This window comes from Bufo gargarizans, chromosome 2 (genome assembly GCF_014858855.1).
Source record: "Bufo gargarizans isolate SCDJY-AF-19 chromosome 2, ASM1485885v1, whole genome shotgun sequence".
In the NCBI taxonomy this organism is placed as follows: domain Eukaryota; kingdom Metazoa; phylum Chordata; class Amphibia; order Anura; family Bufonidae; genus Bufo; species Bufo gargarizans.
This window is the reverse complement of record NC_058081.1, coordinates 242,242,848-243,396,280: the sequence shown is the minus strand read 5'-3', so window position 1 is coordinate 243,396,280 and position 1,153,433 is coordinate 242,242,848. Positions and strand designations below refer to the sequence as shown.

Here is a 1,153,433-nt window from a genome sequence, read left to right as displayed (position 1 = left end):
CAGAAGGTCACAGCGGGTGACTACTCGCTCGATTTCAAGGGATCGCTCCATGACCTAGTTGTGGGAATGGATTCCGGTCCAGGTTTTCCTGTTTTGGTTTACTATCCTTTTTGTCCTATCTAGGTATCGTCAGTTTTCCCTTCAGCTGTTCTGGGTCTGCTACTCCCAGCCACTATTTAATCTCTCTTCCTACTTCCCTTGTTGCCAAATATAGAGCTTCCTTTCAGGTTATCTATTCTGACCTCAGGTGGTGTTGCTGTGGAGTTACTGGAGCAATTGGAACTAGTGCGGTGGGATTTCCGGTCCTCTTCAGTTTGTTGTATACTGTTTGTCTCCCTTCGGGGTTATATGTGAGTTTGTCCACTCCCTGTTGTTACCTCTCCCACTCCATTCACTACCTAGGGCTTCTTCCAGGGTAAGTCAGGGACGAGGCACGTGATCGGCGTACGGTTGAGCAACCCATCTAGGGACATCAGGGTAACCAAGTGCCAGTGCTAAGTGAGTAAGCGGTTACCACTCCTCCCTTTTGTTAGGGCACCCGGTTTCCCTTCCCTCTGCGCCGCACGTTTGATACCTGCCATATCAGACGTGATAGTAACATAGTACATAAGGCCGAAAAAAGACATTTGTCCATCCAGTTCGGCCTGTCATCCTGCAAGTTGATCCAGAGGAAGGCAAAAAAAAAACTGTGAGGTAGAAGCCAATTTTCCTCACTTTAGGGGAATAAAAATTCCTTCCCGACTCCAATCAGGCAATCAGAATAACTCCCTGGATTAACGATCTCTCTCTAGTAGCTATAGCCTGTTATTGTCACGAGGGTGTCAAGAGCCACGTCTGACTCTGTTATACCCGGGGTCAGGAAGTCGCAGCGGGTGGCTGCGCGCTCTATGTCTAAAGATCACGGTGTTTCTTAGTGTTTGTTTTCTGTGTTTGCCTTGCTATCCTTTTTGTCTCACTCAGGGATCCGTAGCTTCTCCTCCTCAGCTGTTTCTTGTCTGCCACTCCCAAACTCCTTATATTCTCCTCTCACACTTCTCTTGTTGCCAGTTATAGAGCTTCCTGCCTGGACATCTATACTGACCCACTGGAGCTGAGAATCTGGTTGTTGTTCCAGAGTGCTACCCTCCGGATCCCTGTTGGGCTTTTGTTGTCTCCTGTTGTTGCCCACCTGGGATTATATGTTTAGTTTGTATTGTCTGTCCTCCCCTTGGTGTTTTCCTCTAGAGCTAGTGGTGCGGACTAGTGTTCCCACCGCCCTGTTCACTATCTAGGGCTCATCCTAGGGAAAGCCAGGGTTTTAGGCACGTGATCGGCGTACGGGTGAGGAACCCGTCTAGGGACGACAGGGCAGCCAGGTGCCAGACGCAAGGTGAGTCAGGGGTCACCACCTTCCCTCTCACTAGGGCAGGGCCTCCCTCTGTTCCTCCCTCCGTGTCACGTATGTGACAGTTACGCCGATCGTGATAGTTATATTATTACGCTCCAGAAATACATCCAGGCCCCTCTTGAATTCCTTTATTGTACTCACCATCACCACCTCCTCAGGCAGAGAGTTCCATAGTCTCGCTGCTCTTACCGTAAAGAATCCTCTTCTATGTTTGTGTACAAACCTTCTTTCCTCCAGACGCAGAGGATGTCCCCTCGTCACAGTCACCGTCCTGGGAATGAATAGATGATGGGATAGATCTCTGTACTGACCCCTGATATATTTATACATATTAATTAGATCCCCTCTCAGTCGTCTTTTTTCTAAAGTGAATAACCCTAATTTTGATAATCTTTCAGGGTACTGTAGTTGCCCCATTCCAGTTATTACTTTAGTTGCCCTCCTCTGGACCCTCTCCAGCTCTGCTATGTCGGCTTTGTTCACTGGAGCCCAGAACTGTACACAGTACTCCATGTGTGGTCTGACTAATGATTTAAAAAGTGGTAGGACTATGTTCTCATCACGGGCATCTATGCCCCTTTTGATGCAACCCATTATCTTATTGGCCTTGGCAGCAGCTGCCTGACACTGTTTTTTGCAGCTTAGTTTGCTGTTTATTAAAATTCCTAGATCTTTTTCCATGTCAGTGTTACCGAGTGTTTTGCCATTTAATAAGTACGGGTGACTTGCATTATTCCTTCCCATGTGCATAACTTTACATTTGTCAGTGTTAAACCTCATCTGCCACTTATCTGCCCAAGCCTCCAATCTATCCAGATCGCTCTGTAGTAGTATACTGTCCTCATCAGTATTAATTACTTTACGCAGTTTAGTGTCATCTGCGAAAATTGATATTTTACTATGCAAGCCTTCTACAAGATCATTAATAAATATATTGAAGAGAATAGGGCCCAATACTGACCCCTGAGGTACTCCACTAGTGACAGTGACCCAATCTGAGTATTTACCATTAATAACCACCCTCAAGCATTCTCATTTTATATACTAACCTTTTATGTGGTACAGTGTCAAATGCTTTGGAGAAGTCCAGATACACGCCATCCATTGATTCGCCGCGGTCAAGTCTAGAACTTACCTTCTCATAGAAACTGATTAAATTAGTTTGACATGACCGATCCCTATAGTAATATAGTAACAGTTAAAGAATGTTGTAAACTTTATATTCAGGCATCCTGTTCCAGGCAGTGGGTGTGGAACCACTGTGTTAACCAACTGCTTAGCCTTTGGTCTAAACCTAAGGGCATTATCCTGAGAGTCCCTGGTATCACTCTTTAACCCCTATACAGTGATCTGGACTTTGCTGCAGGGGAGCCACTAGTCTGCTACCTCCAGGAGTAGTCAAGGTGTGGTTGACAGGTGACGAACAGGGGTCAGACACTCCACTGCACCAATGAAAAAGGCAAACTCATAGTCAGTAACAGACCAAGGTCAGGGCAAGCAGAGTTTGTGCAAATCCATGAAACAGTCCAAAGGTCAGGGCAGGTAGCACAGGGTCAGAATCCGGGAATCAAGCAGAAGTCAGTATATGGGCAGACTATAGCACCTTTGCAGGATAAAGCAATATAGTAAACCTATTGCTCAAGTAGAGAATGAGAAAAACAGCATGCCATATATAGCAGAAACGGGTTATCACATTAAAAAAACTTCCTAGCAGCTGCACACAGAGCCAAATGAGGGTTTCATCATTGCATTAGAGCAGAATGAGGTGAGAGTCAATAAACAATATCTTCAATAGAGACACAGGACACTAGCACCTAGGTCAGCTGTCTTAGTGCTGGATCTGCAACAGACACAGAGTGAGTGGCATGACAACTGTTCCTGACCAAAGTAGCAGGGCAGCGACACGCACAAGCACCAACGTAACACATCCCTTCATCCATGGTTCCATGTCCCAATGTCAACAGCAATATTAGGTTCTGTTTACATCAAGTCTAGTGGTTACATTGGGGGTATATCCATAATAATCCATTGACCTGACATACATTTAGGGGGTAAGCCTGCCTGCATAACTTTTTTCTATTGTACTGAAAAGTATAGGCTTCTGAGCATTTTAATACAGAGACATCCAGCAAATAAATGTATACATTTCTTTTACATGGGAGCATGTCCCATACAGTTGGAAATGTTGGAAATTTACATTTGGCTTCCATCTTAGAAGATTTTCAGGCATATACTCCTGAACAAAACCCAATAGTGTTATGTGGACAGAGCCATATTCTGTAATAGGCACAATCCAACACTGATGGCAATAGCAGGTTAACCTTAGAATCAATACATTCCAACAATGTCACATTTGTTTTCTGAATGATAATACTAACACAGCATATTTCTACCATGTAAACCTGTGATGCTGTAAAAAAAAACAAAAAAAAAAAAACATAGTTACAATGTTTTTGGTGGCTTTAAATATTTATACACTAGATGGCAGCATTGGTTAAATTTTGATAATTCAATCTGCATTATAAAGTGCAATGTGGTAAATATTATTATAATATTATTATATTATTATTTGAATTAGTAGTCCAAAGAAACTCCATTACTATTTGCAGATGATTGTTATAGCTCTAGTACTAAATAAAGTATAAGTGACAGATGAGCTGTATAATGGAGATAATGAATAGAGGCACCATATGGCTGAACTCTGTCTGCTGCTATACATGGATCATGCACTGGTGTACATTTATAGGTGATATACTATATATGGTATTTATAGGTGAAACATATGCACAAGGCATCACTGTTGTATGAACCCTAAAACAAAAGAAGAGAATGGAAATAAAACTGCGGTTATAGAACAGGAGCTGCGGCTGTTTCTGAACTGAAGCTCAGACAGAGAAAATATTTAGGCTATATTCACATGACTAGAAAAAATGTCTATGAAACATGGTTCACTGCCAGGTTTTAACTATTTTTGCAACCATTTGCTGGCTGTCCGTTTTTAATGGCCATTTTGCATCCATTTTAAACATTTATTTATTTTTTATTCTAACCCCTGCAGTGCTCACTGTATATGTAATGTCCCATACAGTGCCCCTGGACATCAAATCCTCCCCATAATGCCAACAGTATTATTACCCCCTCAGTATTATTAATGCCCCCATTAGTACCCCCTAGTATTATTAACGCCCCCATTAGTGCCCCCTAGTATTATTAATGCCACCTTAGTGGTTCCCAGTATTATCAATTCTGCCATTAGTGACCCCTATATTATGAGTGACTCCAGCCAATGACTGGCTTCAGCATGTTCTGCTTTTAGTCACATTACTGCTGAAGCCAGTCATTGGCAGGAGCTGTGCAAGTGACTATGCCCATCTAAATGTAAACAGTACGGGGACCAGAACATAGAGAAAGTGGAAGCAGCAAGGAGGACCGGAGAGGTGTGGATCGGGTAACTATGAATCATCTATTTTAGGGAACAGGCTGCGTATCATAGTAGATCTTAGGAAGGCAATAAGTAAGAAAGTGTTTATGGAATACAGGTACAAACCCACCCTGAGAGTACACACCTGAGCGCACACCAGCCAGTGTGAGGACTACATATCAGCAGATTGGGTGAGTGCTCAGTGAGCAATCGATTATCCGCATGTTACCAGTATAGTGCGGTAACATAAGCATTTGTACCTCTCTTTGGATGCGATTGTGGTGGATGCAACGTTATATCCAAACACAAAGGTTGCTACCATTAAAAGCAATAATTCATTTGAAAACATATTTGAATGTACACTAGCTAGTGTGAAGATCCCTTACTTATAGGTCAGGCGGGTGTGCAGTAGCAACTACTTATTTGCTATACCAACCAAATATAGTACTATTGCTGCTTGCGGTTCATTAGATTTTTTTCGCGAATCCTTTCGCGATTTTTTGGGATGTAACATTACACTAAAGGATACAGGTGCCGGCCATTCAACATTGATATCAGTTGAAAAGGACATTATCTGTTGGAACGTGAATATAATCTGCACCTTATTTCTATGTGTATTTTAGTTTTAGTCTAAGTTTTATATTATTTTAGAATTTTAGAGTGTGTTTTAATCCAATTGTATTGTACCTATACCTTATATTAAATATTGTGCCTGCTCCATGGTGGTTGAGTGCTTACCAATCCATTGAAATAAGAATAGGACATGCTATTTTTTTTTTTTGCGGAGCCTCGGAACGGAGCAACGGATCTTTTGCGGCCCTGTTGAAGTGAATGGGTCCGCAAAAACTGCGGCTCGGATGCGGACCATAACTACGGTCATGTGCATGAGGCCTTATATACATCTTTCTTTTTTTTCATCCAAGAACAAGGGAAATATTCCCTAAGGTAGTAGTTCTAACCTGCTGTGTGAATTGCTATATAAAACCCTGAGTTATGATCACATGCACTTCCTACAATATGTTATCCACAGACATATCATACCCAAAACAATGCCAGTTTGGGAGCTACAAAAAAACCAAATAGTTGGAATGTTGTGTAAAATGTAAATAAAAACAGAATGTAATGATGTCCACATCTCATAGACCCATATTTTATTCACAATAGATCATGGAACACAGATATTGAAAGTGAGCTATTTTACCATTTCATGACTTGATGGCAGCAACACATCTCAAAAAAATTGGGACAGAGCCATGTCTACCGTTGTGTAGCACCCCCTCTTCAATATCGGATGCTCATAGACATCTAGAAATGAATTATCAGTGCTGATCAGTACATATAGGTTTTAGAACAAGATATGCTCCCATTCAGACAATGTCTCTTTCGGGGAAGGCCTTGCATATTTCAGACAATGTTAAACTACACATCCATTACAACATGGCTTCACAGAAGAAGAGTCAAGGTGATGAACTAGCCTGCCTGTAGTTCAGATCTTTAAAAGTGTGGCAAAGCAGACCCTAGACTGTTGAACAACTAGAATCTTACATCAGACAAGAATGGAACAACATTCCTTTTTGAAGAAGCAGAGATGCTACACAATGGTAGACATGGCCCTATTTTTTTAAATGTGTTGCTGCCATCAAGTTCTAAATTTGCTTTTGTTTTCTTAAATGAAATAGTAAAATGTCTCACCTTTATCATATGATGTGTGATCTCCGATCTATTTTATATAGCTTTTTGGAATTTGGGTTGTATAGTATCAGTGTCAATTTCTTTATTTTATTATTTATTTTTGAAATTTTATTAAGAATTAAACAATAATTTCCATACATATTCAAATCAAAATCATTATTATTTTTCTTCCTTCCCCCCCACCCACCCATAATACTCTCCCTACCCACCCTCCCCTTTACGATGCGTTTGTCACGGTCCCTCAGATAACTGATGTCAAGAAATCAAGGAGATTGGCTGAACGTGGAGGAATCTAACAGCCTCCTTGATTTCTCTTGATTCAGTGTTGACAGGGTTAATGACCACTTCCTTTTTCTCAGCTGTTGCTCAGTGGTCATCACTTCTACCCTTTAAAGTCTGACCCCCAACCTTCTGACTATACGGTAGATAGCTTCATTTGGGTTTGGCTGAGCTGGTGTGAATTTGTCTCTGGTGTTCCTGCTCGTCTATCTCTACAGAAGTTAAGTGTCGCGTTTGTTTGTGTTTGTATATCACCTGTTGTTTTTATCTGGGCCTGAGACAGAGACTTCCATTCGTCCATCTGGGGAGGAATGGGTTGTCTTTGGTCCTAACCTTTTCAAGGGCATTATAGGGATATAAAGGCCTTGGTATCCTGAATATGAATATTCCTACCTTCAAGGTCTATTCATATTGATAGATAGTTAGGGCCCAGATTGTCTAAGAGGCGACCTGTTTCTTCCTTAGTTTCCAGGCCCAATTCCTCTTCCCTCCTGTGTTCAGTGTGGAGTTTCCCCACACACTGATTGTGACAGCGTCTCTCTAAAGGAGGAGTCAAGACAAAGAAGACTAAGATTTCCAAGCCCCTTATATCCTAATCCATTTATCCTCTATATTTCTTTGTTTATGAAGAACCTTCTCATATCTCTTGATTTTATTAACCAAATTTAACCATGCAGCCAAATTTGGTATATTTCGTGAAAACCAAACCCGGTTAATCAATATCAGTGTCAATTTTTAAATAAAGATATTAGAAATGTTTCACATTTATTTATTTTATGTTTCCCTCATTTTAATGTGTCAATATTTTTGACTTGTGTTTTCCAACCATTGCTCAAAGTTGTATATTGCAGCTCTCTCTTTTCTAAGGAAACATATTGTCATTGTAATTTTACTAGGTCTGCATATTGTTACATCCTACCCATAACCTGCTCAAAACCCTCCTGTTAATACCATGTGTTTCCTGTCAGTGCTCCGCATTAAGAATACAGTTTTCTTTGTTTACCTTCAAATTCAATAAATAATAGAACAGATAGGAACAGCACCATTGAGCTTGTATTTATTTCAAGTAATTAACTGGGGAAGTTGTAGCTGAGACGTTTTGAAAGAAAATAAGCAATGGCTTTGTAAGCATGCAGCGCTAATTAGAACCATCACACTGAGTTTACTTAAGAAAATAATTATGCAATTAAATTAAAATTCATATCTTCTGTGAACTTTGTTGCAGATGTGCCTTCTGCTACAAAAATACAACTAGGTCTTTACAGCAATAAGCCTTGCCAACAAAATACTTATGTCTGCTCACCATCAATAACAGAGATATAAATTACAATAAATCTACTTAATGAAGTTATCTGTAATATACTGTAGTGACAGAACTCATACAATTAAATAAAAAGTTGGTACAAATCTGTGATGTGATATAGATTTGCTCCATTATGCCATGCAGTTTAGTGCTAATGAATTCTTAAAGAGGTTCATTTTACAAAAATCTGATTCAGCAATAAAGAAAAATTTAAACAAAGTGGGGGGATTTATCATAGGCTGGCATTTTAATCTGGTGTATGATACACCCTGCATTCCCGGAGGATGCACCTAAGTTATGATGAGGCGCATGCCTCGTTATAACTTAGGCACATCGTCCGGCAGTCCGTGCTCCCAGCCTGAAATCTATGGCAGCTATGGGCAACTGTAGAGTTCAGTCTACTTTTATGCCAGAAAAATGGCATAAAAGAAAAAAAATTTGCTACGCCCACTGGCTCCACCCCATTTTCAGGAAAGTGCCTATGATGCCTAGATTTACATGAAGTTTGAGACGATTTTTTATGCATAAGTTCTTCCAGGCTTCCTTGGCTCTTCCCTGCTCTCAACTGGGAGAGGGACCTCCAACCAATCCTTAGAATAAAGTGGCCAAAATGCTTATTTTTTTCCTGCACAGTGTTTTACTGGCAGGTGACCCACATAGTCCATTTCACTTGACTAGAACTGTTCTAAAGTTTCCTGCACAGTGGGTGGCTGGTAGTGTAGCAGTGCAGCAAAAGGATAGACCCTCACCAATCAAAGTTATGGCACATCCTAGCAAAATGCTCCAATAATTAAATTGTCTAGAATAAGACAAAACACTGTCCAAATGTACATGCAAGTTCACAACTAATTATTGACTTTACGTGATTTACTTCAATGTTACTCGGTTCCAGACTCATGTTCTGGATATTGTCTATGGTCAGGACATTTATTCCCAATATGGCGTCCTGGTGAGAGTCCGTAACCAAGCTATACATCAGCACTGGGCTGCTAGGGCAACTGGCACCTGAAAATGATACCAGGCCTAGCAGCCTATATAAAGGGTAATAATCCTACCAGGCATTGCCTGGTAATTGAAATACATTCCTTTCATGGCTCTTAGTCCTATGCATTGCTATTGTTTCTGTAATTATCTGGATAAGAGATGAGTGAATCGACTCTAATAAATCAATTTGTCACATCAGCAGGGCAATCTGCGCAGGCGCTGCTCTGAAGCTAAAGAAGAGCCTTTGCCCTTGCTCTGCTAATTGGAGCAGTGCGCAGGCAGGAAATTGTCAGGACCGGGCTAATCTTGCGGATCCATTCATTTCTATGGGGCCACACTATGTGCTGTCCGGATCCGCATTTCCGGATCCACACTTCCGGGTCCGCAATTCCTTTCCCGAAAAAAATAGAACATGTCCTATTCTTGTCCGCAATTGCGGACAAGATTAGGCATTTTCTATTATAGTGCCTGCGATGTGCGGTCTGCAAAATGCAAGGCGAGACGTCAGCAGGCGCTAGGGACAAAGATAGAAAAGACTTTAAAACTTTTATTTTGCTGTATAGAAGTTCAGGGAAAGGATAGGGAGTAGAATTGAGTGGACACCTGGATGTTCGGGTTCGGCAGGTTCGGCCGAACTTGAAAAAAAAGTTTGGGTTTGGGACCCGAACTTGACCCCGAACCCCATTGAATTCAATGGGGACCCAAAGTTTGGCCACTAAAATGGCTCTAAATTAGCCCTGGAAAGATCTAGAGGGCAAAATGTGCCAAAGGCAGCAAAATGTGCTTAAGAGCGTGGCAAATGCTCTGCAAACAAATGTGGATAGGGAAATGAATTGAAAAAACATAAAAGACCTTAAAAAAATAAAAATTAGGAATGATGTAGGAGGAAGAGGTTGAGGAGGCGGTGAATGGGTGGATGTGGCCGTGTAGGCTCATGTGGCGGTCTAGGTGGAAGCGTGGCGAAGGAGGAATAGGTAGCCAACACAGATGCATTTTTACATAGGGTTATCCCCCAAAATATTGGGACATATAAAAAAAAAAAAGGAATAAGTGCACTTGAGTACAAGGATGGATGGTTGAGGCTGCTAGAACTGTCTATTCTGCACAAGGTACAGGCAAGTCTTATGGGACCCAGGCCTGGTTCATTTTAATGAACGTGAGCTTGTCCACGTTGGCTGTGGACAGACGACTGCATCTGTCTGTAATGACGCCTCCTGCCGTGCTAAATACACGTTCAGAGATTACACTGGCTGCAGGGCATGCCAGCACCTCCAAGGCATACAGGGCAAGCTCTGGCCATGTGGACAATTTGGAGACCCAGAAGTTGAATGGGGCAGAACCATCAGTCAGTACGTGCAGGCGTGTGCACAGGTACTGTTCCACCATGTTGTTCAAATGCTGCCTCCTGCTAACACGCTCCATATCAGCAGTTGGGGCCGGTTGTTGCGGCAAGGTGACAAAGCTTTTCCACATGTCGGCCATGCTAACCCTGCCTTCTGAGGTGCTGGCGCTGACACAGCTGCGTTGGCGACCTCTTCCTCTTCCCCTGCCTTCGCCTTGTGCTTCCACTTGTCCCCCGGCGTCAGTCGGGAATGCTCTCAGGAGCACGTCTACCAGCGTGCGCCTGTAGTCGGGCATATTCCGATCACGCTCCAGTGAGGGAATTAAGGACGGCACATTGTCTTTGTAACGGGGATCCAGCAGGGTGGCCACCCAGTAGTCAGCACACGTTAAAATGTGGGCAACTCTGCCGTTGTTGCGCAGGCACTGCAGCATGTAGTCGCTGATGTGTGCCAGGCTGCCCAGAGGTAAGGAGAAGCTGTCCTCTGTGGGAGGCGTATCGTCTGCCTCCTCCGTATGCCCCCAGCCACGCACCAGTGATGGGCCTGAGCTGCATTGGGTGCCACCCCATTGTGAACATGCTTCATCCCCATCCTCCTGCTCCTCCTCATCCTCCAGTAGTGGGCCCTGGCTGGCCAAATTTGGACCTGGCCTCTGCTGTTGCAAAAAAACTCCCTCTGAGCCACTTCTAAAAGACTGGCCTGAAAGTCTTAGAGATGACCCCTCTTCCTCCTCCTCTTCCTGGGCCACATCCTCTTCCATCATCGCCCTATGTGTTTTATCAAGGCTGATAACGCTGTCATCGCCACTGGCCATGTTGGTGGAGTACTAGAAACAGTGCAACAGGGCACACAGGTCTCGCATGGAGGCCCAGTCATTGGTGGTGAAGTGGTGCTGTTCTGCAGTGCTACTCACCTGTGCGTGCTCCAGCTGAAAACTCCACTATGGCCTGCTGCTGCTCGCACAGTCTCTCCAGCATGTGCAAGGTGGAGTTCCACCTGGTGGGCACGTCGCATATGAGTTGGTGAGCGGGAAGGCTGAAGTTAAGCTGTAGAGCAGACAGCTGAGCGGCTGCAGGATGAGAACGCCAGAAGCGCGCACAGACGGCCTGCACTTTATGCAGCAGCTCTGACATGTCAGGGTAGTTGTGAATGAATTTCTGCACCACCAAAATCAGCACATGCGCCAAGCAAGGGATGTGCGTCAAACCGGCAAGTCCCAGAGCTGCAACGAGATTTTGCCAATTATCGCACACCACTAGGCCAGGCTTGAGGCTCACTGGCAGCAACCACTTGTCGGTCTGTTGTTCTATACCCCGCCACAACTCCTGCGCGGTGTGGGGCCTGTCCCCCAAACACATCAGTTTCAGAGCGGCCTGCTGACGTTTACCCCTGGCTATGCTGAAGTTGGTGGTGAATGTCTGTCGCTGACAGGATGAGGAGGTGGTAGAAGAGGAGGCAACAGGAGGCAAAGAATGATGCCCTGCGATCCTTGTCGGCGGAAGGATGTGCGCCAAACAACTCTCCGTCTGGGGCCCAGCCACCACTACATTTACCCAGTGTGCAGTTAGGGAGATATAGCGTCCCTGGCCGTGCTTACTGGTCCACGTATCTGTGGTTAGGTGGACCTTGCCACAGATGGCGTTGCGCAGTGCACACTTGATTTTATCCGGCACGGCTCTCCTGGAGAAGTAGTGGCGGCTGGGAACGACGTACTGTGGGACAGCAAGCGACATGAGCTGTTTGAAGCTGTCCGTCTCCACCAGCCCGAATGACAGCATTTCAAAGGCCAGTAGTTTAGAAATGCTGGCATTCAGGGCCAGGGATCGAGGGTGGCTAGGTGGGAATTTACGCTTTCTCTCAAAGGTTTGTGAGATGGAGAGCTGAACGCTTCCGTGTGACATGGTGGAGATGCTTGGTGACGGAGGTGGTGTTGGTGGCTCATCCTCTGTTTGCTGGGCGGCAGGTGCCAATGTTCCTCCAGAGGTGGAGGAAGAGGCCGAGGCAGCAGCAGAAGAGGGAGCAGGAGGGGCCTGAGTCCTTTCTTGGTTTTGAAGGTGCTTACTCCACTGCAGCCCGTGTCTCGCATGTAGATGCCTGGTCATGCAGGTTGTGTTAAGGTTCAGAACGTTAATGCCTCGCTTCAGGCTCTGATGGCACAGCGTGCAAACCACTTGGGTCTTGTCGTCAGCACATTGTGTGAAGAAGTGCCATGCCAGTAAACTCCTTGAAGCTGCCTTTGGTGTGCTCGGTTCCCTGGTGACGGTGGCCAGTAGCTTTTGCACCCTGCTCCCTCTTTTGCTACGCTGTTGGCTCAGTCTCACCACTGCCTCTTCCTCTGAACTCTGAAAGTCAGTGGCATGACCTTCATTCCATGTAGGGGTCTAGGACCTCATTGTCCCCTGCATTGTCTTCCACCCAGTCTTCCTCCCTGGCACCTGTGTTTCATCATCATCAGAGACGTGCTGAGGTGGTATTCCCATGTCCTCATCAGGAAACATAAGTGGTTGTGCGTCAGTGCATTCTATGTCTTCCACCCCTGGGGAAGGGCTAGGTGGATGCCCTTGGGAAACCCTGCCAGCAGAGTCTTCAAACAGCATAAGAGACTGCTGCATGACTTGAGGCTCAGACAGGTTCCCCGATATGCACAGGGGTGATGTGAAAGACTGATGGGCATGGGTTTCAGGCGCCACCTGTGCGCTTTCTGCAGAAGACTGGGTGGGAGATAATGTGAACCTGCTGGATCCACTGTCGGCCATCCAATCGACTAGCGCCTGTACTTGCTCAGGCATTACCATCCTTAGAACGGCATTAGGCCCAACCAAATATTGCTGTAGATTCTGGCGGCTACTGGGACCTAAGGTAGTAGGTTCAGTAGGACGTGTAGCTGTGGCAGAATGGCCACGTCCTCTCCCTGCACCAGAGGCTCCACCAACACCACCACCACGACCATAACCGCATCCCTTTAGATGTTTGCCTCATAGTTAGCGTTCACCAAGCAAAGTAAAAAGTAGTTAAGTCTGTTAAAAATAATTAACCGCCAATAAAAACCCTGATGTAGGGTACTGCACTCAAATTATTATTTTTTTACGCTATATGACAGCGGTATTTGTGGCCTAAATTTCACAGTAACTTATGCACGTCTAATCCCAGATGTGCAGTATATCAGAGGGTTTTTTAACCCCAGTAAGCAAAAAGACATATTTGTGGCCTAAATTTCACAGTAATTTATGCACGTCTAATCCCAGATGTGCAGTATATCAGAGGGTTTTTTAACCCCAGTAAGCAAAAAGCCGTATTTGTGCAGCACGCCAGACCTGCAGGGTATAGCGAGAGTGAGGTGACTGTTATGGGCAATTGAGGGTTACTTACTTTTTAGAGGGGAACCCTGGGCAGGCATGTGACAGTGAAGGAGAGGTAGACACTAGTTCCTCTGGGGCACACTCGGGATGTAGGGACCAGGCCTGATGGTGTGTGAGGTGCCCTGGATGTTGCAGGTATTTTGAGTGCCTTAGGTAAGGTCCCTTTAAGAATCGTGACGCCAGTGCCTGTAACGGTGGCACACCGGTTTGCAGGAGGATTAATGGAGTACACAGTTGGTAAACCAAACGTTGCTTTACTTCAGGAAACAGTCCAACTTTATACAAGCAATTACACTGGTGTATAATGCAGTCCTTTATAGTACAAATGCACAGCAGGTTTACTTCACAGCACAGCAGGTTTCAATCTTGCAAGATACTTGGAGGGTATACAGTTAACGCTTTGCAGTACAATGCTGCTCTATCCCCTCAGCTTTTCTAGCTGGCTGGATCCCAAGGCCCGGATGCCTAATTGCTGGCTTGAATCATTGGTATATAAAATCCTTCCTCCAGTATTGGCACTTGCTTTAAATATTACAGTACCTTTGTATCCTAGCTGGCTTCTCTGCTGGATTGGAAAGGTGGCTGCAGGTTTCTCCCAGGAGGTCCTCTCCTACTACTGGGGTGTCTCATCTGTGTTGGCTGGATTACTGGTCTCCAGGCAGGCTGTACTCCTTCTAGCCTCCTGTGCAACTAGGAACCAGGACTATCTAGCTGCATGTCAGGAGGAGGCCCTCAGCATATCTTGGGCTGGTGCCTTCTCACTTCTGTCTCCACAGACTCCTGACTATGACCTAACCCCTCCCTGTCTGGGCCTGGATATTTATACTAGGGGCTCTCTATCTCCCTCTAGTGTCTGGGATGTCTAATTACACCCAACTAGGCCTGCTGAGAATTAACAGGGGAAACATACCAATGCAAAAACACACAGGAAATACATTACAATGCATGGATAAATACAATATCACTGTCACTTGTAAGCGGAAGTAACACGTTACCCAATTGACCCTTGTGCAGTGCCCACTCCTACCTAGTGGGACACTACATTTGTGGCCAAAATTTCACAGTACTTTTTGCACTTATAATCCTAGATGTGCACTATATGAAACAGATGTTTTTTTTTCTCCCCAGTAAGCAAAAAGCCATATTTGTGGCCTAAATTTCAGTCACTTATGCATGTCTAATCCCAGATGTGCAGTATATCAGAGGGTTTTTTAACCCCAGTAAGCAAAAAGCCGTATTTGTGGCCTAAATGTGACACTCACTTATAATCCTAGATGTGCACTATATGAAACAGATGTTTTTTTTTCCACCCCAGTATGAGAAAGCCGTATTTGTGGCCTAAATTTCACTGTCACTTATGCACGTCTAATCCCAGATGTGCAGTATATCAGAGGGTTTTTAACCCCAGTAAGCAAAAAGCCGTATTTGGGGCCTAAATGTGACACTCACTTATGCACCTATAATCCTAGATGTGCACTATATGAAACAGATGTTTTTTTTTACCCCAGTATGCCTTAGTATGAGAAAACCGTATTTGTGGCCTAAATTTCACAGTAGGTTCAGTAGGACGTGTAGCTGTGGCAGAACCGCCAATAAATTTCACAGTCACTTATGCACGTCTAATCCCAGATGTGCAGTATATCAGAGGTTTTTTTTAACCCCAGTAAGCAAAAAGCCGTATTTGGGGCCTAAATGTGACACTCACTTATGCACCTATAATCCTAGATGTGCACTATATGAAACAGATGTTTTTTTTTACCCCAGTATGCCCCAGTATGAGAAAACCATATTTGTGGCCTAAATTTCACTGTCACTTATGCACGTCTAATCCCAGATGTGCAGTATATCAGAGGGGTTTTGAACCCCAGTAAGCAAAAAGCCGTGTTTGTGGCCTAAATTTCACAGTAATTTATGCATGTCTAATCCCAGATGTAAAATATATCAGAGGTTTTTTAAAGCAAAAAGCTGTATTTGTGGCCTAAATTTCACAGTCACTTACGCATGCCTAATCCCAGATGCGCAGTATATCAGAGGGTTTTTTAACCCCAGTAAGCAAAAATCCGTATTTGTGGCCTAAATGTGACACTCACTTATGCACCTATAATCCCAGATGTACAGTATATCAGAGGGTTTTTTAACCCCAGTAAGCAAAAAGCCGTATTTGTGGCCTAAATTTCACAGTCACTTATGCATGTCTAATCCCAGATGTGCAGTATATCAGAGGGTTTTTTAACCCCAGTAAGAAAAATGCCAGATTTGTGGCCTAAATGTGACACTCACTTATGCACCTATAATCCTAGATGTGCACTATATGAAACAGATGTTTTTTTTTCACCCCAGTATGCCCCAGTATGAGAAAACCGTATTTGTGGCCTAAATTTCACAGTTACATATGCATGTCTAATCCCAGATGTGCAGTATATCAGAGGGTTTTTTAACCCCAGTAAGCAAAAAACTGTATTTCTGGCCTAATTTTGACGCTTACTTATGCATTTATAATCCCAGATGTGCACTATATGAAACAGATGTTTTTTTTTTCACCCCAGTATGCCCCAGTATGAGAAAGTCGTATTTGTGGCCTAAATTTCACAGTCACTTATGCACGACTAATCCCAGATGTGCAGTATATCAGAGGGTTTTTAACCCCAGTAAGCAAAAATCTGTATTTCTGGCCTAAATGTGACACTCACTTATGCATGTCTAATCCCAGATGTGCAGTATATCAGAGGTTTTTTTTAACCCCAGTAAGCAAAAAGTCGTATTTGTGGCCTAAATTTCACAGTCACTTATGCATGTCTAATCCCATATATGCAGTGTGTCAGAGTTTTTTTTAACCCCAGTAAGCAAAAAGCTGTATTTCTGGCCTAAATGTGACACTCACTTATGCACCCATAATCCTAGATGTGCACTATATGAAACAGATGGGTTTTTTTTCACCCCAGTATGCCCCAGTATGAGAAAGTCATATTTGTGACCTAAATTTCACAGTCACTTATGCACGTCTAATCCCAGATGTGCAGTATATCAGAGTTTTTTTTTAACCCCAGTAAAGGCTACTTTCACACTAGCGTTCGGGTGTCCGCTTGTGAGTTCCGTTTGAAGGGGCTCACAAGCGGTCCCGAACGCATCCGTCCAGCCCTAATGCATTCTGAGTGGACGCGGATCCGCTCAGAATGCATCAGTCTGGCAGCGTTCAGCCTCCGCTCCCCTCAGCAGGCGGACACCTGAACGCTGCTTGCAGCGTTCGGGTGTCCGCCTGGCCGTGCGGAGGCAAGCGGATCCGTCCAGACTTACAATGTAAGTCAATGGGGACGGATCCGTTTGAAGATGACACAATATGGCTCAATCTTCAAACGGATCCGTCCCCCATTGACTTTCAATGTAAAAGTCTGGACGGATCCGTTCAGGCTACTTTCACACTTAGAATTTTTTTTACAATATAATGCAGACGGATCCGTTCTGAACGGAGCCACCGTCTGCATTATATGAGCTGATCCGTCTCAGACGGATCCGCTCTGAACGCAAGTGTGAAAGTAGCCTAAGCAAAAAGCCGTATTTGTGGCCTAAATGTGACACTCACTTATGCATGTCTAATCCCAGATGTGCAGTATAACAGAGGTTTTTTTTAACCCAGTAAGCAAAAAGCCGTATTTGTGCCCAAAATGTGACACTCACTTATGCACCTATAATCCTAGATGTGCACTATATGAAACAGATGTGTTTTTTTCACCCCAGTATGCCCCAGTATGAGAAAGACGTAATTTCTGGCCTAAATTTCACAGTCACTTATGCAGTGATAATCCTAGATGTGCACTATACGAAAAAAATTGTTTTTTTTAACTCCAGTGTCTTAAAGCAGTATTTCTGGACTTGCAGACATGCAGATATCCTGTGCTGGTGCACTATCGTTGCATAAAATGGCTGCCGATTATGTATTGATATTGACTAACTGAAGGAAAAAAGGTTCATTTTTAGTAGTAGTTTGCTCAGAGCAGGCTTAAAACAATTGTGCACTGCACCCACAAAACACATTTGCTGTAGATCGCTGAGTAAAGAAGCAATTCTTTATAAGATTTCTCCCTGATCTCTCCCTCACAGCAGCTGCAGCCTATCGAGTGATGTGTGGCGCTACGTGACTCCAGCTTAAATAGAGGCTGGGTCACATGTTGCAGTTGGCCAATCACAGCTTTGCAGCCTTTCAAAAAGCTCCATAAAAATCGCCAACACCGAACCCGAACCTTTACGTAAATGTTCGGGTTGGGTTCCGGGTGCCGATAAAACTAAAGTTCGGTACGAACCCAAACTTTACAGTTCGGGTTCGCTCAACTCTAGTAGGGAGGAATCATTCCACAGTATTGAAGCAGAACAGGGTTTAGTAGGGGAGTTTAAAGCCTGGGTAATAGGAACAATCCTATTACACCTTGCTGCACTGACTGGGGATCCAAATTGCCATTATACAGCTCTGTAATCCCAGCAAACCATTCTTGTTATTGGGGTTCCAAATGCAAATAGCACACTTTAAATAAACTCTGGACCTTTTATCTGCTCATTGTAATTGGGATAATGAGGGAATAACACACACCTGGCCATGGAACAGCTGAGAAGCCAATTGTCCCATTACTTTTGGTCCCTTAAGTGGGAGGCACATATGCAAACTGTTGCAATTCCTACACCGTTCACCTGATTTGGACTTAAATGCCCTCCAATTAAAGCTGACGTTCTGCAGTTAAAGCACATCTTGTTTGTTTCATTTCAAATCCATTGTGGTGGTGTATAGAGCCAGAAATGTTAGAATTGTGTTGATGTCCCAATATTTATGGACCTGACTGTAAGGCCGAAAAAAAGACATTTGTCTATCCAGTTCGGCCTGTTATCCTGCAAGTTAATCCAACAGAAGGCAACAATACCCCTGTGAGGTAGAAGCCAATTTCCCCCACTTAAGGGGAAAAAATTCCTTCCCGACTCCTATCAGGCAATCAGACTAACTCCCTGGATCAATGACCCCTCTCTAGTAGCTATAGCCTGTAATATTATTACACTCCAGAAATACATTCAGGCCCCTCTTGAACTCTTTTTGTGAACTCACCATCACCACCTCCTCAGGCAGAGAGTTCCATAGTCTCACTGCTCTTACCGTAAAAAATCCTCTTCTATGTTTGTGTACAAACCTTCTTTCCTCCAGATGGAGAGGATGTCCCCTCGTCACAGTCACATTCCTGGGGATAAATAGATCATGGGATAGATCTCTGTACTGACCCCGGATATATTTATACATACTAATTAGATCTCCCCTCAGTCGTCTTTTTTCTAAAGTGAATAACCCTAATTTTGATAATCTTTCAGGGTACTGTAGTTGCCCCATTCCAGTTATTACTTTAGTTGCCCTCTTCTGGACCCTATCCAGCTCTGCCATGTCTGCCTTGTTCACAGGAGCCCAGAACTGTACACAGTACTCCATGTGTGGTCTGACTAGCGATTTGTAAAGTGGCAGGACTATGTTCTCATCACGGGCATCTATACCTCTTTTGATGCAATTCATTATCTTATTGGCCTTGGCAGCAGCTGCCTGACGCTGGTTTTTATAGCTTAGGCTACTTTCACACTTGCGTTTTGAATTCCGTTTGTGAGATCCGTTTCAGGGCTCTCACAAACAGTTCAAAATGGATCAGTTCAGCCCCAATGCATTCAGAATGGATAAGGATCCGTTCAGAATGCATAAGTTTGGCTCCGTTCCGCCTCCATTCAGCTCTGGATGTGGACACCAAAACGCTGCTTGTCTGCCTGGCGATGCGGAGCCAAACTGATCCGTCCTGACTTACAATGTAAGTCAATGGGGGCGGATCCGTTTTCACTGACACAATATGGTGCAATTGAAAACGGATCCGTCCCCCATTGACTTTCAATGTAAGTCAGGACGGATGTGTTTTGACTTTGTTCTTCATAATGCAAACGTATACAATCGTTTGCATTATAGGTGCGGATCCCTCTGTGCAGATACAAGATGGATCAGCACCTAACGCAGGTGTGAAAGTAGCCTTAGTTTGCTGTTCACTAAGATTCCTATGTCCTTTTCCATGTCAGTGTGAGGCCTCTTTCACACGACCGTTTATTTTTTCTGTTTACGGGCTGTTTTTTGCGTTCTGTATACGAAACCATTCATTTCAATGGTTCTGCAAAAAAAACTGAATGTATTCCATATGCATTCCTTTTCCATATTTCCGTTTCGTTGAAAGATAGAACATGTCCTATTATTGCCCGCAAATCACGTTCCGTGGCTCCATTAAAGTCAATGAGTCCGCCCAAAAAACGAAACACATACAGAAATGCATCCGTATGTCTTCTGTATCTGTTTCGTTTTTGAGGAACCATCTATTGAAAATGTTATGCCCAGCCAAAAATTTTCTATGTAATTACTGTATACTGTATGTATATATACTGTATGTATGTATAATTACTGTATATAATGTATATATACTGTATGTATAATTACTGTATTACTGTATGTACACAGATGTATACTGTGTATGCCATACGGAAAAACGGAATGGAAACGGAAACACAACGGCACTTCAACGGCGCAGAAGCTGAACGTGCTCCTGGCCAAGTTGCTGGTGCTGCAGTTTCTCCCTTTTCAAGTGGCGGACTCTGCACCTTTCTGAGATCTGATGGCTTGTGCCAAGCCGAGGGGTAAATCCCAAGCTGTCATTTCTTTGCCAAAAAGGCAATACCAGCCCTGCACACATATGTAGAATAGAAGGTGGGGCCAATCCTTGAGCCTGTCACTGGGTTAATATGGTTCCTACACAGCCACACCAGCAACTTGGCCAGGTCATGCCATATCTGCCTCCATGTTCTCACGCAGTTGGTCCTGCGACAATGTCCGCCACTGCCTCTTCATCCTCCACCGAGTCCTCAGCCTCCACTGCAGGGACAATTCAAATTGCCCCTCCAGCATACCACATGTGCAGGGCATGGCAGTGTCATGCTGTCTGCACCTGGTTTCCCTGCTCCTTGTCCATCATGAAATCGAATGCTGGCTTTCTCCGCGACAACTCAAAATCGGAACCATAGTGACCGACATCGGCAAGAGCATGGTGTCGGCGCTACGTCAAGGAGGGCTGAGCCATGCGCCCTGCATGGCACACGTGTTTAATCTGGTTGTCAAGCGGTTCCTGAAGTCTTCCACCCATCTGCAAGACATCCTAAAAATGGCCAGAAAACTTTGCATGCACTTCAGCCACTCGTACACCGCAAAGCACACTCTCCTTGAGAGGAGAGGAAGAGCAGGAGTAGCCAGAGGAGCTAGAAGGCGATCAGGAAGATGAGGCAGAGGACCCAAACACACCATGGCATTATGCAGTGAAGATGGAGGCAGGGAGTCCCTCTGAGTCACTTGCACAAATGGCCCGATGCATGCTTATTTGTTTGCGTAGTGACAGCCGAATTGTCAGCATTCGGCAGATGGATGATTTCTGTCTCTCCACCTTGTTGGACCCTCGCTACCGGTCCAAAATGGGGGCCTTTTTTACACCCGCTGAGAGGGAGGAAAAACATAACTACTATAGAGACATCCTATGTAGTCGCAGGTCTGACCGGGGAGGCCCTCTGCGCTCACGTTCCTCTGCCATGGCTGCTGTCGCAGGGTGGGGGGGGGGGGGGGGGTAGGAGCAGTTCCAGCTCCATCAGTAGCAACTTGAGTCTAGAGTCGCTGATGAGCTGCTTTCTGCAGCCGCCTAGTGAAGAAACTACTCACGAGCAGCAGCAGAAGCTAGACCTGGAGCAGGACCTGAACCAGCAATGTGGCAGGGTGCTGTCCAAGTATGTCACCACCTGAAGATCTGCTGGACTGCTGGGCAGCCTAACTAGATTTGTGGCCACAACTGACAGAGTTTGCCCTGGAATAGCTGTCCTGCCCAGCCAGTAGTGTGGCATCAGAGTGGGTGTTTAGTGTGGTGGGGGCCATAGTTACCCCTAGAAGAACTCGCCTGTCCAAAATGTGGAGAGTCTGACCTTTTTCAAGATTAATCAGGCGTGAATCAGCCAGGATTCCCACCCGCCAATGCCTGATCATCAATGTGCCACACCAACACTTTGACAAAAGAGACAGTTTTCTTCTGGCTACCTGCCTCAGATACTACTGCCTGATGCCACACATCTGATGCCAAGTGCTCCTTCTTTCACCCACCAATAGAAATGTAAAGAAAGCAATGAATGACAAAAATAAAGCATTTAAATCACTCAAACAGGAGAGTAGCTAAGAAGCACTGAAAAACTATAAGGAAAAAAATAAAATATGTAAAAAACTAATAAAAGCAGCCAAACTAGAGACCAAAAGATTAATTGCCAAAGAGAGTAAAACTAGCCCTAAAATGTTTTTCAATTATATAAATGGTAAAAAGTATAAATCTGAAGGTGTCGGCCACCTACAGTGTAATGAGGGGGGAGTTGCAGAGAGCGATGAGGAGAAAGCAAAGCTATTAAATATTTTTTTCTCCACTGTATTCACTAAGGAAAATAAACTGTCACATGAAATGCAGAATGTAAAAGTAAATTCCCCATTAAAAGTTCCCTGTCTGACCCAGAAAGAAGTACAGCGGCGTCTTAAAAAGATTAAAATAAACAAATCGCCAGGCATACACCCCCGTTTAAGAGAATTAAGTAATGTCATAGCCAGACCCTTATTTATTATGCTTGGGCAGAGAAAACACTGACGACTAAGTTTATGCACATGGGAAGGAATAATGCAAGTCACCCGTACATACTAAATGGTAAAACACTGGGTAACACTTACATGGAAAAGGACCTAGGAATTTTGGTGAACAGCAAACTAAGCTGTAGAGTCAGGCAGCTGCTGCCAAGGCCAATAAGATAATGGATTGCATCAAAAGGGACATAGATGTCCGTGATGAGAACATAGTCCTACCACTTTACAAATCATTAGTCAGACAACACAGAGTACTGTGTACAGTTCTGGGCTCCTATGAACAAGGCAGACATAGGAGAGCTGGAGAGGTTTCAGAGGAAGGCAACTAAAGTAATAACTGGAATGGATGGACTACAGTACCCAGAAATATTATCAAAATTGGGGTTATTCACTTTAGAAAAAAGACGACTGAGGGGAGCTCTAATAACTATGTATAAGTATATCAGGGGTCAGTACAAAAATCTCTCCCATCATCTATTTGTCCCCAGGACTGTGACTGTGACGAGGGGACATCCTCTGTTTCTGGAGGAAAGAAGGTTTGTACACAAACATAGGAGAGGATTCTTTACGGTAAGAGCAGTGAGACTATAGAACTCTCTGCCTGAGGAGGAGGTGATGGTGAGTTCACTAAAAGAGTTCAAGAGGGGCCTGGATGTATTTCTGGAGTGTAATAATATTACAGGCTATAGCTACTAGAGAGGGGTTGTTGATGCAGGGAGTTAGTCTGATTGCCTGATTGGAGTCGGGAAGGAATTTGTTTCCCCTTAAGTGGGGAAACGTGGCTTCTACATCACATGTTTTTTTTTTTTTGCCTTCCTCTGGATTAACTTGCAGGATAACAGGCTGAACTGGATGGACAGATTACTTTTTTAAGCCTTATAAACTATGTTACTATGTTACTATCTTCAGCTGGTACTGGTATTGCTACCAACCTCCCCACTCTATCAACGGGTCACCCTCTGCTGCCACATCCACACTGTCATTGTGCCACCCTGTGGCCTCCTCCTGATGCTGCTGCCGCCACCTCCACACTCTGTCATTGTGCCACTCTGTTGCCTCCTGATGCTGCTGCCTTTTCCACACTGTCATTGTGCCCCCCCTGTGGCCTCCTCCTGATGCTGCTGCCACCTCCACACTGTCATTGTGCTACCCTGTGGCCTCTTGCTGATGCTGCTGCCATCCCCACACTCTGTTATTGTGAAACTCTGTGGCCTCCTGATGCTGCTGCTGCCACCTCCATACTGTCATTGTGCCACTCTGTGGCCTCCTCCTGATGCTGCTGCCGCCACCTCCACATTGTCATTGTGCCATCCTGTGGCCTCCTCTTGATGCTGCTGCTCCCTCCACACTCTGTCATTATGCCAGTCTGTGGCCTCCTGATGCTGCTGCCACCTCCAGACTCTGTCATTGAGCCACTCTGTGGTCTCCTCATGCTGTTCCCACCATCCCAACTTCACGACTGGGCTACTATTTTGCCTTTCGGCCTGGCTGACATCATTTATTTGACCCTTCTTCTGATCTGTCAAAATGAGACGCACAACGGATCCTGTCTATGTAACAGATGTAAGGCCTGCATGACATGGTCCCTATTTTGCATCAGAATTGGCTTATGATTTGGTAGACAAAAGCAGGAGTGGGTACAAAACACAGAAGAAATGCAAATATTCCATTCACGTGTCATCTCTGTTTTGGATTCACTCCTGTTTTTTTTGGCTTTAGCAATACTGATTGATTACTGACCAAATGCTGACCAAGTGAAGGCGGATGCTCCACAGACAGGATCCGTATTTTGGGGGGTTATTGTTCTGACGGATCAGAGGAAGGGCAAAATAATCAGTGATGTCAACACAAACTTACTGCTGACACCCACTCCACTCTGTCAGGGGGCTCTACTTGTATAAGAGTTTAATAGAACAGGTTCTGTAGACATCTATGTGGAATCAGTGAATTGGTGTAAAATGAGTGCGCTCTTTCACGCTAAAGTAGGATCTTGGGCTTTGCACAGTTCTTTATACCTGGCGCTAACATTGACCAGTAAGGCTGAGTCCACTATTTGGTCAGTTTTGGCCCCGTAACTGCCCAAATAAGTGAAGCGTGCAGTGATTCTAAGAGCGACGACTATCATCTGCATGTCATACTGACTCGAAGTATTATTTCACTACCACAGCAGACTCCGTATGCGTGTTACTGCACAGTGTTCTACACCACTATAAAGGCTCTCTGCAGCCAGGAAATAGCTGTTTTTTAACATGATTTTTCCGAAAAATTTGGCGAAGCGGCCGAAACAATTTTTTTTGAAATTCTCTCATCTCTAGTTTCTAACCTCGCTCCGGTGGGTGGCAGCTGGGTGCTTTTCACCTGTGGGGACAGCCCCCACAGGTGAAAAAGCCCTTCTGATGAGAAAAATCAATTCTTTAGAATAAATTCATTCATCTCTAATCTGGATCCTGACCTCAGCTTTGTTTCTAACCTTGCTCCTGTCTTGTATTTATTAACTCTTCTTTTTCTTGATAAATAATTAAAACCTGCAGCAATATAACAAAAAATATGATGTAGTAAGGGACTACGTGTGTCAGGGCCAAACTAGCCCCTTCCTTAGTCCTAATTAGTTTGATGCACAAAAACATGCATTGATTGTAAGCATAGTGCATTTGTCAGTAAGCCATTCTAACTGGAGGTTCAGCTCCTGTGACAACACAGATAAAGGGAATTTGAAAGAACTGTTACTTTTATACTCACCATCAAATCCATGGTGACACTTCTGGCGATTGTGACCCCAGACTGTAGTGACTCCTAGGAATGGATAGTAACTAATACTATTATAGCTGTTGTACCTCAGCAAAAGGTGAGCACATAAACACTACAGTCACCTGTTGTATGCTGAATTAACAATCCTGCACACAGAGCTCTCCCCCTTTGTGTTTTTTTTTTGTCATAGACACATATCAAAGGTTTTGATCAGTGAAGTCTAAGCTCTGAGACCCACACTTGCATATTGTACTCTTTGTACTAGCAATTAGTGGGGTCTCAGCATTGAGACCCCCACCAATCAAAACTTTTGATATGTCCCTATGACATGAACTTTTCTGAAAACTCAGTGACCCTTATAACATATAAAATACAGGGATTTAAAATTGCATCAATATACTGTACCTAAATCTCAATTCCAAAGCAAAGCATTACACAAATAGTATAAAAATAATATATTGAGGTGTGCAAAGCTCATATATACAGTATAAGCTCATATTTTCTGCAATTTTGGCACATGTTGCATCTTTAGTCACGTCCCTTTATGATAAATCACATATCTTCCATGTTAAGCTAGGCCCATTGTCGAGCTTGGTAGAAATTGTACTTAAAACACTTAAAGCGGCTCTCTCACCAGGGTCAACCCTATTAAAGGGAGTCTGTCACCACATTTTAGCATGTTAGACCGTTAAAATAGGGTTATGTGATCCAGCCAGAACATAAAAACGGTACCTTTGTGGTAGAAAACTGACTTTTCAATTTGCAAAAAACGAACTTATAAGATTATCTTCTGAGCCCTCTCAAGTGCCCAGGGCGGTCTCTCAATCCTCGGAGCCCCAGGCAGGCACCTCCTAAACGGCTGATAACTCCGCCCTCCGTGCGCCTCTGCCCGCCCGTTTACTCCCCTCCCCTGTCCCTTTCCACTGCGACTGTGCGGTCCAAATCGTAGCAGCGCGCACATGCCGTCTCCCGTCTCTCTTTTTTTCCTGTGTGGAACTATTTTCGAGATTGAAATTTCGAGTAACAGATATCTGCAATCAGAGCAAAAATAGAGAAGGGAGATGGCACGTGCGCACTGCACGCATTGTCTCCTCATACAGCTGATCGTCGTGGTTGCCGACTGTTGGTCTCCCGCCAATCTGATCTTATGTACCTATCCTGTGGATAGGTCATAAATATCAAAAGGTTGGACAAACCGTCTTGCCTTTTTTTGGCCCTGAATAGTATAGTCATTTGCATATGTTTAGTTTTGTTCATATTTTTTGGAACATACATGCTAACTTTATTTAGGAGGTTTTAGGATTTGGTACTGTACTGTAATTGTCATTTGCATAGTTTTGATGTTGGCTTACAAACCACAACATGGATTCCTAAAAGTTCAACTATAAAATGACAATTACATACTCCTATTTATAATAGAGTATAATGATGCTCCAACTGCGTCCGGCCAGCAGATTTTTCACTACTACTACCACCATGGCCTTGTGATGCCTGGTCCATGTTGTTTTTCTGGAAATTATGTTCTTTTAGGTTTTCCTTACATAAGGAGGTTTGGATGGTAGAAGCAGACCAGATACAGACAATACGGACAGAATATCAGCACTCGTTTTGGTCCTTGAATGTGTATACCTCGTTTTGTGCTTGACAGCTCCAAACGCCAAACAATGTTTTACAAATAGTTTCCCATTTGGCATTTTAAAAAAACAAAAAAAAAACTAAGTAATGTTTATGGGTTGTATTTTGGAAAATTCACATTGAAGGTGATAATCCAACATTATTAAACAATATGTGATTTATGCAGGCTCACCGTATAGAGTACACACACAGCTGTTTTTATTTTGAAAACATTATGTACTTTTGAAATGTAGTAGTCAAATGATGTAATATATGTTTTCATGTCATTTTTCAATACAGTACTGTGGACAGTCTGGATGACCCAGAGGACTCTGAGACGGGCGAAAGTGACACTCCGGCAGTATTTTTCCCTGCAAGTAGTCCTGCCCCAATGCCGGCTGAGGAGCCTGACCAGCTATCACTGGCCAAGCCCACCCTATCACTGCAGAGCCCTGAAAGTTACTGTCAGCCACAGCCATGAGCACTACCGAAAAAATTGCTTATAATTGAAGAATTGTGACCCCAAGTGAGGAGGCTTCTTCACACGGATGTGCTTGCCATCCATTGCCCCGATGCAGTTGGGAAACTGCATGGAAAGATTGAATCCCTCACCGATCCAAACCCAATCGTCCGTCTTGGGCTGTGGCATCACCGTCTCTCGGAGTTGATGCCAGATGACATGGCAAGTGTGAAGCACAATCCGAGAAATTGTTGAGGTTCCCAAAAGAAACTCAAAATGCAGGGATGCAAAAGAGTTTCCACTTGCAAGGAATCTGTAGAAAAAAAAACATACCAGTAAGCAGCAAATAAAAGGGAACATCCGATACATGATTCGCCTATAATGTTGGATATGAGACATGTGTTTAAACAATCAATGTCTATTCATGAATAAAAAAAATAACTTATGTGAATTTGTGTGTATGAACCAAACACTAGAAGCAATTGGGGTGTGGGCAGTACTCCCACAACTAAGTTACAACAACTGCATTTACGCCATTTCCATGCATAATGTATGGGCGACTTAAGGATGATGGGAACACTCTGCATGATGATGACGTTAGCTAAGCACAAATTGGAAACCTGTTTAAAATAAACGATTACCTTTAGGCCTCTTTCACACGGGTGTCATGTTTTTTGCCCGGATAAGAGGCGGGTGCGTTGCGGGAAAATGCGCGATTTTTCCGCGCGAGTGCAAAACATTGTAATGCGTTTTGCACTCGCGTGAGAAAATCGCGCATGTTTGGTACCCAAACCCGAACTTCTTCACAGAAGTTCGGGCTTGGGATTGATGTTCTGAAGATTGTATTATTTTCCCTTATAACATGGTTATAAGGGAAAATGATAGCATTCTGACTACAGAATGCATAGTATAATAGTGCTGGAAGGGTTAAAAAAATAAAAAAAGTTAACTCACCGTATCCTCTTGTTCGCATAGTTCGTTCCCGGTCTGTTCTTTGCTAGCTGTGGGCTTGGGCTGAATGACCTGTGGTGACGTCAGATCACATGGTCCATCACCATGGTGATGGAGCATGTGATCTGACATCACCACAGGTCCTTTAGCCCAAGCCCACAGCTAGCAAAGAACAGACCGGGAACGAACTATGCGAACAAGAGGATAAGGTGAGTTAACTTTTTTTTATTTTTTTAACCCTTCCAGCACTATTATACTATGCATTCTGTAGTCAGAATGCTATTATTTTCCCTTATAACCATGTTATAAGGGAAAATAATACAGTGAATAGACTGTCACCTAGAACCCATGCGTGAAAATCGCACCGCATCCGCACTTGCTTGCGGATGCTTGCGATTTTCACGCAACCCCATTCACTTCTATGGGGCCTGCGTTGCGTGGATTATCGCACCGCAACGCACAATATAGAGCATGCTGCGATTTTCACGCAACGCATAAGTGATGCGTGAAAATCACCGCTCATGTGAACAGCCCCATATAAATGAATGGGTCAGGATTCAGTGCGGGTGCAATGCGTTCAACTCACGCATCGCACCCGCGCGGAATACTCGCTCGTGTGAAAGGGGCCTTAATCTTGCCATGTTATGTGTCAGGGATTTACAAAAAAAAAGAAAAAGAGATTACAATGTTCGAAAAACATTATGGACAAAGAAAGGTTACTTCAGCAAACATTAGCAGATGTCTAACACCAGCCATTTCCAGAAACATGTCCTGCAAGAAGCAGTGCACATTACTGTTTAAACTATAAGTAAGATATTGCTTACCTCAATGTGACGATGAGCCTTTCCTCTGGAGAAATGCTACACCTCATATTGGTGTCCATGAAGGTAAGGACAGTATGTAGAGATGACAGCAAGCAATCAAATGTAGACACTGACATCCGACAGAACGAAAAAACTTCTCTGGATGCTGCCGAAGATCTTGGTATAGGGTATGAAAGTGTCCTTTCCGGTAGCGTTGTGAAACAATCGGATGGACCCAAAATCACCGCCTTTCACTTGGTTCCTCGTCCAACAAAAGAGAGCGCTGTCCCCATCGCCGAGAAACAAGCTAGTGCAGTATGATCTCGTCCTCAGAGTCATCCGCCATGGTGAAACAGCAAAGACAAGCAACTAAACAAACCTATGTACCCTGTAAAGATTACAGAAAATGGCCACCAAACCAAACTCAGGTGACCAGCATATATGCCAGTATCCTGGGTGGAGATATTAAAATTACCCTTTTTTAACCTTCCTTTTTTTCTGGCGGTCCACCCCCAAAAAACGGAACACACACGGAAACAAAAACGGATCATGGAACAACAGAACCCAAAAAACAACTGTCGTGTGCATGAGGCCTTAAGAGGCAGATTGCTGTAGAGGCCACTGTTAAGGGGGCGGGGTGTTGTGGAGGTCATATTTTAAGGGAACGGAGTTCTGTGGAGGTCACTGTTAAGGTATCAGGTTATTGTGGAAATCCCTGTTAACGAAATGGGTTACTGTGGAGGTCACTAATGAAGAGGCGGCCGTGGTGGATGTCACTGTTAAAGGGAGATGTCACTGTTATAGTGGATACTGCCGATATCTTTTAATGACACCCAAAAACATTTAATGAAATAGATGAAATATATCCGTGCGAAGCCGGGTCCTTCTGCTAGTACTACAATAAATATATAATCATATAATAACAATAAAAGGCCTTACTATAACGAGAATAATGTTTTTTTTCTTAGAAACCTGAATACTATTACTGGCTTATTCTTAGGCACGATAAATGATTATAAAGAAACCAACAATATTTATTAGCTTTATAAGCCTAAAAACATTATTCTCAATATGATAAGGATATACAGGGAGTGCAGAATTATTAGGCAAGTTGTATTTTTGAGGATTAATTTTATTATTGAACAACAACCATGTTCTCAATGAACCCAAAAAACTCATTAATATCAAAGCTGAATATTTTTGGAAGTAGTTTTTAGTTTGTTTTTAGTTTTAGCTATTTTAGGGGGATATCTGTGTGTGCAGGTGACTATTACTATGCATAATTATTAGGCAACTTAACAATAAACAAATATATACCCATTTCAATTATTTATTTTTACCAGTGAAACCAATATAACATCTCAACATTCACAAATATACATTTCTGACATTCAAAAACAAAACAAAAACAAATCAGTGACCAATATAGCCACCTTTCTTTGCAAGGACACTCAGAAGCCTGCCATCCATGGATTCTGTCAGTGTTTTGATCTGTTCACCATCAACATTGCGTGCAGCAGCAACCACAGCCTCCCAGACACTGTTCAGAGAGGTGTACCGTTTTCCCTCCTTGTAAATCTCACATTTGATGATGGACCACAGGTTCTCAATGGGGTTCAGATCAGGTGAACAAGGAGGCCATGTCATTAGATTTTCTTCTTTTATACCCTTTCTTGCCAGCCACGCTGTGGAGTACTTCTTCCTGTACCACTGCTTAAAGAAGGTGTCTTCCAGAAACTGGCAGTAGGACTGGGAGTTCAGCTTGACTCCATCCTCAACCCGAAAAGGCCCCACAAGCTCATCTTTGATGATACAAGCCCAAACCAGTACTCCACCTTGCTGGCGTCTGAGTCGGACTGGAGCTCTCTGCCCTTTACCAATCCAGCCACGGGCCCATCCATCTGGCCCATCAAGACTCACTCTCATTTCATCAGTCCATAAAACCTTAGAAAAATCAGTCTTGAGATATTTCTTGGCCCAGTCTTGACGTTTCAGCTTGTGTGTCTTGTTCAGTGGTGGTCGTCTTTCAGCCTTTCTTACCTTGGCCATGTCTCTGAGTATTGCACACCTTGTGCTTTTGGGCACTCCAGTGATGTTGCAGCTCTGAAATATGGCCAAACTGGTGGCAAGTGGCATCTTGGCAGCTGCACGCTTGACTTTTCTCAGTTCATGGGCAGTTATTTTGCGGCTTGGTTTTTCCACACGCTTCTTGCAACCCTGTTGACTATTTTGAATGAAACGCTTGATTGTTCGATGATCACGCTTCAGAAGCTTTGCAATTTTAAGAGTGCTGCATCCCTCTGCAAGATATCTCACTATTTTTGACTTTTCTGAGCCTGTTAAGTCCTTCTTTTGACCCATTTTGCCAAAGGAAAGGAAGTTGCCTAATAATTATGCACACCTGATATAGGGTGTTGATGTCATTAGACCACACCCCTTCTCATTACAGAGATGCACATCACCTAATATGCTTAATTGGTAGTAGGCTTTCGAGCCTATACAGCTTGGAGTAAGACAACATGCATAAAGAGGATGATGTGGTCAAAATACTCATTTGCCTAATAATTCTGCACTCCCTGTAGTATTTCATTATGGGTTAAATGTAGAAAGAAAACCTGACAGTCTCCCCCAGGGTTCAAATCTGGGATCTTTACATGCAAAACCATGCATGTACAACCCAGCTATAGAATTACCACACAGATAGCTTCTAAGCCAAGAAAAAACATACCTAACACATATTACTGGTGTTTTTATAATCATACTAGCAGAAGGACCCGGCTTCTCACAGGTATATTTCATCTATTTCATTTAAAGTTTGTGTGTCGTTAAAAGATATCCCTCATAACAGTGATCTCTACAACACCCCGCCCCTTTAACAGTGAACTCCACAGTCCCCCACCCCTTAACACTGACCCCCCCCCCCCCCACAGTGCCCCGCCACTTTAAAATGGGACCTTCACAGCAGCCCATCCCCTTAACTTTGACCTTTACAGCAGCCCGCCCCTTTACCAGCGAGTTTCACAGCACCCCACTCCCTTGACAGTGACCTCCTCAGGGGCCCGCCCCGTTAACAGTGACCTCCACAGTACCCCGCTCTCTTAACAGTGACCTCCACAGCGCCCTTCCCCTTTAATGCTATGGCTACACAACGACATGTGTCGTGCAACATTTTGTCTCAACAATTTTTATAATGATGGCCTATGGTGTCGCACTGCGACATGTGACATGCTGCGACTGCGACACGACAGGATGGATTTTTCTGCGACTGTCGTGTCACAGTCGCAGCATGTCACATGTTGAAGTGCAACACCATAGACTATCATTATAAAATTTGTTGCGTGACATTGGTGCGACATCAATGTCGCGCGACACATGGAGCAGTGTAGTTGTGCCCTATATGTCGTGCGACTTATTGTCGTGTGAAACAAGTCGTCATGTAGCCCTAGCCTAAAGCTGACCTACAGCAGTGAAGAAAAATGGCTGGGTTGTTATGGAAATCTTGAGTAAAACTGTGTGTTTGTGGAGACTAAGGGCCTGCAAGCTTCTATTGGCTGATAGGGGACATGTGACCGTGTGTATGGCATTTGGGATATGAAGAGAAAGACTTGCAGGGTTGTATTGGCTAATGCAGGTAATTTTTTTGGAATATCTCAGGAACGGTATGTCCTAGAGAGCTGAGAGCCAGTCTAAAACCTTCCCGAACACCTGATGTACATGTAATTCTAATTTGGTGAAGATCTGTCCAGTCGTTTGGTTGTGCATAAAGAACAGATAGACAGACAGACGTTGGGACGGACAGAAACTTATTGTGTAGTTTAGTAGAAATTGATCGATTCGTTTTTGAGTTACAGAGCAATATGTGTGTAGCAAAAACAATTGGAGCATACAAACTCCATGCAGCTGCTGTGTAGGGGCGTATGACACCCACAAGATTTCTTTCCAGGTAGCAAAGGATGTGTATACCAAGTTTCATTGAAATCGATGGCTGCGTTTTTGATTGATCATGGAACATACATACATACACACACACACACACACATATATGTCCTTCTTTTTATATATAGATATTGTCCTTGTGAATAAAGCAATAATATGTATATTAGCTTTCTGAGCAGGACACTGCTCTTTCCTCAGCATGTCTAGCCCTGTCAATCAAGGGTAGGAAAAAGTGTGCAGTGCACAGGGGGTGTTACAAAACAGTGCTCAATTCAGCGCCATCTGTTGTTGATCCAACTTATTATTTGCATATGAATAAAAACACTGATTTCTCTGCAGCCGTTTAGCATAGAGACAAAAGAAAGGGATCAGACCCCCAAAAGTTGAAGTCCCACAGTAGAAAAAAAGAACAAAAAATGTAAAGAAAGTTTTACATAATAAAAAAGTTCCAAGCAAAAAGAAAAACATTTTTTCCCCCCCATAATCAAGTTATATGCAATTGGATAAAAAGAAAAGGAGACATATTAGGTATCAGCAGCTCTATAAAAATATCACATGATCCACCCCATCAGGTGAACGCCATAAAAATAAAATAGAAACAGTGCCAAAACAGAAATTTTTGGGTCACATTGCCTCACAAAAAGTGTATTACCAAGTGATCAAAAAGTTGCATATACCTGTGAACTGTTACTCCTTCCTGCGGGGTTGTTTTGGGCAGAAACAGGAACAATTGACACCTTCGTAGCTTGTGCGTCAGACTGTTGCTAGTTTATTTTGCAAGTTGTTAAAAATAACAAAACAAAACCAAAACAACAATAGCTGTCTGGCTCCTGCCTATGTCACTCAGCAGCCCTAGCTAAACTCATAACACAAACCACAAAGAGCATTTTCAAGGGGAAAACGGAGCAACTTACAGTTCAGTAGTTAGGTAGAGAAGCCAATCGCTCTGAGAGCTCCTAGGTTTGCAGCTTCTCAAACAGACTCCCAGAGAGAGAGCTCCTGGGTCAGGGCTGCTGACTTAATTAGTACATGTGTGAGCAGTCCCCCAGGTAGGTAAAACCCGGACTGGCCTTGGGTGGTCAGGGAACCCACCCAACTCTTCCCTGACCGGCTCCAGGACCCTAAACTGGCTTTATTTTTCCCAGGAAGATCTGGATACAAAGAAAACCAAACCTTCCTGGGGCCTTTTAACACATGAAGTGCCGGAAACTTGGTGCAATGTACACACCATCCAGCACTTTCTCTGCAAAACATTGTGACACCCTGTCACAATACCCAAAAATGGTCCAAATCAATCTGTCATCTTATCCAGAAAAAATGTGACCCTACATAAGACAATCGTTAAAAAAAGTCTCTCAAAAAATGGCAACACAAACATTTTTCATATAAAAAATGCTTTTACTGTGTAAAACATAAAAATAAAAAATAGACATGTTAGTTATTGCCTTGTCCATAACGACTCGCTCTATAAAAATATCATATGATCCACCCCATCAGGTGAACGCCAAAAAAAAACAAAAAAACAGGCATTTTTTGTCACCTTGCCTCAAATACTAAGTAATAGTAATACCAAGCGATCAAATAATCGTATGTACCCAAAAATGTTACCATTCTAACCATCACCTCACCCTGCAAAAAATGAGACCCAACATAAGATAATCGCCTGGAAAATAAAAAATTATAGCTCTTAGAAAATGGCAACACAAAAAAAGTTTTTATTCTTTTAAAAAATGCTTTTACTGTGTAAACCTTAACTAAAATAAAAAAAGTAGACATATTAGGTATTGTAGTTTCTAAAATGGGGTCATTTATGGGTGTTTTTTTAAATTATATAAGCCCATCAAAATGTATTTATAACTGAATTAGTGCTTAAAAAATGGGTTTGGGGAATGTTGATTGATAACTATTTTATGAGGTATTGCAATCTGTCTTAAAAGTAGATAAATTCAAATTTAGAAAATTGTGAATTTTTCTGTACATTTGGGATTTTTTTTTATTATAAATAAAGATGAAATACACTGCCTGTCCCCCAAAAAAGTCCCCACCTGGATTTAACTAAGCAAATAGTTATGAGTCTCCTATTGGATAATTACTGCATGGGTGATTATCTTTTAGCTGACAATAAGTTATTTAACCCCAACTGGTGCAATGAGTCGCTTCTCATTTCTTAAACAACCATGTCGAAAGACACATCTCGTGGTCGTGGAAAAGATGTTAGTCTGTTTGAGAAGAGTCAAATCATTGGCATGCATCAAGCAGAGAAAACATCTAAGGAGAATGCAGAAACTACGAAAATTGGGTTAAGAACTGTCCAACACATTTTTTTAAAACTGAAAGGATAGTGGGGACCCATCACATTTGAGGAATAAATGTGGCGGGAAAAAAATCCTGAATGATCATGATTGGCGATCACTTAAATGTTTGGTGAAATCAAATCGAAGAAAAACAACAGTGGAACTCAGGGCTATGTTTTATAGTGAAAGTAAGAGCATTTCCACATGCACAATGCAAAGGGAACTCAGCTGTGTAGCCGTAAGAAAACCACTAATTAGTGAGGCAAACCAGAAAAAAGGCTTCAATTTGCTAGGGAGCATAAAGATTGGACTCTGGAGCAATGAAGGGAGGTCATGTGGTATGATGAGTCAAGATTTACCCTGTTCCAGAGTGATGGGCGCATCAGGGTAAGAAGAGAGGCATCATGCCTAGTGCCTACTGTACAAGCCTGTGGGGGCAGTGCTATGATCTGGGGTTGCTGCAGTTGGTCAGGTCTAGGTTCAGCAATAGTATGTGCTCCAAGAATGAGGTCAGCTGACTACCTGAACATACTGAATGACCAGGTTATTCCATCAATGGATTTTTTCTTCCCTGATGGCACGGGCATATTTCAAGATGACAATGCCAGGATTCATCGGGCTCAAATTGTGAAAGAGTAGTTCAGGGAAAATGAGACATCATTTTCCCACATGGATTGGCCACCACAGAGTCCAAACCTCAACCCCATTGAGAATCTTTGGGATGTGCTGGAGAAGGCTTTGCGCAGCAGTCAGACTCTACAATCATCAATGCAAGATCTTGGTGAAAAATTAATGCAACACTGGATGGAAATAAATCTTGTGACATTGCAGAAGCTTATCGAAACAATGCCACAGCGAATGCGTGCCGTGATCAAAGCTAAAGGCGGTCCAATGAAATATTAGAGTGTGTGACCTTTTTTTTGGGTGGTGACTTTTTTTTGGGACAGGCAGTGTATATTGACTCAAATTTACTACTGTCATGAAGTACAACCTGTTACAAGAAAACAATCTCATAATGGCTTGGATAAGTAAAAGCGTTCCAAAGTTATTACCACATAAAGTGATACGTCAGATTTGCCAAAAATGGCCTGGGCAGGAAGGTGAAAACTGACCTGGGATAGAAAAGGGTTAAACACATTTATTGCAAACTTTGTCATTACTCTATCTAGCGAGTGGATCATTGACTGTGAATTCCAATTTTCTTCCTAGCAAAGATTGTTCACATCCATGAACAATGCATTCTGTGCAGCGCTGGCATTATGGTTATTATTCAAAATGATTGATAAATATATCTAAAAGAGAACAGCTTGGAAAAAAAACTATACAAGAAAGCTCAATATTTGACACTATTGTTGTTTGCTATGTTAACAGCATGTATTATAAAGTACTATAAAATTATGCTAGATATATCTATAGGATCTGTTCTTCTAAAAGCATGATCTGCCTGGCTAGTTACAATTTCAGATGTATTTCTGGAGGCGTTATTATCTTTTAATATATATTCCAAGCAAGCACAATCTTTGGGGATAGTATCTCATTATTCCTTGGTGCTGGTATTCTCTAGCCATTGCAGTTTGTCAAAGCGATGCTAGGTCAAATGGCATATAACATCTACATAAATGGGATATACATCTACATAGAAGTCCTTGGTTCTTCATCTCCACCATTGTTTATAAAAGCTAACCCTGGAACTGCAACTGGCAGTGTTGAGAATGGAGAGGTTTAAAGAAGAAATATTCATTTTCCCTTTTTATGAAATAGCTATTTCAGCTTTTTCCCTGCTTCATACTGTGAGCACAGATATGCAAGAGAGATATTTCTCAATTATGCATGTACCTGTGGACCATGAATTAGTAATATGAGCTTTCATTATGTGCACAATTTCTAAACTGAAATATAATGCTTGTCACAGGACTTGTCTTCACTGAGGTTATATCTCTAATCCTTTTGTGTTTATTACTTTGCCAGCTAACTGATCTTTATAAGACACTTAAAGGGGACCCTTCTATCAAATTTGTATCACTTATTAACAGCCTATATGTAAATATTTTATGTGATTATTTTTATAGATATAATTTTGGGGAAATTATGCCATGTATTCTGCATCCTGTTCTGGTCAACGCAGTTTTCATACTGTTATCCTAAATATTCATCTACTATTATACTTGAAGATAACATAATCACAGCAGCAGTAAACTGACAATGGACAACCTATGTATATAAACATTTTATTTTTCTGTGCTGACTGCTACAGAAGGACAGTAGTTTGCATTTAACTTTTAGTGGCACAGTACTGATAAAATTAAAAAGAAAAACAGCCACAAAAAATAAAAATTATGTTTTCTATGAACATTGAGTTTGAAAAAAAATATCCCTTTCTGACAAAAGTGTGCCTTTATAGTAGTGTGATGCCTTAGGTATTTTGCAGCTCTGTTCTAATGTCATTTGTAAAAATTATGAAAATTCTCTCCAAATTTTCATTAACTTTTTAATATCAATATAAAATTAACATCAATATGTAATGGTATTCATTTATTGAGCTATTGGTCAAACTAATGCTTTATATAAAAGCAATATCTGGATTTTTATTGCTGTTCATTTTTCAAGTATGACACAAGCGTGTCTTTATATTAACCTATAATTTCATATGCACATTCTGGTCTAGAGGGGATGAAGTATGAAGTATAAAATCAAGCCTTTAGATTAAAAAGCTTCTTCACAGAGCTTGTGTTTGGCAGACTTGCTAAGCAAGCATGATTGGGTTCAAATATAGCATGTCTTACTATTTGAGGTTAATTCTATTTGTTTGAAGCTTCTGGCAATTACTGAGCAAGTTGCAATTCGGCATAGCTGAGCAGCCAATGACAAATCACAGATCTGACCAAGCAGCACTCAGAGTACTCAAAAAATATAAGGCCTCTTTCACCCGTTGCCGTATTGCTGCCCGCAATATGCGGTCCGCAATGGACGAGCAAAGTCCGTGGGGCAGCTGCAGTGGATCGCGGACCCATTCACTTGACTGGGTCCGAGATCCAGCCGTTCCGCAAAAAGATAGGACATGTTCTATCTTTTTGAGGAACGGAAGTACGGGGCGAAACCCCATGAAAGCACTCCGTAGTGCTTCCGTAGGGTTTCGTTCCGTCGTTCCGTTCCGCACCATTCCTCATCTCCGGGATTGCGGACCCATTCAAGTGAATGGGTCCGCATCCGTGATGCGGAATGCCCACAGAACTGCACCCGTGTATTGCGGATCCGCAAATGCGGTCCGCAATACGGCAACGGGGTGCACGCGCCAGTATGAAAGAGGCCTAATGCAAATCTCACATTAATGCTAAAACTGCATATTGCATATTTAGATATGTTGGATGATAACCTGGATGTCATTAATTGGGGTTTGTTGTGTTGATGACCTGAGGAACAGTAGCTCTTTGACAGACATGGAAATGTTTTGGAACATTATGATTATGGTGATGCTCTTACTGACTCTTATACTTGTGACACAAATACCACAGTGATGTTATTTATTTATTTTTTTACCCTGCTAGCACCCGGGAATAATGTTTCACACACATATAACCCTTCAGATGTCATGGTCAAATGTGGTCAAAAACCAGGAGGGCTTGCTCCTGGCCGTGCATTGGCTCCCCTTAGCGAGGATCGGGGGAGCCAGATGGTGGGTGCCACAGCCTGAGTCCTCCTTAATGATCCGAAGCTGCCACACATAGGTTTTTAAGGAGCCCCTGCCTGTGGCAGGACACCACAGGAACACAGTGAAATTCTAATGCATTGGAGTCTAAGAGAGAAGCAATCTAATGATTGCTTGTTCAAGTTAACTAGGAGTACTATTAAAAAATGTAAAAAAAAAAGTTTAAAAAAAATATATTAAAAATATATATACAGGTCCTTCTAAAAAAAATTAGCATATTGTGATAAAGTTCATTATTTTCTGTAATGTACTGATAAACATTAGACTTTCATATATTTTAGATTCATTACACACAACTGAAGTAGTTCAAGCCTTTTTTTGTTTTAATATTGATGATTTTGGCATACAGCTCATGAAAACCCCAAATTCCTATCTAAAAAAAATTGTATATCATGAAAAGGTTCTCTAAACGAGCTATTAACCTAATCATCTGAATCAACTAATTAACTCTAAACACCTGCAAAAGATTCCTGAGGCTTTTAAAAACTCCCAGCCTGGTTCATTACTCAAAACCGCAATCATGGGTAAGACTTCCGACCTGACTGCTGTCCAGAAGGCCATCATTGACACCCTCAAGCAAGAGGGTAAGACACAGAAAGAAATTTCTGAACGAATAGGCTGTTCCCAGAGTGCTGTATCAAGGCACCTCAGTGGGAAGTCTGTGGGAAGGAAAAAGTGTGGCAGAAAACGCTGCACAACGAGAAGAGGTGACCGGACCCTGAGGAAGATTGTGGAGAAGGACCGATTCCAGACCTTGGGGGAACCTGCGGAAGCAGTGGACTGAGTCTGGAGTAGAAACATCCAGAGCCACCGTGTACAGGCGTGTGCAGGAAATGGGCTACAGGTGCCGCATTCCCCAGGTCAAGCCACTTTTGAACCAGAAACAGCGGCAGAAGCGCCTGACCTGGGCTACAGAGAAGCAGCACTGGACTGTTGCTCAGTGGTCCAAAGTACTTTTTTCGGATGAAAGCAAATTTTGCATGTCATTCGGAAATCAAGGTGCCAGAGTCTGGAGGAAGACTGGGGAGAGGGAAATGCCACAATGCCTGAAGTCCAGTGTCAAGTACCCACAGTCAGTGATGGTCTGGGATGCCATGTCAGCTGCTGGTGTTGGTCCACTGTGTTTTATCAAGGGCATGGTCAATGCAGCTAGCTATCAGGAGATTTTGGAGCACTTCATGCTTCCATCTGCTGAAAAGCTTTATGGAGATGAAGATTTCATTTTTCAGCACGACCTGGCACCTGCTCACAGTGCCAAAACCACTGGTAAATGGTTTACTGACCGTGGTATTACTGTGCTCAATTGGCCTGCCAACTCTCCTGACCTGAACCCCATAGAGAATCTGTGGGATATTGGGAAGAGAAAGTTGAGAGACGCAAGACCCAACACTCTGGATGAGCTTAAGGCCGCTATCGAAGCATCCTGGGCCTCCATAACACCTCAGCAGGGCCACAGGCTGATTGCCTCCATGCCACGCCGCATTGAAGTAGTCATTTCTGCAAAAGGATTCCCGACCAAGTATTGAGTGCAAAACTGAACATAATTATTTGAAGGTTGACTTTTTTTGTATTAAAAACACTTTTTTTATTGGTCGGATGAAATATGATAATTTTTTTAGATAGGAATTTTGGGTTTTCATGAGCTGTATGCCAAAATCATCAATATTAAAACAAAAAAAGGCTTGAACTACTTTAGTTGTGTGTAATGAATCTAAAATATATGAAAGTCTAATGTTTATCAGTACATTACAGAAAATAATGAACTTTATCACAGTATGCTAATTTTTTGAGAAGGACCTGTATATAAAAATTCAAATCACCCCCCTTCTCCAAAATAAAAATAAACAACAATTTACAAAATAAACATCATTGGCATTGCCGTGTGCGAAAACGCCTTTACAATTAAAATATATATTTTTTTTTTTATCCCATACCGGAAATGGTGAAATTGCCAATTCACTATTTTTTGGTCGCTTCACCTCCCATCAATGAAAAGTACACATCACCCCACAAAAAATAAGCCCTCACACAGCTTTGTACACATAAAAATAAAAAAGTTATGGGTTAGAATATGTCAATGCAAAGAAAACTTTTTTTCCCAAAGCTTCATGAGGGATCGGTCATGCCAAACTAATTTAATCAGTTTCTATGAGGAGATAAGTTCTAGACTTGACAGCAGCGAATCAATGGATGTTGTATATCTGGACTTCTCCAAAGCATTTGACACTGTACCGCATAAAAGGTTAGTATATAAAATGAGAATGCTCGGACTGGGAGAAAACGTCTGTATGTGGGTAAGTAACTGGCTCAATGATAGAAAACAGAGGGTGATTACTAACGGTACACACTCAGATTGGGTCACTGTCACTAGTGGGGTACCTCAGGGGTCAGTATTGGGTCCTATTCTCTTCAATATATTTATTAATGATCTTGTAGAAGGCTTGCATAGTAAAGTATCAATTTTTCGCAGATGACACTAAACTGTGTAAAGTAATTAACACAGAAGAGGACAGTATACTACTACAGAGGAATCTGGATAGATTGGAGGCTTGGGCAGATAAGTGGCGGATGAGGTTTAACACTGACAAATGTAAAGTTATGCACATGGGAAGGAATAATGCAAATCACCCGTACATACTAAATGGTAAAACACTCGGTAACACTGACATGGAAACTAAGCTTCAAAAACCAGTGTCAGGCAGCTGCTGCCAAGGCCAATAAGATAATGGGTTGCATCAAAAGGGGCATAGATGCCCGTGATAAGAACATAGTCCTACCACTTTACAAATCGCTATGTACAGTTCTGGGCTCCTGTAAACAAGGCAGACATAGCAGAGCTGGAGAGGTTCCAGAGGAGGGCAACTAAAGTAATAACTGGAATGGGGCAACTACAGTACCCTGAAAGATTATCAAAATTAGGGTTATTCACTTTAGAAAAAAAAGACGACTGAGGGGAGCTCTAATTAGTATGTATAAATATATCAGGGGTTAGTACAGAGATCTATCCCATCATCTATTTGTCTCCAGGACTGTGACTGTGACGAGGGGACATCCTCTGCCTCTGGAGGAAAGAAGGTTTGTACACAAACATAGAAGAGGATTCTTTACGGTAAGAGCAGTGAGACTATGGAACTCTCTGCCTGAGGAGGTGGTGATGGTGAGCACAATAAAGGAATTCAAGAGGGGCCTGGATGTATTTCTGGAGCGTAATAATATTACAGGCTATAGCTAGTAGAGAGGGGTCGTTGATCCAGGGAGTTATTCTGATTGCCTGATTGGAGTCGGGAAATCATTTTTTATTCCCCTAAAGTGCGTAAAATTGACTTCTACCACACAGTTTCTGTTTTTTTCCTTCCTCTGGATCAACTTGCAGGATGACAGGCCGAACTGGATGGACAAATGTCTTTTCTTGGCCTTATGTACTATGTTACTATGTTTTCATTTTTTTTCATTATTTAAATGCAAGAAAAACTATACATATGTGGTATTGTTGTAATTGCACTGACCCAGAGAATGAAAGTAAAAGGTTACTTTTACCACATAGGAAACACTGTAAAAACAAAACCCATAAAACTGTAGCAGAATTGTGTTTTTTTTTTTAACTCTACTCCATTAAGATTATTTTTTTCCAGCTTCCCACTACATTGTATGCAAACGTAAATGGTTTAAGAACTAGAAGAGAAGCTCAGTACCAATGCGTTAGAAAGAGAGTGGTCAAAAAAACAAGCTGAGTTCAAAACACAAGTAATCCAAAAATACGCAAACAGGCACAGAAACGCAACTAGTGAGTCATAGACTATCTCTAGCACTAGTATAAGTCCAATAAGGGATTTAAATAGAGCACTGAGTCTCTGGATCAGAACCTGATAGGTCATGACTCGGCACTCCATTAGTCAGAACGCTAGCACTCAGGAATAGATCAGCTGAGCAATCAGCCCACTGCTAGTCTCCTCCAGCACATGCATGCTGTGGGGAGAAAGAGCATTGCATCCTGTTGCTAAGGACCCTGTTGCATCACCAGCGGATGAGGCATAGCAGTGTATCTCTCCTGGCGCAGTCGCACCAAAGCTGGAGATCTCGTCTCTGGAACCTGGACAGGTAAGTTTGTGACAAAGCCTTCATACAGCCATGTAAATGAAAAAATTCTAAAGTTATGTCTTTGGGAAGGCTAGGAGTAAAAAATGAAAATTATTTGACTATAAATAGTTTTGTGCCCCTTGTCCCTATACACTGTGTAATGGAAATAACGGGAAGGCCTAGGAACTGACCAGGGTATTTCAGGCTAAAGTCCAGTGCAGAATCGTCCTTGTCCTGGTGGGCATCCAACTGCAAACGGGACTAGTAATGGAAAGAGTAAGATAAAGTCCCCAAAACTGAAAACAGTTGTTAAGTTTTAGCCTTAGTATCACTGTGTCATGTTCTTACATGGTGAGTTGGATCTGCTAAACCTCTTCTCCCGATGAGCAGTTCTAATGCATCACAAATAAGTGGCATTGGTGCAGCGGGCAGAGAAACAGATGCAGCAGAGTTGGAGGCTGATGCTGAACACTGATATAGCAGGTCTGGTGGTGTAGAACTGTAGATGCAGCAGAGTTGGTAGAATAGAGTTAACAAGGATGTAATAGAACTCCAGATGTAGCAGACCTAGTGACATAACAGAATAGGAGATCTACTAGAGCTCTTGTGTAGCAGAACTATGGATGTAGCAGAGCCAGTGATGAAGCAGAACTGGAAATGTAGTGTTGGTGGTGTAGCAAAGTTCAAACCTGACATTGTTGCAGAGTTGTTTGTGTCAGCAGCAGAGCTGAGTGGAGCTGGAGTGGGATTAGCAGAGTTCATGCAACGGAGTGGTCTAGCAGAGCTCATATACACTGAAAGCAGGGAAGGCACAGTCTTTAAATAATCAGGCAGTGCCCCAACACCTGAGCAGATTAAATGACCCAGTGGAGTGACATATCAGCGCGAGTTGGGTTGATGCAGCAACCCAACGCACTAGAGAAGAAGCTTGACTGGCTAAGGGTGAAGAGTGATGCAACATTTGAAGCTATTACTGGGACAACTGAGTAATTTACTGTAAACAACCAATGAGTAGCAATTGTTTTAGAGTTAATAATTTGTCTCTGTTCTCATCTTGACTTTGGCTTACACTTATAATAGATTATTTACAATTTTTGTGCTGTGTTGACTTTGATTAAAGTTTCCAAGGAAATGTATAAACATCCACCACTACCAGTGGAAGACAGAATAATTTTTTTCAAACATCTCACTCTACTCACACACTCTCTAACTTACCGCTGTTTACCATATCTTCCCTTCATGATGCTGATGAAGCCGTTGCTTTGTACAACACCACAATTAATACAGCTCTCCACTCAGTTGCCCCTCTCATATATACCAGAACCCATCAAATCAATAGACAACACTGGCACACCCTCCAGACAAAAACTGAGATAAGCTTGCAGAGTTCCTGAACGGCACTGGAAGAAAACTCACTCCAAGGAAGACATACAAACAAGCTGTTCTCAACTTCAAGTCTGCACTTGCCTCTTCTAAACAGGAATACTTAACTACTCTCACAACCCCAAACAACTCTTTAATACCTTTACCTCTCTACTCCATCCCCCAATGTCCCCTCCTACACCCTACATCTCCGCTGAAGATTTTGCCTCATATTTGAAATATCAAATTGAAAGTCAGAGAAAGCTTCAATCAACAATCCATGCGACCTCCCTACACAACTAGTTGTTGCTCTTTCCACTCAATTTACCACCATCAATGAGAAAACGCTTTCCACCTTACTCTCCAAATCATGCCTTACCACCTTACAGGGAAATTTCCCAGGGCCCAATGCTTAAGGGGGCCACCCAAGGCCTACTCATGATCGCCAGTCAGGTACATAAAGATCTGATGCTCTCAGCATTAATTAATGTAGGAGCATCAGGCATTTATGCACCTGGCCAGTGGCTGCAGGTTCCCCTGAATTCAACTGTATTGCCATCCTCAGGACGATGATACATTTCCATTCTGTGGTGCGGGCAGCAGTATTTTGTGCTGCATTGTGGTATTTAGTTCTGCTTGGGCAGTATTTTGTCCTGCACTATGGTATTAGTTTTTTTTGGGACAGTATTTTGTTCTGCACTACAGTACTGCTGGCCTCGCCACCCATGCATACACCACCTCCTCACCAAGCCCTCTCTCTGTTAGTGTTCCTCAAGACTCTGTCCTTGGTCCCCTATATTTCTTCATTTATACATTCAGCCTGGAACAGCTCATAGAGTCCATTGCTTTCAATACCACCTTTATGCTAATGACAATCAAATCTACCTCTCTGGCACAGATGTCACTTCCCTTCTATCTAGAATCCTGGTGTGTCTATAAGCTATATCTTAAATCTTCTCCTCCTACATCTTAAAACTCAAGATGGAGAAAACCGAATTCATCATCTTTTCTCCGTCACTCAGCCCCTCTACCAGACCGATACAGTCGTGACCAAAAGTTTTGAGAATTACATAAATATTGGAAATTGGAAAAGTTGTTGCTTAAGTTTTTATAATAGCAATTTGCATATACTCCAGAATGTTATGAAGAGTGATCAGATGAATTGCATAGTCCTTCTTTGCCATGAAAATTTACTTAATCCCCAAAAAACCTTTCCACTGCATTTCATTGCTGTCATTAAAGGACCTGCTGAGATCATTTCAGTAATCGTCTTGTTAACTCAGGTGAGAATATTGACGAGCACAAGGCTAGAGATCATTATGTCAGGCTGATTGGGTTAAAATGGCAGACTTGAACTGTTAAAAGGAGGGTGATGCTTGAAATCATTGTTCTTCAATTGTTAACCATGGTGACCTGCAAAGAAACGTGTGCAGCCATCATTGGGTGTCATAAAAATGGCTTTACAGGCAAGGATATTGTGGCTACTAAGATTGCACCTCAATCAACAATTTATAGGATCATCAAGAACTTCAAGGAAAGAGGTTCAATTCTTGTTAAGAAGGCTTTAGGGCGTCCAAGAAAGTCCAGCAAGTGCCAGGATAGTCTCCTAAAGAGGATTCAGCTGCGGGATCGGAGTGCCACCAGTGCAGAGCTTGCTCAAAAATGGCAGCAGGCAGGTGTGAGCGCATCTGCACGCACAGTGAGGCGAAGACTTTTGGAAGATGGCCTGGTGTCAAGAAGGGCAGCAAAGAAGCCACTTCTCTCCAAAACAAACATCAGGGACAGATTGAACTTCTGCAGAAAATATGGTGAATGGACTGCTGAGGACTGGGGCAAAGTCATATTCTCCGATGAAGCCTCTTTCCGATTGTTTGGGGCATCAGGAAAAAGGCTTGTCCGGAGAAGAAAAGGTGAGCGCTACCATCAGTCCTGAGTCATGCCAACAGTAAAGCATCCTAAGACCATTCATGTGTGGGGTTGCTTCTCATCCAAGTGAGTGGGCTCACTGACAATTTTACCCCAAAACACAACCATGAATAAAGAATGGTACCAAAACGCCCTCCAACGGCAACTTCTTCGAAAAATCCAACAACAGTTTGGTGAAGAACAATGCCTTTTCAAGCACAATGGAGCACCGTGACATAAGGCAAAAGTGATAACTAAGTGGCTTGGGGACCAAAACGTTGACATTTTGGGTCCATGGCCTGGAAACTTCCCAGATCTTAATCCCATTGAGAACTTGTGGTCAATCCTCAAGAGGCGGGTGGACAAACAAAAACCCACTAATTCTGACAAACTCCAAGACGTGATTATGAAAGAATGGGTTGCTATCAGTCAGGAATTGGCCCAGAAGTTGATTGAGAGCATGCCCAGTCGAATTGCAGAGGTCCTGAAAAAGAAGGGCCAACACTGCAAATGCTGACTCTTTGCATAAATGTCATGTAATTGTCGATAAAAGCCTTTGAAACGTATGAAGTGCGTGTAATTATATTTCACTACATCACAGAAACAACTGAAACAACTACTGTACAGGGATAACTTGAAAAATTAGAATATCGTGCAAAGTTCATTTATTTCGGTAATGCAACTTAAAAGGTGAAACTAATGTATGAGATAGACTCATTACAGGCAAAGTGAGATATTTCAAGCGTTTATTTGTTATAATTTGGATGATTATGGCTTAAAGCTTATGAAACCCCAAAGTCACAATCTCAGGTACCCTTTGCTCAGGGGATATGGATTAATTAGCTGACTAGAGTGTGACACTTTGAGCCTAGAACAGTGATCCTTTTCACAAAATTCCAATTTTAAGCTGCATTAATGCAATTCCTTTTAATTTGCATTACTGAAATACAGTAAATGGACTTTTGCACGATATTCTAATTTTTCGAGTTTCATCTGTACATATAAGGCTACTTTCACACTAGCGTTCGGGCGGATCCGTTCTGAACGGATCCGCCCATAATAATGCAGACGGAGGCTCCGTTCAGAACGGATCCGTCTGCATTATATTAGCTAAAAAAAGCTAAGTGTGAAAATAGCCTGGGACGGATCCGTCCAGACTTTCAATGTAAAGTCAATGGGGGACGGATCCGCTTGAAGATTGAGCCACATTGTGGCATCTTCAAACGGATCCGTCCCCATTGACTTACATTGTAAGTCTGGACGGATCCGCACGCCTCCGCACGGCCAGGCGGACACCCGAACGCTGCAAGCAGCGTTCAGCTGTCCGCCTGTCCGTGCGGAGGCGAGCGGAGCGGAGGCTGAACGCCGCCAGACTGATGCAGTCTGAGCGGATCCGCCTCCATTCAGACTGCATCAGGGCTGGACGGCTGCGTTCGGGTCCGCTCGTGAGCTCCTTCAAACGGAGCTCACGAACGGAAACCCGAACGCTAGTGTGAAAGCAGCCTTAGACTGGCAGCAATTTTACCATCCTTACATTTCTGCCCTGCTGTCCCAATACATCCCCACATGTAATCTCTGATCCTCACAACATTTCCTTCTTTGTTCCATGCTTATCTTATCCTTAAACAATTGCCTACAATATTTCTCAGGTGCATCCTGCATACTCTGGAAAGCGCTACCCCAGAACATCAGACTCTCCCCCAACATCCAAACCTTCAAAAGCAACCTGAAACCTCACCTCTTCAGGAAAGCTTACAACCTGCAAAAACATGCTGCCACTACACAGCCAGATACGAGGCTTTTACCCTCATCTACTGTGTCTTTCCCCTTTCCATGGAAGATTGTAAACTCTTACAGACATGTTCATTGTACTTGTAGTGTTTCATATTGTGTACTGTAAAAATATGTGTGGAAAAGTGCTGGAAGTGGTGTATTTTTCACCTAGAGTTATCAGCTGGGTAAGACAGAAAACTGTATTTCTTTCAGCAAAGTGTATTTTGCTGGAGCTGTTTTGTTCAGACTTTGTTGTGGGTTGGATTTTTTGGACTGGTGGGGAGGTTTGGCATTATTATTCTTAATACAGAAAGCATAATCATCCAGCTTTATTCTAGATTCAGTAGGTATAGGTAGCAATAAGCAGAGTTTATATCAGCTGAGTATTTCATATGTCTGAAATGAATATCTTAATACAGTCCTGATCAAAACTGTTGAACTGCATAAGCAGGGTCTCTCACAGTGCGCCATCGCTGCTGAGGTGGGACGCAGTAAGACAGTCATTTGGAATTTCTTAAATGATCCTGAGGGTTATGGAACAAAAAAGTCAAGTGGAAGACCCAAAAAATATTCATCAGCACTGATTCAGAGGATCCAATTGGCTGTCCGTCAAGACACTGGACGATTTCCGACCCAAATTAAGGCCCTTACTGGTGCTGACTGCAGCCCATAACCATCAGATGGCATCTGAGACTGAAGGGCTTCAAAAACAAAAAAGTCTTCAAAGACCTCATCTCCTTGAACGCCACAGAACTGCTCGTTTGGACTTTGTAAGAGAGCACCAAACATGGGACATTCAAAGGTGGAAGAAAGTTTTATTCTCTGATGAGAAAAAATTTAACCTTGATGGTCCTGATGGTTTCCAACGTTACTGGCATGACAAGCAGATCCCACCTGAGATGTTTTCTATGCGCCACAGTGGAGGAGGCGCCATAATGGTCTGGGGTGCTTTTTCCTTCAGTGGAACAATGAAGCTTCAGGAAGTGCAGGGGCATCAAACGGCCACTGGCTATGTCCAGATGTTGCAGAGAGCATTCCTCAGGACTGAGGGCCCTTGTCTGTGTGGTAACGACTGGGGTTTTTAACAGGACAACGCTACAGTACACAATGCCCGCAGGAGAATAACATCACTCTTTTGCCCCATCCTGCATGTTCCCCTGATCTAAATCCAATTGAGAACCTTTGGGGATGGATGGCAAGGGAAGTTTACAAAAATGGACAACAGTTCCAGACAGTAGATGGCCTTCGTGCAGCCGTCTTCACCACTTGGAGAAATGTTCCGACTCACCTCATGGAAACGCTTGCACCTAGCATGCCAATTTTTGAAGTGATAAACAATAACGCCGGAGCTACTAATTACTGAGTTCCTGTTTGGAAGTTTAGTTTTTTTTTGGAGGTGTGGTCCGAAACTTTTGTTCAGCTGAAAAACAGCCTTTCAGTTTCTGCGTTGTTTTCATTAAATTGAATGCTCAAAAAATGTTTTGTCTCACCCCCATTTCTTCTTGTTGCATTTTGAAGTTCTACTAGGAACCTGTTAAGATCCAACCATGATAAATATGATTTTTTGCCATTTTTCAAGTGGTCTTAAACTTATGATTAGGACTGTATAAGCTTAGTTTTTCTTTCTATGTATAATGTATAACAGCATTATAGTAATACGATCACATTTAATAAATCCAGCAGGTGTCACTGCATATTTATTGTAAGAGAGAATTGCTTGTATTATTTTAAACCTATAACTGATGTAAGGGATCGCCTCTTATTTGGGGGTCATTCGCACAGATATCTTCAGGACACCAAGTTTAAGATCCAAACACCGTGCTTTATTGCGGCACATCCGCTTAAACATAAACAATAATACAAAATAACAAACACTTGCCCGGCTAGGCTCTAACTAAACAAATAGATGCCTGACTCACCTAAGTCCCTGTTCACACCCTGTGAACACGTGCGGCTTTCTGAGCCAAAGTCTCACAGCCTCCTGGCTGTACAGAGCACAGTACGCCCACTGTCTCCAGTTCAGTATTTCTTGTGGGGGATTGGGGCTCAGTAGTCTGCCTGACTATGGCCCTGCGACCCTCCCAGGCGTCGCTGTGTCCCCCAACTCCAGGCTATCTCACAGCCTTGTGGTCCCTCAACATTGCCCAGCTGAGACCACACAGACAGAGCCTCCAGGCCTCTGTCCACAGGTACCACACTCCCCCCTTTTTGACACTCTGGGAGGTGCTTTGTGCTAGGCTGATTACCTCCAGCTTCTCTCACCTGTGGTGGAACAGGGGTGTGGACCGAACTATCCACCCCTTCCTTGCCTCTAACCTGAGTGAGACCTGTCACTGTCTCACATATCCCCCCCCTTTGTTCAAGCCCGTGAGGGTGAACACCTGCATAACCACGGGAGGCTGGTGAGAGAGCATCCACCTGGCCTGGACGTGGGGAACAGCCACCCACCCTGCTCTTTGGCTGCTCCCAATAAGAACCGGCCCAGATTGGCTTTACAGCCACACTAAGTAACCCAGTGTCAGCGAGCACTAGCTGCCGCTGACACAGAAAATTACCGGTTCTTATTTCACCGAGGCCAGGAACCTCGGTGACACGTACCTTCCCTTTGTTCTGCCAGACCCACGCCATCAGAGCTTGGTTTATCACCAAAACCAACATCTTGCCTAACCGAAAATGCCTAAAGGCCTCATGTGCCCATCTCATGGCCAGATACTCTTTTCTTACTCTTTCCCGAGTGATGATGCGCTGACGTATATTTTGATCTCTCTCTCTTTTTAGATCCTCTGGCTCCTGTACATGCGCCTCACGTCCTTTCTGGGACTGCTGCAGCTCTTGCCTGAACTGTTCCCAGTCATGGTCATATCCCGAGACTTTCTCCTTTGCTTTGCAGGGCTCCTTCAGCAGAGCATGCTTGCCCCTACTCGCTTCTTTTAAGTGCATCTGGGTCACTTCTTCCTTCTTTCCAACAGTAGTTACCCCAGCTACTATGGCAGTTTTAGAAACCTCTGCTTCTTTAGCGGCTTTTTCCACTTCGGCCGCGGCTCCCTTTGGCTTAACTTCGGCCTCTGTAGAACCTGGGGACTTCATGTCAACCAACATATCGGCCTTAACTTTTTCAGTCTTTGTCTTCTTGAAGTCTCCAGTCTCTTTGACCGCCTTCTCATCCTTCTCGGACATGGCACCATACACTTGCCCTGTTAACCCCTCCCCCTCTTTCTCATTGAGGCAGGAGGCACCAGGGTCTTCAGCAGACTCCTTGTCTTCTTTTATTTTCTCCAAAGGCTCACCCAGGACCCTGTTCTCATTTTGTGGAGGAGTCAGGAGATACAGGCCATTGTAATAGCCCAGATCCGAAAACTGATCGTTCACCTCCTTGTACTTCTTCCCCAGCAGCCTGCTGGCTATTTGGAAGGCCTTGTATGCAGAGGGGACATCTTCCAGGCCTAGGCTACACGCTACCACGGGTCTGTGGTCTTCGGCATCCACATCAGCCCCATCAACTGGTTTAGCAGAAGCATCTTCCATCTTCTCTGCCACAGCCAGCACCACAGTGCCACCCTCTCCAGTCCCATTTTTAACCGGCTCTGGCTTCTTGACGTCTTCCAGAGAACTCTCCTCTTCAGGTTTCTCACCTTCTACCTGCTGCTCAAGAGCACACTTAGATTTCTCCAACTCATCTTTTAAGCTCATGAGATTTTCAGTCTCTGCTCTGAGTTGCTTGTTCAGCCTCTCCAATTCAGCATGCTCCTCAAGCGCTTCTTCCAGGGCTTTAGCCAAGGAGAGGGCCTTGGTCTCCTTTTCCCAAGCATCAGTCTCTGTTTGGTCACTTTTTTCACCATATCGAGCAGAGACGCATTTCTCTTCAGCTAGGAGCCAGTCCCACTTCTCCTGTTTCTTTGCTGGATTAGACATAACTTGCTTCTGGTGGTCCAGGTCCACCATCAGATCATCCAATCCTCGCTGAAGTTTGTTCTTTGTTCTCCACCTTTTTGTAAGTCACACCCTGTTTCTCCAGGCGCTGAACCACCAACTCCATGTTTTTCAGCAGTTTCTTTTCAGCTTTTTGCACAAGCTTGTGGGAAGTGCCCCGCTTTTTGGCCTCCGGTTCCAGCTGCTCCTTGCTCGGCTCTGCTGCAGCAGATGTAGGAGTATCGCCATTCTCTTTCTTTGCCCTTTCTGAAATTTTCTTCAGTTGCTCTGTGAAGACAGCTAGTCCCGTCTCTAAGGTTTCTAGGGAGCGTGAGGAGAGAGAGAGATCATCCTCCTGTTTGCAGCTGTACTGTCGTGTCAGGTCACCTACAACTGCCTGGACATGGACCTCAGACCCTAGGCTGATGTCACCCGACTTAATTCTCATCTTGTCAGATATAACTGTCTGGTCGCTACTAGTAACCACCTTAGTTTCGCAGGACCTTGATATGGTAGCTTCACTCTCTGAGTTGCTATCGGTCACAGCACATACGTCACCTATATCGCTCGTGTCATTGTTAATTCTGACCTCTAGGGGCACCACTGAGCTAATCCCCACCTGGGACACTTCCTTAGTAACCGACCAACATTGTGGAGACTGCATTTCCACCTCTGGTCCGTGCGGTACACCCTCTAACCCTATCATATTTTCCTGCACCTTCAAACACTGAGCTGGAGCTGGGCTTTGCTCCACACTACTTATATGCACGTCTTCAAACCTTTTGATTACGTCATATCGCGCTTCATGAAACATAGCAGATGCAGAAAATAAAGTTTCATCATCATTTACATTTTTACCACCAGGGGGCGCTTCTCCCCTGACCACAACCTGCAACGGAAAAGTTATATCACTGTCACCACATATTTCATATGACATCATATTTTCCTTATGCATTTCCGCATTTTTGTCACCATCACCTTGCACTTGACCAGCACCATTGTTTCCAATGGTCAATATTCTTTCCCCATGCAGGTCAAAGTGCAGCTCCCTTAGATCCTCACTTAAAGGGACAGGTACAGGTTCTGCAGGAGTTTCGTCACCATCTGCAGAAGTGTCTACCTTACCCCACAGCAACAAACCGATATCACGGCCCAACACTCCCTCATGCATGAGCGTATCTGTAACATCAAGTTCATCAGTCTCTGTTCTCATTGGAGTCTCACGCTCAGTGAAAATCAGTGGATAGTCCTTATCCGCATGACTGTCCAGCTCCTTTATTATTTTACCAGTCCCAGGTTTCAATATTGTGCTACCTCTTACCCGGGCTAGCATGGGATCCCGGATCCTTGTCATCCCAAAACTAGCTTTGGTCATGGGCAACTGAGGAAACCCAGAAACCTTCTCCCCTGCGGGTTTCTGCGAGGGAGCCATCACAGCAGGCTTATCCGCCTGTCCAGACACAGTTGTCTCTCTGTGTGACTTATCACCTACCGGCCCAGCAGATATCCCGTGCCGCCGGCTCACTGTCACTGGGTCTGCCACATAGTTAATAACAGGAACAGTCTTACCCTTTGTAATCAACCAGTCTGGTAAAGCAGTGACATCCTCTCCCGCGGACTCATCAAGGTTGTGGTTGCTCCTAGCAACAGCTTTACCGCACCTCCTCACTAGGACTCAGGACACAGTCGCAGGGAAGATATGCACTCCTGAGAACCGCACCGCTCTCCACCTCTTTGTCTTCCCGACGGTTGCCCCTGGCAACGGCATATCTTTGCTGTTCATCGGACTCTCCAGGTACACAATTTGTAGCATTTTCTCCGCTCCACAGCTGCCAAAATAATGGGAAGTCTTTGCCAAGCACAAACTCCACTTCCAGGGTCTCACATTTTAAGAGCTCCCATTGCACAGGGCCATAGTCTGTTATAAAGGTCAGAGACACGGTGACATCTGTCTCTGGCCCTCTCTCCAGAAAGTCCAGCACTTCAGGCCTGAAGCGAGACACCTGCTGGCGGGCATCTAGAGTGACCCCCAGCGGGATTCCCCCAATCACCAACTCGCAAGATCTTTCTGTACAGGGTCCATACAGTGTTGAGAACCCATTTCTCAAGGCCAGCTGCAACTGTGCCTCCAAAGCCTCTCGCTCTGCATCAAATTTCGCCAATTCATTTTTAGTGTAGCCAATTGCTATGGCCATGTCTTCTGCATGCTGTATGCGCCAGCGCTGCCGGAAGTACTCTTCCCCGAGACCCATGGTAGCAGGAAAAGCTTTCAGCCACAAGTCCACTTTTGCTGGGCTACTGGCCCTTTAATTCACTGCAGTTTTACTTGCACCACAGCAAAATAGTTCACACTCTTTTGAGCAGCACCTGCTCCACTGGACAAAAAAAAAAGCTTCCGTTCCTTTAACGCCACACACGGCAAAAAACAGCTTTTAGCAGCACCTGCCGTCTCAGCGTTGCCCCTAGCAACCGACTGTTGCCCTTCTCTCATGGACAACTGCCCGCATCCGACACCAATTGTAAGGGATCGCCTCTTATTTGGGGGTCATTCGCACAGATATCTTCAGGACACCAAGTTTAAGATCCAAACACTGTGCTTTATTGCGGCACATCCGCTTAAACATAAACAATAATACAAAATAACAAACACTTGCCCGGCTAGGCTCTAACTAAACAAATAGATGCCTGACTCACCTAAGTCCCTGTTCACACCCTGTGAACATGTGCGGCTTTCTGAGCCAAAGTCTCACAGCCTCCTGGCTGTACAGAGCACAGTACGCCCACTGTCTCCAGTTCAGTATTTCTTGTGGGGGATTGGGGCTCAGTAGTCTGCCTGACTATGGCCCTGCGACCCTCCCAGGCGTCGATGTGTCCCCCAACTCCAGGCTATCTCACAGCCTTGTGGTCCCTCAACATTGCCCAGCTGAGACCACACAGACAGAGCCTCCAGGCCTCTGTCCACAGGTACCACACTCCCCCCTTTTTGACACTCTGGGAGGTGCTTTGTGCTAGGCTGATTACCTCCAGCTTCTCTCACCTGTGGTGGAACAGGGGTGTGGACCGAACTATCCACCCCTTCCTTGCCTCTAACCTGAGTGAGACCTGTCACTGTCTCACACTGAAAATTATAGAAAAATATTATGTTCTTTGGCTACATTGTTTTTGATTCCAGTTGGATGCTGTCATAAGAGAGAAAGTCATTGACTGATTGTTCCTCTCTTGTGCCCTGCACAGGCTTTGAAATTTACATAATTTGAACTTTACTAGAGGATGGTTACTCAACACAGATTTATACAGCAACTCAAAATAATAAAACATCTCCACCTATTGGATAGCAAGGGATTTGGGGCTCTATATTTCTGTATAAAAATGAAATTCCTACCTCTATGAGGATATATTAGAAATGCAATATCCACAGAATTGTTAACATATCCAGGTACACAAAATTAAACATCTGGTATACTTTAAAGTGTCTGCAGCAGAAGCTATTATTATGATACAATAATTATCCATTAAGAGCTTTTTAAAGTATAATCCCATGAAGCTTCGAGATAAAAATGGCTAAAAAGTCACTGAAAAAAAGATACAAAACATCCTGCACGATATAATAGTAAATATGTGGATGTGCATGGCTACATTTATAATGTCCCGGAAAATAATGCTCTAGAACAATAGATGCAAACATAATACACAGACTAAGCCCACCTACCGAGCGCAGATGTGTTTTGATCAAAATATATTGGCTAAAAGTCTCAGATTTTATCATTAGAGTGAGGGCTTAGTCCCTATATAATGTTTGCATATATTGTTCTAGTGCATTATTTTCCATGACTTTATAAATGTAGCCATGCACATCCGCATATTTACTATCATATCGTGCAAGATTTTTTGTATATTTTATTTTTATTTTTTTCAATTTATCTTGAAGGAGTGGTGTGAATGTTCTTCTATTCTGGGAGTAGCATTCATGTGCACTTTTGCCCCACCTATCCAATAGGTGAGCTTGATTAAGGTGGTGCCTATAGGTGTATGGGCTCCTCCTCTTATTGGTTGCTGACGCACACAGAGGTAACTAGGGGCAACACACTATATGTGCAGGGTCTGCTCTCCGGAACATAGATGCACAACTGGATAGGTAGGTGTAGAGTGGGACCTGCCTGACCTGAAACCCCCTTGGCCCTAGGTAGGTGGGCACAGATGTGTTTTGATCAAAATATATTGGCTAAGAGTCTCAGATTTTATCATTAGAGTGAGGGCTTAGTCCATGTATTATGTTTGCATCTATTGTTTTAGTGCATTATTTTCCGTGACTTCAAAAATTTGGTATCGTCAAATCTGTAACTGCTCTATAAAAATAACCTGATCTACGGTATCCTGTCAGGTGAACGCTGTAAAAAAACAAAAAACAGCTATTTTTTGCTACCTTGCCTCACAAAAAGTGTAATATCAAGCGATCAAAAATCAAATGTACCCCAAAATAGTACCAATAATACTATCACTTTATGCCATAGTATCCAAAATAGGGTCACTTTTCGGGAGTTTTTACTGTAGGGGTTCATTAGAGCATCTTTAAATGCGAGATGGCAACTTAAAATTATGCCAGTGAGGCATAGACGTCTAGCAAGATGACAGAATGAGGTGCGAGCTCCGCCGCATTGCTTCGCAAAAGGAGACTCATTAGCATCGGGAGCGCATCCCATGGGGAAAAATTTACCGCCCAAGAAATCTAAAGACGCTTTGGCGGCTGACCCGAGGACCCCGATGATCGACACGTACCTGAGACGTGAGTGCAGGACCCAGCCGGTTAGACGTGGCCGGCCATACTTGAAAACCTCCAGCACCACTGCTGGTGAGGGCTATTACGTGCCTCTTTAACCACGGGAATCCCCACAGAGCAATCCTTAACAGATGGTGCAGTCGCTCCTCTCACCGATCGCACGGGTGTTTGTTCCCGACCTTGGTGCGCCCGGCGCAGGCAGCAACACAGAGGTGGTGTCTTCACCTCGTGAGCACTCTCACAGGCCTATAAGCATGCCACCTAAAATGGCTCCAAAGCGCAATGGACCACAGGCTACACCATCGCAGCGCCGCCGTGACAGAAACAACCCCCTTGGGGAGGCCACGGATCCACCTCATTATGTGGACGGAAGTCAGGGAGAGACTGCCAACTGGGATCAGCTGTCAGATATGACAGAGGAAGCAGAAGAAGGGGCATTACAGTCTTCACAGGCATCCATTGTAATTCAAAGATCATTGCAGCATCTCCCTACAAAAGAAGATTTCAAGACACTAGTGACGGAGGTAAGAAGCACTTGTAAAGTGGATATATCGTCTTTGAGACAAGATCTCAGACATACAGTACAGACCAAAAGTATGGACACACCTTCTCATTCAAAAAGTTTTCTTTATTTTCATGACTATGAAAATTATAGATTCAGACTGAAGGCATCAAAACTATGAATTAACACATGTGGAATTATATACATAACAAAATAGTGTGAAACAATTGAAAATATGTCATATTCTAGGTTCTTCAAAGTAGCCACCTTTTGCTTTGATTACTGCTTTGCACACTCTTGGCATTCTCTTGATGAGCTTCAAGAGGTAGTCACCTGAAATGGTCTTCCAACAGTCTTGAAGGAGTTCCCAGAGATGCTTAGCACTTGTTGGCCCTTTTGCCTTCAGTCTGCGGCCCAGCTCACCCCAAACCATCTCAATTGGGTTCAGGTCCAGTGACTGAGGAGGCCAGGTCATCTGGTGCAGCACCCCATCACTCTCCTTCATGGTCAAATAGCCCTTACATAGCCTGGAGGTGTTTTTGGGGTCATTGTCCTGTTGAAAAATAAATGATGGTCCAACTAAACGCAAACCGGATGGAATAGCATGCCGCTGCAAGATGCTGTGGTAGCCATGCTGGTTCAGTATGCCTTCAATTTTGAATAAATTCCCAACAGTGTCACTAGCAAAGCACCCCCACACCATCACACCTCCTCCTCCATGCTTCACGGTGGGAACCAGGCATGTAGAGTCCATCCGTTCACCTTTTCTGCATCGCACAAACACACGGTGGTTGGAACCAAAGATCTAAAATTTTGACTCATCAGACCAAAGCACAGATTTCCACTGGTCTAATGTCCATTCCTTGTGTTCTTTAGCCCCAACAAGTCTCTTCTGCTTGTTGGCTGTCTTTAGCAGTGGTTTCCTAGCAGATATTCTACCATGAAGGCCTGATTCACACAGTCTCCTCTTAACAGTTGTTCTAGAGATGTGTCTGCTGCTAGAACTCTGTGTAGCATTGACCTGGTCTCTAATCTGAGCTGCTGTTAACCTGCGATTTCTGAGGCTGGTGACTCGGATGAACTTATCCTCCGCAGCAGAGGTGACTCTTGGTCTTCCTTTCCTGGGGCGGTCCGCATGTGAGCCAGTTTCTTTGTAGCGCTTGATGGTTTTTGTGATTGCACTTGGGGACACTTTTAAAGTTTTCCCAATTTTTGGGACTGACTGACCTTCATTTCTTAAAGTAATGATGGCCACTAGTTTTTCTTTACTTAGCTGCTTTTTACTTGCCATAATACAAATTCTAACAGACTATTCAGTAGGACTATCAGCTGTGTATCCACCTGACTTCTCCACAACGCAACTGATGGTCCCAACCCCATTTATAAGGCCCACTTATTAAAATCCCACTTATTAAACCTAACAGGGCACACCTGTGAAGTGAAAACCATTTCAGGTGACTACCTCTTGAAGCTCATCAAGAGAATGCCAAGAGTGTGCAAAGCAGTAATTAAAGCAAAAGGTGGCTACTTTGAAGAACCTAGAATATGACATATTTTCAGTTGTTTCACACTTTTTTGTTATGTATATAATTCCACATGTGTTAATTCATAGTTTTGATGCCTTCAGTGTGAATCTACAATTTTCATAGTCATGAAAATAAAGAAAACTCTTTGAATGAGAAGGTGTGTCCGAACTTTTGGTCTGTACTGTATGTCAGCGCGTGTTGACTCCATTGAGGCACAGCATGACGACACCTGCAAATATGTTACTCCCCTGCAGTCCATTATCTCATGTTATTCACAGAATATTAGAGAGAATACTCGTCATTTAGAGGATCTGGACAATAGAGGACGCATAAATAATATAAGAATCAGGGGCTTGCCTGAACCTGAAAAATAGGATAATCTGCATGATGTCCTCAGGGAATTATTTAACTCCATACTGGACTCTCAGCCGCCTCAAGTCATCAAAATGGATCGAGCTCACAGAGCTTTACGCCCTAAGAACTCTTCTGCACAATGTAATATGTTGTATACATGACTTCCAGCTCAAAGAAACTATTATGACCAAAGCTTGTGTGCAACGTACCATTGATTTTCATGGAGCGCGAGTACAACTCTAACAAGATCTCTCTTGGTTGACGCTTCAAAAATTAAAGTCGCTACAACCCCTTCTGACCTGCCTGAGAGATAAAAAAAATCTGCTGACTTATCACCATTTTGTTCTGCCTTGGACATTCCGGTCCCGCCACTGGAAGATTGGGAGATCCCTGGCCCTTTGCCTGCTCCTCCACCGATCTGGAACTTAGTGTGACATAAGAGACACCGTTCGCCACCTCAAGATGGGCTGCTGGAAAATGAGCTTCGGGATGCGCCTACCTGAACCATCGACATCTGAGAAGAGACTCAAAGATCGTCTCCTGATGAGACTCACTTGACTAGATGGCGTTTTTTTCTTTCTTTTGGAAGCTCTGGATACTGTTTCCTTACTAACCTAGTTGGCTACAGTTTCACTCTTTTCAGGCCCTCCATAATCTGGTCTAATGTTATTATGCTTCTTTGCATTTTTTTTCTTCTTATACATTTTTTCATCTACAATCTCTTGCATAGAGAGTCTAGTCATGTTCCTATCCCAAGGGTTACCTTGTTCACCCTCTTCCTCTCCCCTATTTCCCTTGAAAATTGGGAAGAGAGACAGGGCTCTAGTATAGATATGAGGTGTTATATGTTGACCCACTCCTGGGCAATTGTATTCCCTCTCTCCCATATGTTTTTCCCTCCCTCCCATCTCTTTTACAGAAGTTGTACTGGTAGCAGCAAGGTATTAGAGACACAAAGCGGGTCTCTTCGATCCCGGCTCTCCTGGAGGAATACTTCATACGCATCTGGCAACAAGTATGGTACTATTTCTAAACTACAAAAATGATTAAATGTATGTCATTAAATGTCAAGGGCCTTAACTCTAATGCTAAAAGGAGGCTAACCCTGACGGAATGTCGCTCACAGAGGGCGGAGGTGGTTTTCCTACAGGAGACTCACTTTGATCAAAGCGGTACTTTTAAATTTGCAGCCAGAGCATTCCCGCAAATCTATTCTGCCTCTTCTGACAGAAAGGTAGCAGGAGTGGCTATTCTTCTATCTGCTGATTGTCCCCTGCAGGTCAAATCTAGTATTTCTGACCCAAATGGCAGATATGTCATACTTCAGGCCATCTTTCAGGGCACCCCTCTTGTATTATGTAACCTATATGCTCCAAACTCTGTGCAAATTCCCTTTTTAAGAAAGGTTCTGTTAAAATTGACCCGTTATCTTCCAGCAGCGTTGATAATTGGAGGGAATTTTAACGTCTCTTTTTCTGAGAACCTGGATAGATTATCCTTGGCTGGAAAAATAGTCCCGCCTTCACAAGGTAGACTCTCACGTCGTTTTAGATGCTTGGCTAGGAAATCTGCATTGTGTTACCTATGGCGGATTAATTATCCTAACCTTTCAATTTCTATTCCCATCCCCATAGTACACACACTCGCATTGATTATTTCTTCGGCAATATACCTACCCTTAGAATGTTAACAGAGGCAGAAATAGGAAATATCACTTGGTCATACCATGCCCCGATCTCCATTCTTTTGAATCCCACTAGGAAATACACCAAAGTCTGCCAATGGCGCATTAACAATATCCTTCTCACTAGACCCATACCCAGACAGGAGCTTCAGGACACTCTATCTGAATATTCCTCTATCAACCAGTCTTCTGTCTCTTCTGTTTCTACTCTATTAGAGGCACACAAAGCTGTTTTTAGGGGTAACTGCATAGTAATTGGTTCTAAGCTGAAGAAAGACCATAATTTAAAATACGCCTCCATTCTTGATCAACTAAAAACACTAGAGGCCCAGTTGGATACATGTGGCTCACGGCATCTACTATGACACATTGTCATTCTCTGAGTTAGACTGAGAGATTTGGCACTTTGCTTCAATGCGTGGGGTAACAAACCACATACAATTTTAGCGTGTCAGCTCCGCGACTCCAATATTACAGGATCACCTACAGCTATAAGGCAACCAGATGGCAATATCACGTATAATCCTAATCTTATTTTGGACCTTTTTCAACAATACTATGCAGCCCTTTACACCCTCCCACAACAACTGCCCACTAATAATGCGGGATGACAAAAATAATTCTCCTCCTTCTTAAGCCAATGCAACTTACATAAGATTTCAAAAGAAGCTCTAGCTTCCCTGAATACTCAGAATACAGCAGACGAGATTCAAGAGGTGGTGAAACAACTCCCCAATAACAAATGCCCTGGACCGGATGGTTTGCCATATCTTTACTATAAGACGTTTACCTCTGTTCTTCTCCCGCACGTGATTACATTATTTTATTAATTCTTGCAAGGCTCACCAATACCAGCCTCAATGCTACAATCCTATATTACCCTTATTCCAAAGCCAGGTAGAAACCATATGGAGTTTTCCAATTATCGACCTATAGCTCTCCTTAACTCAGATTTAAAAACCTTTACTAAAATCCTTGCAAACCAACTTTCTTTGTGGCTTCCTCAATTAATCCATAAAGATCAAGAAGGATTTGTGTTGAATCGGCAGGGGGGCGACAACACTAGGAGAGCTATAGACCTGATTGACTTTGTTAATAAAACCTGTCAACAGGCTTTATTATTGAGCCTTGACGCGGAAAAAGTGTTTGACTGCATAAGCTGGCCTTTCATGTTCTCCACCTTACAGGGCTTTGGTATTGGGTGTCCTTTTGTTACTGTACTCCGTGCGTTATACACTCAACCCATAGCTATTATCAAAATGACCCATGCCAAATCCGGTAAGATACATATTTTTAATGGCACAAGGCAGGGCTGCCCACTCTCCCCTCTACTTTTTGTATTATGCATTGAGCCTTTAGCGGCTGCTGTTAGATCGCATCCATTCATGAAGTAATATCAATCATGTAGACTTCAAGCTATCTCTCTTTGCAGATGATGTCCTTCTTACTCTGATGGACCTCCATGTCACCCTTCCGAATTTATTTAAGTTACTAGAGGAATATGGTAAATTATCAGGATATAAAGTCAATACCACAAAAACAGAAGCCTTGTCGTTGAACATTCCACCTGACAGGTTGAACAATTTAAGAGATAACTTCCGCTTTAGATGGACCGAAGACACTTTAAAATGCTTAGGGGGTGCACTTAACCCAAACATATGCATCGCTATATACCTACAACTTTCCTCCTCTTTTTCAACAGCTAAGAACTCTTATGACTAAATGGAAGCCTCTTCCCCTTTCTTTATTTGGCCGAATAGCAGTAATAAAAATGTCCATATTGCCCAAGTTATTATACATGTTAGAGACCCTTCCAGTCCCCATACCCGGTAAGGAACTGAGGGCTCTTTAATCCCCAATCCTTAGATTCATATGGAATGGAAAGAGGCACAGGATTTCCTGTAGCACCCTTACAGACCTTAAATCACAAGGTAGTCTGGGGGTGCCGGGTATTACTAAATACTATTGGGCAACGCACTAAAGCGTATCCCTGCCTGGTCGAACCTCTTTGCATATTCCAGATGGATGGAATTAGAAAAATTTTGGATTGCTTCGATGCTTTAATATGGTCTCAGATACCAACTGCCCAAATACCAAAGCTGCTGGGACCTATGTCCCTCACGTATAATGTTTGGAAATCTTGTAGGCAGAGATTTTCCCTAGCATCTGACAACTCATCTATGATATCCTTCTTTTTTAATCCACTGTTTCCAGCAGGTATGGAGGTCTCTTTTTTTAAGCCTTGGTTTTCCAATAGGATATTCCGCTTCGCAGACATAGTGGATTGTAAACTGTACTTTAAAGATGATACCTTTTGACACACTTGCATCCACATATCACTTACCGGAGACCTCCAGATATCAACATTTACAAATACAGCACTTGTTTAGTAGTTTATTCAATACTACTCAGGTTTCTACACCAACGATGTTTGAAAAGTTGTGTAAACTTTCAGACTCTACCAAGGGACTTATTTCTGACATTGAGATAATATACATTTTACTTTCCTCTCTGGTTCCTTCCACACCACCTAGACACTCGTACATGTCTAAATGGGAAGCGCTTGTGGGGCGTAACATTTCTCCAGGTGAATGGAAACTAATATGGAGAAGGAAAGCTCTAATTTTTACTTGTGCCACACTCAAGGAAAACTCTTACAAAATTGTAATGTTCTGGTATCACCCCCCCCCCCCCCCCAACTGTTAAAACATTTTGATCCTAAATTATCAGATAGATGTTGGAGATGCAAAAAGGAGCTAGGATCATTGTTCCACATTTTCTGGGAGTGTCCCCTGATACATCCATTTTGGAAGGAGACACAAGGGATCCTTTTACAATTTAATAGATGTTGAGCTTCCCTTGAAACCTTATCTATATTTGTTGAATATGCCTTCTGCTGCCCTGGGAAAATACACCCTATTACTTGTATTGCACATATTAACAGTGGCTAGATGTCTCGTAGCCAGTTTTTGGAAACGACAAGACAGGCCTACTCGCTCCGATCTTAATGGAATACTTAACTGCCCTCATGACCAATCAAGTCGAACGATTTGACAAAGTTTGGAAGCTCTGGGACGACTATACTGATGCGCTTGCTTAATACCATACCGTTGCTTCTTCGGCATACCCTTCTCCCTCCTTCACTCTCGTGCCCTGTCTTGTCTATGTCTGTCTCTTCTCCTTGGGTGACATGTCTATGGTTGATGGCAATAATATGGTCAATATTTTGATATTAGTCATCCAATAGACATCAACATGTCTACTTAAGTACTGACCTACATTGTAAACTTGCATTGAAATCTCTATATGTTATTAAGATTCTATATGTTTGATACCTTGGAGACCACTTTTGAGCAGTGGCCCAATGCTTTTATTTATTTTTTCTCCTCTCGCTTAAGATATATGTGTTTATCATGTTGACTCTTACACAGATATGTCATAACTCATTGCTGTTTTTCATTTCAAAAGAAATCTTTAATAAAAAGACAATTATACAAAAAAATTATGCCAGTGAAATCTGCCCTCCAAAATCTATATGTTGCTCTTTCCCTTCTGCGCCCCGCCGTGTGCCCATACAGCAGTTTACAACCACGTATTAGCTGTTTTTGTAACTGCAAAATCAGGGTAATAAATATTGAGTTTTGCTTTGCTGCTAACCCTTGCTGCCTTACAGGAAAAAATGGATTAAAATGGAAAATCTACAAAAATCATATTCTAAAATCTAAAATCATATTTGAATAACTTGAGCAGTGTAGTTTCTAAAATGGAGTCATTTGTATTATGTAAGCCCCACAAAGTAAATTAATAACTTTAAAAAGCGGGTTTTGGAAATTATTATTATTATTTTTTTAAATATCATCTAAAATTCTAATCCATCTAACATCCCCAAAAAATAAAATGACATTTACAAAATGATGCCATATGGGGAATGTAAAGTAATAACTTTTTTATGAGGTATCTGTCTTAAAAGCAGAGAAATTGAAATTTCTGAATTTTTCCACATTTTCTGTAAAATTTTTATTTTTGAATAAGTAAAGGTGAAATACAGATTTAGCCAAGCTAAATTTGACTCTGATAACATATGTCACAAGATTATTTTTATGTTCTCTCGTGTCAAAACCCATTGAAATCCATCGAAAAATCAGTTAACATTTTCTTGCCATTCTTTGCTTAATGCGTTACCCATAATATTTAGTTCGGCTGCATTCATATATCGACTCAAATTTACCACTGTCATTAAGTACAATGTGTCACGAGAAAACAGTCTTAGAATGGCTTGGGTAAGTAAAAGTGTTCCAAATTTATTACCACATAAAGTGACACATGTGGGGGGTTCAGTCAGCACAACCCTATGCAGGTGCTCATTGCTATGGCGAAATACAGATACAAACGCAAAAACACAAATACAATCGCACTCTGCAACCAGCACTCTGCCCTGCCTCTATGCTGGATGTTGAATGAGGCATTGGTGTACATTTTGGCCAAAGCGTAATAAGCCACTCACCACGTCAAGGTCACCTCTATGAGTGGTCCCTAACACTAGTTCCTACCTGTTACGGGCCATGACAGCCACACAAATTCCAGGGAGCGCAGGTACAGCATGCACGCCAAGCACACTCTGCTTTTAACCCCGTCCGGTGCCATTACAGCTTTCATCGGATCCAGGGATGCAAGTACCAACATGCATGTTGAGCCACTATATACTTCTCCTGGAGCCAAATGGCTACTGGTAGGTGCTATATAAGCAGACTCAGTTTTATACTGACTTTAAAACCAGCCTCCAGGGCAGACTAACTGGTCAGGTGTGCATGACTGCATGGAGATCGCCACGCCTCCAATATATTCTACAAAGAAAAAAATGTGGGGGGTTCAGTCAGCACAACCCTATGCAGGTGCTTATTGCTATGGCGAAATACAGATACACACGCAAAAGCACAAATGCAATCGCACTCTGCAACCAGCACTCTGCCCTGCCTCTATGCTGGATGTTGAATGAGGCATTGGTGTACATTTTGGCCAAAGCGTAAGAAGCCACTCACCACGTCAAGGTCGCCTCTATGAGTGGTCCCTCTGTACCTGCGCTGTACCTGCGCTCCCTGGACTTTGTGTGGCTGTCATGGCCCATAACAGGTAGGAACTAGTGTTAGGGACCACTCATAGAGGTGACCTTGACGTGGTGAGTGGCTTATTACGCTTTGGCCAAAATGTACACCAATGCCTCATTCAACATCCAGCATAGAGGCAGAGCAGAGTGCTGGTTGCAGAGTGCTGGTTGCAGAGTGCGATTGCATTTGTGTTTTTGCGTTTATAAAGTGACACATGTCAGATTTCCAAAATTTGGCCTGGTCCTTAAGTGATTTTTTTTGTTTTTTGTTTTATACAGCTTTGCTTGGCATAAAGTATTACAAGCCTGGGGCATGCATACATAGCCGGGGGCGGACACAGACAGCAGAGGGCTCCTGTGCAAAGAATGTGTCTGGGCCCCCCCCCCCCCCTCCCCAAGCCAACTTCACAACCTTGGTGAATATTAGAATACCCCACTATCCGAGGATAAAAGTGCACTATAAAGAAAAAGGAATCAGGATTTTCTCTACTTCAGAAAGACCGCAAACACGTCACTAACCTGCGCCTGAAGCCACAAGTACGCAATTCTCATACTAAGTCAGCTGTTAGGAAGCAGCTGTGAAACACACGTGGGACGTAACGGACTCCATAGCCGGGACGCCGGCTTCCAGCCCGGAGTAAGAGTCGATTTATCAGTCCCAGCGAATCTGAGAACCAGACAAAGGTAAGCCCACACAGTGGGTAAAAACTTATGAGGCATCATACCAAACTAGCAAGACGGAGGAATTGATGAACTGCACCCAGATATTTGTTATGAACATTTTTCCAGCTATTGATTAAAACTGAATGATTCATAATTATACCTTGCTGATATCACAGAGACTGGATACTTTCTACAAAATGTACCTACTGAATAGGAGAAGTTATTTATGTATAGCACTACTTGTGTATTCAGAGCTGGATACACAGTATATTCACTAAGGACAATTAGCGGTATCTAACACTCATATGTGTTTTTTCAATTGGATATAGGATTGAATTGTACTGTTTAATGTATTTTTAGTGGATTGGTTATATCCACCTGTCTTTTTACAATTGATATGCTATAGAGGATACACAATCACTTTGGCAAAGGTGGCCCATACAATATATTCTCCCCCCCTCTCTATTGTATTGGGGAAGACCCTAGTGAGAATTTTGGATCGGCGACCTCTGTCCAAAGACCATTAATTTTTATATTATTTTAATGTTGTCTTGGATTATTACAATTTTTATTATATGTTATAATAAATTTGTCCTATATTTCCGTATATGAGTGCCCATCCATATTTTTATAATTCACAACCTAACCTATTCCATCCTAACATTACTTATAGCAATACAAAATATACAGGGTAAGACCGTGTCCCGCTGATTCTCTCCATTTTTGCCAGATTGTGGCCGGATCTTTGCCGTACCCCATTATAGTCAATGGGGCCGGCGGGCATTCTGTCTGCATCCATCAGTGCTGGATCCACTGAATTCCAACAGGCTGTTCTCTGCTGGAACAGCCTGCCAGAATAACTAATGCAGATGTGAAAGTAGCCTAATACAGGTCCACATACCTCTTCCATCCAGTGACGTCTCCTTCGATGTAGAGCCATCTGTTCTCTCTGCAGATGGCTCCCACCTTCTGAACACCCCATCCTGCCACCACCAATACAAGTTACACACAGATAGTTCCCCTTCAATAATTATTGGCGCACAGTGTCCTAAAAAATAACTGTGCCCCGGAAACAGTGTCCCTGACACTAATAGTGTAAACATAATGTTCCCCAAAAATAATTGTGCTAAGCTGATACTGTGCCAGGGTGCCCTCACAGTAATACTGCTTCCCAAAGTCCCACCAATAGAAATAATTATCTACCAGACAACACGTAGTAGTAATAGTGCCCCTACAGTAATAATGTCCCCACTGTGTCCCAGAAGTAATAATGCTCCCATAGTGCTCATACTAGTATTCATGTTCCTCATAGTCCCTCAACTGTAATAAAGCCCACCATAATGCCCACGGTAATAATAATTATCTTTATAATGTGTTACAGTAAAAATAAAAATGCCCTCTTGTGTGGCAGTATACCTCCTCTTAGTGTTCCCTGTAGAGCCAATGTACCCATAGTGCCCTCATAATGTGTGCCAATTCCCCCTACTGTGTGCCAAAAAACCCTCTTAGTGCCCCCAGTTGAAACAAGGTCCCCATAGTGCCCTATAATTTGCGCCAGTATAAAATACTCCTATATTGTGCCCCAATAGTGCGCCTCCCCATGGTGCCTGACAATGTGCCAGAATAAAATGCCCCTTGCTCAGAACCCCCCCCAATATCAGTTGTTAATTATTTATTCAGGCACCCCCATATGCTCATTCAGACCCCCAATATCGATGTGACAGACCCGATCAGACCTCAGATAAAAATAAATACATTTAAACTTACCTCTCCTGCTCCGCTGCTTTCCATGTCTGCTGGGGTGTCCTGATGTGAGTGCCTGCCCTGCTGGTCTCCAACAGCCCTCGCTGCAGTCACGTGACCTGACTGCGTACAGCGCCAGGTCATAGTGCGCGCTGTACGCAGTCAGGCTGGAGGAGACCAGGGAGGAAGCAAAGCCGGAAGGGTAAGTAAGCGCTTATTGCCACCGCCTCTGCCTCTCTCTTGCATACCAGAAGTGCTCACTAGTATGAATGGGCCCGCTCACACGCCGGGCCCCTGTGCAGCTGAACTGGCTGCACAGGCGATATGTCTGCCCATGCATAGCCCTGGACCTGTTATACAGATGTCTGCTGTCATCTTGTGAAAGCTTCAAGACAAAAGGTCTGCTGTACTGAGGCTGGTACTGTAATGAATTTTCAGCCTCAGGACCAAGGGACCCGCTGCTTGCCTGTGCCATTAGTCAAGAGACGAGGTCCCGTCTCCTCCAGCTCAGAAACAGTGCCCAGGGACCAGCAAGAAAAAGATCAAAGAGGGAAGTGAGACAAACCCTTTAATGTAACTGTATTTTGAAATTAATGTCATTCAGTTCTGCTGTGTGTTTTCCTTTTGCTGGAAGAAAATGCACCCTAAATACAGGAATGTTGTTGCAAAAACTGCATGTTTTTTTTTTTTTGCTACCACAAAAATCAGCACAGCCGCAATGTATAGCAACAACCTTCCATCCTAAGGATAGGTCATTAATATCTTGGAAAAAACCTTTAAAAATCAAGTGCCTTATCATTGACTGGCATATTTATTATTAGCCATTGACCAATCATGTTTGTTTGATTACTCACCTTTGATTGTTAACCAGGCTCAGAATATATTGATATTACCAGAACCTAAAACATCCTTAGGATTAGTTTTGCAAATTAATAAATTTCAGTCAGTTTATTTTATTTTTACATTGGGTGGCATTCAGTGTTGTCTGTGTTAGGTAGCAGATGTGGCTGTCTTCCATAGCTCACCTTTTTCCTCCCTCCCCTATATATCTCTTGTAAACACCCTTGTGGTTCGAGTTGGGTGTAACTGAGTCAGTTCTGGTTGGCTAAACAACACACAAGTCCTAATCGATGTCTTGAGATATAGCTTATAAAATAAATCAATTCAAGCATAAAACAGATAAGGATGAGTTCACATCTGCGTTCTGGATTCCGTTATGGCTTTCCGTTATAGCATGGTTATAACGGAAAATAATGGAATCCATAAGACGGAAGTCAAAACTGAAGCCTTTAACCCCTTAAGGACCCTCCCATATTTCACCTCCCATATTTCTTCAAAACTGACCGTTATAGAACACTAACACCATGATCTGCATTATAGTCCCCATATTGGAATGCTACTTACCGTATAGCTGTCCGTCGCTTATTTTCGCTAAGAAACACTTGTATTCAAAATGCTAATTAGGTTCACAAGATTTGCTGCACCTTGGCACTTCATTCCCCATTATGGGCAGAGGCACAAGAGCATTTAATGCACATGTGCCGTCCCGTACATCTAGCCGGCCTTGTGCCTCTGCCCATAATGGGGAATGAAGTGCGCATGCGCGGCAAATTTTGCGAACGGCACTGGCCCTGGATTTCTGAAAAACCTAGGGAGGGCCAGAGGGGTTAAAGGGGAGGGGTTTCATATGAAAAGTGACGAGAGGCCTGGGCACCAGCCACTTGGACACCGCACCATCAGAACCTAATTAACATATTGAATAAAAGAGTTTTTTAGCGAAAATAAGCGACGGACAGCAATACGGACTATAATGCAGATCATGGTGTTAGTGTTCAATAATGGTCAGTTTAGGTGAAAGACTCACTTTAAGGACCAGGCAATTTTTTGCAAATCTGACATGTGTCACTTTATGTGGTTATAACTTTAAAACGCTTTTACTTATCCAGGCCATTCTGAGATTGTTTTCTTGTCACATATTGTACTTCATCACAGTGGCAAAATTGAGTCCAACATTTTTCTTTTTATTTATAAAAAATACCAAATTTACAAAATTTTTGGAAAAATGCGCAAATTTCCAAATTTCAATTTTTCTACTTTTATAATAGATAGTAATAACTCCAATGATAGTTATTACTTTACATTTCCCATATGTCTACTACATGTTTGGATCATTTTGTGAATGCCATTTTATTATTTTGGGACGTTAGAAGGCTTAGAAGTTTAGAAGCAAATCTTGAAATTTTTCAGAAAATTCCCAAAACCCACTTTTTAAGGACCAGTTCAGGGCTAAAGTAACTTTGTGAGGCCTACATAATATAAACAACCAAAAAATCACCCCATTTTAGAAACTAGACCCCTCAAAGTATTTCAAAACTGATTTAACTAACTTTGTTAACCCTTTAGGTGTTCCACAAGAATAAATTAATAGAGATGACATTTCACTTTTTGGGCAGATTTTAATTTTTTTTTTGCCACTAACAAAGCAAGGGTTAACAGCCAAACAAAACTCAATATTTATTGCCCTGATTCTGTAGTTTACAGAAACACCCAATATGTGGTCATAAACTGCTGTACGGGCACACAACATTGCACAGAAGGAAAGGAATGCCATAAGGTTTTTGGAAGGCAGATTTTGCTGGACTGGTTTTTTTGACACCATGTCCCATTTGAAGCCCCCCTGATGCACCCCTAGAGTAGAAACTCCAAAAAAGTGACCCCATTTTAGAAACTATGGGATAGGGTGGCAGTATTGTTGGTACTAGTTTAGGGTACATATGATTTTTGGTTGCTCTATATTACACTTTTTGTGAGGCAAGGTAAAAAGAAATAACTGTTTTGGCACTGTTTTTATTTTTTGTTATTTACAACATTCATCTGACAGGTTAGATCATGTGGTATTTTTATAGAGCAGGTTGTTACGGATGCGACAATACCAAATGTGACAACTTTTTTTGGTTGTTTGTTTCAGTTTTACATAACAAAGCATTTTTGAAAAAAAATAGATTTTTTAGTGTCTCCACATTCTGAAAGCCGTAGTTTTATTACATTTTTGGGCGACTGTCTTGTGTAGGGGCAAATTTTTTTCAGAATTAGATGATGGTTTGATTAGCACTATTAGGGTGTGTATGACTTTTTGATCGTTTGCTATTGCACCTTTTGTGATGTAAGGTGACAAAAAATAGCTTTTTTAAACTGTTTTTATTTATTTATTTTTACAGTATTCACCTGAGGAGTTAGATCATGTGATATTTTTATATAGCAGGTTCTTACGGATGTGGTGATACCTTATATGTCTACTTTTTTATTTATGTAAGTTTTACACAATAATATTATTTTTGAAACAAGAAAATAATGTTTTAGTGTCTCCATATTCTGAGAGCTATAGTTTTTTCAGTTTTTGGGCGATTGTCTTAGGTAGGGTATGATTTTTGCGGGATGAGATGACGGTTTGATTGGCACTATTTTGGGGTGCATATGACTTTTTGATCGCTTGCTATTACACTTTTTGTGACGTAAATTGCTTTTTTGACACCGTTTTTATTTTTGTATTTTTACAGTGGTCACCTGAGGGATTAGGTCATGTGGTATTTTTATAGAGCAGGTTGTTACAGACGCGGCAATACACAATAACAGCATTTTTTAAACCAAAAAAACAACGTTTTATTGTCTCCATATTCTGAGCCATAGTTTTTTTTAATTTTTGGGCGATTGTCTTAGGTAGGGGCTCATTTTTTGCGGGATGAGGTGATGGTTAGATTAGTACTATTTTGGGAGATATATTCCTTTTTGATCGCTTGGTGTTGCACTTTTATTGATGTAAGGTGACCAAAAAATTGTTTATTTAGCACAGTTTTTATTTTTTTATGGTGTTCATCTGAGGGATTAGTTCATGTGATAGTTTTATAGAGCCAGTTGGTATGGACGCGGCGATACCTAATATGTGTAAATTTTTTGCCTATTTAAAAAAAAAATCCCTGTATTTTGGCAAAAGAATATTATTATTTTTTTACTTGAAACTTTTAATTTCTTTTTGGAAAACTACATTTTTTTTTCACAGTATTTTTTGTCCCACTCTGTGAATTCAACTTTTGGGGGTCTGATCCCCTTTACAATGCATGACAATACTTCTGTATTGTCATGCATTGGCTGTAACTGTATTACACACTGTAATACACTTACAGCCTTCCTACCTGTGAGACCCAGGGCGCTGGATCTCACAGGCTCTTCCGGATGGCAGCCACGATGCCTAAGGAAGGCATCGTGCTGCCTTCCATGCCATCGGGTCCCCGTCACAGCAGCACGGGTACTCGATGGCTTCTTTCTCCCTGCACGGACCACGCACGTGCTGCAGTCAGCCGGCGCCGGCTGCAGGGGTCCAGCTATTAGTGACTGCTGGACCCCTGCTGCTGATCAGGAAAGCGCAGCTCCTGCACCCGCCCGATCACCATGACGTACATGTACTTCGCTGGTCCTTAAGTCACGGGCAGAGATGACGTACATGTGCGTCATTGGTCCTTAAGGGGTTAAGAGGCATTCTGTTTTGATCCGTTTTCATAGAAGTCTATGGGAACCATAACGGATCCGTCTGGTTCCCATTATGCAAGATGGAAAACAAAGTCCAGTCAACAGGATATTTTTCTCCGTTCTGCATAACAGAAGCGGGACGGATCCGTTATGATTCCCATAGACTTCTATTAAGACGGAATGCCTTTTAACCCCCTAAGGACTTGACCCTATTTCACCTTAAGGACTTGGGCATTTTTTGCAAATCTGACCAGTGTCACTTTAAGTGCTGATAACTTTAAAACGCTTTGACTTATCCAGGCCATTCTGAGGTTGTTATTTCATCACATATTGTACTTCATGACACTGGTAAAATGAAGTAAAAAAATAAATAAATTTTCATTTATAAAAAAAAATATAAAATTTACCCAATTTTTTTTTAAAATTGCAAATTTCCAAGTTTACATTTCTCTACTTCTATAATACATAGTAATACCTCCAAAAATAGTTATTACTTTACATTCCCCATATGTCTACATGTTTGGATCATTTTGGGAATTATATTTTATTTTTTGGGGATGTTACAAGGTTTAGAAGTTTAGAAGCAAATCTTGAAATTTTTCAGAAATTTTCAAAATCCCACTTTTTAAGAACCAGTTCAGGTCTGAAGTCACTTTGTGAGGCTTGCATAATAGAAACCACCTCAAATGGGACATGGTGCTAACGGAAAATAGAGATACAATTTCAAAATTTTACTTTTTGGGCAGATTTTCCATTTTAATATTTTTTTTCCAGTTACAAAGCAAGGGTTAACAGCCAAACCAAACTCAATATTTATGGCCCTGATTCTTTAGTTTACAGAAACACCCCATATGTGGTCATAAACCGCTGTACGGGCACACAGCAGGGTGCAGAAGGAAAGGAATGCCATACGGTTTTTGGAAGGCAGATTTTGCTGGACTGGTTTTAATAACAAAAAAACTATTTATAAGTGCAGAGAAAAGATAGGGAGGAATCATTTCATAGCATCTTAGTGCAGGGAGAGACATCAGAAAGCGCTAGGAACAGTGCCATAAAAGCGATTTACAAGTGCAGGGAAAGGATAGGGAGGAATCATTTCACAGCATCTTAGTGCAGGGAGAAACGTCAGAAGGCGCTAGGGACAGTGCCAGAAAAGCAATTTACAAGTGCAGGGAAAGATAATTTTGGGATTTAAATAGCCATTATACAGCTCTGTCATTACAGCAATTTGTTCTTGTAGTGCAACTGCTATGTTGAAAAGCCTTTAGTGGCTTATACAGTGGTGTTCAAAATAATAGCAGTGTGTTTAAAAAAGTGAATAAAGCTCAAAATCCTTCTAATGACTTTTATTTCCATACACAGAAATGCATTGGGAACACTACACATTCTATTCCAAATCAAAACATGAAGAAAAATATATCAAATTTGTATTGTATTCTTCTTTACAAACGCAAACATTCACTATAAAAACAGATTTTTTTTTTGAAGATTTTGCTTTCCTTTGAATCACTTAACTAATATTTAGTTGTATAACCACCGTTTCTGAGAACTGCTGTACATCTGTGTTGCATGGAGTCAACCAAGTTCTGTCACCTGTGTATTCCAGCCCAGGATGATTGGACTACGTTCCACAGTTCTTCTCTATTTCTTGGTTTTGCCTCAGAAACTGCATTTTTGAGGTGAACCCACAAGTTTTCTATTGGATTAAGATCCAGGGATTGGGCTGGCCACTCCATAACGTCATTTACTGGTGTGTTTGGGGTCGTAGTCTTGTTGGAACACCCATTTCAAGGGCATTTCCTCTTCAGCATAAGGCAGCATGACCTCTTCAAGTATTCTGATGTATTCAAACTGATCCATGAACCCTGGTATGTGATAAATAGGCCCAACACTGTAGTATAAAAAACATCCCCATATCATGATGCTTGCGCCACCATGCTTCACCGTCTTCACACTGTACTGTGGGTTGAATTCAGTGTTTGGGGGTCGTCTGACAAATTGTCTCCGGCCACTAGACCCAAAAAGAACAATCTTACTTTCATCAGTCCACAAAATGTCTCTTTAGGCTAGTCAATGTGCTCTTTAGCAACTTGTAACCTCTTCAGCACATGTCTTTTTTTCAACAGTGGGATTTTGCGGGGGCTTCTTGCAGATAGCTTGGCTTCACATAGGCGTCTTCTAATTGTAACAGTACTTACAGGTAACTTTAGACCTTCTTTGATCTTCCTGGAGCTGATTGTTTGCTGAGTTCTTGCTATTTTGGCTATTCTTCTATTCATTCAAATGGTAGTTTTTCGTTTTCCTCCACGTCTTTCAGGTTTTGGTTGCCATTTTAAAGCATTTGTGATCATTTTAGCTGAGCAGCCTATCATTTTCTGCACTTCTTTAACTTTTTAATCAAGGTACATTGTTCTTCTGAACAATGTCTGGAACGACCCATTTTCCTCAGAATTTCAGAGAGAAATGCAACATAACCAGCATGTTCAACATTTACTGCCTTTCTTCCTTAAATAAGGGCAATAATTGCCACCAGTTTTTCAAAGAATAATTGACCTCACTCATTGAACTCCATACTGCTATTATTTTGAACATGCCCCTTTCAATAAGTGATTGAATTACAGAGAATCAGCAGCATGCATGTCATGACTGTTGGGTCTGAGGCTTGCTGTACTAAGTGGGCTTCTTATTAAGTGGAGTTTAAGACAAGGAGCAGGAAACTAAGGTTGAATATAATTTCTTTGTGTGTTGTTGGCTTAATTCTAGGTAGTCCTTCAACTACAGCAGAAAGGGTCTAATTCTAAATCATATTTACTGTTTTACTTTTTACTGTTGTAATCCCCATTTAGTATGTGTTGCACAATTGACAACGCAGTCCAGAGCACATCTTGCATGATGTATGCAGTCCTGGAACAACCGTTCTAGGGTGTGTATCTTTTTTCAAGATGTGAGCAAATTACCCCTTTGGAATCGCAAATTGAGTCTCTAAACGGGCAAGTTGCAACACTGAGAGGCATTGACAATTTGCAAAATATTTTGCTTCTCACCGAGAAAGCACTCTTTGGGGTAGATGAGGGGGAGGGTGACAGAGAGGAGGCTGAGGAAAGTGAGGTAGCTAGCTGGGTAACAGTTAGAAAGCGGGGTAGAGGGAAGAGTGCCAGGGAGGCTAGCCCTGATCTGACACACCCCAACAAGTTTGCCTGTTTGGCAGATGAGGGGGACACTTCCTCTGCCAGTCAGGGGAATGTCAGCTCCAGTAAGCAGGGAACCAGGAGAGCAGGGCAGGCCAGACAGGTGCTGGTAGTAGGCACTCCATTATTAGGGGAACAGATAGGGCAATCTGTCACAAAGGCCGTGATCGCCGAACAGTATTCTGTCTTCCTGGTGCTAGAGTTCGACACATTGCGGATCGGGTTGACAGATTACTGGGAGGGGCTAAAGAAGATCCAGCGGTCATGGTCTATATCGGAACAAATGACAAAGTTAGAGGTAGGTGGAGAGTCCTTAAAAATTATTTCAGGGATTTAGGTCAAAAGCTTAGGGCAAGGACCTCAAAGGTAGTATTTTCCAAAATACTGCCTGTACCACTGGCCACACAAGAAAGGCAGCGGGAGATTAGGGAGATTAACAAGTGGCTCAAAAACTGGTGTAGGAAGAAGGAGTTTGGCTTCCTGGAGAACTGGGCCGACTTTTCTATCGGCTACAGGCTCTATCGTAGGGACGGGCTGCACCTCGATGGGGAAGGGGCAGCTGTGTTGGGGAGAAAGATAGCTAGAAGGTTGGAGGAGTGTTTAAACTAGGGAATGGGGGAGGGAAATTACATTATAGGAGGGGAAGATAGTGCAGATAGAGACCTAGGGCAAGGTAGTGGGACTGGGGGAGGAATGGAAGGAGGGACTAGAACAGTTCAGAAGGAAAGGTGTAGGGTACAAAATATACATAAACCTCTTAAATGTATGTATACTAATGCCAGAAGCCTGACTAATAAAACTGGGGAGCTGGAATTAGTGATGTGTGAGGAGAACTATGACATAGTGGGAATAACTGAGACATGGCTGGATGATAGCTATGACTGGGCAGTTAATGTACAAGGTTACAGTCTGTTTAGAAAGGATCATCAAAACCAGAGAGGGGGGTTGCCTTTATGTAAAGTCTTGTCTAAAGCCCACACTCCGTGAAGATATGAGTGATGGACATGAACATGTGGAGTCACTGTGGGTAGAGATAGATGGAGCTAAAAACAATAATAAATTACTAATAGGAGTTTACTATAAACCACCTAATATACCAGAGTCCACAGAAAATCTACTACTAAACGAGATAGACAAGGCGGCAAATCATAATGAGGTGGTTATTCTGGGGGAGTTCAACTACCCAGATATAGACTGGGAAACTGAAACTTGTATATCTCATAAAGGAAACAGGTTCTTGGCAATAACCATAGACAATTACCTCTCCCAACTGGTTCAGGACCCGACTAGAGGGACGGCCATACTGGACTTAGTATTAACCAATAGGCCTGACAGAACAACATACGTTCAGGTTGGGGGACACCTGGGAAATAGTGACCATAAAGTAATAACCTTACAATTATCATTCAAAAGAGCATTTCTACAGGGAGGAACAAAAATACCAAATTTGAAAAAAGCTAAATTTAGCCAACTAAGAGAGGCCATAGGCCTAACTAACTGGGACAAAGTCCATAAAAATAAATGTACAGCCACAAAATGGGATATCTTTAAAAGCATCCTAAAATCTCATTGTGAGAGGTATATACCGTATGGGAATAAAAGGTTAAGGAACAAAAAGAAACCAATGTGGATAAATAGAACTGTAATGAAAGCAATAAATGACAAAAAGAAAGCAAATAAATCACTAAAACAGGAGGGTAGCACGGAAGCACTGAAAAACTATAAGGGAAAAAATAGAACACGTAAAAAAAAACAAATAAAAGCTCCAAACTAGAGACCGAGAGATTAATTGCCAAAGAGAGTAAAACGAACCCTAAAATGTTCTTCAATTATATAAATGTTGAAAAGTATAAATCTGAAGGTGTCGGCCCTTTAAAGAGTAATGAGGGGGGAGCCCAGAGAGCGACGAGGAGAAAGCAAAGCTGTTAAATATTTTTTTCTCCAATGTATTCACTGAGGAAAATAAACTGTCAGATGACATGCAGAATGTTAAAATAAATTCCCCATTAATAGTCTCCTGTCTGACCCAGGAAGAAGTACATCAGCGACTTAAAAATATTAAAATAGACAAATCGCCAGGACCGGATGGCATACACCCCTGTATCCTAAGGGAATGTCCCACAGGATTGGCGCATGGAAAATGTGTTGCCAATATTCAAAAAGGGTCCAAAAACAGAGCCTGGAAACTATAGGCCGGTAAGTTTAACATCTGTTGTGGGTAAACTGTTTAAAGGTTTTCTGAGAGATGCTATCTTAGAGCATCTCAACGGAAAAAAGCAAATAACGCCATATCAGCATGGCTTCATGAGAGATCGGTCATGCCAAATTAATTTAATCAGTTTCTATGAGGAGATAAGTTCTAGACTTAACAGCGGCAAATCAATGGATGTCGTATGTCTGGACTTCTTCAAAGCATTTGACACTGTACCACATAAAAGGTTAGTATATAAAATGAGAATGCTCGGACTGGGAGAAAACGTCTGTATGTGGGTAAGTAACTGGCTCAATGATAGAAAGCAGAGGGTGGTTATTAACGGTACACACTCAGATTGGGTCACTGTCACTAGTGGGGTACCTCAGGGGTCAGTATTGGGCCCTATTCTCTTCAATATATTTATTACTGATCTTGTAGAAGGCTTGCATAGTAAAGTATCAATTTTCGCAGATGGCACTGAACTGTGTAAAGTAATTAACACTGAAGAGGACAGTATACTACTAAGAGGGATTTGGATAGATTGGAGGCTTGGACACATAAGTGGCAGATGAGGTTTAACACTGACAAATGTAAAGTTATGCACATGGGAAGGAATAATGCAAGTCACCCGTACATACTAAATGGTAAAACACTCGGTAACACTGACATGGAAAAGGATCTAGGAATTTTAATAAACAGCAAACTAAGCTGCAAAAAACAGTGTCAGGCAGCTGCTGCCAAGGCCAATAAGATAATGGGTTGCATCAAAAGGGGCATAGATGCCCGTGATGAAAACATAGTCCTACCACTTTACAAAATCGCTAGTCAGACCAAACATGGAGTACTGTGTACAGTTCTGGGCTCCTGTAAACAAGGCAGACATAGCAGAGCTGGAGAGGGTCCAGAGGAGGGCAACTAAAGTAATAACTGGAATGGGGCAACTACAGTACCCTGAAAGATTATCAAAATTAGGGTTATTCACTTTAGAAAAATACGACTGAGGGGAGATCTAATTATTATGTATAAATATATCAGGGGTCAGTACAGAGATCTATCCCATCATCTATTTATCCCCAGGACTGTGACTGTGACGAGGGGACATCCTCTGCGTCTGGAGGAAAGAAGGTTTGTACACAAACATAGAAGAGGTTTCTTTACAGTAAGAGCAGTGAGACTATGGAACTCTCTGCCTGAGAAGGTGGTGATGGTGAGTACAATAAAGAAATTCAAGAGGGGCCTGGACGTATTTCTGGAGCTTAATAATATTATAGGCTATAGCTACTAGAGAGGGGTCGTTGATCCAGGGAGTTATTCTGATTGCCTTATTGGAGTCGGGAAATAATTTTGTATTCCCCTAAAGTGGGGAAAATTGGCTTCTACCTCACAGTTTTTTTTTTTTGCCTTCCTCTGGATGAACTTGCAGGATGACAGGCCGAACTGGATGGACAAATGTCTTTTTTCGGCCTTATGTACTATGTTACTACACCTGCTAGTAAATTATTTGCCATGTAGAAATATAATTTCTACCAAAAACAGTGATTGATCAGGTTAGTGATGTCTGACTGCTATTATTTTGAACATAACTGTGTCTTTTCAAACAAGAAAAATATATTCTCAGTTCACGTTGGCGGTTATATGTGTTGAAAGCGTACAGAAAGAAAAATATATACTCACTTCACTGGTGCACTTATTTGTGGCAAAAGCGTTTAATGTTCTATTTCATTATAGAAAGAAAAAATAGACGCACTTCACTGGTGCAGTTATTTGTAGCAAAAGTATTTAGTGGCCTATTTCAGTACAGAAAGAAAAATAGATACACACTTCACTGGTGCATTTATTTATGCTGAAAGCATTTACTGGCCTCTTTCAGTACAAAAAGAATAATATATTCTCAATTCATGTGTTGAAAGCATGGCTGGGAGTCAGCACGGTGGCAGAAGTGGGAGGTTGGGAGCCAAACGTGCCCGGGGTAGATCACCTGCTTCACAGCAGCCTACATGCCCAGGAAGTAGCGGTGCAGGAGTTCACGGAAGTAGCAGCGGTAGCAGTCAGTCAGTGCGGCATGTGTTATTTTGTATTTCAGTACAAAAATAAAAATATATTCTTAGTTCACTTTGGCGGTTATTTGTGTTGAAAGCGTTTAGTGGCCTATTTAAGTACAAAAAGAAAAACACATTATCGTTCACGTCGGCGGCGGTTATACGTCTTGAAAGTGTTTAGTGGCCTATTTCAGTTCAAATAGGAAAAATATATACACATTTCACTTCTGCAGTTATTATTTCAGTACAAAAACAAAGAAGTATCTTGATCGATCAAAACTCTGTGATTGTGCCATTCTGTGGCTTCCTCATGCTGCTGCCATCTCCAGAACTCTGTGATTGTGCCACTCTGTGGCCCACTCATGCTGCTGCCACCTCCAGACTCTGTCGTTGTGCCATTCTGCGGCTTCCACATGCTGCTGCCACCTACAGACCCTGCAATTGGTCCACTCTGTGGACTTCTCATGCTGTTCCCACCCTTCCCCACTTCATGACTTATCTACTATTTTAGCTTTCGGCCTGGCTGACATCATCATTTATTTGACACTTCTTCTGATCTGTCAGAAGGAAGGAAAAATGAGACGCACAACGGATCCTGTCTGTGTAGCAGCTGTAAGGCCTGTATGGTCCCATCAGAATTGGCTTATGATTTGGTAGCCAAAAGCAGGAGTGGGTAGAAAACACAGAAGACATGCAAATTTTCCGTTTACGTGTCATCTCTGTTTTAGATCCACTCCTATTTTTTCTGGCATTAGCAATACTGATGGATTGCTGACCGAGTGAAGGCAAATGCTCAAAAGACAGGATCCATTTTTTGAGGGGTTATTGTTGTGACAGATCAGAGGAAGGGCAAAAAAATCTGTGAAGTCACATACTTACTGCTGACACCCACTCCACTCTGTCAGGAGGCTCTTCTTTTATAAACGTTTAATAGAACAGGTTCTATGTGGTATCAGCTGACAAGGGTGTAAAAGGAGTGCGCTTCTTCTTGACACTAGCATCCTGTAAGGCTGAGTTAAAACTGTGACTGCCCAAATAAGTAAAGTATGCAGTGATTGTAAGAGCGAAACTTGTCATGTGCTTGTCATACTAATTCACAGTATTGTTTCACTACCACAGCAGACTCCCTATGCTTGTTTCTGCAAGACACAGTGTTCTACACCACTATGAAGGCTCTCTGCAGCCTGGAAATAGCCATTTTTTAACATGATTCGCCACAAATAAATTTGGATCGAAGCTAATTTTTCTGAAAAATTCGGTGAACCGACCAAATCGAATTTTGGAAAAATGTGCTCATCTCTAATTATGAGTGATTGATTGCATAGCTGTCAGTCACAGCGAAGATGGCCCCGGTGTAAAACTGAATTCAGAAAAAACTGAGGATTAAATGTATAAATGGCTTTACTGAAACTTTTCCCACAAAAGTATGTATCAGTCTGTTCAAGTCCTGCTCCTGCTCTACAACATGCTGCCTGTAGATTGCACAGCATTTTGTGGATATCCATTAAAGCAATAGAAATTATTCCTCTCAAACACTTAAATTCATTGAGCAGTTTAAACTGCACATGTTCCATTCATTCATCATTACAAAACACGTCACAAGCAAGTATATATTTTATATATACCCTACAGTATCTGCAGTTCCTTAAAAGGAAAAAAAAACCTGACAATTTATATTGTTAGTTAAAAATCTGACAGTCACTTGATTCTATATTAACACATTTCTTTCTATTTAACTTGTTACTTTTCAAATACACTAGCTAAAAAGACACATATGCATGTTTTCTCAATATCTCACATGAAATCAGAATAAACCTTTCCTGTTTTTGGTCAAGTAGGATTACCATATTTATTATTATTTGCCAAATGCCAGAATAATGAGAGAGAATGTTTAAGGCATTTTTATTACTTTCTGCCAAAAAGTTTACATACACTAAGATTACTATGCCTTTAAACAATTCTGGACTGCCCATATGATGATGTCATGTGTTTGGAAGATTCTGTTAGATTTGCTGGCAACATCTAAGTTAATTAGAGACACACCTGTGGATGTATTTAAATGCACACCTGAAACAGCATCACGGGAAAGTCTAAAGAAATTAGCCAAGATATCAGGAAGAGAATTGTGGACAAGTCTGGATCAACCTTGGTGCAATTTTAAGATACCTGAAGGTGCCTTGTTCATCTGTACAAACAATTATTCGCAAGTACAAACCAGATGGGAATGTCCAGCCATCATACCGCTCAGGAAGGAGATGGGATCTGTGTCCCAGAGATGAACGTGCTTTGTCCAACGTGTGCATATTAACCCGAGAACAAAAGCAAAAAAGATGATGGCAGAAGCTGGAAAGATTGTGTCAATATCCACAGTGAAACAAGTTCTGTATTACATGGGCTGAAAGGCCACTCTGCTAGGAAGAAGCCATTACTCCAAAAGAAACATAAAAAAGCCAGATTAATGTTTGCAAATGCACAGAGGAACAAAGACCTACATTTTGGGATTCATGTCCTGTGGTCTGATGAAACAAAAATTGAACTTTTTGGCCATAATGACCATCGTTATGTTTGGAGGAAAAAGGCAAAAGCTTTGAAACACTGGGGTGGCAGCACCATGTTGTGGGGTTGCTTTGCTGCAGAAGGGATTGGTGCACGTCACAAAATAGATGGCATCATGTGGAAAAAAGATTATGTGGAAACACTGAAGCAACATATCAAGACATCAGCCAGGAAGTTAAAGCTTGGGCGGAAATGGGTCTTCCAAATGGACAGTGACCTGAAGCATACTGCCAAAATGTTAACAAAGTGGCTCAAGGATAACAAAGTCAATGGGCCAGATTTATCATTAGCTCAAGTCAGAATAATGAGTGAAAAAGTCGCAAATTTTTGCGCAATCGCTTTAACTGCTCATACATTTGTGACTTTTATTGGCTCTGCACTATGCTCACCAGTTTTCTGAAAGTGGGCGTGTTTTCTTATGTAAATCAATCTATAGACAGATTTACTATTGCGACAATTTAAAAAGTCACAAAAAAGTTGAAAAAAAGGCCCAAAATCACTCCAGTGAGGACCATGCTTATCTTATGCGACTTTTTAAAAGAACATGCAACTTTTTCGTGAAGACGTGCGACTTTTGTAAAGCCGCTTACTGACGGATAAACTGCTACCGTCAAACCACATTTATTACAGTCTTAAAGGGCCGATCATAAATCTGACTTAGATAAAACTGACTTTAGCCATATGTGAAAGTGGAGTGAGCTGTCAGAGTAATGATAAATCTGGCCCAATGTTTTGGAGTGGCCATCACAAAGCCCTGATCTCAATCCTCTTGACAATTTCTGGGCAAAGCAGAAAAGGCAGATGCGAGCAAGGCGACCAACAAACATGGCTCAGTTACACCAGTATTGTCAGGGGGAATGGGCCCAAATTCCGACCAACTATTGTGAAAAGTTTGTGGAAGGATATCTAAAACGTTTGACAAAAGTCATACAGTTTAAGGGTAAAGGTACCAAATGTTAATGAAATGTATGTAAACTTTTGACTTTGCAGAAAGTAATGAAATGCCTTAAACATTCTCTCTCTCATTATTCTGGCATTTGGCAAATAATAATAATTATAGTAATCCTAATTGACCAAAAACAGAAAAAGTTTATTCTGATTTCATGTCAGATATTGATAAAAACATGCATACAGGTACTGTACAGTATGTGTATTTTTATATAGTGTATATAAGCTTCTGGTTTCAACTGTATTGAGTTGAGTATTGAGTACTTAACTCATTAATACAATTGAACATGCAAATTCTATTTTTCATTTTTTTGCATATTTATGTTTTTTGTGGTAAATTTTTTGCACCAGTGTTTTTTTTTCCTTTAAAAATGCCATATTCAGATGCTAACTGTAGATGTATGGGAAATATGAATAGTAGGACTCACAAGTGTTTATTTGCGAGTGCTGTTTTTGTTCATTAGGTGGCAATTTTTGTCTTTTTTGCTTCTTTTCAAAAATGCTACTTGTTATGTCTCTTGGTGTTTCTCCAGGTACGGTAATTTGACAATGTCTTCTCTATAGGGGAAAAGATCATGATGAAAATGCTATTTGTAAGACACTGTGCAAAAAATGCCATAAAAAACACAAAGACTGTGTGAATGGGGCTAAGCTGTGATACCAAGCATAACCACTATACAATGTACGGCACTGTGCTAAGGGAGCTGTGAGAAGGCAGCAGCACTCACATAAACGCCACTGCCTTCTCAAACAGCTGATTGCCAGTAGTCCCGGGTGTTGGACCCAGTGGCGTCGCCAAGGGGGGGCCAGAGGTGGCCATGCCCCCCTACATCAAGCTGTGCCCCCTAAACTGAAATGCCTGCATTTATTTTGGTGTGCACTGTGTAGGGCCGGAGTAGCGCATCCGGGGGGGCAACAGGGCAATTGCCGCCCCCCCCCTCAAGCTTCTCAGAGAGATGAGCGCTTCCAATGTGCTCATCCCCATAGTCATCTGTATCGCCGTCCTCAGGACAGCGATACAGATGCCTCTCCCTCCCCTGCCCCGCCGCACTAGCACAGGCGTGTCCCTTCCCCTTCCTCTGATAGGCTGCAGGTACTAGGCTGGCAGCCTATCAGAGGGCGGTGCGATGATGTCATCACACTGCTTGACCTGTACAGCGCGGGACACAGGCCGGAAGAGGCCTGCATCGTATCGCTGACATGGGGTAAGTATATATATTTTTTGGATATGTACAATGGATTTACAGGCACATTAGAGGGGCTCTTGTTACTGGCACAGGTGGGGGGGGGCTCTTGTTACTGGCACATGGGGGGGCTCTTGTTACTGGGCTGGCACATGATGGTGGGCTTATTACTGGCACATTGGTGTGGCTCTCGTTGCTGGCACATTGGGGGCTCTTGTTACTGGGCTGGCACATGATGGTGGGCTTATTACTGGCACGTGATGGGGCACTCTTACTGGCACATGGGGGATCTTGTACTGGCACATGATGGGGGGCTCTTATTACTGGCACGTGATGGGGGACTCTTATTACTGGCACATGATGTGGGGGCTCTTATTACTAGCACATGATGCGGGGGCTCTTTTTACTGGCACATGATGGGGGCTCTTATTACTGGCATGTGATGGGGGCTCTTATTACTGGCACATGATGGGGGCTCTTGTTACTGGCACATGACGGGGGCTCTTGTTACTAGCACGTGATGGGGCTCTTGTTACTGGCACATGATGGGGAATATTGTTACTAGCTCATGATGGGGGCTCTTGTTACTGGCACGTGATGGGGTGCTCTTGTCACTGGCACATGATGGGGGGCTCTTATTACTGACACATAATGGGGGCTCTTATTACTGGAACATGATTGGGGCACTTATTACTGGCACATGATTGGGGGCACTTATTACTGGCACATTATTGGTGGGCCTTATAGGGGCATCTACTTAGGCCACCAAGAAGGGGCATTTTATATGGGGGGCTCTGTACAATAGCATGTTATACTGGGACACATTATTGTGGGCACTATGGGGAAGGGGGGAAGAGGACTACTATGGGGTCATCTATGGGGGCATTAAGAAGGGGTATTTTATACTTGCAAATTATGGGGGACGCTGAGGGCATCTACTGGAGCACTATATATGTGGTATTTTATACTGGCACATTATGGGGACACTATGGGGACATTAGCTCAACTGGGGGCATTACGAGGGTGTCACATTATAAGGAGAATTATTTCTACTGGGGGGGCATTAAGGTGGGCTTTATTACTCCCCCATGGTATGAGCTCCTTAGTAGCAGCCTCTCCCTGCTCTGCAACCCCACTTCCCCTTTTCCAAATCCTTATTATGAAATCTTTCTCATTAGGATAAAACACATCATCAGCTCCACCGAGCCCCCTAGCCAAAGTGTTGTAGTGGTGTCCGAGATGCCCAAGGGCCAAGCCAAGTAATTGTAAGTTTTGATATACACAGATAGCATACACTGTGCCACACAATATACAGTATACCTCTACACTGTGTAGTCTGTTCTATAAGCACCATTGTTTTGTGGCGGCGGACAGAAAATAATCTGAAAGTGCTACAGCAGGATATGGATTACAGTTTAGAAATGTCAAATGTACACTCCTGTGAGCGGCGGGGAGGGGGATCTGTGGATGACACTGTTATAGGGAGGGGGATCTGTGGATGACACTGTCATGGGGTGGATCTGTGGATGATACATATGGCATGATGCTATATACGGTATGTGTCATCCACAGATCCCCCCCATAGCAGTGTCATCCACAGATCCCCCCCATAACAGTGTCATCCACAGATCCCCCCCATAGCAGTGTCATCCACAGATCCCCCTCCCTACAACAGTGTCATCCACAGGGAACTAGGACATATTGAAATCTGAGTGATTGTTTTTTTTTTTTTAAACCACAAACAGCAGGACTTTTCTTCCCTGTTGTGGATTTAGGTATTGGGTAAAGTATCGCAGTGTTTCTAAGCATACTTGTGTAAATGTATCATTGTTATAGCTGCCCTTCCCCTACTTTTGTCCTGGCCCCCAGTGTGCCCCCCAAAATTTGAAAGCTAGAGACGCCACTGGTTGGACCCCCACAATCAGAAAAAAATCGCAGAAAACCCTTCTAAGAGAGCTGTGCATAAACAAATGCCCAAAAACCTTAATGAACTAAAGCAACATTGTAAAGAAGAGAGGACTGAAATTTCTCCTGAACAATGTGACAGACTGGTAAAGTCATACAGAAAGCAATTACTTCTGCTAGATGTGGTTCTACAAGCTATTCATTCATGGGGTTTATTTAGTTTTCACACATGGGTTTTCCATTTTGGCTTCATTTTGTTGAATAAATGATGAAACGATGGAATCTGTTGTGTGATGTTCATCTGAGGTTGTATTTACGGTACCTAATTTTGAGATCTTCTAAGGACCAGATTTTTATTTATTTATACCCCGATATGCAGGACTATATAATTCATACAGGGTGTGCCTTGTTTTCTTCAAGACTGTATCTGCCATTTGATAACTTTGGTGCTACAATGCCATTTTCTACTGACGAGAAGTAAAAAACGTAGGGGGGCTGTAAGATCAATATTCTCCACATGTGATACCAGTAGAAACTGGTATTCTATCTACTTTAAATTAATTAGAATGCCTTTGGATGGAAAAATTGACTTTTCATTTTTTTGTATATTAACAAGAACCTGTTTTCTTTCCAGTTTGTGCTTAAGTCATCCACATTTTATACACTCTTCACTGCTTAACATCTATTAAATACTATTATATAGAAAAAAAAAGAAGTACAATTCGGGGCAGGTATCAAACTGTTTTAAAACGTATTAAACATCTCTCTATGAGCAAATGTTTAAGAGACCGATTCATGCTTCTTTTACAGCAGGAAACCAAGATGCAACCGGGGGAAAATAGGCTGTGAGACTTACTAACACTAGGTGGTACAAGAATACCTATTGTTTTACTAGCAAGAAATCTGCTAATCTAGGAGATTATACAATGCATCTGCTTTATCTGTAAAATAAGAAAAATTAATTAGAAACATTCTGGGCATATCTTAGCTGGATATATAACATTTGAGTTTCCCCAGTAGTTTTCAGTTAATTATGATTTGCAGCTGATTATTGTGCATGACTTTGTTTTACCTCTGTGCCCAGGACATATTTAGATACACTTGAAACTTGCAGTTTTCACATAATAAATTAACATCTGAGCTTTGTTAATTTTATTAAAATAACATTTGACCTAAATTTGATCAGACCATAGTAGCTAAAATGAACGCAGTTAGCAAAAAATCACAAATATATACAATAAGGTATAGATTTATCTAAACTGGTGTAAAGGAAAACTGGCTTAGTTACCCACAGCAACCAATCAGATTCCACCTTTCATTTTTCAGAGCTCCTTTGCAAAATAAAAGGTGGAATCTAATTGGTTGCAAGGGGAAACTAGTTTTGCTCTACACCAGTTTTGATAAATATCCCCCCTAAGGCCTATTGCACACGGCCGTTTTTTTTTCCCGTTTACTGGCCGTTTTTTGTGTTCCGTATACGGTCCGTATACGGAACCATTCATTTCAATGGTTCCGCAAAAAAAACGGAATGTACTCCGTATGCATTCCGTTTCCGTATTTCCGTTTTTCCGTTCCGTTTTAACATAGAACATGTCCTATTATTGTCCGCAAATCACAGTCCGTGGCTCCATTCAAGTCAATGGATCCGCAAAAAAAACGGAACACATACGGAAATGCATCCGTATGTCTTCCGTTTCCGTTCCGTTTTTTCTGAACCATCTATTGAAAATGTTATGCCCAGCCCAATTTTTTCTATGTAATTACTGTATACTGTATATGCCATACGGAAAAACGGAACGGAAAAACGGAACAGAAACGGAAACACAACGGAAACAAAAAACGGAACAACGGATCCATGAAAAACGGACCGCAAAACACTGAAAAAGCCATACGGTCGTGTGCAATAGGCCTAAGAGTATTTTTCAAATATTGGAAATGTATTGGAGATGTCTGCAGCTTCTTTACTTTCTCCTTGCTAGAGATAGATAGAAAAATCTTCTTTGATTGTTATGCAACACACTTTTAATAGCCTATGCAGTGAAGAACATTTGGTAATATACACTCACTACTAAAAGTTAGGGATATTTGGCTTTCGGGTTAAATTAATGGAAAACGTAAAAAAAAATGGAAAATGGAAAAAGTTGACGCTACTGGGAAACTATATCATGAAAGTAGAGCATTTAAAGGGTTTCTGTCACCCCAATTTTCGGTATTAAAAAGGCTTACATTATAGATGTGAAAATGTCACCTGAATTTAACTCTGCATTTCTTTTATTTAAGTATGCCCCGTTTTCATGTAATTTTAACTTTTATTATATGCATCTGAGCCTCTAGGAGCAGGGGGGAGGGCGTTGCACCTGCTCCTAGAGGCTCCGTTTGCCTATCTCATTTCCACCCCTTCTGTCTTGATTGGCTGCCCGCTTTCTCACTGCGCCTTAGCCGAATACTGAATGGGACGGTGCAGACATGAAATTTACACGGCAGACGGGGCCAGCAGGTGGACCAACGCTGGCTTGGCCCTGTCAATCAAGACAGTAGGGCGTGGAAATAAAGTGAGCGAACTGAGCCTCTAGGAGCAGGTGCAACGCCCCCCCCCCTTCCTGCTCCTAGAGGCTCATTTGCATATAATAAAAGTTAAAATTACACGAAAACAGGGACATACTTAAATAAAAGAAATGCAGAGTTAAATTCTGGTGACATTTTCACATCTATAATGTCAGCCTGTTTAATAGCAAAAATTGGGGTGACAGCAACCCTTTAAGTAGAAGCATGCAATACTGATTTCCTCATCTCAAACAATTTATTAAAACAAAAGCCAACAACAGTGGTAGGTATACCCCCACAAAATATGTAAATGTCTCAATAACTTGTCATGTGGCCTTGAGCATCATTTACAGCTTGATAACGACGTCTCATGCTGTTCACAAGTCAACTTATTGTCTGCTGAGGCATGGCATCTCACTCTTCTTGAAGGGCAGCCCGCAGGTCATTGAGGTTCTGCGGTACAGAGTGACGACCCTCTACACAGCGACTCGGCTGATCTCATAGGTTTTTAATGGGATTCAAGTCAGGAGAAAATGCAGGCCACTCCATCCGAGGTACCTCAGTCTCCAGCAGCCGTTCCCTAATGATGCAACCTCGATGAGCTGGCACATTGTCATCCAGGAAGAGGAAATTAGGCCTATGTTGTTCATGCATCAATTTTTTCAGGATCCACAATTCTGTTCCTGAAAAAAAAAAGAACATGTCCTATTCTTGTCCGCAATTGTGGACCAGAAAAAGCATTTTCTATTATAGTGTCTGTGATGTACGGTCCGCAAATTGCGGATCACACATTGCAGGTGTCCGTTTTTTGCGGATCCACTGATTAGTGTCGCCTTAGTTCGTATTAGTGTCACCTTAGTTCGCCCTCCACCCAAAACGCAGTGTTTGCCCGATCAGGCCTGATCGGTCGCCCACACGTGCGTTCACCCACGCCCGCCCCGCCGCAGTGACAAAAAATATATATATATATCACTGCACAATCACTTTACAAGCGCTGCGGCGATAAAAAAAATCTGTTTTGATATTTTTTATCAACCGCAGCGGCCTCGGTACTTCGCTAGCCTCCCATTTGTTAGACAGGCTTGCTTTTTTTCTTGGGTAGTCTCAGGGAATACCCCTAAATTTAGTAGCCCAAATGTCAAACAGGGGGTATTCTTCTGAAGAGGCCTACAGGCTTCTGACCCAGTCGGATGAGGAATGGGAACCCTTATCTGATGAATCTAGTGGGTCAGAATATGAACCTGTAGAAAGCAGTGGCAGTCTGACCCAAAGTTCGGACGAGGAGGTTGAGGTCCCTGATACCACCAGACGTACCCGGCCCCGTGTCGCTAGACCACAGGTTGCGCAGGATCCGCTTCAAGGGCAGCAGAGTGGGGCTGGCGCTGTCGGATTACGTGGTGAGGCATACACCAGCAGCGCAGCCCTCCCTGGACCTAGTACCAGCACTGCCGTACAACATGGTGAAGTGGCGAGCACCAGAAGGGCAGTTGAAGCTGGTACCGTGGCACGTGCAGTAGTTACCCCGTCGCAGCCACCGCACAGACAGGCTCGTAGACCCCCTAGAATCCCTGAGGTGCTGGCAAACCCTGATTGGCAGTCCCCAACTTCAGCCGCACCATTAGTTCCCCCTTTCACCGCCCAGTCTGGAGTTCGGGTTGAGACAGCTCAGATCGGTTCGGCCCTGGGATTTTTTGAGCTGTTCTTGACTGCGGAGCTCTTGGACTTAGTTGTGGCAGAAACAAACCGGTATGCCACTCAATTTATATCCGCCGACCCGGGAAGCTTTTATGCCCAGCCTTTCCGGTGGAAACCAGTCCAAGTTTCCGAATTTAAAATTTTTCTGGGCCTTCTCCTCAACATGGGTCTAACCAAAAAGCATGAATTGAGGTCATATTGGTCCACGAACCCAATTCATCACATGCCCATGTTCTCTGCTGCCATGTCCAGGGCACGATTTGAAACCATCCTGCGTTTCCTGCACTTTAGTGATAACACCACCTCCCGTCCCAGAGGCCACCCAGCTTTTGACCGGCTCCACAAAATTTGGCCCCTCATAGACCACTTCAACCAGAAATTTGCAGATTTATATACCCCTGAGCAAAACATCTGCGTAGACGAGTCCCTAATACATTTTACCGGGCGCCTTGGCTTCAAACAATACATCCCAAGCAAGTGCGCCCGGTATGGGGTCAAATTGTATAAGCTCTGTGAAAGGGCCACAGGCTATACCCACAAATTTCGGATCTATGAGGGAAAAGATCAGACCCTGGAGCCGGTCGGTTGGCCTGACTACCTGGGGAGCAGTGGGAAGACAGTCTGGGACTTCGCGCGGGCTTCCCCCAACGGCTCGTTACCACCCGTCTTGCAAGGGGGGAGAGGGCTGTCTTGTGTAACGAAGAACTGCTCGCGGTGAAATGTAGAGACAAGCATGACGTTTACATGCTCTCCTCCATTCACGCAGACACGACAATCCAAATTGAGCGAGCAACCAGAGTCATTGAAAAGCCCCTCTGTGTCCACGACTATAATTTGCTTATGGGAGGGGTGGACTTCAATGACCAGATGTTGTCTCCGTATTTAGTTTCCCGATGAACAAGACGCTGGTATAAGAAGGTGTCTGTATATTTAATTAAATTGGCTGCATATAATAGTTTTCTACAGTAAGGCTGGGAGAACAGGATCCTTCCTCAAAGATCAACGGGAACCTCCTGCATCCACCAGTGTAGTTAGCCGTCTACACGAGCGGCATTTCCCCAATGTCGTTGCTGGTACCTCAACCCAACCGTCACCCCGAAAAAGATGTTGTGTCTGTAGCAGGAGTGGAATAAGGCGTGACACCCGCTATTTCTGTCCTGACTGTCCTGACCACCCTGCCCTATGCTTTGGAGAGTGTTTCCGGAAGTACCACACACAGGTACACTTAGCATAGGGATTCCATCTCAGAGGACAGGCACACAGGGCTATTAGGGCCCATTCACACACAGCTGCTGCAAACCTCTCCTTTCACCTGGGACAAAGTGCATAACGCACTTCGCCACATCTTTGGGCGATTTGCGCTTTGCACATTGTCCCATGGGGAAAAAGAGGTTTGTCCTATAAAGGTAAAAAAAAAAAAAAAAACACCAGTAAGCAAAAAAGTTAACGTTCAGTTTCAAAAGTTAAATAAAGTTTATATGTTCTGTTCTAAAGTTATTATAAAGTTAATAAAATTTATTGCGTTGCGGCCTGTTTTTTTCTTTTTTTTTTTTTTTTTTTTACCTTCCAGGTGGACCAACCGAGCGACTAGCTGCAGCACTGATGTGCATTCTGACAGAAGCATTGCGCTGCTGTCAGATTACACACAAGTTGGTGTATGCGGTGCTGCAAGACGAGATTTCTCCTCTGCAGTAAAAGATACGTTTGCCGAGGCATATGAGCTGAGGAGGCGGCGGTGTTCATATGCTTTGGCAAACACTTTGTATATATACAGTATATAAAAAAATAAAATAAAAAATCCCGGCAATGATTTATTCATCCACATCGATTGATGTGAATGGAGAAATCGGGTTGGCCAGGGCATACGAGCTAAGTGGGTATGGATGTTGGGCGGAGCTCCTATGTCCTGGCAGACGCCTTTCCCCTACTTTTTTTTTTGGGCAGAGATTTTTTCATCCACATTGATCGATGTGAATGAAGAAATCTGTGCCGTTCATTTTTTCTTTCAGCCCAGAGGCTGAACGAAAAAAAAAAATCTCATTACCCGTATGCTCAATATAAGGAGAATAGCAGAAACTCCTAATGCTGGCCATACATGTAATGATTGCGGAGACCCTCAAATACCATTTTGGAAAGAAGACACCCCAAGGTATTCGCTGAGGGGCATATTGAGTCCATGAAAGATTGAAATTTTGGTCTCAAGTTAGCGGAAAGGGAGATTTCGTGAGAAAAAACTAAAAATAATCAATTTCCGCTTGTGCCCAAATTTTTTTTTTTCTATTAACTCGACATGCCCCTTATTGAATACCTTGGAGTGTCTTCTTTCCAAAATGGGGTCACATGTGGGGTAGTTATACTGCCCTGGCATTTTAGGGGCCCAAATGCATGCAAAGTAGTTTGAAATCAAAATCTGTAAAAAATGGCCTGTGAAATCAGAAAGGTGCTCTTTGGAATGTGGGCCCCTTTGCCCACCTAGGCTGCAAAAAAGTGTCACACATGTGGTATCGCCGTACTCAGGAGAAGTTGGGGAATGTGTTTTGGGGTGTCATTTTACATATACCCATGCTGGGTGAGAGAAATATCTCGGCAAAAGACAACTTTTCCCATTTTTTTATACAAAGTTGGCATTTGACCAAGATATTTATCTCACCCAGCATAGGTATATGTAAAATGACACCCCAAAACACATTCCCAAACTTTTCCTGAGTATGGCGATACCACATGTGTGACACATTTTGCAGCCTAGGTGGGCAAAGGGGCCCACATTCCAAAGAGCACCTTTCTGATTTCACAGGCCATTTTTTACAGATTTTGATTTCAAACTACTTCTCACGCATCTGGGCCCCTAAAATTCCAGGGCAGTATAACTACCCCACAAGTGACCCCATTTTGGAAATAAGACACCCCAAGGTATTCCGTGAGGGGCATGGCAAGTTCCTAGAATTTTTTATTTTTTGTCACAAGTTAGCGGAAAATGATGATTTTTTTTTCTTAAAAAGTCTCATATTCCACTAACTTGTGACAAAAAATAAAAACTTCCATGAACTCACTATGCCCATCATGAAATAGGAAGCAAACCTGTTCCTTATGGTGCCTGTTAAAATTTCAGTGTGTGCAAGTCCAATTACTCCCCCAGACTATGGCTGACAATCCTTGGGTACTTAAGGCACGTTCACCAGTGAGAGGGTGCCTGAGCTTTAGTTTGCCAAGTCTCTAGTAAAACGCAAAGGTGTTTTTGCTGTCTGACTACCTGTGTAACTTACTCCTGCCTGACTACCGACTTTGACTGCTAGCCACTTGCCCTGACCTTAGACTGTTTCTCGGATTGTCAGATTGCTCTATTGCCACATGTCCTGATCTCAGACTTGTATGATGGTTATGCCTTTTCACTGCCTATCCTGACCTTTGTCTATCTCCAGACAATGCATATAGCCAGAAACCTCAGTGCCTCGTACTTGTGTCCCCGCGGGTCAGCTGCCAACCATACCAAGACTATCTCAAGAACTAGTGTTCTGGTAGCTTCCCTGAAGCAAAATCCAGATCCTTGTATAAGGGTTAAATGGTGAATACCGGGGGACTCCCAGGAGTCAGCCCTAAACCAAACCAGTTCATTGGTATAATGGGTTCACACCAACTGTCTGTAAAAAGATGTATTTTTATTAGGGTGCATTCACATCACCGTCTTTCACACTGGCGTTTTGGCTTTCCGTTTGTGAGATCCATTTCAAGGCTCTCATAAGCGGTCCAAAACGGATCAGTTTTGCCCTAATGCATTCTGAATGGAAAAGGATCCACTCAGAATTCAACAGTTTGCCTCAGTTTGCCTCTGTTCCGTCTCCATACCACTTTGGAGGCTTGCAGCGTTTTGGTTTCCATCTGACGAAACTGAGCCAAACTGATTAGTTCTGACACACAATGTAAGTCAATGGGGAGGGATCCGTTTTCTATGACACACTATGGCACAATAGAAAACGGATCCGTCGTCTATTGACTTTCAATGGTGTTCAAGACGGATCCGTCTTGGCTATGTTAAAGATAATACAAACTGATCCACTCTCAACAGTTGCAGACGGTTGTATTATCTGAATGGCTCCGTCTGTGCAGATCCATGATGGATCTGCACCAAACGCGAGTGTGAAAGTAGCCTTAGCTTTCCGTTCTTCTTATCCGTCAAAAGAAGACAAAGAGAAAAAACAGGATCCAATGAAAAAACTGATCCTGTTGCATCAGTTGTCACCCATTTGAGCCATTTCTGTCTGAGATCCGTTTTTTAGACGGGAAAAAACTGCATGCATGTTTCCATCAAACGAATCTCAGACAGAAATGGCTCAAATGGGTGAGAAATGATGCAACAGGATCCGTTTTTTTACAGGATCCAGTTTTTTTTCTCTCTCTCTTCTTCTGAGGGATCAGAAGAATGGAAAGCTAAACGGTGATATAAATGCACCCTTAGGGTACTTTCACACTTGCGGCAGAGGATTCCAGCAGGCAGTTCCGTTGCCGGAACTGCCTGCCGGATCCGGAAATCTGGACGCAAATGGATGGCATTTGTCAGACGGATACAGATGCGGATCCACCTGACAAATGCATTGAAATACCGGATTCTTCTCTCCGGTATTTATTTTTTTCACAGATTTAAAGGTCTGCTCATGCGTGAACCAAAAGAATGAATCCGTCAATGCTCCAATTTTAATGCTGGATCTGGCACTAATACAATTCAATTAAATGGAAATGAATGCCGGATCCAGAACATGCTGCAGTATTTTCTCTGGCCTGGAAACGTGAGAGGGACTGAACTGATGCATCCTGATGCATACTGAACAGAATGCTCTCCATTCAGAATGCATTAGGATAAAACTGATCAGTTTTTCCCCGGTATTGAGCTCCTGTGATGGAACTCAATACCGGAAAAGAAAAACGCTAGTGTGAAAGTACCCTTAGGATGGGTTCACACTAGCGTTAGGGATTCCGTTATTGCTTTCCGTTATACCATGGCTATAATGGAAAATAACAGAATACCCAGACAGAATGCAAAACTGGAGCCTTTAAAGGGTATTCCGTTTGCTTTCCGTCCTAAGAAGTCTATGGGAAAGCATACCAGATCCGTCTGGGTCCCGTTATGCAGGACAGAAAACAAAGTCCTGTGGACAGGACTTTGTTTTCCGTCTTGCATGAATGACCCAGATGGATCCGTTTTGATTCCCATAGAATTCTATTAGGGCGGAAAGCAAACGGAATGCCTTTTAAAGGCTTTTGTTTTGCATTCCGTCATAATACAAGTCTATAGGCAGAAGAATGGATCCGTCCTTCCGTCTTATGCCTTCTGTTATTTTCTGTTATAACCATGTTAACGGAATCCCTAATGCTGCACAGGCGCAGTAAGTGAAGGATGCGCTTCTGGAGCGCGCCTTCACTCACTGCGCCTGCGCCAAATACTAAACAGGACAGCACAGGCACAGAATTTACTGGACGAAGAGGAGAACTCGCCAGTCAGTCAACTGGACCTGGGCATGCCAAAGGGTGCGTAGACCGAGCCTCTAGGTGCTGAAGCAATGGCCTCATAGCATCTAGAGGCTCATTAGCATATTTTTAAAGTGTTTATTTTAAGAGAACAGCGGCAGGAAGAGACTTATAAAGCATACTGTTATGTACTGCTGACATTAGCCCATCTCTGATGTCAGCTAGCTACATAATGTTATTTCTGATGACAGAAACCCTTTAAAGTTATTTCTATCAATTTTTGTTCCCAATCACATAAAGGTTTTAAAAGTTTAGTTAAGCTCTTTTAAAAATTAAATAAGACTCTGCCAATGAATATTTAATTATCATAATGCTTGAATATACCCATTAGCTTGAAATGTTCTATTATGCACAATGGATTCAAAGCATTATTATACAATTCTATTTTCTGCTAACCTTTATTTTAAACTTGTTATTCTATTTTAAATTGATCAATTTAGCAAAAGATCCTTTCTGAAAATGAAGATTTCACTATGCTAAATAATTGCTGGTGAGGAAAAGATACATTGTGTATCTTATTATAGTAAATGTTTTATTCTGCTCATCTTAGAGTATTCCTTAATAAAAGCAGAGTGTATGCTCTTATGTATAGGAGTTTGCACACGGTAGGAAAAACCACCAGTCTATGCACACTCCAGTGGTCCTGACCACCAGAGAGGCTAGAGCTTTTTTCTATAGTGTGCAAGCGCGGCCTCCGCTGCTGGATTACAGGAAGGTCGTAATCATGGAAACGATAAGTATATAATGCAATGAAAAAATTAATCAAGTCAGCAAAGAAAACAAAATAACAATACATTAGAAAGTGGCTTGTATTAACTTTGTATACATGATATATATGCCACTTCCTGAAGTGAGAAAATCCCTTTAAGTACTGCTTTTCAAATTTTACAGTGAAAGCATTTAATCAGCACAAGTTACTGTAAAAATTCACAGTCCTGGTGACTTGAATTCTCGGTCAGTGAGAAAGGTATGACAGGAATAATCATGACTCATTGGCCAGTGAAATTAAGACATCATATAATACTTAATCTTTTTATAACCGCTCTGTACCTGAAAAACATAAATTAATCCCTTGAGCAGGATCCTAGGGATATTAATATTGAAATACACAATGGTCGAATGACCAAAAAATCCCACTAGGGATCCACTCTAATATCAACTATTAAAACGTATCCTTTATTTTATTTATATATAAAAAAAAAAAAATATATATATATATATATATATATACAGTATTACAAAAAATTTCCAAAAGTGAAGAATTAAAATTATCACCTGACTGCCAAAGATGGACCTCTATCTCAGGCTCATACTGCTATATCCATGTCGGAAGGGTCTCTAGTGTGGCTGTGGAGTATGTCCCTAATGGACATGAATTGTGAGTTTTTCCCTTTTCATATAATGCTGTTTACTTTATTATAGCACTATAAACACCACGATAATTCTGTCCGCTTTGGTTGGCAACAGCCCACAAGTCAAAGGCTGCTTTGTGATCCATCGATTGCTGGATTCCCTGGTTAGAATCCTATATTAGATTATTCAACTGAGCCCTAATGGTTATATGCAGCACCACAATACTCCACGGTCTCTTGTAAGTTAGAGGCCGCTGGATACACTGTCTGCTAGTTTATAAATGTATCAGCTTGGCTCTTGCAACATTCTTAAGCCATCAGGCACACACTATCACTGCCTGTAGAGACTGTCCCTATTCCCACATTCATTCATAGGTTAGCATGTTTCTGGCTCCAATTTCTATATGTCCTGGTCTGTACAACTAAACTAAAAATGCACCCCTTCCTTTTTGACATGTTTTGCCGCTAGTGTGGCTTTGTCAGGGTATAAGGGGTTATGGCGCGTGCAAGCCAACATCACCCTGCTATATTAGCTCTTGCAGCCCACACCACTTCATAGTATCCAATCCATGCTTTGGCTTCTGAATGACAGCCATGCGCCTCGTTTTTTCCTTGAGTGACAGTCTGAGTCAGCAATCAGCTTGTCCCAGTGTCGCTTGTGTCATCCATGATACAGCCAAGGTTTCTTTGGCAATGTATCACTTCACAGCGAGTGATGTCACCTCATCTCAGCCACAACCTCCCTCAAAGTTTTATTATGACCTAACAGGGAAGGATTAGTATATCTAATTAGCTCTGTTCATCACATGGATTTAAAGATCTCCCATTTAATTTAATGAATTGCTCTGTTAGATTTTATTTCAAAATCTCAGGGGGTGTGTCCTTTTACAGGGAGTGTGTCCTTTCTGCTGCCGTTTTCTCCCTGTAGCTTTCACAGCTGGTGGCAGTTGAAAGATAGAACTGAGCATGTGTGTCCACCTCAGTCAGATTGACAGAGAAATAAAGAAAAGAACAAGCAGCAGGTACGCTATACAGATAGATTTTATTACATTTTAAATTACATGCAGTTACAAAAGTATTCAGATCCAGGTGCTGTTTTGAAAAATGTAGAATATTTTTATGGGACAACACTTTTAAATGGTAAGGTAAGAATACTGGCTCACCCAAGCAGCAGCGTTAGTCAGGAGCTATATGCAGATTTATTTAGTATGTATGTCTACAGTTGTTATTAATGCTCTCAAAAATATAAGATACCCATTATATAAGTCAATGGTGTCCATCAGGGTTCACTGGTATCTGTTCAAAAATGCATTTGTCAAGGCTGTCATGGCTCCATTTTAACCCCTTCCTGACATATGCCGTAGAATTTGGAAATGTCACTTTAGGCCCATTTTTTTCATTTTCACAAACGGTAACAAGAGAAAATGCACCCACAATCTCTTACCAATTTTGTCCTGAATACAGAAGTACCCCATATGTGGTTGTAAACTGTTGTGTGAGCACACAGTAAAGCTGTGCCATGTTTCATTTAAAGACACCCTTAGGTACCCCTACAGGGGAGGCCCTCAAAAAGTGACCCTATTTTAGAAACCCCCTAAGGAAATTTTTAAGTAGTGCAGTCACCTGGCTATTAAAATGAAAAATTGCATATTTTACAAGAAAATGTCGCTTTAGCTCCAAATTTTTCATTTTCACAAGGGGTAAAAGCAGTGGCATAGCTAGAAATGAGTGGGCCCCACAGCAAATTTTAGAATGGGGCCCCCTCCCCCAGTAATTTTTCACAACCCCTTCCTTCAATGCCGCCCCCATTCCTGTGGCTAGTAAAGATCGCTCTCTCAGACCAGGCCTGGCAGCTGTTCCATCCGTTTTCTACACTGTATATACTGTCACTGTATATAATTTCATTGTGTAATACTGTTGAGGGGGACCTGACAAAATTTTTTAGTTTGTCTCCTCCTGGATGGGCCCCTTTGGGGTCAGGACCCCAAAGTAGCTGCTTCCCCTATAGCTATGCCCCTGGGTAAAAGGATATAATGCACATTATAATTTGTTAACCATTTTCTCCAGAATACGGCAACACCCCATATGTGGTTGTAAAGTGCTGTATGGTCACACAGCAGGACTCAGAAGAGAAAGAGCACCAAGTGCATTTGTGGCCTAGATACTGTAGGTGATTTACACAGCATTGACCAAGAACTGCAGAGGTTCTGAGGGTTAATATAAAAAAAGACACCGCCAAGAAGTGACCACATGTTACAAACCACAGCCCTCAGAGAATATACCTAGGGGTATAAAGTACTGTATTTTGACCCCACAAGTGTTTTGCAAAATATCAATTCACCACAGATGGTGCAAAATTGCAATTTTTATACAGAGATGCCATTGCAGTGCCCAATATGGCCATTTTCTGCCAGTGTGAAAAGTGAGCCCTTTTATTATACCGCTTATTTGGAATTTGCATCACCTGGCCTTCCCTAACAATGATTGTGAACAAGCCTTAACCCTAACAGGCTATTTTGGATCTGAAACCTCGGTCAAAATTATTTGAGAGTTCAAATCTCCTTGGGTTCTCATACTTTCCTTTTTTCACTCTAAAAATGTACAAAACTAAAGTAATACACTGAGTTCCATCTTTAACTTTATGTCTTTTGGAGATGATTTCATCTTCAGCTTGTTTAAACTGTTTACAGTAACAGTAAATTTGACCAGGGGTGCCTAAACTTCATATATATATATATATATATATATATATATATACAGTGGAGGAAATAATTATTTGACCCCTCACTGATTTTGTAAGACACTTCTACTCAATTAGTCACCCTCATTAAGGACACCTGTCTTAACTAGTCACCTGTATAAAAGACACCTGTCCACAGAATCAATCAATCAAGCAGACTCCAAACTCTCCAACATGGGAAAGACCAAAGAGCTGTCCAAGGATGTCAGAGACAAAATTGTAGACCTGCACAAGGCTGGAATGGGCTACAAAACCATTAGCAAGAGGCTGGGAGAGAAGGTGACAACTGTTGGTGCGATTGTTCGAAAATGGAAGGAGCACAAAATGACCATCAATCGACCTCGCTCTGGGGCTCCACGCAAGATCTCACCTCGTGGGGTGTCAATGGTTCTGAGAAAGGTGAAAAAGCATCCTAGAACTACACGGGAGGAGTTAGTTAATGACCTCAAATTAGCAGGGACCACAGTCACCAAGAAAACCATTGGAAACACATTACACCGCAATGGATTAAAATCCTGCAGGGCTCGCAAGGTTCCCCTGCTCAGGAAGGCACATATGCAGGCCCGTCTGAAGTTTGCCAATGAACACCTGAATGATTCAGAGAGTGACTGGGAGAAGGTGCTGTGGTCTGATGAGACCAAAATAGAGCTCTTTGGCATTAACTCAACTCGCTGTGTTTGGAGGAAGAAAAATGCTGCCTATGACCCCCAAAACACCGTCCCCACCGTCAAGCATGGGGGTGGAAACATTTTGCTTTGGGGGTGTTTTTCTGCTAAGGGCACAGGACAACTTATTTGCATAAACGGGAAAATGGACGGAGCCATGTATCGTGAAATCCTGAGCGACAACCTCCTTTCCTCTGCCAGGAAACTGAAAATGGGTCGTGGATGGGTGTTCCAGCACGACAATGACCCAAAACATACAGCAAAGGCAACAAAGGAGTGGCTCAAGAAGAAGCACATTAAGGTCATGGAGTGGCCTAGTCAGTCTCCGGACCTTAATCCAATCGAAAACCTATGGAGGGAGCTCAAGCTCAGAGTTGCACAGAGACAGCCTCGAAACCTTAGGGATTTAGAGATGATCTGCAAAGAGGAGTGGACCAACATTCCTCCTAAAATGTGCGCAAACTTGGTCATCAATTACAAGAAACGTTTGACCTCTGTGCTTGCAAACAAGGGTTTTTCCACCAAGTATTAAGTCTTTTTTTGTTAGAGGGTTCAAATACTTATTTCACTCAATGAAATGCAAATCAGTTGCTATCTTTTATTTAAAGTTATTTTTTCGATTTTCCTTTTGATGTGCTATCTGCCACTGTTACAATAAACCTACCATTGAAATGATACTGTTCTGAGACTTTTCATTTCTTTGTCATTGGACAAACTTACAAAATCAGTGAGGGGTCAAATAATTATTTCCTCCACTGTATACACATTCATACAAACACACACACTCAAGTGGCAACAATTCAAGCTCAATTGATTAAACACAGGATTGTCTTTTTTGGGTTAAGAAAATTTTTAAAGCATAGCGTATTTTCAGTCATTTCTTTCCATGCGGATGTTTGACAGTGACTATGCCAAGATTCATTCGCTCTTTACATTATCTGGCTAGGCAGAGGAGTATTTTGGCTCCAGTGGCCTTGCTCAAACAGGTGCTGCCCCAGCATGGAATTTGATAAAAGAACTCTGATTGGGCTAGGTAAAAGACAGAGGACTATTTTCCAGAGGCCCTAGTGTATTTGGAAGCAATGTGTCAATTATAAACAGTGGGATCTGAATACAATCTGTTCTTCTCATAATGATGTTATCTTAGTTCTAAATTTGCCTACAACTCATCTACATGTGGCTCTATTTTACCCTTTGAGTTATTCTGTGTGCTTAGAGCATGGCAGCAGAGCTTGTTTGCATTTTTAGACCTCTCTGCAGGGATGCTTGCAGATGTCTGCCAAATCAGCTTTTCCTAAGGCTGGCCTTTTAAGAGATTGATACAGAAAATTATAATAACCTAAGTGCGTATTTAAATTCAAGCTGGTGCCTGCTTATTACTGAACATGAAATGTTTAAAGGAATATTAAATGTTTTGCTATGTTACATAAATGTGTAAGTATTCAGCAAAATATGCAAGAATTATGAAGTATATGTTTTGTAAAGTCATTGATAAATAGGTAAAATACTTTCATACTATTATGTCCACAAAAGCTGACCTATATTTATAGACAAAAAAGAACATCAATAAAACAACCATTGTTCAATTGTGCAATAAATTGGTGTGGACATTACTAAATGTCCGTGGGTCCGTGTTTTTAGCACGGATGCATGCTCTATTTTGTCCGTGTTCATGGATCCATCACGACCATTATAGTCTATGGGTCAGTGAAAACCATGTATGCCATCCGTGTTGCATCCATGTATCATGGAACAGTGGATGTGAACCCACTGTGCCACTGACTACACTGACTAGCAATACTCCAGAGGGGCGTGACTAAGCAACTTCCCGGATTTCACTAGAGCCTCAGATGGTGAGGATAGGCTTAACCGTCGGCAGTTGCCAGGGGCTACTCTGGAGAGTAAACCAGTCAGTGACAGCTGGTCCAGGCACACCAGAAGGTACATGCAAAGGTACCGACAGTACAGACGTAGTAAACCAGGCAGGGTCGTGACCAGGAGCAACAAGACAGGAACTGGAGGATGATGCAGAGACGTAGTCAGGACGAGCAAAGAGTCAAGGCAGGCAGCACAGTAGCAAGGTCAGACAATCCGGGTCGGCAACAGGTACTCTGGAGTGTAAACCAGTCAGTGACAGCTGGTCCAGGCAGACCAGGAGGTACCTGCGAAGGTACCGACAGTATAGACGTAGTAAACCAGGCAGGGTTGTGACCAGGAGCAACAAGTCACGAACCAGAGGATGATGCAGAGATGTAGTTAGGACGAGCTAAGGGTCAAGGCAGACAGCATAGGAGCAAGGTCAGACAATCGAGGTCAGCAACAGGCGATGCAAGCAGTCTGGGATAGGCCATAAACGAAGTCCAGGAACGAAGCATGAAGTCAGTAACACGAGTGGTAAAGCAAGCTCTTTAGCACAAGATTAGGACCTTGACATTGAGGCATCTGGCTTCTCCTTCAGTACCTGCAGGAGAGCCAGGATAGGTTAACAAGATCACCTGACACAACTCAGCCCCACCCAGGGAGTGATGCTTACTGCCACAACCAAAGCCGAGTTCAAGCAGTGTTCAGGTTATATGGAAGTTGTGGAGCAAAATCTTCAAAGGTAATACTAACCACACAGACAGAACCCAAAGCTGCAGCAGAGACAGAGAAGCACAGACCACTATCACAGATAAGCACGGTGCTTCGAACCGCGGTGGTAAGCAGAGAAACAGCGTCGCACAGAGGACGAGGTTACACTGTGTTTGACGGATCATTAAGGAAAGATTTTTTGAAAATTATTTTTCAGCTGTTTAGTGTCAGTGAAACACGGATGCAACATGGACAGCAAAAAACGGACACACGGACCCAACACGGATCCTTCACGGACAGCTTCACGAATGCATCACTGACCAACTGCTCAAAGATTTGAGCACGGACATGTGAATGAGGCTTAACAGAGTGCCTTTAGGATTAAAATATATGCATATAATAAGCCAAGCAAATTTCAGTAGAGGTTAAATTTTATCAAATGGGCAAAAACAGACGGCTACATATGTATCAGTGTGTGTAAGTTTTCATCGTTGTCATTTGCAGCTGAATACAGACAACCATCATGCTCATTAAAAACATAAATATAATTATTCAATAGTTGATATGTTGATGCATATGGAACAAATAGCAAACACAGACGTTCGGTTAATTTTAAAAATACATTTCATCCATCTGTTTCTGACAGTTGCACAAACACTGAAGTTATTTTTGACAAAATACATTAGTCCAAATTAGAAAAAGGCACTCAGCAGCTTGTTAGTATTGTATTCGAGTTTTAGGTTTGACAAGTGCTGCGAGGTAAAGATTTTTTGGCCATTATTTGCTTTACCCCCAGTTGATCTCCTATTGGGCATTGCAAACTTCATAATACAACTCAAATGTTGTATGTTTTTCAGAATTACAGTATATGGCTATTTACATTTTTATATTTAGAATGGTTTAAGAATTTTTTACCTCTTTTGGCATACATTTACAGCTAAACCCTGTGTTCCAATGTACATATACTTCCCTTCTGCACTAATGGCTGGGATGAGAGCAAACTGCAGTTGCGGCAGATTAATCCCCTAAAGCACAAATTGAGAAGGCTTCCTTTGTCATATCAACTGGAGACCACAATGTTGTGGCTGGGGCTACTTTCACACTTGCGTTAGGAGCGGATCCGTCTGGTGTCTGCAAACTCCTATAATGCAAACGCTTGCATCCATTCAGAACGGATCCGTTTGCATAACTGTTTATTTCAGATCTGATTTTTCACTTCGGAAAACTCAGATCCGACAGTATATTCTAAACACAGAAGCGTTCCCATGGTGATGGGGACGCTTCAAGTTAGAATATACTGAGAACTGTGTACATGACTGCCCCCTGCTGCCTGGCAGATGCTGCCAGGCAGCAGGGGGCAGACCCCCCTCCTCCTGTATTTAACTTATTGGTGGCCAGTGCGGCCCCCCCCCTCCCTCCCCAGTATTAATTGTAACCAGTGCGGCCCCCCTCCCTCTATATTCATCGGTGGCCAGTGCGGATTCCCAGTATTAAATATGACCAGTGCGGCCTCCCCCTCCCTCCCCAGTATTAAATATGACCAGTGCGGCCCCCCCCTCCCTCTATATTCATTGGTGGCCGGCCAGTGCGGATTCCAAGTATTGTGACCAGTGCGGCCTCCCCTCTCTCCCCCCCTAATTAAAATCACCCCCCCGTCATTGGTGGCAGCGGAGAGTACCGATCGGAGTCCCAGTTTAAATCGCTGGGGCTCCGATCGGTTACCATGGCAACCAAGATGCTATTGCAGTCTTGGCTGCCATGGTTACTTAGCAATAAATACAAGCATTATACTTACCTGAAGAGCTGCGATGTCTGTGTCCGGCCGGGAGCTCCTCCTACTGGTAAGTGAAAGGTCTGTGCGGCGCATTGCCTATAGCACAGACCTGTCACTTACCATTAGGAGGAGCGCCCGGCCGGTCAGACATCGCAGCTCTTCAGGTAAGTATAATGCTTGTATTTATTGCTAAGTAACCATGGCAGCCAAGACTGCAATAGCGTCTTGGTTGCCATGGTAACCGATCGGAGCCCCAGCGATTTAAACTGGGACTCCAGTCTGTACTCTCCGCTGCCACCAATGATGGGGGGGTTATTTTAATTAGGGGGGGGAGAGGGGAGGCCGCACTGGTCATAATACTTGGAATCCGCACTGGCCACCAATAAATATAGAGGGAGGGGGAGGCCGCACTGGTCATATTTAATACTGGGGAGGGAGGGAGGGAAGGAGGGGGAGGCCGCACTGGTCATATTTAATACTGGGAATCCGCACTGGCCACCGATGAATATAGAGGGAGGGGGGCCGCACTGGCTACAATTAATACTGGGGATGGAGGGGGGGCCGCACTGGCCACCAATAAGTTAATTACAGGAGGAGGAGGGGGTCTGCCCCCTGCTGCCTGGCAGCATCTGCCAGGCAGCAGGGGGCAGTCATGTACACAGTTCTCAGTATAGTCTAACATGAAGCGTCCCCATCACCATGGGAACGCCTCTGTGTTAGAATATACTGTCGGATCTGAGTTTTACGATGTAACTGAAATCCGATGGTATATTCTAACATAGAGGCGTTCCCATGGTGATGGGGACGCTTCAAGTTAAAATATACCATCGGATCGGAGAAAACTCTGATCTGATGGTATATTAATAGGGACTCCTGACTTTACATTGAAAGTCAATGGGGGACGGATCCATTTGAAATTGCACCATATTGTGTCAACGTCAAACGGATCCGTCCCCATTGACTTGCATTGTAAGTCTGGACGGATCCGTTTGGCTCCGCGCGGCCAGGCGGACACGAAAACGCTGCAAGCTGCGTTCGGGTGTCCGCCTGCTGAGTGGAGCGGAGGCCAAACGGTGCCAAACTGATGCATTCTGAGCGGATCCGCATCCACTCAGAATGCATTGGGGCTGTACAGATCAGTTCGGGGCCGCTTGTGAGAGCCTTCAAACGGAACTCACAAGCGGAGCCCCGAACGCTAGTGTGAAAGTAGCGATTCTGCTTGTTTAGGTTTTCCAAAACTGCCTATCTATTCATTTTTTTTGACTTTTCTTTATTTCTAAGTCATCCTCTAATATTTCAGTTATGTGCAGTCGTGTAGCCATATGAGATGCTGAGCAGGACTGCCCTTAAGTTGGGATATTGGCCTTTGTCACACAGCCCTCTCTAACATTTAATGTACCAAAGACATTACAAATAATGCTACCATACAATGTATAAATAACAATACCAGACAGTGCAGAACTCGCTACAGTAACTGTGTTATAGATTGGTATAAAACAGTGCCATATATTGCCCTAGTAACACTTCCATACAGGTGTTTAGCTAACAGTGCTATCAAATGCCCACCCTACCATACACAGGCCCTAGAATGCGTAAATATTACCAATCATTACTAAACTAATATAATACCTTAACAGTGAATTGAAAAGATTATATATTATCTAAACAGTATTCCGATAATTAATATTAAAATTATATTTGGTGTAAGGCCCCTAATGGTCACAAGATGTGATGGCACAGTACACTTATTATGTAATTGCTGTCATAAGTTTTCTTTATATTAGATACCTCTATTATAGTCTTTTCTAAGGTATCTTTTTGAGTCTGATTTCATGTGTTTACAGTCATTCTATGCACAGGGAAGACAAATGTTTTATCTCACAGAATACCTGTCAATAAAACATCACTATGAAATAATTATCATACAAGCAAGAAAAATTAGCACCAAAAGTGATCATGTTTTTCACTTACAAATTGTTTGCGCAAATAAATCCTAAATTCCAGAATAATTGTAGGAACTGGCAGTGAAATAAAAGTATGGTATCATTAAAAAAACGTCATGTTAATTTTAGGCGCTTGGAACCAAGGACCAACTAGGCATGCTTGTTCATAGACATTTATTTGGTGGATATGATATGTATGCTTGCTTTTTTATAATATGCTTGTAAATTAATAATTTCTAAGTGACTTCAATCTTCCAAATGTCACAAGCAGGTGATTTGCTTTACTTACATTACTTAAAATGAGCATGCTGACGGATTGTTGTTATAAACATTTGTAACATACAGGCCCTGCAGACTGCTCCATCATCTTACATACGTATCAGTTTACAGTTTTGTACCATGTAATGGAAGATATTTTGAAATAACTGAAAAAGAAAATGATAACCACAGAAAGTAGATCTTGGGAAAGTACATTTTATGTCACACCATGTTCTTGCAACTGTTGCAAGACAAAGTAAGGCCTCTTTCACAGAAACAATACGGATTGGCTCCGGATGCGTTCAGAGTGCGTTCAGTGAAACTCGCACCATTTTGCAAGCAAGTTCAGTCAGTTTTGTCTGCGATTGCATTCAGTTGTTCAGTTTTTTTTTTTACGTGGGTGATATCCATTTGAATGCGTTTTTCACGTGGAAAAAAAACTTAAGGTTTACAATCAGCATCTCCTAGCAACCATCAGTGAAAAACGCATTGCACTTAGACTGCAATGAGTTTTTCACTGAAGTCACATTCACTTCTATGAGGCCAGGGCTGCGGGAAAAACGCAGAATATAGAACATGCTGCGATTCTCATGCAATGCAGAACTGATCCGTGAAAAAAACTCTCATGTACACAGAACCATTCAAATGAATGGGTTCAGTATTCAGTGCGGGTGCTATGTGTTCACTTCACGCATTGCACCCGCACAGAAAACTCGCTTGTGTGAAAGGGGTCTAAGTGAACCCTTTCCTGGATTTCTGCATTGATTACTAATACAATGTGGTCTGATTGTTAACTAAGTCACAATTCTAGAGAATTTTGTCAAAGACCACCTGGATGTTTCACAATGCTACACACTATGCTCCAACGCTGGCACCTTATTTCACTTCACACTGCTAAGTTTGCTGCCAGACTGCTTAGCCTGACAGTATATCTCATGCAATTACTATCTATTGTAGAGCAGGAACTCTGCTCTGCAAAAGATAGTAACGATGCAAACCCATGTGAAAAAAAACCATTGTGAATAAGCAGCCTGACAGGAACAGGGAGCTGGATTGCGTTCCTCCTCTCTGTTCCTGTCAGGCTGCTCAACCATGATAGCATATTGCACACAGTTCCTGATCTACAATAGTTAGTAAGATACAGTATGCTGTCAGGCTGGGAAACCTATGTAAAAAAAAAATGTGGATAACCACAGCGCATCGTACAATTCTATTTGGTATGAATACTCCTAACTGACTACACCTTGTGTTTTGCTCACTACACTTTGGAACAGCTCTTGATGTTCTTTCTACAGGCTGGGAAGCCTGACAGAAAAGCAAAGCAATGTAAAGGGAATGCAGAAGCTGGTGCTGGAGGGTAGTGTGCAGCAACCCCCACCCCTCTCACGGCCCTGAGCAGCTCTAAGGCAATCTGTTCTCGATGCACTCCTGGATGGGTAACTGGAGGTCATTTTTAATTATTCCTGGAGATCAATATTGTGTCTTGTGGAAACCATCTTGCTCTGGTTTTAGCACTGATTTCCCTTCACCTCTGTTTCTGGTCTCCACCAGACCAGAAGTGTGACCTGCCACTATTGAGGCCACGGCAGATCAATAGCAAGTGAGTTTTAATTCTATAAAAATATATATGTATTAAAGTTGATTTAATGTATTTTTAAGTAGAATTTGATCTTGCATAAATGTATTTTTTGCTAGTGCTTTACATGGATAACTTAAGAAAATGATGAATTTATAAAGATGTCTTATGAAGTATATACAGTATGTATAAGGCCTTTAAAATAATGAGGACTGTGCCTTTAACAGGTGAGTTTTTCTTCTATAAAAATATATATACAGTACAGACCAAAAGTTCGGACACACCTTCTCATTCAAAGAGTTTTGTTTATTTTCATGACTATGAAAATTGTAGATTCACACTGAAGGCATCAAAACTATGAATTAACACACGCGGAATTATATACATGACAAAAAAGTTTAAAACAACTGAAAATATGTCATATTCTAGGTTCTTGAAAGTAGCCACCTTTTGCTTTGATTACTGCTTTGCACACTCTGGCATTCTCTTGATGAGCTTCAAGATGTAGTCACCTAAAATGGTCTTCCAACAGTCTTGAAGGCATTCCCAGAGATGCTTAGCACTTGTTGGCCCTTTTGCCTTCACTCTGCGGTCCAGCTCACCCCAAACTATCTTAATTGGGTTCAGGTCCAGTGACTGTGGAGGCCAGGTCATCTGGCACAGCACCCTATCACTCTCCTTCATGGTCAAATAGCCCTTACACCGCCTGGAGGTGTGTTTGGGGTCATTGTCCTGTTGAAAAATAAATGATGGTCCAACTAAACGCAAACTGGTGCCGCTGCAAGATACTGTGGTAGCCATGCTTTCAGTATGCTTTCAATTTTGAATAAATCCCCAACAGTGTCACCAGCAAAGCACCCCCACATCATCACACCTCCTCCTCCATGCTTCACAGTGGGAACCAGGCATGTAGAGTCCATCCGTTGACCTTTTCTGCGTCGCACAAAGACACGGTGGTTGGAACCAAAGATCTCAAATTTGGACTCATCAGACCAAAGCACAGATTTCCACTGGCCTAATGTCCATTCCTTGTGTTCATTAGCCCAAACAAGTCTCTTCTGCTTGTTGCCTGCCCTTAGCAGTGGTTTCCTAGCAGATATTCTACCATGAAGGCCTGATTCACACAGTCTCCTCTTAACAGTTGTTCTAGAGATGTGTCTGCTGCTAGAACTCTGTGTGGCATTGACCTGGTCTCTAATCTGAGCTGCTGTTAACCTGCGATTTCTGAGGCTGGTGACTCGGATGAACTTATCCTCCGCAGCAGAGGTGACTCTTGGTCTTCCTTTCCTGGGGCGGTCTGCATGTGAGACAGTTTCTTTGTAGCGCTTGATGGTTTTTGTGACTGCACTTGTGGACACTTTTCAAAGTTTTCCCAATTTTTTCGGACTGACTGACCTTCACTTCTTAAAGTAATGATGGCCACTCATTTTTCTTTACTTAGCTGCTTTTTTCTTGCCATAATACAAATTCTAACAGTCTATTCAGTAGGACTATCAGCTGTGTATGCAGCTGACTTCTCCACAACGCAACTGATGGTCCCAACCCCATTTATAAGGCAAGAAATCCCACATATTAAACCTGACAGGACACACCTGTGAAGTGAAAACCATTTCAGGTGACTACCTCTTGAAGCTCATCAAGAGAATGCCAAGAGTGTGCAAAGCAGTAATCAAAGCAAAAGGTGGCTACTTTGAAGAACCTAGAATATGACATATTTTCAGTTGTTTCACACTTTTTTGTTATGTATATAATTCCACATGTGTTAATTCATAGTTTTGATGCCTTCAGTGTGAATCTACAATTTTCATAGTCATGAAAATAAAGAAAACTCTTTGAATGAGAAGGTGTGTCCAAACTTTTGGTCTGTACTGTATATTAAAGTTGATGTATTTTTAAGTCAACTTTGGTCTTGCATATTTTTGGTTAGTGCTTTACATGGATAACTTAAGAAAATGATAAATTTTTAAAGATGTCTTATGAAGTATATACAGTATATATAAGGCCTTTAAAAAAAACGAGGACTATGCCTTAAAAAATACATTTCTCCCCAGTTTTATTTAGCTAGAGCAATAAAATGATGATTCTCTGAAGCTATGCCTGTTCATAGAGGCGGCCTTAGTATGCACACAATCCCACCAAAACTCATTAGGAATTCAGTGCACAGAGGGCTGCTTTCTATTACAACAAGGTTTTATTATATCAATAACTACACCGTCATAAGTAACCGAATACTATATGCCCTTGACAGTCAGATACTGAGGTAAGTCTTAACAGCCAATATAAATGCCTTTGTAGAGGGTTTTGATGCAATTTTTGGAGACAATGGAGGAGATTTATCAAAACTGGTGCAAAGGAAGGAGCTCTGAAAAATAAAAAGTTGAATCTGATTGGTTGCTGTGGGCAACTCAAATTTTCCTTTGCACCAGTTTTGATAAATCTTCCCTACTATGTAATTCTAGTAAATAGATTTTATTCAAATTGGTGTATTATTCAGGGATTTAGAATAATTTCCATTTACGGATTTAGTAGGTGTTTGTTTTAAATTTTTTGCAAAAGTAAACAAAGTTGTGAAATCTTGAGAAGAACATAAAAAAGGTAGTACATTACACTACTATACTCACTACTGTGACTGAAATTAAAACATTCCTGAGTAGTTTCCATTTCTTAACTCTGCTCACAGTCATCAGATCTTTATCGCATACAAGTACTGCTATGGTGAGGGGAGAGGGATGAGTCAGCAGGAACTAAGGGAGACTGCACAGGCACAGCTAAATAGAAAGTTTCTTCTCAGCCCAAGTGCTATATACGCATCCATACAGGTCAGTACTTCTCAGTAATGTCCTCCGTGACCCTGGGGCTGCTTCTGAGTGACTGTGAGACAGTTAGGATGCAACTACCCCTCTACATTATGTGCCGTAAATGGGAGCTAACTTCACCCACCAGATCTGGGAGAACTGCAAATTAGACATACACCCTGAACAGGGAAATCTTGTAAAAAAATACCAGATACAAGTCATATAATGGCCAAAAATAGCATTATTCCTCACGTATACACACTGTAGTATTGATTAATACAAAGTTTGTTGAAAGGTAAAGTACATTTTCCAGAAAGACAATTTAACATTAAAGCTCAGAATATTTGACTGGGGCAAGTAATGAAACATATTTCTGATTTCATTTCTTTTGCAGAAAATTGCTTTCATCTGTAGCTGTATGTAAATTCACAGCACACAGTCATTATTTTACAAAAGAATAATACAATCCTCAAAGCACAACAGGAAGTCTGAGAACCAACAATACAAACTGTATTTGAAGCAAAATACTTTGTAAAAGTAGGCCTTAGAAATCAGTTATCCTCCTCACTGAACATTTTAAAGAGGCCAGAATCTGATTTACATACTGTGACCTGCATGAAGAAAACATAAAAGGGGAATTTATTAGCGCTCTACAGCAAAGGTCACAACTATTAGCACTCTACTCTGTAGAAAGGTTACAAATTTTGATGTAAATTTGTGACTTTCACCCTTTTATGCCACGCTTGCTACTTTTCAAAAAAACAATTAGTTACACCAGAAAACTGATGTAGATTACACCAAAAATGTATGTCAGATACTAGCTGGTGTAGCTGTTTCTTGCACATAGATGGATCTGGCAAGATGCACCAAAATTTGTGACTTTCACCCTTTTATGCCACGCTTGCTACTTTTAAAAAAAAAACAATTAGTTACACCAGAAAATTGATGTAGATTACACCAAAAATGTATGTCAGATACTAGCTGGTGTAGCTGTTTCTGGCACATAGATGGATCTGGCGAGATGCACCAAAATTATTAAGAAGAGTGTGCATCTTCATAAATTTGTTACATTTTATGGCAGCATATTTTTTTATTAAGAGTGGTGTATGAAATTCCAGTCCTGTGGCTGTTCCGTCTTGCTAAGTTTCTGCACATTTATCTGCTATGTCTGTACTCGGTTCTGAAGTGTGTTCTGTGAATTTAGCATGTTCCCTTCCTGTTTGTCTACAGTCTCGTTCTGTCCGTGTTTTGCCTTGAACTTACTTGTGTTCAGCCTGTCAATCCTTGCCTGGTTTTGTCTATGATCTTGTCTTTGCTTCCAATGCCTTTCGCTGGTGTTTGTGACCCATTGTGTCAGCTGCCAACTACACAGGACTATACCAATAGGTAGTGGTCAGGTGACTCCCTGCAGTAAAGACCAAATCTCTGTATAGGGGTTAAAGGGTGAAACTAGGGGACCACAAAGACAACGCCCTCAGGTCTAGCCCTAAATCAAACCAGTTAGTTGGCACAATGGTTCCATGACCATGGAATAGAAATGAACCAATACTGAACTGACCCTATGTGAATTCAACTCAGCAATACAGCCAGGGCAGTACAACAGCACAGAAACAAACAAATCCCAAACATATCAAACACACTACGTTCTGTGAAATGATAGATTCCAAAATACACAGAAAACACACCAGACTCTGTGGAGCTACAAATTATAATTGGGAAGTGAACCCCCCCCCCCTCCCCCCATTCCCCATAACAAAATATGTTGCAGTTTCTGGGACAAAAAAGCAGCCAACTTGCAGCCAAAAAAATCTAACATAAGTATTGACTAAAATTTCTCACCAGCCCTTTGTTCTGGTGTAATAATTAGGTTGCAGTGGCAAGGAGTCATTTCATGTGGCAGCATCATACAATTGATATGCTGGTGACAGCTACAACAGTGGTCTTTTTTCCCTTGGGATGTGAGATCCCAAGTCAATTAACAATGCAGCCACATGGAATTACTATGGATCCATGGTGACTTTGGCCTGCATTCAATCTATTTCAATTTGTAAATAAATTAAAATAAATAAGTAAAGAAAATTTATAAAAAATACTAGTATTGTGGATTGTAAAGGGCCCATGACCTTTTTTGCCTGGGGACCCAGACAATTCTTTAGCTTGGATAAATATGTTCAATGCAAATAAATATATCAGTAGAGAGTAGCCTAGTGTTTTGATGTCAATCAATGACAAGATAATAATTAATTTGCAAGCAAACAGGACATTGAACTTTCCTTTTAGGAGAATTGCAATATTGATAAAGGTTTTGCAATCAGAAAGTCTGAATTTTACTAGGTAATCTGTTGTGTCATTTAACATGAAGCATTATGTTTATGGATGCTTTAAAGAATGCCAAAACCATGCATCATGGGGAATCAGTAAAGCAAAAGAACAATACTATACTATTTATTCTATATTCTATGTCTTATTTAAACAATTTGAACAACTTAAGGTATATTTTTGAGCCATAAGGTTGTATTACAGGAAACAACATTTCAAATCAAATTCAATCTCAACTATCAAATCAATAGCACATTTATATTTGTCATTAGAGATGAGCAAATGTCTAAAAAATTTGATTCGGCTGGTTCTCAAAGTGTTTAAAAAAATGCGGGTTTAATACGAATTAATTCACAGCGAATTGCGTTAAAAAACGTATATTTTCTGGCTGCAGAGAGCCTTTATAGTGGTGTAGAACACTGTGCCTTGCAGTAACACGCATAGGGAGTCTGCTGTGGTAGTGAAGCAATACTGTGAATCAGTATGACATGCAGATGACAGGCGTCGCTCTTAGAATCACTGCTCGCTTCACTTATTTGGGAAGTTACGGGGCAAAACTGACCAAATAACTCAAGTGTGAACTCAGCCTTTCAGGTCAATGTTAGCGTCAAGAAGAAGCGCACTCCCTTTACACCGTCGGCAGCTGATTCCACATAGATGTCTACAGAACCTGTTCTATTAAACACTTATACAAGTAGAGCGTCACTCATTATTTTGCCCTTCCTCTGATCCGTCAGAACAATAACCCCCAAAAAACGGATTCTGTCTGTGGAGCATTCTCCTTCACTCGGTCAGCATTTGATCAGTAATCCATCAGTATTGCTAAAGCCCAAAAAAACAGGAGTGGAGCCAAACCAGAGATGGCACGTGAATGGAATATTTGCATGTCTTCTGTGTTTTGTACCTTCTCCTGCTTTTGGCTATCAAATCATAAGCCAATTCTGATGCAAAATAGGGACCATGTCATGCATGCCTTACAGCTGTTACATAGACAGGATCCGTTGTGCATCTTATTTTTCCCTCCTTCTAAAAGATCAGAAGAAGAGTCAAATAAGTAAAGATGTCAGCCAGGCCGAAAGGCAAAATAGTGGCCCAGTCATGAAGTGGGGAGCGTTGGAACTGCATAAGAAATCCACAGAGTTGTTCTATGACATAGTGGTGAGGTGGAATCAGCATGAGGAGGCCACAGGGTGGCACAATGACACAGTGGAGGTGGCAGCATCATCAGGAGGCCACAGAGTGGCACAATGACAGAGTGTGGAGGTGGGGCAGCAGCATCAGGAGGAGGCAACAGGGTGGCACAATGACAGTGTGGAGGTAGCAGCAGCAGCATGAGGAGACCACAGATTGGCACAATGACAGAGTGTGGAGGTGGCAGCAGCAGCATCAGGAGGAGGCCACATGATGGTAAAATGACAGTGTGGAGGAGGCAGCAGCATAAGGAGGCCACAGAGTGGAGCAATGACAGAGTGTGAAGGTGGCAGGAGCATCAGGAGGCCACAGAGTGGCACAATGACAGAAAGTGGAGGTGGCAGCGGCAGCATCAGTAGGAGGCCACAGTGTGGCACAATGACAGAGTATGGAGGTGACAGCAGCAGCAGCAGAATTAGGAGACCACAGAGTGGCACAATGACAGAGTGTGGAGGTGGCAGCAGCAGACGCAGCATCAGGAGGCCACAGGTTGGCACAATGACAGAGTGTGGAGGTGGCAGCAGCATCATCAGGAGGACACAGAGTGGCAAGGTGACGGTGTTGAGGTAGCAACAGCATCAGGAGACCACAGAGTGGCAAGTTGAAATAGTGTGGAGGTGGCAGCAGCATCAGTAGACCACAGAGTGGTAAGGTAACATAGTGTGAAGGTGACAGCAGCATCAGGACACCACAGAGTGTCAAGGTAACATACTGTGGAGGTGGCAGCAGCATCAGGAGACCACAGAGTGGCAAGCTGAAATAGTGTAGAGGTGGCAGCAGCATCAGGAGACCACAGAGTGACACAGTGACAAAGTTGGGAGGTGGTTGGAAATACCAGTACCAGCTGAAGATGGTGGGTGAAAGAAGGAGCGCTTGGCATCAGATGTGTGGCATCAGGCGGGTGGCAGCTTCAGAATAGTAGGTAAGGCAGGTAGCCAGCAGAAACCAGTCTCTTTTGTCAAAGTGTTGGTGTGACACCATGGATTACCTAGTCTGATGCATCAGGCATTGGTTGGTGTAAATTCTGGCTGATCCACACCTGATTTATCTTGACAAAGGTCAGTCTCTCCACATTTTTGGTGGACAGGCGAGTTCTTCTTGGGGTAACTATGACCCCGACCAAACTAAAGACCCCATCCGATGCCACACTACTGGCTGGGCAGGACAGCTTTTCCAGGGTAAACTCTGCCAGTTGCGGCCACAAATCCAGTTTGGCTGCCCAGTAGTCCAGCGGATCTTCAATGTGGGGTGGCAGGGTGCTGTCCAAGTATGCCACCACCTGCTGGTTCAGGTCCTGCTCCAGGTCCTGCTGCTGGTGAGTAGCTTCTTCACTAGGCTGGTGAAGAAAGCTGCTCTTCAGCGACTCTAGACTCAAGTTGCTGCTGATGGAGCTGGAACTGCTCCTACCCCCCACCCTGCCACAGTAGCCACGGCAGAAGAACGTGAGCGCAGAGGGCCCTTTGGTCAGACCTGCGAGAGGATAGATGATGGCGCAGATAAGCAGCGGCCAACTGATTACATAGGATGTCTCTATAGTAGTTAAGTTTGTCCTCCCTCTCAGTGGGTGTAAAAAAGGCCCCTATTTTGGACCGGTACCGAGGGCCAACAAGGTGGAGAGCCAGAAGTTAACCCTCTACCGAATGCTGACAATGCAGCTGTCACTACGCAAGCAAGTGAGCATGCACCGGGCCATTTGTGCAAGTGACTCGGAGGGACTCCCTGCCTCCATCTCCACTGCATACTGCCACGGTGTGGGTCCTCTGCGTCATCTTCCTCATCGCCCTGTAGCTCCTCGGGCTGCTCCTACTCCTCCTCTCCTGTCACTTATGTAGAAAAACCACCCATTTCGCTACACAATGCTTGTGCTCCAATGTCCTCCTTCAGTTCACCACAGGGCTCATGTGGCCGTGAGATCTAGGCGCCACATCTCCAGTCCCCTGACCAGCCAGATTTACCAGCATCTGTTCCAGAACATGAAGCAGTGGAATGATGTTGTTCATCCCACAGTCCTGGCGACTTACAAATAACGCGGCCTCCTTAATGGGCCTGAGCGAACGGCAGGTGTCACACATAAACTGACACTGGCTGACACTGGTTACATAGGGGAGTAGTTCTGTCCACTTGGATCATCAAGAAATCTTTTGTATAGTCGGTCCAACATATGGAGGGTGGAATTCCAACAGGTGGAAATGTTGCATATCAGCCTATGTTGGGGGATGCTGTTCTGCCGCTGTAGCTCAAGGAGGGTCTGCTTTGCGGTGGACGAGTGGCTGAAGTGCATGCAAAGTTTCCTGGCCATTTTTAGGATATTTTGCAGATGGGTGGAAGACAACTGCTTGACAACCAGATTGAACAAGTGAGCAGGGAGCATGGCTCAGCCCTCCTTGGTGCAGCACCGACACCATCTTCTTCCTGTTGTCGGTCACCATGGTTCTGATTTTGTATTGTTGTGGAGAAAGCCGGGATTTGATTTCTTGATAAAGGACACGGATCGGTTCCTCCCCTGTGTGACTCCTTTTGCCCAGGCAAACGAGGTGCAGAGCAGCGTGACACCGTTGTGCCCTGCACATGTGGTATGCTGGAGGGGCACTGTGAATTGTCCCTGCAGTGGAGGCTGAGGGCACGGTGGAGGATGAGGAGACAGAGGTGGACATTGTTGCAGGACCAACAGCGTCAGACCATGCAGGTGGAAGCGGCGTCACCTGGCCAAGTTGCTGGTGTGGCTGTGCAGGAACCACATTCACCCAGTGGGCTGTAAAGGACATGTATTGTCCCTGACCATAGTTATAGCTCCACACGTCAGCCGTACACTTTGTCAGACACTGACAGGCTCAAGGACTGGCTCACCTTCTGTTCTACATGCGTGTGCAGGGCTGGTACTGCCTTTTTGGCAAATAAATGACGGCTTGGGACTCTCCACCTCAGCTCGGCACAAGCCATCAGGTCTTTGAAAGGTGCAGAGTCCACCACTTGGAAAGGAAGGGACTGCAGAACCAGTAACTTGGCCAGGAGCACATTCAGCTTCTGCGCCATACTGTTGTCTTTTGACAATCGCTTCGGTGATCGATTGTTGATGGAATGACTGATGAGGAGTAGGAGGAGTTGCAGGAGCATCAGTGCCAGCAGATGATGGGAAGGACAGACAGCTCTTTTCGGCTGAGGTGGTGGAGCCTTGACTGCCTGAAATCGGGTGCGCCCCACTGAGTGCTGCGGCAGGCTGGACCACCACATCGGAGCCATGGTTCTCCGAGGCCACTTTATGGTGACGCTGCATATGTTGACGCACGGCTGTGGTGCCAACATTGGCACCTTGGCCGCGCTTCACCTTCTGCCCACAGATTCTACAAATGGCCATGTTCACCTCCTCTGGCGGCTTAACAAAAAAACTGCCACACCGCCGAGTAGGTGATTTTACCCCCAACACTCTGCGCTGACTGACTGCTACTGCCACTGCCTTCGTGAACCCCTTCCCCCACTACTTTCCAGGCAGGTAGGATTCTGTGAAACGGATGGTCTACCCCGGGGACGTTTAGCTCCCGACCTCCCACTGCTGCCACCCTGCTGACTCACGGGCAAGCTGCCACCCTCTTCTCCCGATGATGATGAAGGCCCTAATTCACCCAGCTCCCCAGTGTGATCAGCTACATCATCATTAGAGATTAGATTAGAATTTCTTAAAAGTTTGATTCGACTGATTCGCCAAATTTCCCCCAAGAATTACTTTGCCACGAATTTCATTTTTTTGTAAGTAGCGGGTGCAATGACAGGGATCCGCCCCCCATCATTGTACCCCTCAGATGCCACATTCAAACATGATATCGACATCTGAGTGTAAAATTAACAATAAAAAAATTCTATAAAACTTACCGCCTCCATTTGCTCACGACGGGTCGGTCGCCGCCATCTTGCTTGAACATCTCAGTCGAAATCCTGTGCGGCGTGGGATTACATCATCACGCTGGCTGGCGTGATGATGTAATCTCACGCCGCATGTGATTTTGGCCAAGATCTTCAAACAAGATGGAGGCTGGCAGACGTGAGCTAATTCAGTATGTAAGTTTAATTTTATTTTGTTTTTTATATTCTCAGGTTAAATCGATTCGCTCACACGAAGCACAAGGAAATTCAGCTTCTAGGTGAATCAAATTTATCCTGAAATTCAGATTGAATTCCACTTCGTACGATTAGATTCGCTAATCTTTAATCATCATCGAGTATTGTCTGCATGTCACTGATGTCCTTCTCAATGGTCTCTGGGTCAGGAGCTGACCGCTCGCAACACCAGCTCCCACGCCACCCTCCTCATCACTACTTGCCCTCCTACCAGAGGAAGCAGCGGATGTCTCCTCCACATCTTGGCTGGCCAGTAGCTGCTGACTGTCCTCTAGTATCTCGTCCTCGCTGTATAGTGGAGCTGAGCCCACAGGATATAATACATCTCTGGCTGAGGGAACAGAAAAAGACAGAGGCAGGTTGAGGACAGGTGAGGGGACAGGGCCTGCTCCCGGTCCATGCCAACTAAGGGTTGTGTCTGACGAACCCACCGACTCTTGGCTGGGGGTGTCTGATGTCACTTGGGATGAAGTGGATGACTGAGTCAGTCATTCAAGAACCGCTGGGTTGCTGGTCAAGACACGACCGCTAGATGACACCGGGAGCTCAGGCCACACCCCCTTACTCTGCTGTGACCTGTGCTAGGAACATTTCGGCCTCTGCCACTACCCTGTGCTGCGCCTTCTCTGTCTGACATACTGTGAGATCAAATAAATAAATAAAATTGAAATTAAAACACCCCAAAAAGTCTGTAATTTTCTCACTTCACCACACAACGGCTAATAAGCCCTTTTTTTCCACTAATTCATATCAAAGAAGGCTTTAGAACATATGACTGCACTGCTGAACGGGAAATAGGTCCTTACTTTTTTCCACTTATAGACTCCACGAAAGGTTTTAGAACATATAAATGCACCGCTGAGCTGCAAATAATATATATGTTTTTTCCACTAATAAAAGCCAAAAAAGGGGTTTAGCACATATAACTGCACCACTGAACAGGAAATATATATATTTTTTGCCACTAATACATGCCAAAAAGGGATGTAATTTTCTCACTTCACCACACAATGGCAGATACTTTTTTTTGCGCCACTAATACACACTAACAAGGGCTTTAGAACATATAACTGCACTGCTGAATGGCAAATATATATATTTTTTGCCACTAATACAGGCCAAAAAGGGCTTTAGAACATATAACTGCACCGCTGAATGGCAAATATATATATTTTTTGCCACTAATACACGCCAAAAAGAGCTGTAATTGTCACGGCTGAGGATGGGGGAAACCCTCAGCCGTGCGATGGTCGAAGATGGTCGCTGCTTGACCAGGACAACAGGATTAGGGAGCAGGTCACCTCCTATCGCGTCCCTAACCTGACCCTAACTTCTAACTGCATGGGCCGACCTTTAAGGTAGGAGGACCCATGCTCAGGAACCTTGGAGCCCTAACTCACCCTCCGACCGGTCCCTGGACTAGGAGTCAGGGTAAGACAACCTGTTCCTTCTGGATACGGAGGAACAGGAGTCTCACTGGCCAAGCTGCAAGGAAGGGAGAACAAGTACAACCTATGGCAATGGCATGTACTTGCCACAAACATAACACTAACCTGCCACAGACACAAAGCCTGGAACCCATGTGGAAGTACTGACCACAGACAACAGGACTCAGCACACAACACACGGGAACCCAGGACCATAGGTGCAATAAACAAGCATAAAACCAAACACATCTTCAAGACACCAAACGAGATATTATTTTGCTATGACCAGAAGGATGGCCCCCACTGGCAGTTGGTCAGTAACCAGGAGGATGTCTCCAGCCAGCATGACTGAAGCACCCTCTCTGGCTACTGCCAACAATCAGACACACCCCGTGACTCACACACACAGAAAGGGAGTTAACCCTTCCAAAACCACAGAAGGGAAAACACAACTTAAAGGGGAAGTGTCCAAACAACAAACACACTGTGGCTGTTGCAGCAGGCAACGACATGGGTGGCAACCATGTCCTGGGAGTCAGCCCGAAGGCCGGGACACTGCCACCACATGTACACACAACCAAACGTTGCCACGGGCAACCACAGTGCAGGAAAGATGTCAGTGCACACCACACATAACACAGAGTGCACACAGACATACGAAAGTGCATACAAACGCGCACACAACTCCAAGGGAACCGCACACAAAGCTGTTGTCCGCGGCAACCGCACTTGAGACTAACAACAATATGCCTCCAGATGCGGTTGACACTACAACCCAAACCGCGGGCAACTGAATGCGGCTCCCAAGGAGTCACGGCCATAACATGGTCGTGACAGTAATTTTCTCACTTCACCACACAATGGCTAATAAGCCCTTTTTTTCCTACTAATACAAGCCAAAAAATGCTTTAGAACATATAACTGCACTGCACAAGGGCAAATAAGACATACAGATGTAGTAGAGTTAAGACACATGCTTTATAAGACATGTTATGTAATCTAAATACGTTAAGCAAACACTTTCAATTGCCGTATATTTTACCCTATAAGACGCACCTGCCCATAAGATGAACCTAGGTTTTTGAGGAGGAAAATAAGAAGAAAAAAAATGTCAACCAAAAGGTGTGATTTTGGTGGGTTTTGAACTAATGATCGTCTGTGGGTGACACTATTATGGGGGATCTGTGGATGACACTGTTATGGAGGGGATCTGTGGATGACACTGTTATGGGGGCATCTGTGGATGACACTGTTATGGGGGATCTATGGATGGCACTGTTATGGAGGGGGGATCTGTGGATGACACTGTTATGGAGGGGATCTGTGGATGGCACTGTTATATGGGGGATTTGTGGATGGAACTGTTATGGGGAATCTGTGGATGGCACTGTTATGGTGGATATGTGGATGGCACTGTTATGGGGAGGGGGATCTGTGGATGACACTGTTATGGGGAGGGGGATCTGTGGATGACACTGTTATGGGGAGAGGGATCTGTGGATGACACTGTTATGGGGGGGATCTGTAGATGATTATGCTATGGGGGGATCTGTGGATGACACTATATAGCATCTTATGCTGTATGTGTAATCCACAGATCCCCCCCATAACAGTGTCCCCCACTTATGGAGTGAAAAAAAGTATTTTCAATGGCTTTTGTTTCAAGATAACGCGATGAGTTAAGAAATTTGAGTTAAGAGTTTGTTTGTTAACCCTACTACACCTGTAGAAGCATTTCCTGTTAATGGCTGTATCAAACAGCACTTGCACCCTGATAACAAGAATGGTATGGCTGGAATTACAGGGCTGTATAATAGCAATTTGGTTCTGCAGTCAGTGCAGCAAGATGTAATAGGATTGTTCCTATTACCCAGGCTGTAAACTCCCCTACTGAACCCTGTTCTGCTTCAATACTGTGGAGTGAGTCCTCCAGATCCTTTCCCTGAACTTCTATATAGTAAAATAAAAGTTTTAAAGTCTTTTCTACCACTGTCCCTAGCGGCACTAAGTACGCTGGAAAACGGCTGAATCCAAGATGGCTGAGGCAATTTATAGGGCTATGACATCACAGGACTGTCTGGCTGCTGATTGGCTGCATGCATGGCATTGTGAGTGATTCCTCATTCCCAGAGTTCTTTGCTTCATGTCTTAACACATGCAGCAGACATTTCAAAATTCCATTCGTTACCAGGCAGCGTGAGGAAATTCGGATTCGGTGAGAATCGAGTTTTTCCTGAAATTTGGATCGAATTCCACTTCATCAACTTTTCGCTCATCTCTATTTGTCATAAATATTTGACTTGTCTCTCTTATGTGTTAGGTATGTATCAGATAATCCCTTGCTTACTGTATATCCTACATTAGTATTGTAAATATTTGTATTTCGCATAACTGGCTGCAGTATATAGAACAACTTCAACAATATTTCACAACTAATGACATTGCTGCTGAGAAGATGATACCAATGTTACTGATGTCATGGGGGAATGAATTATGTTGGCAACACCCATGGAGCCTGCTGAATCTAACTTTGTTGATCTTGTCACAATCATGCAGGAACACCTGCCACCTAAACCCTTAGTGATTGCAGAATCTCTCGGATATTATGAACGAAACAAAAATGAAGGCAAATCTGTCCGCGTCGAAGAAACAGTATGAATATTGCCAGTTTACAGATGTGTGGGAATATGAAAGTAAACATCCAGAAAATACTTTTGACAGAGCGCAGTTTAACATTAAAAAGGACCTTTCACCCCTCCTGACAATACGTAGCTGTATGCATTCCCCATGTAATAACAATTCTGGAACATCTATTCTTATGGCTCTATGTTGTGCCGTTCCTTTATTATTTCTACTAGAAGTTTAGAATGAATTGCTAGCAGTCTGCAGTAAGGGTACAGAGGAGTGGTAACCAGTTGGCAGTGTACCTGCACAGTTTCACTATATCCAGTCAGTGCTGCTATTGTCAGACTGTCAGAAGAGGTGACAGGTCCTCTTTAAGATGGCATTGGAAATTGCAAAATCAACACAAACAGCAGAAAGAGAGTTGCATATGAGTTACAGTCAGGAATGAAGGTAAGCATTAATAAGGCGACAAAAATAACTAAAGCAAATGTGAGAAGACAAAATAAACTGAAATTTAAAATTAGGAAAATTGGCTTCTACCTGATAAGGGTTTCTTTGCCTTCCTCTGGATCAACTTTGCAGGATAACAAGCAGAACTGGTTCGACATATGGTATGCCTTTTATCAGCCTTACAAACTATGGGGGTCATTTATTAAGACCAGTGTTTTAGAGGCCGGTCTTAACAACCCCTGTGCTAGTGGTGAATCCATCAAAGTTATGAAGAGGCACCGACCTCTACATAACTTCGCCGCATCCACCGCCGGTCTAAATATATGACATTTTCTACACCTAAAACAGGCGCGGGAAATGATAAATGAGACTGGCCTGCCAGGCACGTCCCCTTCCCTGCCTACACCACACACCCTTTTTTAGACCTAACATGAGCAAGTCAAAGTCGCAGATTGCAGCGCAAATAACCTTTACATCTTAATCTGAGACAGATATACGCTGGGGTATATCTGATATTAAATGACCCCCTATGTTATTATGTTATATTTGCCCAATGTAGTCTTGTAGGGTCCATATGCAGAAAATACAACAAAGCCAGGCATATACAGAAAATCTGTCACTCTAAGAAAAATACTCTGTTAAAAGTAAAGCAAAAAATGAAAATAAACAAGACAGATGGGTCAAAAATGTCTCAGTAGTGAACATAATGATCATGCCATAGATGAGCATGATAATGACTAGAGGTGAGCAAAGTTTTGAAAAATTCAAATTGGCAGCTTCACCGAAGTTTGATAAAAAAATTGATTTGTCACAAATTAATTCATCATGAATGTTAAAGCGAACCTTTCACCTGCATTTCACTTAATAAACTATCAAAAGTACCTTATAGATCATCCTCATTGTGTTATCATACAGTCTTGTCCCGCTTTTCTGCCATGTATATGCATGAAAAGATCGCCTTACAAAATACTCTTCTCCAGCTCCACAAGTCACGATAGAAGTCAAGGGGGTAGCCCTTCCCTCACTCCAGGCTGTAACTCCCCTGCCCTAACCCCGCCTCTTAGTAGTGTAACTGACACCCGGCTCAGTCGCCGGGATCGCGTTTGTACAGGCGGCGCATGCGCCGTCGGCCTCAGTAGTAGCGTGATCCCGTCTATCGCGTGGACTCAAGCGCGATCCTGTAATTCAGTGACTGCGGTAAAGCATATTTCAAAATGCTGTTAAAAGCAGCTCAAGAAATATGACTGTCCCCATAATCATATATTGAAAAGAGAAGAAAATAAACCAAAGTCAGAAATAAAAATAACTTAAAAAAGGGAATATTTCTCCATATATGGTTTTAATTAGTAAAAAATCTAGGTAATAGATTCCCATTAAGGCTACCTCTACATAGTGTGGATTACGCACAAGTTTTCTGTGCAGATTCTCATACAGAAAAAACGCAGCGTAATACAGTTCCAGCAAAGTGTTTGAGATTGGACAAATCTCATGTACTCTTTTCTTTCTTATTTCTGTGCAGAAATTGACCTGCTGTGCATATTTAGGAAGATTTCACTCTTTGCAATTATTAATATATTTTGTACTCGTCTCCAAGTCATTGTGTATTATTTAAGCAACTGGGCACAAAAACATAGACCCTCGTCCTGAATTCTGGTCACCATCTGGAGAATACTGACTGATAAGATATCCAATTAAAAGTGGTCTTCAATTAAACATTAGTCTGGTGCACAGAAAAAATGCTGTGCATTCCTGCTACATAAAAATAATGAATTGTTCGCAATTTTCACTTATTTCACCTAAATATATTGTCTGGGTCTCTCAAAATGGCATTTCCTCACATAATTACTTGAATAGGAGCACTTTCAATGTACCAAGGTCCTCTCATGACCTTGGACAATCATTTGCACTTCTACAAAAGATGTTTGCTATTCAGATACAAGCCAAATTCATAAAACATACACAGGGTCTTTTTTTTATATTTTTTACAGCAACTGCTTTTATGGAGGAAACAAACACTAACATATAATATGTATTTAATTAAGGTATTCACAAAATGTATTTATGGTGCAAAATATATCTTCTAATATATTAATATATTAACAGCACAGTATTTTATGAATAATAAGTTGTCCTCCTTCAAATGCCAGCTGCATATCACCATTCCCTGAACAGACATAATCGGGGGCTGGGATGGTTGTTATGAGCTGTTTTTGTGATAGATTTTAAGGTAGATCTATATATAGTTAATATATAGTATATAGTTAGTATATAGTAAAGCATTCTTGTCTTATTCTGCCTTCAAATGTATAGAAAAAAAATGTCAATTCAGTCTCTAACAGCTTCCAACAAATTCGCTGACCACCAATGGCATTTGTAACTGTTAGGTAAGGTAGGCAAGCAGGAGGAATGCAAAGGGTAATGACCTAGTGTGAGCAAAACCTGGCACATGACAATCTGTTATTTTAGATAAATGAAGATAATATCAGAGTGTACATTTTCTGCAAGGGATTAATAAAATGAATTATAAAATAAATTATATGGCAATTTTTTAAAACATTGGGGCCTTACTCTGCTATGCATATCACTTTTGTGGTGTCAAAAAGTCGTACATTTTGCTGCAACTTTCCCCCCTTCATGCGACTTTTTAGAAGTGGAGAGAAAAGGGGGCATGGTGAGGGCCCGGCACATTTATCTTTATTCGCATCAGTTTTCTGGAGTGAATAAAGGCATAAATCTACGGCAGCTAGATTTGCAAGTCCAAATGTATGAGAGACGTGCACCTCTGGCATAAATTTGTCACATATTCCGGTGGCACAGGGGGAATGAAAACGGTGAAGAAGACGCCTTTCTTGATAAATAACCTCCATGTTCAGATTTTCAGACAAATTTATAATCAGGGAAAACGGTAAACATACAAAATAACAAACCGAAAACTTGAGCTAACCTTCATTTTTAGACAGAAGCAGAATGCTAGAAATTCTATGTACTATATAATATTTGTATAAAGTTTTCCTTTTCACTACCAATAAATTAGCAAGTACTCTATCACCTAATACAAGAATAGTAGTTTGAAAAGTGTGGTACATTTCAGCTGATCTAGATAACAGTTTTAGCAGAAATGAATGGGACATGTATTTCTTCAAAACAGTCATGCAATTCCATTAGCCACTGTGAAAGAAATAACAAGTAACGATCTTTAATAAATGTGCACACTGTATCTGCAAACGTGTTGGTGCACATTTATGTTCTGATTGTTCTTCTTTTATATATAACATGTTATCATCAAAATATATACTGTACATACAAATTAAAGTGACATACTGTAAGAGGTAAAAGATAATTTAAAGGGGTGTCACGAGGCGCCAGCTTCAAGTTCTCACTCCTATGCAGCGTTTATAACATATAACTGCACCGCTGAACGGCAAATAATATATAAATTATATAAAATATATAAATAATATATATATAATTTGCCAAAAAGGGCTTTAGAACATATAAGGCCTCTTTCACACTTGCGTTGTCCGGATCCGGCGTGTACTCTACTTGCCAGAATTACATGCCGGATCCGGAAAAACGCAAGTGTACTGAAAGCATTTAAAGACGGATCCGTCTTCAAAATGCTTTAAGTGTTATTATGGCAGCCAGGATGCTATTAAAGTCCTGGTTGCCATAGTAGGAGCGGGGAGCGGGGGGAGCGGCATACTTACAGTCCGCGCGGCTCCCGGGGCGCTCCAGAGTGTCGTCAGAGCGCCCCATGCGCATGGATGACGTGCCATGCGATCACGTCATCCATGCGCCTGGGGCGCCCTGACGTCACTCTGGAGCGCCCCGGGAGCCGCACGGACGGTAAGTATGCTGCTCCCCCGCTCCCCGCTACACTTTACCATGGCTGCCAGGACTTTAGCGTCCCGGCAGCCATGGTAACCACTCTAAAAAAGCTAAACGTCGTATCCGGCAATGCGCCGAAACGACGTTTAGCTTAAGACCGGATCCGGATCAATGCCTTTCAATGGGCATTAATTCCGGATCCGGCCTTGTGGCAAGTCTTCAGGATTTTTGGCCGGAGCAAAAGCGCAGCATGCTGCGGTATTTTCTCCGGCCAAAAAACGTTCCGTTCCGGAACTGAAGACATCCTGATGCATCCTGAACGGAATTTACTCCATTCAGAATGCATTAGGAGAAAACTGATCAGGATTCTTCCGGCATAGAGCCCCGACGACGGAACTCTATGCCGGAAGACAATAACGCAGGTGTGAAAGAACCCTCACTGCACCGCTGAACGGCAAATAGGCCCTTATTTTTTTACACTTATACACGCCGCAAAAGGCTTTAGAACATGCAACTGCATCGCTGCACGGCAAATAATATACAATGAACAAAAATATAAACGCAACACTTTTGGTTTTGCTCCCATTTTTCATGAGCTGAACTAAAAAAATCTGAAACAGTTTCTACATACACAAAAGACCCATTGCTTTCAAATATTGTTTACAAATGCCAAACTAATTTAATCAGTTTCTATGAGGAGGTAAGTTCTAGACTTGACAGCGGCAAATCAATGGATGTCGGACTTCTCCAAAGCATTTGACATTGTACCACATAAAAGGTTAGTATATAAAATGAGAATGCTTGGACTGGGAGAAAATGTCTGTATGTAGGTAAATAACTGAGTGATAATAATCACCCTCTGTTTTCTAACGGTACACACTCAGATTGGGTCACTGTCACTAGTGGGGTACCTCAGGGGTCAGTATTGGGCCCTATTCTCTTCAATATATTTATTAATGATCTTGTAGAAGGCTTGCATAGTAAAATATCCATTTTCGCAGATGACACTAAACTGTGTAAAGTAATTAACACTGAAGAGGACAGTATACTACTACAGAGGGATCTGGATAGATTGGAGGCTTGGGCAGATACGTGGCAGATGAGGTTTAACACTGACAAATGTAAAGTTATGCACATGGGAAGGAATAATGCAAGTCACCCGTACATACTAAATGGTAAAACACTGGGTAACACTGACATGGAAAAGGATCTAGGAATTTTAATAAACAGCAAACTAAGCTGCAAAAAACTGTTTCAGGCAGCTGCTGCCAAAGGCCAATAAGATAATGGGTTGCATCAAAAGGGGCATAGATGCCCGAGATGAGAACATAGTCCTACCACTTTACAAATCGCTAGTCAGACCACACATGGAGTACTGTGTACAGTTCTTGGCTCCTGTGAACAAGGCAGAGATAGCAGAGCTGGAGAGGGTCCAGAGGAGGGCAACTAAAGTAATAACTGGAATGGGGCAACTACAGTACCCTGAAAGATTATCAAAATTAGGGTTATTCACTTTAGAAAAAAGACGACTGAGGGGAGATCTAATTACTATGTATAAATATATCAGGGGTCAGTACAGAGATCTATCCCATCATCTATTTATCCCCAGGACTGTGACTGTGATGAGGGGACATCCTCTGCGTCTGGAGGAAAGAAGGTTTGTAGACAAACATAAAACAGGATTATTTACGGTAAGAGCAGTGAGACTATGGAACTCTCTGTCTGAGGAGGTGGTGATGGTGAGTACAATAAAGGAATTAGAGAGGGGCCTGAATGTATTTCTGGAGCGTAATAATATTACAGGCTATACCTACTAGAGAGGGGTCGTTGATCCAGGGAGTTATTCTGATTGCCTGATTAGAGTCGGGAAGGAATTTTTTATTCCCCTAAAGTGGGGAAAATTGGCTTCTACCTCACAGTTTTTTTTTTTGCCTTCCTCTGGATCAACTTGCAGGATGACAGGCCGAATTGGATGGACAAATGTATTTTTCCAGCTTTATGTATTATGTTACTATGTTACTAAATCTGTCTAAATTTGTGTTAGTGAGCACTTCTCCTTTGCCAAGATAATCCATCCCACCTTACAGGTTTGGCATATCAAGGTGCTGATTAGACAGCATGAATATTGCACAGGTGTGCCTTAGACTGCACACAATAAAAGACCACTCTGAAATGTGCATAGTTTTGCCTTACAGGGTGCGGGGGGGGGGGGGGGGTCAGAAAACCAGTCAGTATCTGGCGTGGCCACCATTTGCCTCACGCAGAGCAACACATATCGTTGCATAGAGTTGATCAGGTTGTTGATTGTGGCCTGTGGAATGTTGGTCCTCTCCTCTTCAATAGCTGTGCAAAGTTGCAGAATATTGGCAGGAACTGGAACACGATGTCGTATACGCCGATCCAGAGCATCCCAAACATTCCCAATGGGTGACATGTCCGGTGAGTATGCTGGCCATGCAAGAACTGGGATGTTTTCAGCTTCTAAGAATTGTGTACAGATCCTTGCAATATGGGTCCGTGCATTATCATGCTGCAAAATGAGGTGATGGTCGTGGATAAATGGCACAACAATGGGCCTCAGGATCTTGTCATGGTATCTGTGCATTCAAAATGCCATCAATAAAAAGCACCTGTGTTTGTTGTCCATAGCATACGCCTGCCCATACCAAAGCCCCACCTCCACCATGGGCCACTCGATCCACAACATTGACATCAGCAAACCACTCACCCACACGACGCCACACACACTGTCTGCCATCTGCCCTGAACAGTGAAAACCGGGACTTTGTCCTGCAGTCAGGTCCAGACCCCGATGAGGACGACAAGCATGCAGATGAGCTTCACTGAGACGGTTTCTGACAGTTTGTGCAGAAATTCTCATCATGGAGGTGTACATGCTGGATGTGGAGGTCCTGGGCTAGTGTGGTTACAAGTGGTCTGCGGTTGTGAGGCCGGTTGGATGCACTGCAAAATTCTCTCAAAATCCTCTGGAGATGGCTTATGGTAAAGAAATGAACATTCATTGCACGGGCAACAGTTCTGGTAGACATTCCTGCTTTGAGCATGCTAATTGCACGCTCCCTCAAACGTTGCGACATCTGTGGCATTGTGCTGTGTGATTAAACTGCACTTTTCAGAGTAGGCTTTTATTGTGGGCAGTCTAAGGCACACCTGTGCAATATTCATGCCGTCTAATCAGCACCTTGATATGCAACACCTGTGAGGTGGGATGGATTATCTCGGCAAAGGAGAAGTGCTCACTAACACAGAGTTAGACAAATTTGTGAACAGTATTTGAGAGTAATGGGTCTTTTGTGTATGTAGAATGTTTCAGATCTTTGAGTTCAGCTCATGTAAAATGGGAGCAAAACCGAAAGATTTGCATTTATATTTTTGTTCAGTGTATATTTTTTTGTGCCACTAATAAACGCCAAAAAGAGCTTTAGAACATATAACTGCACCGCTGAATGGAAAATAATATATATTTTTTTGCCACTAATATACAGCAAAAAGGGCTTTAGAACATATAACTGCACCGCTGAAATGCAAATATATATTTTTTTGCTACTAATACACGCCAAAAAGGCTGTAATTTTCTCACTTCACCACACAATGGCTAATAAGCCCTTTTATCCCACTAGTACAAACAAAAAATGATTTAGAACATATAACTGCTCCGCACAAGGGAAAATAAGATGTAGAAATATTTCCTTGTAATAAACCCTGTTAATGGTTGTATCAAACAGCACTTGCACCCTGATAGCAAGTACGGTTTTCTGGAATTACAGAGCTGTATAATAGCAATTTGGATCCTAGTCCTGTAAACTCCCCTACTGAACCCTGTTCTGCTTCAATACTGTGAAATGATTCCTCCCTATCCTTTCCCTGAACTTCTATACAGCAAAATATAAGTTTTAAAGTATTTTCTACCACTGTCCCTAGCACTTGCTGACGTCTCTCCCTGCACTAAGTACACTGGAAAAATTGGCTAAATCCAAGATGGCTGAGGCTATTTATAGGGCTGAGACATCACATGGCTGGCTGGATGCTGATAGGCTGCATGGCATTGTGGGTGATCCCTTATTCCCATAGTTCCTTGCTCCATGTCCTAACACATGCAGCAGCCATTTTAGGAAAAAAAATGTGATTAGTTATCACGAAGCGTGAGGAAATTCGGATTCGGTGCAAATTTAATTTTTCCTGAAATTTGGATCGAATTCCACTTCAAATATCCACAAATATAACAACAAGGCACAATACAAGTGTGGAACCCTAACAGTACAATCCAATGAAATAAAAAAAAACACACATGTTAATATATAACAATTCTTTATTGACTCCAAAAAGGACAAATACCAACAAAAAAATGATAACCATAATACAAAGATAATGCAACAGTGATGAAGTATGGAAAGAACCCCCCAAAGTGGAAAATCTGATAATAAGGTATCAGAGGCTAATCCTGGTGTGTACAACAATACAAAAGACCGATATACCCCCAGTCCAATGACATGTAAAAAGTGATAGAAGGAAAGAAAACCCTACCAATTTAATAAGTAAATGCAAAATGCCGAGTGCCAGCTAAATAACAGCGGAACACCCAATCAAGGGGCATCAATCCAGTGCCACTAAAGTGCATGCATTGGTAATCCAGGAGTATAATAGATCGAGGGGTAAAGAGCCAAGTGCTGTCTAAATAAGAGGGTGGTCACCAAATGGATAGGGAAAATACCCAACCACCCCTTATATATACAAGTAAACACACCAGGGTAAAAAAAATACGACATACGTTTCGCCAATGCACTTCTTCAGGGGGCGTGTAAAACAATCCCTAACCCTTCCTATATATACCCCTCTAATAAATGATCGCACGTAAAACATCTGTTAGCGGGCGGTAAACAGGTCTCGCCATGCAGCCGTGACGCATGCAACAACCAAATCTAGGGCATGATCCCCTTCACAAACTAAGGCCACTAATTTGCACTACAAGACACATTTCTAAAATTCTATGCTCCGGATGGACGAATTCCTTGTTAATTTTAAGAGGCGACTGTCATTTAGATAGTATATGCCATCAAAGAGAGCCAGGTATGGTGAAAAATTATGCAAAGCTTGTGAGAGTAAAACTGGTTACAATATTTTGAGGGCAACGACTGTGACATATAGTTAATCCCCCAGGATGCCCAGAAAACCTTGGTGCTAACAGAAAAATTGTCTGTTACCTAGCGCAGTCATTTCTTCACAAGGGCTACAGCGTGGACAGATTTTATTGCAGTGTGGCACTTTTCAAAAAACTTTATGCTGCTAAAACAGGGGCTTGTGGGACTGTCCACAGAAACTGAAAAGCCATCTCTAAATGCACGTAGCAAATCATTTGCATTAGGTCTCATGCACACGAACGTATTTTCATTCCGTGTCCATTCCGTACTGGAAAGTACTCCGTGTGCATTCCGTTTCCGAATTTTCGTTCCACAAAAAATAGAACATGTCCTATTATTGTCCGCATTACGGACAAGAATAGTATTGCTCTATTAGGGGCCAGCTGTTCTGTTCCGCAAAATACAGAATGCACACGGACGTATCTGTATTTTATGCGGATCGTGTGCATGAGGCCTTAGAAAGTGATGAAATCCCAATGACTGCAAAGAGGTGTTAATGCTAAGTACTATACACAATGACATGGTTAACACAAGAGAGAGGAGCTACTGCGGACAGAAGACAATCTGTACTACATAGTACAATAGGTTCATGGGGGGTGTTGACTTTTCTGAACAGGATATCCAATCTTATTTGATAAAAATTAAAACTAGACCCTGGAACAAGAAAGTGGCAATAATACATGTACCTGATTCAGGTTGCCTGGTTTGCAGAAAACATGGCCCGTTATGCCCTTCAAAACCAGGACTGTGTAGTTACCAGTGGTTTGAAAACTATCATGCAGTAGTAAGTTATAGAAATAAAACCATATCTAGGGTGACCCAAAACGAGAGATATAAGAGATCTAGAGAATAAATTATAACTTTTCATACTTCCAATTTATGTGTGTCGGGGGTGTATCCTAATGTTGTATGAAGATTGCCACCGTCCTAACCGTGGCAGGATCCCTCATTACATTTACCTATGTTTTACTCTGTAACGCTGCCAGGCAAGAAAATAGGTACAGGGACAGTGTCTGTAGGATGGCTTCTTCCCACCTGTTGCAGATTGACTGACAGTTCTCTATCTGTTAAACAGGAAGAAACCTGTCTATACGGAACCAGGCATGGAGAAGCCAGAAGGGAGCCGTCTAGCAGACAATTCTCTTTTTGGTTAGCTGCCTTTCAGAGCAAAACCTAGATAATAGGAATGAGGGAGCCTGCTGGTATTTCATGCTGCCCGTGGTTAGGGTAGCATGAGTCTTCTGACAAGTTCCCTATTGTATATTTCAGGAAAATGGTTACTATATCTCTAATTGAATACCTTGCATTGTATATTATTATACCAAATCTCAACAGTAACATAGTGAGTTTGAAAATAGACATAAGTTCAAGTTCAACCTATAATACTATAATACATAATTACCCTATAGGGTCTTCTTTCCTAGATGGAGTCATTCTAGGGTTACTTTTTATGATTTGACACCTAAAAAAAAAACCTCTGCAAAGACAATTTGAAGCTTAAAAGCCATACTTCTCTTGAATAAACACCATATCAAACTCATTCGGGTACATAAAATCCCCACCCAGGTATAACGTGTTACAGTAAATGAAGGTACAGCAAAACTGTAACTGCTTTGGTCATTAATGCCCAGAATGCATACAGGGGAAAGGGTAAACGTGCTTTAACATACATATTACAGAGTGAGTGCTTTGGACCAGACTTTTTTTTATTAGTGGGTCACTTTAATTAGGTGACCACAGAGTGTCTGTACATTTTGAGCTCTGGAGCATTCTATACCGGCAGAATTTTGTTTTGTTTAGGCGGTGAAGTGGTTATCACTAGGGTTGAGAGAACCCGAACTGTAAAGTTTGGGTTCGTAGCGAACTTTAGGATTTTTGGACCCTGGACCCGAATCCGAACATTTCAGTAAAAGTTTGGGTTCTGTGTTCGTCGCTTTCTTGGTGCTTTTTGAAAGGCTGTCTGACCTTAGAAGCCATCCCAGCCATGCCTACTAATGGCAAGGCTGTGACTGGCCAGAGCAGCATGTGACCCAGGCTCTATATAAGATTGAGTCACATAGCGCTGCACGCAGGGGCGTAGCTAGAACTGACTGGGCCCCACAGCAAATTTTTGTACTGGGCCCCTCCCAAACTTAATGGACGCACTCATACACACACTCGCCACATACATGGACGCACTCATACACGCATTCACAACATACATGGACGCACTCACCACATACATGGACGCACTCATACACGCACTCACTACATACATGGACGCACTCATACACGCATTCACCACATACATGGATGCACTCATACACGTACTCACCATATACATGGACGCACTCATACAGGCACTCACCATATACATGGACGCACTCATACACGCATTCACCACATACATGGATGCACTCATACAGGCACTCACCATATACATGGACGCACTCATACACGCATTCACCACATACATGGACGCACTCATACAGGCTCTCCTCACATACATGGACGCACTCATACAGGCACTCACCACATACATGGACGCACTCATACAGGCACTCACCACATACATGGACGCACTCATAAAGGCACTCACAACATACATGGACTCACTCATACAGGCACTCACCACATACATGGATGCACTCATACACTCACCACATACATGGACGCACTCATACATGCACTCACCACATAAATGGACGCACTCATACAGGAACTCACTACATACATGGACACACGTATACAGGCACTCACCACATACATGGAGGCACTCATACACTCACCAGATACATGGACGCACTCATACAGGCACTCACTACATACATGGACTCACTCATACAGGCACTCACTACATACATGGACGCACTCATACAGGCACTCACCACATATATGGACGCACTCATAAAGGCACTCACTACATACATGGACGCACTCATACAGGCACTCACCACATATATGGACGCACTCATACAGGGACTCACTACATACATGGACGCACTCACCACATATATGGACGCACTCATACAGGCACTCACCACATATATGGACGCACTCATACAGGCACTCACCACATACATGGACAGACTCACATACGCACTCACCACATATATGGACATATATACTGTATATATAGATATATATATACACATATATACACACACACATTACATACACATGAACTTACAAGTAGTTATACACCTATTTCTACAGACAGACACTATTTCTACAGACAGACACTTACCTTTCCTGTAGACAGCTGATGTCTGGTCCTCACAGGCAGCCTGGAGAAGTAGGTGCCATCACCCCTCTGTGCCATCCAGTGACAGCAGTAGTAGTGACTAGTGAGTCACTGATTATGAGCCGGTTCCTCTCTGGCCCGCCGCCCTCAGACTAGTTCAGACTGGTTTTGGGCGGGACCAGTCTCCCTCCATAGTCCCACTCCCAGTCCCTCCTCCCCACAGCAGGACAGGTAACAACCCCCCCCACCGGCCTGGCCCCGCCCCCTCCACCGCCTGAGTCCGCCTCCTACTAACTAGAGGGACTGGGTGGGAGGACTCAGGAGGCGGACTCAGGCGGTGGAGGGGGCGGGGAAATTCATTCCTTTCCTGCACTGCGGTCTGCGGGCGGCGCTGGTGCCAGCCTGGCTCCGCCTCCGCTACGCCCCCGTTCCGGCCCCCTCCACCGCATCTGCCGGCCTACCTCATGTTCTCCAGATCAAGCCGCGGACCGCCCGTGCCCCGCCCACTACACTGGGCGGGCGGTCGGCCCTGGCTGCTGGCTGCCTGTGAGTGCTGTAATGTATTTAAAAAAAATAATAATTATGCGGTCCGGACGGGCGGGCCCCCAGTGGCGTAGGGCCCCATAGCCACTGCTATGGTTGCTATGGCGATCCCTACGCCACTGGCTGCACATCACTCTGCTGTTACAAATGTAGGGAGAGGATGCTGCTTGACTTGTGATTTCAGGGAGAGAATAGGAGAGAATCTAACTCAACGATCTACAGACAAATAGTTGTGTGGGTGCAGGGCACAATCGTTTTACCCTGCCCTGAGGCCACTGACCCAAAAAAACTAACTTAGAATTCTGTTAGCTAGGTGGGCGGCGGCGGCAGCCATTTTATGCAAGCTCAGTGCACCAGCAAATCACCATTTTTTTGGGCAAACTACAACATCTGGATTAGTAATTGTGCAATTTTAGGTAGAAATACACCCATAATTTTCTGGGGTTTTAAAAACACACTTTTTTGCCAAAAAACTGTATTTTCCTGATCTGCAAGTGTTAAATTCAAGTTTAATATATACAGCTTTCATATTCTGTTACCCAAAAAAAAACAAAAAACTTTTTGGGCAATCTACAACATCTGGATTAGTCAGTGTGCAATTTAAGCTAGAAATACACCCATCATTTTCTGGGGTTTTAAAAACACACTTTTTTGACAAAAAACACTATTTTCCTGATCTGCAAGTGTTAAATTCAAGTTAAATATATACAGCTTTCATATTCTTTTACCAAAAAAAACACTTTTTGGGCAATCTACAACATCTGGATTAGTCAGTGTGCAATTTAAGCTAGAAATACACCCATCATTTTCTGGGGTTTTAACCCCTTAAGGACACATCCTTATTTCACCTTAATAAGGACCAGGCCATTTTTTGCAAATCTGACCAGTGTCACTTTAAGTGCTGATAAATTTTAAAAGCTTTGACTTATCCAGGCCATTCTGAGATTGCTTTTTCGTCACATATTGTACTTCATGACACTGCTAAAATTGGGTCAAAAAAGTTAATTTTTTTGCATAAAAAATATCTAATTTACCAAAAATTTGGAAAAATTTGAAGTTTCAGTTTCTCTACTTCTGTAATACATAGTAATACCCCCCAAAATTGGGTGATCACTTTACATTCCCCATATGTCTACTTCATGTTTGAATTATTTTGAGAATGATATTTTATTTTTTGGGGATGTTACAAGGCTTAGAAGTTTAGAAGCAAATCCTGAAATTTTTCAGAAATGTACAAAAACCCAATTTTTAGGGACCACTACAGGTCTGAAGTCACTTTGCGAGGCTTACATAATAGAAACCACCCAAAAATTACCCCATTCTATAAACTACACCCCTCAAGGTATTCAAAACTGATTTTACAAACTTCGTTAACCCTGTAGGTGTTGCACAAGAGTTATTGACAAATGGGGATGAAATTTGAGAATTTCATTTTTTTGCCTAATTTTCCATTTTAACCCATTTTTTCTACTAACAAAGCAAGGGTTAGCAGCCAAACAAGACTGTATCTTTATTGCCCTGTTTACAGAAACACCCCATATATGGCCGTAAACTACTGTACGGCCACACAGTAGGGCGTAGAGTGAAAGATGCGCCGTTTAGTTTTTGGAAGGCAGATTTTGCTGGACTGTTTTTTTGACACCATGTCCCATTTGAAGCCCCCCTGATGCACCCCTAGAGTATAAACTCCATAAAAGTGACCCACCTAAGAAACTACACTCCTCAAGGTATTCAAAACTGATTTTTACTAACTTTGTTAACCCTTTAGGTGTTCCACAAGATTTAATGAAAAATAGAGATACAATTTCAAAATTTCACTTTTTTGGCAGATTTTCCATTTTAGTATTTTTTTTTTCCAGTTACAAAGCAAGGGCTAACAGCCAAACAAAACTCAATATTCATGGCTCTGAATCTGTAGTTTACAGAAACACCCATATGTGGTCATAAACCGCTGTACGAGCACCCGACAGGGTGCAGAAGGAAAGGAATGCCATATGGTTTTGGTAGGCAGATTTTGCTGGACCGTTTTATTTTTACACAATGTCCCATTTGAAGCCCCCCTGATGCACCCCTAGAGTAGAAACTCCCAAAAATTGACCCTTTTTGTGAGGCAAGATAACAAGAAATAGCGGTTTTGGCACCGTTTAAATTTTTTTTTATTTTCAACATTCATCTGACAGGTTAGATCATGTAATATTTTTATAAAGCAGGTTGTCACGGACGCGGCGATACCTAATATGTATGCAATTTTTTTTATTTATGTAAGTTTTACACAATGATTTCATTTTTGAAACAAAAAAATCATGTTTCAGTGTCTCCATAGTCTGAGAGCCATAGTTTTTTCAGTTTTTGGGCAAATATCTTGGGTAGGGTATGATTTTTGTGGGATGAGATGACGGTTTGATTGGCACTATATTGGGTGCGTATGACTTTTTGATCACTTGCTATTACACTTTTTGTGAAGTAAGGTGACAGAAAATGGCTTTCTTACACCGTTTTATTTTTTTTATTTTTTTACGGTATTCACCTGAGGTGTTAGGTCATGTGATATTTTTATAGAAAAGGTTATTACGGACGTGGCGATACCTAATATGTATACTTTTTTTTATTTATGTAAGTTTTACACAATTATTTCATTTTTTAAACAAAAAACTAAGTTTTAGTGTCTCCATACTCTGAGAGCCATAGTTTTTTCAGTTTTTGGGCGATTATCTTAGGTAGGGTCTTATTTTTTGTGGGATGAGGTGACGGTTTGATTGGTACTATTTTGGCGTACATACGACTTTTTTGATCACTTTGATTACCTTTTTGGGGAAGTAAAGTGGGTAAAAAATTTTTTATGGCGTTCACCGTTCGGGGAAAGTAACATGACCGTTTTATAGATCAGGTCGTTATGGATGCGGTGATATCAAATATGTGTAGGGAATTTTATTTTTTTCATTTTTAATCAGTGATAAATGTGTTTTTAGATTTTTACATTTTTTTCACTTTTCTTTGACCCAGACGCACTTGGTTCTTGAAGATCCAGTGGGTCTGATGTCTGTATAATACAGTACACTATATAGTGTTTTGTACTGTATTTTACTTACACTTTGTCTGAACAGATCTATGCCTTTAGCACAGATCTGTTCAGCACCATGGACAGCAGGATGCCTGAGAAGGCGTCCTGTTGCCATGGGAACCTTCCCCGTCTGCGAAGTGTAAGGAGGGGTAGGAGGGGAGCTGTCTGGGGCTGTTTGGGGGCTCTCTCCCTCTCCCATCGGGGGGCTGCAAAGGTACAGCTCCCTGACTGTTAACCTCTTCCATACAGCGGTCCGTACGGACCGCAGTATGTAAAGGGTTAAACGGCTGACATCGCATCACAGATGTCAGCCGTTTATACCAGGGTGTCAGCAATGTGCTGACACCCTGGTATACCCACTGGCCACCAACGATTATTCAAGGGGAGGCGGGTGGGGGATTGCGATGCCGCCTGCCGCACCGCCCGCCTCTCGCACCGCCCGCAACCCCCCCTGCACCTCCCACCGGGATAAAATCATTCAGGGGTGCAGGGGGGGGGGGAGATTAATATATATTTAGGAATACTAAAGTTTATGATCCCCGCAGTCAGGGAACGCGGGGATCAGAAACTGCAGAAAGCGCAGCAAACCGCAGGTCTGAATTGACCTGCGGTTTGCTGCGATCGCCAACATGGGGGGTCACAGGACCCCCCCGCGCATTTAGCCTAGGTGCCTGCTCAATGATTTGAGCAGGCACCGGGTTCCGATCACCGCCAGCCGGGCGGCAGTGATCAAAAATACCACAGGGCGTACAGGTACGCCCTGTGTCCTTAAGTACCAGGACATAAGGGCGTACCTGTACGCCCTGCGTCTGGAAGAGGTTAAAAACACACTTTTTTTTTTACAAAAACACTATTTTCAGGCCTTGCAGCATCAGCACGTGTGAAATTACAGACTTATATACTGCTGTCAAATTCAGATGTTAAACAAACACTTGTTTGGGCCAAAAAAATGTAGTTGGCAGCCTTTGATGCAGATGTCATTGTGAGATACACCCTTAATTCATTTGGGTTAGATTCAGAGATTTGAAATACCGCCATTTGGTGCACCAATATTGAATTCAGCCCTACACTGGGTCAGGCCCTGTGAGATACACCCTCTACATACAGGGGTTTGATTCAGGCATTTGAAATACAGCCTTGTTTGGCAAAGAAATATTTAATTCAGGCCTACACTGGTTCAGACCGTGTGAGATACACCCTCTACATGCACAGGTTTGATTCAGGCATTTGAAATACATTCATTTGAAATATAGCCATTTTGTGCAAAGAAATATTTCATTCAGGCCTTCACTGGTTCAGACCGTGTGAGATACACCCTCTACATACAGGGGTTTGGTTCAGGCATTTGAAATACAGCCATTTTAAATACAGCCTTGTTGGGCAAAGAAATATTTAATTCAGGCCTACACTGGTTCAGACCGTGTGAGATACACCCTCTACATGCAGGGGTTTGATTCAGGCATTTGAAATACAGCCATTTGAAATATAGCCATTTTGTGCAAAGAAATATTTAATTCAGGCCTACACTGGTTCAGACCGTGTGAGATACACCCTATACATACAGGGGTTTGATTCAGGCATTTGAAATACAGCCATTTTGTTCAAAGAAATATTTAATTCAGGCCTACACTGGTTCAGACCGTGTGAAATACACCCTCTACATACAGGGGTTTAATTCAGGCATTTGAAATACCACCATTTGGTGCACTAATATTGAATTCAGGCCTACACTGGTCCAGGCCGTGTGAAATACACCTTCTACATACAGGTCTTTGATTCAGGCATTTGAAATACAGCCATTTGAAATACAGCCATTTTGGGCAAAGAAATATTTAATTCAGGCCTACACTAGTTCAGACCGTGTGAGATACACCCTCTACATACAGGGGTTTGATTCAGGCATTTGAAATACAGCCATTTTGGGCAAATAAATATTTAATTTAGGCCTACACTGGTTCAGGCCGTGTGAGATACATCCTCTAGATACTGGGGTTTGATTCAGGCATTTGAAATACCGCCATTTGGCGCACCAATATTAAATTCAGGCCTACAGTGGGTCAGGCCGTGTGAGATACACCCTGTATATACAGGGCTTATATTCTGTCATTAAAAAATACACAATATTTCAGGGCTTGCAGCATAAACACGTTTGAAATTCTTGGGTTATATACTGCTGCCATATAGAGTTATTAAACAAACACCCATTTGGGCCAAAACAGGTTATTTGGCAGCCTTTGCTGCATATGTCATTGTCAGATACACCCTTTATACATTTGGGTTAGATTCAGAGATTTGAAATACCACTATTTGGTGCACCAATATTTAATTCAGGCATACAGTGGTTCAGGCCGTGTGAGATACACACTTTACATACAGGGGTTTGATTCAGGCATTTGAAATACAGCCATTTTGGGCAAACAAATCTTTAATTGAGGCCTAGTCTGGTTCAGGCCATGTGAGATACACCCTTTACATACTGTCGTTCTATTCTACTATTAATTAAACACCCATTTAGGGCAAGATCCTAAATTTGAGAAATATGAGGAGAGCGTCAACTAAGGGACGTGGCCTAGGTCGTGGTGCTGCTGGTGGAGCTCTTATTGCAGGGAGAGGACGTGGTCAATCTGTGCCAGCTACACGCACAAGTGATACCCCTTCCTCAGGTGCGAGTAGGTGACAAATCCTGCAGAGGTATTTGGTCGGGCCTAATGCTGCTCTACAAATGGTGAGGCCCGATAGTAGATTGGGTTGCTGACAGTGGATCCAGTTCCTTGACATTGTCTCCCACCCAGTCTCCTGCTGAAAGACCACAGTTGGCACCTTCAGCCAATGTCCATCAGTCTTTCACCTCACCCCCTTGCAAATCAGCCAAGCAGTCTGAGCCACAAGTCATGCAGCAGTCTCTTCTGCTTTTTGATGACTCTGTTAGCAGGGTTTCCCAGGGCCATCCACCTAGACCTGCCCCAGAAGTGGAAGAGATTGAGTGCACCGATGCCCAACCACTTATCTTTCAAGATGAGTACATGGGAGGACCATCGCAGCACATCTCGGATGATGACGAAACACAGGTGCCAACTGCTGGGGCTTTTGAAAGTGTGCAGACCGACAAGGAAGGCAGGGGTGAAGACTGGGTGGAAGATGATGTGGAGAACAATGAGGTCCTCGACCCCACATGGAATCAAGGTCATGCGAGTGACGTATGTAGTTTGGAGGAAGAGGCGGTGGTCGCACAGAGCCACCAGCACAGCAGAAGGGGGAGCAGGGTGAAAAAGCAGAGCGGCCGTCCTCTAGACAGTACGCCTGCTGCTGCCCACCACAGGAAGGGACCGAGCACACCAAAGCCAGCTCCAAGGAGTTCCCTGGCGTGGCAGTTCTTCAGACAATGTGCTGATGACAAGACACAAGTGGTTTGCACGCTGTGCAATCAGAGCCTGAAGCGAGGCATTAACATTCTGAACCTTAGCAGAACCTGCATGACCAGGAATTTAAGTGCAAAGCACGAGCTGCAGTGGAGTAGACACCTCAAAAACCAAGAAAGGTCTCTGGCTCCTCCTGCTTCCTCTTCTGCTGCAGTCTCAGCCTCTTCATCCACCTCTGGAGTGACAGTGCCACCTGCCACCCCACAAACAGAGGATCTTCCAGCAACACCACCACCTGGGTCACCAAGCATCTCCACAATGTCCCATGGAAGCGTTCAGCTCTCCATCTCCCAAACCTTGGCGAGAAAGCGTAGATTTCCACCTAGCCACCCTCAATCTCTGGCCCTGAATGCCAGCATTTCTAAACTACTGGCCTTTGAAATGCTGTCATTCAGGCTGGTGGAGACGGACAGCTTCAAACAGCTCATGTCGCTTGCTGTCCCACAGTACATCGTTCCCAGCTGCCACTACTTCTCCAGGAGAGCCGTGCCTTCCCTGCACAACCAAGTATCGGATAAAATCAAGTGTGCACTGCGCAACACCATCTGTGGCAAGGTCAACCTAACCACAGATACGTGGACCAGTAAGCACGGCCAGGGACGCTATATCTCCCTAACTGCAGACTGGGTAAATGTAGTGGCGGCTAGGCCCCAGGCGGAGAGCTGTTTGGGCACGCTGGAGAGACTGTGCGAGCAGCAGCAGGCCATAGTGGAGTTTCAGCTGCAGCACGCGCGGGTGAGTCGCACTGCGGAACAGCACCACTTCACCACCAATGACTGGGCCTCCATGCGAGACCTGTGTGCCCTGTTGCGCTGTTTTGAGTACTCCACCAACATGGCCAGTCTCCTTGAGAAAACACTTAGGGCGATGATGGAAGAGGATGTGGGCCAGGCAGAAGAGGAGGAGGAAGAGGGGTCATTTCTAAGACTTTCAGGCCAGTCTTTTAGAAGTGCCTCAGAGAGGGAGGTTTTTTGCAACAGCAGAGGCCAGGTACAAATTTGGCCAGCTAGGGCCCACTACTGCAGGACGAGGAGGAGGAGGATGAAGCATGTTCACAGCAGGGTGGCACCCAACACAGCTTGTGCCCTTCACTGGTGCGTGGCTGGGGGGATACGGTGGACGCAGATGATACATCTCCCACAGAGGACAGCTTGTCCTTACCTCTTGGCAGCCTGGCACACATGAGCGACTGCATGCCGCAGTGCCTGCGCAATGACTGCAGAGTTTCCCACATTTTAACGTATGCTGACTACTGGGTGGCCACCCTGCTGGATCTCCATTACAAAGACAATGTGCCATCCTTAATTCCCTCACTGGAGCATGATAGGAAGATGCGCAACTACAGGCGCACGCTGGCAGAGCCGCTCCTGAGAGCATTCCCGACTGATGCCGGGGGACAAGTGGAAGCACAAGGCGAAGGCAGGGGAGGAGGAAGAGGTCGCCAACGCAGCTGTGTCAGCGCCAGCACCTCAGAAGGCAGGGTTAGCATGGCCGACATGTGGAAAAGCTTTGTCACCCAACCGGCTCCAACTGCTGATATGGAGCATGTTAGCAGGAGGCAGCATTTGACCAACATGGTGGAACAGTACCTGTGCACACGACTACACGTACTGACTGATGGTTCTGCCCCATTCAACTTCTGGGTCTCCAAATTGTCCACATGGCCAGAGCTTGCCCTGTAAGCCTTGGAGGTGCTGGCCTACTCTATAAACGTGTATTTAGCACAGCAGGAGGCGTCATTACAGACAGACGCAGCCGCCTGTCCCCAGCTAACGTGGACAAGTTCACGTTCATTAAAATGAACCAGGCCTGGATCCCACAAGACTTGTCTGTACCTTGTGCAGAATAGACAGTTCTAACAGCCTCAACCATCTATCCTTGTACTCAAGTGCACTTATTCCTTTTTTATTTTTTATATGTCCCAATATTTTGGGGGATACCCCTATGTAAAAATGCAAAATAACACACATCTGTGTTGGCTACCTATTCCTTCATCGCCGCCGCTTCCACCAAGACCGCCACGTTAGCATCCACCGCCACATCCACCCATTCACCGCCTCCTCAACCTCTTCCTCCTAGATCATTCCTAATTTTTATTTTTTTAAAAGGTCTTTTATGTTATTTTAATTCATTTCCCTATCCACATTTGTTTGCAGAGCATTTGCCATGCTATTAAGCACATTTTGCTGCCTTTTGCAGCCCTCTAGCTCTTTCCAGGGCTCTTTTAGAGCCATTTTAGTGTCCAAAATTTCGGGTCCCCATTGACTTCAATGCGGTTCGGGGTCAAGTTCAGGTCCCGAACCCAAACTTTTTTTTAAAGTTCGGCCGAACCTGCCGAACCCGAACATGCAGGTGTCCGCTCAACTCTAGTTATCACTGGTGCCTTGCAGCTCTGTGGTCTGCAAATAGTCTTTATCTTCTCCTCTTGTTTGTGTGAGTTTCCTCTGGGTACTACAGTTTCCTCCTACATGCCAAAGACATACTGATAAAGAACTTAAATTGTGAGCCCCATTGGGGAGAGTAAGTGATGATAGTGTCTGTAAAGTGCTGCAGAATATGTCAGCGTATTAGGTCAGCGTTCTGTGCCTGCTATGCCACTCACCATGTTGCCTGGCCCCGTCCTCTGCAGGTTACCCTCTTCCAGTCTGCCAGTATCTGTGTGCTTAGGGCGTGCAAGCTCACATTTGGCCTCTTAATAGTCCAGCACATGCGCTTCCAAATTCTTTCCCAATTGTTGGGGGTTCCTGGGTATTTAAGGCACCTTTCCCAGTAACAGAGTGCCTGAGCTTAAGGTTATAGGTGACCAGCAGAGGTATAGAAGTCTAGTGCTTGTGTGGTTCTCATGCGTTTGTTCCTGTTTGTGGTCCAGCTATATACCTTCTCTACCTGTGTGCTCCAACACTGCAAGTCTCTCCTGAATCTAACCTCAACCATGCTAACTGTGCATTCTCTGGACTTCAAAAACAGCTTTCAAGCTTTAGTAACTGTTCAGACTAAACCTGCACTTTTCCTTTATTTCTGATGCATTTTCTATATCTTGAGTAGTGCTTGCTCTGGAGTCCCTGACCCCAGTGGGTCAGCTGCCAACTACACAAGACTATCCTAGGAAGTAGTGTTCTGGATGCTTCCCTGTAGCAAAAGCCACATCCTTGTACAGCAGTTAAAGGATGACTACCGAGGGAGCATCACAATAGCACCTTTAGGGTTAGCCCTACACCAAACCAGCTGGTTTGAACAATGGGTCCACGCTCATTGATCCATAACACAGCGCTATACGATGCAATACACTTTATTGATCCCCAGGGAAATTTCTGTATCACAGCAGCACAACATAGACATGGATCACAGTAGACAATTGACAGTATAATCCCATACATTACTATTCATGACAGGGCAGGAAAATACACCATTGGTACAACAATAATACAACATAGTCACTTTAAGGGTTTCACACTTAGGTAGTTGTTATACATTCCCATAGCAGTCGGCACAAACTATTTCCTGTATCTTTCTTTTTTACACTTTAGTAGGATTAGACTGTTACTGAAGCTGCTCCTCTGCCTCATAATGGGTGTGCATTATTGTTCTTAATCGCTATACACTGCTTTCGAATTCTTTCCTCCACTAGCTCCTCAAAAATGTCTAAATGGCAACCAACAACCAAGCTTGCCTTCCTTATTAGCGTCAGCCACCTGCACACTACTTCCCCAGCATATAAGTGCAAAAAAGATGGCACTTGCCATAACAGACTGTTAGAACATTTATAACATTTTGCTGCACACATTAAACAACCTTAGTTTCCGTAGGAAGTACAGTCTGCTCACCCTCTTTTTGTAAACCCTCTCAGTATTGCCCCTCCAGTCTAGTTTGCTGTCCAAGTGGACCCCCAAAGATTTGTAACTCTCTACCTGCTCCACTTCCTGACCCTCAATAGTGACAGGTAAATATTCGATCTTTCTCCTGCTATAACTCACCACCAACTCCTTAGTTTTCTTTGTGTTTAGTTGTAGATAGTTAGCCTGGGACCACTCTACAAAATCCGAGTCATCCAAGAATTTCTGCAGGTGGCAAAAATCAAATTTATACCAAAAATCTGCAGTATACAATGTGAAAAGAAAGCGCGATAGCACAGTTCCCTGAGGGGCACCTACAATGTTCAATAAACTGCCAGACACTGCTGCCCCCATCTGTACAAACTGCAGCATGTCTGACAGGTAGTCAATTATTCAATTCATCATCCTCATCAACCTTCTAATCAGTCATCTTCTTGCGTAATGAGGGTGGCTGTAAGGTATTAAACGCACTAGAGAAATCAAAGAACAATGCACACACAGTGGTTCCATCATTGTCCAAAAATGAATGTACTGTATGTAAGAAAAACATAACAGCATTGTCTACCCCCACTTTATGCTGATAAGCGAACTGTGGGGGGTCAGCAAAAGGCCTCACCTTTGGACTCAAGTAAGCAAGCACTAATCTTTCCAAGGACTTCATATCATGCGATGTTAAGGCCACAGGACGATAGTCACTAAGGGATGTTTGGAAAGTAGTCTTGGGGACTGGCACCAGGCAGGAAGTCAACACTGGTACTCTCTGTGATTGTAGGCTCGTTAAACAAGTAGTGAAAGACTGAACACAGATGGTTTGCAGACACTTTAAGGACACGTGGACTGAGTCCGTCTGGCCCTGCTGCTTTGCCTATCTTCAGTTTCCTAAATTGTCCTCTCACATTATTTTGAGAGACTCTGAAATCAGCTCGTTTATCACCCAATGTCAGTGTCGCTGATGTATCCCCAGCTTCATCCTCCCTCCCTGTTGGAGCTGCACATATATTGCTGAAACTGTTGAAGAACTTGTTAATTTCCTTAGCTCTGTCCAGTCCCCCTTCCTCGTGCTCCGGCCTTGTCTTAAAGCCAGTCATTACTTTCACACCAGACCACACCTCTCTGGAGTTATTGTGTGACATTTTATTTTCTATCTTTATTCTGAATGCCTCTTGAGCATCTTCTAACCTGCCCTTCAAATCTCGTTGTGGCATTTTCATTTTCTCTTTGTCCCTCATATTAAACACCATTTTTTTCATGTTCAGCAAAAGCTTCAGCTCATTTGTTATCCATGGTTTATTATTTGGAAAACGCCTAATCTCTTTTTCTGGCACCAGCATATCAGTGTGTAAAATAAATAAATACATGAGTAAGATGGAGAAAGAGAGTGATTCAAATGTTTTATTATTTTGTATTTTTTGTGTTTTATTTCTATTCTAAACTTTTGTTTACCTTTTTTAACCTTATTTTTAGTCCCTTAAGGGACTTGAACATGCAATTGTTAGATTGCCTGTACCATATATTTTAATGATTTACCACTGCAGTCTATGGTAAATTCTGAAATATGCCTAAATTTGGTGTATTTATGGCGACGCAATGGTTAGTTGTGCTGCAATCTGCAACTTTGCCACGCTCACACCAGGTCTAAAATTGTGGACGTGGCGTGGAAATCATCATTTTCTACACTTGTTTTAGGCATAGAAAATGGTCTAAATGTAAGACAGCTCAGAAGCTGTCTTTCATTTAGACTGGCGCTGGATTCAACAAAGTTATAGGGAGGCCAGCGCCTCTTCATAACTTTGGCAGATCCTTCATCAGCTATAGGTCTTTATTAAAACACTAGTCTTAATAAATGTGCCCCTATGTTCCCATTAAGTCCTGCTGCTGAACAGGAAGTTTGCTATGACAGACCTGGAAGTCTTCAGAAGGCTCTTGGCTACCATGGCAACTGAATGTCTCCCTCATTGCTGCGGGGACCATTTGGTCAACTGGAGCAGCCTGTCCCTAATAAATGATCCCACAAATGCAGCGGTCGCAACTGACAATGGTATCTAGGGGTTAACTGTGGTCTGTGGTTGGAGTTATCTCCAATCATAGACATTGCCAGCAGGTATCTGCTGTATAATTCAGCAGTCACTGACCTACTAAGGTGCCATGTTTGAAACATCATAAATGGGTTAAATGTATCCGATATATTAAGAGGTCGAAACATAATTCTTTTTCATGAAACAAAAAAAATAAATCTTGTCCCGGACAACTCTTTAATGGACAGAATATTCCTGTAACTAAGTGGTTAATAAATAAGAGTGAGCATATTTGCAAATGCAGTCAAAAGATGACCTTTAATGCTAGTCAGAGCAAGTAGCTCTCAAGTATTTGCCGTGGGTGAATAAACAAAAGATCTGATAGTGTTCTAAAAACAATGCTGAAAAGCCCACTCTCACTTATTTTGAAAGGGTATGATGCAATAAAATTAGACCAGGCCCACACATGGCAATATGGTGCAGGTGTTGATTCTTTCAAGCCTCAATTCCTAAAAAAAAATGTATAAAGAAAATATGTATAGATTATAATATAAATTAATATAAAAAGTTTTCCAAAAACTGCATTGTATGAAGTTGTGTGGTAGGAAACATTTCAGCCAATATAGTAATATAGTACATAAGGCCAAAAAAAGAACTGTGTCCATCCAGTTCGGCCTGTCATCCTGCAAGTTGATCCAGAGGAAGGAAAAAAAAACAAAAAAACCTGTGAGGTAGAAGCCAATTTTCCCCACTTTAGGGGAATACAAAATTACTTCCCGACTCCAATCAGGCAATCAGAATAACTCCCTGGATCAACAACCCCTCTCTAGTAGCTATAGCCTGTAATATTATTACGCTCCAGAAATACATCCAGGCCCCTCTTGAATTCCTTTATTGTACTCACCATCACCACCTCCTCAGGCAGAGAGTTCCATAGTCTCACTGCTCTTACCGTAAAGAATCCTCTTCTATGTTTGTGTACAAACCTTCTTTCCTCAAAACGCAGAGGATGTCCCCTTGTCACAGTCACAGTCCTGGGGATAAATAGATGATGGGATAGATCTCTGTACTGACCCCTGATATATTTATACATAGTAATTAGATCTCCCCTCAGTCATCTTTTTTCCAAAGCGAATAACCCTAATTTTTATATTCTTTCAGGGTACTGTTGTTGCCCCATTCTAGTTATTACTTTAGTTGCCCTCCTCTGGACCCTCTCCAGCTTTGCTATGTCTGCTTTGTTCACAGAAGCCCAGAACTGTACACAATACTCCATGTGTGGTCTGACTAGCGATTTGTAAAGTGGTAGGACTATGTTCTAATCACGGTCATCTATGCCCCTTTTGATGCAAGCCATTATCTTATTGGCCTTTGGCAGCAGCTGCCTGACACTGGTTTTTGCAGCTTAGTTTGCTGTTTATTAAAATTCCTAGATCCTTTTCCATGTCAGTGTTACCGAGTGTTTTATCATTTAGTATGTACGGGTGACTTGCATTATTCCTTCCCATGTGCATAACTTTATATTTGTCAGTGTTAAACCTCATCTGCCACTTATCTGCCCAAGCCTCCAATCTATCCAGATCCCTCTGTAGTAGTATACTTTCCTCTTCAGTGTTAATTACTTTACACAGTTTAGTGTCATCTGCGAAAATTTATATTTTACTATGCAAGCCTTCTACAAGATCATTAATAAATATATTAAAGAGAATAGGGCCCAATACTGACCCCTGAGGTACCCCACTAGTGACAGTGACCCAATCTGAGTATGTACCATTAATAACCACCCTCTGTTTTCTATCATTGTGCCAGTTACTTACCCAAATGCAGACATTTTGTCCCAGTCCGAGCTTTCTCATTTTATATACTAACCTTTTATGTGCTACTCAAATGCTTTGGAGAAGTCCAGATATACGACATCCATTGATTCGCCGCTGTCAAGTCTAGAACTTACCTCCTCATAGAAACTGACTAAATTAGTTTGACATGACCGATCCCTCATAAAGCCATGCTGATATGGCGTTATTTGCTTCTTTCCGTTGAGATGCTCTAACATAGCATCTCTCAGAAAACCTTCAAACAGTTTACCCACAACAGATGTTAAACTTACCGGCCTATAGTTTCCAGGCTCTGTTTTTGGACCCTTTTTGAATATTGGCACCACATTTGCCATGCACCAATCCTGTGGGACATTCCCTGTCAATATAGAATCTGCAAATATCAGAAATAAGGGTCTGTCTATGATATTACTTAATTCCTTTAGGATACGGGGGTGTATGCCATCCGGTCCTGGCGATTTGTCTATTTTTAATCTTAATATTGTAGCCAATACTTTTTCAAATATTTTTTTCCATCAATAAATTTATATTATATTTTTACAGAGCAGTAAGGCTTTCAGTGTTCAATAAAGATTATTGGTCCCTTAGCAACTTTTGACTATAATTGCACAATGCTTAAAAGTCTGGAACAATTTATTACCTTGTATAGAAATTCCATGAACTTCATGCATTTTTACAAGGGATTTTTTTGTGTAATTCTTTTATCCATACATTTATTTTATTTTTATATGAGCTATATGTGTTTCCCAATCCTATAGAAAAGACTATGGAAAAACACATGGAAAAATGCCATACTTAGAGAATGCTGTATTTAAAAAAATAAATACAATTTTTACCACAAGTGATACATAAAATCTCATCACAAATAGTATCCTTGTTTGTGGCTTCTCTATAGAACTGGAAAAAAATGGAAATGGCAACAAAGGCAAAAAAAAGCCATAACATTTTTGTAAATAGGAAACCTATTCCTACTTTTTGCCATTTAATATTAGCTATCCATTAATATAAAATTCTGATTTTCAAAACCATGCAAAAAATTGGGACGCTTCCATCAATATTTGTCTAAGGGCTCATGCACAGAAATGTATTTTTTATCTATGTCCACTTTTTTGCGGACCGTATGCGGAACCATTTATTTCAATGGGGTCACAAAAAAATGCTAATGACGCCGTGTGCATTCCGTGTCCGTAAGTGCGTTCCACCCAAAAAATAGAACATGTCCTAATCTTGACATCAGATCAGAAGAACGGAAAATGAAATGGAGATGTGAACTCTCCCTTACATATATGTACCCCCCGCAGATCCATTTAAAAACCAAACAAAAGAAGAGGCTTATTGAAGTATGACCAGTACCACCAATAAGAATATAAACTTGAGATAAAATCATGTTACAATGTCAATACACTGTAATGCCAAAAACTTTGAATCCGATATGGTCTCTCAGTAGCAATCTAACTGAAGCTAGAACACAAAGAAACTAGAGCAAAGAAGATCAAACTTTGAAGCAACATCCTCTTAGAGTCTATTCATTATGGACAAATGACTGCTCTGTTTCTAAAGTTTGCCTTTTAATGCTTTGTAGATAAATACAGCTGGGCACTAGTAGCTGCAGTCTGGCATAGATGCACTATATAGTGTGACACTGAGGGATTGTAATACTGAAAAGTACTTATTATGGAACAGGACACGGGAGAGATGAACACTGGATTCTTATACAAGATCTTGGTTCTGTCATACATGGATACTTTTTACGTGTTACCCTATGAACGTTGTATCACCATGAGGAATACAGTCTCTCAAATAAATATAGTAAACCAGTAATTATTCCTGATCATAGCGCCCCAAAAGACAAGTATAATTTTCTGCTTGATATGTTTGCCATATTTTTCTAAACACTGAAGTTTGCCTCAAATAGTCAATAAAGATGTGGTAATGTTTAAGGGGAAAACAAACAATAAGGGTAGGTCTACAGGGGATACCATGAATTTGACCTTCAACTGTTAAAGCTTTTGGGGATGAAATTGTGCAATGAAAATATGCAACAGTGCACAATGCACGTGAATAGACTTAAAGGGGTTTTCCAAGACTTTAATACTGATGACCTATCATTACAGTATGCTATTTTGACAGACGTGCAACATGATGGTTTAGCTTTGGCACATAATTTATCTAAGGAAGAGAGACAGGCACTACGTACCATATTAGATGATAAATCTGTTATTTTCAAGCCAGCAGATAAAGGGGGCTCATTGGTTATGTTAGACAGGGAATATTATATCTCAGAAATTTTGACACAACTTTCTGACAGGGACACTTATCACCCTTTAAACAAGGATCCTGTCTTTGACATTAAACGCAAACTTACTGCTATTGTTTATGCACATAAAGAAGCAGGTTTACTCAATGAAAAGTTGTGTCAATTTCTGATTAATAAGCACCCTGTGACCCCTGTCCTATACACGTTGCCGAAAATTCATTAATGCATGACAGCCCCCCCAGGACGGCCCATTGTCTGCACCAGCCATATAAATTGAGAAGGTACTCACTCCGTTAACAAAAAATACTCCATCATTTGTATTAGATACTAATCAATTCTTATCTGATATTAAAGATTTACATCTTGAGGCAGGTGATTTTTTTGTAACATGATGTATGCAGCCTGTATACATCGATTGAGCATACAAAGGGTCTCACTGCTGTTGAATGGATCCTGGAATCATCAAATTATACTATTCAAGAAAAAAAATAATTCTACAAATACTTGAATTAATTTTGAAGGAAAATTACTTTTTATTCCAGGATACCTTTTTTCAGCAGAAACGGGGTACCGCGATGGGCTAGCATGCCGCACCGCCATACGCAAATAGTTACATGTCCTGGTTCGAGGACAACTTCATATATAAAAATCCATTATACATACAATCATGTATTTTTTGGCGTCGCTTTATAGACAACATTTTCTGCATATATCGGGGCGGCAGCGAGTCCCTTGAGCAATTCACCCAGTATTTAAACAACATATGGCCTGAGTTATGCTTTACAGTACAGCTTGATTTACATAAGATTAATTTTTTAGACACCTGGGTAATAAAAGATCATGATAATGGTATACAGACTGATTTACATATTAAAAAAACAGATAGGAATAGCCTGTTACATTACTCCAGTAATCACTCACCTTCTGTGAAGAAGTCTTTACCTTCGTAACAATTTAAACGTATAAGAATTATTGGAATCTGAGATTAAGAAATGTGGCAGTCAAAATAAGATATTAAAACCCCATAGGGACAATAAATATCATTGTCAAATATCATCCATGGATGAATGAGTTTCGCCATGTTGTTAACAAACATTGAGGCATTATGCGTGCAGCTTACCCATATGTTGCTGAATTTCGTGACATACCTATGATCTGTTACAAGAGAACTAAAAACATTACCATCGTTAAAGCAGACATAGGTGGAGCCACGAATATTCCACGTCAACTTTTCCTCTCCACACCTAAAAAGGGCACCTTTCCCTGTTTACAGTGTGTACATTGTTCAGCGGTCATTAAAGGTGAATCCTTCTTTCATCCACACACAGGGAAAAAATTCCCGGTCAAAGTTTTTTTTTTACCTGTGACAGCAACTACGTTGTGTATTTGCTAAAGTGCCCTTGTGGCCTTTTGTACATTGGTGATGAGACATCTACCCGAATGAAGGATAGGTTCAGCAACCATAAGTCTACCATAAGAAAGAAAAATCTACTGTTGCCAATTCCTTTCCATTTTGATAGATGTTCTTACAATGTTGCACAATTTAGATTCCAGATCACTGAGCAGGTGCTGCCAGGGCCGGCCTTAGGTGTTCAGGCGCCCTGTGCGAGCTAACCTTGTGGCGCCCCCCCTCCCCTCAAAAAAAAAAAAAATATTGTGTGGCACAGTGTAGGCTATATGTGTATAACAAACATATTTTACATGAAAACTTACAGTTACTTGGCTTGGCCCTTGGGGATCTCGGACGCCACTTCCACACTTTGGCCGGGGGCTCGGTGGAGCTGATGAGGTGTTTTATCCTAATGAGAAAAGATTTCATAATAAGTATTTGGAGAAGGGGCAGAGGGATAGCAGAGCAGGGAGAGGCTGGTGCTGCTACTAGGGGGTCATACCATGGGGGAGTAATAAAGCCCACCATAATGCCCCCCCCCCCAGTAGTAATAATTCTCCTTATAATGTGACAGTGCAAAAAATACCCCCTTGTAATGCCCCTATTTCAGCTAATGTCCTCATAGTGCCCCTATAATGTGCCAGTATAAAATACCCCTATATAGTGCCCCTAGTAAATGACCCCAGAGTGCTCCACACCCTCCTTCCTCCTAGTGCCCCCCATAATGTACCAGTATAAAATGCTCCAGTAGATGCCCTCAGTGTCCCCCATAATTTGCAAGTATAAAATACCCCTTAGTGCCCCCCGTAGATGACTCCATAGTACTCCTCTCTCCCCTTCCCCATAGTACCCACCGTGTGTCCCAGTATAAAATTGTACTGTACAGAGAGCCCATATAAAATACCCCTTCTTTGTGGCCTCAGTAGATGCCCCTATAGTGCCCCCAATCATGTGCCAGTATTAACAGCCCCCCCGTGCCAGTAATAATAGCCCCCTATGCCAGTAATAGCAGCCCCCCTGTGCCAGTAATAGCAGCCCCCAGTAATAAGAGACCCCCTGTGCCAGTAATACCAGCCCCCAGTAATAAGAGCCCCTCTGTGCCAGTAATAACAGCCCCCAGTAATAAGAGCCCCTCTGTGCCAGTAATAACAGCCCCCAGTAATAAGAGCCCCTCTGTGCCAGTAATAACAGCCCCCAGTAATAAGAGCCCCTCTGTGTCAGTAATAACAGCCCCCAGTAATAACAGCCCCTCTGTGCCAGTAATAACAGCCCCTTTGTGCCAGTAATAACAGCCCCCAGTAATAAGAGCCCCTCTGTGTCAGTAATACCAGCCCCTCTGTGCCAGTAATAACAGCCCCCGCCAGTAATAACAGCCCCCCCCTTTGCCAGTAATAACAGCCCCCCCCTTTGCCAGTAATAACAGCCCCCCCCCTTGCCAGTAATAACAGCCCCCCCTTTGCCAGTAATAACAGCCCCCCCCTTTGCCAGTAATAACAGCCCCCCCCCCCTTTGCCAGTAATAGTATTGTACATAATTAAAAAAATAAAAAATAAACACATACTTACCTTCATGTCAGTTATGCGATGCAGGCCTCTTCTGGCCTGTGTCCCACGCTGTATGGCTCAGGCGGCGCGCTGTATGCCTGCAGCCTATCAGAGGAAGGGAAAGGGACACGCCTCTCCCTCCCCTACCGCAGCACAGGCAGGCATCTGTATCGGTGTCCTGAGGACGGCGATACAGATGACTGGAGATGAGCGCTTCCACAATGGAAGCGCTCATCTCCCTGTGCCCAGCCGCCGCCGCCAGCTCGCTCGCCTGCCGCAGCCCGCATATTACACTGCAAGCTGTCGGCCGCCGGCGCCCCAGTTGCTATGGCGCCCTGTGCGGCCGCACAGCCCGCCCACCCCAAAGGCCGGCCCTGGGTGCTGCCACCGCGTAGAGGTGGCAACAGATTGCTTATGCTTAAAAAACGTAAAAGTTTTTGGATTCACACCCTGCAAACCATTGAACCACGAGGTTTAAATCGTAAATACGAATTGAGTGCATTCTTGTAAGATAAATAAATGTTTTTTCTTTTTGTAATAAATGTCATCATATTTGAATATATATTTTTTGCATTTACTCAGTCACAGAAAAAATGACAAGATTTGATGTATGAAATTAACATCTTAGGGTAATTATTTTAATATTAATATATATGTGGTATTTTTGTATTACATGCTTTCCGCTGATTCTTTCTCTTTTTTCTCACAGCCCATTCTATCTAAGGCTACTTTCACACTTGCGTTCAGAGCGGATCCATCTGGGACGGATCCGCTCATATAATGCAGACGGTGGCTCCGTTCAGAACGGATCCGTCTGCATTATATTGTTAAAAAATTTCTAAGTGTGAAAGTAGCCTGAACGGATCCGTCCAGACTTCACATTGAAAGTCAATGGGGGACGGATCCGTTTGAAGATTGAGCCATATTGTGTCATCTTCAAACGGATCCGTCCCCATTGACTTACATTGTAAGTCTGGACGGATTCGCCTGCCTCCGCACGGCCAGGCGGACACCCGAACGCTGTAAGCAGCGTTCAGGTGTCCGCCTGCTGAGCGGAGCAGAGGCTGAACGCTGCCAGACTGATGCATTCTGAGCGGATCCCCGTCCACTCAGAATGCATTAGGGCTGGACGGATGCGTTCGGGGCCGCTTGTGAGCCCCTTCAAACGGAGCTCACAAGCGGACACCCGAACGCTAGTGTGAAAGTAGCCTTAAGCTACAAGATTCAATTCAAATGTCTATCAGAATTGTAACAATGTTGCAACAATGTTTGTAATTGTTGCACTTGATGTTTTTTGTTTCTATGGTGATGTGACGTCATCACGGTTGACGCCAGCATGGGCGCACTATTTAAGTGTGTTTTATGTAGTAATTTACCATGCTTGAAAAAGGCTCGCATTCGAGCCGAAACACGTGTCGCATCTGCGCTGTGTCTCCTCCTATGCTTGAATAAAGCAGAGTGATTTCTACAACAAGTGAAGTGCCAGTCTCTTTCTTATAGCTTCACAGTCATCAGTATCTGATCGGTTGGGGTCAGACACTCGGGACCCCCGGCGATCAGCTGTTTCAGAGGCACATGCGCTCCTGTAAGGGTCTCAGCTTTTCCTACTCCAGTGATGACACGTTTATCTGTAACGTGGCCTAGGCGCAACTCAGCTCCATAGGAGTGAATGGGGCAGAGCGCAATACCAAGCACAGCTGCTATAATTTGTACGGCGCTGTGCTTGGTAACCACAGAAAAGGCCTGTGAGAGTTGGTGCCTTCTCACACAGCTGATTGGCAGGGGTCTTGTGTTTCAGACCCCCACCGATCAGATACTAGGTCGTCAGTATAAAAATTTAGGAAAACCCTTTTAAAACAATTTTTTTCCCAACTTTTTAGCAGTCAGCCTGACAGACAACCAGGAGGGAGGATATTGGCTGGTCTATCAGGCTCTATGCCAGCTCTAAAGCACAGACTCCATTACGGGCTCAGCCACTGATGTAATAAAACAGCCACGCCTCTGACAGACATGAATTAGACACATAAGTAAGCCATTTTAGGGTCTTGCAGAGACAATGTAGGAATTGTGAAGAAGATATATTTAGTTTGGTAGATTCAATTACTAGTTAGAAAGTAACGCTTTATCATTATGGACAGATTTAAGGCAGTGTCACGACCGTAGGCAGGGAAACGCACTCACACAGTGAGCCCCTAACTTGCAGCCAACCCGCTGTCCCTGCCTACCTGCAAAGCAAGCCCTAAACAGCTAGTCCACAATTAGTCGGCCGTCCCTATACTAGTAAGTGCACGGAAACAAACCAAGCACCCACAGTAAAAAGTGAGAAGGGACGTACAGAAATTGGTCAAAAGCTGGTAGGTCAATACAGTAACAAATCACAGGACAGAGAGTGGTCAACAATATCCAAGCCAAGGATCAAACCAGACGGGAAACAGGGTACAAAATCGCACAGCAGAGAGAGAGGTCCAAGTCAAGCTGAATAGTAGCAATCCAATAATACATGATAGCAACTGCAGCACAGCAAGATAAAAAACTATAACTGGCAAGGGTGTATGGCCAACAGGTGCTTTAAATAGAGCACAGGATCCCTGGCCATACCAGAGCCGGACGCACAGTCCCTCACTACCAGTAGGGACAGCTTGAATGCAAATCATTGTGCTCAGTATTTGTACTTAATCGTCATGTCAGTCTGCGCAGCCCGGATCATCAGTAGGGGTTGCGCTTCGTGCTTTTTCAAGTGGCAAGCAATAATTACTAGCGGTGCCATCTCCCAGCAAACAGGGAGTACTGCGTGATTTTTCAGCATCTGAGACTTTGTGCATCCATTTTAACACAGTGTATCAGTCTGGCCAAGTGATTCTCAGGGTTGCTTTTCTGTGCCCCCTGATGATCTGGTGACTGCCAGTGAAACGCGTTGAGCGCTTTAGATGTTATAAGCGACCTTTACTCTTACATACTAAAGATGCACTTTGACTAACAATCATAGTGGATTGACATTGTGACTGCTCAGACTAGGTTCAGTCAGCAGTCATATGTACAGTACATCCAGACCCATATGTTGGCGAAACATTTGGGATCCAGGTATATGAATTAATAGCAGGAGTGATAAGAATTTCACATGACCAACAGACCAACCAGTCGAGCACCGAGTGATCAGCTCAGCGCTCAAGGCAGACCTAGGAGCAGGGAGCCTCCCAGCTAGCAAAGCCGCCCTGGGAACGAGGTCAAACACAGATCCTTGCTCCCGAAGCTAAGCAGAGGCCTTCGGCACCCTGTTACACCTATGTCTTTACCTTCCCTTGTATCTATGTTTGGTGTGGGTAATGTGCGGGGTCTGTTGTATGTCTAGTTGTCGTTACATGTCTGGCATGTGGTGTCTGTCTTCCAGCATGTTTGCTAGACATTTTCCCGTTAGTCACATAACCTCCGAAAGGTGTCAGGGTTCCCCAGAGGGGGAATCACAAGTAGGTGAGCAGCTCTGCCTGGGGCCGCCGTGCTTTCTGTCTGCATGGGGGTCCGGCTGTCATTGTGGCAGTGGCAGGTAAGTGCATGTTGTTTCTGGGCTCTTACCTGCCATTTCAGTGGCTGTTTACTGGCTGACCTTTTCCTTGCAGTTAGGCCGGTGGAGACTCCTGTTCATCCACGTCTGGGATGAACAGGTCGTCTCCTGCTCCTAAACTTATTTCAGGGATCCTCAGGGCTACTTAGTTTTCCTACTTTATATGGTGGGGAGTTTCCCTCCACTCCCCATCGTGACAGTCTTTCAATCTTCACTAAGATGAAAATAACTGTGGAAGCGCAGTCAGTGAGAAACGGCTGTTGCCTCATTACTGCATACTGCATCCTCATGCCAGTGTATTTGATGGATTTTGATAAACCAATAAAGAGGATATTTTAAATCGGTGAGTGTCACATTTTCATCTTAATGAAGATTGGACTCGTGGACGCTTATATGCTGAGCACCACATTGATAAACATTGTATCGCTCTTGAGTTGAAGCAGAATAGGAATAAAGTAGTGCCGACTTTTTTGCCTTCTTTGTGGAGTGTACGTCTTTCATGTGATATGAAATACTCATTGCCAGTTATCGCAAATGCTTGATTGCAGTTGTTGCCGCCAAGGGTGGCACAACCAGTTATTAGGTTTCAGGGGCAATTACTTTTTCATATAGGGCCAGGTTGGTTTGAATAGCTTTTTTCCTTAATAAATTAATCATCATTTAAACACTGCATTTTTGTATTTACTCAGGTTATCTTTGTCTGATACTCAAATTTGTTTGATCATTTTAAAAATTTAAGTGTGACAAATGTGCAAAACCAAAAGAAATCTGTAAGGGGGCAAATTACATTTTATAGCACTGTGGCAGGTCCATAGCATATGATATGGAGGTCATATGTTAAGGAACGTGCTGCTGTGCAAGTCAATGTTAAGGGGGCAGGCCGCTGAGCATGTCACTGTGGAGGGTCATTGTAAAGGGTGTGGGCCTCTGTGGAGGTCAGTGTTAAGGGGGCAGGGTAGTATGGAGGTCACTGAGAAGGTGCTGTAGAGGTCCCTATTAAGGGAGGGTGCTGTGCAGGTCACTGTCAAGGGGGCAGGTGCTGTAGAGGTTATTTTTAAGGAAACGGGACATTGTGAGGTGACTGTTAAAGGGGTGGGACACTGTGGAGGTCACTGTTAAGGGGCGGGCCACTGTGGAGGTAATTGTTAAGGGGTGGGATGCTGTGAAGGTCAAAGTTAAGGGGCAGGGTGCTGTGGAGAGTCAGTGTTAAGTGTGATAGACCGCTGTGGAGAACACTGGTTTGGGGGCAGAGGACTGTGAAAGTCACAGTTAACTGGGTGGGGCACTGTGGAGGTCACTGTTAAAGGGGAGGCTGCTGTGGAGGTCACAGTTAAGAGGTCGGGTGGTTATAAGGAAAAATAATAGCATTCTGAATACAGAATGCAGAGTATATAGTGCTGGAAGGGTTAAAAAAAAAAAAAAAAAAAAGTTAACTCACCTTCTCCTCTTGATCGCGTAGTTCCCGGTCTCTTTACTTCTTGAATGAGCTGTGGGCTAAATGACCTGTGGTGATGTCAGATCACATGCTCCAATCACATGGTCCATCACCGTGGTGATGGAGCATGTGATCTGACGTCACCACAGATCCTTTAGCTCGCAGCTCATTCAAGAAGTAAAGAGACCGGGAACTACGCTATCAAGAGGAGAAGGTGAGTTAACTTTTTTTTTTTTTTTTTTTTTTTTTAACCCCTCCAGCCCTATTATACTATGCATTCTGTATTCAGAATGCTATTATTTTCCCTTTTAACCATGTTATAAGGGGAAATAATACAGTGAATAGACTGTCACTGAAAATCGCACAATATAGAGCATGCTGCAATTTTCACTCAACGCACAAGTGATGCGTGAAAATCAACGCTCATGTGCACAGCCCCATAGAAATGAATAGGTCAGGATTCAGTGCGGGTGCAATACGTTCACCGCACGCATCGCACCCGCACGGAAAACTCGCCCGTGTGAAAGGGGCCTTAAGGGGGTGGGGCACTTTGGATGTCATTGTTATGGGGGACACAGTTAATTTGTTTTAACCACACATACAAACATTAAATGGAAGAGCTGAAATATACCCATGCAAAGCCGAGTCATTCTGCTATATATAGGAACAAAAAAAACATAATGTGCAAAAAAAGGCTGCACTCCAACACAGGATAAAATAAAATGCAAGAAAATGTATTCACCCATGGTGTAGCGACGTTTTTCGGCTCTACAATTGAGGCTTGAGAAAGGCACACTATATACATATATATATATATATATATACACACACACACATATAACTACTAGGCCCCCCCCACCACCCATTTAGGCAAGAGTGTAAAAAGATGCATAAAGGCTTGCAGATGCCTGCTGTGATTTTTTCAATAATTGACTTTTTTTCTACTTTCACTTCATTAACCTCTTGTCACTGAAACGCAAGTACGTACCATATCCCCAGTGGGAAACTGGACATATATCATTGAGGCATGTTTGATAAGATGCAAACCTCTGATCGAATGCAATATTCCAACAGGACATTAATAAGCCTTAATGGTTTATCCATACTTTTAAAGCTTGATTTTTTTTTTTGTTATTTATAATTTGATAACGTAAAAAAAGCCAAAGGCAGGAGATAGTGCTCAAACTATAAACTAGTGTAAGTAATGCATTTTGTGTTGCATTTAAAAACACCACCCACTAGGGTTGTCACAATACCAAAATTTGGATTCGATTTCGATACCATAAAAAAGTTTTGCGATACTCAAAAAAAATAAAACACCTAAAAAGCCGCAAGCATTCCGCATATTATGGAATGTCCAGCCCATAATAGAACAGTCCTATCCTATTTTTTGTGGGGACAAGGTGACAACATTTTTTCAAATTGCAGGTTTTTTATTTTTATTTTTTGTTACGGCATTCACCGCATAGGAAATATTTTTTATATTTTAATAGTTTGGACTTTTCAGACGTTGCAACAAATAATATTTATTAATTTATTGTGTGAATATTTAATATGTAAAATTGGGAAAGGGGGTGACTTAAACTTAATATTTTAGTGTTTGTTTGTTTTTTAAACAACTGCTAGTCCCCTTAGGGGCTAGAACCTGGGATCCTTTAATCCCTTGTCCTATTCACCCTAATAGAACTCTATTAGGGTGAATAGGACTTTACATTATTCCTGCTGTCCTGTGTTTTGTGCACACAGTAGCAGGGAGCCAACTATGGCAGCCAGGGCTTCAGTAGCATCTTGGCTGCCATGGTAACTGATCAGAGCCTCGCGATTACACTGCTGGGGCTCTGATCAGAACTGCCACCAATGAAAAGGGGAAGAGGGGACCCTGTGGCCACTGCCACCAATGACTTTAATACTGTGGTGGTGGTGGGGGGGGGGGCACACTGCACCACCAATGAAGATAACTAACGTTTAATACAAATATAGGAGGCAGGTGCCGGCAGCAGCAGAATCACAGATATTAAATATATATATATATATATATATATTCTGTATATATATACATTTTATACATATATGTTTTATATATATAATGTATATATATTATATATATGTATATATATATATATATATATATATATAATCATGTCTAAAGTGCTGTGGAATATGTCACCGATATATGAGTGAATTAAATATATTGTTAAAATTTAAAGAAGTGGGAAATTTATTACATTTCAAATAATTTGTGTCAATTTAAAATATGCGTAATATAAATGTTTATATTTATCGGTAAATGCAATATATGCAAAATATAATTTTATATATATATCTATGAGGAGCACTATTACTATCGGGGGCAGTAATGTTTCTTCAGGATAGTATTTGGGGGTATTGGGGGGGGCAGGGGCGTAACTAAAGGCTTATGGGCCCCGGTGCAAGAGTTCAGCTTGGGCCACCCTTCCCTCAGTGCTTTGTGTGTCCTCTTATGTGGCACAAGTGTGTCACGGCCACGGTTTGGCCGTGACTCCTTGGGAGCCGCATACAGTTGCCCGCGGTTTGGGTTGTTGTTTCAACCGCAGCTTGAGGCATGATGTTGTTTGCCTCAAGTGCGGTTGCCGCGGACAACAGGTATGTGTGCGGTTCCCTTGGAGTTTGTGTGCGTGTATGGATGCACCGATGTTTGTCTGTGTGCACTCTGTGTATTGTGCGGTGTGCACTGACACCTTTCCTGCACTGTGGTTGCCCGTGGCAACGTTTGGTGATGTGTACATGTGGTGGCAGTGTCCCGGCCTTTGGGCTGACTCCCAGGACACGGTTGCCACCCATGTCGTTGCCAGCGGTAACAACCACAGTGTGTTTGTTGTGTTTGGACATGGTTCCTTTAAGTTGGTGTTTTCCCTTTCCTGTGGTGCTGGAAGGGTTAACTCCCTTCCCAGTGTGTGTGTGATGTCACTGGGTGTGTCTGACCGGTGGGTGTGGCCACTTAGGCCTATATAGCTTCTGTCTTTGGCATGGCTCAGGAGGTTGCTTCAGTCATGCTTTGCTGTAGCAGCCTCCTGTGATTTCTATCTCCTTGTAAGGGCCACCCTTCTGGTCATACTATCACGGCTGAGGATTTCCCCCATCCTCAGCCGTGACAGTATGACCAGAAAGGCTCCTTGCTTGGAGGGTTCCCTTGAAAGAGGGTGAAGCATGTACCGCCATCTGCGGAATGGGTACATGCGCGCTCTTCGGAGGGAGAGCGTTCTGGGGGTTTCACCTCTGACGGCGCGGTGAGTGGCGTTCCCTGCCATCCCTTCACCGTTGCCTCGTCTGGCGTCCCTCTGATTTTATGGCACCAGTGTGTTTGTTTGGTGTGCGGGTGCACACCTTCGAAAGAGGGTGCAGCATGCAGTGCCATCCCCTTGTGGCCTGCATGCGCGTTCTCCGGAGGGAGAGCGTTCCGGGGGGATCACCGTTAACGGCACGGTTGGTGGCTTATTCCCCGCCACCTTACCTTCCGTGTCCGTGTTGGTGATCCCTCTTCCCTCTCCATGTTCCCATCTCTGGTCGTTTGCTGGCAGCACTCCGTAAGTGGTCCGGCTGCGTGCTGGTTAGGAGTGTCTGCTGGCAGCGACTGGAGTGGGGACGTGAGTGGAGAGTCCCCTTGTCCATCTCTCAGTAGTTCTCTCTCCTGTGTCGCTGGTGCGGGCTGCAGGCCTCGTCGGACTGGCTTAGTTGTGTGCTGGGAGAGGATGCAGCTGACAGCGACTTTTTGGGAACCGTGTCTGAGAGTGGACGTCCCCTTCTCCCATCCCCTTGTGTGAGTCCCTCACTTGTTTTTTTTTTGGTGGGGGGGGCTTTGAGGGGTGGGAGTGTCACGGCCACGGTTTGGCCGTGACTCCTTGGGAGCCGCATACAGTTGCCCGCGGTTTGGGTTGTTGTTTCAACCGCAGCTTGAGGCATGATGTTGTTTGCCTCAAGTGCGGTTGCCGCGGACAACAGGTATGTGTGCGGTTCCCTTGGAGTTTGTGTGCGTGTATGGATGCACCGATGTTTGTCTGTGTGCACTCTGTGTATTGTGTGGTGTGCACTGACCTTTCCTGCACTGTGGTTGCCCGTGGCAACGTTTGGTGATGTGTACATGTGGTGGCAGTGTCCCGGCCTTTGGGCTGACTCCCAGGACACGGTTGCCACCCATGTCGTTGCCAGCGGTAACAACCATGGTGTGTTTGTTGTGTTTGGACACGGTTCCTTTAAGTTGGTGTTTTCCCTTTCCTGTGGTGCTGGAAGGGTTAACTGTCTTTGGCATGGCTCAGGAGGTTGCTTCAGTCATGCTTTGCTGTAGCAGCCTCCTGTGATTTCTATCTCCTTGTAAGGGCCACCCTTCCAGTCATACTATCACGGCTGAGGATTTCCCCCATCCTCAGCCGTGACAAAGTGTCTTTGGGTCCCTTCAGGCTCCTGGGCCCGGTAGCGACTGCTACCAATGCACCCCCTATAGCTACACCCCTGGGGGGGCACAGCAAGCAGCAGGATAACACTGTGGGGACTCCAGTTGGGGGATAATGATAGAATGTGAGAAAGCTAAGATGTCTGTGTGTCACACTCTGCAGAGACGAGGCGGCTGAGAGAAGTTGTCCAGACCGAGTGGAGATGATGAGAGAGAAGATCTACAGAGAAGATGATGACAGAGAGGAGACGTCACCTGGAGGCCCTGGATGTGACAGGTAAGTGCTGCTGTATAGCAAGTACAGCAAAGTGCGGGGGGGGGGGGGGGCAACATATTTATTGGGGCTTGTGCCCCGGATCTTTTGACACCCTAGCAATGCACCTGGGTGAGACCATAAGAGCTTGATGCCCCCCTGCAGAAAAGAAGGGAAGACTGCAAAGGTTTGTATAAAACTGAAGATATTCCTTACACAGTAGTTATTTAGGAGTAATATTTGCACACAATTTTCCACCATTTCCTTTGTGCCTCTATTTTTGTTGCAGATATTGTCTTAACCCCTGTCACGGCCTATGGTGTACGCCGTGACACTGTTGCCATGCTTGCTGTAGCCGGTGGCAACATGTTGCTGTTTTGGCATGTTGTGGCAATGTCACAGGTTTTGCTGTGTGCGCCGTGACTTGCTGGCCACGCATGCTGTTGCCTGCGGCAACCTGTTGCCTTTTGCTTGTGTGTGCAATTCCCCTGTAAGTAGTCTTCCTGCTGTGTGGTGTGTATGGGGTTAATACACTGGCTGGAGCAAAGTGGTGAGTTGGGTGTGGTCTCAGGTCTCTTTATATACTTTGGCTTGGAGACTGAGATCAGTTTTGATTTGTCTGCCTTGCATGAGAGATGCTTGCTCTGTGCATGGATGAGATCTATGGGCCATCCAATTTTGATATCGAAGTTCTTAGCAATGTCATCTGCGATGTCATACTGTGTGTTTCTTCCTTGTCTTCCATCCCCTCCTGGTGTGTTGTTTATGGTGTGGATTTCAGTTGGAGGTTTGTTATACGTCTTGTTTGTTGTTGCATGTCTGGGATGTTGTTGGTGTTTGTCCCTTCATGTGTGCAAGACGTTTCCCTTTGTGTGTGTTACCTCCGAAAGGGAGCTGGTTTCCCGCAGGAGTAATGAATAAGCCTGAATGCAGCACTGCCTGGAGCTTGCGTGCATCTGCTGATCGCATGGAGGTCCGGGTAGAAGTTTTGTGTCGTCTCTCCATCTCTGCTGCGGCAGGTAAGTGTTGGTTGTTGCTAGTGTTCTGTTGTTACACTGTGTACTTACCTGCTGTGCAGTTGCTGCATTGTCTTTCTCCCTGTCAGCTACTGGGCCTCTGGAGACTCCTTTCATCCGTGGTGTTGGATGAACAGGAGGTCTCTGCCCTGTCACAATGTTGAGGGTGATGCAGGGATTCCTAGACTTCTAGGTTCGTGGGTATTAGCCCCCTTACCATTGAAGGTGACTCATACAGCCAGGAGACTAGGGCTGCTTGAGGGAAGCTTTAGGAGGTGACCAGCTACCTGATCTCGGCGTCCTGGCCTAGCTGCTTCCCCGTTACTTCTGACATTGTACGGTGGGGGGTTTTCCCCACTCCCCACCGTGACAACCCCTTAACGACCCATGATGTAAATACACATCATGAGGCCCTTAAGAGAGTATGGAGAAGGCTTGGGACTTGAGTCCGCTCCATACCCAGCGGCACCTGGCTGTTTTCAACAGCAGAGGGCTGTTGTTAATACCCGGAACAGAGCAATCTCCGCTGTTGGCTATTAACCATTTAGACGCTGCTGTCAATACTGACAGAGGCATTTAAACTGCCTTTTTTTCGTGTCATTGGTGGTGAAATGGTTGGGATCTACTGCCTACGATGCGATTTCAGGCAGCAGATCCGTTGTTATGGCAGTCAGAGGCCTTTGTTAGGCCTATATAGCTGCTGGGACTCTGTATTGATACAGCGCAGATCTCCTTGATCAGTACATATGTACTGTACTGATTTGTATGAGCAATCAAATGATTGCTCATGCAAGTTCCCTATGGGGACAATTTTTATTGTTTTAAATATATAAATAAACCCCTCCCAAAATTAAAATTTTAATCACTCCCCATTTTCCAAAAAAAACAAACATGTGGTATGACCGCATGCAGAATTGTTGGAACTATCCAAATATAACATTACTCATCCTGAAAGGTAAATAGTGTAAATTAAAAACAAAACACCAGAATGAGTCTCCTATAGGCATGGTACATGTTTGGTATTTAGAGTTATGTATATACATGATTTGTCCATTGTTGAAAGCATTTGTTTAGAATAAAATGAAGTAAATAAGTAGGCACAAAATTTATATATACTTGTGTGAGCTCACTCTGGTTAAGGGTCCCATAAGAACATGTTTTTATTTTATTTTTTCTTTAGTATTTAATAAGGCCAAGAAGGCTGAAGAGCAGCAACTACAAGAAAAAAGTCAGCCTGGTCCATCTTCTTTGTTTGAGGAATGTGAAGAGCTTGAGGATAAAGTTAAATATGAGTGCGACACTGCTGAAAAAATAGATGATGATGATGATGAAGAACCTTCATTCCAGATTGAAGAAGGAAGCACCTCCTCACAAAGCAATGTCCAGCACAGTGCTTATGAAGAGGTTTTCAGTGAAGCCAAACTGCCACAAAGTGAACTAACATCTGCTACCAGTGAAAAAACAAAGGTGCATGGACCAGATGATATCAGCCGGTGCACCACAGAAGCGCCAAGACAGCCTGTATTAAAAAAGTATCCCTCTAAAAAATGGGAGAGCACATTAGGTCATTCTGACCACAGTGGTTTAAATCATTTGAATGGCTGGAGTATTCTATTTCCCAGCCTGGGAAGAGAAGGGGACTTACCTCTGACACAGCCGATAGATGCTGGAATTAGAGTAATTCCAGCATGCCCAGGCAGCTAGGACATGTTGAAATCTGAGTGATAGGTTTTTAAACCACAGAGAGCAGGACTTTTCTTCCCTGTTGCGGTTTTAGGTATTGGGTAAAGTATCTCAGCATTTCTAAGCATACTTGTGTAAATGTATCGTTGTTATAGCTGCCCCCCCCCCCCCTACATTTGTCCTGGCCCCCAGTATGCCCCCCCCCCCCAAAAAAAAAAAATTGGAAAGCTAGAGACGCCACTGGTGCCTTGCAAAAGTATTTACCCCCTTGACTTTTTTTCGTATTTTGTTACATTACAGCCTTAAAATCAATGTTTTGGTAATCTCAATTTTATGTGATGGACCAGAACACAATGGTCTAATGTGGTGAAGTGAAATGAGAAAAATATATAAATAAAACTATTGTTTAGAAATGGAAAACAGAAAATTGGCATGTATTCACCCCCTTTGTTAGGAAGCCCATAAAATGCTCTTGTGCAACCAATTACATTCAGAAGTCACATAATTAGTGAAATGATGTCCACCTGTGTGCAATCTAAGTGTCACATGATCTGTCATTAGATATACACACCTTTTTCTAAAGGCCCCAGAGGCTTCAACACCTAAGCAAGAGGCATCAATAACCAAACACTGCCATAAAGACCAAGGAACTCTCCAAACAAGTAAGGGACAATGTTGTTGAGAAGTACAAGTCAGGGTTAGGTTATTAAAAAATATCCAAATCTTTGATGATCCCCAGGAGCACCATCAACTCTATCATACCCAAAGGGAAAGAACATGGCACAACAGCAAACCAGCCAAATGACGGCTGCCCACCAAAACTCATGGACCAGGCAAGGAGGGCATTAATTCGAGAGGCAGCACAGAGACCTAAGGTAACCCTGAAGGAGCTGCAGAGTTCCACAGCAGAAACTGGAGTATCTGTACATAGGACAACAATAAGCCATATGCTCCATAAAATTGGGCTTTATGGCAGAGTGGTCAGAAGAAAGACATTACTTTGAGCAAAAAACAAAAAGGCACGTTGTGAGTTTGTGCAAAGGCATGTGGGAGACCCAAAATATTTGGAGGAAAGTGCTCTGGTCTGATGAGACTAAAATTGAACTTTTCGGCCATCAAAGAAAACACTATGTCTGGCGCAAACCCAACACATCACATCACATCACCCAAAGAACACCATCTCCACAGTGAAACATGGTAGGTTTTCAGCAGCCGGGACTGGGAAACTGGTCTGAGTTGAGGGAAAGATGGATAGTGCTAAATAAAGGGATATTCTTGGGCAAAACCTGTACCACTCTGTGCCTGATTTGAGGCTAGGACGGAGGTTCACCTCCCAGCAGGACAATGACCCCAAACACATTGCTAAAGCAACACTTGAGTGGTTTAAAGGGAAACATGTAAATGTGTTGGAATGGCCTAGTCAAAGCCCAGATCTCAATCCAATAGAAAATCTATGGTCAGACTTAAAGATTGTTGTTCACAAGCTCAACCCATCCAACTTGAAGGAGCTGGAGCATTTTTGCAAGGAGGATTGGGCAAAAATCCCAGTGTTAAGATGTGGCAAGCTCATAGAAACTTATCCAAAGCGACCTGGAGCTATGATTGCCGCAAAAGTTGGCCCTACAAAGTATTGACTTTAGGGGGTAAATAGTTATGGACATTGACCTTTTCTGTTATTTTGTTGTATTTGTTGTTTGCTTCACAATAAAAAAATAAATAAAAAAAAACATCTTCAAAGTTGTCAGCATGTTCTGTAAATTAAATGATGCAAATCCTCAAACAATGCATGTTAATTCCAAGTTGTGAGGCACCAAAATACAAAAAAAAGTCAAGGGGGTGAATTATTTTGCAAGGCACTGCATCTACTGCTAGGAAGTTGTTTCATTTGTTACTTTTCAAAGGTTAGTGGTAATGATACTTGCTGCTCTCTGCATCTGATTTGTTCATGTCATTGTCTTCCTGGCAGGAAATGAAGAGTCAACTAGAGTTGTTGATGCAGAGCAAACAATACAAATACCACAGGGAGAATCGTAGAAGTCAGGTGCAAGGGAAGAGATCAGTCATCACAGATACAGAAAACATCACCCAGTGTCATATAAAGCCTACCTCTCTCATTATATTAAAGCTGTTCGCCGATAGTTTCATGCTTGTGTGTAAAGAAAAAGGACAACTAGGCCATAAAAAATTATGTTTAAATACTGCTGTTATTATATGGCTCTAACAGCAGTGCTAAGGACAAATATTTTCATATTTCATATTTTCCCATATCACCGCTTACTGTATATTCTATGCAACGGAACATTTTAGATACATATATCCTAGTTGCTCTATAGGGAATATCTGGATACAGGATCTGATGTAAGGATTGATGATACCATGCAAATATCAATATCTTGATGTCCTCGTTAAATATCGTAAAATAAACCATTTAAAAAATAGAAAAATAATCAAAACCTAGACAAAGGATACACATTTCTTCCAGCAAGTTATACCAAGCTGCCTTTCATAAAAACAAAAATAAAATCGATTCCATGTATTGAGATATCAAAATGTCATTCATTTATTGAAGTAAGCAACCGTATCCAGATATCTTAAGTATATAAATCCTGTGTCACTACACATTTTGGACTCAGATAAGATGCTTATGATCTCTTCATTTATCATTTTCATCATTAACCTTGTACTGTTGTAACAGGGATATCAATTTTCAACCAGATTTTAGTCATAGACATTTCTGCTGATAATTGAGTGCAAATCCCTGACATGATTGATTGAGTCAGTATCAAATCATAAAGCATTCCATCAGAGTCTTTATTTCATGATATAAGAGTAATCAAGAGTAATATAACCCATTAAAGGAGCGTACTTTTAGCATAGTCAATTATACTTTTCAACATACAGTAGCTGTGAACAAAAGAAAAATGGAATACTGATCAGTCTGTGAGTTTTAGGCAGATGCATACAGCCTAGTCATAGGTTTAGCCAGGACTATATTAAACAATCCCACCGAATGTATTACATTAATTCAGAGTAGATTTAGTTTGAAAAAAGCAAAACGCCTAAACAGTGTCAGATACAATCACATGACAACCTTATAGGCATCAATGTAATCTACATACTTTTTTATTTATTTCAAGACTTTTAACCATTGTAAGGCTAGTTTCACACTAGCGGCAGGGGAGTCTGGCAGGCTGTTCCGGCAGGTGATCAGCCTGTCGGATCCGTCCTGCCCCTAGTTCACGTTTGCCCCCGGACTGCTGCTCCGTCCCCATTGACTATAATCGGGGCGGGGGCGGAGTTCCGGCGGCAGCACGACAGCGCACAGCGAGAGGCAGCCAGACTAGAAGTACTGCATGTCGTACTTTTAGTCCGGCTGCCCCTCGCCGTGCCCTGCCGTGCTGCTGCCGCAACTCCGCCCCCGCCCCCATTATAGTCAATGTGGACAGAGCTGCAGTCCGGGGACACACGTGAACTAGCGGCAAGACGTATCCGACAGGCTGTTCACCAGCCGGAACAGCCTGCCCGACTCCTCTGCTGCTAATGTCAAAGTACCCTAAGATATATATATCTATATATTAGCAGAAGGACCCGGCTTCGCACGGGTACATTTCATCTTTTTCATTTAATGTTTGTGTGTGTCGTTAAACGATATCAATAGTATCCCCCATAACAGTGACCTCTACAGCACCCTGCCTCCTTAACAGTGAATTCCACAGCCCCCCACTCCTTAACACTGACCCCCCACAGTGCCCCACCTCCTTAAAATGGGATTTCCACAGAAGCCCATCCCCTTAACTTTGACCTTCACAGCAGTCTGCCCCTTTAACAGTGAGTTTCACAGCACCCCACTCCCTTGACAGTGACCTTCTCAGGGGTCCGCCCTCTTAACAGTGACCTATACAGCACCCAGCCCCTTAACACTGACATCAATTGGGGACCGTCCCCTTATCTGTGATCTCCACTGTTCCCTGTCCTCTTAACAGAGACCTCCACAGCACCCGTCCTTTTAACAGTAACTGCCATAGTACCCTGTTCCCTTAACAGTGACATCACAGTACCCTGTCCCCTTAACAGTGACCTCCGCAGTGCCCGCCCCTTTAACAGTGACCTCCACAGCGGCCTGCCCCCTTTACAGTAACATGCACAGTGAACGCCCCTTTAACAGTGACCTCCACAGCAGCTGTCCCTTTAATAGTGGCCCCTGCCCACTTAACAGTGACCTCCACAGCACCCTGCCCCTTTAAGGCTACATGACAAGATGTGTCGCGCGACATTTTGACGCACCAATGTCGCACAACGATTTTTATAATGATAGGCTATGGTGTAGCACTGCGACATGCTGCGACTGCGACACGACAGTCACAAAAAATCCATCCAAGTCGAAATACAATACCCTAGATTATCATTATAAAAATTGTCGTGCGACATCGATGTCACAGTGTAGTTGTGCCCTATGTGTCGTGAGACTTATTTTCACGCGACATATGTCGTTGTGTAGCCCTAGCCTAAAGCTGACCTACAGCAGTGAAGAAAAATGGCTGGGTTGTTATGGAAGCCTGGAGTAAAACTGTGTGTACATGTAGACATGGAGGGCCTTCGAACTTCTATTGGCTGATAAGGGACATGTAACCGTGTGTATGGCAGCTGGGTTATGAAGAGAAAGAATTGCAGGCTTCTATTGGCTAATGGAGATCATTTTTTGGTAATATCTCAGGAAAGGTACGTCCTAGAGAGCTGAGACTCAGTCTTAAACATTCCCGGACACCTGATGTACCTGTCACGACCATGGTCATGGCCGTGACTCCTGGAACCGCAGGCAGTTGCCTGCGGTCTGGTCTTGTTGTCAATCACAGGTGAGGGCTGAAGTATGTTGCCTCACCTGTGGTTGCCACTGGCAACATATTGTATTTGGCAGTATAGCAGCCTGATCTGTTGCTAGGCAGCTTGCTGTCAAGTGCATGCGGTTGCACATGGCAGCCTGTTTTGTGTGCATGTGTGTGTGCACTTTCCCTTTAAGTGGCTTCACTACCCTGTCTGGTGTTGGAAGGGTTAATTCCCTTTCCAGTGTGTGTCTGTGTGGGTGTGGCTACTTGGGCTATTTAGCCTCAGTTGAGACCTGAAGCTGGGGGGTACTCCAGCCTTGTGGTAAGCTGGAGTCATCCTCCTGGTCTTATACCATCTGCCAGTGAGGGCCACCCTTGTGGTCATAAAAGTTATGCGTGTTGTTTATTTTATGTTCTTGTGATATCTTATCTTACTGCAGCTATGGATCTGGGTTCCTGTGTGTTATGTGTGTGTGCTGTGTCCTTTATGTTTGGTGTGGACAACAGCATGTGAGCACGGGATCCAGTCAGTGTGTCTGTGGCAGGTAGGTGTGGAAGTGGTTTCACTCACCTGCCATATCCATAGGCTGTTTATGTTTCCCCTTCCTTGCAGTTTGGCCAGTTTGGACTCCTGTTCCTCCGTGTCTAGGAGGAACAGGTTGTCTTACCCAGCTCCTAGCTCAGGGATCTGCTGAGGGCAGTAGGGACCCGAGGTTCCTAAGTATGAGCCCTCCTACCATCAGGGTTGGCTCATACAGCTAGGAGTTAGGGTCAGATTTAGGGGTGCTCCCTATTCTGTTGTCCTGGCCGAGCAGCTTCCTATACATTTAACATCGCACGGCTCAGCCGTGACAGTACCTGTGTGCCTAATTTGGTTAAGATCGGTTCAGTCGTTTGGTCGTGCATAAAGAACAGACAGACAAACAGACATTCATACAGACAGAAACTCACATATATATATATACAGGGAGTGCAGAATTATTAGGCAAGTTGTATTTTTTAGGATTAATTTTATTATTGAACAACAACCATGTTCTCAATGAACCCATAAAACTCATTAATATCAAAGCTGAATATTTTTGGAAGTAGTTTTTAGTTTGTTTTTAGTTTTAGCTATTTTAGGGGGATATCTGTGTGTGCAGGTGACTATTACTGTACATAATTATTAGGCAACTTAACAAAAAACAAATATATACCCATTTCAATTATTTATTTTTACCAGTGAAACCAATATAACATCTCAACATTCACAAATATACATTTCTGACATTCAAAAACAAAACAAAAATAAATCAGTGACCAATATAGCCACCTTTCTTTGCAAGGACACTCAAAAGCCTGCCATCCATGGATTCTGTCAGTGTTTTGATCTGTTCACCATCAACATTGCGTGCAGCAGCAACCACAGCCTCCCAGACACTGTTCAGAGAGGTGTACTGTTTTCCCTCCTTGTAAATCTCACATTTGATGATGGACCACAGGTTCTCAATGGGGTTCAGATCAGGTGAACAAGGAGGCCATGTCATTAGATTTTCTTCTTTTATACCCTTTCTTGCCAGCCACGTTGTGGAGTACTTGGACGCGTGTGATGGAGCATTGTCCTGCATGAAAATCATGTTTTTCTTACCTTGCAGACTTCTTCCTGTACCACTGCTTGAAGAAGGTGTCTTCCAGAAACTGGCAGTAGGACTGGGAGTTGAGCTTGACTCCATCCTCAACCCAAAAAGGCCCCACAAGCTCATCTTTGATGATACCAGCCCAAACCAGTACTCCACCTCCACCTTGCTGGTGTCTGAGTCGGACTGGAGCTCTCTGCCCTTTACCAATCCAGCCATCTGGCCCATCAAGACTCACTCTCATTTCATCAGTCCATAAAACCTTAGAAAAATCAGTCTTGAGATATTTCTTGGCCCAGTCTTGACGTTTCAGCTTGTGTGTCTTGTTCAGTGGTGGTCGTCTTTCAGCCTTTCTTACCTTGGCCATGTCTCTGAGTATTGCACACCTTGTGCTTTTGGGCACTCCAGTGATGTTGCAGCTCTGAAATATGGCCAAACTGGTGGCAAGTGGCATCTTGGCAGCTGCACGCTTGACTTTTCTCAGTTCATGGGCAGTTATTTTGCGCCTTGGTTTTTCCACACGCTTCTTGCGTCCCTGTTGACTATTTTGAATGAAACGCTTGATTGTTCGATGATCACGCTTCAGAAGCTTTGCAATTTTAAGAGTGCTGCATCCCTCTGCAAGATATCTCACTATTTTTGACTTTTCTGAGCCTGTCAAGTCCTTCTTTTGACCCATTTTGCCAAAGGAATAATAATTATGCACACCTGATATAGGGTGTTAATGTCATTAGACCACACCCCTTCTCATTACAGAGATGCACATCACCTAATATGCTTAATTGGTAGTAGGCTTTCGAGCCTATACAGCTTGGAGTAAGACAACATGCATAAAGAGGATGATGTGGTCAAAATACTCATTTGCCTAATAATTCTGCACGTAGTGTATATATATATATATATATATATATATATATAAAAATTTGTGTGTGTATGTATATATTATAGAAAACATTCAGGCAATCGTTATATTTAAATTACTAGTTGCCCTTATACCAGTATGCCAGTGGGTACAAGGAGGCAAAAAGACAGAAGGTCATATTTACTATTGTGACTGAGCCTTAATTCTGATGTAATTTGTGTCAAAATTTGCTGCATTTTATGTGAAATGTACTGTATCTCTTTTTTTTTCATATTTATAAGCCAAAAAGAATAATCCACTGCACCTCATACACTGAGGAGGTATGGCCTCACGGGAAAAGGCAAGACCAGTTTGCGCCAAAATTTTGGCACAACATTCTTTCACAAAGTAAGCAAACAAATAATTGGCATAAAGTTAGACTTTACCATCCAGCATCAGCTACTGTGATAAATCTAGTGGATTTTTAGGCTGCTTTTCTGATTTTACAGTCTATTATACAGGATTAGTATTTCTGCCCACAAGAGTTCTATATGGTAAGCAAGAAAGATGTCATGGATGCATCAATGAGATAAAACTTGTCCAAACACCTGTGGAAATGTGTTACCCTGATTCGGTAATAAGTCATAGAAAATCATTTAGGAGACAAGTAGAGGAGAATGAGGCTGAAGACTGTACTGTCTTATGACATAGCTGATGGAATTTCAGTGCAAATGGCTTTCTGCAGGCTGCTATGAACTTCTATGGGAGTTCTGAAAATAGCTAAGCAAGTGTGCATGCTGCGAGTCGTAGTTTCACCACAGCTGGAGTGCTGAAGGTTGCTGATCCCTGTCCTAGATCCTAGATCCAAAGTCGCTTCAGTCAAAACTTTATTTGAATACTGTACAGAGATTCTTCTCCATACGGCATTCAAATGTATGGGCTCCGGCGAGTTAAAATGAGTTATCAGCAAAGTCTCATGAGACTTACGGGTTGCACCTTAATGGGGAGGGTGCAACTGCCCTGGGGGAAATAATGGTTAGACAGCTGGAGGAGCTTTTAACCTAAGATCTGGGGGGAGGGTGGGGGTCATACTAATAAGGGGGTAGATAGTGTAGATAGAGAGTGGGATATAGAAGGGGACAGTGGGGATTTAGTAGGGGCTGGGGTTTGCGAGGAAAGTAGGGGGAAGACTGGGCATAACTATACACTTATGAAAAATAGAACTGCTGGTAACAAGAACCTGTTACATACAAACATCAACCAAGGTAACCCCAAAAATCCAGGATATTCACTTTACAGGTAATAGTAATTTAAAATGTATTTTCACAAATGTCAGAAGTCTAGCTAGCAAAGTGGGGAGGCTATGGTACTAAAAGAACACATAGATATAGTTGGTGTGGCTGAGACATGGTTGGATTCTTCATATGACTGGGCTGTAAATATTAAGGGTTTTACACTATTTAGGAAAGATAGGGTCAATAGAAAAGGCGGTGGCTTGTGCCTGTACAGTATGTGAAGAGTGATCTGAAGACAAGTGTGAAAGAGGCAATTGTGGGCGAGAATGGTGAGGATATGGATACCTTATGGGTGGAAGTTCAAAGGGATAAAAACACTGAAAAAATAATACTTGGTGTAATCTATATACCCCCTAACATCACATAAAGATATAGACGCAACTGTATAACCAAATAGAGCGGGCTGCACAAGCTGATACAGTGGTCATAATGGGAGATTTTAGCTTCCCAGACATTGACTGGGGTCATGGTTCTGCCTCAACCGCAAAGGGGAGAAAATTCCTCAACTTGCTGCAGGACCACTTTATGGGCCAGTTTGTAGAAGCTCCCACTAGGGGCGATGCTCTGTTGGATCTGGTAATCTCTAATGATGCAGAGTTTGTTGGAAATGTTACTGTTTGAGAAACACTAGGTAATAGTGACCACAATATAATTATATTCCCCCTAAACTATTAGAAGCAAACTCTGTCAGGCAGAGCAAAAACAATACATTTTAAAAAGGCTAATTTCCCTGGGTTGAGGGCAGCATTTCAGGGCATAGACGGGGTGCAGCTACTGTCACATAATAATACTGAGGATAAATGGGAGAGCTTTAAATCCACATTGAGTAATTGCACTAAAACATTTATTCCTTTAGGTAACAAGTATAAACGGCTAAAATGTAACCCCCCCATGGCTTGCAGCTAATGTAAAAAGGGGCAATAAAAGACAACAAAAAAAGGGCATATAAAAAATACAAGTCGGAGGGGTCAGCTGTAGCGTTTGAAGATTACAAGGAGCTGATATCTGTGGTGATAGGGCTGTTAGTACATCCAGTAATATACTCACTTGGCTAACTGTAGAAATGGTCCAGGACAAGTTAAATAGGGTAAATGTGAACAAGACTCCGGGTCCAGATGGATTACACCAAAGAGTGCTTAAAGAGCTCAGTTCAGTCATTGCTGTGCCCCTGCTTATAATTTGTTTAAATTCTCTAGGTACTGGTACAGTGCGAAGTGTTTGGCGCAAGGCAAATGTGGTGCCCATATTCAAAAAAGGATCTAGGTCCTCCACAGGTCTGTTGTGGGAAAAATGTTTCATGGACTCTTAAGGGACTATACACAGGAGTATGTGACTATAAATAATATTATAAGTGATAACCAACATGGGTTTACCAAGGACAGAAGTTGTCAGACTAACCTGATTTGTTTTTATGAGGAGGTGAGTAGTAGCTTGGACAGAGGGGTGGCTATGGATGTAGTGTTTCTGGATTTTGAAAAGGCTTTTCATACTTTAATAGGTAAAGTAAGGTCTATAGGCTTGGAAAGTATAGTTTGTAATTGGACCGTGTCCAGAAAGTTGTGGTCATTGATTACTATTCAGAATGGTCCCGGGTTATAAGGGGTGTACCCCAAGGTTCAGTGCTGGGCCCCCTTATTATTTTATTTATTTATTAATTATATCGAGGACGGGATTAATAGTACCATTTCTATTTTTGCAGATGATACTAAGCTATGTAGAACTGTACAGTCTATGGGAGATGTCCACAAACTACAAGCTGACTTGAACACTGAGTGATTGGGCATCAACTTGGCAAATGAGGTTAAATGTGGATAAATGTAAAATTATGCATCTTGGTAGTAATAATCTCTGTGCTTCATATGTCCTAGGCAGGGCCTGTGCTATAATAAGGCAGACCAAGCGGCTGCCCTAGGGCGCAGAGACGGGGGGAAGGGGGGGGGGGGGCGGAAAAAATGAAAATTTTTTATTTAAATACCCTGTATTTTTTGCCCCTGGGTCTTATGGGGCGCATACTAATGAAGCGCTTCCATTTTGGAAGCACTTCATTAGTACCGGAGGACCGGGAAGCGGTGAAGAATCTGTACTCCATGCTTCCTGGTCCTCCACTCGGCTGTCCAGGGCTGTGCACCAGGTGACCTCACTTCACAGCTGAAAGCTGAGAACCAGGAAGAAGCTGAAAGCTGAGAACTAATGAAGCGCTTCCATTTTGGAAGCACTTCATTAGTACCAGAGGACCGGGAAGCGGTGAAAAATCTGTACTCCCTGCTTCCTGGTCCTCCACTCGGCTGTCTGCTGTCCAGGGCTGTGCACCAGGTGACCTCACTTCATAGCTGAAAGCTGAGAACCAGGAAGAAGAGAGAGCGGCAACCTGTTGCGGTTATGGCATGTAGGTGCCTCCTCCTTCCCTGTCTGGTGCCGGACGGGTTAATTATCTAACTGGTGGGGATTTAGGTGTGTCCTGAGTGTGGCCACGAGGTTTATATTACCTGTGGCTTCCAGGCTGGAGTTAGTTGTACTCCACCCTTGTTTGGTGATGGAGCTCTGCTCATTTCCTGTGTGAACCTGCCCAGTCCTTGAGGGCCAACGTCATGTGAACCCAGCCTAACACATCTTATCTGTAAAAGCGACATGGCCAATTACTGCATCAAACACAGCAGCAATCACAATAAAAACACACCTCAAAGTGTAAGGGCTGTTTCACACGAGCGAGTCCATTGCGGGAATCATGTGTGTGTGATCCTCTGCTCTGGACTTGCAGGAGCGCACGGCATTATCATGATTTATAATGCTATGTGCCTCTGCTTGACCTTATTTCTACAGAATCATACTGACAGCTTTATGTAACTATGATTCTGTGGAAAAAAGGCCATTCAGAGACACATAGCATTATAAATCAAGATAATGCCATGTGCTCCTGCAAGTCCAGAGCGGAGGATCACACTCACACACGGAGCGTGATTCCCGCAATGGACTCGCTCGTGTGAAACAGCCCTAACAGCTTTTTATACTCTGCACATTAAAGCCTCATGCACACGACCGTCTCCCTTTTGCAGATCACAAACCGCAGATTAGCAAGATATAGATACCGGCCGTGTGCATGCAGCATTTTTCTACAAGAACTGACTATTCTTTTCTGCAAAACTAACAAGAATAGGACCTGTTCTATAACTTGTGGAACAGCCACGCGGATTTAGACGGCACTTAGATGAAATCTGTGTGTTGTCTGCATTTTTTGCATGGTCTGCATCAGACGCAGACCAAAACTGGTCATGTGCATGAGGCCTAAACCTTTAGGTGAAGAATTGTAACAAACCCTGACTGCCAAGAACTATAACCCCTTTACCCAACCTTGCATCCCACCTGCCATAAAAAGACACCGACAATTTTTCTTTATTGGGAGAAGAAAGTCGGTCACAGCTTTATTCAAATCTTTCCAACCTTCAACATTATTTCAACATGAAAAACAGCATATCAAGGGGTTATAAAGTGGTATGCCAGACCACCAGACCCCTGGTGGGCAAGTCCACCTTCTGTTCCACTCCATTATGACCAACACCCACCACCAGCTGTGACTTGAAGAAATATGATCTCTACAAAATAGAGAAAACAGATGAAAACAACCACACAAAACACCAACATTGAGCAGGGAGGGAGGGTGGCGATGACTGATAACAACTCCCAATCTGGAGTGCACAAAGTGAGCAATTCTCGCATTGACTGATCTCCAAACTCTTTCCACCGCAGCAGAATCTCTGGCCCCTTGCCAAGTTGCCTGGGGATGATCTCGGACCAGACCAAGACCAACTCGGTGATAAAATGGGCATTCTCTCCAGGTCTGACCGAATGAGGGTGATTAGCTCAACTAGTTTAAGAAAACAGAGGTTGTTACCACCCATATATAATCAATATGACAGGGGAGCAATAAAGCCTGCTCAACTCAACGGCTTCCGGCAGTACCTGAGACCATCGAAAGGCTGTGTATCCCTCGCCAGTGGACCTCGATATTCGTGAAACCCAGGCTTCTACCTCCAGGTCTATATTCCACCCTTTGGGCTGCCCAGAAAACATAGGAATGACCCAGGACATGGATATCTGCGGGGGAAACACAACTAGGTTAACAAATCTGGGAGCACCTACGAAGTAAAACAGGAGGATTTCCACCAGTCAATCGTTGAACTTCTGCATCAGGTAGCCCGGAACGTGCTGCTTCCGTGGCGGACCCAATACGAAAAGAATGGGTACCAAATTCCGATGGGGATACTCCCGCCGCAATAAGACAATGCTTAATAACAGCTTGGAATTGAAAACGGGTGAGGGGGGGAACCAAAAAATAATTTACAGTCCAACACAGGGTCAGGTACTCAGACACCGCCTTTACTGGGCGAGCAGGGCAGGCTGTCGCTTGGAGCACTATCCACACACCTTGGCCAAATGTGTTCGTTTTCGACCACCATATGCAGAGGCAAAGGGCCCCTTTGGATGGGACTACATCAGGGCACAGTAGACCAGCCGGCCGGAGTTTCGATGGGGCCACTAATTCACTGATTCTAAGAGCGAAGAAAAAAACTAAACAAAAACTAGCCCGAAATAGCACTGCTTCAAAAGGGGTGGGACAAATCTCGTTAGTTACTCTGAGTAGACAGCACAGTTAAGAGTAGGATACTGGACGCCTGCATTTCTTTCTAACATACTCCTTACGCCAGCCTTTTAAGGCCTGCCGGACTAGAAAATGCCTGGTGACATCTATCCAGCCATTAAGATGAAAATGTAATCTGATGCCGGCAATGTGGTGCTGGGCCACCACTGCAGAAACCCTGCAGTCACGTAGCCAAAGTAGATAAGCTAGCGTGACCGATAAGCACTCCTCAGAACAAACAGGCACCTGTTTGTTGGCAACTAACACCTACCATTCTGCCCAAGCCTTACCATGACCTAGCCAGGTGGCTGGTGCAACCAAAACTTGGACCAAAGACATTAACCGCTGGTCATCATATCCCGCATACAGCAACAGGTCTCGAAACTTCTGCAACTGGAAGCAAGAGCCGTTTTGGTAGATAATCTTGGGAAAGGGCGGGGACATCAGACTGCAGCATGGACACCGCCACAGGACAAGCACTCATGCTTATATTTACAGTGGCCGTAGAATCTACAATGCCCTTCATTGAAGAGCCAGCATGCTCCTGGGCTGCGCACAGGCGCTGATCCGGGAGCATTAACGGAGGGACCATTGGCCACCGACTGAAATGTTTGGGTCTTCTACGCCAACGTTAGATGCAACCAGACGTCAGTCACTTTCACTCCCTACTCATTTCCGTCTGCAGTGCTAGGCGTCTACAAAATTCCTCATCGTATTTCCACCAAGCACTGTCGCTGGGGGACTTATCAGCACTGTACATGGAGTCCATATAAATGAAAAGCTCTGTGCAGCACTCTGGGTGTTTCTGGTCCGTTATACATCCTAAGGGCTCATGCACACGGCCGTTGTGCGGCCGTTCCGTGCATTGGGGACTGCAATTTGCACTCCCCAATGCACGGGCAACATCCATGTGGCGGCCGGGACGGATCGAGACCTATTCAATTTGAATGAGTCCGTGATCCGTCTGCACTGTAAAAAAATAAAACTTGTTCTATTTTTTTTGCGGTTTGGAGGCACGGACAGAAACACCACAGAAGCACTCCGTAGCACTCAAGTGAATGGGTCAGCATCCATGATGCGTGGTGCACACGGCCGGTGTGCCCTAACATTGTAAAAGCCAATTACAACCAATTACCCATTGTGCAGGTTACTTTAGACTTCCTGTCTGAAAATCTCTCTACATTGGGCCTGTGCTCCTTATCTACCGTATGTTGGTTCACCGATACTAAAGACCAAATGTCCACATACTGGTTGGACCAAATCCTCTACTTAGTGTCCTCATCCACATAAAAACCCAAAGGGCTAATTCTGCTTCCTTATGAACCCCTGCTCTGGGAAACTTTGTCAACAGGCGGTGGATACACAGTAATGGCCGCTGGTTCAAGCTGACGTAATAAAGCCTTTTATTTGAAATCCCAGAATCCCAGGCCCCCGTAAAATTAAACTCACAGCCCTCTGGCGTCGGAAGAGCCACAGGAACCATAGGCTGAACCTCTGGAAGAGTAGGTGCCACATAAACCGCGCTGTCCCGACTGACCACACGGGATGACCGACTGGCCAAAGGAACAGCCTCTTGCTGCAAAGATGAGATTCCGACCTGCCAGAGCTGGAGCTGCAGGAACTCAGATTGGACGTCGATGGCGAGCGCCAACGGGAAGACCTGGAATGGGTAGAACGCCTGCTGTGCTGGGAACATCTGGAACGGTAGCATCAGGGCGCTGCCTATGACGACTGGCACTTCTGGAGGAAGACAGAGATCGGGAATCCAGCCTGGCGCCAGCTCTGGGACAGGTAGCCATGGGCTACTGAAGTACAGAAGAAGCTTGCAATAGCATGGCAGGGAGAGGGAGGCCACCAGGAGGTGGCACTGTAATAGAGGGAATAACAGCAGGAGGAGCAGAACCTCTGGGACTGTCTGGAGGGGAGAAGAGACAGACAGCTCCTGGGGCTGATCATTAGGGGAGGTGACAGGCTCTTCAGGAGCTGAAGAAGAGGCATTATTATTGCCCATGTTGTTAGCAAGGCAGTGCTGTGGGGGTAAGGAGCAGGGTGCAGGGGTTATATTAGTAGCAGGCACAGAGCAGATGTCAGGGGCACAGAACATGGTTCCGGAAGTGCCCTCATGTTGTCGGCGACAACACAAGAAGGGGGAGGGGGGCTAGAGTCCACCTGTGCGAACGGCGCTCCCCCGCAGCAGATGCCAGAGAAAGACCAGGAGATACGAGGGGCACGGAGGGTGTCTGCAACCCATCCAATAGGTGGGACAGAAACCCTGCACCCGGGAACAGAGCACAGCCACCCGCTCCTCGCCAGCCATGCCTGCAGGATAAGCCCCAAGTTTGCTCCTCTTTCAGCACTTCACAGGGGAGGGGGTGGAGGAGACCAGGGGAGAAAACCATTCCTGCTTTATTTTGAAGCCACCAACCCCCCCTTCTGCCTGACGGCTACATCTGCTCAGGCAGGCTGCTCTATTAACCCTTTCCACACTGAAACTTAGGAAGTCTCTTGCAGTCAGAGACCTCCTCCTTATACAGTCCGGTGTCTATCAATCTGTGCCTGTCTTTAGGAACTGTCATTTGGGCTGTTCTGTCTTCTGGGAATTGTTTGTTCGGAGATTCCTGTCAGCCTCACTCATTAATACTCTGTCTTCCTCACTCATTAATACCCTGTCTTCAGTCACTTCTCTCCCTGAGGTAACATTTTATTGAAGCAAGTGTCGATTAGCAGCACTGTGTGCCGCAGAAATGATTATTAGACATATGCAGTATAGTTATAAGGTTTTCCTGACAGATATCCCGCCACCCTGAGGTACACGTTTGACCAGTTCCATGCTATTTCATTATAAAACCATATCTCCTAAAGTGATACTGGAGCAAATGGTGCGGAAAACAGAAGAAGAGCCGAGGTGGCTTCACACAAACGGCTGGGAGATATAACACCCAGTCATGCACTTCACACAGCGACACATTCGGCTCCTATTATTTATCATCTAATACCAGGACCATTCACCTTTCCAAGCCCCTCCTGGCAGATGGTGATGGACAGCTGGTGGTCCAATCAGATGCCGGGGGCGTGGCCCTGTGCGCAGATAACACGATGAGTAGATGAAGCGAGCAGCTCCTGTGTAGGGGACCCTCATCTAGTGCTCGGTCTCCTTTCTGCCACCTGTCTATTGGCTCTGGTGCTGCCTGTACAAGGTGCACGGAGTATGTAAACAGCTGCTTCCCATTTGTGCTTTCTTTTAGTTGCAGAGGAGACAGTCGCATTCACTTTTATCCCTGTAAACTTTTATTGCTATTTGTCGTGCCCGCTCTTCTCCCAGCCACTTATGCAGTATATAGAATAAGTACAAGCAGCCTCGGGGAGCCCAGCAATGGATCAGAGGAGCTCCTGGACTATGCTACTGCTTGGGATGCTGTGTGTGGCCATTGCAGGAGGAGCAGTCGGGTATTACCCCAGATTCTCCCCATTCTTTTTCCTCTGCACCCACCATGGTGAGCTGGAGGGAGATGGAGAGCAAGGAGAGGTGCTCATATCGCTGCACCTGGCGGGAAACCCCAGCTACTACATACCTGGACAGGAGTACCACGGTGAGTAGCCCCTACCAGAGCACCATGGCATTGTCTATGTTTTCAGGGCACATGACAGGCTTGAGGTGTGTAATGGAGCAGCTTCTGCTAGTCCAGTGCCTCCTGTCAGGATGTGGGACATGAGGGGGATTATAATGGCATACTGGGAGGACTTCATGCTTTTCATTTTAAGGAAAGAACACCCCTACCTCCTGGTAGAATTATACCCCTGGCCATGCCAGCGCTCTGTAGTTGGCATGACACATTTATTACCATATTGCCAAAACCGCCACATAGTTTTGAACAGATGTGTTGTGAGGAGAATGTTGTGTGACAGGCCTTCCTTGTCCGTTACGTACAGCGATTTATGTCACCACCGTAAAGGGTTAATACACCGATGACTATAGTGCGACTACTCTTTGTTTCCTAAGAAAGTGCCGAGGAAAACTAAAGCGGTGCAATAATAAATAGGGCACATGTATCAAACGCGATATTTCCTGATGTATTTGCGCCTTTTTCTGTGGTAAAAAGACAGACACAAGCCCCCGCTGGGTTGATTAAGTTGCTACCTGCAGTCATTCTTTGAAGTCACTGTTCATCTGCCTTTGCTGAAATTTCTATCTGCTTTTGTCTATCTAGGTTACTGGATTTATGAGTTGCTATACCAGAGCATAGCTAATTTTTAAAAAAATGTTTAATTTATTTTTATTTCCTGCATGAAATAAAAAGACCCTGGCACACTGACCTGTATTATGTCTGGTGAAATGTAAGTTGTAAGCTGGCCATATATGACAGGGCAACACAACAATCCTGAGGTGGTGGCATCGGTAATTGGCCTACAGTAAGATGAGAGCGTCAGGGATAAAAACGCCTGTAGTACAAAAATACGTTTGCTCTGAAATCTTCAGGGCAGAAATTGGATGATTTTTTTTCCAATAGATGGAGCAATTTTTCCAAAAGTAAGCATGAATTAGAAAATTCCTGTCACAGCTTTTGCACGATGATTGGATTTGCACACAAAGTAGTAATCTGTTCTCTGTGTGAATGGGCAGATTTACTCTTAATTCGTTAGCATTCCGCATTCAGGTTTTCAGCGTTAGGGTACGGCCACGCGGTCAGGTTTTCTTATGCAGTTTTGGAAGCTAAAACCGGAAGTGGATCATAACAGGAGAGGAAGTAAAAAAAATTACAGATAAGAGGTATCGAGGGAGATATATCAAGACTGGTGGATCCATCCATCAGTCTTGATCTCCCTGCACTCGCATGAGATGCACCTGATTTGTTATGAAGCAGAAGCCTCTTAAAAAATCAGGTGCCCCTCTGCCCTGCTGTGCGCCAGAAAGTGAAGTCTACGCCAGTTACAGGCTGGCGTAGATTTCAGGTATAACTTCCGCCACTTTCTGGCGAAAGTTATAGTAAATGCGGCAGATGTTGCAAAGCCACGCCCCTTCCGCTAAGACACGCCCCCTTTTGACAGCCCTTTGGGAAAGTGTCAAGAAGCTCAAAAAGTCGCACATTATGGTGCACAGATGCCGTGCCCTTGATGTGCGAAATCATAAATATCCCCTATTCTGTTTTTTCAGTTCACTCCTGTTTTTTGCTTCCAAAACTGCATCAGGAAACCGGACCATGAGGCCATACCGTGACACTAAAAAGTAATGCGATACAAAAATATGTGCGACTTGTCTGCAACTTGTTGTCGCATGACTATTTTAGAGCTGCGGTTTGGCTGTGAAAATGTAGCCAAGTCACATGTTGCTCACAACTTACATTAAAGCCTATGGAGTAAACGTCATGTGCAATTTCTGACTAAAAAGAATCCAGCATTGCAACACCATTGACTATCATTACATGAATTGTTGCGCGACTTTCTAGTCGCTCAACACATCGCCGTGTAGAAGTACCCTTAAAAGGGTTTTCCGAGTTTTTAAAGGGACACTGTCACCTGGATTTCACTTACTGAGCTATTAACATCACCACGTCAGTCTCCACGATTTACATTAAAATATACTAGTATTACTGCCCTGTGTCTTGTAATTCGTCTATAAAATCGCTTTTATTAATATGCTAATGACCTCAATAAGGAGCCCAAGGGGCTGTCCTTCCAGCCGTTGGAGCCCAGCCATGCCCATTATCTTGGAGCCCAGCACCGCCCCACTCCTAATTGTTTGTTGCGCCCGAAATCTCATGCATTTCCGGGTCAAGCGAAGCTGTCACATACGCACTTCGTTCTGTGAGGCCGATGCTAGGACATCGGTAAGTGAAATCCAGGTGACAGTGTCCCTTTAACACTGATGACCTATCCTCAGGATAGGTCACCAGTATCTGATCGGTGGGGGTCCGAGACCTGGGACTCCTGCTGATCAGCTGTTTGAGAAGGCAGCGGCGCTCCTGTGAGTGCCGCGGCCTTCTTCATGCTTACTAAGCACAGTGCAGCACATTGTATAGCGGCTGTGCTTGGTATGGCAGCTCAGCCCCATTTGCTTCTATGAAGCTGAGATGTGCCTAGGTCATGTGACTGATGAACGTGTTGTTACTTGACCTAGGGAAAGCAGCAAGAAGGTTGAGGCGCTACTGCGAGTGCCGCTGCCTTCTCAAATAGCTGATCTGTGGGGGTCCTGGCTGATGCCCCTACTGATGAGATACTGATGAGGATCCAGAGGATAGGTCATCAGTGTTAGAGTACTTTCACACTAGCGTTTTTGTTTTCCGGTATTGAGTTCCGTCACAGGAGCTCAATAACGGAAAAGAACTGATCAGTTTCATCCCCATGCATTCTGAATGGAGAGCAATCCGTGCATGAGGATGTCTTCAGTCACTGAACGGCGTTTTAGATGGAGGAAATACCCCAGCATGCTGCGGTATTATCTCCGTCCAAAATTACGGATCAGTTGCCGGGAATGCCGGATCCGGCATTAGTTTACATTGAAATGTATTAGTGCTGGATCCCGCATTAAAAATTCTGCAATGCCAGATCCGTCCTTTCGGTTATCGCATGTGCAGACCGGTAAAAATGTGAAAAAAAATTGAAACGGATCCGTTTGTCTGTATGACAAACGGAGAGACGGATCCGTTCTTGCAATGCATTTGTGAGACGGATCTACAAATGCTGTCCATTTGCATGCAGGTTGCCGGATCACTCTGCTGCAAAATGTGAAAATAGCCTTAAAATCTCTGAAAACTCCTTTAAAGTAAAAATGTATACATCTATCACCACCCAGAATGTATAATTTGAATGCTCACTATTGGAGGTGAAATATAAAGAGTTTTAGGAGAATTTGAAACTGAAACAAAAATGTCCTGTACACTGATTTCATAACATACAGTGGTCTCTGGTTATAATACTGTATTTTCAACATATGATGGTCTTTCCTGGACCATTGTAACTTAAAACCACATTAAATATGCAGTGCCATAGACAGGTATCACATGGTTTATAAGGATGCATTCACACGGGGGAGATTTTTTGGCGGAAAATGTTTGCAACTCAAAATAAATTTATATGTTCATCTTCATAAATTCATCAGTCATCTGAATGGGGTTGCTTTGGTGGTAAGCACATGGATTTCTTCAAGTCCCGTTTAGGTGAATTCAACTAATTTTTAGTTTCAGGAATTTTCTGCAACAGTCTGCAATGTGTGAAGGCACCCTAAATCTATCTATGGAACCTTAAAGGGGTTCTTTAAATAATTAATTAAAAAAGGGCCCAAGCAGCCTGTCCTGGAATGTGAGTAGGACTGGTTGCCTTCACTTGCAGAGCTGCCTAGAGGAGTGAGGGGGCAAGGCCTCACTACACACAACACATCTATAAAATAGATGGTAATAATGTGATCCTGCCCACAAAATTCTATGAGGGCTGCTAGCCTGACAGGAAAACTCACCAATATGCAGTAAATGCAAGAGCGAAGTGTGTAGTAAGTCCTTGCCCCCTAGACGGCTCTGCAAGTGGAGGCAACCAGTCCTGCTCACATTCTAGGACAGGTTTCCAGTGGTCTTTTTAATTCATTTTCAGAGAACCCCTTTAAATGAAAACTATTTCTCATTTCAGAACTAGGTAAAAATGTTAATAATTCTCAAGTATAAATGTGACTCATCTGTGCTCAGTTTTCCAGTCCACCTGCATTTTGATGTTTACACTTTTCTCAGTTCATTACATTTTGTAGAGTGTATGGATAAAAATCTTAATTTGCCGACAGGAAGTCATCAACAAGGAGGCTAACCGTCTGAGGTTTTTTGTCTGTGCCTCTAGTCCCTACTCATTATTTTTTTTTAATTTTTTTTTTTACTTTTAGTATTTATTATATTTTCTGAAAGTAGACACCTGGCATCAAATTTTTTTTTTTAAATAAAAGTTGGTATTAGTGGGCAACAGTGTGACCCAGGCAGAAAGTTATATGGATCACACTTCAATATGTTCAAAGGACATACCTAGCACGTAGGCCTAAATTTACATGCTAATATTTTAATAAAATCACCAGAATGGAAAGCCCAAAACTCTATTTTTAAGCTGACATTTAAAAAAGTGGTAAATTATACAGTACAGGGATTACAGTTCTTTTAAAATTAATTACAGCCCTAAAACCTATATACTGTAGTTCCTGAAAGCAGACAACCGGATGATTGCAGTTGTCTTGATGGAGTGTTGACAACCATGTCGACAGTCAGGTAAATTTGTCACAAACAGGAATTATCTTAGGCTACTTTCACATCTGCGTTTTTTGCTGGATCCGGCAGGGATCAGCAAAAACGCTTTCGTTATGATACTACAACCGGCTGCATCTGTTTTCCGGTTGTATTATCTCTAAAATGACCAAGTCGTAAGTCAATGGCTGCTGGATCCGTTTTCTTTTGTGTCCGAGAAAATGGATCCGGCCCATTGATTTGCATTGTATTTCATGCCGGATCCGTTTTGATCAGTATCCCATGACGCACACAAAAATACAGCTTGCAGCGTTTTAGCTTGCGTCATGGAAACACAATGAAACAAAACGGAATGCATTCTGGGGCACTTTGTTCCGTTCAGTTCAGTTTGGTCCCCATTGACAATGAATGGGAACAAAACGGAAGTGTTTTCCTCCGGTTTTGAGATCCTATGAAGTGCATCAAAACAACAACAAAAATGATTACATAAAAAAAGAAAACTGCGGTAATTGAAAACAATTATTTGTGGTGACAGTCAGTGAATGAAAATGTCTTTTCTGACTGAGGAAAACATTTCCATCTGCAAGAAATATATTAGATATTCCTCTCTAGTGATAATCGTTATCTCTATTATTGCAGAGTGTAACGGATATGGCTAGAGAGGCAGTCTGCATATTTTACTCTAGAAACTGGGTATGGACAGGATAGTGACAGTGTAAAATGGAAACTTTATTGATGTTGGGGGGGTGTTTGGTGCGACTTCTTTGGCGTTGTGATCTATACACTAGTAAACCTCTGGGTCATTAGGTCAATAAATGGCATAATTAGGCACAGGGGGGTGATTAGATGAACCGCCTCAGCTGTATCTCGGGAAGTATTTTGGCTTTTATCACAGTACCAGTCTTCTTTTGCAGCTTAGATTGTCGTCTTTAAAAAAAAATTAAACGTCCTTAGCTACTGAAGTGCCTTTCTGCAAGGATATGAGATACATTCTCAGCATGGAAAGTGTTAAAGGGCATCTGTCAGCAGATTTATACGTATGAAACAGGCTGACCTGTTACATGTGCACTTGGGAGTTGTGTTGGTCACATGTTCATATGTGCCTGCATGCTGAGAAACATTATGCTTTACTATGTGCAAATGAGCCTCTAGGTTCAATGGGGGCGTTGTCGTTACACGTAGAGGCTCCAGTTTCTCTTTGTCAAGGCCAGGCAATGTAAATGTCATCACACCTGCCCCTGTCAATTAAAGTGCAGAGGGAGCTGCAGTTGCAGAGAAAGCAGAGCTTCTAGGTGTACCGGCAACGCCCCCATTGCTCCTAGAGGCTCATTTACATATACTAAAACATAATTTTTCTCAGCAATGCGGGCACATATGAACATGGGACCAACACAGATGCCTTCAGCTGCAAGGCACACATGTAACAGGTCAGTCAGTTTCATAGGTGCAAATCTGCTAACAAATGCCCTTTAAATGGCTCGTTCACATGAACGTGTGAAGCCCGTGCCCGTGCTGTGGACCGCAAATTGTGGTCCGCAATGCATGGGCGCTGTCCATGGGGATTGCAGACCCATTCGCTGGAATGGGTCTGTGATCCTTCCGTTCCACTAAAAGATAGGGCAAGTTCTATCTTTTTGCGGTGCAGAAGCACGGAATGGAACCCAAGAAAGCACTCCGTAGTGCTTCCATAGTGTTCCGTTCCGTTCTTCTGTTCGGCATCTCTGGATTTGCGGACCCATTGAAATTAATGGGTCCGCGTCCGTAATGCAGAATGGCCACGGAATGGTGCCCGTGTACTGCGGATCCGCAAATGCGGTCCTCAATACGGCAACGGGCATCACACGTTTGTGTGAACGAGCCCTAAGGTGTATTCTGCTTTATAGGACTTGACTCCTACTTAAAGTCTGCGTTACAAAGAAAAAATCCTGAAAGTATAGTGATTAAATCTTTTCAGTATTTCCCACATAATCACTCACCACTTAGGGCTGTTTCACACGAGCGTACAGCAGAGACACGGAGCAGTAACATGACTGATAATGCTCCGTGCCTCTCTGTGACCTGTTTACTACAAAATCACAGTGAGATAAAGTTGTCACCGTGATTTTGTAGTAAAAATGGCTTGGCTGTCATTCACGCTTCGGATCCGCTCGTGTGAAACAGCCCATCCTGATCTAGATTGCAGTTTTAAAGCTCCTAGCCTAGGGTTATGACCGGTAGGTGGTTCAGCTTGCTGGTCGAGCATGCTCAGTCCCAGCACTAGGTATTATAGGAGGCTGTAACTGAGATCTAGTGTGGGAGACTCACCATTGAGGGACCACACTATGAGATGCATAAGAAGGGGGTGGGGGAGACTTGCTGCTCAGCAGCTACGGGAATACAGAGGAGACAGGAATAGATGTCAGCAGTACAAGATGGAAACTGTACTCTATCTATCCTACATGGGCTGCTGCACCAAGGAGGAGCATATAGGGAGCAACATTATGGGGAAAAAGTTATGCATGTTTTGGATGTAGTATTAGTATTATGTAGAATTAGTGTTACGCTATTGCTCTGTGTGTAATAGCCCTGCTCTCTTCCTTCAAGAGTCTTTTATGAACACCAGAATATGCTTTATGGTGTACTGCTGAAAGTGGTCTAATAGTAATAGTGCTTTAACAACACATTAACTCTGCTTTCACACAGCGTCATGATTTTGGCTGCATTTAAACATCTACATTACGAACACAATACCCATGTCTCCAATCCCAGGTCCTAAAGAGCTGAATTTAGATCACTATATAATCCTCTGGTGTGTCAGCTTTCAATGGAAAGTGTGTGGGATACGAACCTTAAAATGCGTCCATATTACAGCAAAATGAAACAGGCCTGACACCTTCCATTTGAGGGATTAAGGTGCTGAAGTCCACTTCTGTGGAAAAAAACCTATAAGATTTCATTCACATATATGCTAAATATTTCTATTGTTCTGCTCTCTTGGGGTATGTCCACATGACCCAGTCGTGACTTTAATACCGCGCGGCCATTAGCAATGAAGACCAACTAAACGGTGCAGTCTTTATTAGATAAATGAAAGGCAGCTGCGGTCTAGTTGACCACGCGGTTCTTGACCCCAGCACACCTGCAACTTAACCCGATCAAGGCCACGTCATGTGGTCGTACCCTTATAGAGGCAGTCCTTTGCATAATGGACACACATGACAAGATGGACCCTATTAACTATAATGGGGTCTGTACTATTTCTGTCACAGAGGATGGCATTTTACTGCTGTAGAATCTGTGATGCCCCTAATGATGCCCCTTATGTGTAAGAGCTGGACACTACAATAAACCATGTTTGTGTCCTACTTTCCTGTGACAAGATATAGTCCAGTCTACTCCCATATAATATACAACTCTCACATAGACCGTTCACTTGTGACTGGAGTGGCGAGTCCACTGACTTCCAAATGACAATGCTTCTCCATTTGGCGTGATGTTAGAATGACAGGGATATATCGGGAGTGATGTATGTTGAATGGGTGGAACAATAGGTGACAGGGTATAAAAGGTATAATGTGGTGGTAGGGCAGAGAATGACATATGGGCATAGGGGAAAACAGGGTGACAGATAATGGCAGAGGAAAGTGACGGGTCAGAATTAGCAGACAGAAATGCGGGCCCTGGGCACTGAACTGCTAACCTGCCATGTCTGGGCCCATTTTTTCGGTTGCTTCAAACAGCTTAGGATTGCTGCAGATTTTGTCTATGGATTTGCAGGCACTGTCTGATCATTTGTCTGTGGATTTGTCTTGGATATATTCACTTTGAATTATAGGGGATAAATGCGCTGTGAGTCTGCAGCAAAATGTGCATATCACGCGTGGATGTGCCGTGGATTTACCTTAGTGGGGTGTATTCAGTCTGAGTGCCTTTGGCAGCACAAACTGTAGGTACAGCCCTGTGCACTTTCCTAGAGATGCAGACCTGTATATGTGATATGCTATATGTGCCCCCTACACGTACAGAATTATATATGCCTGCTGTACATGTTCTGGTTTAGTTGACTAAATACATTTTGTCTTAGAAATAGTGGCATATTTCTGATGAGACCTTCAGTGAGGCAGCATCTTCATTGCAGGTGTGCAGTGGAACAAGCTGTAATTAACTGCTGAAATTTGATGACTAAAGTGTATATTAGGCTGTCATCACATCATGTTGTCAGTATGCATTTGAAAATAAAAAGAAGTATCCTGCTATAACCTGTATAGAATACATGGGCTACTATAGTCGAGCTGACATATGCCAAAATATCATCTTGGCATTTGCTGGCAAGTAAATTTCTGGATATTTTTCTGGTTACCTTTTATGTTCTTGAAAAGCATTTTCTTTAGAAATAGCACACATATTCAGAAAGATTTTGGCTGCTTTCACACAAGCAAGTTGTACACTCCGTAGCGTGAGTATAAGGCCTCTTTCATACGAACGTGTGCGCCCCGTGGCCGTGGTGCAGCCCGCAAATTGCAGGCCGCAATGCACGAACACCCACCGTGGGGCAGCCACAGTGGATCGCGGACCCATTCACTTTAACGGGTCCGCGATCCAGCCGTTTCACAACAAGATAGGACATGTTCTATCTTTTTGCTGAACGGAAGTACGGGACGAAACCCCACACAAGCACTATGTAGTGCTTCCGTAGGGTTCCGTTCCGTGCTTCCGTTCCACACCATTCCGCATCTCCGGATTTGCGGACCCATTGAAGTGAATGGGTCTGCATCCGTGATAGCAGAGCAGGAAGTCTGGTAGGGACTCGGTGACAATTCTTTTAACTAAAACTCTCAATTATCACAGTCTGCTCCACTGCAGCAGAGCTGTGTTTGCCACAAACCAGTCCCTCCTGACCTTCGGTTCACTTGAGAGCCGACTCAGCAAGTGAACCGAAGATTCGATGAGCTGAACATGCGCATTGATCTTCAGTTCACTTGCTTCTGCCGGCTCAGGAAGTGAACCGAAGATCCGATTCATTTGAAAGATCCGAACTTCCCATCACTAGCGAGCACCAGAAGGGCAGTTGAAGCTGGTACGGTGGCACGTGCAGTAGTGACCCCGTCGCAGCCACCGCAAAGACGTGCCCGTAGAGACCCTAGAATCCCAGAGGTGCTGGCAAACCCTGATTGGCAGTCCCCAACTTCAGCCGCACCTGTAGTTCCCCCTTTCACCGCCCAGTCTGGAGTTCGGGTTGAGACAGCTCAGATCGGTTCGGCCCTGGGATTTTTTGAGCTGTTCTTGACTGCGGAGCTCTTAGACTTAGTTGTGGCAGAGACAAACCGGTATGCCACACAATTTATAACCGCTAACCCGGGAAGCTTTTATGCCCAGCCTTTCCGGTGGAAACCAGTCCAAGTTTCCGAAATTAAAACTTTTCTGGGCCTCCTCCTCAACATGGGCCTGACAAAAAAGCATGAATTGCGGTCATATTGGTCCACGAACCCGATTCATCACATGCCCATGTTCTCTGCTGCTATGTCCAGGACACGATTTGAGACCATCCTGCGTTTCCTGCACTTTAGTGATAACAGCACCTCCCGTCCCAGAGGCCACCCTGCTTTTGACCGACTCCACAAAATTCGGCCCCTCATAGACCATTTCAACCTGAAATTTGCAGATATGTATACCCCAGAGCAAAACATCTGCGTAGACGAGTCCCTTATACATTTTACCGGGCGCCTTGGCTTCAAACAATACATCCCAAGCAAGCGCGCCCGGTATGGGGTCAAATTGTATAAGCTCTGTGAAAGGGCCACAGGCTATACACACAAATTTCGTGTCTATGAGGGAAAAGATCAGACCCTGGAGCTGGTCGGTTGCCCTGACTACCTGGGGAGCAGTGGGAAGATAGTCTGGGACTTGGTGTCACCCTTATTCGGCAAGGGGTACCATCTTTATGTGGACAATTTTTACAAAAGTGTGGCCCTCTTTAGGCATTTGTTTCTAGAACGGATTGGCGCCTGTGGTACCGCGCAAACTAGTCGCGCGGGCTTCCCCCAACGGCTCATTAGCACCCGTCTTGCAAGGGGGAAGAGGGCCGCACTGTGTAACGAAGAACTGCTCGCGGTGAAATGGAGAGACAAGCGTGACGTTTACATGCTCTCCTCCATTCACGCAGACACGACAATACAAATTGAGCGAGCAACCCGTGTCATTGAAAAGCCCCTCTCAGTCCACGACTATAACCTTCACATGGGAGGGGTGGACTTCAATGACCAGATGTTGTCTCCGTATTTAGTTTCCCGCAGAACCAGACGCTGGTATAAGAAGGTGTCTGTATATTTAATTCAATTGGCTCTGTACAATAGTTTTGTTCTCTACAGTAAGGCTGGGAGAACTGGATCCTTCCTCAAATTTCAGGAAGAGATCATCGAGAACCTCCTGTATCCAGGAGGTTCCGTGGCCCCATCCACCAGTGTAGTTAGCCGTCTACACGAGCGACATTTCCCCAATGTCGTTGCTGGTACCTCAACCCACCCGTCACCCCGAAAAAGATGTCGTGTCTGTAGCTGGAGTGGAATAAGGTGTGACACCCGCTATTTCTGTCCTGACTGTCCTGACCACCCTGCCCTATGCTTAGGGGAGTGTTTCCGAAAGTACCACACACAGGTACACCTAGCATAGGGATCATCTCACCAGGATAGGCACACAGGGCTATTAGGGCCCATTCACTCACAGCTGCTGCAAACGTCTCCTTTCACATGGGACAAAGTGCATAACGCACTTCGCCACATCTTTGGGCGATTTGCGCTTTGCACATTGACCCATGGGGAAGGAGAAGTTTGTTCTATAAAGGTAAAAAAACAAAAAAAAAAACACCAGTAAGCAAACACGTTAATGTTTAGTTCAAAAAGTTAAAGTTTACATGTTCTGTTCCAAAGTTAATAAAATTATTGCGTTGTGGCCTGGTTTTTTCTTTTTTTTCTTTTTCTTTTTTTACCTTCCAGGTGGACCAACCGATCTACTAGCTGCAGCACCGATGTGCATTCTGACAGAAGCATTGCGCTGCTGTCAGATTACACGCAAGTCGGTGTATGCGGCGCTGCAAGACAGGATTTTCTCCTCTGCAGTGACAGATACGTTTGCCAAGGCATACGAGCTGAGGAGGAGGCGGCGTTCCTATGCTTTGGCAAACACTTTGTATATATATAAAAAAAAAAAAAAAAAAATCCCGGCAATGATTTATTTATCCACATCGATTGATGCGAATGGAGAAATCTGGTTTGCCAGGGCATACGAGCTAAGTGGGTATGGATGTAGGGCGGAGCTCCTATGTCCTGGCAGACGCCTTTCCCCTCCATTTTTTTTTTTTTGGCAGAGATTTTTTCATCCACATTGATCGATGCGAATGAAGAAATCTGTGCCGTTCATTTTTTTCTTTCAGACAGAAAACAGAAAAAAAAATCTCATTACCTGTATGCTCAATATAAGGAGAATAGCAGAAACTCCTAATGCTGGCCATACATGTAATGATTGCGGAGACCCTCAAATGCCAGGGCAGTACAAACACCCCACAACTGACCCCATTTTGGAAAGAAGACACCCCAAGGTATTTGCTGAGGGGCATATTGAGTCCATGAAAGATTTAAATTTTTGTCCTAAGTTAGCGGAAAGTGAGACTTTGTGAGAAAAAACAAAAAAAAATCAATTTCCGCTAACTTATGCGAAAAAAAAAAGTTTCTATGAACTTGCCAGGCCCCTCATTGGATACCTTGGGGTGTCTTCTTTCCAAAGTGGGGTCACATGTGGGGTATTTATACTGCCCTGGCTTTTTAGGGGCCCTAAAGCGTGAGAAGAAGTCTGGGATCCAAATGTCTAAAAATGCCCTCCTAAAAGGAATTTGGGCACCTTTGCGCATCTAGGCTGCAAAAAAGTGTGACACATCTGGTATCGCCGTACTCAGGAGAAGTTGGGGAATGTGTTTTGGGGTGTCATTTTACATATACCCATGCTGGGTGAGATAAATATCTTGGTCAAATGCCAACTTTGTATAAAAAAATGGGAAAAGTTGTCTTTTGCCAACATATTTCTCTCACCCAGCATGGGTATATGTAAAATGACACCCCAAAACACATTCCCCAACTTCTCCTGAGTACGGCGATACCAGATGTGTGACACTTTTTTGATGCCAAGGTGGGCAAAGGGGCACATATTCCAAAGTGCACCTTTCGGATTTCACCGGTCATTTTTTACAGATTTTGATTGCAAAGTACTTCTCACACATATGGGCCCCTAAATTGCCAGGACAGTATAACTACGCCACAAGTGACCCCATTTTGGAAAGAAGACACCCCAAGGTATTCCGTGAGGGGCATGGCGAGTTCCTAGAATTTTTTATTTTTTGTCGCAAGCAGGGGGCAGTCATGTACACAGTTCTTTTAGTATATTCTAACCTGAAGCGTCCCCATCACCATGGGAACGCCCCTGTGTTAGAATATACTGACGGATCTGAGTTTTCACGAAGTGAAAACTCAGCTCTGAAAAAGCTTTTATGCAGACGGACGCGGATGCCAATCTTGTGTGCATCCGTGTTCTTTCACGGACCCATTGACTTGAATGGGTCTGTGAACCGTTGTCCGTCAAAAAAATAGGACAGGTCATATTTTTTTGACGGACAGGATACACGGATCACGGTTTCGGCTGCAAAACTGTGCATTTTCCGATTTTTCCACGGACATATTGAGAGTCAATGCGTCTGCGAAAAATAAACGGAAAACGGCACAACGGCCACGGATGCACACAACGGTCGTGTGCATGAGGCCTTACAGTTCTGGAATGTATTACATAATGCTGTCAGTGTTATCCAATACATTCCAGAACTGTAAGAGTTACATAGCATCATAAATCAATATAATGATATGCGACCCCTGCAGGGGCAGGGCTGGAAGTTCAGGACAGGAGCTCTGTTGTACACTCTGGACTCGGAGCATGAGTATAACTCGCTTGTGTCTTTATCAATAGTCATGTTGCAGATTTATCAAAACTAGTGCTTAAAAAAACTAGCAACCAATCAGATTGATCCTTTCATTTTTCAAAGGAGCTTTGAAAAATGAAAACTAGAGTCTGATTAGTTGCTATGGGTAACCAAGACAGTTTCTCTTTTCACCAGTTGTGATAAATCACCCAAAATTGCACAAATTGCATCAAATTTATCGAAATGCATGGGGCATGATAAATGGGATGCGATTTGTTTCCTTATGTCACCTTCTGGTTTACATGTTTAGCAAAGTCCCTTTATACTCCTATGTGTTTTCTAGACGTGTATGAACTGACTAGGTGTCGTAGGAGTAAAATCTAAGGCTTCATCTTAGAAGCATCCATTTTTGTTTCATAGGGCTTTCTATCACTTTTGAGAGGACAAATTGATAGCAATAATAACCATGAATGATTCTCTAAGTAAGAGAAACCTCAAGAGAGCCTGGGGGACCTTTTTATAATTCAGAGGGACTGTTAGTCATCATTTGGATTTGTTATACCACAGAATTTGTGACATTACCATGGCTTATAAATGAAAGCCATAGTGTAAACATACCTTAAAAGACATAATAAATGTTGCCAATATGCCTATGTATAGCAGTCACTGAGGTACCTTAGGGTAGGCTGCCGCCCTTTTATGCTAACCCAGTCTAAGAGCTGCACGGTTCTCCTGTGCAGAGGAGAGCGATGGCTCTGCTATTACATGAGAAATGGGCTCCTTCTCTAATTCCCTAGTTGCCACAATCAATAGCAACTGTGACATATAAATGGTTTAGAGAAAGCAGTGCTGATGTATTCACATGGCAGCTTAGGGCCTAATGAAGGTTCCACACCTGCCTGCAATATATCTGTATACGGGTGTCAGTATAGCACTGTCAGTATAATACACTGTACTGCATAAGCAGTACAGTGTATTATAGAAGCAATCATAAGATCGCATGTTGAAGTTTCCTTGTGGGAGTACTAAATGGTTAGAAAAAGTTTTAAAAGTTTTATTAAATAAAAAAAAATCCAAATGAAAAAAATTAATTTTTTTTCCCTTTTAATAAAAAAATTAAGTCCTCACACAGCTCAGTGGAACAAAATATAAAAAAGTTAGGGGCCTTAGGATGCAGCAACGCAAAAACTTTTTTTTTTTTTAGAAAAGGTTTTTATTGTGCAAAAGTAGTAAAACTTAAAAAATATATATATAAATTTGGTATCACTGTAATTATACTGACCCAGAGAATAAAGTTCTAATGTTATTTATGCCGAAACATGAATGCCACAACATTTAAAAAAAAAAAAAACATTTGTAAAAAAATAATAATAATTTGATTGAATAAATACTCATTAAGGCCTCTTGCACACAACCGTGGTTTTGTTCCTATGTGGTTCGGGTGTGGACCGTATCCATTGCTCCGTTCCGTGGCCCTGCCAAAATTATAGATCATGTCCTATTCTTGTCCGTTTTGCGGCCAAGAATAGGCATTTCTATAATGGGCTGTCTGTTCCGTTCCGCAAATTGTGGCGAGGCATACGGGCGGCATTTGTGTTTTGCGGATTTGCAATTTGCAGACCGCAAAACATGCCACGTTTGTGCGCAAGAAGCCTAAATAATATTTAATCAGTAAGCTATGTATACCCCGAAATGGTGTCATTAAAAACACAAGCCCTCATACGACTACATCGACAGAAAAATTAAAAGTTATATATTTGGGAATGCAACAATGAGAAATAGAAAAAAATTACTTGGTCACTAAGGCCCAAAACAGGCAGGTCACTAAGGGGTTAAAGCATAATGTTTTCATTAAAAATACGTGTTTGTGATAAAACTCTGACTGAAGAACAGCCTCACATGCCCAACACTTGCAGATTTTATACATATCGTCATATTCATACATATTCACTAGAACCTAATAGACAAAAAATCTCTGAGATACAGATGCCAGGAAAAGTTTGAGTCATGCGGACAAATGTCCTAATTCAGTGTAGGGAGTGATTAGATGTGCATCGCTTCTGATGCCAGCACGGTCGCCGCTGCATCTCGCCTTGCGGGTGACGCTAAGGAGGCTCGTTCCCATATCGGCCTGCTATTGGCTGACACCCCCCCCCCCCCCCCCATTGCACGTATGAAAACATCAGCCATGCCAGCATCAGAAGTGACCGACATGGGTGCCGGGGAGCAAGGTAAGTACAACCTCTGTGAGGGGCCCGGGCATATGGTTTGTCTCATCTTGGACAATGGGGCCATATCGCTAGGATATGCCCCCATTGTCTTATAGGTGCGGGTCCGCACAGTGGCAGATCCAGAGCCTGGTCTCGGGAGGGGCACTTCCAGATTATTTTCTGTCCACCGCCACAAAACAATGGTGCTTATAGAACAGTGTAGCGGTATACTGTATATTGTGTGGCACAGTGTAGGCTATATGTGTATAACATAAACATATTTCACATGAAAACTTACAATTACTTGGCTTGGCCCTTGGGGATCTCGGACACCACTTCAACACTTGGCTGGGGGGCTTGGTGGAGCTGATGTTGTGTTTTATCCTAATGAGAAAGATTTCATAATAAGGATTTGGAGAAGGGGCAGAGGGATAGCAGAGCAGATAGAGGCTGGTGCTGCTACTAGGGGGTCATACCATGGGGGAGTAATAAAGCCCACCATAATGCCCCCCCAGTAGAAATAATTCTCCTTATAATACCCCCTTGTAATGCCCTCAGTTGAGCTAATGTCCCCATAGTGCCCCCATAATGTGTCAGTATAAAATACCCCTATATAGTGACCCCAGTAAATGCCCCCATAGTTCTCCTCTCCCTCCTATTGCCCCCCATAATGTACTAGTATAAAATGCCCCATATATAGTGCCCCAGTAGATGCCCTCAGTGTCTCCCATAATTTGTAAGTATAAAATACCCCTTCTCAGTGCCCCGTAGATGACCCCATAGTAGTCCTCTACCCCCTTCCCCATAGTACCCACCATAATGTGTCCCAGTATAAAGTAACCGTTCTTTGTGGCCTCAGTAGATGCCCCTATAGTGCCCACCAATAATGTGCCAGTAATAAGTGCCCCTAATAATGTGCCAGTAAAATTTGCCCTCATAGATGCCCCCTAATCATGTGCCAGTAATAAGAGCCACCCCCACCATCATGTGTCAGTAGCCAGATGACCCCCCCCATCATGTGCCAGTAGCCAGAGCCCCCCATATCATGTGCCAGTAGCCAGAGCCCCCCTATATCATGTGCCAGTAGCCAGAGCCCCCCTATATCATGTGCCAGTAGCCAGAGGCCCCCCTATATCATGTGCCAGTAGCCAGAAGCCCCCTATATCATGTGCCAGTAGCCAGAGGCCCCCCTATATCATTTGCCAGTAGCCAGAGGCCCCCTATATCATGTGCCAGTAGCCAGAGGCCCCCCTATATCATGTGCCAGTAGCCATAGGCCCCCCTATATCATGTGCCAGTAGCCAGAGGCCCCCTATATCATGTGCCAGTAGCCAGAGGCCCCCTATATCATGTGCCAGTAGCCAGAGGCCCCCCTATATCATGTGCCAGTAGCCAGAGGCCCCCCTATATCATGTGCCAGTAGCCAGAGGCCCCCCTATATCATGTGCCAGTAGCCAGAGGCCCCCCTATATCATGTGCCAGTAGCCAGAGGCCCCCCTATATCATGTGCCAATAGCCAGAGGCCCCCCTATATCATGTGCCAGTAGCCAGAGGCCCCCCTATATCATGTGCCAGTAGCCAGAGGCCCCCCTATATCATGTGCCAGTAGCCAGAGGCCCCCTATATCATGTGCCAGTAGCCAGAGGCCCCCCTATATCATGTGCCAGTAGCCATAGGCCCCCCTATATCATGTGCCAGTAGCCATAGGCCCCCCTATATCATGTGCCAGTAGCCAGAGGCCCCCCTATATCATGTGCCAGTAGCCAGAGGCCCCCCCGATCATGTGCAGTAGCCTGAGCCCCCTATCAACCATGTGCCAGTAGCCATAGGGCCCCCACTATCATGTGTCAGTAGCCATAGGCCCCCCCGATCATGTGCTAGTAGCCTGAGCCCCCCATCAACATGTGCCAGTAGCCATAGGGCCCCCCTATCATGTGCCAGTAGCTAAGGGCCCCCCTATCATGTCCCAGTAGCCTGAGCCCCCCATTAACCATGTGCCAGTAGCCATAGGGCCCCCCTATCATGTGCCAGTAGCCATAGAGCCCCCCTAGCATGTCTCAGTAGCCATAGGCCCTCCGATCATGTGCCAGTAGCCTGAGCCCCCCCATCAACATGTGCCAGTAGCCATAGGGCCCCCCCCTATCATGTCCCAGTAGCCATAGCCCCCCCATCATATGCCAGTAGCCACTAGTGATGCAGGCCTCTTCTGGCCTGTGTCCAGTGCTCTACGGCTCAGGCAGTGCGATGACATCATCGCGCCGCCTGCGCCGGCCTCTGATAGGCTGCAGGCACTAGGCCGGCATCCTATCAGAGGAAGGGAAAGGGATACGCCTCTCCCTCCCCTGCCCTGCTGCACAGCCATCTGTATCGCTGTCCTGAGGACGGCGATACAGATGACTGGAGATGAGCACTTCCACAATGGAAGTGCTCATCTCTGTGTGACACTGACTGTGCTGCCTGCCTATAGTTAGTTGCGGGCCGGTGCGGGGGCCTTTATGGAATGAGAGCTCCCCATTATGTGCCAGTAGCCAGGGACCCCCATTATGTGCCAGTAGCCAGGGACCCCCATTATGTGCCAGTAGCCACCAGTATTGTACACAAAAAAAAATAAACACTTATACTTACCTCCTTGGCAGCGATGCGATGCAGGCCTCTTCTGGCCTGTGTCCCACGCTGTACGGCTCAGGCGGCGCGATTACGTCATCGCTCCGGCCTAGTGCCTGCAGCCTATCAGAGGAAGGGAAAGGGACACGCCTCTCCCTCCCCTACCTCAGCACAGGCAGGACGGCGATACCGATGACTATGGAGATTAACGCTTCCTGTGCCCCGCCGCTGCACCCCCCCCCCCCACATCTAAGAAGCTCGGGGGGTGGGCAATTGCCCCCCCCTGGATCCGCCAGTGGGTCCGCACCTATATCGAGACGGGAGCCCCGCAAGTGAAGGAGGGCGCACTGCGGATGCGCAGCTGCCCTCCATTAATTTTCTATGAGGCCAGCGAAAATAGCTGAGCGCTGGCTCGGCTATTTCCGTCGGCCCCATAGAAATTAAAGGGAGCGGGGGCCGCGCATGCGCGGTACGCTCCCATTCACTTCTATGGGGAGCCGGCTTGGTGGTTGCCGGACCCTAGTCCTCCAGCCACCACCTTGCGGGGCTCCGTTCTTTATATAGGTGCGGGTCCCACCTATAAAACATTGGGGGCATATCCTGGCGATATGCCCCCATTGTCTATGTTGAGACAACCCCTTTAAGTGAGACAACCCCTTTAATTTGAAAAAATACATTTGGTAGATAAGCAAGAAGTTGGGGACAGATGAATGGCAACATGACTGTAGGATGATACTATGTAGTTTTTTTTGTATGTTACTATGGAAACGTATAGTACTGTAGAGGAGCAATAGACACAAAGGGGGAATTTATAATTTGGGTTGGTTTTAATGTCAGTTTTAAATCTGTCTTTGCTTTGTGAGGTTGCGCCAAATTTATGAAATGGCTCACTGTAATTATATATATATATATAGTATGAAGAAAAGAAGGCAGCACTCCAATTGATAGTGAAAAGTGGACGATTTATTCACTCATCAGCTCAGCAATATATATATATATATATATATATATATATATATTTATATATATATATATATACATATATATATATATATATATACATACATAATGTATAGCAAGTAAAAAGTCGTACATCATAAATGAGACTTAAAGGTGTACTGATCTGAAATCCTGACTTACTTTTCATTTCAGTTCTAAAAGCGGTGAGGTTCACCAAATATCACAGTAATATGCATCAAATGTCGCATGTGGGCATCACTTGCAACATTTTTATGCCACAAAATGGGCATAGAATATTTGATAAATATCTCAGAATTTTAAGACCTATTTAATTAAGCCAATTTAGTCAAACAAGGTATAATATGATATTACTGCCAAGATGATACCATGCACATGAGTCATAAAGCAAGGGTCAATACCCGAGAGGTAAAAATCTTTTCCAATTTCCATTGATATGCATCAGCCCCCCGAGGAACCCATTTGTTTTGGGGGAAACGCGTCAGGGAAAATGTTTTTGTAAGTCCGATATTTTAGGGACACCCAGGTTCATTTAGGTATAAGTACGAGGACGGAGCAATCCCACCATCAGGGGCTGTCTCCGGGCAGAGGCTATAATAGGGCTGGCTCAGGGAAAGAGCAAGGGTTAATTGTTCTTTCTGTATTTGGGCCTACCTCTGCCATTTTTTACCTCTCGGGTATTGTCCCTTGCTTTATGATTTATGTGCACGGTATCATCTTGGCAGTAATATCATGATATTATGCCTTGTTTGAATAATTTGGCTTGTACTTAGCTTCATAGGTGACCAATAATCTTAAGGGGTTTCCTTTTTTAAGTATTGACCTATTCAAGTAATCGTTTTCAGGCATCCTTTTCGTTTTGAGTAATACATTTTGGACATGTTTTGTTGAATAAATTAGAGTATGGCAAATTTTTTCAGAGAAGGAGATACCAGGATTGATGTCTACTGTCTCCTGTAAATTGGCCTTTCAGGAATTGTATGTGGGCTTTAAGGACAACATTAAATCCTGGTGGGAGATCAGATCGCTTGAGAGTTACCTGGAGCATAAAATAGTTCACACGAGCGTGACAGATTAGGTCCGGATGCGTTCAGGGTGCGTTCAGTTAAACTCGCACCATTTTGCAAGCAAGTTCAGTCAGTTTTGTCTGCGATTGCGTTTAGTTGTTCAGTTTTTTCCGCGCGGGTGCAATGCGTTTTGACGCTTTTTTCACGCGCGTGATAAAAAACTGAAGGTTTACAAACAACATCTCCTAGCAACCATCAGTGAAAAACGCATTGCATCCGCACTTGCTTGCAGATGCAATGCGTTATTAACGCAGCCCCATTCACTTCTATGGAGCCAGGGCTGCGTGAAAAACGCAGAATATAGAACATGCTGCGATTTTAAAGCATTGCAGAAGTGATGCATGAAAAAAAATGCTCATGTGCACAGCCCCATTGAAATGAATGGGTCAGGATTCAGTGCAGGTGCAATGCGTTCACCTACTGCATTGCACCCGCGCGGAAATCTCGCCCGTGTGAACTCAGCCTAAAGGTCTCCGGATCCCTATTTTTCCAGCCACATGGATCTCATGTCCCAACCTGACCAAAAAGTGGGAGGAGGAACTTACTCGTAGTTCCCTGAGTCTTATGAGAATTCTATTAGACGAAGAAAGAGTCCTGTTTCAAAAAACATCTGACAAGCTGTGCACCCTGAAGGAGACAGTCCTCAAATTTGAGACTGATCCTGATTTCAGGAAATGTGAAACCTCTCTGCAAACATCTGTAGAAAGGTTTCAGAATCTAATAAAAAGCCCGAGAAGAAGGGAGCTATTCCAACTGCCTCTGACATTTCTTCTTCAGATATTGAATTATCTGATCTGGAATCTACTTCTGGCCGTGAAAAAAGTGGTTCTAGAAAGGGGGCACCAGCTTTTAAAAAACAAGGAAAGAAGTGACAGAGATGGGAAAGGAGAACCAGGCCACTCACAAGGGGTTGGTCAGCAGGGGGCATTGTCCTCCTCCTCCTCCTCTTCTGCACCATTATCCACGACCTCTCAGAATTTTTTAGCGTCAGGACAAACCAATACCAGTTACGCGACAGACACAAATAAACTTCATGACAGATATAGGTGACGATCTGCAGGTATTGAATCTTTAGTTTAGATAACACGTCTCAGAAAGCATGTGTGTTAACTCTACTACATCTGTATTCGCATATACTGCTGTAATCTGTGCTGCTGTAGCCAGCTGACATTGTGGTTGTGGCAGTGCACACTGCAGATAAATTCACAGCTCTGGAGTCAGGACTAGTGGCACAGGTCAGGTCTGGTCACAGTGTGTGCTCTGTGCCAGCAGATGAATTAAGTTGCGTGGCTCACTAAAGTTTCTCTGCTAGGCGCTAGGTTATTCTATCAGCAGCAGATTCTACTAGCACTCCTAATGCATATTGGCAAGCCTATTGCCCAGCAGAGAGACAGAGTGCTCGTTGGGACTGCGGCGGGGGTTGCTGTAGAGTCAGGGATGTACCGACTAAGGGGTGGCAATCCAGAGCACTGGGGTATTGGGGAGCCAAAAGGTGGGGCTTGAGTCTCTGGCATGGACTTGAGACGGGAGCAGAGGTATTACGTGTAATCAGATGGGCAAGGCCCCTCACCCCAACTTTCTTCTCAGTCTGCCTCAATTGGAGGTACACCATTGGCCACAGAAAAAACACCATAATGAACACTTTCCGTTTTATGGCTCTTTTCTTTAGCAGCAGAAATATTCCAGAACAAATGTATGTCATATGAGCCCTAAAGCCTTTTTGACACTTGCATCTATTAATGTATATTTTTTTCTGCCATATAAACATAGCTTTAGTTTTATATTGTGTTGGTGTAGCTCACAGTTGAAAAACATTTTAGCATTCATAGAGGGGACATTCATAGAGCATTAATATGTTTAAAATGTTTTCTCTTTTCAACTCTATATATAGTAAATCAGTAATTGGTATAAGAAATTAAACAACCTATAATCTATTAGACCTGATAGTAAGGCACACCAAAGACATATACATAAAATAAATGTTTATTTGAGTGTATCTTAATGAATTGAAATAAAGGATATATTTTTGTATATCTTCTGTTGATTTTCTGTTTTGGGTATTCACACCAGTAGTTTGTATAGGATTAGGTACAAGAGGTTAGTAGCCAAACAATGTACCATGGCACAGTTGATTGTTGACAGCAACATAACATAGGAGGAAAGGGTATTTGATGTGGCAATGGGGAAATATAATTAAAATTATAATAATGAGTTGAACTGACATACCATCTAGGCTGGAGGCTTGGTGTCCAAAGATTTGACATGACAAGGGCTGATCTTACGGCTCAAAAAAATGTAGCCCCAGGCATGTAGCTAATAGGGACTCTCATTTGGGAATGGTTGCTATCCCAAAGAGACTTTTTTATAAAGAGAATATTGTGACAAGGATACCAGAATTTTGGAATAGAATCCTTTTGATGGCATTAATCTTGAATGTGTTTTATACATGAACTTGGTTGTTTTTTTGCTATCTTCATATTGGTTAAAATTTATTCATATCGAATCACACTATGTGCATTGATTGATTTCAGTGTTCCAAGATTACAAGAATTTAGTATTTAGGATTGATGACATGTGATAATCATCTTTGCTGAAACGTTTTATTTTATCCTATATGTGCAGTATCTGCACACCAATGCTTTATTGTTTCTGTAGTCAAATTCAACTTTGTTTTTTTCCATGAATAATATTAGACAATAATTGTTTTTCTGACAAAAATATTATGTGTATGGTAAACCCGGAATGACTTTTGTAAAAACTTACCATTTTTTAAGGGTTTATAATTGCTATTCCTGGAAATTACCTATACAGACCTGTAGATTTTGAAATGACCTACTGTAGAGTCTGTTAATGTGTAGCAGTGTATACAGTTCATCCTGCTATTCCATGGTACACAGATTGGAATTTGTTCTTAATAGTACTATACTATGTGGAAGTGAGCCCATTCACAAAGGTCAAGTTGGTTCTATTTTTTGGACTTATATTGCTGTGCATAGTCAAATACCTCCTCCTATCTGACGCACGGTCTTTTGTGCCCATACTGATGTGGAGAAATGCATAACATATTATGTCAGATTAATAACATAAGAATAACCTACTGTTTAATACTGTGGGTGTATTATCTAAGATTCTTATGTGGTTGTGGCTGAAGAAAAAGAACACAATGTATAATTTGTTAAATAACTTTACTGTAGAATAACTCGAAGAATAAAATGTTTACTTATAAAGGTCTTTTCATGTCTCGTACATTACATTATGCCAAATGTCTGAATAGTAGGTTTCACTGTACTCAAGATAATGACTTTGGGTGTTTTGGTTAGGGTCCCAATTTGCTGTACTTTTATTGAAGTAAATTTAGGGTAACATATACATGTGACATTTCGGTCAGAGAGACATTTATCAAACACCAGTTGCCATTTGTGGTATAGAAGAAAGGTTTGTAGCGCAGTGGAAAGGTAAGAAAGGAAAGTGCTTTACTTTGGTGGTTATTCACCTTTCACCCTGCACTACAAACCTTTCCTATATTCTCCAAGTGGCAACTAGTGTTTGATAAATGTCTCTCTGCTCGAAACATCACACACATACATTGCCCTAAATTTACTTAAATAAGGCTAGTTTTGCAATAGCACCAAAATCTTCTGCATTGCCAGATACTACCTTTCCCTGCTGGAGCTCATTGATGATAATGACACCCAGCAGGAATCCAGCTTATTTTCAGCATTAGTGCGGACAAAAATATGTCTGGCCGAATCCCTGAAACAGGCTGGGTCCCATTATAGTCAATGGAGCCTGTCGATGCACTGAGCATTTCCGGCTATACTGAATGCAATTACCGTAACTCTGACAGGCTGCTTCTCTCTATGATCATCCTGCTGGAAGATTTTGGTGCTAGTGTAAAACTACCATCAAAGCACCACAATTATTAGGCTACATTTTGGAGTGCTGAAGTTTATGGGGGAGATTTATCAAAACTAGTGTAAAGGAAAACTGACTTTGTTAGCTCAAGCAGCCAATCAGATTCCACCTTTTATTTTTCAGTGCTCTCCCCTTAGGTCTTTGAAATTATGCCAAATATGGTTTTAAAAGCTAAAATTCTTCTAAAGTCTTTACCTTACATAGAAACATAGAATGTGTCGGCAGATAAGTACCATTTGGCCCATCTAGTCTGCCCATTATACTGACTACTATGAATAGCCCTTGGCCCTATCTTATATGAAGGATGGCCTCATGCCTATCCCATGCATGCTTAAACTCCTTCACTGTATTTGAAGCTACCACTTCTGCAGGAAGGCTGTTCCATGCATCCACTACTCTCTCAGTAAAGTAATACTTCCTGATATTACTTTTAAACCTTTGCCCCTCTAATTTAAAACTATGTCCTCTTGTAGAAGTTTTTCTTCTTTTAAATATTCTCTCCTCTTTTACCTTGTTGATTCCCTTTATGTATTTAAAAATACGGAGGGGGGGGGGGGGGGGGAAGAATTAAGGCCAGGTGAGTGAGTGGGGGTCTCTTGTATCAGCTCCTCCCACCAGTGTCAGAATACTATACCCTTGTCTAAATGTGGCCATGTCGCAATAGTTATTTTTTTATATCACTTGGCGATCTCACCCAAGAGCTTAGAAAACTCTGAGTAAAGGAACAGGTAGAGAAATCCCCATTTAGTATTGGACCTCTGTCCTTGAATATGAGAGTATGCAATCAGTTCTTCCATTCTAAATATATGTCAGAGCTCAACAGTCCATTCATAGAGAGAGGGTGCAGTCCTCGATTTCCAGTGTCTCGGTATTACCAATCGAGCTGCTGTGAGGAAAAATCTCAGGGTGCACTTCTTCATTTGGGCCAGAGTCCCCGGCATGAGAGATAGTAGAGTCACTTTGGCTAGATTGGACACTTTCTTCCCTGAAAATTTGTCATATACCTGGAGCACTTGGTCCCAAAATTTGTTTATGGTTGGGCAAGACCACCATATATGTAAGGCTACTTTCACACCTGCGCTAGGTGCGGATCCGTCTGGTATCTGCACAGACGGTTCTGCACCTATAAATGAAAACGATGGTATCCGTTCAGTGCGGATCCGTCTGCATAACAGCTTTTTCAGATCTGAGTTTTCACGATCGTGAAAACTCAGATCTGACAGTATATTCTAACACATGGTCATAGGGACACCTTAAGAAGTGTGTACATAACTGCTGCCTGGCAGCACCCGATCTCTTACAGGGGGCTGTGATCCGCACAATTAACCCCTCAGGTGCCGCATCTCAGCCCCGTGATCAGGTGCTGCCAAGCAGCAGGGGCCAGACCCCCCTCCCTCCCCAGTATTAAAAGCATTGGTGGCCAGTGCGGCCCCCCCTTCTTCCCTCCCCAGTATTAAAAGCATTGGTGGCCAGTGCGGCCCCCCCCTCCCTCCTTCTCCAGTATTAAAAGCATTGGAGGCAGTGGCCACAGGCTAACAAACCCTCCCCCCATCATTGGTTGCAGAGGAGCGGCATTTCCGATCGGAGTCCCAGTTTAATCACTGGGGCTCCGATCGGTTACCATGTCCGATGCCGGCCACAGACAGCGCATGTAAGTATAAGCTAAGTAACCATGGCAGCCAGGACTGAAGTAGCGTCCTGGCTGCCATGGTAACCGATCGGAGCCCCAGCGATTAAACTGGGACTCCGATCGGAAATGCCGCTCCTCTGCCACCAATGATGGGGGAAAGGGTTTGTTAGCCTGTGGCCACTGCCACCAATGCTTTTAATACTGGGGAGGGAGGGAGGGGGGGGGGGCCGCACTGGCCACCAATGCTTTTAATACTGGGGAGGGAGAGAGGGGGTCTGGCCCCTGCTGCCTGGCAGCACCTGATCAGGGGGCTGAGATGCGGCACCTGAGGGGTTAATTGTGCGGATCACAGCCCCCTGTAAGAGATCGGGTGCTGCCAGGCAGCAGGGGGCAGTTATGTACACAGTTCTTAGTATATTCTAACTTGAAGCGTCCCCATCACTATGGGAACGCCTCTGTGTTAGAATATACTGTCGGATCTGAGTTTTCATGATCCAACTGAAATCCGATGGTATATTCTAACATAGAGGCGTTCCCATGGTGATGGGGACACTTCAAGTTAAAATATACCATCGGATTGGAGAAAACTTAATGGGGGACGGATCCGTTTACAATTGCACCAATATTGTGTCAATGTAAACGGATCCGTCCCCATTGACTTACATTATAAGTCAGGACGGATCCGTTCGGCTCCGCACCGCCAGGCGGACAGCAAGCAGCGTTTTGGTGTCCGCTTCCAGAGCGGAGTGGAGGCGGAACGGAGCCAAACTGATGCATTTTTAATGGATCCGCATCCATTCAGAATGCATTGGGGCTAAACTGATCTGTTTGGGGCCTCTTGTGAGAGCCTTGAAATGGATCTCACAGGCGGACCCTGAAACGCCAGTGTGAAAGTAGCCTTAGACAGTTCTCTCCTCCTGTTCACATCTCCAACAAATGTTAGGTACATCAGGGAACATTCGATGTACAGTCGTGGCCAAAGGTTTTGAGAATGACGCAAATATTAGTTTTCACAAAGTTTGCTGCTAAACTGCTTTTAGATCTTTGTTTCAGTTGTTTCTGTGATGTAGTGAAATATAATTACACACACTACATACGTTTCAAAGGCTTTTATCGACAATTACATGACATTTATGCAAAGAGTCAGTATTTGCAGTGCTGGCCCTTCTTTTTCAGGACCTCCGCAATTCGACTGGGCATGCTCTCAATCAACTTCTGGGCCAAATCCTGACTGATAGCAACCCATTCTTTCATAATCACTTCTTGGAGTTTGTCAGAATTAGTGGGTTTTTGTTTGTCCACCCGCCTCTTGAGGATTGACCACAAGTTCTCAATGGGATTAAGATCTGGGGAGTTTCCAGGCCATGGACCCAAAATGTCAACGTTTTGGTCCCCAAGCCACTTAGTTATCACTTTTGCCTTATGTCACGGTGCTCCATTGTGCTGGAAAATGCATTGTTCTTCACCAAACTGTTGTTGGATTGTTGGAAGAAGTTGCTGTTGGAGGGTGTTTTGGTAGCATTCTTTATTCATGGCTGTGTTTTTGGGCAAAATTGTGAGTGAGCCCATTCCCTTGGATGAGAAGCAACCCCACACATGAATGGTCTCAGGATGCTTTACTGTTGGCATGACACAGGACTGATGGTAGCGCTCACTTTTTCTTCTCCAGAAAAGCCTTTTTCCTGATGCCCTAAACAATCGGAAAGAGGCTTCATCGGAGAATATGACTTTGCCCCAGTCCTCAGCAATCCATTCACCATATTTTCTGCAGAAGATCAATCTGTCCCTGATGTTTTTATTGGAGAGAAGTGGCTTCTTTGCTGCCCTTCTTGACACCAGGCCATCTTCCAAAAGTCTTTGCCTCACTGTGCGTGCAGATGCGCTCACACCTGCCTGCTGCCATTCCTGAGCAAGCTCTGCACTGGTGGCACTCTGATCCTGCAGCTGAATCCTCTTTAGGAGACGATCCTGGCGCTTTCTTGGACGCCCTGAAGCCTTCTTAACAAGAATTGAACCTCTATCCTTGAAGTTCTTAATGATCCTATAAATTGTTGATTGAGGTAAAATCTTAGTAGCCACAATATCCTTGCCTGTGAAGCCATTTTTATGCAACGCAATGATGGCTACACGCGTTTCTTTGCAGGTCACCATGGTTAACAATGGAAGAACAATGATTTCAAACATCACCCTCCTTTTAACAGGTCAAGTCTGCCATTTTAACCCAATCAGCCTGACATAATGATCTCCAGCCTTGTGCTCGTCAACATTCTCACCTGAGTTAACAAGACGATTGCTGAAATGATCTCAGCAGGTCCTTTAATGACAGCAATGAAATGCAATGGAAAGGTTTTTTTGGGATTAAGTAAATTTTCATGGCAAAGAAAGACTATGCAATTCATCTGATCACTCTTCATTACATTCTGGAGTATATGCAAATTGCTATTATAAAAACTTAAGAAGAACTTTTCCAATTTCCAATATTTATGTAATTCTAAAAACCTTTTGGCCACAACTGTAGAGTCGTTGGGCAGTAATACCACCTGGACAGAATCTTAAAGTTCTTTTCTTTTGCGTAAGCTGCTACGGATAATCCATGAGAGAATGTACACACCTTGGAGAATGTCCTCTGTTAAAAATGTGAGTTGTAGATCTGTTTCCCATTTTCTAAAATAGGGAGCTACATCTGGATTGCTTTGGTCTATTGAGATCCTATACATCTGGGACAATAATCTAAGGTGAGTATTAGGTTTTAGAAAAAGGTAGTCAAAGTCCGTCAGGTTGTGACCAAGCTTTTGGCTAAGTAATCTGTTTAGGTACGATCTCAGTTGAACATAATTGAGCCATTGAGAGCCTGAATCTTTGTGACCCAGCTATCCCATTGAGTAAGAGCATGGAGAACTAGAAAGAGCCATTCTTCCAATGGCGGTCTATCATCTGGAAGCAACCATGGAGCAATTATCAAGTTCATCAGGCATAGTTCCCGTTCCAGCTGAACTCAAAGTTCAGAGATGATCTATTTGACCAATTTAAGATCGCTGAAGTATGGTATGGTTGAGGTCTTGTAGTCCAACTGCCCCTCTACTTCTGGATTTGGTCAGTGTCTTAATGTTTATCCTGGGTCTGCTCGTACCCCAAACAAAATGTGTTATGGCTCTTTGGAGGGACAAGAAGAATCTACTTGGAACACAGATACTTATCATTTGAAAGAGATCACAAAATCTCAGTAAGATATCCATTTTAACTACAGTACAGACCAAAAGTTTGGACACACCTTCTCCACAACGCAACTGATGGTCCCAACCCCATTTATAAGGCAAGAAATCCCACTTATTAAACCTGACAGGGCACACCTGTGAAGTGAAAACCATTTCAGGTGACTACCTCTTGAAGCTCATCAAGAGAATGCCAAGAGTGTGCAAAGCAGTAATCAAAGCAAAAGGTGGCTACTTTGAAGAACCTAGAATATGACATATTTTCAGTTGTTTCACACTTTTTTGTTATGTATATAATTCCACATGTGTTAATTCATAGTTTTGATGCCTTCAGTGTGAATCTACAATTTTCATAGTCATGAAAATAAAGAAAACTCTTTGAAAGAGAAGGTGTGTCCAAACTTTTGGTCTGTACTGTATATTCATCCTGCCAAACCATGATAGAGATTTCAATGAATATTTCTGCAGGTCCTCTAAAGTCTTCCCCGTTACGTGGATATAGTAGGTGCAAGTGAGCCTAAATCTGTAACCTTAGGTAAGTGAGACTCTGAGTCTGCCAGAGAAATGAGAAGTTGTTTCGTACAACAAGCGCATCATTTATAGACAGTGATATGTTCAACATTTCACTTTTAGTGAGGTTAATTTTAAAATTGCTGAGGTGGCCAAACCGCTGAAATTCACTAAGGATAGATGAGAGAGAGGTATGGGTTGAGACATATAGGAGAAGATCATCCGCATATAGTGCCAGTTTGTGATGATACTCTCCTACCCATATTCCAGAGATGTCTGGATTTCTTCTCAGCGCAGTGGCTAGATGCTCCATTACCAAGACATATAATAGGGGCGATAGAGGGCATCCCTGCAGGGTCCCGTTCCTGATGTCAAAATAAGGAGCCAGTATACCATTAGCTCTGACTCTAGAAGTGGGGTTGGTGTAAATAGCACACACTTTATCTACAAAGCTAGGCCCTAGTCCTATTTGTTTCAGGGAGGCTATCATAAACCTCCAATTAACTCTATCGAATGCTTTTTCAGCATCTACTGATAGGAGACATAGCGGAACCTGATCACTATGCTCTCTGGAGATAAGGTTGATAGTTCGAATGGTGTTATCCCTGGATTCCCTGCCTGGCACAAAGCCTACTTGATCTCCGTGGATGACCCCCGGAAGAGCTATGCTGAGACAGTTTGCTAATAGTTTAGAATACATTTTGAGGTCACAGTTAATTAGTGAAATGGGGCAGTAGCTACTGCAGGTAGCCGCATCCTTATTTGGTTTTGGAATCACTGCTATATGTGCTTCTAAGGCTTGTTTAGGAAAAGGGCAAGAGGAGGAGATGCTAATAAATACTTTCAAGAGGAAGGGTATAAGCAGATCTCGAAATTTCTTGAATAATGGTGCAGTAAACCCATCTGGGCCTGGACTCTTCCCCCCTTTCAAAGAGGTCAAGACCTCTCTGATTTCCATCTCCGAGAATTCCTCCTCCATCCTATCACTCATCTCTTCAGAAATTTGAGGGCAGCGCCGTCTCTTCTACATAGGCTTTTATACAATGATCTAAGTCTGATGTCTGCATATCAGCCAGTTGCCCCCTGATGTTATATAAGGATTCGTAGTACGTTTTAAAGGCCTCAGCTATTTGGTGAGGATGATGGACTGATGTGCCCCTTGTATCTTTGACAGTGGGGATGTAGCTCCCTTGTTGGCGAGGGTGTATGAGTCTTGCTAGGGCCTTACCCGGTTTGTAGGCTTTTTCAAAGAGGTAACTGCCAAATATCTCTGTATTTCTACTGACCGATTCTGTGAGAGCCTTTTGGAGTTGATCTCTGACCAGGATAAGCTCAGTAAGGAACCCTGGGTCTAATGTCTGCGTGAACATTCCAAAGCATGAACTTGGGACAATAGCTGTTGTATTTTGGCATTTTTCTCGTACTTGAGTCTAGCCCCATTCTGAATAAACACCCCTCGTAGTACACATTTTAGTGCCTCCCACTGCAGAGGAAGAGCCATGGGATATGATGAGTGGTCCATTATGAAATGTTTAATGGCTGAATCTAAGTCCCCCAAACAAACACTATCGTGTAGGAGAGCCTCGTTGAGGCGCCAATCCATTCCCTAGCTTTCAGTCCTGGTAATTCCAAAGATAGAAATATTGGGGAGTGGTCAGACCAGATAGAAGTCCCTATACAGGGAGTGCAGAATTATTAGGCAAATTAGTATTTTGACCACATCATCCTCTTTATGCATGTTGTCTTACTCCCAAGCTGTATAGGCTCGAAAGCCTACTACCAATTAAGCATATTAGGTGATGTGCATCTCTGTAATGAGAAGGGGTGTGGTCTAATGACATCAACACCCTATATCAGGTGTGCATAATTATTAGGCAACTTCCTTTCCTTTGGCAAAATGGGTCAAAAGAAGGACTTGACAGGCTCAGAAAAGGCAAAAATAGTGAGATATCTTGCAGAGGGATGCAGCACTCTTAAAATTGCAAAGCTTCTGAAGCGTGATCATCGAACAATCAAGCGTTTCATTCAAAATAGTCAACAGGGTTGCAAGAAGCGTGTGGAAAAACCAAGGCGCAAAATAACTGCCCATGAACTGAGAAAAGTCAAGCGTGCAGCTGCCAAGATGCCACTTGCCACCAGTTTGGCCATATTTCAGAGCTGCAACATCACTGGAGTGCCCAAAAGCACAAGGTGTGCAATACTCAGAGACATGGCCAAGGTAAGAAAGGCTGAAAGATGACCACCACTGAACAAGACACACAAGCTGAAACGTCAAGACTGGGCCAAGAAATATCTCAAGACTGATTTTTCTAAGGTTTTATGGACTGATGAAATGAGAGTGAGTCTTGATGGGCCAGATGGATGGGCCCGTGGCTGGATTGGTAAAGGGCAGAGAGCTCCAGTCCGACTCAGACGCCAGCAAGGTGGAGGTGGAGTACTGGTTTGGGCTGGTATCATCAAAGATGAGCTTGTGGGGCCTTTTCGGGTTGAGGATGGAGTCAAGCTCAACTCCCAGTCCTACTGCCAGTTTCTGGAAGACACCTTCTTCAAGCAGTGGTAGAGGAAGAAGTCTGCATCCTTCAAGAAAAACATGATTTTCATGCAGGACAATGCTCCATCACACGTGTCCAAGTACTCCACAGCGTGGCTGGCAAGAAAGGGTATAAAAGAAGAAAATCTAATGACATGGCCTCCTTGTTCACCTGATCTGAACCCCATTGAGAACCTGTGGTCCATCATCAAATTTGAGATTTACAAGGAGGGAAAACAGTACACCTCTCTGAACAGTGTCTGGGAGGCTGTGGTTGCTGCTGCACGCAATGTTGATGGTGAACAGATCAAAACATTGACAGAATCCATGGATGGCAGGCTTTTGAGTGTCCTTACAAAGAAAGGTGGCTATATTGGTCACTGATTTGTTTTTGAATGTCAGAAATGTATATTTGTGAATGTTGAGATGTTATATTGGTTTCACTGGTAAAAATAAATAATTGAAATGGGTATATATTTGTTTTTTGTTAAGTTGCCTAATAATTATGCACAGTAATAGTCACCTGCACACACAGCTATCCCCCTAAAATAGCTAAAACTAAAAACAAACTAAAAACTACTTCCAAAAATATTCAGCTTTGATATTAATGAGTTTTTTGGGTTCATTGAGAACATGGTTGTTGTTCAATAATAAAATTAATCCTCAAAAATACAACTTGCCTAATAATTCTGCACTCCCTGTATGTGAGCTGGGTTGGAAGGTCAGAGCATAATGGGAGATCAAAAACATGTCCAGTCTACTGTAAGATTGGTGGGCTGGGGACCAATATATATAATCCCTGTCTTTGGTATACAGAGTGCGCCTAATATCTACCAATTGTCTAGAGTATAATGCTTGCTTTGCTCATGAGATTTCTGAGCTAGGAACCAATTGATTTGCCCGTGGAGGAGTCCATCAAGGGTTCCAAAGTCATATTAAAGTCAACTCCTAACAATACTATTCCTTCTGCAAAGGCGTCTAGTTTGGACAAAATACCTGTAAGAAGCCAGTTTACTGGCGAAGCGGCGTTGGGTCAGGAGGTGGCTGAGAGATCGACACACCATTCAGGGTATGCTCATTATCTTTTTTTAATCACCAAGTCTTTTTATCCTTATATTTGCCTCCGTTGTAGCACTGTTTGGGGCTTATTATTCTGAGGTGTCTTGGTGTTTACCATCTTGTATTCTTTTCCCTGCTTGTTGGTGTGCTGACCTCTCGGCCCCCCCTTGGGTCCTGTTCCACCTTTGTGCTGCCTTTTACCATCATGTATGTAATTGTTATGTGTTATCAATAAAGCTTATCGATTTTCACTTCGTGAAGAATATGGTTAAATTTTTGGGCGACATTTATGGCTCCTTGTGGGTCGGTATTTTTTCATTATTTATCTCTGTCCAGTAATAATTAGGTGGCTTTGTTATTAAGCGTTGTATGCCGCTTTGGTCCCCTGGAGTCCCTGCTCTGTGATTGCCAACAAGGGACCCTTTTCTTGTCCTCACCATTGGTGCCCCCAAGGACTCTGGAGCGGGCTGATGCTTAGAATCTCAGCCTCGTGGTGGGAGCTCCTGTGTGATGCGTGCTCACTCGGCCATAGTCAGGCCACGCCCCCCCTGTTAACGTTTTTTAGGTTATATTAGCTAAGTCGTGATGTCATTGGTAAGGGCATGTCCACATCTGCATTGGAGGCTCAGTTTGGGCCTCCATAGCAGATTACACAAAAAATGTGCAGCAGGACTTTTTTTTTATTTATTTTTTATCATTTAATCATTATAATCAGTGGAGTGTATCCGCCCCTCAACAATGGAAATAACTAGCGGATATGTAAACATGGTCTAAAGCAGTCCATTACTGAATATCAGTCTAAATGCTATATGTAGTGCCTATTTGCAAAATTTAACAATCTACAGGCTCTGAATCAGAACTTGAACTTGACCTGAAACATGGAAAATTTAGAGTCTGATTAGCAGCAATAGCTACTGTATGTTAGCTGCATTGAGAGTTCTAGTTCATTGGTGGTAAGAATTTAGACTGCTCACTGTCAATATATCTCCATTCAGATGGCGAGAGTGTAAAAACAGCAGTATAATAACAAGTAAAAATGTCGGAGCTGATTATGCAAAAAGTGGGCAAATTACATGTTTCCAGTGACCTTTATATAAACTGAAACAGCTCGGGCATGTAGAATTTAAGCATAAAAAAAGGGAAGGAAACACACTATATTGTGGGACTGCAAGTAGTACATGAACCTCATAAACTTTATACGGAAACAGCTGTCTGGAAAATCCTTCAGATGGCTTAGATTATTCCATATTTCCTTTAAAACAGTTATTGCTGAAAAAGAATTGATCACAAAAAGTATTTATTAGTTGCTATATATTTATAATCCTAATTTTTCATTTATTTATCAACATGTTTTTATTGAGTTTAATTTTCTTATTTTTATTTAGTCATGTATCAACTTGACAAACACCAAAACTGTGATGGGGATGGGGGTAGGTTGAGGGAAACAGTTAAGAGAAAGTCTCTTTTGTTCACTGTCAGGGTGGGCCCATCAGTAAGAAGGTGGCAGAGGGCATCATATGCTCGACTGGTCCAAACTGGAGTGTGGCAGGAAAAAAATATCTACAGGTTCCAAACAGCTGAGGTCATCATGTTGTGGGTGCAAATGAGGGGTCAGTCTTTCCCAAACTGTAGAGTCTATGAGCACCACAACATTGTAGAAGATAGTGGTTCACCTAAGAGTTATAAAGGAGAGGGATTAAGGAGAGAGAATAAAGGATGCACAGCCCTAAACCACCCCAAGGAGCTGAAGTAAAAAGAAAGAGTACATTTAAAGAATGAGGAAGCACTCACTCTAAGCAGTTGGAAATACCAGTCAACTAGACTGGGTTTATACCAAGCAAGAACTGCACCAAAAAGCAAACTGTACAGCGGAAGCATTCCCATATTCTGGATTTAACATAAGCAGGCGAGATTTAAATAATAGGGAGCCAGATCAAATTTTTTTTTTTTAACGTTGCCTCTTCACCCATTGTCTTCATCGATAGAAGGCCAGCTTCTCCAAAAACACCAGCAGCGCCAATATAAACTATTTGTGTATTTGGGGAATAGGTGTGTTGGTGTCTGGCAACTGATCAAAAAGAGCCCAGCCAGGCATAAGGGAAAAATGTTGAACAGTATGCATGTGTGTAAATATTAAAATCCTTCATTGTGGGCCCACAAAGAGTAGCTCTGTGAGTTTTGTCTGTTATGTTCTATCAGTGTACCCTGGTTCTCTGGTATTTCCTTGTTGTCAACACTGAAGTTTGTTTATTTGCCGAGTTTTTTTTCTTTTTCTTGGCTGTCTTGCTGGGTTGAATTTCAGAGCACTGCCATTTGTCCACTCTGGGTGCCATTACCATCTCCCATCTACTCCATTGCCGGACTTCCATGTCCTTCATCTGTGGCTATCATTCAGTTTCTGTCATACATCAGTTAGTTTATTTCATTACAATGTTTACCAGTGTTTATACATGCCTCATGTTTCTCTGTCTGTGTAATAACTGTACCTGTCCAAGCTCCAACTGCGCCATCCTCAGCCTCGGCATGGCCATGCCAGGAGAGACGCGCTTCTGAGCCACACATCCTGGTGACGCGCCCGCATGCTCTGTTCCTCCCCGCAGCTGGCATGTGCTGGAGGAGATTAGCAGGGGGCTGATTAGCTCATCTGCTCTATTACTGTGTACTAGTGTTTCTGATGAATGGAGCACCAAGTCAATCGACCTATCAGGTTCTGATACAGGGAATTGGCGCTCTATTTAAATCCCTTCCTGGCCATGCACGATTGCCACTGATAGTCTTGTTTATTGCAAACTGAGATGAACTAAAAATAGGCAGCACTCACCAATGGTTCATTTGCTTCTTTATTTCAAGCAGACAAGCGCTTCATGCGGCAAGGTAGCAGTTAGCCAGATTCACATACCAGTGGCGTTGGACGTTTTGCACACGAGTGATCGGGCCACTACAGGTGCACGCCCATACGTGCTGACCTCTTATACCCCGGCATCAGGTTGCCATCGTAACCCACAACAACCAGGCGCCATGCACACAAGAGATCATTGATAAACATGTTACAACAAAGAGATACAATATTACAAAAACGCATTTAAATCATTGCGGTCATTCAGACCAAGCTGACCTGTTGCTCCTGTACAAATGATCCACTTTGCTTCTTTTTTCAAAAGGGTGCGGTGTCTGTCTCCTCCCTGAACTGGGTATGGGACAGTCTCTATCCCAGCAAATTGCAGTGCTTTCACATTACCTCTATGTACTTTACTCACATTAGTCTGGTGCAACCTTTTCCCGTCTTTATAGAGTTAAAATGTTCCCTGATCCTCTCAAATAAACATCTGATGGTCTTTCCCACATAGAAGTGGCCACAATCACACATCAAAACATATACTACATAAGTACTACATGATCCTTTTTGTGATGGGACCTATTTTGACAATCTTTTTTTGGCAGTTATGTTCACATAGCGAACAACTGCCACATTAATAGTTACCAGCCGACAACCTCTCCTGCAACCAATTAGTCTTTTTTTTCTCCCCAAAATCTGCTTCTCACAATCCTTTCTTTTCTTGTGTGACTGCGTCTATACGTGACTAACGGTTTATCATCCACTATGCTTTTTAGACTCCCATTTTTTTTCAGGATATCCCAGTGCTTAAATATTGCTGTGCGTATAGAATTAGCCATTGGGCTAAATTTGAATGAAAATACACATCTCTTTTTGTTGTTATTTTTATTTTCCTGTTTCCCATTCCTACCATTCCCTCTTTTTCCTGCTAATAACTCATCTTGGGCCAATTTCTCAACCTCTTTTATGTTCTCATCCAATAAATGTTCAGGATAGCCTGTCTGCAATAACCGTTCTTTCAAATGCAATGCTTCTTTTATATATCCTTCATCTTTGCTATTTATGCGCCTCAACCTGATACATTGCCCATAAGGCACCGATTTTTTGATGGGATATGGATGGAAACTGTCGTGTAGCAGAGAGTTGGTCTCCGTGGGCTTGCGATAGCCCTCCGTGACCAACTCCCAGCCACAAACCGCGACAGACACATCCAAACATTCCAAACGTGGACCCCCGAAATTCATCGTGAATTTCATCGCCATACAATTCTCTTCATTGAGGTGCTGTACAAATTCCCTACACATGTTCTCTGTCCCAAACCAAACTATAAAAACATCGTCCACAAACCGTAGGAACAATTTAATGTACTGTAGGTAAGGATTGCTGGTATTGAAAATGCACTTATCTTCCAATCTAGGGAGGTACATATTCGCAAAAGTACAGGAGACAGGAGTCCCCATTGCAGTACCGATTTTTTTATTTTTTTTTGTCTATACCAGTCCATTCCAAACCTAAAGACATTGTTCTCTAGAATAAACAACAAAGCTTCCTGCACAAAGTCACGGTAAAGAGGGTTCTTTCCTGCTTGTTGTAGAACCTCAATCACTGCTGTAACCCCTTCAGTGTGTGGTATGCGTGTGTATAAACTCTCCACATCCAGGGACACTAGTTGATAAGCCTCCTGCCAATGAAATTGCTTCAAAGAGAGGAGGAAATCATTAGGGTCCCTTATGTAGGCTGGGGCACTACTTAATATTGGTCTTAATAACCAGTCAACATACTGGGACAATGGTTCTGTCACTGAGCCAATCCCGGCCACAATAGGACGACCCGGGGGATGGCTCAGTGACTTATGCACCTTGGGTATGAAATACCATGAGGGTTTCATAGGATAAGAAGGTATTAATTTCTCCAAGAACTTACTTGGGAGAAAACCCATGGCAACGTACTTGGATACCAACTGTTTTAACTCGCTCTGAATGCATGCAACTGGATCCTGTTTTAATCTTTCATAGGTGAGCTGATCACTTAGCTGTCTGATAGCCTCTGACACATAATAATCCCTGGTCATAAGGACCACGTTGCCCCCCTTGTCGGCTGGCTTCACAATAATATCATCATGTGATTTTAACCAATCGAGGGCTCTTTTCTCCCCATTTGTGATTTATTCCTGTACCTGGGGGTAAGCAATAGCCCTTATTTCTTGCAAAACATGCTGGTGAAAATTGTCAATAACACTGCCAGCCGGCATAGGGGGACAAAACATGGATCTAACACCTCCTTTAAAATGCCCTGGATCCGTCTCGACCGGGTTATCAAAATCAGTCCCAGTCAGAAACTCCAGGCATGATAGTTCATTCTCATCAAGGTGTGTATTAATGCTAAAGGCTAGTGGATCAGATTGCAATGGTATTTCACCTTATTTTTTCGGGACCTCTGATTTGTTTTTATCATGGAACATTTTTTGTAAATACAACTTCCTGATGGCTTTATACAGATCAAACTCAAACATAACAGGGTCAAACTGTTCAACAAGACTGTATCCCAGCCCTCTGTTTAGGACTGAGATACAGTCTGGAGACAGTTCATACCCTGTCAAATTAATAACCACATTATCAACAATAGTCAGGGGGCTAGCTCTACATGGAGGTACTAATGCCTCCATGAGACCTGTCTCCTCTGGCGTGAGGATTTTCTGGTGTCGTTTCTTCCTACGACTCCTGGTGTGTCGCCTAAAGGGTGTTCAGTTGGTTTATCACCCCCGGCAACCATTTGACCCATATAATCTGATACGCTCGAGTCAGAATCAGTAGTCCAACCCCCACTTCTTTTCTGGTGACTAAATCTTCTTCTGTTAGTTTTTTCGTTGTATGTTCCAATCAAAAACCCTCCCGAGATCACAGTCCTGCTTATCACACAGGAATTTATCCTTTTTTCGTTCTTTCACCTCCGCTTGTGTCACAATAAATTTTTTATTTAGTCTTTTATCAAAGCTTTGCAGTTGGGATTCCGTTAGTCTTGTTTTTAACTCTGATTTTGCTTTACTCAGATCCTCTTTCACTTTTTCATATTCAATCGTATCCTTTAAAACCAGTTCCATGATCTTGTATAGCTCACTAGGTAGGTTCCTTGTTCCCTGTTACTGATTCCCCTGTGCTTATAACCTCGGCTTGTCTTCTGACCATCCTCTGTCTCTCATTTGGTACTGAGTAGCCCATCTAGTTCTGACCCACTGCCGTATGACTCTGCTTTTGTGTTTGTTGTCTGTTGGTGTTTGTCTATCTCTGCACTTATTTAGAGTAGGGATGGTTGTCCAGCTGTGTTCCTGCCAAGTAGGTAGGGAAAACGGGCTGGGTTCTAGGTTAGGGCTCACTGTCCTTGTCTGTCCCTACTTACAGGCGTTATAGTCCAGTTGTTGTGTAATTTAGCCCTACTGTAAGTAATAGGGATAGCTGAGTGTCAAGAGACACTGTTAGTACTTGGGAAGGTTAGTTGCTAACATTATATAACCCATAAAGATTATTATTGGCTGTAGCACCAGTAATTCATTTATGTAATGGTACGGTAATATAAAATTAGGATTACTGCCACAACCCAGTATTTTAAAGGGGTAAAAACAGCCCTATTTTACTATAGAGCATATTAAGGGTAAAGGATCTAGCGATTGCCCCACAAGGAAGATCATCATTTTGTAAGGGCTGTGTAAAAATATGATTTCATCCTTTCATTATTTCTCTCTCTACCTACAAGCCCAATGCAGTCAACAGCTCCACCCTAGATTATCCAATCCATTAGAGACAACACATGTGGTCACAGGATGTCCTGCACATATCGCTAAGCAGTAAGTGTCCCTCATATCACTACTAGGGGTGACCAACATATGCAATGGCTCCCCAGATCATCACACCAGCAGTTGAAGCAGTCTAAGTTTCTCATTTACAACACCACTTTAAACGACTATGGGAGCTATTTGTGCTTGTCGGAAGATCAAACTACCTCTTTGGTGGTCTGTCTGGGCCATTTGGAGTCTGTTTTCTGTGTGTGTGTGCTCCCAACACTTTGTAACGACTAGGTCAGAATGCATAGATGGCGGGCAGTTCATCAAAATTCCTTTTCCACTTCTCTCAGTCCAGTGATGCACTCCTTCTCAAAGTCTGTTAACTGGGCAAAATGTTTTTGAGTGCATCGTAATGTTTAGCAAGTGAATGATCACTCACCAAAAGGTACACTACCCAAGCGTAGCCTCTGGGAGCCTTTTTATAGGGCAGCGGGAGAAGTGCTTTTACGCCCTCTTGTGGCAAGACCCAGTGTTAATCAGACCACACCTGTAATCATGTACATATCTGCCTGAGACATAACTGTATGCCAAGCTTTGCAGCAATCCGACATTTCCATCGGCGTGCTCTATTATTTTTGTCAATAAGTATATATTATAGAGGTTGTACAGTGAAGTAATATTGGGACAAGCAGTTGTAATAACACTGTACCTCCACTACAAAGGAGACGGTGCACAGGTACCGTATTTTTCGCCGTATAAGACGCACTCCCCCCCCCCCCCAAAAGTGGGGGGGAAATAGCAGTGCGTCTTATGGGGCGAATGCTGCTGATTTTGCCGAGTTTTCAATGATACACCCGCCGCGATGCCGCGCGGCGGTTGTATCAGCTGTGAGGGAGGGGGGGCTGGGGGCATCTGCTTTTATAATGACAGCGGGGCTGTATTCTACTACACCGTCTGCGCCGCCCACATTATGAATGAAGCAGGCGGCGTGGGCGCATGACGTATGACTCACGCTGCCAGCGCCTGTCCTCCTGGCCTGCCTCCTCCCTCCTCTCTGCTACCTACCGAGCAGTGAGCGCTTGTAGTTATAAGTAATTCACAGCACTCATTATGCAATTATATACATAACAATTAACTATTAGAGATACGATTATACAGTGAGCGGGGCCTGTGTAGTAGAATGCAGTCACTGCACGGGCCCCGCTGTCATTATAAAAACAGATGCCGGCCCCCAGCCCGTGTATTGAGGGTCATTCACTACAGGGACACTTATGGAGGGGATCTGTGGATGACACATAGTATAAGATGCTATATATGTGTCATCCACAGATCCCCCCCCCATAACTGTCATACACAGATCCTCATAACAGTGCCATCCAGAGAACCCAATATGTGTCACCCACAGATCCCCCATAAGTGTCACCCACAGATCCCCCATAAGTGTCACCCACAGATCCCCCATAAGTGTCACCCACAGATCCCCCATAAGTGTCACCCACAGATCCCCCATGTGCGTCACCCACAGATCCCCCATGTGCGTCACCCACAGATCCCCCATGTGCGTCACCCACAGATCCCCCATGTGCGTCACCCACAGATCCCCCATGTGCGTCACCCACAGATCCCCCATGTGCGCCACCCACAGATCCCCCATGTGCGCCACCCACAGATCCCCCATAACAGTGCGCCACCCACAGATCCCCCATAACAGTGCGCCACCCACAGATCCCCCATAACAGTGCCATCCACAGACCACAATTAGTTCAAAACCCACCAAAAGCACACCTTTTAGTTCAAAATATTTTTTTTCTTATTTTCCACCTCAAAAACCTAGGTGCGTCTTATGGGCCGGTGCGTCTTATAGGGCGAAAAATACGGGTACATTTTAAGGGGAACCAGCGCTCGGACAAGCACCCTGACCCCTTCAAACAGCTGATCAATAGGGATTAAGGTAGTTGGACCCCTGCCAATCTGATATTGATGACCTATCACAACCCCTTTAATTTGCCATTCCAGTGAAGCACAGTTCTGATTTTAATCAGAGTCATAAAACCAATATTAGCCCTGCACTTGACTGACACTGACTGATAGCTGGGCTACTGCTGTAACAACCAGGATAGGAGATAACTCTAATCCTGGCGGTTTAACCCCCTAGATGCCATTGTCTATAGAAACCATGGCATCTAAGCAGTTAGAATGGTGTGGCTCTCTCTGACCCCATTGGCCACTCGCTGTTGTAATTGAATGGTGCCAATGCGTTGCCATGACCGCCGGGGACCTAACAAAGTCCCCAGGCCTACCATGGTTTTATACTTATTAGGTTGTGACACAGACCAAGCCTATAAGATAGCCTGTCACTGTCTTCACTGTCTTACAGTAATAGGCTATAAAGCTTTGGTATACAAGCCATACAATGTCCCCTGCTTGGACTACATACAAATTAATAATTAAAGGTTAATACAGTTTATTAAAGTTTATTTTGTATGAGTGGTAAAAATAAAAAGCACCTACACATTTATGGTATGGTTGCATTTGTCAAAACCAATATATTCAAGATAACATCTTATTTAACCCCTTAAGGACCCTCGCCTTACATGTGCGGCGCTGGTAGACGTGACTTAAGGACCATCGCCGTAGCTGTATAGCGGGCTGTCACTGACAGCCGGGCCCCTGCTACATATGTGAAAACACTGATGCCTGTGTAGTAGAAAACACTGATGCCGGTGTAATAACCCCTTGTATGCAGTCGAAGCTGACCATGGCATGTAGAGGGTTTGCTGAGGGTACGGTGCCCTCCGTTTCCTCATCGGGTCCCCACCACTGCAGCACAGGGACCCAGTGGGGAAGCAGAGGGCACCCATACCAGAGAAGGCAAGCCCCCTTCCATAGGCATCGGGGCTTGCCTTCTACAGAAGCCTGTGAGATTCAGCCCTTATGCTGGGTCTCACAGGCAGGCTGTCAGCATAAATTCTTATTATAGTTTTTTATTTATTTTATGCACTTTTATATAGGGCTACTATATTCCGCAGCGCTTTACAGACATTAGCATCCAACTGTCCCCAATGGGGCTCACAATCTAAGGTCCCTATCAGTATGTCTTTGGAGTGTGGGCGGAAACTGGCGTACCCGGAGGAAACCCACACAGATGCAGGGAGAATATACAAACTCCATGCAGATGTTGTCCTTGGTCAGATTTGAACCTAGGACCCCAGCGCTGCAAGACACCAGTGCTAACCACTGAGCCACCATGCTGACAATGCAGGTTGTTTTGTAATGCATTACAAAGGGGATCAGACCCCAGAAGTTGAAGACCCAGCGTGGAACACAAATTAAAAGTTAAAAAAAAAAATTAAAGAAGTGTTTTTATTATAAAAAAATAAATGAAGTTTCAAGTAAAAAAAAAAAATCCCCCCCAAAAAACACATAAAATTGTAAAACAAATTGAAAAAAAAAGGAAAACCAGACATATTGGGTATTGCCGCATCCGTAGCAACCGGTTCTACAAAAATATTACATGATACACCCCCTTACCTTAATGCCGTAGAAAAAAATGAAATAAAAACAATCATTTTTTTGTCACCTTACATCACCAAAAATCATACACACCCCAAAATAGTACCCATTAAACCGTCATCGCAAAAAAATGAGATTCTACCTAAAACAGTCGCCCCCAAAAAAAAATGCTTTTATTGTGTTAAAAGTTAAAAAAATAGAAAAAGTAGACATATTAGCTATTGCCGTGTCCATAACCAACCAGGTCTATTAAAATATCACACGGCCTAACCCCTCAGTTGAACACCATAACATTTTTTTTAAATAAAAACGATCTTACAAGTGTAATATCAAGCGATCAAAAAGTCATATGCACCCTAAAATAGTACAAATCAAACCGTCATCTCATGCTGAAAAAAATTTGCCCCACATAAGACAGCCGCCCCAAAAAAATAAAATAAACTATGGCTTTCAGAATATGGAGACACAAAAAAAATTTCTTTCAAAAATGCTTTATTATGTAAAACTGAAACAAACAACAACAAAAAGGTAGTTATATTTGGTATTGTCGTGTCCGTAACAACCTGCTCTATAAAAATAACACATGATCTAACCTGTCAGATGAATGTTGTAAAAAAAAAAGTGCCCAAAATTTTTTTTGTTACCTTGCCTCACAAAAAGTGTAATATAGAGCAACCAAAAATCATATGTACAGTAAAATAGTACCAACAAAACTGCCACCTTATCCTGTAGCTTCCAAAATGGGGTTGCTTTTTGGGGGTTTCTACTCTAGGTGTGGATAGGGGGTCTTCAAATGTGACATGGCAACTTAAAATTATCCCAGTGAAATCTGCCTTCCAAAAACCATATGGCATTCCTTTCCTTCTGCGCCCTGCCGTGTGCCCATACAACGGTTTACGACCACAAATTGGTTGTTTTTGTGAACAACAGAATCAAGGTAATAAATATTAAGTTTTGTTTCGCTGTTAACCCTTGCTTTGTTACTGGAAAAAATTGATAAAAATTGAAAATCTAGCAAAAAAGTGAAATTCTGAAATTTCATCTACATTTTCTTTAAATTTTTGTGGAACACCTAAAGGGTTAACGCAGTTTTTAAAATCAGTTTTGAATACTTTGAGGGTGTAGTTTTGTTACTGATAAAAATGGAAAATCTGCCAAAAAAGTGAAATTCGGAAATTTCATCTACATTTTCCTTTAATTCTTGTGAAACACCTAAAGGGTTAAGAAAGTTTGTAAAATCAGTTTTGAATTCCTTGAGGGGTGTGGGTTCCAAAATGGGGTCACTTTTTTGCAGTTTCTACTCTAGGGGTGCATCAGGGGGTCTTCAAATGTGACATGGCAACTTAAAATTATCCCAGTGAACTCTACCTTCCAAAAAGCATATGGCACTCCTCTTCTTCTGTGCCCTGCCGTATGCCCATACAGCTGTTTACGACCACAAATTGGGTGTTTTTGTGAACAACAGAATCAGGGTAATAAATATTTAGTTTTGTTTGGCTGTTAACCCTTGCTTTGTTACTGGAAAAAATTGATAAAAATTGAAAATCTAGCAAAAAAGTGAAATTCTGAAATTTCATCTACATTTTCTTTTAATTTTTGTGGAACACCTAAAGGGTTAACGCAGTTTTTAAAATCAGTTTTGAATACTTTGAGGGTGTAGTTTTGTTACTGATAAAAATGGAAAATCTGCCAAAAAAGTGAAATTCGGAAATTTCATCTACATTTTCCTTTAATTCTTGTGAAACACCTAAAGGGTTAAGAAAGTTTGTAAAATCAGTTTTGAATTCCTTGAGGGGTGTGGGTTCCAAAATGGGGTCACTTTTTTGCAGTTTCTACTCTAGGGGTGCATCAGGGGGTCTTCAAATGTGACATGGCAACTTAAAATTATCCCAGTGAACTCTACCTTCCAAAAAGCATATGGCACTCCTCTTCTTCTGTGCCCTGCCGTATGCCCATACAGCTGTTTACGACCACAAATTGGGTGTTTTTGTGAACAACAGAATCAGGGTAATAAATATTTAGTTTTGTTTGGCTGTTAACCCTTGCTTTGTTACTGGAAAAAATTGATAAAAATTGAAAATCTAGCAAAAAAGTGAAATTCTGAAATTTCATCTACATTTTCTTTTAATTTTTGTGGAACACCTAAAGGGTTAACACAGTTTTTAAAATCAGTTTTGAATACTTTGAGGGTGTAGTTTCTAAAATGGTGCCAGTTTGGGTGGTTTCTATTATGTAAACCCTACAAAGTGACTTCAGACCTGAATTGGTCCTTAAAATTTGGGTTTTGGAAATTTTCTTGAAATTTCAAGATTTGCTTCTAAACTTCTAAGCCTTCTAATGTCCCCCCCCCCCCCAAAAAAAAATGTAATTTACAAAATTATCCAAACATGAAGTAGACATATGGGAAATGTAAAGTAATAACTACTTTATGAGGTATCACTGTTTTAGAAGCAGAGAAATAACAATTTGGAAAATTGCTAATTTTTCTAATTTTGGCTACGAAAATTGCATTAAAAACAGTGCTGTTGTTATTTTTTTTTTTTTTTTTTAAATGAGCTGTCTGTGTGTGAAACCACCCTAAGACTGGTTTCAGACAAGCATAATATATGGACATTTTTACGCTTGTATTACTACTGCAAATCCAAGCCCAACTGTAGCTCTAATGACCTGAACTAATAGCATAATTTTCTGAAACTAGCCTAACATTCACATTTAAAATTTTATGTCCTTGTGTTCTTAAAGGGACACTGACAGGGCCAATAAGCATATTGAGCTATATATATGGCAGTACAGGTCTTATAATGGGTATTACAATCATCTAAGTATCCCCCCTGTCCACATTATACATACAGTAAACTTAAGTTTTATAACCTGCTCCAACGGTCTTCAATCTGCCCAAAGGGGCGGCGTTTGACCTCTCTTCCGCCCAGCCAGCCTCCCCCAACTGCCGCTTTGAAGCGCCGCCCAGCTCATGAATATTCAGTTTGCTGGGCGGCTTCTGCGGTCCCCGCTCTAAAAGCACTGCGCTGAACAGTGCCCTGCGCATGCGCCGGATCTTGTGAAGTCGGGGACAGTAAGCGCCGCCCAGCGAAGTGAATATTGATGAGCTGGGCGGCGCTTACTGTACTGGACTTCACAAGATCCGGTGCATGCGCCGGGCATTGTTAAGCGCAGCGCTTCAGAGCGGGGACCGCAGAAGCCGCCCAGCAAACTGAATATTCATGAGCTGGGCGGCGCTTCAAAGCGGCAGTTGGGGGAGGCTGGCTGGGCGCAAGAGAGGTGAAACGCCACCCCTTGGGCAGATTGAAGACCGTTGGAGCAGGTTATAAAACTTAAGTTTACTGTATGTATAATGTGGACAGGGGGGATACTTAGATGATTGTAATACCCATTATAAGACCTGTACTGCCATATATATACCTCAATATGCTTATTGGCCCTGTCAGTGTCCCTTTAACGTGTGTGTGCTTTTCTTTTATTATCCTGTAGCTTTCCCAGCAATTTTTAAGAAAAAACTTTTTTAATCATTCTCACAATTGCTCCAAGGGACGGAAACAGGAATAATCAAGGTCATTTCTGTTTACCATTAGTTAACTATGACTAGATAATAATCTGTTCCCAGTCAAGTGCCTCTTCTTATGTAGTGCAAAATGTGTTTGAACTAGTTTAAAGGAAAGTAAGGAGGAAAAAAATATATAAATGCATCCGCAGCCTCTCCTATTTTGGCAGGTTTGTCATTCGTGGCACTACTTCACATCCATTCCCAGCACTTTAGACTTTAACTGTTACAAAACATCTTTTGAATAAGTATGTGAGTCCTCAGGCATCTTTCATCATGAATTGTCAGTTTTATGCAAAATTTTACTTCCCTCAATGGACTCCCCGAGTCCTTCGTTCATTCTTAGGCCTCTTTCACACGGGCTTCGCGGGTGAGGGCTGATGTGTTCAGGGTGCATTGCAGGAAACCTGCGCGAGTAGGCAAGCAATTGCAGTCAGTTTTATCTGCGATTGCGTTCCGATGTTCAGTATATTCCGCGCGAGTGCAATGTGTTTTGCACGCGCGTGTGAAAAAACTGAATGTGGTACCTAGACCCGAACCCGGACTTCTTCACTGAAGTTCGGGTTTGGGTTTGGTGTTCTGTAGATTTTATTATTTTCCATTATAACATGGGGGTAACATAAATCCTGAGTAATATGTAGTTACTAATGGTGCTTATAGATCATGCAGGATATATGCACACATCAATCCAATGTGAGCTATGATATGCGTTCCCTAACAAGAGACATCAGGCATTGGGTATGTAGCCCAGCATGCTACATTGCTGACGCACCACAAGTTCCTCTTATGGGCTTCAAATGATGTCTTTTGTTTCCACACTGCATAAAGTAGTCTCCATTGATGATTATCTTGTTCAGTCTGCTAACTCAGAATGGTATGTAAAATGCTACTTTATGAAAGTTATGCATCAAAACTTGCGTAATTTTAGGCAACTTTTCCTTTTCTTTTGTCAAATCTGAAGCATGATGGAAAAAGTGAGCGTGGTCTCTGGAGACAATGAAGAAGTTTTATTCTGTAAATGTAAATCTGTTGAGGCAGAAAGAGATCATCGCTATTTATGTAAAAATATTGCCTAATATCACATAGTACCTGATTTGCAGATGTACCTTTCTTTCTGCGATTCTTGTTTCCTATTTTCAGAAAATCCACTTTGTTCAGTATGCAAATCAGCAAATTATTTTCTCTTTAAGGAGCCCAGGGTGGACACGGTGCAGCAGGGGCATCATATCTGAGTAATGAGGAGGCGTGCATGGGCTCTGCGCAAGGGTGGGCTTGGGCACTAGATGGAGGCATGCCAAGATCTGTGAAGGGATGACCGTGGGACTGGGGGGAGGGCGAGCCCCCGACCTGGGGACTGCACAACACATAGAGACTATTCTGAACTCCGTGAGTACAGTATGCTTGACATCTATATGATGTATGTGGATTTCTAATTTAAGTACTCAAAGGATAATGTTTTTCATTGAATGGAATGCACATCCTTTCTTCTTTAGCATCGGTGTCTTTGACATTTTCTCTGAATGTTCTACTATGTTTTGTTTAAATACAGTACATTAATAAAATTTATAAAACCATAAAACCAACATAATCGTAATATATACCAGAAGTATGCACGTCAACAAGAGCTTGTACTCTTAAAAACCACTGGAACAGAGGCCATGCAATATATAGTTATCCACATATGTGTTAGAAATGTGTACTGTACACAGCAAACCGTTTCTGTGTTACCAAACCCTACATCTGAAGGCAAAAAAACATACATTTATTAAACTGGTGTAAAGTAGAACGGGCTTAGTTGCCCATAGCAGCCAATCAGATTCCACCTTTCATTTTTCACAGCTCATTTGGAAAATGAATGGTGGAATCTGATTGGTTGCTATGGGCAACTAAGCCAGATCTACTTTACACCAGGTTCATAAATGGCCCCAACTGTGTGTAAAATCTAATGTAATAAATAATTCGCAAAAATTGGACAGAAATTAAAATTTACGACAAACATGCATACCCCCATGAGAGTCCTTATGCAAATAAAATATAGTTGGCAACAATTTTAAGATTTTTGGAGTTCATGCATACCACACATAAAAATGCAGATTGTACACGAATGGTGTACGTATTTTGTGGATCACCAAATGTAGCTTAGGATAGACTATTCTGCTGAAATTAACAATACTATGGTGAGATAGATCAAGACTGGTGGATCCATCTGCCGAAGTCATGCCCCTCCACTAAGCCACGGCCTCCTTTTCATCTGCACTTAAGAAAAGTGCAGAGAAGCTCAAAAAGTTGCAAATTAGAGTGCACCATAATCTGCGACTATTTTACGCCACAATTGTGGTGTATAGGGCTTGATAAATGTCCCCGAATGACTGTAATGTAGGTTGTAAAATGATTGTAATCCTTTATATAAATGATATGTGAAGAGCTAACATTAGTTGCATATCATTATTCTAATCTAGTCATGATGCAATACATGTGATAACAAAAGATTACATATTACCCCTGTTAACGTGCAGTACCAGAGAAGAAGGCTGCTTTTTATTTGTAAAAGTGTATGATAATGCAGAATTCTTCGAGAGGATTGTAGAAGCAGAGACATTAAATATTAAACAATAAATGTGCAGTAGCTGATTAATTCAGAATATTTGTGAGCATCTCATGAAATTTTAATGCCCATATTTTGCTTATTGAATATCTTCTGCTTTATCCAGATGATTATCTCATATGTCCGTGTAATGTATTTCAGTTAACAGCATTGTTTACGTAAAACATAATAACAATAATTATAGTAAACCATGAGACAAGTTCCAGCCATAATTATATAGAGAGTGGGAGATGGTATAAATGGAGAGGGGGGTAATGGAAGCTTCATACTTTAAATGGTGTCTGGTCTCTGTATTTTTCTTTGGCCCCTGCAGTTATAGAAAATTATGGCATTGGAGTGAAACGAGGAGCAACGTACATGTCGCTGAGGTGTCTATAGAGCTTATTTTTTGCTTGTAAAGCAATGGCTTGTACAGCCTCTTTACTCTTATTGTTTAGTATTTGTATGTGCACATGTATGTCTTAATTAAGACAACCTCTATCCATATAATTTATATCCAGCTCATAGAGGGGCTTATAAGAGGGGGAATACTTTATGTGATGTACACATGCCCTAATAAATGATTATAATTTATTAGGGCATACAGTATGTACATCACATAAAGTGATCCTCCTCTTGTAAGCCTCTATATTAGCTGGAGTAGAAAGCTGCTGTAAAGAACGTCCTTTGCTCTGGAACTGCAACCATGTTTTACTCTATAATATTTAAAGGGGTTTTCCCCACAAATAATATTCTACAGCACCATGGTCTGAATACTTTTGTAATGGCATGAGTTATTCAATAAAATCTATCTGTATAGCACCACCTGCTGTTTGCTCTTTATCTGATTTCTCAATCCTGCTCACTCAGATGGAAGTACATGCTCAGTTCCATCCTTTAACTGACACTAGCTGCAGCAGACAGGACTAGGGCTGCAGCTAACGATTATTTGAATAATCGATTAGTTGCCGATTAATTTCTACGATTAATCGATTAATCGGGAAAAACGACAAAATTACAAAACAGAGGTTTATATGATCTTACTTGAAAAATTATGTTCAAAGGCCATATTAAAACAAATTGTGGACGACACTTATGGGGGATCTGTGGACGACACTTATGGGGGATCTGTGGACGACACTTATGGGGGATCTGTGGACGACACTTATGGGGGATCTGTGGACGACACTTATGGGGGATCTGTGGACGACACTTATGGGGGATCTGTGGACGACACTTATGGGGGATCTGTGGACGACACTTATGGGGGATCTGTGGACGACACTTATGGGGGATCTGTGGACGACACTTATGGGGGATCTGTGGACGACATTTATGGGGGGATCTGTGGACGACATTTATGGGGGGATCTGTGGACGACACTTATGGGGGGATCTGTGGACGACACTTATGGGGGGATCTGTGGACGACACTTATGGGGGGGATCTGTGGACGACACTTATGGGGGGGATCTGTGGACGACACTTATGGGGGGGGATCTGTGGACGACACTTATGGGGGGGGATCTGTGGACGACACTTATGGGGGGGGATCTGTGGACGACACTTATGGGGGGATCTGTGGACGACACTTATGGGGGGGATCTGTGGACGACACTTATGGGGGGATCTGTGGACGACACTTATGGGGGATCTGTGGACGACACTTATGGGGGATCTGTGGACGACACTTATGGGGGATCTGTGGACGACACTTATGGGGGATCTGTGGACGACACTTATGGGGGGATCTGTGGACGACACTTATGGGGGGATCTGTGGACGACACTTATGGGGGGATCTGTGGACGGCGTTTATGGGGGATCTGTGGACGACACTATTATGGGGGATCTGTGGACGGCGTTTATGGGGGATCTGTGGACGGCGTTTATGGGGGATCTGTGGACGGCGTTTATGGGGGATCTGTGGACGGCGTTTATGGGGGATCTGTGGACGGCGTTTATGGGGGATCTGTGGACGGCGTTTATGGGGGATCTGTGGACGACACTTATGGGGGATCTGTGGACGACACTATTATGGGGGATCTGTGGACGGCGTAGTTATGGAGAGGGGGATATGTGCACTGTTATGGGCATAACAGTGCACAGATCCCTTTCCTCATAACAGTGCACAGACCCCCCTTCCCATAGCAGTGCCATACACAGACCCCCCCTCCTCCCCATAGCAGTGCTATACACAGATCCTCCCCCCTCCCCATAGCAGTGCTATACACAGACCCCCCTTCCCCCTAACAGCCCCGGCGCTTGCATCTTTATTTTACCTTTTTACAATGACGCTCCCGCTCCTGTAACAGCCAGGCAGAGCGGACGGCGGCGTAACGTCACTCAATCACGTGACGCGCCTGCTCCGCCCACTTCATGAATGAAGGAGGCGGAGCAGGCGCGTCACGTGATTGAGTGACGTTACGCCGCCGTCCGCTCTGCCTGGCTGTTACAGGAGCGGGAGCGTCATTGTAAAAAGGTAAAATAAAGATGCAGCGCCCGCCCGCCCGCCCGCCCGAATAGCAACGAATCGGCGATTATTCGATAACTGGATTCGTCGACAACGAATCCAGTTATCGAATATAATCGATTACATCGATTAATCGTTGCAGCCCTAGACAGGACACACCCTCTGAGAAAAAACACCCCTCCCTAAGCTGACATCTTGGAATAAATGTAGCAGAGCAATTGGAGCAATGAATGGGGAGATCTCTGGGCCCATTTGAGAGACAGGGCTGGTTCTAGCTTTGTTAGAAAGAGGTTCTCATGTAGTAGATTATGTATGATTTTAATTTTTGACATTAATTATGGGATAACCTATTTTAATAGTGTGAATTCCGGTGGTCACATGCAGCTTTCGGATATCACCAGGGATTTTGGCAGCCAGTCAGTCATCTGATTGCAAGGTCGGCTGCATTCTGAAAAGGGTTTAAATAGCTCAGAAATTCACTTTAAAAAGTACCTGTCAGCAGGATCAGCCTATTAAGCCAGGCATACTGGCTGGTAGGTTTGATCCTGCTGACTAAGGCCTCATGCACACGACCGTATTTTCCGACTATGTCCAATCCAAATTTTTGGTTGATCAAACTTAGACCTAATCATTTCTATGGGGTAGCAAAAACTGCACCTGTGCTGCTGCTATTATTATTATTAATGCACATGAGAGCTTTAGTGCACTTAGGGTGGGCCTAGCTCCTCATTTGCATGAATAATAAAGGTCTTTCTTCTTGGTAATCCACAAGTGATTTTCACAAGTCAGTTATCATTTTAATAAGCAGGATTACCTTACTAAGCAGTATGCCTGGTTTAATATGGTTTGGGTTGATCCTGGAAACAGATTCTCTTTAAATTATATCTGTTGGGGTAATAAGCTTCCGTATGTAAGGGAAGCATATTACAACTAGAGGCCCTGCCCCTAGTAGCAAAAACTCCCAGCACTCCCATCATTGCCTCATCCCAGCAGTGCAAATCTTCATTAGTAGTCACAGTAAGACTTACCTTTCTCCAGTAGTTAAAGCAGGGCTTTTTGCCTTCATTCACTAGTCAGAACAGCACCTGCTTAGTGAACTATCTTTTAGCACTGCAAGAGTTAATCCTTTCCTAGTGTTCCCAACCCAGCTGCTGATTAAGGAACTGACCAACCTTTCCATTTAGCTGGTCTTTGGATCCCCCTTTTTGCCGGAGCGTTGAGGTTGTCTAGTCTCTGGTAACCAGATAAGGTGTGATCTGTCATCTGACTACCTGCGTATCATACTTTGCCTGACTGATTCTTCTCCTTGCTGCCTGCCCGGAACTAGGAATTGCTATCTGCATGACGCACATACTCAACTGTGGAATTGTTATCTGGAATACATATGTACTCAGCTTGCCCAGATTTTATTCTGATTACGTCTTCTGCCTCATTCCTTGGTGCCTCGCAACAGTGTCTCTGACCCCCATGGGTCAGCAGCCAACTACATCAGGACTACTCCAGGAGGTAGCTGCCTGGTTGGTTCCCTGCGATGAAGTCCAGATCCCTGTATAAGAGTAAAGAGTGAATATCAGTAAACCACCAGGACAAAGCCCTTAGCTTTAGCCCAAAGACAAACTGGTTAGTTGGCACAGTAGGCCCACACCTACTGTCTGTTATAACAGCGTTTCCTTTTTCTCCCATTGTAATCGGCCAAATCTCTAAAAAGGTTGACATAGTCAGACTTTTCAAAGAATCCTTTGGTCAGTAAAATCTAAGGGCTTCAACAGGTTTTGCAGGCCTCTCTAGTCTCTATAACTTCAGCTTATCTAGTGCTAGTCTAAGTGTAAGACAGCTTCCTAGCTGTCTTACATCTAGACCATTTTCTATGCCTACAACAGTCGTAGAAAATGATGAATGAGACGGGGCTGCCGAACCGTCCCCTTCCCCGCCCACACCAGGCCCACTTTTTTAGAACCGTTGCACCGCAATCTGAGCCAGAAACATGCATACTATAATCATATGTCTGGATAATAAATGAAGGTTATATATGAATTAATACCCATTTTGAGATGATAAATAAATCTGAGGTTCTTAGAAAATATATTTTGATCAAAACACATTTGCGCCCACCTCCCACAGCAAGGTGTCTTCCGTCCAGGCAGGAACCTACTCTATTTAATACCTATCTCTGTGCCAGTAGGCATCTACATTCAGAAGAGCAGAGCCTACACATATACGGTATAGCTACTTGTTACTGCTATCTGCATTTAAGCATCCAATAAGAGTAACAGCTAACTCAGTAATATGTATCTCCTAATTGAAAGCAGCCTGTGGGATAAAATGAGTACTTCTAGTACTTATATATGTATATGTCTGTATTGATATTGTTCTATTGGTCCCTAAACGATATGTATTTTGCTATATCCAATTTCAATGTGATTTTGCCATTCCTATTGATTCATTCCAGGCTTTCTAGTTGCCCTTTGTACATGCTTCCTGTAATGCCTGTGTATTTAAACACGTTACTTTCATTGTGTGCTATGATTTAGGGTGGTTTATCACTTGAAACACAAAAGCAAACATGTTTTAACCTTCTCTGTGTACCCCAAGACTTAAAAAGGTTTTCCAAGAGTTTACAACTGATGACCTATCCTCAGGGTAGGTCATCAGTATCTGATTGGTGGGGGTCCGACTCCCAGGATCCCTCTGATCAGCTGTTTGAGAAAGCACCACCACTCCTGTGAGTGCTGCAACCTTCTTCCACAGCACCATACATTATATAGCGGCTATATTTGGTAGTGCACTCAGCCCCATTCACTTCTATGGGGCTGAGCTACGCTTAGGCCACGTGACTGATGAACGTGTCATCACTGGCTTGGGGAAAGCTGAGAAAAGGCCGTGGCGCTGCTGCCATCTCAAACAGCTGATCTGCGTGTTGGACCCCCACCGATCAGATACTGATGATAGTATTAAAGTCTCGGAAAACCCCCTTTAATAAACATGAAAGTACATTAACTTTCCTTCTCAATATTAATAATTACAACTTGCCTCACAAGAAATAAGCCCTAATATGGTTATGTGGCACCAAAAAAGGAGTAAAAGAAAAGCAAAAAAACTGAAAATCCTATGGGGTTCAACCCCCAGAGGCTCCAGTGCTGCTGTTCCAGTGCTGTCCGCCAGTGTTTGTTTTCATGGCTGTAGCGGTGATGTGGCAGTCTACCCACGTGACTGCTGCAGCAAATCAGTAGCCTCAGCAGTCTTGAGCTGTACACTGCCGATGTCACATGGGTAGACAGGCACATCAGTGAGAACCTATACCAAAAAGCTAGAACTGTGGGGAATGTATCTGCTGAGTAAGTAATGGTTCATTTGTCATATTCTCTCAATTCTTCATATGATAACTTGCTTTAGGGGCCCTGTTCCCTGAAAATATGTACAGGTAATTATAATTTTTCTGGTAAGTGAAGAAGGAACCTTTAGTAATAATTTAGTCGTAATTCTGTCTTATTTGGCACAAACAGGTGCAAAGATATGCAGTATGTACAGTACAGACCAAAAGTTTGGACACACCTTCTCATTCAAAGAGTTTTCTTTATTTTCATGACTATGAAAATTGTAGATTCACACGGAAGGCATCAAAACTATGCATTAACACATGTGGAATTATAGACATAACAAAAAAGTGTGAAACAACTGAAAATATGTCTTATTTTAGGTTCTTCAAAGTAGCCACCTTTTGCTTTGATTACTGCTTTGCACACTCTTGGCATTCTCTTGTTGAGCTTTAAGAGGTAGTCACCTGAAATGGTCTTCCAACAGTCTTGAAGGAGTTCCCAGAGATGCTTAGCACTTGTTGGCCCTTTTGCCTTCACTCTGCGGTCCAGCTCACCCCAAACCATCTCGATTGGGTTCAGGTCCGGTGACTGTGGAGGCCAGGTCATCTGGCGCAGCACCCCATCACTCTCCTTCATGGTCAAATAGCCCTTACACAATCTGGAGGTGTGTTTGGGGTCATTGTCCTGTTGAAAAATAAATGATGGTCCAACTAAACGCAAACCGGATGGAATAGCATGCCGCTGCAAGATGCTGTGGTAGCCATGCTGGTTCAGTATGCCTTCAATTTTGAATAAATCCCCAACAGTGTCACCAGCAAAGAACCCCCACACCATCACACCTCCTCCTCCATGCTTCACGGTGGGAACCAGGCATGTAGAGTCCATCCGTTCACCTTTTCTGCGTTGCACAAAGACACGGTGGTTGGAACCAAAGATCTCAAATTTGGACTCATCAGACCAAAGCACAGATTTCCACTGGTCTAATGTCCATTCCTTGTGTTCTTTAGCCCAAACAAGTCTCTTCTGCTTGTTGCCTGTCCTTAGCAGTGGTTTCCTAGCAGATATTGTACCATGAAGGCCTGATTCACACAGTCTCCTCTTAACAGTTGTTCTAGAGATGTGTCTGCTGCTAGAACTCTGTGTGGCATTGACCTGGTCTTTAATCTGAGCTGCTGTTAACCTGCGATTTCTGAGGCTGGTGACTTGGATGAACTTATCCTCCGCAGCAGAGGTGACTCTTGGTCTTCCTTTCCTGGGGCGGTCTGCATGTGAGACAGTTTCTTTGTAGCACTTGATGGTTTTTGTGACTGCACTTGGGGACACTTTCAAGGTTTTCCCAATTTTTCGGACTGACTGACCTTCATTTCTTAAAGTAATGATGGCCACTCGTTTTTCTTTACTTAGCTGCTTTTTTCTTGCCATAATACAAATTCTAACAGTCTATTCAAGAAATCCCACTTATTAAACCTGACAGGGCACACCTGTGATGTGAAAACCATTTCAGGTGACTACCTCTTGAAGCTCATCAAGAGAATGCCAAGAGTGTGCAAAGCAGTAATCAAAGCAAAAGGTGGCTACTTTGAAGAACCTAGAATATGACATATTTTCAGTTGTTTCACACTTTTTTTGTCATGTATACAATTCCACATGTGTTAATTCATAGTTTTGATGCCTTCAGTGTGAATATACAATTTTTATAGTCATGCAAATAAAGAAAAATCTTTGAATGAGAAGGTGTGTCCAAACTTTTGGTCTGTACTGTACATCTACGGGAAAGAGAAAAATCCAGCTTTCGTTGTAAAAATAAAATAGCCTTTATTATTCCATCAGTATAAAATCCATGCAGTCACCAAGTCTACACGTTTCAGGTCTTGCATGGACCCTTACTCATGACATAATGGTAACAGATTTGACAGGTGTTTAAATACAACCACCCACCAATTATACAGGGAGTGCAGAATTATTAGGCAAGTTGTATTTTTGAGGATTAATTTTATTATTGAACAACAACCATGTTCTCAATGAACCCAAAAAACTCATTAATATCAAAGCTGAATATTTTTGGAAGTAGTTTTTAGTTTGTTTTTAGTTTTAGCTATTTTAGGGGGATATCTGTGTGTGCAGGTGACTATTACTGTGCATAATTATTAGGCAACTTAACAAAAAACAAATATATACCCATTTCAATTATTTATTTTTACCAGTGAAACCAATATAACATCTCAACATTCATAAATATACATTTCTGACATTCAAAAACAAAACAAAAACAAATCAGTGACCAATATAGCCACCTTTCTTTGCAAGGACACTCAAAAGCCTGCCATCCATGGATTCTGTCAGTGTTTTGATCTGTTCACCATCAACATTGCGTGCAGCAGCAATCACAGCCTCCCAGACACTGTTCAGAGAGGTGTACTGTTTTCCCTCCTTGTAAATCTCACATTTGATGATGGACCACAGGTTCCCAATGGGGTTCAGATCAGGTGAACAAGGAGGCCATGTCATTAGATTTTCTTCTTTTATACCCTTTCTTGCCAGCCACGCTGTGGAGTACTTGGACGTGTGTGATGGAGCATTGTCCTGCATGAAAATCATGTTTTTCTTGAAGGATGCAGACTTCTTCCTGTACCACTGCTTGAAGAAGGTGTCTTCCAGAAACTGGCAGTAGGACTGGGAGCTGAGCTTGACTCCATCCTCAACCCGAAAAGGCACCACAAGCTCATCTTTGATACCAGCCCAAACCAGTACTCCACCTCCACCTTGCTGGCGTCTGAGTCGGACTGGAGCTCTCTGCCCTTTACCAATCCAGCCACAGGCCCATCCATCTGGCCCATCAAGACTCACTCTCATTTCATCAGTCCATAAAACCTTTGAAAAATCAGTCTTGAGATATTTCTTGGCCCAGTCTTGACGTTTCAGCTTGTGTGTCTTGTTCAGTGGTGGTCGTCTTTCAGCCTTTCTTACCTTGGCCATGTCTGAGTATTGCACACCTTGTGCTTTTGGGCACTCCAGTGATGTTGCAGCTCTGAAATATGGCCAAACTGGTGGCAAGTGGCATCTTGGCAGCTGCACGCTTGACTTTTCTCAGTTCATGGGCAGTTATTTTGCGCCTTGGTTTTTCCACACGCTTCTTGCGACCCTGTTGACTATTTTGAATGAAATGCTTGATTGTTCGATGATCACGCTTCAGAAGCTTTGCAATTTTAAGAGTGCTGCATCCCTCTGCAAGATATCTCACTATTTTTGCCTTTTCTGAGCCTGTCAAGTCCTTCTTTTGACCCATTTTGCCAAAGGAAAGGAAGTTGCCTAATAATTATGCACACCTGATATAGGGTGTTGATGTCATTAGACCACACCCCTTCTCATTACAGAGATTACAGAGATGCACATCACCTAATATGCTTAATTGGTAGTAGGCTTTCGAGCCTATACAGCTTGGAGTAAGACAACATGCATAAAGAGGATGATGTGGTCAAAATACTCATTTGCCTAATAATTCTGCACTCCCTGTACATGGATGGGGTGTGAGTATATTTCAAGCTATGTATAACAATCAATTGTGATTTAAAGCAACATGCACATACAAAGAACAAAAATAATAAAAACACAACAACATGGGTAAAGAAAGAAGACCGTTAAATAAACACCTAACAATTTAACATTATGTCTTGTCTTTTATTCAACCCATTGGGTGTGCGAGTATCAAGCTGAAAAATCCAAAAGGATTCATGATTTAAAAGTTTGCGCCTGTGATCTCCTCCCCAGATCGGTAAGGACACACGTTCCACCCCCTGCACTGAGAAATGAGCGATATTGCCCTGATGGACTACCGTGAAGTGCACACTGGCCACAGAAACATGCCTGCTTTTATAGTGGGGTATGTCAGATAAATGTTTCCTGATTCTAACCCTCAACTCGTTGGTAGCACAACCAATGTATTGAAGGTTGCAGCCTGCAAATAGTATGGAAATAGTATAGTATTCCAAAAGAAAAAGTAGAATCCAGCTTCCCATAAAAAAAAGCTTTATTTCCTTGTATAAAAATATCCAGACATCATATGCAAAACTTTGTCTGTGTGTTTCAGACCTTAGAAATAGCGGTCCTTCATCATGACATACAAAAGTTAAAATAAGATCCCTCTCTTATAGTGATAGGCTGGGTTTCACCTAATCAAATCCCCCACCCCACCTGTACACCTACCAAGAGGAAAAGAAAAAAAAACTCCTTCTCCAAAACAGAAAAAGACCCCTTAGGCCAGTGATGGCTAACCTTGGCACTCCAGCTGTGGTGAAACTACGACTCCCAGCATGCTCCATTTATTTCTATAGAGTTCTGAGAGCAGCACTGCAAGTCATGAAATAAACAGCTAAATCTGTATTGCAATTCAAGTAATGTTGTATTGTATAGCTACCTCCATTAGCTGTGGAGGTGATTGATTGACAAGCATTTATAAAATTGCAGCATATGCATCTATTGCTGCCACATTTGTAACAACCCTTGTATGTTAACCACGTGGGTTTTTTAGTCGTCTTGCCTTGATCAAAAAATAAACTCGGGCTGACCCTCTGACCAATGGTAGGAGCTTTTCGTGCTACACATTTAATACTTGCCGATACTACATTTTCCCACTCTCTTCATAATTCAAAACCGGTAAATGTTGCTGTATGATATTGCTGATCTCCCCAAATTCCTCACTGAATCTTGTAACAAAGGTAATAGGACGTGTTTTTTGTTTCATAATACTGCACTGTTCACATTATCAAAATGTGTTTTCACTCTTCTATTGCTGATCTTATTTTTTGATCTTTGTTTAACTGTTAAGGGAAATACTAAAGAAACCCTCTCTTGTGTCAGTGCACACTGCTTTGCTCTCTCAATACTCTGCTCAGTATAATATCTTGCCTGCAATCTTGATGTAATCTTCTCTGCTTCCTGTGAAAACAGGGGGGCATTTGAGCAGTTACGTGTAGCCCTAGTGATCTCTCCCTTTGGGATATTTTTGATGACATGTGCAGGATGGCAAGAAGTTGCCAAAAGTATTGTGTTACCTGCTAACTCTTTCCTGTGTGTATATGTTAGAACACCGGCCATTTCACTATAGCCCTTTAAACACAGATCTAAGAAAACAAACAATGAAGGGTCACTCTGCATGATTAATGAAATTGATGCAACACATCCATTTAGATACTCCTCAAAAACAGGTATGTCGGATGCTATACCCTGCCACACCATCAAGAAGTCGTCAATATAACGACCATACAACTTAATACAGTGAGTGAAAGGATTTTTCTCAGAAAAATAATAATGTTTTTCCCATCACAACATAAATATATTTGCTACCGATGGTGAGAACTTGGCCCCCATAGGAACCCCAGACACATGGAGAAAAAAAAAATAGTATAGTGGAATTTTTATGTGTACAATATACAAACATACACACATTTTTTCCCTCTTTGCTTGCTTAAAAAATGTTTTAAATCTAGGTATTTGTTATAGCTATATTTAGTATAGCGGGGGAGGGGCCCTGGTTTGAAAACTGTAGAATATTTTTTCGTGGGACAACCCCTTTAAATGTTTCCACTTCTCTTGCATGCAATAGACTGTGGGTACTTGTATCTCCCCAATTATTTGATCCTCCAACAGGAAAGACATGTTTCGGAGTACCAGACTCCTTCCTCAGTGGCTATAAAATCAACCATCACAACAGTGTGGGGCAGAGGGTTTGCTGGCCTTCTTGTTCTTACAGTAAAAACAATAGTTGTAGTGGATGCAAACTTGTTATATTTATAGCCATAGGTTTAAAAAGATTATGTATATTGCTATCTATACTATATGTAATATGTTGTATGTACGGTAATAAATACATATAATTTCTTTACAGTGACTATTTCAACAAGTACCTACTTTGATGGCCTTTTAGTGACGGGGTTATACACATCTACTAGTGTACAAGCATCTCAAAGTATTGGAGGATCCAAGGCATTTGGATTTGGTGAGTCCAATATAACAGTTATAAATGGAATAGCTTATTAATTGATTTTAGAAACAGTTATGATACTTATGGGTTAAAGAGAAGGTAGAATATATATTTTTTTCTAACAAATGAGTTTTATAGGATATCCACATTAAGGTATGGAAGCTGACGAAAAAACTTATTATAACCAATGCATTTGTTCACTGTGGGGGGGTTTGTCTTAACTGAATAATATTCATCAATGATTAGGGCATTTAGATATCATTGTGAAGGGAGCCTGCTAAGAACCTTCTATTTTGGAGTTGAAAGCCCCTAGTTTGGCCTTTGTTGGATGAGCTAATCTCTGGTTGGCTGCATTTTGAAATATTTAATATAGTATAATACAATTTTAGCTCTGTATAAAGAAAGTCAAACTCATTATTAATGCCGTTATAAGGGATAATAAATACTCAATTGAGGATAAGCCCATGGTATTGGATTCCTCTGAAAGTTTTAGATATTTGGGATTTAAAATGTCAATGAATGTTATAGAATTTTTCTCTTTGAATATATCTCCTGTAATTGAAATCCTTGCACTGCTGCCTCATTTGACTTTAGGTGCTGGATGCTGGTAGGAGAAAGGACCTGTGATGACATCATCGCCATGTGACCAGTCACATATGGATGTTACTGGTTACATGGTGATGATGTCATCACAGGTCCTTTCTCCTACCAACATCCCAGAGGAGTCTTGCTGCAGAGAAGTTTGGTTTAGTTTCATGTGGAGATTACCTCAGGAGAAGGTGATAGATTGTGTTATATTGTATACTGCATACTGTGGGGTACTGTATACTGTGGGGTATTATATGATATGCTGTATACTGTGAGGTACTGTATAATGTGAGGCATTATACTATGTACTGCATATTGTCAGATACTGTATAGTGTGGGGTGTTATACTATATACTGTATATTGTGGGGTGTTATACTATGTACTGAATACTGTGGGGTGTTATATACCATATACTACATATTTTCTGGTGTTTTACTATATACTGCATACTGTGTTATATACTATATACTGTGGGATGTTATACTATGTAATGAATACTGTGGGGTGTTATATACTATATAATGCATACTGTGGGGTGTTATATACTGTATACTGTGGGGTACTATTTAATGTATACTGTGGGGTGTTATACTATATACAGCATACTTTGATGTGTTATATACTACTGTACATGCTGTGGGGTGTTATACTATATACCGTATACTGTGGGATCTTATATACTATATACTGTGTGGGGCTTGTCATATTATACTATATATGTGGTATAGTTTTCTTTAATATTCACCAGAAAAAATAACTATGGGGTAAAACAGGAAAAGGGGGAATGGTTGGGGGAAAACAGAGGCAGGAGGGTATCTGGAATGGTATTTTATGCTACAGTATACTGAATTTTTCTATGAGAGAGGGACTATGCCCAGGTTATATGTTGGTCCTCCATACTTTAAATCACAAAATAAATGGGTCAAGGATATTGCAGGCATAGCAATAGCTCACTGCGTTGGTATATATAACTAAAAGCCAATTTTATATTTGAAGCATAACCTTCAAATTACAAAATTCATGTTTGTGTATAGTAGAGATGAAAGAAACGATTCTACCAATTTGGAATTCGTCCCAAATTTCCCCCCAAAAAATATAGAGAGAACCATAGGTAATACGCCACTGGAAAAGTGACATGCAAGTCAGTTCTTTCAAAAGGACAACAGTATTAAATGTCCCCATATTATGCTTCTCTGAAGGAAATGAAAATTGAGTGTCTCAAGAGAAAATTGCCCCGGTCAGCTGAGTGGTCTTTGTCAAGGTCTTGGGGTGTTCTTTCTCATAATGGAGATCCCCCTAGTATACATGAGGAGTATTGTAGTCCAGCCAATGCTGTTCTGCTTTTCTGGGGAAAATATATGCAATTTAGCATATATTACTTCTATTGCCATCAGGTAGGCTTAGTGTTCTTTTCTTTTTGGAAGAAAAGCTAATTTTAATATCTTTCTCAGAAACCCAAAGGTATGCAAATTAGCTTTATTTTATGAAAGAGCACTGATTGAACAGTTCGAGGCTTCGACCAGGGTAAAATCTTTTTCTGAAAAAGCACTGATTGAACAATTTGAGGCTACCACCAGGGGAAAAAATGTAATATGGGGGCATTCTCTCTTTCTCTCTGCCTTTTAATAAAACTTTTGATTTTGGTAGAATTGAATAAAGAAATTCACTCATTTCTACTGCATACACTTTACTATTCAGTTTTTTTGTTCACACGATTGAAAAAAACAAGCCAATAGCTGTGCTAGATGTTTAGCTTCTAAAGTAAACTTATTCAGTCTCACTTGGAAACTGCCAAGCTCTCCAGGTTTTTGAAAGAAAGAAGAACATTTGTACATGAAGGTGTTTGAAGAACATACTTCAAGTAGAGGTTGTACTGAATCCTAGTCTTTGCCTTCTAGAGACACTTCTACTTTTATTACTATAAGTAAACATACCCCAAATATTTAGGGCTCTTTATTAAAGGGGTTGGTCACCCCGAAGGGGCTGAGTTCCGGCTCCTTTGCTCACCCGTCACCACCGCAGCTCTCTGGCCCCCTGCGTCAACCCCACGTGCCCACTGCATCCAATGACTAGCTGCAGCACTGATGCGTCTCTCATGCATCATGTTAGTAGGTCACTTGACACATGGTGCAGAGGTGGACACAGACAGCAGAGGGCCCTTGTGCAAAGAATGCGCCTAGGCACCCCCACCCTAATGCCAAATTCTCAACCTATTCCCTCCTAATTGATATGAAAGCACAATGAAATTCCAGCACTCACGATTTTGGTAGCTAAAATCTTCGTCTTTTATTCAGGCAGTAAACATATAAACAGGACATCCACCCACAAGTGCAGCAACCTTGACGCGTTTCGAACAGTAGTTCTTAGTCGTAATAATGAGCAGTGTCTCCTCTGGCACCTTTATACCAGTCTGTACTAAAATGTAATTGCTTTTAGTACAGACTGGTATAAAGGTGCCAGAGGAGACACTGCTCATTATTACGACTAAGAACTACTGTTCGAAACGCGTCAAGGTTGCTGCACTTGTGGGTGGATGTCCTGTTTATATGTTTACTGCCTGAATAAAAGACGAAGATTTTAGCTACCAAAATCGTGAGTGCTGGAATTTCATTGTGCTTTCATATCAAGAACATACGGGCTTGCCGGCCTTTTCCGTGCACGCAGGTGGTGGAATAATTGGGTGAGCTGGACTTTTCTTTGTGCTTATTCCCTCCTAACATTACATACAGCAATACAAAACATACAGGATAAGGATAATTTCACACCTGCGGCACTACAATCCGGCCACCTAATCCGGCAGAAAATACAAGGAATCGACTGGTCAGAAACTGCAGTGTGCAGGGGTTGTGTCCCACTGATTCTCAGCATTTTTGCCAAATTCTGGTCCGATCTCTGCCGAACCCCATTATAGTTAATGGGGCTGGCAAATGTGAAGGTAGCCTAATACAGCACCACATACCTCTTAAATCCAGTGACGTTTCCTTTGATGTGGATGTTCTCTTTCCTCATCTTCTTCATTCAGACCAGACCACCATGATGATTTCTTTCAGCCATCTCTCGTCTCTGCAGAGTTTGACAAACAGACATCTTAGTTTCCTACTCTTCCATCATCTTCCCACCTTCTCAACATCCCATCATGCACCCCCAATACGGTGCCCACTGTGCTCCCCAAAGCTATGCTACAGAAACAGATAAACCCCCTGAAAATACTAGTTACACACAGAGAGTGCCCCTGCAATAATTATTGGAACACAATGCCCTAAAAAATAATTGCATCCAGCAAATAGTGCCTCTGACACTAATAGTGTAAACATAATGTCCCCCAAAAAGAACTGTGCTAAGCTGATTCTGTGCCAGTGTGGCCCCACTGTAATAGTGCTCCCAAAGTCCCAACAATAGTAATAATTCTCGCCAGAGTGCACTTCATAGTAATACTGACCCTACAGGGACCCAAAAAGGACTAATGTCCCCACTGTGTCCCAGAAGTAATTAAGCTCCCATAGTGCCCATACTAGTATTCATGTCCCCCCTAGTCCCCCCAGTTTTAAGAAAGCCCACCATAATGTCCCTGGTAGTAATAATTCTCTTAATAACGTGTAACAGTAGAAAAAAAAACTTTTATAATGTGTGCCAGTACAAAAAGTACATTTTGAAGATTTCCTTTCTTATATAGGGTATATATTGGTAGAAATATTATTATTGTTGTGCCTCCAATCCATACATTGATCAATAGTTAAAAAACTGTAGAAGGGATCACAACACACCAGTAGTTGTGTAGTGATAAATGTTAGATGTAAAAACAATAAAAAAAACTAACCTCTTCTCAGATTCTAATAAGTAAGTTCACATACAGAACCCTAAATTTTGGTGGGAGCCATTTCAGTGTTTGCCTTGCATTTTTTTTTTTTTTTTTTTTTTTGTGATCTGTCAGTCAGGATAGTAAGATAGTCAGGGACCCACACTCATGCCTGTTCACTGTTGCAGAGTTAGCCCTGCTAACATGGCCCTTCTTTATAAGAAAAATATATTGGACATTTTTTGAGTGGCTAAAACAACAATTTGATATTTCCCTAAAAAGTAGAAATGTACTGAAGAACTTGGGAACACTGAAGGGCCTGGAAAAGCACAGAAGGCTACTAAAGTGGATGACTGCAGAATTACTTTTGGCCATGTAAAAAATAAAGAATACAAAACTATATAAAAAATGCTGTACTTGCTAAACTGATAATGCAATATTTTTTGTGAAACCGCTAAAATCAAAGTTTGCACTACTGTGGTATGGCTTTATGGTGCTCTTTAAAATTCACTGTGCTCGTGTACAAAAGCCAAATTATGAAAATTGTCACTGTCCAAAAACTTCTGGAACAACTATGTACTAAAGGGTTTTTTCTGGTAATGTACCACTTTTTTACTTATGCCCCATAGACTGCCCCACCTATTGAAAGAGTCATATTTAACTGTTTAAATATTATATTAACTGTTTGAGGGAGCTCACCAGCTGGTGTGGAGCCCAGTCTACCGTTCAACCCACGGTACCAAATGCTACAAATAATTCACTAATCTGACTGGCTCTTAACACATCTCCTGTATTTTATTAATTCATCTTATATATAAACATACATTAAAAATATAAAAAATATTAATTGGTGATCCAGGCTTATAATTTGCGTAGCTCACGCATAAAAATAAATTAAAATACAAAAATTGGCCGAACTGATATATCAAATCTGTGTTTTTTGGACGATGATTGAATGATATTAATGTCCATATGTTGTTATTTACATTAGTTTGCGATTTAACAAATCTCAATTCCCATATGTTGTTATTCACATTGATTAAGCTGCAATTGATCCCAAGTGAAAATTAGGCGTTTAAGTTGATGTTCAGATGCTGCATATATTCATGCGTTAATATGCCCATTCACATGGATAATAACCATATTGGACTTAGTGGCTGGCGATTTTACGGTAGGCTGCGATCCTCTCTGCGGGATTCTCCTCCACTTGTGTGTGTCCTCGCTGTGTGTTCCTTGTTCAGATCGTGTCACTCGTAGCTGGCTCAGAACAGCTTCGGTGGCTACGCTCACCGCCGCTTTAGAACACAAGCGCACAAACCTCAGTCCTGCTGTAACACCTTATGCCAGTCTGTGGATATTTCTCTTATCTATCTCATGGTCTGGAAGGCGAGGTAGGATACCAGTGGCTGTGACAATCCAGACGACTGGAGTTTGCAGAAACAAAGCTTAGCCAAATAATAGTCCAAATTTGGTAACAGATGAATGGTGTAGTTGTAGCTTGAAGCAGAGGAGTAGTCAAGTAACAATCCAAGTTCAGGGATGAATAGTAATAATTGTATCGTGAGGCAGAAGTGCAGTCAAATAAAAGTCCAAGTTCGATAACAGATAAGTACAACAGTTTGTAGGATCATATTTAACTGTTCCTGCTGTTTGGTTCTGCAGACTGGCTCCCTCTCATCAATCTTCCAATCTCTGGCTTGTTTTCTTACTGGTTGTGGACATGGTCACATGTGCCGTTGCAGCCAATGATATGGTCACCTGTGCCGCTTGGGTACATATTACCGCTGAAGAGAGCAGTTCATATGACCATTAGGTTCATGTGACCATTTGAAAAATACATTTTAAAAAATTAGAAACAAATATGTAAAGTGTCCCCCTAGCAACCCTCTAACTGTAATTACAAAGGATAACCAGTTTTCAGAATTCTACAGAATGCTGAAGACGCTGGATAACTGATGCAGCCAACCTCTTGTTTTCCTGTCTCAGCCCTTGCCTCCTTACTCCAGACCTGTCTCCCTAAACCTGTAAAAGAGCTTACTAAAAATAATGTGACATGCCCCTCAGTTATCTGCTGCCAGCACTGATGGCTGGCAGTAGAGCTTTCCACTAACTTCCCAGTGCATCTCTGGTTAGCACTTGGAAGATAGGGAGGGGGTCGGGCTGCAGTGTTAAGCACTGACAGTAAGAATATGGGAATATAGTGTACTTACTGTCAGTTCTGACTGCTGAACCCCCACTTCTCTACCTATCTTTCCAGAGCTAACCAGAGACATAGTGGAAAAATAGAGGGACAGCAGTGTTCAGCACTGACATTAAGCCCACCGTGTTCTTGCACTATGTACAGTACTTACTGTACTTACTTACTGTCATATCATTTTTAGTAAGCTCTATTATAAATTCAGGGAGGCAGTGTTGGGGTAAAGAGGAGAGGCCTGCCCCAGGGAGACTAGGGGCAGGCTGAGAAGCTTCTGCATCATACAATTATTTGTCGTCTTCTGCGTTCTACTGTTAGAGTGTTGGTAAGGAGAGAGATTTTACATATAGCGTTCTAATAAAAATTAACTTATTTCCCCTAATAAAGTACATTACAAAAACACACTCGCTGCTCCCCCCTACACATTTAAAAATGAAATAACATTTACACTTTAAGTATTTTCATATACTTCTGCAATGTGCTGCCTTTATAGACAAAGAATTTAAAGAATGTTGAATTACATCTAAAATGTACTCAATAAAATTGCCTCTTTGTTTAAGGGATTGAATATTAGATTCTGAGTCATGCGTGAGCATTTGCATGAATGTGAAGGAAAAAGAAACTAGAGTAATCCAGTAGTAAGCTCATCTTTCTTCTCAATGCCAAAAAGAGGACTGATAACCTTCATTATAAGGACTGCTACCAGTCTTATGAAAATTACTCTGTAAATCTCACTTAAGGATTTTAATCTTCTGCTACCTCTGCTTCCTTTCCCTCCATTATGTCAAGTAAGAACTGTAGCCAGTGTCAAAGCATTTGACAAATGAGGCACAAGCGAATGTGATTTACATTGCTCCCGTATGCCTGTCTCATTGCCATCGTTATATTTATGAGGTTTGGGGCCTTTACTTGCTGCAAGTCAGACAAGATGTGTAATCATTAAAGATTTAATTTTTTTTTCCTCTAAAGTCTTTCCTCTTGTAAATTGCCATACTGTCATAAACATGATTACTGCATGAGTGTAATTTAAACACTGTCTGCACAACTTCTGGAAGCATGCAATAATTCATCTTCTTGTTATTAATGACAGAACCAGAAGGATTATTTCCTAAATGCTCTCATTTATAATCATTCCCTCCTGACAAGAAGTCCAGTAGGCACAGAATCAAATCTCTAGGTAGTCCTAGTAGTGTGATTTGACAGGATTACTTGGGCGTGTGCATCAGGCTGTGGACATCAGAGACAGTAGATATGACCTAGAAGTGGCTCTACCTGTGGTCTAGCTGTTCTTGATGTCTGGAAGCCTATGAGAATCTTATATAGTCTGGAATTCTGTCGTCTGACAATTTGAATTACCACATTATACAAAATTAATTCATATGTGATGATTTTGGATTTAATACCACAAAATGTTTTTTTCTTTTTTCCTCTACATGCATTATTTTGCACATCTACATTGAAAGGCAAACATAATATATTGGGCCACTAGTTATATGCAAACAAATAATGTATTGATTATGTTCCATCTTTATAAGAGGACAGTGTTTCTTAGGCCCTGTCCTCACTTGTGCCATTTAATTATGCAAACTACCACCCATTGCTAGATCGGTTGTACAACTGGTATAAACAGTGATCTGAGGATATACTGACTTACAGTGGGGTACAACAGGTTCCATCAAGGTGCTGATCATTTTGATAGGAAACATAAATATGCCAGAACCTGTAACGGAATCTCAGATGTGAATGTAGGCTTAGTATGATGAGTTCATTGAAACAGTGAGTTTGTAGGCTCAGAGGCCTGCCAAAATGAAGTTCCCATAAGCAGGGCTTGATAGAATTTTAGGGGGTCATTTACTGTCAGATATACAACAGTTTTCTGGCATATATCTGTCTCATATTGCGGCTTAAAGGCTATTTGTGACACAATCTGCAACTTTTCCCCGCTTATGTAGATGCAAGATCTAAAAAGGGGGGAGTGGCGTGGACAGGGAAGGGGATCGGCTGGCCTGTCTCATTTACCATTTTCTACGCTTGTTTTAGGTGTAGAAAATTGTCTAAACTTAAGCCAGCAAGGAAATTTACTTACATTTATACCAGTGGTGGATGTGCTGAAGTTATTTAGAGGCTGCCAGCACATGGGTTAATAAATGACCCCTATAGTAATTCTCCCATAGACTGCAATGATTTTTCCATGAGTTCAAGTTCCTAGGGGGATTAAAATAAATGTAAAAAAATATATAAAAATTCAAATTGCCCACCTTTTACCATTTTAAAAAGAAACAAAAAATCATAAAGATCATTGTTGCAACTTAAAATGCCCATACTGTTAAAATATAAAAGTATTTATACGATATATGATGAATGGCACAACAGAAAAAAAAATCAAAACAGCCGATTTGTCATTTTTTGCTTGCTTCACTTCCCAAAAAATGTAATAAAAAGTCATACACAGCCCAAAATGGTTTCAATTCAAATTGCCCCACAAAAAATTAGACTTCCACAGCTTCATATACATAAATACAAAAAAGGTATGTAGGTCAGAATATGGCGATGCAAAGAAAGATTTTTTTTTTCAAAGTTATTATTGTTTTAAAAGTATTAAAACACAAGCCTGACCTGACTAGCCCACCAGAGTACCAGAGGATCATCCAGTGCACCCATGGTCTGATACTATACTGGGCTCCAAAAAGCCAGGAGGAAAAAAAACATTTGTCTGCCCATTGAAACCTATCACTTGCCACTAGGCTCTATTTCTTTGATTCAAAACCTATTATATTTTATTGATGATATAGGGTTTGGGCCTCAATAATAATTTCCTCTGATGGGCCCCAGGAACCCAGTCCGATCCTGAGCAAAACTATAAAAATTGTGTCTCTGGAATCAAACTGACCCACAGAATAAAGGTAACATGCTACTGCAAGGCATGTTTTTTGTACAAAAATGTTATGCAATGTATTGTAATTAAACATTGTAAATAATTATACCGGTATTTATTTTGCAGTTCTAATGTAGATTTTGATTTGACATAGATCACATCTGAACATATACGGATTTTAAGGCCGACTTTGCTATGACCTTCCAATGCCAAGAGTAAAATCTGAGATGATATCTGAAACAAGTTCATGTCACAAAGAGCATGCTATGGATTTTGAACACCAGAGCATACCCTAATGATAAATGAAATATACCTACAGTGTATGACTGTTCACAGTGGAAGAATATCAGAAAAAAACATTAATCATGTCTCCTGTTGACAACTGTCCGTTGGGCATTGTCAGGCCAGGGAGATGTCCTTGCTTATTGTCAGTAATCCGTCCCTGACCTCTCCCCTTTAATCTAGATCGTCGGGTCACGCATCACTTTACATTACATAATATCAGAAATCTGTTGTATTCTACTAATTGAATACTAGAGGCTGCTAGTATATTCTTTTACTTGCTCATAATCAAGATGAATAATGTTGTGGATAGGAACCACATTGTTTCCTGTTTGGACCTACTTCAATCCATGTGGGTTAGGATGCATTCACGTGACCGTTTGTCACAGCAAAATGTGGATCCACAAAAAAATATGGAAGATGTCCGTGTGACAACCTCAAAACGGACAAGAACAGAACATGTTCTATTGTGTTTGTGAGACTGTGTAACAGGCATATGGATGCAGACAGCACATGGTGTACTGTCCACATTTTTTTGTGGCCCCATTCAAATGAATAGGTCTGCATGCAGTCTGCAAAAAATGCGGATCGGATGTGGACCAAAAATATGATGATGTGAATGAGGCCTTGTACAAACATTGCCAGAGTATTGTGACTTGTTACAGTCTCCTGCCCAAAAGAACTATCTTTGCCAGAAAGTTCTTACTCCTTGTTGGACTTTACCTCATCTCTTCCTCTAGCAGATCTACTGAGGATATCCACCATCAGTTCTCCACTGTGCTCTGCTCATTTCTTCTGCCTTGGATTTCAACAGTATTCATGTAGATTGTAAGCCCTCACGGGCAGGGCCCTCTCTCCTTCTGTACCAGTTTGTAACTCATCTTCTTTATGATTAGAGCAATTGTCTGTATTATGTATGTGCACCCCTTATCATATGTACAGCGCTATGGAATGAATGGCGCTTTAATAATAAATAATAATAATATTCACCAGTATCATAACACATAATTTCTTACACTGAAATCCTGTCCATTAATTCTAGGGGAGGCCTAGGCACAGTTAGGGATGTCCATAAATCTGTCAACCTTACTGCAGAGGTGATCTGGATCTCATAAGACCCAGTCAGCTCCACAGATATCTGGCCCCTGGTGTTCATATGACCACTGGGCCCAGAGCAAGAGGTGGAAGTGGAGAAGGCAGGGACGGTGAAAAAACATCTCTGCCTTTTCTAAGGGGAGCCCTGCTATCACTGACAGCAACCTCACTGTTCCAGCAGCTGCACAATTGGTATGCAGCTGCTATGACATTATAGTCTGTGAGCAGTAGGGAAGTGGTTAATGGGGAAAATACAGTAGAGGACACAGACAACAGAGGGCCCGTGTGTAAATAATGTGCCTGCCCCCCCCCTTTCCTAAACCACACATACAGATACAAACATAGGCCATAGGCAAGGATTAATAACATTACATACAGTACTACAAAACATACAGAGTAATACAGCACCACATACTGTACCCCTTACATTAGTGACGTCTCCTCTTATGTAGAGTTTCCTCATCTTCTTCTTCCGGAGCAGACCACCATGATGATTTTTCAGCCATCTCTCGTGTCTGCAGAGGTTGACAAACAGACATCTTAGTTTCCTAACTTTCTATCATCCTCCCACCTTCTAAACACCCCATCCTGCCATCCCCAATACTGTGCCAACGGTGCTCCCCAATACTATACTACAGAAACAGCCCCCATGAAAATACTCGTATCACCTTCAATAATTATTTGCATCCAGTTTCAATGGAGTCCAGGAGAAATGGGACTACATAAAAGTGGCACTATTGAAGGCAACAGATAATTGCATTAGGCCTGTCATTAAAAGCAAAAAAAGGAAGAGACCACTGTGGTACTCATCAGAAGTGGCCAAAATCATTAAAAACAAAAAGAGAGCATTTAGTTATTATAAATTAAAAAAAAAGAACGAGGATGATAGGCAAATTTATAAGATTAGGCAGAGAGAAGCCAAGCAAGTTATAAGAGCTTCTAAAGCACAGGCAGAAGAGAAATTAGCTCAGTCAGTGAAAAAAGGCGATAAGACATAAATGAAAAAAGGAAACTAAAACAAGGAATTACCAAATTAAAAACAAAAGAAGGAAGGTATATGGAAGAAGATAAAGAACTAGCTGACTGCCTCAATGAATACTTCTGTTCAGTTTTTACAAAGGAAAATGAAGGAAAAGAACCTCAGTTAGGAAGGAAGACTAATGAATCTTTTGATGCATGTGTCTTTACAGAGGAAGAGGTTCTAAGTCAGCTGTCTTAAATTAATACAAATAAGTCACAGGGGCCTGATGGGATACACCCAAAGCTATTAAAAGAGCTTAGCGGTGAGCTAGCAAAACCATTAACAGATTTTTTTAACCAATCACTGGTAACAGGAGTCATCCCAAAAGATTGGAAATTAGCAAGTGTTGTGCCTATTCACAAGAAAGGTAGTAGGGAGGAATCAGGCAACTATAGGCCAGTAAGCCTGACATCAATAGTGGGGAATTTAATGGAAACCATAAGGAGATGATTGTGGAACATCTAAAATCCCATGGATTAAAAGATGAAAACAGTATGGGTTTACTTCAGGGAGATCATTTCAAAGGAAGGTGTCGCACTGCCTCACTTGGCTGTGATTCAAAGGGCTTGATCAGGATAGGATACGACAGCTTTTAGGTGATGCCAAACAACGAGGCACATAGTGAAGGTCCGCCAATGTTTCTAATGGTAATAGCTTTTATTATACTCACAAAGGTATAAGATCAATAGACATAAAACAGCACAAAATCTCCGTGGTAATATTCATGGTCGGACAATATTATTCATGGACAAGAATAAGCAGTTATAGTAAACTCTGTCCGTGCGTTCCGCAAATTGCGGAGCGCACACAGATGCCATCTGTGTTTTGCGGACCGCAAAACGCAGAACGGTCGTGTGCATGTAGCTTTATAATGTGACATATAATGTAGAAAAATGCCCCCTAATGTGTGGCAGTCCAAAAAATGGACTGTTCACTAATACAAAAAATGCCCTATTATAATGTGCTCTAATAGAAAAAATGACCCCTTATAATGTGCACTAGTACAAAAAATGCTGCCTTACAATGCCCCGTAATAATGTGTGCCACTGCAAAAGATGCCCCCTAATATTGTGCACTAGTACAAAAATGCCCCCTAATGTGTGGCAGTCCAAAAAATGGACTGTTCACTAGTACAAAAAATGCCCCCTTATAAAGTGCACTAGTGCCAAAAATGCCGCCTTACAATGGGTGGCAGTACAAAAAAGACCCCCTTATAATGTGTGCCACTGCAAAAAGTGCCCCGTAATAATGTGCACTAGTATAAAAATGCCCCGTTCTGTGTGCCAGTACAAAAAATACCCCCTGTTAGTGCCTCCAGTTGAGCTAATGTTCCATAATGTGTGCCAGTAAAAAATACTCCTATATTACGCCCCCGGTAGATGGCCCCATAGTGCTCTTCTTTCCCCCTTCCCCATAGTGCCCCCCATAATGTGTGCCAATATAAAATGCCCCTATATAGTGCCCCAAGTAGAGGCCCCCATAATGTGCAAGTATGAATGCCCCATCTTAGATTCCCCCATAGTGCTTCTGTCCTCCCTTTTCCCATAGTCCCCCCAAATGTGCCAGTAAAAATGCCCCAATATAGTGCCCCCAACACCATTGTGCCCAAAAAAATAAAAAATACACTAATACCTCCATGCTTATGGCAGCAATGCAGTGCAGGCCTCTTCCGGCCTGTCTCCCGTGCTGTATGCTACCCGGCTCAGGCCGGGCAACAATGATGATGTCATTGTGCCACCTGCACTGGCCTCTGATAGGCTGCAGGCACTAGGCCAGAAGCATATTAGATTAACAGGGAAGGGAGACGCCTCTCCCCTGTCTCACCACAGCAATCAAATGTATTGACCTGAGGATGAATGTAGAGAGATGAGTGCTTCCACAATGGAAGCGCTCATTTAACACGTTCCTACCGCTGCTGCGCAACTATGGCGGTTTAGAATGGGCCCGCTCCCACGCTGGGCCCTGGGAAGACATCTGAATAGGAATAGAAGATATACAGCTTCAGGGACATTCTGCAGACCATTTTCTTGTATGCTGTTAGAAGTTCATCTACAAACTGATGGAAATTTTCGACTAACATTTCCTATCAAACTAGTTGACCCAATTAAGCCTTCTGTGCTTCTGTTTTGCTGTCCTTCAACCAGTTCTCAAATTTTAATATTTTGTTTTTACTTGTTCCCTCTGTAAATTCCAAACAACAACCAGTCTCTCATTTCAATGTCATTTTCGTTTTCAGAGCCACAAAATTTTGAAAAATTACTTAATTATAACACAGTTAGGCCTCTTGCACATGACCATATTTTCAAAACTGATTTTACATACGTCGTTAACCCTTTAGGTGTTGCACAAGAGTTATTGGCAAATGGGGATGAAATTAGAAAATTTCATTTTTTTGTCTAATTTTCCATTTTAACCCATGTTTTCCACTAATAAATCAAGGGTTAACAGCCAAACAAGACTGTATCTTTATTGCCCTGACTCTGCCGTTTACAGAAACACCCAATATGTGGCCGTAAACTACTGTACGGCCACACAGCAGGGCGTAGAGTGAAAGGTGCGCCGTTTGGTTTTTGGAGGGGTGATTTTTATGGACCGGTTTATTTACACCGTGTCCTGTTTCAACCCCCCTGATGCACCCCTGGAGTAGAAACTCCCTAAAAGTGACCCCATCTAAGAAACTACACCCCTCAAGGTATTCAAAACTGATTTTACATACGTCGTTAACCCTTTAGGTGTTGCACAAGAGTTATTGTCAAATGGGGATGAAATTTGAAAATTTCATTTTTTTGCCTTATTTTCCAGTTTAACCCATGTTTTCCACTAATAAATCAAGGGTTAACAGCCAAACAAGACTGTATCTTTATTGCCCTGACTCTGCTGTTTACAGAAACACCCAATATGTGGCCGTAAACTACTGTACGGCCACACAGCAGGGCGTAGAGTGAAAGGTGCGCCGTTTGGTTTTTGGAGGGGTGATTTTTATGGACCGGTTTATTTACACCGTGTCCTGTTTCAACCCCCCTGATGCACCCCTGGAGTCGAAACTCCCTAAAAGTGACCCCATTTTGGAAACTACGGGATAAGGTGGCATTTTTTGGGGGAGTATTTTTAGGGTAAATATGATTTTTGGTTGCTCTATATTACATTTTTGTGAGGCAAGGTTACCAAAAATTGAAATTCTGAAATTTCATCTCCATTTGCCATTAACTGTTGAGGAACACCTAAAGGGTTAATAAAGTTTGTATAATCAGTTTTGAATACCTTGAGGGGTGTAGTTTCTTAGATGGGGTCACTTTTAGGGAGTTTTTACTCTAGGGGGGCATCAGGGGGGCTTCAAAAGGGGCATGGTGTCAATAAAAAAGGCCATCAAAATCGGCCTTCCAGAAACCATGTCGGTCCTTTCCTTTTGCGGCCTCCCTTTTACTGATACAGCAGTTTACGACCACAAATGTGGCATTTCTGTAAACTGCAGTATCAGGGTAATAAATATTAACTTTTGTTTGGTTGTTAACCCTTGTTTTGTTACCGGAAAAAACGGACTGAAATGGAAAAGTGCCAAAAATAGCGGTTTTGACACCGTTTTTTTTTGTTTGTTTTTTAACCGTGTTAATCTGGGTAGTTAGGTCATGGGATATTGTTATAGAGGAGATTCTTACGGATGCGGCAATCTCTAATAAGTCTACTTTTTTTTAACAATTATTTAGGTTTTTGACTATATTATCTTTTTTGATACAATTTTTTTTGGGGTATCTCTAAAGTCTAAGTGTCATTTTTTTTATTTCCTTTTATCCAATTATCTTATGTCGGGGCTCATTTTTTGCGGGATGAGCGGACGGTTTTATTGGCACTATTTTGGGGGCTATATGACTTTGTTATTGCTTGCTATAAAACTTTTTGTTATGTAAGGTGACCCAAAAATTTTTTTTTTGCACCTATTTTTATTTTTTTTTTTGACTGTGTTAATCTGGGGGGTTGGGTCATGGGGTATTTTTATAGTGGAGATTCTTACGGATGCGGCGATACCTAATAAATCTACTTTTTTACAATTATTTAGGTTTTAGACTATATTATCCTTTTTGATACCCTAAAAAAAAAATTGTATCTCTAAAGTCTAAGAGTCATTTTCTATTTTTTTATTTTATCCTATTATCTTATGTGGGGGCTCATTTTTTGCGGGATGAGACGGTGGTTTTATTGGCACTATTTTGGGGGCTATATGACTTTTTGATCGCTTGCTATTAAACTTTTTATTATGTAAGGTGACAAAAAAACACTTTTTTTGCACCTTTTTTTTTTTTCTGGACCGTGTTAATCTGGGGGGTTAGGTCATGGGGCATTTTTATAGAGGAGATTATTACCGACGCGGCAATACCTAATATGTCTACTTTTAATAAATTCTTTTAGTCTCAAGTCTGAGAACCAGTTTTTTTTTTTATCATATGTCAGTGCTAAATTGGGATATAAATTTAGTACTCCATGGAAGTGTGATACTCCCTGAAGCAACCGTCAATGCAGAGGCCTGAGTGATCGGGGCATGTGTCGCACTGAGTAGTGGTGTCCTTCCGTATCCCCCTCCTGCGACACACTCTGCACTTTTTTTGGGTTCGTCCCTTCTTTCCAGTATGGGGGACCACACCTGGAAAGTGTTGGCCAGGGACGATCCGGGCGCCTACAGTTCCCGAGGTACTCCAGCCTGCTCTTTCCCGGTCTGAAAAGATCAGGGCCTTGAGGACTGCCTCATAGAACTGGAGGAATGTCCCTGTGCTGCCAGCGCTTCGGGATAGTACAAAAGAGTTGTACATGGCAACCTGCACCAAGTAGACCGCAACTTTTTTGTACCATGCCCGGATTTTGCGCATGGCGTTATATGGCTTGAGGACTTGATCCGAGAGATCAACTCCTCCCATATACCGATTGTAGGCGACGATACAATCGGGCTTGAGGACCGTTGCCGCGGTACCTCGCACAGGGACAGGGGTGATGCCGTTACCATGAATTGTGGACAGCATAAGGACATCCCTCTTGTCCTTATACCTGACCAGCAACAGGTTTCCAGTGGTAAGGGCACGGGTCTCACCCCTGGGGATAGGTACCTGGAGGGGGTGGGCAGGGAGGCCGCGTTGATTTTTCCGCACGGTCCCACAAGCGGACGTGGATCTGGCGGCAAGGGACTGGAACAAGGGGATACTGGTATAAAAGTTATCCACGTACAGGTGGTAACCCTTATCCAGCAGTGGGTACATAAGGTCCCACACAAGTTTCCCGGTAACACCCAGAGTGGGGGGACATTCTGGGGGTTGAATCCGGGAATCTCGCCCCTCGTACACACAAAATTTGTAAGTGTACCCTGAGGTACTCTCACAAATTTTGTATAGCTTCACGCCATACCTCGCCCGCTTGGAAGGCACATACTGGCGGAAAATGAGTCTCCCCTTGAACGCAATGAGAGACTCATCAACCGCGACCTCCCTTCCAGGTACATAGGCCTCCATGAATTTGGCCCCAAAGTGATCGATGACCGGCCGTATCTTATACAGACTGTCATGGGCAGGATCACCTCGGGGGGGGACATGCTGCATTATCGGAATAATGCAGACATTTCCGGATGGCCTCAAACCGGGAGCGTGTCATGGCTGTACTGTAAAGTGGGGTCTGGTATAGGACGTCCCCACTCCAGTACAGCCTGGCACTGGGTTTCTTGACCAGGCCCATATGCAGCACGAGGCCCCAAAATGTCCTCATTTCGGCTGCACTGACCGGCGTCCAGCCACCGGGCCTGGCCAAAAAGGAGCCCGGGTGTTGAGCGACGAACTGTTGGGCGTACAGATTCGTCTGCTCCACCATCAGATTTACCAGTGGGTCACTGAAAAAATGACAAAAAAATGTCATATTCAGTGTAGCCCACTGTGGAAATCTGGATTCCTGATTGGCCTACAAAATCAGGAATCACGGGCTCGTATCGCTCTGGGCTACACCAGACTAGTTCACCGGCAGGGTGCTCCGGTGGATTTAACTGGTGGGCCGGGAAACCAGTACGAGCCCCAGAGCTGCTCGTACTAGTGTGGGCCACAGGGTCCCTAACATGGCGGTCCCCTTGCTCCGCCTGGCGGCGTCTCCGCCGCCTTGGGGGCTCATCATCGCTAGATGATGAGGAGGATGCGGATGACAACAGGAATGTGGGGTCATCCTCATCCTCACTGGGACTCTCAGAGTCGGAGGCAACGAGAACGTCCGGCGGGCCATAGGGGAGTGTGTGTCTGCGTGTGTATGTGCGTGTGTGTAAATCTTTATTTGGTGTGCGTGTGTGTGGGGGCACGGGTGTTCACGAACTCACCCTAAAACTAACAGAAACGAAAAAAAAGGGCAAAAAATTTGGGGAAAAAAATTCTAAACCGCTGATCAACCGTCCGAAGTTGATCAGCGGTGGAGTGTGCGATGCGCTAACAGTGGCCGGACGCTAAGTGCCGGCCACAGTCAGCGTACACAAAAATAAATAAAAAAAAAGCACCCCAAAAAAGGTGGGGGGGCAAGTGGCAGCACCCCTGGGGGTCTAGGGTCACACAGCTGTGCTGTGGACCCCAGACACCCTAACTGGGGTGATGCAATAAAAGTTCAAAAAACTACCTTTCCCTTTTTTTCCCTGCCTAACCCAAACTTTCCCTAGCTGTCCCTATGTACCTGATGGGGGGGTGCTGGTGGCAGAGATCGGGTCCTGGGGGCACAGATCGGGTGCAGGCAGCGGTGCAGCGGTGGCATCAGACATGTGCAGGCAGCTCCTCTCTCCTCCGGCTCCGGAACACAAAAGGAGGAGGAGAGGAGCGCCTGCCTCTTTTGAATCTGCCGCCGGACCGCCCACAGACCAATCAGAAAGCGATCCTGAGTGGTGATGTCACCATCACCACTCAGGATCGCTGGATGGTGATTGGTGGAGTGAAATCACACCACCATCACCATCCTGTTCCGGGTTATCGGGTCTTCAGAGACCCGAATAACCCGGAAACGCTGAAAACCGTCTGAATTGACCTGCGGTTTTCAGCGATCACATACATGGGGGGGTCACCGGACTTGATGATTTGAGCAGGCACGGGGTTCCGATCGCCGCCGGCCGCGCGGCGGTGATTGAAAATACACAGGGCGTACATGTACGCCCTGTGTCCTTAAGTACCAGGGCACAAGGGCGTACCTGTACGCCCTGTGTCCTTAAGGGGTTAAATGGACCAAAAGTAATTGGACAATTGACTCAAAGCCTGTTTCATAGGCAGATGTCTGTAATTCCTTCATTATTTCATTCTCAATTAAGCACATACAAGGCCTGGAGTTGATTTGAGGTGTGGTGCTTGCATTTTGAATATTTTGCTAAGAAATAAACATGCGGTCAAAGGAGCTCTCCATGCAGGTGAAACAAGCCATCCTTCATCTGTGAAAACAGAAAAAGACAATCTGAGAAATTGCTACACTATTATGAGTGGAATAAAATCTACAGTTTGGTACATCCTGAGAACGGAAGAAAGCACTGGTGACCTCAACAATGCAAAAAGACCTGGACTCCTACGGAAGACAACAGTGGTGGATGATCACTGAATAATTACCATGGTGAAGAGAATCCCCGTCACAACAGCCAACCACGTGAACAACACTCTCCAGGATAGGTGTATCAATATCCAAATCTACCATAAAGAGAAGACTGCATAAAAGTAAATACAGAGGGTTCACTGCACGGTGTAAGCCACTGATAAGCCTCAAGAATAAGAAGGCTTAACCTCTACCAGAATGATGGAAAGAAAAAAGTATGGTAAAGGCATGGTACAGCTCATGATCCAAAGCATACCACATCATCTGTAAAACACAGCGGAGGCAGTGTGATGGCTTGGACATGCATGGCTGCCAGTGACACCGGGTCCCTAGTGTTTATTGATGATGTGACACAGGACAGAAGCAGCCGGATGAATTCTGGGGTTTTCAGAGACATACTGTGTGCTCAAATCCAGCCAAATGCAGCCAAACTGATTGATTTCATAGAACAGATGGACAATGACCCAAAACATAAAGCCAAAGCAACCCAGGAGTTTCATAAAGCAAAGAAGTGGAATATTGTTGAATGGCCAAGTCAGTCACCTGATCTGAACCCAATAGAGCAAGCAATATGTGTAACTTGTATAGTAAGGAGCAGGCAACTTTTCTATTGGTTGCTAAGGATGTTGCTAAGCTGTGACAAAGCCTTCTCATTGGCTAGAAGAAGGGAGTGATGATCACCTGATGTGTGCTGTGTTAAAAACAAACAAAAAAACTGAATATATATATATATATATATATATATATATATATAGCACTATATTCTAAATATTCGTGAATTCTCGAAGTGCCGATATTCGCGATGAAAATTTGCTTTACACTAGCAGTCATTGCCAACAAAGGGTTTTCAACCAAGTATTAGAAATTAACATTTTATTTACAATTATTTAAGTTGTCCAATTACTTTTGAGCACCTGAAATGAACGGATTGAGTTAAAAAAATGCTTTAGTTCCACACATTTTTATGCAATCATTTTGTTCAACCCACTGAATTAAAACTGAAAGTCTGAACTTCAACTGCATCTGAATTGTTTTGTTCAAAATCCATTGTGGTAATGTACAGAACAAAAATTTGAAAAATGTTGTCTCTGTCCAAATATATATGGACCTAAGTATGTGTATATATATATATATATATTGTAGGGGATTAGCTCTTTTCCAGGGGTTGCAAACACACGCTTCTTCACAGACACCAGGATTTAGGGGCCAAACTGTACTTTATTGTGGCACACGGCATAAAGAAAAACACACAAAGCCAAAATAAAAATACCTTGCCCGTCAGGGCCCTATCTAAACACATAGGTTTCCCTGACTCACCTAAAGCGTAACACAGTTCACACGCGTGATGAGATGCGGCTTTCCCAGCCCAACCTCCAGCAGCCTCCAGGCTGCTCCCACAACAATGTCTCCTTGGGGATAGGGGTCTCTGAGCCCTCCTGGCTCAGACCACACAGAGCCACTCCAGCCTTCTGTGTGCCAGTCCCCACCCCCTCTCACTCTGAGGATTTCTTTATCCCCAGGTGATTACTGCACCTGGTCTTTCTTCAGACCTGGTGATTCTGGGGGAAGACACAGCAAATCCTGCCATCTATCTCCCCTAACAACCATGAGGCATGTCACTGCCTCACATACCTCCCCCCTTTGTTCAAGCCCGTAGGGGTGAACACTAGCATCAAATCCAGATGCTCGTGAACGGGCATTAACCTGGCCTACAGTCTTCCCCTTATTCTGCCAGACCCAGGACAACAGCGCTTGGTTTGTCACCCTCATGAGTTTATTACAGAGCTGACAAGGCCTCTGGGTATTTCTTGTCCATCTCATGAGCAGGTACTGTCTTTTTATATTTCCTGGCTTCTGCCCAGGCCCCTCACGTCCTTTCTTGGACTGCGGCAACTCTTGACTGAACTGGTCCCAGTCATGGTCATGTCCCAACCCTTTCTCTTTTGCCTTGCGGGGCTCCTTCAGCAGAGCAGGTTTCTTATGTCTCGCTCCTTTTCCACGCATCTGGAACCCTTTACCATTATTCTCAGCAGGTGTTTCTTCGGGTTTGGAGCCAGCTTCAGAGTCTTCTCCGTCTTCAGTGGCTTTTCCCACTTCAGCAGTCGCTCTTGTCTTCTGGCGTTTTCTCCAGAGGCTCACCCAGGACACTGGTCTCCTTTTGGGGAGGAGTCAGGAGAGACAGCCCATCGTAATAGCCCAGATCTGCATACTGGTCGTCCATCTCCTCATATTTCTTCTTCAGCAGGCAGCTGGCTACTTGGAAGGCCTTGTAGGCGGAGGGGACGTCTTTTGCGACCTGGTCCTGGTTACACACGGTCATGAGACTCTTGGCCTCTGCATCGACATCAGCCCCATCAACTGGTTCAGCCGATACCTTTTTCACCTTCTCTGCCTTGGCCAGTACCCTGGCACCACCATCTCCAGACCCACTCTTACCAGGCTCTGACTTCTTGGCACCTTCCAGAGGATCTTCCTCTTCCGGTTTCTCACTTTCTTCCACCTGCTGTGCAGGAGCACTCTTAGGCTTCTCCACCTCATAGATGGCATCTTTTGAGCTCATGAGAGCTTCCATCTCTGCTCTGAGTTGCTTGTTCAGCCTCTCTAATTCATTTCGCTCCTCAAGCACTTCTTCAAGGGCTCTAGCCAAGGAGAGGGTCTTGGACTCTTTCTCCCAAGCATCAGCCTCTGCTTGGTCACGTTCTTCGGCATATCGAGCCGATATGTATTTCTCTTCAACCAAGAGCTGGTCAAACTTCTTTTGTTTCTTCTCCAATCTAGATACAGTTTGTCTCTGGTGGTCCAGGTCCACCATGCGATCACATAACTCTTGATCAAGTTGAGCCATCCTGGCTTCCAAATGTCTTTTCTCCTCCAAGAGAGCAGATTTTTCTGAGGCGCTGTTTAGAACCTCATCAGCCAGCTCCTCTCTTTCCTGCTCTGCATGAAGTCTGGATCGCTCAGAAGCTGCAAGTTCCTCTTGAAGTTGGAGAATTTCCGCTTCTATTAGTGACTCCAGTTCCTTCAGTTCATTCATCTCTTTCTGTGACTCCTCTGGAGATTCCTGCAGTTGCTCTGCGAGAACCGCTAGCCCCATCTCTAGTGTATCTAGGGACTGTGCAGAGCGAGCGAAAACATCTTCAAGTTTGTAGCTGTACTGTCCTGTCAGATCATCTACAACTGTCAGGATATGAGCTTCAGACACTATGCTGTCACCCGACTGAACTCTCGTCTCGTCAGATATAACTGTCATCTGGTCGCTAGACTCGCTACTAGTAACCACTTTAGTTTTGCTGGGTCTTGACATGGTAGTTTCACTCTCGGAGTTGCTAACTGTCACGGCACATAGGCCACTTATACTGCTCGTCTCATTATTAACCCTGGCCTCTAGGGGCACCCCTGAGTCAATCCCCACCTGGGACATTTTATTAATCATAGAAACCTGTGGAGACTGCACATCCACCTCTGGTCCGTGTGGTACACCCTCTAGCCCCGCCACATTGTCTACAATGGGGTCTCCTAGCGGTGTTTCTTCAACATTTATCAACACTTTTATATCAGACACATGTTTACCAACAGGGGGAGCCTTTTCCCCAATCACAGCCTGCAAAGGAAAAGGCAAGTCATTATTATCACATATTTCATATGACATCACATTTTCCTTATGCATTTCCGCACTTTTGTCACCATCACTTTGTATTTGACCAACACCATTGTTTCCTATGGTCAATATTCTTTCCCCATGCAGGTCAAAGTGCAGCTCCCTTAGATCCTCACTTAAAGGGACAGGTACAGGTTCTGCAGGAGTTTTTGCACTCTCTGCAGAAGTGTCTCCATTACTCCACAACTTCCAGCATAAGGGAAGATTACACCCCAACACTCCCTCATGCATAAGCTTATCTGTAACATCAAGTTCATCAGTCTCTGTTCTCATTGGAGTCTCACGCTCAGTGAAAATCAGCGGATAGTCCTTATCCGCACGACTGTCCAGCACCTTTATTATTTTACCAGTCTCAGGTTTCAATATTGCGCTACCTCTTACCCGGGCTAGCATGGGATCCCGGATCCTTGTCATCCCAAAACTAGCTTTGGTCATGGGCAACTGAGGTAACACAGAAACCTTCTCCCCTGCAGGTTTCTGCGAGGGAGCAATCACAGCAGGCTTATCCGCCTGTTCAGACACTGCTTTTTCTCTGTGTGACTTATCACCTACCGGCCCAGCAGATATCCCCTGCCGCCGGCTCACTCTCACTGGCTCTGCCACATAGTTAATAACAGGAACAGTCTTACCCTTTGTAATCAACCATTCTGGTAAAGCAGTGACATTCTCTCCCGCAGACTCATCAAGGTTGTGGTTGCTCCTAGCAACAGCTTTACTGCACCTCCGCACTTCCTCTCTAGGACTCCGGGCACAGTCGCAGGGAAGATATGCACTCCTGAGAACCGCACCGCTCTCCACCTCTTTGTCTTCCCGATGGTTGCCCTTGGCAACGACATATCTTTGCCTTTTATCAGGAACTCCGCTCCACAACTGCCCAAACAATGGAAAGTCCTTGCCCAGTACAAATTCCACTTCCAGTGTCTCACATTTTAACAGCTCCCATTGCACAGAGCCATAGTCCGTCACAAAGGTCAGTGACACCGTAGTTTTTGTCTCTGGCCCCCTTGTTACAAAGTCCAGAATTACAGGCAGTACCCGAGACACTTGCTGGCGGGAGTCTAGAATGACCCCCAGCGGGATTCCCCCGATCACTAACTCGCAGGATTTCTCCCACGGGCTATACCATTTTGTAGCCATTTCCACTGATCAGTCTCTTGTACTGGGCTTCTGGCCCTTTAAATCCTGCACTGTTTGCACAGCAATTCCTTGGCAACATTCAGCAGCACCTGCTCTTTTCCGTCATGTCGTTGCCCTTAGCAACCACGTTGGCTTTTTACTTTTCAGCACGGACATGTGCCTGCATCCGACACCAATTGTAGGGGATTAGCTCTTTTCCAGGGGTTGCAAACACACGCTTCTTCACAGACACCAGGATTTAGGGGCCAAACTGTACTTTATTGTGGCACGCGGCATAAAGAAAAACACACAAAGCCAAAATAAAAATACCTTGCCCGTCAGGGCCCTATCTAAACACATAGGTTTCCCTGACTCACCTAAAGCGTAACACAGTTCACACGCGTGATGAGATGCGGCTTTCCCAGCCCAACCTCCAGCAGCCTCCAGGCTGCTCCCACAACAATGTCTCCTTGGGGATAGGGGTCTCTGAGCCCTCCTGGCTCAGACCACACAGAGCCACTCCAGCCTTCTGTGTGCCAGTCCCCACCCCCTCTCACTCTGAGGATTTCTTTATCCCCAGGTGATTACTGCACCTGGTCTTTCTTCAGACCTGGTGATTCTGGGGGAAGACACAGCAAATCCTGCCATATATCTCCCCTAACAACCATGAGGCATGTCACTGCCTCACAATATGTATACTTTCCAAAAAAAGAGGCAGCACTTCCATATTTTCATGAAAGGGTGAAGACCCCAGACTTTAATTCCCCAGCAACTTTTCGGCCTATTCAATGAGGCCTTTGTCAAGCCTCAAGGCACCCCAGTGTACACTGTCTGACTGTGCTGCTGCGGTATTTGCAAATATATATATATGTATGTATATATTATTTTTTTTTATTTTTTTCATGTAACTTTTGCACAAATAAAACCCTTTTTAAAAACAAAAACAGTTTTTGCGTCGCCACCTCCCAAGACCCATACTGTCGTTTATTTTAAATTTTTCTTCCTACAGAGCAGTGTGGGGCTTTATTTTTTCCGGATGACCTTTCATTGGGAGATACATAACAGTTTTTGATCACTTTTTAAAAAAAATTTCTGTTGAACAATAAAAAACGGCAATTCTGGCCATTTTTTTCTACGGCATTCACAAAATGGCATAATAATGGTATTGTGCGGGTTATTTTAGATGTGGCAATACCAATATATAAAGGGGATTTTATTTTTACAACTTTTTTGCATTGAAAATCTGTTGTCTATTGTACCTGTGGTCCATGTGGCTGCTGTAAAGCATATCTCTGTTAACAGAACAAAGCAGGAGTTCCGGCAAGAAGCCTTTCCCTTCCCCCATAATAACGTGCAGAATACAGTAAGCAGAATAGAAAAAAATAATACAATTATTTATTCAGTATCTGGGATAGGCGATATACTCCCTTTAAAGATTATAAAGTTATTATATTCTTACCTGTTTTCCCTGCACTGTTATCAGTGCAACTTTTTGAGCTCATTTGTGTAAAGAATGTTGTGACTTTTTGCATTTTTACACCACTCACTCAAGTTTTGACACATGGATGGGAAATTGGACATGGTTAGGTATGTTATTGAGTTTCACTCCATATTTATCATTGAAACTTTTTTTTAAACTGACAAAAAATAAGTTGCAATCTCAATCCATCAGGAAGATAAAGTAGGAAAACTGTAGTAGATTTTCTAGACAAAAGTGTTAGGTTTAAGGATAAAACAAATTGATCAAACAAAATTCGACATTTAATAAATGTGGCTTAAAGTACATCAACACACTCCACCAAAACTGACTTCAAATATTCTTCTCATAATAAATTCCTTTGTGTTCAGACCACTAAGTGACAATATTAGAGAAAAACAAGAAAATTCCGTAAAGATACTTGCAGTCTAAGCTCATATGATTTATATTGCACCTTTACTAAATATATTAACTTGACATTTGATGTGAAACTTTAATTTCATATTTCCTAATATAGAATTATGCTTGCAGCAAGGTTTGTTCATTGCTAGTACTGAGCTTGTGAAAGTTGAGGTCACAGTGATAATTACAGTGATGACTTTGAGTAGATTTTCTGCTTACCACTCGACAGATTCATTTAGAATATTTCAAAGTTATAAGGATCGATGGTAAGTTTCTTTTTTTTAGCTTATGAATTATAACAAAATTGGATTTCCATTTCAAATGAAAACCTAATTAAGCCATGTTTTAGTAGTACATGTAAGTTCTCTTGCATAACACTAAAGCTATATTCAGAATAGAGTTTTTCTTTACATTGTTCTGTCCTATTGTTCTTCAGAAAAATTGGTTTACATCAGTTAGCTTCTGTTATGTCATTAAATATTTATGAAAGGTCACAAGAATCCACTTTCCCTAACAGTTACAGCAGTGTCCTGTGATTAGAGATGAGTGAATTTCTCCAAAATTCGATTTGGCCGGTTCGCCGGATTTTCAGCGAAAATTCGGTGTGATACGAATTTATTTGCGGTGAATCGCGTTAATAAATGACTATTTTCCTGGCTGCTGAGAGCCTTTATAGTGGTGTAGAACACTGTGCCTTGCAGTAACACGCATAGGGAGTCTGCTGTGGTAGTGAAATAATACTGTGAGTCATTATAACATGCAGATGATAGGCATCGCTCTTAGAATCACTGCACACTTGAGTTATTTGGTCAGTTTCGGCCCCGTAACTGCCCAAATAAATGAAGTGTGAACTCAGCCTTACAGGTCAATGTTAGTGGCAGGTATAAAAAAACATGCAGACGCCCAAGATCCTGCGTGAAAAGCGCAATTCACTGATTCCACATAGATTTCTACAGAACCTGTTCTATTAAACGCTTATACAAATAGAGCACCCCCGACAGAGTGGAGTGGGTGTCAGCAGTAAGTTTGTGTTGATGTCACTGATTATTTTGCCCTTCCTCTGATCCGTCAGAACAATAACCCCAAAAAACGGCTCTTGTCTGTGGAGAATCCGCCTTTACTCGGTCAGCATTTGGTCAGTAATCCATCAGTATTGCTAAAGCCCCAAAAAACAGGAGTGGATCCAAAACAGAGATGACACGTGAATGGAATATTTGCATGTCTTCTGTGTTTTGTATGTACCCACTCCTGCTTTTGGCTACCAAATCATAAGCCAATTCTGATGCAAAATAGGGACCATGTCATGCAGGCCTTACAGCTGTTAAATAGACGGGATCCGTTGTGCATCTAATTTTTCCTTCATTCTGACAGATCAGAAGAAGGGTCAAATAAATGATGATGTCAGCCAGGCCGAAAGGCAAAATAGTGGCCCAGTCATGAAGTGGGAAGGTTGGGAACAGCATGAGAAGTCCACAGCGTGGACTTATGACATAATGGTGAGGTGGAAGCATCAGTAGGAGGCCACAGAGTGGCACAATGACAGTGTGTAGGTGGCAGCAGCAGCATCAGTAGGAGGCCACAGTGTGGCACAATGACAGAGTGTGGAGGTGGCAGCAGCATCAGTAGGAGGCCACAAAGTGGCACAATGACAGAGTGTGGAAGTGGAGGCGGCAACAGATTCAGGAGGAGGCCACAGGGTGGCACAATGACAGTGTGGAGGTGGCAGCAGCAGCATTGGGAGGCCACAGAGTGGCACAATGACAGTGTGGAGGTGGCGGTAGCAGCATCAGGAGGAGGCCACAGGGTGGCATAAAGACAGTGTGGAGGTGGCAGCAGCAGCATCTGGAGACCTGAGTAGTGAGGTGGCAGCAGCATCAGGACACCACAGAGTGACCCGTTGACAGAGTGGGGAGATGGGTGGCAATACCAGTACCAGCTGAAGATGGTGGGTGAGAGAAGAAGCACTGCTCCTACCCCCCCCCCCCCGCCACAGCAGCCATGGCAGAGGAACGTGAGTGCAGAGGGCACCCCCAGTCAGACTTGCGAGAGGATGGACGATGGAGCAGATAGGCAGTGGCCAACTGACTACATAGGATGTCTCTATAATAGTTCAGTTTGTCCTCCCTCTCAGCGGGTGTAAAACAGTCCCCCATTTTGGACCAGTGACGAGGGTCCAACAAAGTGGAGAGCCAGAAGTCATCCCTTTGCCGAATGGTGACATTTCGGCTGTCACTGCAAAAGCGAGTGTGCAGCGGGCCATTTGTGTAAGTGACTCGGAGGGACTCCCTGCCTCCATCTCCACTGCATACTGCCACGGTGTGTCTGAGTCATCTGCCTTGTCTTCCTCTTCGCCCTGTCATTCCTCTGGCTGCTCCTGCTCCTCCTATCCTGTCACATGTGTAGAAAAACCACCCATTTCGCTACACATTGCTTGTGCTCCAATGTCCTCCTCCTCTTCCAGTTCTGCCCCCACAGGGACAGATCTAGGCTCCAGTCCCATGACCAGCCTGATTTACCAGCATCTGTTCCAGGACATGAAGCAGTGGAATGACGTTGTTCATGTTCATTCATTGCTCTATGTCCTAACATATGCAGCAGCCATTTTAGGAAAACATGTGATTCGTTACCATGAAGCATGAGGAAATTCAAATTTTTGCAAATCAAATTTTTCCTGAAATTCGGATCGAATTCCACTTCGTCAACTTTGATTCGCTCATCTCCACCCGTGATCATAGAGGTCATAGAAGTGTCTCTCTCTGTTCTCTATTACTCATTTAAAGCCATTCCCTTCTTTCACTTGTACTCTGTGCATGACCTCTTCCTTTTCTTCAGGTACTTCCTGCTTCATTCGATGATGCACTCTCTGCTGTCAGGAAACTTCATGAGAACAGTTTTTTCCCAGCTGTTGGATAAAGTTCACACTGTATTATAGATTGTGCATGTCATATCATGACAACTGTGTGCCCTCTGCTAATAGGAATAGTGTGTATAGAGGTGAATGGAGAGCACATTGCATTTGCGGTCACCTGTCCATTCACCTCTATGGGAATATAAGAAATTTGTCTAGCCAGCGCTGAGCTATTTTCAAAACTCCTATAGAATTGAATAGAGGGTGGGTGTGCTTGTGCATTTTGCTCTCATTCACTTTGGGGGCCAGTTCCAGAGATTGGCGTGGGTCCCAGAGGATGGACCCACATCTATCTGACATTGGTGGCATATGATATTCCATCAGTTTCTTAGATGAGACAACCCCATTAGAGGTTTTCCAAGAACCCCAGAAATTTAGATAATAGCATGGATTATTGTAAAATAATAAAAGACGGGTTACTCACATTTCCGCTCCCACTCCCTTATAGCACTACCGACTCTGGTGCTCTCTTCCAGTTTGAACTTCTGGTGTTGCAGCAGTGATGTTCCTGACTACCCTATGTGATGTGCGGCCAATCAATGGCCTCAATGTTCATTTCGGGTAGTCCTTAACGTCATCATTGCAGAGAAACTGGTGCTACATCAGTTATAATGCTGACATCATTCATCTTCATCTGATTGCTGAGCCCTTTAATTGGCTCCAGCATTCACATGGGGTAGTCTGGGATAGACAGACAAAAAGTACCAAAGTGGTGGCACTGAATTAGAGGTGAACTCTTCTGTTGGCTGCAGTAGTTCCTCAGAATTATGATGATTTTACAGTTTATTACAAAAGACCTTTACAAATTTGGGGAAGATGATTTAGGACTGTGCTTGCATTTCCTCACAACTAAACAGACACCCATAGAAAGAAGAATGAAATAAAATATAGATTTGGAATTTGCTTTGAAAAACTATTTGTTATCTACAATTGTGTCACATTAGGTTTTATGCGCAGCATGTTGCTGCTTTCAGTGATTATTATTTATATTCAAATGATAAAACTCCTAATAATATATGCAGATCTTTTAATCTCTTAAGAGCTGCAATTTTATACAATACCTACAGTACAGCAAAAAGTTTAAGTTTGTTAACTATATTACAATTATTAAATTGTTATTCAATAAAACAAATTAATAAAAGTATATACAGTGTGTGTGTGTGTGTGTATATATATATATATATATATATATATATATATATATATATATATAAAAAATAAAGCAGCACAGCTGAAACTATGCCAGTAGTTATGCTATAATCTTACAGGGCAGATTATAGCTACAGACACACATAGGAATGAAATTTTGGGAAATACTATATTAAATGATAAAATTAATCATCCTATGTATACCCACAAAGCCATCCCTTTGGGGGAAACAATACGTACCAAGCAAATTGCAGTACAAATAAAGCTTTCCAACTAGAATTCCAGAATATTAACCAGCAATTAAGAATTTGTTAATAGATCCCCCGGGACTTTAGAATGTGGGCAAAATAAACAAATTATCCTAACACCAAATATTTATTTGAACTAACAAAAACAAAAACGGGAGCATTGCTCCGGTGATGGTGTTACAGTATGGTCCCCAATTTTTCCAACTACAAGATATTATTAACAAATATTTACCCATACGCTATTAGATAAAAAATTGGAGCACATATTGTCTCAAAGTTGCAGAATTGTATACAAAAAGCACCCACTTTTGGGCAAGCAGTTGCGCCTAGTCTACCCTGAAAAGTGTGTACCACCTCGTTACACTGCACAGTTTTTTTTTACAAATGTGACACACATCCATGTAGAATGTTTCATTTTGCTAAACTTACCAAAAATGTCTCAGATTCTGCCCATATTGTTGCCTATCCAATTTAAAATGATATAAATTGTAATACAGATGCAGTAATATATATATAATTACTTGTACATTGTGTGACAAAATATATGTAGGTAGTCAAATTAAAGTATGTGCTCTAGAGCAAATTAACGATATGACCAGTAATAGCCAGCACAACATGTCTGGATCGTGCAGACATTTTTGTGAATGCCATGCAGGGATACTAGCAGCGTTCCGGATAAGTGGCATTCAAAAGGTTAAATTATCTACCTCAGACTGTCTGACGATGGTCCAGGCAGACACACTAGGACCAAATAGGTATAGGAACCAGTGTACACGGATTCAGATGTATTGGATCAAAACTAGGAGATGACAACAGAGCCAGATCAGAAATCCAATCACAATATAATTGCAGCCGGGGGCATACACAAACGGTCAAATCCAGGTCCACTTTGTCACACAGAAGCAAATCCAAAAACCAAGCCAGGAGATATACAACAGCCAAATTGGAATCCAAGAATCAGGGTCAAAGGAGTAGCCAAGAACAGTAGTTAGAGGGTCCAGAGGAATTCAAAACGCAGAGCGCTGGTGAGGTGTAAAGAACCATTCACAGATAACCTGTGACCAGTAGGTTGCCTGTTTAAATACCCCGTGCTTCCTGGTCACATGACGTGCATGGCGTCACATGACCAGTGACATCAGCACTTCTGCCGTTGAAAGGGCCGGTCCTGATTAACCAATGCTCCTTCACAGGGAGAACCCACTGGGAGACCCAACCGTCTCCTTGGTAATCGGACGCCAGCAGCTCTGTGGAGGAGCGCGTCTGGCTGTGTAAAACCAGGTAAAAAAAGTTAAATTACATAGTATTAAGATAAGATAATCCTTTAATAGTCCCATCATGGGGAAATTCGCAGTGTTACAGCAGCACAGAGAATACAAAAACTCCAATATAAAGGCATTATAGTGACAGTAGATTACAGGTAAAAAAAAAAAAAAATAAGGGATATAGATATCACAGCTTCTAGAGTTCAGTCTTTGGATGGAATGATTATACACAGGAACCTGTAGACGATGAGTGCAGTCTATTTCTGCTTGGGTCGGTGTTGGTTGTACAGCCTAACAGCAGCAGGGAGGAATGACTTTCGATTACACTCCTTCTCACACCTGGGGGGAAGCAGTCACTGACGGTACTGCCCAATGCTATCACCGTCTCATGCATGGGATGGGAGTTATTCTCCAGCATGGAGCTCAGCTTGGATAGAATCCTTCTCTCGTCTACCACCTGCACTGGTTCTTGGGGGCTCCCCAGGATGGAGCTGGTCTTTCTAATCAGTTTTTCAAGTATCTTCCTCTCCCGGGTTGACATTCTGCTACCCCAGCAGGCCACTGACGAAGATGGCTGATGCCACCACAGAGTTGAAAAAGGCCCCAAGAAGCCCTCTGCACTCCAAAAGCTCTCAGCCTCCTTTCTGTATAGTGCATCCATGTTATCTGCCCAGTGCAGCTTATTATTGAGGAGTACACCCAGGTACTTAGAAGGGCTGTTTCACACGAGCGGATGCCGTGCATGTCTTCCGCTTGGTGAAAGACAGCCAAGCCCCGCACTGGATAGCAGAGACACGGAGCATTAACATGATTGATAATGCTCTGTGCCTCTCAGTAATAATTTTACTACAAAATCACAGTTTTATAAAGTTGTCACCGTGATTTTGTAGTAAAAAGATCACAGAGAGTCACATCTGAGGCTCCTGATGACCTGGTGCTAACCAGAGAAACGTGTTGAGCACCATAGATATAAGTGTTTAAGCGACAAAAACTACATACACATTCTGTTTTCATGCATTTAATTAATCACCCATATTGGATCTGCATCAGTGGACACCTGGCTATCTCAGTTAATTACAGCATTTACATACCAGACCTCTATGTGGCGTTTAATCACATCGATCTTATGGGCTAGTGATTACAAATATCAGGTTTTAATTCTCCTAGTGTACATACAATCACGTTACCAGTACAGTAATCTAGCCCCAACATTTATTTGTCTAGACCTCCAAATGTACAACAATGCATTAAGTGTATTGGTGTACACATCTCGTAACTCCCCTTACAGGGCCTCATTAGTTTGGAGGTTAGAATCTGTGATACAAGGGCAGCCGCCCTTCATACATTTTATTATTAGTATTTCATAATAAAGATTTTTTATTTTTGAATTTGAGTATCTATACAGGCAGTGAACTCTCTTATACATAAGGGATAACTCTTTATCTGGTTGCAGGTATCTATGATTCTCATTTGCACCTGAGCTGGTATATAGAGACTAGAAATCATCATGTCTGCCCATAGACTACACATGGAGACAACAGATTCTGCTTCCTAACTTTTACTCATAATCACCAGTTTAGATGTGCATAAAGCACTTGGGGCGAGATATAACACTTACTGTTAGCTGCAGTTATTATGGCTGTGTGTTTCACTGTTCTGCTCACTGCTCCTCCTCCCTCAATTCTCCATATACTTCTATGGGCGATGTAATCTGATCCTTCAGTGAGCTTTCAGCCCTTCTTGGTTTAAAGAATTTATCACACAATACAGACAGAATGTTTGTTAGTTTATGAAAGGGAGGAGGAAGATGTAAACAGCTGATAACTGGAGAGCAAGGCATTTTCTCTAATGCATATAAAAGCAGTCAGATCAGCTTACCCAGCGATCATAGGTCTCGGTGCATGAACAACAGGGCTCACTCCCAGAAGTGAATTCATAAAAGGGAACAATGTCCAGCAGGCCCTAAAATCTTGAACTTTGACACGTGTCCAAAAATCAAATAAAGTTCAAGACTGCAAGTGCTGTCCACGTACAATGTTCTCTAGTATGAATTTTCTCTAATGTATTATAAAGTGTCATATTCATTTACCTGTACTTTTCATTTAAGCACGATGCATGAAAGTACAGTGACATTTTATTCATATTAATATATGTTACGTTCTGTTTATAAAAAAACAAAAAAAAACAAGCCGCAACAGAAAGTCAGTTCTCTCCTCTCCAAGGCTGTTAGCTAAAATTAATCTGTGCTGTACATGCTCATTAGTGCTGTCTGCAGAACTGAAACATGCTGTATCAGTTCTGCAGAGTGCCATTCTCTGAGACATCTGTAGTAATAAGTCAAAGCAACTTTTTTTTCTTTGAAGACATTTTGCTGGTCGTCCAACTGGCTTTCTCAATTAGAATAACTTGTACAAGGAATCTTTGACATCAAATACTGTTGACTCAAGCTTCAGTCTGCCTAATCTGTTTATCATAATCAACACAAGGTCAAGGACCTCATAAAGGTAAGATGTTGATTACATATAAGGTGTGATTAAATTGCTTCAGGAGATTTGTTAGAACAACATTGTAAGTGGTTTTGTGTTTATGCTGTGAAAATGCCGGAGATTCTGTGTATAAGTTATTCTAATTGAGAAAGCCAGTCGGATGATTAGTGAAACTTCTTCAAGAAAAATACAACAAGCCCAGTTGCTTTGACTTATTACTACTGATATACCATGACCTGAATAAATGAGCCACCCTTCCTCTTTTCTCTGACCAGACATTTCTAGAAAGAAGTCTGTTGTAGAGGTTGCGCTACACACACTATGTAATGCTGTGCATTTTACACTCTTTGGCCTGCTTTATGCTAGGCCGGGTCCCCTTGACATTGACTGCTGTTCCTGTAGCATCCTCTAAGGCTGTGCCCTAGGATAACAAATATCTTGCACTGTAGGTAAGGCAATATACTAGAGTGTGTAACATGCACTACACAGAAAGCAAATACACTGATAAATGTAGACTTCTGTGTCTTGATGAGGTTGGAACAGGCTTAGAGTACTTTCACACTAGCGGCAAGGAACTCTGGCAGGCTGTTCCGGCAGATGAACGGCCTGTCAGATCCGTGCTGCCGCTAGTGCACGCGTGCCCCCGGACTACCGCTCCGGCCCCATTGACTATAATTGGAGCAGGCCGGAGTTCCGGCGGTACGACGGCAAACATGCCGAGAGGCGACTGGAGTAAATCTTCAACACCCACCAGAACAGCCTGCTGGAGATCCTTGCCGCTAGTGTTAAACTATCCTTAGCTGGTGAACAAAATGTAATTGTCTGCTGCAGTTATAACCCCCTTTTCTGCAAGAAACTATGGAGTTTTTGTTGGATACTTAGGTTGTCCCCTACCGATGACATTTTTTCATAATTCTTACATTCAGTACATAGATACTGAATAAGTTATATGAAAATTTCCCTAGTGCATGATGAAACGTATAATAAATTACTATTTACAGTAGATGTAGTATAATACACCCTACTAACTTTCTAGAATTGTGTGTTGAACATCCTCTACAAGGAGGAATCGTGTGCTCTTCTATATGCATTCTGGGAATTTCTTAACATTACTCCCTTGTGAAAGTCTATTTTCACTTTTATAACAAGAGTATGTTGAGACACTTTGTCAATGACAGTGGAACGGTTGTTCTTATAGTAAGAGAACATAACAGAACAAATACATCTGCCGTATAGGACCCTACTTTGTCATGTTCTGACTGCAACAATTTCCTTATCTAGGAGATGGAAAACTGCTGACCTTTTCACTTTGCAGTAAATCATTAGGTTTGTTAAGGCTACTTTCACATCTGAGTTTTTGCCTGATCCGGCAGGGATCAGCAGAAACGCTTTTGTTATGATAATACAACCGGCTGCATCTTTTATGAACAGATCCGGTTGTATCATGTCTAAAATAGTCATGACAGATCCGGCACTAAAACCATTGTAAGTCAATGGGCACCGAATCTGAAAAAACTGAACTACGTCAATTCTGTTCCGTTCAGTTCAGTTTTGTCCCCATTGACAGATCTCAATACTGGAAAGGAAAAAAATAAATGTGATCGTAGCCTAACAAAACCTACAAATACACCATAGTTCGTAATAAACACTATTCTGCTCACTGCTCCTCCTCCCTCAAAACATGGACAGGCTCAAGTTACTCTGACCTGCTGTTCTGGTGTGCTTACACTAATACTCGTTTACTCTACACAATTATGGCTGCTTTCACACTTGCGTTTGGGGTTCCGCTTGTGAGATCCGTTTGAAGGCTCTCACAAGCAGCCCCAAACGGATCCGTATATCCCCAATGCATTCTGAATAAATGCGGATCCATTCAGAATGCATCAGTTTGGCTCCGTTCCGCCTCCATTCCGCTCAGGAGCCGGACCCCGAAACGCTGCTTGCAGCGTTTGGTGTCCGCCTGGCTGTGTGGAGCCAAACAGATTCGTCCTGACTTACAATGCAAGTCAATGGGGACGGATCCGTTTGACGTTGACACAATATGGTGCAATTGCAAACGGATCCGTCCCCCATTGACTTTCAATGTAAAATCAGGAGTCCCTATTAATATACAATTGGATCGGCCACCAATGCTTATACTGGGGAGGGAGGGAGGGGGAGGGCCGCACTGGCCACCAATGCTAATACTGGAGAGGGAGGGAAGGGGGGCCGCACTGGCCGCCAATGCTAATACTGGGGAGAGAGGGGGGGCTGCACTGGCCACCAAGGCTAATACTGGGGAGGGAAGGGGGCCACGCTGGCCACCAATGCTTATAATAATGGGGAGGGAGGGGGGTCTGGCCCCTGCTGCCTGGTAGCACCCGATCTCTTACAGGGAGCTGAGATCTGCACAATTAACCCCTCAGGAGCGGCACCTGAGGGGTTAATTGTGCGGATCACAGCTCCCTGTAAGAGATCGGGTGGTGCCAGGCAGCAGGGGGCAGTTATGTACACAGTTCTTAGTATATTCTAACTTGAAGCGTCCCCATCACCATGGGAACACCTCTGTTAGAATATACTGTCGGATCTGAGTTTTCACAATCTTGAAAACTCAGATCTGAAAAAGCCGTTATGCAGACGGATCCGTTCTGAACGGATACCATTGTTTGCATTATAGGTGCGGATCCGTCTGTGCAAGTGTGAAACGCAAGTGTGAAAGTAGCCTATGTTTTGATTTATTTTTAGTTATACTTGTCCTGCTTGTGCGTAGTTCAGTTTTATACTGCACAAACTCAAGGTTTCTGATATGCATATACCAGTATTCCTATTTAACATTAGTATCACTGGATCATGTACTTTGCACTTTCTCTTTATGCTATATTGTTATTGCTGTGTGTTTTCAAAACTGATTCATTCTGTTGTAATCTCTATGTTGGGGCATATATGATTTAATTAAGCAATGCACCATGCCTTTTTCTTCTGTACTCACCTAAGAATGTATACTTTTCAAAAAATTCTAATTTAAACAATATAGAAGCAGTAACACACCTATATATAGTGCTTACCACAATCCACATGCTGTGAAAATATAAATACGTTGGATGCAGAATATTGAGGTATATTTGCTGTTCAGTTAGAATGTAGCAGGCTAATGTTTTTCTTTCCTTTGGTCTTTATACTCTAATTTGCTTAGTGGGAACCAAATTCATAATTACAGTTTTGCAACATTCCACAGAGAGCATGGCCATGCAAAAGAGAGTAGTGTTTGTTTTTTTACTTTGCTAAATTTGTTGCTTAAAAAGACCTATAGCGTTTTCCTGTCATTAACGATAAGGAGTATAGACTGTTTGTTATTAATGAAAAATCTGCTTTAGAAAGAAGTTTTACATATACAATAGTGCTTGAAAGTTTGTGAATCCCTCCGAATTTTCTATATTTCTGCATAAATTTCACCTAAAATTACATTGGATTTTCAATATTATCTACTTTTTAAGTTCTAAAAGTAGATAAAAATAACAAAATCAAAGAAATTAGTCAAAAATATTAGACTTGGTTGTTTAATTATTGAGGAACATGATCCAATATCACACCTATGAGTGGCAAAAGCAGGGGCGTTGCTCGGGTCTCAAAAGATGTTGCCATATAAATGTTGCCATGTCCCCAATAAATATGTTGCCCCCCCCCCCCCCCCCCGCACTTTGCTGTACTTGCTATACAGCAGCACTTACCTGTCACATCCAGGGCCTCAGGGTGACGTCTCCTCTCTGTCATCATCTTTTCTGTAGATCTTCTCCACTTGGCCCGGACACTTCTCTCAGTTGCCTCGTCTCTGCAGAGTGTGACACACAGACATCTTAGCTTCCTCACATTCTATCATTATCCCCCAACTGGAGTCCCCACAGTCTTATCCTGCTGCTTGCTGTGCCCCCTCCCCCCCAGGGGTGTAGCTATAGGGGGTGCAGAGCTAGCAGTCGCTACCGGGCCCAGGAGCCTGAAGGGGCCTAAAGACACTTGTGACACTTGTCTTAAGAAGACACACAAAGCACTGAGGGAATGGGGGCCCAAGCTGAACTCTTGCACCAGGGGCCCATGAGCCTTTAGTTACGCCCCTGCCCCCCACAATACCCCCAAATACTATCCTGAAGAAACATTACTGCCCCCCATAGAAATAGTGCTCCTCATAGTCTCACCAATAGTAATTCCCTTCTAGAATGCCCTCATTAGTAACACTGCCCCAACCGTGATAATGCTCCTCAACAATGCCTCCATTATTAGAAGAGCCCTCCCATATTAATAATACCCTCACAGAATCCCCAGTAGAAATAAGGCCCCCTCTGGAGGAGCATGGGAGCGTCTGACGTGTGAGGCTAGGCTCCGCTCCCCCTGCACGCCGGCTGTCCGGTCCGCTCGCTCGCCGCTATGCTGATTCACTCGCTAGGGATGCTGACGCCGATACCGGAGTACTGATACCTGTCACTGCCAGGAGGTGCTTGCCGGGGATGTACTGAATTTATGGAGAAATGGATAAGGGGGAACTGTAAGGAGGGTACTCTCTCCCCGTTGTTTGCTATTGAAAGAGCACATAGGGTCCCCACAAAAAAGAGGGTCCCAGGGGATTACCCCAGCCAGATATTGCTCAAATGTCTACTTGCAAAGGACCGCGATACAATAATATCTGATGCTAGGAACTCGGAAAAATATCAGATACAGGGCAAAAAGATAAGACTCTTTCCAGATTATTCTGCTTATACTAATGCCCATAGAAAAGAGTTTATCGCTGTTAAAAAGAGATTGAGGGAGGCAGGCCTAAAGTACAGTTTACTTTTTCCAGGCAAAATTAAGGGTGGAATACAAAGGCAGGACGTTTTTTTTTCAGACCCCGGAGGAGGTTAGCGAGTGGGCGCATGGGTAGGGCCCTTTGTGGTTGGGGTGGCGGAAGGGAAAGGAGTCATTATGCTAAGATATGGAGTCTCCCCGACTGCTGGTTAGCAGAGGGGGGGGGGGGACTATCTAGGGTGGGGGGTTATTTATGGGATGAGGGAGAGGGGACGTGTTTATTTTCATTTTTTTTTCTCCTTTAGTTTTTATTTTGTTTGTTTGTTCTACTCTTCCCTCTCTGCTAGATGGTTAGGATTCTTTCGTTGAATGTGAGAGGTTTACGAACGAGAGTAAAGAGATACGCTATCCTTGAGTGGATGAATGGGTTCTTGCCAGCCATCATCTGCCTCCAAGAGACACACCTGGATAAGGAATCTTTAAGGTGATTGGAGAAGAGATGGATAGTGGAAGGTACCACTCTGTATATACCACCTATTCTAGAGGGGTCTCAATTTTGATACACAACAAGATTAAATTTGAGTGTCTGGCATATGAGGCCGATGATTATGGCAGATACCTACGGACCGCGGTATGGAAAAGGTTAACTGTCAGGGTCAAGGGGCTCCCTCTCCCATCGGGGGGTTGCTGTGCCTTTGCAGCCCCCCGATGGACAGGGAGAGAGCCCCCCGCAGCCCTGTGCTTACCCTTCCTCGTCTGCGAAGTTGTGGCAGACGGGGAAGGTTCCCATGTCAACAGGACGCCTTCTCAGGCGTCCTGCTGTCCATGGTGCTGAACAGATCTATGCTAAAGGCATAGATCTGTTCACACAAAGTGTAAGTAAAATACAGTACAGTACAATATATATTGTACTGTACTGTATTATACAGACATCAGACCCACTGGATCTTCAAGAACCAAGTGGGTCTGGGTCAAAAAAATGTAAAACAAAAGTGAAAAAAGTAAAGATAAAAAAAAAACATTTATCACTGAATAAAAAATAAAATAAATAAAAATACACTACACATATTAGGTATCGCCGCGTCCGTAACGACCTGATCTATAAAACAGTCATGTTACTTTCCCCGCACAGTGAACGCCATAAAAAATAAAAACTATGAGAAAATTGAAATTTTGCCCACCTTACTTCCCAAAAAAGGCAATAAAAGTGATCAAAAAAGTCGCATGTATGCCAAAATAGTACCAATCAAACCTTCATCTCATCCCGCAAAAAATGAGACCCTACTCAAGATAATCGCCCAAAAACTGAAAAAACTATGGCTCTTAGACCATGGAAACACTAAAACATGATTTTTTTTTGTTTCAAAAATGAAATCATTGTGTAAAACTTACATAAATAAAAATAAAGTATACATATTAGGTATCGCAGCATCCGTATCGACCAGCTCTATAAAAATATCACATGACCTAACCCCTCAGGTGACCACCGTAAAAAAAAAAAAAAGTGTAAAAAAAGCCATTTTTTGTCATCTTACGTCACAAAAAGTGTAATAGCAAGCGATCAAAAAGTCATATGCACCCCAAAATAGTGCCAATCAAACCGTCATCTCATCCTGCAAAAAATGAGACCCTACTCAAGATAATCGCCCAAAAACTTAAAAAACAATGTCTCTTAGACTATGGAGACACTAAAACATTTTTTGGTTTTAAAAATGAAGTTATTGTATACAACTTACATAAATAAAAAAAATTGTATACATATTAGGTATCGCCGCGTCCGTGACAACCTGCTCTATAAAATTACCACATGATCTAACCTGTCAGATGAATGTTGTAAATAACAAAAAATAAAACGTGCCAAAAAAGCTATTTCTTGTTACCTTGCCGCACAAAAAGTGTAATATAGTACAACCAAAAATCATATGTACCCTAAACTAGTACCAACAATACTGCCACCCTATTCCGTACTTTCTAAAATGGGGTCACTTTTTTGGAGTTTCTACTCTAGGGGTGCAACAGGGGGGCTTCAAATGGGACATGGTGTCAAAAAAAACAGTCCAGCAAAATCTGCCTTCCAAAAACCTTATGGCATTTCTTTCCTTTTGCGCCCTGCCGTGTGCGCCCGTACAACAGTTTACGACCACATATGGGGTGTTTCTGTAAACTACAGAATCAGGGCCATAAATAATGAGTTTTGTTTGGCTGTTAACCCTTGCTTTGTAACTGGAAAAAAAATATTAAAATGGAAAATCTGCCAAAAAAGTGAAATTTTGAAATTGTATCTCTATTTTCCATAAAATCTTGTGTAACACCTAAAAAGTTAACAAAGTTTATAAAATCAGTTTTGAATACCTTGAGGGGTGTAGTTTCTTAGATGGGGTCACTTTTATGGAGTTTCTACTCTAGGGGTGCATCAGGGGACTTCAAATGGGACATGGTGTAAAAAAAAAACTGTCCAGCAAAATCTGGCTTCCAAAAACCATACGGCGCACCTTTCACTCTACACCCCGCTGTGTGGCCGTACAGTAGTTTACGGCCACATCTGGGTGTTTCTGTAAACGGCAGAGTCAGGGCAATAAAGATACAGTCTTGTTTGGCTGTTAACCCTTGCTTTGTTAGTGGAAAAAATTGGTTAAAATGGAAAATTAGGCAAAAAATATGAAATTCTCAAATTTCATCCCCATTTGCCAATAACTCTTGTGCAACACCTAAAGGGTTAACGAAGTTTGTAAAATCAGTTTTAAATACCTTGAGGGGTGTAGTTTATAGAATGGGGCGGTTTCTATTATGTAAGCCTCGCAAAGTGACTTCAGACCTGTAGTGGTACCTAAAAATTGGGTTTTTGTAAATTTCAGAAAAATTTCAAGATTTGCTTCTAAACTTCTAAGCCTTGTAACATCCCCAAAAAATAAAATATAATTCCCAAAATAATTCAAACATGAAGTAGACATATGGGGAATTTTTGGTAAATTAGGTATTTTATTATGCAAAAAAAAATCATTTTTCTTACTTCATTTTACCAGTGTCATGAAGTACAATATGTGACGAAAAAACAATCTCAGAATGGCCTGGATAAGTCAAAGTGTTTTAAAGTTATCAGCACTTAAAGTGACACTGGTCAGATTTGCAAAAAATGGCCAAGTCCTTAATGTGAAATAGGGCTGAGTCCTTAAGGAGTTAACCTAGCGACGCCCCTGGACAAAAGTATGTGAACCTTTAGGATTATAGATCATTTGAAGGTGAAATTACAGTCAGGTGGTTTCAATCAATGGGGTGATAATTAGGTGTGAGTGGATGACCTGTTTTATTTAAAGAACAGGGATCTATCAAAGTTTGATCATATTTCTGAAGACCACAGAGTTGTTGATGCTCACCAGACTGGAAAAGTTTACAGAACCATCTCTTCACCAATCTACAGGCTGTGTAGGAAATTCAAGACCATTATTACCCTATCCAGGAGTAGTTGACTTTGTACAAAGATCATGCAAAGAGCAATGTGTAAGGTGTCACGACCACCCGTTTAAATCAGACTTATGACCGCCAGAACACCCCAGCGGGGAGAAAAGCCCAACCGAGGGTGGACTGTGACAGGGAGGAGATTCAGGATTACCCAAACAGTCAATCCTGGACCCCCTTATTTCTCTATAATTGTAAGGATAGGGGTTCGGACCACTCACAGATCAGCCCCACTACCACGCTACAAGCTAACACCAATCGAGTCGTAAAACAGTTATGTCTCTAATATCAGTGTACTATAAAACAGGTAGGTCTCTTCAAGGCGTACAAGTACTGTGTTGCAGTGGGGCTTAGAGCGATAAGAGAGAGACAATGGAAAATATATGAAAATATCTTTTACTTTAAGTAACACAGAAGTGAAGCCAACAATGCATACAAAAATTTACAGAAAAAGAGCAAGATGGGAAGCATGTGGAAAATAAACGGGGATAAAAAGAGAAATGACTATCTTGGATTTTGCCTATGCAAAATCCAGGCACAAAACGTTCCAACGGACAGCCAATTGGCGATGTGACCACAGGGCAAAAAGCTTCCCTCCCCCATTGCGCACTGACTTTTATGCCCCATTTTGTGGGAGGGTAAGGGGGGTTGGCCCAGCCAGGGCCGGACTGGGGATAAAAAACCAGCCCTGGAAAAAGTTGCATACCAGCCCCACAGCGTTGCATCATTATTTATTTGTTTATAATAGGAGAAAGCATTCATTTTAAACCGCATGTGTAAACACGAATATGAACTTTGCCCCACGATAGCTCTTTTGTAGAACCCCCATAAAAACTTACAATTACTTGGCTTGGCCCTTGGGGATCTCGGTCGCCACTTCAACACTTTGGCCGGGGGCTCAGCGGAGCTGATATGCTTTATCCTAATGACAAAGATTTCATAATAAGGATTTGGAGAAGGGGCAGAGGGATAGCAGAGCAGAGAGAGGCAAAGAGGCATCACACCAGATACTGAAATCAAAGGTGATATTGGATCATTTTCCTCAATAAATAATAAAGTGTAATATTTTTGACTCATTTGGTTTTGTTTATCGTTATCTACTTTTAGGATTTATGTGAAAATCAGATGTAGTTTTAGTTCACATTTATGCAGAAATATAGAAAATGATGAAGGGTTCGCAAACTTTCAAGCACCTCTGTAGGTAAACCATTTTAATCTAGTAAAGTATACCCATTAGGCATAACAGGTTTATTTAGCTAATGCAGATGTCAACAAAATGCTGATACAAAGAAGAGTAGATGGCTCACCTAGTGCAATTGATGGAAAGCTGTGGGGGCTCTAATCTCACTGGTTGCCTGATACCAGAGTTCATAAATTCTAATACAATATTTGATAACACAGACTGGCACTCTCACATTCTGACAATTAGACTGTGATATAGTGTTAAATAATAATAGTAATAATAATCATAATATTTTATGAAATATAATATAGTAAGGGGAAAAAATGAAAGACTGTAGTATACCAATGAATAAAAAATAAAAAAGAATATAAAAACAAATTACACAAATATATTATTGTAGTTAAGATAATAATAATAATAATAATAATAATAATAATAATAATGTAGAATAATACTACCCTTGGGTGTCCTGACTATAATACTGTCCTTTCTCCAATGTGTACATACATACACTGCCACCAAAAAAAAGGTCACACACTCTAATATTTTGTTGGACCACCTTTAGCTTTGATTATGGCACACATTCACTGTGGCATTGTTTCGATAAGCTTCTGCAATGTCACAAGATTTATTTCCATCCAGTGTTGCATTCATTTTTCACCAAGATCTTGCATTGATGATAGAATCTGACTGCTGCGCAAAGCCTTCTCCAGCACATCCCAAAGATTCTCAATGGGGTTAAGGTCTGGACTCTGTGGTGGCCAATCCATGTGTGAAAATGATGTCTCATTTTCCCTGAACCCCTCTTTCACAATTTGAGCCCGATGAATCCTGGCATTGTCATCTTGGAATATGCCCGTGACATCAGGGAAGAACAAATCTATTGATAGAATAACCTGGTCATTCAGTATGTTCAGTATGTGCTCCAAGAATGAGGTCAGCTGACCTCATTGTTGGAGCACATACTGTTGCTGAATCTAGACCTGACCAACTGCAGCAACACCAGATCATAGCACTGCCCCCACAGGCTTGTACAGTAGGCACTAGGCATGATGCCTCTCTTCTTACCCTGATGCGCCCATCACTCTGGAACAGGGTAAATCTTGACTCATCAGACCACATGACCTCCTTTCATTGCTCCAGAGTCCAATCTTTATGCTCCCTAGCAAATTGAAGCCTTTTTTCTGGTTTGCCTCACTGATTAGTGGTTTTCCTATGGATACACAGCTGTTCAGTCCCAATCCCTTGAGTTCCCTTCGCATTGTGCGTGTGGAAATGCTCTTACTTTCACTATTAAAAATAGCCCTGAGTTCTCCTATTGTTTTTCTTTGATTCTATTTCACCAAACGTTTAAGTGATCGCCGATCACGATCATTCAGGATTTTTTTCCTGCCACATTTCTTTCTCGAATACAATGGGCCCCCACTATCCTTCCAGTTTTTAATAATGTGTTGGACAGTTCTTAACCTAATTTTAGTAGTTTCTGCAATCTGCTTAGTCTAGAATCCCCCAGATATACAGGTATCTGGTAATATCATGTGCTGTTCTTCCTTCCACATATAAATCCTTATGGACTTATAGGGACATTTTATTTAATACTGTCTTCTCTACATACATATATAAAAGTCTATTCAGATGATAGGGTATTCAAATGTATATACATTTTTTCACTGTATATACATTATATAGCCAATTATGAATGACTCTGTGACTGTCATTACTTATTGGTTACGCTTGAATTTCCAAATATCCACCAGTGATCGCTATTAGATTGAGTACCTCCAAATTATAAGGTGACAATAAGGCAGACCTAGAGGATGTTGTTAGGTCTCCTGCTGCCATAGCAAGTCTATACAGGGACAGAAGGAGCACCTATCGTCCTCTTGTTCATTGGATGAACCTGTCATTTGTGCAGGCACCTAAGTTATCATTTCTGCTGTCCAGATATAATGCAGCTGCAATAGAGATCCCTCTTCCTCATACTGTGAAGGTGATCATTGCATGTAAATGCAATGCCTTACCTCCACTGAGTGAGCAGCCGACTGTTGGGAACGCTTCCTTCCTGAGAATCTGCTTCCCTTCACCCTGTCTAAATCCACCTTAAGGGTTTACCTAAACGAGTGGATTGGAGGTAGCTTTGATCTTGGTTGTCTTGGCATCAGTGAAACAATGTCACAAGATTTATTTCCATCCAGTGTTGCATTCATTTTTCACCAAGATCTTGCATTGATGATAGAATCTGACTGCTGCGCAAAGCCTTCTCCAGCACATCCCAAAGATTCTCAATGGGGTTAAGGTCTGGACTCTGTGGTGGCCAATCCATGTGTGAAAATGATGTCTCATTTTCCCTGAACCCCTCTTTCACAATTTGAGCCCGATGAATCCTGGCATTGTCATCTTGGAATATGCCCGTGACATCAGGGAAGAACAAATCTATTGATAGAATAACCTGGTCATTCAGTATGTTCAGTATGTGCTCCAAGAATGAGGTCAGCTGACCTCATTGTTGGAGCACATACTGTTGCTGAATCTAGACCTGACCAACTGCAGCAACACCAGATCATAGCACTGCCCCCACAGGCTTGTACAGTAGGCACTAGGCATGATGCCTCTCTTCTTACCCTGATGCGCCCATCACTCTGGAACAGGGTAAATCTTGACTCATCAGACCACATGACCTCCTTTCATTGCTCCAGAGTCCAATCTTTATGCTCCCTAGCAAATTGAAGCCTTTTTTCTGGTTTGCCTCACTGATTAGTGGTTTTCCTATGGATACACAGCTGTTCAGTCCCAATCCCTTGAGTTCCCTTCGCATTGTGCGTGTGGAAATGCTCTTACTTTCACTATTAAAAATAGCCCTGAGTTCTCCTATTGTTTTTCTTTGATTCTATTTCACCAAACGTTTAAGTGATCGCCGATCACGATCATTCAGGATTTTTTTCCTGCCACATTTCTTTCTCGAATACAATGGGCCCCCACTATCCTTCCAGTTTTTAATAATGTGTTGGACAGTTCTTAACCTAATTTTAGTAGTTTCTGCAATCTGCTTAGTCTTGAATCCCCCAGATATACAGGTATCTGGTAATATCATGTGCTGTTCTTCCTTCCACATATAAATCCTTATGGACTTATAGGGACATTTTATTTAATACTGTCTTCTCTACATACATATATAAAAGTCTATTCAGATGATAGGGTATTCAAATGTATATACATTTTTTCACTGTATATACATTATATAGCCAATTATGAATGACTCTGTGACTGTCATTACTTATTGGTTACGCTTGAATTTCCAAATATCCACCAGTGATCGCTATTAGATTGAGTACCTCCAAATTATAAGGTGACAATAAGGCAGACCTAGAGGATGTTGTTAGGTCTCCTGCTGCCATAGCAAGTCTATACAGGGACAGAAGGAGCACCTATCGTCCTCTTGTTCATTGGATGAACCTGTCATTTGTGCAGGCACCTAAGTTATCATTTCTGCTGTCCAGATATAATGCAGCTGCAATAGAGATCCCTCTTCCTCATACTGTGAAGGTGATCATTGCATGTAAATGCAGTGCCTTACCTCCACTGAGTGAGCAGCCGACTGTTGGGAACGCTTCCTTCCTGAGAATCTGCTTCCCTTCACCCTGTCTAAATCCACCTTAAGGGTTTACCTAAACGAGTGGATTGGAGGTAGCTTTGATCTTGGTTGTCTTGGCATCAGTGAAACATAACTGTACATAGAGGTGTGGGAACTTAACCCTCGCCTTGACTTATAGTTACATATAAAAATATGTGCAGTATGTGCATGAGGTTTTTGGTACTACAGCCTGTTATACATTGTCTATCTGTAAATCCGGATGTAAAGTTTGTAGCAGTTCTGTAATGTATGAACAAGCCCTTACATGTACCGTAACTGTGGTCATTTTTTTTCTTTTTTCAGTCATATATAAAAATTCATATAGTGAAAAGTATGCAATGGATAAAATGTATGCATGATACAATGCATACTGTCTTTAGAACTACTTCATTGCTTGTAGACGCAAAGATCAGTGTAATCACGTAGATTAGGGCAAAATAGGTGCAACACTTCTAATTATGTTTGTTGTGTTCTCAGCTTGTCTAGTGAAGCTGCTTCCTGAAAGGAAACTATTTCACGTCAATGGTGTAAAATGAGCAAGTGGCATTTTTGGTGCTCTTTGTTGACTAACATCTGGGCTTCTTTTATGCATGTTCAATGGTTGAAAATCCTGTATTACTTTCAGTGAATGACTCCTAAAATGTTTGGCTCTTTAATCAGCCTCTCTTGCCTGTCTTACATGCTTTCAATACATCAATCACTGCACAATAGACTACGGACTATGTGTGTGCTGCTGTCTTAGCATCCTGCACATAGATACATATATGCCTGACAGTCAGTTTAGCCTTTCTAATGAATTGTGAGTAATCCATTTGACTTTTGGCATTCTGGCAAAGTTCAGTTCAGCGACTAAGCAAGTCAGTTGTCTTGGACAGATAATGCTATTCTATGCATAATAAAATGAAGAGACACTCAGGATACAGATATTCAGTAAGTGTCTACTTAATATAGCCACCCAAAACTGCAAATCAATTATGAATAAGGGCAATGATCACAATTTTACCACTATCTGTGGTGGAAGTTTCTGTAGGAGCTTCCTTTACAAACTTTGGTAATAAAAAAAGCAGGAGAAAATACTGTCTGACAGGATGCTGGGGCCGAAAACTGACAGACCCCATTATAGTGAGCAGGATCTGTCGGACTCTGTTAGTATCTGACATGCCACATACGGCTCTTTAATTCTTCTGTTCCTATACCAGAAAAGAGAAACGGAAATTTGCTGAGATGTGAACCTAGCCTTAGTCTAATCTCACACGTGTATTACAGGCACATTTCTGTCTGCCTATTACATCTGCAAATTTTGGCTTGTGCTTGTGTAAAATAACAACCTACAGTCAGCAATAGACACCCTGCACTGCAGTACAATACAAATGAATGAGGATTCCAAGCAAGCTGAGGATTTAAGTACCTGTATGTCCTTTGGGGTTTTACCCCAAAATTTGTTTGAGTGTAAATTCTCCTGTAAGGGCTCTTTCACACCTGCGTTCTTTTCTTCCGGCATAGAGTTCCGTCGTCGGGGCTCTATGCCAGAAGAATCCTGATCAGTTTTATCCTAATGCATTCTGAATGGACAGTCCGTCCTTCAGGATGCATCAGGATGTCTTCAGTTCCGGACCGTAACTTTTTTTGGCCGGAGAAAATACCGCAGCATGCTGCGCTTTTTGCTCCGGCCAAAAATCCTGAAGACTTGCCACAAGGCCGGATCCGGAATGAATGCCCATTGAAAGGCATTGATCCGGATCCGGCCTTAAGCTAAACGTCGTTTCGGCGCATTGCCGGATCCGACGTTTAGCTTTTTCTGAATGGTTACCATGGCTGCCGGGACGCTAAAGTCCTGGCAGCCATGGTAAAGTGTAGTGGGGAGCGGGGGAGCAGCATACTTACAGTCCGTGCGGCTCCCGGGGCGCTCCAGAGTGACGTCAGGGCGCCCCAGGCGCATGGATGACGTGATCGCATGGCACGTCATCCATGCGCATGGGGCGCTCTGACGTCATTCTTGAGCGCCCCGGGAGCCACACGGACTGTAAGTATACCGCTCCCCGCTCCTACTATGGCAACCAGGACTTTAATAGCGTCCTGGCTGCCATAGTAACACTGAAAGCATTTTGAAGACGGATCCGTCTTCAAATGCTTTCAGTACACTTGCGTTTTTCCGGATCCGGCGTGTAATTCCGGCAAGTGGAGTACACGCCGGATCCGGACAATGCAAGTGTGAAAGAGGCCTAATATCAATTGCCAATGTTTTGGGCCTTCATGAATCAGCCTGCGGGCTTATGCACACGGCTGTATGTTCGTTCAGCATCTGATCTGCATGGGTCGGATGCAGACCTATTCATTTGAATGCTCTCCGCATCTGCATGTCTGTCCCATTTTCCTGCAAAAAAGATAGAACATGTCCTATTCGTTGTCTGTTTTACGGACAAGGATCGGACATTTCTAGAGGAGAGTGAAAAAAAATGGCAGCATGCACACAGCCGGGATCTGTGTTTTGCGGATCCCAAAATGGATGTGGTGGTCTGCATGAGCCCTGCATCAGATTTATCATCAGGGCACTCACCTTGTTATCTAATGCACTCTTAGATGTTATAGTGACATGTCATGTATTATTATGGGTGGTGGTTTGGGTTGTGACACCTCCACTGACTGGTGAAATGAAGAGACATATTTGCTCAGTTAAGCACTGTGCTTCTGTGACTGTGAATGGCTTTACTCAGCTCTCTTCAGAGACAAATGCAAAGTGGTGTAGAAGCCCATATACTTCTGTACACCACTTTACTCTTATCTTGTGATATGGACAATTTAAGATAAAGTACCTCCCGAAGAAGCCGTATTGTCAAAATGCGTTGGAATCTAAGTGGGTCTCGCTTTCATTATATGCCTTCATTTGGTTGGTAATTTATTGGATATTGAATCAGCAGGCTTGTTAGTAGATACAGTTAGAAAAGTTGGATATCTTTTTCGCTTATAGCCCCTTGCACTATGTTATATGCATTTTCTGACCAAATAATTTATATTATACCAACGTATCATACTTTTGGCTCATTGCAGTATGACTGTTAGTTTTGGCAGCAGATATTTTCTTAAATTGACATGAATTTTTATATTTATTCTATCTATTATTTATAATATATTACTGTACTGCATTTTTAGCCTATTGCAATGAGATTAGTAACTTTGGGAATATGTACTGCTGATTTAATTTATATACACTTTTTATACATTATAAGTATTTATTCATAATGTATGCATCAATACTGATAATTATAACCACCAAGTATACATTTATGTATATTTTTCTTTTTGATATATTTTGGGCATATATATGTAATATATCATCAATTTACTATATAACTATTTATTATTTTGGTATTTTATATCATTCTATTTTTTCTTATATATTATCCACCACCTTGTTGATTAATGGCAGCCTTGTTCCCTCTGATAATATTTTTATCTGATTTTATGGGGTGTGTTTTTTTTTCTGTTGATATATCAATAAGTATTAATCATATTTTAATATAATATGGTTGGTCTTGTCGGTCTTACTTTTTTATGCAGTAATTAAAAGGCATTTATAGGTGATCACTTTAGGATAAAACCTGCACTGTATAGAGATTCTGATGACAATATAACCCTGGCTGATTTTTGTGAGGTGTAGTGTTGTCATGGCCATCTTGTATGGACTCAAACCACAAGCAACAGCAAGGAGCAAAAATATAGTCCTTGATATTTCGGATGGATGGGAAATGTCATTTAGGGAAACATATGTTGAACAATCAGCTAAATTCATGTTATATTGAAGGAATAAGGTGTTGTAAGTTTTTTAAATTAAAATGGATTGTCTGGTCAGTCATTAAAAAAAAAAATTAAAGCCACAGAATGCTTAAATAAATAAAAAGTAATACCTCACTAATCCCCTGCCAATCCCAAACCAACACTTCCCAGGTCTCTTGTCAGTCTTTACTTCCTGATCCCTCTTGAATGTGATGCTGCATCCATTTTCAGGCTGTAATAAATAATGAGTAATGGACCAGGGGGTAGAGACCAGTGTTGGACCAGGAAGAATTGGAGCAAGAGTAATGGTATTGGTCAGATGAGTATAACTTTTTTCTTAAAGAATTCTAAACCTAAAAAATATTGGCTGGACAATCAATTTTTAAGTGTACCTGAGTTTTTCAAAAAGAGTTTGTATAATGACTGGACTTCATTGTAGAATCATAACACTGAAGGAACTGTTATGTTTGTACTTTCCGTATGGTTTTTTCAGCCATATTATTCCCTTTGTCAGCTGCACAGCTAGATGCATTTCACACAAAAGCAGGGGATACCTTCTGCCAGCACTGTACTGCTGTGACATCCTTGAACTTACTTCCCACTATGCTTGTTTTGGGCTCTGTATCTCACAAAACAGATAAGAAGGGATCAATCACATATACAGACAGGAGGCTCCTGTAATGTTCAGAAGCAGTTATTTTATCAGGTTCATGATCTTATCTAGGTTTGACACACCACACTTCCTCTCAAACATTTTCTGAGTGTCTGTTACCAGGGACAGATCTTGCCAGATCTTAGGTGGAAGTGAGACCCTTAGTGGCCTTGACTTTACTTACAGTTTTTTTTCTTCAAGTGGATACAGGCAGATTTTTTTTAAATGAAGTGATTTAGAAATGTTCTAGATATACTATTCTCTATTAAATGAAAAGTGTGAAAGTACGGTTACTCTTTGAATCGAATTCCTATAATAGAATAGTCTCTGGGTAGTCCCAAACTTATATATCTGTCCTAGAGTTAATTTGTGAAATAAAGAAAAACTTTAAGGTGTTTTTGAAAACCTGGAAACTGGGATACATGATGCATTTATATGTTGTTCATAAATCCTGAGTATCCTGTACAACTTTGTTAGTGCCCGAAATACCATTAATATTGTTCAGGCAGAGTAATTTGAGGGTGTTTCATGGGAGAAAGGTACTTTCCTTAACCACCTCCCGACCGCTGTACGCACCGATGCGTCCGGGAGGTGATTGATTTACTCCTCCTGGACGCATCGGTGCGTCATCTCGCGATAGCCGAGATTTCCTGTGAACGCGCGCACACAGGCGCGCGCGCTCACAGGAACGGAAGGTAAGCGAGTGGATCTCCAGCCTGCCAGCGGCGATCGCTCGCTGGCAGGCTGGAGATGTGATTTTTTTAACCCCTAACAGGTATATTAGACGCTGTTTTGATAACAGCGTCTAATATAACTGCTACCTGGTCCTCTGGTGGTCCCTTTTGTTAGGATCGACCACCAGAGGACACAGGTAGCTGTGTAAAGTAGCACCAAACACCACACTACACTACACCCCCCCCTGTCACTTATTAACCCTTTATGAACCACTGATCACCCCATATAGACTCCCTAATCACCCCCCTGTCATTGATCACCCCCCTGTCATTGATCACCCCCCTGTAAGGCTCCATTCAGACGTCCGTATGATTTTTACGGATCCACTGATACATGGATCGGATCCGCAAAACGCATACGGACGTCTGAATGGAGCCTTACAGGGGGGTGATCAATGACAAGGGGGTGATCACGCATATAGACTTCCTGATCACTTCCCTGTCATTGATCACCCCCCTGTAAGGCTCCATTCAGACGTCCGTATGATTTTTACGGATCCACTGATACATGGATCGGATCCGCAAAACACATACGGACGTCTGAACGGAGCCTTACAGGGGGGTGATCAATGACAGGGAGATGATCACCCATATAGATTCCCTGATCACCCCCCCTGTCATTGATCACCCCCCTGTCATTGATCACCCCCCTGTAAGGCTCCATTCAGACGTCCGTATGATTTTTACGGATCCACTGATACATGGATCGGATCCGCAAAACACATACGGACGTCTGAATGGAGCCTTACAGGGGGGTGATCCATGACAGGGAGGTGATCACCCATATAGATTCCCTGATCACCCCCCTGTCATTGATCATCCCCCTGTAAGGCTCCATTCAGACGTCCGTATGATTTTTACGGATCCACTGATACATGGATCGGATCCGCAAAACGCATACGGACGTCTGAATGGAGCCTTACAGGGGGGTGATCAATGACAAGGGGGTGATCACGCATATAGACTTCCTGATCACTTCCCTGTCATTGATCACCCCCCTGTCATTGATCACCCCCCTGTAAGGCTCCATTCAGACGTCCGTATGATTTTTACGGATCCACTGATACATGGATCGGATCCGCAAAACACATACGGACGTCTGAATGGAGCCTTACAGGGGGGTGATCAATGACAGGGAGGTGATCAATGACAGGGGGGTGATCAGGAAGTCTATATGCGTGATCACCCCCTAGTCATTGATCACCCCCCTGTAAGGCTCCATTCAGACATCCGTATGTGTTTTGCGGATCCGATCCATGTATCAGTGGATCCGTAAAAATCATACGGACGTCTGAATGGAGCCTTACAGGGGGGTGATCAATGACAAGGGGGTGATCACGCATATAGACTTCCTGATCACTTCCCTGTCATTGATCACCCCCCTGTAAGGCTCCATTCAGACGTCCGTATGTGTTTTGCGGATCCGATCCATGTATCAGTGGATCCGTAAAAATCATACGGACGTCTGAATGGAGCCTTACAGGGGGGTGATCAATGACAGGGAAGTGATCAGGAAGTCTATATGCGTGATCACCCCCTTGTCATTGATCACCCCCCTGTAAGGCTCCATTCAGACGTCCGTATGTGTTTTGCGGATTCGATCCATGTATCAGTGGATCCGTAAAAATCATACGGACGTCTGAATGGAGCCTTACAGGGGGGTGATCAATGACAGGGGGGTGATCAGGGAGTCTATATGGGTGATCACCCCCCTGTCATTGATCACCCCCCTGTCATTGATCACCCCCCCTGTAAGGCTCCATTCAGACATACAAAGTCTCATATTCCACTAACTTGTGTCAAAAAATTAAATCTCACATGAACTCACCATACCCCTCACGGAATCCAAATGCGTAACATTTTTTAGACATTTATATTCCAGACTTCTTCTCACGCTTTAGGGCCCCTAAAATGCCAGGGCAGTATAAATAACCCACATGTGAACCCATTTCGGAAAGAAGACACCCCAAGGTATTCCGTGAGGGGCATATTAAGTCCATGAAAGATTTACATTTTTGTCCCAAGTTAGCGGAAAGGGAGACTTTGTGAGAAAAAACAAAAAAATAATCAATTTCCGCTAACTTGTGCCCAAAAAAAAAATTTCTATGAACTTGCCATGCCCCTCATTGAATACCTTGGGGTGTCTTCTTTCCAAAATGGGGTCACATGTGGGATATTTATACTGCCCTGGCTTTTTAGGGGCCCTAAAGCGTGAGAAGAAGTCTGGGATCCAAATGTCTAAAAATGCCCTCCTAAAAGGAATTTGGGCCCCTTTGCGCATCTAGGCTGCAAAAAAGTGTCACACATGTGGTATCGCCGTACTCAGGAGAAGTTGGGGAATGTGTTTTGGGGTGTCATTTTACATATACCCATGCTGGGTGAGAGAAATATCTTGGTCAAATGCCAACTTTGTATAAAAAAATGGGAAAAGTTGTATTTTGCCAAGATATTTCTCTCACCCAGCATGGGTATATGTAAAATGACACCCCAAAACACATTCCCCAACTTCTCCTGAGTACGGCGATACCACATGTGTGACACTTTTTTGCCGCCTAGGTGGGCAAAGGGGCACACATTCCAAAGAGCACCTTTAGGATATCACCGGCCATTTTTTACACATTTTGATTTCAAACTACTTACCACACATATGGGCCCCTAAATTGCCAGGGCAGTATAACTACGCCACAAGTGACCCCATTTTGGAAAGAAGACACCCCAAGGTATTCCGTGAGGGGCATGGCGAGTTCCTAGAATTTTTTATTTTTTGTCGCAAGTTAGTGGAATATGAGACTTTGTAAGGAAAAAAAAATAAATAAAAAATCATCATTTTCCGCTAACTTGTGACAAAAAATAAAAAATTATAGGAACTCGCCGTGCCCCTCACGGAATACCTTGGGGTGTCTTCTTTCCAAAATGGGGTCACTTGTGGCGTAGTTATACTGCCCTGGCAATTTAGGGGCCCATATGTGTGAGAAGTACTTTGCAATCAAAATGTGTAAAAAATGGCCTGCGAATTCCGAAAGATGCACTTTGGAATATGTGCCCCTTTGCCCACCTTGGCTGCAAAAAAGTGTCACACATATGGTATCGCCGTACTCAGGAGAAGTTGTGGAATGTGTTTTGGGGTGTCATTTTACATATAACCATGCTGGGTGAGAGAAATATCTTGGCAAAAGACAACTTTTCAAATTTTTTTATACAAAGTTGGCATTTGACCAAGATATTTTTCTCACCCAGCATGGGTATATGTAAAATGACACCCCAAAACACATTCCCCAACTTCTCCTGAGTACGGCGATACCAGATGTGTGACACTTTTTTGCAGCCAAGGTGGGCAAAGGGGCACATATTCCAAAGTGCACCTTTCGGATTTCGCAGGCCATTTTTTACACATTTTGATTGCAAAGTACTTCTCACACATATGGGCCCCTAAATTGCCAGGGCAGTATAACTACGCCACAAGTGACCCCATTTTGGAAAGAAGACACCCCAAGGTATTCCGTGAGGGGCATGGCGAGTTCCTAGAATTTTTTATTTTTTGTCGCAAGTTAGTGGAATATGAGACTTTGTAAGAAAAAAAAAATCATCATTTTCCGCTAACTTGTGACAAAAAATAAAAAGTTCTATGAACTCACTATGCCCATCAGCGAATACCTTAGGGTGTCTACTTTCCGAAATGGGGTCATTTGTGGGGTTTTTCTACTGTTTGGGCATTGTAGAACCTCAGGAAACATGACAGGTGCTCAGAAAGTCAGAGCTGCTTCAAAAAGCGGAAATTCACATTTTTGTACCATAGTTTGTAAACGCTATAACTTTTACCCAAACCTTTTTTTTTTTTTTTGCCCAAACATTTTTTTTTTTTTATCAAAGACATGTAGAACAATAAATTTAGTGAAAAATGTATATATGGATGTCGTTTTTTTTTGCAAAATTTTACAGCTGAAAGTGAAAAATTTCATTTTTTTGCAAAAAAACTTAAAATTTCGATTAATAACAAAAAAAGTAAAAATGTCAGCAGCAATGAAATACCACCAAATGAAAGCTCTATTAATGAGAAGAAAAGGAGGTAAAATTCATTTGGGTGGTAAGTTGCATGACCGAGCGACAAACGGTGAAAGTAATGTAGTGCAGAAGTGTAAAAAGTGGCCTGGTCATTAAGGGGGTTTCAGCAAGTGGGGTTGAAGTGGTTAAAGAAAATACTCCCTATAGACCTTAAAGGGCATCCGTCAGCATATTTGTACCTGGCTAACCTATTGCATGTGTGCTTAGCAGCTGAAGGCATCTGTGTTGGTCCCATGTTCATATGTGGTAGCATTGCTGAGTAAAATGATTTATATGCAAATGAGCCTCTAGGAGCAGCGGGGACATTACCGTTATACCTAGGCTCTGCTCTATGCAATTTCCACACTTGACAGACCAGGCATGATGCCTGACAGCAGTTGCAGAGTGAGCAGAACATCTACGTGTAACGGTACCGCCCCTGCTGCTCCCAGAGTCTCATTTGCATATATTAAAACTTCATTTTTCTCACCAATGTGGACACATATGAACATGGGACCAACACAGATGCCTTCAGCTCATGGCAGCTAGTCTATATTGCAAAGGTGGGACATAATGGTTTTAGGAGTCTTATAGTTAGTGCTCAAGTAAATGATCCATGATTCTTTAGCGCATTCCAAAAGATTCAAGTTTTAGAAGTTGAATTTTTGGGGTTGTAACTCACATGTATTTTTTTTTATATATATACATGTCCTGTACATTTTACATACTGTACATTTAAGTTAAAGTGGATGTGATTAAAATTGCCTCACTGGCTGTTATATTTCTTCAGGTATAATGTCTGACCACCAGTTTGGAACTCAGTTCATGTGTAGCGTTGTGGCTTCACATGTAAGCCACCTGCCAACTACAAACCTCAGCTTTGTGTGGATCGCCCCGCCAGCTGGAACAGGATGTGTCAACTTCATGTAAGTAAATTCTTCAAATTCAAATGGATTTTTTTTTAAATTAAATAGTTGTTAGGCTACATTTTTATTTATCAAATGCTTACTTTATTAACAATGGGTTCATCTTTAACGGGTTTAACTGCCTGCCGTACATATATGTTCAAGTCCCTAAATACTGCGTAATAGCATAATATGGCGCAAGCTTAAGTCAGGTGACCAAGTGATTGGATAGCTGAATGTCAGGTCCCTTACTGCGAAGAACTGCCAGAGACCCTAGAGAGAAGACAAAAGTGTTTGAGTCATACAAATGAAAAAACAGACAATCTATTTTATTGTAATACTATATTATTACTAGAAAATAACCCTGTTCCTGAACTGATTAAACAAACTGCTTTCTGAGCCTCCATCACTAATTCTTATTGATAATATAAAGTGGACACCTCAAACAAATCTAAATATACCGGGTTTTTCCCGTGAGCAAAAAGCAATGTGTATTAGCAAACCACAGTACACATGAAAAAAAAAGAGCATACCAGGCCAGAAAACCTTAAAAAATACCATTATTTTATTATGGCGTCCATTAATAAATCACAACTCCAAAAGCCACAGCCCAAGCCCCTGATAAGAAAAAAATCTATTTGCAAGACTGAAAAATATGCTAATGCTTACAAAGTGGCTAGTGCAAAATGTACTGACAAAACATAGTAATGATGTCACATCAGAGATGCTAGAATATGCTAAATCTGATATATAACCCTGTAATGTAAGACAACAAAAATAAATAAGTTATACCATGATATAAACATACAAAATAAAAAGTAAAGAACAGATTCACATAAATAGGGCTGTGTAACATTCCCCACACGCTTTGCCCCTGGCACAGCTTCATTAGAATTCTTCACAAATTCTGTGTATTTTTTTCAAATTGCTGGTATTTGTCTCAGATGACATTAATAAAATGATGGTATTTTTGGCGTGGTGTGCTCTGTTTTGTGATGTATACTGTAGTTTGCTAACCCATTGCAGATTCTGACATATTTGAGCGGTAATATAGCATTTTTTTTACTGTCAAAACAACTGACACCTTGGCCTAACCTGATGATGAACCCCATTATAAGTCAATGGTGCCTGTGATGTCCTTTACGACTCAGCAGTAAGCGCTATGCAGTGGGGAAAGGAGAAGGCAGATATGGTTCAAAACCTCTTCTGTCCTCTCTTTCGGGACACTGATAGCCAGGGACCTGATCTGCCCCTGCTTGATTGCCGGACGGTAGCTTTAATCCCACACATACATGTACGGTTCTCTGGATTAAAGCCCGACACCAAGTCTGGGAAAATGCTTATTGGTTAATACAGCTCTAGTCACGCAGACAAAGGGGGTCATTTATGATGCTGAAATACGCCTATAGTAGGCATATTCCAGGCACAGATTGCTACGCAACAGACTTATTCCCACTTATGCCAGGTCCAAAATTGTGGGCTTGATGTGGAAGGGGAAGGGCCGGGAGTAGAAAATGATCTAAATGTAAGACAGCTACCTTGCGGTTGATCCGCCGAAGTTATGCAAAGGCTGGCGCTTCTTCATAACTTCGGCAAAACCACTGCCAGCGAAGGGCTTTATTAAGACCAGCGTCTAAAACTCTGGTCTTAATAAATGTGCCCCAAAGTCCGTAACTGTGTGGCAAGAGACTGTTATGACTAATGAACGCTGCACTTTTGCAGTGAAGGAAAGTGCTTGCTAATTAAACTGTGCTTGATTTTCATACAGACACAAAACTGATTGCACAGACAGACAATCAGTGGTAACACTATCCAGCAGGACAGGGCAGTGCAGGCCACAGGTTGTGCACCCCTGTGTTTGACACTTATATGGATTGTCCTTCGGTATAAAAAATGTTATACTGTACATGGTTCATAGTGGGTTAAAAAAAGCTATACTCACAATCACTAATCCCCAACCAGTTTAATGCTTACCAGTCCCTGCTTCTACAGTTCTTGGTCTCAGCTCAACACATGTCTGGTTGTGCCTGTTCCGCCAATCACTGTCCATAGAAGTGACCCACCTGGCATTGTTTTCAGTCACTTTTCTAAGGTTTCCTTCACACATAGTGGCACCTTTATAAAAACTGTCTAAGGATACCTTAACACAAATATGTAGTCTAATTGTTTTTCAAATGCATGTGTTTTTTATGGTGTTTTTATGCATAAAAAATATATTGCAAATGAAAAATAAACAGAGCTAAGAAACACATGTGCACTACATTGAGGTACAGTGAACATCTGGAGATGACAAAAATGCACCAAAATGCATGTCAAAAAGTGTAAAAAATAAAAATAAAAACACCAGAAAATGCACCAAAATACACATCAAAAAGTGTAAAAAATAAAAAAAATATAAAAACACAAAAAAAACAGACAGTGTTCCTTGCAGATAGTTTTGATAAATGAGCTCATAGTATTTGTCATGCTTTTATTCACTTTCTTGTAAAAAGCAGTATTTCACACATTTTTTACCTACATTTTTCCCCCAGCCCTATAGAGAAGTCTATAGTTAAATTAAAAAAATTAAAACTAAAAACTCGTATCACATTCTGCATTTTGAAAAAAAACACCACTGACAAAAGCTATGTGTTTCCCCCTTCTCACTCTAGTTAACTCTCTGTTTCGTAATAGTATGGAGCTGGGCCTGCAGTGTCACTTGTGGGTGGCGGTTGTATTATACAGCAGGCACCTGTCTCACACTGCTAGGATTGGAGATAACTCCATTCTCAGCAGTCTAACCCCTTAGATGCCACGGGCAATAGCGATAGAATTATCTGAGCAGTTAGATGGAGGGAAGGGAGCTTTCTCCCTCCTATTGCATTCTGCAAATGCAATTGCAGCGTGATGAGTACCTAAAGATCCCCAGGCTCGCCACGTCCCAAATGCTATTACTTCCTGCCTCTGTCAATGTAATAGTCTGCCTGTCAATATGACTATGCACTGTATTACAGTGTATAGTACAAGCAATCAAAAGGTTACAGGTTCAAGTCCCCTAAGGGGACAAAAAAATTAAGAAAAAGCTTTGAATAAAAACACTCCACAGTTTTAGAGCAACACCTTTTGATATATTATTCCTTATGTTTGTGTAGTACATAGAATACTTTTACTCATATTTTATTATGAGTCTACTGTAAATGAAGAACTGCAGCCAAAGGCACTTCTATGACCTTACTGATACATATTTCATTACATGGCATAAAAATAAAAAGAAGAAATGTCTCTTTTAAATCAACCCCCATAAAACATGCCACTTGCCGAGTTACACGTAGTACATTCGAGATAATAGAATATCTTCTAGGGATGCAGTGACCTTATTTCACTCAGTAAGGACATGAAATAACGTCTTGCTGAGGCCTTGACAGAGTTTATTCCTGGCAGGCAACAATAGCAGTTTATTGGCCACCTGCATCTGATGAAGTGCAGACACTTTGCTCTCCTTCCATTCATCTCTCCAGTCAAGGCACAGCAGGGCAAAAGGAGAAAAGCTTGTATGTCAAAGACTGGTGCAGTACAGTGCACTTTTAGGGAAAAAATAAGGTACATATAACAAGGAGAAGGTTATATGAAAGGTAAGAATGAACTTTATCCAGGAGCACATACTGTCAATGTTATTGTATCACTTAGCACAGGGGGATATGTAAATAAAAAAATTAATAAAAAAAAAATATATATATATATATATATATATACAGTGTATATCTATCGATATCCATATATATATATATATATATATATATATATATATATATATATAGTGGTAAGGTGTACGGTAAATTGTTGGAAGGGGTATATATTTTACCCATAGTTCTCAATTGGGTGAGGTAAATGAAATCCAGAGGGTTGCAGTGGTTTCAGCAAAGTGAAGTTTGATGAGACAGGTTTAGTTAGATTCTGCTCTGCTCTGTATTTTTTGGACTGGTGGGTAGGTGGAAGTGGGATCCACCAGTCCACACCATTCTTCCAGAATGGCTATTTTCCCTAGCCTGACAAGATCTCTGGGATCATTACTGGGGAACGAAATCAGGTCTCACATTTGCAGTCAGGGCCAGAAAGCCTGGAAAGCTAGCTGATCTGCTAGCTGTCTGAGCCCGATTCCCCCTGTTTGAACTGCGCTTTTTGGTGAGATAGAGACAAACTGTGCATTACGTAGTTAGAGCCCAGACGGGCATGTGTTTATTTTGATGTTTTGTTGTGTTATGTGCTGCGGCTTCAGCCAAGTGACTGTTCACTTGGATGCCACAAATTGTGCTGTGCTGAGGAGCAAATAAAGCGCTATTTGGACTTTTAACCCCTGGAGTCTGAGAGTCTGTTATTGCCAACCCCAGCCCAAGCACCCTTACTATATATATATATATATATATATATATATATATATATATATAAAATCACAAATATTGCAGCAGCACAGTCAGACGTTGTGCACTGGGTGCAATTCCTCACAGAGGCCGGCCCCTCCTCCAAGATATATACTGAACAAATGACGAGGCAGCACTTCCAGCTTTCAGTGACAGGGTGAAGACCCCAAAACGACTTTAATCCAGCAACGTTTCGGCCTACTCAATGAGGCCTTTATCAAGCCTTGATAAAGGCCTCATTGAGTAGGCCGAAACGTTGCTGGATTAAAGTCGTTTTGGGGTCTTCACCCTGTCACTGAAAGCTGGAAGTGCTGCCTCGTCATTTGTTCAGTATGTATATATATATATATATATATAGATGTATATATCTATATATATCTATATATAGTGCCTTGAAAAAGTATTTATACATGCAAATATTGAAGTTTTCCTCTTCTTTTCACGTAACACCAACAAACTTAAATGTATTTTATTGGGATTTAATGTGATTGACCAACACAAAGTAGCAAGTGTGTGTAAAGTGAAAAAAAATTATACATGGTTTTCAATTTTTTTTAGAAACAAAAATCTTAAAAGTGTGACATGCATTTACTCTGATGCCCCTAAATGAAATCCAGTGTGACCAATTGCCTTCAGAAGCCACCTAATTAGCAAATTAGAGTCCACCTGTGTCTAATTTAGTCTCAGCATAACTACAGCTGTCTGTAAAGGCCTCAAAGTTTTGTTAGTGAGCATTTGTGATCACACAGCATCATGAAAACCAAGGAACACATCAGACAGGTCAGGGATAAAGTTGTGGAAAGTGTAAAACAGGGTTAGGTTATAAAAAAATATTCCAAGCTCTGAACATTTCACAGAGCACTATTCAATCCATATTCCAAAAATGAAAGTATGGCACAACTGCAAACATACCAAAACATGGCCATCTGCCTAAACTGACAGCCAAGGCAAGGAGAGCACTAAGGCCCATAGTCAGTCTAGAGGAGCTGCAGAGAGAGATCCACAGCTCAGGTGGGAGAATCTGGTCTTAGGACAACTATTAGTTGTGTACTCCACAAATCTTAGAAACCAAGCCATAAGAAGCCCTGTTTGCAGTTTGCCACAAGCCTTGTATGGGACACAAAAGTGAACTTTTTTTTCCTAAAGTAAAGGCAAAACGCTATGTGTGGCGGAAACCTAACACTGCACATCACCCTGAACACACCATCCCCACTGTGAAATATGGTGGTGGCAGCATCATGCTGTGGGGATGCTTTTCTTCAGCAGGGACAGGGAAACTGGTCAAAGTTGATGAGAAGATGGATGGAGCTAAATACAGGCGAATTCTGGAGGAAAACATGGTAGAGGTTTTAAAAGAAATGAGAAGCAACTCATTGCACCAGTTGGGGTTAAATAACTTATTGCCATCTGAAAGATAATCGCCCATGCAGTAATTATCCAATAGGAGGCTCATAACTATTTGCTTAGTTAAATCCGAGTGGTGACTTTTTTTTTGGACAGGCAGTGTATTTCAGCCCCTATATGTGCAAAGCTGGTAGATACATACCCCAAAAGACTTGCAGTTGTATTTGTGGCGAAAGGTGGTCCTACAAAGTATTGACTCAGGGACTGAATACAAATGCATGCCACACTTTCTAGATTTTTATTTATTCAATTTTTTTTAAACCATGTATCATTTTCTTTTCACTTCACACATACTTGCTACTCTGGGTTGGTCTATCACATAAAATCCAGATAAAATACATTTAAGTTTGTTGGTGAATTGTCAAAAAAAGTGGAAAAGTTTAAGGTGTATGAATACTATATTTTTTTTTATACCATTTTGGAGTGTTTATGTCTTTTTGCTAAATTTTTATTTTTATAACGGCAAATCAGCCATATTTTTCTATTTTTTGATAGTATGGATGTTTTGGGTCATGGTGATCTCTATGATCCCTATTAACATGGGGAAGGGGAGTGATATAAATTTTTATATAAAGTATTTCATTTTTTTTAAAATAACTTTTTTTTTTTTTTACACATTTTTTAAGTCCCCATTATGGAACTTACCATTTCAGCCTATGGGAGTCTGGTAAGCATGGTAGCTTCTGAGTAGGTTCCAAATGTAAGAATAGGACCAGAGGTCTTGCAGGGGTTAAGTAGGTTGGTTTCAAATATATAGACCTCACAGAGCCACATCAGAACTGAATTGTAGTACGTAGGTTTCAGAATTAGTTTTTTTAATTTGAAAAAATTGCTTCTAAATTTGTAAGCCTTCTAACATCCCCCAAAAAAGTTAAAGTATGTTTGAAAAATTATGCCAATGTAAAGTGGACACATGTTAAATGTTAAATATTTACTATTTTATGAGATCTGTCTTAGGGTACTTTCACACTTGTGTTGTATTCTGGCAAGCAGTTCCGTTGCCAGATCCGGCAATCTGTATGCAAAGGATACTATTTGTAGACATATAGCGGATGTGCTAGTGGCCATCTAGCAACCCATTTCCTCAGCTCTATACACAAAATCCTGGTGACAGGTTCCCTTTAAGTCAGTGCTGTGTGTGTGTGTTTTGGTGCCTGTTCTGAAGCAATGCATCCTATTCTATCAGCCTATGGTGTGGGTACCTTTCGTATGAACAGTTCATCAGTGTTAAATTCCCAGAAAACCCCTTTAATTTCATCAGCTTACTGGCATAAAGTATTGGTGCTGGAAGGTAGATTAGATGTAGTAAGCATAGGATAGTTATTTATTTTATAGTTTAGTCATGGAAGTTACTTTATGTGCTCATATAACCAGGGCCGTCTTTAACGCGGGGCAAAAGGAGCAGCTTCCCCAGGCCCAGTTGCTCCTGGGGGGCCCAAGGCAGCTGCCTCTTGAGCCCCTCTGGCCACTGCCCACAAGTCTGTACTAGTACATGGGCGTTGTAGTGTGTGTAACAAGAGCTGGAGAGTCAGCTGACTAACGCTTGTAATGATAAAAGCGGCAGCCATTTCCCGCACCCTCAGCACCGCATCCAGTCACACGCAGGGCTCTGCTTCTGAGGGGATTCTTCAGCCTCCACAAACTTTCTGTCAAGACTAGGATTTTACAACAAGGAAGTGTGCAAGAAGAGAAATGACAGTCCGGATAGCCAATCAGAAACAAGGTAGGGTTGTGAGAACCAATGGAGGAGCAGAAGGGGCGGGGTGGGAAAGTCCCAACTTGTGACAGAACAGAGAAGTATGCACATTGGACTGAGGAGTGTGTATAGCTGTCCTGTGTGTACTGAGGAGGGTGTATAGGTCCTGTGTGTACTGTATCATATGTATATAGCTGTCCTGTGTGGACTGTATCAAATGTATATAGCTGTCCTGTGTGTACTGAGCAGTGTGTGTAGCTGTCCTGTGTGTACTGAGGAGGGTGTATATGTCCTGTGTGTACTGTATCATATGTATATAGCTGTCCTGTGTGTACTGAGGAGTGTGTATAGCTGTCCTGTGTGTACTGAGGAGGGTGTATATGTCCTGTGTGTACTGTATCATATGTATATAGCTGTCCTGTGTGTACTGAGGAGTGTGTATAGCTGTCCTGTGTGTACTGAGGAGTGTGTATAGCTGTCCTGTGTGTACTGAGGAGGGTGTATAGGTCCTGTGTGTACTGTATCATATGTATATAGCTGTCCTGTGTGGACTGTATCAAATGTATATAGCTGTCCTGTGTGTACTGAGCAGTGTGTGTAGCTGTCCTGTGTGTACTGAGGAGGGTGTATATGTCCTGTGTGTACTGTATCATATGTATATAGCTGTCCTGTGTGTACTGAGGAGTGTGTATAGCTGTCCTGTGTGTACTGAGGAGGGTGTATATGTCCTGTGTGTACTGTATCATATGTATATAGCTGTCCTGTGTGTACTGAGGAGTGTGTATAGCTGTCCTGTGTGTACTGAGGAGGGTGTATAGGTCCTGTGTGTACTGTATCATATGTATATAGCTGTCCTGTGTGGACTGTATCAAATGTATATAGCTGTCCTGTGTGTACTGAGCAGTGTGTGTAGCTGTCCTGTGTGTACTGAGGAGGGTGTATATGTCCTGTGTGTACTGTATCATATGTATATAGCTGTCCTGTGTGTACTGAGGAGTGTGTATAGCTGTCCTGTGTGTACTGAGGAGGGTGTATATGTCCTGTGTGTACTGTATCATATGTATATAGCTGTCCTGTGTGTACTGAGGAGTGTGTATAGCTGTCCTGTGTGTACTGAGGAGTGTGTATAGCTGTCCTGTGTGTACTGAGGAGGGTGTATAGGTCCTGTGTGTACTGTATCATATGTATATAGCTGTCCTGTGTGGACTGTATCAAATGTATATAGCTGTCCTGTGTGTACTGAGCAGTGTGTGTAGCTGTCCTGTGTGTACTGAGGAGGGTGTATATGTCCTGTGTGTACTGTATCATATGTATATAGCTGTCCTGTGTGTACTGAGGAGTGTGTATAGCTGTCCTGTGTGTACTGAGGAGGGTGTATATGTCCTGTGTGTACTGTATCATATGTATATAGCTGTCCTGTGTGTACTGAGGAGTGTGTATAGCTGTCCTGTGTGTACTGAGGAGGGTGTATAGGTCCTGTGTGTACTGTATCATATGTATATAGCTGTCCTGTGTGGACTGTATCATATGTCTATAGCTGTACTGTGTGTACTAAGGAGTGTGTGTAGCTGTCCTGTGTGTACCGAGGAGTGTGTGTAGCTGTCCTGTGTGTACTGAGCAGGGTGTATAGGTCCTGTGTGTACTGTATCATATGTATATAGCTGTCCTGTGTGGACTGTATCATATGTATATAGCTGTCCTGTGTGGACTGTATCATATGTATATAGCTGTCCTGTGTGTACTGAGGAGTGTGTATAGCTGTCCTGTGTGTACTGAGGAGGGTGTATAGGTCCTGTGTGTACTGTATCATATTTATATAGCTGTCCTGTGTGTACTGTATCATGTGTGTATAGCTGTCCTGTGTGGACTGAGGAGGGTGTATAGGTCCTGTGTGTACTGTATCATATGTATATAGCTGTCCTGTGTGTACTGTCTCATGTGTATATAGCTGTCCTGTGTGGACTGTATCATGTGTATATAGCTGTCCTGTGTGTACTGAGGAGTGTGTATAGCTGTCCTGTGTGGACTGTATCATGTGTATATAGCTGTCCTGTGTGGACTGTATCATGTGTATATAGCTGTCCTGTGTGGACTGCATCATGTGTATATAGCTGTCCTGTGTGTACTGTATCATGTGTATATAGCTGTCCTGTGTGTACTGAGGAGTGTTTATAGCTGTCCTGTGTGGACTGAGGAGTGTATGTAGCTGTCCTGTGTGTACTGAGGAGTGTGTATAGCTGTCCTGTGTGGACTGAGGAGTGTGTATAGCTGTCCTGTGTGTACTGAGGAGTGTATGTAGCTGTCCTGTGTGTACTGAGGAGTGTGTATAGGTCCTGTGTGTACTGTATCATATGTATATAGCTGTCCTGTGTGTACTGAGGAGTGTGTATAGCTGTCCTGTGTGGACTGAGGAGTGTGTATAGCTGTCCTGTGTGGACTGAGGAGTGTGTATAGCTGTCCTGTGTGGACTGAGGAGTGTGTATAGCTGTCCTGTGTGGACTGAGGAGTGTGTATAGCTGTCCTGTGTGGACTGAGGAGTGTATGTAGCTGTCCTGTGTGTACTGAGGAGTGTGTATAGCTGTCCTGTGTGGACTGAGGAGTGTGTATAGCTGTCCTGTGTGTACTGAGGAGTATATGTAGCTGTCCTGTGTGTACTGAGGAGTGTGTATAGGTCCTGTGTGTACTGTATCATATGTATATAGCTGTCCTGTGTGTACTGAGGAGTGTGTATAGCTGTCCTGTGTGGACTGAGGAGGGTGTATAGGTCCTGTGTGTACTGTATCATATTTATATAGCTGTCCTGTGTGTACTGTATCATGTGTGTATAGCTGTCCTGTGTGGACTGAGGAGGGTGTATAGGTCCTGTGTGTACTGTATCATATGTATATAGCTGTCCTGTGTGTACTGTCTCATGTGTATATAGCTGTCCTGTGTGGACTGTATCATGTGTATATAGCTGTCCTGTGTGTACTGAGGAGTGTGTATAGCTGTCCTGTGTGGACTGTATCATGTGTATATAGCTGTCCTGTGTGGACTGAGGAGTGTGTGTATAGCTGTCCTGTGTGGACTGAGGAGTGTGTATAGCTGTCCTGTGTGGACTGAGGAGTGTGTATAGCTGTCCTGTGTGTACTGAGGAGGGTGTATATGTCCTGTGTGTACTGTATCATATTTATATAGCTGTCCTGTGTGTACTGTATCATATGTATATAACTGTCCTGTGTGTACTGAGAAGTGTGTCTAGCTGTCCTGTGTGTACTGAGGAGAGTGTATATGTCCTGTGTGTACTGTATCATATGTACATAACTGTCCTGTGTGTACTGAGGAGTTTCTATAGCTGTCCTGTGTGTACTGAGGAGGGTGTATATGTCCTGTGTGTACTGTATCATATGTATATAACTGTCCTGTGTGTACTGAGGAGTGTGTATAGCTGTCCTGTGTGGACTGAGGAGTGTGTATAGCTGTCCTGTGTGTACTGAGGAGTGTAAGTAGCTGTCCTGTGTGTACTGAGGAGTGTGTATAGGTCCTGTGTGTACTGTATCATATGTATATAGCTGTCCTGTGTGTACTGAGGAGTGTGTATAGCTGTCCTGTGTGTACTGAGGAGTGTGTATAGCTGTCCTGTGTGGACTGAGGAGTGTGTATAGCTGTCCTGTGTGGACTGAGGAGTGTGTATAGCTGTCCTGTGTGGACTGAGGAGTGTATGTAGCTGTCCTGTGTGTACTGAGGAGTGTGTATAGCTGTCCTGTGTGGACTGAGGAGTGTGTATAGCTGTCCTGTGTGTACTGAGGAGTGTATGTAGCTGTCCTGTGTGTACTGAGGAGTGTGTATAGGTCCTGTGTGTACTGTATCATATGTATATAGCTGTCCTGTGTGTACTGAGGAGTGTGTATAGCTGTCCTGTGTGGACTGAGGAGTGTGTATAGCTGTCCTGTGTGGACTGAGGAGTGTGTATAGCTGTCCTGTGTGGACTGAGGAGTGTATGTAGCTGTCCTGTGTGTACTGAGGAGTGTGTATAGCTGTCCTGTGTGGACTGAGGAGTGTGTATAGCTGTCCTGTGTGTACTGAGGAGTGTATGTAGCTGTCCTGTGTGTACTGAGGAGTGTGTATAGGTCCTGTGTGTACTGTATCATATGTATATAGCTGTCCTGTGTGTACTGAGGAGTGTGTATAGCTGTCCTGTGTGGACTGAGGAGTGTGTATAGCTGTCCTGTGTGGACTGAGGAGTGTGTATAGCTGTCCTGTGTGTACTGGGGAGTGTGTATAGCTGTCCTGTGTGTACTGAGGAGTGTATGTAGCTGTCCTGTGTGTACTGAGGAGTGTGTATAGCTGTCCTGTGTGGACTGAGGAGTGTGTATAGCTGTCCTGTGTGTACTGAGGAGGGTGTATATGTCCTGTGTGTACTGTATCATATTTATATAGCTGTCCTGTGTGTACTGTATCATATGTATATAACTGTCCTGTGTGTACTGAGAAGTGTGTCTAGCTGTCCTGTGTGTACTGAGGAGAGTGTATATGTCCTGTGTGTACTGTATCATATGTACATAACTGTCCTGTGTGTACTGAGGAGTTTCTATAGCTGTCCTGTGTGTACTGAGGAGGGTGTATATGTCCTGTGTGTACTGTATCATATGTATATAACTGTCCTGTGTGTACTGAGGAGTGTGTATAGCTGTCCTGTGTGGACTGAGGAGTGTATGTAGCTGTCCTGTGTGTACTGGGCAGTGTGTATATGTCCTGTGTGTACTGTATCATATGTATATAGCTGTCCTGTGTGTACTGTATCATATGTATATAGCTGTCCTGTGTGTACTGAGGAGTGTGTATAGCTGTCCTGTGTGTACTGAGGAGGGTGTATAGGTCCTGTGTGTACTGTATCATATTTATATAGCTGTCCTGTGTGTACTGTATCATGTGTGTATAGCTGTCCTGTGTGTACTAAGGAGGGTGTATAGGTCCTGTGTGTACTGTATCATATTTATATAGATGTCCTGTGTGTACTAAGGAGGGTGTATAGGTCCTGTGTGTACTGTATCATATGTATATAGCTGTCCTGTGTGTACTGTATCATATGTATATAGCTGTCCTGTGTGTACTGAGGAGTGTGTCTAGCTGTCCTGTGTGTACTGAGGAGAGTGTATATGTCCTGTGTGTACTGTATCATATTTATATAACTGTCCTGTGTGTACTGAGGAGTGTGTATAGCTGTCCTGTGTGTACTGAGGAGTGTGTATAGCTGTCCTGTGTGTACTGAGGAGGGTGTATATGTCCTGTGTGTACTGTATCATATGTATATAACGGTCCTGTGTGTACTGAGGAGTGTGTATAGCTGTCCTGCGTGGACTGAGGAGTGTATGTAGCTGTCCTGTGTGTACTGGGCAGTGTGTATATGTCCTGTGTGTACTGTATCATATGTACAGGTCCTTCTAAAAAAATTAGCATATTGTGATAAAGTTCATTATTTTCTGTAATGTACTGATAAACATTAGACTTTCATATATTTTAGATTCATTAACACACAACTGAAGTAGTTCAAGCCTTTTATTGTTTTAATATTGATGATTTTGGCATACAGTGTCATGGAACCATGAACCAGACGTACAACAAGAGATAAGTGGAAATAAGAAGGCTTTATTGAAAATCAAGCTGTAAGGCAAAAGTCCAAACGGATGGCTAAACCGAAGCAGGGTCTTGCGAAGCCAGAGGTCAGGAACCAGAAGGGTAGTCAGACGAAGCCTGGATCAGGAACCAGCAGGGTAGTCAGACGAAGCATGGAACTGGAACCAGAAGCAGCAGCAGTCTTAGAAGCATGTGAACACAGGAGGACCAAGCAAGGAACTGAAGCCACAGACCTCCTATATATATGAGCTAGGCATCCAGCTCCTCCCAGTGGGAAGGAGAAGCCGCAGGGTGGGAGGCTACAAGAAACCCAGAAACCAAGATGGCCACCAGCACATGTCAAACGAAGGAGAACAGCAGGAAGGTAAGACCATGACAGTACCTCCCCCTCAAGGGCCCCTCCTCCGCGGAGTAAAGAACGGTTTCTGAGGGAAGCGTGCGTGGAAGGCTCGGAGCAAGGCAGGAGCATGGACATCTGCGGAGGGAACCCAGGAACGCTCCTCTGGACCATAACCACGCCAATGGGCCAAAAACTGCACCCGACCGCGGACCAGGCGTGAGTCCAGGATATTGCTCACCTCATACTCCTCACGATTGCCCACTTGGACCGGACGAGGCCGAGGAACCGAGGAAGTGAAACGATTACACACCAGTGGCTTCAACAGGGAGACATGAAACACGTTGGAGATCCGCATGCCAGGAGGAAGCGCAAGGGCATAGGCTACCGGGTTTACCCTGCGAAGCACTCGGAAGGGACCAACAAAGCGAGGCGCCAGCTTGGGAGTGGGCACTCGAAGGTTGAGGTTGCGGGTGGACAACCATACGCGGTCTCCGACCTGGTAGGAAGGAGCGGGCGCTCGTCTGCGATCAGCCTGGAGTCTCTGGCGCTGCGCAGAGACCTCAAGGGACCTCTGGATCTGTACCCAAGAAGCACGTAGGACGGAAAGGTGATCCTCCACAGCCAGAATATCCTGGGGAGAGAATACCTCCGGTAACACGGCAGGTTGGAACCCATAATTGGCCATGAAGGGAGACGTCCCAGAGGAAGAGTTCACCGCCGTGTTCCTGGCAAACTCAGCCCAAGGCAGGAGGTCAACCCAATTGTCTTGGTGATCGGAAACATAGCAACGAAGGAATTGCTCCAAGGCCTGATTGGATCGTTCTGCGGCCCCATTGGACTGAGGGTGGTAGGCCGAGGAGAAAGAGAGATGAATCCCCAACTGGGAGCAAAAGGCGCGCCAGAACCTGGACACAAACTGACTCCCCCGATCCGACACAATCTCCTTGGGCAAACCGTGCAACCGGAAGACCTCCCTGGCAAAAATCGAGGCCAACTCTTGTGCAGAGGGTAACTTCTTGAGAGGAACACAGTGGCACATTTTGGAAAACCGATCCACAATCATGAGAATGACCGTATGGCCTCGGGATGCAGGGAGGTCCACAATGAAATCCATCCCCAGGTGTGACCATGGACGCTCCCCGGTGGCTATGGGTTGCAAAAGGCCCAACGGAAGGTGCCGAGGGGACTTACTCTGGGCACAAACGGAGCATGCCGCTACATATGCGGCGATGTCGGAACGTAGAGAAGGCCACCAGAACAGACGTGAAACAGCCCAGGACAGCTGATTCTTTCCAGGATGCCCCGCGGCCTTGGAGTTATGGTAGGTTCGCAACAACCGAGTGCGCAACTCCTCAGGCACAAAACATCTGCCGTTGGGTCTCCCAGAGGGAGCACCAGATTGAGCCGCCAAAATCTGCTCACCCAGGGGAGAGGTCAGGCTGGTGCGAATAGCGGCCAGGATCTGATTCGGAGGTATGACCGAAGTCGGAATCGACTCCTCCCCGGACAGCTCGGAGTACTGCCGTGATAAGGCATCCGCTCTGATGTTCTTGGAACCGGGTAGGTAGGAGACCACGTAATTAAAACGTGACAAGAACAGAGCCCATCTGGCCTGACGTGGTGTCAATCTCTTGGCCTCAGAGAGGTAGGTCAGATTCTTGTGGTCCGTCAGGATGAGAACCGGAACCACCGAGCCCTCGAGCAAGTGCCTCCATTCCTTAAGGGCCTGCACGATGGCCAATAACTCCCTGTCACCAATCTGATAGTTGCACTCCGCGGAAGACAGTTTCCGGGAGTAAAACCCACAAGGAAGCAGAGGACCCTCTGGTGTTCTACGCTGAGACAGAAGGGCGCCTACTCCCGTCTCAGACGCGTCCACCTCGAGGACAAAAGGCAACCCAGGGTTGGGATGCGACAGAATCGGAGCCGACACAAAGGCGGACTTTAGAGCCTCAAAAGCTCGGATGGCCTCGAGCGGCCAGACCTGGGGATTACTGCCCTTCCTGGTCAGATCCGTGAGAGGCTTGGCTAGCATGGAAAAGTCCCTGATGAACTTCCGATAATAATTGGCGAAGCCCAAAAAGCGCTGCAGGGCACGAAGACCACTGGGCTGGGGCCACTGTAAGACAGCCGAAACCTTCTCAGGATCCATGGAGAACCCCTCAGCGGAAATGATGTAACCTAAGAAGGTTACCTGGGATCGGTGAAATTCGCATTTCTCAAGCTTACCGAACAGCTTGTTCTCTCGTAACCGTTGCAACACTCGTCTGACATCCAGAATGTGGGCCTCCATGGATTCAGAATATACCAAGATGTCATCCAAATAGACCACCACACACTGCTGCAACAGGTCACGGAAAACATCGTTGATGAATTCCTGGAAGACTGCGGGCGCATTGCACAACCCAAAGGGCATAACCAAGGATTCATAATGACCGGTCCTGGTGTTAAACGCGGTCTTCCACTCATCGCCCGCCTTGATCCTTACCAGGTTATATGCCGCCCTCAGGTCGAGTTTGGTAAAGACCGTGGCCCCTTTGAGGCGATCGAACAGCTCGGAAATCAAGGGTATCGGGTAAGCGTTCTTGATCGTGATGCGATTGAGACCCCTGTAATCGATGCAAGGCCTCAACTCACCGCCCTTCTTTTTCACAAAGAAAAATCCAGCCCCTGCCGGGGACGAGGATTTGCGAATGTGTCCGCGTGAAAGCGCCTCCCTCACGTACTCCTCCATGGCCTCATTCTCCGCTACCGACAGTGGATAGACTTTGCCACGAGGAGGAACGGCACCAGATTGTAACTCTATGGCACAATCGTATGGGCGGTGCAGAGGTAGGGCAACCGCACGCACCTTATCGAATACATCCCGGTACTCCTCGTATTCAGGAGGCAACAGAGAGTCCGAGGAAGTACACAGCAACTTGACAGGCCCATGGATGCAACTAGCCCCACACTGCGGTGACCACGAGAGGATCTCGGCCGATCTCCAATCGAAAGTCGGATTATGCTTCTGGAGCCAGGGGTACCCCAAGACTACCGAGTAGTGTGGAGACGAAATAACCTGGAGACAGACCGACTCTCTGTGAACGGCACCAATGGCCATCCCCACTGGAAGGGTCTCCTGAGTCACGTGTGGCGGCAGAAGGGGTCTGCCGCCTATCGCCTCAAGAGCCAGTGGGGAACCTCGAGCCTGCAGAGGAATGGAATTGGCGGCAGCGAACACACTATCAATGAACAAACCACCAGCACCAGAGTCCATCAACGCCTGGGTCGTCACCGAGCCCCCGACCCAGGAGAGGACAACAGTAATCAGTGGTTTGTCAACACGGGAAACCGGGGACGAGGAGACTCCACCCAAGATCTGCCCCCGACAGGATCTCAGGTGCGAGCGTTTCCCGGACGGTTCGGGCATGCCAACCGAAAATGCCCACCGAGACCACAGTACATGCATCGGCCCTCGCGTCTCCGGAGTACCCTCTCCCCCTCGGACAGGCGAGCAAACCCCAGCTGCATGGGTTCACCCCCAGACAAGTCATCCCCAGGAGGCGTGGGAGGAGAGGGAGGCACGGGTGGGACAGCAAACGTAGGCGCCAATCTGTTAGAAGACCTCCGCAGGCTCTCCTTAAAGGAAGGTCTCTCCCTGAGTCTGGTGTCAATCAAAATCAGGAAAGAAATAAGAGACTCGAGCTCCACTGGTAGGTCCTTAGCTGCAACCTCATCCTTCAAGGCATCCGAGAGACCATGAGAGAAAGCAGCGACCAGAGCCTCATTATTCCAGCCCACCTCTGCTGCCAGGGTACGAAACTCAATGGCGTATTCAGCTACGGATCGTGAACCCTGTCTGATGGACATAAGGAGCTTCGCAGCAGAGGCAGCACGAGCCGGCACATCGAATACCTTCCGAAGAGAAGCAACAAAACCGGAAAACTCGGCAACCACCGGATTGTTGTTCTCCCATAAAGGGCTGGCCCAGGCCAAGGCCTTGTCCGAGAGCAGCGAGATCAAGAAGCCCACCTTTGATCTCTCAGTAGGAAAGGCATGTGGCAGCAACTCGAAATAAATGCCCACCTGGTTAAGGAAACCTCGGCACTGAGTTGGCTCTCCCCCAAAGCGCTGTGGAAGGGGGGCAGAACCGGTCATACCCCGAAACACCGCAGGCGCAGCAACAGGTGTCGGGGTAGACTCTGGCGCAACAACCGGAGCGGCAGTAGGAGCGGGCCCAGGAGCGACAACCGACCCATCGGCAACGGAAGCTAAATGAGCCGTGCGTTCAAGCAGGGTTTGCAACGCCACAGCGAACCGACCCAACAGGTGATCCTGCTGATCAAGTCTGGCAACCAGCGTAGGTAACTTTTGTACTGAGGAGTGTGTGTAACAGTCCTGCTTTATTAGTGTGTGTGTTGTGGTGGAGGGTATGATTGCCTGCTAAGGCTTGGGAAGGCGGGATCCAGGGTGCCCAAGTAAATTCTCGCCCAGGGTCCAATCAATATTAAAGACGGCCCTGCATATAACTCTATTCACCAATGCACTTTCACTGACAGTGTCCTTTAAAAAATGTACTAACAATGCAAAACTACAGTAAATCCTGTAAAATATGAAGTACTACTTCAAATAAGTACACTGCATCTATTGTAGCATTGTACTAGGTGCCTCGAAAAGTGCCAGGCTACAAAGCAGATGTACCACGAGATCTGTTAAAAGCTTGAGCTATTATTTAGGAAAGAAAAGAGGTAAAGTCTGAGAAGACATACTCTGTAAAGTAAATATAACGAGCAGGCAGCAGTATTGTCCCTGCTTTTGCAGTTTCTGCTATATTTCACTGACATAAGGAGTGGGAGAGACAGAGACATAATGTGGGCACTTGCCACATTGTCTGTGAATTTTAACAGAACACAGTTAACAAACATTTTTGCATTAATTACCACCCATTTCTAAACGGCACAATGCAAAGGTCTTTCTGAAACACAGGACCAATTAGCACTTTTTACAGAAATGTAGGAAAAAACGAATAGCACAGTGAAAGGCAATCTGTTATGGCTGTTATTTTAATTTCCAATTCTAAGGTTAATAATGCTTCTGGAAACAGGGCCTTCTGCTCCACGGGAGGTTTCTGTCCTTCCTGAGCTCATGATTAGGTGTGTTTTATTGCATTTAAAGAGAATATGTCCCAATGATTTTGGACTATTTCTACTATTTCTCTCAGCGCTCAAGTTCTAGTCCTTATCTGCAGTACTATTCATGTAGTACTGTAGATAATACTGCAAAAGTGTGGTGACATATTCCTTTTAAGTGTATTAAGATATACAATATGGATGTATTCAGATGTGCTGGTTATGTCGCAAACATGCAACAATCTTTGTAAACATCAATGCTACAAACTGAAACGTGTATATACAGTGGAGAAAATAAGTATTTGATACACTGGCGATTTTGATTGGAGAGGTCTGTAATTTGTATTGTAGGTACACTTCAACTGTGAGAGACAGAAGCTAACAATAAATCCAGAAAAACACATTGTATGATTTTTTTAGAAGGATTTCTGTCACCAGAATTAACGCTATTAAACTAGCTGACATTAGTGATGCTAATTAGCCTCTATGAGCGGTGGGGGTCATTGCCCCTGCTCCCAGAGGCTCCGTTCTCCCACCTCTGGCCACGACCTGCTACACTAGATTGACAGGGCCCGGCAGCCTTCACCTCCATCTGCTGCCCCTGTGCGCAGGGGAAATCTCGCGCAGGCACAGTGAGTAAGCCGGCAGCCGGCGAGCACCCTTCACACACTGCGCCTGCGCCGAATACTGAACGGGACGGCGCAGGCACGAGATTTACATGGCAGACAGGGCTGGCAGTAGGAAACCAATTACGCCTGGCTCTGTCAGCAGCCTCCATATGTCATCCATCAGCCCCATATATCAACCCCTATATGTCAGCCATCAGCCCCCTGCAAATAAAAAAAAAAAAACTCACTTACCTCTCTCCTGCTCCTGGACGCCATCGCTCCTCACCATCGCGATCCTCTTCATCCTGCTGTCGGCTGTGTATCAAGGAGCACATTGTGACGTCACAGAGCGCCCTCACGCTGTGCGGAGCCCTACACAGCCAATAGCCGAGCCGAGGACCAGGAAGCGGTGAGTACAGAGCCTTCACCGCTTCCCGGTCCTTCAGTACTAATGAAGCGCTTCCATAATGGAAGTGATTCATTAGTATTCGTCCCATAAGACGCAGGGGCATCTTTCCCCCACCGTCAGTGGTGCCTAAAGGGTTCCATTACTCTTTAGAGCACTGCAGCAAATTTATTCAGGAAATCGGTGAAGTTTAGAGACTCCAGTGTTCTGACATGTATTCATGACTTGTTTTAAGATCATTTTTATTTTCTGGCATCTGCAATAGCATTCCTGGATACCCAAAGAGTCACTGAATAAGAAGTAGGCGAGCTTAAAAAAGTAACTCTGGAACTCTGCAAGGTTTCTGCATTGCCCACATAATTCCAGCTATCTAATCGATAGAAAGTAACAGGGGCATATTTGCAATGCTGTTAACTGTTCTACCATCCCGTTCAGTCAGTTGGATACTTAGAAAACTGATGACAGATTACCTTTAAGCGGTATTGAATTGCAACCGCATCTTGTGAACCCAGCTTAAACGCTGTGTACACCTTTGGGGACATTTTTTTTTATTAGTGCATTGTACTCATTATTAGAGATGGTCTTGCGGTTCACCCAGCGGTCGGTTCGTGGTGAACTTTGCTCATTCGCTGTTCGCCGAACATGCGAACATATGGCGTTATTCGCGACCGCCATTTCTTTTACATTGTGAAAAACTTTGACCCATGACACATCCATCAGGTGGTGCAGGACAGCCAACTGAGACATTTCAGCACATGAACATACCCCCTACCTTATAAATAGACCCGATCTGGCTGACAATTTACATTCTGTCTTTTGTCAGTGTAGGGAGAGGTTGCTGTTTGGATCAGGGACAGGCTGTTAGTGGATTTGTATTGTGCAGCAGTGTGACTGGTGATTGGTTCTGCAGCGATACTGCAACTACAAAGAGTGACAAACGCAATTAGAAAAAAATAACTGGTGTGATAGACCATTGGCCCCCAAAACAACATATTGAAGTGGGGTGTTATCTAAGAATATACTTTTCTAATAGTGTATTTGGGTACTGGCAAAATGTATCCTGTTTCACTGCGTTACCTCTGCTACACACAGTGAGAAAAGTTACAGGATTCTTTTTTTTATAACTGGTGTGATAGACCAGTGGCCCCCCAAAATGACATATTGAAGCGGGGTGTTATATAGGAATAGACTTTTATAATAGTGTATTTGGGTACTGCAGAAATGTATCCTCTTTGGCTGCGTTACCTCTGCTACACACAGTGAGAAAAGTTACAGGAAATTTTTCTTTATAACTGGTGTGATAGACCAGTTGCCCCCCAAAACGACATATTGAAGCGGGGTGTTATATAATATACTTTTATAATAGTGTATTTGGGTACTAGCGAAATGTATCCTTTTTCGCTGCGTTACCTCTGCTACACACAGTGAGAATAGTTACAGGATTTTTTTTTTTATAACTGGTGTGATAGACCAGTGGCCCCCAAAACGACACATTGAAGAGGGGTGTTATATAATATACTTTTATAATAGTGTATTTGGGTACTGCAGAAATGTATCCTCTTTCGCTGCGTTACCTTTGCTAAACACAGTGAGAAAAGTTACAGGAATTTTTTTTTATAACTGGTGTGATAGACCAGTGGCCCCCCAAAACAACATATTGAAGGGGGGTGTTATATAAAAATAGACTTTTCTAATAGTGTATTTGTGTACTGCAGAAATTTAGCCTCTTTGGCTGCGTTACCTCTGCTACACACAGTGAGAAAAGTTACAGGAAAACATTTTGTATAACTGGTGTGATAGACCAGTGGCCTCCCAAAATGACATATTGAAGCGGGGTGTTATATAAGAATATACTTTTCTAATAGTGTATTTTGGTACTGCAGAAATTTAGCCTCTTTCACTGCGTCACCTCTGCTACACACAGTGAGAAAAGGTACATTCAAATTTTTTTATAACTGGTGTGATAGACCAGTGGCCCCCCAAAACGGCATATTGAAGCGGGGTGTTATATACCTTCTTCCACATACACTGTGCTTCTCTAGAGACTTTTGTCACTGGGTCACTCACTCAGCCTTCCGCTTCTGCACCCTCCTCATCCTCTCTATCTGCAACCTCTGCTGTGTGCACCCCCAAAGACACCACCACCACCATATATCCTCCGCTTGAGTCGGAGGAATTATTTTCCGATCCATCACAGGACATTTCCGATGCGCAGCCATTCTTGGCATCGGATCAGGAAGAGGAGGTAGCAACAGCCGCCACTCAGCAGTCTGATGACAGTACCCAGATCACCCTAAGGAGGTTGGTCCCTTCTGTTGCTGCCAATGTTAGTGGTGGGGAAGGTGATGTCGATGATGACGTGTCTATGGACGTCACGTGGGTGCCCACAAGAGAGAAAGAGGAGGAGAGTTCAGAGGGAGATATGGACCAGCAGATAGGGAAGAGAAGCAGGCCGAACTTACATTGCACAGAAGGGACAAACCAGACTGCTAATGTATCAGGAGCGAGCCATCAACCATGTACGGTCACATCTGGCACTCCCAGGACACCAGCACATGGCTCCGCAGTGTGGGCTTTTTTTTTACTTGTCCGCTGCTGACAATAGTGTTGCCATCTGCAGCCTTTGCAGTCATTGCATAAGTCACGGTAAGCCCAACACTCACCTAGGGATGACCGCCTTAAGAAGGCACCTGGCCTCCCATCACCGAGCCCAGGAGCCCAGTGGGAGCAACGCCGTCAGAACCCACAAAGCCACACTCCAGGCTCTCACCGTCCAGCCTCTTCTCCTTTTTCTCTCTCCTCACAATTGTCCTCCACTCCACCTTCCATCATGCTATCCTCACGATTGTCTGGAAAAAGGCAGGCTTCCGTGGCCCAAATGTTCGAGCGTAAAAAAATTATGACGCCTGATAACCCTCTTGCCCAATGTTTGACCGCTGGCTTGTCGGAACTGATAGCCCGCCAACTACTGCCATATAAACTGGTGGACTCGGATGCCTTTCTAAAATTTGTGGCCATTGGAACACCACAATGGAAGGTCCCAGGAAGGAAATATTTCTCGCAGAAGGGCATCCCAGATCTATATGGCCACATTCAGCGAGAAGTAAATGTATCTTTGGCACACAGCACGCTGAAACAGGGCAAAATTACATGTCCTGAACCTGGTAGTGCAGCGATTCATTATCAAATACCCTGGAGTCCAGGGCGGCTTGCGGCAGGCCAGGAAAATCTCGGGCCATTTCAGAAGATCTTACACGGCCATGGCTCGCCTTGCTGACATTTAGCGGTGACACAACCTGCCCGTCAGACATCTTATTTGTGACTGCCCGATGCGACGGAACTCAACCTTGTATATGCTTGATAGTCTGCTCCAGCAGAAACGTGCAGTTAATGACTACCTGTACGAAGTCTGCGGCAGGACAGGTTCGGGGGAGCTTGTTTTCTTTTCACCGCGCCAGTGGCTGCTCATGAACCGACACATGAAGACTTCTGTGGCCATTTGATGAGATTACCAAACCGGTCAGTCGCAGCCAGGATGCCATCAGTGACATTGCACCTTACGCGTTCTTTCTGGAGCGTGCATTGCGTCGTGCCATTGATCAAGGCGTCGTGGAGCAGGAGCAGGAAGATGAGGAAGTTGCAATGCTGGATGAATTCTCAGGGGGGGCTACATCCTCTGAGACAAGTCAACAATAGAGTTGAGCGAACACCTGGATGTTCGGGTTCGACCCGAACTTCGTCCCGAACCCGAACCCCATTGAAGTCAATGGGGACCCAAACTTTTCGGCACTAAAAAGGCTGTAAAACAGCCCAGGAAAGGGCTAGAGGGCTGCAAAAGGCAGCAACATGTAGGTAAATCCCCTGCAAACAAATCTGGATAGGGAAATTAATAAAAATAAAAATAAAATAAATAAAAATTAACCAATATCAATTGGAGAGAGGTCCCATAGCAGAGAATCTGGCTTCACGTCACCCACCACTGTAACAGTCCATTGTCATATATTTAGGCCCCGGCACCCAGGCAGAGGAGAGAGGTCCCGTAACAGAGAATCTGGCTTCATGTCAGCAGAGAATCAGTCTTCATGTCATAGCAGAGAATCATGCTTCACGTCACCCAACACTGGAACAGTCCATTGTCAGATATTTAGTCCCAGGCACCCAGGCAGAGGAGAGAGGTCCCGTAACAGAGAATCTGGCTTCATGTCAGCAGAGAATCAGTCTTCATGTCATAGCAGAGAATCATGCTTCACGTCACCCAACACTGGAACATTCCATTGTCAGATATTTAGGCCCAGGCACCCAGGCAGAGGAGAGAGGTCCCGTAACAGAGAATCTGGCTTCATGTCAGCAGAGAATCAGTCTTCATGTCATAGCAGAGAATCATGCTTCACGTCACCCAACATTGGAACAGTCCATTGTCATATATTTAGGCCCCGGCACCCAGACAGAGGAGAGGTTCATTCAACTTTGGGTTGCCCCGCAATATAATGGTAAAATGAAAATAAAAATAGGATTGAATGAGTGCCCTGGAGTACAATAATATATGGTTAAGGGGAGGTAGTTAATGTCTAATCTGCACAAGGGATGGACAGGTCCTGTGGGATCCATGCCTGGTTCATTTTTATGAACGTCAGCTTGTCCACATTGGCTGTAGACTGGCGGCTGCGTTTGTCTGTAATGACGTCCCCTGCCATGCTGAATACACGTTCAGACAAAACACTGGCAGCCGGGCAGGCCAGCACCTCCAAGGCATAAAAGGCTAGCTCTGGCCACGTGGACAATTTAGAGACCCAGAAGTTGAATGGCGCCGAACCATCATTCAGTACGTGGAGGGGTGTGCACACGTACTGTTCCACCATGTTGGTGAAATGTTGCCTCCTGCTAACACGTTGCGTATCAGGTGGTGGTGCAGTTAGCTGTGGCGTGTTGACAAAACTTTTCCACATCTCTGCCATGCTGTCACAACCAGACATCTGAGAAGCTCTGACAGATGCCTTTCAGAACCTCCTTCTTGAGCTTTCTTTGTTTTGGTTTTCAGTTCCTCATCTCGTTAGCCTCTCTCAGCTGTCTTGTAGTTAGACTGATTGCATCCCTTTAAATTCCTCCCCATAATGCATTAGTGTGCGGTTTATACAACTTCCTGGAGTGTGTGTGCATGCTGATCCTATTTCCCATTCTTCTACAAGATAAGTGTTGTACATTCATTTGTGATTTTATGTTTGCTAGATCCCAGGTGACCCTGACTCCCTCCATGTCTAGCGTAGGGAGCCGGTGGTCGTGTCCCCTCACTATTGTAGGGTGTTCAGGTGTTATATAGTCGAGGTACGAGGATATGCGATCATCCACCATTGGGGTGTTCGCATAGGCTGAGCAGTCAGGGAGAGTGCCAGGTCTTATGCAGGGGTCTCCCTTTTGTTCCTTAGTTTTGGATCCAGTGAGTCATATATTCATTTTGCATTGTCTTGTTTCCTGTACACCTTCTGTGACACATGCTAACCCTGCCCTCAGAGGAGCTGGCCGTGGCACAGCTGCCTTGGTGACCTCCTGCTCCTCCTCTGCCTTGGGCTTCCACTTGTTCCCCTGTGACATTTGGGAATGCTCTCAGTAGCGCGTCTACCAACGTGCGCTTGTACTCGCGCATCTTCCTATCACGCTACAGTGCAGGAAGTAAGGTGGGCACATTGTCTTTGTACCGTGGATCCAGCAGGGTGGCAACCCAGTAGTTCGTACACGTTAAAATGTGGGCAACTCTGCTGTCGTTGCGCAGGCACTGCAGCATGTAGTCGCTTATGTGTGCCAGGCTGCCCAGAGGTAAGGACAAGCTGTCCTCTGTGGGAGGCGTATCGTCATCGTCCTGCGTTTCCCCCCAGCCACGCACCAGTGATGGGCCCGAGCTGCGTTGGGTGCCACCCCGCTGTGACCATGCTTCATCCTCATCCTCCTTCACCTCATCCTCGTCCTCCTCGTCCTCCAGTAGTGGGCCCTGGCTGGCCACATTTGTACCTGGCCTCTGCTGTTGCAAAAAACCTCCCTCTGAGTCACTTCTAAGAGACTGGCCTGAAAGTGCTAAAAATTACCCCTCTTCCTCCTCCTCCTCCTCGGCCACCTCCTCTTCCATCATCGCCCTAAGTGTTTTCTCAAGGAGACATAGAAGTGGTATTGTAACGCTGATAACGGCGTCATCGCCACTGGCCATGTTGGTGGAGTACTCGAAACAGCGCAACAGGGCACACAGGTCTCGCATGGAGGCCCAGTCATTGGTGGTGAAGTGGTGCTGTTCCGCAGTGCAACTGACCCGTGCGTGCTGCAGCTGAAACTCCACTATGGCCTGCTGCTGCTCGCACAGTCTGTCCAGCATGTGCAAGGTGGAGTTCCACCTGGTGGGCACGTCGCATATGAGGCGGTGAGCGGGAAGGCCGAAGTTACGCTGTAGCGCAGATAGGCGAGCAGCAGCAGGATGTGAACGCCGGAAGCGCGAACAGACGGCCTGCACTTTATGCAGCAGCTCTGAGATGTCGGGGTAGTTGTGAATGAACTTCTGCACCACCAAATTCAGCACATGCGCCAGGCAAGGGATGTGCGTCAAACCGGCTAGTCCCAGAGATTTCGCCCATTATCGCACACCACCAGGCCGGGCTTGAGGCTCACCGGCAGCAACCACTCGTCGGTCTGTTGTTCTATACCCCGCCACAACGCCTGTGCGGTGTGGGGCCTGTCCCCCCAAACATATGAGTTTCAGAATGGCCTGCTGACGTTTACCCCGGGCTGTGCTGAAGTTGGTGGTGAAGGTGTGTGGTTGACTGGATGAGCATGTGGAAGAAGAGGAGGAGGAAGCCGAGTAGGAGGAGGAGGCAACAGGAGGTAAAGAATGTTGCCTGCGATCCTTGGCGGCAGAAGGACGTGCGCCAAACAGCTCTCTGCCTGGGGCCCAGCCGCCACTACATTTACCCAGTGTGCAGTTAGGGAGATATAGCGTCCCTGGCTGTGCTTACTGGTCTACGTATCTGTGGTTAGGTGGACCTTGCCACAGATGGTGTTGCGCAGTGCACACTTGATTTTATCGGATACTTGGTTTTGCAGGGAAGGCACGGCTCTCTTGGAGAAGTAGTGCCGGCTGGGAACAACATACTGTGGGACAGCAAGCGACATGAGCTGTTTGAAGCTGTCTGTGTCCACCAGCCTAAATGACAGCATTTCATAGGCCAGTAGTTTAGAAATGCTGGCATTCAGGGTCAGGGATCGAGGGTGGCTAGGTGGGAATTTACGCTTTCTCTCAAATGTTTGTGAGATGGAGAGCTGAACACTGGCGTGTGACATGGTTGAGATGCTTGGTGACGCAGATGGTGGTGTTGGTGGTACATCCCATGTTTGCTGGGCGGCAGGTGCCAACGTTCCTCCAGAGGCGGAGGAAGAGGCCGAGGCGGCGGCAGCAGCAGAAGAGGCTGAGGCGGCAGCAGCAGAAGAGGTAGCAGGGGGAGCCTGAGTGACTTCCTTGGTTTTAAGGTGTTTACTCCACTGCAGTTCATGCTTTGCATGCAGGTGCCTGGTCATGCAGGTTGTGCTCAGGTTCAGAACGTTAATGCCTCGCTTCAGGCTCTGATGGCACAGCGTGCAAACCACTCGGGTCTTGTCGTCAGCACATTGTTTGAAGAAGTGCCATGCCAGGGAACTCCTTGAAGCTGCCTTTGGGGTGCTCGGTCCCAGCTGGCGGCGGTCAGTAGCAGGCGGAGTCTCTTGGCGGCGGGTGTTCTGCTTTTGCCCCCTGCTCCCTCTTTTGCTACGCTGTTGGCTCGGTCTCACCACTGCCTCTTCCTCGGAACTGTGAAAGTCAGTGGCATGACCTTCATTCCATGTGGGGTCTAGGACCTCATCGTCCCCTGCATCGTCTTCCACCCAGTCTTGATCCCTGACCTCCTGTTCAGTCTGCACACTGCAGAAAGACGCAGCAGTTGGCACCTGTGTTTCGTCATCATCAGAGACGTGCTGAGGTGGTATTCCCATGTCCTCATCATCAGGAAACATAAGTGGTTGTGCATCAGTGCATTCTATGTCTTCCACCGCTGGGGAAGGGCTAGGTGGATGCCCTTGGGAAACCCTGCCAGCGGAGTCTTCAAACAGCATAAGAGACTGCTGCATAACTCAGACAGTTTCCCTGGTATGCATGGGAGTGATGTGACAGACTGATGGGCTTGGTTTTCAGGCGCCATCTATGCGCTTTCTGCAGTAGACTGGGTGGGAGATAATGTGAACGTGCTGGATCCACTGTCGGCCACCCAATTGACTAATGCCTGTACCTGCTCAGGCCTTACCATCCTTAGAACGGCATTGGGCCCCACCAAATATCGCTGTAAATTATGGCGGCTACTGGGACCTGAGGTAGTTGGTACACTAGGACGTGTGGCTGTGGCAGAATGGCCACGTCCTCTCCCAGCACCAGAGGGTCTACTAACAGACACCTAACACTATCTGGCTATATATTTAGGTACCGTATTACACTAATAAAGGCAGAGCAGTAACGACCGATTTAGCTGAATATAAATTTGAGGCCTAGTATTTAGGCGCTGGATGACAGGTATACGTTTACGGACAGAATAGACTTGGAATTGCACAGTAGCGTGTGTGTGAAGTTATTGAGAATTACCCTATCTGCACCTTGAATCTTATATACCCTTTTAGGGATAGATTTAAAGTAGGCCTGGTACAGCAGAAACCACTAATTTAGAGAATTGTAAAATTGGGAATTGTATTTCAACCCAGAACAAAAACTGTGCTTTGACGGACACTAAATAACTTAACCAGTCACAGCAATAATGACAGATTTAGATGAATATAAATTTGAGGCCTATTTTTTAGGTGCTGGGTAACAGGTATACGTTTACACACAGAATTAGACTTGGAATTGCACAGTAGCGTGTGTGTGAAGTTATTGAGAATAACCCTATCTGCACCTTGAATCTTATATACCCTTTTAGGGATAGATTTAAAGTAGGCCTGATACAGCAGAAACCACTAATTTAGAGAATTGTAAAATTGGGAATTGTATTTCAACCCAGAACAAAAACTGTGCTTTGACGGACACTAAATAACTTAACCAGTCACAGCAATAATGACAGATTTAGATGAATATAAATTTGAGGCCTATTTTTTAGGCGCTGGGTAACAGGTATACGTTTACACACAGAATTAGACTTGGAATTGCACAGTAGCGTGTGTGTGAAGTTATTGAGAATAACCCTATCTGCACCTTGAATCTTATATACCCTTTTAGGGATAGATTTAAAGTAGGCCTGATACAGCAGAAAACACTAATTTAGAGAATTGCTAAATTGGGAATTGTATTTCAACCCAGAACAAAAACTGTGCTTTGACAGACACTAAATAACTTGACCAGCCGCAGCAATAATGACAGATTTAGATGAATATAAATTTGAGGCCTAGTATTTAGGCGCTGGGTGACAGGTATACGTTTACACACAGAATTAGACTTGGAATTGCACAGTAGCGTGTGTGTGAAGTTATTGAGAATGACCCTATCTGCACCTTGAATCTTATATACCCTTTTAATGAATAGATTTAAAGTAGCCCTGATACAGCAGAAACCACTAATTTAGGAAATTGCTAAGTTGGGAATTGTATTTCAACCCTGAACAAAAATATATCCTTTGCCAGACAGCAGACGGTATTACAATTGGCTGGCCACAGCTGAAACACCAGATTTAAGGTACTGCTATTTTGCCAATTGTATTTCACCCCTCAATAAAATAGCAAGCACAGCCAAGCCCCTGATGTAGGATATAGCCAAAAAATACCCACACTATTGATGGTTAAATGCACTTGGTGACAGCTTGCCCCTGATGTGGGATATAGCCATAAAAATAACCACACTATTGATGGTTAAATGCACTTGGTGACAGCTTGCCCCTGATGTAGGATATAGCCAAAAAATAACCACACTATTGATGGTTAAATGCACTTGGTGACAGCTTGCCCCTGATGTAGGATATAGCCAAAAAATAACCACACTATTGATGGTTAAATGCACTTGGTGACAGCTTGCCCCATATGTAGGATATAGCCAAAAAATAACCACACTATTGAGGGTTAAATGCACTTGGTGACAGCTTGACCCTGATGTAGGATATAGCAAAAAAAATAACCACACTATTGAGGGTTAAATGCACTTGGTGACAGCTTGACCCTGATGTAGGATATAGCAAAAAAATAACCACACTATTGAGGGTTAAATGCACTTGGTGACAGCTTGCCCCATATGTAGGATATAGCCAGAAAATAACCACACTATTGATGGTTAAATGCACTTGGTGACAGCTTGCCCCATATGTAGGATATAGCCAAAAAACAACCACACTATTGAGGGTTAAATGCACTTGGTGACAGCTTGCCCCATATGTAGGATATAGCCAAAAAATAACCACACTATTGATGGTTAAATGCACTTGGTGACAGCTTGACCCTGATGTAGGATATAGCCAAAAAATAACCACACTATTGATGGTTAAATGTACTTGGTGGCAGCTTGTGCTGGCGCACCACAAGACACAAAATGGCCGCCGATCAACCCATAAAAAGTGAATGAAAAACGCTCTGGGCAGCCTAAAAACAGTGAGCAATTGAATAGCAGCAGTTCAATGATCCACAGCTGTAGATCGATCACTGAATTAAGTCTTTTGGAGGAGTTAATCACTGCCTAATCTCGCCCTAACGTCGCAGCTGCAACCTCTCCCTACACTGATCAGAGCAGAGTGACGTGCAACGCTACGTGACTCCAGCTTAAATAGAGGCTGGGTCACATGCTGCACTGGCCAATCACAGCCATGCCAATAGTAGGCATGGCTGTGACGGCCTCTTGGGGCAAGTAGTATGACGCTTGTTGATTGGCTGCTTTGCAGCCTTTCAAAAAGCGGCAAGAAAGCGACGAACACCAAACCCGAACCCAGACTTTTACTAAAATGTTCGGGTTCGGGGCCGTGTCACGAACACCCCAAAATTCGGTACGAACCCGAACTATAAAGTTCGGGTTCGCTCATCCCTAGTCAACAACAGGAGTCTGAAGAGGAGTCAGAGGAGGATGGTGACGGGGCGGATGAGGAGGAGCAAGAAGAGCATGCTTTAAACCTTTCTGGGATCCCTGGTGTTGTCTGTGGATGGGGGGGTGGAGAACGAGGATGACATTATCCTGGATGATGAGCAGGAGCCAGGCCACTGCACCGCTTCCAGTTTAGTTCAAATAGGGGCTTTCATGCTCCAGTGTTTTAAGAGGTACCCCCGTATAAAAAGCATAATGGGCAAGGACTTGTACTGGGTGGCAACATACTTAGACCCCCGGTACAAACAAAAAATGGCGGAAATATTACCACCATCACAGGGGGCTGTCAGAATGCAGCACTTCCAGGCCTTGCTTCGAGAAAAGCTGCATTCTGCTTTTGTGGGCGCTGGCAGAGGAATTTCCACTCACAGAGAAACAGTTGCGGGTACCAATCCAACAGCGCCTGCAAGAAGAGGGCGGTTTAAAGATGTCTTGGTCACTTCTGATATGAGATCATTCTTTTAGCCGACCCATCGACATCTGTCCTCCGGATCCAGCCTCAGGGAACGCCTAGACCGACAAGTGTCCGACTACATCGGGTTAACAGCCGATTTGGACGCTCTGAGAAGTGATGAACCCCTGGACTACTGGGTGGGCAGGCTTGACCTCTGGCCAGAGCTTGCTCAATTTGCAATGGAACTGTTGGCTTGCCCCTCGTCAAGTGTCCTGTCCGAAAGGACATTCAGCACAGCAGGGGGGATCGTGACCGATAAGCGCACTCGCCTAGCTCATGACAGTGTTGACTACCTCACATTTCTAAAACTGAATGAGGCATGGCTCTCGGAAGAATTTAATACATGTGACCAGTAGACCATGCTTGATTCAAATTCCTCATGACAGCTCACAAATATCCGCCACCACCCAGAACTATTTATGGTCCCTGTCTTCGGTAAATACAGCGGCATAAAAGGCCTTTTATGTCCATTGAATGCCTAATTTTTGGGGCCTTAGTTATCCTGTGAATGCCTAATGTACCACCAGCCACAGAATAAAAAATGCTTTGCTGTCAGGTGAATGCCTGTTGGCTAATTTTTGGGGCCTGTAATGGCCGACACTTACTTCTGTATCCGGTGAACGCCTAATGTACCTCCAGCCACAGAATACAAAGTTCTTTGCTGTCAGGTGAATGCCTGTCGGCTAATTTTTGAGGCCTTTACAGTACTGGCCGACACTTACTTCTTTATCCTGTGAATGCCTAATTTTTCAGACTGGAATTGAAAATCAATGGGTGTGTAAATGTTCCAAGCCATTCTGAGATTGTTTTCTCATGACACATATTGTACTTCACTATAATAATAAATTTGAGTCAGTATATTTCACCTTTATTGATGAAAAAAATCAAAAATTTACCAAAAATGTAAAAAAAAAATCAAAATTTTCTACATTTTTATTGCTCTGCTTTTTAACCGCCTCCGGACCAGGTAACGCACGGATGTGTCCGGGAGGCGGTCGATTGATTCCTCCTGGACGCATCCGTGCATCATCTCGCGAGACGCGAGATTTCGGACTGAGTCGGCCCGCGCATGCGCATCGCGGGCCGGCAAAAGAACAAGCACAATTTCGTCACCAGCCTGCCAGCCAATGATCGTTGCTGGCAGGCTGACGATTTTTAAAATGTCAAATCAGAAGCCATGTTAACACATTATATTAGTAAATATGATGTGTTAAATGGCTTCCCTGCTCTTCTGCTGGTCCTTTTGGTCGGTTGGTTCCAGCAGAGGAGCAGGCTTCACAGTGAGTAGCACCAAACACCACACATAGCCCCAGATCACCCCCCTGCACCCCAATTAACCCCTTGATCACCCCTTCTTGCCCCTGTCAATCACTAGTGAAAGGGAAAAAAGTGATCAGTGTAAACTGTCACTTTTTTTCCCCACTGGTATTGACTGTTAGGTTTTAGGGATAGTTTAGGCCCCTTGGTTAGGTAGTTTAGCGATCGTTTAGCGCCCAGCCCACCGCACCGCAGTCACTTATTCGCTTATTAGCGTATCGCTAATCAGCATTTGTACTTTTATAGTATCTGTAAGTGATCAAAACTGATCACAGTCAGATCTATAATAGTATTAGTGTCACCTTAGCTCGCCCTCCACCCAAAACGCAGTGTTTGCCCGATCAGGCCTGATCAGTCGCCCACACGTGCGTTCACCCACGCCCGCCCTGCCGCTGTGACAAAAAATTATTATTTTTTGATCACTGCACATTCACTTCACAAGCGCTGCGGCGATAAAAAAAAAATCAGTTTTTATCAACCGCAGCTGCCTCCGGTACTTCGCTAGCCTCCCATTTGTAAGACAGGCTTGCTTTTTTTCTTGGGTAGTCTCAGGGAATACCCCTAAATTTAGTAGCCCAAATGTCAAACAGGGGGTATTCTTCTGAAGAGGACTACAGGCTTCTGACCCAGTCAGATGAGGAATGGGAACCCTCATTTGATGATGCTAGCGGGTCAGAATATGAACCTGTAGAAAGCAGTGGCAGTCTGACTCAAAGTTTGGACGAGGAGGTTGAGGTCCCTGATAGCACCAGGCGTACCCGGCCCCGTGTTGCTAGACCACAGGTTGCGCAGGATCCGCTTCAAGGGCAGCAGAGTGGGGCTGGCGCTGTCGGATTACGTGGTGAGGCATACACCAGCAGCGCAGCCCATCCTGGACCTAGTACCAGCACTGCCGTACAACATGGTGAAGTGGCGAGCACCAGAAGGGCAGTTGAAGCTGGTACGGTGGCACGTGCATTAGTTACCCCGTCGCAGCCACCGCACAGACAGGCCCGTAGAGCCCCTAGTATCCCTGAGGTGCTGGCAAACCTTGATTGGCAGCCCCCAACTTCAGCCGCACCTGTAGTTCCCCCTTTCACCGCCCAGTCTGGAGTTCGGGTTGAGACAGCTCAGATCGGTTCGGCCCTGGGATTTTTTGAGCTGTTCTTGACTGCGGAGCTCTTGGACTTAGTTGTGGCAGAAACAAATTGGTATGCCACACAATTTATATCCGCCAACCCGGAAAGCTTTAATTTCGGAAACTTGGACTGGTTTCAACCGGAAAGGCTGGGCATACAGCCTTTCCGGTTGAAACCAGTCCAAGTTTCCGAAATTAATTTTTTTTTGGGCCTTCTCCTCAACATGGGTCTAACCAAAAAGCATGAATTGCGGTCATATTGGTCCACGAACCCAATTCATCACATGCCCATGTTCTCTGCTGCTATGTCCAGGACACGATTTTAGACCATCCTGCGTTTCCAGCGACAACACCACCTCCCGTCCCAGAGGCCACCCAGCTTTTGACCGGCTCCACAAAATTCGGCCTCTCATAGACCACTTCAACAAGAAATTAGAAGATTTGTATACCCCTGAGCAAAACATCTGCGTAGACGAGTCCCTAATACATTTTACCGGGCGCATTGGCTTCAAACAATACATCCCAAGCAAGCGCGCCCGGTATGGGGTCAAATTGTATAAGCTCTGTGAAAGGGCCACAGGCTATACCCACAAATTTCGGAACTATGAGGGAAAAGATCAGACCCTGGAGCCGGTCGGTTGACCTGACTACCTGGGGAGCAGTGGGAAGACAGTCTGGGACTTGGTGTCACCCTTATTTGGCAAGGGGTACCATCTTTATGTGGACAATTTCTACACAAGTGTGGCCCTCTTCAGGCATTTGTTTCTAGAACAGATTGGCTGCTGTGGCACCGCGCGAACTAGTCGCGCCGCTTCCCCCAACGGCTTGTTACCACCCGTCTTGCAAGGGGGGAGAGGGCTGTCTTGTGTAACCAAGAACTGCTCGCGGTGAAATGGAGAGACAAGCGTGACGTTTACATGCTCTCCTCCATTCACGCAGACACGACAATCCAAATTGAGCGAGTGTAAAGGGGGCCGCATAGTAAATAGGCTGATAAACTCAACAAAGTGCCTCAAATCAATTGATCCCTTAGCCTTTGAAGTTCCAGCCACCTGGAGACATATCCACCCCCCTGCAGGAACTGGCTGAACGCTGGGGAAATTTAAGTATATATATATATGGATATATGTATATAGATAATTGGGGCGCATCTATATACATATATATACTCATTATAAACCTAGGGGCATACATGGGCAGTTATAGGCCCATATATATATATATATATATATATATATATACACACACACCTGGGGGAGAGCCATGGCAGATACACATATATGTCCTCCTGATAATATATATATACACATATATAAGGGGCATAATGTATTCTAAGGGGGATTATAGATATATATAGATATATATATATATATATATGTTATAAGGGGCACGGTCTAAAGGAGGCACATATTTCCCACAGGGGCCACCATGAGCCCCTGGGGATCACCATGGGCAGACGTGCGCAGATGCTGGGCACATCTGCGCACATCGTCCCATGATGCTGTGGTTAATGTATGCACATATATACCATACATGCCCGCACGTGTTTGCAGGCATGCATGGATATATATGCATACGTCTCAACCCTTCCTCAACAGCGAGCAACCCGTGTCATTGAAAAGCCCCTCTCAGTCCACGACTATAACCTTCACATGGGAGGGGTGGACTTCAATGACCAGATGTTGGCTCCGTATTTAGTTTCCCGACGCACCAGACGCTGGTATAAGAAGGTGTCTGTATATTTAATTCAATTGGCTCTGTATAATAGTTTTGTTCTCTACAGTAAGGCTGGGAGAACACGATCCTTCCTCAAATTTCAGGAAGAGATCATCGAGAACCTCCTGTATCCAGGAGGTTCCGTGGCCCCATCCACCAGTGTAGTTAGCCGTCTACACGAGCGACATTTCCCCAATGTCGTTGCTGGTACCTCAACCCAACCGTCACCCCGAAAAAGATGTCGTGTCTGTAGCAGGAGTGGAATAAGGCGTGACACCTGCTATTTCTGTCCTGACTGCCCTGACCACCCTGCCCTATGCTCAGGGGAGTGTTTCCGGAAGTACCACACACAGGTACAACTAGCATAGGGATCACATCTCACAGGACAGGCACACAGGGCTATTAGGCCCATTCACACACAGAGCTGCTGCAAACCTCTCCTTTCACCTGGGACAAAGTGCATAATGCACTTCGCCACATCTTTGGGTGATTTGCGCTTTGCACATTGTCCCATGGGGAAGGAGAGGTTTGTCCTATAAAGGTAAAAAAAACAAGCAAAAAAAAAACACCAGTAAGCAAAAAAGTTAACGTTCAGTTCCAAAAGTTAAATAAAGTTTATATGTTCTGTTCAAAGGTTATCATAAAGTTAATAAAATTATTGCGTTGCGGCCTGTTTTTTTTTTTTGTTTTTTTTTACCTTCCAGGTGGACCAACCGATTGTCTAGCTGCAGCACTGATGTGCATTCTGACAGAAGCATTGCGCTGCTGTCAGATTACACACAAGTCGGTGTATGCTGTGCTGCAAGACGAGATTTCTCCTCTGCAGTAAAAGATACGTTTGCCGTGGCATATGAGCTGAGGAGGTGGCGGTGTTCATATGCTTTGGCAAACACTTTGTATATAAAAAAATAAATAAAAAAATCCCGGCAATGATTTATTCATCCACATTGATTGATTGATGTGAATGGAGAAATCTGGTTTGCCAGGGCATACGAGCTAAGTGGGTATGGATGTTGGGCGGAGCTCCTATGTCCTGGAAGACGCTTTTCCCCTCCTTTTTTTTTTTTGGGCAGAGATTTTTTCATCCACATTGATCGATGCGAATGAAGAAATCTGTGCCGTTCATTTTTTTCTTTCAGCCCAGAGGCTGAAAGGAAAAAAAACACCAGAATTACCCGTATGCTCAATATAAGGAGAAACTCCTAATGCTGGCCATACATGTAATGATTGCGGAGACCCTCAAATGCCAGGGCAGTACAAACACCCCACAAATGACCCCATTTTGGAAAGAAGACACCCCAAGGTATTCGCTGAGGGGCATATTGAGTCCATGAAAGATTGACATTTTTGTCCCAAGTTAGCGGAAAGTGAGACTTTGTGAGAAAAAAAAAATAAAAAATCTATTTCCGCTAACTTATGCCAAAAAAAAAAATTCTATGAACTCGCCAGGCCTCTCATTGAATACCTTGGGGTGTCTTCTTTCCAAAATGGGGTCACATGTGGGGTATTTATACTGCCCTGGCTTTTTAGGGGCCCTAAAGCGTGAGAAGAAGTCTGGGATCCAAATGTCTAAAAATGCCCTCCTAAAAGGAATTTGGGCACCTTTGCGCATCTAGGCTGCAAAAAAGTGTCACACGTGTGGTATCGCCGTACTCAGGAAAAGTTGGGGAATGTGTTTTGGGGTGTCATTTTACATATACCCATGCTGGGTGAGATAAATATCTTGGTCAAATGCCACCTTTGTATAAAGAAATGGGAAAAGTTGTCTTTTGCCGAGATATTTCTCTCACCCAGCATGGGTATATGTAAAATGACACCCCAAACACTCCCCAACTTTATCTGAGTACGGCGATACCACATGTGTGCAATTTTTTGCCGCCTAGGTGGGAAAATGGGCTCACATTCCAAAGAGCACCTTTCGGATTTCACAGGGCATTTTTTACAGATTTTGATTTCAAACTACTTCTCACACATATGGGCCCCTAAAATGCCAGGGCAGTATAACTACCCCACAAGTGACCCCATTTTGGAAAGAAGACACCCCAAGGTATTCCGTGAGGGGCATGGCGAGTTCCTAGAATTTTTTATTTTTGGTCATTTTTTCTTTAACACATCAAGGGTTAACAGCAAAATACATCTCAGTATTTATTGCCCTGATTCTGCGGTTTACAGAAACACCCAACATGTGGTCTTAAACTGATGTAGGGTGCAGAAGAAAAGGAGCACCATATGGTTTTTGGAAGGCAGATTTTGCAGGACTGGTTTTTAGATGTCATGTTCCATTTGAAGCCACCCTGATGCACCCTTACAGTAGAAACATCAAAAAGTGACCCCATTTTGGAAATTAGGGGATAAGGTTCCAGTTTTATTGTTAAAATTATTTTGGGGGTACATATGATTTTTAATTGCTCTATATTACGTTTTTTTGTGATGCAAGGTAAAAAAATTGCTGTTTTCTTCTGAAAATGGCACCATTCATCTGACAGCATAGCTCATGTGGTATTTTTATAGAGCAGGTTGTTACTGACGCAATGATTTCAAATATGTCTACTTTCTTTGCTTGTTTCAGTCTTACATAATAAAGCATTTTTGAAAAAAACATTTTTTGTGTCTCCATTTTCTGAACGCCTTTTTTATTTTATTTTTCTGCCGATCGTCTTGTGTAGGGGCTCGTTTTTAGAAGAGTTGATTTTTTTATTGGTACCAATTGTTGGTACATATGATTTTTTGAGCATTCATTATTACACTTTATGGGACAAGGTGACCAAAAAATTGGTTGTTTTGGCACAGTTTTTATTTATTTTTACAGCATTCACCTGAGGGGTTAGGTCATGTGACATTATTTATAGAGCAGGTCGTTATGGATACCTAATATGTATACTTTTTCTTATTTATTTCACTTTAACACAATAATAGCAGTTTTGAAGCAAAAAAAAAAAAAAATCATGTTTTATTGTCTCCATTGTCTGAGAGTCATATATATATATTTTTTCACCGATTGTCTTAGGTAGGGTCAAATTTTTTGTGGGATGAGGTGATGGTTTGATTGGTACTATTTTTTATACCTAATATGTGTGTTTTTTCCTTTTTTTATATTTTTTATTATAAAATCAGGGGAAAGGGGTATTTTTTCTTTTTTGACTTGCATGCATGTGAATGCATTATACATCTGTATTGTAATGCATTGCCTGTTAGTTTATTACACTGAGTAATACACTAACAGATTGCCTAGGAGACCTAGCCTGGGGCTGGATCTCCTCGACCCTGTAGAAGGCAGGTCCCGATGCCATGCAAGGCATTGGGCAGCCTGTGCATGGCATCGGGCTGCCTTGTCACCCATCGGGTCCCCACCACAGCAACGCTCCCTCACCCACTGCATGCACCTTCTATGCTGCGGTCAGTGCTGACTGCGGCATAGGAGTTAATTCTCTGGGCCCTTGCAGTGATCAGGCATGCACTGCTTCGGTGCCCACCCGATCACCATGACATAATAGTACATCAAAATGCGGCAAGTCACTTGCCGCCATGACGTACTATTACATCATATTTCGGGAAGAGGTTAACTGGGTTGTCATATTGTCATGACCAACATTGGTTTCAGCAGTGTCCTAGCAAAAGCAGCAGAGAATCTCCAGAATGGCAATAGCCATGTAAGCAAAACTTTAAGGCTAAGTAGAGCTGTGGTTACGTGCTGATTTTGACAGCTCTAATGGTGTATCCATAAGCCCTTATTGTGTAACTGTCATCTAGATTTCCACAATGCCCTGCCCTCTAGAAACAGACATCAAGCAGAAGTTCCAGCTATAAGTACTATAAATACATTAGGAAAACAGTGTGTGCCTTTTCTGCTACTTATTTGCCCCCAAAATTAGAGCCATTTGTGCCATGATCATCAGTTTGTAGAGGGAAAAGTGGGCCTGACTTTCTGCTTGGCCAGGATATAGACATATTTATGAAGTGTGACTTTTTTAAATGTTGCAAATTGTTTGTTCAATCACACTGCAAGTAGTGGGTGGTGTAGAATTTGAAGAATCAATTCTAGACATAATTAAAGGGGTTCCTCTGGGAATAAAAAAAAAAAAAAAGGAAATACTTAAACTACTTTTTTATAAATATATTCCCATATACCTTTCATTTGTTATAATGGCTGTTTTGTCTAGGGAGCAGTCATTAAGAGAAATAAAATGGTTGCCGTCCTATTAGTACACACAAAACCTGTCCAAATCACGCAGGAGGACTAGTTACTTCACAGTACTGAGCTAAAGAGCTGCCTCATCCTACTCTGCTACTTGTCACGGATTATGATCCTGAATACAGTTGATAGGCTCTTCAGCTGAATCTCTGTAGGAGTGGAGTTCATGAGGAGACATGAAGTATAGAGAGGATGGACAGGACAGACGGTGGTAATGTGAGGCTGTGGTAATGGAGACTGCATACAAGTGCTGCTGCTCATTAGCCACATCCCTACTTTCCTCTCTGTTCCTTGTGTCTCCTCATGAACTCCTTTCCTACAGAGATTCAGCTGAAGATCATATTAATCTGTATTCAGGATCATAATCTCTGACAATTGGAGCAGAGAGGATGAGGCAGTTCTTTACCTCAGTGTTGTGAAGTAACTTGTCCTGCTGCATGATTAGGACAGGTTATGTGTGTACTAATAGGACAGTGGCCATTATATTTCTCATGATTGCTCCCTAGACAAAACAAACCATTATAACTAATGAAAGATATTTGGGAATATATTTATAATAAAGGGATATTTAAGTATTTTCACTTTCTTAATTCCTGGAGAACCCCTTTAAAGACGTGACATATACTGTATTTGTCTCAAAGGTAATGTTGCCTCTACAAAATGTCTTAAAACATATAATAAATTCCCCCACAGTGTTTTGTTTTTAGTTACTTCTGTAGCATTTTTGTCATTTTATACTCAGAGCAGCATACACTAGGTCAGTGATGGTGAACCTTTTAGAGACCGAGTGCCCAAATTGCAACCCAAAACCCAAAGTGCCAACATAGCAATTTAAAGGGGTTGTCTCTTCATGGACAATGGGGGCATATTGCTAGGATATGCCCCCATTGTCTAATAGGTTCAAGCGAACGAGAGGCGCACTGCGCATGGGCAGCCACCCTCCATTCATTTTCTATGGGGCCGGCAAAAATAGATGAGCGCTGGCTTGGCTTTTCCCATCGGTCCCATATAAATGATTGGGAGCAGGGGTGGCGCATGCATGGTACGCTCACATTCACTTTTATGGGGAGCCGGCTTGGGATGGCCGGACCGGAGTCCTCCAGACACCACCTTGCGGGGCTCCGTTCTTTATATAGGTGCGGGTCCCAGCAGTATCTTATAGATGTACCTATAAGACAATGGGGGCATATCCTAACGATATGCCACCATTGTCTATGACGAGACAACCCCTTTAACCTGAATACCAATACAGTATATCTTCCATGTAAGTTATCATTTATCTATAATTACCTGCCTACAGTCAATGCGCTGCCTGTTCATAATGAGCCCTGCACTGATGAATAGCAGGAAAAGTGTAAGGCATATTGGTACACTATAGACTATTTTCCAGGGCGCGGGTGCCCACAGAGTGGACTCTGAGTGCCGCCTCTGGCACCCGTGCCATAGATTCGTCAACACTGCACTAGGTGAAGTGAAGTGCTTTCTAACATTTTTCTCCATTGACTTTTCTGTTGAAGATGCTTGCAAGTGTTTTTACCAATATAAGCTGAAGATTAAAAAATTAAGTGAAACAGAAGCAAATTATGTTACTTTATGATCTACTCTTTTTTTTTTTTTTTTTTTTTAAAGATCTTTTTATTGAAATGAGAATCTACAAGTACATTCATGAACAAAGCACATCATGTACAAAAATAGCATCAGAGCACATTTATACAGGCAGTTTGTTAACGTTGGATTCCTCAAATCACAATTTTACAATTTAAGCCCCCCCCACCCCATCCCCCTCATTTGTGACCCCATCCCGAACCCCCCTCCCAACTCCCCACCCCTGAACGCCAGTCCAGGACCACAGGACTAGAAGCGGTATCAGCACTGAGCCACTCCTCCTACCCCCCCAAGAAAGTCTTCCCCAAGTGCCACGTTACACCTCCAGCTTCCCTAAACTATTTGCAAGTTGGGCCTTTAGATACCAGCCAGTCAGTTTAAACGGAGCTATAAGTTCTTGTATTTCAACATCGGATAACCGTTTCTCTACGAACTTCCTCCACTTTTTGATGAACCTTTCCACTAGGCGCTCCTTGTCCTGCTCCACCTCCAATCTCTCCAGGTAAAGAACCTTCTTCATTGTCCCAATGACCTCCTCCCACACCGGACCCTCCCTCTCTAGCCAGTGCCGCAAAAGAGACTTCTTTACCGACATTAATAGAAGGTGCACACCAGGCTTAGCAATCACCGATCCCAATTCCTCTTCCTGGTTCAAAGGTACATAGTGGAATATGCACTGTTGTGGCGTGGGGCCTACTATCTCTCCCCAAATGTCCTCTATCGAGTCAATGGCCTGCTTCCACAATGGCTGCACCATTGGACATTCCCAAATGGCATGTAGTAGTCCTGCCTTCGGGAGATTACACTTAGGGCACTCACGCAGATAATGAGCAGGGGCATCATGGTAGGATAAATTAAAAGCGTACGTTGCTCTATGCATCAGCCTCAGTTGCGTCTCCCTCCACTGCTCATTGTACATTGCTCGCCTAACCATTTCCATTCCCATCCTCATTTTTTTCGCTATATTTAGGTCAGATAACTCCCTTTCCCAAGCTTTGTATGCCCCTTTCACCAAGCCTATTGTCTGAATGCCGTGCAGACGCCTTTGTAATTCAGAGAGGGGTACATGGGAACCATCACTACCTAGCAATGCCGCAAACCATGCCAGCCTCTCCGATTCCCCGACCGAGAGCGCCTGAGCCCTACAATAACTTCTAATTTGCTGGTAAGGAAGGTAGTGGGCTTCCTGGAAGCCAAACTGCGTTTTCACCTGATCCCAAGGTAGCCAGTGAAGGCCGGGAGTCTGTAACAAGTCCTGAAGCCGCATGATGTTCTTTTCCCTCCATGACTGGAACATAGTGTTCTCTCTACCCTGGGGGAACGCCGGCAAAGACCACAGTGGAAGCCTGGGCGACAAGTAGCAAGGAAGGCCATAAATCTTCCTAATCGCCTTCCACGCCATTATGGTATCTTTCAATAGAATGGACTGTCTTATTGACACCGGAATATCTTTCAGTCTGGAGTGAAGCAAAGCCTCAAGATCCTCACCCTCAGCTAGTTCCCTTTCGAAGGCTATCGCCGAATAGTGACCCGTGCCCCACACCCAGTCTCGCACATGTCTGAATAGCGACGCTAGGTTGTAGTGACGAATATTCGGTAGCTGCAGCCCCCCCTCGTCTTTCAGCATCGTTAATTTGGCATAGGCGATGCGCGGCCTCTTGGTTTTCCAGAGGAAGCGGTTGAACGCTCTTTGCATCCTAACAACATCCGTATGTTTAAGCAGCAGTGGAATCGTCTGGAGCGGGTAGAGTAGCTTCGGGAAGCTTACCATTTTAATTAAATGGGCCCTCCCACACACCGACAATGGCAGATCCTGCCATCTCTCCAGTTCATTTTCTATTTTGAGGAAGAGAGGGGGGTAATTAAGAGCGTATATTGACGCAGGGGTACGCCCAATTTTAATTCCCAAGTAGGTCAAGTAATCTTTCCGAATTTCCACCCTATTTTGTAAATCGTTGGCTACGGGGGATCTGTGGTCCAGGAACAGTAGCTGGCTTTTTGTCGCATTGACCCTATAGCCTGTAGCACCACCATAAAGATTTAAAGCCTCTAACGTCCTCTCTAATTGACGCTCCGGATCTCTAAGATATAACAAGATGTCATCTGCAAAGCAGCTGACCTTCAGCTCCTTGGACCCTATTCTAATGCCGTCAAAGGTGTCAGATTTAATCAGCCATCTCACCAGGGGTTCCATTGCCAGGTTGAAGAGCAACGGGGACAAGGGGCAGCCCTGCCGCGTGCCCTTTTCCAGAGTGATCGGCTTGGATAAAAAGCCCGGCACACTCACTCGTGCCTGGGGGTTATCATAGAGCGCCCTCAGGAAATTTCTGAAGCGACCTGTGATGTTAACCCTGTCCAGCACCATATCTAACCATTGCCAATTGACATTGTCAAATGCCTTCTCGGCATCCACTGCCAACAACGCTGGAGAAGGACCGCTTTTAGACTCTTTATATCCGCTCAGGGCTGCCAACACCTTGCGTATATTAGTCACCGCAGATCTCCCTTTCATGAATCCTACCTGATGCGAACCAATTAAACTAGGCACACAATCAGCCAATCTATTGGCCAAGATTTTCGACAGGATCTTCACGTCCTGGTTTATCAGGGAGATCGGCCTGTATGCGCTGGGCTGCATCAAATCCCTTCCCGGCTTAGGGAGGATCTTTATGTAAGCCGTCTTACCTGAGTCAGGAAGATTTCCCCCAGCCATAATGCTATTGAATATACCACTCAACGTCGGGGATAGTTCTGGGATCAAGGCCTTATAGAATTCCGCAGGGAATCCATCCGGGCCCGGGGCTTTGCCATTCGACAGGGATTTGATTGTCGACCCTAGTTCCTCGTCACTGACGTCTCGGCTCAACGATTCCAGTTTTTCGGTGGACAGGCGTGGCAGGTCTACCATGTCTAAGAGGTTCCTAGCTTCCTGGGGCCTGGGGGGATCACTCGCATACAGCGCTTGGAAGTAGTCGCCCAATACTCCCACAATATCTTTCGGCTGGGAGCACAACTTTCCCAATTTATCTTTAAGGGGATGCAGGGTTGTCTGTTTGACGTATGGACGAGTTAAATTCGCAAGCAGCCGCCCCGCCTTATTGCCCACCCGAAAGAACTTAGCCTTCTGATAATCCCCAAACCACTTTTCCTGCCTTTCCTGACAGTAGTCAAAACTGTGCTTGGCTGTAACCCATAGGACTTTATTGGGGGTTGTGGGATTTTGTAGGAATTCAGTGTATGTCTCCCGCACCTTCTGGGTGGCTTCCTCAAATTTTCTCCTTGCTTCTCTCTTTTTCCCTATCGAATAGGACATTATTCGGCCCCTGAGTACCGCTTTGGCCGCATCCCAGAATAGATTCTGGTTCGACGCCTGATCCGCGTTGTCCTGCGAGTACTCCCACCACCACCCTTTTAGCTTATCTGTAAAATCCCTATCCTTGGTTAAGTGCAGGGGCATTCTCCATATAAAATCCTGACCTCTGGGAACTGTGTCCACTATTTCCATAACCACTGGGGCATGGTCCGAGACTAATAAGTCAGAGATTTCCACCAATTTAACTCTGGACAGCATCCTCTGAGATGCCAAGAAATAGTCAATCCGGGACCATGACCCCTGGGCATGGGAATAATGGGTATATTCGCGATCCACTGGATGACGGTAACGCCAGGCATCATACAGGCCCGTTTTCTGTATCAGAGGGAGTAACGTCTGGGCCCTATACTGCCGAGTATTATTTTCGGAGGTACCACGTTTCCTGTCCTCCTGTTCGTTATGCACTCTATTAAAGTCTCCTGCCACTAATAGCATCTGTGAGTCCTCTCCTAAGATATCTTGTTCCAAGGACTTGTAAAAGTCCATCTGGGAGGTGTTGGGTGCATAGACATTGTGCAGGACTATCTGCCCCACTGGAGAATCTAAGCTCACTCGCATCCATCGACCCTGCTTGTCAGTAGATACCGAGGAAATCTCGTAGCGTAGGCGTCTATGGAACAGAATCATGATGCCTGACTTCCTGCCCATCGAGGATGAACCTACCACTTGTCCCACCCACAACTTTTGCATCCTACAAAAATCCGCCTCTTCCAGATGAGTCTCCTGCAGGAACGCCACATCTATTTTGAGCTTTTTAAGGTGGCGTAGCACAGCCATACGTTTGGCAGGGGACCTTAGGCCCTTAACATTCCACGTGGCCACTCTCATTGATGATACTTTGTGCTTACGCTCTCCGCAGGAGAATCCGCCTGGAACCAGCTAAACCGACATTTCACATATTGGCACTTAGGTAGCAACAATCCTAACCCCTCTAGATCAGCGTTCACCCCCCCCCCTCCCCCTCCCTCCCCTCCCTCCCAGCCATGCCCCTCTACCCAACCCCACAACATTAACAAATCACTTATGGACTTCGCTTTTTTCGCGCATCCTACTGTGTAGCCGTTGTCGCTACCTATGCTAAACAGATTCATTAACTACCTCTAACTCTACTCCGCCTGCCAGCCCTTAGTGTATGGCTTAAACATAGATTTCAACACATCAACATGAATGAACCAATAAGTAAGTCCAGTGTTATCTCACGTGACCCTCCAGGGCGACCTCAACAGATGCTGTCAGACCTCACGGATGTCCTTTTCAGTTAGGGTCCGGATCTTGACGATCCAAGTCTGCAGGTCTAGGCAACGATCTCCCCGATCTCTGGCTGCCTCCTCTCTCCCTGACCGAGGAAATGGACCGTTGGGATGACGTCGGTATGATATCTGAGAACACGGGATCCGACTCCAATACCTCCATTGCTTCCCCCGGTGAAAAGAAAGTATCCACCGTCCCATCTTGGCGAAAGATCCTCAGGGTTGCAGGGTACAGCAAGGCAAACTTGACCTTGTTTCTAGCTAGAGCCGAACATACTTGCGAAAACTCCCTCCTGCGTTTCGCCACCTCTGCAGAGTAGTCGCTGAACAAGAGTATCTTGCTGCCCCTAATCGTTAAGGGCCGCACATTGCGACGGAACTTCGTCAGGATAGCGTCCTTGGCGGCATAGTTCAGATACCTAACTATAGCAGCTCTCGGTCTTGCATTGTTGGATCGCGACCCCGCAGGTAGCGGTGGTCCCAGGCGGTGTGCTCTCTCCACCGTACAAGTGCCCCGCAGCCCCAGGGCTTGCGGGATTTCCACCTCGCAAATATCCGCCAGCTGGTTCGAAGGGATCGATTCTGGAAGGCCAATGATTCGCAGGTTATTCCTCCTAGATCTATTCTCCAGATCGTCCATTTTTTCTTTCAGATACTGATTGTCACGCAGGAGGTCTCTGATATTGCTCTGAGCTTTTTCCAGCTCTTCTTCCACTATCACCACCCGCTGCTCCACATCAGCGATCTGAGTGGTATGCTGAGCCACCTCAGACTGTAGTTGTTGCAGGGCCGACGAGACCGTGGCTTCCAGGGAGGCCTTGATATCCGGCGCCAGGAGTTTAGCCACTTCTATGGCCATGGACTTGCAGGAGGCTGTCAGCTCTTCTGCCGTGGTAAGCTCGTATTCCCCTTCTTCTCCCTCCGAGCCTGATGCCTCCGCACTTTTCTGCGTCAGTTGCGATGCTGAACGGGTAAGCCTGTGTCTCTTCTCAGCCACCGGCGCCATCTTGCCCCTCACCTTCAGGTCGTCGCCCGGAGGAAGTGCTGCCCGTACTTCTTTCTGCGAACCGCCCCTGACAATGAACTTCTCCATCGATGCCCCCGACACTGTTAGGGGGTTCTGAGGGTACCTTTCGGTCCCGGTATGCGGCGGTTCACCCGTTAATCAGGCCGGCCGAACGGAGAGCAGCTTACTCGCGTCTCTCCATGCGCGCGCCGGAACCGGAAGTCATGATCTACTCTTATGTATGACTAAGGCTACGTGCACACTACAGTTGTTTTTTGCGTTCTCAAATTGTGCATTAAAAAAAAACGGATGCCGCATTTGTTTTTTTGGCGGATTAGTTTTTTTCCACAGATCCCTTGTAATAAATGCCTATCCTTGTCCGCAAATGTGAAAAAAAGTAGGCCATGCACAATTTTTTTTTCTGAAGTGAAACACGGACAACGGACGTGGAACACAAACGGATGAACTATCAGCATTTTTTTGCTGACCCATTGAAATGAATGGGTCCCCATCCTATCCGCAAAAAAAACTGAACGGAGGACGAGAAAAACAACTATCGTGTGCATGAGGCCTAACTGTTAGATCCAAAAATAAGAAATGTCATGCTACCAAAGCTTTTGCTGATTGTGTGTGTACCTAGTCATGCATATTTGTACATATGATTTCACAGGAACTTCCTGACTTTGAGAATAAAAGCTCATTTTGGTAGCTGTCAGGCTCATTTTATCTGTCATAATAGATGTCTGGGTTATAATCTAATTGTGCCAAAACAGTACATGCAGGAGCATGGATCAGAATTAGCAGGGAAAAATGATGCTTCCAATCACTAAAACCATTTGATTCGCATTTTATAGGCCTCAATATGCAGTCTGTAATATGTGATAACAGAGCCAATGGAAGCATCTGCCTAGAAAGAGATTACTTTAATTATGGACTCAATGTGCTATTTCCTGCAAGTGATCCCAAGGGAATGTCTTGGTGCTAGACAAAAGGTGTTCACATTCACATTACAATTCACAACTTAGAGAGATCATACAGCAAAAGCGGGATGGCTGTAAAAACTCGTGAAGCATCATCCACTTAGATGCTCAAGTAAAGTTATTGTCTTCTAATTATTTTACCATCTGCCAAGGTCCTGTATGTCTTAGTGAAGAGATTGATGACATCACAATGTTTAAAATAAATTGTTGAATAATTGTTAACTGTGTAGTTTATAGCTGATAAGCTGACTTAATGTCAGTAATAATTTTAAAAGGAAGCCACACCACTGCGTATTCATGTTTGTATGTATTTAAGTTCTTGCCACAATTGTTTAAGCCCCAACTCCTTAGGCTGGTTTCACACAAGCGTGACGGATTAGGTCCGGATGCGTTCAGGGTGCGTTCAGTGAAACTCGCACTATTTTGCAAGCAAGTTCAGTCAGTTTTGTCTGAGATTGCGTTTATTTGTTCCGTTTTTTCAGCGTGGGTGCAATACGTTTTGATGCGTTTTTCACGTGCGTGATAAAAAACTGAAGGTTTACAAACAACATCTCTTAGCAACCATCAGTGAAAAACGCATCGCACCCGCACTTGCTTGCGGATGCAATGCGTTTTTCACGCAGCCCCATTCACTTCTATGGGGCCAGGGCTGCGTAAAAAAGGCAGAATATAGAACATGCTGCAATTTTCACGCAACGCAGAACTGATGCGTGAAAAACAATGCTTATGTACACAGACCCATTGAAATGAATGGGTCAGGATTCAGTGCGGGTGCTTTGCATTCACGTCACACATTGCACCCGCGCAGAAAACTCGCTCCTGTGAAAGGGGCCTTAAGGACACAGCTAAGGCTGAGTTCACAAGGCGAGATTTCCGCGCGGGCGCAATGCGGGAGGTGAACGCATTGCACCCGCACTGAATCTGGACCCATTCATTTCTATGGGGCTGTGCACATGAGCTGTGATTTTCACGCATCACTTATGCGTTGCGTGAAAATCGCAGCATGCACTATATTTTGCGTTTATCATGCAACGCAGGCCCCATAGAAGTGAATGGGGCTGAGTGAAAATCGCAAGCATCCGCAAGCAAGTGCGGATGCGGTGCGATTTTCACGCATGGTTGCTAGGTGACAGTCTATTCACTGTATTATTTTCCCTTATAACATGGTTATGAGGGAAAATAATATCATTCTGAATACAGAATGCTTAGTAGGTGATCAATTGAGGGTTAAAAAAAATAAATAAAAATTAACTCACCTTCTCCTCTTGATCGCGTAGTTCCCGGTCTCTACTTCTTTAATGATGAACTACCGGCTAAAGGCCCTGTGGTGACATCAGATCACATGCTCCAATCACATGGTCCATCACCCAAGTGCGGATGCGGTGCGATTTTCACGCACGGTTGCTAGGAGACGATCGGGATGGAGACCCGATCATTATTATTTTCCCTTACAACATGAGTATAAGGGAAAATAATAGCATTCTGAATACAGAATGCATAGTAAAATAGCGCTGGAGGGGTTAAAAAAATAATAATAATAATTTAACTCACCTTAATCCACTTGCTCGCGCAGCCCGACATCTCTCCTGTCTCTTTCTTTGCTGATTGCAGGACCTGTGGTGACGTCACTCCGGTCATCACATGATCCATCACCATGGTAAAAGATCATGTGACCGGACCATGTGATGACCGGAGTGACGTCACCACAGGTCCTGCAATCAGCAAAGAAAGAGACAGGAGAGATACCGGGCTGCGCGAGCAAGTGGCTTAAGGTGAGTTAAATTATTATTATTTTTTTTAACCCCTCCATCCCTATTTTACTATGCATTCTGTATTCAGAATGCTATTATTTTCCCTTATAACCATGTTTAAGGGAAAATAATACAATCTACAGAACACCGATCCCAAGCTGTGAAGAAGTTTGGGTTTGGGTACCAAACATGCGCGATTTTTCTCATGCGCGTGCAAAACACAATGTTTTTGGCCTCTTATCCGGGCCAAAAATATGACGCCTGTGTGAAAGAGGCCTAAGGCTACTTTCACACTCGCGTTTGGTGCTGATCCATCATGGATCTGCACAGACAGATGTATTCAGATAATACAACCATCTGCATCTGTTCAGAACGGATCCGCTTGTATTATCTTTAACATAGCCAAGACGGATTCGTCTTCAACACCATTGAAAGTCAATTGGGGACGGATCCGTTTTCTGCTGTGCCAGATTGTGTCATGGAAAACGGATCCATCCCCATTGACTTATATTGTGTGTCAGAGCGGATTCGTTTGGCTCAGTTTCGTCAGATGGACACCAAAACGCTGCAAGCTGCGTTTTGGTGTCCACCTCTAAAGCGGAATGGAGGCGGAACGGAGGCAAACTGAGCCAAACTGATGCTTTCTGAGCGGATCCTTTTCCATTTAGAATGCATTATGGCAAAACTGATCCATTTTGGACCACTTGTGAAATCTCTGAACAGATCTCACAAACGGAAAGCCAAAACGCCAGTTTTCACACGTAGTAAAAAATAATGGAAACTATATAAATTTGATAACGCTGTAATCATACTCACCCACAGAATATAATTGTCATGTAATTTTTAATACTGCAAACACAACACATATTTTTTTTATTTATTTATTTATTTTCTCACAAATTTTTTTTTCCATTTACAAAATAAAAACCGATACAATGTAAAAATTGACCCCCATATAACTATGTGAATGGACAGTTTAATAAATGTTATAGGTCTTAAAAGGGGGGAAGAAAAAACGAAAATTGCAAAAAACAGGCTACTTTCACGTAGCCCAAGTTCTTTGCGGTTTTTGTTTTTTCTTCCCCCCCCCTTTTGAGACCCATAACATTTATTAAACTTTCCATTCACATAGCTGTATGGGGGTCAATTTTTGCATTGTACCGTATTTTTTGGTAAATGGAAAAAAATTATTTGTGAGAAAATATATAAATACAATTTACAATTTTTTTGTTTTGTGTTTGCAGCATTAAAAATTACATGACAATTATATTCTGTGGGTCAGTATGATTACAACATTATTATTATTATTTATTATTAAAGCGCCATTCATCCCATAGCGCTGTACATATGAGAAGAGATATACATACCGTACATAATACACTACGTGCAGAATTATTAGGCAAATGAGTATTTTGACCACATCATCCTCTTTATGCATGTTGTCTTACTCCAAGCTGTATAGGCTCGAAAGCCTACTACCAATTAAGCATATTAGGTGATGTGCATCTCTGTAATGAGAAGGGGTGTGGTCTAATGACATCAACACCCTATATCAGGTGTGCATAATTATTAGGCAACTTCCTTTCCTTTGGCAAAATGGGTCAAAAGAAGGACTTGACAGGCTCAGAAAAGTCAAAAATAGTGAGATATCTTGCAGAGGGATGCAGCACTCTTAAAATTGCAAAGCTTCTGAAGCGCGATCATCGAACAATCAAGGCGTTTCATTCAAAATAGTCAACAGGGTCGCAAGAAGCGTGTGGAAAAACCAAGGCGCAAAATAACTGCCCATGAACTGAGAAAAGTCAAGCGTGCAGCTGCCAAGATGCCGCTTGCTTGGCCATATTTCAGAGCTGCAACATCACTGGAGTGCCCAAAAGCACAAGGTGTGCAATACTCAGAGACATGGCCAAGGTAAGAAAGGCTGAAAGACGACCACCACTGAACAAGACACACAAGCTGAAACGTCAAGACTGGGCCAAGAAATATCTCAAGACTGATTTTTCTAAGGTTTTATGGACTGATGAAATGAGAGTGAGTCTTGATGGGCCAGATGGCTGGATTGGTAAAGGGCAGAGAGCTCCAGTCCGACTCAGACGCCAGCAAGGTGGAGGTGGAGTACTGGTTTGGGCTGGTATCATCAAAGATGAGCTTGTGGGGCCTTTTTGGGTTGAGGATGGAGTCAAGCTCAACTCCCAGTCCTACTGCCAGTTTCTGGAAGACACCTTCTTCAAGCAGTGGTACAGGAAGAAGTCTGCAAGATAAGAAAAACATGATTTTCATGCAGGACAATGCTCGATCACACGCGTCCAAGTACTCCACAACGTGGCTGGCAAGAAAGGGTATAAAAGAAGAAAATCTAATGACATGGCCTCCTTGTTCACCTGATCTGAACCCCATTGAGAACCTGTGGTCCATCGTCAAATGTGAGATTTACAAGGAGGGAAAACAGTACACCTCTCTGAACAGTGTCTGGGAGGCTGTGGTTGCTGCTGCACGCAATGTTGATGGTGAATAGATCAAAACACTGACAGAATCCATGGATGGCAGGCTTTTGAGTGTCCTTGCAAAGAAAGGTGGCTATATTGGTCACTGATTTGTTTTTGTTTTGTTTTTGAATGTCAGAAATGTATATTTGTGAATGTTGAGATGTTATATTGGTTTCACTGGTAAAAATAAATAATTGAAATGGGTATATATTTGTTTTTTGTTAAGTTGCCTAATAATTATGTACAGTGATAGTCACCTGCACACACAGATATCCCCCTAAAATAGCTAAAACTAAAAACAAACTAAAAACTACTTCCAAAAATATTCAGCTTTGATATTAATGAGTTTTTTGGGTTCATTGAGAACATGGTTGTTGTTCAATAATAAAATTAATCCTCAAAAATACAACTTGCCTAATAATTCTGCACTCCCTGTACAGACAATTGCACTAATCATAAACAAGACGAGTTACAAACTGGTACAGAAGGAGAGAGGGCCCTGCCCGTGAGGGCTTACAATCTACATGGTATGGGAGAAGGACACAGTAGGTGCGCGTGAAGTTGGTCATGGGGGTATAGATGCAGCAGGGTCACTGGTTGTAGGCTTGTCTGAAGAGGTGGGTTTTCAGGTTTCTTTTGAAGGATTCCACTGTAGGTGAGAGTCTGATATGTTGGGATAGCGAGTTCCAGAGTATGGGGGATGCACAGGAGAAATCTTAGAGTCGATTGTGGTAAGAGGCGATAAGAGGAGAGGAGAGAGGGAGGTCTTGTGAGGATCGGAGAGTGTGTGTGGGGGTGTATCGGGAAAGTAGCTCAGAGATGTAGGGAGGTGACAGATTATGGACGGCCTTGTATGTATTTGTTAGTACTTTGAAGTGAATTCGCTGGGCAATGGGGAGCCAGTAAAGGGATTGGCAGAGGGGAGAGGCAGAGGAGTAATAGGGTGAGAGGTGGATTAGTCGGGCAGCAGAGTTGAGGATAGATTGGAGGGGTGCGGGAGTGCTAGATGGAAGGCCACAGAGGAGAGTGTTGCAGTAGTCTAGGCGGGAGATGATGAGGGCATGTACAAGCATTTTCGCAGATTCAAAGTTAAGGAAAGCACGGAAGCGGGAGATGTTTTTAAGTTGGAGGTGGCAGGTGGTGGAAAGGGCTTGAATGTGTGGTTGGAAGGAAAGGGCAGAATCCAAGGTCACTCCAAGGCAGTGGACTTGGTTGACCGGGGAGAGTGTGCAGCCATTGATCGTGATAGATAGGTCTGTTGGGGGTGGGGGGGTGAGCAAGATGGGGGAAAGATTATGAATTCTGTTTTATCTATGTTAAGTTTTAGAAAGCGAAAGGCGAAGAAGGATGATATAGAAGATAAACATTTTGGGGGGCTCTTGATAGTAATTTGGTGATGTCTGGACCAGAGAGGTAGTTTGTGTGTCGTCACCATAAGAGTGAAATTGAAAGTCATGGGACTCTATTAGCTGTCCCAGGCCAAAAGTGTTAATAGAGAAGAGCAGGGGTCCTAGGACAGAGCCTTGCAGGACACCAACAGAGATTAAATGAGACGAGAAGGTGGTGCGGGAGTGGGAGACGCTTAACGTCCGGTCTGTGAGGTATGATGTGATCCAGGAGAGGGCCAGGTCAGTGATGCCAAGAGATGAGAGTTTGCAACAGAAGGGAGTGGTCAACAGTGTCGAACACAGAGGACAGGTCAAGGAGAAGGAGGACAGAGTATTGTTTCTTGGTTTTGGCTGTCAGTAGGTCATTAAGATGTACACTGGGGTACTGTATGCTAATCCCTCAGCCAGGATTCACACCCCAGGTTATCTCTCACCAGCATTTTCTATAGGTAAGGGAACGAGACAAGGGTGCCCCCTCTCACCGTTACTTTTCAATATTGCTTTAGAACCATTGTCCCGCTACCTAAGCAACACCAGGGAAATAGAAAGAATCAAAGTAGGCTCCAAAGAGATAAAACATGCTTTATATGCGGATGATTTATTAGTTTTCTTGGCAAAACCCCAGAGGGATTTACTTCCCCTGATGAATAAGCTTTCGGATTTTGGAAGTGCGTCTGGTTTTAAAATTAACGCGGATAAGAGTGAACTCCTGCTTCTCTCCCAGGCACGTCGGGCTAAGGATTACGACTATCGAAATCTTCCGGTGAAGATAGCCAAACATACCATCCGTTATCTGGGCATTAATATAGGGAAAACCCCGGAATCGATATACTCGTTAAATTACCCTCCTTTGATTCAGAAAATTCAGGGAGATATAGACAGATGGCTGCAGCTTCCCCTCTCCTTACTGGGTAGATGTCATTTATTAAAAATTATCAGTTTCGCACGCTTATTATACCCTATGCAAACGATACCATTGTTAATTAGACATGCAGATGTCCAGTCTTTAGAAACAGTGTTTCGCTACTTTCTTTGGAAAGGCAAACGTCCGAGAATCTCACTACGGAAATTGCAACTTCCTAAAGAAAAGGGAGGAGTGAATTTCCCAGACATCAGGAGGTGTAACCTTGCCAGCAATCTTAGACACGCCCTGGATTGGTTGACAGGAAGAAGTAGTTATTCAAACTACAAATTGGAATCGCATTTAGCTTCCCCCTGGTCTTTGGTCGCACTACTTCATACTAAGTATGCCAATTTGCCTCAGCTTCTGAGAAGAAGCCTTATCATAAAAGACACGGTAGCAACGTGGAAAGCAGTGCGCAAAGAATATGGGCTACCATATTCCCTGTCCAAACATATGTCTATTTGGGGACACCCCAAATTTTTGGAAGGAAGATTTAACAAACAATTCCGCGAGTGGAGAGTCAGGGGAATACGATCTGTAATTGATTTATGGCACAATGCGAATCACCGTTAACTTAATTTTGAAGAATTGCGTACCAAATATGATTTAAGTTCTAGCCACTATCTGGCATATCTTCAGGTATTCAATTTTTTAAGATACCAGATAATTGACCTTGGGAAAGGATTCCCCACAATCAGATTTGACCTCCTAGGCAGCGCAACTACTACCCCATTGTCCTCATCAGACCTACAGGGTAGATTACAGGAGGCTCGGCAGGAGATCTTCCTTTTTAAACCATTCAGGGCATGGGATAAGGAGCTTACTGAGCAAGGAGTCCAAGATAGCATCTTGAAGGGCTGGTTATGCCTGAAAAATGACCCCCAATGAAGTCTGGAGAGAAACTCTATTTAAAATAGCACACAGAGCTACAGTATATATGGGTTCTATAATACACGGTCAACTGTTCAGGCAAACAGAATAACGCATTGTCCAAAGTGTAAAATGGAAAATTCCAACTTATTGAAAGTTAACGCAAATTACACCTATATGTATCATGGCGGCAAAAAGGTGTATACTCAAGAATTGGTTACTTCAGACAACCCCCTCAATCGGGGAGATTACCATCCAAATAAAATGGTGCCTAAACAGGGAGTTTTATGCGGCAGAGCAAAGTACAGAAAAGGTACTGCAAAAGCTGACCAGATGGAGAGGATTTATCATTAATGTGTTAGAGCCCTCTGAAATCAAAGTGCTTATGGATCCTTTAAAGCAAACGTCATGGTATTTACTGGAACAGATGAAGGGATCATTGGGTAAATTGGAGCAGTAGGACCCTGAATGGCACTAATACTGAGCCGTATGTTAGGGAACCTTAGGGAATCAGGAGAGCGTTGGCGTTGGATACTACTTGATTTTCTTTAAGCTAGGGAGGGAGGGGGGGGAATTTTTAGTTACCATGGCAGTTATATAAAACTTTAGATTGTCCCTATGATGTGACAGGCTCCAAATGATGCTTTATTGTAACATTTGTCAATGTATTTACATATTACGCTATTGTGAACATTGGATGAATGTATTTTATATCATTACCTGATGAAGGACAAACTAAATGAATAAAATTTGGTTTATAAGAAAAAAAAAAGATATACACTGAGATACACGCTCCCTGCAGCTGGCAAAATAACTGATTTTAAACTGATTTGGGGATTTTTTGTTGTTGTTGTGGGGAGAGCTGCAGTTTTTAATGATTATATTTTGAGTACATATGGCAAATCGGCTTTTTTTATTTTTCCATTGCCATGTTCACAATAGATATAGTTACATTTTAACCCCTTAGGGACCGGGCTCATTTTCACCTTAAGGACCAGGCCATATTTTGCAAATCTGACCAGTGTCACTTTATGTGGTGATAACTTTAAAACGCTTTGACTTATCCAGGCCATTCTGAGATTGACCCTGATTTGAGGCTTGGAGTGTAACCCGAGAGATGATAGGGCTGACAGTGTGGCTGGCATCAGCGGATGACCAGATATGTTTGTGAGTGGGCCAGGGATCGTGGCCAATCGAGCCGTGGAGGCAAACCTAGTCCATATATCTACTAAGGAAGATAGGAAAGGCGATAGCCTTTGGATGGGTATTTGGGTCAGGGTGCTTGTCGGGAACCAGAAAATGCCTGGAATTAGACCAGGAGCTAGAGCGTGTTCTAATTCGACCCATAGCTTTCTCTCAAGATTGTGGGTGAGGTCAATCACACAATTGGCAACCGCCACTCTGTAATATGATAGGAAGTCAGGCAGACCCGTACCCCTGTGTTCCTTGGATCTAATCATAAGATTGTAGCTCAGTCTGGCCTTGGACCTACCCCAAATAAAGCGGGATGCATGTTTCCTTAGTCGCGCAAAATAAGAGGCTGGGATCCGATAGGGGATTGTCTGGAATAGATATAGGAGCCTCGGCAGAACGTCCATTTTTAAGGTGTTTATTCTACCGAACCAGGAGACATTTAAGGCTGACCAAGAACGCAGGTTATTTTCAATGGTGTGGAGTATAGGCAGGTAATTGAGCTTGAACAAGTGGGAGGTATCAGAAGAGATGTAAGTTCCCAGGTGTTTAAGCTTACTTGGGGCCCATTTAAAAGAGAATGAGTCCTTAAGTGTGGTAACATCTCCAGGAGGGGGGGTGATATTTAAAAGTTCAGATTTTTGGATATTGACTTTAAAGTTGGACAATGTCCCAAAAATCTGAAATTCCTTCAGTACCGAGGGGAGTCCAATTGTAGGTGATGTTAAGATAACAAGAGGTCATCGGCAAACAGTGATAGTTTATGTTCTACGTTGCCAATGTGGATGCCTTTAATTGCGTCATTGGCTCGCAGGGCATTAGCTAAGGATTCCATAACAAGAATGTAAAGAAACGGGGAGAGGGGGCATCCCTGTCGCATTCCATTTGAGATAGGGAAGGGATCCGACAGAGTACCATTGACATGAACCCGAGCAGTAGGGCCAGAGTATAAGGCCATGATTCTATTAATCATCTTGGGACCTACCCCAATATGCGTCAAGGTCCTTTCCAGGAAGTGCCAACTGACCCTGTCGAAGGCCTTCTCTGCATCCACCGAGAGCAGGCACATAGGGATCTTTAGTTGTTTAGCTTTAGAGATCAGGCTTATAGATTTAATGGTGTTGTCGCAGGCCTCTCGTCCTGGAACGAATCCTACCTGCTCTCTATGAATACAATTTGGTATGTGGGGGTGTAATCTTAAAGCTAGCATTTTGGCAAATATTTTCAAGTCGATATTAAGAAGGAAAATGGGCCTATAATTGGAACAAAGGGAATGATCCTTGTCCGGTTTGGGGATAACTGTAATATGGGCCTGTAGGGTTTGAGATGGGAAAGGGCATGTGGCGGATATAGAATTGAATGCATCTAGAAGTATGGGGGTTAGGTCATCCGTGAAGTACTTGTAGAAACGTGCGGTCAACCCGTCTGGGCCGGGATTCTTCCCATTTTTGAGGTCTTTAAGGACAGATAGGAGCTCTGGTGAGGAGAAATCTTCCTCCATACCAGCAGATGCATCATCCGGAAGATTTGAGGGGCCGAATTGGGATAGGTAATTTTGTATGTCGTGGGACGATGGTCTCGGAACAGATGTGCATGTGTGATCTAAGTTGTATAGGTCCGAGTAGAATGTCCAGAACTCATGTGCAATTTCAAGCGGGGCATGTATCTGACCTTTCGAACCTACATTTAACGAGGGGATATGTGTGAGAGGAATACGTGGATGTAAGGCTTTCGCCAGCCATTTACCACACTTATCACCAAACTCGTAGTAACCTCGTTTAACTTTGTCTCTCAAAGAGATTTTTGGTCTAAAATGTTTGCTGTCGAATGGAGGAGAGTTCGGCTTTAAGAGAGTCTGAAGCAGAGGTTTTATTAATGGCTTCTTTAGCGTCAAGCTCTGTAAAAAGTGTATTTAACTTGTGTGCCCTTTCTCTTTTGAGTCGGGACCCGTGGGACAGAAAGACGCCTCTGACAACACACTTGAGTGCTTCCCATTTTAGAGGTGGAGCAGTAGCATCCGACCGATGGTCAGTGATAAAGTCAGCAATGGTTTTCTTCACATCTGCAGTACAAACAGTGTCATTTAAGAGATTATCATTTAATCTCCAAGTGAATGTGCGAGAGAGTGTGTGGGTTGGGGAGAGTAGTCCAAATACTGGAGCATGATATGACCATATCATAGAATCGATCGGGCATCGGGGATCAAGGTCCAAGAAGCTCTGCGATATGAAGAGATGGTCCAATCTGCTGTATGTGTTGTGGGCAGCGGAATAATAGCTGTAATCTCTGGCACCCGGATGCAAGACCCTCTAAAGATCGACCAACCTGAGGGATGTGAGTGCTGTTCTGAACTTACGCAACGAAGAGGGAGAGACCGTGGACTTACCCACCGAAGAATCAAGCTCAGGGTTCATGGTCATGTTAAGGTCACTGCCCAAGATAATACGGGAGCCCTCGGCGAAGCCAGCCAATCTTCTTAGTAGTTTGGTCCCAAAGGAAGCCTGGCCCTGGTTAGGAAAGTACACATTAGCAACAGTGAATATGTGATCATTAAGTGTGAGCTTAAGGAATATATAGCGCCCCTTAGTGTCAGTGTCAGATGCTAAGACCTTGGGTTGGAAGGCTTTGTGGAAAGCTATGGAGACTCCACCTGCTTTTTTGTCTGGATGTGGACTATGGAACCAGGTAGGGTAGTACCTGTTCCTGCAATTTGGAATGGAGATCTTAAAATTGGTCTCCTGAATCATCGCTATCATGATCTTTTTTTATGAAATCGGTATAGGATTTGACTGCGCTTTTCAGGTTTCTTGAGGCCCCTGGCATTGAAGGAACTAAACGACAACAATCCTGCCATGGTGGTTGGAAGGGGTAAGGGATACGGGTGTATGGCTAGACTACACGTAAGGGGAGAAACAAGAGGAAGATGAAGGACAAACAAACAATACAGTGAGGGAACACTGGGATGTCAGTGAATAGATAATGAAAATCTGAGAAGTAACAGGAACCAAACAATCGATTCAACGGTTACTAAGTAATGACTATTCGTCATATACAACACTCAGTAGGTGTTGTAGTACCTAGTGGGGGTAAGAGAAGGGCATTGCGGCTGCCTGACTTGTCTCCGGGTAAGCAATGGAGTAAGTGGTTATAACAGGTCACAATCAAACTATCAGAACATTAGGTAGAACAGTAGGAATGTTCTAATGGGTCTGTGCAACAAGGCCGCTTTAGAGAGAAAAATAAATCGCTTGCAACTAGAGACTGGAGCCTCTCAATAATTAGACTGTTCAGTCCTTAGATGAACGAGAGCTTCTAGGCGGTCTCTGTTGTTTTGGGAGCGCCGTCTGCCAAGGGTCCCTGTGTGGCGTAGATATCATCTCTCGTTGTCTGGGCCAATCAGGAAGGCTGACAGATGGTAAGTTGAAAGTGTCCAGTATCTTCTGGAGGTCAGTGATGCTCTTAAAAGTAGTAGACTTCCCATCTTTTCTGGCAAAGAGCTGAAAGGGATAGCCCCAGCGGTATATAATATCATTGTCCTTAAGGAGGATCAATAAAGGTTTAAGGGCTTTTCGCAACATGAGTGTACGCCTAGCTAGATCTGGCAAGATGAGCACTCCAGGGTAATCTGGGAGACTTGGCGACACACTCCTAGAGGCTTTAAGGATCGCTTCCTTCTCTCTAAAGAAATGAATCCTGCACACTATGTCGCGCGTGCGAGCGGGATCTGAAAGTTTCGGACCCAGTGTTCTGTGGATTCTGTCGATCTCGACCGGTGTATCCGAATTTTTGTTAAGTAGCTTGACAAAGAGACCTTGAGCCCAATGTTCCAGGTCCTGTGGGAGAACAGATTCTGGGACTCCCCTTATGCGGAGATTATTTCTCCTGTGTCTGTTCTCAATGTCATCAAGATGACTCAATATGTCCTGGATCTGATCTGTATGATCTTGCAGGATCTGCTGATGAGACTCCAGTGACTGGAGGGTCTGTTCTTGAATGGCTTCCATATCCTCCACTCTATGACCCACTTGCTTGAGGTCTGATTGTAGGGCAGCAATATCTTGCTTGTGTGATGCTTCCAGCTTGGAAAAGAGAGCATTCAGCTCATGTTTTGTAGGCAGAGCTTTAAGGTGGACCTTCCAGTCCCATTCCTCCTCCGGTGAGGACGGTGTCGTCTGCACATCAATGCTTGGGCGCCCCGAAGAGCGATGCGACTGGGGTGAGGAGCTAGGTGAGGAGTGCCTGCTGTCCGCCATGGCGGGTGAGGATGGGGTCGCTGAAGACGGGCTGTGGACCGCTCCTGCATATGGCCAGATACTCGGTGCAACGGGCGGTGAGCGGATAGGGTCAGGAGATGTTGCTGCGGATGTTGCTGCGGCGGCAGGCGCCGCTGTCTTCTCACCAGGAGATGCGTCCGCCATCTTGTGAAGCGTGGATGTCTTGGCGCCACTCACCGGCTGAGAGCTGGAGGCCAGGAAGCGTTCCATAGCGCCGGATTCTCTGTCCACTGGTGCCGGTGTGTACGAGGTTCTCTTCCTCTTGTTTTTCATGAGGGTAGGCAAGTCTGTTGTGTCCTGGGATCTAGAAAACTGCCGGAGACAGTCAGGAGCTCTGAGTGCGCGCTGCTCACTCGGCCATTGGCAAGCTCCGCCCCCAAATAGCTGTTTTGGCACTGTTTTTTTTATTTATTTTTATTTAAAACATTCATCTGACAGGTTAGATCATGTGGTATTTTTATAGAGCAGGTTGTAACGGACATGGCGATACCTAATATGTATACAATTTTTTTATTTATGTAAGTTTTACACAATGATTTCATTTTGTTTTAATGTTTTAGTGTTTCCATATTCTGAGTGCCATATTTTTTTAAGTTTTTGGGCGATTATCTTGGGTAGCGTATGATTTTTGCGGGATGAGATTACGGATTAGTGATTGGCACTATTCTAGGATGCGTATGACTTTTTGATCGCTTGCTATTACACTTTTTATGATGTAAATTGCTTTTTTTACACCGTTTTTATTTTGTTTTTTTACGGTGTTCATCTGAGCGGTTAGGTCATGTGATCTTTTATAGAGCAGGTTATTACGGACGCAGCGATACCTAATATGTATACTTTTTTTATTTATGTAATTTTACACAATAATATCATTTTTAAAACAAAAAAAAATCATGTTTTAGTGTCTCCATAGTCTGAGAGCCATAGTTTTTTCAGTTTTTTGGCGATTATCTTCGGTAGGGTCTCATTTTTTGCGGGATCAGATGACTGTTTGATTGGCACTATTTTTGGGTGCATATGACTTTTTGATCGCTTGTGATGTAAGGTGACAAAAAATTGCTTTTTTTGCACCGTTTATATTATTTTTTTCTGGTGTTCACCTGAGGTCTTAGATCATGTGATATTTTTATAGAGCAGGGTATTACGGATGCGGTGATACCTAATATGTATACTTTTTTATTTATGTAAAATTTACACAATAATATCCTTTTTGAAACAAAAAAAATCATGTTTTAGTGTCTCCATAGTCTGAGAGCCATTGTTTTTTCAGTTTTTCGGTGATTATCTTAGTTAGGATCTCATTTTTTGCGGGATCAGATGACAGTTTGATTGGCTCTATTTTGGGGTGCATATGACTTTTTGATCGCTTGCTATTACACTTTTTGTGATGTAAAGTGACAAAAAATTGCTTTTTTTACACAGTTTTTATTTTTTACGGTGTTCACCTGAGGTGTTAGGTCATGTGATATTTTTATAGAGAAGGTTATTACGGACACGGTGATACCTAATATGTATACTTTTTTAAATTTACTTTAAAAATTATGTTTTAGTGTCTCTAGTGTGTATTACTCATACAGCTTCCGGCCTGTGAGATCCAGACGGCTGGATCTCACAGGCTCGTCACCATAAGGCAGTGCCGATGCCTAAGGAAGGCATCGCGCTGCCTTCCATGCCATTGGGTCCCCCCTACAGTCGCATGGGGACCCCATGGCACCGCCGTCCGCTGCGCTGCGGTGATCGGAACTACACAGGACGTACAGGTACGCCCTGTGTCCTTAAGTAACAGGACATCAGGGCGTACCTGTACGCCCTATGTCCCAAACAGGTTAATAGTTCAGACATTTTTGGATGAGGTAATGCTTAACCCGATAGGGAGTACAGTGTATAAAACATAACTTTTATTGAAAACCAAGTAAAAAAGTACGGAAGATAATGAACACATGGAATGCTTTAGATACACTGTGTAATGCATGTAAAGCTGACACATAGAGTTAGGTTGTTTGTGGTGGTCTGTGGGCAGGGCCGGTTTTAGACAAAATGTGTCCCTTTGTGAAACTAAAAGCGGGCCGCAGGTGGAAAAGTCCCAGCGGTGGCCCACAGTTTTTTGCAGGCAGCATCTAAATGGATGATGGCATCCAGGGATCTGAGCAGAGGTCGGAGAGCACCGGAGACGAGAACCAGTGTCAGGAAGCAGGTAACGCCCAGTTCGTACTTCAGTTGTTTGGTCAGTTATTTCCATCAGTTATTGTGAGCCCAAACCAGTAGTGAAGGCTATTCAGAGATTTCCTCCTGTTCTGTGTTTTTGAACCACACCTGGTTTAGACTGACAAGAATTGATGGAAATAACTGAAGTGTGAACTCAGCTTAAGGGCTCATTAAGACGGCTGTTGCTTGTCTGCAATATGTGGGCACCGACCGCGTGTTCACTATATCACGGATGCGGACCTATTCACTTGAATGGGTTCGCAATCCAGAAGGTGTGGTGCGGAACGGAGGCACGGAACCCCACAAAAGAACTATGGAGCTCTGCCGTGGGGTTTCTCTCCATGCCTCCACACCACAAAAAAATAGAACATGTTCTATTTTTTTGTAGTGCGGAAGGATCACGGACCCTTTCGAGTTGAATGAATCTGTTTCTGTCTGCGGCAACAGCACGGATGGTGCCCGTGCATTGGATTGCCGTCTTCAATGTATGGAACGGCCGGTTTGCGTGCAAAAGCCAGATTTATACAAATAATCAATAAAAAAAAATGCAATTGCTCAGTAACAAGGAATGCAGATGATACACACTGGAGCTAAGCAATCTATGTACTACCTTTGAGTGTTGGGTGAATAATATAATCCATTTGTTTTACTGAAGTCAAAATGCTGCCTTTCTTCCATAATTTTAGATAGATAGATAGATATGAGATAGATAGATATGAGATAGATAGATATGAGATATCCCAAAAAAATAAAACACAAGCGGCACAGCAGGAGCAATTTGAATGATGCTGTGCCAGCAGCTGTGGAAGTGACCCAGCATCCAAGTAACTAGAAAATAAAATGTAATGCTGCTACCAAAAGTTGTTCAAAGGTCGTGTTCTTTAAAGGGAACCTGTCACCTAGAAAATGCATATTAACCCCTTAGGGACCCATGACATACCGGTGCGGCATGGATCCCGAGTCCTTAAGGACCCAGACGTGGGGCTTAATGAATTTTTTTTATTTCATTTTACCAGTGTCATGAAGTACAATATGTGACGAAAAAACAATTTCAGAATGGCCTGGAAAAGTTCAAGCTTTTTTGAAAGTTATCAGCACTTAAAGTGACACTGGTCAGATTTGCAAAACATGGCCTGGTCCTTAACCGCCTCCGGACCGCCTAACGCAGGATTGCGGTCCGGAGGTGGTTGATTCTCTCCTCTTCGACGCGCCGGCGTGTCATCTCGCGAGACGCGAGAATTCCTGTGAACACGCACACACAGGAGCGCGTGTTCACAGGAAACGGCAGGTAAACGAGTGGATCTACAGCCTGCCAGTGGCGATCATTCGCTGGCAGGCTGTAGATGCGATTTTTTTAACCCCTAAAAGGTATATCAGACGCTGTTTTGATAACAGCGTCTAATATACCTGCTACCTGGTCCTCTGGTGGTCCCTTTTGCTTGGATCGAGAGGACACAGGTAGCTCTGTAAGTAGCACCAAACACCACTACACTACTCCCCCCAACCCCGCTGTCACTTATTAACACCTTATTAACCCCTGATCACCCCATATAGACTCCCTGATCACTCCCCTGACATTGATAACCCCCCTGTAAGGCTCCATTCAGACGTCCATATGTGTTTTTTGCGGATCTGCAAAACACATACGGACGTCTGAATGGAGCCTTACAGGGGGGTGATCACGCCATATAGACTCCCTGATCACCCCCCCTGTCATTGATCACCCCCCTGTAAGGCTCCATTCAGACGTCCGTATGTGTTTTGCTGATCCATGGATCCGCGGATCCTCGGATCTGCAAAACACATACGGACGTCTGAATGGAGCCTTACAGGGGGGTGATCAATGACAGTGGGGTGATCACCCCGTATAGACTCCCTGATCACCCCCCTGTCATTGATCACTCCCCTGTAAGGCTCCATTCAGACGTCCGTATGTGTTTTGCGGATCCATGGATCCGAAGATCCTCGGATCCGCAAAACACATACGGACGTCTGAATGGAGCCTTACAGGGGGGTGATCAATGACAGGGGGGTGATCACCCCGTATAGACTCCTTGATCACCCCCTGTCATTGATCACCCCCTTGTAAGGCAAAACACGGACACCGCGGATCTGCAAAACACGGACACCGGCAATGTGCTTTCCGCATTTTGTAGATCCGCACATTGCCAGAACTATATAGAAAATGCCTTTTCTTGTCCGCAATTGCGAACAAGAATTGGACATGTTATATAGACTCTACAAAAAACGCAGTGTTCGCCCGATCAGACCTGATCTCGTGCGCACACTTCCGTTCAGTCCGTCCCACCGCAGTGACCGAATTTTTTTTTCTGATCACTGCAAAAACAACGGAAAATCGCTGCGGCGCTATAAAAAGATCACTTCATAGAAGCAATTTTTTTTTTGGGGCACAAGTTAGCGGAAATTGATTATTTTTTTGTTTTTTATTACAAAGTCTCATATTCCACTAACTTGTGACAAAAAATAAAATCTCACATGAACTCACCATACCCCTCACGGAATCCAAATGCGTAAAAATTTGTAGACATTTATATTCCAGACTTCTTCTCACACTTTAGGGCCCCTAAAATGCCAGGGCAGTATAAATACCCCAAAAGTGACCCCATTTTGGAAAGAAGACACCCCAAGGTATTCTGTGAGGTGCATGGCAAGTTCCTAGAATATATATATATTTTTTTGGCACAAGTTAGGGGAAAATGGAATACCTTGGGGTGTCTACTTTCCAAAATGGGGTCACATGTGGGGTATTTATACTGCCCAGGCATTTTAGGGGCCCTAAAGCGTGAGAAGAAGTCTGGAATCCAAATGCCTAAAAATGCCCTCCTAAAAGGTACTCATTGGAATTTGGGCCCCTTTGCGCATCTTGGCTGCAAAAAAGTGTCACACATGTGGTATCGCCGTACTCGGGAGAAGTAGGGCAATGTGTTTTGGGGTGTATTTTTACATATACCCAAACTTTGTGTGAGAAATATCTCTGTCAAATGACAACTTTGTATAAAAAAAGGGAAAAGTTGTCTTTTTTAGAGAAATTTCTCTCGCCCAGCAAAAAAGACACCCCAAAAACACATTGCCCTACTTCTTCTGAGTACGGCGATACCACATGTGTGACACTTTTTTGCAGCCAAGATGCGCAAAGGGGCCCAATTTCCAATGAGTACTTTCAGGATTTCACAGGGCATTTTTACGAATTTGTATTCCAAACTTCTTCTCTCGCTTTAGGGCCCCTAAAATGCCAGGGCAGTATAAATACTCCACATGTGACCCCCATTTTGGAAAGAAGACATCCCAAGGTATTCCGTGAGGGATATGGTTAGTTCATGTAAAATTGTATTTTTTGTCACAAGTTAGTGGAATATGAGACTTTGTAAAAAATAAATAATAATCATTTTCCGCTAATTTGTGACAAAAAATAAAAACTTCAATGAACTCACTATGCCCATCAGCGAATACCTTACGGTGTCTACATTCCGAAATGGGGTCATTTGTGGGGTGTTTCTACTGTCTGGGCATTGTAGAACCTCAGGAAACATGACAGGTGCTCAGAAAGTCTGAGCTGCTTCAAAATGTGGAAATTCACATTTTGCACCATAGTTTGTAAACGCTATAACTTTTACCCAAACCAATAAATATACACTTATTGTATATTTTTTTTATCAAAGACATGTGGAACAATAAATTTAGAGAGAAATTTATATAGAAATGTAGTTTTAATTTAAAAATTTTACAATCGAAAGTGAAAAATTTCATTTTTTTGCAAAAATTTCGGTCAATTTCGATTAGTATAAAAAAATTTCAGCAGCAATGAAATACCACCAAATCAAAAAGCTCTATTAGTCAGAAGAAAAGGAGGTAAAATTCATTCATAAATGTGTCTGTGTCTTTTCTGTGCAATGTGGCAATAGTCTGTAAAAAGACTTTTATTCAACGGGCCACGCTATGTAAACGATAGTCTTGTCAAGGGGTCAGTGGCTTTCTCGCCTGAAGTCAAGCGCCCCCCGCCCCCTTTACCTCCCCATAGCGTTTGATTTGATAGGATGCCCGATTCCTTCACTGCCGGTTGCTTAAATGTAGTCTCGCACATGCGCAGGCTCGCGAGTGTCCGAGCATTGAGCACCTCATAGCTGGTATTGCAAGGACACAGCGCACACGCAAGACTACATTTAAGCATCCAGTAGTGAAGGAAATCCTATCAATCAAACGCTATGGGGAAGTAAAGGGGGCAGGGCGTGCTTGACTTCAGGCGAGAAAGCTTCAGGCGAGATTGACTTCAACTTTTGCCGCATTGCACGGAAAAGACACAGATACTTTTATAATCATGCTATAGGCTGCAATAAGTTATTGCTGGTGGTTTAATATGCATTTTCTAGGTGACAGGTTCCCTTTAATCACCAATGCGACATTTTAGTCCTCTTACAAGGACTTTTCTCACACAGTATTTATATGCTTGAGAAAAGTCCTGGTAAGAGGACTGAAACATTGCATTGGTGATTAAAGAACACGACATTTGAACAACTTTTGGGAGCAGCGTGGAAAGTTCTTTGATAGATAGGTAGATAGATAATGAGATATAATATAGATAGATAGATATAAGATAGATAGATATAAGATTGGTAGATATATAGATAGATTCATTATATTTAGACAATTGTGTTCCAGGCAACAAATAGTAAAAAAAAGGGGGGTGCAGAGGACAGGTCCTGTATATTCTCTGCAGGCTGTCTCCTCTCCTGTACCTATCAGGTCATGTCTGCCAACAAGCAGCCCTTGTCATTTATTGCAGCACAGAGAGGACAGAAGGGCCAGCAGAAAATATGTCAGGTCATAAATGAGGGTGACATTCTAAACCTCAGGACCAGGCTAGAGGAGGCTACTACATTCACAGTGCAGGGCCTCCAGTGAGGGAGAGAAAGAGAGAGAGGAAGGAGGCCTGGCCAAGGTCTGCCTGACTGCTGTGAAGCCGGTGCTATGGATGCAGCACCCAGCTCCTCACTACAGCATAAGGACCCTGCGGGCCACAGTGGGCGGGAGACCAGGGACCAGCGCTCCTTGCTCTGCTGTCTGTGCTCTTCTCAGGTGCAGCCACCAGCTCTCTTTCACTTCTGTCTGGGCAGCTCAGCAGGGGGCCCCATTTAGGGATTGGGGCCCTGGGCAATTGCCCTGTTTGCCCCCCCCCAATGCCGGCCCTGTCTATCTGGGCAGCTCAGCAGGGGGCCCCATTTAGGGATGGGGGCCCTGGGCAATTCCCCTGTTTGCCCCCCCCCCCCCCTCCCCAACGCCGGCCCTGTCTCTGGGAAATGTATTCGTGCCTTTATTCTGGCTAGGTGTTCATTGACTGAACCCTAGCACTAGACCTCTGACCCTTATGGTGAGTGAAACTGAACTGGCTGTTCAGGGAATCTCAAACAGCAGCATATAAGTGTCAATAAATGCCTCCTTGAGGACCTTATCCAGATATCACTTATCTAGGAATCGTGATCTCAGGTCTTTTGCCTATGTGGAGTGCCATGGGGGTGACATCAGAGCTACCTCATTTGTCGATACAAGGATCCTGCAGAATGTGAGAGGTGGAGACTTGGTATTGGGTGCTTTTACAGATGGAATCCAAATGGATTTTTAGATTAAGATCCTGAGCACTCGCTGGACTAAATAAGAATCTAAACTTCAATAGCTTTACTCCTCACAGGAATGATTTTCTCTCCCTCACAAAAAGCTACGGCAATGGAGCAGGTCGTCCTACAGCATGTACCCCAGAACTGCACTGTGTACCACTAGACCCTCCCTCACCTGGCCGGCCGATTGCAGTGATACACAACCCCCCTCTCCCAAAGTACCTCCACGACCTCCAGTGTCCATGCATAAAGAAAACTCTGTCCTATACACATTTGGTCATGTGATCATTACGCCCTTTCAGACAGCTGTCGTAAAGGTACGGCTTATGTCGGGTCTTTAAAGATGGTGTTCCGGAGCAGAGCGCGTGCCGAAGTAACCGTAGCAGGTAATGCTGCGCAACTGCAGCGATGCTGACCGTGGACATTTAACCACTCAGCTGCTTTTTCAGTATTAAAATGCAAGAAAAACTATACTTATGTGGTATAGCCAGATTTGTACTGACATGGAGAAGAGCACAAGTCAATTTTATTGCATAGGGAACAAACCCATCAAACTGTGGCGGAATTTAATTTTTTCCCCAATTCACCCCATTTCGATCTCTTTTCCCACTTCCCACTACATCCTATGTACAGCTTGTCAAACAACATGACTATGTTAACGTAAAAATGCCAGGGAGCGAAAAATGAAAACGCAAAATTGGAAATCGTCACGTCAGCTAAGGGTTAAACAGCATGTGAATAGTGACATCACAAACCTCCTTCTAACAAACCCATTCTAGCTTCTACCCTAGTGCAGCAGTGAGGTAAGAAGAATGAGGAGGTGGCACCAGGTTCCCGCTCCTTACAGAAGGTCCTGACGCTGGTGTCCTGAAGTTCTAAGCACTGACTGAGGCTGAGCTTGCTGCAGTGAGTGTGCCTATTGAGGTCCTGAGCGGGGGGGCTGTTAGGTTTGCCACCTTTCCCAACAAAAAATACCAGCCAAATTTACACATGGTAAAAAGGTTTATGTGGCTGAACATGGGTTAATTTGATGATATTTGATCATATTTAAAGTTTTTGCTCCTTTTTTTCAATAAAATAAAGCTTCTCAATGTTGGGATACCCTGTGTCTTATTTAACCTCTATTTTTTAAACATTTCTGCCAGGATTTGAAATCTCAAACAGCTACATTAAAGGCAAGAGTTTTAGCCACTGAGCTGTAAAGCTCAATGTTAAAGGGAACCTGTCACCTACCAAAACCATCCCAAGCCGCCAGCAGGGTGTTTCTGATGATGCCTTTCTTCCTGAAGGCAGATACAGCAAAAGTACTAAAAAGTTGTTTTATCCCCTGCCCGGCGCGCTTCTCCACACATGCTTGAAGTCAAGGTGGCAGCGGCCTCCTTGCTTCAAGTCAAGGTAACCACACCCCCTTCCCTGCCCCTTTGCTGTGACTGACAGCTGGCAGTTCGGCTGGCTTTGCCGAACTCTCTGCATGAGCTCTGTCAGTCACAGTGAAGGGGCAGGGAAGGGGGCATGGTTACTCTAACTTGAAGCAAGGAGGCCGCTGCCTCCTTGACTTCAAGCATGTGTGGAGAAGTGCATTGGGCAGGGGATAAAACAACATTTTCAGTACTTTTACTGCATCTGCCTTCAGAAAGAAAGGCATCATCAGAAACGTACTGCTGGTGGCTTGGGATGTTTTGGGAGGTGACAGGTTCCCTTTAAACTATATTATAGCTAGAAACCTCAGTAGTAGTTTCCCATGTATTATATATATATATATATATATATATATATACATATATATATATATATATTTGATTTTTGATATTTTTTTGTAATTGCATATTTTTTAGTAACTCCAAATTTATTTTGTGTAATTGTTTTTTCATTTACTAAAAAATATATAAAATAATACTTATGTTGTATTGAATAACTAATACATGAGAAACTACAAAGAGTTTTCTCTGTAGCAGTTTAACATTGAGCTCTATAGCTCAGTTGTTATGGCTTTTGCCTGTAATGTACATGGTTTTGAGTTCGAATCCTGGCAGAAACATTTTAAAAACACGGCTAATTAAAACTTAAATACACAGAGTGTCCCAAGTATATATGGACACCGCCATGTATAGAGTTAGAGTAAAGACTTTCAGAAGCACTGACATAGAGAAAAGATTCCCAAGCCATACAGTATATGGACTCCAGAGCATGGACTGATGGAGTCCCAACCGTTCAGCTGAACTGAAGCAGGGGGCCCTGGCCAATTACCCAATTTAACCCCCCCAACCCTCCCACGACGGCCCTGTTCACGCGGAACAGTCTTTCCAACAAAATTGGTGCAAAATGTGTGTATTTATATCTATGTGGGTTTATACTTGCTGGAGATGCGTATTAAGGTCTCCATGTAGAATTCATGCCTCACCGGTGGTGCATGCAGATGTTAGCCTAAACCAGGAGCCAATTCAAAAAAGAGCAGAAGCCGTATGTATCCTTTATACTTTATCTCCTTTTATTATCCACTCCTACTAAGACACAGCAGCTCGTGCAGATACCTGAACTCTATTGATGACATGATTTGCTAGGACCGAAGCAGGAAGCGGCTTTGCTGCTTTCTGATCTTTATATACAGCACTCATTGTGTATTGCTGCCTTTTCTTTGGGGAGCCCAACTATCACTGACAGCGTGTAGCTGCTAACTCTGCAAGGACGTTCAGGAACATCCTTGCAGATATAAGCAAATTCCACCCAGACATATAGGGGTCATTAAGTTTTAATAAGCCTCTGCGGCAGCCTCTACATATTTTCGCGCTATAAGACTGCACCTACATCGCACCAGCCCATAAGACTCACCTGCAGTAGTTTTAGAGGAGGACAATTAGAAAAAAAATATTTTGCATTAGACCTCAGATCATATATATAATGGAGTGGAGAACCGCACTCAATTCAGTTGGTTCTGGTGCCAATCAAGGGCTGAGAACAGCCAATGTAAGTATAGCGAAATTGAGGCACTTCAGGTGCCTCAATTTCACTGTATAGACCTCAGTTCAGACCACCAATCAGACTCCCAATGTTAATCAGACCTCAGCTAACAGCCCCAATTAGACCCGCAATGTTAATCACCACAGTAGCCCCCATTGCCTCTTATACTAGCTCTCAGCAGCCCTCATTGCCTCATATCAGCCTCCAGTAGCCCCCATTGCCTCTCATGTTAGCCCCCAGCAGCCCCTATTGCCTCATGTTTAATAAAATAAAGAAAACTTACCTCTCCTGCTGCCAACGCCACCTCGATTTCTGCTCCAACGCTCTTTTTTTCTACTCCTCCATCGGCAGTGCTGTGATCTGACATCACAGCATTAGGATACAGAGCACCCTCACGCTGTTCACAGCCACTGCACAGCTGACAGCTGAGGACCAGGAAGCGGTGAGTACAGAGCCTTCACTGCTTCCTGGTCCTCAGGTACTAATGAGTGTTTCCTTAATGGAAGCGCTCATTAGTATTAGCCCCATAAGACGCAGGGGAAAAAAATGCATCATATGGGGCGAAAATATGGTAACTTCAGCGTATCCAGCACCTGTCTAAATGTAAGCTAGCTTCCTTTCAGCAGCCAATGGCAGGTGGTGACTGGGATGAGTCTCCCTAGCATCACCCGCGATGCTAGGGAGGCTCGTACCCATCACCGTCTGCCATTGGCTGCTCCCCCCGATGCCGGATGCTTTCATCCGCACACGGGGAGAAGCAGCAGCGGCAGTGCAGAACCCAGGAGCAGCTCGGGGAGCCAGGTAGGTAGATTCAGTGTGAGGGGCCCAGGCATATGGACGACATTTTTTAGTCTTGGATAAACGCTTTAACCCCCCACCAAAAAAACAAAACAAAACTGAGGTACTTGAAAACAATGATTTATGGTCAGTAAGTGAAAATGTACATATCTTTTGACTAATAAAAATATTTTTCATCTGTCAGAAATATATTAGGCTACTTTCACAGCCTGTTGGAATTCTCTAGATCTGCCTGATGTAACTGGAATGCCTACGTGCCCCATTAAGTATAATAGGGGCTGGCGGAGATTCGGTCGCATTCTGTCAAAAATGCTGAGAATTGTCTGGACACAAAGCGCTGCATGCAGCAGTTTGTTTCCAGCCTATTACCGGCATTGTCTGCCGGATCAGGCAGTCGGATTGTAGTGCTGCCAGTGTGAAAGTAGCCTTAGATTCCTCTGCAGTGGGTAACAGGTATTGTTATAGAAGTGGTCTATATGTTTTACTCTACAGATCAGGTGTAAACAGGATAGGGAATAGGGATAGTATAATATGTAAACTTTATTGATGAGTCTCTGTTTGTGGTGTGTTTGGTAAAATGTATTTGGCACTGTGATCTGTATGCTGGTAAACCTAAATAGGTGAAAAGTGTTGATTAGATGAGCAAGCACTTATCTTCTCACTACTTTTCTGGATAAAAGAGCCACCATATGTGACAGTCAGAGAGTAAGCATACTTTCTGATTGGTGGGTGAAATAGGAAGTCCAAACTGCCTTTGCTATGCTATGACTAAGAATGCACTAGCTTTCGAAACGCGTAGGGAATTTTTATTTTTTTTGTATTTGTGTTGCTGTGATTTTATTCATGATTTATTCAAAATTGCATGCTGGATTTTAACTGTGCTGGATTATCTTGTCTTTGGATCTGCATTCTAAAATGTATTAGAGATAATTTGCTTTTGATTTCTTTTTTTAATATTTGATGGTCGGTTATTACCTATACCCTTAGTGCAGATACCTATGATCATATATAAATTAAAATCGGGTTTAGTTTAGAAATGTCATTTTCCCACAATGCAACATAGTAGGTATTTATAAAATGTATGCCAACAACTATGTAACTACAGTTTGAGACATCTACCAAGCTGTTTCTAGATGGGGCATAATAGATTGTTAAATCATACACACAGTGGGTTTTCTGGCATCACATTCTGAGAAGCAAGTAGAAATCCTGCTGAGATACAGTATTAACTTCTGATTTTTATTCCTTTTTTCCACATCATAATTGGTTTGCTACTGCGATTGGCTCGTCCATTACTTATGAGTTTTCTCTGCATATGTACTTCAATAGATACTGTAGTTTTATTAACACATTTGCCACATTTCGCTTACCATATTATAACTATGCTATTAAAAAAATGTTGTTAATAAAATTTGTTTAAATGCAATAAAATAAAAAGGCACAAGGAACAAACCAGTCAAGTGCACATGCCCCCAAGAATTGGGCGAATGAAAAGAAAAATTGCTATCACAGCTGATTCCATCCATGTTCCTTTAAATCAGTCAGGTCAGCATAAGTAATGTGCTTCGGACAGGTGGGATGGACCAGTACAGTGATGCAGCAATGGGAGTGGTCTGAGTGCAGTCTATGAGCCAGTCAGAGAGCATGAGCTGTGGTCAAATGAATGTATGATGCAGTCAGGGGGATGTAAGAACATTTTTCTGGTAAGCAGGCAGAGTGTTATGCTGTTTACCGAGTGGGGTGTTTACAAGTCTGATAAGTATGATTAATGCTGAAGAGGAAAACTTAGAAGACTCTCAACACAGAAGGGAGGGGGAACAGTTTCTTCTTAGGTCGAAACTAACAAGACCTACTGAGCTGCCAGTCAGGAGGGCCAAGAATTCCTGGAATGCTTAAAAACTTTTAAATTAAGGTGCATTAGTAAATATATTGTGTATCTGTTGCTAATATTTGCACCATTCGCATCATTTCTTTCTTGCCAGAATACCCCTTTAACTAAGAAAATTTACAATTTTCAGCATAAGGTATTGTAAAATACATATTTCTTAAATGTTTTTTCTCAGTTGTCTCTTTATTGAAATTCTTTCTTTAATAAAGAGACAATTGAAAAAAAGAATCCATCAAAGTAAAAAGAAACAGATTTTATTTTATTTTTTAAATACAGATTTAGGTAAAATAGTAAACTAAGTTTTTATTCTCAATCAAGAAATGAAGGAGATATTTTCCAGATTCTCCAGTAATTGAGGAAGTCTAGTAACCTAGTATGGAAGAAAACTTGTGAAGGCAAAGCCTGTCAACAGAAATTCCCAAAACAGTTGGGGTCATTAACACCTTAAGGACCGAGCTCATTTTCACCTTAAGGACCAGGCCATTTTTTGCAAATCTGACCAGTGTCACTTTATGTGTGAATAACTTTAAAACGCTTTGACTTATCCAGGCCATTCTGAGATTGTTTTTTCAGCACATATTGTACTTCATGACACTGGTAAAATGAAGTAAAAAAATAATAATTTTGATTTTCTATACCAAATTTAAGTTTCAATTTCTCAACTTCTATAATACATAGTAATACCTCCAAACATAGTTATTACTTTACATTCCCCATATGTCTACTTCATGTTTGCATCATTTTGGGAATGATATTTTATATTTTGGGGATCTTAGGCTACTTTCACACTAGCGTTCAGAGCGGATCCGTTCTGAACGGATCCGCTCATATAATGCAGACGGTGGCTCCGTTCAGAACGGATCCGTCTGCATTATATTGTATAAAATTTTCTAAGTGTGAAAGTAGCCTGAGAGGATCCGTCCAGACTTTTACATTGAAAGGCAATGGTGGACGGAAACGTTTGAAGATTGAGCCATAGTGTGTCATCTTCAAACGGATCCGTCCCCATTGACTTACATTGTAAGTCTGGACGGATCCGCACGCCTCCGCACGGCCAGGCGGACACCCGAACGCTGCAAGCAGCATTCAGGTGTCCGCCTGCTGAGCGGAGGCTGACCGCCGCCAGACTGATGCATTCTGAGCGGATCCGCGTCCACTCAGAATGCATTAGGGCTGGACGGAAGCGTTCGGGTCCGCTTGTGAGCCCCTTCAAACGGAGCTCACAAGCAGACAGCCGAACGCCAGTGTGAAAGTAGCCTTACAAGGCTTAGAAGTTTTCAAAAACCCAATTTTTAGGGACCAGTTCAAGTCTGAAGTCACTTTGTGAGGCTTATATAATAAAAACCACCCAAAAATGACACCATTCTAGAAACTACACCCCTCAAGTTATTCAAAACTGATTTTACAAACTTTGTTAACCCTTTAGGTGTTCCACAAGAATTAATGGAAAATAGAGATACAATTTCAAAATTTCACTTTTTTGGCAGATTTTCCATTTTAATATTTTTTTTCCAGTTACAAAGCAAGGGTTAACAGCCAAACAAGACTCAATATTTATGGCTCTGATTCTGTAGTTTACAGAAACACCCCATATGTGGTCGTAATCTGCTGTACGGGCACATGGCAGGGCGCAGAAGGAAAGGAATGCCATACAGTTTCTGGAAGGCAGATTTTGCTAGACAATTTTTTTTTGGACACCATGTCCTATTTGAAGCCCCCCTGATGCACCCCTAGAGTAAAAAACTCCATAAAAGTGACTCCATCTAAGAAACTACACCCCTCAAGGTATTCAAAACTGATTTTACAAACGTCGTTAACCCTTTAGGTGTTCCACAAGAGTTATTGGCAAATAGAGATGAAATTTCAGAATTTAAATTTTTGGGCAAATTTTCCATTTTACTATTTTTTTTCCAGTTACAAAGCAAGGGTTAACAGCCAAACTAAACTCATTATTTATGGCCCTGATTCTGTAGTTTACAGAAACACCCCATATGTGGTCGTAAACCACTGTACGGCCACACGGTAGGACACAGAAGGAAAGGAATGCCATACGGTTTTTGAAAGGCAGATTTTGCTAGACAGTTTTTTTTGGACACCATGTCCCATTTGAAGCCCCCCTGATGCACCCCTAGAGTAGAAACTCCATAAAAGTGACTCCAGTTTAGGGTACATATGATTTTTGGTTGCTCTACATTACACTTTTTGTGAGGCAAGGTAACAAGAAATAGTTTTTTGGGCACCGTTTTTATTTTTATTTTTACAGCATTGATCTGACAGGTTAGATCATGTGGTATTTTTATAGAGAAGGTTGTCACGGATGCGGCGATACCTAATATGTATACAATTTTTTAATTTATGTAAGTTTTACACAATGATTTCATTTTTGAAACAAAAAAAATATGTTTTAGTGTCTCCATAGTCTGAGAGCCATAGTTTTTTCAGTTTTTGGGTGATTATCTAAAGTAGGGTCTATTTGGGGTGCATATTACTTTTTGATCGCTTGCTATTACACTTTTTGTGACATAAGATGACAGAAAAAATAATTTGATACCGTTTTTATTTTTATTTTTTACGGTGTTCACCTGAGGCGTTAGGTCCTGTTATATTTTTATAGAGCCAGTCTTAGTGTTATAGTGTCCCCTTAGTTTTTTTTATTTTTTGGGCCATTGTTTCATGTAGGGGCTCATTTTTTGCGGGATGAGGTGACGGTTTGATTGGTACTATTTTGGCGTACATGCGACTCTTTTGATCACTTTTATTACCTTTTTTGGGAAGTAAGGTGGGCAAAATTTCAATTTCCTGATAGTTTTTTTTTTTTATTTTTTTTTATGGCGTTCACCGTGCAGGGAAAGTAACATGACCAGAGATCAGGTCGTTACAGACGCGGCGATACCTAATATGTGTAGTGTATTTAATTTTTTTAATTTTTATTCAGTGATAAATGTGTTTTTATTAGCTTAACTTTTTTTCACTTTTTTTTTTTACATTTTTTGGATTCAGACCCACTTGGTTCTTGAAGATCCAGTGGGTCTGGTGTCTGTATAATACAGTACAATGCACCATATAGTGTATTGTCCTGTATTTTACTTATACTGTCTGAACAGATCTATGCCTTTAGCATAGATCTGTTCAGCACCATGGACAGCAGGATGCCTGAGAAGGCGTCCTGTTGCCATGGGAACCTTCCCCGTCTGCCACAACTGAGCAGACGGGGAAAGGGAAGGAGGGGAGCTCCCTCCCTCTGTCACCCCATCCATCTGGTGCGGACCCGTCATGGATCTGCACAGATGGATCCGTTCAGATAATACAACCATCTGCATCCGTTTACAACGGATCAGTTTTTTATTATCTTTAACATAGCCAAGACAAATCCGTCTTGAACACCATTGAAAGTCAATGGAGGATGGATCCGTTTTCTATTGTGCCAGATTGTGTCATAGATCCGTTTGGCTAAGTTTCGACAGACGGACACCAAAACGCTGCAAGCAGCATTTTACTCTCCGTCTCCAAAGTGGAAAGGAGACGGAACGGAGGCAAACTGATGCATTCTGAGCTGATCCTTTTCCATTCAGAATGCATCAGGGCAAAACTGATCTGTTTTGGACCGCTTGTGAGAGCCCTGAACGGATCTTACAAACGGAAAACCAAAACGTCAGTGTGAAAGTAGCCTTATCCTGTTGCTCTACTAAATTCTTGCTACTATTGCTGCTGTGTATGGTTCTACAGTCTGTTAGCACTGTCATTCAATGCACAGTTAGACCTCTCTAATAGACTATCTTTGATCTGGACCATATTTTTCTCTGATGGATTTTTTTGATCACTTTACAATTGAAAAAAAAGAGTTGTTTGGGCCAACAGAATATTACAAATTTGATGGAAATGTGCACATAATTTCCATTTTACATATTGTGTCATGGAAAATAACCACCACATAGGTATCATCTGTTTATTTTGGTCATACTCCTACATTTAACTAATTTACTCTGGGCAGTGTTTCAAATGTATAGCATAAACAAAAAGTTTGTTTTAATTGCTGCTTAAAAATTCAGTGTCTAATTTGTCATCAGTCGGAAGTATTATTTTTAATTTATTATACCTTATTGGTTTTGTTTGTTGGAAACTAAGAAACACAGGCAAGCAGCAGAGGCTTCTGGGCTGCAGTCCAGATCATCAATCAGCACTCTGGCTGCATTTTCTCTGTTTGCTGGGACTTGAACTCTGATGAGCTTCTGTACTTTCATAAATATGGGTATATAACATGCTTTGAGGTACAAATAATTATGTTAATTCAGCCATTTTATTTTCTGACTCGCTACAATTTCTTTCTGAAACTAGTGCCTAATATATTTATATCAGTTTACAATTTAAGATAATACTTTATATAGCTAATTCTATCTTCTGGTAGGAAAATGTAAACATATATGTTTATCGTGAGATCAGTTCTGGAAAAAATAGACTTAACACGACTGCATAATGAGTTTACTAAACTATGATTAAAGATATATATATATACACAAAGATATACAGGGAGTGCAGAATTATTAGGCAAGTTGTATTTTTGAGGATTAATTTTATTATTGAACAACAACCATGTCCTCAATAAACCCAAAAAACTCATTAATATCAAAGCTGAATATTTTTGGAAGTAGTTTTTAGTTTGTTTTTAGTTTTAGCTATTTTAGGGGGATATCTGTGTGTGCAGGTGACCATTACTGTGCATAATTATTAGGCAACTTAACAAAAAACAAATATATACCCATTTCAATTATTTATTTTTACCAGTGAAACCAATATAACATCTCAACATCCACAAATATACATTTCTGACATTCAAAAACAAAACAAAAACAAATCAGTGACCAATATAGCCACCTTTCTTTGCAAGGACACTCAAAAGCCTGCCATCCATGGATTCTGTCAGTGTTTTGATCTGTTCATCATCAACATTGCGTGCAGCAGCAACCACAGCCTCCCAGACACTGTTCAGAGAGGTGTACTGTTTTCCCTCCTTGTAAATCTCACATTTGATGATGGACCACAGGTTCTCAATGGGGTTCAGATCAGGTGAACAAGGAGGCCATGTCATTAGATTTTCTTCTTTTATACCCTTTCTTGCCAGCCACGCTGTGGAGTACTTGGACACGTATGATGGAGCATTGTCCTGCATGAAAATCATGTTTTTCTTGAAGGATGCAGACTTCTTCCTGTACCACTGCTTGAAGAAGGTGTCTTCCAGAAACTGGCAGTAGGACTGGGAGTTGAGCTTGACTCCATCCTCAACCCGAAAAGGCCCCACAAGCTCATCTTTGATGATACCAGCCCAAACCAGTACTCCACCTCCACCTTGCTGGCGTCTGAGTCGGACTGGAGCTCTCGGCCCTTTACCAATCCAGCCACGGGCCCATCCATCTGGCCCATCAAGACTCACTCTCGTTTCATCAGTCCATAAAACCTTAGAAAAATCAGTCTTGAGATATTTCTTGGCCCAGTCTTGACGTTTCAGCTTGTGTGTCTTGTTCAGTGGTGGTCGTCTTTCAGCCTTTCTTACCTTGGCCATGTCTCTGAGTATTGCACACCTTGTGCTTTTGGGCACTCCAGTGATGTTGCAGCTCTGAAATATGGCCAAACTGGTGGCAAGTGGCATCTTGGCAGCTGCACGCTTGACTTTTCTCAGTTCATGGGCAGTTATTTTGCGCCTTGGTTTTTCCACACGCTTCTTGCGACCCTGTTGACTATTTTGAATGAAACGCTTGATTGTTCGATGATCACGCTTCAGAAGCTTTGCAATTTTAAGAGTGCTGCATCCCTCTGCAAGATATCTCACTATTTTTGACTTTTCTGAGCCTGTCAAGTCCTTCTTTTGACCCATTTTGCCAAAGGAAAGGAAGTTGCCTAATAATTATGCACACCTGATATAGGGTGTTGATGTCATTAGACCACACCCCTTCTCAATACAGAGATGCACATCACCTAATATGCTTAATTGGTAGTAGGCTTTCGAGCCTATACAGCTTGGAGTAAGACAACATGCATAAAGAGGATGATGTGGTCAAAATACTCATTTGCCTAATAATTCTGCACTCCCTGTACAAAGATAAGTAACAGTCACCCCAAGTCATAAGACAGATGGCTCTGGGTCAACCAGCACCCAACATGGCACTTGGTTGGGCTGTCCCTTTCCCTGCCCACACCACAAACACTTTATAGACCTGGCGTGACCGGTGAAAAGTCGCAGATTGCGGCACAATCTGCGCCAGAAATACACCTAATATAGGCATTTCTGTTTCATAAATGACACTCAAGTGTTTTCTACTCTTCTTGCCTCTCCTAGGCCCACCTAAACATTAGTACGCATGTACAATTACTCGATACTGTGGCCAGGTATAGACATCACTAAATAACTTCATGAAGTTAAAGAGGAAGAACCAATTAAAACTCTCGCTTTACAATATATATAGAGTATATAGACTAAAAAGAATTCAGAGTATATGACACCCAGTGTGCTGTAGGGGGTGTCTTTGTAGCTATGATATGTAATCAATATTTTTCTTTTTGAACCCTTTCCTACGCCATGTAACACATGTTAAATAGGTTATCCAACATGTGAGGAAAAAAAATATGAAACAGTTATAATTGTAAGAAAAAAAAAAACCCTATTCACATTTTCTTTTCTCCAGTGATGCAGCACAGAAGCTCTAGAGGTCCTCCCAGTCATTGCTTGCAAGCAGCCAGCAACAGTTATGAGCTGTATTACTGGCATTTTTATTGACGTCACAATTATAGGAAGACTAAAAACAAAAACTGTCTTTTATTGAGCACATTGAGTACACAGCCACAGTCCAGGGAGAAAAAGTGTATATTTGCATTTAATAAACTGTAGATCCCCTTTTGGCCAAGATGCATTAAACCTTAGGCAACATACACACTGTCCGTTTTTTCATGGCCATTTTGCATCAGTGTTTTAATCCATTTGGTGTTAAAAACGGCCATTAAAAACCAATGCAGTTCATTGGCTTTCTTTTTTTTTACATCCCAACCCTGCCCTTAGTATATTTTATGCTTCCCCAGTCCACCCTCAACATCAAATGGCCTCCATAATGTGTCCCCCAGTATGAATAATGGCCCCATAGTGCCCTCTCAGTATGGATAATGGTCCCATAGTGCCCCCTCAGGGGTCAGGATGTAAAAAAACAACTAGAAACAAAAAAATAAACTGCATCTGTTTTCAATGGCCATTAAGAATTGATGTAAAATTAAAAACTGTTACATGGCCAGAAAAATGGATGCACACATGAGTGTATTCATTTTTAATGGCCATTTTTACTCACTATCGTGTGAATGTAGCCTGCAGTTGGCCATACATATTAGTCTAAAGTTGATCAACACGGAGGTTGAAATTTTGCAACAAACAATCATTTTAGCTGACAGATAAGAAAAAATAGTTGGACAAAAGATCGTTCATAAAGGAAAGATCTTTCTTTGAAAGAATCTTCCCAGAAAGGTCTTTCATCCATTGCCTGAATTCATTGAACGGCCTATATAGACTAAAGTGTGCAAGAGTGTATGTCTGCAAACAATTCACCAGATGTTTCTTTGTTTAACTGGTGTCCTATCATCAACCAACTTCTGTCTAATGTGTATGGCCTAGTTTATTACTGTCCCTTACCAAGTACAGTGGATATAAAAAGTCTACACACCACTGTTAAAATGCCAGGTTTCTGTGCTGTAAAAAAATTAGACAAAGATAAATCATTTCAGAACTTTTTCCACCTTTAATGTGACCTATGAACTGTACCCCTCAATTATAAAACAAACTGAAATCTTTTAGGTGGAGGGAAGAAAACAAAAAAAATAAAATAATGTGGTTGCATAAGGCTGGGTTCACACGGGCGAGATTTCTGCCCGAGTGCAATGTGTGAGGTGAACGCATTTAACCGCACTGAATCCGGACCCATTCATTTCTATGGGGCTGTGCACATGAGCGGTGATTTTCACGCATCACTTGTTCGTTGCGTGAAAATCGCAGCATGCTCTATATTGTGCGTTTTTCACGCAACGCAGGCCGCATAGAAGTGAATGGGGCTGCGTGAAAATCTCAAGCATCCGCAAACAAGTGCTGATGCGGTGCGATTTTCACGCATGGTTGCTAAGATGAAAGTCTATTTACTGTATTATTTTCCCTTATAACATGGTTATAAGGGGAAATAATAGCATTATTTAATACAGAATGCTTAGCAGAAGGTCGATTGAGGGTTAAAAAAATAAATAAAATTAACTCACCTCCTCCAATTGATCGCGTAGCTGCCAGTCTCCTATTCTTTCTTCAGGACCTGTCAAAGAACCTGTAGTGACGTCACTGTGCTCACCACATGATAATCACATGATCCATCACCATGGTGATGGACCATGTGATGAGCTCAGTGACGTCACCACAGGTCTTTTGACAGGTCCTGAAGAAAGAACAGGAGACTGGCAGCTACGCAATCAATTGGAGGAGGTGATTAAATTTGTCTTTTCTTTTTTAACCCTCAATTGACCTTCTACTAAGCATTCTGTATTAACCACCTCCCGTCCGCACGATGACTATAAACATCCGGGAGGTGGTTCTCTATCTCTGAATGAACGTTTTAAAACGTCCATTCAGAGATCGCAGCTGCACGCTAATCCTGCAGCTGCTGATCGGGTTGCCCACTGTCAGTAACAGCAGGGAAACCCTTAGAGAAGGCAGGGACAGTGCCCAGGTGTCCCTGCCTTCTAGATTGCTGTATACACAGCGCTCACCAAGCGCTGTGTATATAGAGCAGGAAGCGCTATACGCTTCCTATTCCGGCCTGGCGGTCATGTGACTGCCAGAGCCGGGTGGATGCAGGAGCTGTGAGGTCTTTCAGAGACCTCGATCAGACCTGCACTGAGGCTGTACAGCGCTGTATTGCGCTGTACAGCCTCTCTAGGGGGTGTATTTCTCCTGTAACTGGGGCTACTATGTCAGTCCCAGTTACAGGAAAAATCAACAGTGAAAAAAAAAGTTAAGTTAAATGTCCCCTAGAGGTCTTGTATGACCTTATGGGGGAAGCAAAGGGTTAAAAAAAAAAAAGGTTTCACATGTGTAAATGTGTAAAATCCCTACGTAAGGAATAAAAAAAAGTGTTAAAAATAGAAAAAATAAAATAGACATATTTGGTATTGCCGCATCCGTGATGGTCGGCTCTATAAATATATCACATGATCGACCCAGTCCGATACACACCATAAAAAAAATAATGTGTCAAAAAAAGCCTTTTTGTCACCTTACATCACAAAAAGTGCAACACCAAGTGATCAAAAAGGCATATGTCCCACAAAATAGTACCAATAAAACCGTCACCCCATCCCGCAAAAAATGAGCCCCTACATAAGAAAATCTCTCAAAAAATAAAAAAAACTATAGCTCTCAGAACACGGAGACACTAAAACATCATTTTTTTGTTTCAAAAACGCTATTATTGTGTTAAAGTGAAATAAATAAATAAAAGTATACATATTAGGTATCGCCGCGTCCGTAACAACCAGCTCTATGAAAATATCATATGACCTAACCCCTTGGGTGAACACCGTAAAAAATAAATTAAAAAAACTGTGTAAATTAAAAGCAATTTTTGTCATCTTACATCACAAAAAGTGCAACACCAAGTGATCAAAAAGGCGTATGTCCCACAAAATAGTACCAATAAAACTGTCACCTCATACCGGAAAAAATGAGCCCCTACATAGGAAAATTGCTCAAAAAATGTAAAAAAAACTATAGCTCTCATAACATGGAAACATTAAAACATAATTTTTTTAAAAAAAAATGCTATTATTGTGTAAAACTTAAATAAATAAAAAAAGTATACATATTAGGTATCGCCACGTCCGTAATGATCTGCTCTATAAAAATGTAACTTGACTAAACCCCTCAGGTCAACACTGTCAAAATAAATAAATAAAAACTGTGCTAAAACAACTAATCTTTTGGTCACCTTGCCCCATTAAGTGTTATAATGAATGAGTAAAAAATCATATGTACCCAAAAATAGTACAAATAAAACTGGCACCTTATCCCCTAGTTTCTAAAATGGGGTCACTTATTGGGAGTTTCTACTATAAGGGTGCATCGGGGGGCTTCAAATGGGACATGGCAACTAAAAACCATGTGATGCTCCTTTTATTCTGCTCCCTGCCGTGTGCCCATACAGCAGTTTATGACCACATGTGGGGTGTTTCTGTAAACCGCAGAATCTGGGTAATAAATATTGAGTTTTGTTTTGCTGTTAACCATCGATGTGTTAAAGACAAAATTGGATTAAAATGGAAAATCTGCCAAAAAATGTGATCTCCATTTTCCTTAAATTCTTGTGGAACGCCTAAAGGGTTAACAAAGTTTGTAAAATCGTGTCTAAGTAACTTGAGGGGTGTATTTTCTACAATGGGGTAATTATGGGGGTATCCACTATTTAGGCCCACAAAGACTTCAGACCTGAACTGGTTCTTAAAAAGTGGGTTTTGGCAATTTTCTTAAAAATTTTAAGAATTGCTTCTAAACTTCTAAGTCTTCTAAATTCCTAAATAAATAAAATGACATTTCCAAAATGATGCCAACATAAAGTAGACATATGGGGAATGTTAAGTAATAAATATTTTATGAGGTATCACTTTCTGTTTTAAAAGCAGAGAAATTGAAATTTAGAAAATTGCTAATTTTTCAAAATTTTGGGTAAATTTGGGATTTTTTCATAAATAAAGGTGAAATATATTGACTCAAATTCAGGCTGTGGAGTCGGTAGATAAATGCTCCGACTCCGACTCCTCCGTTTTTTGTACTTCCGACTCCGACTCCCCGACTCCGACTCCTCTGTATTTAATATGCGAATGTATTTTATACATTCCTTGAAGGAAAGAAAGGCAACATACATGTCATTACCAAATGACTACTGGCTGAGAAGCCAACAGTCTACTGTATTGAACAGTTTAAGCAAAAGACAAACACAATGAAAACAACAGTTTTATTCATTTTTTTTTAATCAAGTGGCTGGATAGTAGCAGCAGGCATAAACATCAGGAACTTTACAAGTTAAAAAATACAAACCACATTATTTGGTTGTTTTAGAACAAAAACAAAGCTTATCTATATGAACCAAAAACAAAAAATCTGTAAAACCTAGAAATGGTTTATATTAATCTTAAAATGTAGTTACAGGCTTAGCAAATGCAAATCAATTCAATGTAGAGTTCTAAGGAAGAGAATTGCCTCTGCCAGATCTTCTTTCATAGAGGCTCTTAAGTCAGACTTTATTATTTTTAGACCGGAAAATAATCTTTCGACACTGACTTGGGTGGGTGGCATTGCAGTAACAATTCTGGCCACATCACTAACGTTCTCTGGATAAACAAGGATGGCTTCTTCAACAGTAAATTTAGATAAGCGATCATACTTTTCAACTTCTTTTAATGCTTTATAAAACTCCTGTTGGAATTTTTTTATTTGGACATTTACTGGTTCTCTCACGCTTATGCGACGTCGCTTTCCTTTAGCAACTTCCATTTTGTCCAAGAAGGAATCAAAGTCTAATTCTTCGTTAGAAGATGATCCTGAGTTACCACTATTGCTTAAAAGAACTTCATCCTGTGAAGGTATTTCAGGTCGTAATCCCTTCATGCGAACTGCTACGTCAAAGAGGGCCTTTTTCCTAGTAGCAGTCTGTTCGCTGTTCAATAAAAGTCGGCTCATTGGGTCGACATAAATAGCCGCTAGCAAGAGTTCATTTTCCAGCAATAGACTCTCTCTTTTCAGCATTGAAGATGCAATGCCCTCAGCTATTAACCCTCCATTTTTGTTCAGGCGATATAACAGGCTCTTCCATTCCAAAAAGAATTTACATGGGGTTAGATCGTCACATTGCAACCTCTTGGTGACAGTGAAGGGGTGAGAAAGAAGGTTCTCCAGCTCTTTTGTTTGTGTCCACTGGCTTTCAGTTAATGCAAGATTTTCATTGTCCATTTCTTCTATGAAGTCTTTAAGTTCAAGCAAACGCTTCACCATTAAATAAGTGCTTCCCCAGCGAGTTGTTTGATCCAAAATGGCTAGAGGTAGTTGGGCAGAAGCTGCTGGCTTCTCCTTTGTGTGCTGATCTTCTGCTGAAGATAGGGCAGTGGGAGGATCCAGGAAGGGACATTTATTTTAAAACATGATTTCCCTAGAAGAATCCCATAGTCATGTTTAAAGTTTAAGATAACATTCTGAGTTTACACGTTTTATAGCCTTAGCTGAATGACAGCAGTTTTTCCAATGGTTTACAGCTTCAGTCTTGAACTATTGACCCTCCATTCCCTTCACTTATACAAGTGTCTCTAGTCCTGCAAAACACATATTTACTTAATCCCTTATCAGTGAGAGGCTAGGTAAACCATGGGCATTGTGTTCCCTGTAACATCAGAACACAACACAATGGAAAGTATATGTATTGCCACTCCTAATTGTGCATTGCGTGCCATATAGTGAAGCATATGAAAAGCATGTGTCATGGTCTTACCTTCTTGCTGTTCTCCTTCGTTTGACATGTGCTGGCGGCCATCTTGGTTTCTGGGTTTCTTGTAGCCTCCCACCCTGCGGCTTCTCCTTCCCACTGGGAGGAGCTCGATGCCTAGCTCATATATATAGGAGGTCTGTGGCTTCAGTTCCTTGCTTGGTCCTCCTGTGTTCACATGCTTCTAAGACTGCTGCTGCTTCTGGTTCCTGATCCTGGCTTCGTCTGACTACCCTGCTGGTTCCTGATCCAGGCTTCGTCTGACTACCCTGCTGGTTCCTGATCCAGGCTTCGTCTGACTACCCTTCTGGTTCCTGACCTCTGGCTTCGCAAGACCCTGCTTCGGTTTAGCCATCCGTTTGGACTTTTGCCTTACAGCTTGATTTTCAATAAAGCCTTCTTATTTCCACTTATCTCTTGTTGTACGTCTGGTTCATGGTTCCATGACATTAGGACCAAGCCATGAATTCTGACGGTACAGGGCCATCCTCGCTACCTACGCTGGTTGCCAGACTTGATCAGCAGGATCACCTGTTGGGTCGGTTCGCTGTGGCGTTGCAAACCCTGCTTGAACGCACGGCTCATTTAGCTTCCGTTGCCGATGGGTCGGTTGTCGCTCCTGGGCCCGCTCCTACTGCCGCTCCGGTTGTTGCGCCAGAGTCTACCCCGACACCTGTTGCTGCGCCTGCGGTGTTTCGGGGTATGACCGGTTCTGCCCCCCTTCCACAGCGCTTTGGGGGAGAGCCAACTCAGTGCCGAGGTTTCCTTAACCAGGTGGGCATTTATTTCGAGTTGCTGCCACATGCCTTTCCTACTGAGAGATCAAAGGTGGGCTTCTTGATCTCGCTGCTCTCGGACAAGGCCTTGGCCTGGGCCAGCCCTTTATGGGAGAACAACAATCCGGTGGTTGCCGAGTTTTCCGGTTTTGTTGCTTCTCTTCGGAAGGTATTCGATGTGCCGGCTCGTGCTGCCTCTGCTGCGAAGCTCCTTATGTCCATCAGACAGGGTTCACGATCCGTAGCTGAATACGCCATTGAGTTTCGTACCCTGGCAGCAGAGGTGGGCTGGAATAATGAGGCTCTGGTCGCTGCTTTCTCTCATGGTCTCTCGGATGCCTTGAAGGATGAGGTTGCAGCTAAGGACCTACCAGTGGAGCTCGAGTCTCTTATTTCTTTCCTGATTTTGATTGACACCAGACTCAGGGAGAGACCTTCCTTTAAGGAGAGCCTGCGGAGGTCTTCTAACAGATTGGCGCCTACGTTTGCTGTCCCACCCGTGCCTCCCTCTCCTCCCACGCCTCCTGGGGATGACTTGTCTGGGGGTGAACCCATGCAGCTGGGGTTTGCTCGCCTGTCCGAGGGGGAGAGGGTACTCCGGAGACGCGAGGGCCGATGCATGTACTGTGGTCTCGGTGGGCATTTTCGGTTGGCATGCCCGAACCGTCCGGGAAACGCTCGCACCTGAGATCCTGTCGGGGGCAGATCTTGGGTGGAGTCTCCTCGTCCCCGGTTTCCCGTGTTGACAAACCACTGATTACTGTTGTCCTCTCCTGGGTCGGGGGCTTGGTGACGACCCAGGCGTTGGTGGACTCTGGTGCTGGTGGTTTGTTCATTGATAGTGTGTTCGCTGCCGCCAATTCCATTCCTCTGCAGCCTCGAGGTTCCCCACTGGCTCTTGAGGCGATAGACGGCAGACCCCTTCTGCCGCCACACGTGACTCAGGAGACCCTTCCAGTGGGGATGGCCATTGGTGCCGTTCACAGAGAGTCGGTCTGTCTCCAGGTTATTTAGTCTCCACACTACTCGGTGGTCTTGGGGTACCCCTGGCTCCAGAAGCATAATCCGACTTTCGATTGGAGATTGGCCGAGATCCTCTCGTGGTCACCGCAGTGTGGGGCTAGTTGCATCCATGGGCCTGTCAAGTTGCTGTGTACTTCCTCGGACTCACTGTTGCCTCCTGAATACGAGGAGTACCGGGATGTATTCGATAAGGTGCGTGCGGTTGCCCTACCTCCGCACCGCCCATACGATTGTGCCATAGAGTTACAATCTGGTGCCGTTCCTCCTCGTGGCAAAGTCTATCCACTGTCGGTAGCGGAGAATGAGGCCATGGAGGAGTACGTGAGGGAGGCGCTTTCACGCGGACACATTCGCAAATCCTCGTCCCCGGCAGGGGCTGGATTTTTCTTTGTGAAAAAGAAGGGCGGTGAGTTGAGGCCTTGCATCGATTACAGGGGTCTCAATCGCATCACGATCAAGAACGCTTACCCGATACCCTTGATTTCCGAGCTGTTCGATCGCCTCAAAGGGGCCACGGTCTTTACCAAACTCGACCTGAGGGCGGCATATAACCTGGTAAGGATCAAGGCGGGCGATGAGTGGAAGACCGCGTTTAACACCAGGACCGGTCATTATGAATCCTTGGTTATGCCCTTTGGGTTGTGCAATGCGCCCGCAGTCTTCCAGGAATTCATCAACGATGTTTTCCGTGACCTGTTGCAGCAGTGTGTGGTGGTCTATTTGGATGACATCTTGGTATATTCTGAATCCATGGAGGCCCACATTCTGGATGTCAGACGAGTGTTGCAATGGTTACGAGAGAACAAGCTGTTCGGTAAGCTTGAGAAATGCGAATTTCACCGATCCCAGGTAACCTTCTTAGGTTACATCATTTCCCCTGAGGGGTTCTCCATGGATCCTGAGAAGGTTTCGGCTGTCTTACAGTTGCCCCAGCCCGGTGGTCTTCGTGCCCTGCAGCGCTTTTTGGGCTTCGCCAATTATTATCGGAAGTTCATCAGGGACTTTTCCATGCTAGCCAAGCCTCTCACGGATCTGACCAGGAAGGGCAGTAATCCCCAGGTCTGGCCGCTCGAGGCCATCCGAGCTTTTGAGGCTCTAAAGTCCGCCTTTGTGTCGGCTCCGATTCTGTCGCATCCCAACCCTGGGTTGCCTTTTGTCCTCGAGGTGGACGCGTCTGAGACGGGAGTAGGCGCCCTTCTGTCTCAGCGTAGAACACCAGAGGGTCCTCTGCTTCCTTGTGGGTTTTACTCCCGGAAACTGTCTTCCGCGGAGTGCAACTATCAGATTGGTGACAGGGAGTTATTGGCCATCGTGCAGGCCCTTAAAGAATGGAGGCACTTGCTCGAGGGCTCGGTGGTTCCGGTTCTCATCCTGACGGACCACAAGAATCTGACCTACCTCTCTGAGGCCAAGAGATTGACACCACGTCAGGCCAGATGGGCTCTGTTCTTGTCACGTTTTAATTACGTGGTCTCCTACCTACCCGGTTCCAAGAACATCAGAGCGGATGCCTTATCACGGCAGTACTCCGAGCTGTCCGGGGAGGAGTCGATTCCGACTTCGGTCATACCTCCGAATCAGATCCTGGCCGCCATTCGCACCAGCCTGACCTCTCCCCTGGGTGAGCAGATTTTGGCGGCTCAATCTGGTGCTCCCTCTGGGAGACCCAACGGCAGATGTTTTGTGCCTGAGGAGTTGCGCACTCGGTTGTTGCGAACCTACCATAACTCCAAGGCCGCGGGGCATCCTGGAAAGAATCAGCTGTCCTGGGCTGTTTCACGTCTGTTCTGGTGGCCTTCTCTACGTTCCGACATCGCCGCATATGTAGCGGCATGCTCCGTTTGTGCCCAGAGTAAGTCCCCTCGGCACCTTCCGTTGGGCCTTTTGCAACCCATAGCCACCGGGGAGCGTCCATGGTCACACCTGGGGATGGATTTCATTGTGGACCTCCCTGCATCCCGAGGCCATACGGTCATTCTCATGATTGTGGATCGGTTTTCCAAAATGTGCCACTGTGTTCCTCTCAAGAAGTTACCCTCTGCACAAGAGTTGGCCTCGATTTTTGCCAGGGAGGTCTTCCGGTTGCACGGTTTGCCCAAGGAGATTGTGTCGGATCGGGGGAGTCAGTTTGTGTCCAGGTTCTGGCGCGCCTTTTGCTCCCAGTTGGGGATTCATCTCTCTTTCTCCTCGGCCTACCACCCTCAGTCCAATGGGGCCGCAGAACGTTCCAATCAGGCCTTGGAGCAATTCCTTCGTTGCTATGTCTCCGATCACCAAGACAATTGGGTTGACCTCCTGCCTTGGGCTGAGTTTGCCAGGAACACGGCAGTGAACTCTTCCTCTGGGACGTCTCCCTTCATGGCCAATTATGGGTTCCAACCTGCCGTGTTACCGGAGGTATTCTCTCCCCAGGATATTCCGGTTGTGGAGGATCACCTTTCCGTCCTACGTGCTTCTTGGGTACAGATCCAGAGGTCCCTTGAGGTCTCTGCGCAGCGCCAGAGACTCCAGGCTGATCGCAGACGAGCGCCCGCTCCTTCCTACCAGGTCGGAGACCGCGTATGGTTGTCCACCCGCAACCTCAACCTTCGAGTGCCCACTCCCAAGCTGGCGCCTCGCTTTGTTGGTCCCTTCCGAGTGCTTCGCAGGGTAAACCCGGTAGCCTATGCCCTTGCGCTTCCTCCTGGCATGCGGATCTCCAACGTGTTTCATGTCTCCCTGTTGAAGCCACTGGTGTGTAATCGTTTCACTTCCTCGGCCTCGTCCGGTCCAAGTGGGCAATCGTGAGGAGTATGAGGTGAGCAATATCCTGGACTCACGCCTGGTCCGCGGTCGGGTGCAGTTTTTGGTCCATTGGCGTGGTTATGGTCCAGAGGAGCGTTCCTGGGTTCCCTCCGCAGATGTCCATGCTGCTGCCTTGCTCCGAGCCTTCCACGCACGCTTCCCTCAGAAACCGTTCTTTACTCCGCGGAGGAGGGGCCCTTGAGGGGGAGGTACTGTCATGGTCTTACCTTCTTGCTGTTCTCCTTCGTTTGACATGTGCTGGCGGCCATCTTGGTTTCTGGGTTTCTTGTAGCCTCCCACCCTGCGGCTTCTCCTTCCCACTGGGAGGAGCTCGATGCCTAGCTCATATATATAGGAGGTCTGTGGCTTCAGTTCCTTGCTTGGTCCTCCTGTGTTCACATGCTTCTAAGACTGCTGCTGCTTCTGGTTCCTGATCCTGGCTTCGTCTGACTACCCTGCTGGTTCCTGATCCAGGCTTCGTCTGACTACCCTGCTGGTTCCTGATCCAGGCTTCGTCTGACTACCCTTCTGGTTCCTGACCTCTGGTTTCGCAAGACCCTGCTTCGGTTTAGCCATCCGTTTGGACTTTTGCCTTACAGCTTGATTTTCAATAAAGCCTTCTTATTTCCACTTATCTCTTGTTGTACGTCTGGTTCATGGTTCCATGACAGCATGCTTCTTCACATCACTGAACGCGTTTGTTTTGCGGATACGTGAGGCACTGCATGCATTGGCCTTTATTCTTACAGTAGAGAAGTCATTAATTATAACTGTTTATGAATTCGGACATTTAAACTTGCTTTTTTTTTTTATTCCAATTTAAATTTAGTAGGAGTCAGAGTCGAAGTCGGTTCATTTTTTGCCGACTCCGACTCCAGGTATCCAAAATTGACTCCGACTCCTCGACTCCGACTCCACAGCCCTGCTCAAATTTATGACTAGCATGAAGTACAATGTTGTCACTAGAAAACAATCTCTGAATGGCGTGGATAAGCTTTATTCACCAGACACGCGACGTTTCGATCTGCTTACTGGGATCTTTCTCAAGCGGATCGAAACATTGCGTGTCTGGTGAATAAAGCCGTTTTCTACTTTTTTACGCCTTGGATGTGCTGTGGAATTTTTTCTATTTTGTATTCATTGGAGGTGGATCGCCCCCACAGCCGCTGGCACTCCGACCGTACTTCACAGACAGCTGTGCTGCCCACACCTTTCTACCTTCTCTCTCTATATATATATACAGTACAGACCAAAAGTTTGGACACACCTTTTTATTCAAAGAGTTTTCTTTATTTTCATGACTATGAAAATTTTAGATTCACACTAAAGGCATCAAAACTATGAATTAACACATGTGGAATAATATACATAACAAAAAAGTGTGAAACAACTGAAAATATGTTATATTCTAGGTTCTTCAAAGTAGCCACCTTTTGCTTTGATTACTGCTTTGCACACTCTTGGCATTCTCTTGATGAGCGTCAAGAGGTAGTCACATGAAATCTCCTCAGTCACCACTGAGGAAGGGGCAAGTACCCCGAAACGCGTTTGGTGAAGAGACCCCCATAGTAATCCTAAAGCAAGTCGTACTGGAACTTTCAACAAAACCGCTGTGCTGCTTTTTCGGAGTAACCGAGGACCCTTTGTTTCATTAAGATCCCTGACACATCGGTAACTACAAGCGCAATACACGAGGCTACATAGTAGCGTGGCGCAGTGTATCCGACGAGGGGAGAGTGAGTATAAGCTTCATTGTCTGCCGGCTCTTTGATACTACGGAGCGGCGGCTAAAGGACTCAACACGGGCAAGCAAGTTACAGCAGCATCCGGTGTCGACAGGAGCGGACAGGAGTAACTTCTGGATTACAAGCTGAAGATCTACACAAGATTTCACTGCGCAGTGAGTACCAGCGGGACGCCGCAAATAGACCCACTCAAGTGATTGTCTACAAACCGTAGCATCTTTACTTTTCTTCAAAAGTGGGACTGTATATTGTACAGGACACTAAATCCCATCTTTAATTATCGAGGACCACCCACTATCAGTCTGATACATATGGACTAACTTTTCCTCACCATTTTTTTGGATCCATTTTATTATAGTGATTTTAGGAGTTTTTTATTTTACTATTTTATTTACTATCTAATTTTATATTATTGCGATTGTGCGTTTATGATTATATATACTGTAATAAACTGTATGGTTCTACATAAGTGAGAGTGCCCAGTATTTTTTTAAAAGTCACATGAAATGGTTTTCATTTCACAGGTGTGCCCTGTCAGGTTTAATAAGTGGGATTTCTTGCCTTATAAATGGGGTTGGGACCATCAGTTGCGTTGTAGAGAAGTCAGGTGGATACACAGCTGATAGTCCTAATGAATAGACTGTTAGAATTTGTATTATGGCAAGAAAAAAGCAGCTAAGTAAAGAAAAAGGAGTGGCCATCATTACTTTAAGAAATGAAGGTCAGTCAGTCCGAAAAATTGGGAAAACTTTGAAAGTGTCCCCAAGTGCAGTCACAAAAACCATCAAGGAAACTGGCTCACATGCGAACTGCCCCAGGAAAGGAAGACCAAGAGTCACCTCTGCTGCGGAGGATAAGTTCATCCGACTGACCAGCCTCAGAAATCGCAGGTTAACAGCAGCTCAGATTAGAGACCAGGTCAATGCCACACAGCGTTCTAGCAGCAGACACATCTCTAGAACAACTGTTAAGAGGAGGCTGTGTGAATCAGGCCTTCATGGTAGGAAACCACTGCTAAGGACAGGCAATAAGCAGAAGACACTTGTTTGGGCTAAAGAACACAAGGAATGGACATTAGACCAGTGGAAATCTGCTTTGGTCTGATGAGAAATTTGTCTTTGTGTGACGCAGAAAAGGTGAACGGATGGACTCTACATGCCTGGTTCCCACCGTGAAGCATGGAGGAGGAGGTGTGATGGTGTGGGGGTGCTTTGCTGGTGACACTGTTGGGGATTTATTCAAAATTGAAGGCATACTGAACCAGCATGGCTACCACAGCATCTTGCAGCGGCATGCTATTCCATCCGGTTTGCGTTTAGTTGGACCTTCATTTATTTTTCAACAGGGCAATGACCCCAAACACACCTCCAGGCTGTGTAAGGGCTATTTGACCATGAAGGAGAGTGATGGGGTGCTGCGCCAGATGACCTGGCCTCCACAGTCACAGGACCTGAACCCAATCGAGATGGTTTGGGGTGAGCTGGACCGCAGAGTGAAGGCAAAAGGGCCAACAAGTGCTAAGCATCTCTGGGAACTCCTTCAAGAGTGTTGGAAGACCATTTCAGGTGACTACCTCTTGAAGCTCATCAAGAGAATGGCAAGAGTGTGCAAAGCAGTAATCAAAGCAAAAGGTGGCTACTTTGAAGAACCTAGAATATGACATATTTTCAGTTATTTCACACTTTTTTGTTATGTACATAATTCCACATGTGTTAATTCATAGTTCTGATGCCTTCAGTGTAAATCTACAATTGTCATAGTCATGAAAATAAAGAAAACTCTTTGAATGAGAAGGTGTGTCCAAACTTTTGGTCTGTACTGTATATATATATATATATATATATATAATCATTTTTTATTTATTTTTTGTCTTTGTTCTGCCTTATTTGCCAATGTGCACTAAAACAACTTTCCCTTGTGGATGCTTTGCCTTGAACTAACATAGTTATCTGATAGATGTGCTTTTGCAGGCAGGCAATAAGGGTACATTGTTTCTGGTCGCAGGTGTGGGTACTGGGGAGTAGCACAATAAATGCTGTGTTTAGGGTGGAGTTGGATGTATATGGGCTGCTTTGCATGCTTTGGGTGGAACTGTGTGTACTGAGTAGTGGAGTACCTGAGATGGGATGCATTGAGCAATTTGGCCTGGTCTGTAAGAGTGGATTGAGGTACAGCCAGCAAGCCACGCTAGAGCTCTTGATGCAGATACCTTATTGGGAGATGATTCAACACCTTGCTCATCTTGACCCGCATTGGGCTGTGGCCTTGTTTAGGACCTTGCTGCACCTGACTTGTCCCTGGAAGCATTGCAAGTAGTCACTTATCGCTTCCTGGAGAGTGCCTGTGCTGTAGGCTGATGAAGGCCCTGGAGACTACTGCTGTTGTGACCAGAGGCTGAGAGCTAGCCCACGGTGCCACCAACAAGATAATGTGACGTTAAGTCAGAGCCCGTTTAGACTGCAACCAAAAATGCTGAGTGTTGCAAATGAGAGACTGTAACTAATACATTTTGCATTCTCAAAGAAAGACTGTAACCAGTATGCAGTCTGCCTTCAAAGATAGACTGTAACCAACATCCTGTGTGCTCTCAAAGAGAAACTGTAATCAATATACTAAGTGCTGTCAAAGAGAGACTGTAAACCATATGCAGTGTGCCCTCAAAGTGACTGTTCTGTTGCCACTCTCAACTGGCAAGCTCTGTTCCTTCAACCCTTTCAGGACCAGCTTCCAGCTACATTATATACAATATAAAATGGTGCCATTAGAAAGTACAACTTGTCCTGCAAAAACAAGCCCTCATGTGGCTACGTGAAATGTGAAGTTATGGCTCTGGGAATACAGGGAGTAAAAAATGAAAACATAAAAATGGAAAATCGCCATGTTAGGTATGGGTTAAAGAAGTTGTCCCATCTGGGACATTTATGATAGGATATGCCACAAATGTCTGACAGCAGTGGGTGCTATCTTTGGGACCCGCTCCTATTTCAAGATCGGGCCCCACTCAGGGCCGTCTTTACCAAGGGGCAAAAGGGGCAGCTGCCCCGGGCCCAGTTCCTCCTGGGGGGCCCAAGGCAGCTGCCTCTTGAGCCCTGCTAGCCACTGCCCCGGGTGTCAGGCTGTCTGCTACACAGGGGGTGCTGCCATGCCATGCCTGCCGGCACTGAGTCCAGGCATCGATCGTACTGTTAGAGCTGTGAATGTGATCTAGGACCATAGATGACATCATCACCATGTGACCAGTAACCTAGCAATATTACTGGTCACAAGGCTATGAGGTCATCACAGGTCCTAACATGAGTGTTGCAGGAGAAGTTTGGAGCTTTTTTTGTGAAGATTACATCAGAAAAAAGGTGACAGGGGCTGTTATGCTAATATACTGTACACTACTGTATAGTGGGGTGCTGTATACTGTGTGGGGGGCTGTATACTGTGGGGGGACTGTATACTGTGGGGATCTGTATACTGTGTGGGGGCCCTGTATACTGTGTGGGGGGCCTGTATACTGTGTGGGGGCCTGTATACTGTGTGGGGGGCTGTATACTGTTTGGGGACCTGTATAGTGTGTGGGGGCCTGTATAGTGTGTGGAGGCCTGTATACTGGGGGGGGGGGGGCTGTATAGTGTGGGGGGACTGTATAGTGTGGGGGGCCTGTATAGTGTGGGGGCCTGTATAGTGTGGGGGGCTGTATAGTGTGGGGGGCTGTATAGTGCGGGGGGCTGTATACTGTGGGAGCTGTATATTGTGGAGTGCTATACTGCTGTACTGTATACTGTGGGGGGCTGTATACTGTATACTGTGTGGGCTGTATAGTGTGGAGTGCTATACTGCTGTACTGTATAATGTGGGGGGCTGTATAGTGTGGGGTGCTGTATCGTGTATAGTTTGGGGTGCTGTATACGGTGAGGTGCTATACTGCTCTACTGTATACTGTGAGGTGTTGTATACTGTGTGGTGCTGTATACTATAGGGTGCTATACTGCATACTGTGGGGTGCTGGGGTGCACTGTAACACTAGGGTGAGCCGAGCCCCGGTCTCCTTCCTGCAGAGCGGTGCCGACTTCCAGCCTGAGCCCAGCTGCCCAGAACACTGATCCTGAGCTGCTGGAGTCTTCAGAACTGGAAGTATTTACAGTCATTCACTGTACTCTACCAGATGTGTGGATTTTTTGTGTGTGTGTTGTGGTGGAGGGTGTGATTACCTGCTGAGGTGTGGGAAGGCGGGATCCAGGGGGCCCAAGTAAATTTTTGCCCAGGGTCCAATCAATATTAAAGACTGCCCTGGCCCCACTGTAAACTGAGAGCATGGCTATTTTTTGTAGTCCAATAGTGGTGAACAGATAGGTGGCTGTAAGTCTTCAGCTTGCTCTCTGACCACTTTGGAGCCCATTCTTGAGAAAGGAGCAGGTCACAGAGGCTGCACAGGCAGTTATAAATTATCCTTTGAAGACTTATGGCTTTACTTGCATAGTATGACACCATTGTTCATAGTGTGTAGCAGTGTGCATATCTATCTAAGGCTGGGTGCACATACATCACTTGTGTCCTGCAGGTTTTTTTATATTTTTTTGCAGAGCACTCCACTATTCATGCGCGGTGCACGTGTCAGGGTCAGCGTCCCCCAAATACACAAAGGAGAAGACTCGCTAAAATAGAAGTGATGCATTTTGACTCTGTAATCGAGTCTTTGACAAATACAAAGTTCCTCCATGTGGCAATAAAAAGAGGCATTGCATCTATTTTAGCGAGTGCCGGTCTTCTCCTTTCACAAATTTCAGGCATGGCTTTTCAGGCAACATGCTGACAGTGCTGGGAGCCTTCACAAGGGGTTAAAGGTTTTTTCCAGGACTTATACATTGATGACCTATTGTCATGATAGGTCATCAATATCAGATCGGTAAGTCCAAAACCCAACACACCCACCCATCAGTTGTTCACAGGTGCTAGAAATGATACAGTGGATAAAGCCAGAGGCAAAAGGCTCTGTCCATGGTGTAGTGTCTGTGCCGGGGTTCCGCAGCTCATCTCCCATTCAAGTGAATGGAAGCTGAGCTGCAGTGTGCCACTTCCAGAAACAACAATGTGGATGAAGCCTTCTGCTTTTACTTCATACAATGTAAAGCTTCCCGCAACAGTGATTGCTGCAAACAATTGATCAATTGGGGTGGCCTGGTGTTGGCACCCCACCGATCTGATATTGATAGCCCATCCTGAGGATGGATCATCAATATCTAATTCCTGGAAAACGTTTTAATGATATTTAATATTGAGCACCGCATTTACTTAATATCTATCCAACCAGTGGGTGTGTTTTGTACTATAAAATGTATTATATTTCCTGCACGTAGATTAAAAGAGAAAACAAAAAATATTGCGTACAATATCATATGCTATCAAACACAACACATGTTTATAGCATATAACAGAATGTAATTGGGTAAATTATACCATGTTTGACACAATGCCAAATGTATGCTAGCCCTCAAGTAAAACGCTTGGAGGGGTTATTTTAATATGTGGTACCACCGGTGCTATTTATTTTTTACTGTACAGGCTTCTAACATAGTATGCCCGCTTGTATTTTTTTTTAGAAGACACCAGCCTCAAGGATTTAGGATTTTTCACGGATCTACAGCTGTCAGCTTCATTCTGTTGCAGATGTAAATTGTCCTTCTTTGAAGCACTAAAATTTGTTTTATCCCACTTGCATAAAAGGCCTTGGAGAGCCATACTTTTGCCTAAATTCATAGCTTAGAGAAAACACTGATTCAAGGCACTATACTTTCCTTGAATTGCTAATACCCAAAAAAGCTAAATTTCTCTAACATAATTAACATTACTTGAGACACTAGAAACTTGACATGTTAACAGAACAAAAATATTGCAGTTTTGTCAGTAAAAATATATATTTTCATGTTCCTTATATGTTTATCTTTGTAATTGATTGATACATTTCCAATTACTTTCCTATTGTATTTGAAATACTGTACATAAGTTTCAAATACAAAATGCTACATACACCCTTTTAATGTTTAGGTTTTGCGCTACTGAAGCATAAGTTGCTGCAAAATGGCTTGGACATGAAAGGGTTAAAGGGTTCTCCAAATAGCTTGGACACGAAGGGGTTAAAGGGGTCATCAAAGACTATAAAATGCCCCCCATATGCCAGGCCCTTCACAATGAATATACTTACCTGGCTCCCCACTCCTTCTGCCGCTCCCGCACCACCACTTTTTCTTCTCCCAGTGCGCAGATTAAAACATCCGGAGTGGGAACGGGGGGGAGCCTCCCTAATGTCACCCTCCATGTAGGGAGGCTCGTCCCCGTCACTGCCTGCCATTGGCTGCCCCCCCCCCTCGACACCGGATATTTTCATCCTCGCATGGGGAGAAGCAGTATATAACACAGATTTTTTTTTAAATAGAAATCAGTAGTAATACTAAACCATTATTCATATCAATGTTACAGACGTGGACAAAATTGTTGGTACCCTTTGGTCAATGAAAGAAAAAGTCACAATGGTCACAGAAATAACTTTAATCTGACAAAAGTAATAATAAATTAAAATTCTATAAATGTTAACCAATGAAAGTCAGACATTGTTTTTCAACCATGCTTCAACAGAATTATGTAAAAAAATAAACTCATGAAACAGGCATGGACAAAAATGATGGTACCCCTAACTTAATATTTTGTTGCGCAACCTTTTGAGGCAATCACTGCAATCAAACGCTTCCTGTAACTGTCAATGAGACATCTGCACCTCTCAGCAGGTATTTTGGCCCACTCCTCATGAGCAAACTGCTCCAGTTGTGTCTGGTTTGAAGGGTGCCTTTTCCAGACTGCATGTTTCAGCTCCTTCCAAAGATGCTCAATAGGATTGAGGTCAGGGCTCATAGAAGGCCACTTTAGAATAGTCCAATTTTTTCCTCTTAGCCATTCTTGGGTGTTTTTAGCGGTGTGTTTTGGGTCATTGTCCTGTTGCAAGACCCATGACCTGCGACTGAGACCAAGCTTTCTGACACTGGCTAGTACATTTCTCTCTAGAATTCCTTGATAGTCTTGAGATTTCATTGTACCCTGCACAGATTCAAGACACCCTGTGCCAGACGCAGCAAAGCAGCCCCAGAACATAACAGAGCCTCCTCCATGTTTCACAGTAGGGACAGTGTTCTTTTCTTGATATGCTTCATTTTTTCGTCTGTGAACATACAGCTGATGTGCCTTGGCAAAAACTTCGATTTTTGTCTCATCTGTCCACAGGACATTCTCCCAGAAGCTTTGTGGCTTGTCAACATGTAGTTTGGCATATTCCAGTCTTGCTTTTTTATGATTCGTTTTCAACAATGGTGTCCTCCTTGGTCGTCTCCCATGTAGTCCACTTTGGCTCAAACAACGACGGATGGTGCGATCTGACACTGATGTTCCTTGAGCATGAAGTTCACCTTGAATCTCTTTAGAAGTCTTTCTAGGCTCTTTTGTTACCATTCGGATTATCCGTCTCTTAGATTTGTCATCAATTTTCCTCCTGCGGCCACGTCCAGGGAGGTTGGCTACAGTCCCATGGATCTTAAACTTATGAATAATATGTGCAACTGTACTCACAGGAACATCTAGTTGCTTGGAGATGGTCTTATAGCCTTTACCTTTAACATGCTTGTCTATAATTTTCTTTCTGATCTCTTGAGACAGCTCTTTCCTTTGCTTCCTCTGGTCCATGTCGAGTGTGGTACACACCATATCACCAAACAACACAGTGATTACCTGGAGCCATATATATAGGCCCAATGGCTGATTACAAGGTTGTAGACACCTGTGATGCTAATTAGTGGACACACCTTGAATTAACATGTCCCTTTGGTCACATTATGTTCTGTGTTTTCTAGGGGTACCATCATTTTTGTCCATGCCTGTTTCATGAGTTTATTTTTTTACATAATTCTGTTGAAGCATGGTTGAAAAACAATGTCTGACTTTCATTGGTTAACATTTATAGAATTTTAATTTATTATTACTTTTGTCAGATTAAAGTTATTTCTGTGACCATTGTGACTTTTTCTTTCATTGACCAAAGGGTACCAACAATTTTGTCCACGTCTGTATATCAATGCTATAGATTAATTTTCTCCCTCTCTCTCTGACAAGTAGGGCAAATATAAAAAATATATGCATGTGTTGAAAAGCAATGATTGTTTAGATTATTAAACGTATCAAATTGTTAAGAGACAGGTACTCAGAGTTTGGTTGTTTTTTAAGAAATTCTCAAAAGGCCAACTCCATAATTGTGCAGTTCGTTGTAAAATATAGTTGTGTTTTTCCATATTTAATATCATACTTACTTTCTATATAGGACCCTGTCTGGGAAGGGTTTATTTATACTCAAACACTAATGCCTACACGGCTACTAACCACTCTTGTCCCAGATTGAATAAAACATAAGTTTTACTTTTGACCTTAAAAGTGATGAAGGAATAATTTGTGAGCTACCTATAAAGTTAAAAAACACTGAGTGTTTTTTAACTTTATAGGTAGCTCACAAATTATTCCTTCATCACTTTTAAGGTCAAAAGTAAAAGTTATGTTTTATTCTATCTGGGACAAGAGTGGTTAGTAGCCGTGTAGGCATTAGTGTTTGAGTAATATCATACTTGTAATTTGTTTAGTGTGGACAAACACCATTTATTTAGAAAAAATGATACAAGGCAATTAATCTGATAAATGTACATTTACTGCAAGTGTTGTCAGGTCACATTAATCCAAAGATTAGCTATGAGCTAAATGATGTTGAATCAAATTGCCTTTATCATCTCGTAATTCACTGTCACAAACTGTTTCATTTAATTAGGGCAAGAGTCGTCTTTTTTTTTGCATACATTTGAGATATTTTGATTCTTAGTGCTGCTGTCATTGAGATACTCTTGCCATTATGTAGAAACAAGCAGAATCTTTACTGTGGTGATAACACAAATGCATTCAAATTAAAAATAGTTTCATATATTAATGCAATAAGGTATTTTTATCCAAACTAATATCTTTATCATGGTAACTTTATGATTCAAAATGATATCAGAGGGTATTCAGAAGAAATTTAACCCCTTAAGGACTTAGGGCATACCGGTACGCCCTATTTCCCGAGTCCTTAAGGACTCAGGGCATACCGGTACGTCCTAAGTTTAAATGGTGATTGCAGTGCCCCGGGGGTTAATCCGAACAGGATGCCGGCTGAAATCATTCATCCGGCATCCTGTCACAACGCCAGGGGGGGTCATGTGACCCCCCTGTGTCGGCGATCGCAGCAAACCGCAGGTCAATCCAGACCTGCGGTTTGCTGCGCTTTCTGCAGTTTCTGATCAGGGATCAGAAACTTTAGTGTGCCTAAAATAAAGATTTTGCACCCCGGCATGATTTTATGCCATCGGGTGGTGCAGGGGAGGGGTTGTGGGTGGTGGGGGCATTGCGGGAGGCGGGCGGTGCGGCAGGCGGGATCGCGATCCCCCGTCTGCCTTCCCTTGAAAATTCGTTTGTGTACAGTGGTTATACCAGAGTGTCAGCACATTGCTGACACTCTGGTATAAACGGCTGATATCTGTGCAGATGTCAGCCGTTTAACCCTTTCCATACAGCGGTCCGTGCGGACCGCGGTATGGAAAAGGTTAACTGTCAGGGTCAAGGGGCTCCCTCCCTCTCCCATCGGGGGGCTGCTGTGCCTTTGCAGCCCCCAGACAGGATGGGGTCACAGAGGTAGGGAGCCCCCCTCCTTACCCTTCCCCGTCTGCGCAGTTCTGGCCACTACTGAGCAGACAGGGAAGATTAACAGGAACTCTTTTGTCAGCCTTCTCAGGCGTCCTGCTGTCCATGGTGCTGAACAGATCTATGCTAAAGGCATAGATCTGTTCAGACAAAGTGTAAGTAAAATACAGTACAGTACACTATATAGAGTACTGTACTGTATTATACAGACATCAGACCCACTGGATCTTCAAGAACCAAGTGGATCTGGGTAAAAAAAAATGTAAAAAAATGTGAAAAAAGTTAAGATAAAAAAAAACATTTATCACTGAATAAAAATGTAAAAAAATAAAATACACTACACATATTAGGTATCGCTGCATCCGTAACGACCTGATCTATAAAACGGTCATGTTACTTTCCCCGCACGGTGAACGCCATAAAAATTAGAAATTTTGCCCACCTTACTTCCCAAAAAAGGTAATAAATGTGATCAAAAAAGTTGCATGTACGCCAAAATAGTACCAATCAAACCGTCATCTCATCCCGCAAAAATCATACCCTACCCAAGATAATTGCCAAAAAACTGAAAAAACTATGGCTCACTAAAACATGATTTTTTTTTGTTTCAAAAATTAAATCATTGTGTAAAACTTACATAAATAAAAATAAAGTAAACATATTAGGTATCGCTGCATCCGTATCGACTGGCTTTATAAAAATATCACATGACCTAACCCCTCAGGTGACCACTGTAAAAAAGTAAAAATAAAAAACGGTGTAAAAAAAGCAATTTTTTGTCATCTTGCGTCACAAAAAAAGTGTAATAGCAAGCGATCAAAAAGTCATATGCACCCCAAAACCGGCATCTCATCCTGCAAAAAATGAGACCCTACTCAAGATAATCGCCCAAAAACTGAAAAGACTATGGCTCTTAGACTATGGAGACACAAATATTTTTTGGGTTTTAAAAATGAAGTCATTGTACATAAATAAAAAAAATGGTATACATATTATGTATCGCCATGTCCGTGATAACCTGCTCTATAAAATTACCACATGATCTAACCTGTCAGATGAATGTTGTAAATAACAGCTATTTCTTCTTACCTTGCCGAACAAAAAGTGTAATATAGAGCAACCAAAAATCATATGTACCCTAAACTAGTACCAAGAATGCTGCCACCCTATTCCGTAGTTTCTAAAATGGGGTAACTTTTTTGGAGTTTCTACTCTAGGGGTGCATCAGGGGGGCTTCAATGGGACATGGTGTCAAAAAAGCCAGTCCAGCAAAATCTGCCTTCCAAAAACCGTATGGCATTCCTTTCCTTCTGCGCCCTGCCGTGTGCCCGTACAGCAGTTTACGACCACATATGGGGTGTTTCTGTAAACTACAGAATCAGGGCCATAAATGAGTTTTGTTTGGCTGTTAACCCTTGCTTTGTAACTGGAAAAAAAATATTAAAATGGAAAATCTGCCAAAAAAGTGAAATTTTGAAATGGTATCTCTATTTTACATTAAATCTTGTGGAACACCTAAAGGATTAACAAAGTTTGTAAAATCAGTTTTGAATACCTTGAGGAGTGTAGTTTCTTAGATGGGGTCACTTTTATGGAGTTTCTACTCTAGGGGTACATCAGGGGGGCTCCAAATGGGACATGGTGTAAAAAAAACAGTCCAGCAAAATCTGGCTTCCAAAAACCATAGGGCGCACCTTTCCCTCTACGCCCTACTGTGTGCTTGTACAGTAGTTTATGGCCACATATGGGGTGTTTCTGTAAACGGCAGGCAGGGCAATAAATATACAGTCTTGTTTGGCTGTTAACCCTTGCTTTGTTAGTGGAAAAAAATGGATTAAAATGGAAAATTAGGCAAAAAAATTAAATTCTCAAATTTCATCCCCATTTGCCAATAACTCTTGTGCAACACCTAAAGGGTTAACGAAGTTTGTAAAATCAGTTTTGAATACCTTGAGGGGTGTAGTTTATAGAATGGGGTCATTTTTGGGCGGTTTCTATTATGTAAGCCTCGCAAAGTGACTTCAGACCTGTAGTGGTCCCTAAAAATTGGGTTTTTGTAAACTTTTTGTAAACTTCTAAGCCTTGTAACATCCCCAAAAAATAAAATATCATTCCCAAAATAATTCAAACATGAAGTAGACATATGGGAAATGTTAAGTCATCACAATTTTTGGGGGTATTACTATGTATTACAGAATTAGAGAAACTGAAACTTTTAAATTTGCTAATTTTTCCAAATTTTTGGTAAATTAGGTATTTCATTATGCAAAAAAATTAATTTTTTTGACGTCATTTTACCAGTGTCATGAAGTACAATATGTGACGAAAAAACAATCTCAGAATGGCCTGGATAAGTCAAAGTGTTTTAAAGTTATCAGCACTTAAAGTGACACTGGTCAGATTTGCAAAAAATGGCCAAGTACTTAAGGTGAAATAGGGCTGAGTCCTTAAGGGATTAAGAAGTAAGTCAAGCATATAACTGAAATTCTTTAGACTCCATATCAAATTTAGTGTTGATCACGAATATTCGAATTTAGAATTTTTATCGCGAATATAGGTACTTCGAAAATTCGCTAATATTTTGAATATAGTTATATATATTCGTAAATTCGAATATTCGATTTTTTTTATTTTTTTTATTTTTTTATCAGTACACATGATCCCTTCCTGCTTCTAGCTTTTTGGCAATATACTTGACTTTAGGAGTAGTAGTCTTTGCGAATTTTGCTCTATATTCGTTTTTTCGAATATTCGCTATATTGCTATATATTCTTGTTTTAGAATATTACAAATATTCGAAAAAACTAAGTTATAGCAATATAGCGAATATTCGAAAAAAACGAATATAGAGCAATTTAGCTAATAGTGCTATAATCTTCTTTCTCTAATAGTTGTAATTTTTTTCTCATCTGAAGTTCAGATTGGAAAAAAATTACAACTATAAAAAAAAGATTATAGCACTATATTAGCTAAATTGCTCTATATTAGTTTTTTTCGAATATTCGCTATATTGCTATATATTCTTGTTTTAGAATATTACGAATATTCGAAAAAACTGTTATAGCAATATAGTGAATATTCGAAATAAATCGAATATAGAGCAATTTAGCTAATATAGTGCTATAATCTTCTTTGTCTAATAGTTCTAAGTTGAAAAATTCGCAATAAAAAATGGAATCCGAAAATCCGAATCCAAATATTCGCATATTACACAATCATTACCTTGCCGATTTTTCAAGGTAAAAAAAATCGCGAATTTTCGAATATTCGACGAATATTCTACAAAATATTTGCGAAATATCACGAATTTGAATATGACTCCTGCCGCTCATCACTAATCAAATTCAGGAATGGGCAACATACCGGTACTTGTTGATAATAAGCAGAACTGTAAGAATGCAAATAGCAAGATATATAGGAAGGGGCAGATTTATTGAGACTTGCATGTTTTATGCAAGTGTTAAAGGGGTTGTTCCACAAAAAATATTCTACAGTTTTCAAACCAGCACCTGCATCTGAATACATTTGTAATTGCATGTAATAACAATTTTGTATAGCCACTGAGTTATTCAATACAATGTATCTGTATAGTGCCACCAGGTCTTTGTTCTTTTCTTATTTCTTTGTCCTGCTCACTGAGATGGCTGCACATGCTCAGTTTCATCCTGAGCTGTGATAGGGAGAGCTGAGACACGACCCCCTAGCTGCAGCAGAAAAGACACTCCACTTGAGCTTCCAGCTTGATAAAAATGTAGTAGAGTAATGAATGGGGAGATCTCTGGATCCATGTGAGGTACAGGTCTGGTTCTAGGTTTATTAGAAACAGATTGTCATGTACTATATAATGATTGTGTTGTACTGATTTTCATTTTTTAAACTGATTTGCATTGAATGAAATGAGCCCAATTTATTTAGAGGCTCATCCTGGTCCATCTTTGGCTGTCTTTAAACCAGAAATGAAATATATTCCTACTATGAGTAGAAGTAGATTTGTGACATTTTTGTACAGTTTTCTGGCTGAAAACGTAATAAATATATTAGAAAGATCGGATCCCAAGGTAACGGGTTTGACATATGGCAGAGTAGAGGAAAAAATTGCACTGTACGCCGATGACATGCTGCTCTTTCTAGACAACATCGAACAATCAATACCCCATGTCATGCAGCTTATTGAGGAATATGGTGCCTATTCGGGCCTAACCATTAATTGGGACAAATCGGTAATGCTCCCCATGGACTCGGTGCCGAGTTCACTCCAGATCAAAATAGCTCCTTTGCAATTGGCCAGACAGTTTAAATATTTGGGAATACAGGTAACATATCGGTCACAAGAATATATTGACCTGAATCTAAGCCCACTATTGACAAAAAGTGCCCAAAAGGTTTGATAGCTGGTGTAAGTTGCCATTATCTGTTATAGGGAGAGCTAACTTAGTTAAAATGGTTCTAATGCCACAATTTCTGTACATTTTACATAATAGCCCAATTTGGATACCAATGAGACACTTCTACAAAATACAGGGGTTATTCAGGGCCCTAATATGGAATAAAAAGTCCCCAAGAATTCGCTTAGAGACCTTACAGAGGGAGAAGGATAGTGGTGGACTGGCGATTCCCAATCCGTGGCTGTACTTTTTAGCGGCACAAGCACAACAGTGCAAATCCTGTAGTGTCCTGGGTAATTCGGGGTCTGTGAGTGCGCTATTGTCTTACTTGATGGGAGGGAGGCCACCAGGGTATATACTGGAGCTTGGATCAGTTATTCGTCCCCCAGAACTCATTCCGTGTGCTACTCTACTATGCAAAGCATGGAAAAAACTTAAAGATATTACCAAAATCTCGGGGTGTAGTGCCCTAACTCCCTTATGGAACAACTCCAGTCTCCCGGAACTGAGTAAGTTGGAAGGCTTTGATAGTTGGGAGAAAAAAGGAATCTACTGGGTGTCACAACTGTATACAAATAAAATTTTCAAAAGCTTTGAACAACTGAAGGAGGAGTTTCAGCTCACGAACACAAACTTCTATCAGTACCTGCAATTACGCCACGTCTTGTCAGCGCAGGGAAAGACAACAGATCTCACTATACAGGCTTCTATGATAGCGGAACAGATCAGAAAAGGAGGGGATACCAAAGGAGTGATTTCCGGCTTCTACAAGTTGTTACTCTCATTCTATCGGGACCACTTTCCATTGAATGTTAGGGGAAAATGGTCCCAAGAGGTTGGCCCCCTGAATGATGCGCAGTGGTCCGAAATACTGTCTAAAAGCCCCTTGTTATCATTGTGTGAGACACACAGATTGTCACAATTATACTTAATACACAGGGTTTATAGAACACCTAAATTCCTACATAAAATAGGGGTACGTGACACATCTAACTGCCCGAAATGTGATGTGTCGGAGGCACATATAATGCACATGTTTTGGGAGTGCACTGCCATAGGTCCCTTTTGGAATCTAGTGCTAGATATTATTTTTCAGGTGTTCAGGATCAGACTTCCAGTAGAACCTTTGATATGTGTATTGGGCTTGTTACAAGACAAATTCACAACAGATCTCAATATAGGCATTAGTAGAACATTGTATCAAGCCAGGAAATTAATAGCCAAATACTGGATAAGCACTGCAGTACCAACTAAGGAGGAATTTATTGCTCGTATGAATGTGATAATTGGGCATGAAAGGGGGGTGTACTATAAAAGAGGTGTGAGTAAGAAGTTTGAATCTATATGGGGACCGTGGTTGAGTACGCCAGGACTACCCACTGGACGTCTTCTATCCTTGCAATTAGGATGGATGCCTAGAATAAGATGACGTGAAACATGATAATGGGACGGTACGGATGAACGGGTTATGGTAGAAACAGAGGTAGATGTTTCTCAGGATTTGTGGAGGAGAAAACTGAGCTGACATTGTGGTATGGTGTGGGTTAAAGGGGGGGGGGTTACCCTTCAGGGTTTATACTTTGTGTATTATTGTGCCCAAGTTGGGCACTCATTTGTTTATATCAATGTGTATTTGATGTACGCTTATCTATACAAAAGGGAAAAATGTTTTAATAAAAATTACTTGATTCAAAAATATATTAGAAAGATGCCAACTATACCCCCTGCTGTTAGCCCCAACTGTTACAGCCCCTTTGAATAGTTGCAGTGGTAGAAAAGTCACAAACTATAATTCAGATAAAGTGTGCCAGTGGCGGAAATAACCTTGCCACTGGGTTTTGGAGGGGCCTGTTTACCAGCCTTTTGCCTCAGGATTATGGCCCATATAATAAAACTTTGAAGGAGAAGGTAGACCGGCCGCACAGCCTAAATCAGTGAAACTGTTTTGGGCAGGAAAGCCATGCTTGCGGTCGCTCAAATGTAACTTCCATGGAATTCGTAAACCCCTGCTCGGATCTGGGTGATTTATGGATATGTTGTTCGCCCAGATCAGAGCTATCCAGGGAATTTTTGGGGATATGTGGTGCTTTGGGGTGTTTTCTGTGTTTTGGGGAAAAATGTGTGTTTTCTGCCTGTAAATGTTAGCCCATTGTGTTTGGCAATTGTATCACAGGCAGCGCCCATTGTTTTTAATTGTATCACTGGCAGAGCCCATTTTGTTTGATAATTGTATCACAGACCGGGGGGGGGGAGGGGGCGGGGGGAGGTTGTGTACAATTGCTGGGCGTGTGATTGGCTAATGTAAAAACTGTCTCAGTCCTCCACAGGGTCCCCAGGGGAGTGTTCTTTGCTGGAAGACCTGCATAAAAGGCTGACAAAAGAGTTCCTGTTTTACCCTCAACATAGATCCCCGTCTCATGTGTGTGGGGGAAAAGGCTGCATCTACGCTGGGGAATGCTATACGCTGTATACTCCCCTGGCTATAATCCCTGAGCTCTTTTAAGAGCTTGTTCCTGCATCGCTCTCATAAGGAAGATAGGTTCACCCAGTGGAACCTGGAAGCCTTGTCATAGATCCAGGGTGGGTAGAAGAATGCAAGATCCCAACCAAGCTGTGGTGGTTCTTGGGGTCGGCAGTGCTTACAATGTCAAGTGGAGTGCTTGGAGCTCTCGGGAAGCACTAGGAGCATCCATCAACGGAAGTACCCAGTCGGGGTGCCAGGAGATCCGTTACAGTGCCATAATCTGTGACTTTTCTATGCCATAAAAGTCATGCAAAAGGATTCATAAACGTATAGACATCAGAAAGTCACTACCTTTTTGTTTTCCCACAATGACAAAAGAAACAAGGCCAAGGGCATGGGATAAAGGGTTGTTGTGGGGAGTCTGTCACCAAGAAATTAACTGTTAAACCTGGCACAATTCCTTGTAAGTACAGTCGTGGCCAAAGGTTTTGAGAATTACATAAATATTGGAAATTGGAAAAGTTGCTGCTTAAGTTTTTATAATAGCAATTTGCATATACTCCAGAATGTTATGAAGAGTGATCAGATGAATTGCATAGTCCTTCTTTGCCATGAAAATTTACTTAATCCCCAAAAAACCTTTCCACTGCATTTCATTGCTGTCATTAAAGGACTTGCTGAGATCATTTCAGTGATCGTCTTGTTAACTCAGGTGAGAATGTTGACGAGCACAAGGCTGGAGATCATTATGTCAGGCTGATTGGGTTAAAATGGCAGACTTGACCTGTTAAAAGGAGGGTGATGCTTGAAATCATTGTTCTTCCATTGTTAACCATGGTGACCTGCAAAGAAACGCGTGCAGCCATCATTGGGTTGCATAAAAATGGCTTCACAGGCAAGGATATTGTGGCTACTAAGATTGCACCTCATTCAACAATTTATAGGATCATCAAGAACTTCAAGGAAAGAGGTTCAATTCTTGTTAAGAAGGCTTCAGGGCGTCCAAGAAAGTCTAGCAAGCGCCAGGATCGTCTCCTAAAGAGGATTCAGCTGAGGGATCGGAGTGCCACCAGAGCAGAGCTTGCTCAGGAATGGCAGCAGGCAGGTGTGAGCGCATCTGCACGCACAGTGAGGCGAAGACGTTTGGAAGATGGCCTGGTGTTGAGAAGGGAAGCAAAGAAGCCACTTCTCTCCCAAAAAAACATCAGGGACAGATTGATCTTCTGCAGAAAATATGGTGAATGGACTGCTGAGGACTGGGGCAAAATCATATTCTCCGATGAAGCCTCTTTCCGATTGTTTGGGGCATCAGGAAAAAGGCTCGTCCGGAGAAGAAAAGGTGAGCGCTACCATCAGTCCTGTGTCATGCCAACAGTAAAGCATCCTGAGACCATTCATGTGTGGGGTTGCTTCTCATCCAAGGCAGTGGGCTCACTCACAATTTTGCCCAAAACACAGCCATGAATAAAGAATGGTACCAAAACACCCTCCAACAGCAACTTCTTCCAACAATCTCACAACAGTTTTGTGAAGAACAATGCATTTTCCAGCATGATGGAGCACCGTGCCATAAGGCAAAAGTGATAACTAAGTGGCTCGGGGACCAAAACGTTGACATTTTGGGTCCATGGCCTGGAAACTCCCCAGATCTTAATCCCATTAAGAACTTGTGGTCAATCCTCAAGAGGCGGTTGGACAAACAAAAACCCACTAATTCTGACAAACTCCTAGAAGTGATTATGACAGAATGTGTTGCTATCAGTCAGGAATTGGCCCAGAAGTTGATTGAGAGCATGCCCAGTCGAATTGCAGAGGTCCTGAAAAAGGAGGGCCAGCACTGTAAATATTGACTCTTTGCATAAATGTCATGTAATTGTCGATAAAAGCCTTTGAAACGTATGAAGTGCGTGTAATTATATTTCACTACATCACAGAAACAACTGAAACAAAGCTCTAAAAGCAGTTTAGCAGCAAACTTTGTGAAAACTAATATTTGTGTAAAAAATTTTGGCCACGACTGTAAGCTCAGGTAAATGAAATAAGCAGTTAAGTGCACCAAGGGCGGGTCCAAATCACTCTTTGCTCCCTTGCTCCCTCTACTTCTTGAATGACAGTGCCAGGCACTGTGCAGGCCCAGTCAAATTCACTGTTAAACAATATGATATAGTGGTAAGCTGAATAGGATGGAATTGGAAAAAAATGCAATTCTGCCATATTTTTATAGACTTTTTTAATGGCGTTACTTACCCAGTAAAACTGACCTGTTTGTTTCATTCTCTGAGTCAGTACGACCGCAGTGGTGCCACATTTTTTATAGTTTTAATGTGTTTTAATGCTAAAAAAAAAGATGGAAACTTTGGAAAAAGCTTCCAAAATTTCGAAACATATTTTTTTTGTATCGCTATATTTTGACCCCCATAACTTTTTTTATATTTATGTCTGTGGAGCTGATTGAGGGCTCATCTTTTGCAGAGTAACCTGTAGTTTTCAGTTTTTTAGTGTGTATGACTTTTTGATCACTTTTTAAAATTTTGGGGGGGAGGTGAAGCAATGAAAAAAACTGCAAACTGGCCATTGTGATTTTTTTTTGTTACAGCGTTCATCATACAGGATAAAAACATTTATATTTTAATAGTATGGGCATTTGGGGATATGGTTACTGCACATCTGCTAGTGAAGTTGCATTGATAGAAAAGGCTTCAATTTTCACAGCCGTATTGGATGGAGTCATGTTTTCTGCTTCATCGAACAGATAGACGTTGGCATTGGCATGTCAGGTGAGAAACATCAGAGAACAAGCATCCTGCAACCATTGCTAAAAGAACACAAGCTGGCAGTGGCAGCGTTATGATCTATGGAATATTTTCATGGCACTCTCCACTCCAATCCATGTGGAAGGCACTCTCAACAGATTTTCTGTGTGAACCCATCCTTGCAGATCACGTACAACCGTGACAGCAAGAAATTGAGACATGTCACATGGCTAGAAATGTCTGACATTGGTTGGAAGAGCATGATCAAGACTTCCAAATACCACCCTGTCCTCTAATCCCTCAGACCTGAACAGAATTGATCATCTGTGGGACTACCTTGATCGTTGTGTTCGCTCTGTGGATCCTCCCCCTGCACCCTCCAGCAGTGGTGGGCTGCACAGCAAGAAATTGAGACATGTCACATGGCTAGAAATGTCTGACATTGGTTGGAAGAGCATGATCAAGACTTCCAAATACCACCCTGTCCCCTAATCCATCAGACCTCAACAGAATTGAGCATCTGTGGGACTACCTTGATCGTTGTGTTCGCTCTGTGGATCCTCCCCCTGCACCCTCCAGCAGTGGTGGGATGCACTGCAGTCAGCATGGCTCCAGATACCTGTGACATCCTACTAGGACCTTATTGAGTGATTCCCAGCTCATCTAGCTTTTTTCCATGCTGCACACAGCGGTTACTCTGGATATTAACTGGCAGTCATATTCATATGACTCGACTGTGCAGTAGAACGCAGTAATAATAGCTTTTATAGCAGTGCTGATAGCAAAATATCATATATTGTATTTTGAAAATTAGCTGTAAGAGTACTTGGCTATACTGAACATAAATCCTGTCTTTGCTTATCTCTGAACTCAAATTTTGGGTGGCCATACATGTGCCATAGCTATTGCCTGATCATTCGACCCCCAGCTATCTGTCACAAATGAGGTATAGGAGAAAACACCAAACTGACAACCAGGAGGGAAAGGGAAATCCACTAGGCCTTAATGCTAGGGACAGGAAAAGATTACCTCCTAGTAACTTTACCTCTGGCCCTAGTTCCTAACCGCATGGGCACCCCTTGAAGGTAGAAATACCCATATCCTGGAACCTCGGACCCTGGAGACCCTAGAGATCCCTAAGATTATTTATTGTCAGGGCTGAGGCAACTTGTTCCTTCCCCAATGAAGGAACAGGCATCTTCCTGAGGTCTAGTAAAAACAAGCAAGGGAGGGAAAACAAAACACAAACAAATGAGACACTTAACTTCTGTAGTGATGGACGAGCAGGAAAACCAGAGACAACCTCACACCAGCTCAGCCAAACCCAAATGAAGTTATCTACCGCACAGTCAGAAGGGTGGGGCAACTCTAAATAGGGTAGAGTAATGAGTACTAAGCTACACTTGAAACAAGGGATGAGGTCACAAATAAACACAGAATAAAGAGTAATCAAAGAGGCTGTTAGATTCCTCCAGGCTCCGCCAGTCTCCTTGATCTACTGAGATCTGTCACAGAAGAGACCGTGACACTATCTCTCCTAATTCTTGTATACACATGCATGCTTGACAGGGCATGTATGTATTGGTACAGGAAATGGGAGAAACTGCTGCTAGACCCCATTGGCTGTGATTTATCTCCCCAAGAGTGAAAGGGTCAGACATTTTGAAATCCAACTGCCCAGCCTCTGTCTTCCCTGAAGTATTAGAAGAAAAGTAAGAGGAAAAAAAAAGGGGAGCAAGGGCAATGAGGAAGATTTAATAATAGGGTTGTGAAATTAGCCTTTATCCATAATTTATTTGTGTTCTTTGGAGCCCTGGAAAGTGATCCCTTAGTGTCAGAAGGGTCTGCCCCAAGTATCTATAACGCAACCTTTTGATGAAGTTTTTTCTAATATTTCAGTAACTTGATTTGATTTTTTTGTGTCAAGTAGTACAAAAAAGCATTTGTTCTTTATATTGTTCAATATGCTGTGTAAATATCTTATGGTGAACACTGTCTGTGCAGGGTAACTGCAACACAACTCTATTCACTGAGGTTCGCTACACAGCCGGTGGCTGGGAACTCTGTTGTACATCTTATATATATCTTCACCAAACTTGCCACACGGGTACATCATGTGTCCGAGAAGGTTTTAGACCGGGGTCTCAGCTCTCTAGGACGTACCATTACTGAAATATTCCCAAAAGAAAGACATCCATTAGCCAATACAAACCTGAAGGCCTTTCTCTTCTCTTTCTCTTCATATCAGCCAATAGACGCTCGCAGGCCCTTAGTCTCCACATGCACACAGTTTTACTTCAGGTTTCCATAACAACCCAGCCATTTTTCTTCAGTTCTGTAGGTCAGCTTTAGGCTAGGGCTACAGGATAATAATAAGTCGCACAACACATAGGGCACATCTAGGTTGCTACATGCATCCATCTTGGATGGATTTCTTGCGACTGTCGGGTCGCAGTCGCAGCATGTCGCAGTGTGACACCATAGCCTATCATTATAAAAATTGTTGAGACAAAATGACGCGTGACATATGTCATCTTGTAACCCTAGCATTAAAGGTAGAGGTGACTGTTAAAAGGGGCGGATGCTGTGGAGGTCACTGTTAAAGGGACGGTTGCTGTGGAAGTAATTGTTAAAGAGGCAGACACTGTGGAGGTCACTGTTAAGGGGGTGGGCACTGTAGTGGTCACTGTTAAAGGGGCAGGTGCTCTGGAGGTCACTGTTAAAGAGGTGGGCACTGTGGATGTTACTGTTAAAGGGGAAGGGCGCTGTGGAGGTCACTGTTAAAGGGGCAGACACTGTGGAGGTCACTGTTAAGGGGGCAGGGGCCACTATTAAAGGGGAAACTGCTGTGGAGTTCACTGTTAAAGCAGCAGGGTATTGTGAGGTCACTGTTAAGGGGTGGGCCCCTGAGGAGGTCACTGTCAGGGCAGTAGGGTGCTGTGAAACTCACTGTTAAAGGGGCGGGCTGCTGTGAAGGTCAAAGTTAAGGGTATTGGCTGCTGTGGAGGTCCCATTTTAAAGTGGCTGGGCACTGTGGGGGGGGGGGGGGGTCAATGTTAAAGGGTGGGTTACAGTAGAGGTCACTGTTATGGGGGATACTGTTGATTATCTTTTAATGACACACACAAACAATAAATGAAATAGATGAAATATACCCGTGCGAAGCCGGGTCCTTTTGCTAGTATATGTATAAATGTATATCTACTGTATACAATGGGGAAACTTGAGGAGAGGTGATTAGGCAGCAGCGGCAGCGCTTGGCTCAATAGATCTTTAGAGGGGCTGTGGTCACTGGAGGGGCAATGATCTTTTAAGCCTCATGCACACGGCCGTTGCCCGGCTGTGGATGTATTGTGATACCGGCCGTGTGCTCCCCGCATCATGGATGCGGACCCATTCACTCCGCAATCCGGAACTGCAGTGTGGAACAGAGGCACGGAAGCACTACAGAGTGCTTCTGTGGGGTTTCTCTCCGTGCCTCCGCATTGCAAAAAAATAGAACATGTGAGGACGGATCACGGACCCATTCAAGTTGAATGGGTCTCGATCCCTCCCGGCCGCCACACTGACGTTGCCAGTGCATTGGGGACCACAAATTTCGGTCCCCAATGCAAGGAGCGGCCGCACAACGGCCGTGAGCATGAGGCCTTATGCTCACATGTCCTGGGCAGCATCAATTTAATCTATCAGAGTGTCTCTGTTAGTTAAGAAATCTGATCATGCTGCAGCTGCCCAGCACACATACAGGTTAGGGATTTGTTAGTGCGCTGAACAGTGACAGTATGATCAGAAATATTCAAATGACAGTAAAATAATAGTATATAAAATTATTTTATAATAACTTGACTGTGTAAATGTATAAAAGTGACAAAGGTTACATTTTGATAATGTTTCAATGCCTTAAAATTATAAGCATCAATTTTTAAGTATGACACCCTTTGTGTGTGTACATATTCTGTATTCAGTCATAGATTTTCCTTTCTGTCTTCAGGGCTACAGCTACTCACAGAGGCCAGGTTATATTCAAAGATGCTCTGGCACAACAGTTATGTGAGCAAGGAGGTAAGAAATTGTATGTTTTAAAATGTTATGTATATGTTGTCTTTTTGCAGCAGATATTCATTGTTGGGGATTTTTTATATTAATCAAAGACAGCTGTAGCACAGCTTTTTGTGTATGCTCAAGGCACTTGTCCTCTCACAGTCATTGGATCAGTTACCTTTCATCTTTACTAATGAGGGACCAAGGGACTTCAGTTTTAAGGCTAATGGAAGATTTGAATGTGTCAAGTAACAAATCAGATGTACAGAATTATCCAGCGCTCATTTAATGTCAAGTCATTTGAAATAGACATTTTAATACACGAATTACATGCTAATTGCGTGCTATTAATATGTAATATGAAGACCTCACTATAATCTATCTATCTTATATCTATCTATCTCAGTGGCATAGCATGGGTTACCAGCACCCGGGGCAAGCCAATTATTGGACCCTTCCAATCTTTCGACACACCCCTTTTTTACACATAATGTAGTAGATGTCAATGGCAGTCCTATGTAACACCAGACGTAACACAGTGATAACTCTCTGAGTACAGATTATCTAGTACATGGATAGGAGACCCTAGAATTCAGATCACACACAGTGTGGCCCGAAGTCCCTCCCCCCAACCCTACCATGAAAGAAATATGTGGATGGACATTACATATATTGGTACAAAAAATACAGTAGAATACAGCAGCACATACTGTGACGAAACCAACCTCGCCACAGTGTTTTGGAGGGGGCTGGTTGCTAGCCTCTTGTCTCAGGATTATGGCCCATAGTAACTTTTAAACCCCTGAACCTATTCCAGGGAATTTTGGATAGGTTTGTCCCCCAAGTTATACTGTTTAAATTGATGTAAGTTATATGTATGGACAATGTAACCTCACAAAGTTATAACAACTTATAATAAGTGTAACTTGTCAGCTTGGGAGGAATATGCTGGGTGTGGTTCTATTGTCCCATTGTGTGTTTAAATGGTGTATCTGTCCTGTTGTCTCCACGTGTATTGGTGATCTCCCCTTTGTCCTGAGAGATAATTGGATTGTCTTTGGTCGTCTCCCAGGCAGAGAGGAGGAAACCATGATGCATTATGGGGATATGTTGTATCTGTTCTGTGTCGCAGTCTCCCTTCTGGTCCTCTAGGGGGCGGGAACGATTGGTTGCTGTATTTACATTGTGTGTGTTGTGAATTACTGATTGGTTGGATTTCAAAACCCTGTGGGCAGTACTATGTTTGGTTTGTATCAATAAAAGAGGCTGTACTTGAAGTACAGTCAGATCACTGCTGACCCTCAAGACAGAGCCTTGTCTCGTTATTGGGGGGATTCCCTGTATGCTGTTAGAGACTGATTGCCAGGAGTGTAAGCCGAGTGTACGCTTTTCCTGTTCGCCTGCTGACAGCTATTTGCGAGGTTCCAGTTTGGAGTGCTATTTTGTATCCAGTTCGGGAGGTTGGTGTTCTGCAGTAGCTGTGCCTGTCTTTCAGAAAGGGGTATATCGCCTAAACGGATCTTAACCCCTTGTCTGCTGAAACGGTCCGTTACATTGGTGGCAAGCAGCGGGATCGTTCCTACAGCCAGAAGGACAGCTACAGGAGACACCATTTCTTTGGATTCTACAATTTAAGGGCAACGCATGTCCCAGTACAGCGACCCTAAAAGCACCAGGATGGAACCAGCAGTGTTATACGAGGAGGAGGACCCGGACTGGAGGGATGCAGACAGAAAGGAAGTCTGGTATGATGCCCTGGAAGATGCCCAGCGGCGGCGAGGTGAGAGTCTCCCCAGTTATGAGCAGCGGCTACAAAAGCGTGTGGCGATGCGGATGGGTCTCTTGGGAGAGCAGCCCCTGGATGACTGGGTAACAGAGCTCCAGAACCTGGTATGTAAGGAGCTTTGGCTAGAGGACGCTTACCAGGCCCTAAGGTGGCATGTCATTCAACATTCCCCCTGGATGGCTGAGCACGACAGACCCGAGGGTGAGGATTATGATGGACCTGGGTTACTATGGGATGCCTTGGAGGAGGACATTGATCTTGGCAGCACGGAGGAGTTTAGGTTTTGGGACATCTATGACTACCGGATGGGCATGCATGATTATGCTGATGAAAGGGAGGTGAGCAAAGACATGATCCACCTGGTAACAAGGGAGTGGGAGCTGGAGCAGACCTACCAACACCTGCTCAGCTCTGTTCATCCCCAACCTACTCGACAAGTAGAGCCAGATCTGCCCTCCTACAACTGGGAAGATTTGCCGGCGATACCCCCTGCTTCCCTACCAACTCCCAAAGTAGGGAACTTCATTGACTGGGTCTGGGAAGACGTCCCGACGGCAGGTAGAGATGGGACCGAAGTCTCTCCACCGGCCCTACAGGGATGCTGGGTAGCCGGCCCAGATCCCCAACCACAGGGGGACAGCACCCCTAACTTCGATGGTGCAGATGGGACCGCGGTCTCTGCACCAGGCCTACCAGGATACTGGACGGCCGGTTCAGATCCCCCACCAACCCTGCAGGAATGCCTGGAGGAGGAGGTAAGCGATTCCTCCTCTCCACAGCCGATCTGCAACAAGGTCCTGGGGATAGGATTTCCTGATCCCATCCCAGCGGAAGAGCTGGCCTCTGGGCAGAGCGCAGTCGGCCTTTGCCCTCCCCTATCCTCTTCTCCAGAGCCGGACTTCCCACAGGCTACCCCAGCGGAAGAGCTGGCCTCTGGGCAGAGCGCAGTCGGCCTCTGCCCTCCCCTATCCTCTTCTTCAGAGCCGGACTCCCCACAAGCGACCCCAGCGGAAGAGCTGGCATCTGGGCAGAGCGCAGTCGGCCTCTGCCCACCAAGTACCTACAGCTCCAAGCTGGAGAACCACAAGGCAGCAAGGAGTCGCAGATGCTCACTCAACAGCTGGGGACATACAGAACAGAGCCAGGCCCCAAAATTCAACAGGTCCAGTATAGGGTTGTGGGTGGACTGCCAGACTAACTCAGGTACTGACCGTGAGGTCAGGTATCTGGTTAGTCTTCCCTGGAAAGGGGAGATGTGTGACGAAACCAACCTCGCCACAGTGTTTTGGAGGGGGCTGGTTGCTAGCCTCTTGCCTCAGGATTATGGCCCATAGTAACTTTTAAACCCCTGAACCTATTCCAGGGAATTTTGGATAGGTTTGTCCCCCAAGTTATACTGTTTAAATTGATGTAAGTTATATGTATGGACAATGTAACCTCACAAAGTTATAACAACTTATAATAAGTGTAACTTGTCAGCTTGGGAGGAATATGCTGGGTGTGGTTCTATTGTCCCATTGTGTGTTTAAATGGTGTATCTGTCCTGTTGTCTCCACGTGTATTGGTGATCTCCCCTTTGTCCTGAGAGATAATTGGATTGTCTTTGGTCGTCTCCCAGGCAGAGAGGAGGAAACCATGATGCATTATGGGGATATGTTGTATCTGTTCTGTGTCGCAGTCTCCCTTCTGGTCCTCTAGGGGGCGGGAACGATTGGTTGCTGTATTTACATTGTGTGTGTTGTGAATTACTGATTGGTTGGATTTCAAAACCCTGTGGGCAGTACTATGTTTGGTTTGTATCAATAAAAGAGGCTGTACTTGAAGTACAGTCAGATCACTGCTGACCCTCAAGACAGAGCCTTGTCTCGTTATTGGGGGGATTCCCTGTATGCTGTTAGAGACTGATTGCCAGGAGTGTAAGCCGAGTGTACGCTTTTCCTGTTCGCCTGCTGACAGCTATTTGCGAGGTTCCAGTTTGGAGTGCTATTTTGTATCCAGTTCGGGAGGTTGGTGTTCTGCAGTAGCTGTGCCTGTCTCTCAGAAAGGGGTATATCGCCTAAACGGATCTTAACCCCTTGTCTGCTGAAACGGTCCGTTACACATACCTCTTATATCCAATCACATCTCCTCTGAGGTACACTCTTTCCTCACCGTCTTCATTCGGAGATAAGACCGCCATGATACCTTCTTTCAGCTGTTGTCATGAGGAAGGACCGCAAATTACCTATGGTCTGAAATGCGTAACCAAACTTATCCTGACATTTCATGATTTTAAACCACAAATAAAGCTACAATTCTTCGCTACCTTGGAGCTGGAGTTTTCTTCATTTACTGCTACACAATTATCGCATCCAGGTGCGCTATCCGGGCTCAGAGAGTGGAGGGGAAGTTGAGAGCTGCCTTATGCATTCTTTGTGACTTCTTTCAGCCATGTCTCATCTCTGCAGTGTTTATCACAGATTTTTTTTTTTACATTCCTCACTTTACTATCATCCTCCCGCTCCTGGTGCCTCAACACTGTCATCCTGCTGCTACCCCCCAATACTGTGCTTGTACCATACAGATAGTCCCCCATAATAACACACTCCCAAACTGTCCTCAATGGTAATAGTGTTCCCTGCATCACCCTTAATAGCAATCCCATTAGTAGTGATGTCCTCCATATTGTGCTCAAAACCACTTCAGCACCCCAGTATTAATAATGCCCCCATAGGGCTCCTAGTAGAAATAAGGCCTCCTATAGTGCCCCCAGCAGTAACATGGCCCCTCTATAAGGTACCCCTATAAGATCCGGCAATAGTAATAAAGTCCCCTATAGTGTCTGCAGTAGTTATAATGCCTTCTATAGTGGCCCAAGTATTTATAAAGACCCCTGTAGTAGCCCAATTATTTATAAACACCCGTCGTAGTGCCCCCTCTGTATTATTATATATTAGTACAATGAACACCTCTTTATTAGTGGTATATTGACCTCCTCTGTATTAGAAGTAATGGCTCCCTCTGTATCAATAGTATAATGGCCCCCTCTGTATTAATAGTATAATGACCCCCTTTGTATTAGAAGTTTTCGCCCCCTCTGTATTTGAAGTATTGCCCCCCTCTGTATATTAAGTATTGGTCCCCTTTGGATTAGAAGTATTGGCCCCCTTTGTATTAGAAATATTGCCCCCCTCTGTATTAATAGTATAAGGGCCCCCTATGTATTAATAGTATAATGACCACCTCTTTATTAATTGTATAATGACCCCCTCTATATATGAAGTATTGGCCACCTCATTACCACAGCCTGTCCTGTCTGTCCTCTCTTTACTTCATGTCTCCTCATGAACTAAATTCCCCAGAGATTCAGCTTAAAGGGGTAATCCCATTTTAGACAATGTGGGCATATCGCTAGGATATGCCCCATTGTCTGATAGGTGCGGGTCCCACCTCTGGGACCCGCAGCTACAAGGAGAACGGAGCCGGGGAGAGTTGTGGCTGGAGGACCCCGGGTTTCCCGGGATTCATCCACCACCAGGCCCAGCTCCCCGCACCGCGCATGCGCAGCCACCGCTCCCATTCATTTCTATGGGGCCAACGAAAATAGCCGAGCCAGCGCTTGGCTATTTTCGGCGGCTCCATAGAGATGAATGGAGGGCGCTTGCGCATGCGCAGTGCGCCCACCTCCACTTTCTCCACTCTGTTCTCCTTGGAGGTGCGGGTCCCAGAGGTGGGACCCACACCTATCAGACAATGGAGGCATATCCTAGCGATATGACCCCATTGTCTAAGATGGGCTCACCCCTTTAAGTTCATCTGTATTCAGGATCATAATCTCTGACAAGTAGGAGAGGAGGAGGAGGCAGCTCTTTACCCTAGTGTTGTAAAGTAACTTGTCCTAATGTGTGATCAGGACAGGTTTTGTGTGAACTAATGGTACAGCTGCCATTTTGTTTCCCCTGATTAATGCTCCCAGACAAAACTAGCCATTCTAACTAATAAAAGGTATTTGGGAATATATTTATAATAAAGTAATATTTAAGTATTTTCATTTTCTTAATTCCCGGAGAACCCCTTTAAATTGTCTTATGTTTAAGTACCTATGAGAGTAAAATCTTTTTTTTTTATATACACTTGCTTCTGATATACTACGCAATAGTATATTATACATTAAAGGGGGTTTTCAGGGGAATCATTTTTATTTAAAAACAGTTTTGGATGAGTAAAAAATTAATAAAAATAATCAATACTCACACTCACCAATCCTCTGCTGATGTCTTTCCGTTGCTGCTCTCAACTTCCTGCTCTCGAACTCACAGACAGGAAATGGCTTGGGCTGCCTGCAGTGGGGACCCTCCACAGCCATTGATTGACAGTCTAAGCTATTGCCATTTCCTGTAGAGCCAGAGAGCAGGTAGAAGAAAACAGCAAGGTCCTGAGCGGCGTTGGAACAGCAGCAAGTATTAATTATTTTTAACTTATTCTAATCCTGTTTTTCAATTTATAAATTATTCCCCTGGAAAAAACCCTTTAAGAAATAGGTACAGATTAACCACTACCATTGCGAATGCAGTGGCTATAGTAATCTCTAATATTAAAGGGGTTGGCCACTTTCTGGTTACTGTTCTCCAGTGTGTTTGTGAGATGGTTATATGGCAGTTACTAATATTGTCTTTGTTGCAATTCTGCACCATTTTCTAAATTTAATTTAAAACTGAGCTCTAACACTCCAGGAACGCAAAACAGCAAGTGTTAATGATCTATTAGTGAACGTCTCCTTGGGGGTCCTTTACTATTGGTCATAATGTAGTAATCAAGCAGTATAGACAGTAATCATGGGACCATTGATGGTCTTTTTATTTAATTTTTACTCACTGCCAATGAAGAGGAGATACAGCATTTATAGGGGCTTTCCCATCTCAGACAATGTGAAGGAGGGCACATCGTGCATGCACGGCTGCCCTCCATTCATTTCTATTGGGCCTCGGAAAATAGCCGAATGCTGACTCAGCTATTTTCGTTGGCCTCATAGAAGTGAGTGGAAGCGGTGGTCGCACAAGCAGGGTGCACTACCATTCATTTCTGTGGGGATTCCCATAAATTTCTATGGTGGTGGCCAGACCCGGCACTGCTGTCCACCACTTTGCTGGCTTCGTTTCGGCTGCGTTTTCGAGATCCTAGCGATATGCCCCCATTGTCTGAGATGGGAACACCCCTTGAGGCGACATTCTGGGTGTATCATCACCCTTCTGCAGGCAGTTTCATGGGGGTGAGTGTACACGTTGACCACTCGATTTAAAGAGCGTCTGTCACCAAAATGCTTTTTACTGTCACTAGAGAAATAATTATGGAATCATATCATACATATATTACGTTCTATATGGCTCATTTTTTACCATTAACTCACCCTGCATCTGTCCTGAATGTTATCTGTGTATCTAAAAAAATAATATTTATGGACCTCACCTACAATGGGTTACACTGAATCACTGAATCTGCAGCTATAGCTTTTAGCCCACTAGAACTATTTATCCAAATGGTACTAACAAATGTAAAGTAAATTCACTAAAAGAGGTCATGCAACCAAATGTCCAAGGTATTCCCTTGTCATAAACTAATACAGATTGCAACCTAACAATTGGTGACAGACATATTTTAAGCTATAATAAAACAAGGCTATGTATGGAGGCATGCATCCAACGATTCAAAATTCATGGAAGACTATAAACTGGTCTATAGAGGCATATGTAAGTTGTAACTTAACATGTTACTTTTCTTTCCTTTTAGCTCCAACAGAATCGCCTTTACGTCCAAATTTGGGTAAGTATTAATGATTAAATTAGATAAATTATAATAAGAGAGCAAATTTACAGCATTGATGTTTTTCTGATGATCAATATACATATTTAAAAAAAAAATCTTCTGTGTACTATTGTATATTGGTCTGAATTTTAATCAGTTCTTTGTACGTAATCAAATTTTGTCCTTGGCCCGAGCACTATTGTGAATTCACATTTAACAAAGGAATAATGGGGTGACATTTTTCTTTCACATTGAATAAAACAGCCAACAGACCAAATGCAGACTGCCCTACTTTATTTTACCTCTTTATTCGATCATATTGTTAAAGAAAAACAAAAACTGAATTTTTTTTATCAGAAAACAAGTGCTGTAATTCCCTTTTAGTGCTCCTTATTAGCTTTTTGTTCCTGCATTCATATAGTTGTATGCAACAGAGCTTTACTGTATGGAAAAAGTACCTACTCTGTACTGGCCAGTGTTGTCTCCATTGTTTATAGTGCCAGCAGCTCCGTTTGGGGAGACTTCATTGTGACTGGCACCTCTGTTATCATGTCTTACAAAATCAACCAATAATCCAGCTCACTGATCCGTAATCAGCATGCTGCATGCTGAGAGATGTAGGTTTGCATCAAATCATAGAAAAAGAGAGTTCCAGTTCTACGATGCTTGAAATCTCGCTTTTCCATAGGTGAAATGTGTATGTCAACATTCTACTGTAGTTCAAGGTCTAAATACATTTAGATTTTCCAAAATCAGATTATCTGTTATATGACTGCTGCTTGTCCAGCAGCCCTCTGCTCCACTCTAGAAATAAAGGGGCACTTCTGTCAGAAAGGGGTATTTTTTAACTAATGGAAGTCATTTTTTAGACTTTTTGTCTTTTTTTAATCCCAGCAATGTTATTCCATTAAATATCAAATTAATAATATTGTCCTGCTGTAGCATTGATCATAGAGATAAAAATTCTGAACGTCACAGTAATCTCAGTTTATAACCCTGGAGTTACTGTAGCATCTGTAATGTCCTGTTAATGTACGTTGGGATTTACTCCTGGTGTATGCCTGTGATGTATTCCAGCTGTATAGGCTGTGTAAGGCTGGGTTCACAAGGGCGCGTCCGGATGTGTCCCGGTGTATTGCGGAAAACCCGCGCGATTAGGTACGCAATTGCAGTCAGTTTTGACTGCGATTGCGTTCCGATGTTCAATTTTTATCGCGCGGGTGCAATGTGTTTTGCACGCGCGTGATAAAAAACCGACTGTGGTACCCAGACCCGAACTTCTTCACAGAAATTCAGGTTTGGGTTCGGTGTTGTGTAGATGTTATTATTTTCCCTTATAACATGGTTATAAGGGAAAATAATAGCATTCTGAATACAGAATGCTTAGTAGGTGATTAATTGAGGGTTAAATTTTTTTTAAAAAAATTAACTCACCTTCTCCTCTTGATCGCGTAGTTCCCGGTCTCTTGTTTACTTCTTAATTGATGAATTACCGGCCAGGACCTGTGGTGACGTCAGATCACATGCTCCAATCACATGGTCCATCACCTGGTAACATTTAGCAATGCTGGTTGTGTGTCCTGGCTTAAATGGGTTTTTCAGTAATGTTAATTTTTAAGCAAGTGTCCGCAGCCTGCCTCCTGGAACAGAAGATTTATACTACATGCTGCTCCTCCTTGTTTACATCCAGCAGTGCATGGGCATGGTCACATGCACTGCTCCAGCCAATGACTGACTTCGGCCGTGATGTGGCTACAAGCAGCATATCGCCTATGAAGCTAGTTATTTGGCCTGAGCAGTGCCTGTGACCATGCCCATGCAATGTCAGATGTAAACAGTACAGGGACCAAAAGATGGAGACAGCTGAGGCACCACAGAGTACTGGAGCTGCATGGAGCAGGTAAGCATGAATCCTCTGTTTCAGGGAGCAGGCTGCAGAAACTTGCTTAAAAATAAATATTACAGGAAAACTTCTTTAACCCCATTCTGACCAGCAGCATACATTTAAAGTGATTGGGTCTTTAAAGATGGTGCCACTCATAGCCGCAGGGTTCTTGCTGTAATGTCTGCAGTCAGTGATAATGCTGATTGCAAACATTTAACCTCTCTGACTCTGTGGCCAATTGTGAACACAGGATCTGAGTGCTGCAAACCTGGGATCGCTGCCCAAGCTGGAATGCCCCCTCCCCCCATGGCGATCAGGGGAGCTGTTGGTTTTTTCTAATACCCTGGGTAAAGATTGCATGTTCAGGAACCCTGGGTTGGAGGTTAAGAAAATGTAACAACTTAATAAAAGTTTTAAAAACTATAAAAAAAATATATAACAATTCATATCCCCATAATAAAAATAAATAAACAGAAATATTTGGACAGTAGGCATCGCCATGTCCCAAAATGCCCAAACATTTTAAAATGTGAATGTATTACCGCTTATGGTGAACGCTGTACTGGAAAAAAAAAAAGAATTGTCAATTTGTATTATTTTTGTCGATTCACCTCCAAAAAAATTGAATAAAAAGTGATCAAAAAGTAACACACATGCCCAATAGGATCTATAAAAACTACAGACCACCCCCCAAAAATGAGCTCCCACACAGTTCCGTAGAGGTAAATATAAAAAATTATAGATGTCAGAATATGGAGACATAGTGTTGTTTTTTTTTTTTTTTATTAAAATACAAGAAAAAAATATAAATGTGCTATCGCTGTAATTGTACTGACTGGAGAATAGAGCAGGTCAGTTTTATTTAATAGGGAACACTTGTAAAATGAAACCCATAAAACTGGTAAAAATAATTTTTTTACATTTCCACCCCATTTGAATTTTTTTCCAGCTTCCCAATACGTATGCAATACTAAATGGTGCCTTTAGAAAGCACAACATGTCGTGCAAAAACAAGCCCCTATACGACCATGTGAACAGAAAAATTAAAAAGTTATGGCTCTGGGAAGGCAGGGAGTGAAAAGCGAAAAAACAAAAAAGGAAAATCTCTCAGGCCTGGAAGGGTGAAAGTAGCAGCGATGTAGCAGTGTTGAGTCTGTCAGTTTTAGCTGAGTTTGGTATGTTGATATAGCCATTTGACTGTGTATTTGTTTGGCCCCATTTCTAAGTACATGAAATTTATTGATTCATTTTTTTTGTGAACTTCTGTATTTTCTATTTCAATATAAAAAAATAAAAGTGGTAAAAAGAACCATGAGAAGTCTAGGAAGCACAGTATCCAAATTATATTTTAACTCTAACACCAGGTTTGCCCTTTATATTGCTACTTTTGTTCTGTTTTTTACTTTTTCTCATCCCTGCCTTCTGAGAGCCAAAACTTTTGATATTTCCATCAACAAAGCAATATAAGGGTTGGTTTTTTGTTGGTATTTTTAACTGGTATTTTTTGGGATAATCTCAATAATTAATATTCATAAATAGGCGTGGCTTAAAAAGGTTTTATTAACGCTTTCATTGGAGGAATGGAAAAGGAACCCAGGAATTGTGCAACTTTTTTATGGCATTTACAATGCTGTATACATAACATATGAAGTTTATTCTGCGGGTCATTGTAATCTTAGTACCAGCAGCAATTTTAGCTTCTTTCCAAAGTAGTAAGTGAAGTAGATGGGTTACAATATGGGTGACTGGTGGAAGGAATTGGAGAGGTCTCCAGGGATGCTGTGTGTGATACCACCACAGGTGTAATCTCTCCGGCCATCGTGTCTTACAGCAGTCCCATATCAGTGTAAACAATGGATGTGTAATGTTTTTATTAATCTGCTTGTTGCCCTGATAAAATTAAGAAATCCTATTTGTCTTAAATACACACACAGAGAAAAAGTCTGTAGTCCCGCCATTCCTCACCACTCCCATTCCTTGCAGGAACAGGAAGTGTCTTGGTCGTTTGACTGCTGCAGCCAATCACAAGCCTCACGTCTATTTGAATGATATGTTACATTGACTTTCTGACCTACTGAATTTACTTTAAAGATTTTGTATTAAAAAAAAGAGAACCAGTAATTTAAAAAAATGCAGTTGTGACATATTGCATGTTCATATGTAAAAACAAAACAAACAAAAAAACAATAGTTGTTCACCAGCGATTGCATTCAGTTTATATTTTCAGTTTACAAGTACAGTGGGCTGTCCTTAACATGTTTATATTTTACTTTTTAAGCAAACTGCAGTCAAATTGGCAAAATCATATTTTATTGTCAGCCAAATGCCAGTTTCCAAGGTGGTTTGTTCACTGTAGGTCCTTAGCTCAGCTGGAAATGACAAATAACGCTGCATGTTACTTGCAGAGAAAGTAGATACAATTTTACATCAGCCCTAACCACTTCCTGTGCTGCAGCCATTGACTGTATTGCTCTGATTTTATGCCTTTTTTTCCATTTCAGGTGATTTTCTCTTTCTGGTCCAAATGCAGGAGGAAGCAGAAGTTGTCTCTTAGTATTAACAGTAGCGTGTGCAGAGTGCATGCAGAGGATGGGCAGGGCAAGTCATTTTGATCCAGCTTCATCCAGTAGACACAAAAGGATGTTCTGGCAACCTCTCGTGTACATCCCAGTAACATGCAGCATTACTTGCTATTACTTCCAGTTGAGAGAAGAGCCTATAGTATACAGAGCACCTTGGCGTAGCATAAAATACAGTTAATAATGCTTTTGATATGTTGACTTACCCTACTTGGGCCTTTTGACTAATAATGACAATTTGCCCATTGATTCAATTTAAACATAGGTGCTGTTTGTATATACTGTGTAACATAACAAGTGCATTAACTACATACTTTTATATAATGTTTATTTATTTTTTTCAGCTGAAATCCATAGCGAAAGTATTATTTTGAGAGATGATTTTGATTCTTACAAGCAGCAGGAATTGAACCCTAATATTTGGTAGGTGTGGTATCTATTGTTTAGACATGTGTGTAATATTACAATGTTTTTATTGTAAATATGACTGACTTTAATTGTTCACAGTTTGTATAATGATAAAGTACTGAAATACCAAATCATTCTTGAATTGAGGATTTATATGGAAGATAATGCTTTAAAAGACTTGTCAGTCAAGACGTACTCTGCTTCCTAAATAATGTAGGTTCCTTGGTGTTGGTAAAAGGCAAACCACCTCAATGAAAAATATATGAGACCTAACAGTGAAATAAATATTACACTACATTTATGGTACACTTTGTAAGATTTTCATTAAAAGTTGTATGCACCTTTGCAACCTTTTTTTGTGGTTCTAATTAGAGTTGAGCAAAGTGAGCTTCTGATGCTTAATCCGAAGTCGCTTTGTTCAAAACTTCAGATTAATACTGTACAGAGATTCGCGTTTGGTGCGGATCCGTCATGGATCTGCACAGACGGATCCGTTCAGATAATACAAACGGATCTGTTTGTATTATCTTTAACATAGCCAAGACGGATCCGTCTTGAACACCATTGAAAGTCAATGGAGGACAGATCAGTTTTCTTTTGTGCCAGATTGTGTCAGTGAAAAACGGATCTGTCCCTATTGACTTACATTGTGTGTCAGAACAGATCTGTTTGGCTCAGTCTAGTCAGACGGACACCAAAACACTGAAAGCAGCGTTTTGGTGTCCGCCTCCAAAGCGGAATGGAGACTGATCGGAGGCAAACTGATGCATTCTGAGCAGATTCTTTTCCATTCAGAATGCATTAGGGCAAAACTGATCCGTTTTGGACCGCTTGTGAGACCCCTGAACGGATTTCATAAATGGAAAGCCAAACCGCCAGTGTGAAAGTAGCCTTAGAATGTATGGGCTCCAATGAGCTGAAGTAAGAAAGTTATTCACGAATAAGTTCGGACAACCACTTAAATTTTAAAACAGAACTCGGTTTCCGTTCCGAGGCACTGGTTGGAACTGAAGCCGAGTTCGGTTTCAAGTTTTAAAGTGGTTTTCCACTTTAAAAATCAATTACCCAAGTTATACAACAGTCACGCACGACTTCGTGAATAACTTACTACGTCTCGGAACGTAGACAAATCTCTGTACACAATTTTTCCGAGGTTTTGAATGAAGTGACTTCAGATTAAGCATTCGAAACTCGCTTTGCTCAACTCTAGTTCTAATGCATCCAACGTGAAAATGAATTAACTTAGCAAATATTGTTCAATAAAAATGTCATTTAATGTTTACAGCTCCTATGCAAATCTATATGTCTCTATATTAACAGATAAGAAAACTCTGGGGCTTCAGTCATTCTTCCCTCCATCTGCCCCTTACTTCTTGGCAGCATACCAAAAGTGTATTAGCAAGATAGAGGAGAGATGAAAGGGAGTTTGATTGCAGAACCAGACTCCACATAATTTGTTTGTGGTTATGTATATTTTGCATGAAAAGGCTCTAAAAGCTGCTAAGCCGAAACACTAAATTTGGAATTGTACCTGGAATAAAGGATCACCAAGGTCATAATTGGAAGTGCTGTCTCCAGTTGCTTATTAATTTGGATGCATGTAAAAGCTGACAGGGGAGAGGTGGCAGGGCAGAGAGGGTAAACAGGCTGAAGCTGCATTACATATAAGAACATGGAGACTCTGCAGTGTGAGGGTATAGCAGCTGTATCACTGATCTAGTACTAGATGCCTTTACACATAACTGAACAGTTACTCAGAGCAGTGCAGTGTGACTCCACCCCCTCTGCACTGCAAAGGCAGACATGTTGGGAAATGTAAGATTTATTAGGAAAACCGTAAAGGGAAGAAGCAATCAAGATGGCAGACAACCTACAAATAAAACAGGTATAAAGAAGGCATTTACAAGAGCCTTTATCTTATTCATTAATAATGGTAGAATAAAAAAAAAATACAACTAATTACACATATGGCTATGCCAAAGGGAAATTGGCATATCACTGCATCCTGGCAGGATGTTTACATGCAGAACTTCTTTTTTGTAACCAAACCCAGCATGCTTTGATCTGTAATGTTTCTCAGGTTTTGCTCCACCTGCCACACTGTTCTCTCTGAAGGAGTCATCTCCCTACTCCCCCCCTCTCCATTTTAGCTAGTAACAAAACTCCGGGCAGCACTCTGTGTATAATCCTTTATTGTACCCAACACAATGTTTCGGTTCAGTGTGAGCCTTTCTCAAGCATCTCCATCTTAGCTAGATGGAGCAAGCACTGTGAAACATTACAGAGTCTTACAGGACATTCTGCTGCATCTGAGAGAGTAAATGTCTAGGACTGGAGTTATTGTCAGTGTGGGCTGGCGTTAGCTGTAGTACGCAGACTGTTTTATAATCCCCACATGCAAATGAAGTTCATGGGTTAAGGAGTCAAAGAAAATGTCACGGAAGGTGTACAGGAAACTAGAAGACACAAAATGAAGATCCGACTGACTGGATCCAAAACTAAGGAACAAAAGGGAGAGCCCTGCATCAGACCTGGCTCTCTCCCTAACTGCTCAGCCTATGCGAAAATCCCAATGGTAGATGATCGCATATCCTCGTACCTCGACTGTATAACACCTGAACACCCTATAATAGTGAGGGGACATGACCACGGCTCCCTACACTTGATACGGAGGGAGTCAGGGTCACCTGGGATCCAGCAACCAGGAAAACACAAATGAACGAGCAAAACTTATCTGTAGAAGACTCAGAAGTAGGATCAGCATGCACACACTCCAGGAAGGAATATAAACCACAAAGTGATGCAGTATGGGGAGGGATTTAAAGGGATGCAATCAGTCTAACTACAAGACAGCTGAGAGAGGCTAACGAGAGGAGGAACTGAAAACCAAAACAAAGAAAGCTCAAGGAGAAGGTTCTGAAAGGCATCTGTCAGAGCTTCTCAGATGTCTGGTTGTGACAGTACCCCTCCCTCTACGAGTGGACTCCGGACACTCAGAGCCCACCTTCTCAGGATGGGACCTATGGAAAGCCCTGATGAGACGAGTGGCCTTAATGTCCGTCACTGGGACCCACATCCTCTCCTCAGGACCATAACCCTCCCAATGAACGAGGTACTGGAGAGAACCGCGGACAATACGAGAATCTACAATCCTAGAGACCTGAAATTCAAGATTACCATCAACCACAATCGGAGGAGGAGGCAAAGACGAGGGTACAATGGGTTGGACAAAAGGTTTTAATAAGGACTTATGAAAAACATTATGGATCTTCCAAGTCTGAGGAACATCAAGACGGTAGGCAACAGGATTGATGACGGACAAGATTTTGTAAGGCCCAATAAACTTAGGACCCAACTTCCAGGAGGGAACCTTCAATTTGATATTCTTAATAGACAACCACACCAGATCACCAACATTCAGGTCCGGACCAGGCACATGTCTCTTATCCGCCACACGCTTATATCTCTCACTCATGCTCTTTAGATTATCCTGAATCTTTTGCCAAATAGATGACAAAGACGAGGAGAATCTGTCCTGATAAGGTAAACCAGAAGACCCCTCTCCAGAGAATGTCCCAAACTGCGGATGAAACCCATATGCACCAAAAAATTGTGACTTATCAGAGGACTCCTGACGACGGTTATTTAAAGCAAACTCAGCAAGGGACAAAAAAGAACACCAATCCTCCTGATTCTCCGCCACAAAACAGCGCAGATATGTCTCCAAGATTCTGATTGACGCGCTCTCTCTGACCATTCGACTGCGGGTGGAAAGCAGAAGAGAATGACAACCGAACCCCCAAGAGAGAACAAACTGTGTGCCCCTATCAGAGCAATTTGACAATGTGATCAATAAATGCCTGCGCCAGCGTCTTAGCATTGGGCAAACCAGGAAAAGGAATGAAATGCACCATTTTGCTAAAACGGTCCACCACCACCAGAATCACAGTCTTCCCCGAGGAACAAGGCAGGTCCGTAATGAAGTCCATGGACAGATGTGTCCAAGGACGGGAAGGAATGGGTAAGGGAAGGAGAGGACCTGATGGCCGTGAATGAGGGACTTTGGCACGAGCGCAAGTCTCGCAGGCTGCCACAAAACCCTCAACCGACTTACGAAGCGCCGGCCACCAGAATCTCCGAGCGATGAGATCCACTGTGGCTTTTGCCCCTGGGTGCCCAGCAAGGACAGTATCGTGGTGTTCCTTAAAAATCTTGTGTCTTAACGCGAGAGGCACAAACAACCTCCCAGGAGGACAAAGATCAGGAGCCTCTGACTGGGCTACCTGAACCTCTGCCTCCAATTCAGGATAAAGAGCAGAGACCACCACACCTTCGGCCAAAATGGGACCCGGGTCTTCAAAATTCCCACCTCCCGGAAAACAACGTGACAGGGCATCCGCCTTCACATTCTTAACCCCAGGGCGGAACGTGACAACAAAATTAAACCTTGAAAAGAACAAAGACCATCTGGTCTGTCTCGGGTTCAGACGCTTGGCTGACTCCAAGTAGGCCAGATTCTTATGGTCAGTAAACACGGTAATAGGGTGTCTGGCTCCCTCTAGCCAATGGCGCCATTCCTCAAAAGCCAACTTGATGGCCAACAACTCCCTATCTCCCACATCGTAATTTCTCTCTGCGGAGGAGAGTTTCTTTGAGAAAAAGGCACACGGTCGCCATTTGGCAGAAGAGGGACCCTGAGACAAGACCGCACCCACACTCACCTCAGAAGCATCAACCTCAACTATGAAGGGTAGAGAAATATCAGGTTGTACCAAGATGGGAGCGGAAGCAAAACTCTCCTTGATATTAGAAAAGGCCTTACGTGCCTCTACCGACCAGGAGGAAAAATCTACCCCCTTTCTAGTCATATCAGTGAGTGGTTTAGCAACAGAGGAATAATTCAAAATAAAGTTCCTGTAATAATTGGCAAAACCCAAAAAACGCATCAGCGCCTTCTGATTCTCAGGAAGCTCCCACTCAAGCACAGCGCGGACCTTCTCGGGGTCAATGCGAAAACCAGAAGTGGAGAGAAGAAACCCCAGAAATTGAATTTCTGGAACCGCAAACACACATTTTTCCAGTTTAGCGTACAATTTATTCTCCCGCAGGATGAGCAAGACCTGACGTAAGTGTTCCTTATGAGTTTTGAAATCAGGAGAAAAAATCTAAAGGTCATCTAGATACACTAATACAAATTTCCCCATTAAATGATAAAAAATGATGTTCACAAAATGCTGAAAGACGGCTGGAGCATTCATCAAACCAAAAGGCATAACCAAATTCTCAAAATGGCCCTCAGGGGTATTGAAGGCCGTCTTCCATTCGTCTCCTTCTCTGACCCTGACCAGGTTGTATGCCCCTCTTAGATCCAACTTGGAAAAAACTTTAGCCCCAACAATCTGGTTAAACAGGTCCGGGATCAGAGGAAGCGGATAAGGGTCGCGAATTGTGATACTGTTCAGCTCCCTGAAATCCAGACATGGTCTTAAAGAACCATCTTTTTTCTTAACAAAGAAAAAACCAGCGGCAACAGGTGACTTCGAGGGTCGTATGTGTCCCTTTCTCAGACTCTCAGAGATATAAGCACGCATAGCGACCCTTTCAGGTTGGGAGAGATTGTATAAACGAGATTTAGGCAGCTTGGCGCCTGGGGTGAGATTAATAGGGCAATCGTACTCCCTGTGCGGGGGCAAGTCCTGAACACCACTCTCAGAGAACACATCCGAAAATTCAGAGAGAAAAGATGGTACAGTCTTAGTAGAAACCTCAGAAACAGATGTCGTGAGGCAATTCTCTCTGCAAAAGTCACTCCAACCATTTATTTGCCTCGCTTGCCAATCAATGGTGGGGTTATGTTTAGTGAGCCAGGGTAACCCCAACACTACAGGAGTAGGCAACCCGCTTAGGACGAAACATGACACATCCTCAACATGAGTATCACTCACAATCAAACGGATATTGTGAACTATGCCCTTTAACGATTTCTGAGAAAGTGGAACGGAATCAATAGCAAAAACAGGTATATCCTTTTCCAAAGTGCATACCTGGAAACCACGAGTTATAGCAAATTGACTATCAATGAGATTGACAGATGCTCCACTATCTACAAAAATCTCACAAAAAATTTTCTTGCTCTCTAGGACAAAACGGGAACTACAAGCAAACGGAAAACCTTTAATTTCCGCATCAACCTTGCCAATAGTAACAGATGGAACGTTTTTAGAGGATTTTTTTCTTTTTGTTTCTTTATTACTCTAAAAAAACTGCCTGAATCTCCTAGAGGGACAAACATTTGCCAAATGATTTATACCTCCACAACAAAAACAAACCTTCCCATGAGAGCTGAATCCTCTATTGTCAGAGGCAAGCAAACCCAGCTGCATGGGCCCCTGCTCAGAAGGGATTGAGAGCGACTGAGACCCCTGTGCACTGAATGAGACCGCCGCACTGTCCTTGGACTGAGTATGACAGGAAGGAGTAATCTCTACTCTCTCTCTAAGACGCCTGTCAATACGAACGGCCTGAGACATGGCAGAGTCCAAGGAGGTAGGTCTCTCATGAAAGGCAAATGCATCTTTCAATCCCTCTGAAAGACCATGGCAAAATTGACTTCGGAGTGCAGCATCATTCCAATCAGTATCAGCTGCCCATCTCCGAAATTCTGAGCAGTATATCTCTGCGGATTGTTTACCCTGACATAAAAGACATAGTCTAGACTCAGCCAGAGCAATACGATCCGTATCATCATATATCTGACCCAGGGCTAAAAATAATTCATCCACTGAACGGAGGGGACGTGCCCCCACCGGCAGCGAAAAGGCCCAGGACTGAGCGTTATCCCTGAGCAGCGAGATGATGATCCCCACCCTCCGTTCCTCATCACCAGAGGAATGGGGAAGTAGGCGAAAATGGAGTTTTCAAGCCTCTCTAAAATGAACAAAATTCTCACTACCCCCGGAGAATGTATCCGGGAGCGAGATCTTAGGCTCAGAACAAACTCCATGAACGCAAGCTGAACCGGTCACTTGAAACTGAGAGAGAGTCTTACGGAGATCTGCTACCTCCAATGAAAGACCCTGCATGCGTTCAGTCAAAAGTGAAACCGGATCCATGCTTGAGACGGTTTTGGCGGTTTATAATGTCACGGAAGGTGTACAGGAAACTAGAAGACCAAAATGAAGATCTGACTGACTGTATCCAAAACTAAGGAACAAAAGGGAGAGCCCTGCATCAGACCTGGCTCTCTCCCTAACTGCTCAGCCTATGCAAAAATCCCAATGGTAGATGATCGCATATCTTCGTACCTTGACTGTATAACACCTGAACACCCTATAATAGTGAGGGGACACGACCACCGGCTCCCTACACTTGATACGGAGGGAGTCAGGGTCACCTGGGATCCAGCAAACAGGAAAACACAAATGAACGAACAAAACTTATCTGTAGAAGACTCAGAAGTAGGATCAGCATGCACACACTCCAGGAAAGAATATAAACCGCAAAGTGATGCAGTATGGGGAGGGATTTAAAGGGATGCAATCAGTGCAACTACATGACAGCTGAGAGAGGCTAACGAGATGAGAAAATGAAAGCAAAACAAAAGTAACCTCAAGGAGGAGGTTCTGAAGGACGTCTGTCAGAGCTTCTCAGATGTCTGGTGGTGACAGAAAATGACATGAAAAAGTGGCCTTGACCACTGGACTTTTTCTCAAATTTTCATTAATAAACTTATTATCCTATTATTTGAGGTTCACTTGAGCAGGACAAAGCTGCAATATCCTGCAGCACTGCTACTAAGTATACAACATGCAGATAGATGGACCCACGTATGAAACATATGAAATGGAGAGGCTGCAAAACTTGTACAAGCACCACGGCCTGATCAAACAGCTGATCTATGGGGGTGCTAAGAGTTGGACGTCCATCCCTACTTATCAATATCCTGATTTTTAAAAAACCTTTTTAGAATTTATTTCAAAACACAATGTCCCATATTAACTAATGTGAGTGCTCTTAAATTCAGGCAGAAATTGTACTAAAATGTGGTGCAATTTGACACATCTAGGTTTAGAGAAATAATCTGATTCTGCGCCTAACCTACAAATGAGCATGGCTTAGTATAACTGGACGTGGCTTCACATGAAATAGACATGGGCTAGTCAAACTAAGACATCCAATAGGTGGTATAAAGGTATAAAAAAAAGCATCTAGCCCTGCACCACATTTGTCTGAGCCACTGTGGTAAATCTGGTACATGTCTAAATAACCTAAGTTTACACCATCCATAGGATTAGCAAATCTGGTCTATTATATCTATAAAGTGTTTCAGTCAGCAACAAAATATTTACATTTTTATGTCTGCATTGCATCATTGAGAATAAAGAAAATATAAAATAAAGAAAAACAACCTTTTATACCTTTTTAAAGAAAACAAAACTGGGGAACAATGTTGCAGATACTTTGTTTAGTGTGCTTATTATTAGAATGTAGTGAAGCAGTACGAAAATCTGAGAAATAACAGATGTTTCCCTTTCATTAAATTGTTTGGTGAGGTGAACTGGGCAGGAATATCATCCGGTAACTGGTTGGAAATGCAGTGTCTTTTCATACCTAAAAAGATAATAAACATGATATGTGTTAATAGATTCAGTGACATGGTGACTTACAGATAAAGTATACCCTGGAATAATTCTCCTATCTGGTGCCAGGAAATACTCAGCATATGACAGAATGCAGGAAAATTCTGTGTCCAGTGCACAGTGAATAATAATTGAGGGTGTACTTACCATAAAAAACTTGCTGATTACTTGTTGATGTTACAGTTTTTCCTAAGAGAAAAATTGTCCTTTAATTCTTTCTAAGTACTTATCCCACTTCTTGTCTCTCTCTCTTCCAAAGTGCCAGGAAAATGTATATATGTCCCAAAATACTTTCAAATACAGTGGCCAGATATATTATTAAATGTGCCAGACTTATTATAGGTTGTAAGATGGTTTAAGGGGTTCCCACAAAGAGATGGGACTAAGCATGGGCTCCGGATGGCCAGACTTATGGAAACAACCTGGTGGGCAGGCGCTCCCGTTTCCATAACTCCCTGTGTAGTGATTGGGAGCTACACAAACAGCATAGCAGAACAAGCTGCACTGCTTCTGTGACTCCTGGATTTACAGAAGCAGCAGTAAGGACAGACCCATTAATACAGTAGTCATCTTTCTTTTTTTTGAAGATCTTTAATGAAGACATTTTAGTGCAAATCATCACATTTAGGCCATACCCCATTTCCCAGTAAGCCACTTTTACGGACAGTAAGAGTAGAACCACTTTGCCAACCAGTTTGACTTTGGGCTAAAGCTAAGGGCGTTATCCTGGCAGCCCAATGGTTCTCCCCCTTGAATCCCTAAACAGGGATCTGGTCTTCACTTCAGGGCAGCCACTAGGCCACCATCTCTTGGAATAGTTTCAATATGGTTGTCTGCTGACTCACGGAGACAGGTACAGTGTGAAGCATTGAGGGGTCAGACAATGTTCATAGTCAGTAAACAGGCAGAGGTTAGTACAGGCACATTTCATGCAAATCTGTGAAACTAGTCCAGGTCAGGGCAAGCAGCAAAGGGTCAATACGGTAAAGAGCATAAAGTCAGTGGAGGGTCAGAATCGGTAAACAGTAACTGGTAGCTAGCAAGAAAAGTGACCTAAAGCTCAGGCACCCTCTCCTAGAGGAAGGTTCCTTAAATATCCTGAGGTGACCAGCCATTAGCTGGGGGAAAACTTGGGTGTGTGCATTGGCTATTTAGGAGCTGGAGCCTGTGCATGCAGTAGAAGCAGAGCTGAGAGGCCTCAGAAGGAACGCTCAGGCCGTGGCCTGCAGGACAGGAGATTTTGTGAGATGCTTGCAGTTGGACCCACTGCTAGTTGGCAGAGGAGGGCAAGTGGCTCCCGACCACTGGCATAGAAGAAACTGGAAGAGTGGCACAGTACTTATGCTCACTCTGGGGAGCGGGCAGCAGCAGTCACAGACCACCAGCAAAATAGTAACCCTCCTTACACGCTCTCTTCTTTGAACTGGAATTTTTGCAGGAACTTGGATCTCTCCTCAGGACCAAAGCTCTCCCAGTCCACCACAAAAAACACCTTCACTTCATAGATATCTTCAAAACTGACTGGGTAGGCAGCAGGAGTTAGACCTCTGGAATATAATTTGAAGATCGCAGGCTTGAGAGACATGAAATTAATTAAGTACCTTTAGAGTCAGAAAGCCGCATTAATACTAACCAGGTTCAATAGCTTAATCACTTTAAAGGGACAGAGGAAACAAGGTGCCAGCTTGTTTGAGGGTACTCTGAGTCTGATGTTCCTAGAGGATAGCCAGAAATTAGGTGGAGACCTGCGTCTTCAGTCACCAAACTTCTTCATCGTAACAGTGCTCAGTTCAAGAGCAGCCTTATTCTCCTGCCAAATCTGAGAAAAATGTTCAACAGTCGGCTGCTGGTACCCCAGAAGAAACAGACACATGAAAAGGGACCCTAGTTGACAACCATACACAATACCCTAGAACAGTGATGTCGAACCTTTTAGAGGCCGGGTGCCCGAACTGCAACCCAAAACCCACTTATTTATCATAAAGTGCCAATACTGCAATTTAACCTGAATACTATAGTTCAATATAGTATATATTCCATGTACTTTATCATTTAGCTATTAAAGCCTGCCTACATTCAGTGTGCTTAGAACACGGACAGATCTAAATTTCCCTCGGGAGCAAGGGAAAAGAGAAAAAAGAGCGCACAATAGGGTAGTATGTTCAAACACCAGATAGAGATGTCAGAGTGAGAAATATCCAAACTCACCTTATAGGGTTGTGCTCCGGCAGGCACAACGCTACTGTAGAACTAATAGGAACAAGACCTTTTAAACCAGGATTGCAGCCGCAGATTTTAAGATCTCTTGGCTGGGATGTCCAGTCCCCCCAAATGAATTCGTAGGTAAAGGAAAAAAGAAGTTCTGCATCGGTGCAAATTCACCAGTGAGATCGGTCTTGATAAATAGATTCTTTTTGTTTTAATAAGAAACAACGCGTTTCGGGGATGAAAGACTATCCTTCATCAGGTTTCACATACACATAACAAATATTACATTATTTATAGATAAATTCCTACCAAAAAACCGCCAAAAGGATGCACCTGGGTGATGCCCCTTGTGGGAGGAGCCATCACCAGGTGTCATCTACACTTTCAATCTTTCTTCATATAAATAACATTGGATAAAAGTGGCTATAAGCAGTCCATATACTCTACATAAAATCGCATTAATATTATATTAAAATTCCTTACAGATCGTTTCTTTAGATGTATTACATATCGCTCCCGGTCATGTAATCGCTAGTATGGGCGTCACATGACTCGGGAGTCCGGAAGTGTGTGTTAGGTGACGCCGCTCTCATCTAGCTGAAAGGAGAGAGGGCGGAAGTAGCGATACTAAGATCGCTTTAACTGCGCATGTCCGTGTCGGCCGGCGGCTTGAATATCTCAGACGGGGATAACAACGCTGGGATCGCTCGAACGGTGCATGCCCATGTCAGCCGGCAGCTCGGTTGTCACATGATCGTATCTATGCGGTCATGTGACCTATTTATCTTGTCATTCAGACCTGGATCATACTGGGGATCTATTCATGAGGCTGGGTGGAACTTATTTAAAAGTGTATATAAAACGTATAAACAAGGGGAAAAAAAGAATATATTAGGTAGGCATAAAATGTTTAAATGACTCAAATAGATTATTTGGGGTTATAATGATAATAAAAAAGGAAGGGGGAATAGTGGATTTCTGTGTGTCTGCAGTTAGGAAGAATTATAATAAATAAATATATGTGAACACATACGTGTACAGCAGATATATATATGTATATATATATATATATATGTGTATATATATACATACATATACATACACTTTAAAAGAATAATGGAGGGGAAAAAAATAGAAAATTTTTAAAAAAAATATATAAAAAGTTAATCAAAAAAATACATATGCAAAATAAAAAAATTGATAAAAAAAGTTGATATATATAATATAAAAATGTATAAAATATATCCATATAAAAAATATATATCTATATAAAAACACAAGAATGTGTAAATATATAAACACATATAAAAGATATAAAAGACATATACAAAATTATACATAGAGAGAAAAAAAAAACAACCTCATTATAAATTAATTTCAAAAGCCTCATTCAGCTCATACGGGTTCAAACTATTAATTTTAAAAATCCAATACATCTCTCGACGTCTAATGTACTGGACGTCTGTTTGGAGGTATAATGGAATGTGTTCAATCGGTGTTATAGTGAACCCTATGGTGTTGCCATCGTGGTGTTCTGCCGCATGTCTAGATACACTGTGTTTCATATATTTTTTGCGGATTTTCGAACGGTGTGTATTAAATTGTTTGCGTAAAGTTTGTATTGTACGGCCCACATACTGTAGGTGACAGGGGCACTCCAATAAATAAATAACATGATTTGAGTTGCAGGTCAGGTGAGATTGGATTTCGAATGATTCCCCAGTGCTCTTACTATTAAAAGATGAACGTTGGTAAAGGCATCTCGAATGGCCTCATTTAAAACTTCCTTTTGGAGCCTCAATCTCTTTTTCATCATTAGGGGAATGTATTGTAGATCTCATTTTGCTCGGGGCTAGTATATTTTTCAGAGTTTTAGCTCTTCTATACGTGAATTTCAGATTCTCCGGAATAATTTGACTCAGTATCGGATCTCTTTTGAGGATATGCCAGTGTTTCCCCAGAGTTGCCTTAATGGCGTTGTGGTTTTGGTTGTACGTTGTTATAAAATTATAACAGTATGAGTTGATATCATCTTTGTTGTCACTTTTTTTGGGGGGGGGGGGGCTAAGCTTTCTAGTTGGGTTAGTCTGTTCGCTTTTTCTCTGGCTCCCGCAATGATGTCACTCGGATACCCCTTTTGATTGAAGCGAGATGTCAGAATATTGCATTGTGAACTGAAATCTGAGTCTAATGTGCAATTTTTGCGGATCCGTTTGAACTGGCTAAAGGGGACATTTGTCTTCCACTTTCTGTAATGTGTACTGCCAAAATCAAGATAGCTGTTGCTGTATACCTTTTTAAAAAAGGTTCCTGTTTTGATTTCATTATTTAGGATGAAGAGCTCTAAATCTAAAAATTCTGTTTTTATTCTATCATGTGTACCTGTAAATTTAATACCCCAATTGTTGGTGTTTAGGTGAGACATAAATTCCTCTATGGTGGATTGTTCACCATCCCAAATGAAGATCAAATCATCGATATATCTTTTGAAATAGATAATATTTTTATGCCAGAACTTGGTTTGATATATAAAGTGTTCTTCAAATCTACCCATAAACAGATTTGCGAAGCTTGGCGCGAAACGCGTCCCTATCACGGTGCCTCGTATCTGTTTATAGGTCTGCTCCTGAAAGGTAAATACGTTGTGGGTGAGAATAAATCCCATGCCTTTAATGATGAAGGTTTTTTGCTCTAGAGGCATTTCAAAATGGTTGTTTAGAAAGACAGCTACACATTCAAGTCCTAGGTTGTGGGGAATATTCGTGTATAGGGCTGATATGTCTAAAGTTAACCAATGGTAGTTTCCTTGCCACTTGATGTATTTTCAAGGATGTTATTAGTGATGTTGAATCTTTAAGATGTGATTTCAGATTTTGGACATATTTTTGAAGATGTACATCGATGTAGTGGGAGAGGTTTCTGGTCAGAGAGGACACTCCGGAGATTATAGGTCTACCAGGCGGGTTTTTTAGGGCCTTGTGTATTTTCGGCAGATGGTAGAAAGTCGCTAGAGTTGCTTCTTTTACTAAGATATATTCCTTCTCTTTTTTATCCAGAACTGTGTCTGCTGATTTTATTAGTTTTTCAAATTCATCTCTATATTGTTTAGAGGGATCACTGTCTAATGGTAGATAATAATTTTTGTCTGAGAGTATGTTCAGAGCTTCTTTTATATAATCCTCTCTGGATCACGATTCCACCCCCTTTGTCTGCGCTTCTTATAGAAATTGGATGGTGGTCTGAGGCCTGATGGAATAGCTTTCACCCACTAGGCCGGCAACCCACAAAAAGAAAAAACCTAGAAGAGGATGCCGAGCAGGCAAGAATAAAATAAAAAATAAAAACATAGACATGAAATATGACACTGAAAAGACAACTGACATCGAAAAGTCTTCAGGTATTTTTAACCTATCATCATACACACTAAAGAAAGCCGAAATTTCTGTACTATCTAAAGGTCTGTCCTTTTGCCCCACAAGCAAAATAAATGAGTTTGATCTGTTCCTAGACCTTAACAGATTTATCAAGAAACTAACCCTTAAAAGGCATTTCAAAATGCAGGAAAACTCAGTAGCAAAATTACCACAGATACAAATAGAAACTACCTCAACAACAGAAGGGCCAGACCTGAAAGCTATTCCATCAGGCCTCAGACCACCATCCAATTTCTATTCCATTCACCATAAGGGCAATTTTCTTGATACATTTTACTCGTTAGTATCAAACGATTTTAGACAAATAAACCAAGAGACATTCCCGCCAGTTCAAAAGAAACAGAAAAAACATAACCTTAAACCATACGAGAGAGTAGCTCTAAAAAGTCTACAATCCAATACAAAAATTACGATAAGAAGCGCAGACAAAGGGGGTGGAATCGTGATCCAAAACAGAGAGGATTATATAAAAGAAGCTCTGAACATACTCTCAGACATAAATTATTATCTACCATTAGACAGTGATCCCTCTAAACAATATAGAGATGAATTTGAAAAACTAATAAAATCAGCAGACATAGTTCTGGATAAAAAAGAGAAGGAATATATCTTAGTAAAAGAAGCAACTCTAGCGACTTTCTACCATCTGCCGAAAATACACAAGGCCCTAAAAAACCCTCCTGGTAGACCTATAATCTCCGGAGTGTCCTCTCTGACCAGAAACCTCTCCCACTACATCGATGTACATCTTCAAAAATATGTCCAAAATCTGAAATCACATCTTAAAGATTCAACATCACTAATAACATCCTTTAAAAACATCAAGTGGCAAGGAAACTACCATTGGTTAACTTTAGACATATCAGCCCTATACACGAATATTCCCCACAACCTAGGACTTGAAGGTGTAGCTGTCTTTCTAAACAACCATTTTGAAATGCCTCTAGAGCAAAAAACCTTCATCATTAAAGGCATGGAATGTATTCTCACCCACAACGTATTTACCTTTCAGGAGCAGACCTATAAACAGATACGAGGCTTTGCGTTTCGCGCAAAGCTTCGCGAATCTGTTTATGGGTAGATTTGAAGAACACTTTTTATATATCAAACCAAGTTCTGGCATAAAAATATTATCTATTTCAAAAGATATATCGATGATTTGATCTTCATTTGGGATGGTGAACAATCCACCATAGAGGAATTTATGTCTCACCTAAATACCAACAATTGGGGTATTAAATTTACAGGTACACATTATAGAATAAAAACAGAATTTTTAGATTTAGAGATCTTCATCCTAAATAATGAAATCAAAACAGGAACCTTTTTTAAAAAGGTATACAGCAACAGCTATCTTGATTTTGGCAGTACACATTACAGAAAGTGGAAGACAAATGTCCCCTTTAGCCAGTTCAAACGGATCCACAGAAATTGCACATTAGACTCAGATTTCAGTTCACAATGCAATATTCTGACATCTCGCTTCAATCAAAAGGGGTATCCGAGTGACATCATTGCGGGAGCCAGAGAAAAAGCGAACAGACTAACCCAACTAGAAAGCTTAGCCCCCCCCCCAAAAAAAGTGACGACAAAGATGATATCAACTCATACTGTTATAATTTTATAACAACGTACAACCAAAACCACAACGCCATTAAGGCAACTCTGGGGAAACACTGGCATATCCTCAAAAGAGATCTGATACTGAGTCAAATTATTCCGGAGAATCCGAAATTCACATATAGAAGAGCTAAAACTCTGAAAAATATACTAGCCCCGAGCAAAATGAGATCTACAATACATTCCCCTAATGATGAAAAAGAGATTGAGGCTCCAAAAGGAAGTTTTAAATGTGGCCATTTGAGATGCCTCTGTTGTACAAACATTTACCAACGTTCATCTTTTAATAGTAAGAGCACTGAGGAATCATTCGAAATCCAATCTCACCTGACCTGCAACTCAAATCATGTTATTTATTTATTGGAGTGCCCCTGTCACCTACAGTATGTGGGCCGTACAATACAAACTTTACGCAAACGTTTTAATACACACCGTTCAAAAATCCGCAAAAAATATATGAAACACAGTGTATCTAGACATGCGGCAGAACACCACGATGGCAACACCATAGGGTTCACTATAACACCGATTGAACACATTCCATTACACCTCCAAACAGACGTCCAGTACATTAGACGTCGAGAGATGTATTGGATTTTTAAAATTAATAGTTTGAACCCGTATGGGCTGAATGAGGCTTTTGAAATTAATTTATAATGGGGTTGTTGTTTTTTTGGGGTTTTTTTTTTCTCTCTATGTATAATTTTGTATGTCTTTTATATCTTTTATATGTGTTTATATATTTACACATTCTTGTGTTTTTATATAGATATATATTTTTTATATGGATATATTTTATAAATTTTTATATTATATATATCAACTTTTTTATCAATTTTTTTTATCATTTTGCATATATTTTTTTATTTTTTTTATTTACTTTTTATATATTTTATATTTTTTTTCCCCTCTATTATTCTTTTAAAGTGTATGTATATGTATATATATATATATATATATATATATATATACATATATATATCTGCTGTACATGTATGTGTTCACATATATTTATTTATTATAATTCTTCCTAACTGCAGACACACAGAAATCCACTATTCCCCCTTCCTTTTTTATTATCATTATAACCCCAAATAATCTATTTGAGTCATTTAAACATTTTATGCCTACGCAATATATTCTTTTTTTTCCCCTTGTTTATACGTTTTATATACACTTTTAAATAAGTTCCACCCAGCCTCATGAATAGATCCCCAGTATGATCCAGGTCTGAATGACAAGATAAATAGGTCACATGACCGCATAGATGCGATCATGTGACAACCGAGCTGCCGGCTGACATGGGCATGCGCCGTTCGAGCGATCCCAGCGTTGTTATCCCCGTCTGAGATATTCAAGCCGCCGGCCGACACGGACATGCGCAGTTAAAGCGATCTTAGTATAGCTACTTCCGCCCTCTCTCCTTTCAGCTAGATGAGAGCGGCGTCACCTAACACACACTTCCGGACTCCCGAGTCATGTGACGCCCATACTAGCGATCACATGACCGGGAGCGATATGTAATACATCTAAAGAAACGATCTGTAAGGAATTTTAATATAATACTAATGCGATTTTATGTAAGACTATATGAACTGCTTATAGCCACTTTTATCCAATGTTATTTATATGAAGAAAGATTGAAAGTGTAGATGACACCTGGTGATGGCTCCTCCCACAAGGGGCATCACCCAGGTGCATGCTTTTGGCGTTTTTTTGGTAGGAATTTATCTATAAATAATGTAATATTTGTTATGTGTATGTGAAACCTGATGAAGGGGAGTCTTTCATCCCCAAAACGCGTTGTTTCTTATTAAAACAAAAAAAATCTATTTACTATTTTGATCTTACTATCTGATTTCTATCAAGACCGATCTCACTGGTGAATTTGCGCTGATGCAGAACTTCTTTTTTCCTTTACCTACATTCAGTGTGCTGACTGTGCTGTTCATAGTGCGCCCTGCGCTGATGAATGGCAGGAAGAGTTTAAGGCATATTGGTACACCATAGACTTTTTTCACAGTGCTGGTGCCCACAGAGAGGGCTCTGAGTGCCGCCTCTGGCACCCGTGCCATAGGTTCGCCATCACTGCCCTAGAAGCAGAGATGGGATGTTTTAGAAGGAAGTGCAGGCAATGGCCTGCAGCACATGAGACTTCATGGGACACTAGTGGTTGGGCAGCTGGTGGGCAGAGGAGGGAAAATGAGTCCAGATCGTCGGCACAGAAGAAGTTAGGGGAGTGCTGTGGCCAATGCCAACTTGGGGGAATGGATCAGTGATGGATATGAGACCCTATTACACCGTCCACATCCTTTTCACACCCATGAAGGTTTAGCAAAAAAAAAAACGATGTGAAAATTTCCACCAAATTGCATCAAAGTGCACACAAATTTTGACAAATTAAAGGCATAGTGTCAATAGTGAATCTGGACTAGTTTTTTTAAACAGTTGTTAATGCCACTTTCATTGGCATTTTCATAGCATTTATGTTTTCAAAATGCTTTGGGCAGATATGTATTGTCTATTATATTGAAAAGTGTACATACACACCATATTGTTTTTTTTTTGCCATTTTTGGGGTTCAAAATGTGGTTTAGGTACTTCATTTTTAGTGTTTTTCATAGACTTCTGTAGATGCTTCACAAATGGCAAAAAAGAAAAAATCCACAAAATGTTGAAAATTAAAAAAAAATAAACAGCAAAAAGTATGTCATTAAAAATTCACGAAACACGTTTTAACAACATTTTTGAAAGGGAAAAAGTGTTCAGGACCACTTCACAAAGTTTGTTTTCTGTATTTTAAAATAAATGAAAAAGGTCATGTTTTAATGGCATTTTGTGTTTTGGGTGTTTATAGTTTTTAAGATTAATTTTCTTTTTTAAAGGGGTTCGCCAGGCTTTTAATATTGATGACCTATCAGGATAGGTCATCAATTGCAGATTGGCGGGGGTCCGACACCTGGCACCCCGCCGATCAGCTGTATGAGGAGACCGCGTGCGCAGTGTGCACGTGCCGTCTCCGATCTCTCTTCCTGCTCTGCTGCTGCTTTGCCATAGACATAGCAGCAGCAAGTAGGAAGAGAAACGAGAGACGGCACTTGTACACTGCGTGTGTCGTCTCCTCATACAGCTGATCGGTGGGGTGCTGGGTGTCGGACTCCAATGATCTGCAATTGATGACCTAACTTGAGCATAATAGCACACTAGGTAAATGCAGTGGCGGCTGGTCCTGAGGCGGATAGCAGTTTGGCGCATGTCCTTTCACCACCGAGGATTGCAGTGCGTTTCAGTTTGCCTCCTGTTGCTTCCTCCTCCTACTCTGATTCCTCATCCTCTACCGACTCCTCATCCGGTCAGCATAACACCTTCACCATCAACAACCTATCAGAGGAACAGGAAAGGGACACACCTCTCCCCTGCTCCTCCGCACAGCCTTCTGTTTGTATCGCTGTCCTGAGGACAGCGATACAAACAGATCACTATGGAGATGAGCGCTTCCACAATGGAAGCGCTCATCTCAGTGCCCTGCCGCACACATTGCCTCGCTGGGGGGGATTTCACCATACCCGCTGGGGGGGATTTCACCATCCGTCCTGAAGCAACAACTAAGTGAATAAGTGATTTTCTGACTAGAGATGGGCGAATCGATTCAGACAAATCAGTTTGTTCATCAGACTTCTTGAGTAGCGAACAGTTGGCTGGCTGTCCAGGAGGATACCTCTCCCCCTTGATTGACAGGTCCAGACATCTCACCTGGCCCTGTTAATCTCACACCCTCACCGTTGCTCCGAGCAACATTGCAATTGCAGGGGCTCTGCTGCTGCTACTGGAGCAGCATTGATACCGACTATGCACACACCTGGCCCTGTCAATTAAGAGGAAAGAGGAGCCCCTTTAGCAGCCAGGTCAGCCCTTTGATGCTCAAGAATTAATGTTTTAATGAATGAATCGATTTGCACTAATCAGTTTGCTCATCTCTAGGGTTAAAGAACCCGAAATGTAAAGTTCGGGTTCGTACTGAACTTTAGGATTTTTGGACCCCAGACCCGAACCCGAACATTTCAGTAAAGGTTCGGGTTCAATGTTCGGCGATTTCTTGCCGCTTTTTGAAAGGCTGCAGAGCATCCAATCAACAAGCATTTAACTGTGTGCCCTTAGAAGCCATCATAGCCATGCCTACTAATGGCATGGTTGTGATTGGCCAGTGCAGCATGTGACCCAGCCTCTGTATAAGTTGGAGTCACGTAGCGCTGCATGTCACTCTGCTGTGCTTAGTGTAGGGATAGGATGCTGCTGTGAGGGAGAGAATAGGACAGAATATTTAATCAGAACTCCAATTGAATTCCGCGATCTACATAGATTTTGTTGGTGGGTGCAGTGCACAATCTTTTTACCCTCCCCTGAGCCCCCAAATAACTTTTATCCATCTGCTATCCATCTCAATGCACCAGCACTGCATATGTGCTTTTGTGACATTCAAATCCAAGCTTGAAATACTGCAATAATAATCTGTTTTAAAAAAAACACCCTTTTTTGGCAATACCCTCCATCTGGGGCCTCTGCCGCATTAGTCAGTGTGCAATTTAAGCTAGAAATACAGCTATAATTTTCTGGGTTTTAAAAAACACCCTTTTTGGGCAAAATATACCCTTGCTGCATCTGCACACGTGAAATCCAAGCGTTATATACTGCTGTCATATTGTTAGTAAAAACAAAAAAAACACATTTTTTTAGCAAAATACTTAATATTGCAGCCTTTGCGGCCTAGTCTGCATCTGTACGTGTGAGATACACCATTTAGATACTGTTGTTCTATTCTGCTATTAGAAAAACACCCATTTTGGGCAAAAATTGTAAATTGCGGCCTAGTCTGCTAAATTTTAGAAATATGAGGAGAGCGTCAAATAAGGGATGTGGCCACGGTCATGGTGCTGCTGGTGTAGCTCCTGTTGCAGGGAGAGGACGTGGTCGCTCTATGCCAGCTACACGCACAAGTGAAACACCTTTCTCAGGTACGGGTAGGCGACAGAACCTGCAGCGGAATTTGGTCGGGCCTAATGCGGCTCTATGAATGGTGAGGCCAGAACAAGTACAGGCGATAGTAGATTGGGTTGCTGACAGTGCCTCCAGTTCTTTCACATTGTCTCCCACCCAGTCCCCTGCTGAAAGATCAGAGTTGGCACCTGCAGCCAATGTCCATCAGTCTTTCACCTCACCCCCTTGCAAATAAGCCAAGCAGTCTGAGCCCCAAGTCATGCAGCAGTCTCTTCTGCTTTTTGATGACTCTGTTAGCAGGGTTCCCCAGGGCCATCCACTTAGCCCCATCCCAGAAGTGAAAGAGATTGAGTGCACCGATGCCCAACCACTTATGTTTCAAGATGCGTACATGGGAGGACCATCGCAGTACGTCTCGGATGATGACGAAACACAATTGCCAACTGCTGGGGCTTTCGAAAGTGTGCAGACCGACAAAGAGGGCAGGGGTGAAGACTGGGTGGAAGATGATGTGGAGGTCATGCGAGTGACCTGTGTAGTTCGGAGGAAGAGGCAGTGGTCGCACAGAGCCACCAGCACAGCAGAAGAGGGAGCAGGGTGCTGCCCACCACAGCAGGGGACCAAGCACACCAAAGCCAGCTCCAAGGAGTTCCCTGGCGTGGCAGTTCTTCAGACAATGTGCTGATGACAAGACACGAGTGGTTTGCACGCTGTGCAATCACAGCCTGAAGCGAGGCATAAACGTTCTCAACCTGAGCAAAACCTGCATGACCAGGCATCTAAGTTCAAAGCATGAGCTGCAGTGGAGTAGACACCTCAAAACCAAAAAAAGGTCTCTGGCTCCTCCTGCTTCCTCTTCTGCTGCAGTCTCGGCCTCTTCATCCACCTCTGGAGTGACAGTGCCACCTGCGACCCCGCAAACAGAGGATCTGCCAGCAACACCACCACCTGGGTCAACAAGCATCTCCACAATGTCCAACGGAAGCGTCCAGCTCTCCATCTCCCAAACACTGGAGCGGAAGAGGAAGTACCCCCCCTACCCACCCACGATCCCTGGCCCTGAATGCCAGCATTTCAAAATTACCGGCCTTTGAAATGCTGTCATTCTGTCTGGTGGAGACGCAGAGTTTTAAAAGCCTTATGGCGGTGGCTGTCCCACAGTACGTCGTACCCAGCCACCACTACTTTAACAGGCGTGCCATCCCTTCCCTGCACAACCAAGTGGGGGATGTGTGGCAAGGTGCACCTCATTACGGATACGTGGACTGTTAAGCACTGTCAGGGACGTTATATCTCCATAATAGCACACTAGGTAAATGCAGTGGCGGCTGGGCCTGAGGCGGATAGCAGTTTGGCGCATGTCCTTTCACCACCGAGGATTGCAGGGCTTTTTAGTTTGCCTCCTGTTGCTTCCTCCTCCTACTCTGATTCCTCATCCTCTACCGACTCCTCTGGTCAGCATAACATCTTCACCACCAACTTTAGCACAGCCAGGGGTAAATGACAGCAGGCAGTTTTAAAACGTATCTGTTTGGGGGACAAACCCCACACAGCGCAGGAGCTGTGGACTGGCCTTGAACAACAGACCGATGAGTGGTTGGGTCCAGTGAGCCTCAAGCCCGGCCTGGTGGTGTGCGATAATGGGCAAAATCTTGTATCAGCTTTGGGACTAGCCGTTTTGATGCACATCCCTTGCCTGACGCATGTGCTGAATTTGGTGGTTCAGAGATTCCTTAAAAATTACCCCAATATGTCAGAGCTGCTGCATAAAGTGCGGGCCGTCTGTGCGCACTTTCGGCGTTTTCATCCTGCTGCTGCTGGCCTGTCAGCGCTGCAGCGTAACTTCGGCCTTCCCGCTCACCGCCTCATATGCGATGTGCCCACAAGGTGGAACTCCACCTTGCACATTCTGGTTAGACTGTGCGAGCAGCAGCAGGCGATAGTGGAGTTTCAGCTACAGCATGCACGGGTAAGTCGCTCTGCGGAACAGCACCACTTCACCACCAATGACTGGGCCTCCATACGAGACCTGTGTTCCTTGTTGCTCTGTTTTGAGTACTCCACCAACATGGCCAGTGCCAATAACGCCGTTCTCAGCGTTACTATCCCACTTCTATGCCTCCTTGAAAAAAACGCTGCTGGCGATGATAGAAGAGCATGTGGAACAGGAGGAGGAAGAGGGATCATTTGATAGAGTTTCTGGCCAGTCATTCTCAAGTAGCTCCGAGGGTGGGTTCCTGCACCCACAAACGCCAGGTACACAATTGTCCAGCCAGGGCACAGTTCTGCAGGATGAGGAGGAGAAGATGGAGGAGGAGGAACGATGTTCACAGCAGGGTGGCACCCAGACCAGCTCATGGCCATCACTGGTGCGTGGCTGGGGGGATACAGAGGACACAGACGATACACCTTCCACAGAGGACAGCTTTTCGTTGCCTCTGGGCAGCCTGGCACACATGAGCGAGTACATGCTGCAGTGTCTCTGCAACGACCACCGAGTTGCCCACATTCTAACTTGTGCTGATTACTGGGTGGCCATGCTGCTGCATCCCCGTTACAAAGACAACGTACCGTCCTTAATTCCCTCACTGGAGGGTGATTGTAAGATTCGCGAATACAAGCGCATGCTGGTAGACTCGTTGCTGGTTGCATTCACACCTGACAGCCCGGGCACAGTGGAAGCACAAGGCAAAGGCAGAGGAGGAGGAAGAGGTCACCAACGCAGCTGGGGCACGGCCAGCACCTCAGAAGGCAGGATTAGCATTGCCGAAATGTGGAAAAGCTTTGTCAGCACGCCACAACAACCAGCACCACCAGCTGATATGGAACGTCTTAGCAGGAGGTAGCATTTCACCAACATGGTGGAGCAGTATGTGTGCACACGCCTACACGTACTGAATGACGGGTCTGCCCCCCTTCAACTTCTGGGGCTCCAAATTGGGCACATGGGCTGAGCTTGCCCTTTACGCTTTGGAGGTGCTGGCCTGCCCTGCAGCCAGTGTATTGTCTGAACGTGTGTTTAGCACGGCAGGGGGCGTTATCACAGACAAGCGCAGCCGCCTGTCCACAGCCAATGTGGACAAGCTCACGTTCATTAAAATGAACCAGGCATGGATCCCACAGGACTTGTCCGTACCTTGTGCAGAATAGACATGTATACCGGCCTTAACCACCCATTGTTATACTATAGCGCAATAGCTCATTCTTGTATTTTGGATATTTCACACTCTTTTGGAGTGTACCCTAATTAAAAAAAAAAAAAAAAACTGTGTTGGCTACCTCGTCCTCCTCCACCGTTGCTTCCACATACACCGCTACGTCCACCACCTCCTGAAACTCCTACTCCATATGGACATCCACCTCATAAATCAGGTTTTTTTCATTTGTATGTATTTTATAAAATTTTATGTCATTTCACTAATTTGTCTGTTACATTTTCGGGTGAAATTCACAAATCTTGGTTGTGATATACCCATGCTCTACCTAGTAGACAGGTAAAAAAAAAATCACAAATTTGTCTGTTACATTTTCGGGTGAAATTCACCAATTTTTGGGTGTGATATATCACTGCTATACCTAGTAGACATGTAAAAAAAAAAATCACTAATTAGTCTGCTACATTTTCGGGTGAAGTTCACCAATTTTTGGGTGTGGTATACCCGTGCTCTACCTTGTTGACAGCTTAATAAATGTCACTAATTTTTCTGTTACATTTTCGGGTGACATTCAACAATTTTTGGTTGTGATAGACCCCTGCTCTATCTAGTAGACAGGATAAAAAATTTCACTAATTTTTCTGTTACATTCTTGGGTGACATTTTACAATTTTTGCCATGAATAAACCCCTGCTCTTCATAGGTGACAGGACCCGAAATTTTTAAAAATAATCTTTTCCATTGGTGGGTGACATTAACCCATTTCTGGCGATGAAAAACCCCTGCTCTGCTTAGGTGACAGGGACTTCGATTTCTAAAATTCTACTTTTATTGGCCCTTTCATTCGATCCTTCTGCTTTAATAACTTGTCCCACATTTCCGCTTCATCCCATTGCAGCCATTGACCTCCCTTGGATGAGGTCTCCCTTTCTCATGCTCCCTCTCCTGGAACCCTGATTCGCCAATAACCGTGATCAACATGGTAGGCTCAGAAAAGAACATTGAAAGTTGATAGAGAAGATATCCAAATGGATGGTAGACGTCACAGGGACGTGCGATCAGGCAGAAGTTATCTAGAGTCAACAAAATGGCATCAGGCATCTCCTGGCTAACATCTCCAAATCCAAAATACCCCAGTGACATTCCCTATAATTTTTTATTAATCATTCCAATAACACGGCATCTTAAGAGTCCTGTATTGTTATTTATCATCACTACCTCCCCGAGTCAGGAGTGGGTAATTGCAGCGCACCCCCTCCTTAACTTGGAATACTTTGTCCCACAGTTCCGCTCGATTACATTTAATTTCATCCATTGACCTCCCTTGGATGTGGTATCCCTTTCTCAGGCTCCCTCTCTGGCCTGGAACCCTGATTCCCTGCCACCCGTGATTACCATGGTAGGGGCATAAAAGAACATCGAAAGTTGATAGGGAAGATATTCAATTGGATCGTGGACATCACGGGGACTTGCGACATGGTGGAGTGTCTACACGTACTGAATGATGGGTTTGCCCCCTTCATCCTCTGGGTTTCCAAATTGGGCACATAGCCTGAGCTTGCCCTTTATGCCTTGGAGGTGCTGGCCTGCCCTGCAGCCAGTGTATTGTCTGAACGTGTGTTTAGCACGACTGGAGGGGGTTATCACAGGTTATATTTCCCAATGTTTTGGGGTGTACACTAATTTAAAAGAATAAAAATAAATTTAAAACAAAAAAGCAGTGTAGGCTACCTCCTCCTCCTCCACCGCTGCTTCCACCTACACCGCTACATCCACCGCCTCTTCAACCTCCTACTCCATATGGACCTCCTCCTCCTAGATCAAGATTATTTTTTATTTTTTTTACGTATTTTATGTTATTTAAAGTATTTTCCCTATCCCCATTTGTTTGCAGAGCACTTGTTATGCTATTAACCACATTTTCATGCCATTTGCAGCCTCTAACCCTTTCTATAACATTTTTACAGCCATTTTAGTGCTCAAAAGTTCGGGTCCCCATTGACTTAAATGGGATTCGGGTTCGGGGTCAACTTCAGGTACCGAACTCAAACTTTTTTGTGAAGTTCGGCCAAACCCGTCGAACCCGAACATCCAGGTGGCCACTCAACTCTACTCATCATTACTGAATATTGGCAGTGATAAAAGACATACGCATACAACTGCAATTATTTCATATAAAGGAATGAAACAGTCATTTAGGTCAGGTCAGATCTTGGTAGGCTCTCAATGTGCACCAGTGCCCAAGATAGTGGATAATAAAGACAGGTTAAATATGTTAAAAATATGTATTTATAAGCGTTTATTTTCTGTTAAATGCAGGGAGTATTTACAGTATACTCTTAGGCCCCTTTCACACGGGCGTTGCGGATTGGGGCCGGATGCGTTCAGGGAAAATGGTGCGATTTTGACACTAAAACAAGTCAGTTTTCACTGCGATTGCTTTCCATGTTTGCGTTTTTTCCACACGTGTGCAAAACATTGTAATGCGTTTTGCACGCGCGTGAGAAAAATCAGCATGTTTGGTACCAAGACCCGAACCCGGACTTCCTCACAGAAGTTTGGGTTTGGGTTAGGTGTTGTGTAGATTTTATTATTTTCCCTTATAACATTGTTATAAGGGAAAATAATAGCATTCTTAATACAGAATGCATAGTACAATAGGGCTGGAGGGGTAAAAAAAAATTGTAAAAAAATGTAACTCACCTTAATCCACTTGATTGCGCAGCTCGGCTTCTCTTCTGTCGTCTTTTTTGAGGAATAGGACCTTTGATGACATCACTGCCCTCATCACATGGTCCATCACGTGATCTTTTACCATGGTGATGGATCATATGACCGACCATGCGATGAGCGCAGTGACATCATCAAAAGTCCTTTTCTTGTGCACAGCAAAGAAGAAGACAGAAGAGAAGCTGGGCTGCGCGATCAAGTGGATTGGATCCTGCGCGATCAGCCCCATAGAAATGAATAGGTTCGGATTCAGCGTGGGTGCAATGCGTTCACGTCACGCATTGCACCCGCACGGAAAACTCACTCATGTGAAAGGGTCTTAGGCCCCTTTCACATGGGCGTTGCGGATTGGGGCCGGATGCGTTCAGGGAAAATGGTGCGATTTTGACACTAAAACAAGTCAGTTTTCACTGCAATTGCGTTCCATGTTTGCGTTTTTTCCGCGCGAGTGCAAAACATTGTAAAGCGTTTTTATTTATTTTTTTAACCCCTCCAGCCCTATTGTACTATGCATTCTGTTTTAAGAATGCTATTATTTTCCCTTATAACCATGTTATAAGGGAAAATAATAATGATCGGGTCCCCATCCCGATCGTCTCCTGGCAACCGTGCGTGAAAATCGCACCGCATCCGGATTTGCTTGCGGATGCTTGCAATTTTCACTCAGCCCTATTCACTTCTATGGGGCCTGCATTGCGTGAAAAACACAGAATATAGAACATGCTGCGATTTTCACGCAACGCACAAGTGATGCGTGAAATTCACTGCTCGTGTGCACAGCCTCATTGAAATGAATGGGTCCGGATTCAGTGCGGGTGCAATGCATTTACGTCACGCATTGCACCCGTGCGGAAAACTCGCTCGTGTGAAAGGGGCCTTAGTGTCCAGACTGGGATGGGCTCAGAATGTTCCAGAAAAGTGTGTGTGTGCAGTGTGCATGTTGTAAACTAATAAGTTAGGAATAGTGTGGTATAGTGTCTATCTGTAGGTACAACAAATGTGGATTTTTGCTATCTGTTAACTATTGTGAATAAGAACTACAAAATAAACCCTTCTGTACATAGAAGTACTCTTTTGTTAATTTGTTCAAAAATATTAAGGCTGAACTAAATTGAATCATTCATTCACATTTAAATTAAGGGTAAAATAAAACCCAAAAATATTTGCAGATGAACTGGGAAAAAATCCTAAAATTCTTACATTTTTAACATTGGCCACTGTCCTTTTCTAAACAGATCACTATTCAGCAGTCATCTCATTATCATAACATACAGTGACAGATAACACCTATATGTAAATAACACAGGATTCACTCTTCACAATAGGTGATGGTCACAACTTATCTACTCCCTTCTGATCCCTGCACAAGTTACAGAGCATGTCTAGAACAGTCTTCCATAGACGTAAATGAGTCAGCTCCTGTCCCTTATTTTTGAGGGCCATATGGCTGCTTTCAAAGAACAGGAAGTCTTGACATATTTTAGACCTAGTGTATGATTTTTTTAAAAAAAAATTTTAACCCCTTCCTGACATCACAATTTTCAGTGTTTGCATTTTTGTTTTTTATGTCCTGCCTTCCCAGAGCCATAACTTTTTAATATTTCCATTTACATATCTTTATGAGGCCTTGCTTTTTGTGGGACAAGTCATATTTTCTAATGGCACCTCTTAATATTGACATACGATGTAGTGGGAAGCTGGAAAAAATTCCAAAAGGGGGGAATTGGAAAACAATTTGCCACAGTTCATATATATATATATATATATATATATATATATATATATTTTACCCTACAGAGATATGTTAGGGCTCATTTTTTTGCATGATGATCTGTAGTTTTCAGTTTTATATTTTGGAGTGTGTACTACCAGTTTTTTGGGAGGTAAAGTGAAGAGAAACAGCGAATTGGCCATCTTGATTTTTTTTTTCTGTTACGGCGTTCACCATATGGGATATATATGTTTATATTTTAGGCATTTTGGGATGCAGTGATGCCTATAATATTTATTTTTTATTGTTTGTTTATTATGAAGAAAGGGGGTGATTCGACTTTTTATATATTTTTTATTTTTTTATAAATTTATTTAGGCCTCCACGGGGAACTCAACATGCACTTATCAGATTTCCATTTCTATTCCGTAATTTAATGCATTACTGAATAGAAAATTCAGTATATTCCAATGTAGTGCTGCCACCTGCAGGCCTACATTGGAATATACCTATGATAGGCATCAGAGCCTCCAGCAGGCTCCCGCCTTTTACAACCAATGAACAGCTTTTCTGCTCTCAGATGCCATGGTCACATTTGACCTCAACAACAAAGGGGTTGAATGTCTGCAATCAGCATTATCGCAGATCACAGACATAAGCCGCAGGTGTCTGCTGTGTGAAACAGCAGGCACCCAGGGACTGTGGCGCCCATTCCACTTCTGGAAAGGGGTTAAATATAGATAGTGATATGGAAAATGAAAAACATCATCAAAATATGTTTAACATAAAAACATAATTTAAACAATAGATAATTTCTGATTATAAGTTCCCTTTAAAATGTCATCATGCCATCTACCCTAGAGACATAGGGAGGGAGGGTAGTATATAGAGACTTTATAAAAAAGGAGAATTTCATACATTTTGGGCTACATTCACATGAACGTATTATGTTTTCGTGTCTGTTCAGTTTTTTTTTTTGCGGATAGGATTAATTTTAACGGGTCCGCAAAAAATGTGGGCAGCACACTGTGTGCTATCCGCATCCGTATGTCCGTTCTGAAGCCCTGCAAAAAACATAGAACATGTCCTATTCTATTCTTGGCCATTTTGCTAACAAGGATAGGCATTGTTACAATGGATCCACAAAAAAAACGGATGCCATACAAAACGGAATCCGTTTTTTGGGGAGATCCGCAATTTGTGGACCGCAAAACACATACGGTCATGTGAATGTAGCCTTGTTCTGAGTTTTCCGTTAGCCAAGGTGAAAATTTAATTATGCTTGTCTTTTTCTTTTATTATGCAGGACACCATGCAAAAACTGTGAAGTTGGAGAGCTGTGTGGCATAATCATGCATGGAAATGCTGTCACATTTTGTGATCCATATGGTCCAAGAGAGATCGTAAGTTAATATTCCAACCTAGGTGTCAAATTATTAAAATTGTTTTCCTTTATTATGTTTTCCTCAGAGCTTCATCTGCATTTCAATTTTATGTTGGAAATACAAGTAGTGTTTTTTTAAGCATATCTTGGTACGAGAACAAAGGGTCAGCCCATAAATGGCTCAATTTTGCCATTGTGTGTTAAATGACAATGATAATCAGATGACAATCTGGCAATGTAATTACCATTTTAACAGTCAGAAATTCATGTTTTTGTACACTCACAAAGGATGCAATTTCAGTGAAAAAATGGTTTATACTGTATGTGGATTTGCCATTACCCTGTGCATTACAGAGGATGTAATCCGTGTTAGGCTACTTTCACACTAGCGTTCGGGCGGATCCGTTCTGAACGGATCCGCTCATAATAATGCAGACGGAGGCTCCGTTCAGAACGGATCCGTCTGCATTATTTTTAGCATAGAACAGCTAAGTGTGAAAATAGCCTAGTACGGATCCGTCCAGACTTTCAATGTAAAGTCAATGGGGGACGGATCCGCTTGAAGATTGAGCCACATTGTGGCATCTTCAAACGGATCCGTCCCCATTGACTTACATTGAAAGTCTGGACGGATCCGCACGCCTCCGCACGGCCAGGCGGACACCCGAACGCTGCAAGCAGCGTTCAGCTGTCCGCCTGTCCGTGCGGAGGCGAGCGGAGCGGAGGCTGAACGCCGCCAGACTGATGCAGTCTGAGCGGATCCGCCTCCATTCAGACTGCATCAGGGCTGGACGGCTGCGTTCGGGTCCGCTCGTGAGCTCCTTCAAACGGAGCTCACGAGCGGAAACCCGAACGCTAGTGTGAAAGTAGCCTTCAAAGTCTGTAGTACCATGTCAATTTTCATAGATTTTTATGCAGCATGTGGATAAGATTAGTTCAGCCACTTTGCAGCTACTATAAAATGTTTAGGATTTTCCACATTGTATATGCCCTGTGAGACATACTTAAATATAAAATACAATGCCTTGCAAAAGTATTCAGTCCTTGGTGTTTTTTTTACTGTTTTGTTGCAGTAAACCTGGAATAAAAATTTTGATTTTATTTAATGGACCTGGCAAAAAAGTCCAAATTGTTACAGTAGAATGAAAACAATACTTTTTTTAACCTGTTAATGCAAAATACTGTACATGTATGAAATTTGTGTGCAGGGATTGTATGGAGTGGGCTCACAAGCTTATGGCTCATGCACACGAACGTATTTTCTTTCTGTGTCCATTGCGTTTTTTTTGCAGACCGTATGAGGAACCATTCACTTCAATGGGTCCACAAAAAAAAAAAGAAGTTACTCCATGTGCATTCCGTTTCTCTATGTCCGTATTTCTGTTCCGCAAAAAAAAAAACATGTCCTATTATTGCTGGCTTTACGGAGAAGGATAGGACTGTTCTATTAGGGGCCATCTGTTCTGTTCCACAAAATACAGAATGTACAAGGACGTCATCCATATCCATTTTTTTGCGGACTGCAAAATACATACGGTCGTGTGCATGAGCCCTAAGCTTGCACCGGCCACCACAGGTGCTGGCTGTGTAATACAGCAGACACCCACTGTCCGTAACCAAGACTGGAGATGACTCCTGTCCTAGTCACTTAACCCTTCAGATGCCTGTGGACAGAAGGGGCCCTCTCCCCCGATCGGAGTTCCCGCAGCAAAATCGTGGGGCCCCGATCTGTTTCCATGACATACTGTGTCGTTGTGAAGGCTCCCAGGCCTGTCACAGTAAGTTATTATTATTTATTATTAAAGCGCCATTCATGCTATAGCGCTGTACATACGAAAAAAGGGTATACGTATATACATACATAATACAGACAATTGCACTTGGCATGAACAAAACGAGTTACAAACTGGTACAGAAGGAGAGAGGGCCCTGCCCATGAGGGCTTGCAATCTACATGGTATGGGAGAAGGACATAGTAGGAGAGGGTAAAGTTAGTCATGATGGTATAGAGGCAGCAGGGTCACTGGTTGTAGGCTTGTCTGAAGAGGTGGGTTTTTAGGTTTCTTTTGAAGGATTGCACTGTAGGTGAGAGTCTGTTATGTTGGGGGTAGCGAGTTCCAAAGTGTGGGGGATGCACAGAAGAAATCTTGGAGGCTATTGTGGGAAGAGGAAAGGAGAGAAGGAGGTCTTGTGAGGATTAGAGATTGCGTGTGGGGATGTATCTGGAAAGAAGCCAGAGATATAGGGGGGCACAGGTTGTGGACAGCCTTGTATGTATTTGTTAGTATTTTGAACTGAATTCGCTGGGCAATGGGGAGCGAGTGAAGGGATTGGGAGAGGCAGAGGAGTAACAGGGTGAGAGGTGGATTAGTCGAGCAGCAGAGTTGAGGATAGATTGGAGGGGTGCGAGAGTGCTAGATAGAAGGCCACAGAGGAGGATGTTGCAGTAGTCTAGGCAGGAGATGAAGGAACGCGCGGATGCGGGAGATGTTTTTGAGTTGGATGCGGCAGGTGGTGGAAAGGGCTTGGATGTGCTGTCAGAAGGAGAGGTCAGAATCCAAGGTCACTCCAAGGCAGCCATTGATCGTGATAGATAGGTCTGTTGAGGGGGTTAAGCAAGATGGGGGAAAGATAATGAATTCTGTTTTATCCATGGTAAGTTTTAGAAAGTGAGAGGAGGAGGAGGATATTGAAGATAGACATTGTGGGATTCTGGATAGTAAGGTGGTGATGTCTGGACCAGAGAGGTAGATTTGTGTGTCGTCATCATAAAAGTGATACTGAATGTCTTGGGACTCTAGGAGCTGTCCAAGGCCAAAAGTGTAGATAGAGAAGAGCAGATGTCTTAAGACAGAGCCTTGCGGGACCCCAACAGAGAGGGAATGTGATGAGGAGGTGGTATGAGAGTGGGAGACGCTAAATGTCCATGCCTGTGGCACGGCTTGACAGGCAGCCAGTGAAAATGCAACTTGGTCCACAAAAATGAGTCCTCAAATGATTATGTGAACCAAAAATTTAAAAAATTGTGGTTCTTGGAAGGCAGGAAGGAATAAACAAAAATACGAAGAAAAAAACACGGGCCCTTAAGGGGTTAATGAATAAATAAATGTAAACTGAAAAGTTGTGGGTTCTTATGTATTCATCCCTTTGCTATGAAACCCCAAAATAACTCACGTTAAGTTACTTGAAAAATATTCCCCAGTGTGCAAAGTGTCACATACACCTGTTTTGAAAAGCCCCCAAGTCTGCCGCACTACTAATCAAGCAACACGAAGGCTATGGGGTTCTCCAAACAGGTATAGCTCAGGGTTTAGTTACAATATGCAAGCTTTGAACATTCCACAGAGCACCATTAAATTCTGTATAACAAAATGAAAATATGGCAAAGTTGACAAATTAACCACCTCAACTCACAAACCAAGAGCACTGGAGCACCAATTAGAGATGGAACTGTCTGTCCATAGGACCATTCCAGAGTGGGGCTTTATGGAAGAGTGACCAAAAATTTGCATTGCCTAACCCCTTCTGGATCTTCACTGTACATGTCGGACGGGGGCTGACAGGGAGTTCCGTACCCACATAGTACATGTACATTTTTATCTGAACTTTTTTTCTTTCTCCTAACTTTTATCTGAAATGTATTGCAGCCCCATCACATGTAAAAATCATTACATATACTCCCTTGTGAATAAATAAATTAATACACATTTTACACATGTTGAATCATACACATTACATATCCCAATAAAAATTGCCCTTTTACCCCAAAGGATGTATTCAGCTGATGAGGCATACGCCATTATTGCCACTGATACTAATATGGCCAGCAAGGGAGAAGACATTCTTCTACTCCACTTCTTCCTCATCATCCAGTGAAGAGGAACGTTCAAAAAAGTGCCCCAGAACAACAGCTGAGATTGCCTCCCCACCACATGAGGATTATCAGCCTCAAATTCCTGATTTTGTGGGCAGCTCAGTAATCTAGGCTGACATTAAACACTTCACATAACTTTTTTCTAAATCTTTTTGTAAAATTTTGTAGCTTTATATGCCCAGCAATTGATTGCCCAGAGCCCCACATTGCCATTTGATCATATGGGGAATATTAATTTAATATTTTATAAGGCATCACAATCTGTCTTTGACCCTTTAATGACCTGACAATTTTCCATTTTTTTCATTTTCACTTTTTACTTCCAGCCTTCCCAATGCCATAACTTTTTTATTTTTCCATTCACGTAGGCGTATGAGGTTTTTGTTTTGTGGGACAAGTTTTACTTTCAAATGACACTATTTACAGTTGCATACAATGTAGAGGGAAGCGGTAAAAAAAATTCCAAAAGGGGTGGAATTATAAAAAATAAAAATAACATTACCACATATGCATAGTTTTTCCTGTGTTTTAGTACTGCAAAAAATGTAAAAACTTTGAAAAAAAAAAAAAAAATATATATATATATATATATATATATTTTTTTTTTTTTTTTGCATCACCATATTCTAACCCCCATAACATGTTTTATGTGTACGGAGCTGTGTGAGGGCTCATTTTTTTGCTGGGCAATCTGTACTTTTCATTGATATGATTTAGGTGTGTATGACTTTTTAATCAACCAACCAAACCAATCCAACCAAAAAAGGGTGAATCAGCCATTTTTTTTTTTTCTGTTTCGCCATTTGCCACATGGAATAAATATTTTTTTATTTTAATAGTACGGGTGTTTTTGCACTCGGCAATGCCGATGTTCATTTTTTAATATCATAGAAACATCAGCACTGATGTCCGAAAGAGGGTGGAGGTTGTCAATTCGAAGTCACTCCCCCTGGACATTATTGGAGGTAGAAAGGCTTAGCATTAGCATTCATAACCGAATAAGCAGAAGGAGAATTCCAATAACAATTAACTCTAACAAGGTGGGTGATTTACTATAGTGGTACAGGTGAAACTTTGCCTGTATAAATAGAAGAAGCAGCAAGAAGTAAATGGCCAGAAGAGCAGCCAGAAGAAAGAATGTCTGTGTGAGGTCAGTAACTACTGGGAAGAGCTGCAGCAAGAGAAGAGCCATATGTGTCAGCATAGACAACCAAGACAGTGCAGGGGGGGGGGGGAAAGGAAGTCTTAGCTGACACTGCTAAATATTCATGAGAAGAACGTCACAGAATTTTGTTACATGCCCCCACATCTCAGTATTTTCTGTAACTCGGACAACCCCTTTAAAGTAATATTCTCATTCAGCAAATGAAGATTATTGTTTGTGTATTCGAAAGTAATGCCTTTTTTTTTTTTAAGTACTTGCAATTCTTCATGGTTTTCAAGATAACTGTTTACTTCCAGTGAATAAAAATGTATCCCAGTCATAGCCAAGTGATGGATTTTAGATATGATGATAAAAGAAAACCATTACATTTAAATGTCTTTTTGTTTTAGATAACAACTAGCCTTAATACGACTACAGCATCCGTGTTGCAGTTTTCTATTGGTAAGTCTATTTTTCCATATGATCTGTCAGCTAAATTACATAGTGAGAGTCCCATATAACACTGATTGGTTGCCTGACATGTAACATGTATTTGCATCCTAAGGCCTCGTTCACATTTCAGTTTTTCACTGACGTGTGCTGTCTGCATTTTCTGCGGACAGCACATGCATCTATTGATTTAAGGCTGGGTTCAGACCTGAGCGTTCGGAAACGAGCGCTCTGTATGAGCGATTGTACGGGCGTTTACAATCGCGCATACAGAGATTGCCGTTCACACATTGTCGCGCGTTCCCGAATTTCTATGTGCGGGAACGCGCGACAAACGCTCAAAAAAAAGCTCAAGCACTTGTTTGAGCGTCGGGCGTTTTACAGCGCGATCGTACGCGCTGTAAAACGCCCAGGTGAGAACCATTCCCATAGGGAATCATTGGTTCTTGCCTGTTGTGCGTTTTACAGCGCGTAGGAACGCGCTGTAAAACGCTCAGGTGTGAACCCAGGGTAAATGTGTCTGTTCACATTTCAGTCATTTTTTACTGACCAAATGACCAAAAAAAATCACAGGGACATGCACTACTTTGATCTGTTATGCGGACCAAGCACGCCCATTGAAGTCTATGGGTCCGTGAAAATCACTGACACATATCCATGTTGTGTCCGTGTTGTGTCCGTTTTTCACTGATGACTAGGAGATTCTTTGGAAATTAATTTTCAGTTGAGCAACGTCAGTGAATTATGGATGACACACGGATGGTAAAAAATGGACACACAGACCAATCACTGATCCTTCAGGGACATTTTCATGGATGAAACATGTACACTTTTTTTCACGGATGTTACACTGACACGGAACTGTGAACGAGGCCTAAAGGTTTATGTATCACATGTTATCTTCAGGGCAGCCTTATGCCAGTTATCTGTAATTGATGTCTTGTACGGCACCATTTGAATTATAATTGTATGCGAAGAGATACATTTATTATTACTTACACCATTTTTCTAGTGCAAGTGCACTAGCTGGTGTAGATTTCAGATTCTGCTGCAGAGGGCTGCCATGATGCACCAAAATGCTTAAGAGGTGTGTACCTCAATTTTATTTTGCCACATCTCACACAACCACACACTAAGGCCTCATGCACACGACAGTATTGCTTTTTCAGTGTTTTGCGGTCCGTTTTTTACGGATCCGTTGTTCCGTTTTTTGTTTCCGTTGTGTTTCCGTTTCCTTTCCGTTTTTCCGTTCCGTTTTTCCGTATGCCATATACAGTATACAGTAATTACATAGAAAAAATTGGGCTGAGCATAACATTTTCAATAGATGGTTCAGCAAAAACGGAACGGATACGGAGGACATACGGGTGCATTTCCGTATGTGTTCCGTTTTTTTTGCGGACCCATTGACTTGAATGGAGCCAAGCACCGTGATTTGCGGACAAGAATAGGACATGTTCTATCTTTTCACGGCACGGAAATACTGAAATACTGAAACGGAATGCACACTGAGACACTTCAGTATTTTTTGCTGAACCATTGAAATGAATGGTTCAGTATATGTTCCGTATACTGAGCTAAAAAAACGTCCAGTATACTGAACGCAAAATACTGTCGTGTGCATGAGCCCTAAATCAAGACTGGAGTTAGAACCTCCAGTCTTGATGTATCTCCCCCAATAGGTTTGCAGTTTTTGTTCTGCAGCTCCCTTGTCAGCTTTGCTGCATAGAATAGAACATATGAGCATAGTCATCTTATTATTAGTAAAATTGGACACAACATATTTTGGCGTTCAGGATGCAGTAATTTTTTTTCATCCCCACCTTCCAAGAAACATAACTTTTTTATTTTTCTATTGGCAAAGTGTTTTTTTTTTTTTTTTTGTGGCTGGGCATACATAAAAAGCAGAAATTCCACAGTTTTTTATTTATTTAGTTTATTGGGTTTTGTTCATAAAGCATTCACAGTGTGGTATAAACATTCTGTGGGTCAGCACTACTACAGTAATACCAAATTCATGTAGTTTTTTAAAGAATATGTTTTATAACAAATAATACATTACAATAAATAAGCACAATAAAAACTCTTTAAAACAATCATTTGTGTTTGTGTCTCCATATTCTGAGAGCAATAACATTTTTATTTTTCATGAAGCTGTGTGAGGCCTTTTTTGTGGTATTAGTTGACATTTTCATTGGTACTATTCTGGGTTTAATTTGAAACTTGAATCACTTTTTATTCAGTTCAGGGAGGTAGGATAAACAAAAAGCAACAACATTCACTGTGCTGGTTAAGCAACAGTTCTGGTAATTGCAGACACAGCAGTACTATTATACTTTTTTTTTTTTTTTTACATAACAAAGCAATTTGTGGACCATGTTGATGATTTCTATAATATACTGCAATACCTTTCTATTGCAATGTACTATGCCTGTCAGCATAACGGTGACAGGCATCCTATTAGACCCTGCAGGGCCTAATAGTTGTACTAAGATAGAAGACATGGGGCTTTTTTAAGACCTCCTGGCTGCCATAGAAACCTATTGGCAGCCTGTCACCATGTCTTGTTGAGACAAAAGGTAAGAGGGGGAGCCCCCTCCATCTTGCTATCCACTTACTTACTCTCAGTAAACTTCCAATAATTTTAGCTGCCATAAAGTGCACACATTCTGCTGCATAGTTTATATAGACCAGTGGTGCCCAACCATTTTTCGTCTTAGGGCCGCACTAGACATGGTATAAATTTTGCAGGCCAGAACCAGGTAGCTTTGCCAGAAAGAAATGCAAACACTGTGAGGGGCACGTGTTAGCATTACTAAAATACATAATACGTAGGCCTTCAGATCTGCATTGAAGGCTGCATTTGGAGCCTCTGTTTCAGGTTCTGTCAAAAGACCAGACAAAAAAGCCTTGTATGCAGCACTTTTGTGTCCGGTAAAAACTAAACGGATCCCATCATAGTTGGTGGAGTCTGTTCAGCTTCTTCCATGTGGGGCACAGGAAGAGGAGGGGGGCATGGTCACTAGTGGGGTGACAGGAGGAGGGAGGAGCAGGGTCACTAGTGGGATGACAGGAGGAGGGAGGAGCAGGGTCACTAGTGGGATGACAGGAGGAGGGGGAGCAGGGTCACTAGTGGGGTGACAGGAGGAGAGAGGAGCAGGGTCACTAGTGGGGTGACAGGAGGAGGGAGGAGCAGGGTCACTAGTGGGATGACAGGAGGAAGGGGAGCAGGGTCACTAGTGGGATGACAGGAGGAGGAGGAGCAGGGTCACTAATGGGGTGACAGGAGGAGCAGGGTCACTAGTGGGGTGACAGGAGGAAGGGGGAGCAGGGTCACTAGTGGGGTGACAGGAGGAGGGGGAGCAGGGTCACTAGTGGGGTGACAGGAGGAGGGAGGAGCAGGGTCACTAGTGGGGTGACAGGAGGAGGGGGGAGCAGGGTCACTAGTAGGGTGACAGGAGGAGGAGAAAGCAGGGTAACCGGGGACCAGTCATAGGAGTCCACGGCTCTTTACCTCTCCAGCAGCCCTGTCATGTTTCCCAAGGTCCTTGGGCAGCGTGCCCTGCTCTCCTTACAACAGCCACCCCTGGAGCCGGCCTCTCCTCCTTCCAGCTCCCGCCGGCTTCCCCTGTTTCAGGACCTGTTTCGCTCCAGTGCGCACCTATATAAACCAATAACAAACCTCCTTGCTGTAGGGAGCTTTGCTATCGGTTATTTCAGGCACAGGCAGCAGGAATTGTCTCTCCAAAATGGCCTCCAGCAGCGATGTTTAAAAAATAGCTACAACATTTACAATAAATATATCTCTTCCACAGACTTGCATCTAATAAATTAACACCTTTCCTACATCCTCTGTACATGTACAGCAGAATCTGCGTCTTTAACGACTTCATTACCAGAGCGTTTACCACCTTCCTTACCAGGCAAATTTTTCAGTGTTAGCAATGGGCCTATCTATTTCATTTGGACATTTTACACTGTTGACTTTTTTAGGAAAACTGAATGGAATTAGGTAGAGACCCTAGACATTTAACCCTTCATATGATGTGGCTAATTGTGACTGCGGCATCTGAAGAGTCCTGCATGTACGTCATTTGCATTAAATGAATATATGGAATGGGCTCATTGGCTCAGCTTGCTCCATGTACAGTGTGACGGCTGTATAATACAGCAGACACCTGCCAACAGTGACTGGAATTGGAGATAATTCAGATCTTGGCCATTTAAACTCTCAGATGCCAAAATCTAAAAAATTTAAATAATTCCCTTTTCCATTTTATATATAAAATAAACAATATAAAAAATAAACATAATAGGTATTGCTATGTCTGAAAATGTCGACCCTGTCAAAATATAAAAATGTTTTTCCTGCATGGTGTATGCTCTAACAGAAAAAAAAATCTACAATTTGCTATATTTTGTTCACCTACTCCCCGCAAAAAATAAAAATAAAATATTATGTAAAAAGTGATTAAAAAGTGTAATGTATCCTGAAGTGGTGCATATAAACACAGCAGCTTGTTCTAAAAAAAAAAAAACTGCCCTCATACAGCCCCTTAGACAGAAATATAAAAAAAAAGTTGAGTGTCAGAATATGGTGATGCAAAGAAAATTTTGACTTTTTTCTTTAAAGGATTTTTAAGTAGTAAAACATAAAAAAACTATACAAATTTGGTATAGTTGTAATCATACTCACTATGCACTAAAAAGATCATCACTGCACTAACAAAACCAAAACATTCTTGGCAGACTTTTTTTCAATTTTGCCCAACAAATATTTTTTTCCATTTTCCAATACACGATATGGAAAATTAAATTGAGCCTTTAAAATGCAACTTTTCCCTCAAAAAGTAAGCCCTCATATGGCTATGTGAACAGAGAATTAAAAACAGTTGTGGCTTTTGAAGGGCAGGGAGGAAAAAACATAAATACAAAAACAAAAATTAGCCTGGTCCTTAAAGGGCATCTGTCAGCAAATTTGTACTTATGAAACTGGCTGACCTATTGCATGTGCTCTTAGCAGCTGAAGGCATCTGTGTTGGATCCATGTTCATATATGCCTCATTTGCATATTTTAAAACATAATTTTTCTCAGCAATGCGGGCACATATGAACATGGGACCAACACAGATGCCTTCAGCAGCCAAGCGCACATGCAACAGGTCTGCCACATTCATAGGTACAAATCTGCTAACAGATGCCCTTTAAGGGTTTGAAGAGAATGGCTGATGAGATCGCAAGAACAAGGGAGCAGTTGTGAGGACAGGGCTCAGTACTAACACAGCAATTTAACATAGACTGCAGTGGTAATAAAATATATTTAAAAAAAACATAGAATTACAATTTCAAGTCACTACCCTTTTCATTTTACATATAAAAATACATAAATAAGAAAAAATACATAACTGGCATCACCGTGTCTGAAAATACCTACTTAAAATATAAAAATAGATATTTTTTTAAGATTAAAAGGAGATTTGTAACCTGGAATTGGAAGGAAATGCTCAAGATTTGTCACAGCCAGGTTAAATACTGGGAGAAATTTCTCACATGGTGGAGCACATATATTTTATATTGTACATTTTATAGTCTTTTAATACAATCTAAATGCTTTATACATGTGTTCCACAATGGGCTGTTGTGATGTGCAATGTGCTGTTTTATTTTTATTTTAGGGGATGGGTTAAATTATATAAAAATGATAAAATGTGGCACAATGTTACACTTATGTGTTTTAGTTGCCGAATGCGTTGCTTGAAATAACTAATAGTTAACTAAAGGTGGTTTAGCAGTAATGCAGAATTTTGCTAATTAAAATAGCAGGAGATGTCTTAATCTTCCTCATTATGTGACTATTCATTCTGCTGTATAGAATCATGTACAGTTTCTTCATTCATGCTGCATGAATGTATTTGATGAACTAAAGATGAGGTTGATTGGTTCTGAACATGACTCTTCTAAGTAATATAAATGAATATGATTAGAATTTGGAGCCCTGGTGTGGAGAATGGTACAAATATGGACGGCAGATGTTCATTTACTGGAACACAAACAGTGGAAGCAGATGGGCTCAAAATAATAATAAATTGATATATCAACACAAACCTTAATTTATTAATTGTGTTCAATATAAATAAATATATATAATATTTCAGAACACTATTTCCTGTCTGTGATGTGGTCTAATGGCTGTATATCTGTGACAGAAATGGGGCCTTTGTTAATGCCATGACTGAAATGACAACCCATTGGCACCCTCTAATTGCATTGTGGGGGGTACCGACTTTAACTCTTTGGATACCGGAGGTTTTTTCCTTTTTGCATTTTCATTTTTCTTCCATATCTTCCTTGAGACATAACTTTCCCACTCACATATCCATATGAGGGCTTATTTTTTGCCGGACAAGTTGTACTTTCTAATGCCATCATTTAATATGGCATACAATGTAGTGCGAAAAAAACCTCCACCGGTTTACGGGTTTGTCCCTACGGCATTCCCTTTGCGCAAAACTGACCTGTGCTCTTCATTCTCTGGGTCAGTCTGATTAGAAAGATACCACATATACATGGAGTTTTATGTATAAATAGTGTAAAAATAAATTAAAACTTCGAAAAAAATTTTTTTTTTTTACATCACCTTAACTTTTTCTATAGTTATATCTACTGAGCTGTGTGGGGGCTCATTTTTTGCCGGACAATCTGTCGTTTTTATTGATACCATTTTGGAGTGTATGTGACTTTTTGATCTCATTTTATTCAATTTTATGGGGTAAGAGAAGCAATGAAAAAGGCCATTCGCCCAAAAATATTTTATATTTTAATAGTACAAGCGTTTTCAGACATGGTGATGCCCATGATGTTTAAATTTTTGGGTTATTTATGTATTTATTTTCTATTCTACAGAAAGGGGGTGATTATTTTTTTTTATATATTTTGAATTTTTTACACATTTTTTAAGATTCATTTTTATTTAAACTTTTTTATGTTTTTTTCAAAACGTGTTTGAGGCTACAAGACTCTGTATTTTTTATTCTGTACCATCATGTTTCTTATAGAGCCATGATGATACTAGAATTGCTCATTTCTTCTGTTGACCGAGTTCAGTTCCAATTGGTACCTTGGAACCGAACCCGAGTTCGGGAAATGTTTTTTTTTTTACAGTAAAAATTAATCTATGAATTTATTATGCAAAGTCACGTGAGACTTCACGAAGTAATAACTTTGACTCGTCTGAGCCAAATACTGCATTCTAATACTGCATTCTAATACTGCATGGAGCTCGCTCCATACAGTATTGGACCAAAGTTAATGCAAATCGACTTCGGATGTTTCATCTAAAGTCGATTCGCTCATTCCTGTCAGCAACAGAAAATGAGTAATGAGAATCTTGCTATAATAGGTAATGCTTTAAAGGGGTTATCCCATGAAATGTTTTACTATGCAATGACAAGATTCTATCAAATATTATTAAATTAAATATTCATGAAATTAATATTTTTTTCTTTTTTTATGTCATTATATTTCTCACACTAGTACTGCCCACTTTTCGCAATCCTTCTAGTCCACCTTCTCCTGCATTCAGAGGAGGACTAATGTGCTCAGTAGCTTTCCTGCCCCCCCCCCCCTCAAATAAGTGAGGGCTAGCGTAATGATCGTGTAGTGAAGCAGGTGAAGTGACCCAGACACCTTTCATTCATTAATCTCTACTTCAGTATATAACTATGTCTGTCCCCAAGACAGGGGAGAAGTACATTGAGGGGACATTGCATGCCATATGGGTCTCTAGGCTTATATGTGAGGGACTATTTTCTATGCAGGGGAGGAAGAGGTTAAAAATTGCAATGCATTTTGGGAGATGCACATGCACCCACCCACAGAAAGGGAAGAAAGTCCTCATGAGATTTAAAAAATAAATAAATAAATTGAGGTATAATACATTTAAGCAAAATGGATCAGTAACAACTGAACTCAAAGCCCAGGTTTGAATGAAATTAAAGTTTTGCTTCAACCATAGATCACAATGCAGCACATCTCTAAAACTGAACAAAAGTACGGTACATTTGAAAAGCATTGTCATTAACATCTAGTACTAGTAAAGCAGTTCATTACGAACTGTTGCTTGTTTATAATAGTGCCTTTCTGACCTTGAAAACATAATTATGCAAGCATCTGCCCTGTACCAATGCGTTCCAGGATAAATGTTTATTATATTTTAACAAGGCGCCATCCAGTGAATAAAATGTGACTCGTTCGTAATAAATTACATCATATTTAAATGATAATATGATCAGTTTATGCAAATTTGTTTTTTATTAGACCACTGCGTAATGTAATCTGTCTATACTGTTATTATCACATTGTTTCTCTGCTTTTAACCTTTTAATGCATTTACATGTTCAATATCTAGTTACTCTGTTTAAATGATGCCACATGCATTCTGTATATTTAAGGGTAGTATGAAGAAGTATATTGTATTGATTTTGCAGTAAGTAATATTTAGGTCATATGTTAGTAACATACACATCATTACAGAGTGCATATCATTCATACTGCTCCCCAGGGAAATCTAAAATATGTTACAGAGCTGAGCTGTGATTTATCACATTTGTATCAATCTTGGCATTTTAGGCATGGATAAATCTGTTGGTTATGTTCAGCAACAGCTCTTACGCCATTTCATTATTGATTTAGTAATTTAACGTATAAAAAATGGCATTGTGTGTAGGGGTTACTTCCCATTTGCGGTTATTAATAAAGTAGTAAATTGCTTTGTCACAGTGTAACCTTTTTTTAATGTGGTTTCATCTTACAGGGTCAGGTTTATGCCGATTCAGCTACTCTGATCCTGGTATTGTTGTTTCCTATGCCAAGAACAATGCTACCAACTGGATGCCACTAGAGAGAATGAGGTCTGTTGCTATATATAACTGCATACTTTTATAATACTATTTTGAATACTTATATTTTGTTTACCTGATATGCATTTATACCTAAAATTCCATTATTTTTTTGCTGCCTTACACTTTAAGTATGCAAGTACTTCAAATACTAAACCATACCACAATTATGGTGGTTTGACGGCCCAAATTTATTAATGTATCAGTGCCGAAAAGCTGAAATAAAGTGGCATAAAATGGCTCAACTTGGCACATTTACGGTTTATAATTTCTTTCCAACATGCTCAAAAAGGGGTGGTGAAAGGTAGGTGGGGCTTTGCATGAAAGAGGTGTGGCCTAAATGCACAAGTCTGTCTATGCCAACAAATATTTGGTGTAGAGTCAGGAAAAATTGGCTATTCCTGCACCAGATTTATCTACCAATCTGAGCCACTGTGATAAATCTGTTGAGATTACGCCATTCATAGAATTATTAAATCTGGGCCATTGTGGGGTTTTTTTGCAGCGGTTTATTTGTGTTTTTTCTCCCATTCTCCACTTTTTTTTAAATCACAGCATACTCTGGGTGTGGCATTTTCAGGCAAGATGTAAGAAAAAAAACTTAAAAAAGACTGCAGTGTGTTTTCTTTTTATAGAGGCAGAAATTCATGCCATTGGTCTCATCTTTTTCATTTGTGGGAACTTGTTATTTAAAAAGTTGCACAGTGGTGTTAGCTTTACAGTTTCCAACATTTACAATTACTAAGCATCACTTAGCCATTTGTCTACTGGTGATTTGTGTGCTGCATTTGCTCAGGTGACCAAACAATATTTAGCTACATATAAGAGTACAATTCACATTAATGTGGTGGCCTTGTGGAAAAGCTAATACTCAACTTTTATTTTAACCGTAGTAAAATACAGCACAATATTTTCAACAATATATCAATGCGTACAATAGTGCAGTTGGTTCCAGTGCCTGATAAAGAAAGTAACGATCTTACTATCTCAGTTGTGCACAGTATTAGGGGGTCCCAAGTGACAGAGCCGGGTATCTTACCCTATTCACCCCTACTTGAATAGGGGTGAATAGGGTACCCCTAGGTATACAGGTATGCTCTCTGATTAATGGAGGGTGATGTTTGCTAACATGTACAGAAGTCCATGTTACCCGCTCCCCTGGGGTTATGTACAGGGAGAGGAAGATCTAAGTCTTCTCTCTCTGCAGCATTTCACCTCCATGCTGGCTGACTTAAAAGAAAAATGACGCTATATCTCAAACTATGTAGCAACTAGAGATATAAACCTTTGTGGCAAATTTTTAGCAAGATCTTTTTTAGTAAAACTTGTGTCCTATAGTCTGAAACATGTGGTAATTATGTAGGAAACACATATATACTCCACACATTTAGGTTTGCTTGACCTGTTCTTTAGGCTATAGTAAAATGGTATCATATCTAAATTTAACCAGTTACCACCACATGACTACATACATCGTGGCGGTAAGCTCTTATCTGTAAGCATTGGGTTATATTACGATTTGCTGGCACCCCGTGGTGCTGCAGATCTCTGGGACTGCGCTTTATTTCATAAAAATGTATAACTATATTTATTAGTTTTAGCACTTGCGTGTTTAAAATATACAAACGTACACACTTTTTTTTCATAAAAAAGTCACTTTGACAGAATTTTTAATGTTTTAGAATTGTACAACATCTGTACTGGTAGTACTGGCCAGACAGTAGATAAATTGCACATATACTATCTATTTTCACAGTACAAACATACGGTAATGGTTTTAGAAAAGTTTTGTCTTGAAATCTTTTCTAACAGAAAAAAGAATTGATAGAAAAGGAAAAATATACTTTTTTGTCATCTAATAGCAGAAAAGAAATGTCTAAGGTGTCCTGTGAAAAATAATATCAAATACATGTAGTTTGGCTCAGAAATTAATTAGTTTTTTCTAGGTAGATAGGCCCATTACTAAAACTCAACAAATTTGTTTGGTAAGGAAGGTGGTGGTGGTGGGGTAAACACTCAAGTAATGAAGTGGTTAAAGGAGTTTACAAAGATCACTTCAAAGAGGACTCGTCTATATCTAAAAAAATAAATAAAAATGTTTTGCAGCACGCTAGTAAATATTCTAATTCTTAAGGTATTATCTTTAATCTATGTAGACTTAGATCTTTCAAAGCATGCACGTTGTGGTTTTTAATTTTTTAAGTGTATGTTAAAATATCAGGTGTGAATCGTGTTGAAAATGTAATTTAATAGCATAGGGGTTTGCAATATGTACTGTTTAATATAAAACATGTATTTACTTATTGTCTTCCTTCCTTCAGGGCTCCTTCAAATGTCAGTACAATCATCCACATTATCTACCTGCCTCACGAAGCCAAAGGGGACAATGTGTGGTTCCGGTGGGCACAAGAGCCCACACAGGCAGGAGATGTGTATGAGGCATGCTGGGCACTGGATAACATACTTATAATCAATGCTGCACATAAACAGGTTATATTAGAAGATAATCTTGATCCAATGGACACTGGAAATTGGCTTTTCTTTCCAGGAGCTACTGTTAAGGTATGTTGCATAAAATATTTTCTGAACAATTTTAGCAAGAGTAAATATTTAATTACTAGAACACAACCCTTAAAATGTGAACCATATATTAGGAAATACTTTGTTCAGTTGGAACATTGAAAACAAGCATAAAAAATACAGCATGGTTTAATTTAATTATAAATACATTCACACCTTATTATAAAATGTCCTGGTTCAGACTGGTCTTAGAATTTAAAACTTTAGTTTTATTAGAAAGTATAAATTTATTTATTATTTTATAATATTCTAATCACTGGGTGTTCTGCTGCTCAGACCCCCAGCAGTTAGCTGTAATATGTGAAGAAACCCAACAGAAAGTGTTCAGTTTGCCTACATTGTCACCGCTGAGAAATGCACAGGTCTTGTTGAAATCCCTAAGACATATTTATAGTGTACAAACAGGCAAGGTCTTCCAGAGTCACACTCTTTGTAGATATTCTCTGGCCCAGGTAATGAGGGTCCTGAATGAGGGACGTCTTTGTACTTTTCAGTGATACGATTTTGAGGTGTGTATGACTTTTTGATCACTTTTTAGTATATTTTTGTAAGAGGCGAAGCAACCAAAAAACAGCAAATCATCCATTTTGACTATTTTGTTCTGTTTCACCGCACACACACTCTGGTTCCCCTGGTGGAGATCTGGCAGAAGCACGACAGGGAGCGCGCACTCCCGGTTTTTATCTTCCCAGAGGCTGTGGTCACATTTGACCATGGCATCTGAAGGTTTAAAAGTCTGAAATCAGTGGTACCGCCGGTGGCAGACATTAGCCCCAGATGCATGCTGTTTAAAACAACAACCATCCGGCAGCAATGGCGCTCATTGTATGGGCACGAGCAGGCGCTATATTTAAAGTCCCAACAGCCAATGTATATATACGTAAGACGGTCAGAAACGGGTTAATGAACTGAACAGTGGTTAATCATGTAAATTTAGTGTATATTTACACTACAACTATTTACACAATCAACTATTAATTGGTGACTTGCAGTGCTGTGGGGGTAAGAGGATGACATCCAGTGAATAGACAAGAGGCTGCAGAGGGTAGAAGAGATGCTATATGTTACAATAAATAAAGCACAACATAGTGTAATGCTGTATTTTATAAGAGCAGACAACCATTTAAAGTTATAAATTAAAGGAGTTGCCCAGCCAAAAAGAAAAATTATGTAGAGGAAGACGGGTGGGTAAAAAAAAGGCATCCCTCACCTTTAAAAAGTACCATTGTGCCATAATTGCCATTCCATCCAGTTCCAGTTCTCCTTACATTTATGCGACTGCTGCAGTCAATCAAATGCCTCAGTGGTCACAGTCTACTTTATGTTTGCATCATTTGGTAAATTGTAAATGTAATTTTATTTTTTTTAGAATATTAGAAGGCTCAGAATTTTAGAAGCAATTTTAAAAAAATTTAAGAAAATTTCCAACACCAACTTTTTTTAAGGACCAATTCAGTTATGAAGTCACTTTGTGGGGCTTAATAATAGAAACCACCCATAAATTACCCCATTTTAGAAACTACACCCCTCAAATTATTCAAAACAGATTTTAGAAACAGTTTTAACCTTTAGGTATTCCACAGAAATTTAAGCAAAATTGGTCTCCTTAACCACTTCCCGACCGCCCATTGACTATAAGCGTCCTGGGCAGTCGGGTTTATCTCTGAATGGATGTTCTGGAATGTCCTTTCAGAGATGGCAGCTGCATGCTAATCGTGCAGCTTCCAAGCGGGAGGCCCACTGTGAATGACAGCAGGGCACTCCAGGGAGAAGTCAGGGACCATTCATGCATGTCCCTGCCTTCTAGATCGCTGTATACACAACGTTCAATGAGCACTGCCGCTTCCTGTCCCAGCCCGGTGATCATGTGACTGCCGAGGCAGGGGGAGTACAGGAGCTGTGGTGTCTTTCATAGACCATGATCAGCCATGCACTAAGGCTGTACAGCTCTGTATTTTGCTTACAGCCTCTCTGGGGGTGTATTTACCCAGTAACTGGGGTAAAATAATAAAATCTAATAAAATAAAAAGTGTTTAAAATAAAAATAAGAAAAGCTTCACATAAAAATAAAAATACCCCCCCAAATCTGGTATTTAAAAAATATTAAAAATAGAAGAAAAAAAATGAAAGATGCGGTGATATTTGGTATCACCGCATCTCCAACGACTGGCTCTAAAATAATATCATATGATCTACCCCATCAGGTGAACGCCGTAAAAAAATAAATAAATAAACTTTGAGCCAAAGCTGATTTTTTTTTGTGAGCTCACCTCCTAAAAAACATAATGTTAATCAATCAAAAAGTCGTATGTGCCCCAAAATGGTAGCAATAAAACGTCACCTCATCCGCAAAAAATGAGCCCCCACACAAGACCATAGCAAGAAAAATAACAAAAAATATGGCTCTATGATTTTTTTCTAAAAATGCTCTTATTGTGTAGAATGTAAAAAATAAAAAAATAGACATATTTTGTATTGCTGCGTTAGTAGCAATTGGCTCTACAAAAATGTCACATGATCTACCCCATCGAGTGAACAGTGTTAAAAAATAAATAAATTAGACAGCCTTTTAGACACCTCACAAAAACATAATATCAATTAATCAAAAAGTTGTATGTACCCCAAAATAGCAGCAATAAAAACGTCACCTCGTCCCGCAAAAAACAAGCCCTCACACAAGACTATAGCCAGAAAAATTTAAAAAAATGTGGCTCTAAGAAAATGGCAACAAAAAAGCATGATTTTTTTCTAAGAATGTTTTTATTCTGTAAAACGTAAAAATAAAATTAAAATTTGACATATTTGGTATTGGTGCATCTGTAATGACCGGATCTATAGAAATATCATACGATCTACCCCATCAAGTGAATGGTGTAAAAAAAAATTAGAAAAATTACACCAAACTGCTTTTTTTGGTGAATTCACCTCCCAAAAAATTTGATAAAAAGCAACCAGAAAGCCAAATGTACCCCAAAATGATGCCAATCAAAACTACAGCTTGTCCTGCACAAAATAAGCCCTCACACAGCTCATTCAACAAAAATAAAAAAAAGTTATCGCTCTTAAAAACCATGACTGCAAATTCCATGTTAGAAAATCAAGATGCCTTTCCTTCCCTTCTGAGCCCTGGCGTATACCCAAATAACAGTTTACAACCACAATTGGAGTCTTACTGTATTCAGGATAAAATGGGTAGCAAATTGTGGGTGGATACTCTCCTGTTATCTTTTGTGAAAAAGAAAGTTTGGGCCTAAAGCACCATTTTCTAAAAAAAAAAAAAAAAAAATCTCACCTCTATTTTGCTTAAATTGCTATGGAATACCAGTTTTGAATAGTTTGAGTGGTGTTGTTTCAAAAATGGGGTCATTTATGGGTTGGTTCTATTATGTAAGCCCCACAAGGTGATTTTAGATCTGAACTGGTCCTTAAAAAAGCTGACTTTGGAAATTTTCTTCAAAATTATAAAAATTGCTTCTAAAATTCTAAACCTTCTAGCGTCCTAAAAAATAAAATTACATTACCAAAATTATGCCAACATAAAGTAGACATATGGGTTAATGTTAATAAATGAATATTTCACTATCTGTCTTAAAAGCAGAGATATAAAAATTTAGAAAACGATAACTTTAGAATTGTTTATAAATAAAGGTAAAACATATTGACTCAAATTTAGTACAATGTGTCACGAGAAAACAGTCTCTGAATGGCTTGGATAACTAAAAGCATTCCAAAATTATTACCACATAAAGTGACACATGTCAGATTTGCAAAATTAGGCCTGGTCAGGAAGGGGGTAAATGGCCTGATCTGGAAGTGGTTAAAGAGACCAGCTATGTATGCAGACTTACTGGAATGATCCATGGTATGGAGACTTTTTGGCAGTACTCCATAGGAAAAGAATATGCAAAGGTATCTTCCAAGAAAAGAGAACCATCTCACTATCACCACCCACTGGATACAACTTAGGCAGGGTACAAGGTCTCCTTAAAGAGACCAACCATGTATGGAGACTTACTTGAAGTGCTCCATGGAGACTCAATACCTAAGCTGCATCCAAGACATCACACCCAGCTAGCCAGAATCCTACTCCATAATGAGGGGCAAGCACCACAAAACAGCCGTCTATGGATAGATATTTGGCTTGGCAATATTCCCTTGTTATAGCCCAAGGCTTAGTTAAAAAGTCAGATTTTGACTAATAACAAGCCACTTCCACAAGCTGGCTCTAGCAAGATGGTGCTCTTTTCTTGAGACATACCTGCAGTATCCTTTTCTCATGGAGCATTGCCAATAAGTCTCTACAACGTGAAGCTCCTCCAGTTTCCATATATAGCTGCTATGTTTAAGGAGACTCAACACCCCACCTAAGCTGCATCCAAGGCATTGCACCCAGCGAACCAGAATCCTACTCCATACTAACGAGGAGGAAGCCCCCCGAAACAGCTGTCTGTAGATGGATATTTGGCTTGGGATTATTCCCTTGTCATATCCCAAGACAGTTAAAAAGTCGGATTTTGATTCACAAGTGGCTTTAATGAGATGGTTCTCTTTCCTCAGTATTTAATTTTTTCCAATAAAATATTATTTTAGCCCCATTTTATAAATTTTCACAAGGGGTAACAGGAGAAAAAAAATAACCCACAATTTATTATCCATGAATATAGCAATGTCACATACAGTATGTGGTTAAAAACTGATGTATGGGACAACTAAATGGAAGGAGGACACATCTGGCTTTTTGAGGGCAGTTTTGCTGGAATGTTTTTTGGGTGTGATGTCGCATATAAAGTGTCACGGCTGTGTCACTGTCTGGTGGTAGTGGACTATAACAATTTTGCCGCGCATGCTTGTTGCCAGTGGCAACATGTAGTTTTTATCATGTTTACACACTTCCCCTTTAAGGTTGTTGTCCCTTCCCATTCTGGTGGGTATGGGGTTAAAGTGTGGGCAAGGAGGAGCTGGGTGTGGGCTCTTATAGTACTTGGGCTTGGAGCCTGAGTTGAGTGGGACATCAGCTTCTTGTGGAGCTGGAGTTATGCTGTCATCCTGGACCTTACCATCTGTCCAGTTTAAGGGGCCTCCTTGGACATAGATTGTCATCCCTTATGTATCCTCCATGTTCCCTACATTACCTGTGTTGATGTTCGGTGTGGGCTTTTGTTCAGGGTGTGGTGTACGTCTTGTTGTAGTTTCATGTCTGGTCTTTTGGTGTTGTTTGTCCAGCATGTTTGCAAGGCATTTCCCTGTATGTTGTGCCTCCTGTGAGGGGTCTCCTGGGTTCCTCGGAGGGGGAACCGCATTTACCACCTGCCTGCGGAAGTGGGCTCCAAGGTTTCCCAGAGGGGGAACCACTAGTCAGAAGCAGTTGTTTATTCCAGTTGTTGTGGCAGGTAAGTGCTGTTGTTCCAGTGTGTGTTGTTTGCGCTCAGTGCTTACCTGCCAATCTGGTTTATGCTACTGTCTGCACCTTTCTTGTTGCTAGGCCTGCTGGAGACTCCGGTTCATCCGTGTCGTGGATGAACAGGTCATCCCCTAGCCCTGACATTATTACCAGGGTTAGTAGGGCCCGAGGTTCCGGGTATGATCCCTCCCAGCATTAGGGTTCGCTCATACAGTTAGGAGGTCAGGGCTAGGATTTAGGGATGTGTTGGAAGGTGACCTGCTTGTTTTATTCCTGTTTCCAAGCCCAGTGACATATCCCGCCAATCTACACTGTACGGTGTGGAGTTTCCCCCACTCTTCACCGTGACATAAAGAGACCCTAAGGTACCCCTACGGTGAAAAAAAAAACTAAAATGTACCCCATTTTGGAAACTAGACCCCTCAAGGTATTAATTTATGGGGGTAGTGAGCATTTTGACACCACAGGTGTTTTGCTAAAATTTACATACAGCAGATGATACAGAGAAGTTTACCCAGAGAAGTTAACCCATTTTGGTATTTATTAAGGGGTGCAGTGAGTATTTTGACCCCACAGGTGTTTTGCAAAAAATGAATGCACAACAGATGGTGCACAGTGAAAATTGCAATTTCTCCACAGATATGCAATTTTAGTGCACAATATGTTGTGCCCAGCTGGTGCCATCTGAGAAGCACCACGCCTTTTAAATTGCTAGGTGGGTTATATAGTGCTTATTTTTATGAGGGATGAGTTGCCATTATCATTGGTTCCTTATTTGGGGTACATATGACTTTTTATTTAGCTTTTTGGGAAGCAGGATAAAGAAAAGTCAGCAATTCTGCAATTGCTTTTTGGGTTTTGTTATTGCAATGTTTTTATTTTTCTGGTTATGGTCTTTTGTGAGGGCTCTTTTTTGCAGGATGAATTGACGTTTCCTTGGTACTATACTACAGTTGACCTGGGTTAGTCAATGGATGTCATATATCTTGACTTCTCCAAAGCATTTGATACTGTGCCACAAAAAAAGGTCAATATATAAAATGCTTGGACTGGGAGAAAATGTCTGTATGTGGGTGAGTAACTGGCTCAGTGATAGAAAACAAAGGGTAGTTATTAATGGTATACACTCAGATCTGGTCACTGTCACTAGTGGGGTACCACAGGGGTCAGTATTGGGTCCTATTCTCTTCAATATATTTATTAATGATTTTGTGGAAGGCTTGCACAGTAAAATATACATTTTTGCAGATGACACTAAACTGTGTAAGGTAATTAACACAAGAGAGGATAGTATACTGCTACATATGGATCTGGATAGATTGGAGGCTTGGGCAGAGAAGTGGCAGATGACAAATATAAGGTTATGTATATGTACATTGTGGGGATTCGCTCTGGTAGACAGGGTGTGCGGATGCAGTACAGATGCAAATTACCAGTCGCAGTACAGACGCAAATTACCAGTTCTTAAATCAAAGTTCAGTGTTTATTCACACATAAAGCAAAACAAAATGTCACTTTTCAGTTTTGGTGTTAGTTCACACGGAAAGTCCAAATAGTAAAAATCACCTTGTTGGCAGTTCTGCCTCCAGCAGTCCATAGCAGGCTTTGAGTGGGCCCATTTCCCTTACAGTTGGGTCTCAGCCCTCCAGCATGGCACAAGCCTCAGATCCCAGGACACACACCTCCTGACCTCCACTGTCAGACTGAGGTAATCCTCCTCACCTGGCAGTGTAGGCTGGTTTTTAGGCCTAACAGAACCTGGCCTGGAACATGGTAAGTAGTCACCCACCGAGCACTTTGACTATTGACAGTAAAAGCCGGTACTGAGCCTATGAGGTCCATCGCGATTCGCTCAAACGGTACCTCGATGATCGAGAGAGGTCCCAAGGGACTGCAGAAAAGGTGCTGGGGGCTAGTTGCCTGGCAGGTCAGGCAAAACTTACAGAATTCATCCACCTCTCTAAACACACTGGGCCAGTAAAACCGCTGTAGTATCCGGTCCTGTGTTTTCTGCATTTCCAGATTCCCCCCGAGAGCATGTTGGTGGGCTAACTCTATCACGAGTTTGCGATAAGCCTGGGGCACCACTAACTATTCAATATGTTCATCCCGCAGTTGGATACAACATATCCTGATGAACCACAAAACGGGGAAACACCAACTCTGCCCCTGGTTTTTGTGGTTCACAGTCTATTATTTATACATTTCCCTAAGCTCGGGCTAGGGTTGGGTCTCGGTGTTGTGCAGTACCAAAATTATCCCCAGAGACATTAAGATTAGCCAGCTCAGGCCCTGGCGGCAAGTCCTCTACATCTCCCACCATTACATTCAGTGAGGTTGTCCCACCTCTTCCACCGAAGTGGCGGTCACCCCTACTGCTGGCCCTTCGGCCTTAGGTTCCCAGGGTTCTGGCCTCCCCCTGGAGCCAGGCCACTCTATTGGGTTTACCCCTGTCTCATAGGTATGTCACTTTCGTAGCAGGCCATAGTGCCGAGAATCCCAGGAAGTCTCTCCCTATTATAAGTTCATAGTGTAAATTTGTGGCAACTGCCACTTTGTGAGTCCACCTGCCTGCCCCTGTGGTTAGAGACACCAGGGCGGTGGGATAGTTTTTTAAGTCTACATGGATGCACATGGCCCCAACTTTCTGGCCAGTATACTCCGTGGACCGTACCAGGGGAGCCCTTTCTAGGGACACCAGACTCCCTGAGTCCAGCAGAGCCTCCGCTGGAGTGTCTCCTACTTCCACCCAGCACAAGTGATTTAAAGTTTCTGGGGTACCTGCTGCACTTAGCTTCCTGGCATATAACGACTGACGTTAGTTAGTATCCATGGGTTCCACCTGATGTGGACAGTCAACTCTTACATGGCCAGGCTCCTGACACCGCCAGCAGACTATCAGAGCCGGATTCGTAGGGGGTACATCCTGGATGGGTTTGGTTGGTACAAGTCAGACGGTTCTGGGATGGAGATTTACGGGGTTTGACTGCCCCCCTCTGAATTGAGCCCTCCATAAGATTCTTAGTAGCCTTGTAGCGCTCCACCAGGTTCACCATTTACAGGGTATTGCCAGGAGACACCTGGCCGATCCAGTGCTGGAGAGGGTGTGGCAGAGCCCTCAAGAACATATCAGCCAATAGTCTATCCAGCATAGCCGTGAGACTCAGGACATCAGGCTGTAGCCACTATGCAAAAGGAGGAATAAGTCATAATACTGAGGTCTTGCAGGCTCCGTCTGTTTAAATCCCCACTGATGTACCCGCTGGGCCCAAGGGACTGCAGAAAAGGTGCTGGGGGCTAGTTGCCTGACCAACACATTCACCCCCAGTCTTGCCAAAATCTCACCCTTTACTTTTTGGTAGTTGGCCACTTGATCGTCCGGCAAGTTGAAATACACTCGCTGGGAATCGGATGCCAGGAACGGAGCGACGACCTCAGCCCACTGGTTTCAGGTTAGCTTCTTCCTGATGGCCACTTTCTCGTACATCGCCAGGAAGGTTTCGATGTCGTAGGTTGCGGGGGTCATCTTAGGAATTGCCAGACGGACTGCTTTCTGGGCATCGTGGACGTTCGGGTTGCTCCTGCTGTCTGCAAAGCCATCACATGTTGTATCAGCAACTGGTAGGTCTCCTGCTGCTGCTTATTAACCTCGCGTTGGTGCAGGTTTGCCTGTTGCTGCTGCAGATTAGCCTTCACAACAGCCTCCATTTTGTCGTGGGGCACTGCTTGTAATACAGCTGGTTTAATGTACGACATACAACCGTGCCTGGAAAAATGTAGAACCCAAAATATTGGCATTTACGCCAGCCTCACTGCTCTTGCCCGCATACTCCACCAATTGTGGGGATTTGCTCTGGTAGACAGGGTGTGTGGACGAGGTACAGAGGCAAATTTCCAGTTCTTAAATCAAACTTCCGTGTTTATTCACACATAAAGCAAACATAAAATGGCACTTTGCAGTCTTGGTGTTACTTCACACACAATGGAAAGTCCACAAAGCAAAAATCACCTTGTTGGCAGTTCTGCCTCCAGCAGTCCATAGCAGAATTTTAGGGGGCCCGTTTCCCTTACAGATGTGTCTCAGCCCTCCAGCACTGCTCAAGTCTCAGATCCCAGCACACACACTTCCTGAGCTCCACTGTCAGACTGAGGTAATCCTCCTCACCTGGCAGTGCTGGCTGGTTTTTAGGCCTGGAACATGGGGAGTATTCACCCACCCCGCACTTTGACTACTCCCAGTAAGAGCCATCCCGGATCAGCTATACAGCCATACTAAGTATTAAGGCATCAAACAGCAACTGCTGCTGACACATAAAAACCAGCTCTTACTCCACCGAGGCCAGGAACCTTGGTGACACGTACCTATTATCCACGATCATTCCTTCTTACAACATGTACAAGGAATAATGCAAGTCAGCTATACATACTAAATGGTAAAACACTTGGTAAGGGTCTATTCACTCCTCTGCATCTGTTCTGCAATTTTGAGGACTGGGTGTGGACCCATTCATTTTCAATTGGGCCGCAAAAGATGCGGACAGCAAACAGTGTGCTGTCCGCATCTGCACTTCGGTTCCGAGGCCCCACAAATAGAACATGTCCTATTCTTGTCCGCAAACACGGACAAGAAAATACATTTCTATTATAGTTTCGGCCATGTGCAGGGGCGGATTAAGTGCATCATAGCCCAGGGCTGTTTACTCATCTTTGGCCCCTTCTCTCCTTTTGCCCCGACAATCCCCCCTTTTGTGTTCCACCCCATATTTTTTTTTCTAGCAAATATTAACTCTTAAGGTATTCAAAACTGATTTTACAAACTTTGTTAACCCTTTAGGTGTTCCACAAGAATTAAAGGAAAATGCAGATGAAATTTCAGAATTTCACTTTTTTGGCAGATTTTCCATTTTAATCCATTTTTTTTCCAGTAACAAAGCAAGGGGTAACAGCCAAACAAAACCTTATATTTATTACCCTGATTCTGTAGTTTACAGAAACACCCCATCTGTGATCGTAAACTGCTTTACGGGCACACGGCAGGGTGCAGAAGGAAAGGAGCACCATATGGATTTTGGAGGGCAGATTTCACTGGGATAATTTTAAGTTGCCATGTCACATTTAAAGACCCCCGATGCACCCCTAGAGTAGAAACTGCAAAAAAGTGACCCCATTTTGGAAACTAAGGGATTAAGGTGTCAATTTTGTTGGTAAAAAAATTGCTGTTTTGGCACCGTTTTTATTTTTTGTTTTTTTACAATGTTCATCTGACAGTTTAGATCATGTGCTTTTTTTATAGAGCAGGTTGATACGGACGCGACAATATCAAATATGTCAAATCTGATTGTTTGTTTCAGTTCTACATAATAAAGCATTTTTGGGCTGATTGTCTTATGTAGGGGCTCATTTTTTTCAGGATAAGATGATGGTTTGATTAGTACTATTTTAGGGTACATATAACTTTTTCATCGCTTGGTATGACACTTTTTGTGATGTGAAGTGACAAAAAATAGATTTTCTGACCCTTTTTTTTTTTACAGCAATCATCTGAGAGGTTAGGTCATGTGTATTTTTTTTTTTTTTTGCCTGATTGTTTTATGTAGGAGCTCATTCTTTGCAGGATGGGGTGACGGTTTGATTGTTATTTTAGTCACCCAATCAAAAAAATCTATAAGATTAGTTTGACATGATCTCCCTAAAGTAAACCCATGCTGTTTTTCATCTTTCCATGGGATTTAGATGTTCCACAATGCTCTCCTTAAGTATGGTTTCCATTCTTTTCCCCACTATTGATGTCAGGCTTACTGGCCTATAGTTGCCCGATTCCTCCCTACTACCTTTCTTGTGAATAGGCACAACATTTGCTAATTTCCAATTTTCTGGGATGACTTCTGTTACCAGTTGGTTAAATAAATCTGTTAATGGTTTTGCTATTTCACTGCTAAGCTCTTTTAATAGCTTTGGGTGTATCCCATCAGGCCCCTGTGACTTATTTGTATTCATTTTAGACAGCTGACTTAGAACCTCTTCCTCTGTAAAGACACATGCATCAAAAGATTCATTAGCCTTCCTTCCTAACTAAGGGCTCTTTCACACCTGCGTTCTTTTCTTCCGGCATAGAGTTCCGTCGTCGGGGCTCTATGCCGGAAGAATCCTGATCAGTTTTATCCTAATGCATTCTGAATGGAGAGAAATCCGTTCAGGATGTCTTCAGTTCCGGACCGGAACGTTTTTTGGCCGGAGAAAATACCGCAGCATGCTGCGCTTTTTGCTCCGGCCAAAAATCCTAAAGACTTGCCGCAAGGCCGGATCCGGAATGAATGCCCATTGAAAGGCATTGATCCGGATCCGGCCTTAAGCTAAATGTCGTTTCGGCGCATTGCCGGATCCAACGTTTAGCTTTTTCTGCATGGTTACCATGGCTGCCGGGACGCTAAAGTCCTGGCAGCCATGGTAAAGTGTAGTGGGGAGCGGGGGAGCAGCATACTTACCGTCCGTGCGGCTCCCGGGGCGCTCCAGAGTGACGTCAGGGCGCCCCAAGCGCATGGATCACGTGATCGCATGGCACATCATCCATGCGCATGGGGCGCTCTGACGTCATTCTGGAGCGCCCCGGGAGCCGCACGGACTGTAAGTATGCCGCTCCCCCGCTCCTACTATGGCAACCAGGACTTTAATAGCGTCCTGGCTGCCATAGTAACACTGAAAGCATTTTGAAGACGGATCCGTCTTCAAATGCTTTCAGTAAACTTGCGTTTTTCCGGATCCGGCGTTTAATTCCGGCAAGTGGAGTACACGCTGGATCCGGACAACGCAAGTGTGAAAGAGGCCTGAGGTCCTTCTCCTTCATTTTCCTGAAAGGAAAGAAAAACTGAAAGGAAGTATTCATTGAGGCAGTCAGCTAGTTCTTTATCTTCTTCTATATACCTTCCTTCTTTTGTTTTTAATTTGGTAATTCCTTGTTTTAGTTTCCTTTTTTTATTTATGTATCTGAAAAAGTAAATACAGGGCAGGCTGGTACTTTACTGCGCTTCTGGTGGCAACCCTAGCTAGCTGTGGGAGCAAACTTCCACTAAAGACATCACGGAGGGGCGGGCTCATCAGGCACTGAGCTGCTACCTGATTGGAAGTGTTGCAGCTGCTCCCTCTCCTCTCCCTCCCTCCTTCCACTGGGGGCCTGGCCTGCTTTTGTCAGCGGAGCACTAGTGCGGCACATAGTGATAAATTAAAATGTAAATATGTAATGGCACTGGGGCGTTTGGGGTGGCAATGGGCCCCTCATTGACACTGGACCCGGGGCTGCCGACCCAAACGCCCCTATTATAATCCACCATTGGCCATGTGCGATCCGCAAAACAGTTGCAGAAGTGTGTATGGACTCTTAAACTGACATGGAAAAGGACTTAGGAATTTTAGTGGACAGCAAACTTAGGCTACTTTCACATCTGCATTTTTAATTCCGCTTTTGAGATCCGGCAGAGGATTTCAAAACCCTAATTAAAAGGATCCGTTCCATTTAATACATCCTGATGGTTCTGTTTCGGCCGGATTTGGTTGTATTAAATAAAAAAGGAACAAACCTGATCAGGAATGAAAATTATTGTTAGGGTACTTTCACACTAGCGTTATTCTTTTCCGGTATTGAAATCCGGTAAAGGCTCTCAATACCGGAAAAAAACGCATCAGTTTTGTCCCAATGCATTCTGAATGGAAAGCAATTAGTTCAGTATGCTTTAGGATGTATTCCGTTCTGTCCCTTGTACAGTATTTGACCGGATAAAAATACCACAGCAGGCTGCTGTATTTTTTTCCGTCCAAAATCCAGGAACACTACCGTACTTGCCATTGAAATGTATTAATGCCAGTTCTAGTACCAAGTGTTCCGGAAATTGCTGCATCGCCAGATCCGGTTTTCTAGTCTGCGCATGCGCAGTTCTTTCTAGCTGTCAAAAAATTCAATACCGGATCCGTTATTCCGAATGATACCGGAAAGATGGATCCAGTATTTCAATGGGAAAGTCTAACGGATACGGAAAAAAAAGATATCCGTTTGAATACGGATTTCCAGATCTGGCAGGCAGTTCCGGCAATGGATTCTTCTAAAGCTAGTGTGAACGTACCCTAACTTAATAGGCGTCCGATCCGTTTTTTTCTATAACGAAAAAAAAAACGGATCAGGCACCATTGACTTACATTGATTTTAATGCCTGATCAGGTTTGTTCAGCTTTGCAAACCGGACACAAAAACACCGCTTGCAGTGGTTTTGTGTTCGGTCCCAAATCACAACTGAACTGATGCATCATGATAAGTTTTGTCCCTATTGACAATGAATGGGGACAAGGCTTCTTTCAAACCGGTGTCAGGCTACTTTCACACTAACGTTAATATTTTACGGTATTGAGATCTGTTATAGTGTCTCAATACTGGAAAAAACGCTTCTGTTTTGTCCCCATTCATTGTCAATGGGGACAAAATGTAACTGAACAGAACGGGAATTCTCCAAAATGCATTCCGTTCCGTTCTCATACCGGAGAATAAACTGCAGCATGCTGCAGTTTTCTTTCCGTCCTGGGATGTGGAGCAAGATGGATCCATCATAACCCACAATGCAAGTCAATGGGGACTGATCCGTTGTCTGACACAATAGAAAATTAATCTATCTCCCATCGACTTTAAATGGAGTTCATGACGGATCCGTCTTGGGTATGTTAAAGATAATACAACCGGATCCGTTCATAACGGATGCAGATGATTGTATTGTCAGTAATGGAACAGCCTGCCAGATCCGTACTAACGTTTGCACATGTGTGCTGTCGGAAGTCCGCCCCAGCCCCATTCACTACAGTGGGGACGGGCTGGAGATGCCACCACAGCCTGGCAAACATGCTGAGAGGTGGCCAGACAAAAACTGCAGTGTCAGGCAGCTGCTGCTTAGGCCAATAAGATTATGGGGTGCATCAAAAGGGACATAGCCTGTGATGAGAGCACAGTCCTGCCACTTTACCAATCACTAGTCAGACCACACATGGAGTATTCTTTTAAGTTCTGGGCTTCCGTGAAAAAGACAGACAGCAGAGCTGGAGAGGGTTCAGAGGAGGGCAACTAAAGTAATAACTGGAATGTGTGTACTACAGTACCCAGAAAGATTGTCAAAATTAGGGTTATTCAGTTTAGTAAAAAGATGACTAAAGGTAGATCTAATTACTATGTATAAATATATCACGGGTCTGTAAAGAGATCTCTCCCATCATCTATTTATAACCAGGACTGTGACCGTGATGAGGGGACATTTTCTACGAGGAAAGAAGGTTTCTTTGCTGTAAGAACAGTGAGACTATGGAACTCTCTGCCTGAGGAGGTGATGATTAGTGATAAGCGGCAATATTTTGTAGATAGTTTGTAATGCGAAATACAGGCGTGGGTCAAATTTTTCAAGCTGCTAGAAGTTTCATGAGTTTCTCCTGAGACTGGAGAAAATGGTTGGTACGGCAGAACATTAGAATATCTTTATATGCAGATAGAGTCAAGTGCTCCAATATATTCGCGATTGCACTAATCGGCACTGATTCGAATATTTTTTCGCACCACTTGCACTCTCTAAGTGGCGATATTTGAGATAAAAATTTGCTATTCAAATATTCGTGCTCAACACTAGTGGTGATAGTGAATTCACTAAAAGAGTTCAAGAGGGGCCTGGATGTATTTCTGGAGGGTAATAATATTACAGGTTATAGCTATTAGATTTCTGGAGAAGGGTCGTTGATCCAGGGAGTTATTCTGGCTGCCTGATTGAAGATGGGAAGAATTTGTTTCCCTAAAATGAGGAAAATTAGCATCTACCTGGCTGGGTGCTTTTGCCTTCCTCTGGATCAACATACAGGAAAACAGGGTGAACTGGATAGAAGGATGTCTTTTTTTAGCTTTACCAACTGCGTATGACTATGTATGAAAAGTAAAATCCCTTGGGACTAAAAAAATATTAAAAATAAAGTTACAGTTAATAAAATGTAGTAAGTAGGGATGAGCGAACTCGAACTGTATAGTTCGGGTTCGTACCGAATTTTGGGGTGTCCGTGACACGGACCCGAACCCGGACATTTTCGTAAAAGTCCGGGTTCGGGTTCAGTGTTCGTCGCTTTCTTGGCGCTTTTGTGACGCTTTCTTGGCGCTTTTTGAAAGGCTGCAAAGCAGCCAATCAACAAGCGTCATACTACTTGCCCCAAGAGGCCGTCACAGCCATGCCTACTATTGGCATGGCTGTGATTGGCCAGAGCACCATGTGACCCAGCCTCTATTTAAGCTGGAGTCACATAGCGCCGCCCGTCACTCTGCTCTGATTAGCGTAGGGAGAGGTTGCGGCTGCGACAGTAGGGCGAGATTAGGCAGATTAACTCCTCCAAAGTACTTGATTAATCGATCGATCTGCAGCTGTGCATCATTAAGCTTCTGAAATTCAATTGCTCACAGTTTTTAGGCTGCCCAGACCGTTTGTCAGTCACTTTTTTCTGGGGTGATCGGCGGCCATTTTGTGTCTTGTGGTGCGCCAGCACAAGCTGCGACCAAGTGCATTTAACCCTCAATGGTGTGGTTGTTTTTTTGGCTAAAGCCTACATCAGGGTGAAGCTGTCACACCAAGTGCATTTAACCAGCAATAGTCTGTTTATTTTTTGGCCATATACTACATCAGGGGCAAGCTGCGCCCGTCACCAAGTGCATTTAACCCTCAGTAGTGTGGTTGGTCAAGCTGTCACACCAAGTGCATTTAACCAGCAATAGTCTGTTCATTTTTTGGCCATATACTACATCAGGGGCAAGCTGCGCCCGTCACCAAGTGCATTTAACCCTCAATGGTGTGGTTGTTTTTTGGCTAAAGCCTACATCAGGGTGAGGCTGTCACACCAAGTGCATTTAACCAGCAATAGTCTGTTTATTTTTTGGCCATATACTACATCAGGGGCAAGCTGCGCCCGTCACCAAGTGCATTTAACCCTCAGTAGTGTGGTTGGTCAAGCTGTCACACCAAGTGCATTTAACCAGCAATAGTCTGTTCATTTTTTGGCCATATACTACATCAGGGGCAAGCTGCGCCCGTCACCAAGTGCATTTAACCCTCAGTAGTGTGGTTGGTCAAGCTGTCACACCAAGTGCATTTAACCAGCAATAGTCTGTTCATTTTTTGGCCATATACTACATCAGGGGCAAGCTGCGCCCGTCACCAAGTGCATTTAACCCTCAGTAGTGTGGTTGGTCAAGCTGTGACACCAAGTGCATTTAACCAGCAATAGTCTGTTCATTTTTTGGCCATATACTACATCAGGGGCAAGCTGCGCCCGTCACCAAGTGCATTTAACCCTCAGTAGTGTGGTTGGTCAAGCTGTCACACCAAGTGCATTTAACCAGCAATAGTCTGTTCATTTTTTGGCCATATACTACATCAGGGGCAAGCTGCGCCCGTCACCAAGTGCATTTAACCCTCAGTAGTGTGGTTGGTCAAGCTGTGACACCAAGTGCATTTAACCAGCAATAGTCTGTTCATTTTTTGGCCATATACTACATCAGGGGCAAGCTGCGCCTGTCACCAAGTGCATTTAACCCTCAATGGTGTGGTTGTTTTTTGGCTAAAGCCTACATCAGGGTGAAGCTGTCACACCAAGTGCATTTAACCAGCAATAGTCTGTTCATTTTTTGGCCATATACTACATCAGGGGCAAGCTGCGCCCGTCACCAAGTGCATTTAACCCTCAGTAGTGTGGTTGGTCAAGCTGTCACACCAAGTGCATTTAACCAGCAATAGTGTGGTTATTTTTTGGCCATATCCCAGTCTAATTCTGTCAGTAAATCCATACCGGTCACCCAGCGCCTAAATACTAGGCCTCAAATTTATATCCCGCTAAATCTGTCGTTACCGCTGTACTGTTGTGGCTGGGCAAGTTATTTAGTGTCCGTCAAAGCACATTTTTTGTTCAGGGTTGAAATACAATTCCCAATTTAGCAATTTCATAATTTAGTGGTTTCTGCTATATCAGAGCTATTTGAAATCTATCCCTAAAAGGGTATATAATATTCAAGGTGCACATAGGGTCATTCAGAATAACTTCACACACACGCTACTGTGCATTTCCAAGTCTAATTCTGTTAGTAAATCCATACCGGTCACCCAGCGCCTAAATACTAGGCCTTACATTTATATCCCGCTAAATCTGTCGTTACCACTGTACTTTTGTGGCTGGGCAAGTTATTTAGTGTCCGTCAAAGCACATTTTTGTTCAGGGTTGAAATACAATTCCAAATTTAGCAATTTCATAATTTAGTGGTTTCTGCTATATCAGAGCTATTTGAAATCTATCCCTAAAAGGGTATATAATATTCAAGGTGCACATAGGGTCATTCAGAATAACTTCACACACACGCTACTGTGCATTTCCAAGTCTAATTCTGTTAGTAAATCCATACCGGTCACCCAGCGCCTAAATACTAGGCCTCAAATTTATATCCCGCTAAATCTGTCGTTACCGCTGTACTGTTGTGGCTGGGAAAGTTATTTAGTGTCCGTCAAAGCACATTTTTTGTTCTGGGTTGAAATACAATTCCCAATTTAGCAATTTCATAATTTAGTGGTTTCTGCTATATCAGAGCTATTTGAAATCTATCCCTAAAAGGGTATATAATATTCAAGGTGCACATAGGGTCATTCAGAATAACTTCACACACACGCTACTGTGCATTTCCAAGTCTAATTCTGTTAGTAAATCCATACCGGTCACCCAGCGCCTAAATACTAGGCCTCAAATTTATATCCCGCTAAATCTGTCGTTACCGCTGTACTGTTGTGGCTGGGCAAGTTATTTAGTGTCCGTCAAAGCACATTTTTTGTTCTGGGTTGAAATACAATTCCCAATTTAGCAATTTCATAATTTAGTGGTTTCTGCTATATCAGAGCTATTTGAAATCTATCCCTAAAAGGGTATATAATATTCAAGGTGCACATAGGGTCATTCACAATAACTTCACACACACGCTACTGTGCATTTCCAAGTCTAATTCTGTTAGTAAATCCATACCGGTCACCCAGCGCCTAAATACTAGGCCTCAAATTTATATCCCGCTAAATCTGTCGTTACCGCTGTACTGTTGTGGCTGGGCAAGTTATTTAGTGTCCGTCAAAGCACATTTTTTGTTCAGGGTTGAAATACAATTCCAAATTTAGCAATTTCATAATTTAGTGGTTTCTGCTATATCAGAGCTATTTGAAATCTATCCCTAAAAGGGTATATAATATTCAAGGTGCACATAGGGTCATTCAGAATAACTTCACACACACGCTACTGTGCATTTCCAAGTCTAATTCTGTCATTAAATCCATACCGGTCACCCAGCGCCTAAATACTAGGCCTCAAATTTATATCCCGCTAAATCTGTCGTTACCGCTGTACTGTTGTGGCTGGGCAAGTTATTTAGTGTCCGTCAAAGCACATTTTTTGTTCTGGGTTGAAATACAATTCCCAATTTAGCAATTTCATAATTTAGTGGTTTCTGCTATATCAGAGCTATTTGAACTCTATCCCTAAAAGGGTATATAATATTCAAGGTGCACATAGGGTCATTCAGAATAACTTCACACACACGCTACTGTGCATTTCCAAGTCTAATTCTGTTAGTAAATCCATACCGGTCACCCAGCGCCTAAATACTAGGCCTCAAATTTATATCCCGCTAAATCTGTCGTTACCGCTGTACTGTTGTGGCTGGGCAAGTTATTTAGTGTCCGTCAAAGCACATTTTTTGTTCAGGGTTGAAATACAATTCCAAATTTAGCAATTTCATAATTTAGTGGTTTCTGCTATATCAGAGCTATTTGAAATCTATCCCTAAAAGGGTATATAATATTCAAGGTGCACATAGGGTCATTCAGAATAACTTCACACACACGCTACTGTGCATTTCCAAGTCTAATTCTGTCATTAAATCCATACCGGTCACCCAGCGCCTAAATACTAGGCCTCAAATTTATATCCCGCTAAATCTGTCGTTACCGCTGTACTGTTGTGGCTGGGCAAGTTATTTAGTGTCCGTCAAAGCACATTTTTTGTTCTGGGTTGAAATACAATTCCCAATTTAGCAATTTCATAATTTAGTGGTTTCTGCTATATCAGAGCTATTTGAACTCTATCCCTAAAAGGGTATATAATATTCAAGGTGCACATAGGGTCATTCAGAATAACTTCACACACACGCTACTGTGCATTTCCAAGTCTAATTCTGTTAGTAAATCCATACCGGTCACCCAGCGCCTAAATACTAGGCCTCAAATTTATATCCCGCTAAATCTGTCGTTACCGCTGTACTGTTGTGGCTGGGCAAGTTATTTAGTGTCCGTCAAAGCACATTTTTTGTTCAGGGTTGAAATACAATTCCAAATTTAGCAATATCATAATTTAGTGGTTTCTGCTATATCAGAGCTATTTGAAATCTATCCCTAAAAGGGTATATAATATTCAAGGTGCACATAGGGTCATTCAGAATAACTTCACACACACGCTACTGTGCATTTCCAAGTCTAATTCTGTCATTAAATCCATACCGGTCACCCAGCGCCTAAATACTAGGCCTCAAATTTATATCCCGCTAAATCTGTCGTTACCGCTGTACTGTTGTGGCTGGGCAAGTTATTTAGTGTCCGTCAAAGCACATTTTTTGTTCTGGGTTGAAATACAATTCCCAATTTAGCAATTTCATAATTTAGTGGTTTCTGCTATATCAGAGCTATTTGAAATCTATCCCTAAAAGGGTATATAATATTCAAGGTGCACATAGGGTCATTCAGAATAACTTCACACACACGCTACTGTGCATTTCCAAGTCTAATTCTGTTAGTAAATCCATACCGGTCACCCAGCGCCTAAATACTAGGCCTCAAATTTATATCCCGCTAAATCTGTCGTTACCGCTGTACTGTTGTGGCTGGGAAAGTTATTTAGTGTCCATCAAAGCACATTTTTTGTTCTGGGTTGAAATACAATTCCCAATTTAGCAATTTCATAATTTAGTGGTTTCTGCTATATCAGAGCTATTTGAAATCTATCCCTAAAAGGGTATATAATATTCAAGGTGCACATAGGGTCATTCAGAATAACTTCACACACACGCTACTGTGCATTTCCAAGTCTAATTCTGTTAGTAAATCCATACCGGTCACCCAGCGCCTAAATACTAGGCCTCAAATTTATATCCCGCTAAATCTGTCGTTACCGCTGTACTGTTGTGGCTGGGAAAGTTATTTAGTGTCCGTCAAAGCACATTTTTTGTTCTGGGTTGAAATACAATTCCCAATTTAGCAATTTCATAATTTAGTGGTTTCTGCTATATCAGAGCTATTTGAAATCTATCCCTAAAAGGGTATATAATATTCAAGGTGCACATAGGGTCATTCAGAATAACTTCACACACACGCTACTGTGCATTTCCAAGTCTAATTCTGTTAGTAAATCCATACCGGTCACCCAGCGCCTAAATACTAGGCCTCAAATTTATATCCCACTAAATCTGTCGTTACCGCTGTACTGTTGTGGCTGGGAAAGTTATTTAGTGTCCGTCAAAGCACATTTTTTGTTCTGGGTTGAAATACAATTCCCAATTTAGCAATTTCATAATTTAGTGGTTTCTGCTATATCAGAGCTATTTGAAATCTATCCCTAAAAGGGTATATAATATTCAAGGTGCACATAGGGTCATTCAGAATAACTTCACACACACGCTACTGTGCATTTCCAAGTCTAATTCTGTTAGTAAATCCATACCGGTCACCCAGCGCCTAAATACTAGGCCTCAAATTTATATCCCGCTAAATCTGTCGTTACCGCTGTACTGTTGTGGCTGGGAAAGTTATTTAGTGTCCGTCAAAGCACATTTTTTGTTCTGGGTTGAAATACAATTCCCAATTTAGCAATTTCATAATTTAGTGGTTTCTGCTATATCAGAGCTATTTGAAATCTATCCCTAAAAGGGTATATAATATTCAAGGTGCACATAGGGTCATTCAGAATAACTTCACACACACGCTACTGTGCATTTCCAAGTCTAATTCTGTTAGTAAATCCATACCGGTCACCCAGCGCCTAAATACTAGGCCTCAAATTTATATCCCGCTAAATCTGTCGTTACCGCTGTACTGTTGTGGCTGGGAAAGTTATTTAGTGTCCGTCAAAGCACATTTTTTGTTCTGGGTTGAAATACAATTCCCAATTTAGCAATTTCATAATTTAGTGGTTTCTGCTATATCAGAGCTATTTGAAATCTATCCCTAAAAGGGTATATAATATTCAAGGTGCACATAGGGTCATTCAGAATAACTTCACACACACGCTACTGTGCATTTCCAAGTCTAATTCTGTTAGTAAATCCATACCGGTCACCCAGCGCCTAAATACTAGGCCTCAAATTTATATCCCGCTAAATCTGTCGTTACCGCTGTACTGTTGTGGCTGGGAAAGTTATTTAGTGTCCGTCAAAGCACATTTTTTGTTCTGGGTTGAAATACAATTCCCAATTTAGCAATTTCATAATTTAGTGGTTTCTGCTATATCAGAGCTATTTGAAATCTATCCCTAAAAGGGTATATAATATTCAAGGTGCACATAGGGTCATTCAGAATAACTTCACACACATGCTACTGTGCATTTCCAAGTCTAATTCTGTCAGTAAATCCATACCGGTCACCCAGCGCCTAAATACTAGGCCTCAAATTTATATCCCGTTAAATCTGTCGTTACCGCTGTACTGTTGTGGCTGGGAAAGTTATTTAGTGTCCGTCAAAGCACATTTTTTGTTCTGGGTTGAAATACAATTCCCAATTTAGCAATTTCATAATTTAGTGGTTTCTGCTATATCAGAGCTATTTGAAATCTATCCCTAAAAGGGTATATAATATTCAAGGTGCACATAGGGTCATTCAGAATAACTTCACACACACGCTACTGTGCATTTCCAAGTCTAATTCTGTTAGTAAATCCATACTGGTCACCCAGCGCCTAAATACTAGGCCTCAAATTTATATCCCGCTAAATCTGTCGTTACCGCTGTACTGTTGTGGCTGGGAAAGTTATTTAGTGTCCGTCAAAGCACATTTTTTGTTCTGGGTTGAAATACAATTCCCAATTTAGCAATTTCATAATTTAGTGGTTTCTGCTATATCAGAGCTATTTGAAATCTATCCCTAAAAGGGTATATAATATTAAAGGTGCACATAGGGTCATTCAGAATAACTTCACACACACGCTACTGTGCATTTCCAAGTCTAATTCTGTTAGTAAATCCATACCGGTCACCCAGCGCCTAAATACTAGGCCTCAAATTTATATTCAGCTGAATTTGAATACAATACATTGGGCCAAATAATATTTTTGTTGTTGTGGTGAACCATAACAATGAGGAAAACATCTAGTAAGGGACGCGGACGTGGACATGGTCGTGGTGGTGTTAGTGGACCCTCTGGTGCTGGGAGAGGACGTGGCCGTTCTGCCACATCCACACGTCCTAGTGTACCAACTACCTCAGGTCCCAGTAGCCGCCAGAATTTACAGCAATATATGGTGGGACCCAATGCCGTTCTAAGGATGGTAAGGCCTGAGCAGGTACAGGCATTAGTCAATTGGGTGGCCGACAGTGGATCCAGCACGTTCACATTATCTCCCACCCAGTCTTCTGCAGAAAGCGCACAGATGGCGCCTGAAAACCAACCCCATCAGTCTGTCACATCACCCCCATGCATATCAGGGAAACTGTCTGAGCCTCAAGTTATGCATCAGTCTTTTATGCTGTTTGAAGACTCTGCTGGCAGGGTTTCCCAAGGGCATCCACCTAGCCCTTCCCCAGCGGTGGAAGACATAGACTGCACTGACGCACAACCACTTATGTTTCCTGATGATGAGGACATGGGAATACCACCTCAGCATGTCTCTGATGATGACGAAACACAGGTGCCAACTGCTGCGTCTTTCTGCAGTGTGCAGACTGAACAGGAGGTCAGGGATCAAGACTGGGTGGAAGACGATGCAGGGGACGATGAGGTCCTAGACCCCACATGGAATGAAGGTCGTGCCACTGACTTTCACAGTTCCGAGGAAGAGGCAGTGGTGAGACCGAGCCAACAGCGTAGCAAAAGAGGGAGCAGTGGGCAAAAGCAGAACACCCGCCGCCAAGAGACTCCGCCTGCTACTGACCGCTGCCATCTGGGACCGAGCACCCCAAAGGCAGCTTCAAGGAGTTCCCTGGCATGGCACTTCTTCAAACAATGTGCTGACGACAAGACCCGAGTGGTTTGCACGCTGTGCCATCAGAGCCTGAAGCGAGGCATTAACGTTCTGAACCTGAGCACAACCTGCATGACCAGGCACCTGCATGCAAAGCATGAACTGCAGTGGAGTAAACACCTTAAAACCAAGGAAGTCACTCAGGCTCCCCCTGCTACCTCTTCTGCTGCTGCCGCCTCGGCCTCTTCTGCTGCTGCCGCCTCGGCCTCTTCCTCCGCCTCTGGAGGAACGTTGGCACCTGCCGCCCAGCAAACAGGGGATGTACCACCAACACCACCACCACCTCCGTCACCAAGCGTCTCAACCATGTCACACGGCAGCGTTCAGCTCTCCATCTCACAAACATTTGAGAGAAAGCGTAAATTCCCACCTAGCCACCCTCGATCCCTGGCCCTGAATGCCAGCATTTCTAAACTACTGGCCTATGAAATGCTGTCATTTAGGCTGGTGGACACAGACAGCTTCAAACAGCTCATGTCGCTTGCTGTCCCACAGTATGTTGTTCCCAGCCGCCACTACTTCTCCAAGAGAGCCGTGCCTTCCCTGCACAACCAAGTATCCGATAAAATCAAGTGTGCACTGCGCAACGCCATCTGTAGCAAGGTCCACCTAACCACAGATACGTGGACCAGTAAGCACGGCCAGGGACGCTATATCTCCCTAACTGCACACTGGGTAAATGTAGTGGCAGCTGGGCCCCAGGCGGAGAGCTGTTTAGCGCACGTCCTTCCGCCGCCAAGGATCGCAGGGCAACATTCTTTGCCTCCTGTTGCCACCTCCTCCTTCTCGGCTTCCTCCTCCTCTTCTTCCACCTGCTCATCCAGTCAGCCACACACCTTCACCACCAACTTCAGCACAGCCCGGGGTAAACGTCAGCAGACCATTCTGAAACTCATATGTTTGGGGGACAGGCCCCACACCGCACAGGAGTTGTGGCGGGGTATAGAACAACAGACCGACGAGTGGTTGCTGCCGGTGAGCCTCAAGCCCGGCCTGGTGGTGTGTGATAATGGGCGAAATCTCGTTGCAGCTCTGGGACTAGCCAATTTGACGCACATCCCTTGCTTGGCGCATGTGCTGAATTTGGTGGTGCAGAAGTTCATTCACAACTACCCCGACATGTCAGAGCTGCTGCATAAAGTGCGGGCCGTCTGTTTGCGCTTCCGGCGTTCACATCCTGCTGCTGCTCGCCTGTCTGCGCTACAGCGTAACTTCGGCCATCCCGCTCACCGCCTCATATGCGACGTGCCCACCAGGTGGAACTCCACCTTGCACATGCTGGACAGACTGTGCGAGCAGCAGCAGGCCATAGTGGAGTTTCAGCTGCAGCACGCACGGGTCAGTCGCACTACAGAACAGCACCACTTCACCACCAATGACTGGGCCTCCATGCGAGACCTGTGTGCCCTGTTGCGCTGTTTCGAGTACTCCACCAACATGGCCAGTGGCGATGACGCCGTTATCAGCATTACAATACCACTTCTATGTCTCCTTGAGAAAACACTTAGGGCGATGATGGAAGAGGAGGTGGCCCAGGAGGAGGAGGAAGAGGGTTCATTTTTAGCACTTTCAGGCCAGTCTCTTCGAAGTGACAGCGTAACTTCGGCCATCCCGCTCACCGCCTCATATGCGACGTGCCCACCAGGTGGAACTCCACCTTGCACATGCTGGACAGACTGTGCGAGCAGCAGCAGGCCATAGTGGAGTTTCAGCTGCAGCACGCACGGGTCAGTCGCACTACAGAACAGCACCACTTCACCACCAATGACTAGGCCTCCATGCGAGACCTGTGTGCCCTGTTGCGCTGTTTCGAGTACTCCACCAACATGGCCAGTGGCGATGACGCCGTTATCAGCATTACAATACCACTTCTATGTCTCCTTGAGAAAACACTTAGGGCGATGATGGAAGAGGAGGTGGCCCAGGAGGAGGAGGAGGAAGAGGGGTCATTTTTAGCACTTTCAGGCCAGTCTCTTCGAAGTGACTCAGAGGGAGGTTTTTGGCAACAGCAGAGGCCAGGTACAAATGTGGCCAGCCAGGGCCCACTACTGGAGGACGAGGAGGATGAGGAGGAGGTGGAGGAGGATGAGGATGAAGCATGGTCACAGCGGGGTGGCACCCAACGCAGCTCGGGTCCATCACTGGTGCGTGGCTGGAGGGGAAAGGCAGGACGATGACGATACGCCTCCCACAGAGGACAGCTTGTCCTTACCCCTGGGCAGCCTGGCACACATGAGCGACTACATGCTGCAGTGCCTGCGCAACGACAGCAGAGTTGCCCACATTTTAACCTGTGCGGACTACTGGGTTGCCACCCTGCTGGATCCACGCTACAAAGACAATGTGCCCACCTTACTTCCTGCACTGGAGCGTGATAGGAAGATGCGCGAGTACAAGCGCACGTTGGTAGACGCGCTACTGAGAGCATTCCCAAATGTCACAGGGGAACAAGTGGAAGCCCAAGGCCAAGGCAGAGGAGGAGCAAGAGGTCGCCAAGGCAGCTGTGTCACGGCCAGCTCCTCTGAGGGCAGGGTTAGCATGGCAGAGATGTGGAAAACTTTTGTCAACACGCCACAGCTAACTGCACCACCACCTGATACGCAACGTGTTAGCAGGAGGCAACATTTAACTAACATGGTGGAACAGTACGTGTGCACACCCCTCCACGTACTGACTGATGGTTCGGCCCCATTCAACTTCTGGGTCTCTAAATTGTCCACGTGGCCAGAGCTAGCCTTTTATGCCTTGGAGGTGCTGGCCTGCCCGGCGGCCAGCGTTTTGTCTGGACGTGTATTCAGCACGGCAGGGGGCGTCATTACAGACAAACGCAGCCGCCTGTCTACAGCCAATGTGGACAAGCTGACGTTCATAAAATTGAACCAGGCATGGATCCCACAGGACCTGTCCGTCCCTTGTCCAGATTAGACATTAACTACCTCCCCTTAACCATATATTATTGGACTCCAGGGCACTTCCTCATTCAATCCTATTTTTATTTTCATTTTACCATTATATTGCGAGGCTACCCAAAGTTGAATGAACCTCTCCTCTGTCTGGGTGCCGGGGCCTAAATATATGCCAATGGACTGTTCCAATGTTGGGTGACGTGAAGCCTGATTCTCTGCTATGGCATGAAGACTGGTTCTCTGCTATGACATGAAGACTGATTCTCTGCTGACATGAAGCCAAATTGTCTGTTACGGGACCTCTCTCCTCTGCCTGGGTGCTGGGCCTAAATATCTGACAATGGACTGTTGCAGTGGTGGCTGACGTGAAGCCTGATTTTCTGCTATGACATGCAGACTGATTCTCTGCTGACATGAAGCCAGATTGTCTGTTACGGGACCTCTCTCCTCTGCCTGGGTGCTGGGCCTAAATTTATGAAAATTGACTCTTACAGTGCTGGGTGACGTGAAGCCTGATTTTCTCCTATGACATGCAGACTGATTCTCTGCTGACATGAAGCCAGATCCTCTGTTACGGGACCTCTCTCCTCTGCCTGTGTGCTGGGCCTAAATATATGCCAATGGACTGTTGCAGTGGTGGCTGACGTGAAGCCTCATTCTCTGCTATGACATGCAGACTAATTCTCTGCTGACATGAAGCCAGATTGTCTGTTACGGGACCTCTCTCCTCTGCCTGGGTGTTGGGCCTAAATTTATGAAAATGGACTCTTACAGTGGTGGGTGACGTGAAGCCTGATTCTCTGCTATGATATGAAGACTGATTCTCTGCTGACATGAAGCCAGATTGTCTGTTACGGGACCTCTCTCCTCTGCCTGGGTGCTGGGCCTAAATATCTGACAATGGACTGTTGCAGTGGTGGGTGACGTGAAGCCTGATTTTCTGCTATGACATGCAGACTGATTCTCTGCTGACATGAAGCCAGATCCTCTGTTACGGGACCTCTCTCCTCTGCCTGTGTGCTGGGCCTAAATATATGCCAATGGACTGTTGCAGTGGTGGCTGACGTGAAGCCTCATTCTCTGCTATGACATGCAGACTAATTCTCTGCTGACATGAAGCCAGATTGTCTGTTACGGGACCTCTCTCCTCTGCCTGGGTGCAGGGTCTAAATTTATGAAAATGGACTCTTACAGTGGTGGGTGACGTGAAGCCTGATTCTCTGCTATGATATGAAGACTGATTCTCTGCTGACATGAAGCCAGATTGTCTGTTACGGGACCTCTCTCCTCTGCCTGGGTGCTGGGCCTAAATTTATGAAAATGGACTCTTACAGTGGTGGGTGACGTGAAGCCTGATTCTCTGCTATGATATGAAGACTGATTCTCTGCTGACATGAAGCCAGATTGTCTGTTACGGGACCTCTCTCCTCTGCCTGGGTGCTGGGCCTAAATTTATGAAAATGGACTCTTACAGTGGTGGGTGACGTGAAGCCTGATTCTCTGCTATGATATGAAGACTGATTCTCTGCTGACATGAAGCCAGATTGTCTGTTACGGGACCTCTCTCCTCTGCCTGGGTGCTGGGCCTAAATTTATGACAATGGACTGTTGCAGTGGTGGCTGATGTGAAGCCTGATTTTCTGCTATGACATGCAGACTGATTCTCTGCTGACATGAAGCCAGATCCTCTGTTACGGGACCTCTCTCCTCTGCCTATGTGCTGGGCCTAAATATATGACAATGGACTGTTGCAGTGGTGGCTGACGTGAAGCCTGATTTTCTGCTATGACATGCAGACTGATTCTCTGCTGACATGAAGCCAGATCCTCTGTTACGGGACCTCTCTCCTCTGCCTGGGTGCTGGGCCTAAATATCTGACAATGGACTGTTGCAGTGGTGGCTGACGTGAAGCCTGATTTTCTGCTATGACATGCAGACTGATTCTCTGCTGACATGAAGCCAGATCCTCTGTTACGGGACCTCTCTCCTCTGCCTGTGTGCTGGGCCTAAATATATGCCAATGGACTGTTGCAGTGGTGGCTGACGTGAAGCCTCATTCTCTGCTATGACATGCAGACTAATTCTCTGCTGACATGAAGCCAGATTGTCTGTTACGGGACCTCTCTCCTCTGCCTGGGTGCAGGGTCTAAATTTATGAAAATGGACTCTTACAGTGGTGGGTGACGTGAAGCCTGATTCTCTGCTATGATATGAAGACTGATTCTCTGCTGACATGAAGCCAGATTGTCTGTTACGGGACCTCTCTCCTCTGCCTGGGTGCTGGGCCTAAATTTATGAAAATGGACTCTTACAGTGGTGGGTGACGTGAAGCCTGATTCTCTGCTATGATATGAAGACTGATTCTCTGCTGACATGAAGCCAGATTGTCTGTTACGGGACCTCTCTCCTCTGCCTGGGTGCTGGGCCTAAATTTATGAAAATGGACTCTTACAGTGGTGGGTGACGTGAAGCCTGATTCTCTGCTATGATATGAAGACTGATTCTCTGCTGACATGAAGCCAGATTGTCTGTTACGGGACCTCTCTCCTCTGCCTGGGTGCTGGGCCTAAATTTATGACAATGGACTGTTGCAGTGGTGGCTGATGTGAAGCCTGATTTTCTGCTATGACATGCAGACTGATTCTCTGCTGACATGAAGCCAGATCCTCTGTTACGGGACCTCTCTCCTCTGCCTATGTGCTGGGCCTAAATATATGACAATGGACTGTTGCAGTGGTGGCTGACGTGAAGCCTGATTTTCTGCTATGACATGCAGACTGATTCTCTGCTGACATGAAGCCAGATCCTCTGTTACGGGACCTCTCTCCTCTGCCTGGGTGCTGGGCCTAAATATCTGACAATGGACTGTTGCAGTGGTGGCTGACGTGAAGCCTGATTTTCTGCTATGACATGCAGACTGATTCTCTGCTGACATGAAGCCAGATCCTCTGTTACGGGACCTCTCTCCTCTGCCTGTGTGCTGGGCCTAAATATATGCCAATGGACTGTTGCAGTGGTGGCTGACGTGAAGCCTAATTCTCTGCTATGACATGCAGACTAATTCTCTGCTGACATGAAGCCAGATTGTCTGTTACGGGACCTCTCTCCTCTGCCTGGGTGCTGGGCCTAAATTTATGAAAATGGACTCTTACAGTGGTGGGTGACGTAAAGCCTGATTCTCTGCTATGACATGAAGACTGATTCTCTGCTGACATGAAGCCAGATTGTCTTTTACGGGACCTCTCTCCTCTGCCTGGGTGCTGGGCCTAAATTTATGACAATGGACTGTTGCAGTGGTGGCTGACGTGAAGCCTGATTCTCTGCTATGACATGCAGACTGATTCTCTGCTGACATGAAGACAGATTCTCTGTTACGGGACCTCTCTCCTCTGCCTGGGTGCCGGGGCCTAAATATCTGAGAATGGACTGTTCCAGTGGTGGGTGACGTGAAGCCAGATTCTCTGCTATGGGACCTCTGTCCAATTGATTTTGGTTAATTTTTATTTATTTAATTTTTATTTTTATTCATTTCCCTATCCAAATTTGTTTGCAGGGGATTTACCTACATGTTGCTGCCTTTTGCAGCCCTCTAGCCCTTTCCTGGGCTGTTTTACAGCCTTTTTAGTGCCGAAAAGTTCGGGTCCCCATTGACTTCAATGGGGTTCGGGTTCGGGACGAAGTTCGGATCGGGTTCGGATCCCGAACCCTAACATTTTCGGGAAGTTCGGCCGAACTTCTCGAACCCGAACATCCAGGTGTCCGCTCAACTCTAGTAGTAAGCTCAAAAGGAGCAGATTTACTAATCATATTGACTGGTTATGGGCTGTCTGCACTACAGTATACTTATGGTGCAGGTTTTAGGTGGCTGTCAGAGCATCCAAGCAGCTTGGGTAGCCAATTACTAGGTCACTTATTGTCAAACACTAATAATAATAATAATAATAATAAAAAAAGGCCTTTTCTGACAGTATCAAAATAAATACAAAATATGCGCCCACAAAAAAAAAATACCCCAAAAAATAATGTTACCCATGCTAATTGTTGCACAAATAGCCAGTTATCGGAAAATGGACATTTAATACACCTGTGTCCTTTCTCAGCTTTCTTTTTGGCTGGACATGTCCTGAAATGTGTGTCACAAGATGACCATATTTTCAAAATAGCATGATTCAGCAATATTGTATCACAAGAGCTGTATGCTATATGTGTCTATGTGCAGTTGTGTTGTCATTGGATTCATGAGGAATTGGAGTCCCTAACCAAATTTATATTAAAGTAAGGCTCATTTCACACGAGCTATGCGAATTGTGTCAGGATCAGTTCAGGTAAAAACTGATAGTTTTGGATGCAAGTTTAATCAGTTTTGTCTGCGACTGCATTCAGTGTTTCAGTTTTTTCCATGTGGATGCAATCAGTTTTTTAATGCATTTTTTAACATGTGTGAAGAAGAACTGAAGAATAACAATCTATAGCTCCTAGCAACCATCAGTGAAAAACAGATTGCACCCTGCTCCTGAAAAACGCACAATATACAGGTAGATCATGATTTTTCCTCAATGTAGAGATGATCAGTGATGATAATTTAAAGCACTGAAGTATATGTCAGCACTATACAAGTGAGTAAAATAAAAATCAGTGTTGTAATTACACCTAGAGGCTCAGCTCTCTCTGCAACTACTGCGCCCTCTCCACTTTGACTTTAGGAGAAGTCAGGACCAGGTCTGATGATGATTACGCTGTCTTGCTCTGTAAATCAAAGTGCAGAGAGCACAGCAGTTGCAGAGAGAGCAGAGCATCTAGGAGTAAGGGTCCATTCATACGTCCGTGAGTGTTTTGCGGATCCGCAACACACGGACACCTGCAATGTGTTATCTGCAATTTGCGGACCGCACATCACAGGCACTATAATAGAAAATGCCTTTTCTGGTCCGCAATTGCGGACAAGAATAGGACATGTTCTATTTTTTTCAGGAACGAAATTGCGGATCCTGAAAAAACGGATGCGGATCACGAAAATGCGGATGCGGATCCAGGAAATGTGGATTTGCATACGTTCCAGCCCCATTGAAAGTGAATGGGTCAGCGGAATGAATGCGGACCCAAATTACGGACGTGTGAATGGACCCTAATAGCAATGCCCACGTTACTCCTAGAGGCTACACTTCATTTCTCTCAGCAATGCAGGCACATATAAGCATAGAACAAACACAGATGTCTTCAGCTGGTCAGCCGGTTTCATAGGTGCAAATCTTCTGACAGATGCCCTTAGGGCTGTTTCACATGAGCGGATGCCGTGCGTGGCATCCGCTCCGTGAAAGAGTGCCAAGACCCCATGCAGACTGCAGAGGCACGGAGCATTAAAATGACTGATAACGCTCCGTGCCTCTCTGTGACCTCTTTACTACGAAATCACAGTGACAACTTTATCTCACAGAGAGGCACGGAGCATTATCAGTCATGTTACTGCTCCGTGCCTCTGCAGTCTGCATCGGGTCTTGGCACTCTTTCACAGAGCGGATGCCACGCACGGCATCCGCTCGTGTGAAACAGACCTTAAACATATACTGCTCACAAAAAGTTAGGGATATTTGGTTTGTGGGTAAAATTTAGGGATGAACCTAAAATCCACTCTAACCTTTACGGGTTCACTTAATGTGACTTTCTCTAAAGTTTTGAATGCACGTGTCCAACTGTTCAATATTTTAGTACTTTGTCAATTTTCTTTTTATTGAAAAGAAGCAGACAGCACATACAAAGTGACCGTACATACTCAGAGCAAGAAGTCACAAGTGCATCAAATAAAAGCCACAAAGGGGATAGACACATCCCATAAGCAAATACAAGCAGTATGGACAAAAATTGCGTTGAGACAGAGACCAACATGCTACATTCCAATACAACATAACATATACAAATATAGGCCCTTGTGTGTCCCTGCGGGTGTACACCTTGTGCATATAAGAGTGCGCCTGCACATGTCACTTAGTCTGCGGGGACATTTTAACTTGATGGTGAACAGCAAGGCAAACGACCTTACTAACAAACCAAACCATAAACTGGATCTCTAAGCACAGCTTATGGACAGATGCAAAAACACTGCGTTAGGGTAAAGTGTAGCAGTACAGGATGATAGGGTCAAATGACCTTTATTGAGCTGTCACTGTGGATGATAGACGATAGTGTAACCAAGGGTTCCACACTTTGACATGTTTCTCATGAGTTCTAGACTCCCAGCTAGCCAGTTCCTCAAGGCGTTGTATGTGATCAACCTTATTCACCCATTGTAGGAGAGTAGGTGGTTCGGTACTGAGCCATCTCTGGGGGATTATTAGCCTCGCGGCCTGGATCAGTTGTGTGGCTAAATTACTTTTGGAGGGGGATAGCTCTGTAGTGGGCAGCCACAGCAGGACCAACTCTGGAGACAAAGGTATCACCTTGTGCGTAATCAAGTTAATAGTTTTGGATACTGCAGCCCAGAAAGGCTGAATCTTAGGGCAGGACCAGAAAATATGTGAGAGAGTGCCCTCCCCGGTCTCGCATCTCCAACAACGGTCACTAGGACTAAGGCCTCTAAGGAACAGTTGTTTTGGTGTCATATACCATTGGGTGAGTACCTTAAAGGAATGCTCCTGAATCTTGACACACCTAGAAAAGCCATGCGAGTGTGCATAAAGGCGGAGAACGTCTGTCTCCGAGAAGGTCCTGTCTAGTTCTGACTCCCAGGTTCTCAAGAATAGGGGGACATCGGTAGTACTGGGGACATTTAGCCCTAGATAGAATAAAGAGATCGCTCTTCTGTGTGGTGAGCTGGAGGTTAAAATTGTTTCGAACCATGTCAATTCCTGTTTGTGGGCTAATTTCCCTAGTAAAATCTTGCTGACTAACTTAAAGTCGGCTAAGCCTAGGAAATTGCAGGATCGCACAGCCAGACGCAGAGGGTGTTCAGCAGACAATTCACCCAAGGCCTCATCTAGGAGCATTTTGACAGTGAATTCTCTAAGGGCACTCCACGCCGGTGATGTGCTTGCTGTCTTAGGTCTTGCAGCGTAAGGAGCTAAATCTGCAGACATGACTAGTGAGGGATTACCTAGTAACTTGCCATCCTTGTTAAGTTGCTTAATCACCAGACTAGTGCCTTTAAGCAGCGTATGGCTGTGTAGGGAAGTGGAGGTCAGACCCCACAGTGCGGCTCTCTGTAGTTGAGAAAGTTGGAGTATCTCTAAATCAGTGCCCAACGTAGAGTAATTAGGAACGTGGAGTTGCATCCACCGTCTAAGATGTATAGCCTGGTAATATAACTGTACATCTGGCAGTGCAAACCCTCCCTGAGTCTTCCTTAAGATTAATCTGTTATGCGCTATCCTGGCTCCTCCCCCCCCCCCCCCCCCATAGGTAAGTAGAAAACAATCTCCTTATCTGAGTAAAAAATGAGGAGGGAAGGAAGACAGGCAGCATCTGCATGACATAAAGTATTTTAGGCAGTACAAAGGCCTTCAGCAGGTTTTTTCTCCCCATCCAGGAGGTGTATGGAATGCGGAGAGGGCCCAATAAGCGCTGCACTTCAGACAAAAGGGGTGTATAATTCAGTTGGAAAATGTTTTTGGGATCCGACGGGATCTTAACTCCCAGGTACGTAATGTGGGAGGTCTGCCATAGGAAGGGTGTCGTGGCCTTAAGGGAGGACACACTTTTTGATGGAGCTGTAATGTTCATGGCCTCCGACTTGGTGTAATTCACTTTATAGTTAGAAACCCTACCAAAAACTTCAAATAGAGATAGGAGATGCGGGAAGGCCTCGACCGGGTTAGAGACCATTACCAAAAGGTCATCAGCATACGCAACATTGGTATATTCAATTGTATCATTATTGGCCCTAACACCTCTTATACCTGGATGATCTCTAATGGCTTGTAGGAGGGTCTCCATCACCAATATATATAGAGCGGGGGATAGTGGGCATCCCTGTCTGGTGCCATTATGTATGGGGAAAGAAGGCGATAAAGTGCCATTTACTCTAATTTTAGCACTCGGATTGGTGTAAAGGGTCATAACAGCCCTTTGAAATTGTTCAGGGATACCAAACCTCTGCAATGTCTTCCCCATGAACTTCCAGTTCACCCGGTCGAAGGCCTTCTCCGCATCAACACTCAGAAAAGTCAGAGGTGTACCTTGCTTCTTTGCCCACTGAATGGCCATAACGACTCTGCAGGAGTTATGGTTCCCTTCCCTTCCCGGCACAAAACCAGCTTGATCAGGGTGGATCAATTTAGGGAGAAAGGAGCTAAGACGAGAGGCCAGGATTTTGGCCCAGATCTTTATGTCGACATTCAGGAGAGATATGGGCCTGTAACTCCCGCAGAGCGTGTGGTCCTTCCCAGGTTTAGGCAAGATAGTCACCGTAGCTTCTAGAGATTGGGTAGGAAGGCGTCCACCTGTGAGAAGAGAATTACACCAAGTCGTGAGTTGCGGGCATAAAACATTAGTAAATTTCCTGTAGTACCCCACTGGAAAACCGTCCGGTCCAGGGCATTTCCTCATAGGCATTGATTTCAGGACCTTCCCTACTTCCTCCTCAGTAACTGGAACAGTCAGTAAGGATCCCTCTTCCCTGCTAAGATGGGGCAGATCTAGTTGAGACAGAAAGTCATCTAGTACAGAATCTGTGGCTAAGTCTGAGCGGTTAGCACTATCATCTAGCCCGTATAGGTTCTGGAACTCCTCAGCTATATCTGCCGTTCTATGCAGAGATTTACCATCTGTAGATTTTATGCTAGGGATATACATAGATTCTTTCCTTTGCTTGACAAGAGCAGACATCAACTTCGAGCCTCGGTCCCCATGAGAGAAAAACCGGAACTGCGCATATTGATACGCCCTGGCATGGCATATATTTAGGTGGTCTTTCAGTTTCGCTCTCATGAGGAGGAGCTCTTGTTGAGCCTGTAAGGCTCTAGATCTTTTATGAAGACTTTCAATCTCAGTAATCCGATTGAGTAGGGACTGTATTGTTTGCTGCCTATCCCTTTTAATTTTGCAACCCAAAGCTATGAATTCTCCCCTCATAACAGATTTATGTGCTTCCCACACAGTCGTTAAAGGAACATCTGGAGTTAAGTTCTCCTCGAAAAACCACGACAGCCTCCGTGACAGTGCCTCCACTACCTCCTTCTTATCTAGCAACGTCTCGTTAAGTCTCCATTGTTTACTATGGGAGGGTAGGCTAGAGATATGTATAACTACCGACACCGGAGCATGATCCGAAACTGTAATAGGATCAATCACTGCCTGCTTTACCATGTCAATGCATGAATTTGAAATCAGGAGGTAATCCAGTCTTTTATAAACATTATGGGGAGCAGAGAAAAAAGTATAGTCCCTGTCTGTGGGGTGTACTAAGCGCCAGGCATCAGTCAGGTTAGCTTCTGAAATGCACGAATTGATACGACCCAAGGTTTTCTGTGTTTGCTGAGTGGAACCGTCTGAGGTATCAATACTAGGATTAAGGGCTACATTAAGGTCCCCGCCAACAATACAGATACCCTCGGCAAAGGCCTTAAAAGCTCGCAACGCCTGCGAAATCCAGGCTTTCTGACCCCTGTTAGGGCTGTAGAGGCTCGCTAGGGTTACAGGTTGGGTGCCTATTGTTCCTTTTACAAAAACAAATCTGCCCTCTGCGTCTGACTGTGTGGCTGACATTGTAAACGGTACGCTTTTGGCAATGGCGATACCGACCCCTCTTTTAGCCTTCTCATAGGTGCTGAGGAACCAATTATTGAAATATCCCTTCTGGAGAGTGGGGACATTCTCGGATCGGAAGTGCAGCTCTTGAAAAAAGCATATGTCCGTGCGAGATTTCTTTAATAAACGTAAGACTTGCGATCTTTTTTGTGGAGTATTAAACCCTCTTACATTAAAAGATGTACATTTAATCTGTGACATCTCGCATGTACATATGAACCCACCAGCAGCCGCCTAACATCTTGTGCAAAAAGAGATCTAGAACCGTATATAACTAGAGTGTAACCCTTATTCCTTGCAGAACGTAGGAACATGGCCACGTAACAAAACTTGGGGGGGATACATCTGACAACTCCCGATAAGGAGCATACAGTCAGTATGCCGTCCACCCAGTTAGTGCGCTGACACCAGGACTGCGCTAGTGTACCCCTGATGTAAAACATGTGGGGGGGAATCTAAGGTCTTATATAGATCCTAAGTGTTCAGCAAAACCTGCTAACCTGGTGCAATACGTAAGAATTGTTAAGTATCATAACCCATTATGTAACTCCTAACATAACATGGGAAATGTATGAGGAGAATAGGAGACCAGAGCAAAACAGAGACATGTAAAACATATTGATCAAATATGATTCAAACGAGTACCACACACTAAAGCCAAGTAATACTTGCTAGGTAGAGAATGGAAGTGTGGAATCGCTTCTGTCTTCTCATGTCCCTCACGGAGACAAACTGTTAAGCGACCGGGGAGAACCCCAACGCTGCAGAGTTCATGTGTCCCTAGAACCAGGGCCCATCTTCCTCTTCGGCATGGCTTTGGACCACCGCTGGACTCCTGGTAGATCTGGTAGCGGTATCCCGGTCTCCGCCGAGGGTAGCCACGATGGGATGTCTAGCGGGGTGGTCTGGAGTAGCTCCCAGGCCGCAGCTAGGTCTCTTGGGACCCGAATGGTGCACCTCCTGCCCCCACCGCAAACGTTAGGCCAAAGGGGAACAACCATTTATATGGTGTCTTGATGTGCCGCAGGTGATCTGTGAGGGGTCGGAGAACTCTTCTTTTGTTCACCGTCGTTGGCGCTAAGTCCTGGAACAACAGGATCGTGGCCCCCTCGTAGGTGAAATCTTTTTGCTCCCTAGCCGCTTTCAGCAAGGCCGCTGTGTCTGTGTATTTCAGCAAACCACAGATGACATCCCTAGGATTCTCAGTATCCTTAGGTTTCGGTCTGAGCGATCGGTGAATTCGTTCAATTTCTATGTCTGCTGCGTTCTCTGTACCCAGGAGGATGGCAAAGATGGCGGCTGCCGCCTCAGGTAAGTCCTCGCGTGGGATCAGTTCCGGTATGCCGCGCAGCCGAATATTTTTCCGCCTGCTGCGGTTCTCCTGATCTTCGATGAGGGAGAAGGCTGTGTCCAAGGAGTCCATGCAGGCCACGGTGTTTTCTCCCAAAGAGCGGGTAAAGGATAGTATGGCCGCTTGATTTCCTTCCAATGCCTCTACACGATGTCCGATCTGTTTAATGTCGGATTTGATTTCTTGAAGGTCGTGTAGCACTGGAGCAATAGCCGATGAGAGGGCTTGTTGGAGAAACCTCCTTGATATGGGCGCTATGCCTGTGAGCTGTGGCCCGTCTTCAAGGCCTCCGACAGCACCATCAGTGTCGTGTGACCAGTCGTCTGGTTCATGCGGCGCCATCTTGGACGCTCCGCTCACAGCGTCGGAGGGCTTCTTGTTTAAGTACTTCTCCATGTCTGAGGCCCCTCGATCTGGCTTAGGAGAGTCGGATTAGTCTTTAGGGATGAATCTGCCAACTTTCCCCATACTTTGGTGGGCTATAGTGCGAGATATACCAGCTTGCAGGATTGCATGGAGAGGAGCTTCTCCTACATGCGTCTGCTCAGGTCAGCAGTCAGACTCCGCCCCAATATTTTAGTACTTTAGTACAGGTGTTTGATGCATGAATCACCCATTACATTTCCTTGTTCAAAAATAATTGGTATTCAAACAGTCCTCCCCATCATTCCCCATCATTCTGTTCACATTTTGACATCATGAGACCAAGACGACAACTAATAATTGATCAACAGTACTTCACCATTGTGAGGCTTCAAGCAGAATATTATCAGACGGATGTGGCCACTGAGCTTAGACTGTCACAGAGTGTCATCAGCAGGTTGCAATACAGATACAGAAAGACTGAAAGAGTCACAGAAAGGCATAGAAGTGAACATCCTTGGGCCACATCCCACACTGATGCACTTTCTCCAGACCTGAATCCCATTGAAAACCTATAGGATCAGCTGAGTCACCATGTAGATGCTTGTAACACTGTACCCCAGAAACCTTAATGACCTGAGGGCCGCCCTTCAAGAAGAGTGGGGTGCCATGCCTCAGCAGACAATAAGTTGACTTGTGAACGCCATGATACATTGTTGTCAAGCTGTAATTGATGCTCAAGGCCATATGACAAGTTATTGAGACATTGCTGTTGGCTTTTGTTTCAATAAATTGTTTGAGATGAGGAAATCACAATTGTATGCTTTTACTTAAATGCCCTACATTCATGGTATAATATCACTGTAGGATAAACTTTTTAGGTTTTCCATAAATTTCACCCAAAAGCCAAATATCCCTAATTTGTGAGTAGTGTATCTTTCAGATTTTCTTTGTGCATGATTATCCCAGTCTGTGTGCTTAAATATGCATTAAATCAAAGGAAAAAAGCATTAAAATGTAAAGATTATAAAATATCTGCTTATATAACTCATAAGCATGAAACTGAATGTTTCTGAGGGTTATATTTAAGGTTGGGCAGACATTTCTTCTGACTATAAGCATTGAGTAAAACCTAAATAAACTAAAATATATTAATATTATTTTAAGTAATACTATTTGAAGGGTTTTTCTGTGAATTAATAAAATTACTGAAATTACCAACTATATATTACTTTATTATAAACACATTCCCAAATAGCTTTTGGCTAGGATAGGTTACTTGAAAGCAGTTAGCTAAAGAGCTGTCTCAACTCTCCTCACTATTCTTGCTATCGTGAATTATGATGTTACACACAGCTGATAAGACATCATCTGTGTGTAGTAAAGGAGTGAAGTGAAAGTACAGAAAGAACAGACAAGACAGACTGTTGTGTGAATGTGGTAAGGTAGCAGAGTGCATACAAGTGCTGTTGCTCATTAGGTACATCCCCCATTCATGATATCATAGCTGTATGTAAGATCGGAATTCATGACAGTAATAGTAGTGAGGAGAGCTGAAACTGCTCTTTAGCTAACTGCTTTGAAGTAACTGGTTTAGCTGTGTTATTAGGACTATTAGGATGGGTTATGTGTGTGCTAATTGGGAAGCAGCCATTTTATTTCCCTTGATGCTTGCCCCCTAGAGAAAAGGAGCCACTATAAATAATAAAAGCTATTTGGGACTGTGTTTGTAATAAAGTAATATTTAGGTATTTTCAGTGATTTTATTAATTCCTGAGAGACCCTTTAAGCTCTGCACATACAGTATAAATATTTTTTGCTAAAGAGAATGGTGCTCTTTATTGTTTGTTTTTGTGTTTCTGCAATTTCTGCATTTTAAATATTCTATAACCATTGAGATTTTTAAAGCTCTGAATATTTTTTGTCACCACCATATGTTATAAAAATGTTATAGATATTAACATTTTGTGTGAAGATAAAAGATAGTCAGTATAATTGACATTGTCTTTTTTTTATTTTTGCCTCATTATAATTGTTTATATGTCTACAATCCCATGTGTAACCTGACAATGACTAACACAACAGTGTTTCATTATAGGTTGGTTCCCAGTATACTTGTCACAGTCACCTAGATTATTGTAGTATGACATTTTGAAGATGAGCCAATTAAATATTATACTGACATATTGGAAGGTTGACATAATAACGCAATCTTGGTTCTTTGCATGCTGTCTACTGTTTGTCAAATAGTTTTTTTTTTTTTTCCTGAAAACTGGTAATTATTAATGCTGTTAGGTTAGAATTATTTTGTTTGACTTGGAGTCTAAGTTTATTGAGTTTTAGAAAGCATCCTGACATGACTTTCATAAGCTTCCAGTCAAAGTTAATGTGTTGTGTGTGTGTGTGTGTGTGTATATATATATATATATATATATATATATATAGTGGGGGGTTAGCTCTTCTCCGGGGGTCATTCTCACAGGTTACTTCACCAGACACGGATATAATGTCCAAACTTGTGCTTTATTTTACACACTCCAGCCAATACAGGTCATCAGGAAGTCGCAGCTTCACCTAAACACATGTGACATCCACATAAAATAATAAACACTTGCCCGGCTAGGCTCTAACACAGAGTTTCCTGACTCGCCTAGGTCACAGTTCACACCCTGTGAACTCGTGCGGCTTTGTCAGCCAATGTCCCACAGCCTCCTGGCTGTACAGAGCACAGTACGCCCACTGTCTCTAGTTCACTGTTTCTTGTGGGGGATTGGGGCTCAGTAGTCTGCCTGACTATGGCCCTGCGACCCTACCAGGCGTCGCTGCGTCCCCCAACTCCAGGCTATCTCCCAGCCTTGTGGACCCTCAGCCTTGCCCAGCTGAGACCACACAGACAGAGCCACCAGGCCTCTGTCTACAGGTAACACACTTCCCACTTGCTGACAACCTGGGAGGCGCTTTATGCCAGCCTGATTACATCCAGCTTGTCTCACCTGTGGTGGAACAGGGGTGTGGACCGCACTATCCACCCCTTCCTTGCCTCCAACCTCCGTGAGACCTGTCACGGTCTCACAATATATATATAGTACACATATATATGTATATACATATACAGGTCCTTCTAAAAAAATTAGCATATTGTGATAAAGTTCATTATTTTCTGTAATGTACTGATAAACATTAGACTTTCATATATTTTAGATTCATTACACACCAACTGAAGTAGTTCAAGCCTTTTATTGGTTTAATATTGATGATTTTGGCATACAGCTCATGAAAACCCAAATTTCCTATCTCAAAAAATTAGCATATTTCATCCGACCAATAAAAGAAAAGTGTTTTTAATACAAAAAAACCTTCAAATAATTATGTTCAGTTATGCACTCAATACTTGGTCGGGAATCCTTTTGCAGAAATGACTGCTTCAATGCGGCGTGGCATGGAGGCAATCAGCCTGTGGCACTGCTGGGGTGTTATGGAGGCCCAGGATGCTTCAATAGCGGCCTTAAGCTCATCCAGAGTGTTGGGTCTTGCGTCTCTCAACTTTCTCTTCCCAATATCCCACAGATTCTCTATGGGGTTCAGGTCAGGAGAGTTGGCAGGCCAATTGAGCACAGTAATACCATGGTCAGTAAACCATTTACCAGTGGTTTTGGCACTGTGAGCAGGTGCCAGGTCGTGCTGAAAAATGAAATCTTCATCTCCATGAAGCTTTTCAGCAGATGGAAGCATGAAGTGCTCCAAAATCTCCTGATAGCTAGCTGCATTGACCCTGCCCTTGATAAAACACAGTGGACCAACACCAGCAGCTGACATGGCACCCCAGACCATCACTGACTGTGGGTACTTGACACTGGACTTCAGGCATTTTGGCATTTCCCTCTCCCTAGTCTTCCTCCAGACTCTGGCACCTTGATTTCCGAATGACAAGCAAAATTAGCTTTCATCCGAAAAAAGTACTTTGGACCACTGAGCAACAGTCCAGTGCTGCTTCTCTGTAGCCCAGGTCAAGCGCTTCTGCCGCTGTTTCTGGTTCAAAAGTGGCTTGACCTGGGGAATGCGGCACCTGTAGCCCATTTCCTGCACACGCCTGTACACGGTGGCTCTGGATGTTTCTACTCCAGGCTCAGTCCACTGCTTCCGCAGGTCCCCCAAGGTCTGGAATCGGTCCTTCTCCACAATCTTCCTCAGGGTCCGGTCACCTCTTCTCGTTGTGCAGCGTTTTCTGCCACACTTTTTCCTTCCCACAGACTTCCCACTGAGGTGCCTTGATACAGCACTCTGGGAACAGCCTATTCGTTCAGAAATTTCTTTCTGTGTCTTACCCTCTTGCTTGAGGGTGTCAATGATGGCCTTCTGGACAGCAGTCAGGTCGGCAGTCTTACCCATGATTGCGGTTTTGAGTAAAGAACCAGGCTGGGAGTTTTTAAAAGCCTCAGGAATCCTTTGCAGGTGTTTAGAGTTAATTAGTTGATTCAGATGATTAGGTTAATAGCTCGTTTAGAGAACCTTTTCATGATATGCTAATTTTCTGAGATAGGAATTTTGGGTTTTCATGAGCTGTATGCCAAAATCATCAATATTAAAACAATAAAAGGCTTGAACTACTTCAGTTGGTGTGTAATGAATCTAAAATATATGAAAGTCTAATGTTTATCAGTACATTACAAAAAATAATGAACTTTATCACAATATGCTAATTTTTTTAGAAGGACCTGTATATATATATATATATATATATATATATATATATGTATATAACATATTTATATGTATATATATATTGTAGGAAGGCGCAAAGTTCCGTCATTGATGGAAGGTATGTGTCACCAAGATTTCTGGCCTCGGTAAGGTAAGTAGTCAGTAATTTAATGTGTCAGTGGCAGCTAGTGCTGGCTGACATGGTTTTGCTATTTAGTATGGCTGTAAAGCCGATCCAGCTCTTCATGGGAGCAGCCAAAGTGCAGGGTGGGTGGCTTCTCCCCACGTTCCAGGCCGGGTCTTGGTTTAGGCTATAAAACACAGGCAGCACTGTCAGGTGGTGAGAATTTACTCCTCTCTGACAGTGAGTCTCTGTGTTGGGACCTGGGAGTTTGGGCCTGGGTAAAGGCCTGCTACCTTGTTGGCGTGAGAGCAGGCAGTTTCTGCTATGTCCAAGGACTTCTGCATTGCTACATGGTGTGAACAAACACCAGACTCAAGGTGACTGTTTTCCTTGAAATTGACTTTTTGTTTTGCTTATCCTTATGTGTGAATAAACACTGAACTGTTTAAGTTAAAGATGTTGTCATTGCCTCTATACTGCGTCCGCAAGCCTGTCTACCAGAGCAAATCCACAAATGTAAAAAGTTTACGCTATTGTGATACTGTATCATGAAAGTAGGGCATTTAAGTAGAAGCATGCAATGGTGATTTCCTCATCTGAAACAATACTGAAACAAAAGCCAACAACAACGGTGGGTATACCCCCACAAAAAATGTCAACGTCTCAATGACTTGTCATGTGGCCTTGAGCATCAATTACAGCTTGATAACGACGTCTCATGCTGTTCACAAGTCAACTTATTGTCTGCTGAGTCATGGCACCCCACTCTTTCGGCTCAGCGTGAATCAGCTTTCATCAGTGAACAGCACAGAGGCCGACTGCTCCGTCCTCCAGCGTAGATGCTCCCTGATGACGCCTGTGCCTGGTGGTGTGGTTAGGTACCGTTCCAGGTCCTCTAGCACGCAGACCACGCTGATGTAAACAGTTTAATGGTCTGATGTGACACTTGGGTGCCTCTTACCTCCAATAAATGTGCCTGGAGTTGTGTGGTATTTATTATCTGGTTCCGCAGGGCATTGTTCCACAATGAAGCTGTCATCAGTGTGTGATGTGGTCAAAGGATGTCCACTTCTGTGCCTTTCTGTGACTCTTCCAGTCTCTCTTTATCTGTTGCAACCTGTTGATGACCACTTCTGTCTAAGAACATTTTGCTTGAAACCTCTCAAAGGTGAAGTACTGTGGATCAGTTTTTAGGTGTCGTCTTGGTCTCATGATGTCAAAATGTGAACAGCATGATGAGGAGTACTGTTTAAATAACAATTCTAATTAAACCAGTACATTTATTGGGCTATTCATGGATCTAGCATCTGTTTGAATTTTGCCTTTTAGCTCCTTGTTAGAGAACAGCAAGTTGTGCAAAAAGTACTGAAACACTAAACTGTTGGGCACGTGCAGTCAAAAGTTTAGAGAAGATCACATTAAGTTCACCTGTAAAGGTTAGAGTGAGTGCATTATAGGTTCATCCCTTAATTTCACCCACAAACCAAATATCCCTAACAGACCAAAAGTTTGGACACACCTTCTCATTCAAAGAGTTTTCTTTATTTTCATGACTATGAAAATTGTAGATTCACGCTGAAGGCATCAAAACTATGAATTAACACATGTGGAATTATATACATAACAAAAAAGTGTGAAACAACTGAAAATATGTCATATTCTAGGTTCTTCAAAGTAGCCACCTTTTTGCTTTGATTACTGTTTTGCACACTCTTGGCATTCTCTTGATTCTGCCTTGCTGGAAGATCCCATCCACTCCAGAGAAGACAATTATCATGTATAGGTGTATGTGATCTGCAAGGATGGATTCATACCCAAATCAGTTTAGAGTGGATGAGGGGTCCCAGAGGATACCATGAAAATATTCCCTAGACCATAATGTTGCTACCATCAGGTTGTGTTCTTTCAGCAATGCTTGCAGGATGTTTCTTCGCTGACATAACTATGTCCATCTGTCTGATGAAGCAGAAGACATGATTCATCAGAGTAGGCAACCTTTTGCTAAACAAGAGAGGTTCAATTCCGATACTGCTGTGAAACTGGAGCCTTTTTTTTTTCTGCTAATGCAACTTCGTTAGCAGAGTTGCAGTGACCATCTGTCTGCTTATGCATATGCAGTAGGGTTCACTAAACAGTTGTTTTAGACTTACATCTGGTAGCACCCTGGTTAATTTGGTGGTAAACTGCTCCACTGTAGCCTGTTGGTCCACCCTGGTGCAACTTCATAGCCGATGTTCATCTGTCACATGAATGGCACGTGTTGTTATGCAGTTTCCACGTTGCATATTTGTAATGGTGCCATTTGTCCAGTCACGATACACTTTTACCACAGCAGCATGCGAACAGTTCACAAAATGCACAGTTTCAGAAATGCTGCACCCAAAAGGCAATATATGCAGTGGTCCCCCCCAGATACAATGGCCTCAGGCTATGAAGAAGCTCCCCCTGTTGGTAAAAATTGAAATGATGTAAAAATGCTGATAAATGTTGAAGCACACAGCTGAGGGAACCCACTGTGAAAAATGTGCGGGAAAGTGGGGCAGGGCTAGCGTACGTACCACACGTACTAGAGGAGAGTGTGCAGTATCTCCAGTGTTCTATGTTTAATAAGAAAATGTACCAGGTGGGGATTTGCTCATCGGTGCCCCTAGATGTCAGGATTAATAATGACACGAGCGGTAAATGTGATGTATGTGCTGTGACCGATAGAAACTCAGAGAGGGAAGCTACCATGTCAAGGTTCTGCAAAACGAAGGTGGTTACTAGTAGCGACCAGACGACAGTTATACCTGACAAGACGAGAGTTAAGTGGGGAGATGTCAGTCTAGTGTCTGAGACCCATGCCCAAGCAGTGATAGATGGCCTGACATGTCAGTACAGCTGCAGTCAGGAGAATGATTTCTCTCTCTCTCCATACAGTCCCTAGATACGCTAGAGAAGGGACTAGCTGTCCTCACAGAGCAACTGGAGAAAGCTTCAGAGGAGTCAAAGTAGGAGACCCAGAGAGACATGAATGAACTGAAGGATCTAGAGTCAAGAAATAGAGGCAGAAATTCTCCAACGTCAAGAGGAACGTGCAGCTTCTGAGCAATCCAGATGTCATGCAGAGCAAGAGATGGATGATTTGATGGTGGACCTGTACCACCAAAGGCAAATTGTGTCTAACCTGGAGAAGAAACAGAGGATGTTTGACCGGCTCCTTGCTGAAGAGAAAAACATCTCTGCCCGATGTGCAGAAGAACGCGACCGAGCGGAGACTGATGCTCGGGAAAAGGAGACCAAGGACCTCTCTCTGGCTAGGGCCCTTGAAGACGCGCTTGAGGCTCAAAATGAATTGGAGAGGCTGAACAAGCAACTTAGAGCAGAGATGGAGGATCTCGTGAGCTCAAAGGATGACGTCGAGAAGAACGTCCATGAGTTGGAGAAGTCTAAGTGTACTCTTGAGCAGCAGGTGGAAGAAATGAGGACTCAACTTGAAGAGTTAGAGGCAAGTGCTTCTAGGGATGACATATTTGCTCAATGAAAGGAAAATGAGAAGAGAGAAGAGGCCAAGAAGTCAAAGGCAGAGCCTGTTAAGAATCGGTCTGGAGATGGCGGCTCTGCGGTGCCGGCCGAGGCAGAGACGATGGAAAATGTCTCTGCTGAACCAGTTAATATCGCTGATATGGATGCTGAATCCAAGAGACTTATGGTAGTGAGTAGCCAGGACCTGGTCATGAAAGACGTTATCTCTACCGTCAATGCCTTCCAAACAGCCAGCAGTCTTCTGGGGAAGAAATATGAGGAGACAGACGCCCAGCATACAGATCCTGTCTACTACTGTGGGGTGGCTCTCCTAAAGACTGCACGAATGGAGAATGATATCCTGGGTGAGTCTCTGGAGGGAATGCCAGAAGATGAAGAGCCTGATAAGGACCCCAATATCCCCAGTGCCTTCAACTTTGATGAGAAAGGAGGAATTCAAAGGGCGAGTATATGATGCCATGTCTGAGAAGGATGAGAAGGCTATCAAAGAGAATGGAAACTCCAAAGAGACAAAGGTCGAAGAAGCTAAGGCCAATGTGTTGGAGTGAAATAAATCCTCAGATGCTGCAGAGGCCAAAGAAGAGGCTGAAGGAGAGTCTGCCAAAGTGGAAAAAGTCACTGAAGAAGAAGAGGACTCTGAAACTGCCGCCAAATCTGAGGTAACCACTGCTGAAGAGAAAGAAAAGAGTAAGAATCAGAATGAGGAATTGGAGTCCCCAGGTGCTGCAGAGAACAAAGTTAAGACGAAAGAAGCGGCTGCTGAAGTGGCAAAAGCCACTGAAGATGCAGAAGACTCTGAATCTGGCCCCAAACCCGAGGAAGCCCCTGCTGAAAAGAAGGGAAAAGTGGTCCAGATGCGTGGAAAAAGGGTGACCCGTAAGAAGCATACTCTGCTGAAGCAGCTATGCAAAGCAAAGTGAGAGCAAGGTCAAAGAGTTGAAAGAGAGGGTCGGCCCGTTAGATGGGCACAAGAGTCCCTTAGGCATTTTCAGTGTTGATGATAAACTAAGCTCTGCTGGCATGGGTGTGGCAGAATATAGGAAAAGTAAGTGACACTGGCCACATCTTCCAGGGAGCATGGTACGATGTTGGAAAATCCCCAGACCTCTGTTCTGAAGAAAGGGGGGGGGGGGGGGGCGGGATATGTGGTGATGTGAACAGTTAAATGTATGACAAAGTCCCTGAAGAGTTGTATGTCTCACCCAGGTTCCTTAACTGGGTGAGGTAAATATAATCCAGGATGATGCTGGCTTCAGCAAACATAGTTGCTGAAGCTATTTTTCTTTAGTAGTTCATGGGCTGGATTTTATTGGACTAGGGAAGGTAGGCTTGGTAGTGGGACCTCCCTAGTCCACCTCATTCCAGGCCCTGTTTTCCCCTAAGCCTGAGGGATCTCCAGGTGTCATCTGGGATCGTTAAGGGGAAATAAAAACCGGCTGTCAGTCTGGGGGAAGAGAGAGAGTGACTTGGAGGCAGAGACCTGCCGAGGCTCTGCGTGGTCTCAGTCAGGAGGACTGAGGGGCACAAGGCTATGCGATGGCTGATCACTTCCCTGGGTGTACTATTTGGCTGGGTAAAGCCACACCTGAGACAGTGTGTGAACTGTGCTATGTAAGGGAGTCAGGGAGACACGTTATACGTATTAGTTAGAGCCTAGCCGGGCAAGTGTTTATTGTTTTGTGTGGATATCACATGTGTTTAGGTGAAGCTGCGACTTCATTACCTGTATCGGCTGAAGGGTCCTGAATAAATCACATGTTTGGACCTTAAATTTGGTGTCTGGTGAAGATTTTTGTGAGTGTGACCCCCTGAAGTAAAGCGATCCTCTTACACTTTTTTTATTGCACTTGTTGCTCTTTGCACTTCTGATTGGATGCAAACTGTATTTCGTTACCCTGTATTATACATGTGTAATGACAATAAAGTTAAATCAAATCAAATCCGAATCAATCAATCAAATCCGAGTATGTCCACAGATGTGCAACTAGTGGTAGATGGGGATGAACCATGTGGGGGATCAAATTACCTACTGATCCCTTGGTTTTACTCTTTCATAAATCCCAAGACAATTGTCAAGTACTCTTAGTGGCGACCAGAGCACTATTGGTAGTGGCCAGGTGTCTCCAAAGCACTTGGTTATGACCAATCATCCCAACTTTATCAGACTTGATATCACAAATAAAACATTTCATATTAATGGATAGAATTGAGACAGAAAATCTTAAAACAACATAAACGAAGAACTTCTTCCGAGAGTAGAGAATGCTTTTTTTGCACACATATGATGATGGACGAGATTAACAACTTGATGATATCCTTTCGTCACTCAGAATGGTATGCCAGGGAACACTTAGTTAAGAGGTACCTTAGGTAGATTGCAGGTGTCTTGAGAATGTTAATACTAGGTACTTATTTATGTATAGATATTCTCTTCTAAGCCAATAAAGAATCTAGCTTGGTTCCAGTTAGATATTTGTAAAAGGGAGGGAGGGGGAGGGACTTCAGTTATGGTTGTAAATTGTTACCATTTCTAAATTGTTTTGTACCACACAAATGTTCACTTATTGCTCATGTGAACATAAAAAATGTATAAAAAACAAAAACAACAAATAGTCTGTAAAGGCCATAGATTTTAGTTCTCTATTGCCTACTTTTAATCTCTGAACCCCTGCGCATGGCCTGAAGAAGATTCTTAATAACTATAATAAAAAGTGATGGGTGACAGTAGGCCATAGACTATATAGGGAAATTCCCCAGTGGGCCAATGCCCATGGGCCACTTAATCCCTCCTGTTGGCCATCAGCAACATACATAAAATTCTGATGCCCTCAGAATTAATTAATGTAGGAGAATCAGGCACCTATGCACCTGGCCAGTGATAATTCAATGATATTGCTGTCATCAGGACAATGATACAGCTTCATACTGTGAGGCGATAATGAAGTAAATCCCAGCGAGTGCTTGTAGTAGTCTTCAATTCTTTATTTCATATCAAACAGTACATATTACATGGACGTGTTTAGGCCCGTCCAGCCTTCGCCAGCATGCTGACGAAGGCTGGATGGGCGAAACGCGTCCATGTAATATGTACTGTTTAATATGAAATAAAGAATTGAAGACTACTACAAGCACTCGCTGGGATTTACTTCATTACGTTGTGGTCCTGTGTCCTCCCCGTGCGGGTGTGCTTTGGGTCTGAGTGCCGGCTACTTTCTGGAGATTCTTATACTGTGAGGTGGGTGGCAGTCTTTTGTGTTTCACTCTGGTATTTGGTTTCCCAGAGGATGTATTTTGTGCTGCACTGTGGTGTTTAGTTTGGCTGAGGCAGTATTTTGTACTGCACTGTGGTATTTCATTCTGCTGGGGTAGCATTTTGTCCTGCACTATGGTATTACTGGCCCTGTCTACTTTTTTGCCCCACCTTCTTTCAATTTGGACTCACCTACAACATGAGGCCACTTTTATTTTATTTTTTTCCAGGGCCGCTTTAAGTTTTCAGTCCACCCCTGCAGTGGGCCATTGGATACTTCAAATACCAGGGAAAGGGTTCAGTTTATTTTGAGTCGAGCATATGGATGGCTTGAACAAAGTTGTGGGAAAATATGAAAGCAAAGTAGGGCTACTCGCATGAAGTTCCAGTTCACCATGTCAAGTGCCTTCACATTGACCTGTGCATTTACAGAGAACCTGTCACGCCTCTAACAATAGCAGTCATCATTATTTGGCTGTGCCACAGCTTTTGCCACTATTTTTTGTCCTAGGTCCTTTTTCCAATTGCAAATTGGTGGCAGTAGTTTTGACTTGTGATATGCTATTTAGGCCATGCACCGTCAAAGGTGAATGATTCTCAACAGGGAGAGAACCAGATCTGTGCGCTGTTCAGCCAGCATGGATGGCATCAGAGCTCTGGTTCACTCCCTGTTGAGAATCGTGCCTTTGACAGTGCATGGGCTGAAGGGGGCCTAGGAAAAAACATTACTGGAATCTGTGAAGCGGTGGCTACAGCCATATGAATGCAGATTCTATTATTGGAGGATGTGGTAGGTCTCCTGTAATATGTCATGTGCTATGGAAAGTGTTTGCATATATTTTATGCTTGGTATTATAACAACCTTGTGAAAGATATATGAAATATATTTGTCTGATTTCATGTAAATGTACAATCTCTTTCTGAGTTTGTACAATGTATTCCGAAAGTCTTCAGACCCTTTGACCTTTTTCACATTTAGTTATTTTTGGGCTTTGTGATAAAATAAAAAATTAAGTTTTTGCTTCAGTCTGCACTCAATATCTCATAATGAGAAAGTGAAAATAGAAATTTAGAAATGTTTGCAAATTTATTTAAAAAGGAAAAACTAAAATTTCAAATGGACATAAATATTCAGACCATTTGCTATGCTATGATACTTTAAATTTACCTCTGGGGCTTCCCATTTCATTTGACCATCTTTGAGATGTTTCTTGATTTGACATGATTTGGAAAGACACTCTTGTCTAAATACTATCTCATAGATGACAATGCATATGAGAGCAAAAAGCAAGCCATAAGGAGGAAAGAACTGCCTGTAGAACTCCGAGACAGGATTGTATGGAGGCACAGATCTAGAGAAGGGTGCAAAAATTTCTGCTGCACAGAACATTCCGAAGAGCAAATTGACCTCCATAATTCTTAAATGGAAGAAATTTTAATTAACCAGAGCTCTTCCTAGAGCTGGCCACCCCACCAAACTAAGTGGGAGAAAGGACTTGGTAAGAGAGGTGACCAAGAACCCAGTGGTCACTCTGGCTGAGCTCCAACGATTCAGTGTGCAGCTGGGAGAAACTTCCAGAAGGTCAACCCGTCAATGCAGCACTGCAACAATCTGGGATTTATGGCAGAGTGGCCAGAAACAAGCCCCTCCTCAGTAAAAGTAAAACAGCTTGCATGGAGCTTACAAAAAAACACCTAAAGGACTCCAAGACTGTGAAAAACAAGATTCTCTGGTCTGATGAAACCAACTTTTTGGCCTTAATTCTAAGCATTATGTCTGGAGGAAACCAAGCACTGCTCGTCACCTGCCCAATACCATTTTTACAGTGAAGCACGGTGGTGGCAGCATCATGATATGGGGGTACTTTTCAGCATCTGGGACAGGGAGACTTGTTAGTGTTGAGGCCAAGCTGAATGGAGAGAAGTACAGAGATATTCTTAATGAAAATCTGATCCAGAGTGTCCTGGACCTCAGACTGGGCTAAAGGTTCTCCTTCCATCGAGACAATGACCCTAAACACAAGTCCTCACTTGAACCCAATTGGACACCTCTGAAGAGATCTGAAAGTCGCTGTACGCTGACAGTCCCCATCCGACCTGAATTTTTGAGGATCTGCAGAGATGAATGGCAGAAAATCCCAAAATCCAGGTGTGCCAGCCTTGAGGCATCATACTCAAGAAGACTGGAGGCTGTAATCGCTGCCAAAGGGGCTTGAGCTAAGTACTGAGTAAAGTCTCTGAATACTTTTGTCAGTGCAATATTTTAGTTTTTCCTTTTCAATAAATCAGCAAACATTTTGAATATTCTGTTTTCATTTTGTCACTATTGGGTATTAAGTTCAAAATGGTGGGGGAAACTTGATTTTTTTTATTTATTTAATTTTAGGCTGCAATGTAACTAATAGTAATGAGCGGCAGGGGCAATATTCGAATTCGCAATATTTCGCAAATATTTTGTAGAATATTCGTGATATATTCGCAAATTTGAGATATTCTTGATTGTGAAAATCGGCAATGTATTATTCGCGTGATGCGCGCAAAATACCAGCGTGGGTCATTTATGCTACATTTTTCAAGGTGGTTTAAGTTTCCTGAGACTAGAGAAAATGGGTGGCATGACAGAATATTAGAATTGCTTTATATACAGATATAGTGCTCCAATATATTTGCGCTTGCGAATTTTCGGCAATTAATGATGCGCATATTTTTGTGCAGTATTTGCAACTTGTGACACCACAGCACTATGTCTGTAGCTTGTATGTATGGACAGCAGAACCTATTAGCTACACTATAGATCAATCTAACCTACATTGACTATCTCCCACTAACTATCTGAATTATATAAGTTAACTGTCTAATGTAATGCAACAAAGCACAGCAATGACACTGCTGTCTCTTTCAAAACTGCAATAAACTTTAGAAAATAGCTACTGGGGAGGTTCTTATATAGTAAGGGATAGGCAACTTTTCTATTGGTTGCTAGGGATGTTGCTAAACTGTGACAAAGCCTTCTCATTGGCCCACAAGCTAGAAGAAGGGAGGGATGATCACCTGATATGTACTGTGTTAAAGAACAAAAACAAAAAAAAAGAATATTCAAAACAATTTGCTTTTTGAATATTCGTGCTCAACACTTGTAACAAAATGTCAAAAAATTAAAAAGGTTGAAGACTTTCCGAATGTATTGTATTTTATTTATAGTGATTTCTGAGTTCTTTAAACACATTTGTAGTCTTTTGGCAAATCCGTTTTTTGTATTTTTACTGCCTTTCCCCAAACATATATGATCAATGTACAAGATATACATCTGAGACACTACTTATCTGAATTACTATATCATTAATCACAATTTAGATATGTTGTAATATTCTACAGCGGCTCCCCATTAATCTCTTTCCTATTTTCCTCTGTAACTCTCATATCTCAGCTGTGCTCATTGCCTAGTTTTTAATTAAAAAAAAGTCCTCTCTAAGGAGGAATCAGAAGTGGCAAACATAATCACTTAAAATATTACCGTCATTACAGAAATTGGCTGCTGCATTTGCAATCTACTCATAAACTCTTATTTTCTATTGCCTCCAAAGTGTTCTTTGCATCCACATTGTTTATAAGCTAATCTGGTTACCAGAAACCTTCCACTCAGATGGGCTGTGACAACTCCTTAATTGGTAAAATTGATGACTTTATGCTCCTGTAGAGGTAAAGGCAATGTGGACAGATTTCTTTCCATCTGCCATGAGACCTTTGCAAGCTGCCTGTCCCAAATACCCAATGTTCTCAATCCAATCAAAAAGATGTCGCCCAAAAAAAAAAATTGTTAGGTCACAGCTGTTTATAAGAATCATTGGGCCAATGGATCCCAAGGAGAAATTAAACAAGAAGTCTTACTGATGTAAGCCAGCAACAAAATGTTGAATATGTAATGCAGTGTACTGTAAATTGTGCCTATAAAAGCACAACGCTTTTTTTAATAGTGAATGAAGCAATTACTTTTTTTTACATTTTTTCTTTCATGTGTTTATTCTTAATATTTTGTTGCATCATAGTACTGTGAAATACTTAGGTACTGTACAAGTCTGTATGTTGGAAGATCCCATAACATGTTTCACAGTCATACCACTGCTGACGGACAATAGTGGCCTACCATTATGTATGGCCAGCAGAGCACAAGCACATGCAGGACTATAAAAAAATAAATAAAAAATAGCACTCTACATGTAGTAGCTGCCAGGTACTTGCAGCGAGCCCAGGAGAAGGAAGAGGAGGATGGGAGTGATAGTTGTGGCTCGGAGTGTAATTCACAGATCACAGTGGCAATTTCCCCTCTGATTCTCCCTGCCTGGTGGTAGTTGGGGTGCCCTTGGGTTTAAGCACTGTTCTGGTAAGGCAAGTGGGTTGGTGCAATTGCTGACAAATGGTAGAGTCAATAACCAGGCTAGTTGCTGTAAAAAAAAGTCTTTATTTACTAAATTGAAGTAGTAATACAGTACATCCAACAATGACAAGGCACAGTTCCAAAGTAGATTACAGTTAAGATCCTTCCCCAGTAGCAACATATGGACAAAAGCAGTGATGTGATTATAGAACTCCTTCTCTCTGTCTCTCTAAAGCGTCTCTGCAGAATCTTTGCCTAGCAATAAGGTTTTAGACAGTCTCCAAGTGTGGAAGGGTGCACTAACAATGTTCCTTCTCATAGTTTCAAAATCTGTCTTCCATAAGTCTGCACAATACCTTGCTGATTGACCCCAATGCATGACCTTGTAGATTCTGGCTTTGTATATTCTGGTCCCTTCTCTTCCTCAGCAAAGCACAGACTCTACACCAGCGGGCAGATCCAGGTCCATCTCCTGGCATCCTAAGGGGATAAACCAAGTTCTTAGCTGTCCATATGCAATGCCCCAGAACACTGTACTTGCAAATTGTTCTAGTTTTATAATATTATGCAATGTTATTTAATGCTATTTTACACCTTCATACCTTGTAATGTACCCAATATAGCCTTTGTATGGATTAGACAGAGATTAAGTACCCTGACTCAGTCCCTGCAGGGAGTAAGGTATGGATCCTGGGTATGCCCCTACCCCTAGAGTAGTGTGTTATAGGAGGAAGGGAGAGCTGTGACATGTGCTTCACCTTTACCTTCTCTGAAGATTACCTACAGAAAGACCTCACTACTTGTACAGTACTTCAGAGAAAGAGACAGCCCAGTCCGTTCAGAATCTGCATGGCTGAGTATTGTAGTCAGTCAGTAGGGTATTTTGCTGTTTAAGGCTGCTACAGACTTATCTGCAGTGAAAGGGATATTGCTGAAACAGACTTAACACTGGGACACGGACTGGCCAGTCATATCTTGACCATGCATCTCTCAGCTGGAAATTACAACCACCATTGCATGAGTAATATTGCCAGCCTGAGATTCTATAGAGAGAGAGAGACTTTGGAGAGATGGAGGAAAGAAGTACTACAATTGCTGTCTTTGCTGAAATTGATACATTGGTATCTGGGAGAATTTGCATTGTGAATTATTTGGAATTGTGTTTTGATACCGTTGGATGTAGTACAACTCCCATTGTGCATTTTAGTAAAGAGACGTTTACTTTCTACAACTGGCTTGGCTACTGACTCCTGCACCATATGCTGGCCTTTGTACCCTACACCTCCTGCTATGAACCCGCACAAAATCACAACAGCTAGGCCATACCAACTACCATTAGGCAAGAGCACTAACATCAAGTGTGCTCTGAGGGAAGAAGGGGTGCAGCCTCCTAACACTTCGCTGGCCCTAGGGATCATCGGTTCGAGGATTGCCACTGTACATCGATTGTGAGTAACTGTGGGGGATTAGCTCTTCTCCGGGGGTCACTCACACAAGTATCTTCGCCAGACACCAAGTTTAAGGTCCAAACATTGCTTTTATTTGTCACCTCAGCAAAACAAACATAATACAAAACAAACACCTGCCCGGCTGGGCTCTAACTAAACATATGATAGAATCCCTGACTCACCTATAGAGTGCTGTTCAGACCTAGTGTCAGGTCCGGCTTTCTCAGCCAAGCGTATACCAGCCCCCCAGGCTGTCCAGGCTATGTGCCAGCCTTGTGGTTTCTCAGCCTAACCTGGCTGGAACCAGACACCCAGAGCCTCACCCGGCCTCTGTTTGCAACCACACCCCCAACTGACAGTCTGGGATGGGCTTTTACTCCCCAGTAATGATCCCAGGTTATTACACCTAGGGATCCCTCTTGCTAGGGAAAACCTGCCCTGGAATGGGAGGGGTGGATTGGCAGCTCCCACTGCCAACCTAGCTCCCAATCCAAGTAAAATCCAGCCCTTAAATACTAAACAAAATAGCTCCAGCAACTATTCCTTGCTGAAGCCAGCACCACTCTGGAACTTCTCACCCAGTTGAGGAACCTGGGTGAGATATACCCCTCTTCCGGAATCCTTATTCACTTTAGCGTTCACATCACCACATACCCCCCCCCCCTTTTTGTTTAAACCTGTGGGGGTGAACACTTGCACCCACCGGATGCTCGCGACAGGGCATCCGTCTTATCCGACAACCTTCTGTCTCAATGTTCCCCCTGGAATATGTGGTCAGTATCACCTTTTTACCCTTATTCTATCTAAGGGACTTGAGTGCCCATCTAATGGCCCGACACTTTTGTTTTACTCTCTGGTCTCGCACTCTTTGTTTCTTTGGCTCTCGCCCATGCCCTTCCAGGAATCTCCACTTTGTCACCATTCCTTTTTTTCTATTTTTTTTCAGCATTTCTGCTTCTAGACTTGCTAGCTCTGCAACGACCATAAGTTCCACTTTCATGTTCATCCTATACTTCAGCAGTGGTTTCCTCAGCTTTGGCAGTAGTTTCAGAGTCTTCTGCTTCCTCAGTGCCTTTTTCCACTTTGGCAGATTCTCCTTCAGCCATTTCTTTGATCTCTGCAACATCTGAGGATTTGTCCCATTCCAAGTCATCGGCCTTAGCTCTTTCAGCTGTTGTCTCTTTGTTGTCTCCACTCACTTTGTGAGCCTTCTCATTCTTCTCAGACAGGGTATTATATACCAGCCCTCTTAACTTTTCCTTTTTATCAAGGGGGTGTTTCTGTTTCTTGAGTGCTGCATCATTCCATTTTATATTTGGCAGCAATCCTTGACTTAAACTCTTTCCTGCCACCTACTGTATATATACACTCACCTAAAGAATTATTAGGAACACCATACTAATACGGTGTTGGACCCCCTTTTGCTTTCAGAACTGCCTTAATTCTACATGGCATTGATTCAACAAGGTGCTGATAGCATTCTTTAGAAATGTTGGCCCATATTGATAGGATAGCATCTTGCAGTTGATGGAGATTTGAGGGATGCACATCCAGGGTACGAAGCTCCCGTTCCACCACATGCCAAAGATGCTCTATTGGGTTGAGATCTGGTGACTGTGGGGGACATTTTAGTACAGTGAACTCATTCTCATGTTCAAGAAACCAATTTGAAATGATTCGAGCTTTGTGACATAGTGCATTATCCTGCTGGAAGTAGCCATCAGAGGATGGGTACATGGTGGTCATTAAGGGATAGACATGGTCAGAAACAATGCTCAGGTAGCCTGTGGCATTTAAATGATGGCCAATTGACACTAAGGGGCCTAAAGTGTGCCCAGAAAACATCCCCCACACCATTACACCACCACCACCACCACCATCCTGCACAGTGGTAACAAGGCATGATGGATACATGTTCTCATTCTGTTTACGCCAAATTCGGACTCTATCATTTGAATATCTCAACAGAAATTGAGACTCATCAGACCAGGCAACATTTTTCCAGTCTTCAACAGTCCAATTTTGGTGAGCTCGTGCAAATTGTAGCCTCTTTTTCCTATTTGTAGTGGAGATGAGTTGTACCCGGTGGGGTCTTCTGCTGTTGTAGCCCACCTTTTTTCCCATTCTGACATTCAGTTTGGAGTTCAGGAGATTGTCTTGACCAGGACCAGAACCCTACATGCATTGAAGCAACTGCCATGTGATTGGTTGACTAGATAATCGCATTAATGAGAAATAGAACAAGTGTTCCTAATAATTCTTTAGGTGAGTGTATGTAGGAAGTGGGTCTTTAAACATGGCACTCACTCGAGAGCTGAGTGGGTGCCATAGCCACTGGGTTTCTACTGTTTTAAACAGCAGACACCCAGAGGCAATGTCTGCAATCAGCGATGATAGCGTTTTCAGACATTTAACCCCTTAAATGCTGTATTTAATTGCCACCCAAATAGCTCCCCTGCTCCCAGATTGGGGGAGCAGTTTATTTTCCGTGGTAGCCTCAAGACTTCTAAAAGCTATGAAGCTATCCCCACAGCGATGTTCCTAAGCAGGGCTCCACAGAAAGATAGCGAATGTCCTATAGACTGCAATAGTAGCTCATTAAAGTCTATGGGAGAAGCGATCTGATGATTGCATGTGCCAGTTCCACCCTCCTTTCTTCATTTTAAAAAGAAAAGTAAACAATAAAAAATTAAAATCATAGAGATTTGATTTCCAAAACACTATATTAACCCTTTCAAGACCAAGCCATTTTTGACCTTCGTGACCACGTCTATTTTTGCAAATCTGATATATGTCACTTTGTGCTATTAACTTTGGAATGCTTTTACTTATCCAAACCATTCAGATTTTTTTCTCGTTACACATTGTACTTTATGACAGTTATAAATTTGAGTCAATTTATTTCACCTTTATTTATGAAAAAATCACAAATTTACAAAAAATATAGAAAAATTCGCAATCAAGTTATTCAAAACTGATTTTACAAACTTTGTTAAGCCTTTAGGTGTTTCACAAGAATTAAAGGAAAATGGAGATTAAATTAAAAAATGTTACTTTTTGAGCAGATTTTCCATTTTATTCCATTTTTTTCTTTAACACATTGAGGGTTAACAGCCAAAAAAAAATCTCAATATTACCCTGATTCTGTGGTTTACATAAACACCCCACCTGTGATCGTAAACTGATGTAAGGGCACACGACAGGGCGCAGAACAAAAGAGGAGCCATATGGTTTTTGGAAGGCAGATTTTGCTGGACTGGTTTTTAAATGTCATGTCCCATTTGAAGCCCCCCTAAAGCACCCTTACAATAGAAACTCCCAAAAAGTGACCCCATTTTGGAAACTAGGGGATAAGGTGCCAGTTTTATTGGTACTATTTTGGTGTACATATGATTTTTAATTGCTCTATATTGCGTTTTTTGTGAGGCAAACTAACAAAAAATGGCTGTTTTAGCACCATTTTTTTTTTTTTTTTTTTTTTACAACATTCATCTGACAGGGTGGATCATGTGCTATTTTTATAGAGCAGGTTGTTACGTGGACGCAATGATAACTTTGTTTGTTTCAGTTTTACATAATAAAGCATTTCTGAAAAAAAAAAATGTTTTTGTGTCTCTATTTTCTAAACCCCTTATTTTTATATTTTTCTTCCGATCATCTTGTGCAGGGGCTTGTTTTTTGCAACAAGTGTTGGCGTTTTTATTGGTACCATTTTTGGGTTCATATGATTTTTTAAACATTCATTATTACACTTTATGGGGCAAGGTGACAAAAAATTGGTTGTTTAGGAACAGTTTTTATTTATTTATTTTTTCAGCGTTCACCTGAGGGGTTAGGTCATGTGACATTTTTATAGAGCAGATTGTTACAGACGTGGCAATACCTAATATGTATACTTTTTCTAATTTATTTAAGTTTTACACAATAATAGCATTTTTGAAAGCAAAAAAAATATGTTTTAGTGTCTCCATAGTCTGAGAGCCATAGCTTTTTTATTTTTTAACTGATTGTCTTAGGCAGGATCTCATTTTTTTGCAGGATGAGGTGACGGTTTTTATTGGTACTATTTTGGGGGGCATATGCCTTTTTGATCGCTTGATTTTGCAATTTTTGTGATGTAAGGTGACAAAAAATTGCTTTTTTTTGACACAGTTTACATTTTTAATTTTTTATGGTGTTTATTGGATGGCTGTATCATATGATATATTTATAGAGCTGGTTGTTACAAACGCAGCGATACCTACAATGTATACTTTTTTTTTTTTCACTTTAACACAATAATAGCATATTTGAAACCAAAAAAAATATGTTTTAGGCTACTTTCACACTAGCGTTTTTCTTTTCCGGCGCTGAGTTCCGTCCTAGGGGCTCAAATCCGGAAAAGAACTGATCAGTTTTATCCTAATGCATTCTGAATGAAGAGTCCGTCCCTCAGGATGCATCAGGATGTCTCCTGTTCAGTATTTTTGACTGATCAGGCTTTTCAGAAAAACGTAGCATGCAGTATTTTTACCTCCGGCCAAAAATCCTGAACACTTTGACTGAACGCCTGATCAGGCTTTTTTCCCATTGACTTGCATTAACGCCGGATCCGGCGCCATGTGTTCAGTCAAAACGGATCCGGCTTTTGCATGTTAAACCTGAAAAATAGGAAAAAAAAGTTAAAGTCCATAAATGGCGGATCCATTTTTTCCAATGCATTTTTCCATTGTGATCGAAAGCCTGATCAGGATTCAAATGTAATCAGTTTTCACACGTTTTTCCGGATCCGGCAGGCAGTTCCGGTGTCGGAATTGAACGCCGGATTCAAACAACGCTAGTGTGAAAGTAGCCTTAGTGTCTCCATGTTCTGAGAGCCATTTTTTATTTATTTTTTGAGTGCTTTTCTTATGTGGGGGCTTATTTTTTGCAGGATGAGGTGACGGTGTTATTGGTACCATTTTGTGGGACATATACCGTATTTTTCGCCCCATAAGACGCACTTTCCCCCCCCCAAAAAATGGGGGAGAAATGCCCCTGCGTCTTATAGGGCGAATGCTGACAGGTTTAACATCGCTGGATGCGATGTAGAGCGAGCGGGGGCCGGGGGAGGGACTGGTAGGAGGAGCTGGGGGCCGGGAATAGCGGCGGGGCGGTGCAGTCAGTGTACTATAGCCCCGCCCCGCCGCTCCGGTATAGCAATATAAAATATCTTATTCAATTAAAATGTATTACATATGCCCCCTCACTCCTAAATTCCTAATAGTACCTTACATCCTATCCCTAATAGGTTCTGTACGATGCCGGCAGGCCGGGCGGGCGGCAGCGTAACTCTCTGATCTCACTTGCCTGCCCCGCCTACTCTATGAATGAAGCAGGCGGCGCAGGCAAGTGACGTCAGTGAGTGACGCGCCGGCCGCCCGGCCTGCCTGCCGCCCGGCCTGCCGGAACACCGGCATTGTACAGAACCTATTAGGAATAGGATGTAAGGTACTATTAGGAGTTTAGGAGTGAGGGGGCATATGTAATACATTTTTATTGAATAAGACATTTTATATTTGTATACTGGGGGGGCGGCGGCGGCGGGGGGGGGGGGCGGCTGATCCGTGGATGGCACAGTTAAGGGGTGGGGGGGGTCTGTGGATGGCACTGTTATGGGCTGGGGGGTCTGTGGATGGCACGGTTATGGGGTGGTGGGGTCTGTGGATGGCACATATACAGTCATGTGAAAAAATTAGGACACCCTTTGAAAGCATGTGTTTTTTTTTAACATTTTTAATAAAAGGTTATTTCATCTCCGTTTCAACAATACAGAGAGATTAAAGTAATCCAACTAAACAAAGAAAACTGAAGAAAAGTCTTTTCAAGATCTTCTGTAAATGTCATTCTACAAAAATGCCTATTCTAACTGAGGAAAAAGATAGGACACCCTCACATGTATTCCCTCTTAAATTGGCTCAGATCTCACACAGGTATATCACACCAGGTGCACATAATTAGTAGATCGTTACTCTGCATGTTGAATGAGGCTTGCCCTATTTAAACCTCAGACATTTAGTTTGGTGTGCTCCTGACTGTTGAAGTGAGAGTGAGCACCATGGTGAGAGCAAAAGAGCTGTCAGAGGACTTCAGAAAAAAGATTGTAGCAGCCTATGAGTCTGGGAAGGGATTTAAAAAGATCTCAAAAGATTTTGAAATCAGCCATTCCACTGTCCGGAAGATAGTCTACAAGTGGAGGGCTTTCAAAACAACTGCCAACATGCCCAGGACTGGTCGCCCCAGCAAGTTCACCCCAAGAGCAGACCGCAAGATGCTAAAAGCGGTCTCCAAAAACCCTAAAGTGTCATCTCGAGAACTACAGCAGGCTCTGGCTACTGTTGATGTAGAAGTACATGCCTCTACAATCAGAAAGAGACTGTACAAGTTTAACTTGCATGGGAGGTGTGCAAGGAGGAAACCTTTGCTTTCCAAGAGAAACATCGAGGCCAGACTGACATTTGCCAGAGATAAAGTTGACAAAGACCAGGACTTCTGGAATAATGTTCTTTGGACAGATGAGTCCAAAATTGAATTATTTGGACACAACAGCAGAGGACATGTTTGGCGTAAACCAAACACAGCATTCCAAGAAAAGAACCTCATACCAACTGTGAAGCATGGAGGTGGAAGTGTCATGGTTTGGGGCTGCTTTGCTGCAGCAGGACCTGGTCAGCTCACCATCATAGAATCCACGATGAATTCTACTGTGTATCAGAAGGTGCTTGAAGAACATGTGAGACCATCAGTTAGAAAATTAAAGCTGAAGCGGAACTGGACCATGCAACATGACAATGACCCAAAACATACTAGTAAATCAACCAAAGATTGGCTGAAAAAGAAGAAATGGAGAGTCCTGGAATGGCCAAGTCAAAGTCCAGATTTGAATCCCATTGAGATGCTGTGGGGTGACTTGAAAAGGGCTGTACGTGCAAGAAACCCCTCAAACATCTCACAGCTGAAAAAGTTCTGCATTGAGGAGTGGGGTAAAATTTCCTCAGACCGATGTCGAAGACTGGTAGATGGCTACAAGAACCGTCTCACTGCAGTTATTTCAGCCAAAGGAGGTAACACTCGCTATTAGGGGCAAGGGTGTCCTATCTTTTTCCTCAGTTAGAATAGGCATTTTTGTAGAATGACATTTACAGAAGATCTTGAAAAGACTTTTCTTCAGTTTTCTTTGTTTAGTTGGATTACTTTAATCTCTCTGTATTGTTGAAACGGAGATGAAATAACCTTTTATTAAAAATGTTACAAAAAACCACATGCTTTCAAAGGGTGTCCTAATTTTTTCACATGACTGTATAACAGTGCCATCCACAGATCCCCCCCTGTAACAGTGCCATCCACAGATCCCCCCTGTAACAGTGCCAGCAACAGATCCCCCCTGTAACAGTGTCCGTCATCCACAGATCCCCCCCATAACAGTGTCCGTCATCCACAGATCCCCCATAACAGTGTCCGTCATCCACAGATCCCCCATAACAGTGTCCGTCATCCACAGATCCCCCCATAACAGTGTCCGTCATCCACAGACCACCATTAGTTCCAAACCCACCAAAAGCACACCTTTTGGTTAAAAATATTTTTTTTCTTATTTTCCTCCCCAAAAACCTAGGTGCGTCTTATGGGCCGGTGCGTCTTATAGGGCGAAAAATATGGTACCTTTTTGATCACTTGGTGTTGCACTTTTTGTGATGTAAGGTTACAAAAATGGCTTTTTTGAAACAGTTTCAATTTTTTTAATGGTGTTTATCAGACGGGGTGGATCATGTGATATATTTATACAATATTTTTTTCATTTTTTTATCTCTTATAAATGATATAGGAAAATGCAAAAAAAAATGTAAGTTACATTTTTTATTAATTTTTTTAACTTTTTTTATTTTCACACTTTTTTTTATCAAGTCCCACTTAGATCTTGAATATACAGTGGGGCTGATGGCTGTACTATAATTTGCAATGCTCTTGCTCTCAGTTTTTCACTGATAGATGGCAACACTGGACGCCTTTGCAAAGCTCAGCAGCCCGATGGTTAATAGAGGGAACCCCTTCCCTCTATTAACCGCTTGGATGCCGTTGACTGCTGCATCTAAGGGGTTGCAGCAGAGTGTCAGCATACAGCTGACACTCGCTGCTGATGGCGGCGGCTCAGGAACAGAGCCTCCACCATCAAATACAGCAGGGGGACCGCATCAGGGGCAGGAGGCATAAATGGGGGCAGCGTTGGAAAGGGGGGGTATGGCCAGCATGGAGGGGGCACAGACAGAACATAAGGGGCATGGCCGGGACAGAAGAGGCAAGGCCAGGACAGAAGTGGAACAGCCGGCACAGAAGGGGCATGGCATGACACATCAAGGGGCATAGATTGGGGGCAAAGATCAACTAATGCCTGATTTCAGGCTCTGATCTGCAGAGTGCAGATCAGAGCCTGAGACCGGCATTTTTACACTGCCGCCATCCGATTGGTTAGTCTGCCTAGACTAACCAATTGGAGCGATCACCGACAAGGGACCACTCTGATTGGTCTATTGTCGGCATTACTGGACTGTACGCTGTCCGTGACAGCAGTAGTGCAGGGGCAGAAGCTTTAATTCAAGTGCTTTGCAGCACTTGGATTAAAGAGCTGCCATGACGTTTATACAGTATATGTGCTATCTGCACCGGGTATGTGCAAATAGCATGTATATAGCCGTATGGCCAGCGTGAAGGGGTTAAAATATAAATATATTTATCCCGTATGGTGAACAGCATAATGAAAAAAAATATTTAAAATAGCCAATTCTGTGTGTTACGTCACTTCACCTCCCACAAAAAAAAGAATAAAAAAATTATCAAAAAGTCATACACACTCAATGGTATAAGTAACCACTACAGATCCCCCCACAAAAAATGAGTCCTTGCAAAAAAAAACTATAAATAAATCTGGTATTGCTGTAGTTGTACTGATCCGGAAAATGAGAACAAGTTAGTTTGTATGCATGGGAGCGCCGTAAAAATGAAAGCCATAAAACTAGTGGATTTGCGGGGTTGTTTTTATTTCAATTCCACATTTTTTTCGAATTTTTTCCAGCCTCCTACTTCATTCTATGCAGTACAGATGTACCTCAATAAATTAGAATATCACCTAAAAGTTTATTCATTTCAGAAATAGAATTTAAAAAGTGTATAGATTCATTACATACAGAGTGATCTGATTTAAGTGTTTTTTTTTTTTTTATGTTGATGATTATGGCTTACAACTAATGAAACCCCAAAAGTCAGTATCTCAGAAAATTAGAATACTGTGAAAAAGTTCAATATTGTAGCTTCATGGTGTCACACTCTGATCAACAAATCAACACAAAACACCTGCAAAGGTTTCCTAAGTCTTTAAATGGTCCCTCAGAAGAAGTGACCTATACCATTAATTCCCTAAAGTTAGGCAAGGCCCCTGGGCCAGATGGGTACTCTGCTTTATATTATAAGAAGTTTAGCCACCATCTTATTCCCCATATAACAAATTACTGCAACCAACTCCTGCAAGGTACCACTCCACCTGAGGAGTTTCTGAAAGCGTCAATCACTGTTATCCCCAAGCCCAATAGAGACCCACTACTCCCATCCAATTACAGGCCAATTTCCCTCTTAAATATTGACAATAAAATTTTCACCTCTATTTTGGCCAACAGACTTAAAAGATTTCTCCCATCTCTAGTGCATAAAGACCAAGTCGGGTTCATACCGGGAAGGGAGGCCCCTGATAATATCAGGAAGATCTTGAATATCATACACTCATCCAACAGGATCAAAACCCCTTTAGCTCTCCTAGCGCTTGATATTGAGAAGGCCTTCGACACTGTAACCTGGACCTATCTGTATGAGGTTCTCTCAAGAATGGGTATCAGAGGCCACTTCTTGGCAGCTATACAGGCAATCTATTCTAACCCGGAGGCCTATCTTAAACTACCCACCACCAGACCCTCCCCCATATGCATCAACAGAGGTACGAGACAGGGGTGTCCTCTTTCACCAGCTTTGTTTGCCCTAGCCATAGAGCCCCTAGCTATTCACATTAGATCACATCCTGACATAATGGGATACTCAGCAGGGGGGTCGGAATATAAACTTAGTCTGTTTGCAGACGACCTGCTGCTAACTATTACTAACCCATTAGTTACTTTCCCCTCTCTCCTAAAATTACTGGAATCCTTTACTAAAGCTTCAGGCCTCTCCATTAATCATTCCAAGTCCGAATTACTTTTGTGTAATACCCCTGCCTCTACTAGGTTACAACTGATGCATAATTTTCCCTTTCAATACAGATCCCAGCACTTTACTTACCTAGGGACCCAAATACCAGGTAATCTGGACTTAGTCTATAAAACTAATTACCTACCCATATACCGCAAGATACGACAGGACCTGCTAGCCTGGCAATCTAGGCAAATATCTTGGATAGGTAGAATAAACATAATCAAAATGGTGGTCCTACCTAGGCTGCTATATTTGTTTAGAACCTTACCAATACCAGTCCCTATAAAGGATCTTGAATCCATACAGAGAGATGTGATGCAGTTTGTCTGGGCAAATAAACGGCAACGTATATCTAGAACAACGATGTGTAGGCATAGAACTCAAGGAGGTTTGTCTGTGCCTGATTTTGTGAAGTATTATAGAGCAGCGAGAATGGCCCAGTTGTTCCTGGCCCTTCTGGACCCGCGAGAGCATCCTATCTGGATTGGGTTGGAACTTAACAACTTTAAGCCCTACACTTGGAGGGCCTTGATTTGGTCGAACTCCCCCATGCCTCAAGTTCTGCGTGATAACTCATTGCTGTCGTACTACTCTATCCTGCTTTGGAGGTCGGTGCGATTTAAGTTTACGCTGCAGGCCAAACCTTCGCCATTGGAATACCTGTTGGGGAACCCCGCTTTCCTACCAGGTACTCAGCCCCACGTACTGGACTGGTGGGTGAACAATAACTTAGGTTCCCTACTTAAATTTCTGAATAGAGGCAGGCTGATTGCTATTACGGATTTTAAGGAGAAGTTTTCTCCCCCCACTAGAGAACAACATACCATGCACCAAATTTTCTCCTTTTTCAGATCAATTATGCCATCAGATAGCCCTGTTGAACTAACAACATTCGAGCGTTCAATTAATTTCTCCTTATGCAGACAAGGGTTATTATCTAGAATGTATGCAGCACTCAATGCAGTTCCGGTTGGCAATAAGTTGCCTTACATGAGGGCTTGGGAGGAGGATTTGAGCCGAGAATTTTCACCCTCCAAGTGGTCGGAGCGTTCCATAACCCTTACAAAGGGCTCCTGGCAGGTCACTTTGGCCGAATCCTCAGTGAAGGTGCTCCACAGGATTTATATGGTCCCAGCTCGCCTGCATAGTATATACCCAGAGGTATCCCCAATGTGCTTTAGAGGGTGTGCTGAGACGGGATCTATGCTACACACGTGGTGGTCCTGCCGAATAGCAAGGAGGTTCTGGAGAAAGGTGACTAATTTAATCTCATCGGTTTTAGATTACTCGTATCCCATGACAGTAGTCTTTTGTCTGCTGGGAGATAAACCTTACAAACTACCCTTTGCCAAATTTAAACTGGCCCAATTCATACTTATGGCAGCTAGAATCCACATAGCTTTTAAATGGAGGTCAAACTCCTTATCCTTTCAAGCTGTTCTAGATAGGATCAATAAAATATTATTGTGCGAGAAACTCTCGGCCATCCGCACTGACTCGTATGCTACCTTTGAGAAAGTATGGGAACCTTGGATAACTTCCCCTCATTCTTCAAACATTCGCTATAGTGTCTCTCTTTGATTCTAAGTGTTCTCAGAGGGTTTTTTTTTTTTTTTTTTTTGGTGAATGACTCCCTCTCTCTTTCTACGCATGTCATTGAGAATGTATTGTCTAATAACCCATGGCTTAACAGGACACATGTCCTGTATAACTCCAAGAATTATTTGTGTTTTATGTTCTATGCTGTATCAAATGTTTATGTAACTACTTTTTGCTCAATACTCAATAACCCAATAAATGGTTTTTGAAACTAAATGGTCCCTCAGTCTGGTTCAGTAGGCTCCACAATCATGGGGAAGACTGCTGACTTGACACTTGTCCAGAAGAACGTCATTGACATTCTACACAAAGAGGGTAAGAGACAAAAATCACTGCTAAAGAAGCTGGCTGTTCACAAAATGTATACAAACATATTAATGAAAAGTTGGTAGAAAAAGGTGGACAAGCATCAGGGATAACCCCAGCCTTGAAATTATTGTCAAGAAAGGGCCATTTAGGAATTTGGGGGAGATTCACTGCAGCTGGAGTCAGTACTTCAAGAGCAATCATAGAGACATGTATCCAGGATATGGGCTACAACTGTCGCATTCCCTGTGTCAAGCCACTTATAACCTAGACACAATGTCATAAGTCTCTTACCTTGGCTATGGAGAGAAGGACTGGACTGTTGCTCAATGGACTAAAGTCCTGTTTTCAGATGAAAGTAAATTTTCCATTTCATTTGGAAATCAAGGTGTGGAGGAAGAGTGAAGAGGAACAAAATCCAAGTTGCATGAGGTCAAGTGTGGAAGTTTCCACAGTCAGTGATGGTTTGGGGAGACATATCATCTGCTCATGTTGGTACACTGTGTTCTATCAAGTCCAAAGTCAGCACAGCATCTACCAGGAAATTTAAGAGCACTTCATGCTTTCCCCTGCTGACAAGCTTTATGGACACGCTGATTTAATTTTCCAGCAGTACTTGGCACCTGCCCACACTACCAACAGTACCAATGCCTGGTTTAATAACTATGGTGTCACTGTGCTTGACTGGGCAACAAAGTTGCCTGACCTAAACCCCATAGAGAAGGCTTCTATCAAAGCAACCTGAGCGACCGGCCTCAGCAGTGCCACAGGCTGATTGCCTCCATGCCATGCTGCATTGATGTAGTAATTCATGCAAAAGGAGCCCCGACCAACAATTGAGTGCATATACTGCACTTACTTTTCAGCAGGCCAATATTTCTGTATTCAAAATTATTATTTTTAATTGGTCCTATATAGTTTTCTTATTTTCTGAGATACAGATTTTTAGGTTTTCATTAGCTGTAAACCATTATTATCAACATTAAAAGAAATATACACTTGAAATAGATCACTCTATGTGTAATGAATCTATATAATATGAGTTTCACTTTTTGAATGGAATTACTGAATTACAGTAAATAAAATTTTCGATGATATTTTAATTTATTAAATAGTGCCATTAGAAAGTACAACTCATCTCACAAAAAATAAATTATGGCGCTGGAAAGACAGGGAGTGAAAAAGCAAACACAGAAATTTGCACAGTAATTAGGTGGTAAAGGAGCTGATGTAAGATCTGGCAGACGATATCATCATAGATAATAACCACAGAATTGGGAAAGGCATCAAGATCCAGGAGCAAGGAGCTCACTATAGAGACAGTGCTCTCACAGAACTGCAAGGAGCTGCAATTCAGATTCCAGGCCTGCTTTCCTGCAAACCCCTGCTTTAATACCGGAACGCCTGCAGGCACGACAGCCAGCAGGCACTGCCACTGGCATCCAGTTTCCATGGTTACCAGATCGGGACTCCATGTACAAGAGCACCAGCCAATTCTGCAAACACCAGCACTTCCTGCTTGATGATATCACACAGTTTCACATGATCTTGGGTGTCTTACATGACCACTGGGCACCCCTATTTAAACAGGCAAGCTGCTTCCACTGTTACATGTGAATAAGGTCTTCTGGCATTCTTAATTGCTGTGGAATTCTTGCCTGGTACCATATTCTGTCTCTGTATGTGCCTGTATCTGATTTGGACGCTGACGTGACCCTGACACTCTAAATATTTTTATTTTATTTTAGCTAGGCCGTAATATATTAGACTTGATCTCCATCATGGAGAATACTCACAGGTCCTTGCTGTGCTTGCTCACTGTCATTTCACACAACTTTACCTAAATCAATAGTATAAGACACCACAAGAAGCTTTGTAATATGTCTTATCAAAGAGAAATGTCTAGTTCTCATGTTACCAGCTGTTCCCCTCTCACCCTCCCCGCTTGCTAATTGCTTTTCTGTTTTGCATATGCTTTGAATCTATATCAAGATGGAGCAGCTCACAGAGGGATCATACAGTTGCAAGAAAAAAGTATATGAACCCTTTGGAATGATATGCATTTCTGCACAAATTGGTCATAAAATGTGATCTGATCTTCATCTAAGTCACAACAATAGACTATCACAGTCTGCTTAAACTAATAACACACAAATAATTAAATGTTACCATGTTTTTATTGAACACACCATGTAAACATTCACAGTGCAGGAGGAAAAAGTATGTGAACCCTTGGATTTAATAACTGGTTAAACCTCTTTGGCAGCAATAACTTCAACCAAACTTTCCTGTAGTTGCAGATCAGACGTACACAACGATCAGGAGTCATTCTTGACCATACCTCTTTACAGAACTGTTTCAGTTCAGCAATATTCTTGGGATGTCTGGTATGAATCACATTCTTGATGTCATGCCACAGCATCTCAATCGGGTTGAGGTCAGGACTCTGACTTGGCCACTCCAGAAGGCGTATTTTCTTCTGTTTAAGCCATTCTGTTGTTGATTTACTTCTATGCTTTGGGTCGTTGTCCTGTTCCAACACCCATCTTCTGTTGAGCTTCAGCTGGTGGACAGATGGCCTTAAGTTCTCCTGCAAAATGTCTTGATAAACTTGGGAATTCATTTTTCCTTTGATGATAGCAATCTGTCCAGGCCCTGACGCAGCAAAGCAGCCCCAAACCATGATGCCCCCACCACCATACTTCACAGTTGGAATGAGGTTTTGATATTGGTGTGCTGTGCCTCTTCTTCTCCACACATAGTGTTGTGTGTTTCTTCCAAACAACTCAACTTTGGTTTCATCTGTCCACAGAATATTTTGCCAGTACTGCTGTGGAACATCCAGGTGCTCTTGTGCAAACTGTAAACGTGCAGCAATGTTTTTTTTTGGACCACAGTGGCTTCCTCTGTGGTATCCTTCCATGAAATCCATTCTTGTTTAATGTTTTACGTATCGTAGATTCGCTAACAGGGATGTTAGCATATGCCAGAGACGTTTGTAAGTCTTTAGCTGACACTCTAGGATTCTTCTTCACCTCATTGAGCAGTTTGCGCTGTGCTCTTGCAGTCATCTTTACAGGACGGCTACTCCTAGGGAGAGTAGCAGCAGTGCTGAACTTTCTCCATTTATAGACAATGTGTCTTACCGTGGACTGATGAACAGCAAGGCTTTTGGAGATACTTTTATAACCCTTTCCAGCTTTATGCAAGTCAACAGTTCTTAATAGTAGGTCTTCTGAGAGCTCTTTTGTGCGAGGCATCATTCACATCAGGCAATGCTTCTTGTAAAAAGCAAACTCAGAACTGGTGTGTGTTTTTTATAGGGCAGGGCAGCTGTAACCAACACCTCCAATCTCATCTCATTGATTGGACTCCAGTTGGCTAACATGTCACTCCAATTAGCTTTTGAAGATGTCATTAGTCTAGGGGTTCACATACTTTTTCCACCTGCACTGTAAATGTTTACATGGTGTGTTTTATAAAAACATGGTAACATTTAATTATTTGTGTGTTATTAGTTTAAGCAGACTGTGATTGTCTATTGTGACTTAGATGAAGATCAGATCACATTTTATGACCAATTTGTGCAGAAATCCATATCATTCCAAAGGGTTCACATACTTTTTCTTGCAACTGTATTACGGATGTCAATACAAGTGTATGGAGAGGGGAGGGGGAGGAGTGAACATAAACATGAGTGAGAAGGGACTCTAAAGAGAAGGCAAGACACTAAAGAGACTGCACAGCTACATAGGAAGTTTATATCACTGGACATGTGCTAAATATTATGGTATGTGGATGCACTGCGCCAACCACCGGGAGTGGTTGACGGCTGAATCATTGGGATCAGAGACACCAATGTGAGGCACCGGGGAACCAGGCAATAGTCATAGTCTAGATTCAGGCTGAGGTCAGGCCAGGCAGCAAGAGTCAAGGTCCAGGAATCCAGCAGCAGTTCGGTGCACAGGAACAAACAGGTTATAGCTCTGTCAACAAAGACTAGCAGAAACAGACTAGACCTGCAGATCAGGCACTGAGTGGAACATGGAGTTGGCTTATATAGGGACATAGATGAGTTAGTCACTAGTCAGAAAGTAGAAAGCAGACCAAGAATAGAAAGGGTGTAACCTCTGCAGTGCTGAACCTCAGGTTAAACACATTGAACTAATATGCTGTTCACAAATACACACTGGACAGGGAGCAAACACACGTCGCCAGTGTATCACTAAATTCGCAGTCATACAGGTCAGTACTTCTCGATATTGGGGCTGGGACTGCTTTTGAGTGAGTAAGGGAAGGTTAGGAAGCACATTATCATCTACTTCTGGTTTGCAGTAGGTGACAACTGGTCTTAACTCACAAGATCTAGGAGAACTGCAAACAAGACATTCACCATGCACTGATGAAAACTGCTAACAAATGCCAAATACGAGTCATATAGTGGTCAAAAATACTGTTATTCCTCATGTTCACATGTTCTAGTATTGATGAACGCAGAGTTTATTGAAAGGTTATGGATGCTTAAAGTCCTGCCATGCAGAAACAAGGGGCCACTTTTTCCCCCAGGGAAACTGTAAGTTACCAATCTACCCCTGGAAGCAGCATTCTCCCCCAAACTACCATTTCCCATTGGATGCAACACTTTCACAATTCCAGAAACATAGTTGATGCTGGATTTGAAGGGAGAGCTCTCTTATGTAACCTCCAGTGGAATTGTGTACTCATGGTCATGTGACCATGATGTCACTGCAGGTCCTTCAGAATTTCTGACCACGGAAACTTAACTGGTAAGGCAAGGCTAACATGATCAGTTGGCCCATTGACTGCTAGGGCAAATTACCTGTCCCGGCCTGACTGTAGGAGATTTTGAAAAAGCCAAGTGACCATGTGTCTCTATTTGAAGACTGCAGGCCACTGAAGAGCTCTGGCATCCCCAATTATTATGATTATTATTATTATTATTAAAGCGCCATTCATTACATATGAGAAGAGGTATACATACATAATTCAGACAATTGCAATAATTATAAACGAGACAAGTTTATCAAAGGGGTTTTTCATACTTACTAATTAATAATCTATCTGATTGGTAGCAGTCCGACTCCAAGCACCCTTGCCAATCACCCTTGCCAATCAGCTGTCTTTACTCTGTGTAGTGGCCCTGCCCGGTATGAGGTGTCTGACTAATAGTGCATAGGTGACAGGTCAATTTGAACATTTTATTTGTCTGGGCCCCTGACAGCAGGACAGCATTTATTTCTGTGATTACATCTACTGAGCTTCAGGATCTGTGCACACTAAATCTGAGAATTAAAATGACAAAATAAAAAAAGCATTTCATCATGAAAGACTAAGTCAATTTTATTTATTTGTTCCTATGTTCAAGTGGCCTATATATTTTAATCACCACTTATCCACCACTAATCATCTACTAAAGGATTGCCCTTTATTCTGACAAATGAGAATGCACTGCTATCAATAGGTTACTGTTATATGAACCACTACAAAGGCGAAGAGGATTCTGAATCCTCAAGGATACACTGCTCAATGACAGAAGAATACACTAAAATCCTTGGAATAATATAAGCAATCTTTAAAGCAATGAATGGAAATAAGAGCTTACACCAAGTCCCTGGCAGAAAGCTTTTAGTAAACCATGAAGTGTTTTTTTTTTTTTTTTTATATACTACTTCGAAGGCATGCAGACAAAAAATTGGCTTAGACAGAAAATGCACTAGCAAGGAATTATGAAAGGATTAAAACCATCTATACACAATTCAACTTATCTGCTTTTAGCAGGATACCCACTCTCTTGAAAATGTGCCAACCGCATGGATCAGTGGTTGTTGGCTGAACACATTTTATTTTAAAAATAACCTGTCCTTACATTGAGCAGAGTTATGTTAGGTCATTCTGATGGAAGTGGCGATTTCTATTTCTAAATAGATCAGTGAATTAACCCCTTGGGGACCCTTGACGTACTAGTACGTTATGGCCGCCAGGGCCTTGACATCATTTGACATACTAGCAGGTAATGAGGATCCAGGCGGGCACTTGGGCTTTGACTGACAGCCTTGACTCTGTATCTGCCGGCATTACTTTAAACAGTGATGTAGGCGGATTAACTCTTTAGATGCCACAGTCAACGCTGACCATGGCATACAAGTGGTTTGCGGTTCCCTCCCCATCCCCATCGGGTCCCCGCTCTGCGGTGATGGGTAGTGATGAGCGGCAGGGGAAATATTAGAATTTGCAATATTTAGCAAATATTTGGGCGAATATTCATCATAAATTTGCGAATTTGAGAATTCACTATTATTTTCTTGATTGCGAAAATCGGCAATGTAATATGAACGTATTGCGTGCACAATATAGGCGTGGGTCATTTTTGCTACATTTTTCAAGCTGCTAGAAGTTTCCTGAGACTGGAGAAAATGGTTGGCACGGCAGAACATTGACAATAGCTTTATATGCAGATAGAGTGCTCCAATATATTCGCAATTGCGCAAATCGTAAATTAATGCTGCGCATATTTTGGCGCAATACGTGCATCTTCACATTTTAGCAGGTCTGACTACATATTACTGATTGGTGCACAATGTATTGTTGTGAACTTGTGACATCACAGCACTATGTCTATAGCATGTATGTATGGATCAGCTACACTATATCAGGATATAACCTACACTGACTATCTCCCATTAACTATCTGTATTTTATATATAAGCTAACTATCTAATGTAATGACACAGCAAAGCACAGAGCACAGCAATGACACTGCTGTCTGTCTCAGAACTGCAAAAACAGCTGAAAATGGCTGCTTGGGGGATTCTTCTATAGTAAGGGGTAGGCAACTTTTCTATTGGTTGCTAGGGATGTTGCTAAGCTCAGACAAAGACATTGCAGCCTTCTCATTGGCCCACAAGCATGAAGCAGGGAGGGATCATGGGTTCAGATGAAAAAAATCTAGAATATTCGTGAATAAGAATATATAGCACTATATTCTAAATCTTCATGAATTCTCGAAGTGTCGATATTCGCGATTAAATTTAGCGTTTCGAATATTCGCGCCCAACACTAGTGACGGGGATCCAATGGCTGGGAAGGCACCCTGATTTTTTTCCCCAAAAATGCTTTTATTGTGTAAAACTGAAAAAAGTTGACATATTAGGTATCTACGCATCCGTAATGACGTGCTCTTTAAAAATATCACATGCTCTATGTACCTCCTAAGGTAAACACCATTAAAAAAAACTGTGCCAAAACTAGTAAAAATGCCAACTCTTACCACAAAAAATTAGCCCCTACACAAGATGGTCAGCAGAAAAATAAAAAAATGATGGCTTTCAGAGAATGGAGACACAAAAGCATGATTGTTTTTTTTAAACGCTTTATTATGTAAGACTGAAACAAACCAAAAAATAAAAATAGACACATTTGATATTGTCGCGTCCGTAACAACTTGCTGTATATAAATAGCACATGATCTAACCTGTCAGTTGAACATTGTAAAAAATAAATATATTGTGCCAGATTAGCAATTTTTTGGTTACCTTGCCTCACAAAAAGCGTAATATAGAGCGATACAAAATCATATGTACCCCAAAATACCTCCAACAAAACTGTCACTTTTTGGGAGTTTCTACTGTAGGGTGCATAAGGGGGTCTTCAAATGTAACATGGTGTCTAAAAACCAGTCCAGCAAAATCTGCCCTCCAAAAATCATATGGTGCTCCTTTCCTTTTGAGCCCTGCTGTTTGCCCAAACAGCAGTTTACCACTACATGTGGTGTGTTTCTATAAACTGTTTGGCTGTTAACCCTTGTGTTACAGGAATAAATTGAAGTGAAATGTTGAAAGTACTAGAGAAAGAGGTAATGCATTGGAAAAAAAATTACAAGAAGCAAGAATAAAATGTATAATGTACCATACTGATTATAATAGGAAAGTATGGGAGGAAGAACAGGAAAAGTTAAAAGTATATCAACTGGATAGAAGTAGGAAAGAACTACTTTTTCAAGGGATCAGGTTAGCCTCAGAGGGGGAAAAGGTTGGTAAAATTCTGGCAAATATAGCAAGAAATCAAAAAGGGAAATCCTGGATTGGGGCGATTAAAGATAAAAAGGGCGAATTAATTAGTACACCGGAAGAAATTAAAGAAGTGTTTCTGGAATATTTCCAGGAACTATATAAGTCTAGGGTACAATACCCAAAACAAGATCTGGACCTATATCTAGATTCCTTTCAGAGAGATATCCCAGGCTCAAAAAGAATATTTAGAAAAATAAATAACAATGGTAGAAATAAATAAGGTTCTGGGGAAAGTAAAACCTGAAAAAGCACCAGGATGCGATGGGCTCCCCTTTGAAATATATAAAACCTTTTCTCAGGTGTTAGTACCAGAATTAAAAACAACATTGAATGAGGCCCAAATAGGTGATCTACCAGATTCCATGAAAGAGGCAATTATCACACAAATCCCAAAAAAGGGTAAAGAACAATTAGATCCCGGGTCATATAGGCCAATATCTCTTTTAAATACGGATGTTAAAATTTTGGCAAAGGTCTTGGCTGATAGGCTATCGAAGGTGATTAAAGATGTAATAAATGAAGATCACACAGGTTTTATACCCGGGAGAACGATATACTCAAATATAAGAAGGCTGTTTCTTAATATTGAAGCCAATAGATCGGAAGTAGGGGAGAAAGCGGCACTTTCATTGGATGCTCAAAAGGCATTTGATTGTATTGAATGGGAGTATATGTGGGCAGTATTAAAAAGGGTCATATAGGGGAGGGATTTATAAGATGGATCCAGCTAATATATCATAATCCAAGGGCTAGAGTGAAGATGGATGGGAGCTTGTCCCTGCCACTTGCCCTCTATCGGGGCACTAGGCAGGGATGCCGTCTCTCCCCATTACTATTTGCTATGGCGATTGAGCCCCTGGCAAGTATAATAAGAAATGATAGGGAGATTAAAGGTTTTCAATATGCGTAAGGAGAAGAAAAACTGTTAATGTATGCGGACAACATTTTATTATTTATGCACAATACTGGGGATCAGTTTAATAGAGTGATAGATATAATAGATAAGTTTTTTTTTTCTCTGGATTAAACATTAATTGGGGGAAATCACATATGTAGATATTAGGAGATGCACAAACACAGCGAGACTTAAGGGTGCATGTGCTTGAAAAACACGAGAATTGTAAATATTTAGGCATAAAAATTTCTGGAAATATAGAAGAATATGAAAAACTAAATGTTCTCCCCCTAATAAAAGAACTTAGAACCAAAATACACATTTGGAAAAGATTACCAATGTCAATACAGGGTCAGGTAAAGCTAATAAAAATGTTTTTTCTCCTGCAAAATGCCCCATTGAGGCTACCGCAGAATATTTTTAAGCTATTCGATAGCCTAATGGGGGATTTTATTTGGAAGGGTGCTATTCCTAGGATAAAGAAAGAGGTGCTCCAGCTCCCAGTGAGAGAGCGTGGATTAGCTGTTCCGAATGTTTTTTTTAATTATTTAATATAAAAGGTAGCTTAAATGGTTTAGCGGGGAGGCAGGAACTAAATAGATTGGGGTGGAAAGAGGAATGGAATCACTTAGAGGTGGTGGAATCAGGTACACTGGGGAAAAATAATACAGGAAATAGAATATTAAATTCACTGGACTATATATGGGTGGAAATTAAAAAAAATTAGAGATTAAAGGGTTTTTGCATTTTACACCTATTTGGAAAAATTTCAATTTAAAGGAACTGCAAACAATCAGGATTTATATAGACTGGGAAAAAAAAGGGATGAAATATCTAGGCCAGATATTTGAACAGGATAAACTGAAAGACTTTAATACATTGGCTAGGGAGTTTGGGATCCCCTAAAGGGATATATATACGGTAAATATCTTCAGCTCAGGGCCGTCTTTAATATTGATTGGACCCTGGGCAAAAATGTACTTGGGCCCCCTGTATCCCGCCTTCTCACACCCTCCACCACAACACACACACAAAAAATCCACACATCTGGTAGAGTACAGTGAATGACTGTAAATACTTCCAGTTCTGAAGACTCCAGCGGCTCAGGATCAGTGCTCTGAGCAGCTGGGCTCGGGCTGGAAGTTGGCACCGCTCTGCAGGAAGGAGACCGGGGCTCGGCTCACCCTAGTGTTACAGTGCACCCCAGCACCCCACAGTATGCAGTATAGCACCCTATAGTATACAGCACCACACAGTATACAACACCTCACAGTATACAACACCTCACAGTATACAGTAGAGCAGTATAGCACCTCACCGTATACAGCACCCCAAACTATACACGATACAGCACCCCACACTATACAGCCCCCCACACTATACAGTACAGCAGTATAGCACTCCACACTATACAGCCCCCCACAGTATACAGTACAGCAGTATAGCACTCCATAATATACAGCACCCATGGTATACAGTCCCCCACACTATACAGGCCCCCACACTATACAGGCCCCCCACACTATACAGCCCCCCCCCACAGTATACAGGCCCCCACACACTATACAGGCCCCCACACACTATACAGGCCCCCACACACTATACAGCCCCCACACACTATACAGGTCCCCAAACAGTATACAGCCCCCCACACAGTATACAGCCCCCCACACAGTATACAGGCCCCCACACAGTATACAGGCCCACCACACAGTATACAGACCCCCCACTGTATACAGCCCCACACAGTATACAGACCCCCACAGTATACAGCCCCACACAGTATACAGCCCCCCACAGTATACAGTCCCACACAGTATACAGGCCCCCCACAGTATACAGCCTCCCACAGTATACAGCCCCCCACACAGTATACAGCACCCCACTATACAGTAGTGTACAGTATATTAGCATAACAGCCCCTGTCACCTTTTTCTGATGTAATCTTCACAAAAAAAGCTCCAAATTTCTCCTGCAACACTCCTGTTAGGACCTGTGATGACCTCATAGCCTTGTGACCAGTAATATTGCTAGGTTACTGGTCACATGGTGATGATGTCATCTAAGGTCCTAGATCACATTCACAGCTCTAACAGTACGATCGATGCCTGGACTCAGTGCCGGCAGGCATGGCATCGCAGCACCCCCTGTGTAGCTGACAGCCTGACACCCGGGGCAGTGGCTAGCAGGGCTCAAGAGGCAGCTGCCTTGGGCCCCCCAGGAGCAACTGGGCCCAGGGCAGCTGCCCCTTTTTCCCCTTGGTAAAGACGGCCCTGCTTCAGCTTAGGAATGCGTTGCGGACAGTTGAGCAGGATGATAAATATAGAAGGGAAAAATCAGATAGATTGTATAAATTTACTGATGGGGGTGAAAGAGGAGGAACAACCGCAAAAAGATACAGGATTTTGATGAAGGGAAAGAAAAAACGGATTACAATACTTGCCAGGAAAAAATGGGAAAACGAACTGCAATCTTTTACGGAAGAGAAATGGAAGACGCTCTTAGAGGCTACGCTAGGGTCTCGGATAGGGGTTCACATAAGATTTCACCGTTTTTTATAGTTACATCGGTCCCCATGGATGTTGAAAAGAATGGGTGTGAGAGCCTCGGACAAGTGCCCAAAATATAGGGGAGAGAATGCTGATTTAACCACTTCAGCCCCGCTAGCTGAAACCCCCTTCATGACCAGAGCACTTTTTACACTTCGGCACTACACTACTTTCACCGTTTATCGCTCGGTCATGCAACTTACCACCCAAATGAATTTTACCTCCTTTTCTTCTCACTAATGGAGCTTTCATTTGGTGGTATTTTATTGCTGCTGACATTTTTACTTTTTTTGTTATTAATCAAAATGTAACGATTTTTTTGCAAAAAAATGACATTTTTCACTTTCAGCTGTAAAATTTTGCAAAAAAAACTACATCCATATATAAATTTTTTCCAAATTTATTGTTCTACATGTCTTTGATTAAAAAAAAATGTTTGGGCAAAAAAAAAAATGGTTTTGGTAAAAGTTATAGCATTTACAAACTATGGTACAAAAATGTGAATTTCCGCTTTTTGAAACAGCTCTGACTTTCTGAGCACCTGTCATGATTCCTGAGGTTCTACAATGCCCAAACAGTAGAAAAACCCCACAAATGACCCCATTTCGGAAAGTAGACACCCTAAGGTATTCGCTGATGGGCATAGTGAGTTCATAGAACTTTTTATTTTTTGTCACAAGTTAGCGGAAAATGATGATGATTTTTTATTTTTTATTTTTTCTTACAAAGTCTCATATTCCACTAACTTGCGACAAAAAATAAAAAAATTCTAGGAACTCACCATGCCCCTCACAGAATACCTAGGGGTGTCTTCTTTCCAAAATGGGGTCACTTGTGGGGTAGTTATACTGCCCTGGCAATTTAGGGGCCCAAATGTGTGAGAAGAACTTTGCAATCAAAATGTGTAAAAAATGACCGGTGAAATCCGAAAGGTGCACTTTGGAATATGTGCCCCTTTGCCCACCTTGGCAGCAAAAAAGTGTCACACATCTGGTATCGCCGTACTCAGGAGAAGTTGGGGAATGTGTTTTGGGGTGTCATTTTACATATACCCATGCTGGGTGAGAGAAATATCTTGGCAAAAGACAACTTTTCCCATTTTTTTATACAAAGTTGGCATTTGACCAAGATATTTTTCTCACCCAGCATGGGTATATGTAAAATGACACCCCAAAACACATTCCCCAACTTCTCCTGAGTACGGCGATACCAGATGTGTCACACTTTTTTGCTGCCAAGGTGGGCAAAGGGGCACATATTCCAAAGTGCACCTTTCGGATTTTGCAGGCCATTTTTTACACATTTTGATTGCAAGGTACTTCTCACACATTTGGGCCCCTAAATTGCCAGGGCAGTATAACTACGCCACAAGTGACCCCATTTTGGAAAGAAGACACCCCAAGGTATTCCGTGAGGGGCACTGCGAGTTCCTCGAATTTCTTTTTTTTTGTCACAAGTTCGCGGAAAATAATGATTATTTTTTTTTCTCTTTTTTCCTTACAAAGTCTCATATTCCACTAACTTGCGACAAAAAATAAAAAATTCTAGGAACTCGCCATGCCCCTCACGAAATACCTTGGGGTGTCTTCTTTCCAAAATGGGGTCACTTGTGGCGTAGTTCTACTGCCCTGGCAATTTAGGGGCCCATATGTGTGAGAAGTACTTTGCAATCAAAATCTGTAAAAAATGACCGGTGAAATCCGAAAGGTGCACTTTGGAATATGTGCCCCTTTGCCCACCTTGGCTGCAAAAAAGTGTCACACATCTGGTATCGCCGTACTCAGGAGAAGTTGGGGAATGTGTTTTGGGGTGTCATTTTACATATACCCATGCTGGGTGAGAGAAATATCCTGGCAAAAGACAACTTTTCCAATTTTTTTATACAAAGTTGGCATTTGATCAAGATGTTTATCTCACCCAGCATGGGTATATGTAAAATGACACCCCAAAACACATTCCCCAACTTCTCCTGAGTACGGCGATACCAGATGTGTGACACTTTTTTGCAGCCTAGATGCGCAAAGGTGCCCAAATTCCTTTTAGGAGGGCATTTTTAGACATTTGGATCCCAGGCTTCTTCTCACGCTTTAGGGCCCCTAAAAAGCCAGGGCAGTATAAATACCCCACATGTGACCCCACTTTGGAAAGAAGACACCCCAAGGTATCCAATGAGGGGCCTGGCAAGTTCATCGAATTTTTTTTTTTTCGCATAAGTTAGCGGAAATTGATTTTTTTTTTGTTTTTTCTCACAAAGTCTCACTTTCCGCTAACTTAGGACAAAAATTTAAATCTTTCATGGACTCAATATGCCCCTCAGCAAATACCTTGGGGTGTCTTCTTTCCAAAATGGGGTCAGTTGTGGGGTGTTTGTACTGCCCTGGCATTTGAGGGTCTCCGCAATCATTACATGTATGGCCAGCATTAGGAGTTTCTGCTATTCTCCTTATATTGAGCATACAGGTAATGAGATTTTTTTTTCCGTTCAGCCTCTGGGCTGAAAGAAAAAAATGAACGGCACAGATTTCTTCATTCGCATCGATCAATGTGGATGAAAAAATCTCTGCCAAAAAAAAAAAAGGGAGGGGAAAGGCGTCTGCCAGGACATAGGAGCTCCGCCCTACATCCATACCCACTTAGCTCGTATGCCCTGGCAAACCAGATTTCTCCATTCACATCAATCGATGTGGATGAATAAATCATTGCCGGGATTTTTTTAATTTTTTTTATACAAAGTGTTTGCCAAAGCATAGGAACGCCGCCTCCTCCTCAGCTCGTATGCCTCGGCAAACCTATCTGTTACTGCAGAGGAGAAAATCCCGTCTTGCAGCGCCGCATACACCGACTTGCGTGTAATCTGACAGCAGCGCAATGCTTCTGTCAGAATGCACATCGGTGCTGCAGCTGGTCGATCGGTTGGTCCACCTGGAAGGTAAAAAAAGAAAAAAGAAAAAACCAGGCCGCAACGCAATAATTTTATTAACTTTGCAACAGAACATATAAACTTTAACTTTTTTAACTGAACATTAACCTTTTTGCTTACTGGTGTTTTTTTTTTTTTTTTTTTTTTTTTTTTTACCTTTATAGAACAAACCTCTCCTTCCCCATGGGTCAATGTGCAAAGCGCAAATCGCCCAAAGATGTGGCGAAGTGGGTTATGCACTTTGTCCCATGTGAAAGGAGACGTTTGCAGCAGCAGTGAGTGAATGGGCCCTAATAGCCCTGTGTGCCTGTCCTGGTGAGATGATCCCTATGCTAATAGTGTACCTGTGAGTGGTACTTCCGGAAACACTCTCCAAAGCATAGGGCAGGGTGGTCAGGACAGTCAGGACAGAAATAGCGGGTGTCACGCCTTATTCCACTCCTGCTACAGACACAACATCTTTTTCGGGGTGACGGTTGGGTTGAGGTACCAGGAACGACATTGGGGAAATGTCGCTCGTGTAGACGGCTAACTACACTGGTGGATGGGGCCACGGAACCTCCTGGGTACAGGAGGTTCTCGATGATCTCTTCCTGAAATTTGAGGAAGGATCCAGTTCTCCCAGCCTTACTGTAGAGAACAAAACTATTGTACAGAGCCAATTGAATTAAATATACAGACACCTTCTTATACCAGCGTCTGGTTCTGCGGGAAACTAAATACGGAGACAACATCTGGTCATTGAAGTCCACCCCTCCCATGAGCAAATTATAGTCGTGGACTGAGAGGGGCTTTTCAATGACACGGGTTGCTCGCTCAATTTGTATTGTCGTGTCTGCGTGAATGGAGGAGAGCATGTAAACGTCACGCTTGTCTCTCCATTTCACCGCGAGCAGTTCTTCGTTACACAGTGCGGCCCTCTGCCCCCTTGCAAGACGGGTGCTAACGAGCCGTTGGGGGAAGCCCGCGCGACTAGTTTGCGCGGTACCACAGGCGCCAATCCGTTCTAGAAACAAATGCCTAAAGAGGGCCACACTTGTGTAAAAATTGTCCACATAAAGATGGTACCCCTTGCCGAATAAGGGTGACACCAAGTCCCAAACTGTCTTCCCACTGCTCCCCAGGTAGTCAGGGCAACCGACCGGCTCCAGGGTCTGATCTTTTCCCTCATAGATCCGAAATTTGTGGGTATAGCCTGTGGCCCTTTCACAGAGCTTATACAATTTGACCCCATACCGGGCGCGCTTGCTTGGGATTTATTGTTTGAAGCCAAGGCGCCTGGTAAAATGTATCAGGGACTCGTCTACACAGATGTTTTGCTCTGGGGTATAAATATCTGCAAATTTCTGGTTGAAATGGTCTATGAGGGGCCGAATTTTGTGGAGCCGGTCAAAAGCAGGGTGGCCCCTGGGACGGGAGGCGGTGTTGTCACTAAAGTGCAGGAAACGCAGGATGGCCTTAAAACGTGCCCTGGACATAGCAGCAGAGAACATGGGCATGTGATGAATCGGGTTCGTGGACCAATATGACCGCAATTCATGCTTTTTTGTCAGGCCCATGTTGAGGAGGAGGCCCAGAAAAGTTTTAATTTCGGAAACTTGGACTGGTTTCCACCGGAAAGGCTGGGCATAAAAGCTTCCCGGGTTAGCTGTGATAAATTGTGTGGCATACCTGTTTGTTTCGGCCACAACTATGTCTAAAAGCTCCGCAGTCAAGAACAGCTCAAAAAATCCCAGGGCCGAACCGATCTGAGCTGTCTCAACCCGAACTCCAGACTGGGCAGTGAAAGGGAAAACTACAGGTGCGGCTGAAGTTGGGGACTGCCAATCAGGGTTTGCCAGCGCCTCTGGGATTCTAGGGGCTCTACGGGCACGTCTTTGCGGTGGCTGCGACGGGGTCACTACTGCACGTGCCACCGTACCAGCTTCAACTGCCCTTCTGGTGCTCGCTACTTCACCAGGTTGTACGGCAGTGCTGGTACTAGGTCCAGGGAGGGCTGGGCTGCTGGTGTATGCCTCACCACGTAATCCGACAGCACCAGCCCCACTCTGCTGTTCTTGAAGCGGATCCTGCGCAACCTGTGGTCTAGCGACACGGGGCCGGGTACGCCTGGTGGTATCAGGGACCTCAGCCTCCTCATCCGAACTTTGGGTCAGAGAGCCACTGCTTTCTACAGGTTCGTATTCTGACCCGCTGGATTCATCAGATGAGGGTTCCCACTCCTCATCCGACTGGGTCAGAAGCCTGTAGGCCTCTTCAGAGGAATACGCCCTGTTTGACATTTTGGGCAACTAAATTTAGGGGTATTCCCTGAGACTACCCAAGAAAAAAAAAGCAAACCTGTCTTACAAAGGGGAGGCTAGCGAAGTACCGGAGGCCGCTGCGGTTGATAAAAAATATCAAAACTGATTTTTTTTTATGGTCGCAGTGCGTGTAAAGTGATTGTGCAGTGATCAAAAAAAAATTTTTTTTTGTCACTGCGGTGGGGCGGGGGGCGGGCGTGGGCGAACGCACGTGTGGGCGACCGATCATGCCTGATCGGGCAAACACTGCGTTTTGGGTGGAGGGCGAACTAAAGTGACACTAGTACTATTATAGATCTGACCGTGATCAGTTTTGATCACTTCCAGATACTATAAAAGTACAAATGCTGATTAGCGATACGCTAATCAGCGAATAACGGACTGCGGTGCGGTGGGCTGGGCGCTAACTGATCGCTAACTACCTAACCAAGGGACCTAAACTATACCTAAAACCTAACGGTCAATACCAGTGAAAAAAAAAAGTGACAGTTTACACTGATCACTTTTTTCCTTTCACTAGTGATTGACAAAGGGGTGATCAAAGGGTTAATTGGGGTTCAGGGGGGTGATCTGGGGCTAAAGTGTAGTGTTTGGTGTACTCACTGTGAAGCCTGCTCCTCTGCTGGATCCAACCGACGAAAAGAACCAGCAGAGGAGCAGGCAGCCATATAACAGATCATATTTACAAATATGATCTGATATTTGGCTCTGTGATTGGCTTTTTTGAAAATCATCAGCTTGCCAGCCGCGATCATTGGCTGGCAAGCTGATGACGAAATGGTCCTCTTCGAAATGCCGGCGCGAACTGCGCATGCGCCGTATATGCGTCGTTGTGCGCAGCGCTGCCGCCTCTGGACCGCACATCTGTGTTAGGCGGTCCGGAGGCGGTTAATACATTGTTTCTGGAGATGTCCCAGATTGTTCAGATATTGGACAGAAATAGCAGAGACTGTATTTCTATTTTTGAAGGTCCAATTATCCGAAGATCCAGTAGCTTGTATATTAGGGGCAACTGATGAACATCTGAAGGTAAATAAAAATATACAATTGGTTTTGAGTAAAGTATTATTCCAAGCTAGACTCCTTATACTTAAGAAATGGGTAAAGGTAGACCCTCCGACAGCGGGACAGTGGAGAAAAGCAGTTGACAATTTGATTAAAGAAGAACAGGTCATGGAGGGCCATAGCAAAAAATCACAATACGCTGTTGAAGTATGGAAAAAATGGTTACTTTAGGTTTTTTTGTTGTTGTTGTTTTCGCCCCCCTCCTTCTCCCTAATACCGCTGTATTCTTTAAATGGATAGTAGGTAGGTCGTATCCATGCTGAGTGGACCTACCTACTATCCATTTAAAGAATACGGCGGTAAACCACCTTTGATTCTAGTAAGTGATCAATCTGAGTTTTCTGCTATTTAACATCTGACACTCAGGATTATAAGTGACCAACACTTTGGGTATTTCTGTAATTTCCTTTTCAGTTAACCCTGAATATTCTGTGAAGTCCCCTGATGATTTCTGACAAACAAGAATGAAACATGGCATGTAGGGCTTTGTAAACAGGGTGAAGTGTAGTATTAGGCCCATACAGAGGGAAAGGTTCCGTATGGGGTCGCCCCCGGTCGGGGCGGGTGCACGGTGTCTGATAGGCAGGTGTAAAGATCAGCCCCTAGCCCTTTTACAGGTAGGGAACCTACTACCAGGGATTACTAGGAGTTCAATCTATGCTGCCAGACACAAGCACCTTGGTCACCAGTGTCCTTCTGTAACCAATCACAAGGACCTATCTCCACTGGATGTGGATTCTCCCACAAGACGTGGTAAGATCCACCCATTTATTTCACCTTTTATGTGATTTATAGCCAGTGGAGTTGTATGTATAATGTTTGTCTCTCACCAAGTGGTGTTATACCTATTTTAAAAAATTTAGTAAAAGCTATGTTTTAAGATACCCAGTTCACATATAATTTCTGCTCTAATTTGGGTGTGACCTTATACTGCCATACATACAACATTGTGTGGCGGTATAATCAATATTTTGTTTATACATTTCCGTGCAGAGACTCACAGGGTTAGGAGACATCCACTTCAGACATCTAGTTAGCTGCATGGCTTTATAATATAGGAGTATGTCTGGCAGACCAAAGCCGACGAATCTCCTCTCCCTGGTTAGAGTAGCGTAAGCTATTCTCGGGGATTTGCACCCCATAGAAAGAAGGACAATGCCCTACGAGTCTCCACAAAAAAAGGAATTTGGTAACCAAATAGGGAGAACCTGGAGGAGATAAAGTAATTTAGGCACTATATATACCTTAAGAAAATTTTTCCGTCCTATCCAGGAGATAAAGGGAAGTTTTACGGACTTAAGATGGGATCGACTTGATCGTAGAAGAAGGATATAATTAAGGGAGAAGAGGTCATTCAGGTTGGCAGAGATGTGAATCCCCCAAAACTGTATACTTTTGGAGGCCCATATAAAGGGGGTGGCCCGTTTAAGTGAGTTAGGTATGGATGTGAGGCATGATATATTTAGAGTAAATCATTTTTATTGGCATTTTAGTAAAGCATAAAGAATAAGCCATACATCTGAAAATTCTTGACTGAGATAGCATTTGTAAATGCTTTGTCACAACCAGACAGCTGAGAAGCTCTGACAGAGGCCTTTCAGAACCTCCTCCTTGAGTTTCTGTGTTGTGGTATTCAGCTCCTCCTCCCGTCAGCCTCTCTCAGCTGTCATGTGTTGGACTAATTGCTTCCCTTTAAATTCTTCCCCAGAAGGCTTTTCTGGGCGGCTTATACTACTTCCTGGATTGTGTGTGCACGCTGACTCTGTCCTCCTGTTTGCTTCAAAGTTAAGTGTTGTACCTTTATCTGTTATTATCTGTTTGCTGGATCCCAGGTGACCCTGACTCCCTCCGTATCTTGTGTAGGGAGCCGGTGGTCGTGTCCCCTCACTATTGTAGGGTGCTCAGGGCTTTATAGTCAAGGTTCGTGGATATGCAAACCTCCACCATTCGGATCTTTGCATAGGCTGAGCAGCCAGGGAAAGTGCCAGGTCTTCTGCAGGGGTCTCCCTTGGTTCCTTAGTTTTTGGATCCAGCGAGTCGTTTATACATGTTGCTTTGCCTTGTTTCCTGTACACCGTCCGTGACATTATAAGCCGCCATAACCGTCTCAAGCATGGATCCGGTTTCACTTTTGGCTGAACGCTTCCAGGGTCTTTCATTGGAGGTAGCTGATCTCCGTAAGACTTTTTCTCAGCTTCAAGTGACCGGTTCAGCTTGCGTTCATGGAGTTTGTTCTGAGCCTAAGATCTCGCTCCCGGATACGTTCTCCGGGGGTAGTGAGAATTTTGTGCGTTTTAGAGAGGCTTGCAAACTCCATTTTCGCCTTCTTCCCCACTCCTCTGGTGATGAGGAACGGAGGGTGGGGATCATTATATCGCTGCTCAGAGGTAACGCTCAGTCCTGGGCCTTTTCGCTGCCGGAGGGGGCACGGCCTCTCCGTTCAGTGGATGAATTCTTTTTAGCCCTGGGTCAGATATATGATGATCCGGATCGTATTGCTCTGGCTGAGTCTAAACTACGTCTATTATGCCAGGGTAAACAATCCGCAGAAATATACTGCTCAGAATTTCGGAGATGGGCAGTTGATACTGGTTGGAATGATGCTGCGCTCCGAAGTCAATTTTGCCATGGTCTTTCAGAGGGATTGAAAGATGCATTTGCCTTTCATGAGAGGCCTATTTCTTTGGACTCTGCTATGTCTCAGGCCGTTCGTATTGACAGGCGTCTTAGAGAGAGAGGAGAGATGTCTCCTTCCTGTCATACACAGTCCCAGGACAGTGCAGCGGTCCCATTCTGTGAGCAGGGGTCTCAGTCGCCGTCAGCCCCTTCTGAGCAGGAGCCCATGCAGCTGGGGTTGATTGCTTCTGACAATAGAAGATTCAGCTCGCATGGGAGGGTTTGTTTTTGTTGTGGAGGTATAAATCATTTGGCAAATATTTGTCCCTCCTAGGAGATTCAGGCAGTTTTCTGGGAGTAATAAAGAAACAAACAGGAAAAAATCTTTTAAGAATGTTCCGTCTGTTACTATTGGCAGGGTTGAGGTGGAAATTGAAGGTTTTCCATTTGCTTGTAGTTCCCGTTTTGTCCTGCCGGCTAGGGTGGTGCTAGAGAGCAAGAACATTTTTTGTGAGATTTTTGTGGATAGTGGAGCAGCGGTTAATCTCATTGATAATCAATTTGCGATAATTCATGGTTTCCAGGTGCGCACTTTGGGAAAGGATATTCCTGTTTTTGCTATCGATTCCGCTCCACTTTCTCAAAAATCATTAAAGGGCATAGTTCACAATATCCGTTTAATTGTGAGTGATGCTCATGTTGAGGATGTGTCATGTTTCGTCCTTAGCGGTTTACCCACCCCTCTGGTGTTGGGGCTGCCCTGGCTCACTAAGCATAACCCCACCATTGATTGGCAAGCGAGGCAAATAAATGGTTGGAGTGACTTTTGCAGAGAGAATTGCCTCATGACATCTGTTTCTGAGGTTGCTACTAAGACTGTACCATCTTTTCTCTCTGAATTTTCGGATGTCTTCTCTGAGAGTGGAGTTCAGGATTTGCCCCCGCACAGGGAGTACGATTGCCCTATTAATCTCATCCCAGACGCCAAGCTGCCTAAATCTCGTTTATACAATCTTTCCCAACCTGAGAGGATCGCTATGCGTGCTTATATCTCTGAGAGTCTGAGAAAAGGACACATACGACCCTCGAAGTCACCTGTTGCCGCTGGTTTTTTCTTTGTTAAGAAAAAAGATGGTTCTTTAAGACCTTGTCTGGATTTCAGGGAGCTGAACAATATCACAATTCGTGACCCTTATCCGCTTCCTCTGATCCCGGACCTATTTAACCAGGTTGTTGGGGCTAAAGTCTTTTCCAAATTAGATTTAAGAGGGGCATACAACCTGGTCAGGGTCAGAGAAGGGGATGAATGGAAGACGGCCTTCAATACCCCTGAGGGCCATTTTGAAAATTTGGTTATGCCTTTTGGTTTGATGAATGCCCCAGCCGTTTTTCAGCATTTCGTGAACAGCATTTTTTATCATTTGATGGGAAAATTTGTATTGGTGTATTTGGATGACATTTTGATTTTTTCTCCCGATTTCAAAACTCATAAGGAACATTTACGTCAGGTCTTGCTCATCCTGCGGGAGAATAAATTATATGCGAAACTGGAAAAATGTGTGTTTGCGGTTCCAGAAATTCAATTTCTGGGGTTTCTTCTCTCCGCTTCTGGTTTTCGCATGGACCCCGAGAAGGTCTGCGCTGTGCTTGAGTGGGAGCTTCCTGAGAATCAAAAGGCACTGATGCGTTTTTTGGGCTTTGCCAATTATTACAGGAAGTTCATTTTGAATTATTCTTCTATTGTTAAACCACTCACTGATATGACCAGAAAGGGGGTAGATTTTTCTTCTTGGTCAGTAGAGGCGCGTAAGGCTTTTTCTGATATCAAGGAGAGTTTTGCTTCCGCTCCCATCTTGGTGCAACCTGATGTTTCTTTACCCTTCATAGTTGAGGTTGATGCTTCTGAGGTGGGTGTGGGGGCGGTCTTGTCTCAGGGTTCCTCTCCTGCCAAATGGCGACCGTGTGCCTTTTTCTCAAGAAAACTCTCCTCCGCAGAGAGAAATTACGATGTGGGAGATAGGGAATTGTTGGCTTTTGAGGAATGGCGCCATTGGCTAGAGGGAGCCAGACACCCTATTACCGTATTTACTGACCATAAAAATCTGGCCTACTTGGAGTCAGCCAAGCGTCTGAACCCGAGACAGGCCAGATGGTCGTTGTTCTTTTCTAGGTTTAATTTTGTTCCGCCCTGGAGTTAAGAATGTGAAGGCAGATGCCCTGTCACGTTGTTTTCCGGGAGGCGGGAATTTTGAAGACCCGGGTCCCATTTTGGCTGAAGGTGTGGTGGTCTCTGCTCTTTTTCCTGAATTGGAGGCAGAGGTGCAGGCAGCCCAGTCAGAGGCTCCTGATCTTTGTCCTCCTGGGAGGTTGTTTGTGCCTCTCGCTTTAAGACACAAGATTTTTAAAGAACACCACGATACGGTCCTTGCTGGGCACCCGGGGGTAAGAGCCACACTGGATCTCATCGCTCGGAGATTCTGGTGGCCTGCGCTTCGTAAGTCGGTTGAGGGTTTTGTGGCAGCCTGCGAGACTTGCGCTCGTGCCAAAGTCCCTCATTCACGGCCATCAGGTCCTCTCCTTCCCTTACCCATTCCTTCCCGTCCTTGGACACATCTGTCCATGGACTTCATAACGGACCTGCCTCGTTCCTCGTGGAAGACTGTGATTCTGGTGGTGGTGGACCGTTTTAGCAAAATGGTGCATTTCATCCCTTTTCCTGGTTTGCCCAATGCTAAGACGCTGGCGCAGGCATTTGTTGATCACATTGTCAAATTGCACGGTATTCCTTCAGACATAGTCTCTGATAGGGGTACGCAGTTTGTTTCCAGATTCTGGAAGGCTTTCTGTTCTCGCTTGGGGGTTCGGTTGTCATTCTCTTCTGCTTTCCACCCGCAGTCGAATGGCCAGACAGAGCGCGTCAATCAGAATCTGGAGACATATCTGCGTTGTTTTGTGGCGGAGAATCAAGAGGATTGGTGTTCTTTTTTGTCCCTTGCTGAGTTTGCTTTAAATAACCGTCGTCAGGAGTCCTCTGATAAGTCACCATTTTTTGGTGCATATGGGTTTCATCCACAGTTTGGGACTTTCTCGGGAGAGGGGTCTTCTGGTTTACCTGATGAGGACAGATTCTCATCGTCTTTGTCATCTATTTGGCAAAAGATTCAAGATAATCTAAAGAGCATGAGTGAGAGATATAAGCGTGTGGCAGATAAGAGACGTGTGCTTGGTCCGGACCTGAATGTTGGTGATCTGGTGTGGTTGTCTACCAAGAATATCAAATTGAAGGTTCCCTCCTGGAAGTTGGGTCCTAGGTTTATTGGGCCTTACAAAATCCTGTCTGTCATCAATCCTGTTGCATACCGTCTTGATCTTCCTCAGACTTGGAAGATCCATAATGTTTTTCATAAGTCCTTATTGAAACCTTATGTTCAACCCATTGTACCCTCGCCTTTGCCTCCTCCTCCGATTATGGTTGATGGGAATCTTGAATTTCAGGTCTCTAGGATTGTGGATTCTCGTCTTGTCCGCGGTTCTCTTCAGTACCTTGTTCAGTGGGAGGGGTATGGTCCTGAGGAGAGGATGTGGGTCCCAGTGACGGACATTAAGGCCTCTCGTCTCATCAGGGCTTTCCATAGGTCCCATCCTGAGAAGGTGGGTTCTGAGTGTCCGGAGTCCACTCGTAGAGGGAGGGGTACTGTCACAACCAGACAGCTGAGAAGCTCTGACAGAGGCCTTTCAGAACCTCCTCCTTGAGTTTCTGTGTTGTGGTATTCAGCTCCTCCTCTCGTCAGCCTCTCTCAGCTGTCATGTGTTGGACTAATTGCTTCCCTTTAAATTCTTCCCCAGAAGGCTTTTCTGGGCGGCTTATACTACTTCCTGGATTGTATGTGCACGCTGACTCTGTCCTCCTGTTTGCTTCAAAGTTAAGTGTTGTACCTTTATCTGTTATTATCTGTTTGCTGGATCCCAGGTGACCCTGACTCCCTCCGTATCTTGTGTAGGGAGCCGGTGGTCGTGTCCCCTCACTATTGTAGGGTGCTCAAGGCTTTATAGTCAAGGTTCGTGGATATGCAAACCTCCACCATTCGGATCTTTGCATAGGCTGAGCAGCCAGGGAAAGTGCCAGGTCTTCTGCAGGGGTCTCCCTTGGTTCCTTAGTTTTTGGATCCAGCGAGTCGTTTATACATGTTGCTTTGCCTTGTTTCCTGTACACCGTCCGTGACATGCTTATACAATAGGCCTACTCCTAGAACAGCATAATACGTAGATGGTTTGCATAGTAAGAACAAAGTACATTAAGGTCTACAACAAAAGACCATAACAATCAAGGGGAACGGGGGGAAGGAAAAAGGGAAGGAAGGGCCTTAAAGTAATATTTGGTAGTGTCCAACAGCATTGAGTAGTACATAGCTATCCTAAAGTTTAGGGTGAGTAATTAGGATTGTGGAGCCAGGGACCCCAGGTAAGTTGCTTGGATTTAAGAGAGATAGTCGTGTAAGGTATTGAATTTTCATACCTACAAAACGTGTTAACCTCTTGTATGACCTCAGCTAAGGTCGGTGAGGCTGGTTGTTTCCAATGACGTGTAATAATTAGCTTAGTACTAAGTAAAACATGTCCTGTGATATTCCTACACACTGGGGGGATAGTGTGTATATTCCCAGGAACAAGAGAGACAGCTCCGGGAGAGGTTTTATATTCTGGGCTGCCAACCCTGATATCAAGTCGAAAACACTGTGCCAATAGCGGGTGAGTATTGGGCAATCACACAAAACGTGAAGTAGGGAGCCTTTAGCGCCGCATCCTCGCCAACAATGTGGGGAGGATGAGGGGTAAATTATGTTTAGTCTCTGTGGAGTAAGGTACCACTGTAATAGGGTCTTAAGCCCTGCTTCGTAATGGGTGATACATTTAAAATTAGAAGCCAGAAACCTAATAGCTAGAGTCCAGTCCTCATCCAAGAAGATCTTCCCCAGCTCTCATTCCCATTTTTTTATGGGTAAGGTCTTGGTGAACGTGGCTTTGTCTCCTAATACGTCATATATATACGTATCGTGTGGTGTGACTTTTGAAGAGGGATGGGAATTGAAACAATCTTAGTATGCAAGAGTTTATTGAAGGTGGAGATTGGGTAATTTTTGCAATGAAGTGCCGTATTCGCAGATAGTTATAGAATTCTGTGTGCGGCAATGCGAATAAGCTGTGAAGTGAGTCGAAGGTGAGGAGGCGGCCATCTGGCATTATTTGGGATACGGAGGTGATCCCCTTTTCACGCCAATTTATCGGGTTAATGTCGGTGATGCTGAGTTCCAATGCGCTTATGTCTGCCTGAGGTAAAAGGGTGGAGTTGGAGTCTGCCTGCGTTCTGTGAATTGTGGACCATAGACTGCTAACGTGCTGTACTGTTAGTAATTCAGTGTGCGATTGGGAAGGGTTCCATAATGAATGGATCAGATAATCTTTCAAAGTAGCATGTTTGATTGTATGGGACTCAATCTGGATCCAGGCTTTGGTATTGTCAGGGATCGACCATTCCCAAGCAAATGAGAGTGTTATGGCTCGGAAGTAGTCTTTAATGTCAGAGAGGCCTAATCCTCCAACATGTTTCTTCCTAGTCAATAATGCTCGAGCTACTCTGGGTTTGGTCGGACCCAGACATACTTGCCTTTTTGAAGAATGTTGCAGGGATCGGGATTGGTAGGGCACAAAATATATATATGAGCTTGGGGAGGGGCATCTGGAAAGATGCTACTCTACCCACCCAGGACAATGACTTCATAGCGAAGCTAGTCAAGTCACGCGACAGAGTGGCTAGAAGTGGATGATAGTTCCTATCATAAAGAAGGGAGCAAGGTGAAGTAATCTTTACTCCTAGATACGGGATTTCTGACGTTTGCCAGTCTAGTTCATGAAAAGATTATAGAGTGGCCTTTTCCTTCGGGGGTATGTTAATAGGCAATGCTTGGGATTTAGTGTTGTTGATCTTATAGTAGGAGAGGGAACCATAATGTGAGATCATTCTAAGGGCAGTGTCTAATGAGTTGATGGGGTCAGTTAGAGTGAGAATTATGTCATCTGCATGAAGTGAGATTTTATGGGAGCTTCCCCCTATCTCCACCCCAGCTATTGAAGGTGAGTTTCTTATAGTCTGTGCTAGGGGTTCTAATGCTAAGATAAATAATAGAGGTGATAGGGGGCACCCCTGTCTAGATCCATTGGTGATTCCAAACGAATCTGACAGTACTCCGTTGACCCACACTTTCGCGGAGGGAGAGGAATATAGGCAGTGGATGGCCTCTAGTATTTGTCCTGAGAAGCCCATATGACGGAGTGTCAAAAATGCGTAGTCCCAATGCAGGCGATAAAACGCCTTTTCCGCATCTAATGTGATCGCGAGCATTGGGAGACCACGCACCTCAGCATAATTGAATAAGTCCACGATTCGTCTGGTATTGTCAGAAGCTTGTCAGCCAGGCACAAACCCGGTTTGGTCCGGGTGGATCAGTGATGGGAGGAGTGGAGCTAATCTGTTAGCAATGACTTTGGCAAAAATTGTAATGTCAGAGTTAAGCAGTGAGATAGGTCGGAAGTTCTGGGGTATATCAGGTGCTTTGCCAGGTTTTGGGATAGTGACAATTAGTGCCTCTAGCATGTCTGGGGGGGAAGGAGTGTCCCTCCTGTATTGCATTAAACATTTCCAACATGTAAGGAGCACGGATATCCTGGAAATTGCAAAAGTATTCAGTAGAAAGCCCGTTGGGGCCTGGGGATTTGCCTATTGGGAGTGATGTGATCACTTTCTTGATTTCTGTGATTGAAAATGGAGCATTAAGTGACTGTAATTGTGACTGGGAAAGGGTAGGAAGGGACGCTTGCGAGAGGAACTCCTCTACTAAGGTAGAGTAGTTCTCAGGTAGTGGAGTGTCATCTCTTAGGTTATATAGTGCTTGATAGTATGTTTTAAATTGGTTGGCAATGTCTCTGGGATCAGTTAATTTCATCCTAGTGGTATCCTACCTAGTGGTATCCTATACCAGATGTGAGATTTTTGACTTCGACTATTGGGCTTTTAGCTGTTGTGCCAGAAGTCTGCCCGCTTTGTTTTCTTGGGAGTAGAATTTGGACTGGAGCCTTAGAAGGGATTTGTGTTAGATTTGGAGTAGTAGCCTACTAAGTTTATTCCGTGCAAGTCTAAGTTCATTAGAAGTCTGGGGGGTGGGGGAGGGTTTATTTGTGGCTTCTAGGTTAGCAATGTGTTCTAAGGTTTGTGTAATATCTCGCTCTCTGAGTTTCTTTACTGTGGAGTTCAGCTTAATAATAGATCCCTGTATAAACGCTTTGTGGGCTTGCCACAAGACAAACTGGTTTGAAACTGATCCACTATTAAAATGAAAGTATTCATTCTAGTGTGCGGAAAGTTCCAAAACATGCTTCGGGTTATTATAGGGAAATGCATTATTCCTCCAAATAGGGGCTCTTGAAGATTGAAACCGTTCCTCAAGGGTGATAGCGATCAGGGCGTGGTCTGACCATTTGATAAGACCAATCTCGGTGGATAGTGAATGTGGAGTAGGGAGGGATGGTCCACCATGAACATGTCTATCCTTGAGTATGTCATATGTACCAGGGAGAAGAAGGTATAGTCCCTCTCCAGGCTATGTTGGGCCCTCCATATGTCCGTTAGGCCTTCAGAACACAGGAAGGAAGCAACCACTCTATCTAGTCTCCTTGCAGGGGATGTGGAGTCAATGTCAGGCTGTAAAGCGGTGTTAAAATCCCCACAGAGGATTACTTTCCCCTGTTTAAGCTTATTCACATTGCGCATCAGTTTATGTAGAAAGGCCAATTGTCTGGAGTTTGGGGAATACAAGTTAACTAGTGTATATGTAATGTTATTGATGGAGCAAACTAGAATAATATAGCGACCGTTTGGGTCAAGTTTGGTTTTGATGGGAGTATAGGCAACAGTGTTTTTGATAGCAATCAGGGTACCTCTCTTCTTCCTGTCACAGTGGGAATGCAGAATATTAGGAAACTGTTGTAGTAGATGAGTCTCTTGTATACACAAAACATCAACATTGGCTAATAAAGCTTCATTCCACATGTAAGATCTTTTCTGAGGACAATTAAGGCCTTTAACATTAAGGGGCATAATCTGGAGACCCATGATGTTAAGAGTACAATTATCCTAGCCCCTGCAAAGATGAAGAAAACACAGTAATAGTACGCAATATCAATACGCAAGATTACAATTACTAAGGCACTATTGAGGGTTAAAGAGGGAGGGTGGGAAAAGTAACAAAGAAGACAGGTAAGACTGAGATAGCCATCCAAATCTCAGTAGGTAATAAACGAGACGGTGGTAACCGTCTAAGTATAGGTAAGGCGAGAGTTCGGTGCTAGAATCAAAATAAACTGAGCAGAAAAGAGATATCAGAGGGCCTGCACCATAACATCTGGATGCTTTTAAGACGCCCAAGTAGGATGTCACAGAAAAAACCTAGGGGGGAAGAGTAATCAGAGTTTCACCCCTGTGGAAGTCCTGATATATAGGATGTAATCTGTTGCGGAGGTATCCAATGCATCAGCCCTCCACTGCAAGGGCAACACTGGAGGTCATGGAGGCAGGGTCAGTATCCGCTTTACTTGAAGGCAGCGGAATTTGCCACAGCTGAAGCAGATGTTTTCCTTCTTCTAGGGTCTTGATGGCATGGGTCTATCCATTTTTCCGGACTAGGATCTTCAGGGGGTAACCCCATTTGTAGGGGGAAATCATTGTCCCGGAGGGCCATCGTTATGGGCAGCAGTGCTCTGCGCTGGCGAAGGGTGATCATAGAGAGATCCGTGAAAAGTTACATTTTCTGGTACGGAGCAGGTAGTGGGTTCTTGTTGCGCTCCGCAGCCATAAGTGCTTCTTTAGTGTGGAAGAAATGAATACGCGCCAAAGTGTCACGCGGGACGTTCGGACCCAAGTGTGGGGGTTTGGGAAGCCTGTGGGCCCTGTCAATAATCATGTCCGGCGTCGGAATCTGTGGTAGGAGCGCTTTTATGAATCCCTTTAAATAGGTTTGCAGCTCTTGAGGGGCAACTTTTTCAGGAATACCCCTGAACTTTACGTTATTACGCCTAGAGCGGTCTTCTAGGTCTGCCATTTTTAACTTGACAGCTTCCAGCTCATCAGCCAAAGTGTTGTGGGCATCGATGATAGCATTCTGGGACAAGGCAAAATCGCCCATCTTTGTTTCCACATGTTGGATTTTTTCTTCTGCTGTCTGCAGTCTAGCAGAGAGAGGGTTAATCAACCCTGCAATGTCCGTCTGCAAGAGAGGATTTTAAAGCTAGCAGCATATTCTTTAGGGAATCCTCAGTGACCGGCTTGTCAGAGGTGGGGAGCAGTTGGAAGGGATCCGGGGTGGCACTATTACATGAGGTGTACTAGGGTTGGGCGATATACCGGTATCACGATATACCGCGGTATTAAAAAAACAGCAATATGGCGATATCGCTGTTTCCAAAATACTGCGGTATTTTGTGACGTCATCAAAGCGGTCAGCGCACATTGTGCGCTGACCGCTTCTAAACGTGTGCCCGCCCGCCCCTGCACCTTGCATAGCGCTGCCGCTGAGTAACATTACTTCCTCTCGCTCCTGGCCTGGCTCCTCCTCCATTAGTCAAGTCTCTACCCACCATCTGACATCACTGCCGTCACCCACCAGTGTCGGCTCTATTGTATATGTGGCGAATCGATCCCCTGTATGAGTACTGGTGTCTCTGGAGACTTTTCCTGTGGCTGCCTCGTTAGTGTGTGCTCTGATGACGAAATTATAAACTTACTACTTCCCGCAGCGGCCGTCCCGGCTCTCCCTCCTCCTTGCTCCCATATTCAAATCTCTGCCCACCGGCATCTGATGTCAGAATCGGAGCATACAAGCGAGGCAGCCACGGGAAAGGTATATCGCAAAGTATTACTGCATGTATGGTGGCCTGTGGCCACAAGACCTTATTATAACGCCTCCTTGTGGCCCCCCATACAGTGTAACGCCTCCTTGTGGCCCCCCATACAGTGTAACGCCACCTTGTGGCTGCCCCCATACAGTGTAACGCCTCCTTGTGGCTGCCCCATACAGTGTAACGCCTCCTTGTGGCTGCCCTCATACAGTGTAACGCCTCCTTGTGGCTGCCCCCATACAGTGTAACGCCTCCTTGTGGCTGCCCCCATACAGTATAATGTCTCCTTGTGGCGGCCCCCCATACAGTATAACGTCTCCTTGTGGCGGCCCCCCATACAGTATAACGTCTCCTTGTGGCCCCCCATGCAGTATAACATCTCCTTGTGGCCCCCCATACTGTATAATGTCTCCTTGTGGACCCCCATACAGTATAACGTCTCCTTGTGTTTTCTTTTCTTTTAAACGGGTATTTATCGCGATATATATCGTTATCGCAATACATTTTTTAATATCGTTATCTTCTGAATATTTTTGATATCGTCCAACCCTAAGGTGTACTCACTCAGCTGGGTTCTGCTCCCGGTGTGCCCCGCAATCAGTTGGGGGTGAGGAAATCTAGGCAGCTGGTCCCGCTAAGCAGGAGGACGGGCGCCATCTTGGATCCTATGGTGAGCTTGTCCTGCAGCCTTGGCCTCCTCCGGTATCGGTGGAAAGTTTGGCAGTATGTGCTGGAGACATTGCACTTATAGGCAATCTTAGTGCCGCTCTGTCTGTATCGTCGGCGCCATCTTTAAACTTTCCCCAGTCGAAGTAGCTCTCCAGGTTGCCGTCTTGCAGCGTCTGCAGATGCTTTCTTGTTTTCCCCATGATGTCGTCGGGGGTGTTGTGCATCTGTGGGAGCAGTTAGGTAGCTCTGCAGTATGATTGAAGGCAGGCAGGCAGGATTATAGTCGCCGAGGTGCAGGAGCTCTTCACTCAGGCGGCCATCTCGTTCAGCAGCCTAGCCACGCCCCCAGGCATGATATATTTAAAGCCATAGACTTATTGTAATTAATTTTAAAGTTCAACACTTATTCAGAGTCCCGGAATATGGATATTAATCTGGGAAACATGGTTAAAGGATTGGAGGTCATAACTAGGAGATCATCGGCGATTGCTGCAGTCAGGTGTGAATGTGTGCCTACTGTAATTCCCTGAATTGCGGGGTCTTGCCTGATCTTGAAAAGAAAAGTTTCCATCACCAAAACAAATAAAGCCAGTGATAATGGGCAACCCTTTTGTGTGCCATTTGAGATAAGAAACGGGGGCGACAGGGTGCCATTAATTTTCACCCTCGCTGATGGTGTAGAGTGTGAAGACTGCTTTGATGAACTGAGGAGATAGACCAAAGGCTGACAGAGTTGCCAGCTAACTCTGTCAAAGGCCTTTTCTGCATCTGTACTCAGTAAGGCCATTGGAGTTTGCGTAGTTTGGGCAAGAGCTATTAATCGCAACAGATGCACCGTGTTCTCTTTTCCCTGCCGACCTTTAACAAATCCTACCTGCTCTTTATTTATTATGGTGGGCAGGACTGTCTGAACGTGTTAGGATAAGATTTTGTCCCACCATTTAATATCAGTGTTGAGCAAGGATATCGGACGGTAACTCCCGCAGTCAAGTGGGTCTTTATTGATTTTGTGCAGAACTGTGACATGAGCCTCTAGGGCCTGAGTCGGAAGTGAACCTCCTTTGAGGAGGTAGTTGCATAGTGTTGCGAAGCAGCGTACTAAAGTTTTGCGAAACATTTTGTAGTATTATATGGTGAAATCATCTGGTCAAGGGCTTTTGCCAGACGGGATGGTTGTCAATACTTGAGAGACTTCTTTTAAAGCTATTGGGGCAGTCAATTGAGCTGAATGAGATGCAGATATTTTGGGCAGGTTAATAGAGGAGAGTAATGTTTCAGTGGCTCCTGCTAATGAGAGGGGGAGATTTGTAGGGAGGGAAGAGGAGGCGGATAGATTGTAGTTTTGGAATGCCCGTGCTATCTCAGTGGTGGATTTATGGAGCACGCCCGAGGAGTCTCTGATAGCCAAAATGAATGAATCAGAGTGTTGTTTCTTCAGCATAGCAGATATGAGATTATTGCCTCTATCTCCGTGGGCATATGCTCGAAATCTAGACCTAAGAAGAATTTTTGCCGAAGTGACATTTAACAGGTTCTTAATCTCTGTACGGAGTTGTGCTAGCTTTTGGACTTTTTCCCTAGTTGTAGTCTGTTTGTAGGAAACCTCAACCTGAGAAATTTGTGACAAGAGGGCATCTAGAGCTGCTGTACGTTGTTTTTTAATTTTTGAACCTAAAGCTATAAGCTCTCCCCTTATGTACGTGAGATTCCCAGACTATAGATAGGGAAACTGTGTCTGAGGAGTTAAGGGCAAAATATTCAGCGAGGGATTTAGTTATTTGCGTGATATGAGAATGGTCTGCTATCAAAGTCTTGTTTGGACGCCAATTCCATTCCCTTTTGGGTAGAGCTTTCAGTAAAATATGAAGATATATTGGAGCATGATCTGATAGCGTAATATTACCAATGCTAGCCCCAGTGACCAATGTCACATGTGGAGTTGATAGGAATAGGTAGTCAAGTCTGGAGAAAGTGGATTTGACGTGAGAGTAGAATGTATAGTCAATACTCGTGGTATTGAGAGTTCTCCATACATCTGTCACCCCCAACTCGTGTAGAGTAGCTTTCAGTCGGCCCAACAATTTATGTGAGCACTTAGAGGAGGAGTCTAGATCTGGCGTAAGTGGCAGGTAAAAATCCCCTCCTAGAACGACCATGCACTCTTTAAATTGCGTTAAGAGCTTGAGTGTGTTACGCAACCATTAGACTTGCCCTTTATTTGGGGTGTATATGTTTGCGAGTGTTAGTGTGTTGTCAGCTATGGTGCCTTTCACAAATAGATAATGACCTTCAGGGTCGGTAACGGTGGAGATATGTCTGAACGGAAGCTGCCTGCGTATGGCAATGCTAGCTCCCTTACTGGAAGAGGCATAAGTGCTGTGGAACCACTGAAAGAATTGCCTAGCTGGTATAATGGGTATATCTTAAAATGAGAGTCCTGCAGGAAGGCGATGGAGCTCTTGGCTTTAAATAAGAGAGAGAGAATCTAGGATCTCTTCTTCGGTTCGTTCAGGCCCCTAGCGTTCAATGATGAAACTACAATAGATGTCATAGTTGTAAGTGTGAGAGTAATAAAGTGATGCCATGAGATCCCACCATTAATAGCAGAAGGACAGGGAAAGGAGGAGAGAGGTTAAGGAATGACAAAGAGGTTTGAGTGACAGTACAAGAAAAATGGTACAGAAGGCATAACACATAATGAAGTACTAACAGTCATCCTGCAATGCTCCTGAGGGGAAGATTGGTACCCCTATTTAACACGCAGCCAGGGGAAGCCTCAGGAGGGGGGAATTGCAGGGCACCTGAGGGTTCAAGGTAAACCCTAAGTAAGAATTAAGTAAAGTGCTGGCAGTAAACCCTAAATCTTAAGGGAACATGTAACCAAAATGGCAAACACTCCATGGGGTGAATTAATGAAAATGGCGTAGGGGAACGCCTAACAGAGTGTATCACTAAGATAGCCCAGGGAGCCCTACATCAGGGCTGCCACTACAGATCTGACCCTTTCAGATACAGCGACCCCGTCTCCGTAGATCCTAGAGAGAGGGTTCAGGTCGACAGCAGGCTGACATATAGTCCGCCATGCTGCCTGAGCAAATATATGTTAAAGGTGTTTGCGAGTGAAAGGGGGTGGCCAAAGTTAACAATAAGCTCTCTATCTGGAACAAACTACATTTCGATAACGAGAAAGAAATGAGGGCTCATCTTACGACTTAACATAGAAAGATGATCAACGTCCTCTTCTGGTTTTGTCTGCCTTCCCAGGCAGGCTTCAGGACGAGGCAACACAGGTAGAGGGATGCTGTGATCCGCAGGAAGCCAGGAAGGTATAACTATAGGATTGATGCCCAAGATGTCCCAGGCCGGTTTTAGGTTGGAAGGAGTGCGGATTATGATTTGCCTTACGTTCCTAGTGATGGATAAACTGAATGGGTATAACCAGCGGAACGGCGTGGACGCAGAATTCAACGCATCTAGCAACGGGCGCAGGGCACGACACTTTGCGAGGGTGGAGGGTGCTAAGTCCTGGAAGAAAAGGATGGAGCTACCCTCATACTGGACCTGCGCCCTTTTCTCTGGCTGCCTTTAGGAGAGCCGCTGTGTCTACATAGCTCAGAAGTCCACATATAACATCACGTGGTGGCTCATTGGGTTTCGGCGTAGGTCTTAGGGCCCTGTGGATTCTTTCTATAACAATTCTCTCTGCCCTGTCTTGGCCTAGTAGAGAAGAAAAGATCTCGCGCACGACTGACTGGAGTGCCTCAGGCGCAAACAATTCAGGGAGACCGTGGATGTGCAGATTCTGTCTTCTGCTGCGATGCTCCTGGTCCTCCAAGCGGAAGTATGCTTCATTAAGCAGGTCTGTATGGGCTTTGAGCATATAACCTACTTTTTCCCCATGGGTCAGAATCACCTCCTGGGTGCTCTCCAGAGCGACCACTCTGTGGCCTAGGGGTCTCACCTCCTCCTTCATGTCTGCCAAACCCTTCCCTAATGGCAATAGCGCTGATTCTAAGACTGCCCGAAGGGTAGTTTCTAAGATGGGGGAGGTCTGACGGCGGGATCCGGCTTCGCATAAATCAGAGATGCTGCCGGTTTCCAAAAGGTCCTCCATATCTGAATGCTGAGTGGCGCGCGGCACCATCTTGGCTGCACCAGTGCTTGCGTTATGAGCTTTAGGTGTCAGATATTTATCCATTTAACATGCCATCCATGTTGGTCCTTAGGCTTATCTTTTCCGAGTTTCCCCATATTTGCAGTAATTTGAGTACAGCGCTAAATACTGCCAGATCGGATGAGGAGCACAGTATCAAGTGGCCATTCAGTAGCACGGCCAGGCTCCACCCCCCCTACACCAGAGGATTTTGAGCCTGTGATTCCTGACTTTGTTGGCCAACCAGGAATCCAGATTCGCACAGTGAGCTTCACTGAATATGACTTTCTTAGGGGTTTTTTCAGTGACCACTTTGTGAATCTGACGGTGGAGCAAACAAACTTGTTCGCCCAACAGTTTATTGCTCAACACCCCCCGGGCTCCTTTTTGGCTAAGTCCGGTGGCTGGACTCTGGTCAGTGTAGCCGAGATGAGGACCTTTTGGGGCCTCGTGCTGCACATGGGCCAAGTCAAAAAACCCAGTGTCAGTACAAGAGTGGGGACGTCCTCTACCAGACCCCACTCTACTGTATGGCCATCACACGTTGCTGTTTTGAGGCCATTCGGAAATGCCTGCATTATGCAAATTTTTGGAGGCCTACAGTATGTACGTGGAAGGGAGGTCGCTGTCTCTCATTGCTTTCAAGGGGAGACTCAGTTTCCACCAGTACATTCCCACTAAGCAGGCCAGTTAAGGCGCGAAGCTGCACAAACTTTGTGAGAGTACCTCAGGGTACACTTACAAGTTTTGTGTGTACGAGGATCGAGATTCCCGTATTTAACCCCCAGAATGTCCCCTTACTCTGGGTGTTAGCGGGAAACTTGTGTGGGACCTTATACACCCACTGCTAGATAAGGGTTATCACCTGTACGTGGATAACTTTTATATTAGTATACCCTTGTTCCAGTCCCTCGCCGCCAGATCCACATCTGCCTGTGGGACCGTACTGAAAAGTCAACAAGGCCTCCCTACCCACCCCCTCCAGGTACCTATCACCAGGGGTGAAACCCGTGCCCTTACCAGTGGAAACCTGTTGCTGGTCAGATATAAGGACAAGAGGGATGTCCTTGTACTGTCCACAATTCATGGTAACGGCATCACCCCTGTCCCTGTGTGAGGCACCGGTCCTCAAGCCCGATTGTATCGTGGACTACAATCTGTATATAGTAGTTGATCTCTCTGATCAAGTCCTCAAGCCATATAACGCCATGCACAAAACCCGGGCATGATACAAAAAAGTTGCGGTCTACTTGGTGCAGGTTGCCTTGTACAACTTTTTTGTGCTGTCCCAGAGCGCTGGCAACACAGGGAAATTCATCCAGTTCTATGAGGCAGTCCTCAAGGCCCTGATCTTTTCTAACTGGGAAAGAGCAGGCCAGAGTACCTCGGGAACTGAAGGTGCCCGTATTGTCTCTGGCCAACACTTTCCAGGTGTGGTCCCCCATACTGGAAAGAAGGGACGGTCCCCAAAAAAGTGCAGAGTGTAACAGGAGGTGGATACGGAAGGACACCACTACTCAGTGAGACACGTGCCTTGATCTTCCGGGCCTCTGCATTAATGGTTGCTTCAGGGAGTATCACACTTCCATGGAGTGCTAAATTAATAATCCCCTTCCCCCATTTCAATTTATTTGTCCACAGTCTTCCAAATTTTAAACCCCAAAATTCTCTCTCCAAAATCCCAATGGCTCTCCTTCTCTTCTGAGCCGTGTAGTTTGCCCGCTTTTTCTTCTAATTACCCCTTGTAAAAATGAAAAATTTGGGGTATCACCAGCAATTTAGTGTAAAAAATACCTCATATGTGGATGTAGAGTGATCTGTGGGTGAACTACACCGCTCAGAAAGAAGGAGCACCATTGGGATTTTGAACAGAGAATTTTGCTGAAATGTATTTTGGGGGGCATGTCACATTTAGGAAGCCCCCATGGTGCCAGAACAGAAAGAAACCCCCACATTGCACACCATTTAAGAAACTAGACCCCTTGTTATGTACCTTGAGGGGTCTAGTTTTCTAAATGGTGTGCCATGAGGGGGTTTCTTTCTGTTCTGGCACCATGGAGGCTTCCTAAATGTGACATGCCCCCCAAAAAACATTTCAGCAAAATTCTCTGTCCAAAATACCAATGGTGCTCATTCTCTTCTGAGCCGTGTAGTTCACCCGCAGATCACTCTACATCCACATATGAGGTATTTTCTGACTCGGGAGAAATTGGGCTACGAATTTTGTGGTGCTTTTTCTCCTTTTAACACTTGTAAAAATTAAATAAAAAGGGCTACAAGAACATGTTTATGTTAAAAAGGAGATTTTGAATTTTCTCCTCTACTTTGCAGCTATTCCTGTGAAACACTTAAAGGGTTAACAAACTTTCTGAATGTCATTTTGAATACTTTGAGGGGTGAAGTTTTCATAATAGGGTCATTTATGGGGTATTGATAACAAAGACTTTCAAATTCACTTTAAAACTAAACTGGTCCCTGAAAAAATCTGATTTTGAAATTTTCATGAAAAATTAGAAAAAAATTGCTGTTCCACTTTGAAGCCCTCTAACGTCTTCAAAAAGTAAAAACATGTCAACTTTATGATGCCAACATAAAGTAGACATATTGAATATGTGAATCAGTATATCATTTATTTGGCATGTCCATTTTTCTTACAAGCGGAGAGTTTCAAAGTTAGAAAAATGCTAAATTTTCAAATTTTTCATGAAATTTGGGAATTTTTCTCAAAGAAATTAGGTAAGTGTCGGTGAAAATTTACCACTAACATAAAGTAGAATATGTCACGAAAAAACAATCTCGGAATCAGTATGATAGGTAAAAGCATCCCAGAGTTATTAATGCATAAATTGACACTGGTCAGATTTGCAAAAAACTGCCTGGTCTTTAAGGTGAAAATGAGCCCGGTCCTTAACCCCTTAAGGACATAGGACGTACCGGTACGCCCTATTTCCCGAGTCCTTAAGGACAAAGGACGTACCGGTACGTCCTGACTTTAAAATCGGCATTCCGGCGCCGCAGGGGTTAATTTGAACAGGATGCCGGCTGAAATCATTCAGCCGGCATCCTGTTAAAACGCCAGGGGGGGTCATGTGACCCCCCCGTGTTGGCGATCGCAGCAAACCGCAGGTCAATTCAGACCTGCGGTTTGCTGCGCTTTTTGCAGTTTCTGATCCCCGCTGGCACCCTGGTATAAACGGCTGACATCGTTGATGCGATGTCAGCCGTTTAACCCTTTCCATACAGCGGTCCGTACGGACCGCTGTATGGAAAAGGTTAACAGTAAAAGGGAGCTCCCTCCCTCTCCGATCGGGGGGCTGCTGTGCCTTTGCAGCCCCCCGATGGGAGAGGGAGAGAGCCCCCAGACAGCCCCCCCAGAGCCCCGTCCTTACCCTTCCCCGTCTGCGCAGTTCTGACCATAACTGAGCAGACGGGGAAGGTTCCCATGACAACAGGACGCCTGCTCAGGCGTCCTGCTGTCCATGGTGCTGAACAGATCTATGCTGAAAGCATAGATCTGTTCAGTGTAAGTAAAATACAGTACAGATACCTATATAGGTTCTGTACTGTATTTTACAGACATCAGACCCACTGGATCTTCAAGAACCAAGTGGGTCTGGGTCAAAAAAAATAAATAAAATAAGTGAAAAAAGTTAAGATAAAAAAAAAAAACATTTATCACTGAATAAAAAAATAAATAAAAAAATAAACTACACATATTAGGTATCGCCGCGTCCGTAACGACCTGATCTATAAAACGGTCATGTTACTTTCCCCGCACAGTGAACGCCATAAAAATAAAAAAATAAAAACTATGAGAAAATTGAAATTTTGCCCACCTTACTTCCCAAAAAAGGTAATAAAAGTGATCAAAAAAGTCGCATGTACTCCAAAATAGTACCAATCAAACCGTCATCTCATCCCGCAAAAAATTAGACCCTACTCAAGATAATCGCCCAAAAACTGAAAAAACTATGGCTCTTAGACTATGGAAACACTAAAACATCATTTTTTTTGTTTCAAAAATAAAATCATTGTGTAAAACCTACATAAATAAAAATAAAGTATACATATTAGGTATTGCCGCGTCCGTATCGACCGGCTCTATATAAATATCACATGACCTAACCCCTCAGGTGACCACCATAAAAAATAAAAATAATAAATTGTGCAAAAAAAGCAATTTTTTGCCATTTTACGTCACAAAAAGTGTAATAGCAAGCGATCAAAAAGTCATATGCACCCCAAAATAGTGCCAATCAAACTGTCATCTCATCCCGCAAAAAATTAGACCCTACTCAAGATAATCGCCCAAAAACTGAAAAAACTATGGCTCTCAGACTATGGAGACACTAAACAATTTTTTGGTTTTAAAAATGAAGTTATTGTATAAAACTTACATAAATAAAAAAAATTGTATACATATTAGGTATCGCTGCGTCCGTGACAACCTGCTCTATAAAATTACCACGTGATCTAACCTGTCAGATGAATGTTGTAAATAACAAAAAAAAACGTGCCAAAAAAGCTATTTCTTGTTACCTTGCCGCACAAAAAGTGTAATATAGAGCAACCAAAAATCATATCTACCCTGAACTAGTACCAACAATACTGCCACCCTATTCCGTACTTTCTAAAATGGGGTCACTTTTTTGGAGTTTCTACTCTAGGGGTGCATCAGGGGGGCTTCAAATAGGACATGGTGTCAAAAAAACCAGTCCAGCAAAATCTGCCTTCCAAAAACCGTATGGCATTCCTTTCCTTCTGCTCCCTGCCGTGTGCCCGTACAGCGATCTACAACCACATATGAGGTGTTTCTGTAAACTACAGAATCAGGGCCATAAATAATGAGTTTTGTTTGGCTGTTAACCCTTGCTTTGTAACTGGAAAAAAAAATATTAAAATGGAAAATCTGCCAAAAAAGTGAAATTTTTAAATTGTATCTCTATTTTCCATTAAATCTTGTGCAACACCTAAAGGGTTAACGAAGTTTGTAAAATCAGTTTTGAATACCTTGAGGGGTGTAGTTTCTTAGATGGGCTCACTTTTATGGAGTTTCTACTCTAGGGGTGCATCAGGGGGCTTCAAATGGGACATGGTGTCAAAAAAACTGTCCAGCAAAATCTGGCTTCCAAAAACCATCCGGCGCACCTTTCACTCTACGCCCCGCTGTGTGGCCGTACAGTAGTTTACGGCCACATATGGGGTGTTTCTGTAAACGGCAGAGTCAGGGCAATAAAGATACAGTCTTGTTTGGCTGTTAACCCTTGCTTTGTTAGTGGAAAAAATGGGTTAAAATTGAAAATTAGGCAAAAAAATGAAATTCTCAAATTTCATCCCCATTTGCCAATAACTCTTGTGCAACACCTAAAGGGTTAACGGAGTTTGTAAAATCCGTTTTGAATACCTTGAGGGGTGTAGTTTATAGAATGGGGTCATTTTTGGGCGGTTTCTATTATGTAAGCCTCGCAAAGTGACTTCAGAGCTGTAGTGGTCCCTAAAAATTGGGTTTTTGTAAATTTCTGAAAAATTTCAAGATTTGCTTCTAAACTTCTAAGCCTTGTAACATCCCCCAAAAAAAAAATATCATTCCCAAAATAATTCAAACATGAAGTAGACATATGGGGAATGTTAAGTCATCACAATTTTTGGGGGTATTACTATGTATTACAGAAGTAGAGAAACTGAAACTTTGAAATTTGCTAATTTTTCCAAATTTTTGGTAAATTAGGTATTTTATTATGCAAAAAAATTAATTTTTTTGACTTTATTTTACCAGTGTCATGAAGTACAATATGTGACGAAAAAACAATCTCAGAATGGCCTGTATAAGTAAAAGCGTTTTAAAGTTATCAGCACTTAAAGTGACACTGGTCAGATTTGCAAAAAATGGCCTGGTCCTTAAGGTGAAAATGAGCCTGGTCCTTAAGGGGTTAAGGGGTTAAAAGCAGGAAGAAAATTTTTTTTTTTTTACATTTTTGGAAATGTTGGGATTTTTTGGGACATAAAGGTGAAATACCGGTATATCTATTCAAATTTATCAATGTCATGAAGTACAATGTAAAGAAGAGGGTTAAGCAGCACTCCAGGTCCCAATATAGGGACAGTTGCCAATAGAAACCTGGATAGGTTGGTGCTCGCGGATCAGGATCCTGGCTAGGGGTCCCATAAGTGTACAAATAAAGAAGAAAATCCACAGCACTCCTCAGTTCTGGTGAATAAGCTGGTTACTTTATTGGTAACAGCAGCATTGGAATAGCAACGTTTCAACCATCTCTGGTCTTTATCAAGCTATGAAATCATATAGTGACATGTCACTATATGATTTCATAGCTTGATAAAGACCAGAGATGGTTGAAACGTTGCTATTCCAATGCTGCTGTTACCAATAAAGTAACCAGCTTATTCACCAGAACTGAGGAGTGCTGTGGATTTTCTTCTTTATTTATGAAGTACAATGTGTCACGACAAAACAATCTCAGAATTGGTTAGATAAGTAAAAGCATTCCAACATAAAGTGACACATGTCAGATTTGAAAAAAAATTACTGACATAACCTATTTTTATGTAAGTATTGTTATAAAAAAGAAAGCAGCACTTCAAAGTTAGGGGTAAGTCCTCCATGACAAAAGACTCCATGTCCTAAGATAATAAACCATTTGAGGGATGAGGCAGGATTCCAAATGAAAAATAGTAAGGATCTTTATTCATCCATGTAACATTTCAGCTCAGCTCCTTGGGGACTTTTTTGGGCATGGCTTGAGAAAGGCTCCATGGAGTTGGGCTGAAATGTCACAAGATCCTTATCATTTTTCATGGAATTATGGAGTGCTGACTCATCCCTGGAATTGTCATGTATGTATTGTTAGCATTTAAATGTAAAGAACCTAACATTTTGAGTTATGGGGAGATTTATGAAACTGTCTAAAATAAAAAATTAAGTTCTGATTGGTTGCTAGAGGACCTAGCAATTTTTTTTTCATTTTTGTGTTTTTTCACTCCCCGCCTTCCCAGAGTCATAACTTTTTTCTTTTTTATGTTCACTTATGTTTTGCGGGACAAGTTCAAGTTGTACTTTCTAATGGCACCATTTATGATTGTATACAATGTAGTGAGAAGCGGGAAAACATTCCAAATTATTATTTTTTTTATCTCCACATTTTGACCCCTATAAGTTTTTTGCAGTTTTGTGTACAGAACTGTTTGAGGGCTAAATTTTTTGTGGGGCGATATATACTTTTCAGTGATATCATTTTGAAGTGTGTGTGACATTTTAATCACAATTCTTTGTCAGTTGAAGTGATAAAAAAATCGCAAAATGTCTGTTTTATGTATTTTTTTGCATTACACCAGTCACCCTATGGGATTAATATACAAACCGGATTCCCAAAAAGTTGGGACACTAAACAAATTGTGAATAAAAACTGAATGCAATGATGTGGAGATGGCAAATGTCAATATTTTATTTGTAATAGAACGTAGATGACAGATCAAACGTTTAATCCGAGTAAATGTATCATTTTAAAGGAAAAATGCGTTGATTCAAATTTTCACGGTGTCAACAAATCCCCAAAAAGTTGGGACAAGTAGCAATAAGAGGCTGGAAAAAGTAAATTTGAGCATAACTAAGAGGTGGAAGACTAATTAACACTAATTAGGTCAATTGGCAACATGATTGGGTATAAAAAGAGCTCAGAGTGGCAGTGTCTCTCAGAAGCCAAGATGGGTAGAGGATCACCAATTCCCACAATGTTGCGCAGAAAGATAGGGGAGCAATATCAGAAAGGTGTTACCCAGCGAAAAATTGTGCATAACATCATCCGAAGATTCAGAGAATCTGGAACAATCTCTGTGTGTAAGGATCAAGGCCGTAAAACCATACTGGATGCCCGTGATCTCCGGGCCCTTAAACAACACTGCACCACAAACAGGAATGCTACTGTAAAGGAAATCACAGAATTGGTTATGTACTATTAAAATTTTTTTTTTTTTTTTTTTACTTTTTTTAAGTCACCCTAGGTCACTTTAAAAGGCAATATTTAGATTGCCCATTGTGTTCTATGAGGCTTCCTGGCTATTACACTAATGCAACAGGTTCCCCAATCTCAGCCGGGGAACGCTATTACGGGAACAGGAGCTTGCTGCTCCCACTTCCGGACCACTTAAATGCTGTGAGCACACTTTGGGGTTAAATGTATGTGATCAGCCTTATGGCTGATTGCATACATCCACCGCTGGTCTATGCTCTTTAAAACAGCAGAAAACCGACGGCTATGGTGCCCGCTGCACGAGCAAGCGGGAGCCATCTTCAAAATGCCTACTTACACAGTACATGTATAGCGGAAGTCGGAAAGGGGTTAAACAGTTTTTATAAATAGCCCCCATTGTCTTTGTACAACATACAGTGAAGGAGGTTTTACCAGTCTAAACCAGATGTGTGCTGGAGAGTGATGTGCCAAATCTATTAAGATCTGCACCTCTGTTTATATATTTGGTACCTCTTTTGGCAGTTCATGGAATCAGATATATGGCAACTATAAGCTTTAAGTAGATTTGTGCCAATTTCTGTCTGAAGTTATAATAGGTTTGTCGGACCAATGGTGGACCCACTCCCTTCTTCTAAGCTAAAGCTTCACTCTTTTTTTTTTTTTAGAACTGGCAAGACTGGCAAAAAAATTCAAAAGATTACTTTTGCAAACATTTGCTAGATTTGCATGACAGAAAACTAGCAGGCAGCCAGTGATAGCTTCCCCACAGTATTAACATTGAGCCTAATGCAATATCAACCTTAGTTACTGGTGAAAACAGCCCTTTATTTGTAACATATTTATGCTGGCTAGCATGCATCACTCTGCCAGTGTGCCCATATGGAGTCGGAGACACAGAGCATGCGCCAAATAATACTGCTGCCCTGGAAGTTATTTATGGCATATGACGTAGATACCGAGCAGGGATAGGTTTTTGGTTCTTCTTAATGCTCTCTTCCCCTTTGGCACCACCTCCTGACGAAGCAACATGCAAAACGTCAACCTGCAGTGAGCTAAAGCTTTATTGTGATGAAATTATGTCTTATATGATGTCAGGAATACTAGTGATGCTCCTCTGTTTGTGATCAAAGATGCAGTGTGATATTAATATTTGTTTGAATACTGGTGTTACAGCATAGGGATATTGTTTGAGTGCCTAGAGACTTAATGTTATCTAGGGCTTCTCTAATTACTTGTATGTTTTTAATGTTGATATTTAGTGAAGTATATATTTTTTATCGGGAACTGGAATGCATGGTTTGTTTATTTGGAACATGGACTACTTAGGACTGTTTTGCCTGACGGAAAACAAGTCCTGTTTAATTTGATGTAATTCAAAATTTAGTATAGACACTGAACTATTCAGTAAAATGTATCTGTGTAACGCCACCTGCTGTTTGTTCTTTTCCTTATTTTTTGTCCTTCTCACTGAGCTGTTCGAATAGGCTCAGTTTAAATCTTCAACTGCTACTAGCCAATATGTTCTGTTAGAAGCTGTGTCAGTCACAGGGAGAGAGGAGCAGCAGAAAAGACATACTGCCTGAGCTGCCGGCTGAAGATAATCTAGCAGAACAATTGGAGCAATGAATGGGGAAATCTCTGGATCCATATACAGGGCTGGTTCTAGACTTGTTAGAAAAGTATTGTCATGCACTATATGATGTTTAATTTTAATTTATTACATCAATCATGGCATGACCCCTTTTAAAAGGCCAGTGTGTGCTCTTCCAAATTTTGGATTTCTTTTGAATATTTATCTATCTATCTAATCCAACCAAGGATAAAATCTGCATGGAGTTTGTATGTTCTCCCCATTTTTGTGTGGGTTTCCTCCCACAATGAGTGATGATAATTTATTTAAAGTGCTGTGAAATATGTCAGCGCTATATAAGTGAGTAAAAAAAAAAAAATCTGGCCATCTGACACATAGAGGAGAGGTTATTGAAGGGAAGTAAAAGAAGCTCTGTGAGCTTGTGCATCCTGTATTACAAGACTTCATTAAGGGACATTACCAAGAAACTGAAACTGATTTGCAGTGGTAGGCTAATAACTTTAGATAGGTGTGGATCCTACCTCTGGGACCTGCAACTATGTCTAGAATAGGCACCCCAAAGGGAAAGGGAATGAGGATGCATTGCGTAAACCATCCTCCATTCACTCTTATGGGAAAATGGCCGAGCGTGTTTGCCTGGCTCGTTTCAGAAACTCCTATGGAAGCGAATGGAGAGCACAATGCACATGCAGTGTATGTTCTCTTTCGCTTTGGGGGCCACGTTCTAGAGATAGGTGCAGGTTCCAAAGGTGGGACCCACACTTAGCTGACATTGGGGGTATATTCTAGTGATATGCCACTAATGTGTGAGATGGGCCAACCCCTTTAAATTCACAGATGATCGTGTGCCCTGGATAATGGTATGCTTATCTCAGGTTAGAGGAGGCTTGTGTGGGATTTTTAGCATCTGAATGATAACAGGGATGTTCTCATGCACTGAAAGCAAAGATATTTCAAATCTTGAGCAAATGAGATACAAAGTATATTAGAAAATTGTAAAAATTTTCATTTTACAGTAATGAAGCATTATTGGCATAAACCAGAAACACAATTAACAGTCAAAATCTAAAGCCCATTGCAATGTGCTTTAAAGATAGACATCTGGCTAGATCAACTTGTAGATCTGTTCATACCTCCAGATCAACCTGTCTTTATATATTAACACGTCTTGTTTTTGTCTCCGTAGCATAGCTGTCAATCAGATGGCAACTCCATGTATTTTCATGGTATGGAGGGAAGTGAATACAACTTTGCTACAACAAGGGATGTTGATTTATCTACTGAAGACATCCAGGATCAGTGGTCAGAAGAATTTGAGAGTCAGCCTGCTGGGTGAGCATTTCTCTTGCAAAACAAAAATCAACACACATGAACAATGGACACAAAAACTGGGAGATTAAAAAATTACACATTACCTCACTCCCTGACATTTTTATGGTATATACAGATGTAGCAGGGTTAACATTCGCACTTGGTGAGTTATCACCTCTAGTAAGCGTATTATGTCCAGTGACTATTAACTCTGCTTCATATGTATACTGTAGCTTTAGTGAGTTGAATTTTCTTTCATGGAGTACTTTTATATAAGCATGCAAGGGTGTTTTTTCATGCCATATTTGTTCATTTATGTGATGGATGCTTATTCATGTGATATCATTCATTGTATACCACCAGTATCTAACTGGCACTGGCCAGTTTTCTTTCCTGCCATTCCCCCATTCATTTAACTATTGACATACATATAAACATAAAAGGAGTCTGTCTCCTTCAAAATCAGTTTCAGTAAGTAAGCATGCCGGCCATGCTGTAGGTGCCCTGTGGACCTGAGGAATGCTTTGTATTATTTGTATGCACATAAGGTGGTCAGTGCACTGTGGCCACTTTGTTCAGTGTACCTGACTTTCCCTTTGTCATCACTACCAGATCTGAAATCTCATGGACTGTTAAACAAGAGGGAGAGACATTAGTTGGTATTACTAGTGGAGCGATTGTGCACCAAATTGCTTAAAAATAAAAAGAAGCATTCCTTAGAGGAACAAATTTTCACAAGGAAGGTATGGTTATATATCTGGGGACTTACCTTACCTGGTGGTATGATTACTTTTATAGCCGTTTTGTAGGTCGCAGACTCCTTTTAAAGAAGCTGTTCAACCCCCTTCTTCCACCCAAAAAAATGTGAGAAGAACCGTTTCATAGGCACTCAATTCCAGTGCCAAGGCTCCTATGTCATATTTCTTTATCACATTACATTATTGCCTATGCATACAAAATGCACTGGCATCTGTTAGGGTATACAACACCTAACATTAGGCCCGGGCTGTCCATATAAAACAATCAGCCCTGATGACTTCAGTTCCAGGGTAGTGGGCTAGTGGTATAAAGGTTACCAGAGGAAGAATGGGAAAATGGATATTGAAGTGGTTATGGACAGTGACAATTCGTATTACGGTGTAAATGACATAAGCTGTGATTGGAAACAGTTAAACAAAATTTCCTTTAAAGATAATGCACATTTATGTGTCAATGAGCAGATAATAGGAATTGTATCTTCTCACATAGTAGACAGTACAATATGAGTGTTTTACCTTAGTGAGAAAACTGTTTTCAAGGGGCGAAATTTCTAATGTTGCCTTTGAAGAAATATTAGCTTTAAGATAAATAAAGCTTAACTAATCAATTACTTCTTTCCAGGAAGCATCATTTTGTATATTGCTCACATGTCATAAATTGCAATCCTGGGTTAGCGTTTGGGTGAATGGAGAGCCATCTACTTCACTTGGAGTAAATGGAGCATATTTATAGCCAGTGAACCAGAAAGAGAGTATGGCAGTCTTAATTGACTGCCAAGTAAATCAAGCATTTATGTCATCTGTATTCTTTAAGAGATTCATTTCCCAGTGGACCTTTCTCTTTTTTCACAATGGGATTTAAATGGCACTTAGAGCTGTGACTCCCTAATTATATAGTAGTGATGTGTATAGAACAGCCATGGTTGTCATTAACTCAGACTCAAATGATAAAGAGTAGACAAGTGAAAGCTCACTGAAAGCCACAATAATACCTGCCACTCTAGGTCAGATGTCAAGGTGGACATTATCTGAGACTGTCTGAAAAAGAGGCTGCAATAAATACACAGCACTTCTGTGATTTCCAAAGGAAATTCTTGAGAGGTAGCAGGGGTATCTGCTCACTCTACCTGTAATATGTGCCTAAGGGAGCCTTCTTTAGTGCTTGCCTATACAGTACATGACACCAAAACAAAAGAAACCATTTAATGCAGAGATAATGCATAAATGAAGTCTTAATAATAATAATGTCTCTCAAACAATAGGGGCCTTTAAGTAGAGTACAAGCATTAGAACGTACTGTGTAACTGAATGCTGTACATTGCAATGGGAAGTAACTCTCTTTGTACTTCGAGAGAACCTGTCACAACAAAATTCAGTCTGCAGGCAGCATGTTATAGAGCAGGAGGAGCTGAGCAGCTGAGCAGATTGATATATATTTTAATTAAAGATTCAGTAAAACTTTTATTTTATACATTTATATCTGTGCTCGTTCTGAACTTAAGACCGCCCTTTTGTATGGCAGTGACTGACAGCTAGCTATATACAAAATTTACACAGACAATGCTGTCAATCACTAATAAACAGCCATTTTCGAATGTGTACTTAGTGCAGGGAGAAACATCAGCAGGCGCTAGGGACAGTGGTATAAAAGACTTTAAAACTTTTATTTTGCTGTATAGAAGTTCAGGGAAAGGATAGGGAGGAATCATTCCACAGTATTGAAGCAGAACAGGGTTCAGCAGGGGACTTTACAGCCTGGGTAATAGGAACAATCCTATTACACCTTGCTGCACTGACTGTGGATCCAAATTGCCATTATACAGCTCTGTAATTCCAGCAAACTATTCTTGTTATTGGGGTGCAAGTGCTGTTTGATACAGCCATTAACAGGGTTTGTTACAAGGAAATATTTCTACATCTTATTTGCCCCTTTTGGCGTGTAATATATATTATTTGCCATTCAGCTGGGTAGTTATATGATCTAAAGCCCTTTTTGGCATGTATTAGTGGCAAAAAAATATATATTATTTGCCTTTCAGCGGTGCAGTTATATGTTCTAAAGTCCTTTTTGGTGTTTATTAGTGGCAAAAAATATATATTTGCCCTTCACAGGTGCAGTTATATGTTTTAAAGCCCTTTTTGGTGTGTATTAGTGGCAAAAAAATATATATTATTTGCCATTCAGTGGTGCAGTTATATGTTCTAAAAACCCTTTTTGGTGTGTATTAGTGGCACAAAAAAAGTATTTGCTCTTGTGTGGTGAAGTGAGAAAATTACAGCCCTTTTAGGTGTGTATTAGTGGCAAAAAAATATATATTATTTGTGCTGTCCCAGGATTTATTTCTTCCAGTTAAGATAAATTGCTGTATTTGTGTCATCATATGATTACCATGTTATGTAATGCTGCCACCCTGTGGTCATTCTTGTTATAGGTTTCCTGAATGTATTATGTAAATCTCATTGCCTTTGCTCTCTGTCTACCCCTCCCTTTTGGTGACATCATACTCTGTTTGTTCTGGTCCTGTGTATTTATTTTCTGCAGTAGATTCAGGGCTGGTGAGAGCATTTCGTTTTGACCTCTAATGTCCTCTATATGTCTTTGCTCAAGGTAAATTCAACAAATTACCAAAGCATCTCCATTGTATTCTCCTCACTGGATTATCACATGCAACTGGTACCATGACCCAGGGATATTAGTGAGTTCAGCTCTCTACCATTGCTTGTACAGAGATTACCACTCACAACCAGTCAGAGATTTCTCTAACATACATCTGTGGCAGAATATTATTTGCTGTTCAGCCGTGCAGTTATATGTTCTAAAGCCCTTTATGACTTGTATTAGTGGCAAAAAATATATATATTATTTGCCGTTCAGCGGTGCAGTTCTATGTTCTAAAGCCTTTTGTGCAGTGTATAAATGGAAAAAAGTAAGGGCCTATTTGCCGTTCAGCGGTTCAGTTATATGTTCTAAAGCCCTTTTTGGAGTGTATTAGTGGCAAAAAAATATATATTATTTGCTGTTTAGCGGTGCAGTTATATGTTCTAAAGCACTTTTTGGCATGTATTAGTGGCACATAAAAAAGTATTTGCCGTTATGTGGTGAAGTGAGAAAATTACAGCCCTTTTTGGCGCGTATTAATGGCAAAAAATATATATATTTGCTGTTCAGCAGTGCAGTTATATGTTCTAGAGCCCTTTTTGGCGTGTATTAGTGTGGAAAAAGGGGCTTATTAGCCGTTGTATGGTGAAGTGAGAAAATTACAGACTTTTTTATGGTGTTTTAATTTCCTTTTTATTTATTTATTTGATCTAACAGTATGTCAGACAGAGAAGTGCCAGGCCCTGCACAGGGGAGTGGCAGAGGCCTAAATGTTTCTGGCGCAGGCAGCAGAGTAAGGGGGGGGGGGGTGGTAGCAGGAATAGCAGAGAGAGGCCTGAGCTCATCTAGCAGTCGTGTCTTGACCAGCAACCCAGCGGTTCTTGAATAGTTGACTCGATCATCCACTTTGTCCAAAGTGACATCAGACAGCCCCAGCCAAGAGACAGTGGGCTCGTCAGATGCAACCCTTAGTTGGTGCTGTAGTCCCTCCCTTTCCAAGTGGTGGACTCTGCACCTTTCAGAGAACTGATGTCTTGTGCCGAGCCGAGGTGGAAAGTCCCAAGCCGTCAATTCTTTACCAAAAAGGCTGTACCAGCCCTGCACACGTATGTAGAACAGAAGGTGAGCCAGTCCTTGAGCCTGTCGGTGTCTGCCAAAGTGCACGGCAGCACCGACGTGTGGAGCTGTAACTAACTTAGTTGGCATGGCCCGGGAGCAGGCCCTGTGCCCTCACCTGTACTCAACCTGCCTCTGTCCTTTTCTGTTCCCTCAGCCAGACAAGTATTATATGCTGTGGGCTCAGCTCCACCATACAGCAAGTATGAGCTACTAGAGGACAGTAAGCAGCTACTGGCCAGCCAAGATGTGGAGGAGACATGCGCCGCTTCCTCCGGTAAGCGGGCAAGTAGTAATGAGGAGAGTGGCGTGGAAGCTGGTGTTGCGAGCGGTCAGGTACCTGACCCAGAGACCGTTGAGGAGGACATCAGTGAAATGCAGACAGTACTCGATGATAATGATGATGTAGCTGATTGCACTTGGGAGCCGGGTGAATTAGCGGCTTTATCATCATCGGAAGACGAGGGTGGCAGCTTGCCCGTGAGGCCAGGCTTCGGCAGTGTGGCCCAAATTCTATATTCACCCCCCCAAAACAGATATTTGGATGGACATAACATACATTGCTATGAAATATACAGGAGAATACAGCACCATACCTGTGACATCTCCTGTGATGTAGACTTTCCTCAGCGTCTTCATTTGTAGATAGGACTGTCATGATAACTTATTTCAGCCGCGTCTCGTCTCTGTAGAGCTTCACAGAACATTTTTTAGATTTCTCACTTTACTATCATCCTCAGATAACATACCTCCCCTCCCCCCATAATGCCCATAACTATAATGCCCTCTGTATAATTATAATATATACTGGCCCCTCATTATTATTATTATTAATGTTATTTCCCCCTCTGTATTATTAGTATAATGGCCCCCTCTGTAGTATTATAGTAATAATTATGCCCCCCTTCAGCCCCTCCAGCATACAGTCCCATGTAAGACACATCACTTCCCTGCCTTTAGCCCCTCCAGCATACAGTCCCATGTAAAATACATCACTCTCCTGCCTTCAACCCCTCCAGCATACAGTCCCATGTGAGATACATCACTCTCCTGCCTTCCCTCCAGCATACAATCCCATGTAAGACACATCACTTACCTGCTTTCAGCCCCTCCAGCATATAGTCTTATGTAAAATACATCACTCCCTGCCTTCATCCCCTCCAGCATACAGTCCCATGTAAGACACATCACTTCCCTGCCTTTAGCCCCTCCAGCATACAGTCCCATGTAAAATACATCACTCTCCTGCCTTTAACCCCTCCAGCATACAGTCCCATGTGAGATACATCACTCTCCTGCCTTCCCTCCAGCATACAATCCCATGTAAGACACATCACTTACCTGCTTTCAGCCCCTCCAGCATATAGTCTTATGTAAAATACATCACTCCCTGCCTTCATCCCCTCCAGCATACAGTCCCATGTAAGACACATCACTTCCCTGCCTTAGCCCCACCAGCATACAGTCCCATGTAAAATACATTACTCCCCGCCTTCAGCCCCTCCAACATACAGTCCCATGTAAAATACAAAAACTCCCCCTGCCTTCAGCCCCTCCAGCATACAGCCCATGTAAATAATATCACCCTCCCTCTCTTCTCCGTGAGCCTTCAGCCCCTCCGGCATACTGTCCCAAAAGATACAGCACTCCCCCTGCCTTCCAGCTCTTCTTGCAAACAGTCCCATGTAAAATTCACCACTCTTTCTGCCTTCAGCCCCTCCAGAATACAGTCCCATGTAAAATAATTTCACCCCCCGCCTTCAGCCCCTCCAGCATACAGTCCCATGTAAATATCACCCCCTCTACCCTCTCTTCAGACCTTTCTAACATACAGTCTCCAGTACAATGACTATTCCTTCTCCCTTCAGCCCCTGCAAAAAGCCCCCCAAGTAAACAAACCAGTCAATATTCTACTCCACACATTGACCTGCAGCCTTTGGTCCTTAATCCAACAACGTGCTCTGTAGAATCTCCTGCAAATATTGAGGCCCCGCCGCCTGGGTGACGAGACTCTGCCTCTTCGCCAACATCATACCTCCCAGGAGCAACTCCATTCTAGTCACTACGGTCATTCTACTGCCTCATAGGCTTCAGGCCACAAGCCTGAAGCCTATGAGGAAGAACGGAGAGGACAGGAGCAATAGGCTCCCGTGGCCCTCATTAAAGTGCCTGGTGCCCCCTGCAATTTTGTGCCCGGGGCAACAGCCCCCATGGTCCCCCCACGCTATGCCACTGACGCTGCCTATCTGCGCCAACTTCCATCCTATGGCAGGTCTGATCGGGGGCCCGCTGCGCTCATGTTTCTCTGACATAGCTGCTGTGGCAGGGTGGGGGGGGGGGTAGGAGCAGCTCCAGCTCTATCAGCAGTAGAGTCTCTGATGAGCAGCTTTCTTCACCCACCTAGTGAAGAAACTACTCACCAGCAGCAGCAGCTGCTAGACCTGGAGCAGGAGCTGAACCAGCAGGTGGTGTCATATTTGGACAGCACCCTGCCACCCCACATCGAAGATCCGCTGGACTACTGGGCAGCCAAACTGGATTTGTGGCTGCAACTGGCAGAGTTTGCCCTGGAAAAGCTGTCCTGCCCGGCCAGTAGTGTGGCATCAAAGCGGGTGTTTAGTGCAGCGGGGGCCATAGTTACCCCAAGAAGAACTCGCCTGTCCACCCAAAATGTGGAGAGACTGACCTTTGTCAAGATGAATCAAGCGTGGATCAGCCAGGATTTCCACCCACCAATGTTTGATGCATCAGACTAGATCATCCATGGTGCCCCACCACTACTATTCTGATGCCGCCACCTGCCTGATGCCACACATCTGATGCCAAGTGCTCCTTCTTTCACCCACCATCTTCAGCTGGTACTGGCATTGCCAACCACCTCCCCACTCTGTCACCGGGTCACTCTGTGGTCTCCTAATGCTGCTGAAACCTCCACACTATGTCACCTTGGCGCTCTGTGGTCTCCTGATGCTGCTGCCACCTCCACACTATGTAACCTTGCCACTCTGTGGTCTCCTGATGCTTCTGCCACCTCCACACTATGTCACTTTGCCACTCTGTGGTCTCCTGATGCCACCTCCACACTATATCACCTTGTCACTCTGTGGTCTCCTGATGCTGCTGCCACCCCCACACAATGTCACCTCGCCTTTCTGTGGTCTCCTGATGCTGCTGCTACCTCCTGTCATGGAACCATGAACCAGACGTACAACAAGAGATAAGTGGAAATAAGAAGGCTTTATTGAAAATCAAGCTGTAAGGCAAAAGTCCAAACGGATGGCTAAACCGAAGCAGGGTCTTGCAGGGTCACACTATCAATGAACAAACCACCAGCACCAGAGTCCACCAACGCCTGGGTCGTCACCGAGCCCCCGACCCAGGAGAGGACAACAGTAATCAGTGGTTTGTCAACACGGGAAACCGGGGACGAGGAGACTTCACCCAAGATCTGCCCCCGACAGGATCTCAGGTGCGAGCGTTTCCCGGACGGTTCGGGCATGCCAACCGAAAATGCCCACCGAGACCACAGTACATGCATCGGCCCTCGCGTCTCCGGAGTACCCTCTCCCCCTCGGACAGGCGAGCAAACCCCAGCTGCATGGGTTCACCCCCAGACAAGTCATCCCCAGGAGGCGTGGGAGGAGAGGGAGGCATGGGTGGGACAGCAAACGTAGGCGCCAATCTGTTAGAAGACCTCCGCAGGCTCTCCTTAAAGGAAGGTCTCTCCCTGAGTCTGGTGTCAATCAAAATCAGGAAAGAAATAAGAGACTCGAGCTCCACTGGTAGGTCCTTAGCTGCAACCTCATCCTTCAAGACATCCGAGAGACCATGAGAGAAAGCAGCGACCAGAGCCTCATTATTCCAGCCCACCTCTGCTGCCAGGGTACGAAACTCAATGGCGTGTTCAGCTACGGATCGTGAACCCTGTCTGATGGACATAAGGAGCTTCGCAGCAGAGGCAGCACGAGCCGGCACATCGAATACCTTCCGAAGAGAAGCAACAAAACCGGAAAACTCGGCAACCACCGGATTGTTGTTCTCCCATAAAGGGCTGGCCCAGGCCAAGGCCTTGTCCGAGAGCAGCGAGATCAAGAAGCCCACCTTTGATCTCTCAGTAGGAAAGGCATGTGGCAGCAACTCGAAATAAATGCCCACCTGGTTAAGGAAACCTCGGCACTGAGTTGGCTCTCCCCCAAAGCGCTGTGGAAGGGGGGCAGAACCGGTCATACCCCGAAACACCGCAGGCGCAGCAACAGGTGTCGGGGTAGACTCTGGCGCAACAACCGGAGCGGCAGTAGGAGCGGGCCCAGGAGCGACAACCGACCCATCGGCAACGGAAGCTAAATGAGCCGTGCGTTCAAGCAGGGTTTGCAACGCCACAGCGAACCGACCCAACAGGTGATCCTGCTGATCAAGTCTGGCAACCAGCGTAGGTAGCGAGGATGGCCCTGTACCGTCAGAATTCATGGCTTGGTCCTAATGTCATGGAACCATGAACCAGACGTACAACAAGAGATAAGTGGAAATAATAAGGCTTTATTGAAAATCAAGCTGTAAGGCAAAAGTCCAAACGGATGGCTAAACCGAAGCAGGGTCTTGCGAAGCCAGAGGTCAGGAACCAGAAGGGTAGTCAGACGAAGCCTGGATCAGGAACCAGCAGGGTAGTCAGACGAAGCCTGGATCAGGAACCAGCAGGGTAGTCAGACGAAGCCAGGATCAGGAACCAGAAGCAGCAGCAGTCTTAGAAGCATGTGAACACAGGAGGACCAAGCAAGGAACTGAAGCCACAGACCTCCTATATATATGAGCAGGCATCCAGCTCCTCCCAGTGGGAAGGAGAAGCCGCAGGGTGGGAGGCTACAAGAAACCAAGATGGCCGCCAGCACATGTCAAACGAAGGAGAACAGCAAGAAGGTAAGACCATGACACCTCCACACTCTGTCATTGTTCCACGCTGTGTCCTCCTCCTGATGATGATGCTGCTTCAACTTCCACACTGTCATTGTGCCACTCTGTGGTCTCCTTATGCTGCTGCTTCCACCTCCACACTGTCATTGTGCCACCCTGTGGCCTCCTCCTGATGCTGCTACTGCTGCCACCTCCATACTCTCTCATTGTGCCACTCTGTGGCCTCCTCCTGATGATGCTGCTGCTTTCACCTCCTCACTCTGTGATTGTGCTACTCTGTGGCCTCCTGATGCTGCTGCCACCTCCACACTGTCATTGTGCCACTTTGTGGCTTTCTCCTGATGCTGCTGCTACCTCCAGACTCTGTCATTGTGCCACTCTGTGGCCTCCTGATGCTGATACTGCTGCTACCTCCACACTCTGTCATTGTGTCACTCTGTGACTTTCTCCTGATGATGCTGCTGCTTCCACCTCCTCACTCTGTCATTGGGCCACTCTGTGGTCTCCTAATGCTGCTTTCACCTTACCACTTCATGACTGGGCCACTATTTTGCCTTTCGGCCTGGCTGACATCAGAAGGAAGGAAAAATAAGATGCACAACAGATTCTGTCTATCTAACAGCTGTAATGCCTGCATGACATGGTCCATATTTTGCATGAGAATTAGCTTATGATTTGGTAGCCAAAAGCAGGAGTGGGTACAAAACACAGAAGACATGCAAATATTCCATTCACTTGTCATCTCTGTTTTGGATCCACTCCTGGTTTTTTGGGCTTTAGCTATACTGATGGATTACTGACCAAATGCTGACCGAGTGATGGCGGATGCTCCACAGACAGAATCCGTTGTTTTGGGGTTATTATTCTGATGGATCAGAGGAAGGGCAAAATAATCAGTGACATCAACACAAACTTACTGCTGACATCCTTTCCATTCTGTCGGGAGGGGCTCTACTTATATAAGCGTTTAATAGAATAGGTTCTGTAGACATCTATGTGGAATCAGCTGCCGACGGTGTAAAAGGAGTGCGCTTCTTCTTGACGCTAACGTTGACTTGTAAGGCTGAGTTCACACTTGAGTCAGTTTTGGCCCCGTAACTGCCCAAATAAGTGAAGTGTGCAGTGATTCTAAAAGTGACGCCTGTCATACTGGCTCACAGTATTGTTTCACTACCACAGCAGATTCCCTATGCGTGTTACTGCAAGGCACAGTGTTCTACACCACTATAAAGGCTCTCTGCAGCAAGGAAACAGACATTTTTTTACGCAATTTGCCACAAATAAATTTGCATTGAACCAAATTTTTTCTGAAAATTCGGGAAACCAGCCGAATTGAATTTTGGAGAAATTCGCTCAACTCTAATTACAACACATCCTCTCCAAATAGAGACGGCAGAAAGCTCCATATTGGCAATGGGACAAAGTAGTCTTATGCAAAGAAAGTAGAAGCCTTCTCCATCCCTGTCTTAGAAAAAAAAATAAAAAAAATCACAAGTTTATTTCATCTTCATTAAAAACATATAAAGTAAAATCAAGGTTAAAAACATATCACACATATTTTTTGGGTGATTGTCTTAGGTAGGGGCTCATTTTTTTTGCATGATTAGATGACGGTTAGATTGGTACTATTCTGGCGGGCATACGCCTTTTTGATCACTTGGTGTTGCATTTTTAGTCTACTTTTCTTATTTTCCCCAATTTTTAAAAAATTTTTAACTTTATTTTGGGAAAAGGACGCTTTTTTTTACTTAAAACTTTCATTTTTTTATTATGCCCGCCAGAATAGTACCATTCTGAAGCCCGATTGTATGCAGATAATGCAACATGTCCTCCCCAAGGTGATCGTGCCTATAACCGCCTGTACAAAATCAGGATGGTCATCAATTTTTGGAGACCTATGTACCTGGAAGAGAGGTCGCGGTTGATGAGTCTCTCATTGCTTTCAAGGGGAGACTCCTTTTCCGCCAGTATGTTCCCTCTAAGTGGGCGAGGTATGGCGTGAAGCTGTACAAACTTTGTGAGAGTACCTAAGGGTGCACTTACAAGTTTTGTGTGTATGAGGGGGCGAGATTCCCGTATTTAACCCCCAGAATGTCCCCCTATGTGGGTGTTAGCAGGAAACTTGTGTCGGACCTTATGCACACACTTCTAGATAAAGGTTACCACCTGTACGTGGATAACTTTTATACTAGTATCCCCTTGTTCCCTTGCCGCCAGATCCACGTTCGCTTGTGGGACGTACGGAAAAATCAATGCGGCCTCCCTACCCACCCCCTCCAGGTACCTATCTTCAGGGGTGAGACCCGTGCCCTTACCAGTGGAAACCTGTTGCTGGTCAGCTATAAGGACAAGAGGAATGTCCTTGTATTGTCCACAATTCACAGTAATGGCATCACCCCTGTCCCTCAGCGAGGTACCGCAGCAACGGTCCTCAAGCCCGATTGTATCATTGACTACAATCGGTATATGGGAGGAGTTGATCTCTCTGATCAAGTCCTCAAGCCATATATTGCCATGCGCAAAACCCGAGCATGGTACAAAAAAGTTTCGGTCTATTTGGTACAGGTTGCCTTGTATAACTCTTTTGTGCTGTCCCGGAGCACTGGCAACACGGGGACATTCCTGCAGTTCTATTTGGCAGTATCTTTTCTGACCGGGAAAGAGCAGGCCGGAGTACCTCGGGAACTGGAGGCACCCGGATCATCCCTGGCCAACACTTTCCAGGTGTGGTACCCCATACTGGAAAGAAGGGACGGTCCCCAAAAAAGTGCAGAGTGTGTCACAGGAGGGGGATACCGAACTTTACCACCACTCAGTGTGACACGTGCCCCGATTATCCAGGCCTCTGCATTATTGGTTGCCTCAGGGAGTACCACACTTCCATGGAGTACTACATTTATATTCCACTTCCCCAATTTTAATTCCATTTAGTCACTGTCAATCGAAAAAAAAACTATGGTTCTCAGACTTGTAAAACTAAAATAATTTTAAAAAGTAGACATGTTAGGTATCACCGCATCCGTAAGAATCTGCTATATAAAAATTTACCATGACCTAACCCGTCAGATGAACACAGTCCAAAAAAATTAAATAAAAACGGTGCAAAAAAAGGTATTTTTTGTCACCTTACATCACAAAAAGTGCAATAGCAAGCGACCAAAAAGTCATATAACCCCCAAAATAGTGCCAATAAAACCGTCCTCTCATCCCGCAAAAAATGAGCCCCTACCTAAGATAATCGGGGAAAAAAAAATGGAGATACTAAAATGTTTTTTTGTTTATAAAAGGATAATATAGTGTAAAATCAAAATACTTTTTTTTTTAAGTAGACATCCGTACGAATCTGCTCTATAAGAATATCCCATGACCTAACCCCTCAGATGAACACGGTCATAAAAATAAAATAAATACTATGCCAAAATAGCTATTTTTGGGCAAATTTTCCATTTTAATCCGTTTTTTCCAGTAACAAATCAAGGGTTAACAGCCAAACAAAACGTACTATTTATTACCCTGGTTCTGCAGTTTACAGAAACACCCCGTATGTGGTCGTAAACTGCTGTATGACCAAACGGCAGGGCGCAGAAGGAAAGGAACGCCGTATGGTTTCTGGAAGGCAGATTTTGATGGCCCTTTTTTTTGGCACCATGTCCCATTTGAAGAACCCCTGATGCATTCCTAGAGTAGAAACTGTATAAAAGTGACCCCATCTAAGAAACTACACCCTGAAGGTATTCAAAACTGATTTTACAAACTTTATTAACCCTTTAGGTGTTCCTCAATCAACAGTTTATGGCAAATGGAGATGAAATTTCTATTTTTAAACCTTACCTCACAAAAATGTAATATAGAGCAATCAAAAATCATATGTACCCTAAACATAGTCCCAAAAAACTACCACCTTATCCCGTACTTTCTAAAATGGGGTCACTTTTTTGGAGTTTCTACTCTAGGGGTGCATCAGGGGGGCTTCAAATGGGACATGGTGTAAAAAAAAAACAGTCCAGCAAAATCTGTCTTCCAAAAACCGCATGGCATTCCTTTCCTTCTGCGCCCTGCCGTGTGCCCGTACAGCAGTTTACGACCACATATGGGGTGTTTCTGTAAACTACAGAATCAGGGCCATAAATAATAAGTTTTGTTTGGCTGTTAACCCTTGCTTTGTAACTGGAAAAAAAATATTAAAATGGAAAATCTGCCAAAAAAGTTACATTTGGAAATTGTATCTCTATTTTCCATTAAATCTTGTGCAACACCTAAAGTGTTAACAACGTTTTTAAAATGGGTTTTGAATACATTGAGGGGTGTAATTTCTTAGATGGGGTCACTTTTATAGAGTTTCTACTCTAGGGGTGCATCAGGGGGGCTTCAAATGAGACATGGTGTAAATAAACCAGTCCAGCAAAATCTGCCTTCAAAAAAACATACGGAGCACCTTTCCCTCTACCCCTGTTTGTGCCCGTACAGTAGTTTACGACCACATATGGGGCGTTTCTGCAAACTACAGAATCGGGGCAATAAATATAGCATTTTTTGGGCTATTAACCCTTGCTTTGCCTAAAAATCTAAATTCGCTAATTTTAACACCATTTGCCATTAACTCTAGTGGGACACCTAAAGGGTTAACAAAGTTTGTAAAATCAGTTTTGAATACCTTGAGGGGTGTAGTTTATAGACTGAGGTCGTTTTTGGGTGGTTTCTATTATGTAAGCCTCGCCAAGTGACTTCAGACCTGAACTAGTCCCTAAAAATTGGGTTTTTGAAAATTTCTGAAAAATTTAAAGATTTGCTTCTAAACTTCTAAGCCTTGTAACATCCCCCAAAAATAAAATATCATTCCCAAAATGATCCATACATGAAGTAGACATATGGGGAATGTAAAGTAATAACTATTTTTGGAGGTATTACTATGTATTATAGAAGTAGAGACATTGAAACTTGGAAATTTGAAATTTTTTACAAATTTTGGGTAAATTTTGTATTTTTTTATAAATAAAAATGTTTTTTTTTTCTTCATTTTACCAGTGTCATGAAGTACACTATGTGGATAAGTCAAAGCGTTTTAAAGTTATCAGCACTTAAAGTGACACTGGTCAGATTTGCAAAAAATGGCCAAGTCCTTAAGGTGAAATAGGGCTGAGTCCTTAAGGGGTTATTTCTTGTGAAACACCTAAAGTGTTAACAAAGTTTGTAGAATCAGTTTTGACTACCTCAAGGGGTGTAGTTTCCAAAATGGGGTCACTTTTTGGGAGTTTCTACTCTAGGGGTGCATCAGGGTGTCTTCAAATGTGACATGGCAACTTAAAATTATGCCAGTTAAATCTGCCTTCCAAAAACCATAATCCTTCTGCGTCCTGCCGTGTGCCCGTACAGCAGTTTACAACCACATTTGGGGTGTTTCTGTAAACTACAGAATCAGGGCAATAAATATTGAATTTTGTCTGGCTGTTAACCCTTGCTTTGTTACTGGAAAAGATGGATTAAAATGAAAGATCTGCCCAAAAAGTGAAATTTTGAAATTTCGTCTATATTTTCCTTTAATTCTTGTGTAACACCAAAAGTGTTAACAAAGTTTGTAAAATCAGTTTTGAATACCTTGATGGGTGTAGTTTCTGCAATAGGGTCATTTATTCCAAGCCTTATAGCATTCCCCAAAAATAAAATGTAATTTACAAAATGATCCAAACATGAAGTAGGCATATTGGAAATGTAAAGTAATAACTATTTTTGGACGTATCACTATCTGTTTTAAAAGCAGAGAAATGTAAATTTAGAAAATTGCAAATTCTTCAAAATGTTTGGTAAATTTGGTATTTTTTTTATAGATACAAATTAAATATTTTGACTTAATTTTATCACTGTCATGAAGTACAATATGTGATGAGAAAATAATCTCAGAATGGCCTGGATAAGTAAAAGCGTTTTAAATTTATCACCACATAAAGTGACACATGTCAGATTTGCAAAGAAATGGCCTGGTCCTTAAGGTGAAAAATGGCTGTGTCCTGAAGGGGTTAATGGTTTCATGTCTCATATCAAGGAAAAACAGTACCAATCAATACCTGTAAAGAAGGGAGCATAAAACATCATAGGTAGGACAATAGCACATTCAAAGTACAGAACTTTAAATCCATATATTACATTTCATAAACCCTCTCAAAAAAGAAAACACTTTCCTTACTAGGATCAGAAGAAAGAGTGGTAGGGCACACCAATATTCGGAATCACAAGGATAATAACAATATTTTATTATTAGGTGACATACACTGTTGAATAGCACACGTAAAAATTATAAAACTATAAAATACAATAAAATAATAAAACAATAGCATACAAATCAATAATGTTATATATATAAATATGCTGATATTTGCCCTAAAGTCTATTTAAATGGTGGTTGTTGTCCTTCCAAGTGGGTTATTTAACCCAATCAGTGCCCCAATAAATGAAGTGGGGAGTAAATCCGCTGTTTGGATAAAGTCTTTTCTTATTTAGTCACTTGTAACAGATATTGCGACTCAATAGTCGCTGCGCCTATGTGAGCGCTACACTGTTGCTGCCTGCTAATAAAGAGAGCCGAAGCTGTTGTACTCACAGTTTGTAGTGAAATAAAGTCGGCTTGCTGCGTCACAGGTGGCGTCCCACGTGTGGTCAGCAGTGATGATACAGGTTACAGCAAATAAAACTGACGCGGCTTCGGGATCTTCAGTGTTTTTATATGGACGTGCTGTCTCGGAGATCAGTCGATGAGCATTTAAGCAGATCTTTTTCCAAGAGTGGATTTGACCACAAAGTCGACTCTCCCAATACGCCAATTTCCTACTTATCTTTACTTTTTTAAGATAGAGGAAGTCACCGATCCCTTGCGTTTTTACTTTCCTTTAGCGCTTCCAGTCCTCCGGTATTGTGTTCTGTTCCATAGGATAGTTACCAAACGCGTTTCGGAGTTAACTGCGACTCCTTCTTCAGTGGCCCTAACTATCCTATGGAACAGAACACAATACCGGAGGACTGGAAGCGCTAAAGGAAAGTAAAGACGCAAGGGATCGGTGACTTCCTCTATCTTAAAAAAGTAAAGATAAGTAGGAAATTGGCGTATTGGGAGAGTCGACTTTGTGGTCAAATCCACTCTTGGAAAAAGATCTGCTTAAATGCTCATCGACTGATCTCCGAGACAGCACGTCCATATAAAAACACTGAAGATCCCGAAGCCGCGTCAGTTTTATTTGCTGTAACCTGTATCATCACTGCTGACCACACGTGGGACGCCACCTGTGACGCAGCAAGCCGACTTTATTTCACTACAAACTGTGAGTACAACAGCTTCGGCTCTCTTTATTAGCAGGCAGCAACAGTGTAGCGCTCACATAGGCGCAGCGACTATTGAGTCGCAATATCTGTTACAAGTGACTAAATAAGAAAAGACTTTATCCAAACAGCGGATTTACTCCCCACTTCATTTATTGGGGCACTGATTGGGTTAAATAACCCACTTGGAAGGACAACAACCACCATTTAAATAGACTTTAGGGCAAATATCAGCATATTTATATATATAAGAGTATTGATTTGTATGCTATTGTTTTATTATTTTATTGTATTTTATAGTTTTATAATTTTTACGTGTGCTATTCAACAGTGTATGTCACCTAATAATAAAATATTGTTATTATCCTTGTGATTCCGAATATTGGTGTGCCCTACCACTCTTTCTTCTGATCCTGTCATTTTTTACCTTAGAGGATTGGGTGAATCCTCTTGGTAGGTGCACCCACTTCCACTCTTGATTATACAGGTGAGCCCTCTCTGAATATTTATATTTTTACTATTTACTTTCCTTACTAGAGTAAAGGAAATCTGGCTTAGTTGCCCATAGCAACCAGTCAGATTCCACCTTTCATTTTCCAAAGGAGCTGTGAAAGGTGGAATCTGATTGGTTGCAATGTGCAACGAAGCCCCGTTTTCATTTTCACCAGTAATGATAACTCTCCCCCTGTATCCATATATTACACTTTAGAAACCTTCTCAAGAGAGAAACTTCAAGAAGCCAATAGAATGACACAAAGTCTGAATGGAGATTTAAGCCCTTTGGTGCCCTTGTTTCCAATTCCAAAATCCAAAATGCCTGCTTACTCTGCACCCTGTGTTTCCAAACCACCCCTCCTCATCTGCTTATGTATTCTCCCACAGCCGTATACCTTTGTGTGCATTATCACAAGCATGGACTTATCAAAAAAAATGTCTTAGTACAGCAGAAGGATTACATGACCCTGGACTTAATATGTCATAGAGATGTTTAGAAAACCACATGTTCAAAAAAGCAAAAGATCATTGAAGAAGAGGATTTCTGAACATATCTATGATGTATTAAGTCCAGGCTCATGTAATCCTTCTGCCACATTGAGACATTTTTTTAAAATAAATCCATGCTGGTGATATAAGATAATACATAAGCCACTTGGAGTCTGAAACTCAGGGTTCGGAGTAGGAGGGACCTACATTCAGACCTTGTGTATTTCTATTGACCCCTTGAAGTTTATCTCTTGAGGGAGTTTCTGTATATATGTATATATGTAATATATGAATATAGGGGGACATATATCAAAACTAGTGTCAAGGAAAACTGTCTTAATTGTCCATAACAACCAATCAGATTCCACCAATCATTTCCCAAAGAAGTTTTGTTAAATCTCTCCCATAGTGTTTTCTTTCCTGAGAGGGTTTCTGAAATTTTATATATGGATACAGCTTTCTTGCTGTCTTACATTTAGACCATTTTCTATGCCTAAAACCAGCGTAGAAAATGGTAAATGAGTTGGGCCTGTCGGTCCGTCTTCTTCCTCACCCTTGCCACGCCCGCTTCTTTTTAGACCTGGCGTGAGTGGGGATAGTCACAGATTTCGGTGCAAAGGTCCACAATCTGCACCAGAAATACACCTAATGTAGGCGTATTTCTGTTTAATAAATGATCCCCATAGTGTTTTCTTTCTTAAACAGGTTTCTGAAATGTAATATAATATAAATTATATTTTTGATAGTTTGAATGTGTTATTGTCCCACCTTTGATGTTATATGTTCCCTTCTTTATTGGGAATGATTGGTACTGCTTTTTCCTTGGTATAAGACATAAAAGGGTTAATCAACATGATTTCTTAGTTCTGCTTACACCTGAGAATGTAAATAGAATGTGTGTTAGTCACTTTTGAACACCAATTGCACAAACATTTTTGCGCAAGTGGCATTTCTCCACCACTTTCGCCACTTTCTCAAAAAGATGCTTCGCGAGGCGCGGGGACAATGGCCCTGCCACATTTATCATCTTTTTCCAGCAGACATTAGCCCCAGTGTCTGCTATGTGAAACAGCAGGCACCCAGTAGCTATGGCACTTGCTCCACGGATGTCTGGAAGGGGTTGAATTGCATTTCTGGTTTACATTAAAAAGTGAATATCCGTGAGTTGTCATCTTTTGTCAAGTTGTTAAACATACAGTATATTCATTTTTTTTTATTTTTTTTTAAAGCTGGGTGAAAATCAATAAGGTCATCACATCCACAAGTTTCTGAGATGTCTGAATTACAAATCTATCCAACCACATAGTTATACTGGAGTAGGCATATATCACTGCATAACTAGGCAGATTTCCTATTTCCTTTAGATTTAATGTTTGTGCTAAACTGCTCAGAGTAGCTCGCTGCAGAAGATAAAAAGGAGTGAATGTCAGCCACAATATTAGAGATTGATAGAGAGACATCAAGCATTGAGAATGTATGCTTATTTTGAAACCTTGCATGGCTACTTTCTTTCAGTTGCCCTATACTAATGGTTGACAGAGAGAAAATGTCTTAAGTTAGCTATAATGTTTTCTATGAAGCCATGAGCTTTTCAATTATATGCCATGAGTTTTTCAATTATATGTTGATGTGTGGCCTCTACATAACTTTGGCGCTTGATACCTCTGGCAGTGCAACATGCTTTAAACTATGCCAGCTTCATTGCTGGCACCAATTAAGGTAATTTTCTATGCCAAAAACTGTAGTGGAAAATTATTAAAAAGATGGTCCAGCCAGCCCGCCATCTTCCCCGCCCACACCAGTAGCAATTTTATTAAAACACAGCTTACTCTAGGTATGTGATATAGTCAGTGGATGTGGTCCCACCATACCAACTAACCAGCTTAACCGTGGGCTAGACCAAAGGGTGTTATCCTGGCAGTCCCCTGGTTTTCATCCTCTAACCTCCTATACAGGGATCTGGTCTTCACTGCAGGGGAGCCACCAGGCCGCTACCTCTTGGAATAGTCCTAGTGTGGTTGGCTGCGGACCCAGGGGCCAGAGACAATGATGCCCTGAGGAATTAGGCAATACTTGTAGTGAGTAAACGGCAGAGGTCAGTGCAGGCAGACAGAGTACGTGCAAATCCATGAAACTAATTCAAGGTCAGGGCAAGAAGCAAAGAGTCAGTGCAGTAAACAAGTAGTGGTCGGGTTAGTACACGGTCAGACAGTCAGGAACAGCACACCTTCACTTAGAACTAGTAAGCTAGAACAACCTAAAGTAAACTAGGAAGGCGCCTTAAATACCTTGAGACAGCCAGTCATAGGCTGTGGAAGAATTAGGGCATTTGAACGCTGGCCCTTTGAGAGCCAGGAAGCACGTGCAGCCTATGGCTGCGTCCTGCAGGAAGAGAACAAGATTCTAGCACCCAGGCCCGCTGTGGGCGTAGATAAAAAGGGACTGCAGGCCCAGGCCACCAGACAGGATGAGTAGGTTAAGTACAGCAGCGCACGTTCCTGCCTGTAGACAGGGGCATGAGCACTGTACTAACAGGTTTGGTTTCAGGTGTTTTTCTCCCTAAACTTCTCAGTAACATTTCGAAAACACCCAGAGCACAAAATGCCACAAATTAAAAATGGCACTAATAACACAATTTGGAAATTGCATAAAACAGGGTAAAGCTGTGTTTTTCTTATTTTTGTTTGAAATTTTAGCAAACATTTTTTTGTAAAAGTTCACCAACTAGGGGGTGGTATAACATGCTATCAGCATAACTATTAAAATTCAATATGTGGTTGATCAGCTTATGAATGGATACCACCAATGCCCCTAATCTGTTCCCTAATATAAAAACTATTCACCTGTTCATGGCACATCACTGCTGGTACCGTGCTAGTTATGTGCCACTCAAGCACATTTGAACACTTAGGCCAGTGATTGGTGGCAGCAGTCATGGGACCATGTCACCTCCAGGCCTGTAGGGACTAGAAGCGGCTCAGAATGGGTCAGCAGTGCAGGCATGGCGAGACAGATGACAGATTATTATTAGTTTTTATGAGGCACAGTTTATTAGCATTGGGGTTGATGGCTCCTGGGACAGACAACCCCTTTAATATTGACCTTACATGGCAGTTTAAAAATTTTGGCATACAAAAAATCTAAAATGCCTATTTCCACAATGCAAAACCAGTATTAAAAAACATGTTTGTATATAATAACAACATACAGATTACGCAAGTAAAAACGTGTTTCATGACTTTTAGCTTGTAACCTGTATACAGTGTGCTGCAAACACTGCATTCCCTTAACCTTTACAGTACTGTAGAATATTGGATGTTAAAATAAACTTTCCAACATCAGCATCAATATTTCAAGCATCATTCCTAAGAGTACTTTCACACTTGCGGCAGAGGATTCCGGCAAGTGTTAAACTGATGGCATTTGTCAGTCGGATCAGGATCCTGATCCGTATGACAAATGCATTGAAATGCCGGATCCGTCTCAATGGTGTCATCCGGAAAAACGGCATTTATTTATTTTCACATTTTTTGCATGTGACCATGCACAGACTGCAATGCCGGATACGTTTTGCCAGAACACTCGGGGCCGGATCCGGCATTTCGGCAAGTGTTTCGGAATTTTGGACAGCATGCTGCAGTATTATATCCATCCTGAAAAGGCAAAAAGATTGAACTTAAGACATCCTGATTTGCTTGCTCTCCATTCAGAATGCATTAGGATAAAACTGTTCAGTTCTTTTCCGGTATTGAGCCCCTAGGACGGAACTCAATGCTGGAAAAGAATGACGCTAGTGTAAAAGTACCCTAGCAAACCTTACTTTGTGTACTCATTCTTGTGAAAATATAGTTCTATAAAACATTACTACTGATATAATGCAGATTTATGCATCACTGTGCTATCATTCTGTTACTAGGTGGGAAATTTCTGGAGCTGTCATTGGTACTGAATGTGGAACAATAGAGTCAGGCTCTTCTCTTGTATTTATGAAAGATGGAGAAAGAAAATTATGTACTCCTTATATGGATACTACTGGATATGGAAACCTGCGATTTTATTTCAGTATGGGTAAGTTAACAAGGTTTCTTCAAATCAGCATTCTGTTATGTAGTGGTACTGTCATGAAATACATGTTTCCCTATCAGAGGGCGGCAAATGCTAGTTAAGGAGCCACAGACTATGAATATATATGTTGTATTGCACTTTATGCACTGTATGTCACATAGAAATGATATATAAGAGAGAAGTGGGTCCCTAGTAACTGTAGGTAAGCAGGGCTGGCAGAAGAAGTTACTGGAGTTTGCAACAAGTCTACTAGTTGGAATGCAACGCATTCTGTCAGAGAAGGTAAATGCATGCATTTTGGCTACAGGCTTCCTTGCATGTGGTGGGATCTAATGAGTTTCAAATTCCCTATTATACCAAAAGAACAGCCTCACCTGTTTAAAGACTCATTGGCTGCAGGGGATGCTGGTAAGAAGCCTGGAAGCGCAAGCTTGATCACGGCATCTAAAGGCTTGATCGCAACATCTAAAGGCTTTAATGACCACGATTGGCATTATCACCGGTCGCGGTCATTAGCAGAGTTCCACTGGCCACGTCTCCCACTGCACGCACAAGCGGGCGCCACATTTACCCATCGCTCCAGCGACATACATGTACGGCGCTGGTAGCAAAAGGGTTAAGAACAGCTAAAGCAAGATGGCTGCTCCCATAATCATGTTTGGGAAATAGAACAAATAAATCTGTAATCAGAAATGAAAAACAGATTAGATAAAAAAGGAGACATGTCACTATATTGTTTTAATTGGCAGGTGACATTTTTGGTGACTGAGATGTTAAAAATGTTGTCCGAGTGTGAATGCTAAGGTTTATTAGCTCCCACACTATATGTGTTTTTTTCCCCCACAAATTAAAACATATAGGGCCAGATTTCTCATTACTCTGACAGCTCACTCCACTTTCACATATGGCTAAAGTCAGTTTTAGCCAAGTCAGATTTATGATCGGCCCTTTAAGACTGTAATAAATGTGGTTTGACGGTAGCAGTTTATCCATCAGTAAGCAGCTTTGCAAAAGTCGCACATCTTTACGAAAAAGTCGCACGCTTTTATGAAAAATTTGCATGTTCTATTAAAAAGTCTCATAAGATAAGCATGGTCCTCACTGGAGTGAAATTGCGACTTTTTTGCGACTTTTTAAATAGTCCCAATAGTAAATCTGTCTAGAGATTCATTTACATAAGAAAACACGCCCACTTTCAGAAAACTGGCGAGCATAGTGCAGAGCAGAAAAAAGTCGCAAACTTGTGCGCAGTTTTAGCGTTTGGGACTTTTTTTGGGACTTTTTCACTAGATTATTCTGACCTGAGCTAATGATAAATCTGGCCCATAGTGCAGTGATGCCAACCCTGTGATATCCCTGATACAGTGCATGAGTCTGTGCATGTGCTGCATAAATATAGAGGGGCTGTTAACATTTGACATATACATTAAGATGTACATTAAAAAAAAGTATACAAACGTGTCCAATTTTGTGGTTATCTTTCCTTCTTAAACAAACAAAAAAACATATACATTTGACGGACTTGCATACCTTTCAATATGTTTGTGTCCAATTTTTTTTAATGTATACTTTTTGTGAAACCTTTCCTTTTTTAAAATAAAAATTGGAAGGCATCATCTGAAAAAAACCTGATAGGTTTAATAGATAAACATAATGAGGGACATTTATCAAGCTCTTTGCGCCACTATTGTGGCGAAAAAAGTCGTACGTTATGGCACACGCCATGTGTGCAGCATAATTTGCAACTTTTTGAGCTTCTTGTCACTTTTCTGTAGTGCCGTGAAAAGGGAGCAGGGCTTAGTGGGAGGAGCTGGGCTTTGAAGCATTTGCTATAACTTTCGCTGCAAAGTGATGGAAGCTATAACTGAAGTCTACACCAGCATGTAGCTGGCATAGACTTCAGTTTCTGGTGCATAGTAGGGTAGAGATTCACCTGATTTGTTAGGAACCATCTGCATCTAAATAAATTAGAACCAAGCAAAATGAATACCAGCAAGCATATACATTAAATTTGAAATGCATCAAATCTAATAACCACTGTAAACCAGTGGTAATAATGTGCTTAATATATGAGAGATACGACCACATAAATAGCCTAGAAAAATGCCGTTAGCAAAAATCATATAATTAAACCTACAAAAGGAATCATGAAATTATTGAACACATTAATCAAGACAGTTTAAAAACAACAACGCAGGAAACAAATGGAGGAGATCAACAGGGCAGCAACATATATCCAATTGGCATAAAATACAGCAAGAAAAGTTCAAGTGCAAATGGTAAACATAATCAATGGTTTTAAAGTAAATTACCAATAATGCCAGGCCAGTTGCACGTTTTGGACGAAGGATTCCCCGCTCAAAAAACGAACAAACACTGAAAGCGTAAGGGAGCGTACAATACATTTTTTTTTTGCTGTTTCCCATTCATTTAAATGGAAAATTCAGTGTGGATTCCCTGCCAAGATAGGGCATTCTACTTATTTTTTTCTTGATTTTTTTTCCACACAGTGCTGCTTCCCTTTGAAATGAATGGGAGACTGGAGGCATTTTTTTTTTTTTTTTGCAATGATTCTGAGAGAATAAACAAAACAGAAATCTAAATCAAATCAATATTTGGTGTGACAACCCTTTGATTTCAAAACAACATTAAATCTTCTAGGTACACTTGCATATAGTTTTTGAAGAAATTCTGCAGGTAGGTTGTTTCAGACATCTTGGAGAACTAACCACAGATCTTCTGTGGATGTAGACTTGCTCAAATCCTTCTGTGTTTCATGCAATCCCAGGCAAACTAGATGATGTTAGGAACCTTCACTCTGCTTCACTCATTGTACCACTTTCCAGCTGTTCAGCAAACAAACTGTCTTCTGCCACAGCCAGTTTAAATTTTAACTCGTCAGTCCAGAGCCCCTGCTGCTATTTTTCTGCACCCCACTTAATATGTTTTCATGCACAGTCTCTTGGCCTTGTTTCCACATTGTATTGCTTTTTGGACACAATTCTTAATTCTTCCATCAAGACCACTTCTGGCCAGACTTCTCTGAATAGTAGATGAGGTTACCGGAGTCTCCCGTTTCAAATGGAAGTAAGCATGATATGTCTTTCATCTACTTCACTAAGTTTCCTTGGCTGTCCACTTTGTCTATCATCCTCAGCATAGTCACTGGTCGGTACTGAGAAATACAGACAATAAGGGCTCGTTCACACTAACGTTTTTTGTGTTCCGTATACGGTCCGTATACAGAACCATTAATTTCAATGGTTCTGCAAAAAAACAGAATGTACTCCATATGCATTCCGTTTCCGTATTTCTGTTTTTCCTTTCCGTTCAAAGATAGAACATGTCCTATTATTGCCCGCAAATCACATTCCGTGGCTCCATTCAAGTCAATGGGTCCACAAAAAAAAAGGAACACATACGGAATGTGTTCCATTTTTGCGGAACCATCTATTGAAAATGTTATGCCCAGACCAATTTTTTCTATGTAATTACTGTATACTGTATATTCCATACGGAAAAACAGAACGTAAAACCGGAATGGAAAAATGGAACGGAAAAAACGAAACACTACTGAAACAAAAAATGGAAAAACTGATCCGTTAAAAACGGCCCGCAAAACACTGAAAAACCCATACGGTCGTGTGAACGAGCCCTAACTGTAGATGTATCTCTTAGTATCTTCGTATTGTTGTTGTATTATGACAGTACATATGCATGCAGCTACCATTTCATATATCTCATGATCCAGAAATTAGTACAGGTTTCCTACAATGTTTTTGCAATTTTTGTCCTGCAACTGTACCAGAGTACACCTATTCAAGTGAATGGAGCGAGTACTTGTAATTACACTCGCTTCCAAGATGATGAGCAGTGAAGAAGCAGCACTTGCACGTAGCACCGCCTTCTCTTCAAATGGCTGATCGACCGGGGTGCTGGGTGTTGGACTCTTGCCGATCTGATATTGATGACCTGTCCTGAGGATAGGTCATCAATATAAATCTCCAGCACAACCCCTTTAAAGGGGTTTTCTTGGAATATTAACTTTTAAGGGAAGGCACCTAGCCTGCATCGCCTCTTTACCTGCTTCCCACTGCACTGGTCTTGCGCGCTGGTACCTATTAGTTCAATCTTTCAGTCCCTAGTTTTCTTCAGACGGAACATGGACATTGCTAGATGTGTCGCTGCAGGCAATGACTTATACCTTTAAGGATAAGTATCACAGTATTGTTGTTAATGTTGTGCATTCTGTAGTGGACCAGAAGGGTTTGCTATGGGTCCACTTTTTAAAAAATATGTTAGTAAATGACATAGAAAGTTTTATAAGAAAGTTTTGCCTGTTTGACAATGACTTAAACGTGTATAATAGGGTTGACATTCCTGGAGGTGTCTGTAACATGGAAATAAGTACACTTGGGAAACTCTGTGTCTGAGTATCATATTTGCAGTTCTGTATTAGCCAAGCCAGAACTTCAGGAGAGAACGATTTAGGGATTAAGATTTCTGACTACTTAAAAATCATTTCCAGGCAGTAGGAAAAGCAAGTAGGATTCTTGGCAGAAAAGCTAGAGTTATAACTAGTAGAAAAAGGGAGATCTAGTGAGATCATGTTTCGTTCTGGAGACTTCACCTATAAAAAATTTTTTATAAAATAGAACGGATCCAAAGACAAGCTGTCAAAGTGGGTCTAAAAGGGGCAGTCCATCTCCAAGGGCTTTTCAGGCAGAAAGCCCCATGTGACTGAACCTGTGGAGGGAAGTGTACTTACCTGCTTCCGACCACTGAGCTTTGGCTCCTTTGGTCCACCACTGCTACTACCATGCCCTGTTCACATGTGCCGTTGCAACCCATGACTGGCTGCATTGGTGAGGTTTCCCCATTTGTCATTGTCAATGGGTCACATGGAAAGAGGGGTCTTGTTGAAAATTCCCAAGAGGTGAATCCCCCTTATAAGCATAACACTTATCAAAATGACTTAAAAACTTAATTTGTACAGTCTGGAGGAAAGAAGAGGTACAGGGGTATGGTTGAAACCTTAAACTATGTTAGAGGTTTGGGAGGGAAGTTCTGGGAAAAAGATGAAAGACATACAATTGTCTGTATTGCTATTCAAATTGTATTATACATATTTGGGTGATAAATATTTTGAATTATACTTTTTGACCGGATTTTTATATTATCATATATAGGTGGACTTTGCAGCCCAGGAGAATCCCATGACAATGATGTTGTCCTATATGCGCAGGTTGATGGTAGAAAAGAACATACTGTAATGGATACACTTCCCTATTCATCCTACAAGGTAAATATGCAGCAAAAATAATCAAGTAAGACTGGAAGGAGTGTTGAGCGAATCGAGCTTTGGACCCTAGATCCGAATTCGATTTATTAAAAACTTAGTTTGAATGCTGTACAGAGATAGTCTCCGTACAATATTCAAATGTATGAGCTCCGGCGAGGCAAATTCGTTAAATCAAATCCCAAAGTTATTCACGAAGTCCCGCGAGACTTTGGTAATTAACTTCGGGATTTGACTTTACAACTTTAAAACCATTTTAAAACATGTTGGCTTCAGTACTAAGGAACCAGCTGGTACCGGAGCCGACTTCAGATCCATGTTTTACAATGGCTTTAAAGTTTAAAAATTGATGGCCGATGTTAATAACGAATTTGCTTCGCTGGAGCCCATACATTTGAATGCTGTACGGCAGACGAATGCTACACAGTGCTGCAGAACACAAGCTATGCTGCAGAAATATAAGCTAATTATAACAGCACAGTCTATGATTTGTAATTCATGACCAGTACCTGAATCCTTGACCAGGATTAACAGTAATTCTATTTCTGCTATTGCATCATTAAAACATATGTAACATGTCTTGTTCTTTTAAGGTGCCATCCTTAGTTTCTACCATTATTAGTCCAGAACTGCAGACTCCTGCCACCAAGTTTTGTCTGAAGCAAAACAGTCACCGAGGACACAACTTAAATGTTTGGGCTGTGGACTTTTTCCATGTTCTTCCTATTCTCCCTTCCACTGAATCTCACATGATACAGTTTTCTATTAATCTTGGTTGTGGATCACATCAGCCCGGGAACAGGTAAATCTGTCAACATAAACATATCATTCTGAGAGATATCATAAAACCTGCTACTCAGTGTATGTGAATAAATGCTCTCCATGGACTAGTTGAATACTGTATATGTAGAATTCTAGTAATCAGTCATGCTAGTTTCTTTTGCCTAATGCTTTTTACACATCTTAGGAATTTCTATGGTGGGCAAAGGGCTTTCTGCGCACTTTGGCTCTTTCAGGGTGACCATAATTGTAATGTGCTTTGTGTGAGGACTGCACAGGATTTTGCACACAGTTTTGCTACCAATTCTTTAGATGCCATGATGTCAATGTGTTTCAGCTGTACAAGCCACCCAGGAAAAAAATATATATATATGGGAATTTGTAGTAAATAGTGTCGAGCGAGCACCAAAGTGCTCGTGTGCTCGAGTAGAACACTTTGCGATGCTCGGGTGTTCTACCAAGCACCCGAGCACAATGGAAGTCATTGGTAGAACCCTAGGCACCCCCTGCTCTAAAGAGGGGAGGGTGTCAGGACTCTAGTTCGGCTTAGGAGTCCCTGCTCTGCCTCCAAATATAGCTATGTCAATATATAAAGTCAGTGCTTGGGGACTGTATTTCAGAAAAGTTTCAGCCAGGATTTGTACTCACGACCTTCTGTATTAGAGGCAAGCACTTAACCACTCAGCTATAATAGCTGCATAGCCAGTTACTTAAAAAAAACTAAAAAAGATGAGACTTCTACTGTACTTCTACTGAGACCTATCCAGTAGAAGTCTCATATACAGAATGTGCAAAAAAAATAAAATCTATTCCCCCAATGTTTTCTATGTTTCTTCCAATATTTTTTTGTGGGGGGAGCACCTTAACCCTTAGAGGACCTTGTGATTTTTAATTTAGCGTTTTCGTTTTTCACTCCCCACCTTCCCATAGTCCTAACTTTTTTTATTTTTCTGTTCACATATCCTTATAAAGGCTTATTTTTTCTGGGACAAGTTGTACTTTCTAATGGCACCATTCCAGCTGCATACGATGTAGTGGGAAGAAGGAAAAAAAATTCCAAATGGGGTGGAACTTGGAAAAAATGCAATTCTGACAGAGGTTTTTTTTTTTTACACCGTTCACTATGCAGTAAAATTGACCTGTTACCTTCATTCTCCAGGTCAGAACGGTTACAACAATACAACACTTGTATAATTTTTCTTGCGTTTTAATGCTGAACAAAAATTAAAAGCCTTGAGAAAAAATTTTTTTTTGATCACCGTATTCTGACCCCTATAACTTTTTGGTAGTTATGTGTACAGAGCTGTGTAAGGGCTCTTTTTTTTTTGAGGGGCAATCTGTACTTTTCAGTGATACCATTTTGAAGTGTAGGAGACTTTTTGATCACTTTTTATTTTAAAAAATCTTGGGGAGTTAAAGTGACAAAAAATGGCAAATTGGCTGTTTTTATTTTTTGTTTCCCATTATGCCATTTGCTGTATGGCATTAATGTTGTTGTATTTTAATTGTATAAGCATTTTTGCACGCGGCGATGCCCATGATGTTTATTTTTATTATTAATTAAGTATTTTTATTTTAAGGAAAGGGGGGTGATTTTATATATTTTTATATTTTTAAAAACTTGAGGCTTCAGGCTATTAGTGGTACTGTAACAGATTACCCAATCTCAGCTGGGAAATGCTGTTACCTGAGCGGGAGTGCATGTCTTCCTCTTGTGAACTGATCAGATGCCTTAGTCACATTTGAGGGGGAAAATTTTAAACAGCAGAAACCTGGCGGCTATGGGCCCGCTGCACATGCGAGCGGGCACCATGTTTAAAGACTCGACTTCTGCCGTACATGTACTGTGGAGGTCCTGAAAGGGTTAATTTATTAAATCTATGTGTTTACTTCATGTAAACTGGAAAACATTTATATAGGTAGTTCTATGTAGTTAATGCTAAATTCCTGAAATATATGTGGACGACACGGGAACAGGGACTATATCTGTGCCACATACAGTGGTCATGAGCTATACATATAGATGACTTTTTGTCCTTAAAACGATCTAACCTTTCAACAAACTCTGCATTAATCCATAGTACAGTAGGTGTACACCGGAATAAAACTATATCTGGTCATTATATGATTTGTAGCTGGCATTATCAGCAGTATTTCCTTGTGCATGCTGAATGTCTAATTTGAGAGTGGATACTACAGTAGCTGCCATCTACTGCACACAGAAAGTAGAGGAGAATCATAGAGAATTAGGACTCATGCACAGGGACGTTGCGTGGCCCACATACAGCAGGTCCGCAATACACGGGCATTGGTCGTGTGCACCCCGCATCACAGGTGCAGACCCATTCACTTGAATGGGTCCGCAATCCGGGAGATGCGGAACAGAAGCACGGATCGGAAGCCCATGGAAGCACTAAAGAGTGCTTCCGTGGTGTTTCTGTCCATGCCTCCGCACCGCAAAAAAATTTTACATGTTCAATTTTTTTACAGTGTGGACGGATCACTGACCTATTCAAGTTAAATGGATCTTGATCCATCCTGCCGGCCTCACGGATGTTGCCCGTGCATTGGGGACCACAAATTGCGGTCCCCAATGCACAGAACAGCCACACAATGGCTGTGTGCATGAGGCCTCACAGAGAAGTACTGACCTTGACTGCTGTGTATAAAGCACTTTGACTGAGATATAAATTGTCTATTTAGCTATGCAGTCTATCTGGTTGTGTGTGCCCAACTCATTTCCTGCTCACTCCTCTGTCTTCCCCTCTCCATAGAGTTGTGTGTGATGATGTATTCTGATTCGTCAGTGAGCATCAGCTGTCCAAGATAGATTTCTTATGATTTTCAGAGTCAGAGTCATCTTAGAAAATTGAGGGGGAGAAACAGCTGATAATTGAATAACTGAGTCTAGAACAAGACATTTCTCTCTGATAAGACATATTATAAAGTTTATTATGGTTGCTTGTAGTATAGATTTATACAAAGTTGTGGGAAAAGTTAGTGACCATTTAAGGCCAAAAATATCTGCTTGTTTAGTTTATAATTTAACAAATAATTTTATCTGACTTTATTTACATTATTTGTCCTACGAGGGGACTTTTACTTTTTAGTTTTACTTATTATAATGGATTGAGATACTTGTTTATTTTAATGCATTTAGTAAAACTATCATTCCCAGTGATTGCTATGATTGAGGCTGACAATCTGGTTTAAAACAATGGTGGTGATGTAATTCCAGTTGATTCTGTCCAGGATCTGAGTTTTCTCTGCAATAGAGAGTCAGCTGGCAATCACAGCTACACCCTGTGGGTGATCTCACAAGCACAATTGCAGTTTACACCATTGTGATCATGGGGGAATGTAGAGTGCTACATACTAATCACTAGTGATGCACATTTACAGCAGATGTCACCAAAGGGTTAAAAATCCATTTCAAGCACTTAATGCAATTTATACAGCTCATCTGTAAATACATATCAACTCATATTAAAGAGAAAAAATGTTTGTAGTCTTACTGCTTTTAAGAATGATTTACCTGCTTTATATTTTCTTGGTTTGACTAACATTTAGCCTAATCCTTACCAATGGGATGTATACAGCTCAGAAAGAGATGCAGAAGTGTATATTCTGCTTTAAAATACAGTCCCATTGTCATTTACACATGGGCATAGCTGGATGTCAATAATCCTTTTCAATTTATTGAATATAAAACACACTAATACTGCAGTCCATTAAAATCTCTCAGTAATCTGAACAAAGAGCATATATTTACACAACCCATTCTCTCAGCTTGTCCATCTAACAATCTAACTATATATAGCTGTACCTGAAATACAGTAATGTGAAACGTCATAATGCAATACTTTGTAGCATTTTTAGTCTTAATCTTACATTTTATTTAGACTTTTCATTCCAAAATATTACATTTATATACAAATTATCCAACACATTTTATCACAAAACCTCAGGGGCAAAGAAAGACTCTTACTAATATTTTTACTCTTTACTAATGTTAGTAGGTAAGTTTCTATATTTATCAACAATATAAAGCACAGATAAAAAAAAAAAAGTAAAAAAAAAACAATATTCTTAAAAGGTATGTGCAAAAGCTGTAAGCAGATATAAATGACAATGTGTACAGATGGATCTATATTCAAATTTGTAGATACTGTACATGCATATATATTATATGTGTTTTGTGGAATTGATAGGCTGTGGACTGTAGAAACCATGAAAACAAGTTTCCTTAGGGGCCTTCCTACTGTCAATTAAAGGGAGAAATCATTGCTTAACAAAATATACCTCCGTGCTCCAGGAAGTATCCAAACCTTTTGGGAGTTAATCAGAAATGAATGTTAGTGAGAGTTTCTGACAGCTCAGAGTCACTCAAAGTTTTTAAAACCATGTAATCTATTTTTGATTTTTCTGATAGTAGTGCTAATAAAACCTTATTAAGTATCACAGTATCTGTAGGTGTACAGACGTGGACAAAATTGTTGGTACCCTTTGGTCAATGAAAGAAAAAGTCACAATGGTCACAGAAATAACTTTAATCTGACAAAAGTAATAATAAATTAAAATTCTATAAATGTTAACCAATGAAAGTCAGACATTGTTTTTCAACCATGCTTCAACAGAATTATGTAAAAAAATAAACTCATGAAACAGGCATGGACAAAAATGATGGTACCCCTAGAAAACACAGAACATAATGTGACCAAAGGGACATGTTAATTCAAGGTGTGTCCACTAATTAGCATCACAGGTGTCTACAACCTTGTAATCAGCCATTGGGCCTATATATATGGCTCCAGGTAATCACTGTGTTGTTTGGTGATATGGTGTGTACCACACTCGACATGGACCAGAGGAAGCAAAGGAAAGAGCTGTCTCAAGAGATCAGAAAGAAAATTATAGACAAGCATGTTAAAGGTAAAGGCTATAAGACCATCTCCAAGCAACTAGATGTTCCTGTGAGTACAGTTGCACATATTATTCATAAGTTTAAGATCCATGGGACTGTAGCCAACCTCCCTGGACGTGGCCGCAGGAGGAAAATTGATGACAAATCTAAGAGACGGATAATCCGAATGGTAACAAAAGAGCCTAGAAAGACTTCTAAAGAGATTCAAGGTGAACTTCATGCTCAAGGAACATCAGTGTCAGATCGCACCATCCGTCGTTGTTTGAGCCAAAGTGGACTACATGGGAGACGACCAAGGAGGACACCATTGTTGAAAACGAATCATAAAAAAGCAAGACTGGAATATGCCAAACTACATGTTGACAAGCCACAAAGCTTCTGGGAGAATGTCCTGTGGACAGATGAGACAAAAATCGAAGTTTTTGCCAAGGCACATCAGCTGTATGTTCACAGACGAAAAAATGAAGCATATCAAGAAAAGAACACTGTCCCTACTGTGAAACATGGAGGAGGCTCTGTTATGTTCTGGGGCTGCTTTGCTGCGTCTGGCACAGGGTGTCTTGAATCTGTGCAGGGTACAATGAAATCTCAAGACTATCAAGGAATTCTAGAGAGAAATGTACTAGCCAGTGTCAGAAAGCTTGGTCTCAGTCGCAGGTCATGGGTCTTGCAACAGGACAATGACCCAAAACACACCGCTAAAAACACCCAAGAATGGCTAAGAGGAAAAAATTGGACTATTCTAAAGTGGCCTTCTATGAGCCCTGACCTCAATCCTATTGAGCATCTTTGGAAGGAGCTGAAACATGCAGTCTGGAAAAGGCACCCTTCAAACCGGACACAACTGGAGCAGTTTGCTCATGAGGAGTGGGCCAAAATACCTGCTGAGAGGTGCAGATGTCTCATTGACAGTTACAGGAAGCGTTTGATTGCAGTGATTGCCTCAAAAGGTTGCGCAACAAAATATTAAGTTAGGGGTACCATCATTTTTGTCCATGCCTGTTTCATGAGTTTATTTTTTTACATAATTCTGTTGAAGCATGGTTGAAAAACAATGTCTGACTTTCATTGGTTAACATTTATAGAATTTTAATTTATTATTACTTTTGTCAGATTAAAGTTATTTCTGTGACCATTGTGACTTTTTCTTTCATTGACCAAAGGGTACCAACAATTTTGTCCACGTCTGTATGTAGTTCTTTAACACCTGTTATTGCAGATCTCCATATTGTGTCAATTTCCTTCCTTGTTACAATAGTAATTGTAATCTCAGTGCCTCAGGCAGCAGTATTCTGAGTGGAATCCTGCTGTTTCAGACTCTGCAATCACAGCAATTTACATGCATGGCTAGACAAGGAACATGCAAACATCCTGTCCCACCTTCTATTTCCTGGGAAACTTATTTATATTTCAAGGTTCATCTATACCCATGTGAAAGATGAATAAATGCCCTTGCATCCTTCCAATTGATAATTGCATCTGGGATCAAACTTTCCCAGCAACAAATTGAAGAAACATGGCTGACTCGTAATAGAAGACCAGCCAAAACCAGTACTTCCAAACAATACAACCATAAGATAATGAACATTAGATACCTCCAATACACCTTTTTATGGTGGTTAGTAAGGTGCCTTGGGCCTTCGGCGCTTGAGCCCAAGCTAGTGTGAATAATAAGCACTAAAGCTCTATTCCTTCAGCTAACAAGTAGTCTTTGATCATGTGATCACTGAAAATGCTGTCAGCAGAGCTGCTGGCAGGAAGCTTGCTCTCTCCTCGCATATAAGAGTTTGGGGCCTGAAATTTTCAAGTAAAATTTGTGTTCTGAATGCCAATGGGTCTATATTTGGGATGTATGTCAAGACATAAGAATAGGGCAATGGGGATATTTCTGAAGGCAGGAGAAACAGAGTGATACATTTTTGGGTGTGCTTCTTCATTTTCATGTGCTCTTTACAAAAGTAAGGGGGTCATTTTTTAAACAGAAATATGCCTAAATGATGCATATTTTTGCAGCAGATTTCAGCGAAAAGGTCCTTTGAGCCGAAATCTGTGACCTCTCCCCTCTCATGCCAGGTCTAAAAAAGTGGGCGTGGCATTGGCAGGGAAGGGGACGGGCACTGGATGCGCTGAAGTTATGAGAGGCCTGCGTCTATTCATAACTCCCACAGATCCACCGCCAGCACAGGGCCTTTATTAAGACTGGCGTCTAAAACATTAGTCTTAATAAATGTGCCCTAAGTACGTCAAAAATTTTCAAATTTATATTAAAATTGTAAGTCTTCTAAATTCCTAAAAGAATATGTAAAATTTTGTAAGAAATGCAGCCAAAATAAAGACATGGAAATACATTTCTAATGAAAAAAAATTGAACAGTATATATGTAAAATTTAGCAGTTAAAAAAATAGTAAATATTGACAATTAAAAAAATTCTGCGTTTTGCATTTTTAATCAATATACACAAGTTGTATCTGTTAAATTTTACCACCTAACTAAAGTACATGTGTCATATAACCTTTACATAGTTATTCTCTGTTAAAATGACACATGCCAGATTTCTAAAATAGTCATTAAGGATCAAACAGGCATGGTCTCTAAGGGGTTAAAACATGGCATAAAAAAAGCAGGGGCCATACGCTCCACCAGAAACTATATGGCAATATTAAACTGGTTTTCGAGATTTTTCAAAACTTAGCTCAAAACAGTTTACTGTCCAAAAAAAAGGAAAAACCCTTAACTTACCTTTTATATGCCTGCTCTGGTGTCATTTGTTCTGATTCCTGCTGGGCTTGCAGCAGCCACATGCAATTCGTCATTCACATGAGAAGTGCAGCTAATCACTGGCTTCAACAGTTACAGTTGCAAGAAAAAGTATGTGAACCCTTTGGAATGGTATGGATTTCTGCACAAATTGGTCATAAAATGTGATCTAATCTTCATTTAAGTCACAACAATAGACAGTCTCAGTCTGCTTAAACTAATAACATACAAAGAATTAAATGTTACCATGTTTTTATTGAACACACCATGTAAACATTCACAGTACAGGTGGAAAAAGTATGTGAACCCTTGGATTTAATAACTGGTTGAGCCTCTTTTGGCAGCAATAACTTCAACCAAATGTTTCCTGTAGTTGCAGATCAGACGTGCACAACGGTCAGGAGTAATTCTTGACCATTCCTCTTTACAGAACTGTTTCAGTTCAGCAATATTCTTGGGATGTCTGGTGTGAGTCGCTTTCTTGAGGTCATGCCACAGCATCTCAATCGGGTTGAGGTCAGGACTCTGACTGGGCCACTCCAGAAGGCGTATTTTCTTCTGTTTAAGCCACTCTGTTGTTGATTCACTTCTATGCTTTGGGTCGTTGTCCTGTTGCAACACCCATCTTCTGTTGAGCTTCAGCTGGTGGACAGATGGCCTTAAGTTCTCCTGCAAAAAGTCTTGATAAACTTGGGAATTCATTTTTCCTTCAATGATGGCAATCTGTCCAGGCCCTGACGCAGCAAAGCGGCCCCAAACCATGATGCCCCCACCACCATACTTCACAGTTGGGAAGAGGTTTTGATGTTGGTGTGCTGTGCCTCCTTTTTCTCCACACATAGTGTTGTGTGTTTCTTCCAAAAAACTCAACTTTGGTTTTATCCATCCACAGAATATTTTGCCAGTACTGCTGTGGAACATCCAGGTGCTCTTGTGCAAACAGTTTTTTGGGGACAGCAGTGGTTTCCTCTGTGGTATCCTCCCATTAAATCCATTCTTGTTTAGTGTTTTACATATCGTAGATTAGCTAACAGGGATGTTAGCATATGCCAGAGACTTTTGTACGTTTTTAGCTGACACTCTAGGATTCTTCTTCACCTCATTGAGCAGTCTGCGCTGTGCTCTTGCAGTCATCTTTACAGTACAGCCACTCCTAGGGAGAGTAGCAGCAGTGCTGAACTTTCTCCATTTATAGACAATTTGTCTTAACGTGGACTGATGAATAGCAAGGCTTTTGGAGATACTTTTATAACCCTTTCCAGTTTTATGCAAGTCAACAATTCTTAATCATAGATCTTCTGAGAGATCTTTTATGCGAGGCATCATACACATCAGGCAATGCTTCTGGTGAAAAGCTAACCCAGAACTGGTGTGTGTTTTTTATAGGGCAGGGCAGCTGTAACCAACACCTCCAATCTCATCTCATTGATTGGACTCAATTAGCTCTTGGAGATGTCATTAGTCTAGGGGTTCACATACTTTTTCCACCTGCACTGCAGACTGTGATTGTCTATTGTTGTGACTTAGAAGAAGATCAGATCACATTTGTGCAGAATTCCATATCATTCTGAAGGGTTAACATACTTTTTCTTGCAACTGTATGTGCCATTTAAGCACATGTGGCCACTGAAGCCACTCATTGGCAATAGCATCAGATCTGAGAGACTGATAAAATGTGAGTAGGAATTTTTTAAGGGGTTTTTCCTTTATTTTTATTTTAGATTATTTTTGGGCACCATATGCTGCTATTATGTAGGCTGTATTTGGCAGTCTTAACTTGGCACTATATATCAGTATTATGTGGGGACATATGAAAAGCTGTCTACAAATGGCAAGTAGAGGAGACCTAGTTTGATTGTTGCCCAATACTTTCTAAAAAAAACAGCCCAGTTATTAATATTTCATCCTTCCTTTATCCTTTATCTACGGTACTTCTGCAGTGTTTATAGATATATTTCTAGATTTTATGGAATGTATACATTATTTATTTCAAGGACTAAATTTGATACAGTTTAGTAATGTGTTATCATACCATCTTGTGAAACAATGCAGACTTTGTGATGTCTCAGCTGTGTGACATTTAACACTGCTATTAGCATGTATATATATTTTTTTGCAAATATATTAATATTTTTTCTTTCAAATGTCAATAGTGTTAGTTTGGAATTTTCAACCAATCATGGCAGGACCTGGTCTTTATTACATTCTGAATGTTTGCCCGAGCTTTGTGCTGGACCTCATCTACCACATAGCACCATATATTCATCTGACAACTACAGTGGGTAAGAAGAAACTTCAGATTTTCAAAAAGTTATATGGTTTAAATCATTGTCCCAAAAGATCAGTGTTGTGAGAAATATATTATGTTATAGAAGCACTGACGGGCTGCTGTCTTGTAATAGTGACCATACACCTTAAATAGCTGTTGAACGAACGCTTGTTTAGTAGTCAGCCATTCTTCCCAACTCCCCCCTCCGCATGTATGCTCAGTTTGACAAAGTATGCTTGTGTTTTCAGTGGGGAGAGGGGAAAAAGCCAATCCATCAATCCCAATTCTACATCTGCCATTAGAGAAGAGTCAACACACACATAAGATCAGTCAGTCCCATCAAAATCAGTAGGTTGGCCAACTGCTCGTATGTGTATGGCCACCCTAACTTAGGCTACTTTCACACTTGTGTTGTTAATTCCGGTATTGAGATCTGGCAGAGGATCTCAATACCGGAATTAAACAGATCCATTTTAATTATGCACATCACATCAGGATGCATCCCTTCCGTTAGGATGCCGTTGTGTGAAAACAAAATGGAAAAAAATGGATCGGTCACTAAATTCATTGAAAATCAGTGGGTGATGGATCCGTTTTTTTGGGCTCCTAAAAAAATGGATCCATCACAATTGACTTACATTGTTTTCAGTAACTATACCTTTTTCAGTTTTTATGACCGGACACAAAACGTCAGCTTGCAGTCGCAAAACGGAATGCTGCCTGAACGGAAGACATCCTGTTGCAACCTGAACGGATCTCTTTCCATTCAGAATGCATGAGGACTAAACAAATATTTTTCTCCTGGTATTGAGATCCCAAGTGTGAAAGTACATGATAACACACTATTTCTTGAAGGTTATACGGTACACTTTCAAAAAATAATAATAAGTTCACAGCCTGAGAGAACGTTAAACAATTTTTTTATTTTAACTGCAATCACTTAAAAAAAATAGGTGGCTAAGACACCCTCTTAAGTCTAAAACAGGCTAACAGAGCACCATCTATGCACAGAATGACTTAGATAGACACCATTTACACACATGGAGCCCTGATGAATACTCTGTAGTGCAATTATCATTGGATACATTCACTTTAGTTTGTAACAGTGAATATAGCGCACACAGATTTGATGAAATGGCCACTAGGAGCAGGCCTGAGAAGGGCCAAGAGCTCCCAGTAACTATCACTTTCTGGAATATCTAAGCTATTCAACAGAAGTGCAGGGGAGCTGATATCTGGCATAATCAGTCGGTAACTCACAGGTTGCTACATCCAGCTACCTCCTGCCCTGCCTATTGTTTCCATAGACACACATTAGTGTTTTATTAGAATACACACTTTACGCGTTTCTGCATTGGAATAGTGACCCACGCGTCATCGGTGTCAAAGTAGCCTTAGCTGAGCACATGAACATTGAGGTAAGTTTAAATCTACGTGCTATTGTGGCTGACAGCATTACAGGGTCACTGTGGCAACCCTTTATAAAGGTCTATGTATCCATATACATCAATCAGCCATAACATTGAACCACCTGCCTAATATTGTTTGGGTCTCCCTCTGCTGTCAAAACAGCTCTGAGCCATCAAGGCATGGACTTCACAAGACCTCTGAAGTTGTCCTGTGGTGTATGTCACTAAGACAGTAACAGCAAATCTTATCTTGTAAATCCTGTAGGTTGTGAGGTGGGGCCTACATAGATTAGATGTATTTGATTCCACTGAAAGAGGCCACTGCCATTAGGTAATAGCATTGCAATGAGGAGATATAGGTGGTATGCATATGTATCAGGATCCAAGCTTCCCATCAGAACAAGGCCCAGAGTGTCACATTGCCTCCACCACTTGCCTTCTGCCTACAGTGCATCCTACTGCCACCTCTTCCTCAGGTAAGTAACATACACACATCTGCCCATTCACATAATGTAAAAGATGACGTCATTTACCAGACCAGGCCACTTTCATTGCTCCTTTGTTCAGTTCTGAGGCTCACATTTTCATTGTAGGCACTTTTGTCAGTGGACAGGGTGAGCATACATACTATTGCAGTTCTGTGGCAAGCTGCAATGCACAAAAATAATTTGCCACAGTAGCTGTTCTGCAAGGTGAGACAAGTCAGGGTAGTTTTCTTTCTCCTACAGACGTCAGCGAGCTTTAAATGCCCAGGACCATGTAGCCAGTTTACTGGTCGTCCCTTCTTGAACAACTTTTATAGATACTCATCATTGTGTACCAAGAACACTCCACAAGACCTGCCATTTTGAAAATGCTCAGACCCACTGATCTAGCCGTCACAATTTGGCCCTTGTTAAGGTTAATTCCTTATACTTGCCATGTTTTCCTGCTTCCAATACGTCAACTTCATTGTTCACTTGTTTCTAATACCGGTATATCCTAACACTGGACAGGTGCTGTTGCCACAAAATAATATAACTGACTTCACCTGTCAGTGGTTTTAATGTTATGTTGTGTGATTCATGTCCCCTTTGTATATACTGTATGTTGTCAAATAGAGATCTTGAAAGAAGAAAAAAAGAGCATTTACTTTGCAAAGGTTTTTTCTTTCTACTTTGTAATATTAATGCTGTCTTCGCGAATTGCAGTTTGAACTGTTCATTAATACAGTATATTAGCTAATATATTCACAAATATAAACCAAAATTTACATCTCTTCTGGTTTGTTTTAGTAAATGCTTGTATTCTTCATTAAATAATTAAACAAAACTGGGGCACCTTTTCTTTGAACTTGAATTTGCGTTATTCCTCTGTTTGAAGAGAATATGTTCCAGAATTGTTATGTTATGGGGAATATAAGTATTTACAGAAGTCAGGAGAGGTGACATGTCCTCTTTAATTATATGACCGTAGTAGCCTTGTTTTCAGTCAGTATCCTATCCTATGTTAATATAGATATCTATATTACTTAGGTGGAGTAGGATTACAACCCCTCTTCCAAATGCAGCTCTTACCAGAGACACCCGACTTCGATGGAGACAGAACGGACCTGTTGTTGGGAACATGTGGGCACTTGATAACAGTTAGTATTAACATTCTTAATTAAAAGCGAGATATAAAACCCTGATTTTAAAAGGTAGCTATTATTTATTATCCTTCTGCACACTTTAGTATATGGCTGATGACAAACGAACTGGTCTTTAGGCCATATATCCAGATGTAGGTATCTTTATGAGAAGTCCATAATTGTCTGCTCGTTACTATATCTAGAGTGTTCAAAGCATAACTTTTCTGATGTACCAGTGATATAATAGATTACTGAATGCCTAACAGTTACAGTCGCTTTTCATGAAACGTGTGAAAATCATCAAAGCCTACAAGTACTCTGAATATGATATGAGTCAGTGTGCAGGTACAAGCAATTGAAAGCATATTTCCCAAACCTACTAAATTTAACAATTTCATTATAAGGTTCCCCACTATTAACCTTCAGCCATGTCACATTAAAAGGTTTCTGTCATTTCTATGATTTTAAATATTGTTAAAGTAATAGATAACTTTAAGTTTTTAAACAAATTTCAATCGATTTTCCTTCTAAATCATTGACTCCTTGATTGCCAAGGTTGTAATGTACATAGTAGTTGGGTTATACAACAGTTAACCTAAACATACACACACAGCAGACTGAACAATTTTAATAAATTCTCTTGCAACACATGGTTTCATACTTTAGTAGTTTATGAAGGGAATGTAACAACAGGAGGTAAAACAACAATGTGTCTATGGCTGGCTTCTGATACCATGCCACCAGCTGAGCTGCTGATTACCGAGGTGGTGTGTGAATTTAATAAAATGCATCAGCTCTTTTGACACATAAATAGCCACGTAACTCTATGTGCAGTTCACTAGATAAGTTTTTATCAGAATATTTACTGTGTCACTGTTTTAGACACATGGATTTATTTAGAATATGTTCTGTTGGTCTACAGTAATCTATATGACATGCATTAGTCTCACGGAGAAGGAATTCTAGCATAGATGCTATCTGGGTTTAGTTAGGGGACTGGGCAGTCAAGTAAAAACCCTTTTGTGTCAGCAGTCTGGATATTTAAGTCAGGGGTGTGATGGCATATTCCTTTTAAATGCATACCACAATTCCTTAGAGAACTTGATACTACTTATGTGACAAAGAACTGAAATGATCATGACCTGATGGTGCTGAATGAAAGCAAGAATAAAATTCAGATATACCTGTATTTATCTTATGTGTACTGCTTGTTACGTTAAACATATGAATTATGTATGATTTTTGAAGTGATGTAACAAATACATATCTATACATATTGCTGTGTATACAATATGGTTTTCCCAGTGTGACAGAGACCTACAGCTGCGCTCCTATATATTCACTCAACATGTAGTTTTGCAAGGGCTGAAAAACATCTTGACAGCAGAAATGAGTGTCCCAAATCCTCTGTGATTTAAGATTCTGGAAAGGTCAATAGCGTGCTAAGCAGATATTTATGGGTCCTGTGTTAGCATGACCCTGAAAAAAATGTATCTTTTACATTCATCACTGTTCTCATGGATTTATTCTCACAACTTTGTAATCAGAGTACAGAGTTCTCTCGCCACAAATCAACTGACGTGTGAATGAAATTTCTGTTACAGTTTATATTGGACCATCTTGTCTGAAATTTTGCTCTGGTCGAGGACAATGTACAAGAACTGGTTGCAAGTAAGTGTCACATATATCTTGCAAATACCTCATCTGGTGCTGGATGCACTTATTACTGCTGTATAGGTCAGATCTCCCACATGACGCTTTATCTTCAAGTGATGAGATTTCACTCCATTGATTTTTTTGCTGTGTTCTTTATTGGGTAATCATTCTTGTCATCTGTGTTTCAGTCAAAACGTATATATATATCAGTTACTGGTGTGGTTTCTCACTATTTGTGGATACTTTCCAATCTGTATTTGATCATTTATATATTGGTATCAGTGTTTGCCGATCTTTTTAATTATATGAAAACCATAACTATGGTTCAGACATAATTTACTTGTGCAGTAAAATCAACATGTGTTGACCTCCTTTGTACTAACAATGTGGTATACGCTAATACGTGCTTGGCATCCTGCAAGCATTAAATAATGTGTCACTATCATGTAACTACATTTAAACTTTAACTGAGCATTCTTTATATTACAGGTGTGAGCCTGGTTTTTCAGGACCAGCTTGTGAAATGGCTTCACAGACTTTCCCAATGTTTATTTCAGAAAGCTTCACCAGTTCCAGACTTTCTTCTTACCACAATTTCTACTCTATCCGTGGTGCTGAAGTTAGTTTTGGCTGTGGTGTTCTTGCTAGTGGCAAAGCTTTGATTTTTAACAAGGATGGGAGAAGGCAGCTTATTACTACCTTTCTTGATAGCTCACAGTCCAGGTGAGTTAGTGGGATAGCTGGAAATCTAACAAAACAGCTTCAATTTGTACTTGATTCCTTATCCTTTTCTTAAAAATATTAAAGAATATATAATCAAATGATAAAATAATATAATAAATGCAAATATTTCCCTGATCTGAAAAAGATTTAGCATTTATTAATTTCATGTCATTTGTTATGGAGCAACATTCATACAAATTTGTTTGCTCTGCATTATACAAGACAGTGTTCACAATTTTTTTTATAATTTAGCACTCACAATGCCTCAAGAGTAAATCTTTTATGTACTTTTATGGAATGCTATAAGATTAGGGCCCCTAAACATGGCAAAGTCCTGTGCAGCAATGCTGTACATAGTATGGAGTTCCTACACATCTGTATTCCAAACACATCAGAGCTCCATGTGACATTCAATGATGCCCCTATAATCATAGAAGCAATGTAAATAATATTAAAGGTACGACAAGGTACAGTATAGGCCCACGGCATGCAATAAATGTGGACCCGTAATATAAATGTGTTCATAAGCACTTGATATATGAATTGATGTGAGAAAATATATTTCTGTATTATACAATAACCTTCAAAGATTAAAGAGTTAAAGAACTGTATTCACAGATTTCTGCAGTTTATTTTGCGGATTGGAAGTAAATCTGTCTTAAGTACGTGCAAGGCTCCCAATAAGCCAGGAGAAGGTGTTTTACTCCATTACTCTCATGACAATGGCATTACTTGGAAACTTCTGGAGCATTATTCTTATCTTAACTATCATGAGCCAAGGTACTGTATATACATGCATTTGTGTCAACCTTAAAAATGGATCTACTGATTGTATTGATTAGATTGTATTGAAATCTGCATTGATTACAGTAGCAGTTTTGGCATATTGAATAATACCTTTGTGTTGCACATGAGACTGTCAATTTATGTTCGAGCAGTGATCAGAAACAGAATTTGCGCCTTGAAAATGATTCAGGTTCAGTCTTGTTGTTGATTACAGCTTGGATGCTACCATTACAGGACTGGCAGTACAATGGTAACCTTCCGCTGTGACCCCACACTACGCTCTTCTCTATGCTCACTGCCTTTGTAAACCCCACAGCTGGGAGGCTCCCTTCATGGAATGGCAGCAGTAACCGCAGTGGTGCCATTATCCTCCTGGTGAGTGCATCAGGGATCATGGAAGAGCAACAGGAGAGCTATCTGTTGGCAAGTGGTGGGCTGGATAGTCAGTTTGTAGATGGACCCCCATAAAATGGACAGCCATAGGCTCCCCATAACACGGCCAGCCACAGGGTCACCGTAACACAGTCAGCCACATTATCGCAATAACACGGCCAGCCTCAGGGGCCCAATAACATGACTAGCCAGAGTAAGTAAATGCCGTATAGCAAGCTCATCTAAATTCCACATGCAGAAATCAATGTCAAATATGTTTAGGTAACAGTATTATAATATTTAGTAGAATTTTGTCCATTTATCATTTCTTTGCCTGTAATTGATGACTACATGCATGGAATAATTTATTCTTATAACTACATAATCTTACATTTAAATGTATCTCTCTAGCTATGATGTTACCTCTATTATATACAGAGTTTGAGAATATAAGCTAACTTCTACTCTAGTTCCTCAACATCCCCATAACCAAGTTCTTAGTTTCCTTCCATCCCATTGAGCACCCCTAACTATAATTTGCAGTTAATGTCTCCACAGTTTTTCCGTTCTCAGAAGTTTGCTGCCTCAAAAACATTTCTCAGATCCTGTTATTTTCTTGACTGTGAGTCAACATTAATCCTTGTACATACCCTCATTAGCTCCCACTGGGACTAATAAAACATTGTCCTCTATGGCCCTCCCTCCCCAGCACTCTCAATCCATCTTCAATCTGCTTTGTGTGCCACTATCCTCTTGTTCCTCTACTGCCAATTCTCTCTGCCAAGCCCTTCAACTGGTACCAATTTCTCAGCTGAGTAATTTCTAAATGCTAAAAAAATACCAGGCAGTTTAAAACCTGTGCCCTCCTTGCATCTCTGACCTAATCTTCCAGTAACTCTCTACACTTGATTTCAATTCTTAGCAATACCTTCTCCTCTGCACTTTTTTTCTGCTTCTCCCATCATCATCTCTATGACTTATCCCATACTCTGGGAATCGTTAGTGCAAGAAATTATACTTTTTCCACCATCACCTCTTCAGCATAGCTTACAAGCTCGAATAACCCTGCTACCACTATACTACCATATGCACAACGTCTGCCCTCTCCTCCAGTCTCCTTCCCACTTCCCTTGTAGATTATAAACAGTTGTCCTCTCTCTTTCTGTTCCTGTCACTAAGTAGGCGCATTATTATTCTTTTCGCTTTTTTTATTACTTCATGTTACATATATTTACATAGTTTGTAGACTTCTCTGTATTTCATATGTACTGCACCTAGGAATTTTGTGTATTTTTCAAATAAGAATAAAACAAATGTTGAAATGTATTATTTAGTGGACTTCAGGGAAATTTGATTTGCTGTGAAGCCGAATTTCCTCGTGCTTCGTGGTAGCAAATTGATTTTCCCTGAATGGCAGTAAAAAACAAATCATCCATTTCATCATGACGGGCCGGCCACTGTGTGGTGATGTATGACGTCAACATGCTGGCCGACGTGATGACGTCATCATGGGCCGCACAAGATTTCATGTTAGATCTTCAATCAAGATGTTTGCGGCCATCTTGTTACGATCAAATGGATGTGATAAGTATGACTTTTATTTATTTTACACTGTGTTATTACTGTCAGATGCTGCGATCAGCTATCTGAGGGGTCTTCGTGGCATCTGAGTGGTTCATTCAACCAAGTACTTACAATTTTTTGTAAAATTCGGAGAAGCAGCCGAATCTAATTTTTGAATACTTTGCTAATCTCTAGTATTATTATTCAAAAGTACTTTTCAGCTACTGTATTTGCTGTTCATTGTTAACTAAAAGTTCTACATAAATAAGCAGGTCTGAATACAATCTGTGTCAATGACCTGCGCGCAATTGTATCTCATTACTTGTGTGGTTTCTTCATATTAGAAAGTCTTTTAATCAAGCTATGGATTTTTTGAAAAAACAAAAACAAAAAAACAGTCTTTATGTTATCCCCCCCAAAAATAAATCATACGGTAAGAACAACCTTTTTGGACTGCATAAAAGGGTTGTGCCATGAAAACAACTTATCTCCTATTTAAAGATAAGCTTCTGATCAGTGGGGGTCTGACCGCTGACAGCTTCTCCAATCACACGAACAGCAGGTCATGCATGCACACCTCCACTCCATTCATTCTCTGGGGGACCGCCAAGCATCTATTTTTAAAAGAATGGAGCACAGTGCACCAACTGCTCCATAAATACGGATGCAGGGGATCCATTTTTATCATGATCTATGGGGTTGTTTGTGCTTATTCCCTACCCTGTAGATATGTTTATCCTTTACAATGTGTTTTTTTCAACTGTGTTGATATTTGAACAGCTAGGTTATTTCACTGTAAGCAAAGAGTGGGCTGTTTCCACACTCAAGCAATCTTTACAATGTATGGTACTTCTAAAGTACTGATGAATTTTCAAAGGATTTATTTTCCCTATCGTAAAGTACTATGAGGATTCATTATGCACTGCTTTCAGCGGCGGATCCATATATTTCACATAATGAAAAGGAGCAAGATATGCATTATGCATCATTCAGATCACACAGGTCTGTTTGTAGGCTATGTTGGGTATTACAAAGCAAGGTGGCCTCATTCATAAATCTGCCATCAAAATGATGAAATTTCTAGACTGGAAGTCTGACTTTTAATACTTTAAACTCAGCCACTCATTGATTTGTAGAGATAAGAATAATTAAAACAATCTCATTTATATAGTATTCTGACAATATTGCATAGGAATAAAGTTAATAAAGCCTTATATTTCAAGCATTTCTTTATAATCAGAATTGCAATAATGGTTGAGATTGTTGCCTACACTATTATATTATGGAGTTTTACTGATGTAAGTCTGAAAAAATTGTATTATTGAAAATATTAAATGAGTAATAAAAATATATTAAATTGTAAAAAAAAGCTAACTAGTATATGGTATACTGCTCTTATGCTTATCAAATAACAGTTTATTACTTAGATGTGTCTATGAGGCATGTTATATAGTTAATTTAACTACAAGCTTTCCATTAGTACACATAATGATAGATTGTTTGAACTGTTACCAAGACCTTGTTTGAACAAATGCAGATGAGAGATTTACTCAATATTAAACCTACTTCAACAATGTTATGTATTTGCTGTGTTCCCATATGCAGTAATTGCCACAGGAGATTAGATATTATTCTTAATTTTCTTTGCCGTTTGTCAAGTGCACCTTTGTTGTCACAACTGCTACTGCAAATCAAATGACCCTGCATATTCTTGTGCCCTTAGAAATGGGACCAGCTCTGATTTCCATACATACAAAGCATATATTTAAATACTTTAATCTGTAATCTGTTGTTTTAAAATGTGCCTCTTTGTGCTTATTTACAATGCACAAAATTATACAGTATTACAAAAGAGTTTTAAAGGCTATGTACAATTTCAACCATTTTATTGCTCCTATAAATCTAAAATAAAAATAAGCATCTTAGAAAAATTGTCTAGATTGAAAATCTCCTACTGTTTCCTGTGTATAGCTCCTATAAAGACCTATGTGCCCCATGGTTACTATAGACAGACCATGTATGTAGGGTTATCTTGCAATCATGTTATCTCTACCTAATCTTGTTGCTGACCTACAGAAAGTAGATCAGGGGACAAATGGAATGTAGTAACACATGGCATCATTTTAAGACTAAACACAGAGGCTGTTAATAGCAGATCTAAATGATTGTGAAATAATACAGTCAGGACACCACAATAGCAACAAATAGTTCCTCAGAAGAAAAGAGGTGAGACAATACTGGGATTTGTAGGTAATAAGACCAGGCTTGTAATGTGTTAAAGGGGTTGTTGAGTAAAAAAAAAAAAAAATTCAAACAAATACTATAGCTTGTTTTCAGATGATATTTTTTTATCTCCATTTTCTTTAGCCCGTCAGCAGCACTTCCTGTTTGTATTGCATTTCCTGTCCCCTTAATAATACAAGTTCCAGCATTCTCTGTAGCACTCAAACTCCCTCCTTCCCTCTGTAACACACCCTCACTGCATGAGATCCTGCTTGTGGAAATGAAAGTAACCTCCTTTTACCCCCCTCGCAGTGCTGCAGTCTTTGCACAGCATGTCCTACATCGCTGCTCGATGTGGTTTTCTGCCCTCTCACATTCTTTCCCAGTGCTGAGTGGTTCTTTGTACATTTTAAATAAAACACCTCACAAACAGAAAATCCACCCATTTTTCTGTATCTTTCTGAGTGTACAGCTGTGGCCACAAAGTTTGAAACTGACACAAATTTAGGTTTTTACAAAGTTTGCTTCTTCGGTTTTCGTGGTGGCAATTTGCATTAACTCTAAATTGTTATTAATAGTGATTAGATGAATTGCAGTTAATTGCAGAGTCATTGCTTTCTAGTTAATCACAAAAAAATATTTCAGCCCTGCCACAAAATTACCTGCTCACATAATTTCAGTGTTCTTCTCGTTAGCTCAGGAGAAAGTGTTAATAAGGACACGGCAGCTGATAACGCTGTATGTTGCTGATTGAATTAGAAGAGCAGACTGGTTGCTTTAAAGATGGGGGGGTAGTGCTTGAAATCATTGTCGTGTTCTGTTAACCATGGTTACCTCCAAGGTTACTTATCATTGCTTTGCATCAAAATGAGATCACAGACAATGATATTGCTGTTTGTAAGATTGCACCTAAATCAACAATTTATCGGATCATCAAGAACTCAAAGAGGTTTAATTGTTGTGGAGAAGGCACTCAAAGTGCACCCAAGAAAATCCAGCAAGTGCCAGGACCGTCCCTTAAAAAGGATTTAGTTACGGGATCAGGTCACCACCAGTGCAGAGCTTGCTCAGGAATTACAGCAGGCAGAACAAAGTGCATCTGCACACACAGTGGGGTAAAGGCTTTTTGAGGATGGTCTGGTGTCAAGAAGAGTAGCAAATAAGCTACTTCTCTCCAAGAACAGACTGATATTCTGCAGGAGTCGGATAAAGTGGACTGCAGAGGACTAAAGTAAAGTTAAAGAGGACCTTTCACCAGAATAAAACTTCTAAAGTAACTATACAGGCATGTAGAGCGGCGCCCAGGGACCCCCCTGCACTTACTGTTATACCTGGGCGCCGCTCCGCTCTCCCGTTATTGCCTCCGGTATCTTCATAGTTAGGCTCCACCCAGGGGAACCTGCCGGCACCTCCTTCTCTCATGCTGCAGCGCTGGCCAATCACAGCGCTCAGCTCATAGCCTGAGAGGCTGTGATTTTCACGCATCACTTATGCGTTGCGTGAAATCGCAGCATGTTCTATATTCTGCGTTTTTCACGTAACGCAGGCCCCATAGAAATGAATGGGGTTGTGTAACTCCAAGCACTGATTAGAAGAGAATGGGCTATCAGTCAGGATTTGGCACAGAAACTGATATCCAGTATGCCAGGGCAAATTGCAGGATTTCAGAAAAAAGTGCTGTAAATATTGACTCTGCATAAACTTTCTTTGTCAATGACAGTTAAAAAAAAATGTATAAAATGCTTATAATTGTACTTCAGTATACCATAGAATCATCTGACAAAAAGATCTAACTACACTGAAGCAGCAAACTTTGTCTCAAAATATTTGGCCACAACTGTAGACTAAATAGCTAATTGTCATAAACCTGCAAGCCACTCCTGTATCTGACTGCATCAAGAACACAATCACTGCCTGCTGGCTTCTATCGCCAATCACAGATTGTATTGCATTAAAAGCCTTTTTACACAGGCCAACAATTATGGTAATTGCCTAACAATTAGTAGAGGAGATGAAAGTTGTATTTACATGCAGCAATCATTGCATCTCTGTGGATATCTGTATGATCATTTGTCAGCTGATTTCATCTTTCATTTACAATGAAGAATGTTTATTTATTGGCAACAAAGATCCCTGTGTAGTCAGGGATCTGCTGGCAATAAATCAATATAACTGAATGGAGAAGGCACTATTACAGTAGCAATTGTTCTTCACCCATGTACTTTATATATGCCATTCTAATAGGCCAATGCTAAATGAATGCCAATTGAAGTGTTTATCGACAAACAACTCTGAAGATAATACAGAGTAATGCAGTGTAAAGGCCCTTTTAAATGGGCCTACTGACAAGCAGTTATTGGGAAGAAACTGTTTGAAAACTGACTGATCATTTAGCAGAGGGAAAACTGCATTTGCCTGCAGCAATCATCTTTTCAGTGTGTAGATGATTTCAGTACACTCAACACAGAATGAAAGCTGTTTCCTGCTGTCAAGACTTAGGCCCCTTTCACACGGGCGAGTTTTCCGTGCGGGTGCGATGCGTGCGGTGAACGTATTGCACCCGCACTGAATCCTGACCCATTCATTTCTATGGGGCTATCCACATGAGCGGTGATTTTCAGGCATCACTTGTGCGTTGAGTGAAAATCGCAGCATGCTCTATATTTTGCGATTTTCACGCGATGCAGGCCCCATAGAAGTGAATGGGGTGCGTTAAAATCGCATAGCATCCGCAAGCAAGTGCGGTGCGATTTTCACGCACGGTTGCTAGGAAACGATCGGGATGGAGACCCGATCATTATTATTTTCCCTTATAACATGGTTATAAGGGAAAATAATAGCATTCTGAATGCAGAATGCATAGTAAAACAGCGCTGGAGGGGTTAAAAAAATAAAAAATAATTTAACTCACCTTAGTCCACTTGATCGCGAAGCCGGCATCTCCTTCTGTATCCTTTGTTGAGCAGGACCTGTGGTGAGCATTAAATACAGGTAAAGGACCTTTGATGACGTCAGATCACATGCTCCATCAACACGGTGATGGACCATGTGATTGGAGCATGTGATCTGACGTCACCACAGGTCATTTAGCCCACAGCTAGTAAAGAAGAGACCGGGAACTACGCGATCAAGAGGATAAGGTGAGTTAACTTTTTTATTTATTTTTTAACCCCTCCAGCACTATTATACTATCCATTCTGTATTCAGAATGCTATTATTTTCCCTTATAACCATGTTATAAGGGAAAATAATACAATCTTCAGAACACCTATCCCAGACCCGAACTTCTGTGAAGAAGTTCGGGTTTGGGTACCAAACATGCGTGATTTTTCTCACGCGAGTGCAAAACGCATTACAATGTTTTGCACTCGCGCGGAAAAATCGCGCATTTTCCCGCAACGCACCCGTTATAAAGGAAAATAGAAGCATTTTTAATACAGAATTCTTACTAAAATGTGGCTTGAGGGCTTAAAAAAAAAAATTAAAAATAATTAACTCACCTCATCCTCTTGTTCGCACAGCCACAGCCTTCTTCTTTTAGGACCTGCAAAGGGACCTTTGATGACGTAATCGCGCTCATCACGTGGTGAGAGCTGTGACGTCAGTGCAGGTCCTGCTGAATGAAGATATGTATATGTCTTTCTGTGACCTCTTGGGTACAAATTATGTGAAATATATATATATATATATATATATATGTATGTATAATAAGTTAAAAAATTATATTAAAAAAATTTAAAACAATAAAATAAAAAAATATGATAAAGAAATAAAAATAAAAATATTGTAAAAAAAAGTCAGTGTCCCCGGGCCCAGAGATCTTTTAAAGACCTCTTAGAGGGCATATTATGTGGCAAAAATATATGTAAATAAATTAAAGAAAATTCTGAAAAATAAATAAATAAATAAAATAGAAGTAACAGGAAAAGTGCAAAATAAGTCTTCATTGTCCCCCAACGGTCTTTTTGTGAACACTTTGGGGACATATGTGCCAAAAATATATAAAAAAGGAAGAAATCAATTTACACACAAAAGAAAAAAAGGAAAATTTTTTGTAGAAGAAATATTTTAAAAAAAATAAGTTTAAAAAAATTTAAAAATAAGATACATAAAAGAAAAAAACACCCACACCAACCAAAACTATCACCATTATCACCCCATTCACATAAAACTATACATATTATATAAGAAAAAGACCAATACAAAAAAGGAACTAATTATAAAGATTTGCATAATAAAAAATGAGCTATAGTTTGAACAAAAATTTCTTTTTACAAATATTTTGTACAGTTTCCAAATAAAATAAAAAATATAATAAAAAGCAACAAGTTCATGCAGCATGGCCGCTGAAATAGAAGAGTTATACTTTCCTGCCCCACGCCACCCCCGCTGTCTCCATCTTCTGTTCCCTGTGCTGTTTACACCGGGCTGTGTATGGACATGGTCATGTACACCACTCCAGCAAATGACTGACTTCAGCGCCGAAACGCTGCTTGTGGCCACATCTCTGCTGAAGCCAGTCATTGCTGGAGGGGTGCATGTGCCCATCCTCACAGCCAGCCAGATGTACTGGAAGATGGAGACAGAGGGGGCAACGCAGAGACCCGGAGCAGGTAAGTATAAATCTTCTGTTTCAGGGGCCATGCAGCAGGAACTTGTTAAAAATTCATTTTTACCGAGGTGTCTCTAAGATCTTATTACTTTGCACAACTGGGGCAGACTGGGAACTAAAAGTAGCCCTGGAAAAAAAAAAAAAATGGTCCCATATCACAATTGGGTCCAACTTGACAGAAGTCAACATAATTAGGCAGGGCCAGCATAAGTTGTCAGGGACAACAGAAGTAGGCAGGGCCAGCAATACCATAGTGCAGAACAATATACTTCCCCAGCTGAACCAAATACCACAGTGCAGCACAAAATACTGCCACCTGCACCACAGTATTCAACTGTATTTCTGTCCTGAGGACGTTGATGCATTTGAATTCAGGAGGGCACCTGCGGCTGCTGGTCAGGTGTGTAAGAAAGAATCTGGCGGCCGTGAGGAGAGCTTGGGTGGCCCTCCTAGGCATCGGCCCACTGGGAGATTTTCCTGTAGGGTCTATGGCCAATCCACCACTTCTGCACAATATTTGGGCCAGTTACTGGGAACAAATGCTCACAGAAGCTTGCATTCCTGATAACTGACCAGTATAATTGTGAAGCTGATCAACCGATAAATGAGCAATCACTTGTTTGTGAGCTGATTTGCATATTTTAGCAGGATAAAAGATGGACGATAATCACCAACACATCTCCCTGTGTAATCAGGTATGTGCGGTCTATAATTAATAGAACTTAATGAGGGAAGAATGACTGTGGTAGTGATCATTACTCCCCTTTCATTTTGCATCGGCCTGTGTAATAGGCCGATGCAAACGAGCGCCAATCAACTTTTTTTTTTGTTATGGCCCCTTGAATTAGTGCAATGTGGCAATGCGGCCCCCAGACCAAAACTTGTTGTGCACCTCTACTTTAAAGGGAACATGTTGTTGTGAAAATGCTAAATATTGTGCCGGCAGGATGTCATAGAGCAGGATGAGCTGAGTAGGTTGATATATAATGTTGTGATAAAAGGTTCAGTTAAATTCCTGCTCATTCTGGGCTTTGAAGTCCAGGAGGTGGTCCTATCAGTGATTGACCGCTATCTCTGTATACACAGTCAGAGGGCAGGCTGTCAATCACTGATAGGACCAACTCCTTTACGTCATAGATCACACATACAACTGTATGGTCGCCCTGCTCATGTTGCAAGGGCACTGGCTGCGTTAATCCAAAATTGCCGTGGGGACCCATTGACTTGAATGGGTCTTTGATCCACAAAATGTGGTAAAAGATAGGACATGTCCTGTCTTTTGCAGTGCGGAAGCACGGACCCAAAAGCCCATGGAAGCTTGTTTCCTAGGGCTTCCGATCAATGCCTCCGCTCCGCAAAAGATAGAACATGTCCTATCTTTTTGCCGTATTTGCGAATCTTGTCCCCATTCAAGTCAATGGGTACGCATCCGCGGCACGGAGTTCACATAGCTGGTGCCTGTGTATTACGGGCATCACGGCCATAAGGTCGTGTAAATGAGCCCTTAAACTGAATCTTTTACCTCAACACTATAGATCAATCTGCTCAGCTCCTAATGCTCTTTAACATGCTGCCTGCAGCTCAGACACCATGTTCAACATGACAGGTTCCCTTGAAGAAGGCATCCATATTCTAATATGTAGCATATCATTTTTCCTATGTGACAGCAAAGCTTATATCAAGAGGTTAGTTGAGTGTCCACATGTATTTTAGCAGCCATATGAATTGTGCCAATATATGTTGTTGATCGTCAAATCCAGAGGTCTATCCTCCAGTATAAGAATTGATGGGTTTAGCTTTGTGACATGCTGCAGCCAATCACTGTCCACAGCTGCAGGAGAACTGGACCAGCACTTTAGAGAATAGTGCTGAAGAAAGGGGTGAATATAACATGTTTTTAAGCCAATTTAGGGCTTGTCTGAGATTTTTAATTAACAGATATTCCTATTGCATATTGCCTTATTCATTCATAAGGACATAAGATACACGAGGTTGCCATCCAATACACAATAGTGATAACATAATCAAGGAAGACTACTAAAACAACCTAAATGTGTGGCAGATATGTTCTACATGAGTTCTAAAAGGGAATGTGTGACCATAAAATGTCTTATTGTTAAATTCAAGTTATGTTAAACATATTTTTTATTAATATTTAGTGATATAATTTTTTACTTTTCATGTGGCTATCTGTATATTTTTGTTTTTATTCCTAAAACCCTGTAGTTTTCACACTGGCCACTAAACCAGAAAATAGGTGCCGCTTCTTAATCTGTACAGATCTTTTTTTAGGAGGCATCTCAATATCACAGGTAGGATTACAATTACAGATATGTCCTATATATAGATAACCCAGGATGCATGATTCACAATAGGTGTTTGTCACAGATTATCTACTCCTTCCTTGTGCAGTGAGCTTCTGAAGTCAGTAAGGTCCTCTCTGTCCTATTGTGTCTATGGCCCATGTGGTTGTAAAGCATATCTCTAAAAGTTGTTAGAAACAACTTGGACAAGATGTCCATCCCCATAATCATGTTCAGGAAATACAATAGAATTAAAAAAATTAAGTAAAACAGATTTGAAAAAAAGATATGCATCACTATCTGATTTTAACGTCATTCCCTTTAAATTATGCCAGAGAATTCAAATTTTTAGTCTCCTCCATTCTTCTGCTGCAATGAACGCATTAAAATGTAATGTTTGATTTTGTCTTTGCAAAGTATTATGATTTGATTTTCTCTTAATTTTGTTTTTGCTTTAGAATTGAATCTGTGGAGCTACCTGAGGAAGCCAAGCAGTTTGGAATTCAGTTTAGGTGGTGGCAGCCATACCACTCTGGACAGGGTGAAGATGTTTGGGCTATTGATGAGATTATCATGACATCGGTTTTATTCAATAGCATCAGCCTGGACTTCACCAATCTTGTGGATGTTACTCAGTCTCTTGGATTTTATTTGGGAAATGTTCAGCCATATTGCGGTCATGACTGGACTCTATGGTGAGATTATTATTGGTCCTATAGAAACATTTTTATTATTGTTAATGTTACTATTAGAGATGAGCGAATTTCATATTTTTTAATTAGTTTGTGCTTCGTTTGGTGGTAAAAGCAGAATTGCGTTATGGATTCCGTTACCACGGACCATAATGCAATTCTATGATGGAATGTATAACGGAATGCCTTTAGAGGCATTCCGTTATTAATTCCGTCATAATAGAAGTCTATTGCCTGCATAACGGATCCGTCCCATTTCCGTTATGCAGAGTGATTTTCCAACCACACAGGCTGTGTCCCCAGTGGCTAGCCTTAAATGTGTTCATATTAGTATCCTGGACTATAGACATCATATTTTTTTTTTATTGTTTATTTTTTTATCTATATTTTTTATTCATTTGATTATGATTTTTCAGTTTGTAGTATACAGTTGTTTCAGTGTGGTTGCTATAACACCCAAAATATCGTAGGTGGTGTCTGCCTTCAAAATATTTGATTCTTGGTTTTCAGTTTGTCCATAATAATGTATTATTGTCTTTGATTTTTGACTAAACAAATATATGATGCCACAGCCCCACATGATTTCTCAAGCTCTGTTATCACCACATTTTTGCCATACAGATTTGTGGATTAAAAAAGTAAACTTCAAAATCCAAGGATGCATCCTTTTGCTATTGACTTCCATAAAAATAATAATAATCTGTACAGAAGATATCAGTGCATCCTGCTGTTACTCCTGTAAAACACGTCAGTAACCATAGATTTTAATGTGTTTATAATGGGTCCGTGTTCTGTCAGTGGTTTTCACTGACATTGGTATGAGATGCTCTCGATTTCCCCGTTCAGTCTTGCAATGCATGTGGAAAAACCTTTATGGACATTGTCACAGATTAAACACTGACCGTCTTGTCACGGACGTGTGAATGAGGGATCCTGATCATATACTGTAGGTGCAATTTTTGTTACTTGTTCTGTCTTTTAATTAGCCATATTTCTGTGTAAGCATCATGTGATAAGGGCTTGAAATAAACTATAAATGTTTACATTCACTGACAGCAAATGAAGATTTTAAAAAATTAAGGGGAATTATAGGAATTATATTACAACATTCACATCTGCATTGTTGCAGATTCTGTCAGAAATATCAGATAGAAAGTCCTGGACCCCCTAATGTAAACGTGATAGACCACCCCATTATAATCAATAGGGTCTGTCTGACGATGTTAGTTTCGGTTAGGTAGGGATCTGTCACTCCCTGTAATGGAGCATGAATCTAAGGCCATATGCACATGTCCGTGTTTTTGGTCCACACCTGATTTGCATTTTTTGAAGATGCGGACCCATTCATTTCAATGGGCCGCAAAAAATATGTCCTGTTCTTGTCCATTTTGCAGACAAAAACAGGCATTCTTAACATAGGACGGGATGTGCGGAACAGGAAAATGCAGGGTGCATGCGGCTGTTATCCATGTTTTGCAGATCTGCAATTTACGGACTGCAAAACGGATACAGTGGTGTGCATGAGGCCTAAGTTGTTCAATTAAATTAAGTGCTTTCGCCTTTGGTGTGGAAAAGTTAAAGTAGCGATCAGATTGCTATGACCATCACTGACAAATGGTGTTAGGACATTAGTTGTATTAGAAAATGTAGCTTGCACTTGCTATCCTGACATATTGTACATATTAGTGATGTTGAACCTTTTAGAGACCGAGTGCTCAAACTGCAACCCAAACCCACCTATTTATCGCAAAGTGCCAGAACGGCAATTTAACCTGAATACTACAGTCCGATATAGTATATCTTCCATGTAATTTATCATTTAGGCTACTTTCACACTCGCGTTTGGTGTGGATCTATCTTGTATCTGCACAGACGGATCCGCACCAATAATGCAAACGCTTGTATCCGTTAATGACGGATCCGTTTTCATTATTCATAAAAGTCAATACATTGAAAGTCAATGGGAGATGGATTCGTTTTCAATTGCACCATATTGTGTCACTAAAAAACGGATCCGTCCCCATTGACTTACATGCTGCAATCTGCGTTTTAGTGACCATCTAAAAAGCGCAACAGAGACCAAACGCAGCCAAATTGATGCATTCTGAACGGATCCTTATCCATTCAGAATGCATTGGGGCTAAACTGATCCGTTTTGGGCCACTTGTGAGATCTCACAAGCGGACCCAGAAACGCCAGTGTGAAAGTAGACTTAGCTATATATCTGCCTACATTCAATGTGTTGCCTGTGCCGTTCTTAGAACAGTGTGGTTCAATAACTGACAATCATTTGCAGCCTTCTCTGAAGTTCGCAATGGCACTTTACAGTGAAACATAAGGCGGTCATTTATTAGCCAGAAATATCTCTAGATTAAGCATGTTTCTGCCGCAGATTGCAGCGCAAAGGTTAATAAAAGGTCTAAAAAAGTGGGTGTGGCGTGGGTGGGGAAACTCCGCCAGACTCGTCTCATTCATTATGTTCTACACCTGTTTTAGGGCTCATGCACACGAACGTATTTTCTTTCCGTGTCCATTCCGTTTTTTTTGCAGACCGTATACGGAACCATTTATTTCAATGGGCCCGCAAAAAAAAAAAAAAAAACAGAAGGTATTCCATGTGCATTCCGTTTCCATATTTCCGTTGCGTAAAAAAAATAGAACATGTCCTATTATTGTCCGCATTACGGATAGTACTGTTCTATTAGGGGCCAGCTGTTCCGTTCCGCAAAATATGGAATGCACACAGACGTCATCCGTATTTTTTGTGGACCGCAAAATACGTACGGTCGTGTGCATGAAACCTTAGGCGTAGAAAATGGTCTAGGAAAGTAAGGAAGCTGACTTTCATTTAGACTGGCGAAAGGTGCACCGAAGTTATGTAGAGTCCGGCGCCTCATCATAACTTCGGAGGACCACCTGCAGATATAGGGGTTATTAAGAACGGCGTCTGAAACGCTGGTTTTAATAAATCACCCCCATAGTATATATATATATATATATATATATATATATTACAATCTTCTTGTCTCTCTACAGAATTACTATTTAAACAATCAAACTTTCAACTGTGTCTAATAAACATTCAAGAATATTCAGTAATTTAATTATGATAGGAAGTACAATCAGTGCTGCTGTAACACACCTTAGGAAACCAAAATAATAGTCATATCCTCCTAGAGAAACAACAGTGCAGTTTTATCGCCTAGCACATTACAGCAATCTGATTCCACTTTGTCATCATCTTTCTATCTGAAGGGGGTCGCCTGTGCATGCTGCAGAGGATGTGCTCTAGCAGTGATAATAAGGCTATGGAAGCAGCATTACCCATTTTAACAAAGGCATGGGAAGTTCTTATAGCTCATTAACGTGAATCGACATGACTTCTGCTCGCATTTCCTTAGTCAACAAATAAAAATAGAATTTAAAAAAAAATTGACTTTTATATTTCCCTAGTGTATTTGTTTGTTTTTAATGTTTACATGAGCACACTTACAGAATATTTATATATAACTAGTGTTAAGTGCGAATATTTGAATAGCAAATTTTTATCTTGAATATCGCAACTTTGAGAATTTGCAAATATTTCAAATATAGTGCTATATATTCGTTATAGCAAATATTCGTCATTTTTTTTCCATTTGAACACATGATTCCTCCCTGCTTCTTACTTGTGGGCCAATGAGTCATTGGCCCACAAACAACTTAAGCAGGGAGGAATCATGACTTCAGATGGAAAAAATGACAAATATTCTAAAAAACAAATATATAGCACTATATCGAATATATTAGTTTTTTGGAATATTCGTCTTTTTTTTTTCAATCTGTACAGTTTTTCCACTTTGGTATACTCCTCCCCGACAAGCATCCCCGTCACCATGGGAACGACTGGGGGTTAGAATATACCATTGGATCACTGAGATCGTGAAAACTCAGATCCGATGGTATATTCTAACCCCCAGGCCACTTTACAGGTGTAAAAAAGTCACAAACCCTATACTTGTGACTTAATAAATAACACTGTGACAAAATATTGTCACAAGTGGCTTTTCTATGCTGCCCTCGCCACTTTCCAAAAATGGGGCATGATGAGGACCCGTGATTGTCTCTGGGTTGACACGTGCTATTGAAATATCTAAAAATTTGCATTTATTGTCTATCATTAAAATTACTAACCAGAACTAACACACTTAAAACTATCAGTCATGTCTGCACTCTCGCTGGTAATAGTCTGAATGTGGCTGTGAGACTACCAATGGACAGGACTTCACTGTGGGCTGCCTGACTCGCTCCTCTATTTTCACATAGATGCTGCCGTGCTGTGTTTGGTGCACACTGTGTCACAGTGCGCTGCCCACGGATTGTGAATGCCTTCCTAGTTCTCACTATTCATTAACCGGTATATCAGAGCTATAGCTTGGCAGAACTCTAACTGGCTAAAATGTATATCACTCTCTGCCCCCTCAAACACAGCACGGTAGCATCTATGTGAAAATAGAGGAGCGAGTCAGGAAGCCCACAGTGAAGTCCTGTCCATTGGTAGTCTCACAGCCAAATTCAGACTATTACCAGCGAGAGTGCAGACATGACTGATAGTTTTAAGTGTGTTAGTTCTGGTTTAGTAATTTTAATGATAGACAATAAATGTACATTTTTAGATATTTCAATAGCACGTGTCCACCCAGAGACAATCACTGGTCCTAGCGACCAATTGTAAATAAATTGTTAGTTATGTCTCAACACGTGCTAGTGGGTCAAATACAATTAAAGTGATGAGGACCCAACACATTTATTTCCATTTACACAATTTACTGGCATAAATGAAGGCAGAAATCTATAGCAGTTATGAGCTACTCTAGACGCACTGATTGCCAGAAGATGTCCTAATTTTAATGAGGCGTTTGACATCGGCACTCAATGACTTAAAGGGAACCTGTCACCGGGATTTTGGGTATAGAGCTGAGGACATGGGCTGCTAGATGGCTGCTAGCACATCCGCAATACCCAGTCCCCATAGCTCTGTGTGCTTTTATTGTGTAAAAAAATGATTTGATAAATTAACATAAGAGTCATATCTTACTTGTGGGACCAGAGAAGAGTCATATTTTCAAGCTCTGACTCATCTCAGGTTAATTTGCATATGTATAAAATCGGTTTTTATACACAATAAAAGCACACAGACCTATAGGGACTAGATATTGCAATGTGCTAGTGGCCATCTAGCAACCCATGTCCTCAACTCTATATACAAAATCCCGGTGACAGGTTCCCTTTAAAGAAAAATCATGCTAATTAACATTACATCAGTGTATGCTTGTTGAAAATCCTATTCCAAAAAAAAAAAAGAAAAAAAAAAAAAAAAAAATATATATATATATATATACTGTATATATAAAGTTAGTTCACTGCTTTGCTGCAACAACACCCTCCACACATGTGTAAAGGCTCCCTAGCTTTTTGAATATTGCATTCCATCTTAAAACCATTGGTGATAACAGCCACTCTTTAAAGGGTGTCTTAGACACCCCGATGCCACAGACAATTGTCAGGAGGGAAACGTTACCTCCTGGCAATCGTCAGATAACTAGCAGAGGACACCGCTGCTATTATATGCAGAGATGTCCTCCGTGGCATGGGGAGGAGCTATTGCTATGCCATCGCTCTTTCCCATGCATTGCAGCGGTGTGTCGGCAGCAGATTGCTGTTACACACCGTAGGATGCAAACGAACGTATTTTCTTTCCGTGTCCGTTCAGTTTTTTTGCAGACCGTATACGGAACCATTAATTTCAATGGGTCCGCCCAAAAAAATGGAAGTTACTCCGTGTGCTTTCCCTTTCAGTATGTCCGTATTTCCGTTCCGCCAAAAAATAGAACATGTCCTATTATTATCCGCATTTCAGACAAGGGTAGTACTGTTCTATTAGGGGTCAGCAGTTCTGCAAAATACAGAATGCACACGGACGTCATCCGTATTTTGTGGAGATCCATTTTTTGCGGACCGCAAAATACATACGGTAGTGTGCATGAGGCCTAAAACACCCTTTAGGTGGTAAGAATTATCTTGAAGTTGGCATTCCAGTTTGTACTGGAGTTGTTCAGTGGTGTACTACAAGTCATAGCTCTGTGCAGAAAAGTCAAATCCCTTTGCAACAAACTCTGTTAGGCTGGTTTCACACGGGCGTTGCGGGAAAATGTGCGGTTGCGTTGCGGGAACACGTGCGATTTTTCCACGCGAGTGCAAAACATTGTAATGCGTTTTGCACTCGCATGAGAAAATCGCGCATGTTTGGTACCCAAACCCGAACTTCTTCACAGAAGTTCGGGCTTGGGATCGGTGTTCTGTAGATTGCTATTATTTTCCCTTATAACCATGTTATAAGGGAAAATAATACATTCTGAATACAGAATGCATAGTAAAATAGCGCTGGAGGGGTTAAAAAATAATAATAATTTAACTCACCTTAGTCCACTTGATCGCGAAGCCGGCATCTCCTTATGTCTTCATCTTAGCTATGTGGAGGAACAGGACCTGTGGTGACATCACTCCGGTCATCACATGATCCATCACATGATCTTTTACCATGGTGATGGATCATGTGATGACCGGAGTGACGTCACCACAGGTCCTGTTCCTCCACACAGCTAAGATGAAGACAGAAGGAGATGCCGGCTTCGCGATCAAGTGGACTAAGGTGAGTTTAATTTATTTTTTTATTTATTTTTAACCCCTCCAGCCCTATTATACTATGCATTCTGTATTCAGAATGCTATTATTTTCCCTTATAACCATGTTATAAGGGAAAATAATAATGATCGGGTCTCCATCCCGATCGTTTCCTAGCAACCGTGTGTGAAAATCGGAAATCATTCATTTCTATGGGGCCTCTGTTACGTGAAAAATGCACAAAATAGAGCATGCTGCGATTTTCACGCAACGCATAAGTGATGCGTGAAAATCACTGCTCATGTGAACAGCCCCATAGAAATGAATGGGTCGGGATTCAGTGCGGGCGCAATGCGTTCACCTCACGCATTGCACCCGCGCGGAATACTCGCCCGTGTGAAAGGGGCCTTAAGGTATGGCCACATGAATTGGAATCTCCTGCAGCAGAACTGTTTATGTGGCATTTCCTGCGGTTCTACAAAATTTGTTTTATGTGTGGATTTGTTGCGAATATTGCTGATTACTTCTTATGCAATGCTAGGTGATACTGTATCTGCGGAATAAATTGTCATGCTGTGGATTTTGAATCCTCACTGCAGATCAATTTACACAGCACATTTTTTCACAGCATGTGGATGGCATTTCTTAGGGAATGGACCACACAGTCAGGTTTAGGAGCCAAAACCAGGAGTAAAATTTTAAAAAATCCCACCCACTTTGCTGCTTCTGTATATTGCTGCAGATATTGCACACCTAAATCTGCTGCTGCAAATCTACAAGTATTCAACTCTTATGAATGCTTACCGTAATTTTTTGGGTGAAACTAGCATTCATTGCACTATAGTATGTCATTTTATACTGTAACCGATTTCCTCCTCATTGTAACTAAGAAACTCCTCCCAAAACCAAAGGAAACAAGCCCAAGACCACAAGTCTCCCTCGTATACATGGCACTAGTAATTTTAACACATATCCATCTGTCAAATATCAGAATCAGAAGAGTGATCCATCATTTCACAAAGCATGTTTTCCCTGCTTGAAATACTATACATTTGTGGTGTGCTTTATACAACAACAGCAGACACTTCTCATTTTACATGGTAGTAAGTTTAGTAACTGAGAAGCAGTTACTCTTTGGCACTCAATGCCAGTTTAGTTTACTCCTGAGTTTCTTATGCTCTTAAATGCTCCATTTCACAATAACACTCTAGGGACAGCTCTTGAAGAGGAGGAATTTAACCCCTTCAGGACCAGGCCATTTTCCGATAATTTTTTTGTTCTGTTTTTTTACTGCCAGCCTTCCCAGATGGCTTGTTTTTTGTGGGGCAAGATGTACTTTCTAATAGTACCATTTACTGTTGCATACAATGTAGTGGGAAGCTGGAAAAAAAAACTATTCAGCCCCAGTTTATGGGTTTTGTTTTTACAGTGTTTCCTATGTGATGAAACTGACCTGTTATTTTCATTCTCTGGGTCAGTATGATTACAACAATACCACAGTTATATAGTTTTTCTTGCGTTCTAATACTGAACAAAAAAAAAACTGTTGGAAAAAGCTATTTTTTTTCTTTGCCATATTAAGACCCCAATAAAAAATTTTATTGTTATGTCATTTTTTGCAGGACCATTTGTAGTTTTTATTGATACCATTTCAGAGTGTGCATGAGTCTTTAATCACTTTTATTACAATTTGTGGATGATGGGAAGTGACCAAAAATTGTCAAACTGGTGATTGGGATGAATATTGTAATATTTTAATAGTACAGGCATTTTGGCATGCAGCAATGCCTATGATGTTTATTTTTTTTTTTTATTGCTTATTTATTAATATTTTAATTTTGGGGAAAGGTGGTGGTTTGAATTTTTATATTTTAAAAAATTTTAAGATATTTTAGAAACTTTTTTTCTTTCTTTCAGTCTTTTTAATAGTTCCCCTGGAGAACTTAAGCAATCATTAGATTTCTTCTCTAAAAGACTCCAGCTTATTAGCATTGGCATCTATGAGATGTTCACTGTGATCCTATGGAGCCCTGCCATAGGCAAGGTCTTCATAGAAACCTATCTGAAGCAGCCTGGGATCATTCAGGAGGACTGAGGCTGCTGAACACACCATCTGGCTCCCCTGATCCCTGCTAGAAAGGGAAGCAGTTGCATGGGTTTTTGAGCTCCCATATGCCATGGTCACATTTGACGTTATCTTCGATCGCATACATTAGCCCCAGGTGTCCACTGTTTAAATATTTGACTCCTGATGTAATTTTATGATGGGCAGTCGGGAAGGCGTTAATGAACTGATGGCATCTTATGTAAAATAAAAAATCCATAAATTCTTCAGTACAACTTATATTACCAGTAATGTTTGTCAATGAAGATGGCTCAGTGAATTAATATGCACTGTAGATATAGATTAAAGCGGGAAGCACAAAAATAGTTTTGTCCCTTTCAAGTTTTTTTTTTTCCAAGTCCAATTTATACCCCAAGCAATTGTTTTAATTAATTTAGGAATCTTTGCCATCTATTACTGAATCAGATACTGGAACAGAAATAAGCTTTTAAATGTATTTCTTGTAGAGTTGTTAAGATGTTCACTGATAATAGTTAACAAATGTTTTCTTGTTCCTAAAAGTTTTACAGGAGACTCTAAACAATCCACCAGTACACGCTATGTAGAGACACAATCTATGCAAATTGGAGCATCTTATATGATTCAGTTTAACTTAGTAATGGGATGTGGTGAGCGGTTCACTCCACATATGGACAATCAAGTGAAGTTGGAGTATTCCACCAACCATGGTCTCACATGGCATCTTGTGCAAGAGGTAAGATAAGCATATGCTATGTTTTTTTTAAGATTACTATACATTTTACTGTTTACTAATTCCACCGTTAGATTAATATGTTGTCTACATATTTCAGGTATTGTCTAGCACAGTGTTTCCCAACCAGTGTGCCTCCAGCTGTTGCAAAACTACACCTCCCAGCATGCCCTGTGGGCATGCTGGGAGGTGTAGTTTTGCAACAGCTGGAGGCACACTGGTTGGGAAACACTGGTCTAGCATGCTTAACCTTTGTTATACTCATTGGCCTCCCAATACGAGTTATTGATCGTTACTATACGTAAGCTTTAGACATCTTGTGAGGTTTGTACAACAGAGTAGCTCCAACAGCATTAATAATACACCGTATGAGGAATAGTGGTGAGGAAAGCTCACATTAATGGTTACAGGGAGAACTGACATGTGGAGGAAGGTTCTAATCTTGATCAGCACTAAGCTGGATTCTAATATTGCTGACAAGAAGGAGCCTTTTCATAAACGGAAAATACTAAGGCAGAGATTACAAGAATAAGATTGTGGACAGTTCCTAAGAGGAGAGATTTTGGATAATTTTTAGGTCAAATTTTCAGCTGGAGGTACACTTCAATTATTAACAGTCCTAATAATTAATGAATAAACACTGCATCAACTTTCTAATCAATCTCACTACATTTCTTGGCAGATATAACCTGCAGTATAACACTAGAGTCTGATTTATCCTTCCCTTCCTCCAGCAATAACTGAGAGAAATTATTTATTATGAAAATGCAGTGGAGAATTTATTGCTCCCTGCACTTTAGAATTCTGGCTTCAAAAAGTCGCAAATAGGGCTTTAGTACTTTTTTGGACTTTCAATATTATTACACCACTCACTCCAGTTTTTTTTAAAAGTGAATGAAAAAGTGGATATGGGCAGCCTGTTGAGCTGATTTAAAGTGGATTTATAAACTTTTTTTAAGTAATTTTTTTTTTGCAATGTACTAATGTACTGTTAGGCCTAGTTCACACGACCGTATGGCTTTTATTGTTTTTTGCGGTCCGTTTTTCACGGAACCGTTGTTCCGTTTTTGAGTTCCGTTGTGTTTCCGTTTCCGTTCCGTTGTTCCGTTCCGTTTTTCCGTATGCCATGTACAGTTTACAGTAATTACATAGGAAAAATTGGGCTGGCCATAACATTTTCAATAGAAGGTTCAGAAAAAACGGAACGGAAACGGAAGACATACGGATGCATTTCCGTATGTGTTCCGTTTTTTTTGCGGATCCATTGACTTGAATGGAGCCACGACCCGTGATTTACGGCCAAATATAGGACAAGCTCTATCTTTCAACGGAACGGAAAAACGGAAAAACGGAAACGGAAGGCATACGGAACACATTCAGTTTTTTTTGCGGAACCATTGAAATGAATGGTTCCGTATACGGACCGTATACGGAACACAAAAAAACGGCCCGTACACCCGCAAAAAAAACGTTCGTGTGAACTAGGCCTTATCCATATTGCTTCCTTTGCTGACTGGATTCATTTTTCCATCACATTATACACTGCTTTTTTCCATGGTTATGATCACCCTGCAATCCAGCAGCGGTTGCCCTACTTGCACACTATAGGAAAAAGCACAGACTTAGGCCTCATGCACACGATCGTTGTTTGGGTCCGCATCCGAGCCGCCATTTTGGCGACTCGGATGCGGACCTGTTCACTTCAATGGGGCCGCAAAAGATGTTGTGTCTAATCAGGCTATTTATTGTATAGCCAACCATAGATTTAATGTCTTATTACAAAAATAATTATTTGCAGTGAAACGGTATTTAAAAAAATATTATGTTTATCAGTAGATATTTATTTGATATTAAGACTGCCCAGAGAAATCAGAAGCAGCCTCTAGATCTTTATAAATACACATATTTATTTTTATCATACCTTAACTCCAGAATTCTGGCGTCATAAAGTCGCAAAAATAGGGCTTTTGTGACTTTTTGCACTCGCTTGCGCAAAATGTAAGCGAACACTACTGTATCCTTCTATTGTAAAGGATGAGGATGTTGGAAGGCAACAGATTCATTTAACGTAAAAGGGTCTTTATTTCTTCTTTTCTCCTGACATAATCGGTGGAGAAATATTACAAGAAAAAAGCCAAAATCCTGTGTTCATTAAAGCTTCATAAAAGAAAAATAAATGTAGTACTAGCCTCCATACAGCAATGCTAAATATACCCCAAATGTAATTCTTTATTTGTGGTAATCCGCACAAAGATATCAATTTATGTTTTATGTTAGTGTATGATTTGAACTTTCTGGTGGACCTCTGATTATCTTGTAAAAAACATTTGCAGTGAAGCTTTTTAGTTGTGGTTTCTTCTTTCAGAGGAATGGAATACGGTGTATTTGGTCCCATTGTGCCTGTGTTATCTCAAATTGCTCGTGATGACTGAGTGCTAAGCAGAAAGCCTGCCACTTAATTAGTTTTGCCACACCACCAGGTGTTTTCTCGATAAAAGGATAATAATGAAAACAAATGACTTTTTGGGGACAAGTCAATCAGCAAACAGCATGTTCAGCCAGAGAGGGTTTGATGTTGTTTGTATCTTAATAATGTTTTACACTCTTTTAGAGATATGCAATTACTGAAAATATTCGAATGGCAGTATTGAAAGTTAAGAGCTATGTTCTATTCATTTGTGGCATACACTACCCTTTAAATATCATTTCTTGTATGCTCTGGTTGTATTAATGCAAATAATTTAATATGATCATAAAGAAACCGATAAATTGTTCACATCAGCGTCATATAAAGGCTATATTATACATATAAATTTATCAACATTTCACTTCCAAAATGACTGGACAGACAGCTTTGGTCAACACTGAACAGTGTGCGTTTGTATAAATAAGGCTACATTCACTCTCTTGTTTTGGCTTTCCGTTTGTGAGATCCGTTCAGGGCTCTCGCAAGCGGTATAAAACGGATCAGTCTTGCCCTGATGCATTCTGAATGGAAAAGGCTCCGCTCAGAATGCATCAGTTTGCCTCCGTTCCGCCTCCATTCCGCTTCGGAGACAGACACCATAACGCTGCTTGCAGAGTTTTGGTGTCCGTCTGCTGAAACTGAGCCAAACGGATCCGTTCTGACACACAATGTAAGTCAATGGGGACGGATCCATTTTCACTGACACAATCTGGCACAATAGAAAATGGATCCGTCCTCCATTGTTTTTGAACAGATGCAGAAGGCTGTATTATCTGAACGGATCCGTCCATGACGGATCCGCACAAAACGTGAGTGTCAAAGTAGCGTTAATCTCTGAAATCTGTGCTCACTGACTCTATTATTTTACCTGACCAGACCCAGTTCAGCAACTAAACAGTACTTAACTCTTTCAGTACTGAACTCTACAGCTATTTAATGACTCCTCCTGCTCCTTGCCTGAGTAATAGGTTTGTTGGTTTCTGTAGTGCTTGGATTGGCTTGCATTAATCCTGACTGAGTGTCTGCCGCTTGCCTTTGAGCTTGTCAGTTTAGATTATAGTATTGCATGAACTCTGGCATCCATGGCCTTTTTTTTATTGACTTTTAATTCCATCTTGTGATTTTGCCACTATGAGCTGTTTTGTACTCACATCAGCCATTGCCCACGTGTTCTATATCAGAAGTGTTGACCCCCTTCTGTGGCAACCTAAAGGATCCACTATATAGATAGGCCTCAAGTCAGTTTACCCAGGTCATGAATTTTGCTCCCTTGCCAGAGAACTATAGCATTGCCCAAGAACTGCAGAATATTGATGGACTGGCACCTGCTGCTTTAGCAACTGCAGTTTTTTTCTGCATGTTGCCCATGTACCACCGCGAGTGCCAGGTTTTGGGATTTATTAATCAATGCTGGCACGTCACTTTTTATCTGGTAGAGCAAAGGTGACATTCATCTTGTCTTTGCTCTCGGGAGAAGCACTGACTTGGACTTCTCCACTGTGGGAGAAGAACAATCCCACTGTGTCCAATCTGCAGGACTTTGTTTAGTAATGTCTTTGGAGAACCTGGTTGCGTTTTCTTTACACCATGTGTTTGGCCACTTTGAAGGGGTCTGTTAAAAAAAGTTGTACGTTAGAAAATCATTTAAATAGAACCTGTCACCACAAAATGTTGTAGAGGAGGAGAAGCTGAGAAGATTGATACATATTTCAGTAAATCTTCTAAATGTTTGTTTTTTCTGACTTCAGTTGTACATGGAGGAGGTCTTCTGAGTGATTTATAGCATTCTCTGTGTAAGTGTGTACACATTGATAGATGTCGGTCACTGATAGCTTGTATAAATTACATGTTTTACTGAATCTTTTCTCACAAAGCTATATATCAATCTGCTCAGCTCCTCATGCTCAATAAAATGCATCCAGATTGCATTGCATTTTGTGGTGACAAGTTCTCTGTAACTGTCCAGTTATAGCTAGCATACAGCCATGCAGCAATTATTTCCACTGTCATAATTCTTCTTACTAATTTACCAATTTTATTGGCCAGGCTTCTGGCATTATTATATATGCAATTAAGAGATGTTTGGTTATTTTGAACCATAAAGTTTTCCTTACAAACTGTTTTAACCCCCCCTCCCCCCCATATGTATGGAAAAGAACAATTATTATTATGATTGTATTTCCCCATACAGTTTCTTTTGTGCTGCATGAAAGGTGTAATCACCCAACAAATGAGCATCTGCTCATTTGTAGTTAATTTGAAGTACCATTTACCTAAAGGGACCCTCACCATGTAAAGACTGAAATGTAAACATCAACAGGATCATTTCATTCACAAGCGGTAGCTGTGCTTCCTCTATGGTCTATAAGGCTTAAAGAAGATTTATTCTCTGGCTTAAAAATCAAACTCAAAGTAAGCCAACCAATAGTTGGTATACAGTTAGTATGTCCCAGCACCCGATTTATCATCCAGCCTGAGCCTGTGATAAATCTTGTACAGGTCTAGACAACCTATCTAAGCTTATGCTATCTTTAGAATTACTAAATCTGGGCCAGTGATTTTTTGCTTTCACATAACTGCATTCAAAAAGCCAGTACTTTTTGGATGACATAATTTATTGAATAATTTTATAATTTTTTACGGAGGAATGTAAAAAAAAAAGCAATTCTGCAAAAAATCTAGTTCACAGATATAAATAACACGGTAGCCTTATACATGGTATGCCTTATAGCCTTATGTATAGTTTTTTTTTTATTGTACTACTTTAACACAATAAAAACATCATTTTGGCATAGTTTACATACACTCCTCAACATTGAAATTGCAACAAGAAGGAAAAGTCGTGGAATTATGGAAATCACAGAATCGCTAGACAAGTTACAGTAATTACATGCTTTGGCAGGCTGTGAGTGAAGTTATTAATGGCTGTGCTACATGGGAGACGAGTCTAGAGAAGCTGCAAACAATGGTAGAACGCTTAGGCCACACAGGTTGCTTACAGTAGCAGGAGCAACATGCAGCCTGGCATTGTCCTGTTGAAAAATAGCTCCTGGGGACCATTTGGAAAAATAGCCGTGCCACTGGTTCCACAATCAAATCTGGCTGTGGTGTCTTATGCCACCCAAACCATAATCCTGGGAGTAGAACCGGTGTGACGTTTCCTTTTTAAAAACCCTACATGGCATTTCCCACATGGTCTTTAGTCCAATCTCTGGCTATCATTGCATCAAAGGAAAAAGTGGCCTATCCTCGCTTAAGAGGATAGACCTCCATTGTAGACTCCATTGCCTTCTTGCTGTGCACCGTGATAGCCTTTCAGAGAGTTGACATGAGGTCAGTGGAACACTTGAAGCTGAATGTCTGCCTCATAGCCCAGTGGCAAGAAAATTCCTTCTACTGATTTGTGTATACACTGTTTGCTGCACTAGGCTTAGAATGTGACATCCAATTTGACTTGCAGTACAGAATGGATCACTACGCTTCATTCTTGTAATCAGATGATCTGTCTGTACAGAGGTTCACTTCTGTGACCTCTTGCTGTCCTTCCATTTTCTCGTTGTTCTCTCAACCACCAGGACACACAATGAAGAACAGTGCTGACATCTCGGCCTTGGTATGTAGTGATCTGCCAAAGTGATAAACTAAGGCCTCTTAGTATAAGGATTCTGTACCCCTCAGTTTGCAACAAGTAGTGATAACTGGCACATTGGTGAACATCCCACATGATGTGAACTGATTTTTTAGGTTTCATGTTTCTACAAAAAAAGTTTGCTTTCAATCTTGCTTTGATGCCCCTTCCACATGCCACAGATTGGAGCTAGGTGCTAGATCGTATGTAAATCTTAGTGATGCCTGCTAATTCCTTGATTTGCATAACCTTACAGCTTGTCCTTCATGGTGTCGTGGTTTTAATGGTGAGGAGTGTATATAGTATGATTGATAAAAAAAACAATTGTTCATCAAAGTCAACCAAGGAATTGAAGGGGACATAGACAAAGGGAAGGTAATAATTGTATTTCTTTTTTAGAAGGGGGGCAAAAGCAACTAGTATAGAGACATGTAGTCATGGTAGGCCATGGTCATTTCCAATGATAACTTTATATTTTCATTGTTATTGCTATACTTTTAATTGTTAATATTTTGAATTGCTTTATTTAGAAACATGTATTTCAATTAAAAATATTTTCTAGGAATGTCTTCCAAGTATGCCAAGCTGTCAGGAGTTCACCTCAGCAAGCATCTATCATTCAAGAGAGTTCACTCATTGGAGAAGGATTACATTGCCTTTGCCACAGAAGACCTGGTAAGTCAAAGAGAATTGTCACCCCGATATGCAACAAAATCTGCAGACAGGATGTTATAGAGCAGGAGGAGCTGAGCAGACTGATATATATTTTTTTGTCGGAAAAGATTCAGTAAATCCTGTAATTTATACATTTAAATCTCTGCTATTTCTGACTTAATTTGTACACAGGGGAAGTGTTATCATTGATTGGTAGTGTTCCCTGTGTATACATTGGTAGCTGCCAGTCACTGATAGCTGTACACACAGCTGGACTTTAATATATAAGGAGAAGATGTTTAACTGTCTAAACCTAAAAGTATACAGTATGTCTCCCAATGCAAGCAAATCAACAGCGACCAACATGCTTCGAAAATCCACATAACCAATCTTGGATTTTGTCCAGAGCTGTCCAATTATAGACATTAATGTAGCGTTAGCTTGTATATACACTCACCTAAAGAATTATTAGGAACACCTGTTCTATTTCTCATTAATGCGATTATCTAGTCAACCAATCACATGGCAGTTGCTTCAATGCATGTAGGGTTGTGGCCCTGGTCAAGACAATCTCCTGACCTCCAAACTGAATGTCAGAATGGGAAAGAAAGGTGATTTAAGTAATTTTGAGCGTGGCATGGTTGTTGCTGCCAGACGGGACGGTCTGAGTATTTCACAATCTGCTCAGTTACTGGGATTTTCACGCACAGCCATTTCTAGGGTTTACAAAGAATGGTGTGAAAAGGGAAAAACATCCAGTATGCGGCAGTCCTGTGGGCGAAAATGCCTTGTTGATGCTAGAGGTCAGAGGAGAATGGGCCGACTGATTCAAGCTGATAGAAGAGCAACGTTGACTGAATTAACCACTCGTTACAACCGAGGTATGCAGCAAAGCATTTGTGAAGCCACAACACGCACAACCTTGAGGCGGATGGGCTACAACAGCAGAAGACCCCACCGGGTACCACTCATCTTCACTACAAATAGGAAAAAGAGGCTACAATTTGCACAAGCTCACCAAAATTGGACTGTTGAAGACTGGAAAAATGGTTTCTTGAACATGACAATGAGTTCACTGTACTAAAATGGCCCCCACAGTCACCAGATCTCAACCCAATAGAGCATCTTTGGGATGTGGTGGAACGGGAGCTTCGTGCCCTGGATGTGAATCCCTCAAATCTCCATCAACTGCAAGATGCTATCCTATCAATATGGGCCAACATTTCTAAAGAATGCTATCAGCACCTTGTTGAATCAATGCCACGTAGAATTAAGGCAGTTCTGAAGGCAAAAGGGGGTCCAACACCGTACTAGTATGGTGTTCCTAATAATTATTTAGGTGAGTGTACATTATTATTTAGAATGTTCATAAAAAGTCAATATTAAAAATTGTCGAATTATATTATTTTAAGGTCTAGCGCAACTCGTTTCCGCTGGAGCCAACGATATTATACATCAGAAGATGAATGGGCTTTGGACAATATTTACATTGGGCAACAATGCCCTAATATGTGTAGTGGACATGGCTGGTGTGACCATGGAATTTGCAGGTAAATATAGTGCACGTGTTTCTTTTAACTAATAAAGGGGTTATAAGCTTTGAGATCCCCATCTATCAGCTGCTGTCTGTGGAGGAATTGGCACAAATTATTCAATTAGCATGCAGTGCCACCCCAGGTAAAATAGAACGTTTGTCAATGTCCATTGAAAATAATGGTCTGTCAGAATAATTCTGGAACATCCAGAGTGAGAGATGTTCCTTATAACCACATAAGGATCCTGAACAGAGCCAGCCCATCTACTAAGTACAAATTCACTAACAGGGTGTTTCTTAATGGGTTTTTAAGCTGCCAAAACAGTACAAAATAATACACAAATCTGCACCTATTTGGTATTTCTAAGGAATACCTTTCTGTTTGAAAGAATATTTTTTATTCAGGTACTATTCAATTTATTGTAATCATAGATCTATGAGACTGACTGAGATTCACATATGACTGCATACATTCAAATGTGCCAAAACAAAAAAAATACTATTCTCAAGAGACAGGCCAGCCTATCATTTTTGCTAAGTGAAGACTATACATGTGTCAAAATGCCAAGAGACTTAATATTTCATGAGTATGCATTACTTATTGTCTGGCACATAAAAAAATAGAGGTGAAAATGGGCAAAAGATCATTGCCATAGGTTGAAGTTGTTTAGGCCACACAAGAACTTATGTTAGATATAGGTCAAGTGCTAGAGGAGTGCATAATGTGTTCTGTCAAGCATGGCAGAGGAAATATAATGGTATGGAGCTGCTGTGCTTCTGGTATTGTGGGGAATTACACCAAGTGCATGGAGTAGTGAACCAGAAAGGTTACCACTCTGTTTTACAATGGCATGTCATGCTCCATGGCCATAGCATGATTTGTACAAATTTAATTCTGCAGATGCACCTTAATCTGATGCATGCCTTTTAGCTATTAAAAAATCAAAAGTAAAAAGAGACGTGCCAGAGAATGGTGTTCCATGGACAGGTATCTCAATAAAACAACATAGCATCTCAAGTATTCCAAGTAACATAGTAACATAGTAGTAACATAGTAACATAGTACATAAGGCCGAAAAAAGACATTTGTCCATCCAGTTCGGCCTGTCATCCTGCAAGTTGATCCAGAGGAAGGCAAAAAAAAAACTGAGGTAGAAGCCAATTTTCCTCACTTTAGGGGAATAAAAAATTTGTTCCCGACTCCAATCAGGCAATCAGAATAACTCCTTAGATCAACGATCCCTCTCTAGTAGCTATATCCTGTAATATAATTACGCTCCAGAAATACATCCAGGCCCCTCTTGAATTCCTTTATTGTACTCACCATCACCACCTCCTCAGGCAGCTAGTTCCATAGTCTCACTGCTCTTACCGTAAAGAATCCTCTTCTATGTTTGTGTACAAACCTTCTTTCCTCCAGACGCAGAGGATGTCCCCTCGTCACAGTCACAGTCCTGGGGATAAATAGATCATGGGATAGATCTCTGTACTGACCCCTGATATATTTATACATATTAATTAGATCTCCCCTCAGTCGTCTTTTTTCTAAAGTGAATAACCCTAATTTTGATAATCTTTCAGGGTACTGTAGTTGCCCCATTCCAGTTATTACTTTAGTTGCCCTCCTCTGGACCCTCTCCAGCTCTGCTATGTCTGCTTTGTTCACTGGAGCCCAGAACTGTACACAGTACTCCATGTGTGGTCTGACTAATGATTTGTAAAGAGATAGGACTATGTTCTCATCACGGGCATCTATGCCCCTTTTGATGCAACCCATTATCTTTTTGGCCTTGGCAGCAGCTGCCTGACACTGTTTTTTGCAGCTTAGTTTGCTGTTTATTAAAATTCCTAGATCTTTTTCCATGTCAGTGTTACCGAGTGTTTTACCATTTATTAAGTACGGGTGACTTGCATTATTCCTTCCCATGTGCATAACTTTACATTTGTCAGTGTTAAACCTCATCTGCCACTTATCTGCCTAAGCCTCCAGTCTATCCAGATCCCTCTGTAGTAGTATACTGTCCTCTTCAGTGTTAATTACTTTACACAGTTTAGTGTCATCTGCGAAAATTGATATTTTACTATGCAAGCCTTCTACAAGATCATTAATAAATATATTGAAGAGAATAGGGCCCAATACTGACCCCTGAGGTACTCCACTAGTGACAGTGACCCAATCTGAGTATGTACCATTAATAACCACCCTCTGTTTTCTATCATTGTGCCAGTTACTTACCCACTTACAGACGTTTTCTCCCAGTCCGAGCATTCTCATTTTATATACTAACCTTTTATGTGGTACAGTGTCAAATGCTTTGGAGAAGTCCAGATACAGGGCATCCATTGATTCGCCGCTGTCAAGTCTAGAACTTACCTCCTCATAGAAACTGATTAAATTAATTTGACATGACCGATCCCTCACGAAGCCATGCTGATATGGCATTATTTGCTTATTTCCGTTAAGATGCTCTAACATAGCATCTCTCAGAAAACCTTCAAACAGTTTACCCACAACAGATGTTAAACTTACCGGCCTATAGTTACCAGGCTCTGTTTTTGGACCCTTTTTGAATATTGGCACCACATTTGCCATGCGCCAATCCTGTGGGACATTCCCTGTCAATATAGAGTCTACAAATATCAGAAATAAGGGTCTGGCTATGACATTACTTAACCCCTTAAGGACACAGGGCGTACAGGTACGCCCTTGTGCCCTGGTACTTAAGGACACAGGGCGTACATGTACGCCCTGTGCATTTTCAATCACCGCCGCGCGGCCGGCGGCGATCGGAACCCCGTGCCTGCTCAAATCATTGAGCAGGCACTTGGGGCAAATGCGTCGGGGGGTCCGGTGACCCCCCTATGTATGCGATCGCAGAAAACCGCAGGTCAATTCAGACCTGCGGTTTTCTGCGTTTCCGGGTTATTCGGGTCTCTGAAGACCCGATAACCCGGAACAGGATGGTGATGGTGGTGTGATTTCACTCCACCAATCACCATCCAGCGATCCTGAGTGGTGATGGTGACATCACCACTCAGGATCGCTTTCTGATTGGTCAGGGGGCGGTCCGGCGGCAGATTCAAAAGAGGCAGGCGCCCCTCTCCTCCTCCTTTTGTGTTCCAGCGCCGGAGGAGAGAGGAGCTGCCTGCACGTGTCCACCATCGCTGCCAGCACCCCTGATCTGTGCCCCCAGGACCCGATCTGTGCCCCCAGCACCCCCCATCAGGTACATAGGGACAGCTAGGGAAAGTTTGGGATAGGCAGGGAAAAAAAAGGGAAAGTTAGTTTTTTTTACTTTTCATTGCATCACCCTAGTTAGGGTGTCTGGGGTCCACAGCACAGCTGTGTGACCCTAGATCCCCCAGGGGTGCTGCCACTTGCCCCCCTCCCCCTGCCACTTGCCCCCCTCCCCCCCCACCTTTTTTTTTTTTTTTTTTTTTTTTTTTTTTTTTGAGTTCGCTGACTGTGACCGGCACTTAGCGTCCGGCCACTGTTAGCGCATCGCACACCCCACCGCTGATCAACTTCGGACGGTTGATCAGCAGTTTTGAATTTTTTTTCCTCACTTTTTTGCCCTTTTTTTAGTTAGTTTTATTTATTTTTTTCTGTTAGTTTTAGGGTGAGTTCGTGAACACCCGTGCCCCCTCACACACGCACACCAAATAAAGAGTTACACACACGCACATATACACGCAGACACACACTCCCCTATGGCCCGCCGGACGTTCTCGGCCGAGGAGGCATACGCCCAGCTTGCCTCCGAGTCCGAGAGTCCCAGTGAGGATGAGGATGACCCCACATTCCTGTTGTCATCCGCATCCTCCTCATCATCTAGCGATGATGATGAGCCCCCAAGGCGGCGGAGACGCCGCCAGGCGGAGCAAGGGGACCGCCATGTTAGGGACCCTGTGGCCCACACTAGTACGAGCAGCTCTGGGGCTCGTACTGGTTTCCCGGCCCACCAGTTAAATCCACCGGAGCACCCTGCCGGTGAACTTGTCTGGTGTAGCCCAGAGCGATACGAGCCCGTGATTCCTGATTTTGTAGGCCAATCAGGAATCCAGATTTCCACAGTGGGCTACACTGAATATGACTTTTTTTGTCATTTTTTCAGTGACCCACTGGTAAATCTGATGGTGGAGCAGACGAATCTGTACGCCCAACAGTTCGTCGCTCAACACCCGGGCTCCTTTTTGGCCAGGCCCGGTGGCTGGACGCCGGTCAGTGCAGCCGAAATGAGGACATTTTGGGGCCTCGTGCTGCATATGGGCCTGGTCAAGAAACCCAGTGCCAGGCTGTACTGGAGTGGGGACGTCCTATATCAGACCCCACTTTACAGTACGGTTATGACACGCTCCCGGTTTGAGGCCATCAGGAAATGTCTGCATTATTCCGATAATGCAGCATGTCCACCCCGAGGTGATCCTGCCCATGACCGTCTGTACAAGATACGGCCGGTCATCGATCACTTTGGGGCCAAATTCATGGAGGCCTATGTACCTGGAAGGGAGGTCGTGGTTGATGAGTCTCTCATTGCGTTCAAGGGGAGACTCATTTTCCGCCAGTATGTGCCTTCCAAGCGGGCGAGGTATGGCGTGAAGCTATACAAAATTTGTGAGAGTACCTCAGGGTACACTTACAAATTTCGTGTATACGAGGGGCGAGATTCCCGGATTCAACCCCCAGAATGTCCCCCCACTCTGGGTGTTACCGGGAAACTTGTGTGGGACCTTATGCACCCACTGCTGGATAAGGGTTACCACTTGTACGTGGATAACTTTTATACCAGTATCCCCTTGTTCCAGTCCCTTGCCGCCAGATCCACGTCCGCTTGTGGGACCGTGCGGAAAAATCAACGCGGCCTCCCTGCCCACCCCCTCCAGGTACCTATCCCCAGGGGTGAGACCCGTGCCCTTACCACTGGAAACCTGTTGCTGGTCAGGTATAAGGACAAGAGGGATGTCCTTATGCTGTCCACAATTCATGGTAACGGCATCACCCCTGTCCCTGTGCGAGGTACCGCGGCAACGGTCCTCAAGCCCGATTGTATCGTCGCCTACAATCGGTATATGGGAGGAGTTGATCTCTCGGATCAAGTCCTCAAGCCATATAACGCCATGCGCAAAACCCGGGCATGGTACAAAAAAGTTGCGGTCTACTTGGTGCAGGTTGCCATGTACAACTCTTTTGTACTATCCCGAAGCGCTGGCAGCACAGGGACATTCCTCCAGTTCTATGAGGCAGTCCTCAAGGCCCTGATCTTTTCGGACCGGGAAAGAGCAGGCCGGAGTACCTCGGGAACTGTAGGCGCCCGGATCGTCCCTGGCCAACACTTTCCAGGTGTGGTCCCCCATACTGGAAAGAAGGGACGAACCCAAAAAAAGTGCAGAGTGTGTCGCAGGAGGGGGATACGGAAGGACACGACTACTCAGTGCGACACATGCCCCGATCATCCGGGCCTCTGCATTGACGGTTGCTTCAGGGAGTATCACACTTCCATGGAGTACTAAATTTATATCCCAATTTAGCACTGACATCAGATAAAAAAAAATGGTTCTCAGACTTGAGACACCCAAAAAAACTAAAATAATTTATTAAAAGTAGACATAGGTATTGCCGCGTCTGTAATAATCTCCTCTATAAAAATGCCCCATGACCTAACCCCCCAGATTAACACGGTCCAGAAAAAAAAAAAAGGTGCAAAAAAAGTTTTTTTTTGTCACCTTACATAATAAAAAGTTTAATAGCAAGCGATCAAAAAGCCATATAGCCCCCAAATTAGTGCCAATAAAACCGTCATCTCATCCCGCAAAAAATGAGCCCCCACATAAGATAATCAGATAAAAAAAAAAATAGAAAATGACTCTTAGACTTTAGAGATACAAAAATTTTTTTAGGGTATCAAAAAGGATAATATAGTCTAAAACCTAAATAATTGTAAAAAAAAAGTTGACTTATTAGGTATCGCCACGTCCGTAAGAATCTCCTCTATAAAAATACCCCATGACCCAACCCCCCAGATTAACACAGTAAAAAAAAAAAAAAAAAATAGGTGCAAAAAATTTTTTTTTTGTCACCTTACATAACAAAAAGTTTAATAGCAAGCGATCAAAAAGTCATATAGCCCCCAAAATAGTGCCAATAAAACCGTCCGCTCATCCCGCAAAAAATGAGCCCCCACATAAGATAATTGGCTAAAAGAAAATAAAAAAAATGACACTTAGACTTTAGAGATACCCAAAAAAAAAAGTTGTATCAAAAAAGATAATATAGTCAAAAACCTAAATAATTGTAAAAAAAAGTAGACTTATTAGATATTGCCGCATCCGTAAGAATCTCCTCTATAACAATATCCCATGACCTAACTACCCAGATTAACACGGTTAAAAAAAAAACAAAAAAACGGTGCCAAAACCGCTATTTTTGGCACTTTTCCATTTCAGTCCGTTTTTTCCGGTAAGAAAACAAGGGTTAACAACCAAACAAAAGTTAAAATTTATTACCCTGATACTGCAGTTTACAGAAACGCCACATTTGTGGTCGTAAACTGCTGTATCCGTAAAAGGGAGGCTGCAAAAGGAAAGGACCGACATGGTTTCTGGAAGGCCGATTTTGATGGCCTTTTTTATTGACACCATATCCCTTTTGAAGCCCCCCTGATGCCCCCCTAGAGTAAAAACTCCCTAAAATTGACCCCATCTAAGAAACTACACCCCTCAAGGTATTCAAAAATGATTATACAAACTTTATTAACCCTTTAGGTGTTCCTCAACAGTTAATGGCAAATGGAGATGAAATATCAGAATTTCAATTTTTGGTAACCTTACCTCACAAAAATGTAATATAGAGCAACCAAAAATTATATTTACCCTAAAAATACTCCCCCAAAAAATGCCACCTTATCCCGTAGTTTCCAAAATGGGGTCACTTTTAGGGAGTTTCGACTCCAGGGGTGCATCAGGGGGGTTGAAACAGGACACGGTGTAAATAAACCGGTCCATAAAAATCAGCCCTCCAAAAACCAAACGGCGCACCTTTCACTCTACGCCCCGCTGTGTGGCCGTACAGTAGTGTACGGCCACATATTGGGTATTTCTGTAAACGGCAGAGTCAGGGTAATAAAGATACAGTCTTGTTTGGCTGTTAACCCTTGCTTTGTTAGTAGAAAACATGGGTTAAAATGGAAAATAAGGCAAAAAAATGAAATTTTCCAATTTCATCCCCATTTGCCAATAACTCTTGTGCAACACCTAAAGGGTTAACGACGAATGTAAAATCAGTTTTGAATACCTTGAGGGGTGTAGTTTCTTAGATGGGGTCACTTTTAGGGAGTTTCTACTCTAGGGGTGCATCAGGGGTCTTCAAATGGGACATGGTGTAAATAAACCAGTCCATAAAAATCAGCCCGCCAAAAACCAAACGGCGCACCTTTCCCTCTACGCCCCGCTGTGTGGCCGTACAGTAGTTTACGGCCACATATTGGGTGTTTCTGTAAACGGCAGAGTCAGGGCAATAAAGATACAGTCTTGTTTGGCTGTTAACCCTTGTTTTGTTAGTGGAAAAAATGGGTTAAAATGGAAAATTAGACAAAAAAATGAAATTTGCAAATTTCATCCCCATTTGCCAATAACTCTTGCGCAACACCTAAAGGGTTAACGACGAATGTAAAATCAGTTTTGAATACCTTGAGGGGTGTAGTTTCTTAGATGGGGTCACTTTTAGGGAGTTTCTACTCTAGGGGTGCATCAGGGGTCTTCAAATGGGACATGGTGTAAATAAACCAGTCCATAAAAATCAGCCCGCCAAAAACCAAACGGCGCACCTTTCCCTCTACGCCCCGCTGTGTGGCCGTACAGTAGTTTACGGCCACATATTGGGTGTTTCTGTAAACGGCAGAGTCAGGGCAATAAAGATACAGTCTTGTTTGGCTGTTAACCCTTGTTTTGTTAGTGGAAAAAATGGGTTAAAATGGAAAATTAGACAAAAAAATGAAATTTGCAAATTTCATCCCCATTTGCCAATAACTCTTGCGCAACACCTAAAGGGTTAACGACGAATGTAAAATCAGTTTTGAATACCTTGAGGGGTGTAGTTTCTTAGATGGGGTCACTTTTAGGGAGTTTCTACTCTAGGGGTGCATCAGGGGTCTTCAAATGGGACATGGTGTAAATAAACCAGTCCATAAAAATCAGCCCGCCAAAAACCAAACGGCGCACCTTTCCCTCTACGCCCCGCTGTGTGGCCGTACAGTAGTTTACGGCCACATATTGGGTGTTTCTGTAAACGGCAGAGTCAGGGCAATAAAGATACAGTCTTGTTTGGCTGTTAACCCTTGATTTGTTAGTGGAAAAAATGGGTTAAAATGGAAAATTAGACAAAAAAATGAAATTTGCAAATTTCATCCCCATTTGCCAATAACTCTTGCGCAACACCTAAAGGGTTAACGACGAATGTAAAATCAGTTTTGAATACCTTGAGGGGTGTAGTTTCTTAGATGGGGTCACTTTTAGGGAGTTTCTACTCTAGGGGTGCATCAGGGGTCTTCAAATGGGACATGGTGTAAATAAACCAGTCTATAAAAATCAGCCCTCCAAAAACCAAACGGCGCACCTTTCACTCTATGCCCCGCTGTGTGGCCGTACAGTAGTTTACGGCCACATATTGGGTGTTTCTGTAAACGGCAGAGTCAGGGTAATAAAGATACAGTCTTGTTTGGCTGTTAACCCTTGCTTTGTTAGTGGAAAAAATGGGTTAAAATAAAAAATTTGACAAAAAAAAGAAATTCTCAAATTTCATCCCCATTTGCCAATAACTCTTGTGCAACACCTAAAGGGTTAACAACGTATGTAAAATCAGTTTTGAATACCTTGAGGGGTGTAGTTTCTTAGATGGGGTCATTTTTGGGTGGTTTCTATTATGTAAGCCTCGCAAAGTGACTTCAGACCTGAACTGGTCCCTAAAAATGTTGTTTTTGTAAATTGCTGAAAAATTTCAAGATTTGCTTCTAAACTTCTAAGCCTTATAACATCCCCAAAAAATAAAATATCATTCCCAAAACAATTCAAACATAAAGTAGACATATGGGGAATGTAAAGTCATCACAATTTTTGGGGGTATTACTATGTATTACAGAAGTAGAGAAACTGAAACTTTGAAATTTGCTAATTTTTCCAAAAATTTGTTAAATTAGGTATTTTTTGGTGCAAAAAAAAATATTTTTTTGACTTCATTTCACCAGTGTCATGAAGTACAATATGTGACGAAAAAACAATCTCAGAACGGCCTGGATAAGTCAAAGCGTTTTAAAGTTATGAGCACTTAAAGTGACACTGGTCAGATTTGCAAAAAATGGCCTGGTCCTAAGGTGTAAAAAGGCTGTGTCCCTAAGGGGTTAATTCCCTTAGGATACGGCGGTGTATGCCATCCGGTCCTGGCGATTTGTCTATTTTAATCTTTTTAAGTCGCTGTTGTACTTCTTCCTGGGTCAGACAGGACACTTTTAATGTAGAATTTATTTCAACATTCAGCATGTCATCTGACAGTTTATTTTCCTCAGTGAATACATTGGAGAAAAAAATATTTAACAGCTTTGCTTTCTCCTCGTCGCTCTCTGCGACTCTTTAAAGGGCCGACACCTTCAGATTTATACTTTTTAACATTTATATAATTGAAGAATATTTTAGGGTTAGTTTTACTCTCTTTGGCAATTAATCTCTCGGTCTCTAGTTTGGACGCTTTTATTAGTTTTTTACATGTTCTATTTTTTCCTTATAGTTTTTCAGTGCTTCCGTGCTACCCTCCTGTTTTAGCGTTTTATATGCTTTCTTTTTGTCATTTATTGCTTTCTTTACAGTTCTGTTTATCCACATTGGTTTCTTTTTGTTCCTTAACCTTTTATTCCCATACGGTATGTACCTCTCACAATGAGATTTTAGGATGCTTTTAAAGATATCCCATTTTGTGGCTGTATTTTTATTTGTGAGGACTTTATCCCATTTAGTTAGGCCTATGGCCTCTCTTAGTTGGCTAAGTTTAGCTTTTTTGAAGTTTGGTATTTTTGTTCCTACCTGTAGAAACGATCTTTTGAATGATAATTGGAAGGTTATTACTTTGTGGTCACTATATCCCAGGTGTCCCCCAAACTGCACGTCTGTTGTTCTGTCAGGCCTATTGGTTAATACTAAGTCCAGTATGGCCGTCCCTCTAGTCGGGTCCTGAACCAGTTGGGAGAGGTAATTGTCTTTGGTTATTGCCAAGAACCTGTTTCCTTTATGAGATATACAAGTTTCAGTTTCCCAGTCTATATCTGGGTAGTTGAAGTCCCCCATAATAACCACCTCATTATGATTTGCCGCCTTGTCAATCTCATTTAGTAGTAGATTTTCTGTGGACTCTGGTATATTAGGTGGTTTACAGTAAACTCCTATTAGTAATTTATTATTGTTTTTAGCTCCATGTATCTCTACCCACAGTGACTCCACATGTTCATGTCCCTCACTTATATCTTCACGGAGTGTGGGCTTTAGACCGGACTTTACATAAAGGCAGACCCCTCCTCCTCTCCGGTTTTGACGATCCTTTCTAAACAGACTGTAACCCTGTACATTAACTGCCCAGTCATAGCTATCATCTAGCCATGCCTGAGTTATTCCCACTATGTCCTAGTCCTCCTCACACATAACTAATTCCAGTTCACCAGTTTTATTAGTCAGGCTTCTGGCATTAATATACATACATTTGAGAGGTTTATGTATATTTTTTACCCTACACCTTTCCTTCTGAACTGTTCTAGTCCCTCCTTCCATTCCTCCCCCAGTCCCACTACCTTGCCCCCGGTCTCTATCTGCACTATCTTCCCCTCCTATAACATAATTACCCTCCCCCCCAGTCCCTAATTTAAACACTCCTCCAACCTTCTAGCCATCTTCTTCCCCAACACAGCTGCCACTTCCCCATTGAGGTGCAGCCCGTCCCTACGATAGAGCCTGTAGCCGATAGAAGTCGGCCCAGTTCTCCAGGAACCCAAACCCCTCCTTCCTACACCAGTTCTTGAGCCACTTGTTAATCTCCCTAATCTCCTTCTGCCTTTCTTGTGTGGCCCGTGGTACAGGTAGTATTTCGGAAAATACTACGTTTGAGGTCCTTGCCCTAAGCTTTTGACCTAAATCCCTGAAATCATTTTTAAGGACTCTCCACCTACCCCTAACTTTGTCATTGGTTCCGATATGGACCATGACCGCTGGATCTTCTCCAGCCCCTCCCAGTAATCTGTCAACCCGATCCGCGACGTGTCGAACTCTAGTGCCAGGAAGACAGCACACTGTTCGGCGATCACGGTCTTTGTGACAGATTTCCCTATCTGTTCCCCTAATAATTGAGTCTCCCACTACCAGCACCTGTCTGGCCTGCCCTGCTCTCCTGGTCCCCTGCTTACCGGAGCTGACATTCCCCTGACTGGCAGAGGAAGTGTCCGGCTGCGGCAGTGCCATCCCTGGACTGACATCCCCCTTATCTGCCAAACGTGCAAACTTGTTGGGGTGTGTCAGATCAGGGCTAGCCTCCCTGGCACTCTTCCCTCTACCCCGCTTTCTAACTGTTACCCAGCTAGCTACCTCACTTTCCTCAGCCTCCTCTCTGTCACCCTCCCCCTCATCTACCCCAAAGAGTGCTTGCTCGGTGAGAAGCAAACTCTTTTGCAAATTGTCAATGCCTCTCAGTGTTGCAACTTGCCCATTTAGAGACTCTATTTGCGATTCCAAATGGGTAATTTGCTCACATCTTGAACAAAGATATACACTCTTGAACGGCAGTTCCAGGACTGCATACATCATGCAAGATGTGCACTGGACTGCGTTGTCAATTGTGATCCATTCTCCTTTTGATTACCTGATTACCTGTTACAAACCGGTCTTCCTTTCAATAAACTCTCCTCTCTTTAATCTGTCCAAAATGCAGGAGCCAGGCTGATCTATCTGTCCAACCTCCACACCAATGCCTCCACCATGTGCCAAGCACTACAGTAGTTACCCATATAATATAGAATTAAATTTGAATTTCTCATTCTCACATGCAAAGCTCCCCATAGTGCTGTACCATCCTACATCTCTGTTCTACCAGTGATTTATGACTAACATCCTCCATAGTCCAAACATCTTCACAAGACTTCTCTTGAATAGCACCAGGTCTCTGAAATGAGCTGCCTCAGACAATCAGGTTAATTCCCACAGTTTTATGTGTTCCCTTAAACACATCTTTATAAGTTTTAATCTCTAATCTAACACTTTTCCATTCACCTTCCTTCAGCATTATTCCTCTGAACCTGATCCTTTCATCCAACAGTATCCTCTACACACCATTAACTCAGAAGTACATGTTAAGCTGGCTCTTGTGGCTTAACATGTACTTCCCTGTTTAGTTAAGATGGCCGGACCATTGTGCCAAATACTTTGTCTTGTGTGTCACCACTGCTTCTTCATAGATTGTAAACTCCTGTTAAGCAGGGTCCTCATGTCTCTTGTTTTACTGTTGACTAGTTTACTGTGTAATATCTGATATTGTTTGTACTGTATATCTACTCTGATTGTAAAGCGATTCAGAATATGTTGTTGTTATATACATAAAGAATACTAATATTATTATTCCAAACATTACTTAGTGATGCCAGACTTTAGCTTATTCAAGTAATTTTTTTTTTTTTGTATGTTGGCACTGTAGACATGTATAAAACTAAAGCTGCTTATTTGATAACTTCAGTCTACAACCCACAAAAATATAATGCCTATCGTTGTCATTTCTGCTGTGTATGAGCATCCCCTTCCAATTTTCAAATAATATTTCAAAGCAAAGTATTAGATATATTAATACAAGCATATTCCAAATGTATTTGATTATTTACTCACAGGTGTGATTCTGGGTACCAGGGTTCTGAATGTCTTCCTGAAAATTCACTTCCATCCACTGTAATGTCAGACTTTGAAGGAATAAATGGCTGGGAAACAGACTGGCAGGAAGTAGTTGGAGGAGAAATTGTAAAGCCTGAGGAAGGCTGTGGAATTATTTCATCTGGATCATCTCTCTACTTCTCCAAGGTATTATTTGATTGATGATTTGAAACAGCTCTCATAGTGTGTGTGCCCAAGAGTCCTCCCTACGCATTGCATTGGTGGGTTTGTGGGAGCACAGTGGGGGGAACGGAGTGAGTAATAGTGCTTTGGATTAGATAAGAAGCACTTTAAGTGTACATGCACACGTTCAGGATTCATGTGCGGAGCATCCGCACTGAAATCTGCAGATGTTCGCAGGCAAATCTGTGCGGTCAATCCGCATCAATTGGTGCAGATTTGCATGGGGATTTGCGTGCGGATTTGGTGCAGTTTCGTTGCGGATTTTACTAACTGAATAAAGAAAATCCGGTCAGGAAAAATAAAATGAAATGACATGCTGCGGATTTTTAAATCCACACCGCAGGTCAAAATCCGCACGGAAAAAATCTGCATCGTGTGCACTGAGAATTTCAAATTCTCATAGAATACAATGTACATGCGGACAATTGCGGACAAGAACAGGCATATTCTATTAGTGCCGGCAATATGCGGTCCGCAAAATGCGGAACGCACATTGCCACTTTCCGTGTTTTGCGTCTCCGTGGATCCGCTAAACACGTTGCGGACGTGTGAATGGAGCCTAAGGCAGCTACTTATTCAAATTTTGTTGATATTGTTAACAGTATACATTCCATTCATACAGCTGCAAATGTATGAAATGTAATAAGAATGTATATTCTTAAATGCCTATATTGTCTAATTGTGTCTATATATTTTTGCTATGCATAATTATTTGGTTTCATTCATGTACAAGCATTAAACATTTTTAATACATTTTTCTTAGCACAGCCAAATAGCAGTGTCTACATTCGCTCTGTTCCAAGTTTTGTTATACTGTATGTGTTTGTTTTTGCCCATCACGTATGTTAAAAATAATACTTGAAACAAGTGTGAACATGTATTGTATTGTCTCCACGTGGGCTTTAACCATACTGCGTTCTTTGTGTTTGCTTTTGTAGGTAGAAAATATTCCCTGTAAATATGTTACCATAGTATTTGTACAAACATTATATCTGCATCATGTTTTTTGTACAACACAGTATTATTTTAGGAATGCCTGTGCAGACCACAAAGATGTCATTTCTAAGAGACAGATCTGTCTGATCTTCGAACCTCATGCATAACAAAACCTTTGAGCATCTTTCATGTAAGGCCAACAAAATGTGCATAGTACTCTGCCAAATAACTAATTCTCAGCTGTATAAACCAAACATACAATACCAGGATTCAAAAGACTTTCCCCTGAAGGGTTCTGGATACTGGAATGTGACCCTTTCATATTCTCTATTTGCATAGACATGCATGCATTTAATATATTACACAAGAAGGTTCCACGGAAATATAAGTAAATAAAATAGATCTGTCCATACCTCATTTATCTAAACATGTATCTTCATACCATAAATTACATTTCATTATATTAATTACATTTACATTTAATTATATTCTAATGAAGCACCACTACTCTAAAAAAGGGTTTCTTTAGTTTTTTCAGTTCATAGTATAGATAGGTAGACATATTGGAAGGTAGATAGATACATATACAAATAGATAGACAGACATATTGGTAGATAGACAGACAGACATATTGGTAGGTAGATAGATAGATAGACAGACATATTAGTAGATAGATAGATAGACAGACAGACATATTGGTAGATAGATAGCCAGACAGACATATTGGTAGATAGATAGATATATTTGTAGATAGATATATAGACATATTGGTTGGTAGATAGATAGACAGACAGACATATTGATAGATAGATAGATAGATAGATAGATATATTTGTAGATAGATATATAGACATATTGGTTGGTAGATAGATAGATAGACAGACATATTAGTAGATAGATAGATAGACAGACAGACATATTGGTAGATAGATAGCCAGACAGACATATTGGTAGATAGATAGATATATTTGTAGATAGATATATAGACATATTGGTTGGTAGATAGATAGACAGACAGACATATTGATAGATAGATAGATAGATAGATAGACATATTGGTAGATAGATAGACATATTGGTAGATAGACAGACAGACACATTGGTAGGTAGATAGATAGACAGATAGACAGACATATTGGTAGATAGACAGACAGACATATTGGTAGATGGATAGATAGACATATTTGTAGATGGATAGATAGACATATTTGTAGATATATATATATATAGACATATTGGTTGGTAGATAGATAGACATATTGATAGATAGATAGACAGACATATTGATAGATAGATAGACATATTGGTAGATAGATAGATAGATAGATAGAAATTGAGCAGCACAGCTGTATATGAAGTATGGACGGAGTGCCAGCGGCTGTGAAGGCGATCCCCCTTCAAATGATTAGCAGAAAAAAATCCACGGCACCTCCAAGGCGTAAAATAAATTCAGACTTTATTCACCAGACACGCTGCTAGATAGATAGATAGATAGACAGACATATTGGTAGGTAGATAGACAGACAGATAGATAGACAGACATATTGATAGATAGATAGATAGATAGATAGACAGACATATCGAGGAACATTACGGCGCAGACGCGGTAATTCAGCAGCAGACGGGGCCAACAGGAGGAGGAGAGCGCTCGCTGGCCCTGTCTATCAAGAGGAGATGGGGCATGTTTATAGTCCGAGGATGCGGCGGCTACCAGCAAGTAACCGCCCAACTTGCTGGTAGTGAAGAAATTTGCATATCATAAAAGTATGGTTTTTACAAGAAATAAGCCACAGACAAAGGTAGGACATGTGTGATTGCACTCAGCTGACATTAGCAATTTACTTGCTGGTAGCCGCCGCATCCTCGGACTATAAACACGCCCCATCTGCTCTTGATTGACAGGGCCAGTGAGCGCTCTCCTCCTCCCGTTGGCCCTGTCTGCTGCTGAATTACCGCGTCTGCGCCGTAACGTTCCTCGATCGGCGCAGGCGTACTGAGTGAAGGACGCGCGCTTGCCAGCTCCTTCCTCACTGCGCCTGCGCCGATTGCATCACACTACACCCGGAAGAGAAGACTGACGATTATCGCTGATGCCGGCAGTCTTCTCTTCCGGGTGTAGTGTGACGCAATTGGCGCAGGTGCACTGAGGAAGTAGCTGGCAAGCGAGCGTCCTTCACTGAATATGCCTGCGCTGATCGAGGAACGTTACGGCGCAGACGCGGTAATTCAGCAGCAGACGGGGCCAACGGAAGGAGGCGAGCGCTCGCTGGCCCTGTCTATTAAGAGCAGATGGGGCGTGTTTATATTCTCCGAGGATGCGGCGGCTACCAGCAAGTAAATTGCACAATGGGGGGTGACAGAAGCCCTTTAATAGTTACCTGAGTGCTTCCCTTCAAGAAAAATAGGATGCCATGCCTCAGCAGACAATAAGAATAAGACTTGTGAACAGCATGAGGCATTGTTGTGAAGCTGTAATTGATGCTCAAGACCACATAACAAGTTTTTGAGACATTGGTGTTGACTGTTGTTTCAATAAATTGTTCGAGATGAGGAAATCACCATGGCATGCCTCTACTTTAATGCCAGACTTTCATGATATAATATCACTGTAGCGTGAACGGTTTACGTTTTCCATAACTTTCACCCAAAATCGAAATATCCCTCACTTTATGTGAGTAGTATACTTTGTGTATGGTTTTCTGCACTGATTTCAATACAAAAGGTACCATAGAATACCTTGTGTAAAAAGATTAAACTTCCCAGGATGCAAATCCTTAACACAAGTACTGAAATTGTGGCAAAAGATACTTTCTAGAAAGCTATGATTGCTGTCCACATTCCGAAGTAAAACTGAAGTTAATGGAAAAGTTTTACACGTAATGTCCTATTTAGTAAATATTTTTTTTATTACCTTCCGTGGCTAAACATTTATCCTTTGAATCACAGGCTCATTCCCAAGATGATCAATGCTTCTTGAGGATGCAGATCTTGCTACATTTTATACACTGTAGGTTGATACATTAATTTGTACATTTAAGAACAATGTTATGTTTTTCTTTTAAAGGATGGAAGAAGACAGCTGGTCAGCTGGGACATGGACACAACATGGGTTGATTTTATACAGTTCTATATACAAATTGGAGGAGAAAGTGCATCCTGTAATAGAGCAGATAGTAGGGAAGAAGGAGTGTTGCTGCAGTATAGCAACAATGGAGGTATCATTTGGCATCTGCTGGCAGAAATGTATTTTTCTGACTTCACAAAACCCAAGTAAGTACAAGCAGTTTGTTTTTTAATTGATAAAAGTAACCTTTTTAGTGGTTGCCAATACATATTTTTACTGGCTTGCTGTTTTGGCCTGGCACTGGTTTTCTGTGCTGGGTGAAGAGGAAGGTAGGCTGTCTAATGACAGCAAGGCTTCTACTCTAATGGCAAGGGTCAGAAAAACCTGGCTGTTTAAGCCCTTAAATGCCTTTGTTAATAGCAACTGCTGCATGTAAATGGTTTCAGAGGCAAGGGCTCCCTCTTTGTCCTCACTGGCCCCCACAACACGATCACGGGGTGCCGATTGGTTGGTATGGCAGCCAGAGTTCTAAGAGTGGTCCTTGCATCTATCAAGTGCATTAGCCTATTAGGCCCTGCCAGTGGTAAGGTCTAATAGGTTGCATATTATTGTAAAACTGCAGGTATAATACAGTGAACTACAGAAGCAGTGCAGTGTGTTATGGTATGTTATTAGTCAAATGATCACAAATATTCAAGTCCCCTTGTGGGGAAAATGTAGCAAATACAAATTTAATAAAGTTTTTATAAAAAAGTAAAAATAAATAAATAAAGCAACCATCCATATTTTCCCCCTTTAAAATATGGTTTATTCAATGTAAAAAACTTCCATAAATTCATACACAATGAAATTATGTAAAATATTTGCTCATCTCTTGTGTTCCATCAGGTTTGTGTATCTTGAGCTTCCTAGTCCAGCAAAAACACCCTGTACTCGGTTCCGCTGGTGGCAGCCTGTCTTTTCAGGAGAAGGATATGATCAGTGGGCGATTGATGATGTAATCATTCTGTCAGAAAACCAAAAACAGATTATCCCTATTGCTTATCCAACATTACCACAAGTAAGTCCTTTTTACATCTCGACTGCTGAATGCATGTACAAAATTTTATTCAGCAGGATTTTTTCATCCTAGCCTGTTCCTTATGTTATAAACCTGCAGGAATATGGGGCTGCCTTATTTACATGTACAACATAAAGCCATTTTTTTTACATACAAATAAAAGCATGATTAAGCATTGCTATTTAAAGGGCATCTGTCAGAAGGATTAACCCTATTAAACCATCCTTAATTCCTGGTAGGGCTGAGCCTGCGGATTACAAATATACCTTTCTGTGCCAAATCCATTGCTACATTTAGAAGAGAAGAGGAAGATTGAAGGGGCAGGCCTTCACTCTAATGGGAGTGGCTGTGCTCCGATTCCCAAGGGTACTGCCCCTTGGTCTTTTCAGCTAATTTGCATATAAGAATAAAGACCTTTTTCGGTGGAAACAAATGTCGATATATCAACAAAAAGGTGTGTCTGGCACACAGTAAATATGATCTACAGGAATGGAATGAAAAAAGGTGGTGACAGACTCCCTTTAAAATATGCAAATAAGGGCTTAAGTGCACAGAGGGCATGTCCCTAGCCACTGACTGCACCTTAGCTCTTCCACTGTGCTTCCCTGGACAATCCCCCATCAACATGTACACCTAGCCCTGTCACCGAAGGGAGGGGAGTATCCAGGAAAGCAGAGAGAAGGAGCTAGGGTGCTTAAACCCTCATTTTCATATTTTTAAAATAACTTATTTCTCTAAATGCAGCAGCAGATCAGATGATGAAAAGTTATAATTTTAATCAGTAAGGTCAGTCCAAACAGGCATTATGCCTGGTTTAATAGAGCTGATCCTTTTTTGTTGCAGATTTTATTGAAGAAATGTTGCTGATTTGACACAAGTTTTCCTTTTTGCATCGCAAACGGTGAAATCCAAAATGAAAATATAGAGTATAAAGTGACATGATGCAGATTTAATCTGCACCATTGGTCAATTTATGCTGCTGATTTTTTACCATAGTGTGTGGATGGGAATTCCTATATACTTATTCACCTTGCAGGTACTGTACTGCTCTACTCCACAGTATTTCAGTCATGTGTGGACATATCCTTACGAATGGCAGAAAGCCAGGAACCAAAGGCATATATCAGGAACCAAGTACAATATGAAAAAAGCACAAAATTCATTCCCATCAAAAACTAAACAATTTATTCTAACCTTTTATTACACAAAAAAGCAAAATAGAAATCAAACAAAAAACAAGCCTATTTGCACAGTAAGGAAAGAAGGTGATCATTGTTTTACTGAGTCATAGAAATAATGTGTTATTCTGAAACTCAACAGTTCTTTCTATCTAAAACACAACATAGGGTATCCAAGTAAATATAATTTCCACATTTGTTATTTTTTAGTTGTTATGATCTATTGCATTGTGGATATGATAAATATAAAATACATTTTTATTTGCCTTGCATTTTTTTCTCAATTAGAATTTTTATGAAAAGCCGGCCTTTGACTACCCGATGAATCAGCTGAGTGTTTGGCTAATGATGGCAAATGAAGGGATGGTTAAAAATGAAAGCTTCTGCTCTATAACCCCTTCTTCAATGATATTTGGAAAATCAGATGGTGATCGATTTGCTGTTACTCGAGATCTAACTTTGAAACCAGGATATGTATTGCAGTTCAAGGTATTTCAGAATTCTTTCTACTCTAATGGATCCGAATCGTAGTAATATACAGGTCCTTCTAAAAAAATTAGCATATTGTGATAAAGTTCATTATTTTCTGTAATGTACTGATAAACATTAGACTTTCATATATTTTAGATTCATTACACACCAACTGAAGTAGTTCAAGCCTTTTATTGTTTTAATATTGATGATTTTGGCATACAGCTCATGAAAACCCCAAATTCCTATTTAAAAAAATTAGCATATCATGAAAAGGTTCTCTAAACGAGCTATTAACCTAATCATCTGAATCAACTAATTAACTCTAAACACCTGCAAAAGATTCCTGATGCTTTTAAAAACTCCTAGCCTGGTTCATTACTCAAAACCGCAATCATGGGTAAGACTGCCGACCTGACTGCTGTCCAGAAGGCCATCATTGACACCCTCAAGCAAGAGGGTAAGACACAGAAAGAAATTTCGGAACGAATAGGCTGTTCCCAAAGTGCTGTATCAAGGCACCTCAGTGGGAAGTCTGTGGGAAGAAAAAAGTGTGGCAGAAAACGCTGCACAACGAGAAGAGGTGACCGGACCCTGAGGAACATTGTGGAGAAGGACCGATTCCAGACCTTGGGGGACCTGCGGAAGCAGTGGACTGAGCCTGGAGTAGAAACATCCAGAGCCACCGTGTACAGGCGTGTGCAGGAAATGGGCTACAGGTGCCGCATTCCCCAGGTCAAGCCACTTTTGAACCAGAAACAGCGGCAGAAGCGCCTGACCTGGGCTACAGAGAAGCAGCACTGGACTGTTGCATGTCATTAGGAAATAAAGGTGCCAGAGTCTGGAGGAAGACTGGGGAGAGGGAAATGCCAAAATGCCTGAAGTCCAGTGTCAAGTACCCACAGTCAGTGATGGTCTGGGGTGCCATGTCAGCTGCTGGTGTTGGTCCACAGTTTTTTTTTTCAAGGGCAGGGTCAATGCAGCTAGCTATCAGGAGATTTTGGAGCACTTCATGCTTCCATCTGCTGAAAAACTTTATGGAGATGAAGATTTCATCTTTCAGCACGACCTGGCACCTGCTCACAGTGCCAAAACCACTGGTAAATGGTTTACTGACCATGGTATTACTGTGCTCAATTGGCCTGCCAACTCTCCTAACCTGAACCCCAAGACGCAAGACCCAACACTCTGGATGAGCTTAAGGCCGCTATCGAAGCATCCTGGGCCTCCATAACACCTCAGCAGTGCCACAGGCTGATTGCCTCCATGCCACGCCGCATTGAAGCAGTCATTTCTGCAAAAGGATTCCCGACCAAGTATTGAGTGCATAACTGAACATAATTATTTGAAGGTTGACTTTTTTTGTATTAAAAACACTTTTCTTTTATTGGTCGGATGAAATATGCTAATTTTTTTAGATAGGAAATTTGGGTTTTCATGAGCTGTATGCCAAAATCATCAATATTAAAACAATAAAAGGCTTGAACTACTTCAGTTGGTGTGTAATGAATCTAAAATATATGAAAGTCTAATGTTTATCAGTACATTACAGAAAATAATGAACTTTATCACAATATGCTATTTTTTTGAGAAGGACCTGTACAATCTATTCAACTTGTTTTCAGCTTTACTGTCTGGATTTTCTCTATAACAATGGATCTACACATATAGGAACAATGTAAAACACACAGGAGCAGCTTTATAGAAAATTGGGCTTGGGGCAACAAGCAAAATAGGGCTGCTTTGTTTTCCATTCGGACAGGGAAAACCTTTTGAGAGTTCCTATACATTCTACATTCCAAAAGTGCTTGCTTTTGAATAAAAGGAAGCACAAAAAAAGTACCAAACCTTCAACAAAAAGATGCTTCTTTTAGATATCATGACTTTTGACATACTAGTTGTTCTCTTGAATCAAAAATAGGTCAAAGGAGCTGAACACATCCTTTTTTTTAAATAAATTGATGCTGATTCAAAGTCGGCTTAATTTCCCCCTTTAGGCCTCATGCACACGACAGTATTTTTTCACGTCCGCAAAAACGGGGTCCGTGATCCGTGACCGTTTTTTCGTCCGTGGGTCTTCCTTGATTTTTGGAGGATCCACGGACATGAAAAAAAAGTCGTTTTGGTGTCCGCCTGGCCGTGCGGAGCCAAACGGATCCGTCCTGAATTACAATGCAAGTCAATGGGGACGGATCCGTTTGACGTTGACACAATATGGTGCCATTTCAAACGGATCCCCATTGACTTTCAATGTAAAGTCTGGAGTCCCTTTTATACCATCTGATCGGAGTTTTCTCCAATCTGATGGTATATTTTAACTTGAAGCGTCCCCATCACCATGGGAACGCCTCTATGTTAGAATATACTGTCGGATATGAGTTAGATCGTGAAAACTCATTTCCGACAGTATATTCTAACACAGAGGCGTTCCCATGGTGATGGGGACGCTTCTAGTTAGAGTATACTACAAACTGTGTACATGACTGCCCCCTGCTGCCTGGCAGCACCCGATCTCTTACAGGGGGCCGTGATTAGCACAATTAACCCCTCAGGTGCCGCACCTGAAGGGGTTAATTGTACTATCATATCCCCCTGTAAGAGATCAGGGCTGCCAGGCAGCAGGGGGCAAACCCCCCCCCCCAGTTTGAATATCATTGGTGGCCAGTGCGGCCCCCCCTTCCTCCCTCTATTGTAATAATTCGTTGGTGGCACAGTGTGCGCCCCCCCCCTTCCTCCCTGTATTGTAATAATTATTCGTTGGTGGCACAGTGTGCGCCCCCCATCGCCCCCCCCTTCCTCCCTGTATTGTAATAATTATTCGTTGGTGGCACAGTGTGCGCCCCCCATCGCCCCCCCCCTTCCTCCCTGTATTGTAATAATTATTCGTTGGTGGCACAGTGTGCGCCCCCCATCGGCCCCCCCTCCCTCTTTAGCATTAACAACATTGGTGGCCAGTGTGCGGCCTCCCATCTCCCCTGTTACCCCCCCCGATCATTGGTGGCAGCGGAGTTCCGATCGGAGTCCCAGTTTAATCGCTGGGGCTCCAATCGGTAACCATGGCAACCAGGACGCTACTGCAGCCCTGGTTGCCATGGTTACTTAGCAATAGTACAATAGTAAAAGATTCATACTTACCTGGGAGCTGCGATGTCTGTGTCCGGCCGGGAGCTCCTCCTACTGGTAAGTGACAGGTCTGTGCGGCGCATTGCTGTCACTTACCAGTAGGTGGAGCTCCCGGCCGGACACAGACATCGCAGCTCCCAGGTAAGTATGAATCTTTTACTATTGTACTATTGCTAAGTAACCATGGCAACCAGGGCTGCAGTAGCGTCCTGGTTGCCATGGTTACCGATCGGAGCCCCAGCGATTAAACTGGAACTCCGCTGCCACCAATGATCGGGGGGGGGGGGCGATGGGGGGCGCACACTGTGCCACCAACGAATAATTATTACAATACAGGGAGGAAGGGGGGGGCGATGGGGGGCGCACACTGTGCCACCAACGAATAATTATTACAATACAGGGAGGAAGGGGGGGCCGATGGGGGGCGCACACTGTGCCACCAACGAATAATTATTAAAATACAGGGAGGAAGGGGGGGCCGATGGGGGGTGCACACTGTGCCACCAACAAATTATTACAATAGAGGGAGGGAGGGGGGGGGCCGCACTGGCCACCAATGATATTCAAACTGGGGAGGGGTCTGCCCCCTGCTGCCTGGCAGCCCTGATCTCTTACAGGGAGATATGATAGTACAATTAACCCCTTCAGGTGCCGCACCTGAAGGGTTAATTGTCCTCATCACGGCCCCCTGTAAGAGATCGGGTGCTGCCAGGCAGCAGGGGGCAGTCTTGTACACAGTTTGTAGTGTATTCTAACTAGAAGCGTCCCCATCACCATGGGAACGCCTCTGTGTTAGAATATACTGTCGGATATGAGTTTTCACGAAGTGAAAACTTAGATCTGAAAAAGCTTTTATGCAGACGGATCTTTGGATCCGTCTGTATGAAAGTAACCTACGGCCACGGATCACGGACACGGATGCCAATCTTGTGTGCATCCGTGTTCTTTCACGGACCCATTGACTTGAATGGGTCCGTGAACCGTTGTCCGTAAAAAAAATAGGACAGGTCTTATTTTTTTGACGGACAGGATACACGGATCACGGTCTCGGCTGCAAAACATTTTCCGATTTTTCCACGGACCCATTGAAAGTCAATGGGTCCGCGAAAAAAAAAACGGAAAGCGGCACAACGGCCACGGATGCACACAACGGTCGTGTGCATGAGGCCTTATTGGAAGAAATGTTGCAAATGAATCAATCAAGACCCATTTGAACACATTTTTCTTTGTAAAGTTAAGGTTGGCCTTTTTTTAATCAGAACTATGGATGATATTTTAGTAATAATAAATCCAAAAGACGCCATTCTTGCAATTTTGGCAATGATTTTCCTGTGTCAGTGATCTGACAGGTATCATGATTAACTATATGAGGGGATTTCAAGCAAGTACTTTTCATAAAGGTCAACATACATGCTCTACTGCAATTAGTTTTATTTACAGTTAGCCATGCCTCTAATCCCACCTAATCCTCTTTGTGCCCCAACACAGTAATAATGTCCCCCTAGTGCCACCTCACAATAGTAATGCCCCTTAGTGTCTGTCACGGTGCGCTCTGTGCGGAGGCAGGGACGGCCCGGGCGCGCTCGCGTCATCAGTGCGCCCGGCGTCACCCGTTCCCATGGTAACCTCAATGGGGCTGAGCGCCGAGCTGCTCTCTCGATGCTCAGCTGTATTAGAACTCAGGAGTCATGTGATGCTGGCCACGTCACATGACTCCCCCAGGTTCCTATTTAAACAGGCAATCTGCTGGCCACAGATTGTCTGTTATTGAGGTCCTTCCTGCGATTACTTATCTGGTTTGCTGTTCTCCTGCTCCTGTTAGACTTCTGTCCATCTCATCCCTTGGTCTTGGCGTTCTCTCTTGTTCTTCTGGTACCTTGCTGCTCTCCAGGTTTTGACTTGGCTCGTTTGACTGCTCTGTTGTGTGTTTGTCCGTCTTCCCTTCACTTATGCTAGTTGAGGGTTTGTCTACTAGTTGTCCCTTGTCACTAGGACTTGCGAGGCAAGTAGGCTGGGACAGGAGTGCAGGTTGAGCTCAGTGGCCACTTCCCTACTTCCTGTGTGTGTGACAGTGTCCCTCGGACAGTAATGATGCCCATTAGTTCACCTCAGACAGCTTGCTTGAGAAAGGGGATTGGCTCCTGAAATGTCATATGTGACATGCACCACACTTTGCCTACCTCTGTGGTGAACCATGCCACAGAGGCGCTACTTCCATTTATGGACTTTTAAGTTGAAAGCTTGATGGAGTGGTATGACATTTCCACTCATTCCGTTGATTTCATTTTTGCACAAGATGATTATTTAACAAATTGATAAAGACAGCAACAAGCTGTTGAAACGTCGCTTGACTTTGGGTTAATAAACCACACGTTTTCTTTGATATTTTGGAGTGCTGCTGGCCGTTTTACCATATATATATATATATATATATATATATATATATAATGTCTCTTGCTGTTTTTTTTTAATTGTGGATAAGGATCGGCAGGTCCTGTATGCAAGGAAGTAAGGCAGTTGGCAACAAAATGGCGTGTGGGAATTATTGTGTCTCTGTGTCCCAGGGAAGCAGGCAAGGATTCAGACTTTGGGCTGCCAGTTGAGTATCCCTGAACTGTACTTGTTTAGCTTTGTGATGAAAGGTTGAGTAGATGTGTTTCCCTGTATTTGATAGCAAGGTAGTTTGGCTATTTGGGAATTAAATATTAATCTATACCCCATGTTATTGTGCAACAAAAAATTGCCGGTATGGAATTATATGTGCGTAATTAGGTTCCAGAAACAAAAAGATGAAGCTATAAACATAAAACTGATGAATGTACGTTAAAAAATAAAAATAAAATTTAAAATTTAAAAAAAAATTAAATTAAAAATAAGAGTCTGAAAATGTGAATGTTGTTTGAGCGCAGCTGTATTTTGGTGAAGTGGGGTTCTTTTCACACTCAGTCTTAGAATATATAAACGAAACCGCGCAGCTTTGGTACCAACAGTGAAGATTAGGCCCCTCAAGGCACACAGTAATTTTTTTTTTCTGATACGATCAATCACTGGATTATACTGAACCTGGACCTGGGCTCCAACAAAAGTCTAAGTTCTTATCTTCCTAAATGGTAGAGAGAACAGCTCGTCATAATGAAGTACCGCAAGTTCTTAATTCATCAGATTTTTTTATTGTACTTACAGGATTCCAAGTAAAACAGTCATATAAAATATAGTCAATCCTTCATTTGCCTGATCCGGGTTTCGCCTCTGCTTCGTGAGTGGCATATACCCCACGAGTAGCATATATATCCCACGACCAATTCCTCAATTGTTAGGTAAATAAACTCTATTAAATATACATACTGCCTTATGCTAAACAGCACACAATCTACTGATTCTAGGTTAGACAGGCTTTAATATCAAATTCCACATTCATTCCGGCTGGTTGTAACATGTGCTGATAAACTAGGAGTTTCCAACCCTTTTTTAATATTGCGGATATGCTCCTGTACCCTAGTTTTTAGTTTCGTCATTGTCCTTCCTACATACTGGAGGACACATGGGCACTCCAGCATATAGACAACCCCATATGTTCACAGGTGAGATCTCCTTCTATTTTGCATTGTTGTCACGGTCCCTCCCATGACAGAGGTGAGAAGATCAGAGAGACTGGCGGCACGTGAGGGTATCTGATAGTCTCCGTTTTTTTCCTTTCAGTGTTGTGTTTGGTAATGACCACACCTCTTGTCAGGTGCAGCTTGTAGTCATTACTGAGGCCCTATTTAGTTCTGACTCACACTGCTTACCATGCGGTTGATATTTTCTGCTGGAGTTGGTTGAGCTGGTGTGTTGTTCCTTTGGATCTCCTGCTCATCCATTATTCTTTAAGCTAAGTGTATTTTGTCTTGCATTTTGTTGTTCGCTTGTGTGTGTTGTTGTCTAGGCCTCACGTAGATGCTGGTTCTTTCATCTGGGAAGGAACTAGTAGTCTCATTGCCTGCCACCATTCCTAGGGCCTTCCATGGTCTTCAGGGCCTAGTTTCCAGTGTATGAGCATTTCCACCTTCTGGGTCTACTCACACTGTCAGGATTCAAGGAGAGGTCTAGGGATTCCTAGGAGGTCACCATCCCTCTCCCTTAGCTTTGAGGCCTAGACTTCGGTCTTTTCCTTCTGTGTGTCATTTGGTGTTATCCCCTCCCCATTACTCATGACAATTGTGCTCCAGTACTTTGACACCACCTCTTCAGTTTGAGTTTATTTGTTCTTTTTTGTGCGGTTTTTACATGGTATGCAAAAACCGCACCATGTAAATTGGTGCTTCTTTGTCTTCTGTTGTTTCACAGGTAAATGGCTATGTACTAATTCGTCTTTAATATTAGGAGCTTTTTAAAGATAATACCGGGTTTTTCTGGTATTAACTCACCCAAAACAGGGTAATTTTTGAGAACAGACCAATTCTTGATTATAGCATTTTTTAGGAAACCGGCATTACTGCTATATTGTGTGATGATGGCTAGTCTAATGTCTTCCTCTTTCTTGGGGATATCTTTCTTTTTCAAGTTCTCCCCTCCTTTCTTTTCTTCCCCTTCTTTAACTACTTCTCTGATATATTTATTTAGGGCACACATTTTGTATCTCTTCTCCAATAATCTCTGCTCTATCAATACATTTTGCTCATCAAAAGACATTTGCGGTTTGAGACTCTTTTATTTTATAAAAAAAAAATATATATTTTTATTTTTTTCAAAAAGTATACTTGTTGGTGGGTTAGTTACGTTATGTATATCTTTGACGTCAGAGCAGATTTTAGATGTAATATAGATGATGTGTTTTTATTGGAGTTTGGGGAAAAAAACCTAATGACCTTGATGGGATTTTTCTCGGACTTGGGAGGCTTATGACTAGGGAGGTGAAAACCACCTGGGATGTGATTGCCCTAGAGAAATACTTAGTAGAGAGAAAAATCCCAGAAGGTCTGAAGTGGCAACTACCTCTTCGTTCAGAGGATGAAAATGATTTGGATGAGTGGGAAAAGCTCATGAATGAATGTGGTCTCAATGTAATGCAATTTATTATAGGAATAAGAAAGAAAAAGTAAAAAAAAATAAACAAATAGATAGAATAGAGTAACAAAAATATAGAACCATTTATAGAACTGAGTGTCTATGCAGAGCTGTCCCAGAAATGTCAAAAAGATGTTTTAAAAGTAGTGGCGGAAGTTAAAACAAAAAAAAAATAGGAAGTATATTAAAGTAATAGAAAATCAAGGTTTATAAGTGGAGATTTAAAGAGCAGGAGAAGTGTCGGCTCACGCGGGTACTACAGAAAAGGATACTATTGTAGCTCGAAAAGAGGAATTCACTGACCATATAGGGAATTATTACAGAGAAGGATATCGGCAAACCTGGTAACGAGAACATTTTGAATCGAGAGGTTATCACCCTAATCAAGGGAGACCACAGAGGTATAGAAATTATTACAACCCTCATTATTTGTGTGCCCTTATCCACCAGTGAATTTCAGACTTAACTCTAATAGAGGATCTTTTCATTACTAACTGAGAGGTCCCCCCCCCCCCCACCCCACTAAAAGAAACTAGAGGCAGTAGGGGAAAGGGAAACAGACAGTCCCAAAACCAAGAAGACAAAAGAGAAATTAAAGGGATTTATAATCTTAGCTCCTACGAACCTAAAGATAACGAGTGTGTTGTTTTAATGAAGGGACTAAAATATGCGCCTACCAAACAAATTATTACATTTGAAAAATATCTGAATATTCATCGATATATAAGGAAGCTTAATATCATGAATTATATTATATCCAATCTGAGACAAGTTGTAGTAGAGGGAGATCAGAAAGATTTTATACATACTGATGTGGGAGAAAAGTCGAAGTTCTTCCCAGTACCAAAAAATAATGAATGTATAGACGCTTTTAAAAGAGGTCTATTAAAATAACTTGATAATATGGAGAGTAAGCCCAAAAAAAATTATTTCACTTATGAAAAAAGACAGGGTTTGAAGAAATTAGAAAAAAAAAAACGTATTGTGATAAAGCTTCTGGATAAAGGGGGGATTGTTATTTTAGATAAAGATAAATACGAACAAGTGATGCTGAGACTATTACAAATTGAAAAAACATATAAGACACTCAAAAGAGATCCAACAATAGAATATAAGAAAGAAATGGAGATATTATTAAAGAAGGGGAAAGAAAGAGCTATTTTAAATATATCTCCCCAAAATACATAAGAACATCACTGACCCCCTGGGGAGACCGATTGTATCTGGAATAAACTCCCTAACTAGCCGGTTGTCTGAATATGTGGACTTCTACCTACAAAAATATGTGGTAAATACCCCGTCATATCTAAAATACACAGGGGATGTGATAAGGCTTTTAAAGAACTTCAGCCCTTGTACTGATAATATGTTTCTTGTAACAGTGGATGTTCCGTCCCTATATTCAGTAATCCCAAAGGGAAAAAGGGATAAGTGCGATAGAGCACTGCCTCAAGAAAGATCAAAAATGCATCCTGATCAGAGGGAATTTTTTATTGAATGTTTGGAATTTTGTTTGTGCCACAATTATATTTGGTTCAATGGTTGTTTCTATCTACAGTGCACTGGGACGGCAATGGGGGCAAATTTAGCCAATTTATTTATGGCGGTATGGGAAGAGAAATTCATAGACCCAATACTTCATACAGGCAATAAGAATGGGGACCTAGTTTTCTGGAAAAGATATGTAGATGATTGCCTGCTTATTTGAAGAGGAGACCTCTTAGGATTAGAGAGTTTTCTAAAACATCTGAATCAAAAGCACAATTTAAAATAGAAGGAGATCTTACCTGTGAACATATGGGAGTTGTCTACATGCTGAAGGATTCCAAGTAAAAACTAAGGTACAGGAGCATATCTGTAATATTAAAAAAGGTTTGGAAACTCCTAGTTTATCAGCACATTTAAAAAAAATACATAATACAAATTCAGAAGGTTTGAGTTTTGAGGGGAGGATCCAGTAGCGAAAATAAACCAAAAGGAAGTGGAATGGATCTATAGGCTACGCACGTTACAACCAGCCAGAATGAATGTGGAATTTGATATTAAAGCCTGTCTAACCTAGAATCAGTAGATTGTGTGCTGTTTAGCATAAGGCAGTATGTATATTTAATAGAGTTTATTTACCTATATGAGATGGTTGTGGATGCACAATTGAGGAATTGGTCGTGGGACTGTGAGATCTGAAATGTATGTGATCGTTGCCCCATTCATAAATAGAAGAGAAAATGGTGATTGGAGGAACTACACCACGTGACCATGGGATACTAGGTGCATGAGATTGTTGTTCTATTCATAAATGAGAGAGAGAATGGTGATTGGAAAAGAAATAGGAAATAGAAAGAAATAGGTTCACTCCAATTATCTGATATCAGAATAAGGAAGTGTTACAATTCCATGAATTTCAGTGAAGGATTGGATATGGTAAAGGATAACTTATTTAGATGTAGTCCAGTATAGTATGAACATGTTAATTTATGGGTCTGGAGATCGCTGTTTAAGGGTGTGAGAAGTGAATGGTCAGGCAAATGAAAAGATTGACTATATTTTATATGACTGTTTTACTTGGAATCCTGTAAGTACAATATAAAAACTGATGAATTAAGGACGTGCGGTTCTTCACTGTGTCGAGCTGATCTTCACTGCTGGTACCAGAGCTGCTCGGTTTCGTTTATATATTATAAAACTGATGAAGCGCTTCACACAACTTGGTGTAACTGTACACCAGAGGTCCACAAGGAGTGAATGGTGGGGGTTCACAGGCAGTAACGGCAGTGGCCAGGTTTGGGGATAACTCTGGTAACATTAAAGTACCACTTGCTCTATAAAAAGCAAGACCACATATGTCAACAGAAAGTAGAAAAGTTATGGCCCGTAGAAGGCAAGGAGGAAAAAGCGAAAAACATAATTTTCAATGAGTATAAAAAGTATTGCTCTACATTTTTCTATAGAATTAAAATAAATTTAACTTTATTGGTCACTATCATTTAAACAAATGTTTTAAAAATGAATAGTACAGGTGAATATAAAAAAAAAAATGTAATATATCTTATCAGAGAAATGTGTTCTGACCGCTGGATCTTTAGTCTTTATCTCTTGGTGAAGTCTTATCAGTTTGATTGCAATTTAGCTTAAATAAATGTTTTAATATTAGGAAAGTAGAGATAAGTGCAGATCAAGCCCTTAGAGCTGCCCGATAATGGATTTCACTGAAAAACAGAAGGAACATTCTACAGAAACAGTAATGGCTGAATGCTATAAAAGAAAAACTGTTGACAATTTTAATAAAGACCAATTGGAAAATAGCCCTATATAAGTAAACAATAATAAAAAGGTGTCCATAGCCTTTAATTTTATCCTATGGAAAGGTAACATTTGAATGCGTGTGTCTGAAATTGTGCTTATTTGGTTAGACAAGCTGTTGTTTCTAAACCCTGATCAAATTTTTATTGAGTTTATAATGAATTCCCATTTGTGAATTTCCAGGGGTAGACTGCAATGTAATTTTAATGAGCTAGCCACCACTACACGGGCCTTACATAATTGGTGAATACAGATGATGAATAATTTACAAGGGGAATTATTAAATAGATCAGATGTTTACGGGGGAGCCTTCAAAGATCCTTTCCTCAGTTCTATTAATAGGACAGCAAGCTCGGAAGGGGGGAAAGACACTTTAAATAGGAATTGCTGAGCCAGTGCATTGAGCTTTAAGAAATACTTCCCTAAAATTAAGTGATTTATAAATTTCAGGGTTTTTTTGTTTTTTTTTACAAGGAGCTGCTGCCTTACAGTTTGACCTTTTATCTATGTGGAAATAAAAATACCAGCTCAGTAATAAATCCTTGCTATACATAAGAACAGACAGAGCATTGCAGTTAATTTTAAAGTCTAAATGAAGTACATTGCTTTTATGCAATTCTCTTAGACAGTTTGAATAATTTAGAATGGGCATGCAGAAAATCCTAGATTGGCTTTTAGTCAATCATGTTGCATGACAAACTATTCATATGTACCAATCAGTGATAACCTTGATTATCTTGTGACAGTAGCACCTGTCAAGTGGTAGGATATATTAGGCACCAAGTGAACATCCAGTTCTTGAAGTAGATATAATGGAAGCAGGGATAATACTCAAGTGTAAGGAACAGTGGTCAAATTGTGATGGCTAGACGACTGGGTCAGAGTGTTCTCAAAATGGCAGGCCTTGTGGGGTATTCTTGGTATGCAGTGTTTAGTACCTAACAAAATAAATAATGACAGGGTCTGTAGGGAGCAAACCCTAGCCTATCTGGTCTGATCCCATAGAATAACTACTGTAGCACAAATTTCTGAAAAAGTTACACTGGCTAAGATAAGGTGTCGGAACACACATTTCTGCACAGCTGCAGACCAGTCAGAGAACCCATGCTGCCCCCTGTCCACTGATGAATGCTCCAATAAAGGGCACATGAGCATCAGAACCAGAACATGGAGCAATGAAAGAAGGTGATGTGGATTAATGAATAATCTTTTCTTCTACATCATGTGGACAGCCAGGTACAAAAGGCATGCTGGCAGAGACAATGTGGTGCTATAAACAATGGTCTACTAGAGGATCTGGGGGGTTCTAGTATTCATGTGGATTTTATTTCAGAAGGATAATGCACACTGCTAGAATGTTCAGCAGTGGTTTGAGGAACATGATAAATACTTCAAGCTACTACAACAGCCAGGGAGAAGTCGACGCCCATTGAGAAACCCTGGCGTCTCCTCCTCCCTGTACCGATGCTCAGGATTTGCATACTAAGCAGGAAAACTACAGGGGGGCACAGCGGGGTGTAGGAAAAAAAACAGGCAGGGTCGCAAGTAAAGGTATTTATCTAGAATAAAAAAAAATACATGAAAGGTCCTCTTTAAGGTTTGTTGTATCTGTATATTTAATGTGTTATGATTTTTTTTAAGTTTATAGTATAGTATAATATGCTAACCCTGTATACATTTTTCTGACTACCACCAAGAACAGATAACACCAAAGATTTAAAGAGAATCTGTCACCTCACTCCGTATTAAGTACAGTATTACATGAATAGTACTGCTCCCACTGACTCAGGATCACTAATTTGTATGACAATATTCACTCTCATTCCACCGCCATGCACTTGTAAACCAGCGCTGAAATACATTGAGAGGACTTCTAGAGTCCTCTCCATTATGTGCACATGCTTATGAACCTTCTCAATGTATTACAATGCCAGTTTTCAAGTCAGTAGGGGTGAAATGTGGGCGAGTAAATTAGGGATCTTGTGAGTCCATGGAAGCACTACTATGCATGTAGTACTGGTGATAGATTTACTTTGAAGATTACTCAACTGGCATTCTGAATGCATATCTTTTTATGGCCTAACCACAGAGTCTCAAGCATGCTTGGCAGTTTCCGTAACTACCATAGATTCAGGGCCATCATTCCACTCATGGTCTACCTCAGGTGGTGGCAACCTCATCAGGAGTGTGGGGTGTCTCTGTTTTTAACATAGAATCATGTATCAAATATTTATATCTCAGATAAGAATACCCCTCTAAATGTCAGAATTTGATATTAGAGGGATTCCACTTGCTAGTATGAACAGACACAAGTTTAAAAAAGTATAATGGTTTTGGCAGCTAAAGATAATTTTTTTGTATACGAAAAAAGTTCAAACATTTTCCCGTATACTTTATGTATCTCTTTTTGCGGAGTCAGTCAGTAGGAACCTTCAGGGTATGCTAACATGTGGCACATATGCTTTGGAAAATCTTCAGCATATTACAGTACCACAGAAATTGAGCTGTGATGCGGTCCTTCAATGCATTGGGTGAAATCCACAGCAACTCTGCTGCAAAATCTGAAACTAATGTACATGTAACATCCCTCAGATATCTCTGTCTGTTGTGGTTATAACCTCAGTGTTCAGTGGCAGGGGCTAAAAATTAGTCCCGTCATGTAATGATCTCAGAAGTGCACAGATGATTTAGGTGAAGACACAGACGTCCAAGCCACATCCACCATTAGTGGCCAATGGCCTTATAATTTTACTGCAGATGTATGCGCCCATTGGCTGCTGCAGGTGGGAGTTGCTTGGTCTTGTGTGGGCAGCCGCACTGTCTGGTCTCACACAACACAGAGTTCCTAAAACTGTAGTGAAATGAGTCGTACCCCATATTTCCATCATAATACCAGGACATCATTTTTATTGACAGCAAGGAGAGAACTGATAAAGAAAGTATACTGGAAAACTGTATCACTTTTCATTATGCAATAAATAACTTATTTGCTGAAACAGTTTTGCCCATTTAGAGATATCCTTTAAAAAGCATTTGACCAAACACAATTAATTGTGTGGTCTACAGAGATAGAGTGGCACTAATATACTTTTACAAATTGTAAATTCTGTTAAAAGGGAGAAGGGATGGTTCCCGTAAGCCCTGGGTTTTATGATTAATATAATGCAAGAACTTCTACTTCCATACGTGTTAAACAGCAATGTGAAGATCATCAACACTTTTCACATTATCACATTCTCGGCTCAGCTTGTGACATAGCAGCTGGGCAGGTGTTATCACTCAACACAACCTAAATAAAGAAGTAATTCATCATTTTTTTTTTTTAAACTTCAGAAAGTACCAGAATCAACCTTGAAGTAGACATCTCATTGAGAAATATGTACAGGACCTCTAGCTAGCCTTAACAGCCCAAATAAAAACAGAAGAAAGTGCACCATGCGCCTGTCTACTAGCACTAATAGCATAGAGAGCAAAACAGCTGCAAAGTTCAGAACTGATATTTTCTGTTATCAAAAATCCTCTACTGAATGAACATTTTTATTATTCTCTCATTCCATTATTGTGTTAAAGAATCTTTCTGCGTGGCTAGAGTCAGAATTCACATAATGTGACCACAAATAATTATGAATTCTTGTTTTCTTACAATTATTTTCTAAAACACTTTATGCCTGTCTATATATAGTTCAATATTATATTTTATGCCTATTTTATGACTATGACCTGGTTCTAGTGCTATAAAGAAAGCTTATTTTGTGGTGGCCTGTGGTTACATACCTGAGGCTGGATTTACAACTGCGGTAAAAAAAATGCAACAAAAAATGGATCAGAAAAAATGCATGCCTTTTTACCACAATTGCCATAGTTTTGCGATGCAGAAATTGCCCATGCGGCTTTGCAGGGGAAACATATTTGTTAAACATGTTTCACTTGTACAACCACATGGGCAATTACTGCATTGCAAAACCACAGCAATCATGCATTTTTCATGATGGGTTTGTTGTTGCTCAAAATCTAAACAGGGATGTGCTGGCAATAGCTTACCATTCCTTACTATTATGTCACATTTGCAGTATGTTTACAACTGCAATAACATCAGTTTTAGGATTTTAACAGTACTTTTTTTTTTCATGCTAAACCCCTTTTTCACAATTTGTTAACATTTTTCAGATTTAAGAATTGTAAGTACCCATGCATTACACATGGAAGTTTGTAGTCCTATACTGTATGTTACTGTTTGCCTAAGCTACATGTCCTGCTTAAACTATTTTATAGACAGATTTTGAAATATCATGGATGGTTACTTACAGTATGCTTATCTACTTCAGTTAAATGTAGGATGCACAAAAGAGTTCAGCAATACAACTCCAGTCCTCCTTCAGTACTCCCATGATGCAGGCCTGTCTTGGTCACTCGTGAGAGAGGGATGTTATCCTGCATCTCCAGGAATCAAAGATTGTGAAGGAAGTTCCAGGGAATTAGGCGAACCAACCTCTTACTCTCAAGGAGACTATGAAGATTGGACAAGGGTAACAATCATCATACCAAGATCACTTGCCTCAAGGTAACTTATCTAACTGTGAAATTTGTTTTTATTTAAAAAGAGGACTTGTCACAACAAAATGCAGTGTAATCTGCAGGCAGCATGTTATAGAGCAGAAGAAGCTGAGCAGTTTGACATATAGTTCTGTTGGAAAAGATTCAGTTAAACTTATCATTTATACATTTATATCTCTGTATTCTCTAACTTAATACCACCCCCGTGAACAGCTCTCAGTACACCAGGAGGTGTTATCAGTAATTGATAGCATTCTCACTAAAAAGGTCCCTTTACACAGGACGACAGAGCAGCATTCCTTCCTAACAATCACCTGCTCATGAGCAGAGGAGACCACTGCATTTGTATGCAGTGATCTCCTCCACAGTATTGGGAGGAGCGATAGCTAATGCCATCCCTTTTCCCCATACTGACTCGTTGTTTGCCAGCAGCAGAGCGTGATTACACAGCAAGATCTGCTGCCTGTTTTTGTTAAATCAAAGTATGCTGTTGCTTTGACTTTTTTCAGTCATTTTCCTATGCATACCTGAAAAAATATGTGAACAAAAAAAACATCAAAAGAAGTGTGTGAAGGAAGCTATAATTGGAGCCAGGGTAAAAAAAAAAAAAAAAAAATCTAATTACATTTTCAACTAGTTGGTGGCAGCTCTGCTTTCTGTTACTTATTATGTGAGATTACTTTTCCACTGAAAGTTTAGATTTTCAAACTAAAGGTGCATTTGCATGGCCCGAGAACGAAAATCTGTCCATGTAAATGTGCTGCCGATCACCGAGCAAAACGCTCGTTCATCAGGTGATCCTGTCGTTCGTGCAGGCACTACTGATCGTAGCTTCTGGGCAGCAGATCGTGTGCTCAGAAACCATGATTCTGTATGAGGATGAGGGATCACAATAGTGATCGCTCGTCCTCATATAGTGAAGGAGATCGCTACTTGTAAATGCTGCTGTCCCCTTCACTGAACGAACAGCTTCCTTCCCGACGATTGGCCGCTCAGTCGGCCTGTGTAAATCCAGCTTAAGGCTACATCCACGTCTGTGCCAGGCATTCTGGTGCTATGTTCCAACAGAATTGCAATATCCAGCATAGCAAACATTGCCAGGGCCCAACAGATCCTACTCACTTTTAATACTGCTGCATGGTGCTGAATATGCTTCTGATTTCACTGCAGTGGTTTTCAAACATACTGTACCTTCAATGTCTAGATCCAGAAAAATCTGTCCACATCATATGCTGATCAGTACTCATAATAGTTAACCTCTTAACGTAAAATGCCATGCATGTACAGCGGGGGCATCTGTGTCAGAACGCATTCCGTCGTACATGCACGGCGGGCTTATGGGGCGGATGCAGGAGCGGCGCCTGCCCAAACACTGCAGGGGTCCGGCAGTCCCTAGTAGCCGGGCCACTGTTTACAGCGATGCCGGCGAATTAACCTCTTCTATGCCACGGTCAGCGCTGACCGCAACATAGAAGGGGTTTGCGGCGGGTGAAGGAGCACATCGAGTCCCCGTGCTGCTGTGGCGTGGGACCCGATGTGTGGCAAGGCAGCCCGATGCCATGCAGAGGCTGCCCAATGCCTTGCACGGCATGGGGACCTGTCTTGTATGGGTGCCCAGGAGATCCAGCCTCAGGCTGGGTCTCCTAGGCAACCTGTTAGTGTATTACTCAGTGTTATCCACTAACTGGCAATGCATTACAATACATATGTATTGTGATGCATTGCAGAGGGGATCATACCCCCAAAAATTGAAGGCTCAGAGTGGGAAAGAAATAAAGTTTTTTTTAAAAAAGTAAAGAAAAGTGTTTTCAATAAAAAAAAGTTTCAAGTAAAAAACTATTTAAAAACGCCCCTTTCCCCTGATTTTATAATAAAAAAAAGAAAGAAAAAATGAAAAAGACGCATATTAGGTATCGCCGCGTCCGTAACGACCCGCTCTATAAATAGATCACATTATTCACCACGTCCATTAGACACCATAAAAAAGAAAAACTGTAAAAAAAAGCCATTTTTGTCACCTTACATCACAAAGTGATCAAAAAGGCGTATGCCCCGAAAATAGTATCAATCTAACCGTCATCTTATCCTGCAAAAAATGAGCCCCTACATAGGACAATTGCCCAAAAAATAAAAAAACTGACTCTCAGACTATGAAGGCACTAAAACATGAATTTATTTTGTTTCAAAAATGCTTTTATTGTGTTAAATGTAAAAAAAAAAAAAGTATGCATATTAGGTATCGACGTGTCCTTAACAACCTTCTCTATAAAAATATCACACGATTTAACCCCTCAGGTGAACACCGTAAAATAATACCTTACATCACAAAAAGTGTAATACCAAGCGATCAAAAAGTCAAGCACCCCAAAATCGGACCAATCAAACAGTCATCTCATCCCGAAATAAATAAATAAACATTTTATACATATTAGGTATTTCTACATTCGTGACGACCTGCTCTATAAAAATATCACATGACCTAATCCCTCAGGTGAACACCATGAAAAAAATCAAATAAAACGGTGTTAAAAAAACCTATTTTTTTGTCACCTTACATCACAAAAAGTGTGATACCAAGCGATCAAAGTCATAAGCACCCCAAAATTGTACCAGTCATCTCATCCCGAAAAAAAATTAGCCCCTACCAATTGCCCAAAAAATAAAACTATGGATCTCAGAATAAAACATGATTTTTTTTTTGTTTAAAAAATGCTGTTATTGTAAAACTGAAATAAAAAAAAAGTATAGATATTAGGTATTGCCAAGTCCGTAACATCCTGCTTTATATAAAAATATCACATGACCTAACCCCTTAGGTGAACACAGTAAAAAAAAATAATTGTCGGTGTCAAAAAAGCAATTTTTTGTCACCTTACATCACAGAAAGTGTAATACTAAGAGATCAAAAAGTCATATGCATCCTAAAATAGTACCAATCAAACCATCATCTTATACCCAAAAAAATGAGCCCCTCAATAAGACAGTCGCCCAAAAAATAAAACTAAACTATGGCTTTCAGAATATGGAGACACTAAAAAAATCTTTTTTTCAAAAATGCTTTATTATATAAAACTGAAACAAACAACAAAAAAGTAGTCATTTTGTCGCGTCCGTAGTAACCTGCTCTATAAAATAGCTCATTAGCCTGTCAGATGAGCAAAAAATTAAAACAGTGCCAAAACAGCAATTTTTTTGTTACTTTGCCTCTCAAAAAGTGTAATATAGAGCAACAAAAAATCATCTGTACCCTAAAATAGTACCAACAAAACTGCTACCTTATCCTGTAGTTTCCAAAATGGGGGTAACTTTTTTGGAGTTTCTACTTTAGGGGTGCATCAGGGGGTCTTCAAATGTGAAATGGTAAGTTAAAATTATCCCAGTGAAATCTGCCCTCCAAAAACCATATGGCGTTCCTTTCCTTTACTACCACATATGGGGTGTAGGGCAATAAATATTGAGTTTAGTTTGGCTGTTAATCCTTGCTTTGTTAGCGGAAAGAAATTGATTAAAATTGAAAATCTGCCCCAAAAAGTGAAATTCTGAAATTTCCATCCATTTTCAATTAATTCTTCTGCAACACCTAAAGGGTTAACAAAGTTTGTAAAATCAGTTTTGAATACCTTGAGGGGTGTAATTTCTAAAATGGGGTCACTTTTTTAGTTTCTACTCTAGGGGTGCATCAGGGGGGCTTCAAATGGGACATGGTGTCAAAAAAACAAACAGTCTATCAAAATCTGCCTTCTAAAAACCATATGGCATTCCTTTCCTTCTGCAACCTGCCGTGTGGCCATACAGCAGTTTACTTCTGTAAACTACAGAATCAGGGCAATACATATTGAGTTTGGCTGTTAACCTTTGCTTTGTTAGCGGAAAAAAAATGATTAAAATGGAAAATCTGCCAAAAAAGTGAAATTCTGAAATTTCATCTCCATTTTCCATTAATTCTTATGAAACACCTAAAGGGTTAACAACATTTTTAAAATCAGTTTTTAATACCATGAGGTGTGTATTTTCTAAAATGGGGTCATTTTTGGGTGGTTCTAAGATTTGCTTCTAAACTTCTAAGCCTTCTAACGTCCCCAAAAAATGAAATTCACAAAATGATCCAAACATGAAGTAGACATATGGGAAATGCAAAGTAATAACTATTATATGAGGTATCACTATCTGTTTTAAAAGCAGAGTAATTGAAATTTGGAAAGTTGCGAATTTTTCCAAATTTTTGGCAAATTTGTTGTTTTTTTTTTTAAATAAAAATAAAATATTTTGATTCAAATTTAGCACTGTCATAAAGTACAATTTGTGACGAGAAAACAGTCTCAGAATGGCTTGGAGTAAAAGCGTTTTAAAGTTATCACCCCATAAAGTGATGCATGTCAGATTTGCAAAAATCTGTCTGGTCCTTAAGCTGAAAAATGACCCGGTCCTTAAGGGGTTAAAGTACAGTTATGAGAATTTTATCTTGTGGTCAGGTGTTTATCTTAGTGATCATCAAATGACTGAAATCCAAGATCTTGATCACTATGAAAAACTGATAAACAAAGAAAATGGGAAAATTGCACAAGTTTTTGTTTAGATTTATTAGATTAAGGCTACTTTAGCACTCACGTTTTGGGCGGATCCGTCATGGATCTGCAAAAACAGATCGGTTACAATAACACAACCGCATGCATCCGGCATGAACAGATCCGTTTGTATTATTATCTGTAACATAGCCAAGACAGACCTGTCATGAACTCCATTGAAAGTCAATAGAAGACGGATCCTTTTTCTATTGTGCCAGAGAAAACGGATCCATCCTCATTGACTTACATTGTGTGCCAGGACGGATCCATTTGGATCAGTTTCGTCAAGCGGACACCAGACCAATCAAACTGATGCATTCTGAGCTGATCCATTTCCATTCAGAATGCATTAGGGCAAAACTGATCCGTTTTGGACCGCTTGTGAGAGCCCTGAACATCACAATACCCTTTAAATATAAGCCATAATCAATGTATGCCTGCATTTTTCTGGTTCCTCTGTAAAGGAGTTATTAAAAAGAATTGGGGGTTTCACTGCTGGGTTCCCAAGCGATCTTGAGGTAATGTGCATGTCGGTTCACCATCGTCTTCACTTCTATGGATCAGATTGAGCACTGTCTATGTAACAAGTTCTATGGAAGTGAATGAAGTGGTGGACTGACATGTGCAATACAGTTCCATTCAGATAGGTGACTCTGGAACTCTAGTTCTTGTGATTGACAAGGGTCCCAGCACTTCAGCCATCAACAGCGACTCTTCAACCAGATGTTTGGTACAGGAGTCTCACAGGAAAAATGTTTTAAAATGTCTTCAATAAATTGGATTTTACTTCATGCTGGATCAATTCTATTTTCCCTCAAATATCAGAGCATCGATGAGCTGGCTTTTTCCTCCTTATCCTTGCATTCTCAAAAATCTGTGTGTAGGTGATAAATGCTATTTGCGAGATTAGCCCTTTAACTAGAGTAATCTGTGAAATGTATTCTGAGTAGCAACACAAGGTCAGGTTTCTGCATGCAAGTTTGGAAGCTTAAACCAGAAGAATAAGTTGTATTGGTCCTTTTGAGTTTTGCTTCCAAAATTGCATGCATAAGGCTACTTTCACACTAGCGTTCATAGGTCCGTTCGTGAGCTCCGTTTGAAGGAGCTCACGAGCGGACCCGAACGCCTCCGTCCAGCCCTGATGCAGTCTGAATGGAGCGGATCCGTCCCCCATTGACTTTACATTGAAAGTCTGAACGGATCCGCTCAGGCTACTTTCACACTTAGAATTTTTTCTAAGTTATTAATGCAGACGGATCCGATCGAACGCTAGTGTGAAAGTAGCCTAACCCGACCGTGTGGCCATACCCTAAATGTGCCTTCAGTAGTCAGCCCCTATGGAGGGCTCAGTCTAGTCTTGGGCTGTGTGAACCTGCATATTTTTGTTTTGCTAAGACTTTGCATAATGGCTAGTCTCTGTTCCATTAGATTACCATTGCCTTTCATTGATAGGGTTTCTTCAGAATATGTTAGAATCCATTTCAAATGGCTGTAGAATAACACATCTTTTTAGCTACTATACTACAGAGCACTATAATACCATGGTGGCATAATCAGTGATCTTGAGCGTGCAGTCATTTGTCATTTTGCCAATTAATCTAGTGTATAACAAACAAACCTACCATCCATCATCATGGAATTGATTTAAGGAATAAAAGGTCAGTGATGTGATTACTTAAAGAAGAAAATATATTATAGCTTGTTAGCACTTTGACATGTCATTGTTTGCACTCCCCGAGTTTGTGTTGGGACTGTGGATGCAGCAGGGCAGTCCCCCACATTTATGATCAATGTGCACGACATATTTTAGAAATGCAGCATAATCTTGTTGGCTGCACTTCAGCAGTAATTACTTCTGGGAGTTCAGGCTTCTTGTTCTTTCCCAGAAACTACGTACTTGGACCAACCTAGCTCCAGATGGCAAGAAAGCCCTGCACAGCAAGGACATACTATATATATGCCCTCTGTTTCTACTGGAAAAGGGAGCCAGTGATTGACTAGTGTATGCAATTCATCTCAGCTTGCCATCATTTCCACTACTCCTCAGCAGCTTGTTTGCAGAGTCATATGCTGAAAGTCACAGCAGCCATTAAGAAATAGGAAATCTGACATACTGTAGTGACAGTTCTTGTTGATGGGACTAAATATATGAAATGAAAATAAAGTATCCTTAGGACCTCTCCACATTTATTCCATTAGCAGATTTTACAGTTTAAAAAAGGACTAAGAATGAAAGCTGATGGTGCACACACAACTAATACTGTGTACGACATCTGACAGGGTTGTAAATAAGATCTGTTACTTGCTCGGCCTTCTTCTCCGACTGGCAGACTGCCTCTTGGTTTTTCTGTATGTGATCTGGGAAGTGATTTATATACTCATCAAGTAAAGACATGGGTATGTTCAGGGGTGTACACAAAAATCATTGGGCCCCATAGCAAGAATCTGAATTGGGCCCCCTAACTCCGCCCATTACCCACCCCTGGCCGTGGCTCCTCCGCTGCCACACCCATTTGCTAATAAGTAAAGAAATACAATGTATAAATAACCTTTTAAAACTCTTATGGATAAATCATAATTTTTTTATAGAGGGAATCGCATTCCTCCGCCTTCACTCACAGGGGCCGCGATCAGCATTGATCGTGGCACCTGGGGGGTTAAATGATAGGGGCTGTGCACTGTCCAGAGACATTTACATCCTATGTGATTGATATCTGGCGCAGTACGGCAGTTTGCGGTGAGAGGCCGCCGGACTAAAAAGTCGGACATGCAGGACTTAGTCCGGTGGCCTTTCGCCGTGCACTACCGTGCTGCGCCGGAGCTCCTCACCCGGAGCGGCGGTCCGGCGGCACGGCGAAATAGCGGAAGGACGGATCCGACAGGGTGAACAGCCTGTCGGATCTGTCCTGCCACAAGTGTGAAAGTACCCTTAGCAAGTGACACAGAAAGGAAAATGTAAATAATGTTACATGGATTGTCACTATTCAGTATCTGTCCCAACACAGATATTCTATAACTGGTAAAAGTTAAAAAGGGCAGCTGCCAGCAACAGTGGGTGTAAAGTGTCTAGTTTGTAGCCCATGTGATACATGGATAGCGGTAATTGCTGCAATACAGTACTATCCATGAGTTGTAAATGTAAAACTGTAAATATTAGGAACTACACTAAACCCATATCATGTTTGTGCTGTACTGTCAGTGTAAACATATTGATGATCTCTGGATGCCCACTGTCAATTGTGCATCCAGTATTCCAGCAGACAGGACCTACACTAAAATACTTGTCTTTTTTGGGCTTTTGACCTACAGAATTTAGGGCATTGTAACATCCAACTGTATTATACACTGATTAGAAGCACCAGGCAGATGGGCAGGGAGTGCGCATCTTAATTTGTTTATTTTACTCTTTGGTTGATTGCCATTTACTTTCATTGCATAGGTTGGTTAAATACTAAGTCACTGTTGCCCAACTGGTGGGTCAGGAGCCACATATGGCTCTCAAGCCCCCTGCACGTGGCTACCCAGATGGTGGTAGCTATTCTATTAGTATTGCACCTTAGTAGCAAACAAGGATCTCATCATATTATTGAAACTTGGCACTGACATTAAAATCGTATCAATGGCAGTGGCATTTAACACTATGATAAGAACCATATGACATATCTTTAATAGACTTTTTTAATACCCAGTTGGTCTCAATACCATCTGTTACATGTGCAAGTGACTTATCAGCCAGAAAAGGTTGAAGACATCTGCAATAAGCAAAGGTCATTTGTGTATGTATATACAGTAGACAAATATATAAATTAACTTTTGTAAAGTTTGTCGACCATGTTGCTATTGAAAGATGGGAGTTATACTTAAAGGGTTTGTGCAAGAATGGGGGGAGAAGGGCGGGGGGGGGGGGGGTTTGGCAAACCACCCATTCTGCCAAACCTACAAACGGAAGATGACTTACTTGCTTGCAGGCACTGTCTCCCTGCTCCTTCTCCTGTAGGCCTGCAATGCTCCGCTTGGTCAGTAAGCCTGTTTTCGGATTTACTGACCAAGTGTTTTTCTTCCTTTTTTCATCGTCGCGTTCCAAGAGCTATAACTGTTTTATTTTTTATATACAGTAGCTTTATGATGGCTTGTTGTTTGCAGGACAAGTTGTAGTTTTTTAATGGTGCTATTTTGGGGTACACATAACTTTCTGATTAACTTTTATTAACTCTTTCTGGGAGGGAGATGGGAAAAACAGCAATACTGCTACTGCGTTTTTACGTTATATATATTTTACGGCGTCATTTTTCGGTATAAATAACATAATATCTTTATTCTCTGGGTCAGTATGATTACAGTGATACCAAATACATATTTTTTTTACGTTTTACTACTTTTTTTGCAATAAAACTCCTTTTTTTAAAAAAAAAAATGTTTTTGCATTGCCACTTCCCAAGACCCATAACTTTATTTTTCTTTATATGGAGTTGTGTGAGGGCTTGATTTTTGGGGCACGATTTTTATTTTTCACTGGTATCATTTTGGAGTAAATGGCGCTTTTTGACATATATATATATATATATATATTTTTTTTTTTTTTTTTTTTTTCGGCGCTCACCGTAGGGGATAATTTACATGATATTTATGTAGTCTGGGTTGTTACGGACGTGGCAATACCAAACATATGGGAGAGATTTTTTTTTTTTCTTTCATTAAAAGCATATTTTCAATGGAAAAAATCGTTTTTTACAGAATTTTTTTATTGAATAAATTAAATTATTTTATTTATTTTTTTACCAATTAATAGTTGTTACGACCAGAGGATGTGGATCCTCTGTGTCAGCTGATAGAGGACTGGAATTAGTCCAATATCGCAGACTGCTGACTCTCAGAGACAGGACCCTGGTGTCTGCACCTGTTACCTTGAATGCAGCTACCTGCAGTAGTGTGAACAGAGTCCAACAAAGGCAGAATAAAGTAACAGATGGTCTTTACTGGCAGACAGTATTCAAAAAGTCACTTGACAGATACAGGCAACACAAAGTTCAGAGCAATATAGCATGCAGATATAAGCAGTCTCAGAGGCAGCGCAGGGTCTGGATCCAGGCAGACTTTACATGGGCAGATGCATAATCAGGCAGTGCAGATATAAGCTGTCTCATAGGCAGCGCAGGGACTGGATCCAGGCAGACTTACTGGAAGAGATGGACTGATGCGTTGTCAGGCAGTGCAGAGGTCTATAATCCAGGAGGTCCAATATACAGACAGCAGGCAGATGCGTAGTCAAATGAAGCGGAGGTCAGAATCCAGGAAATCCAACGAACAGACACAGTGGAGTGCTTCAGCGGGAGTCCAGAGGTACAACAACCACGCTTGGGCACTTCATGATGAGTGAAGCTGCCTTAAATACAACTAGTCCCGCCTTCGGGTGGGGATGGTAATCAGGAACCAGCTGCCTACTCCTATAAGAAAGGGAGAGGTGCGCGCGTGCGTGCTATAGCTCATCAGATGACACCTGGCAAAGAGGACGGATGCGACGGTATGCTGGCGGGCACCTGCGTCTCCTACAAGGTAAGCCAGTACTGGGACCCATAGTGCTGCAATGTGTAGACAGCGATCTGCCACCCTGCAGTGGAGATGCAGATCCCATACTGACAATAGTCACACAAGGGGACTATAACAGACAACTTTTTGATGGCTTTTAAAATGCAATTGCACTATCCCTATAGTGCATTTAATTTTAATGGCAATGCTATTCTAACATTGACACCGGAAATGACTGAAGGCTGGTCTGGGGCCTACATCAGACCCCAGGCAGCCTTCACACACGTTGGCACCCTGCGATTGCATTTGCGGGGTGCCGATAGGAGACAGAGGGAGTCTGCTCCCTCTGTCAGCACTTTACATGTGGCGGACTCCATTGCCCATGGCATGTAAAGTGTTAAACATCCTGGATCGGCACTCCTGCCGGTCTGGGCTGTTAGAGAAGGGCCGCGGCTCTCATATGAGAGCCGGGTTTCCGCTCCCCGCTGCATGGGAGACCCGTGCAGCACTTAGCCTAGGCCGCCGGTTACCCAGCCTAAGGCCCCTTAGTGACCGCTGAAAAAAGGCGTATGGGTGGTCACTAAGGGGTTAAGGTCCTTTTACACAACTGATCATTGGGTCAATTATCAGGGATAAGCATTTGTAGAAACATTTGTTTTCAATAATTAGCCAATGTAAATGCACAACAGGTGATCATTTCTTTTGGCTGGCACCAAACATGTTTCCTGCTGATTTGCTCATGATGAATGAACATGAAGTTGAGTTTTAGCCATGAGCATGAATCAAGTGCCATGTTTTGCTATTATACCAATAAAGCATCATTGATTTCTTCACATGTTCATCAAGAAAGCTGTATTTATCTTAGAAATATTATATTTAATACACAGTTGCAAGTTGCATTCATTTTTTTTTTAGAACTCAGTATGGAGACCCTCTGTTAATCAGGTGTAAAATTACTGATCCAAATGACAAGCCTGGATATGGGTGTTTCTGATATTTATTTATTTATTTTATATTTTATTTCAGTGTAAATATAACCATAGCTAGTGTTATAAACTTTTCCAAGTCATTTTTATTCATTACACATTTCATGTGCACATATACTATAATGTATACCTTTTTCTTATCATCTTATCATTTTAGTAAAACAAGATTCCGATGGATACAAGAGAGCAGCTCATTAAAAAATGCCCCAGCTTTTGGTCTGGACAGTGTTTATATATCAGAACCTTGTCCAAATTACTGTAATGGTCACGGAGATTGTATTTCAGGAGTTTGTTTTTGTGATCGTGGATACACAGGTAAAGAAATCTAATTGCATATCAAATGAAAATAGTTATCACATTTGCAATATACCTGAGTGGTATATACATTATGTGCTGCTTTCATTGAATATATCTAGAAAAGCATAAGCATGATTATTACTTTTCTTTTAAACACGAGAGAGATACTGTTCCAAAGATGTGGACTCTTCCATCACTCCATTGTTTCTCCTCACTTCCTTTCCAAGGAGAAACTTTTAGGGCTCTTTCACATGAGCGGATCTCTTGCGTGAAAGAGTGCCAAGCCCCGTTCCGGACAGCAGAGATATGGAGCATTAACATGATTGATAATGCCCTATGCTTCTCTGTGACCTTTTTACTACAAAATCACGGTGACAATTTTATCTCACTGTGATTTTGTAGTAAAAAGATCACGGAGAGGCACAGAGCATTATCAGTCATGTTAATGCTCCGTGTCTCTGCTGTCCGGAACGTGGGCTTGGCACTCTTTCACGCATCAGATTACCCGCACGGCATCCGCTCGTGTGAAAGAGCCCTTAGAATGTTGCTTGTTAATGGTCTCAGTTATTTTATAGAAGGCTAAAAAGTGACTTTTTTATAGCATGCATTGCTGGCATCAGTATCTGGCAAAGATGGACAATGGCAGATGGGCTATTTGTCAGAGTTCTATAAAGTTCCTCTCAGGTTCCATGACCATCTTCCTCGCTGCTTATGTCCTGTGTAGTTACTTTGGCAGGGGGGTCCTCCCAACTTTCTGACAGTTATCGGAGGATGTCTCTTTTCCGTCATTAAATAAGCTTTCTTTGTTCTGTTCAGCATATGAATGTGATAAAGTTGTAATACGTGTCATAGCTGCTGTGAAAAGTAAAGTGTGTGCAGTATAAACCAATGTAAAACCTGATGTAACTAAATAGAGCCTTCATTACTCGCCTGAGCATCCTGGCCTTCAAACAGCTGATCAGTGAGGGTAATGCTTGTGTCAAAACCTCACCAATTTAATATTGATAGCCAAGAAAAGGATTTGCCATCAGTTTTAGAAAACTAGTTATCCCCTTTAATGGTGCTAATCCCCTGTAGGCATCATATGTTATGGTCATCTGTGCCAAAAACTCAGTTTCATGAGTTGTTTTTTTTCTTCCTTAATTTGATTGTTAACATTACTATCCGATAAATTATTTATGCTGTCCTTGAAAAACTTTATAAATCCATAAAATCAATTACTTAGTCACTGTAAATGAAAGTCTTCGGCTACTTTCACACTGGTGTTTTGGTTTCCGTTTGTGAGATCCGTTCAGAGATCTGACAAGCGGTCCAAAACGGATCAGTTTTGCCCTTAAAGCATTCTGAATGGATAAGGATCTGCTCAGAATGCATCAGTTTGGCTCCGTTCCGCGTCCATTCCGCTTTGGCGGCGGACACCAAAACGCTGCGTGCAGCATTTTGGTGTCCGTCTGACGAAACGTAGCCAAACGGGTCCGTAAGTCAATGGGGACGGATCCGTTTTCTCTGACACAATCTGGCACAAAAGAAAATGGATCCGTCCCTCATTGACTTTCAATGGTGTTCAAGACGTTAAAGATAATATAAACTGATCCGTTCTGAACGGATGCAATATCTGAACGGATGCATTTGTGCAGATCCATGACAGATCCGCACCAAACGCGAGTTTGAAAAAAAAAAATATTATATTGTACCCTTTTCACAAGAAAAAAAATATTTTCTTAATGTACTAAAATCAGTGCTTCGAGGAGAAAAATATCTTTGATATTTGTCATCCAGTGCACCATGCTGCCTTTTTTATTATCTTATTATCTGCTATTGTATTTACACACAGAGGCTGTCTCATTTAATCATAACAATATATATACAGTGCTGCCCATAATTATTCATACCCCTGGCAAATTTTGACTTAAAGTTACTTTTATTCAACCAACAAGTAATTTATTGACGGGAAATGTCATAGGTGTCTCCCAAAAGATAATAAGACGATGTACAAGAGGCATTATTGTGGGGGGGGGGGGGGGGGAAACGAAAGGTGAAAAAAATAAATGCCGGATAACACTGATCAGACATTTTTAAGACTGATCAGGATCCTGATCAGTCTGACTAATGCCACCAGATCACTCTGCCGCAAGTGTGAAAGTAGCCTTAATGTGACCTATAAACTGTACAACTCAATTGAAAAACAAACTGAAATCTTTTAGGTAGAGGGAAGAAAAAATATAAAAAATAAAATATGGTTGCAGAACTGTGCACACCCTTAGGCCTCTTTCACACTACCGTTTTTTTTTTCCGTTTTGCGGTCCGTTTTTTGCGGTCCGTATACGGTCCGTATACGGAACCATTCATTTCAATGGTTCCGCAAAAAAACGGAATGTGTTCCGTATGCATTCCGTTTCCGTTTTTCCGTTCCGTTGAAAAGATAGAACATGTCCTATATTTGGCCGCAAATCACAGTCCGTGGCTCCATTCAAGTCAATGGGTCCGCAAAAAAAACGGAACACATACGGAAATGCATCCGTATGTCTTCCGTATCCGTTCAGTTTTTTGCGGAACCATCAATTGAAAATGTTATGCCCAGCCCAATTTTTTCTATGTAATTACTGTATACTGTATATGCCATACGGAAAAACGGAACAGAACAACGGAACGGAAACGGAACCACAACGGAAGCAAAAAACGGAACAACGGATCCTTGAAAAACGGAACGCAAAACACTGAATTCAACATACTGTAGTGTGAAAGAGGCCTTAAACTAATACTTTGTTGAAGCACCTTTTGATTTTATTACAGCACTCAGTCTTTTTAGGTATGAGTCTATCAGCATGGCACATTTTGACTTGGCAAGATTCTTCTTGGCAAAAACACTCCAATCCTGTCAGATTGCGAGGGCATCTCCTGTGCACAGCCCTCTTCAGATCACACCACAGATTTTCAATCGGATTCAGGTCTGGGCTCTGGCTGGGCCATTCCAAAACTTTAGTGTTCTTCTGGTCAAGCTATTCCTTGGTTGATTTGGATGTATGCTTTTGGACGTTGTCATGCTGAAAGATGAAGTTCCATGTCCAGCTTTCTAGCAGAAGCCTGAAGGTTTTGTGCCAATATTGACTGGTATTTGGAACTGTTCATAATTCCCTCTAGCTTAACTAAGGCACCAGTTCCATCTGAAGAAAAACAGCCCCAAAGCATGATGCTGCCACCACCATGCTTCACTGTGGGTATGGTGTTTCTTTGGTGATGTGCAGTGTTGTTTTTGGGCCAAACATATCTTTTGGAATTATGGCCAAAAAGTTCAACCTTGGTTTCATCAAACCAGAACAACCTGCTTTTGGGAGACTTCAGATGTGTTTTTTTCAAAATAAAGCCTGGCTTGGATGTTTTTATTTTTAAGAAAAGGCTTTCGTCTTGCCACTCTACCCCATAGCCCAGGCATATGAAGAATACGGGAGATTGTTGTCACATGTACCACACAGCCAGTACTTGCCATATATTCCTGCAGCTCCTTTAATGTTGCTGTAGGCCTCTTGGTAGCCTCCCAGACCAGTTTTCTTCTTGTCTTTTCATCAATTTTGGAGGGATGTCCAGTTCTTGGTAATGTCACTGTTGTGCCATATTTTCTCCACTTGATGATGACTGTCTTCACTGTGTTCCATGGTATATCTAATGCTTTGGAAATTCTTTTGTACCCTTCTCCTGACTGATACCTTTTAACAATGAGATCCCTCTGATGCTTTGGAAGCTCTCTGTGGACCATGGCTTTTGCTGTGGGATGCGACTAAGAAAATTTCAGGAAAGACCAACTAGAGCAGAACTTTATAATAAAGAACTTTATTTGGGGTTAATCGGAGGCACTTTAAATGATGGCAGGTGTATGCTGACTCCTATTTAACATGATTTTGAATGTGATTGCTTAATTCTGAACACAGCTACATCCGCAGTTATAAGAGGGTGTGCACACTTATGCAACCACATTATTTATTTATTTTTTCTTCCCTCCACCTAAAAGATTTCAGTTTGTTTCTCAATTGAGAGGTACAGTTTATAGGTCACATTAAAGGTGGAAAAAGTTCTGAAATGATTTATCTTTGTCTCATTTTTTTACAGCACAGAAACCTGACATTTTAACAGGGGTGTGTAGACTTGTTTATATCCACTGTATATTCCCAATATGCTCATGTGCATGAGGTCTAAAGAGTTAAATGAAAAATTCATCTCTTCTGGATTTGTAACCGTATCTTTAAAACATAAATGACTGAATGCAACCTGTATCTTGTATCACATATACAGTTAAGTCTATATATATTTGGACACTGACACAAATTTTGTTTTTATTACCTGTTTACTAAAACATATTTAAGTTATAGTTATACAATGGACATAGACATAAACTCCAGACTTTTAGCTTTCATTTGAGGGTATCCACATTAAAATTAGATGAACGGTTTAGGAGTTTCAGCTCTATTACATGTGGTACCCTGTTTTTAACCCCTTAGTGACCACCCATACGTGTTTTACAGCGGTTACTAAGGGGCCTTAGGCTGGGCCCCCATGCAGCAGGAAGCGGGAACTCGGCTCTCATGTGAGCCGCGGCCCTGCCCTAAGAGCACGGACCGGCAGCAGTGCCGATCCAGGCTGTTTAACACTTTACATTCCACAGGCAATCGCGCCCGCCACATGTAAAGTGCCGACATAGGGAGCGGACTACCTCTGTCTCTGATCAACACCCTGCAAATGCGATCACTGGGTGCCGATGTGTGTGTGTAGGCTGGCAGGGGTCTGATATAGACCCCAGACCAGCCTTCAGTAATCTCCAGCAGGCTGCGCCTCTTTGGCGCAGCCTGCTGGTCAATGTCAGAATAGCATTGACTATAGGGATAGTGCATTGCATTTTAAAAACAATCATAAAGCTGTCTGTTATAGTCCCCTTGTGGAACTATTACGTGCTTAAAAAAAAAACTAAAAGAAAAATTATTTATTAAAGAAAAAAAATACCATTAAAAAATATCCTTTTTTTTCCCATTGAAAATATGCTTTTCAATGAAATTGCAAAAAAAAAAAATCTTACCCATATGTTTGGTATTGCTGCGTCAGTAATTACCTGGACTACATAAATATCATGTAAATTATCCCCTATGGTGAACGCCGTAAGAAAAAAAAAATACAGAATTGCTCATTTATTCTTAGTTGCCACCAAAAAAACATAACTAGCGATCAGAAAGCGCCACTTATTCCACTTACTCCAAATTGATACCAATGGAAATTTTTTCCCATCTCCCTCCCAAAAAGAGTTAATAAAAGTTAATCAGAAAGTTATGTGTACCCCAAAATGGCACCATTAAAACGGCAACTTCAAAACTGCAAAAACAGAAAAAAACATCAGAGAAATTGCTACACTATTAGGAGTGGCAAAATCTACAGTTTGGTACATCCTGAGAACGGAAGAAAGCACTGGTGACCTTAACAATGTAAAAAAAGACCTGTACGCCCTCGGAAGACAACAGTGGCGGATGATCGCAGAATAATTACCATGGTGAAGAGAAACACAACATCCAACCAAGTAAACAACACTCTCCAGGATATAGGCATATCAATATCCAAATCTACCATAAAGAGAAGACTGCATGAAAGTAAATACAGAGGGTTCACTGCACGGTGCAAGCCACTGATAAGCCTCAAGAATAAGAAGGCTAGATGGACTCTTCTAAAAACATCTTGAAAAACCAGAAGATAAAAGAATGTCGAAGGCATGGTACAGCTGATGATCCAAAGCATACCACATCATCTGTAAAACACAGCGGAGGCAGTGTGATGGCTTGGGCATGTATGGCTGCCAGTGGCACTGGGTCCCTAGTGTTTATTGATGATGTGACACAGGACAGAAGCAGCCAGATGAATTCTGGGTTTTTTCAGAGGCGTACTGTGTGCTCAAATCCAGCCAAACTGATTGGTTAGGGTTTCATAATACAGATGGACAATGACCCAAAACATAAAGCCAAAGCAACCCAGGAGTTTATTAAAGCAAAGAAGTAGAATATTCTTGAATGGCCAAGTCAGTCACCTGATGTGAACCCAATAGAGCTGTTTGCCCACAAGCAAACAGCAACTGAAAACCGCTGCAGTAAAGGCCTGGCAGAGCATTAAAAAGGAGGAAACCCAGCGTCTGGTGATGTCCATGAGTTCAAGACTTCAGGTAGTCATTGCCAACAAAGGGTTTTCAACCAAGTATTAGAAATTAACATTTTATTTACAATTATTTAATTTGTCTAATTACTTTTGAGCCCATGAAATGAAGGGATTGAGTTTAAAAAATGCTTTAGTTCCTCACATTTTTATGCAACTATTTTGTTCAAACCACTGAATTAAAGCTGAAAGTCTGAACTGCAACTGCATCTGAATTGTTTTGTTCAAAATCCACTGTGGTAATGTACAGAACAAAACTTTGAAAAATATTGCCTCTGTCCAAATATAGATGGACCTAACTGTATGGATCACTTTTTATTTTAGCTGAACATGGAACATGTGTCTCAAACAAGCCCAACCCAAGTGAGATGTTTGATAGATTTGAAGACAAACTTAGTCAGCTTTGGTATAAAATCAGTGGAGTACAGGTGGGCGCAGGCTGCGGGGTCGTAAGCGATGGAAAATCTCTATATTTTAATGGATCTGGAAAGAGGGAAGCAAGAACTGTCCCGCTGGACACAACACACACCAGGTAAAAATGATATTCAATAGTCTGCATCTGTGTGTGTGATACAAAGCTTTCGGCTAAAAATTGCATGGTATGTTGGTGGTCACTTTTACTGCTTCTTCTTATTTGTTATAAAACTTTTTATTAAAGACAAGAACTCAAAAGCTCATGGGTCATAAGAATCAAACTTTTATACAAACAGATCATATATTGTCTTTACAGAAATTTTAGTTTTCACATGAAGTGTCAGATCTGTTTGTAAATGATGTCATCCATTGATGTGTGACCGGAACTTGACCCATTAATAGAAACCATAAAAGGACTTTTTTATATTGATGTATATTCAATTGCAAGGGGAATGCATCTTCCAGGAAAAGTGCAGGGTTACAAATATGTAGAGTATATCATCAAATCAATTGTCGCTTTTGTATGTGTGCCATAGACATTGCAGTGGACAACAGAGCAAACGCATGTAAAATGCATACAGTATATAATTGGCTTAGGCTAGGGGTCAGCAACTCTCACGACAGACAGAGTGCCAGAGGTTGCTGCCCCCTGGTTTTGCATATATAACTATATATAGTCTAAAAGTGTTTAATTCATTGAAAGCAACAAGTCATGACAACAATTACGGCATCCATCACACAGAGGGAATTGCACAAAGTTAGAATCAAAAGTAAGGTATGAATACGGTTGATTATAATCAATCTCATATTAGGTATGATAACATACCATATTAGTAATTTTCCCTTTATTTTTGTAAGTGTAGCAAGCTGGAAAATCATTGGACTTAAAAGCGAGTTTTTACCCGCTCAAAAGTATCAGCATAAAAATTGATGACTTATGGGGGAGATTTATCAAACTGGTGTAAAGTAGAACTGGCATAGTTGCCCATCGCAACCAGTCAGATTCCACCTTTCATTTTGGACATCTCCTTTGGAAAATGAAAGGAGGAATCCAATTGGTTGCTATGGGCAACTAAGCCAGTTCTACTTTACACCAGTTTGATAAATGACCCCATATGTGAGCAGAATTTTTGCTGAACTTGATATGCTACTAGCTAGGCAGTGTTTTTCCAGTCATTTTCAAGGACACTGAGTATGAAACATTCAGTGTGAACCCCTGCCTCATACACCTACTGAGCTTTATGCTACTGTATTCAGCTCTCAGACTGTTTGGTGGCCTCCCTATAAAACCTCCTATAAAATTCAGTGCTAATTATGAATAGCAGATGCAGAGGTAAGATTGATTCCAATCATCACTTGCCATAAACACTCCTCTAAATAGTATGCAACAGTGTGAAAAAGTGTTACCTTCCATATGTTCCCCTTATTTTTGCATACACATGTGAAAGACGAAGTCTATTATGCAATTAGAGAGGCAGAGCGAAATTAACTAATGTATACTTATTATTATACACATTTCACATATACACAAGTTCTAGTTTGAAGGGAATATGTCACCATGATTTTGTAGTTTTATCTGCGGTAATACATGAATAGTCCTGGAGATAAGAAGTCCAGATTTTTCCTACTGCCTCCTGTTCCCCTGCTGTAAGCTCTCAAAGCTGCGCTGAAATAGATTGCCATGGCTGCGGTGGTGTGTACATACACGTACAAGCAGCTTTAAATGCTGACAGAGGGGGAATACTGATCTGGACTCCTTATCTGCAGTACTACTCATGCATTACAGCAGATCATAGTCCAAAATTGTGGTGACAGATTCCTTTTAGGGCTCGTTCACACGACCGTTGGTGTCCCGTGCCCGTGCTGTGAACCGCAAATTGCGGTCTGCAATGCATGGTCACCTTCCGTGGGGCAGACACATGGGGATCGCAGACCCATTCACTTGAATGGGTTCGCAATCCCTCAGTTCTGCAAAAAGATAGAGCACGTTCTATCTTTTTGCAGTGCGGAGGCACGGAACAAAACCCCAGAAAGCACTCCGTAGTACTTCCGTAGTGTTCCGTTCCGCATCTCCGGATTTGCGGACCCATTGAAATGAATGGGTCCGCATCCATGATGAGGAATGACAATGGAACGGTGTACGAGAACGGGACACCAACGGTTGTGTGAACGAGCCCTTAAAGGGAATCTGTTACACCCTATCAAGCTGTTTGCATAGACACATGAAATGATATTCCTTCTCTATATAAAAATTACTGTAAGTTATGTGACCATGTAGTTAAAGGGATTTTCGAGAAAACTAATTTCCAGGTTGCTGAACACAGTTAAAAAAGAAAAAAAAACCTGCACAAAGAAATGGCTATACGGTTTCCTTTGTATAGCTATATATACTAGGATTCCCTTTATAATTACCTGATAAAACTTTCTGCATGTGGCCTTCATTAGAGGGTGCTCAGTGTATATTATGAAATTATACAGTTAACATTGAACTCAACAAAAGCTGCAAAATCTCCTTGTACAGAGCTCACCATAGTGGTGACTGAAAAGAAAAATGCACCCCCTGTCGCCACAAAAATGCAACCCCTCCCCCACAGGTGTGCTACCTCTATAGCAAGTACTGGAGCTAAAAAGTATACTGTTTATGATATAAAGAAATTAATTAGGTACACTATAAAAGCTGTCAATGTCTAAACGTAATGTAACTAATGTGTATTGGTCCAAGTCACCAACACATCTTCTCCTTTTTATTCTACTTGCTTTGTTACAGATTACTTCAATTTTATATACAAATTGGAAGTAGGAATAGTGGCTCATCTTGTAGCAAGCCAAAATCAAGAAACGAAGGTAAATTATTTTTCCACCAGAGATTTTGATTGTTTTTGTATCGAATAAAGAACTAATAGCTGGGCCCTTAAATGGTTGCAGGTCATGATATCATTACTGTTCTAAGGAGTTATGAGGCTCTAATCTTTAGCTGCACGTAAGAATTATTTTTAGTGAAATGCTTAATAAACAATTTACATATTCATGTTTGTCTACATAGTATATAGAAGAAGGAAATGTGACTTGATTATTTCCTACACATTTGTACAGTATAAAGGTACTTTTATTCAGGGAACTAAACCACTACCATTTTAAGAATGAATTCATTGTAGAAACATTTCCATGAAAAACCATGATTTTATTGTTCAGACAGTAGTTTTTTGTTGTTGTAGTTTTCTTTTGAAACAAAACAAAATCCTTTAACCCCTTAAGGACCTCTGCCACACGTGACTTAAGGACCAGCGCCGTACCTGTGTGGTGCAAGGTCCGCGGGGCTCTGGGGGAGGATCAAGGGGGAATCGCAGCACCATGCCGGCTCTTAATGGCAGGCAGCCATGCTTGGTAAGGGCAGCATGGTGCCGCACCGCCCCCCTACAGCTCCAAGCGATGCGATTGGCCGATCAATGTGTTGGTCACATCGCAGCGCAGGAAGCTGTCATCAGCATCGGGGCTGGTCGGGAGGAGGTCAGGGAGAGGTGACAGGTGCTGAACTGGTCAGCACCGGTCACCTCCGAGGTGAGGCAGGGGACACCAGTGTTTTGGGTCCCCTGCCAGCGCTGCGATTGGCTGGAACAACGCTCCAGCCAATGGCAGCTCTATAGCCGCACAGGAAGAGGCAGAACTTCTCTGCATGCAGCCATTCTAGCTGGTTACTGCATGCAGAGAGGTTCTGTGACTTTCTGCTTGTGGCTTGCTGGGACTTGTGGTTCACACCACAGCGCTTTTAACCCCTTTCCTGCTGAAAATAACATCTGGATAGCTGCACAGATTTTTTTTCATTTCACAGCTGTTCCAGATCCCTAAACCACCCTCAGTTCCTGTCCCTTCCCACCCCCTCTCCCTCATCCTTTTTTTACGAACGCCATTTGGTCCGTGCACTTTTTCTGTTCATTTTTTATTTATGTTTTACAATCTTCCAGCTCTGCACCACTTTTTCTGCATGCGAGCTGTGACCGCCAAGTGCTGTTCAGTGCGTACCTGCCTGATCACTACCTGGGGCAAATTTCTCTTTTTTTTGGTTCAAAAAGAAAAAAGTAGTTAGGGCTTTATATAAATATATATAGAGTTCTATATATATATATATATACAGTACAGAGCAAAAGTTTGGACACACCTTCTCATTCAAAGAGTTTTTTTTATTTTCATGACTATGAAAATTGTAGATTCACAGTGAAGGCATCAAAACTATGAATTAACACATGTGGAATTATATACATAACAAAAAAGTGTGAAACAATTGAAAATATGTTATATTCTAGTTTCTTCAAAGTAGCCACCTTTTGCTTTGATTACTGCTTTGCACACTCTTGGCATTCTCTTGATGAACTTCAAGAGGTAGTCAGTCACCTGAAATGGTCTTCCAATAGTCTTGAAGGAGTTCCCAGAGATGCTTAGCACTTGTTGCCTTCACTCTGCGGTCCAGCTCACCCCAAACCATCTCGATTGGGTTCAGGTCCGGTGACTGTGGAGGCCAGGTCATCTGGCGCAGCACCCCATCACTCTCCTTCATGGTCAAATAGCCCTTACACAGCCTGGGTCATTGTCCTGTTGAAAAATAAATGATGGTCCAACTAAACGCAAACTGGATGGAATAGCATGCCGCTGCAAGATGCTGTGGTAGCCATGCTGGTTCAGTATGCCTTCAATTTTGAATAAATCCCCAACAGTGTCACCAGCAAAGCACCCCCACACCATCACACCTCCTCCTCCATGCTTCACGGTGGGAACCGGGCATGTAGAGAACATCTGTTCCTTTTCGTTGCACAAAGACACGGTGGTTGGAACCAAAGATCTCAAATTTGGACTCATCAGACCAAAGCACAGATGTCCACTGGTCTAATGTCCATTCCTTGTGTTCTTTAGCCCAAACAAGTCTCTTCTGCTTGTTGCCTGTCCTTAGCAGTGGTTTCCTAGCAGATATTCTACCATCAAGACCTGATTCACACAGTCTCCTCTTAACAGTTGTTCTAGAGATGTGTCTGCTGCTAGAACTCTGTGTGGCATTGACCTGGTCTCTAATCTGATCTGCTGTTAACCTGCAATTTGAGGCTGGTGACTCGGATGAACTCATCCTCCGCAGCAGAGGTGACTCTTGGTCTTCCTTTCCTGCGGCGATCCGCACGTGAGCCAGTTTCTTTGTAGCGCTTGATGGTTTTTGTGACTGCACTTGGGGACACTTTCAAAGTTTTCCCAATTTTTCGGACTGATTGACCTTAATTTCTTAAAGTAATGATGGCCACTCATTTTTCTTTACTTAGCTGCTTTTTTCTTGCCATAATACAAATTCGAACAGTCTATTCAGTAGGACTATCAGCTGTGTATCCACCTGACTTCTCCACAATGCAACTGACGCAACCCCATTTATAAGGCAAGAAATCCCACTTATTAAACCTGACAGGGCACACCTGTGAAGTGAAAACAATTTCAGGTGACTACATCTTGAAGCTCATCAAGAGAATGCCAAGAGTGTGCAAAGCAGTAATCAAAGCAAAAGGTGGCTACTTTGAAGAACCTAGAACATGACATATTTTCAGTTGTTTCACACTTTTTTGTTATGTATATAATTCCACATGTGTTGATTCATAGTTTTATGCCTTCAGTGTGAATCTACAATTTTCATAGTCATGAAAATAAAGAAAACTCTTTGAATGAGAAGGTGTGTTCAAACTTTTGGTCTGTACTGTAGATATAAGTAACATTTTTAGCCAGTATTCACTTTTATAACACTGTAGTGAATTTTTATACTACAGTTTTTGCACGCATGCACGATCTGTGTGCGTGCGTGCGTACTGCAGAGCACTGATCAGTAGTGTGCTCAGTAGCATCTGCACATTTTTGTTTTTTCTTTTTTTTCTTTTTTTGGCGTGAAAAAAGCTGCAGTTAGTGGTAGTAAGTTAGATATATATTTCAGTTAGTGTGAGTTTAGGTTTTTGCACAAACGCACCATGTGCGTGTGTGCATTTTGCAACCACTGAGCACCGATCAGTAGTGTCCGTTAGGCTGGGTTCAAACGGGCGTGACGGATATGTTTCGGGATGTGTCCCATGTGTATTGCGGAAAACCCGCGTGAGTAGGTACCCAATTGCAGTCAGTTTTGACTGCAATTGCGTTCCGTTGTTCAGTTTTTATTGCGCGGGTGCAATGTGTTTTGCACGCACGTGATATAAAAATGAATGTGGTACCCAGACCCGATCATTATTATTTTCCCTTATAAAATGGTTATAAGGGAAAATAATAGCATTCTGAATACAGAATGCTTACTAAAATAGGGCTGGAGGGGTTAAAAAAATAATAATAATAATTTAACTCACCTTAATCCACTTGTTCGCGCAGCCTGCATCTCTTCTGTTTTCATCTGTGAGGTAAAGGACCTGTGATGACATCACTGCGCTCATCACATGGTCCATCACATGATCTTTTACCATGGCGATGGATCATGTGATGGACCATGTGATGAGCGCAGTGACGTCATCACAGGTCCTTTACCTCACAGATGAAGACAGAAGAGATGCCGGCTGCGCGAACAAGTGGAATAAGGTGAGTTAAATTATTTTTTATATTTTTTTAACCCCTCCAGCCCTATTTTAGTAAGCATTCTGTATTCAGAATGCTATCATTTTCCCTTATAACCATGTTATGAGGGAAAATAATAATGATCGGGTCCTCATCCTGATTGTCTGCTAGCAACCGTGCGTGAAAATCGCACCGCATCCGCACTTGCTTGCGGATGCTTGCGATGTTCACGCAGCCCCATTCACCTCTATGGGGCCTGCATTGCGTGTAAAACGCACAATATAGAGCATAGAGCATGCTGCGATTTTCACGCAACGCACAAGTGATGCGTGAAAATCACTGCTCATGTGCACAGCCCCATAGAAATGAATGGGTCCGGATTCAGTGCAGGTGCAATGCGTTCACCTCACGCATTTCACCCGCACGGAAATCTCGCCTGTGTGAACTCAGCCTTACTGATCGCGTCTGCTGAGTTTGCACTGCAAGTTTTTTTTTTTTGCAGAAAATACTTTTTTTTCTGCAGCAAAGACTTTTTTGTGCAGAAGACTTTTTTTCTGCAGAAAAAAACTTTAATTCTTCTAAATTAAATTTCTAATTTATTACAAGCCCCTGCACGTGTGAAAACAGTAGATACACACCCTTCACACTAAATAAAGGTTTACACATTTCACACATTACACCCCAATAAAATAAAAATGTCCCATTAATCGCAATGAGTGTACTCAGCTGAAGAGGCATACGCCATTCTTGTCTCCGATACTGAGACTGCTAGCGAGGGAGAAGAGGATGCCACTTTCCTCTACTCCTCTACCCCCTCGTCATCATCATCATCCACTAATGAGGGACCCTCTAGAAGGTGCCCCAGGGTAGCAGAGGAGGCAGCCCCCCAGAGTGAGCCCACATGGACCCCACCCCCTGAGAATTATCAGCCCCAAATTCCTGAGTTTGTGGGCAACTCAGGAATTCAGATAGCTTGGGCAGGCTTCACTGAAGTAGATTTTTTCAAAATCTTCTTCTCTGAAGATTTTGCAAATTTAATGGTGGCCCAAACCAACTTATAAGCCCAACAATTTATTTCCCAGAGCCCCACAACGCCATACGCTAGACCCCAAGGTTGGACCCCAGTAAGTGCAGCAGAGATGACGAGATTTTGGGGACTTGTGCTGCATATGGGCTTAGTAAAAAAGCCAAACGTTAGACAATATTGGAGTTCGCAAGAAAGGAGGATCGGCACTCTCTGTTGGTATAGAATATTGCTCTGTTTATTGCCACATAATAGTGACGCGTTTCGGCACACTGCATGCCTTTCTCAAACTGTGAATATAAAAGCAACCTTATCCCATTTAAATAGCCTGCCAAATCACAGTGATTATGTCCAGTTACCATGACAACCAAATAAACAAAAAGAGGAAGTGCACATGTGATCAACAGTGTCCATCACAAAATTAGTTCATAAAGAACATTGTTACTCCAAGAATGGGTAAAAATTTTGACTCAATTTTACCAGTGTCATGAAGTACAATATGTGATGAGAAAACAATCTCAGAATGGCCTGGATAAGTAAAAGCGTTTTAGTTATTACCCCATAAAAATGGCCTGGTCCTTAAGGTGAAAAATGGCTGGGTCCTTAAAGGGTTAAAGTATATATGGTTGACAAGATAAACAACATAAAAAATATTATACTATTATTATACTTTTTTTCAGCATAAAAAGACGCTTGCTCAAAGTGCTTACATAAGAGACAAGAGTAAAGCAGTGTACGCTTTTAGTTTGAATAGTCTGAGACTTATGTAGCTTCCTGAGACACCCATTAACTCTGCATGGGTCCCTACTTAAAAGGTGGGTTGACCTCTCTTGATGCAGTGATGTTAACAGCCACATACAGACACCACAGAGATTTTCTGTAACAAAAGCAGACAAACAGGACTTTGCGGCAAACCCTTCTATTTGTGAATTGCTTTGTTACATGCATAATGTGCATCCCACAGGCGCCTTTCCGCTTTTTCCTGTAAATAATGGATATAAAATGTAAAACATTAAACAGAGTACATTTCACATGTTTTGTATAATTGCTGCAAGTCATTAGTCATTTGTAATTGGGTGAAAAGTGGATTTTAGATGATTAAGCCTGCATAGAAAACAGAAACATTTTTTTCAACCAGATTGACCTAAACCTTGACATGGCGGTACTAATAACTGATATTGCCAGGTTTTCTGGCACAGTCAGCTTTTTCTACCATTTCCATATCTCCTATAGAGTGTAATGGAGGGTGATTGTGCATGCATGGCTACAGCTCCTTTGAACCAAACACTTGAACCACCACTGCACATACTTGTATAGCATGTCTACTGAACACGTCATTAAAAGCTTTCATTGTCAAACATTGTTCTTTGATGGAAATATAAATTATGTATTCCCTTCTAACAGATGAAAGGGGGGACCTGTACACCCTTCTTAAAGTGAATCTGTTACTGCAGATCACTATTTTTTGATTTTTCTACTGTCTCCAGTTCCGCCACTGTCAGCTCGCAAAGCTGTGCTGAAATACACAGTCTAGACTGCTGTGCTGTTCTAACATAATGGAGAGGACACATGTGCGCATGCACAGCAGTCCTAACAACAATGTATTTCAGTGCAACTTTGATTGCTGACTAATGGGGAATGGGGGTTAGTAGGAAAATACAATACAGTGATCCGGACTCCTTATTAGCTGTACTAATCATGTATCATGGCAGATAATAGTCCAAGATTATGGTGACAGATTCTCTGTAAGCAAATATATGTCACTGCTTCTTGGATTTATTTACATCTAAAATATAATTTCTATTGAAATAGCAAGAATAGCTTATTCAAAACACATACCACTCCCATGCTACAGGTCAGTAGCCATTAGGAACCATCTTTTTACAGTCTGGTAGATCACCTTATTTAGACCCTGTTTCTGCAAAGTGTCAGCCCTGATAGGGGCAACTCCACTTCCCGGCTTTGTTCTAGTAATCCCTAGGGATCACTGCTGTGTGGAAAAGGAGTGGAGCAGGGTAACTATGGATTAGGCAGGTGAGACTGGCTAGTAGGTCTGATTTAGGTGGTTCCTAATGGCTATTGTAATTGTAGTGCTGTGTAGAGCACATTTACTAATGCTATACAGCAGCGTTCTGGCAAACGAAAGTTGCAATAATTGTATTAAGAGTGGCAGACATCTTAATAAATTATCTACATCTTACCCTGGCAGACTTGTTATGAAGGTTTGCGTATGAAATACCAGTCTTTAGTTAATGTGCCCCTATCTGTTTTAAATAATCTATTGCTGGAGTCAAAGTCTGCACTAAACGTAGCTTTAGTCTAGAAACTCATTCAGAAATAGACAGCCACGTATACTCTCTTGCACACACTTACTGGTATATGCCATCACTTGTTGAAGTGAGTGGATCTGACTGCCCTGACCAATCCTCAGAATGATGTGACTGCAGCAATAGGTTGGCATTGCATAGTGTTTTCCAGCACAGCAGTGCTTATGGCCACATGCTATTCAGGGAACTGTAGCACATTTTCATTCACTTGATCTGAGCTGTGTTGCAGCTCTCCACACGGCTGGAGGATGACAGCACTTCTTTGCAGGAAAAAAGACAAAGGGGCTTCTGCCTTTTTGTTCTCTGGATCATCAGATGTTGCACCCCATAGATCGTTAATGTTATGGCATATCCTAGAGATGTGCTGTAACTTCATGTGATATCACTGTCTCCTTTTTTATGGAAAGTCCAGTCTGTTTGGGGATTTGAAGACTTAATATTTTCTTTCCTTAAACATCCATTTGTTTTGACCAGTTGAGTTTTATTACAGCTCTGTAACTGAGATCAGGTTTGCTTTTTTTATACACAAATAGGGTCATTTATCAAATGTAAAAACGCCCTTCGTGTCTTCTGCCTGCTCACAGGAGGTCTAAAAAAGGGAGATGTGGCATGGGCGGGTAAGGGGACGGGCCGACAGGTTGTCACTTTTACCTTTTTCAACACTTGTTTTTAGGTGTAGAAAATGGTATAAATGTAAGCCAACTAGGAAGCTGTCTTACATATAGAAGGGGCAGAGGATCCACTGCAGTTATGAAGAGGCTGGCGCCTCTACATAACTCCAGCGGATTCACCGCCAAGTATAGGGGTTATTAAGACCGGCGTCTAAAATTCCGGTTTTAATAAATGTGCCCCAAAGTCTGTGAATGAATGTGCAAATAAGTACATTTGGGTCCACCAAGCTATACGTGTAGGTAGAAGGGCCGTTTTTATTTAATTCCTATGTTAAAACAACATTGCACTCTGCTGTGTGAACTATACTTGTGTTAATAGACCCACAGCCTTAAAGCCACTGCAAAGTTTACACTTAGTTGTCAGTTTTAGTAGACGGAGGGAAAAATAGTAATTAACATAGTCAATTTATTAAAGCTCATAGTATTCCCCCTGCATTTACAGTAAAGGTATAATTTATGTGTATTTACTTTCATATTTATCTTTCAGGTATTGTTGTCCAATACACAAATGACAATGGAATCAGTTGGAATTTGTTGCGAGAACTGGATTTTCTTTCCTATCTGGATCCACAAATAATTTCTATAGAGTTACCTCCTGACGCTAAGACATCTTCCACTGCATTCAGATGGTGGCAACCACAGCATGGTAGGTTAAAGAAAAAGAACTTCACAAAAAATAGGTATACTGCAACAAAATAACATGTTATCTTATGTTAGCAACAGGAAAAGCAGTGTTTTTGATTTTTTTTACTGACTATATCTTAGTTTTGCTATAATTATTTTTATCATTGTACATATTTAAAATTTTGTATTATATTTATTGAGCTCTAAAATTTCCCTAATAAAACAATTCATATTGTAGGATAGTTATAAATAAGGCCTCATACACATTGTGTGCTGTCCGCATTCGTATGTCTCTGCCGCAGTCCCGCAAAAAAAAAAAAAAATAGAACATGTCCTATAATTGAAAACATTAGAAAGTGTCCGTAATAAAAAATTTGTGTTCGCAGAGTCTGTCCAAGATCTAGAAAGTGCCCTAGAGGGACTTTTACCCCAATGTCAGGCTTGCCAGAAATATTCTATTAAACTGTTTGCATCCATAGAAGCGTATGTCAACATATTTAACATTTTTCAAACCAGCACCTACCTGGGTCTGAATACTTTTGTAATTGCAGGTAATACAAATTTAGTATAGCCACTGTGTTATTTAATAAAAATGTGTTTGTATAGCGTCACCTGCTGTTCTTTTCCTTAATTTTTGTCCGGTGCACTGAGCTGGTCGAATGTGCTCAGTTTAAAGTGTAACTGTTTTATTTGCTAGTTTATTAGAGCTAGGCATGTATACCTGAATTAGTCTGTCAATGATTGTCAACAGATCTGTAATTACCTTATAATAACAGCTTTCATTAATGTCCTCTATCCCTTTCCACTGCTCCCTTAAAAGACAGTTGCTATGGCTTGTCTGTCTCTGGCTAAGACAGGAAGACAGAGGGGCGGTCCTTCACACTGCATGCCTTAATTAGGCTTAAGAGTGAGGAGGCGTGTCTCAGTAATCCAATCTGATTGGCTGGCAGGGAGCTGCTGGCTACAGCAAGTGTGTATGGGAAGTGAGGGAAAGCAGTTTTGGCCTCAGAACTGGCAGAGGAGCCATCTCGAGAAGGTCCTCATATTGTAAATGTTTAAACAGCCGTAACTAAGGGAAAAACTCAAGGAAAACAGTGGTATGTGGTATTGCTTTATGCATAATGCTGCTGTAGCAGTAACATATGCTAAAATAGATTTTTTTGATGAAAAGATGACGGTTACATTTTAAATCTTCAACTGGCACCAGCCATATGTTCTGTTAGAAGCTGTGGCAGTTACAGGGAGAGAACTGCAGCAGAAAGGACACTCCCCCTGAGCTGCCAGTCTGAAGATAATCTAGCAGAATAATTGGAGCAGTGAATGTGGAGATCTCTGGACCCATGCACAGTACAGGGCTGGTGCTAGCTTTGTATTATCATGTACTATATGATGTCCGATTTTCATTTATTACATTAATCATGGCATAACCCTTTTAATGAGACCTCGCCAAGATGGTTTACCAGGGGAAATTTTTGTCAAAACAATGTTCTATAAAATAAAAAAATAAAAATTTTGAAAGCAGCTTAATCCAATGACATCATAAACATTAAGAACATGAAATCCAAAACTTCTCAAACATTACTTGCAGACCAATGGAGACTGGCTTTTAAATCATTGCCAAAATTTCCATTTAATATTCACATATCAAAGCTGCAGACACACCATTGCTACCTTTCTGGATGGAGAATACCTGCTAGAAAAGTTCATCTTTAACCTCTTCTGGACATAGGGCGTACAGGTACGCCCTTATGTCCTGGTACTTAAGGACACAGGGCGTACCTGTACGCCCTGTGTATTTCCGATCACCGCCGCTCAAATCATTGAGCAGGCACCTGGGGCAAATGTGCCGGGGGGTCCTGTGACCCCCCCATGTATGCGATCGCAGAAAACCGCAGGTCAATTCAGACCTGCGGTTTTCAGCGTTTCCGGGTTATTCAGGTCTCTGAAGACCCGATAACCTGGAACAGGACGGTGATGGTGTGATTTCACCCCACCAATCACCATCCAGCGATCCTGAGAGGTGATGGTGACATTACCTCTCAGGATCGCCTCTGATTGGTTGGTGGGCTGGACGGCATGAAATTCAAATGATGCAAGTGATCCTCTCCTCCTCCTTTTGTGTTCCGGAGCCCGAAGAGAGAGGAGCTGCCTGCACGTCTCGTCGATCGCTGCCAGCATCACCCGGGAAAGTTTGGGTTAGGCAGGGAAAATAAAGGGAAAGTTAGTTTGGTAAACTTAGATTGCATCACCCTAAGTTAGGGTGTCTGGGGTCCACAGCACAGCTGTGTGACCCTAGACCCCCCAGGGGTGCTGCCGCTTGCCCCCCCCTGCCCCCCCCCCCAACTTTTTTGGGGTGCAGGATTTTTTCATTTTTTTTGTGTACGCTGACTGTGGCCGGCACTTTTAGCGTCCGGCCACTGTTAGCGCATCGCACACCCCACCGCTGATCAACTTCGGATGGTTGATCAACGGTTTAGAATTATTTTTTCACATTTTTTGCCCTTTTTTTTTCTGTTAGTTTTAGGGTGAGTTCATGAACACCCGTTCCCCCACACACACGCACACCAAATAAAGATTTATACACACGCACATACACACGCAGACACACACTCTCCTATGGCCCGCCGGACGTTCTCGGCCGAGGAGGCATATGCCCAGCTTGCCTCTGACTCCGAGAGTCCCAGTGAGGACAAGGATGACCCCACATTCCTGTTGTCATCCGCGTCCTCCTCATCATCTAGCGATGATGGTGAGCCGCCAGGCAGAGCAAGGGGACCTCCATGTTAGGCACCCTGTGGCCCAGCCTAGTACGAGCAGCTCTGGGGCTCGTACTGGTTTCCCGGCCCACCAGTTAAATCCACCGGAGCACCCTGCCGGTGAACTAGTCTGGTGTAGCCCAGAGCGATACGAGCCCGTGATTCCTGATTTTGTAGGTAAATCAGGAATCCAGATTTCCACAGTGGGCTACACTGAATATGACTTTTTTTGTCATTTTTTCAGTGACCCACTGGTAAATCTGATGGTGGAGCAGATGAACCTGTACGCCCAACAGTTCGTCGCTCAACATTCGGGCTCCTTTTTGGCCAGGCCCGGTGGCTGGACGCCGGTCAGTACAGCCAAAATGAGGACATTTTGGGGCCTCGTGCTGCATATGGTCCTGGTCAAGAAACCCAGTGTCAGGCTATACTGGAGCGGGGACGTCCTATAACAGACCCCACTTTACAGTACGGCCATGACACACTCCCAGTTTGAGGCCATCCGGAAATGTCTGCATTATTTAGATAATGCAGCATGTCCCCCCTGAGGTGATCCTGCCCATGACGTCTGTATAAGATACGGCCGGTCATCGATCACTTTGGGGCCAAATTCATGGAGGCCTATGTACCTGGAAGGGAGGTCGCGGTTTATGAGTCTCTCATTGCGTTCAAGGGGAGACTCATTTTCTGCCAGTATGTGCCCTCCAAGCGGGCGAGGTATGGCGTGAAGCTATACAAAATTTGTGAGAGTACCTCAGGGTACACTTACAAATTTTGTGTATATGAGGGACGAGATTCCCGGATTCAACCCCCAGAATGTCCCCCCACTCTGGGTGTTACCGGGAAACTTGTGTGGGACCTTATGTACCCACTGCTGGATAAGGGTTACCACCTGTATGTGGATAACTTTTGTACCAGTACCTTGTTCCAGTCCCTTGCCGCCAGATCCACGTCCGCTTGTGGGACCGTGCGGAAAAATCAACGCGGCCTCCCTGCCCACCCCCTCCAGGTATCTATCCCCAGGGGTGAGACCCGTGCCCTTACCACTGGAAACCTGTTGCTGGTCAGGTATAAGGACAAGAGGGATGTCCTTATGCTGTCCACAATTCATGGTAACGGCATCACCCCTGTCCTTGTGCGAGGTACCACAGCAACGGTCCTCAAGCCCGATTGTATCGTCGACTACAATCGGTATATGGGAGGAGTTGATCTCTCTGATCAAGTCCTCAAGCCATATAACGCCATGCGCAAAACCCGGGCATGGTACAAAAAAGTTGCGGTCTACTTGGTACAGGTTGCCATGTACAACTTTTGTGCTGTCCCGGAGCGATGGCAACACAGGGACATTCCTCCAGTTCTATGAGGCAGTCCTCAAGGCCCTGATCTTTTTGGACCGGGAAAGAGCAGGCCGGAGTACCTCGGGAACTGTAGGCGCCCAGATCATCCCTGGCCAACACTTTCCAGGTGTGGTCCCCCATACTGGAAAGAAGGGACAAACCCAGAAAAAGTAGTGTCACAGGAGGGGGATAGCAGAGTGTGTCACAGGAGGGGGGATACGGAAGGACACCACTACTCAGTGCGTCACGTGCCCCGATCATCTGGGCCTCTGCATTGACGGTTGCTTCAGGGAGTATCACACTTCCATGGAGTACTAAATTTATATCCCAATTTAGCACTGACATCGGATTAAAAAAAAAATGGTTCTCAGACTTGAGACACCCAAAAAAACTAAAATAATGTATTAAAAGTAGACATATTAAGTATCGCCGCGTCCGTAAGAATCTCCTGTATAAAAATACCCCATGACCCAACCCCCCAGATTAACACGGTCCCCCCAAAAAAACGGTGCAAAAAAAGAATTGTTTGTCACCTTACATAACAAAAAGTTTAATAGCAAGCGATCAAAAAGTCATATAGCCCCCCAAAATAGTGCCAATAAAACCGTCCGCTCATCCCGCAAAAGATAAGCTCCCACATAAGATAATCGGATAAAAAAAATAAAAAATGACACAGACTTTAGAGATACAAAAAAAAATTTTTTATATCAAAAAGAAAAATATTGTCAAAAAACGTATTAGGTATCGCCGCGTCCGTAAGAATCTCCTCTATAAAAATATCCCATGAACTAACCCCCCGGATTAACACGGTCAAAAAAAGAAAAAAAAAACTGTGCCAAAACCGCTATTTTGGCACTTTTCCATTTCAATCCGTTTTTTCCGGTAACAAAACAAGGGTTAACAACCAAACAAAAGTTTATATTTATTACCCTGATACTGCAGTTTACAGAAATGCCACATTTGTGGTCGTAAACTGCTGTATCAGTAAAAGGCAGGCCGCAAAAGGAAAGGACCGAGATGGTTTCTGGAAGGCCGATTTTGATGGCCTTTTTTATTGACACCATGTCCCTTTTGAAGCCCCCCTGATGCCCCCTAGAGTAAAAACTCCCTAAAAGTGACCCCATCTAAGAAACTACAACCCTCAAGGTATTCAAAACTGATTATACAAACTTTATTAACCCTTTAGGTGTTCCTCAACAGTTAATGGCAAATGGAGATGAAATTTCTGAATTTCAATTTTTGGTAACCTTGCCTCACAAAAATGTAATATAGAGCAACCAAAAATCATATGTACCCTAAAAATAGTCCCCAAAAAAATGCCACCTTATCCCGTCGTTTCCAAAATGGGGTCACTTTTAGGGAGTTTCTACTCCAGGGGTGCATCAGGGGGGTTTAAACAGGACACGGTGTAAATAAAACGGGCTATAAAAATCAGCCCTCCAAAAACCAAACGGCGCACCTTTCCCTCTACGCCCCACCCCGCTGTGTGGCCATACAGTAGTTGGGTGTTTCTGTAAACGGCAGAGTCAGGGCAATAAAGATACAGTCTTGTTTGGCTGTTAACCCTTGCTTTGTTAGTCCTCCATAAATTGGGTTTTTGAAAATTTCAGAAAAATTTCAAGATCTGCTTCTAAACTTCTAAGCCTTGTAACATCCCCCAAAAAATAAAATATCATTCCCAAAATAATTCAAACATGAAGTAGACATATGGGGAATGTAAAGTCATCACAATTTTGGGGGGTATTACTATGTATTACAGAAGTAGAGAAATTGAAACTTGGAAATTTGCAAAATTTGTTATGCAAAAAAAAAAACTTTTTTTTTACTTCATTTTACCAGTGTCATGAAGTACAATATGTGACGAAAAAACAATCTCAGAATGGCCTGGATAAGTCAAAGCGTTTTAAAGTTATCAGCACTTGAAGTGACACTGGTCAGATTTTCAAAAAAATGGCCTGGTCCTTAAGGTGAAATAAGGCTATGTCCCTAAGGGGTTAAGGATGGTCAACCTGACTTAACAGTCTTTACCTGTAAACTCTTGTCTATCCCTTTTGTGGGAGAAATCTAGAGAAAGTTGCAATACTTCTCATCTTAACAACTGAGTGGTTTGAGCCTGAACCTTTTTTGGCAACTTATATTCAGCTGGACCAGGTTGACAAGAAGACAAGCGGCTGACCAAAAACTTACAGTGGCCCTTCCAACTGGGATGGAGGAGTAGCTGCAGGCAGAGGAAGCAGGAGAGCCAAGGGTACACAGCGTGGCATGGGCCTGCTTTCAGGGCACTAAACTGCTTGTTTAAATCAAAGTATTTTTTTTTTCCGAGTGAAGCATGGTGACAGACATGCTCAAACTCAGGATGGGGGCAGCCAGACTTCCGACTTGCTTTCACTCTGCCTATATTAGGGAGGAAATGCCAGCAAAGAGTTAGACAGTGAAAACTGTATTATTTTGGCACTGTCATTAGGTAGATGAGTAGCCTTTTCCAAAACGATTTTATTATTGTAAGTAACACATTTCAAGGGCAGATTGCCCTCTTGATCAGGTTATGGCATGTACTTATTCAACATGCAGCAGTATATACATCAGTTGGTTGTGTGCTTCATTTAGTCAGTATATACATCAGTTCTCTAAGTCGCCCCCCCCCCTCCCCCTGCACACCACATTTGCTGTACTTGCTATACAGCAGCACATACAGTACCTCTCACATCCAGTGCCGTCTCCTCTGATGTATATCTTCTCTGTCATCATCTTTTCCATTTGGTCTGGACAACTTCTTTCATCCGCACCTCGTCTCTGCAGAGTCTGACACACCGAAATCTTAGCTTCCTCACATTTCTATCATCATCCCCCAACCTGGAGTCCCAACAGTTTATGTTGCTGCTTGATGTTCTCCCCAAATACTATCCTGAATAAAAATTAGTGCCCCTCATAGTAATAGTGCTCCTCATAGTCCCACCAATAGTAATTCCCTTCTAGAATGCCCTCATTAGTAATACTGCCCCCTACAGTGCCCCCAACCGTGATAACGGTGCCCCCATTAGTAGAAGAGTCCTCCAGTATTAACCCCTTCCCGACCAGCACCGTAATAGTACGGCACAGCAGGACGTGACTTGCCGCCCAGCGCCGTTCTATTACGGGAAGGGTGCGTGATACACCCCGTCTGATAGACACCCGCTAAAATTAGACCCTACCTAAGACAATCGGTCAAAAAAAAAAAAGCTATCACTCTCAGACAATGGAGACACTAAAATATGATATTTTTTTTGCTTCAAAACTGCTATTATTGTGCTACAGTGAAATAAAAAAAATGTTATTAGGTATTGCCGTGTCCATAACAAACTGCTCTATAAAAATACCACATGACCTAACTGAACACCGTAAAAATCAAATGATAAAAACTGTGCTAAAAAAGCAATTTTTTGCCACCTTACATCACAAAAATTGCAACACCAAGCAATCAAGAAGGCGTATGCCCCCCCAAATAGTACCAAACAGTCACCTTATCACGCAGAAAATGAGACCCTACCTAAGAAAATCGGTAAAAAAATAAAAAAGCTATGGCTCTCAGACTATGGAGACACTAAAACATAAATAAGAAACAGTATACATTTTAGGTATTGCCACGTCCGTAATGAACTACTCTATAAAAATATCACATGACCTAACACCTCAGGTGAACGCTGGAAATAAATAAATAAGTAAAAACTGTGCCAAAATTACCAATTTTTTGGTCACCTTGCCCCATAAAGTGTAATAATAAATGATCAAAAAATCATATGTACCCAAAAATTGTACCAATAAAAATGTCAACTCTTCCTGCAAAAAACAAGCCCCTGCACAAGAAGATTGGCAGAAAAAAAATAAAAAATAAGGCGCTCAAGACATAATTTTATTGTCAAAAATTCTTTATTATGTAAAACTGAAACAAACAAGCAAAGTAGACATATTTGATATCATTGCATCCGTAACAACCTGCTCTATAAAAGTAGAACATGATCTACCCTGTCAGATGAATGTTGTAAAAAATAAAAACTGTGCCAAAACAGAAATTTTTTGGTTACGGTGCCTCGTAACGTAATATAGAGCGATTGAAAATCATATGTACCCCAGAATAGTACCAATAAAACTGGCAACTTATCCCCTAGTTTCCAAAATGGGGTAACTTTTTGGGAGTTTCTACTGTAAGGGTGCATCAGGCGGGGCTTTAAATGGGACATCTAAAAACCAGTCCAGCAAAATCTGCCTTACAAAAACCATATGGCGTTCCTTTCCTTCTGCGCCCTGCCGTGTGCCTTACATCAGTTTACGACAACATGTGGGGTGTTTCGGTAAACAGCAGAATCAGGGTAATAAATATTGAGTTTTGTTTGGCTTTTACCCTCGATGTGTTAAAAAAATGAATTAAAATGGAAAATCTGCCCAAAAAGTTAAATTTTTAAATTTCTTCTCCTTTTTTTTTTATTCTTGTGGAACACCTAAAGGGTTAACAAAGTTTGTAAAATCAATTTCGAGTAGCTTGAGGGGTGTAGTTTCTACAATAGGGTAATCTATGTAAGCCCCACAAAGTGACTTGCTTCTAAAATTCTAAGCCTTCTAACTCCTAAAAAAATAAAATTACATTTACAAAATGATACCAACATAAATTAGACATATGGGTAATGTTAACTAATAAATATTTTATGCGGTATTACTTTCTGTTTTAAAAGCAGAGAAATCGAAATTTAGAAAATAGTGAATTTTTCCAAATTTTGGGTAAATTCTGGATGTTTTCATGAATGAAGGTGAAAAATATTGACTAAAATTTATGGCTATCATGAAGTGCAATGTGTCACGAGAAAACAATCTCAGAATGGCTTGGATAAATAAGTGTTCTAAAGTTATTACCACATAAAGTGACACATGTCGGATTTGCAAAAAATGGCCTGGGCAGGAAGGTGAAAATTGGCCCTGGGTAGAAAAGGTTAATAATACCCTCACAGAGCCCCCAGTAGAAATAAGGCCCTTGGATTTATAATACCCCTACAGTGCCCCCAGTATTTATACTGCCCCAACTGTTATAATGCTCACCCTGAAGTGCCCCCAGTATTTATAATGCCCCCTGCAGTGCCTCTTGTAGTTATATTCCTCCCTCCACCATACAGTCCCATGTAAATAACATCACATCATCTCTCCAGCTCCCTCCAATATACAGTCCCATGTAAATAACAGCCCTCTCTATCTAACATCACCTCCTCCCCAGCCGCCTTTAACATACAGTCCCAAGTAAATAATATTACCCCCTACCCAGCCGCCTCCTGTAAACATCACCCCCTCAACATTCAGTCCCATGTAAATATCACTTCCTCCCTCAGACCCCTGTAACATTCAGTCCCATGCAAATAACATCCCTCCCTCCCTCTGCCGCCTCCAACATACAGTCCCATGTAAATAACATGACCCCCTCCCCAGCCACCTCCAACACACAGTTCCATGTAAATAACCCTCCCTTCAGCCCTAACATACAGTCCCAGTTAAATAACCACAACTTACCTCTCCTCATGTAGTAGACATCACCACAGCTTCTTCCCCACATTTCTCCTCTTCACTGCCATCCTCTTCTGCACTGGTCACATGATGGTGACATCACCGCAGGTCCTTCTGAATCACTGCCTGTTTTACTGGCCACTTGATCTTCCAGTGCATTAGATTCAATTGTATTGCCGACCCTTGCTTGTTGTTGTACATATTAAAAATGTTTGATAAAGTACCTGGGGATAACAGTTTCTGCCAAACCTCAGGAATACCTACAACTTAACCTGATTCCCTTGCTGATAAAGTTGAGGGCTAAAACTAAGATATGGCAAAAAATCCTGTTTGCAAGAGCGGACAGAATTTCTTTAATAAAAATGGTAGTACTGCCCCAGGTGCTTTATGTGCTGCGCAACTCGCCGGTATGGATTGCGGATAAGTATTTTAGACTGATAGAGCGGATGCTTAACGATCTATTATGGGGGAGGAAGCGTGTGAGACTGAAGGTGCTCTATTTCTCTATGCCTTTCAATCGGGGAGGTCTTAACCTCCCCTATTTTAAGGGTTACTTTGTGGCCTCCCAACTTTGTTTTTTCAATGATTGGGAAAACAGCCATTTTTGTAGTAGAATAGTGAGAGATTCGGGTTTTGTAGATTTCTTTACTGTATTAGAGTCCGATTATCTATCAAACATACAGACCGGTTATAAATTTTTCTGCAGATTGGTCACAAAGGCTTGGATGGTTATAAGAAGCTGGTGTAGAGTTAAGGCATCACTCAGGTGCACCCCACTGTGGCATAATTTAAAGCTTATAAATCTAGTCGACCCAAATTGTCGGCAGTATTGGAGGACAAAAAATGTTCAGTATTTGTATCAAGTGGTCAGAGGTGGACAAATCTTGTCTCTTATGGAGTTAAAGCAAAGGGAAAACATAGGTGAGGTGGCTTGGTATGCATATTTTCAATTGAGGTTAGCACTTTCTAATACTTCTAATACTCACTTATTTACTATAGATACTCCTGAATTTTTAGATGATTTAATTTGTAAGAAAGTTGTCACGAAAGTTAAAGTATCTCACTGCTATAGACACTTAATGAAAACATTTTTTGAGGATGTTCTCTCTCCAGGACAGAGGTCCTGGTCTTCCGTACTCTCAGAGGTGGGCCCTCCTGATTGGGAGAACATAGGGGAAAGTTTAAAGTTTGTTTCACATAACTTCAACCACACTGTCGTACAATTTAACATTTTGCACAAAATATATGTTACACCTATCTGGCTATATAGGAGAGGATTTAGAGTTTCTTCTGACTGCCCACGGTGTGGCGATCCCGGGGCAGACCATTTACATCTGCTCTGGGACTGCCCAGCGGTGGGCAGGTATTGGAGACTGGTTCAATCTAATTTGGTTCGCAAACTTAATATTGACATCCCCTTGTCCCCCAGGATATGGGTCCTGGGAGACTTATCGGAGGTTAATTGCCAGCCAATAAAATATAGACTGCTGATCAAGGTGATGTTTTTAGCCAGGCTTCTTATATCTAGAGCATGGTTTTCCTCCTCTGCTCCAGACAGTAACAACTGGCTGGGTCTGGTAGAGAATGTGAAAAGCTATGAGAGGATTCTGTATAAACAAAGAGGATCCTACTCAAAGTGGGGCAAACTGTGGAAGGATTGGGGCAGGGTCTATTAACCCGGTTTTTCTTTCCCCCCCCCCCCCCTCTTGCTGAGAGTAAAAAAAATAAAGTGAAAATTATATTTAAAAAAAAAAAAAAAAAGAAAAAAAAAATGTTTGATAAAAATGTGAAAATAAAATTTAGTCCATATGTACAGGTCCTTCTAAAAAAATTAGCATATTGTGATAAAGTTCATTATTTTCTGTAATGTACTGATAAACATTAGACTTTCATATATTTTAGATTCATTACACACAACTGAAGTAGTTCAAGCCTTTTATTGTTTTAATATTGATGATTTTGGCATACAGCTCATGAAAACCCAAATTTCCTATCTAAAAAAATTAGCATATTTCATCCGACCAATAAAAGAAAAGTGTTTTTAATACAAAAAAAGTCAACCTTCAAATAATTATGTTCAGTTATGCACTCAATACTTGGTCGGGAACCCTTTTGCAGAAATGACTGCTTCAATGCGGCGTGGCATGGAGGCAATCAGCCTGTGGCACTGCTGGGGTGTTATGGAGGCCCAGGATGCTTCGATAGCGGCATTAAGCTTATCCAGAGTGTTGGGTCTTGCGTATCTCAACTTTCTCTTCCCAATATCCCACAGATTCTCTATGGGGTTCAGGTCAGGAGAGTTGGCAGGCCAATTGAGCACAGTAATACCATGGTCAGTAAACCATTTACCAGTGGTTTTGGCACTGTGAGCAGGTGCCAGGTCGTGCTGAAAAATGAAATCTTCATCTCCATAAAGCTTTTCAGCAGATGGAAGCATGAAGTGCTCCAAAATCTCCTGATAGCTAGCTACATTGACCCTGCCCTTGATAAAACACAGTGGACCAACACCAGCAGCTGACATGGCACCCCAGACCATCACTGACTGTGGGTACTTGACACTGGACTTCAGGCATTTTGGCATTTCCCTCTCCCAAGTCTTCCTCCAGACTCTGGCACCTTGATTTCCGAATGACATGCAAAATTTGCTTTCATCCGAAAAAAGTACTTTGGACCACTGAGCAACAGTCCAGAGCTGCTTCTCTGTAGCCCAGGTCAGGCGCTTCTGCCGCTGTTTCTGGTTCAAAAGTGGCTTGACCTGGGGAATGCGGCACCTGTAGCCCATTTCCTGCACACGCCTGTACACGGTGGCTCTGGATGTTTCTACTCCAGACTCAGTCCACTGCTTCCGCAGGTCCCCCAAGGTCTGGAATCGGTCCTTCTCCACAATCTTTCTCAGGGTCCGGTCACCTCTTCTCGTTGTGCAGCGTTTTCTGCCACACTTTTTCCTTCCCACAGACTTCCCACTGAGGTGCCTTGATACAGCACTCTGGGAACAGCTTATTCGTTCAGAAATTTCTTTCTGTGTCTTACCCTCTTGCTTGAGGGTGTCAATGATGGCCTTCTGGACAGCAGTCAGGTCGGCGGTCTTACCCATGATTGTGGTTTTGAGTAATGAACCAGGCTTGGAGTTTTTAAAAGCCTCAGGAATCTTTTGCAGGTGGTTAGAGTTAATTAGCTGATTCAGATGATTAGGTTAATAGCTCGTTTAGAGAACCTTTTCATGATATGCTAATTTTTTTAGATAGGAATTTTGGGTTTTCATGAGCTGTATGCCAAAATCATCAATATTAAAACAATAAAAGGCTTGAACTACTTCAGTTGGTGTGTAATGAATCTAAAATATATGAAAGTCTAATGTTTATCAGTACATTACAGAAAATAATGAACTTTATCACAATATGCTAATTATTTGAGAAGGACCTGTATAGTAATTGTGTTTGTAGCTGATAATGATATAAAGTTTGCGTCAGTCGAGTGACATTTCATGTAATGTATGTCTATGGTGTCGCAGTGTGACACGCGACATGCTGCAACAGTCAGGCATGCAGGATTTTGTGTTGCAAGTTGCGTGTGACATTCACTCCATTGGCATCATTATGTTGTGCATGGCATGCTACTCACCTGCGACATAACTGCAAATTGGCCGAGTTTTCACAGACAAATCGCACAAAAAAACAGCAAGTTGCAGACAAGTCACACATATTTTTGTGTTGCAGTGACACGTGTCCCCATGTAATCCTAGCTACATGATAGGTAGATCCACAGATTAGCCAATAGCACACATTACAGGTGATTGCTAGGGGTTCTAGGAGTGGGACATCCTGAAACTATTTAGACTTCAACTCTGCAATATATAGTTGCAGGGGGGGGGTCAGTGGTTACATATGTTTCTTCATGCAGATGGAATATATACATAGATCTCTATAAACATATCATAAAAGAATAGACCATTATAATATGTAAGCAAACAATGCTATTAAGGAGCATTGAAGTCCACGATCACTGCTTTGAAAGAATTTTAACAGCTAATTTATTATGACTTCGCTTTTTACATGCTCTGTTTATCAGTTAAACAGTAAAACCCCTTTAGCTGTGCAAACAACATACAGTACATAGCCAGGAAAACCTAAGGTTCAAGGCACAGCATTCATTATCTTTATATGGGGCACTATACCCCTGCCATTACCCATGATAACTATAATATTCCTGTTAAATGGTTATTTTAATGGCCACTTTGGCAGACATTTATGTAAGGAAAATGTGTAGCTGATACAGTGGTCACTTTTAATATTACCATAAATCTAGTTAGAGTCTTCTTTCTTATTTATTATAATGATGTGCATGTACCTGTTCAAGAATTTGAGCAACATCTCCTTTTTCCTATTTCCCAGAGAAACTGTCTGGTCAGTGGGCACTAGATGATATTCTCATTGGAATGAATGACAGCTCTAGGGCAGGATTTCAAGAAAGATTTGATGGTTCAATTGACTTGCAAGCAAACTGGTACAGGATCCAAGGAGGCCAAGTAGACATTGACTGTCTTTCTATGGATACTGCCCTTGTGTTTACAGACAACATAGGTATGTATTCTTAAATATATTCTGCATAGCTTTACACATCTCTGCTTTAGAAAAATAACATATAAATTACATATAATGCACACTGGTATATTCTGCCTAGACATAGACAAGAATAATGCATGTCAGCAAGAAGAACTGGATATTATTTTGACTGGCTTGATGCATTAACGCAACAAAAACACAGTAATAAAATTCACGTTAAAATACCTATTCTGGTGCAGCTGGTGTCAAAATGATGCCGGCGACATCTGTAACCAGGCCCAGTTTTAGTCTATAGACAATAAGAGGACAGTTAAACTAAAAGAGGTTAAATGCTGCTCATCACACAATTTATTAGACACATTCAAAACTCCTTTTGTAATTTTATTCACCATTAGATCGGTGAGGTTCTAACCCTTCAGAATCTCACCAATAACTTGAATGTGGGCCCCATATCATCCAGGGACTGTCAAAACGAATGGAGCAGCAAGTCGAGCATGTTGACTGCCACTCCATTCATCTCTATGGAACTGCCAGAGTACAGCGTTCGGTTATTTCAGGGGGTCCCATAGAGATGAATGGAGTGGCTGTGTGCATGGTTGATCTGCCACTCCATTCATTTTGGTGGTCCCTGCGAGCTATGGGGCCTCATGATCGGTGTAAGTCCCAGTAGTCAATCCCAGTGACTATATTTGTGAGTTATACCCTCCCTTCTTCTCATCACATGTGTCATGTGACCAACACTCTAAAGCGGAGTTCACACTTCAGACATTTGGTCAGTTATTAGGAGCCCAAACCAGGTGCAAGTCAAAAACACAGAACTATTGCAATTTAAATAATTATATATTATCTCTGAAGGCTTCACTACTGTTCTGGCTCACAATAACTGATGGAAATAACTGACCAAATAACTGAAGTGTGAACTCAGCCTAATACTCCAACTGACACAGCTTCTTATATGTGGACAAGAACTCAGGTTCTCTATTTATTCCTATGAATTACATAAAGGCGTTTATAGGAATCAGTACAGAAAATGACTAAGGCCCATTCACACGTCCGCTAAAGGGTCCCCACCCGTTCCACAATTTTGCGGAACGGGTGCGGACCCATTCATTCTCTATGGGCCCGGACGTGAAGCGGAGAACACACTATGTGCTCTCCGCTTCCACTTTTTTTCGGCCCCAAACTTCCAGTCCGCAGCTCCGCAAAAGATAGAACATGTCCTATTCTTGTCCGCAGCTGCAGGCAAGAATAGGCATTTCTATAGGGGGTGCCGGCCGGGTGTGTGAATGGACCCTTAATGTGTCAGTTGGAGAGTTAGTGTTGGTCACATGACACAGATGAGGACCAGAATGGAGTGGATATCTCACAACTATGGTCACCTTCTCTACAGTTTACATCATGTACCCTTCTAATTGGACAGAGAATAAAACATTTTGTGATGTTAATTAAAAAAAAAAGCACAAAATAACATTAAAACATATCTTTTTTGCTGGTATTAACAGTTACAAAATGGTAGTATTATAGATAATTTTTCTGCTGTGTTACAGGGAAACCTCGATATGCGGAAACATGGGATTTTCATGTTATGCCATCTGCTTCTTTACAATTTGAACTGAACATGGGATGTAACAAGCCATTTAGTGATTCCCACACAGTTCAGTTGCAGTACTCATTAAATAATGGAAGAGACTGGCATCAGGTTACTGAGGAGTGTGTGCCCCCCAGCATTGGCTGCATACATTATACAGAAAGCTCTGTGTACGCTTCTGAAAGATTCCAAACCTGGAAAAGAGTTACTGTGTACCTTCCTCCTTCTACAATGTAAGTTTATAGGTTTTAAATAAACTTGCTTTGAAAAATATAAAGAAAACAGACTAGGTAATATTTGTATATCTTAAGAGTATACCGTATTTAACGTTTAGCATAGTGTTTCTTTAGTGATATGCACTCACTGAGTGAACTTAACCCCATGGTGCCATAATGTTTTTTCCCCCCTGGTTTTCAAAACCTACAGCCCTTTTTGTTTTTTTTTGTTTAAAGAGCTGAACATTAGGGCTTGTTTTTTGTGAGATTTTTTTTAATGCCATTATTTAATTTACTATATGTATTGAAAAATGGGAAAAAAAAATCTTTTTGGAGTGACTGAAAAAAATATGCAAACCCGCTGTCATGTTCTAGAAAGGGTCCAACTGACCCCTAGAACATCTCACAACAAAGAATACACCAAAGCGAGCATACACAGAGACATAACAGTGAGTAGGAAACTGGATCAGCAGGTAAGGAACCAGTGGCAAGAAATACCACGACCAAGTGCACCGGTTTTACTTGGGGCCAAAACCAGAGAGCAGAAACCCAGTGAGCCCTGTACTTCACAGAGCCCCAGATGGTAGGGATGAACTTAGCCGTGGCTCACTGGTTGCACCTCCAGGATGGTCTCAGTGCACTTGGCCACTTACCTGCAAACACCAGCAGTCCACACAACAACGACTGGAACCCAGGCACATGTACTGGAACCCGAACACCGCACAGGACACAGTACTGACAACATACACTGGAACCAGCACACCATTAACCGCAGCCATTACGCCAGAGCACAAAGTGAGCAACATGGAACCCGTGTCACAGTGAACCACACAGACTGACGGGGATACTAGGTGAAACTCCCAAAACCAAGGGCAAAACAAAAAGTGTCAGTTCACACAAGTCACACAAAGCTGCCGCCGGCATGCCCCAACCAACAACCAGGTAACAGGCAGCCAAGCCTACAAAACAACCAGGAGTGACAGAATTGAACACTGCATCCATACTCAGACCCTGTTCACACACAAGGCCACAGCCAGCAAGCATCACCGAACCAGCAAACACAACAGCCAGTACACCAAGTGCATACAGCCAGCCCGCACGACCCAAGAGACAGGAGCAAACGAGAAATGGATGAGCGGAGACACAAACACAGGCACATACCGAACACTGCAACCGATACGCAAGCGGGTATGCAGCCAGCAAACACGGCAACCACTGTCACAGTGAACCGCACTGTAACAGTACCTGTCCTTTCACCCTCCCTCTGGAGGACAAGCATGAACACCAGAAAACAGCAGGCAAAACATGCAGACGTCCTCTTGCCGAAGGCACACAGAACACGGAAACATAACGGAGCACAAAACATGCTGAGTGGCCTAGTAAGACATACTGTCATGTTCTAGCAAGGGTCCAACTGAAGAATACATCAAAGCAAGCATACACAAAGACATAACAGTGAGTAGGAAACTGGATTAGCAGTTAAGGAACCAGTGGCAAGAAATACCACTGGACCAAGTGCACCGGTTTTACCTGGGGCCAAACACAGTGAGTAGAAACCCAGTGAGCCCCGTTCTTCACAGAGACCCAGATGGTAGGGATGAACTTAGCCGAGGCTCACTGGTTGCACCTCCAGGATGGTTCCAGTGCACTTGGTCCACTGGTATTTCTTGCCACTGGTTCCTTACCTGCTGATCCAGTTTCCTACTCACTGTTATGTCTCTGTGTATGCTTGCTTTGGTGTATTCTTCGTTGTGAGATGTTCTAGGGGTCAGTTGGACCCTCGCTAGAACATGACACCCGCCATAGTTTTTGGGTTTGCCTTTACAGTTTTGACTGTGCTCAAAAATGATATGTTACCTTTATTGTCCAGATTAGTATGATTACAGCGAGCTGTATATATATATATATATATATATATAACTTTTTATTACTTTAAATTCAGATTTTTTTTGTGGGGGATGTTGGGATAAAAAAATTTTTTCAGTAATGGCATTCACTTTTAGGTTTTAATAGATTGGACATTTTGGATGCAGCTATACCAATTATGTTTATTTTTATTGTTTATTTTTATATCTAGAGCTGATAAAGGGGGTTATTTGAATGCTAAACATTTGTTTTTACATATTTTTGGAATATTTTTTTTACTTTTATTTTTAGTCGTTTGATTGCTTATACCATTATGGTCTCCCTATTAAAGGGAATGTGTCTTCAGAAAATGATCTATTCTCTATCAGTTTCAAATATTTTTGATGATATTTTTACATTTCTTTGTTAATGTCTATATATAAACCAAACCCATAAAATCCTGCAGTTTTCACACTGGCCAATACGCCAAATAATAGATGCCACTTCTTGGTCTGTACAGATCACTTTACTGTAGTTATCTCCTTATTTGTCATTCTAATCCTGTGTGTGATATCACCTCTGTGTATAGATACGACAGGATCCACCATTCAAAATAGGTGATTGTCAAAGCTTATCTATTTTTTCCTTGTACAATGATCTCTGCACAGGACTCAAAGCATGCTTAGAAAACCCCCATAGACGTCAGTAGGGTTCCTTCCAGACCATAGTGTCTATAGCCCATGTGGCTGCCGTAAAGCAATTTTCTTAATGCTTACTAAATCAGAAAATAAAAACAGGTTACAAAAAAGGATGTGTTGCTATCAGGGGCATACATAGAAATGATTGGGCCCCATAGCAAGAATCTTAATGGGGCCCCACTAACTCCGTCCACTGGCCCATCCCACCACCTGCCCTGGCTTCTCCCCTGCCATACCCCCAGCAGTTGCAGCCGTGTAGACGTTAGGAGCTACTTTCACACTTGCGTTTCTATTTTCCGGTATTGAGATTCGTCATAGGGTCTCAATACCGGGAAAAAACCCGCTTTTGATTGTCCCCATTCATTGTCTTAGGGCACTTTCCACTATAAGCAGCACACAAGCACAGCTCATTGGGGGGGGGGGGGGGGGGCGCTATGGTGGTGCTGGCATAATAGTATACCAGTGCCACCATAGCCCCCCTTACCTTATGAACTGTCAGAACCTCCTAATGCATACCTCAGCTGCTGCAGAACATAAAAAGCTTTATTCACATCTGTATTGGGGCCTCATTCGTGGATCAAGTCATAAATGCTAGACACAATTTTATAGCCTGGAAGAGGAAACCTGACAGATCTCATCATAGTCAGCGGGATCCGTCAGGTGTTGTCGTCCATGAAGTGCCAGATCCGGAACTGCAGTGATTTTCGCTGATTTGCTCCTATGACGGCAGAACAGCGACTGTCACCAGCACAGATGTGAACGAAGCCTAATACTCACCTCAGCTGCTGCAGAACATTATAATAGTGACAAGGGAACTACAAGTCTCATCATCACCAGATTATTATTGGAAATTAGGGAGCAACACAGGGAGAGGTGAAAGTGGAGAGAACTACAATTTCCAGCATGTCCAGGCTGTTATGATCAGATACAAGCAGACATTACACAGAGTATTAGGCCGGGTTCATATCACCGTTTAGTTTTCAGTTCTTCTGATCCGTCAGATGAACAGAAAAATAAAGAAAAAAAATCCTGTATTTCAAGCATCAGTTCTGCACATTTGGCATCCGTTTATGCCATATCTGTCGGAGATCCATTATTTTAGACAGAAAAAAGTCCTGCATGCAAAACGGAAAACTAAACTGTGATGAGAATCCAGCCTAAGAAAAGAGAACTACAACTCTCAGCATGTCCAGATTATAGGACATCATCTAGTTGTACCAGGTAAGAGCTTTAAAAAGAAATAACTATAACCCCTAGTATGGCCAGACTTATTATGGGGCATCAGTATACATTTAAAAGAGGGGGTATAGGATGAGGGAACTACAACTCCCAGCATTACCAGCCTGTACTAGGGCATACGTTTAAATTACATTGAGAAACATATAATACGACAAAACTACAACTCCCAGCTTTTCTAGGATGTTATGGGTTATCCCAGAACACCACTAACCTCTTCTCCAGGCACCACACAGAAGCTCCGCCCCCTCACAGTGATATGCCACAGGTCTTTCACCAGTCCTCTGCACTGGTCACATGATGATGACATCACCAAAGGTCCTTTAGGCTACTTTCACACTAGCGTTCGTCGGTCCGCTCGTGAGCTCCGTTTGAAGGAGCTCACGAGCGGACCCGAACGCAGCCGTCCAGCCCTGATGCAGTCTGAATGGAGCGGATCCGCTCAGACTGCATCAGTCTGTCGGCGTTCAGCCTCCGCTCGCCTCCGCACGGACAGGCGGACACCTGAACGCTGCTTGCAGCGTTCGGGTGTCCGCCTGGCCGTGCGGAGGCGTGCGGATCCGTGCGGATCCGTCCAGACTTACAATGTAAGTCAATGGGGACGGATCCGTTTGAAGATGCCACAATATGGCTCAATCTTCAGGCGGATCCGTCCCCCATTGACTTTACATTGAAAGTCTGGACGGATCCGTACGAGGCTATTTTCACACTTAGCTGTTATATGCTAAAAATAATGCAGACGGATCCGTTCTGAACGGAGCCTCCGTCTGCATTATTATGATCGGATCCGTTCACAACGGATCCGATCGAACGCTAGTGTGAAAGTAGCCTTAGACTTCTGCTGCTCTGCTATTTATTGGCTTCCTGCACTGGTCACATGGTTGATGACATCACCAAAGGTACTTTAGATTTCTGCTGCTCTGCTATTCATTGGCTTCCTGCACTGGTCACATGGTTGATGACATCACCAAAGGTCCTTTAGATTTCTGCTGCTCTGCTATTCATTGGCTTCCTGCACTGGTCACATGGTTGATGACATCACCATAGGTCCTTCTCCACCTCTTACTTTCTCAGGTAGCCATACAAGTGTAATTAGTGGGCGGGGCCTATCCTCCACTGCGGCCCCCTTCCCCCAGGGGCCCCATAGCAGCTGCGTGGTCTGCCTCTATTGGAGGTACGCCACTGGTTGCTATCTGGTTTTAACTGTCAGATAAAAATGTTGATGACACATTTACTTTAAGCACTGCAGCTAACACGATCCATGTATGGAACATGTTCAGCTCATGAGCTTCCTCCATACTTGCCTTCTGCCATTATGACATAACTATATGCAAATGTCATTAAGGGGAGAGGTTTTAATCTAGAATTAACAATTGAGTGCTCTGTGCTGTTTAGTAGCTTCATTCTGTTGCAGGCTGCACACTTCATTCACTTCAAAATGAGTAGCAGGGGAGTAGAATTACTGAAGCCCTTTAATTTCTCCTGACTGACATCAGATTTTTATATGTAGAGGGACGTTTTGACTAGCAAAGTCCTCTTATTGCTGTAGCAGTGGTACTAAGTCAAACAGGCAATCAAACAGGGAAGGGACTACAGAGTTAGGGCTCATGCACACGACTGTATGTATTTTGCGGTCCACAAAACACGTATCCGCAAAAAATATGGGTGACGTCCGTGTGCATTTTGTATTTTGCAGAATGGAACAGCTGACCCCTAATAGAACAGTCCTATCTTTGTCCGTATTGCGGACAATAATAGGAAATGTTCTATTTATTTGTGAAACGGACATACAGAAACGGAATGCACATGAAGTAACTTCCGTTTTTTTTGCAGATCCATTAAAATAAATGGTTCCGCATACGGTCCTCAATTTTTTTTTAATGAATACAGAAAGAAAATATGGTCGTATGCATGAACCTGTACACTGAGGGTGCAGTCACACGTTGCAGTGAAATAAAAAGAAAATGTTGCTGTGACAAACACAAATTGTTGAAGAATGCCACTGCTAGCAAATTGGGAAGAAGTCTACAGCACAAACAGCTTAGCTTTAAACAGTACTGAAAATAATGATCTAATAGCACTATCACAAATGCTTTAAAAACACATCATATCTTCTAATGTATAAAGCTGAGTGTGTGTATGTATGTATGTATGTTCGCTAAAGGAATCCGCACCGTCGCATTTACAATCACTAAATTTGGCACACAGGTACATCAGGTTTCTGGGAAGGTTTTAGAACCAGCTATTTTGTTCACTGCTTTAGGGGAGCTTTAACCACCTCAGCCCCTCTAGCTTAAACACCCTTAATGACCAGACCACTTTTTACAATTCTGCACTACACTACTTTCAACGTTTATTGCTCGGTCATGCAAGTTACCACCCAAATGAATTTTACCTCCTTTTCTTCTCACTAATAGAGCTTTCATTTGGTGGTATTTCATTGCTGCTGACATTTTAACTTTTTTTGTTATTAATCGAAATTTAACAAAATTTTTGCCAAAAAATGAAATTTTTCACTTTCAGTTGTAATTTTCTACATGTCTTTGATAAAAAAAAATGTTTGGGTAAAAATAAATGGTTTGGGTAAAAGTTATAGGGCCAGATTTATCATTAGCTCAAGTCAGAATAATGGAGTGAAAAAGTCGCAAATTTTTGCACAATCGCTTAAACTGCGCAAAAATTTGCAACTTTTTTCTGCTCTGCACTATGCTCGCCAGTTTTCTGAAAGTGGGCGTGTTTTCTTATGTAAATGAATCTCTAGACAGATTTACTATTGGGACTATTTAAAAAGTCGCAAAAAAGTCGCAATTTCACTCCAGTGAGGACCATGCTTATCTTATGAGACTTTTTAATAGAACATGCGACTTTTTCATAAAAACGTGCGACTTTTGTAAAGCTGCTTACTGATAGATAAACTGCTACCGTCAAACCACATTTATTACAGTCTTAAAGGGCCGATCATAAATTTTTTATTACGAGGTGCTCACCACCTCATTTTATTTTTCAGCAACAAAACATACAAAACAATCAGAGTATACATCTCTGAACACAGACAATATGAGAGCAAAAGAAAAAAGCTTTTCTTTAAAAGCAAACAAAAGGGCATACAGTATTCACTGATATAATGCAGATCATATACACAATCGACATATAATGATATATTAAGGCAACACTCCCACGTAAAGTTATGCGGAGTTCACAGACCTAAGCGACAGACGACCTAGTGTTCCCCTCAATTGACCCACTAGATACCATTCAGTAAGTGTGAACGGTTTAATAATCATCTGAATTTCTGCACTTGACATACAATGTTCAATAAACGGTTTCCATTTCTGAAATAACCCTTTAGCCTGTTTTTCCTTTGTCGCAAGAGAGTTCAGCCTTTCCACAAAAAAGACACGTTTTAATTGTTCTATTATAACCTGTAACCCTGGAGCTTCAGCTTGAAGCCATTGTTGCAGGAGACTACGTTTCACCACCATACATATCGTATGAAACAACCGGGGTAACTGACCTACCTCTCCCTCCTCATAATGGAATAGATATAATTTGGCGGACAATGGAAACTCCCTTCCCCAAATCCCCCGAATCAAACTCCCTACATCCTCCCACAACCTTTTGCTCATGGGACATGACCAAATTCCATGGAATAGATCCGAGAAACTTAACCCACATTTGGGACAATTTGTAATCCTGTCTGGTTTAGCTGGGTGAGGGGGGATATTGAAGCCATATATAGCCCTATACATAAGTCTAACCTGAGTGTCCCTCCAAGACTCATTAACTACATGTCTCCTAACCGCCTCCCATCCTTTTATTATCTTCTGCACACTGTCCCCATCTTCTAACTGCTCCGCCCATTTACCTAAGGAATTATTCCTATCCCTAATCCCGTCCTCTCTCCTTATATCAGCATAAATTGTAGAAATCGAGATCCTCCCACCGCCTAAGTCCAAAATCTTATCCAAAATATTTTTACAAACTTCCTTCTGCACCAACACCAACTGATATATTACTGCCACCTTCACTTGAGACCACTGAATAGTTTGAAAAGAAGACAAAGAGTACTTAGTAATCAATTCCTCTCCAGCTAGCCACCTAGGCTCCGATTCATGTAATAGATGCTTCACATACAGAATCCCTTTCCGTCTCCATTCTTCAAACAATTTATTCCTATTACCCTGCGGGAATTCAGGATTATTCCATAATGGAAGATGCTTGGAAATTCTGTACGACAACCAGTACTTTTTCCTAAGAATCCTCCATGTAGCTATTGTGTCCTTAAACAATAAAGATTGCTTAATCCATGTAGGAATCACCTGCAACCTCGAATGCAGCAGCGCCACCGGGGACCAGGGAGCACAGAATTCCTTTTCCAACAATAAAGCTGAATAAAAGTTAGAGCCATTTATCCAGTCGCATATATGCCTTGCCATGCAGGCCAGATTGTAATTCCTGATATCAGGAAACGCAATCCCTCCATGTTCAATACCCTTCGCTAAGGAACGCATTGCGATCCTGGGCCTCTTACCGTGCCACAAGAAGTGCTTGAACGCTGTTACCAATTTAGAGATATCTTTGTGTTTTAACAGAACAGGGATGGTCTGCATAGGGTAGAGTAATTTGGAGACTGACAACACCCTTTGCCCTCCGCCTTTTAAAAATAATACCTCACTCTTTGATCTATTTATCCGCAATCCAGATATACGACCAAACTCTTCTAATGCTTCCATAATCCTCCCAATATCCCTTACAGGATTAGACAGGAAAAGCAAGATATCATCAGCAAATAATGCCGAACGCAGCTGTTTCTTACCCACCCTTAGGCCCTCAAATAACTCTCCCGACTCTAACCACCTTGCCAATGGCTCTATCACTAAGTCAAACAGGAGAGGAGACAGGGGGCAACCCTGCCTCGTTCCCCTTTGTAACAAGAATGAATGAGATACGTAGCCTCCCGTGCAAACCCTTGCCCGCGGACCCAAGTATAACCCATCTAGAAGCGTACGAAACGACCCCTGAATACCCACCGAATCCAGGGCGAGACCCAGCCATTTCCAGTTAATGCTATCGAAAGCCTTTTCCGCGTCTAAAGTAAGAATGGCTGGATCTCGCCCCCGATATTCCACCTTTCCGGACACTGAAAGGGCTAATAATACTTTCCGTAGATTGGTGACAGCTGCCCTGCCTTTAACAAAACCTACCTGCGCAGGGGAAATCAAAGAGGGCAAGACAACGGCCAACCTATTAGCCAGTAACTTTGACAAAATTTTAAGATCATGGTTTATTAAGGATATTGGCCTATAAGATGTCAAGTTTTCCGGATCTTTACCAGCTTTATGAAGCATTATAATATGAGCTGTATTCATTTGCTCCGGCAATATAGATCCCTCAATTATGGATGAATAGAGGGACATCAAATATGGCACCACCTGAACATCCAATACTTTGAAAAAATCTGCCGTGTACCCATCCGGGCCTGGGGCTTTACCAGAGGGAAAGGATTTTATAATTGTTTGCACTTCCGCTGCCGTCAATGGGGCGTTCAAAACATCCACCTGCTCCGTTGTCAGAGTTGGTAAGGAGATACGCTCCAAAAAAGCCCTCCCCTCCTCTACTTTATCCCCAACATTCTGGTAAAATGCCTCCATATAATGTTCAAACACCTTATTAATCTGTTGTGGTCTGTGCTCCCTGGATCCATCTCCTCTCCTCACCACCTGGATATGATTCAAGGGACGCCTACCTTTAGCCAAAGCGGCCAGCAACTTCCCTGATTTGTTTCCAAATCTATGCAAACGAGCCTCTAGTTGGGATCTTTTCGAAATCTCCAATTTTTCCGCCCACTCATCAAAGTCTCTCTTAGCCGAGATCCAGCATTCCTTGGCCACTTGGGTCTGGGTCAAGAGAAAGTTACTATAAGCAGCTCTTAAACATGCACTAGCTTTTTCATACTGTGTCCTAGCTAACCTCTTAATATTGGAGACATAAGCCATCAACCGACCTCTCAAAACGACTTTGGCCGTTTCCCAAAATAACGCCGGATCATTCACATGCTGCCCATTGTCATCTACAAATTCCATCCACCATCCCTTCAAGAGTTTCACAAATTCGTCATCCTTCACCAGGTAGTTAGGGAACCTCCATATAAACTCACTACCCCCACTGTACACCTCCCTGATATCCAATAAGAGCGGAGAATGATCCGAAATTACCATGTCACCTATAGTAATGTCAGACACTCTATGCAAAATTGAAGCTGAGACAAACAGATAATCTATTCTAGACCAGCTCTTGTGTACATGAGAATAGTGAGTGAATTCCCGCCCTTGAGGATTAGAGACCCTCCACGCATCCCTGAGAGACAACGACTCAGCAAAGTCCCCCAGAGAATGATGACGACTAAGGTCACTAGATGATCTCCTATCCTCCAATTGATTCATCACCGCATTAAAGTCCCCCCCCCACACCACTTTAGCACTAAGTGTATCCTTCATCATTCTAGTGCATAACGAATCAAAGAAGGCTTTCTGGCCCTGATTTGGTGCATAAATGTTATATAAACTAAGATCCCCAAAAGGGCCTGAAATATGCAGCTGAATCACCCTTCCTGTGTCATCCGCTATTTCAGAATGAACTGTATGTGACAAGTGGCGGCCTATTAAGATTAAGACTCCTGCTTTTCTGTCCACAGCCGCAGAGCCGTACACCTCTCCCACCCATAACTTCCTCATCCTATGGAAGTCCGCTGTCGACAGATGGGTCTCCTGCAGCAAGGCAATATCCGCCTTCAATCTACGCAAATGCCTGAGAATTTTCATTCGCTTGTTGGGAGATCTCAACCCCTTCACATTCCACGAGATTATCCGCATAAAATGGTTAGCAACATAAGACCCACCTGTCGACAGAGAACCCCTCCCCACCTCTCCATCGTGGCTTGCAGAATATCTCTTGGAGCACTGCCTCCCAGCCCGACAGCACTCCATGGTTCATCATACATCGATTGTACACATAATGCCCTTGAACATAAAAAAAAATTATCACCAAGCCATATTGGAACCATGACTAAAAATGTGAAAAAAACGAACAAAAAAGCATAACATATGATAGACATTACAACCTACTTATAAACTCCCTTTTTTCAAGCAATAGACGCGATGCACCACCGCCCACTAGCCGTCATGAAACAAAAACCCAGACATATTTGAATGTCCCTGTGAAAGTTCCTGACATGACAATTAGAATGATCCCCTCCCCCCTGCAACAGCGCAAAGTGTCCCTGAATAAAGGACATAACTGAGTACCGGTATTACAGTCCTCCCGTCTTTCTTGCAAATTTCACTTCCGAAGATCTTGAGAATTTATTCATCCTCTGCGGAAGAGATGAAGAGAACTGATGAACGCGGTGCCAACCATCACCACCTGACCGCATGGGGACATCACGACGTTCCTCCTCCAAGTCGACAGAGCCCTGTCTACCTTCCTCTTGATTTCGCATAAATTCCTCTGCCTCCCTTGGATCCACGAATTGCTTAGATCCACCATCAGAAAGCTGTATACGTAGTATCGCAGGGTAGGCCAATTGGAATCTGATACCGCTTTTATAGAGCCCAGTGCAAACAGGCCCGAAGGCCCTCCTTTTTCGCGCCACTTCCGCGGAATAATCAGCAAAGAGCAGTACCTTGGTTCCTTTAAGAATTAATGGCTCCCTTCTCGCACAGTAAGCCCGCAGAATGTCCTCTTTATCGGAGTAGTCCAAGTATTTGCATATCGCTTGTCTTGGCCTCTGGTCCACCTTTTTATTAGCAGACGGCACTTGATCCCTCCAGGGTCCCACTCTATGGGCCCTCTCCACCTTTCTCCTTCCGCCCTGGAGGCCCAGAGCCTGTGGTAAGTCAACTTCGAAAACATGGCGAAGTTCCGCCACCGGCACAGACTCTGGTACACCGACCAAGCGCAAATTGCTGCGCCTGGACCTGTTTTCAAGGTCCTCCACTCGGTCATTCAGCTTTTCAGCCAACTGGTACACCTCCCGCATCTTCTGTGCGGTGTCCGACGCCTCCTCCTCCATACAAGCCACCCGCTGTTCCACCTCAGAAACCCTGTGATCTTGTAACTCCACCTCCTCCTTTAATTTGTTCAGCGCTGCTTGTAGGGTAGTAGATAGAGAGGCTATTATATCGGGGGCTAGTTGTTTCGCCACTTCTATTGCTAGTGTCTTTACATCCACCGCCTTACCAGATGTTTCAAACAGGTCTAGCTGTGTGTTGGTAATTTGGGCGTCTTGCTCTTCGGCCGATGCAGCTCTCGGCGAGGGGGGAGGAAACAGCGCCATCTTAGGACTGGTCCTGTCCGCACTGTCAGTGCCCGTTACTGCCTGGGAAGTAGGTTTCTGCCTGCTTCTCAACAGGTAGCGCTCCATACAATCTCCGGGGCCCCACTCAACTAGCGGCGACCATCCAGCAGCTCTCAGAGAAGCGGGACTAGCAGGTATATGCAACGGTGAAGCGGAGCATCAGCCACCTGCCTCTCTACATGCTCGCGCCGGAACCGGAAGTCTAAAACTGACTTTTATATGTGAAAGTGGAGTGAGCTGTCAGAGTCGTGATAAATCTGGCCCATAGCGTTTACAAACTATGGTACAAAAATGTGAATTTCCGCTTTTTGAAGCAGCTCTGACTTTCTGAGCACCTGTCATGTTTCCTAAAGGTTCTACAATGCCCAGACAGTAGAAAAACCCCACAAATGACCCCATTTTGGAAAGTAGGCACCCTAAGGTATTCGCTGATGGGCATAGTGAGTTCATAGAACTTTTTATTTTTTGTCACAAGTTAGCGGAAAATGATGATTTTTCTTTTTTTCTTTTTTTTTCTTACAAAGTCTCATATTCCACTAACTTGTGAAAAAAAATAAAAACTTCCATGAACTCACTATGCCCATCATGAAATACCTTGGGGTGTCTTCTTTCCAAAATGGGGTCACTTGTGGGGTAGTTATACTGCCCTGGCATTTTAGGGGCCCAAATGCGTGCAAAGTAGTTTGAAATCAAAATCTGTAAAAAATGGCCTGTGAAATCCGAAAGGTGCTCTTTGGATTGTGGGCCCCTTTGCCCACCTAGGCTGCAAAAAAGTTTCACACATGTGGTATCGCTGTTGGGCAATGTGTTTTGTGGTGTCATTTTACATATACCCATGCTGGGTGAGATAAATATCTCGGCAAAAGACAACTTTTCCCATTTTGTTATACAAAGTTGGCATTTGACCAAGATCTTTATCTCACCCAGCATGGGTATATGTAAAATGACACCCCAAAACACATTCCCCAACTTCTTTTGAGTACGGCGATACCACATGTGTAACACTTTTTTGCAGCCTAGATGCGCAAAGGGGCCCAAATTCCTTTTAGGAGGGCATTTTTAGACATTTGGATCCCAGACTTCTTCTCACGCTTTAGGGCCCCTAAAAAGCCAGGGCAGTATAAATACCCCACATGTGACCCCATTTTGGAAAGAAGACACCCCAAGGTATTCAATGACGGGCATGCCGAGTTCATCTAAAAAAAAAATTTGGGCACAAGTTAGCGGAAATTATTATTATTTTTTTTCTCACAAAGTCTCCCTTTCCGCTAACGTGAGACAAAAATTTCAATCTTTCATGGACTCAATATGCCCCTCAGCGAATACCTTGGGGTGTCTTCTTTCCAAAACGGGGTCATTTGTGGGGTGTTTGTACTGCCCTGGCATTTGAGGGTCTCCGCAATCATTACATATATGGCCAGCATTAGGAGTTTCTGCTATTCTCCTTATATTGAGCATACGGGTAATGAGATATTTTTTTTCCGTTCAGCCTCTGGACTGAAAGAAAAAATGAACAGCAGATATTTCTTCATTCGCATCGATCAATGTGGATAAAAAAATCTCTGCCCAAAAAAGAAAGAGGGGAAAGGTGTCAGCCAGGACATAGGAGCTCCGCCCAACATCCATACCCAATTAGCTCGTATGCCCTGGCAAACCCAATTTCTCCATTCACATCAATCGATGTGGATGAATAAATCATTGCCGGGGTTTTTTTGTTTTTTTTTTTTTTTGATATACAGGTCCTTTTCAAAAAATTAGCATATTGTGATAAAGTTCATTATTTTCTGTAATGTACTGATAAATATTAGACTTTCATATATTTTAGATTCATTACACACCAACTGAAGTAGTTCAAGCCTTTTATTGTTTTAATATTGATGATTTTGGCATACAGCTCATGAAAACCCAAAATTCCTATCTCAAAAAATTAGCATATCATGAAGAGGTTCTCTAAACTAGCTATTAACTTAATCATCTGAATCAACTAATTAACTCTAAACACCTGCAAAAGATTCCTGAGGCTTTTAAAAACTCCCAGCCTGGTTCATTACTAAAAACCGCAATCATGGGTAAGACTGCCGACCTGACTGCTGTCCAGAAGGCCATCATTGACACCCTCAAGCAAGAGGGTAAGACACAGAAAGAAATTTCTGAACGAATAGGCTGTTCCCAGAGTGCTGTATCAAGACACCTCAGTGGGAAGTCTGTGGGAAGGAAAAAGTGTGGCAGAAAACGCTGCACAACGAGAAGAGGTGACCGGACCCTAAGGAAGATTGTGGAGAAGGACCGATTCCAGACCTTGGGGGACCTGCGGAAGCAGTGGACTGAGTCTGGAGTACAAACATCCAGAGCCACCGTGTACAGGCGTGTGCAGGAAATGGGCTACAGGTGCCGCATTCCCCAGGTCAAGCCACTTTTGAACCAGAAACAGCGGCAGAAGCGCCTGACCTGGGCTACAGAGAAGCAGCACTGGACTGTTGCTCAGTGGTCCAAAGTACTTTTTTCGGATGAAAGCAAATTTTGCATGTCATTCGGAAATCAAGGTGCCAGAGTCTGGAGGAAGACTGGGGAGAGGGAAATGCCAAAATGCCTGAAGTCCAGTGTCAAGTACCCACAGCCAGTGATGGTCTGGGGTGCCATGTCAGCTGCTGGTGTTGGTCCACTGTGTTTTATCAAGGGCAGGGTCAATGCAGCTAGCTATCAGGAGATTTTGGAGCACTTCATGCTTCCATCTGCTGAAAAGCTTTATGGAGATGAAGATTTCATTTTTTTAGCACGACCTGGCACCTGCTCACAGTGCCAAAACCACTGGTAAATGGTTTACTGACCATGGTATTACTGTGCTCAATTGGCCTGCCAACTCTCCTGACCTGAACCCCATAGAGAATCTGTGGGATATTGGGAAGAGAAAGTTGAGAGACGCAAGACCCAACACTCTGGATGAGCTTAAGGCCGCTATCGAAGCATCCTGGGCCTCCATAACACCTCAGCAGTGCCACAGGCTGATTGCCTCCATGCCACGCCGCATTGAAGCAGTCATTTCTGCAAAAGGATTCCCAACCAAGTATTGAGTGCATAACTGAACATAATTATTTGAAGGTTGACTTTTTTTGTATTAAAAACACTTTTCTTTTATTGGTTGGGTGAAATATGCTAATTTTTTTAGATAGGAATTTGGGGTTTCTCATTAGCTGTATGCCAAAATCATCAATATTAAAACAATAAAAGGCTTGAACTACTTCAGTTGGTGTGTAATGAATCTAAAATATATGAAAGTCTAATGTTTATCAGTACATTACAGAAAATAATGAACTTTATCACAATATGCTAATTTTTTGAGAAGGACCTGTACAAAGTGTTTGCAAAAGCATATGAACACCGCCGCCTCCTCAGCTCATATGCCTCGGCAAACGTATCTTTTACTGCAGAGGAGAAATCTCGTCTTGCAGTGCCGCATACACCGACTTTTGTGTAATCTGACAGCAGCGCAATGCTTCTGTCAGAATGCACATCAGTGCTGCAGCTAGTGGATCGGTTGGTCCATCTGGAAGGTAAAAAAAAACAAAACAAAAAAAAGAAAAAACCAGGCCGCAACGCAATAAATTTATTAACTTTATAATAACTTTTGAACAGAACATATAAACTTTATTTAACTTTTTGAACATAACGTTAACTTTTTTGCTTACTGGTGATTTTTTTTACCTTTATAGGACAAACCTTTCCTTCCCCATGGGACAATGTGCAAAGCACAAATCGCCCAAAGATGTGGCGAAGTACATTATGCACTTTGTCCCAGTTGAAAGGAGAGGTTTTCAGCAGCTCTCTGTGAATGGGCCCTAATTGCCCTGTGTACCTGTCCTGTGAGATGTGATCCCTATGCTAAGTGTACCTGTGTGTGGTACTTCCGGAAACACTCCCCTAAGCATAGGGCAGGGTGGTCAGGGCGGTCAGGGCAGTCAGGACAGAAATAGCCGGTGTCACGCCTTATTCCACTCCTGCTACAGACACAACATCTTTTTCGGGGTGATGGTTGGGTTGAGGTACCAGCAACGACATTGGGGAAATGTCGCTCGTGTAGACGGCTCACTACACTGGTGGATGGGGCGACGGAACCTCCTGGATACAGGAGGTTCTCGATGATCTCTTCCTGAAATTTGAGGAAGGATCCTGTTCTCCCAGCCTTACTGTAGAGAACAAAACTATTATATGCAGCCAATTGAATTAAATATACAGACACCTTCTTATACCAGCGTCTGGTGCGTCGGGAAACTAAATACGGAGCCAACATCTGGTCATTGAAGTCCACCCCTCCCATGAGCGAATTGTATTCGTGGACACAGAGGGGCTTTTCAATGACACTGGTTGCTCATTCAATTTGTATTGTCGTGTCTGCGTGAATGGAGGAGAGCATGTAAACGTCACGCTTGTCTCTCCATTTCACCACGAGCAGTTCTTCATTACACAAGGCAGCCCTCTCCCCCCTTGCAAGACGGGTGGTAACGAGCCATTGGGGGAAGCCCCTGCGACTAGGTCGCGCGGTGCCACAGCAGCCAATCTGTTCTAGGAACAAATGCCTGAAGAGGGGCACACTTGTGTAGAAATTGTCCACATAAAGATGGTACCCCTTGCCAAATAAGGGTGACACCAAGTCCCAGACTGTCTTCCCACTGCTCCCCAGGTAGTCAGGGCAACCGACCGGCTCCAGGGTCTGATCTTTACCCTCATAGATCCGAAATTTGTGGGTTTAGCCTGTGGCCCTTTCACAGAGCTTATACAATTTGACCCCATAACGGGCGCGCTTGCTTGGGATGTATTGTTTGAAGCCAAGGCGCCCGGTAAAATGTATAAGGGACTCGTCTACGCAGATGTTTTGCTCAGGGGTATACAAATCTGCAAATTTCTGGTTGAAGTGGTCTATGAGGGGCCGAATTTTGTGGAGCCGGTCAAAAGCTGGGTTGCCTCTGGGACGGGAGGTGGTGTTATCGCTAAAGTGCAGGAAACACAGGATGGCCTCAAATCGTGCCCTGGATATGGCAGCAGAGAACATGGGCATGTGATGAATTGGGTTCGTGGACCAATATAACCACAATTCATGCTTTTTGGTTAGACCCATGTTGAGGAGAAGGCCTAGAAAAAAAAATTATTCGGAAACTTGGACGGGTTTCCACCGGAAAGGCTGGGCATAATAGCTTCCCGGGTTGGCGGATATAAATTGAGTGGCATACCAGTTTGTTTCTGCCACGACTATGTCCAAGAGCTCCGCAGTCAAGAACAGCTCAAAAAATCCCAGGGCCGAACCGATCTGAGCTGTCTCAACCCGAACTCCAGACTGGGCGGTGAAAGGGGGAACTAATGGTGCGGCTGATGTTGGGGACTGCCAATCAGGGTTTGCCGGCACCTCAGGGACTCTAGGGGGTCTACGGGCCTTCTGTGCGGTGGCTGCGACGGGGTAACTATTGCACATGCCACCGTACCAGCTTCAATTGCCCTTCTGGTACTCGCCACTTCACCATGTTGTACGGCAGTGCTGGTACTAGGTCCAGGGTGGGCTGCGCTGCTGGTGTATGCCTCACCACGTAATCCGACAGCGCCAGCCCCACTCTGCTGCCCTTGAAGCGGATCCTGCGCAACCTTTGGTCTAGCAACACGGGGCCGGGTACGCCTGGTGCTATCAGGGACCTCAACCTCCTCGTCCGAACTTTGGGTCAGACTGCCACTGCTTTCTACAGGTTCATATTCTGATCTGCTAGATTCGTCAGATGAGGGTTCCCATTCCTCATCCGACTGGGTCAGAATCCTGTAGGCCTCTTCAGAAGAATACCCCTGTTTGACATTTGGACTACTTTATTTAGGGGGTATTCCCTGAGACTACCCAAGAAAAAAAGCAAGACTGTCTTACAAATGGGAGGCTAGCGAAGTACCGGAGGCCGCTGCGATTGATAAAAAATATCAAAACTGATTTTTTTATCGCCGCAGCGCTTGGAAAGTGATTGTGCAGTGATCAAAAAAAAAAAAAATTTTGTCACTGCGGCGGGGCGGGCGTGGGTGAACGCACGTGTGGGCGACCGATCAGGCCTGATCGGGCAAACACTGCGTTTTGGGTGGAGGGCGAACTAAGGTGACACTAATACTATTATAGATCTGACTGTGATTAGTTTTGATCACTTACAGATACTATAAAAGTACAAATGCTAATTTGCGATACGCTAATCAGCGAATCAGTGACTGCGCTGCCGTGGGCTGGGCGCTAACCGATTGCTAACTACCTAACCAAGGGGCCTAAACTATCCTAAAACCTATCAGTCAATACCAGTGAAAAAAAAAATGTGACAGTTTACACTGATCACTTTTTTCCCTTTCACTAGGTGATTGACAGGGGCGATCAAGGGGTTAATTGGGGTGATGGGGGGTGATCTGAGGGCTAAGTGTTGTGTCTTGTGTACTCACTGTGAACTGTGCTCCTCTGCTGAGACCAACCGATGAAAAGAATCAGCAGAGGAGCACAGCAGCCATTTAACACTTTATATTTATAAATATAAAGTGTTAACTGGCCTGTGATTCGTTTTTTTAAAAATCATCAGCCTGCCAGCCACGATCATTGGCTGGCAGGCTGATGATGCAACATCTCGGCTGTGCGCGTCGTCTTGCGAGATGACGCATCCCTGTGTGACTGTGCCTCAGACTGCTGCCTCCGGACCGCGATCCTGCGTTAGGCGGTCCGGAGGCGGTTAAAGGAAATCTGTCATCAGGATAATCGCTATTGAAGTAAAGTCATGGCCTAATAGCACTTAGTATCTTATTTCCAGACGTGCCTTTGTTCCAGCAATAGATATTTTTATCCTCTGAAAATCCAGTATGCAAATGAGCCAGTAAGGTGCCCAGAGGGGTGTCACTCTTGCAGGAAGGAGCCCAGACACGCCCCATGTGTCCACCCTCAAAAGACTAACTTAAAACCCCACCCCAGTTCCAGATAAAACACACCCCTTATCCAGTTAGGCAAGGCCCCTTACACTTCTCAGCTGTCGGGGATTTAAAAAAAATGAAGGAAAAAATCAACTTCTGTCAGCTGCAGGGGTGGGAGAGAGAGTGACTTTCTCCCTGCAGCTCACACTCAAACAGCACAGTGCTGCTGTCTTAGAGTGAGCTGTTCAAAAAGACACGCCCCGATCTGGTTAGTCCACGCCCCCTCCCACTCCTCAGCCGACAGAGATTGAAAAAATGAAGCTAAAAATCAGCTTCTAGGTCCTGCTAAGCCACGCCCCAATCTGGTTAGGCCACGCCCCTCTCACTCCTCAGCCAACAGGGATTGAAAAAATGAAGTTAAATATCAACTTCTATCAGCTGCAGAGGTGGGAGGGACGGTGACTTTCTCCCTGCAGCTAACGCTCAGACAGCACAATTCTGCTGTCTGAGAATGAGCTGTTCAAAAAGATATCCTTGTGTCTGTCCAGGCCCTGCGCCAGACCTGGTTCTGTGCAGGAATTGTTGTGCTTTTATTTCAGGTTCCACTCTTCAGAGGTTTGGATGCTGTCTGACCTGTAGACAGCTCTCCATAATGCAGCAGGAAAATACATTTTTGAAATCTGAGATTTGTAAATTAACCATTAAACTAACTCAGGCTGAGAACGTTGCAATGCCACTGCCACAGAAGCCCCCTAGAAATGGAAGATGGGTTACTGCAGGTTCTGGTAGACTGAGAGTTGTTGATAGAAGACATGTCCCACAGTCTGTGGCTCTCCATAATTAATTTGCAGCACTTTTAGAGTGCAAGGGCAACATGGAGGATGACTCAAGCACAGTGGGTGAGAAACAATAATCTCCCATGCCTAAAGTATGCAAGACTGCAGCCAAAGACAAGCAGGAAAAGGTGAGGACTGATAGTAGGCAGCTGTTGGTGGGCGATTCCATCATAAGAGGTGTGAAGTTTGAGGAAAATGGTGTTGTGAGATGTCTCCCTGGTGCTACTGCTAGCAGGGATAGACGACGGATCCTTAATATTGTTAGGCAAGCAAAGCAGGAAAGGGAGGTGGATGTCATTGTCCATCTTTGGACAAATGATCTGGCTTGCAATGAGGTTTCAAAGGTGAAGGAAGCTTTTCACACACTTGGAAATGATATATGGGAGGTTGCATCAACCGTTTCATTCTCTGCAGTTTTGCCTGTGCATAACTTTCAGCATGACAGGAAGATGCGCATTAAGGAATTCAATGTATGGCTTGGTGAATGGTGTCTGAACCAAGGGTTCGGCTTTGTGTCTCATGTTAGCTCTCATTGGAATGGAAAAGAACTGTACAAGAAAGATGGTTTGCCTCTTTCTCTCAAAGAAACGAATGTCCTCAGTGAACAGTTCCAAGTATTTGCATTTAAACTAGGAAAGGGGGGCAAAAGAGTGATATTCCAGCAGTCCGACTGCCCCCCAGAACAATGCCAGAAGATGCCAGTAGCACAAATGTTAAGAAATGACAAGCTCAGATTCTTGTCTACAAATGCTCGCAGTTTAGGGAATAAGATCAATGAACTTGAGGCTATAATGGCATCTGAGAATATAGATTTAGTGGCTGTTACTGAGACGTGGTTCATTGGGAGTAATGACTGGGATATAACAATACCAGGGTTCTATTTATACAGGAAAGACAGAGAAGGCAAGAAGGGGGAGGAGTGACCCTGTATGTGAAATCAAATTTGATACAAGTTAGCGAGACCAATTTAGAGTCAGTTTGGGTTACCTTGCAGCTTGATAATCATAAGGTAACTCGTGTAGGTGTGATATATAGACCATCTAGCCAAGTCAAAGAATTAGATGATCTACTAGTTAAGGAAATAGCTAAAATTACATTGAAGGGGGAAGTTATCATTATGGGAGACTTTAATCTTCCTGATGTAAACTGGAAAACCAAAATAGCTAGTTCTGCCAGGAGTACAGATATTCTAAATTCCCTACTGGGATTATCTCTACAGCAAGTAGTTGAGGAGCCAACCCGGAAGGAGACCATTTTAGATTTAGTATTCACAAATGGGAATTTGGTATCTGATATTAATGTAGGGGAAAGCTTGGGATCTAGTGATCACCAGTCAGTGTGGTTTACTATAAGTACAGTGACTGAGTCACACCACACAAAAACAAAAGTTTTAGATTTTAGAAAAACTGACTTTTCTAAAATTAGATTAGTGGTATACGAGTCCCTATCAGATTGGAACAGTTTCAATGGAGTCCAGGAGAAATGGGACTACTTAAAAGTGGCACTATTGAAGGCAACAGAAAATTGTGTTTTAGGCTTGTCAGTAAAAGCAAAAAAAGGAAGAGACCACTGTGGTACTCAGCAGAAGTGGCCAAAATCCTTAAAAACAAAAAGATAGCATTTAGTAATTCTAAAAAATAAAAAAAACGAAGATGACAGGCAAATTTATAAGATTAGGCAGAGAGAGGCCAAACAAGTTATAAGAGCTTCTAAAGCACAGGCAGAAGAGAAATTAGCTCAGTCAGTGAAAAAAGTCGATAAGACATTCTTCAGATACAAAAATGAAAAAAGGAAACTAAAACAAGGAATTACCAAATTAAAAACAAAAGAAGGAAGGTATATGGAAGAAGATAAAGAACTAGATGACTGCCTCAATGAATACTGCTGTTCAGTTTTTACAAAGGAAAATGAAGGAAAAGGACCTCAGTTAGAAAAGAAGACTAATTAATCTTTTGATGCATGTGTCTTTACAGAGGAAGAGGTTCTAAGTCAGCGGTCTAAAATCAATACAAATAAGTCACAGGGGCCTGATGGGATACACCCAAAGCTATTAAAAGAGCTCAGTGACAAACTAGCAAAACCATTAACAGATTCATTTAACCAATCACTGGCAACAGGAGTCGTCCCAGAAGATTGGAAATAGGCAAATAGGTGCCCATTCACAAGAAAGTTAGTTGGGAGGAATCGGGCAACTATAGGCCAGTAAGCCTGACATCAATAGTGGGGAAATTAATGGAAACCATACTTAAGGAGAGGATTGTGGAACATCTAAAATCCCATGGATTGAAAGATAAAAAACAGCATGGGTTTACTTCAGGGAGATCATGTCAAACTAATCTTAATGATTTTTTTGATTGGGTGACTAAAATAATAGATGCCGGAGGTGCAGTAGAAATTGCTTATCTTGTCCTTAGTAAGGGTTTTGATACTGTCCCACATAGAAAACTTATCAATAAATTGCAGTCTTTGTGCGTGGACTCCCATATTGTTGAATGGATTAGGCAGTGGCTGAGGGACAGACAACAGAGGGTTGTAGTCAATGGAGTATATTCAGACCATGGTCTTGTTACCAGTGGGGTACCTCAGGGATCTTTTCTGGGACCCATATTGTTTAATATCTTTATCAGCGAAATTTCAGAAGGCCTCGATGGTAAGGTATGTCTTTTTGCTGATGACACAAAGATTTCTAACAGGGTTGATGTTCCTGGAGGGATACACCAAATGGAAAAGGATTTAGGAAAACTAGAGGAATGATCAAAAATCTGGCAACTAAAATGTAATGTTGATAAGTGCAAGATAATGCACCTGGGGTGTAAAAACCCAAGAGCAGAATATAAAATCAGTGATACAGTCCTAACCTCAGTATCTGAGGAAAGGGATTTAGGGGTCATTATTTCCGAAGACTTAAAGGTAGGCAGACAATGTCATAGAGCAGCAGGAAATGCTAGCAGAATGCTTGGGTGTATAGGGAGAGGCATTACCAGTAGAAAGAGGGAGGTGCTCATGCCGCTCTACAGAGCACTAGTGAGACCTTATTTGGAGTATTGTGCTCAGTACTGGAGACCATATCTCCAGAAGGATATTGATACTTTGGAGAGAGTTCAGAGAAGAGCTACTAAACTAGTACATGAATTGCAGGATAAAACTTACCAGGAAAGATTAAAGGACCTTAACATGTATAGCTTGGAAGAAAGACGAGACAGAGGGGATATGATAGAAACTTAAATACATAAAGGGAATCAACAAGGTAAAAAAAGAGAGAATATTTAAAATAAGAAAAACTGCTACAAGAGGACATAGTTTTAAATTAGAGGGGCAAAGGTTTAAAAGTAATATCAGGAATTATTACTTTACTGAGAAAGTAGTGGATGCATGGAACAGCCTTCCTGCAGAAGTGGTAGCTGCAAATACAGTGCAGGAGTTTAAGCATGCATGAGATAGGCATAAGGCCATCCTTCATATAAGATAGGGCCAAAATTCATAGTATTCAGTATATTGGGCAGACTAGATGAGCCAAATGGTTCTTATCTGCCGACACATTCTATGTTTCTATGAGTCTGAAAGCTGGACTGTCCAGCCTAAAACTGGACCTCTGGCCACCCTAGGGACAGGCTCCTGTGGAGGTCACAGTTAAGGGGATGGTCCGCTATGGAGGTCAGTGTTAGGGGCAGATTGCTGTAAAGGCCACTGTTAAGGGAGGTCACTGTCAAGGGGGTAGTGTGAAACTCACTGTTAAAGTGGAAGGCTGCTGTAAAGGTCAAAATTAAGGGGGTGATGTCCGGTTCATGAACAAATCATTCTTTTGAATCGATTCAGTTCACTGAACCGGAGGAGTCGATTCACCTGACTGAGCTGATCCGAGTAAAACATCTCAGTCAGATAGCAGAGCAATAGAGACGCTGGCAGCAGGGAGGAGCGTAATCTGATCCTAGAGTGGAAGCCAACCTCTCCCCGTCCACCCCGGCCTTCAACCAATCAGAGCTGAGGCAAGCACTAGCAGCTCTGAGTCACACACAGTACAGGGAGTCTAAGAATCGAATGAGTCTACTAGTTAAAAGAATCTAAAGATCCTACTTAGTTATAGACTCATTCGATTCTTTGAGTTAAAAGAACCGTGAGTCACCAGAACATTTTACACTGAGGCTAATGCTTTGGTTGCAGCAGTGATAAGGTTTAGGGACAGACGGACAGTCAGTAGAGAGATAAGAGAAGTGACATAACACAGAGTTTAGATTACAGGTTGAATTAACCCTTTAGGATCAAATTGGCTTCTCAAGGAGATATACAGTCAGGTCCATAAATATTGGGACATCGACACAATTGTAACATTTTTGGCTCTATACACCAACACAATGGATTTGAAATGAAACGAACAAGATGTGCTTTAACTGCAGACTGTCAGATTTACTTTGAAGGCATTTACATCCAAATCAGGTGAACGGTGTAGGAATTATAACAGTTTGCATATGTGCCTCCCACTTGTTAAGGAACCAAAAGTAATGGGACAATTGGCTTCTCAGCTGTTCCATAGCCAGGTGTGTGTTATTCCCTCATTATCCCAAATACAATGAGCAGATAAAATGTCCAGAGTTCATTTCAAGTGTGCTATTTGCATTTGGAATCTGTTGCTGTCAACTCTCAAGATGAGATCCAAAGAGCTGTCACTATCAGTGAAGCAAGCCATCATTAGGCTGAAAAAAAAAGAAAAAAAACCATCAGAGAGATAGAAAAACATTAGGCGTGGACAAAACAACTGTTTGGAACATTCTTAAAAAGAAGGAATGCACCGGTGAGCTCAGCAACACCAAAAGACCCGGAAGACCACGGAAAACAACTGTGGTGGATGACCGATGAATTTTTTCCCTGGTGAAGTAAACACACTTCACAACAGTTGGCCAGATCAAGAACACTCTTCAGGAGGTAGGTGTATGTGTGTCAAAGTCAACAAACAAGAGTAGACTTCACCAGAGTGAATACAGAGGGTTCACCACAAGATGTAAACCATTGGTGAGCCTCAAAAACAGGAAGGCCAGATTAAAGTTTGCAAAATGACATCTAAAAAAGCCTTCACAATTCTGGAACAACATCCTATGGACAGATGAGACCTAGATCAACTTGTACCAGAGTGATGAGAAGAGTATGGAGAAGGAAAGGAACTGCTCATAATCCTAAGCATACCACCTCATCAGTGAAGCATGGTGGTGGTAGTGTCATGGCGTGGGCATGTTAGGCTGCCAATGGAACTGGTTCTCTTGTATTTATTGATAATGTGACTGCTGACAAAAGCAGCAGGATGGATTCTGAAGTGTTTCGGGCAATATTATCTGCTCATATTCAGCCAAATGCTTCAGAATTCGTTGGACGGCGCTTTACAGTGCAGATGGACAATGACCCAAAGCATACTGCAAAAGCAACCAAAGAGTTTTTTAGGGAAAGAAGTGGAATGTTATGCAATGGCCAAGTCAATCACCTGACCTGAATCCGATTGAGCATGTATTTCACTTGCTGAAGACAAAACTGAAGGGAAAATGCCCCAAGAACAAGCAGGAACTGAAGACAGTTACAATAGAGGCCTGGCAGAGCATTACCAGGGATGAAACCCAGCATCTGGTGATGTCTATGTGTTCCAGACTTCAGGCTGTAATTGACTGCAAAGGATTTGCAACCAAGTATTAAAAAGTGAAAGTTTGATTTATGATTATTATTCTGTCCCATTACTTTTGGTTCCTTAACAAGTGGGAGGCACATATGCAAACTGTTGTAATTCCTACACCGTTCACCTGACAGTCTGCAGTTAAAGCACATCTTGTTTGTTTCATTTCAAATCCATTGTGTTGGTGTATAGAGCCAAAAATGTTAGAATTGTGTCGAATATTTATGGACCTGACTGTATATGTTAAAGACATCCCTTCTTCTGTCTCATTCAGTAGCTATATAACTAAGGGTGGGTTCACACTAGTTATTTTCCTCTGTGATGTCTGTGCGGACTGTGGACTATTTTATTATCAGCCAATGTTACTGTTATCAACATACAGTTTTCCCTGTGCATTCACTTCACTTGGTTGTACTGTCAGACTGTCACTGTGGGTGACAATGCATTGCACAACAATGAACACCCGGCTCCTGTCCTGAGTCCTGTCTGCTTCCCTTCCGTACTCAGTCAGAGTGGAGGGAGGAGGCAGGCCGGGAGGACGGGCGGGCGGCGCGTCACTCACTACATCACGCGCCTGCGTCGCCCACTTTATGAATGAAGCAGGCGGCGTGGGCACATGACGTAGTGACTCACGCTGCCAGCGCCCGTCCTCCCGGCCTGCCTCCTCCCTCCTCTCTGCTACCTACCGAGCGATTGTAGTTGTAAGTAGCGCTGATTATGCGATTACCGGTATATACATAATTAACTATTACAGGATACAGATACGATTGTACAGTGAGCGGGGCGTGTAGTAGACTGCACGGGCCAAGCTGTCATTATAAAAGCAGTTGCGACCCCTACCCCTTGTATTGAGGGTCATTCACTACAGGGACACTGTTATGGAGGGGATCTCTGGATGACACATAGCATAAGATGCTATATATGTGTCATCCACAGATAACAGTGTCATACACAGATCCCCATAACAGTGCCATCCAGAGACCCCAATAAGAGCCACCCACAGATCCCCCATAAGTGTCACCCACAGATCCCCCATAAGTGTCACCACAGATCCCCCATAAGTGTCACCCACAGATCCCCCATAAGCGTCACCCACAGATTCCCATAACAGTGCGTCACCCACAGATCCCCCATAACAGTTCGCCATCCACAGATCCCCCATAACAGTTCGCCATCCACAGATCCCCCATAACAGTGCGCCATCCACAGACCACAATTAGTTCAAAACCCACCAAAAGCACACCTATTGGTTCAAAATATTTTTTTTCTCATTTTCCTCCTCAAAAACCTAGGTGCGTCTTATGGGCTGGTGTGTCTTATAGGACGAAAAATACGGTAAATCTTTATAAATGGTAGTCACTATACTATACAAGTTTCATTACTATGCTTCGCCTCTGGGGTGCCATTATGTTAAAACATGCATGAAATTGCATATGGTAATATTAAAGGGATTTTCCTACAAGTGTCTGATTGGCAGGGGTCTCACGACTGGGACCCCAGCTGATCATGTGAAAAAGGGCTCCATCATTCCCAAATTTAAATGGAGCAGCATGTCCACTATTGGTCCATTCAATTCCATGGGACTGCAGGAGCCCCATTCCAAGCTGACACCCTAGTGGTTAGACCCTACTGATGAGACAGGTTTCCTCTATTATGTGGAAAAGCTATTTAACATGGAGGAAGAAAGGAGTTTTATTTGTTTCATTCTAAACACAGTGGCATTTGTTTGCTTTTGTCATAAATGTTCTGTAATGTAGAAATATTTACTGTAAGAGATGATGTGTTTCTAAATCAAAACTGTACATATGACAGATTTAAAGATAAATCGGTTTCAGAGGCAGCCATGCAATCCCTTAACATTATGCAAGCAAGAATTACAGTATGTGTGATTTAAGATGACTTTAAATAGATGTCGCTCTTATAACATTTCACCACTTTGGATGAAACTGAGTCAGCACCCTGCATATTAAATGTGCTTTGCAAATAAATAAATTATTGACTCTGCACTCATGAAGTATTGATTGCAAATTGTGATATAATTGTGCAAATGTGCTTTGATTTTTATGGCAGCTCTCCTAGGACTCGCTTCAGATGGATACAGAATAACTATGGGCCTGATGCAGATGTCTGGGCCCTTGATAATGTTATTCTATCTTCCGGATGTCCTTGGATGTGTTCAGGTCACGGGATATGTGAATCAGGCCACTGTGTGTAAGTTCTGAATATATGTAATAGTTGAGGTAGTTAGGAAGTTTCCAACTGTTCTTTTTTGAATAATAGATTAAAGGGGAATAATATTAACATTAATTAAAATAACTATATCTGGAATAACTGATCTATTTAACACAGATGATCTTCTCATTGATGTTCTGGACCACATACGTCACTGACACAAAATATCTATTATTCCAGCAATGGCAAATAGAAGTGTTATAGTTTTTACAGTTTCCTTATAGTTTTGTGTTGATATGTACACAATCATTAGTAATCGAGCTTCGATTCGCAGATCCAAGTAGATTAGTTCCAAAACTTTGTTTTTAATGCTGTCTCCGCGTATAGGATTAAAATGTATTACCTCCATATAGGCAAAATTTATTTCACCCGAAGTCGCGTGAGACTTTGGTGAATTAATTCGGTAAACCGATCTGCATCTGTAAAAACATTTTAAAATAGCAATCCAAAGTTGGGTTTGGTACTGGCTGTTACCGACTTCGGATTGCTATTTTATATAGTTTTTAAAGATGCAGATGTGATTACTGAATTAATTCACCGATGTCTTGCACGACTTTGGGTGAAACGAATTTTGTCTACACTGAGGCAATACATTTTAATGCTGTACGGAGACAGAATTAAAGCCAAAGTGTTTGAAAGAATCAACTCCGGATCTCTGATCCAAAACTCGATTCGCTCAACACTAATTATTAGCTATACATAATTTTTAAAAAATACTGGGCACTCTCACTTATGTAGAACCATACAATTTATTACAGTACATATAATCATAAATGCACAATCTCAATAATATAATAAAAATAGATAATAAATGCCTAAAATCACTGTAATAAAAATGGATCCAAAAAAATGCTGAGGGAAAGTCAGTCCATATGTATCAGACTGGTAGTGGGCGGTAGTCGGTAATTAAAGATGGGATTTAATGTCCTGTACAATATACAGTCCCACTTTTTTGGAGAGAAGTAAAGATGCTACGGTTTGTAGACATTCACTTGAGTGAGTCTGTTTGCGGCGTCCCGCTTGTACTCACTGTGCAGTGAAATCTTGTGTAGATCTTCGGCTTGTAATCCAGAAGTTGCTCCTATCCGCTCCTGTCGCCACCGGATACTGCTGTAGCTTGCTTGCCCGTGTTAAGTCCTTTAGCTGCCGCTCCGTGGTATCTAAGAGCCGGCAGGCAATAAGGCTTGTATTCACTCTCCCCACGTCGGATATACAGCGCCACGCTACTGTGTAGCCTCGTGTATTGCGCTTGTGGTTGCCGATGTGTCAGGGATCTTAATAAAACACAGGATCCTCGGTTGATCCGAAAAAGCAGCACAGCGTTTTTTTAAAAGGTTCCAGTACGACTTGCTTTGGGATTACTATGGGGGTCTCTTCACCAAACGCGTTTCGGGGTACTTGCCCCTTCCTCAGTGGCACTAATTATTAGCTATACATAATACTTACTAATCACAGCCTGAAATAGACGCTAAAAAACAAAATAATAAATATTTATTCATAATTCTGGTTAAAATACGGGTAACAGCAAAAAACAGGCCAAGGTCTAATAAAAAGGTCCTCTGAACACCAGACGTTTAACCCCTGGTGTTAGGTAGGTGTATAGTCAGAGAAACCAAAGGTGAGATTGGATTATTCAGGCTACTATATGGCAATAGCCTGTAATTAGTACACCAGGGGCCAAGTGGAAAGTTATGTGCCACTCTTCCACTCTAGCCACATTCGCAGAGGTGCACAATAATCACAATACACCTACAAAAATACAGGGAACACTAGCTGTCACAATCTAAGTGATATATACCCAGTGCATAGATAGTGTGGTAATAAAGTAAGACTCGTGCCTAGGAGAGTAGGGGATGCCAGGATGTAGGTAGAATGTTAATACATGCACAAATCCTTGAAAGCCTATAGTCCCAAATTCAAAGTGTTGCTTGCTCCCCGGGACTTATATGGCAAGCAAACACAGAGAAGTTCTCCCTCCCAGCTTCTGGTGTAATAGCGCACAGTGGCGCATAAACGAGACACTGGAGAATATATGCTTAATATGCAGATATAGTATGCAGGCTCAACGCGTTTCAACATAACAGTTTCTTCAGGAGCCATCTGGTGGACAGATTAAAGCAAGGTAGGCTAAGTGGTGTTACCACACTGGTGTTGTGTGGCGTGGCATCCTGGGCTAGTAAAGCCGTGATCGCGCGTGCAACACAGCAGCTGATAAGTGCAGCCAGCCGGGGAGTGGGAGCGGGACAGGCCTCCATGAGCTCCGCCCCCAGTCTGTACCCAGCAGGATGAGCGCTCCCGATAAGGTGAGAGTACCTAAGTAAATAGGGAAAACCAAAGCAGCATAAATAAAGTCGCAGGGGTTATAGAGACAGCAAGGACAAAAGAGGATGGGAGGGGGGGAGAGGACTGAACCAACAGTAGTCAAAGAATGAAGGCCTAGCCATAAAAAGGCACGGGTCAACCCACCTAAAATTTGGATGAAGAAAAGAACACACAAGGTGGCCAGGGGCAGCAAAAAAAAGGGGAGCTGCTTGTAAATGTGACAGATACCAATAATGCACACCATGAGCAGTTCCCTCCATTGTGCTTTTTTCTGCAGAAGAAATCTGTAAATATCGCTCCCCCCCGGGAGAGGGCCGGATCTTTTTCATGACAACTCATGACGTGTCGCGCAACAGAGGTGTCTCTGTTATTACGAACATCCCCAAGGTGCTCACCAATCCTGCGTCTAAATTAACGTATAGTGTTGCCCACATATTTGGTTGTGTACCAAGCGGTCGCGCAGGTTGCAACCCTGTTTGTATGTGATTGACGGTGCAGACCCCACCAGATGACCAATATCTGGGTCTGGCTGCAAAACGCCCCAATACTGTCCCAGTATCTGTCGCACCTTCTGGTAAATCGCATCAAATGTGCCTACGATGCGGATTGTGCCATCCGTCTCCTCTCTATGTCTAGGATACAAAAGTGATTCCCTATTGCTGCCTAAAGCATGTTCATAATCAGACTTTAGTACCGGTCGCGGGTAACCCCCCTGTTGGAATCTATTGGTGAGGTCACTGGCAGCTCTTTGGAAATCAGAAATGGTAGAACTGTTTCATCGGACCCGTAAGAACTGTACCTTTGGAATGCCGCATTTTAGTGATTGTGGGTGCCAGCTATCCCACCTTAATAGGTTGTTTGTAGCGGTGGGCTTCTGGAACAATTCAGTCACCACGCGACCATCCGAGTCTTAGACCTAGGTCTAGAAATGTAATGATGGTTTCATGTATTTCAGAGGTGAAAAACAGGCCTAGATTGTTGTTATTCAAGGCCCCTACGAAACTGACAAATTCCCCCTTAGACCCTCTCCAGAAGATAAGTATATCATCGATATACCTGGTCCAGAATTCAATCAGGGCCGACCACTTTGCCATGGCACTAATATAGTTATGTTCAGCTGACATTAGCATATCGCTAATGTCAGCCAGCTTAATACCCATTTTTCAGGTGACAGAAACCCTTTAAGAAACCTGACAATATTCTTTTTTTTGCTGAATTAGTATACAAATCTGTTATTTACTTCTTAATTGATGCCAGTGATGGTTTGTAAAAAAAAATCTAATACAATTGTTAACATTTTTAGGTGTGACCGGGGTTTTGGAGGCCCATATTGCGTCCCAATTGTTCCTTTACCTTCAATTCTTAAAGATGATTTTAACAGTAATCTGCATCCAGACCAGTGGCCTGAAGTGTATGGAGCAGAAAGGGGAAATCTAAATGGAGAAACCATTAAATCAGGAACAGCACTTGTCTTTAAGGGGGTTAGTATTTTTGTCAATGTTGTCCATTGTTTATATCTAAATATCTATAGTCTATATTTACTATTTTTCCACTAAATTATATTTTACTTTCCAAATGTGTCCAAATGTGACTAAATAATTATGCTGTAAAGTTAGAAATAAATCTCGTATCGTACCTACGCTTTCAGATAACTTAAACTGTTGTGTGTGTACATCAATAATATCACTATTTCTTATTATTATATGAGTTGTATTTGGCATGTTTAGCAGATTCCCCTCCACAGGCTAGATCTCTAATTTTAAGTTTTCCCAAAGCTAGTGGGGGTAGGAAACTATTCATGTCTGCCAATAGAATAGACACGGAGACAGCAAATTCTGCTTTCTAACTCTCACTCAGAAGCATCATTGATGACATTATAAGGAAGTACTGAGTGGTAGTGATGTGAATAAAGCACTTGGGATAAGATACAGCACCATTAGCTTCTCCAGCTTCTGCATGTGTTCCTGTGTATCTCTCTATCCCTCTGCGACTCACTCCTCCTCCATTCTCTACTCTTAATAGACTTCTGTGGGAGCTAGTTATCTTATCACTTCATTCAGCTAGCATCCACTTTTGGTCTCACACAATTCAGAGCAAATGCTATTTTAATAAATTTAGCAGATAAAAAAGATAACTGGAGAACAATTCATTTTCCCCTGATATGATATATTGAAAAGTTTATCAGACCTGTAATATTAATTGATGCTAAGTTGTATGAAAAGCTACTATTTAAAAATATTATGCATGTATTGCCAGCTCTGTCTACTGCAAGTTTCCTAGTCATACTGTGAAATAAAATGTGGGCCTCAATTAGATCCATATCTAAAAAGTGTACCAGTTTAATATGTTAGTAAACATGTGTTTAGTGGCAAGGGAAGTAACATTGCCACATTTAAGTGAAATATAAGTATAATAGACATAACTATTACCCTGCTATCTATACATATTTCTTTAATCTTCAGGAAGGATCCAGAATGCTTGTCTCAAGGGACCTGGACTGTACCCATACATTATACATTCAGTTCTCATTTAAATATATTACTAAAGGTAAGAATTCAAATTCAGAGACCTGAACCTGGCATTATTTGTATACACTGCAAAAAAAATCATTTTTTTTTTTGTTCAAAGCAAGCTTGGAATTTGTAATATTTGAAAGTATCTGGTCAACAGTTCCGTCTAAATATTGTCACAATGTTTCCTTGTTTGCATTGTCACTGCACTAGTGAAAAACATATATAATGTTTTTCAATGTTTTTGTGATAAGCACTAAAAACCTTTGTGTTTAACTACTTTTCTTAACTGAGTGTTGCTAAGGTAATTACTTTCCCCCACACATGCACACACATACCTTTACTGCTTCCAATGGCCCTATTTTTGTTAAAGATAATAAAGAGCAAAAGGGGGAAAAAATGACCCAAACAACTTCCAAGTTGATCAAGGAGATAGCTACACTGTATATGTTTATATACAGGGAGTGCAGAATTATTAGGCAAGTTGTATTTTTGAGGATTAATTTTATTATTGAACAACAACCATGCTCTCAATGAACCCAAAAAACTCATTAATATCAAAGCTGAATATTTTTGGAAGTAGTTTTTAGTTTGTTTTTAGTTTTAGCTATTTTAGGGGGATATCTGTGTGTGCAGGTGACTATTACTGTGCATAATTATTAGGCAACTTAACAAAAAACAAATATATACCCATTTCAATTATTTATTTTTACCAGTGAAACCAATATAACATCTCAACATTCACAAATATACATTTCTGACATTCAAAAACAAAACAAAAACAAATCAGTGACCAATATAGCCACCTTTCTTTGCAAGGACACTCAAAAGCCTGCCATCCATGGATTCTGTCAGTGTTTTGATCTGTTCACCATCAACATTGCATGCAGAAGCAACCACAGCCTCCCAGACACTGTTCAGAGAGGTGTACTGTTTTCCCTCCTTGTAAATCTCACATTTGATGATGGACCACAGGTTCTCAATGGGGTTCAGATCAGGTGAACAAGGAGGCCATGTCATTAGATTTTCTTCTTTTATACCCTTTCTTGCCAGCCACGCTGTGGAGTACTTGGACGCGTGTGATGGAGCATTGTCCTGCATAAAAATCATGTTTTTCTTGAAGGATGCAGACTTCTTCCTGTACCACTGCTTGAAGAAGGTGTCTTCCAGAAACTGGCAGTAGGACTGGGAGTTGAGCTTGACTCCATCCTCAACCCGAAAAGGCCCCACAAGCTCATCTTTGATGATACCAGCCCAAACCAGTACTCCACCTCCACCTTGCTGGCGTCTGAGTCGGACTGGAGCTCTCTGCCCTTTACCAATCCAGCCACGGGCCCATCCATCTGGCCCATCAAGACGCACTCTCATTTCATCAGTCCATAAAACCTTTGAAAAATCAGTCTTGAGCTATTTCTTGGCCCAGTCTTGACATTTCAGCTTGTGTCTTGTTCAGTGGTGGTCGTCTTGCAGCCTTTCTTACCTTGGCCATGTCTCTGAGTATTGCACACCTTGTGCTTTTGGGCACTCCAGTGATGTTGCAGCCCTGAAATATGGCCAAACTGGTGGCAAGTGGCATCTTGGCAGCTGCACGCTTGACTTTTCTCAGTTCATGGGCAGTTATTTTGCGCCTTGGTTTTTCCACACGCTTCTTGCGACCCTGTTGACTATTTTGAATGAAACGCTTGATTGTTCGATGATCACACTTCAGAAGCTTTGCAATTTTAAGAGTGCTGCATCCCTCTGCAAGATATCTCACTATTTTTGACTTTTCTAAGCCTGTCAAGTCCTTCTTTTGACCCATTTTGCCAAAGGAAAGGAAGTTGCCTAATAATTATACACACCTGATATAGGGTGTTGATGTCATTAGACCACACCCCTTCTCATTACAGAGATGCACATCACCTAATATGCTTAATTGGTAGTAGGCTTTCGAGCCTATACAGCTTGGAGTAAGACAACATGCATAAAGAGGATGATGTGGTCAAAATACTCATTTGCCTAATAATTCTGCACTCCCTGTATAAGCCTGTACTAGAAGGGTATAGATACTATAACTTGTTTTTTTCTCATGACTTCATGCTTCTGATATGACTATCCGTTATATGTGCCATCCCATAAAGGACATGTATTACAAATCCACAGGATGGCTGTCTGATTGCTGGCGGCCCCAAATCTGAGACCTTGACTGGTCACTAGAATGGGAGTTCTGAGCCCACGTGGATAAATTTGAATGAACTGATGGTCATGTATTTACACTGCTGATCCATTCAGTGTCTGTTTGGCTGATGGAACAGCCAAGTGCTGTACTCAGTGGTATCCTCCAGAACCAGACATGGAATGGAGCTGCCAGTCACATTCTTGGCTGCCAGGTCATAAAAAACTCCTCCTCATTATGATGACAAAGTGGCTAGTGATCTATGCGGATCTCAGCAGTGAGGCCTACAGTGATCAGACATTTATCATCTATTCTATGCACAGGCAATAAATTACATTTTAGGGACAACACGTTGAAGTCGATTTGAACTTTTTTTTCTCAAAATGCAACATCATAGCAAAATATTCTTTACTTAAAGAAGAACTCTTGCAAAAAATGTTTTCTGTTATTTACATGATGTAATCTGTAGTGAAGGTAATCTTCTCATCAGTGACTGTATTTTCACTGTGTCATGTGACCAACTCTCTCCAACTGATGCAGGACAGGAAGTCACTTACTTCTGTGATTATTTCTGTCCACACATAAGATGCTGTGTTATTTGGAAAGTCTGACTGCTGGTCACATGACAGCTCAGGATCAGAAGGGAGGGATAGCTGACAAATGCAGACACTGGTAAGAAGATTGCATTCACTGCAGATTACATCATGTGCCTTTCTAGCAGGTTAGAAAAAAAAATAAAAAATTCCGGGAGTTGTTCTTTAATTTTCCGAATCCGCATGAAAAAAAGTTAATAAGGTCATGATATATAATTTTATCAACAATTTAAACCTTTTTAACTGCTAAAACTATGCTGCATGGAGTGCTCTTTGATCGCAACAATTGGACATTGGACTATTTAAATATAATTTAGCATTTACTTTTTTCAATGCATAGATATTTCTGAAAAAATAGATATGTTGCCTTTTAAACATCAGAAGGAACTATTTTTATGTTAGGCCACAATGACATTCAGCCTGGAGCATGCCCTCGGATCTTCAAGTAACTGCAGTGTGATCCCTAAAGACCCGGATGTCAGTTTTGGTCACAATCACAATGTATGTGATAAAAACTTTGCTGAAGACCAGTCTACAGTGAATGCCCTGACTATGAGTGAACATGTCATCATGGTCTTTAGGGATCTCATTCCATATGTTTGTAGGTCTGTCTAAAGAAGATGGATTCCAATCTATAACAATGTGATGATAAATACTTTTGTGTTAAAAAAAATACAAAAGTATTACAGGAATAATACTTTTATTAGCTAACCATAATAAATTAAATAGAGGATAAGCGCCTGATTGGCAGGGATCCGACCACTGGGGTCCCGACTGATCACAAGAACACCTTGCTGCTCCACTCAATTGCAGTGTGTGCTGCCAATCCATTCGAACATACGGGACTGTCTTAGATAGCCAAGTACAGCGCTCAGCTATCTCTGGCAGTCCCATAGAATTCAAAAAGTGGTAGCTTGGATTCATGACTGCCTGTCCATTCAAACAGGGATACATGGGGCCCCATTCTAATGATTGGCTGGAGCCCCAGCATTCAGACCTGTGCCATTCAGACACTTATTATTCCCTACTCTATGAATATGGGATCTGTTTGTCATGGGGCAACACTTTCATTGTATGAATTCTCTATTTAGCTTCCTTGTTGAAGCATCACTATTTTAGCTTGTTATTGCTAATATGTCTAAATGAACTGCTACTACACTGGAGGATGTTTTCAGACTACTACTATATGAAAAGAAATAGAATATAGTAGCACTTGTTCAAACTTATGTTTCTCTTGTTTTAGGTGCTCCAGAGAGATCCCACTCTATTCTTCTCCAGTTCTCTGTTACAGGGGGCATCACCTGGCATCTCATGGATGAATTTTACTTCACACAAACTACTGATGTTCTGTTTGTCAATGTTCCTCTGTCACCTGGCGCACAAACTAATGCAACCAGATTTAGACTCTGGCAACCATACCACAATGGTATTATATTTCGCCTTCATTTGTTGTGTTGTATAGTAAATATTCTATGGAAAATTAAATAAATAATAGCTGTGAAAAAACTTTAGCATATGATTTCCATGCTGTGTTGATCCTGAAGTAGACAAAAACAAATTATACTTTCATAATTTAAGGTAAAAGGATTCATTATTAAACATGGTGCCATATATTTATTTCCTAAAAAGTCTTTGAAATCTCCTTATCCAACTGAGGTTCTTTTCCGGAGTTACGATAATGTTTCTTAATATGCAATATAGGCCTTTGGTGCAACTATGGAATCACCATTGCTGTCATTGCACCCAAGGTCCTTTCTCCGGACAGCATTTCCAGGGAGGGACTGGCACCAGAAAGAAGCAGAGCTTTGGTGCAATAAGAACAGAGGTGACATGCTCATTGCACCAAATACCTAATTAGCATATTAAGAAAAAGTATGACTCAGGAACGGAGCCTTAGATAAACAAAAGAAAAACTGTTTTAATAAGGTGAACCACAGATATGCATCTATGCAGACAGTTGGATAGGGAGGTCACTGGTGACAAATTCCCTTTAAGGCTACTTTCACACTCACATTTGGTACGGATCCGTCATGGATCTGCACAGACGGATCCGCACCGATAATACAACTGCATGCATTCATTCAGAAAGGACCCATTTGCATCATCTTTAAAATTGCCAAAATGGATCAGTCTTGAACACCATTGAAAGTCAGTGGGGGGGGGGGCGGATTTGTTTTGCATTGTGTCAGTGAAAACAGATCCGTCCCCATTGACTTACATTGTGTGTCAGGATCCATTCGCCTCCAGAGCTGAATAGAGGTAAACTGATGCATTCTGAGCGGATCCTTATCCATTCAGAATGCATTAGGGCAAAACTGATCCGTTTTGGACCACTTGTAAGAGCCCTGAACGGATATCACAAACGGAAACCAAAACGCCAGTGTGAAAGTAGCCTTAGCTGATGGTGCCTACATAATATTCTTCTGGTGAAGCACAGACTGGAAATATACTTCTGTCTACTTGATGTACCAATAGTTGTGGTGTCCAATAGAAGTACATGTGTATTAAGAGTTGTGCCTCTGCACAACTTTTCAAGGTAAGCACATAAGTCACTGGTTGTCTGGCCACTTAAAATTTTTAAAATTGTTCAATATGATGTAACATAAAAGAATAATGACAATTGCTCACCTTACATATCTCTGGCACTGTCATTCCAGTCCTTTCCAAGTCCCTTGCTGGTATATCTCTATTTTCTGGTCCCTCTGTACACAGACCAATGACCACTGCAGGCAATCACTGGCTGTAGTGGGACTCCACTAGAGACCGTGATTGGCTGTAACATCACATGGAACTTTTCAGGGCCCAGCACACAAAATCCTGTTAATAATTTGTCACGACCCTTGGTCATGGTCGTGACTACTGTAACCGCATACAGTTGCCTGCAGTCTTGTTGTTGTTGTCAATCACAGGTGAGGGCTATAGTATGTTGCCTCACCTGTGGTTGCCGCTGGCAACATTGTGTATGTGGCAGCAGAGCAGCCTGAGCGGTGCTAGGCAGCTTGCTGCAATAGGCATGTGGTTGCACCTGGCAACCTCTCTTTATAGGTGTGCCTTTTATCGGTGTGCACGGGGTGTTATATGTGTTGTGTGCACTTCCCCTTTAAGTTGATGTCTTCCCTTCCCTGGTGTTGGAAGGGTTAACTTCCTTCCTAGTGTGTGTGTGTGTGTGTGTGTGCACTGGGTGTGTCTCACTGTGGGTGTGGCTACTTGGCCCTATAAAGCCTCAGTGAATAGCAGTAGTCAGTGGGGGTTCTTCAGCCATGCTTGCTGGAGACATCCTCCTGGTTACTTACATCTGCCAGTGAGGGCCACCCTGGTGGTCATAAACGTTATGTCTGGTGTTAGTTTATGGTTTATCTGTTATTGCAGCACATGGTTTACTGGGTTCCTGTGTGATGTCTGTTGTGTGCTGTGTCCTTTGTGTTGGTTGTGGATAGCAGCACTTGCACGTGGGTTCCAGGTTGTGTGTCTGTGGCAGGTAAGTGTGGTACTAGTCTCACTTACCGGTCATTGCCATATGTCTGTTTATGTTCCCCTTTCTATGTAGCTTGGCCAGTGAGACTCCTGTTCCTCCGTGTCTAGGAGGAACGGGTCGTCTTACCCTGCTCCTAGTCCAGGGCCACCCTGAGGGCGAGCAGGAATATCAGGTTCTGGAGTATGAGTCCTCCTACCTTCAGGGTTGGCTCATACGGATAGGAGACAGGGTCAGAATTAGGGATGTGTAGGAGGTGACCTTCTCCCTTATTCCAGTCCTGGCCATGCTCTGACCACCCATCTGCTGATACCGCACGGCTGAGGGTTTTCCCCATCCGCAGCCGTGACATAATCAGTTTGTGTGACGGTGCCATTTTCAAGAGTTTGTGTTGAGTGGTGCCCAGTAAGTAAAAAGAGGATTCTAATGATGAGTTTTATTTATTACTTTGCAACCCCAACCATATTTTCTGATTATGTAGTTCAGAATTTAAGGAGATTAAAGGGGTTGTCCGGGTTTAGAGCTGAACCCGGACATACCCCCATTTTCACCCCAGCAGCCCCCCTGACTTGGGCATCGGAGCAGTTCATGCTCCGATGCTCTTCTTTGCCCTGCGCTAAATCGCGCAGGGCAAAGGCATTTTTAGGAGTTCCGGTGACGTACCGGGGCTCTCCATGGGGCAGCCAGGAAGCCCGGTGACGTCATCGGCACTGATGGGTGGGCTTTAGTGGTGCCCTAGCCAGTAAAACGGCCAGGCAGCGCTAAAGCCCGCCCATCAGCACTGTGTGTTGTGATAAACAAAAAAGACCATGCCCTGCACGATGTAGCGCAGGGCAAGGGAGCGCATCGGAGCATGAAATGCTCCAATGTTAGCCTCAGGGGGGCTGTCTGGGTGAAAATAAAGGTATGTCCGGGTTCAGCTCTGAACCCGGGCAACCCCTTTAACAGACTCCACAAAAGGCTGATATTATTTGATTGTCTTCTTCCATGCCATTCATTCTCCTGCACATTTCCATGTCTCAGGAAAGAAGGATGAAATTTGGATCATAGAAGACTTTGTCATTGATGGAAATAACATAAACAACCCATCTATCCTAATGGATACATTTGATTTTGGTCCAAAAGAAGATAACTGGTTTTTCTACCCTGGAGGCAATATTGGTCTCTACTGTCCATATTCTTCAAAGGGAGCACCGTAAGTCTGCATTATTGATTTTTGGTACCATCGCTACTTACAAATGATGGCAGATTTTATACTGGAAAAGGGCCAGGAACACAAAGTTTTCCAACAACAGTGGTTGATTTACCACTGAGACCTCATGTGCAAGTTTGTTAATCTTTTTTTTTTTTTTTGCTGCTGTTATTTGGAGGGAATATTTTTGTGCAGCTTCAGTTACTAAACCAAGGCTTTGACCAACAGAACATTTTTAAGCATTTTAAATGTTTTACATTGTTTTCTGCATTTTTAAGATGGTTTAATTGCCAGATAATCCAAGTTATCTTTAAACTTTTATCCTTAGTGACTGCAAGCAGTGTAACTCTAAATGTTTATTATTCTTGGGCAGGGAGGAAGATTCAGCTATGGTGTTTGTCTCAAATGAAGTAGGGGAGCATTCCATCACTACAAGAGATCTGGATGTTGATGAGAATACCATTATACAGTTTGAGGTAAGACTATGAACTTTAAAACTTTAAAATTGATTTCTAGTCACTAAAGTAATGTAAATGAATTACAAATGTATTATTTGTTACAATATTAACCCTTTCCAGATGCAGTGATTTTCTTTTTTTGCGTTTTCATTTTTTGCTTCCTGCCTTACCAGAGCCATGACTTTTTTTTTTTCCATTCACATAGCCGTATGGGAGCTTGATTTTTGCAGGACAAGTTGTACCTTTAATGCCACCATTTAATATTGCATAGAATGTAGGGGGGGGGGGGGGGAGAGGTGGAATTGGAAAAAAATATGCAATTATGCTACAGTTTTACAGGGTTTTTTTGTGCTCTTCATTCTCCAGGTCAGTACGAATCTGACCATAACACATATGTATAGTTTTTCTTACATTTTAATACTGCAAAAAAATAAAAATAAAATAATAATATATCCACTGTATAGGGAATACCTTACTGATGAATGGGGGTCTGAGTGCTTAGGACCCCCACTGATCCCGAGAATAGAAACTCGTTGCTCCATCTAAATGAAGCATATCTCCAACAGTTCCATAAAAGAATAAATGGTGTATCAGGGCGCATACTCAACTTGCTTCTCCAATAGAACTGGGGAAAAGGACCCCTGTATACTACATAAAGGTCTAAAAAAGTCGGAGTGCTTTGGGTGGGGAAGGGGACTGGCAAATAGGTCCATCTCATTCATAATTTTCTACCCCTGGTGTAGGTGTAAAAAATGGTCTAAATGAAAGACAGCAAGGAAGCTGTTTTACATTAAGAATCGACGCTGGATACACCGAAGTTATGTAGAGGCTGGCTCCTCTAGATAACTTCAGTGATCCACCGCCAGCTATAGCGCTTATTTAGACCGGCGTCTAAAACGCTGATATTATATGATTATAGTTGGGTCATGCCAGGTGCCAGCTGTATTTTACATCTGGCCCTTTGCTCCCAATGCAGGGATTGGAGTTAACGCAGATCCTGACAGTATAATAGCTTAGATGCAACTGGCTATACTGGCGAATAAGTGGTCAGAGAGAGGGAGGGGGCTCATGCTCTCTATGATGCGATTGTGGGGTGTGGGGGTTTGCCATGGAAGTGAGGGGCCTAACAATGGCCCTTGGCCTGCCTTGTATGAAAAACTATTAGGCCCTGCTGAATATACATTATGTCAGTTTTACTGTAACTGATATAATACACAGTAATACAGTAGTATTGCTGTGTATTATGTGAGCCATCGGAGGAAATGTTCAAGTCCCCTTGTGGTGTTTAGAAAAAAATAAAGTAAATAAAGTAGCTTTTTTAGCTTTGAAACACAATCTAAAAAAAATAAAACAAACCTATACATTCTGTATTTTTCACCCCATAAGACGCATTTTTCCCTGCGTCTTATGGGGTGAATACTAATGAGGGCTTCCATTATGAAAGCGCTCATTAGTACTGTAGGACCAGGAAGTAGTGAAGGCTCTGTACTCACCGCTTCCTGGTCCTCGGCTGTTCGCAGTGCTGTGGCTGTGCACAGCTTGAGGGTGCTCTGTGACCTCACATTGTGCGCATCAGGTCACAGTACAGCCGACGGCAGGAGGAAGAAAATCGTTGGCGGTGATGTAAGTGGCGGTAAGTCTTTATTTTATTTGATATGAGGCATATGGGGGCTCATGAGAGGCATATGGGGGCTCATGAGAGGCATATGTGGGCTCATGAGAGGCGCATGGGGGCTGATGAGGTGCATGGTGTCGTGGAAATTTATATTAACATAGGATGACTATAGTGGACTTTAGCTTAGGAATGTTATGTAGGTTTATTTTGTATATGCCTCCCTGTGTAAATTATGACCGGATTAGGGTTATAAGAGAGTGTGATCGGATCAGGACAGTACCAGGGAAATTCTATAGATCAGCACTCGGGTTCCTACTCCCCCATGTGAAAGCCGCCACCATTGGTTTGAGGGGGATCACCAATGGCTGCTGGCTCTGAGAGCAATATTCTTAGTGAAAGCTACCAGTGGGTCCTCATCAGCAACGGTGGGGTATAGCACGCTGATGCCGGTCTCACTGAACCATGGGCGTCCCAACATGAAACATTGGTTGGTGGGACTGGTGTCCATGTGAATGCTATATCACCTTTCTTTGTCGACCCTGTTTTAAAAGACCTTCCTCAGTGACTGATCCCCCCCTTTCGGAACCATGTCTAACAGAGATTCACTTTGGGTCAGTATGAGATTTCTACTGGATTAAATTGATGTTGTCTGATTAGAGAGCAATATCTGTGGAAAGGCTGATTCATTTGGAAGCATTTGCACGTGTCCTGGGAGTGGTGGTGGATTGTGAGCATGTTTGAGCTTCACCCACTGGCACTCTCAGGAGGTGTCTAAATATGTCCCTTCCAGTTCTGAAATGTATTTCTATTGGTCAAGGCATGAGGTGGATTGTACCTGCCTATCTGTAATATTATTGAGTGGCCATGTGCCATGGAGGGCGGGGTTAGCCCAGTAAAAGGCCTGAGACATGTTAAGTGATGGTGGTTTTACAGACGGGAAGAGGGAGGTTAGAACAGAGACTAAGGGCGGGCAGACGCGCCGGAGGGGGAGTGCCTTCGTATGAAAATGACCCAGAGGCCTGGGCACCGGCCGTTGTAACGCCGCCCCTGGGCACCTTCACAGACTAATTTGCATGAGGATTAAAAGTGTTTTTCTCCACAACGATGCTAGCAAGGAACAAACGGTAAGCACCGTTTTAATAGGGGGGATGTCGTGGACATAACACTGTTATTAGGTTAATAGGGTGAATCTGTGTGAAAGACTTCCTTTAAGCACGGGGGAAATTCTTTGTGGTTGGAGTACTTCTGCGCACTTTTAGCACAGCTTGGAGATGTGCATCTGATGCAAGCAAATTTCTACAACAATGGGGGCTGATTAGAGGCATGGTGGCTCTTATCTGAGGTCTGGTTGTGGGGTCATTCACATTGGGGTCTGAGCTGAGGTCTGGGGTCTAATTAACATTGGGGGTCTGATTGGGGCTTCAGCTGAGGTCTAATTAACATTGGGGGTCTGATTGGTGGTCCGGCCTGAGGTGTAATGAAAAATATTTTTTTCTTATTGTCCTCTTAATGTCTTATATGCCGAAAAATACGGTACATAATTGATATTGGTATCTCCGTAATAATTGATACAGTAAAATGATCATTTTTTTTATTCCATACAAGTGTAGAAAATGTTTTTGTTCATGCTACAATCCAAACAAAGCCATAAAAAGCTATCAAAAAGTTATACTGTATGTATCCAAAAATGCACCAATAAAAATCAACTCGTACCACAAAAAATTAACACTTATACAGGTGCTTAGAATAAATTAGAATATCATCAAAAAGTTAATTTATTTCAGTATTTCAATTGAAAAAGTGAAACTCATATATTATATAAATTCATAACACACAGATGGTAAGATTTATCAAAACTGGTGTAAGGGAAAACTGGTTTAGTTGCCCATAGCAACCAATCATATTACACCTTTTATTTCCCAAAGGACCTCTGCAAAATTAAAAGTGGAACCTGATTGCCATGAGCAACTAAGCCAGATCTCCTTTACACCAGTTTTAATACATCTTCTCAGGTGTGATCCATTCAAAGTGTTTATTGATAATTATGGCTTACAGCTAATGAAAACACAAAAGTTAGAATCTCAGAAATATTGGATTATTATACAAGACTAATAAAAATTATTTTTAAATACAAAATATTGGCCTACCTAAAAGTATGTACAGTATATACACTTAATACTTCCATGGGGCTCTTTTTGTATTAATTACTGCATCAACTGTTGGGTCTGATGTCTCTCATCTTCCTCTTGGCAATACCCCATAGATTAACTATGAGGATTAGGTCAGGAGAGTTTGCTGGCCAATCAAGCACATTGATACAGTGGTTACTAATGAAAAAGGCATCTCCATATAAACTGTAGCTTGTCAGCAGAGTCAGGGAAGGATGAGGTGCTCTAAGATTTCTTGGTAGATAGCTGTGCTCAACAACAGCAGATGACATGACTCCCCAAACCACCACTGACTGTGGAAACTTCACACTGGACCTCAATGTGTCTCTCCACTCTTCCTCCAGACTCTGGGACCTTGATTTCCAAATGAAAAATTGGATGACTGAGCAATAGTCCAGTCCTTTTTCTCCTTAACCCAGACTCTTCTGACATTGTCTCTGTGTCATGAATGGCTTGACAGTTGTATGGTAGCTCATATTCTGGATAAGTCTTTGTGTGGTGGCTCCATCTCCAGTCCACTCCAGTCCACTCCAGTCCCCCAAATTCCTGAATGGCTTTTTCTTGACAACCCTTTCAAGACCATGGTTATCCCTATTGTTTGTGCACCTTTTTCTAACACACTTTTTTTCCACTCACCTTTCCATTAATATACTTGGATGCAGCTTTCTGTACACAGCCAGCTTTTTAGCAATAACCTTTTGTGGCTTACCCTCCTTGTCTGTCTTCTTTTCAACTGTCAAATCAGCAGTCTTCCCCATGATTGTGTAGCCTACTGAATCTGATTGCAGGCTTAGGAAACCTTTTCAAGTGTTTTGTGTTGATTTAGATTAGCTGATTAGAGTGTGACACCTTAAGTCTACAATATTGAACTTTTTCACAATATTCTAATATTCTGAGATACTGACTTTTGGGTTTTTATTAGCTATAAGCCCAAATAATCAACATTAAAAGAAATGCTTGAAATAGATCACTCTGTATGTAATGAATCTATATAATATGAGTTTCACTTTTTGAACTGAATTACTGGAATAAATTAACTTTTCAATGATATTCTAATTTATTAAGATGCACCTGCACAGCCCCTTAGATAGAAAAATAAAATGTTTTGTGTCTTTCAATGCAGTGGCACAGAAAAATACATTTTCAAGATAATATAACTCAGTGAATGCCATAAAAACAAAATCCAAAAAAGCCAGTCACTGCTGTCACCCCCCTCCCCCCCCCCAAAAAAAGTTATACATTAGACAGACTCCAAAATTATTCCATTAAAAATAAAACTTGTCCTGCAAAAAACAAGCTCTCATATGGCTATGCTGATTGAAAAACAAAAAAGGTACGTCTTTTGAAATGCACAGATGAAAAATGCTGTTGCCTTAAAGATTTCCAGGCTCCTGATACACCGCTCGCCCCCACAGATCAGCTGTTCTCTGCCACCTCCGGTGCTGGAACAAGCACTGTGAATAGAGAGGGAACCACAGATCTGTTCAAAGTGTAGTGGCTGTGCTGGGTTTCTGCACTTCAGCTCCCACTGAAATGAATTGGATTACATATTAATGACCTATCCTGAGGATAGTTCATTAAAATTAGGAGCATGGAAAACCCTTTTAAGTATCAAGTTAGGGAGTGTCCATAATGGGTTAATACTTTTTTTGAACTATTTCATTTACCTCATGAATTAAAGTTACTGATTAAAGTTGAAACATTTTTCATTCAATGCAGATTAATGTAGGATGCACAACGGACAGTAATTCTGAAGACCCAGTGAGATTGGAATTTTCAAGAGATTTTGGTGCCACATGGCACTTGCTTCTACCTTTGTGCTATAGCAGTACCAGTCACATCAGTTCATTATGCACAACTGAGCACCACCCAAGTAGTATCTACTATGCTGGAACAATGCAGGGCTGGAGAAGGGAGGTCATTAATTTTGGAAAACTACATCTTTGTGGGTAGGTATTAATATTCTTACTAATTTTTCTCTTGCATAACTATTTTTATATTTCATAAATTTCAAATAGATACTTATCTCAGTCGCAGCAGGCTGCAATTGTGTTGCATATTTAGCTAAACCTGCTGGTAGAATACCGGCGCTGGCCTAGTGAGGATAAAAGGATAATACATATAAATATACAGGGCTCTAATTAGAACATACAATGATATTTCCTAATAGCTGGTGGCAGTATCACGACCTGTATTGGTTAGCGATCGTTCAGTATTGTGGTCCCATTGTTCCAAGCAGCGTTGTACAGATCTAGCAGAACTCATCCCTGCAGGCTCCTCCACGCGCGTGCATGCTACCGGCCGGAGCAGCGCACGTGAGGTGCGAGTTAGAGCAAGAAGCGTTCTGCTAGATCTGTACAGCGCTGCTTGGAACAACGGGACCACACTACTGAACGATTGCCAACCAATACAGATAGTGATACTGCCACCAGCTATTAGGAAATATCATTGTATGTCCTAATTAGAGCCCGGTATATTTATATGTATTATCCTTTTATCCTCACTATGCCAGCGCAGGTATTCTATCAGCAGGTTTAGCTATAAGTGACTTACCAATGGTGAGATTAGGCGGGACACTCACACCCAATACCAGGCAGCGACATCTCTGGTGAACACATCAGTGACAGTGAGTACCCTACGGCAGCGCAACTGTCTTCTACTCTACAATGTGTTGCATATTTGTTTTATTTTCTGAAAATTGAATGTTATTTTTAAACTACTGCACCCAGAACTTACATCAACACACTACACTATTCATTGGCAAGTTTTTGTTACTTAAGAAATACATGAATACATTAAGAATACAAAGTATTCAGAAAGTATTCAGATTATTTAATTTTTTACATTTTGCTATGTTGAAGTTTTGTGCTGTGATAAAAACATTTTTTAGTTTTACCCCCATCCATATGGACCCAGTACCCCATAATGAGAAAGTGAAAATAGAAGTTTAGAAATGTATGCTAATTTATTAAAAAGGAAAAATAAAATTTTACATAGACATAACTTTTCAAACCCGTTGATTTGACAATTAAAATTTAGCTGTGGGGGCTTCTGATTTGTCTTGGTCATCTTTGAGATGTTTCTATGCCCCAGTTGGAGTCCACTGGCAGTAAATTCAGTTGACTGGACATGATTTGGAAATACACACCCCTGTCATATAAGGAAACCATCTGCCCAATACCATCTCTACAATAAAGCATGGTGTTGGCAACATCATGCTGTGGGGGTGTTTTTCAGCAGCTGGGAAATGGAGATAGGTCAGAGTAGAGAGAAAGCTCTTGGAGGAAAGTACTGAGATATTCTTAAAGGGAACCTGTCACCAGGATTTTGTGTATAGAGCTGAGGCCATGGGTTGCTAGATGGCCGCTAGCACATCTGCAATACCCAGTCCCCATAGCTCTGTATGCTTTTATTGTGTAAAAAAAACCGATTTGATACATATGCAAATTAACCTGAGATGAGTTAGGGACAGGACTCATCTCACATACAGGACTCATCTCAGGTTAATTTGCATATGTATCAAATAGTTGTTTTTTACACAATAAAAGCACACAGAGCTATGGGGACTGGGTATTACGGATGTGCTAGCCGCCATCTAGCAACCCATGTCCTCAGCTCTATACACAAAATACCGGTGACAGGTTCCCTTTAATAAAAACCTGATCTAATGTGCTCTGGATCTCAGACTGGGCTGAAGGTTTTTCTTCCAAAAAGACAATGACCTCTAAGCACACAGCAAGACAACGTAGGATTGCAATAGGGACAACTCTTTGAATTACTGTGAATGGCCGAGCCAGAACCCTGACTTAAACCTATTGAACACCTCTGGAGATTGCGAACATTCTATTTTCATGTTGTCATTATGGGGTACTGAATGATGGGGGTAAATTAGTTTTTTGTTTCTTTAATTTTAGCACAAGGTTGAAACATAACAAAATGTGAAAAAAGTGAAAGGGGCTGAAGACTTTCAGTTTGCATTATATATTGAACTAAAAGTTCTGTAAACTGAGTTTACTTTTCTTTTTTACTAAAGTATGCAAAGTAGTAGAGTCAGCTGACAATGTTATGTTTGTGCTCATTCAGTTCCATTAGATTCAGATGGTATCAAGGATTTTACCCAACTTCTATGAAACCTGTGACATGGGCAATTGATAACGTTTACATTGGTCCTCAGTGTGAGGAAATGTGCAATGGTCATGGAAGTTGTGTCAATGGGACCAAATGTATCTGTGATCCTGGCTACTCTGGCCCTACATGCAAAGTCAGTACTAAGAACCCCGACTTCCTCAAGGATGATTTTGAAGGTGAGAATGTAAAAACTGTAATTTACATATGTCAGTCATAATTGTGGGCAATTAAATATTTAGTATCCATCTTTCAGTATCAATTAGGAAATTTTATGTAAAAATATATTACAAAAAAGTATCTCACTGAAGCTTTAGCTATAGTGCAGCCAGAAGGGTGTCTGAGCTTCTGTTTGCCTTTACGTTGGAAACTGTGAAAGCCTCCTTACAAGGTCTGTTAGGTTTGATGGGAAAAATTGAGAAGCATGTGGTCAAAGGCACATTTTATAACAAGAACAGTAGCATGGTAGCTCAGTGGTTAGCAGCGCTGGGATCCTAGGTTTGAATATGACCAAGGACAGGTTTCCTCCCACACTACAAAGACATACTGATAGAGAACTTAGATTGTAAGCCCCATTGGGGACAGCAAGAGATGATAATGTGTGTAAAGCGCTGCAGAATATGTCAGCGCTATATAAGTGAGTAAAATACATATAATATATTTATTTTAAAGCACCTTTGAGAAGATGTGTAGAAAAAAGTAGCCTATGATAGTATTAACATTCATAATATGTAGCCAAACATAACTCACTTTGCCTTATTTTTATTGCGATATTCATTTGTCTTTCTGTGTCAAGCAATATATTATACTGCAAGTAATAATGTTTATTGTATAAGACATATTTTTACTTTCACAAATATTTTTATAGCTGTCTTTCACTGTCTAATGTAGCTATCAATTTTATTGGATTTGCATTTTGCTCTTAGATATAGTTAATGTTTTCAGCCCGTTCCCATTTAAAGCAGTTATCCAAAGTATGGTATGTTAACCCTTATGATACCAGCACCATACATGTACGGCACTGGAAGCGGGGTCTGAAATACCAGTGCCGTAGAGCTACGGCGCTGTGTACACCCAGTCCCTGAGCGAAATCGCTCGGTGACCGGGGTACGATGGCTGCTCTGTACGGCAGGCAGCCATGTTTCCTAGGGGCACAGGGAGGTGTTTCCACCCCCCTGCAGCCCCGATTGCTGCTATTGGCTGGATTCCGCAGACATGCGCATTGCAGCTCCGGCTGTGATACGGAGCTGCAGGGGGGGGGGGCATTAAGTGTCATGTGGAGGTGACCGATGCTGAACAAGTCAGCACCTGTCTCCTCCTAGGTCAGGCAGGGTTTTGGGTCCCCTGCCAGTGCTGCTATTGGCTGGAACAGCGCTCCAACCAATAGCAGCGCTATAGCTGCACAGGAAGAGGCAGAACTTCCCTGTATGCAGCCATTCTAGCTGGTGACTGCGTGCAGAGAGGTTCTGTGTCTTTCTGTGCTGCTGTTGACTTGCTGGGACTTCTGTCTTCTGTGAGTCACCTGTTTGCTGAAAAGTACCCTTTCTACCACTTAAAATGTTTATATGGGGTGCCCTTTCCGAAATTCTTGGGGTTTTTCATTTTCATTTCTGGGGACCTCAGGAAATGTATTTAATGCGACATGGCGCCTAAAATACATGTCTGCTAGTTCAAGCCTGCAAAAAACATTTTTTGCACTTTGCCTCTAGAGACCTGCTGTGCGCCAATACAACAGGCTACAAGCACATATGGGGTGTTTGCAAAATGAGGAGAAAATGTTCGTACGGAGGTGCTCTTTCCGAACTGGGGTCATTTCTTGGGGTGTTTCATTTCTGGGGACCTCAGGAATTTATTGAAAGTGACATGGCACCTAAAATAAATGTCTGCCAATTCAGGTCAGCAAAATCCATAAAGCTGTTTGACTCTAGAGCCCTGCCATGTGCCCATACATCATTATTTTAGCACATATGGGGTGTTGGTGTATTCAGGGGGAAATGTATTCTGTGAAACGACTCATGGGTCTAAGTGCTCACTACACACCTGGAAATATTCCTTGAGGGGTGTAGTTTCCAGAATGGGGTCACTTTTTGGGGGTTTCTGCTGTAGGGCCACCTCAGGGTATCTTCATATGCGACATAGCTCCCAATTACCATTCCAGCTAAATCCGCTCTCCTAACACCATATGGTGCTCCTTCTACTCTGAAGCCTGCTGTGCGCCCATACATCAGTTTTTAAGCACACATGGGGTGTTTCTGTAAACTCCAGATTCAGGGTAATAGATTGTGGGTTTTGTTTGGCTGTTAACTCTTGATGTGTTGCAAAAAAAATAGATAAAATATCTGCTAAAAAAAGTGAAATTTTCAATTTCATTCCCATTTTAATTTAATTCTCGTGATGCACCAAAAGGGTTAACAAAGTTTATAAAATCAGTTTTGAATAGCTTGAGGGGTGTAGTTTCTAAATTGGGGTGATTTATGGGTGGTTTCTAATATGTAAGCCCCAGAAAGTGACTTCATAACTGAACTAAATGGCCTGGATAAGTAAAAGCGTTTTAAAGTTATTACCACATAAAGTGACATGTCAGATTTGCAAAAATCGGTGTGGGATTTAAGGTGAAAAGTGGCTCGGTAGTGAAGGGGTTAATGAAGAGATGAAATTGAGTTCATTGTTTTTATTTGGTTGAAGCAGATTTAATTAAGTAGCCACTAACAGTGCCCATATGTTGAACTATAAGTTAACACTTAGTTTTGACTCTGGCATGTTAGCTGGTCATCAGGGAGCTATTCATAAAAGGATTTGATAAATGCTGCACTCCATCATGTTTTCTGTCATCTCAGGTCAATTAGAATCAGATAGATTCCTGTTAGTGAGTGGTGGAAAGCCTTCCAGGAAATGTGGAATACTCTCCAGTGGAAACAATCTATTTTTCAGTGATGAAGGTTTGAGAATGCTCATGACAAGAGACCTGGATTTATCCTTGGCACGGTAAGATCAACATTTGATCTGAATTTAGAAACATTTTTTATTATCAAAGACATTTCCTCCTCTACCTGTCTGCTGTACAGATCACTGTATTCAGGGTATTATGAAAATTCACCTGAAATGATAGGTACACCCTCAACTGTCATGCAGTGAAAAGTTATTAGTATATGATAGGCATCATTCCTTCACCAGTGCAGTAAAGTGAAGAGTTTGTCATATCTATTAGGCTACTTTCACACTAGCGTTTCTATTTTCCGGTATTGGGATCTGTCATGGGGTCTCAATACCGGGAAAAAAAACGCTTCCATTGACAATGAACTGAACAGACGTGAGGCTACTATCACACTCTTGTTTAGGGCAGATCCGTAACAGATCTGCAAAAACAAATCTGTTACAATAATACAACCGCATGCATCCGTCATGAACGGATCCGTTTGTATTATCTATAACATAGCCAAGATAGATCCGTCATGAACACCATTGAAAGTCAATAGGGGACGGATCCGTTTTCTATTGTGCCAGATTGTGTCAGAGAAAACGGATCCGTCCTCATTGACTTACATTGTGTGTCAGGACTGATCCGTTTGCCTCAGTTTCGTCAAGCGGACAGCAAAACACTGCAGACAGAGTTTTGGTGTCCACCTCCAGAATGGAATGGAGACTGATCGTAGGCAAACTGATGCATTCTGAGCGGATCCTTATCCATTCAGAATGCATTACAATGCAAACTGATCCGTTTTGGACCGCTTCTGAGAGCCCATGACTGATCTTAGAAGCGGAAAGCCAAAACGCGAGTTTGAAAGTAGCCTAAACTGAACAGAATGCTCCAAAATGTATTTCATTTAATTTGGTTGTGTTCTCATACCAGAGAGAAAACCGTAGCATGCTGTGGTTTTCTTTAAGCCATGGCATGCAGAGCAAAACAGATCCGTCATGACCCACAATGCAATTCAATGTTTTAACTCTGACATGATAAAAACGGATCCGTCCTCCATTAACTTTAAATGGAGTTCATGACGGATCCGTCTTGGCTATGTTAAAGATAATACAACCGGATCCATTCATAACGGATGCAGATGGTTGTATTATCAGTAATGGAAGCGTTTTTGCTGAACCCTGGCAGATCCAGCAAAGAACGCTAGTGTGAAAGTAGCCTTATAGCGGCTTCAACACCATTATTGTGCAGTGCAGATTTTGCTAGAACTGTTCTATTAAAACCAGATTTGTGTAATGTTTTGAAAATATATATGTTTTTCATGTACATTTTTTATGTCACTAGGCTAGAATTACCAGTAACACAGAGTTAACTGTCATAAAATTTATGAAAATTGTAAATGAGAATTCTTAAATTCACTGTGGCCACCATCAGAACTACAAAGACAAATGGAGAAAACACAGCAGAGAAAAAACAACCTCCTTCGTGGATGGTGGTTAGGGATAGACTTACACAATAACCGCCTTTAATAGATCTGATCACCTTTGTCAGCCATGCTGATACCATATGTACGATGATAGTGGCAAACAGAAATTTCTAGTTAGTCTGGGTTATGGTTCAAATTACTTCATTAGGTATAATTTTGCATCTACAAATTGAGACCATACTGTCTCTTCATAAGGATACTATACCATCTCTAATCATTTGAACCATAGCTTGGCCAATGGAAATTATTCACAGAACACCATGTGAACAGACCTTCATTTTCCTCAACATTTGACTGTGGCCACCATAGTGCTTCTGTCTTCTAAAACAAAACATACAGTAACAAATCTACCACAGAAATGTCATGTAATTGGATGATAGATAGATATGAGATAAAAAGATAGATATGAGATAAATAGATATGGGGTAGATAGATATGGGATAGATATGAGATAAATAGATATGAGATAGATAGATATAGATAGACAGATTTATTTCTAAACCAAATTGTGCTTTCTAGGTTTGTGCAGTTTTTTATGCGGTTAGGATGTGGAAAGGCAGTGCCAGATCCCAGGAGTCAACCAGTGCTGCTGCAGTACTCACTGGATGGTGGATTATCATGGAGCCTTCTTCAGGAATTCCTCTTTAGCAATTCCAGTAATGTTGGACGGTATATAGCTTTGGAAATTCCCCTTAAAGCTCGTTCCAGTTCCACTCGTCTTCGATGGTGGCAGCCATCGGAAAATGGACATTTCTACAGTCCGTGGGTTATTGATCAGGTAATCAATTTTGCTGTATTATTTACATTGTTGTATTTTCATACATTATTATTTTTGGTTTGGGTCTAATTTGCCTCTGGTTTGGGTTCTAGTCTTTTTTTTATTTTATTACATGAGCATTATTCTGGTATTGCTAATTTTACCAGAAATATGACATACAGTGTAGTGAAGATATGTTAGAAAACATGTCACCATCTCACTGCAGACCATGCAAGTCAATCCGTTACTGATTGGATGCAGTGAGACATACATAGGTTAAAGGATAAAATCACTGATTTAGGGTTCATGCACAGGAACGTATTTTTCTGTGTCCGTTCCTTTTTTTTTTGTAGGATCATTCATTTCAATGGGTCCGCCAAAAAAGTAAGTTACTCCGTGTGAATTCCGTTTCCGTATATCCGTTCCGCAAAATGTCCTATTATTGTTTGCATTATGGACAAGGATAGCACTGTTCTATTAGGGGCCAGTTGTTCTGTTCCGCAAAACACGGAATGCACATTGATGTAATCCGTATTTCTGGTGGATCGGTTTTTTATGGACAGCAAAATACATACGGTTCTGTTCATGAGCCCTTATACTAAATACTCCCATGACAGCTCCAGGTTTTCACCATGACAGCCCTGATCATTTATTAAAAAAATGTGCATATATCAATGTTTTCAGATTGTGTGAACTAGGCTTAGACATTCCAGAATGAATTTTCTACTTAAAGGGCTTCTGTCACCCCCCAAAAGTCATTTTTCGTTTTTGGGCTACTTAAAATCCTTATACTGCGATTTTTCACTATATAGTGCTCTTACCCTTTTTCGTTCAGTAGTTTCTTTAAAAACGGCACTTTTATAATATGTAAATTACCTCTCTACCAGCAAGTAGGGCGGTTACTTGCTGGTAGCAGCCGCATTCTGCTTTAAAACAAACGCCCCCTCCTCCTGTTGATTGACAGGGCCAGCGAGCGCTCTCGTCCCCTGGCTGGCCCTGTCTGCGTTCTAAATCTCGCGCCTGCGCCGTGCCGGTCTTCAGTCGGCGCAGGCGCACTGAGAGGAGGACGCTCACTCGGCCGCTCCCTCCTCAGTGCGCCTGTGCCGGGTGTAGATGTGACGTCATCGACGCAGGCGCATTAGGGAAGGAGCGGCCGAGCGAGCATCCTTCTCTCAGTGCACCTGCGCCGACTGAAGACCGCTACAGCGCAGGCGCGAGATTTAGAACGCAGACAGGGCCAGCCAGGGGATGAGAGCGCTCGCTGGCCCTGTCAATCAACAGGAGGAGGGGGCGTTTTTTGGAAAGCAGGATGCAGCTGCTACTAACAAGTAACTGCCCTTCTTGCTGGTAGAGAGGTAATTTACATATTATAAAAGTGAAGTTTTTAGAGAAACTACTGAACGAAAAAGGGTAAGAGCACTATATAGTGAAAAATCGCAGTATAAGGATTTTAAGTAGCCCAAAAATGAAAAATGACTTTTGGGGGTGACAGAAGCCCTTTAATTATTGCTTTACACTGTAATATTTAAAGGGTTTCTGCAGTTTGTTTAAACTGATGATCTATCCTCTGGATCGATCATCAGCATCTGATTGGCGGGGGTCTGACACCCGGGACCCCTGCCGATCAGCTATTTGAGAAGGCCGCGGCGGAGCTTAGTTGATACAAGGCCAGTTGATACAAGTCGTGACGTCACTGGGCCTGCGGTAAACAGTGTGAAGGCCGCGGCGCTCCAGGAGCGCCCCTGCCTTCTCAAATAGCTGATCGGCGGGGTCCCGGGTGTCAGACCTCCGCCAATCAGATGCTGATGATCTATCCAGAGGATAGATTATCAGTTTAAACAAATTGCAGAACCCATTTAATGGTTTAAAAAATGTGTTAACTAGAGAGTTCATGTTATATATAATTTTCTAGTAAGTTAGATGAACAGTATAAAGTAGTTGTCAGTAGTCAGTCATATCATTGCTGCAGTGTCGGTATATCATTGACATACCCACCTACCTCACGTCACCACTGAGGCCCATGATTTGCAGCAGCAGTCACATGTAGTAGTTGGGCATATCATTGCTGCAACACCAGAGACATCTAAGAGCGCTGCTGGAACAGTAAAATGTTTGGAGTCCTAGAAAACACATTTAAAAGGAGGAATTAAAAGAAAATCACTATAAATTGTCACACAGACTGTGTTCACAACTTCACCAGATGGTAAACTCTTCACCAGATTTATCACAGTGGCTCAAGCTGGATGATAAATCTGGTGCAGACACTTTGGCACCAGAATTGAGGTACACATCCTATAGGCCACCCTCTTTCCAGCAATGCTTCATCTCTCCTGTTAAGCCCTATCCCTTTTCGAGTAAGTCAGAAAAAAGTGTTGAAACTTTAGTTGCACCACACTGTGCCAATTTGGCCTACTTTTTAGACAGATTTTATATCCAGAAACATTCTTATATCTAGGCCCTTGTGTTGTTTTTTTATAGTTTTAGTGTAGTTTTGTAGTGATTTACCCCTTTTTTTTTTTGCAAAACCATATGTTTTGAATACTTTTTCACATTACTCCATTGGTAGTTATGACTGCAATGTGTGAGCTGAGCCTATGTATCCAGGGCTTCCTATGGTACATTAATATGTAAGTTTGTTTAGACAGGGAAATATCTAGTGTGTTTTTCCAAGTGAAATTTGTGTTAATATTGCTATTACTTAGAATATCATATTTGAAATAATGATATGTTTGCTTGTTGGTATAGTGTGATACTAAATGTATTTTAGAAGAAGTTTTAGAAGACACGTGTTTTTACATTTCTAGATTCTTATTGGTGGGAATATATCTGGAAACACTGTGTTAGAGGATGATTTCACCACTTTGGACAATAAGAAATGGTTACTCCATCCTGGAGGCACAAAAATGTCAGTTTGTGGATCTAGTGGTGATGCACTTGTGTTCATTGAAAAAGCCAGCACTCGTTATGTGGTTACAACGGACATCGTGGTAAATGAAGATTCTTTCATGCAGCTGGATTTTGCTGCTTCCTGCTCTGTTACAGACTCTTGCTATGGTAAGAAACTTTAACCAAGAAGAGGTCATCACAAATACAAACACAAAGAGGGACACTTATTATGAATTATACACCACTTTTTGGCATATTAACATTATTTGCGGCAAAATCTGCGACTTTTTGACATTCACGTCACCTTTCCCAAGTGCCAAGAAAAGGGGTGTGTTGTGGGCGAGGAAGAGGGCAAGCCGGCAGGCGCGTCTCATTTATCATTTTCCATGCCAGTTTGTGGCATGGAAAATGCCTTAAAGGGGTTGTCTCATCATAGACAAAGGGGGAATATCACTATATAGAGAATGGAGCCCCGCAAGGTGGTGGCTGGAGGACTCTGGTCCGGCCACCACCAAGCCAGCTCCCCATAAAAATGAATGGAAGCGCACCTCACATGATGGGCCACCGCTTCCATTCACTTCTATGGGCTTGACAGAAAATAGAAAATAAATGGAGGGCGGCTGCGCATGCGCAGTGCGCACGCCTTCACTTTTGGGACCCGCACCTATAAGACAATGGGGGCATATCCTAGCGATATGCCCCCATTGTCTGTCATGAGACAACCCCTTTAAGTCTACTCCAGCAAGGGAGCTGGTGTAGATTTTAGTATGTTGCACAGCCTGCTGGAGGAAGTGCTAAAGTTATGTAAAGACCTGAGCCTCCACATAACTTTGGCGCATCCACCAGCAGACTAAGACGGGATTCTAAATCACCTATCTTAATAAATGTCCCCCAATGTCCATATTTTTACAGTATTCTGAGCAACATGCATACAAATTACCAATTGAGGCATCATGACATGACAGTGTCCCTATATTTAGGTCTCCAAACAATAGTTCAGTAAAATATGGACACTTTACATGTGCATTCTGCATTTTCCTCATTCTCATCATTAGAAAGGCTCATCTACAAAATGGACCAGAATAGCACATGTTCCATCATTTGTGGAATGGAAAAACAGATCCACCAAAAATCACTGACATATATTTGGTGCCATAGAAATGAATGCCAACCAAACATTTGAAAATTATTAAGAACAATCAGGGGAATATTATGGAGTCATTTATGCCGCATTTATCAAATGTCACATGTTTGTCTTATCCTTAAACCTAATACAGGAACTTATGTCTAGAAAAGCTACTCCAGTTTTCCTACTTCACTGTCCTACTGGAATGTGATTGTGACTTTTTTGTGCCTTTTAAAAAAAAGTATTTATGCTAAATCTGGAGTGAAACTCATTAACATAGCTAACCACACCCACTCTTCCACCCAAAGTTCAAAACTGGAATGAGTGGTGTAAAAATGCAAAAGTCTCACGAATGCAGATTCATATTTGACCTAACATTTTCTGCTGAATAACAGTAAGGGCTCATTCTCATGAACGTGTGCTGCCCATTGCCTGATCCACAATACACGGGCACCGTTCACTTCAATGGATCCGCAAATCTGGAGATACGGAACGGAACACTACGGAAGCACTACGGAGTGCTTCCTGGGGTTCCGTTCCCCCGCACCACAAAAATATAGAACTTGCTCTATCTTTTTGCGGAGCGGATGGATTGCAAATCCATTCAAGTGAATGGGTCCGCGATCCCCAGTCTGTGCCTGTGCATTGCAGACCACAATTTGCGGTCCACAGCACGGGAACGGGCTTCACATGGTTGTGTGAACAAGCCCTAAATGTGATGGACCAAAGCTGTCACTGAAGCTTCAGTCTTTAGTCTCTTTTAAAGACAGTTAATCTCACCGTTTGGTCTTAAAATTTTCTGAAATATAGCTCAATGAGTCACTTAAAAATACATAATTGAACTGAATATTCCTAGCAGAATATATAATAAAAATGATAGATTCTCTGTAAAGGTGTCCTGGGTTTACAACTATTCATAATGCACCTTGAAAATTCAATATTAGTCTCTAAAAAGAAGAGTTTTACTAAAATGTTTAAGCACAGCAGTGTGTTTTCAAACCAATCTGGTGCATATCACAAAACCAATAACTGCAATGCATAGGTTAAAATAAACTTAACAAATGGATTCATTTCTACCAGATTGTTGCAAAGAAACTGGTGCAAGAATCTGAAAATATAAATTCTTATCCTGTTATCATTTATAGAAAATCTCTTTTAAGACTCATGCACATGACTGTTGTCAACCGGTGCCCATATTGTGGCCTGCAAACAGCGGGTCCTCAAATAACGGGCACTGGCTGTTTGTGCACTGCATCATGGATTCGGACCCATTCACTTGAATAGGTTCTGCAATCCGGTAGGTGCGATGCAGAACGAGGGCACGGAACCACACAGAAGTACTACGAAGTGCTTCCGTGGTTTTCTGTCCGTGCCTCCACACCGCAAAAAAAATAGAACATGTTCAATTTGTATGCGGTGCGGACAGATCACAGACCCATGCAAGTTGAATGGGTCTGCATCTGTCTGCGCCAGCGACACGGAAGTTGCCTGTGCATTGGGGACCGCAATTTTCAAAATGTTTTGAATGTCTGAGAGAGCTTGTGGATTTGGAAGGCAGGTTTGTATGCATCTACTGTGTGAGAAATGGTGTAAGGATGGTGTTGGTGACGATCTATATTCCTCTGCCGTACAGTTCGATACCTCTGAGAATGGTGTTGGAGTTCATGGCAGAATAATAAAATTTTTTTTTAATAGAGTAGTGAATGAAGAAATGGATAGATGCAAGGTGCCATCAGGAGTTGAGTCTCATGGAAACCCCTTTTGGTAGATTGATACGAGAATTGGGACTGGCAGATGTATGGAGGGAAGCCCATCCTGGGGAAAAAAAAGGTATTCTTGCTGTTCATCTACCTATAGGTCTCTCTCTAGAATAGATATGGGATTGGCAAACTCACTCATGAACCCATTAGTGCGCATGTCGGAATACTTACCTAGAACTCTGCCGGATCACTCACCACTGCATGTTGAGTTGGACCTGTCGGAGAATGCCAGGCATGGGCCCAGAGTCTGGAGACTTAATGCCTTTTGGTTGACAATCATGGGAGAAACAGAGGATGTAAAGGCTGCGCTACAGGAATACTTTGATATTAATGTGGGTTCGTCCTCAATACATGTGAGGGATATTAATTAAATCCATCAGTAGGATTAAACCTAGGTCTAGGGAGGTAGATATCTGAATGCATGCAAGAATGCAGGCAGCGGAGGTAACTTTTACTCAGGTTCCAGCAATAGAAAATGGATAGGGATTGAGAGCTGCGCAGGAGGCGCTGAGATGTCATCTCCTTCAAGCAACGGAGAGGAACCGCCTCTTTTACAAACATAAGTTTTTTGAAGAAGGGGAAAGAGTGGTGCACATGCTCTCTATGATATCCAAAGCACAGCAGGGTTCTACTTGTATTATGGGACTAATGGATTCGAAAGGAAAGCTTAGACAAGATACTAGTAGTATTTTGGAAATCCTTGGTGGTTTTTATTCCTCTTTATATTCCTCAAAAACATCATGCTTGGATTGAGATATTAGATAATTTTTGGCGGAATTAGAGCTCCTGAAACTGTCACATGAGGACTGTACGCTATTAGTTGCCCCCTTAAAATTGGAGGAATTAGAGGAGGCAGTGAAATCCATGGCTAATGATAAGTTGCCAGGGCTGGATGGTCTACCTGCCGAGATGTATAAAACAAATTATGACATATTGCTCCCCGAGCTGTTGAAAGTGTACAATCACTCCTTGGAGATAGGCTATTTGCATGACTACATGCAAAAAGCGCTTATTCTGGTTATCCCTAAACCGGGGAAGGACTCAAAGCTGCCAGATTCTTACAGGCCCTTCTCACTGTTGTCCATGGACGTCAAGATCCTAGCAAAAGCCTTGGCTATGCGCCTATCCAAAATTATATTGTCTCTAATCAACCCAGACCAGACTGGATTCATGCCCCAAAAATCCACCTCTTTCAGTATCCGTAGAGTCTTTACTAGTTTGCAGATACTAGCACATAATGTGGGAGATAGGGCCATTTTCTCACTGGATGTGGCCAAGGCCTTTAATAGTGTTGAATGGCAGTTTTTGTGGTGTGCTCTTAACCAAATGGGATTTGGACAAAAATTAATATCCTGGGTGAAAGTACTTTACTCAAGCCCAAAGGCAAGAATCAGGGCAAATTGGGGCATGTCCATGAGATTTCAATTACGGTGCAACTGGGTACTTGGCAGGGATGTCCTCTGTCGCTGTTGTTGTTTGCTCTGGCGTTAGAGCCACTGGCTGCTGCAGTGCATAAGTCTCATTCTATTCAGGGATTTCGGTATGGTATGGTACAGTACACAATAAGGTGGTGATGTATGCAGACGATACCCTGCTGTTTTTGGGTGACACATCTACATCACTAGTTGCTGTGATGTCTCTTATTGAAAGGTTTGGGCAGTTGTCTGGTTTAACAATTAACTGGCATAAATCTGCAACAGAAATATCCCATGAGTAGAGACATTTAAATATTTAGGTATTAACATATCCCCTGAAAATTAAGGATTTTGAGGAATTAAAGGGCTTCTGTCACCCCCCAAAAGTCATTTTTCATTTTTGGGCTAATTAAAATCCTTATAGTGCGATTATTCAATATATAGTGCTCTTAACTTTTTCTGTGGCTTAGTTTCTTTAAAAACCGCACTTTTCTAATATGTAAAATACCTCGCTACCAGGTCAGAAATTCCCATACAACATACAATGCATTCGGTTTGGCGCAATATCAAACACTTAAAGGGAACCTGTCACCAGGATTTTGTGTATAGAGCTGAGGACATGGGTTGCTAGATGGCTGCTAGCACATCCGCAATACCCAGTCCCCATAGCTCTGTGTGCTTTTATTGTGTAAAAAAAATGATTTGATTCATATGCATATTAACCTGAGATGAGTCCTGTCCCTGACTCATATCAGGGACAGGACTCATCTCAGGTTAATATACATATGTATCAAATCATTTTTTTTACACAATAAAAGCACACAGAGCTATGGGGACTGGGTATTGCGGATGTGCTAGCGGCCATCTAGCAACCCATGTCCTCAGCTCTATACACAAAATCCTGGTGACAGGTTCCCTTTAAGAGGGGTTTCTGGGATTACAGAATATGCCCCAATATGGCGTAACCCAGTTTTGTCTGAATTCGAATCGCTGACAGGGTTTGATGAATGGAAGAGAAGGGAGTGACAAGAATGGGACACCTCCTGAAGGGTGGAGTGTTCAGAGCTTTTACTAGCTTCCAGGAGGTCTATGGCATTCCTGGATGTTGTTTCTATCTATATCTACAAATGCCGACATGCCTATAACACTATGATCAAGAATGGTCTTATGGTGTCACAGCAGGATACAGCATTACACTTTATAGTTTCAAGAGGAGAGGGTTGATATCCATGGTATATAGGTTGTTGCTTGACAAATACCTAGAGGTACATCCATTGACCAGGATGCAAAAATGGGAACAAGACGTAGGCGTAATTTCAAAAAATGTATTGTCTGATATACTAGAAGTGGTACCTCTTTCCTCTTTGAGTGAAAGTGGAAAACAATCACAATTATTTATTATTCATAGAGTGTACACCGATTTTCTTACATGGGATGGGCATCAGATCAGATGCTAAATGTCCTAGATGTTCTATGGAATCTGCTGATCTGATACACATGCTATGGCAGTGTCCAGTTATAACTACTTTCTGGGATAAGGTGATTGATGTCATACAGAAAGCCTACACAGTACGAATACCACGGGACCCCAAGGTGTGCATCTTGGGTTATGTGTCAGAATTGGGAACAGAAAACACACTTAAGGTGGCTATAGGCCGCTTGCTATATGTGGCTAGGAAATTGATAGCTCTACATTGGATTCAGGCTGATCCCCCAACACCCAGATACAGGTCCTTCTCAAAAAATTAGCATATTGTGATAAAGTTCATTATTTTCTGTAATGTACTGATAAACATTAGACTTTCATATATTTTAGATTCATTACACACCAACTGAAGTAGTTCAAGCCTTTTATTGTTTTAATATTGATGATTTTGGCATACAGCTAATGAGAAACCCCAAATTCCTATCTAAAAAAATTAGCATATTTCACCCAACCAATAAAAGAAAAGTGTTTTTAATACAAAAAAAGTCAACCTTCAAATAATTATGTTCAGTTATGCACTCAATACTTGGTTGGGAATCCTTTTGCAGAAATGACTGCTTCAATGCGGCGTGGCATGGAGGCAATCAGCCTGTGGCACTGCTGAGGTGTTATGGAGGCCCAGGATGCTTCGATAGCGGCCTTAAGCTCATCCAGAGTGTTGGGTCTTGCGTCTCTCAACTTTCTCTTCCCAATATCCCACAGATTCTCTATGGGGTTCAGGTCAGGAGAGTTGGCAGGCCAATTGAGCACAGTAATACCATGGTCAGTAAACCATTTACCAGTGGTTTTGGCACTGTGAGCAGGTGCCAGGTCGTGCTAAAAAAATGAAATCTTCATCTCCATAAAGCTTTTCAGCAGATGGAAGCATGAAGTGCTCCAAAATCTCCTGATAGCTAGCTGCATTGACCCTGCCCTTGATAAAACACAGTGGACCAACACCAGCAGCTGACATGGCACCCCAGACCATCACTGGCTGTGGGTACTTGACACTGGACTTCAGGCATTTTGGCATTTCCCTCTCCCCAGTCTTCCTCCAGACTCTGGCACCTTGATTTCCGAATGACATGCAAAATTAGCTTTCATCCGAAAAAAGTACTTTGGACCACTGAGCAACAGTCCAGTGCTGCTTCTCTGTAGCCCAGGTCAGGCGCTTCTGCCGCTGTTTCTGGTTCAAAAGTGGCTTGACCTGGGGAATGCGGCACCTGTAGCCCATTTCCTGCACACGCCTGTACACGGTGGCTCTGGATGTTTGTACTCCAGACTCAGTCCACTGCTTCCGCAGGTCCCCCAAGGTCTGGAATCGGTCCTTCTCCACAATCTTCCTTAGGGTCCGGTCACCTCTTCTCGTTGTGCAGCGTTTTCTGCCACACTTTTTCCTTCCCACAGACTTCCCACTGAGGTGTCTTGATACAGCACTCTGGGAACAGCCTATTCGTTCAGAAATTTCTTTCTGTGTCTTACCCTCTTGCTTGAGGGTGTCAATGATGGCCTTCTGGACAGCAGTCAGGTCGGCAGTCTTACCCATGATTGCGGTTTTTAGTAATGAACCAGGCTGGGAGTTTTTAAAAGCCTCAGGAATCTTTTGCAGGTGTTTAGAGTTAATTAGTTGATTCAGATGATTAGGTTAATAGCTAGTTTAGAGAACCTCTTCATGATATGCTAATTTTTTGAGATAGGAATTTTGGGTTTTCATGAGCTGTATGCCAAAATCATCAATATTAAAACAATAAAAGGCTTGAACTACTTCAGTTGGTGTGTAATGAATCTAAAATATATGAAAGTCTAATATTTATCAGTACATTACAGAAAATAATGAACTTTATCACAATATGCTAATTTTTTTAAAAGGACCTGTACACCCAATGTAAAATAACAATATGCTTGTATACTAGAAAGCTTTCTTCCAGAAAAGAGGTTGTCCCCTCAAATATGAGAAGCTATGGGAGTTGTGGCTGGAATTTGTGCGAGTAAAAAATATTACGGGATAAAGATGCAGCTGATACCGGAATAGGGGGGATTGGTTAGGGTTCTGAGTTCAAAGAAAAGAAAGATTCATGTCATATATGTATCTGTCAACATGCATGTACACTGTATAGTTGGGACTTACTCTCTGACATATTTTAAATGTATGTTGTTTTTATTCTTTGTGACATGTGATTAATAAAAACGATCTGATTTAAAAAAAAAAGTTATTGTAACCACAACCAACCTCTTCAATTTTCTATAGATTTTTTATAGTAGTGCTCTGTGTGAGAGCTATGCAGCTACACCTCTTTTTGTTTGGCACATTCCCCAGACCTCTCAATTTATGAAATAAAATTTGTGGCATGTGGATCCTTATCTTAAGTTGACTCTGTCACCCAGATCAAGTCTACCCTACCAGGCATATAGCCGACAATGGAGACAAAAATCATAACTTTATTTCTTATGTAGTTGTTCCGGGTTAGGCAGAAACAGCAACTTTTAAAAATATGCTAATGAGGCATTCGAGCACTCGGAGGCGGGCTTATACCTTCCGAGCACTGCTTCTGTGACTCCTCCGTTCATTGCTAATTCCGGCCTTCCACACCTAATCACACCCCCATGTCCATTGATTGACAGCACTAGACCTATCGGTCTAGCTCTGAGATCCCGCGCCTGGGCACTTGCTTCTTGGATATTTTCCATTCTTCCAGGCTTGTGTGTATGTCTAGTATTCCTCATTAGCATATTTTTTAAAAGTAGCTTTTTCTGCCTAACCAGACCTACTACATGAGAAATAAAGGTATGTTTTTTGTCTCCATCGTCGGGCCCTACCAGGATATATGCCTCTTTAAATGTATTATCCCACATATCAAGTTCATAGAAATAGTCCCATAAGGCCATTATCTGCTAATTACTACTTTGACCCCTCTCCCCCAAAATAAATGTTTAACCACTTAAAGACCGGGCCATTTACCCCCCCCCCCCCCCCCCCCAACACACACACTCACACTCCTAAATAGTTGCATTTTCCATTTTTTTAAGTATGTTTCTTTAAAAGCCATAACTTTTTTTCTCATTCAGTTACCGGTATTTAACAAATTTTTGCTAATAACACAACAAGCGACTAACATTTTATTTTAAATTATGTCTTCTTCCCATAATGATTGTTTTGATGTATAGGATGTATGGAAACGAGGTTAGAACCTGCCATGTGACGTGGTCACTTTGTTTAATAACTCTTTTTTCTTGTACATTTTTTTTTTACATCTGTGCCCCTATAAGGTTATACAAGATTTGGGGATCATTTAACATTACATTTTTTATTGCTGATTTCACCTGTAACTGGGATTTACATAATAGCCCCAGTTACAGGAGCATAAAAGCCCACAGAGAAGTTGTACATGGGTATTAAACCTCACTGTAGGCTTATCTGAGTCTGCTAAGATGCAGCAGCTTGGTAAGCTGTGAGGAGGCCTCAAACAGCTGATCTGCAGGGCTGCTGGGAGTAAGACCCCTGCAGATCCCATATTGATGACCTATCCTGAGGGTAGGTCATCAATATTAAAATTCCAGAGAACCTCTTTAATGTCCTGTACTAGATCACTACCAGTTTACTTCCTCTTTGGCATCTGTATATATAGTGTCCCATAGGTTCATCAGTCTTCTTAGGCTACTTTCACACTTGCGGTAGAGGATTCCGACGGAACTGCCTGCCGGATCAGGAAATCCGGACGCAAACGGATGCATTTGTGAGACGAATCCGGATGCAAATCCGTCTGATAAATGCATTGTCATCCGGAAAAACGTATCCAGTATTAATTTTTTTCGCATTTTTAAAGGTCTGCGCATGCGCAGACCGGAAGAGCAGATCCGTCAATGCCGGATCTGGCACTAATATATTTCAATTGAAATTAATGCCGGATCCGGCATTCCGGCAAGTGTTCAGGATTTTTGGCCGGACAGACAAATGCAGCATGCTGTGGTATTTTCTCCGGCCAAAAAACGTAAGAGGGACTGAACTGATGCTTCCTGTTTTTTTTCCGGTATTGAGCCCCTAGGACGGAACTCAATAATGGAAAAGAAAAACACTAGCGTGAAAGTACCCTTACGTCTCTGACAGGTGTGAATATAGTCACCAGTAGGTTTCCCGGTCAGTCTCTTTTCCAATCTGTCCACTGTAAGTTCCATCATAATTGTAGCATGAGAAATTTAGCACTGAAGAGATAAATGCTTCTACTCCCTGTATGTGCTATTACCCCCTGCTTATATACCTATCAAATACCATTTAATTTAAATTTCCATATATTCTGTATAACATCATCCTCAAAAGCAAAATCATGAAAAGCAGTCTTCTCATCTCTGTCCTATATTGCTGTACCACTGTACAGACCCTGGTCCTTCCCTGAAAAGCAGATAAGAAGGCAATTTATATTGACTGTTGTTCATTGAACACATGATCTTTTCACTGTGAATAGAAAGAAGAATCCACCACTGGACAGAGTGATTGAGCATTTGTGTCCACCAGCACTTAGCTCAGTAGATGTATGTGCACATTGATATACACTTTGAACACCGGGTAGTACCATACTATGCAAGTAAGGGTCCGCAAAACATGGAAAATCGGCAATGTGCGTTCCGCATTTTCGCACCGCACATCGCCGGCACTAATAGAATATGCCTATTCTTGTCCGCTATAACATGGTTATAAGGGGAAATAATAGCATTCTGAATACAGAATGTATAGTACAATAGGGCTGGAGGGGTTAAAAAAATAAATAAATAATTTAACTCACCTTAATCCACTTGTTCGCACAGCCGGCATCTCTCCTGTCTTCTTCTTTGAGGAATAGGAGCTTTGATGACGTCACTGCGCTCATCACATGGTCTATCACATGATCTTTTACCATTGTGATGGATCATGTGACGGACCATGTGATGATCGCAGTGACGTCATCAAAGGTCCTTTTCCTCACAGATGAAGACAGAAGAGATGCCGGCTGCGCGAACAAGTGGATTAAGGTGAGTTAAATTATTATAATTCTTTTTAAACCCCTCCAGCCCTATTGTACTATGCATTCTGTATTCAGAATGCTATTATTTCCCCTTATAACCATGTTATAAGGGAAAATAATAATGATCGGGTCCCCATCCTGATCGTCTCCTAGCAACCGTGCGTGAAAATCTTGCTTGCGGATGCTTGCGATTTTCACGCAGCCCCATTCACTTCTATGGGGCCTGCGTTGCGTTGAAAACACACAAAATAGAGCTTGCTGCGATTTTCACACAACGCACAAGTGATGCATGAAAATCACCGCTCATGTGCACAGCCCCATAGAAATGAATGGGTCCGGATTCAGTGCGGGTGCAATGCGTTCACTTTACACATTGCACCCGCGCTGAAAACTCGCCCGTGTGAAAGGGGCCTTAGAGACACAGATCATAATGTATTAACAATAAATTACAGTAAAAAAATAATTTTTTAAGACAGTAATTCCTTAATGGGGTTGTCACATTTCCGCAAACTGCATTTATCATGTACAGAAAGTTAATACAAGGCACTTACTAATATATTGTTATTATCCATATTGCCTCCATTGCTGGCTTCATTCATTTTTTCATCACATTATAGACAACTTGTTTCCACTGCAATGCACATTTGAGGTGGCTGGGACGGGAGCTGCTGTGCTCTATAAAAATATCACATGATTTATCCTATCAGGTGAATGGTGTAAAAACAGCTAGCTTTTAGTCACTTCACCTTTCAAAAAAATAATATCAAGCGATCAAAAAGTCATATGTACCCCAAAATGGTATTAATAAAAATGTCACCTCATCCTGCCAAAAATGAGCCCTCACACAAGACTATAGTCAGAAAGAAAATATATATATATATATATATATATATACAGTACAGACCAAAAGTTTGGACACATCTTCTCATTCAAAGAGTTTTCTTTATTTTCATGACTATGAAAATTGTAGATTCACACTGAAGGCATCAAAACTATGAATTAACACGTGAAATTATATACATAACAAAAAAGTGTGAAACAACAGAAAATATGTCATATTCTAGGTTCTTCAAAGTAGCCACCTTTTGCTTTGATTACTGCTTTGCACAATCTTGGCATTCTCTTGATGAGCTTCAAGAGGTAGTCACCTGAAATGGTCTTCCAACAGTCTTGAAGGAGTTCCCAGAGATGCTTAGCACTTGTTGGCCCTTTTGCCTTCACTCTGCGGTCCAGCTCACCCCAAACCATCTCGATTGGGTTCAGGTCCGTGACTGTGGAGGCCAGGTCATCTGGCGCAGCACTCCATCACTCTCCTTCATGGTCAAATAGCTCTTACACAGCCTGGAGGTGTGTTTGGGGTCATTGTCCTGTTGAAAAATAAATGATGGTCCAACTAAACGCAAACCGGATGGAATAGCATGCCGCTGCAAGATGCTGTGGTAGCCATGCTGGTTCAGTATGCCTTCAATTTAGAATAAATCCCCAACAGTGTCACCAGCAAAGCACCCCCACACCATCACACCTCCTCCTCCATGCTTCACGTTGGGAACCAGGCATGTAGAGTCCATCCGTTCACCTTTTCTGCATCACACAAAGACACGGTGGTTGGAACCAAAGATCTCAAATTTGGACTTATCAGACCAAAGCACGGATTTCCACTGGTCTAATGTCCATTCTTTGTGTTCTTTAGCCCAAACAAGTCTCTTCTGCTTGTTGCCTGTCCTTAGCAGTGGTTTCCTAGCAGATATTGTACCATGAAGGGCTGATTCACACAGTCTCCTCTTAACAGTTGTTCTAGAGATGTGTCTGCTGGTAGAACTCTGTGTGGCATTGACCTGGTCTCTAATCTGAGCTGCTGTTAACCTGTGATTTCTGAGGCTGGTGACTCGGATGAACTTATCCTCCGCAGCAGAGGTGACTCTTGGTCTTCCTTTCCTGGGGCGGTCCGCATTTGAGCCAGTTTCTTTGTAGCGCTTGATGGTTTTTGTGACTGCACTTGGGGACACTTTCAAAGTTTTCCCAATTTTTCGGACTGACTGACCTTCATTTCTTAAAGTAATGATGGCCACTCGTTTTTCTTTACTTAGCTGCTTTTTTCTTGCCATAATACAAATTCTAACAGTCTATTCAGTAGGACTATCAGCTGTGTATCCACCTGACTTCTCCACAAGGCAACTGATGGTCCCAACCCCATTTATAAGGCAAGAAATCCCACTTATTAAACCTGACAGGGCACACCTGTGACGTGAAAACCATTTCAGGTGACTACCTCTTGAAGCTCATCAAGAGAATGCCAAGAGTGTGCAAAGCAGTAATCAAAGCAAAAGGTGGCTACTTTGAAGAACCTAGAATATGACATATTTTCAGTTTTGTTATGTATATAATTCCACATGTGTTAATTCATAGTTTTGATGCCTTCAGTTTGAATCTACAATTTTCATAGTCATGAAAATAAAGAAAACTCTTTGAATGAGGTGTGTCCAAATTTTTGGTCTGTACTGTATATATATATATATATATATATATATATATATATATGGCTATTAGAAAATGGCAATACAAAAACAAGATTTTTTTCCCCAAAACTTTTTTTTAAATAGACAAATTTTGTATTGTCACGTCCGTAACGACCAGCTCTATAAAAATATCACATGATCTACCCCATCAAGTGAATGCCTTTAAAAACAAAATGATGCCAAAACAGCATTTTTTTTGTCACCTCACCTCCCCAAAAACAATATCAAGTCAACAAAAACCTGAAAATGATGTATGAGACCTTAAATTGTGCGGGATAAGTTGTAGTGTTCATAGGAATCATTTACTTTTATTTATTTATTTTATTTTGGAGGGGTAAAAAAATGTCCTAACCTATTGCAGTGCTGCCCCTGAACTTGCTATTTGATTCTTATATATGAGAGTATTTTTTCCCGGAAAAGGACTGGGAAGATAAGAACATATTCATCTAATCACAACCTGCCCAATCACTAATTGGGCCATTCATTGATGCCATGGCCCAGATATTTACCAGCATCTGGATCACACCATCAGATAAATCACTCCAAACATTTGCACCCGTCACACAAAAACATCAATAAAGTTCCCATTTAACACTGTCCTTATACTGTCAATATCCTATCTCTAGTTAAAATATGCTGACTGCTGCTCTGGCTATATCTAACATACTGCAATAATAGCAACTATCACTATAGAGGAATATCTAATATATTTCTGATAGATGGAAAAGGTTTCCATCAGTCAGAAAAGATTCTCTCACTGACTGTCTCCATAAATTGTAATTTTCAATTCATTTTAATAAAGCTCCTGCATAGGACCGCACGTCTCAGGAGCAGCACAACAATAGATTAGGGTATTTTTTTACCCCTCCAAAAAATAAATAAAAGTTAACTTGTTAACTACAACTCGTTCTGCAAAGTTAAAGGTCTCATAAAAAATTGTATACAAATAAAATGTATTTGGCAATACCTACTTTCTGCTTGAACAGTTGACACATCTAAAGGTATTGATTTTCAGTTGTACTCGGCTATTACAAGGCCTGTACTTGCAATGTGCAAAATAGAGACGTGTTTTTAGTGTTGCTAATTTTTCCTCTTTTACAATGACTATTTTCCTAATGTTAGTTTTGATAACAGCTCGATTTCACCATAAAAACAATAGAGAGGTGTTTTGCACTGTGCCATGCATCTGAATTTCAGACCTGCCCACTTTTACAAATACTATAAATAATTAAAACTCAGGGGTCATTATGAACTGACCTTTCACCTAGAAGAATATTGCAGCACTACTCTACATAAATCACCCTTGTCTCCGTAAAAAAAAAAAAGTCCCTTGGGTTATCCCAGGTTATTTCTGCACCAATTCAGCAGTGTAGCTAATATTACATTATTTTTTTTATTTTATTTGTATGGCTTTGCTACTTTTTGTAATTTAAAATACAAAATATTAAAATTAAAAAGTCTCCCAGTCTCATCCAGTTCCTTTCCTAAAGCTATGTATAACATGTATGCAAAAAAAGTGCAAAAAAAAGTGTTAGCTCATACTCTTAGGCTGGGTTCAGACCTGAGCGTTCTGAAACGAGCGCTCTATATGCGCGATTGTACGGGCGTTTACAATCGCGCATACAGAGACAGGCGTGCACACATTGTCGCGCGTTCCCGAATATCTATGTGCGGGAACGCGCGACAAACGCCCAAAAAAAAGCTCAAGCACTTGTTTGAGCGTCGGGCGTTTTACAGCGCGATCGTACGTGCTGTAAAACGCACAGGTGATAACCATTCCCATAGGGAATCATTGGTTCTTGCCTGTTGTGCGTTTTACAGCGCGTAGGAACGCGCTGTAAAACGCTCAGGTGTGAACCCAGCCTTAGGGCTCATGCACACAAACATATTTTCTTTCCGTGTCAGTGCCGTTTTTTTTGCGGACCGTATGCGTAACTATTCATTTCAATGGGTCCGCAGAAAAAAACTGAAGTTTAACCGTGTGCATTATGTTTCCGTATGTCCATATTTCCGTTACGCAAAAAATAGAACATATCCTATTATTGTCAGTTTTACAGACAAGGATAGTACTGTTCTATTAGGAGCCAGATGTTCCGTTCCGCAAAATACGGAATGCACATGGATGTCATCCGTATTTTTTGCGGATCCGTTTTTTGCGGACCGCAAAATACATACAGTCATGTGCATGAGCCCTCTTGCCAAATTACAGACCTGTTTGCCGGGGGCAGACACAGTAGTAGTCCCTCTGATTTTACCAGGTTATTTCAGTTCAGCAGTGTAACCAATATTACGTGATTTTTCGTTTTCATTTGGATGCCTGTGCTATATTATTTCATCCAGCCCCATCCCTAAATGTATGGAAAACTTCAAGGGAGCAAAACATGTAAAGAAAGTGTCAGCTCATATTCCTAGATACTTACCAAATGAACAGATTTGTTTTCCAATGGCTGACACAGAAGACCAATATGTATACAGTATATAACAATATCTAGACTATCATAAATCAACTCCTTTAGGTGCAATAGTATTTGTGGACAGCATTTTTGGGGGGGAAAGGATGAGCTCGGTAGATTGAGATATAGTTTTGTGGGAAAAGATTCAGTGCAAGTTTTATTCATTTATATCCCTGCTCTTTCCATGCTTAGGAGTGCAGTGGATGGTGATTGACAGCCTTCTCTGTATGACTGTGCTTAGAGATAGTTTCATTTTCTGACAGAGGTGGACTAGTCATAAACCCTACAGGAAAATATCCCAGTGGTCCGATGCCCAGATGGCCACCCAGGGGCGGACTCAGAACCCTCAGGGTCCCCGGGCAAAATAAATCAAGGGCCCCCTTACAGGCTCCACCAATGTTCTGCTACAAGCCCCACCCTTGTCCCGCCTCCATGCCCCGCCTCCAGCCACACCCTACACAATCTTTAATAAGATTTCAAAGTTAAAGTGACACAAAAGGTACCCAGACCACTTCAGCTCATTGAAGTAGTCTGGGTACAGTGTTCCTTTTGCAAATCGAGCTGCAATGTTCTAGAGAAACTGCATGGTTTACGTTCCAGCAATAAGTCAGCGTCTAGTGGCCGGCAGCCGACTGAGGGCTTCATGGAGTAAAACAGACCTTTGGTCCAGTATCTGACGCTGGACGTCCTCACACCCTGCATGATGACCTCCAGGGTCAAATTTTTCCCCATAGGAAAGCATTGATTCAATGCTCTCGTATGGGGTGATCTAATCTCAGTGTCCATTAGTGAGCCTTTGTTAGAAGCAGTGTGGGCATAACTACTGTGAAGGGGGCACATATCTGGGCATAACTACTGTGAAGGGGGCACATATCTGGGCATAACTACTGTGAAGGGGGCACATATCTGGGCATAACTACTGTGAAGGGGGCACATATCTGGGCATAACTACTGTGAAGGGGGCACATATCTGGGCATAACTACTGTAAAGGGGGCACATATCTGGGCATAACTACTGTGAAGGGGGCACATATCTGGGCATAACTACTGTGAAAGGAGGGGAGGCCCTTCACAGTAGTTATTAATCCCTTTCAGCAGTCCCCCCTTCAGTGAATGGGGGACTGCTGAAAGGGGTTAATAACTACTATGAAGGGCCTAGCCGTCTGGGCAACCCCACAGATCATCCCCCCACCCACCTTGTTCCACTGATCCGTTACTTGCGGGCTACATGGGCATGAGTTCAGTCACTTCGGTGCGCAATCCCATCCTGTGGCGCGTGATCCCACGAGACCCGTGACCTACAGCGGCAGGTCTTGCGGGATCACGCGCTGCAGGACGGGATTGCCCACCGAAGTGACTGAACTCATTCCCGCGCAGCCCACAAGTAGCGGAACAATTACAAGAGGGGTGGGGAATAGCCAAATAAAAAAATATTTTGAACCAAAAGGTGTTATGGGGGCTCTGTGGATGGCACTGTTATGGGGGCTCTGTGGATGACACTGTTGTGGGGGGAATCTGTGGATGGCCCTGTTGTGGGGATCTGTGGATGGCACTGTTATGGGGGGGATCTGTGGATGGCACTGTTATGGGGGGGATCTGTGGATGGCACTGTTATGGGGGGGATCTGTGGATGGCACTGTTATGGGGGGATCTGTGGATGGTACTTATGGAGGGGATCGGTGGATGGCACTGTTGTAGGGGGATCTGTGGATGGCACTGTTATGGGGGGCTCTGTGGATGGCACTGTTATGGGGGCTCTGTGGATGGCACTGTTATGGGGGCTCTGTGGATGGCACTGTTATGGGGGCTCTGTGGATGGCACTGTTGTGGGGATCTGTGGATGACACTGTTGTGGGGGGGGATCTGTGGGTGACACATATAGCACCTTATGCTATATATGTGTCATCCACAGATCCCCCCATAACAGTGTCCCTGTGAGTGAATGATCCCCCCCCCCCTCCCCCGGCATCTGTGGTTGTAATGGCAGCAGGGCCCGGTGCAGTCACTGTATTCTACTACACCGGGCCCCGCTCACTGTAATACTAATATTCCTATGTGAACAACTTGAAATCCTCTGCGATCCTCTCCCTCTGAGCTCTCTGTACTCACAAATTCAGTAGCAGGCCGGGCGGCAGCGCAACTGACTGACGTCACGCGCCTGCTCCTCCCACTTTATGAATGAAGTAGGAGGAGCAGGCGCGTGACGTCAATGAGTTGCGCTGCCGCCCGGCCTGCTACTGAGTTTGTGAGTACAGAGAGCTCAGAGGGCAGGGGCGTGACTAGAAGTGACTGGGCCCCACAGCAAATATTTGTAAAGGCCCCCCAGCGCGCTTCGCACCTCCCTCCTCCTGTGTAAACCCCACTCCTTTGGCACAGTGTAGAGGTATACTGTATATTGTGGGGCACAGTGTAGAGGTATACTGTATATTGTGGGGCACAGTGTAGAGGTATACTGTATATGGTGGGGCACAGTGTAGGCTATATGTGTATAACATAAACATATTTCATATGAAAACTTACAGTTACTTGGCCCTTGGGGTTCTCGGACGCCACTTCCACACTTTGGCCGTGTGGAAGTGGCGTCCGAGATCCCCAAGGGCCAAGTAACTGTAAGTTTTCATATGAAATATGTTTATGTTATACACATATAGCCTACGGCAGAGCTGATGTGTTTTATCCTAATGAGAAAGATTTCATAATAAGGATTTGGAGAAGGGGCAGAGGGATAGCAGAGCAGGGAGAGGCTGGTGCTGCTACTAGGGGGTCATACCATGGGGGTGTAATAAAGCCCACCATAATGCCCCCCCAGTAGTAATCATTCTCCATATAATGTGACAGTGCAAAAATACCCCCTTGTAATGCCCCCAATTGAGCTAATGTCCCCATAGTGCCCCCATAATGTGCCAGTATAAAATACCCCTATATAGTGCCCCCAGTAAATTCCCCCATAGTGCTCCTCTCCCACCTTCTGCTAGTGCCCCCCATAATGTACCAGTATAAAATGCCCCATATAAAAATGCCCCATATATAGTGCCCCAGTAGATGCCCCTCAGTGTCCGGCCTCTGATAGGCTGCCGGCCTAGTGTCCCCCATAATGCCCCCCAATAATGTGCCAGTAAGTGTCCCCATAGATGCCCCCCCATAATGTGCCAGTATCAAGTGCCTCTCCCCCCCCCCACATGTCCCAGTATCATAGTGCCATCCCCCCCATGTGCCAGTATCAGGTGCCTCTCTCCTTCCCACCCCCATGTGCCAGTATCATAGTGCCAAACCCCCCATGTGCCAGTATCAAGTGCCTCTCCCCCCATGTGCCTGTATCATAGTGCCAAACCCACCCATGTGCCAATATCATAGTGCCAAACCCACCCATGTGCCAGTATCATGTGCCAACCCCCCCCCCCACATGCCAGTATCAAGTGCCTCTCTCTTCCCCCCATGTCCCAGTATCATAGTGCCATCTCCCCCCAAAAAGTGCCAGTATCAAGTGCCTCTCTCCCCCCCATGTGCCAGTATCATAGTGCCAAACCCACCCATGTGCCAGTATCAAGTGACAACCCCCCCCCCCCCACATGCCAGTATCAAGTGCCTCTCTTCTCCCCCCCATGTCCCAGTATCATAGTGCCATCTCCCCCCCCCCCACAAAAAAAGTGCCAGTATCGGGTGCCAACCCCTCTCCCCCCCATGTGCCAGTATCAGGTGCCTCTCTCCCTCCCCCCTCCCCATGTGCCAGTATCAGGTGCCAACCCCTCTCCCCCCATGTGCCAGTATCAGGTGCCAACCCTCCCCTCCCCCCCAGGTGCCAGTATCAGGTGCCCCCCCATGTGCCAGTATCAGGTGCCAACCCCCCTTCCTCCCCCCCAGGTGCCAGTATCAAGTGCCTCTCTCCTCCCCCCCATGTCCCAGTATCATAGTGCCATCTCCCCCCCCCCACAAAAAAAGTGCCAGTATCGGGTGCCAACCCCTCTCCCCCCCATGTGCCAGTATCAGGTGCCAACCCCCCTCCCCCCAGGTGCCAGTATCAAGTGCCTCCCGCTCCCCCCCCATGTGCCAGTATCAGATGCCAACCCCCCTTCCTCCCCCCCAGGTGCCAGTATCAAGTGCCTCTCTCCTCCCCCCCATGTCCCAGTATCATAGTGCCATCTCCCCCCCCCCCACAAAAAAAGTGCCAGTATCGGGTGCCAACCCCTCTCCCCCCCATGTGCCAGTATCAGGTGCCAACCCCCTTCCCCCCAGGTGCCAGTATCAAGTGCCTCCCGCCCCCCCCATGTGCCAGTATCAGATGCCAACCCCCCTTCCTCCCCCCCAGGTGACAGTATCAAGTGCCTCTCTCCCCCCCCCATGTCCCCAGTATCATAGTGCCATCTCCCCCCCCCCACAAAAAAAGTGCCAGTATCGGGTGCCAACCCCTCTCCCCCCCTATGCGCCAGTATCAGGTGCCAACCCCTCTCCCCCCCCAGGTGTCAGTATCAGGTGCCAACCCCCCTCCCCCATGTGCCAGTATCAAGTGCCTCCCGCTCTCCCCCCCCCCAGGTCCCAGTATCAGGTGCCTCCCGCTCCCCCCATGGTAGTAACAGTCGGGTATTAAAAAAAATAAAATAAACACTTCTACTTACCTCCATGTCAGCGATGCGATGCAGCATCTTCCTGTGTCTCGCCCTATATGTCCATATATGGACTCCATATATGGAGTGCTTGTATTTCAGAAAAGTTTATGCTGGGATTCAAACCCACGACCTTCTGTATCAAAGGCAAAGCACTTAACCACAAGACCATGTAATATGAGACTTCTACTGTTATAGCTGGCTAAGTGTACATCTATACACATGGCAGCTGCTCATATATAGATATAGCAGAGCTGAGTGTGCTGGGACAGCTGTCATATAGAGATATAGCAGTGCTGGGTGTGTTGGGGCAGCTGTCATTTGTATAGATGTACACTTAGCCAGCTATAACAGTAGAAGTCTCATAGTTTTTCAATCAGTTGTAATGCAGCCTTCATGGCTGTGTGGGTTAATGCTTTGCCACTGATACATTGGAGGTTGTGGGTTTGAATCCCAGACACACCAGGAGACTTTAGGAGACAGTAAGATTAGATCACATGTGAAGGGGCCCTGAACACGATATTTAACTAACTTGAAAATAAACTGTCACGCATGCTGCCGGGCGGCGCCCCGAAGCAGCTGCCACCGGCTGTGTACATACTGTATGGACCTGGCTTTCAGCTAAATTCAACTGTGTTGCCTTCCACAGGACAGTAATTGTGCTGCACTGTGGTAAGGGGTTCCGTGCTACACTAAGTTATTGGCCCTGCCTTCTGTCAATTTGGACCCTCCTACAACATGATTTTTCAGGGCCACTTTACATTCCCAGTCTGCCCATGCTTACTGATTAGCACCACTCCTACTCTGTAACATGCTGCCTACAGAATGGACACTATATTCAGCATGACAGCTTTTCTTAAAGTGTCTTTAAGAATCCACCAGTAATTGTTATCCATGCAATTCATTACTTCATCCCCTTAGGGCCTAAGGGAATGGCCCAAGGTAGTACTGGGCGCACTTACCTACTGCCCCCTGCACAGGTTGCACATAGGGCATATCCACCCCTGCTGTTATTTACTATTAATTCTTCCTAGCATCAACAAGCTATGTATTCCTCTCTTCTAGTTTCTACACCATTATATAAGACCTTGATCATTTTGTTTTCTTTATATATGTATGCTTTTTATTTTTATTGTAAAGTTAATGAGACTATATAGTTCATCATGTATTTTTGCTATATGCTGCAGTTTGAAATTAGGTGGTGTGCATGAGCCGCAGGCAGTGAGTTCATGCTCCTGCTGTACTACATGTACTCACATACTACATTTTACACATTCTTTTTTACACATTATAATTTCACACATTATACACATTCCTTTGCGGAAACTATTTTGTTTCACCCAGTGTTTGTAGTGACATGCAATGTCTGTGGCGAGACAAGCACATTTCTGATGGTACCACAATTTAATTATCTAACATGACTATGCATGATGTGTAGCCCTAGCATGTTTTCTTACAGTATACCATTATTACAGGTGTTCATAGTTGTAAATGAGTAATAATTTCACTTCTTTCTCTTTTATTTATAGCCATTGAACTAGAGTATTCAGTAGATCTGGGTCTCACCTGGAATTCTGTACTTAAAGACTGTCTTCCAACCAACGTGGATTGTAATAAATATCAACTTCAAAGAGTTTTGGTGTCTGACACATTCAATAAATGGACCAGGTTGACATTACCTCTTCCTGAATATACCAGGTACACAAAAATACTGAATGAACAGAAATACATTCATGTCATTGGCTGTGATATATATATATAAACATTCAGTTATTCCAAACTTCTACTTGTCTTGAATTGTCTACCTTTAAACTTTTGGATAGCTTTAATCATTGATTTTGATAGAGGGCTTTTCAGTAATATGAATTTGACTGCAACACTTACTTAGCAGTGACTTCAGGGGTCATTTACTATGCTAAAATACGCCTAAATTAAGCATATTTCCTGCGCACATAGTGGCACTGCTATCTGTGACTTCGCCCTGCTCACGCCAGGTCTACAAAAAGTGGGCGTGGCGTGGGCAGGGAAGAGGATGGGATGGCAGGTCCGTCTCATTTACCATGGTTTAGACGTAAAAAATTGTCTAAGTGTAAAATAGATAGATACTGTAGGTACAGTAGATGGATACTGTAGATAGAAAGATAGATAGATACTGTAGATAGATGGATACTATAGATAGATAGACAAATACTGTAGATAAATAGATATTCTTATATAGTGTATAGTGTTACAAGTCAATTCCTTAAAGGGAACCATTCACATTGAACATGGTCTCCGAGCTGAAGGTAGAATATTATAGAGCAGGAGTGACTGAGCAAATTGATATATGGGGGGTCATTTATTAAGACCAGCATTTTAGACGCCAGTCTTAATAACCCCTATACATGGTGGTAGATCTTCCGAAGTTATGAAGATATGCCGGCTTCTACATAACTTCAGCGCATCCAGCGCCAGTTCTAAATGTAACACAGCTTCCTAGCTGGCTTATATTTAGACCGTTTTCTACACCTAAAACAGACAGGCCTGCCGGCGGTCCCCTTCCCTACCCACGCCCACTTTTTTAGACGAGGCGTGAGCGGGGAAAAGTCACAGATTACGGCACAACTAACCATTGGGCCGCAATCTGTGCCTGAAATATGTCAATATAGGTGTATTTCAGGAAAATAAATGACTCCCATAGTTTCATAGGAAAAGATTCAGTAAAACTTCTAATTTATACAATTATATCCATGCTCATTCTGGGCTTTAAAGTCAAGGAGGAAGTCCTATCAGTGATTGACAGCCTTCCCCCTATCACTATGTATACACAAATAGCTGTCAATCACTGATAGGAACGCCCCCTGGACTTCAAAGCCCAGAATGAGCAGGAATTTAAATGAATAAAATACAAGTTTTGCTGAATCTTTATTTACAAAACTATATATCAATCTGTGCAGCTCCTCCTGGTCTATAACATGCTACCTGCATATTAATTTGCTTTGTCATAGTGACAGGTTTCCCTTAAACAAAAAAGTGCATATTACCATTCACTGATGTTAGTTTGGTGACTGCATGTGCAGAAAGAATCCCAGGATTATCCATGGCAAATGACATCAGGGTCTGACTGGTAAGGACAGTTTCCTGCAACAGAATGTGACAGGGTAGAAAAACAGCTAATCATACTGGGAGAAAATGTGGATTTGTGTTCACAGCTTTTGAAGAAATGTTGTAGGGTGCACATTATATCACTGATATTAGTTTGTATTACTATGAAGGTAAAATTATACAAGTGAATATTTTTGAACACTCTCACTGGCCTACAAGCAGGTGATAAGTCTGTAATACAGTGTATTGCTACATGAAATAATCAAAGCCATTATTAATTCAACTACATAAAGTTTGATACATATTTATTTATAGATAAGTGTTAATATTTTCAGATCTCAGGCTACAAGGTTCCGCTGGAATCAGCCATCACCTTTTGATAAGCAGCAAACCTGGGCTATTGATAACATCTACATTGGAGATGGGTGTGTAGATATGTGCAGTGGACATGGGCGCTGTGTACAAGGGAATTGTGTGTAAGTATCACTGGTCTTTGTAATAACTTAATCAATGGTTCCTTCCTCCAAGACCCAGACATAATATGAAAAAATGCAACCAAAACAGAAAGCAATGCAGCTCCACCAGAATCAAAATTGAATTCTTCTTCTTTTTTATTTAGAACATTAAAAAGTCACAGGTAATGTTATACATGAAGAAGAAGGAGATTTTAATTTTCATTCAGATGGAGCTGGATAGCTTTCTGTTTTGATTGTATTACCCCACTTGTTGGAGTGGAATCCATACACCTGGAACATCCATTGGCTGAGTAGCTGGTGAATACACTACTCCATAATCAAAAGATCTTTCTGAGAAGATCCTTTCAAGTAAAAATCATCACGAACCATCTTTATTTGAACAAAATATATTTAGTCCAACTATCAGATGAAAATATTAAACATGGTCAACTACTTTTCAAATGATATTAGCCTGGCAACAGTCAGCAAATATGATCGTTCTTTGTTAATTTTCAATTGACAGATGTTCATTTTGGTTGAAATCGCCCATTTTGATCAACTTTAGACTAATGTGTATGGCCACCTTAACAAGATGTGGCAGTTGTAAACACCATCAGCGTAGTGGAATGCATGAGTAGAAAAGAAAAAACCCTTAAGCACACAGCCTTCTTCAGTAGGTTGAACACGTAATCAGTTACTTTTATCTTCTATCTGCAGTCATTTGCATTAACGCTACATTAACTGTGCACCTATGGTAGTAGTACTTCTGTTATTATGCATAAAGCATGTCTGTAGATATTACTCTGAATATTTCATCTTTAAATCATGTATGTACAGTATTGCTTTTGGGATGTTACTGTACTTTTTGCTTTACAGGTGTGATGACTACTGGGGTGGTATTTACTGTGATGAGCCAGAGATGTCTTTACCAACTCAACTCAAAGACACCTTTAATAGAGCCCCAGCCAGCCAGAACTGGATTACAGTAAGTGGTGGCAAACTCAGCAGTGTATGCGGTGCAGTAGCATCAGGAATGGCTCTTCACTTCAGCGGGGTGAGTTTTGTCATATTTAGTATATCCCATATTGTCTGCATTAGTTTTAAGTCTTATTAGCTGTGATTGAATGGGTATTCCAACATTTGGATGAGAAGGCTGTAGGGTCATTACACTTACATCCTAAACATGTGTACTCACCTTTCGTGTCACACTGTTCCCAGGGCCGGTGTAAGGCTTTTTGCCAACACAAGCAAAGCTACATTTTGGCGCCCCCCCCTCCCTTGCAGCTCACCTGCAGCAGCTGGTTTCTCCCCTGTGTGGTCCTGGTATCTTCTCTCTGCTTCAGACTATCGCTGGTTTGAGGACCGTATTTTTCACCCTCTAAGACGCACCTAGGTTTTAGAGGAGGATAATAAGAAAAAAATATTACACCTCAGGTCAGACCAGCAATCAGACCCCCAATGTTAATCAGACTTCAGCTCACAGCCCCAATCAGACCCCCAATGTTAATCAGACCTCAGATCAGCCCCCATCCATCAGCCCCCAATGTCAGCCATTAGCCCCATGTCAGCCATTAGCCCCATGTCAGCCATCAGCCCCCATCCATCATGCCCCCATGTAAGCCATCATGCCCCCATGTCACATTTCTCCCCCTCCATGTCAAATCACCCCCCTATGTCACATCAGCCCTCCATGTCACAATTCTCCCCCTCCATGTCACATTTTTCCGCCCTTCCCCAGGATGCGCCCCCTAAAGCAGCCGCTTGGTCTGCCTTCTGGTAGCACCGGCCCTGATTGTTCCCTATGTGTTCCTCCTCGGTGAAGGAAGAGTGGGCTCTACTTCAGTAGCCACTGTGTTGCAGACTACAGTTCCCATCATGCATTGCTGATTGTATTCCAGGCTCTTCTCCTCCCCTGTTTTTCCATGGTTGCTGAAGAGCAAGCCTCCCCTCCCCCTCTTCTGCTTCTCACAATAGTTCCCAGTTACAGCCTCCTATAACTCCTAATGCTGGAACTGAGCATGCCCGACCGAAAAGCTGAGTGACCGGTCATAACCATGGGCAGTGAGCTACTAACATTACATTTAGAGCCAGAAAGTGGTGTGAAAATACTGTTTAAATGATTGTATATTAAGGATATTTACTTACATATTTATCCTTTCAATAGGAGTCAGGTTTTGTATACCAGAGTACACCTTTAGGTACAGAAATATATTAATTATGCTTTTATACGGTACAGACCAAAAGTTTGGACACACCTTCTCATTCAAAGAGTTTTCTTTATTTTCATGACTATGAAAATTGTAGATTCACACTGAAGGCATCAAAACTATGAATTAACACATGTGGAATTATATACATAACAAAAAAGTGTGAAAGAACTGAAAATATGTCATATTCTAGGTTCTTCAAAGCAGCCACCTTTTGCTTTGATTACTGCTTTGCACACTCTTGGCATTCTCTTGATGAGCTTCAAGAGGTAGTCACCTGAAATGGTCTTCCAACAGTCTTGAAGGAGTTCCCAGAGATGCTTAGCACTTTTAGGCCCTTTTGCCTTCACTCTGCGGTCCAGTTCACCCCAAACCATATTGATTGGGTTCAGGTCTGGTGACTGTGGAGGCCAGGTCATCTGGCACAGCACCCCATCACTCTACTTCATGGTCAAATAGCCCTTACACAGCCTGGAGGTGTGTTTGGGGTCATTGTCCTGTTGAAAAATAAATGATGGTCCAACTAAACGCAAACCGGATGGAATAGCATGCCGCTGCAAGATGCTGTGGTAGCCATGCTGGTTCAGTATGCCTTCAATTTTGAATAAATCCCCAACAGTGTCACCAGCAAAGCACCCCCACACCATCACACCACCTCCTCCATGCTTCACGGTGGGAACCAGGCATGTAGAGTCCATCCGTTCCTGCATCGCACAAAGACACGGTGGTTGGAACCAAAGATCTCAAATTTGGACTCATCAGACCAAAGCACAGATTTCCACTGGTCTAATGTCCATTCCTTGTGTTCTTTAGCCCAAACAAGTCTCTTCTGCTTGTTGCCTGTCCTTAGCAGTGGTTTCCTAGCAGATATTCTACCATGAAGGCCTGATTCACACAGTCTCCTCTTAACAGTTGTTCTAGAGATGTGTCTGCTGCTAGAACTCTGTGTGGCATTGACCTGGTCTCTAATCTGAGCTGCTGTTATCCTGCGATTTCGGAGACTGGTGACTCGGATCAACTTATCCTCCGGAGCAGAGGTGACTCTTGGTCTTCCTTTCCTGGGGCGGCCCGCATGTGAGCCAGTTTCTTTGTAGCGCTTGATGGTTTTTGTGACTGCACTTGGGGACACTTTCAAAGTTTTCCCAATTTTTAGGACTGACTGACCTTCATTTCTTAAAGTAATGATGGCCACTCGTTTTTCTTTACTTAGCTGCATTTTTCTTTCCATAATACAAATTCTAACAGTCTAGTCAGTAGGACTATCAGCTGTGTATCCACCTGCCTTCTCCACAACGCAACTGATGGTCCCAACCCTATTTATAAGGCAAGAAATCCCACTTATTAAACCTGACAGTGCACACATGTGAAGTGAAAACCATTTCAGGTGACTACCTCTTGAAGCTCATCAAGAGAATGCCAAGAGTGTGCAAAGCAGTAATCAAAGCAAAAGGTAGCTACTTTGAAGAACCTAGAATATGACATATTTTCAGTTGTTTCACACTTTTTTTGTTATGTATATAATTCCACATGTGTTAATTCATAGTTTTGGTGCCTTCAGTGTGAATCTACAATTTTCCTAGTCATGAAAATAAAGAAAACTCTTTGAATGAGAAGGTGTGTCCAAACTTTTGGTCTGTACTGTACATCAGAGAAAAGGGCATCATTTTCAAAACAGTGATACGTGCTGTAAATGTAACCTGGTGAGCCACACCAGTGTCATATCTGTTTAGTGCACCAGTAGTAGGTAGACACCCAGATCTCTAGACTATATCTAGTACACTTTGGCCTACATTTCATAGTTAATTTATGTGAATTTTAGTATAAACTGTGCTTTAATCCACTAATAACCAGCTATTTTTTCAGGTTCTGCTTCTCCATATTTAAGAAGCTGTAACTTTTTAATTTTTTCACTGACATGGCAGCATGAGGCCAAGTTTTATGCAGGAGTGATTACATGTATTTGGTGCTGCATGAGTGTATATATGAATTACTTTGTAATTTATAGTTTTTTTGCATTACAAATATAGAAAAAGTGATTTTTGACATTGCTTTGTTATTTTATGGCGTATACTGTACATACTGTATTTCACAGCAGATAGTCTGTTAAATTAGTTAATCAGGTTACTTCTGTCGCGTGGACATCTAATAAGTGTAGTTTTTTTCTTTTAAGTAAAGTATGCAAAATAAAATGAAAAATATTTGCTTATTTACTATTTTTTTTAAGCTTTTTATGAAAAATTTGGTTCATTTTTTTTGTTTATTTAATGAACAAATTTGAAGGAGGGATAATGGTTTTTATTGTTGACTGAGGTTTAATAATTTATTTTTATATTTTTGTAGGGTTGCAGTCGCCTCTTAGTTACTGTGGATCTGAACCTTACTAGTGCTGAATTCATTCAGTTTTATTTCATGTATGGCTGTCTAATAACACCTCACAGCCGTAATCAAGGAGTATTGCTGGAGTATTCTATAAATGGAGGCATCACCTGGAACCTATTAATGGAAATCTTTTATGATCAGTACAGCAAACCAGGGTATGTATGGAAAATCTAGGACCCATTTCTGCTTTTCCTACACTTTAGGATACTGCCCATTTTGTTGTCTAAATGTTGTGGAGGTTCACAGAGGATTTTAACTTTTGATGGCCAGCAGTAAAATCCACCATGTCTGGTGGATTTTACATTCTACAAAATAACTGTATCTACATAGTAGAATTGAAGAATTATAAATAAGAACACCACCCAAAATTGCACTGAAAAGTGATATTCTAGGTGGTGGTCTTCTTAAAGAGAATTGCCAGTATGCATGCTATATGATGGAATTTCACAGAAAATGTGGTCTGTATAAGGGGTGCTGGAGAGCTTTCACTGTACTATTATTATGGAGAAAAATATTTTGAACTTTAAATGCACAAAACCCAACAACACCTTGTGTTAATCTCCGACAGTGGAAGGTTTGTGCAGTTAGAGATAAGAATGTTTATGCATCGCTGTATCACAACTCCCCCTACTGTTGTTTTATGAAACAGCACTTCATCTGTTAGTGATCCTGTATTAATATAGTATGGGATTGCCTAAACACTGTAGTTATCTCATCACATGTCATGAGTGGAAACTGCCCCTTTCAAAGCAGATGTGATCAGATAAATGTTCAGGGTTGCAGGAAATGTTTAAATCATTTACAACCTGCATTCTGCTGAAGGGTACGGACTTTCATGAAACAGCCTATACCTACTGCAGTTTAAATGCTCCATTATCAGGCTGTTCCCACTTGTATATTATGTAAATAATAGGGTACTGTTTTGTTTTAATATGTAAAGTGGTATATACTTCAAATAGTCTGTTCATTTAATTCTTACACATATACCAGAACAGGAACAGTTTGGGAATGTAAAGTGGCCCTGGGAAAAAAAAACTTAAAGTCGTCCCAAGTTGTAGACCAGGCCAAATTGAAAGAAAGCAGGGCAACCGAAGTAGGCAGGGTCAACACAAAGCTACAAGTAGACAGTTACAAGAGAAATAGCCGGGCCAGCAATACCACAGTGCAGCACCAAATCTGGCCATATCACCATACTGAGGACGGTGATACAGTTGGATTCAGGAGGACACCTGCGGTTGCTGCCTAGCTACATAAGCATCTGTTGCTTCTAGCATTAATTAATGTTGTGAGCATCAGATCATTATGTACCTGGCCGGCAGCTATAAGGAAGGCTCAAGCGACTCCCATGGGCATTGGCCCACCGGGAAATTTCCCTGTAGGGTCTATGGCCAGTCTGCCCCTGTACCCAGAACATGTAAAGATGTTTAGTAACATGGAACTACTTTTTACAGCCTTATGAAATTGAAAAAATGCACAAAGTATACATAAGATTTGTGTTATCTCATACTCTTTGCTGGTACTGTTCTACGCTGCGGTAAACTCGCAATGTGTGCAGGGGGCCTTAAAAAAAGCACACAAAAAATGTATTACAAAAGTTCCAGAATATCAGAATATAGCTTTTTAATGTTGCAGTTGCAGAATAATGTTTTATATCTTTGTATGGTATGTATCTTGCAGAGTATACTGTGGCCCCATTTAATAAAGTGAGTGCACCTAGATTTTGGCATAAATTTCACTAAAATGTGGAACAGTTTGACACATATATGTTTGGATAAGCTATCTACGCCTAGCTTGACAAGGGGGGGGGCTTAACATAAAATGGGTGTAACTTTATGCCAAGGGACATGGTGCCATTAGAAAGTACATATTGTCCAACAAAAAGCAAGCTCATACGGGTATGTGAATAAAAAAATAAACAAATAATAGTTTTGGCTTTGGGAAAAAACGGAAAATCATTTGGTCTTGAAAGGGTTAATATTGGCCACAATTCTAACGTAAAATTCTGAGAATTGTGTCCATCCCTGTACCAGATTTATCATCCAGCCTGAAACCTCTGGAATAAATCTGGTATAGGTCTAGAGCCTGTCTAAGCGTATGCCATCAATAGGATTAGTGAATCTGCTCCATTGTGTTTGTAATTTACTTTAAATAATTTCATTTCTGAAAAAAGCTATTTCTTGCACTTCATCAACAGGACACCAAGGTGAGCTGCTTAACAATATTTTTTTTTTCACTTGCAGCTTTGTAAATATTCTTCTACCTCCCAGTGCTAAGACATTTGGCACTCGATTCCGCTGGTGGCAGCCTAAGCATGATGGCCTAGAGCAAAATGATTGGGCAATCGACAATGTTCTGATATCTGGTTCTGTAGATCAGAGTACGGTGATGTTAGACACGTTCAGCAATGCCCCACTTCCACATCATGAGCGCACCCCAGCTGATGCAGGCCCCGTTGGGAGGGTAGTCTTTGATTTTTATGACGAAGAAAAAACTGCAGGTAATTGAATTAACAGTATAATGATATTAGCTGTTATAATATTTTTCTGCTTACATATATTTCCATACTGTGTTATAATCACTTCAGTATATATATTCACTATCTATATAGTCTTCACGTTACACTTATGAAAATAATATGCCAATGTTTACCTTTGCAGAACATATACAGCAGGTTGTATAACATATATTTTCTTTATATCATCTAAAACAGGGATGTCAAACTCGTGGCCCTCCAGCTGTTGCAAAACTACAACTCCCATCATGCCTGGGCATACTACAGCTATCAGGGAATGATGGGAGTTGTAGTTTTGCAACATCTGGAGGGCCATGAGTTTGACATCCATGATCTAAAATAAATGTCAAGTTCTCTCATGAAGGAGTTCTTTCATGAAGACAACCCCAGTCATACCGCTGTATTAGAGAAAATGGAAATCATAAAGGGACCCCCTCCATGAGCCAGAATGCTGTATAGTCAATAGAGAAAATCATAGCATGCATCGTTTACATACAATTTTTGCTCATTCAAGTGAATGGGTGTGCAGTAAAGACGGATCTCACACGGACACCATCCGTGCGTATTCCATGGACACCATTACGTACAGTAGGTGTCATTTATAGTTTCAGAAGAAAACTGATAATAGGTTTTAGCAGTTTTTAAACATCATACTGTGTATTCACACAGCCATTTTAATTTCTGTGTGCTGTCCATTCTAAAAAGGGATACAAGTCAATGGGGCTATTCATACGTATCTTTTTTTTATGTTCTGGTCGTTTTTTTGTTTTTTTTTAAGTTCAGACAAACCAATTCAATGTATGAGAGTGAGAAAAAAAACACAATGGAGGACATTTATCATTTGCAGTTGTTTTTGTGTCAGTTTTAACTCTGTCTTTGTTTTGTGTCTGTGCCAAGCTCATGAAATGGCGCACCTTATTAATGTATTTGACATGATTACAAAGTGGTCTACACCTAAATGTCTAAAAGTACACCAGGCAGCTTGGTGTAGGTTGTGACTTTTACAAAAGTTACCCATAGTAAATGTGCAATAATCCAGGTCTAATCTCACTTTTAGCCCTGAAATATAGACCACTTTGAAAAGTGGAGAGGAACCGCAAATGTCCCAAAATGTAACCAAATGTCGCAGGAAACACTGCAATCAGTATCACGTGCGACAATTGTAAGCCAAAAAAAGTCTGACTTGTTAAATGTCCCCCAATGTGCATATAAACCATACATGTTTCCTAGATTCTCTTTGCAGATGGAAAATTGGATTAGTGTTCATAAAAAAACAGTGTGAATAAAGCTATCGTGTGTAAAACACTACAATTTTTGTTTCATTATAAGTGAATGAGCATTGGCTTTTCCATGATGACTGTAGCATTGAGAGATTCTGTGACTCACCCGATGGTGTAATGATCTGTGGAAGTCATGATGGCAGAGAAGTGTACACGGTAACCCATGATCTAACACCAGCAGAAAACTGGATCATGCAGTTTAAGGTAAATGTGATTTCTTTTTACATTACAGGCTTTCTTTTGTTATTTCACTGGAGTAGAGGAAACATGAAAGCAATACATACGTACCATATTTGCTGAGGGCTTTGCTCTTTTCCTCAAGTAGACTTATATAAGCTGTATTGTTGAGCGAGCATGCTCGAGTCAGTGTATTTAAATCCAATTTAGCCTCTATTTCTGAAAAGTTTCTGCCAGGATTTGAACTCACAACCTTCTACATTAGAGGCAAGGACTTTAGCCACTCAGCTATAAAGCTGAACGATAAACTGTGTCAGAAAAACCTCATAGTAGTTTGTCATGTAGCAAGTATTCCTATACAGCAGATGTATGATTTCATTTTTTATTTATTTTTTGTAATTACACATTTATTTTCTGCCATACATTTTTTTTTACAATTACTAAAGGAACAAATATAAATTTAATTTAGCCTCTATTTCTGAAACGTTTCTGACAGGATTTGAACTCACAACCTTCTACATTAGAGCCAAGAATTTTAACCACTACACTATGCAGCTAAATGTTAACCTGCAGTGAAATATGAAATGATACTTTTGCTGTATAGGAATACTTACTACATGTCAAACTACTAATGAGGTTTATCATTCAGCTTTATATCTGAGTGGTTAAAGTCCTTACCTCTAATGTAGAAGTATGTGAGTTCAAATCCTGGGAGAAACTTTTCAGAAATAGAGGCTGAATTAGATTTAAATACACTGGGTGTCCCCAAGCACTGACTCATATATGGACATAGCTATATATGGTGTCAGAGCGTGGACTCACACTGGGGGATTCCCTCACTGTACAGCAATCTTCTGCATAGAACTCGGTGGGACACGGCACCCTCCCCTCATCTGTAGAGCACCCGAGCACTTTGGTGCTCGATCAACACTATTAAGCTGTAAACAACTTGTAGACATCACGCTAGAGCTCACAAAAATTAGTTCTGGAATAACCGATTTAGGCTGCGTCCCCACTTCAGTTATTTGGTTAGATATTTCTATCAGTTATTGTGAGCCAAAAACCTTTATACCTGATTTCTGTGTAGGCGTCACTACTGATTTTGGCTCACAAGAACTGATGGAAATAGCTAATCAAATATCTGAACTGTGAACTTGTACTTACATGTTGAGTAGGAGCACCTGGGAGACAAGGGGCTTTATACTTAGCATACAGGCAGATATTGCAGTGCCCTAGTGTGGCTGTAGCCCCGCACACATAGAGTGGCCATGTGATTTTGCAAGTAAAACTAAGATATGACATAGAAAATCATGTAGCCATTGGTCACCATATGCTTAGCCACACAAGGAAGCATTGTGTGGCTGTATCTCTGTGGTGCCTGTACATGGCCCAGCATTCAGCAGTAAGCCACATAGATTTACCATGACCAGCTGCACTGTGGGTATAGGCACACATTACAGTGTCCGGCCACACTGTGTAGGAGCACCTTTAAGCAAAGTCTTGTTCACCTAGTGTGTAATGATAAGTGTCATATGTGACTATATCTGACAAGCCTGTGTTTGGATTCTTCTACATTAGCTCAAATCCCACAGGACATTACTATTTTCCATAAGATACTCTCAAAAAGTCTGAATGCATTGTGTGTGGGCTTGCAATCTTGTTCTCAAAACCCCAAAGTCTATTTCCCTGATAGATTTACAATTTGTGCAGTTATTATATAGTCATACCCCTACGCTGGGTCCCATACTTCATTAAGTTTTCTGGCATCTCTGCAGAGATTGAATAATTACTGCACTACACCCAACTCCTCTGCATATTCTGCCAAATATTGAGAGGACACATTGTACAAAATCTCATTTCCCAGGAAAACCCCACTGAACATAATGTATACTGTACCTCTGGAGACTATTATCGTTGCTGAGTGGTGTATATAGTCTAATAAGCCTCTGAATCTGGGAACTTAAAGAGAAAGTGTAATCAGAAAATGTCCCATTGTTTAAATTACATGTTTATATTATACATATGATTTTAGAATTTTTGGTGAGTATTATTTTTTTGATGTTTCCATGTCATTATCTACGGTATATTAAAATGTATATAATCCTGCTGATTTCCAGCTGTATACAGATAACTTTTCACTAGATATTATCATTACCACAGGTAGAATTACAATGACAAGTAACACCTATATATAGATAACCCATGATCCACGCTTCACAATAGGTGATATCACACCTTATCTACTTCTCCCTGACCTCTGCACAGGTCACTGAGCATGCCTAGAAAACTCTCCCATATAAATCAAAGTGGTTCCCCTCCTTTCCATTGTGTCTATGGCCCATGTAGTGGCTCTAAAAAGCCAGAGGGGGAGATTTATCAAACTGCTGTAAAGTAGAACTGACATAGTTTCCCAGAGCAACCAATTAGATTTCACCTTTCATGTGGAATCTGATTGGTTGCTATGGGCAACTAAGTCAGTTCTACTGTACAGCAGTTTGATAAATCTCCCCCAGGGAATGATTAACATATTTTAGGGCTGGTGGCAAGTGTGAAAAATGCAGGATTATATACTTTTTTAAATATAGATAGTGACATGTAAAAATAAAAAATAAAACACCCCAAAAAATATGTTTGATGTTAAAACCTGTTTTAAACAACATATCATTTTCCAATGTGTGAAGTGAACGCATAGCACACGCAATTAATCCTAGCCCATTCATTTTAATGGGTCTGTGCAAATGAGCGTTGTCTTTCGCGCGTCATTTCTGTGTTGTGAGAGAATAGCAGCATGTTCTATATTCTGCGTTTTTCACACAGCCCTCAGCCCATAGAAGTGCTTCAGTGGCTTCAGTGAAAAATGCATTGCATCCCGATGTAATGTGTTTTTCCCTGATGGTTTCTAAGAGATGTTGTTTGCCATGAAAAAATGAAAAACTGATTGCACCCGAGCTGAAAAAATTGAAACGCTGAACGCAATTGCATACAAAACTGACTGGACTTTCTTGCAAAAGGGTGCAAGTTTCACTGAAAGCATCCTGACACAATCCCTATTGTTCGTGTGCAAGAGGCCTAAGGGGTTAATGCTTTCTTTTCATTTATGATGTACGCCTGATTTTGGCTTCAAAAACTGCATAAATAAACTGAATGTGTAGTTGTACCCTGACAAGAGATTTTAATACCTGCAAATGCAAACTTTGATCATTTAAATCCCTTTTCTATAATCCATTTTTTATTTAATATATCTTCTCTCTTCTTTGCATCTACAGTATATACCGTATCATATAGTATAAGTTATCTCACTATTAGTGGAAAAGTTAAATTTCATTGTTCTTTTTGTATCATAGATTGCAGTTGGCTGCAAGACCTCTGAGAAGAATGTGCCGAACAATGTGCATGTTCAGTATTCCACTGACTTTGGTGTGAGCTGGAGTTACCTAATTCCACAGTGTTTACCTGCTGACCCCAAATGCTCCGGGAGTGTGTCACAGCCATCAGTGTTTTTTCCAGCTAAAGGATGGAAACGAATCATCTATCCTTTGCCTGTTAACCTCATTGGAAAGTGAGTCAGTGAACTACAGTTTGCCTTCATTTTTGTCAATAGTGTATTTTCCTCAGGCTATGAAAACTACAAAAAGCATGAGAAACTGATTGGTATCTATAAATATGTTAACTATCCTAATTTAATACAAGTCATAAGTAGGCTCAAACCAGACCCGAAATGCCACATTTGGAGGTCAATGGAAACATAATCTGAGAGAAAACAAACCCAAAGCTAAATTTACGTTAGCTTATCACTATGGCCTTTTCCAGGTCCTTATTCTTTTTACTATTTTGTGCAAGGTACAGGTGTAATGTATGGATAGACCTGGTCCACTACAGTGGGAGCTGCTCTTACATGGTTGCACTCTGTTCTGGATCATAGAGGGGTAATCCCCGTGTATGACTCCATAAAAGGATATATAGCAAGAGGTCGTCTTGATGAAACAACCAATGTAAGGCCAAGTGTATTTTATCTAAGGTGGATAAACTGGGGGTCATTTAGTAAGACCTGTGTTTTAGGAGCCAGTCTTAAAGGGGTTCTCCAGGAATTAAGAAAATACAATTACTGAAAACATTAATTTATAATGCCTTTCATTAGTTATAATGGATTGTTTTGTCTGGCACACAATCATAAGGAGAAATAAAATGTCCACTGTCCTATCAGTACACACAAAACCTGTCCTAATCAGACAGATGGAGAACATACTTCACAAAACTGAGGTAAAGAGCTGCCTCATCCTCCTCTCTGCTCGTCAGAGGTTATGATCCTGAATACAGTTTAATATGAACTGCAGCTGAATCTGTGTAGGAATGGAACTCATGAAGAGATATGAAGTACAGAGTGGACAATTGGGATGTGGCTAATTAGCAGCAGCACTTGTATGCAGTCTCCATTACCACAGCCCCACATTGCCACAGTCAGTCCTGTCCATTCTCTCTGTACTTCATGTCTCCTCATGAACTCCATTCCTACAGAGATTCAGCTGAAGATCCTATCAGCTGTATTCAGTATCATAATCCCTAACAAGCAGAGCAGAGAGGAGGCTGAGGCAGCTATTTTGCTCATTGCTGTGAAGTAACTTGCCTGCTGTTTGATTAGGACAGGTTTTGTATGTGCTACTTGGACGGCAGCCGTTTTTTTTTTTCTAATGATAATAAAGTAATATTTTAATTTTCTTAATTCCCAGAGAACCCTTTTAATACCCTGTTAGCTGGTGGTGGATGCACCGAATTTATGTACAGATGCTGGCCTCTACATAGATTTATAACAGGCATAGAAAATTATAAATAAGACAGGCCTCCCGCCCATGCCAAGCGCCTTTTTTTAGACCTGGAAAAGTCGTAGACTGTGGCACAAATAACCTTTGTGCCACAATCTGTGACAGATATATGCCAAAAAGTGGTGTATATCTGTTTGTAAACGACAACCACTGTTTTTAGAGGATATTTTAGAGAGCTTTTTCATGGAGTAGAATTTTCTACTGTATTTAATCATGCATTGGTCTGAGGGAAATTTACCTTTTTGGATTTATGTCTGTGTATGAGAGCAAATGATATCAGCATGGTGCGCTGCATACCAAGACACTAAGTATAGGTGTGGATTAACAAAAGGCAGCAGATGAGTAAATTGGGTTTTGCCCAAACTATCAATTTACCTTTATACAATATTGCTTAGAGTAATTCATTGTAATATCTTAAAATATGTATACGTTTATTAATATTGTATTTCTTTCAAATTGTCTTGCATCTGAAATAACTCTCTGATGGCTTTTTCAGTTATATATATTCTTTTTGTTTTAGCTTTACAGTATCTTTGGGGTGTCTTTTTCTAATATGTCAAGCAAGGAAAGCACACAGGAAATCTACACACTCTAAACGTGTCCATACAGTTACAACCAGATTCACAACAAAATATACATTATACTGTAATACCGGAAAAAGGTATGGAATAGCATTGTAGACTATGCTATTCCATACAGAGGTAACATGTCGAACACATAGATGTTTTGCAGTCGATGCCTATGGGTGACTGAGGCATCTATGTAATGTGAAAACCCCGGCATATAAAATAAGAAAAGGCCATAAATGAAATGTGAACTCAGCCTTACTTTAGATGATTTTCTGTACATATACTAAAGCAGAGTTGGCTTTCCTTCACCTGAGGCAAAGATTCAGTTTGACACCCTCGCCATGTATCTTAATAGCCTGACCAAGGCTGAGTGGCTCATTGGCACCCACTCCTCCCTTCCCGGCACCATGGCATTTACAGGAAATTTGAAACTACTTCTGTAGCCTTTTTTGACACACTTTTCCTTGTAGTCCTGTCAGGTTTCGATTTTACCAAAAGTATTCAGATATGCAGTGGGGAATTGACAATTTATACATTGGACCTGGATGCTTGAACAACTGTAATGGTCATGGAGATTGTTTGAAGGAGCAGTGCATTTGTGATCCAGGATACTCTGGGCCAAACTGTTATTTGTCCCATCCACTAAAGGTGAGTACCTTAAATACATTGCTGCAGAAATATTAGCAAACGGCACTCAAAATCTGGGGTAAAATACAGCAAAATGTGCATGGTATACACCAGGGATGCTCAACCTGCTGCCCTCCAGCTGTTGCAAAACTACAACTCCCATCATTCTCGGCTGTAGGCTTTCTGGGCATGCTGGGAGTTGTAGTTTTGCAGCAGCTGGATGGCAGCAGGTTGAGCATTCCTGGTATACACCATTTCTTCTACACACTTTTTATACCTGCAGTTTTAAAATTGGAGTATGTGGATAAGCGGAACTGTAAAATCCACTATCAATTTATTAATGGTGTGGGCCATAATTTGGAGCAAAATATTGTATATCGGCCACCAGTAAGCCGGCACAAAGAAGAAACAGGTTATTTAAATGTATCATACCAGTTCCATGAATTTGCTGCATTTTGTAAATACATGCATCCTGAAACACTCAGTATTTCACTGATATAACACTGATATGCGGTATTTCCTCCATTGCTTTGTAGTGAACTATGGGGGAAATCTTTTATTTTGATTAGACCAAATATAAGAGGAAAAAAACATCATTTTATTGAAAAGTCCATTAAAAAATACCTGCCACAGAGCCCTGGTCACCTCGCTGACATGTTTTGAACTTAGTTGCAATGGTTCTTACTCATAGCATGCTCTGGTGCAGCCTGCTGGTGGATGTTAGTATGGCACTGACAGAATAATACATTGCATTGCATGAGCAATTGCAATGTATTATAGAAGGGATCAGAAGGTCGCCTATTAAAGTCCCCTTATGGAACTAGTAAATAGTTTAAAGTTAATATTTAAAAAGCTTTATTGAATAAAATAAAAATGCAAGTTAAAAGAAATATGCACTTTTGCCACTGGGAAAAAAAGCTTTTTAATGAAAAAAAAATTGCTAAAATAAAATCCCCTCCAGATATTTGGTATTGCCACATCCATAATGACGTGTACTACACAATTATCATGTAATATATTCCATATGGAGGATGCTGTAAAAAAAAAAGAATGCCAGAATTGCTGATTTTTGCTTATTCGTCACAAAAAAAAAATATTAAAAGAGCTTAAAATGTTTTATGCACCCCAAAGTCATCCTACAAAAATCAAGCTCTCACACACCTCTGTACGGTGGAAAATAAAAAAAGTTATGGTCTTAGGATCCGGCGATGCAAAAACATTTTTTAAAGTAGTACGGCATAAAAAACTATTGGGGTCATTTATCAAACTGGTGTAAAGTAGAACTGTCTTAGTCACCCATAGCAACCAATCAGATTCCACCTTTCATTTTCCAAAGCAGCTGTCAAAAATGAAAGGTGGAATCTGGTTGCTATGGGCAACTAAGCCAGTTCTAAATTACACAGTTTTATAAATGACCCTACATATGTGTTTGATATCACTGTAATCATACTGACCCACAGAATGAAGTTATAATGTTATTTATGCCCAAAAATTTACGCTGCATAATTTATCACGTAATAACTCAATGGGGTATTGCTGTTTTTTTACCAACCACTTCAGACTTAGGCCGAATGCACACGGTCGTTTTTCACGGCCGTGAGTGGTCCGTGGAACTGCGGCCTGGATTCCTGCTGAGAGCAGGAGCGCACGGCGTCACTGGTTGCTATGACGCCATGCGATCCCTGCTGCCGCCGCAATACAGTGTTACACTGGTATGATCTGTACCAGTGTATTACTGTACTGTGGCAGCAGCAGGGAGCGCACGGCGTCATAGCAACCAATAACACTGTGCGCTCCTGCTCTCAGCAGGAATCCAGGCCGTGGTTCCACGGACCGCTCACGGCCGTGTGCATTCGGCCTAAATCAGTAAGCTGTGTTCCCCAAAATGGTGCTATTAAAAACTACAACGTCCTCAAAAAACAAGCCCTCGTATGGATATATTGACAGGGGAAAAAAGGTTATAACTACTCGAATGCAACATTTTTTTTTTTTAAAACCTCTTGGTCGAAGCCTGCTGGACAATAAGGGATGTTTATATGTTAACTTTCATTACAATTACAGCTATTGTTATACTTGCATTGAGTAAAACAGAAAAATGAACTAAATTTCCTTCAAGTTATTTCTTAATTCTTTACAGACCTTTCTCAAGGAGCGATTTGACAGTGATGAGCTGAAACCTGATTCCTGGCTGTCTATGGACGGGGGAAAAACATGTACTGATTGTGGTATACTAGCTGAGGATGCTGCCCTTTATTTTTGGTCATCTTCCATTCGGCAAACAGTCACCCAGGATCTAGATTTAAGGGGAGCAAAGTAAGGCATAGTAAACAGTACAGTACAATGTATTGCAGAAAATGTTTCATCTGGAACCATTCTGGTTTTCCAGAAATGACTGAAATATTAATGACAATTGTACATATAAACGTTTGTTTCTTCTAGGTTTGTTCAATACTGGGCAAGGATTGGCAGTGAAAATATCACATCTTGCCATAGACCAATGTGTCGGAAAGAAGGTGTTCTTTTAGAGTATTCAACGGATGGAGGTAGGTGTTAACTGCCTAAGGCTACTTTCACATTAGCATTTTCAATTCCACTATTGAGATCCATCATAGGATCTCAATAGCGGAAGAAAACACTTCAGTTTTGTTCCCATTCATTGTCAATGGGAACAAAACATTCCGTCATAGGATCTCAATAGCGGAAGAAAACACTTCAGTTTTGTTCCCATTCATTGTCAATGGGGACAAAACTGAACTAAACGAAACAAAATGCACCAAAATACATTCCATTCAGTTTGGTTGCGCTCCCATCGCGGACAGAATAAAGCTGCAAGTAGCGTTTTTATGTCCGTGATGTGGCGCGGAGCAAGACACAATGTAAGTCAATGGGGACGGATCCGTTTTCTCTGACACAATGGAAAACGGATCGGTCTCCTATTGACTTTCAGTGGTGTTCATGACGGATCCGTCATGGCTATAGAAGACATAATACAACTGGATCCGTTCATGATGGATACATGCGGTTGTATTATGGTAAGATCATGACGGATCTGAAAAAAACGCTAATGTGAAAGTAGCCTAAATGAAATCATGTTAACAAACATTCAATGTGTCATAGTGACAAAGGCAAAAAAATGCACATCTAGGTCTGTCTTGCATGGGTAAGGTTTGCATTAGGCACTATATTGCTTTATATGTGTCTAATTGTTGGTCTCTTCTATTTTGGATGCTAACTCCGTGAGGGGCCATTAACAACTATTGTGGCTATACTGATTATTGAGTTTTGCCTCCCATTCCTCCCTGTGCTGTCTTGTATGTGTTTTAATCCTGATATTTATTAAATAAGACATTTATATTACAGTTAGTAGTGGTGTCAGTCTTTATATGTTTACTATTTGACTGATCCATCTAGATATTGTGAGTAAAGTTCTATTTGTATTTGTATGATTCAATTTCAGAGTTTATGTCAGAAGTTTTGATCGACGGGGTTTCTGGTGCTGAGACCCCCAACAATTGCTAAATTGAGGAGTCCAAAGTGCTTAGCTGGGAGCTGTGTCTCTTTGTTTCTGTTTGGCACTGCTCAGCTCTACGAGCCTATAGATTTTCTATAAATCTGCACAAGACTTGCCCGCGCTGTGAGGAGAGCGGAGCAGAGCTGAACAGAAACTAAGGGGCAGAGCTCCTAGAAACATAGAATGTGTCAGCAGATAAGAAGCATTTGGCCCATCTAGTCTGCCCAATATACTAAATACTATGGATAGCCCCTGGCCCTATCTTATATGAAGGATGGCCTTATGCCTATCCCATGCATGCTTACACTCCTTCACTGTATTTGCAGCTACCACTTCTGCAGGAAGGCTATTCCATGCATCCACTACTCTCTCAGTAAAGTAATACTTCCTGATATTACTTTTAAACCTTTGCTCCTATATACCATACCAAATGTTTTATACCAAGAGAAGCACTCCCATGTTTTTTTTTTTTTTTTGTCTCTAAACCTAAAGATATCTTTACAAGTATGTTCTTACTGTTGCTTCTTCCCTGCTACAAGTCTCCTTTCTGCTTTCTAGTTTTCCTGTGCTGGTCTGCCATCTTTATATGCCTTTTCTCTCTACTATAATCATTAAAAATGGCTGATACTTTGTCAAAACTGCTTCTCATATTGATGCAGTCTTGCCTACAATTCCCAGAATACTGTTGCCCTAAGGGGGGGAGTGTAAATGAGGGTGGGCGTTTCCTCTATAATGTTGTTTCCACCCACTGATGGTTGGATCATGGGGCCCCTGTTTTCAGACTTCAACATCAAAACAATTATTTGCTTAAATTATTGTTTAATTTCCTAATAAAGAGTTTATAATAATAGCTAATAGAATAGCTAACATAGACCTATGCATTTGCTAGTGTCTTTTTCTGCTACGTGTGACCATGTGATGTCAAAAGGTCCGTGCAGCCTAGTGATACTAAGCATTCTGTGCTGGTGTGGAGGAGGTGGGGGCTATAGTAGGAGGAATGAAGAACTGCTGGGGGTGGAGATACAGCAGATGACAATCTTCCTTAAGTATCTGCTTGTAGTTTCCATCTGCACAGGGAGGATAGAAACTGGATAAGTATAAGGACAGAATTCTTAGTCCTATCTAAGTCACATGATGCAGTAACTGAAAATGAAGATGTGAATTTTTGTATAAATTAAGGGGACACTGACAGGCTTTCTGAGCATAATTAGCTCTTTATATGCCCCCCTAGGTCTTATAATAAGTTTCCAATTCATATAAGTATTATCCCTGTGCGCATTGTAAAACGTTAAAAATAATCTTTATAATTACCTGTCCTTTCTGCCCAAGGGGCGTTCTTTGTGCCGCATTTGTGCCCAGCCGCGTCCCAACTGCCGGATCCTTAGACAAGCCCATCTCATTAGTATTCACTTGGCGCAATGTGATCCCAGCGAGCGAGGGTGCCGGGCGCATGTGCAGGATCTCCGAATGTCGGGGACAGGAAAATACCGCCCAGCGAAGTGAATATTAATGAGATGGGCGTGTCTAAGGATCTGGCAGTTGGGACGTGGCTGGGCACAAATGCGGCACAAAGAACGCCCCTTGGGCAGAAAGGACAGGTGATTATGAAGATTATTTTTAACGTTTTACAATGCGCACAGGGATAATACTTATATGAATTGGAAACTTATTATAAGACCTAGGGGGGGCATATAAAGAGCTAATTATGCTCAGAAGGCCTGTCAGTGTTCCTTTAAGCATCTAAAAACTTTAGAAGTAAAGGAGGTGGTTCTTTAACATGTATTGCATTACTGTAATTCAGCATTATTTCTATAGCGTTATTTTCTAAGTGAATATATAAGTAAGTTACGGTACTTACTAGTTTTAAATGTTCTCTCCCTGCAGGAATCTCATGGACTCTGCTTCATGAGCTGGATTACCAGAAATATATGGAAGTCCGCTATGATTACATACTTCTTCCAGAGAATGCCCAAACCAACACAACTCGCCTACGATGGTGGCAGCCCTTCACCATTATTAATAGTTATGTGGTTCCAGGTCCAGATCGATCTCAGTGGGCCCTTGATAATATATTAATTGGAGGAGCAGAGATCAACCCGAGTCAGCTTGTTGACACATTTGATGATGGTATGTTTATAGCTGTGTTGAATATCAACCCAGATAATTCCACTTATACTAGTTTTCAATTTTCTTCATTTTTTTAGTGGTTTGCAAATGCTGTATATTTTGTTCATTTGTGGTTGTAAATATCCAGTCGTTTTTTATTGGTATATTTTCAGCTCAGTTTGAAACTACCTGTGATATCAAAAAATTATTAATATTTGTTCTCCTACTAGAAGGTACGTCCCATGATGAACATTGGAGTTTCTACCCCAATGCTGTGAGAACAGCCGGTTTTTGTGGTAATCCATCATTTCATCTTTACTGGCCGAACAAAAAGAAGGACAAAACACACAATATACTGTCCTCTAGAGAGCTCATTGTACAGCCTGGCTATATGATACAGTTTAAGGTAACGTTTATATTCAGCCTTACGCATGGTTAACCTTAAAATGAATATCCATCTTTTCAAACCTTGTTCAGTTTTCAGGTCAAACATTGTGTACTGATTATTTTTTTTATTAATGGCTTTATAGTGCTTAAAGTTCTATCAATATGCATTATATACTGACCTGGACCACCTCATTTTCATTATGTTAATATATGCACATGTGTTATTCCCATGCCTGCCGCTGTCCCACTTCTCCAAGACAGCACGGACACCACATCACTTTCCTGGGTTCTCATTTTGTTGTACCGACAGTCCACACCCACTTGCCCTCCTCTGCCCACCAGAAGTGGGCACAACTGCCGGCGTCCCATGTGACTCTCCATGCTTCAGGCCACAGTCTGCACTTCCATGAAGAATCTCCCTGGTCTGTTTCTTGGGTGCATGCTCTGCATCTCTTAAAGGGCTAGGACATGCTCCCTAGTCTTCTCCAGCCAATGGCTGGACACCTTAGGGTATTTAAGGCACCTTCCCCTAGGAAGGGTGCCTGAGCTTTAAGTTATGTAGATTACAAGTTCTCTCAGAAGGTATGCTGTTCTGTTTGTCTGCTTGTGTACCGACCTCTGCCTGTTTACTGACTCTGACCCTCTTCTGTCTGACCTGACACTTGCCTGATTACTGTACTGGCCCTCTGCTGTCTGCCCTGACCTCAGACTTGCTTAACAGATTTGCATGTACTCTGCCTGCCCTAACATCTGTCTGTTCCCGTCTACGAGTATTGCCGGACCCCTCGATGCTTCGCACTTGTGTCTCAGCCAACCACATCAAGACTATTCCTATAGGGGTCTGGTAGGTTTCCTGCAGCTATGTCTAGATCCCAGCATAGGGGATAATGGGTGAAAACCATCAGACTGCCAAGATAATGCCCTTAGGGCTAGCCTTAAGTCAAACCGGTTATTTGACTTAGTAACAACATGATTTTGGAATCATTATCAGAAAAACAGAACTCCAATCCCTATAAAATATACATAAAAAATGATCAGATCAGCACATTGGAACCACAATTACTAATGTGAGTGCAGGTACAAAATGCACCACACATTTGGAATAAAATGCTCTCTTAATGGAAGCCATACAACAGTTTCTTAGTCTCTGAACCAACGAGCGGTAGTGGGTATGCTTCTCATGCCTTCAAAGAGAGTATCAACATAGCACCCACTACCGCTCGTTGGTTCAGAGACTAAGAAGCTGCGAAGGAGGAAGGATAAGGAGGAGATTGGAAGAAGCAGCATAAAATTTTTGTGTTACCCCTTAGCTTTCCTTTATTGTAGCACGGACACTAACCCCTTTTTATACGTTTTGGACTGAAAGAAGTGGGGACCTACTTCTACAAAGGGACTGCAGCTAATATCAGCATGTAATCTAATACTCAAAACTTTTGTATATTCATACAACAGTTGAAACAAGAATTGAAACAAAGAAAATTGGCATGCACCAAATGTGGCCGCCAGCATTAACCACTGCGATAAATCTAGTGCAGGTCTAAAAAATTTTAGTTTGTGGCATCAAAAAGATTAGTATATCTGCCCCATTATGTTGAAGCCATTACCAGATTGGCTATTAGCTCAACAGGGAAAACCGCAGTGGGACAGTCAGGTTGTGATATGAGGCCGGCCATCCCTAAACTATTAAGTAGCTCAGCATTCGGGGCCTGCATGTCTTTGATGACCTGTATACCAGCCTATAGTAAACATAGGGTGCTATGTAATACTATGGGGCTGTATATGTATTTATAGTGTTTTATATATCACTACTGGGCAATATATATATAGTTCTGGAGCTATAGGGTTCTATATTTAATAATTGTTCTCCTTGTTTTACTATAGGACTGTATATGTGATGACTGAGCTTTATAGATCACTATAGGACTGTATATGTAATGACTGAGCTTTACATATCACTATAGGACTGTATAAAAACAATGGTTCTTTTATTGAACTATATCTTGTGCTAGCCCCACCTGCTACCAGTTTAGAGTTTAGACCTACAGTACCTATAATATAAGTACACTTTTAGATTTTTTTTCTAGAGCCACTTTAGGTCCACACCCCAGTTGAATCTGTTTCAGTAAAAAATTGTGTTCAAGGATGGACATTTACTGTAAAATATACAGAATCTCACAAAAGTGAGTACACCCCTCAAATTTTTGTTAATATTTTATAATATCTTTTCTTTGGACTACACTGAAGATATGACACGTTGATACAATGTAAAGTAGTCAATAGTAGTACAGCTTGTATAACAGTGTAAATTTTATGTGCCCTCAGAATAACTGAACACACAGCCATTAATGTCTAAACCACTGGCAACAAAAGTGAGTCTACCCCTAAGTGAAAATGGCCAAATTGTGCCCAAAGTGTCAATATTTTGTGTGGCCACCATTATTTTCCAGCACTGCCTTAATTCTCTTGGGCATGGAGTTCACTAGAGCTTCACAGGTTGTCACAGTCTTCTCCCACTCCTCCATGACGACATAATGGAGCTGGTGGATGTTAGAGACCTTGCGCTCCTCCACCTTCTGTTTGAGGATGCCCCACAGATGCTCAATAGGGTTTAGGTCTGGAGACAGGTCCAGCACCTTTACACTCAGTTTCTTTAGCAAGGCAGTGGTCGTCTTGGAGGTGGGTTTGAGGTCATTATCATGTTGGAATACTCCCCTGCGGCTCAGTTTCCTAATCCGAATCAGATCATGCTCTGCTTCAGTATGTCACAGCACATGTTGGCATTCATGGTTCCCTCAATAAACTGCAGCTTCTCACAGCCAGCAGCATTCATGCAGCCCTAAACCATGACACTTCCACCGCCATGCTTAACTATAGGCAAGACACACTTGCCTTTGTACTCCTCACTTCGTTGCCGCTACACACGCTTGACACCATCTGAACCAAATAAGTTCATCTTTGTCTTATCAAACCACAGGACATGGTTCCAGTAATCCATGTCCTTAGTCTGCTTGTCTTTAGCAAACTGTTTGCGGGCTTTCTTGTGCATCATCTTTAGAAGAGACTTCCTTCTGGGACTACAGTCATGCAGACCAATTTGACGCAGTGTGCAGTGTTTGGTCTGAGCACTGACAGGCTGACTCCCCACCCCTTTAAACTCTGCAGCAATGCTGGCAGCACTCATACGTCTATTTTGAAAAGACAGCCTTTGGATATGACACTGAGCACGTGCACTCAACTTCTTTGGTCGATCATGGCAAGGCCTGTTGTGAGTGAAACCTATGTTGTTAAACCACTTGTTGGTCTTGGTCACCATGCTGCAACTCAGTTTCAATCTTCTTATTAGTGTTGGTCAAGCACCAAAGTGCTCAGGTACTCGAGTAGAACACCTCGGGATGCTCGGGTGCTCTACAGAGCACCCGAGCACAATGGAAGTCAATGGGAGAACCAGAGCATTAAAGAGGGGAGGGTGTCTGGTTTACAGGAAAAGGTCAAAAATTTATGGAAATGGTTCAGGAACAGCATAGGGAGAATGTCTGGATGCATCTTGGACTTCCAGGTCGCTGCTGGGAACGATGTTGTCCGAGTAGTACGCCACTTTTACAGACTGACAATAATATGCACAAAACTAATAAAATCGATTTTAGAGGAAAAATAGTTAGGAAACATTCTTTCCTGTATATTTGCTTGTATATAAAGTACAAGTGCTGCCAAAAATTACAAGGAAGAGGCACTCCGATACAACCTGTATATCACATAAAGGAGGGCCTCATTCACATTGTGGTACAATTGTTCAGGTAGTGGGACTCCTACACTCATAAAGCCTATGCACTAAGTGGAAGGGCTGCCAAAAATTACAAGGAACCGACACTACAATAAACCTTTTATTACACATAATGGAGGGCATCCTACACACCCTTGAAAAACTACGATTGATGGCCTGCTGGCGACCCTCAAAAACTATTGGAGCAAGGGCCTGCTGATCTGACCATCTAAAACATTAGGGGCGAGGGCCTGCTGCTGATGTGACCATCTAAAACATTAGCAGTCAGGGTCTGCTGCTGAGCTGACCCCCTAAAACATTAGGGGCAAGTGCCTGCTGCTCATCTGACCATCTAAAACATTAGGGGTCAGGGTCGGCTGCTGAGCTGACCATCTAAAACATTAGGGGTGAGGGTTTGCTGCTGAGCTGACCTTCTAAAACATTAGGTGCGAGGGCCTGCTGGTGACTCCTTAAAAACATTATGAACAAGGGCCTGCTGGTGACACTCTAAAACATAATGGGCGAGGGCCTGCTGGTGACCGTCAAAAAACATTATGGGAGAGGGCCTGCTGCTGAGTTGACCCTCGAAAACATTAGGAGCGAGGGCAGCCTAATAAGCATGTTAATATGATGGAGGAGGAGGATGAGAAAAGGGAGATTGAACCATATACCCTTTTTAGTGGTGGAAGGGGTGCATGGGAATACAGTGTATTCAATACACCATAAAAGCCACATTTAGAGTGCCTTTATGTTCAGCCGCTTTGGTGGAGTAGAGAGGTCAGGGGTAATCTAGGCCTTGTTCCATTATGCCCCCGGCAGCACTAAATACACGCTCTGACAAAACGCTGGCGGCGGTGGCAGGCCAGCACATCCAAGGCATAGAGCGCCAGTTTGTGCCACGTGTCCAACTTGGACACCCAATAGTTGTAAGGCACAGAGAGATTACTGAGGACACTGACATGGTCTGCTACGTACTCTTTCACTATCTTCCAAAATGTTTCCCTCCTTGTGACACTAGGCCACGCATCAGGTTGAGGGTACTGGCGGGTTGTCATAAAACTGTCCCAGGCCTTGGAGAGTGTTGCCCTGCCTCTGTTGTAACTGCTGTGTGTTCCCCTCGTATCCCCTCCTCGGTTGGCCAAGGAACTACATACTCTGCAGCCAGCGTTGTCAGCTGGAAATTTTGAAAGCTATTTTTCCACTAGGACCTTCTGGTATTGCACCATTTTGCTCATGCTCTCCACCACAGGAATGAGAGATGAGAAATTCTCTTTGTAGCAGGGGTTGAGAAGGGTGAACAACCAGTAATCGGTGTTGGCCAAAATGCGTACAATGCAAGGGTCACGGGAAAGGCAGCATAACATAAAGTCAGCCATGTGTGCCAGAGTCTCAACATGCAAGACTTCACTGTCCTCATCAGGAGGATGACTCTCAATCACTGTATCCTCTTCCTCCTCTTCTACCCATCCACACTGAACAGATGGAATAAAACGTCCATGGGTACTACCCTCTGTAGCAGAGGCAACAGTCTCCTGCTCCTCCTCCTCCTCATCATCCAAAAAGACGGACTGAGGGTGGTCTGGCTATCACCCTGTGTACTGTCTTCCCCCATTTCCACCTCTTCCACATGCAAAGCGTCTGCCTTAATTGTAAGCAGCGAGCGTTTGAGTAGACACAGAAGTGGGATGGTTACGCTAATAATAGCGTTATCGCCACTCACCATCTGTGTTGATTCCTCAAAGTTGCGTAAAACCTGACAGAGCTCAGACATCAATGCCCACTCATTGCTTGTGAAGAGCGGAAGCTGACTGGAAAGGCAACGACTATGTTGCAGCTGGTATTCCACTACTGCCCTCTGCTGCTCACAAAGCCTGGCCATCATGTGGAACGTTGAGTTCCAGCGCATGCTCATTTTGCACAACAGTTGAGCTGGCAAATGCAAGCGCTGCTGCACCGTTGCCAGACCGGCGGAAGCTGTCGATGACTTTCGGAAATGGGCACACATGCGGCGCACCTTCACCAGTAGCTCAGGCAAATTGGGGTAGCTTTTGAGAAACCGCTGAACCACTAGGTTGAACACATTGGCTAGGCATGGTATGTGTGTAAGCTTGCCGAGCTCCAAAGCCATTATCAGACACAACCATGCCTGGTTGTGGGTTGAGTGGCGACAGCTCCGTCTGATCCCTTATCCCCTGCCACAGCTCTGCGGCGGTGTGCTGTTTGTCACCTAAGCAGATCTGTTGAAAGAGGACCTTTCATTACAATAATAAATCTAAAATCTGAATGTAGGCAGGCTATGATAGCTAAATGATAAAGTACATGGAAGATATACTATATTGGACTGTAGTATTCAGGTTACATTGCCGCGTTGGCACTTTGCGATAAATATGTGGGTTTTGGGTTGCAGTTTGGGGACTCGGCCTCTCAAAGGTTCGCCATCACTGGCCTAGGTCATTTTTATGTAGAGCAACAATTCTTTTTTCAGATCATCAGAGAGTTCTTTACTATGAGGTGCCATGTTGAACTTCCAGTGACTAGTAGCGATAACCCCAAATTTAACTCGCTTGCTCCCCAAAAATGGCTAATTGGGCACAATTTGGCCATTTTCACTTAGGGATGTACTCACTTTTGTTGCCAGCGGTTTAGGCATTATTGATAGGCTGTGTGTTGAGTTATTTTGAGGGCACACCAAATTTACACTGTTATACAAGCTGTACACTGACTACTTTACATTGTATCAAAGTGTCATATGCTCAGTGTTGTTCCATGCAGCTGAACAGAAACACACAGGAGCAAATCCAGTTGACATGTGCTTTAAAGAACAGAATGCATATTTTATAAGTTTTAATGTTTTATGTCTTCTGAGGATTTGATTCATTACATTGTTACATGCAACCTTGTTTTTTTTCTTTCCATTTCCATTTAGTTTGCTACTTAGTTTTAATTCCATAACCTAACACCCTTTACTTTTTTCAGATTGTGGTTGGCTGTGAAGCAAATTCTTGTGTTGATCTTCACTCAGTTATGCTTGAGTATACAAAAGATGCTAGGTAAGAGAGTAAAGATTTAAATGTTAAAAATTATTAGTGTATGTACACACTTCACAGGTTTGCCTGTGGCAAATCTGAAATGTAGTTGCATTAGGATCTGGAAAGAGACGTGAGGCTGATGTGCAGTAGATGTGATTGTGGGCTAATCTAAGTGGGGCTAAATTGCAGCTTTTCAGACCGACTCTGCAAGAAGTATAAACTTTTTATTTTATTTTATTTGTTTCTGAAGTGAGGACAAACATATGAGCAGATTGTTTCCAATTCATGTGAGTGATGTTACAAAACCCCCATTCATTTGAATTGGAGGCCAATTGTGACTGATTTGATGCATTAAGACTGGAATCAGTACTGAAATCCTCATTAGATCTAGAATATGTAAACAAGCTTACAATAATCTCACAGATAGATGTAAGTACCACTTACCAAGGTGAAGTTACATTGGAACACATTGCTGGAGGTATTATACAAGTCAGCTCTTCATCCTATATGTAATAAACCAGTAATAAACATGTTCAGTATGTAGAAATAACCTACGTGATCTATTTCTCTTGAGATGAAGACCGGAGTAGTTTATTTTTCTTATGTCTTTTGTAGGCTGTTTTATTACTGCATTTTTATTTTTAAAAAATGCAGGGTCTTTGGGAATCAGCAGTAGAACTTTGATTTCTTTCTGACTCATTTTTGCTTTAATAGTACATGTAGATTCCACAATTATGATCACTGATAATCATTGCTAGAGATAAGTGAACCTTCACTCTGCCAGTGCTTCACTATTAGCAGGTTATTTTTATTTTTACAGCATATAAGTTAATGGAAGATGAAATTCTGCAATATAGATCTTTATTTCCACTCAAAGTATCTTAAAAAAGGGTCAATAATATAAAAAAAATAACTGAACCAAAAAGTTTCATCGATAGAGAACCTTTCATTCCGAAATGCAGTGCAATCTGCAGCAGCATGTTATAGAGCAGGAGAAGCTGAGCAGATTGGTTGATTGATATAGTTTTGTGGGAAAACATTCAATAAACCTGCATTTAAATCTGTTCTTTCTGAGCTCAAGACAGACATTCGGATAGGATTTTCTGTGTAAAGGCCCCTTTACATGGCCCGATGTAGCAAGCGATTGTCGTGAACGGAAGCAGTAATTTCCTCCTCAGTATGGAGAGGAGCAATAGCTGAGGCCATCGCTCATCCCCATACAGAATCAGTGTTTGCCGGCAGCAGAGTGTGTTTAGAGTTCCCATTCTGCTGCCAGCAAGTGATAATGTAGGTGTCTGCACTAACAATCCTATTACCTGATGAATGACCGGGTAATTGGCGGTACCTTTACACAGGCAGATTATTGCAAACAGTGTAAAGACCCTTAGGCTTCGTTCACATTACCATTCAGCCTTTCCGTTTAGGAGCAGGAGAACGGAAAGGATGGAGAAGGCACATAACTGAGCCAAATGGAGACTAAGGACCCCATAGACTATAATGGGGTCCGTTAGGTTTCCGCTCAGAAGATTATTTTGGAGCGGAGACAAAAGTTGTGTATGGAGGGCTTTTGTCTCCACTTCAAAATCATCTTCTGAGCGGAAACATAATAGACTCTATTATAGTCTATGGGGTCCTGTGGGGTCCTAAGGGCTCAGTTTGGCTCAGTTATGTTCGTTCTCCTTCCTTTCTGTTCTCCTTCTAAACGGAGCAGGAGAGCGGAAAGGCTGAACGGTGATGTGAACGAAGTCTTAGGTGTGAAAAACAGAGATAGCTGTCAGTTACTAATAAGATGTCCCCCATGTGCAACTGAACTCAGAAAAAGCAAAGACTTAAATATATAAATTACAGGTTTTACTGAATCTTTTCCTAAAAAACAATATATATGTGTCTGCTCAGCTTATCCTGCTCTATAATATGCTGCCTGCAGAAAACACTGCATTTCGTGGTGGCAGGTAGTCTTTAAAGATATGCCCTTCACTAATTATTATTATACAAAGGCTAGATTTGCATGGTAGAAAATAACATTGTCACACTCTGTAACACCAATTGACCTTTTCTTTTGTTTATTATTTCTAACAGAACGGATTTGTGGCAGCTTGTTCAGACGCACTGTCTTCCTTCCTCATCAAATAGCATTGGCTGCTCTCCATTCCAATTCCATGAAGCCACAATCTATAACTCCATCAACAGCTCAGTGTGGAAAAGAGTAACACTGCAACTTCCAGACTATGTTTCCTCCAGGTAACAATCATTTTCATGACATCACCTTTCAGTTGTAATGTTTTTAGCATGATTAAGATTACCATTTGTTATGGCAAAGTATACTCTTCTCCCAAAAAACCCACCTCGCCTGCATATGGCACAAGACAGTTATTCGCTACACCATAGCCTATGCAGGTTCTGTTGATAAATACCTCACACAGACGTCCCTAGGTCCATGCCAGTAAGCAGAGCAAGCGATTCTCATTCCATTTCCATCCATATGTCTTCAGCCAATAAACATGTGGGGTCCCACCTCCGTTCTTATATTGTACTTTCTCTTTATTGTACTTTCTGCGTTCTTATATTGTACTTTCTCTTTCTCTATGAGTACTTATTCGGCTTGCATGCCCTGTACCTTGGTATATATTACCTTTCCTTGTTACCAATGAAAAACTTAATAAAAGATATAAAAAATAAAAAAATAAAAAAGATTACTATTTGTTTGGTAAGTTGCAGAATGGAGTTGCCAAGTGCCGAGGCACATAGGGGGAGATTTATCATCTCCCTTGCGCCTTAAAAGTGGCAATAAATATTCACAAATTACAGGAATGTGTTTGCGACTTTTTAAGTTCACCGTTTAAAGAAAATTGTTGCATCTTGTGGATTTTATGCCACATTTGCAACTTTCCCTAAGGGGGCATGTCAAGTGCAGGAAGGGAGCATGGCCAGCCACCCCCAATTTTTTTTTCCGTTATTCACACCAGTTTTCTGGCCCTAAGAAATATATGGCAGCCCTGAGCTGTCGTAGATTTCTGTTTAGGCGCAGAGACTGCAGGAGAAAGCGCCTAATTTATGGAGAGGCTTGTGGATATCATGACTAGTGCAGAAAGTCCTGGTTTTGATAAGTCTCCCCATAGTGTATAAAAGTCACCAACACTCTGCTGTGACTCAGTAAGTGCAGAGTTGCAAACCTCTTCCAGCATTAAAGGGGCTGTCTCTCTTCAGCAAATTGCATTTATCATGTAGAGAACGTTAATACAAGGAAATTAGTAATGTATTGTGATTGTCCATTTAATTTTTCCATCACACTATACACTGTTTGTTTCTATGGTTACGACCACCCTGCAATCCAGCAGTGGTGGCCGTGCTTGCACACCATAGGAAAAGGCGCCAGCCTATGCGCACTACAGCAGTCCCAGTCACCACAAGCAAGGCCACCACTGCTGGAGTGCAGGGTGGTTATATCCATGGAAAGGAGCAGTGTATAATGTGATGGAATAATTAATCAAGCCAGCAAAGGAGGCAATATGGATAATAACAATACATTAATAAATGCCTTATATTTGTCTGCATGATAAATGCAATTTGCTGAGAGATAACTCCTTCAATGTCTGAGGAGGTTTGGAACTCTGGAGTTACTGAGTGTTGGTGTCATAGCTATCATGCTTGTTGCTGGTGGCAATGTGTTGTTAGCATGATTGTACACTTCCCCTTTAAGGCTGGTGTTCCTTCCCATTTTGGTTTGTTTAGGATTAATGGTGTGTGCAAGGTGGAGCTGGGTGTGGCCTCATGGCTCTCCTTATACTGGAGTTGTGAGCGTGAGGTGAGTTGTATGTCTGCCTTTGTATGAGTAGGAGCTTTGCTCCCCTCTGGATGTGTCACCTGTCTGTGAGGGCCTTCTTGTGGAACATCAAGGTCTTTGACAGTGTCATCCCGATGTTTTCCTGTGTTCCCTTACCCTTCCTCACCTGTTTATGATGTTTGGTGTGGGTTTATTTACAGGGTGTTTGTTGTATGTCATTTGGTGTTCCATATCTGGTCTATTTGGTGTTTGTAGTCCATCATGGTTTTTTGACATTTCCCCTGTATGTCTGTGCCTGCGGAAGTGGGCTCCATTGTTTTCACAAGTCAGCAAGCTGTAGTTGTTCCACCCAGTTGTTGTGGCAGGTAAGTGGTGATTGTTCCAGTGTGTGTCGTTTGCGTTGGGTTCTTACCTGCCGTTATGTGTTTATGCTTGCTCTCTGCTCTTTAATTGTTGCTAGGCCTTTGAGAGACTCTGGTTCTTCAGTGTCTTGGAGGAACTGGTTGTCTCTTTCTCCTTACATTACCATCTGGAATCGTCAGGGCAAATTAGGGTCCAAGGTTCCGGGTATGAGCCCTCCCACCATCAGGGTTGGTTCATACAGTCAGGAGGTCAGGGATTGTATTTGGGGATGCATAGGAGGTGACCTGTTCCATGGTGAAATATCTAGGAGAGAAGAAATTTCAGGAACTGACTTGTTACAACAGTAACATCCTATTACAGAGCCACACTGGAATTCAGTGAGCTCATTACATTGTTTCACAAATATTTGTAAAGGCAGACTACATGGCTAGGTGCCGGATTTTATACAACTGTGGCAATTGGACTGAATGAAACGTCTGAATTTAGTGCTTTAGAGGTGTGTCCCAACATCTTTGTCCATATACTGTATGTGATGTATACACCAAGGACAGTCTAATGTTGCAGGCAATGATCTGTGCCAGACCACTAGGTCCTAGCATTCATATGGATATTACTTTGACATGTACGACTTACCTAAACATTATTCCAGACCAAGCACATCTCTTCATGGCACCGGTATTCTCTAATGGCAGTGGCCTCTTTCAGCAGGATATTGTGCCTTGCTATATTGCAAAAATTGTTCAGTAATTGTTATAGGAACATGATAACGTGTTCAAGGTGCTGACTTGACCTCCAAACTTCACAATCTTAAGATTTGAGATGTGCTGGAAAAACAAACTTGGAAGTGCCACCTTGCAACTTACATGAGTTTAGAGGCTATGCTGCTAATGTACTGGTGCCAGATGCCACAGAATACCCTATGATGCTACACATAATGTTAAAAAAAGGTTCGGCGGGGGGTATAATATAATGCACCTCCAATGTAAGATGATATGACACATTCACTACATAGGAGAAGGAGAGTCTCAAGTCAGTGGAAGATACTGTTTTCCGTTTACTGCTTCTTCGTCCTTGCAGAATTTTATTGCATCTGGTAGTCACAAACTTCCAATAAAGTGATTTTTACTAACAAAAACATAATACTAATGTTGAGTACTAATATTTGAGTACTATTGATTTGCCACATACTGTAGCTCTACAAAATAACAATTCTGGAATACATTGGTGTCAGGTGTAAAACTTTCTATGTAACTACCCATAACTTCTCATTGTGTTTATTGTATACTAACATTTGGCTAATGATTTCTCATTATTTTTGCTGTCTCACAGTGCCACACAGTTCCGCTGGATTCAGAAAGGAGATGAGACAGAAAAGCCAAGTTGGGCTATTGATCATGTGTATATTGGAGAAGCTTGTCCTAAGCTTTGTAGTGGACATGGATACTGTACAACTGGAGCTGTTTGCATATGTGATGAGGGATATCAAGGTAATTGTGTAGCAGTGTGAATACAAAAAAATAAATATGAGAGTAGAGCCCAGTACTTAAAGTAGTATTCCCATCATAAAATGGGATAAGCCAAACCACTCTGATCAGTAGGGGGCTAATCTCTGGGATCCCCACTAATTCCAGAAACAAAGATACAGACATCCATTCCTCGGTAGAGTTGCACTCCTGGCAACCTGCTGTGTGGGAAGCTGCAAGACAGCTCAATTCAACCGAATAGGTCTGTATTGTAGTTCCCTGCACAACAGGTAGTTGATTGGGAATACTATACAGGCAACCACTGCCTAACTACCACTGCAGCTCTTTCATATTATGGGGTCCCCCAGTCGGATCCTTGCAGATGACAGATGACCATCCTTTAAAACTTAGCCTTTATTAATATTAAAAAATAAAAAAAGGACATAAGATACCCCTAATAGACCAATAAATACAAAGCAAAAAAACTAAAGAAAATTACTCTTGTGAAACAGACAATCCTCACAATGGTGGGCGGCATAATGGCAGGGATTCATATGATGAACGATACTTGTGGGACTGTCCCTAAAGATTACCCTATCTACGTTCTGCCCTGCCTAAAACGGAATAGCCGCCCGATAGGGGCGATACCGTATCAGGAACCTTCTGGATGCCCTAGGATGGCCCTGATCGGGGAGTATAGAACAAGCTACAGTTAGTCTAGACTTTACTAAATGAAAATAAACGTACCAAAAATAATAAGTTGTGACACAAATAGCATATCGACTCCCATCAGCACTGGATGAGTCACATGATAGCTTTGAAAAATACCACAGTTATTCAGTGGTGGTGTTCTGGGAAGTGTGAGATTCACACATCCCTGTTCTAACTTGTTTCGCCCAAACACTTGGGGGGCTCATCAGAGGACACCAAAAAAGATTGTGGAGGTATAGTTCATGTTAAAGCAAATACCAATCAGTGTGGATTAACTCATTAACCGTGGAGTTGAAAAAACAGACTTTGCTGCCTCCATCTAGCCAGGCTGCTTAGCCGTTCTCTTAGCACTGCACAGCTGTATTTCCTATATGGCCGCTACTCGTGTGTGGCGATATCTGACCTATTTTGGTACTACACACACACAAGTAGCAACCATATCACTAAACAGGAGGGGTCTTTTATATGTTCGGCTGACTAGATGACAGTCTGTTTTTTCAACTCCACGGTTAATGTGTTAATCCACACTGATTGGTATTTGCTTAAGGGTCTATTCACATGTCCATGTGTGTTTTGCGGATGCACGGATCCGTGGATCTGTAAAACACGGACATCGGCGATAGAAAATCCAGACAACAACAGGACATGTTCTATTTTTTTCGGGATCGGAATTGCAGACCCGGAATTGCGGACATTGTGCTGCCCCATAGAAATGAATGGGTCCGCAATTCCATTCCGCAAAATGCGGAACGAAATTGCGGATGTGTGAATGGACCCTTAACATGAACTATACCTCCATAATCTTTTTTAGTGTCCCCTGATGAGCCCCCCAAGTGTTTGGGCGAAACGAGTTAGAACAGGGACGTGTGAATCTCACACTTCCCAGAACACCACCGCTCAATAACTGTGGTATTTTTCAAAGCTATCATGTGACTTATCCCTTGCTGATGGGAGTCGATATGCTATTTGTATCACAACTTATTATTTTTGGTATGTTTATTTTCATTTGGTAAAGTCTAGACTAACTGTAGCTTGTTCTATACTCCCTGATCAGGGCCGTCTTAGGGCATCCAGAAGGTTCCTGATACGGGATTGCCCCTATCGGGCAGCTATTACATTTTAGGTAGGGCAAAACGTAGATAGGGTCATCTTTAGGGACAGTCCCACAAGTATCGTTCATCATACAAATCCCTGCCATTTTTCTGCCCACCATTGTGAGGATTGTCTCTTTCACAAGAGTAATTTTCTTTAGTTTTTTGCTTTGTATTTATTGGTCTATTAGGGGTATCTTATGTGCTTTTTTTATTTTTCAATCTTAATAAAGTAAAGTTTTAAAGGATGGGCATCTGTGATTATACTTAACCTCATTAGACCATCATGACTTATATTACTCTCTGACGGGTTACAGTCTGTACTGTGAGTTTTTTCCTCACATATGAGAAAGTGATTGCATATCCTAGTGATAAGACCCCTTTATATATATTAAAATTTGTAAAAAAAAAAAATAACATCAGTTTTATACCCAGAATGCCCAGAGGCCAAAGGGGATGTCATGTTGGACTTGTAGTAAAAAAAAATGTTTTTCTATGTAGGTGATGATTGTTCCATGTTTAACCACGACATCCCAAGCTACATTAAAGATAATTTTGAATCAGGAAAGGTGACGGAAATTAACTGGGAAAATATTCAAGGAGGCACAATAGGAAATGGATGTGGTCAGCTTGCACCTTATGCTCATGGAGACTCCCTTTATTTTAATGGATGCCAAATAAGACAAGCCATAACAAAACCACTTGATCTCACCCGTGCCAGGTAAGACATATTCTCACTTAAGGCCCAAATGCACATTAGGGTCCATTCACATGTCCGTAGAATGTGTTCGCACCCGTATAATTGTGTTCGCATCCGGATAATTGCGGAACGGGTGCGGACCCATTAATTCTCTATGGGGCGGGAATGGATGCGGACAGCACACTGTGTGCTGTCCGCATCCGCATTTTCGGAGCGCGGCCCTGAACTTCTGGTCCCTGGCTCCGGAAAAAAATAGAACATGCTCTATTCTTGCCCTCAATTGCGGACAAGAATAGGCAGTTCTATGGGGGTGCTAGCCAGGTGTATTGCGGATCTGCAATACACTACGGACGTGTGAATAGAGCCTTAGGGTGGGTTCACTTTAGCGTTAGGGATTCCGTTATGGCTTTCCGTTATAACATGGTTATAACTGAAAATAACGGAATGCTCAGAAACAATGCAAAACGTAAGCCTTTAAAAGGCATTCTGTTTGCTTTCTGTCCTAATAGAAGTCTATGGGAAAGCATAACTGAGCCGTCTGGGTCCCATTATGAAAGACGGAAAACAAAGTCCTGTCGACAGGACTTTGTTTTCCGTCTTTCATAACGAGACCCAGACGAATCCGTTATGCATTCCCATAGACTTCTATTAGGACGGAAAGCAAACAGAATGCTTTTTAAAGGCTTCTGTTTTGCATTCCCTCATAATACAAGTCTATGGGCAGAAGAACGGGTCCATCCTTCCGTCTTATGGATTCCTTTATTTTCCGTTATAACCATGTTAGCCGCTAATTCCTGCTCTAATGTATGTGGGGAGCTCCCGACTGTCCTTGAGCAGATGATGTCGAGGAAGAGAATAATCAAGTGAGATAAATATTTTTTGCCCGATCCTTTTGTTCTCCCTGGATATAAGTCGCCATCAGAAGTGTCTGGCAGCAGCTTTCTCCACTCCCCCCCATAAAATGTATAGACAGGTTCGGCTGAGCCAAACATGTATGGGTATGGGGAAGCCAGGACGGAGGTGGGAGAGATGGTTGTAGCTATTGTATGTGTATGGGGGGCCCTTACTAATCTAAACATTTCACAAATAAATTATCTAAGTAATCTTTGGTTTATTTTTCTTAACAGCAAAATAATGTTTGTGCTTCAGATCGGAAGCATTGCCCAAACAGAAAGCTGCAATACTAACTTAAGTGATGCAAATACAGTAGATAAGGCAGTGCTATTACAGTACAGTGTCAATAATGGGATAACATGGCAAGTCATTGCACAGCACCAGCCAAAAGACTTTATACAAGCACAAAGAGTGTCATACAATATCCCACTGTAAGTGACTTTTTTCTTTTAATATGCCTGAGTATGTATGGTTGTGCCTGGCACTGCTGCTTAATTCTATTTCCTTGAATAGACATGCTGATGTGTCAATAATATTGAAGCTGCAACATTTCAGCTCTGCTGGTCAACAGGGGTCCCAGGCAATGGCAGATTACAATAAGGCCATTTTGGGCGACTGTCCAGGGCCCGAGGCTCCTAGGGGGTCCAATGCCGCTTCAAAGTGCAGATCTGTGTGGACTGTAACTTCCTGCAGGAGCAGGCTGCTAAAGAGAGCCATGGCTGCTTCATTTCTGCCGGAGGAGAGGTGCGTAGCTGCACAATGCCCCTCCACCCCCTGCATAGACTCCCCCTGCTCTCCTCCCTACCTCGAAAAATTAAGTTTCACCCAGTTCCTGCCTATAAAGTGATTGAAAATGCTCATGTTTAATATACATAGGTGTATGTGTGTGTATGGGTAAGTTCACTCCATCACAGAGTTTGTCAAAAATAGTGGCGAGAAAAATCCTGCATGCATTTTCTCCACAAAATATGTTCTGAATGGAAACCGAACAGATCCCATTATTGTCAATGTGATCTTTTAGGCTTCGATCCCGTCAGTTATGTCCATTCCGTTATTATCATTGTTCCATAACAGAGCAGAACAGAAATAATAAGCGCTGATGTGGGTTTTCCAGGAATGATTTAAAATGGCTGCTAGCAACCTGTACTGGAATATGAGTAGGACCACTTGTTTAGGGGAGCGAGGCCTCACTACACACTGCACTATGGCACTTGAATATACTAAATATTGCTGACTTTTTATGTCAAGCTGCTCAGTCTTGATGACACATCATTACCATCTTTTGCAGAGCAGTGTAGTGGTGTAGCAGTGAGGTCCAGCCCAATACCCCCAGGCAGCTCTGCAAGTGGCGTTAACCAGTCCTACTCACATTCTAGGAAAAGTTGCTGGCGGCCATTTTAAAATACTTAGGGCACTTTCACACCATTTTAAGATGTTTAATGTCTGTATGTATATAAGTATATGCATATGTGTATACAAATGTATGTGTCTATATCTATGGATGTGTCTGTATATAAGTGTATATAGATGAGTATGAGTCTATAAATATGTGTATATCTATAGATGAATGTGTGTGTATGTATACGTGTATATAGATGCATATGTGTATATCTATAGATGTGTGTTTATGTATATATGAATATAGATGGATGTTTCTATGTATATGTGTATACCTATAGATGTCTATGTATATATGTTTCTAAATGGATCTGCGCACATATATCTACAGATATGTTTCTATGTATCTGTATATAATTGTAAACATGTATAGATAGGTGTGTGTGTGTGTATGTATATATATATATATATATATATATATGTATATATCTGTGTGTGTCTATGGATATATCTATAATTGTATATGTGTATGTCTATAGATCTATAAATCTATATCTATAGATGTGTGTATAAATATAAACTGCTTTGATAAAGTGACTTGGAGCTTTTTTGGGAGCCTGCGATGCTGTGCTTCTTTCCTCTATTTGAGTATTCCAGATGTTCATATGGTGGTCACACGGACACAGTGGGCTGACATTCCAGTTCTGATTTATTTTGTTTGCATTTATGTGTATCAGCAGATGTATATGTAGCTGCATGTGTGTGTGTGTATATATAAAGGTAATAAATGGCAGCACCAACTTTTAGATGGAAAATTCGGTGCATATACAGTGTATATATATATATATATATATATATATATATATATTATTTTTTTATTTTTTTTTGGGGGGCTTTCGCTCTGGTAGACAGGATTAGTGGACGCAGTATAGAGGCAACAAGTTCTTTGGATCAAACAGTTCAGTGTTTTATTCACACTTTAGGCAAGTGACAAAACAAGCAGTCATAATCAAACAAAAAGTCACCTTGTGGTGTTGGGGGTATTTCACACCATGCGGCAATTCTGCCTGAAAGAGTCCTTGACCATAGCAGCACCAACCTGTTTTCATGCAAAGCCTTCATCCAGACACAAGGCTCCCAGATCCCAACACAGAGACATGGCTTCTGAGCCCAGCTGCCTATTTAAGGACAGCCAGGTGCTGCCAAAACCCAGACCGGCACTTAAAATCCGGTCCAGTACTTGACCTCACCTGGCTGTAAATCAGCCCAGCAGCACATGTTGGGAAGAAAATACCTGTTTTCCCAGACCAAACTTCTCACTGTGTCACAATATATATAATATCTGTGTAAATTAATGTACGCACTCTACTGGCCTCCACCTGGTCAGTGGAGGTCTATGGATACATGTGATGTATGTGTCAGGAGTTGCATATATCAGCACCAGTGTGGCAGGGCAACAGTAAAGAATAAAATAGGCCCATGACTGGGGCCTTTGGGCCACTTAATCTGCCCCTGGTCCTAGGAGGTGGACACCACCAATCACACATCAATGGCTTCTTCTAAGTATAGGCTGTCTGTGTGTTTTCACAAAAAAATCTATTGAGGCAGTTTTGTAAATGATTTGCTAATCCTGCAGTTTATGTTTAGTTTCTTTATTTACCACCAGTATTAATTTGTCATTTATGATGATCTGCGGTGCATCTTTCTTTTTCATTTTCTACAGAGAAGCCCGTATGAAAGGAGTTCTATTACGGTGGTGGCAACCACGCCACAATGGATCAGGTCATGATCAGTGGGCTTTGGATCATGTAGAAGTTGTACTGTGAGTATCAGCTATGCTCATTATCTGTTAAATAGAAACTTTCCAACTCCATCGCTAGAGTTCACACCCATTCATCTTTCTCTGTGTGGATATGTAAGTATCCACCTTTCATACATTCATTGTATTTTCTAGTGACCAAACTAACCAAATGCCTTATCCCCAAAAAGAATAATTCAGATGCGATAAAAGTCATATCTATTGTGTTCAACAGCTGTGAGACTCTCGGATCCTGAGAATAGATGCTTCTAGGCTGAGCCAATCATCAAGAGGTCATCTCTATTGAAATGAACATAAGTTAGAGAAAACTCCAAGTACTCTGGTACCGATGTAGTAGAGTTAACACTCATGCTTTCTGAGATGTGTTATCTAAACTAAGCAAACACCTTCAATTGCTTTTCAATGGCTTTTGTTTCAAGATAAGACGATGATTTAAGAAATTTTAGTTAACAGTTTGAGTGCTAACCCTGCTACATGTGTACTTTATGTTTTCGACTGATAGTCCTGTCAAGCATGACTCGACTTACATGTTTGGTGGGCATCTCATCGGCCACACCTATTAGACTTTTACACATGTCTCATATTTTTTGGTTCTACCAACTGGCTATGACCTAAGAGATAAAGAGCCTTGTTTATTAAAATTGTCCTTTAGTATAAGTGTTCTTGTTGCCTCTAAGACTTCTAACTCAAAAGGAGCATGAATGTGGATTGGTTGGTAAGGGAAACAACCCCTTAGGCCACTTTCACACTCGCGTTTTGGCTTCCTGTTTCTGAGACCCGTCATAGGCTCTCAGAAGCGATCCAAAACGGATCAGTTTTGCCCTAATGCATTCTGAATGGAAAAGTATCCGCTCAGAATGCATCAGTTTGCCTCCGTTCAGTCACCATTCCACTCTGGAGGCGGACACCAAAACGCTGCCTGCGGCATTTTTCTGTCCCCCATTGTCTTTCAATAGTGTTCATGACGGATCCGTCATGGCTATAGAAGACATAATAGAACCAAATCCATTCATGATGGATGCATGTGGTTGTAATATTGTAACTGAAAAGTTTTTACAGATCCGCAAAAAATGCTAATGTGAAAATAGCCTTAGGGTTCTTTTTGCCATTGGAAATTTGGCAGGAACTCTATGTAAAAAAGGCACCATGTCCACTTAGAGTCCTCCTGCCATTTTTTTCAATGGGAGGTCATGCTGCTGGTCATGTTTAAAACAGTGACTGAACCAAAAATGGATATGTCCATTCCTGGCATGGTCACAGCTATAAACAGTGGCTACATGAACAACAGTGTAGTTTACAATGATAGGCGATTTCTCCATGTCCACTGACTGCTTTTTGGCGCAATATCTTTGCCAAATTTCCTATGTCAAAAGATGGTGTGAAAACAAAATTTAAAGGGGTTTTCCGACTAACAATACGATCCTCTATTCACAGGATAGGGATATGTATTTGATTCCTGGGGGGCTCCCACTTGTACTATCTCTGGCAGTATTAGGAGACATAATATTGGGGATTTCTAAGCAACTAGATTAGGTGCATAATTTCACACTTAAAACAGTTTGCAAATGTAAAGTGATAGGACAGGAGTGTAAGTTATTAGTATAGTGTCCATCAATTCGTAAGCAAGATTTGTTTTTTGTGGTAGTCAATAGTTTTCAGTTACTTGGATCCCTGTGTAAGCACATACATAGTAATACAATGTAATACCCTAAGATATCTGGAGAAGGACCAGGAAACAATCTACTAATGACTTTCCAAATTACATTCATCGTTGACATTATTTCCATTTGTTGGCAACTAGTCAGATAACAGTTATGAAACTTATAGCATGACGTCTGCCAGTTTATAATCTAATCACATTTTATTTTCACACTCGGGTTGCTTTCACACTGCGTTTTCAGCGTACATTTGCGACATGTGATATGAAAGATCAAGTCATACATGTCCATCGGCACCCACTGACCTAAAAGAGCCAAAGGTGTCTTTTTGGCCTTCCTTGGGCTGGTATATGTCAATATATCATGTTTATTTTTTTTGTATGGAGTATGGCAGTGTGCTGTGTCATTCCATACAGAGGAATCCACTCATTGTACTTTTTTTTTAACATAGGAGCCTATGGAGGACAAATGCCACTGTATGTATGCATATACAGCTGCTGCTTATGGGTTTCCATCGTGATATCTCCCTGACGGAACCTCCACCGAATACTGCAAAACAGTGTGAATACACCTTTACCAAAATAAACTGAGACTAAACAGGTTTTACATAAAAAAAAAATATATTTTATTGTGAATACAAATTACATAGCTAAAAAAGAGACATAATACATCAGATATAAATAGTTAACTGCACCTGAGGAGGTATTTACAAAGTGTATGTGTAGAGGAAATACAGAAAATCATGTAGACAGGCCCAATTTATATATGGCATCCAGCATAGTACTAAACTGCAAGTGCATATACAGGCGAAACTTGAAAAATTTGAATATCGTGCAAAAGTCCATTTATTTCAGTAATGCAAATTAAAAGGAAGTGCATTAATGCAGCTTAAAATTAGAATTTTGTGAAAAGGTTCACTATTCTAGGCTGAAAGTGTCACACTCTAGTCAGCTAATTAATCCATACCCCCTGAGCAAAGGGCACCTGAGATTGTGACTTTGGGGTTTCATAAGCTGTAAGCCATAATCATCCAAATTATAACAAATAAAGGCTTGAAATAACTCGCTTTGCATGTAATGAGTCTATCTCATATATTAGTTTCACCTTTTAAGTTACATTACTGAAATAAATTAACTTTGCACGATATTCAAATTTTTCGAGTTTCACCTGTATCTAGTCAAGTTCCTCCATATCAAATAGCAACACGCCAGTAAGGTAAATAGAACTACTTGAATCATACAGATAAATATGCTGGGGAACATACATATGGAGAGCCTGGACCCAGTAATAACATAAAGTGTGTATACAAATACACCACTAAGTGTTTACCTCATACCTAAAATCACATTGGTATCACATACCCATAATAGGAAAATCCACCTCAGGTTGCCATATGCAGGGTGCCATATATAAATTGGGCATGCCTACATGATTTTCTGTATTCCCTCTACACATACACTTTGTAAATACCTCCTCAGGTGTAGTCCACTATTTTTATCTGACGTATCATGTCTCTTTTTTATCTATGTAATTTGTATTTACAATAAAATATATACTTTTTTTAATGTAAAACCTGTTTAGTCTCAGTTTATTTTGGCATAGGTGTATGTATGTACACTGAGTAGGTTTTTTGTTAGGGTCTTATTAATTTATAGTGCCCAACACATGTTTTTGGGTCTATATGTACTCTATGTTTTGCAGCCTGTGCATACTAAAGCACAGTGTTAAAAGAGCCTAAATTTGCAACAACTTAAAATATTTATTTTTCATTATTTTATCTTGGCTGTAATTATTAGCAAAAAACAAACAGTGAAAGTCAATATATTATGGACTATATAAAAATGTGTATATCCTCTCAGAAACTTGTAACATTATGTAGGAGGCTACAAAAAGCAGAACTGGGGTTGGCTCATTTTAAGTAACTTAGAATATAATACTTTGATTTCTATGATAAAAAGTCAAAAGTTCATAAAAATGTCTGAATGAAAAACTATGCCCATAGCAACCAATCAGAGCACTGCTTTCAAGAGTACTATAAGAAATGAAAGCTGCTCTGTGATTGGATTGTATGAGAAACATAGACAGTTTTTCAGTTAAACAATGTCATAAATCTCCTTACTTGTATATCGGCACCTCTTTCCAAGATCTCTTCTTGCAGTCATTTGATAGGAACCTTTATTTACTTCCAGTTTATAAAACTCTTTGCTGGCCATGTGGTGACCACATGGGTGAAGGATGATTACAGATAGGGCTCATGCACACAAACATATTTTTTTTGTCCACATCCGATCCACATTTTTTGCTGGTCAGATATGGACACATTTACTTCAATGGAGCCACAAAAGAAGCGGACAGCACACCGCGTGCAGTCCACATCCGTATGTCCATTCTGTTAACCCTGTAAAAATATAGAACATGTCCTATTCTTCTCTGTGTTATATACAAGGATAGGACAGTTCCATTATGAGCCAGACGTTCCATTCCGCAAAATGCTGAAGACACATGGCCGGTATCTGTGTTTTGTAGAACTAGCGGATTGCAAAAACGGCTACGGCCGCATGCATGAGCCCTTATAGTATATGTATCAGAGATCCTGTGTGTCCATCACATAGAGCAAGACAGAATGATCACAATAGCTCCTCTGTATGAGGGGCTATGCCTGGTACTGCTACAGTTCACCCCACTGACAATAGGAAGCAACTAGTATATATGTATGAAGGGTTTAGTTACACACCACAGAATCTATTGAATACATGTGAGTGGGGTTGGCTCTGCAGCATATGTGTGAATTTCAGATGAATGGGACAGTCATTGAAATGACTGCAACATATCTACTGTATGTGAAAAAGGGTATATTCAGGTGGTATCGCATTTGAGGTACACTTAAAAAAAATACATCTAGAAAACTGCATATGGTTTGCCATGGTTTTGCAGGTGAAAAATGTACAGGAAACATGTTTCTCTTGTAAAAAACGCATGGCAACTTATCAAGGATCAGCCTTTCTGCCATGGATTCCAACATATATTTCTGCCATTATGAACAAACCCATGTAATGTTCATTACCAACACTTTCAGTGTAGTGTTAAAATCAGTTATGAAATATCCAGATGAAGAGGATGGCCAACCTAAGGCTCTCCAAGCTGTTGACAACTCGCAGCATGCCCACACAGCCTTCAGCTATCAGCCTACAGCAGGGTATGGTGGGAATTGTAGTTTTACAACAGCTGAAGAGCCGCAGGTTGGCCATCCCTGTAATAGACTTTTAACCCCTTCATGCATTATCACGTACATGTACGTGATAACGTGTAAGGCTACTTTCACACTTGCGGCAGGACGGATCCGACAGGCTGTTCACCATGTCGGATCCGTCCTGCGGCTATTTCGCCGTGCACGCGGACCACCGCTCCGTCCCCATTGACTATAATGGGGACAGGGCGGAGCTCCGGCGCAGCACGGCAGTGCACGGAGAAAGCCGCCGGACTAAAAAGCCTGATATGCAGTAATTTTAGTCCGGCGGCCTTTCTCCATGCACAGCCGTGCTGCGCCGGAGCTCCGCCCCCGTCCCCATTATAATCAATGGGGACGGAGCTGCGGTCTGGCGGCACGGCGAAATAGCCGCAGGACGGTTTCGACATGGTGAACAGCCTGTCGGATCCGTCCTGCTGCAAGTGTGAAAGTACCCTAAGGGATTGTATTTCTTTAATAGTAGTAAAACAAACTAAGAACTATACAGATCCCATAATTGTACTGATGCACAGAATGAGGATGTCATGTCATTTTTAGCACGCAGTGAACACTATAAGAATCAAAACCCCAAAAACCTTTGCAGAATTTTGTTTTGTTTTTTGTTTCCAATTTCACGCCACAAATAATTTTTCCTTTTTTTCAATAACAAGACATGCAAACCAAAAACAGCCAGTCCGGATACGAAACAATAAATACCTTTTATTCATACATGTTACATAAAACACAATAAAATTACCTTGGCGGCACAACCACACATGGGGCAAGGAAATTGCCACACAGGAGTTAGAAGTAACAATAAATGTGCAATAAACATATAAATATGGGGTCTCCGCACAACATATCATAACTACATTACATAAAGTGCAAAGTGCTGGACTGCGGATGAAAATTACCAAACCACCAAATATCTACATAGGCATAAATGTACCTGTGACCGAAGTCTGTATCTCCCTCGTCCCAACGCGCGTTTCGCCTAATGCTTCATCAGGGGCTGGACATAATCTGGCACAATAGAAAATGGATCCATCCTATATTGACTTTCAATGGTGTTCTAAACGGATCCGTCTTGGCTATGTCAAAGATAATACAAACGGATCCGTTCTGAACGGATGCAGACGTTTGCATTATCTGAACGGATCCGTCTGTGCAGATCCATGACTGATCCGCACCAAACGCAAGTGTGAAAGTAGCAATGGTGCCATTAAAAAATATTTGCTATATTTAAAATATATTTACTATATATATATATATATATATATATATATAGTACAGACCAAAAGTTTGGACACACCTCATTCAAAGAGTTTTCTTTATTTTCATGACTATGAAAATTGTAGATTCACACTGAAGGCATCAAAACTATGAATTAACACATGTGGAATTATATACATAACAAAAAAGTCTGAAACAACTGAAAATATGTCATATTCTAGGTTCTTCAAAGTAGCCATCTTTTGCTTTGATTACTGCTTTGCACACTCTTGGCATTCTCTTGATAAGCTTCAAGAGGTAGTCACCTGAAATGGTCTTCCAACAGTCTTGAAGGAGTTCCCAGAGATGCTTAGCACTTGTTGGCCCTTTTGCCTTCACTCTGCGGTCCAGCTCACCCCAAACCATCTCAATTGGGTTCAGGTCCGGTGACTGTGGAGGCCAGGTCATCTGGCGCAGCACCCCATCACTCTCCTTCATGGTCAAATAGCCCTTACACAGCCTGGAGGTGTGTTTGGGGTCATTGTCCAACTAAACGCAAACCGGATGTAATAGCATGCGGCTGCAAGATGCTGTGGTACCCATACTGGTTCAGTATGCCTTCAATTTAGAATAAATCCCCAACAGTGTCACCAGCAAAGCACCCCCACACCATCACACCTCCTCCTCCATGCTTCACGGTGGGAAACAGGCATGTAGAGTCCATCCGTTCACCTTTTCTGCGTCGCACAAAGACACGGTGGTTGGAACCAAAGATCTCAAATTTGAACTCATCAGACCAAAGCACAGATTTCCACTGGTCTAATGTCCATTCCTTGTGTTCTTTAGCCCAAACAAGTCTCTTCTGCTTGTTGCCTGTCCTTAGCAGTGGTTTCCTAGCAGATATTCTACCATGAAGGCCTGATTCACACAGTCTCCTCTTAACAGTTGTTCTAGAGATGTGTCTGCTGCTAGAACTCTGTGTGGCATTGACCTGGTCTCTAATCTGAGCTGCTGTTAACCTGCGATTTCTGAGGCTGGTGACTCAGATGAACTTATCCTCCGCAACAGAGGTGACTCTTGGTCTTCCTTTCCTGGGGCGGTCCACATGTGAGCCAGTTTCTTTGTAGCGCTTGATGGTTTTTGTGACTGCACTTGGGGACACTTTCAAAGTTTTCCGAATTTTTCGGACTGACTGACCTTCATTTCTTAAAGTAAGGATGGCCACTCGTTTTTCTTTACTTAGCTGCTTTTTTCTTGCCATAATACAAATTCTAACAGTCTATTCAGTAGTACTATCAGCTGTGTATCCACCTGACTTCTCCACAACGCAACTGATGGTCCCAACCCCATTTATAAGGCAGGAAATCCCACTTATTAAACCTGACAGGGCACACCTGTGAAGTGAAAACCATTTCAGGTGACTACCTCTTGAAGCTCATCAAGAGAATGCCAAGAGTGTGCAAAGCAGTAATCAAAGCAAAAGGTGGCTACTTTGAAGAACCTAGAATATTACATATTTTCAGTTGTTTCCCACTTTTTTGTTATGTATATAATTCCACATGTGTTAATTCATAGTTTTGATGCCTTCAGTGTGACTCTACAATTTTCATAGTCATGAAAATAAGGAAAACTCTTTGAATGAGAAGGTGTGTCCAAACTTTTGGTCTGTACTGTATATATACAGTTACGGCTCTTGGAATTTTGGGAGGAAAAAATGTAATGCAAAAATGAAAATGAGCTTCATCTTGAAGGGGTTTATGGGATCCAAACTGGACACAAAAATGTAAAAGAAGAATTCCTGAGCTTACTCTCCGACTGCACCTAAGTACCAATGACTAGAAGCAGGGTTCTACCATGTCTGCTGTCTTCTAAGTTATAAGTAGTATCTATATGTGACACCGTCACGCCTACCTGTAATTGTAGAAGAGAGTCCACAATGCTGATGTGTAGTGGCGTCATCCAGTGTACTAGCCAAAATCCTGTGAGTGCGCAGTTCACCTGTGAGTTGCTTGGGCATGAGCACTGTGATGACCATTGGGGGCAGCTGCATCGCTCTATGCCAGGCATGCTCAGCCCGCGGCCCAACAGTTGTAAAACCACAACTCCCACAATTTCCTGCTGTAGACTGTTCAGGCATGCTGGGAGTTGTGGTTTTGCTGAAGGGCCGCAGGTTGAGCATGCCTGCTTTGAATGCATCTGTGGGATCTCAACCAGTACACTAGATGACGCAAGGGTCTTACAGGGCGGGCCAAGCAAGAGGCTGGGAAGGAGTTATCTAAGTTATCTAAGGAGTTATCTGAGGGCAGAGCGGCCTGGACACTTACAGCACGAACGCCACCCCTGGGCACTTGCAAACTGCGTTTTTGTTGCTGGTGAAAGTCAGAACAAAAGTCCAAAGGTACTATTTTAATCATGGATAGGTATGCTACAGCACTATGTAAGCAGTGTATAAGGTGAAATTGTGGTGACAGACTCCCTTTAACACAAAAAAGACCGAACATTGCTATATATTACCACCAGGTGGCAATATACATCATTATATGATTAATAAATGTAATGTCTGCATTAAAACTAACATCACACATGACAATTTCTTTTTATAGAAAGTAGAACAGCTCAGCATGTGTTGGACTGTACAGATTTTAAATTATCAAACTTGCTAGACTCTAGGATGCTTTATTAATTTAATGGCCAGACATAGCTTTTTTTTTCTTTTTTTCTCCTCCTGGGCTGCTGTGCTCTTATTTTTTCTTTTTGAATTACACAATATAACCCTAAAATGTTATAATACTATTTGACAAAACATTAAAGCATTTTGGGGGAAATTGTGTCAGACAAGGTTTTCTGAGTCAATTTTGTATGAACAAGCCAAGGGGGTCATAAAATGTCTGGTGGCACACAGCAACATGTGTTGCGAGATATGAAGATTGCAATATCTTATTCCGCCATCAAATCTAATGATAGTCAGTTAGGTCACGATGACACTCGACATGCTGTAGCTTTGATGTGACGGTCTAAAAACATCCAGTACTGCTGCCATCATAGACCACACTGCAGGTTGCATGTGACAGCGACTTGCCTGTGACTTTTCTATAATTTGGCTATGTTTCTATGGTCCATTCACAGGTCTAAAATAGAAATGCAATAGTAAGTGTTTCAGAATCGCACAAATGTTGTGGAAACTTGCGGATGCCCAACACATGTATCTATGTAGGAACAACCTAAATGACATTTTACCATATATTTTTTTTATAAACACTTTATTAATCATCCAACAATAGACGTTATATAAAAATATCATTACTAACATTTATCATCATCTTTTTTCTTTTAACCTCCCCCCCCCCCCCCCCCCCCCCCCCCCGCGATGCGTCTTCATTCACCACAAGTCCTCGGTTCTAAGACCGAGGAGTATGGTGACGAGTGGGGGTCGGAAAGCTCTATGAATTCCAGTCTCCCCAAATTCCAATCCATTTTTCTCCATATTTCTCTGCTTATGCAAAATATATTCATATCTCCATATTTCTCTGCTTATGCAAAATATATTCATATCTCTTAGTAGTGTTCACCAGATTTAACCATGTATTCATAGTGGGACTCTTTTCACCAAGAGCGTGCTATCAAAAGACGTGCCAAAAACATTATCTTGAATAAAAGATTTTTTTTATGTTGCTGACAGCTCACCTTGGTCAACTCACCCAGTACCCAACATTCAGCGGAAAAAATTATAATTTTACCTTTTTAACTTTTCCTAGTTTTTTTATGTTTTATACCAGGGATGGCTGACCTCCAGCACTCCAGCTGTGCTGAAACTACGACTCCCAGCATGCACCATTCATTTCTATGGAGGTCTGAGAATAGCCAAGCAAGTGTACATCCTTGAGTGTTGTAGTTTTACCATAGCCGGAGTGCCAGGGTTAGCCATCACAGTCTTGTACCATCTTCCAGAATGCCAGAAAAGACACTATAGATTTATGCTGTAAAAGTCCACAATGATATAGGCTGGACGTAACACCCAAAGATCTCTGTGTAACAGTGCAGCCACCAAAGTGAAGGGGTAGCAGCTAAGTTGCCATGACTGTGACAATCAAAAAAAAAAAACAACAGTGCTGGATTTTTTCCAGTCCTTGAGTCTAGGTTGCAGAAAGTCTGTATATTTACTGTATACCAGCAGATATGGGCGTTTTAGGACATGAAAGAGAAATTTACTAGTCAAAAAAATCTGAAAGATGGCCAGTGCAGTTATGTGAGTATATTATGAGACTGCTGGATGGTGACATCACAAAGACAGCCTTTAACCATGTATTATTTACATTCTGAGAACATGGGCACAATTTAAACAAACTATATTGATAGGGTATTTAACAGTTAATTTGGAAACTGCTTCTACATCTGGAAAACACCTTATATCATATCTGATTGAAATGAAAATCTACGATGTTCCATCCTACCTTAGTAGGTTGGTGGGATGAGTGGGGTGGAAAGTCACAAAAAGCACCAAATTTATTAAAATGGTGAATACATTATAATACATTTGGCTCAACTATGCACATTTTTCTACCTTACTGTACCTTAAGGCAGGTGCACTCTCCCCTTCCTTGTAATAATATTACACATTATATATGAGGCACACCATGTTCTTGTGTTATGTAGTTTGATATATAATTATGTTACAGATTGTTTAGAAAATTCCTCTCCTTTTCTTATACATGGTATCTTCTTCACTTTTCAGTTCATTAATTATATTGTTATGCCCATTGTAGTTAACATAAATTACCAAGATTGAAGTAGTTTTGGATTAACAACAATATTATCGCTTGTCAGTTAGGCCTCATGCACACGACCGTTGTGTGCATCCGTGGCCGTTGTGCCGTTTTCCGTTTTTTTTCACGGACCCATTGACTTTCAATGGGTCCGTGGAAAAATCGGAAAATGCACCGTTTGGCAGCCGCATCCGTGAGCCGTGTTTCCTGGCCGTGAAAAAAATATGACCTGTCCTATTTTTTTCACGGCCAACGGTTCACGGGCCCATTCAAGTCAATGGGTCCGTGAAAGAACACGGATGCACACAAGATTGGCATCCATGTCCGTGATCCGTGGCCGTAGGTTTTAGTTTCATACAGACGGATCCGAAGATCCGTCTGCATAAAAGCTTTTTCAGAGCTGAGTTTTCACTTCGTGAAAACTCAGATCCGACAGTATATTCTAACACAGAGGCGTTCCCATGGTGATGGGACGCTTCTAGTTAGAATACACTACAAACTGTGTACAAGACTGCCCCCTGCTGCCTGGCAGCACCCGATCTCTTACAGGGGGATATGATAGTACAATTAACCCCATCAGGTGCGGCACCTGAAGGGGTTAATTATACTATCATATCCCCCTGTAAGAGATCAGGGCTGCCAGGCAGCAGGGGGCAGACCCCCCCCCTCCCCAGTTTGAATATCATTGTGCGGCCCCCCCCTCCCCTGTTGTTAACTCGTTGGTGGCCAGTGTGCGCACCCCCCTCCCTCCCTCCCTCTATTGTTTTAATACATTGGGGCCAGTGTGCGCGCGCCCCCTCCCTCCCTCTATTGTTTTAATACATTGGGGCCAGTGTGCGCACCCCCCCAACCCCCCCCCCTCCCTCCCTCTATTGTAATAATAGCATTGGGGCCAGTGTGCGCACACACCCCCCCCCCTATCATCGGTGGCAGCGGAGTAGAAGATTTTCATACTTACCTGGCTGCTGGCTGCTGCGATGTCTGCGTCCGGCCGGGAGCTCCTCCTACTGGTAAGTGACAGCAATGCGCCGCACAGACCTGTCACTTACCAGTAGGAGGAGCTCCCGGCCGGACACAGAGATCGCAGCAGCCAGCAGCCAGGTAAGTATGAATCTTCTACTCCGCTGCCACCGATGCTGCACACTGGCCCCAATGCTATTATTACAATAGAGGGAGGGAGGGGGGGGGGGGGTTGGGGGGGCGCGCACACTGGCCCCAATGCTATTATTACAATAGAGGGGGGGGGGTTGGGGGGGCGCGCACACTGGCCCCAATGCTATTATTACAATAGAGGGAGGGAGGGAGGGGGGTGCGCACACTGGCCACCAACGAGTTAACAACAGGGGAGGGGGGGCCCACTGGCCACCGATGAGTTAAAAACAGGGGGGGGGGGGTCTGCCCCCTGCTGCCTGGCAGCACCTGCCAGGCAGCAGGGGACAGTCATGTACACAGTTTTTTTGTATATTCTAACCTGAAGCGTCTCCATCACCATGGGAACGCCTCTGTGTTAGAATATACTGTCGGAAATGAGTTTCATGATGTAGCTCATATCCGACAGTATATTCTAACATAGAGGCGTTCCCATGGTGATGGGGACGCTACAAGTTAAAATATACCATCGGATTGGAGAAAACTCCAATCCGATGGTATAACAGAACTCCAGACTTTACATTGAAAGTCAATGGGGACGGATCCGTTTGAAATGGCACCATATTGTGTCAACATCAAACGGATCCGTCCCCATTGACTTGCATTGTAATTCAGGACGGATCCGTTTGGCTCCGCACGGCCAGGCGGACACCAAAATGACTTTTTTTTCATGTCCGTGGATCCTCCAAAAATCAAGGAAGACCCACGGACGGAAAAACGGTCACGGATCACGGACCAACGGAACCCCGTTTTGCGGACCGTGAAAAAAAACGTCCGTGTGCATGAGGCCTAAATCTGACTCACTTACTTGGGGCAAATGTACTTAACTACTCCTAACTGTGGCTTGTCAGAAATGGGGCAACTTTCTCCAGATTGCACCATTTTTTGCCCAGCATAAGGTAACCTATAGGTTGTACCAGATTTATCATAAAGCGTGATCCACTATGATAAATCTGGCAAGTCTTTAGACTGCCTGTCACCGTTTACAGACTAAATATGAGACCGGATTAGTAATTCTGCCCCATGATTTGTAATTCAGTCAGTCCATGGTTTCTTCTATATTCTCATCTAGAAAGTATTGCTGTTTTGAATGGCTAACACTAGTTTACTCCTCCCTTTTATATATTTCTGACACAGTATTCTGGGTAAAAGGCTGACGTGATGTCATGTACAAACCAGGTCCTTTTAGATGTTACCACTGTTTATGTATATGCACTTGTAAATTGCTGGAACTGGCTGTGTCTATTCTTTGCACATCTTCCTCTTACCTGCTCTTAAAAGCACTTTATTTTGTCTGCTGCACAAATGGAAAAAAGCCACTCAGTGTTTGCATGTGTGATGAGATTAAAAGTTGCCGCCTTTGCATTTGTACACCCATATATGTTTAGTATGTGTGTGGGATGTGTTCCCAGCTGGAGAAGATAATGATTTCCCTATATTGTAATACTGCTGAGATTCTAGACAGTTCTAATAATTTACAACTGAAAGGCTCATGCACACAAACATATTTTTTCCCCCCCACATCTGCTCCACATTTTGTGCGGGTTGGATGTGGACCATTTCACTTCAATGGGGCCGCAAAAGATGCGGACAGCACACCATCTGCCGTCCACATCTGTATGTCCGTTCCATGGCACCAGTAACAAACATAGAATATGTCCTATTCTTATCCATGTTTTGCGGATCTGCAATTTGCGGACCAGGAAACAGACTATGAACATGTACATGAGCCCTAACTCTGTTTCAGATCTTTAGGCTGGGGCTACATGGTAACTTTGGCCATGACACCCATCGTGCAGCTAAAGATCACAGCAATATAACAAAAGTATATGTGGTCATGTTGTGATCTGCAGGTTGCTGTAACCGATACGTGCGAGCTGACAGAAATCCAAACATTTTATATTTCTGGTGACTTGTGTGTCACCCCCAGGTCAGCTTGCACAGAAGAACACATTGCTGTTCATTATGTGTTCTTGCATAGCAAGACCACATACTGTTATCTCACATATATATTATTATTATGTGTTCTTGCATAGCAAGACCACATAATGTTATCTCACATATATATTATTCTTATTATTCTTATTATAGCCAAATTTGCCACCCTAACTCCTCCCACAGTTTTTACACTACATAGACAAAAATTTACCAAAACGTGCAGATTGTTCCCGATCGGATTGCTATTACTTTGTGGAGCGATCCCACCCCCGGGGCCCCCGTGGCGGGCCCCGGAAGCCCCCTTTTTTCCCATAGACTTTGACACGGTAAATTTTCAAATCGCTCCCACTCGCCAGGCTTTGACGCTAAAGTCACCAAACTTGGGTCACTTAGTCATGGAGTCAACCCGAAAATTTTGGGCACATTTCGGGGACCCCAAAAAGTGGGCGGGGCCACACAGAACCAATCAAAATCTCCCCATTGACTTTAATGAGACCTTCAAATTGCTACTTCTCCCACATTTTTAGGAGTACAAATTCCAAACTTTGCAGACTTGGTCGGCACCCACCCGAGTACCTTGCTTGTGCTTTGTTACCCGATCCCACCCTCCGGGCCCCTGGGACAGGGCCCCCAAAATCCACGTTTTTCCCATTGACTTTGACAGGGACAATTTTCAAATCTCTCCCAGTCGCACAGATTTTAAACTAAAGTCACCAAACTTGGGTCACTTAGTCATGGGGTCAACCTGAAAATTTCTGTCACATTTTGGGGGACATTAAAAAGTGGGCGGAGCTACAAACCACCAATCAGATTTTCCCTATTGACTTCAATGAGAAACTTTTAAATTGCTGTCATTCTCACAGTATTTAAGCCAGAATACCCAAACTAGGCACCGTAGGTCATTGGGTGACTGGGGTCAAAAAAAAAAAAAAAAGTGGGCGGGGTCTACAACGGCCAATCAAATTTCAGCCATTTGTTTAAATGGGAAAAATTCAATCTGCCGCTGCTCTTAGACTGTTAATGGCAGGGTTCCGAAACTTGGCACAGTTGGTCACTGGAGGACTGTGCCAATGTATATCTCATTTTGGGGATGCTAAAAAGTGGGCGGAGCCACAAACAACCAATCAGATTTTCCCTATTGACTTCAATAAGAAACCTTTAAACAGCTGTAATTCTCACAGCACCCAAACTCGGCAGGGTGGGTCAGTGTGAGACAAAGGTCAAAATTTATAAAAGTGGGCGGAGTCTACACTCCACCCAGTTACTCCGCCCACTCCAGTTGTAAGCTACTGGTGGAGGCAAGAACACATCACACAATTTCCCCAGAAATTGTACCTTTTCTAGTTCTTCTTATTCTTATTATAGCCAAATTTGCCACCCTAACTCCTCCCACAGTTTTTACACTACATAGACAAAAATTTACCAAAACGTGCAGATTGTACCCGATCGGATTGCTATTACTTTGTGGAGCGATCCCACCCCCGGGGCCCCCGTGGCGGGCCCCGGAAGCCCCCTTTTTTCCCATAGACTTTGACAGGGTAAATTTTCAAATCGCTCCCACTCGCCAGGCTTTGACGCTAAAGTCACCAAACTTGGGTCACTTAGTCATAGAGTCAACCCGAAAATTTTGGGCACATTTCGGGGACCCCAAAAAGTGGGCGGGGCCACACAGAACCAATCAAAATTTCCCCATTGACTATAATGAGACTTTCAAATTGCTACTCCTCCCACATTTTTAGGAGTACAAAACTACAAACTTTGCAGACTTGGTCGGCACCCACCCGAGTACCTTGCTTGTGCTTTGTTACCCGATCCCACCCTCCGGGCCCCTGGGACAGGGCCCCCAAAATCCACGTTTTTCCCATTGACTTTGACAGGGAAAATTTTCAAATCGCTCCCAGTCGCACAGATTTGAAACTAAAGTCACCAAACTTGGGTCACTTAGTCATGGGGTCAACCTGAAAATTTCTGTCACATTTTGGGGGACATTAAAAAGTGGGCGGAGCTACAAACCACCAATCAGATTTTCCCTATTGACTTCAATGAGAAACTTTTAAATTGCTGTCATTCTCACAGTATTTAAGCCAGAATACCCAAACTAGGCACCGTAGGTCATTGGGTGACTGGATTCAAAAAATAATGAAAAAGTGGGCGGAGTCTACAACGGCCAATCAAATTTCAGCCATTTGTTTAAATGGGAAAAATTCAAACTGCCGCTGCTCTTAGACTGTTAATGGCAGGTTTCCCAAACGTGGTACAGTTGGACAATTTAGGATTAGGATTAAAATTTTGAAAAGTGGGCGGGGCCAAAAACAACCAATCAGATTTCTTTCATTGATTTCAATGTGGAAAAAAAAAAATGCAGAAAATTGAAAAATGCTTCCATGATTGATGTCAGGGGCTTCAAATCTCTGAAATCAGGTGATAGATTAATTTGGATTCAAAAATTTAAAAAGTGGGCGGAGCCAACAACAACAAATCAGATTTTCCCTATTGACTTCAATGAGAAACCTTTAAATTGCTGTCATTCTCACAATATTTAAGTCAGAATACCCAAACTTGGCACCGTAGGTCATTGGGTGACTGGGGTCAAAAAAAAATTAAAAAGTGGGCGGGGTCTACAACGGCCAATCAAATTTCAGCCATTTGTTTAAATGGGAAAAATTCAAACTGCCGCTGCTCTTAGACTGTTAATGGCAGGGTTCCGAAACTTGGCACAGTTGGTCACTGGAGGACTGTGCCAATGTATATCTCATTTTGGGGATGCTAAAAAGTGGGCGGAGCCACAAACAACCGATCAGATTTTCCCTATTGACTTCAATAAGAAACCTTTAAACAGCTGTCATTCTCACAGCACCCAAACTCGGCAGGGTGGGTCAGTGTGAGACAAAGGTCAAAATTTATAAAAGTGGGCGGAGTCTACACTCCACCCAGTTACTCCGCCCACTCCAGTTGTAAGCTACTGGTGGAGGCAAGAACACATCACACAATTTCCCCAGAAATTGTACCTTTTCTAGTTCTTCTTATTCTTATTATAGCCAAATTTGCCACCCTAACTCCTCCCACAGTTTTTACACTACATAGACAAAAATTTACCAAAACGTGCAGATTGTTCCCGATCGGATTGCTATTACTTTGTGGAGCGATCCCACCCCCGGGGCCCCCGTGGCGGGCCCCGGAAGCCCCCTTTTTTCCCATAGACTTTGACAGGGTAAATTTTCAAATCGCTCCCACTCGCCAGGCTTTGATGCTAAAGTCACCAAACTTGGGTCACTTAGTCATGGAGTCAACCCGAAAATTTTGGGCACATTTCGGGGACCCCAAAAAGTGGGCGGGGCCACACAGAACCAATCAAAATTTCCCCATTGACTATAATGAGACTTTCAAATTGCTACTCCTCCCACATTTTTAGGAGTACAAAACTACAAACTTTGCAGACTTGGTCGGCACCCACCCGAGTACCTTGCTTGTGCTTTGTTACCCGATCCCACCCTCCGGGCCCCTGGGACAGGGCCCCCAAAATCCACGTTTTTCCCATTGACTTTGACAGGGAAAATTTTCAAATCGCTCCCAGTCGCACAGATTTGAAACTAAAGTCACCAAACTTGGGTCACTTAGTCATGGGGTCAACCTGAAAATTTCTGTCACATTTTGGGGACATTAAAAAGTGGGCGGAGCTACAAACAACCAATCAGATTTTCCCTATTGTCTTCAATGAGAACATTTTAAATTGCTGCCATTTCAACATTGTTAATGGCAGGGTTGTTAAACTTAATATATTCGGTTAATAGGTGACTAGAATTCAAATGTTTTAAAGTGGGCGGAGTCTACAGCGGCCAATCAAATTTCAGCTATATGTTTTAAATGGAAAATTTAAAAATGCCGCTGCTCTTAGACTGTTAATGGCAGGGTTCTGAAACTTGGCACAGTTGGTCACTGGAGGACTGTGCCAATGTATATCTCATTTTGGGGGACGCTAAAAAGTGGGCGGAGCCACAAACAACCAATCAGATTTTCCCTATTGACTTCAATAAGAAACCTTTAAACAGCTGTCATTCTCACAGCACCCAAACTCGGCAGGGTGGGTCAGTGTGAGACAAAGGTCAAAATTTAGAAAAGTGGGCGGAGTCTACACTCCACCCAGTTACTCCGCCCACTCCAGTTGTAAGCTACTGGTGGAGGCAAGAACACATCACACAATTTCCCCAGAAATTGTACCTTTTCTAGTTATTATTATTATTATTATAGCCAAATTTGCCACCCTAACTCCTCCCACAGTTTTTACACTACATAGACAAAAATTTACCAAAACGTGCAGATTGTACCCGATCGGATTGCTATTACTTTGTGGAGCGATCCCACCCCCGGGGCCCCCGTGGCGGGCCCCGGAAGCCCCCTTTTTTCCCATAGACTTTGACAGGGTAAATTTTCAAATCGCTCCCACTCGCCAGGCTTTGACGCTAAAGTCACCAAACTTGGGTCACTTAGTCATGGAGTCAACCCGAAAATTTTGGGCACATTTCGGGGACCCCAAAAAGTGGGCGGGGCCATACAGAACCAATCAAAATCTCCCCATTGACTTTAATGAGAACTTCAAATTGCTACTCCTCCCACATTTTTAGGAGTACAAATTCCAGACTTTGCAGACTTGGTCGGCACCCACCCGAGTACCTTGCTTTTGCTTTGTTACCCGATCCCACCCTCCGGGCCCCTGGGACAGGGCCCCCAAAATCCATGTTTTTCCCATTGACTTTGACAGGGACAATTTTCAAATCGCTCCAAGTCGCACAGATTTTAAACTAAAGTCACCAAACTTGGGTCACTTAGTCATGGGGTCAACCTGAAAATTTCTGTCACATTTTGGGGGACATTAAAAAGTGGGCGGAGCTACAAACCACCAATCAGATTTTCCCTATTGACTTCAATGAGAAACTTTTAAATTGCTGTCATTCTCACAGTATTTAAGCCAGAATACCCAAACTAGGCACCGTAGGTCATTGGGTGACTGGGGTCAAAAAAAATTAAAAAGTGGGCGGGGTCTACAACGGCCAATCAAATTTCAGCCATTTGTTTAAATGGGAAAAATTCAAACTGCCGCTGCTCTTAGACTTTTAATGGCAGGGTTCCCGAAACTTGGCACAGTTGGTCACTGGAGGACTGTGCCAATGTATATCTCATTTTGGGGATGCTAAAAAGTGGGCGGAGCCACAAACAACCAATCAGATTTTCCCTATTGACTTCAATAAGAAACCTTTAAACAGCTGTCATTCTCACAGCACCCAAACTCGGCAGGGTGGGTCAGTGTGAGACAAAGGTCAAAATTTATAAAAGTGGGCGGAGTCTACACTCCACCCAGTTACTCCGCCCACTCCAGTTGTAAGCTACTGGTGGAGGCAAGAACACATCACACAATTTCCCCAGAAATTGTACCTTTTCTAGTTCTTCTTATTCTTATTATAGCCAAATTTGCCACCCTAACTCCTCCCACAGTTTTTACACTACATAGACAAAAATTTACCAAAACGTGCAGATTGTTCCCGATCGGATTGCTATTACTTTGTGGAGCGATCCCACCCCCGGGGCCCCCGTGGCGGGCCCCGGAAGCCCCCTTTTTTCCCATAGACTTTGACAGGGTAAATTTTCAAATCGCTCCCACTCGCCAGGCTTTGATGCTAAAGTCACCAAACTTGGGTCACTTAGTCATGGAGTCAACCCGAAAATTTTGGGCACATTTCGGGGACCCCAAAAAGTGGGCGGGGCCACACAGAACCAATCAAAATTTCCCCATTGACTATAATGAGACTTTCAAATTGCTACTCCTCCCACATTTTTAGGAGTACAAAACTACAAACTTTGCAGACTTGGTCGGCACCCACCCGAGTACCTTGCTTGTGCTTTGTTACCCGATCCCACCCTCCGGGCCCCTGGGACAGGGCCCCCAAAATCCACGTTTTTCCCATTGACTTTGACAGGGAAAATTTTCAAATCGCTCCCAGTCGCACAGATTTGAAACTAAAGTCACCAAACTTGGGTCACTTAGTCATGGGGTCAACCTGAAAATTTCTGTCACATTTTGGGGACATTAAAAAGTGGGCGGAGCTACAAACAACCAATCAGATTTTCCCTATTGTCTTCAATGAGAACATTTTAAATTGCTGCCATTTCAACATTGTTAATGGCAGGGTTGTTAAACTTAATATATTCGGTTAATAGGTGACTAGAATTCAAATGTTTTAAAGTGGGCGGAGTCTACAGCGGCCAATCAAATTTCAGCTATATGTTTTAAATGGAAAATTTAAAAATGCCGCTGCTCTTAGACTGTTAATGGCAGGGTTCTGAAACTTGGCACAGTTGGTCACTGGAGGACTGTGCCAATGTATATCTCATTTTGGGGGACGCTAAAAAGTGGGCGGAGCCACAAACAACCAATCAGATTTTCCCTATTGACTTCAATAAGAAACCTTTAAACAGCTGTCATTCTCACAGCACCCAAACTCGGCAGGGTGGGTCAGTGTGAGACAAAGGTCAAAATTTAGAAAAGTGGGCGGAGTCTACACTCCACCCAGTTACTCCGCCCACTCCAGTTGTAAGCTACTGGTGGAGGCAAGAACACATCACACAATTTCCCCAGAAATTGTACCTTTTCTAGTTTGAGTATGCTGTGATGTAGCATGGACATGCTACGATTTTTGGCTGTGCAATGTGTGTCCAACCAAATTTTCTGTGCCAGCCTTTTCTGTAAGTTGCTATTGTACACAGATTTAATATGAACATACTGTAAATGAAGTCTCATTGCCACCTCCAGACATTTGTCAGTACATCATGAGTGTGAAAGTACATCTGTATTGCGAGCAAATACTGCATGGCATATGTAGCAAGTATTCTGAATGTCTGCAAGCACAATAGTAATGTCTCTAATTTCTCTTTCTATAAGAAATGAAAAATCGTTAATTGCCTCTAATCCTCATCCGTCTTTTATGAGTAATCACAGTGCTGCATGCATAGAAAGGCATTTTCTAACTTGTGTTATATTTCATTATTTGCTTTCATTGGTTCTACACTAGAATAAGGTAAGTGTGTATTCTTTGTCTTCCTTTTATGTACACAAAGCTATAATAACAGGACAACACTTAAATATAGGAAGGGTTAGTAAATACTACTCCTTATAGTACAGGACTTTGCAATATAATTTTTCTAAATCATTTTATTAGGGTATTTTGCTTTAGAAACCCTTCCACGAACAGCATCGAATTAGTTAGTAGGAGACAGAGCCTCATGCTCTACTGATTAGGCTACCATTTTCAGTGTGGGAGCTAGGGCCTTATGTTTGTACAGAACTTGCTCCTGTACTGAAGATGGTAGTGAAGGAAGCAAAGCAGAGCTCATAAATGTCCTCAGTGGGCCAATGACATAATATCAGCACCACCACAGGGAGGACTGCCAGAGCTTCTGTCCTGGATAAGCAGGTGATTGGAGAGGCGACTATATATTTTTTTTGTTTTGTTTTTTTATAACATTTTCTGCAGAATTTTTCCCAAAGACTAGCATCTTTTAAATACTATGCATATGGTTGTGTACCACAAGGAGCAAACTAAACGTGGATTTATATAGCAGAAATATAGAAGATTGATGGAAGAAAATGACCAAGTGGTCCGTCAAGTCTGCCTTTATAGTATTTAATTTGTATTGTTATCTTAGGATAGATGCAGAATATCCCAGGCATGTGGAACTTCACTACCTGTTCCAAACATCTATTACTCTTTCAATCTTTTGACCTTATACTGTATATAACCCTTACATAATATTAGATTATTCAGTGTAAACTAGACATTCATTTTTTTATAAAAGATGCTTACGCCAAATTGAGACATTAGACACAGGGAACACAAGTGAACACAATATTTAAATTATTACTGCATTTATTAGATGAACAAAGTTACTTAACGCCCACATGAATAACTGCCCTTAAAGTTAAAAGTTTACCACTTTTGTAGCAATAATTGCAATAAGGCATTCCTATAACTTCCTTGCATGCTGCTGATGAGAAATTAGTAATCTCTGTAGAACTGGCTTTAGTACGGTTACACCTATTTCTGCTACAGCTGCAGGACTATCTTTAAAGCGGTATTCCTTTTATGTCAAGTTATTCCCTATCCACATGATGGAAAATAACTAATAGATTGGTGGTGGGCACTTGTTTACTTGTTCATCGGGTGAAAATATCACTTGAATTATCAGCGATCTGCTGTTCAGAAACAATAAACGTTCATAGAGGGAGGAGTGATCAGGGAGATGAGAGATTGCTTGAGACATATACCCAAGGTGATTGATGTATGCAAATGCAGTTTTCACCTCCTGTACCCAGCAGGCAATTATCGGGTACAATTTTCACACTCTGGCACTTGCAATAAAATTGGTGACTTTTCTATGTCATTTTTGCTATAATAAATGACCCCCAATGGCTTTCACTATGGTTGTCTTAAAAGGGTTGTCCACATTGGAGGGCCTTTCAGCTAGACCACTTCTGCATTTTGCCAAACCTATGACGGGAAGCATACTTAACTGCTCTGTCACTGGATTCTGGCTCCTTCCACTAGTCCCACTCTCCAACATCCAGTTTGATGGGGATCACGTGTGCTGCTGCAGCCAATGACAGCACTATAGATGTGTTCCCTATGCATCACATGACACATGGTGGCTGCCCAAAATGTTCTGTAATGGTTCTGAGACTGATATATTTTCCAGACTCTTTGATTTTGGCATGGTCTTCTTGAAGAAACTTTGCGAAAACTACCCTGTCTATAAGTGTATCATTTCTTTTTAGCTAAAGTGTATGTTTTATTATCAAAATGCAATAGGGTGTCATTGAAGCACTGTCATAAAGTACATCGCAGGACAGTAGAGATGATGAACTCATGCTTGGACTCCAACAGGGTTCAGATACTCTTTCCATATGCTGATCTCAAACTGCTTTGCATTTGATTTATATTGTTACTGGTTAAAGGGTTTTCTGAGAGTTTATAACTGATGACCTATCCGCAGGATAGATCATCAGTATCTGATTGGTGGGGGTCTGATACCTGACACGCCCGCTGACTAGCTGTTTGAGAAGGCAACGGCGCTTGCAGTAGCACCGCAGCCTTCTTTCACTCACGTGGCCTAGGTGCAGCTCAGCCCCATTCAAGTGAATGGGGCTGATCACCACACCAAGCACAGTCACTATACAATGTACAGTGCTGTGCTTAGTAAGCTGCAAGAAGGCTGTGGTGCTCACAGGAGCACCTGTGCCTTCTCAAACAGCTGATCAGTGGGGGTCCCGATGTTGGACCCTCACCAATTAGATACTTATGACCTATCCTGAGGATAGGTCATCAGTTATAATGTTTTGGAAAACCATTTTACAATGTACAGTTTATAAGATCTATGAAATGCTATAAAAAAAGAGGACTTTAACTACTTCATGACCACCCATAGACTATAAATGTCCTATGGGTGGTTGTTTATCTCTGAACGTCCATTCAGAGATGACAGCTGCACGCTAATCATGCAGCTGCCTAGCGGGGGGCCTGCTGTCAGTGACAGCAGGGCACCCCAGAGAGAAGTCTTCCCTGCTTTCTAGATCGCTGTCTTCCACAGACCTCAATCAGCCCTGCACTGAGGCTGTACAGCGCTGTATTATGCTGTACAGCCTCTCTGGGGGGTGTATTTCCCCTGTAACTGGGGCTACTATGTATGTCAGCCCCAGTTACAGGAGAAATCAATAGTGAAAAAAAAAGTTAAGTTAAATGTCCCCCAGAGGTCTTGTATGACCTTATGGGGGACACAAAGTGTAAAATAAAAAAAATAAAGTGTTTTATTAAAAAAAGGTTTCACATAAAAAAAATCCCCAATTAAGTAATAAAAAAATAGAAAAAAATAAATAAAATAAACATATTTCGTATTGCTGCATCCGTGATGGCCGGATCTATACATATATCAAATGATCCACCTGGTCCGATAAACACCATAAAAAAACAAACAAAAAAAAACTGTAAAAAAAAAACAAATTTTTGTCATCTTACATAAAAATTGCAACACCAAGTGATAAAAAAGGCATATGCCTCCAAAAATAGTACCAATCAAACCATCACCTCATCCCGCATAAAATGAGACCCTACCTAAGAAAATTGATTATTTTATTTTTTTATAAGTCAAAAAACAAAGAAAACTATGACTCTCAGACAATGGAGACACAAAATTATTATTTTTTGCTTCAAAACTGCTATTATTGTGTTAAAGTGAAATAAATAAAAAAGTTGACATATTAGGTATTGCCGCGTCCGTAACAACCTGCTCTATAAAAATATCACATGACCTAACACCTCAGGTGAACACAGTAAAAAAATGTAAAAAATAAAAACAGTGCCAAAATGTTGCTATTTTTTGTCACCTAACATCACGTAAAGTGCAACACCAATTGATCAAAAAGGTGTATGCCCCTCAACATATCAATCAAACTGTCACCTCATCCCACAAAAAATGAGATCCTAACTAAGACAATCGGTCAAAAAAATAAAAATAAAAAATGGCTCTCAGACTATGGAGACACTAAAACATCATTTTTTTTGTTTTCAAAAAAGCTATTATTGTGTAAAACTTAAATAAATAAGAAAAAGTATACATATTAGGTATTGCCACGTCCATAACTATCTTTTCTATAAAAATTTCACATGACCTAACCCCTCAGATGAACTGTGATAAACAACCAATTTTTTGGTCACCTTGCCCCATATAACGAATGATCAAAAAATCATATGTATCCAAAAATGGTATCAATAAAAACATCAATTGTTCCTACAAAAAACGAGCCCCTGCACAAGACCATTGGCAGAAAAATTAAAAAAATATGGCGTTCAGATAATGGAGACACAAAAACTATCTTTTTCTAAAATGCTTTATTATGTAAAACTTAAACAAAGTAAAGTAGACATATTTGATATCATTGTGTCTGTAACAACCTGTTCTATAAAAATAGCACATGATCTACCCTGTCAGATGAATGTTATAAAAAATAAAAACAGTGCAAAAACAGTGCACCTTATCCCCGAGTTTCCAAAATAGGGGCACTTTTTGGGAGTTTCTATTGTAAGGGTGCATCATGGGGGCTTCAAATGGGACATGACATCTAAAAACCAGTTCAGCAAAATCTGCCTTCCAAAAACCATATACTGCTCCTTTTCTTCTGCACCAAGCCCTGTGCCCTTACATCAATTTTACGACCACGTGTGGGGTGTTTCTGTAAAGCACAGAATCAGGATAATAAATATTGTTTTGTTTGGCTGTTAACCCTCGTTGTGTTAAAAAATGGATTAAAATGGAAAATCTGCCCAAAAAGTGAAATCTAGAAATTTGATCTCCTTTTACGTTAATTCTTGTGGAACAACTAAAGGGTTAAAAAAGTTTGTAAAATCAGTTATGAGTAACTTGAGGGGTATAGTTTCTACAATGGGGTCATTTATGGGGGGTTTCCACTATGTAAGCCTCACAAAGAGACTTCAGACCTGAACTGGTCCTTAAAAAGTGGGTTTTGAAAATGTTATAAACAAAATGTAAGAATTGCTTCTAAAATTCTAAGCCTTCTAATGTCCTAAAAAAATACATTTACATTTACAAAATGATGAAAAAATAAAGTAGGTATATGGGGAATATTAAGTAATACATATTTTATGAGATATCACTTTCTGTTTTAAAAAGAAAAGAAATATAAATTTTGAAAATTGCTAATTTTTCAACATTTTTGGTAAATTTGGGATTTTTTCATGAATAAAGGTGAAATATATTGATTCAAATTTATGACTATCATAAAGTACAATGTGTCACGAGAAAACAATCTCAGAGTGGCTTGGATAAATAAGTGTTCCAAAATCTATTACCACATAAAGTGACATGTTAGATTTGCAAAATTAAGCCTGGTCAGGAAGGGGGTAAATGGCCCGGTCTAGAAGTGGTTAATGGACAGAGGTTTTGATGTTTTGTTGAAAAAATTCAGAATATGTATTAAAGTGTCATATAGCAGGAAATATTATGTTGAGAGGATTTATTGGTATGTGTAAATGGTTTAGGTGAAATAATTACCATAATTGGAACTTCATAATGTAAAGTGAATTTTTTTAATGTTGAAATATTATTGAAAAAAAGACAATATATAGTCATTTGGCCTTGAAACAAGAAGGAATGATAATACTCAGAAGAGCCTGTATAAATGAGTATTCAAGAGATTTACATAGAAAATATTTCTGTAAGCTCAACTTTAGTAATATATCCTTGTAGTCAGTGCTTCAGAAGACTGATGGCTGCCATTTACTGCAGCCTGCACTGTAGCTTGTTAAAGTATTCAGGAAAAAAGAATGCTATAAATTAACATGCAGGACGGATAAAGTGTGATATGCTCTAGGCCTCCCTGACAATCTGCATTGGTGCTATACAGTGGGATGCGAAAGTTTAGGCAACCTTGTTAATCGTCATGATTTTCCTGTATAAATCGTTGGTTGTTACGATAAAAAATGTCAGTTAAATATATCATATAGGAGACACACACAGTGATATTTGAGAAGTGAAATGAAGTTTATTGGATTTACAGAAAGCGTGCTATAATTGTTTAAACAAAATTAGGCAGGTGCATAAATTTGGGCACCACAAAAAAGAAATGAAATCAATATTTAGTAGATCCTCCTTTTGCAGAAATTATAGCCTTTAAATGCTTCCTGTAGGTTCCAATGAGAGTCTGGATTCTGGTTGAAGGTATTTTGGACCATTTCTCTTTACAAAACATCTTTAGTTCATTAATGTTTGATGTTTCCGAGCATGGACAGCTCTCTTTAAGTCACCACAAATTTTCAATTATATTCAGGTCTGGGGACTGAGATGGCCATTCCAGAACATTGTACTTGTTCCTCTGCATAAATGCCTTAGTGGATTTTGAGCAGTGTTTAGGGTCGTTGTATTGTTGAAAGATCCAGCCCCGGCTCAGCTTCAGCTTGGTCACTGATTCCTGGACATTGGTCTCCAGAATCTGCTGATACTGCGTGGAATCCATGCGTTCCTCAACTTTGACAAGATTCCCAGTCCCTGCACTGGCCACACAGCCCCACAGCATGATGGAACCATCGCCATATTTTACTGTAGGTAGCAGGTGTTTTTCTTGGAATGCTGTGTTCTTTTTCCTCCATGCATAACGCCCCTTGTTATGGCCAAATAACTCAATTTTAGTTTCATCAGTCCACAGCACCTTAATTCCAAAATGAAGCTGGCTTGCCCCAATGTGCTTCAGCCCACCTCAAGCGGCACTTTTTGTGCTGTGGGCGGTGAAAAGGCTTCCTCTGCATCACTCTCGCATACAGCATCTCCTTGTGTAAAGTGCACCGAATGGTTAAACGATGCACAGTGACTCCATCTGCAGCAAGATGATGTTGTAGGTCTTCGGTGCTGGTCTGTGGGTTGACTCTGACTATTCTCACCATTCGTCGCTTCTATCTATCCGAGGTTTTTCTTGGTCTGCCACTTCGAACCTTAACTTGAACTGAGCCTGTGGTCTTCCATTTCCTCAATATGTTCCTAACTGTGGAAACAGACTCTGAGACAGCTTTCTGTATCCTTCCCCTAAACCATGATAGTGAACAATCTTTGTCTTTAGGTCATTTGAGAGTTGCTACTCTTCAGAGAAAATTAAAAGAGGAGGGAAACTTACAATTGACCCCCTTAAATACTCTCTCATATTTGGATTCACCTGTGTAAGTAGGTCAGGGGTCACTGAGCTTACCAAGCCAATTTGAGTTCCAATAATTAGTTCTAAAGGTTTTGGAATCAATAAAATGACAACAGTGCCCAAATGTATGCACCTGCCTAATTTTGTTTAAACAATTATAGCACACTTTCTGTAAATCCAATAAACTTCATTTCACTTCTCAAATATCACTGTGTGTGTCTCCTATATGATATATTTAACTGACATTTTTTATCGTAACAACCAACGATTTATACAGGAAAATCATGACGATTAACAAGGTTGCCCAAATATTCGCAACTCATTGTAACTACCGTTATATAGACCATATGACTGCTGCAACAAATTACTGGCCACGGCAGTGTCCTGCCATATACCGTGGAGGCCAGTGATTGGCTGCTGCAGTCACGGCAGATATACAGATCGGGTGAACTAGTGAGTATAGGATCTTTTGTTTTATTTAGCATTTCTTACTTTTGGTCCATTTTTTAAATTTTTTTTTTTTTATATATCTCTTTATTTCCATCATCTCAACAAGAATAGAAAAAATTTCAACATGATAAAAAATTACATTTTTAGTATATCCAAAAACATACCAATTTTTCCTATACATAAACATATATCTTCATTCCCCATTTACCCACCCAACACCCTTATGGTAGGGGGGAGAGGGAGACGCAAAAAAAGAAAAAAAAAAAACTCTATCTATCTATCTAGCCCTAAAGCAACCAGTTCTTCCATAGTACATCAACACTTTTTACTTTTCTAGCATGGCCCTCCATCGCTCGTTCTTCTTTAATCAGGTTATCCACTGCTTTTCTCCACTGTTCCACTGTTGGAGGGTCCGCCCCTACCCATTTCTTAAGTATAAGGAGTCTGGCTTGAAATAACACCTTACTCAAGACCATTCGTGTATCTCTATTTAACCTCAGATGTTCGGTTGCCCCCAAAATACAAATCATGGGATCTTCTGATATTTGAACCTTCAAGGTTAGGTATACAGTGTCCGTTATTTCTGTCCAATACTTGAACAGTCTTGGGCATCTCCAAAAACAATGTATTAAATCAGCATTCTCTCCCCCGCATTTTGTACAATTATCAGAAATTCTAACACCCATTCTTTTCAATATCTGTGGGGATCGATGGAGCCTATGAACTACAAAGAATTGTGAGATCTTATGTGAGCCCCTATTAGAGACTACTGCATAACTTTTTAAAGCGTCATTCCATTTTTCTTCCGTAAAAGATTGAAGTTCGTTTTCCCATTTTTTCCTGGCAGGAATTGTAACCCGTTTCTTTTTTCCCTTCATCAATATCCTATATCTTTTAGCCGTTGCTCCTCCTCTTTCACCCGCATTAATGAAGTTATACAGTGTATCAGATCTTTCCATCTAATATTTATCCTCTTGCAGAACTGTATGCAAAGCGTCCCTAAGCTGGAAATATTTATATATATCTTTTTGCGGTATACCAAACTCTCTAACCATTGCATTGAAGTCTTTCAATTTACCCTGCTCAAATATCTGGTTTATATGTTTCACCCCATTTTTTTCCCAGTCTATATACACCTTAATCCCCTGCAGTTCCTTAAGATGCACATTTTTCCAAATAGGTGTGTAGTGCAAAAATCCTTTAATCTCTAATATTTTTTTAATTTCCACCCATATGTATTCTAGTAGATTTAAAATTCTATTTCCAGTATTATTTCTACCAAGTATACCCGATTCCAACACCTCTAAATAATTCCATTCTTCTTTCCAGCCCAATCTATTTAATACCTGCCTACCCACTCAACCATTTAAACTAACTTTTATATGACCATATTGTGCAATTAAGTAATACAGGAGCCAATTCGGAACAGCTAGTTCACCTTCGCTCAATGGGAGCTGAATTATCTCTCTCTTTATTCTGGGGATCATACCTTTCCAGAGAAAATCTCCCATTAAGCTATCAAATAGTCTAAAAGTACCCTGCGGCAATCTAACTGGGGGGTTTTGAAGGACATAGAGTATTTTAGGGAAGAAAACCATTTTTATTAAATTTACACGGCCCTGTATTGACATCGGTAGTCTTCGCCAGATATGTATTTTGGCCCTAAGTTCTTTTATAAGGGGGAGTACATTTAATTTTTCATATTCCCCAACATTTCCAGAGATTTGTATCCCTAAATATTTAAAGTTTTCCTGTTTACCAAGCACCTGCACCTTTAGAGCCACCTGTGGTTGTGTATCTCCCAACATCATCATGTGTGATTTCCCCCAATTAATATTTAGTCCTGAAAAAAAACCAAACCTATCTATTATATCTATAACTCTATTGAACTGATCCCCAATATTGTGCATAAATAAGAGAATATCATCTGCATACATTAACAGTTTTTCCTCCCCACCCTCATAGTGAAAACCTTTAATCTCCCTATCACTTCTTATTATACATGCCAAAGGTTCAATCGCAATAGCAAATAATAGTGGAGAGAGAGGGCATCGCTGCCTAGTGCCCCGATATGGGGCAAGGGGCAGGGACAAGCTCCCGTCCACCATCACTCTGGCCCTAGGATTGTAATATATTAACTGTACCTACCTTATAAATCCGTTCCCTATACCGAATCTTTTTAGTACTATCCATAAATATTCCCATTCAATACAGTCAAATGCCTTTTGGGCGTCCAGTGAAAGTACCACTTTTTCCCCCGCTTCTAATCTATTGGCTTCAATATTTATAAACAACCTTCTTATATTTGAATATATCGTTCTTCCAGGTATAAAACCAGTTTGATCTTCATTAATTACACCTTTAATCACTTTTGATAACCTATCGGCCAAAATTTTTGCTAAAATTTTGACATCCGTATTTAAGAGCGATATTGGCCTATATGATCCAGGGTCTAATTGTTCTTTACCCTTTTTTGGGATTAGTGTAATAATTGCCTTTTTCATAGAATCTGGTAGATCCCCAATTTTTTGGGCCTCATCCAATGTTATTTTTAATTCAGGTACTAACACCTGGGAGAAAGTTTTATATACTTCAAAAGGTAGCCCATCACATCCTGGTGCTTTTTCAGGTTTTACCCGTCCCAGAACCTCGTTTATTTCCACCATTGATATTTATTTTTCTAAAAATTCTTTTTGGGCATGCGATATCTCTCTGAGGGGAATCTGATCTAGGTATAGCTCTAAATCTTGTATTGAGTAATGTATCTCAATACAAGATTCCAGGAACACTTCTTTAATTCCTTCTGGTGTGTTAGTTATTGTACCCCTTTTATCTTTAATCGCCCCTATCCAAGATGTCCCTCTTTGGTTTCTCACTATGCTTGCCAGAAGTTTACCAACTTTTTCTCCCTCTGAGGCTAACCGAATCCCTTGGAAAAGTAATTCTTTCCTGCTTCTATCCATTTGATATAGCTTTAACTTTTCCTGTTCTTCCTCCCATATTTTCTTATTCTGTTCAGTAGGGTATTTTGCACATGTTATTCCTGCTTCTTGAACTTTTTTTTTCCAATACGGTCCCCCTTTCCCTAGTGTTTTTTTTTCCAGTAGCTCACTTTTTTGAAAAGCAGTCCTCTCAAATATGCTTTAGCAGTGTCCCAAACGATTAACCTGCTCACGGAATGGTTATTCTCCCTAAAAAAGATTTTTAATTCTTCAGTTATACTCTCTTTATCTGAAATCATTGATAGCCAATGGGGGTTAAACTTAAACAGAGGTAAATTCTTCTTTTTATTCAATTCTAGTTCCATTACCACCGCATTATGATCTGATAAGGCCATGGGCAAGTACTTTATTTTAATCCTATTATAGGACATTAAATTTTTATTTCCCAGGACCATATCTATTCTAGACCAAGTTTGATGTGTTTTTGAATAGCAGGAATACATGGTTTCATCCGGGTTCTGAAAACGCCAAACATCAACCCAATTAAATTCGTGGGCTAGTTTATAAAAATCTACATTTTGAGTTCTTCCCCCTCCGCTAGACGTTCTATCCCTGAGTGGATCCATTACCGCATTATAGTCTCCTATCGCTATCATTATAGATTCCTGTCTATTCAGCATAAATCTATACAATTGATACAAAACATCTGACTTGTATGGTGGAGGGATATATATATTTGCAATTACCATCTTAACCCCTTCTATATTACGATATAGAAAGAGGTATCTACCATAGTCATCAGCCTCACATACCAGACACTCCGATTTAATTTTATTATGGATCAAAATTGAGACCCCTCTTGAGTAAGTAGTATATACAGAATGGTAACTTTCCCCTATCCATTTTTTCTCCAACCATCTCAGAGATTCCTTATCTAAATGTGTCTCCTGTAGGCAAATGATGGCTGGCAGGAACCTCTTCATCCACTCAAGGATAGCATATCTCTTTATTTTCTCACGTAAACCTCTAACATTCAGTGAAACGATCCTAACCATCTAGCAGAGAGGGAAGAAAAAAAAAGAAGAAAAAAAAAAAAGAAAAAATGATGGTGAACAATCTTTGTCTTCAGGTCATTTGAGAGTTGTTTTGAGACCCCCATGTTGCTACTCTTCAGAGAAAATTAAAAGAGGAGGGAAACTTACAATTGACCCCCTTAAATACTCTCTCATATTTGGATTCACCTGTGTATGTAGGTCAGGGGTCACTGAGCTTACCAAGCCAATTTGAGTTCCAATAATTAGTTCTAAAGGTTTTGGAATCAATAAAATGACAACAGTGCCCAAATGTATGCACCTGCCTAATTTTGTTTAAACAATTATAGCACATTTTCTGTAAATCCAATAAACTTCATTTCACTTCTCAAATATCACTGTGTGTGTCTCCTATATGATATATTTAACTGACATTTTTTATCGTAACAACCAACGATTTATACAGGAAAATCATGACGATTAACAAGGTTACCCAAACTTTTGCATCCCATTGTAACTACCATTATATAGACCATATGACTGCTGCAACAAATTACTGGCCACGGCAGTATCCTGCCATATACCGTGGAGGCCAGTGATTGGCTGCTGCGGTCACGGCAGATATACAGGCTAGAGCGGGTGAACTAGTGAGTATAGGATCTTTTGTTTTATTTTGCATTTCTTACTTTTGGTCCATTTTTTTAATTATCTTTACATTTTACATGGACGTTTTAAGGCAGCTGTAAATTGTTCTTCAACTTGTTTTGCTTTTCATCATTGCACAACATAAATGACACTGACTGACTAACAAATATCTATGTAAACCTAGTTACACCTGTTTGTACTGAGCACCTTTTCATTACTTTATTTTATTAATTCTTTTTGCAGCACTCGCAAACAAAATTACATGATGAATTTTTCACGGCAACATGGGCTCAGGCATTTCTACAACAGACGAAGAAGGGCTCTGAGACGCTACCCATGAAGAAGTGAAATATGTAAAGTTCCTGCCATCATGTGAAGTGTTTGATTTTCATTGTGTCCAATCGCAACACTGCGTCAAGAATCAAACCATTCCTGCAGTTGGCTTAAATAACTAAGAACCTCCTTTAAGACTGGCCATACTCCACTTTTCGCACTGTGAACTAATGAGAAGCAACTTATTTTCTCATCGGTAAATGTTATAATGTTGATGTGTATGTGAAAGTATGTGATTTTTGTACCAGTTTAATTGGCAGTATTTCAGTTAAGCAATATAATCTGTTTAACATGGAAATCATCATTAAGCACAAAGACTTGTTGGAACATATGAAAAAAGCTCAGTATTTAACGAAATGTTGACACTTAGATATAACGTGCACTGTATTTCATCTATGTATCATATTTTATAAAGTTAAATTATCATATTTTTGTCCTCTATGTATGTACTCCCTTCAGATATGACGTGCTGACATCTGTAACAATCAAATACAGTACAATGTTCTGTGTGATTTATGTGCCAATGAATGTACATTGATATCAAACCTGTAACTACAGCTATACAGTAAAAGTTTCATTTATGGCAACATACATCTGATGAAGTTATAGCTGAAATGTTAATAAGAATATGTGATCTTGAAAGTTTCCCTCTCAGAATTGTGATTTTATCCTCAACAGATGGCACAGCATTTTATTACTGGCAGTAACAGTGTTTTTAGTTTTAAAGGCCAATGAACCCACCAGTACCTGCATAGTGGTGTCCGTGGCATTAGAGTGGTTTGTAGCCTGTGGTTGTGTTCTTTGTTTTCCATTTTAATACTGTATGTCCCTACTGCAGTCTTATGTATCTTCTGCTACTATAACTACCACCAGCAACAGTAACATGGCCACGATCATCATGTATATTACACGATAATCAACATTTTACAGTTTTCCAGTCAAAATATAAATATAAGCAATGTTTAAAATGGCTGTTATAGGCAGGTGTGCTATACCAGAGAGAGAATACAGTTGTTTGTGTTCTGATCTGTTGTCAGTTTTATAATATGTCCACATTAATCACTGGATAACCACCCCAAATGCCTAAAAAACTTTTACAGATTTTCCATAAAGTTGCAATCGTTACCATGTGCCCTTTTGTTTCATTTCCCTTAATTTGTATATACCATGACTCAATTGAGCATATTGATAGAAAATATTGTTCTATGTTCTGTTCATGTTAATACAGAAATAAACTGTTCTGAATGTTTGTTCCTTTGGCAGTGTGTACTTTATTTAAACCCCGGTCTGTAAAGCGAGAAGAACCCTGGTCCTGGAGGACATATTCTGAAGTGTATGGAGTATGCCCATCCTCAGAGCTGCATGCAAGCACAGTGCTTTCCTGTGTGACCCTCAACAGGAGGAGATATAGAGTGACCCTTATTCATGTATGAAGACTAGGGGTTAATTCACATGACCATAAGAAAACGGCTGTATTGCATCCAGAAGACAAAAAAAAAAAAAGTATTCATGCATATGAGTTCTATCATGTTCAACATGTTGTATTGCATCAGTTTGTCCATATTACATCTGTTCTAGCTTGGTATTATGTCAGCAAAAATTGACCCAAAACAATCCTTTATGATCTAATACAGATAGTTTGGTTATTTTGTCAGGCATATTGCTTCTTGAAGGAACTAGTCATACACACCCCACATGGTATCAGTATGAACTAGTATCACCCTGTGATCGCCCTCACACAGCTTCGTAAACATAAATATAAAAAAAGCTATGGAGGTCAAAATATGGCAATGCAAATAAAATTATAATTTAATAAGTATTAAAAACACATGAAAAACTATAACAATGTGCTATCACTGTGTTTATAATGACCTACAGAATGAGGTTATCATGTCAGTTTTACCAAATAGAGAACTCCGTAAAACCAAAACCCATAAAACTATGGCAGGATTGCCAATTCAAATCCAAGATTTTTTTTTTCAGCTTCCCACTAAATTACATGCTATATTAAATTGTGCCATTAAAAACGAGCCCTCATATGGCTATGTGAATGGAAATATAGAAAGAAGTATGTGAATTAGAAAATACTCAGATTTATTGATTAAAATGTCACAATAGAATAAAACAATTAATAACATACACTATTAAAATATGAATAACATATAAAATCAAACTGGTCGACCATGTGTAAACGGTTATTCTAAGCTGAATGTACCTGCACTCGTCAGATCGCAGAATATAAGCAGCTTAAGGCTTGGCAAGTACCAGCTTGGGAGACTGGTTGGGAATCCCTTGTTCCGTTGACTCAACCCAAGGTGGTTGATCAATGTTCCCACCGTACAGTTTTGACGCATTAGACGAAACTGCACGGAAGATGCAAAATTTGAGGAAGAAGCTAGGAAAATGAAATCTCATTTTGAGGACAAACAATATCCTACAGGAATAATTAATGAAGCCCTAGCCACTGTGAGACAACTAGACAGACAAGAATTTTTCAAAGAAAAAACACAGCTGCAGACAGAGGATACATTCTTAAATATAAGACTGGTTCTTCCCTTCAATAATAATTATAAGAGGATCCAAAAAATGATTAGGTCACATTGGCCATATTTACTTAGTGACAAAACAATAGGTCACCTCTTGCCACATGCACCAAAAATAACTTTCACTAGAGCCCCCAATTTGGGTCTAAAAGTAGCTCCATCAGTGCCAAATAAAATCCACAAAAACAACACTAAGTTCTTTCATGAAGATGAAGGGATTTTCTAAATGTGGAAGGTGCATAGGACGTAAACTTAGCAATACACCACGGAAAACCCTGGCGGTCCGCTCAACCCAGAATAAATATGTATGGGAAATTGACGATTGTATTTCTTGTAACACATCAGGGGTTATTTATTTGATCCAATGCCCCTGCAATCGTCAATATATAGGCTGGACAAAACAACCCCTAAAAACAAGAATTAGGGAACATATCTCCAACATTAAGAAAGGGTATGACAAACATTCACTGTCAAAACATTACAAAGATATGCATAACAGCAATCCGGATAACCTAAAATGTATTGGTTTGGAGAAAATTGACCAACATTGGAGAGGGGGTGACCTTATTCACAAAATGTCCAGAGCAGAGTCCAGACAGATTTATGAGTTCGGATCCTTATTACCATTCGGACTGAACTCTGATATGGAGCTGTTCGGGTTTATCTAACAGGTTGGGGCCCCATCCCCGATGTCGGGTCCCAAGTCTGGCCGTTGATCGGCGCTGGGACCCGCCCTCTGGTTTGGGACCCTCACCTAAACCGACCTTCTCCATGTCTATCTTACAACTCTGCCAGTGACTTATATTTATTTCATTGGATCCTGATTTTATATTGCATTATATGTTGTTTAGAGTGATAGCACACTCCATTTTTAATTTTTATTCTTTTATGAGCTTTTAATTACACATACAGCTATATCGCAACTAATAGAATAAGAATTTAATAAAAACGCATCAACCTGAAAAAAAACACAACAAAAACGCAATATAACCGCATCATGGCGTAAATCACCTATTGATACTCCGATTCCGGACTACACAACTGGGACTTATATAATACCCTATAAGTGCTTAAAAAGGAGGAGGTTAGGAGTGCCCGATATCACCACTGAGGAAGGGACTGGAAGTGTCCCGAAACGCATCTGGGCTATCAGACACTCTGCTGAAACCTCCATAAGAAGGACTTTTTGCATGGCCATGCGATAAAAAGGAATCTCTAAAAACTGCAACCTTGTGACAATTCAACTGCCCTAAAATATCTGAGTGAACACAGAGACCGGACGGAAGTCCCACTCGTAACATCGCGAGATTGGGCTTGATTGTCAGAGCCTGCAAGCAGTGAGGACGAGAGCGTGGTCTCCAGCTCACCTCTCACAACGGATGAAAGCACAGATCCTGAAATACAGCATTATAGGAGATAAGACTCCTTATCCCTCAGGAAGGACTATCTCCCATATAGAGGTACAAGTCCAGCTGCTACTATAAAGTATATCTAATACAGCTAACGGCCAGAGTATTTGACACGGTTTAAGGCACACTGGTTGATGTGTTTTTTTCTAAATATTAGAGCAAGGACTTTGAACGTATAAGCGTGCACGATCGCGCAGGGCTCCATCAGGTGTCCCCCCTTTTCACAATATTATTGATACCATGTTCAAGCCCCCTATGGGGAATTAATATAAGTGTAAAAAAGTTACAAAAAAGTTCTTAAAAATATAAATAAAAATTCAAAACACCCATTACACACAGTGTAATGGAAAAAAATCTAAAATGTCAATTTGTTAGTTTTTTTCATTGCTTTACCTCCCAAATAAATTTAATAAAAAATGATTTAAAAGTCATACAGTACATCCCCAAAATAGTATCAATAAAACCTAAAGATCGTCTTGCAAAAAATGAACCCTCACTCAGTTCCATAGATAAGACAAACTTAAAAAAAAGTCAGAATAGGCAGATGCAAAGAAAAAATTGTTTTTTGTTCAAAGATTTTATATATATAATTTTTTTTATCTGTTGATTATTAAAAAAAGTAAAAGCAAGTATAATCCAACAAACATAGGAATATCATGGCTATAGAGACATCAAACCTGATTATATAGTACTATTTACTAAATAATTAATTTACATAGGATGACAGGTCCATGAAAATTAGACAAGAGAGAGTCCCAGTGGGATGGGAGGCTAGAGAATAAAAAAAAGCATGCAAGGAATCTATGAGCTTGCCATGGGCTCTACTTATATTGTAAATTCTTCACAAGATCTAAATGCTTTTGGTCTAAATATACCTTGATCTGGTGAATATCTGTAAAGAATAAATCAAGGCAACTGGACGTACTGTAGATTTCTTGAAAACGTTTCACTCGTTCTTCCAACGAGCTTTCTCAATTCTGAGTACAAAAATTCTGGGAATAAATATGTAACTGAATCCACATCTGGTAATTATACCCAGCATTGGGTCAAAGGTGTTGATTCCATTATCCTAATTGGAGTCAGTAGTGGATAAAGACTTCCCAGAAAAAAGGTGTCAAGACAGCATTGTATGTGGCAGACAATAGATGTCTAATCCCCCCACCTCTATTCAAGCTTGGCTTCTCCATTTTTACGTAGATGGCCTCCTTCACGCCTCGTTTGTACCAATCGGCCTCCTTATCCAAAACACGTACTTGACTGTCTTCAAGTATGTCTGCCACATACAATGCTGTCTTGACACCTTTTTCTGGGAAGTCTTTATCACCTACTGACTCCAATTAGGATAATGGAATCAACACCTTACACCCAATGCTGGGTATAATTACCACATGTGGATTCAGTTACATATTTATTCCCAGGATGTTTGTACAATCACTCAGAATTGAGAAAGCTCGTTGGAAGAACGAGTTAAATGTTTTCAAGAAATCTACAGTACGTCCAGTTGCCTTGATTTATTCTTTACAGATATATACCATGACCTGGATAAATGAGAACCTTCACAGACACTTGATCTGCTGAAAATCGTTCACTTTTGGTACATCCTCTAAAAGTGTGGGACTGTCCTGCCTCTTCCACTTAATTGCTAATAAAGCCCTAGTGGCAATGATAATTTTCCCAACTATTCAGCTATACTTTGTGCAAGCTGATATCTAGAAGGGTTAGCTTGGCAGATGCCTGAAATCAACATGGATACATCTTTCCAATACTGTTCCACTTTCAGGTAAGACCATCAGATATGTATCAACCCACCATTCCACAATTACGCCAACACAGGTTGCTGTGGCTTAAGTCTATTCTGTGAATTTTATGTGGTGTTATATACCATCTTAATTGTAATTTACACAAAAGTTCTGTGTGTTTTATACATCTGGAAAATTTCAGTGACCATTGTGTGGGCCAATGATAGAAAAGGACTTCTTTAATTCTTGCTCCCATATATACATATATGGGGTCTTGGCCCCAGCCCTAAATGAAATCAATTCCCTATAGACAATAGAAACGGCACCTCTGGTAGATCCAGCAGAGCCTAGCCAGTCATTTATCTTTGGTAAGTTTGTTGTGTTGTCAATGAGCCTGTTCAATAAATTATCTTTATTGATATAAGACTGTATCTGTAAATATTGAAGCCATAGCTTCGCTTCACCCCCCCCCCCCCCACCACCAGGTATTAAATGGATTCATATGATATCCTGATAGCTTACAATAGATGGCATCCCCATTCCACCATTCTTTATTGCTCTATTCATAGCATGTTTATCCCAGACATAGGAATCAATTGACTTTTGTTTCATTCTCAGAATTAACCTTGGGAACCGTAACGGAATACATCTGAGCGCATATAATACAATTGGCAACACCATCATCTTCATGGCATTGATTTTAGCTATCAATGATAAATGGAGTCTTGCCAAACCTTTGAATTGTTCTTTTATTTGTTTCAGTAATATCTCTGCATTATGTTTAACAATTGACTCGCCCTGTTCTGTTAATCGGATAGCTAGGTAGTCAAGGCCTTCTTGACCATCTCATATGGAAATCTCTCCTTGATTTTGGTTGATAATATTCTATTGTTACTGACTATTAATAATTTAGATTTGCTTTCATTTTACCTTATAATATGATACCTGAGAATAGTCATATAGGGAGTCACTTATTATCCTGAAATACGCCTATATTGCCGATAGGCCTATATAATCATTGCGCCACAATCTGCGACTTTTCCCCACTCACGCCAGGTCGAAAAAAATTGGGGGTGGTGTGGGCAGGGAAGGGAACGGTCGTCTCTATCATTATTTTCTATGTCTGTTTTAGGCATAGAAAAGGGTCTAAATGTAATCCAGAAGCTGTCTTACGTTTAGACTGGTGCTGGCGATGCAGAAGTTATGTAGATGCCTGCACCTAACTTCGGCGGATCCACCACCAGATATACGGGTTATTAAGACTGGTGTCTAAAATTACCCCCATAGAGTCTGTTTTAGATTTTCCAGAAATAGCAAGTAGTTGACACATGTTAGTATAACATCGTCTGTGTACATGGTTATTTTTGTACTATGATTCCCACCCTTGAAACCCTGAATATTTTCATTAGATTTAATTATGATAGCCAATGGCTCTAAGACCAAACTAAACGACAGGGGTGTCATTTGTCGATTAGAATTCTACAGAGCTGAATCCATTATTCCATAGGTGAGAAATTGACTCTTGGAATAGAACTGTCACCCATGTAAGAAAAGTGTCCTCAAAGTCCATCTTGATAAGAGTGGTCACCAGGAACCCCCAGAATCTATGGACAAGAATGCCTGAGGATCCTGCTAGTTGTATCAAGTTAATGATTCTGCATGTGGCATCCAGGGTTTGTTTTCTAGGCATGAATCCCAGCTGGTCTGATGAAATCAAATCACTTATGACAGTCCTTATTCTATCATCTAATATTATAGCATACATTTTTATGTTATTAATCAGTGATAAAGGTCTATAACTTGGCAGCGTAAAAGGATCCTTCTTTAGTTTAAGAATAGTGATTATTTTAATCTGTAACATTTCTTTCGGGGGCCCCAAGTCTTCTGCAAATTTATTAAATAAGTGGATCAGGTGGGGAAGCTAGTATATCTGTACACTGCTGGTAATATTTGGGCAAGAAGCCATGCAGGCCAGGGGCTTTATTTATTACTTTTTTTAATTGTCTTGGTAGTTTCAATTATCGAGATTGGAGAAGTTCACTTCATACTTTGATCATCACTAAAATTGGGTACATTTATAGACTCCAAAAAATGTATTAATCAGAGGTATAGTAGGTTGGAATATCTTTGGACCTTTATTTAAATTGTATATTCCCTGCAGATATTCTGCCATCATGTCCATGCATCATCTGGACTGGATCATAGGCTACTTGGCCCCTCAGATTCCTGATTTTATCAATTTTTTTAATTATTAAAACACAAAAAAACAATATTATTTGATGTGGTATCACTGTAATCGTACTTACCCAGAGAATAAGGGTAACGGGTTAAACCCATAAAACTGTGGTGGAATAGCATTTTTTTCCCATTCCAACCAATTTGGAACATTTTTCCATTTTCCACTACATCATATGGAATATTAAACGGTGCACTTAGAAAGTACAATTTGTCCTGCAAAAAACAAGCCCTCATACAGCCATGTAAGCAGAAAATAAAAATATGATTACATTTTACTCATTTTGGGCTAAAAATCTTTTTTTCTGTCTAGCTGTGTGAATGGTACTTTCACTTTGTGCTGTTCATCTAATAAAACTTATCTCTAAATTACTAAAAGGACACTTACCGTATTTAAAGGTGGATTTACACAGCCCGATATTTGGGCAGATTATCGGGAACAAACGCTCCTGCAAACGCTCTTTCCCAACAATATGCCCATCTACATGTGCTTTGATCCTGTTGTTCGTGCAGGCACATAAATGATAATTTCTGGGCAGCAGATCATGCTGTCTAAACAGCTACCGTATTTTTCTCCCCATAAGACGCACTTTCCCCCCCCCCCAAAAAATGGAGGTAAAATGCCCCTGCGTCTTATGGGGCGAATGCTGACAGTTTAACATCGCTGGCTGCGATGTATGCGAGAGCGGGGAGGGACTGGGAGGAGGAGCTGGGGGCCGGCAATTGCGGCGGGGCAGTGCAGTTGCAGCACGCCAGACCTGCAGGGTATTGCGAAGTGAGGTCACGGTTATGGGCAATCGAGGGTTACTCACTGTTTGGAGGAGAACCCTGGGCAGGCATGCAACAGTGAAGGAGAGGCTGACACAAAGTTCCTCTGGGGCACACTCTGGATGTAGGGACCAGGCCTGATGGTATATGAGGTGCCCTGGATGTTGCAGGTATTTTGAGTGCCTGGGGCAAGGTCCCTTTAAGGATCGTGACGCCAGTGCCTGTAACGGTGGCACACCGGTTTATAGCAGTAGTAATTGAGGTACACAGATGGTATGGTGAACCAAACGTTGCTTTACTTGGAAACAGTCCAAACTTTGCACATACAGTTGATAACGATGCAGTCCCTTTATAACAATGCTCCACAAGCAGGCTTATCTCAATTCTGGCAGGTAATAATCTTTCAAGATACTTGGAGGGTAAACAGTTAATGCTTCACAGACCAGGCTGCACTATCTCCACAGCTATTCTGGCTGGCTGTATCCCAAAGCCCGGATGCCTAAATGCTGGCTTTAAACATTGGTATTTAATCTTCCTCCTGTATTGACCCTTGCTCTACTTAATAGTACCTCTGCCCATCAGCTTACTTATCTGAGGTGGTTGTCCTGGCACTGCTTGGCTGGAGGTGGCTGCAGGTTTCTCCCAGGGGGACCATCCCTACTACTGGGGTTACTTCTTCTGTGCTAACTGGATTCAGGGTCTCCAGGCAGGCTGTACTTCTCCACTAGCCTCCTGGTGGCAACTAGAAGACTGGACTATCCAGCTGCATGTCAGGAGGAGGCCCTCAGCATATCTCTGGCTGGCTGCCTCCTCACTTCTGTCTCCACAGACTCCTGACTATGACCTAACCCCTCCCTGCCTGGGCCTGAACATTTATACTAGGGGCTCCCTATCTCCCTCTAGTGTCTAGGATGTCTAACTACACCCCAATAGGCGTGCCATGCATGTAACAGGGGAAACAACATATGTAAAACACACAGAAAAATACAATATCACTGTCCCTTATTAGCAGGAGGAACACGTGACCCAATTGACCCTTGTGTAGTGCCCACTCCTACCTAGTGGGACACTACACAGTCACTGTACTATAGCCCCGCCGCTCCAGTGCTGCACAAATATATAAAATGTCTTATTCAATTAAAAGTGATTACACATGCCCCCTCACTCCTATTAGTACCGTGCATCCTAACAGCTTCAGTAGAATGCAGGCAGGCAGGCCAGGCGGGTGGCAGAGTAACTACCTGATGTCACGTGCCTGAGCCGCCTACTTTATGAATGAAGCAGGCGGCGCAGGCAAGTGACGTCAGTGAGTGACTCGCCGGCCGTCCGGCCTGCCTGCTGGCATTCTACTGAAGCTGTTAGGATGTACAGTACTAATAGGAGTGAGGGGGCATGTGTAATCACGTTTAATTGAATAAGACATTTTATATTTGTGCAGCACTGGAGCGGCGGGGGGGATCTGTGGGTAACATCCGTGGATGGCACAGTTAAGAGGTGGGGGTCTGTGGATGGCACTGTTATGGGCTGGGGGGGTCTGTGGATGGCACTGTTATGGGCTGGGGGGTCTGTGGATGGCACATATATAACAGTGCCAGCCACAGATCCCCCCTGTAACAGTGTCCGTCATCCACAGATCCCCCCATAACAGTGTCCGTCATCCACAGATCCCCCGTAACAGTGTCCGTCATCCACAGATCCCCCTGTAACAGTGTCCGTCATCCACAGATCCCCCTGTAACAGTGTCCTTCATCCACAGATCCCCCTGTAACAGTGTCCGTCATCCACAGATCCCCCTGTAACAGTGTCCGTCATCCACAGATCCCCCTGTAACAGTCCCTGTATCAGCTTTAGTTTGGCCCGTATAAACCTGCCTTAAGACACATTCTTATCAGTAAGATAAGAATTTATTTTACTCACTCATATAGCGCTGACATATTCTGCAGCGCTTTACAGACATTAGCATCACACTGTCCCCAATGGGTTATTAGGAGCAGGGGCATAGCTTGCATGGGTGAAAATGGGGATATATCCGTCTTCAGCTCTGAACCCAGACAACCCCTTCAAAGGGGTTGTCCGGGTTCAGAGCTGAAATCGGACATACCCTTATTTTCACCCAGGCAGCACCCCTGATGTTGGCATCGGAGTATCTCATGCTCCAATGTGCTCCCTTGCCCTGCGCTAAATCGCGCAGGGTACGGGCTCTCTTGTTTACAATAACACACTGCCGGGCGGAAGCTTCTGCCCGGCAGTGTGTTTTGTGACGTCCCCAGCTCTGAAGGGCATGCTTTAGCGCTGCCCTAGCCTTTTTACTGGTTAGGGCAGCCCGCCCATCAGTGCCGGTGACGTCACTGGGCTTCCTTGCATCCCCATGGAGAGCCCGTTACGTCACCGGAACTCTTGAAAATGCCTTTGCCATGCGCGATTTAGTGCAGGGCAAAGGAGAGCATCGGAACATGAACTGTTCCAGTGCTCAAGTCAGGGGGGCTGCCTGGGTGAAAATGGAGGTATGCCCGGGTACAGCTCTGAAACCGGAACACCCCTTTAGGCCTCATGCACACGACCGTTGTGTGCATCCGTGGCCGTTGTGCCGTTTTCCTTTTTTTTTCGCTGACCCATTGACTTTCAATGGGTCCGTGGAAAAATCGGAAAATGCACCGTTTTGCAGCCGAGACCGTGATCCGTGTATCCTGTCCGTCAAAAAAATATTTTTTTGACGGACAACGGTTCACGGACCCATTCAAGTCAATAGGTCCGTGAAAGAACACGGATGCACACATGATTGGCATCCGTATCCATGGCCGTAGGTTACTTTCATATAGACGGATCTGAAGATCCGTCTGCAGAAAAGCTTTTTCAGAGCTGAGTTTTCACTTCGTGAAAACTCAGATCTGACAGTATATTATAACACAGAGGCGTTCCCATAGTGATGGGGACACTTCAGGTTAGAATATACTAAAAGAACTGTGTACATGACTGCCCCCTGCTGCCTGTAGTTAACACATTGGTGGCCAGTGCAGCTGGCCTCCCCCCTCCCTCCCCTGTAGTTAACTCATTGGTAGCCAGTGGGCCCCCCCCCCCTCCCTCCCCTGTAGTTAACTCGTTGGTAGCCAGTGGGCCCCCCCCTCCCCTGTAGTTAACTCGTTGGTGGCCAGCCCCCCCTCCCTCCTCTGTAGTTAACTCGTTGGTAGCCAGTGGGCCCCCCTCCCTCCCCTGTAGTTAACTCGTTGGTGGCCAGCCCCCCCTCCCTCCCCTGTAGTTAACTCGTTGGTGGCCAGTGGGCCCTCTCCCCTCCCTCCCCCTCCTAATTAAAATCTCCCCCCCCACCCCTATCATTGGTGGCAGTGGAGAGTACCGATCGGAGTCCCAGTTTAATCACTGGGGCTCCGATCAGTAACCATGGCAACCGGGACGCTATTGCAGGTTTTTTCTGCTTTCTCAAGCTTGTCACTCTTGCTGTCTGGTTCATTGTTTCCTGATACGATTAGGTCACGGTCTGTTCTCTCCTGTTACGCATGGGTACCTCTGTGTCTGACCTTGTGTACCTCGGCCTTTCTGGTCTTGCTTGTTTTTCGCCTGATGCGTTCAGGCCTGCTGTCTTTTGTTGTTCTGGTTCTGTCTCACGGCGTGACTTGTCCACTCACCTTGTTTGCACCAGGTACGCCCTGGTCTCTTTTCATTTGTCTGGGTTTAATCTGTCATTCTCTGGGTCTGTTGTCAGCTTAACGTATATCTGCGTTCACGTTACGTCTGCCTGGTACGCTCAGGCCACGTCTTTTCTACCCATCACGCATGGGCACGCTCATGTCCACTCTATGTTCCTTGCTTACTAATTTGCATGTCTCCCTGATGCGCTCAGGCCGCTGGGTTGGTCCGTCCAAATCTCTGTTCTTCTGTCGCGTTTTGTCAGTCAATGTTGTCCTCACCAGGTTCGCCCTGGTCCAATTCTGTTTGTCTGAGTCCACCGGTCAACATCCGGGCTTCCGTCAGGTCACGCATGTCCGCCATGCGCGGGGTTCACCTGGAATGCTCTGGAAGCTTCTTTGTCCATCTGTTGGTCATATTATTATCAAGGAGTAGTTGATACAGGTCAGTGTGTATCCTCCTCGTCCGGTACCCCGGCTCGTTCCTCTTGGGGGCCCGATCAGTCTCCTCACTGTCCGTACGTCGGTTTGTCACCATCTCATGTGCCTGTCCGTACGCTCGTCTATCGCTGATCCTCAGATCAGCAGGGCCAGGCAGCATCAGCACCCTTCCACTGCGGTAACGGCCTGCCTCCTAATTAATGTCTTCATGGCTAGAATTATGTGATCTTTTTTCCCAGATCTAAGTTACCTCACCAGGTTCAGTCAAGTATTTAGTTCTGGCACCAAGGTAAGTGGGTTTTTCTTATTCTTGATTCATAGTTGACAATACTTTCAGGTTTACACCCTCAGGTTCCGCTCACTTAGCTTCTCGAGGCTCAGGTGGGTCATCGCTGCCACGTGGCTCCCGACCCAGCACTTCTTCCTCTTCCCTTGTTCACCTCTGGTGGGTCATGGGCTCCTAAGGCAACATATGTACAGTCACAAGCTTTCCATTTCCGTCTGACTCAGCACCCATCTTGTCCATCACCCCCCCCCCCCTCTGCCTACGCTGCTACCAGCAGGGTTCTACCATATTTCTTTCGTTTCAGCTCCACCATGTCACATGGGTCCGACATCGAGGACGCCATGTCAACCCTGGAGTCCGCAGCTTCTGAGCAGGCTAGTCACTCCTCGTACAGAAGCTGGACGATTCCCAAGTTGGTTTCGGAACTGAACAGACGGGGAATCCGTCACTCAGCTTCTGCCCGCAAAGCCAAACTTTTTCATTTACTTTTTCCCGAACCATCCAGCGCACCAACCAAGCAAGTGTCCATGTCTACTATCCAGTTATCCCTAACTCAGTTGCATGCCACCATCAACAGCCTCTTAAGCTCCCTATCTGATATCAACACCAGACTTCAGGCGGTGGAGAGCAGGGATCCTATACCCGCTCCGCCAGTCATACCCGTACCATGCCCTTCTACCTCCCAACCTTCTTCTCCAGGTAGAGTCCCAGGCACGCCCGAGATCGCGCCATCATTCTTCGTTCCAGAGTCCATCTGGAAAGATATCTTGGCAGGTCGCGACGTTAATCTAGTGGACATACTCATCTCCACCCATGATACCGTTGAGAACAAGACCGGACAACCCCTTTAAGTGAACCCTTTGAAATTCCCTGGATTTCTGCATTGATTACTAATAAAATGTGTCAGTGGTTCTCAAATCCAAAGACGCTCGTCTCAACAAGAAATTGACCATCCCAGAATTTGTGTTAGCTTTCAGCCTGTACCGGGATATTATATGTTCAGCCCAACCCAACAGGAGAGAGGAGTTAGACTCCTATTTGTATAGGGTCACGGAACTAAATTACAAATATGGAGGCTTTGCCTTTTATGATTACCACCAATCATTTTTGGCAAAGGCGGCCGCCGCACTCTCCCAGTTCCAGCATGTCACCAATTGGGCATCGTTGGACATGGAGCTTTTCTGCAGGCACTTTGCAGGGCTCAAAGCTCCAACCTGTGTCAATTCCCAGTCAGTCCTACATTCCTCCGACTGGTGTCCCAATTCAAATGTTTTTTCTCAAGCTAAATAGCAGCCCGGCCCCTCAGGGGCTCTGAAACCTGGCCCGCTGGTGGACAAGCTAGGACGGTCTATAGTGTTATTGGGGAGAAATAAAATTTGCAATAATTATAATCTGTCATTCTGCAATTACAATAAGGCCCTTCACATCTGTTCTATTTGTTTCCGGGCCCACCCCCAGTCCTCCTGTTCCCAACGGTCAGCCAAGAGCTCTTGACTAACCGACATCAATCTAGATTTATTGCTCTCCTTGCTAAAAAATCATTACGACCCCCCTTTCGTTCAGTTTCTGAAGTCTGGGTTCATTGAAGGGTTTCATACAGGTTTGGTTACCTTTCCCCAGGTTTCTTGGGAAGGACCCAACTTATTGGCAGATCCAGCCACTGTAGACTTGTTACTGCAAGTGGAACTGCAGAAGGGCTTCATTATCGGCCCTTTCTCAGAAACGACTGTAACGGAACTCCTGGCACCCCGACTGGGTACCTCCGTTGAATGATGCTCCTAGTGCTTTCCGAGGACTCCAAGCACTCCACTTGACATCGTAAGCGCTGCAGACCCCACAAACCGCCAAAGCGTGGTTGAGGTCTCACCGTCTCCTACCCACCCTGGACCTACGACAAGGCTCCAGGCTCCAGTGGGTGAACCTCTCCTACATCCAAAGATCAGGAACAGCTCTTACAAGAGCTAGCAGTTATGCCAGGGGAGTATAGCAAATCTCCAGCGTATAGCAATCCCCCAGTGTCGATCAGTTACCCAAACACCAGCCTCAATATGGTAAAGGGTAAAACAGGAACTCTTTATTGAGGGCTACCCGCCCGTATTTATGCAGTTCCCCATCTGGTGGACACTCCCCTAGGGGACCAGAAGGAAGACTGTGACACAGGACAGATATGCAGCAATTCAGGATACACAGACACAATACATCCCCACAATGCATCATGGTTTCCTCCTAATAATATGATTCAAATAGCCTAAGCTACTAGGCTCCCGTTTCCAGTCGATTAAAACATAACGTTTATTTCTTTAATTAAAGATAATATAAAACAGGAGAAAAAAGAAAAATATTTTTAAAATTTAAAGGTGCTGTATGGATTTAAGCGGCAGAAGTTAGGGTTGCTTCACCCATATCTGCTGCCTCCTTTTTATGCGTGCCTTTCAATTTCTGTTTTCTGTTGCCAATATTTATTGGTAAACCTAAATATATTGCATAGTGAAGGATCACCTATATAGTCGCTTTCTAAGAGATCACTTCCTCTGTATCATTGTATTCTTAAAACGCGACTCTCTGCCGCTGGAGTGTCTGAGTGTAGTGAGTCTGCAGATACTCCTCACTGAGACACTAACACCAACAAGTGCCTAATTTAAAAATCGAAATATAGCTCCCCCAACATGTTTCACCACTGACTGTGGCTTCTTCAGGGAGATGGAGCTACTATCAACATGATTGTTATGCGGGTGAGCATTTATAACTGGTGTGGGTGGGTCGTTGGTAATCGTATGTCCAATCCCCGCTTCAGTTTCGTGTGACAGTTATGCAAACCAATCCCACTCCTCCAAAGGGTTTTAATCGTCATATATCCGCGCCGTCGGTTTGAATTGTAAAACTGCGCATGCGTGAATACTTTAGTGATTTTTTGTTTGTCTCTGCTGCTTCGACGCATGCGCAGGAACTTAGAATTAAATCGCATCTGTAGACTAAGACGGCGTGCATCTGGAACTTAAGGTTGTCTACACATATTTTTAATTTGTCCTAGTCATCACAGCGCTTGCGTGGGAACTTAGAATCACAGAGCTTGCATGGTTTCCTCCTCTCTGCCCTGGAGACACCCGAGGAGTAATTCAATTATCTCTCAGGACAAAGGGAAATCACCAATACACATGTGGAGACAACAGGACAGAAATCACCATTTAAACATACAATGTCACAACCCTTACAGTAAACACAGACATTTAACATATCCCCAGATAGCTCAAGTCTGAGTGTATATTATTAGGTGAATGGCACTCAGACTACATGAATACACTAAAATTAGCTATCTGGGTACCCTCACATAACACACAATAAAATTCCAAAGACAGCAAAATACATGAACTTATATAACTATGCCGCTATTGCATAAAACCGGTGCTTACAACATGGGACCGTAATCACATGGTAAGAGGCTGGCAAGTAGTCCTCTCCAAGCACTCGTGGCAACCTCAAAAGAGGGGAGTTTGTCACACCGACCTTCAATATATACAGAGTCAGCCCGATTGGTTTGGTCAATAAAAAAATTTCCGATAAGAAAATACTTAAGCCATACAATTAATTGTGCAGGTCGGGACAGGTGCTTGGCTGTTACCAATTCATCCACATCTATGGAAGTTTTACGGTATCAAATGGAGGGACCTGTACTACTTCACCACCACTTGCTTGTGGATGCTTGCGATTTTCACGCAGCCCCATTAATTTCTATGGGGCCTGCGTTACGTTAAAAATGCACAAAGAGGAGCATGCTGCGATTTTCACGCAACGCACAAGTGATGCGTGAAAATCACCGCTCATGTGCACAGCCCCATAGAAATGAATGGGCCCGGATTCAGTGCGGGTGCAATGCGTTCAACTCACGCATTGCACCCGCGCGAAAATGAGGCCTAATGCAACTCCTTTTAAGTTGCATTACTGAAATAAATGGACTTTTGCATGATATTAAAATTTTGGGAGTTTCACCTGTATGTAGCGAAGGAAACCCAATTCCGCCTTTGTCAGAGGCGAGCTGGAGAATTTTGCATGATATGCGTGGCTTGATTTTGTCCCAGATATATTTAGACCAAATTTTTTCGAACTGTTGGAAGAATTTTTTAGGCAGAGCAATTGGGAGCACCTGTAGGAGGTATGTTGCCTTTGGTATAATCAGGGAGTAAAAGGGGCTGTCTGGGTTCAGAGCTGAACCCAGACATACCCATATTTTTACCCAGCCCCCCTGATGTTAGCATGAGAGCATCTGATGCGTTGATGCGCTCCCTTGCCCTGCGCTAGATTACGCAGGGCACGGACTCTTTTGTTTACAATAACACATTGCCGGGCGGAGGCTTGTTCGATGAAGTCACTGGCTCTGATGGGCGTGTTTTAGCGCTGCCCTAGCCATTTTACTGGCTAGGGCAGCGCTAAAGCCCACCCATCAGTGCCAGTGACGTCACCGGGCTTACTGGCAGCCCCATGGAGAGCCCAGTTAGTCACCGGAACTTCTGAAAATGCCTTTTCCCTGCACAATTTAGCGCAGGGCTAAGGAGAGCATCGGAGCATGAACTGCTCCGATGCTCAAGTCAGGGGGGCTGCCTGGGTGAAAATGGGGGTATGTCCGGGTTCAGCTCTGAACCCAGACAACCCCTTTAAGTATATTTTTCCTGCCAATCCATGAGAGAGAGAATTTTCCAGTTCTAGTCCCATATACAACACTGATCATATCCTTCTTCTTAGATAACTCTGTCAACATGCATAAATTGTTTGTAATACCTGGTATAGAATACACAGTAAATTACCATACTTTCAATTGCGGACAGTTTCTGTATAGATACACGTGGTGCTGTTTTACTTGCACTATATTGTGCCGAAAGGGAATATATTACACTAGAAGGCGTCGCACTGTATCCCACAGTAATGTTTATAAATGATGGTTATGAAATCCTTACGCATGTGCTCCCTGTAATGCAGAACGCCAATCCCTCATGTCTCAAAGCTGTATGTTGCTCCAAAACAAGCTTGTATATTGTCCCATAAAACAGGAACCAGATATACAGTAGGAGAACAGTAGTGAAGATAGAATACCAATTCCACAGTCTAGTCAATGGTCAAACACATTTCAGAACTTTCTCAGTTCTTTTTCTAATGGCTTTAAAAATAAATAATGCCCTGACTAGATACGAGGACCGAAGTACTGTATAAAACCTGGACCTGACTGTATTGTCACAATAGATAATAACTATTTCATACAATGTATTGAAAAAATATTACTGGTCTGGAATTTGCAAAAAAATACAATTGCATAATAGCTTTAACCCGTTCGCTACCAGTGCTGTACATGTATGGCTCTGGAGCGATCTGTACACGTGTTAGCGGGCGCCATGGCAGCTAATTAACGTGACCGGCAATAATGCCGATCGTGGTAATAAAAGGCTTTAGATGTCGTGATCAAGTGAGATCACAGCACCTAAATGCGCAAAAACTCTATTGATGCCCCATGCGACACTGTCAGGGCGCTGATGACTGTAATCCTCGCTGATGAGGCTTTAAGTGTTCATGCTGCAATTCTTATTTTGGCCACCAGATGGCAGGCCAGGATAAGAAATTAGCAACTTCAAGTTTAAAGTCATTTTAAATAGTCATTTTGATAGAACAAAATCAAAAATTTAAAAGCATTATTTATAGGCTCATATATGAGCTTCAAAATCACAAAAACTAAAAAAAAAAATTAAGAAAATATATAAAAAATATATAAAAAGTTTAAATCACCCCCCCATTTTGTATAATAAAAAATAACTACCTAAATAACAATAAATATATACATCATGGGTATCATCGCGACTGAAAATGTCCATACTATTAAAATTATTACACACAAAAATGTAATAAAATGTGATCAAAAAGTCACACACATGCCTAAACAGCTCAGTAGACATAAGTATAAAAAAGTTATGGGGTCAGAATATGGTGATATAAAAGAAATTTATCAAAGATTACATTTATTTTTACACTATTTAGACATAACAAAAACTATACATATGGGGTATTGTTGTAATCATACTGACCCAGAGAATGAAGGGCATGGGTCACTTTTGCCGTAAACCAAATGCAGTGGGAACAAAACTCGTAAAACGGTGGAGGATCTGCATTTTTTTCCAATGCCACCCTATTTGGAATTTTTTTTATCGCTTCCCACTACATTTTATGCCATAATAAATGGTGGCATTAGAAAGTACAACCTGTCCTGCAAAAAATAAGCCCTCAAACAACTATGTGACCGGAAATATAAAAAAGTTATGGCTCAGGTAAAATAGGGAAGAAAAATGAAAACGCAAAAACGAAAAAAAAAAACATCCTAACGGTTAAAGGGGTTCTTTGGAAATTAAGAAAATGAAAATACTTAAATATTACTTTATATTAAATATATTTCCAAATACTTTTCATTATTTATTATGGCTCAATTTGTTGGGGGAGCAATCATAAGGGGAAACAAAATAGCCTGTCCAAATTACACAGGAGGACAAGTTACTTCACAACACTGAGGTAAAGAGCTGCCTCATCCTCCTCACTTGTCAGTGATTAGGATCTTGAATACAGATGATAAGAACTTTAGCTGAATCTCTGGGGAATTTAGTTCAGAGGAGACATGAAGTACAGAGAGGACGGACAGGACAGACTGTCGTAATGGAGACCGCATATAAGTGCTGCTGCTCATTACCCCCACCCTCCTCTCTGTACTTTATGTCTCCTCATAATTTCCATTTCCACAGAGCAGAGAGGAAGATGAGGCAGCTCTTTAGCTCAGTGTTGTGAAGTAACTTGTCCTCCTGTGTGATTAGGACAGGTTCTGTGTGTTCTGATAGGACAGTGGCCATTTTATTTCTCCTAGTGATTGCTATGTAGACAAAACTAGCCACTCGAAACTAATGAAAGGTATTTGGGAATATATTTATTATAAAGTAATATTTAAGTATTTTCATTTTCTTAATTCCCGGAGAACCCCTTTAAGGGTTTTGTTTTTATAGTGTTCACTGTGTGGTAAAAATGACACATTGCATTTATTCTGAATCCAGAGGAAACAAAACAGGCTGGTTTTGAGAGCTCCATTTATATAAGCAGGCATATAACGCGAGTTTGCGCGTCGCGTGTTTGATTTAAAGGGGTCTGTCACCTCCATATGGCCATATACAGTGCTTACATTGTCCTATAGCACACCCATACATGAATGTTATGGTACCTTTTGTTCTTTTCTTTAGACTTGCACCAGCAGGAAAAATGAAGTTTAATTCATATGCAAATGAGCACTTTCAAATGCCCAGGGGTGGCGTTCAGTGTGTAGGTGCCCAGGCTGCTCTGCCTTCTTTTCACTTTACTCCTCCCCAGCCTCTTCCTTTGCCCGTCCTCCAAGTCTCTAGCCTCATCGATAGGTCCATACTTGGAGGGTGGGCAAAGGAAGAGGCTGGGGAGGAGTAAAGTGAAAAGAAGGCAGAGCAGCCTGGGCACCTACACACTGAACGCCGCCCCTGGGCACTTGCGAGTGCTCATTTGCATATGAATTAAACTTGTGCAAGTCTAAAGAAAAGAACAACGGTACCGTTACAATCCTGTATAGGTGTGCTACAGAGCCATGTAAGCACTGTATATGGCCATATGGAGGTGACAGACTCACATTAAGTGTGTGTTTGTATAAGTGTGCGACTTTAGATTAAGTGAGGGAGTATCTGAGATCTAAATTATTTGTGTGCATTGTTGAGTGGCTGCATCTGTCTTTATTGTACACTGTGACTTGCTTCTGCTGCAAGGTTCATTACAAAGCAGCTGAGAATATACTGTGATAACATTATTATTTTTTTCTCTTCTCCAGGGTGTGTAATTAGGGTGTGGCTGTCTAATTAGGAGAATGTAAAAAGCTAGCCTTGAGAGCAGCCCATTCCTTTGAATCCAGAGGAAACAAAACAGGCTGGTTTTGAGAGCTTAAAGGGCTTCTGTCACCCCACTAAAGTGATTTTTTTTTTTTTTGGCTAGTGAAATTAGTTATATTGCGATATATGACAATATAATTGTGTTACTTACTTTGATCCAGCAGTTTCTGCAAAAAACGAAGTTTTATAATATGTAAATTCGGTCTCTACCAGCAAGTAGGGCGGCTACTTGCTGGTAGCTGCTGCAGAAATCCGCCCCCTCGTCGTGTTGATTGACAGGGCCAGCCGGGATCTCCTCCTCCGGCCAGCCCTGTCGGCATTTCAAAAATCGCGCGCCTGTGATGATTCGGCGCAGGCGCTCTGAGATGAGGAGGCTCGTCTCCTCAGAACTCCCTCAGTGCGCCTGCGCCGATGACATCACCGAAATAGAAGACGTCATCGGCGCAGGCGCACTGAGGGAGTGCTGAGGAGACGAGCCTCCTCATCTCAGAGCGCCTGCGCCGAATCAACACAGGCGCGCGATTTTTGAAATGCCGACAGGGCTGGCCGGAGGAGGAGATCCCGACTGGCCCTGTCAATCAACACGACGAGGGGGTGGATTTCTGCAGCAGCTACCAGCAAGTAGCCGCCCTACTTGCTGGTAGAGACCGAATTTACATATTATAAAACTTCTTTTTTTGCAGAAACTGCTGGATCAAAGTAAGTAACACAATTATATTGTCATATATCGCAATATAACTAATTTCACTAGCCCAAAAAAAAAAAATCACTTTAGTGGGGTGACAGAAGCCCTTTAAATCAGCAGGCATATAACACGAGTTTGCTCGTCGCGTGTTTGATTTCCAGTGTGTGTTTGTATAAGTGTGCGACTTTAGATTAAGTGACTTCAGATTCAGGGACTTCAGTGGGGGACTGCAGTAAATTTATTTTCCTATTACTGCATTATATTGTATTTTTTGCTTTTGTTGTGTAATCCCCATCTAGTATGTGTTCCAAAATTGACAGAGCAGTCCAGTGCACATCTTGTCTGGTGTATGCAGTCCTGGAACAGCCGTTCTAGGGTGTATATCATTGTTCAAAATGTGACCAAATTACCAGTTTGGAATCGCAAATTGAGTATCTAAACGGGCGAGTTTCAACACTGAAAGGCATTAACAATTTGGAAAAGAGTTTGCTGCTCACTGAGCAAGCACTCTATAGGGTAGATGAGGGGGAGGGTGAAAGCGAAGTAGCTAGCTGGGTAACAGTTAGAAAGCGGGGTAGAGGGAAGAGTGCCAGGGAGGCTAGCCCTGATCTTTCACACCCCAACAAGTGTGCACGGTTGGCAGATGAGGGGGATGTCGGCTTAGTGACAGCACTGCTGCAGCTGGACACTTCCTCTGCCAGTCAGGGGAATGTCAGCTCCAGTAAGCAGGGGACCAGGAGAGCAGGGCAGGCCAGACAGGTGCTGGTAGTGGGAGACTCTATTATTAGGGGTACAGAAAGGGCAATCTGTCACAAAGACCATGATCACTGAACAGTGTTCTCTTCCTGGCGCTAGAGTTCAACACATCGCGGATCGGGTTGACAGATTTCTGGGAGGGGCTGGAGAAGATCCAGCGGTCATGGTCCATATCGGAACTAATGACAAAGTTAGAGGAAGGTGGAGAGTCCTTAAAAATTATTTTAGGGATTTAGGTCAAAAGCTCAGGGCAAGGACCTCAAAGGTAGTGTTTTCAAAAATACAGCCTGTACCATGAGCCACACAAGAGAGGCAGCAGGAGATTAGGGAGGTTAACAAGTGGCTTGTGTAGGAAGGAGGGGTTTGGCTTCCTGGAGAACTGGGCCGAATTCTCTATCGGCTACAGGCTCTCTCTGAGGGATGGGCTGCACCGAAATGGGGAAGGGGCAGCTGTGTTGGGAGGAAAGATAGCTAGAAGGTTGAAGGAGTGTTTAAACTAGGGACTGGGGGGAAGCTAATTACGTTATAGGATGGGAAGATAGAGATAGAGTGCAGATAGAGACCGGGGGCAAGGCAATGGGACTGGGGGAGGAATGGAAGGAGGGACTAGAACAGTTCAGAAGGAAAGGTGTAGGGTATATACACAAACCTCTTAATTGTATGTATACTAATGCCAGAAGCCTGACTAATAAAACTGGGGAACTGGAATTAGTGATGTGTGAGCGCTTTGCTCTTTCAATTGAGTATCTATCAGTTACTCAATTGAGTATCTTTCAGTTACTAACGCTTCGGTACCGCAGCGGTATCGCCGCCGCTGCTGTTTCACAAGTGACAAGTATATTCTAGGTTCAGGTACTACGCGATGCACTCCCTGTCCAACTTCCCTGATAGTAAGTGCCAAAGAACAAAGTACACCGTGGCTCTACAACTTCAGATTGGTATTTACCTGTTTCTGAGTTCTTGTCTGTTCGCCTATGTGTCCATGTGTAAATTCTAAATAAAATTCATTTTTTTTTATTTCATTCACTCTCCTCCCCCCCAGATGAATATCACGTCGTCTATGAATCTCTTCCATAGGACGAGATTCGCCCGGAGCTCGCCATTGGGAGATGGCTGGATGATAACTATGACTGAGCAGTTAATGTACAAGGTTACAGTCTGTTTAGAAAGGATCGTCAAAACCGGAGAGGGGGAGGGGTCTGCCTTTATGTAAAGTCCTGTCTAAAGCCCACAGTCCAAGAAGATATAAGTGAGGGACATGAACATGTGGGTAGAAATACATGGAGGCAAAAATAATAATAAATTACTAATAGGAAATCTACTACTAAACGAGATAGACGAGGCGGCAAATCATAATGAGGTGGTTATTATGGGGGACTTCAACTACCCAGATATAGACTGGGAAACTGAAAGCTGTACATCTCATAAAGGGAACAGGTTCTTGGCAATAACCAAAGACAAAGTATAAAAAATAGAAGTGGTGCACTCACTAAAAGTATAGGGATCTTTTTATTTAGTAGGAGAATAAAATAAAAACATACAATATAAAAATGCAATAGGATATCAGCAATAAAATGAAGGTAAAAAATTGACAGTGATACATATGATGATAAATATGATAATAGTATAAAACGACTATAAAAAGAAATTAAATATAGCAGTAGTGATGTTGCATTAATAAATAGGATCCCGATGAATATTGAATAAATCCAAATATTAAATAGTGGACATGTTCAGTATTTGAACCTTGAAGAATAGTTCCATATAGGTATTCACTCCTATGAACAGTCTTTATACCAGGTCTCTCATATAGAGAGAACCAAAGTCCCAAGCGTTTGCAGCTGTAAAGTTTAACTTTGTAATAATTCAGCTGTCAGTGCGCACAGCGGCGTCCCGCTGAATTGGATTAAAGCGATCGCTATGATGTGGGATAAGCAAGTTCTTACCGGAGGCTCCTTCACACTGGGTTATGTTCCCTCGGCTCGGCGTGTAGTGTTCAACTCCGGCCTCAGGGGTTAGTGTCCAGGTTCAAATTTTGGCGCCAGTGGAAATGTTTGTTACACGTGTCTGTAACACCGATATGCTCTGATATTCTCTGGCCCAAGAAATGAGACCTCCAGGTTTCCTCGTACTTGCGGACCCACTTCTCCTGGTGGGGGGGGGATACCAAACGCGTTTCGGGGATTTACAAAACAGACCCCTTCCTCAGTGGTTAACGACCCCCTGTTTGTGTACCACCTTTATAGTACATGAGGGACAGGGAAAGACTGGTTCGGAATCCGGATTTTTGGAATTGGGATCGGTATATGTCAATGCTGACATCCGCTGTATATTCAACATTCCATCAGCCGTATCACTCTTAAAACAAAAATGTTAGTCCATCATATCAATTTAAAATATCCAAATAAACTAAAAATATAAATATAATTATATGTGTGTAAATATAGATGGTAGCGGAGTCTCCTCCTTTAAAGACCTCCATGTTTTATTTCAAATTTATAGTATAGGAATTTCTCTTAAATCACATCAGATAGAATAAGTATCGTTCTTGCAACTGAATCCGTATGATTCATTTGTGTCTTTTTGTGTAGCTAGAAGTTCTACACAAGAAGTAGATAGTTTCTTCGATGTATATTATCTATTTTGATACATTAGCTACCGCTGTGATTACAAGGGAAAGCGGTATCCATACAGGGTGGTTGCACGTCCTGAACAGTACATAATGATTGCATATAGCCTTTATGATAATAAAATTCTCACATAAGAGGACATACATGCAGGGAAGCATACATATTATCTGTGCAAAGTAGCAGGGTAATTATCAATGATCTTCATGTACATAAATATCACATAAAAATCATATAGAATTCTCATGTTTCCCTGGAAGTCACACCATATGAAAAAACGCTCCACATTCGCATATAATAATGCGTCTATGGTGCGACTCATCACATACTGTTTTTCAAGGAGATTACTTCTGTTTTATAGCAATTTCTTTAAAAATTCGCCCAGATGAGTACTTCCACAAATCCCCAAGAAAATCTTCCCACCATCTATATATCTATTACCTATAAAATATACATCAACATCCTACTTAAAACTATGACAAATATCGGCACACATTTATACATCTTTAAGGTCATATATTATAGGGAGCATATCAAAAACATATATGGATACTATGTGATGCTGATGAATTATCCTGATATTCCTCAAATTAGGTCACTAATATTTTTCTCCAATAAGGTTCTTCATTCAGGAGTTCTTTGTTCAGGACGTGCAACCACCCTGTATGGATACCGCTTTCCCTTGTAATCACAGCGGTAGCTAATGTATCAAAATAGATAATATACATCGAAGAAACTATCTACTTCTTGTGTAGAACTTCTAGCTACACAAAAAGACACAAATGAACCATACGGATTCAGTTGCAAGAACGATACTTATTCTATCTGATGTGATTTAAGAGAAATTCCTATACTATAAATTTGAAATAAAACATGGAGGTCTTTAAAGGAGGAGACTCCGCTACCATCTATATTTACACACATATAATTATATTTATATTTATATTTTTAGTTTATTTGGATATTTTAAATTGATATGATGGACTAACATTTTTGTTTTAAGAGTGATACGGCTGATGGAATGTTGAATATACAGCGGATGTCAGCATTGACATATACCGATCCCAATTCCAAAAATCCGGATTCCGAACCAGTCTTTCCCTGTCCCTCATGTACTATAAAGGTGGAACACAAACAGGGGGTTGTTAACCACTGAGGAAGGGGTCTGTTTTGTAAATCCCCGAAACCCGTTTGGTATCCCCCCCCCCACCAGGAGAAGTGGGTCCGCAAGTACAAGGAAACCTGGAGGTCTCATTTCTTGGGCCAGAGAATATCGGAGCATATCGGTGTTACAGACACGTGTAACAAACATTTCCACTGGCGCCAAAATTTGAACCTGGACACTAACCCCTGAGGCCGGAGTTGAACACTACACGCCGAGCCGAGGGAACATAACCCAGTGTGAAGGAGCCTCCGGTAAGAACTTGCTTATCCCACATCATAGCGATCGCTTTAATCCAATTCAGCGGGACGCCGCTGTGCGCACTGACAGCTGAATTATTACAAAGTTAAACTTTACAGCTGCAAACGCTTGGGACTTTGGTTCTCTCTATATGAGAGACCTGGTATAAAGACTGTTCATAGGAGTGAATACCTATATGGAACTATTCTTCAAGGTTCAAATACTGAACATGTCCACTATTTAATATTTGGATTTATTCAATATTCATCGGGATCCTATTTATTAATGCAACATCACTACTGCTATATTTAATTTATTTTTATAGTCGTTTTATACTATTATCATATTTATCATCATATGTATCACTGTCAATTTTTTACCTTCATTTTATTGCTGATATCCTATTGCATTTTTATATTGTATGTTTTTATTTTATTCTCCTACTAAATAAAAAGATCCCTATACTTTTAGTGAGTGCACCACTTCTATTTTTTATACTTTATCTCTATCAGAATGGGTGCTGTCTGTTAGTGGGAGCACCTCTTCTGGACCCCTATCTCATTTTTAGTGCGACATTCCCCACATTGCAATAACCAAAGACAATTACCTTTCCCAACTGGTTCAGAACCCGACTAGAGGGCCGGCTATACTGGACTTAGCATTAACCAATAGAACAACAGATGTGCAGGTTGGGGGACACCTGGGAAATAGTGACCATAAAGTAATAACCTTCTAATTATTCTTCAAACAAGTGTTTTTACAGGGAGGAACAAAAATACCAAACTTCAAAAAAGCTAACTTTATCCAACTAAGAGAGGCCATAGGCGTAACTAACTGGGACAAAGTCGTCCCCCCCCCCCCCCCCCCCCAAAGAAAAGGGATATTTTTAAAAGCATCCTAAAATCTAATTGTGAGAGGTACATACCTTATAAGAATAAAGGGTTAATGTCACAACTGAAGATGGGGGAAACCATAGATGTTAAACGTATGTGGAAGCTGCTTGGCCAGGACAACAGAATTAGGGAGCAGGTCACCTCCTCCAGTGCCCCTAACTCTGAACCTGACTCCTAACTGTATGAGCCGATCCAGATGGTAGGAGGGCTCATATTCAGGAACCTCGGGTCCCTACTAGCCCTTAGCAGATCCCTGAGCTAGGAGCTGGGTAAGACAACCTGTTCCTCCTAGACACGGCGGAACAGGAGTCTAAGCTGGCCAAACTGCAAGGAAGGGGAAACATAAACAGCCTATGGATATGGCAGGTGAGTGAAAGCACTTCCACACCTACCTGCCACAGACACACTGACTGGATCCCGTGCTCAAATGCTAGTATCCATACCAAACATAAAAAGGACACAGCACACACACATAAACACACAGGAAACCAGATCCATAGCTGCAGTGATAATAAACACCACACAAACATAAAATAAAGATCACGCATAACTTTTATGACCACAAGGGTGGCCCTCACTGGAAGATGGTATAAGAGACCAGGAGGATGACTCCAGCATATAAGAAGGCTAGAGTACCCCTCAGCTTCAGATATCAGCAGAGGCTAAATAGCCCAAGTAGCCACACACACACAGACACACAGTGGAAAGGGAATTAACCCTTCCAACGCCAGACAGGGTACTGAAGCAACTTAAAGGGGAAGTGCACACACACATAAACCCCATGCACACAAAACAGGGAAAGTGCACACATACCTAGACAGGTTGCCAGGTGCAACCGCATGCACTTGACAGCAAGCTGCCTAGCAACAGCTCAGGCTGCTATACTGCCAAATACAATATGTTGCCAGCGGCAATCACAGGTGAGGCAAAATACTTCAGCCCTCACCTGTGAATGACAACAAGACCAGACCGCAGGCAACTGCTTGCGGTTCCAGGAGTCACAGCCATGACCATGGTCGTGACAGTTAATGAACAAGAAGAAACCAAAGTGGATAAATAGAACTGCAAAGAAAGCAATCAATTACAAAAAGAAAGCATTTAAATCACTAAAACAGCTAGGAAGCACTGAAAAACTATAAGGAAAAAAATAGAATAGGTAAAAAACTAATAAAAGCCCCCAAACTAGAGACCGAAGGTGTCAGCCCTCTACAGAGCAATGAGGGAGAAGTTGCAGAGAGCGACGAGGAGAAAGCAAAGCTATTAAATATTTTTTTCTCCACTGTATTCACTGAGGAAAAAAACTGTAAGATGAAATGCAGAATGTAAAAGTAAATTCCCCATTAAAAGTGCCCTGTCTGACCCAGTAAGAAGTACAACAGGGACTTAAAAAGATTAAAATAGACAAATCGCCAGGACCAGATGGCATACACCCCTGTATCCTAAGAGAATTAAGTAATGTCATAGCCAGACCCTTATTTATGATATTTACAGACTCTATACTGATAGGGAGTGTTCCACAGGATTGGTGCATAGAAAATGTGGTGCCAATATATAAAAAGGGTGCAAAAAGAGACCCCGGAAACTATAGGCTGGTAAGTTTAACATCTGTTGTGGTTAAACTGTTTGAATGTTTTCTAAGAGATGCTACCTTGGAGGATCTCAATGAAAACAAGCAAATAACATCATATCAGCATGGCTTCATGAGGGATCGGTCATGTCAAACTAATTTAATAAGTTTCTATGAGGGGGTAAGTTCTAGACTTGACAGTGGTGAATCAATGGATGTCGTATATATCTGGACTTCTCCAAAGCATTTGACACTGTATCACATGAAAGGTTAGTATATAAAATGAGAATGCTTGGATTGGGAGAAAATGTCTGTATGTGGGTAAGTAACTGGCTCAATGATAGAAAACAGAGGGTGGTTATTAATGGTACACACTCAGATTGGGTCACTGTCACTAGCAGAGTACCTCAGGGGTCAGTATTGGGCCCAATTCTCTTCAATATATTTGTATATTATATATATATATATATATATATATATATATATATATATATTATATATATGTGTAAAGCAATTAACACTAAAGAGGACAATATACTTCTACAGATGGATCTGGATAGATTGGGCAGAGAAGTGGCAGATGAGGTTTAACACTGACAAATGTAAGGTTATGCACATGGGAAGGAATAATGCAAATCACCAGTACATACTAAATGGTAAAACACTTGGTAACACTGACATAGAAAAGGACCTAGGAATTTTAATAAACAGCAAACTAAGCAGTAAAAACCAGTGTCAGGCAGCTGCTGCCAAGGTCAATAAGATAATGGGTTGCATCAAAAGGGGCATAGATGACCGTGATAAGAACATAGTCCTACCACTTTACAAATTGCTAGTCAGACCACACATGGAGTACTGTGTACAGTTCTGGGCTCCTGTGAACAAGGCAGACATAGCAGAGCTGGAGAGGGTTCAGAGGAGGGCAACTAAAGTAATAACTGGAATGGGGCAACTACAGTACCCTGAAAGATTAGCAACATTAGGGTTAGTCACTAGAAAAAAGACGACTGAGGGGAGATCTAATTACTATGTATAAATATATCAGGGGACAGTACAGAGATCTCTCCCATCATCTATTTATCCCCAGGACTGTGACTGTGATGAGGGGACACCCTCTGTGTCTGGAGGAAAGAAGGCTTGTACACAAACATAGAAAAGGATTCTTTACGGTAAGAGCAGCGAGACTATGGAACTCTCTGCCTGAGGAGGTGGTGATGGTGAGTACAATAAAATAATTCAAGAGGGGCCTGGATGTATTTCTGGAGTGTAATAATATTACAGGCTATAGCTACTAAAGAGGGGTCGTTGACCCAGGGAGTTATTCTGATTGCCTGATTGGAGTCGGGAAGGATTTTTTTCCCCCATAAGTGGGGAAAATTGGCTGGCACCTCACAGTTGTTTTTTTTTACCTTCCTCTGGATCAACTTGCAGGATATCAGGCCGAACTGGATGGACAAATGTCTTTTTCTATGTTACTATGTTACTATGATTACAGCGATACTGATGTCCTTGTAAGTAAATTGTAACTTTTTTTTGCTTTAAAGAATTATCTACAGTCAGATTTATGAAGTGGATGGCGTTTTCAGCCAACAACGTACAGATTATATTCTAAAGCCTCTTGAACACGATCATATTTTACATTTGAGTCCAATCTGCATTTTTTGCGGATTTCACACAGACCCATTCATTTTTATGGGTCTACAAAAATAACAGACAGCCCACAGATGTACAGACAATGAGTGAAAGAATACGGATAAATATAGTCATGGTCAATCCACTTCTTTGTAATGGGACGCATTAGAAAACTATTTGCCCATCGGATTCCAACGTTTAATTTTCTTTCCTTGCTGAAAAATATCAAGGCTGGAATGTTATTAGTGACCTCAGGCTCTTCCGACATTTAGCTTATATTAATATTTCCACCCAGAACTAGTAGAACTAAATGTATTATCCATATTACCATTGTGATGTCACAGCCAGCAAGCACTAAGTCCATGATGGTAAACTATAATCGTCATGGAAATATAATGAGGTGATATCATTGAAATATAATGGGGGGATGTCACAATCAACAAGCATTATAGAAGTGTTCATGCACCATAATATTTTCAGTTCATCGCTGTCTCGTCTAGAACTACAATGCCCAGCATCTTCTCTTACTTGCCTTTAAGCAAACTTTTGAATTTCACTACCACTGCTGAGTACAGGCTACTGCCTTAAAGTGGTTATCCAACCCCAAAAATGCCCCCCAAATGCCCAGGCCCCTTACAAAGATAGTTTGAAATCTATTTTTATTAGACAAACAGAGATCATATATAAATGCAGCATTACAATGTTGAGTGTATAACATCGTTGTTAAATCAAATCAAATATCATCAAAGGCACAGCCTAACAATACAGGCTAGGATGAGAAAATCACTCATCTAGGGCCCTGTTTGTGAATGATCTTACAGAGCAAATACACAATACATGTAAAGAAAAATGTTGAACAAACATACAACCAGAACTATCAGCCCTAACGTTGTGTCATCCTGAATTATAATCTACAGTCTGTTCAGAGGTAGCAATAAGAATATTCCAGATCACGTCTCCTAAATCGTTGCCTAAGCAAGCCTTAACCAATAGACCCTTAGTAGTGGCAATGGGTGGGAGTGAAGGGACCCCAGAGATCCCAAGAATGAACATTTTCTAGCTCACTATTCTAGATAGTTCCTGATGACATAGGATCGAGAATACTTGCTCTGTAATTTAACCAAGGTTGCCAGATTAGCAAAAAACAGTCTCTACTATGGTATGTCCATCCTAACAATTCCTCCATTTGGCACATCTGGTGGACCCTGTCGCGCCACATATCTATGGTCGGTGGATCAACTGATCTCCACCTTAAGGGAATGAGGAGTTTTGCAGCCATGAGTAAGTGTGTAATTAGATTGTTTTTCTCCGGGCGAAAATTTGGAGTGGGCAGCCAGAGTAGTATTAACTGAGCTGTGAGTCTCAGGGTCGTGGCATAGAGCTTGTTTATAGTCTGCTCTACACTTTCCCAAAATTGGCGAATGGCCGAGCAGGACCACCAGATGTGGGAGATGGACCCAGTGGCAGCATTACATCTTCAACGGAGATCTGTGGGGAGGAGCTTAATTTTATAAAGGCACTCGGGTGTTCTATACCATCTAAACGCCACCTTTACAGAGTTTTCTTGTATTTTTATACACTTGGAGAAACCGTGTGAACACTTTTGGATCCACTTTCTGCTAGCATCGTCTAATGTAAGGTGTAATTCTCTCTTCCAGTCAGCGACCCAAGGTGGCAGATTCGAGTCCCTCGCACTGAGGATTTGCCTATATATGTGAGTGGTGCACTTGTGGGGTAGATTTGGAAGTAAAATGAAGTTCTCTAACCACGTCGGATCTGACAGAGGAATAAACTTAGAGGACTTAAACTGCCTGCATATATTCTCAAAGTCATTCCTTTGGATAAAGTTTTTCCCCGGGGCCGGATCTCCCGAGAGGGCAGTATCAAAGTCAGTAGGAGCTTGAGTCCTCATCAGTTCACCTACTCTGTGACGGGACATTGAGAGCCAAATGTCAGATGGAAACTTAATTTGTGGGCACATAAGGACGGGTAGAACTGACATAGGAGCTAGAGGAGAGATCTTAGCCTGACTAGAGTTAAGTTCCTTTGATTTGTGGCAAACCTGTAGCATCCCCCTAGTAAGCTCGCTGTCTATCTTGGTCCCCTCTCCTACCCTTTCCGGTATCCACAACCTGTGAAGTGATTCTTTGCCTAGCAGGGCCAATTCTAAGTCTACGTGCATACAGTGGATCTTCTGCCTGGTCAGCCTAAGCCACCTTTCTAGACTTATGGCCTGGATATAGGACGGGATGTCCGGGAGGGAAATGCCTCCATGTTTTTTTTCTACGAAAGAGCAGATGAAGGGACATTCTAGGGTGGCTCCTATCCCAGAGATATTTGCTCATAAGAGTTTGTAGTTTATTTATGAAGTTACATGGTATCGAAATAGGAAGAGCTCTTAAAGTATACATGAGTAATGGTAGAATGTAGGGGGTTAAGACATTCTTCCTGCCTAGCCAGGTGAGGAAAGGCGAGGAGCTTTTAGAAAGAATAGAGGTGACTTTGGACAGTAGCGGGGGAAAATTGAGACTAAACAAAAGTTTGGGACCTATCGGGATCATGACCCCCAGATGTTTTATTGCCTGCGTAGGCCATTTAAATGGTGTGAGGGTTTTAACATTGGTACGCAGGGCGGGGGACAGGGATATACCTAAGGCTTCCGACTTCTCAAATTTTAAGATAAACTTTGATATTAGCCCAAAAGACTTGAATATCCGCATAACCTCCGGTAGGGCCTCCTCGGGGTTTGTCATCAAGAGCAGTAAATCATCCACGAAGGCGGCTATCTTATGGGTGTAATTTCCCAATTTCACTCCTTTGATCATGGGGGATTGACGAAACTTTAGCAGTAGCGTCTCCAGGGTAAGGACAAACAGGGTGGAGGACAATGGGCATCTTTGGTGGGCGTCCGATAGGGTTCCGTTGACCATCACTCTCGCAGGTGGTGCTGAATACAACGTAAAGATGGCTCTTATATAATCTTCGGGGATGCCAAAGGCATTTAGAGCGCTTCTCATAAAGATCCAACTGACCCAATCGAACGCCTTCTCAGCATCTGTGCCCAGGAGCACAAGGGGGGACTTAGTTTTGATAGCGTGCGTGATCGCATGTATCACTCTACTAATGTTGTGTCTGCCCTCTATGCCCACAACAAAGCCTACTTGCTCTTCGCCAACCAGCCCAGGAAGCAACTTCGAAATTCTGTTATTAAGCAGTTTAACCCACGATTTTAGATCAGTATTTAGCAGCGATATTGGTCTGTAACTTCCACAGGCCTCTTTATCCTTCCCGTCTTTGTGGATAATTGTTATGTGTGCTTCCTGGGCTTGCGGAGTCAGATGGCCACCCTTGAGGAGGAGATTGCAGACATCAACAAAGTGAGCGACTAGGATATCTTACCGGAAGGGATAGAGGAGAGGACCTGATCTACCTCTTCTATCGTAAATGGCAGAAGCAGCCCTCGTACATCGTCCGTGGTTAGCCTCGGGATGTTAATGGAGCCTAGGAACTCCAATATGCGCTCATCAAGCTGCTGTCTAATGGAGGGTGCCGGGAGGTTATACAAAGTCGAGTAGAAGGAGAAAAACTCTTGAGCTATCGCTGGGGTGTTAATAAGTCAGGAGCCTGAAGACGATTTGATGGCTTGAATAAAGGATTTGTTCCTTTGGCCCTTCAGGAGGTTAGAGACCAGTTTGGAACCCTTATTCCCATGTAGATATTGTTTAAAACGCAGGGTCTTTAGGGCTCTAGCTGCCCGTACGTTTAATAGATCAGTAACCTTTTGTCTCAATTGTTTAAGCGACTCCAGGACCTCAATTGACCTGGCTCTCGTGTGCAGAGTCTCAAGTGTGGAAATCTGCTGGAGGAGGGAGTCCTGTCTATTTCTCTTAACTCTGGAACCCTAGCTTATAAGCTCCCCTCTGACAACCACCTTATGTGCTTCCCAGAGAGTTGTCTCGCTAGCGAGATCTCTGGCATTTTCTCTAAAATCGTTCCTAAGGCACTGCTCTATAGCCTGCCTGTTCGGTTCATCCTCTAAAAGTGTCTCATTTAATCTCCAAACCCACGTCTTCGGCGGAATCACATGGAACCGCACCCTCACAGGCGCGTGATCTGACACGACTATGTTCCCAATACTGGCCTCCGTAACTGAAGACAGCAATTGGTTTGTAAATAGTCCAAACGCTGATATGTATCATGCGTCTGTGAGTTGAAGGTGTAATCATTTTCCTCCGGATGCAGGAGGCGCCAGACATCTAAGACCCCTAAGTCTGCGAAGGTGAGAAGAAGCCTTCTCATCTGTCTCTTAGAGGGAGGTCGGCCCATAGAGGTTGAGTCTTTAGATGAGTCTAGCGTGAAATTGAGGTCACCCCCCATGATAAGGTGGCCTTCTTTAAAGGTCTTTAGAGTCTTTAGCGTGCGTAGCAACCAGGGGATCTGCCCACTATTTGGAGCATACAAGTTTACCAGTGTAAACATAGAGTTTGCTATCCTGCCTTTTAGAAATAGGTAACATCCATCAGGATCAGCTTATTTAGACGTCAAAGTGAAGGGCAAATTCTGCCCTAGACCTATGGAAACCCCTCTGGCTGCTGAGGAGTATGCGGCATGATGCCATACAGGAAAATGCTTGCTAACTACTCTAGGTATATGCAAATGCCTAAAATGGGTCTCCTGTAACAGTACTAAATCGACACACTCCTTTCGGAGCAGATGGTAAATTTGGCTTCTTTTTTGTGGGGTGTTCATGCCATTCACATTGAATGACACAATCTTTAAATCAGACATGATGACAGTATGTGAATCTGAGCAGATGGACAGGAAGATTAGTTAGGGGGTGACACAGGGCATCTAATAAAAAAAACAGATATAAACATTGCAATTTGTAAGGTTCTTTAGGTGAAAACAAAAACGGTAATATCTACCTAGGAGGCCCAGGCCTCAGTAGGAGGGGGGGGGGGGGGGAGGGGGGGGGGATTAGTGTGGAAGTACCTAAATACCAGGTCTCCCCCACTAAGTCCATTACATAGGAATCAGGTAGTAGACATATGAGATACAATACAATACAGAGTGAAAGTTTAGAACATGAAATAGGCACTCTATAACGCCATCACAGAGCTATCGCCCCAGGTCCTGACTCAACCCAGGTTGGCTAGTCTCTATAGACGACTGTCATAAAACAGACGGCGACTGATAACATGCGAGCGAGGAGAGGGGGAAGACGAAGAGGAAAGTGGGGTGAGGGAGGGGAAGTGGGGTAGGAGAGGGGTGGTTAAGAGCAGATACGGAGGCAAGGAAACAGTGAGGGAAAAAGAAAAGAAAGATAGCTCCTGAAGTTAGAAACAGGCAAGGGTTATGTAGAACCTGAGACCTGCAAGATGAAGATGCGGAAGCGTTCTTCAATTCTTCTAAGAAAAGCAGGTCAAGGGATCCTTTTCTTTAGGGATCTCTTTTTCTGCGCCAAGCACCAACTCTCCGGCTGTGGCAGGCTTGGGAGATTCGGTATCTGTCTGCAGGGGAGCCAGGATTGAATGTCCAGGGCATCTGTTCCCAAGGCCTCCCATACAGGCGGTAAGTCCTCCGGGAGACTCACAGTGAACTGCTTCCCACCGATTGCGGTGTTTAAGCCGAAAGGGAACAGCCATCGGACTGGCAGTTTTTTGTCTCTCAGCATCGTGGTTAACGGGCGCAAGTTTCTGCCCTTCTTATTGGCCACTCTCAAGACGGCAGTGTCTAGAAAGTTCATCAGGGCACACATGACGTCTCTGGGCGGGTCTCCTGCAGCAGGTTTGGGCCTAAGAGCTCTATGAGCCCGTTCGATGACAATGGCGGCGGCCTGGTCTTCTCCCACCAGGATGGCAAACAGGCGGTGCACTGTGTCCATCAGGTCGTCAGCCGGGACCGTCTCAGGTATGCCTCTCAGGCGAACATTTTTTCTCCGTCCCCTGTTTTCCTGGTCTTCCAGGTGCAAATAGGCTGTATTAATAATTTTGGACACATCCGCTAGGTGATTTTGTACTCCAGCTTCATGCTGGACTAGGAGGTCATGGATTTCCTCCAGGCGTTCAACCTGATGGCCAAGCTGCAGAAACTCGGCTTTAATGTCCGAAAGTTCTTTCATGACCGGAGTGAGGGCCTGGGTTAGCGACTGCTGCAGAAAGCTTTGGATGAGAGGAAGAGAGTCCATCTCACCTCTATTATATACTTCAGCGTCCGAACTGTCGGCATCTGAATCGGCTCCTTCCCGCTCAGAGTTGGTTCGCGCCTCGCGCGCCATCTTGCCACTCTCAAGGTGCGTGGATGATCTCCTGTGGAGGAACTTATTCAGGTCCCCTTTTTTCACCTTCAGGGTGTTCCCTGTCGCCCCATCTCTGTCTGAGCGTTTTCCCCATCGTGGGGTCTGTGTCTACTGAATAAGGCTTATAAAGCTGGGCTAGCGGTGAGGCGCTCTGGTGGAGACGACCTACACCATGGCTTGCTGGCTCCGCCCCGTTACAAAGATTGTACTTACCTCGCTCCCCGTCACCTGCAATGCAAGTGAGGTTTGCTCCCGTCGCAGCCTGCTACTGGCTGCCCCCACCATCGCCAGATTTTTTGATCCACTCAACTGGGAGATGCAGCTGTGGCCATGTGGGCAGCAGAAGCGACGCGGGTACCGGGGAGCGAGGTAAGAACAATCTGTGTGAGGGGCCTGGCCATTTGGGGGGGGCATTTTTGGGGCACAAAAACTCTACAGAATCTACAGCAGTTCCTAACTACAGCAAAATATGTTTACTGCCTGCTTTATTATCATTCTCTGCCTGCTCCTTGGAGGTCCTCTAGAGGTGAGACCTCTTCCAAATAAGCAGAACAGGAACAGTTTAGCGTTGGATATAAGGATCACTATATGGGTGGGCCCTATAACTCAATTCTACTGTCAGAACAGAGATTCAAAGACTGTGGGGGACATTTACTAATCATGTTACGCCAGAATTATGGTGTAAAATGTGCCAAATATATCTCCTTATTTTTGCCAGCAAGAATAAAAAAACACCAAAAGAGTGTTTTGAATGTCAAAGTGGGTGGGACTACCAAATTGGCATATATTACACCACATTTATCAACTTATGTTCAGCATAAAAGGTGCAAAATGTAGAGGTAGGTTATGCTTGCTTCTGTGGTAGTGTAGGAGTCGCACGTTCCAAATCAGTTGAGCACAGATGCACTGCTTCAAATACAATTAAATAGCTCATAGCATTAAATTACAAAAGACATTTTAAAAATAGCATGCACCTTCTGATAAATGAGGTGAAACAAATCACCACTTTTGATTCATAATGTAAGGATCTTTCTGGAGCAAAATATCGTACACCAAATGTCCCCCATTGTGAATCGGAAGAAAAACAGAGACAGAGGAGACTTTACCAACCCTAAATATACAGGTGAAACTTGAAAAATTGTGACTTTGGGATTTAAAAATGCAAAAGTCAATTTATTTCAGTAATGCAAAGGAATTGCATTAAGGGTCCATTCACACGTCCGTTGTTTGTTTCCTGATCTGTTCCGTTTTTTGCTGAACAGATCTGGACTAGATCTGGACCCATTCATTTTCAATGGGTCCTGAAAAAAAACGGACAGCACAATGTCAGATTTTTTTTCAGGACCCATTGAAAATGAATGGGTCCAGATCTGGTCCAGATCTGTTCAGCAAAAAACGGAACAGATCAGGAAACAAACAACGGACGTGTGAATGGACCCTTAATGCCGCTTAAAATTAAACTTTTGTGAAAAGGTTCAATTTTCTAGCCTCAAAGTGTCACACTCTAGTCAGCTAATTAATCCATATCCTCTCAGCAAAGGATACCTTAAAATTGTGACTTTGGGGTTTCATAAGCTATAAACCATAATCATCCAAATTCTAACAAATAAAGGCTTGAAATATCTCGCTTTGCATGTAATGAGTCTATCTCATATGTTAGTTTCACCTCCTTTTAAGTTGCATTACTGAAATACCGTATTTTTCGCCATATAAGACGCTCCGGCATATAAGACGCACCCAATTTTAAAGGCACACTTTGTCAATCCACAGCCTCATGCCATTTTCGTCCATCCACCCTTTATCATGAACGTGCACGACGACTCCCTGTGGAATTTCTTTTGGTAATGTTTTGGCTCCTTTGTTATCTACAGTTCTGTTAGATGGCACATCAAACGTTAGCGGGACTTCATCCATGTTCCCAATCTGGCTAATTTCAAAGTTATTCTTCTTCCTCGCATCAATAACAAACTTATGAAAAGACAGAATCTTTGATTCATAATCCTTTGGCATTTTTTGTGCAATCCAGGTTTTGGTGCGCATAGAAAGGCCAGATCTCTTCATAAATCTATAGCACCACGATGGTGATACCGTGAAATCCTGAATGCCTTTCTCCACAGCAATGCGTTTGGCCTCGTAGATTATCATTTTTGTTGAGACAGAAAGTCCATTTTGCCGGTGACGTGTGATCCACTCCTTCACTTCTACCTCTAACTCTGGCCACGTAAGGTGTGCTTGCTTTTATCCAACTTTTGGAGCTGATCCTCCTGTTTCCTCCACTCTCTTATCATTTTCTCAGTTGGAGGTGGCCCGAAGTGTCTCTCCGCTTCTCTGTTTCCATGCTCTTTAGCAAATTTGATTACTTCCAGCTTGAAAGCAACTTTATATGCCAGTCTCTTCTGCTTAGACATCTGGAAAAGGATAACGGTACCGTAATTTCCTACAAGAAATCCAGAAATTACCAATATGTTCTTCATTTCCCCTCCCCCCTTATATTTCATCTGGTGCTTTCTTATTCAGCCATATTTCATCTGGTGCTCTCATACCCCCTCATATCTCATCTGGTGCTTTCTAACCCCCCATATTTCATCTGGTGCTCTCATACCCCCTCATATCTCATCTGGTGCTCTCTAACCCCCCATATTTTATCTGGTGGTCTCATACACCCATATTTCATCTGGTGGTCTTGAACCCCCTCATATCTCATCTGGTGGTCTTGAACCCCCTCATATCTCATCTGGTGGTCTCATACCCCCCATATTTCATCTGGTGCTCTCATACCCCCCATATTTCATCTGGTGGTCTCGTACCCCCCATATTTTATCTGGTGGTCTTGTACCCCCTCATATTTCATCTGGTGCTCTCTAACCCCCCCATATTGCATCTGGTGGTCTCATACCCCCTCATATGCCATCTACAGTAGTTTGAGTGAATGCTGCTGGAGAGAATGTTGTGGGATAGTCTGCAGCCTTGGTTTACCGACTGTTACACTGACCACAAAGGGTAACATGCAGGAGTCATGGGAACAGCTATTCATCACACTGCCAACATATGGGGAGATGGCCAATGGCAAATTTATCAGCATATGGGGGCACAGGAACAGCCATACTGCAACTTTTGTCATCAGTAAAATTAGCCAATACTTGGCTTTAAATGTTCATTATGCTCTAAGCTCTCTTAGACCCTAGGTGTGTGTGTGGGTGTGTATGCACATTTTACATTTCATTTACCCTGTAGTTGGTCCGTCTGAACACTTTCTCACACACCATACACGCTGCCTGTGATCTTTCCAGAAGCAACAGTATGACGTAGGGAGGGGTGTGTGTCTTCTCCCCGTGATTCGGGGGCGGAGCTTGTGGAGCCATTCTTCTGCCCATCAATCATGGGCATCCAATAGAGTAGTAGGCGAAGTCGGGCCGGAGCAGGAGCAGCAGTATGAGGTAGGGAGGGCGGTGTCTTCTCCCCAGGATTCGGGGGGCGGAGCTTTGGCGGATCAATTCTTCTGCCCATCAATCACGGGCATCAAATCAAGTAGGAGCGGGGCGGAGCAGAGCACGGACAGCACACAGTAAACCTTGGCCGGAGGAGGCGGAACGTATGGAGCAGGAGGGGCAGACGTGCAGACATTTCAGGACAGCATAGATTGATACAGTGCCCGGGAGATATGCCCAGAAGCGGATTGTGCCCACACTCCCCAGCAAGGAGTAAGACTGCCCGGGGAGACATGAGGAGGCACAGCCCACACTGATGGAGGGAAAGGTATTGGTAAGCTCAGCAGAGCGTTGACATGGCAGCACATGGTTAGACTGTCGGGAGAGGGGGACAAGGCGTGCTATAGGAGGAAGAGGGAAGCCCGAACACACACAGCCTGGCCGTGCAGGGAGGGTCAGAGAAGTCTCCACAGCCCGCAGTACATGCCACAAATCCAGCCTGCAGCACACACAGCATAAAAAGAGGACTGCGAGCAAGCACCACACAAAGTTAGGGGCAGTTTTAATGCAGGCAAAATGTGTATTTGTTGTATAAGACGCACCAACTCTCCCCCCCCCCCCCCCCCCCAGTTTTGGGGAAGAAAAAGTGTGTCTTATACAGTGAAAAATACGGTAAATGAACTTTGCACAATATTCTAATTTTTTTTTGTTTCACCTGTATACCCAGGGGATGAAGGACACAAGGGAGCACCACTTCCCCTGTGGAGATACCAGTAACAAAACAGCAAGTCGAAATTCCAATGTACAAGGACTTTAGTGAAAACATTGCTCGCAGGTGAATTTTGTACTAATTGGACTGGCAGTCATAGTCATGCTAATTTATATGTGCGCTGAGTTTGATATATCTAGACATGCAATACCCACCCAATTGATAAATTGATATCAGTCACCTGCCATAGAGGTATCATGAGAAGCCTGGCCTGATACCAACATTCTCCAACATTACAGAAACAAGGTCCTATAGGATAAATTTATAGACAGGTGGGCACACAGACAACAAATATAGATGGGCACACCACAAATAAAAAAAAAAATAAACAATCTTTATTAAGCAATTTGCTCTGCCCAAAACATCTCAAAAACACTTAAAAGCAAACATTCACACCAAAGGGCACTACATCAAACATACCCCTAATTATGCCTCCATGCTCCTGCCAGATGCTCCCTTATGGTACACCCTTTAAAAGGGCGGAGGTAAGAGCGGTTCAGAGTCCTTCCCCAGTCAATGGCTGAGGGTCCCTGTGTGTTTAAGGCACTCTCCACACAGGAGGGTGTCTGAGCTTTAGGTTCCCTGGTGACCATTGAAGGTGTTCTGACAATCTAGTGCTGGGATGTAACTGGGTATTGGGATTTAACTGTGTTAATCCTGCGTTATCTCCTTCCTGTATTCCTGCCATGTTCCAAGTGTGTGCTATCCTGCCTGTGTGCCCCTGCACTTTCAAGTTTAGTTCAGTTTGTGTTTAAGTTGACTCAGTTTGTCTACTCTGTCTGTGCTCCAGACCCAGTCAAGTCCCCAGCCTGCCTCATGGGTTGCAGTGACACACCCTCAAAAAGTAGAAGTACTAAGTTTCCTGCTACATACTGTATATGTCAGATGGAAAAGTGATCTTTAGCTACTTTTTCTGCTAGGTTCTATTCACTTTTGTTTTGTCATTTTTGTTGTTCTGCTCCAAAACAATGAAAATAAGGGAATTCCAGATCCCAGTCATGATAGACCTGAACACTGCCAACAAACAACATTGATGATAATGGGGTCTGTTAGGTTTCCATCATGGATCCTGCCATTTCACCTAAAAAAAACTGTGCAACATGCTTCGCCATTTTGTCCACTATGTTTCATGAAATCTGTGAGAGGGGTTCCAATGCAGAGGTATTTCTGCCAGCAGAGACTATGGCCCCAATTATTTAAGACTGGCAACAGCTGCGCCAGTCTACCGTAGATTGGGCCTGTGCTTCCGGAGAAGCCATGTAAAATATGGCAGTCCATGCACCAAAATGAAATCTACCGCAGCTCGGAGCTATCCTAGATTTCTGACATTATTTATACAGGTTTCTGGTGTAAATAATTATGAATGATACAACGGTGATAGTCCCACCCACACTGCACCTCCTTTTCGTAAAATTGGAGAAGGCAGCATAAAATTCCAGCTGCAACTAGAAAAGTCCCAAATCTGGTTTTTCTACACCAAAAGGCCTCATGCACATGACAGTATTTTTTTGCGGTCCACAAAATGGGGTTCTGTTGTTCCGTGATCCGTGTCCGTTTTTGTTTCCGTGTGTCTTCCTTTATTTTTGGAGGATCTCCAGACATGAAGGAAAGTAAAAAAAAATCTAAGTCAAGTTTGCCATGCAAATGATAGGAAAAAAACTGACTCGGACGCGGATGACAATCTTGTGTGCCTCCGTGTTTTTTCACGGACCCATTGACTTGAATGGGTCCGCGAACCATTGTCCGTGAAAAAAATAGGACAGGTCCTATTTTTTTACGGACTGGAAACACGGATCACGGACGACAAACAGTGCATTAGCCGAGTTTTCCACGGACCCATTGAAAGTCAATGGGTCCGCAGAAAATCACGGAAAACGCAACAACGGACACGGGACATAACAACGGTCGTGTGCATGAGACCAAAACAGGAATGGGGGGAATTATAAAATTCCCCCTCTATGTTGGTACAGTATAAGCTCCATGTAATAGTTTTTCTTGTTTCTATTACTCTTTTTTTTGTTTTACCTTGTTTTAACTTGCGGAAAAAAAGAATGAGGGAATAGCTTTTGCTCCATAAGGCTATGTTCAAATTTCAAGCAATCATTCTCTGAATTAAAGGGATATTCCAATTCTGTTCAGTTATCCCCCACTACTGGGATCTCCACGATCACAAAAACAGGGGCCCTGTACCCCATGGAGCCCGAAATAATGAATAGAGCAGCCAGTCAGGCATGTGTCTTGCAGCTCCATTCATTTCTATGGAAGTTCCGGAGATAGCTGAGTGGAACGGTAGGGTGCATGTCCAACCAGCTGCTCCATTTATTTTGAGGGGCTCCACAGAGCCTCCATTCTCGTGATTAGTGGGGGCCCAGCTGTAGGACCCCACTCTCTGGAAGAGGGCATCGGCATCGCCAGGTTGTCTAAAGAGTACATTCCTGCGAGGCTGGGGGTGATTTATGGCACAGTCACATGGTGGAGGTGGCAATGGTGGACGTCATTTCCGGGTAACGTGGGATGCTGGACCAATCGGAATCTATACCAGCATCCCATAATCTGGTAGGCAGCATATTTAAACAGGCTACTGTCTGCAGCAGTTACCTGTGATTGGTATTACTTTTCCTCACTAGTGTTAAAATGTACTTTGGAATCCTGACCTTGGCTACCTCTCTAACCCTGCTCTTGGATTCTGATTTGGCTCTGCAGACTCTCCTGGTGTTGACCTTGGCTTGGTATCAATTCTGGTTCTTGGCACCCATTTCAGTTTAGTGGACTCTCCTGGTATTGACTTTGGCGCAGCATTGTCTCTGATGTTTGTATGCTAACTTGGTGTGCCCTTTGGTGTGGGAGAGAAACACCACACCGAGCATAAGAGGGAAGGGGGGAACAGGGAATCAGGCCTGAGAACTAGGGAAGAAGGATGGACACAAAAATCCTGACTGACTACCAGTATGAACAGACCCCAGAGGTAGGTGTGTTCATACACAGGAATACCTATAGTCCTATCTAGCCCTATAGCAGGGGTGCACAACCTGCGGCCCGCGGGCCGCATGCGGCCCCCAGAGCCATGGTTTGCGGCCCCCGCCCTGCTGGGCAGAAACACAGCTGATCCTGCAATCAGCTGTGTTTCTGCACAGAGAGCGCCGCACAGCAGACGGATCACAGGTTTTGCTCCTCTACTGTAGCAGAAAGGGTCCCCGGCTATTAGTGAGAGCGGGGAAGCTGAGGAGAAGACCGAAGCGCTTTATTAGCGCTTCTGCCTTCTCCTCTATGAGCACTCTGCAGTGTGGACCCAGCGATTATGTGATCGCTGGGTGTCTCGGGAACAGAGGAGCGCTGCCCTGGTACAAAGCCTCCGCAGCAGGCTGGTTTCCCTAAAACTGGGGCTCCTTTGGATGCTCCAGCTACAGTGGTAATAGTACAAAAAAAAAGTCGCTTATTGTCTCCCAAAGGTCTTTCAGTGACCTCTTGGGGACAAATTATGTGGTAAAAATATATAAAAAAAAAAAAGTAAAAAATTGATTCAAAAAAATTTGAAAACTAAATAAATAAAAAAATTAAATAAAAAGGAAAAAGTGCTTAATAAAAGAGTGTTCACTGTCCCACCACAGTCTTTTTATGAAAAAGTACAAAATTTAGTGACAGTGTGCCCCAAAGTCTTTTTATGACCTCTTGGGGGACATATTATGTAGCAGAAATATATTAAGTTAAAAAAAAAAAGATACATAAAAGAAAAAACACCCACACCAATCAAAACAGTCACCATTACCGCCCCATTCACGTGAAACTTTTCATATTATATAACAAAATGGCCTACACAAAATAGAGAACTAATTATAATAATTTATTTTGGTGTCAGTTTGCATATTGAAGGAATAAGGAGCTATAGTTTGAAAAAAATATACTTTTTAAAAACGTTTTGTACAGTTTCCCCCAAATAAAAATTGTTGCAAAAATTATTTTGGTAGTCCAACAAATAAGATAGTTACAACCATTTGAACACCACACAAAAAAGTGTCTGGTCATTAAGGCCTTTTCGGGCCTGGTCATTCAAGCGTTAACCAATAGGCGCCTTCCCCACTAGCAAGGTAATGTGCTTACTGGTTACTGCAGGTCGCCTATACCTGGATTGGCAGGAGATGGTAATAACCAGTGAGCTCCGTCCTATGCAGTGACGGAAAATGCTGATTTAGAAATAGGAGGCAGGATGGAAGGAAATGTCGCCACTTTTCTGGTAAAAAATGATTTTTAACAAGTTCCTGCAGCATGGCCTCTGAAATCGAAAATTCATGATTACCTGCTCCACTCCGCTCTGGTCCTCTGCACTGCCCCCGCTGCCTCCATCTTCCGGTTCCTGCTCTGTTTACACCTGTCAGTGCATGGCCATGGTCACTTGCACGGCTCCAGTCAATGACTGGCTTCAGCAGTGACACGCTGCTTGTGGCCACATCACCGCCTAAGCCAGTCATTGGCTGGAGTGGTGTATGACCATGTCCATGCACTGCCAGGTGTAAACAGCGGAGGCAGTTCGAAGAACCAGAGAGGCGGAGAGCAGGTAAGTATAACTCTTCGGTTTCAGGGGTTATGCTGCAGCACGATATTTGGGACAATTACTGGGAACAAGTGTTCATAGGAGCGCTCATATTTTATATCTGGCCAGTATAATCCTGCAGCTGATCAGTCGATAAACAAGGAATTGCTCATTTGTCGACTGATTTGCATTATTTATCAGGATGAAAGATGTCCGATTATCTGCAGCACGACTGTGGCAGCGATCACTCCTCCCCAGTCACTTTGCACTGGCTTGTGTAATAGGCAGATGAGCGCCGATCAACATTTTTTTATTTGCGGCCCCTTGAAATAGAACGATGTGACAATGCGGCCCCCAAACCAAAAAAGGTTGTGCACCCCTGCCCTATAGGACCCTGGTACTAATGGCAGGGACGAGACTACCTGTTCCTCCAAAGGAAGGATGAACAGGAGTCTCCTTCAGGACTAATACAAACAAAAGGGAAATGCAACACACATAACCCCCAAAACAACACAAAAAGGGAAAGCAAAGACTTAACTTCAAAGGGGCTATGGAAACACCAGGAACTCCGCCGAGATCCACACACCAGCAATCCACAACTGAAACTGAATCTATAAACCGCACAGCATTGTGGGAGAAGAAACAATAAATAAAGAAGGTTAAATGACCACATAAGCAACACCTGAGGCAAGGGGTGTTGCCATTACCAAAAACAACACAGACGCCTATTGATCCACAAGGAAAACCAGATCAAACCACGTGTTGCCAGTCTGACCGATCTCCTGCCACCTGTCGTGGTAACGTCCGTGACAAATCGTGGCTCATCAGGATGTCTGACATGCTGCTGGTCAATCCGCCCATACCCCACTAGTTTGATCCTGTAAAAAGTGACCTACAGTGGACCTATTTCACCTGCTCCAAACTCCTGGCCTCCCCAGCATTTAGGTAAGAGGCCACGGATTTCTATATGAATGTATGTATCTGTGTGTGTGTGTGTGTGTGTGTGTGTGTATATACAGTTGCAAGAAAAAGTATGTGAACCCTTTGGAATGATATGGATTTCTGCACAAATTGGTCATAAAATGTGATCTGATCTTCATCTAAGTCACAACGATAGACAATCACAGTCTGCTTAAACTAATAACACACAAAGAATTAAATGTTACCATATTTTTATTGAACACACCATGTAAACATTCACAGTGGGGGGGCGGAGCTAGCCGCATCAGGAAATGGCCGCTTGACTCGAGTGCTCCTGATCACAGCGCACATAATAGCTTACTACAGCATTCCTATAACCCTCAACTATGGGGAAACCAACGAAAGATAAAGCCAGATAGTCCCAGGGGACCCCAAGACATAATAGGGGACAATCGGATATGGATAAATATCTAAAAAAGATGATGTCCTCATCGGCATGCAGACCCAAAATGGCGCCGGACGCTTCTGCTGCACAGAGCTACACAGAAGACTCTGATGATGTAGGCTCATGCGTCATGTCAGAAGCGCATTGCGAGCGTGACTCGATAACGATCACTAGTACTTTCCTCAAAGAGTCCTTAGCCCTATCCTTTGAACCAGTAATGAAGGAACTGTCCGCTATTAAAGCAGATATCAAACAGACAGGGCACCGGGTTGCAGCTCTGGAGGAGACACAAATGGCAATAACCAAGCACAGTGGAGCCCTGCAAACCAACTTAGAAGAAATGCAAGAGCAGCTAAATACAGCTTTCCTGCACCTCGAAGATCAGGAAAACAGAAGCCAGAGGAAGAATATTTGCATAAGAGGTGTTCCGGAGGACATACAAACAGAGGCGATACGCACCACGGTTAGTCAAATTTTTTCCACTATTCTGGGCCAAGAGAGAGCCTCTGCGGTTATAGTTGAAAGAGCGCATAGAGCCCTGAGGCCTAAGCCCCAACCAGAGAACCCGCCGCGGGACATTATTTGCGGCCTACTTAATTACATCGATACAGCCGCCATATTGAGCGCCGCCAGGGAAAAAGGTGAAATACCCCTGAATAATGCCAAGATATAGATTTTCCAAGATCTGGCAGCTAGCACTCTAGCCAAACGCAGGGCACTGAAACTGCTGACGGACCTGCTGAGGGCTAAAAAGCACCCGCTAAGATTGCTCTTTCCTTTTGGCCTATATACCTCTATTAATGGCAAGCAAGTCATTATTCGCCATCCGACTGACCTCACTAAGGTGTGGAATATCTTGAAAATGGAGCCTCTGGACATTCCCTCTTGGCTGCCGCTTGCAGGAGGGGCGAAGATTCCCCCAATACCATCTGGAGAGGAATGGCAGCTGGTTAGAAAATTCAAATCGCCCATAGCCAAGAAACACCAGGCTGAATTAAAGGACACCTGAAAACGGAGTCCAGCTCTGAAGATTCATCAACCTGTACTCTCTGAATTGGGAGTTTGGTACAACCTGGAGTTGTATTTTGTCACCTATGCCTGCATCTGGTGATGTACTACGAATGTCACTAGTATTGCTATATGCTTAGACCGAATGTCTTGCTGATTATTTTTCTCTTTTTCCCTTCCTTCTGTTTTATTCGGCTTAGTTAGTTAAATGAATAGCTGTAAGGGATATATCTCTGTAACCGCTACAATGTTTGATCCTGTTATTATCTTACTGAAATATGTCCTTTTGTTAACACTATTACCAACTTTAATGCACTAATTCATAAGGTGATTTAGTATTTTAGCTGTGTGTGTGCGCCTTACGTTTTCCCGGGCAGCTCCTGTAGATGCGATTAGCTGTATCGCATAAAGACTGGTGTACACAAGTCTTTACAAAAGGAAGAAAAACCGCAGCTCACTAGCTGTGCATCTTTATCCAATCTGCAACCCAATTCAATTATTTTTTGCAAGGAAACGAAAGTCCGGTCCTGCTCTGGGAAAAAGACATCCAGCTTCACGATCTATCAAGCTGGTGTAACCATACATCTACCCCGGCACTTAGCGGACTGTTTCCTTGTCTACAAGCTTTTTTTGCTCACTTCAGAAGTTGTTCGGAAGTACGACCACCCGTGCTGCAAATACGTGGGACGCCACGCTAAACACCAAAATCCGAATACCTTACTACTTCCAAACAGTGAGTAACCTACTATAATCATTACATTGTCACAGTGTACTAGCTAAACCAATACTAAGCTACAACTGTGAAAGACTACATGCAATGAATCGCAAAGGATAATATTCCTATTTTAGTGAATTCCTATATTAACAATACCGCTGACCAACTGCGGACCAATACAGAGGCTGCATTTACTACCATTTTATAAACTGGGACCCAGTACTATTGAAATAGACACTATCTACTACTGAAATCTCAGTACACATTAACCCTTGGCATGGCTACATTTCAAACATGTATTTTATGATTTTAGAGTGATAAGGTACCATATTTGCACAGTATATAAAATTGTATTTAATAAAAATTTTAAAGGAATTTTTAACCTAATATTGAGTAGAGTTTGGTGTGTATCAGATGTAGGTGTGCCCCTCTTACATATTTGCATGTTTTGTATTTTAGTTTTCTATTTGGGTCAAATCTATCTCTCTATTCGATGAGACGGGTAGTAATCATTCACCATCTACTCTACTTGTGACAATATGGGTTCACTAAAAGTTGTCTCACTTAACGTCAAGGGGCTTAATATACCTCAGAAAAGGAGTCAGATCTTCCATGTACTAAAGAAGGAAAAAGCAGACATTTTATTCCTACAAGAAACCCATTTTAAGCATAACCATGTCCCTGTCCTGTTTACTAGACATTACAAAAGATGGTATCATAGCACACATTCCTCAGCCTCTAGAGGGGCTTCAATAGGAAACGGAACTAATGTCCCTTTTAAAGAACAAGCCCACTATATTGACCCAGATGGACGGTATATATTCCTGAAGGGAACATTACATGGAAGTAAGGTCACCCTAGTCAACATTTACACCCCTAACACCAAACAAATAACCTGGCTTACCAAGCTTCTGCAGTCATTACACGATTTTAGGGAAGGACTATTAATACTAGGTGGTGACTTAAATTTGGTTCTAGACCATTCCTTAGACTCTACTTCAACTACCCCCAAACTCACGGCCAAACAAATTGGCAAACTTAAAAGAGCGTTAGCTTCCCATCAAATTTCTGATACCTGGAGATTAGTTCACCCCAGTCTGAGAGATTTTACCTTTCACTCGGCGGTACATAGGACTTACCAACGCTTAGACTATTTATTTATCTCTAATCATATTATTGAGAGGATTAAGCAAGCAGGTATCGGCGAAATCCTGGTCTCAGACCATGCCCCGGTCACGCTGGAGATACAACTGAAGGGAATCCCTCCTAAAGAATGGTCCTGGAGACTTAATGAGACTCTATTGGAAAACGAACAAGATAGGCTTAAGCTAGAGAGTAAACTGAAAGCTTTCTTTGAGATTAATGTTTCTCCGGCTGTAAATGAAGCTATTGTATGGGAATCACATAAGGCCTATATTAGAGGAGAACTTATAGCTCTAGTAGCTTGGGTGCGTAAACAAAGAATTGCAAAAATTAACTCTATAATTGCCCAAATCTCAGCTATTGAAAACATTAACAAACTCTCCCCTACAGATACCAACTACACGGACATCACTAAACTTAGAAGCCAGCTGAGAGACCTACTAAACATTAAATCTGCCAAAGCCCTTAGAGTAGCCAAGTTTAAACACTACATACATGGTAATAGAGGTTCGAAACTTCTCACACAAATGATAAAAGGACAAAGAGAGAAAGCTTTCATACCTAACATAAACACTGATAATGGGCTCAACGTTTCCAATACCCCATCCATAGATAAAGAATTTGCTAACTTCTAATCAAAATTATACAATTTAAAACAGATTGATCCCTCCCAGATGTCCGAAAAAATAGAAACATTTCTTAAGTCAGTTCATGTCCCAAAACTAACTGAAATCGATAAAAAATACTTTGCTCTCACCGGTAACAGTAAATGAAGTAACAGAGGTTCTTGCGAGTGTCCCACCCGGGAAATTCCCAGGCCCAGATGGACTCCCTATCATGTATTATAGGAAGTTCCAAGAATCTCTCATTCCACATTTCACAAATATGTGTAACTTCTTACTAAAAGGAGGTTCGCTTCCCCCACAATCACTTAGAGCACATATTTCAATTATCCCCAAAGAAGGGAAAGATCCCACCAAATGTAGTAGTTATAGACCAATCTCTCGACTTAACGTAGACGTTAAACTTTGGGCCAAGCTGTTAAGCCATCATGTTGCAAGACTACTCCCTAAATTAATAAATGAGGAGCAGGTTGGCTTTGTCAAAGGTAGGGAGGGTAAACATAATGTAAGTAGAGCCCTACATGCTATTTACTACGCAAAAAAGCATAATGTCCCCTTGACACTCATGGGAACTGACACAGAAAAAGCCTTTGACAGAGTCAACTGGGCTTTTATGGAGGGTACTTTGCGACACTTTGGCTTCCCACCAATGCTTATAACTGCGATTTTCTCATTATACCGTAATCCATCAGCTAGAGTTTTAGTTAATGGCACTCTGTCCCCACCGTTCAATATTTTTAACGGGACGAGACAGGGATGTCCTTTGTCCCCGACCTTATTCATTTTAACTCTGGAATTGCTTCTAAGCAAAATCAGATCTTCTGAGGTGATTAGAGGTTTACAAGTCAAAGGGAGGACTCACTCTCTGGCAGCTTTTGCAGACGATTTAGTATTATTTATAACCAATCCCAAGGAAGCTATACTGGAAATTTTGAAGATTTTGACAGACTATGGAGAGATCTCAAACTTCAAAGTTAATTATGACAAATCAGAGGTACTGAATGTATCAGCCAACACACGACACTTGGCGGAGATCAAGTCCTACACCGCATTCCAATGGCCAACAGAAGCTATCAAACATTTAGGCATTATGTTACCAGCAAACCCAATAAACCTTTTCAGGCTTAATTATATACCACTCTTCTCCAAAGTAAAATCCTTCCTGAATTCAATTAAATTGCCTTTCCTCTCTTGGATTGGCAGGAAGAATCTGCTCACCACATACGTATTACCTCAAATACTCTACACACTGAGATGTCTTCCTATCCCACTCTCCAATAAATACCTATCAGACTTCCGTAGTCTCTTCACCACTTACCTCTGGCAGAACAAAAGACCACGTTTGGCGTACTGCCTTATTATAAGGAAAAAACAAAAGGAGGCCATTCACTACCAGACATCAGAACTTATTTACATGCCATTCAATTAGAAAGGTGGATAGATCTTGCTAGGTCTAACAATAGTTCTCTATATGCTGACTTGGAGAAGGCCTTAATGGGAGAAGAAAACATACACCTTTTATGGGTTAAAGCCCCTTCACTGAGCAGAAAAAACCTGATTAGCGACATCACCCGCTGCATGCTACAATACTGTGGGGGAACTAACGACTTAAATCTCTCAGCCAACTTATTGTCCCCAATAGCGCCTTTGTCAGCACTACCATTTTTTCTCAATCCAAAGAATAGAGGGTACCATGAATCTTGGCTTTATCTCTCTAATATTAGAATCTCAGAACTAGGAAAAGCCACAGACATGTCTGAATTCCTTCAGAATGCTTTAATACACATTCCTAAACACATAAGATCGGACCTTGTCGATTTAGATATTAATCTCACCTGTAGAAAATTCAAGAAACTTTATGCTAAGCTACCAGATCCAACATGGGTGGAAAATTGTACTTTACTTCCTTCCCCCCCACCCAAGATGTTATCTCGTCTATACTCTCAATTAACTCTAGGCCTCTCTACTACTAGACCATATTTTCTTCGGATGTGGGAGAAGGAACTTCAGATATCCTTGTCAGATGAGGATATCAACTTTATACTCAGACATTCACATGGTTTTTCTAGATGTGTCCACCTACAAGAAAACTCATATAAGATTATATCACGATGGTACAGGACTCCGAACTTTCTTCATAGCATTAAACTGGCCCCTACTGATGAGTGCTGGAGGTGTATGAAAGAATCAGGAACTATGTCTCACATTTGGTGGCTCTGTAATAAAATCAGGGTGTTCTGGAAGAGTGTCGAAGACACTATTAATAAAATTTGTAAGAGGAACATTACCCTCACACCGGAACTTGTTCTGATGTGGAAACCGCAGAAAGATTTCAAACCCAAAGCTAACTGTCTAATTACACACTTGATTGCTGCCGCAAAATATGTCATACCCACCAAATGGCAAGATTTAGAACCTCCTTCTCTGAGTGAATGGATGGACGGAGTTCACCAAATTTGTCTCATGGAGGAAATGGTGGGATGGGATAGAGGATGCAGAATAGCCTTTTTGGCAACGTGGCAACCCTGGTTAGACTTCCATAAAATAGAAACACAAACATAGGATGCTACTCTAGAAACTATAGATGTCTCAGATATTTTAGATACCCCACTTATGCCTCTTGTACGGTTACTTCCACTGTTATGCATTTGTAGGCGCCAGGAGTATAAACTCCTTCGCCTTTATGGCTCACTATATGATCGTCTACTACGCCCATACTTATCAATAATGTTCGCCCGTAACATCTCAAACTATGTGTCTTTCTAGCTACCAACAAGGAAGACCTAAATACTATATGATGACCCTGTTTCTTGTTTGTTTTTGTTTTACTTGCACTATTTTACTTTCTTGTTTTTACGATACATAACTCTCGTGGAGACATCTACCATGACTTCTGCTATAAAAGTGTGATCTCATTTATGGGTGTCCCTTATTAATATACACCTGAGTTTTTACAGAAAATGTAAGTGCATCGCTGGTTTACACAAATTACGCTGGCTATGTTTGGGTAACTCTTTATTCTTTATCCCCAATTGCTCGAAAATAGTGCATTCGTGTGCAAACTACTTGAAAATGCAGTATGTGCCTTATATGTGATGCCACATATATTCTTTTGTATCAACTCTGTACTTGATCAGGAGTGTATGTATCAATGTTTCTTTGATTATGAAAAAATTGTCTCAAAATAAAGAATTTACAAAAAAAAACATTCACAGTGCAGTGCAGGTGGAAAAGGTATGTGAACCCCTAGACTAATGACATCTCCAAGAGCTAATAGGAGTGAGGTGTCAGCCAACTGGAGTCTAATCAATGAGATGAGTTTGGAGGTGTTGGTTACAGCTGCCCTGCCCTATAAAAAAACAAACACCAGTTCTGGGTTTGCTTTTAACAAGAAGCATTGCCTGATGTGAATGATGTCTCACACAAAAGAGCTCTCAGAAGACCTTCAATTAAGAATTGTTGACTTGCATAAAGCTGGAAAGGGGTTTAAAAGTATCTCCACAAGCCTTGCTGTTCATCAGTCCACGGTAAGACAAATTGTCTATAAATGGAGAAAGTTCAGCACTGCTGCTTCTCTCCCTAGGAGTGGCCGTCCTGTAAAGATGACTGCAAGAGCACAGCGCAGTCACAGACTGCTCAATGAAGTGAAGAAAAATCCTAGAGTGTCAGCTAAAGACTTACAAAAGTCTCTGGCATATGCTAACATCCCTGTTAGCGAATCTACGATACATAAAACACTAAACAAGAATGGATTTCATGGGAGGATACCACAGAGGAAGCCACTGCTGTAAAAAAAAAAAAAAACATTGCTGCACGTTTACAGTTTGCACACGAGCACCTGGATGTTCCACAGCAGTACTAGCAAAACATTCTGTGGACAGATGAAACCAAAGTTGAGTTGTTTGGAAGAAACATGCAACACTATGTGTGGAGAAAAAGAGGCACAGAACACCAACATCAAAACCTCATCCCAACTGTGAAGTATGGTGGTGGGGCATCACGGCTTGGGGCTGCTTTGCTGCGTCAGGGCCTGGGCGGATTGCTATCATCGAAGGAAAAATTAATTCCCAAGTTTATCAAGACATTTTGCAGGAGAACTTAAGGCCATCTGTCCACCAGCAGAAGCTCAACAGAAGATGAGTGTTGCAATAGGACAATGACCCAAAGCATAGAAGTAAATCAACAACAGAATGGCTTAAACAGAAGAAAATATGCCTTCTGGAGTGGCCCAGTCAGAGTCCTGACCTCAACCCGAATGAGATGCTGTGGCATGACCTGAAGAAAGTGATTCACACCAGACATCCCAAGAATATTGCTGTACTGAAACAGTTCTGTAAAGAGGAATGGTCAAGAATTACTCCTGACTGTTGTGCACGTCTTATCTGCAACTACAGCAAATGTTTGGTTGAAGTTATTGCTGCCAAAGGAGGTTCAACCAGTTATTAAATCCAAGGGTTCAAATACTTTTACCTGCACTGTGAATGTTTACATGGTGTGTTCAATAAAACATGGTAACATTTAATTATTTGTGTGTTATTAGTTTAAGCAGACTGTGATTGTCTATTGTTGTGACTTAGATGAAGATCAGATCACATTTTATGACCAATTTGTGCAGAAATCCATACCATTCCAAAGGGTTCACATACTTTTTCTTGCAACTGTATAAAAAAAAAAAAAAAATATATATATATATATATATATACACACACACAGTCGAGTCACATTATTATAACCACCAGCTAATATCCAGAGTAACCGCTGTGTGCAGCATGGACAGAAGTTAGACGGGCTGGGAGTGACTCAATAAGGTCTTGGTAGGTTGTCACAGGAATATGGAGCCATACTGACTACAGTGCATCTCACCACTGCTGGAGGGTGCAGGGGGGTGGATCCACAGAGCGAATACAACGATCAAGGTGGTCCCACAGATACTCAGTTGGGTTCAAGTCTTTGGAATTAAGGGGCCAGTATAGTACTTGGAAGTGTTGGTCATGCTCTTTCAACCTATGTCTGACATTTCTAGCTGTGTGATGTAACATTGTCTTGCAGAAAGATCTCACCTGCCTCGGGGTGTATGGGTGCACGTGATCTGCATGGATGGTTTCATACTCAAATCGGTTAAGAGTGCCTTCTACATGAATAAGTGGGCCCAGAGAGTGCCATGAAAACATTCCCCAGACTATAACACTGCCACCACCAGCTTGTGTTCTTCTAGCAATGGTTGCAGGGTGTTTGTTCTCTGGTGTTTCTCGGCTGACATACCTACGTCCATTTGTTCAATGAAGTAAAAATCACGACACAACCCTTAGCCAGTCTGCTGAGGTCCGATTCTGATCTGCAAAAATTAAAGCAATTTCTGCCAATGCAACTTTGTTAACAGAGGTGCAGTGACCGTCTGTCTGCTTTGGAGCTCAATACTCAGTAGGGTTCACTGAACTGTTGTCTTAGGGTACTTTCCCACTTGCGGCAGAGTGATCCGGCAAGCAATTCCGTCGCCGGCTGATGGCATTTTAAAGACTGATAAGGATCCTGATCCGTCTTACAAATGCATTGAAATGCCGGATCCGTCTTTCCGGTGTCATTCGGAAAACCGGATTCGGCATTTATTTTTTTCACATTTTTTTTTCGGTCTGCGCATGCACATTCCTATGGAAAAAAATTCCGGATCTGACATTCAGGCAAGTGTTCAGTTTTTTGGGCCGGAGATAAAACCGTAGCATGCTGCGGTTTTATCTCTGTCCTAATCAGTCAAAAAGACTGAACTGAAGACATCCTGATGTATCCTGAACGGATTGCTCTCCATTCAGAATGCATGGGGATAAAAATGATCAGTTATTTTCCGGTATAGAGCCCCTAGGACGTAACTCTATGCCGGAAAAGAAAACTGCTAGTGTGAAAGTACCCTTAGACACATGTCTGGTAGCCGCCTGGTTTATTTTGGCGGTGAGCTGCTCTACTGTAGTGTGTTGGTCCGCGCATGTGCACCTTCGCCAGTCTGCCCTTGTTCACCTCTCACATCACGTGAGCACATGGCACGTGATGCTCCTCAGTTTCCATGTCACTTATTCACAATAGTGCCATTTGTCCACTGACGATACACTTTCATGACAGCAGCAGGTGAGCAGTTAACAAAGAGTTTCAGAAATACTGCCACCCTTGGAATGAAAGCCAATAATCATCAATTTTTGCAACTTTCCCAATTAATAGCATCTTTTAACCATGACAGCAACGAGGGATATTTTTACAGACAGCCTATCACACACCTTATACAGGTCCTTCTAAAAAAATTAGCATATTGTGATAAAGTTCATAATTTTCTGTAATGTACTGATAAACATTAGACTTTCATATATTTTAGATTCATTACACACAACTGAAGTAGTTCAAGCCTTTTATTGTTTTAATATTGATGATTTTGGCATACAGCTCATGAAAACCCAAAATTCCTATCTAAAAAAAATTGCATATCATGAAAAGGTTCTCTAAACGAGCTATTAACCTAATCATCTGAATCAACTAATTAACTCTAAACACCTGCAAAAGATTCCTGAGGCTTTTAAAAACTCCCAGCCTGGTTCATTACTCAAAACCGCAATCATGGGTAAGACTGCCGACCTGACTGCTGTCCAGAAGGCCATCATTGACAACCTCAAGCAAGAGGGTAAGACACAGAAAGAAATTTCTGAACGAATAGGCTGTTCCCAGAGTGCTGTATCAAGGCACCTCAGTGGGAAGTCTGTGGGAAGGAAAAAGTGTGGCAGAAAACGCTGCACAACGAGAAGAGGTGACCGGACCCTGAGGAAGATTGTGGAGAAGGACCGATTCCAGACCTTGGGGGACCTGCGGAAGCAGTGGACTGAGTCTGGAGTAGAAACATCCAGAGCCACCGTGTACAGGCGTGTGCAGGAAATGGGCTACAGGTGCCGCATTCCCCAGGTCAAGCCACTTTTGAACCAGAAACAGCGGCAGAAGCGCCTGACCTGGGCTACAGAGAAGCAGCACTGGACTGTTGCTCAGTGGTCCAAAGTACTTTTTTCGGATGAAAGCAAATTTTGCATGTCATTCGGAAATCAAGGTGCCAGAGTCTGGAGGAAGACTGGGGAGAGGGAAATGCCAAAATGCCTGAAGTCCAGTGTCAAGTACCCACAGTCAGTGATGGTCTGGGGTGCCATGTCAGCTGCTGGTGTTGGTCCACTGTGTTTTATCAAGGGCAGGGTCAATGCAGCTAGCTATCAGGGGATTTTGGAGCACTTCATGCTTCCATCTGCTGAAAAGCTTTATGGAGATGAAGATTTCATTTTTCAGCACGACCTGGCACCTGCTCACAGTGCCAAAACCACTGGTAAATGGTTTACTGACCATGGTATTACTGTGCTCAATTGGCCTGCCAACTCTCCTGACCTGAACCCCAGAGAGAATCTGTGGGATATTGGGAAGAGAAAGTTGAGAGACGCAAGACCCAACACTCTGGATGAGCTTAAGGCCGCTATCGAAGCATCCTGGGCCTCCATAACACCTCAGCAGTGCCACAGGCTGATTGCCTCCATGCCACGCCGCATTGAAGCAGTCATTTCTGCAAAAGGATTCCCGACCAAGTATTGAGTGCATAACTGAACATAATTATTTGAAGGTTGACTTTTTTTGTATTAAAAACACTTTTCTTTTATTGGTCGGAGGAAATATGCTATTTTTTTTAGATAGGAATTTTGGGTTTTCATGAGCTGTATGCCAAAATCATCAATATTAAAACAATAAAAGGCTTGAACTACTTCAGTTGTGTGTTATGAATCTAAAATATAGGAAAGTCTAATGTTGATCAGTACATTACAGAAAATAATGAACTTTATCACAATATGCTAATTTTTTTAGAAGGACCTGTATACCCACCAAGCCAACTCATGACATTTGACTTTCTTCATAAGCTAGCTACCGACATTGAAAGTAGGAAGTGGTCATAATAATGTGACTGAACTGGATGTGTGTGTGTGTATATATATATATATATATATATATAAATATACAAAATGTGTATGATTGCATCCATGTGAGTGAACGCATGCATCTGTGAACCCGTGTACAATTGCCCCCATGGATCAGATGTCAACAACACCAGGACGACTACAAGACGTAGCAGGCTGGTGGCTCCCCTGCAGTGAAGTCTAGGTCCCTTATGAGCTGAATACCACTGGATGGCAAGGATAACACCCATAGGTTTAGCGCCAAGTAACAAGATCAACCAGGATCTGATTACACTAGCATCATGGCTTCCACTTATAACAAACCCTGACAGATCCTGATTAAATACAAAGGAGAAACTCAGGACTGTAGTATTTCTGATGGCAGGAATAATTCTGCATACTAGATTATTCCAGTGGTCACAAATAGGGATGAGCGAACTCGAACTGTATAGTTCGGGTTCGTACCGAATTTTGGGGTGTCCGTGACACGGACCCGAACCCGGACATTTTCGTAAAAGTCCGGGTTCGGGTTCGGTGTTCGTCGCTTTCTTCGCGCTTTTGTGACGCTTTCTTGGCGCTTTTTGAAAGGCTGCAAAGCAGCCAATCAACAAGCGTCATACTACTTGCCCCAAGAGGCCATCACAGCCATGCCTACTATTGGCATGGCTGTGATTGGCCAGAGCACCATGTGACCCAGCCTCTATTTAAGCTGGAGTCACATAGCGCCGCCCGTCACTCTGCTGTGATTAGCGTAGGGAGAGGTTGCGGCTGCGACAGTAGGGCGAGATTAGGCAGATTAACTCCTCCAAAGGACTTGATTAACTGATCGATCTGCAGCTGTGGATCATTGAGCTGCTGATCCTCAATTGCTCACTGTTTTTAGGCTGCCCAGAACGTTTGTCAGTCACATTTTTCTGGGGTGATCGGCGGCCATTTTGTGTCTTGTGGTGCGCCAGCACAAGCTGCGACCAAGTGCATTTAACCCTCAATGGTGTGGTTGTTTTTTGGCTAAAGCCTACATCAGGGTGAAGCTGTCACACCAAGTGCATTTAACCAGCAATAGTCTGTTCATTTTTTGGCCATATACAAAATCAGGGGCAAGCTGCGCCTGTCACCAAGTGCATTTAACCCTCAATGGTGTGGTTGTTTTTTGGCTAAAGCCTACATCAGGGTGAAGCTGTCACACCAAGTGCATTTAACCAGCAATAGTCTGTTCATTTTTTGGCCATATACTAAATCAGGGGCAAGCTGCGCTTGTCACCAAGTGCATTTAACCCTCAATGGTGTGGTTGTTTTTTGGCTAAAGCCTACATCAGGGTGAAGCTGTCACACCAAGTGCATTTAACCAGCAATAGTCTGTTTATTTTTTGGCCATATCCCAGTCTAATTCTGTCACTAAATCCATACCGGTCACCCAGCGCCTAAATACTAGGCCTCAAATTTATATCCCGCTAAATCTGTCCTTAGTGCTGTAGCTGGGCGAGTTATTTAGTGTCCGTTCAAGCACATTTCTTGTTCTGGGTTGAAATACAATTCCCAATTTAGCAATTTCATAATTTAGTGGTTTCTGCTATATCAGAGCTATTTGAAATCTATCCCTAAAAGGGTATATAATATTCAAGGTGCACATTGGGTCATTCAGAATAACTTCACACACACCCGCTACTGTGTATTTCCAAGTCTAATTCTGGCACTAAACCCATACCTGTCACCCAGCGCCTAAATACTAGGCCTCAAATTTATATCCCGCTAAATCTGTCCTTAGTGCTGTAGCTGGGCGAGTTATTTAGTGTCCGTTCAAGCACATTTCTTGTTCTGGGTTGAAATACAATTCCCAATTTAGCAATTTCATAATTTAGTGGTTTCTGCTATATCAGAGCTATTTGAAATCTATCCCTAAAAGGGTATATAATATTCAAGGTGCACATTGGGTCATTCAGAATAACTTCACACACACCCGCTACTGTGTATTTCCAAGTCTAATTCTGGCACTAAACCCATACCTGTCACCCAGCGCCTAAATACTAGGCCTCAAATTTATATCCAGCTAAATCTGTCCCTAGTGCTGTAGCTGGGCGAGTTATTTAGTGTCCGTTCAAGCACATTTCTTGTTCTGGGTTGAAATACAATTCCCAATTTAGCAATTTCATAATTTAGTGGTTTCTGCTATATCAGAGCTATTTGAAATCTATCCCTAAAAGGGTATATAATATTCAAGGTGCACATTGGGTCATTCAGAATAACTTCACACACACCCACTACTGTGTATTTCCAAGTCTAATTCTGGCACTAAACCCATACCTGTCACCCAGCGCCTAAATACTAGGCCTCAAATTTATATCCCGCTAAATCTGTCCTTAGTGCTGTAGCTGGGCGAGTTATTTAGTGTCCGTTCAAGCACATTTCTTGTTCTGGGTTGAAATACAATTCCCAATTTAGCAATTTCATAATTTAGTGGTTTCTGCTATATCAGAGCTATTTGAAATCTATCCCTAAAAGGGTATATAATATTCAAGGTGCACATTGGGTCATTCAGAATAACTTCACACACACCCGCTACTGTGTATTTCCAAGTCTAATTCTGGCACTAAACCCATACCTGTCACCCAGCGCCTAAATACTAGGCCTCAAATTTATATCCCGCTAAATCTGTCCTTAGTGCTGTAGCTGGGCGAGTTATTTAGTGTCCGTTCAAGCACATTTCTTGTTCTGGGTTGAAATACAATTCCCAATTTAGCAATTTCATAATTTAGTGGTTTCTGCTATATCAGAGCTATTTGAAATCTATCCCTAAAAGGGTATATAATATTCAAGGTGCACATTGGGTCATTCAGAATAACTTCACACACACCCGCTACTGTGTATTTCCAAGTCTAATTCTGGCACTAAACCCATACCTGTCACCCAGCGCCTAAATACTAGGCCTCAAATTTATATCCCGCTAAATCTGTCCCTAGTGCTGTAGCTGGGCGAGTTATTTAGTGTCCGTTCAAGCACATTTCTTGTTCTGGGTTGAAATACAATTCCCAATTTAGCAATTTCATAATTTAGTGGTTTCTGCTATATCAGAGCTATTTGAAATCTATCCCTAAAAGGGTATATAATATTCAAGGTGCACATAGGGTCATTCAGAATAACTTCACACACCCGCTACTGTGCATTTCCAAATCTAATTCTGTCACTAAACCCATACCTGTCACCCAGCGCCTAAATACTAGGCCTCAAATTTATATCCCGCTAAATCTCTCGTTACCGCTGTCCTGTTGTGGCTGGGAAAGTTATTTAGTGTCCGTCAAAGCACATTTTTTGTTCTGGGTTGAAATACAATTCCCAATTTAGCAATTTCATAATTTAGTCGTTTCTGCTATATCAGAGCTATTTGAAATCTATCCCTAAAAGGGTAGATCATATTGAAGGTGCACATAGGGTCATTCAGAATAACTTCACACACACGCTTCTGTGCATTTCCAAGTCTAATTCTGTCACTAAATCCATACCGGTCACCCAGCGCCTAAATACTAGGCCTCAAATTTATATCCCGCTGAATTTGAATACAATACATTGGGCCAAATAATATATTTGTTGTTGTGGTGAACCATAACAATGAGAAAAACATCTAGTAAGGGACGCGGACGTGGACATGGTCGTGGTGGTGTTAGTGGACCCTCTGGTGCTGGGAGAGGACGTGGCCGTTCTGCCACATCCACACGTCCTAGTGTACCAACTACCTCAGGTCCCAGTAGCCGCCAGAATTTACAGCGATATATGGTGGGGCCCAATGCCGTTCTAAGGATGGTAAGGCCTGAGCAGGTACAGGCATTAGTCAATTGGGTGGCCGACAGTGGATCCAGCACGTTCACATTATCTCCCACCCAGTCTTCTGCAGAAAGCGCACAGATGGCGCCTGAAAACCAACCCCATCAGTCTGTCACATCACCCCCATGCATACCAGGGAAACTGTCTCAGCCTCAAGTTATGCAGCAGTCTCTTATGCTGTTTGAAGACTCCGCTGGCAGGGTTTCCCAAGGGCATCCACCTAGCCCTTCCCCAGCGGTGAAAGACATAGAATGCACTGACGCACAACCACTTATGTTTCCTGATGATGAGGACATGGGAATACCACCTCAGCATGTCTCTGATGATGACGAAACACAGGTGCCAACTGCTGCGTCTTTCTGCAGTGTGCAGACTGAACAGGAGGTCAGGGATCAAGACTGGGTGGAAGACGATGCAGGGGACGATGAGGTCCTAGACCCCACATGGAATGAAGGTCGTGCCACTGACTTTCACAGTTCGGAGGAAGAGGCAGTGGTGAGACCGAGCCAACAGCGTAGCAAAAGAGGGAGCAGTGGGCAAAAGCAGAACACCCGCCGCCAAGAGACTCCGCCTGCTACTGACCGCCGCCATCTGGGACCGAGCACCCCAAAGGCAGCTTCAAGGAGTTCCCTGGCATGGCACTTCTTCAAACAATGTGCTGACGACAAGACCCGAGTGGTTTGCACGCTGTGCCATCAGAGCCTGAAGCGAGGCATTAACGTTCTGAACCTGAGCACAACCTGCATGACCAGGCACCTGCATGCAAAGCATGAACTGCAGTGGAGTAAACACCTTAAAACCAAGGAAGTCACTCAGGCTCCCCCTGCTACCTCTTCTGCTGCTGCCGCCTCGGCCTATTCTGCTGCTGCCGCCTCGGCCTCTTCCTCCGCCTCTGGAGGAACGTTGGCACCTGCCGCCCAGCAAACAGGGGATGTACCACCAACACCACCACCACCACCTCCGTCACCAAGCGTCTCAACCATGTCACACGCCAGCGTTCAGCTCTCCATCTCACAAACATTTGATAGAAAGCGTAAATTCCCACCTAGCCACCCTCGATCCCTGGCCCTGAATGCCAGCATTTCTAAACTACTGGCCTATGAAATGCTGTCATTTAGGCTGGTGGACACAGACAGCTTCAAACAGCTCATGTCGCTTGCTGTCCCACAGTATGTTGTTCCCAGCCGGCACTACTTCTCCAAGAGAGCCGTGCCTTCCCTGCACAACCAAGTATCCGATAAAATCAAGTGTGCACTGCGCAACGCCATCTGTGGCAAGGTCCACCTAACCACAGATACGTGGACCAGTAAGCACGGCCAGGGACGCTATATCTCCCTAACTGCACACTGGGTAAATGTAGTGGCAGCTGGGCCCCAGGCGGAGAGCTGTTTGGCGCACGTCCTTCCGCCGCCAAGGATCGCAGGGCAACATTCTTTGCCTCCTGTTGCCACCTCCTCCTTCTCGGCTTCCTCCTCCTCTTCTTCCACCTGCTCATCCAGTCAGCCACACACCTTCACCACCAACTTCAGCACAGCCCGGGGTAAACGTCAGCAGGCCATTCTGAAACTCATATGTTTGGGGGACAGGCCCCACACCGCACAGGAGTTGTGGCGGGGTATAGAACAACAGACCGACGAGTGGTTGCTGCCGGTGAGCCTCAAGCCCGGCCTGGTGGTGTGTGATAATGGGCGAAATCTCGTTGCAGCTCTGGGACTAGCCAATTTGACGCACATCCCTTGCTTGGCGCATGTGCTGAATTTGGTGGTGCAGAAGTTCATTCACAACTACCCCGACATGTCAGAGCTGCTGCATAAAGTGCGGGCCGTCTGTTCGCGCTTCCGGCGTTCACATCCTGCTGCTGCTCGCCTGTCTGCGCTACAGCGTAACTTCGGCCTTCCCGCTCACCGCCTCATATGCGACGTGCCCACCAGGTGGAACTCCACCTTGCACATGCTGGACAGACTGTGCGAGCAGCAGCAGGCCATAGTGGAGTTTCAGCTGCAGCACGCACGGGTCAGTCGCACTACAGAACAGCACCACTTCACCACCAATGACTGGGCCTCCATGCGAGACCTGTGTGCCCTGTTGCGCTGTTTCGAGTACTCCACCAACATGGCCAGTGGCGATGACACCGTTATCAGCGTTACAATACCACTTCTATGTCTCCTTGAGAAAACACTTAGGGCGATGATGGAAGAGGAGGTGGCCCAGGAGGAGGAGGAGGAGGAGGAGGAAGAGGGGTCATTTTTAGCACTTTCAGGCCAGTCTCTTCGAAGTGACTCAGAGGGAGGTTTTTGGCAACAGCAGAGGCCAGGTACAAATGTGGCCAGCCAGGGCCCACTACTGGAGGACGAGGAGGACGAGGATGAGGAGGAGGTGGAGGAGGATGAGGATGAAGCATGGTCACAGCGGGGTGGCACCCAACGCAGCTCGGGTCCATCACTGGTGCGTGGCTGGGGGGAAAGGCAGGACGATGACGATACGCCTCCCACAGAGGACAGCTTGTCCTTACCCCTGGGCAGCCTGGCACACATGAGCGACTACATGCTGCAGTGCCTGCGCAACGACAGCAGAGTTGCCCACATTTTAACCTGTGCAGACTACTGGGTTGCCACCCTGCTGGATCCACGCTACAAAGACAATGTGCCCACCTTACTTCCTGCACTGGAGCGTGATAGGAAGATGCGCGAGTACAAGCGCACGTTGGTAGACGCGCTACTGAGAGCATTCCCAAATGTCACAGGGGAACAAGTGGAAGCCCAAGGCCAAGGCAGAGGAGGAGCAAGAGGTCGCCAAGGCAGCTGTGTCACGGCCAGCTCCTCTGAGGGCAGGGTTAGCATGGCAGAGATGTGGAAAACTTTTGTCAACACGCCACAGCTAACTGCACCACCACCTGATACGCAACGTGTTAGCAGGAGGCAACATTTCACTAACATGGTGGAACAGTACGTGTGCACACCCCTCCACGTACTGACTGATGGTTCGGCCCCATTCAACTTCTGGGTCTCTAAATTGTCCACGTGGCCAGAGCTAGCCTTTTATGCCTTGGAGGTGCTGGCCTGCCCGGCAGCCAGCGTTTTGTCTGAACGTGTATTCAGCACGGCAGGGGGCGTCATTACAGACAAACGCAGCCGCCTGTCTACAGCCAATGTGGACAAGCTGACGTTCATAAAAATGAACCAGGCATGGATCCCACAGGACCTGTCCGTCCCTTGTCCAGATTAGACATTAACTACCTCCCCATAACCATATATTATTGGACTCCAGGGCACTTCCTCATTCAATCCTATTTTTATTTTCATTTTACCATTATATTGCGAGGCTACCCAAAGTTGAATGAACCTCTCCTCTGCCTGTGTGCTAGGCCTAAATATATGCCAATGGACTGTTGCAGTGGTGGCTGACGTGAAGCCTCATTCTCTGCTATGACATGCAGACTGATTCTCTGCTGACATGAAGACAGATTCTCTGTTACGGGACCTCCCTCCTCTGCCTGGGTGCTGGGCCTAAATATATGCCAATGGACTGTTGCAGTGGTGGCTGACATGAAGCCTGATTCTCTGCTATGACATGCAGACTAATTCTCTGCTGACATGAAGCCAGATTGTCTGTTACGGGACCTCTCTCCTCTGCCTGGGTGCTGGGCCTAAATTTATGACAATGGACTGTTGCAGTGGTGGCTGACGTGAAGCCTGATTCTCTGCTATGACATGCAGACTGATTCTCTGCTGACATGAAGCCAGATTGTCTGTTACGGGACCTCTCTGCTCTGCCTGTGTGCTAGGCCTAAATATATGCCAATGGACTGTTGCAGTGGTGGCTGACGTGAAGCCTCATTCTCTGCTATGACATGCAGACTGATTCTCTGCTGACATGAAGCCAGATTGTCTGTTACGGGACCTCTCTGCTCTGCCTGTGTGCTAGGCCTAAATATATGCCAATGGACTGTTGCAGTGGTGGCTGACGTGAAGCCTGATTCTCTGCTATGACATGCAGACTGATTCTCTGCTGACATGAAGCCAGATTGTCTGTTACGGGACCTCTCTGCTCTGCCTGTGTGCTAGGCCTAAATATATGCCAATGGACTGTTGCAGTGGTGGGTGACGTGAAGCCTCATTCTCTGCTATGACATGCAGACTGATTCTCTGCTGACATGAAGACAGATTCTCTGTTACGGGACCTCCCTCCTCTGCCTGGGTGCTGGGCCTAAATATATGCCAATGGACTGTTGCAGTGGTGGCTGACATGAAGCCTGATTCTCTGCTATGACATGCAGACTAATTCTCTGCTGACATGAAGCCAGATTGTCTGTTACGGGACCTCTCTCCTCTGCCTGGGTGCTGGGCCTAAATTTATGACAATGGACTGTTGCAGTGGTGGCTGACGTGAAGCCTGATTCTCTGCTATGACATGCAGACTGATTCTCTGCTGACATGAAGCCAGATTGTCTGTTACGGGACCTCTCTGCTCTGCCTGTGTGCTAGGCCTAAATATATGCCAATGGACTGTTGCAGTGGTGGCTGACGTGAAGCCTCATTCTCTGCTATGACATGCAGACTGATTCTCTGCTGACATGAAGCCAGATTGTCTGTTACGGGACCTCTCTGCTCTGCCTGTGTGCTAGGCCTAAATATATGCCAATGGACTGTTGCAGTGGTGGGTGACGTGAAGCCTCATTCTCTGCTATGACATGCAGACTGATTCTCTGCTGACATGAAGCCAGATTCTCTGTTACGGGACCTCTCTCCTCTGCCTGTGTGTGTGCTGGGCCTAAATATATGCCAATGGACTGTTGCAGTGGTGGCTGACGTGAAGCCTGATTCTCTGCTATGACATGCAGACTGATTCTCTGCTGACATGAAGCCAGATTGTCTGTTACGGGACCTCTCTCCTCTGCCTGTGTGTGTGCTGGGCCTAAATATATGCCAATGGACTGTTGCAGTGGTGGCTGACGTGAAGCCTCATTCTCTGCTATGACATGCAGACTAATTCTCTGCTGACATGAAGACAGATTCTCTGTTACGGGACCTCTCTCCTCTGCCTGGGTGCCGGGGCCTAAATATCTGAGAATGGACTGTTCCAGTGGTGGGTGACGGGAAGCCAGATTCTCTGCTATGGAACCTCTCTCCAATTGATTTTGGTTAATTTTTATTTATTTAATTTTTATTTTAATTCATTTCCCTATCCACATTTGTTTGCAGGGGATTTACCTACATGTTGCTGCCTTTTGCAGCCCTCTAGCTCTTTCCTGGGCTGTTTTACAGCCTTTTTAGTGCCGAAAAGTTCGGGTCCCCATTGACTTCAATGGGGTTCGGGTTCGGGACGAAGTTCGGATCGGGTTCGGATCCCGAACCCGAACATTTCCGGGATGTTCGGCCGAACTTCTCGAACCCGAACATCCAGGTGTTCGCTCAACTCTAGTCACAAATACCAGAACCCCTGAGCGGGACTGCCAAATCTTTGTACACTCCTGGAAAGGGGTGCACCACCAATGAGGCCAGGTGAGGCGATTGCCTCAGGCAGCACCAGGTAGGGGCAAGAGGGGGGCAGTAGAAGGGGGATTATCTTTTTCTGCAGTATAGTATTGGGTAGCACAGTGGGCACAGTATGTGTCACTGTATTACCCTGTATGTTATTTCATGTTTTCCAAGTATGTCTTTAACAGAGGGCTGGCGGAAAGGGGTTAGGTTAAGAAATTGACATTGAGAGGTTGGGGTGCTGTTTCAGTTTTCGCCTCAGGTTGCAGAAAGGCTAGGTGCACCCCTGCTCCTGGACAGTCCATGGAAATAGGGGGTGTTCCTCCAGCATCTGTAAAATAATGGAAGTTGTCCAAAGTGTTCTTGGACGTGGAGAAGCCTGTGCAGATTATTACTGTAATCATCATTTTATTCTTCATAGCTGTTGACCTATGCTACAAACCATCCTTCTCATTCATTATGGTTTCCAACATGAGTAAAAAGAATTGTCTGTCTGTGGTTTTTGGTAATTTATCTAGAAAAGAAAAATGCTGGACTATTGGCGATTTCAGCAAAAATGCAGGAAAAAAATTCAATAGAATGCCATGTTATTTGCTCCACCAGAATGGAAACCCAATGCACCCCATTATAGTCAATAGGGTATGTCAGGTGCCATTCTGTCACATCACAGACCTGGTTCTTCCTGGGGGGTTTTTGTTTGTTTTTCTGTCTGTGGTTGTGACGCTCTGCGCTGCGATTGGACAGTGCTGCTGTCAGGGAAGAGAGACACTGATGTCTCCTCTCTGTTGTTCCAACTGGAGAATGTAACGGGAGCTCCCAGGAATAATAGTAAGTGCACTTAGATCCTTGGGCGCCGCTCTACACATCCTGCTACTTAGTTCATATTTTTTGGACCCATAAAAGGTCCTCTTTAAGGACCTTTTGCCCCCTAGTGGTCAGGTCCTGAACTGAAATAGTATATAGCCAGTTCACAGGGAGTTGGCTAAATCCTATACTCCATAAGAACCTGGTCCTTAGCAGTGATAGGAAATAGCTGACTCTACAGGAGCTGGCTATTTCCCATCATTTGTAGGGACCCCTTCTGCCTCATTGATCTGGTTACTGAACTGTGTTAGGATTTAGTTGCTTCTCAATGACTTGGCTAAATCCCCCTGTCTATTAGGACCTGGTCATTAACTATGTCCAGTAACACAGCTTTTACGTGGATACAGTGCTATAGTATGCAATAAAGTTATGTAGGTGACTATTGTACAATAAGCCTCTTTTATGTTTAATTTTATTTCTGGAAAATCTTTACAATAAACAATAACAAAACTATCATGTGACTTCTGAGCACTTGTCTCTGCAAAAATGTCCGGTCCTGTGATATTCATGGTAAAGCACTCCGCAGAAACATCTGGTCATGTGATCTCTGTACTTTCCTTGAAATTAAAGGGGTTATCCGATATAGAAAATATCCCCGCCAATGCCCGGGCCCCTTGTTTGGATTATATTTACCTGCTCCTCGGCACCCGTGTCGATCCGGATCCCTGCATGACCACTGCTGCATCTCCCATCAGTCGGATCAAAATATCCAGGGACGGGGGGAGCAGCCAATAGCAGGCTGCAACAGTGACCAGTTCCAAGGGGGCTCGTCCCAGTGGCGGCCTGCTATTGTCTCCCATATCCCTAAAGGACCTTTTCCATCTATTATGTATTAGGTAGGATTCATACTGCTGAGGTTCTTTTCAGGGAAAGGATTTAGCCTACTCACACTGAAGTGACTATTTCCCGTATTCCAAAAGGAACGTTTCCATCCATTATGTACTAGGTCCTTTTCCTGCTGAGGTCCTTTTCAGGGATTTAGCTTACTTACATAGAAATGAATATGTTCCTTACCCCAAAAGGACCTTTTCCATCTATTAACTAGGAAGTTGTTACACAAACTGTATAAAAAATATTGTGACAGTGATCATGATTGTGGTTCAGAAATTAAGAAGCAGACTTTTTTTTAATGGCCTTTCAAAATGCATCCCTTTAGAAGGGGCAGATCCTAGATGGCAGCTGACACATTACTAGTGGACTGAGGCAGTGAAATGAGAGAGGAAGAGGCAAAAAATAAGTATCCAGTGATGAAAGTTGATTCACGCTGAGCAGAAATGATGGCCGCCAACGAATTGGGAGACGTCAAAGAGAGAGCTATGCATCAGCCACTGTTTTCACCAGACAAGCCTTTGATGGTGATGGTGTTACAGTGTGGGCAGATGTATAGTGAACACAGAACCTCCCTACACTTTGTGACTGGCCAATACTACTTGAAGAACATCATTAATCTAGTAATTGTGACTCTGCAGGAACAACACAGGCCTAATGTCATCTTCATGGAGGACAGTGCGCCAGCTCATCGAGGTCCATCATTAGGGAACGGCTGCTGGAGACTGGGGGACCATGTAGAGGCTTGTACCCCAGAACCTCAATGACCTGAGGGATGCCCTTCAAGAAGAGTGGGGTGCCATGCCTCAGCAGACAATAAGTCGACTTGTGAACAGCAGGAGACGTCGTTGTCAAGCTGTAATTGATGTTTAAGGCCACATGACAAGTTCTGGAGACACTGACATTTTGTGGGGGTATACCGACCACTAGTGTTGGCTTTTGTTTCAATAAATTGTTGGAGATAAGGAAGTCAACATTGTATGCTTCTACTTAACCCCTTCAGGACATTGCCATTTTTCACCTTAAGGACCAGGCAATTTTTTTTTGCAAATCACTTTATATGGTGATAACTAGGGATGAGCGAACTCGAACTGTATAGTTCGGGTTCGTACCGAATTTTGGGGTGTCCGTGACACGGACCCGAACATTTTCGTAAAAGTCCGGGTTCGGGGTTCGTCGCTTTCTTCGCGCTTTTGTGACGCTTTCTTGGCGCTTTTTGAAAGGCTGCAAAGCAGCCAATCAACAAGCGTCATACTACTTGCCCCAAGAGGCCATCACAGCCATGCCTACTATTGGCATGGCTGTGATTGGCCAGAGCACCATGTGACCCAGCCTCTATTTAAGCTGGAGTCACATAGCGCCGCCCGTCACTCTGCTCTGATTAGCGTAGGGAGAGGTTGCGGCTGCGACAGTAGGGCGAGATTAGGCAGATTAACTCCTCCAAAGGACTTGATTAACTGATCGATCTGCAGCTGTGGATCATTGAGCTGCTGATCCTCAATTGCTCACTGTTTTTAGGCTGCCCAGACCGTTTGTCAGTCACATTTTTCTGGGGTGATCGGCAGCCATTTTGTGTCTTGTGGTGCGCCAGCACAAGCTGCGACCAAGTGCATTTAACCCTCAATGGTGTGGTTGTTTTTTGGCTAAAGCCTACATCAGGGTGAAGCTGTCACACCAAGTGCATTTAACCAGCAATAGTCTGTTTATTTTTTGGCCATATACTACATCAGGGGCAAGCTGCGCCTGTCACCAACTGCATTTAACCCTCAATGGTGCGTTTGTTTTTTGGCTAAAGCCTACATCAGGGTGAAGCTGTCACACCAAGTGCATTTAACCAGCAATAGTCTGTTTATTTTTTGGCCATATACTACATCAGGGGCAAGCTGCGCCCGTCACCAAGTGCATTTAACCCTCAGTAGTGTGGTTGGTCAAGCTATCACACCAAGTGCATTTAACCAGCAATAGTCTGTTCATTTTTTGGCCATATACTAAATCAGGGGCAAGCTGCGCCCGTCACCAAGTGCATTTAACCAGCAATAGTCTGTTCATTTTTTGGCCATATACTACATCAGGGGCAAGCTGCGCCCGTCACCAAGTGCATTTAACCCTCAGTAGTGTGGTTGGTCAAGCTGTGACACCAAGTGCATTTAACCAGCAATAGTCTGTTCATTTTTTGGCCATATACTACATCAGGGGCAAGCTGCGCCCATCACCAAGTGCATTTAACCAGCAATAGTGTGGTTATTTTTTGGCCATATCCCAGTCTAATTCTGTCACTAAATCCATACCGGTCACCCAGCGCCTAAATACTAGGCCTCAAATTTATATCCCGCTAAATCTCTCGTTACCGCTGTCCTGTTGTGGCTGGGAAAGTTATTTAGTGTCCGTCAAAGCACATTTTTTGTTCTGGGTTGAAATACAATTCCCAATTTAGCAATTTAAAAATTTAGTGGTTTCTGCTGTATCAGAGCTATTTGAAATCTATCCCTAAAAGGGTATATAATATTCAAGGTGCACATAGGGTCATTCAGAATAACTTCACACACCCGCTACTGTGCATTTCCAAGTCTAATTCTGTCACTAAACCCATACCTGTCACCCAGCGCCTAAATACTAGGCCTCAAATTCATATCCAGCTAAATCTGTCGTTAGTGCTGTAGCTGGGCGAGTTATTTAGTGTCCGTTCAAGCACATTTCTTGTTCTGGGTTGAAATACAATTCCCAATTTAGCAATTTCATAATTTAGTGGTTTCTGCTATATCAGAGCTATTTGAAATCTATCCCTAAAAGGGTAGATCATATTGAAGGTGCACATAGGGACATTCAGAATAACTTCACACACCCGCTACTGTGCATTTCCAAGTCTAATTCTGTCACTAAACCCATACCTGTCACCCAGCGCCTAAATACTAGGCCTCAAATTTATATCCAGCTAAATCTGTCCTTAGTGCTGTAGCTGGGCGAGTTATTTAGTGTCCGTTCAAGCACATTTCTTGTTCTGGGTTGAAATACAATTCCCAATTTAGCAATTTCATAATTTAGTGGTTTCTGCTATATCAGAGCTATTTGAAATCTATCCCTAAAAGGGTATATAATATTCAAGGTGCACATTGGGTCATTCAGAATAACTTCACACACACCCGCTACTGTGTATTTCCAAGTCTAATTCTGTCACTAAACCCATACCTGTCACCCAGCGCCTAAATACTAGGCCTCAAATTTATATCCAGCTAAATCTGTCCTTAGTGCTGTAGCTGGGCGAGTTATTTAGTGTCCGTTCAAGCACATTTCTTGTTCTGGGTTGAAATACAATTCCCAATTTAGCAATTTCATAATTTAGTGGTTTCTGCTATATCAGAGCTATTTGAAATCTATCCCTAAAAGGGTAGATCATATTGAAGGTGCACATAGGGACATTCAGAATAACTTCACACACCCGCTACTGTGCATTTCCAAGTCTAATTCTGTCACTAAACCCATACCTGTCACCCAGCGCCTAAATACTAGGCCTCAAATTTATATCCAGCTAAATCTGTCCTTAGTGCTGTAGCTGGGCGAGTTATTTAGTGTCCGTTCAAGCACATTTCTTGTTCTGGGTTGAAATACAATTCCCAATTTAGCAATTTCATAATTTAGTGGTTTCTGCTATATCAGAGCTATTTGAAATCTATCCCTAAAAGGGTATATAATATTCAAGGTGCACATTGGGTCATTCAGAATAACTTCACACACACCCGCTACTGTGTATTTCCAAGTCTAATTCTGTCACTAAACCCATACCTGTCACCCAGCGCCTAAATACTAGGCCTCAAATTTATATCCTGCTAAATCTCTCGTTAACGCTGTCCTGTTGTGGCTGGGAAAGTTATTTAGTGTCCGTCAAAGCACATTTTTTGTTCTGGGTTGAAATACAATTCCCAATTTAGCAATTTCATAATTTAGTGGTTTCTGCTATATCAGAGCTATTTGAAATCTATCCCTAAAAGGGTATATAATATTCAAGGTGCACATTGGGTCATTCAGAATAACTTCACACACACCCGCTACTGTGTATTTCTAAGTCTAATTCTGTCACTAAACCCATACCTGTCACCCAGCGCCTAAATACTAGGCCTCAAATTTATATCCTGCTAAATCTCTCGTTAACGCTGTCCTGTTGTGGCTGGGAAAGTTATTTAGTGTCCGTCAAAGCACATTTTTTGTTCTGGGTTGAAATACAATTCCCAATTTAGCAATTTCATAATTTAGTGGTTTCTGCTATATCAGAGCTATTTGAAATCTATCCCTAAAAGGGTATATAATATTCAAGGTGCACATAGGGACATTCAGAATAACTTCACACACCCGCTACTGTGCATTTCCAAGTCTAATTCTGTCACTAAACCCATACCTGTCACCCAGCGCCTAAATACTAGGCCTCAAATTTATATCCAGCTAAATCTGTCCTTAGTGCTGTAGCTGGGCGAGTTATTTAGTGTCCGTTCAAGCACATTTCTTGTTCTGGGTTGAAATACAATTCCCAATTTAGCAATTTCATAATTTAGTGGTTTCTGCTATATCAGAGCTATTTGAAATCTATCCCTAAAAGGGTATATAATATTCAAGGTGCACATTGGGTCATTCAGAATAACTTCACACACACCCGCTACTGTGTATTTCCAAGTCTAATTCTGTCACTAAACCCATACCTGTCACCCAGCGCCTAAATACTAGGCCTCAAATTTATATCCAGCTAAATCTGTCCTTAGTGCTGTAGCTGGGCGAGTTATTTAGTGTCCGTTCAAGCACATTTCTTGTTCTGGGTTGAAATACAATTCCCAATTTAGCAATTTCATAATTTAGTGGTTTCTGCTATATCAGAGCTATTTGAAATCTATCCCTAAAAGGGTAGATCATATTGAAGGTGCACATAGGGACATTCAGAATAACTTCACACACCCGCTACTGTGCATTTCCAAGTCTAATTCTGTCACTAAACCCATACCTGTCACCCAGCGCCTAAATACTAGGCCTCAAATTTATATCCCGCTGAATTTGAATACAATACATTGGGCCAAATAATATATTTGTTGTTGTGGTGAACCATAACAATGAGAAAAACATCTAGTAAGGGACGCGGACGTGGACATGGTCGTGGTGGTGTTAGTGGACCCTCTGGTGCTGGGAGAGGACGTGGCCGTTCTGCCACATCCACACGTCCTAGTGTACCAACTACCTCAGGTCCCAGTAGCCGCCAGAATTTACAGCGATATATGGTGGGGCCCAATGCCGTTCTAAGGATGGTAAGGCCTGAGCAGGTACAGGCATTAGTCAATTGGGTGGCCGACAGTGGATCCAGCACGTTCACATTATCTCCCACCCAGTCTTCTGCAGAAAGCGCACAGATGGCGCCTGAAAACCAACCCCATCAGTCTGTCACATCACCCCCATGCATACCAGGGAAACTGTCTCAGCCTCAAGTTATGCAGCAGTCTCTTATGCTGTTTGAAGACTCCGCTGGCAGGGTTTCCCAAGGGCATCCACCTAGCCCTTCCCCAGCGGTGAAAGACATAGAATGCACTGACGCACAACCACTTATGTTTCCTGATGATGAGGACATGGGAATACCACCTCAGCATGTCTCTGATGATGACGAAACACAGGTGCCAACTGCTGCGTCTTTCTGCAGTGTGCAGACTGAACAGGAGGTCAGGGATCAAGACTGGGTGGAAGACGATGCAGGGGACAATGAGGTCCTAGACCCCACATGGAATGAAGGTCGTGCCACTGACTTTCACAGTTCGGAGGAAGAGGCAGTGGTGAGACCGAGCCAACAGCGTAGCAAAAGAGGGAGCAGTGGGCAAAAGCAGAACACCCGCCGCCAAGAGACTCCGCCTGCTACTGACCGCCGCCATCTGGGACCGAGCACCCCAAAGGCAGCTTCAAGGAGTTCCCTGGCATGGCACTTCTTCAAACAATGTGCTGACGACAAGACCCGAGTGGTTTGCACGCTGTGCCATCAGAGCCTGAAGCGAGGCATTAACGTTCTGAACCTGAGCACAACCTGCATGACCAGGCACCTGCATGCAAAGCATGAACTGCAGTGGAGTAAACACCTTAAAACCAAGGAAGTCACTCAGGCTCCCCCTGCTACCTCTTCTGCTGCTGCCGCCTCGGCCTATTCTGCTGCTGCCGCCTCGGCCTCTTCCTCCGCCTCTGGAGGAACGTTGGCACCTGCCGCCCAGCAAACAGGGGATGTACCACCAACACCACCACCACCACCTCCGTCACCAAGCGTCTCAACCATGTCACACGCCAGCGTTCAGCTCTCCATCTCACAAACATTTGATAGAAAGCGTAAATTCCCACCTAGCCACCCTCGATCCCTGGCCCTGAATGCCAGCATTTCTAAACTACTGGCCTATGAAATGCTGTCATTTAGGCTGGTGGACACAGACAGCTTCAAACAGCTCATGTCGCTTGCTGTCCCACAGTATGTTGTTCCCAGCCGGCACTACTTCTCCAAGAGAGCCGTGCCTTCCCTGCACAACCAAGTATCCGATAAAATCAAGTGTGCACTGCGCAACGCCATCTGTAGCAAGGTCCACCTAACCACAGATACGTGGACCAGTAAGCACGGCCAGGGACGCTATATCTCCCTAACTGCACACTGGGTAAATGTAGTGGCAGCTGGGCCCCAGGCGGAGAGCTGTTTGGCGCACGTCCTTCCGCCGCCAAGGATCGCAGGGCAACATTCTTTGCCTCCTGTTGCCACCTCCTCCTTCTCGGCTTCCTCCTCCTCTTCTTCCACCTGCTCATCCAGTCAGCCACACACCTTCACCACCAACTTCAGCACAGCCCGGGGTAAACGTCAGCAGGCCATTCTGAAACTCATATGTTTGGGGGACAGGCCCCACACCGCACAGGAGTTGTGGCGGGGTATTGAACAACAGACCGACGAGTGGTTGCTGCCGGTGAGCCTCAAGCCCGGCCTGGTGGTGTGTGATAATGGGCGAAATCTCGTTGCAGCTCTGGGACTAGCCAATTTGACGCACATCCCTTGCTTGGCGCATGTGCTGAATTTGGTGGTGCAGAAGTTCATTCACAACTACCCCGACATGTCAGAGCTGCTGCATAAAGTGCAGGCCGTCTGTTCGCGCTTCCGGCGTTCACATCCTGCTGCTGCTCGCCTGTCTGCGCTACAGCGTAACTTCGGCCTTCCCGCTCACCGCCTCATATGCGACGTGCCCACCAGGTGGAACTCCACCTTGCACATGCTGGACAGACTGTGCGAGCAGCAGCAGGCCATAGTGGAGTTTCAGCTGCAGCACGCACGGGTCAGTCGCACTACAGAACAGCACCACTTCACCACCAATGACTGGGCCTCCATGCGAGACCTGTGTGCCCTGTTGCGCTGTTTCGAGTACTCCACCAACATGGCCAGTGGCGATGACACCGTTATCAGCGTTACAATACCACTTCTATGTCTCCTTGAGAAAACACTTAGGGCGATGATGGAAGAGGAGGTGGCCCAGGAGGAGGAGGAGGAGGAGGAAGAGGGGTCATTTTTAGCACTTTCAGGCCAGTCTCTTCGAAGTGACTCAGAGGGAGGTTTTTGGCAACAGCAGAGGCCAGGTACAAATGTGGCCAGCCAGGGCCCACTACTGGAGGACGAGGATGAGGAGGAGGTGGAGGAGGATGAGGATGAAGCATGGTCACAGCGGGGTGGCACCCAACGCAGCTCGGGTCCATCACTGGTGCGTGGCTGGGGGGAAAGGCAGGACGATGACGATACGCCTCCCACAGAGGACAGCTTGTCCTTACCCCTGGGCAGCCTGGCACACATGAGCGACTACATGCTGCAGTGCCTGCGCAACGACAGCAGAGTTGCCCACATTTTAACCTGTGCGGACTACTGGGTTGCCACCCTGCTGGATCCACGCTACAAAGACAATGTGCCCACCTTACTTCCTGCACTGGAGCGTGATAGGAAGATGCGCGAGTACAAGCGCACGTTGGTAGACGCGCTACTGAGAGCATTCCCAAATGTCACAGGGGAACAAGTGGAAGCCCAAGGCCAAGGCAGAGGAGGAGCAAGAGGTCGCCAATGCAGCTGTGTCACGGCCAGCTCCTCTGAGGGCAGGGTTAGCATGGCAGAGATGTGGAAAACTTTTGTCAACACGCCACAGCTAACTGCACCACCACCTGATACGCAACGTGTTAGCAGGAGGCAACATTTCACTAACATGGTGGAACAGTACGTGTGCACACCCCTCCACGTACTGACTGATGGTTCGGCCCCATTCAACTTCTGGGTCTCTAAATTGTCCACGTGGCCAGAGCTAGCCTTTTATGCCTTGGAGGTGCTGGCCTGCCCGGCAGCCAGCGTTTTGTCTGAACGTGTATTCAGCACGGCAGGGGGCGTCATTACAGACAAACGCAGCCGCCTGTCTACAGCCAATGTGGACAAGCTGACGTTCATAAAAATGAACCAGGCATGGATCCCACAGGACCTGTCCGTCCCTTGTCCAGATTAGACATTAACTACCTCCCCATAACCATATATTATTGGACTCCAGGGCACTTCCTCATTCAATCCTATTTTTATTTTCATTTTACCATTATATTGCGAGGCTACCCAAAGTTGAATGAACCTCTCCTCTGCCTGTGTGCTAGGCCTAAATATATGCCAATGGACTGTTGCAGTGGTGGCTGACATGAAGCCTGATTCTCTGCTATGACATGCAGACTAATTCTCTGCTGACATGAAGCCAGATTGTCTGTTACGGGACCTCTCTCCTCTGCCTGGGTGCTGGGCCTAAATTTATGACAATGGACTGTTGCAGTGGTGGCTGACGTGAAGCCTGATTCTCTGCTATGACATGCAGACTGATTCTCTGCTGACATGAAGCCAGATTGTCTGTTACGGGACCTCTCTGCTCTGCCTGTGTGCTAGGCCTAAATATATGCCAATGGACTGTTGCAGTGGTGGGTGACGTGAAGCCTCATTCTCTGCTATGACATGCAGACTGATTCTCTGCTGACATGAAGCCAGATCGTCTGTTACGGGACCTCTCTGCTCTGCCTGTGTGCTAGGCCTAAATATATGCCAATGGACTGTTGCAGTGGTGGGTGACGTGAAGCCTCATTCTCTGCTATGACATGCAGACTGATTCTCTGCTGTCATGAAGCCAGATTGTCTGTTACGGGACCTCTCTGCTCTGCCTGTGTGCTAGGCCTAAATATATGCCAATGGACTGTTGCAGTGGTGGGTGACGTGAAGCCTCATTCTCTGCTATGACATGCAGACTGATTCTCTGCTGACATGAAGCCAGATTGTCTGTTACGGGACCTCTCTCCTCTGCCTGTGTGCTAGGCCTAAATATATGCCAATGGACTGTTGCAGTGGTGGCTGACGTGAAGCCTCATTCTCTGCTATGACATGCAGACTAATTCTCTGCTGACATGAAGCCAGATTGTCTGTTACGGGACCTCTCTCCTCTGCCTGGGTGCTGGGCCTAAATTTATGACAATGGACTGTTGCAGTGGTGGCTGACGTGAAGCCTGATTCTCTGCTATGACATGCAGACTGATTCTCTGCTGACATGAAGCCAGATCCTCTGTTACGGGACCTCTCTCCTCTGCCTGGGTGCTGGGCCTAAATTTATGACAATGGACTGTTGCAGTGGTGGCTGACGTGAAGCCTGATTCTCTGCTATGACATGCAGACTGATTCTCTGCTGTCATGAAGCCAGATTGTCTGTTACGGGACCTCTCTGCTCTGCCTGTGTGCTAGGCCTAAATATATGCCAATGGACTGTTGCAGTGGTGGGTGACGTGAAGCCTCATTCTCTGCTATGACATGCAGACTGATTCTCTGCTGACATGAAGCCAGATTGTCTGTTACGGGACCTCTCTCCTCTGCCTGTGTGTGTGCTGGGCCTAAATATATGCCAATGGACTGTTGCAGTGGTGGCTGACGTGAAGCCTCATTCTCTGCTATGACATGCAGACTAATTCTCTGCTGACATGAAGACAGATTCTCTGTTACGGGACCTCCCTCCTCTGCCTGGGTGCTGGGCCTAAATATATGCCAATGGACTGTTGCAGTGGTGGCTGACGTGAAGCCTCATTCTCTGCTATGACATGCAGACTGATTCTCTGCTGACATGAAGACAGATTCTCTGTTACGGGACCTCTCTCCTCTGCCTGTGTGTGTGCTGGGCCTAAATATATGCCAATGGACTGTTGCAGTGGTGGCTGACGTGAAGCCTCATTCTCTGCTATGACATGCAGACTGATTCTCTGCTGACATGAAGCCAGATTCTCTGTTACGGGACCTCTCTCCTCTGCCTGTGTGTGTGCTGGGCCTAAATATATGCCAATGGACTGTTGCAGTGGTGGCTGACGTGAAGCCTCATTCTCTGCTATGACATGCAGACTGATTCTCTGCTGACATGAAGCCAGATTCTCTGTTACGGGACCTCTCTCCTCTGCCTGTGTGTGTGCTGGGCCTAAATATATGCCAATGGACTGTTGCAGTGGTGGCTGACGTGAAGCCTCATTCTCTGCTATGACATGCAGACTAATTCTCTGCTGACATGAAGACAGATTCTCTGTTACGGGACCTCTCTCCTCTGCCTGTGTGTGTGCTGGGCCTAAATATATGCCAATGATCTGTTGCAGTGGTGGCTGACGTGAAGCCTCATTCTCTGCTATGACATGCAGACTGATTCTCTGCTGACATGAAGCCAGATTCTCTGTTACGGGACCTCTCTCCTCTGCCTGTGTGTGTGCTGGGCCTAAATATATGCCAATGGACTGTTGCAGTGGTGGCTGACGTGAAGCCTCATTCTCTGCTATGACATGCAGACTGATTCTCTGCTGACATGAAGCCAGATTCTCTGTTACGGGACCTCTCTCCTCTGCCTGTGTGTGTGCTGGGCCTAAATATATGCCAATGGACTGTTGCAGTGGTGGCTGACGTGAAGCCTCATTCTCTGCTATGACATGCAGACTAATTCTCTGCTGACATGAAGACAGATTCTCTGTTACGGGACCTCCCTCCTCTGCCTGGGTGCTGGGCCTAAATATATGCCAATGGACTGTTGCAGTGGTGGCTGACGTGAAGCCTCATTCTCTGCTATGACATGCAGACTAATTCTCTGCTGACATGAAGACAGATTCTCTGTTACGGGACCTCTCTCCTCTGCCTGGGTGCCGGGGCCTAAATATCTGAGAATGGACTGTTCCAGTGGTGGGTGACGGGAAGCCAGATTCTCTGCTATGGAACCTCTCTCCAATTGATTTTGGTTAATTTTTATTGATTTAATTTTTATTTTAATTCATTTCCCTATCCACATTTGTTTGCAGGGGATTTACCTACATGTTGCTGCCTTTTGCAGCCCTCTAGCTCTTTCCTGGGCTGTTTTACAGCCTTTTTAGTGCCGAAAAGTTCGGGTCCCCATTGACTTCAATGGGGTTCGGGTTCGGGACGAAGTTCGGATCGGGTTCGGATCCCGAACCCGAACATTTCCGGGATGTTCGGCCGAACTTCTCGAACCCGAACATCCAGGTGTTCGCTCAACTCTAGTGATAACTTTAAAAGTTTTTACTTATCCAAGCCATTCTGAGACTGTTTTCTCGTCACATATTGTTCTTCATGACAGTGGTAAATTTGAGTCAAAATATTTCATTTTTATTTATAAAATAATATAAAATTTACCCTAAATTTTAAAAAATGTGCAACTTTCCAAATGTCTATTTCTATACTAAATAGTAATACCTCCTAAAATAGTTATTACTTTACATTTCCCATCACTGGCTCCCCATTGCCCAACGAATTCACTTCAAAGTACTTACAAATACATACAAGGCCGTCCATAACCTGTCCCCTCCCTACATCTCTGAGCTAATTTCCCGATACACCCCCACACGCACTCTCCGATCCTCACAAGACCTCCTTCTCTCCTCTCCTCTTATTGCCTCTTCCCACAATCGACTCCAGGATTTCTCCCGTGCATCCCCCATACTCTGGAACTCGCTACCCCAACATATCAGACTCTCACCTACAGTGGAATCCTTCAAAAGAAACCTGAAAACCCACCTCTTCAGACAAGCCTACAACCAGTGACCCTGCTGCCTCTATACCGCCACGACCTGCTTCACCCGCACCTACTGTGTCCTTCTCCCATACCATGTAGATTGTAAGCCCTCACGGGCAGGGCCCTCTCTCCTTCTGTACCAGTTTGTAACTCATTTTGTTTATGATTAGTGCAATTGTCTGTATTATGTATGTGCACCCCTTATCATATGTACAGCGCTATGGAATGAATGGCGCTTAAATAATAAATAATAATAATAATAATAATATGTCTACTTTATGTTTGTAATTTTGTAAATTACATTTTTTTTTTTGGGGGGGGGGGGGGGACATTAGAAGTCTTGGAAGTTTAGAAGCAAATCTTAAAATCTCCAAAACCCAATATTTTAAGGACCAGTTCAGTTATGAAGTCACTTTGTGAGACTATTTAGATGCGGCTTTACAGAAAGCCCCAGCCCCCATAGCTGCGGACCTGTTCGCTATTAAAACGGACATCCGGATGCCCTGCTATCTTTTAATCTGGATGCCACTCACTGACGCTCTGCGGGCGTCCAAACTTCCATACAAGTGGCTCTTACCATTTGGAATTTTAATCACCAGCTACGGCCGCCGTATCACCATCCGCACTCCGAAGATTTAATCCAAGCCTGGGTGCCCCATCTTTAAAGATGGCTCCCTTACAATTGACAATACCCTCCTGGCTTCCTGTCCCGCCGGACTCGTTGCTTCCTGAAGTTCCCATCAACACCCCCTTGGTCCATGGCTAAGAAACAAAAAACATCCAAAGCAGGCAAGGCTATCAGCTCCGGTCCTCACGGATGATCGCGGGACCCTCTTCGGATCTGAGATGCTAAACCTGGGAGGACCTGTTGATTGACTGACGCGGTGATTCCCCGGTCTGGGGAGGATTCCAATGCACCTCTCTCTTATTACCCTGCGTTTTCTGGCTTTCATAGGGGTTATGTTGCTTCTTGATGCCTATATGCTCCCCCTCCCTCCCCACTTTACCCTCCCCTTCCATCACTCTACTCAAAGTTAAACGCTTACCCTGGGCTGTCATCCCTTTTACATGGTTTGCTTACTTATGTGGATTAGGCCTTTACATTCTTGTTCCTCACCACAGGCTGCGACGAAGCAGTTTTGGGCAGATCAGGCTATTATGTTTTATTCTCCCCAGATTGCTCCTTCAGGAGCCACTTTGTTTTATTTGTTCTCTATTACCCTGTTATATGTTATGGCTCTCATGTTTTACTATTCTCGGGTCTCATTATATGTACTGGACGTGCATTTCCTTCCTCGGTATCTTTAAAGATGGCTCCCTTACAATTGACAATAGCCTCCTTTAACGTCCATGGGTGTAATAACCCAGTTAAGAGGAGCAGGGTTTTTCAGACGCTGAGAAAGGAAAGAGCAGACATAAGGCCGTATCCCTGTAATGGCTAGATCCTGTTATATGCAATGGTTTCATTCCTGCTATATGCAATCTGCTAGAGGGGTCAGTATAAGTTTTCATAAGAATGTGCCATTTGAGGCCTTGGCGGAGGTGGCGGACCCTGAGGGGAGATACTTTCTTATAAGGGGGAAGCTGGGTGGCACTGAGGTTACCCTATGCAATTTATATGCCCCCAACAAAAACACTACTAAATGGCTTAAAAAAGGGCTCCTAAGCATCTCAGCCTTTGCGTCAGGAGTCTTAATTGTGTGTGTGGGGGGGGGGGGGAGGGGGATTTCAACGTAACCCTATACCCACTATTGGACTCCTCCTCTGGAAAGTCTGCTATCTCCTATGGGGCACTTCAGGGGATTCACGGAGCATTAGGGAGCCTGGGTCTGAGCGATGTCTGGAGGTCCAAACACACGGATGAAAGGAACTACGCCTTTTATTCTTTTCCCCATAAATCCTATCAGAGGCTTGACTATCTCTTTTTGCATGATAAATATTTACTCCAGGTCATTGACTCTCATATCCGTAGTATCACGGTCTCTGACCATGCACCTGTCCTTGTGTCTTTGAGGATCCCTGAGTTTCAGGGCAAAGAATGGGCCTGGCGACTAAACCCCAAGTTATTACAGCTTCCCATGTCAGCTCCATCTCGGGCAAAATTCAAACTTACTTAGATCTACATGCCTCGACGTCTGCCTCCCCTGCTTTTATATGGGAAGCCCATAAGGCAGTTGTCAGAGGGGAACTTATTGCCCTAGGATCACATCTAAAGAAACAAAGATTATTGCAGATCGACTCCCTACTGTCACAAATCGCAGCAATTGAAAGCTCCCATAAGAAGTCTTTGGCCCAGTCGTGCCTTCACAACCTAATATGCCTAAGGAAGGAGCTTAAAGCCTTGCTAAATATTAAAGCGGCCGCTGCATATGCTAGACTCAGACATAAACAATACGCTCATGGCGATAAGATTATGTCAGCAATGGTTAAAAAGAGGACTGAGCAATCACATATTAAACAGATGAAATCCTCAAAGGGCGACTTGGTCTCATCCACCCCTGATATTGCGAACATATTCACTTCCTATTACCAGTCTTTATACAATATCCGTTCACAAGAAACAGGCAATGTGCTTTTAGAAAGGAAAGTGTTCATAAACAATTTCCTCTCTACTCTAAAACTGCCGGTGTTGCATACCAAAGATACTGATCTACTCACTGAAACTGTAACCATTGAAGAACTTCATAAAGTTCTCCGCACTGTTCCGAACGGGAAGAGCCCAGGTGCAGATGGGTTAGCTGCCTCGTATTATAAAAAATTCCTAACAGTTCTAGGCCCCCAATTAGCCGTATATTTCAACTCTTTACTGGTTGGAACCCCTCCAGCGCACCAAGCACTAGAGGCGCATATTGTAGTACTGCCTAAGCCCGGCAAGGACCCAATGAGCCCATCTCGTTATAGGCCTATCTCCCTCTTGAATGCAGACATTAAGGTTTGGGCTAAATGACTAGCCTTTACAATTGCTCCCCTTCTCCCAGGCCTTACACACCCAGACCAATCTGGATTTGTGGGGAGCAGGGAATGCAGGGATAGCACATTTAGAGTATGCCAGGCTATCGAATTCGCTCTAGCTCGCAATTCTCAACTAACGCTCCTCAGCATTAATGCTGAGAAAGCGTTCGATAGAGTGGACTGGTGCTACATGGAAACCATTCTTCAGAGATTTGGATTTCCACCCCAGTTCATCAAAGCTCTGCTATCCCTGTACACCTCCCCCATGCCAGAGTCATAGTCAATGGAGTGCTCTCTCAGCCATTCTCCATCTCAAAACGGAACACGGCAAGGGTGTCCCCTTTCACCCACGCTGTTCATTTTGGGGCTTGAAGCCTTATTGCAGGCAATTAGACAGAACACCTTAATACGTGGCTTGGAGGTAGGACCACAGACGCATAAAATTGCGGAGTTCACGGGTGACATGTTACTCCTACTGACAGACCCGACCGAGGCCTTCCCCGTTCATGCCCATAAAACTTCTTCCGTATTATCTCCACCAAATGTACTCAGGCACAGGAGGCATTTGGTCCTCCTTTGTTAATGCTAGGGTTGGGGATGTGCTTAAGGGGGGGGGGGGGGGTGATCCCGCCGCTGTTGGACCTCCGGGCATCGTATCGGACCTCAAATTGGTCTTATCTTCATTATTCGCACTTCTCTAACATTTGCCAGCAGTATTTAAACAGCACAGAGGGACTATTGCCATTCATGGTATGATGCCATTCGAGAATCTCAGGCCCCTAGGAAACGTCTGATATCACTTCTGTATAACAAGTTGCTTGACGCGGATGGGGAAGATGAGCCCTTTTTCATACGAGCATGGGAGGAGGAAATGGGTCTTGCCTTTTCATCTGATGAAATTGCGAGGATTCTTGGGCATTCTCATGGATTCTCGAGGTGCATTAGGATCCAGGAGAATGCCTACAAACTGCTCACACACTGGTATCGTACCGCTGCTAAGTTGCATAGAATGGAACCCTCATTATCACCGACTTGCTGGAGATGCCACTCCGAAAAAGGCACGGCTTTCCACATATCGTGGTCCTGTAAAAATATTACCCCATTTTGGAGATCAGTCTCATTGGCTATACAACAAATATGCTCCGTGGACCTTACCATTACTCCTCCCATGGCTCTCCTCAACCTGCTCAACACCCAGTTCCCCTTGCATACCAGATCTCTAATCTCGCACCTCTTAGCTACAGCTAAATTGCTCATTCCACAACATTGGCTGTCCAAAAGTATACCTGCATTGGCGGACTGGCACCACCGGACTCAGGAAATCTGTAGGGTGGAGGAATTGTCTAGCTGGGAGAGCCTCTCCCATGATAAATTCCTGGTCATTTGGGCGCCCTGGTTAGCTTGGTCCAAAGACCACTCTAATATTACCCGCCTCATACAAGACTACTCAGATTAGCTTTTTTAGCTTTTTGGTGACACTCGGCCCTGTCACTAACTCGTACTCTCATCCTTGTCTACATCCGAATATGTCTCCTGTATCCATACCTATTCTGGAAGTTTAGTCCGGATATATATCTGGCTACTCACATTTCTGTTCCGTTTTATGCCTCTAGCACTGAAGCTTTATTCTATCATATATATGTCATTCTAATATGAGACATGTGGGCTTTGTTGCCCTTGTTGTTTCAAAGCTATGTAATTATATTTACCTCGCTTTATCTTTAATAAATAAAGATTTAAAAGATTAAGTCACTTTGTGGGGCTAACATATTAGAAACCACCCATAAATCACCCCATTTTAGAAACTACACCCCTCAAGCTATTTAAAACAGATTTTACAAACTTGGTTAACCCTTTAGGTGTCCCACAAGAATTAAAGGAAAATGGGAATGAAATTTTAAAATTTCACTTTTTTTTACCTTTATTTTACCTGCAACACATCAAGGATTAACAGCCAAATACAACTAAAACATCTATTACCCTGATTCTGGAGTTTACAGAAACACCCCATATGTGCTCAAAAACTGATGTATTGGTGCACAGCAGGTTTCAGAGTGGAAGGAGAACCATATGGCTTTTGGAGAGTGGATTGCATATGTTGCATATGAAGACATCCTAAACAGGGCTCCAGATGGCGACCAAATGCGACTTAGAATTTACAAATGGCGACAAGACTTTTTGGTCCTGTCGCCATTTGCGACTAGACCCGCCGCAGTTCTGCAGTTGAATACAGCGGCGGGCACAGGAGATGATAGTTCTCTGCCCCGCCGATGTTCTTCTCAGCAGCACAGAGAAGAAGTCTCTCCCTCCACCCTGTGCTGCCACCTCCAATAAGAAGAGAGACGGGAGGAGGAGGGGAGTGGCTGTGGTTACTGCGCCACCAATGAAGATAACTGACCTGTTAATGCAAATACAGGAGGCGGGTGCCGGAATCACATAACCGGCACCGACCTCTATGACAGGGAGCTGCTATCCACTGCAGTTAACCCCTCAGGTATTATACTGGGGTGTTGGTGGGGCGCACTGCTCCACCAATGTTTATTATACTGGGGTATTTGGGGGGGGGGGGCGCACTGCGCCACCAATGTTTATTATACTGGGGTGTTCGGGGGCGCACTGTACCACCAATGTTTATTATACTGGGGTGTTGGGGGGCGCACTGCGCCACCAATGTTTATTATACTGGGGTGTATATAATGTTTATTATATTGACCTTCTACTAAGCATTCTGTATTAAGAATGCTATTATTTTCCCTTATAACCATGTTATAAGGGAAAATAATACAGTGAATAGACTTTCATCCTAGCAACCATGCGTGAAAATCGCACCACATCCGCACTTGCTTGCGGATGCTTGCGATTTTCACGCAGCCCCATTAACTTCTATGGGGCCTGCGTTGCGTGAAAAACGCACAACATAGAGCGTGCTGCGATTTTCACGCAACGCACAAGTGATGCGTGAAAATCACCGCTCATGTGCACAGCCCCATAGAAGTAAATGGGTCCGGATTCAGTGCGGGTGCAATGTGTTCACCTCAGGCATTGCACCCGCGCAGAAATCTCGCCCATGTGAAAGGGGCCTAAGGGTGAATAGGACAAGGGTTCCAGCCCCTAAGGGGGCTAATATTAAGTAAAAAAAAAAAAAAAGATTTCAATTACTTACCGGTAATTGGTTTTTCCTCTAGCCCCCACAGCGGCACGACAGGAGGATACCCTGCCTCCCCAGGGACAGGAAACAACGTGGAGATCTTTAAATACTCCCCTCCCCTTACCTGCTCCAGTAAATAACCGAGAAAACTCTGGAATGGATGCAACAAAATTAATCTTTATGTATATTTGAGAATTAGACAAGGATACTCTCCAAGAAAGACATAACAACTTTTTCCTTCTTTCATCCTTTTTTTTTTTTTTTTTTTTTTTTTAAATAAAAGTTAGAATAATCATTGGGAGGGAAATTCCCCGTGCCGCTGTGGGGGCTAGAGGAAAAACCAATTACCGGTAAGTAATTGAAATCTTTCCAAACACCCCCACAGCGGCACGACAGGAGGAATAACATAGGAATCCCATATCAGGGGGGGACAACAGCAGATAACACTCTGCGAGCAAATGATAATTCCCTGTTCTTCAACACATCTAACTGATAATGTCTAAAGAAAGTAGAAGGTGACGACCAGGTGGCTGCCTGGCAAATTTGTTCTAACGGAACCTCCGCTGATTCAGCCCAAGAGGCTGCTACAGATCGGGTTGAATGGGCTTTTAAGCCTGCCGGGGGAGGAACCTCCCTTAAGTCATAACAAGCCAAGATTGTCGATCTAATCCATCGACTAACGGATGCTTTGCTTGCCGCGTTTCCCTTATTTGGGCCTGCAAACTGAACAAATAGTCTGTCCGTCTTCCTGAGATCTTCTGTAGCCTTTAGGTAGGTAAGAACGGCTCTTCTTACATCCAGGTTATGGAAGCGTCTTTGTTCCTGACTGCCTGATGGGGATCCAAAGGAAGGGAGGGACACTTCCTGAAGACAGTGGAACTTAGAGACCACCTTGGGTAAAAAAGAGGGAGAATGTCTCAGTACTATCCTATCATCCTTGATGGACAGGTACGGGGGCCTGCACGAGAAAGCCTGTATCTCCCCCACCCTCCTAGCCGAGGTGATGGCTATTAAGAAAACAGTTTTAAAGGTAAGCATCTTTAGAGATATCTCAGATAAGGGCTCAAAAGGGTTGTCTGATAAGGCTGCTAGAACTAGATTTAAGTCCCAAGGAGGGACAGTGGACCTCACTATTGGCTGTTTTCTCCGAGCTCCTTTCACAAATCTCTTAACAAGGTCTATGTCTGCTAATTTTATATCAAGTAAGGCACTCAAGGCTGATATATGGACCTTTATAGTGCTTACTCTTAGCCCCTTCTGAAGACCTGACTGGAGGAATTCTAGGACCTTAGTGACTATAAGGGGACCTCTGGTATCCCCCCCTGTAAATCTTCTGAAAGACTGCCAGATCCTGTCATAGATCCTCGAAGTCACCTTTTTGCGACTAAAAAGAATTGTGGAAATTACCGCGTCCGAGAGGCCCTTTCCTTTTAATATTTCCCGCTCAGTCTCCATGCTGTCAACTGAAGTTGTGTTGTCTTGGGATGCCATACTGGGCCCTGGTGAAGGAGATCCGGGATGTTTGGTAGATGCCACACGTCTCCTGCTGACATCCTCACTAGGAGAGGGAACCATGACCTCTTGGGCCAGTAAGGAGCAATCAGGATCAGATTGTGGTTCTCCTGAAGTACCTTTTGCAGCACCTTGGGGATTAACGCAAAGGGAGGGAAGGCATACAGGTTTACTCTTGGCCATGGGTGGGAGAGAGAGTCCACTATAAGAGGGTGATCTGAATAAGCCAGAGAGCCGAACTTCTCTACTTGTCTGTTTTGACGCGTGGCAAACAGATCTATTTCTGGAAGGAACCATGTTTGTGCTATCCGATGGAATATCCTTGGGTTTAAGGACCATTCCCCTTCTTTCAAGACATCTCTGCTGAGAAAATCCGCCACTGTATTGTCTTCTCCCCTTATGTGAACTGCCGATATTGATAGTATGTTTCTTTCCGCCCACTGGAAAATCTCTCTTGAGACCCTTGCCAAGGATGGGCTTCTTGTGCCCCCTTGTCTGTTCAGATAGGCCACCGCTGTGGTGTTGCCTGAGAGTATTCTCACTTCTTTCCCGTGGACTTCTGAGTGAAGGGCCTTCAAGGCCTCCCATACTGCCCCTAACTCCTTCAGGTTGGAAGAGGCTAGGATCTGATTTTCTTGCCAGCCCCCTTGTATTACGGACCTGTCTGAAAAGGCCCCCCAACCGTTCTTGCTGGCGTCTGTAGTGATAGTGACCACATCTGTTTGCTGCCACGGGACGCCTGTGTTTAGGTTTTGGTTGATCAACCACCAATTTACGGAGTCTCTTACATATTGAGGGACTCTTACTCTCCGTTCTAGAGAAGCTTTGCTCTTGTCCCATTCCCTGAGCATGAAAGCCTGGAGGGTTCTTGAGTGAGCCTGAGCCCACTTTACTGCTGGGATAGCTGAGGACATTAGACCCAAGATTTTCATTATTGACCTGATTGTCACTCTTGATCTGCTGCGGAACAGCGTAAATTCCTGCTTGATAGTCTGGACTTTTTCCTGTGGGAGGAAGGTCCTCATGAGGCCTGAATCCAGCAGCATTCCTAAAAAGATCTTCCTTTTTTCGGGCTGGAGGTCTGACTTTTCTATGTTTATTAGCCACCCCAGGTCTGTTAGGCTCTGCTTCACTATTTCTATCTGTTCTAATAGGAGACTTTTTGATGCAGCGGCTATAAGGAAGTCGTCTAAGTACGGCACAACTAATATGCCCCTTAGATGAAGATCTGCTATCACCTCTGCCATCACTTTGGAGAAGACTCTTGGTGCTGACGTAATGCCGAAGGGGAGGACCTGGAATTGATAATGGAGTACCACCGAACCCCGCTGTACTGAAAATCTTAGGAATTTCTGATGCTCTCTGCAGATTGGAATGTGGTAGTACGCGTCGGTAAGGTCTAGGGTTGCCATAAAGGTGTTTCTCTGTAACAGACCTATAGTGGATTTTATGCTCTCCATCTTGAACCGTTTGTAGAGTAGATGTTGGTTCAGTCCCTTTAGGTTTATAATGGCTCTGTATGAGCCGTTCGGCTTTTTGACTAAAAATAAGGGGGAATAATAACCTGTTCCCTGTTCTGCTAGGGGAACTGACGCTATGGCTTCTTTTTGTAAAAGGATTTTTACCTGATCTAGTATTAGAGCTTGGACTGGACCGGCTTTTTTGGTGATGTGGAACACCTCCTGGGGAAGAGTGGAAAACTCCAACTTTAGGCCTGAGGAGACTACGTCCAAAACCCATGGGGAATTGGAGATATTCTACCAGGCTGGAAGGAAGTACTTCAGCCTTCCTCCTACCCTGCATCTGGCGTCATTGCTTTGATGACCTTTGGGAGGAGTCAGAGGGGTTGAATAAAAACCCTCGACCTCTTCCTCTTCCCGAACGCCACCGGGGGGAAAAATCCCTTCTCTTTTGGTCCTGTCTGCCCCTAGATGTGGGAAAAAACCGTCTCTGACGAAAATTCTTTTGTTCCGAAGGAAACCCCTTCTTTCTGTCTGTGGCTTTATCAAGGATGTCGTCCAGTACTGATCCGAACACCCTATCACCTTCGCAGGGGATGCCGCAGAGTTTGTTTTTGGATGCCGCATCACCTGACCAGGACCTAAGCCATACTGCCCTTCTGGTAGAGTTTGAGAGGGCCGCTGACCTGGCTGCTAACTTAATAGAGTCGACCGAAGCATCGGCCAAAAATTTTGCCGCCTGTTTAAGAACTGGAAGAGAAGCTAAAATATCCTCTCTAGGGGTTCCTGATACTAGGTGCTCCTCCAGCTGGTTTAACCAGATAGACATGGACCTGGCTGTATATGTAGCGGCCACGCTAGGTCTAAGGATGGACATGGAAGCCTCCCAAGATTTTTTTAGTAGGGCCTCGCTTCTCTTATCCATTGGGTCTTTTAAGAGACCTAAATCCTCAAAGGGTAAGGCTGACTTTTTTGTAATCTTTGCTACGGGGGCATCCACCTTAGGACACTTTGTCCCAAGAGGACGTATCTTCCTCAGCAAAGGGATATTTTCTTTTTAGGACCCTAGATACGCTTGGTCTCTTTTCCACATCGGTCCACTCCTTATTAATTAACTTTGTAATATTAGAGTGGAGGGGGAACACCCTCTTCCTTTTTCTCCTAAGCCCTTAAACATTAAATCTTGTATAGTTTTGGACTGTTTAGACTCCTCTAGGTTTAGAGTTGCCCTAATGGTCTTTAATAATACTTCGGTCTCCTCAATGGAACAAAGAGGCTTCCCGGACTCATCTTCAGAGGAAAGAGGTTCAGACTCTGAGAGTTCCCCTTCATCAAGATCCACTTCCTGATATTCCGCCTCTAAAGTCGCAGGCATCTCAGCCATAGAAGTAGAAGGCTTCTGGGACGTAGCAGCTAGTCTTTGATCCACAGCGCTGCTTACTTCATCCTTAATAATATTTCTAATATTATCCAATAAGGAAGGAGACTCTTCTGCCACAATCTTTTCCAAACACTTGGTACAAAGGGCTTTTTTATACCCTGACGGTAGGGCCTTTTTGCAAATGGAACACTTTTTGACACGCTGGGCCTCAGATTTCTGAATTTCCCTGACCTATATTAGATATAAGTCAGAAAATTTGTTTAATAAAAAAAAGGGGGGCTGCCTAGTCTGTAGAAAGGGAGAGGTACAGTCCCTTATCCAGTGCAGAAGGTCAGAAAACCTAAACCCCACAGTGAATCACAGGCAATATACATTCCTCATTTCCCTCCAGAGGAGGGTAGCTTACCGGGCTGCCGGTCTTGGAAGGATCCGAGGGTCTGCGCATTGCGTCCTCTCCTGATGCCGACATGCTGCAGGCTGTTCTTAGGACACCGCCGATTCCCGCCGTTTTTTTGAAATCTGCGCAGGGAAGTGACGTCTAACTCCCGCGCTTGTGAGCTCCCGCTCACGTGACCCGCGATCCTGTGGCTTCCTTCTCGCGATATCAGCGAGGAAGCGCTGCCCGGGGCTGCCTCCACCGGAGGACTTGTGCCTGGGAGACAGGGAGAACCGCACCGCAGTCCCGCGATCCTGCTCCCCTAACGACCTGCCGGCGATCCTGCTGATGGGCGAAAGAAATCCCACCAGCGAAGAGAACTCCACGTCTTGCTCCCAGAGGGACAGGAAACAACTGGAGCAGGTAAGGGGAGGGGAGTATTTAAAGATCTCCACGTTGTTTCCTGTCCCTGGGGAGGCAGGGTATCCTCCTGTCGTGCCGCTGTGGGGGTGTTTGGAAAAAAACCCCACAAACACTAAGGCTAATTTCACACTTCCAGGAGTGTGATTCTGCAAGCAGCTTCGTCGTCGGAACTACCTGCCGGATCCGCCGATCTGGATGTGATTGAAAGCATTTGTGAGACGCATCTGGATGCGGATCCATCTCAGAAATGCATTGTAAGAACGAATCCACCTCTCCACTTGTCATGTGGACAGACGGATCCGTCTTGTATCTTTTTACACGCAGACCAGAAGGACGGATCCGGCATTCTGGTATTTTTAATACCAGATCCGGCACTAATACATTCCTATAGGGAAAAATGCCGGATCCGGCATTCAGGCAAGTCTTCAGTTTTTTTCTGGGATTGTATGGAGGGGGGGCTGCTGTGTGGGATTGTATGGAGGAGGGGGGCTGCTGTGTGGGATTGTATGGAGGGGGGGGGGCTGCTGTGTGGGATTGTATGGAGGGGGGGGCTGCTGTGTGGGATTGTATGGAGGGGGGGGCTGCTGTGTGGGATTGTATGGAGGGGGGGGGCTGCTGTGTGGGATTGTATGGAGGGGGGGGGGCTGCTGTGTGGGATTGTATGGAGGGGGGGGCTGCTGTGTGGGATTGTATGGAAGGGGGGCTGCTGTGTGGGATTGTATGGAGGGGGGGGCTGCTGTGTGGGATGGTATGGAGGGGGGGGGGCTGCTGTGTGGGATGGTATGGAGGGGGGGGGGGCTGCTGTGTGGGATTGTATGGAGGGGGGGGCTGCTGTGTGGGATTGTATGGAGGGGGGCTGCTGTGTGGGATTGTATGGAGGGGGGGCTGCTGTGTGGGATTGTATGGAGGGGGGGGCTGCTGTGTGGGATTGTATGGAGGGGGGGCTGCTGTGTGGGATTGTATGGAGGGGGGGGCTGCTGTGTGGGATTGTATGGAGGGGGGGGCTGCTGTGTGGGATTGTATGGAGGGGGGGGCTGCTGTGTGGGATTGTATGGAGGGGGGGCTGCTGTGTGGGATTGTATGGAGGGGGGGGCTGCTGTGTGGGATTGTATGGAGGGGGGGCTGCTGTGTGGGATTGTATGGAGGGGGGGCTGCTGTGTGGGATTGTATGGAGGGGGGGCTGCTGTGTGGGATTGTATGGAGGGGGGGCTGCTGTGTGGGATTGTATGGAGGGGGGGCTGCTGTGTGGGATTGTATGGAGGGGGGGGGCTGCTGTGTGGGATTGTATGGAGGGGGGGGGGCTGCTGTGTGGGATTGTATGGAGGGGGGGGGCTGCTGTGTGGGATTGTATGGAGGGGGGGGGCTGCTGTGTGGGATTGTATGGAGGGGGGGTTGCTGTGTGGGATTGAATGGAGGGGGGGTTGCTGTGTGGGATTGAATGGAGGGGGGGGTTGCTGTGTGGGATTGAATGGAGGGGGGGCTGCTGTGTGGGATTGAATGGAGGGGGGGCTGCTGTGTGGGATTGTATGGAGGGAGGGCTGCTGTGTGGGATTGTATGGAGGGGGGGGGATGTGTGAGATTGTATGGAGGAGGGCTGCTGTGTGGGATTGTATGGAGGGGGGCTGCTGTGTAGGATTGTATGGAGGGGGGCTGCTGTGTGGGATTGTATGAAGGGAGGGCTGCTGTGTAAGATTGTATCGAGGGGGGGCTGCGTGAAATTGTATGGAGGTGGGGGCTGCCGTGTGAGAATGTATGTCTTGTGGAATTATGCTGAGAGGTGGGTGGGAAGTCGTGTGTGGGATTGTATGCTGAGACTTTGCATATTAATAAAATGCTGGATTTCTGTGCATACAATCTCTGTAGTTTACTATGGGTAAGGGTTCAATCAGGCAGGAGCCGCTGCCCCCCCCCCCCAGCATACAATCCTACACAGCAGCCGCCCCTCCCCAGCATATAATCTCACACAGCAGCTCCCTTCACCCAGTATATAATCTCACACAGCAGCCCCCCCCAACATATAATCTCACACAGCAGCCCCCCCAACATATAATCTCACACAGCAGCCCCCCCAACATATAATCTCACACAGCAGCCCCCCCAACATACCAACATATAATCTCCCACAGCAGCCCCCCCCCAACATATAATCTCACACAGCAGCCCCCCCCAACATATAATCTCACACAGCAGCCCCCCCCCCAACATATAATCTCACACAGCAGCCCCCCCAACATATAATCTCCCACAGCAGCCCCCCCAACATATAATCTCACACAGCAGCCCCCCCAACATATAATCTCACACAGCAGCCCCCCCAACATACCAACATATAATCTCCCACAGCAGCCCCCCCCCCAACATATAATCTCACACAGCAGCCCCCCCCCAACATATAATCTCACACAGCAGCCCCCCCAACATATAATCTCACACAGCAGCCCCCCCCCCCAACATATAATCTCACACAGCAGCCCCCCCCAACATATAATCTCACACAGCAGCCCCCCCCAACATATAATCTCACACAGCAGCCCCCCCCAACATATAATCTCACACAGCAGCCCCCCCCCCCAACATATAATCTCACACAGCAGCCCCCCCCAACATATAATCTCACACAGCAGCCCCCCCCCAACATATACATATAATCTCACACAGCAACCCCCCCCCAACATATAATCTCACAAAGCAGCCCCCCCCAACATATAATCTCACACAGCAACCCCCCCCCCAACATATAATCTCACACAGCAACCCCCCCCCCCAACATATAATCTCACACAGCAACCCCCCCCCCCCAACATATAATCTCACACAGCAACCCCCCCCCAACATATAATCTCACACAGCAACCCCCCCCCCCCCCAACATATAATCTCACACAGCAACCCCCCCAACATATAATCTCACACAGCAGCCCCGCAACATATAATCTCACGCAGCAGCCCCCCCCAACATATAATCTCACACAGCAGCCCCACTGCATACAATTCCCAGCCCCTCCCCAGCAGTCACATCCACCTCTCCAGCACCGTCAGACTCTCCCCTCTCAGTGCTACAGACGCTGCGGAGCGGCCATCCCTGACCTTCCTACTAGTGCCTGGGATAGCAGAGCGCGCTGGCTGCTGACCCACGTGACCTAGGGATGTCAAGTGATTTTGTGACGTCAGGAGGTCCTTGCGGAGTATAGTGTTTAGCCTTTACTCTAGTCTCACCTACATGGACAGCAGCATATGACATGTCCACCTGAGGACTTCCCTGAGCCTCAACCCCTTTCTCCTTCCAGATGGTGCAGAGTGGAGAACCAAATAGACGAGGATAACCTGTCACCACCCCATTGCCTAGTCACTATGATGACACTGCCACACACGTACTGGTGGTCGAGCATAACACTAGAAACGAGGGCGGGGCCTGTAGACTGCTCACAGCATAACCTTTAACACCACAGCAGTGCATTATGGGCAGTGTAGTTCTTCTGCCAGCACTGTGCTGTATGTTTTCCTAGCAGACGACTACATTAGCCGTCAGCCCTCGGGAGAAGGCTGTTAGTTACACAGGCGTACTGGTGCCCTATCATCAGCTCACATTTCAAGGAGCTGATAGTTGTCCAAGTCACAAGTGAGATAGCTGCTGCTGCTGTTAAATTGTAACTAGTGGAAGACACCGGCAGCTCCTGTGCAGAGCATTATACGGGGAGAGCCCTCATCCAGTGCCTGAGGTAAGTGACCTGGAGCAGTCTCGTCTGCTCCTGCACCATCTGCCATTCCTCAACAGGGAAGTGAGCTGTGACATTAGTCAGGGCATCTCTAGGGCCACTTACTGCTTCTTCAGGAGAGACAAATAAGGGCTTGTGTTCAGCAGGGAAATGTCTCACCCTGTGAGGTGGGAGCCCAGATAACAGCCATCTGTATTTTATCAGGGTCTTCCTATAGGCAGGACATGAACCCTATGTTATTCTACAATTGTACTCAGACTGTCAGCTATTTACAGGGACTGGCATATCACCCAATTCATACACAGGCGGGATTTAGCAAAACTGGTGTAAAGGAAAACAGGTTTAGTTGCCCATAGCAACCAGTCAGATTCCATCGTTTATTTTTCACAGCTCCTTTGCATAATGAAAGGTTGAATCTGATTGGTTGCTATGGCGAAATAAGCCAGTTTTCCTTTACACCAGTTTTGATAAATCTCCCCCACAGACTAATGTTTTACAGAATATCTTTGAAAGATAATATAAAAACTGGGCACACCTGAGAATATTTAGGTAACCACGCTTTAATAAAATTGGATAAAATAACATACGATATATCTAAAAACACGTGCAGCTTAAATATGTAATTATATCCGATAACCCCTATATAGCAATCAAAAAGTCTCAATAAGTTGTACGGTTGAATAGGTACCACCTATGGAAAAGATAGCATTAAATCATTAAATATGGTATATTAAATCCTATTATTAAAAATAGTTCCCAGTTCGTGTATGGGGAAGTTATATGTAGCAGCGTTTGTCTATGAAGTAGCAATAAGCAGGTATGACAGCAATGCTGACAGTAATGGTAGCGAAAAAGTTCAAATTCCTATGCTCATTCCAATTGGCTGCAGAACACAAAAGCAAAGTCTTCCATATCCATATTGCATAAGGTTACAACCTTGGACATTAGGCCATTGAAAAAGAGTCACTGAATCAAACTGTGTCTAGCGCGGTGTTGCCCACACTATATACAGCGGCATCCCGCTAAAGTTAAAGTTAAGTGCTGTGACTTGTAGTGATTGAGCGACTTAATTATCAAAACAGTCTTACCGGGAGTTTCGACCTCTGCCGTCCTACAGCTGCGGGCCTCAATGGCGTATTGTCCTTATGTCCTGCAAGCTGTTTGTTTGCCGCGCTGGTGGATTGCTGCACGTGAGCCCGCCGGTTTGAATACGGACTCCGTGTTGGTGCCACCTCTCGCGGAATTTCAAACTGATGTTCGGCACTGGTCTTTCACCGTGTCATTAGTGATGAGCGAACTTCTGTTTTAAGTTCGGCGTCTAAAGTTCGGCTTCCGGTTAGCGGAGAATCCCGATATGGTTCCCGATATGGATTCCGACTTCCGTTGTGGTCCGTGGTAGCGGAATCAATAATGGCCGATTATTGATTCCGCTACCACGGACCACAACGGAAGTCGGAATCCAGATCGGGATTCTCCGCTAATCCAAACCCGAACTTTAGACGCCGAACTTAAAACAGAAGTTCGCTCATCTCTACGTGTCATCATAGTGCATTAGCATTCAAATGGGGGGGGACGCGTTTCGGGGTTAAAATGTCCCCTTCTTCAGTGGACCATTTGAAACCCCCCTTAAGCACGATTACAGTAGAAACTCCAAAAAAGTGACCCCATTTTGGAAATTGGGGGATAAGGTGCCAGTTTTATTGGTACCATTTTTGGGTACATATGATTTTTTGATCATTCGTTATTATACTTTATGGGGCAAGGTGACCCAAAATTTTAAAATTTTGGCCTAGTTTTTATTTATTTATTTTTACAGCTTTCACCTGAGGGGTTAGGTCATGTGATATTTTTAGAGAGCAGATCATTACGGACGTGACAATATTTTAGTGTCTCCATTGTCAGAGTCATAGTTTTTTTTTTTTTTTTTTACTAATTGTCTCAGGCAGGGTCTAATTTTTTGCGGGATGAGGGGACGGTTTGATTGGTACCATTTTGCTCAACATACGCCTTTTTGATCGCTTGGTGTTGCACTTTTTGTGATGTAAGGTGACAAAAATGGCTTTTTTTTGACAGTTTTTATAAAAATAATTTATGGTGTTTATCGGACGGGGTGGATCATGTGATATATTTATAGAGCCAGTCGTTACGGATGCGACGATACCTAATATGTGTGTTTTTCCTTTTTTTATTTTTTATTATGAAATCTGTGGAATGGGGCGTTTTTTTTTTTTTTTTTCCTTTTTCTTTTTTTTTTTTTTACTTTATTTCTGTCCCACTCTGGGACTTCAACTTTTGGGGGTCTGATCCCCTCTGCAATGCTTTACAATACATCTGTATTGTAATGTATTGCCTGTTAGTGTATGACACTGAGTCACACACTAACAGGTTGCCTAGGAGACCCAGCCAGGGGCTGGATCTCCTGGGCACCCATAGAAGGCATTAATAAATAACCATTAAACCATCAGTAAATTCACAATTGTCCCCCCCCCCCCTCTAATTTTGGACCGCGACTTTGTAAGGGAGGGCGGGCAGGACGGCGTCTTCTTTCTTTCAGGTTCAGCTCCAGACCCGCTGACCGCTTCTATAAATACTTCAAAACTTGACTGGCCAATCAGAAGAGGGGCAGAAAACAGGTACCCCAGTAACAGGTAGGCAACGATGCACCAATCAAAGCCCTTCATTAAATTCACCTCAGGAAAGCACAGAAAGGGGAAGAAAGGAGGAGGAAAACAGTGACAGAACTACAACACCCAACATGCTCAATGTCACCATGGTGGGGACTCCGGCATACGCCCTTGTGCCCACTATCATGGTGCCATATGAGCAATAAATTAAATCTAAAAACGTATAGTGAAATAATGACAATAACTGTATTATGGTACAAAATGGCCACGGTCCTTTTATTAAGGGTTAAATAACATAATCCTAAAACCATAAATAATTAATTAATTAATGAATAAATAACCATTAAAGCATCAGTAAATCCACAATTGTCCCCCCTGCAAAGCTGGGTGACTAACCCACCAGATATGAGGGTATTAACCTGCATGTCCCCCCCCCCCCCCCATTAAAACCTCAACCTTATCTATCATATCTTGTACATCAGAATTGAAAATGTCTAAGGGCTCTTTCACACCTGCGTTCTTTTCTTCCGGCATAGAGTTCCGTCGTCGGGGCTCTATGCCGGAAGAATCCTGATCAGTTTTATCCTAATGCATTCTGAATGGAGTGAAATCCGTTCAGGATGCATCAGGATGTCTTCAGTTCCGGAACGGAACGTTTTTTGGCCGGAGAAAATACCGCAGCATGCTGCGCTTTTTGCTCCGGCCAAAAATCCTGAAGACTTGCAGCAAGTCCGGATCCGGAATTAATGCCCATTGAAAGGCATTGATCCGGACTTAAGCTAAACGTCGTTTCGGCGCATTGCCGGATCCGACGTTTAGCTTTTTCTGAATGGTTACCATGGCTGCCGGGACGCTAAAGTCCTGGCAGCCATGGTAAAGTGTAGCGGGGAACAGGGGAGCAGCATACTTACCGTCCGTGCGGCTCCCGGGGCGCTCCAGAGTGACGTCAGGGTGCCCCAAGCGCATGGATCACGTGATCTTTCATCTTTCAACTCTTTAGTAACTCTAATGTGTGCTTGAGGAGATTTTAATCCTTTAATCACCATGTATAACTGGTATGATTCTTGATTCAAATGCCAATAAACCCAACAAACTCTGTAAGTCTTTCAGCTGAGTTCTCTTTACTGCACGCATTTTCCTGATCACAAAAATTGCCTTCTCAACCTTTTTAATAGAATGCCTAATTTCCATATTAATTGAATCAATCACGACACCTAAAAACTCAATCTCTTGACACGGCCAAACTGTTTTTTCCTGAGCCAACGGAACACTAAAATACTGATCAATCTGAATGAAACCTTCTAATAAACGCGAACAATCAACAAAGGAACTAACAAACAAAATATAATCTAAATAATGCAAAACACTAGCTAAACCTTACTCTTTTGTAACAACCCAATTCAAAAATGAAGAAAACGTCTCAAAATAAAAACAAGTCCAGGTAAACCCCATTGGAAGACATTTATCAAAGAAAAATTGATCAATAAAATGAAAACCTAAATAATTAAATCCTTCAGGATGTATTGGTAATAAACAAAAAGCTGCCTTATTTGCCTTTGCCATGAAACACCTTTTCCCAAATGAACGCAAAAAAGAAACAGCATCGTCAAAAGATGTATAAGATACTAATGCCATTTCTTTATCCAATGAATCATTAAGTGACTCCTTCAACGGATAAGATAAGTGGTGTATTAATCTAAAATCATTTGGATCCTTCTTAGGCACTAAGCCCAAAGGAGATACCCTAAAACAGGCATGTCCAAACTGTGGCCCTCTAGCTGTTGCAAAACTACAACTCCCAGCATGCCTGGATAGCTTACAGCTATTAGGGCATGCTGGGAGTTGTAGTTTTGCAACAGCTGGAAGGCCGCAGTTTGGACATGCCTGCCCTAAAATCTGAAAAATGCGGGGCATCAAATGGACCAGCAATCCTTCCCGCTTATAATTCCTTAACAATCTTTTCTTCAACTATATCCATGTGTCTGATAACTGATGGCAAATTATCAAAAATTACACAACCGTTACCTGTGAATTTGGGGACATAAAAACCACTAGCAAATTCATTAAGAATTATTTCGACATCAGACGGTCTGGAAATAATTCTAGCCATGGCAACATTTTTTTCCCATTTCACTGGCGTCTGAGCTTTTAGAAAATCCCCTACTCTTTTGACTTTGCAGGGTTGTTTGACCCGCTCGCTGTGGCAACATCAGGCTAAGTGAAAGGCCAACATCTTTAGATCCCCATTTCATATTGCACATACAACAGAGGAATAGATGCAAAAGGCCTGCAACCAGTTATTAAGCGACCATGGTGCAGTACTGTTAAAAGTGCTTCAGACATCTGCTTTTGCGTTTTGTGAACGGTAATATTTTCCTGTTGCAAAAACCAGCAGTAGTCCCCCATCATGTTGGGATTCCAGCGGCCTTGATAACTGTTCTCAATTGTAGAAATATCTTTATGGTACCGCTCTCCTTGTTCGTCACTTACGTGTCCCAAATTGGGTGGGAAAAGATCAAGATGGGAATCTAAGAAATGCACTTTCAATGACATTCCATGTCTTATTGAACACACCATGTAAACATTCACAGTGCAGGTAGAAAAAGTATGTGCTCCCTTGGATTTAATAACTGGTTGAACCTCCTTTGGCATCAATAACTTCAACCAAACATTTCCTGTAGCTGCAGATCAGACGTGCACAACGGTCAGTAGTAATTTTTGATCATTCCTCTTTAATGAACTGTTTCAGTTCAGCAATATTCTTGGGATGTCTGGTGTGAATCGCTTTCTTAAGGATATGCCACAGCATCTCATTCGGGTTGAGGTCAGGACTCTGACTGGGTCACTCCAGAAGACATATTTTCTTCTGTTTAAGCCATTCTGTTGTTGATTTACTTCTATGCTTTAGGTCGTTGTCCTGTTGCAACACCCATCTTCTGTTGAACTTCAGCTGGTGGACAGATGGCCTTAACTTAAGTTCTCCTGCAAAATGTCTTGATAAACTTAGGAATTCATTTTTCCTTCGATGATAGCAATCCGTCCAGGCCCTGACGCAGCAAAGCAGCCCCAAACTATGATGCCCCCACCACCATACTTCACAGTTGGGATGAGGTTTTGATGTTGGTGTGCTGTGCCTCTTTTTCTTCACACATAGTGTTGTGTGTTTCTTCCAAACAACTCAACTTTGGTTTCATCTGTCCACAGAATATTTTGCCAGTACTGCTGTGGAACATCCAGGTGCTCTTGTGCAAACTGTAAACGTGCAGCAATGTTTTTTTTTTTTTGGACAGCAGTGGCTTCCTCTGTGGTATCCTCCCATGAAATCCATTTTTGTTTAGTGTTTTACGTATCGTAGATCCGCTAACAGGGATGTTAGCATATGCCAGAGACTTTTGTAAGTCTTTAGCTGACACAATAGGATTTTTCTTCACCTCATTGAGCAGTCTGCGCTGTGCTCTTGCAGTCATCTTTACAGGACGGCCACTCCTAGGGAGAGAAGCAGCAGTGCTGAACTTTCTCCATTTATAGACCATTTGTCTTACCGTGGACTGATTAACAGCAAGGCTTTTGGAGATACTTTTATAACCCTTTCCAGCTTTATGCAAGTCAACTATTCTTAATCGTAGGTCTTCTGCGAGCTCTTTTGTGCAAGGCATTATTCACACCAGGCAATGCTTCTTGTGAAAAGCAAACCCAGAACTAGTGTGTGTTTATCGGGCAGGGCAGCTGTAACGAACACCTCCAATCTCATCTCATTGATTGGACTCCAGTTTGCTGACACCTCACTCCAATTAGCTCTTGGAGATGTCATTAGTCTAGGGGTTCACGTACTTTTTCCACCTGCACTGTGAATGTTTACATGGTGTGTTCACTAAAAACATGGTAACATTTAATTATTTGTGTGTTATTAGTTTAAGCAGACTGTGATTGTTTATTGTGACTTAGATGAAGATCAGATGACATTTTATGACCAATTTGTGCAGAAACCCATATCTTTCCAAAGGGTTCACATACTTTTTCTTGCAACTGTATGTAGCAGAAATTGTCTGGATCGTTAACACATTTGCGTTTATCCATCTTAAGTTTCAAAACTGATAGCACTATAACAGATCACTTTTTATCAAAATCTGTCCAGTTTGCCTTATATACTTACTGCTGACATCAGCCTGAGTGCGTCCGAACAGGTCTGGACATGTCCATTGGAATATCTCCAATATAATGAATTAATATTATAACTGAATAGGCTTGGCATGTATAACTTAACCCTTTAATGATCTTCGCCGTACATGTACGGCGGAAGTCCGGTCCCCAAACATGGCGCCCGCTCGCACGTGCTGTGGGTGCCATAGCCGCCGGGTTTCTGCTATATAAAATAACAGAGAACCGCGGCACATGTATTTTCCCTTTCAGATGCATCTGTGCAGTCCGGAAGCGGAAGTCTCGCACTTCCGCTCCGGTAACAGCGTTCCCCGGCTGAGATCGGGGAACCTGTTACATCGATCTAATAGGCTGAAGCTTCAAGCAGGCTTCGGTGTCTATTAGACGACTATACCAATACAGGCCACTAGGCAGCATTGTATTGGTATAGTGCAAATGAAGTGTTCAATGGTGTCTATATAGACATTAATGAACATAATAGGCAATCTAATGATTGCCAGTTATTGTCACCCAAGGTGACTTAAAAAAAGTTAAAAAAAAGTTTTTTCAAATATAATTTTTTTTTTAAAATCACCCCCCTTTCCTTAAAATAAAAATACTTAAACAATAAAAAAATAAACATCATGGGCATTGCTGCGTGCGAAAATGCCCATACTATTAAAATATAACAATATTAAAGGGCTTCTGTCACCCCACTAAAGTGATAAATTTTTTTTGGGCTAGTGAAATTAGTTATATTGCGATATATGACAATATAATTGTGTTACTTACTTTGATCCAGCAGTTTCTGCAAAAAACGAAGTTTTATAATATGTAAATTCGGTCTCTACCAGCAAGTAGGGCGGCTACTTGCTGGTAGCTGCTGCAGAAATCCGCCCCCTCGTCGTGTTGATTGACAGGGCCAGCCGGGATCTCCTCCTCCGGCCAGCCCTGTCGGCATTTCAAAAATCGCGCGCCTGTGTTGATTTGGCGCAGGCGCTCTGAGATGAGGAGGCTCGTCTCCTCAGAACTCCCTCAGTGCGCCTGCGCCGATGACATCACCGAAATAGAAGACGTCATCGGCGCTGGCGCACTGAGGGAGTGCTGAGGAGACGAGCCTCCTCATCTCAGAGCGCCTGCGCCGAATCAACACAGGCGCGCGATTTTTGAAATGCCGACAGGGCTGGCCGGAGGAGGAGATCCCGGCTGGCCCTGTCAATCAACACGACGAGGGGGCGGATTTCTGCAGCAGCTACCAGCAAGTAGCCGCCCTACTTGCTGGTAGAGACCGAATTTACATATTATAAAACTTCGTTTTTTGCAGAAACTGCTGGATCAAAGTAAGTAACACAATTATATTGTCATATATCGCAATATAACTAATTTCACTAGCCCAAAAAAAAATAATCACTTTAGTGGGGTGACAGAAGCCCTTTAATGGCAAATGGCATAACAAGAAAAAAATTTAAACAGTCAATTTGCCATTTTTTGTCACTTCAACTACCCAATATTTTTTTTAATAAAAAGTGATCAAAAAGTCGCACACACTTCAAATTGGTATCACTGAAAAGAACATATTGTCCCGCAAAATAAGAGCCCTCATACAGCCCCGTACACATAACTACAAAAAAGTTATAGGAGTCAGAATATGGTTATAAAAAAAAAATAATAATCCTCAAATGTTTTAAATATATATATGGTATCGTTGTAACTGTACTGACCTGGAGAATGAAGATAACAGGTCAATTTTACCGCATAGTGTACAGTGTGTTAAAAAAAACAAAAAACTTTATCAGAATAGCGTTTATTCCCAATTCTACCCCGTTTGGATTTTTTTTTTACCACTTCCTACTACATGGTATGCAACTGTAAATGGTGCCATTAGAAAGTACAACTTGTCCTGCAAAAAATAAGTCCTCATAAGGCTATGTGAATGGAGAAATATAAAAGTTAGGACTATGGGAAGGCGGGGAGTGAAAAACAAAAACGCTAAAATGGAAAATCCCAGAGTCCTTAAGGGGTTAAAATCTAGACGTATCAGGCAAATTCCGAGTTCATATTTGGAATCAGCGTGCTCATTTTAGTTTCATCACATGTTTTTCTCTCAGTAGCAAAATCAATGTTGCGCGGTGTAATCCTCACAGACAAACTTTGTCACAAATAATTTAGGTCTGGCTGCAAGTGCGTTGACCTACTCCTGGTCACTGTCCTAAACTCCCCCTTTCACCCTTCAGTTCTCAGTCGCAATTTAAACACACTGCCCAAGGTCTCGTTCACATTCCTGTTTTTCATGAACGTGTGCTATCTGCATTTTCAGCGGACTGCACACCTACTCTTTAATTTTAATGTGTTTGTTCACAAATTAGTCGTAGACATGCACTACTTTAGTCTATGATGTGGACCAAAATCTCCATTGAAGTCTATAGGCCCGTTAAAAAAAAAAAAAAAATGGACACAACATGGATGGCATGTGTGGTCTTTCAGTGTTTCACGGACCATTGGTAGGAGAGATACTCTATGGAGGGTAAAAACCGTGTTCGTGGGTTCTTCACAAACATCTTCACGATGAAACACAGATGGATTTATGTGAATAAACGAAGTGTCACGTCATAGACACGAGTTGAAGCAAGTGTCAAGATATTTGCTGCAAGTTCACAAAGGCCTCCGCAGAGCCCTGATTTTAGTCCGTGAATCTCTGACAAGTGAATAATCTCTGAGGCCCCCTGCACACATTGCATGTTCATGTTCTATTTTTTTGCGGTGTGGAGGCACAGAGAGAAACCCCAGCATTTTGGCCTCTGTTCTGCACCACACATTCAAGTGAATGGGTCCGCATCTGTGATGTGGTGCACAAATGGCCGTGGCCAGTATTGCAGACCCGCTGTGTACGGACCGGAGTATGGGCACAGCCAGGCAACGGCTGTGTGCATGAGCCCTTACACTATAGTTTTTCTGCACAAACATCCTCAGTGAAAAACTGCACATAAACCACAACATTTGAAGGTGGCCTTAAGGTACATTCACACGTGGCGTAAAAACTGCAGATTTGCTGGCAGAAGATCCACAGCATTGTACAGTAGCATCAAAATGGAGGAGATGTGAATAAATCTTATCCATACGCCATGGAGAAAATCCGCAGGGTAAATTGACTATCGCTGTGGGTTTTCCGTCCGCAGCATGTCAGTTAGTACTGCTGCTCGTACTGGGGCTTTCAATGTTGGCACCGAAGGACGACTTGTCCTGGCTGTGATGCCAGCATGAGGACCAGCCCATTTTAAGTTTTGTTCGCGGTGGCGGCTTTCCTTCCGATCTGCAGCAGACTCGCCACTGGTGGACGTACCCTGAGTTTGAGTTCACATGTTTTGTTTGTTTTTTAGCGTTTTTGCCACAGTGTACCGCTCCCACACAGAGCATGTTTCCCAGACTGAATATGCGTGTGTAAACCTGGCCTAACCCTGGGTTCACACCTGAGCGTTCCTCAAAAGCGCGTTTTACGCGCGTTTTTGTCGTGCGTTTTTATGCGCGTTTTTTGTAATAGTAAACGCGCGTTTGACGCGCGTTTGTGTCATTGACTGCAGTGTCCTATGGCCACAAACGCGCGTCAAAACGCCCCAAAGAAGCTCAAGTACTTGTTTGAGCGTCGGGCGTTTTACAGCGCGTTCGTACGCGCTGTAAAACGCCCAGGTGTGAACCCTTCCCATAGGGAAGCATTGGTTTTCATGTCTTAAGCGTTTTACAGCGCGTTTGAACGCGCTGTAAAACGCTCAGGTGTGAACCCAGGGTTAGAGCCCTAATGCAGGTTCTGTCCTGGATGATCTGTCTGCCTGGGCCATACTGGACTCACATGTGGTTTTCCTAGACTCTCTTCACACTACATTTATGGGCCACCTCTAAAGGATATTTTGCTTAACATACCAGTAGGTTTCTATGAGAAAACATTTGACAGCTTAAAGGGACTGTCCAGTTTCTGAACTAAATTAAAAGAAATAAGGAAACTAAAGCCACTACTTACCTCTTCTATCACTTATCACTATTTCTAATCTCTCAGCGATATCGTGCCTTAATGGCCTCAATGACCACTCTTCGTAGTTACTGGAATCATGGCTCAGCAAAGCTTTGATGCCAGTAGTGTGGCACGTTCACTGATTGGCTGCAGCAGTCATTTGCTGGCAGCTTGTGATAAATCCCTGGTGACCAGCCCCGTGGTGAAAACGCCAGCTCCAGATGCTAGCTGAAAGTCCGAGGGAGATATGAAAGGAAGGACACACAAATGTTTGCTCCTTCTGGCACCTTTTGTTACTAAGGTGCTTGACTTCTTTTCAGAAATGCAGCATGGATTTACCTTGGGCATAAAATACCCCGTTGACATGCTTTGCTGCCAGAATGCTTGTGGATTCTCCCAGAATTTAGGTGCAGAATTTCCACCTAGGTCCTGGCAGAATCCCGAACATGTGAACACGGCCATGGGTCTCTTCTGCTGGGCACACTCCTCTGCCGGCATGTAGTAGGACAGCAAGTTAACGCATAGTATATGGAGTGGGTCCTATGCCAACACAGAGGCCTGGGACCAGCTAATTAAATGAACAGGACAGCAACATCACATCACTAAAGGTACAGGAAATCCAGCAGGTTTGGACTTCTGGCAGCTGTGGTGTCCCGGAGATTTGCAGGTTGCAGCATGAGGGCCTTGACTTCTATTAGTTGCGATGCAGGGGATGCTACACATTGCCATCTTTGGCTTCAGCCCTGTTTCCTGTCTCCACGGATTGCTTCATCCAGGAAGAATAATGCATAATGACGGTCCTTGAGAGAATTAAAGGAGCGTGTGTGTACATTAGTTATCAACGCTTTTATGGCAGGAAACAAGTCATCCTGACCAGCTGTGTAACGTGTGACCAGACTTCCTCTTTTGTGTGTTAGAGGTTTTAACCCCAACTAGGACCTGGGATTTTCCTTCCTGATATTCGTGGTAGTTCACATATATTATAATGCAAGTCCCTGCTAGAGCCTGCTTTGAGCACTGGGCATTGTTATTCCTGTGAGTGCTATGTAGGCAAGCTAAACTCAGATGCTCTGCCAGTTACTAGTGATATGCCATGACCTGGAAGAACGAGAGCCGTCATAGACAGTGTGGCAGAGCCATACCATTATACTAATGTACAGTGCTGCCCTTAATTATTCATACCCCAGGCAAATTTTGACTTAAAGTTACTTTTATTCAACCAGCAAGTTATTTTTTGACGGGAAATGACATAGGTGTCTCCCAAAAGACCCCGTTAAAATGAATGTGTCTCCACCCATTTCGCAAAATTGCGGAACAGTTTAGAGCCAGAATTACGGACGGTGTATAGACCCTTAGGGCTCATTTACATTACTGTATGAATGGGTCTGCATCCATTCTGCTATTTTGCGGAACTGGTGCAGACCCATTAATTTCAATGGGAAAAAAGATAGAAAATGTCCTATTCTTGTTTGCAATCGCTGACAAGAATAGGCATTTCTATCATAGGGCCAGTCATGTGCGGACCCCAGAACACTTAAGGACGTCCGAATGAACCCTTAAGATGTACCAAATGTACAGCACATCTTTAAACTGTCTAGTTTAAAGGCTGTTGTCAGGAGGAAGCATTCCTTCCCAGCAATCGCCTGCTCGTTAGCGGTGGAGACCACTACTATTACATGCAGCAATCTCCTCCACAGTCTGCGGACAAGGATAATGGGCCGCCAGTTCCGTTCCGCAAATTGTGAAACGCACATGAATGGGATCTGTTTTTTCTGGATCAGCAATTTTGCGGACCGCAATAGACAGCGCAGTCGCGTGAATGCGCCCTTAAACTGTCTAGTCTAAATTTTATACTACCTATTAGCTTACTTTGACCTAGAATTCTGGTGCAACTTTGGCACACTTGAGAGTCATTTACTACGGTTGCTACACCAGTTTTTGGCGGAAGAAAAGTTACAAGACTGCATTTGAAACGTTATAAATACCTGACAATATTTTGTTGCACAGGTTCCCCACTTTGGAGTGACGAGGGCCAGGACCTCATAAAGACTTGCTGTGAATTCCTGCCTGACTGCGGGTCTAACGTACTTTACTCACATAATTAGTAAGACTGCGACAATTTTTGATTCGCAGTTGATAAACCTGGCTTAAAGTACCTTGACAAGCTAACCACTTCCACTTTTCAAAACTGGAGTGAGTGGTATAAAACTGCAAAATGTATCAAAATTATGGTGCAGGTAAAGGCCAAAAATTCATAGCATACGCTGGTCTATCAAAACCAGATGCCTTGCCAGATGCTGCGTCATAAATTAGGCACAGCATCCGGCAGTCCGCGTGCCTGAACCCTGACTGTCGTAGATTTCAGTGTCCTTCTACTCCAGAAAACTGGTGGTGATAAATGTGGTGGGGCTCCTCCCTGCCCCTCCCCACCCTCCTCTTATCGGGAAAGTGGCAAGGCTGGCAGAGCAACAGCATGTGTGCAAAAGTTTTGATTAACTGTGCTAGTAATGTGTTTATCTATGGTAAGGAGAAGTTCCTCATGGTATATTTACACAGTGTAATGTTATTGATCTGCATGTGGATTTAACCCGACGAGGGTAATTTGCGTGTGTCACCTGCCGCAGGTCACTTGTGGAAGCCACAGCAAGAATGCTCATTCTCTTTCCATGGCCCATGGCGCAGGTATCATTTAGATACAATGGCTGGCAGAATACATGTTTTTTTTTTTTTCCTATGGATTTCACAGACTACACCATAAAATCCACTGTATGAACATACCCTTCTGCTGTATGTCTTATGCGTGATTTCCCACACACGGCAGGTTTGTCGCTGTCACAGCATGTTGCAGTGCGACACCATTGATTATCATACGAGCTGCAGTTGGCTGTAATTCGGACCGCACTTTATTTATTGTGCATCATTAAAGAGGACCTTTCACCTGGAAAAACATTGTGAACTAAGTATCATGGCATATAGAGCGGTGCCCAGGGATCTCACTGCACTTACTATTATCCCTGGGCGCCGCTCCGTTCGGCCGCGATGTCCTCCGGTATCTTCGCTCACTTGGTTATAGTAGTCGGAGACTTAGGGGACTTGGTTATAGTAGGCGGCGTCTGCCCTTGTTCTGCTGTGCGTCTTCTCCTCCTAGGCTGTAGCGCTGGCCAATCGCAGTGCACAGCCTGGGAGAAAAAAAAACTCCCAGGCTGTGAGCTCTGCGCTGCGATTGGCCAGCGCTACATCCTAGGAGGAGGAGACGCCCAGCAGAACAAGGGCAGACTCCTCCTACTATAACCAAGTCCCCGAACATACTGGAGGACATAACGGGAGAACGGAGCGGCGCCCTGGGATAATAGTAAGTGCACTGAGATCCCTGGGCGCCGCTGTATATGTCATGATACTTAGTTCACAATGTTTTTCCAGGTGAAAGGTCCTCTTTAATGGCTGCGTGGCACCCACAAAACCGTCGTTAAAAGCAGACATGTTAAACAGTGCGGTCCTAATTAGTCTACAGCTTGTGGGGCTGCCTGACCGTAAACGTGGCATGACCGCTCACTGTCACCGTACCCTCACTGCATCAACAAACATACATTCACAAAGCTGAAGCTAGTCAGTTTAGCAGCTTAAGGCCTCGTCCACATTTCCGTTTTTCACTGACGTGTGTTGTCCGCATTTTCTGGAGACAGCACATGTACGCATTGATTTAAATGTCTGTTCACATTTCAGTATATTTTTTATTTTATTGGCAAGTCTTCGGTTTTTTTCACCGGAGAGAAAACCGTAGCATGCTACGGTTTTCTCTTTTGCCTGATCAGTCGAAACTACTGAACTGAAGACATCCTGATGCAAATTGAACGGATTACTCTCCATTCAGAATGCATGGGGATAAAACTGATCAGTTCTTTTCCGGTATAGAGCCCCTGTGACGGAACTCTATGCCGGAAAAGAAAAACGCAAGTGTGTACCCTTAGGCCTCTTTCACACTTGCATTGTCCGGATCCGGCGTGTACTCCACTTGCCGGAATTACACGCCGGATCCGGAAAAACGCAAGTGTACTGAAAGCATTTGAAGACGGATCCGTCTTCATAATGCTTTCAGTGTTACTATGGCAGCCAGGACGCTATTAAAGTCCTGGTTGCCATAGTAGGAGCGGGGAGCGGGGGAGCAGTATACTTACAGTCCGTGCGGCTCCCGGGGCGCTCCAGAATGACGTCAGAGCGCCCCATGCGCATGGATGACGTGCCATGTGATCACGTGATCCATGCGCTTGGGGCGCCCTGACGTCACTTTGGAGCACCCCAGGAGCCGCACAGACGGTAAGTATGCTGCTCCCCACTACACTTTACCATGGCTGCCAGGACTTTAGCGTCCCGGCAGCCATGGTAACCATTCAGAAAAAGCTAAACGTTGGAACGACGTTTAGCTTAAGGCCGGATCCGGATCAAGGCCTTTCAATGGGCATTAATTCCGGATCCAGCCTTGTGGCAAGTCTTCATAGAAATGAATGGGTCGGGATTCAGTGCGGGCGCAATGCGTTCAACTCGCGCATCGCATCCGCGCGGAATACTCGCCCGTGTGAAAGGGGCCTTAGGATTAGCAGATAATTTGAAGGCAAAATGAGTCAGGTGTTTTCAATCAATTGGATGAGGTGTAAGCGAATCTATTAAAGTCTTATTTTCACAACAGGTTTGTGGAAATGTATCATGACACAAAGAAAGAAGGTTTTCGAGGAATTCTGAAGAAGGGTTGTACCATCTGTACATTTTTCCTCTATTGGCACACAATCTGTAAGTGGACACCAATCCACAGTCAGACAGATTGTGTGCAAATGGAGGAAATTCAAGACCGTTATTACCCTCCCCAAGAGTGGTCATACCAAGAACATTGTAATTGTCTGCTAGGTCATATTAACACAACTTAAAGGGCTTCTGTCACCCCCCATTTTGCAATTTTCAGTATCGGACATTAGCTATTTGCTAATGTCAGTTGAGTCTATATATATATATATATATATATATATATATATATATATATATATATATATATATATATATATATATATACACAGTCATGTGAAAAAATTAGGACACCCTTTGAAAGCATGTGGTTTTTTGTAACATTTTTAATAAAAGGTTATTTCATCTCCGTTTCAACAATACAGAGAGATTAAAGTAATCCAACTAAACAAAGAAAACTGAAGAAAAGTCTTTTCAAGATCTTCTGTAAATGTCATTCTACAAAAATGCCTATTCTAACTGAGGAAAAAGATAGGACACCCTCACATGTATTCCCTCTTAAATTGGCTCAGATCTCACACAGGTATATCACACCAGGTGCACATAATTAGTAGATCGTTACTCTGCATGTTGAATGAGGCTTGCCCTATTTAAACCTCAGACATTTAGTTTGGTGTGCTCCTGACTGTTGAAGTGAGAGTGAGCACCATGGTGAGAGCAAAAGAGCTGTCAGAGGACTTCAGAAAAAAGATTGTAGCAGCCTATGAGTCTGGGAAGGGATTTAAAAAGATCTCAAAATATTTTGAAATCAGCCATTCCACTGTCCGGAAGATAGTCTACAAGTGGAGGGCTTTCAAAACAACTGCCAACATGCCCAGGACTGGTCGCCCCAGCAAGTTCACCCCAAGAGCAGACCGCAAGATGCTAAAAGAGGTCTCCAAAAACCCTAAAGTGTCATCTCGAGAACTACAGCAGGCTCTGGCTACTGTTGATGTAGAAGTACATGCCTCTACAATCAGAAAGAGACTGTACAAGTTTAACTTGCATGGGAGGTGTGCAAGGAGGAAACCTTTGCTTTCCAAGAGAAACATCGAGGCCAGACGGACATTTGCCAGAGATAAAGTTGACAAAGACCAGGACTTCTGGAATAATGTTCTTTGGACAGATGAGTCCAAAATTGAATTATTTGGACACAACAGCAGAGGACATGTTTGGCGTAAACCAAACACAGCATTCCAAGAAAAGAACCTCATACCAACTGTGAAGCATGGAGGTGGAAGTGTCATGGTTTGGGGCTGCTTTGCTGCAGCAGGACCTGGTCAGCTCACCATCATAGAATCCACGATGAATTCTACTGTGTATCAGAAGGTGCTTGAAGAACATGTGAGACCATCAGTTAGAAAATTAAAGCTGAAGCGGAACTGGACCATGCAACATGACAATGACCCAAAACATACTAGTAAATCAACCAAAGATTGGCTGAAAAAGAAGAAATGGAGAGTCCTGGAATGGCCAAGTCAAAGTCCAGATTTGAATCCCATTGAGATGCTGTGGGGTGACTTGAAAAGGGCTGTACGTGCAAGAAACCCCTCAAACATCTCACAGCTGAAAAAGTTCTGCATTGAGGAGTGGGGTAAAATTTCCTCAGACCGATGTCGAAGACTGGTAGATGGCTACAAGAACCGTCTCACTGCAGTTATTTCAGCCAAAGGAGGTAACACTCGCTATTAGGGGCAAGGGTGTCCTATCTTTTTCCTCAGTTAGAATAGGCATTTTTGTAGAATGACATTTACAGAAGATCTTGAAAAGACTTTTCTTCAGTTTTCTTTGTTTAGTTGGATTACTTTAATCTCTCTGTATTGTTGAAACGGAGATGAAATAACCTTTTATTAAAAATGTTACAAAAAACCACATGCTTTCAAAGGGTGTCCTAATTTTTTCACATGACTGTATATATATCACTCTTGCCTCTCTCTGTGCTGTAATTTCTTTAAAAATGTTACTTTTATAATATACTAATTACTTAACTACCAGCAACTTGGGCGATTTACTTGCTGGTAGCCGCCGCATCCTCGTACTATAAACACGCCTCCTCCTGCACTTGATAGACAGGGCCAGCAAGCGCTCTCCTCCTCCCGCTGGCCCTCTCTGCCCATGAAATCCCGCGCCTGCGCCGTACCGGTCCTCATTCGGCGCAAGCGCTCTGAGAGGAGGACGCACGCCCCTTCCTCAGTGCGCCTGCGCTGATGACGTCGGCCTACACCCGGAAAAGCGTCCTTCTCTCATGTGCAGACCGGGAAAACTGTGAAAAAAAAAATATACAAGACGGATCCGTCTATATGCATGACAAGCGGAGAGACGGATCCGTTCTTGCAATGCATTTGGTAGACGGATCCGGACTCTTGCCACTCACAGACATGTGATATTGAATCATTATCCTCAATAAATAAGTGACCACGTCTAATATTTTTGACTCATTTATTTGATTTGGTTATCTTTTATATACTTTTAGGACTTGTGTAAAAATGTGATGTAGTTTTGTCAAATCTCTGCAGAAATATCAAATTCTGAAGGGTTCACTAACTATCAAGCACCACTCTACATAGGGAAAAAGACTGCAGAGTCTAGCACAAGAAAGTGTGCATTAAATGGATAACTTATGTGACTGATGTCACTTTGGCAATCATGAGGCACATACATCATGTGTATAGGTTAAACATGGGACAAAAATGTGATGTGAACACAGCCGAAGGCTACATGCACATGACCGTATGTGTTTTGCGATCCGCAAATTGCAGATCTGCAAAAAAAAAAAACACGGATGGCGTCCGTATGCCACCCGTTTTTTTTTTTTTGTTTTTTTTTTTGCGGATCCGTTGTAACAATGCCTAAAACAGACAAGAATAGGACATGTTCTAGTTTTTTTGTGCATGTAACCCTAATGTAATGTCTTTCTACAGTGACCTTCTAACAAGAACGTGAAATGTGCTATGGAACTAGTTTCAGGGGAAGATGAATATCTGTGCCAGAGACAAAAGTATTGTGTGGACCGGCCCATATACACACAGGAATATTTGCAAGAACATTTACATTTGAGGAAGAAAGAGCCAACGTCATTTCTCCATAAAGTGGGCCAATCTTGCCGGTAAGAATCTTTCACATTTGCTTTCTTTACTGACACATACCCCCTTCTTTCTTTACTGACACATACCCCCTTCTCTCTCACACACACACACACACAAAGAGAAATCAGGTGGGTGCTTAAAAAGGTTTTAGACCAGGATTCAGCTCTCTCAAAAAAGCTTTTATGGCACCATTACATGACCTGTATTAGCCAACAGAAACGTTTAGGTCCTTCAGTCTTTGCCTCACTGACATTCACACAGATTTACACCAGGTTTCTTTAACAACCTAGCCATTTTTCTTCAATGTTTTAGGTACTCTGTGGATGTCACTGTAATGGGGGTACTGTGCATGTCAGTGTTATGGGAGCACAATGGATGTCACTGCTATGGGGGCACTGTGGATGTCACTGTTAAGCAGGTGCTGTGTATGTGACTGTTCTCATTACTGTTATGGGGTCACTGGACGTCATGGTTATGGGGGGGGCGCTACGGATGTCACTGGAATGGGGGGCGCTACGAATGTCACTGGAATGGGGGACGCTACGGATGTCACTGGAATAAGGGGCGCTACGGATGTCACTGGAAGGGGGGGCGCTACGGATGTCACTGGAAGGGGGGACGCTACGGATGTCACTGGAAGGGGGGCGCTACGGATGTCACTGGAAGGGGGGGCGCTACGGATGTCACTGGAAGGGGGGGGCGCTACGGATGTCACTGGAAGGGGGGGGCGCTACGGATGTCACTGGAAGGGGGGGGCGCTACGGATGTCACTGGAAGGGGGGCGCTACGGATGTCACTGGAAGGGGGGGGCGCTACGGATGTCACTGGAAGGGGGGGCGCTACGGATGTCACTGGAAGGGGGGGCGCTACGGATGTCACTGGAAGGGGGGGGCGCTACGGATGTCATTGGAAGGGGGGGGGCGCTACGGATGTCACTGGAAGGGGGGGCGCTACGGATGTCACTGGAAGGGGGGGGGGCGCTACGGATGTCACTGGAAGGGGGGGGGGCGCTGCGGATGTCACTGGAAGGGGGGGGCGCTGCGGATGTCACTGGAATGTAGGGCCCTCTGATGTCACTGGTATGGGGTGCTGCTGATGTCACTGGCATGGAGGCATTACACACACACCGTTCATGTCTAAGCCTAATTTCTATCAAATGATACTCCATGTAGATGGTATTTAGTATGAGACAGTTTTATGTGTACTCCTTGTCCTCATGTAGTTTGTAGAGGATATGTTTACAAGAGTTTTCTTAGGTAATCCCCTGTGACTTGCTTCACATACGTAGGTATATAATGCTAATCTTCTGTAATTGTGCAATTTTTATTTAATCAGCTACTCCTTGAAAGTACACAGGAAGCAGCTCTATTGGAATCCAGTAATGAAGTCACTATGTATGGGTGGGGGATTTTCTGTATTTGTCAGGTTATTTAATTTGTGATTGCTTTATTTTTTTTAATTAAGATTGTCTCATGCATTATTCTTAGGGGATGTTTTTCAGGGTTTGGACTAATCACCTTATATCCAGAGATGGCCAATGATAATGCAACAGCATGCAAAGAAATGTTGGCCCACTGTATGCCTCTGACTTTGGGGTAACAGTGGAGGGAAGCTCTTTCCTGTTCCTTCAAAAATGTGTCCCTGTGCTCAAAGCGAGGTTCATAAAGACACCTTTGACCACTCCAGGACAATTTTTCGTATTTTCATTTTTTAACTTCCCGCCTTCCATGGTCCATAACTTTTATACTTGTTTTATTCACATAATTATTTATTATACTTGTTTTTTTTGTGGGACAAGTTGTATTTTTTTTTTTGATGGAACCATTTAATTTACCATATCATGATGAAAAATAGGAAAAAAAAATCTTTGCTAGATGAAATTTTAAAAAACGTAGAATTCCGACATTTTATTCATTCTTTTTATTTTTTTACTTTTTTTTAGTCCCGTTAGAGGACTTGAACATGTGATTATTTGATCGCTATACCAAAGACTGCAGTAGTATACTATTTCAGTCTATGGCATTTGTACAGGTTTCCTATTAAAGGGGTTGTGCAGTGGAGTAAACGTGATGAATTATCCTCATGATAGGTCATCAATATCAGTTTGGCGGGGTTCCATCTCCCAGCTGTTTGAAGCTCCTCTGCACAACCCTTTTAAGGCTTGCTGCTGGCACAAGGCCTGAGGCTGCCATAATGACTGATCAGCACCCGACCGTTTTGCCACAGGGGTGCTGATCAGAGGTCAGAGGGAACCCTATTCATTTGAATAACCTTTCAGATGCTGTGGCCACTGTTGCCTATGGCGTCTTAAGGGTTAAATGACTGGGAGTGGGATGTTCTGTTGATCTCAAAAAATGTTCTTTTGGCGGAATGATCACACTTCCCAAAATCTGTGGGAAAATCTTTCCAGGCGAGTGCAGGCTGTTATATCCGCAAATAGGCCTAACTCCATATGAACTCCCATGACGTGCTATAGGATGTCCAGCAAGCTCATCAGTGGGATGGTCAGGTGTCCACATACTTTTGGTATAGTTTAACAAATGGGGTTAGATCCCAGTATAGGAAAGACATTGACATATTATAAGGTTCTCCTTCTTGTGTCCACCAAGATCTTTGTTTTTTGGCATACAGTGAGGGAACACACCATACATACAACCATGTAGTGGAGCTCTACAGTGTATCCTCAATATGGCTGAAAGCAGAACCGCCTGCAGTGCTCCCTAACCGAGCCAAACATAAATGCTCCCTGCAATGGCTAAGGCTACTTTCACACTAGCGTTTTTGCTGGATCCGGCAGTGTTCAGCAAAAACGCTTCCGTTACTGATAATACAACCATCTGCATCCGTTACGAACAGATCCGGTTGTATTATCTTTAACATAGCCAAGACGGATCCGTCATGACCCATAATTCAAGTCAATGGGGACGGATCAGTTTTGCTCCACATCCCATGACTGAAAGAAAATCGCAGCATGCGGTATAGAAACTCAACCAAACGGAGCGGAATGCATTTTGGAGCATTCTGTTCTGTTACATTTTGTCCCCATTGACAATGAATGGGGACAAAAGTGAAGCATTTTTTTTTTTTGAAACGCTAGTGTGAAAGTAGCCTAACACACCCTATACGTAGGTGCTCCTGTGGCCTTCTAGAAGGGTCGCAAAAATAGAAACTGAAATTTTATCTGTTGAGCATGACATGTTAGACTACCATTATATTTCTGCCCTGTGTTACAGATGTACTGCCAAAAAAGCCAAATCTCAACTATGCAGCTTTCTTCCTATTTTGAAATGGCTCCCACGTTATCCTGTAAAGGAGTACCTTATAGGAGACGTAGTGTCAGGACTGAGTACAGGAGTCATGCAGTTACCTCAAGGTTAGTAGATTTGTTTTACAGAGTGATACACATATGAAGGAGAACTAAATCTAAAGTTTAAGGCCTCTTTGCACTGGCTGATTATCGGGCAATATTTGCCCTGGGTTCCACCTATGAACATGCACTCACTCATCAGGTAAAAGTGTCATGACTGGTTTTACGATCATCATTAGCTGCTGCCCAGAAGCAATAGTAACATACATAGTTTGTAAGGCTGAAAAAAAAAAAGACATCCGTCTATCCAGTTCAGCCTATTATCCTGCAAGTTGATCCAGAGGAAGGCAAAAAAAAAAGAGGTAGAAGCCAATTTTCCTTATATTAGGGTAAAAAAAAATTCCTTCCCGACTCTAACCAGTCAGAATAACTCCCTGGATTAGCAACATCTACAGAAATCTTTAAAACTATAACCTGTAATATTAATACAATCCAGAAATGCATTCCACTGATAATGAGAACAAGCAAACACAGCAGCAATCGCTAGTCCCCATACAGAGGAAATGACCTCTGCGTGTAAATGCAGCTTACACCTCTTATGAGCAGGCAATTATCAGGAGTGGAATGGGTTGTTCCCAATAATTGCCTGAATTTGCCTGAATTTCTGAATCTGCCCCTGTAAAAAGGCCTTTTATTCCCTGTTCTGAGTTTTTTTTTTTTCACTTTATTGTGGAATGCAGAGAGACACTTTTGTTTTGAGGAGAGGATGACTGTAAGGTTATTCGATGGGGTTGCCAGTATGAAGTCCAGAAAATATGTCTTCTACAAGTAAATATCACGAAAAATTCTTGGAAAGTATAAGGCTAATTTCCCACAAGCATGTTTGGTCCAGGAAATGTGTGATGGCTGCATTTCTTGTACTGAATACTGCTGCTCTGACTCAAACTCACAGCATCATAATGACTTATGATGCTATCAATTCCTGCCCAACCATGGGTCTACTGTAGTGTACTCATGGCAGTATGTGTAGTCCTGCGGTCAGAAGTGCAGCCATCACATGGGTGTTGTTTATATGAAGACAGACTGAAGAGCAGATCTCACTCTGTAGGTCTCTCTGGAATAGTATATTATATACATTTGAATCCACACTAATCCCACCTTCGGCACTCCAGCTGCTGTGAAACGACAACTGCCAGTATGCAAACCTGCTCGGCTGCTCTTCTAACTCCCATAGAAGTGAATGAAGCATGTGGATGTATGTGACCGTGTTGGCCACTGCTGCACCTGTATTTGTGTTGTGGTTTACAGAAGTTTATTTTGTCTTTCAGGTTTAGCCTATGCCTTGCTGGCAGCAGTGCCACCTGTGTTTGGGTTATATTCTTCGTTCTACCCAGTGTTCTTATACACGTTCTTTGGTACATCAAGACACATATCAATAGGTGATGTATGGAACATGTGATATTTTGTTCATTACGTTTAACTTTTATGTATTTAGGGGATCGCATTTGGTGAGAATGACCTAGAACACACTGGGTAATGTAGTGGTGCAACATATTACAAGACTGTCCTTTTTAAAAAGGTCAAGTGGGTCGAAGTTGTCAGATACCATACAAACATATAGACAAGTAGCCTAAAATGATCTGTACTTTATGATAGCATATCATCGACCTCACTAGCTATTGGCACACAACAGCTACAGAGCAGGAATTCAGTGATAATGTCGGCTGCTTACTGGGTTGTAAAATATCCGATATCTTGAACTTCCTAATATTCAAGCGGCGTGAAAGAGCTGTATGTGTTAATGTCCTTCCATGAAAGAATGTTTCCCTCTAAAATGAAAAAATACATCCAAGGTCCTGAAATGTCCTCTTGTGCAACATCTACTTATCTTCATCTCCTACATGTGTTCTAGATGATGGGTGATGTCCTGTAATGGCGGCCATTGCAGTGTTTGTTGCCTCGCTTTCCACAAACCCTGAAAGACATTTAATTTTATTTCCTTATCCCTTACTATTCTGTAAGTCTGCAGTGTAGTTCTGGCATGTGCTATGGAAGCCATGATTGTATAATGGATGAAATTGAGAGGTAAAATGACCATAAAAAAAATTAAAGGGATTCTGTCAGCTAGTTTTAGCATATGTGTACATATGCTGCTGGATCGCCGCTAGCACGTCCACAATATACATTTTCCATATCTGTGAATGCTTTTATTTAGTCGGAAAAACAATTTTATATATAGGCATATGAGGTTAGAAAGGAGCCTAAGGTCACACAGTTGGAGCGCGGTAATTCCGCGCATGACCGCTAGCTCATGTGCAGTTCGTTCTTTGAGGCTGATGCCAGCATAGGGAAGGAACACCATGCTGGCACTGACATGCGGCGTAGTCACACATGCGCAAGATTACGGCACTTCAACTGATGACGTCGGGAAAGAAAGGAGGGGATTTTGAGGATGCGGGGTGGGCACCTTTACAGTAGGGGCGTGGCTGGGCTCCTGAAAGGTTGGTAACAGCCCCTTGGGCTCCTTTATAACCTCATATGCCTATATTTAAAATTGTTTTAGACCGACAAAGCTAGCCCCTATAAAAAAATGGATAGAAATTTTGGGACTTGATAATTGCACTCAAATGATATGCCAGGGATGGACCAGAGTTAGGAACCATATCATCAATGAAATGGAGGGATACCCAAATTAGAATAATTCATAGGGCAATTTATGGCTTTAAGATACCCCCGCACCCTAATAAACCCGATAGAATAACAAACTGCCCGAAATGCGGTCAGGGTTACACTGACTTATACCACGGTCTATGGTCGTGCCCAATGAGTGTAAACTTATGGAACGAGGTGGGTGGGATGATTAAAGACATTTGGGGACAGGAAGTGTTGGTCAAACCGCAACTATTTTTATTTAATTATGAAGATGAAAATCCAAGTCAGCGACCTCTTCCTGTCTTATTTCATTCGATATGTATGGTAGTGAAAAGGAGCACCTTGCAAAGATGCCCACGATAACCACTATTATAGAGGAACTGAAACAACTCTTCTACCTAGAACATCTAGATACAGAGAGTCAAAGAGAAAAAAAACATGTAATTTGTTCAAAAAATTGAAAAAATTAATTGTTACTTATATGTCTGACACCGAAATCCGATTGGCCATAGGTCCCTTCTCATTAACAGAGTGGTACCTAACTGAACCGCTGAAAGGCACCTTAGGCAGATTACTGCTACAGCCCACAGGTATTATTGATTGATGATATATTGACATTACAGTGTGTGCTAGGATGTAATGCAAGAATCAAATAGATACTTGCTTCAAAGTATTGTGAGATACCCTGGAAACTCATTATATTGTACTTATTATTCTATTTTTTTTTTTTTTTGTTATATACATTTATTTTATAATTGGGGTCTGCGCACCCTTTTGTTGTGGAACAACATTTGAAAAAAAATAAAGTGCTGTTAAAAAATAAATAAAATTGTTTTTCTGACTAAATGAAAGCGTTCACAGCTATGGAAAATGTATTGCGGACATACTAGTGGCGATCCAGCAGCACATGTACACACCTCTATATGCTAAAACTAGCTGACAGAATCCCTTTAAAAGCTGTGATTTATAGGCAGCAATAACGTATCTGTTGTAGTCTATGAACCTGGTGTATCAAACTACTGACACCATTAAAAATGTCCTCATTGGTCAGGAAATTCAAGGAAGGAAAGATGCAGATTATGAAAGTAAATTGTTGACAAGTAGCCTGATTAGGTGCAGAGGGTAATTAGAGGGACAACTGCTAATTTTCTCATCCCTTTAGTAGAAAAAATACCTTCTATTTGTGATTTTCAGGCATTGTGAACATGGACCCTCATAACTGTAAAGATCTGCTGAATGTGGTGGCTCTATATGAATAAAGATTATAATTATTATTATTATTATTATTATTATTATTACTACTCTTCTTATTATTGGACGTTTGTATGATAAATTTTTTGGGTATTTTTGATTTAAAGAAAACCAATGTAAAAAAAAATTGCTAACTGCTGGCTTGACCGTTTTTAAACACCATTTTACTCAATTTATGTGCAAATAGAGTTTTAAGGCCTCCCTCACCCGTTGGGGGCAGGGCCATCAGCCCCAGGAGATTTTATCGTAATTTACGCCTGTTCTCGCCTGTAAATAATGGCGGAAATATACGCCAGCTGTGACGGGTGGGACAGACGGAGGATGCGCATAATTTATGATGCAGTGTGAGTCTCCTTATAAATTAAGCGCATCCTCTGGTGGTGCAGGGGAAATCAAGAATGGTGTAGAAAATTTTGTCTTGATAAATCTCCTCCTGTGTCTTTATTGGGTGTTTTAATTCTATTCTTTCAGCTGTGTTGTTTGATATTGTTGTGATCCAATCCAGTATTTGTATGATGCTTTCATTACATTTTTGTACAAGGTATTTGAAAGGATGTTTTGGTCTAACATAGTGGGTTTGGATCTGGTTAAACTGAGAATGGGTTACAGTCCCTTGTGGATATGGCATTAATATTAATTACTGAAATTGTGCATGTTCATGACTACTGAGCCTCATAATAAGCTGAGACTTCCTGTTCTGTAGAGATCATTCCACAGCAGTCATCTCATTATCATTACAGACAGGATTACAATAAATTGTAACACCTCTAGATAACACTGGATCCACCATTTACAATAGCTATATTGTTTCTGAGTTAGGCAGACAGTATAGCTGTGTTACGCTGTTACTGTAGCTCTCACGCACCACCACAATCAGAGCTACCGGAACAGCGACCACTCTGTTTCCCGGCTGGCTGGTGGTCGGGTCTGTGTCTTATCTCGCCTTAGTAACAGCGGTTACCTTCTCATTGGTATAGTACACAAATATGTAAATAATGTGGTGTTGCATTACAGGTACATTTGCTGTCATCAGTCTGATGATTGGGGGAGTTGCTATTCGATTAGCCCCAGATGAAAAGTTCGATATAGTAGAAGCCAATATCACAAACAGCACAGAGTTTTTACAGAACATTGAAGCAAGAGATGCAATGCGAGTGAAAGTAGCTGTGGCCATCACATTACTTTGTGGTCTAATACAGGTACCCTTTTAGTGCTTATGTATTTGGGCTGTGCTGTACACACTTGTAGAACAGCCACTGTATACGTGGCTCTCTCCAGTCACTTCTGTGCGTGTTCCAAAAAAACAAGCTCCATTTGGTTTGATTTCTATTGTAAAATGGAAATCTAAACTTAGATGATACTGAAGCTGCTGCAGTGATCAGGCTCCGGCCCCTCGTACCCCTAACAGACGGCTGTTTTTGCAGGGGGAAGCTGCGGCCTGACAGTATTTCATGGTGACCATTCAGATGAACGGTTGTCATTGTTATACATGCACAGCACAATCTACTGGAGTGGGGGCCACTTTTACAGAGGTGGTCTCTGTTCTGCCTCCTAGAGGGGAGTGCTAGGGGGGCTGCACACAGCACAGTCGGGATGCAGTTGTAATGCATTGACTGCACCAAGAAACATGCATTCATATTGCAGTTAAAGACTGTATCCAGCTACAATTAATGGAATCATTTAGATCATTTCTGATATGAAGAATAGGGGTAAGCTGCAAACTCTAGAACTGCTCCGGGAACTTATGTTGTTTTTAACTGCGCTGTGTGGCATGGGTGTGAGTTTTCCAACAGAATTTCTGCATGGATTTTTGTGCACAGTTTGATGCAGTTTTGCCCTGATCTCACCCTTTGAATTGCGTGCAAAGAAAAAATACACAAAGTGTACAGAGATTTCTCAAAACGTATTCACTTTGCTGGTGCTGAATTAGTGATGTAAGCCAAAACGAGGATTGGAGCCTCCACAGACATAAGGTATAATGGAGAGATCCGTGCCTGTTCTGTGTTTAGAGCCGCACCTGGTTTTGGCTCAAAATCACTGACCAAACACGGACTGTGTGAATAAGGCATTACGCTGCGTTTTTTTTTTCCACACGAAAATCTGCGTGGAGAAACCATGCATAATCTGCATTGTGTGCATGATGCCCAAGCCACTCTGTGCCCCCTCAGTTCCAGGGGTGGATTAAGTGCATAATAGTTCCAGGGGCTGTCTACCCAACTCGGGCCCCTCCCTCCATTTTAGTAAAAATTAAATAATCTGTATAAAGAGGCTGTGGTGCTTCGTGAGCGCCACAGTCTTTTCCTAGGCCATATGACATCACATTCCTCGTTCACATGGTCTAGGTCAGGGATGTCAAACTTGTGGCCCTCCAGTTGTTGCAAAACTACAACTCCCATCATGCCTGGGCATACTACAGCTATCAGGGAATGATGGGAGTTGTAGTTTTGCAACATCTGGAGGGCCATGAGTTTGACTAGTTCACTAAGTCTAGGTGCAGCTCTGTCCCATCTGTGTGAATGGGTCTGCACTACCAAGCACAGTGCTATCAAATGGACAGAGCTGTGCTTGGTAAGGAGCAAAGAGGCTACGGCGCTCACTGGAACATCGCGGTCTCCTCAAACAGCAGATTGGCGGGGTACCAGGAGTCTGACCCCCACCATCTCATAAGTTAGCACAAACAGAAAAACAACAAAAAAAAAACAACAAAAGCTAGACCTGTGTCCGGAATGGTGAGGCAGGCATGCAATCTTCATGGTCCTGCGTCCCGACTCAGGCGTGCGATGATGTCATCATGCACACCTACGCTGGGATTATACTACCACATAGGCCTCAGGCCTACTGATCGGCGGCGGGGCAGGGAATTATGCACTCCCGTGCCCCGACGCAGTATGTGGCCCGAACGTACCTATGTTAATCCGCCACTGCTCAGTCCTCCTGCTTCCTCTGACGGCCCCTCCCTATCCTTGATTGACATGAACAGTGAATTTCATGGCGACAGACTCCCTCTAAAAAGATTGTGCACCCTTATAATTCACATAGAAAATGTGAGAAAGTAACAGTATAGGACATGTACTGATGTGTTGTGTATTGTTGTAGATGTGCCTAGGCATACTTAGATTTGGCTTTGTAGCCATCTACCTGACTGAACCTTTGGTACGAGGATTCACAACAGCAGCAGCAGTTCATGTCTTCGCCTCTCAGCTAAAATACCTCTTGGGAATTAAAACTAAAAAAAGATACAGCGGATTTCTAGCGGTGATATATGTAAGTGGTGTTTTTTCTTCGTCTGTTCTGTGATATTGAAATTCATTGTGTAAATTTCACCTAGTGAATACATTTAGCTTTGGGGCTAGTACTGGGTGTGATAATGCCATTAATGGTAAATAGAATTAAAGAGCTTGTCCGGGCTTTTTCATATTGATGACCTATCCTCAGGAAAGTACGCTGTAAATCAGTCGGCACTGCAGGTGTAGCATGGCGGTGCACTTGTCCTAGGATTGGCGTCCCATAGAAACAATGTTAATAAAAGACCGGCACTTGCTGTTCATAGTCTTACAAATATTATTTGTATTGCCTCATATCTATATCTGTGACGCGTTTCGGCACAAGCTGTGCCATTGTCAAACAGTAAACCGTTTTACTGTTTGACAAAGGCACAGCTTGTTCCGAAACGCGTCACAGATATAGATTTGTGGCAATAAAAAGAATATTTGCAAGACTACGAACAGCGAGTGCTGGTCCTTTATTACCACTATCCTTAGGATAGGTCATCAATATCAGATCGGCAGGGGTCCGACACCCTGCACCCCTTCTGATCACCTGTTTGAGGAGATGGCGCACTGTACGCTGTATGTCTATAGGACAGCAGCAGTGGCCTGGAAGGGAAGACGGCACAGCTTGCGCCGTCTCCTCAAACAGCTGATCAGTGGGGGTGCCGGATGTCAGACACCCGCCGATCTGATATTGATGACCTATCCTGAGCATAAATCTTCAATATGAAAAAGCGTGGAAAATCCCTTTACCTTTTTTAAACCTTAGTTATCTGATGTTAGAATATATCACAAAACATTTTAGTATCAGAATGCCAAAAATGTGAAATATTGGAGTCCTTAAGACTAAAGACCTAGCAGAATAAATCATCCGGCATATTTGTAGTTGGGGCAGAGGCTGAAGATCTTTAACATCTCTTTGTCTGTTTCAGAGTTTATTTGCTGTATTGTCCAATATTACAGCAACCAATATTGCCACCCTGATTGTCGGCATTATATGCATTGTCTTACTGCTGGCGGCCAAGGAAATCAATGACCGATTTAAAAAGAAATTGCCAGTTCCAATTCCCATGGAAATAATTGTTGTAAGTATTATTAACCTTGGACTGGAGAAATGTGCTGGCTCAGCAGAAATACAGCCCCCAGAGCATATCTAGGGGACAGCTTCTGTGTCATTGGAGGTGGAATGTGGAGACAGAACCTGTTGTGCACAGATTTTGCTCCCAGACATGGTGAATGCAGTCAAATGCAATGGCATATTCCCATCTCGACACATCATGGCTATATATTGTACAAGGTAAAGAGAATATTACTGACACAGTTGGAGGCACGTGTGGCCTTCATATATTCTGTGGGTTTTTTGGGCATATCAAGCCATGGTCATATACTGTATTTCTACTGTTGTGATAAATTACCTCAGCGGGCAGATGCCACCCTCTACTGAATGAGATTTTCTCAGACTCCTTTCATACAGTGTGGTTACCTACAGTATACCCTAGTAATAGTAGTTTTGTCATATTTTCATTCTCACAGCATTACCGGCAATTCAGCATGTAGAAACTGCAAAGTAGTTGTCTATAGACACAATTCTAAGAAAATCTTCCCGGCACCCTGCCTTTTTTTTTTTTGTGTTCTTTAAAAATGATAGCCAGTCACGGTACAAATGACTGTTTGTTTGTTTTTTATGTGTTTTTCTGCATCATTTATTGTGGTTCACTCATTTGCCATGATTCCAAAAAATGGAGAAACCTCACATAAATTGCTTGTAAATGAAAACGCGTTTCTACATATCGTAAAGAAACACTGATGAACATTTTCATTCACCGGCCTATTAGAAAGGTACATGATGTGCATTGTAGTGAAGATGATCTTCTTACCAGTGGCTATGGTTGTGAGTGATCCACTCACTTCTAGTCCTCAGCCGTGTCAAGTGACTGATACTCTCACTCTCCAACTGAGATGACCGTCGCTGCAATTTACATCATGCACCTTTCTAGCAGGCCAGTGAATGATCTTGGCATTTTTGATACAAAGTATTTTCTGAATAAATTGGTAATAAATTTCACTCTGTAATTTAAAGGTAATAATCTCCACTGGAGTTTCAGCTGCACTTAACCTGAAAAAGTCCTATGAAGTAGATGTGGTCGGCAGTATCCCAACTGGGTAAGATTTTGGTCTGTATGGAACTCGGATAGCTGTTTTTTGGGAGCCACAATAATGTTCCGGAGATTCAACCACTGAAGCATAGTGTATATGTCACAGCACATTGTTCAGATTAATTTTTAGTAGTAGTTACAGCAGATTGTCCCTACAGTGTGCAGTAGGAATAGTAGAGGCGGTACAGTGGTAACAGCAACACAAAATAGCTGATACCATTGTGCCCACTATACATATTTGTCCATCAGAGTGTGTCTGCACAGATCACTGACTATTACAGCAATAACTGCCCCCATAACGCATCTACTGCCCTGCTTTTTTCTTTGCTAGCTGGAACTGATATTTTTGAAGCTTCCCCCTGAATGTTATCTTTTCTTGTACCAATACTATCTGTTTATGGTAAAACAGCACCTCCTTTGTGATGCAAGCAGTGCAGTCTCAGAGATGCATCCAAACATTGCACAATTTGATGAGTAAAGACTGCGCTGCTTACAATGCAAGGGAGATGTGTGGCGTTATAACAGTTGTGTTATACTGGGATTAACCCTTTAAGGACCCATGACGTAGCTGTACGACATGGGTCCCATCCCTAAACAAGGCGCCCGCTCGCACATGCAGCGGGCGCCTTAGCCGCGGGGTTTCTGCCATTTTAAATAGCAGAAACCCGCAGCACATGTATGCGATCAGCCATAAGGCTGATCGCATACATCTTACCCTTCAGATGCCGTGGTCAAATGTTACCACGGCATCTGTGCAGACCGGAACCGGAAGTCGTTCGCTTCCAGGCCGGTAACAGCTGTCCCCGGCTGAGATCGGGGAACCTGTTACCTTGCGCTAATTGACCGAAGCCTCAAGCAGGCTTCAGAGTCAAATATATATTTATATATATATATATCAATACAGGCCACTAGGTGGCAGCCTTGTATTGATATAGTGCAGGCATGCTCAACCTGCAGCCCTCCAGCTGTTGTAAAACTACAACTCCCACAATACCCTGCTGTAGGCTGATAGCTGTAGGCTGTTCGAGCATGCTGGGAGTTGTAGTTTTTGCAGCTGGAGGGCCACAGGTTGAGCATGCCTGATATAGTGCAAATGAAGTCTTCAATGATGGCTATTTAGCAATCACTGAATACTATGGGCAATTGAAAAAAAAAAAAAAAAAGTAAAAAAAAGTTTTTACAAATATAAAAAATAAAAGTTCAAATGACCCCCCCTTTCCTTAAAATAAAAATACTTAACCAATAAAAAAAATAAACATCATGGGCATCACAGAGTGCGAAAATGCCCATACTATTAAAATATAACAATATTAATGGCATATGGCAAATGGCATAGCGGGGGAGGGGGGAATAAAAACAGGCAATTTGCCATTTTTTGTCACTTCAACTACCTAATAATTTTTTTTATAAAAAGTGATAAAAAAAAAGTCACACAAACTTAAAATTGGTATCACTGAAAAGAACAGATTTTCCCGCAAAAACTCAGCCCTCACACAGCCCCATACACATAGCTACAAAAAAGTTATAGGGCTCGGAATATGATTATGAAAAACTAATTTTTGGGGTCCTGCAAAAAATAAGCCCTCATATGGCTATGTGAATGGTAAAATAAAAAAGTTAGGACTATGGGAAGGCGGGGAGTGAAAAATGAAAACGTAAAAATGGAAAATCCCAGGGTCCTAAAAGGGTTAAGTGTAACTGTCATATATTTTTTTTTTATTTGCTAGTTTATTAGAGCTAGGCATGTAGACCTGAGTTAGTCTGTCAATGATTGTCAAAAATTCTGTAATTACCTTATAATAACAGCTGTCCTCTGTCCCTTTCCGCTGGTCCCTTAAAAGACTATTGCTATGGCTTGTCTGTCTACTCTTTAGTATAAACAGAAAACAGAGGGCATTGCATTAGGCCTCAGAGTGAGGAGGCGTGTTTCTCAGTAATCCAATCTGATTGGCTGGCAGGGAGCTGCTGGCTATAGCAAGTATGTATGGGAAGTGAGGGAATGCAGTTTTGCCTTCAGAGAACTGGCAGAGTTCTAGATGTTGTAGATGTTAAAACAGCCGTAACTAAGGGAAAAACTCAAGGAAAACGGTGGTAAGTGAAGAAACTAAACATTGCTTTGTGCATAATGCTGCTGCAGCAGTAACATATTGCTAAAATTTATTTTTTGATGGAAACGTGACAGTTACACTTTAAAAGGAGGACTTTCCAAATTTGCAAAGACATTGTGCTGGCAATCTCAGTTTTTTATCTATCTGTTTGCCTGTCTGTCTATCATTGTATAGCTCAACAAGCAAACAGATTTGTCTGGCTAACAATATATTCATGTATAGACAGTAATACATATATTCTAATGGACACTGTATGCATATTTGAGTAAATGTCAGCATTAATGAGACTGTTGTTTTGCAGGTTTCGTCCCCCAGATTTCCCAGATGTTAGCATCTTCTCTGCAGTTTTTGTGGATGCAGTGGCTATAGCAATTGTTGGATTTTCCATGACCATTTCAATGGCCAAAATATTTGCACTTAAACATGGATATGCAGTTAGTGGAAATCAGGTGGGTAAACAGAAAAAACTATTAGTATCTCTAAAGAGAACTGTTCATACATCAGAACAGTCATGTTAAGTGTTTTTTAATAACTATGCATGATAAACTCTATTAAAGGAGTTTTCTCATTACATACAACTTATTCTCTAGCCTCAAGATAGGGCATAAGTGTCTCATTGGCGTGGATCTGAGCACTGGGGCTGATCATGAAAATGGGATCCCTTGTTGCCATGATGAATTGAGAGGCATACACGTTTGTGCGCTGCTGCGCCATTCAGGTCTGAGGGGCTTACTATGACAGCCCTTCTGAAAATAATGCAGGTCTGTGTTCTGAAACCCTCACCAATCTGCTGTTTTTCCAGGGGAAATTGTGCTGTACAGGAGCCCCTTCAGGGGAAATATGATATTACATTCAAATGAAAGTTTGTCTATATAATATCTATAAAAAGAGGTAAAGATAGTAGGGCACACCACCACTTGATGTCACACGGATATTTATTATAACTTATACTGTCTAGAACATATAAAATACAATCAAATACGGTAAAATTGTTAAAATATAAATACTAAAATATAGTCATCAATACAAATTAAATGTAAGTTAATGGATTCGGCTACGGCCGCAAATTTCCTTATATGATGGTAGCTTCAATACATGTCTTTGAAGAATACAATTCAATCCTATGATTAATTCCGATGCTGTTTAAAAAGTCACTTATATCTGTGTGTTTTAGCACTGAGTTGTGGCAATGCCGCAGATAAAACGCTGCCCAGAATCAAGACTTCTACCGGAGTGGTTTTACTCACTATTTTAGATGATGCCGGTTTCCTTATCACTCGTGGCGTCCCACGTACAGTGAGAGTCTCTTATAGGCTGCGGCAGAAAAAGATGAAGTGTAGACTTGCGGGATCCTCGGTGATTGTAAATTGGCTGTATCGTCTCACAGGTCGCCTGGAAGTATATGCCCTCTGCGTTGTTTGTTCACAGTGTGCAGGGTTAACTTTCACCAGGAAATAAAGGACTCAGCATAAAGACGGATGTTCATTTTTTCTTTTCCATAAAGTACAACTTCACCGATCCCTTCTTTAAAGCGCTTGTTAGTCTTCAAATCTGTATATCATGGGATTCATTACCATACGCGTTTCGGAGGCTAAGGCTCCTTCTTCAGTTAACCACTGAAGAAGGAGCCTTAGCCTCCGAAACGCGTATGGTAATGAATCCCATGATATACAGATTTGAAGACTAACAAGCGCTTTAAAGAAGGGATCGGTGAAGTTGTACTTTATGGAAAAGAAAAAATGAACATCCGTCTTTATGCTGAGTCCTTTATTTCCTGGTGAAAGTTAACCCTGCACACTGTGAACAAACAACGCAGAGGGCATATACTTCCAGGCGACCTGTGAGACGATACAGCCAATTTACAATCACCGAGGATCCCGCAAGTCTACACTTCATCTTTTTCTGCCGCAGCCTATAAGAGACTCTCACTGTACGTGGGACGCCACGAGTGATAAGGAAACCGGCATCATCTAAAATAGTGAGTAAAACCACTCCGGTAGAAGTCTTGATTCTGGGCAGCGTTTTATCTGCGGCATTGCCACAACTCAGTGCTAAAACACACAGATATAAGTGACTTTTTAAACAGCATCGGAATTAATCATAGGATTGAATTGTATTCTTCAAAGACATGTATTGAAGCTACCATCATATAAGGAAATTTGCGGCCGTAGCCGAATCCATTAACTTACATTTAATTTGTATTGATGACTATATTTTAGTATTTATATTTTAACAATTTTACCGTATTTGATTGTATTTTATATGTTCTAGACAGTATAAGTTATAATAAATATCCGTGTGACATCAAGTGGTGGTGTGCCCTACTATCTTTACCTCTTTTTGAAATTTTTCTAAAGGATTGGGTGAATCCTTTTTGTAGGTGCACCCTTTCATTGCCTGAGCAGTAGGTGAGCCCTCTCTAAGTACTTGAATTAACTATATAATATCTATATACTACACGTATGGGTCCATTTTGCCAGCTGGGGAAGTTGCAGATACTACAGGTGAAACTTGAAAATTAGAATATTGTGCAAAAGTCCGTTTATTTCAGTAATGCAAATTAAAAGGAATTGCATTAATGCAGCTTAAAATTAGAATTTTGTGAAAAGGTTCACTATTCTAGGCTGAAAGTGTCACACTCTAGTCAGCTAATTAATCCATACCCCCTGAGCTAAGGGCACCTGAGATTGTGACTTTGGGGTTTCATAAGCTGTAAGCCATAATCATCCAAATTATAACAAATAAAGACTTGAAATATCTCGCTTTGCCTGTAACGAGTCTATCTCATATGTTAGTTTCACCTTTTTAAGTTGTATTACTGAAATAAATGAACTTTGCACGATATTCTAATTTTTCGAGTTTCACCTATATGCTGCTCTGCTCTAACTCAGCTAAGAGGAGGACCCCATCCATCATCTTCACATGCCATAAAAAACATAGTGGGGAATTTATCATGAGAGGAATATATGAAGTCAGTTTTGCTTGAGTCTTTGTTGGAGGACTGTGTGCCACAGTGAGTGTAAAAAGTCACAAACACCATATCTCATAGGCCGGAAGCTGTATGAGTAATGCACACTGTAACTGTCATTTTTTTTCTTTGCAATGTGTAGGGGCAGTGATGCTGACCGTTTTTGTAATATACTTTAATTGCTGAAATCATGCATTTCTATTAGAAAAATAGCTCTAAAGTGGCCCATTTTGAGCCTTAGCAACGCTCCTCTGTCTTCTGTTTACATAACTGTGGAGACTTGCTCAACATTGACGTGTGTTATGTAAACAGAGGAGCGTTGCCAAGGCTCAAAATGGGCCACTTTAGAGCTATTTTTCTAATAGAAATGCACGATTTCAGCAATTAAAGTATCACTGCCCCTATACATTACAAAAAAAAAAAAAAAAAAGATAAGAATGACAGTTACACTTTAAGGCTGTGTTTGTACATACTATTTGTAGTTACAATGGGGACATTAATGTCTATTTGTACTGATCGTGCTGCAGAATATGAGGGTACTGTGTAAATCAAGCACAATTGTTTCTTCTATTAAATCTGACCCTAAACTGCTTGCAATTTTCAGGAACTCATTGCGCTAGGATTGTGTAATTCTGTGGGCTCTTTTTTTCATACATTTGTGGTGACTTGCTCAATGTCCCGTAGTTTGGTCCAGGAGAGCACCGGGGGTAATACACAGGTATGTATCGTTTTATAAAATTTAGCTTTCAAGAAAAAAATATATAGTTTTACCAATACAAGTGTTACAGAATAAAAAAGTGGTATAGATTGGCATTTGACATTCTTAAAATAGTCTTGTACCCAAATCTTTTCTTAAACAGTATTACAATTGGACTAAGGCCATAAAGACTGATTTTGTTTTTTAGCCAACTATTTAAAGGAGCCATTCATGATGTAAAAAATGAAAATCGGACATCATATAGTAAATGAAAATCTCTTTCTAACAAAGCTAGAACTGGTCCTGTACCTCATATAGATCCAGAGAGCTCCAAATTCATTGCCCCACTTTTTGCTACACCTCTCTCCCTGTAACTGTCACAACGCCTAACAGTAGATATGGCTGGTGGCAGTAGAACGATGGCATGAAGTGTGCGACCATCTTAATGATTGGAATTGTATACTACTGTACAGAATAAATATCAGGAAGTACCATTAAAAATGGAGAATATCTCACAACTGGAGCATTTGTAATAAATTATCTAGTTCACCGTGCTGTTATTTTAATTATATTAAAATGGCACTTAAAGGGGTTGGCCAGTTTCCTATTTTGATGACCTGTTCTCTGGATTAGGTTATCAATATCAGATCGGCGGGGGTCCGACTCTCTGTACCCCTGCTGATCAGCTGTTCGAAGAGAAGGCAGCACTCGTGCGCGTGCTGTCTTCTCTTCACTGTTTACACTGGTCGCTGCCGACATTGCAATGGCGAGCAGTGTGATTACAGCTTCTCCATCCGATTCACTTCAGTATGGGTATGCATTTATTCAACTTTTGCACTTATTGAAAGGGTTTGTAGTAAAGATTGTTTGTGGAGCAGTTTCTGTAGTAATCGGTATATGCAATTAGATTGCAGGTCTGTTGTCCTCTTTTTTGGTGCTGTTGGTCATATTGTTCATTGGATACCTCTTTGAACCATTGCCCCAGGTATGTAAATGTTGTCATTTGTATGTAATAGCACATTTATTACTATAGATAGACAGATTGTTCCTCTTTTTGGTGTTGTTGGTCATATTGTTCATTGGATGCCTCTGAACCATCGCCCCAGGTATGTAAATGTTGTAATTTGTATGTACTAGCACATTTATTACTATAGATCAGAGATGGCCAACCTGAAGCTCTCCAGCTGTTGCAAAACTACAACTCCCAGCATGCCCAGACTGCCTACAGAAGGGCATGGTGGGAGTTGTAGTTTTATAATAGCTGGGGAGCCGCAGTTTGGCCATGCCTGCTATAGACAGACTGTTCCTCTTTTTTGGTGTTGTTGGTCATATTGTTTATTAAATACCTCTTTGAACCATCGGCCCAGGCATGTAAATGTTGTCATTTGTATGTACTAGCACATTTATTACTATAGATAAGAGATGACCAACCTGAAGCTCTCCAGCTGTTGCAAAACTACAACTCCCAGCATGCCCAGACTGCGTACAACTATCAGCCTACAGAAGGGCATGGTGGGAGTTGTAGTTTTACAACAGCTGGAGAGCCACAGTTTGGCCATGCCTGCTATAGACATACTGTTCCTCTTTTTTTTTGGTGCTGTTGGTCTTCTTGTTTATTGGATACCATTTTGAACCATTTCCCTAGGTATGTAAATGTTGTAATTTGTATGTACTAGCGCATTTATTACTACAGATAGACATATTATGAAAACAACTCAAATAATAATGGTTATCATGTAAGACAATACTAGCTTCCTAGGCTGCCTATATGTCAGAAATGGCAGATTTCTGTTGACCTCTTCCTCTAGAGGAACAAATGCATCCCTAAGCAACACATATGATGCATACATCTTTAATATCTGTCGGCTGAACTGCTAACAACTATTCTTCCTGACCCCCTCCATACACGTGGATGTTGGGCTTGTGTTCTCAGTGAGGAGAGGGAAATAAGCTGCTGCCCTTTTTTTATTTTTTTCTCCACTGACCAGTGGAATTTGTGCTGGGGCAGCTTTTTACATTGCTGCACTCCTTCGTGTGAGACCGATTTCTTATTATTTTCTATGGTCAGTTTAGCTTAAATAAAAAGTGATGTATATTTCTATTCTAGACAGTTTTAGCAGCTATAGTGATGGTGAACCTAAAAGGAATGTTCAAGCAGTTTGCAGATATCCCACATTTATGGAGAACAAGCAGGCTAGAACTGGTAAGTGTGAACATAAATTAGCATGCTTCTAAACATTTCCACACAGAATTTTAATAGTCTTTCTTCCTGAGGCTCAGTCCTGAAATGCATCATTATCAATCTGTTTTAAAGGACTGAACTTTTAAAAACATTTGATATGTCATAGCAACATATCAGAGGTTTTGATCAGTGAAGGTCTGAGTACTGAGAGCCCCACCAATCTCGCATAGCACACTCTCCTCTCCTCTCCTCTCTGCGTGAGATGGAATTGATATGGGCCCATAGACTTTGCAATGCACTGTGTGGGCACTTTTCTAGGGTTGCCACCTTTTCTTCAAGCCAAACCCGAACAGAAGGGAGGGAGGGCCCCCTTCCAGGCCCTACCCATGTCCCACCTCCAGCCACACCCATGCCCCGCCTCCAGCCACGCCCACGTTCCACCTCCACCCCTGGTCGCTGTCGCACCGCGATCATTACGCCCCTGAAGAGGCTCATTAGCATATTATAAGTCTTTATTTTAAGAGAACGGCGGCAGCGGCAGGGAGTTATAAAACACACTATTATGTAGCTGACTGACATCAGCCCATCGCTAATGTCAGTCAGCTACATAACGTAACGTTTTTTCTGATGATTTACAGATTCAGAAACCTGTTTAAAGGGCTTCTACCACCAGAAATACTGTTATGTAGCTGACTGATATAGCGATGCGCCAATGTCAGCACTACATAACAGTATGTTTCTAACGTTAGTCCCTGCAGCCGTTTTTGCTAAAAAAGCACTTTTATAATATGCTAATGAGCCTCTAGGTGCTATGTGGGCGTAAAATCAGCACCTAGAGGCTCTGTCACCCATTATCCCGCCCAGGTCCAGTGTTGTGCCCGCCCCGCTCATCTTGATTGATGCCACTGTTCCCTGCATCGATGGCGAAATCCCGTGCCTGCGCCATTCACTTCTGTCTTCGGCGCAAGCGTAGTGAGTGAATGATGCGATCCTGGTGCCGGATTCCTCACTGCGCCTGCGCCGACTACGTCACAGTGAGGAAGTCTGCACCAGGAGAGTGGCCTTCACTCACTGTGCCTGCGCCGAAGACATAGTGAACGGCAAAGGCGCGGGATTTTGTCAACGCTGCTGCGAACAGTGGCATCAATCAAGAGGAGCAGGGCGGGCAGAACAGGGGACCTGGACGGGATAATGGGTGAGTGGCGGAGCCTCTAGGTGCTGATTTTACGCCCACATAGCACCTAGAGGCTCATTAGCATATAATAAAAGTGCTTTTTTTTAGCAAAAACGGCTGCAGGGACTAACGTTAGAAACATACTGTTATGTAGTGCTGACACGGGCGCATCGCTATATCAGTCAGCTACATAACAGTATTTCTGGTGGTAGAAGCCCTTTAAACACTGTTACATTTACACACTTCAAATGTTTTATATACCTTTTTAGAAGTGTCTATCGAGGACAGGTGTCAGGACTGTCTTGGTCACTCTGCAGGCAGGGCACAGTGGGCAGGGGCACTACTGGAGCTGGGCTGGAGCAGGGCTGGAGCTGGGCACAGTGGGCAAGGGCACTGCTGGAGCTGGAGCTGGGGCTGGAGCTGAAGCTGGGACTGAAGCTGGGACTGGAACTGGGGCTGGAGCTTGAAGAAGAATGATTTCAATTCTCCCTCCCTGCCTCTCTCTCTCTCTGATGTCACTTCCTGTGTGGACCTGACTTTCTTATCAGAGAGAAGGAGGGAGGGACTGGGAGGCAGAGGAGGAGCGAGGAGGAGGAGACCGGAGACTGAATAGTGAGTGAACACAGCGCTGCCTGGCATCACTGTAGTGTGTAGACTGGAGGAGGGAGGAGGGGGGAGGCTCGGGAGCGCTGCGCTCAGCTGATCACCCGGCCGCAGTGAGTGACAGCTTAAATATGTGATCGGATCGACGGAGTGTCGGTCGGACATCCGTCCACACACACTGCAGTTTACTTTGAATGAATAATCCTGTGTCCGGGTCTGAGAAAGGTTTGTACCCGGACACAGGATTACAAACCCGGACTGTCCGGGTCAATCCCGGACGGGTGGCAACCCTACACTTTTCTCTGTTCGTTTTAGTAATTAGTGGAGGTCTGAGTGCTGAGACCCCTATCAATCTCTAGAGATGGGCCCATAGAGTTTGCAATGCACTGTGTGGGCACTTTTCTCAGCTCGTTTTAGTGATCAGTGGAGGTCTGAGTGCTGAGACCCCCATCAATCTCTAGAACTAGGAGAGAGATGCGCTCACATAGCACACTTTCTTCTCGCTGCATGAGATGGAATTGAGATGGGCACATAGACTTTGTGTGCCCCTGTGTGGGCACTTTTCTCCCCTTCTAGTGATCGGTGAGGGTCCGAGTGCTGAGAGCCTTTATGTTGCTATGACATATCAAAAGTTCAGTGACACCTTAACTATGTCTTCTAAGGATCCTTCATATTGCTAAACTGTTAACAATATTTTCAGGGCACTTTGCATGGATTAATCTGAATATTAACGTCATTTATCTCAGTAGAAGGTCATTAAACACAAAATCATTTAAGTGGGAAAACCTGATGTATGTTCATTTTTCCTAAAGTGACTTGTTGGCAGGACTAATGGTATTGTAGCTGAGCTTTATACACTTCACATAAACTAACATTTATCTATGCAGATTGTCATAGGGAGGAGGAGTGGCTCTGCAGCACTGGACTGTGAACCAGTCATCCTGGTTACAATACCTGCTCCGTGTGACCTTGGGCAAGTCACTTTATCTCCCTTTGCCTCAGGTACTTAGAATGTAAGCTGCTTGGAAATGCCTAGATTGTATTGCATATATATTTTTTTGTACTATGTAGGTAGGATTTACACATTTACTAACAACATGCACCAAACATTGAACTGATATAGGCTAAAAGTGGAGCATTACCCAATAGCAAAAACTTCTGATCATTTTCTAGCCTGCACTTCTTGCCTGCAGTAATTTTTATACCTGGCTCTGTAATTTTTATCATAGGTACACTTCAACTGTGAGAGACAGAATCTAAAAAAAAATCCAGAAAATCACATTCTATGATTATTAAATATTAATTTTCATTTTATGGCATGAAATAAGTATTTGATACAATAGAAAAACAGAACTTTTCCTCAGACGTTTCCTGTACTTCTTGGCCAAGTTTGTACACACTGCAACAGGGATTTTGGCCCACTCTTCCATACAGATCTTCTCCAGATCTTTCAGGTTTTTGGGCTGTCGCCAGACTACATTGAGTTTCAGCTCCCTCTAAAGGTTTTCGATTGGGTTCAGGTCTGAACACTGGCTAGGCCACTCCAAGACCTTGTAATGCTTCTTACTGAGCCACTCCTTAGTTGCTCTGGCTGTGTGTTTCGGGTCACTGTCATGCTGGAAGACCCAGCCATAACCCATCTTCAATGCTCTTACTGAGGGAAGGAGGTTGTTGGCCAAAATCTTGCGATACATGGCCCCATCCATCCTCCCTTCAATACGGTTCAGTTGTTTTGTCCCCTTTGCACCCCCAAAGTATGATGTTTCCACCCCCATGTTTCACGGTTGGAACAGTGTTCTTGGGGTTGTACTCATCCTTCTTCTTCCTCCAAACATGGTGAGTGGAGTTGATACCAAAAAGTTCTATTTTGGTTTCATCAGACCACATGACCTTCTCCTATGCTTCCTCTGGATCATCCAAATGGTCACTTCCAAACTTCAGTTGGGCCTGGACATGTGCTGGCATGAGCAGGTGGACCTTGCGTGCCCTGCAGGATTTTAATCCATGATGGTGTAGTGTTTTTAATAATGGTAATCTTTGAGACTGTGGTCCCAGCTCTCTTCAGGTCATTGACCAGGTCCTCCCTTGTAGTTCTGGGCTGATTCCTGACCTTTCTCAGAATCATCCTTGCCCCTTGAGGCTAGATCTTGCATGAAGCCCCAGACCGAGGAAGATTGACAGTCCTCTTGTTTCCTCCATTTTCTAATAATTACGCCAACAGTTGTTGCCTTCTCACCAAGCTGCTTTCCTATTGTCTTTTAGCCAATCCCAGTCTTGTGCAGGTCCACAATTTTGTCCCTGGTGTCCTTAGACAGCTCTTTGGTCTTGACCATGGTGGAGAGGTTGGAGTGTGATTGATTGAGTGTGTGGACAGGTGTATTTTATACCGGTAACGAGTTAAAACAGGTGCAATTAATACAAGTGATGAGTGCAGAGTAGGAAGGTTTCTTAACCCCTTAGTGACCAAGCCTGTTTGGGCCTTTATGATCAAGCATTTTTCTTCCTTTTTTCATGGTCTCATTCCAAGAGCTATAACTTTTTTAATTTTTTATCTATGTAGCTTTATGAGGGCTTGTTTTTTACGGGACAAGTTGTAGTTTTTAATGGCGCCATTTTGAGGTACACATAACTTTCTGATTAACTTTTATTAACTCTTTCTGGGAGGGAGATGGGGAAAAATAGCAATACTGCCACTGCGTTTTTACATTATAAATTTTACGGCGTTCATTTTTCGGTACAAATAACATAAAATCTTTATTCTCTGGGTCAGTACGATTACAGTGATACTAAATACGTTTTACAACTTTTTTTTTCCAATAAAGCCCCTTTTATTAACCACAAAAAATATTTTGCATTGCCACTTCACAAGACCCATAACTTTTTTTGTTTTCTATGGAGTTGTGTGAGGGCTTGATTTTTGAGGGACAACTTGTATTTTTCATTGGTATCATTTTGGAGTAAGTGCCGCTTTTTGATCGCTTGTTTTTACGTTTTTTTCTGTGGAAACTAAGAATAAATTAGAAATTCTTTTTTTTTCATTGAAAAGCGTATTTTCAATGGAAAAAAAGCATATTTTTTTATTTAATAAATGTGTATTTCTTTCTATTTTTTTTTTTTCTACTTAAAAGTCCCACAAGGGGACTATAATATACAGTATTTTGATTGCTTTTAAAATTTAATCCATTATCTCTATAATGCATTACATTTCAATAGCAATGCTATTCAAAGATTGACCAGCAGGCAGCGCCAGAGAGGCACAGCCTGCTAGAGATAACTGCAGACAGGCTCAGGGCCCTGATCGGAAGCAAGGTAAGCTTCCCAACACATCAGCACCCTGCGATCGCATTTTCGGAGTGCTGATGGGAGACAGAGGGAGTCCGCTCCCTCTGTCACCACTTTACATGCAACCCGGCATGTAAAGGGTTAAACAGCCCGGATCGGCACTTCTGCCGGTCAGGACTGTTAGACCAGGGCCCCGGCTCTCATGTGAGAGCCAGGTCCGCGCTCCCCTCTGCATGGGGGAGCCGTGCAGTGCTTAGACTGGGCCGCTGTAAAAACGCAGTGGCCCAGCCTAAGGCCCCTTAGTGACCGCCGTAAAAAGGCATATGGGTGGTCACTAAGGGGTTGAAGAAAAACTAACAGGTCTGTGAGAGCCAGAATTCTTGCTGGTTGGTAGGTGATCAAATACTTATTTCATACAATAAAATGCAAATTAATTATTTAAAAATAATACAATGTGATTTTCTGGATTTCTTTTTAGATTCAGTCTCTCACAATTGAAGTTTACCCACGATAAAAATTACAGACCTCTCCATTCTTTGTAGGTGGGAAAACTTGCAAAATTGGCAGTGTATCAAATACTTATTTTCCCCACTTTATATACATGGAGTCTGTTCTACTTGTAACGTTCCTTTTAGAAATTCACAGTAATGTATACTATGTTCTTAAACTTTTCAGGCAATTTGGGTGGTGTCATTTTTGGCCTCAGTTTCCCTTGGTCTTGACTACGGTCTGCTTGTTGCAGTGGCATTTGCCATGATAACAGTCATCTACCGCACACAAAGGTTTGAGCTTACACTTCTTTTTATTTTTTATTATTTTTTCTAGAGTGCACATTCTGGTGTGTTTTATATCTCAAACTAAAGTCCTGTTTACACTGACCAGTATCATTATGTGTCCTTCATTTCTGATTGATCTTAATAGCACAATTAGTTCATGGAAATCTAGCTCTTAGCAATCACTATTGTGAATGGAAACATTGCTATCTAGTGCATGGTTCATGCGAGGCCCATTGCTAGGCAACAATGACACTTTTCATTGTCCGCAAGGAGCATCATGATAAAAATGAGCATTGAATGCTCTTGTGAATACGGTATATCTAACAGAAAAAAAATACAGATTTACTTTAAATTTTGAATAATTAGGACTATGGTATGTCAACAGTGGTCAGAGGAAAGGTTGGTGCATATATGCTTTGCATGCTAAAGGGGTTTTCCTAAGGATAGGTCATCAGTATCTGATCGATGGAAGTCAGACATCCAGGACCCCCAACGATCTGCTGTTTGAGAAGGCACCGCGGCTCCTGTGAGCGCCGTGGCCTTCTCTCAGCTCGCCAAGCACAGCGGTGTACATTAGTATTGCAGCTCAGCCCCATTCACTTCTGTTGGGCTGAGCTGCTCATAGGCCATATGACTGATATACGTGAAGTCACATGGCCTAGGCCTGTGATTGCTAACCTCCAGCACTCCAGGTGTGGTATAACTACAACTCCCAAGATGTACACTTGCTTGGTTGTTTTCAGAACTCCATAGAAATGAATGGAGCATCACTGGCCTAGGCTAACCTGCGAGAAGGATGTGGCACTACTCCAAGCAACAGCTGATCGACGGGGGTCCTGGCTGTGGGACCCCCACCGATCAGATACTGATGACCTATCCTAACCCCTTTAAAGGGAACCTGTCACCAGGATTTTGTGCATAGAGCTGAGGACATGGGTTGCTAGATCACCGCTAGCACATCCACAATACCCAGTCCCCATAGCTCTGCTTTTATTGTGTAAAAAAACAGATTTGATACATATGCAAATTAACCTGAGATGAGTACTATCCCTGACTCATCTAATATACAGAACTCATCTCAGGTTAATTTGCATATGTATCAAATCTGTTTTTTTACACAATAAAAGCAGAGCTATGGGGACTGGGTATTGTGGATGTGCTAGCGGTGATCTAGCAACCCATGTCCTCAGCTCTATGCACAAAATCCCGGTAACAGGTTCCCTTTAATCCATACAGAAATTTAAGGTCATGATACTGAAAAAATATACAAGGCCTGAACAATATATAATATAGTATTTCAATAGAAATGAAGTAGCCCACCCTCTGAGACAACAATATTATCTGCTTCAATTTACAGGTTTACTGTGTTATACTGCATTACGCTCATTAGTTTTGTTAGCATGCCTCATTCATTTCTTGCTGTCTATATTTTAGTAGTGATGTTGGTAACTATAGCTGGAAATGGTACTCACATTGTCCACTAGGATTGCTCACATAGTAAAGCTGATGTATGATATTACACAGAGTTATAGAGTTGTGGTGTCTCGGGTGCTTTGTCTTCAGTACATTCATATCTGTAAAGCAAGTATCTTACAGATAACAGCATGCAATTTAATAGCTAAATCTACTTTTTATAATACGTAATAAAAGCTATTGATAAGTGACTGGAAGCTTGGCTAGTCAAGTTTAGGGGTTGTGAAGTAATGCAGTAAACGACACAGATTGGCCGTAGACTGCTGTGGCTTCCTTTATTGTCACGTAAACTACAGGCTTTCTTATCTTGAGGCATTGACATACAGTTATGTAAGCAGGGAGCAGCTTTCTCTTTGGCTGTTACTAGAGTCTTTCCTTCTAATATGTCTGCAACATTGAAACAAAAAGAAATAATACTTAGTAAGGCATGGTGATCTTTCAAATACTATCCCCTTGTGCGGTCAGTTGGAATATTTCTTGACTGCTGTAAACTCCAGCCTGTACTCTGCTCACAGAGTCTTAGGGCAGAATTTGGGCCCTTAGCCACCATGCATATGTACTAATGGAACAACAGCAGCATGTTCTGACTGTAGGATATGTTGGGGAACTGCTATTTATGCCATCACCTTAATAAAACTCTATGATTTAAGTTTAATATAAGATGACTTTGTCATTCTTTTTCAGTTCAAAGTACAGAATTCTTGGACAGGTTCCAAATACGGATATCTATTGTGATATAGAAGAGTATGAAGAGGTATGGATGGTACTTTTTTGTAAACTCATGGCGCAACCAAAACTGTAACCTTAAAGAGGACCTTTCACTACTCTACAAACGAAAAACTAACTATACCTGTGGGCAGAGCGGCGCCCAGGGGTCCCCCTGCACTTACTAGTAAGTCTGGGCGCCGCTCCGTTCGCCCGGTATAGGCTCCGGTGTCTGCGCTCCCTCTGACTGATTTCTTGTAGGAAATGCAGTAAGTGCAGTAAGTGCAGGGGGACCCCTGGGCGCCGCTCTGCCCACAGGTATAGTTAGTTTTTCGTTTGTAGAGTAGTGAAAGGTCCTCTTTAAAATCTCAAGTTGTCTACTTTTGCAGTGACCCTTAAAGGGGTTGTCTCACTTCAGCAAATGGCATTATTATGTAGACAATGTTAATACAAGGCACTTACTAATGTATTGTGATTGTCCATATTGCCTCCTTTCCTGGGTTCAATCATTTCTCCATCATATTATTCACTGCCTGTATCCAGAATTTATGACCACCCTACAATCCAGCAGAGGTGGTCGTGCATGCACACTATAGGAAAAAGTGCTGACCTCTCTGGTGGCTGAGACCGCAGAACTGCGCATAGGCTTTTTTTCCTATAGTGTGCAAGCATGGCTACTGCTGCTGAATTGTAGGGTGTAACCCCTGGATATGAGCAGTGTATAATGTGATGGAAAAATGAATGAAGACCCCAAAAGAGACACTATGGATAACAACTATAGATTAGATTAGTAAGTGTCTTGTAATAACTTTCTCTACATGATAAATGCCATTTGCAGAAGTGACACAACCCCTTTAAATGGGTTGTTAAAATGTAACTGGGATGTTAAACATTTTTGTAATATGCTTTATTATGGAAAGCTCTAACTGGGCATTGCTAAGGAGAGTCTGTCTTCAGCGTTTTACAGAGCGGTAGAAACATTTCTTATCCAGCCGGCCTTTCTGTGCAACAACATTCTGTCATAAGTCTGCTAAAACAATTGTTCATTGTAAAACTTCACTTCAAACGATTGTTTTGGTTAAAATTGCCAGTTTTGATAAACTTTTGACTATGTGCGTAGTTGTAACCGAATAATGATATTTTTTAGGCTGTGCTCACATCTCACAGGCAGATGCCATACAGTATCCTGGACTGTACTACGCTTTTGCATCTCCCCCCCCCCCCCCCCCCCTCCTCCAATGTAAATGTTAAATGTGGGACAAAAATGTGATGTGAATAGCCCCTTAAACAAAACATTTTAAAAGGATTTCAAATGGAAATATATTTTTAAAGGATTTCAAATAGAAAATAAAATAATTGCCTAAATGTCCTCCATTATGATTCTTCTTACACTGGTTGTTTTGCATAAAGTGCTGCAATCGCATCCCTACCTTACAGAAGGTGCACAGTACATAGGATATATATGGTTATATTTATATGTAACTCCAGCAAACGCCTTCCATAAAAAGTAAGAAAAGAAAACCAGCTAATTGCAGTAACTTCCAGTTCCATAATACTCACAGCAGCCCTCACCACCTTCTTTGTCACCAGTTTTCAGCCTTATAGTTGTTGTCACCATTTGTCTGTTGGTAGACTAACTTTACAGCACTGCTTTAACCCGAAAAAAAAAAAAATCACTGAAACAATTCTATCTAGGTTGGGTAAGTGTAACTAAATATATCACTGAAGAAAATAAAATTACCCTCCAAAATATAACATTTAATAAATATACATTAAGATACTCCCACATCAAATAAAGAATCTTTCTACAGAATACATAAATAAAATCTAATATAATAACAGGTAGGCACCCACTTAAAGGCTGGAGGATATATCTCCAGGTAAGCCGAAAATTTGCCACAAAGTGGTCACTCACGGTTCCGTAGATCACGATATAGGGGACTCACACAGTCCCATCATTCACTGGTTAGATCTCAAGGTGCTGCAGCATGGATCAGTCTGTTATCTTGACGGTATCATCCATAGGTGAAGATCCGCTCTTAGGCAGTGGGATACTATCCCTATATGGCTACTGTGTCCGTGCCTAAAAGTGGAGTGATCGCCCCGAAAAGGGCGGCCCCACTTATTGGTGGCTTACCCTGTACACTAAATCTCCCTTCCTATTATAAGGTTTCCCATATGGTGAATGCCCAAAAGGTCCCGGCGCGTTTCCCCTTTCTTTGTGAGTCAGGTTCATCAGGGGACTCTGGGGTCTCTAGGGTGCACAATGGCAGAATAGATAGGAGCCAGTGGATGGTCTCACCTGCACTGCTTTAGCCCACCAACCCCCCTATGTTAGATCTTTGATTTAATTAGTCCATAAAACTCATCCTCTGTATATTTCAATAATGTAACAATAATTTTTTTTCTTTTTCCCAGATTAAAGAATTTCCTGGGATAAAGATATTCCAAGCCAACACTTCTTTGTACTTTGCCAACAGCGATCTCTATGTCTCTGCCCTGAGGAAAAAGGTATAGGATGGAAGGATGGGTACCGTATATTGATTTAGCCTGCAGTAAAGGGAGTTGATATAAAATGGTGCTTTAGTTAATTGATTGGTGAAGTTAAACACTTGATATGTTACCTTTTGTCTTTCAAAAGACTGGAATTGACCCTGGTGCAATATTAATTGCAAAGAAAAAGGCCCAGAAGAGACATGCCAAAGAAGTGAAAAAATCGACTAAAAATCAAAGAAGAGCCGTTTTAAAGCTTGTAAGTCTGCAGTGTTGCTGCATTAATCCCCACCCTGGTACACATCTCAAGCAACCCGGATACTAAAATATTGTAAGGAGGAATTGAATAGACCCTGTCAAATTGTTAGTTTATACCATAGCCTAGTGTTTCTACAGGACATTGGCATTTAGCAATTTTAGAAACAATAAAGGGCATTTACTAAAGTGTTTGTGCCACTATTTTGGCCTAAAAAGTTTCAAATTATGGCGCACGCTATATTGCCCAATAACTTGTTACTTTTCATGTCACTTTTTTTTAAAATTCACCAGTTTTAGTAAGAGGGGGGCCCCCCGGATTTACTATAGTTTACACCACAAAGCTCATAGCTGGTGTAGATTTGAAAGTCTGTTGCACAGACTGCCTGGAGATGCACCACATTTATTAAGAGGCCTGTGCTTCTTTATAAACTTGGCGCATGCTGCACCTACATACTTTATACTAAGATATTCTTGAGGCCCCTTTACACTGGCTGAGCACCGGCTGGATAATCGCTAACAAGTGAATATCTGATGGTGTAAAAGGTGCCCCCAATTACGTGATTAAGGAACCTCTCATTAATCAGGTAATATGATCGCTTGTACAGACACCTAAATCATCATTTGCCAGCAGCAGATCATGACATCTAAACAGCACCCTCCTGCCGGCAAACAATGATTCTGTATGGGGACGAGCAATGGAATTAGCGATCACGCCTCCCCGTGCTGTGGAGGAGATCGCTGCATGTACATATGACGGTCTCCTTCACTAATGAGCAGGCAATTGTTGGGAAGAAACGCTTCCTTCCCATCAATCTTCTGCTTAATCTACTAGTGTAAAGGAACCTTTAGTATATTTTCTGTAGTGCTATCATAACAGTGGCCCCGGCACCAGCCAAATGTTAATATACTATCCAAGATAGCAGGAAATGCCAAGGGTTGAACTTTCGGACAGATTTGGGAGGCTGAAAATACCCTTGAAAACCAACACTCTCTCTTTTTTTTATAGTAGTTAGAGCCCTGTTTGCCATTTCATCCACCATGACGGCTAGATAAGATTGACCCCCTTGACCTCTATAGGGGTAGGAACACAGAGAGTTTAAAAGGCCACACCCACTCTCACCCTCAGTGTTTCCTGTTCCTATGGAGCACCTCACAGAGAGACCTCCCGGTGGGAGGTGAAGATTTTATGCCAATTTTATTTTTCGGATACCTTAAGGAAGAGAGGGTTACTTCTTGTCCTCCTTCCCCTCTGCCCTCCTGCGGTTGCTACTAAAGCTGGGCAGAGCTAAAATGTGCTCTATTGCGTTTTCTGGCGAATACGGTTTTGGGCCAGTACTAGATGCAATCCTAGAGTAGGCTGCTGACAAAAAAAAGGGTCCCCAGAAGAGAGCAAGAAGAAACCTTTTCATCCCTATAATAGCTCACAATAAAGATCATACAGGGGAAAGGGAAAATCGGGACGATGGAGCTATCGTAAAGGGGGAAAAGGCAGAGGGTTCCTCCTTAATCCTCAGAACAAACAAACCAAAAAACAATTACGCCAGGGTAGGAGGAAGGTTGAGAAATGTTCTATCTCTGTGGGAGGACGTAACCCAGAATCCCTGAGCCTTAGACAACGTAAAAAATGGCTACAGGATAGAATTTACCTAAACCCCTCCTAAAAGATTTCAAATAACATCCCACAGTCAGAAAGTGTAAGCAAAAATTTGGCAGGGAGTCCTAGACTTGAAAAAAAATCAGGCGTGGTATTAGAAGTTCCCAAACCAGAAAGGGGAAGGGGCTTTTATTCAAAGTTATTTTTAATCCAAAAACCCCATGGATCTTCCCGTACTATTATAAACCTAAAAGGGCTAAACAAATCTATAACCTACAGAAAATTCAAAATTGAGTCAATTTCATCAATAATTCCCCTAGTCAAAAAAGGAGCATATATGACAGTCATCGATCTAAAAGATGCCTGCTACCATGTTCCCATCTATCAAAAGTCACAAAGATACCTCAGATTCGCATTGAAAGGCGAAGAGGGCATAGTCAATAATTTCCAGTTCACTTCTCTACCATTCGGTATATCGTCCGCCCCAGCTGGTAATAGAAATGATTTCCCCTCTCAGACTAGAGGGCTTAAAATGTTTTCCCTATTTAGACGACTTCCTCATAGTAGGAAATTCAGAACTGGAAACGTTCAGACAGACCAATTGCGTGATACAAAAAATCTCAGAATTGGGCTGGTTGATGAATGTGAAAAAAATCTTGCCTAGTACCAGCGACAAAAATGAAGTTCTTAGGGGTAATGCTAGATTTAATTACCCAGACTTCATCTCTCCCACAGGAAAAGTTGGAATCTTTCAGGGAGATAATAAGGAACTTCCAGTCTCAGAAACAGTGCTCTATCAGAGGGGCAATGAGCATCCTGGGAATGATGACATCATGCATTATAGCTGTATAATGGTGTCGGGCTCACACCAGGATAACACAAACCTGGATTCTAGGGAAATGGGACAGAAAACAGTCCTCCCAAGACAATTAGATAAATGTCCCTTACAACGTAAAGTCTGATTTGAACTGGTGGAAGGAAAGGGAAAATCTGTCAAAAAGTGTAGCCTGGCTAACAGTTCTAGAAATTAAAATTATGACAGACGCAAGTGGCATCGGATGGGGGGCAAAAGTGGCCTCCTCAAGCTGGCAGGGCAAGTGGTCAGACGAAGTAAAGAGTAGATCATCAAACTACAGAGAACTGCGAGCGGTCTGGGAAACCCTAAAAGTATCTCAAGACATGTTATTCAAAAAGAATCTGAAAATATTTTCTGACAATACAACTGTGACCTATCTAAAAACACCAGGGAGGCACAAGATCCCCAAGCTTGAGGGGACTGGCAGGAAAAATATTCTTTTGGGCAGAAAAGAATGTCCTTTCAATTACAGCAATCCATCTCAAAGGTTCAGAAAACATAAAAGCCGATTTATCTCAGCAGAAAAACATTAGAGCCAGGGGAGTGGTCTCTAAGTCAAGAAATTTTTCAGAAGATTTCCAAAAGATGGGGAGTACCTCAAATAGACCTATTCGCTTCAAAAACAAATGTGAAAGTAAGGCGTTTTTGTTCCTTAAATCCCAGAGAAGAACCATGGGCCGTCGATGCTCTTATTCAGGTGGACTTGGAACCTCGCATACGCCTTTCTTCCCTGGGCCCTAATCCCTCGGGTCTTGCAGAAGATATTAATGGACCCAGTAACGGTGATACTAGTGGTCCCCTACTGGCCCAAGAGAAGCCAGAACCATGGAAAATACAGGGCCTAATCCTTCACCAGGACCCCAGCCTGTTTAAGCTATCTGGATCCTGAAAGCAAAATATTAAAAAGTAAAGGGCTTTCAGGAAAAGTCTTTAATACTTTGAAATCTAGTAGGAAAAAAGTCACCTCAGCTATAGATCTCAAAATCTGGAAAAGATACTGTAGTTGGCTAGGGGAAATCTCCACGATGTATGCAGAAAATTTTAGATTTTCTCCAGAGGGGGTTGGCTATCGGCCTTAGACGTAGTAAAGTAAAGGTCCAGATGTCCGCCTTTGGGGCCTTCTATGACTGGACTTATAGATTTATAAGAGCTGCTTCCAGACCAAGACCTCTAGCCCGAAGGATTTCCCAGTGGGATTTGAACTTGGTCATGAGAGGACTAATGAAGTCTCCATTTACTCCTTTATCGGACATTTCAATTAAACATCAGCTAGACTCCTGGGAGAAATTGAGACCCTATCCTGCCGAGAACCCTACCTTTCAGTTTTTCCGGACAGAAGAGTACTGAGATTAGATCTGGGTTTTCTTCCAAAAGTGGTCTAAAATTTCCATAGAGATCAGGAAATCCTCCTACCTTTCTTTGCTACAGACCCACAAAATTCAACTGAAGTACAGTTCCAGCTCCTGGACGTAAGAGATACATATATCCAGTTATCTGACAGCTACTAAAGAATTTAGGAAGGACGACAATCTCCTTATTCAGTTCGCAGGTTAAAATAAGGGGAAAAAAGCTTCCGGGGCCTCCATAGGTTGTTGGTTTAAAACCACAATATCCTGCTGTTACTCAGTGGTGGGTCTTAGGCTACTTTCACACTAGCATTTTGGTTTCAGTTTGTGAGATCCTTTCAGGGATCTCACAAGCGGTCCAAAACGGATCAGTTTTGCCCTTAATGCATTCTGAATGGATAACGATCTGCTCAGAATGCATAGGTTTGGCTCTGTTCCGCCTCCATTCCGCCTTAGAGGCGGACACCAAAACGCTGCTTGCAGTCCGTCTGATGAAACTGAGCCAAACAGATCCGTCCTGACACACGCTCTAAGTCAATGGGGACGGATCCGTTTTCACTGACACAATAGAAAACGGATCCGTTCCCCATTGACTTTCAATGGTGTACAAGACGGATTCGTTTTGGCTATGTTAAAGATAATACAAACGGATCCGTTTGCAACAGATGCATGCAGTTGTATTATCTGAACGAATGCGTTTGTGCAGATCCATGACTGATCCACACCAAACGCGAGTGTGAAAGTAGCCTTACTAGTCCCACTAATGTTAGAGCCCATTCCACTAGGGCAATGGCATCTTTTTGGGCAGAAAATGCTAGCGTTTCCCATGACAGGATTTGTAGAGCTGCTACCTGGTCAAGTATAAATACATTCATAAAGCCTTATCGTATAGATGTCTCTGCTTCTACAGATCTGATCTTTAGCCAGAAAGTTCTGCAAGCTGTTGCCCACCCCCCACCAAGTAATCTGGTAGTTCTCATGTGTAGCCGTCATGGTGGATGAAATGGAAAACCGTAATTAGACTTACTGGTAATTCTGTTTCCTTGAATTTACCATGACGGCACGGATATTCCCTCCCTTAGTTGATCAGATATTGAGTATGAAGAAATACTAAATAAATAAATATCTATATAATATAGGTTTGCACCCACTTTGGTAATTTGTAAACTGAGTGTAAGAGTGGGTGATGGCCTTTTAAACTCACTGTGTTCCTGCCCCTATAGAGATCAATCTCATGTGTAGCCGTCATGGTGGATTCAAGGAAACAGAAGTCTAATTACGTTTTTTCTCATTTGGAGCTTCGGCAGTAGCTGAAGCCACCACTACAGGGAGCATTTTACTGTAGTAAACTTCACAACAGCTACTTGCTGCCCCAGTGGTGACTGGAGCTGTGCATCAGAAAAATGGAGCTTCAGCCCCTATAACAATTATAGAATCAGAATTTAGGTCCTAAAGGTGTTACCCGGGTACATGTTCATTTTACTCCATTTCAATAGATATCTGAACCACTGAATTTTTATTTAATTGAACACATTTGTTTGGACTGTCAAATGTGCATGTCATTACATATTGCCATTGCTATTTAGCATGACCAGTCTTTATCTCTCCTCTCCAGCATTTGACACTGGATTTCATGATGCTAGATTTTTTTTGGCTCATGTCCTTTTTATATTTTTTCAGACTAACGATGTGGAGATGGCTGTGAAACATGAATTAATAAATGAGGAGTCAGCCACAGACTCAGGAAATGTGAAAAATGGGTCAGCGGACAGAAATCTACATAGTTCACCTTCTGAAGAGTTCGAGTATTTCATGAGTCCAGTCATCAACACCCATACAGTAATTCTGGACTTCACACCTGTCAACTTTATAGATTCTGTGGGAGTGAAAACGCTAAAATCTGTAAGTTGACAATCGTCTAGATGAAACCTGAATAAACAGGCATTTTTGTCTAAGCTGTTGTTCTTACTACTTTTTACATAATATATAGGTTCAGGCTCCACTTAAGGGGTTGGCCACTTTTTAACTACTGTTGACCAGTACACATCAGATCACTTTATGGCACTTACTAACATAGCCTTTGTTGATAGTCTGCACCATTTTCTGTATTTCATCAGCCATGTCTCCTTCTTTGGCAGACCTTCTGTGCTGTCCACAAGATGGCTGCTGATGGAAGGTCATGTGACCAGACAGCAGGTGCAGTGTATCTGAATGAAGGAGACTGAGATTTTCCTGGTCACATGACCCTCTATCAGCCGCCATTTTATGGACAGGACCTCTGGGTGGACAGCACAAAAGACTTGGCAACAAGGGGGCATACCTTATGAAATAAAGAAAATAGTGCAGAATATCAACAGAGGTTATACAAGTAGGTGCCATATAGTCATATTACATACACATTCATCAACAGTAGCCAGAAAGTGGGCAACTCCTTTAAAGGGAACCTGTCACCAGGATTTTGGGTATAGAGCTGAGGACATGGGTTGCTAGATGGCCGCTAGCACATCCGCTATATCCAGTCCCCATAACTCTGTGTGCTTTTATTGTGTAAAAAAATAAAATAAATTTGATACATATGCAAATTACCTGGGACGAGTCCTGTCCCTGACTCAACGCATGTACAGGACTCATCTCAGGTTAATTTGCATATGTATCAAATCGTTTTTTTACATAATAAAAGCACACAGAGCTGTGGGGACTGGGTATTGCGGATATGCTATACCCAAAATCCAGGTGACAGGTTCCCTTTAAGTAAAAACTTACAAAGAAGCAAAATACAATTTTTTTATTGAAATGTTTTTCGTGCTGCAATTCCGATCGTCGTGATCCTAGCTTGCTACTTAATATTTTATTCATTTCTACAGCTAATCAAAGAATACAAGGAAATTGGTGTTGACATCCTCTTATCTGGTTGTAGTGGTAAGTCATGGAGCACTCAGATTTGCCTCTGATGTGGCTGCAGTGATATAGGACAGTTTCTATGCATTTGCTTGCTAAGCTTTTGTTTGTTTGATATTATAAGTGCAGCTAATAGTTATACAATAGAGTACCGCTAACACGATTACTGCTTAAAGATTCATTGTACAAGAATTTGGTACAGTGACAAATACAATCACATTTTGGTTGTGTCCATCTCAAATGCATGTTAGGCTACATTCACACTCACTTTTGGTCTGGATCAGTCATAGATCTGCACAGACGGATCCGTTCAGATAACACAACTGTCTGCATCTGTTCAGAACGGATCCGTTTGTATTATCTTTAACATAGCCAAGACTGATCCGTCTTGAACACCATTAAAAGTCAATGGAGGATGGATCTGTTTTCTATTGTGCCAGATTGTGTCCTAGAAAATGGATCCTTTTGGCTCAGTTTCGTCAGACGGACACCAAAACGCTGCAAGCTGCGTTTTGGTGTCCGCCTCCAAAGCGGAATGGAGGCAAACTGAGCGGATCCTTTCCATTCACATTGCATTAGGGAAAACCACATTGCTTACCGGTAATTGTTTTTCTCAATACCCATGACGGCACCCCATGCGACCAGGGACCTCCCATCCGGGACCAGAAACCTGAGAAGATAAAAGGTTCACACCCCCACCAAGCACCAGTGATAGTAATAAACAGTACTCCGGAGGTGAACACGCGTAAGAAAGAGAGAGAGAGATCCAATACGGTACATTATCTCTCTTCTGAACTAGACTGTACATTAGGGAATTTCCCTAACAATCTTATCAAGGAGTAGCAGGCTACTCCGTATATAACCTATTAAGGTAACTATAATACCTATAAGATTTATTTTATTTTTTGGGGGTGCCGTCATGGGTATCGAGAAAAACAGTTACCGGTAAGCAATGTTGTTTTCCCCTCACCCATGACGGCACCCCATGCGAGATAGACTATTAATGAGGAAACTAGGGAGGGACAACCGCCTGAAGCACCTTCCTACCAAAGGCGGTATCCGCATGAAGTTGGAGCCTGTAATGCTTTAAAAACGTATGTTGAGAACTCCACGTTGCTGCTCTACAAATTTGAGCCAGAGAGGCATTCTCCTTCTCGGCCCAGGACGTAGCCACCGCTCGGGTGGTGTGAGCTCCAAACCCTGAAGGGGGCGAGAGACCCTGTGCTAGATAGGCTTCGGAAATGGCCCTTTTGACCCAACTAGCAATGACTGCCGTGGACACTTTCCGACCCTTATTTCTACCCCAAAACTGAATAAGGAGGTTTTCTTCCAACCTCCAGGCCGAGGTAGACTCCAAATAAGTTAACAAACATCTTTTGACGTCCAGGCAATGATACTCCCTTTTCTAAATCATTGGAAGGATTTGAGCAGAAAGATGGAAGGATAACATCTTGACTTCTGTGGAAGTCCGTAACCACTTTTGGCTGGAAGGACGGGAGAGGCCTAATAATAACTTTGTCGTCTAAGATCTGGGTATAAGGTGGAAAAGCAGAGAAGGCTTGAATCTCTGAAATCCTTCTAGCTGAAGTAATGGCCAGTAAAAAAGACATCTTAAAGGAGAGAATATCTATGGGGATCTCTGACAGAGGCTCAAAAGGTTTCTGTGACAGGGCCATCAAGACCGTGTTTAAATCCCAAGGAGGGGACAAAGGTCTTATCGAAGGGTGGATCCTGGAGGCCGCTGAAAGAAATCTTTTTACCCAAGGATGAAGGGCCAGCTGCATATCAAAAAAGTAACTTAAAGCTGCCACATGCACTCTCAGGGTGGAAGCCCTAAGCCCCTTATCCAAGCCAGCTTGTAAAAAGTCTAGGACCCTAAAGACATTTGGGGGAGATAAGGGGTCAGGATTGATCCCTAAGAAGGAGGAGAAGACCTCCCAGATCTTGTTATATTTCCTAGCTGTAGTAGCTTTCCTATTTCCCAGAATGGTGGCCACTACTGATTGGGACAGACCCCGACCTAACCAAATCCCCCTATCAGTCTCCACACTGCCAGGTGCAAGATTTTTGGATTGGGATGCAGGATTGATTGGGATGCAGGATTGGGCCTTGATACAATAGATCCTCCCGGGGAGGTAGAATCCATGGGGGGGCTATCGCTAGGTCTAGGAGGCAGGAGTACCAGGACCTTTTCAGCCATACTGGGGCAATTAGGGTAATTATCGCTTTCTCCCTGTGGACTTTCTTTAGGACCTGCGGAATTAGGGAAAAAGGAGGGAAGGCATAACCCTCCTCCTGAGACCAGTCCTGTGCCAATCCGTCTAGGGCTGTTAGATCGTCCAAACGATTTAGGGAAAAGAATCTCTCTACTTTCTTGTTCTTCCTGGAGGCAAATAGGTCTACCGTGGGGAGGCCGAATTTTTGAATTAACTGGGAGAATACCTCTGGGTTTAGGCACCAATCTCCCTGTTTTAGCTGGGTGCGGCTCAGAAAATCGGCCACTATGTTCTCCTTCCCTTTTATGTGGACTGCCGACAGAGATAGATGTTTCTGTTCTACTAGCTGAAAAATCTGGTGACAGAGTATTGCCAGAGAAGGTACCCTTGTTTCCACCTTGATGGTTGACGTATGCAACTGTTGTTAAGTTGTCCGAGTATAGACTTATTTTCTTGTGGGATATGTCCGGAACTATCGCTTTTAACGTCATTTCCACTGCCTTTAGATCTTTGAAGTTTGAGGTGGCTTTCCTGGTATTCAAATCCCACCTCCCTTGCCAACCTTTGTTCTCCGAGTGAGCCCCCCACCCCCATGGGCTGGCATCCGTAGTTATTGTTATCGGATCCTGAAAAGACCAGGGTACCCCTGCTGAAAGATTCTCTGTCACTGTCCACCAAAGAAGAGACATCCTCGCTTCCACGGATAAATGGAAAGACCGGTCTAACGACTGATTGCAGCCGCCCCATTGGTGCAGGATGCATGACTGTAGCTTCCTTGTATGGTCCTGCGCATATGGGACCGCCGGAATTGTTGCTGTCAGGTGGCCCAGTACTGCCATTGCCCTTCTGAACGAGCAGAGGTAGGACCTGAAAAGATCCCAAACATGTTCCCTGATGGAGATTATCTTGGCAGACGGGAGGAAAGTCTTTTCTACCCGGGAATCTAATAGGATGCCTAAAAACACACAAGTCTGAGATGGTGACAGGCAAGACTTTTTCCGATTTATTTTCCAGCCCAGGTTCTTTAACAGGGCGCAGGGAACACTGATGTTTTGGATTAACCTTTCTTTGGTCTGGGAAATAAACAGGAAGTCGTCTAGATATGGCAGCAACGGAACCCCTGACAATCTTAGAAAGGAAGCCACCTCCCCAATCACTTTTGTAAAGATTCTGGGGGCTTGTGAAACCCCAAAGGGTAGGGCTTTGTATTGCAGGTGTAGACACTCTCCCTGAACCCAGACCCCTGTCCTTAAAATTTTGGGGGAGGACACATGAATTGGCACATGGTAATATGCGTCCTCTAAGTCCAGAGTCGCCATCCAGCAATCTCTTGTTAGGAGATCTATGGCTGATCTTATGGTCTCCATGCGAAACTTCTTGTATTTGAGGAATTTGTTTAGTTTCTTCAAGTTCAGGATTACCCGGAAGGAGCCATTGGGTTTTTTCACCAAAAAAAAGGGGAGAGTAAAAACCCTTGCCCCTCTCTGCCTGTGGAATCGGGACAACTACCCCTTTCCGTAGGAGAAGCAACACCTCTGACGCTAAGGCCTGTCTTTTGATTTGGTCCTTGGGGCAGTCTGTCTGAATGAATGAATCCCGGGGACGGGTCAGAAACTCTAGCCGGAACCCTTCTCCAATCCCTCCCAGGATCCAACCATTTTTGGTTACCGTTTTCCAGGCTGGGAGAAAAAGAGATAATCTTCCCCCTACCTGGGATTCGGCGTCATTGCTTATCCTTAGGTCTTTGGTCTTAAAAAGGAAAGCACCGGATTTCTTAGGAAATCTATCCTTTTTCCTTCTGTCGTACTGTCTACCCATTTGTTTTTTATTCTGGTATCTATGAAAAAAGGGGGGGCGTTGGGAAACCGGAAAGCCCTTCTTTTTGTCTGAGGCTTTTTCAAGTATGTCGTCAAGAGACGACCCAAAAATCCTGTCACCCTCACAGGGGATGGAGCACAGTCTAGCATTTGAGCCATGATCCGCTTTCCAGGATTTCAGCCAGATGGCTCTCCTAGCCGCATTGGACATGGCAGATGATCTGGCCGAAAACCTAATCATGTCTGTGGAGGCATCTGCTAAAAAGTTGGCGGCCTTAAAAAAAAGGTAGTAAGGGAGGCCAAAACTTCTTCTCTTGGCTTTTTCTCACTGAGATACTGTTCTAACTGTTCCAGCCAGATGTGCAGTGATCTAGAAACCCATGATGCTGCGACAGCAGGTCTCAAACAGGTAGAGGATGATTCCCACGCCTTCTTTAAATAAAAATCTGCTTTCTCGCCCAGTTTCCTTGGGGGACACAGAAGACCTTGGGTATAGCTCATCTCCATAGGAGGCGTGACACTAAGTGAAAACTGTTAAGCCCCTCCTCCACAGCTATACCCTCAGCCTGGAGAGAGAGACTGCCAGTTTTTGCTTAGTGTCCAAGGAGGCAAGACACTCCCTGCTACTGCAGGGCTGATTCTCCTTGTTTAAATTTTGATTTTTACTTTTTTCTTTTCTTTTTGTTCCAGATCATCAGGGACAACAGAGTCGCACTAGACCTCTCTGTTTCTCCCGGGGTCGAGCTGCGCCAGTGCCGGTCATCCGCACTGCTGCCTCCCCCACAGAAGGCAAGGTGGACCAGGGCAGCCCAGCTCCCCTGTATCCCGCCAGCGCAAGGGTCGCCCGCACGCCAAGCCCCTCTTCCAGCGTCCTGCCACTACGGTGCCAGTAGCTGAAGGGGCGACCCTGCTGGAATGGACCGAGGGTGAAGACGGCTATGGTGAGAGATTGGCTTCTCCAGCCCTACGACCCCCCCCTTTCCACCACCACCACCACCCGGTCTCCTGCGGGCCTAACCCCCCCCCCCCCCATGGCCCATACTGTGCCTCTCTGAACAGCTTTCATAGCTGTGATGGTGAATGCCTTGCCTCTGATGGCAGAGGTCATGAGTTCGAATCCCTGGACAAACCTTAACCCTTCCACTGAGGCCCCTGGGGTGCCGCAGGGCGGCAATCTGCTCCCTGCTCCCCCCCTCCCCCTCCTGGCCCCATAGGACATGCAGCTGCTGTCCCCCTTTATCTTTTGATGTCCCGCCGGTATATGATACTACGCGGGCACCCGATCTCGGGGTCCCCCCATCTCCTTACCGGAGCGTTGCTCAGGGCCTGGGGCCCGCTCCTGACAGACCTCGCCTCCGGCCGGCATGGACATTCCGGTGCGGCCGGGCGCCGCAATGACCTGCTGGGCCGCCATCGGGCCTGCGGGGCCGCAATTCCGGCACTCCATTTGGGCCCGACTCTTCCGGCCTGCGGGGTGGGCTCCCGCGGCCGGTTTAATGCGCCGCTCCGCCTCAGTCCCGGCGGTATATAATACTATGCGGCCCCGGTCGGCCGGGCGCCGCACAAATTTAGGCCCCGGCTTTACGGCCTACTAGGCCGCGAAAGTCTGGCCTTTGTTGGAGGGGGCGGGTACTTCTCCAGGCGCGAATTCTTCCCGCCTGGGGCTTCCTCCGCCCCCAGTGGATCGCAGCGCCGGCCCCCAGGCCGGCTCCCTGTTAACCCTTTGGGTGCAGGCCGGCTCCCAATGGGCCTGTATGGTTGGCCACCCCTTTTTTCTCTTGCATCAAGAAAATCTGTGCCCTATATGGTGGTTCCCCTTTAGCCTCAGAGAGGCTGTTTTAAATAAAAAAAAAAAAAAAAAAAAAAAAAAAAAAAAAAATATGAAATAATAATGAATAAACAGATGTCTAACAGATTCTTGTGGGCTGCGCAGGACGCTGCAGCCTCATCGCAGTAGTGCTGCCTGTCTGCATGCCCCCCTTCCATAGGCAGCATGGTTTCGCGCTCCCAGCCTGCGTCGCTGCCAGGTGCATTTCCCCTTTTAGGCGGTTTCTTGCCCTCTCCCGGGATGCAGCGCGGGCCAAGTGCATGCGGTCAGTTCTGTAGGCAGCATTCGTCACCCTCTCCAGGTATGGTGCCTGCCATGGGCATGACCCCCCCCTCCCAGGCGGGATACTGCACTCTCCCTGGCTGCGGGCTGGCCCTGTGTATGACCTTCTTAGGCGCGGTGCTGGCCATGTGCACGACCCCCTTCCATAGGCGGAACGCTGCACTCTCACTGGATTCGCTGCCAGCCGTGTGCGTGACCCCCTTCCATAGGCGGAATACTGCACTCTCACCGGATACGGTGCTGGCCATGTGCACGTCCCCCTTCCATAGGCGGAACGCTGCACTCTCACTGGATTCGCTGCCAGCCGTGTGCGTGACCCCCTTCCATAGGCGGAATACTGCACTCTCACCGGATACGGTGCTGGCCATGTGCACGTCCCCCTTCCATAGGCGGAACGCAGCACTCTCACTGGATTCGCTGCCGGCCGTGTGCGTGACCAACTTCCATAGGCGGAATACTGCACCCTCACCGGATACGGTACTGGCCATGTGCACGTTCCCCTTCCATTGGCGGAACGCAGCACTCTCGCTGGATTCGCGGTCGACCATGTGCGTGACCCCCTTCCATTGGCGGAACGCTATACTCTCACTGGATTTGTTGCCGATCATGTGCATGTCCCCCTTTTATTAGGCGGAAATCTGCACTCTCACCGGATGCGGTACTGGCCAGGTGCACGACACGCTTCCATAGGCGGAACGCTGCACTTTCACTGGATTTGCGGCTGGCCATAGGCATGACCCCCTTCCATAGGTGGTATGCTGCACTCTCATTGGATTCGCTGCCGGCCTTGGGCACGCCTCCTTCCCTCAGGCGGCATGCATACACTCCCTCTGTCTGTGGTTGTTCTCTCGCCGGTGCGTTGCTGGCCATGTGCATGAACCCCTTCCATGGCGGGGTGCTTGCACTCTCGCTGGATCCGCTGTCAGCCATGTGCATGGCCCCTCTTCCGTGGGCGGTGTACGCACTCTCACTGGATTCGCATTCGCTGCCGGCCATGGGCATGCCTCCCTTCCTCAGGCGACATACACACATTCTCACTGACTGTGTTTGTCTCTCGCCAGTACGTTGCTGGTTATGTGCATGACTCCCGTACATGGCAGGGTGCTCTCACTCTCCCTGGATGAGATGCTGGCCATGTGCATGACGCCCGCTGCACGTGCAAGCGGGCGTCATGTTTACACATCGCACCAGCGCCGTACATGGGTGGAACGCTTGCACTCCCATTGGATTCGGTGCTGGCCTTGTGTGTGACCACCCCTCATTCCATGGGCGGACCTTTGCACGCTCATGAGATTCACGGCTGTCCTTGTACGTGCTGTGCTGGACTTGTACATGTCCCCTTCATTGGCGGAGTGGTTGCACTCTCACAAAGTTCGGTGTTGGGGGAATTATTGCACGCTCTCTTAATGCTAGGATAACCCTGTGCATGTCCCCCTTTCACTAGGTGGACCTCCTGCGCTCCTGCAGGATTGTATGGTATGTCCTATGTCTCTGGAGTAGGTACGGCCTTAGGCGTCACCCCCTTTTGGGGTGGGCCTTTGCATTCTTGCCGACTGCAGTTTGCCAGGTACATTTCCCCTCTTTCGGGGCGGACTGCTTACGTTCCATCGCGTGCCATGCTAGGCTTATGCATAACTCCCTTTCAGGTTGCACTTTGCACTTCCATAGATGCTGGGGCACTCTGTGGCTGGCCCTCTTCTCTGAGTGTCTTTTTTGCAGGGAGCGGCCGTTCTTGTGCGTTGTTTGGGCCGTTTCTGCCTTCTCCTCCCGTAGGTGGGTTGGCCTTCTCACTGCTTACGGGGCTGCTCGTACGTATGCTTCCCCTCCTTCCTGCGACATCCCTTTGTTCTCTTGGGTTACTTGCCGCAAGCCTTGCACTCGTCTCTACAGAGATCGTTCTGTCCACCTGACCCGGAGGGCTCTGTGCTCTCTACTGCACCGAGCTGGGTGGTACTCATTCATTTCGTTGGCCCTTCCTCCCGGGAAGTGTTCGTGGTTCCTAGATGCGTGCTGTTGTCTGCAGCGCCCCTCGGATTCTTCGTTGGCTCTGGCGGGACTATGGTTCCTTCGCCTATTACCATTTCCTCCTCTTCGGATGCAGTGTGGTATGAGTCCTTCCTCTTGGCGCCCTCTACGCTTCGGTCTGATCTGCTACCAGGTTCGGGCCACTCTTCTCGGGTAGATCACCCAACTTCTCTTGGATGCTCTATTACCCAGGTCCGGAGGACTTCCACCTTGGGTTCTTCAGGGTATTTGCCTTCTGCGAGGCGGTGAACCTGGCGTCTCACAGTGTAGCAGGGTTCTGCTTTTGGGCTGTCCTATGACTTCCCTGCTGCCCACTCCTCCTTTCGGTTGGGGGGTGTGATGCCGGCCTCTGTCTCGACTACCTTGTCTCGCCGGCTCTGTTTGGCTCCCCGTTCGGTACAGATCACGCCGATGTGGCTTCTGCCCGGCCAGGCTTCAGAGGCTGTTCCTTCACTGTCCTCCCCTCTGGGGGGAGCATGGTTGTTCATGTGGATGGTTCCGGTGTTCCTTTGGTCTCGTACTGTCTCCCTTGTTCACACTGGCTGTATTTGCTGTGTGCCTCTTGCTGGGTCTACCGCGTTCTGTCCTCCCGCTGGGTGCAGATTGCGTTTTCCATTCTAGGCTATGGTCCTGCTGTAGACTTACCTTCTTGGTAACTTGGGGGGACTGCCCTTCGGTCCAGATTGTCCTGTCTTGTCCTGGCATCTGGCGGATGCTGGGCGGACCCTTCGGTTCCCTTCCGTCTGTCCTTCTGCTCCCCCACTCCGGGTGGATACGGGACAACGTTGCTCGGAGGCCGACGGGACCAGTTTTTGCCGACCCTTCTGCCCGTGTTACTGGTCTGCGCCTGGTCACATTGGGTTTTTATCCGCTTGCCCAGGTGACTCCAGCGGGCTCGCTACTGTTCGCTCCTGGCTGTGTTTCGTCCAGGATCTGTCGTTGGACTTAGGGTTTTTTGTCTGGGTGTCGGTGGGTAGCTGGGCATTCCCCACTCTGCCCTTCTCCCCCCCATGGTTCTGTCTTTCTCCAGTCCGGCCTGGACCTGGGACTGGGACTCCTTTGCTTGAAGTGTCAAGTGTCGGCGCTGTCCTTCCTCTTCCAGCGTTCCCCGGCCCTCGGGGCATGTCCAGACCTTCTTCCTCGGAGTGGCTCTTTGGTTCCTCTGTACTGTACTCTCGGCGCTCCAATCTTGTCCTTGGAGCCGTTACAGGAGTTCTCTCTACCCCTTCTGTCCTGTACGGTTGTGTTCCGTATCAGTCGTGTCTCTGACGGGTGCCGGAATGGCCCCTTTTTTTGTTACGAGCTTTGTCTTTTCCAGGACAGGGCTGTTCTGCATCCCGTTTCTTCCTTCCTTCCTTCCTTCTGAAGGTGGTGTTTGCCTTTCGCTTCAACACCTCACCTATTTGGACGTTGTTTGGGCCTTGCCGTTTTTACTTGGAGATCTCCGACTCTTGCAGTCGTTCGGCCTCTTGGGTTTCCAGGAGGGCTGTGCATAGGGTTGACAGACTCCAGGGTGGTTTTCCTCCGCTTGATCAGATTGGCTATTGCTGAGGTTACCGCACCAAGGGCAGGATTCTGTCTTTGGTGTCACCGTTCCTTTCACCAGAGCGGTCGGTGCCACCTGGGCCGGAGGCATTGGGCTTCGGCCGTGCATTTGGGCACGGCGGCCACAGGTCTGCCTTGCACGCCTTACTGAGTTCTACAGGGTGCATACTCTGACTTTGGCAGATGCTGCCTTACCCCGCCTGGGTTTACAGGCGGCGGTTCATTGATGCCTTTCGGGTGCTTCACCTTGGTGCTGTGGTCCCTCCCCCTTTTGGACTGCTTTTGAACGTCCCAAGGTCTTCTGTGTCCCCCAAGGAAACTGGGCGAGAAAACGAGATTTTTGTATAACTTACCAGTAAAATCTCTTTCTCGCTCTTTCCTTGGGGGACACAGCACCCACCCATTCATTGTTTTTTCTCTGTACGTTTTCCAAGTTTTTGTTACCCGTTGGGTAGTTGGCTTGTTGGTTCCTTGTTGGACTTTGCCTTTTCTCACTGCTTGGACACGCAACTGGCAGTCTCTCTCTCCAGGCTGAGGGTATAGCTGTGGAGGAGGGGCTTAACAGTTTTCACTTAGTGTCACGCCTCCTATGGAGATGAGCTATACCCAAGGTCTTCTGTATCCCCCAAGGAAAGAGCGAGAAAGAGATTTTACTGGTAAGTTATACAAAAATCTCGTTTTCTTGTCTAAAGGGTCAGACAGGCTACCCAGGTCATTAAACAGTAGAGCAGACTTCTTGGCGATCTTTGCAACCGGAGCGTCTACTGTAGGGGCCTTGTCCCAAATAGCTGCTATTTTCTCATCAAAGGGATATTTACTTTTAACGGAGTTTGGGATAAAAAAAATTCCTATCAGGATTTTTCCATTCCTTCCTAATTAATGCTTGGACATTTTCGTGAATGGTGAAAATCCTATGCTTCCTGGGGCCTAACCCCTAAAAAGCTATATCTGCTGTAGACTTAGCCTGTTTCACATCTTCCAGTTGCATGGTTGCTCTGACAGCTTTAAGAAGGTTTTGGGTGTCTTCGGGCGAAAAAAATGAACCCCCTGCTTTCTCGTCTTCTGACGATGTAGCGTCATTAGAAAATAACTGGCCAGCTTCTCTTTCCTCTACGTCGGAGCGGTCTATCTCAGAATCCCTAACATCCGGGGACTTCTCTGGTGACCTATGGCGGCTTTTACTCAATGACTTTAAAGAGGCCCTGACCTCAGATCTTATTAAGGACCTCATGTTTTTTGACAGGCTTTGAGATTCCTCCGCCACCAACTTATGCACCCCGTGTATTGATAACGGTTTAGAATAAGAGGATGCCAGGGCCACTTAACATCCCGCACACTCCTTATGTTTCGTTTTTGAAGTCGCTTTTTGGGCGGGTCTTTGCAACCTAAACAAGTCAAGCAAACAACACCCCATTAATAAAGAACAAGATCCATCTCACCACCGATCTTTGTCCGCACTCCTCAGGACTGGTACCGGACTAGCAGGCCTCGAGGGATCCAGGGGTTCGGCGCGTCCATCTACCGGCTCAGACATCTTTGCAGGGAAAACGAGCCTCTTCAGCTGGCTGGATTCTCCCCGCAGCCACATTTATATTTTAAAAGATGCGCCTAGGCAATTCTGGCGCTTCTTCCCTACTTCCGGGTTAAGCCCAGCCGCGTCGGAAGCGCACCCTGACGCCAACAGAAAGCCGGGCAAAGACGCCGAACAGCAAGAGGGAAGCCGTCTGAACACGGCCACAGCGGCTCCCTCGGGATCCGCGCCGGAATGCAGGGGAGAATACAGACTGGAGGTAGTAGCCACCGAGAGCGTTCAGCCACCGGAGGGAGGCCACCGACCGGATCAGAACCTGGGCCTCCCCCCAGCTGCCGGTGAGAACCATCCTTAAGAGCTTCCCAGGGACTTCCTATCCGGAGGACAGGAAACCTCAACTGGTGCTTGGTGGGGATGTGAACCTTTTTATCTGCTCTGGTTTCCTGTCCCAGATGGGAGGTCCCTGGTCTCATGGGTGCCGTCATGGGTGAGGGGAAAAACCTGATCTGTTTTGGACCGCCTGTGAGAGCCCTGAACAAATCTCACAAACGGAAAGCCAAAATGCCAGTGTGAAAGTAGCCTTAGATTTATGTGCATAAAGTGTAAAAAACATGAATATGTTGTGGTGGTCTTTAACTTGAAAATATACTTATGCATTTCTGCTTTTGTCACAGGACTGGTTGTAGAAGACTTGAGCAAGCTGAATTTCTTTGACAAGTCTATAAGAAGAAATATCCTGTTCCACAGTATTCATGATGCTGTGATCCACTGCAGATTTCTAGCATCCTCATTGGCTCTTGCCTCTTCTGAAGAGCAGGTCCTCAGCTCAGATACACCAAGCCAGATCTGATCTTTCCTTTCACCAAAGGAGAATGGTGCAATAACTCTTTTCAGATGTTGCCTCTGATTTCGATCTACACACGCAGCATTGAGATAGAACAAAACCCTGCATTTTCCTACACATACAGAGACCTCCCTTTGTTTGTTACAGTGCTTTCAGCCTATCCTCTTTAGGCTTATGCGCAATGAAACATACATTGAATAATTGTGAGAGATTAGGTAATCTGAGTCTGGAGAATTTATTGTAAATGCTTTAATCAGTGCATAGGCTTTCATGTTAGGTGTGGAAATAGCCTTTTTTCTTGCTTTATAGCTATAAAGGGGAGAGGGAGAAACTCAAACCTCTAAATGGCATAAATACCTTTTATCCACAAGAGCTGCCTTTAGATAAAACAGTAGCTGGGACCAGTATAAAGGAATCGGATATTGAATTATCTGAGATGAGGTGCTTAATTACTGCTGGATGTCAAATTCCACCTCGTTGTTTTCTAGACAGGGTAATTGTTTTTATTAATGGTATTACCTAAGCCTCCGTTCACACTAGCATCATGGCATCTGTTTATACCGGCTGGATTTCTTCAGGTCAATTTGGTTAACATCCTGACTGATTCTGTTACCTTATAATGGGTTCATCAGGTTTATGGCATCTATTTAATAGATAAATTAGAGCAGCATGCTATGCTGTGAACAGAAGATTGTAAAATGTCATCTCATAAGTGTTTTATTAAAGAAGCACGCCCGCAATTTTTTTTATTTTCGGACCTGTTAGAAAGGTACACGATGTAATCTTCTTACCAGTGACTGTATTTGTGAATTATAACCTCCCTTCTGATTCTCAGCTCTGTCATGTGACCAACAATCTGGCTCTCCAAATAACATGGCATCTTATGTGTGGACAGGGAGTCAGTTTCTCTATGTATTCCTATGAGAGCCTCAATGTCAGTCTCATAGGAAAGAATAGAGAAGTTCCTGACTTCCTGTCCTGTCAGTTGGAGATCAGAGTGCTGGTCACATGACACAGCTGAGGATCAGAAGGAAGTGGATAACTCGCAAATGCAGTCACTGATCCGAAGATTACTTTGACTACAGATTACATAATGTACCTTTTTAACAGGTGGGAGAATATATGTTTTTGTGCAAGTGCTACTTTAATTAGTGCGGGCTTTTATAGTTATCCTATTCTTAACAAAGTAGAAAAACATTAGAATATTATATAAAAGTCTTATCTTGTATAATTGTATTCTAGTCTTCAAGCTGTTATAGGTACCTTGGTTTTTTGAATCAGTGTTGTATGTCTCAGAGCACATGATCACTTTAACTCGGTAGGTGACACAGGAATCTACAAGGAGGCTGGAATTATATCATTAGACACGTGACTGTTACTGTATAGAGGGTAGTTCAGAAAACCTGCCTTATCCATGCTGTGACTCAACACATTTAGGGCCAGTTCACATGGAGGAATTTGGCGTTGGAATTTTCTCACGTCAAAATTCCAGCTTCAGCCGCATGGTGTCAGCCTCCTGCCATTTACAGGGGGAGTCAGCACTACAGTTTGCGGGTCGGCAGTTTAACCCCTTAGTGACCAAGCACATTTTACTTGTATGAGGTCTTATTTTTTGCAGGGCAAGTTATAGTTTTTAATGCACAATTTTAAGTACATGTAATGATTGATTAAAGCAAGCTGTTTAGCTAAGACCCCCTTTGTTTACGTCAGTAAAAACACGTATGGGTGGTCACTAAGGGGTTAAAGCTGCCACTGTGCCAAGAAGGGACATGTCCTTTCTTGGCGTGGTGGGTGGACAGACGCTACTGGGCTGCGATCGGTGTTTGCTTACAGTGTAGCTTCATACTGTGGAGTTAAGCAGCGAGCGCATAAAAAAAAAATATATATATACTTCTGTTTACTTACCCTATACATAAGTGATGCAATCTTGTATTAAATTCAATTGCAAATTTATAATGAATGTTCATAAGCCAATCAGAAATAATTTTCTAGATTATTCTCAATTTTACCTATGCAGTAATTCAGGAGATACATTAAAGCGTCCCTCTGGTTTAAGAAAAAAAAAATCACATTAACTAAGGAACACAGAACACTTATAATGACCTATTTTTCATCTGTGGCTCCACCGATTAGGGGCTTGCTTCTCTTCTACCATCCAAGATGGCTGCACTGCTTCTCAGGCTACATGATGCATACTGTGCATTTGATAGTTGAAGACACTTCCTGATTATGTTTGCAGAGCAGAGCTGTAAGAGCAGGAAAATTCTTGGACTACTGATACACAGTATGCATCAGGTAGCCTGAGAAGCAGTGCTGCCATCTTGGGTGACAAAACAGGAGCCTGGGACAAGAAGAAAAGAGATCACCCTGTATCCTCAGTTAATGTTTAAGTTTTTTTTTTTTTTCCCTGAACTTGAGGGTTTCTTTAAAGAGTAAGTAAACTTTTAATGATTTTTTTTTTTTTATGTCTGTAATAATACTTTTTCTAATGTATTTTTACTAGAGATATTCCCCCCCCCCCCAAAGCACAGATTTCCTGCGCGCTTTCAATTCACTATTCTCCACATCACTGACTTCTCAGCGGTGTACGGAGTCCACAGTTTATGAATGGGGCCACAGTGCAGGGAGTACGGGCAGGAGCGCACATTCCTATTTGTCTGTGCCCCCAGAGGTTTACTAAATGCTGGCATAGCACATGGGAACCCTGTAACCATGTACTATGCCAGGATTAGCTGAGTAAAGCGGGTGCCTGCTTCGCTAAGCTCTTAGCTTAGTGCACAGCCAGCATTTGGTAAACCTCTGGGGGGAACACAGGTAGGAGCAGCAATGTGTGCTCCTGCCTGTACTCATTGATACAGTGCACAGTTCGTACTCCATACCCTGCTGAGAAGTCAGCGATGTGGAGAATAGTGAATTTAAAGTGCGCAGGAAATCTGCGCTTTGGGGGGGAATATCTTTGGTAAAAATACAAAATCAATAAATAAAATACATAAAAATTATTAGGGCATTAGGGACATTTAAAAAAAAATAAAAAATAAAATTTAGAAGTTTAGTTACTCTTTAAAGGGGCTGTCTGCTTTGGACAGTCCCTACTGGTCAGAACGGTGCTTTGACAATATGCTGATCACAAATCAAACCAGCCAGAATGTATGAATCAGTGCAATAAACAGACCAATATACAACTATATAGACTGACAAATATACCTCTATAGAAAACACAATAGAGAATATAAAATAACTTAAACACACAATGTACACAAATCTTTTTACATGGGTGTGTGCACCATGATACTCCCCCATCTCTACCCCCCCTCAAAAAACAGATAATATGGAACATACTCCTATAGTACCTACACAATAAAAGACAAATATGACATCAATGAGCGGCATAGAAAAGGGGTATAATTTTCCCTGTAGTGCCACCACAGGAGAACTTCCTATTCAAATCAATGTGCTGCCTAAGTAATACAGGACACATCCTATCTCCACTCTGGGCAAGAGCTGAAGATTGTTAACAGGGGACCCCCTCTATTAACTCAGAATTCTGTAATAGGGCATATGAAAGGTTCACAACACTGATCACCTAAAAGTATATTTTATTAACACTTGAAAACATGTATTTTATTTTATTGCTACCCCAAACCTAATCATTTTGGTGAAACACCATTTCCAAACAGTACTCCCTGCTGGGCCCAGGCTTACACATGGAATGGGTAGCTAGAAGCTACAAGCTAATGGTAACTACAGTTGTGTTTAAAATAATAGCAGTCAGACATCACTTACCTGATCAATCACTGTAAACGTGCAACATCTTGATTCCAGACCAACAAGATTGACATTATGGAGTGGACAGCCCAATCCCCTGAACCTTAAGCCAATAGAAAACTTGTCGGGTGACCTCAAAAATGCTGTTTTTGAGTCAAAACCAAGAAATAGAAAAGAATGTAGTCCAATCATCCTGGGCTGGAATACCTGTTCACAGGTGCCAGAAGTTGGTTGACTCCATGCAACACAGATGTACAGCAGTTCTCAGAAACAGTGGTTATACAACTAAATATTAGTTAAGTGATTCAAAGGAAAGCAAAATCTTCAAACATTTTTCAGTTTATATAGTGAATATTTGAGTTTGTAAAGAAGAATACAAACACTGCTATTTTTTTGGAACAGTCTAATATCCACCTTTCTTCAATTTTCTTAGAGGAACAACACAAATTTGATATCTTTTTCTTCATGTTTTGATTTGGAATAGAATGTGTAGTGTTTCCAATGCATTTGTGCGTATGGAAATAGAAGCTATCAGTAGGATTTTGAGCTTTATTTACTTTTTTAAACGCACTGCTATTATTTTGAACACAACTGTACATGTTCAATACAGGATGGGCTGGGAGATGCTAAGCTGCGCTGTCAGATGTGCTCTATAAATGTCTACTGTATGACTTAAAGGGAACCTGTGACCGGGATTTTGGGTATAGAGCTGAGGACATGGGTTGCTAGATGGCTGCTAGCACATCCGCAATATCCAGTCCCCATAGCTCTCTGTGCTTTTATTGTGTAAAAAAAAAAAAAAAAAAAAAAAAATTTGATACATATGCAAATTAATCTGAGATGAGTCCTGTCCCCGACTCATCTCAGGTTAATTTGCATATGTATAAAATAGTTTTTTTTTATACAATAAAAGCACACAGAGCTATGGGGACTGGGTATTATGGATGTGCTAGCAGCCATCTAGCAACCCATGTCCTCAGCTCTATACCCAAAATCCCGGTGACAGGTTCCCTTTAAGGTGCCTTTACACCTGCAATGGCTGTTGGCTGAATACTCTTTCAGCCCTCGCCCACTGTTGTGTCTCCCGACTCCCGAATACACATACACTTTCAGCGGAGTGTTTTTTTGTGTTTTCGATGGGGGAGAGCGTAGAAAGCCACTGCCAGACACCTCTGCTTATCTTCTAGGAGAAGAAAAGGATCGGGTGTTAAAATTAATTGTGCCTGATCCTTCTTTCCCCCAACATAAATTGGAGGAGAGTCGGGAGCTCCCCTTACATGTGTGGCACTACCTGCTAATTTGGGTGGAAGATCAGATTCCTCTACAACCTTCAACATCAACAAATGCCCGCATTTAGGTCTTGCTGTAAGCACGTGCTGTTTGTTCTGTTCCGGCAGTTGTTAGCCTTACATGACAGCCTCAATACCTAGGAATATTATTTTACTACATTGCAGGTTATGAGGTGACCTTTTTATTGGTAGAAATGGATTCCAAGGTAAACTCTTAACTAAAAAGCAAAAATTGCTAATTTTGAAAACAAAAATGAAAAAAAAAGCCTTAAAACCGTGTGACTGTGACTCTTCTCACCAAAACCAACTTTCATGTTTGTGTAACTGCTTTAAAATTGGGAATGTATTCGTGTGGCGGCTGAGAGCTGTGTATATTGCGTGCCTGTTACACTAACTAGGGATCTGAGCTGTTACTGATAAGGGCTCATGCACACGACCGTATGTATTTTGCGATCCGTAAAAAAAAAACATGGATGACGTCTGTGTGCATTCCGTATTTTGCGGGAACTGAACAGCTGGCCCCTAATAGAACAGTACTATTCTTGTCCGTAATGCGGACAATAATAGGATGTTCTATTTTTTTTTGCGGAACAGACATACGGAAATTGAATGCACACTAAGAAACTTCCAGTTTTTTGCGGACCCATTGAAGGGAATGGTTTCGCATATGGTCAGCAAAAAAAAAAAATGGAGCAGACATGGAAATAAAATACGTTTGTGTGCATGTCCCCTAAGTATGTGGTTTGTTACAGCGCAATTGTTTTTATATTAGATGTAGGTAAACCAAATCTAGATCTGCATTATGGAGAAATTGATTTTTTTTTGTGTAAATATAAAGATTTGTGTAGTGTAAAAATATATATTTTGTAATTTAAAATTGTATAGATTGCTCCCTAAGGGTTAATTTACAAATGCATACTATGTGTTAGATCACTGTGCACTAACGTATTCTACAAAGGATGCAAGTCTGTTCCAGATTGGCTTTGTGTTCTGTAATGGTCGGTACTACTGCTTTTGTACTAGTTTTAGCTTGGCATTATTGAATGTGCCACCAATATGAGTGACTGCCTTTAAGGCCTCTTTCATACGAGCGATGCAGATTGTGTCAGGAAAAAACTGATTTGCAAACTCGTTCAGTTTTTTCTGTGATTGCATTTTTTTTCATCCTGATTACATGCATGTGGTTTTCACATGCGTAAAAAAAATAAACTGAATCTACATTTCCTAGTAGCCATTGCGTCCAGATGCCTTCTGTTTTTCACTTTTATAGCGACAGAGCTATGTGAAAAATAATATAGAACATGCTTCGATTTTTTATTTTTTTTCCCTGAACACAGAGATTATCATTGAAACACGATGCATGGGTCAAGATTCAGTTTGGATGCTATCTGTTCGCTACATGCATCAACTGCAGAAGGAAAACTCGCTTGTGTGAAAGAGCCCTAAATCATCTTGCATCTGTAAACGATTCAAGTTGCTGCAGGTCTGAGAAATCCAATAAAAAGGCTTCTGATATGCCATATAAATCATTGAGGTGGGTGATCTTGGACCACCGCTGAATTCTAGAATAGAAGGAGAGCTCTAACAGCTTTGGTACTGCAGAGATGGCAGTCAGCGGTAATCTACCACAACAGTCTCAGGCCATATTGCTGACCATTCTGTCAAGATTTAGGCACTTATTTTGTTCCTGAAACCTAACAGAACCCGCGTGCACCTTGGCAGTAATCAGGTGACTGATTTTATATCTGTGGCACACTTAGAAAAATGTTGCAGAATGCCCATTATGGCTACAGATTCCACAGTGAAAAAGCTGCATATTTGCTCCATAGCATTGCAACTGTATGTGAATTGACTGGCCAATCTGTGGCAGTTTCAACTGTGGATTTCTCAAGTCATGGCAGATTTGCCTATGGGAAATCTGTTCTATGTTAACATGGTCTATGCTGTGGCCAATGTCAGCAAACTGGATCAAGATCACAGAAACGTGTAGATGGTATTGGCCACTGCCATCATAAATGAATACTTGGTGCAATAACCTTATATACTAAAAGAAAAACTGATACTGCACTAAAGCACATCTGACCTAGTACAAACATCATGCACTGAGCTAAATAAACTGATATATTCAGAAGATGATATATAAAAGTATATATAACTTATTTTACTTACTTTTGTTTCATTCTCGTAAAGGTCATTGGGCAGTATAATCTACAGAGACATTGATATGAAAATATGTTCTTTGCAATGCTTGACCTTCTGAGGGTCTTCCCAAGAAGAAATGGGGCCTTTGGTTTGAGCTGCTAGGTGTTAATAGTACAATGTGTTCCGAGGTTACTTTGTAGGCAAGCTATCTACGCCTAACTCATTTTTATACCAAAAGGTACAGGAATATAACTAAAGCAAGCAATATATATTTAAATTATTAACAATCCATGTCCATCCACGTAAAAAATAATTTGCCAGTTCCATTTTTGTGTGACCAAAGCAATGTCACTGTAGATAGCTGAGAAGTTGCAGAATTTGCATAGAACACCATTTCCTCCCACTGAGCTGTTTAATATAGAAATACAGTAAAAACATTTTGGGTACTGCAGCTATAGATAGGAACAACCCCTGACGGAGTTGCACTGTACCCCTTCAAGACTAGGCAATTTTACTTTATCGTTTTAATCCTGGCCTTCTCAGAACCCTTTACTTTTCAGTTCACATAGGTGTATGGGGGGGGGGGGGTTGCTTTTTTGCATTTTAATTTAACTTTGAAAACTGATTTTTTGCTTATGGGTGTTTTGGGATACAGCTGTGTAAATGATATTTTTTTTTTTTTATTCTAGACATCTTTGGCTAATTCTATACCAACTATTGGTTGGCTTAATTTGAGAATTGTGGCACGGCATGTTGCATCAGAGTCCCTGCCCCCTTTTCGAGCAAATCAGAAAAAAGTGTAGAAACCATAGTTACGCCAAATGGTGTCACTTTTTAGACAGATTTTAGCTGCAAACACATTAGTAAATCTGGGCAATCGTTAACAGGAAGTCTCTGCATGTTTAACATTACGTGTAGCCCTCCATCCTTTGGGTAGAAGTTTACAATGGACAACAGTCAATTTAAAGGTGGAAGATACAGTATTATCATCAAATAGGTCTTATAATCTATTCCATATTTACAATTGGAAAAAATTAGGCCAAGAATGGATTCTCAATATAGCAAAATGAAGATTTAGGAGGTCAATGCTTGTTTTCAGTTACAACTTTCTGCATTACCTGTGTCCTTATGGTATAATCGTTACCAACATGACTTTATCATGATCTTATAGCACAAAGAAATGTTATACTGACAAGCACTGTCATTAGCAGCACTGGTGTTTTCTTATTTAAAAAGCAAGGACCGTGTGGCTACAATTCTATTATAAACTGTAGGCTTTACATACTACCATCAGTTCAGACACACACGCAGCCAGTTACATTTACATCTGAAAGTGCTGAAGACATTTTACAAAATGTTCTAAATATTGTGTTTACTGAATTATTTGAAAAATGTTAGTGTATGTTAAATAGTCTATTTTTCTAGATATATATTTTTATGTTATACTACAAGTGAATTTGCCTTCATAGATATGTTTGCTAAGATGATGGACAACTTCTCAGATCAAAATAAAATTATTTGACAGCATAAGATGTCTTATTTTTTTAATCGGTTGACAACAGAAAAAATTTCAGATGTTTTATTATTTCAAATACACAATACCCCAATCACATAACATAGGTAAAGGAAATATGTTGTACGCTACATTAGGCCGTAGCCACTAGGACAGAAATTGTGGTCTGTCAATAAGTTGTCACATAAAGTTTAATTATAAGTCATGTATCTGGGTGTAGCACTGAATTTTGCGTATGATTTGATAACCTTGTTTACAGCTTCCAAGAAGTCCTTCTCCGTTGCCACTTTGCGACGTGCTCTGATTGCAAACATTCCTGCCTCAGTGCACACACTGCGGATTTCAGCACCTAGGTAGCAAAGGCCACAGACATTGTTATATGTATCAAGGCATTCATACTTTGTCACACACATTTCTGTGCCTGACATTAAAATTAATATACTGAGTGAAAGACTTACCTGTGCTGTTTGGACACAGACGGGCCAGCAGCTCAAATCTGATATCTCGTTCTACACTCATTGACCGGGCATGAATTTTAAATATATGTGTCCGTCCCTGAAAAAAAATGTTTACATTGGTTTAGGATATAAAGGCAGTTTTCTATATGGTTCATGCACACAACCGGGCCGTGTTTTGCGGTCTCCAAAACACTGATTCTGCCCATTGCGGAACCGAATGGGCCACCCATAATAGAAATGCCTATTTTGTGTGCTTAAGAACATGTTCACACAACATGTATTATTTAGTGTGGATTTCACCATAGTGGCATGTTCTGTATTTGCCACATGATTGAGTATCAGAGGCATGACAAACTGCAAATCTGCAGCAGAAATCATAGTGTCAGTTTTCTACTGAAGATTTTCTTGCAAATCCACCATGTGTAATATTTGATAACCCAGCTTTCATAAGGTCCCACTGATGCCGGATTTAAGGAACTATAATGCAATACAAAGTAGCAGTTTGTCAGCCTTCACAATTTGGTAAGGAGGCACAGGGGAATGGATAATAAAATAAATTTAAAAATAAAAAAACACACCTGAAGATGACCTAAGAAAGTCATAATATCATTTTTTTTAAAGCATTACTTATCTTTACCTCAAGATCAGGTAAACTGAATTCAATCTTTCTGTCCAGCCTTCCAGGCCTCATGAGGGCAGGGTCCAAAGTATCTGGTCTGTTTGTGGCCATTAATACTTTAATATTTCCTCTTGGATCAAATCCATCCAACTGATTGATGAGTTCCAGCATAGTTCTCTGGACTTCATTATCACCTCCAGCTCCATCATCAAAGCGAGCCCCTAACAAAACAAGAAGACATCAAGTCCTTTACGTGCATTTTCGATTTGCATCATGCAAAAAAAAAAAAAAATAATAATCTCATAGAAGCCCTTTTTTTAACAGAGCACCAATAAGAATTACTACATCATTTATATTATCGGGCTGCTTTATCAAGGAATGGCAGCTGTACACCCATAGTCCCTTTTCACATCACATTCAGATCTGTTCTCTATCAAACAGATTAAGTAGCTTAATAATAATAATTGATATAGCACCACCATATTCCGCAGCACTTTACAATTCTTCAATTTTGCTTTACACAATGGATAAAGCAATTGTCAGGCATCCAAGATTTGTCTAAATTTACACTCAAGGGTAGCACAGTTTAAAATTGCTGCAGTCAGCTTTATGAATGGGAAACGGCTCCAACAAATAAAGTCACCATATTTATAAATGGCATACAGTTATGTGAATTAAGTGAAGTAATTTATAACACTTTTACAAAAAGTCATTGAAAACACAAGGTACCTAAATGCTCTCGCCCTACCCCATTTTATATGTAAAATAAAGCACCACAAAGTTGTTCTATGAAAATTGTTATTGACACTATGCAGCAGTGCACTTCTTTTTGGTTATTTGTACTACTTAAAATGTCCCTGTACTTTGAGTGAACTTTTCATATAGCGACAAATCAAACGTTTTGATTGATGGGGGTCCGAGTGCTGAGAATTTGGCTGATCATTGGAACAAGGAGGAGAGAGAAACACTCACACAGCATGCTCTCTCTACTAACTGCAGGGAATGGAAGCAAGATGGACTAAATAGAAAGTCTACAGGTCCATATCGATTCCATTACCTGCAGCAAGGAGAGGCGGCACGCTATGCGAGTGCTTCTCCTTCTAGCAATTGGTGGGGATCTCAGCACTTAGACTTCCACCAATCAAAACTTTTGATGTGTCACTGACATATCAAAAGATTTCCATAGTACAGTTCTACATTAAAGAGTCACACGTGCTATGCCTAGGGATGCAGGACTCAGGGACTCTCGGTGAATCCGAGGCGTACTCTGCCTTCTAAGCATAAGATATTTTGAGTTCACTGTTAGAAAACTTGTATCACTACTCAAAAACTGATACCACTACTCCGCAGTAAGGGCTTCTGCACACCACCGTATCTGTTTTTGCCCTGCACAGAACACGGATACCAGCTAAAAGCCTGCTGCCATTTTTTTCTCCTGCAGAAATGTCCTATCTTTGTCTGCAAAACATTATCCAATTATTTTATTACATTTTTGGGGGGGTGGGGGGGGGGGGCTGTGGAACGGACTTGCAGATGCAGAAAGCACGCAGGGTTGCTGTCTGCATCTTTTGTGGTCCTGGCCCCATTGAGATAAATGGGTCTGCATCTGAACCTCAAAAAAAATTGAATTGGATGCAGACCAAAACTATGGCCCTGTCCAAGCCCTGACATTGTATCCAGCTGTAATAAAATCTATTTAGGATATTATGTTGCAAAGTTCATAGAATACAAGAAATACATACCACCAATTGCATCAATTTCATCAAAGAAAATAAGGCAGGCTTTCTTTGTCCTGGCCATCTCAAACAATTCACGAACCATTCGTGCACCCTAAGGAGAAAAATACATAGAAGGGTGGAAAGGCAACCAATGAAATAAAACAACATTGTGATGACCACACTGCTTTCCTTATTGAATATGTTACATTAATGTAAAAAAAAAACACAAACTCACTTCTCCAACGTATTTCTGGACCAGTTCTGAGCCAATCACTCTGATGAAGCAGGCATCAGTTCTGTTAGCAACGGCACGAGCACAAAGAGTCTTTCCTGTTCCAGGAGGACCAAACAGCAGCACCCCTTTCGGGGGCTCAATCCCAAGATTAACAAATCGTTCTGGCTGTAAATAGAAATTAGGATTATGTCTAGGACTTGTAAATGCAGATTATTTAACACAGGACCTGTACAAGCTTTTTACTATACGTATTTGTGTAAAATAGTTCTTCGAGCACAAATATCATGGATCATAACTATGGAATGAAAATGCAAGTTTATATGCAGATCATCAATGGATGAGTTGTATGTGCAGAAAGACCTATGGAAAAATATTCCTTGATTTCATATATGTAATCAATAAACTGCACTTGAAACAAAGTGAAATGAAAACTAAACCGGTTACTGTCATGCAAGCATGAAAATTATAAAGTATTTGATCAAAGCCCTGTAAGTGGCAAAATAGCTTTCCCTACATGTACATGAGCCTATATGAAAGTAAGGCCTCATGCACACGACCGTTGTGTGCATCCGCGTCCGTTCCGTCATTTTTCACAGTTTAGCGGAGGTCCCATTCATTTCTTTGGAGCGGTGGAAAAAAAAAACTGATAGTCCTCCATTTTTTTCTCTGCGTCCGTGATCCCAGTCTGTCAAAAGAAATATAACCGCTCCTATTCTTGCCAGTGGAAAACGGAGGACGGACCCATTCAAGTCAATGGGTCCGTAAAAAAACAAAAAAAAACCTGATGCACAACTGGTATGTCATCCGTGTCTGTTTTTTTCTACAAGACCTTGGTGCAATAAAATTACACTTTTTATTAAGCTTCCTTTTTTTCCCCTGTCAGACAAAAAAAAAGGAAGACACAAGGAAACACAACTGAAGCAAAATCGGACACGGACCACTGAAGCCAAATCACTGACAGTGAAAAAAGGCCTAAGGCTGTCAATCAGCAGTTGGAGGGAAAACTGGACTGTGTATAGGCAGCATTTACAATGCATTTATGTAAAATACAGCAGCAAATGCTATAAAACTATAGATAATGATTAATATTCAGCTCACAAGTTGCCCTCAGATAGGGACTCAAGTGTCACCTGGCAGTCACAGGTGTTTTAGATCTAACCACACATGGAACCAAACAGATGTGTAATAATTATATTGGTATAATGGCCAATACAGGTGCATAAAGGGCAAGAAATGGCATCGATTTGAATAATGTTCTCCCTGTAAACTGCTGAATATATATTTTTGAAAAGGCAAATAATTAAATGTGTAAAAATGCAGATCTTTGCAAAAAGACCATTCTTTTAAGGCTGGCCATAAACCATAAGGTGCAGAGATTCATGCTAGACATCCACTAGTTAAGGGTGCTTTCACACAGATCTTTTGCGATAAATTTCAGCAACTGACAATCTGTTCCATTCTCCTGAATGAAGTGTGCAGAAATCCATGTCAAAATAATCCCATTCAAATGAATGGAGCTCATTTTCAGTCGCAGAAAATTTGTGCATTAAAATCTGCCATGTGTGAGGGTACCCTAAAAGGCAGGGCAAACCAACTAGGCCATCCACTTATATGGCCAAGTCTATTGGCACCTGCATCTCTAGCCCCTTCAAACACATGCATACATCCTCTTTAACTCTTGGGGTTTGCCTCATCTTAGGCTCCTTTCACACCTGCGTTCAGGTGTCCGCTCGTGAGCTCCGTTTGAAGGGGCTCACAAGCGGCCCTGAACGCAGCCGTCTGGCCCTAATGCATTCTCAGTGGAGGCGGATCCACTGAGAATGCATCCGCCTGCCAGCGCTCAGCCTCCGCTCAGTGAGCGGACACCTGAACGCTGCAAGCAGCGTTCGGGTGTCCGCCTGGCCGTGCGGAGGCGAGCGGATCCGTTCAGACTTACAATGTAAGTCAATGGGGACGGATCCGCTTGAAGATGACACCATATGGCTCAATCTTCAAGCCGATCCGTCCCCCATTGACTTTCAATGTAAAGTCTGAACGGATCCGCTCAGGCTACTTTCACACTTAGAAAATATTTCTAAGTTATAATGCAGACGGATCCGTTCTGAACGGATCCGATCGAACGCAGGTGTGAAAGTAGCCTTAGACATTGGCGATATATCACCACTGTCAGATAGGTGTGGGTCCCGGAGCCATCTCCAGAACAGGACCCCCAAAGTGATCGGAGAGTTGCTTCTGTCCACTCAGTATTTTTGGAACTCCCATAGAAATAAACAGAGAGCCTGCTGCGCATGCACAATGCAGTCTCCTTCACTTTCTGGAGATAAGTGCGGGTCTCAGACGTGGGACCCACACTTATCTGGCTTTGATAGCATATCCTAGCGACTCACTTTTCATCCCCACATTCCAAAAGCCATTTTTTGTCACTGTTTTCCCTAATGTTTTGGGTTTTACACTGTTCCCATTGAGGCATAAATAACTGTTACATTTGTTCTGAAAGTACTCATGATTACGGCAATACCACTAACTATAAGCTTTACTACTTTTACACAATAATATATTAGTTTTAAATTTTAATGTTTGTCTTTCGGCAGGCGGGATTAACAAAAACAGCAATTCTAGGATTTGTTTTTCGCTTTTTTTTTTACGGCGTTCACCATACAGTGTAAATAATATGATCATTTTACAAATGTGGCACCTTTATGGACACCTACAGACGCATTTATGACCTCCCATTCTAAATGCATAGGTATTAATACGGAGTTGGTCCCCCTATTTAGTTAAAACAGTTTCCACTCGTCTAGTAAGGTTTTCTACAAAACTTTGGAGTGTCTCTGTGCCAATGTTTGCCCATTCATCCAGAAAAGCATTGCTGCTGTTCCATTAACACTATAGGACTGCCGTTCCATTAACACTATAGGACTGCCAACAGAAAGCCAAGCAGTTGTACTCTGCTACCTCATGTGCATGTTTGCCTCTCCAATATAATGGAGCAACACAGGCCCCTGCATTCTGACCCTCGCCGATCATAAACTTACCGTAGTTGTTGTAATCAGACAAGCTCTTTAAGAAAACAGCAAAATAACACATTATTATAGAGGTACTTACATGAAGCAATGGAGTTTCAACAACTTCTCGTAATTTTTCTATCTGTTCTTTGCAACCTCCAACATCACTATATGTAACATCTGGTTTCTCTTCCACCTATATAGGAAAACATTGCATTATGGTAAACTGCAAAAAAAAAAAAAAAAAAAATAGTCCAAGGCTCTGTTCACACCTGCATTAATTAATTTCTGTCAGGTTTCTTTTCCTTTTTAATGATCAGAATGGCAGAGCATTATTAGTTAATGTGAAGAGAAACATCAAAAACCAATAACATAGATTTCTCAGACAGATCATAATGAAGAGTTATGAATTCTATAAGAATAGACGCCATAATTTCAGTGTGAACAAAGCCTAATAGTTGTATCTTACTTAATAAATGAAAACAATTACCTGCATCATGGTCACAGTGGGATCTATTTTTGGAGGCAATGGGATATGGATCTGGTACTTGTTTCTGTCCACACTGTACATAAGAACACATTTCATAACAGTTTTGTGTCAGTTTGCCAATATAGAGCTGCTCAATTAATAAAGAGAAAAAACAAAACAAAAAAACACCCTTACCCAACTCTCATGCCTTCCTCTATGTCTGTAGGAGCAACCTGGTCACTGAGGTCTACCACAAACTTTGCAAACTGTTTCACATTAATTATATATTTCGGGTCCTCTGAATCAGCATTTATTATCTTTGTACATCTGAAAAAAGAAAAAGAAGCAATTAACAGATGTAGTTGTTTCTAGGACAAGGATAACCGCTGTAATATACAGAGAGGTCACAATTATGATAGAAGGCATCATTAAATCAAATATATGTGAAGAGCAGCACCACAGACACTCGCCTAAGTCTAAAGCTGGAAACATGTTCACTAACTGAGACTTTGATGATAGCACTGAATGCAGCCCAGGAAGCTGTTCATTGCCATGTTAACAAAGGGCAAGGAAAACGGATAATGTTAAAAACTATAAGTAGCCATAAGTAACTGAGGAAATGTGATCTATTTATCTCAGTGTGTGAGTAAACCATCCAAAATGTACAGGTTACAAACAAGATTTCTGGGTTATATCCATCTACCGCTCCATGAGTTGAAGCTTGTACAGACACAAACAAACTACAGAACATTTAGCGAAGGTAGAAAGTGTAAGGGTGTCTTCACACGCAGCAGGTTTTGTTACAGAAAATTTCTGTGGCTGAAAAATAAGTTCATTCGTCTGAATGGGGCTTACAGAAATCAATTTTCAGTAGCAGAAGTTTTCTACGACAAAATCTGCCATTTTTGATTGCGAGTATGTGTGTGTGTGACCACTACGGAGACGTGGTGAAGTGAAGGATGGCGCCTGCGTGCGTCTCTGTGCGACTACTAGAGAAGAAGTGAAGGATGGTGTCTCTGTGCGACTACTAGAGAAGAAGTGAAGGATGGTGTCTCTGTGCGACTACTAGAGAAGAAGTGAAGGATGGTGTCTCTGTGCGACTACTAGAGAAGAAGTGAAGGATGGTGTCTCTGTGCGACTACTAGAGAAGAAGTGAAGGATGGTGTCTCTGTGCGACTACTAGAGAAGAAGTGAAGGATGGTGTCTCTGTGCGACTACTAGAGAAGAAGTGAAGGATGGTGTCTCTGTGCGACTACTAGAGAAGAAGTGAAGGATGGTGTCTCTGTGCGACTACTAGAGAAGAAGTGAAGGATGGTGTCTCTGTGCGACTACTAGAGAAGAAGTGAAGGATGGTGTCTCTGTGCGACTACTAGAGAAGAAGTGAAGGATGGTGTCTCTGTGCGACTACTAGAGAAGAAGTGAAGGATGGTGTCTCTGTGCGACTACTAGAGAAGAAGTGAAGGATGGTGTCTCTGTGCGACTACTAGAGAAGAAGTGAAGGATGGTGTCTCTGTGCGACTACTAGAGAAGAAGTGAAGGATGGTGTCTCTGTGCGACTACTAGAGAAGAAGTGAAGGATGGTGTCTCTGTGCGACTACTAGAGAAGAAGTGAAGGATGGTGTCTCTGTGCGACTACTAGAGAAGAAGTGAAGGATGGTGTCTCTGTGCGACTACTAGAGAAGAAGTGAAGGATGGTGTCTCTGTGCGACTACTAGAGAAGAAGTGAAGGATGGTGTCTCTGTGCGACTACTAGAGAAGAAGTGAAGGATGGTGTCTCTGTGCGACTACTAGAGAAGAAGTGAAGGATGGTGTCTCTGTGCGACTACTAGAGAAGAAGTGAAGGATGGTGTCTCTGTGCGACTACTAGAGAAGAAGTGAAGGATGGTGTCTCTGTGCGACTACTAGAGAAGAAGTGAAGGATGGTGTCTCTGTGCGACTACTAGAGAAGAAGTGAAGGATGGTGTCTCTGTGCGACTACTAGAGAAGAAGTGAAGGATGGTGTCTCTGTGCGACTACTAGAGAAGAAGTGAAGGATGGTGTCTCTGTGCGACTACTAGAGAAGAAGTGAAGGATGGTGTCTCTGTGCGACTACTAGAGAAGAAGTGAAGGATGGTGTCTCTGTGCGACTACTAGAGAAGAAGTGAAGGATGGTGTCTCTGTGCGACTACTAGAGAAGAAGTGAAGGATGGTGTCTCTGTGCGACTACTAGAGAAGAAGTGAAGGATGGTGTCTCCGTGCGACTACTAGAGAAGAAGTGAAGGATGGTGTCTCTGTGCGACTACTAGAGAAGAAGAAGTGAAGGATGGTGTCTCTGTGTGACTACTAGAGAAGAAGTGAAGGATGGTGTCTCTGTGTGACTACTAGAGAAGAAGTGAAGGATGGTGTCTCTGTGTGACTACTAGAGAAGTGAAGGATGGTGTCTGTGTGTGACTACTAGAGAAGTGAAGGATGGTGTCTGTGTGACTACTAGAGAAATAAAGGGTCGTGCCAGTGTATTTACTGGGGGTGTAATGGTGCAGTAGACAATATATACTGTAACTGCTGCAGTTTTATTGCAAATCCACATACAAGTATGTATTGTATGCTCTCTGTGGCACCATTACTGCCCCCTGTAAACATGCTTTACTGTTATAGGGGATGACAGTGATGTGTAAGGTTGGGTTAGCAGGTTTGTCCAGGCTTGTCCTACGCTCATTGTTACCTGCCGCTGAGGTTCTGTTCTGTACATGCACCTCCATAACTACAGACTGCTTACCTGGCCACCTGAAGAGGTTGCTCACTCTGAAGGGTCTGTTTATCTGCAGCCAAATCCCACAGAGCAGGAGGAGCAAGCCCTGTGTCAGACTCCTTAATACCTATTGTGAATGGACATGAGTTAAATCTGTTGAGCATTTTTTTCCCCCAAATTACTTCAGATGAAACCCATGTGGCATACCTGTGAGCTCATTTATTTTCTTAAGAAGTTGCTGTATGTCATCTTCCACTTGTTTAATTTGCCGGGAATATGTGCTTTGCCCCTGTAACAACACAAGGCTTGTGACTCTGCCATTCATATGTCACCAAAAATATTATCTACCAGTTGCAATAGGATAGTAACATCTCCTTTTTTTCTATTCTGATTGTAGATTTTAGACACATTCACTGACCCCCTTTCCATAGGCCCTAGTTCATCCTAGCAAACATCACGTGTGTATTAGGCTGGGTTCACACGGGCGTTGTGTGTGACGTGCAGGAACAGATGCGAGTGTGTTGCGGCAAAATGCGCCATTTTTCCCCACGAGTGAAAAGCGTTTTAAACGCGCGTGAGAAAAATCTGCATGTTTGGTACCCAGACCCGGACTTCTTCACAGAAGTTCTGGTTTGGGTTAGGTGTTCTGTAGATTTTTATTATTTTCCCTTATAACATGGTTATAAGGGAAAAATAATAGCATTCTTCATATAGAATGCTTACTAAAATAGTGATGGAGGGGTTAAAAAAATAAAATACAAATATTATCAAAATTTTAACTCACCTTAATCCACTTGTCTTCTGTGAGGAAAAGGACCTGTGGTGAAGTCACTTCACTCATCACATGGTCCATCACATGATCCATCACCATGGTTATGGATCATGTGATGGACCATGTGATGGACCATGTGATAAGCGCAGTGATGTCACCACAGGTCCTTTTCCTCAAAGATGAAGACAGAAGAGAAGTCGGGCTGCGCGAACAAGTGGATTAAGGTGAGTAAAATTATTTGTATTTTTTTTTTTAAATCTTTCAGCCCTATTTTACTAAGCATTCTGTATTAAAAATGCTATTATTTCCCCTTATGACCATGTTATAAGAGAAAATAATAAAGATCGGGTCCCGATCGTCACCTAGCAACCATGCGTGAAAAATCACACCGCATCTGCACTTGCTTGCGATTTTCACGCAGCCCCATTCACTTCTATGGGGCCTGCATTGCGTGAAAAACTACAAAATAGAGCATGCTGCAATTTTCACGCAACGCACAAATGATGCGTGAAAAAAAAAAAAATAATAATAATAATAAATAAATAAATAAATAAATCACTGCTCATGTGCACAGCCCCATAGAAGTGAATGGGTCCAGATTCAGTGCTGGTGCAATGCGTTCACCTCACGCATTGCACCCGTGCGGAAAACTCACCCGTGTGAAAGGAGCCTTACACAGGCATCACTTGCTTGCCTGCCACGTAACAATACATTTCCTAGCCGACAGAAGTAAGCTGCTTCCCGGGGACCCAAATACCAGGATGTGGACCCAAACTTAAAGGTGTTGTTTCTCAGGAGCCACTGCTGAGTAACCATACTATCTACAGCCGTCATGTACACCTACATATACAGCAGGTACCACTTACATAGGTCTTCAGCAGAGCAATATCCCCTTCATCCAGAGCTGGAATAAAAGAAACAAAGCCATTACTATCTCCTCAGAAACGTGACAAGTCAGACAATGGGTCACACAATAGAACGCAAAGAGAATGGGGTTTTAACCCTTTCAGCCCCTGTGGAGCTCAGTTTTTGTGTTTCTGTTTTTACTCCCTGCCTTAACAGGTCCATAACCTTTTTATTTTTAAATTCACATAACTGTATGAAGGCTTTTTTTTTTTTTCTCTTTGCCGGTCAAGTTGCACTTTCACATGACACCACTTAATGTTGCATACGATGTAGTGGGAAGCTGGAAAAAAAAAAATCTGAATGGGGGGACAACTGGGAAAAAACACGATTCCACCAGTTTTATGGGTTCTGTTTATGCGACGTTCTCTATGCAGTAAAATTGACCTGTTAAATTCATTCACCAGATCAGTATGAATAAAACAATACCACACTTATATAGTTTTTCTTGTTTTTTAATACTGGGGGGGAAATCAAATTTTTTTTTTTCCTCTTTTCATCACCATATTTGGACCCCTATAACTGTTTATAGTTTTTGTCTCTGGCGCTGTGTTAGGGCTCAATTTTTGCGGGACAATCTGTAGTTTCTATTGATACCAATGTTTGGGACTTTAGGATCACTTTTTCTTCTATTTTTTTTGGACAGTGAAGCAATGAAAAAAAAATGGCGAATAGCTTTTACCACACAGGTTAAATACATTTTGAGAAGTTCGGTCATTTTGCCTATGACGTTTATTTTTTTATCATTTTTATTTTATTATTAGTTACATTTTTAGATTAAAATTTAGATAACTTTGGGGGTCATTTATTAATCGGAAATACACCTAAAATAAATTAGGAGTATTTCAGGCACAGATTGCGGTGCAACGGTTAGTCTAAAATTGTGGGTCGTGGCTGGGATTTACAATTTTCTACACCTGTTTTAGGAATAGATAATGTTCTAAGGCCTAGTTCACACGACTGTATGGCTTTAATAGTTTTTTGCGGTCCGTTTTTCACGGATCCGTTGTTCAGTTTTTGAGTTCCGTTGTGTTTCCGTTTCCGTTTCGTTGTTCCGTTCCGTTTTTCCGTATGCCATGTACAGTTTACAGTAATTACATAGGAAAAATTGGGCTGGCCATAACATTTTCAATAGATGGTTCAGAAAAAACGGAACGGAAACGGAAGACATACGGATGCATTTCCGTATGTGTTCCGTTTTTTTTGCGGATCCATTGACTTGAATGGAGCCACGACCCGTGATTTACGGCCAAATATAGGACAAGCTCTATCTTTCAACGGAACGGAAAAACGGAAAAACGGAAATGGAAGGCATACGGAACACATTCCGTTTTTTTTGCGGAACCATTGAAATGAATGGTTCCGTATACGGAACACAAAAAAACGGCCCGTACACCCGCAAAAAAAAACGTTTGTGTGAACTAGGCCTAAATGTAAGAAATCTAAGAAGTTGTCTCACATTTAGAAGCAGTGGATGTGCTGCTGCTTCTCCCTGCACACGGAAGAAAATATCTGGTGGGGGGGGAGCAGCCAATAGCAGGGCGGGGGGCGACAAGCCTCCCGAGTATTGTGGGTGATGCTAGGGAGGTTCATCCCTGTCTGCAGCTCCCCCACCCCCCGACACCAGATGTTTTCATCTGTGTACAGGGAGAGGCGGGAGCGGGGTAAGTATATTACCTGTGAGAGGCCCGGTGTAACATTACATTACTCTACTTCATGAGATTTCCCTATCGCACCGGAAATGACGCGTGGAGGCGTTCCTTAGTTTTGACTATCTGCGCATGCGCAAGGATCGGATGGATTTTCAGGAGTTATCCGCGCTTGCGCAATGGGCCGTAATATTTCCCTACTTCGGCTCTCCGGCGTATGCGCAGTGTCCCGGTGTGCTGCTGAACTCCGCAGTGAGATTTTCCCTAAACTGTCCTTTTGGCGCATATCATCAAAACTAAGGAACGCCTCCACACGTCATTTCCGGTGCGACAGGAAATTAGGAGGTAGGGAAATCTCACGAAGTAGGGTAATGTTACACCGACACATGAGGAAGGGGGGGGGGGGGGGGAATGATGTTTCAGAAATAGGATAACCCCTTTAAGACCAGACTCTAAAATGGCAGTGTTATGTGCCTCTTTTTTTTATTTGCACGGTCATCCTAGGTAACTATAAAAAGCAATTATTAGATTTCTTCTCACATTGCAATGCAATATAAAATGTAATGGGGCTGACACCCCCCACCACCCCCTGTTCAGGAGAGTGGCGAGGCCCGTTGAAAAAAAAATGTACTTGCTCGACAATTTTTGTGCAAGTACCGTTGAAAAAGTCGCAAATCTGCAGCTTGAGACTTTTTCACACCCCAATAGTGGTGTATTTTAATAATAAATGTGGCCCTGTATATCAATCTGCTCAGCTCCTCCTGCTCTATAACATGCTGCCTGCAGATTACCAGGCTTTATGGTGACAGGTCCTCTTAAGGGTACTTTCACACTAGCGTTTTTCTTTTCTGGTATAGAGTTCCGTCCTAGGAGCTCAATATCGGAAAAAAACTGATCAATTTTATCCTAATGCATTCTGAATTGAGAGCAATCCGTTCAGGATGCATCAGGAGGTCTTCAGTTCAGTCACTGTCAGGCGTTTTGGACGGAGGAAATACCGCAGCATGCTGCGGTACTATCTCCATCAAAAATTCCGGATCAGTTGCCGGAATGCAGGTCTCAGCATTAATTTACATTGAAATGTATTAGTGCCAGATCCACCCACAGGTAAAAATGTGAAAAAATAAATAATAGAAACTGATCCGTTCTTGCTATGCATTTGTGAGGTGGATCCGCATCTGGAGCAGTCTACAAACGCTGTCTGTTTGCATGCAGATTGCCGGGTCACTCTGCTGCAAGTGTGAAAGTAGCCTTAAAGAGGTTTTCTGAAAGCTATTTGTTCAAGGACTGTAGGGGTGACATACAGGTACACACATGACCGCTGCAGCCAAGCACTGTTATATGGTGGCTGCTGCTGTCACATCATATACCCTGCACATCACTGCTGCAGTTGGTGAGCAGAACTGAACCCTCAGTGCAGCATTCTGTGGCATAGCAAGGACAGCCCCTGAGGTAAGCGGTCTTTTTGTTGGTGAAGATGCGGATACATCTAGCAGATTTATGGTTGCTACGGGTAACAGCTCTACAGTTCTTATGTACATGTGGTTAGGAAGAGGGTCAGCAGGTATACACATGCCCGAGGGTATGGAGGACTGTAACATCACACTGACTCTACCCAGTACACTGGCTGCCGGACCTCCGGGATACAATCCCCCCTGTGCGGCCTCACCTCGTATAGGTTTATCCTCTTTCTCCTCCTCCTTTGTCTTGCGTTGGTCAGCTCCCAAGTAGTCCGGCATTGTGACAGGACAACTACCACAGCGGCACGGACAGAAAAAAGACCCAGCAACAATTACACAGCAAACTGGAGACAACTTCCGTGGGCAACCGGAACCGGAAACTGCGTCACGCCAGTGCTGACAGCCTCTAGCGACCGAGTGCAGCGAACACTAGGGGGAGCGAGTTTGTGGCTGTGCAGGGCAGCGCCATGATGGTGGTGGAACCAGTGAACGGCACAGGGCACACACCAAGCCCCAGAAAATCATTCACCCTGGGTACAGAAAACATCCCCGAGGTGTTCCTGGAAACGTGTATCTGTCTAGTAACCCTTTCGTGCACATGCTATTTTAGTCTTGGTGACCAAATCGTCTTTTACAGCAATGTTGTTATTGTTCCAAAGCATCTAAAGTGAAAAGTAATCAACTAGGCAATAGTGGCTTTGTGTCTACAGTAACTATGAAGATGTCTCCATGGTACCAGACTACAAACTGATCAGCAGTCGTAGTGACGTCTGTCAGTCCCTTATTTCCGGTTAAGGCTACTTTCACACTGGCGTTTTGGTTTCCGTTTGTGAGATCCATTCAGGGCTCTCATAAGTGGTCCAAAACTGATCAGTTCGGCCCTAATGCATTCTGAATGGAATGCTCAGAATGCATCAGTTTGCCTCCGTTCAGTCTCCATTCCGCTTTGGAGACAGATATTAAAACACTTTTTTGGTGTCCATCTGACGAAACAGAGCCAAACGGATCCGTCCTGACACACAATGTAAGTCCATGGGGACGGATCAGTTTTCTATGACACAGTCTGGCACAATAGAAAACGGATCCGTCCCCCATTGTGCCCCCTCATAATAATAAGGACCCACTAATGTCCATGGGGTCAGGCAGGGTGTAAAATTGAAAAAAACAACAACTGTTCAAAGTGTTCTCAGTCCATTGCTAAGCTCCTATCCACATGTACATTACCACTACCAGCCAATCAATGGCTTCAGCAGTAGGCCTTATCAGTCATGTGCGGTCCTGCACAGGTCTTCACTGAGGCTATTGATTGGCCGTCAGTGGTTATGTATGCAATGTCACACTCAGCTGGTCAGGGAACAGCATAGAGCATAGGGGTCATGTCTAGGGTGTGCACACACTGTAGAGCACGGCCCATAAGGACATCAGGGGAGATGCAGTATGGCAGCAGAGAGAGAGTTGGGAGATGTAACAGCTGCTGAGAAAGAACCAGCTGGATACTGCCCAGTAGGTACATAGCAAATGGAGGTGTCACTCGAAAGCTGCATCTTTGGGCTTGTTTTTGGTGTTATCTATGGGAAATGCCAAGTCAAGGGGGAAGGTATAACTAGCCTGTAAGGGGTCACATCATAGGCAGAAGCAGGCACGTCCATACACAAAATACAACACATATGTGTACACACACTCATCACTATTAATAGCTAAGGCCTCTTTCACACGAACGTGTGCGCTCCATGGCCGTATTGCGGATCCGCAATACACGGGCACAGTTCCGTGTGGATTCTGCATCACGGATGCGGACCCATTCACTTCAATGGGTCCAGAAATCCGGAGATACGGAACCCTACAGAAGCACTATGGAGTGCTTCCGTGGGGTTTCGTCCTGTACTTCCGTTCCACAAAAAGATAGAACATGTCCTATCTTTTTGTGGAACGGCCGGATCGCGGACCCATTAAAGTGAATGGGTCCGCGATCTGCTGCGGCTGCCCCACGGAGGGTGTTCGTGCATTGTAGCCCGCAATTTGCGTGCTGCAGCACGGCCATGGGGCGCACACGTTTGTGTGCAAGAGGCCTAAGTGCTATGCCAGTATTTGTATAGGGGCCTGAAAAGAGAAGTAAAAGAGTAAAAACGACTCCAGTTAGAGGCTGAAGTAGTTTCTATTCCGGGCACATGGACTGCCGGAGCTTCAGCAGTGCAGGGGTGGGGATGACAATTTTGGGCACCTGTGTATAAGAAGGAACCAGCTGAACTAGAGAGGGTGCAGAGGAGGACGATCAAGGTAACCTGTACTGATTACAATGGCAGTTTTATACCCAGACCTGTAAAAATGACAGCAGTACATGTTCTACATCTCGAAGAAAGACATTTTCATCATTAACAGAAGGGTATTCCTAACTGTACTTTAACACAATTTCATAAATCATATATAAATGGCCAATTTTAAAATCACTTCATTTAAAACACATGAAAAATGGACAATAATAGGACACGATCTATCCTTTTTGTGGAACGAACATACGGAAACGGAATGCAAACTGAGTAATTTCAGTTTTTTTGTGGACCCATTGAAGTCAATGGTTCCGCCTACAGGCCGCAAAGAAAAGGGAATGGGCACAGGAAAAAAATATATATCTATGTGCATGAGCCCTAACTTTGTTGTATCTAATAAAGCAGTCCTGGCAAAGAAGGATGACACTGTTCTATGCCAAGAAAACCAGTGTGAAGGGAAGTTCATGTTGGAGATTTTTCCACACGGGGGTCTTGGAGGAGTAGAGCAAGGAGATGAGAGACGTTGACGTTTACGCAAAAGCACCACTTGCCAATCTTGAGGTGGTGGCGGAGGTGACAATCCTGCTTCCCTGTCTGATAGGTCTGGAGCTGGAAGGCTGAAGGCCTCACAGAATTGGCAAAGGTTGGTGAGTGTACATAGTATAGCTGAGCTTCCATCTTTATGGGCTATTATGGAAAACAGGAAGCCCCAGCCATAGGGAACTTGATATGCCTTCAAGGAAGCGAGCAAGGGCCAAAGGTGTCATCTCTTTTGTAAGGTGACCCATGAAAGGTCTGGAATAGATGTACACAGACACCTGCAAAATAAGTGTTCTTTAGATTCCTGACTTTAGCCATAATCTCCTTTCTAAGGCCTCATGCACATGGCCATTGCGTGGTTGCATAAGTGTACACACCCTCTTATAACTGGGGATGTAGCTGTGTTCAGAATTAAGCAATCAGATTCAAAATCATGTTAAATAGGAGTCAGCATACACCTGCCATCATTTAAAGTGCCTCTGATTAACACCAAATAAAGTTCAGCTGCTCTAGTTGGTCTTTCCTGAAATTTTCTTAGTCGCATCCCACAGCAAAAGCTATGGTCCACAGACAGCTTCCAAAGCATCAGAGGGATCTCATTTTTAAAAGGTATCAGTCAGGAGAAGGGTACAAAAGAATTTCCAAAGCATTAGGCCTACAGCAACATTAAAGGAGATGCAGGAATATCTGGCAAATACTGGCTGTGTGGTACATGTGACAACAATCTCCTGTATTCTTCCTGTGTCTGGGTTATGGGGTAGAGTTGCAAGACGAAAGCCTTTTCTTACGAAGAAAAACATCCTAGCCAGGCTACATTTTGCAAAAACACATCTGAAGTCTACCAAAAGCATGTAGGAAAAGGTGTTCTGGTCTGATGAAACCAAGGTTGAACTTTTTGGCCATAATTCCAAAAGATATGTTTGGTGCAAAAATAACACTACACATCAACAAAAGAACACCATACCCACAGTGAAGCATGGTGGTGGCAGCATCATGCTTTGGGGCTGTTTTTCTTCAGCTGGAACTGGTGCCTTAGTTAAGCTAGAGGGAATTATAAACAGTTCCAAATACCAGTCAATATTGGCACAAAACCTTCATGCTTCTGCTAGAAAGCTGACCATGAAGAGGAGCTTAATCTTTTAGCATGACAACGACCCAAAGCATACATCCAAATCAACCAAGGAATGACTTCACCAGAAGAACACTAAAGTTTTGCAATGGCCCAGCCAGAGCCCAGACCTGAATCCGTTTGAAAATCTGTGGGGTGATCTGAGGAGGGTTGTGCAGAGGAGATGCCCTCGCAATCTGTAGTGTTTTTGCAAAGAAGAGTGGGCAAATTTTGCCAAGTCAAAATGTGCCATGCTGATACTCATACCCAAAAACACTGAGTGCAGTAATAAACTCAAAAGGTGCTTCAACAAAGTATTAGTTTAAGGGTGTGCACACTTATGCATCCATATTATTTCATTTTTATATTTTTTTTCTTCCTTCTACCTAAAAGATTTCAGTTTGTTTTTCAATTGAGTTGTGCAGTTTATAGGTCACACTAAGGCCTCTTTCACACGGGCTAGATTTCTGTGCGGGTGCAATGCGTGAGGTGAACGCATTGCACCTGCACTGAATCCGGACCCATTCATTTCTATGGGGCTGTGCACATGAGCGGTGATTTTCACACATCACTTGATTGTGTGAAAATCATAGCATCCTCTATATTGTGCGTTTTACACGCAACATAGGCCCTATAGAAGTGAATGGGGCTGCGTGAAAATCACAAGCATCCACGGATGTGGTTCGATTTTCACGCATGGTTGCTAGAAGATGATCGGGATGGGGACCCGATCATTATTATATCATTCTTCATACAGAATGCTTAGTAAAATAGTGATGGAGGCACTAACATGCTTTGCACTCGCGGGGAAAAATCGTGCATTTTCTCGCAATACACCCGCATCTTTTCCCGCATGTCACCCGCAACGCCCATGTGAACCCATCCTAAAGGTGGAAAAAGTTCTAAAATTATTCTTTGTCTCATATTTTTTTTACCTCACAGAAACCTCACATTTTAACAGGGGTGTGTAGACTTTTTATATCCTCTGTATATTAAAGGGCTTCTGTCACCCCCCCATTATGCAATTTTCATTAGCCTACATTAGCTATTTGCTGTCAGCTGAGTGCAATCACACATGTCCTACCTTTGTCTGTGGCTTATTTCTTGTAAAAATCATACTTTTATCATATGCAAATTTCTTCACTACCAGCAAGTTGGGCGTGTACTTGCTGGTAGCCGCCGCATCTGCCACTTCTAGACACGCCACATCTCCTCTTGATAGACAGGGCCAGCGAGCGCTCTCCTCCTCCCGTTGGCCCCGTCTGCTGCTGAATTAGTGCGTCTGTGCCGTAACATTCCTTGATCGGCGCAGGCGTATTCAGTGAATGATGCTCGCTTGCCAGCTCCTTCCTGTGCGCCTGCGCCAATTACGTCACACTACACCCGGAAGAGAAGACTGACGATTATCGCTGATGCCGGCAGTCTTCTCTTCCAGGTGTAGTGTGATGCAATCATTCAGTACGCCTGCGCCGATTGAGGAATGTTACGGCGCAGACGCAGTAATTCAGCAGCAGATGGGGCCAGCGGGAGGAGGAGAGCGCTCGCTGGCCCTGTTTATCAAAAGGAGATGTGGCGTGTCTAGATGCGGCGGCTACCAGCAAGTACACGCCCAACTTGCTGGTAGTGAAGAAGTTTGCATATGATAAGTCTGATTTTTTTTTTTTTACAAGAAATAAGCCACAAAGGTAGGACATGTATGATTGCACTAAGCTGACAGCAAATAGCTAATGTCGGCTGATGAAAATTGCACAATGGGGGGTGACAGAAGCCCTTTAAAGTCGTTGGGTACATGTGCTGTTCGTGAAAAATGCAGACAGTGAAAAACAGAAATGTGAACGAGGCCTGAGAAGGGAGACCTTTAGGGCTCTTTCACATGAGCAAGTTTTCAGTCTGGATGTGTGTAGTGAACGTATAGCATCTGGACTGAATCCTGACCTATGCCTTTCAATGGGGCTGTGCACATGAGTTTTTCAGGCATCATCTTTGCGTTCAGGAAAAATCATAGCATTTCGTTATCATACATCAGGGGTACTCAACTAGTTTTATTAAAGGTCCACATAGCTGGGTCTGCAGACAGGCAAAGGTCCGGGCTGAATGCCAACAGTAAAGATGAACGCCCCCATTAGTGCCCCCAGTAAGAATAGTGCCCCTTCTCTGCTTTTGCAAAAAAAAAAAATACCTCCTCCATTTTCTTGCGCTGTGGTGAACACTCACTGCTCACTGGAAGCTCAGGACAGGACCTGCGCTTCAGCGTGATGCCGTCTCACAGGTCCTGTTCTCCAGTCAGCAGTGAGCGTTCCCTACAGCGCAAGCTAACGGAGGAGGTGAGTTTTTTTTATTAACCCAAGTGGTGGTGGGTACTAATAAGCGCTCCACAATTAGTAACAGTCTGTACAGGAGAATACCGCCACTGGCAGGAATTGAGCCCCAGCTCTTTCCAGTGCACTGGCAGATTAGGAAGCAGCCTGAAGTGCTGCTTCCTATGAAAGGGATGGCAGGGGTCCGGACAGCTGGCGTCCGCGGTCCGTATTTGGACTGCGGTCCACCAGTTGAGTAGGGGTACACTTTTCACGCAGCCTTGATCCCATAGAAGTAATTGCGGCAGATGTAGATTGTCATTTTTCAGTTTTTCTGCACACGTGTGAAAAACACATCAAAACAGTTTGCATCCGCACAGAAAAAAACTCACACACTGAACGCGATCGCAGACAAAACTGATTGAAAGTGCATGCAAAACCATCAGTTTTTTCTAAAATAGATCCTGACACAATGAATATCGCTATGTGAACGAGGCCTTAGGCTGCATCTCCCAGCAACCATCAGTGAAAAACGCATTACATCCGGATAACGTCCGTCTAGCCTCATTCACTTCTGAGGCCAGAGTTGCGTGAAAAACGCACAATATAGAACTTTGCGATTTTTCCTGAATGTAAAGATGATGTGTGAAAAATGACACTCACGTAAACATACCCACTGAAATGAATTGGTCAGGACTCAGTCCGGATGTTATATGTTCACTACATGCATCGCATCCGGGCGGAAAACTTGCTCGGGTGAAAGAGCCTTTAGAGGACGCACACGGCAGTGTTGTTTATGTGGATTTTCCTGGCAGATGTTTGAGGCTTTTGCTGCATTTCCGCACCAAAATCTGCATGTGTTAGCTGTGGATTTGCCCGAGATCTCACCCTCTGGATTACAGTGAAATATGCACTACATTGTCCAACATGGACATGCAAATCTCATCTATTAAACTGGTGCTGTATTAGGGCTCATGGACACAGCCGTAGCCTGTTTAAAGGATCTGCAAAACAGATACCGGCCGTGTGCGTTCTGCAGTCCTATCCTTGTCCATAATGCGGAGAGGACTAGGTCATGTTCTATATTTTTGCAGGGCCACGGAACGGACATACAGATGCGGACAGTACACGGTGGCATATTTTGCAGGCCCACTGAAAAGAATGGGTCCGCATCCAACCTGTAAAAGATCTGGATCAGATGCGTTCATGTGAATGAGGCCTTGGGGCTTATTCACATGATCATATGTATTTAACATTCCACAAAACACAAATCCCCCAAAAAACGGATGACAGCCGAATATTTTTTTTTTTTTTGTCATTATAAGGGTCCATTCACACGTCCGTAGTGCATTGCGGATCCGCAATACACCCAGCCGGCACCCACATAGGAATGCCTATTCTTGTCCGCAATTGCGGACAAGAATAGGACATGTTCTATTTTCTTGCGGACCTGAAGATCGGGGCCGCGCTCCGGAAATGCGGATGTGGACAGCACATAGTGTGCTCTCCGCATTCATTCCGTCCCCGGATGCGGACCCATTATACCAGGGATGCTCAATCTGTGGCCCTCCAGATGTTGCAAAACTACAACTCCCATCATGCCTGGACAACCTACAGCTATCTGCCTACATCAGGGCATGGTGGGAGTTGTAGTTTTAAAACAGCTGGAGGGCCGTAGGTTGAGTATCCCTGCATTATACGGACGTGTGAATGTAGCCTAACAATGCTTGTCCGCAAAATGGACAAGAATAGAATGTTCTATTTTTTAGTCATTAGCTTTTTTTTTGCTGCCCCATATCTTTTTGTCCGTGTCCATTTTTTTTTTTTGCGACCCGTATACGGGTTGCAAAAAAAAAAATGGACACGGACAAAAAGATATGTTCAATTTTTATAGACGAACATCCGCACTGTACTACACACCATGTGCATCTACCCATAGTGCCACTTTTGTGCTGATATTTTTTGTCCATTGTCCCCAAATTACCATAAGTTACTACAGTAATATGAAAATAGCATCGAATATAGCCCTAGGTATTATAGAAAAAAAAGTCTCCAAGAATTTTTATTTTATTTTTTAGAGCTTTATAAACATGTACTGGTTGAAAAATGGCTGGTTTTGAAGTGACGCCGAGTGTGGACGTGGTATATTACAGTTGTACAGCCATTGTGTTTTCCTCTGGTGACACAGCTCTGTGTAGAGGCAGTGATAAGCGTCATGTCGCCTTCTCCACAGTGTGCAATGGGTGTGAACCTGCGGCAGCCCGGACAGCATTGAGTGTGACACCCGTGACCTGGAAGTGCTCCGCGCTTCCTCCATGCGGCTTTGTGGGTGAGTGCCGGGAGCAGTAACGCAGTCTGTCGCTGACTGGCGTTTTCAGACCGGCATCATGCTGCTAGAAGCGCGGCCAGAGCTCAGCACAGCCGTCTTCGGGCCGCTCAGTGCAGGTAGGTACAGGCCGGCGTCTACTGCTAGGCCTAACGCAGGTATGTGGTGCCTGCAGACCGCGCCGGCCGGCAGGTTATTACCGTGGCTACAATCGGCTCGCTCATACAGCGGGGGCGCCTGCAGGATCTAGGCCGGCCGGTGGGGGCGCCGTATTATAGTGATGGCAGGATGTCACTGCGATCATAGATCTCCCGACAAAGGAATTCGCCTCCTGCATACAGCAGCTTTTACAGGGGTCGTCAATGCTGGGGCCATTGTAAAACACCAGTTACTTCTCCAGCATTTCCTGTGCCACAGCTCCAGTCTGTGCTTTGATGGCATACAGTGTACCCCAGGTGACATTCCAGGGGTTTTATGTTGCATACCTTTTTTGTCACACGCGAATTTAAAGAAACACAAAAAGGGGATCTCACTACTTTTTAATTCCAAACTGGGGTTATTAAATGACCCCCCCCCAAAGTCTCCTGCCTGATAAATGGTTGGTAATGATTCTTCCTGAATTCTCCCCCCCCCCCCCCCCTCCGCATTGCAATACCAGATATGGTATACATTTTTATATATTTTTTTGTTGTTGCATTTTTAAAGGTCTGTGCAGACCGGAAAGCCGGATCAGTTTTGCCTGAACACTTAATGCCGGATCCAGCACTAATACACTTAAATGTAAATTTATGCCGGATCCGGTATTCCGGCAAGTGTTCAGTATTTTGGGCCAGAGCGAAAACTGCAGCATTTCAAAAAACGTAAGAGGGACTGAATTGATGCACTTGGAATACTCCCCTTTCCAGCAGGGGGCCTCCGGACACTCCACAGCACGTCCATGGTCCCGCGCAGCACTGACCTTCTGACGTACACCGTGATCTGACGCGCTGTGTGATGTCAGGCTCAGAGCAGCGCGGAACGATTGAGTGTCGGCGTCGCCCCTGCTGGAAACGTAAGTCTGACAGACACTTCCCACGCAGCTAATTACAGACTGTTTTCATCACGTATCAGGCCCCTTTAATTGCTCTCAGGAGGTCAAGCGTGTGAACAGCATCCAAAACCCAATAAGACAGGCCGCTGATCGCACACAGGCTGAATAAAGGAAGATGGTAGAACAGCCAGGAGAGACACTAGCACCCACTCCTCCTCTGTAACACTGCGCTTTATATATTACCCTAACATTTACTGCTGTACCTCCGCAAATACAGCTTAGCGTGCTGGAGAGGGGAGAACGCAACCTGCAGAAGACATTATATCGCCCCATATAGAGTAATGCATACCTCCTGTAACCTGCAGAAGACATTATATCGCCCCGTATAGAGTAATACATACCTCCTGTAACCTGCAGGAGACATTATATCACCACATATAGAGTAATACATACATACCTCCTGCAACCTGCAGGAGACATTATATCACCCCTATAGAGTAATACATACCTCCTGTAACCTGCAGGAGACATTATATCACCCCTATAGAGTAATACATACCTCCTGTAACCTGCAGGAGACATTATATCACCCCTATAGAGTAATACATACCTCCTGTAACCTGCAGGAGACATTATATCACCACATATAGAGTAATACATACATACCTCCTGCAACCTGCAGGAGACATTATATCACCCCTATAGAGTAATACATACCTCCTGTAACCTGCAGGAGACATTATATCACCCCTATAGAGTAATACATACCTCCTGTAACCTGCAGGAGATATTATATCACCACATATAGAGTAATACATACCTCCTGTAACCTGCAGGAGACATATCGCCCCATATAGAGTAATACATACCTCCTGTAACCTGCAGGAGACATTATATAACCCCATATAGAGTAATACATACCTCCTGTAACCTGCAGGAGACATTATATAACCCCATATAGAGTAATACATACCTCCTGTAACCTGCAGGAGACATTATATCACCCCATATAGAGTAATACATACCTCCTGTAACCTGCAGGAGACATTATATAACCCCATATAGAGTAATACATACCTCCTGTAACCTGCAGAAGACATTATATCACCCCTGTAGAGTAACAACTGGGGTGTGGGAGCTGATGGCACTGGGGGGAACTGATGAACTTGGGCTGATTGCACAGGGGGGAATGAAGGGTGTTGGGGACTCATGGCAGGGGGTCTGATGAGTTTTTATAAAGGAAAACTGTCTATTAATTAATTTTCATGCACACGAAAGTGTCGTTTAAGCAGATTTTGCTGCGTTTCCGCAGCATGTGTTACTTGCGGATTATGACGTGGTTGTTTAGTTAAAAAAAAATAAAAATAAGCCAGTTGCTTGTGGGCTAAAATAAAATAAAAACCCAATCCATTGTGCTAGTCACTGCTGCTGTGATGTAAATAATCACTGTCCATAGTGGTCTAGAGCATGGTCAGGGGACCAGGCGGATTCCAGCGTGCAAACGGTTACAGGTAATGCTGTATTTTCCCGAGAACCAAAGCATAAAGAAGCAGTAAAGTGAGCCCATTGTATAAATCGCTTCCATCAACGGCGCATACTCTGTTACACTGGGAGAGGATCCATTACAATGTGATTGTCTCGTGTCTGTTTCCTAACCTGTGTATTCTCTGTTATGGCAGCCTCATTGCTGTGCCAGGTTGAGCCAGTGGGACGATGGTTTGAAGCGTTCATTAAACGCAGGAATAGAAGCGTGTCCGCCTCCTTTCAGGAGCTTGAGGATGAGAAGGAGACGTCGGAAGAGTCTGAGGATGAAGAGTTTCAGCTCGAGGAATTTGCACTTTTAAAAACCCTTGATCCTAAAGACTGGAAGGTTAATATCTATATTTTGTGGTGTTCACAAATCATACATCATTGCATGTTGGAAAGTTTCCTGTATGTTTTGTCTATTCAAGTCAGATAATTTTTTCTGCTTGTTGTCAGTGAATGGAAACATCCTTAGGCATGGTTCACGCCGCATCTGTGGTGCACTGTTGAGATACACTGTGAAATCTCCTGATGTATACACCAACATGCCACAGGCTCTAATATTGGCAATATATGCCAAAATAATGTCCGTTTAACATACTCTTGGCTGGGATGCATTGGAATTCAGCAGCCCCAACTGTATTGTAAAGTGCAGTAAACGTTGCTTTTTAGCACAACTGTATACATAAAGTATACTGTGTGGTATCCCTAGATATCAGACATAGGCATGCAGTGTATGAGTGTAGCAGAACTGTTTGGAACATTATCGCAAATGTGCTCTTATTTACATCAGCGGCTGATAACCTGGTGATAATGGTATGAACACTGCTTTTAAAGGCGTTATCCCATGATTAATGTAACAAATGGAAATCACTCATTATATAGCGCATGACAATCTCTTTCTAACAAAGCTAGAACCAGCCCTGTACCTCACCTGGATCCAGAGATCTCCACATTCATGGCTCTGCTAGATTTATATCAAGCTAACAGCTCAGGGGGAGGGTCTTTTCTCAGGGGGCACGTTTCTTCTGCTGCAGTTCTCTCCCTATCGCAGCTCAGGAGGCACCTGTCTCCTGCTGCAGTTCTCTCCCTATCGCAGCTCAGGAGGCACCTGTCTCCTGCTGCAGTTCTCTCCCTATCGCAGCTCAGGAGGCACCTGTCTCCTGCTGCAGTTCTCTCCCTATCGCAGCTCAGGAGGCACCTGTCTCCTGCTGCAGTTCTCTCCCTATCGCAGCTCAGGAGGCACCTGTCTCCTGCTGCAGTTCTCTCCCTATCGCAGCTCAGGAGGCACCTGTCTCCTGCTGCAGTTCTCTCCCTATCGCAGCTCAGGAGGCACCTGTCTCCTGCTGCAGTTCTCTCCCTATCGCAGCTCAGGAGGCAATTGCAGGATGGAACTGAGCATGTGTGTCCATATCACCAAGGTGGACAAAGAAATACTTATAAAACAAACAGTAGGCGGCACAATACAGATTTTATTGAATAACTCAGTGACTATACAACATTTTTAATTACATGCATTTACAAGTATTCAGATCCAAATGCTGGTTTGAAAACTGTAGAACACTTTTTGTGGGCAACCCCTTTAAGAGTTAAATAATATGTTTTTGTTTTGTTTTTTTAGAACCAGGATCACTATGCAGTGCTTGGATTGAAGAAACTGAGGTACAAGGCTACGCAGAAACAGATTAAAGCAGCTCGTAAGTAAAAGGAAACAACTGCGGATCTGTGGATGAATGGCTGCTCGTGACTTTCTGATATCCATTCTGAACACGCACTTTTCCCATTTTCAAGGGTAAAAGAACCTGTTCCTTATGTAAAGAGGATCAGTCACTACTTCAAACAATGTAAACTGTTCATGTTTTCGCTGGCCTCCTAATCTAACAGACACTAATGCACTGGTGGTCGTAATACCTGCACTAGGCATAACAAAGCGTTCCCTTAAGTGACTGTAGATTTTAAAACCATATCCCATGGTCGAACCAGTAGGCCAACCAAAATGCTGTCACAGAAATAACCCAAAAAGGTGGTAGGAAATTTCTATATGCAGTAACTCTATTGCAGTGTATTATTTTACTGATCAGTGTTTCATATGTTCTAACCCCTATTGGGACTAAGAATAAGTGAAAACGTTTTATAAAAAGAAAATAAAAATACATTTCCCCTTCTTTTATTATGTAAAACATTAAAATAATAGAAAAACCTGCACATAAGTGGTATCAGTGTCTGTAATAACCTGATTTGTAAAATGACATTATTTAACATGCAAGGTGAGTATAAAATAAAATAGAAATGTTTTTTTTTTTTTTTGTTAGTCTTGCCTCCCAAAAACCATAATAAATTGCGATCAAAATGTTACGCACCTCAGTATGGCACCAATAAAAACATCAACAAGTCCTCATACAGCTCCGTTAACTGTGTGTATAAAAAAAAAGTTACCAGCTGTCTGTGTATGCACACTTATACGGGGCATGGTATCAGTCACTGATGAGACAACCCCCATGTACAACTGAGCTCAGAAAGATCTGCTCAGCCCCTCCTGCTCTATAACATGCTGCAGTTTGTGGTGAAGGGTTCTCTTTAAATATCCTGCTTCAGCTTTAGAATCTGGATTTATATGGTTTGTAACATCTGAGGCCTAATGTTACCTCAGCAAATAAGTGACTTTCAGAACAGATGGATATCCTTGGTTGATATGGATAACTGTATCTACGTTGTATCCTTTTCCTATGTTAAAATGTAAAAAAATCTTCATTAAGACTTGCTTGAAAAATCTATGCCGTGCAGTGGATTTGGTGCCCAGTCTGCATCACAAAAACAAAGCAACCTCCATTGATCTGGATGTGGAATAACTGCTATTTCTTCTGTGTGCTCAGATAAAGCAATGGTTCTGAAACACCACCCTGACAAGAGAAAAGCGGCAGGAGAGCAAATTGTTGAAGGTGATAATGACTACTTCACGTGTATTACTAAAGGTAAGCTTTCTATAGATAATGCACTCGTAGATGCTGTAACTGCTATGGGGGCCTTTTGATATATAAACAATTTTTTTTTTTTTTTTACACATGCTGGTGGCTACCTGAGGTTAAAAAGTTGCACTGAGTTTTAGTCTGCAGTAGGGTAGGGTGCTAAAAAAATATTCCCATGATAACGATATTAAGAAATGTATTGCTATAACAATATACATAAATACCCATTTGGAATAAAAACACTTGGGGCCACAAGGGGACATTATACTCTATGGGGGCGGTGGGCCACAAGGAGACATTATACTCTATGGGGGCGGTGGGCCACAAGGAGACATTATACTCTATGGGGGCGGTGGGCCACAAGGAGACATTATACTCTATGGGGGCGGTGGGCCACAAGGAGACATTATACTCTATGGGGGCGGTGGGCCACAAGGAGACATTATACTCTATGGGGGCGGTGGGCCACAAGGAGACATTATACTCTATGGGGGCTAGAATTTGTACAGTATGTCTCCTTGTTTCACCCACAATACCCCCTGATTCCGGTCATTTAACCCATCAAATGCAAAACTATATAAACTTGATATCTCCACTATATCACCATCTTCATATTGACCCTCAAAATAAGGTCGTTTTCAGCACACGGTAAACACCCCGAGAACAAAACCCCCAAAACTTTTTTCTTTTTTTTCTTTTTGAATTTGACCCCAGAAAGTCGTCCCCCCCCCCCCCCCCCCTCTCTGGTTTCTTTTTTCAAAATACAAGATATGGTAAATTGCTTGGCACTGTTAAAAGATACAACTATCCAACAAACAAGCCCTCATACATCTATGAGAACAGAAAAGTAAGAACGTTGCGGCGCTTGGAACGTGAAGAGGAAGAAAATGAAAACCAAAAATTGGCCTGTCCTAAGGGGGATAAACATTTTTTGTTTCAATTTACAATAAGGCTTTTGTAAAGAATATATGTGATTCAAGTCAGCACATTGTGAAAGCATGCAATAGCCGTACAAATCTCCTGTATGCTATATATCTTCTGTACAACATTTGAGCAATATGATTTGCTTTACGTCAGTGGTAATGATGGGAAATGGAGGATTATGTTTGTCTCATGATTTGTATAAATATATTTAATAGTAAAAAAATATATATGGTTTGAATGTTTAACAATTTTTTTTGTGTTCTTTTTTGTTTTTTTAGCTAATGAAATCTTATCTGATCCTCTTAAGAGACGAGCCTTCAACAGCATTGATCCCACCTTTGATAATTCTGTCCCTTCAAAAAGTGAGGGGAAAGACAACTTCTTTGAAGTATTTTCTTCTGTGTTTGAGAGAAATAGTAGGTACGAAATGTGTAACTGCCAGCCATAACTAGTGATGTGGAAGAAACCATATTCACATTAGGCGTTCAGCAGAACCCTTAGGCCTTGTGCACAAGTGCTCTGATTTGTTTGTTTGTTTTGTTTTTTGTTCTAAATCAAAGCTAGAGTAAAAGAAAAACTAAGTAAAAAGAAAATAAAGAAAAAATTATATTAATGAAGTTTTCTTATCACAGAAAATATATGCCGTCACTTATTGAATGGTAGGGGGTCTGACTGCCAGGAGAATAAAGCCGAATGCACACGGCCATGAGCGGTCCGTGGTGACCCGGCCTGGATTCCTGCTGAGAGCAGGAGCGCACGGAGTAATTGGTTGCTATGCCGCCGCTGCAGTACAGTAATACACTGGTATGATCTATACGAGTGTATTACTGTAGTGCAGCTGCGGCATGAAGCGCATGGCGTCATAGCAACCAATGACGCCGTGCGCTCCTGCTCTCAGCAGGAATCCAGGCTGGCATACCACGGACCGCTCACGGCCGCGTGCATTCGGCTTAAGAATTAAAGAGGCTGCAGCTCTGGTTTAGCGCTGCTGCCCCATCACAGTTTTTCCTTGCACAGTGGTTCTCCTAGCCACTGACTGTGTACGGAATTTTAACAGAGCTCCTTTCAAGTTAATGATGTTAAGGTAGTTTCCCTCGCAGAAGCTCACAGACGTTAACCTGACACTAGTGATGTCGCAGCAATGTACCTCGCAGAAACACACTAGTGATGTCGCAGCAATGTACCTCGCAGAAACACACTAGTGATGTGACATTCGTTTACCTGACTGTGTTTCTTGTGGTAATTTACTAAGCTGAAACCTTATTAAGATGTCACAGCAGCGTACCTGACTGGAAGTGACTTGTGATGTCACAGCAGCGTACCTGACTGGAAGTGACTTGTGATGTCACAGCAGCGTACCTGACTGGAAGTGACTTGTGATGTCACAGCAGCGTACCTGACTGGAAGTGACTTGTGATGTCACAGCAGCGTACCTGACTGGAAGTGACTTGTGATGTCACAGCAGCGTACCTGACTGGAAGTGACTTGTGATGTCACAGCAGCGTACCTGACTGGAAGTGACTTGTGATGTCACAGCAGCGTACCTGACTGGAAGTGACTTGTGATGTCACAGCAGCGTACCTGACTGGAAGTGACTTGTGATGTCACAGCAGCGTACCTGACTGGAAGTGACTTGTGATGTCACAGCAGCGTACCTGACTGGAAGTGACTTGTGATGTCACAGCAGCGTACCTGACTGGAAGTGACTTGTGATGTCACAGCAGCGTACCTGACTGGAAGTGACTTGTGATGTCACAGCAGCGTACCTGACTGGAAGTGACTTGTGATGTCACAGCAGCGTACCTGACTGGAAGTGACTTGTGATGTCACAGCAGCGTACCTGACTGGAAGTGACTTGTGATGTCACAGCAGCGTACCTGACTGGAAGTGACTTGTGATGTCACAGCAGCGTACCTGAGGAATACAGACGTGTGATGTGGTAGTAGCTTACCTTGCTGGAAGTGACTTGTGATGTCACAGCACCGTATCTGATGAATACAGACTTGTGATGTCACAGTGCTTGCTTGACAGAAATCCTCTGATGAATCCTCAATGCAGTACAAAATGCAGGGGTCATCCAGAATCCTGCACTAGGAATTTAGAAAGATACATATCCAGAAATGGTCTCTCCATAAATATACCCTTAAAGATCGTAAGTCAATAAATGATCAGGATTAGAGATGAGTGAATCGAGCACCTGCGTCGCGGTGCCCTGAACCTGAGAATGATTCCCCTGCCTTGCACAGTGGCTGCTCCAGTAGTGGAAGCAGTGCATCTGTGCTTACGCTGCTACTCTGAACAGCCGCACGGGCGCGAGATTGTCAGGGCCAGCAGAGATATCTGGCCCTATCAATCAAGCAATGGGGGAGAAGGAATATTAATGTAAGGTGACAATATGTCTATTACCTTGCTAGTTAATGGAGCAAAATTGTGTACATCAATCAGATATTAAATAAACACCAATCGTAGATAACTCACAAAGTAAGTATGCGCACTAGGCCTGTATACCAAGTATCAACACCAAAAAAGGGAGAAAGGGCAAAGCACAACTAACACTATATATAAACTTTATTATGGTTCCCAAAAGAGGGAAAATCCAATAAAATACAAAGACGTACAATACAATGGTGGATAAAAAGACAGACAGGTTGGGAAAGGATCACAGAATGGACAACATGGAGCATAGAAAAAACATTAGACAAGGCCAAAAAGATGCTGAATAGTTAATAAATAAATACCCCAGTGGGGGACATGTATAAATGACCTCGCCTACCATAAACAAGATATTGGAGCCAGATACAGTACAGACATTTAACGTGCATGAAATACAATGTACATTGACAATAAATTGCAATATAATGAATAAGAAATTACATCAATAAATTCCAAAGTAGTGATCCAATGAGCCCCAACGCAGGTTTCGCGTAAGCTTCCTTCCTGTGGGCACACACCCTCCCTCCCTAAGGAAGCTTACCCGAAATGTGCGTTGGGGCTCATTGGATCACTACTTTGGTATTTATTGATGTAATTTCTTCATTATATTGCAATTTATTGTCAATGTACATTGTATTTCATGCACTTTAAATGTCTGTACTGTATCTGGCTCCAATATCTTGTTTATGGTAGGCGAGGTCATTTATACATGTCCCCCACTGGGGTATTTATTTATTAACTATTCAGCATCTTTTTGGTCTAATGTTTTTTCTATGCTCCATGTTCATTCTGTGATCCTTTCCCAACCTGTATATATATATTAGTCGTGCTTTGCCTTTTCTCCCTTTTTTGGTGTTGGATCAATCAGATATTGTTGCCCTGATTTTTGTATGACCTTTACTACTATAGATTGATGGGATCCTGAATGCTACACTGCACTGTGAATTAACATGTCGTTATACATTTACTCTGCCCACCACCTGCTGGTAAAGCTTTTACCCGTTGTCCCGGCTATACTAGAGCCCCACAATCATCCGTTACCACTGTTTATGCCTATTACAGGAAACTGCACTATTGCCTGACATTGTATTGAAATGGACAGGAGACCATAAAATACTTGATCATGGCTGCTAGAGGAGCAAAGCATTTCTTTCTGGTAGCTCTCCACTGTCCCTTACAGAAGGGGGTCCCAAGCAGAGTCTACCCTCTGCGACATTCATAGAGCCTAATAGGGAATATATTAAACTGTAAAATCGTACATTTCTATTAGAAAAATAGCTTTAAAGTGACTTATTTTGCTCCTTAGCAATGCTCCTCTGTCTTCTGTTTATGTTAATGTGGAGACTTGTTAACACTGACTGTTATGTAAACAGAAGACAGGGGGCGTTGCTAGGGCTCAAAATGGGTTACTTTAGAGCTATTTTTCTAATAGAAATGAACGATTTTAGTAATTAAAGCATATTACAAAAATGGTCAGTATCACTGCCCCTATAAATAAAAAAAAATGACAGTTACACTTTAAGGCTTGTTCAGGTGGTACCATCCCATTAGGGCAAGTTTACAAATAATTTGTATAAAATTCTCTTTCTGATGCATGAATTGTAAAACCATAACATTGTAATATGTCTATATAACCATTCCAGGTGGTCAAATCAGAAAAACGTTCCAAAACTTGGCAACATGAACACCTCAATTGAAGACGTAGATGCGTTTTATTCTTTTTGGTATGTTCTCATATGTGGAATTAAAAGACCTGAGCACTGTGAAACCTGTGGTGGCTTGATTTGTACAATTTTATAATTCTTTTCTGAATATTTGTATTGTAAAAAAAAAATAAACTTTTATTTGTTAGTATAGTAATTAGTTATATTGTGCATCCTCACTTAATCACTGTGCACTCTGATCAATGAGTTTTTTTTCACATACTAGGTACAATTTTGATTCCTGGAGAGAATTTTCTTACTTGGATGAAGAAGAAAAAGAAAAGGCAGAATGGTGATTACTATTTAAATTCCTTAGATGCAACGTGGCTTTCCTCAATGTGTCTGACCTGTCATGTCAGCCTGCAGCAATCCTCATGTCTGAGAAACAAGCATGACTGCCAAAATATAGCAGAAACTACAGACATCTCTGTGAATTTTCAAACTAGCAGCTTGGATTGTTGATGTTGTTTTCAATGTAAGATGATTTTGAATTGAGAGCAGGGGCGGACTGGGAACTTAAAGTGGCCCTGGAAAAAAAATACTAAAAGTGTCCCCGTTTTGTAGTCTGGTCCAAATTGATGTAAGGCAGAGCCAGCAATACCATATTATGGCACATTATACCACAGTGCATCACAAAATACTGCCACCAGCAGCATAAAGTACATCCTCAAAAACTTCCACTGGCCGGCCGTGAGGAGGGCTCAAGCGGCCACGGAATTTTACCTGGAAGGTTTATGGCCAATCCACCCCTGCTTGAGAGAGAATTTGGAGTTGTATGAATACAAAGTAGATCCTAGCAATAAATTTTTTTGAAAATAGTCACTTAGTGGTAAACCTCATACAAAAGTCAGAACAGTCAAGCTTGTCCTCTTCCTCTTGACCTGCACAGGTCACAGAGAATACCTAGAAAACTGTCCCATAGAAGTCGGTGTGGTTCCCTCCTGACTATTGTGTCTATGCCCTATGGTAATATCTCTAAATTCTTTTAAGAACAACTTTGGCAAGATGGCTGCCCCCATAATCACGTTAAAGAGGACCTTTCACTAGTTTAAAAACTAACTATATCAGTGGGCAGAGCGGCGTCTAGGGGTCCCCCTGCACTTACTAGTATGTCTGGGCGCCGCTCCGTTCGCCCGGTATAGGCTCCGGTGTCTGCAGCTCCCTCTGTTGTACTGGGCGGATTTTTTGTATTAGGGTTGTCCCTTGCTGCAGTGCTGGCCAATCGTAGCGCACAGCTCATAGACTGGGACTCCCAGGCTATGAGCTGTGCCTGTGCCGCTCTTCCCACTGATATAGTTAGTTTTTAAACTAGTGAAAGGTCCTCTTTAAGGAAATAGAATTAAAAAAAGGATGTGTGGCAAATTTCCTTTACGATTGGCCTCTGTGCATGATCATGATCAGCTCTACATTAGGTTAGGGCTAGTGACTAATAATTTTGATATCTAGTCTGTTTTGTATGATACAAAGATACAGATCCTCATTGCGTCTTGTCTCATATTTGTGTTGTCAGCCGTGATGAGAGGCGGTGGATTGAAAAACAGAACCGAGCGGCCCGAGCACAAAGGAAAAAGGAAGAAATGAATAGGATTAGAACATTAGTTGGTACGTGTGATTCATTTCTGACGTGAACATGCAGCACATTCTGTCCTCTCGCAGTCCTCTCCTCGCTCATGAGCGTTCACCGCATAGATTTTTTTAAAAATATTTCAATAGTTTGGACTTTTCTGACGTGGCAATATGTGATATGTTTATTATTTATATATTTTATATGTGAAATTGGAAAAGGGGGGTGATTTATACTTAATATTTGGGTGTTTGTTTTTTTTTTTTTTTTTTTTTTTACACTTTTTATTTAATAACTATTTCTCGCCCAGTTTCCTTGGGGGACACAGAAGACCTTGGGTATAGCTCATCTCCATAGGAGGCGTGACACTAAGTGAAGACTGTTAAGCCCCTCCTCCACAGCTATACCCTCAGCCTGGAGAGAGAGACTGCCAGTTTTTTGCTTATTGTCCAAGGAGGCAAGACACTCCCTGCTCTGCAGGGCTGTTTTCTCTTTGTTTAAATTTTAGATTTTTACTTTTTCTTTCTTTTTGTTCCAGATCATCAGGGACAACAGAGACGCACTAGACCTCTCTGTTTCTCCCGGGGTTGAGCTGCGCCAGTGCCGGTCACCGCACTGCTGCCTCCCCCACAGAAGGCAAGGTGGATCAGGGCAGCCTAGCTCCCCTACATCCCGCCAGCGCAAGGGTCGCCCGCAAGCCAAGTCCCTCTTCCAGCGTCCTGCCACTACGGTGCCAGTAGCTGAAGGGGCGACCCTGCTGGAATGGACCGAGGGTGAAGACGGCTGTGGTAAGAGAGTGGCTTCTCCAGCCCTACGTCCCCCACCCCCCACCCAATGGTCTCCTGCGTGCCTGACCCCCCATACTGGGCCTCTGGACCCTTCCCCTGCTGGACCTAGGCTGGCCCCTGGGGTGCGGCAATCTGCTCCCTGCCTCCCCCCCCCCCCCCTGCAGCTAGTGGCTGTCGGCCGTCGCCTGCCTTCTCCTCACGGGCATCCCGCAATATTCCGGTCTCTGGTGGAGGGGGCGGGAACTTCTCCAGGCGCGAATTTTTCCCGCCTGGAGGTTCCTCCACCCCCAGGGGATCGCACGCCACCCTCCAGGCCGGATCCCTGTTAACCCTTTGGGTGCAGGCCGGCTCCCAAAAATGGGTCTGTATAGTTGGCCTCCTTTTTCTCTCAGGGCCCCTACATGGTGGCTCCCCTTTAGCCTCAGAGGCTGAGTTTAAATTAAAAAAATATATATATATAATAATAAAATAAATAATAATAGATCATGATTTCTATTGGACTGCGCAGGACGCTGCAGCCTCATCAGTAATGCTGCATGTCTGCATGACCTCTTTCCACAGGCGGCATGGTGTTGCGCTCCCAGCCTGCGTCGCTGCTAGGGCATTTCCCCTTTTAGCCGGTTTTCTTGCCTCTTCCAGGATACGCGCTGGCCAAGTGCATTCGGCCCTTCTGTAGGCAGCATTCATCATCTCTCCAGTTATGGTGCCTGCCATGTGCATCCCCCCCCCTCCTAGGCGGGCTACTGCACTCTCCCTGGCTGGCCATGTGCATGACCCCCTTCTTAGGCGGAATACTGCACCTTCACCGGATACGGTGCTGGCCATGTGCACGACCCCCTTCCATAAGCGGAACGCTGCACTCTCTGGATTTGCTGCCGGCCATGTGCGTGACCCCCTTCCGTGGGCGGAACGCAGCACTCGCTGGATTCGCTGCCGGCCATGTGCGTGACCCCCTTCCTGGGCGGAAAGCAGCACTCTCACTGGATCTGTTGCCGATCATGTGCATGACCCCCTTTTTTAGGCGGAATACTGCACTCTCACCGGATACGGTACTGGCTATGTGCACGACCCCCTTCCATAGGCGGAATGCTGCACTCTCGCTGATGTGCTATGATGTACTTATGTACTATGTTATTATGCTGCAGTCTCACCGGTTTCGCTGCCGGCCATTTCTTAGGCGGTATGCTGCACTCTCATTGGATTCCCTGCCGGCCTTAGGTATGCGGCTGTGCTGGACTTGTCCTCAGGCAGCATACATACATCCCTCTGTCTGTGGTTGTTTCCTCGCAGGTACGTTGCTGGCCACGTGCATGTACCCCATACATGGCAGGGTGCTTGCACTCTCGCTGGATCCGCTGTCGGCCATATGCATGACCCCTCTTCCGTAGGCGGTGTACGCACTCTTGCTGGATTCGCTGCCAGCCAGGGGCATGCCTTCCTTCCTCAGGCGACATGCACGCATTCTTAGTGACTGTGTTTGTCTCTCGCCAGTACGTTGCTGGCCATGTGTATGACTCCCATGCATGGCGGTGTGCTCGCACTCTCCCTGGATGAGATGCTGGCCATGTGCTTTACCCCCCTTTTTTCTGGGCGGTATGCTACACTCTCACCGGATACATTGCTGGCCATGAGAATGGCCCTCTAACATGGGTGGAACGCTTGCACTTCCATTGGATACGGTGCTGGCCTTGTGCGTGACCACCTCTCACTTCAAGGGCAGAATTTGGCACGCTCATGAGATTCACGGCTGTCCTTATATGGCTGTGCTGGACTTGTACATGTCCCCCTTCATTGGCAGAGTAGTTGCACTCTCGCTGAGTTCAGTGTTGGGTGTATTATTGCACACTCATTTAATGCTAGGATACCCCTGTGCATGTTCCCCTTTCACTAGGTGGACCTCCTGCGTTCCTGCTGGTTTATAGGGTATGTCCTGCTTCTCTGAAGTAGGTACGGCCTTAGGCATCACTCCCTTTTGGGACGGGCCTTGCACTCTTGCCGACTGCAGTTGGCCAGGTACAATTTCCCCCCTTTCGGGGTGGACTGATTGCGTTCCATCGCATGCTATACTAGGTTTGTGCATAACTCCCTTTTCAGGTTGCACTTTGCAATTCCGTACATGCTGTGGCACTCTGGGACGAGCCCCCCTTTTTTCTAGGTGGGTTGGCCTTCTCGCTGCTTACGGGGCTGCTCGTACGTATGCCTCACCTGCTTCCTGCGGCATACCTTTGTTTCTTGGGAGACGATGCTTGCCGCCAGCCTTGCACTCGTCCCTAAGGAGTTCATTCTGTCCTCCTGACCGGACAGGCTCTATTGCTCTCTGCTGCACCGAGCTGGGTGGTGCTCATTCATTTAGTTGGCCTTTCATTCCAGGGAGTGTTCGTGGGTCCTAGATGCATGCCCATGCGTCCTTCTGCGGCATTGCTTCCCTGCGCTAGTGGTCACATATTCGAGAGTGCTGTTGTCTGCAGCGCCTCTCGAATTCTTCGTTGGCTCTGGCAGGACTGCGGTTCCCTTGCCTGCTGCAATTTCCTCCTCTTCGGATGCAGTGTGGTATGAGTCCTTCCTCTTGGAGCCTCTACGCTTCTGTCTGATCTGCTACCGGGTTCGGGCTGCTCTTCTCGGGAAGGTCACCCAACTTTTCTTGGGTGCTGGATTACCCAGGTCCGGAGGACCTCCGCCTTGGGTTTTTCAAGGTATTCGCCTTCTGCGAGGCGGTGGAGCGGGCATCTCACAGTGTAGCGGGTTCTGCTTTTGAGCTGTCCTGTGGCTTCCCTGTTGCCCACTCCTCCTCCTTTCGGTTGGAGGGTGTTATGCCGACCTCTGTCTCGACTGCCGTATCTCGTCGGCTTTGTTTGGCTCCCGCTCGGTACAGATCACTCCGATGTGGCTTCCCGCCAGACTTCGGAGGCTGTTTTTTCACTGTCCTCCCCTCTGGGGAGAGCATGGTTGTTCATGTGGATGGTTCAGGTGTTCCTTTTGGCCTCGTACTGTCTCCCTTGTTCACGCTGGCTGTATTAGCTGTGTGCCTATTTACCGAGTCTACCGCGTTCTGTCCTCCCGCTGAGTGCAGATTGCGTGGCCCATTCTAAGACGATGGTCCTGCTGTAGACTTACCTTCTCGATAACTTGGGGGGACTACCTTTTCGGTCCAGATTGTCCTTTGATCTCCCACACCGGGACTGTACAACGTGGTTACATCAGCATGGACTTTAGCCTGTCTTCTCCTGGCATCTGGCGGATCCTTTGGGTTCTTTCCATCTGTCCTTCTGCTCCCCCACTCGGGTGGATACGGGACGACGTTGTTCGAGGGCCGACGGGGCTATTTTTGTCGACCCTTCTGCCCGTGTTACTGGTCTGCGCCTGATCACATTGGGTTTTCGCCTGCTTGCCAGGCGACTCCAGCGGGTTCGCTACTGTCCACTCCTGGCTGTGTTTCGTCCAGGATCTGTCGTAAGACTTAGTTTTTTTTTTTTGTCTGGGGTTCTGTGGGAAGCTGTGCATTCCCCACTCTGAATTTCTTTCCCCATGGTTCTGTCTTTTACTTGAGGTGTCAAGTGTCGGCGCTGTTCTTCCTCTTCCAGCGTTTCCGGCCCTCTGGGCCTGCCAAGACCTTCTTCCTCGGAGTGGCTCTTTGGTTCCTCTGTACTGTCCTTCGGTACCGCCCTGGGGACTATATCCTGAGCTCTCGGCGCTCCAATCTTGTCCTTGGAGCCGTTACAGGAGTTCTCTCTACCCCTTCTGTCCTGTACGGTTGTGTTCCGTATCAGTCGTGTCTCTGACGGGTGCCGGAATGGCCCCTTTTTTTGTTACGAGCCTTCTGTCTTTTCCAGGACAGGGCTGTTCTGCATCCCGTTTCTTCCTTCCTTCCTTCTGGAGGTGGTGTTTGCCTTTCGCTTCAACACCTCACCTATTTGGACGTTGTTTGGGCCTTGCCGTTTTTACTTGGAGATCTCCGACTCTTGCAGACGTTCGGCCTCTTCGGTTTCCAGGAGGTCTGTGCATAGGGTTGACCGACTCCAGGGTGGTTTTCCTCCGCTTGATCAGATTGGCTATTGCTGAGGTTACCGCACCAAGGGCAGGATTCTGTCTTTGGTGTCACCGTTCCTTTCACCAGAGCGGTCGGTGCCTCCTGGGCCGGAGGCATTGGGCTTCGGCCGTGCATTTGGGCACGGCGGCCACAGGTCTACCTTGCACGCCTTACTGAGTTCTACAGGGTGCATACTCTGACTTTGGCAGATGCTGCCTTGCCCCGCCTGGGTTTGCAGGCGGCGGTTCATTGATGACTTTCGGGTGCTTCACCTTGGTGCTGTGGTCCCTCCCCCTTTTGGACTGCTTTTGAACGTCCCAAGGACTTCTGTGTCCCCCAAGGAAACTGGGCGAGAAAACGAGATTTTTGTAAAACTTACCAGTAAAATCTCTTTCTCGCTCTTTCCTTGGGGGACACAACACCCACCCATTGATTGTTTTTTTTCTCTGTGCGTTTTCCGAGTTTTTGTTACCCGTTGGGTAGTTGGCTTGTTGGTTCCTTGTTGGACTTTGCCTTTTCTCACTGCTTGGACACGCAACTGGCAGTCTCTCTCTCCAGGCTGAGGGTATAGCTGTGGAGGAGGGGCTTAACAGTCTTCACTTAGTGTCACGCCTCCTATGGAGATGAGCTATACCCAAGGTCTTCTGTGTCCCCCAAGGAAAGAGCGAGAAAGAGATTTTACTGGTAAGTTATACAAAAATCTCGTTTTCCCCCCTTAGGGGCTAGAACCTGGATATTTTAATTGCTTGTCCTATTCACCCTAATAGATCTCACACTCTCTCTGCTGCTCTGTACACACAGCAGCAGGGAGCTGACTATGGCAGCCAGGGCTTCAGTAGCATCCTGGCTGCCATGGTAACTGATCGGAGCCCCAGGCTTACGCTGCTGGGACTCCGATCAGAAGCTGCCATTGCACCACCAATCAGGAGGAGGGGATCCTATGGCCACTGCCGCCAATGATTTTGATACTGGGGGGTTGAGAGGGGCGGGCGCACTGTGCCACCAATGATTTTATTGGGGTGGGGTGTTAGTGGAGGGCGCACTGCGCCACCAATGATAATTAACCCTTAATACAGGAGGCGGGTACTGGCAGCAGATCAGCGGCAGTTAACCCCTCTGGTGCTGCACCTGAGGGGTTAACTGCCGCTGATCGCAGCTCCCTGTCAGAGGCAGGGTGCCGGCTATGCGATTCTGCTGCCGGCCCCTTTCTCCTGTATTATGTGTTAAAGACGACCTTATATAGGTCCAGACTTTAAAGGGACACTGTCAGGCCTTCTGAGCATATTTAGATCTTTAGATGCCCTCCTCAGTCTTTCCAACCGTCCTTTGTGCCCAAGGGGCGTTCTTTGCGCCGCATTTGTGCCCAGCCGTGCACCAACTGCCGAATCCTTACAGACGCCCATCTCATTAGAATTCACTTCGCTGGGCGGTAGAGCAGTGCCCGGCGCAGGCGCAGAATGGAGAGGCTGAAGCGGCCTCATTGAAACATAGGGGACGCAGGCGCAGTTACGGTCATCGGCCTCAATAGCATCATCTGCGCACATGCGCCCGGCACCCTCACTCACTGGGATCACATCGCGCCTGCGACCCCTATGTTTCTATGAGGCCGCTTCAGCCTCTCCATTCTGTGCCTGCGCCGGGCAATGCTCTACCGCCCAGCGAAGTGAATTCTAATGAGATGGGTGTCTGTAAGGATACGGCAGTTGGGGCGCGGCTGGGCACAAATGCGGCGCAAAGAACGCCCCTTGGGCACAAAGGACAGTTGATTGACAGGTGATTATAAAGATTATTTTTCACGGTTTAAAATGCGCACAGGGATAATACTTATATGAATTGGAAACTTATTACAAGACCGAGGAGGGCATCTAAAGATCTAAATATGCTCAGAAGGCCTGACAGTGTCCCTTTAAGTAGCAGGCTACAGAGCGGCGCCCAGAGATGTCCCAGCACTTACTATTATTCCTGGGCGTCGCTCCGTTCGCCTGCTGTGCCCCATTACTGTCTCCTGCTCAATATCCTAATTACTATCGGAGCAATGGGGAGGAGACATCAGCTTCTCTCCTGGGCGTTCCTTCTCCCTGGCTGTAGCGCTGTCCAATCGCAAAGCAGGGAGAAGGAACGCCCAGGAGAGAAGCTCATGTCTCCTTCCCATTGCTCCGATAGTAATTAGCATACGGAGCAGGAGACAGTAAAGGGGGCACAGCAGGCGAACGGAGCGACGCCCAGGAATAATAGTAAGTGCTGGGCGCCACTCTGTGTAGTCTGCTAACTTAAAGTCTGGACCCAGGAAAAGTCCTATCATTGGTGGCGCAGTGCGCCCGCCCCTCTCTCCTCATTGGTGGCAGCGGCAGCACAAGGGGTAGGGAGAGACTGCTTCCCCTGTGCTGCTGAGAGGACATGAGCGCGCTGACAGCAGTGCGCTCATGTTCAGAGATACTAGACTGCACAGCAGCGCAGCCCAGTATCTAAAAAAATTTAAATGATCTATTGGGTATTGAAATTTCGATACCCACAACAACCCTATTTCCAACTGCTTTATGTTATTATTTTTTGTATCAAAAATCTTTTCAATGTTATTATTCAGTGAAAATGACATATAATAAAGAAATATAACGGCTATGGACTAAATCATGATATGTTGTGATGGGAATAGGATTGCATGCCATCTAGTTCATCTTACCATAATGATTGTACAGACAGTAATAGATATTTAGAAGGTGTTTTCCAGGAAATGTAAACACTTGAAAGAAGAAAGGGAATGGTATATAATAATAATATTATAATAATTTCTATTCACCTGGAAACTCTCCACCGCACCAGCGCTGCATCTCCCCGATGGTCTGTGTTGCTGTCCTGCAGTAATGATGTTGCAGCTATCTGCACTTATCAATTGCAGCCATTCAAGGTCTCTGGCTGCTTAGGTCAATCATTGGCTGCATGAGGCATAGGTCACCTACAGGGGCTGCAGTGTCATCACTGCATGACAGCAACAAACATCGGTCGAAGCACTGCAACAATGGAAGATTTTCCACGTGAATAGTACCTATTTTGTTAGGCTACTTTCACACTAGCGTTTTTTGCGGATCCGTCATGGATTTGCAAAAACACTTCTGTTATAATACAACCGCATGCATCTGTCATGAACGGATCCAGTTGTATTATGTCTTCTATATCCGTCTTGAACACCATTAAAAGTCAATGGGGAACGGATCTGTTTTCTTTTGTGCTAGAAATGGACGGATCAGTTTGGCTCTGCTTTGTCAGGCGGACAGCAAAACGCTGCAGGCAGTCCGCCTCCAGAGCGGAATGGAGATGGAACTGATGATGTGTTCTGAGCGGATCCTTATAGCCATTTAGAATGCATTAGGGCAAAACTGATCCGTTTTGGACCGCTTGTGAGAGCCCTGAACGGATCTTGCAAACGGAAAGCCAAAGCGCAAGTGTGAAAGTAACCTTACTTTATGGCATCAGCTTTCTTCCTCAGAGTTCTTTAATCTCACAGACAACCCCATTAAGTAACATTCTTACATATATTTTTTTATAATTGTAGTGTAGACTGAACACTTAGACATTAGTCACGAGTATATTTTTCATGTCCAAAATTAAAAAGGAGATTTTTGTGAAACTCACCTGTAAAATCTTTTTCTCGTCTTTTCCATTGGGGGACACAGACCATGGGTATAGCTTAGAGGTATTAGTAGGAGGGACACTATGCAAATGAAAGAGCTCCTCCTCCTCGGGCTATACCCCCAGACTCCACCAGGAGGAACTCAGGCGTTGCACAAGCAGTAGGAGAAGGAGCAAGAAAAAATCATGGAAACCATCGGACCAAGCCATAAGGTCCAACCAGAAACAGAAAAACTGAACTAAAGACCCCTCCTGCAACAGGAATAATGGGTGGGAGCTGTGTCCCCCAATGGAAAAGACGAGAAAAAGATTTTACAGGTGAGTTTCACAAAAATCTCCTTTTCTCGTGCTTTTTTCCATTGGGGGGACACAGACCATGGGACGTCCAAAAGCAGTCCATGGGGTGGGAAAAAATACCAGCACCGCCAGGAGGAACGCCCCAACGGTCAAACAGGAACCACAGCCTGCAAAACCCTGCGGCCAAAGCCGCATCAGCCGAAGCCAGTGAATGCAACTGACAAAAATTTGCAAAGGTATGCAAGGACGACCAGGTGGCCGCCGTACACAGCTGAGACGCAGAGGCACGACTGCGTCTTGCCCAGGAAGCCCCCTCCGCCCCAATGGAGAGAACGGCAAATCTAGCCGGGGGAACTCCACCACAAGCGTGACAAGCCGCGGAAATAGCCAAGCAGATCCAGAGCGCCAAGAACGGCGGACGGAAGCAGTAGCCGCGAGACACACCTCCAGGACCCGTACAACATCCAGGGAATGCAGAGTGCATTCCTTGGGGTTAGCCGGAGAAGGACAAAAGGAAGGCAGGACAAGATCCTCATCAAGGCGGAAGGGAGAGACCACCCTGGGCAAAAAGAAGGGGACTGGACGGAGCACAACTTAATCCTGGTGGAAAACCAGAAAGGCTCCTGACAGGAAAGAGCGGCCAGCTCCGACACCAGTCTGACTTAAAAGCTCGTGATGGGACGTGAACTCACAGCCACTGCATAATAGCCCAGAACTTTAATCACTACGCTATGTAGCTGTATCAGAAGCTATGGTCACAAGGAAGTCCAGATGAGAACAGTCAGAGAGACCCTCCTCAAAGGCTCGAAGGGGGCCGACTGCAGAGCGCGCAGAACCAAATTGAGATCCCAAGGAGACAAAGGGGGAACATACGGGGAACCGAATGCGCCACCGCCGAAGAAAGGTCACCACCGGACCCTTAAGAGCAAGGGACCTCTGACGGCCCGCGCCGAAACCTGACCTTACAGGGAACTAAGCGACAGTCCCTGCACAAGCCCAGACTGAAGAAAAGACAGTACCATCAAGATGGAAAACCGAAGGGGAGGGAACCCCGAACCCTCAAAAAAGGATAGGAAGGCCATCCAGGTACGATAGTAAATCCGGGAGGAAGAAGACTTCCCCGGACTGATCATGGTCCTAACCACTGAATCCGAGAACCCCATCTTTATCAGGATGGCGGTTTCAACAGTCATGCCGGTAAACGAAGAGACCGCAAATTCCGGTGGAAGAACGGGCCCTGAGACAGTAGGTCCTGTCCGTCGGGAAGAGGCCATGGGGCGTCCGCCAGCAACCGAGCCACGTCCGAAAAAACCACGCGCGGCGAGGCCACTCTGGGGTGATGAGACCGGTCGGAGTCCCTTCCGCCTCGAACTGGCGTAGACCCTTTGGTAGGAGAGGAAAACAGAGGAGGCTGAAGTCCTGCCACGGAGACACCTGCGCATCCATCCGTACGCCTCCGGATCTCGGGCGCGAGCCAGGACCACTGGGATCTTGTTGTTGAACCCGGACGCCATTAAGTCCACATCCGGACGGTCCCATCTGTGGCAGATTTCCTCGAACCCTTCTGGATGCAGAGACCACCCGCTTGGATCCACCGTGTTGTGGCTTAGAAAGTCCGCTGTCCAGTTGTCCACTCCTGGAATGCAAACTGCTGACAACACCGGAACGTGCGTCTCCGCCCACGTCAGAATTCTCTTCACCTCCTGCATCACCATCCGGCTGCGGGTCCCGCCCTGATGGTTGATATAGGCCACGGCCGCGGCATTGCCCGTTTGAACCCGCACTGGGAGGCCCGCAAGGAGAGAGGTCCAATAGGAGAGAGAGAGCGGAAAAAAAAAAAATCGCCCTCAGTTCCAGAAAGTTGATTGGAAGGCGAGACTCTGCCGCCGACCAAATTCCTTGAACCGTGCGAGACTGGAAAACGCCACCCCCAACCCAGGATGCTGGCATCGGTGGCGGCGATCGTCCAGGAGAATGCGAGAAAGGAACTCCCCGACCTCAGGTTCTTTGGGAACAGCCACCAAGGGAGAGCTGCCCGAACCCGCTGAAAGGTAAAGGATCTCCTGTTGCGCCAGGCGAGTGTGAAACTGGGTATATGGAAGGCCTCGAAAGAGGCTACCATAAGACCCAGGACCTGCAAGTATTCCCGAATGGAGAGGCACGGGGAGCGCAGCAGATGCGACACTGCCCCCTGGACCTGGGAGGACTTGAAGGCTGGTAGAATACTTAGGCAGCCGAGGTGTCCAAAATCACCCTCCGGAAGGAGAGCCTCTGGGACGGGAAGAGGCAGGAGTTTGGGAAAGTTACCAGCCAGCCGAACCGTTCCAGGGTCTGAACAGTGATCCGGACGCTGTCCGTGGTCTGCGGTAGAGAGGGGGGCCTCTATCCGGATATCGTCCCGATAGGGCAGCAAAGGAATGCCCCTGGTACGAAGAAGCGCCATGAGCGGTCCAGGACCGTGGCAAGGACCCGCGGGGTGGTCGCCAACCCGAAGGAAGGGCGACAAACTGACAGTGTCGACCCATAATGGCGAAGCGCAGGAATCGATGGTGGGATTCCGCAATCGGGACATGTGATAGGCCTAGGAGCAGCAGGGCGGGCTGACTGGGCCCTCTAGTGCCGGGAAGGCTGGTGCAAAGGAAGGGCTCTTTGCGGGCGACCTGAGACCCCCGGCGGAGGAAGCAGGCGACGGCCTACCAGATGAGAAACGGCAAAAGGCATGCAGAGATGAACTCGTCCAGCTGATCCCCATAAGGTCTGGAAACCCCAAAGGGGAGATTAGCAAGGGAACGCTTGGTGGAGGCGTCAGCATCCCACACCTTCAATCAAATCTCTTCGCGCTGAGTGACAGAGATGGCCAACCTGCGGGCAAAGAGGGAAACAATGTCCCTAGAAGCTTCGCAAAGAATCTTAGAAGCCTGAGACATCTGGAGAACCAACTCCAGTGTGTTAGTAGCCGCATCTCGTACCGCCAGTTCCTGGTGGTGGTGTTGTAACCACACCGAGAGAGCACTGGCTACCCCTGCTGAGTGAAAGGTAGGTCACAGGGACGCGCTGCCAGCGAAAAAAGGACCTGGAAGAGAGTCTATGCGTCTGTCCACAGCATCCTGGAAAGAGGAACTGACTAAGACAGGAAGGGCCACATAATTGGCTAATCCGGCCACCGGAGGATCCACCTTAGGGGGAGGAGACACCTCTCCTCGCCGTCAGCAGGGAAAGGAAAGTATATTCATGCGCTGGGTGGTCGAGAACCTTATTAAGACCACCCCAGGCCCTGGACATGACCGCGGAAAAATCCCTCATGGACCGGGAACATGGTAGTCTCCGACTGCCTGGACGGAAAAAGGGGGAACTCCTGACCAGTGGAAGGAGGAGAATCCCCTTGGAGAATAAAGGTGTCTCGGACAGTCACCACTAAGTCAGCCACCCTGGTGGAGAGCTTAGGCGAGGGGTCCCGCTCCATGACCTAATCAGAGCCGGAAATTCTCCTTCAGACTTGCGCTCCCTAAGGGAGGGGAGAGTCGCCCGAACGCGCCTCTAGACGAGGGGGGGGGGGGGGGGAGAGCCAGAGCCATCCGAGGAGGGATGCTGCTGCTCACGCTCCCTGTTAGTAGTCGGGCGTCTTCTGTGGAAAACCACTTAGAGAGGTGGTTGGCGTCACAGGATTTGAAAATGCCCTATAGTCCAAAAAGGACCTGGCTCGTCCGAGCCGGATAATTCTCCTTCGGATTACTCTCCCTAGGGAGGGGGAAGAGCAGTCCGCAAGCGCCACCGGCGAGGTGAGGGGGGTGGAGAGACGGAGACATCCGAGGTGTGATGCTGCCGCTCACGCTGCCTCTTCGTAGTCAGTCACCCACTGTGGGGACCATTGAGAGAGATGGAGTCGTTAGCGCCACAGGATTAAAGGACATGGTTGCCTTGGCGACTAAGACCAATTTAGCGGCCGCGCTGGACATGGCAGATGCCCAAGCGGGGACCGCAGGCCCCCAGGGACGTGGAGGAGGGGGGTAAGGCAGGGATGCAGGTAATACTTATCTGCTCCTGCAGAACTTCTCCTGCAGAACTTCTCCCTCGACTCCAGGACCAGCAGGGATGCACCTCATCAGGCTTCTGACTCCTTGTCCAGGAGTGCAGTGTTCTGGTGGAGGGTGGCAGCAGGAGACCCAGTAGCTGGTGGGATACCGGAGCTGCAGGTCGAGCCCGGATCCACTTGTCTTCTTTGGGGGGCAATGGAGGCAGCCAGGCAGCGTCCAAGGACGGCAGCGGGCATTCCACGGGGGACCAGGAAGGCGCCATGCCGACCTGTGTCCCCATCTAGAATAATATAAACAATTTTTGAAGGCTGAAAGGGGCTTTGAACTCAGAAAGACTGGACATGGGGCAGCAGCAGCAGTACCACTGAGCTACCAGCTTGCCTAGCACAAAACGGAGTAGAGTGATGAGGAGCTGCACGGCCATGAGCAAACAGAGTCTCCGGTGTAAGGAGAGTCAGAGCGGCATGTCGAGGCTCCGCCTCCCCGAACGCGTCATTATGGCGCGAAAAAAGCGCGCGAAAAATAAGCGCGCGCGCGAAAATATGCGCGAAAATAAGCGCGAAAATAAGCGCACGCGCGCGGAAATAAGCGCGCGCGTGATTTAAACAAACACCACGTGGAGGAGCGGCCTGCCGGCGGGCGCTGAGGGAGCGCAGCAGCCAAGGCCCGACGAGAGAAGCGCTGAAGCCCACAGTTTAAGGGGGAAGAGATGCCAGTACTCCAGTGCCAAAATGAAGAAAGTGCCCCATCAGGATCCTTCTTCCAGTTCACCCAGGTAGCCACAGACAAATAGACACAGAGGGAGGGGGAGGGATTGGGCAACACTTATCTGCTCAGCATGCTCCCTCGATGTCCAGACCAGCAGGGATGCGCCTCTTCAGACTTCTGACTCCAATCCAGGAGAACAGTGCTCTGGAGGAGGGTAGGCAGCAGGCGTCCCAGCAGCTGGTGGGATGCCGGAGCTAACAGGTCGAGCCCGGATCCACTTATCTTCTTGGGGGGAAATGGAGGCAGCCAGGCAACGTCCCAAAGACGGCGGCGGGCACTCCACGGGGGACCAGGAAGGCGCCATGCCGACCTGTGTCCCCATCTAGAATAAAAATAACAAAAAGGAGTAGAATCAGAGAGTGTCAACCTCCTTCACCAGACACTAAGCAAAGACTGAGTTCCTCCTGGTGGAGTCTGGGGGTATAGCCCGAGGAGGAGGAGCTCTTTCATTTGCATAGTGTCCCTCCTACTAATACCTCTAAGCTATACCCATGGTCTGTGTCCCCCAATGGAAAAAAGCACGAGAAATGTCATCTTTATTATGTTTCCATTATGAGACTGCTAGGTCCATAGAGAAAATGGTATGTAGGTCTGTCTCCTGGTAGGTTTCCATTTTTATCTCTAAATGTTCCATTATTTTTCTAGATAATGCATATAGCAGTGACCCCAGAATTAAGAAGTTCAAAGAGGAAGAAAAAGCTAGGAAAGAAGCAGAAAAGAAAGCCAAGGCTGATGCAAGGAGAAAAGAACAGGAAGATAAAGAAAAGGTTTGTGTTGTGAAGTGAAATTTTATAACCATTACTAGGCCCTGGGGATCTTAAGGGTATGACCACATGGCGCGGTCGTGATATGGCTGCTCTGCGGTCGAGTACCCTGCTGCCATATGCGCTTCAGCATGCTCTAATTAAACTTATTAGGGCTACACTGTTTAGTCAGCCTGTATTGTCAATGGTCACACAGTATTGCCGATACCATGTGACCATGGAGGCTCCAGTCTTCTATCGAACCTTTCAGATGCTGTGTTTGCTATTGACCGTTGCAACTGAGGGGATAAATGACCAGGATCAGAGTCATTGCCGATCCTGGTCATTGCAGCCAGGTGGCAGCTGTATTACATAGCCAGCACCCAGGCTCGGTTCATGAGCCCACTCCATATATCACTTACACACAAATGACGTACAGTTATGTAACTATGCGTTAAAAAAAACAACTGAATATTTTTTTAAACTGACTTTAAAAAAATGTCATGGTGTAAACAATAAAAACAAATACTAGAATAATTTTTTGCTGTTGGAGCTCCTTCAGCCACATTGTTAATATCCCTAAATAGATAGGCAACCACCAGATTTTGTCTGTCATCTAGAACTGAATACATACGGTTATTTGAGCTGATTATTTAGAGGTTGTGTAATGAACTGGTAAAATGATTACAGCTAAGGCAAGCAGAACTGGATGCTGCTCGAATGGCAAAGGAGAAGGAAGAGGAGGAGGCTCGTCAGCAAGCTCTGCTTCTGAAAAAAGAAAAGGAGATACAGAAGAAAGCCGTAAAGAAAGAACGCCAGCGGCTTCGCACTACATGCAAGGTTGGTTAACAAAATGGATTTGTAGCCGATAAAAGCATGGCTTGTGTTTATTAGCACTCGTGCCAGATATGTTCTTCTAAGACATTAGGAATAAGAAATGCACAGAAAAAAACATTGAGGGGCATGTGGTGCAACTAGAGCACCACAGCCCCCTCATTCACCTGATCAGGGGTGGAGTTCTGGGAGACAGACCCTCCTCAGGTATTGATGTCCTATGCTAGAAAAACTACTTCCCAAGAAGATGTAGGTTTTTACAACACATTTTCAAAATTGTCTGTTTAAGGCGCTGTGTTAGTGTTGTGCTAGTTTAAATGTTGTTGAGTAGGCACTATTTATTCTTCACTATATTTATATGGCATTCATAGACTGCTGCTCATTCTGGCACCTTTTGGGAAGTGTGTTTCGGTGAGCCAAGTTTGGGAGATCAGTGCCATATTATTATTTCACTGCCTTAAATATGTCCCTTAAGATGCGGGGAGGAGCCACTGGATGCAGCATGATTCTTCTCTGCCGGCTCAAAAGATCAGCAAACTACAACTTCCAGAATGCTCCATTCAGTTATATGGGAGTTAAACGAACAGCCATGCAAGTGTGCATGCTGGGAGTTGTAGTTTCACAGCAGCTGGAGTGCTGAACGTTGCTGATCCCTGTTCTATGCTGTGTGAGGGAACATGCTCCATCTTACCACAGTCATTGATGCTGTTGCCTGACTGCAGTTCCCAGCAGGTCTCATGTGCTGCAGCCAACTCCTCGCTGTCTCCTTGCAAAGTAGCCATTATCAAAATACATCATTAGCAATTTTTTTTTTTAAACCACAGAATTGGAATTACTTCTCTGAAAATGAAGCAGACGGTGTGAAAATGATGGAAGAAATAGAAAAGTTGTGTGATCGACTTGAACTAACTAGGTATGGTTTTTTTTTTTGGTTTTTTTTGGGCTCTAACATGTTAGGTGTACAGCATGATGTTGTGGAGCTACTGATAAAAGTCTTGTATGTTATATACTTCCCGTGCACGTTACAGGACGGTGATTACTATGCAGTTTGTACTGATATTTTCATTGTCATCCTCTTAGTTTACAGTCTCTGAATGAGGCCCTTTCTGGAAGCTCGAAAGAAGAAAGTAAATGCGCTGTTGAGAAGCAGGTATATGAAGTGGTCAATTATTTCTTGAACAGAAATGTATATTTTAAAAATTAAAGGCTGTGTACACCTTCGGAGGCATTTTTTAAAAATGTTCGCATGTTACTTATTTTTGGCTAACAATCATTTTTTCAATTGGCCTTTGTTAAAAAAAAATATTGCCGTTCTGTCACAAAGGGTTAATTTATTTTATTTTATTTTTTTAGCTGAGTGACTGGTAATTTCACTTTCACTTTGTGCTGGTCATCTAATAAACCTACTGAGAGGTGGTAAACACATATTTAAGCCACATTCTTATCAGTAAGATAAAAACTGAGCTATAATGAGTGTTTTTATAGGGGCACAGAGCAGAGATAAGGAGTCCGTCTGCTCCTGTTCTGACGGGAAAAAAAATCCAAAGGGTGCTTCTAGAGCATGTCAGCTCTGTACAGAAAAAAAGGGATTCCATATTTTTAATAAAGACCAATTTAAAAAAATATTTTTAGCTCAAAATGAGTACAACGCAATAATAAAAAAAAAATGCCCCAAATGTGTACATAGCCTTTAAGATCGAGTTATAGTAATAAGAGATACTGGATTTCAAAACTTGTCTTAGTATTACATGGCGCCCAGTCAAACCTATGGATAACTATGTAATAGGAGCTGCCCTATCTTGCAATTATTTGACAAGCTGTTGCAAGACGTTTTTTTTTTTGTTTTTTTTCCTAAGAGCAGCAAAATTATGTTAAAATATTGTACTGTAAAGCCCAAACGAGTCGTCTAAATGTGTCGGTTCTTTAGATTGCAGAAGTAAATGCACAGATCAAGAAAGAAAAGGAGCAGGAGGAGGCTCGCATGAGGCAGTCCACAAAAGCTGCAGAGCAGTCCTCTTCTGGAGGAGGGGGTAGCAGCAAGTCTTGGTCTGAAGATGACTTGCAACTACTAATAAAAGCTGTGAATTTATTTCCTGCTGGAACTAATGCCAGGTGAGATCAGTCTTACAGTATTAAGACACCTCGGGTCAGTCATTCTTGGCAATTAGTGATAATGGTTATCACACTAACTGGTCTTTCAGGGTGCATTTACATCCAGCAGGCTTTTTTTTTTATAAACTAACATATGATTGGTTGAAGCTGCAAATTTTCTATGTGTAAGTGGTAAAACTTATGATGGTCTAGCTCAGGGATCGGCAACCTTTGGCATTCCAGCTGTTGTGAAACTACAATTCCCAGTATGCTCCATTCATTTCCATGTGAGTTCTTAGAAGAGCAGAGCAGGTGTGCATGCTGGGAGTTGTAGTTTCACAACAGCTGGAGTGCTGGAGGTTGCCTACCCCTGGTCTAGCTCAAGAATGGCCAACCTGTGGCTCTCCAGCTGTTGTAAAACTACAATTCCCACCATGCCCTGCTGTAGGCAGCCTGGGCTCTCGCTTAAAGAGCACCTGTTAGCAGGGTCAGCCCTGTTTATCTCAGTCATACTGCCTAGTGGAATTGATCCTGTTGATTAAAATGATACTTGTCTTGTGAAAATGCATTCCTGAGAAAAAAGCCAAATGAGCGCTTCAGTGCACTGAGATGCGGGGACTAGCACCTACCTCAGGTTTCCAGTGCTGGCGCCGACCCTCAGTACACTGAAGCCCTAATTTCCATTTAGAAAGTAGGTCTTTTTTTATTCTCTGGAATGTCACAACCAATTTTCACAAGATAGGTATTATTTGAACCAGCAGGATCAATCATACAAGACAGTATTACTAGTTTAATCGGGTTGATCCTCCATACAGGTGCTCTTTTAAAGATATATTCCAGTTTTGCAATATTCAGCTTTAGTTGACAGGAAGCAACACATTATCACTTACTAGGGCTTCATGCACACAATCGTATGCGTTTTTTTGCGGCCTGCAAAGCACATACAGTGGAGGAAATAATTATTTGACCCCTCACTGATTTTGTAAGTTTGTCCAATGACAAAGAAATGAAAAGTCTCAGAACAGTATCATTTCAATGGTAGGTTTATTGTAACAGTGGCAGATAGCACATCAAAAGGAAAATCGAAAAAATAACTTTAAATAAAAGATAGCAACTGATTTGCATTTCATTGAGTGAAATAAGTATTTGAACCCTCTAACAAAAAAAGACTTAATACTTGGTGGAAAAACCCTTGTTTGCAAGCACAGAGGTCAAACGTTTCTTGTAATTGATGACCAAGTTTGCGCACATTTTAGGAGGAATGTTGGTCCACTCCTCTTTGCAGATCATCTCTAAATCCCTAAGGTTTCGAGGCTGTCTCTGTGCAACTCTGAGCTTGAGCTCCCTCCATAGGTTTTCGATTGGATTAAGGTCCGGAGACTGACTAGGCCACTCCATGACCTTAATGTGCTTCTTCTTGAGCCACTCCTTTGTTGCCTTTGCTGTATGTTTTGGGTCATTGTCGTGCTGGAACACCCATCCACGACCCATTTTCAGTTTCCTGGCAGAGGGAAGGAGGTTGTCGCTCAGGATTTCACGATACATGGCTCCGTCCATTTTCCCGTTTATGCGAATAAGTTGTCCTGTGCCCTTAGCAGAAAAACACCCCCAAAGCAAAATGTTTCCACCCCCATGCTTGACGGTGGGGACGGTGTTTTGGGGGTCATAGGCAGCATTTTTCTTCCTCCAAACACAGCGAGTTGAGTTAATGCCAAAGAGCTCTATTTTGGTCTCATCAGACCACAGCACCTTCTCCCAGTCACTCTCTGAATCATTCAGGTGTTCATTGGCAAACTTCAGACGGGCCTGCACATGTGCCTTCCTGAGCAGGGGGACCTTGCGAGCCCTGCAGGATTTTAATCCATTGCGGTGTAATGTGTTTCCAATGGTTTTCTTGGTGACTGTGGTCCCTGCTAATTTGAGGTCATTAACTAACTCCTCCCGTGTAGTTCTAGGATGCTTTTTCACCTTTCTCAGAACCATTGACACCCCACGAGGTGAGATCTTGCGTGGAGCCCCAGAGCGAGGTCGATTGATGGTCATTTTGTGCTCCTTCCATTTTCGAACAATCGCACCAACAGTTGTCACCTTCTCTCCCAGCTTCTTGCTAATGGTTTTGTAGCCCATTCCAGCCTTGTGCAGGTCTACAATTTTGTCTCTGACATCCTTGGACAGCTCTTTGGTCTTTCCCATGTTGGAGAGTTTGGAGTCTGCTTGATTGATTGATTCTGTGGACAGGTGTCTTTTATACAGGTGACTAGTTAAGACAGGTGTCCTTAATGAGGGTGACTAATTGAGTAGAAGTGTCTAACCACTCTGTGGGAGCCAGAACTCTTAATGGTTGGTAGGGGTTCAAATACTTATTTCACTCAATGAAATGCAAATCAGTTGCTATCTTTTATTTAAAGTTATTTTTTCGATTTTCCTTTTGATGTGCTATCTGCCACTGTTACAATAAACCTACCATTGAAATGATACTGTTCTGAGACTTTTCATTTCTTTGTCATTGGACAAACTTACAAAATCAGTGAGGGGTCAAATAATTATTTCCGCCACTGTATACTTGCCATATGCATCCCGTATTTTCCCCTTCCGCAGGCCTCAGAATATATTACAAATGCTTATTCTTGTCCGCAAAATAGACATATTCTGGGGTCGCGGAACGTGCGTATGGATGCGGACAAACAACACATGGTGTGCTGTCCATATCTTTTGCATCCCCATTGACATGAATTTTTGCAGACCGAAACTACAGTCATGTGCAGGAGCCCTAATGGTGATTGTTTATCTTTTATACCCCATTTTCCTGCACTTCATTGCAGTCATGTGACATTTACCACTGTGTTGGTTAACTGTTCCCGATGACGACATGTCTACATCTGTGGTGTGGCAAGGCTTGTAAGGATCTATTCTGTAGAACAAAGGTAGCACTACATTTTTTTTTTTTTTTTTCCAGAAGAGTAAAAATACTCCTTAACAATTTTGAGTATTTTTAGCAGAGGAAGAGTACGAATTTTGCTGTAATTCATACTGTATATATAATGTATAGGCCCACATAAGGTTATCAGGCTGATTATTACTGCAGGGAAACCATTGCTAGTCTCCCATGGAGAAATAAATGTAGACAATTTTACATAAGACCACTGCTGCCATACACAGCGCCCACCGGACACTACTATATACACATTGCACACACTGCTCTGCTACATGTCCATTACACAGATAGAACTACTGTGTGCACATTACACACAGAAAACAACACCTTCCATACATGAAGTACCTCTGCATTCTCCACCAGCACAGTCCTACACCGAGCCTGAGTTCTCCTAACTCCTCCCACACACATGGCTGCTCACATGACTATGACATCATCACAGGTCCTGTTACCACATTGTAGTGTTTAGTCCAGACTCTGGAGCTGCTCCTGGCGAGAGAGATGTCCGTGAGGGGCGGGGCTTCATGTGTGCCGGACCTGGCAGCTTCTGATACAGCGTTCCTGACTAGAAAAAGACTATGCGTAAAAATACGCACAGGTCTTTTTCCAGGGAGTAAAATGGCCTGAACAGGCATCTATGACGCTTGTACAGGTGTTGTTGCAACCTCTGCTGTAGACACATCATCAATGAGAGCTTACCTCTGAGGGCATTGCTCTGCTTATTCTCCTGGACCCTGTAGATGTGATTTCAGCAATGATGCTTTGTTTTGGGGTGAGGTCTTTCCAGCAGGGCTTCAAGCAGGCTTGGACTGGTGATGTTCGAGCCTGGAGGGGAAGGAGAGGCAGAGACCTGATGCTACAGACATTCCCAGTGAGTCTTGAGCCGGGATGTAAACAGTGTGCGGGTCACAGATTGCGGTTACTCTGGAGGGGTGAAAATGCAGTCAGAACTTCAACATCTGACTTAGGCTACATGCACACGACCGTATGTGTTTTGCGGTCTGCAGATTGCGGATCCGTATGATATCCGTATTTTTTGCGGATCCATTGTAACAATGCCTAAAACGGACAAGAATAGGACATGTTCTATTTTTTTTTTGCGGGGCTACAGAACAGACATTCTGATGCGGACAGCACACAGTGTGCTGTCCGCATTTTTTGCGAACCCATTGAAATAAATGGGTTTGCATCCTATCCGCAAAAAAAATTGAATGGACACGGTAACAACATACGTTCATGTGCATGAGGCCTTATAGAATGCAGTAAGGTTGAATTCTGGTGTTATTTATTTCTGTAACCTGAAAAGTGGCATGATGGTTGTGGTTCCAGAGAAACCAAAGTATAGAATTCTAGGGATTCCTTGTACCTATAAGGATATGTCAACACTGAACACACATGATATCATGGATTTGCATGCGGTAAACCCGTGGCGTATGACAATACCAGCAAAGTGGATGAGATTTGAGCAAATCTACATGTTGGTAGAAAAAAATCTGGAGCATAAATTGACCTGCGGTGCAGATTTAAAACAAAAAAACTAAATCCACAACATGTTTGATTTAAGCTCTGGGTTATTAAATGGACAACAAAATCCACGTGTGGATTTTGCCGTGCATCACTGCAGATTTTTCCATCCTAAAGTATGGCAGCGGTTTTATTGCAGTTTGGCAGCATTTTTCTTCTAATGCTGTTCTCTGAATATTTTGTCTGGATCAGCATAATAATCTTAAAAATGTTCCAAGAAGTGACTTTTCTGCCTTATCCTATGTATAGCAGCCCTGATGCTTTTCAGATGAATAACTGCAGGTACTAAAACTACACCCAGTCCCCACAGAATGAATAATGTGATGACAATGCATATAACAAGAAGCCCAAGTTATTTTTTTAAATCTGCGTGTTCAACTTCATTTTATTCTGCAGGTGGGACGTCATTGCCAATTACATGAACTTGCACTCTGTTTCTGGAATAAAAAGAACTGCAAAAGATGTAATAAATAAAGCCAAATCCCTTCAGAAGCTAGGTAAGTAGTCGGCATAAAATCCCTCTCGTCATACATGTTAGGTATATAGGCATAATTTAATGGGGTTGGGTTGGCCAATTTCTAAAAATATTTTCCAACAGCCCCTAATCTATTGCGTCCATAGGGTGTGGATGGTGATGTGATTTATTCATGTCACAGCCGTCTGTTCTATCCTGGGATGGATCCTCTACTGCAGGCATCCTCAAACTGCAGCCCTCCAGCTGTTGTAAAACTACAACTCCCACAATGCCCTGCTGTAGGCTGTTCAGGCATGCTGGCAGTTGTAGTTTTGCAACAGCAAGTTTGAGAATGCCTGCTCTACTGTGCTTGCTAGATGGACCGCACTATACACATTCTAGAGATTGCCCAATTTCTAAAAATATATTCCAAAGTAAACTGATCGTCCTCTTCAAAGGGGCTGGTGCTGAACACAATCCAGAGCGGCAAGCACAGTTCTGAAATTTGTGACCCATCCCTGAGTGAAGCTGGGTCTATCAGTGACTGCATGATTGTAGCTAAACTATCCACCATTATTATTTAAAGAGATAAAGGCCTATGAGCCAGACTGAGTTGGATCTTTGCCTGGCTTCTATAAAAGTTTGATATAGGACGTAGAAGGCAGTGGGGTAACCTCCCATCCCCTAGGGCCCCATAATGAAGAGACGTTAGTGTATCTGTAGTTTGCTCCTTTAATGCCCTGTAGAATTCTCGTCGGGCCATCTGGCCCCGGAGCTTTTGAGGGCCTCAAGTTCTTAACGGTGGCCCTGAGCTCCTCAGGTGTAATGGGATCATTTAACCCCTCCAGTTGCTTTGAATTTATTTTTCTCGCCCAATTTCCTTGGGGGACACAGAAGACCTTGGGTATAGCTCATCTCCATAGGAGGCGTGACACTAAGTGAGAACTGTTAAGCCCCTCCTCCACAGCTATACCCTCAGCCTGGAGAGAGAGACTGCCAGTTGCGTGTCCAAGTAGTGAGAAAAGGCAAAGTCCAAAAGTGGAACCAACAAGCCAACTACCCAACGGGTAAAACAAACTCGGAAACAAAGAATGGGTGGGTTTTTGCTTAGTGTCCAAGGAGGCAAGACACTCCCTGCTACTGCAGGGCTGTTTTTCTCCTGTTTGGTTTTTAGTTTTGATTTTTGCTTTTTGCTTTTGTCTTTTTCTTCAGATCATCAGGGACAACAGAGACGCACTAGACCTCTCTGTTTCTCCCGGGGTCGAGCTGCGCCAGTGCCGGTCATCCGCACTGCTGCCTCCCCCACAGAAGGCAAGGTGGACCAGGGCAGCCCAGCTCCCCTGCATCCCGCCAGCGCAAGGGTCGCCCGCACGCCAAGTCCCTCTTCCAGCGTCCTGCCACTACGGTGCCAGTAGCTGAAGGGGCGACCCTGCTGGAACGGACCGAGGGTGAAGACGGCTGTGGTAAGAGAGAGGCTTCTCCAGCCCCACGTTCCCCTCATTCCCTCCCCGGTCTCCTGCGTGCTGGACCCCCATACTGGTCCCTGCTGGACCTAGGCTGGCCCCTGAGGTGTCGTTGGGAACAGCCATTTTTCTGGCTCCAGGGCTGTCTCTCATATCCAGCTGTTGCCCAATAATCATATAGCCCCACACCACCACCATACTGGTGACCGCGGGGCGACTATACACTGCCCCTTCATAGGGCATTGCACAGGGGTGAGCAATGGATTGCTGTGGAGGAATTCTGCTTTAGGACCGGAGACCCGCTCCTAGCTGCCTCTGACACAGGGGTTATGCCGGCCCTCCCCCTTACCGGTCGCAGATTCAGTACAGGGGGCCCGCGCTGACTGCCCTGTCCCTCCTCCACGGGCGCCTGGTCCGTTAGGGCAGGGGGTGCAGTGCTGGACTTCAGGGTCCCCCCCCCCCCCCCGCCCTCCTTACCGGTGTCTAGGGCCAGGGGCCCGCTCCAGAAGCTGCCGGACGCAAGGCCCTCACGGCCTGCATGTACTGAGCGCGATGCTCCAGCAGGCCCCGGCTGACTGTTGAGGCTTCCGGTCGGCCGGGAGCCGCAAACTTTTGACCCAGGCTTCGGCCTGCTCAGGGCACCCGCGGCCGTTAGTGCATGCGTCAGCCGGCTCCCGGCCGGGTGCCGCAAACTTTTTGACCCAGGCTTCGGCCTGCACGGCCGCAATCCGGCCCGTTGTCTCTGCCGGCCCGCGGGGTGGGCACCCGCGGCAGTTAGTGCATGCGTCAGCCGGCTCCCTCCCGGTCCCGGCCGACCGCCGCGAAAATCTAGGCCCCGGCTTCACGGCCTACTAGGCCACAAACTTCCAGCCTCGGTTGGAGGGGGCGGGAACTTCTCGCGGCGCGAATTCTTCCCGCCTGGAGGTCCCCCGCCCCCAGGGGATCGCAGCGCCGCCCCCTAGGCCGGATGTTTGTTAACCTGTTGGGTACCGGCCACCAGGGGCCGGCTCCCATCTAGAGGACACCCTCTATGTTCTGGGCTTCCTGGTGGGCCTGTGTGAGATTGTGCCCCTGTATGGTGGCCCCTTTTTTGCCTCAGAGTGGCTGTGTTTTTAAAAAAAAAAAAAATAAATTAAAAATAAAGTTAATAAATAACGGAATGGTTGCGCAGGACGCTGCAGCCTGATGCAGTAGTGCTGGCCGCACGCTATGCCCCCCTTCCGTAGGCGGCATGTTGCGCTCCTCGGCTGCGGTTCTGGCCAGCTACATGTTCCCCTTCTAGGCGGACCCTTGCCATCTCCCGGGATACGGCGCTGACCAAAGGCAGGCGCCCCGTCTATAGGCAGAACGTCGCCTCTCCAGTTACAGGTTGGCCATGTGCATCACTCTCACTGGATTTAATGCCGGACAGGTGCATGACCCCCTTCTGGGGCAGAAGAATTGCACTCTCACCGGATGCGGTGCTGGCCATGTGCACGACCCCCCTCCTTGAGGAGCACGGCACTCTCGCTGGATTCCTGCCGGCCATGGGTGTAACCCCCTTCTATGGCGGTACGCTGCACTCTCACTGGGTTCGCTGTCGGCCATGGGTATAAAACATGTGCACGTCCCCCTTCCATATGCGGAACACTGCACTCATTGGGTTCACTGCCGGCCATGTGCACGTCCCCCTTCCATAAGCGGAACGCTGCACTCTCAATGGATTCGCTGCCGGCCTTGTGCATGACTCCCTTCCATAAGCGGTAGGCTGCACTCTCATTGGTTTCGCTGCCGGCCTTGAGCATGCCTCCTTCTCTCGGGCGGCATACGTACTCTTCCTGGCTGGGGTTGTTCTCTCGCGGTAGGTTGCTGGCCACGTGCTTGACCCCCTTCCATGGCGGGGTGCTTGCACTCTCACCGGATTCGCTGCCAGCCATAGGCATAGCCCCCCCCCTTCCTTGGGCGGTGTACCGCACTCTCGCTGGCTTTGCTGCCGGCATGGGCATGCCTCCTCTCCTCAGGCGACATACATGCACCTTCACTGACGGTGTTTGTTCTTGTGCCAGTACGTTGCTGGCCATGTGCATGGCCCCGTCCGTGGCGGGGTGCTCGCGCTCTCCTGGGATGCGATGCTGCCGTGTGCGGTTCATTGCACCCTCACCGAATACGTTGCTGGCCAGGAGCATGGCCCTCTAAACATGGGTGCGCTGCTTGCACTCCCTTTGGAAACGGTGCTGGCCTTGTGCATGACCACTTCTCATTCCGTGGGCGGTAATTTGCGCGCTCATGAGATTCACGGCTGTCCTTCTATATGCTGTACTGGACGTTCCCCTTTCATTGGCGAACTACTCGTTGCACTCTCACAAAATTCGGTGTTGGGTGGATTATTGCACAATAATTTAATGCCAGGATAATCATGTGCATGCCCTTCCCCCTTCACTAGGTCCTTTGGTGCGGGCCTTTGCACTCTTGCCGTCTGCAGAGTTTGCCAGGTGCCTTTCTCTCCCCTTTTCTGGGCGGACTGCTTGCGTTCCATAGCATGCCCCCTGTACTAGCCTTGTGCATAACTCCCTTTCGGGTTGCACTTTGCACTTCCATGGATACTGTGGGATGCTTGGCTGTGCGCTCTGTGCGTTGTTTGGGCCGTGTTTGCCTTCTCCTCCCGTGGGTGGGTTGGCCTTCTCGCTGCCTGCGGTTTGCTAGAACGTATGCCTCCCTTCCTCCTGCGACATACTTTTTTCTCTTGGGGTGAGGCTGCTTGTCGCTAGCTTTGCACTCTTTTCTGAAGAGGTCATTCTGTCCACCTGTATGAGCCTAAGGTGTTGTCCAACACACAACAAATGAATGCCCAATGTATTCACCGCTGTATACCTTGTATATATGTAGACGGGCTCTGCTGGCTCGCTACTGCACCGAGCTGGGTGGCACTCATTCTCTGGTGTGGTCCCGTTGTGACTGCACCAGCCATGTTCATTGGCCCTTCCACCTGGGGGGTGTTCGGGGTACCTTGATGCGTACCCGTTCGTCCTCCCGTGACATTGCTTCCCCGCGCAAGCCGTCGGGTCGAGAGCGTTGTCTTTGGCGCCTTCTGCACTTCAGTCTGATCTGCTACCAGGAACAGACCGCTCCTCTCGGGTAGGTAACCCAACTTCTCTTGGGTGCTCGTCTATCCAGGTCTGAGGGACCTCCACTTTTGGGTTCTTCAGGGTTTTCGCCTTCTGCGAGGCGATGTGCAGGTCGTCTCACAGAGTAGCAGGTATTCGGCTTTTGAACTGTCCTGTGGCTTCCCTGTTTGCCATTCCTCCTTTCGGTTTGGAGGGTGTTATGCCGGCCTCTGTCTCGACTGCTTTTCCTCGCCGGCTCTGTTGTTTTGGCTTCCTCTCTGAGTTTGTCACTCCGAGGTGGCTTCTGCACCGGCCAGGCCTCAGAGGCTGTTTCGTCATTGCCCCCTCCCCTTCGGGGGTGAGCATGGTTGTTCATTTGGATGGTTCCGGTGTTACTTGTGGTCTCGTACCGTCTCCCTCGTTTTCGCTGGCAGTACTAGCTGTGTGCCTGTTTGCCAGGCCTATTGCGTTCTGTCCTCCCGCTGGGTGCAGATTGCCTTTCCATTCTGGGCATATGGTCCTGCTGGACTTACCTTTTCGGTAACTTGGGAGGACTACCCTTCGGTCACGGTTGTCCTTGACTTTCCCTCACCAGGACTGTAGAACTCCTTCCTGTGGTGGCTACGTCGACTTGGACTTTGGCCTGTCTTGTCCTGGCATCTGTCGGCTGCTGGGCGGACCCTTCCGGTTTCTTCCGTCTGTCCTTCTGCTCACCCACTCCGGTTGGATACGGGACTATGTTGTTCGGGGGCCGACGGGAGTTTTCTTCCGACCCTTGGGCCGTGTTACTGGTCTGCGCCTGATCACATTGTTTTTTTTTTCCCGCTTGCCAGGCGATTCCTGCGAGCGCGCTAGTGTTCGCTCCCGACTGTGCTTCGTCCGGGTTCGGTTGTCGGACTTGGGGTTCTTGACTAGGTTTTGTGGTAAGTGGGGCATTCCCCCACTCTGCTTTTCTCTCCCTTGGTTCTGTCTTTCTCTAGTCCGGCCTGACCCTGGGACTGGGACTCTGTTACTGAAGTGTCAAGTGTCGGCGCTGTCCTTCCCCTTGCAGCGTTTTCTGGCCCTCCTGGGCCTGTCATGACCTTCTTCCACAGAGTGGCTCTTTGGTTCCTCTGTACCGTTCCCTGGTACCGCCCTGGGAACTACACACTGAGCTCTTGGCGCTCCACTCTTTCCCTTGGTGCCGTTGTAGAAGTTCTCCCTACTCCTGCTGTCCTGTACAGTTGTGTTTTCTGTTGCCATCATGTCTGACGGGTGCCTGATGGGTGGCCCTTCGTGTTCTGTGCCCTCTGTCCTTTTCCAGGACCGGGCTGTTTCTCCATCCCGTCCCTTCCTTCTGAGGGTGGTATCTGCCTTCTTATCTACGAGGCTTTGGTCATCCCCTTCCCGTCTCCGGGAACGGGCGCTTCACCGCTTGGAGATTGTTTGGGTTTGCAGTTGTTACTTGGAGATCTCCGGCTCTTGTCGGCGTTCGGTCTCTTGTGTTTCCAGGATGTCCGCGCAAAGGGTTGACGGCCTCCATGGTGGCTTTCCTTCGCTCTCTGTGTCTATTGCTGTGGTTACCGCACCAAGGGCAGGGTTCTGCTTTTGGTGTCACCGTTCATTTCACCAGAGCGGTCGGTGCCTCCTGGGCCGGAGGCATAAGGCTTCGGCCATGCTTTTGTGCAAGGCGGTCGCTGGTCTTCCTTGCACACCTTACTGGGTTCTACAGGGTGCGCACTGGGGCTTCGGCGTCTGCTGCCTTGGGCCGCCTGGTCTGCAGGCGGCGGTTTCTTGATGCCTTCGGGTGCTTTGCCCTGGTGCTGTGGTCCCTCCCCTCTTGGACTGCTATTGAACGTCACAAGGTCTTCTGTGTCCCCCAAGGAAATTGGGCGAGAAAACGAGATTTTTGTATAACTTACCAGTAAAATCTCTTTCTCGCTCTTTCCTTGGGGGACACAGCACCCACCCATTCTTTGTTTCCGAGTTTGTTTTACCCGTTGGGTAGTTGGCTTGTTGGTTCCACTTTTGGACTTTGCCTTTTCTCACTACTTGGACACGCAACTGGCAGTCTCTCTCTCCAGGCTGACGGTATAGCTGTGGAGGAGGGGCTTAACAGTTCTCACTTAGTGTCACGCCTCCTATGGAGATGAGCTATACCCAAGGTCTTCTGTGTCCCCCAAGGAAAGAGCGAGAAAGAGATTTTACTGGTAAGTTATACAAAAATCTCGTTTTTAGAAGCTCGATCGTATCTAACAATGTTGACCTGGCTATCGGGAGATACTCATCAGAATATAGATTTCAATAGTACTCCTCTAGTGTCCCACTGATGCTGCTCAGGTCCTCTACAATTTGTCCCTCGGGGCCAATCGGAGTGCCAATGTCGCCAAGAACTGCCTGACTTGTTCTCATAGCAGAACAGGGTAGCTTCATAGAGTTATACTAACAATAAATCTCAAGCAGTTACGTTACTTTCTTTTTTTCCCCCGGCAACCTATGTTATTGGAATCTCCATAGTATGTCTCAGCCTTTGATAGGTTCATGAGAGTGACAGGACCGCATGTTGGAGATAACCAGATTTTCAAAAACTAAAGAGATTACCCTGAATAGTAAGTTATTATGCATGAAAATATAGTTGATCCTAGACCAGAATTAGTGTGCACAAGTAATGGGTGTAGTTCTGTTCTGCTGGGTTGTGGTATCTCCATGGATCCCTCAAGCCCCTATTGCCCAACATGGGGGCCCCAAACTTGTCCTGGAAACTAGCCTGTCTGATTAACATCTCCCACACTTTTACCCTCTCTGTAATGTAACATGGAATTAAAGTTTTACCCACACCACCACCTTGAAGGTGAGGGAGTCTTAAAAAGAACCTGTCATAAACTTTATGCTGCCCATACTAACGGCAGAATAAAGTAAAGACAGGCGAGTTTATTTCAGAGGTCTGTCATTTATAAGTTAAAAGTAAGTGGTTGCCGAGAACCAACATCACAATCCTTGCAGACTGGGCCTGGAAAAGAGTCATGGCCATTCATGACTTCCTGCTCACCTGCTGATGACTGACAGCCTTCTACCTAGTTGTCCCGCTTTCTCTCTAAGAGAGAACTGCCAGTCATCAGCAGATGGGTGACAGAGCAGGTGATTATGGATAACCATGACTCTTCTCAGGTGGCCGTGACTCTTTTCTAGGCCTGGGCTGCAATGATTATGATTCTTGGCAACCACTGACTTTTAGCTCATAAGACACACCGCTCTGACAGCAGGAGTGCCGATCCGGGCTGTTTAACACTTTACATACCGCATGTAAAGTGCTGACAGAGGGAGCGGACTCCCTCTGTCTCCCCTCGGCACGCCACAAATGCGATTGTGGGGTGCCGATGTGTGTGAAGGCTGCCTGGGGTCTGATGTAGGTCCCAGACCAGAGAGGCGCAGCCTGCTGGTCAATGTTAGAATAGCATTTCCATTAAAATGAAATGCACTCATAGGGATAGTGAATTGCATTTTAAAAGCAATCAAAAAGCTGTCTGTTATAGTTCCCCTGTGGGACTATTAAGTGGTGAAAAAAAAAACCAATTATTCAATTTAAACAAATGTACGCTTTTTTCCCCATTGAAAATACGCTTTTTAATGAAAAGAGACTCAAAAAAAAAGATATCTTCCCCATATGTTTGGTATTGCAGTGTCCGTAACGACCCGGACTACACAAATATCATGTAAGTTATCCCCTACGGTGAAGCCATAAAATAATAAAAGATTTGCTCATTTATTCTTAGTTGCCACAGATTATTTTTTTTTTTTTTTTATAACAAGCAATCCAAAAGCACCATTTACTCCAAAATAATACCAATGAAAAGTACAAGTCGTCCTGCAAATATCAAGCCCTCACACAACTCCATAGAAAGAAAAATAAAGTTATGGGTCTTGGGAAGTGGCAATGCAAAAACTTTTTTTTTTTCTTTTAAAACTTTTTTTTTATCTGGGTCAGTATGATTACAGTGATACCAAATACATAAAGATATTATAATATTTTTACCGAAAAATGAACACCTTAAAATTTATAACGGAAAAACGCTGGCAATATTGCTGTTTTTCCCCATTTCTCTCCCAGAAAGAGTTAATAAAAGTTGACCCCAAATGGCACCATTAAAAAATACAACTTGTCCTGCAAAAACAAGCCCTCATAAAGCTATATAGACGGAAAAATAACAGTTGTAGCTTTTGGAACGCGACGATGAAAAAGGGAAGAAAAACGCTTGGTCAGTAAGGCCCAAAACAGGCTGGTCACTAAGGGGTTAATAAAGCAGGGTTTCTAGTGTGGCAAAGAAGTTGGCATTATTGCTGTTAGAGCCATATACATTATACAGGCGTACCATACTGCAGGGAGTAAAGTTAATAGGGGCAATTGCCCCTTGTCTTTAGTCTCGTATTCATGGTCCTATTGATCATCCCAGCCATAACCTCTTCCACCTACAATCTATACCTTACGTCTAAAATCTGAGCTCTCCACGTGTGTTTCCTGGAGTAATGCTATATCGCTAATTACAGCGATACCACATTTGTATAGCTTTTCTTGTGTTTTAATACTGGGAAAAAAGTTATCACCATATTCTGAGCCCTATAACGCTGATCTAATAGTTATGCCCTATTCTGTGGATAGGCAATAACTTTTACATACCGGAATACCCCTTTAACCGCCTCCAGACCACCTAACGCACGCATGCGTCCTGGAGGCGGTCGAATCATTCCTCCTGGACGCATCCGTGCGTCACCTCGCGAGAGGCGAGACTTCCTGTGAACGCGCGCACACAGGATCGGAAGGTAAGAGACAGGATCTACAGCCTGCCAGCGGCGATCGTTCGCTGGCAGGCTGTAGATGTGATTTTTCTTTTTTTAACCCCTAACAGGTATATTAGGTTTTGATAACAGCGTCTGATATACCTGCTTACCTGGTCCTCTGGTGGTCCCTTTTGCAGGGATCGACCAGCAGAGGACACTGGTAGCTCAGTAAAGTAGCACCAACCACTACTACACTACACACCCACTTCCTGTCACTTAATAACCCCTTATGAACCCCTGATCACCCCATATAGACTCCCTGATCACCCCCCTGTAAGGCTCCATTCAGATGTCCGTATGTGTTTTACGGATCCACGGATCGGATCCGCAAAACACATACGGATGTCTGAATGGAGCCTTACATTCAGACTCCCTGATCACCCCCTGTAAGGCTTCGTTCACATCACCATTCTGGCTTTCCGTTCTCCTTCTCCGTCTAGGAGCAGGAGAACGGAAAGGACGGAAAAGGCACATAACTGACGCCAAACGGAGCCCTTAGGACCCCATAGATTATAATGGGGTCTGTTATGTTTCCGCTCAGTAGATGATTTTTAAGCGGAGACAAAACTCCTGCATGCTATGGGGTCCTAAGGGCTCCGTTTGACTCAGTTTGGCGTCAGTTATGTGCCTTTTCCGTCCTTTCCGTTCTCCTGCTCCTAGACGGAGAAGGAGAACGGAAAGCCAGAACGGTGATGTGAACGAAGCCTAAGGCTCCATTCAGACATTTTTTTGGCACAAGTTAGCAGAATTTTTTTTTTTTTTTTTTTTTTTTCTTACAAAGTCTCATATTCCACTAACTTGTGTCAAAAAATTAAATCTCACTATACCCCTCACGGAATCCAAATGCGTAAAAGTTTTATGACATTTATATTCCAGACTTCTTCTCACGCTTTAGGGCCCCTAAAATGCCAGGGCAGTATAAATACCCCACATGTGACCCCATTTCGGAAAGAAGACACCCCAAGGTATTCCGTGAGGGGCATATTGAGTCCATGAAAGATTGAAATTTTTGTCCCAAGTTAGCGGAAAGGGAGACTTTTGTTAAAAAATAAAAATCTCCGCTAACTTGTGCCAAAAAAAAATAAAATTCTATGAACTCGCCATGCCCCTCATTGAATACCTTGGGGTGTCTTCTTTCCAAAATGGGGACACATGTGGGGTATTTATACTGCCCTGGCTTTTTAGGGGCCCTAAAGCGTGAGAAGAAGTCTGGGATCCAAAGTCTAAAAATGCCCTCCTAAAAGGAATTTGGGCCCCTTTGCGCATGTAGGCTGCAAAAAAGTGTCACACATGTGGTATCGCCGTACTCAGGAGAAGTTGGGGAATGAGTTTTGGGGTGTCATTTTACATATACCCATGCTGGGTGAGATAAATATCTTGGTCAAATGCCAACTTTGTATAAAAAAAATGGGAAAAGTTGTTTTTTGCCGAGATATTTCTCTCACCCAGCATGGGTATATGTAAAAAGACACCCCAAAACACATTGCCCAACTTCTCCTGAGTACGGCGATACCACATGTGTGACACTTTTTTGCAGCTTAGGTGGGCAAAGGGGCACACATTCCAGAGTACCTTTCGGATTTCACAGGCCATTTTTTACAGATTTTGATTTCAAACTACTTCTCACGCATTTGGGCCCCTAAAATGCCAGGGCAGTATAACTACCCCACAAGTGACCCCATTTTGGAAAGAAGACACCCCAAGGTATTCCGTGAGGGGCACGGCGAGTTCCTAGAATTTTTTGTCGCAAGTTAGCGGAAAATGTATATTTTTTTTTTTTCCTTTCTTACAAAGTCTCATATTCCACTAACTTGTGACAAAAAATTAAAAACTTCCATGAACTCACTATGCCCATCACAAAATACCTTGGGGTGTCTGCTTTCCAAAATGGGGTCACTTGTGGGGTAGTTATACTGCCCTGCCATTTTAGGGGCCCAAATGCGTGCAAAGTAGTTTGAAATCAAAATCTGTAAAAAAAAAAAAAAAAAAAAAAAAAAAGGGCCGGTGAAATCCGAAAGGTGCTCTTTGGAATGTGGGCCCCTTTGCCCACCTAGGCTGCAAAAAAGTGTCACACATGTGGTATCGCCGTACTCAGGAGAAGTTGGGGAATATGTTTTGGGGTGTCATTTTACATATACCCATGCTGGGTGAGAGAAATATCTCGGCAAAAGACAACTTTTCCCATTTTTTTATACAAAGTTGGCCTATGACCAAAATTTCATTTTTTTGCTAAAATTTCATTAAATTTCGATTAATAACAAAAAAAGTAAAAATGTCAGCAGCAATGAAATACCACCAAATGAAAACTCTATTAGTGAGAAGAAAAGGAGGTACCTGACCTCCAAAAGATGCTTCAGCTTGTCAAGTCTCTTTGAATGTGCAACTAATTATCTTTGCTATTGCCGCATGGAGACTGATAACTGATATGGTGGTTGCTAGAGTGTCTTTTATAACTTCTTGGCCACTTCCAAGGCGAGGAGCCTAGCGCTTCTGCATCCTTCATAAACAGCTCAGGGGATGGATTTTCCTTTTAGCCTCTCCTTGGTGGGCTTGCAGCCACCATCTTCATTTCTGTAGTGTAGTCAGTACCTCTGCCCGTGTGCAACTGCTACTGTGGAGTAGGTAATGCTCTATAGACCCTGGCCACCTCTCTGGTTCTTGTCCAGCTTTTTGCTGGGATAAATAATTATTTGCGGGTAAGCAATTTGTGTGGGTTGGGGAGAGGGCTGCAGGACGGAGGTCTCGGCAGTGCATCTGTATATCACAGCGCCGGAAGTCTTCCATATTCCTATTTAACTTTATTGACTCTATACTGAGAGGCAGATTACCCTATTAATACCTACATTACATGTCTACTGCTAGATTGTTAACTTGAGTTTTTCTTACTGCAGATCCTCAGCAAAAGGACGACATTAACAAGAAAGCTTTTGATAAATTCAAGAAAGAGCATAAAGTTGTAGCTCAGGCTGTGGATAATGCTGTGCCTTCTGAGCGGTTTGAAGGTAAGCGTGTGTCTGTCAGGCCAGTTTTAACCTCCAGTCACATTCAAATTGGAAAAACCCTCCCAAAAACGTCACTTATTGTAGTTTTGTAACGTATCTGAAGTAATATTATTTGCGAACATCTTGTGGGGGGACGGCAAAATTGTGTTTTTAACCACTTAGTGACATAATGAATTTTAGCCTTAAAAGGCTATGTACAACTTTGGGGACAATTATTTTATTTTTTTCATGATTGTATTTGACTAATTTTGGGCTAAAAAAAAAAAATGCTGCAGAGAGGATTTAACATTTGCATCTTCCCTTTTGCAATGGAGAGGGTGAAGTACACAGCAAAATATGCTGTATTCTCTGGCATGTGTGGTAATGTTGTTGCAGAAATTTTCGCAACTTAAATTAATTGTGCAAGCCCACATAGATACATGTGGCAAGTCAAATCTGCTGCATGTGAATATATTACTGGAAACTAATTTTGATAATTCAGGACTACCTTCAATATTAGATATTGCCTGATATCAGAAATAATACATTTTTCAGCTCCTGGTGCGGACTCCTGCACACCATGGACCACTGAAGAACAAAAACTTCTAGAGCAGGCCTTGAAAACGTATCCTGTGAATACTCCTGAAAGGTGGGAGAAGATTGCAGATGCTGTCCCTGGCAGGTCCAAGAAGGACTGCATGAAGCGATATAAGGTAAAATGCAATGCACTGAATGTGTTCCCCCCCCCCCCCCATCTGTAACATTAATTATGATGCTCTTCAACATTAAAAGGATAACTGTCATTTATTTTATTTTTTGCTAAAGTGTAGGGCAAGTGATAGGTAACAATTTTGCAATAGACTTTAGCCAAAACCTTTATTTTGGTAGAAAACTGGGGCCGAAATGGCCCTTAGCAGCACTCTTCAAAAGAGCGTGGCTAAGGGCCATCCGTCTCCGATTAGAAAAGGGGAGACGGGCTGTGCAGATGCTGTGCTTCCCTGGGAGACAGAAGGCTGGGCACAGGAGTCTTAGGAGTTTAAATTACATTTATATTCCCCCTTTCTATGCAATCTAATGCTCCGTTACATTCACTGACCTGCGATCCCTGTGATAATTCATGTAGCAGCTGCCGGAAGTAGAATCACTGTGCGCAGTGAGCCGGCGGCTGCTTCATGAATTATCACAGGGATCGCAGGTGTAACTGAGCATTAGATTACATTTATATTCCCCCTTTCTATGCAATTTAAACTCCTAAGACTCCTGGCGGAGACGGATGGCCCTTAGCAACGCTCTGTTGAAGAGTGCTGCTAAGGGCCATTTCAGCCCCAGTTTTCTACCAAAAAAAAGGTTTGGGCTAAATAAAGTCTATTGCAAAATTATTACCCATCACTTGCCCTATACTTTAGCAAAAAGAAAAATATGAAAGTTATCCTTTTAATGTAATGTTTTATATAATCTCCCTCATAGTAAGTGTGAATCTTTTATTACTGTTTACTTTATAGGAGCTTGTAGAAATGGTAAAGGCCAAGAAAGCTGCTCAAGAACAAGTACTTAATGCAACAAAGGCAAAGAAATGAACCTGTCAATCTGTTTGTGTGTCATGTTTTATAATAAAATAAGCAAATGCTGCACAATTTTTTGGTTGGACTTTATTTATTATTTTGTATATTTAAGCATAAAATATGTTCATGAATTATCCATTACTTTACAAGAAAATGGTTAAAATGTTTTGAAAGATCAGCAAAAATTGACGTGAGGTCAGGGATTGGCTGCATCGGTCACATGGGCGAGTATTCCGCACGGGTGTGATGTGAACGCATTGCACTCGCACGGATTCCTGACCCATTCATTTCTATGGGGCTGCGCACACGAACTGTGATTTTCACGCATCACTTGTGCGTTGCGTTAATGGCAGCATGCTCCATATTGTGCGTTTTCCACACAACGCAGGCCCCATAGAAGTAAATGGGGGGCGTGAAAATCGCAAGCATCCGCAAGTGCGGATGCGGTGCAATTTTCACGCACGGTTGCTAGGAGACCATCGGATGGAGACCCGATCATTATTATTATTATTTTCCCTTATAACATGGTTATAAGGGAAAATAATAAAGCATTCTGAATACAGAATGCAGAGTACAATAGGTCTGGAGGGGTTAAAAAAATAATAATTAACTCTCCTTAATCCACTTGCTTGTGCAGCCCAGCATCTCTTCTGTCATCTTCTTTGCTGTGTGCAGGAAAAGAACCTGTGGTGACGTCACTCCAGTCATCACATGATTCATCACCATGGTAAAAGATCATGTGACTGACCATGTAATGACCGGAGTGATGTCACCACAGGTCCTTTTCCTGCACACAGCTAAGAAGACAGAAGGGAAGCTGGGCTGCGTGATCAAGGGGAGTTAAATTTATTTTATTTTTTTAACCCCTCCAGCGCTATTGTACTATGCATTCTGTATTCAGAATGCTATTATTTTCCCTTTATAACCATGTTATAAGGGAAAATAATACAATCTACAGAATACCTAACCCGAACTTCTGTGAAGAAGTTCGGGTACCAAACATGCAGATTTTTCTCACATGCGTGCAAGACGCATTACAATGTTTTGCACTCGCACGGAAAAAATCGCACCTTTTCCCGCAACGCCGTGTGAAACCAGCCTAAACTTAGACCAATGTAGATCCACTAGAGGGTGGTGGAGGAATTTATCAGGGAAGTAATAGCTATTTCAAGGTACATTTTTGCTGATCTCGGAAAACCTTTCTAATAAGCATCTAACACAAACCGAGACCTACAAGGCTCATAGAAACATTCTTATATTACAAAAAACTCCTGCAAATCACATGGGATTTTAAAATATAAATGTTAGTGGACAGGCTCGGATTACTGTCTAAGCCAGTACATGCCATTGCAAATCCGGTCGTATCCAGGGAGCTGTCCAATCGGCCCTGATAAAGAAGAACAATGTGTTAAAAACCATTTTCTCCATTTAAGACAAAGGGGAGGAGGGGTCCAATCTGAGACTGATGTAGGTTGGAGGTCTGATTCACTGGTCTGATCTACTCAGCAGTAAAAAGGTTCCCCACCCCTGCGCTATGGGATGTGTACTATTTTGATTTCCAACTGGTTGCCCCTCTTACTATTTTTAACCAATGTTGGTTCCAATGTGGATTCCTTCACATGCTTTAATGTATGATTTATTTGTTTTTTATTACTATTGAATGGATGTTTTAGAGTGATCACTTGTAAAGCAAGGTTTTTAAATTGGTTCTTCCTCTTTAACTTCATGAAGTTATTTAGTGATGGCCACATTTCTGCAGTATATGAACTTACGTTTAAGAGGGGCTGGGAGAGTAGAAAACACTTAGTTTTGGAACAGCTCCATTGAAGACATCATCAGGGTAAGATGTCTTGCTACCATCACCTCTGTATCATATGGGCGTCAGCCAAGTGCCATGTTGAGCGCTGGTCGAGTTGGAAGCCGCCCATCTGTCTCATGACTTGCGGTGACTCCTTATTTTACTTTATCTTTGTGTATGTATATATCCTATACTTTAGTAAACTATTTATGCACTAATGTTGTGTTAAGTATTATTTTTTCCCCCAAACTTCTGATTTCACGCTAATACATTACTAGTCTAGTTTTTGACTGGGTTTGAACACATTGCTTTGATGGGATTTTTAGGTATTTTGTGTGACCCATTTTAGGTTTGGTTAGTTTTGGTGACTTTTACTAAACATAAAAAGGTTGATATGATACTTACCAACTGCTGCTATTGCTGGATTCTTGTTATAAATGTATTTGGTACACACATCCCTTATGGTCTGGGCATCAATTAACTAAATGACACGGAACAGAATTGCTTTATATAGTGCACAACACCGTTATCCTGCACATACATTACATTCTCAAGAAGAGGCATTCTTTTATGGTAACACAGACAAAACATTATATTCTTAAGTTGGAATTTACTATACCAACTATTTGAGTCCTTTATTAAGACCGGTGTGTTAGCTGTTTGTCTTAATAATGGATCTGCCGAAGTAACGTAGAGGCGCCGGCCTCTACCTAACTTCAGCACACCCACCTCCTGTCTAAATCGAGTAAGCTGGCGTAGCTTTAGAACGTTTTTAGTTTTAGGCATAGAAAACGATAAATGAGATGGGCCTGGCCCAAGCTACTTCCTCTATTTTAGAGCTGGCGTGAGAGGGGAAAAGTCTGTTTGTGACAAATAACCCTGGCGCCGAAATCTGCGCCAGATACATGCCAAGAATTGCCCCCTATGTTTTTGGTATACATTACTGAAGCCATGTAGCATCGGTTTATTAACCACTTCATGTTGCCAGTCTTTATATATAGCCTACTGTTGCTGCCTGTGCTGCAGGGATAATTGTGTCATCTTTAATGGCAGATTGAGCTGTATGTTAGAGGGAAACCTTTACCATCCTCCATGACATGGATGTTGTGCTGCACAAGTTTCTCACCCATTTCAGGATCTACATATGGGGTCACTGTTAGATGTGTAAATCTATTTGCAAGTGTAGCGGCTCTGCAGCCAGAGCAGTGACTGTTGATGCACCGCTACTCAGAAGTGTAGCAGTACATGCTCAGTCGCTGCTCCAGTATCTAAAGCAGTGGCGCACGTGCGAGATCTCTGGCCTTGTCAATCAAGCAGCAGGGGAGCCCCTTGCAGGTAAAGAACTCTTCATGGTGAGATGACTTAATTTAAGTCACTGTTTAGTATATTTTACTGATGAAATATCAGACAGCTGCACTTCCTGTTTGTAAAAGGGGTTATTTCAGGGGGCAGGGCCTAGCACAGCATGTGAGAGGACACAGCAGAGAGCTCTCCGGCTATTTATCCTGATATCTCTGCCTAAAACCATCAAAGAGCTTCCTGAAACGCTCCCCACAGTACCTGGACCTCAGCGGTCCAGAAATGACTCTACACGAAAAGGAGGTAAAGAAGAACGGGCCCGTGACACGTGGGAAGCAAGATGGCGGAGGAGTGAGAGCTGCAGAGGTGGCGGCGTGATTGGAGCAGTTCGCCCGGGTGGACCCTACATGTACCTCAGCTGTAAGCAGGTGCATAGCTACTGCCGCGGAGCAGGTACAGAGGGAGGCACTGTACACTGGGTGTACTCCACCATCGCGGCAAGCTTGCAAGACCCAACTGTCCAGGGAGGGGGGGGGGGGGAAAAGAGGACACCATTATGGCAGAAGCTTCTGCACGGTGTGCCACAGAGGCAATGAGCACTGAGTCCCAAAAGGCAGTACCAGAGCCCACCATCTCAGATGTCCTGAAGGCAGTTAATACCTGTAGCTCTACGCTAACTTCCCTCACCATGCACGTGGGGAATCTTGAGTGAAAATGTGTCCTTCCTCAGACATGACGAAAATATCTGAAAGAATTTAAGTGGTGGAAGACAGTGTAAGGCTACTTTCACACTAGCGTTCGTGCGGATCCGTTCTGAACGGATCCGCTCATAATAATGCAGACGGAGGCTCCGTTCAGAACGGATCCGTCTGCATTAAAATGGCAAAAAAAAAAAGCTAAGTGTGAAAATAGCCTCGGACGGATCCGTCCAGACTTTCAATGTAAAGTCAATGGGGGACGGATCCGCTTGAAGATTGAGCCACATTGTGGCATCTTCAAACGGATCCGTCCCCATTGACTTACATTGTAAGTCTGGACGGATCCGCACAGCCAGGCGGACACCCAAACGCTGCAAGCAGCGTTCAGCTGTCCGCCTGTCCGTGCGGAGGCGAGCGGAGCGGAGGCTGAACGCCGCCAGACTGATGCAGTCTGAGCGGATCCGCATCCATTCAGACTGCATCAGGGCTGGACGGAAGCGTTCGGGTCCGCTCGTGAGCCCCTTCAAACGGAGCTCACGAGCGGACAGCCGAACGCTAGTGTGAAAGGAGCCTTAGCTGTTTAGAGGACACTGTATCTCCTTTAAAGAAAGAAATGGGGACAATCACTCGAGACGTCTCATATTTGTTGGCTAAAGCGGATGATCTAGAAAATAAGCCTCAGATTGTTCCGTCTGAGTCTATTGGTGTACCGGAGAAAACTGAGGGTACAAATGCTGTGTTATTCCTAGAGAATTGGCTAACTGCTAAATTTGGATCAGATTCTTTATCTTCCATGTTTGCTATAGAGAAAAAAAAAAAAACTAAATTTACTGAGGTGAAACGCCAACTGCAAGAGAAGCAAATAATACATTCCGTGCTGTATCCATCTAAATTGAGGGTAGTGGCGGAAGGAAAAGTATATCTCTTTGAAATGCTGGGTGCAGTGGCCCAACGGCTGGACTCTTCACATCTGTCAGCGGATCCTGCAACATCCACTGGTTGAATCCATGCCGTAGAGAACATTCATAATTGCTCCTCGTCCGTCTTCAAGCATGGAATGTCATGGGACGATAAGTATTTTTCAGATCACCTACCCCTAGTTTAGGGAGGGAGGGGAAGTGGGCTAGGGCCATCTGAGACTTTAAAGTTAGCTTCCTGTATCTCAGGGTTCTACACCTTTTAGGGAAGCATACAATTCTATGTTATTACACTGTTATTGCATTAAGTTTAATGGCACGGATGCATGTCGGATTGAGATGCTAGAATAGTCTGGGAGAGCAATAGGCTGGAAGATAGAACTGTTGATCTACGTGTTTATTGATCAATTGTTTTATCGCAGTAGCCACTCACGTTGCCCACGGTAGCTGGGTATTGTTTGAACCTCACTGCTTTAAACCCCGTGATATTAGGGGTATGAGTTTGTGTTGGAATGTTTTACTTGTCAGTTTAGGGGAACCGCACCAAAACCATTATACATATCTCTTTAGGACCAGATGGTTTGATAAAGTAGCCCGCTACATACAATTTGGGGGTTTTAGTGATGGGGGTTAATGGAATGTAAGGGGTCTTTGTGACACCTCTAAAAGATATGCAATATTTGATTTGCTGAAACAATTTCAACTGGCCATTTTTTTTTGTCTTTCGGAGACTCACTTGACCAAGAAGTCCATGGCGGTTATGAAAAGAGCATGGATAGGCCAGGCATACCACTCCGTGTACTCCAGTCACGCTAGGGGGAAGGTCAGTGTGTTAATACACAAGCAGATTCAGTTTAGTTGCTCTGATTCCAACCTAGATCAATATGGCAGATATGTTTGCTTGAAATGTACAATATTCCAGGTGACTGTGCTAATAGTAGCAACATATGTTCCCCCCGCCGTACTCGGGCGAAGTGTTAAAACATGTATTGACATTTTTGGAGGCATCACCAAACACTCCCGCGCTTATAATGGGAGACTTTAATATGGTGTTAGATCATAATTTGGACAGATGGGGAAACCCCTACTTCTGGAAATCCATCCCCAACTAATATGGCCAAGTTCCTCACAGAGTCCAACCTTAGCGATGTGTGGAGAATATGCAATCCTGATGCTAAACAATTTTCATGTTACTCAAGCTCCCATAACTCACTTTCCCGCATTGATTTAGCATGAGGAAATCAGCAGATGTTGGAGTTTGTGCAACAGGTGGAATACTTGCCTAGAAGCATCTCTGATCATCCCCCTATTATGGTGGAACTACACCTAGACCCTACCACTATTGGAGACAGAAGTCAGTGGAGATTTAATCCTTTCTGGATTACCCTACTGCAGAAGGATGCGGGAATGATTACAGAGATGCAGGAATTTGTTCCTGTTATGGTGTGGGGCTACGTCTGCCGACCTTATACACTTGATGTGGAATTGTCCGCGCTTACGTAGATACTGGAATGATGTGGCAGACCTCATTGTGAAGGTTTATGGGGTAACGGTTGATCGCTCTCCTCTATTATGTATATTGGGCTATGTTGGTGAACTGTCGGGGGACCAGAGAGGTTAAGTTGGCAATTCAACGTATCTTATATCAGGCTAGGAAGCGGATAGCATCCCGATGGATTGCTCCTGATCCTCCAGAGGTGCAGGAATTAGTGAGGGCAATGCACACTTTGGTGCAACTTGAGAGTTATGTGTATCAAAAGAGAGGGAATAACAAGAAATGTAATAAAATCTGGTATGCATGGATTGAACATTTTCACATCGTAATTTAAGATAGTGTTTTAGGTTGAGAGCAGACTGTGGCAGTCATCGGTAATAGGTAGTCAGGGTACAGCATAACAGACAAAGGGTAGAGTGCGTCTAAGCTGGAGTGCATGTAGTACGAATGTGGGTCGAATCACATGCTAAAATCTGCTGTGGACTATTTCTAAGATGGACTGCACCTGGACTATGGAGCTGGGGAAGGGGTTCTTTGTGTCGTTAATTTTGCCCTAATGCAAAAGGAAAAAATCTAAAAAAAAAGGATTTGATAAAAAAAAAATTTTTTTTTAACCCCTTAGGGACACAGCCTTATTACACCTTAGGACCAGGCCATTTTTTGCAAATCTGACCACTGTCACTTTAAGTGGTGATAACTTTAAAACGCTTTGACTTATCCAGGCCATTCTGAGATTGTTTTTTCGTCACATATTGTACTTCATGACACTGGTAAAATAAAGTTAAAAAATATATTTTTTTTTGCATAAAAAAGTCAAATTTACCAAAAATTGGGAAAAATTAGCAAATTTCAAAGTTTCAGTTTCTCTACTTCTGTAATACATAGTAATACCCCTAAAAATTGTGATGACTTTACATTCCCCATATGTCTACTTCATGTTTGAATTATTTTGGGAATGATATTTTATTTTTTGGGGATGTTACAAGGCTTAGAAGTTTAGAAGCAATTCTTGAAATTTTTCAGAAATTTACAAAAACCCAATTTTTAGGGACCACTACAGCTCTGAAGTCACTTTGCGAGGCTTACATAATAGAAACCACCCAAAAATGACCCCATTCTATAAACTACACCCCTCAAGGTATTCAAAACTGATTTTACAAACTTTGTTAACCCTTTAGGTGTTGCACAAGAGTTATTGGCAAATGGGGATGAAATTTGAGAATTTAATTTTATTGCCTAATTTTCCATTTTAACCAATTTTTTCCACTAACAAAGCAAGGGTTAACAGCCAAACAAGACTGTATCTTTATTGCCCTGACTCTGCCGTTTACAGAAACACCCCATATGTGGCCGTAAACTACTGTACGGCCACACAGCGGGGCGTAGAGTGAAAGGTGCGCCGTTTGGTTTTTGGAAGGCATGTTTTGCTGGACTGGTTTTTTGACACCATGTCCCATTTGAAGCCCCCCTGATGCACCCCTAGAGTAGAAACTCCATAAAAGTTACCCCATCTAAGAAACTACACCCCTCAAGGTATTCAAAACTGATTTTACAAACTTTGTTAACCCTTTAGGTGTTGCACAAGATTTAATGGAAAATAGAGATACAATTTCAAAATTTCA

The 1,153,433-nt window shown here is 42.9% G+C and overlaps 5 protein-coding genes and 1 pseudogene across 6 annotated transcripts in view; 4 read left to right on the top strand and 2 right to left on the bottom strand.

The window, feature by feature from the left end:
- The first annotated feature begins 185,287 nt into the window (after nucleotides 1-185,287).
- Nucleotides 185,288-902,245, top strand: RELN (reelin). 2 transcript variants are annotated; one of them, XM_044280166.1, is made up of 64 exons: nucleotides 185,288-185,739; nucleotides 246,955-247,065; nucleotides 304,197-304,332; nucleotides 420,560-420,630; nucleotides 428,162-428,194; nucleotides 432,985-433,063; nucleotides 462,847-462,943; nucleotides 468,353-468,404; nucleotides 477,205-477,301; nucleotides 479,611-479,851; nucleotides 593,481-593,626; nucleotides 615,195-615,346; nucleotides 620,533-620,645; nucleotides 621,236-621,444; nucleotides 631,258-631,386; nucleotides 634,297-634,406; nucleotides 635,996-636,062; nucleotides 636,537-636,770; nucleotides 637,389-637,550; nucleotides 649,088-649,324; nucleotides 658,611-658,803; nucleotides 665,458-665,570; nucleotides 666,962-667,099; nucleotides 679,986-680,172; nucleotides 684,209-684,414; nucleotides 685,097-685,268; nucleotides 686,735-686,935; nucleotides 702,712-702,947; nucleotides 714,175-714,332; nucleotides 720,819-721,026; nucleotides 723,676-723,752; nucleotides 731,973-732,131; nucleotides 746,117-746,305; nucleotides 747,835-748,108; nucleotides 775,688-775,828; nucleotides 779,475-779,652; nucleotides 780,634-780,718; nucleotides 784,673-784,855; nucleotides 787,925-788,096; nucleotides 788,467-788,569; nucleotides 794,054-794,283; nucleotides 796,418-796,638; nucleotides 799,297-799,444; nucleotides 801,382-801,640; nucleotides 804,424-804,673; nucleotides 826,368-826,536; nucleotides 828,258-828,398; nucleotides 829,254-829,431; nucleotides 832,925-833,118; nucleotides 835,204-835,460; nucleotides 836,805-836,959; nucleotides 840,277-840,491; nucleotides 842,792-842,969; nucleotides 845,086-845,261; nucleotides 845,388-845,491; nucleotides 848,344-848,586; nucleotides 848,799-848,971; nucleotides 855,689-855,762; nucleotides 857,821-857,982; nucleotides 861,218-861,375; nucleotides 863,655-863,874; nucleotides 864,981-865,178; nucleotides 867,809-867,907; nucleotides 900,906-902,245. In XM_044280166.1, the coding sequence occupies exons 1-64, from the start codon at nucleotides 185,523-185,525 to the stop codon at nucleotides 901,000-901,002; spliced, it is 10,365 nt and encodes a 3,454-aa protein (XP_044136101.1). In that variant the 5' UTR covers nucleotides 185,288-185,522; the 3' UTR covers nucleotides 901,003-902,245. The 2 variants fall into 2 exon arrangements, with proteins under 2 accessions (XP_044136101.1, XP_044136100.1); XM_044280165.1 differs by having other exon boundaries at nucleotides 848,796-848,971.
- A 937-nt stretch (nucleotides 902,246-903,182) lies between these two features.
- On the top strand, nucleotides 903,183-903,301 carry LOC122929915 (annotated as a pseudogene).
- Nucleotides 903,302-997,261: 93,960 nt separating this feature from the next.
- On the top strand, nucleotides 997,262-1,070,216 carry SLC26A5 (solute carrier family 26 member 5). The gene is made up of 19 exons (XM_044280164.1): nucleotides 997,262-997,415; nucleotides 1,015,871-1,016,055; nucleotides 1,019,269-1,019,408; nucleotides 1,020,671-1,020,781; nucleotides 1,024,260-1,024,444; nucleotides 1,026,342-1,026,509; nucleotides 1,027,447-1,027,599; nucleotides 1,028,595-1,028,677; nucleotides 1,031,080-1,031,227; nucleotides 1,034,351-1,034,464; nucleotides 1,035,351-1,035,428; nucleotides 1,036,551-1,036,646; nucleotides 1,042,360-1,042,466; nucleotides 1,044,618-1,044,687; nucleotides 1,047,057-1,047,149; nucleotides 1,047,280-1,047,390; nucleotides 1,052,866-1,053,087; nucleotides 1,054,050-1,054,104; nucleotides 1,066,002-1,070,216. The coding sequence occupies exons 2-19, from the start codon at nucleotides 1,015,901-1,015,903 to the stop codon at nucleotides 1,066,175-1,066,177; spliced, it is 2,265 nt and encodes a 754-aa protein (XP_044136099.1). The 5' UTR covers nucleotides 997,262-997,415; nucleotides 1,015,871-1,015,900; the 3' UTR covers nucleotides 1,066,178-1,070,216.
- A 4,678-nt stretch (nucleotides 1,070,217-1,074,894) lies between these two features.
- PSMC2 (proteasome 26S subunit, ATPase 2) lies at nucleotides 1,074,895-1,089,285 on the bottom strand. The gene is made up of 12 exons (XM_044280162.1): nucleotides 1,089,106-1,089,285; nucleotides 1,085,751-1,085,788; nucleotides 1,084,320-1,084,401; nucleotides 1,084,140-1,084,239; nucleotides 1,081,580-1,081,711; nucleotides 1,081,406-1,081,478; nucleotides 1,081,016-1,081,111; nucleotides 1,077,911-1,078,075; nucleotides 1,077,700-1,077,787; nucleotides 1,075,976-1,076,178; nucleotides 1,075,339-1,075,435; nucleotides 1,074,895-1,075,229 (listed from the first exon to the last, which is right to left on the bottom strand). Exons 1-12 carry the CDS (start codon nucleotides 1,089,173-1,089,175, stop codon nucleotides 1,075,072-1,075,074), a joined length of 1,302 nt encoding a protein of 433 aa, XP_044136097.1. The 5' UTR covers nucleotides 1,089,176-1,089,285; the 3' UTR covers nucleotides 1,074,895-1,075,071.
- Nucleotides 1,089,286-1,097,405: 8,120 nt separating this feature from the next.
- On the top strand, nucleotides 1,097,406-1,145,676 carry DNAJC2 (DnaJ heat shock protein family (Hsp40) member C2). Its single transcript, XM_044280161.1, has 17 exons — nucleotides 1,097,406-1,097,553; nucleotides 1,100,144-1,100,334; nucleotides 1,101,610-1,101,685; nucleotides 1,102,862-1,102,960; nucleotides 1,104,157-1,104,298; nucleotides 1,107,955-1,108,035; nucleotides 1,108,241-1,108,306; nucleotides 1,109,525-1,109,616; nucleotides 1,123,765-1,123,886; nucleotides 1,124,553-1,124,702; nucleotides 1,125,521-1,125,609; nucleotides 1,125,777-1,125,846; nucleotides 1,126,624-1,126,808; nucleotides 1,131,643-1,131,743; nucleotides 1,143,953-1,144,063; nucleotides 1,144,598-1,144,755; nucleotides 1,145,545-1,145,676. Exons 1-17 carry the CDS (start codon nucleotides 1,097,496-1,097,498, stop codon nucleotides 1,145,617-1,145,619), a joined length of 1,866 nt encoding a protein of 621 aa, XP_044136096.1. The 5' UTR covers nucleotides 1,097,406-1,097,495; the 3' UTR covers nucleotides 1,145,620-1,145,676.
- A 907-nt stretch (nucleotides 1,145,677-1,146,583) lies between these two features.
- Nucleotides 1,146,584-1,153,433, bottom strand: part of PMPCB (peptidase, mitochondrial processing subunit beta) — a 30,946-nt gene continuing 24,096 nt past the window's right edge. The window contains exons 11-12 of the mRNA XM_044280160.1: nucleotides 1,147,808-1,147,883; nucleotides 1,146,584-1,146,991 (exon numbers count right to left, since the gene is read on the bottom strand). Coding sequence (XP_044136095.1) covers nucleotides 1,146,927-1,146,991; nucleotides 1,147,808-1,147,883 — 141 coding nt within the window. The 3' untranslated portion in view covers nucleotides 1,146,584-1,146,926. The remainder of the gene's footprint in view (nucleotides 1,146,992-1,147,807; nucleotides 1,147,884-1,153,433) is intronic.

What these genes read in the sequence shown, in the direction of transcription:
- RELN (XM_044280165.1), top strand. Translation starts at nt 185,523, where the DNA reads ATGGATCAGAGGAGCTCCTGGACTATGCTACTGCTTGGGATGCTGTGT. An exon ending in CATATGGTCCAAGAGAGATC is followed by an intron (nt 462,944 to 468,352) that starts GTAAGTTAATAT and finishes TTTTTGTTTTAG; the next exon opens with ATAACAACTAGCCTTAATAC. An exon ending in GCGATTTTATTTCAGTATGG is followed by an intron (nt 615,347 to 620,532) that starts GTAAGTTAACAA and finishes TATCATATATAG; the next exon opens with GTGGACTTTGCAGCCCAGGA.
- SLC26A5 (XM_044280164.1), top strand. Translation starts at nt 1,015,901, where the DNA reads ATGGAACTAGTTTCAGGGGAAGATGAATATCTGTGCCAGAGACAAAAG. An exon ending in ATCAAGACACATATCAATAG is followed by an intron (nt 1,020,782 to 1,024,259) that starts GTGATGTATGGA and finishes GTTGCATTACAG; the next exon opens with GTACATTTGCTGTCATCAGT. An exon ending in TCTTTGAACCATTGCCCCAG is followed by an intron (nt 1,035,429 to 1,036,550) that starts GTATGTAAATGT and finishes TTTCTATTCTAG; the next exon opens with ACAGTTTTAGCAGCTATAGT.
- PSMC2 (XM_044280162.1), bottom strand. Translation starts at nt 1,089,175, where the DNA reads ATGCCGGACTACTTGGGAGCTGACCAACGCAAGACAAAGGAGGAGGAG. An exon ending in AGAGGATAAACCTATACGAG is followed by an intron (nt 1,085,789 to 1,089,105) that starts GTGAGGCCGCAC and finishes CTTTTATTCCAG; the next exon opens with CTCTGGATGAAGGGGATATT. An exon ending in TCTGTGTCCAAACAGCACAG is followed by an intron (nt 1,075,230 to 1,075,338) that starts GTAAGTCTTTCA and finishes TTTGCTACCTAG; the next exon opens with GTGCTGAAATCCGCAGTGTG.
- DNAJC2 (XM_044280161.1), top strand. Translation starts at nt 1,097,496, where the DNA reads ATGCTGCTAGAAGCGCGGCCAGAGCTCAGCACAGCCGTCTTCGGGCCG. An exon ending in TTGATCCTAAAGACTGGAAG is followed by an intron (nt 1,100,335 to 1,101,609) that starts GTTAATATCTAT and finishes TTGTTTTTTTAG; the next exon opens with AACCAGGATCACTATGCAGT. An exon ending in GATGCGTTTTATTCTTTTTG is followed by an intron (nt 1,108,036 to 1,108,240) that starts GTATGTTCTCAT and finishes TTCACATACTAG; the next exon opens with GTACAATTTTGATTCCTGGA.